Source organism: Aotus nancymaae, unplaced genomic scaffold, assembly GCF_030222135.1.
Source record: "Aotus nancymaae isolate 86718 unplaced genomic scaffold, 86718_ANA_hifiasm-v0.15.2.pri h1tg000076l, whole genome shotgun sequence".
NCBI lineage: Eukaryota > Metazoa > Chordata > Mammalia > Primates > Aotidae > Aotus > Aotus nancymaae.
In genome coordinates, this window is record NW_026988491.1 from 6,973,409 (window position 1) to 8,030,462 (window position 1,057,054).

The window sequence follows — 1,057,054 nt, forward strand, 5'->3', positions numbered from 1 at the left end:
TTTATTTTTCTTGTTGTTTTGAGACAGGGTCTTGCTTTTTTGCCTAGGCTGCAGTGCGTTTGCATGATCATGGCTCCCTGAAGCCTTGACTTCCTCAGCTCAGGTGATTCTCCCACCTCAGCCTCCTCAATAGCTGAGACTATCAGCATGCACCATCATACCCAGCTAATTTTTGTATGTAGATATGGGGTCTCACTATGTTTCCCAGGCTGATTTTGAACTCCTAGGTTTAAGTGATCCTCCTGTCTTGGCCTCCTAAAGTGCTGGAACTAAAGATGTGAGCCACTGCACCCGGCCAGCACTTTGAATATATCATCTCACTCTATTCTGGCCTGTAAGGTTTATGCTGAGACATACTCTGACAGTCTTATGGGGATTTCTTTTTATGTAAAGAGTCACATTTATCTTGCTGTTTTCAAAATTACCTCTTTGTCTTTGTGTTTTGACAATTCAATTATAATGTGTCTTGATGTAGAACTCTTTAGGTTTAACCTATTTGGAGAATTTGGGCCTCATAAATCTGTATGTAAATTTTCCCCAGATTTGGGATTTTTTTCAGTAATCATTTCTTTACATAAGCTTTTATGCTTATTTCTGTTCTCTTTTTGGAGGTGCTGTAATGCACACATTGGTTCCCTTGATGTTGTCCCACAAGTCTCACAGGCTTTCTTTATTCTTTTTCATTTCTTTTTTTTGTTCCTTTGGATGATTTCAAATGACCTGTCTCCAAGTTTGCTGATTCTTTCTTTTGTTTGATTGAGTCCGCTGTTGCTGCTCTCTATTGGATTTTTCAGTTCATTCATTGTATTCCTGTTTTGAGACAAGAGTCTCACTCTGTTGACCAGGCTGGGAATACAGTGGTGTGATCACTCCAGCCTCAACCTGCTGGCTCAGGTGATCCTCCCATCTCAACCTCCCAAGTAGCTGGAACTACAGGTGTGTGCCACCACATTCAGCTAATTAAAAAAATTTTTGTGTGTGTGTAGATAAGGTCTCACTATGTTGCCCAGGCTGATCTCAAACTCCTGAGCTCAAGCAATCCTTCTGCCTTAGTCTCCTGCAGTGCTGGGATTACAGGCATGAGCCACTGCACTTGGCCCATTTTTAAATAAAATTTGATAACAAGGAAAATCTTCATTAAAAAGTTCCAAGTAACAAAAACAGGCTACAAAACTATATGTACATAGTTTGGTCCCCAAATATCTATACTTGGTGTGTGTGTATACAAACAGTAATATATATAAAACCTGAAAGGAAAATTATTAGTAGTGTTTGCCTGGATGCTAGATGACTTAAAAATACTTTTCAATAGTATTCATACTCCACACTATATGGTACACTCAGGATAGTTTGAAAGAAGTCAATATAAGAAAACAGAGACTAGGCTGGGTGTGGTGGCTCATCTCAGCCCTTTGGGAGGCCGAGATGAGCGGATCACCTGAGGCTGGGAGTTCGAAACCAGGCCGGCTAACATGGTGAAACCTGTCTCTACTAAAAATACGAAATTAGCTGGACATGGTGGCGTGCACTTGTATTCCTAGCTACTCGAGAGGCTGGGACAGGAGAATTGCTTGAACCTGGGAGACGGAGGTTGCAGTGAGCCGAGATCCCGCCATTGGACTCCAGCCTGGGTGACAGAGTGAGACTCCATCTCTCCATCTCCAAAAAAAAAAAAAAGAAGAAAAAGCAGAGATGAGATACAAAGTTAGAACAAGGGAATTTTGATATTTTGGGTTTCTGGGTCCAGTCACATGTAAATTTACCCCCATCACCCTTTTGCACAATTTTTTTGAATATACAAATGTTACCCACACTTGGCTTTTTGTTTTGTTTATATTTTTGTCGGTTTAAACAGTTTCTATCACTTGAATCAAATTTGTGTCATTTTGAGTCATCAAGTTTGGGGTAATTTTTTATGGCAGCATAGAAAACTAATACACCTGCCTACCCTCTAACTTCCCTCCACTTTCTTCTTGGAGCAGCTGGATGTTCAAGATGCTGGTTTTGCATTTGTGAATCACAATGTGGACTGTGATTGAGATCTGGTCTATTGCCTACTCTCTAGGAAACTAGAACAATTAAAAAATGGAAAAAATGAACCAGATCTTTTGGTTACATAATTTTGGATTGCATGATGCAAATAATTCAGGTGAATTTTTTCAAGTGGAATGAGTTTTTTTTTTTTTCTAAAACAAAGCAGCTAAATAAATACTGAATTGATAAATGACTATTTTTTATACAATTCAATATTTTTACTTTCAACATGATTATTTCTAAATGTAATTTATTTGTTTTTCATCAGATGAATCACATTTACACTCACTTAAAAAATTTATCCTCACTGAAATTGCTTATTTTTACCCTGAATTTAGTGATTGCTCCTGTTGCATGCCAGGTGTTCTTTGGATGGAATCTGAGGCCAGATAGCTCCCTAGAGTCTCTGAGTTCTCTATTACAACTGTGAAAAGGAAAATAAGTCTCTAGATTTTCCAGGAAGAAGGTGTGACAATACTTGTAAAGTGATTAGTGTTTCTTGCTTCAGAGACAGGTGTGACCTCTTCAAAAGGTGGTGCCAGCCCCTGTAGGCCAAACTCCTTCTGAATTGAGCAGGTAAAAATATGCTCCTGCCTACTGAGTTGGAGGAATGAAGGAATATAAAAGGCCCAGTGTTATTTCCCATATCTTGGAATTATGGAACTGGGGCAGATGAGTGCATCATCTGGAGACACTGAGCCCAGGACAGAGGTGAGGCTTACTCAAGGTCACAGGTCATGACAGTGGCACAGACTTCCATGGGCTCTGCTTTATACCACAGGTTCTGTTTCATTTGGCAAATAACCTACCAAGTACCAGCTGTTTTCAGGGTGCAATGGTGCTCCAACTTGCCTTTGTGCTCCTTGTCTTGTGCTGTGCCTTCTGTCTGCCTCTTCCAGTTTGCCCCTTCCCCCGGTTTATTGTCACTGGTCTTTCTAAATGCTGCTCACATTACTCTGCTGGGGAGCTTTCTCTGACCTCCAGTCTCCTAGGGCACAGTCCATTTGGTGTGTTTTCTGGAAACTCAGAGCAGTATGTGGATTTCTTTGTCTTAGTACTTATCATCCTGCATGCATATGGAAGTCAGCTGTTTCCTTGTCTGTCTTCCCAGTAATCTCTGAGTCTTCAAAGGTGTGAGCCTGGTTTTATCCATATCTGTATCCTAAGCATTCTTCACAATTCCAGGTGCATGGAAGGAGCATTATTATTTAATAGTAATATTGCCTTATTAATTGGATTATTATATTACCCAATTAATAAGCCAACATTTAATAGTTAATACTATTACTTACCAATGAGATAATTAATTATTATCCAATTAATAAGCCAATATTAATAGTTAATACTATTAATACTATTACCTACTAATGAGATAACCTATGGTATATGCTTAGCACAATGCATGTATTATCTCATTAGTCATTACAATAAGTTTGTGAAATAGACATTATAACCTCTGTTTTACAGAGGAGAAAACTGTGTCTTAGAATGGTTAATTTGTTCAAGGTTATACTACTAGCAAGTGATAGAGCCTAGACTCCACTTAGGTCTATTGGACTCCAAACCTCTCTTAAATAGATTATTATTTTTATTTTTTAGAGACAGGTTCTTGCTCTGTTGCCCAGGCCAAAGTGCAGTTGCATGATCATATCATAGCTCATTGTAGTCTTGAAGTGCTAGGCTCAAGTGATCCTCCTGCCTCAGCTTCCCAAGTAGCTGAGACTGCAAGTGTGCACCACTGTGTCTGGCTAATTTTTAAAAGTTTTTGGAGAGATAGGGTCTTGGTATCTTGCTCAGACTGGTCTTAAACTCTTGTCCTTTGGCAGTTTTCTGCCTTGGCCTCCCAAAACTCTGAGATTACAGGTGTGAGCCAACACATCCAGCCTCTGTTCAAGAAATTGTTGATGAAAAGAAGAATGAACAAGTGAGCAAAAGGCACTATGCTGGGCCTATGGGAAGCATACAGACCAGTTGTTTATGTAGTTTGCTAATGCATCCTGCTAGGTGAGGAAACAGGTACATAAATACTAAGGCCTAATATAGACCCATCCATAATAGGGTCACAGAGAAAGTGTTTTGAGGGTCCAGAGAAGTGAGTAATTTCTTCCATTGGGAGTGAAGTGTGAGGAGGTTTCATGGGGTTAGAGGGCATTTGAATCAAACACAGTAGGATGGTAGAATTCGGACAGGTAAAGGTGGCAGATGGGGCAGTGGTCAAGGTAGTCCTGCAAACATACTAGAAGAAACAGCACTGATGAAATGCAGAAGGAGGAGGGAGATCCTTGGAACAGTAACCAGTTTGGTTACTGGGATGGATTTATGATGTGTGAGGAGAGGAGGTGGGGGGGATGGGAAGCCAGAAACAGGTTGGCACCAGGTGGTGGAGGACCTTGAATGTCAGGCTGGGGCCTTTGAGTTTTCTTCAGTGGATGTGGGGAGGCCCTGACAGTTTTGGGTCAGAGAGTGTCCTGGCTCATTATGCAGGATAGAGTGAAGGAAAGGGAGACTTGGGAGACCAGAAGAGACTGTTATAATAATCCAGGGAGGGATGATGTGGCCTGGCCTGGGAAGCTGATGGGGTTAGTGACAAGGAAAGCACTAGAAGAAGCATTCCTTAGGAATAATCCATGGGGTCTAGAAATTGACTAAGGGATGAAATTTGGGCAAGAGTCACAGAAATAGCATGGGTCAGAAGGCCTGAGTTCTGATTCCAGCTGAGTCACATGGCCTCCCTGGGCCTTTCTGTCCCACTTGTGAAAAGTAGGTGATAAGTTATGCCATGTCTAGTGGCTTTTCCAGGGGTTGTGTTTAAAGTACTCCCTAATTTCCTGGTCTTCAAAAGATGCTGAGCAAGATGTAACTGAGCCAAGCAGATTTTGGAGGTGCAGACTAGCTGGCTTCCTTGGGGTGGTGAGCTGATTCTGGACTCCTCTGTGAGGTAGCTGAGAAGCTGCGATTACTGTTACACATAGATAATCAGGAAGCTGCAATCACCATGTTAGGTACTCTGCTCCCCTAAATATTTTTGTCAGTGGAGGTATGTTGGCATGACTTGTTATTGCCTAAATTGTGTACCTCCAGAGAGGGGAGTGTGTGGCTTCTTGACTTCTCAAAGTACCAACCCATTAGTCGATAAGGCTCAAGTTATGGGCCGTGCTAAGAGTTGCAGAGAAAGATCCAAAGTGCCAGAAATTTAGAGAACTTCCCGGAGTTTCCTCTCAGTTCCTCCACCCACAGGCCATTGAGGCTTTAGGCTCCATCTAGAACCTGAGTCTGACACAGCTAGAGATGTGGGAAGAGGATCCAGTAGCATGATGCAGAAACCTCAGAAAGTTTGCAGGCCAATGGGCTGAGGAATTAGAAAGATGGTGGCGGCAGGTTGCTGAGGAGCAGAGAGGGGAAGACACTTGTTAGGGTGACACAGCGAGTCAGGTGAAACAAGAACTGGAAGCCAGAGTTTTGAGTTGCTTCTCAGAGGTTTTTTAATTCTTTCCTTCCCCCAGGACACCCTCTCTGGGCATATATATACATATATGTGTATATGTATGTGTATATGTTTATGTATGTATCTGTACAGAGTGAGGCCCTGTCTCAAAAAAATATGTAAATATATATGTATATACATATATGTATATATGTAAAAAATATACACATGCACATATATGTATACATATGTCTCACTTTGTAGCCTAGGCTGGCCTGCTCACTGCTGCCTCAACCTCCTGTCCTCAAGTGATCCACCCACCTCAGCCTTCCAAAGTGCTGGGATTATAGGCATGAGCCACCATACCTGGCCAACACATGTTTTTAATGTGCATTTATGAGCAATGTGTTCAAAATCTAGTTATGTCCTTCATTAGCTGTGCAACCTTGGGTGAGTTACTTAATCTCTCTAAATCTCAGTTTCCTTATCATCAAACTGAGGATGATAGCAACTGTGTCATAGGGGTATTGTAAGGATTAAAGGAGATAATGTTTGCAAAGCACTTCCTGCAACGCTCTATAAATGCTAGCAAGGAATTGATTAATGATAGCTCTTTTCTTCTTCTTCTTCTTTTTTTTTTTTTTTTTGAGATGGAGTCTCACTCTCTTGCCCAGGCTGGAGTACAATGGCACAATTTCAGTTCACTGCAACTGCCTCTCCCCGGGTTCAAGTGCCTCAGCCTCCCGAGTAGCTGGGATTACAGGTACCCACCACCATGCCCAGCTAATTTTTGTATTTCTAGTAGAGACAGGGTTGCAACAGGTTGGCCAGGCTGGTCTCAAACTCCTGAACTTAGATGATCCACCCGTCTTTGCCTCCTAAAGTGCTGGGATTACAGGCATGAGCCACTGAGCCTGGCCCTTTTATTCTTCTTCTAACAGTGGTCTCTCAGAGAACCACTGCTTTGGTCTAAGGGAGAGAAGGTTTGGTGCAAAGCCCTGAACTTCACCCTCTGTTTTGGACTTACTCCACGTCCCGTATACTTTCTTTCCTTCCCTCACCACTTTGGGCTTGTCCTGGCTCTGACTGTCATTTCACACACACACACACACACACACACACACCCCACACACACACCACACACCACACACACACACAGTCAAATTGAGAGAGCTTCAAGCCACCTTCAGTTCATGTAGGCATTTTTTTTGAAGGAGATTTCCAAAGACAATCCCTCTCATACTGCCAGGTTTCTTCCTTGCCTTGGGAGGGGGCTCAAAAGTGATTTTCAGGGTACCTACCATACCTCTTTTTTCCCTGTTTTAGGACAGCCAACTCCCTTGCTTAATACCTTTGTTGTAGAGTGCTTCCTTCCACACAGTGAGGGCCCCTTGTTCTCCCGTCCCTTCTATGGACACAACAGTCATACTTCTTCCCCTTTGAAGAGAATGGTGTGCATTCTAAACTCATCCACATCTTCCACCTTCCTTTGAGTCTCATGTGAAGATAGATGAGTAAAGATGATTGCTGGCATTTGATGCATGGGGAAACTGAGTCCCAGGGACTTGAAGTGACTTGTCCAAGGACACAAAGCAAGTTAGTAGCAGACTCAGGACTTAATCCAGGAATCTTAATTCCTAGTCCAGTATTCTTGCCTTTATGTAAAATTCCTGGAAGAATTCCTATGGCCAGGTTAATCGGCATCCAAGGATTTTAACCACACAGTTCTAGGTCTGTCTTTCTAATCTTCAGTCTCATTCCCTTCATGCTTCCTCCTTAGGGGCCTTTGTACTTGCTCTTTTATCTGAGAGACCTTTCTCCCAGAAATCCACGTGACTCAATTAATTCCTTTTTCCATTGATACCATTAGGAAAGGCTCTCCTTGGTCACGTTTCTTCTTTCTGGCCCTCATTATCTCCTTATTCTGCTTTATTTTTCTTCTTAACACTTATTATTGCCTGAGATACCATGTTCTTATTTGCTTGCTTTTTAAAACCCATCTTTCACAATTAGGCTCAGAATAGGGACTGTGTTTTCTTCCCTGCTGTACCTCTAGTGCCTAGAGGAGCATGTGTGGCACTTAGAAGATGTCCAATAACTATTTATTGAATTGTATGAATAGATATAGTAAATATCCATCCAAACTGGACCATTCATGTTCCTCTGCCTTTGCCTATGCAATTTATTCTGACATGTCAGAAAGGCTTTATATATTAAATATTAATATATTAAATAAGCATTTTACTGTTGCTTGCTCTGTAAAGCCTTTCTTGGTTCTTCAGAGATAATGCTGGGAGTGGTGTACATACCTGCAATCCCACCTTCTCAGGAGGCTGAGATGGGAGGATTGCTTGAGCAATCTTCAAACAGCTGGTATTACAGGTGAGCTCAAGGCTGTAGTGAGCTATGATCCTGCCACTGCACTCCAGCCTGGGTGACAGAGTGAGACCCCATCTCTCGCTCTTTCTCTAAAAAAAAAAAGATACTGCTAAACATGTTAAACTCAGAATAGAAAATAATCTGCTACTGTCATCTCCTACCTACACCTGTACTGTGGAGGTGTACATCTCTGTATAATGCATTATAAAAATTGCAACTTTGAACTGGTAAGCCAAAATGTCAAGTTACCCTCTTGTTGAATGAAAAAAAAACAAAAAAACAAAAAACCAAAAAACAAAATAAAGAGCAAAAAGAAAAAAAATAAACCAAAGCAAAACTTGCCAGTAGAGTCACCTCTTGTTTCACAGGTTGCCTCTTTGACATCCAGCATTATAAGGAAAGATTAGATGTGAGTTCTGCCCACATTCATTTTTTTTTCTAATTATGCCTGAAATACATTATTTTATTTGAAAAAACCCAAGAAGGCAATATAGATAAGCCAAAGAAAAAGTTTTATTCTTAAAAAAAACTTTATTTTATAGAGATGGGGTCTTCATACGTTGATCAGGCTGGTCTTGAACAACTGGCCTCAAACAATTCTGCCTTGGCCTCCCAAAGTGCTAGAATTACAGGTGTGAGCAACCATACCTGGCTGAAAGTCTTATTCTTAAGACCATATTCTAGAAATTGTCGTTGTTAACATTTGGAATATATATTTGGACTTTAAAATATATTAAATATAATATAGCTATATATTATATATTAATTATATATTTATAAATAAGCATCATATATTTGCCAAATTTGTATTGCACTATGCATTGAATTTTGTAGATCTATAACATATTTTTAAATGACCACAAATTATTCTAGCATATTGATATATTTATATTTATTTAATAAATTATCTATTTTTGAACATTTAGGTCAGCTAGAGGTATTATTGTAGATATTGCTGAGATGAATGTTCCCCTAACACTTGTCTGATTTTTTTCTTATGAGAAATTCCTAGTACAGAATGTTAGTCAAAGAGCTTGATTTTTTTTTTTTTAAGATGGAGTCTAGCTCTGTTGCCCAGGTTGGAGTGCAATGGCGCAATATGGGCTCACTGCAACCTCTGCCTCCTGGCTTCAAGTGATTCTTCTGCCTCAGCCTCCTGAGTAGCTGGGATTATAGGCTCCCACCACCATGCCCAGCTAATTTTTGTATTTTTAGTAGAGATGTGGTTTCACGTGTTGGCCAAGCTGGGCACGAACTCCTGACCTTGTGATCTGGCAGCCTCGGCTTCCCAAAGTGCTGGGATTGCAAGCGTGAGCCACCACACATGGCCAGGTGGCTGAGTCTGCTGCCTCTCTGCCTCAGTTTTCTCTTCTATAAAATGGAAAGTGTCTCCCGCTGTGCCTCAATGACTTCACAGAGCTATTGTAAGGTGGTTGTGAGATGAGAGGCAGAAAAGTGCTCAGAAAAGAGCAATGCAAATGTCAACGGCTTATCTTTTTAAAATGTTTAACTTTAAGGTATAATTTATATACAATAAAATACACATATTTTAAATGTACAGTTTGGTGAGTTTTGACAAATATTTATACCCACAGAACCACCATCTCAGTCAAGATGTAGAACGTTGATAGCACCCTAGAAAGTTCTCTCATACTCCTTTGTAGCCAATTGTCTCTTTCCTGCCTCTGACAACTATTTTGTTTTCTATCACCATGGATTAATTAGTTTTGCCTGTTATAGAGCTGCATATAAATGAATAATACAGTGTATATTCTTATGTTTGACTTCTTTTCTCAATTCAGTATCTATGAGCTTCATCCACGTTGTATGCATCAGTAGATTGTTCTTTTTTTAAATTGGTAAGTAGTATTCCATTGAGTTGATACACTACATTTTGTTTGTCCACTTACCTGCTAATGAACATTTGGATTGTATCTAGTTTCTGGCTACTTTGAAGAAAGCTGCTATGAACATTTGTGTACAAGTCTTTTTGTGGATCTATGTTTTCATTTTTCCCAGGGGAATACTTAGAAATGGAAAGGCTGAGTCATAGGGTAGATGTAGGTTAAGATTTAGAAGAAATTGTAGGAGTTTGTTTTTAACGATGTTTTCTTTTTTTCTTTTTATTTTTTATAAAATAGAGATGAGGTCTCACTGTGTTGCCCAGGCTGGTCTCGAATTCCTGGCCTCAAGTGATCTGCCATCTCGGCCTCCTAAAGTGCTAAGATTATAGGCATGATGAACAATGTTTTTAGAGATGGCAGAGCATTGGATTAGGATCCCAGAGATCAGGCCATAAACGTGGACAAGTCACTCTTACTCCTTGGGTCTCAGTTTCCTCACTGCAGAATGAGGGGATTGATTGAATGCTCTTAACCCTGCTAAGTGTAAAGAGTTTGTTATCCTTGGAGGTTGTGGAAATCCAAAACCTGATGTATGCCTGTTTCAGGTATGAAAGGAACTGGCCCTCAAGGCTCCTCACCAGCAGCTACCTGTGTTCAAGAAGTACAAGCAGTTCTCCCATATCAGGGATATGTGTGGGTAATCACAATGCTAATAATAGTTGTAGTTTAAAAAGGCCTTTGCCCCAAAGAACCCATAGGCTTTTCACATGGAACAATGACTTTGGAGTATACTTTGCACTGAAGGAAGCCATTCCAGACAAGGTGCTTTCTCAAGGACTAGGAGTGAGAAGCAAGCAGTGAGTGACTCAGGATGAGTCAAAATGAGATTAAACTGAGACCCAGGATGACTTCTGCTTGGAGAACAGAGAAAATGGACCTTGCAAGTGGTCTTTCATTAAAAATGAGGCTTGGCTGAGTGCAGTGGCTCATGCCTGTAATCCCAGCATTTTGGGAGCCCAAGGCAGGAGGATGCTTGAGGCCAGGAGTTCAAGACCAGACTGGGCAACATAGTGAGACTATCTTTATAAAACGCAAAAATAAAAAATAAAAAAATTAGGTAGGTATGGTGGCACACACTGGTAGTCCCAGCTACTTGTGGGGCTGAGGTAGGAGGGTCACTTGAACCCAGGAGTTTGAAGCTGCAGTGAGCTATGATTGTGCCACTGCACTCCAGCCTGGGTGACAGAGCCATATCCTATCTCTAAGAGAAACAAAAAACAAAAAACAAAAAAAGGCCCCTGTGGTGGTACTCACAGCCTAAGCCCATATAAAAAAATCTCAAGTTGACTTCTTTGCTCTTTTCAAGCACAACCCTGAACCATCTTCTCTCTACCATCAGCAACTGATATCTCAGCAAGAATCTATTCTTTGTTACCCCTACCCATCCAGCCAAAGCTGGAGTTCAATTGGCAGCCCCTTTTCCAATAATAGAATCACTCCAAAGACAGAGATTTTACGATTTCATGTTTTGGATCATCATGACTTTAGAACTGATGGCTTTTCATCTCAGACTTTTATTCTGTGTTTTGGAATTGATATTTGTGTATGTGTCTAAGTGGGCATATATTGGTGGGAGTGTTTATATATGTGTTTGGGTGTATATGGTTCCATTTTCATGTGTATTATATAATACTTAATTTGACACATTAGGCTACACCCTAGGCTGTTGATTGTTGCTCTTTGTCATTCAAGGTAATGAAAACGGCATTCCTCTTTTCTTGCTTCCTGGTAAGATTTCCAAAACTTGGAAAATCCCTGTTGAGGAGTTTGCCTAAGACCCTTAGAAAATGCCAGGTATCAGGGACAATTGACAGTGGATTATGTTCATTTCCCTACTCCCAAACAAAAGATCATTCCCTGAGTATCTGCCTTCGTGCTTTGTCTTACCATTTTTGGTGTCTCAGCAGGGACAGATGAATCATCTTCAGAGAGATGCGTGCGTGCGTGCGTGCGTGCGTGCGTGCGTGTGTGTGTGTCTGTGTGCATGCGTGCATTAACTGTATGTATGTATGTATTTATTTTTATGGTGAAAAGATATACATGTATTTAGAATTAGCTAGCTGGACTCAGTTTAGATGATCCTAATTTTATTGGCAACATCCAAAGCATTATAATCAGGAGCCAGTTGAACATATGCCTTTTTCTCTCCATCAGGCCGAATCAGGGTGTTGACCTTGGCCACATCAGTATCATAGAGCTTCGTCACAGCCTGTTTGATCTGGTGCTTGTTGGCTTTAACATGCACAATGAACACAAGTATATCATTGCCTTCTATCTTCATTGCAGACTCGGTGGTCATCAGAAACTTGATAATAGCATAGTGGTCAAGCTTGTTTCTTCTGGGGGCGCTCTTCTGAGGATAATTGGGCTGTCTCTGGAGTCGCAGTGTCTTGGGGCACTGGAAGGTGGGTGATGTGCAGATCTTTTTTTTGTGGCTATGCCGTCTTGGCCTTTCAACACTGCCTTCTTGGCCTTTAAAGCCTTTGCTTTGGCTTCCACTGTAGGAGGGGCAAGAGCTTCCTTCTTTGCTTTCAGTGCCATCTTGTGAAAAGGGTCCAACTGTATTTATTTATAATGACTCCTAAATAGTAGTTTCTGCAGGTAGAGGATGAAATAATGTTAATTAGTAATGAGAGGTCTTTCCATTGGCTATCAGTGACTATGACTATTAGAAAACACGTGTAGGAGAGAGGAAAGCCAGTTTTGTGGTTCAGTTATCATGCTCATAAACATTGATTGCATGATCAAGTCCATTTCCTTTGCTGTACTTTAAGCCCAGATTAGGTAATAAAACCAAACAGAGACTGCAGACCTGGGCTTCAGCCCTATCTCTCCTACCAACTCTCTGGTGATCTTGGCCAAGGCCTGTTCTTTCTTTGGGCTTCGGTTTCTTACTGATAAACTGTAAGGTCTTTCTCAATTAGATTGTTTACCCATAGACATTTGCATCTTGCTATCTGCAGCACCTGGAAGTGTCAAGCATATATGAGTCGCTGAAGATATATTGTGGAGTCAGTGAATGTATTATGGAATCCAGCTAGAAGATTGCTAAGGTCCCCTTACTGCTTGGATAGTCAGTGATCCTAGAGTAGTGTTCATTATTCTTCTCTTCCTTTTTATCGTTTTTGTCCTCTGTTCCTCCTACCATCTATTGATGTAGTAAATAATACATTCACATGGTTCATAAGGTACATATGCATATATATAGAGAAAACCTCTCAGTCATCCAAATTTTTTCCCCGAAGGCAATCAATTTTGTCAATTTCTTGTGTATTCAAGAGATTTTTAAATGTACACATAAGCAAATATGTACCTATATTCTTCCTCTACCTCCTCATGTTCTGCACTAATGTTAGCATACTATGTGTTGCTTTGCACATTTAATTTTTTTTTTCTGAGATGGTGTCACTCTGTTGCCCAGGCTGGAGTGCAGTGGCATGATCTCAGCTCACTACAACCTCTGCCTCCCAAGTTCAAGTGATTCTCCTGCCTCAGCCTCCTGAGTAGCTGGGACTACAGGCACGCACCATCATGCCCAGTTAATTTTTGTATTTTTAGTGGAGATGGGGTTTCACTATATTAGTCAGGCTGGTCTCAAACTCCTGACCTCAGGTGAATTGCCTGCCTCGGCCTCCCAAAGTGCTGGGATTGCAGGCATGAGCCACTGTGCCTTGTCACACTTTACTTTTTGAATCCAACAAACTATCTTTAAGATCAATCCATATCAATACACAAAAGCTTTCTTTTTTAAAAATGGCTGCATAGTATTATTCAATTAAATGGGTATATCATAATATATATAACTAGTGCTTTATGGATGGATATTTACATTGTTTCTAATCTTTTTCAATTACAAATAGTGCCGTAATAAATAACTTTGAGTGTAGATAATTTTGCCCTTGCATGAGCCAATCCGTACTGTAGCATAAATTCTTTTTTTTTTTTTTTTTTTTTTTTTTTGTGACGGCGTTACACTCAGCTCACTGCAACCTCCACCTCCCAGGTTCAGGTGATTCTTCTGCCTCAGCCTCCTGAGTAGCTGGGACTATAGGCATGCACCACCACACTGGACTAATTTTTGTATTTTAGTAGAGATGGGGTTTCACCATGTTGGCCAGGATGCTCTCAAACTCCTGACCTCAGGAGATCTGCCCACTTTGGCCTCCCAAAGTGCTGAGATTACAGGTGTGAGCTACATGTCTGACCTTAGCATAAATTCTTAGAAGTAGAATAGTTGGGTCAAAGGATGTGTGAATGTATAATTTTTAAAAAATGAACTTTATTCTTTTAGAGCAGTTTTAGTTTCAGAGCAACATTGAATGGAAAGTATAGACAGTTCCTATATACCCCTGACCACCCCATGCCCTCCCTCTACCACTACCATCCCACAACAGTGTGGTACATTTGTTACAATTGGTAAATCTATGTTTATACTTCATTGTCACCCAAAGTTCATAGTTTAGATTAGGTTTCACTCTTGCTGTTGTACATTTTATGGGTTTTGACAAATGTATAATGATATATATTCACCATTATAGTATACAGAATGTAGCTTTTCTTCCCTAAAAATCCTCTGTGTTCTGTCTATTCACCCCATCCTCCTCCCTTAGACCCTAGCAATTACTGATCTTTTTTACTGTCTCTGTAGTTTCATATTTTCCAGAATGTCATACAGTTGGAACGATGTAGTATGTAGCCTTTTCCAGTTGGCTTTTTTCACCTAGTAATATGCATTTAAGGTTCTTCCATGGATTTTTCATGGCTTGATAGACCATTTGTTTTTAGCACTGAATTATAATCTGTTGTATGGATATACCACAGTATATTTATCTACTCATCTGCTGAAGGACGTTTTGCATTTTGGTTGCTTCCAAGTTTTGGCATTTATGAATAAAGCTGCTATAAATATTTATGTGCAGGTTTTTATATGGACCTAAGTTTTTAACTCATTTACTAAGGAGCATAATTGCTGGATTGAATGTATAGAAAGACTATGTTTAGCTTTGTAAGGAACTGCCACGCTTTTATTCAAAGTAACTGTACCATCTTGCGTTCTCACAGTGAATGAGAGTTCCTGTTGTTCTACATCCTTGCCAGCATTTGGTGTTGTCAAGTTTTAGATTTTGGCCATTCTAATAATTGTGTAGTGGCATCTCTTTTTTGTTTTAATTTTAATTCTCTAATTACATAACATTGGATATCTCCTCATATGTTTATTTGCACCTACATATCTTCTTTGGTGAGGTGTCTAGACGTTCAGATCTTTTGCTCATTTTTAAATCAGATTGTTAATTTTCTTTTTGTTAAGTTTTAAGAGGTTTTTTCCCACACATATTTTGGATAACAGTCATTTGTTAGGGAAATATTTTGCAAATATTTTCTCCCACTTTGTGGGTTATCTTCTCATTCTCTTAATATAATTTTGATAGATGTTCTCAAGTTACTGTTACAAGTGGTTCCAATCGATGCTCCCCTAGTGATGTGTGAGAGTATATGTTTCCTCTCACAACATAATGTGTCATCAATTTCTTTAAGATCTTTTCCAGTCTAGTAAGTAAAAAATAGTATCTCACTGTAGTTTTCATTGCATTTATCTAATTAGAGAGAGATTTGGTATATTTCAATATGTTTGTGTGCCATTGTATTTCCTTTGATATGAGCTTTCTGTTTTCTTTCCTTCTTCTGTTGAGATTGGTTCTTATAGTTGCCATGGATGGTGAGACTATGTTCGAGCAAATCCTGTGGGCCAGTTCAGCACAGAGCTCAATATGCTCAAGATCTTCTCTGAACTCTTCATTTATTACAAGCTTCTTTGGCATTTGTACTCATTCACTGCCAGTATCCTCTGTGGTGTAAGTTTCTGAGTTTTCTTTCTTTCTTTCTTTCCTTCTTTCTTTCTTTCTTTCCTTCCTTCTGTCCTTCCTTCCTTCTCTTTTTAGATGGAGTTTCACTCTTGTTGCCCAGGCTGGAGTGCAATGGCACAATCTCAGCTCATCGCAACCTCTGCCTCCTGGGTTCAAGAGATTCTCCTGCCTCAGCCTCCCGATTAGCTTGGATAGCTTGGATTACAGGCATCTGCCACCATGCCCAGCTAACTTTTTGTATTTTTAGTAGAGACAGGGTTTCTCCATGTTGGTCAGGCTGGTCTCGAACTCCTGACCTCACGTGATCCACCCACCTCACCCTCCCAAAGTGCTGGGATTACAGGTGTGAGCTACCACGCCCAGCAAGTTCCTGAGTTTTCATTGACACAGTTTATGTTCTTTTGACTAATGTTCCAGTTGTTCCATATTTGATACTGAATGTGCTTTTACCCAATTTGAGTCACTCTTTTCTTTCCCAGGGTTATTACTTGGGGAAACCCCGTTCTCCCTAGTCAGCAATACCTTAGGTTCTAGTACACAATCCTTTTATTGACACATGCCAACTGTGATCATGAATTATCACAGAGTTACTCATCTTTATAAATATTTTGAAACTTCTTTTAACTCACTACTACTGCTATTGTTACAATGGGATCACTGTTACCTCACAGTATCTCTGATGTCTCATGTGTCATACATGTGAAAAGTATCACATTCAGGTCAGGAAACAACTCTCCTAATTCTCGGTTCAGAGTGCTTTCATTTATCTGCCCATCCATTGTTCATCTACCCATCCATCTATCCATCTATCCTTCCATCTCTCTACCCATCCATTCATTCATCATCGATCCATCTAACCTTGCATCTATCCATCCACTTGCCCATTTTGTGATTACCTTACTTTCAAAAACGACTAAAAATCCCTATGTACCCACGTTCATAGCAGCATTATTCACAATAGCTAAAGGGTGAAAGCAACTCCATTGTCCATCAACAGGTGAATAGATAAACAAAATGTAGCATATACATACAATAGAATGTTATTCAGCCTTAAAAAGAAAAGAAATTTGGACACATGCTTTAACATGGTCAAACATTGAGGACATTATGCAAAGTGAAATAAACCAGTGACAGAAGAACAAATACCAGGTGTTCCATTTAGATGAGGTACCTAGAGTAGCCAGATTCATAGAGATAGAAAGTAGAATGGTGGCTATGGGGGCAACTGGGGCAGGGTGGGGGTGGGAGATTGGGGAGTTATTTTAATAGTTATTGTTTAAAGGGTACAGAGTTTCATTTTGTGAGATGAAGGGAGTTCTGTGGATGAGTGGTGGAGATGGTAGCACGACAATATGAAGGTATTTAATGCCACCGAAGTGGATACTTAATGATTATGAAGGTAAAATTTATATTATGTGTATTTTACCACAATGAAAAGAATACGTACAATAAAATTTATTGTCAATAAGGATTTATTGAGCTTCTAGAAGTTCCAGGACATGTGTGCTAGGCACTGGAAATAGAGCAGTGAATAAGAAAAAGCCCTAGACCTCACAGAGCTTGTCTTGTAGTGGAGAGGACAGACGATAAACAAGTAAGCAAAGAAATAAACAATACATTTATATTTTGTTATTAGTACTATGAAAGTCAGAGACTGGGGTGTGGGTGGGATTTTCTAGTTAGGATGCCCAAGGAAGGTGGTGGTGGTGTGATCAAATCTCACTGCAGCCTCTACCTCCTGGGCTCAAGTGATTCTCCCACCTCAGCCTCCTGAGTAGTTAGGACTACAGGTGTGTGCCACCACAGCCAGCTCATTTTTGTATTTTTTTGTAGAGATGGGGTTTTACTATGTTGCCCAGGCTGGTCTTGAACTCCTGGGCTCAAACCATCTGCCCACCTCTGCCTCCCGAAGTGCTGGAATTACACATGTGAGCAACTATGCCTGGCTGATGGTCGTTCTTAACCTATTTTGGGGTCACGGATCTTCCTGAGACTCTGACAGAAATCATGGGCCCTCTTTGCAAGAAAACACAAATATGACAATTGTGCATATAGTTTTAGGGGTTGATGGATGTCTGAAACTCCCGCTGAGGGGGTCCATCCATGAGTCTTAGGTTAGAAACTTTTGCTTTTCTGGCTCACTCCTCAGTGTTCGATGGGATGAATTCCAGTATGCTTAGCACGTTGCTCAACCTCCCTGGTGGCTCAGTTTCTACCCACATCTCTGGCCTTATCTCCTGCTGTTCTGCCGAGCCATACAGACCACAAGCACTTCCAGTTCTCTGAATATGTATACCACGTGCTCTGACATCTTCCTACCTTTCCCCAGCTGTGTTGACTCAGGAACTCCTACTTACCCCTTAAGACTCAGTGCAAATATTCTCTCTTAATAATCATCTCTTTTGCCTCTCTCTCTACCTCCCTCAGCAAGACAAAGTTAGACATGTTCTGCCTCACCTTGCCTCACTATCACAGCATTTATCATATTATAATGGTTTATGTTCATTATTTTAATTCATGTATTCATGCAGCTAATATTTATTGAGCATCTATTATGTACTAGCCCTGTGTTAGGCACAGCAATGGCTAAGAGACCCTGGTACTGTCCTCATGAAGCTTATAGTTTAGTGGGAAGCATAGATATTAAAAGTATAGTTATACAAATACATGTACATTGAAAATCAGGAAAAGCGTAGGAAGGATGAGAACAGGAATCGTTGAGATATCTAGGTTAGGGGTGAAGTGCAGGTTAGGAAGCTTCTTGAAAATATTTAAGCTGAGCTTAAAGGATTGCAAGAGTTTACTTAGCAAAGAGTAAGTGGGGAAGCATTTCTGCACAGGGAACAGTGTGTGCATGTCACATGTAAACTTTCCTTGTTCTACTGAGAGGGCCCCTGAGGCAGAGATGGTGGTGTATTCAAGCCTGCAACCCTGGTGCCTGGCAGAGTGGATATTCTGAATAAATGAATGAACGAGTGAATGGGTTTCTCAATGCAGAATTATCAGGCTCAGACATTAGATGGGAGAGTATTCTTTTGATGGTGAAATAAATTCACTTTTTAATCCTTTTTAAATGACATGTGGAACAACGAATGAGCCCCATAAAACTTTTAGGACCAGTCCACAGGTTGAGGAGAAGTTATCTGGATGAAGAATTTAATTTTGGTCATCTCCTGGCCCGGTGCTTTGTGCATGTTTTATTTATTTGTTTATAAAAATGAGATGAGTCCCAGCTTCTCAGGAGGCTGAGGTAGGAGGATCATTTGAGCCTGGGAGGCTGAGGTTGCAGTGAGCCAAGATCATGATACTGCACTCCAGCCTGGGTAACACAGCAAGACTCTGTCTCAAAACAAAACAAAACAAACATAAAAAAGAGGCGAAATGCACATAACATAAAACTAACCATTGTAAAGTGAACAGTGGCACTTGGCACATTCACAGTGTTGTGCAACTACCATCTCTATCTAAAACATTTTCATCATCCTCGAAGGAAAACCCCCATGACCATTAAGTACATGCTTTGGCTTTAAGCTCCTGAAAGGCAGGGACTATGTTTTTTTTTTCTTTTTTTGAGATGGAAGGTGGAGTCTTGCTGTTGTTGATCTGGGCTGGAGTGCAATGGCACGATCTCAGCTCATTGCAACCTTTGCCTCCCGGGTTCCAGCAATTTTCCTGCCTCAGCCTCCCCAGTAGCTGGGATAATAGGCCCCCACCACCATGCCTGGCTAAGTTTTGTATTTTTAGTAGAGTCGGGGTTTCACCATGTTGGCCAGCCTGGTCTCGATTTCCTGACCTCAGGTAATCCACCCACTTCGGCCTCCCAAAGTGCTGTTTTGAGACAGGAGTGAGCCACCTCGCCTAGCCAGCACTGTGTTTTTCTTGTTCATTTTGTACCTCTATTTTTTTTTTTTTTTTTTTTTTTTTTAGACTGGGTCTTTCTCCGTCACCCAGGCTGAGTGCAGTGGCATGATCTTTGCTTATTGCAACCTCCACCTCCTGGGTTAAGGGATCCTCCCACCTTAGCCCCTGGCCCTCCCTCCCCACAACCAGTTAGGGCCATAGAACTTTTGATGCTGGTTTTTGTGTTTCTGTTTTTTGTTTGTTTGTTTGTTTGTTTGCTTATTTGTTTTTAGAGACAAAGTGCTGCCCTATCATCAAGGCTGCAGTATGGTAGTGCCATCATAACTCTGCAGCTGTCAAGCAATCCTTCTGTCTCAGTCCCCCAAAGTGCTGGGATTACAAGTGTGAGCCACTGTGCCTGGCCTGGTTTTTGTGTTCCTGGAATCCCAGCCTCACTGGCAGGTTGATTGAAGGGTGGATAGCTGTCAGTGTTGGGGATAAGCCTCTCAGGTGAATGCCTTGGTGAAGTCCTCAGCAGTTACCTGTAGGCCTGTGGGCCACCTCCTGCCAGGAGCTGCTTCTCTGCCTCATCTTACATTACAGAGGGAGCTGAGGTCTGTGGGTGACAGTCACCCTGAGGCATGGCTCTCAGGGAGCCAACTTCTGCAGGTCCTGAGTGACATCTAATCTTCCCACTCTACCTGCTCTCATCCTGGGCTTTGAGTTTTCAGAAAACCAAGGTGTTTGGCAGATGATGATGCCTACATCGCACTGTTGACTTGCCTGCATTTGTGATAATTAATGACTCATTGAAATGCCTCACACTTTCATACAGCTGGTGCCAAGCATCAAACTGGAGGTGAAGTGGGAGAAAGGCTGGAGGGATGCTGGCTTTGGAGTAGCCTCAGAATCGAGACTAAGGCTTCAGTTCTCCTTGCTGCATCCCCTCCTTTTCCTCCTCTCTGCTTGCAGGCTTTAGTACATGGAGTTGAGTGCCAGCTTGGCCATTTACCAGGTGAGGAATCTTGGACAAGTAACTTATCCCTTTTGAGTCTCAGTGTTCTTGTCCATAAAATGGGGATAGCAATAGGGTCATTGTGAAGATTGAAGCTGTACTACTTGTTACAACACATAGTTCATGTATTCTTTTTTGTGTCTGTCTCCCGCTTTGTGAGGTCAGGGCCCCAGTTTAAGACTCCATCTTTGAGTCTAGATAAGGTGACGATAATAAGAAAGATAAAAGTGAATAATTTTATTGAGCATTAAATATGTGCTTGGCAATGTGCTGAAACATTTTCCATATGCTCTCTCATTTATCTTAGATGTTATTAGCTCCATTTTGCAAATGAGGCCCCCAGAAGTTAGATTATATGTTGTGAGATTACCTAGATAATGAGAGGGTGAGCCAGAATTCCAGCCAAGTATGCCAAACTGTGAAGCCCCTGCTGAGTTTGTTGGGTGATGAGTGTCCAGGGAGAAGCTTGATGCTCTACCAGCAATGGTCGCATTCCTACTTTGTGCTTTTAGAAATGGTGGTGAGCAATAGAAAATGTCATCCCTGGGGCTGGCAGATATAGCAGGGGGTGAAACTTGGGATGAAGCAGGGTTGACATGCAACTATCCAGGGCTTATTGTCCCCAGTGAAACAGATAATAGATGGAGGCCTAGAGAGTTTCAGGAGCCTGGTTAGAGTCAGAATTGGCACCAGGATCCTTCTTAAGAGACCAGCTGGTCAAATTCTGCCAAATTTGACAGGTATGGAGACAGTTTCAGAGAGGGAAGTAACTTGCCTAGGGCCAGAGGAACCGGCTCTTGAACCCAGGCCTCTGACTTCCAGCCAACACATTCTTCCTACTGCCCCAGATTGGACCTTGTTGAGGCAGTGTCCTGTGAAGGGCTCTGGGGAAGGTAGGCTGGGTGTTTTGCAGCTTATCGCCCCTTGGCTCCTCTCTGGTGCCAGACTGAGATTTGAGATCTGGAGGAAATAGCTACAGGAAAGATCTGGAGGATGAGGCAGTTCCAGTAACCTGGGTTCTGGTTCCTATCCAAAGCTGACATGCGTGGCAGGCACTAAGCAAGCCTCTATTAGATCAAATTGGATCTCCACTGTAGAGGTGATACTCAGAGAACATATAGGACTTGCCCAAGGTCACTCAAAATGTCAGGGGCTGAGCTGAGACTCAGACTCACCAGAAATCAACCTCTTATTGACTTCAGCTTTAAAGGAGTGGTCAGGAGCACTTTGTCTCTTTTAGCTCTCCATCTTTTCCTCTTCATTCCCCCATGCTTAGACATCAGCTCCCAAGGGTAGCCTGAGGCCAGCTCAATAGTTTCCTTTTCTTGCTCTTCTCTTTACCTGGTAACCTTTTGGCTGTAACCCCTGGGCCTGGATTCACCCCCTCCAGCAGCTCTTTCCCCCACTTCAAAGCATCTCCAGTTCTGCTTTGCCCGGCAAATCCTTCCCCATTCAGATTTCTTCACCATCACTGATTATAATAGCCTGAATAATAGCCACTCAGCAATATCAGGTCCTAATCCCTGGTACCTGTAAATGCTACTGTATTTTGAAAAAGAATATTTGCAAATGTGATTAAACTAAGAATCTTGAGATGAGGATAGATTATCCTGGATTATCTAGGTGGGCCCTAAATGCCATCAGAACTGGCCTTATAAAGAAAAGGCATAGGGAGACAGACAGACACAGAGAAGACAGTGATGTGAAGATAGAGGCAGATTATGAGTCCGCTCAGATGAGGTACCACTCATATGATGAGGTACCTTGATTCAGAGAGACAGAAAGTAGAATAGTGGTTTCTAGGGGCTGGGAGGAGGGGAAATTGGAGGTAAGTGTTTAATGGGTACAGTGTTTCAGCTCGGGAAATTTTGGAGATGGATGATGGTGCTGGTTGCTCAACATTGTGAGTGTACTTAATGCTACTGAGATGTATACTTAAAAATGCTTATTAAGGTAACCTTTATGTTATGTTTACCTCCCTGCCCCAACACAGGCAAAGATTGGAGTGATATGGCACAAGCCAAGGCATGCCGGCAACCACTAGAAGCTGGAAAGAAGAATTGTCCCCTAGAACCTTAGTAGTGTAGCCCTGATAACACCTTGCTTTCAGCCCAGTGAAACTGATTTCATACTTTTGCCTTCCAGAACTATGAGAGAATAAATTTCTATTCTATGCTGCTGAGTTGATCGTAATGTGTTACAGCAGCCACAGGAAACAAATATAGCTGTGTACTTACCTAACAACATTTCCATCAATGATGGACCATATATACAACAATGATCCCATAAGATTATAATGGAGCTAAAAAATTTCTACTGCCTAGTGACATTGTAGCTGTTGTAGTATGGCAGCACACCACATTTCTCACGTGTTTGTGGTGATGCTGTTGTAAACAAACCTACTGTACTTCCAGTCATATTGCAAAAATATGGAACCAGCCCAAATGTCCATCAATCAACAAGTGGATAAAGAAATTGTGGTGTATATATATATGTGTGTGTGTGTGTGTGTGTGTGTGTGTGTGTGTATATCCATATATATATCCATATATGTGTATATATATGATATATATTCACACCTGTAATCCCAGCACTTTGAGAGGCCGAGGTGGGCAGATCATGAGGTCAGGAGTTCAAGACCAGCCTGGCCAACATGGTGAAACCCCATCTCTACTAAAAATACAAAAATTAACTGGGCTTGGTGGCGCGTGCCTGTAATCCCAGCTACTCTGGAGGCTGAGGCAGGAGAATTGCTTGAACTGGAACTCTAGAGGCAGAGGTTGCAGTGAGCCGAGATCACACTACTGCACTCCAGCCTGGGCTACTGAGTGAGACTCTGTCTCAAAAAAAAAAAAGACTGCAGGCCGGGCGCGGTGGCTCACGCCTGTAATCCCAGCACTTTGGGAGGCCGAGGCGGGTGGATCACAAGGTCAAGAGATCGAGACCATCCTGGTCAACATGGTGAAACCCCGTCTCTACTAAAAATACAAAAAATTAGCTGGGCACGGTGGCACGTGCCTGTAATCCCAGCTACTCAGGAGGCTGAGGCAGGAGAATTGCCTGAACCCAGAAGGCGGAGGTTGCGGTGAGCTGAGATCGCGCCATTGCGCTCCAGCCTGGGTAACAAGAGCGAAACTCCGTCTCAAAAAAAAAAAAAAAAAAAAAAAAAAAGACTGCAAATTGGGTTCAGTGTATACTGCTTGGGTGATGGGTGTACCAAAATCTCACAAATCACCAATAAAGAACTTACTGATGTAATCAAATACCACCTGTTCCCCAAAAACCTATAGAAATAAAAATCAAAAAAGTATATTTGCATATTAAAAATATAACACATACAATTATGTATAGTATATAACATTGATAATGTTAACCAATGACTATGTTACTGATTTATGTATTTACTATGTTTTTATTATTATTTTATAGTATACCCCACTTATAAAAAAATAGTTAACTGTAAAACAGCCTCAGGTAGGTCCATCAGGAGGTATTTCAGAAGAAAGCATTGTTATCACAGGAAATGACAGCTCCTTGTGTGTTATTGCTCCCAAAGACCTTTCAGTGGGGCAAGATGTGGAGGTGATCCTGACCTTGGGTAGACCAAGGGTAATGTTTGTGTTTGTATCTTAGTTTTTAACAAAAAAGTTGAAAACGTAAAAAAAAAATTAATAGAAAAAAGCTTATAGTATAAGAATATAAAGAAAATATTTTTGTACAGCTGTACAATGTGTTTGTGTCTTAAGCTGACTTATTACAAAAGAGTCAAAAAATTTAAAAAAAGGTTTGTACAGTTAAAAGTTATAGTAAGTTAAGTTTAATTTATTATTGAAGAAGGAAAAGTATTTTAAAGATATATTTAGTGAACCTAAGTGTCCAGTATTTGTAAAGTCTACAGTAGTGCACAATAATGTCTTAGACCTTCACATTCACTCACTATTCACTCACTCACTCACCCAGAGCAGCTTCCAGTCCTACAAGCTCCATTCATGGTCAGTGCCCTATACAAGTATATCATTTTTATCTTTTTTTTTTTTTTTTTTTTGATACAGGGTCTTGCTCTGTTGCCCAGGCTGAAGTGAGGTGATGTGATCATGGTTCATGGCAGCCTCAACCTCCCAGGCTCAAGCAATCCTCCCGCCTTAGCCCCTCTAGTAGCTGGGACTACAGGTGCACACCACCATGCCTGATTAGTTCCCTCCCTTCCCTTCCTCCTTCCCTTCCCTTCTTTCTTTCCTTTCCTTCTTTCTCTCTAATTTACTCCCTCCCTCCCCCTTCCCTTCCCTCCCCTTCTCTCCCCTTCCCTTCCTCCCCACCACCCTTTCTTTCTTTTGTAGAGATGGGGTTTCTCTGTGTTACCCAGGTTAGTCTTAAACTCCTGGACTCAAGCAATCCTCCCACCTTGGCCTCCCAAAGTGTTGGGATTACAGGTGTGAGCCACTGATCCTGGCTCAATTTTTTATCTTTTATACTGTCTTTTTACCATACCTTTTCTGTGTTTAGATACACAAACCCTTATCATTGTGTTATAGTTGCCTACAGTACTTACTACAGTAACATACTGTACAGGTTTGTAGCCCAGGAGCAACAGGCTAGACCATACAGCCTAGGTGTATAGGCTATCCCATATAGGTTTGTGTAAAGACACTCTAAGATGTTCCACAGGGGGGAAATTTCCTATGACTCATTTCTCAGAACATATCCTGTTGTTAAGTGACACATGACTGTATGCTAATCAATAGCCTGCTTCCCTGGGCTTTCCACACCTGAACTCACAATGAGAAAAAGGGAAAGGAGAAAAAATTATAGCATCTCTCTTTGTCTCTGATCTTTGCTGGTGTCTCACTGTTAGTGAGGCCCCTTCACTCCCATCATTTGAGAGAGTCACTGCTGTCAGTGCTGTATTACAGATGTTCAAAGGGAGGGTCACAAATGGCAAGTGAGATGTCAGTCATCTACTGCTTGTTGGTAGCTTAGCTGAGAATCAGATAGCCATGTGGGTTCTCTCTTCAGCCCTTACTTCCTCAGACTCAGCCTCTGTAGCTAGGCTGTTGATTTCTTTGTGTGACAAGAGTTTAGGAGCTGGTCATTCTACTGTGGGGTGCTTTGCCAAAAAGCACAGTTTAGCCAGTGAGAGGTAGGCACTGTATCTTTGGGGCCTTCTAGAGAGAAGCTCTCAGGCTGGTAGGAGAGGTGGGACCCCCAAGGGTCCTGGCCAGATGAGAGGAGTGTGGAGCGAGGAAGAAGAGACAGGACAGTTCCCACTTAGTAATGAGTCCTTACCGTCCATAATGTTGGGTTCTCCCTGCCGTCTGTAGACACAAGTGATCTCAGAGTCATTTGAATATTTGTTCTTCTTCTGACAGTCAGGTATGGCTGTGGCTCTGTGGGCTTCTGTCTTTTTAAATGTGGAACCCTCATCTGACCACTGATTGTAAACCTATGTGTACTTGGATAGGGAGGGGGCTGCTTCCTGCCCTCAGGCTTGTCTTTCCTTATCAGCCTCATCTTTCCTATGACCTGAGTGTCTGGCAGGGTTTCTTCTTTCTTTGGAGTTCTGCTCACCATTTCCCTTTTAGTGACCAGATCCTGCTTTTGGTTGGCACCAATGAGGGCAAGAGAGAGTCCAGTAGGATCCTACTAGTGAGCAGTGACCCAGCAGCTCAGGCCAGCGGCATGGGAGTAGGTGGTGCATCACACTGTGTTCTCCTAGAAGCATCCATTCAGGAGAAATCGGGTTTAAAGTATCCCTTTAGAAGAGACCAATGAGGAAGAGAGAAGGCAAGAGGGCCTCAGGCAGCCTGGGGAATGACTATGGTAGGGAGTTTCTTAGAGGTGACATGCTTTTTATATATGTTTATTTGTAGTCACAGCTAGTCCCTCCCTAAATATTTTAACCCCTTCCCTACCCCCCATACTTGTCATCTTCTGGAATGTCCCCACTCTCACCTTACCTGGCCTATTTCTCCTTTTCTTTCAGGTCCCTGCTCAAACCAGAGCTTTCACAGATCTTATTCTAACCTCACCTCATCTGCAAGTCAAATTCCTTGCTAGGCATTTTAGGTATTAGTATTTCTCCTTCAAAGCATGTATCACAATGGTAATTTCACAGGTAGTTGTCTCATCTTTGGTGTTGATCTATCTCTGCCATTGGTCAGGAAGCCCTGTGAGGGCAAGAGCTGTGTGAATCTTTTCATAGCTGTATTCCAGGGTCAGCACACATGACCTGGCACATAGAAGCTGCTCTTTTGTTGCAAGAATGAATGAATGCATGCATTTTTCTGGCCTCTACCTGGGCACCAGCCTTTTCTTTCTTGGCCCTTTTATGTTTGGCTCTCCTAAAAAGATCAAAGAATGGCTCTGTCCCTCCTTCGAAGTCCTTTAGCACTTCCAGTTCTCTCACCTGCTCACTTCACTTTCTATGTCTTGTACTTTTGGAACTTGTCATGGCCTGCACCTGCACCTGGGTTCAGGGCTGGGCTTTTCCTGTGGGTAGATTCACTTCCAGACTAGAACAGAAGCTTCCTAAGGGCAGGGACTCTTCCTGGGATACATCCAGGTGAAAAAACTTTGCTGAATGCAGGAATGAATGAACACAGGCAAAAGGTGAGTTGCTCCAAGCTGCAGCTGAGGAATGACTTTGGTAGGGAGTTTCTTAGAGGTGACATGCTTTTTATATATGTTTATTTGGAGCCACAGCTAGTCCCTCTCTAAATATTGTCACCCCTTCCCTACCCTCTATATTTGTCATCTCCTGGAATTTCCCTCACTCCCACCTTACCTGGCCTATTCCTCCTTTTCTTTCAGGTCCCTGCTCAAACTTTGCTAAATGCAGGAACGAATGAACACAGGCAAAAGGAGAGTTGCTCCAAGCTGCAGCCTGGGGAATGACTGTGGTAGGGAGTTTCTTAGAGGTGACATGCTTTTATATATGTTTATTTTTATATGTTTGTAGCCACAGCTAGTCCCTCCCTGAATATTGTAACCCCTTCCCTACCCCCTATACTTGTCATCTCCTGGAATGTTCCTCACTACCACCTTAGCTGAGCTCTGAGTCTTGGGAAGCATCCACAGCAGAGAACCCCAACTTCCAGATTCCTCAGAAGGATTCCTGCTTCCTCTGGGCAGTCATTATGCTGGGCCCAGGACATAGCCTTATATAGTGTGTAGTCCTGTGGGATGTGTGGGGGAAATGGGGAAGACCTGCGGGGATGCTGACTAAATAGTGATTCTTTGTCTGCAGCTTTAATGGGAAGAATAGGTGCTGATAAGGAAGGAGGGGAAGCAGACCTCTGAGACATTGAGTGCAAGGGAACAGGATACTCACATTTGGGCAGTGGGTGGTTGTCTAGCGCTGGGCAGGGAGGACCTGAGACAGAGCAGAGTCCTGACAGGGTTTCTGTGGTCCTCCGCCTCCCTGCACCTCCCCATCAGAGCAAGATCCCCCTCTTAGGGAACAGCCACTTTTGGATGCTCTATGGCTCCTAGAGCCAGCCCCTGAGAACATCCCACAACCCTCCCTCTGAACCTTGGCATGGGCTGCAGAGCCAGCTCTGCTGCTGGATCACTGTGTGACCTTGGGCAAGTCATGCCTCCTCTCTTGGTCATCACTGTTCTGAGCCCTGGCTTGTGGTTTAGACATATGTTTCCAGATGGGTGAGGTGAGTGCCCAGGAAGGTCAGGGTTTGATGAAGTCCTTGGAAAGGATTCTCTAGTATCTTCCTTTCTGCTGCCTCTGAAGGGCCCGGCATCATTACTGGGAGAGGGACAGGGCAAGGAAATAGCTCCCAGTGAGATCCCTTCTCCCAGTCTCAGTTTCTTCCTCTTTACGGTGGGGGTAACAGTGGTCCTGGGGGCTGCAAGCTGTGGAGGAGGAGTCAGAAATGTGGGTGGGTGGGTGGCTGTCCTTGTGGCCAAGAGATTAGGATTGTGCTGACTTTTTCCAGCAACACCCAGCAACTCTCTGTCCTCCCAAGAATGTTCTCCAAGGAGAACAAGACTTGACTGATTCTTCAGAAGAGTCCTGCACCCATTTTACAGGCAGACAAGCCAAGTCTATAAAGGGCCTGGGACTGGTCCAAGGGCAGGTGGCAGGTGACCCACAGCCTCTAGGCCCCTGGCCCCAAGTGGCCTGTTCCCTCAATGGAGCCATTCCAGCTCTGGCAAGGCCAGGTGTGGTGGCACTGCTGGTGCCTGCAGCAGGAGCACAGTGGGCCTTTGTGCCAGGCAGGCACCACCCCCTGGCCCGCCCCTCCCGGTTCACCGGACAGTTCTTACCTGCTCAGCTGCCGCCCAGCCAACAGCTCAGCTGGCTGCTCCTTTCTGGGCTCCATGCCCGGAGCTGCTTTTCGACGGTACAGCTGCAAGGCATCGCAGGGGCCTGGTGCTACCGCCCTGCTCCCTCAACATCGCGGGTCCCCTCCCCCGGTGCTGATCATTAACCAGGAGGCCGTATAAAGAGCTAGCAGCCTCAGTTAGAGGGAGGTACGCGACGCCACCGCCATGGACAGTAGCACCTGGAGCCCCACCACCGCGACCGCCGTCACCCGGCCTGTTGAGGCCCACGAGCTCATTCGCAATGCAGCCGACATCTCTGTCATTGTCATCTACTTCGTGGTGGTGATGGCCGTCGGGCTGTGGGTATGTAGCGGGTCCTGGGACACGGACTGAAGGGGTGGGCTGGGAGGGGGCGCACGGAGGATCGATGGCCTCTCTGAGCTGCAAGGGGCAGCAGGCTTAAGTGTCAGGGAGTGGAAATGACTTGGAAGGGCTTTAGAAGCACTCAGGGGCATGGTGTGAAGGAAGGAGGGCAAGCAAGGATGAGAAGTGAGAAGGGTGCCCAGGGCAGCCTGTTCTAGGAATGACCAAAGGGGATACCTGGGTCTGTGAGCAGAGAAGGAAGGTGGGGGATGGAAGAGATAGTTGGAAAGTGTAAGGGGCAGGGAAGGGGCTGCTTGGAGTTGAAGGGAGGGCTCTGGGGCTTGGTAGATGAGCCTTTAGCAGGTGACTACTATCCTACCTCTTAGTCATCCAGTTTCAGATGGGAAAGAAACAGTGTTGAGTGGGAAAGCCACAGCCTCTGCCAGCCCCAGAGAAGGGGATGCTGAGGTGGCAGAGAGCAGGATGCTGACCCATACCCCCCTCCTGGGAGAGACTAACCCAGAGGCCTTGTGCATGAGGATCCCAGGGGCTAGAGCCAGTTATAGATGAGAAAGATGGGTGGAAAAGGAGGAGGAGGAGGAAGACCTGGGGATGACCTGGCACTGGGGAGAGGGAAGTGTATGTGTCTCCCTTTGGGACTCTGGGGACACACCAAACCAGAGAAACTTGTTCTCAGTCACCTGAAATGGAAATTTCACTTATGACAGACTCTGGCACACCCAACAACTAGAGAAAGGAGATGTTTTAAAAGTGTACAGGGCCGAGTGTGGTGGCTTACACCTGTAATCCCAGCATTTTGGGAGGCCAAGGTGGGAGGATTGCTTGACTCCAGGAGTTCGAGATCAGCCTAGGCAACATAGTGAGACTCTGTCTCTACGAAAATAAAAAAAATTATAAAAAATTATTTTAAAAAAGTGTGGAGATGTTCCAGCCACTCTCATGGATTGTCGTGTGGGTGGAGGTGACAAGCCCAAGGAGGCTGCTGTGCCAGCAGGTGATTGTGTTGAACTCTTCTGACTTAGAGGAGAGGAAGGTAGGCATTAACCCTTCTGTGGACACAGAATTTTTTCAGGTATAAAAGTAAGTGTTGTTTTTTTTTTTTTTTCCCAAAGGAATTGTAGAAACAAGATGTGGCAGAATGCCTCCTAAGTGTCACATGGGGTCAGTATGGCTACCTCTTCGTCAGTACTCTCAGTTTCTCAGACATAATGGAAACTGACCAACTAGGAGCCAGAATACTCAAGTTTACTACTGACTTTCACATGATTCAAATTGTGCAACACTGGGCAACTTCCCTCAGCCTCAGTTTACTCAATTGTAAAATAGGTACAAGCTTATCTATTATGACTTCCCAGGGTTGTGGTGAGAATATGCAGAGGTGAATCTGAAAGCTGTTTATGGACTCTAGGATTAAACAAAAATACTATTGTCATTTGCCCTCCACTGCATGATCCGGGCTCTGAACAATATTTGTCCTTTTAAGTAAAATGGGCAGCAGTGGTCAAGTGGGTAGTATATTTTCACAAAAGCCACAAGGGGAGGGCCAGAATGCTAATCCCTGTTTTACAGATGAGGAAATTGAAGCTTCATGTGGTTGTGATTTGCCTAAGGTTGCAATAGACAGAATTGTTCCTGTAACTCAGATCTCTTGACTCCTGATTTTTTATGATACCAGGCACTCTGCCACTGTGACTGACTTCCTCCTCCCACCCCACCCCAGCTTTTAAGTGTTGGAGCCAAGGTGTGAGCCCATCATCTGCTGGCTATACAGTACTGCCTGTTTCCCAGACAATCTCTGATAATCTCAGTTCTGTTAATCAATCTCATTTCAACCCTGCCAGTCCTGTAGGTGTTTATGCTTTTTAAATGGTGTTTACATGTTTCAAGTATCTGTGAATCAGTATCACTTGTCCTGCTAAATGCTACTTAATGGCCTGCTTAGTATTTGTCTATGTTTAATCTTCCCCCATTAGACACTGCCTCTGGACCCTGGTCATTTAATGCTTTGGATTTCTTCCAGTTTATCCTCCTCTTTTTGCTACTGAAGTGTCAAGAGTGGTTTGATTCAGGAGTGGGCATTCTGACTCCTGCATGATCTCTGGGATGCACAGATAAAATGGTCCAGGCCCACTGTGTTTCTTCAACTTAGAAAAGACCCACACAGTCAATGTCTCTCTGTCTTACCTTCTCCATCTCTTTCAAAATTATTTGGTTCTGTTTTGTTCTTTTACAACTCTGTCTCCTCCAATCATATTTAGGCTTTGGCTTATTACTTCTTGGGTGTTAATTTCCATTTTCTTTCATCACCTATCAGTTTGTTTCTTAGGGAATTTTATATCCTTTTAAGATGGATCTCTCACTTTATTCTTGCTAGAAGATTTCAACGAGCTATCCTGAAATCCCCTCAAGCCAGGGGTTGTTAAACCATGGCCCATGGGCCAAATCTGTCTCACAGTCTGTTTTCATATGGTCCATAAGCCAAGAATGGTTTTTACACTTCTGAAGGTTGTGAAAAAGAAATAACAAAACAAAATATGAAGAATTTTCAGCATAGACCCTGTGTATCCCACAAAGCCTCAGTATTTACCATCAGGCCCTTTTTCTTTAAAGAATAAAAATTTACTGGCCCCTGTCTTATGCAGTCATTTGAACTGATGGCATCATTGAATGATCAAGTCAGAATGGCCCTTGAGGGAGCCCAATTTTTCTGTTTTACAGATGAGGATCATAGAGGGTGACCAGAAGTCATTCAGATGAATTGGTCCCAGAGCTGGGACAAGAACCAAGGTCTTATGATGCCAAAGCCAATGCCCTTTCCACTATACTACCTTTCCAACTCCCCAAGACACTTGCCTTTCTGGGAATACTCTCTCCATGGTTCTTATTACCATCGCATTGTTGTGACAGTGTCCTGGTGGTGCTGAATTCCTTTGCTCTTTTTTTTTTTTTAATTTGATGCTTTTCTTTAGATCATTTGACAAAATCATCTTGACTAGTTGTGAACAGCCTTCACTTGAATACTTTCAGTAGAAACTCTCCCAAATGGCTTTATTTCCATCTCTGGACAGCTCTGACAGACAGGATATTCCTTTTGGTTCTGGACTCAGACTGGATGTCCTGGAGCTTCTCCCGTTTTGTCTGGTTGTGTCCTATGAGGGCCATACCAAGCATCATGTCTGTCCCACTTTACATTTCAGAAAACAGTAGGTCACTTGAGGCTTCTCTTCTCCAGGCCCAACATCCTCAGTTTCTTAGATTGTTCCTCATCTAAAGAGGCCTAAAGTTCTTTCTTTCTGCCCAGTAATATTTTTCCTCCATGGAGATAGAACCCAGGCAAACCACAAACCAAAACATTGTGGGTCAGTAACTGTCTTTCTTTTGCCCCTGCAGCTTGCAGTTGTGAGTTCATTCTCTTCTAGTTGTAGGCTGAACAGGTGAATGTAACACTGTGGTTTACGAAGTGGTGTCTAAAACTTCAGAGTTTTCCTTTGAGCATCTCGTGCTCACAGAACAGTGATTTTCTATGCACAAAGCATTATATCAAAAGCATTATGGGAAATTAAAAACTTGTAATATGGTAACACAAAGTAAAAAAAAATGGTAATGGCTGTGAACAAGGCATAAGTGAAGTCATCTGAAGAGGTAGAAATTATTTTCATTTGGTAAAGGGAGGAGGCTGTAGGGAAGGAGATTTCCATGGGGGAGTGTAAGGTAGGAGGAAGTGGATTTTGAGGGGCCTTGAAGGATGAATAGGTAGGGTTTGGGCTTGCATAGATGAGGGGATGAAAATTCCAGAGAAGAAAAGATATGGTGCATACATACCTCTCTTCACCTTTTGTTCATCCCCAGCATCTTTCCTGAATTATTTCATCTCCCCACTCTAGTCCCTGCCCTCACATTATTCCTCTAAGCTCTTCATTTCTGAGACCAACTGGGGATGTCAGTCTTCTTCAACTTCACAATGACCTTCAGAGTGGCTTTCCTTGGTCAACTGCTACAGCTCAAGTCCTTGGGATTTGTTTCTTTTTTGGCCTTTAGCTACCTTTTCTGATCCTTAGGCCTCTTGCTATTTCTAGGAATACTGCTGCAGAGGACTTCACAGTATGTCCTGTGGGAGGAGGGACCCTGGCAGGAGTCCAGAAATACCCAAGCCATGCTCTCCTGGGTACTGCCTAGCACGCAGGGGTGCTCAACAAATCTATATTGACTGATGGGACACATTAGTGCCCCTTCCTAAAGGACTAAGTTCAATACATTGTTGCAATCTGAGCCTTTAACAATATGTTATCTGTCTCGGGCATGTTTGATGAATAAATTACAAGTGTCTAAGTGCCTGAAATGTCACCATCAGGGGTTACTTCCTTTGGAATAGTGATGCTTTTTAGCCACAGTGGTCGCCTTTGAAAATGTAGACATTGGTCATGCACAGTGGCTCATGTCTGTAATTCAAGCACTTTGGGAGGCTGAGGCAGGCAGATCACCTGAGATCAGGAGTTCAAGATCAGCCTGGGCAACATGGCAAAACCCTGTCTCTACAAAAAAATACAAAAATTAGCCAGGCATAGTGGCATGTGCCTGTAATTCCAGCTACTTGGGAGGCTGGGGCATGAGAATGTCTTGAACCTGGGAGATGGAGATTGCAGTGAGCTGACATTGTGCCACTGCACTCCAGCCTGGGCAACAGAGTGAGACTCCATCTCGAAAAAAAAATGCAGACATCTCTGACAGGGTTAAGTCACTATCAGCTATTAACATTTTCAGGGAGGTTAGCAAGTGTCTGCTGAGAGGGAAGATGGCCAGGGGCCAGGAACAGAGGCACTGACCCCATTTTCTGCTGGAGGACTGGCCCTGGGCCTGTGCTGGACCAGAAATAATCTGAAGGCTTGGAGGCAACATCCCAAGGGAGTCTGTGGGAGGAGCTGGTCATCGTGTATTGAAGATAGATCTCATTTTTCTCCTCATGAACCCTCAGTGGTTCCCTACTGCCTATGCAATAAAGTTTGCACTTTTTAGCCTGGTGTTTGAGAGTGTGTGTTCTGCCCCACTTCTCACCACTCTCTCCATTCAAATATCTCAGCCAACACTCTTCACCTTTCCCTCCTTCTCCACACTGGGTGAAGTTCTACCTCTAGATCTGCTGTTTCTGAAATCTTACAACATTCCTCCCTCTTTTCTCTGACTAATAAAACTCCATTCTTTCTTCAAGATTTGCTGAAATGCTTCCTGCTCTGTAAGCCTTTTCTGGTACCCTGGTCTGACAGAATCCTCTCCTTCATCTATACTAACACAACAGTCATAATGTATTGGCCGAGTGCAGTGGCTCACTCCTGTAATCCCAGTACTTTGGGAGGCTAAGGTGGGCAGATCACTTGAGGTCAGGAGTTTGAGTCCAGCCAGACCAACATGGTGAAACCCTGTCTCTATTAAAAATAAAAAAATTAGCTGGGTGTGGTGGCACGTGCCTGTAGTCCCAGCTATTTGGGAGGCTAAGGCAGAAGAATCACTTGAACCTGGGAGGCAGAGGTTGCAGTCAGCCAAGATTGCACCACTGCACTCCAGCCTGGATGACAGAATGAGACTCCATTTCATAAATAAATAAATAAAATAAAAATATAAAAATTAGCTGGGCATGGTGGCACATGCCTGTAGTCCCAGCTACTCAGGAGGCTGAGACAGGAGAATGGATTGAACCTGGGAGGTGGAGATTGAAGTGAGCGGAGATTGTGCCACTGCACTCCAACTTGGATGACCGAGTGAAACTCTGTGATTCCAGCAACCTGCTACCTATACCCTCAGAGAGGAAAGACTTGAATTTGTCTGGTCTTTTATGTAGTATTTAGTACAAACGCCTTGCATTCTGAGAGCATTTTTTCACTTTTCTGGTAACAAAGATACAATTCACATCCCATATCGTACTTTTTAAAAGTATGATATTTCTTTTTCTTTTTTTCTTTTGAGATGGGTGTTGCTATGTTGCCCAGGCTGGTCTTGAATTCCTGGACTCAAATGATTCTCCCATCTCAGCCTCCTGAGTAGCTGGGATTATAGGCACATGCCATGATGTACCTGTAATAAAGGCTAAAATAAATATAACATTCATTAGCACCTCAATATGCTTGTAAGAAAGGTATAAAAAGATCAATTTCTCCCCGTTTAACAGACAAGCAAGCAGATCCAGGTGTAGTGACTTGGTGGAAGCCATGCTGGAAGCTAATTTCAAACTAGCCCTAGAGCAAGCTGTATATACCTTCTGAGCCTCAGTTTCCTTGTTTGTCAAATGTAGGTTGCTGGCTTCTTCATCTGAGTCTTTTGAGGCTGCAGGGAAGAAGGAATGTGAAAGTGTTTCAGACAATGGAGTGGGTAGAAGAGGGTGCACATATGGGAAGCTATGTCCTTTTGGCTGGCAAGGCCACTCTTCTAGTTTTCTATTACATTTTTGACCCTTCTGTCCTCAGGCCATGTTTTCTACCAATCGTGGGACTGTTGGAGGCTTCTTCCTTGCAGGCCGAAGTATGGTGTGGTGGCCGGTAAGTTTTCTCTGAAATACTATTTCCATAACTGCTTAACTGATACTCCCTTTAGGAACTCATTTTCTTCTTGGCTTTGGGTAGTGGTGATTCTAGGATTCAAGGATCCAAACCAGATTCTTGACAGTGAGTCTCATGCTCATCAGGTCTCCTGGGAACCCTTAATCTCTTGTAATAAGGGAATCACCTTTAAATAAATTACCCTTAGAGTCCTTCAAGGAATAAATAAAGGAAGAGACTGCGCAAGGTGGGTGGTCGGAGAAAGAGTACACAGACCAAGGTAATCTTGGGCAATTCCAAGTGTCCATTTCTGTATCTATAAAATGGGGATGATAACATTTACCTTCCAGGAATGTTATGAAAAGTGGACACCTCTTATATTTGGGGGAGGGTGGAACTCAATAAATAGTGGCTCTTTTGCTACCTTGTTCCTACTATAAGTCCCATGGAAAAGAGGTTTTATCTGTCCTACCTCAGAGCCTAACCACAATGCCTGATACGTTGAGCTTCTTGATAAATACTCACCGAATGGATGAATGAGGCACCCCCTGCTGTTCCCAATTATAGTTTTCCACTAGATAAGGATTCCTCTCTCGTTGAATTTCGTATTTTGTACATGGGTGAAACTATTCCAATCAAAGAACAAGTGCATGGGTGAAAGAGAAACCAGGAAGTTCCTTCTATCATATCACAGGGCTCTGGCCAGTTTATCAATTCAGCCCCATGACCATTTTGATTCAGAGTTCTCTCACTTAAGTGACTGGTTGAACACATTGGCCAAACTGTGCAATTTCTTGGGCTTAAGATAGAACTAAGACTGGCTGATGAAAGCAAAGGATGATGAAAAATGCATACAATGAGAAGGGAGCGACAATGTAAAGAATGCCACTGTTGCGCCGGGCGCGGTGGTTCATGCCTGTAATCCCAGCACTTTGGGAGGCCGAGGCAGGTGGATCACGAGGTCAAGAGATTGTGACCATCCTGGTCAACATGGTGAAACCCCGTCTCTACTAAAAATACAAAAAATTAGCTGGGCATGATGGCGCATGCCTGTAATCCCAGCTACTCAGGAGGTTGAGGCAGGAGAATTGCCTGAACCCAGGAGGCGGAGGTTGCGGTGAGCCGAGATCACGCCATTGCACTCCAGCCTGGGTACCAAGAGCGAAACTCCGTCTCAAAAAAAAAAAAAAAAAAGATTGCCACTGTCGGATAAGTACAGCCAGAGAGAACTTACAAGGAAATCATGCCACATCCTGCAGTTGGCCTTTGATCAGCTATTTTGGGATGAATTTTTAAATAACTGGCATCTTTCCAGTTGCTCTTAGGTTATCCCTGAAGTTATTTCTATTTTTAAAAAATTTTAATTTTTGACAACTAAAATTTGTATGTATTTACAGTGTACAATGGAATGTTTTGATGTATATATACATTGTGCAATGATTAAATTAAACTAATTAATATATCTATCACCTCATATACTGCACTTACTTTTTATGATGAGAACATTTAAGATCTAATTTCCTTATCTCTTTTTTTTTTTTTTAAAAGGAATTTAGATGGAGTCTTGCTATGTTGCCTAGGCTGATCTCAAACTCCTGCTCAAGTAATCCTCCTGCCTTGGCCTCCCAAAGTGTTGGGGTTACAGGCATGAGCCACCACACTCAGCCTTAAGATCTAATTTCTTAGCAATTTTCAAGTATATAACTTATTAACTATGGTCACGGGGCTGTACAATAGATCTCCAGAACTTAATCAACCCACCTGAAACTTGTACTCTTTAACCAACATCTTCCCATCCCTCTCCTACCTCTTCTGCCCTAGCTTCTGGCAGCCACTATTCTACTCTCTGTTTCTATTGTTTTTTTTTTTTTCTGTTTTGGAGACAGAGTTTCACTCTTGTCATCTAGGCTTGAGTGTGATGGTGTGATCTCCACTCACTGCAACCTCTGCTTCCCAGGTCAAGTGATTCTCCTGCCTCAGCCTCCCTAGTAGCTGGGATTACAGGCACCTGCCACCACACTTGGCTAATTTTTGTTTTTTTAGTAGAAATGGGGTTTCACCATGTTTGCCAGGCTGGTCTCAAACTCCTGTATTGTTTTGGTTTTTAAGGTTCCACATATAGCTAATGTTAAAGAAGTAGCCCTTACGCCAAAGTTCAAGACAAGACTAAATAGTCTTCCTAGAGCTGTGCTGTCCAATATGGTAGGCACCAGCCACATTAGCTATTTAAACTAAAATTAAAATTAGACAAAACAGGCTGGGCACAGTGGCTCATGACTGTAATCCCAGCACTTTGGGAGGCTGAGGCAGGTGGATCACAAGGTCAGGAGTTCAAGACCAGCCTGGCCAACATGGTGAAGCCCCATCTCTACTAAAAATACAAAAATTAGTCAGGCATAGTGGCAGGTGCCTGTAATCCCAGCTACCTGGGAGGCTGAGGCAGGAGAATTGTTTGAACCCGGGAGGTGGAGATTGCAGTGAACCAAGATGGCGCCATTGCACTCCAGCCTGGGCAGTAGGACAAGACTCTGTCTCAAAAAAGAAAAAAAAAATTCGATAAAATGAAGAATTTCTTTCCTCAGTCACATAGCCATATTTCAAGTGCTTAATTGCCACATGTGGATAGTAGCTACCTAAAGTGCAAATCTAGAACATTTTTATCAATATAGAAAGTTTTACTGAACAGTACCAGTCAATGAATTTCAGATCTAAGGTTGGCATAAAATTTCAGTGGACTTTGCTGAATTAGAGAGCTGAAAAGGACCGTAAAGTTTATTTATTTTGAAAACAGTGCACTTCTCACCCCATGTAATGCTTCTGTGGCCCCTATAGCAGGCCTCCTAAATGCTCCTCCAGCCTCAGTTTACACCTAACCCCATTTTCACCTCCCAACTCTACCAGATAGGAAACTCACTACTTTTAAGACAAACCATTCCATTTTCAGACAGGCTGTTTTTCTATCCATTGGCTATAATTAAGATGAAAAATTTTAAGGTTGATATATTCGGGATAAGGCCTCAGCTTCCAATTTCTGGGTCTTGGAGAAGACAATGAGATAAGGAGGCATGGAGCAGAACCACTCCAAGGAGATACGCATTTTGGGCTGGGCCTGAGAACACATCACATCTTAACTAGAGATGATTTCTTTCTTCCTAATAGTGTCCCAGTCTGGATCTGGGTTGAGGGTTTGTTGATGAGAGGGACTGGCCCCACACAAAGCAGGTAGGGTTCAGTGGTTTATGTAAAGTTTCCTGTGGGTGTTTTCCTTATGCATGTATGTCTCAGTATCAGATTTTTCTAACAAACAGAGAAACATTGCATCATTCTTCTTTTGTGCAGAAATCACTGATTCCTTGATGAGGCTGACATTTGACTATTTCCTCCAACCATAGTTTCCATTTAAGGTTTCATGAGATTACATTAATAGCTTCTAAACCTGCCCATGTATCAGAATCACATGACACAATACATGTATAGCACTCAACACTGCCTACTGAATGGTCGATAAATGAGAACATTAAGAAATGGAAGGAAGGCCAGGAGTGCAGAGGCAACTCCCACAGTTGCCATCTGTCTGGTGCACATTACTTAGTAGTGCTCAGTGAATGGAAGCTAGCATTTACCTGAAGCTATTGCTGCTGATTCTCTTAAATTTAACTTTCAAGTTGACTATGTGCATACATTCACATGATTTATCTGTATATTTATACTACTGCAAATAATAAATTATAGCTATACATTGACCACCTTTTATCATCTCTGAAATTGAGTCAATCAGTGGCATTGAGTGGCAGTGTTTTTCTTTCCTTGTGCTGCATGGTATGTCTTACCATAGTTCATGTCTTAGATTAAATAAAGTATGGTTACATTCTAAAGTAATGGTTTTTAAACTATTTTCCCTACAACCCTGGGGCTCTGCAGAAGTGCTTCTAGGACTGTTCTCCTTTCTCTACACCCCAGCAACCCAATTTTTATTTATTTTATACAAGAGGAATCTGCTAAGATTTTCTTTGAAAACATGATTCTGCTGACTTGCAAAGTTTGAAAACTGCTAATTTAAAAGAACAGTAAGCATGGTGATTTCCATTCTAAAATTTAAAATTATTTTAAAATACCGTAGCAATACATACCTGAAAGAAGGAATTAAAGGAAAACACAGCCTGAAAGAATCTAAGCATTTTCCCTCCAAAGTTAAAAAACATTTGAAACCATATCAAAAGTTGCTTCTAGATTTCTATTTGAAATAAAATACAAAGTTTGTTCAAGCCTATCATTGGCCTTAAATCCATAACCAGAATATCAGTTCTCAAATGTGTTGACCCAAGGAACACATCACAGGGGTCAGAGGCTCTCCATTGCTGACATCTCTCTTGGCCTTTGCCCCTCCATCTGCCTTTATCCCAGTAGCTTTGTGCCATAGGAAGAGTGGGCAGCAGAGAAGCTTCTGGAAGAGAGTCCTGGGGATTTTAGGAAGGAACAACTTGTATTGAACTGGGTTGATATACTTGAGGCAGCGAGGGTTTGGGTTGTTACCCACAAGAAAAGTAGGAGAAAATCAGAGCTCATAAAGTCTGAAAACATATTGGACAGAGGAGAGGCTGGTTTTGGGCATTCCTGGGGCTTAGGGGGCTTTGAAAGGAGTGGTTATGACCTGTAACAGGTGAAGATTTGGAAACTCTGGAAATAGACTCTGTTCCTGAAAATTAAATGAGGCCCAGAGAGAAAAATAGTTTGTCTGTTGGCTTGAGGATAGAAGCAAGGGACAATCAGAGGGAAGGAGCAAGAACTCCAGGGTTGAAATTACAAGAGGAGTCAGCTTACATAGAGATCCAGGTGGGGAGGCCCCTGGAAGCCTGAGTCATGCTTGAGGCAAGCCAAGACAACTCATCTGAGTAACACGAAACCAATTACCTTACATAATTGTGGGCTGGTTGGTGGCCCAGGATTCCCTTTTTATGTGGCACCAGGGTTTGGCACCTTTCACTCACAGCTGCCTGTGTGACATGTGATGATTATTTGGGGATGTGGGAGATGTGAGGGTAGAAAGGCTGTGAAGCTCAGGGGCTGAGCTTTAAAGGGGAATTCCCCACTCTTTGGTTATTGGCAGCAGAACTTACACAGAGAAATGAGGCCCCAGATACATGGCCCAGTGAAAGACTCTTGTTTTGGAAGAGTTTGATCACACCTACCAGGACTACTGGCAGAGCCAGTTCCATGGGAGCAGCATGGTACAACAGAGCTGAGCCAACTGTTTGACAGCTAGTCCCTTAGATTCAGAAAGAAGTATTCCAAAGGGCAGGGAGTGGGAACTGCACAAGGAGCCACAGGATTTGGCTTGTCCCAGCTTTGTGATATTGGGCAATTCATTAATGTCTGAGTCTCCTCTCTAATGTGGAGATGGTCAGATCAGGAATCTCAAAGGCTCTTCCAGGATTAAAATTCTAAGTTTCAGCTAGGCATGGTGGCTCACACCTGTAATCCAGGCATTTTGGGAGGCAGAAGTGGGAAGATTGCTTGAGCCCAGGAGTTTAAGACCAGCCTGGGCAACATAGCAAGACCCTGTTTCTACAGAAAAATAAAAAACTAGCTGGGCATGGTGGTGTGCACCTGTAGTCCTAGCTACTTGGAAGACTGAGGTGGGAGGATTGCTTGATCTGGGAAGGTCAAGGCTGCAGTGAGCCATGATTGCACTACTGCCTTCCAGCCTTAGGGACAGAGTGAGACCCTGTCTCAAAAACAAAACAAAACAAAACAAAATAAAAACCTCAAACTCAACAACAGCAAAACAGTTGACAAACTTTTTCTGTAAAGGGCCAGATAGTAAATATTCTTGACTTTGCTGCTATGCAGTCTCTGTCACAACTACTCCACTCTGCAGTTGTAACACAAAAGCATTCATGGAAAATACATAAATGAATGGATGTGGCTGTATTTCAATAAAACTTTATTCACAAAAGCAGATAAAGGGCCAGATTTATTGTTTTGAGGAAACACACACAGTCTCAGAACAAAGCCTGGCACACATTAAACCCTCAGGTTTAGCTCTTGTTCTTCTTTTCAACTGAAACCCATTGAAGGACTGTCATATCACTTATCTGATTGAATCCTCAATGATCTAGTGAGGTAAGTACAGTGAAGATGATGATTAATTCCATGGGTTGCCCAAGTTTACACAAGATAAGGACAGAGCTAAGACTCCCTGTGATCTTCTGGTTATTCAGGTCTCTTTCTCCTTGTCTTTTGAGATGGAAATGTATGAGGCCAATTGGTGTGGCCTAAAGATTGGTTTGAAAACCAAGAAATTCTTTCATTCAGGGCTGACCAGAGACCCTGATGAAAATTTTCCCTGAAGAAAGAGGACAGGTTCTCAAACTTTTCAAGTCCTCTTGAGTAAAATATATCTGATTTTATCTTTATGTTTCTAAAACCTAACGATCAGATAAAGTCCAGCCACTTATAATGCCACCAGAGAGGCCAAAGCGTGTCTTAGAAAAACCTGGTAGTCCCAAGACATGGGTGGGAGCTCATGAATTGGAGAGGAAGAGTGGGAACCAGGCAACTGGACATAGGAGAGGCAAAGATGCACCCCAGAAAGAAGTCAGAAGGAAAGATAAGTATTTGACTTTTCATAAGCCTGGGGGAAGCAATTCCTGCCTCTTCTGGCCCAGGTCCATTTGGCCTCTCTCCTGCTCTATTTGCTTTTTACCTGCATGTGCTCTTATTTATCTCAGAGCCCTGTGATGAGAGTTAAACCTACACTTTTCTTAATTTTTTTTAATGCCTCACAACACCAAGGCCTTACATTGCAAGTAGGCACTTGACAAATAAGGACCGAATTAAAGAGAAAAGAGGGAGGAGGGGGACATGTCCCCAGACCCTCATGCTGGTCCTTGGTGGTGGTGTCACCTGAGACATGAGTCTATATTCTGCCCTCTGGTACAGGGGCCACACAATATAGATAGTGGTAAGAATTCAGGAGGTTAGGAAGCTGGTGGGTCTAAGTCAAAGCCTACTTGCAGCAGTGCTCCAAATTTCTGTTTTTATGCACAGAGAAAAATTGTTGTTGTTTAGGTTCATGGGAGTAAAACCAAAAAATCAAGCCCTGATCAGACTTACCAATTTTAGCCCACATTGGACCTCTTGGTAAAATTCAGTGTGGCTGTGTTTCCTTACTCTCAGGACATTTGTTTTCTCAGTTTGAGTCAAGGTTTTGCAAAACTTGGCAGTTCCCCATTGGTATATTTTGGGTGGGAGCTTTTGGCTTATCATGGCAGTATCTGCTTTGCTCTATTCTTCCTCCTTCTTCTTTTTCCTCCCTTTTCTTCTCTTCCTATTACTCCTTCTCCCTCTTCTATTCCTCCACCTCCTCTTCCTCCTCTATTCTCCTCCTCCTGCTTCTCATTCTTTCTCTCCTTTCTTTTCTTCCTTCTCTTTCCCTTCTCTCCTCTCTGTTCCTCTCCCTCATGCCTTCATCCTCTCTCTCTTTCTTTTTTTAACCATTTCCCTCCTATTCTTCATGGCTTAGTCTCTCCTCTGAGGAACTTCTCTGATTAATACACAGTCACTCACCACTCCATGTATTCTTGGTGTTCCTAGGCATCAATTGATTGATGTGTAACCAAATCCCTGTCATCTAGTTAGTACCTAAGCTCCTGGCTTCTCCTTTCTAACTGGCTGCCTTCCCAGAATTTTCTGACAGATTAGTGCTTCTGTAGACAGAGAAAGAAAAAAGTAAATTGTAAGCCATATTTCTAGTTGGTAGAAGTCAGAAGAGGCAGATAGGTGGTGAAACTATCAGTTAAAATAAACTCTTTGGATTATTCATTAGAACTATATCTGGGATTAAATTAGCACATGTAAATCTCTTAGGACACTATATGGTTAATGCTGTCTGAGGGATGGCTATCATTATTATCATCATTATAGTTGTTTCTCAGCCAGGCATGGTGGCTGCACTTTGGGAGGCCGAGGTGAGCGGATCACCTGAGGCTGAGAGTTTAAGATCAACCTAGCCAACATGGTAAAACCCCTTCTCTACTAAAATTATAAAAATTAGCTGAGTGTGGTGGCAGGTGCCTGTAATCCCAGCTGCTTGGGAGGCTGAGGCAGGAGAATCACTTGAACCTGGGAGACGGAGGTTGCAGTGAGCCAAGATCATGCCATTGCATTCCAGCTTGGGCAACAGAGCAAGAGTCCATCTCAAAAAAAAAATTATTTTTCATCTCCAGCTTCTCCTCCTTAAGCTGTGAATTGAATCATTCATCTATTTATGCAGTGTTATTCTTTCATCCCACAACTGCATGTCAATGCCTACTATGCGCCAGATGCTGTGTAGGTGCTGGTTTATATCTGTGTGTGTGTGCGTGTGTGTGTGTGTCCCTCATATTCTTACAAAATACATGTAAAATTATCGATAATAGTAATGTTAATGTATTTGAGTCAAAGGTGAGGTGGAGTGGGAGAGAGAAGGGTCTTTCTTATTCAACACAGGCTCAGAGAGGGCCTTTCTGTGGATTGAGCATTCAGGTTGAGCCTTGAACAGTCAGAAGGAGCCAGCCATGTGAAGATTGAGAATGAACAACCCAAGTGCAAGAAACAGAATGGCCAAAGGCCCTGATGTAGGAATAAGCTTTGGATATTTGAAAAACTGAAAGGGGGCCACCGTGGGGTAGAGATGGTATATATACTTATTTATTTGAGACAGAGTCTCACTGTCGCCCAGGCTGGAGTGCAGTGGTACAATCTTGGCTGATGGCAACCTCCACCTTTCAGGTTCAAGCCACTCTCCTGCCTCAGCCTCCCCAGTATCTGGGATTACAGGCTTGTGCTACCATTCCTGGCTAACTTTTTTGCATTTTTAGTAGAGATGGAGTTTCACCATGTTGGCCAGGCTGGTCTTGAACTCTTGGCCTCATGTGATCTGTCTTCCTTAGCCTCCCAAATTGCTGGAATTATAGGTGTGAGCCACTGAATCTGGCCAAGGTGGTACATTTAGATCAGGTGCTTTGAGTGAGTGACCCTGAATTGCTGATGATTCCAAAGATGGGCTCATCTTGATGGGAGGGTGGATTGGTCTTCAGCCTCGTTGACCTCTAAATGCCAACAGAAGACCTCACCTGCCTTTTGTGCCAAAAACTGGTGGGAAAATGTCAGTGGTTTCCTGATTTCCTGCCCCTTTGGTTCTTTGGGCAAGGAGAGATGTTCATGAAGGTAATGAGTGAAAGATGACCATTGTCCATGGGAACAGGAGTTGGCTGAGTAAATAGAGACTGTGATGACTCTGGAATAAAGCCTGTGTCTAAATATTTACCAGAGTGTCAGAAATAAAATATTCTGAATATAGGAGCTCCATCTGATTTTCTGTCCCAATCCAGGAAGTGTGATCCCTGAGATGGCAATGGTCCAATGTTAAATCCTTTCAAACTTCCTCTGTGCGAAGAGAGCTTACTAAGAGAGACGCTAATTATGATTAAAGACAAGTTCCTGAGGAGGTAAAGAAGGAATATGAAATAAAACATGATACAGATGAGCACATGCCAATCCTGAGTTTACAGTGGGATGGGTAGGAGGGTCTCACCCCACTGTGCCCCTTCAGGGGCATTCAGAAGGGAATGTCCCAGGAAAAACCAGGAAGTCCGTGTGTGTCACAGCCTCTCCCTATACACCTGGGACTTCCATCACCTTTGGCTATAGGACCTTGGGTAAGTCACTTCAATCTTCTGATTTTTAATCTCATCTGTAAATGAAGATGAGAATAATACCAACCTCACAGAACTGTAGTGGGCATTAAATAAGACAAAGCAAATGAAATACATGGCCCAACCCTTGGCCCAAAGGCAGTGCTGTAAAAATTAGCATTCTTCTCTCCCTTTGTTATTCTCCCAGGATGGGACTTTCAAACTCTGGTACCCAGAGCAGCCACATCAGCAAGACCTGGACTCTTGTTGGAAATGCAAAATTTCCAGCCTCAAACCAGACCTACTGAATCAGAAACTCTAGGACATGGGACCCAGTAATCTGTTTTTTTGTTTGTTTGTTTTTTTGAGACAGGGTCTTGTTCTGTTGACCAGGCTGGAGTGCAGTGGCATGATCATACCTCACTTTAGCCTTGATCTCCTGGGCTCAAGAGATCCTCCCACCTTAGCTTCCCAAGAACCTGGGACTACAGGTGCATGCCACCACACCTGGCTAATTTTTTTGATTTTTAGTAGAGATGAGGTCTTGCGCAGCCTGGTCTCAAACTTCTGAGCTCAAGCAGTCTTCCCCCTTTGGCCTCCCAAAGTGCTGGGACTACAGGTATGTGTCACCATACTTGACCAGTCTGTGTTTTAATAAGCCCTCCAGGTGATTCTGATTAGGGTTGCCAGATTTAGCAAATAAAAATACAGGATGCCCAGTTAAATCTGAATTTCAGACAAACAATACTTCTTTTTTTTTTTAGTAGAAGTATCTCCCATGCAATACTTACACTACAGGGAAATATCTCTCAGGGACATACTTACACTACAAATGTATAAATAATGAATATATTATCTGTAAATTTGCATATTCAAGATATGCAGATTTAACTACATATCTTGTATTCTGATTATGTTAAAGTTTAAGGATCACTATTGGAGGATATCCCAATGGAAGAATCTAGCACAGCCTAGAGGAGGGATGGAGAAGAGGCCCTGGGATCTCCTGATATCCCTTAAAGAGAAGGACAAAAGCAGGGAACAGGAAGCCATCTCCAGAATTCTGGACATTCTGGGTCTTATATGGTTCATTAACAAACAAAAAGGTTTCCTGAAATTAGTTGAGTGCATTTTCCATTTGGGCTATGATGACCTTGTTTCCTCAAAGAGAAAATGATGACTTGATGACTGTTTGTTTTAGGAAATTCAGGGTAATCTATAAAAACATGGCTGTGTGGAAGCATTAATATTTCTTCAGAATAGCATGACTTTGTGGAGCAAAACTTTCTTAAATTTTGTCACCTCATTAAAGCTCAGTAACTTCCTTTGGGGTAGGCCAAAAAAGATTCTTATCCTTGGTTTATAGTGGAGGAAACTGAGGCTGAAAGCAGTAAAGTGACTGCTTCAAGGTCACATAGTTTGCTATAGCAGAGCCAAGATTAGAACCAGGTTGGAAGATTCTCAGTGTGCTTTCAAGGAGGGGAGGAAAGGGATGTCCATGCCATTTAATTGTATTTTCAAGTATGATTATTGATACAGGATCCTTTTTAAAAATCTGCTGGTTGCCTCTGATTGTGAAACCAGTTGTCCATTGCCCTGGGCAATTCTTCTCATTGTTTTTTGAGATATGCTCTCACTCTGTTGCCCTAGCTGGAGTGCAGTGGTATGATTACAGCTCATTGAAGCCTCAACCTCCTGAGCTCAAAGGATCCTCCTACCTCAGCCTCCTGAGTGGCTTGGACTACAGGCAGTGCCACTAGACCCAGTTAATTTTTTATTTTTTTTTTGTAGAGCAGTAAGTTCTCACTATGTTGTCCAGGCAGGTCTCAAATTCCTGGATTCGAGTAATCCTCCTGCCACGACCTCCCAAAGTGCTGGCATTACAGGTGTAAGCATTACAGGTGTAAGCTACTGCACCCAGCCCCCAGGACAATTTTTGATGCCTGGATTTGTGGTCCTAAGTGTGCACATTCTGTCTTACTGTCCTTAGGCTGTGGAAGTAAAGATAAAATTAATGTGTAAACGTGAATCACTTTCTTCCTCTGGGCTATAATTTTACTTTCATTGGAAAATAACAGGGTCAGCTGTAATCATTTCCAAGGTAATTCCAGCTGGAACATCACATGAGCTGGGTTAAGATATTGATTTTCTATTTCCTGGCACACAAACATAATTGTAGTTAGCATTCAAAGACATTTTTCATGTCTTTTTTCCACATCCCCTTAAAAAAACATAATGTACGTGCCTACCTTGCTTTCAGTCCTCAGGCTCTGCTAGTGATCTGAGACAGCTCTGGAATTGTCCCTTATTCTTAAAGATTTTAAAGGTTTGTGTTCTGATTATAAAATTATACATGTCCCTTGTAAAAAAATTGGAAAAGTATTAAAAAAATTACTTTGTCTGCCAAAGATAACCACTGTTAAATTTGGATATATTTATGTATAAACAGGTGCACGCGCACACACACACACACACACACACACACACCTATGCATATATTTAAACATTTGGGGACTCATATGGTATATAGGTTTATATCTTCTCACGTCATAACAAATTCTTCAAAGATATAATTTTAATGGCTGTACAATATGCCATCATATGGCTGGGCACAGTGACTTATGCCTATAATCCTAGCACTTTGGGAAGCCAAACTGAGAGGATAGCTTGTAGTCAGGAGTTTGAGACCAGCCTGGTCAATATAATGAGATCCCATCTCTACAAAAATTTTTGAAAAGTTCCATCATAAATATGAACCTGAATTTATCCAATTGTCTTTCTATTGTTGGGCACTTATGTGGTTTCCAACATTCCTCTGTTGTAAATAACGTAGCAATGAAAATACTGATGAAATCCTTTTATCTACGTTTTGGTCTGCATCTCTGATAATTTGCTTAAAACCGAGTCCTAAAAATAGGGTCATATAAATGGAAGGAGATGAACTTTTAAATGATTTTAATGTGTACCAACCAAAAACTTTCCAGAAAGATGATATCAATTTACATTTCTACCAGAAATATGTGGGAGAGCCTATTTACTTGCCAATACCAAATATTTAAAGTAAAAAAAAAAACGCCTATTTGATGGCCTAACCTATAAAGTCAGTTCCACTTATGGTTTTGTTCTAATAAACACTGAGCTTATGAGTTGCCAGACTGACATTTCACAGAGCCACTTCATAGTCTCCAGTATGCCCTGCTGTTCTTATGGGCCCTGGGTAGGCTTGGCAGGCTAGGTTTAGTGCCTCCTCTTCAGAAGAGTGGTTTTTGGCATGTCTCTGAGAAGACTCCTGACTCCACGCCCCAGTGGGAACAAATGCAACTTTCAGACATTTGGTTGCTATGGCTTCTGTTGTTTCCTCAAGTAGAACACTCAAGGATTTGATATCACTTACTCAGCAGATCTTTACTGAGTCCTTGCCATGTGCAAAGAATGTCCTGTGTTAAGTGGAAGCAGAAATGCTCTTTGAAGGCTAGAAGATATTTGGGGCAGTAGACTTGTGTGGAAGCAGTTACCAAAGCAGTTACTTGGGGACGTGACATGCACCAGGAGAGGGGAACAGACAACATGTGGGGTAAGAGATTGGAGGATGGAGATCAGCTCTGGATGATGTTAGTGGAGAGGTGAGACTGGGCTTTATTTTGAAGATGAGGGAAGTGTTTTTGTAGATAGAGCTTGATGAAGAGGGCATTCCAGGAAGAAGGAAAATGTCATAAACAAAAGCAGGAGGTAGAAAAGCACAGAGCACATCTTTGAAATTGAGCCAGTGTGGTTTTGCCAGAGTGGATGGGACATGGCAGGGCGTTGCAGGGCTGCTGAGATTGGAGAAAGCGGGACTGACTGGATTGCAAAGAGCCTGGAGTGCCTGTGCCTGTAATTCCTCTTCTGAATTTCATGGCATAGCTCAGAGGTAGAAAAGTGCTCTGGCCAACAACCTTAGTTGTCTCTGGTGGTTGAGATCACCTCTAAGAACTCTTACAATCCCATCTCTTGAGGAGTTAAATTGTTTGTGGATTTCCCACCAAGCTTTTGAGTGGCTTCATTGGATTTCCAATTGAGATATCTTTGCTTTCATAACTTTGCTGTGGCCTGAGAGTATCCTGGAAGTCTTGAGTCTACCAAGCTCTCCAGTTCTGAGGTCTCACTGGTGAGATTGGTCAAAGCTTCTTTCAGTCCATCTTCTATATATTGGCATGTAGTTGAAATGAAAATGTCACCCACCGGGCAGCACAGGTTCCATGGTAACAGATATTTAGAACTCTGGCAGTTAAGCAGGGGATTTTGGAGAGAGCCTCTTTCACTTTTTGTCCTCCAGATCTTAGCATTTTTTTTTGAGACAGGGTTTCATTCTGTCCCCCAGATTGCAGTGCAGCAGCATGATCATACTCACCACAGTCTTGAATTCCTGGGCTCGAATGATCCTCCCACCTCAGCCTTCCTACTAGCCAGGACTACAGGTGCATGCCACCATGCCCAGCTAGTTTTTACTTTTTTTGTAGCGATAAGGTCTCGCTGTTACCCAGGCTGGTCTTGGCATCAAGTAATCTTCCCACTTCAGCCTCCCAAAGTGTTGGTATTGCAGGCCTGAGACACCACACCAGGCCACATTTTAGCATTCCAATTGTATAGTTAGAGATGGCATTCCTGCTTCCAAAGAGCAGTGAAAACAAGTTTAAGGAGGAAACAGTGGCTTTCAGTACACTCTAGGGCAGGCTTCTTGAATTTTGTTAGGAATAAGAATCACCTGAAGAGCTTATTACGCTAATTTCAATAGGTCTGGGATTCGAGAGACAGATAAAATCCCTGCCAGCTTCTTACTTCTAACATCAATTGTCAGTAGGGGCTGGGAGAGGTGGCTCACACCTGTAATCCCAGCACTTTGGGAGGCTTAGGCAGGCAGATCACCTGAGGTCAAGGGTTCAAGACCAGCCTGGCTAAGATGGTGAAACCCTGTCTCTACTAAAAATACAAAAATTAGCTGGATATGGTGGTGCACGCCTGTAATCCCAGCTACTCAGGAGGATGAAGGAGGAGAATAGCTGGAACCTGGGAGGCAGAGGTTGCAGTGAGCTGAGATCATGCCACTGCACTCCAGCCTGGGCTAAAGAACAAGACTCCATCTCAAAAAAAAAAAAAAAAAGTCAGTAGGGAGAAATGATTTTGCCTGATGTCTTTGGTTTAGGTAGTTTTCCCTTTAGAGAAGGCACATGGGGAAACATTAAATTTGTGCCAAGCCCAGGAGAGACTGAAGCGAAAAAAAATTAAATGATAGAGTCACTGTCTTATTAAGGCAAACCAAATTTGTCTTTTCAGGAATCTAAATTGCAATAAAAGGAAATCTGTTCTTGCTAAATGTTCCAAATAACAGAGAGGCAGATTCTTTAATAGTGATGGCAATTAGAGGGACTGGCCCAGGTCCTCCGTACTGCCAAGAACCTGTGGCTGAGTGACAGGTTTCAAAGAGGACTAGAAAGTGGGTGATGTTAAAACCTTATGGAAAGTCAAGAAGGGCAGCTTGCTTCATTCTGGATGGCTCATGTCTGGAATAGTCTATTCAGGTCTGAGGTCCATCTTGGGGACAGAGATGGGGCTCAGGGCAGCAGAGAGCAACAAGGGTGATGAGAATCAAGTTCATTGTCAATAAGGAACAGACACATGAGAAGAGGAAGGTTAGTCTGGGGAAAATTTAAGCAGGGAGACCACCCCTGTCCTCAGATATTGGAAGGACTAACTTGTGGAAGAGAGATTTGACTTGTTCTGTTTTACTCTAAAGGGTAGAAGTAGGACTGATGGGTAGATTTCAGCTCAGATAAAGAATGATTTTTTAACAACTAGAGGTGTTCCACCACAGATTCAGCTGCATTGTAAGGTAGCGAGTTCTCTGTCACTAGAAATATGCATTAAAAACTGACCATCACTTGGGAGGTGTTGCAGAGGGGACTTAAGCTGTGACATCCACAGACTCATTCAACTCTGAAAGAGTCAATGATTGTTTAATTTCTTCATACACCTCCCCTCCCACCAACCTTTCAGGATAGGACATCTAGGTAGTAAAATGTGATTATGAATTTCCTAAAGTCAAAAGAAAAAATACCCTTTCTGCTTTTTGTGATGTGACATTATGTTATTTTCCCAATTCCCATGCTCTCAGACCTGTTGGGTTTGGTCAGACTCAGTTCATCTTGCACAATGGCAGCAAAAGTATCTATATACTTGTAATGGCCTTTTGAGTCCCATCAGTGGATGAGGAGGGTTTGGAAAGAAGTTAGTGACAAGTGAGGTCATGTTGGGGAAATTTTAGATAAAGTCTGAAATCCTGAATTCACAGGAATGTGGGAGAAAATTATAGAGAAGGACGTGATGATTCATGGCACTGGGTCACTCCCTGCATGGGGTATGATTCCCAAATGGGCATGAGCATGGGTGAGCAGTGGACGGAGAAAGCGTTTGGGAAATTGGTATAATGAACACATTGTTGGTGAGTTCCAGCAACAGGAGGGGCAGCGTAAAAACCTGGCAGGGGAGTACAGGCCATAAAGCAATGGTGTCTGTCTTAGTTGGCTCAGGTTGCCATAACAAAATACCACAGACTGGGTGGCTTAAACAACAGAATTAATTTTCTTATAGTTCTAGAAGGTAGAAGTCCAAAATCAAGGTGCCTTCAGGGTTGACTTCAGGTGAGGCCTCTCTTCCTGGCTTGTAGACGGCTGCCTTCTTGCTGTGTTCTCATGTATGGCTTCTTTACTATGTATGTATAGGGGGAGAGAGAGAGATTTCTGGTGTCTGTCTTATAAGGACACCAATCCTATCAGATTAGGGCCCCACCCTTATGACCTCATTTAACTTTATTATCTCCCTAAAGCCCGTATCTCCAAATACCATCACACTGGGGGTTGGGCTTTAACATATAAATTTTGCAGAGAGGACACAATTCTGTCTATAACAGTGTCCATTGTAGCTCTTGCTAATTGTCTTTGAGGATGAAGTAATTATCCTCTTGGGAGGAGAAAAGAGGGAAGGGACATTGATTGAGAATCAGCTGTGTCAGTCATGACTGGTTCATAATTTCATTTAACTCCTGCACCAACCCTGCCATGAGAGAGGACAGAGGCTCACAGATGTTCTAATCACCCAGATAGTAAGAGGTCAAGAAAGCATTCAAACTTGAGTTGTATAGCTCATGCTGTCTTACACTTGAGGAAACTTAACCTTGAAACATTGCTGTATTCCTAAGACTGTGTTTTTAAGCCTGGAGCTGTCAGGAAGACCACTTGACAGGCCCTTTAGGGTGTCCAGGAGAGTCTCTGAATAGGTCAGTGTTATGATCAGAGTTGTGCTTTGGGGAGGTAGCTGGCCATGTGGGTGGGTGGGGAGGTGATTGATGGGAGGAAGAGAACAGAGATCCTCTAGCAGCCCGTTACTTGGTCCTGTTGAGAGATAGTGACAGGCAGCACGAGGGACATCTAGAAAGAGCTAGGTGCCCATAATGTTGTGAAGGCAGAGTCAAAGTTTTGGTAAATGATTAGGTGTAGGTCATGGGGTAAACAGAGGGAGTCCAGAATGAGGCCAAGGTGGTCCCCCTAATAGAAATGAATAGAACCTGAGCTCAGGACATTCTGGTACCCTGAGTTCTCCTGGCCTCATTCCATTCTCTTCTCAGATAGTGAGGAGGGACCTCAGGACAGCCTGATACTGCTTAAAGTACAACGTCCCTCTTTGGGAGAGATATTGGAGAGGATTTCTTGAACTTATGACTCATCTAATATAGTTAATCATTTCTGGTAATTATGTACTTTTAATAGTACAGCGTTAGGCTTAATTATTTATCAAGCAAGAGGTGGTAAATGAAAAGATAATGGGTCAGGGCAGGTAGGCCACTTGCAGAAGGAAACTTTTGATTAAAAGTGGACTGTTTGGCTGGGCATGGTGGCTCATGATTGCACACCTGTAATCCCAGCATTTTGGGAGGCTGAGGCAGATGGATCGCTTGAGCCCAGGAGTTCAAGACCAGCCTGGGCAACATGGTGAACCCCCATCTCTACAAAAAATACAAAAATTAGTCAGATGTGGTGGTGTACACCTATAGTCCCAGCTACTTGGGAGGCTGAGGCTGGAGGATCACTTGAGCCTGGGAGGTAGAGGTTGCAGTGACCGAGTTGTGCCAATGCACTCCACCCTGAGTCTCAGAAAAAAAAAGTGGACTGTTATCCCCATCAAGCTTTGAGCAGAAGGTGGTAGATATCTCTAAACAACCTACCTTGCCCTTGCTTCCTCGTCTTAATGAATGGCGCCCACCTAGTTACTCAAGTACCAAATCTAGGAGTTACCTTTGATTATTCTGTCCCACATTTCCTACAGCTAACCTATCAACAGAGCCTGTCAACTTTGTTTCTAAAACGTACCCCCAATCTCTATACTTGCCTTGGTCTCAACTCCTGTCACCTTAGTCCAGGTCACTGTCCTCTCTCACCTAAGCCAGAGATAGCCTCTATTTTCTCCCTTGTTCCACTCTACATACAACTTAGAGCAATTTAAAAAAGGGAATTAAGTCCTGTCCCTCTCCTGCTTAAAATCCTCCAGTGGCATCCCATCTCCCTTAGAATAAAACTCACTTTTTTTTTTGAGTCAGGGTCTCACTCTGTCACTCCAGCTGGAGTGCAGTGGCACAATCATAGGTCACTGAAGCCTCTAAGTCCTGGGCTCAATGGATTCTCCCTCCTCAGCCTCCTGAGTAGCTAGTACTACAGGCATGCACTACCATGCCCAGCTGAGTTTTTAAATTTTTTTTGTAGCGGCAGGGTCTCACTATGCTGCCCAGGCTGGTCTCCAACTCCTGGTCTCAAGCGATCCCCCTACTTCAGCCTCCTAAACTACTAGGATTAGAAGCATGAGCCACTGCACCCGGTGTAAATGACTCTGTTTAAAAACATTAAGATCACAAATCATTATTATAGATTAACCTTATTTTTGCTTCTCAACCATGCATACCTTTCCCACTTGTGGAGTGTCAGCAGCGGGGGCGGGGGTGTCTTTGCTTAGTTGGAATGCTTTTTCTGTGGTCTCTGAATGATTAACTTTTTTTGTCATTCAGATCTCAGCTTAAAGATCTGAATTATAATAATAATTCTTTAATATTAGAGAAAGTACACAAAGTGATGTTCTCAGACTCTTCAATCTAATCACTCCATCACACCCTCTATTCTCATCATAGCACTTATCACTCTCTGATCATTGTTTTTGTTGTTTATTTATTTATGTTTACTGTGTCTGAACATAAGCTTCTTGAGAGTAGGGATTTTGTCTGTGTATTTCACAGCTGTTATTAGTGCTTGACATGTATAGTAGTTGCTAAGTTTATATTTGTTGAGCAAATGAATGAATGCACCTGCACCAACCACTGTCTCCTCATTGTCATTCTGAGACCTTCTTCTGGCTAGGCCTTCAGAAATCTCTCTCTCCCTTGACTTAATATTTGGCGCTAAGCTGCTTCTACTGGGTATAGGGGCTGGTATAGTTAGAACAGTTTCTCGGCATCTGTCTTTTGGGAAATGAGCATTTTATTCCAGGTTTGGACCATCTTTGGGACATTAGATAAATAACTACAAGCCTCTCCCCCTCTGCTTAGCAAGAATGGGAATAATTTCACTTGTTTGGTTCTTATCAAATGCTGCTGTACCTTCTCCTCTTGGACATGGAAGGACTTTAGAACTTTCTGGAGTTCTTTTTGACCTCAAATGCTATGGAGTTGCTGACACAGTATTGTGATTGGTCAGTACAAGATCCCTCTCTTGTTTTACCTGATAGTTTCTTTTTTTGTCTCCCACTCACAGCCCCATTCTTCTTTCCCCTTCCAGTCCTCCACTATTGGGTATTTGATATAGGTGCTTCCAATCTGTCTTCTAATCTGTGTATTTAGACATGTGCGCATCCTTGAAAAATGCAGTGTTTTGTGCATGTGTCTGTGTGGTCCCTAGAACTTTTGAAAAAATGTCAATACTATATGATTTAGAGAATTATTATTGTTTATATCATGTCTTGTTACTTGGGAATCCATGGAATCACATAATTTAATAGCTAGGAATCACTTGCAAATCATCAGCTCCACGCCCCTCCTTATTTGACCAGGTGACTAAGGTCCAGAGGCTTCCTTTGAAATGATTTCTTTCAAGAAAATTGTCAGTGTTTACTGAGAGCCTGTATTTGGCAAGACCTTAAACCACCAGGCATGCTGGAGGATATGGAGATGAAGGGCTCTTGCCCCTAGGCACACAGCCTTGAAGGAGATTTTTAGGGGGGCCCAGTGGCTGTGTGACTTCTGATATCTTCTTCAGGATTGGACATGGGGCTCACAAAAGACTCACAGATGATCTAGTTTTGGAATACATCCCACTGCTCCGTCCCCAATCCTTTTCTTTTCTTCTTTACCAGTTTCCAAGTTTCCACATCTGGCTTCTGAACCTGCTGTCCCTGATGACTCCAGCACAGTTGTGCTTCCAGCCCGCCTCTGCTCTTTCTTGTCCTTCTCTTGGCTGACATGCCTCTTCTCTCTTTGGCCCACCCTGAGTGTCCTCGTGGAGCACAGAGCCCTCACCTGACTTTCTCTTTGTATTTCCAGATTGGAGCCTCCCTCTTCGCTAGTAACATTGGAAGTGGCCACTTTGTGGGGCTGGCTGGGACAGGAGCAGCTTCAGGCATTGCTATTGGAGGCTTTGAATTTAATGTGAGTAATGCTGCAGTCATGGTGCACTGGGGCTAGAAGGAGCCTTAGCAGTCATCCATTTCAGTCTAGGCTCAGAGGAGCTGAAGGTATTAGGGAACTGTTCAGGGTCACCCCAGGGTGCAGACAGAGGAGGGACATGGCTTCAGTAGCCTCAGGGTCCTGCTCCCCTTCCACCAGAGTGGCAGGAGAAAACCGCTGATATGACAGCAATAGTATTTTTTCTGTTTTCCTGTCATGTTAAAAAGCCAAGGTCCGTCTAGCCATATTTGAGGTTTGAAAATGCTTACCACCAGATTTCCATCATCATCATCATCATCATTATTATTATTTTATTTTTAGAGACAGGGTCTTGCAGCATTGCCCAGGCTGGAATACAGTGGTGCAATCATAGCCTACTGAAGCCTCAAATTCCTGGGCTCAAGTGATGCTCCCACCTCACTTTCCCAAATAACTGGGACTACAGGCATGTGCCACCATGCCTAGCTAATTTTTAAATTTTTTGTAGAAGCAGGGCCTCACTATGTTGTCCAGGCTGGTCTTGAACTCCTGGCCTCTACTAAGAATAGTGGTAGTAATAATAAATGTAATTATTTATTATTACTATTATTATTATTAAAGCTCTCTAAATGGTATTTTATTCTGTGTAAACCAGGGAAGAGGTGAAGGAGAACCCAGTGCTCTAGCTAGGGCCTAGGGCTATGATGCTGATGAACAGCCTTCTGGGCTCCCCTCTGCTGTTTCCCAGCTGCTATTTCCATGGGTCAGTCAGGCAGCAAAGGCTTCCTCCCATCTCTAATGGCTCCTTAGGGGAGAACTTGCTGGGTAATTTTTCTGCAGCAGCTGAGGGGTCCTTCAAGTGGCAGGGATGGGCTAAGTTTCCTCCTAGTTTGAGTCCACCTTGTATTTTTATTTCAGGCGCTGATTATGGTGGTTGTGCTGGGCTGGCTGTTTGTCCCCATCTATATTAAGGCTGGGGTAAGTATCTGCTCTGTTATTTCATTTCCTACTGGGAAATGTATCTGTGAGCTTGGTCTTCCTAGAGGGCAGAGGAGACATTATGGAATAAATGGCAGAAAAATCTGTGGATTGGCTTTTACTCCCAGGCTATAAAATTCCCCACTGTCTGCAGTGGCATTAAACAGATCAGCGGGGCCTGGGTCTGATGATTCTTTCCAGTCCAGGCTTATGACTGTATCCTCTAGAGCAGGGGTTCTCAACCACTAGGCTGTGGATTGGTAGCGGTCCGGTCCGTGGCCTGTTAGGAACAGGGCCTCACAGCAGGAGGTGAGCAACGGAGCAAGAGAGCATTACTGCCTGAGCTCTGCCTCCTGTCAGGTAAACAGCGGCTTTAGATTCTCATAGGAGTGAGAACCCTATGTAAACTGCACATGCGAGGGATTTAGGTTACATGCTCCTTATGATAATATAATGGTAAATATAATGTGCTTGAATCATCCCCAAACCATCCCCTTATCCCAATTTTCCATAGAAAAATTGTCTTCCACAAAATTGGTCAGTCCCTGGTGCCAAAAAGATTGGGGACCACTGCTTTAAATCATCTCTAGATTACTTATAATACCTAATACAACTGTAGTTATATATAACTCCAGTATATATGAATATATATATACACACATATATATATTTCATTATATTTATATATATTATGTGTGTGTGTGTATATATATATATTACTTCGGGACCCTGCCTCTTAAAAAAAAAGATTTTTAAGTGTTTTCACCACAAAAAGTATATATATAGTATATTATATATATAAGCTCCTCCTCCAGAGCAAGGGTCTGGCTCCTTAGCAATGCCCAGTCACAGGTTTATTGGGCTGGTATAACACCTAGCTACTCCTACAGTGGTAGGGCATATGGGATTAAAATGAGCAAATGGCTGGAGGTCAGGGACCATCTGGCCACTTCACAGACTTCTCTGGCCAACAAAGGTTATGAATCCTTGACCACACTTCTGTGGCTCTGACACCAGGATGGACCCCACTGTTCTGTCTGCTCTGGGCCCTCTGGTCACTGTGGCTGGCAGTGACCTCCCTTGCATCCCATGCAGGTGGTGACGATGCCAGAGTACCTGCGGAAGCGGTTTGGAGGCCAGCGGATCCAGATCTACCTTTCCATTCTGTCCCTGCTGCTCTACATTTTTACCAAGATCTCGGTGAGTCCACTGCCTTGGGGGCTGGGCACTGGCTGTCTCAGAAGCTGCCACTCTCATCCCTCATCACATGCTGCCCACCAAGAGGCGACTCGATAAGTTTCTATTAACTTGGCCCCTTAAGCCTTTTTGTGCCTTGGGGTAAAGTCCTATTTCATACATCAAGGAGCCAATAGAGTTCAATGGAAATTTGTCCACTGTGGTGCAGGTTGAAAACAAACAGGTTTAAAAAACAAACAGGGAAAGCAGTTCTTAATAAAAGGTTAAAAGGGAGTTAGGGATAGAACTCTATATGATCCATCAATCTCACTACTGGGTATATATCCAAAGGAATTGAAATTAACATATTGAAGAGGTATCTGCACTCCCATGTTCATTGCAGCACTATTCATAATAGCCAAGATGTGGATCAACTTAAGTGCCCATTAGTGGATGAATGAATAAAGAATATGTGGTATATATACACAATGGAACACCATTTGGCCTTAAAAAACAAGGAAATGGTGTCATTTGTTGTGAACATGCTGTCCATGTTCACAACATGGATGAAGCTGGAGGACATTATTTAAGTGAAATAAGCCAGGCTCAGAAAGACATACACAGTGTGATTTTACTTGTATGTGGAATCTAAAAAAGTTGAACTCAGAAGCAGAGAGAATAGTGGTTACCAGGGTCTAGGGGTGGGGGGTAGAGAGTTGGAGTTGGGGAGATGCTGGTCAAAGAATACAAAATTTCAGTTAGATAGGAGGAATAAGTTCAAGAGATCTGTTGTACAACATGATAACTACAGCTAATAACAATGTGTTTTGAAAATTGCTGAGAAAGATTTCAGCTAGCATGGTAGTGTGTGCCTGTAGTCCTGGATACTCAAGAGGCTGAGATGGGAGCCCCAGGAGTTTGAGGCTACCCTGGGCAATGTAGTGAGACCCTGCCTCTTAAAAAAGTAAGATTTTAAAGTGTTTTCCCTACAAAAAAAGGTAAGTATTTGTTTGAGGTAATGTATATGTTAATTAGCTCAACTGAGCCATTCCATAATGTATACATATTTTTAAATATCATGTAGTACATGATAAATATATACAATTTTTATTTTTCAATTTAAAAAAGGGAGTAGTTAGGGATATCTAAGGGTTGGCCCCAACCTTAGAGGCAGACATGGGCCTTTGTGCCCTGCCAGGGTAAAATCTGACTCTGTGTGACATTTCTGATGCATTTAAACACAAGCAGCCAGTGCCAACTCTGGAAGGCACTGCTGAGATTCTGCCTTCTTTTATGGACAGAGAAATAAAAACCCTGGAGTTGGAATGAACTTTTCCTGAATCGGAAGTAGAACCCAGGTCTCTGATTCTCAGTTCACTGTCCTTTTCCCTGCATGAGGCTCCTGCTTTTTTCTTGGAATCAGCTCTCTGGGCCTTTAATTGTTAACCCCCTGGGGGATTTTTACTCTCTCTGAACCTAACCACTGGGGCTGCCTCTATACCATTTAGCCTGCTGTCCTTGCCAACCTGGAGCTGTAAGCCCTTTTTGCAGAGCTGAGATTTTTCAAGGATTGGCGGGCCACTAGGGTACCTTTAAAAGCTGGGCAAACATTCTCCTTCTCCTCCTCCTCCCCATCCCCCTCATTCTCCTTCTCCTTCCCCTCTCCCTTCTCCTCTTCCCCTCTCCCTTCTCCTCCTCCCCTCTCCCCTTCCTCCCTTCTCTTCCTCCCTCCCCATCCTTCTTTCTTCCTTCTTCTTCTTCTTTCTTCTTCCTTCTTCTTCCTTTTTTTGAGACTGGGTCTTGCTGTATTACCCAGACTACCAGATTGGAGAGCATGGCATGATCATAGCTTAGTGCCACCTCTACCTCCTAGCTTCAAGCGATCCTTCCACCTCAGCCTCTTGAGTAGCTGGGGCTACAGGTGTGTGCCACCATGCCCAGCTAATTAAAAAATTCTTTTGTAGAGACAGGGCCTCACTATGTTGCCCAGGCTGGTCTCGAACTCCTGAACTCAAGCAATGCTTCTGCCTCAGCCACCTGAAGTGTTGGGATCATAGGCATGAGCCACTGCGCCCGGCCTGTGTTCCTTCTTTACTTCACTTTTCTTCCTTGAAAGTGTTCAAGTCAATTCCTCTTGATTGTAAAACAAAACAAAGCAATAACAAAAAAACACAAAACAACCAGGAAACCACTAACATTCTGAGATATCTCCCTGATGGCCCAAAAGATGGTGGGATGAGAAAAATTTGCTTGTAGGTTTTACTATGCATTTTTTTGTTCCCAAGGTGACTGTCAGTCTGATAAAGGTCAAAGCAATGGTATAAAAAGAAAAAGAAAGAAAATGTGAATGATAAGGAATAAAAGAAAGAAAATAGGACTTTGGTAAGAAAACTACCTTGGAGAATAATTGGAGTAGCTGGGCTCCTAGTCTGTTCCCCTGCCCACTAGCAGGTGACCTGGGGCAAATGGCATAGCTCTTTAGAGCTTAGCTACTTTATGAGTAAGATGGGGATAATAATTCCTGCCTTGCCTAGATCATGGGGTGTTGGTGAGCTTTATTTGAAAACACAAAGTGTTCTTGAAATGTAAGAAATAATGATAATGAAGCCGAGTGCAGTGGCTCATGCCTGTAATCCCAGCACTTTGGGAGGCTGAGGCATGAGGATTGCGTGAGGCCAGGAGTTTAAGATCAGCCTGGGCAACATGGTGAGACCCTGTATCTACAAAAAAAAAAAAAAAAAAAATTAACCAGGCATGGTGGTGTGCACCTGTTGTTGCAGTTACTCAGGAGGCTGAGGTGGGAGGATCACTTGATCCCAGGAAATCAAGGTTGTGAGCTATGATTGCACCACTGCACTCCAGCCTGGGTGACATAGTGAGATCCTGTCTCTAAATAAATAAATAAATAAAGATATAATGAAAATGAACATGGTTAATTGAGAGCCTTCAGCACTTTCTGCAAGAAGCTCTCTGGGTTGCAGTAGGGCAGAGAGAGAGGTGGTGTTTTCTGAGATCATATAAGGAGTAACTCCAGCTTTTCCCCTTAGCCAGCAGTTGCAAAGTGCTCATTGCTCTTTCAAAAGGGCTGTCTCATTGCCTATGGTCAGTTCTTATTCCTCTTGTTGTTCTCCCCTAACCAGCACCAAAGGCAAGATTGGCCCAATCTCAGTGTCTTGCAAAAGATCTGCCCTGGCTGAGGTCTGAGTTGGGTAGGATCTGAATTGAGCCATCTATTCTAGCTACGTAAGGTTCTGAAAATACAGTTGCTAGTGTTTCTGTTTTCCTGATTACTTAAAGTTGAAACAACAGCAACATTAAATAACGTTTGTAATTTTTTTTTTATTATGGAAAATTTCAAACATACATAAGCAAAGATAGAATTAAGATAACAAGCACTCATGGACCTAACACTAATCACTTAGTTTTAACAATTATCAACATTTTGCCATTTTTGGTTCATCTATCCTCTTTCAATTTTTTCCCCAGCAGTATTTTATTTTATTTTTTCTTTCCAACTTTTAGGATCAGGAGTACGTGTACAGGTTTGTTATATGGTTAAATTGCATGTCACAAGAGTTTGGTCTACAGATTATTTTGTCACCCAGGTAATAAGCATAGTACCCAATAGGTAGTTTTTTTGTTCCTCACCCTTCTCCCATCCTCCACCCTCAAGTAGGCCCCAATGTCTGTTGTTCCCTTCTTTGTGTCCATGTGTACTCAGTGTTTAGGTTTCACTTATAAGTGAGAACATGCAGTATTTAGTTTTCTATTCCTGCATTAATTCAGTTAGGATAATGACCTCCAGCTCCATCCATGTCGCCAAAGGATGTGATCTCATTCTTTTTTATGGCTGCATAGTATTTCATGGTACATATGTGCCACATTTTCTTTATTCAGTATACTGTTGATGGGCATTTAGGTTGATTTCATGTCTTTACTACTGTGAATAGTGCTCAGCAGCGTTTTAAATCAAATTTCAGATACCATGCGATTTCACTGTAAATTCTTCAGAATGTTTTAAAAAACATAACCATTGTGCCATTATCATATGTAACAAAATCTATGGTAACTTCTTAATTTAGGTCGTTTAATACCTGGCCCATACCAAGATTTTCCTAATAATCTCAAAAATGTTTTCTTACAGTTAGTTTGAATCAGGATCTGAACAAAGTCTAGATCACATTACATTTGGTTCTTTCTTTAAAGGAAATATACATGTATAGGTCTTCAGCCTACTACAGTTATTTTTCCTTTTCATGTTATTACCTTCTTGTCCTGGAAGGTTATATATATATTATATATATATATTTTTTTTAATTGGGTTATATGTCTATTTGTTGTTCAGTTGTAAAAGTTCTTTATATATTCTGGATGCTAGATCCTTATAAGGTATCTGACTTGCAAATATTTTTTTTCCCATCCTGTAGGTTGTTTTTTTACTTTCTTGATAATGTCCTCTGATGCACAAAGGTTTTAAATCTTGGTGAAGTTCAATTATCTATTTTATTTCTTGTTGCTTATGCTTTTGGTGTGATTTCTAAGGATCCATTGCCAAATCCAAGGTCATGAAAATGTACCCCCCTTGTCTTCTCTGTTTTATAGTTTTAGTGCTTGTATTTAGGGCTTTGATCCATTGGGAGTTAATTTTTGTATATAGTGTGAAGTATGGGTCTAACTTCATTCTTTCACATGTGGATATCCAGTTCTTCCAGCAGTATTTTTTGAAGAAATAATTGTTTTCCCACGAATGGTCTTGCACATAAGTTTTTACTCAACTTGGTGAAAACATGTTCTCACTGATAATGCTGTTAAGGTTTTGTCTTGGAGTTGGGCCAACACCTAGGAATATTGCTGCCTCCTTGTGCAGCTTCCTGACTCTCACTGCTTCTGCCCTCGACCTATTCCTTTGTGGTTTCTTCTGTCCACTAATGTCATGATTCAGCCTCCTTTACTTCCCCCTCCTCTCCTTCAGGGTTGGTTTTTAGTTGTAAGATGAAAAGCCTGGGCTTTCCCATTTTATTTGATTAGAGACCAGTGTGCAGAGTCTGGACTGGGAAATGCTGGGAGGGATAGAGAAATCAGCCTTTGGCTTCCTGAGGGAGGGCAGTGCATCTGTCTAAGAAGAGGAAAGGGAATGTGATCAGGAAGGTGAGGAGGTCATACTACAATGAGCAAGAGAATGGTAGCTGTCTACTGTGCATGTAGAGAAGGGTGCTGGGCCTCCTCTTCTCCCAGGCAAGTGTTCTCCAAGTCCACAGTTCAAGCAGGTGAAAGTCTGTGGACTACCGTTGCCGTGGTGAGAGCACTCTTTGTCCTCGGAGCTGGTGCAGGGGTGGCAGGGGTGGTCATATAAATAAATTAGGTGCCCAACCTCTCTCTCTGCCTCTATCACCTCACCTATTTTTCAAGTTACTGATTAAACCTTCTTGGACTTGGGAGCCCCCAAGGAGCTGAGGGACAGCCTCTTTCAGCTCAGATCTGAATGGAGCCCATCCCCCAGGAGCTTGCTTTTTCTAAATTTTACTTTTGAATTGTATCTGCTGTGGGATGCTCCCTCTCTGTGTGATTTTTGGGGTTCCTCACCCTCCTGCTCACATTCCCTTTTCTCTTCTTAGATAGATGCACTGCCCTCCCTCAGGAAGCTGAAGCCCGATTTCTCCAGCCTTCCCAGCATTTCCCAGTCCAGGCTCTGCACACTGGTCTCTAATCAAATAAGACTGAAAAACCCAGGCTTTTCATCTTATAATTAACCATCTAACCCTGAAAGAGTGGAGAAGAAAGTGAAGGAAGCTGAATCATGACATTAGTGGGCACCATGACCAACATTATACTTACTCCATCCATTGCCCAAGACCAGGGATCTCTTGACAAACACATAAGAGGTTTGATAGCTGCCCTCTATTTAGTGCCAGTCTCTTCATTTAGTCTCCAATAGGGGTTTTACTAACACCCTCTCCAGTTCTCAGAAGAGTGCAGCATGGATAGGGATTTCTATAATTTGTTTGTTTATTGAGATAGGGTATTGCTCTGTTGCACAGGCTGGAGTGCAGTGGCATGATCATGGGTCAATGCAACCTTAAACTCATGGGCTCAAGGGGTCATCCTACCTCAGCCTCCTGAGTAGCTGAGACTACATCCATGTGCAACCATGCCCAGCTATTTTTTACTTTTTTTTTTTTTAAGAGATGGGGTCTCACTATGTTACCAAGGCTGGTTTTGAACTCCTCACCTCAAGTGGTCCTCTTGCCTTGACCTCCAAAAGTGCTGGGATTACAGGTGTGAGTCAAGACATCTGGCCAGGATTTTTATTTTTCATTTTATGGGAGAGAAAACTGAGTCTCAGAGAAATCAGGTAATTTCCCCCAAATTACACAGCTAGTATGAGGCAAAGCCAAGACCGGGGCCAGGGTCTCTCCAGTGCCAAAGTCTGTTCTCACAGTTCTGCATTGTGCTTGGATGGGATGAAGACATGCAGTGAGGGATAGGTTAGATCATCTGCTCTTATATCCTGTGCTTTCATTTTAGAGATGGGAAACTGAGGTCCAGAGAGGGAAGGGACTTTGAGGGGTTAAACAGGAGCAGAACTGGGATGAGAAGCAGATTTCCTGACACTGAATCTAAAGCTTTTGACATTATATGACCCCTGCCTTCTGAGTCTTTCCTTCTTCCAGTACAGAGTAGGTTAGAATTCAAGACACTGGGAAAAATGAAGAGAGGCAGTTAAATGAACCTCACAATATAATTAAGTTGCCATGAGTGGAATTTGAGAGGACTGTGAGGAGAGAACATCAGCTGCACACTGGGTGTATGAAGGATCTGAAGGAGGAACATGTGGGCAGAGGGTAGGGTAGGGAAGGATGCAGACAGACAAGGCTTTGTTTTTGTAAAATTGGCTGGTTTTAGGTTCATCGTGGGTCACAGAGCATGAAATTTAAAAAGAATTACACCGATATAAACTGTACCTGCTAGAAGCTCACATCAAGACACATAGGAATGCCAGGTTCATGGACAAAAGAAAATAACTGTTCGTAAACAAAATACGGTGATAAGGCATTTATATTGCACGCAAACCAAGATTCATCAATTGTACGTGTGTGGGGGAGGGCATGGATGGTCTGTGATGAGTGAGAAGAGAGGAGGGATGGCGTGAGATTCCTGTCCAGAGAGCGAACCACCAGGGACCTGCCAGGAAGGCTTAGGGAGAATGTAGGGATCCAGTGGAGGTGTAACTGATGGGGGAGAGGAGAAAATACAGGGCATTGCAGGTACAGGGCACAGATGTGGCCCAGGCCATTGGGCAGCTGTGATGTGGAGCCTTGGCTACAGCTACCATCTTTTAGTCTCATACTTTTGGGCTCCAAGACTCAGAACTGATTGTCCTTCCATGAGCTCCTGAATTTTATTGGCTCCCTAGAGCACCTGCCCTATCATGCTCTGAGGAGCATTCCGTTCTGTAAAATTTCCTGGCATTGTACATCTTACACAAATGTGTACAATTCCTGGAGATAAAGCCTCAGATTTTATGACTTACATGTGATGACTGAATGTTCATTTCCCTGTTTGTGTTTCCTGGGGCTGTTATCACAAATCGCACCTATAATAAATGTTCACAGCAATTCTGCTGTCCATTTTGGATCCTTGGGTGAAAAGAAGAGCTTTTGCTTTTGCTTAAGATTTGAATGCTTAATCCTGGTGCCACTCACTTTCACAAGTGGAAAGAGAAATTTGAGTAATAGGGCTTCTCCCTCCGAAAACTCAAGGCTAGGCAGGATTTATTGAGTGCTCTGATACATCTTGGTTAAGACCAGAATGGGCAGCAAGCACACACATATAAAATCACTGAATCTCAAAATAGGAGAGCCAAGGCAAAGCGACATACCGACAACTCCCAATCAGAGACGCAGTTACTTGCAGATGTTTTCCAACTGGGGTCTGTATTTTTATTCCCCACAAGTCCCATGCACATTGTTCAGCCCAATTTTCAAAGTGATAGGAAACACACCCCTGGGCTAAATCCAACACACGATCTGTTTTTGTAAGTAAAGTTTTACTGGAGCACAGCCAAACTCATTGTGTTATCTGTGGCTGCTTTTATGCTTTAATGGCAGAGCGTGACAGAGACAGTCAGTGCAAAGCATAAAACATTTACTCCTGGGCCCTTTACAGAAAAAGTTTGCCAATCCCTGACCTAGAAGACCATTAATTTTTAATTTCAGTTCAAGTTGGTTTTGCTTAGTAACATTACAGAGATTTTTTCTTTCCCTTCTGCCTCCCTTTCCCTCTCTCTCCCTCCCTTTCTCCCTTTTCCTCTCCCTCCCTCCTTCCCTCCTTCCTTCTCTCCTTCCCTCCTTCTTTCTTTCCTTCCCTGCTTTCCTACTTTCTCTCTCTCCCTGTTCCCTTCCCTTTCTTTTCTTCCTTCCCTCCCTTCCTCCCTCCCACTTCCTTCTCTCATTTCCTTTCCCTTCCTTTCCTCTTCTTCCCTCCCTCCCTTCTTTCTTCCTTTCTCTCTCTCTTTTCCCTTTCTTTTTCTTCTTTTCCTTCCTTCCATCCCTCCCTCACTCCTTCCCCCTGACTCTCTTTTAAGAGCTAACAGTAGTTTAGGGAAAGAGCAATCTGGGATGAGCTGTGAAACAAATGGTCTCATAGGATTATAGGACAGTTCTTTTATATCAAAGTTGGTGCTGTAAATCCCTATACAGTCCCCTGTTTTTATAAGTTAAAAATTTGATGAAATACTTAAAACATATAGAAATGCAGAAAGAGAAAGCAAACACTCTTATATCTACCACTCAGATTTTATAGATCTTAACAATTTATTATTTGTAGAAAAGCAATAAAACATTGCAGATATAGCTGAAGATCTATTTACACCCTTTCTTGGTCCCATTCTCCTTCTTCCTAAAAGGTAAATGCTATCTTGAACTTGGAATGAATTCTTCTAGTCTATGTTTTGATACTTTTACTAGATATGTATGGGTGCCCATATATCCATAAAGAATAGATTGTGTTTTAAAATTTCTGCTCCCTGCACTTTTGAAACTGTAGGAAAAATGTAACATTGGCATTTAAAAGTCTTGGGGTGGGAGATGCACCCATAACCTCCATTACAAATATTTTCATATTTTGGCCTTGCTCAAATAGTGTGTTTTCTTTCACAAAGTTGCAATTAGAATATGCACACCATTTTGTTGTCTTCTCCCCACCCCTACCATCAAATGTAAACATTGTTCCAGTTTCCATTTTCATAATTATTATTTTTAGGGGCTGTAGAACATAACTGTTGACATATAATTTTTAGAAAGCTATTTAAAAATCCTCTGGTGGACAGAAGTCTCTTGACAGTGGTCACTTTTGGGCTACTTTTACTTTTCAATGTATAACTTCAATGGTTTAAAAAAAAAATTTATTTTTTGAGGCAGAGTCTTGCTCTGTCACCCCAGCTGGAGTGCAGTGGCATGATCTTGGCTCACTGCAACCTCTGTCTCCTGGGTTCAAGCAGTTCTCTTGCCTTGGCCTCCTAATTAGCTGGATTACAGGCATGCGCCACCACATCCAGCTAATTTTTGTATTTGTTGTGGAGATGGGGTTTCAGCATGTTGGCCAGGCTGGTCTCAAACTCCTGAACTCAAGTGATCCACCTGCCTCAGCCTCCCAAAGTGCTGGGATTATAGGCATGAGCCACTGTGCCCAGCTCATGTTGTTTATTTTTAACCCCCAACACATACATTATTTTATTTGAGATCTTATTTTAAAAGTAAATTATACACTTTTTTTGTTGTTTAAAAAAAAAACCCTTGCTCTCTGTAGAAAATATTCCAGAAAGGAGGTCCCTTACTTTTCGGTGTTTTGAGGATCAAAATAATGCATACACTTGAAAGTCTTTGGTAAACTGTAAAAGTCTCTGAACCTGAAGAAAAGAAAGCAAAACAACCCTAGTGGGTTCATTTGGCAGCTAGGAAGAACTAAAGACTGATGTCAGAGCACCCAGACTAGAGTGGGTTTGCTCAGCTGGAGTCACCTATGTGAGGTTAGGTAAGGTATTCCCAGGCTGGCCTTTGGCATGCCCAGGGAAGAATTCATCTCTGAAGTTAGAATGACACATATGAGGAAGAATTTGTCCTAGGTTTCTTCAGTTCACCAGGGAGGTTTCCTCAGAATTCTTTATCTGTACTGTTAGAAGAAAATAGAATATCATAGAAACAAGATTTCTATTAGTCCAATACTTTTCCGAAGTCTTTATAGAGGTCATTTATAGCATTATCTTAGAACTGATGTTTTACTTATTTGTCACTAATGACAGCAAGGCACATATTAATGAGGGTATCATAGTCTACTATGGTGTGTTGTCATAAAGCATTAAAAATTAACTACTCTGGAAAATAAATGAACCAAGGGTATTTTAAAGGCAGTATCAGCTTTGTAATCGTTTCCTAGCTTATTTATACTTATTAGCTAATCCACCAAATTAAAGTGTGTACATTATCAGAATTTTACTGCAATCAGTGAATGGGGCCCCTTGAATTTAGATAACTTTATGTGACTGTATAGAGGCATGAGAGGAGAGGGACCAGCATTATAAATATTCATTATGATTTCAAATGGCCCAGTGTGCAGAGACAGGAAGAAGTGGCCGTTTCACCTTTGGTAAGACTTATGTGCAGCAGGGGCCCCTTCTTCCTCTTGGGACACTGCAGAGGGCAAGGCAGAATGGAAGTGGTCCAGGAACTAGGAGGAGAATGCTTTCCTCACTGCAGGCCTTTGCCGCTTCCAACCACTGAGAATCACAAACCTCTGGAGCCAGGACTTCCTGCATAAAGATGAGGACACTGAGAATTAGAGAGGGGAAATATTTTGCCCAAAGGCTTGCAGGCCTAGAATGGTGGCACTGGGCCTAAAATGCTGGTTCTTCTGACTGCCAGCCCCAGGGAGAGAGGAGTTTATTTCTAACTCACCATCTCTCCTCCCACCTCCTGGCTCTACCTCCCCTCCTTCACCAGGAAAGATGGTGACACTGGGTGCCCTGGGCAAGGGAATCTTCAGGGGAGGTCTGGGCAGAGGGGAACTAAGGCATCTGGTCCTCAAAAGGCCAGTCTTGGGGGAAGGGGTCGACTCATTCACCCTTTGAGGCTCACATCTTAGCTTAGAAGTGTGGAGTTGGTATTAGATGTGCCCTCTGCTAACTAACGGAGGGAGGGAATAAGAGATTCTCATAGGAGGGGCAGGCAAGTGTGGTGGAGAACCTTAAACACTGGAGGGCCCTCAGGATCAGCAATGGGGTGGGGACTGGGAAATGGGACTGGAGAGGAGATGCAAGATGTAAGAGGAGATGTGAGAAATAAGAGTCCAACCCTGCTGGCCCATCCCCAAGGCGCTGCCTGGGTGCTGTTTGCATGCCGTGAAATGTTAGGATTTGTGCAGTGAAACAGCTCCTGCGTTCATTCTATCTAAAGGAAGTCCAGTTTCTCCCACACCTGGAGATTTGAAAACAAAAGACTCACCATGATCATCCCTTAATACTACCCTCCCTGATACCGTTTTGGAGATGACATGAACCTGTATTTGGGGTGACCCTAGTGCTCTCTGCTGGTTTATATGAACAACTGCACCATCCAGCCAGGTAGAAGGTTCATTAGGAGACAGCCGAAAGTGACAGGAAGGAGAAAGGGTGAAGGTGGAAGAATTGCATGAAGAATTCAGGAGTGAAGAGGGAGCAGTTCTCTCAAAAATTACATGAAGTAACCTAAATAAAACCAGCAGGTACCAAGCCTGCTATGTAAGAGGTGCTTGGTGACGTTCTGGTTGTGTTTGAGTCAAGATGGACTGCATCTGGGTCGGGGAGATAAAAGTATGATCTTGCTAAGTTTCTCTCCACTCCTGGGTGGGGGTGGGTTTCCCACTCGTGGACTCTCCAGCACTCAGACTTGCTTTTGGGAATGAGTTCCGATAAACCTGTGTACACCGAGGTGCAAAAGATGGACAATAGCTCAGAGCAACCGTCTGCAGTTGACTTGCAAGGAACCTCTAAGTGTTAATAGTTGTTACTTGGCAAAAAGGGTTCCATAGTTCAATGAGTTTGTGAGGCATCACATACCACGTTCCCCTGCTGGGGATGACCATACATGACGTATATTAAAGGCTAGTAAAGTTCTGTGGCAGAGAAACTGCCTTGACTCTGTTTAGCATTTTACAGACCTTTTTGACCATGGAATTATTTTTCTCATGGAATACCTATTATCATCTTGAGTAAAGCTTGCTTGGAAAATCAAGAATGGAGAGACCATAGACCCCGTAAGCAGCTGACCTCTGTCCCTCCTAACTCCGCCTCTCCTCTCCTTCCAGGCAGACATCTTCTCAGGGGCCATATTCATCAATCTGGCCTTAGGCCTGAATCTGTATTTGGCCATCTTTCTCTTATTGGCAATCACTGCCCTTTACACAATTACAGGTGAGTCCATTCAAATAAACCAGCACATTAAACCCTGCTTGGGATTAGACACTAGTTAAGGATAAATCCAAGTAGGAGAGGTGGTTTCTCCTCTTGAGGAGGAAAGATATACTCAGATAACAGTTTGGGAGTCGGGTATTTGCTTAGTCCCCACTCACAGACCCTATAAGTTATATGAGTGGTTTCGGAAAGCTGCGGTGTTGGCTGGGATAGTCAGGAGAGCTTCTCACAGGAGTGCATGCAGAGCTGCGCCTTGTGACTTGTGGAGATGATGTAGCTAAGGTGGGAGAATCAGGGCAGTAGCAGGTGCAGAAATAAGTGAGCACAGGGGAGTAGAGGCAGAGTGGGCATACAGATGCTCTTGGCTGAAGGAGGTTAGTCATTGAAGGATCATGGGGGTTTGTGGGAACCATACGGATTGATAGTTCAAATGAGGTCACAGTATAGGGGCTTTGAAAGCCAGACAGAGGCCTTGGATTTGATGTGTCAGGGACTGGGAGCCCCTGTAGGGAGGGAGAAAGGAAGTGACTCACACGCAGAGAGGTTTTAGAGGAAGACTCAAGTGGCAACCCAAGAAGCTGGTGCATGAATAGGAATTGGGGCTCCTTAGAAGAGGGGTCACTGTGCCTCCTTGTTGGAAGTGGGAGGGATCAGCTTTAGAACTTCCTGCTTGATTGGAACCCCACAGCTTTGGGGACTGAGAAGAAGGTGGACATAGAAGTGGCCCTTTGAAATGTGCCAGTTTGGTGATGTCCCACCATCTCCACAGCCAGCTCTTTGCTCCTCCCTGCCTCCTATGTGGAAGATGCTTCCTTTTACCACAGAGGAGCCATCTCCTTTAAGCCATCTTGTGGCTCAAAAGGGTCATGCCAGACTCTACCCTCAAGTAGGGAGAAACATTCTCCACTTCTATGACAGGTGGAGCTGTGGGAACATGCTCAGTAGCAGAATACTGTAACAGGACAAGGGAGGGAAGGAAGGAAAGGCAGGTGGATGACTGTGGGGGTGTTCTCAGAAGGCCAGCAGGAAGTAGAGAGCAGAGAGTGGGGAAGGAAACAGGTAGACAGGTCACCCTCTGCACGAGGTCAGGTGTGTTTTCTTCTTGCCTGCTTAGGGGGACTGGCAGCGGTGATTTACACGGACACCTTGCAGACGGTGATCATGCTGGTGGGATCTTTAATCCTGACTGGGTTTGGTAAGTAGGGCCAGGGCAGGCTGAGGAGGTGGGAGCAGAGATAGAGGGCCTCAGAAAGAGAAAGGCAAGTCCCACTCTCTCTCAGTGAGCTGAGGCGTGCTCTGCCCTTCCAAAGGGAGGGTCCAGCCTAGATGGGCTATCATTGTGGAGATGCGAGAAATAAGAGTCCAACCCTTATTGGGTCAGCTTCCTCATCCCTGGAAGACTGAGGTTGGGGCTGGTCCTGGATTTTCTGCTTCCCTCTCTTACCAGTCTGGGCTAGTGGTTGTGCTGTGATCCTATGATAATATGGTGTTCTGTCTGCAGAGAAACTGGACAAAAAGGGATAAGGTTAAATATCCATCAAACTAAATCTATTCAAATGTTGTGTTTTTAATCTTAGGCTGTATCTTATCTACATTTTGATGTCAAGTGTCTTTTCTTTTATAAAGTGTTGATAGTAGGTGCTAATGTTCTCTTTAATGTCCCTATTTGGCAAAATTAAAATCTTGGTTACTCAGTGTTGACCCTCCATTTTTTGTTGTTGTTGTTGCAATTTTACTTGTCTGTCTTACAGATGAGATTGGAAAACCTAGATGTAAGGATACTTGTTATGGGAGGATAGAAAGTACATTTTATTTCTAGGTGCTCAAGGCTCACTGTGTATCCTGCAAAGACTTGTATTTGCTTTCCACTGTTCTGTTTTCTAAGGACTTTCATTTGGTTTTCCCCAGTAGGCCCTGGGTGTTAACAAGGCAGGCAGTGGAATGACTTATTCAAGGACGCACAATTGAGAGGTGGCAGGTTCCAGATTTCTTATTCATTCCCTGTACATCCTACCACACTGCTGAGTCCAGGGGTAGTAGGTCTGGGTCCAGGGTCCCAAAGGCCATGGCTGACATCAGAGGGTGAGGGAAAAAAACAGGGTCTTTGTATGTAGTCCCAAACTGAGGTCTTTCTTTGATTAAATAAAAATCCCTTCCCTATTATAAAGAGGTTTAAAGTTGGAGCACTTTTTCAAGTTATTGCTTTGGTCCCCATAGTAGCCCCCAAAGGGGGCTGGGCAGAACTATTAATCTCATTCTATGGATGAGAAAGCTGCAGCTCAGAATGGGAAGGTAGCTTGCCCAATGACACTCAGTGAGGGCTCTGTTGTGGGTTAGGTCCTTTTGGTTTCTCAGGCATCCATGGAAGGAAGCTGCTATGAAGAGTTGAAGCTTTCAGAATGTTCATTTCTGTACCAATGTGTTCCAGCTTTTCATGAAGTGGGAGGCTATGACGCCTTCATGGAAAAATACATGAATGCCACTCCAACTGTGATTTCTGATGGCAACACCACCATTAAGGAAGAATGCTACATTCCGAGGGCCGACTCCTTCCACATCTTCCGAGATCCCCTCAAGGGAGACCTGCCATGGCCTGGGCTCATCTTTGGGATGTCCATCCTTGCCCTGTGGTACTGGTGCACAGATCAGGTACCCAAGCTGGATGTGCGGGATGGACAGAGTCTTCCCCTGGGCACTACAGGAACTCCTGTCTGTCTGTGGTTTGTAGGCTTGGGACCGGGAGGGGAGAGCTCAGGTGGTTTGTGAGTTGTCACACCCTAGTGACACAGGAGTGCCAGGTCAAGGACCCAGGATGGTAAAGCTGGGAAGTACGAGGGTGTCACAGGGTCTCTGGTCTGCACACCTCCCTTACTGGGCTTTTTCTGGCAGGTCATTGTGCAGCGCTGCCTCTCAGCCAAGAATATGTCTCATGTGAAGGCCGGCTGCACCCTGTGTGGGTACCTGAAGCTGCTGCCCATGTTCATCATGGTGATGCCAGGAATGATCAGCCGCATTCTGTACACAGGTAAGTAACTTCTGGACTTAACAGGTCACTCTCCCTTCTTCTGTCTCCAAGTCACTTCTAAAGCTCTATAGCTTCCTGCTTCCTCCTTTTTTTTTTTTTTTTTGAGACTGGGTCTCACTCTGTCACCCAGGCTAGAGTGCAGTGGTGTGATCATAGCTCACTGCAGTCTCCAACTCTAACTCCTGGGCTCAAGTGATCTTCCTGCTTCAGCCTCCTGAGCAGCTGGAACAGATGTGCACCACCATGGCTGTCTAACTTAAAATTTTTTTTTTTTTTAGAGATGGGGTTTTGCAGTGTTGCTCAGGCTGGTCTTGAACTCCTGGTCTCAAGTGATCCTCTTGCTTTGGGCTTCCAAAGTGCTGGGATTACAGGCATGAGCCACCATGCCTGGCCCTCTTTTTTATTTCTTGCATTCATATACACGCATTATTGTTCCTGTGCTAGAGCAACTCGAGGGAACTTTTGGAATTGTCTTCCATGGTATTTTTATGTCGACAATTGATTTCTCTCTCTATTTTTTTTTCCAAATCTTCTAAAGTTATGACATGCCTCCAGGTCACTTCTCCCTAATAATATTTGCTCAATTGTTGCTCAATCTCTTGCCCCTTTTCTCCCACCCTGAGCATTTCTTTGATTCCTTTCCTCCTTTGCCTGGAAATTGTCTTTCTTCTTTGGTCAGAGATCATCAATGTATCAGTGCCAGCAGGGCAGGGCAGGCACCAAAGGGCTCTGTGGAGAGCTGTACTCTTGAGGAACCATTTCAGGGCCTTGGGAAAGAATATCCTGTTTGAAGCCTTGCTTTAAGAATGTGAATTTAGGAAATATTTCCCCAATGTCTGCTTGCTGACATGGCTCTTCATCTCTTCCCAGACAAAATTGCCTGTGTCGTCCCCTCAGAATGTGAGAAATATTGCGGTACCAAGGTTGGCTGTACCAACATCGCCTATCCAACCTTGGTGGTGGAGCTCATGCCCAATGGTGAGAGTCTTTCTTGGGAAGTTTGTAGGGTCTTTCTTGGGAGGCTGATTGGGTTTAGGCATCACCTAGATTTCTGTGGACCTTCTGGGCAAAGCTATTTCTTAACTTGTGGGTTAGGAGGGAAAGCATCATTGTGGGTATCTTTAGTTTTTGGACATGTCCTCTTTCAGTGGGAAGGAGTCATATGACTTGGTTGGGTTTATGAGTTCTGGAACTTGTCCATCAGTCAGACTTGGAAAGGAGATGATCTGAAAACTCGTTAGAGAAAAATGTGACTTTTCCTAACACATATTGAAGGTCTTTGAAAGTTCTCCAACAGTGGATGTAATAATACACCCATTATGGAAAACTGGATGGCCGTCCCTCAAAGAATTAAAAATAGAACTACCATATGATCCAGCAATTCCATGACTGGGCATATATCCAAAGGAAATGAAATCAGTATGTTGAAGAGATGTCTGCTCTCCCATGTTCACTATAGCATTGTTCACAATAGTCAAAATGTGGAAGCAACATAAGTGCCCGTCAATGAATGAATAGGTGAATGGACATAGAAAATGTAATATATAGTATATACACAATGGGATGCTATTAAGTCTCAAAAAGAAGGAAATTCTGTCATTTATGACAACATAAATGAACCCAGAAAACATTATGTTTAGTAAAATAATTTAGACTCAAACAAATACCACATATTCTCACAAATATGTACAGCCTTAAAAAGTCAAATTTGTAGAAGCAGAGAGTGGAATGGTGGTTATTAGGGGTTGGGGTCGGGAGCTGGGGAGATGTTGGTCAATGGATACAAAATTTCAGTTAAGAGGAATAAGTTCAAGAGATCTATTGTACAACATAGTGACTATAGTTAATAGCAATGTATTGTATACTTGAAAATTGCAAGAGTAGATTTTAAGTGTTCTCACCACAAAAAGTGACAAGTATGTAAGGTAATGCCTATGCTAATTAACTCAATTGAACCATTCCACAATGTATATGTATTTCAAGACATCATATTGTACAACCTCAATGTATACAATTTTTACTTGCCAATTAAAGCATATTTTTAAAGAGCTCTCCAACAGATGTTAACATGAAGGCTTGAACTAGGTCCAAGGGGTTTTACCTGGAGAATGAATTGACTTCTGTGCTCTTCCAAAGAAACACATAGGGAAAGAGGCAAGATTTCTTTACTAAAAATACAAAAATTAGCCAGGTGAGGTGGTGCGCATCTGTAATCCTAGGTACTCAGGAGGCTGAGGCAGGAGAATCGGTTGAACCTGGGAGGCAGAGGTTGCAGTGAGCCAAGATCATCCCACGGCACTCCAGCCTGGGTGACAGAGCAAGACTCTGACTCAAAAAAAAAAAAGAAAGAAAGAAAGAAAAGAAAAGAATCTGTTTTCCTAGGTGATTGAGTGAGTACTTAGCTGTGACTCTGAATAGCTAGAGTTTTGCAGTTGACCTGTGGGATTGCAGTCATATTTCACATTGAAGAAAAATCTCCTAATTCTGGCTCAAGGGAAACAATCTGGTTAGGAGTGCAATGGTGTGATCTCAGCTCACTGCAACCTCTGCCTCCTGGGTTCAAGCGATTCTCCTGCCTCAGCCTCTGGAGTAGCTGGGATTACAGGCATGCACCACCATGCCCCGCTAATTTTCGTATTTTTAGTAGAGGTGGTGTTTTACCATGTTGGCCAGACTGGTCTCAAACTCCGGACCTCAAGTGATCTACCCATCTCGGCCTCCCAAAGTGCTGGGATTACAGGCCTGAGCCACTGCACCTGACCTACTGCATTCCTTAATGACCTCCCTGTGCTAGACCAAATAGATATTTTCCATTCCCCACTTTACTGGACCCCTCAGTGGCATTCAGCATTATCGATCTCTCATTCTTCTTTAGTTGTCCTCTTCCCTTGGATTCCATCATACTGTATTCGTCTGTTTGTCTTTTCAAATTTTCCCCATCCTCTTTGCTGCTTCTTTCCCTTTTTTTTTTTTTTTTTTTTTGAGACGGAGTTTTACTCTTGTTACCCAGGCTGGAGTGCAATGCTGTGATCTAAGCTCACCACAACCTCTGGGTTCAAGTGATTCTCCTGCCTCAGCCTCCTGAGTAGCTGGGATTACAGGCATGCACCACCATGCCCCACTAATTTTGTATTTTTATTGTAGATGGGGTTTCTCCATGTTGGTCAGGCTGGTCTCAAACTCCTGTTTGACCTCAGGTGATCTGCCTGCCTTGGCTTCCCAAAGTGCTAGAATTGCAGGTGTGAGCCACCGCACCTGGCCTGGCCACTCCTTTTCATTCCGTTTGCAGAGTCAGCCTCCTCCACTTAGCAAGTAGGTGACCCTCCCACCAATCCACATCAAATTGTCTGCTAGCGTACTTCTATTTTTACTCCTGTTACCCTAGTCTGATAGACCATTATTTTTTGCCTGGACTACTGTAAAATTATGTTCAGCAAATATTGGTTGAGTAAATAAATGAATGGGGGTTTGATAGGAGTGTCTACAGAGGGGAAAGTTCTGTCCCAGCTTACCAATTTCAGGGCAAAGTAACCCTGAATAAGTGGCAGAGCTAGGGCTGAAAGCCCTTTTTACTAACTTCTTGAAATGGACCTTTGTTTTATCAACTGAAAAATGAGATAATTGGACTTGATGATTTTTATAACTTCTTCTATATTTCCAATAGTTTGTAATGTACACTACACAAACTCAGAAAGAACCATTCAAAAAACCCTCTCAACAAATGACAAAATAATTAGAATAGGCAGCCTTTATAATTAATTTTGCAAGGCTGTAGGTGAGACCATAAATTATTTAAATATATGAAACCTAGAGGAATGACAGAATCATGTTCCAAAAGGACATCAAGAGGTATGAATGTCGACTCAGCTCTAACAAGCTGAAGTTTAAGAGGTATAAGTGAAGTTCTAAACATTTGGGTCTCTCAAATGCAGTTATATAGGAATATAGAGAAGAGAGAGTTCAAGGGAACATGAGTTGTCTTTAAATATATGAAAGATAGCAAAGTGGATAAGGGGGTAAGACCTGTTCTGTTGGGTACCACGAGGACTACATCTGATGCCATAGAGGGATAGATTTCAGCCTCCTCAGAACTGTCTGAGGGCAGGTTCCCGTAGGGTAGGAGGAGATTTACTGTTGCTGTGGAGTTTGGACAGAGGAAGTGTTGTGAGGGATTCATGTATCAGATGGATGACAGGTCTAGGTGATCCTAAGGTTACTTTTACTCCTGAGACTGTAAAACTCTTGATAGTGAGTCCTCGGCTTGACCTGGCCTTCTGGCCTCAGCTGGTGCACCCATGTGTATTCCTTGGAATGGGAAGAATTAGAGATTATAGCCAACCAGGCTTCCCATGACTAGGAAAACTTTAATAACAAGAGTTCCGTTTTCTGATTTGGGAAGATGTAGTATTCTGTATTCTGATTTGGGAAAGTATCCCCATTTAACATATCAAGAAATGAGATCTAGAGCATGATGTAACTTGCTTAAGATCAGAGTTAGAAATAGAGCCTTGTCTTAAAAAAAAAAGCAATTGAGCTCAAATTCACCTACCATACAATTCCCTCATTTAAAATGTACAATTCAGTGGGTTTTAAAATATATTCAATTGCGCCTGCAAGCATCACTGAAATAAATTTTAGAAAATTTTATTTCATGCTGTAAAGAAATCCTATACCCACTGGGCACAGTGGCTCACGCCTGTAATCCCAGCACTTTGGGAGGCTGAGGCGGGCCGATCACCTGAGGTTGGGAGTTCAAGACCAGCCTGACCAACATAGAGAAACCTGTCTCTACTAAAAAGACAAAAATTAGCTGGGCATGGTGGCACATGCCTGTAATCCCAGCTACTCGGGAGGTTGAGGCAGGAGAATCGCTTGAATCTGGGAGGTGGAAGTTGTGGTGATTCAAGATCGCACCTTTGGTCTCCAGTCTGGGTAACAAGAATAAAACTCTGTCTCAAAAAAAAAAAAGAAAAGAAAGAAATCCTATACCTGCTAATGAAATGAGCAGTCTCTCACTAATATACTTTCTGTATTCCTAGATTTGCCTATTCTGGACATTTCGTATAAATAGAATCATATAATACGTGTTTTTTTTGTGACTTGCTTCTTTTACTTAACATAATGTTTGCAAGGTTCATCTGTGTCATAGCACGTATTTGCATGTCATTCCTTTTTATTGATGAATAATATTCCATCGCATGTTTACCCGTTTGTCAATTGTTTATGCATTTTGTTTATCCACTTATCATTTGGTGGACATTTGTGTTGCTCCTCCTTTTTGGCTATTATAAGTAATAATATTACAAACATTAAGGTATGAGTGTTTGAGTGGACATATGTTTTCATTTCTCTTGGGTAGAGAGAAATGAAATTCCACTTAGGAATAGAATTGATAGGTAATATGGTAGCTCAATGTTTAATCATTTGAAGAACTGCCTGACCCAGACTATTTTCTGCAGTGGCTGTACCATTTTACATTCCTGCCAGCAATATATGAATGTGCCCATTTCTCCACATCTCTACTCACACTTGTTATTACTGGTTTTAAAAAATGTGTTATTATAGCTATCCTAGTGGGTGCAAAGTATTATCCCATTATGGTTTTGATTTGAATTCCCCTGATGTCAAGCATCTTTTCATGTCACGATTGGCTATTTGTGTAGCTTTGGAGAAGTGTCTATTCAGATCCTTTGGCATTTTAAATTGGGTGATTTGTCATTTTATTGTTGAATTTTAGGAGTTCTTTATATGTTCTATATACTAGGCCCTTATCAGATACATGATTTGCATATATTTTCTCCCAATCCATGGATGTCTTTTTTACTTTCTTGGGAACCTCATCTTTTGAATCATAGTTTAAATCTCTTTCTGTTATATCATGAATATTTCAAGTGAGAGACCTTATAAAAATCCCCTCAGATGGAAACACACACACACACACACACACACACACACCCCACCACCACCACCATCACCATCATCATCATCATCATCATCCAGTTGCAAAGTATTCACCTCAAGTATGTTGTGTCTCCAACTCTTTGTGGCTGCTGTGGGCTTGTAATGGGCTAATAAGTTTAAAGCTGTAGGCCACTTCTTAAATCATCTAGTCTTTTTGGAGAGATAAATTGGATAACATGGCATGGTTTCAAAAGGCAAACAAACCTTGAGTCCTCGTATTTTCCAAATACAAAAGAGCTGAAGTTGCTGTATATGCCACTCAGAACTCCTTCTTTTCCAGGATTGCGAGGCCTGATGCTGTCGGTCATGCTGGCCTCTCTCATGAGCTCCCTGACCTCCATCTTCAACAGTGCCAGCACCCTCTTCACCATGGACATCTACACCAAGGTCCGCAAGGGAGCATCTGAGAAAGAGCTCATGATTGCTGGAAGGTAAATGTAGCTTCCCCCATGCACAAAAGCTTGAATGATCAGAGAGGTTCCATCTGTGCTACCCTTCAGGCTGGGGAAGGTTCACAGATGCCTGGGTAGAATGGGAATAATCTCCGTGGCTGGTTATATTTGCCATTCAGTGGCATTTAACTTTATTTATTGATTATTTTATTATTTTTAAATTTTTTATTTCCATACATTTTGGGAAACAGTGGTATTTGGTTATATGAGTAAGTTCTTTAGTGATATGTGAGATTTTGGTGCACTCATCACCTGAGCATTATACACTGAACCCAATTTGTAATCTTTTATCCCTTGCCCACCTGCCTTCCTTTCCCTACAAGTCCCTAAAGTCCATTGTATCATTCTTATGCCTCTGTATCCTCGTAGCTTAGCTCCCACTTAGGAGTGAGAACATATGATGTTTGGGTTTACATTCCTGAGTGACTCCACTTAGAATAATAGTCTCCAGTTTCATCCAGGTTTCTGTGAATGCCGTTAATTTGTTCCTTTTTATGGCTGAGTAGTATTCCATTGTATGTATCTATACACTATAATTTCTTTATCCACTTGTTAACTGATGGACATTGGGACTGGTTCCATAATTTTGCAGTTGCAAATTGTGCTGCTATAAACATGCATGTGCAAGTATCTGTTTTGTATAATGACTTCTTTTCCTCTGGGTAGATACCCAGTAGTGGGATTGCTGGATCAATTGGTAGTTCTACTCTTAGTTCTTTAAGGAATTTCCATACTGTTTTCCATAGTGGTTGTATTAGTTTACATTCCTACCAACAGAGTAATGGTGTTCCCTTTTCACCACATCCACACTAACATCTATTATTTTTTGATTTTTAAATTACGGGCATTCTTACAGGAGTAAGGTGATTATTTTTTTCTTGCTAATTTGTTTGAATTATTTGTAGATTCTGGATATTAGTCCTTTGTGGGAAGTATAGATTGTGAAGCTTTTTTCTCACTCTGTGGGCTGTCTGTTTACTCTGCTGACTGTTCCTTTTGCTGTGCAGAAGCTCTTTAGTTAAGTCCCACCTATTTATCTTTGTTTTTGTTGCATTTGGTTTTGGGTTCTTGGTCATGAAGTCTTTGCCTAAGCCAATGTCTAGAAGGTTTTTTCTGATGTTATCTTCTAGAGTTGTTACAGTTTCAGGTCTTAGATTTAAGTCCTTGATTTATCCCGAGTTGATTTTTGTATAAGGTGAGAGATGAGGATTCAGCTTTATTCTCCTGTATGTGGCTTGCCAATTATCCCAGCAGTATTTGTTGAATAGGGTGTCCTTTCCCCACTTTATATTTTTGTTTGCTTTGTCAAAGATTAGTTAGCTGTAAGTATTTGGGTTTATTTCTGGGTTCTCTATTCCGTTCCATTGGTCTCTGTGCCTATTTTTATATTAGTACTATGCTGTTTTGGTGACGCTGGCCTTGTAGTATAGTTTAAAGTCAGGTAATGTGATGCTTCCAGATTTGTTCTTTTTGCTTAGTCTTGGTTTGGCTATGTGGGCTCTTTTTTGGTTCCATATGAATTTGAGGATTGTTTGTACTAGTTTTGTGAAGAATAATGGTGGTATTTTGATGCAAATTGCATTGAATTTGTAGATTGCTTTTGGCAGTATGATCATTTTCACAATATTGATTCTACCCAGCCATGAGCATGGGATGTGTTTCCATTTGTTTGTGTCATCTATGATTTCTTTCAGCAGTGTTTGTAGTTTTCCTTGTAGAGGTCTTTCACCTCTTTGGTTAGGTATATTCCTAAGTCTTTTTTTTTTTTTTCTGCAGCTATTGTAAAAGGGGTTGAATTCTTGATTTTATTCTCAGCTTGGTCTCTGTTGGTGTATAGCAGAGCTACTGATTTGTATACATTAATTTTGTATCCTGAAACTTTGCTAAATTCATTTATCAGTTCTACGAGCATTTTGGAGAAGTCTTTAGGGTTTTCTAGGTATAGGATTGTATCATCAGCAAATAGCGACAGTTTGACTTTCTCTTTACCGATTTTGATGCCATTCATTTCTTTCTCTTGTTTAATTACTCTGGCTAGGACTTCTAGTACTATGTTGAATATGAGTGGGTGAAAGTGGGCATCCTTGTCTTGTTCCAGTTCTCAGAGGGAATGCTTTCCATTTTTCATCTTTTGGTATTATGTTGGCTGTGGGTCTGTCATAAATGGCTTTTATTACATTGAGGTATATCCCTTGTATGCTGATTTTGCTGAGGACTTTAATCATAAAGGGATGCTGGATTTTGCCAAATCCTTTTTTCTGTGTTTGTTGAGATGATCATGTGATTTTTGTTTTTAATTCTGTTTATGTGATATATCAAATTTACTGACTTGCATATGTTAAACCATCCCTGCATGCCTTGTATGAAACCCACTTGATCATGGTGTATTATCTTTTTGATATGTTGTCAGATTCAGTTAGCTAGTATTTTGTTAAGGGTTTTTACATCTATGTTCATCAGGGATATTGGTCTGTAGTTGTCTTCTTCTTCTTATATCTTTTCCTGGTTTTGGTATTAGGGTGATACCAGCTTCATAGAATGATTTAGGGAGGATTCCCTCTTTCTCTACCTTGTGGAATAGTGTTAATAGGATTGGTGCCAATTCTTCTTTGAATGTCTGGTAGAATTCAGCTGTGAATCCATCTGCTTCTGGACTTTTTTTTGTTGGTAATTTTAAAATTACCATTTCAACCTCACTGCTTGCTAATAGTCTGCTCAGGGTATCGAATTCTTCCTGATTTAAGCCAGGAGGGTTGTATCTCTCCACAAATTTATCCACCTCCTCTAGGTTTTCTGGTATATGCACATAAAGTTGTTCATAGTAGCCTTGAATTATCTTTTGTATTTTTGCGGTGTTGGTTGTACTATCTTCTGTTTCATTTCTAATTGTGCTTATTTGGATTTTCTCTCTTCTTTTCTTGGTTAATCTTCTGAGTGGTCTATGAATTTTATTTATCTTTTCAAAGAACCACTTTTTGCTTCATTTATCTTTCATATTTTTTTGTTTTGTTTTGTTTCACTTTCATTTAACTGCCCTTGGTTATTTCCTTTCTTCTCCTGGGTTTGGGTTGGTTTGTTCTTGTTCCTCTAGTTCCTTGAGGTGTGACCTGAGATTGTCTATTGTGCTCTTTAAGACTTTTTGATGTAGGCATTTAGGGCTATGAACTTTCCTCTTAGCACTGCCTTTGCTGTATCCAGAGGTTTTGATAGGTTGTGTCACTATTATCATTCAATTCAAACAATTTTTAAATTTCCATCTTGATTTCATTGTTGACTCAATGATCATTCAGGAGCAGGTTATTTAATTTCCATGTATTTGCATGCTTTTGAAGCTTCCCTTTGAAGTTGATTTCCAGTTTTATTTCACTGTGGTCTGAGAGAGTACTTGATATAATTTCAATTTTCTTGCATTCATTGAGACTTGTTTTGTGTCCTCTCATATGGTCTGTCTCAGAGAATGTTCCATGCACTGATGAATAGAATGTATATTCTGTGGTTGATGGGTAGAATGTTCCATAAACATCTGTTAAGTTCATTTGTTCCAGGGTATAGTTTAAATCCATTGTTTCTTTGTTGACTTTCTGTCTTGATGATCTGTCTAGTGGTGTCAGTGGATTATTGAAATCCTCCACTATGATTGTGTTGCTGTCTATCTTATTTCTTAAGTCTAGTAGTGACTGTTTTATACATTTGGGAGCTCCAGTGTTAGGTGCATACATTTAGGATTGTGTTATTTTCCTGTTGGACAAGGCCTTTTATCATTATATAATGTTCCTCTTTGTCTTTTTTAACTGCTCTTGCTTTAAAGTTTCTTTTGTAACTTTAAAGAATATAAGAATACCTACTCCTGCTCGCTTTTGTTGTCCATTTGCATGGATGTCTTTTTCAACCCTTTAACCTTAAGTTCACGTGAGTCCTTATGTGTTAGGTGAGTCTCTTGAAGGCAGCAGATACTTGGTTGATAAATTCTTATCCATTCTGCAATTCCGTATCTTTTAATTGAAACATTTAGGCCATACATTCAATGTTAGTATTGAGATATGAGGTACTATTTCATTCATTGTGCTATTTATTAAAATACTTCTTCCATAATAGTGACCTTCAGATTCCCCAGTGAGGGTCTGTGTTTGGGGACAGATGATCCCCCATTCCCACTTTCACAGTTTGGGCACTCACAGCATGTGGGCTGTCTCCCAGATCCTGCAGGAGCAATCTGCTTCCTTCAGAGGGTGTGTGGATCCTCTTGGCTTTCCTGGTATGTTCCTGCAGTAGTTCTTAGAGCAAAAGTTCATAATGTGAGTCTCTGCATGCTGCTCTGTCCATCTGAGTGGGAGCTGCAATTTCATCCTGCCTCCTATCTGCCATTTTTTCTAGGTCCTCTAGTGGCATTTAACTTTAAATTGTAGATCATTGAACAATGCCTCTCTGGAGTTAGAAGGGACAAAAGAGACACCCAATTTACCCCCCAGGCTGTCATTTGGGTTGAAGCTCATCCTGCCTAAATCCAAACAGTCTGGACAGTGTCAGAGACAGGATTAGAATCTGCAGCCAACTGAACCCTGTCCAAGTCTCTTCATACTGCCCCACACTGTCCTCCTCAGTGCTCCCCACTGCATCTCTCCACACTGGTCATCTTTGAGGCCCCCGTGCCTCTGATGCCTCAATCCCTTGATGCAACATTTTGCAGAACCATCGTGAAGGTTCAATTGTGCTTGTGAATATACTCTGTAAAGTCTAAAACACCAAGTGCTGTGCACATTTCTTGTTGTCAAATGGGCTAATAGATGCAATAGGGTTTTGAAAGCATTAAAGTATCAACACCTGGGTCAGGTGTGTCCATTAATATGATTATCCATGGAGCAGATGCTCTGGAGAGAGGATCAACAGGAGCTTTGCTTCTTTTTCTATGGGGCTAAGGGAGGTCAGCCTCCTTAGGGCAGGTAGAACAAGTCCCTGGGATGTCAGTCAAGGGAAAGTTTCCTAGTGAGTGCAGGAGGGCTATGGGCTGCTACCTCATAGGTCTCATTTTCAAGATTGAAATGAAAGAAGAAAAGGAAACATGGTGCGCCACTTTCAACTGACAAGATACCTGGCACCCAAAGGAGATCTGACTGTGCCAGAGGATCTTACTCTGGGCCATAGAAAGTAGCACTGTTACCTTGATTGATTTTTCCTTAGAAAGGCACTAACTGACTTTTTCAGTTATATATGTGGCTCAAATGCAAAATGCTAAAGAAAATTATTTTGTTGCCTTGTATAGGGATGGTTCCCATGACCCTGAGACTATGTTGGGATTCACATTTTTGTGTGTTCTATAACTACTGCCCTGAGGCCTGTCCCAGCCCTGGATGAGCCCACAGTGATGTGAAACGATTTCAAACTCTGCTGTGGGGAGTGTAAGAACAACCAGGGTCTCAGATAAGGTAGTGATGAGTGTGGCATGCTGTGGTTGGGAAAAGCTCCTGGGGGAGGGAGAACCTGAGCTGAGTCCATAATGGTGGGTGGGATATGGAAAAGGGGGACAGTGGAAAGGCATTTCAGAGGGAGAAATGTGTAAGTGAAAACATTGCTTTGTGGAGGTCAGTTTAAGATGCAGGTAAGTGAGAGTGGGAATCACAATCATCTTTCTAATTCAATCAAGAGTGCAAGTAAGAAGAGCTTGCAAGGACATCTCCAGTCTTTTCAGGACTTGAAGTGAAACTCAGTGGGAGGAGAGATGGAAACACCTGGTAGTGTTTCTTCCTATCTAGACCATTCCTTTATAAAATCATCTTGCCTAGTGTTATTATTAATAACTTCATCATTAAGAAGAAAGAGAAGATAGAAGAAGAAGGAGGAAAAGAAGAAAATAATAATAGTTTTTACTGTTTATTGAGTGCCTGCTATTTGCAAGGTTAGTTAACTATCACTTAGATTAGTTTTATTATCACTATTTCTTATTCCCACCTTGCAAGATCAGTCCTATTCCAAGTATACAGATGAAGAACTTGAGACTCAGAGAGGTTAAGAAACATCTCCTATGTCACACAGAAATAATAAGAATTTGAATCCAGGACTATCAGCCTCCAAAATTCATACCTTGTTCCCATACTCTATTGCCTCTCAGAATGAGATTCTCTTATGGTGGTGAGTAGGCCTAAGCTATTATTGAAAGTCAAGTGTGTTTCACTAATTCATGAATGACTTTCCTATAGGCAAAAAATGCTTCAAGCATACATTTGCTAATTATTTTTTCTTTTCTTTTCTTTCTTTTTTTTTTTTTTTTGAGACACAGTCTCGCCCTGTCACCCTGGCTGGAGTGCAATGGCATGACCTTGGGCTCACTGCAACCTCTGCCTCCCAGATTCAAAAAATTCTCCTGCCTCAGCCTCCCTAGTAGCTGGGATTGCAGGCACATGCCACCATGCCCAGCTAATATTTTGTATCTTTAGTAGAGACGGAGTTTTACCATGTTGGCCAGGCTGGTCTCAAATTCGTAACCTCGTGATTGACCCGCCTCATCCTCCCAAAGTGCTGGGATTACAGGCGTGAACCACCGCGCCCAGCCTGCTAATTATTTTTTCATGCTGTGGTCATATTTCCTGCTGGTAGTGGTGCTGGTGGTAGTGTGTGTATGTATGTATGTATGCATGTATATATATAATATATGGTAATGTATACTCATGTAGAGTTACTTATTGACACTTTGTTGTGGGGGCTTTAATTTCAGGTTGTTTATCCTAGTGCTGATTGGAATCAGCATTGCCTGGGTACCCATTGTGCAATCAGCACAAAGTGGGCAGCTCTTCGATTACATCCAGTCCATCACCAGTTATTTGGGACCACCCATTGCAGCTGTCTTCCTGCTTGGTATTTTCTGGAAGAGAGTCAATGAGCCAGTAAGTATCATCTAGGCATGTCCAGAAAAGTCATTCTGGCATAGAAGTTTCCCTGTGGGTTTGCATATTCTCTATGGGAGGGATTCTATTTCCCAGAGATCTTGAGCAGACATCTATGTACTGCTGAGGGTTTGTAGGGAAAGCCTCCAGGGACCATGGGGCTCTCTGTTGGAGTGAGCTCCTTGGGAGTTGGTATGGGGGTTCGCATTCTCTCTGTCTCCTCTGTCCAAGATTAGATTTTCTTAATTTTTTTTTTGTTTAAATAGAGATGAGGTCTCACTATGTTACCCAGGCTGGTCTTGAACTCCTGAGCTCAGGTGATCCTCCCACCTCAGCCTCCCAAAGTGCTAGAATTATAGGCCAAGATTAGATTTTTCTATCTAATATTGGTGATTTTGACCTGACTGCATGACACTCCCTAGGAAATTTGTAGCCCCTAGGTGAGCAAGAGAAAGTCCTAGCACAAGGTACCTCCAGTGCTGTACTGTGAACTCGGTTTTCCAGCCAGCACCTCTCAGGGCTGAGTGAAGACAAAGTCCTGGTGCTCAAGCAGTTTATACATAAAACAAAGTGCAAAACAAGTAAGGGATATAATGCAGCACGTAATATGAGCAGGAAGGGATTTAGGAAAGGCTTTATCAGCAGGGGCTGAAACTGTCAGGGAAGGCCTCTTGGAGCAGCTGGAGCTGGAAGGATTTGAAGTTGGATTGGGAAGACATGGCATTCAAGTCAGAGAACAGCACTGTCCAGAACTTTTAGGCAGAAGTAGAAGGATAGGAGTGAGGTTGAAGGACTTGTATGGAATCTCACCTGGCTCATGGGGAGTTTGTGAATGTGAAAGATGGAAGACGTGACTGGAAAGGTAGGTCAGGGTTTCATTAAGAGTGACCCCTTTGGTGGAATCTTTAGGTTTTTCTAAATATGAGATCATATCATTTGTAAATGAGGCCAGTTTGTCTTCTTCTTTTCCCATTTGGATGCCCTTTATTTTTTCTCTTGCCTAATTGCTCTGTCTAGGACTTCCAGTACTATGTTGAATGAAAGTGAAAGTGGGTATCCCTTTCTTTTTCCAGATCTTAGAGGAATGTCTTTCAATTTTTCCTCATTCAGTATGATGTTAGCTGTAAGTTTGTCATATATAGCTTATAGTCTTTATTGTTTTTGAGGTATGTTACTTCTGTACTTAATTTGTTGAGAGTTTTTATTATGAAAAATTTTGAATTAAAAAAATTATTTCATGGCAAATTTATTGATTTTTTTTGAGATGGGAATCTCACTGTGTTGTAAGGCTAGTCTCAAACTTCTGAGCTCAAGTAATCCCTTCTGCCTCAGCCTCCAAAGTAGGGAGGACTTCAGGCACACTGTGCCCAGCTAAGAAATTTTTTTTTTTAGTGAAATAGTGTATGGGGGATGAATAGGGAACACATTTTTTCTTTTTCCTTATTCATTTCTTCATCTAGAAGTCACTTGCAGATGCCAGCATAAGGTAAGGCACTAGCAACAAAGTGAATGAAATCTGCTTCCTTCCCTGGGCAACCCCCTAGTTCAGACTGGGAGACAGAGAACTGAATGAGTGATTCCATGGCAGTGGGGTTGGTGCTGGCCTGGATCTGTGTCCACGGTGCTGTGACCACAGCAAGAAAGGGTGCACCCACCTTGTGTAGCTTGTTCTATTTAAGCTAGAATGAGGTTACCAGGAAGAGATGAGCCCATATTCTCCCAGATAGAATGACCTATATACAAAGACCTGGAGACAAAAACACATGCCATGTGTAGGGGATAGGTGATAATTTAATACACTTGGAATAGAAAGTATAGGGGTACCAATGACTAGCAAAGAGTCTGACCAGCACCTGATAAAACTATCAAAGCAGCCGGGTGCAGTGGCTCATGCTTGTAATCCCAGCACTTTGGGAGGCCAAGGCAGGTGGATCATGAGATCAGGAGTTCAAGACCAGCCTGGCCAACATGGTGAAACCCCATCTCTACTAAAAATAGAAAAATTAGCTGGGCATGGTTGCAGGTGCCTGTAATTCCAGCTACTTGGGAGGCTGTGGCAGGAGAATTACTTGAACCCAGGAGGCAGAGGTTGCATTGAGCTAAGATCGTGCCACTGGACTCCAGCCTGGGTGATAGAGTGAGACTCTGTCTCAAAAAACAAACAAACAAACAAAAAACACACAAAAAACATGAAAGCTCTTTTGGGCCACCCATCTAAGAACACATTCTACTTTGTCACTGGCCTGCCAGACTTAAACCTAGGTGAGGACTTACCGAAAGGAAAGATAAAAAGGAAAAAGGAAGGAGGGAAGGAAGGAAAGAGTTTAAAAAAAAACCCAAAAAAACCAAAACTGAAAAATTGTCCCCTCATGTTTCTGGTCTTTTAAAAGTCCTCCATATTTCTAATATGCAAATCCAAAATTTAATGTAAAAACACAGCATAATTTTATGTTCTCAAACTAAAAATAGTTTATAAAATAATCTACAAAGGGGGCTGAAAAAGTGTTATTTATATTTTGATGGATAAGTTTAAGTTTCTTTTTCCTTCATCTTTCAAAGACTTAATTTCTTTTCCCATGTCCTTGTGAAATACAAATTACCTCACAAGTAATTACTTTTTATCTGAATATGCATAAATCTGGAGATTCATGTTGACAGTAGCTGCAGGTAGAGAGGCTCAAATTATTTTTCAAGATAAAGGTAATTTTTGGAATCAAGCCTGTAGGTTGACACTCTATTCCAGTTATTAGACACTGTTACCCCATTATGTTATGGCTCCTTGTTTAATGATTGATGTGAAATCATGTTGCTGAAACATGATAGACAGATACACTGAAGGTCTTGCATAACAGTCCTTGCCATATTCTGAGCTCCAGCGTTCTGGGTTCAGGCAGCCTGGAGCTACCACTTCTCCTACCTCTATTCCTTTGCCTCTGCCTGTGCCGCCCCCAAGAATGTTAGAAAGACCATCTGTTTTGTGTGTTCAGCATGAGCTAACCCAGGGTTTTCTTTTATAGGGAGCCTTTTGGGCACTGATCCTAGGATTTCTGATTGGGGTTTCACGTATGATTACTGAGTTTGCCTATGGAACCGGGAGCTGCATGGAGCCTAGCAACTGTCCCACGATTATCTGTGGGGTGCACTACTTGTACTTTGCTATTATCCTCTTTGTCATTTCTGTCATCAGTATCGTGGTCGTCTCCCTCCTCACCAAGCCCATTCCAGATGTGCATGTGAGTATCCATTTAGGGGATCTGTCCTTGTTTTGTGTTCATGCTGCAATGTTCTTTAATTTTTTAAAAATTTTTCATTATTATGGGTACATAATAGTTGTATATAATTATGGGGTACATGTAATATTTTGATACAGACATATAATGATGAAATCAGGGTAATTTGGGTGTCCACTGCCTCAAGGATTTATTATTTATTTGTGTTAGGAACATTCCAATTCCACTCTTAGTTATTTTAAAATATAGAATATGGTGACTCATGCTTGTAATCCCAGCACTTTGGGAGGCCAAGGTGGGACGATCGCTTGAGTCCAGTAGTTTGGGATCAACCTGACAAATAGTGAGACTCTGTCTTTAAATTATATATGTGTATATATATATAATAAATTATTATTTTATAATAATTTTATAATATATATAAAATAAATTAATATTAAGCATAGCCACCTTATTGTGCTACCAAATACTAGATCTTAATTCATTCTAACTGTGTTTTTGCACCCATTAACCATCTCCACTCTGTCCTCCATCCCTTGCTACCCTTCCTAGGCTCTGGTAACCGTCAATCTACTCTTTATCTCAATGAGTTCAGTTTTTAAAACTTTTAGCTTCCATATATGAGTGAGAACATGAGAAATTTGTCTTTGTGTGGCTGGCTTATTTCACTTAACATAGTGGCTTCCAGTTCCATACATGTTGTTGCAAATGACAGGATTGCATTCTTTTTATGGCGGAATAATACTCTATTGTGTATTTGTACCACATTTTGTTTCTTTTTTTTGTTTTTTTTTTGAGACAGAGTCTTGCTCTGTTGCCAGGCTGGAGTGCAGTGGCACAATCTCGGCTCACTGCCACCTCCATCTCCCGGGTTCAAGCAATTCTCCTGCCTCAGCCTCCCGAGTAGCTGGGACTACAGGCACGTGCCACCATGCTCAGCTAATTTTTGCATTTTTTAGTAAAGACGGGGTTTCATCATAGTCTCGATCCCTTGAGCTTGTGATTCGCCCACCTCAGCCTCCCAAAGTACTGGGATTACAGGCGCGACCCACCACGCTCGGCCTGTACTACATTTTCTTTATCCATTCATTTGTCAATGGACACTTAGATTGATTCCACATCTTGGCTATTGTGAATAGTGCTGCAGTAAATATGGGAGTACAGATATCTCTTTGATATACTGGTTTACTTTCTTTTTGGATATATATCCAGTAGTAGAATTGCTGGATATATATGGTAGCTCTATTTTTAGTATTTTGAGGAACTTCCATAGTGTTCTTCATTGTAGCTGTACTAATTTACATTCCCAGCAACAGGGTTTGAGCTGTACTAATTTACATTCCCAGCAACAGGGTTTCCCTTTCTCCCCATCCTCACCAGCATTCATTATTGCCTGTCTTTTTGGTAAAAGCCATTTTAAATGGGATGAGATGATATCTCATTATTGTTTGATTTGCATTTCTCTGTTGATTAGCGATGTTGATGTGCCACAACATGCTTGGTTGGCCTCAGCAAAATTATATATCTTACATTCACATAACTTGCCATTGGTTTCATGTGGAAGGGTACATGCCAGGAAACATGGTGTGCCAACAGGCTGATATCAAGCCCATGTCTTTAGTGGGAGTCCTCACAGTTGTCTACGCTTTATTCCAGAGCTTATTCTCTGAAACCTACTTCCCAAGTGACAGCTCAGGTGCACAAGATCATGTGGGTGGGACAGAGCTACCTGGCTTAGAAGCCTATGTTACAAATAGAAACTGATATTTCTTGTAACTGTCCCATGGTCAAAGATTTTAAAGGTCCCAGCAAAGAACATACCTAGTTGCAAGAATCAGTCTACTCAGGGAAATCTAAAATATAGTTTTCCTCTTGATTTTTTTCTAAATTAATCCACCATAAATTGACCATAGGATGTCAAACATTTCTAACAATATCAAAGTCTAATTGATTCAAGACTTCAAAAGTTGCAGTTACTCTTCTTTAACTCTAGATGCCCCCATTGGTTTAGAATTTATTCATAGCTCTCCTAATTTAGATAAAGATGGCCAATTACAAGTCATTTTTATTAATAGTCTGGTAATTCAACACAGATTTCCAGGTTTCCAAGAGAACAGAGCCAGAAAGTTAACCCAAGGTCATATTTATTTCTAGAGAAACAAAGAAGGATTTTGTTAATCCTTTACTTTACTCATGCATACACATAAAAGGGCTTATGGAATTCCTAAGAGATCTTCAACTTCATTGCCAAAATTTTAAGAGCAGTGACAAACCTTAATGTCAAACAAGGACTACTTTTATAGGGGCAGAACTGCATCACATCCATTGGCTGGACCTGCCACAGGCTTTCTTTGTGTTGTATCAACTGCTGCCTCATGTCTCAAGTCTTTGAAAGTATCACAGTCCCAAACACATTTCTAGTTCATGCCTTGGACCAAGTTCATGCTCTAGATCAAGTTTTTGGTTCATGCTCTTGACTATATCAATAGAAACTGTGTCCCCAGCTCTACCATATTCTATTATGGCTCATTATTCTAGATTCTTATTCCCATAATGTGACATAGTAAAAAAATCTGAACTTAAACTCCTGACCTGGACAATGGCTGTCTTTGTTGCTTCCTACTGCCAGTGCTAAAAGGAACAAATTTATTTATCACACACACATAAAAGAGTTCATTCAACAAATATTTCTATATGAGGCAGCCTTTTGGCTCTGAATATGCACGTACCATAGAGGCTAGTGTATATATGTATATTACTTTCATCTAAGTTACCAATGTTTTTAGAGATAATATTGTGGATGGGAATTGTTATGTATGTCCTTGTTGGTACTGAGAGGCCACATTCTCTTCCCTTCCTTGATGCATATCTCCTTGCTCCCCTAACTTCTTGTCCCAAGATGCTATTTGGATCTTTCTGTTGACCTGCTCTGCCTTTTCTGCAGCTGTACCGTCTGTGTTGGAGTCTGCGCAACAGCAAAGAGGAGCGTATTGACCTGGATGCGGAAGAGGAGAACATCAAAGAAGACCCTAAGGAGACCATTGAAATAGGTGATTTATGACCCAGAGCAGATTACCCAAACCATTAAAGTTACTTCTACATGATAACTTTACTGAAGCCTTCTCTAAATGACCTTATCAGAGCTCAGATGTCTCCCTTCCAGGGTAGTGAGGAGCAGAGTGGGGATGAAATGGATAAGTGGTTTGGGGGAAGTTTACTCTGAGTTCAAGGGGAGGAAAGGGTACAGAATCATTCTGGCTCCCTCACCCTTCATATTTAAAAAACTTTTGTGGTACATAGTAAGTTTATATATTTATGAGGTACCTGAGATGTTTTGATACAGGTATGCAATGTGAAATAAGCACATCATGGAGAATGGGGTATCCATCCCCTCACGCATTTATCCTTTGAGTTGCAAACAATCCAGTTGCACTCTTAATTTTAGAATGTACAATTATTATTGACTATAGTCATCCTTTTGTGCTATCAAACAGTAGATCTTAGTCATTCTTTCTATTTTTTTGTACCCATTAACCATCCCTACCCCATCCCCACACCCCCACTACCCTTCCCAGCCTCTGGTAACCATCTTTCTGCTCTCTATGTCCATAAGTTCAATTGTTTTGATTTTTAGATCTCACAAATAAGTAAGAACATGAGATGTTTGTCTTACTGTGACTGGCTTATTTCACTTAACATAATGATCTCCAGTTCCATCCATGTTGTTGTAAATGACAGGGTCTCATTCTTTCTTTATGTCTGAATAGTACTCCATTGTGTATATGTACCTATTTTCTTCATTCATTCATCTGTTAATGGACATTTAGGTTGGTTCCAAATCTTAGCCATTGTAAATAGCGTTGTAACAAACATGGGACTGCAGATATCTCTTCAATATACTAATTTCCTTTCTTTTGGGTATATACCCAGCAGTGGGATTGCCGAATCATATGGTAGCTCTATTTTTAGTTTTTTGAGGAACCTCCAAACTGTTCTCCATACTGTTGGTGGTCATACTAACTTTCATTCCCACCAACAGTGTACAAGGGTTCCCCTTTTCTCCACATCCTCATTAGCATTTATTATTGCCCATCTTTTGGGTGTAATCCATTTTAACTGTGATGAGATGATATATCATTGTAGTTTTGATTGCATTTCTATGATTAATGATGTTGAGCACCTTTTTATGTACCTGTCTGCCATTTATATATCGTCTTTTGAGAAATGTCTATTCAAACCTTTTGACCATTTTTGATTGGATTCTCACCCCTCATATTTGACAGTGCTCAGTCAGTAAGTGGTTGAGGAATTTGCCACCCTGTCTTGATTTGGGGAATGGCTGGGGATAAGAGAAGAGTTGGGGCTGGGTGTGGTGGCTCACACCTGTAATGCCAACACTTTGGGAGGCCGAGGTGGGTAGATCACTAGGTCAGGAGTTTGAGACCAGCGTGGCTAACATGGTGAAACCCTGTCTCTACTAAAAATACAAAAAATTAGCTGGGCATAGTGGCACCTGCCTGTAGTCCCAGCTACTCAAGAGGCTGAGGCAGGAGAATTGCTTTAACCCAGGAGGAAGAGGTTGCAGTGAGCTGAGATCGCACCATTGCACTCCAACCTGGGCAACAGAGCAAGACTCCATCTCAAAAAAAGGAAAAAAGAAGAAGAAAAAAGAGTTTGAGTTCTTTTGACATAGAGGACAGATGAAACCAAGGGTATGGTCAATTCTAGTGACATCAAGATGAGGAGATAGAGGCCCTTGGGATCTTATGTCATACTGGCTTACAATATCAAATGTAGAAAATCCAGTTTCTCAGGAAGACCAATGAAATAATGCTTAGTCAGTGCCCAAAGACTTATCCTCTAAGTTAATGCTTTCTTCTACTTCAGTATTGTAACCTTCCTCTCTACATGGGGGACTTGCACATGTGGAGGATGGTTGTGGAGGTGTGTGGTGTGCAGAGATATGGGGGCTCAAGGTCATACGTGCTTTACCTGGTACTGGGCTGGAGGCTTCATCATCACTCCATCTGAAGGAGAGCACAGGTGTAGCTCAGAACAAGTTCTGAATCTGGCCATCACAAACATCATAGAATTCTAACTCAGGAAAGAGCCCTAGAGATCATTTGGTCTTATCACCTCATTTTATAGACATGTAAATTGAAGCTTAGGGAGGGAGAGGCTGTGCCTAAGTTCTCAGCTTTGCTACAGTCTGCTCTTGATCTTTGAGGACCTTTCAATTCTAAAACCTGTGACTGCAAATACCGGAGGGAGTGTGGAGCCACAGCAGCTGGCCATGGTGCTGAAAACACTCAGCCCCTTCCTGCTTCCCCAGAGCAGGCAGGCAGGAACGTGCCCTCTACTTCTACTTCCAAAAATGTCTCCACACTGTGTGAGAATATCATAGATTTTAAAGGGTTAGATTTTAAACGGATTAGGAGTATTTTGAGTATCAAAGGTCTTATTGTGGAAGAAGATATTATTTTTATGCCAGAAGGCAGACTTAACACTGGTGGGTGAAAAGAATTCATCCAATTTTAACTCAGAGTAAGGAGGCAGAACAGTGCAGAGATGGTTTCTGAGATTTGGAATCAGGAAGAAATGGGATTGAAACATGAATTCTCTTCCTACTATACTGGGAAAGTGATTCCATTGTTCTAAAGCTCAGATTCTTCACATAAAAGTATTCTAAATGAAAACCCATACCTCTTATACTCTGCTATAAGAATTGGCTATAATTATCACCATCATGATTGCTTTGAAGGAATAGTTTTCTAATTGAGTTGGTCTGGACGGGGATGAGCAGTATGTATACATTTGTCAAGGATTCTATAGAGGGAACATCCATACTGGCTAGAGAATTGATTTGGTACCTCTGAAGTTCATGGCAGCACTCAAATTCTGTCATATTTTCATGAACTTAGGTTGAAATCAGACTGAACATCCTGTCCTATTAAAGTACAATAAACTAAACTCTCTTGAGGGCTTTTACAGACCATGGGTGTCACACTCACCATTCTCTAGGAAACATCAACACAAGGAAGCTTTTCAGGTGCATCATTGTCCCCATATCATCACCACCACCACCACTACCATCATCATTGATAATGATATGATCGTCACATATTTTAATTATAAACACTTTAGCGATTCATTTCAGCACTGCATCATCCTCTTAAGGCAGATAATACAAGTACAATTCTTCCAATTTTCCTTCCCTCCCCAAACAGGAAAATGAGACAGAGAATTTCCTAAGGCCATTCAAGTTTTTGTTGACCCAGAAAGCCATGTATTTCTCACTTGAGCTGGTCAGGGATCCTAGCTTCTTACTCCTTCTTCCTCATTCTGCTATTCTGGTGGAGTGAGTCAAAAGGGAGAGATGTGAGTATGTGAGAGAAAGGAGAGAATATAAAGAGACTTACACCTCTTGACATCTACTGTGTCAAGGGGCACAGTTTAGGAGTATTTTGAGTGTGGAAGAGGCTCTACCACAATAAGAGAGGCTCCACCACAATAAGAAGTAGAAGCTCTCTCATTAAATCATTAAATTCTTCATTTATACAATGAAGAAGCTATTATTTATCCAATTCTATTCCTGAAGATAAGGGATGTGAATTAACAATACCATAAAGCTAGGTTTTGGTCCCAACTCTAACACATGTGTGAACTTGGTCACTGAGATTCTTTCTGATTCTAAAATTCTGTGATGTTTTAAAGCTAAAATTCTGTGAGGCTGGGCATGGTGGCCCACATCTGTAATTTCAACATTTTGGAAGGCCAAGGTGGGAAGATTGCTTTAGTCCAGGAATTCAAGACCAGTCTGGGCAACATAGTGAGACCCTGACTCCACAAAAAAAATAAAAAAATTAGCTGGGCATGGTGGCATGCACCTATAGTCCCAGCTTAGCTACTAAGAAGGCCAAGGTCAGGGGATCATTTGGCTCAGGAGTTCATGGCTGCAGTGAGCTATGATAACCACTACTGCACTCCAGTCTGGGCAACAGAGCAAAACTCTGTCTCTTAAAAAATAAAGATAAAATTGAGTGACTTGTAAAATTAGGAAAATGCTTTGCAGGGTCTGTGACTGTGGTGCTGAAAGCACAATGGGCTTGATCTCTTATCTAGTGAGTGGCAGAGTGGGCATTTGAAACCAGGTTTGTGTACCTCCAGGGCCATGCCTGGGCTCAGTTCCCTTGGCGGGCATCCGAGTTAAGTATCAGGGCCATGTGTGGATGGTTTGATTAAGCAGTGTTGATATGTGACATTAGATCCTAACCCTGGGAAGTACTGATCACTGCTGCACTGCATCAGGAGCTGTTCAGACCAATTCTTACCACCTGGCTGGGTCTGTTGTGAACCCTTAGAAAGGACAGATGTAGCCAAAGCACTCCTGAGTCATGCCAGCCAGATTGCTTTCTGGTGATGTAGTGAAGAGATATGATATTTTGTGTTTCAGAGGTGGGTTTTCTTTTCTATGGCGCAATTCCCCAGCCCATTATTAATGTGCCTTTATCATAAACTGTTATTTGAACTGAGTGTTCCAAATCAAAATAAATTTGCATTGGGCCTGATAGAGATAAAACTTAGGCTAGCTGATCCTAAAGATGTAGATAGTAAGATTGCTTTGTCATTAAGTTTATTGGAACATTTTCTACTGTTTTCATTCCTTAAAACAAGAAAATATGGGGGAAATTTTGGGAAATTTCTTGTTTTTGGGAAATTTCTGCAGAATAGCAGGTGCTTCATGGTATGGCATCTCCCCTGGAAACTTTAGTCTGTCCTACTTCTGTGTCCAGTAATTCTTCTATGCCTTTGCCCAGACACAGAAGTTCCTGAGGAGAGAAAAGGATTCTTCAGGAGAGCCTATGATCTGTTTTGTGGGCTGGAGCAGCAGAGTGCACCCAAGATGACCGAGGAAGAGGAGAAAGCCATGAAGATGAAGATGACGGACACCTCTGAAAAGCCTTTGTGGAGGACAGTGGTGAACATCAATGGCATCATCCTGCTGACCGTGGCTGTCTTTTGCCATGCATATTTTGCCTGAGTTCTACCTTTTGCTGTAGATTCACTATGGCTGGGCTCTTACTCACCTCCCTTTAATCTTGTCCTGTGGTATCGAAGGGAAACCAGCCAGTTGTAAATTTTGCCCAGGTGGATAAATGTGTACATGTGTAATTACAGGCTAGCTGGAGGAAAATCATTAGTTTGCTGTTAACTTAAACATTTGAAGCTGTTGTGATGCAGTCATCTGTACCCACTGGAGCTGCAGAAGGAAAGTCCACTCAGTCACATCCAGAAAAAGGTAGACTAAGAATCAGAACCCATGTGATGTCTGATGTGAGTCTGTCTCAGTGTGGTTTGTAATCCTTGAGTATTGTTTTAAGAGTTTTGGTCACGATGGTTCCCGATACTTTCCCTGTTCGTCCTCCTCTCCACTTTTTAAAAAGGAAAACTATTTCTCCCTCATCATATCCCTCTTGAGTTTGAGTTTTGCCTGGACTTTTCCTCTCAAGTGTGTCAATCTGATAAACTGAGAAATGCATGGAGGCTGAGGATGGAGCTTGATGGGCTCCCCGTCCTGGGTGTTTGCTCTTTGAAGTGGAGGCCTGAGGAAGGTAGTACTTCCACAAAAGGGAGGGACCTGGGCACCAGCCTCAGGCTAGTTGGGGAGGCAGATAGCCTGAGTCCAGGAAATTTTCTGGGTTTGTTAAAATGTCCATTGTAGTTCCCTGTGTTTGGGATTCCACTCATTTTGGCATTCACAGTGCCTAGAATGTCTTAGACTTTCAGCAATGCTTGTTGAATAAATGAATGACATAGACATTTATTTATAAATCTTTGCTTTCTTTTTACATGAGCCTGGTCCTTAGTTAACCTTTTCTTGTGGCTGCACAAAGTATGCCCACTGGTTACTAATGAATTGGGATGCATTTACCACAGACCACTCCGCCTGCCTCATGGTGCTGAGGTTGACAGAAGGGGCTTAGAAGCTGACACTTTGTCATGTGAGAGAGCAAATGTGCCTACTAGGTGCATGTGTAAACTCAAAGCAGCTGCAAAACTGCACTCTTCCAAAACATTGAAGTCATTAGCCTGAGATCATCCTCCCTGTGAGTTCACAAGACCATAACTCTTTCTTTTGTAGTTGTCTGAAATTGGTGTTCATGGATTGACAAAGGTTAGGGTAGGTGATCTCTGTTCCAAGTGGTGGCACCCAACACTTGTAGCTGACAGACGTGTATTTTTTGTTGAACCATTTTCTTAGGAAGAAATTCTTTTATTTAAATTTAATTAATAAATTATTTTAATTATACCTATGAAATCTCAATTATATTGTAATATAATCCCATTGAAAAAATCGTGATGTTAGTATTGACTGGCTTCAGGTTAACTTAGAAAAGAGCTGAGAGTGTGGTTCCTGGGTATAAACATGGTTCAAGAGGTAAAGGGATGGCTTTTTCTCATAGAAGTTAGGAAACCCATAGAGCACTATTTGTAACGCCTTCTCAGTCCCCTGAATCTAGGCAGAGGAGAGGGAAAAGTGGAGAATTTCACATGGCTGGCAGTCCCTAAAGGGCTCAATCTGACATGGAGCTTGTGCTATGTTTTGAATTTTGAGAGGCTAAAGGGAGAGGAAGGAAAGCCACTGGCCACTGGATGAAGTGGATAGTGGAAAATGTCTAGATTGTCCTGGATCTGGTTTCTGGCTTTGCTAATGATTCGCTGTGTATATTTTGGTAAATTATTTTGTCTCAACTGTGTATTTTTTTTTTTTTTTGAAAAATGAAGACCTTGGTGCTTATAGCATCTACCTAGCTCCTGTGGTTGTGATGACGACACTTTGAAACTGGATGGGAGATAAAGATGCCATACAGGTGCTATATTAACCTATATTATAGTCCCATAAATTAAAATGTATTGCTTTGATAAACAGAAAAACACTAAAACACCATAACATCCTGATTCCCTGTTCTCCAGAGATTCTAGACAAATACTAAATATATCTACGGTGAGCTTAGTTAGCACAATATATGAGTTAGAAAGTAAGAGGCCAGGATAGTTGATAATGGGATCTAGCAACTTGAACAATTTTAAAAAATATAGCCATTTAGAGATTATTTCAACTGCAAAGCCACTAGTGAACATGAGGTGAATAACTCTACCTGTACAATGTCCTGTTAGAATAGGTTGAGTCACGTAGGGTGAGCAAATGATAAATTATACTACAATAATTTCAGGGGCACTATTCATTTCCTCAAATTGAAGATGGCATTCTATATGGGGTTGAGTGGCTGCTTATCAATGCTCCGTTTATAGAACTGAAAAATCATGCCCTATCAGGCCAAAAGCTTCTTTAAATATATATAGATGCCTATATCAAAAGGAATCTCTCAAAATGCAAAGCCAGACCTCCGTCCCTACAGAGTGAAGTTGGTCCTGGGGCCTTTGACCTACATGGGAGCACTGCTTGCTTGTGTGTAGCTGCACCGGGCATTGATGTTCCCTCAGTGACATTCCTACTCTGGAACTCACTGGAACGCACTCTTTCCTAGTGCTGAAGTCACCATCTCCTAAAAGAGGCACTGCAGCTTGTGTTTTCTTGTCCTGCTTCATAAAAGTGAACCTTCAGAGAAAAGCATAAGTGTGCTTGCCTGGAAGAGAGGGGTTTCTTAACATCCTTCCCATCCTGTCCAAAGAAAATCTCACCTAACCTCCAAATTGCAGTTTGATGGATGAAATTGTTTCAGTGAGGTGGCATTGTCTTGGTAGTTTAGTGGGGATGGGATTAGGAAGGTATTGACCTTCAATGGGGCCAGTGTTGTGTGACTGGCTCCAAGGGACTCAGGTAAGTACCATTCAGTCCCAGAGCCCCATGTTGCATCCCCAACCCAGCCAGCTTTTGAAGTCCTGGGAGGCACTCAGTGGAAGAGCAGACAATTTCCTGCCATTTATCCCCTGCTTGGAAAACTAGTAGCAAAAACCCATCTAATAAAGGGACCTTCTTCACACAAGAGTGCTGGTGGCACACACACATACAGTTCAGAACCAGACCAAGGGCTGCTTAGAGTAGTGATTTTCAAACTATAGCTTGCATCAGAAACCCCCTGGAGGGCTTGTTGAAGCAGATTTTTGGGATGCACCCGCTCCCCTGACATTTCTGATTTTTAGATCTGGAATAGGGCTTGAGAATGTGCATTTCTTTTTTTCTTTTCTTTTTTTTTGAGATAGAGTCTCATTCCGTTGCCCAGGCTGGAGGTCAGTGGTGTGATCTTGGCTCACCACAACCTCTGCCTCCCAGATTCAAGTGATTCTCCTGCCTCAGCCTCCCGAGTAGCTGGGACTACAGGCGTACACCATTATGCCCGGCTAATTTTTGTATTTTTGGTAGAGACAGGGTTTCACTATGTTGGCCAAGCTGGTCTTAAACTCCTGACCTCATGATCCACCCACCTCAGGCTCCCAAAGTACTGGGATTACAGGTGTGAGCCAACATGTCCGTCTGATGAAGTGCATTTCTAACAAGTTCCCAGATGATTTTGTTGCTGCTGGTCTGGTGAACACATTTTGAAAACCACTATTTAGAGTTAACTTCTAAAGGGGCTTTATTTCCTCACCAATGCTGGAAGAATGGAGGAACGTTTTCCTCAGGTCCTCCTTTGAGATTTGTAGAGATGTGTCAGGACCAAAAGTCCTTTCTGAAACCAAAGGTGTGTAGGTATGGCTGAGGTGCATTATAGCACCAAAAGACAGAAAAATCTGACCCCATTGACTTTTAGGGCCCATCTACTTAATTCTGGCCTCTCCTCTACATGTCCAATGCCTGTTACTTTTTTTTGAAATTACTTTTATTTTTTTTAATTCACAAATAATAATTATATGTACTTATGGCATACAACATGATGTTTTTATGTATGTATACATTGTGGAATGACTAAATTAAGGTAATTAACATCTATTACCCCACATATTTTTTTTTGTGGTGAGAACACTTACAATTTACTCTCAGCAATTTTCAAGTATGTGTTATATTACTATCAACTATAATTAATATGTTGTACAATAAATTTTCTGAACTTACTCCACCTGTCTAGCTAAAACTTTGTATCATTGACCAACATCTCCCCAGCCCCTTCCTCCCCCAGCCCTTGATAACCATCATTCTACTCTCTGCTTCTGAGTTTGACTTAAGATGCTACATATAAGCAAGATCATGTGGTATTTGTCCTAGACTTCTCTATACATAATTGCCTCTTTCCTAGTTATCTGAGAAGTCTATTAAAATAGAGACAAACTGGCATCAAAAGAGCTCTCTCTAAACCTCTTGTCTAGAAGAAATGTCTCTAGTCACACGGTATTTTCTCCCTTCTTGATTTTGCATCAGTCCAAAGCTAATCTATCCTTGCTCTGGATTGCAAAAACTTGTGTCTTCTGGGGTATCTTGTGTCACTAATTCCCCCTTCTCTTCCAATTTTAAATGTTTTCTTTATTAGTTCTCACTTCCAGTTCACTCTTTCCCCACTGCTGACACTCAGCTTACTCACACACATCCCCAGTCACTGAGTTGCCACAGGCAGTGGCATTTGTGGCTTTTCTGCCTTCTTGACAAAATATGACAAAATATGACTCTGTTCATTGGGGTATTAGGTATTAAGTACCTATTGATCAGGCACTGTGCTAGGTACAGCCATTACAGAAATGAGCAGCAAGACACCATCTCCATTCCGATGAGACTCACCAGATCAACCATTTCTGATGAACACTCAGGTGCGTTGACTCTCACTTTTCACTTTTGCAGGCATTCCTTAGTGGCACTTAGATTTCCCTATTACCCAAATCCCCTTTCTTTCCAACACCCCTTCCCTTATCAGACACAGCTTTTTAAAGCAATCACTGTCATACCGATGGCTTCAGTTGTATTCTGTATGCTATGATGACAGTAGAATTTAAATGTTGTTCTTATCTAATGGTTTTATTTTACATGACACATTTGCTACAACCATAAATTCAAAGATTCTCTAAAAAAGTAATCACTAAAAATTGTCATATTCTTAGTATGTAAATTTTAGGAAATTTCCTTAATGATTTGAGTTAGTGTATGTGTGTTACTTTTGAAAGCATGAGTTGGGATGTCACAGAATGGACTTAGCCTATAGAGATTTATATCCAGTTTTGAACCAGAGGGTTCCATTTCAATGTGACATGTAAGAGTTCAAAACTATCTTATTCCCCCACACCTATTCCTCTTCCTACATTCTCTGTCTAGGCGAAAATCACTGCTATTTACCCAGTCCTTCAAACTAGAGCCTTAGCAGCCAGTTTTTCCTTCTGCTTCCCCTCTTCTTCCACATCTAATCACCTAACACTTCCTGCTGTCTCCCAAATGAGCACAAAACTTTTCCTTCTACTTCAGTCACCTCCAGTGCCTTTAGCCTTACTATTCTTCAGATGCACATAATGACTCTTAATTAATCCCATTGCTTCCATCAATCCCTCTCCATTGTGCAGAGTGATATCACTGCAAACACGTCTGATAGAGACTCCTCACCTGTGTGGGGTTCAGTGACTCTCTTGTTTCCAGAATAAAATTCAGGCTCTACCCCAGCATCTGATTTTGGGTCAGATAGATGTGGGTTTGTATTCCAGGTTCATTCACTGTCCAGCAGTGTAACCTCGGACAACTGGACCTTCTAAGCCTTTGTTTGCTCATCTGCCTGAACTCACTGAAGTTTGGGACTGTTTCACACATGCTGTGTTGGCACTTAGAAGAGACTTAATCAATGTTGAATAAAGGGGAGGCATTTTAAAATCCACATGAAAAAACTATTATTAGTTTAGAAAAAAATAGCTAATCTCCCATGTCACTTCCCCTCCAAGCTTGACTTCTACCTTTACTTTCTCATCATCATGATTGGCTTGTGGGGATCAAGATTACTCAGGATTAAATTCTGGCCCCATCTTGAGCAGTCATAGAAACTGAGGCAGTTACTTAACTTCTCCATCTAGATTTGTTCTGTAAAATCTGTAAAATGGAATGGGTTCTGGGGGTTAAATTAGTATGCCACAGTTGGAACACTGCAGACTTGCCAGATGTTTACTATTCATCTTTATCAGATGAGGACAGTGGTATCACACTGTGTAGTTCTCAATTTTGTGTAAGAAAACAATGCTTTATGCATTGTTAGTAAAAGAAATATCTGAATACCCCTGCCAAGGAAGGAAGAAACAGAGGGAGAAAAAAGAGTTGGTATGTCCTAGCATTTCAGAACTGAGAAGGACGAGTTCAGTCCCTATTTTATAGACAAGGAAGAGAATGTGTGATATGTCCTAGGGTTTCATTCAAGTTGCAGCCATGTGTCAAGTTGAAGACAAAACTTAACACTTGTAAGACAGGAGAGAAGCATTTAGTTACAAAAGCAGGCAAAAATTTATGTATAACTACATTTGGTGAGCAAATGAAAGTGGCCAGACTCAGAAAAACAGAGATACTAATGGAATTGACTTTTAGTAACCAGGGTTTTCTTTCTTCCTTCCTTCCTTCCTTCCTTCCTTCCTTCCTTCCTTCCTTCCTTCCTTCCTTCCTTCCTTCCTTTCTCTCTTTCTTTCTCTCTTTCCCTCTTTCTTCTTTTGTTTCTTTTTTCAGATGAAGTCTCACTCTGACACCTAGGCTGGAATGCAGTGGCACGATCTCAGCCCACTGCAACCTCCACCTCCCAGGTTCCAGCAATTCTTCTGCCTCAGCTTCCCAAGTAGCTGAGACTGCAGGCGCACCACCACACCTGGCTAATTTTTGTATTTTTTGTAGAGTTGGGGTTTCACCATATTGGGCAGGCTGGTCTCCAACTCCTGACCTCGTGATTACCTGCCTCGGCCTCCGAAAGTGCTGGGATTACAAGTGTGAGCCACCGTGCCTGGCTAGTAACCAGGGTTTTCTATTGAGTTCATTGCCCAGGGTGTCTTTGAATAACAACCATACCCCCACCCCCCAATTTTCTCAGGACTGGAAAGCTCAGGCAGCCCAGGATGAATACTGCAGTCACACAGAGGGGCAGGGTGGCCACAAGGTGGGCAGCAGCAGGGATGGGCATTGTGAGCCATGGGGTGGGGCTGTGGGGCGGAGCATTGTAAGCCACTAGCCTGACTTGGTTGTTTCCCGGTGACCAGGTGACATTGGAGGCTTTGTGGATGATAGGCATCAGCCAGGGTCAGCAGCCTTTAGTCTATAAAATCCTTTAGGATTTTAGACATAGATGAATCTAGGTAAAAATAATTCTGGGTAACCACAGTTTCTTGAATAAAAACTAAGTCCATTGAAATAGAAAACATTGTATCATGAAGATATAGAAATAGGATCAGCTCCTTTCTTTCATTTTAATTGCAGAGATTTTATTACTATAGAGAAAATGTCCTATAGCTCTTCTATCCCTCATTCTCAGCAAACTGACACAAGAACAGAAAACCAAACACTGAATGTTCTCACATAGGTGGGTGTTGAACAATGAGAACACATGGACTCAGGGAAAGGAACATCACACACTGGGGGCAGTTGGTGTGGGGGGGTGCTAGAGGAGGGGACAGTGAGGGGTGGGGAGGGATAACATGGGGAGAAATGCTGGATATAGTCAAAGGGAGAATAGAGGCAGCAAACCAGCTGGTTATGTATGCACCTATGCAACAACCCTGCATGACCTGCACATGTACCCCAGAACCTAAAGTAAAATTAAACAAAAACAAAACAAAACTTTAGTTTGGCTCTTTCTTTCACAGAATAATTAAGCCTCATGATGGGTGTGCCTTTGTAACAAGGAAGTGCTGTACTCCCTTTTCAGAATATTGAAACATTGTGAAAGAATGAACAAATAATTATGAGACTTAATAGATTGTACCTTTATACACAAAGCATGTAAGTAATTGTGAAAACTCCTTGCTTGGTGGTGTATGGCAAGCCTCCGTGTAATTTTCTATACCAGGTGGTAGATGAGGTAATGTTGAATGAGAGCACAAAATGAGCTCTTTATGGTATTCTTTAGGACGTAAAACATGTTTTTGTGTATATCATATTGGAACCTTCTAAATACAAATAAGGCCTGTGTATATTCTCCCTATGTTTGCTGATGCATAAAGGAAGACTTAGAGATCTGAAGGGACTGTGTGAGACAGCTACTGAGCAGAACTGAGGTTCTAAGTCATCAAACGAGACATGGAGGTTGTAGTGATGCCAAACTCAGTTCTTAAAAAACTTTACAAACTCCAGAATGCATCTTATATTTTACCCATAACATAGACCTCTCTCAGAACTTACTTTCATTTTGATTAGTTCCATTTGCATTTTATTTTACACAACTTAGAGGCAGCATTTAGCTCTCCATTTTTCCTCCTAAAGAGATGGGTTCTCACTGTGTTGCACAGGCTGGCTTCTAACTCCTGGCCTTGGCTCAAGCAATCCTGTGTCCTCAGCCTGTAGAAGAGCTGAGAATACAGGCATGTGCCATCTTTCCTGGCTCTAACTTCCATCCATACATTTATTGAAATGGATAAAGATAAAAGTAGAGGTAATAAACTGGTCTAAATTTACTAGTCAAATCAGCAGTTTAATAAATTTTAAAGAGTTTCTTCTGTTAACTGATTTGAAGCTGAGAATGCCTTGGTCAGGAGAAGCTGGCAAGAGGGCAGGTCAGGCCCCACACATTAAGCACAGAATGAGAGTATCAAGTGTTGTCAGAAAAGTTAAAAAAAAAATAGTTTCTGAGCACAGATTTTACCATTTTTTGTTTATTTGCATGACAGTAAGTTTTCATTTGTCTCTTAAAATATATTTTTGTGGCATTCAATAAATTAATAACAGAAACCTCAGTTTAGGTGTTTATTCTTATTTCTGTAGAAACATGTTTGGCTGGGCATGGCGGCTCACTCCTGTAATCCCAGCACTTTGGGAGGCTCAGGTGGGTGGATCACCCAAGGTCAGGAGTTTGAGACCAGCCTGGCCAAAATGGTGAAATTTCATCTCTACTAAAAATTCAAAAAATTAGCTGGGCCTGGTGGCACGTGTCTGTAATTCCAGCTACTCGGGAGGCTGAAGCGGAAGAATCACTTGAACCTGGGATGTGGTGGTTGCAGTGAGCCGAGATCATGCCACTGCACTCCAGCCTGGTTGGGCAACAAGAGGGAAACTCTGTCTCAAAACAAAAACAACAACAACAACAACAACAAAAATAAAAAGAAAAGAAAAGAAACATGTTCAGAGCACTAACTATAAAGTATAGGCACGTTCAAAGTTTGTTGTCAGTATCTTTATTTCAGAAAATTGTGTATCACTTTTCTTGGAAACTGATAAATTCCTACTTAGATGTGAAACATTTTAGCCTTTCTATAATGAGGAATTAAATCATTTTGGTTACATAGACAAACATCACAGCAACCAGTGCTCCAACCATTCTATGACACACTGAACAGTCATTTAAAGTCATCAGGTAGAGCAGGGCACACTGCTGTGGAAAGACATGCTGCAGTGCTCTCTAGGTGGCAAGTCCTGTTTCAGAAACTCATGCCATAAATGATGCTCTGCTTCATTGTTCTCTTCTGAAACATTTCAGAAGAACATGATGTCTTGAAGCCATTTCAAAGAGATGTTCTAAGAACCCAGTATAGATCTCAGACAGACTCAAACATATTTCATTCTATCTTGCATTTATTTAGCAGTAGATCTAATATAACTGGTGGTAATATAAGTGACACACATTAAGATAGTAGGAGCTCATTATTCAATTTTATTATTACCCATCAACTTTTCATGCAGCCTTTTGTGTTCTTACCTTAGGAACATTGCTAATTTGCTGGCTCTCTCAACTAAGGTGTCAGGGAAGGGAAAGAATGGGCAATATGACATAGAGACCTCTGAGCAGCAGGTCTTTGAACTTTCTAGTAGCTATTTTAAACTCTCCTTTTAAAATAACTATCAATATGTTTAATGTAAAAGATGTAGAAAATATAGAAAAATTATTCATTATACTCAGAATTCTCAGAGCTAACTTGTATTACTATTTTGGTGTTGGTTCTTCTGGAGTTTTCTGGTATGCATTTGAATACAATATTTCACAATTTTTTTGGAAAATAAAACTTTTTGACCATTTTATATGTGCTACCTTGTAACTTTTACTTAAAGCAGTGAAATAATGGCGTAAGTTTCTCAAACAGTACTTGACACCTAGAGAGCACTCCAGGATGTCTTTGCATGCCAGGGCACCCTGCTGTACCTGATGACTTTGAATAACTGATGCTCAACATAGACCCCATCTTATTTATTTTTAAAAATCAATTTAAAAGTGAGGGGGAGCCTTGTGAAGATGATGGGATAGGGCTTCCAGAGAGGGATATCTTCTTTAAAATTCTTCAAATGGGAACAGACTTGTTTTGGGCAAAGGATAGAAAGACACAAGGGTGGCTGCAGCAGAGTGAAAGAGATGCCAGGATGAATATGATGGGTGAAGGCCTTGTACACGTGGTGGGCACTGACAAAGAATATGAACTTTAGTTGAGATGGGAAACCACTGGAGGATTATAGGGATTACTGTTAATTCTCTAAGAGAAAGACTGACCAGCGGCTCTTTGCAAATATACTGTAATACAGGTAAGGGTGGAAGCAGGAAGACCACCTAGGGGGCTGGTGGAGTAGTTCAGGTGAGAACCCACAGTGAAGAGAAAAACAATAATGACCTGAAATAGGCTGACTTGAGAAAATCAAATGAATCTAAAAGTAGGTAATAAAGTGGTAAATAGACAAGTCACAGAAAAAGAAATGCAGATGATCCTTAAACACATCTTCACACATAAGAGAAAAGCAAGTGACAGCTATACTGCCGTGTCTTTCCTAGTGAGAGAAATTCCAAAAACATGGCAATACGTTCTTTGGTTTGGCTGTAAGGAAAGTTGCATTCATATATTGTTGGTGGAAATGCAAGATGGCTCAACTTCATGAAGGAGAATTTGACACAATCTCACAACCTTGCAAATGCATTTAAACCAAACATCCTACTTTGAGGAATTTTAACCTGAAGAGATACTCCATAAATATGAAACAACCTATGCACAAAGTTCTTGTTGCATTATTTTCAATAGCTAAATATTGGAAATAACTGAAAGGTCTAGCAAGGGACTAGTAAAATAAACTGGTACCAGGTCTTTGCTATTGTAAACAGTGCCGCAATGAACATGTGTGCATGTGTCTTTATAATAGAACGATTTATAATCCTTTGGGTATAGAGGTGGGTCTTCAAAAAATAAAAAAGAATTATATGAAAAAAATAAACTGGTACTTCCACATAAAGGAGAACTATGGAGCTGCAAAAAAGAGTAAAATGTCTTTTTACTACTATGGAGTGATTCCCAAGATAGGTTATGCAGTAAAGCAAAAAGGAGAACATGCAGTAATATACATGAAAGAAAGCAGGGGAAATAATGTGTATTTGATTATTTTTTAAAAAAACAACATTGGGGAATTCTTGATGATGACCTGTGACTGTTTTCTCCTTGACTTCAGAGGATAGCCAAAGTGCACATTTTCTCAAAATGGTATTTTGTTATGGATTTTTCAAAGGCTGTTAACAGTTCACTTTTTACCTTTGATTAATTTGAGAAAACTTTGATTTGTAATTTATTGTGCATTATATAGTATATAGACTGCTCTTGCATTTTATTTGATCCTCTCAATGTTTTGAGTTAGGTGTAATATGGAAATTATATTCTCATATAAAGTTGTATATGAGAAGGCGGGTTCTAAGAAGTATAAGTTTAATTTTTGAAGGTTTGAGAAAGTAAGATTCAGTAGGTCAAGAATGTAAACTCTAAATATATGGCATATAAAACTATAAAAAGATGCATATGTGCCGGGTGCGGTGGCTCATGCCTGTAATCCCAGCACTTTGGGAGGCCGAGGCGGGTGCATCACGAGGTCAAGAAATCGAGACCATCCTGGTCAACATGGTGAAACCCCGTCTCTACTAAAAATACAAAAAATTAGCTGGGCATAGTTGTGCGTGCCTGTAATCCCAGCTACTCAGAAGGCTGAGGCAGGAGAATTGCTTGAACCCAGGAGGCGGAGGTTGCGGTGAGCCGAGATCGCGCCATTACACTCCAGACTGGGTAACAAGAGCGAAACTCCGTCTCAAACAAAACAAAACAAAACAAAACAAAACAAAAAAAAAAAAGAAAAAAAAAAAGATGCACATACTACCTTTTAAAAGAAAAAAAAAACCTTTCCTTTAGTTTATTAAAGTAATTAAGCCTCAGGATTAAAACAGTAACATTAGATAATAAGAAATAAAATGAAGATACTTGTAACTCAGTAATGCTTTTTATTTTGAAGAGAAAGAGTGTTGCTTTGTCACCCAGGCTGGAGAGCAGTGGCATGATCATATCTCACTGCAGCCTCAAACTCCTAGGCTCAAACGATCCTCTCACATTAGTATTCCATGTAGCTAAGGATACAAGAGCTCATCACCACATCTGGCTCATTTTTAACATAGTTTTTGTAGAGTTAAGGTCTTACTATGTTGCCCATGCTGGCCTCAAACTTCTGACCTCAAATAATCCTCCTGCCTTAGCCTCCAAAAATGTTAAGATTACAGCCATGAGCCAGCACACCTAGAACAGAAATGTTCCTAAAAGTCTAAAAAATAAAGTTAAATTCTATTAAGAAATATGTAAAGGGATAAAAATATGCTATGGTATACAAAATGTTGCAGTTCAGTCATAGTCATTACAACATTGATTAAAATGTAAAACAGTTCAGGCAAGTCTGAGAACTGACAGGGAAATACAGGATTGGTTTGGAAGCCAGAATTAGGATTGTCAGAGCTGGGAAAGCAGAAGCAAGGCAACAGTGTGCACAGGACTGGGGCACGCAGCAGCTCTGTGGTATGCCGTGTGTCCTCTTACATGGCAGGCCAGCTTTAGGCTAGCAGATGAGAATCACCTGATGGGTGGAAAGAGTGGATTTAAGTAAAATCTCAGACTGTGCATCATAACTGAGAGACTTTAAATGTTTGTCTTATGGGTCATAAAACTAATAAAAGTGACAACATAGGGATAATAGAGTAGGTCAGTAAATACAGTAAGCCACCTGCCACCTCTCCGGGGCATCAACCATCGCAAAGAAATATTGGGGCAGCAGGATTTGATGAAGCTTGTGAGAAGAGCTCTCTCTTCTTACAAGAGAGGGTCCAGGGCATGATCTCGAAGATTCAGGTGTTCAGGGTCCAGGGCATGATCTAGAGGACTCAGGTGTTCAGGGACCTCTATCCCCAGGGAACCAACTACATTCTTGCCCCAGATCTGTCACTCCTCACTGTGGTAATTCTGGGAAAGTCACTCGAAACGTCTAAGTTTCAATTCATTAAGTTGGGAAATATGGGTTGTAGCCCCTGCCCTGCCTGTTTCTTGGGGCTGATGTGGGGATCAAGGAAATCACAGATTTCTGTCATGAGCTGGAAAGTATCATGCCCATGGAAACTGTGAAGTCACTTTCCATCCTACCCTGCACAGGAGACATGCAAGCTCCCTCTCTGTATCCAACCACTACCAAGTATCTGGATTATTCTTGCAGACAGTGAATGATTGAACACTTTTGGGCATTTACAAAGAATGAGGCTTTTTAAGTCTTTATCTGTATTTCATCCTTTTAGGCACTACAGACCTTAGTAGGTTTATAACACAGATCTACAAATGTTTCCACATCTCAGTATGGGAACTGAGGCCCAGATGGGTTCATATCACTCTCCCAGGTATGTGCAGATTCTAAGTAGGATTTGAACCCAGGCCATTCTCGGTGACTTGGATTGCTGCTTTTCTATATTGTCTCATCTAAATAAAGGCATTTGCCTGCACAGTCTGTTTGAAGTGCAACCAACCTTACAAAATCCTCCTAGAACCCAAACATAATTCAGGTAGAGTTGAAAAGCAAAAGTTTGATCTGTGAATAAGCTTTTACTAATTTCTCTGTGGTCCTCTGCCAGCAAGATGTCAAGCACTGTCTTTCTATAATACATTTCCTAGAATCTATAAGAAGTCTGCTCTACCTTTCAGGTTTGGCTAGCCACATGGAGAAGAAAGAAAATTTGCCCTGGAGAAAATAAAGGTAGTGTGGAAATTAAATCATTAAGTCATTTAAGCAAATAATTCCAGTTTATTCATCCTGTGCCCCATATTAGAGAAACTCAGTAAATGCTATGTCATGTTCATTTATTTCATTTGTACCAACTTAAATGCATTAAATCAATGGTGGGCGATACAACTATACAAGTAAAGTTACATTGACAACTTACAGTTTGGTTCTTTTTGTTTGTTTGTTTGTTTGTCTGAGAAAAGGTCTCATTTTGTCACCCAGGAGTGCACTGGTGCAATCAAAGCTCATTGCAATCTTGACCTCCCCAGGTTCAGGTGATCCTCCTACCTCAGCCTCTCAAGTAGCTGGCCACAGGGTGCACGGCTTTATACCAAGTATACCAAGCTATTTTTTCTTCTTTCTTTTTTTTTTTTTTTGGTGAGACGGGGTTTCACCATGTTGCCCAGGCTTGGTTCACTTTTGATAATAAAGGACATCTCAAATGTTTAGACATTTGCTTTCAGTTTGGGCAATTATAAATACAGCTATTATAAACCTTCCTGTGTCTTGTTTGGAAATATAATTTTTAAAAGGTAACAAAGGAAATACTTAGGATTATGATTACTTGCTTGTATGGTAAGACCACATGTTTCTTTGTAAGGATTTGGTAGAATTTACTGGTGAAATCGTCTGAATATAGTGTTTTTGTTTTTTAAAAAGATATTGATTCAATTTCTGAAATAAATATAGGCCTATTCAGATGATCCATTTCTCTTGGGAAGACTTTTGGTCTTCTAAAATAGATCAAAATAAATTAGCTCGTTTCATCTACTGTATCCAATTGTGAGCATAGATGTGTTCAGAATATTTCTTCATTATTTATTATTTTTTGATTTGACTCCTCTTTAACTGATATTAATAGTACATTGTGACTTCTTTCTTTCCTTTGTGGTTCACCAAGGTAGAGGTTTATCAATGTTACTAATCTTTTCAAGGAACTGGCTTTTGGTTTTGTTGATTTTCTCTGATGATTTCCTGTTTTCTATTCCATTAATTTCTGCAATCATTTATTTTTCCTCTGTTTTATATTATACTGCCGTTTTTCTCTCGTCACCCAAGGAGGAAGCTTAGATTATGAATTTAGATTTTTCTCAGGATTGACTCAGCATCATGAATGTAACTCACTGACTGTAATCTCAATAAAATACACACTTAATAATTAAAATAATAAACATGTATGATTTACTACAACTTTAAAAATACAACAGGATAGATGATAAATGTAATAGCGGGACATGTAGATCCACAGAAGTTAAATAACCTTGTAACATTTCATAAAATGTGGAGATTTGCCTGGACTTTCAAATGGGCAGGAGGTGTGATGAGATGCTCTTGCTGAACCACTTTCTGTATTAACCGGTTCTTAAGACTATTTCACAGTGATGAGGTTGCCGTAGCTAGGAAGCCAAGGCTCTTTCATTTCTTTCTGCCCCTCTCCTTTGCCTTCCTTCAACACCAAGGAGAATGGTCCAGCAGCAGCTCAGTCCGTGCTTGTCAACCGCCCAGCTCCATACACTGCAGCCCCCGTCCACATTCCCCAGAGCTAGTTGTGAGATTCCTCAGCAGCACCAATGGCCTGACTGTCACTCTGTGTTTTCTTAGGTCCTATTCAAGACCTCCAGGACTGTCAAATGCAGGACATGGAGCAGGACATATCGTCAATCATGGTAAATGCATTTCTTTGTCTTAGAGAAATGTTTCTTTTGGGGGCTTCTAGAATATCAAGTGAATATCATTTTTCACTGCCATTGTGAATCAGACCTCAGTTGTCATGACTCTAGTGACAGGTCACTGGAGTTAATTACCAACTGAAGCCTGATTGATGATGTCTGTCAAAAGACTGCATCACTTACAAACTGGTAGTGAGCATATTTCTTAGTAGCAACCTTTTCTTCTTGAAAAAATTATTTTGCATTTGCCAGCCAACATGGACTTGCTAAATACTCCGTGAAAACTCACTGCCTCGGTGGCTCACGCCTGCAATCTCCGCACTTTGGGAGGCTGAGGAGGGCGGATCACAAGGTCTGGAGTTTGTGACCAGCCTGGCCAATATGATGAAACTGCATCTCTGCTAAAAATACAAAAATTAGCCGGACATGGTGGCAGGTGCCTGTAGTCCCAGCGATTTGGGAGGCTGAGGCAGGAGAATTGTTTGAACATGGGAGGCAGAAGTTGCAGTGAGCCGAGCTCGTGCCACCACACTTCAGCCTGGGTGATAGAGCAAGACTCCAAACAAACAAACAAACAAAAACCAAAAACAAAACCCACTACCTTTTCCACAAGCATCCTCCATGCTTTATTTTGGGACCAGTGACTTGATTACTGTTGATCACTGTTTGACATCTGGTTTTCTAATGCCACCAAGTGAATAAAAGACCTGAGCAATCAGGACCCAGTATAATCTGATGCTCATGATGACTTCTTTTCCTCTCTTACTGCAGGAAAACTCTACAGCTGAGACAGCTGAAAAGCAGCAATGTATGTATTCTTTTTTTAAAAAACAGCTTTATTGAGACATAGTTGACATGTAAACCAATTCACCAATTTAAAGTGGGTGATTCAGTGTTTTTACTATATTTACAGGGGTGTGCAGCCATTGTTACAGTCTAATTTTTTGAATCTTTTCATTCTCCCTCAGAGAAACCCCATAGCCATTAGTAGTCACTTCTCTTTTTTCCCCAACCCCCATGGCCCTGGCCCTAGGCAGCCACTAATCTACCTTCTGTTTCTCTAGATTTGACTACTCTGGAAATTTCTTTCTTAATTTAATTTTTATTTTAAGTTCCGAGATACATGTGCAGGATGTGCAGGTTTGTTACCTAGGTAAAACTGTGGCATGGTGGCTTCCTGCACCTGTCAACCCATCACCTAGGTATTAAGCCCCACATACGTTAGCTATTTACGCTGATGATCTACCTCCCCCACTTCACCCCCAGCAGGCCCCAGTGTATGTTGTTCTCCTCTCTACCATTGTACACATTCTAATACCACTCCCTTCCTTCCTACTGATGAGTCAGGGGGATTCTCTTGCCTACTTTTGTCTGGAGAACCTTCCTGGCTTCAGGTTCCTGATAGGTGTTAGGATCTGGGGTGTAGTGTGAGAAACAGATGGCTCCATGAAGAACTGTGATCATCCACTTGGGTCCCTGGAAACAGCCATGTCACTTAGATGGTGTGGGGTTGTGTGCAGGAGGGTTGAGAGGTAAGTAGTAGTGAGTTAATATGTAGTGATTGTGAATGTGTCTGTCAATGTGTGTGTTTCCCCCTGAAAATGTGGACCCACATGCACAGCACGGTACAAGTGTCACTTTTTTTGAATTCCTGGCGTATAGTGATCCTCTCACCTCAGCCTCCCGAGTCATGTCATGTCATTTATCTAATAAAAAGGAAGAAAAATTTCAACACCACCATACACTTCACGTAAATCACCTCTTTTCTCCCTCACCACAGCTGTACCTGAGGGCCAGTTTAAGAGCCTACTTAGATATTGTGGGATGGAGAGGGTGCAGACGGTAATCAACCCAGATTTTCACCTCCTGAATGGAAGAGGCAAACATGAACCCAGAAACAGGTCCCAGTGTTGGGATGCTCTGTGTTACTCAACTGTGTCATTCAGGCACGGGATAAGATGTCCTCACATCAGGGAGTTCCAGCACCCATGTGTACACCTATGCTTATATGTGATGACATATAAGCATGCCAAACACTGCCCATCATCAAAGGGGCCTCAGTGGTCACATAACCCAGGGTAGCAAAAGGCACATGGAACAACAGGCATTAACGTGGATGTTACTGTGAAGTACACATAGAAAGCCCAAGGCTTCTGGTCAGCTCACAGATTCTGAGAAGTATAAGGTATCACATAGAACAGTGTATGCCAACATCTGTTAGTGCTGGGGTCATTCCTCAGCACTTGGTCAAAGCAGGGAAAATCGGGAAGATATTGTATTGTATTGAATAACATGACTCAAGCCTCAGAAATGCTCCAATCTACGATAGACAGACAAGAGCCGTGCCACATGAGATAGCAGAGGACAACATTGTTGTTAGCCCGGTGCCCATCACCCTCATTGAAGACCTCCTGCATAGCTAGGGTAGTGAGGCTCAGCACTCACCAGGTGCTGAGCCTCGTGATGGACTGTCTCACTGCCAGGGGCTGGTGTGAGCATGGGCAGCCACTGACTCAATGGATGCACACACAGTACAAAGAAAGGAAGGACCAGAAAGAAAAATATCACAGAGTTAGAACTCACTATCTCTAAATAGTAGGGAAATGCAGTATTTTAAAAGCTTTTTTTCATTCACTCGTCTTTACAACAAAGAATTAGTAAAGATATAATACAATATTTTGCCTAACATTGAATCCAGTCTCCCAATAAAACCTTCATGTACAGGAAGTCAAGGTAGTTGCTTTAAGTCATGATGAATATCAAGTGGACCACATGATGGTTTGAGGTTTTCTTTGGAGCATGCATTCGGTGGAAATACGTTGTTTTTCAGTAGAATTTGGTTGTCCTGTGTGTGTCAATACTTTTCCAATGGAACAAAAAAAGAAAACTGTTTGATTTGACAATGTTACTTGTTCACCTCAGAAGTGACTTTTCTCCTGACCAGATAGATTGTCCTAGACATCGTTATTCTCTAGATGACAGCTTCCCAGTGGTGCTGCAGGGGCCCTGCTATGTGTGATTCAAGAAAAATATCAGTGTTATCAACATTGAGGTTCTTAGAATTCATGGACAGCTGCTCAGTGGGCTCCATGGGAGAGAGCAAGAGAGAGCCTCGTGCTGGATCTGAAGGGGAACATGAGGGGAAAAAGGATCGGGGGGAAAAATGAGGACATTTGGGACATTGTTAAAAGAGAATCTCAAGGTTGCAATGTTAAGGGCATAGTTCAACATCATCACCAGAGGCCAGGCAGGATATGAGACCCCTTCTGAGGAGGAGAGAGTAGGACTTAGCCTTCCTCTCTGTCAAGAGCATGGTGTGAACATCATACTAAATGCCTTCAGAAAGGAGCTTTCTTCCTGTCCCGTGTCTTCTCCATCTCTTGTGTGATGACGGCAATGACACCAGCAGAAACTGGTGAGGGGGCAGAACAGAAATCAGGTCTCCACTTTTCTGACACAGAGGCAACTGGACACGAGTCAGTAGGAATGGACCTCAGGGTCAGGCCAGACACAGAGAGATTCCAGACCTGATCTTCCTGGGGCTGGGACAGATAAGTTTTCATTTTTCAACTTTTCTGAAAGTCTCCTGAGGAACAGTTCTGCAGTAGACACTGCTGGCCAAGGGTTATCTGGCCCAGAACAACTGGACAGAGCCCCCCAGCTCTTGGCCTGGGCAGCTGCAGCACTCCCAAGTAGGAGGGCAGGTGGGGAGGTACATGAGTTCCAGTACAGGGTGATTTCTGCAAAGGGATGAGGACTGATCCCAGAGTCCAGGTTATCCTTCTGTGGAATCTGTAACACCTCAGTTTCCACTTATTTTAGAGGTGGTTTAAAATCTTCCATCTCAAACTCTGAGTCTTCGCACAGATGAACAGAGGAACCCCGACTATAGGTGTTTGCTAGCAGAGCAGTGACTGTGTTTTCCTCATTTGTCCTTTTTTTTTTTTTTTTTTTTTTTTTGAGAGTATTTCTTTTATTTGCGGTTATGGTGTTCAGGAGCAAAAACAAACCAAATCATACAAAACATTATTATTCACAGTTACTGAAAACAAAATAATGATCTAATAACAAAATAATCAAACCAACCCAGCCTGAAAACAAGACAACATTCATTCCAAATTTAGATTTATGCATAAATACTATCTGATATTTGTACATATAAAAGATAAACTAAATGTGTTTGATAAACCAACATGAACTTGATTTCATCACTGAATTCAGAAATGTTAAGTTCTGTGACAGCACAAATCTCTTTCTTCCTTTCTTTCTCTTTTTCTTTTGCAAACTAACACAGAACATATTCTTTTTTTTTATTGAAATGGAGTCTCTTTCTGTCACCCAGGCTAGAGGGCAATGGCACAATCTCACCTCACTGCAGCCTCTGCCTCCCAGGTTCAAGCTATTCTCATGCCTCAGCCTCCCGAGTAGCTGGGACTACAGGCACACTCCACCATGCACCACTAATTTTTGTATGTTTAATAGAGACGGGGTTTTACCACGTTGGCCAGGCTGGTCTCGATTCCTGAGTTCAAGTGATCCGCCTGCCTTGGCCTCCCAGAGTGCTGGAATTACAGGCATGTGCCATCATGCCCGGCTAATTTTTGTATTTTTAGTAGAGATGTGGTTTCAGCACGTTGGTCAGGCTGGTCTTGAACTCCTGACCCTGCCGGGCAAGGTGGCTCACACCTGTGATCTCAGCACTTTGGGAGGCCAAGATGGCAGATCACAAGGTCAGGAGTTTGAGACCCGCCTGGGCAACATGGTGAAACCCTGTCTTTACTAAAAATACAAACATTAGCCGCGCACGGTGGTGGGTGCCTGTAATCCCAGCTACTCGGGAAGCTGAGGCAGAATTGCTTCAGCCTCGGAGGCAGAGACTGCAGTGACCCCAGATCTGCAACCTCCTCCTCGGGTTCAAGCGGTTCTCCTGCCTCAGCCCTTCCAGTAGCTGGGATTACAGGCGAGCGCCACCACGCCCAGTTAAGTTTTGTATTTTCAGTAGAGACGAGGTTTCAGCATGTTGGCCAGGTGGCTGGGATTCCCCCGCCTCGCCCCAGATCCCCGGGAGAGGCCAGCACGGCCCTCCCGTGGGTGTCACAGAGACAGATGCGATGCGGGTCCCTCTCCCTGGGAAGGGGCTGGCTGGTTCCAGTCCGCAAGGCCCCTCCGGGTGCTGACCTAGGATGGAGTTGAGGTGCGGCACCGCTGGACCCCAGGGCCCCTGCCTGCTTCCTGGGGAGCCGGGTGACCCAGGCAGCCCCGGTGAGGCCGCGAGTGTCTGGGCCGTAGCGAGGCCCCCGGGCTCCCACAGGACGCATGCGGACAGGGAGGCCGGGGAGGCCCTGCTGCCCCTGGGACTGTCGCTCCAGCCCCCAGCTTTCCGTGGTTCTAAGGGCTCCCTCTGCAGAGGAACAAGGGAGCCCGTCCTGCATCCTGAGGCGCCGCGCTTGAGGGACCCCAGAGCTCCGGCCAGGCCGCTTCCTTTCCTTTCTGTCCAGAGGAGGGCAGGGGCAGGTCCTGGAAGGTCCCCAGGCAAAGGGAGCTGATCTCGGGGCTGGGTCACAGGGCTCCACTCCTGCCACCTCTAGGGCCCTAGAGCCGGGAGGAGAGACTGGGGCCTTTCGTCCACCGCTGGGGCTGGGCAGAGGCTCAGCCTGTGCCGCAACGCGAAGCTGCTTCTGTGCAGTCCGAGCCGCGGCTCCTTTAAGAGAGCGTGGTGCGTCAGCCAGTCGCTAGGGACGCTGCCGGCGTACGCGCCTGTACGGAATCCGACACAGCGCTTCCCGTGAGGCCCCGGCAGAAGCAGCGGCGTCGTTGAAGCGAGTAGAAGCACGGCGATGTGGTCGGAGCGAGCGAAAGCGGCGGCCAGAGGCGGGCGCGTAGTCCCAGCGAGCAGAAGCGGCCGCGCGGTCCCAGCCGGCAGAAGGTGTAACCCCAGCACTTTGGGAGGCTGAGGTTCAATCTCAGCTCACTGCAACCTCCGCCTCCCAAGTTCAAGTGATTCTCATGCCTCAGCCTCATGAGTAGCTGGAATACAGGCAGGCACTACATGCCTGGCTAATTTTTGTATTTTTAGTAGAGATGGGGTTTCACTGTGTTGGCAGCCTGGTTTTGAACTCCTGACCTCAAGTGATCCATCCACCTTGGCCTCCTAAAGTGCTGGGATTACTGACATGAACCACTGGACCTGTCCTCACAGTGTGCATCTTGAATAATCGAGAAAACAGCTCTGTCATCCTTTACATGGTGGGCATCTGCCTGCTGTGTTCCACATACATATGTGGCGTCTGCAAGAGCTCTGTCACCTGTGCAAGGTCATTGTCCTCTACAGAGTAGAACATCAACACTGAGAAAGAACGTGACCTGCCAAGACCACACAGGGAGGTGGCGGAGGGTCTTTGGTTCACACCTGGGCTTTGTCCAGGATCCCTGCACCTCCCAGTATCCACATTGGCTCTCAGGAAAAAAAATTTTAAAAAAGGTTTCAGTGCTGTTTCATCTCTTTATTCTAGGGGAGAAGGAGGAGGAGGTCTACAGTACATTGTAGAGAAAGATTTCATGTGAAAGAGTTTAAATTGGGATGTTGGGACTTGAGGGAGAATTAACAGTTGGATAAAAGTTCATTCCTGATGGCCAGTGTTGGCATTACTGAGCCATAGTAGAGTCTCCCAGGCCAGGCACGGTGGCTCATGCCTGTAATCCCAGCACTTTGGGAGGTCAAGGTGGGAGGATTGCTTGAGCCCAGGAGTTTGAGACCAGCATGGGCAACAGAGTGACACCCTGTTTCTACAAAACATTTAAAAATTAATTAGCTAGATGTGGTTGTGCGCGTCTGTAGATCCAACTACTTGGGAGGCTGAGCTGGGAGGATGATTGAGCCTAGGAGTTTCAGGCTTCTGTGAACTATGATTTTGCCACTTCACTCCAGCCTAGGTGACAGAGACCCTGTCTCTTAAAAAAAAAAAAAAGAAGAAGAAGCCCCTTCATGTGGGCACAGCCCCAGGCTTGGTGGACATGAAGCTTGCCCTGCTCAGGGATAGCTACACCCTGGCTTGTCTCTCTGCAGTCAGCTGTGTGGGGACATGGAGGACTCGGGGGCAGCCTGCCTGCCAAAGACAGCAGATGCCAGCATGGGAGAGGCATGCCAAGAAAGCTTCTGAAACCTCTGCCTCAGCCCTGAGCCAGGCACTCGCTGTGCATGGAAAACTGCAGGAGGCCAGAGTGGACCTGAACCAGGGACCTGGCCACACACACGAGGGACAGCTCTGCTGGGCACCTGAACTACCTTCTGGTATCTGGGGAGGTTAGTGGCGGAGGGAAGAGGAAGCAGAGCTTGAGGTCTTTGCTGTCTGCTAGGGGGAGTTACTGGAGAAAATGTACTTATTAAATGTTTTGCTTCTGTGGTGGTCACCACTGAATTTCATTGCAAAATTCCTGGGCTCATGCAGATATCCAAGTCAGAATCTCTTGACAGAGGAGCCTGGGATGTGCATTCTGAGCCAGTGTCCCTAGAGCAGGAGAACTGACCCTGGATCTGGCCTCAGCCAGCCTTCCAGTTTCATTATTCGAGCTCCTGCTAAGTCTTTCACAAAGACTTACAAACCTGATGTCATTTAGGCTCCACAACTCTAAGAAGCTTTGGCGAAGAAACTGAGGCCTAAAGAGGTGAAATCATTTGCCAAGCACAGAACCAGGATTCAAAACATTGCAGTCTGGGTCTAGAATGCCACCCTGTCCCACCTCGGGGCTGGGCCTCTCCTAGGAGTGCCTTCCTTCCTCATCCTGTTTCCTTTTCTCTGTGGTGCTGTGTGCCCTGCCCATGTCTAAGTACATGTCCTGGGATCCAGGGGATGACATGTACTAGAATCCCTGGTGCCCATGCCTTTTGCCCCCTCCTAGGCCATGAACTGTGGGGACACAGTGGCTCTTGCACCTGGGGGCTCAGGATGTGTACAGTGGGCGAACAAATGGGGGGTCATTTGAGGCCCAGACAGAAGGACACAGAATGTTCCCTGGTGGCAGCTTAGGAGGGGGTCAGGCTGGCCAGAGGGGGCTGGCATGTCCTTCCCTACCTGAACCTCTTCTGCTGTCCAGGCCCAACTCCATGAAATTACTCATTCTGCCATATTCTCTTGCACCCTGGCTTCCTGTCTGCAGTCCTTTCTCCACCCCAATATTCACTCCCCTACTCTTCAGGTCACTCCTCTTAATCCTTGAGACATTCCAGGTTACGTGCTCCTTCAGGAGCTTGTGCTAACCCCAAGGTTATGATAACTGCTTCCTTTAGGCTCCCACAGTTGCTCATTCTAATCCCAACACAGTATTTGAAGGGCTTTGTCTCCTAACTGGACTGTTAAGAGCTTTATAAGAGCAAGAGCCATCTCTTGTTTAATGTTGTATTCCTAGGGCCCAGTACCAGAGCATTAGTAAAGCTTGTTGAATGAATAAATGCCATACAGCAGTGACTTCCCATAGGAGCTACTCCGTGTTATTCATGTCATTGTAATCCACCTTGGGCTGCATGTCACAAGCTAGCATTGAAGAAAGCTGGGCTCAGAAGGCCTTAGAGACCATCAGTTGTACCGATGAGGAAACTGAGGCCCACGAGCTCAGTGGCAGGTCTGGTTTTCACTGCCTTGCCTCTGGTTCTGCGACTGGAGCTCCATGGGGGAAGGCACCAAGACTTGGACGTTATTTTCTGGCTTGGAAGGGTGCTTTGCCTGTGATCACAGTCATTGCCCTGTACTAGGTGCTTGTAAGGTGCTAGGCCCTTTATATGTTTTTCCACATTTGTGTGTCCACAGGGAAGGAAGGTACAGTTATTCCCGTTTACAGATGAATAAATGGGGTAGGGAGGTTAGGTAATTTGACTATTTTTCTGTATCTTCTAGTTCCTTTCACAAACTTATCTGGGTCCCATTGTAGCCTCACGAGATTTGTCATCAAACTCACTTTCAGCTGTGCAGTGGCTCACACCTCTAATCCCAGCACTTTGGGAGGCCAAGGCGGGAGGATCGCTTCAGCCCAAGAGTTTGAGATCAGCCCAGGCAGCACAGAGAGACTTCATTTCTACAAAAAATTTAAAAGTTAGCCGGGTGTGGTGGCGCGCCTGTGGTCCCAGCTACTCGGGAGGCTGGGGTGGGAGGATCGTTTAAACCCAGGGAGGCGGAGGTTGCAGCGAGCTGAGATCACGCCACTGCACTCTAGCAGAGTGAGACTCTGTCACAAACAAACAAACACTTTCTAGAGGGGGAAACCGAGGCTCTGGGACTACAGAACCCGTTTCTCTGCCTCAGCATACTAGGCTGGCTCTGCGCTTGACAGAATCGCTTCAGCAACAGCGCCCCCTGCAGGCGGCAGCAGGCACGCTGCGTCACAGCCAACCGCACCCTTCCTCAGAGGCAACGCCCGAATGCTTCATCCGCCTTCGAAGATTGATGAGCGCTCCTCCAAAGGCCTGGCTCAGAGAAGCGGAGTGCGTTGCCTTCAGCCCTGCCTCGGTCGCCGCCGCGGCATTTCATCCGTGGCATCCTCAGGGGCAGCGGGAAGGTAGCTCTGGCTTTAGCTGCCGTGGCTTCCCTCATCGGTCTGGGGGCAGCAGTGCTCAAAGAATTCAGGGGGCGGGACTCAGGCAGGGGCGTGGCCGGTGCTTTTCCTAGGGATGGTCTTGGGACAGCGGATCGTCCCAGAAGGACCCAGCCACAAGAGAGGACATCAAGTTCTGGCGCCTGTGTGTCCGTGGGCAGCAACCTCTTCTTCCTCCCCAGACCTCCGTTTCTGCACGTGTAAAATGGGGGCTCTTCCAAGACGCATATATGAATGCAAAACTCGGGATTCTGTCCAGCATGCTCAGAGTTCTCGACCCTACGCAGGCATCTGAGAAATCAGAGCTGGGTCAGGCGAGCCAGTGTGGATGCTCTGGGAGCTCCTTCCCTTGCTGCATCAGCACCCTGGAGACTGGAGAGCAGCCCTGGAGGGTAGGGACCAGCCACTTCCAGGTGGGTTAGACTCCCTGCAGTCTGGGATAGTGACAGACATGAGACATGGCTGTGGCAACAGTAGTAGCGCCCTATTATTGAGCACTCACGATGTGCCTCGCTTTGTGTGAAGGCCAATCACAGGCATTATTTCCCCCTCCCACAGCCCTGTCTGGTAGGTACTGTTATTCCATACCCAATTTACTGATGCATTTGAGGCCCAGAGTTGCTGGGTAGTAACCTGTCCAAAGTCACCCTGCTGCCAAATGGCTGAAGCAGTAGTCCCCAGTCTTACCCACTATACAGGACAGAGAAAGGTTTGACCTGGAAGGCAGAGTGGTAGAGGGGGAAACGACAAGGGTCTAACAGTATTAATAATAGATACGATGCGTTGAGCACCCACTAAGTGCTGGGTGCTAGCCCAAGGCGTTTCCTGTGTCATTTATCCTCCTGACAGTGAACCCTATACTATAGATTGTATTTCCATTTCAAAGGTGAAGCTGAGAGAAGTCACTTTATATGCCTTAGGGCACACATAGTGAAAAGCTAACTTCTGGATTTATCGATGGTCCATTCTGCCTGCCCGTATGTCGCTCTTAGGAATATTCTACTGTTCTCTGAGTCAAGGTTTCTCCTACTGGGAAATGAGAGGCTTGCACTGGGAGACCTTGAATGTTCTTTCCCGAGCTGATGTTCTTTGATTTTAGGGAGTTTTGACATGAACATCTGGAGATCTGGCTTTGAGGACTACATTTGTTCCTAATTAACTATAATTTTGGGACACTTGGCCAAGTTCCCTGCATCTTTGGGTTTCATTTTCCCCATTAGTAAAAGGTAGAGACTAGACCAGGCATAGTGGCTCATGCCTGTAATCCCAGAACCTTGGGAGGCTGAGGAGGGAGGATTGCTTGAAGCCAGGACTTTGAGTCCATCGTAGGCAACAAAGTATGACCCTGTCTCTACAATAAAAAATTTTTAAAGTTCGGCCAGCTGTGGTGGCTCACACCTGTAACCCCAGCACTTTGGGAGGCTGAGGCAGGTGGATCACGAGGTCAGGAGTTTGAGACCAGCCTGGCCAATATGGTGAAACCCTGTCTCTACTAAAAATACAAAAATTTCCCGGGTGTGGTGCCACGTGCCTGTAGTCCCTTCTATTTGGGAGGCTGAGGCAGGAGAATTGCTTGAACCCGGGAAGCGGAAGTTGCAGTGAGCCGAGATTGTGCCACTGCACTCCAGCCTGGGCAACAGAGTGAGACTCCATCTCAAAAAAAAAAAAAAAAATTAAAGTTCAAATTAGCCAGTTGCAGTGGCTCACACTTGTAGTCCTAGATACTCGGGGAGCTGAGGTGGGAGAACCACTTGAGCCCAGGAGTTTGAGGCTGCAGTGAACTATAATCTTGCCACTGTGCTCCAGTCTGGGCAACAGAGCAAGGCCCCATCTCTAAAAAGAAAATGGGCTGGGCACGGTGGCTCACACCTGTAATCCCAACACTTTAGGAGGCTGAGGGGGAGGATCACTTGATCCCAGGAGTTTGAGACCAGACTGGGCAACATGGCAAAACCCTGTCTCTACAAAAAATTCAAAAAACTGGCTAGGTGTGGTGGCATGCACTTGTGGGCCCAGATAATAGCACAAGTTTCCAAGAATAGACCCCCTGCATGGGTGAAGAGGAACAGCTGCCTTCGAACAATCAGCAGTAACTGCTTGGGGGGGCTTACTCCCCTAATAGTTCACAAGTCATCTCTGAGGTCAGATGGGCCCACAGCTGAACACCAACACTTCCACTTCTCAACAAGGCATCTCAGGTAAGTGACCTTTCCTTTCTGTATCTCAGTTTCCCCTGTATAAGATGGGATTCTGGCTGGGTGTGGTAGCTCACACCTGTAATCCCAGCACTTTGGGAGGCTGAGGTGGGCAGATCACCTGAGGTCAGGAGTTAAGAGACCAGCCTGACCAACATGGTAAAACCCCATGCCTATTAAAAATACAAAAGTGAGTCGGGTGTGATGGCAGGTGCCTGTTATCCCAACTCCTCAGGAGGCTGAGGCAGGAGATTCACTTGAACCTGGGAGGCAGAGGTTGTAGTGAGCTGAGATCGTGCCACTGCACTCCAGCCTGGGCAACAGAGTGAGACTCCCTCTCAAAACAAAAACAAACAAACAAAAGGTACTAATGGTACCAGCTTAATCTGGGATTTGGAAAAACAAACAAACAACAAAAAAAAAAACCTAACATCATTTTTTGGCCTAGAAAATTCACAGTAAACACAACTGTCACTAGTTGTGTCTGCAGCACCAGTCTAGGCACTGGGGGAGTTCCTAAGCCTTGGAACCCGCCCATCCTCTATGCCCTGGAATGGTTTTGAGGAAGGAGAGGCAGGATCCTGCTGAGTCAGCAGAGGATCCAGAGTTAGGACGCAGGCAGCCCCCACCCCTGAGGCTGCCAGCACCAGCTGCTGGCCTGAAGTGGCATTAATGGGCATTCTAGCATGTCCCTAGCTGGCAGCAGCTCCTGGGGAGGGACAATGGCCACTGAGAACAGGGGAGGCGGAGGAATGGTGTCGGGACTGCTGCAGTGTGTGCCGGTGACTATGGCTCAGTGCATCCTCATGGTTCGAGATGAGTTAACTGAAGTGTGTGCCATGCTTTAGGCTTTTATGAAGTGCATTTGTATCAGTCATGTCCTCAGGATGGGGCTGAGTGGCATGGTACAGGGTTCTCAACCTTCAGTACAGGCACTTCTGGTGACCTGTACAAGGGATCAGGAACCCCCAAAACTGTGCAGGATTGTGTGGGTGATTCTCCAGAGGCATAAGACCCCAGAATGTCAAAAGAGTTCGTGATTTAGGAGTCAGACGGCTGCTCTGCTCGTTAGACCCCATTCCCATTTCTCCTTTCCTTCCACCTTTTTGTTTGTTTTCTGTTTTGTTTTGTTTTTGTTTTTTGGAGAGAGTCTTGCTCTATTGCCCAGGCTGGAGTGCAGTGGCACGATTTCAGCTCACTGCAACCTCTGCCTCCCGAGTTCAAGCAATTCCCTGCCTCAGCATCCTGAATAGCTGAGATTACAGGCATGGGCTACCATGCCTGTCTAATTTTTGTATTTTTAGCAGAGATGGGGTTTCACCATCTTGGCCAGTTTGGTCTTGAACTCCTGACCTTGTGATCCACCCACCTCAGCCTACCAAAATGCTGGAATTACAGGTGTGAGCCACTGCATCCAGCCCCTTCCACCCTTCTTTTTCTTTCTTTGTTTCTTTGTTTTCTTTCTTTCTTTTTTGTTTTGTTTTAGAGATAGAGACTTGCTGTGTCGCCCAGGCTGGAGGACGGTGGTGTGGTCTCAGCTCACCGAAGCCTGGCCCTCCTGGGCTCAAGCTATCCACCTGCTTCATCCTCAGCCTCCCAAGTAGCTGTGACTACAGGTGCACACCACTATGCCCGGCTAATTTTGTTATTTTTGTTTATTTTTTGTAGAGACACCCCATCTCACCATGTTGCCTGGCTGGTCTTGAACTCCTAGGCTCAAGCAGTTTTCCCACCTTGGCCTCTCAAAGTGCTGAGATTACAGGTGTGAGCCACCGCACCTGGCCCTTCCCTCATTCTGTCTCATCCATTCAACAGACATTTCCTCAGATGTGTTTCAGGCCCCACCCTGCACTGGAAATACAGCCATGAGGAAGACAGGCTCCCAGCTCCCCTTGTGAGGAACACCAGCAAGTTTGGGGCTAATTTTGTAAGAACTGATAGAGGGGCAAGTCCAGGGGCTGTGAGAGCTTCAAACTGGGGGTCCTGACCCAGCATGTGGCAGAGGGCAAGTTGGGAGTCAGCAGAGGAGTCCTGGCTCAGTGCCTGTGGCCTTGGGTAGGCTACTAGCCTTGCTGAGCCTCGGTTTACCCCCCCTTTCCCTGATGGGACCACTTCACAGGATGAGGTGAAGGTGGAGGAGATGAGGGCCTGGTGGATCCTCCTCAAAGGAGGTGTGCCTGTGTGTCAGCTCCCCTGGAGCCAGGACTCTACCCGGCACCCAGGTTCACAGCACAGTGCTCCCTCTACTTCCTTGGAGCCAGAGTGTTTCCCTTTTGAAACAGGTAACAGGGAAGAGCGCTGGTGAGGAAGTCAGAGATCTGGTCCTGGGCCCCAGGGCTCTGCCTGGCCACACTTACCAAGGACCTCAGTTTCCCACGCACACACACAGGAGGCCAGGCTGCCCGATCTTCTGTGGGCAAATGCATATGAGCGGTAGAGGTACCAAGAGAGGTGAGCAACCAGGGAGAGCTTCCCAAAGGAGGTGGCATAGCTGCAGCCTGAAGGATTGAGAGCGGGGGTGGGGAAAGACCTGGATGGGTTCCCTGGTCGTGGAGTGTTCCTGGTAGAACTTCTAGGGGTGATGGAGGAATGTGGGGGTGGGACCCTGGGCTCAGGGAGGAGAGGAAGAGGGTGGGGAAGAGCTGCCCCTTTGCTCCAAGGCTCTCTTTTCTTTTTTTTTTTTCTCTTTTATCCAAAAAGTTTCCACTTTCTAAGGGTTTCCAAGGCTCTCTTAACTGGTAACAAAGAGCAGGCCCTTGGGGTCAGGAAAGCCTCAGTTTGAGTCCTTTTCAGCATTACTTTATTAAGGACCCCTAGGTAAGGGTTTCACCTGTCTAAGGCTCATTACTTCCATCTGGGAAATGGGGTGATAATTATACCCCATTCAAAAGGTTGTTGGCTATTATATAACTTTATTTACATGAAATATCCAGAATAGGCAAATCTGTAGAGACAGAAGATAGACTAGTAGGTACCGAAAGCTGGGAGAATAAGGGACTGTGGAAATGATAGCTAAAGAGTATGAGGTTTCTTTATGGGGTGATGAAAATATTATTATTATTTTTTCTCTTTTTTTTTTATTTTTTTTTTAAAGACGGGGTTTCACCATGTTGGTCAGGCTGGTCTTGAACTCCCGACCTCAGGTGATCCTCCCACCTTGGCCTCCAAAGTGCTTGGATTACAGGTGTGAGCCACCACGCCCGGCCTGAAAATATTATTTTTTGAGACAGAGTGTCACTCTGTCGCCCAGGCTGGAGTGCGACGGCGTGATCTCAGCTCACTGCAGCCTCCGCCTCCCAGGTTCAAGAGATTCTCTTGCCTCACTCTCCCAAATCGGTGGGACTACAGGCACGTGCCACCATGTCAATCTAATTTTGTATTTTTAGTAGAGACGGGGTTTTGCCATGTGGCCAGGCTGGTCTCGAACTTCTGACCTTAAGTGATCCACCCGTCTCATCTTCCCAAAGTGCTAGGATTACAGGCATGAGTCACTGAACCTGGCCTGGGGTGATAAAAATGTTCTAAAATTGATTGTGATGGTTGCACAACTCCATAAAAATGGCATTGTATGCTTTGTATGCGATGTGAGTTGAGTTATATGCGATGTGAATTATCTCTCAATAAAGCTGTTACTAAAAAACCAAGAGGTTCAGACGAGATGCTCCATGCTCCCTAAATGTTAGCTGTCATGGGTGTTATTTATTCCTGGCAGCTCTTCCAGCCCTCCTCCAGAGAAGGGTGATAGGTTCCAGGAGAAGGGGAAGGGGCCTGGGTCACTACTAGCTCTCTGGAGTCCCCAAGCAAGCTACATAACCTCTCTGAGCCTCAGTTTTCTCATCTGTGAAATGCGGGGAGGGATTTTCCAGGCCTTGGCCACCTCTTTGGACACCGTGATGCTCAGATCAGACCATGGGCCTTGGCTAGATATAGTTACAAGGTCAGGTGTAGAGAAGGGTGGTGGGAGGATTGGACGTTCCGTCCGTCTGCACCCAGAGGGGCTGACTTCACACATCAGCTCATGGTTGTGTACTGAGTGTGGTTTGTGTGCAAGGCACCATGCAGGGAACAGGAGGGACTGCAAGAGCCTGTGCCCCGGCCCACCTGGAGCTTAGAGCCCCAGAGAAGGGACACGCAAGGGTTTGTCAGGGCTGACTGGAGCACCCCTGGCTGTGCAGGCCATCATTTCATCACTCTGGGCCTCAGTTACCTCATCTGTGAAATGGGAAATAAATGGTGCCTCCCTCCTAGGGTCGTGCTGAGGCTCACAGTGGCTGGCATAGCATCTACACTAAATGCACAGGAACCCTTGTTGTCACTATTGCTGTCATTAATATGATGATCAGCCATCAGGTGCCTTTTGTCCCCTCCCCTCGGCTAACCTGTCATACTGAATTATGTCAGGGCTAGCTCTCCCATCCCTGTCCCTGTCCCAGAACATCAACTCCTGGGGTAGAACCTGGGTACTCCCTTTTCAGACCCAGCCCAAGTGCCCAAAGAAGCTCTTGGATTCTCAGTGAGGCCCCGGGCCCCTTTCCCTGCCCCTATTTCTTTGGGCCCAGCTGCAGAAGGCATGACCCTCTGGCCAGGTGGAGACTGAAGCCTCCCTCCTGTCCTGTCCTCTCCTTCTACCCAGCTGCAGGATAAGCACCAGGCCACTCCCAGCCAGCCTTTCTGGGAGTTCTGCTCTCACTGTGGCTAGAGCCAGGTAAGGCCAACTCAGCATCTCCTCCCACCTTCCTCCCTCTGCAGAGCTGCAGCAGGGCTGGGGACCCGGCCTGGGCCTCCACAGCCTCTGCAGCATCCCTGTCACTGTGGTGGGCGGAAGGCCCAGATGAGGGGCAGGCATCCCTGCTGGATGCTAGTCCCTGCTCCTGACCAGCAGCTGCAGTGCCTGATTTATGGCTCCCTCTGGGCTCTCTCCAGCAAAATTGCCTGCAAACCACTCCTGGCGCATTCTTTTTTGGGTCCTGGTTTGCAGACAGTCAGATTGTCTCTGGCTACAGCCTGCAGCCCCACCCCACCACACGCCCAGTCCCCAACCACTGGGCACCTGGGACCTCAGGGCAGGTTGTGCCTTGAGAAGAAGGTTGGGCTGGGTGGCCTAAGGTGGCCTATGGAACCTCTGTGGGCCTCAGGTTTCCTATTTGCACACTGAATGATCTTGAAGGTATCCTCACTGATGTCCATGCTTCTGAGTTTCCCTCACATCACTCCACCACCTCCCAAGTCTTTTGCCTTGGAACCGAATCTTTTTTTTTTTTGTGAGACAGAGTCTCGCTCTGTCGCCTAGGCTAGAGAGCAGTGGTGCAATCTTGGCTGACTACAACCTCAGTCTCCCGGGTTCAAGAGATTCTCTTGCCTCAGCCTCCCAGGTAGCTGGGATTACAGGCATGCATCAGCACACCTGGCTAATTTTTGTATTTTTAGTAGAGGGTGGTTTTGCCATGTTGGCCAGGCTGGTCTTGAACTCCTCACCTCAAGTGATCCGTCCACCTCAGCCTCCCAAAGTGCTGGGATTACAGACATGAACCACTGTGTCTGGCCTGGAACTGAGTCTTCTGTGTGTCTAAATGGAGACCCCGGCAACCAGGCCAGGTGAGCAACAAAGAACTAGGCCTGGGTGGGTGATGAATAGTGAAGATGCCCATCTTTGGAGCCCCACAGCCTTGGTCAGGACCACTGGCTTCCTCTAGGCCAGTCCCTTGCCTCCCTGAGCCCCATCCATAAAATAGGGAGAGTTGGACCTGAGCTATTGCGGGCAGATCCTTGTGCTTGGCACAGCTAGAGCAGGTGACAATAAATATGGGTCTCTTTTCCCTTCAAGGCCTGGCTCGGCATCCTCAAGCCTGGTTCCCAGCAGCTATCAAGTCCAGGCCCCTGCAGACAGTGGGAGCATGGGCTGTGTGTAGGCATTTTGTGGCCAGCATGGGGGTGGGGGTGGGGGTGGCAGTCATCACTGTGCCTCCAGGTCATCTGCCTGATCCCTGAGCAGGAATTGGGGAGGCGACAATGTGCCCCAACACTGGGTGTCTGCAAGAAGGGTGTGGAACTGTCGAGAGCTTGGTGGCCTGTTTGCTCATGTGTTTGTCCACTCAGACAATATTTAGCCAGCATCTTTTTTTTTTTTTTTTTGAGATGGAGTTTTACTCCTGTCACTCAGGCTGGATCTCAGCTCACTGTAACCTCTGTCTCCTGGGTTCAAGTGATTCTCCTGCCTCTGCCTCCCAAGTAGCTTGGACTACAGGTGCACGCCACCATGCCTGGCAAATTTTGTATTTTTAGTATAGACGTGGCTTCACCATGTTGGCCAGGCGGGTCTTGAACTCCTGGCCTTAGGTGAACCACCTGCCTCAGCCTCCCAAAGTGCTGGGATTACAGGTGTGAGCCACTGTGCCGGCCTGTCTTCTTTTTCTTCTTCTCCGTCTCCTTCTCCTTCTTCTTCTTCTTCTTTTTTATTTTATTTTATTTTTGAGACAGAGTCTTGCACTGTCACCCAGGCTGGAGTGCAGTGGCACATTCTTGGCTCACTGCAACCTCTGCCTCCTGGGTTCAAGCAATACCCCCGCCTCAGCCTCCTGAGTAGCTCAGATTATAGATGTGTCCCAACATGCCCGGCCAATTTTTTATATTTTTAGTAGAGACAGAGTTTCACCATGTTGACCAGGCTGGTCTTGAACTCTTCACCTCAAGTGATCTGTCTGCATTAGCTTCCCAAAGTGCTGGGATTAGAGGCATGAGCCACCATGCCTGGCCAAATGACCAAATCTTGATTGTTCATAACCTTGTGAATAGTGGGCAAGTTCTAGTACGTCTGTTTCACAGAGGAGGAAACTGAGGCACAGAGAAGTGACATGATCTTCCCAACTTACAGAACGAGTGGTGACGGAGTTGGGATTTGTTGGAATGGCCTCCATTTCAGAACAAGATCCTAGAAGCGTTTACCAAACCAGGACTTACATTTTTTGAATTCTTTATTAATGGTTCAAAAGTCCTAAGGCACAAAGGGTAGACAGCGAAAAGTCTCCCTTCTCTTCTGTCCCCAGCCACCCGAGTCTTCCTAGGGAAGCAGCTGGGGTGAGCTGATCCTCAGGTGTCCTTCTGAGCAGTGTGTGTTCGCAGACAAACCCAGCATGTGTTATTCAGAGCCGGGTTTAAACCTAAGCCTGTGAGATGCCCCATCTCACCTGGGGCTGCTCAGGGCTTGGGACAGGGCCCAGCATGCCCTGGCGGAGATATGGGGCCACCAGAGGCCTCCATCGCCCTATCCTGGGTCCCCTCCCACTGCTGTGATACCTCCCCAGCGGAGCTGCCTGCCTGGCTCTGCTCCCCAGGCTGCAGCAGAGGCTGGGCTCAGGCCCACAGTCCGGCCAGGCCACAATAGTGAAGGGCTGCTTTGAGCTGAGGAGGAATCCCTTCAGCCCAGTCTGACACTTTCTTTATTATTCCTCACAGAAGGGGCCCAGTGTGGGGAAACAGCCCCAGCAAAGGCATGGGCTGGAGTGAGAGGGCACTGGGCAGGCGGGAAACCCAGGGGTACATCAGGGCAGGGCAGGGCAGGGCAGGGATGCTGGCTCCACCCCTTCCTGCTGGGAACCGAGTGGGCAGAAGAGCTCCCTGAGCAGCCCCTTTTCTCTGAAGATTAAGAGACAGTACCTGAAATTGCTTGGGGAATGCACTAAGTGCTCCAGAGGTGGTGACTGGAGTGTTATAGTTATGGAGGCTCCGGGTTTTCCCAGCACCCTAGACGTCCGTGTGACTCCTGAAAGGCAGAGACACAAGACGCTTGGAGCCTGTGCTCAGGACTCAAACCCAGTTCCTTTCCCTGTGTGCATAAATATTAGGGGGGATTGTTGTTGTTACTCTTTTTTTTTTTTTTGAGACAGAGTTACGGTCTTGTGACCCAGGCTGGAGTATAGTGGTGCTATCTCAGCTCACCACAACCTCTGCCTCCCAGGTTCAAGCAATTCTCCTGCCTCAGCCTCCTGAGTAGCTGGGATTACAGGCATGTGCCACAACACCTGGCTAATTTTTTGTATTTTTAGTAGCGACAGGGTTTCACTGTGTTAGTCAGGAATCCCAACTCAATCTCCCAACCTCAGGTAATCCACCCACCTTGGCCTCCCAAAGTGCTGGGATTACAGGCATGAGCCACCGCGCCTGGCCCTGTTGTTATTACTCTTACTGGTGTCCAGTCTTGTGATGTCCAATAGGAAACCAGGACTCCCACCTCTACCCCATTCCCCAGGGTAGCTTTGGTGGAGGGCAGGGCAGCAGTAAATACGGGCACAGGTTTGGAGGGTGTGGAGGCTCCCAGGGGGCTGAGTGGGGCACAGACAGAGCACAGGGCTGGGAACCAAACATCTGGGGTTCACCTCTTACATAGGAGCCCTGGGCTTGCCTGAGCCCAGTTCCCTTCTCTAGGAAATTAGGGTGATCATCTGTCTCCCCATTAACCTCATGGAATTTGGGATGCTCAGGGGAGGGAATGCATGAGAGAGCCTTTGCCTTGAACTCCTGGTCTCAAGTGATCCTCCTGCTTCAGCCTCAAACTGTGGGGATTACTGGGATTACAGGCGTGAGCCACTGCACCTGGCTGGAGTCTTTGCCATCTGCAAAGCAGAGGTCGCAAGCAGGCATCCACAGGCTGATATGCCCTGCAAAACCACAAAGGACATTGAAAGGTTGATTTGGAAATAGTAGTAATGATTTTGTGATATTTTGAATGTAATTAATGCCACTGACCTGTACACTTAAAAATGGTAAAATTGGTCAATTTTATGTTACAGATTTTTTTTTCTTGCTCATCATTGCATCATTGGCTATGTTATAAATATTTTACTCAATTCCCCCTCCCCCTTTTTTTTTGGTGACAGAGCCTCACTGTGTAGCTCAGGCTGGAGTACAGTGGCTCAGTCTCAGCTCACAGCAACCTCTGCCTCCCGGGCTGAAGTGATTCTCCTGCCTCAGCCTCCCAAGTAGCTGGGATCACAGGCATGCGCCACCACACCCGGCTAATTTTTGTATTTTTAGTAGGGACAGGGTTTCTCTATGCTGGTCAGGCTAGTCTTGAACTCCTAACCTCAGGTGATCCATCCTCCTTGGCCTCCCAAAATGCTGGTATTACCTTACACAGCCATTTTAAGCGTGAAAAAAAAAAGGATTTGAATTGGTTGCCCTATCAGTCAGAAAAACAGAACTCACTTTAGGGGGTCCAATGGAGGAAATTCTAAAAAGCCAAACAGGAGGCTGGACAGAGGTAGGTTACCCAAACCCATGGCCTGGGACCACAGAGGTCTGTCTGGAGGGAACTGGAAATATGAAGAAGACCCAGCCACTGCCCAAAGGCTGGAAAAACCCAGGCCTCTTCCCACCTATCAGTTTCCACTGAGTGCCTCCCGTTGGCTGGACCTAATCAAGAGCCGATTTGCAAAGGAGCTTGAGAAATGTAGTTCGCAGGGCTCAGTTCTCCCACCTTTCCAGATGGCGAGCAGAGGAGGGACAGCAAGTGGATGTAAAATGATGCAGCAGGCAGGGCATGGTGGCTCATACCTGAAATCCCAGCACTATGGGAGGCCAAGGCAGGAGGATCACTTGAGGCCAGGAGTTTGAGACCAGCCTGGGCAATATAACAAGATCCTTATCTGTACAAAAAAAAAATTTTTTTTAATTAGCCAGGCATGGTGGCACATACCTGTAATCCCAGCTACTAGGAGGCTGAGGTGAAGAATGGTTTGAGCCCAGAATTTGAAGTTTTAGTCCGCTATGATCATACCACTGCAATAGAGCAAGACCCTGTCTCTAAAAAAAAAAAAAAAAAAAGACAAACATCATATGGCAAATGAAGGTTAGTTGTCAACATGAAATGACTGGGCCATTTAGCATAAAAATCTGGATTTATAGATTCTCCTGAAACACCAAAGGCTCTGCTCCCTTGAGTCCACCGTCTTAGCCTAGTTCTGCTGTGTGCATTGACCTTGGGGAGCCCTGCTGAGAAGTCCTGAGAAGCCTACAGGGTGAGGGGCATGAGGGGACCCCATATCCTTCAGGGTGGGATCAGAGGAGGAGAAGCCATGAGGATCCTCAGCCAGGTGGGCTGAGCAGGCAGGGCCAGGGGATCCGGAGAGTCAAAGTCAGTTTCTGGAGAGAGCACGCTGGGGATCTGGAACTGTGGGGACTTTCCTACTGTAGCTTTTAGAGACTGTCTGGTCTTACACAACTGTGAGGGTTATGTTTGTTCCTTTTAGTTTTCTTTCTGACACTGTCAGGCCCTGTGTTCTAAATTTTCCAGGAAAGCCCAACTTGTGACCTGATGGCAGACTAACCTGGAGGAAGAGGTGGGGCAGCCTGGAGTTTTCCTCTGGACATCCTGAGAGGGATACTGAAGCACTCAGGAGGGGTCTCAGACCTGCCCAAGCTCACACACACAGTTTGAGAAGAGCTGCGCTTAGACCACAGGCCTCTTCGCTCCTGGGAAACTGAGAGCATCGGCTCTGGAGTTCATCAGACAGGGGCAAGTCCCAACCACACCTCAGTGACCTCAGACGAGCCCCCTCACCTCGCAGAACCAGGTTCTTATTAGAAGGGCATGCCAGTACCGCCCTCTCACAGTTGTAGGGAGGGGAGGAGGGTCTCCGCTTGTCAGGTGCCCACACAGTGCCTGGGAGCTGAGGTGGTCATGGTTACCAAGAGGCCAGTTTCAGGGCTGCTGTGATGACCTGGGCTGACCTCCCATTCCCAAGAAGGGTAGAACTCCCCAGATTCCCTACTCTGCTCTTCTTGCTCCCTCCTAAGCAACACACAAGCAGGAATTTGTCCCCTGCAGGAATGTGCAGGGAGAAAGTCTTCCTTTTTGATGAGACAGCGATGAGGTGATGTCTGGTTTTTTATATCCGCATTGCTGAACTGGTGCCAGACTTAACAGTCCAGGCTGGATTCCATTAGCCATATTTGTCCTCTGGGCTCCCAGCCCTGTGGGACCTTCTGGGGGTCAATCTTGAGACCCTCCAGTTGGGAAGAAGTTGGCTGGGGCAAATGAATGCAGTTCCAAGACCAAACACTTCCACTGGGGACTCAGGCAGGGTCCTTGAGAGCCTGACTCACTCGAGTCTTTTCTTTAAAAAAAAAAAAAATTTTTCATCTTTTTTTTTTAACCAAAGTGAAAAAAACCCTTTGAAGTTTAGGAACTACATCTAACCCATGTTGAAGGCTAATCAGAGGCCTAGATAGGTTAATACCTTTCCCAGAGGAACCCAGTAGTGAATGTAAATGTCAGATTGGTCAGTTGTGGATTGGACTTCAGAAGCTGGAGTCCTCATTACTACTCTGGGATGATGGTCAACTCCATTTGCTCAACAGAAGGATCAATGGCCTGGAGAATTTGAGATAGTTGGTGATAATATTATAGGATTATATTTTAAATGGGAAAGACACTTCTAAAAGTAACATACCTGTTAAATATATTAAGGCCGGGTACAGTGGCTCATGCCTGTAATCCCAGCACTTTGGGAAGCTGAGGTGGGAGGATCACTTGAGCCTAGAAGTTCTAGATCAGCCTGGGCAAGACAGTGAGACCCCATCTCTTTTTCTTCTTCTTCTTTTTTTTTTAATCTGCAGATGAATTACTTGATTAGAGATGACCCCATCTCTAAAAAAAGAAAAAATTAGCTGATGTGTTATTGTGCACCTGTAGTCTCAGCTACTTGGGAGGCTGAGGTGGGAGAATTGCTTGAGCCCAGGGGGTTGAGGCTGCAGTGAACTGTGATCATGCCACTGTGCCTAGGTGACAGTGCAAGACCTTGTCTCGCCAGGCGTGGTGGCTCACGCCTGTAATCCCAGCACTTTGGGAGGCCGAGGCGGTGGATCATGAGGTCAAGAGATCGAGACCATCCTGGTCAACATGGTGAAACCCCCTCTCTACTAAAAATACAAAAAATTAGCTGGGCACGGTGGTGCATGCCTGTAATCCCAGCTACTCGAGAGGCTGAGGCAGGAGAATTGCCTGAACCCAGGAGGCGGAGGTTGCGGTGAGCCGAGATCGCGCCATTGCACTCCATCCTGGGTAACAAGAGCTAAACTCCGTCTCAAAAAAAAAAAAAAAAAGACCTTGTCTCAAAAAACAAAAAATTCACATACAAAAATGTCTGAGGTATACAGTGAAAGCTCTCGAAATCCCACTGTCTAGGAGATAAGCACTCGAGCCACTTATATAGATTTTTCCAGATTTTTCTATGCATTTATAAGTATATGTTAAAATTTATGTTTTTAAAAGATTAACACTATACATTCTGTTTTGCAGCTTGCTTTTTGCAAATAACAGTGGCTCCTGAAATGTGGAAATTCTTTACCTGGCACATTCATGACAAACCTGGTGGGAGAAGTGGCTGGTAAAGTTTTATGCAAAATTGTGTGTTGTGTGTAAGTGAGCATTTTTTAGAAATAGCGACTGCAATTCTCATCAGAATCTTAGGAAAAATTCAGACCCAAGAGCCTTGATTTTCAGATGGGGAAGGGACTCTGGCAAGGTGAATGGGGAGCTCAGTCCTCGGGGTGGCCTTGAAGGATGAGGACAAGAATACTGCAGTCGCCCGGCCCTGGGCATCCTGCCCTGGCCTTGGAGAGGAGCTGCGTCCTGCAGAGCCAGAAGGAGGACAAGGGAGTCAGCCTGCCCAAGTTCCAGGCTGGGCCTCGGCAGTCCCTGCCAGGAGAAGACTTAGAGCTGCCGGGAGCTTGGGAAGGTTACAGAGAAAAGCCTCCTGCAGCACTTGGGGAGGATGCTGCCTGCCACACCTGCTGTGGGCCTGGCTCTCCAGGCTCAGGGAAGCCTCTGAGGGTCAGGCGTGGGGCACAGGGGCAGGGGGCAGAGGGAGCTCTCCGGGCCAGGACCCTGGCACACCTAGCACACAGACCTTGGGGAGGGCGCTGAACACAGGACTTGGCTGCATTTTGTTACTGTCGCTTTGAGTATTAGCAGTACAGTAGGGTGGGCTTTATGGATCTCAGACTGCCCAGGACTTTTCTAGCTGCTCTGAGAGGATCTAAGATTACCAGGAACAACGGCTACCACCAGAAAGTGGGTTTCTCATGTAAGCCCTGTGCCAAGCACTGTATGTGTACACACCAGATTTTAATTTGCTGTGGGGAGGTCCAGTTATTCTCGACACTTTACAGCAGCCTCGAGGAAGCCAAGAGACCTGTCCACGGCCCATGGGATCAGCAAGTGTTGATTTAATCCTGGTACCCCCAGTTCCAGAGTCCCTAGCCTCAACCACAGGCACTCTCCTCCGCCCCCTGGGGAGAGACTGCCACCCTTACTCAGGAATGACCTCTGTGAGATGAGACCAGAGGATTTTTGTTCTGTTTCAACTTTTTTTTTTTTTTTTTTTGAAATGGAGTTTTTGCTTTGTTGCCCAGGCTGGAGTGCAGTGGCGTGATCTCAGCTCACTGCAACCTCCACCTCCTGGGTTTAAGTAATTCTCCTCCCTCGCCTCCCTAGTAGCTGGGATTACAGGTGCATCCCACCATGCCCAGCTAATTTTTCATATTTTTAGTAGAGACGGAGTTTTACCACGTTGGCCAGGCTGGTCTCAAACTCCTGACTTCAGGTGATTCACCAACCAACCTTGGTTCCAAAGTGCTGGGATTACAAGCGTGAGCCACTGAGCCTGGCCTGAACATTTTTTTTTTGGTTGTTTAAATCACAAGCACATGTCACTTCTATAGTTAAGAGGAAAAACAAGCCGGGCACGGTGGCTCATGTCTGTAATCCCAGCACTTTGGGAGGCTGAGGCAGGAGGATCACGAGGTCAGGAGCTTGAGACCAGCCTGACCAACATGGTGAAACCCCATCTCTACTAAAAATACAAAAATTAGCCAAGCATGGGTGGTGCACACCTGTAATCCCAGCTACTCAGGAAGCTGAGGCAGGAGAATCACTTGAACCTGGGAGGCGGAGGTTGCGGTGAGCCAAGATTGTTCCACTGCACTCCAGCCTGAACAAGAGAGAGAGACTCTGTCTCCAAAAAAAAAAAAAAGGAAAAACCAACTTTTTTCTAAACATCTGTATTTTGGAAATGATTAGCAGGAGCCCAGCTGAGTCTAGGGTGCTGCAGGTCTCCCGCCCGTGGGGACCTCTCCTAGGTACCACCTTTCTCAGACCCATTCTTAGGGCTGGGAAAAACATCTTCCACGTGTTCTTGGCTTCAAAGCAGGCAGGCTTCCCAGATAAGGAAGCTCATAGGCTGGTGGGGGTGAGGTGGGGTGGGGAGTGGCAGGAAGACCTTCCAGGCCAGGTGTCCAGCCTAGAAAAAGGCTCAGAAGTGTGCATGAGTGTAAACTGTTGTTGGGAATAAGATTGTCCCACGAGATCCCAGTATGCACTAGAGGCTTATAAGAAATACTGCTGGGGGCCAGGCATGGTGGCACTCACATGTAATCCCAGCACTTTGGGAGACCAAGGTGGGGAGATCACCTGAGGTCAGGAGTTTGAGACCAGGCTGGCCAACATGGTGAAATCCCGTCTCTACCAAAAATACAAAAATTAGCCAAGAGTGGTGGTGGGCGCCTGTAATCCCAGCTACTTGGGAGGCTGAGACACAAGAATCACTTGAATCCGGGAGGCAGAGGTTGCAGTGAGCTGAGATTGTGCTGTTGCACTCCAGCCTGGATGACAGAGCAAGACTCTTCTCAAAATGACAACAACAAAAAAGAAAAAGGCCAGGCGTGGTGTCTCACACCTATAATCCCAGCACTTTGGGAGGTCAAGGTGGGCAGATAACCTGAGGTCAGGAGTTAAAGAACAGCCTGGCCAACATGGTGAAAACCCGTCTTTACTAAAAATACAAAAATTAGCCAGGCGTGGTGGTACATGCCTGTAGTCCTAGCTACTTGGAGGGCTAAGGCATGAGAATCACTTGAACCCGGGAGGCGGAGATTGCAGTAAGCCGAGATCATGCCACTGCACCCCAGACGGGGCAACACAGCAAGACTCTGTCTCAAAAACAAGCAACCAATAAAAGGGCTGGCGCAGTGGCTCACGCCTGTAATCCCAGCGCCTTGGGAGGCTGAGGCGGGTGGATCATGAGGTCAAGAGACCATCCTGGCCAACATGGTGAAACCCTGTCTCTACTGAAAATACAAAAAAGATTAGCTGGGCATGGTAGTATGCACCAGCTATTCAGGAGGCTGAGGCAGGAGAATTGCTTGAACCCAGGAGTCAGAGGTTGCAGTGAGTTGAGATTATGCCACTGCACTCCAGTCTGGCAGCAGAGCAAGACTCTGTCTCAAAAAAAAAAAAAAACCAAACAAACAAACAAAAAAGGGTGTGGTGGCTCACGCCTGTAATTCTAGCACTTTGGAAGGCTGAGGTAGATGGATCACGAGGTCAGAACTTCAAGGTCAGGCTGACCAAGATGGTGAAACCCCGTCTCTACTAAAAATACAAAAAAAAAATTAGCCAGGCATGGTGGTGGGCGCCTGTAAACCCAGCTACTTGGGAGGCAGAGGCAGAGAATTTCTCGAACCCAGGGGGCAGAGGTTACAGTGAGCCGAGATCGTGCCTCTGCACTCCAGCCTGGGCAACAGAGCAAGACTCCGTCTCAAAAAAAAAAAAAAAAAAAAAAAAAGAGAGAAGAAATACCGCTGGGCACCTGGGTGAGGTGGCACGCACTATAGTCACAGCTACTCAGGAGGCTGGATGGGAGGGTCACTTGGGCCCAGGAGTTTGAGGTCACACTTTATGATCTTGCCTGGGTAACACAGTGAGACCTTTTCTCTAAAAAAAAAAAAAAAGAAAGAAAAAAGGAATCTTGCTTTGCATATGTAGTTCTTGGGCGGGGTGTGTCTTTATTCTCACCTGACTTCATTTACAGTGTCCAGGCCTAGGGCCCAGAATGACTTTACCTGACGGAGCCTCCATTGTCTCACCTAGAAAATGGGTACACTCGCCTCTGCCCTATTGGCCTCCTGAGGGGTTAAAGGTATTCTGTGACTGTCAAGGGCTTTGCCAATATCAGATATTATTGCTTGGATTCATATGAAGCTGGGCACACAGTAAGTACTCTATAATTTTTTTTTTATTTTTGAGACAGAGTCTCGGTCTGTAGCCCAGGCTGGAGTGCAGTGGTTCAGTCTTGGCTTACTGCAACCTCCACCTCCTGGGTTCAAGAGATTTTCCTGCCTCAACTTCCCGAGTAGCTGGAACTACAAGTGTACACCACCACACGCAGCCAACTTTTGTATTTTTAGCTGAGATGGGATTTCACCATGTTGTCCAGGCTGGTGTTGAATTCCTGACCTCAAGTGATCTGCCCGCCTCAGCCTCCCAAACTGTTGAGATTACAGGTGTGAGCCACAGTGCCCTGCCAAATATTTTTAAAATAGTTGCTTTCTTCCTATTTCTTCATGTTTGTTGTGGACAATTTAGGAAATCTATATAAGCGAAAAAGAATATAAGTTTATCCATGACCCCACTCCTGCTAACATGTGGTTCTGTGTTTGTCTGTGTGTACTTGTAGAATGGGAATTATACCGCATGGTCTTGGCTTTTATTTATTAATATTTTTTTTTGAGACAGGATCTCACTGTGTTGCCCAGGTTGGAGTGCAGTGGTGTGATCTCGGCTTACTGCAGCCTCTGCCTCCCAGGCTCAAAGTACCCTCCCACCTTAGCCTCCCACGCAGCTGGGACTACAGGCACATGCCACCACACCCAGCTAATTTTTCATAGAGACGAGGTCTCCCTATGTTGTCTAGGCTGCTCTTGAACTCCTGGGCTCAAGGAATCTGCCTGCCTCAGCCTCCCAAAGTGCTGGGATTACAGGCATGAGCCGCCACACCCAGCCTATTTATTAACTTTTAAAAACTGAAGTAAAATTCATATATCATAAAAGTTTTCATTGTAAAGTATACAACTCAATGGCATTGAGGACATGTACAACATTTTGGAACCATCACCTCCCTAATTCTGAAACGTTTCCGTCACCCCAAAGGAACCTTGTTCCCGATAGCAGCCACTCCTCACCCCTCCCTTCCCCACTCCCTGGCAGTCGGCTTCCTGTCTCTATGGATTTACCTACTCTGGGCATTTCATATGAATGGGGTCACACAATATTTGTCCTTTTGTGTCTGGCTTCTTTCGCTTCGCCTAATGCCCTCAAGGCTCATCCGTGTTGTGGCATGTGTCCGCTCTTCATTCCTTTTCCAGGCTGAATAATGCTCCAGTTGTCCCGATAGACCACGTTGTGGCTGTCCATTTATCAGTTGATGGATGTTTGAGTTGTTTCCACCTTTTGGATGTTGCATGTTAAGGTTTGGAACCTACTTTTTTCTTAACAAAAATGTGTGGCAAACATCTCTTCGTGACAGCAGACCATGTTTATATCCTTGCATTTTACGCATATACCCATCTGCTGTGTGGCTGGACCATGTGGGTAAACTCTCTGGAGGCCTGCGTGAGCTAAAGAGGATGCTCCGTCCCACACTCAGTGGAGCCTGCCTCTGTGGGTCCTGCTGGCCTTTGTGGCATCAGGGCTCCGGTGCCAACTCTTCCCCTGCAGGCCCACTCAGTGGTGCCCAGCCAGGCTACCCTGCACAGCATCTCATTCATCCGTGCCAGAATGATGGCTGCTCAGCTAGCCACGGGGGAGTAGCACGCCCTCTGCCTGTCCTGCAGCGTGTCCAAAGCCCTGCAAGACCCCTTCATGTCGTGGACACTGCATTAAGCATGTGCACAAGAACCTGGGCTTCAGGTAGGAGCTACCTGGCCGCCTGCCCACCCATCCACTGGAGCCAGCCTGTGTTGCCTTCCCGCCCGAGGCTAACTTCATACCCTGAATGTGGGGAGACCCAGAGATCCTGACACTAATGTTTTGTGGTTTTTTTTGATATGGAGACTTGCTCTGCCGCCAGGCTGGAGTGCAGTGGCGAGATCTCGGCTCACTGCAACCTTTGCCTCCAGAGTTCAAGCGATTCTTCTGCCTCAGCCTCCTGAGTAGCTGGGACTACAGGCGCGTACCACCGCATCTGACTAATTTTTGTATTTTTAGTAGAGACGGGGTTTTGCCATGTTGGCCAGGTTGGTCTTGAACTCCTGACCTAAGGTGATCCACCTGCTTTGGCCTCCCAAAGTGCTGGGATTACAAGCGTGAGCCACTGCGCCAGGCCTCCTGATACTAATTCCTATTGTTCTCCCTCAAAACCTTGACAAGTAGGCACCAGCCCAGTGATAATAGAGTTACTAATAACAGCAGCCCCAGCGTACTGAGAGCTTACACCCTATTGGGCTTTTCACATGCGTCAGCCCAGGAAGCCTTCCCTGCAACTTTGCCAGGTAGGTTCTGTTATTACCTCCAATTTACAGATGGGGAAACTAAGGCACAGAGCAGTAAATGTTGTGGGCCTATGTCACAGAACTCCAAAGTGGCAGGGCCTGCCTCTACTTGGGTGATATGTGTGGGGACGCAGCAAGCAGTTCAGTGGGGCTGACTGTCTTCATCATGGTGGGATTGGCTCCAGGAGGGATGGCAGAGATATGAGGCCAGACAGGGCACAGGGCTGTGTTCTGAGGGACCTTGAGGCCTTAGAGAGGGCTTCGCATTTTATCCAGGGATCCCAGCAGCCATGAGAGGGTCGTAAGCAGGAGGGGCATCTGGTTGGGTTCCTTTAGCCAGGAAGGTGGGGAGGCTGGTGGCAGAGAAGCCCGCTGAAAGCTGTTAATACCACCCAGGCCAGGGAGGCAGGGCCCAGATGAGCCAGTGACAGGAGTGATGGAGAGAGAGTGCCAAGGTAGAGAGCTGAAGGGGCAGTAGGCAACGCTGAGTAGCCTTGGTTAGCTCAGCACATTTCTTTGTGTTGAAATGCATTAGATATTTTCAAAAGTTGGTTTATAATCAAATAAAATAAAAAAAGAAATGCATCAGATAGAGCCTGGCATGGGACTGGTGGATGGTCAGGAAGTCCAGCTCAGCGTATAGCAGGTGCCAAGCATATACTCAGAACTTATCTCAGCAGGCATTACAGGGGGTGTCTGAGTGCATCCCAGAGCGTATAAATTTGTCCAGGTGGAACACCTGTAGTTTCCATGGTGGGGTCTACCACAGGCATTTCTAAGTCCTGACCACCCTGAGCTGTTGTTTTATTCACCATTTCTTTTTTTAGCTCAACTACCATTATTTATCCTTTCTCAAAACCAGATCCTGGCTGGGTGCAGTGGCTCACACCTGTAATCCCAGCACTTTGGGAGGCCGAGGTGGGCGGATCACCTGAGGTCGGGAGTTTGAGACCAGCCTGACCAACATGGAGAAACCCCGTCTCTACTAAAAATGCAAAATTAGCTGGGCATGGTGGCATATGCCTATAATCCCAGCTACTCAGGAGGCTGAGGCAGGAGAATTGCTTGAACCCTGGAGGCAGAGGTTGCAGTGAGCCGTGATCGCGCCATTGCACTCCAGCCTGGACAACAAGCAAAACTGTTTCAAAGAAAAAGAGAAGAAGAAAATTGCCAGGCGCAGTGGCTCATGCCTATAATCCCAGCACTTTGGGAGGCTGAGCTGGGTGGATCATCTGAGGTCAGGAGTTGGCCGGGCACAGTGACTCACACCTGTAATCCTAGCATTTTGGGACACCAAGGTGGGCGGATTACTTGAGGTCAGGAGTTCAACACCAGCATGGCCAACATGGTGAAACCCCGTCTGTACTAAAAAATACAAAAATTAGGCTGGGCGCGGTGGCTCATGCCTATAACCCCAGCACTTTGGGAAGCTGAGGCAGGTGGATCACTAAGACAGCAGTTCAAGACCAGCCTGGCCAAGACGGTGAAACCCGGTTTCTACTAAAAATACAAAAAATTATCCGGGCGTGGTGGTGGGTGCCTGTAATCCCAGCTACTTGGGAGGCTGAGGCAGAGAATTGCTTGAACCTGAGAGCAGAGGTTACAGTGAGCCAAGATGGCACCACTGCACTCCAGCCTGGGTGACAGAGCAAGACTCTGTCTCAAAAAAAACAAAATATAAAAATTAGCCAGACATGATGGTGCACGCCTGTAATCCCAGCTACTCAGGAGGCTGAAGCAGGAGAATTGCTTGAACCTGGGAGGCAGAGGTTGCAGTGAGCTGAGATTGCACTACTGCACTCCAGTCTCAGTGAGAGAGACTCTATCTCAAAACAAACAAACAACAGCTGGGTGTGGTGGCAGGCACCTGTAATTCCAGCTGCTTGGGAGACTGAGGCAGGAGAATCGCTTGAACCCAGGAGGGAAGGTTGTAGCGAGCCAAGATCATGCCGCTGGACTCCAGCCTGGGTGACAGAGCAAGACTCTGTCTCAAAAAAAGAAAAAAAATACACTGAGCACTCTAGGGAAAAAAGTAAAAAAGGATGAAATCATGTCTTCATGTCCTTTGCAGCAACGTGGATGGAGCTGGAAGCCATCATCCTAAGCAAACTAACGCAGGAACAAAAAAAACAAACACCACATGTTCTTACTCAAAAGTGGGAGCCACACATTGAGTGCACACTGACGCAAAGAAGGGAACAATAGAAACGGGCCTACTTGAAGGTGGAGGGTGAGAGGAAGGGTAGAGCTGAGAAACTACCTGTTAGGGCCTGGCTGGGTCATGCCTGTAATCCTAGCACTTTGGAAGGCAGAAGCGGGTGTTTTGATTGAGATCAGGAGTTCAAGACCAGCCTGGGCAACATGATGAAACTGTCTCTACAAAAAATTAAAAAACTTAGTCGAGAGTGGTGGCATACACCTGTAGTCCCAGCTACTCGGGAGGCTAAGGCAGGAGGGTTGCTTGAGCCCAAGAGGTCGAGGCTGCAGTGAGCTGTGATCATGCCACTGCATGCCAGCCTGGGTGACAGAGTGGGACCCTGTCTCAAAAAAAAAAAAAAAAAAACGCGGTGGCTCATGCCTGTAATCCCAGCACTTTGAGAGGCCAAGGCAGGTGGATCACCTGAGGTCGGGAGTTCAAGACTAGCCTGATCAACATGGTAAAACCCTGTCTGTACTAAAAATACAAAAATTAGCCAGGTGTAGTGGTGCATGCCTGAAGTCCCAGCTACTCAGGAGGCTGAGGCAGAAGAATCGCTTGAACGTAGGAGCAGAGGATGCAGTGAGCCAAGATCATGCCACTGCACTCCAGCCTGGGCAACAGAATGAGACTCATTCTCAAAATAAATAAATAAATAAATAAATACCTATTGGGTACCGTACTTATTACCTGGGTGATCAAACAGTCCGTAAACCAAGCCCACGCAATATGCAATGTATCTATAGAACCAACCTGTACATGTACCCCTGAAACGAAAATAAAAGTTAAATTTGCAGCTGGGCAAGGTGACTCATTCCTATAATCCCAGCACTTTGGGAGGCTAAGGCGGGTGGATCACTTTAGGTCTGGAGTTCGAGACCAACATGGAGAAACCATGTTTCTGACCAGCATGGAGAAACCGCATCTCTACTAAAAATACAAAATTAGCTGGGCAAGGTGGCACATGCCTGTAATCCTAGCTACTCAGGAGGCTGAGGCAGGAGAATCACTTGAACCCAGGAGGCAGAAGTTGTGGTGAGCTGAGATTGTGTCATTGCACTACAGCCTGGGCAGTGAGAGTAAGACGTGATCTCAAAAAAAAAAAAAAAGTTGAATTTGTGGGAAAAAAAGAAAAGAAACAAGTTGTGTGCTGAGGTTGCTAAGACCTACGATAAGAACAAACCTGTGAATGGAAATATGAATGTGATGATGTTGTAATTGTTCTTTTTTGTTATTCTTGTTGTTCATCTCTTATTGCGCCGTATGTATGTATGTATGTGTGTATTTTTGAGACAGAGTCTCACTCTGTCACCCAGGCTGGAGTGCAGTGGTGCAGTCTTGGCTCACTACAACCTCTGTCTCCAAGATTCAAGCGATCCTCCTGCCTCAGCCTCCCAAGTAGCTGGGATTACAGGCGAGGGCCACCATGCCCAGTTAAGTTTTGTATTTGCAGTAGAGACGAGGTTTCAGCATGTTGGCCAGGTGACTGGGATTCCCCCGCCTCGCCCCAGATCCCCGGGAGAGGCCAGCACGGCCCTCCCGTGGGTGTCACAGAGACAGATGCGATGCGGGTCCCTCTCCCTGGGAAGGGGCTGGCTGGTTCCAGTCCGCAAGGCCCCTCCGGGTGCTGACCTAGGATGGAGTTGAGGTGCGGCACCGCTGGACCCCAGGGCCCCTGCCTGCTTCCTGGGGAGCCGGGTGACCCAGGCAGCCCCGGTGAGGCCGCGAGTGTCTGGGCCGTAGCGAGCCCCCTGGGCTCCCACAGGACGCATGCGGACAGGGAGGCCAGGGAGGCCCTGCTGCCCTCGGGACTGTCGCTGCAGCCCCAGCTTTCCGTGGTTCTAAGGGCCCCCTCTGCAGAGGGACACGGGAGCCCGTCCTGCATCCTGAGGCGCCGCGCTTGAGGGACCCCAGAGCTCCTGCCAGGCCGCTTCCTTTCCTTCCTGTCCAGAGGAGGGCAGGGGCAGGTCCTGGAAGCTCCCCAGGCAAAGGGAGCTGATCTCGGGGCTGGGTCACAGGGCTCCACTCCTGCCACCTCTAGGGCCCTAGAGCTGGGAGGAGAGACTGGGGCCTTTCATCCACCGCTGGGGCTGGGCAGAGGCTCAGCCTGTGCCGCAACGCGAAGCTGCTTCTGTGCAGTCCGAGCCGCGGCTCCTTTAAGAGGGCGTGGTGCATCAGCCAGTCACTAGGGTATCCGAGACAGCGCTTCCCGTGGAGCCCCGGCAGAAGCATGGTGAGGTGGTCGGAGTGAGCAGAGCGAGCAAAACCGGCGGCCAGAGGCGGGCGTGTAGTCCCAGCCGGCAGAAGCGGCCGCAGGGTCCCAAGCGGCAGAAGCGGACGGCGGTGTGGTCCCAGCCGGCAGAAGCAGCCGCGCGGTCCCAGCCGGCAGAAGCGGACGGCGGCGCGGTCCCAGCCGGCAGAAGCGACCGCAGGGTCCCAAGCGGCAGAAGCGGCCGGCGGTGCGGTCCCAGGCGGCAGAAGTGGACGGCAGCGTGGTGCGCGGTCCCAGGCGGCAGAAGCGGACGGCGGCGTGGTGCGTGGTCCCAGGCGGCAGAAGCGGACGGCGGCGTGGTGCGTGGTCCCAGGCGGCAGAAGCGGACGGCGGCGTGGTGCGTGGTCCCAGGCGGCAGAAGCGGACGGCGGCGCGGTCCCAGGCGGCAGAGGCGGACGGCGGCGCGGTCCCAGCCGGCAGAAGCGACCGCAGGGTCCCAAGCGGCAGAAGCGGCCGGCGGTGCGGTCCCAGCCGGCAGAAGCGGACGGCAGCGTGGTGCGTGGTCCCAGGCGGCAGAAGCGGACGGCGGCGTGGTCCCAGCCGGCAGAAGCGACCGCAGGGTCCCAAGCGGCAGAAGCGGCCGGCGGTGCGGTCCCAGCCGGCAGAAGCGGACGGCAGCGTGGTGCGTGGTCCCAGCCGGCAGAAGCGGACGGCGGCGTGGTGCGTGGTCCCAGCCGGCAGAAGCGGACGGCGGCGCGGTCCCAGGCGGCAGAAGTGGACGGCGGCGCGGTCCCAGGCGGCAGAAGCGGACGGCGGCGTGGTGCGTGGTCCCAGGCGGCAGAAGCGGACGGCGGCGTGGTGCGTGGTCCCAGGCGGCAGAAGCGGACGGCGGCGTGGTGCGTGGTCCCAGGCGGCAGAAGCGGACGGCGGCGCGGTCCCAGGCGGCAGAAGCGGACGGCGGCGCGGTCCCAGGCGGCAGAGGCGGACGGCGGCGCGGTCCCAGGCGGCAGAGGCGGACGGCGGCGCGGTCCCAGGCGGCAGAGGCGGACGGCGGCGCGGTCCCAGGCGGCAGAGGCGGACGGCGGCGCGGTCCCAGGCGGCAGAGGCGGACGGCGGCGCGGTCCCAGGCGGCAGAGGCGGACGGCGGCGCGGTCCCAGGCGGCAGAGGCGGCCGCAGGGTCCCAAGCGGCAGAAGCGGGCGGCGGCGCGGTCTCAGCCGGCAGAAGCGGCCACGCGGTCCCAGCCGGCAGAAGCGGACGGCGGCGCGGTCCCAGCCGGCAGAAGCGGACGGCGGCGTGGTGCGTGGTCCCAGCCGGCAGAAGCGGACGGCGGCGCGGTCCCAGCCGGCAGAAGCGGGCGGCGGCGCGGTCCCAGCCGGCAGAAGCGGGCGGCGGCGCGGTCTCAGCCGGCAGAAGCGGCCGCAGGGTCCCAAGCGGCAGAAGCGGACGGCGGCGTGGTCCCAGCCGGCAGAAGCGGCCGCAGGGTCCCAAGCGGCAGAAGCGGACGGCGGCACGGTCCCAGGCGGCAGAAGCGGACCGCGGCGCGGTCCCAGCCGGCAGAAGCGGACGGCGGCGTGGTGCGTGGTCCCAGGCGGCAGAAGCGGACGGCGGCGCGGTCCCAGGCGGCAGAAGCGGACGGCGGCGCGGTCCCAGGCGGCAGAAGCGGACGGCGGCGCGGTCCCAGGCGGCAGAAGCGGACGGCGGCGTGGTGCGTGGTCCCAGGCGGCAGAAGCGGACGGCGGCGCGGTCCCAGGCGGCAGAAGCGGACGGCGGCGCGGTCCCAGGCGGCAGAAGCGGACGGCGGCGTGGTGCGTGGTCCCAGGCGGCAGAAGCGGACGGCGGCGCGGTCCCAGCCGGCAGAAGCGGACGGCGGCGCGGTCCCAGCTGGCAGAAGTGGCGGTGGCATCCAGAAGTGGCGGCACGGTCCCAGCGAGCTTCTCGGAGAAGCAGTGGTGGCTTCCATGTGATGGGCGAGCAGGAGGCAGTTCTCCGCGGTAAGTGGCGGGGCATGGACCCCACCGGGAACCCTCCCGGCCTCCCTGCTCCTTCCCCGGCGCTCGCTTTTGGGCCCTGACTCCTTGTGGGCTCTGGGCCCCAGTAGTCTGTGTGGCGGTGGTTGTGGGGTCCTGGCCGCCCCAGCGTGCGCATCCTGGCCGGGAACGGTGTGCGACCCGTGTCCAGCGTATAGGAGCGCCTGGCACAGAGGCCGCGGTGAAGCGCGGAACCTGGGACCCTCCGAGCCCCACGGGCCTCTGAGCTGAGGTCCAGGGTTATTTTGATATCTCAGGACCTTTAGAAACAGACCTCGCTAGAGCACACTAGAGCAGGGTGCATCTGTAGTGTCAGTTCTTTGAGGAGTCTCCAGGTATTTAGCTGTTTTCCGTGGTGTATTCTGATTGTCATTTTCATTTTCAGTGTATGAGTTCCCTTTTCTCCAAAACCATACCCGCATTCCTTTTTTTTTTTTTTCTTTCTTTGGAAACAATCTCGCTCTGCCCCGGCTGGAGTGCAGTGGTGCCATCTGGCCTCACTGCAACCTGCACTCCCGGGTTCAAGCAATTTTCCTGTCTCAGCCTCCTAAGTAGCTGGGACTACAGGGACCTGCCACCACGCCTGGCTAATTTTTGTATCAGTAGTAAAGACGGGGTTTCTCCATATTGATCAGGCTGGTCTCAAACTCTTGACCTCAGGTGATCTGCTGCCTCGGTCTCCCAAAGTTCTGGGGTTACTGGCGTGAGCCACCGAGCCTGGCCTCTCCTATTTTTAAAAAACTTTCTAGGAATATTCAATAAGTGTGAGATTATCTGTGTGTGGTTTTCAATTAAACCACACACAGTTAGTTAACTTTGTTGGATAGTTAATTTTGAGGACTTTTTATCTGTTGTTCGATTTTATATCGCAGAATTTTCTGTTCAGGTCCTTTGCAACATATTAGATTCTTTTGCTACTTTGTAGTGTTTTTTGTGTACACCTTAGATGACAACTCACGAATTACATGATTACCTGAAATTTTTGCCTAATCTATAGGATGCTTTTTTTTCCCTCTTCTTTCCCCCTATCCCTCGACACGCCCCAGTATGTGATGTTCCCTGTGTCCATGTGTTCTCATTGTTCAGCTCCCACTTATGAATGAGAACATGCAGTGTTTGGTTTTCTGTTCCTGTGTTTTTTTATATGTGTATACCAAGCATATAATGATATAATAAAATTCAGGAGCTAGTCTACGTTATTTTGTTGTGTAGACTATTGTTGTAAACAAGGCACTTGTACAGCTTAGGAATTTTTTTGTTACTGGAACACTATTTGTTATTTTGCTGTTAGTTTGTTTTTATCTTTTTGGTTTTTAAATAGATTAAAACATAAAACTAGAATAAAAACTATCTTATCAGACATTTTTACATTTGCAGTTGGGGACCCTGGGAGCAGGCAACCATTATGCAGAAATCCAGGTTGTGGATGAGATTTTCAATGAGTACGCTGCTAAGAAAATGGGCATCGACCATAAGGGACAGGTGTGTGTGATGATCCACAGTGGAAGCAGAGGCCTGGGCCACCAAGTAGCCACAGGTATATTCTCAACTTCATACTAAAATGTGCATTTTATGGGCAACCAGATAGAAATTTAAGAGAACAGAAACCCTGAAATATACTGCATGGGTTTTATCCTGAGTCCTCAACAATTAAATAACTTAAACAAATTAACTTCACTGGGCTACAACTTTCTTGTCTAAAAAAAATGAGTATAATAATTATTTTATATGGGATTATCATGGAAAGTTTATAAAGCACTTAAATCAGTGTCTGACAGTAAGCATTCAATAAGTTAGTTGCAGTGATCATTATATTTACTCTTAAGGGTTACTATCTGGCCCAGAAAAAGCAAGAAAATATTTAAACAGTGGAATTTATGAAGTAGGCATTCATTTAGCAAATGATGTATTATACACCTGCTCTGCAACATTAGGTGTTATGGTGGATTTGCTGACGAATTAGGCAGATACTTTGTACTCAAGTTGTCTCATGAAGTAAAGGTCATGTTCATTTAAAAGGAAAGGTAAATATTAAAAGGTAGCAATTAATAATATAGGGGAGACAAACAAAACACATTTAGGAAAAAGATTTTGGAGATGGCTTCATGGATCCAGTGTTGAGCCTTGACAGTCTACAAATGGTATCCATGAGATAAGAACAGTTTGGACAATTACACACAAAGAACATTGGTGACAAAAAGGCAGCATGAACAAAAGCAGGAAGCAGAGAAATAATGGATAGGTCCTCTTGGATAGCTTGGAGGATGTGTGAAAGAGTTTATGCATCAATGAAAAGGTATATAGACACCTGGAAATTGCTATAAGCTTTAAATTTCATGTTACAGATCAGCCTCTAGTCCATTTTATTGTGTGAGAATTTAATAATTTGTGCCAGCCCGACCCTTTAGACTATTTAATCTAGCAGATGTATGAAGTGTCGACAAGTATTCCAGAGCATTCCACTGAGTGCTTCTCTGCACTTCGTCATGAATTTGATTAACCATGATGGTAACACAATGTATTTTACTACTACTACTCATTCATTCGCATACTGAGAAAGGAGTAATTGAGATCATATTGTGGCTCTTTGTTTACACATCCCATTCTCTTTCAAGTTCCAAGAGGACGAATGTTGACTTTGTGTCCCACATACTGTCACTGCACTCTTAGAGATTCTCACATTGATCTTGACCGAGCAAATAGATGAACTCAGAAACAAAGGGAAAGTTGTCTTTCACTTGTTTTTTTGTGGAATGTGTTTGAATGTAGCCTGCCTCTCTGCAGTAAATCTGAACTCTTCATTTAAGGGAAACCTAACTGATTTGGACTTTGCTGCTCTCATCCCAGATGCTCTGGTAGCTATGGAGAAGGCCATGAAGAGAGACAAGATTATAGTCAATGATCGGCAGTTGGCCTGTGCTCGAATTGCTTCCCCAGAGGGTCAAGACTACCTGAAGGGAATGGCAGCAGCTGGGAACTATGCCTGGGTCAACCGCTCTTCCATGACCTTCTTAACCCGTCAGGTACAGTTGAAGTTGCTTTTCTGTCTGAGTCATTCATGATGAAGTTAACTGCTTTAAAACATAGTGCAGTTCAGTCAAAGCCTATGGTGTTTGGTTTTGGTGTCATCTTAAACCAAATAATCAGGGTATCAGGCATAAGGAATGAGAGAAGAGAATCAAAATTATTCCTAGAATTTGTCTTGAACAGCACAGAGAATAGGAGTACCATTGACTGAGATTCAGAAGGCTGGGGAAGAAGCAATTTTGAAGGGTGGGATCAAAAGTAGCCAGGCAGCTTTTTAACCAAAGAGGAAAATGATGTGGTGGCATTTGCTGTGTGGTCTAAAAGACAGCTTTTGTCCTTTACGTAAAGATAATCTTACTGCTATTTTTGAATGTTTAAATCTTTTACCCCCTTCAGAACAGACTACCTGAAATCAATAAGATAAGTCACAAAGAGCTGAAGATAAGTCTGAAGTTCTGGCTGCTTTTAACTTCTACATTTTCTCTTAGGCTTTTGCCAAGGTCTTCAACACAACTCCGGATGACCTGGACCTCCACGTGATCTATGATGTTTCTCACAACATTGCCAAAGTGGAGCAGCATGTGGTGGATGGAAAGGAACGGACACTGTTAGTACACAGGAAGGGATCCACCCGCGTGTTCCCTCCTCACCATCCACTCATTGCTGTTGATTACCAAGTACGTAGCCCTGTGTTTGTGGTTTTAAGCAGTGGGAGTATGATTAAGATTGTTGCAAATGTAAATTACATTTAAACTGAAAAGCAGCAATTGTGAAAATAAAATATGTGTCACCCATGAGAACAGTGATTCCCAATCTTCTCCGAAGCAGTAACTCCTCCCCCCATCATTTGTGCTTGCAGTGTTGCCATGTGCTAACTAGAAAGTGCTGCATGAAGTATATATTACTCCACTACTGTGAATTGAGGCCTTTGAATTAGTGGAAGACAGGAGTAACTCAGTTACAGAAGACAGAGTAAACTCAGCCTGTTTCATTCCTCCTATCCTCTCGGTGTCTGGCTGTGGTAGAGTTAGACCCCATAGTCTGCTTGCTCCTTTTACAGATGAGAAACCCAAAACAGAGAAGAAAATCCCTTTCCTCAGGATGGTTGTTCTAGTAACACTTCCCTACACTTTTGGATTTCGCTTTGCTCTTATTTTGACTCTTGTCTTCTGCATTTTTACTGGTCCTCATTTTCACTCTTGGCCTCTTCCTTCACTTCTGAATTATCAAAGTACTGTCTTAATAATTGTTTACAAGCTGCATGTTTAGAGGTCTGGATTTCTCCTGCAATTCTACAGTGCGGAAGAAAATAAATTTTTTGCCTAAAAAGCTTATGTCTTTCTGATTTTTAACATGTTTGGCTTACGTGCATCCTCAGCTCACTGGACAACCAGTGCTCATTGGTGGCACCATGGGAACCTGTAGTTATGTTCTTACTGGCACTGAACAGGGCATGACTGAGACCTTTGGAACAACCTGTCATGGAGCGGTAAGGAAAACAGAAACTTCCTTAGAAATGTTCTCTTCAGTTTAGCTATTGTTTTCCATTTTGACTGGTAAACGTAGCCGATTGAACATTAACAGAATTGAGACTTGGGTCTGTCCTGTATTGCACTTCAAATTGTTCCCCATGATGTATGCTATTTAGTGAACTGACAGGGCCACCTAGTGTCTCTACCTAAGTGATATCTGGTAGGGTAGGGACCGTTGCTTATCTCCGCAAGTCCTGAAAATCCAGACTGGGAAATTATCACAATTATCACACTAGCTGAGCTTACTGTAACTGGTTTAAAGTGATGGAACTTTAACTGATGTTAATAGCACAGTTTATCTCAGTGACTGGACCTGCTCATTTGTTTAATTTGCCCCTTCCTATTGTGTAGGTCCACTCAGGATTGGAAGGATAGGCCCTATTTGCAAATTAGAGCCTATGTGCAGTCTACACACACGCATTTCAAAACACTGCCTCTCATCTTCTAAGCCCAGGGGTCAGTAAACTCTTTCCATAAAGGGCCAGACTATGAATATTCTGGCTTTAGGGACCAGATGGTCTCTGTACCAGCTATTCAGCTATGCCATTTCAGTGCAGAAGCAACCTTAAGCACTGTGTAAATGGGCATTGCTGTGTTCTCATAAAACTATTTTAGACCAGGCATGGTTGCTCACACCTGTAATTATAGCACTTTAGGAGGCCAGGGCAGGAGGAGCACTTGAAGCCAGGAGTTCAAGACCAGTCTGGGCAACATTAGCGAGACACTGTCTCTACAAAAATTTTTTTGATCAGCCGGTCGTGGTGACACACCCGTAGTCCTGGCTAAGGCAGGGGGATTGCTTGAGCCCAGGATATCAAGGCTGCAGTGAGTTATGATTATGCCACTTCATTCCAGTCTGGCTGACATAGGGAGACCCTTTCTCAAAAAACAAAATAGTTTCTTTTAAAAAGCAGATGGTGGGCCAGATTTGGCTCGTCCACTGTAGTTTGACAGCCCCTTTTCTAAGCCATCCAGAGTGTTGACCCAGTGTTGAAATAGGAGAGAGAAACTGTCTAGAATACCTTCTCATAGGACAGACCTTCACAAATGTATCTTAACCCTACTTTCTTCTCTTGTTTCTCATTTCTAGCTGCCTCCCAACTCCTAATTTTAACCCAATGGTTCTCAACAGGAAGATGAACCCCCTACCCCCATGGGGACATTGGCCATTTCTGGAGGCACTTTTTATTGTCACGGTTTAGTGGGAGTTGCTATTGGCATTTTGGGGGGTAGATGCCAGGGATGCTGCCCTGCCCAGGACAGCCTCCCAACAAAGAATTCTGTGGTCCAAAATCCAAAAGGATATGAGGGGCTTAAAACAACAGGCATGTTATCAGTTTGATAAAGTAAAAAAAGATGGGTTTTTAAGCTCCTTTTTAGTTTAAGAGAAAATCAAGGAAAGGGCATATAATCTTAGGGTTTAAAATAAAGTTCATTCCTTTCCCATTCTAGGGCCGTGCATTGTCCCGAGCAAAATCTCGACGTAATTTAGATTTCCAGGATGTCTTAGACAAATTGGCAGATATGGGAATTGCAATCCGTGTTGCTTCACCCAAACTGGTTATGGAAGAGGTAAGTGAAATTTTGATAAATATTCATTATTCCCCATTTGTAATTTATGCCAGTCTACAGAGAGAGCAGTTTGGGGTATTACTAACAGGAATTGTTTGGGCTATTTTTTTTATGACCTCAATTGTGGTGTATCTTTTTTGGTTTATCTTATTTCAGTTTTATATTTTCTTTTCTTTTGGTTAGAGTTAAATTACGAGCCAAGTCCTTGAGAATGATTTTTCACTATTTATATATAATCTCCATCTCCATATTAAGCTTTTCAAAAGTAGTTTGAGCTGACTCTTGCTTTTATACAGTTGTATACTTAGGTTTCAACTTGAAAGCAAGTTTGAAAAGGAAGGCATAAATATTTGGGGAAAGTTTTATTGATTCACTGAATCAATAAAACTGAATCACTGAGAACAGATTTTGTTTAAATTCTGTATATATGTGTATACATATGTACATATTTAAATTAAAAGCAACATAATTTCTTTCTTAAAGATTTAAGAGAAAAGAAAGCCTTCCAGAAACTCAGTGCCCTGACATAGTTATTACCTTATCTTTTAGAATACTTATTATTGTCAGCTGGGTGTGGTGGCTCACACCTATAATCCCAGCATCTTGGGAGGCCGAGGTAGGTGGATCACTTGAGGTCAGGGGTTTGAGGCCAGCCTGCTCAATATGGTGAAACCCCATCTCTACTAAAAATACAAAAATTAGCTAGGCATGATGGTGGATGCCTGTAATCATAACTACTCGGGAGGCTGAGGCAGGAGAATCACTTGAACCCAGGAGGCGGAGGTTGCAGTGAGCCAAGATCATGCTACTGCACTCCAGCCTGGGGACAGAGCAAGACTCCGTCTCAAAAGAGAAAGAAATACTTATTGTCATACTTTTTTCCTAAATGCTTTTTTTAAAGCTAGTCATAATTATAATTAATACACATTTTTAGTTCTTTTAAAAATTTAGCACAAGTTTATGAAATTGTTTGTGTCACTTTTTAAAATCATTGCTGAATATTCTACCAGAGTATCTTTCTCCCTGTAGTAGACATTTAAATAGCCTTCAAATATTTGCTACTATAAATTAAATTTTAATGAGTATCTTCATGCATGAAGCTTTTTCCCAGTTGTTTTAGTAATTAGAACAGTCTCAAAAGTGGAATTACATGGTGGCTCATGCCTATAATTCCAGTACTTTGGGAGGCCATTGCAAGAAGATCTCTTGAGGCCAGAAGTTCAAGATCAGTCTGGGCAAAGATTAGCCAGGTGTAGTCCTGTCTACTCAGGAGACTGAAGCTGGAGGGTAGCCTGAGCCCAGGAGTTTGGGGTTACAGAGAGCTATGTGATTGTGCTGCTGCATTCCAGACTGGATGGCAAAGCAAGACTCATCTCAAAAAAAAAAAAATAAAGGAAAAAAGTGAACTACTGACTCAGAGTATGACAAAGACTTATTTTTTAAATAACTATTAATTTTTCCCCTAAAGAATACATGTTTAATTTAAAAGATTTGGAAAATGCAAAGTAGAAAACAGAAAACATTTAGAATTCAATCAGCCAGGAATAACTACAGTTAACATTTGGATTTTTGGTTGTTTGGTTTTGTTTTTTTCACCAGCAACACGATTGTTTCATTCACTCATTCAGCTAACACTTATTAAACATCTGCTATAGTTAGGTACTTTTCTGTGTGCTAGAGATACTGCAGTGGACAAAAGAAACACGAATCTCTTCCTTGTGGAGCTTTCCAAATAACAAAATATACAGTGTGTTAATCACCATACAAGTTCTGTCAAATAATAATGAAGCAGGGAAAGGGGGTAAGGAAAGGTGGGGAGGGGGACCGTTTTAAACAGGTGGTTGGAGAAGACTTCAGTGAGGTGACAATAGAGCAAAGACCTGAAGAGAGAGAGGAAACAGGCTCCCTGGGTATCTGGTGGTGAGCGTTCGAGGCAGAGAGCAGCAAGCACAAAATCCGTGAGCCGAGGTTACTCCGAAGCAGCCTAAGAAGGCCAGGCGTGAATGACAAGAGCAAGCCAGAGGGAGAGGAGGTCAGAGAGGTAGGGGGCGCCAGAGCATTTGGACTTTTGCTTTTACTCTGATTAAAATGAAAACTTTTGGAGGATTTTGAACAGAATTGTGACATGATCGGACAAATGTGTTTTCATGTTAATGAGAAGAATCTACAAGAGAAATTAATGATGCAGGAAAGAGGGAGGAAATTGCTGGAGAAGTGTCCTTGAATAGAGATAGGGTCTGATGTACAAGTTAATAGGGTTGGTCTTTGCTAGGAGCACAAATAATCCATCCTTCATAAAAGGAGAGAAGAGGCTGGGCACAGTGGCTGACATCTGTACTCCCAGTACTTTGAGAGGCTGAGGTGAGATTGCTTAAAGCCAGGAATTTGAGACCAGCCTGGGCAACAAAGCAAGACCCCATCTCTATAAAAATAAAAAAAATTAGCCTGTAGTCTCAATGACTTAGAAGGCTGGGGTAAAAGGATTGATTGAGCCCAGGAGTGGGTGGCAGCAGCAAGCTGTGATTGTGCCACTGGACTCAACCTTGGGTGACAGAATAAGACCCTGTCAAAAAAGGAGAGAAGGTATAGATACAGATATGTGGGGAAGATAAAGTGAGCACATTTATGAATATTCTGGCTGCTTCTATTTTTTCTTTCAGTGTATTACATAGTAAGGTCAGCAAGTGACAGTAAGGATCTGAGAAAAGGTATGAAATACTCATCTAGGAGAGAGAGAGATAGTCATTGGCCCAGTGGAATTTTATCCGATTGCCAGGAGCTAGAATCAAGTAATGCTAGGGAGTGATTGAGGCTCCCACAGATAACTGTAGCCAAAGATAGTTTGTGGTGTGATGTAATAACTGCAAGATTCAAAACTGGGAGTGCCTAGGGAGAAAGGGAGAATAGAAACAACCATGAAAGCCAGAAAACAGCCACCTGTCCCACTTCTGGGACCAATGGCATGACCTGGTTTGGAAGAGAAAAGAGCTACCACTTCAGAAAGTTGGAGCTGAAAGTGATATCCTCAAGAAAGATCCATGTTTCAGTAAAACAAGAAGGTGAAGGGAATGTTAAAGGGAAGGAGGGGATTTTGCTCCTTCCGGAAGGAGTTCCAGAGGCCACAGTGGGAAGGTTTCAGACATTGGAAGGGAATGGGAGATGGGATAGAAAAGGGTATTATGTACAGAACAGTATGGGAATCAGTCTGGATGGCCTACGCTTGTATTGACATGAATAAAGATAAAGTGAGTGCGTGGGGAGATTAGTGCTAATGGTGGCAAGGCAGTATGGGCAGGATGGAAGGGTGGGAATGTGACTAGAAAGTCACAGAAATTGTATGTGAGTGTAGTTGCACATATATACACACATATACACATGCACACATACAGTTTTAGTTTTATACATATATGAATTTTATAACTTACTTTGAAGGTACTAGATGTTCATTCTAAAAATTTTGATAACTGCATAAATATATAAACGAAGAAAATTAAAATTGCCAGTAATTCCACCATCAAGAGATAATTACTACTAACATATGATGGTTTTGTGCATTTCCTTCCAGTCAGGTACTGGTGTGTGTTTTATTTAATTACATTTACACATTTTCTAGTTATGCAAGTAATGCATGTTCTTTGGAGACGTTTCAAAAAATACAGAAAAATATATAAAACAAGATAAAAGTGTTTTGGAAGCTACCACTGACCAACATCAGGCTTGCTCATTTTTTAAATGTTTGCTAATTTGATAGGCAAAAAAACTCCCTGTATTATTTTAGTGTGCATTTATTTAATCACAAGTGAAGTTTGGCACTTGTAAAGACTGCATTTTCAGTGGACTTGTGCAATGTTTAATTCCTCTCCTGCAGGCTCCTGAGTCCTATAAGAATGTCACAGATGTGGTGAATACCTGCCATGATGCTGGAATCAGCAAGAAAGCCATTAAACTGAGACCAATTGCTGTGATCAAAGGATAGAACCTTGGAAAGCAGGGCCACTAGACACCACTGACCCTCTGAGAAGTGAAAGTAGACTGACATGCTCTTCCAACGTCAGACTCAAGTCAGGACAGCTTCCAAAGCGTGCAACTGTAACTGCTCGTGCCAAAATGACTGACAGGGAGGCTGCTGCTTTCAGGAGCCAGTGCTTGTAAAATAATCTTCCGGAAAGAGGAACCTTTGGAAAGGGAGGAATATACCTTCTCCTTGGTTGTTCCACAGTTTTAGGAAAATCTGTTAGGGGTGGGTAGGTGTCAAGAAACTGCCTTACGCAGTCATACAAGTCTTCAGCCATCAGATGGAACTTTGTCACGCCAAGCTGTGTTTACATTCCGAGAGATGTCATGAAGAAAGTTCTATTAAATATAGTTTTGGAATGTTTCCTTTCGTCCCTTGCTTTGTCAGTTTGTCCATTCATCCACCCATTTACACATCACCCCTGCACTGAGCAAAACCCTAAATACCCCGCTTACTTGGAGAGCACCCAGGGGGTTTTAATCGGGCTGTTAGGTGAATGGGTAGTGGGACACACACTGAAGAGGGAGTATGTGGAGGTATAAGGAATAGGGACCCAAAAGACAGAATAGTATTTCCTAGCCTTGCTACCTTTCTTACTCTAAATACAAGGCAGGGTTTATGCTCATTTGCAACATGGCATCTGCTGGTATCTCATTAATTAGGCCTGGCTAATTCTTTTTTTTTTTTTTAAGTTTTGCACAGCAGTGGCAGAAAACCCTTATATAAGACTATCTTTACATTTTGTGGTTGAATTATAATAAAAGCATTAAATGACCAAAACTGTGACATTAACAGCTGCACTGTGTTGACAAGTTGACTAGTCTTGTGCCACGTAATCAGATTTCATATGTACGGTGACACCTCAAAGATGTTAAAGGCTGCAGTTAAAGGTTAATAAGGCTTTGGTTGAATCTGAACAGCCAGTCATATTGAAAATCTTTTTATTTTTTTCCTAAAACTTACCACTCAATTTAAAATAAACCCCCCCATTGGAGTATCTTCTAGATTTTGCTATTTGGAAGGGTAGAGAAAAGTAGAATTCCTCTGGAAAATGTATGAAATAACATTTCTTTAATCTGAGATCTCAATAACTTAAATTTTTTGGCTGGTGGAGTACCCATGCCTTCACACTGGCCCAGCCACTGTGTAGACACATAAGGAAGCAGAGCTACCAGCACCTACCTGGGCAACATGGTGAAACCTTGTCTCTACTAAAAATACAAAAAATTAGCTGGGTGTGGTGGCACACGCCTATAATCCCAGCTATTCGGGAGGGTGAGGCAGGAAAATTGCTTGAACTCGGGAGGCAGAGGTTGCAGTGAATCGAGATCATGCCACTGCACTGCAGCCTGGGCAAAAGAGCAAGACTCCATCTGGGGTGGTGGTGGGGAATACAACACACTGAAAAGTAATCCTATTTTTAACTCAGTTTTGGATTGTTGTTTGTGAAGGCCATTGCTTGGGATAACAAAAAGGGAGGAGGAAGAGAAACGAGCAGATACAAGAAATAGAAGCAACAGCATAAGAAATGAAGACAAGAAAATGAGTAAGAGTAGAAAAACTAGACTGGAGGAAAGGAAAGAGAACAGGTAAGGGAAGCAGGACGCCTATTATAACTTTCCACCTCTCCCTGATTCATGAAATTTGATAAAGTCCAAGACGATCTCAATAAAAACAAGCAAAAAGATACACAGTCACCCCCCAAACTTTATTAATGACACAATGCTGCCACTGATGCCTGGCTTAGGTTCCAGCAGGTGGAGGGCGCCCTCCAGATTCTGCAGGAGAAGCAGGGAAGACTCCTTGTCCCAGTTGTGACTCCGCTGCTGCCACAGAGGCCCACAGTACAGCACCCACAGCTTCCTACCCACCCCAAGCCAGGCCAACCGCAGTGCTCCTACCAGCCTTCTCGGCCCCCAGACTTGCTGCTGCTGCCACCACTACTGCTGATGCCAATACCACTGCTGTTGCTCTCAAAGCAGTGGCCCATCACATAAGGCTCTTACCACCTGGCCACCACCACAGCCCTGTCCCTGCCCTGGTGGCAGCCAGCCGCCCTCCTAACCCCTTCAGCGCTCTGCAGTGTCCATCACTGCCACCAATTGCAGCAAGGTGAGCCATGGTGCCACAGAATCCAACCTCCAGCATACAGCAGGTGGCTCTTCTTTCTCCTGGCAAGAAACAGCTGGGTGGGCAAAGCCAGAAAAGGCTAGAATAGGATGCAGAGAGTGCTAGTGTTAGAGTCCTACCTTGTCATACTGGCCACTGGGTGGCAGTGGCCAGTTTCAGCTAAGGCACTCACACCCACCCTCCAAAGTCCAGCCTCTCCTTTGGCCCAAGCTGGCCAGGAACTGGGGCCTGGAGACACCATGGTGCCTGGGCTCCCCACTCCACAGGAACTGCTGGGCCCACCGGGCTGCGCTCTGGAAGCAGGAGCAGCAGAAACTCAGCCCCAGCCAGCCCTCCCCACCAAAGTGCAGGTTCCCATTCCTGAGGCCTCCACCACAGGGCCCTGTCACCCCGTGGTGTCTGCTACTGTGTACTCAGGGTTCCCAGACGGTCTCCACAACACAGAATGAGAGAGCATGGGCCTGGGAACCATGGTGGGTCGGGGCGCCCTGCTGTGCTCAGGATTTTCATGGAAACGTTGTGTGCCCACCACACAGGAGATGGTCCTCTAGAGTCTGGAGTCTGGAGTCCGGGGAGTGAAGAACCACTCCTCTCTCAGAGACCACCACTGTTACTGACACCTCCACCACCTGCTGCTGGCAGTGCAGCCCCCAAAAGAGTCCCTTACCTGCCACCATCAGTTTAGCCCCAGGTTAGTGCCAACACTCGGTCCCCCACCGCCGGCAGTGTAGCACCTGATGGCAGCACCCAACCTGCCCCTGCCTTAGACCCTGCAGCACCCGATGGTGCACACAACCCTCCCCCTGCCATGGGCAGCACAGCCCGGGATAGCACCCCCAACCTATTCCCTGCCGTGGGCAGTGTAGCCACAGATAGCGCCCCCAACCAGACCCCTGCCACAGGCAGAGATGTCCCCACATGGCTTCCATCCTGCTCCCACCGCAGGCAGTGCAACCCCGGAGAGTGCCCCAACCTGCTCCCCGCCGGGAACAGTGCAGCCCGGGATAGCACCCTCAAACCCACTCCCTGCCTCCGACAGTGCAGATAGCACCCCAAACTCCTTCCTCACCCCGGGCAGTGCAGCCATGGATAGTGCAGGTAACCCCTGACAGCACACCCACCTAACCTGCCTGTTCCACAACCAGTGTGGCCCTGAATAGCACACTCACCCATTCCTTGCCAGGCAGTGCAGACCCCGATAGCATCTAACCTGCCCGCTGCCCCTCCCAACTCAGGCAGTGTATCCGGCCCCAGTAGCGCCCCCAACCAACCCTCCATCCCCTCTCCACAGGCAGTTTGGCCCCCAGTAGCGCTCCCAACAACCCCCACTACCTCTGCCTCAGTGTAGTCCCTGATATCGCCCTCAACACCTCCTCCCCGCCGCCAGCAATGTAGCACCCTATAATGACCCTAAGCCGTCCCTCACCACCATAGTGCCCCCAACCTGCTCCCTGCTGTGGGCAATGCAGCCATGGATAGTGCCCCCAGCCAGCTCCCAGAAGCAGGCAATGATGCCCTGGATATCACACAAACCACCCACCGTGGGCAGTGTAACACCCGATAGTGCCCCCAACCCCACCCCTCGCCGCCAGCAGTGCTGCACCGGATAGTGCCCCCAAACCGTCGCTGACAAGGACACTGCAGCACCTGATAGCTGCCCCAACTCGCCTCCCACTGTGGGCAGTGCATCCCTGGACAGTGCCCCCAAAATGCCCCACTGCTGCTGGCAGTACAGCTTGGAATAGTGCCCCAACCCACCCCTAGCCACTGGCAGTGCACCCCCCATAGGGCCCCCAACCCTCTCTCCTCCTCGCGGGTAGTGGCGCCCTAGATAACACACCCAAACAGCCCCCACAACACAGCAGTAACACCCTGGATAGCGCCCACTGGCCGTGGCAGGGTGCCCCCAACTCGCCCCCGACGCTGCAGGTAGTGTGCCTGGGATAGCGAACCTATCCTGCCACCTTTTTACCTGTGCTGTAGTCTCCTCCGCTGCCACCAACCGCAACAGCGAGGCGAGCCACGATAGCAGGCTGCAGCCTCCAGCGCAGAGGGGTACCGAGCAGCTAAACGGCCTGACCCAGAAGAGCCAGAAATGGTTAAATGCCCCCTTAGCATCTTTTATATATCGAAGTTATGCAAAGGAAGTTTCTGGACTACATGTTCTGATTGGATGAGAGAAACCTCTACGCTAATTGCACTTTGTTTATCATGTTCTGATTGGTTAGCCTAAGACTTGCTCTCATCCAGTCAGAACATGAAAATAAGGCCCAATTAGAGTAAACCTAGAGGTTTTCTCTCATCCAATCAGAACAAGTAGTCCAGGCACTTCATTTGCATGAACGCCGTATATAAAGGAAGTGAAGTGGGGCGGTCCCGCCATTCCAGAGTCTTCTTGGTGGGCTTTCCCAGCTGCTCGGTGTCTGGCTTACAGAAGAAGGTGAACTAGCCAGCCTCCTGCCGGGCTTGCTGGAGGCTGGAGCCTGGAGCCTGGAGCCTGCAGTGTCATGGCTAGCCTGGCTGTTGCGGTTGGTGGTGGCGAGGGAGACTCCAGTGCAGCTGGAAAAGTAAAAAGGTGACGGAATAGGTCCGCCATCGCAGGCCGCACTGGCTGCAGTGTAGGGGGCGGGTTGGGGGCGCCCTGCCATTGGCAGTGGGCGCTACCCGGGGCGTCACTGCCTGTGTTGGGGGGCAGGTTGTGTGCTCTGTGGGGCGTCGCTGCCCGCGGCGGGGAGTGGGTTGGGGGCGCCACCTGGGTTTGCGCTCGTCGTGGTTGGGGGCGGGTCGGGGCACTATCCCAAGCTGCACTGCCAGCGGCAGTGGGGCGTTTGCGGGCACTACCTGGGGATGCACTACCCGCGGTGGGGGGCGAGTTGTTGGAGCTATCGGGTGCTGCAGTTCCCTTGTCGGGGACGGGTTGGAGGCGCTGTGGGGTGTTACACTGCCAACGGTGGGTGGGGGGAGTGATATCCAGGGCGTCGTTACCTGCGTCTGGGAACTGATTAAATCGAGTAATTCCACTTCTAGAACTTTGTCTTGAGGAAATAAACCCTCAGTTAAAGATTATAAATGCGTTCATGGGGGAAAAGTGGAAACAGCCTAAAATGTCAAACAGTAGGGGAGGGTAAAATAAACTACACGACATCCTTGGCAGGGAACATTAACAGTCATTCAATATATTTTTCATGGTTGTAATAAAATAATAAACATTTTAAGACAGACTGTGGTATCTTAATTATTTCTATCTTTAGTAATTTATAAAGTCCACTCGTTTTGTGTAGAAAAAAAATAGAATTTCCTTTTGAAATCACTGAATTATGTAGTCATTACAATCGAGATATAGCATATTTCCACCCACCCCACCACATTTCTTCATGCTTTTTTGGTAGTCAAAGCCTGTCTGTAACCCAGCCATGGAAACCACTGATCTCTTTTTGATCCTATAGTTTTTCTTTATCCATAATAATATAGATATACAATCATTAAGTATATAACCTTTCTTTAAAAAGTTAATCTTGTATTTTGAGATAATCGTAGCCTTCCCATGCAGTTGTGATAATACAGAGGGATCCTCGGTACTCCAGCCAGTTTCCTCAAGGGTAACACCTTGCAGCACTATAATGACAGATCACAGCCAGGATATTGACATTAATACAGCAAGGAACAGAACATTTCCCTCTCAAACTTCCCTCATGTTGCCCTTTTACCGAAACACTCAAGGCCCAAACCCTTCCTTAACCCCTGGCAACTAATCATTTGGTCTCCGCATGTATGATTTTGTCCAGAGTATTCTATGGATGAATCATAAAGTAAGTGACCTCTGGGGGCTGGCTTCCTCCCACTCAGCACATTTCTCTGGATGTTCTTCCAGGTGGCTGGTTACATCGTAGTTTCTTCTTATTGTTGAATAGGACTCTTAAGTATGTAGACTTTTGAGTCTGGCTTCTTGAGTTCAGTGTAACAATGTTGCAATTCACCGAAGTTGTCTTATTTATCAATAGTGTGTTGCCTTTTATTGCTGAGTAGGCTTCCATCCGTGAAGACCTCACAGTTTGTTTCTAGGATTGTGTCCATTTAGTACACATTTAAAGTATATTGGCATAAAATTGTTTGTAAGATCTGCTTACCCATCACTGCTGCTTCTGTAGATATGTTTTCTTTTTAATTTTTAGTTTAATCTTCTTTTAAACTTTCATTTTAGTTTCAGGGATACACATGCAGGTTTGTTCTGTAGATAAATTGCATGTCCTGGGGGTTTGATGTCCATATTACTTTGTCACCAGGTAATAAGCATAGTACCCGATAGGTAGTTTTTTTTATCCTCACCATCCTTCCACCTTCTACCCTCAAGTAGTCACCTGTTGTTCCCTTCTTTGTGTCCATGTGTACTCAGTTAAGCTTCCATTTATAACTGAGAACATGTGGTGTTTGTTTTTGTGTTTCTGTGTCTGCATGAGCTCACTTAGAATAATGGCCTCCAGCTCCGTTGTTGTTGCTATGAAGGACATTAACTCATTCTTTTTTATGGCTGAGTAGTATTCCATGGTGTATATATACACCATATTTTCTTTGTCCAGTCTAGTGTTGATGGGCATTTAGGTTAATTCCATGTCTTTGCTGTTGTGAATAATGCTGCAGTGAAGATGCATGTACATGTCTTTATGGTAGAACAATTTCAGTTCCTTTGGGTATATAGCCAAGAATGGGATTGCTGAGTTGAATGGTAGTTCTGCCTTAAATTCTTTGAAGAAATCTCCAAACTGCATTTCACAGCGGCTGAAATAATTTACTTCCCAACCAGTGGTGTGCCCACCAGCAGTGTGTGTTTCATATTCTCCAGTCTTGCCAGCATCTGTCATTTTTTTGACTTTTTAGTTACAGCCATTCTAAGTGGTGTGAGATAGTAACTCATTGTGGTTTTTACTTGGATTTCTCTAATAATTAGTGATGATGAGTGTTTTTTCATATGCTTATTGGCTGCATATATGTCTTCTTTTGAAAGGTATCTGCTCATGTCCTTTGCCCACTTTTTAATTGGGTTGTTCATTTTTTCCCTGTTAATTTAAGCTCCTTATAGATGCTGGATATTAGACCTTTGTCAGATGTATAGATTATAATTATTTTCTCCTATTCCATGAGCTGTATTTAATGTGTTGAGAGTTTCTTTTGCTGTACAGAAGATCTTTAGTTTAATTAGATCCCATCTGTCAATTTTTGGTTTTGTTGCAATTGCTTGCTTTAGGCGTCTTTGTCGAAAATCTTTGCCAGTGTCTCTGTCTAGAATGGTACGTCTATGTTTTCTCCCAGGGTTTTTATAGTTTTCAGTTTTAAATTTAAGCATTTAACCCATCTTGAGTTGATTTTTTTATATGGTGTAAGGAAGGGGACAACTTTCAGTCTTCTGCATGTGAGTAAATAACCAGAAATCCAAGCATCATTTATTAACTAGGAAGTCCTTTCCCCATTGCTTTTCTTGGTCAACTTTGTGAAAGATCAGATGGTTGTGAGTGTACAGCTTTATTTCTGGGTTCTCTACTCCATTCCATTGGTCTACGTGTCTATTTTTATATCAGTCTGATGTTATTTTGATTACTGTAGTCTTATTGTACAGTTTGAAATCAGGTAATGTGATGCCTTCAGCTTTATTCCTTTGGCTTAGAATTGCTTTGGCTATTTAGGCTCTTTTTCAATTCCATATGAATTTTAGAATAGCTTTTCTAATTCTGTGAAGAATATCATCGGTAGTTTGAGAAGAATAACATCGAATCTTGGCTGGGCGTGGTGGCTCACGCCTGTAATCCCAGCACTTCAGGAGGCTGAGTCGGGCGGATCGCAAGGTCAGAAGTTCGAGACCAGCCTGGCCAACGTGTGAAACCCCATCTCTAGTAAAAACACAAAATTAGCTAGATGTGGTGGCACACGCCTGTACTCCCAGCTACTTGGGAGCCTGAGGCAGGAGAATCGCTTGAACCTGGGAGGTGGAGGTTGTGGTTAGCCGAGATTGCATCACTGCACTCCAGTCTGGGCTATTGCAAGACTCTGTTGAGCAAGACTCTGCCTCAAAAAAAAACCAAAAAACAAAAACAAAAACAAAAAAAAACATTGTTTTGAGCAGTGTGGCTATTTTAACAGTATTGATTCTTCCTATCCACAAGCATAAAATGTTTTTTCATTTGTTTGTGTCATCTCTGATTTCCTTCAGCAGTGTTTTGTAGTTCTCATTGTAGATATCTTTCACTTCCGCATTCAGCTGTATTCCTGGGGTACGTATGTGTGTGTCTATTGTAAATGATATTGTGTTCTTGATTTGGCACTCAGCTTGAATGTTATTGGTGTATAGAAATGCTACTAGTGTTTTATATAGATTTTGTATCCAGAAACATTGCTGAATTTATTTACCAAGCCTAGGAGCTTTTGGGCTGGAACTATGGAGTTTTCTAGATATAAAGTCCTATCATCTGCAAACAGAGATAGTTTGACTACCTTCCTTTGTATTTGGATGCATTTCGTTTCTTTTTCTTGCCTGATTGCCCTAGCTATGACTTCCAGTACTATGTTGAATAGGAGTGGTGAGAGTAGGCATCCTTTTCTTGTTCCAGTTCTGAAGAAATGCCTCCAGCTTTTCTTGAGAAAACAACATTGTATAATGTTGGCGATGGGTTGGTCATTACTGGCTCTTAATATTTTCAGGTCTGTTTCTTCAATGCCTGGTTTGTTGAGAGTTAACATGAAGGGATGCTGAATTTTATGAATAGCCCTTTCTGCATCTATTAAAATGATCATGTTATTAATTTTAGTTCTGTTTGTGTGATGAATCACATTTATCAATTTACATCTTTTGAACCAACCTTGCATCCCAGGGATAACACTCCATCATAGTGGATTACATTTTTACGTCCTGCTGGATTTGGTTTGCTAGTATTTTGTTAAGGATTTTTGTGTCTCTATTCATCAGTGATACTGGTCTGAAGTAGTTTTGGTGGTGGTGTGTCTTTGACAGGTTTTGGTATCAGAATGATACAGGTCTCACAGAATGAGTTAAGGAGGAGTCTCTCCTCAATTTTTTTTGGAATAGTTTCAGTAGGAATGGTACCAGCTCTATTTTATATGCTTGGTTGTATTCCGCTATGAATCCATCTGTTGAGCTTTTTCTGGTTGTTAGGCTTTTAATTACTGATTCGATTTTGGAACTTGTTGGTCTGTTCAGGGTTTGAATTTCTTCCTGGTTCAGTCTTGAGAGGCTGTATGTTTCCAGGAATTGATCTATTTCTTGTAGGTTTTCTAGTCTGTGTGGATAGAGGTGTTCTTTTTTCTTTTTGAGACAGTCTTGCTCTGTCGCCAAGCTGGAGTGCAGTGGCGCGATCCCCGCTCACTGCAACCTCCACCTACCTGGTTCAAGCTGTTCCCCTGTCTTATCCTCCCGAGTAGCTGGGACTACAGGCGTGCATCACCACACCCAACCAATTTTTTGAATTTTAGTAGAGACAGGGTTTCATCATGTTAGCCAGGATGCTCTAGATCTCCTGACCTCGTGATCTGCCCACCTCAGCCTCCCAAAGTGCTGGGATTACAGGCGTGAGCCACTGCCCCCCAGGCGATAGAGGTGTTCTTAATAGTCTGATGGTTTTCTTTTGTATTTTGGTGCAATCAGTGGTAAAGTCACTTCTGTCATTTCTGGTTGTTTATTTCAATCTTCTTTCAATTTTTTCTTTATTAATCTACCTAGCAGTCTATTTTATTTTTTCAAAAAACCAACTTCTGGTTTCATTGATCTTTTGTATAGTTTTTTGCATCACTATTTCATTCAATTCAGGTGGATTTTGGTTATTGCATTTCTTCTAGCTGTGGGGTTGTTTGCTTTTGTTTTTCTAGTTCTGTAAGGTGTGATTTAGGTTGTTAATTTGAGATCTCTGTAACTTTTTGATGTGGGATTTTAGCTCTGTGAACTTTCCTCTTAACACCATTTTCTCGGTGTCCCAGGGATTCTGGTATGTTGTATCTTTGTTCTTGTTAGTTTCAAAGAATTTCTTGATATCTACCTTAATTTTGTTGTTTACCCAGAAGTTCTTCAAGAGCAGGTTGTTTAATTTCCATGTAATTGTGTGGTTTTGAGCAAATCTTCTTGGTATTGAGTTCTATTTTTATTGTACTGTGGTCTGAGAGCATGGTTGGTAAGATTTTGTTTTGTGTTTTTTTTAATTTGCTGTGAATTGTTTTATGGCCAATCGTGGTTGATTTTAGAGTATGTGCCATGTGCAGATGAGAAGAATATATATTCTGTTGTTTTGAGTAGAGAGTTCCATATATGGCTGTTTGGTCCATTTGGTGACGTGTCAAGTTCATGTACTAAGTATCTTTGTTTTCTGCCTTAATAATCTAATACTGTGAGTAGGATCTTGAAGTCTCCTACTATAACTGTGTGGCCATAGTCTCTTCTAGGTCTCTAAGAACTCGTTTTATGAATGGGTGTTTCTGTGTTGGCTGCACATATATTTAGGCTAGTTATCTTCTTGTTGAATAGCACTCTTTATAATTATGTAATTCTTTTCTTTGTAATGTAATCTTTATGGTTTCTTTATTTTCTTTGATAAATCTTAAAAAGACTTTCCTTGTTTACCTTGCTCAAAGAACTGAGTTCTGGCTTTATTTCTATTATTATCTTTATTTATTTCATTAGTCAATTCCCTCCTTTATAAATGTCTATTGAACTTTTTCCTATTGGAAGTTAATTACCCCACATTATGTATTTTCTATTTGTTTCATTTTTCTACATTCTTGTTTTTCACTGGAGAAATCAAATTTTCCTCTGCTGTTTTTTAAGTTGCACATTCTAATATTGTGCTATAACATCCCCCAGCTCACACCCATAATCACAGAACGTTGTCCCCACTCTGTTTTTCCCCATTACAGGCATGTTCTTCACACAGTCCCCTCAGCTCCACTTCAGCCACCCCGCCTCAGCCATAGTGGCCATGTCTGCAGCTCTCATCCTGGCTTGTTGGGGGCCCCATGGTTTGATTTCCTCACTCCTCTCTCTCTCATGGCTTCTTCTGGCCTTGTTTCCCTCTTTACTTGAATAATTCCTTCAAGACTGTTTTCTCTTGGCTCTTCCTCTAGAACAAGGATGTTTATCTTCTTGTTTAAGAAGCCCTTGTGCCTGTTTCCCTGTAGGTTCTTGGAAGTTTATGTTTAACATAATCCAGTATGAAGATGTGGAAGGGTTTTATGTAAGTCTGGCCTCATCCAAATTCTGCCTTCATTGTCTGTGCTGTGACTCTGGGCCCAGGAGACAACCCCTTTTTTGTAGAAGAGCCTGTCCTGGGAGCATCTGTCCTGAGAGCACCTGATGGCACAGTAGGGAGCTGAGAGCAACTGAGTCAAGAGAGACAATGACCAGCCCCTCCCAGGAGTCCTGTCTTGGGCAGATGTTGGCCCACTGAGTTACAACCCAGGGGCTGTCATGGGCATCTTCTCCAAGCTGCTGTGGGCAAGTGTTGCCAGGGGAGTGTGGTGATGGATGACCCTGAGCTGCTGCACAGCCTGAGGTGTCATCTCTACCAGACCGAGGGCCAGGCCCAGGGCAGCTCCCCATCCCCTGCCACAACAAGGCCCCATTTGTTCCACAAACCGACTCCATGCACCCATCCTTGCAGGCCCCTGAGTATGCTGAGCACCAGGCCCAGTGAGCACTGGTCTGTGCTGCAGCCACGCACCTGCCTAGGGACCTCCTCCTCACCTTCAGGCAAGGGTGGCCTCTTCCTGCGCCTCATGCCATCACACCCCACATGCTGTGAGGCTGAAGTCAAGCATGGAAGCAGCAGAGAAGGCGTGGAGAGTGACAAGCCCTGCAGCAAGGTCTGAAGGAAACTCACTCCAGGGCAGTGTCCTTGTCCAGCCCCCAGGCTTGTGCTGCAGGCATTGGGGCCCTTTGCCTCTTCTTCCAAGGGACCCACGAACAGCCCTGGGGTCCAGAGGGTTGCTGGCCAGATCTCCAGAGAGTGACTCCAGGGTCCTGGTCTCCAAGGCAGAAGACGGGTTGGGAGAGGCCTTTGGTCTGGCAGGTGGCCCATGCTCTTCCTCAGCAGGTCGGGCAGCTGGTGTGTGCCTGGCTCATGCAGTTCCCACTGGGCCACACTCCCTGGAGGAAAGCGTGGACTCTTTCCCAGCTGCCTTCCAGCCAAGATGCACAGAGAGCAGGCCCGAGATGCAAGTCACAGCCAAAGCAAGTGACAGGTGGTGCTGCTTCCCAGGGGACATTGCTGTGACCTGCTGTTCTGTGGCTCTGAGATGCACGAGGTGCCCACCTGGAGCTGTGAGCTGGCCTGGGAGGGCCCATGGGCTCTTTTGAAAGTTCCCTTTTCTTGAATTTTACATAGAATCTTCACATGTCCACTCTCCAGTACTCTTTTCTGCTGTCCCCAGACAGTGCCAGCAGAGGCCACATGCTGTCTAAATATGGCCACAGGCACTCAGTGCAGGGTTCTGGCCTGAGGGGGCATAAGGCCAGTATCTTTCACTTTAGAACTGGGAAACCAGTTCTCATGCTTCTAAAACAGCTAAGACAGCTGCCACTTTCTGTTACCCAAGCCTGGCCTCTGTACCTCACTTTCCTTCTGGGCCTTCCGTGCCTTCTTCCTACTTAAGCACCTCTGTCCTCCAAAATGAGGGTGAGGAGGGATCCGCCCAGCTCCCAGCCTACTGTCCTGGCCACTGCTGGCTCTCACTGTCCCAGCCTCCCAGCTGGCCTCCCTGGCACCTACTGGCCTGTAGCCACCTGAGCTTGGGCCTCTTTGCCCATCTATTTCTTGTGGCTAAGCACAGGTGGGACCTGGAGAGGTGCAAGCTGAGGAGGAAGGCAGGTACATCTCGGTTCCTTTCACCCAGGTGAGGCCTTCCATGATGCAGACCCCAGACAGAGACGGACCCACCTCTCTCAAGCCCCTGTGCCCACAACGCATTTCCTCTAAATTCCATTCTTTGGGCCCCCAGCCTGCACACAACCTCCCAGTGGGCCCTCCCTCTCATGGGCCAGGATGTGGACCACATGTGGCAACCCTGAGAGAGGCTGCAGGAGGTGGGCCTGATGCTCCACCAATGCTGTTCAGGAAGGAGTGACTCTGGCACTGAGAGAAAAGAGAAGATGCTGTCATGGTAAGGAGGTGTCAGTCTGTGGTCAGTGCATGGAGGCTGAGGCGCCCAGGTCCCACCCTACCCTGCTCCAAAGGCCAAGCAGGCGGTATCCAAAGAATCTGGGGTTTCCCTCTGCCCCTGCCTCACCTGGCTGAGTGACTGAGTCAGAGTGGACAGTACTGCCCAGAGCCCTGGTGCCTGCAGCACAGGTTGGGAAGAGCACCCCACATCCTCTTATGCATCTGCACAGCTGGAGACTCCGGGCTCCATGTGCCAGCAAGGCAGGCAGGGCAGCTAGACAGAGCAGGCCCAGTGCCCACACTGGCAAGGACGTCTTCCTCTGGAGGAACTGCAGGAACTATATCATCCGGGGCACCCTCCCCTGACTCTCCATTACTGGAAAGGCCCTGTCCAAGCTTCTGCTCTCCTGCTGTCTCAGCTCAGGGGCGAGTGGCATCCAACAGTCCCGTAGACACAGCCCCAGGGCCACTGTGGGCTGCAGTAATCCCCAGAGCTCCATGAACTCTTGGTGGGGCTCCTCCTTTAGGAAGACACGTCGGCAGGTGAGGGTTGATGTGGGCTGGGAAGACCCAGGCTGGTCAGTTGATGTGAGCCCCGGCAGTTTGAGGCCCCTGGGAAAGCGCTCGCAGCTTATGGAAACTGACATCAGGGAGCCAATTTATGCTTCTGATCCCTGTCCACAGCTGGTGCTGCACTGAAGGCTTGGGCGCTATCCCAACAGCGGTCAGAAGGAGGCCTTATTCCCAGGGACCTCAGATTAGCATTCCCACGAAAGGAATCTGGGGTCACAGGGGGTCATGTCTTGGGCAGCCAGCTTGACATGTCCAGCTTCTTTTCCCCTTGGCCACTTCCCTGCCACAGTCCCTCAGGGAGAGCTCGGCAGGAAGAGCTCTTTCATTACTTTCCGTTTTCATTTGTGTTCCCTTCCGTTTACATTATTCAGGTTTGTTCTGTTGTGGTTTTTCCATCTTTTTTTTTTTTTTTTTGAGATAGCATCTCATTTTTAAAAATTGGATTATTTTTCTGTGTCTTGACTAACTGAAGATCCCTGCAGATTTGAGCTATTAGAAGTTGGTCAGATGCGCAGTGTGGGAACTTTGTCTCCCATCACGTGGGCTGTGTGTTTGCTGTGTTGGGAGTTTCTTTTCTGCGCCCAGCTCCGTGGATTATTAGGCCAACTTGCATGTTTCCACGTTTCTTGTAATTGCTTTTGGGGGCTCAGCCATGTAAATACTTTGGGAAAGCCCATATGGAGAAGGTTATTTTCCAGGTTTTCTTGTAGGATTTTTGTAGTTTGAGGTCTTCCCTTGAAATCTTTCATTCATCTTGAGTTAATTTTTGTATGGTGACAGGTAGGGCTCCAGTGTTATTTCAGGTGCTTGAGGTAACCAGGGATGTGGAGAACCCATTCTTTTACCTGTTAGTCAGTTTTATTCGTCCTTACCCTAAGTGATGTTTAAGGTTCTTTGCCCAATTTGGATTGGGTTATTTGTTTTGTGTGTGTGTTTTCTTACTTAGTAGTCTTTGTTTCTGGTAAATATTCAATATGAACCTCCCTCAGATATGTGATCACTATCATTTTCTCCCAGTTTATAGGAGGCTGCTGTTTTATTCCATGTTACAGAAATTCTTGTGAAGAAGCTCTTCAGTTTTTTGTGTTCCAACAAGTTTATTTTTCTTTCTGTTGGTAGTAATGTTTTTGTCCAATCAAGAGAAAAATTAATTTCTGATTCATTCCTGTGGCAGCGAGTGTTTTTGTTCTGTTTCCCTCATCTTCCTCTTTGCACCTGAGAGCATAGGTTCAGGTTTCCCAAAAGTAATGCTCACCCTAAGTTTTCTCATGGAATTTTCTTACTTGCAAGGTCCTGTTTTGATTTTGAAATAATTTTGAATGGGATTTTTGTGTAGCATGAAACACAAAGGTTTTATTTCATTCTTTTGTATATGGATTTCCAATTTTTTCAGAATCCTTTACTGAATGGCCTAGCCGTCTCCCATTTTGTGTTTTGGGGACTCTTTTGAGAAACGTGTTGACTCTCTATACATTCAGCTTCATTCCTTGGCTGCCTAATTGTGTGCATCAGCGTATGGTTCTATTTTTATGACTCTCCTGTATTATTTAGATAACTATAGCTTTTCAGTGTAATTTGAGATTGGGAAGAGTGAGGCCTCCAGCTGCATTTATATTTCTGGGAACTGCTTTGGATCTTCAGCGTCTTTTATGGTTCTGTGTGTATTTTAGTATTGCTTATTTATAGTTTTAAATTTTGTTTTGCAATACATATCCAAAATTAGGCTAGAGTGCTGGAGACCCGGTCACACCGCTGGTCTAGCCAGAGTCATGCTGCTGTAGCCTTCCAGGTGGATATGGGAAGATGTCAGTGAGGCTCTAGGGATGTGGAGATGCAGGGCTGTTGGGCCCCTCGGCAAGAGGCAGACCTCCTGAGGCTGGGCTCTCAAAATGGCACTGTGCTGCAGCTGGTTGGGTCTCAAGTGTGCGTGGGGGACCCAGTGTGAACTCCCTATCTGGAGCAATGTCATTGCGTGGACAAGTATAGGCAGCTCCCTATGCTGTCTCAGGGTCCATGAGGGTTGTGGGGCTCTCCCATGGCTGGGATTGCAGGAATCTGTGGTGGGAATGTGGACTCCTGGGCATCTCTCACTTACCTTTTCCCCTGCACTGGGGAGCTCATCTGGTCTTGGTTTTCTCCTCATCTGTACCTCAGATGTTTCCTATCACTTCCTTGCTGAATGCCATTGTTCTCTGTTAGATGCCCTCTTTGATGTGTGATTATCTACCATATTTGCTGTTTTGCTCCTTCTTTATGGAGGAAACAAATGTCAGGTACCTCTGGTCAGCCACCTTGAAGCTCTCCTCCAAATGTTATTTTTTTCTTTCTCTTTCGCGTTTTAAAATGGGGCTGTTGTTCTTTCTGTTCTGGATAGAACTCCTTTGTCAGATGTTCACACTGTAAGTACTTTCTGTTATTTTATGGGTTGTTTGGTTATTTCCTTAAAGGTGACTTTCGTTAGCTAGAAATTTTTTTTTTTTTTGCTTGAAATATTTATTTATTTATTTATTTATTATTTTTTTTTATTGCATTTTAGGTTTTGGGGTACATGTGAAAAACATGCAAGGTTGTTGCATAGGTGCATACGTGGCAGTGTGATTTGCTGCCTTCCTCCCCTTCACCCATATCTGGCATTTCTCCCCATGCTATCCCTCCCCAACTCCCCACCCCCCCGCTGTTCCCCCCACTCCCCCACAACAGACCCCCGTGTATAGTGCTTCCCTCCCTGTGTCCATGTGTTCTCCTTGTTGAACACCCGCCTATGAGTGAGAACATGTGGTGTTTGATTTTGTGTTCTTGTGTCAGTTTGCTGAGAATGATGGTTTCCAGGTTCATCCATGTCCCTACAAAGGACGCGAACTCCTCGTTTTTAATGGCTGCATAATATTCCATGGTATATATGTGCCACATTTTTCCTGTCCAGTCTATCATCGATGGGCATTTGGGTTGGTTCCAGGTCTTTGCTATTGTAAACTGTGCTGCAATGAACATTCGTGTGCATGTGTCCTTATAGTAGAACGATTTATAATCCTTTGGATATATGCCCAGTAATGGGATTGCTGGGTCAAATGGAATTTCTATTTCTAGGTCCTTGAGGAATCGCCACACTGTTTTCCACAATGGTTGAACTAATTTACACTCCCACCAACAGTGTAAAAGTGTTCCTATCTCTGCACATCCTCTCCAGCATCTGTTGTCTCCAGATTTTTTAATGATCGCCATTCTAACTGGCGTGAGATGGTATCTCAATGTAGTTTTGATTTGCATTTCTCTAATGACCAGTGATGATGAGCATTTTTTCATATGCTTGTTGGCCTCATGTATGTCTTCTTTTGTAAAGTATCTGTTCATATCCTTCGCCCACTTTTGAATGGGCTTGTTTTTTTCTTGTAAATCTTTTTTAGCTCGTTGTAAATTCTGGATATCAGCCCTTTGTCAGATGGGTAGGCTGCAAAAATTTTTTCCCATTCTGTTGGTTGCCAATTCACTCTATTGACTGTTTCTTTTGCTGTGCAGAAGCTGTGGAGTTTGATTAGGTCCCATTTGTCTATTTTGGCTTTTGTTGCCAATGCTTTTGGTGTTTTGGTCATGAAGTCCTTGTCTACGCCTATGTCCTGAATGGTTTTGCCTAGGTTTTCTTCTAGTGTTTTTATGGTGTTAGGTCTTATGTTTAAGTCTTTAATCCATCTGGAGTTAATTTTTGTGTAAGGTGTCAGGAAGGGGTCAAGTTTCTGCTTTCTGCACATGGCTAGCCAGTTTTCCCAACACCACTTATTGAACAGGGAATCCTTTCCCCATTGCTTGTTTTTATCAGGTTTGTCAAAGATCGGGTGGTTGTAGATATGTTGTGTTGCCTCCGAGGCCTCTGTTCTGTTCCATTGGTCTATATCTGTTTTGGTACCAGTACCATGCTGTTTTGATTACTGTAGCCTTGTAGTAGAGTTTGATGTCTGGTAGTGTGATGCCTCCCGCTTTGTTCTTTTTGCTTAGAATTGACTTGGCTATGCGGGCTCTCTTTTGGTTCCATATGAAGTTTAAGGTGGTTTTTTCCAGTTCTGTGAAGAAGGTCATTGGTAGCTTGATGGGGATAGCATTGAATCTGTATATTACTTTGGGCAGTATGGCCATTTTCACGATATTAATTCTTCCTAACCATGAACATGGAATGTTTCTCCATCTGTTTGTGTCCTCTCTTATTTCGTTGAGTAGTGGTTTGTAGTTCTCCTTGAAGAAGTCCTTTACATTCCTTGTTAGTTGTATTCCTAGGTATTTTATTCTCTTTGTAGCAATTGTGAATGGCAGTTCGTTCTTGATTTGGCTCTCTTTAAGTCTGTTATTGGTGTATAGGAATGCTTGTGATTTTTGCACGTTGATTTTGTATCCTGAGACTTTGCTGAAGTTGCTTATCAGTTTCAGGAGATTTTGGGCTGAGATGATGGGGTCTTCTAGATATACAATCATGTCGTCTGCAAATAGAGACAATTTGACTTCCTCCTTTCCTAATTGAATACCCTTTATTTCTTTTTCTTGCCTGATTGCTCTGGCTAGAAGTTCCAGTACTATATTGAATAGGAGTGGTGAGAGAGGGCATCTTTGTCTAGTGCCAGATTTCAAAGGGAATGCTTCCAGTTTTTGCCCATTCAGTATGATATTGGCTGTCGGTTTGTCATAAATAGCGTTTATTATTTTGAGATACGTTCCGTCGATACCTAGTTTATTGAGGGTTTTTAGCATAAAGGGCTGTTGAATTTTGTCGAAGGCCTTCTCTGCATCAATTGAGATAATCATGTGGTTTTTGTCTTTGGTTCTGTTTATGTGGTGAATTACATTTATAGACTTGCGTATATTGAATCAGCCTTGCATCCCCGGGATGAATCCTACTTGATCATGGTGGATAAGCTTTTTGACGTGCTGTTGCAATCGGCTTGCCAGTATTTTATTGAAGATTTTTGCATCTATGTTCATCATGGATATTGGCCTGTGGTTTTCTTTTCTTGTTGAGTCTCTGCCGGGTTTTGGTATTAGGATGATGTTGGTCTCATAAAATGATTTGGGAAGGATTCTCTCTTTTTGGATTATTTGGAATAGTTTCAGTAGGAATGGTACCAGTTCCTCATTGTATGTCTGGTAGAATTCGGCTGTGAACCCATCTGGACCTGGGCTTTTTTTGGGCGGTAGGCTCTTAATTGCTGCCTCGACTTCAGACCTTGTTATTGGTCTATTCAGGGTTTCGACTTCTTCCTGGTTTAGGCTTGGGAGGAGGCAGCTGTCCAGGAATTTATCCATTTCCTTCAGGTTTTCTAGTTTATGTGCATAGAGTTGTTTGTAATAATCTCTGGTGATGGTTTGAATTTCTGTGGCATCTGTGGTGATATCCCCTTTGTCATTTTTTATTGCATCTATTTGGTTATTCTCTCTTTTCTTTTTTATTAGTCTGGCTAGTGGTCTGTCTATTTTGTTGATCTTTTCAAAAAACCAGCTCCTGGATTTATTGATTATTTGAAGGGTTTTTCGTGTCTCTATCTCCTTCAATTCTGCTTTGATCTTAGTTATTTCTTGTCTTCTGCTAGGTTTTGAGTTTTTTTGATCTTGCTCCTCTAGCTCTTTCAATTTTGACGATAGGGTGTCAATTTTAGATCTCTCCTTTCTTCTCATGTGGGCACTTATTGCTATATATTTTCCTCTAGAGACTGCTTTAAATGTGTCCCAGAGATTCTGGTATGTGGTGTCTTCATTCTCGTTGGTTTCAAAGAACGTCTTTATTTCTGCCTTCATTTCATTGTTTATTCAGTCAACATTCAGGAGAAAGTTGTTCATTTTCCATGTAGCTGTGCGGTTCTGGGTTGGTTTCTGAATTCTGAGTTCTAACTTGATTGCACTGTGGTCTGAGAGACTGTTTGTTATGGTTTCCGTTCTTTTGCATTTGCTGAGGAGTGATTTACTTCCAATTATGTGGTCAATTTTAGAGTAGGTGTGATGTGGTGCTGAGAAGAATGTATATTCTGTGGATTTGGGGTGGAGAGTTCTGTAAATGTCTATTAGGTTTGCTTGTTCCAGGTCTGAGTTCAAGTCCTGGATATCCTTGTTAATTTTCTGTCTCGTTGATCTGTCTAATATTGACAGTGGTGTGTTGAAGTCTCCCACTATTATTGTGTGGGAGTCTAAGTCTCTTTGTAAGTCTTTAAGAACTTGCCTTATGTATCTGGGTGCTCCTGTATTAGGTGCATATATATTTAGGATCGTTAGCTCTTCTTGCTGCATTGATCCTTTTACCATTATGTAATGTCCTTCTTTGTCTCTTTTGATCTTTGTTGCTTTAAAGTCTATTTTATCAGAGATGAGAATTGCAACTCCTGCTTTTTTTGGTTCTCCATTTGCTTGGTAAATCTTCGTCCATCCCTTTATTTTGAGCCTTTGTGTATCCTTGCATGCGAGATGGGTTTCCTGGATACAGCACACTGATGGGTTTTGGCTTTTTATCCAATTTGCCAGTCTGTGTCTTTTGATTGGGGCATTTAGTCCGTTTACATTTAGGGTTAATATTGTTATGTGTGAATTCGATCCTGTCATTTTGGTGCTAGGTGGCTGTTTTGCCCTTTGGTTGATGCAGATTCTTCATTGTGTTGATGCTCTTTACCTTTTCGTGTGTTTTTGGAGTGGCTGGTACTGGTTGTTCTTTTCTATGTGTAGTGCCTCCTTCAGGAGCTCTTGTAGAGCTGGTCTGGTGGTGATGAACTCTCTGAGTACTTGCTTGTTCACAAAGGATTTTATTTTTCCTTCACTTATGAAGCTTAGTTTGGCTGGATATGAAATTCTGGGTTGAAAGTTCTTTTCCTTAGGGATGTTGAATATCGGCCCCCACTCTCTTCTGGCCTGTAGGGTTTCTGCTGAGAGATCTGCAGTGAGTCTGATGGGCTTCCCTTTGTGGGTAACCCGACCTTTCTCTCTGGCTGCCCTTAGTATTTTCTCCTTCATTTCAACCCTGGTGAATCTGATGATCATGTGTCTTGGGGTTGCTCTTCTAGAGGAATATCTTTGTGGTGTTCTCTGTATTTCCTGGACTTGAATCTTGGCCTGCCTTGTTAGGTTGGGGAAGTTTTCCTGGATAATATCCTGAAGAGTATTTTCCAGCTTGGATTCATTCTCTTCGTCACATTCAGGTACACCTATCAAACGTAGATTAGGTCTTTTCACATAGTCCCATATTTCTTGTTGACTTTGTTCATTCCTTTTTACCCTGTTTTCTCTAATCTTGCCTTCTCGTTTTATTTCATTGAATTGATCTTCGACTTCTGATATCCTTTCTTCTGCTTGGTCAATTCGGCTGTTGAAACTTGTGCATGCTTCACGAAGTTCTCGTGTTGTGTTTTTCAGCTCCATCAATTCGCTCATATTCCTCTCTAAGTTGTCCATTCTTGTTAGCATTTCGTCAAGTCTTTTTTCAAGGTTCTTAGTTTCTTTGCATTGGGTTAGAACATGTTCTTTTAGCTCACGGAAGTTTCTTATTATCCACTTTCTGAAAGCTGGTTCTGTCATTTCATCACACTCATTCTCCATCCAGTCTTGTTCCCTTGCTGGTGAGGAGTTGTGATCCCTTGTAGGAGGAGAAGTGTTCTGGTTTTGGGTGTTTTCATCCTTTTTGCGCTGGTTTGTTCCCATCGTTGTGGATTTATCCACCTGATGACTTTGTAGTTGTTGTCTTTCTGATTTTGGTAATTTTAAGTCTGCAGTGGCAGAACTCATAAACCCCCTGCTCTTCCCCCCAGGTGTGCTGTCCCAGGGAGTTATGGTTTTATGATGTTCCCCTGTGCGGTTGCTGTTTTCCCTGCCCACAAGGTGGCAGCCTAGTCACACTCAGCCTGCAGAGGCTTTGCTAAGCTGCTGTGGGCTCCACCCAGCTTCCGTGTGAACTTCTGGGTGTAGTTAGAACTGCTTCCGCTATGTTGGCCCGCCCCTGTAGTGACGGAGTCTCTGTAGTGGCGGGTTGCCTTGGTAGATTGCCCTGGGAACAGCAGGGTGCCTATGGAGAACGCCCCTCCTCCACAGAGCTGGACCGTCCCGGGTTCAGTTGTGTTTGCAGTGGCGCTTTTTTTTTTGCTCGGGAATCTCCTGTCTTCACTCCCTGTTTCAGGTCTTCTTGCTGGGTAAGAGGGGACACCGTCTCATCTGCTCTGCCTCCGGAGCCGCTGCGTTGGCTAAAGCCGCGGCTCTGAGATTCGTGGTGCTGGCCTGGCTCCCCGTTTCAGCTCCCCTTGTTGGCTTATAAGGGACTCAGACTCTCTCACTCTGTACAGTGAGCCGTTGCCTCAGGGTGCCGGCCCAGCGGCTGCGCCATTCAAACCAGCGGCGCTGGCGACCCGTGTGGCTCCTCTGCCTGTGAGTCTCCTGGTCTGTGGGCAGTAAAAATCAGTCTGGAAATACAGCGTCCACTCACCCTCTGTGTTTTCTCTCGGAGCTGCATTCCCGAGTTCCTCCTAAGCGGCCATCTTGGATCGATCTAGCTAGAAATTTTTAATTTTGATGTAGTCTGATATATTACCTTTTTCTCCTATGATTGGTGATTTTTGTGTCCTCTCTATGAAGACATTGTGTATTCCAAGGACACACACACTGAGGTGAAGGTTGCTTCATAGGAGAAGTCACTGTTGTGTAGATGAGGAGGTTACTAGGTGAGGCAGAGTTGGAAGAGGCATTCTTTTCAAATGGAAATTTCTGGAAACTTCAGAAAGCAAGTATGTGGTAGGGCAGTTTGCCTGGTGTATTAGCCTGTTCTCACACTGCTAATAAAGACATACCCAAGACTGTGTAATTTATAAAGGAAGTAGGTTTAATTGGCTCACAGTTCAGCATAGCTCGGAAGGCCTCAAGAAACAATTACGGAGGAAGGGGAAACAAATACACCCTTTTTCACATGGCAGCAGCAAGGAAAAGCGCAGAGTGAAGGTGGCGGGGGAGCCCCTTATAAAACCACCTGATCCCGGCTGGGCGCGGTGGCTCACGCCTGTAGTCCCAGCACTTTGGGAGGCCAAGATGGGCAGATCACAACGAGGTCAAGAGTTCGAGACCAGCCTAAACAACATGGTGAAACCTCGTCTCTACTAAAAATACAAAAATTAGCCAGGCGTGGTGGCGGGTGCCTGCTGCTCAGGAGGCTGAGGCAGGAGAATCGCTTGGACCCGGGAGGTGGAAGTTGTGGTGAGTTAAGAGTGCGCCATTGCACTCCAGCCTGAGCAACAGAGCAAGACTTCGTCTAAGGAAAAGAAGATCAGATCCCATGAGAACTCACTATCGAGAACACTGCCCCCATGATTCAATTACTTCCCACTGGGTCTCTCCCTCAAAAAATGGCAATTATGGAACTAGGATTCAAAATGAGATTTGGGTGGAGATACAGCCAAACCATGTAATTCCACACCTGGCCCCTCCCAAATCTCATGTCCTCACATTTAGAAACATGCCCCTCCAACAGTCCCCCAAAGTCTTAACTCATTCCAGCATTATCTCAAAAGTCCAAATCCAAAGTCTCATCTGAGATGAGGCAAGTCCTTTCTGCCTATGAGCCTGTAAAATCAAAAACAAATTAGTTACTTTCTAGATACAGTGGGGGAACAGGCACTGGGTAAATATACCCATTCCAAACGAGACAAATGGGCCAAAGTAAAGGAACTACAGGCCCCATGCAAGTCTGAAATTCAGTAGGGCAGTCATTAAACCTTGAGGTTCCAAAATGATCTTTGACTCCATGTCTCACATCCAGGTCACACTGATGCAAGAGGTAGAGTCCCATGGTGTTGGGTAGCTCCACTCCTGTGGCTTTGGCGGGGTACAGCCCTGCTCCTGGCTGCTTTCACGGGCTGGTGTTGAGTGTCTTAAGCTTTTCCAGGTGCACGGTGCAAGCTGTTGGTGGATCTACCACTCTGGGGTCTGGAGGATGGTGGCCCTCTTCTCACACCTCCACTAGGCAGTGCCACAGTGTGGGCTCCCACCTCACATTTCCCTTCCACACTGCCCTAGCAGAGGTTTTCCATGAGGGCTCTGCCCCTGCAGCACACCAGGTTAAGAACAAATAACCAGGTCATTGTGTTTTTAAGCCTTCACATATAAGTGAGATCCCATAGCATTTGTCTTTCTGTGTCTGGCTTATTTCATTTAGCATAATGTCCCGCAGGTTCATCCACATTATTGCAATTGACAGAATTTTCTTCTTTTTTATGGCTGAATAGTATTACATTATGTATATACACCACATTTTCATTATCATTCATCCATCACAGCACACTAAGGTTGTTTCAGTATTTTAGCTGTTGTGAACAGTGCTGCAATGAAAAGTTGAACTCACAGAAGCAGAGAGTAGATGATGGCTGCCTGGGGTATGGGGTGGGGTAAGTAGAGACGTATTAGTCAAAGAGTACAAACTTTCACTCATAAGATGAATATATTCTGAGGGTCTAAAGGACAGCATGGTGACTATAGCTAATAATACTGTATTGTTTGCTTGAAAATTGCTGATAGTCTATCAGTTGTTCTCACCACACAAACAGAAACGGTAACCATGTGAGGCGATAGATGTGTTAACTCAATTGTGGTTCTTGTTTCAGAATGTATACATATATCAAATCATCACGTTGTACATCCTAAATATAAACAATTTTCATTTGTTAACTATACCTCAATAAAGCCGGAAAAATAGAATTTAGACCTGTGTGTCTTGTTTACACATTTATGGGTCACTTTATAGTTTTATAAATTATCATCTCTTTGTAATGACACAAAGGAAGAACAAAAGTGAAATATCAAGTCTATAGTCATCTCATTGGATAAAATTACCAACTGCTCTTTTTTTTTTGCCACACACATACTATAAAATGAAAATTATCCTTTGCTTCACTAAAATTATCCTTTGCTTCATTACTAAGAATTATTCATTATTCTAGTGGCTTGGATAGAATTCAGGCATAGTAGCCGTGAATAAAGACCACCACAGCTAGAAGGAGGATGGCATTGATATTTACTACTGTCCTCCACAAGGGCCTCTCAGACGTGTCTGTGAGCTTCTTGCTCAGGGCTTCCTCCTCCTCCTTGGTTAGCTTGGGTCCCTTCTGCAAACCACAGAACAAGTCATAAGCCTTCTTGAGGCATCCACGTGATTGCTCAGGATAATCTGGAACAAAGATAAGCAAATCATCACACAAGATCTAGATCACAAAGGAACTAGAAATCCTTGTAAATGTAGTACAGATGACTGTAAAAAATTATTACAATCACCTGGGAGTGTTAGGGGAATCCCTGAAAAAACGTAGATAAATTTAATTATGTAAAACAGGCAACTTTTTATAGCATGAAGTTCAGTAAGTAAAGTAAAAACAAATGAAAAAATGGGGGTAAGCATTTGCAAATTCTATTATAAAGGTTTTAATATCTCTAATATATAGTGGGTTTCTAAAAATAGGTAAGAAAAGGCTTTCAACACCCCATGTCAACATATTAAAGAGCTGAATAAACAGTTGAAAGAAAAAAAGACACATGGTTCTCAAACTCAATCAAAAAGAGAAATTTAAACTAAACCTATACTACTATCTCTCAGTGGCACAAATTCAGAGGTTTCACAACATACTACATTAGTGAGTTTGTGTGGAAACAGGCACTCTTCTATATTGTTGCTAGGAAAGCAAATTCCCTATGAAGGGGGGTTAGCGTATTGCAAAATTGTATAGGCATGAACCCTTTTACTATCAACCAAACTCCACACAATCTATCCCCAACTTATACTGGCAAAAATACAAGGAGACTCATGTGTATCACTATCTGTTACAGCATTGGAAAATTTAATACTTCTAAACTCAAATGTTTATAAAAATCATAAAGTGTAAGATACTTAAAAACAAATGATAATGAAAATTATACAAATTAAAAGCAGTGAGATTCAAAACAGTATTACTTTGAGGGAAATGTATGTGGCCTGAGTTATTTATATTAGAAAAAAAAAAAAAGAAAAATCAAATTTCCAGATTTACTGGAAATGAATGAGTTAATATCCAACTTGATAAATTAAGAGAATAAACCCAAATAATATAAATGGAAGGGAATACAAATATACAAATAAAAACAGAAGGGATGAAATAGAAAAGAAGAATAGAGAGATGACAAAGTCAGAAGTTCGTTCTTTGAGAAAAGTAAGCTAGACAAATCTTTAGTAAGATTTATTAAGAAAAAAGAAATCACAAAAATACACTAGGGATTAAAAGGATAACACAACTATAGAAGCAGCATAGATGGGTAAGTGGACACTATGAATAACTTTATGCCAATATATTTAAAATGTGCACTAGATGTACACAATCCTAGAATAATATATAATCTTCCAAAACCAATTAATGAAGAAATGAAAACTCTAGTTTTATAAATTTAATAATTAAGAAGTATGCCCCTCTGTCTCTCTCTCTCTCTCTCTCTCTCTCTCACTCTCTCCCTCTCTCTCTCTCTCTCTCTCACACACACACACACACACACACACAGAGAGAGAGAGCCTTAATGGTATTATTGGCAAAATACCAAAATACAATGGCAACATTATTTCAATCGTACTGAAATGTTTTCATGAAATTGAAAAATGGGCTAATTTCTGATTTATTCTGCGATAACTCTGTGATCTTAATACCAAAACCAAAGACTCAGTACCAAACCAGAAAATGATAGACCAGTCATACTCGGGAACACTAATATAAAAAATCAGAAGGAACAGAAGGCACCGACTCTTCCTTCGCTTTGAAGGAACCAAACCAAAACAGACAAAAGAATTGTTCAGTTTAAAACAACGTGTTGTGAAGTGCTAAGCCTTCTCTGTGCTTTAAACGATACTAGGTAATCAGAGTCATGGGGATGAATGATGGAGAAATTTTCATGAAGGAAGTGAGATTAGAACTTAGTTTTAAAGAATAAACATTTTTTCTTCTCTTGGAAAGGAGATAGACATATTCTAGGAATGTTGGCGCATGTGGGGAAAAGTGAAGAAACCTGCCTGCCTGGAATGGAGGGTATGTTAGAGAAAATACTGAGAAATAAAGTTGGAGAGAAGGTGGGGCTAGATGCTTAGTTACAGTCAATCAAGATTGACCACTTAATCTAACTAGGAACAGATGAGTTTGTAACTGATCATCATCTCAGTAACTATGGATGGATGATGGGCGGACAGGCCAGTGGAGAGGCAGATGAATAGATGGATTTAATATGCTGTCTTGGTTGTTAGAAAGGTAAAAATTTAAAGTTTCAGTTTGTCATAAATCTAACAGCTTTTTCAGAAGCTAAATTTAATGACAGTAAAAGAAAACCATTAAGCATGTGCAGAGTTCCTACATGAAAACTAAATGTAAACCAAATACTACCTTCATCAACACCATCCTCTGTTTCTTTCTGACTTTTCTCTTCTGCATCTATATCGATTCGTTCCTCTGTACTGTTGCGAAGAGCCCAGCACAGGCGGTACAGCTGAACAGAAACCATACAAAAGTACATTAGTAATAGGCAGATGTTTACCATAATATTCTGGAATGGTACCTCTGTCTATTGACCGGTTTTTAAAAACATCAAAACACACAGGAGAATATAGATCACAAAGAAAAGGCCGCCTACCACACTCACTCACCAAAACACGCTAACTATTTTAAATTATTTCTGTTTTTAATTCTTCTGGTTGCTAATCAGAACCTCAAATGATATACTTAAAAATACCTACTTCTGGATTTGTAATTTCAACGAAGTTGAAGATTTAGCAAACCTACACTATACCCCAGCTTCACTCATTGTCCTTAACATCCAACTGTTATTAGCTACATCATTATTTCCTTCAGTTTATCTAGTGATTGCTTTTATAACTTTCAAACTGTCTGTTTAAGTTCTTCTGGATCCATCATATTTGGCTAGTATCTATGTACTATTCTTGAATTCCAGATGGAATTAGTACCCTTACATATCCCTTTTCCTAACCCACCTCCAAACTTCTGTCAGCTATACCATTATTTTTAACTATTATGCTTTATATAAATTTTATTATTTTCTGTAAATATATTAAGATTTCCATGCCCAGTCTATATGTTGATTTAAAAATTTGAAAATAGGCCAGGCACGGTGGCTCACGCCTGTAATCCCAGTACTTTGGGAGGCTGAGGCAGGCGGATCCCAAGGTCAAGAGATTGAGACCATCCTGGCCAACATAGTGAAACCCCATCTCCACTAAAATACAAAAATTAGCTGGGTGTGGTGGTATGTGCCTGTAGTCCCAGCTATTTAGGAGGCTGAGGCAGGAGAATTGCTTGAACTCGGGAGGCGGAGGTTGCAGTGAGCCGAGATCACACCACTGCACTCCAGCCTGGTGCCTGGCGACAAAGCAAGACTCTTGCCTCAAAAAAAAAATTTTGAAAATTGAATTGATGCTGTATGTACCAATTGGACACAAGTAAATACCAGCCCTGGGTCATTCTAAGGAAATTGCTGCAAGCATCTTTTTTTTTTGAGACAGAGTCTCTATCTTGTTGCCCAGCTGGAGTGCAATGGCATGATCTCAGCTCACTGCAACCTCCGCCTCCTGGGCTCAAGCAATTCTCCTGCCTCACCCTCCCAGGCAGATGGGATTACAGGCGACTGCCACCACACCCGGCTAATTTTTTATTTTTAGTAGAGTCAGGGTTTCACTGTGTTGGCCAGGCTGGTCTCAAACTCCTGACCTCAGGTGATCCACCAGCCTCAGCCTCCCAAAGTGCTGGGATGACTGGTGTGAGCCACTGCACCTGGCCTATTCAATGGGTTTTAAACATTTATAATCTATCATTCTAATTTATACCTCATTTTAATTTGGCTCATGACTTTCTTGTACAAATTTACTAGAATTTGTAATTGGTTTTATTGACATAACATGTGCCTTCACCTCCTCACTAAGATTCCTAATCATATCTTCATAAGCTCTTATTCACAGGATTTCTTGTATTAGATCCACTTTCTTTGTTAAAAACTCTATTCTTGGAAGTCCTTCAATTTCTGTTTAATTTGCATTGAGTAATTTCTAGTTTTGCTGAAAGACTATCATCCTGGTATATCTCATTTCTGCACTTTTAGGCTAGGTTCACAACACTCTTGATGACTTTTTCTGAAATAACCATGATATTTACCAGTCCATTCTGAAAGTTACACCTCACAGCATGTTAATGAAACATAAACATAAATTATAGAAATGGTCTCATTGGTCCTTCAGACAATATTTGTTTCCTAAAAATTAGTAATGAAATCGGCTATTTCCATTGGCAAATAAGAATTTAACCTATACATTTATTTTAAAACTATGATATGTTTTCTAGCGTTCTTTCATCTAACTCTCAATATTCAGTGTAAATATTTAGGAATTTCTGTGACGTGTCCTTGGTAAAACATTTTGAACTGTGCTGTATTTCAAGTTTCCCATCCACGTGTAATCTACTGGCCACTTCTCAAGAAAATATATAAACAAGCATTGCTTCCAAAATTATGAGTGATAAATACAAAATACATAAAAGCTACACGGTTAGTCATAAATGCAAACAACTTAAACAATATTAGCAAATAAGTAGTATTTATACTTTAAAAATAATTAGTATTTGCCGAGCCCCTATAGTGTCTCCCCACTCGCTGAGATGCCTCTTGTTGAAAATCTTAGGTGAGTATGCTCTAAGATTTTTTTTCTATGCTTAGACAAACATCTATATGCCTACATGTGTTTTATTTCAGAAAGTGCTAATATTCATTATTATTCTGCATATTTTTTTCCACTTAACCATATTATGAACATTGTTTTCAAGGCAAATAGTAGAGCTCCCTCGTGTTTCTAAACAGTTGCACAACATTCAGTTGATTGTGATTATGTACTCATTCCCTTCATGATGAAATTTGGATTTTCTCCCAGTTATTTCCTATTTGAAAACTTCTGCAGAGAAAATCCTTATACACATATTTTTCCTACTTGCACAAGTATTTGTATACAATAAGCTCCTAAAACTGAGATTGTTGATTCATAAGGTATAATAATTAAAAAATGGATAAATACTGCCCAATTGCTCTACTATAAATTATAAAATTATACTATGTACTCTCCAACAGTATTGGACTGTGGGAATTTTCCCACAACAGTAATATTAAGCACTAACATTAAATATTATTCATATTAAACATTTTTGCCAAGTTGAAAGGCAAAAGTACATCTTACTATCTATCCTTTCTTTTCCTGCCCCCTGGTGGCACGTACTTTCCCTCCATCTCTGTGCTAATCAGTGTCCATGCTGTATATGAAATCCTATTGTCCCAAACAGGCACAGCCCAGATGACAGCTCTGCCGTGAAGTCTTTCCCAGTATCTTAGGAAACACTAATTATTCTCTTCCTAGTGTCCTATGACAATATTGTAGATTTACTTCCCAACTACACTGTGAAGTTTACAAAATATAATGTCCATTTTCTAATTTCTGTTTAATTCACTAGTGCTTTGCACATACTAGGTGCAAATTGTTCTTTATTTAAATGACAGAAAGATAATTTCTTAGGGTTCTTCTAGTTCTAGAGGTGCAACGAATACATTTCCTGGAACTCATACACTCATAAAATAAAAGCCAAAGAACTCATTTTATTATTATTATTATTATTATTATTATTATTATTATTATTTGAGACGGAGTCTTGCCCTGTCGCCCAGGCTGGAGTGCAATGGTGCAATCTCAGCTCACTGCAACCTCCGCCTCCTGGGTTCAAGTGATTCTCCTGCCTCAGTCTCCCAAGTAGCTGGGATTACAGACATCCGCCACCATGCCTGGCTAATTTTTTGTATCTTTAGAGACAGGGTTTCATCATGTTGGCCAGGCTGGTCTCAGACTCCTGACCCTGTGATCTGCCCGCCTCAGCCTCCCAAAGTGTGGGATTACAGGCGCGAGCCACCGTGTCTGGCCAGAACTCTTATTTTAAAATGAGCTTATATCCATTACTCATCACTCACATGTACATCAGGAATGGGTTTTGTTAAGAGGGAAATTCCCAGAATGACCAGCATGGACGCAAAGAAGAGAATGATGGAAAAGTACAGGTAATGCACTCCACAGATAATCTTGGGACAGTTACTGGCAGCCAAGCAACTCCCTGTTCCATAAGCAAATTCCGTGATCATACGAATGAGGCCCATCACAAGGCCAACCATTAGACCCCAGAATGCTCCCTGCAAAAGAAGCAAGAAGAAAATCAGAGTGTTTAGAAAATATGAGAAGCTCATTCAAGTAAGTCATAATTATAGTCCTGCCTGCTTTCTCAGCTAAGGACCAGCAAATGTCTAACCTTGGGCACAAGGTTACCAAAGTCGAGAAAGTTGCAAATACATGTGCTTCTTAGTTGGATGCTGCTTTCCATGGTCCTGAACGGCACATACCACTGCACGATTGTTGATTCTCCAATACCAGGATACTACGGTCTACACTGACCCAAGCTGAAGTTTTCCTTGTCTTTTGTTTTATAGTTAGATCAAAACACTTGTGATTTATTTGATAAAATAAGAAGGATCAATTATGTTACACAATTTCCGGAGCTGATATTAGGTAGTTTTGAGAGTTCTATGAAGTGCTTGATAATTTATTTCTGTAAGAAGTTGATGGGGGTGGAAACATGTGTCCCTGTTCCTCTGTTCAGGATGTTATATTTTAGAAAAGCCGTACTGCATGGAGATTAATGGTATGAGCTTTGGATGGAGGAAGATCTAAGCCTGAATCCCGAGATCCCACTTATTAAGTAACATGTGCAAAACACATAGATACTAATCCCTCTTCACCTTTTCCTCATCTGAAAATCATAATAGTAAGGCTAGTACTGAGGAACAATGAAAAGATTAAGGGTACGTGATCCACAATAATCAATTAATTACATATATCACAATAGCAATGAACACATTTTGAATTCTTACTAGTGTGGTAGGTTTTCTTCTAAGAATTTCACATATTTTATTTCGCTTAATCCTCACAACAATCTCACGGGAAAGGTGCTATCATTATCTTCATTTTAAAGAGACTCAAGTAATTTGAGTCTCAATTCAAGTAATTTGCTTATGATTATAATACTATCAGGTGGTATAGCCATGATTGGGCCCTGGCAGTCTGTCTCCCAAACATGTTCCTCAACTCTGCAGCATGTGTGTACATAATATTTTGTAAGAAACATATAAAGACTGTACTATGAATGTGCGCCCTATTTTTATACTTTAGTAAGGATCAGGAATTGTGGCTGATCTCAACTGAAATTAAGATGGGCCATGACTTGTATAAATAGGGTAGAAAGAATGTATTTTGATACCCCAGAGAAATAAACAACTTTTTTCTCACTCCAACAGGGAAAATTTTTTCCAGTTTTCACTTACCTGTTCATTGACTCTTTTACAGAAGATGGCAAGTACATAGACAGCTGCAACTGGAGGCCCAAGGTAGCTAGAAATTGATTCTGTGTAATGGATTAGTTGTCCATTTTGAGATACTTGTACCAATGGGACCCACACAATGCTCGCAACACTTAACAGAAGAAGGAATAGCCTGGGAGGAAAACAACATAATTTAAACATTAAACAAAAGCATTACGGGCACTTTCATTGTGCTTTAGTTCTAGAGTTCACTCTTGTTGCCCTTCATTGATTTTCCAAACAAAATCAAGGTGCTTCACCATACATAAACCCATGCTGTGCTTAATGGTGATCTTTTAGTAAAATGCCAGTAAAGCAATTACTTGTCTATAATTGATCATAATAGTATCATCTATGAGATTAAATATCTATTCATAAAGTAGTTAAAATATCAGCAACTGATGAATAACTCCAATGCACCACATGTAGTATATCAATCGGAAATAAATACCACACTATTTCTATTAACCAGCAGTTATTCGTATGATAAAGCAGACTTCCACTTTTGTTCCTTTCCTAGCTTGCAGGGAGCAAAGTTGGTTTGCATATTCTATCTCAGAATGCTGAGTGAATTGGCAAGAAATGCTAACTTGTACATTTTGCTACTTGAGTACTACAGCAGGTAAAAAGCGTGTTAAAGGCTCCTGTTGTCCAGGGAGCATGACTTCTTCACCTTCTAAACTCCAGGGTTGTCTGTGTCTGTTGTATGAATAAATGAACCAACATAATTTAGTAGACTGTGCCTAAAAGGCCATTCATCTCTCACTGCTCACAGGAAACAGAGAAGCAGTTGCGGGGTGAAGGAGTTCTGAAGCACAAATGTCTCACTTAAATGGTACAAAATCATTCATCCTTGTAACAACTGACTGTAATAAAACATGGGAAGTCATAGCATAATGCCTAAACCATAGTAAGGATTCGATAAATTACACTTACTGTTGTTAGTTTTTATCACCATTGAAAAGCAAATCACATGCTCCCCAACGCACTCAGTTCCAGTTGTTTCCTACCACATACAGAATAAAATTCCAAGTCTCGTTATGACTTTATAAATAGTCCTGCATGACCTCCCCTTGCCTCCAGGCGCCTCTGACCCTGTTCTGTACTCTCCCATTGGCTTCTTATGGACGGACTTCACTCCTGGTTGTTCTCAAACATATCACAAACGTTACTATGGGAGGAATGCAGCCCTCACTGTTCCTTCCCCAGAGCACTATGGGGCTCACTCCCACACTTCCTGCAGCCTCTGCTCAAATGCCACCTCCTCAGAGAGGACTCCCTGATTACCTGGATTTGGTTGCTTCAGTCCTTTCTTCCTGCTCTAATTGTCTTTCTATCGTTTCTGGTCACCTGAGGTAGCATACCTTTATTGTCTATCTTCCTGACAAAGGCATACATTCCATGAGGTAGGAATTTTAAAAACATATGTGTTTTTCATGGAAAAGTCATTACTTTATCATTTAAGGAGGACGTGTGTCCAAGACCATATACCTATCAGTGGCATGGCTGCATCTTGGGCCTCCTGAACACCAACCAGGTGTTCTACTCAGGTACACTCCTGCCTTCCTGTACTCCCTCTCCTGCAGCATTGGTCCAGAGTCAAGCTCTGGGCCAAGTGAGGCCCTTGGGTTTTTCCCCAAGTGTTTAATTTACTAAAGCTATTGTTACTGTCACCAACAAAGCACAATCTTTTAAATAGTTGGTCAGCTTCTCTTGATGTCAGTTTCTTTAGACACATTCTGATATCTTAGTACAGTGGAACACCACAGAGAAATAAAATGATTACACTACAGCTACACATAGCAACACGGCTGAATGTTGCAAACATAACATGAGCAAAAGAAGCCATACTTTGGTCAACTGTGGTGGCTCAAGCCTATAATCCCAGCACTTTGGGAGGCTGAGGTGGGCGGACCACGAGGTCAAGAGATCGAGACCATCCTGGCCAACATGGTGAAACCCCATCTATACTAAAAATACAAAAATTAGCTGGGTGTGTTGGTGCATGCCTGTAATCCCAGCTCTTGGGGAGGCGAAGGCAGGAGAATCGCTTGAACCCAGGAGGCAGGGGTTGCAGTAAGCCGAGATTGCGCCACTGCACTCCAGCCTGGCGACAGAGCAAGACTCCATATTAAAAAAAAAAAAAAAGACATATTTCAAGGGATACAAATTGACTTATTCTATATATAATAGCCTGAAGTTGGAAAAGACTAAACTATAGCATCACCAGTCACAGTGGTTAACTTCGAAATGATGTGGCCCAAGAAGAACTTCTGGGTGCTGGTAATTTTCATGTCTTGACTTGATGGTTATATGGGTCCTCATTTTGCAACACCTCTCTGAGCTGTGCATCCATATGTTAACTGTTTTCTGTATGTGTGTTGTACTTTGATTTTTAAGAACATTTTACAAAATGCTATGATGGGCCAGGTGTGGTGGCTCATGCCTGTAAACTTTGGGAGGCCAAGGTGGATGGATCACCTGAGGTCAGGAATTTGAGACCAGCCTGGCCAACATGGTGAAACCCTGTCGTTACTAAAAATGCAAAAAAATTAGCTAGGTGTGGTGGCAGGCACCTGTAATCCCAGTTACTCAGGAGGCTGAGGCAGGAGATTGTCTTGAACCTGGGAGGTGGAGGTTGCAGTGAGCTGGGAGCACACCATTGCACTCCAGCCTGGGCAACAAGAGTGAAACTTTATCTCAAAAAAAAAAATGCTATAACAATATAGGGTCTACTCGAAAATTGTGAAAGGGAAAAAGGAGACTCTGGTACCCATTTTTCACCTTGTTTTCTTCTAACTCCCACTATCTTCAGGGCCCCCAGACTGCTCAGGATCCCTTGGGTTGACTTAACTCTCTTAAGTGTCCTCTTGGAATGAGTCCCTTCCCTGTTCCTTTGTAACACAGCCCAGTCATTAATGAATGCAACTGATAAACTCCTCTGTGTTCATGTGTGGAGGACCTAATCCATGACCTCCATGTGATATACATGGAAACTGCTAGAGACAGTGCGTTTCCCTATCAGAGTAGGTGGGAATTTTACACCCCATTAAAACACTGGTAGAGTTTTGTGAAGATGTTGATTCAGGGGGTTATGTGAGGAGAGGAAGAAATAAGGGCCCATGAAAAGCATTTGAAAGACTGAAAAACTGATTATTTCATTTAAAGGAATGATTATTTCATTTAAACTGGTAGACACAGTGCATTTACCTATGAGTAGGTCGGAATTTTATACCCCATTAAAACACTGGTGGAGTGTTTTGAAGATGTTGATCAGGGAGTTATGTGAGGAGGGGAAAAAATAAGGGCCCATGAAAAGCATTTGAAAGACTGAAAAATTGATTATTTCATTTAAAGGAATGGTTTGGATTTTCATGTCTGGAAAGTGCTCACTTGAATTCAGTGTACTCCAATGTCTCTTCTCCCCTGAGACGCTACGATTACTTTCACCAAAGCCAAAGGCAAGGGAACTCTAGGTTCACTTCTGCATACTTCTTCAAAGGATTCTAGGTGGGAACCAGGGTTCACTCACCGTCCAACCATCAGGAGCTCTTTCTCTGATGCTTGCTTCCGCACCTTGGTGTAGAGGTCAATGGTGAAGAGGGTGCTGGCACTGTTGAAGATGGAGGTCAGGGAGCTCATGAGAGAGGCCAGCATGACCGAAAGCATCAGGCCTCGTAGTCCTGGAGCCAGGAAGGAGTACAAGCACTGGTTAGCAGCTGGACACTGCCTTGCTAAACCAGAGAGTGTTCAAAGATAAAAGCATCATCTAGGACATTGGTTAACTGATGTCCTTCTCAATACTTATCAGCGTGTGGAATTTCCTGCATATTTCCTGGTCACCTGAGAATAATCCAGTATAATGAAGTCAGCCACAGAAAGACAAACATTACATGTTCTCATTTACTTGTGCCATCTAAAAATCAAAAATGAACTCATGGATATAGAGAGTAGAAGGATGGTTACTAGAGGTTGGGAAGGGTAGAGGGGGACTAGAGGTGGCAGTGGGAATGGTTAATGGGTACAAATAAAAGAGAGTAAGACCTGCTATTTGATAGCACAACTGGGTGACTATATCAATAATAACTTAATTATCCCAGCACTTTGGGAGGCCGAGGCGGGTGGATCACGAGGTCAAGAGATCGAGACCATCCTGGTCAACATGGTGAAACCCTGTCTCCACTAATACAAAAAATTAGCTGGGCATGGTGGCGCGTGCCTGTAATCCCAGCTACTCAGGAGGCTGAGGCAGGAGAATTGCCTGAACCCAGGAGGCGGAGGTTGCGGTGAGCCAAGATTGCGCCATTGCACTCCAGTCTAGGTAACAAGAGTGAAACTCCGTCTCAAAATAATAATAATAATAATAATAACTTAATTGTACATTCTAAAGTTACTTAAAGAGTGTAACTGAAATGTTTGCAACTCAAAAAATAAATGCTTGAGGAGACAGATTAAAGCAAAAATAATTTTAGTCCTAAACATGAACTTAGAGATCATCTACTGGAACCTAGTTTTAGAAGAGAAGAAACAACATCACACCATCTTTCTTAGGGTAGGGAATCTTGGCTTCCTGAAAACTTAAAAGAACTGGAGAGGAAGAAATCCAATAGGTGGTTATGCTAAAGAAGTCTTTGGAGTGGCAAAGCCAAGAGTTTTGAGCCATAATGGGAACTTCATCCTCCAGTTCCCTCTGCCCATTAGTAATGGCCCTAAGCCTCCCAGGACAGAGTGTGAATGGGGAGTATGTGGTGTCATGCTTCTGGGCCTCTGGTCCCTCCCTCCCTCCCGTGTGTCAGGGTTGAGGAAGGTAGCAGAAGCGTAGCCAGCTCTTGATGAGCTTAAGGTACGAGATCACCTGGTCAAGTCCTGAGCTCAGTACCCTGTTCCATTTCTGTTCACCATAGCAATGATCACCTTCTGGCATCCTAATTATTTGCATATTTCATATGTGTGATTTGTTTTCTATCTCACACTAGTAGATTGTGAATTCCAAGAGGTAGGGGACTTTATGCCTACTCCACTGATGTTTTATTAGCACCAAAGCATTTCCTGGCACTTAGTAGGCACTCAATACATAGTTGCAGATTAAATAGATTGAGATCTATTATTTGATTATCACAAGCCCTGAAAAAGCAGGATAAATAGTTCACCTCTAGGCCTTGTGTTTATAAGTTTATGACTTACGCAACTCTTTTATTGACAAATGGATTATTTAACTGTTCTTTGTTGCCTCAGAAGACAGTCTGGAATCTCCATTTGACCCAGCAATCCCATTACTGGGCATATATCCAAAGGATTATAAATCGTTCTACTATAAGGACACATGCACACGAATGTTCATTGCAGCACAGTTTACAATAGCAAAGACCTGGAACCAGCCCAAATGCCCATCGATGATAGACTGGACAGGAAAAATGTGGCACATATACACCATGGAATATTATGCAGCCATTAAAAAGGAGGAGTTCACATCCTTCGTAGGGACATGGATGAACCTGGAAACCGTCATTCTCAGCAAACTGACACAAGAACACAAAATCAAACACCACATGTTCTCACTCATAGGCGGGTGTTGAACAAGGAGAACACATGGACACAGGGAGGGAAGCACTATACACGGGGGTCTGTTGGGGGGGAGGGGGGATAGTGGGGGGGTGGGGAGTTGGGGAGGGATAGCATGGGGAGTAATGCCAGATATAGGTGAAGGGGAGGGAGGCAGCAAATCATACTGCCACGTGTGCACCAGTGCAACAACCTTGCATGTTATTCACATGTACCCCAAAACCTAAAATGCAATTAAAAAAAAAAAAAAAAAAAAAAAAAAAGAAGACAGTCTGGAATCTGAAGGAGTAAGAATTTTTATAACAGTAATTGTACCTGTTTCATCTCTGAAATTTTCAGGCCTAGCACAGGGCTGGTAGCCTGTGGAAGGTGCTCAAGAAAGAGTCTGATGAGTTGGATTGAATTAATGGAAGGTAGAAGAATTGTACCACAACCCTTCCTCGGGGCTTTCCCAGAAGGGACATTTTCCTACCTTGGGGCATCAGTTCCAGCACCATCGTTGGGTATGCATAGTTAGTGCAGCCGACCTCAACACCACAGTGTTTCACGCATTCAGAAGGTACCACACATGCTACGTTATCTGAGGAAGGGATTCAGAAGCAAGTCCAGTGAGGCCCAAATAGGCACAACCAATAACCACTAAGCAAAGAGAAAAGTTGTAAGATTATAAGGAAGAAAAGACATTTGCCTGGAAACTGGAGATTCAACTTTGAACTCCATACCATAGATCTGGTCCCTCTATAGAACACAACCCCAAGTATCTCATCCCTATAGCCTCTTGCACTGACCTATGGGACAGGGGCTCCCTTGGTGTGGCCTAGCAAGAGCAGTTGAGCAAAGAGAGGGAGTGGACCCCATCCTCCGGGAAAACAGCAAAAGAAGAAATTCTTACAGAAACACAGAACTCCAGAGATTGGCAACAACAGAAAGTTAGGTCCTGTGTGCAGTCACAATTTAGCCTAGTATCTTTCACCTGCATCTAAGAAGAGGCATCACTTGTGATGGTCAGTTGGATGACTGTACCATGTGTGATGATGCCTCACCTCTGTGGCAGTTGCACAATACCTTGATGGTTTCTTATTTTTGCTTAAAAGACATCAAGACCACAGACAGGAAGAATTGATAAAGAATCACCCAGAATAATAACATCTCAGCATAGCAGCTTCTTTTCATTCCTTCCTAATCCTTTTCCATAGAGCAGTGTCTTTTTTGTATAACTATTGTAGTTGCTGAGACATTATTTTGCAAGTTTCTTTTTATATTTAATATCGTAACCTCAGTATTTTCCCAAGTTTTGAGATACTCTTCAGTCTCCTGTTTCCATAAAGGAGGTGCACAGCAAAATTTCTTTGGCCATTTCCCACTAGTTAGATACTTAGACTTTTTTTTTTAAGAGATGGGGTCTTACTCTGTCACCCAAGCTATAGTGAAATGGTGCAATCATAGTTCACTGTAGTCTTGAACTCCTGGGCTCAAGCAATCCTCCTGCCTCGGCCTCCCAAGCAGCTAGGACCACAGGAACACACCACTATGCTCAGATATTTTATTTTATTTTATTTTTTTAGAGATAGGATCTTGCTGTATTGCTCAAGCTAGTCTCAGAGTCCTGGCCTCGAGTGATTCTCCTGCCTCAGCCTATGTTTATAAGAGTAAAGAGGAGCCAACCCAAATGCCCATCGATGATAGACTGGACAGGGAAAATGTGGCACATATACAGCATGGAATATTATGCAGCCATCAAAAACAATGAGTTCGTGTCCTTTGTAGGGACATGGATGAACCTGGAAACCATCATTCTCAGCAAACTGACACAAGAACAGAAAATCAAACACCGCATGTTCTCACTCATAGGTGGCTGTTGAACAATGGGAACACATGGACACAGGGAGGGGAGCATCACACACTGGGGTCTGTCGGGGGGAAATAGGGGAGGGACAGCAGGGGGTGGGGAGTTGGGGAGAGAGAGCATGGGGAGAAATGCCAGATATAGGTGAAGGGGAGGAAGGCAGCAAATCACACTGCCATGTGTGTACCTATGCAACAATCTTACATGTTCTTCACATGTACCCCAAAACCTAAAATGCAATAAAAAATAAAAAAAAAGAATGGTCACACCTCAGCCAGGTGTGAGCAGTCTTTACTCTTATGAACATTACAAAGCTGCAATAAGAGGTGATGTTCACTTAACAAGATTTCAGGGAAATCAACTGATGTCCAGTTCAGAAAACATGAAGTGGATTCAGTGTTATCTGATGGATTACCCCAATAAAAATGAGTCCTTGATTAGCCAAGAAAGTTTGGTTATATTTCCTTCACTTTTCATAATAAAGAAAGGAAGTCGAATTTTTTAAAGGAAGATTTTCAACACTAGCCGTTATTCTCAGCTGAGTCAGAAATTTACATACCCTCAACCTGATTCCAAAGCAGTGAAAATTGATTCAGTTCTCCAGTTTTCTCAGAGAGACCAAGACCTTCTCAGTCAGAGATGTCACCAAATTCAGCCAGTACAACTCACTTGACTCAAATTAACCCAGTTCCACCTCATCCTGCAGTGTCATTTTGCCATATTCTCTGGGCTTCCTTAAATCTAAGCATCTCATGAAAACAGAACTCACAGACTCAAATGTCTACCAGACAGGCAGATGGTATGGAAAGAATAAAGGAATAGAATGTCCAATGTGCCAAATTTTCCTGCCTCCAACTGCTAACAAAGCTGTTCCCTTCACCTGGAATTCTGCTTTTACTCCCATCCAGAATGGATTTTCTCAATGTTTTATGACATTTTGACTTCTCAGAATTCAAGCAGAAAAAGGAGAGAATATACAGATTCAGGGCTCACCTGTGTACAGAATGCGGCTGATCATCCCCGGCATCACCATGAGGAACATGGGCAGCAGCTTCAGGTAAGCACACATGATGCAAGCAGCCTTCACGTGAGACATGTCCTTGCCACACAGGCAGCGCTGCACAATGACCTGCCAGGAAAACGTGACACACTCATGAAACAACCCGGGGATGATTTCAAAGGTAGTGAGCCTTGGAATCATTCACCCTTTCCAGTGTTTGTTACAATAAGAATTGATGTGGATCAGTATACCAAAGAGCTATCTGCACTCCTGTGTTCATTGCAGCACTACTCACAACAGCCAACATATGGAATCAACCTGAGTGTCCATCAGCAGATGAATGGATAAAGAAAATGTGCATAATACACAATGCAAAACCATTCAGCCATACATAACAATGAAGTCCTGTCATTTAGTGTAACATGGATGGAACTGGAGGTCATTACATTAAGTGAAATAAACCAGGCACAGAAAGACAAATACCGCACATTCTCACTCATGTGGGAGCTAAACAAGTAGATCTTATGGAGGTAAAGAATACAATGGTGGTTGCCAGAGGCTGGGAAAGGGAGGCAGGGCATAAAAAGAAGTTGGTTCACAGGTACAAACAAATAGTTAGAAGAAGTGCACTCTAGTGTTTCATAGTAAAATAGTGTGACTACAGTTAATGATAATTGATTAAATATTTCAAAATAGCTGGAAGAGAAGAACTGTAATGTTAACACAATGAAAAGATTAAGATTTGAGGTAATGAACATAACCCTGATTTGATCATTATACATTGTATACATGCATTCTATTGTGTACCTGATCTTGGAATCAGGTTGTTTGAGAATATAGAAATTTCTGAATCAGCTGAGAGTAACTGCATGTATACATGCATCAAAATATCACATGTACCCCCCAAAATATTATATATAAACAACTATAGTATATATGTATATGATATATATGTAACTATATATAGATATCTATATATGATACATATACAACTATAATATATATGTATATATAAATCTTTATGTATTATATATATCATAGTTTATCATATTTTGGGGGTACGTGTGGTATTTTAATACATGTATAGAATGTGTAATGATCAGTGTCTAATAATGTGCTTTGGAGTTATGATCAGGGTTTGAATCTTGATTCCTTTTGCATAGTAGTTGAGCTCTGTGAGTCTCAGGTTTGTCATCTCGAAAATATGGTTATGTGTTGCAGGACTTTCTTAATATTTGGTATGATGTATGTAAGACCCTTGGTACACAGAAATCAATACACATTAGCTACTGTTAAAATATATCTACAGTTCCAAGGCTTCAATGCAACAACAGTAGTGAAACCATGCCCCAAAGAATTAAAGAAACAGTGACTAAATTCTTAAGCCTACAGGATAGCAAATAACAACAACAACAACAAAAAAAAAACAACTTGGCCGGGTGCAGAGGCTCACGCCTGTAATCTCAGCACTTTGGGAGGCTGAGGTGAGTGGATCACCTGAGGTCAAGAGTTCAAGACAAGCCTGGCCAACATGGGGAAACCCCGTTCCTACTGAAAATACAAAAACTAGCCAGGTGTGGTGATGCGCACCTGTAATCCCAGCTACTCGGGAGGCTGAGGCAGGAGAATCACTTGAACCAGGAAGGTGGTGGCTGCAGTAAGCCGAGATTGCACCACTGTACTCCAGCCTGGGTGACAGAGCAAGAGACTATGTCTCAAAAAAGAAAAAAAAAAAAGGAAACAACTTTTAGAAACACTGAAACTCCATCCACTTGTGAGATCAAGAAAAAAATGGCTGAAATCGGCTGGGAACAAAATGGCCAGCTGAAGTCTGTGCAGAGCAAGGTTGCTGAGGTAACAGCCTGAATTTCCACTGCATGTTTCATATGAACTCCTCCTGAATTTGCACATGCAACCCACAAAGTAGCATGAAAAGATAACTGGACATGCCCAAGGTCTTTCCAGACCTTCCCTTTCCTTCCACCAATCACCTGCTAATCTCAGAATCCACTCTTTGAACCTTTTTAAATAAAAATACTGCCTTGAAACCAGCAAGAGACAGATTTGAGCTTGACTCCTGTCTGCTGGTAAGTCTACTTGTGATAAAAAGCTTTACTTTCATCAAAAACACAGTGTTACAGTATTGGCTTCTCGTGCATCAGGCAGTGAGTTCCTATTGCTTGACAACAGCAAGTAATGTGCCAGGTACAAAGCTGTCACTGCTGACACCACCATAAGTTGTGGTTTAATTCATGTCTTTCATATCGTAGGCATCATTAGTATCTCCCTATTGTTACGGGGCAATTACCTCCTTGGCAAGTCAAGCTAGTTGTCATGGAAACACCAGGGTCAAGCAGCCATTGGAAGAAAACACTGAGACATTGATTTCTAGATTTCTTCAGAATATTCTGAACCCTCACCTGGTTATTAATCCAATATGAATGTCCTGGAAAAAATAATGCAGAGAACTTCAGAATTCCTACTTACATTATGCAATCTCTTAACTAAGAATTTTGTAGCAAAGTGGGATGTCTACCCATAATGTCATAACCTCTTGGTATTTTTCTTCTCAAGGATTGTCAGAAAATAGAGATGTCTTTTTCTGCATAATTCTCTTTGGAGAAGCAATCCATTAAGGATAGCAGTGGTATCATTTGGTGCTGAGGGAGCAGACAGCATTTTTAGACAAAGGTGGTAGAGGTACAGCACAAGTCACAGGTGAGCAGGGGAGCCCTGTCAGCAGTTGAGCAGGACCAGCATCAGATCTAAGGGGAAGGTGAGGCCACTTGCAGGAGGCAAGCTAGGGAGTCAGAGAGGAAATATACATGATAAAGATGGTTCCACATGTGAATGATGACATTATGCATTCTTTGGTAGATATTTTGGTAAACTCATTACATAGAGAAAAATAAAACTCTGACCACTGATTCACACCAGGCTAAAGATTGTGAAATTATGAGCTTGACATTGACAGAGATTCTTCAGGAAGAAGGAAACTTCAAAAAACAAAAACTTAGGTGATATAAAAAAGAATACTCAGAAAACAGACAAAAAAAAAGGTAACATTGTTGAAGTTGTAAACGCAAAGGCAGAAAAAGTCCAGGATAAAGTGGAGAAAGCCTCCTAGAAGATAGAACAAAAAGACCAAGAGATGGAAAATAGGAAGAAAAGATGAGGACAGCAGAGAACTAGCTGAGGAAGACTGACACCCAAACAGAGAAGGTCTCAAAAGGAAAAGAAAATGAAAGAAATCATAGAAAGAATACCCTCAAATTATCCAAGATATAAATTAACAGACTAAGCAAACTCACAATTATAGATCCACACAATAGTGCATTGTGGGGAAATTTCAGAATACTGAGGACTGAGCAACGGCCAGCTTCCAGAGAGAAAGACACGGTCATATGCAAAGGATCAAGAATGACTTCAGAGCCAGGCACGGTGGCTCATGCCTGTAATCCCAGCACTTTGGGAGGCTGAGGCAGGCAGAATCAGGAGGTCAAGAGATCGAGATCATCCTGGCCAACATGGCAAAACCCCATTTCTACTAAAAAATACAAAAATTAGCTGGACATGGTGGTGCACACCTGTAGTCCCAGCTACTCGGGAGGCTGGAGCAGGAGAATTGCTTGAACCCGGGAGGCAGAGGTTGCAGTGAGCTGAGATTGTGCCACCGCACTCCAGCCTGGCACCTGGCAACAGAGCAAGACTCTGTCTCAAAAAAAAATTTAAAAAATAAAAGTTAGGGTTGGGTGGTGGCATGCACCTGAACTCCCAGCTACGGAGGAGGTTGAAGCAAAAAGAATCCCTTGAACCCGAGAGGCAGAGGTTATAGTAAGCCAAGATTGTGTCATTGCACTCCACCCTGGGTGATAGAGCAAGACTCATCTCAAAAAAAAAAAAAAAAAAAGACTTCAAGCTTCTTGACAGTGACAGTGAAATCCAGAAGACAGTGAGTCTATGACTCTGAGAAACATTATTTCCAACCTAGGACTGAATACATGAACAAACTATCAATCAAGGAAAGGTTAGAGTGAAGACAATTTCAAATATGCTAATTCACAAAGTTTACCTCCTAGGAGGCCTAGCTCAGGAAGATATTAAAGGTTTTGATTTGCCCTGAAAGACGTAATAAACTAAGAAGACAACAGGCGATACTGGAAAAAGAAATAAGCCGAGTAAGGCAAAAATGAATTCCCAAAGATGGTAGTGAAGGGCTCATTGGATAAGGTTGGACACCAAACAGAAGGAGCACTGCCAGACTGTGAGAGGGCAAAGGCTCCAAGAGAACCTTTCATTCAGTGAGTAATAATTAGAAAGAAAATTCAAAATGAAAAATTAAGAATTGGCCAGATGCAGTGGCTCACACCTGTAATCTCAGCACTTTGGGAGGCCAAGACAGAAGGATTGCTTGAGTTCAGGAGTTTGAGACCAGCCTAGGCAACATAGTGAGAACCTGTCTCTATTTAGAAAATAGTGTTTTTTAAAAAGAAAGAAAAGAAAGACAAATTAAAATTATTCCAGGAACCAGAAAAAGCTAAGGCAAAATCGGGCACTGTTCATCACGTGGTTCAGCTGTGAATTACATTCAGGTAGTCACAGAAATGGTGGCACTGAATGCTGATCTCTTCATACTTGTTGTTGACAGCTATTGGGAGGATGGGGAAACAGGTGTGCTTGCATGGGACTGAGAAGGGAAGGTTGAAGGACAGCTAGATTCATCCTTCATCATAGGGAAGCCACCAACAAAATCCTAAAACCAAGAGGGAGCAACATAAGCATTTATCTGAATCACTTGGGGATCAAGTTAATGAGCAGACTCCAATTCAAAGGGTCTAGATAGGGTCATAGGTATCTGAGTTTATTCCTAGTGAGCTCCAAGGTGATGTCCATGCTGATGGCTCACAGACTGCACATTGAGCACAAGGATTTAGGGAACAGAAATAAATGCCAAAACACTCATTTGAAAGAGCTGAAAGCATTTGCCTCTAAAGTATAAGATATAGGGTAGAAAACAGGGAGCCATGCAGCTATTTTTAAATAGGCTTTGTAGAAGTGTTTGACTCTTTAAGCTGGGCATGGTGGCTCACCCCTGTAATCCCAGCACCAAGGTCAGGTAGGTGTTCAAGACCAGCCTGGCCAACATGGTGAAACCCCATGTCTACTGGAAATACAAAAATTAGCCGGCTGTGGTGGCACATGCCTGTAATCCCAGACACTTGGGAGGCTGAGGCAGAAGAATTGCTTGAACCTGAGAGGCAGAGGTTGCAGTGAGCTGAGATCATGCCACTGCACTCCGGCCTGGATGACAGAGTGAATGAGACTTCATCTCAAAAAACAACGAAGAAGTATTTGACTCTTTAAGTGATATGTGTGCAAAATAGAAACTAAATATGTTTCTATGAGACAAGAAAGAACAAGAAACACATACACACATGTGACACAAACACACACACTTCACCTGATTTGCGCACCAGTACCACAAAGCTGTAATGGGCGTTCCAAATATAATTCCTGGCCATGGAATATCCCCAGTGACAGGATCTCGGAAGATGTGGAAGGAGTCCGCCCGAGGTGTGTAGCACCTGGCACTGATTGTCAAGTTGTCCCCCTTGACTACGGACGGGATGGCATTCATGTACTTCTCGGTAAAGCTTTCGTAACCTCCAACTTCGTTAAATGCTGAAAAGGTGTCAGAGTAAAATGAGATGTCTTACTGAAATCTAAAATGTCCAATGTTTATGGTGACTATTTTTTGGTGAAAGTACACAAGCACCTCCTATCAGCCCAGTCGAATCCTCAGTGATCTTCTCTCAGGTCCATGTCTTTCTGGTACCTCCACTGGCATTGGCCATGCTACCAGATTGACTTTCACGAAGTACACAAAGCAAATAACTCTGACTTGTCTTCCTGTATTGCTCTTTGAAGTTTTGAGTTAGTGTCTCTTTTAAGATAAAAATGAAGCTGTTACCCAACAGGCTGACACTGATGTATCACAACCATTTAGAGCATAAGCAGACTGGAAGGGTGAGCTAAGAAGGTGAGTCTCATAGAATCAGCCATCAGAAAGCCCCAACTCTTCTGAAAAGAACAGGAGCCAAAGGCCTCTCTTCTTGACCCAGAGTTTGCTCTTTTGATCTTACTTGCAATCTCGTTTTCTGATGCAACACTATATTTTGCCTGTTATAATAAAAAATTGGAAAGATAATGAGCAGAAATTGGGGGCGGCAGGTTAGACATGACAAGAGAAAATGCTGAGACTCAGCCTGTTTGCATCTAGAAAGGCTAATCAGGTGCAGAAGAGAATTGTATTTGCGCTTAGAAAGCTGAGCTCAGGCATCTGGGGTCCCTTAGTATAGCTTTAAATGATGAAAAATTCATCAGGGTATTATACAATTGTAGGGTTGAGTTAACATTAATTTGCTTGATTATTTAGCTAAAGGCCTACTATGTGCCAAACAGTGTGGTGGGATCATGTGCAAAATAAATGTGCAAGGCAGGAACTTAGCCGAGTGGAGGATACAGACAATACAAGGAAGTTGCTTTGATTAGATAAACATGGTTTGTAACAAAAATACATAGGAGACCCTAAGAGATGAGAGTCCTCCTCTTCATCCTAAAGATGGGAGAATTGAGGCTTAGAGCCCCGGATCCCAGGGAGTGCATCACTGAGGCCAGAAACCAAAGCACCATGAATAAGACCAGCACAGAAGTTCTGGAAAACGGAATAGAAAGTACACGAAGAACTGATGCTAACAACCTCTGGAGTAGCACTGTGCAATGGAAACATTCTGCAGTGATAGAACTGCTCTGTATTTATGCCATCCTGTGTGGTAGCCACTAGCCATACATTGTACACCTGAAATAGGGCCAGGTAAATGAGAAACAATTTTTAGTTTTCAGTAGCATATGTAGCTAGAGGCATTTATATTGGTTTAAAACCACCAACTGTCATTGCATATTTGTTGTCTTTGTAGTTCTTTGAGTTTTTGCTTCATGTACCTACAAGCTGTGTGATTAGATACATGCACATTCAGGATTGTTGCCTTCAGTGTAGCTTGAGTGGGTAGAGCATGCTGGCAGGACAGGGAAGAGATACTTATTTTCACCCTATATCCTTTTTACTGTGTGCATGGATTTCTTATGCAAAGATAAATACCATAATAAGAGAAAACAAAAATTGGCAAGCTGTAAATTAGATTAATCAATATTGTTTGATGGCAATGAACTGATACTATAAAGTGAGCATTATGAAGGAAATTCCAATCTATGTTTATGTACTGTAACAATGTATTATAATAGATTTTCATACAAAATAATCATAATGAGGTTATGAATGTTTTGGATGAAAATCCACTACAATACATTGTTAGAATACACAAACATAGGTTGTGTATTATTCAGTTGAACTAATACTCAGTTCTCAGATTTTTTCCTACTATTAAATTCTTCATTTCATAAAAATTCTATGTAAATGAAAGGTTTCCAGACTTTGAATCTAATGCACAAATACTTCTGTAAAATTATCAACCCAATGGTGCTGATTTTGTCTGTCCTTAACACAGAGAAATGAAGGTGAAATGAGATAACTTATCTAAGCAATAATTTTTAAAAGAAAGTAATGTTCTCCTCCTCCCCTACCCATTTCCTCATGCTGAGATAATAAAGCAAGAAAGCAGTCAGGCAGATATTTCAGTGATGGGGATTATATAAATGCCTGGAAAATGTGCCAAGATGGAACTGGAAGGCATCCCAATAAAGAGCAGACAGACTGAACAGAAACAAGTCCCATAATTTCTGGCCCCTGGGCACTGCACACAGGGTTCTCACTTACCAAATGCCATGAGAATAAAAGAGCCAATCAGCATGATGATAGTCTGGAGGGTGTCTGTGTAAATCACTGAGGCCAAGCCCCCTGGTGAGAGAAAGAAAAGAACCAGGGCATTTTATCCATGTGTCCTCATGTATTTACTACCTTCACCACTAGGCTCTTCTCCACCCAGAACCCCAAAAATGACTCAGCAGAAGATATCAAAATCTCCTGGGTGAGCCACAAGCTTGTCCTGGCATCTTGGTCTTCTCAGCATTGATTCTACTTCTCATGCCTTGTTTTGATTCAGTTTCTGTGAATTACTGTGAAATTTCATCTTTGTGTGAGTTTTTGAATATTAAGTAGAGGGAAAGGCAGCACTTTAATACCATGAAAGTTTCTCTTAACAATCCCTCAGTTGACCCCCATTCAGCACAGTGCACCTGCTCTAAAATATCTAGCAAAACCACTTTTGCTCTAGTGCCGGAACATCATTGTTTCATTAATTCAGTGAAACCAGATATAGTTACTGTGTTTTGTGTTTTGCTATAGTGAAAAAAAACCCAAGCCAAAACTCTTTTTCAATTCTAGACTAACTAGGCTGTCGGTCAACAAGATATTCCCTTTATGAGAGTGTCATGGGAAAACAAGATGAATCCTGAAAACTCACGCCTTTATCTCTCCCTATTCTGAAACACATGCTCTGTGAAAGTTGTCTGTTCCAAAATAGAGACACTTCTGTCAAACCCTAACAAAATGGGGTTGGGAGACCATGCAAGTAGGCCTTCATGCACCTATGCCTGTAACAGGAACTGTTGCAAGACATTATCCCAGCTAGAACTTTCTGGTGAAGCCACTTCTGTGAAGACTGTCTTCTGGCTACAGCCAGTGCCACCAATGAACAAACACCACCACCTGCAATAAGCAGGTGAAATAATCATCTTTATTTCAGAACAGCTTATGTGGATTCTCCCTCTCTGTCTTTATAAGTCTCCCCTGCCCAACCCCCTTGGAAGTGCCTATGGTCACATGTGCCATAGCACATGTATCCTGGTTTGCATACCCTCACTATTCCCGAAGAAACACCTCATTTTGGAGAGTTGCTTATTTTAGGTTGACAGCTCAAATGCACCAAAATGGCCCAGAAATTGTCCTAGCTGGTATTTTTCCTTACGTTTTCCAACTCAGCTGTTATTGTTTAATTTTTATAAGTTAATACACATGAGAAGCATATCAACATACCTGGTGCATGAGGGCCTGCTTGGACTATTACCATATATCGTCTCCCGCCAGCAACCCACTGCTTCAGTTTTCCTCTTTCAACTGTGCCATTCACGGCCATGGCCATGCCCTGGCATCCTGTCTTCATTTGAACCTCACCTGGCATTTGCCAGTCTCCTATCTGAGCTGCTGTCTCCTTATGGATGATATGCTGAATTCTAAGTGCCAATCTGGGTACCAAACTCATAGCTGAACCAAAATACCTGATCTCCACCCCATCCCCCACACAATTCCCCTTCATCAGGATGCCCACATCTAATACAGAGTATTCTGTTTTGTATCCTTTAGTTGTGTTTCTGGTGCTGTGCTTGACTCTGATAGTGGGAATGAAATGGTGTCTTTACCTCTGCCATGACACAGCTAATACTGAGAATGCTAATTGCAGGTTGGGGTGGGATCAGCAGAAAACAGCCTGAGTAAGCAAAGTATCCAACATACTCACCAGTGATGGTATAAACAGCAGTGATAGCCAAGAGGATGAAGATTGCCAGGTAAAGGTCCAGTCCCAAGGCCAGCTGGATGAATATGGCTCCAGAAAACATATCTGACTAAAAAGGGAACAGTCAGGATAAGAAGGAGTCATGCATTTCAGGCCACTGGTTTCTCTGCTCCAATGTCCACTCTTCTCAACCCTTCTTTTCCTGGTAGACTCCTACTTATCTTTCAAGAATCCACTGAGACCGCCCCAGAGTAATACCTTTCATAAAGCGTCAAAAAACAGTTTTCACTATCTTCACTCTCTTCTGTATTCTCATAGAAGTTAGTTCATTGCTTAGTTGAGGTGCTTTTTAAATGAGGTGCCATGTCCTGAGAACTTTTTCTGTATCGTGAGGCTTAGAGAAGCTGAGTAATTGCTTATAGAAAGCCCATTGACTGTGACGGAGAATATATTCTATTGTGTGTGTTTCATGTACCATAAAATTTATTAATGGCAAAAACCGCAATTACTTTTGCAGTAACGCAATATATTGGATAGAAAGTATGTACAAAAAGAGCTTGGGTGTGATGACTCACGCCTGTAGTCCCAGCACTTTGGGTGGCCAAGGCAGCCAGATCACAAGGTCAAGAGATTGAGACCATCCTAGCCAACATGGTAAACCTGTCTCTACTAAAAATACAAAAATTAGTGTGGTGGTGTGTGCCTGTAGCTACTCGGGAGGCTGAGGTGGGAGAATCGCTTGAACGTGGGATGTGGAGGTTGCCGTGAGCTGAGATCACTCCATTGCCCTCCGGCCTGGCAACAGAGCAAGACTAAAAAAAAAAATAATAAAGATTGTATGTACAAAAATAAAATGCAACCAAAGAACATTGTTTTCATGTATATTCCAAATAGATATGTGGTACAATGATTTATAATTGTTTGAATTGGGGGTTATGATTGTTTATGAAATTGAGGGGGAATGCAGAATTAATTTAGATTATGCAGACTGTGCTGTAAATGCATGATGTGTTGGTTGGAATTCAACTAATTACATGTGTCTCTGACCATCCTAGGGGCCCTTAGGTCTAACCATTAAAAAAAAGGAGACTATAATCAACTTAGAAATCTCCCTAAGGCAAACATATTTCAGTAGGAAGTACATTTTTCTGTCTACAATGTTTGGCTCAGCATAATTAAGATGAATAATTCAGGACAATTTCCTGGTAGCTATTATATATGTATACTAACATATATAACCAATCATATATATTTTTTTCTTAAAATTAGTATTCTTGTTTGCCAATGAGAAATTTTATAATTATCTGTTTGTTTTAACTTTCCTAAAATTATAAACAGAACTGTTTTGAGAGATGAATTGGGTAACATATTTTCTCTCTTCTGGAAAAACTGAAGCTGCCAATGGATTATCTTTTCCTTGAAACCTTGAAAGAATTCACCCCCACCCTTCTCCATGTCCCCAAACTACCTGTCAGGTAGGTATTATCATCATTTTGTATCTGAGGAAACTGAGGCTTAGGGAATTTGTCCTGGATGACCCAGATAGAAAGTGGTAAGCTCGGGATTTAAACCTGTGTGGTGTGACTCAGAAGCTTATATGGTTAAACATATTGTGATACTGTTATCGTGGGATTTTACTTAATGAAATATGTGGGGGAACACTTAGAATAGATAAAATATTCTAGAAAAATGGTGAATGTGGCAGCATAGTTTGTGAACTTCCATGAATCTCTACATTAGACAGTGCAAGTGTATAGCAAAACCAACAAAATCAGATAACAGGGTATTTCCATGAGGCCCAAAAGGCAAGAAGGCAGGTGCAAATCAACCTTAGCCACAAAACCTACATGGCAGCAAGATCTGGGAGGAGGCAGAGAGAAACAGCAGTTTATCTGCAGAAACTTAGAGTTAGACATCCCCACATAGCCACCAGGTGACCACTGGGAAGCACAGTGGGACAATTGTAGGGCTACCGCAGAGTATGGAAGGGGTTTTGCTTTAATAACCAGTGGGCAACTGTAAGGGCTCCTTGGTAAGTTTTCAAACAAGCTCTCAAAGCTAATGGCCAAAGTTCCCTTTCAGAACAGGGACCTACACTGAGGAGAAACTTCTATTAAGTGGCAACAAAATTTGGCATAATGAGGAACACCATGTTTGATGATGCACTAGTCTTATGATGGGGATGGAAGAGAACTGCAAATAAGTTCTGAATTCATTTTTAGTTTGTTTTTTGTAGCAGTATGGGCGAGGCAATTCTGAAATCATTTTCTTTTTAAAAGTATTTACTTATTTTTGTTTCGGCCAGGCACAGTGGTTCATACCTATAATCCCAGCACTTTGGGTGGCCAAAGTGGGTGGATCAGTTGAGGCCATTTGTCAATTTATGCTTTTGTTATCTGTGGTTTTTCCAAAAAAGTCTTTGCCCAGACCAATGTCCTGAAGCATTTCTGAAACCATTTTTGATGCATTATAGGATGGAGCAAACAAATTGTGTGTGTGTGTGTTGATGACTTGGAGAGTCAGGATTCTCAGTTGTGGAAGAAGGAACATATAAATATAGATTGCAGAAGGCAAGAAAATACTCTGTAGAGCTGGATTGGAATTGGAGGTATTAGTGTGAACTCATGATTTGTAAGCTATGTATATGTATGTGTATAGTTGCCCAGAAACTGTATGTATGTGTGTATATGAATGTATGTATTTATGTGTGTGTATTTATATGGGTGTACATTTGCATTTATTTCCTAATTCTGTCAGCTAATAGAGTCAAGAAAAAAAGTCAACTTAATAAGCACACTTAGCACCCAGATTTTGGTATCTAAAATGCTTCCCCATTAAAGGAGCCAGGGATGTCCCAGAAAAATAGGTGATTCCAGAGCTGGAGGAGGGCTGGTACAAGATGAGTCTGAAACATTTTGTTATGCCAGAATTTAAGAAATTGCCCAATAAAATGATGGGATCATGCCCTATCCTTTACACAGAATCCAGTTTGGGGAGCTTTCACTGGCCAAATATGGCATGAGTATCAAAATAACTACATATAATAATATTTGTAAACCAATGATAAACAGGAATGTGTCAGTCCACATCAGTGATAGATAAATAGAGAAGGGAAGACTCTTGCCCTCAGTAGCCTGCTGAATGCTGGATGGGAACTATGGAAGGAGTGCTAGAGTTGGAAAATTATTTGTCAACCATCCTAGTAAAGATTGGATCTGATAAGATCATTTATCAACGCTGAATCTATTGGAAAATTTTGAAGAGGAACTGAATATTTGAGTGGTTTAAAGGATCTAGCACAGATCCTTTTGGTTACAGGGGAAAATAAAACAGTCATGCTTATTTGTTACAGGGGAAAATAAAACAGTAATTCTATGTTGGAGAAACTGGGCAACACTTCAATCAGATGATCAAAATTAACATCACCATTAAGGAACAGATGGATATTGAATGCTTCTAGATAGGATACTTTTAGTAGGACACATCACTTATGCAGTATGCCAGCCAAGAAGAATGCATAACCTGAATCCAACTATGAAGAAATATGAGGCAAGTCCAAAATAAAGACTGTCATATTAAGAAGAGTGGAAGAGGGACTCTATCCTTCAAAAATGTCAGTGTCATCAAAGACGGAAAAGGGGTACATAGAAATGTTCCAGATGAAAGCAGGCTGAAGACATTTGGCAACTGAATGTAATACCTGACCCTAGACCGCATCCTGTACTGGAGAAGAAAGGATGATAAACAGGATTATTTCTGAGTCAGTTGACAAAGTTGAAATTTAAATGGTAGATAACTGTATCCATGTTATGTTTGCTTGAGTTGATAATTCTGCTGTGGTTTTGCAAGAAATTATCCCTGCTTCTAGGACTAATGATATACAGGGAATGCTCAGTTTAGAAAACTATCATTTTTTAAAACAACCGCCACAGTAAAGACTGGATCACATAAAAATCATTGGATCAGGTAGAATTATCAATGAATGTTAAATCTGGGGGAAAGTTTACACTGAAATTTTTGAGATTAAAGGGCAATGATGTATGTAACAATCTCAAATAGTTGAAAACATGTGAGAAACACTTTGGGAGGCCAAGGTGGGTGGATCATTTGATGTCAGGTGTTTGAGACCAGCCTGGCCAACATGGTGAAACCCCATCTCTACTAAAAATACAAAAAAAATAGCCAGACATGGCGGTGCATGCCTGTAATCCTGGCTACTGGGGAGGCTGAGGCAGGAGAATCACTTGAAACTGAGAGGCAGAGGTTGCAGTGAGCCAAGGTTGCACCACTACACTCCAGCCTGGGAGATAGAGCAAGACTCTGTCTCTGTTTCTTTGTAGAACTTGGGGCTGGAAACAGGTGTAGCAGGAGATGGTTGTATTTTTCTCTAAGATTTGAAATAAAACCTAACACCCGACTCTATTGCACATTAGGGTTTTTCAGGAATGCCAACTAGTATCGAAGGAAGATTTCACTTTTAAAAAAATGTTCGCCATTTCAGAAAAAGAGCGTTACCTGTGGTGGTGCGCCTCGTGCATATCTGCCTCTGTCTGCATTTGTAGCTATTTTCATTCATACTGATTTTATACTCATCCACAGAGGGGCAATTATTACACCACAGCGTTTTGACTTTGTGTAGTTCTACTTAATCATTTCCATGTTAAAACACACTTTATCTTATTATGAATTCCTTGACCTTTGTTTCTGTTGTATACCACTATTAAAGAATTAAATCCATGGTTTTGAAATTATATGTAAGTAGTTGACATAGTATCAATGAATTTTTTTAAAGAGATAGGCACTACTCCAGATCACTCAGGCTGGGGTGCAGTAGCATGATCTTAGCTCACTGTAATTCAACTCCTGGGCTCAAGTGAGCCACCATACCTGGCTAAATATATATATATATATTTTGGAGAGACAAGGGTCTCACTATTTAGCCCAGGCAGGTCTGAAACACCTGGCCTCAAGTGATCCTCCTGCCTCAGCCTCCAAAAGTGCTGGTATTATAGGCAGAAGTCACTAGGCTCAGTCACCAATGACATTTTTTTTTATTGTGGTGAAACATATATGACATAAAATTTATCATTTTAACCATTTGAGTATATAATTCAGTGGCATTAATTACACTAACAATGATTATAAATTATTTTTCATAGTAAAGAGGAATTGCAATGATTCTTTTGCTATAAAAGACTGTATTAAAACAATAGTCAATATCTGAATAAAGACTGTAGATTAGATGATAGTTTGTACCAAATCTCAATGCACACGTTACTGCAGGTTGAGAACCAGTGAACAGGATGACCTTTTTCCAATCTGGTCAGAGGAGACCTATGAAAACTGTCCTATCCTAACATCTCATAATTATCTGTTTAATAAGTAACTAGGACACAATCTGTTATCAGAGTCTAAGAGTATACAGAAGGTCATGTCTAAGATTAATCATGATTAATGTCACTTAAAACATAAACCTGCAGGCAAGAATGGACTCCTGCTAAGGTGTCTTTCCAGCCAACCATGGACTCTGCACAGCCACAGACACACAAATGGCTTCCTTGCACCCGCACCCAGCTCACCAGCATTCTGTCCCTCCCCATCCACCAGTAACCCTCCAACCTGGGTATTTGCATCCCTTGAGGGCTCTTTCGCTGTGCATTGTCCTCTGTTCTCTGCCCTCATGCCTGCTCATGCTCCTTAGAACCATAAAGCTGTAGATGTCAGCACCAGAGGAGAACTGGGAGATTAGCAAGTCCAACAATTTGAGAAACATGTGAACCCTAAGCCCCTGACACCTGTGAGCTCCTCTGTTTCCCTCTGCCTCGCCTAACCTTCCCATCTTACCGCCTTAGCCAAATGGTGAACTCGAGAATCTTTGCTACCCCAACACAAAGCTCAATAATATGCAGTCATTGATGGACAATGCTCACAGTGCATTGGGAAGGCTCATGCCATCTAATCTAAACAGCTGGTTCACTTCCAACGATGACTCAGTTTGACAGGAGCAATAGGAAAGGTCAGCTTTTTCTCTCACAAACTCAGATACCTGCCTAGATTATAAACTTGAGATTATTTCATTAGTGACTGACACATGAGGAGCAAATAAGTTAACCTTTGTTTTTTACATGTGCTGCTGAATCTCCAAATTCCTTCCATCTTTCCTCACTGATTATCTTCAAAAAATGTAACTTTTTTTGTTGTTGTTTTTGAAATGGTGTCTTGCTCTGTCTCCCAGACTGGAGTGCAGTGGTGTGGTCTCGGCTCACTGCAACCTCCGCCTCCCGGGTTCAAGCTGTTCTCCTGCCTCAGCCTTCCAAGTAGCTGAAATTACAGGTGTGCACCACCATGCCTGGCTAATTTTTGTATTTTAAGTAGAGATGGGGTTTCACCATGTTGGCCAGGCTGGTCTCGAACTCCTGACCTGAAGTGATTCACCTGTCTCAGCCTCCCAAAGTGCTGGGATTACAGGTGTGAGCCACCGCACCTGGCCCCAAAATTGTAACTTTATAAAAGAGTAGTTAAAATGTACTTTAAATTTTTTAACACTTATTTGTGACATGTGTCTTACCATGGTGGTCTTAGATAAAGTAGAATGAATTTAAGAAAAATCAGTATAATAATACAAAGTACTTTCCTTGTCACTTAATCAAACTGAAAATGAAAATGTAAACTCGGACATGCTCTGAGAAAAAATATAAAGGTTATCTTGAGGTGGAAAAAGCACGAGGCCAGAGAAGTCTTCGCTTTACTAAAGAGCTGTGTTACTTGAATGAGACATTTTGTTCTTTTTGTACATTCATTTTTTTCATATCCTTGATGAGAGGGGAGATTCATACCCTGCAGTCTCTCATGACTTAAAAGTCTAACACTCTATGAACACAGGGTCTTTGAAGCTCCCTTTTTCCCCATAAGACTTGGAAGAGACACCCCTGAGAGTTTAAGACATCCATATGGCTTGACCCTTGAAAGGCCGTTGGCAGTGTATACATCCAGCTCTCTTATGTAGCACTCTGGCACCATCTGACAACCTCTTGAAGCTAAAATGTCAGAAGGCTCTGAACTCACAGCGATTGACAAAATCACACAGGTGAAGAGGGAGAGGATGGAGAGGTAGACCTGGAGTCGCTCCCCACCAAACCGCTTCTTGAGATATTCTGGCATGGTCATCACCTGCAGAGACAGACATTGACAGGAATTTACCCTTAGGTCCCTGTGTGTTGAGATTATTCAGCATTTCCTAAGCACCTGTAAGTGAAAGTGCTGTGTATGGCCCCTTCCTTGTGATGAAACCATGGCTTCTTATTCATAGAGGTAGACCTGATACCTTGTACAGTGACTGGCAGAAAGTGGATTCTTAAACCATGCTTCGAAGAGAAGGGCACGCCCATTGATAACTCCAGCCAAGGTCTCTCTCCTGACCTATCTGTAGATCTCACTTTCCCAGTGCCAGTTGGGTGTCTCCACCTTAGTGTCCTGAATGCACCAAACACTTATCCTGTTGCAAGGTGAAATCATCACTCTCCTTTTCATCCATCATTTACCTCTAATCTGGAATCCCTGGCTCCATTAATGGTGGCCTCAAGCACCCCAACTCTCAAGCTTCAAGTCTTAGAGCTGATCATAATCCTCCCCTTCCACTGCCTTCGTCTTTACTCTGCCATCAAACCTGTCATCTCTGCTCCAGGGTCATTATGCAGGGACACCACTGATTTCCCAACTGGTTGCGGCCACATTCTATACTGGAAACATCTCTAGGCAAGAAATTTGATTTTTGTCTTCTGTATATTACTAGCAATAGGCCAGGTGACGGACAGAAACCCAGCTTTCATGATTGAAGAGAAAGAGTGAATGAATGAATGCCTGAAAGATACACCTGACAGATTTACCCAGAATACCTATGGATATGGAACTGGCCCAATCGTCCCATAGAACTGATGTCTATGGTTTCTTTGAATAAGCATAGAAACTGATCCTCCCAGTCTTGGAGAAAGTTACCTTTGTCTTATCTCAGTTCCTTTCTCAGAAAATCAATCATCAGGCCTCCTGAATAGGGTCAGAGAGCTGAAACTCACCAGATCACCACACGTGAACAATGAGAAGCCAGACCTCACCTTTTATAATTGTCTAACCCACGATCTGCTTCCTGTTGACTGACTTCTCTTCCTTATCTGCCCCCTCATTCCTGTTTTCCCACACATGGTTACATATCTTCCCTGCTATATAAACCCCTTATTTTAGTCTATCAGGAAGATGGACTTGAGACTGGGCTCCCATCTCTTTGGCTTCAGCACCCCCAAAAGCCTTTTTTCCTGGCAATATTCATTGTCTCAGTGATTGACTTTCTGTGCAGTGAGCAGCAGTGCCTAGAACTGAACTCTGGCATTTTGGTAACAGATACTCACTCCTGCCTTGATATAGATGGGGACAAAGATCCATCCAAGAATCGGCAACATTACTGAGGACTATGAGGAACCAAAATAAGAGTGAGATGTTAAAGAGTCTTGGCTTGTGGAGCTTGTCCTTATATGACCTCTGAGTCTGGAAATTAAAAAAAAAAAAAAAGTCGGCTTAATCCTGTCCCATTCAAACAGTTATCCTGAGACAACTGTGAGTTCCTTTTTTTCTGTTTCTATAACTCAGGGGCCACCATTTTCTGGGGCTTAAGTTGCCACAAAATCTGTGTGGTGAAAAAGGGAAAGAATATAAGGGATCTGATCCCGGTGGAACCCCTACAAGGTCATATAATCTTTGCCAAAGGATTGCATAAATGATAGAGTAAGAGAGCACTGAGAAAGGAATCTGGAAATAGAATATCCCCAGTGCTCCCCAAGTCTTGCCACATCCAATGATGGTAATAATATAATCTAGCATAAATATGCAATTTTTACAAAGAGTCTTTTCATATGTCACTTATGCTGCTCTCAGTCTAAGTGAGGCAGATGTGAGAAGCACAGTTATGCTTATCTTACAGAGGGGAAACTTGAGCCTTACAGAGATTAAGGGAGCCCAAGGTCATAGTCACAGGAGGTGACTGAGTTCTCTGCAGCCTGCTTGTCACACCCACTTGGTCCATAGGTCATTCTGGCCATGCATCTGGAGACTGACTTCATTCTAGTGTCCATGGCACTATTAAAGCTTCAGCCATAGGGCATATCTGGAGGCTGGATCCATCCTGGACTCCCAGATATTACTAAAGTAAAAGTAGGGGCAGAATCTTCAACAGGGGAGGGGCACAGGCATTTGTGATTACTCAAGGTCACTTTGAGTTCAACCTAGGATAGTCTGTTTAAACTTTCACTATGATCCAACTTTCCTTTACACAGGCATCCTCTTCTGCCCAATGTGCACATGCATGTACCTGAAAACATCAGAAAGAGTAACATAAAAGCACAGAAAACTCAGGCAACTCAAGAACTATTGGCAGCACGTCCATCACATGTCCAGCTATGTGCTAGAGCAAACTTGTCCATCCTGTGGTCCAAGCTGGCTTTGAATGCAGCCCAACACAAATTTGTAAACTTTCTTAAAACATCAATAGGTTTTGGCCACATGTTGTGGCTCACGCCTGTAATCCCAGCAGTTTGGGAGGCTGAGGTGGGCAGATCACAAGGTCAAGAGATTGATGCCATCTTGGCCAACATGGTGAAACCTCATCTCTACTAAAAAAAAAAAAAAAAAAAAAAAAAATATTGAGCTGGGCACGGTGGCTCACACCTGTTAATCCCAGCACTTTGGGAGGCCGAGACGGGGGGATCACAAGGTCAAGAGATCTTGACCAACATGGTGAAACTCCATTTCTACTAAAATACGAAAATTAACTGGGCATGGTGGCGCGTGCCTGTAGTCCCAGCTACTCGGGAGGCTGAGGCAGGAGAATCGCTTGAACCCAGGAGGAGGAGGTTGCAGTGAGCCGAGATCGCGCCACTGCACTCCAGCCTGGCACTCGGATCCCGGTGACACAGCGAGACTCTGTCTCAAAAAAAAAAAAAAAATTAGCTGGGCGTGGCGGCACTCGCCTATAGGTGACAAGGATGAAGCTGAAAGCCATCATTCTCAGTAAACTAACACAGGAACAGAAATCAAACACCACATGTTCTCACTTATAAGTGGGAGTCGAACAATGAGAACACATGGATACAGGGAGGGGAACATCACACACTGGGGCCTGTCAGCGGGTGGGAGGTAAGGGAAGGACAAATGCCTAATGCATATGGGGCGTAAAACCTAGATGACATGTTGATAGGTGCAGCAAACCACCATGGCACATGTATACCTAGATAACCTATATGTTCTTGTTCTACACTTGTGTCCCAGAACTTACAGTAAGATTGGCAAAGAAAAAAAAATAACAAATAAGAAAATAAAAACCCAAGAAGTGGACTAGAAGAAAGACAGAAAATCAAAGAGGAAAACATTCTGTACAGACTTCCAGAAAAACCTGGGATATGACTTTCATTAATATACCTGGATGCTTTGGTTTCAATGTGTCTCACAAAGTTCATGTGTTGGAAACTTAATCCTCAATGTAACAGTATTGAGAGGTCAGACCATTGAGAGTGATTAGGTCATGAGGGCTCCTCCCTCATGAATAGATGGATGTCATTATCGAGACAGTGCTTAGTTATAGTAGGAGTGGGTTCCTGATTTTTAAAATGAGTTTTACCCTCTTCTCCCCTTTTCTCTTCTTCTTTCTCTCGCTTTCTTTTACTTTCCCTCTCTCTCATACCCCAGTACCCTTCCACCTTCCATCATAGGATGACAAAGCAAGAAGACCCTTGCCAGATGTGTGTCCCTCAGCCCTTGCACTTCCCAGCCTTCAGAGCTGTAAGAGACATTTCTGTTCTTTATAAATTACCCAGCCTGTGATATTCTGTCAGAGCAGCATGAAACATACTAAGACACTGGATATGGGTTTGATTCAAAGGAAAAAGCCTATGAAGTAACTTACAGTCCATTCAAATGTTACAGTGGCGACTCCTGAAGCTGCTCCTGTCCCAGCCAGCCCCACAAAGTGGCCACTGCCGATGTTACTGGCAAAGAGAGAGGCGCCCATCTGGAATGCAAGATAATAAACTAGGATTGGAGTTAAAAGATCCAAATCAGACTTTTTGAAAACAGGCAGGTGCTGAGATGTTTCGGTCACTACTCCTCAGAGCAGGAGTCAAGCAAATGTCTGCCCCCTAGCTAATCCAGCCCATAGTCAGTTTCTATATGGCTCATGAGCCAAGACTGTTTTTCCACATCTTTGCATTATTAAATAATGGTTAACAATCTAAATAAGCATAATATTTTGTAAGATATGAAACTGTAAAAATGAAATTATATGATTTAAATTTCAGTGTCTGGAACACAGCCACACTCATTGGTTTTCCATATGGACTGGGGCTGTTTTTTGTCCTACAATAGCAGGGTTGTGTGGCTGCAGCAGACTATATGGCTTGAAAATCCTAAAATATGTGTAATCTGGCCTTTTACAGAAAAGCTTGTTGGCCCCTGCCTTGCGGGGAGCATTGGTCAATCTACTGAAATGCTCTGAGTTGAGCCTGTCCTTGGCCTAGCAGTGCCAGACCTCCCATCAGCTCTTGTCCCTTCAATCAGCTGCAAGGACCCCACAGCTGCCTAGGAGGAAATTTCTCTCCATCCTTCCAGCCACGACACCCTCTTATTCATTCCCTTGCCATCACAGTGCCTGCTGTTCTTTGGACCCAAAGATCAAGAGTGGTCTCTTGAGTGGGCATGGAACAGCACCAGTTCTGGCTGATTGAAGAGAATTGGGGTGTGGGACCCTGCAGTGCTGCTTCTTTCCCCACTTTTTAAGGGCTCTGTAAAATCACTTTTTCTACTTAGCTCAATGGGGCCAGAGGATGGGGTTAGCTGGTTTGTGGCTTCAAGATCACTTGAGCCTTATATATTTCGTTAACAGTCCTAAAAAGGACTGATTGGATGCCCCAAATAAAATTCACTTCAAACTTCCAGTTGTTCTGCTTCAATCACCCTAGCTAGAACATTTCCCCATCTCCACTTCCCTTCATACCATTTAGATAACGAGTCAGATCTGTGAAGAAAGCATTTGCTAATCACCTATCGTATAATGTGATGCCGAGGTGACACTCTCCAGGTGGAGAGGGGAAGATGCAGCCTCTGCTGCAGTGGGACCCTGGCTGTGGGGGCCACGTACCAAAACCCCACGAGAACACCCACTGGGCAAGAATCAAGAGGCATCAGCATTAGCAGCATCACAGGGAACACAACCAATGATTGCATGGGACATAAAGACCCATGGAGAGAGCTGGGAGGCTCCTCAGATGAGGAAGGGGTGGGGTGGGGCATTGAAGGAGGAGAGCAGAGATGGGGAGGCCAATCCTAACAAGACGGCCAGCATCAGCTCCGGACTGGGAGCAAAGCAGGAATGTGCAGAGCTTGTAAGAAGCCAGGAGAAGACGCTTGATAGGAGCAGGAGAAAAGAATATGAAGTGGGGCTGAACTGGGGTCCTTCAATGCCAGACTGGACCTGCTGTCATAATAGGTGATATATTGTAATGTCCTGGAATTACAGGGAGGAGCCATGATGTCAGAAATTTAGGAATGGAGCCCCAGTGAGTAGGCAACCAATGTACATCAGAAATAGTCAACATTCTAAATGTTTTCTGCATTCACTTTTTTTTTTTGGCAACGGAGTTTTACTCTTGTTGCTCAGGCTGGAGTGTAGTGGTGCGATCTCGGCTCACTATAACCTCTGCCTCCCAGGTTCAAGCGATTCTGCTGCCTCAGCCTCCTGAGTCGCTGGGACTACAGGCATGCAGAACCACGCCCAGCTAATTTTTGTATTTTTAGTAGATACGGGGTTTCACCATGTTGTCCAGGCTGATCTTAAACTCCTGATCTCAGATGATCCGCCAGCCTCGGCCTCCCAAAGTGCTGGGATTACAGGTGTGAGCCACTGTGCCCGGCCTACGTTCACTTTTAAGCACACATCCAGGAAATTTATCTCCAGGAAACTGGTCCACTTACCGGCCACCAGGCCACATCACGACCAGCGAGGAAGAAGCCTCCTATAGTGCCTCGGTTGGTCCTCAGCATTGCCTGAACATAAGGGAAGATAGGTGAGGGTCAAGCCGCAGCAGCCACGCCCAGACATCCCAGAGGCTCTGGCCAGGGTGCTGAGAGGGGTGAGAAATATTTTCCTGGAAACTGTTCTGTAGCATCAAATTTTAAAGGACTTGAAAAGCAATCGCTTCGTAAAAACCCAGAGCTGGAAGGACTTAAAAAAATCATAATCCTCAACTTCTGTCTTAACTGCTCTGATTATTCTCACGAAAATCATGTGTGGTATCGCTGAGCCATGCTTGCAAGAAAATTTGCAGCCTCAAACTCATATTAAAAAGAAAAGTCAACATAAATGAATTAAGAGTCCAAGTCACTAAGCCAGAAAGTGAGCAAACAAAAGACAGTGAAAGAAATGCAATAATAAAAATTACATATTTGTTCATTATACCAGGTACTGGGGATGCAAAGTAAATCTGAAGGTCCCGGTGCTGGCTCTGTGCACACAGTGGGACTGTTAGGAGAATAAGTTAGCTCATTTTAAGAATTATTTATGCAACACACAAGAAAATGACTCTTGATAATAACAATGACATCTGTGAAAAACCCTGTCACAATCACATCCCTTCTCCCCTTAAGATACTCCCTCTCAAACCTTGTGCCCCCCCAAAAGCCACTGGGATTCCACTTACCCACAGCCCAACAGCCATCACCACCAGAAAATAGATGACAATGACTGAGATGTCAGCAGCATTTTGGATTCGATCAGACAATGGAGGTGGCTCTGGGGTCCCAGCCGTGGTGCTGGGGCTAACCGTGCTGGCCATGGCTGCAGCAGTGCTATATTCCAGGCAGGACCCATCTTTATATAAATTCTGGGTTAATGATCAGCCTCAGGCAGGTGGGGTGAGATATCAGAGCCGGCTCTTGGATATGGAGACCTTTAAACCTCTTCTCCAAAGCTGTGACACCCCAGCCCTCCACTGGCGAGTGCTAGTCTAGGTAGAGTGTGAGAACGAGGGATGCAGGGCCAGAAATGCGGGGAGAGTTTGAGGTAGAGCATGGGGTGTTCTCTGAGGACAAAGACAGGGTCTTTAAGGAGAGCTGATCAGGTGGTGGGGGGATTTGAGAGAAATGAAGACACATAAGGAGGAGAGAAGGACAGAGAAGGGGCCAGAAGTCAGCCAGGAGGGACTGAATACAATGGTTCCTCAGAGAACAGGTACAATTTCTGACCAGTGAGCTATATCCCTTGACAGAGAAGTGAATTATGCCTTTCATGGATTCCAAAGTTTCACATGTATCTGAAGTGGGTCTCACATGCCACAGAAAGATATTGGTGGCCTGTGTAGGAAAGGAAGTGGCTCAACAAACACCATATGTGGAGAGTTGCGGGCATAGCTGTGGAGAGCGCTGGGTCAGAGGGTTGTACAAGGAGTGAGTCAACCTGGAAGCATGTGATGGGGATCATGAAGACTCAGACAAGACCCCTGGACCACAGCCAAGAAGAAGTTGGAAGTAAAGCCTATGTGGTGGCTCAGGCCTATAATCTCAGCACTTTTGGAGGCAAAGGAGAGAACATCACTTGAGGCAGGAGCTCGAGACCAGCTTGGGCAATATAGGGGGTCTTTGTCTCTAAAAATATTAGCTGAGTGTGGTGACATACGCATGTGGTCCCAGCTACTTGGGAGACTGAAGAGGGAGGATCACCCGTGATTGGGAGGTCAAGACTATAGTGAGCCATGATCATGCCACTGCACTCCAGCCTGGGCAACCGAGCAAGATCTCTCTTTTCAAAAAAAATCCCAGCACTTTGGAAACCCAAGGCGGGTGGATCACTTGATGTCGGGAGTTTGAGACCAGCCTGACCAACATAGAGAAACCCCATCTCTACTAAAAATACAAAATTAGCTGGATGTGGTGGCACATGCCTGTAATCCCTGCTACTCAGGAAGCTGATGCAGGAGAATCGCTTGCACCCGGGAGGTCGAGGCTACGGTAAGCCAATATCATGCCATTGCATTCCAGCCTAGGCAACAAGAACAAAACTCTGTCAAAAAAAATGAATGGGCCAGGCCCAGTGACTCACGCTTGTAATTGTAGCACCTTGGGAGGCTGAGAGGGGAGGATAACTTGAGCCCAGGAGTTCAAGACCAGCCTGGGCAACATAGTGAGACCCCATCTCTACAAAAAAAAAAAAACTATCCAGGCATGGTAGTGAGTGCCTACAGTCCTAGCTATTCGGAAGGCTGAGGTGGAAGGACTGCATGAGCCCAGGAGGTCAAGTGTGCAGTGAATGAATGAAAAATTCTCGTTTTGTTTCAGGCAAAGAGGACTGAGGCATCCCGTCCTCTCTGGGTCCTCTGACCCTCCCACTCTGTGAGATAGAGGCAACCAGCACATTCATTCATTCAACAAGTGATTTGAGACAGGAGCATCCTGGAGTGAATATGGCTCCACTTTCAGTTCCAGTTGAGATTCAGAGCCGAACAGTCCAACAGGGGCTGGATCAGACCCTTTCCCCGAGAAGGTCGGGGAATCAGGGAAGTGTTGCCTGGAGCAGGGATCCAGGAGAATTAGAAGAGTGGTTAAGAATGTGGACTTTGGCTGGGTGCAGTGGCTCATGCCCATAATTTCACCACTTTAGGAGGCCGAGGTGGGCAGATCACTTGAGGTCAGGCGTTCGAGACCAGCCTGGCCAACATGGTGAAACCCCGTCCCTACTAAAAATACAAAAAAAAAAAAAAAAATTAGCCAAGCACTGTGGCGCATGCCTGTAATCCCAGCTACTCAGGAGGCTGAGTCAGGAGAATTGGTTGAACCCAAGGTGGAGGTTGCAGTCAGCCAAAATTGTGCCACTACACTCCAGCCTGCGCAACAGAGTGAGATTGTCTCAAAAAAAAAAAAAAAAAAAAAAGTGTGGACTTTAGACTAGACAGTCTTGGGTTCAAATCCTGCCTCTGTCCCCTACCAGCCAAGTGACTCCAGAGAGACTGTGGGTGGGAAACACCTGGCCGAGGGCACGTGGCATCCACCTGAAGGTAGTAAGGGTGAAGATTAGACTGCCGTGGCTGATACCAGAAGAGCAAAGGAGCAGGACAGTTGGCAAACAACAGTGTCATGGTCCCCTGGGAGCTCAGGGTGGACAGCAGCTCTAGAGACTCCAAGGATGGGACTGATGTTGAGGACCTGGTCCTAGGGCTCCCCCACCCCTGGGGGCAAAGTGGGATTCAAGCTGGGCCTTGAAGAGGGGACTGAGAGCATTTGGTGAGGGGCACAGAGGAAGCTCCTGTGGGCAGCGGCTGCTGGCCAGGTGAGGGGAGAATGTCTGGTGGGGAGCTGAGCAGGCTGATTTCTGGGCACCTGGCTGTCCTATGATGCAGTTGTGGCGATCTGGCTTCTCTAGGGGATGACCTGAATCTGCCTAGAGTCCTTGACCCCCTGCAGCATGTCACCTCCTGGTACCACGCTGCTAGAAACAGCAGAACCTGGGTCCCGACCCAGATCCATGTGACTCTGGGATGGGCTCCTCCCAGCCGTCCTCCTTCCCTCCCAGCTCAGCTCCTTTCCAACTGCACGAGGCTTGCATGCCCTCAACTATGAAATGGGGATAACAACCGAGCCTGCCACATGGAGATATTGGGATATTGTGCAGATTGAGGGAGCCAGTCAAATTAAATAATTTTTGCATCAAGTCTGGCACATGGTGAGTTTTTGGGAAATGGCATCACTGTCATTGTCACCATCATCACCATTATTACAAGTCCTAGCTGGAAGCCAAATGAGTGATCATCCAGTCCAGTCCCCTTGTTATACAGATGGGGAAACTGAGGCCTGAACTGGGGTCAGTGGATCACTGTTGGTAATGAGCAAAGGAGTAACAGAGTTCTTCCCAAGGCTGAGGCCTGCCATCTCTAGCCTCCACACCCCCATGAGTGTAGTCCCAGTGACAGTCCCAGATGGCACTAACCAGCTCTGTAGCCCCAGCTGCCCAGGGTAAAGCGGATGGGCCACAGCCCCGAGAGCTCTGACAGGTGTGGCTGGCTGCTCTGCGCAGGGAATTTGCCCTGTTCAACATGGGAGACCCCTCGGGCCAGCCAGACACTGTCTCCCTTCCCTGGATTCTTCCCACTTCCAAGCTACCCTGTCACACTGAGGGCCATCACTGTCCTTTTGGACATGGCCTCAGAGCCCCCTGGGAACCAACCAAGGCCTGGGCTGGACAGTCTGGGTATCATGAAATCCAGCTCAGCCCCAGATGGAAACACAGCTTCCACATGCGTCTTTTTTTTTTTTTTTTTTTAAGATGGAGTTTTGCTCTTGTTGCCCAGGCTGGAGTGCAGTGGCGCAGTCTCGGCTCACTGCAACCTCTGCCTCCCAGGTTCAAGCAATTCTTCTGCCTGAACCTCCTGAGTAGCTAGGATTACAGGTATGCGCCACCATGCCTGGTTACTTTTGTATTTTTAGTAGAAATTGGGTTTCTCCAAGTTGGTCAGGTTGGTCTTGAACTCCTGACCTCAAGTGATCCACTCACCTCAGCCTCCCAAAGTGCTGGGATTACAGGCATAAGCCACTATGCCCACCACTTTTCTTTTTCTTCACAGCAGATCTTTCCACATACGGCTGCTTGTAGATGAATTGAGAACTGGCACCTGATTCTAGAATGAGGTCTAGAGACTCAATGCCAATATAAGAACGTTTGCATGTGACATTTGTCTGCCTTTAGTTTCTTTTGATTTTGAAGTCTTTGATTGCTAGTGGGCCTCAGATCTCGGCTGACAGCAACCTCCACCTCCCGGGTTCAAACAATTCTTCTGCCTCAGCCTCCCAAGTAGCTGGGATTATAGGCGCCACAGGTGTGCGCCACCACACCTGGCTAATTTTTTATATTTTTAGCAAAAATGGGCCTCCCATGTAGCTGGAATTACAGGTACCTGTTACCACACCCAGCTAACTTTTGTATTTTTAGTAGAGACGGGTTTCACCATGTTGGCCAGGCTGGTCTCGAACTCCTGGCTGCAGGTGATCCACCTGCCTCGGCCTCCCAAAGTGCTGGGATTACAGGCATGAGCCACCACACCCAGCACATTTTAAAAAATGTTTGTTTAATTTACACCAAGTGAAATGCTTGGCTCCTAAGTGTACAGTGTGGCCAGTATCTGCATCAAGATGCAGATCATTTCCATTACTCCAGGGGCCCTTCATGCCTGTTTTCAGTCCTTCCTACCCAGAAGCATCCACTGACCTGGCTTCTATCACCATAGCTTAGGTTTGCCTCTTAGAGCTTCGTATGAATGAAGTCTTGTGATATTTATGATGTTTATAAGTTTTCTTGTCAACATGCTTTCATTCTCACATTAGCCCTTGTCAGAAGAAAAATGTGAGATACATAGAGCAGCAGGTACAGCAGTCCCCGCTCCCCTCTTTTTTTCTTTTTTTGAGACACAGTCTCACTGTGTCACCCAGGCTGGAGTACAGTGGTACGATCTTGGCTCACTGCAACCTTCCTCCTCCCAGGCTCAAGCAGTCCTCACACCTCAGCCTCCTGAGTGGCTGGAACTACAGGTGCGCACCACCATGCTAATTTGGTAGAGACGGGGTTTCCCCACGTTACCTGGGCCAGTCTCAAACTCCTGGGCTCAAGCAATCTGCCTGCCTTGGCCTCCCAAAGTGCTGGGATTCACAGGTGAACCACAATACCCCGCCTGATCTCCCCGTTTTATTTTTTTTTATCTCCCCGTTTTAAAGAGGGAAATTGAATTCTAGAGATGAAGTAGACTCAGTTCAATGTAATTTCCTTTTAAAGATTGTCACCAATTTTGAGACATTGGAGAAAAATTGAAATACTATATTCAGTACTCATTTTCTTATTTTTTTTTTTCATTCTCAAAGGAGGTGATTTTCTTATGTTTTAAAAATAGATTTAAATTTATTTTATTAGCTTAAAACACAGTCTATATTTCTTGTTTCTAAAATTAGATATGTGAAATACAAAAAATTTGAAAAATATTGAGAACTTTTTTCCCTTTGAACCTAACCCTAACTTCAGCAGCTAAAATCCGAAGTCTTTAGATGGGAATATTTTTTCTTCTTCCTTTTTACCTTAGGACCTAGGACCTCATTTTCCTTCTCTTAGGTCCTGTTATATCCTTGTCCCTGGCCAGTGTTTCCAAAAGTCTCACCAAGGGCTTCTTTATACATCTAGAAAATATAAGAGAAGACTGTATTTTAGGCCTTATTGCTCAGCTCCCCCCGCCTTTTTTTTTTTTTTTTTTTTTTTTTTAGATGGAGTCTCACTCTTTCACCCAGACTGGAGTGCAATGCTGCAGTCTTTGCTCACTGTAACCTCTGCCTCCTGGGTTCAAGCAATTCTCCTGCCACAGCCTCCCAAGTAGCTGGGATTACAGACGCCCGCCACCACGTCTAGCTATTTTTTATTATTATTATTTTCAATAGAGACGGGGTTTCACCATGTTGGCTAGGCAGGTCTCGAACTTCTGACCTCAGGTGATCTGCCCACCTCAACATCCCAAAGTACTGGTATTACAGGTGTGAGCCACTGCACCTGGCCTCAGTTCACCCAGGCTGGAGTGCAGTGGCAAGATCTCCGCTCACTGCAACCTCCCAGGTTCAAGCCATTCTCCTGCCTCAGCCTCCCAAGTAGCTGGGATTACAGACGCCCGCCATCACACCCTGCTAATTTTTGTATTATGGGAGTGGAGTTTTTAGTGGACTTTTTTTGAGAAGAGAGTTGGATGCAGAAAGATGTCTGGGTTCAGTACCCCAGCCAAAGAGACAAGGAAACAGGTTCAGGAAAGCAAAGTGAGTATCTTGGGTGGGCCCAAGCACAGGGGTTTAGAGCACAGGCTTTAGAGCTGGCAGACCTGGTTTTCAGTTTCAGCTCTACCACCTGCTGGCGTTGTATATACATTACTGAGCCTCTCGCGACTTCCATTTGCTCACTGCAAAATGGAGGGGAATGCAGAGTTGTGAGAGTTAATTCCTAGTCTCAAAAAAAAAAAAAAATAGAAGGGCATGGTCGTGCATGCCTATAATTCCAGCTACTCGGGAGGTTGAGGCAGGAGAATCACTTGAACCTGGGAGGTGGAGGTTGTAATGAGCTGAGATTGTGCTACTGCACTCCAGGCTGGGTGACAGAGTGACACTCTGTCTCAAAAAAAAAAAAAAAAAACAACTAAATTGGCATTTTCAAATAATATAGGATGTAATTTTGTTACTTTATATTATAAATGTGTATTCGTTCTATATCCACATATATTTATAAACACGTTTGCATTCTAAATACATATGGAAAAGAATGGAAGAGGGCCCATTTACAAAAGAAGCCAGCATAGAAAATACTCATGAATACATGTAGAACAAATGTGTGTGCAAGAACTTTTACATGAAGAAAATTTAAAATATTACAGAGACATAAAAGAAAACCTGAAATAATGGGAAAGCATCTACTCCTGTTCTTTACATATAAAGATCCAATATTATTATTGTTTTATTTATTTAGAGACTGAGTCTCACTCTGTTGCCCAGGCTGGAGTGCAGTGGCACGATGTCGGGTCACTGCAACCTCTGCTTCCTGGGTTCAAGAGATTCTCCTGCCTTAGCCTCCTGAGCAGCTGGGATTATAGGTGCCTGCCCCCATGCCCAGCTAATTTTTTGTATTTCTTAGTAGAGACAGGGGCTCACCATGCTGGCCAGCCTGGTCTCAAACTCCTGACCTCAGGTGATCCACCCATCTCAGCCTCCCAAAGTGCTAGGATTACAGGTATGAGCAACCGTGCCTGGCCAGATCCAGTATTATTGTTGACATCATTACAAGAAGGTCATTCTTCATAAATGAATGTAAACATTTGATGTGATCCAAATACGATCAAATTTTTTTAAGGGCAAACTAGTTCTGAAGTTCAAATAGAACGAAGTGGGAATAAGAGGGTACAAGAAGTTATCAAAACATGGCCAGGAGCTGTGGCTCACACCTATAATCCCAATGACTTGAGAGGCTGAGGCAGGAGAATTGCTTGAGCTCAGGTGTTCAAGGCTGCAGTGAACTGTGGTCGTAGCACTGCACTCCAGCCTGGGTGACAGAGTGAGACCCTGACTCAAAAAATTTAAAAAATGGTTAGGTGCGGTGGCTCATGCCTGTAATCCCAGGACTTTGGGAGGCCAAGGCAGGTGGATCACTTGAACTCAGGAGTTAGAGACCAACCTGGGCAACATGGGGAAACCCCATCTCTACAAAAACACACAAAAATTAGTCAGGTATGGTAGCTCTCACCTGTAGTACTAGCTACTTGGGAGGCTGAGTCAGGAGGATCACTTGAGCCTGGGAGGTAGAGGTTGCAGTGAGCAGAGATTACGCCACTGCACAAGGACCTAGGCGACAGGAGTGAAATCCTGACTAAAAAGTAATAATAATAAATGAATAAAAATAAAAGGCCGGGCGTAGTGGCTCACGCCTATAATCCTAGTACTTTGGGAGGCCGAGGCGGGCGGATCACCTGAGGTCAGGAATTTGAGACCAACCTAACCAACATGGAGAAACCCCATCTCTACTAAAAAATACAAAATTAGCCAGCATGGTGATGCATGCCTGTAATCCCAGCTACTCGGGAAGCTGAGACATGAGAATCGCTTGAACCCAGGAGATGGAGGTTGTGGTGAGCCAAGATCACACCATTGCACTCCAGCCTGGGCAACAAGAGCTAAACTCCGTCTCAAAAAAATAAAGAAAGAAAACCAGAAGTTACCAAAGCATGAATAGACAGATTCTCTGGTATAGAACAGAGTCCAGAAAAACACCCAAATATATGTGGAAATTTAGAATATGATAAAAGTGGCATTTCAAATCTGTGGGGAAAAGATGAATTATTCAGTAAATGGTGTGGAGACAAGTGGGGAAGCATCTGGGGAAAGGGGAAGTTGGATCCCTACCTCATTCCTACAGAAAGCCCAGATGGGACAGGATTGAAATGCAAAAGCCAAGAGCAGACAAGTGCTAGAAAGAAAAAATTAAAAGAAAATTACACCTTAAAAAGCCAATTTCACCATGGAAAATAAAAAGCAATAACAAAATAGGGACAAATAATGTTAAATCAGTAAGAAAATGATCAATAATCAGATAGAAAAATGACAGAAAATGTGAATACAGCTCACAGGAAGGGACATTCAAGTGGCTCAAAAATACATGCGAAGTGGCACATTGAAAACTCAGGAAGGGCCAGGACAGTGGCTCATGCCTGTAATCCCAGCACTTTGGGAAGCTGAGGCAGGTGAGTTATTGAGCCCAAGAATTTGAGACCAGCCTGGGTAACATGGCAAGACCCTGTCTCTACAAAAAAATACAAAAGTTTGCTGGGTGTGGTGGTGTGCACTTGTAGTCCCAGCTACTCAGGAGGCTGAGGTGGGAGGATCCCTTGAGCCTGGTAGTTTAAGACTGCAGTGAGCCATGATCACACCACTGCACTCCAGCCTGGGTGACAGAGACCTTGTCTCCAAAAAAAAAAGGCAGGCGTGGTGGCTCATGCCTGTAATCCCAACAATTTGGGAGGCTGAGGTGGGCAGATCATCTGAGGTTGGGAGTTCAAGAGCAGCCTGGCCAACATGGCGAAATCTCATCTCTACTAAAAATAGAAAAAATAATTAGTGGGGTGTGGTGTTGGGCTCCTGTAATCCCAGCTACTCAAGAGGCTGAGGCAGGAGAATTGCTTGAACCTGGGAGGCAGAGGTTGCAGTGAGCTGAGATTGTGCCATTGCACTCCAGCCTGGGTGACAGAGTGAGACTCTGTTTCAAAAAAAAAAAAAAAAAAAAAAAATGAGGACACTCTCTTAATGGATTGATAATGGAAAAACCTCTTTGATATAAGCCCAGCATGTATTCCATGCTACCATTCCTATACAAGAAGGGAAAAAATCAATCCACATTAGGCACCATTAAGTCTCTTTGGAAGTTACATTGGTTTCCTTTGGGGAGGAACATGAGGGAAAAGGGTGGATTTTTATATCTATCTTGTCTTTTACATTTCGATCCATGTGAATGTGTTACCTTTTCAAAACCAGAGCTAAAATAGAAAATGCATCTTGTGTATACCCTCCGTTCAGCAGTTCCGGGCTGGATCCTACAGCTACATCCCTGCCTATGAGCAAGGGTGTATGTGGGAGGTATTCGAGGCAGCATTGCTTAGGCTGCAGAAACAGCCTGAATGCCCCACAGCGGGGACTGGCTAATCCTCACGCAAAGAAGGCTGAGGGGGTCTGTCTGCTCGTACTGATAGGGAAACAGCTCCAGAAATGACTGTCAGGTCAGAGATGCCACGGGCTGGCAGTGTCTAGGTGTGCTATCATTTGCTTAGTAAATCTCTACATGGATTTGCTTATACACATGCGCAGAATATCCCTGGGTGAAAATCAAAATCTAGCGACAATGTCTGCCTTTAGGAAGGAAACTAAGGACTGAGGACGGGGTGAGAGGGAGAACTTGAATCTCTGTCTGGGTGACCTCGCCATGGTCCTGAATTACTTGCTCCATAAAAACAAACAGTAAGATTAAACAGTGTGAAACCAGGTCCCGCAACAGCCTTAGCAGTGTCTGGCGCACAGGGGAACCCATCAGCTCTTGGGTATGTGTTGGACCTTCCAGAAATAACTGGTTGCTGTTGTTGGATTTCCTGATTGGCTGGGAAGGTTCAAGACACTAAGGAATCTTCCCAAGAAAAGCCAGGGAAGTTCCCCAAGCTGCCGGATGCTAAAGCCTCCGAGAGGCGAGGCGGGGAGGCCTGAGCCTATCAATCAGGCCCAGGAAGGACCACATGAGCCGGAGGGAGGCCGCCTGTGATGACCCTTGGAGGTGAGGGAGGGACAGGGAAGCTGAAGCACTCTTCCTAAAGGCCGAGCCCCCAAAGGAGCATCCTGTGTGCCTGTTCTCCTGATGCAGTGGTGCGGGGGACTGGGAGCATGAGGGCCCTCCCTGTCTGTTTCCCCGTGTATAGCTTATGCCTCTGCAGTATATGCTGGGCACTGTGGGGATGAAAGAGGGCCCAATTGTGGTGAGGCACCACTCACAATCACCCGAGGTTTGAGCAGACTGATTCAAACCCGAGGTGTCCAGGGATGGTCCCCTTTTCTCACCAGCTCTCCTCACCCAGGTGGCTTGTCCTGGGCCTCCTGTGGGGACAGCAATCCCATATTCGCACTCTCCTGGCCTGAGTGCTGAGCCCCCAGAATGGCTGATCCGGCAGGCTGCGGAAGTGGTACCACTGCAGCTGCTCCGCAGGCAGAGCACACAGGTGTTGGGCTCAGGGGAGGCAGGTGGCATGGCAGGGTGACAATCCCTCTCATCAAGGGCTCACCAGCCTCTAGTTCCATGGCAGGACAGGGACTCCAGCTACATTTGGGCACAGACTCTCAGACGAGGCAAGAATCAGGGTTGTTTCTAGACTCTGTAGTTCTAGACTCTATGGAGGGGCCACAGCTGGGCATACAGCTTAAGCCCTTGACCCTAGGGTCCCTGGGCAGCACAATGACACCTCAGAGGTGGGGCAGTGGAGGGCCAGGGGCCCCTGTAATGCCTGAAAGAGGGCAGGCTGTCTTCGCCCAGCAGCCAGGAATGCAGCAGGGTGTGTGTGGGGTGGGGGTGGAGGGGGTGGTGGTGAGTGCACACAGAACAGGAGGGAGTGCCTGGGGCTAAAACAGGCTGAGGGGCGGCTGGGCTGGGCTGCTCCTCCCTCAGAAGCAGGCTGAGGCCCACCAGCTAGGAGGCAGCTCGGCTGACAAAGCCCTGCCCAGGGTCCAGCTGCCCTCACCTGGGAGCCAGGCCAGGGCCAGAACTGGGGCCACGCAAGGTGTCCTTGGTGGTGGCTGGCCTGGTCCACGAGTCCACCCCCTCTCCCACAGCTGCCCCCGATCAAGGGATCTCCCATGCCCTCCCCTCAGCATCCCAGATGACAGGGTGCTGGAGAAACCCATGAGGGGTGCCCAGCCTTCTGGCCAGCATCACAAGGTGAGACAGCCTCAGCTCCAGGAAGGTGGGATCAATGGCAGGAGAGGTGCCAGGGACAGCGGCAGGCCACAGCAGTCAGTTTGCCGAGGACAGGATGGAGGGAAGGTGCTGTCCTCAGAATGCCACGGGAAGGGCCACGGATGCGCACACAACTGGAGTCCTTGACCCTGGGGTCCCTGCAGCCTGGACTCCCACCCAGAAGAGCCTCGGGCCTGACACACTGGCCAGGGACACACTTGATGTCATCATTTTTATTCATTTCTTCTCTTTCTGAAAAAAAGAGTAAACATACAATATATATTTTCTGATGATATATATTAGATCTAGTTACTGTAGGGTCAGAAAACCATCCCCAACCACTTGGAGGCAGCTTTCAATCCTGACATTCGGTGGAGGGGGAAAAAGTGTCTGTGATTGATTGTCAAAAGCCAAATCTTTATTATTCAACAGCAGTAACAGGAAAACCTAATGCTCTTTCAGACACAGCTGAAACCTGGGAGGCCAGGAGGAGGGCAGCAGACACTACGGAGAAACCCCGAAGAAACCCAAACGGAGGCGCACCCGCTCGCCCAGCCCCATCGCTTGGTCTGGTCCCTGCTGCAGGAGTCATGGGCTCAGAGGTGACATTGAGGAATGTAACATAGGCAGTGACCATCCTTGGGGCAGAAGTGGGGAGTGGGGGATGGTGCAGCTGCCAGGGGGACAGGAGCCTGAGATGGGCTCTGGGAGCTTCTGCCTGGTCTTGACCATGCAGGTCAGCCTCGGGAGGCTGTGGCCCAACTGGCACAGCTGCAGGGCACCAGCCTGATAGCTGTGGGTGGGTGGTGCAGACCCTGGGCTCCTCCCAACCCAATTCTGCCCCTCTGCCAGCACTTACAGCCCCTTGAGCCCCAGGCCCTAAGCAAGCAGCTCTCCTGGTACTAAGGGGACCCCTCCCTGCAGACCAGACCAGGTTGGTAGGTCTATCTCATGAGAGGTGACAGCAGGGGGCCCTTTAACGCCAACCCAAGGAACCAGGGGCTGTGAGTTGGAGGGGCAAGCTCCATGCTCACCCTTCAGACACAGCTTCTGCAGCCGCTCTGGCTGCTTCCTTTGGTCCCCTCCTCACCTGACCCCACATGTCACAGCCACAGGAGCAGGGGCATCCCGGAGGACGGGAGTGCATTGCACTGTCACCCCAGGAAGGGGTGGTGCCCCACCCCAGGGATCGGGTGGGTGCTGACATCAGGACCAGGGAGCCCCCTCGGTGGCCAGGATCCCCACCTGGTCCCTCTTGCGAGGAGGAAGATGTGCAGAAACCAGGAAGAGGTGCTGAAAGGACCTCCAGCAAAGGTGGAAATCTGATGTTGCAGGGGGACCCGCCCTATGTCATTTGCAGGAAAGGGCTCCTAAGCCCACCAAGCATGCGGCTCAAGTGGGAAACTCTTCGGGTTTGGGAGGGTGTCACAGGGGACAGTGCTTAGGAATTTGGTGTGCAACTGGTATGAGGCCCTACGAGGCGTGAGAGGGAACGGACCCCGAAGAGCGCTGCACAGCTGTCAACAGACCTTCAACTACTGAGGGGCAACGCAGTCAGCGCCAGGCCAACCAAGCACCGAGGCCTAGGGCCATCCTGCTTGGAAGGGGGTGGGGCACAGGAAAGCCCGAGCAGGCAGTTTCTTCTAAAAAGGGGGGCTGCGCAACTGAAAACAAAACTGTTTGGACCCACTGGTCACCAAAAAGGCGCTCAGTCTCCGCGCCCTTGATTCTGTCAATCTAAGTGACCTCTTCCGAACACTCCGAGGGAAGGAGCCGATCTGCACAGATACCAAGAACGGCCGGGACCCACCAACCCGGAGGAGGAGGCGCCTGGTCCCGCCGCCCCAGCACACCTCGGTGCTCGTTCTGCAGACGCAGGTGCCGGTTGTACAGGCTCTTTTTGGTGAGGTGCTGGATCTCCAGTAGCCCCTGCGCGATTTCGAACATGGTGCTGTCGAGAAGCGCCAGGGCCAGGTCGCTGAGCGTGGTGTAGGACAGTCGCTGCTGGAAGGAGCATGCGGGCAGGGGGTGAGCGGTGAGCGCCTGCGGGGCCCGGGGCCAGCTTGGAAGGCCGCCGCCCGCCCCACCCGCGTACCTGGGCAAGTCCTTCACCAGGCTCTGCAGCGCCGACAGCAGCTGGTAGTATCGCCCTTGCTGCCGGGCACCGTCCGCGACCTCCTCCAAGGCGCCCGCGTAGCGGTCCATGACCCGAGCACCCGCTAGCCGCCTGCTTCAGCGACGCACCCCCCCAGCTTCATCCCGAGTGCGGCACGCCCCGCCCCTTTTACGGCAGTCACAGGCGCAGCGCGGCCCGCCCCTTTTACGACAGTTCCGAGCACAGCGTGCCCGCCCGCCTGCCTCTCCCTCCCCGCCGCGCGCCGCGCGCCCCGCCCCCTGCGTCATTCAGAAAGAGGCTTGCCCAGCCCCTCCGCTGAGGCTCTGAGGACGGTTTCGCTCTGCCAGGGCTTGCACCTGTGTACTCCGCGCGCGACCTTACAGGCGAGACTCCTTCTCCTGGATATCGCAGGACTTCAGAAAATCCCAGAGGCCCTCGCTGAGTCAGTGCGGGCTGAGGTCCGGGCTCCGCGCCGGTGCGTCGGCGACGTTGGATCACCGGCCTCCCCTGGAGGGAGGGGTCTCGGGCCAGAGCCCACGGGACCTGGGTCTAAGGCACGGTCTGGGGCGAGCAGTGGCGCCCCCGGGGATGAGACTGACAGGACCACACTAGGGCCTCTGGGCCGGGACAGTCGGAGCCGGAGTCCCCATCTGGGCCTGCCGTGGTCGCCCGGGGCTGCCAGGCTTCCAGCCCGAACCCTGAGCCCAGACTGCTCTCTCCCGGCTACTCGGACCAGCTGCTGGGCTGGGGCTGGTGGGGGTTCTGGTGTCTGGGGCTGAACCGGCAACGAACAGGCTTTAACAGGAAGGGTTCGGGTGGAGGAACGGCTCCAGCAAAGGCCCTACGAGAGCCAGGTCAGGTGGTTGGGCGTGAGGACCAGGGCGGCCAGGCTGCGGAAGCCAGCCAGCGCGGGAGAGAAGGGCAGGGGTGCGCATTACAGAGGCTGCTGGGGGCTTGTCCAGAGAACACCAGGGGACACGAAAGTGCTTGGGGACACAGACACGCTCGGACTTGCGTATCACCAGGCACTCTTTAGCTGCCCGTGGGGTGTCTGGGCTCTGTGAGAAGACCCTGCTTTGACCGGGTCAGAAATTATGACTGGTTTCCAGAGAGAACGTTGGTTAGTGATTGGCTATGGGGAGGAGGGGGCGTTGAGCTGACTGGGGTCGCCCTGAAGTGCCCCTGTGGTCTCTGGTTTTCCCCAGGATCTGTTTCCTCAGTCTCTGGCAGGATAGGCTCCCCTGCACCCTTTGTGTTTGTGATCCCTTCCAGCCAGAAACCAGAAGTGAATAAAGTGACAAGCAGCCAGGCCACTGCCGTGGAGGGTGGGCCACAACCCAGAGCTGGTCATGCGCTGGGCACCCTGCCCTCCAGGCCCCTCAGAGTGGCAGGAACTGGAGGTGGGACTCGAGCTTGTGGGAGCTGAGCCAGCTGGGGCTGGGCCTGGTCACTGTCCCCTCCCCCAGAGGTTGTGGGTGGGATAAGCAGCTGGGTGAAGATGCCTGCCTGAAGATTTTCACCGGTGTCCCTGACCTCATTCCCCCAGTCCATGCAGGGCGTCTGTGAGTACTGGGGCCTATACAGGGCAGCCCCACGCGATAATGATATGTGCTGTGGCCAGCTGGGCACCCCTGTCGCCAGCTCCTCCTGGGTCTGCCAGGTGGGGTGGACGCCGTGAGCCACAGCAGGAGCGGGGCGGGCCTGAGTTACCTGCTCCTCTGCCTTGTCCGGCTGCTGATGTAGGAAGGCCCCTTCTCCCATCCTCGGTGCAACGTCCGACCTGAACCAGGCTCCCCAGCCCAGCAACACCGCTCCCCTAATGTGGATGTCAACCTAAAGAAAGAAACGGAACCAACAATCCATATAGAGAGGTTGTCTGGGTCAAGGCTGTGAGAGCTGCCCAGGACGCAAAGGTCCTGGGAGTGCGCCATTCAGCCTTATTACCAGGAAGTGTTTCAAGACTGAAGGGGACAGGGAGTGGGCTGACATGACGTCAGCAGGAATTCTGACTGCTTTCCAGAGAGTACCTTAGTGATGGGCTAGACAGTGTTGAACGACAGGGTAAGAGTTACGGGGTCCAGCATGTGGCTTTTTATGTCGACCAGCATCAGCGTGGAACCCACAGAGCAAGTGGCTCACGAGGTCTTTAGCTCAAGTGGGAGTGAGATGTGACTGCTGTCTCATTCCAGTGCCTCTCTGGGCCTGATAATTAAAGGGAGCTCACATTCCTCAGAGGCAAAGTTCCTTTTCTTTTTCATGGACGTGAGCAATGGATCACTCAGGCATGGGGACTCCTGGGCCATCTCTGGGTCTTCAGGGAGGGCCTGGTCTGGAAGGAGGGGTCTCATCCCCTAGAGCCCCAGGGATGGGTGTGTAGGAATAGGGGCGCTGGTGCACAGATATGTATGTCCCTGTGTGTGTGTGGACACAGTGGGCCCCATGGCTCTTCACGTCGGATGGTATCCACCGAAGGCCTTTGCTCTGTGGCCACTGTCCACCTTCACTTGGCCTCCCAAGTCCTCCCGGCTGGCTGGTGACACCTTGGGTTAGTGTGGGGTGGCTGATGTGTGTTGGGGGCTGCAGGTCCCGGGTCTCTGACACAGGTGTGTCTGGGCAAGCACACCAAGCCTGTGGTTTAAAGGGATGGGTGCCTGTGTGTGTGTGTGTGTGTGCACACGTGGCAAAAGGCTTTGCTGCATGGTTTTTGTGTGGATCTGTCTTCAAGTGTCACATGTGCCTTTCTGTGTTTCTCTGTGAGTTTTCCTGTGTCAGGTTGTGTGTTGTGTGGGAAGAAAAACAGCTCTGTGTGTCTTGTTCAACTCTTTTAAATGTAATTTGGCTGACATTTTTCTTTTAATTGACCAAAGAACAATTCGCAAATTGGCAGCCTCCGGAACCAGAGTAGACTCAGCGACTCCAGCGCAGGCATGTGGTGAAAGAAAGTTTAGGGACAGAAAAAGGAAAGTGACCCACAGAAAACAAGTGAGGGGCAGAAACAGCCGGATTGGCTGCGACTCGGCGTTTGCCTCATTTCAACACAGTTTGAACAGTGGGCCACATTTAACTGGTCAAAACTCGGTGATGGGCAGCTGGGCGTGGTTGCTCACGCCTGTAATCCAGGCACTTTGGAGGCCAAGGTGGGTGGATCACCTGAGGTTGGGAGTTCAAGACCAGCCTGACCAACATGGTGAAACCCTGTCTTTAAAAAAAAAAAAAAAAAATTAAAAAGCAAACAAAAAAAACTTGGTGATTGGCACAAAAGTAGGCTAGAGTCTGTTTACAATTCCATTTAGGTTATAGTTTACGACATCTAGAGAAACTTTTAGGCTGAACTTAAAATACGTAAGGAGGTAGTTTTAGGCTAAACTTGATTTAACAGTTTGTTTTCAAATTTCTTCTGATAAAGACACCAGTTAGAGAGTGGGATTAGGGTTCACCCCATTGACCCTGAGGTCGTTTAACTTAATCACCTCTGTAAAGAACCTGCCTCCAAACACAGTCACCTCCTGAGATAACTAGAGGTCAGGACTTCAACATATGAATTGGAAAGGGAGACAAAATGGAGTCCATGGCAGTCACGGGGTGAGATGGATGAGTGTGTTCCCTCAGCACCTCCAGGCTGTTGGGGACATGGCCTTCTCTTGGCCCCAGAGTCAGCCTTTGGGAAACTCTTCAGTTCCTGGCAACGAGCTCCTGGCATGGAAGACTAGACCTGGGCCAAGGGAAATGCCCTTCTGTGTAGGCAGAGAAAGACCACGATGAAAGATTCAGACAAGGCTGGAGGACCCTGTGGGCCTGGCTGTGACACCAGGGTATCCCCAAAGAGAGGGATGATCTGCCCACAGGGGGGTTCTCTCCCTCCCAGGCCATGGGAGGACCACACATGTAAAAATCCCTGTCTCAGGGGTAGGGTGTGGGGGGAAAAAAAAGATCCCTGTCTTGGCCCAGTGCGGCAGCTCACGCCTGTAATCCCAGCACTTAGGAGGCTGAGGCGGGTGGATCCCCTGAGTTTAGGAGTTTGAGATGAGCCGGGCCAACATGGTAAAACCCGGCCGGGCACGGTGGCTCATGCCTGTAATCCCAGCACTTGGGAGGTTGAGGCAGGCGGATCCCCTGAGGTTAGGAGTTTGAGACCAGCCGGGCCAACATGGTGAAACCCGGCCAGGTGTGGTGGCTCACACCTGTGATCCCAGCACTTTGGGAGGCCAAGGCAGGTGGATCATGAGGTCAAGAGATCGAGACCATCCTGGCCAACATGCTGAAACCCCATCTCTACTGCACTCCAGCCTGGTGACAGAGTAAGACCGTCTCAAAACAAACAAACAAACAAAAGCCTGTCTCTGCTAAAAATACAAAAATTAGCCAGGCATGGTGGTGTGTGCCTGTAGTCCCAGCTACTCAGGAGGCTGAGGCAGGAGAATTGCTTGAATTCAGGAGGCGGAGGTTGCAGTGAGCAGAGATCATGCCATTGCACTCCAGCCTGGGTGACAAGAGCGAAACTTTGTCTCAAAAAAAAAGTAAGAAATACAAATAAAGATCCCCATCTCCCTTGCTGTTCCCTGGGAGGAAGCATGACCAGAGGCCTGGAGGCCCTAGACGCCTCCTGAGGCCTGTGCTGCTCTGACTGGTGTCTGTCCATCCGGCACCTTTACACCTCCCTCCCAGGCCTGAGAACCAGAGGAGCAGATGTGAAAATGGCAGTCTGAGGCAGGAGAAAATGAGATGTCCAGCTCCAGTAGTGACGCGGGGAAAAGGGAAGTGAGTTCTCCTTCCCCAGCCTTTGTTCCACTCAGGCCCTCAGTGAATTGGGCGATGCCCATCACACTGGGGAGGCTGTGTGCCTTGCCCACTGCCTTACATGCTAAATGCACCTGGAAATGCCCTCACAGACACACGTGGAACAGTGTGCAATCTGGGCACGCTGTGGCCCAGCCAGGATGGTCTACATAAAATCAGCTGCCACAGGACCACAAGGGTTGATGAGCGATCTCTGAGCTAGCTAGAGAGAAACCTCTAGTGAACAAAGAGGAGGCGCCAATACTCCAATTCTGATTCGCTTGCTCAAGTATTCTCGGCAGCTCACGCCTCACCCGGGGACCTTGCTTAGCTCACTGCGTAAGATCTTTTAAAAGGCAGCCACTGCTGCAGGGCCACTCAGTCAACAAGCCTAGAGACCATCCTGCAGGCCATGCATGTGGCTTTTGCGCTCGGCCAGGACCTGCCCATGCACTGGCCATGCACCACACCTGGTGTGGGAGGGGGTTTCTCCCATCAGCCCTGCCAAGGAAAGCTTTTGTTATTGCCTGTGGTCAGGACTGGCCAATCACTCACAAGAGCCAGACTCAACTGTGACACTGTGTGACATGGCATCACAAATAGCCAAAACCAGGGACACAGACCTGAGACACATTATGCCGCTGCATAACGTGCTATTGTGAAAGTAGATAAAATGTAAACGCTGTTGGGACCCCCCAGATGCTTGAGCCTTGAGAGAGCTGTGACTGTGGTCTGAGCCATGTAGCGGAAGTTACAGCTTCAGCTTCCTAGATCTTTGAAGTCTCTCTTCCTCATTGTCCACGTTCTGTAACTGGCCAGGAGAAACCACAGACCAGGCCTCCCCTTCTAGTCGCTGATCTGGGTCATGGATTAGCTGTGTCCTTTATCGTCCTGTACCTAACTCAAGACTAGACCGTGTAAGAGACCCAACACCTTTTACATCTTCATTGTGGAATGTTAAATATGCCTTTCTCAGAAAAAATACTGCGTTGACGAATGAGATTACTGTAACTGTGTGCTAGCCTTGTGGGGAGTATGTTGAAACCCTGCTAAGCTTCCCAAACCTTATATATGTAAACAAGCCCCAAGAATTCCACCCTTTGGAATCTGTGTTCCTGACGGCTGTCGGCAAGGTTTGTGCTCAAATAAACCCCACGTTTAACTATTTTTCCTGAAACTTGTTATTTAAAGTTGACAATATCATATGGCAGCCAGGAGATGGCCTGCAGATGTGAGTCACACACCACTGGATGATACCCAACTGTATTAGAGAGCAACATTCTAAACTGTCACATGACCACTTCGCTTCCCTCCACTTGACCAACCCTGGGTGAGCAGCTAATGCCCTTTATCTGATAAGGGGCACCTGGGCTGGAGTGTCAGTGGCTTGATGAACTCAGTTTATAAAGCTTCCCGCCTGACAATATTGATCTGAGCCACTGTCTGTGCAGCTGGACTAAGGCCTGGCTGAGGATGGGCAGTGGCTGCACCAGCACAGAGTGGACCTGTCTTCCTGTTAATTTCTTCCAAACCAAAGGTCAGCGTCTTCAGACTCCTATTTCATCCCGAGCCCTGAAGGGACAATGCACAGAGTCCCTTCTCTTAGAGGGAAGCTTCCACAGCTACAGCCTGGGAACCCCATCCCAGGACTGTCCCTGAGGACCACCCAGGTCCTTCTTCCCTCTCTCACCAAATGTCCATTCCTCTAACCTGAGGGCCCTCTCTCCTCACTACTCTCCCCAGCAGCACCCTCAACAGTAGGGATCCTGTCCTCATCCCACCACATTTATATCCACATCAAAACCCCAGTCTTTCCTTTACAAAACCAAAATGTGGCACATATACACCATGGAATACTGTGCATCCATAAAAAAGAGTGACTTCATGTCCTTTGCAGGGACATAGATAAAGCTAGAAGCCATCATCCTCAGCAAACTAACACAGGAACAGAAAACCAAACACTGCATGTTCTCACTTGTAAGTGGGAGTTGAACAATAAGAACACATGGACAAAGGGAGGGGAACATCACACACCGAGGCCTGTCAGGGGTAGGGGGCAAGGGGAGGGAGAGCATTAGGACAAATACTTAATGCATGTGGGGCTTAAAACCTATATGATGGGTTGATAGGTGCAGCAAACCACCACGGCACATGCATACCTGTGTAACTAACCTGCACATTCTGCACATGCATCCCAAACTTAAAGTAACGTTAAAAAAACAAACCTCAGAATCAAGATTCCTAATGTATTGTGTTGGATTTTGGCAACAGTTTTAATTCACCTTTCTTGTCATGTCTTTTACAGAATTTGCTATCATGATTTTCCCAGTTAAAAGAGAGCAGTGTGAGCGTGTTCTTGTACATACAAAATTGAAGTTACTTCTATTTAAAATATAGATAGACTCACAGGGAGACAATGAGTATGGATGTTTGCATGATGGAAAGATATTATTTGCATTACTTTTTAGGCGATGGTTGTTTTACCTGTGGCACAGTGCACATATATGACATGCGCAGACTGCTGCCTTCTTACACTTTGCTACCACTACCCAGATGTAAATCCCCTGGCAGTCCCTCTGCAGCTAATTTCCAAGCAGTAACCCCAGGACATACCTACTCTGATCATGATCAACACATTTTAAATTTATTTTTAAACATCATATAAATGCAAACCTACAGTATGTACTCTTTTGTTTCTGGTTGAAAATTATATGTGAATATGTGAATTCCACTCATGTTCCACGTGAGGAAACATTTGTCATTTTGTACTGCTGAGTCAGTATATAACATTGTAGAAAGTTGGCACTAGTTTACACCTCCGTGTTTTTTACATTCACTCTGCTGTTTCTCATGATGGTTGCTTGAAACAAGGCTTCTGTAAAGTCCCCCAGGTGGACACCAACATCCTTGGCTCATACATGTCTCTTGGACATAGGTGGCAGGAGTGAGACTGTAAGGTCATAGGTGCTGATGACTGTAGTACACACTAGAAAGCCATTTATCAAAATGGTTGAAACTATGTTCCCAGAGTAACATGACAGTTCAAGTTCCTCCACATCCTCACCACCCTTTGCATTTTTGTGTCTGATAACATGCCTATTCTGGTGGGTGTAAGAGTGAGAAACTAGTTTCAATGTGTACTCTGCTAATGACTTGGGATTGAGTGCATTTTCATGTGCTGAACTTGCTGAGGCTTCTAGGATTTTGATCAGCCACATAACCTTATGAGTTCCTGAATGACTATTTAAGGTGCTTTGTTAGGAGGAGGATCCAATAGGCAAAATTGCAGAGGAATATGGAACAATGGAAAGCTATTAGCGAGGACAATCCAGATTTCAGAAAAAAAAAAATAGAGAAGACAGACAAAATGGAAATGTCACTAAAAATGGACAAATATCACAACGAAGCAATTTAGAGAAGGCAAAATGTGGATGAGTAAAAGTCTCATGAACACGTTTTAACCCACCTGAGGTGAAAGAAACCCCTGTGGAGCCCAGCACGTCTGTGTGGGAGGAGCTGCCTGGAAGAGCAGAGAGCAAAGCAAAAGGGCTTGGGGGGAGCAGGATGGGAGTGGCAGGAGCTGCCAAAGCCCCCTCAGCGGGAAGCCAGGGAGAGGGTTTGGAGATCAGCCAGCCGGGGGCAGAGGCAGGCAAAACCTATAGGTTCCTGTGGATGCCCTAGAATTGTGGTTACTTCTGAGTGAGGCATGAAACCAGTGAGTGTTGAGCAGACAACTAATGTTGCAATTTTAAAAATAAAGATAAAACAAATTGCCAGTCAGGTTGTGGAGCTTCAGAAGCTCTTACAACTGGGATATTAACGAGCTCAGCCATCCGGCAGGATGTCCCTCAGCACATAGTAACATTAAGCGTGCATCCTCCATGCAGCTAGTCCACTGTGGTTCAGAGATGGAGGGAAATGCGCAGGAGGAAGTCCTCACTGGTCACGTGGTATCGGCAGCAACCTGGCTGCTCAGCACAAGGGTTTATAACTAAAGTGTAGTTTACACAATGCTCACCCGTTGGAAGTAATGGAAATGGTTCATATGCACACATGGATGAAATTAAATGTTTAAGTCTGAGTTTAAATCTTAGCAAAAGTAAAAAATAAACCAGATGACGCCTAAAGAGGAAAAATTATTTGCTTAAGAAATGGAAACACACTACGAATTCTTTAAGTATCTGTAGACATGATTTGGAAGTCGGAGGGGAACCACATGATTTACACTTGAGTTGGTGACTCAGAGATGGAGGAAAATATGATTTGAAATGGTGATAAAGAAAAATATGAGAGAGAGGCCTTTAGGTGGCTGATGATGAGAGTGTTAATAGTGTGAGTAAACTCTGTGCTTCTGGGTCCCAGGAAACACTGACAGATAGAAAGTGCCACACATGCTCTGCTGGCACAGCTGGCAGGAACAAGTGACCTCCCTTTAACCCACGCCCCCTTTATTTAGGATTCCCAGCTGCCCTGGTCTCTCTCTGACATCGTGAGCAGCTTCAGAAAGGAGGATCAGGACAGCCAAGGCTCTCCATCTGAGATGCCCCGGTGTGTCAGAGACAGGAAGGCTTTAGGGTCTGAGGGCAGTGTTGGACAGTGAGGGACACTCCTGAGATGGCCTCTCCCAGCTGGAAAATGACTCAGAGCCTCCAGGGGAGTTTGGTCATCTGGGAGCCCACTGGGTAGGTTTGGGTGGCAACACTGAACTGCTAGGACACACCTTCACCCCACCGGGTCAGCTGTGAGAACTCAAGGCAGAGAGGCCCAGGAACAGGCGGGTCACAGCTCTTATTTAAATGCAGTGACTCTGCTCCCTGAAGGTTTTGGGAGATGTAAGGTGGCTTCGGAAAGCTCAGGCTCCACAGCAGAGTGTCAGGAAGCGGAGTCGCATCTGAACCATACCCAGGGCTCCTGTCTTTACCCTCCTCACTCACCGTACAGAGGAGGGGGCACCTCACCTGGAGACAGGGGATCCACAGTCAGCTCTCCTCCACACACCCGCCCTCCTCACTATGCTGATTCTAACCCAGTCCCTCCCCTCTGTTCAATTTAGGGTCTGCGGCCCATGCAGGGCCGGCTCAGCCACCCTCAACATCCGAAGGTTCTGAACAAATGCCACAGCTGTCTGCACCGAGGACAGCAGCAACACTGGCAATGCTGACAGCTGGGGCCAACATGACACATTCTTCACATATACATGCTGTGAGCATTTTCTGTCACTCTGTGCTTTGTAAGTCATTTTCTTAAAGGGGACTTTTGCTATGCCAGATAGTTTCAATATTTATGTAGACCAATGCTTTTTTCTCAAGATCAGTATTTTTGTGTCCTAAAACAACTATATGTATGTATGTGTGTGTGTATATATATATGCAACTATATATATATCTGTATACGTGTATATGCATATATATACAACTATATGTATACATACACACATATGCATATAGTGTATCTATACATACACACATGTTCATATAAAAAACATTTGAATTATATCTCAAAGTTCTGTTAAAAAAATGAATGGCTTGATATTCTAGTGCTAAGTAAGGGATGGCTTTAAAACATAGTTTCCAGCAGATTCCTTTAAAAATATTATAGCAGGGATTTCCAGATCACCCCCACTCCCACCTTTTTATAATTTTTGACTATTTTCCAGAGTCTTGAATTCAATGAGGTGAAGGTGGAAGAAGGCGTTTAGAAAGCCAGGGGGTACAGGAGAGCTGGTGTTGGGTGAGGCAGAGTGGGGAGAGATACTCCTTTAAATGGAAGCCTCTGGAACCCACAGAAAGCAAGGGTGAGGTGGGCAATCTTCCTGCAGAGCTACCAGAGAAAGCCTTTAGACCCAACACTCCTGTTCACAAACACAGGCAGAGGCATCTGTTTTCTTAAAACAACTCTTTCTATATAGAAATAGAAATAATTAAAAGGGGAAAATTCTGGTTAGCTATTTCATTCAATTATTAACAAATAACTTTGGAAACAAAAACTGTAAAAGTGGCACTCAAATTATTGTTTAATGTGGATCTGTGGGCTCAGATACAGATTGAGCAAAAGAGCCATAGATGATGCCCCAGCCGTGGAAGATGAACTCAGCCATGGATGATGTCCCAGCCGTGGATGATGCCCCAGCCGTGGAAGATGCCCCAGCTGTGGAAGACGAACTCAGCCGTGGATGATGCCCCAGCCGTGGAAGATGCACCCAGCTGTGGATGATGACCCAGCCGTGGAAGACGAACTCAGCTGTGGATGATGCCCCAGCTGTGGAAGACGAACTCAGCCGTGGATGATGCCCAGCCGTGGAAGATGCCCCAGCCGTGGAAGACGAACCCAGCCGTGGATGCTGCCCCAGCCGTGGAAGACAAACCCAGCCGTGGATGATGCCCAGCCGTGGAAGATGCCCCAGCCGTGGAAGACAAACCCAGCCGTGGATGCTGCCCCAGCCGTGGATGATGCCCAGCCGTGGAAGATACCCCAGCCGTGGAAGACGAACTCAGCCGTGGAAGATGCCCCAGCCGTGGAAGATGGACCAAGCCGTGGATGATGCCCAGCCGTGGAAGATGCCCCAGCCGTGGAAGACGAACTCAGCTGTGGATGATGCCCCAGCAGTGGATGATGCCCAGCCGTGGAAGACGAACCCAGCCGTGGATGATGCCCAGCCGTGGAAGACGAACCCAGCCGTGGATGCTGCCCCAGCCGTGGATGATGCCCAGCTGTGGAAGTTGCCCCAGCCGTGGAAGACGAACCCAGCCGTGGATGATGCCCAGCCGTGGAAGATGAACGAAGCCGTGGAAGATGAACCAAGCCGTGGATGATGCCCCAGCTATGGAAGATGAACTCAGCCATGGATGATGCCCCAGCCGTGGAAGATGAACCAAGCCGTGGATGATGCCCCAGCCGTGGAAGACGAACCCAGCCGTGGATGATGCCCAGCCAAGGAAGATGCCCCAGCCGTGGAAGACGAACTCAGCTGTGGATGATGCCCCAGCAGTGGATGATGCCCCAGCCGTGGAAGACGAACTCAGCCGTGGATGATGCCCCAGCCGTGGATGATGCCCCAGCCATGGAAGACGAACCAAGCCGTGGATGATGCCCCAGCCGTGGAATACGAACTCAGCCGTGGATGATGCCCCAGCCATGGATGATGCCCCAGCCGTGGATGATACCCCAGCCGTGGAAGACGAACTCAGCCGTGGATGATGCCCCAGCCACAGAAGACGAACTCAGCCGTGGATGATGCCCAGCCGTGGAAGATGCCCCAGCCGTGGAAGACGAACCAAGCCGTGGATGATGCCCCAGCCGTGGATGATGCCCAGCCGTGGATGATGCCCCAGCCGTGGATGATGCCCAGCCATGGATGATGCCCCAGCCATGGAAGACGAACCAAGCCGTGGATGATGCCCCAGCCGTGGATGATGCCCCAGCCGTGGAAGATGCCCCAGCCGTGGAAGATGCCCCAGCCGTGGAATACGAACTCAGCCGTGGATGATGCCCCAGCCGTGGATGATACCCCAGCCATGGAAGACGAACTCAGCCGTGGATGATGCCCCAGCCATAGAAGACGAACTCAGCCGTGGATGATGCCCAGCCGTGGAAGATGCCCCAGCCGTGGAAGACGAACCAAGCCGTGGATGATGCCCCAGCCGTGGATGATGCCCCAGCAGTGGATGATGCCCCAGCCGTGGATGCCGCCCCAGCCGTGGATGATGCCCAGCCGTGGAAGATGCCCCAGCCGTAGAAGACGAACTCAGCCGTGGATGATGCCCCAGCAGTGGATGATGCCCTAGCCGTGGATGCCGCCCCAGCCGTGGATGATGCCCAGCCGTGGAAGATGCCCCAGCCGTAGAAGACGAACTCAGCCGTGGATGATGCCCCAGCCGTGGATGATGACCCAGCTGTGGAAGATGCCCAGCCGTGGATGATGACCCAGCTGTAGAAGACGAACTCAGCTGTGGATGATACCTCAGCCATGGAAGACGAACCAAGCCATGGATGATGCCCCAGCTGTGGATGATGCCCAGCTGTGGAAGATGCCCCAGCCGTGGAAGACGAACTCAGCCGTGGATGATGCCCCAGCTGTGGATGATGCCCCAGCCGTGGATGATGCCCAGCTGTGGAAGACGAATCCAGCCGTGGATGATGCCCAGCTGTGGAAGATGAACCCAGCCGTGGATGATGCCCCAGCCATGGATGACCCAGCTGTAGATGATGCCCAGCCGTGGAAGATGCCCCAGCCGTGGAAGACGAACTCAGCCGTGGATGATGCTTCAGCCATGGATGATGCCCCAGCTGTGGATGATGCCCAGCTGTGGAAGACGAACTCAGCCGTGGAAGACGAACTCAGCCGTGGATGATGCCCAGCCGTGGATGATGCCCCAGCCGTGGAAGATGCCCCAGTCGTCGAAGACAAACTCAGCTGTGGATGATGCCCCAGCCGTGGATGATACACCAGCCGTGGAAGACGAACTCAGCCGTGGATGATGCCCCAGCCGTAGAAGACGAACTCAGCCGTGGATGATGCCCAGACGTGGATGATGCCCCAGCCGTTGAAGACGAACCAAGCCGTGGATGATGCCCCAGCTGTGGATGATGCCCAGCCATGGAAGACGAACCCAGCCGTGGAAGATGAACCCAGCCGTGGATGATGCCCCAGCCGTGGAAGACGAACCGAGCCGTGGAAGATGCACCCAGCTGTGGATGATGCCCAGCCGTGGAATATGCCCCAGCCGTGGAAGACGAACTCAGCCGTGGATGATGCCCTAGCCGTGGAAGATGCCCCCAGCTGTGGATGATGCCCAGCCGTGGAAGATGCCCCAGCTGTGGAAGACGAACCCAGACGTGGATGATGCCCCAGCCGTAGAAGATGCACCCAGCCATGGATGATGACTCAGCCGTGGATGACGCCCAGCTGTGGATGATGCCCCTGATGCCCCAACTGTGGATGATGACTCAGCTGTGGATGACGCCCAGCTGTGGATGATGCCCCTGATGCCCCAACCGTGGATGATGACCCAGCCGTGGATGACGACCAGCTGTGGATGACACCCCAGTCGTGGATGAAAACCAACAGTTGTTTTCAAGAAAAGTCTAAATTTATCAAGAAAAAAGGGAAATCACAAAATTAATATCAGAAATTAATAGGAAGACATAACCACAGAGAGAGCAGAGATTATAAAACAATGAGTGGACATTATGAATACATAACTCGTTTTAAAGCAACATTTTGTTTCACTTGGGCTGGTGGCCATATGCTGCAGTAGCCGGCCAATAGTGAGATGCTCCTCATGGAGGAGGCTGGGTTGAGGCTGAGGGTCTTTAACCTGCATGCACAAGAGAGTTGCCACGAGGGGGTGGAAACCAGGCTACCAACCAAGTGCTGCACAGAGTTCCTACCTGTCCCTCTCCTCACCATCTCCAGCTGGCAGGGTTTGAGCATTTTAGGGCTTGGGAAGCTATTACTAAATCTACTAAAAGACATCACCGATCCTTACGTGCTTTGGCCAGTTGCTGAGCAAATTAACTTCACAACTGAAGTGGGCCACACTGGCCCGTGTGGTCCCCCACTTCTCTTAGAATTTGTAAGCTTGGGGCCTACTGGAGGGTGGACGGTGGGAGGAGGGGGAGGATCAGGAAAATAACTGATACTAGGCTGAATATGTGGATGATGCAATGACCTGTACAACAAACCCTCATGACACACATTTACGTATGTACCAAACCTGCTCATCCTGCACAGGTTCCCCGATCTTAAAAATTAAACAAAAAAGGATCTGTGAGCTGACCCAAACACCTGGGGATCTTTGTGCTTTTCACACTGTTAACTACGCTGGTCTGTGGGGAGATGTGCCTGTAACTGCCCTGGGCTCTGTGACCATGGAGGCCACTTTATAACGATGGGCAGTGTCTGGGACCTCCTTAGGGCTTATACACAAATGCTGGACTCCCTGTGTGGCAGCGAACACCCCATGACTAAGAGCATGCCAGTAGTTGCCAGTGTCAGCACTGGCCCACACTCCTGGGTTTGTGTTTTAACTTTTTCATTCAGGAACTCGGGAGCTGGGGCCACCCCCTGGCCCTTCAGGTTCTCCGAGCAGTGAGGATAATAAACCAGACCCAGGGATGGCTCTGGTGAAGGTGGAGGAGTCACTGTACAGACAGAGTAGAGTAGGGCTGGATTTTATTTTTTAGAAGTGGACACTGGCGAATGGGCTGTGTAAATGGGAAATCTCTTCTGAGAAAACACACAGCCTCACCTGCACAGAAACACACACATTCACATCACATGATGCAGCCTCACACAAGACACCGCCAATCATCAAGCACCCAACTCAGTACCACCCAAAAGGGAGCACAGTTGCTGCCTCAAAATTTGGCCATGATTTTTCCCTGGGGAACTCAAGTTTTTAAAAAACACTTTCACTACGCTTATTCCTATCACAATCCCAGAATCAGGGTGGCACTTCACATTGAAACCAGCTTTTTTTCCTTGACAATAATTCCAGAATACTTACCAGAGTCATACTTCAGAGGGAACACAGGCACTACCTGCAACACAGAAACAAAGCTTTATGAGGGGCACGTCGTGCTGTGGATTGTTTGCACAAGGTTCTGTTTCTCTCAATGAATACTGAAAACCTGATCAGAAACTTAGTCAATGGCTACAGTAATCAAAACAGCATGGTACTGGTACCGAAACAGAGATGTAGACCAATGGAACAGAACAGAGGTTCATTGGACAGGACAGAATGGGCGGCCACAGAGGCCTGGGATAGATTTTATGTCCCCGAAACACAGCAGTGAGCACACTTCATGGCATGCTGATGCTTACTGAATGGTACAACTGAGGACTGGGTGATTCTGTCTGATTCTATCTGTTCTTATTCCAAGAGGCTCAACAACATGCTCTATGGAAGCATGATCCTTCAAATGCACTCATCTATCCTTTCAGTTAATTTCTCACTCCCTCAGCCAAGAGCTTCTCCATCTGGGTTTCTGCAACACCAATCTCAAACCCATCAAGCAATGGGTAACACCGACCCCACTAAGCTCACACGCCCAGCTGTGGAAGCAAACTTCATTTTACGGCCAGTCTACTTCACCACTACAGGCAGTATAGCATGTTAGTTTGTAGATTAGCCTTTGGTGTTAGAGAGATCCAGCTGTGGGTGTGTCTCGTGAATGATTTACTTAACGGAGACTCGCATTCCTCATCTGTATAATGAATAGAACCAAAGCAGTTATGCCTCAAAGTGATTGTGATGCTTCAAGGAGGCAACATAGAGAAGTGACCACATAGTATCCAAGACTCAAATGTATAACAGTTATCCTTTTCATTTTAATAACTTAAGCAGCTGCTATTAAGACAGTCATGTGGCACAGTGACATTTTGATCAATGATTACTTACATGGCTGGGGTCAGATGGGCGTACACAAACCTACTGGCCTGCATCATTAGATCAAAACAAAATTTTTGGTTATAAATTTTAAGTAAGATGCTACAGAAATGAAAGGCTAACCATAGTGATAGAATTTTCAGGGAGAGATAAAACTAAGAGTTCACAAGGATTTGGAGAAATGTCTACTCACATATGCTGCTATAGGAGCATGAATTAGCATCACCATTTTGAAAAATACTTGGCACTATCCATGACAATAAAAGATATATTCCCTTCTAACAATCTACTTCACAGAAATGAGTGCCAGTATTATTTCAAAACCACTGACAAAAATACTCAAAGCAACATTACTTGTCACAGGCATAATTATTTAAAAACAAAAGAAGAAAATTCTACATCAATCAACAGAAGAGTGTATAAACTGTAATATGTGACTACAGTGGAATGGTATGCAACAAGGAAATGGAGGAACTACAGTTACACTTACGAACATGAATGAATTTCAAATCATAATGTGAGCAAAAAAGCCAGACACCAAGAAATACATACTGACTTATTCTATGTATAATAGTCCAAACCTGGAGAAGTCTAAACAAGTCATTAGCAGTCAGAGCAGGTCCCTTAAGGAAGAAGATAATTAAAGGTAGCAGGGAAATTTCAGGGAGGAACCAGGGATGTCTGCACTTGTGCCATCTCACCCTCTCTTAGGGTCCCAAAAGAGGGTGCTGGCAATATTTATGTGGTTCAAAGGTCTCATGAACAAAAGCGAATGATAGAGAGCAGCAACTCAGTTCTTTAATGAAGTGCCCCAGACTGGATCGAGGGTGCCCACTTAGTTTTGTATCTTATTATGTAAAATGAGGATCCTCCAAAGATAAAAATGTCATCCGTAGCAAGGATAGAATTATATGCTATCAACACATTTTATCATATGGAGTTTCCTGCACAACTTTTAGAAATCTGTGAATAAAACGTCCAGAACTTAACTTATAAATATCAACTTAGAGAACGACGGAAGCCTAATTTTTGAAAACAGGGAATAGTGTAACGCCATCTTCTGTGGGAAGGAACTCTTGATTTCCCCAAAAATTAGAGAACTGGAGAGAAAGAAGCCTTATCTCAGAATCTGTGGTAGAGATCGGATGTGGAGTCTACAAATGTGCTCAAGGTCAGACTCCTTGTCTGCCTTCCGAGGAGACTGGAGATGTACCAGCGAGCCCAGAGTGAATATTCACTCTGCCATCCACCCGTGGGAGATCCCTTTAAACCCACAGAGAGGACAGAAACATAAACATGCTATACCAACTCTTAAAAGTTCAGAGGGTGATTATCAATTTCCTCTTGGCACACAGCAGAACTTTTTCTCTAAGTTCAAGTAACTGTCTGTGAGAGAGATGTTCCCACAGATTCCTTCCTTTCATTACACATGACACTGAATGCCCAGCGCTACATCGCTTGTGCATAATCTTAAGGAGTGCTTATTAATCCAAACCGAAGGTTTTGATGTTTCCCTGGGCAGAAAAGGCACAGCGTACTGCAAAGATCATCTCTAATGCTGCTGAAGGAAGGCAAAGGAGAGGGGCAGAAAGAAATGAAAGAGCCTTAGCTTCCTGGCTACGGCAAGCTCATCACTGTGAAATCGTCATTTGAAGAACCGGATAATACGGAAAGGCAGTGTACTATAGAAACAGGAAGTAGATTAGGGCTGCCTAGAACCAGGGCGGTGGGGTTTGGGAAAACAGAGGAGTCGCTACTAATGGGGTTTTTTGAGGGGGAATGAAGACCTTCTACAATTAGATTGTAACAATGGTTGCACAACCCTGTAAATATAGTAAAAACACTGAATCACCTACTTTAAATGGGTGAATTGGTTTGCATCTCAGGTACATCTCAGTGACTGTTTTAAAAAGAAATAATAAATTTCGTTGCGATACAGGGCCGGAGGTTTCCCCTGCCATAAGAGAAAAAGAAACACCATGAGGATTACATCATGCTGGGTCCTGTTGGCGCAGGTCTTTTATTCACTTGGTGACATTAGAAAACCAGATGGCAGGCCGGGCGCGGTGGCTCACGCATGTAATCCCAGCACTTTGGGAGGCTGAGGTGGGCAGATCACGAGGTCAAGAGATTGAGACCATCCTGGCCAACATGGTGAAACCCCAACTCTACTAAAAACTACGAAAAAGCTGGGTGTGGTGGTGGCAAGAGCATGTAGTCCCAGCTACTTGGGAGGCTCAGGCAGGAGAATTGCTTGAATACATCGGGTGGACGCTGCAGTGACCTGAGATCACACCACTGCACTGTAGCCTGGTGACAGAGAGACTCTGTCTCAAAAACAAAATTAAACTTAACAAAACAAAAAACCAGACGTCAAATACTGATGAAGTCCCGGGCCCCAAATGGAGCATAGGGGATGCTTGCAGAAAATGCAGTGGGTTTGGAATATTTAGCAAGTGTCTATGCTGGCTGGGAAATACAAAATTATATTTAAAGAAGAAAATGTTGCCACTGAGAAATATGCACACGACCAGTTTGTAAGTTATGTCATCTTTTGACTGACATCGTCAATCGGGCCTCAGTTGGTCAAAAACTCCAGTGACTGGTCACTAGAGTCCATGACAACTGAGGTCTGATTCACAATGATAGTCAAAAATGATATTCACTTGATATTCTAGAAGCCCCAGAAAAAAAACTTTCTCCCCAAGATGAAGAAATACATCTTACCAGGTCAGAGGGCATCTCCTCCTCATCAGGGCACTCCAGTATGCAGTTCTGTAGGACTTCAACAGGACCTAAGAGAACACAGAGTGACAGTCAGTGCACTGGTGCTGCTGAGGACTCTCACAACGAGCTCTGGGGAATGTGGACGGGGGCTGCAGTGTATGGAGCTGGGCGGTTGACAAGCACGGACTGAGCTGCTGCTGGACCATTCTCCTTGGTGTTGAAGAAAGGCAAAGGAGAGGGGCAGAAAGAAATCAAAGAGCCTTGGCTTCCTAGCTACGGCAACCTAATCATTGTGAAACAGTCATTTGAAGAACCGGTTAATACGGAAAGGCAGTGTACTATAGAAACAGGAAGTAGATTAGGGCTGCCTAGAACCAGGGCTGTGGGGTTCGGGAAAACAGAGGAGTCGCTACTAATGGGGTTTTTTGAGGGGGAATGAAGACCTTCTACAATTAGATTGTAACAATGGTTTCACAGCCCTGTAAATATAGTAAAAACACTGAATCACCTACTCTAAGTGGGCGAATTGGTTTGCATGTCAACTAGGTCTCAGTGACTGTTTAAAAGAAAAAGAATACGTACGGTGGTGATACTGGGCCGGAGGCTTCTCCTGCAATAAGAGAAAAAGAAACACCGTGAGGATTACATCATGCTGGGTCCTGTTGGCGCAGGTCTTTTATTCACTTGGTGACATTAGAAAACCAGATGGCAGGCCGGGCGCGGTGGCTCACGCATGTAATCCCAGCACTTTGGGACGCTGAGGCGGGCAGATCACGAGGTCAAGAGATTGAGACCATCCTGCCAACGTGGTGAAACCCCAACTCTACTAAAAACTTCAAAAGAGCTGGGTGTGGTGGTGGCAAGAGCCTGTAGTCCCAGCTACTTGGGAGGCTCAGGCAGGAGAATTGCTTGAATACAGCAGGTGGACGCTGCAGTGACCTGAGATCACACCACTGCACTGTAGTCTGGTGATAGAGAGACTCTGTCTCAAAAACAAAATTAAACTTAACAAAACAAAAAACCAGACGTCAAACAGTGATGTCCCGGGCCCCAAATGGAGCATAGGGGATGCCTGCAGAAAATGCAGTCGGTTTGGAGTATTTAGCAAGTGTCTATGCTGGCTGGGAAATACAAAATTATTTTTCAAGAAGAAAATGTTGCTACTGAGAAATATGCGCACGACCAGGCTGTATGTCATCTTTTGACTGACATCGTCAATCGGGCCTCAGTTGGCCATAAACTCCAGTGACTGGTCACTAGAATCCGTGACAACTGAGGTCTGATTCACAATGGCAGTCAAAAATGATATTCACTTGATATTCTACAAGCCCCAGAAAAAAGAATTTCTCCTCAAGATGAAGAAATACATCTTACCAGGTCATGAGAGGGGATCTCCTCCTCATCGATGTCCTCCAGTATGCAGTCCGGTAGGACCTGAACAGGACCTAAGAGAACACAGAGTGACAGTCAGTGCACTGGTGCTGCTGAGGACTCTCACAACGAGCTCTGGGGAATGTGGACGGGGGCTGCAGTGTATGGAGCTGGGCGGTTGACAAGCACGGACTGAGCTGCTGCTGGACCATTCTCCTTGGTGTTGAAGGAAGGCAAAGGAGAGGGGCAGAAAGAAATCAAAGAGCCTTGGCTTCCTAGCTACGGCAACCTCATCACTGTGAAATCGTCATTTGAAGAACCGGCTAAAACGGAAAGGCAGTGTACTATAGAAACAGGAAGTAGATTAGGGCTGCCTAGAACCAGGGCTGTGGGGGTTCAGGAAAACAGAGGAGTCCCTACTAATGGGGTTTTTTGAGGGGGAATGGAGAGCTTCTAAAATTAGATTGTAACAATGTTGCACAACCCTGTAAATACAGTAAAAACACTGAATCACCTACTCTAAATGGGTGAATTGGTTTGCATGTCAACTACGTCTCAGTGACAGTTTAAAAGAAAAAGAATACGTACGGTGGTGATACTGGGCCGGAGGCTTCTCCTGCAATAAGAGAAAAAGAAACACCGTGAGGATTACATCATGCTGGGTCCTGTTGGCGCAGGTCTTTTTTCACTTGGTGACATTAGAAAACCAGATGGCAGGACCGGCGCGGTGGCTCACGCATGTAATCCCAGCACTTTGGGAGGCGGAGACGGGCAGATCACGAGGTCAAGAGATTGAGACCCTCCTGGCCAACATGGTGAAACCCCAGCTCTACTAAAAATTACAGAAGAGCTGGGTGTGGTGGTGGCAAGAGCCTGTATTCCCAGCTACTTGGGAGGCTCAGGCAGGAGAATTGCTTGAATGCAGCAGGTGGACGCTGCAGTGACCTGAGATCACACCACTGCACTGTAGCCTGGTGACAGAGAGACTCTGTCTCAAAAACAAAATTAAACTTAACAAAACAAAAAACCAGACATCAAATAGTGATGAAGTCCCGGGCGCCAAATGGAGCATAGGGGATGCTTGCAGAAAATGCAGTGGGTTTGGAATATTTAGCAAGTGTCTATGCTGGCTGGGAAATACAAAATTATATTTCAAGAAGAAAATGTTGCCACTGAGAAATATGCACACGACCACTTTGAAAGTTATGCCACCTTTTGACTGACGTCATGAATCGAGGCTCAGTTCGTCATAAACTCCAGTGACTGGTCACTAGAGTGCATGACACCTGAGGTCTGATTCACAATCGTAGCCAAAAATGATACTCACTTGATATTCTGGAAGCCACAGAAAAAAACATTTCTCCTCACGATGAGGATAAAAATATACATGCTCAAGGTCAGAGCGCATCTCCTCCTTGTCACTGTACTCCAGTATGCAGTCCCGTAGGAACTCAACAGGACCTAAGAGAACACAGAGTGACAGTCAGTGCACTGGTGCTGCTGAGGACTCTCACAACGAGCTCTGGGGAATGTGGACGGGGGCTGCAGTGTATGGAGCTGGGCAGTTGACAAGCACGGACTGAGCTGCTGCTGGACCATTCTCCTTGGTGTTGAAGGAAGGCAAAGGAGAGGGGCAGAAAGAAATGAAAGAGCCTTCGCTTCCCAGCTACGGCAACCTCATCACTGTGAAATCGTCATTTGAAGAACCGGCTAATACGGAAAGGGAGTGTACTACAGAAACAGGAAGTAGATTAGGGCTGCCTAGAACCAGGGCTGTGGGGATCGGGAAAACAGAGGAGTCGCTACTAATGGGGTTTTTTGAGGGGGAATGAAGACCTTCTACAATTAGATTGTAACAATGGTTGCACAACCCTGTAAATATAGTAAAAACACTGAATCACCTACTCTAAATGGGTGAATTGGTTTGCATGTCAACTACGTCTCAGTGACTGTTTAAAAGAAAAAGAATACGTACGGTGGTGATACTGGGCCGGAGGCTTCTCCTGCAATAAGAGAAAAAGAAACACCGTGAGGATTACATCATGCTGGGTCCTGTTGGCGCAGGTCTTTTATTCACTTGGTGACATTAGAAAACCAGATGGCAGGCCGGGCGCGGTGGCTCACGCATGTAATCCCAGCACTTTGGGAGGCTGAGGCGGGCCGATCACGAGGTCAAGAGATTGAGACCATCCTGGCCAACATGGTGAAACCCCAGCTCTACTAAAAATTACAGAAGAGCTGGGTGTGGTGGTGGCAAGAGCCTGTAGTCCCAGCTACTTGGGAGGCTCAGGCAGGAGAATTGCTTGAATGCAGCAGGTGGACGCTGCAGTGACCTGAGATCACACCACTGCACTGTAGCCTGGTGACAGAGAGACTCTGTCTCAAAAACAAAATTAAACTTAACAAAACAAAAAACCAGACATCAAATAGTGATGAAGTCCCGGGCCCCAAATGGAGCATAGGGGATGCTTGCAGAAAATGCAGTGGGTTTGGAATATTTAGCAAGTGTCTATGCTGGCTGGGAAATACAAAATTATTTTTCAACAGAAAATGATGCTACTGAGAAATACGCACACGACCAGTCTGTAAGTTATGTCATCTTTTGACTGACATCGTCAATCGAGCCTCAGTTGGTCATAAACTCCAGTCACTGGTCACTAGAGTCCATGACAACTGAGGTCTGATTCACAATGGCAGTCAAAAATGATATTCACTTGATATTCTACAAGCCCCAGAAAAAAACATTTCTCCTCAAGATGAAGAAATACATCTTACCAGGTCAGAGGGCATCTCCTCCTCGTCACTGCACTCCAGTATGCAGTCCTGTAGGACCTCAACAGGACCTAAGAGAACACAGAGTGACAGTCAGTGCATTGGTGCTGCTCAGGCCTCTCATAACGAGCTCTGGGGAATGTGGACGGGGGCTGCAGTGTATGGAGCTGGGCGGTTGACAAGCACGGACTGAGCTGCTGCTGGACCATTCTCCTTGGTGTTGAAGGAAGGCAAAGGAGAGGGGCAGAAAGAAATGAAAGAGCCTTGGCTTCCTAGCTACGGCAACCTCATCACTGTGAAATCGTCATTTGAAGAACCGGCTAATACGGAAAGGCAGTGTACTACAGAAACAGTAAGTAGATTAGGGCTGCCTAGAACCAGGGCTGTGGAGGTTCGGGAAATCAGAGGAGTTGCTACTAATGGGGTTTTTTCAGGGGGAATGAAGACCTTCTACAATTAGATTGTAACGATGGTTGCACAACCCTGTAAATATAGTAAAAACACTGAATCACCTACTCTAAATGGGTGAATTGGTTTGCATGTCAACTAGGTCTCAGTGACTGTTTAAAAGAAAAAGAATACGTACGGTGGTGATACTGGGCCGGAGGCTTCTCCTGCAATAAGAGAAAAAGAAACACCGTGAGGATTACATCATGCTGGGTCCTGTTGGCGCAGGTCTTTTATTCACTTGGTGACATTAGAAAACCAGATGGCAGGCCGGGTGCGGTGGCTCACGCATGTAATCCCAGCACTTTGGGACGCTGAGGCGGGCAGATCACGAGGTCAAGAGATTGAGACCATCCTGCCAACATGGTGAAACCACAGCTCTACTAAAAACTACAAAAGAGCTGGGTGTGGTGGTGGCAAGAGCCTGTAGTCCCAGCTACTTGGGAGGCTCAGGCAGGAGAATTGCTTGAATGCAGCAGGTGGACGCTGCAGTGACCTGAGATCACACCACTGCACTGTAGCCTGGTGACAGAGAGACTCTGTCTCAAAAACAAAATTAAACTTAACAAAACAAAAATCCAGACGTCAAATACTGATGAAGTCCCGGGCCCCAAATGGAGCATAGGGGATGCTTGCAGAAAATGCAGTGGGTTTGGAATATTTAGCAAGTGTCTATGCTGGCTGGGAAATACAAAATTATTTTTCAACAAGAAAATGATGCTACTGAGAAATACGCACATGACCAGTCTGTAAGTTATGTCATCTTTTGACTGACATCGTCAATCGGGCCTCAGTTGGTCATAAACTCCAGTGACTGGACACTAGAGTCCATGACAACTGAGGTCTGATTCACAATGGCAGTCAAAAATGATATTCACTTGATATTCTACAAGGCCTAGAAAAAAACATTTCTCCTCAAGATGAAGAAATACATCTTACCAGGTCAGAGGGCATCTCCTCCTCGTCACTGCACTCCAGTATGCAGTCCTGTAGGACCTCAACAGGACCTAAGAGAAGACAGAGTGACAGTCAGTGCACTGGTGCTGCTGAGGACTCTCACAACGAGCTCTGGGGAATGTGGACGGGGGCTGCAGTGTATGGAGCTGGGCGGTTGACAAGCACGGACTGAGCTGCTGCTGGACCATTCTCCTTGGTGTTGAAGGAAGGCAAAGGAGAGGGGCAGAAAGAAATGAAAGAGCCTTGGCTTCCTAGCTACGGCAACCTCATCACTGTGAAATCGTCATTTGAAGAACCGGCTAAAACGGAAAGGCAGTGTACTATAGAAACAGGAAGTAGATTAGGGCTGCCTAGAACCAGGGCTGTGGGGTTCGGGAAAACAGAGGAGTCGCTACTAATGGGGTTTTCTGAGGGGGAATGAAGACCTTCTACAATTAGATTGCAACAATGGTTGCACAACCCTGTAAATATAGTAAAAACACTGAATCACCTACTCTAAATGGGTGAATTGGTTTGCATGTCAACTACGTCTCAGTGACTGTTTAAAAGAAAAAGAATACGTACGGTGGTGATACTGGGCCGGAGGCTTCTCCTGCAATAAGAGAAAAAGAAACACCGTGAGGATTACATCATGCTGGGTCCTCTTGGCGCAGGTCTTTTATTCACTTGGTGACATTAGAAAACCAGATGGCAGGCCGGATGCGGTGGCTCACGCATGTAATCCCAGCACTTTGGGACGCTGAGGCGGGCAGATCACGAGGTCAAGAGATTGAAACCATCCTGGCCAACACGGTGAAACCCCAGCTCTACTGAAAACTATAAAAGAGCTGGGTGTGGTGGTGGCAAGAGCCTGTAGTCCCAGCTACTTGGGAGGCTCAGGCAGGAGAATTGCTTGAATGCAGCCGGTGGACGCTGCAGTGACCTGAGATCACACCACTGCACTGTAGCCTGGTGACAGAGAGACTCTGTCTCAAAAACAAAATTAAACTTAACAAAACAAAAAACCAGACGTCAAATACTGATGAAGTCCCGGGCCCCAAATGGAGCATAGGGGATGCTTGCAGAAAATGCAGTGGGTTTGGAATATTTAGCAAGTGTCTATGCTGGCTGGGAAATACAAAATTATTTTTCAACAAGAAAATGATGCTACTGAGAAATACACGCACGACCAGTCTGTAAGTTATGTCATCTTTTGACTGACATCGTCAATCGGGCCTCAGTTGGTCATAAACTCCAGTGACTGGTCACTAGAGTCCATGACAACTGAGGTCTGATTCACAATGGCAGTTAAAAATGATATTCACTTGATATTCTAGAAGCCCCAGAAAAAAACATTTCTCCTCAAGATGAAGAAATACATCTTACCCGGTCACAGGGCATCTCCTCCTTGTCACTGCACTCCAGAATGCAGTCCCGTAGGAACTCAACAGGACCTAAGACAACACAGAGTGACAGTCAGTGCACTGGTGCTGCTGAGGATTCTCACAATGAGCTCTGGGGAATGTGGACGGGGGCTGCAGTGTATGGAGCTGGGCGGTTGACAAGCACGGACTGAGCTGCTGCTGGACCATTCTCCTTGGTGTTGAAGGAAGGCAAAGGAGAGGGGCAGAAAGAAATGAAAGAGCCTTGGCTTCCCAGCTACGGCAACCTCATCACTGTGAAATCGTCATTTGAAGAACCGGCTAATACGGAAAGGCAGTGTACTATAGAAACAGGAAGTAGATTAGGGCTGCCTAGAACCAGGGCTGTGGGGTTCAGGAAAACAGAGGAGTCGCTACTAATGGGGTTTTTTGAGGGGGAATGAAGACCTTCTACAACTAGATTGTAACAATGGTTGCACAACCCTGTAAATATAGTAAAAACACTGAATCACCTACTCTAAATGGGTGAATTGGTTTGCATGTCAACTAGGTCTCAGTGACTGTTTAAAAGAAAAAGAATACGTACGGTGGTGATACTGGGCCGGAGGCTTCTCCTGCAATAAGAGAAAAAGAAACACCGTGAGGATTACATCATGCTGGGTCCTGTTGGCGCAGGTCTTTTATTCACTTGGTGACATTAGAAAACCAGATGGCAGGCCGGGCGCGGTGGCTCACGCATGTAATCCCAGCACTTTGGGACGCTGAGGCGGGCAGATCACGAGGTCAAGAGTTTGAGACCCTCCTGGCCAACATGGTGAAACCCCAGCTCTACTAAAAACTACAAAAGAGCTGGGTGTGGTGGTGGCAAGAGCCTGTAGTCCCAGCTACTTGGGAGGCTCAGGCAGGAGAACTGCTTGAATGCAGCAGGTGGACACTGCAGTGATCTGAGATCACACCACTGCACTGTAGCCTGGTGACAGAGAGACTCTGTCTCAAAAACAAAATTAAACTTAACAAAACTAAAAACCAGACGTCAAATAATGATGAAGTCCCAGGCCCCAAATGGAGCATACGGGATGCTTACAGAAAATGCAGTGGGTTTGGAATATTTAGCAAGTGTCTATGCTGGCTGGGAAATACAAAATTATTTTTCAACAAGAAAATGATGCTACTGAGAAATACGCGCACGACCAGTCTGTAAGTTATGTCATCTTTTGACTGACATCGTCAATCGGGCCTCAGTTGGTCATAAACTCCAGTGACTGGTCACTAGAGTCCATGACAACTGAGGTCTGATTCACAATGGCAGTCAAAAATGATATTCACTTGATATTCTACAAGCCCCAGAAAAAAACATTTCTCCTCAAGATGAAGAAATACATCCTACCAGGTCAGAGGGCATCTCCTCCTCGTCAATGTCCTCCACTATGCAGTCCTGTAGGAACACAACAGGACCTAAGAGAACACAGAGTGACAGTCAGTACACTGGTGCTGCTGAGGACTCTCACAACGAGCTCTGGGGAATGTGTACGGTGGCTGCAGTGTATGGAGCTGGGGGGTTGACAAGCACGGACTGAGCTGCTGCTGGACCATTCTCCTTGGTGTTTAAGGAAGGCAAAGGAGAGGGGCAAAAAGAAATGAAAGAGCCTTGGCTTCCTAGCTACGGCAACCTCATCACTGTGAAATCGTCATTTGAAGAACCGGCTAATACGGAAAGTGAGTGTACTATAGAAACAGGAAGTAGATTAGGGCTGCCTAGAACCAGGGCTGTAGGGTTCGGGAAACCAGAAGAGTCGCTACTAGTGGGGTTTTATGAGGGGGAATGAAGACCTTCTACAATTAGATTGTAACGATGGTTGCACAACCCTGTATATATAGTAAAAACACTGAATCACCTACTCTAAATGGGTGAATTGGTTTGCATGTCAACTAGGTCTCAGTGACTGTTTAAAAGAAACAGAATACGTACGGTGGAAATACTGGGCCGGAGGCTTCTCCTGGAATAAGAGAAAAAGAAACACCGTGAGGATTACATCATGCTGGGTCCTGTTGGCGCAGGTCTTTTATTCACTTGGTGACATTAGAAAACCAGATGGCAGGCCGGGCGCGGTGGCTCACGCATGTAATCCCAGCACTTTGGGATGCTCAGGCGGGCAGATCACGAGGTCAAGAGATTGAGACCATCCTGGCCAACATGGTGAAACCCCAGCTCTACTAAAAACTACAGAAGAGCTGGGTGTGGTGGTGGCAAGAGCCTGTAGTCCCAGCTACTTAGGAGGCTGAGGCAGGAGAATTGCTTGAATGCAGCAGGTGGACGCTGCAGTGACCTGAGATCACACCACTGCACTGTAGCCTGGTGACAGAGAGACTCTGTCTCAAAAACAAAATTAAACTTAACAAAACAAAAAACCAGATGTCAAATAGTGATGAAGTCCCAGGCCCCAAATGGAGCATAGGGGATGCTTGCAGAAAATGCAGTGGGTTTGGAATATTTAGCAAGTGTCTATGCTGGCTGGGAAATACAAAAATTATTTTTCAACAAGAAAATGATGCTACTGAGAAATATGCGCACGACCAGTCTGTAAGTTATATCATCTTTTGACTGACATCGTCAATCGGTCCTCAGTTGGTAATAAACTCCAGTGACTGGAGGTCTGATTCACAATGGCAGTCAAAAATGATATTCACTTGATATTCTAGAAGCCCCAGAAAAAAACATTTCTCCTCAAGATGAAGAAATACATCTTACCAGGTCAGAGGGCATCTCCTCCTCATCACTGCACTCCAGTATGCAGTCCTCTGGGACCTCAACAGGACCTAAGAGAACACAGAGTGACAGTCAGTGCATTGGTGCTGCTCAGGCCTCTCATAACGAGCTCTGGGGAATGTGGACGGGGGCTGCAGTGTATGGAGCTGGGCGGTTGACAAGCACGGACTGAGCTGCTGCTGAACCATTCTCCTTGGTGTTGAAGGAAGGCAAAGGAGAGGGGCAGAAAGAAATCCAAGAGCCTTCGCTTCCTAGCTACGGCAACCTCATCACTGTGAAGTAGTCATTTGAAGAACCGGTTAATAAGGAAAGGCAGTGTACTATAGAAACAGGAAGTAGATTAGGGCTGCCTAGAACCAGGGCTGTAGGGGTTCGGGAAAACAGAGGAGTCACTACTAAAGGGGTTTTTTAGGGGGAATGAAGAGCTTCTACAATTAGATTGTAATGTTGGTTGCACAACCCTATAAATATAGTAAAAACACTCAATCACCTACTCTAAATGGGTGAATTGGTTTGCATGTCAACTACGTCTCAGTGACTGTTTAAAAGAAAAAGAATACGTACGGTGGTGATACTGGGCCGGAGGCTTCTCCTGCAATAAGAGAAAAAGAAACACCGTGAGGATTACATCATGCTGGGTCCTGTTGGCGCAGGTCTTTTATTCACTTGGTGACATTAGAAAACCAGATGGCAGGCCGGGCGCGGTGGCTCACGCATGTAATCCCAGCACTTTGGGAGGCTGAGGCGGGCATATCACGAGGTCAAGAGTTTGAGATCATCCTGGCCAACACGGTGAAACCCCAGCTCTACTCAAAACTACAAAAGAGCTGGGTGTGGTGGTGGCAAGAGCCTGTAGTCCCAGCTACTTGGGAGGCTGAGGCAGGAGAATTGCTTGAATGCAGCAGGTGGACGCTGCAGTGACCTGAGATCACACCACTGCACTGTAGCCTGGTGACAGAGAGACTCTGTCTCAAAAACAAAATTAAACTTAACAAAACAAAAAACCAGACGTCAAATACTGATGAAGTCCCGGGCCCCAAATGGAGCATAGGGGATGCTTGCAGAAAATGCAGTGGGTTTGGAATATTTAGCAAGTGTCTATGCTGGCTGGGAAATACAAAATTATTTTTCAACAAGAAAATGATGCTACTGAGAAATACGCGCACGACCAGTCTGTAAGTTATGTCATCTTTTGACTGACATCGTCAATCGGGCCTCAGTTGGTCATAAACTCCAGTGACTGGTCACTAGAGTCCATGACAACTGAGGTCTGATTCACAATGGCAGTCAAAAATGATATTCACTTGATATTCTACAAGCCCCAGAAAAAAACATTTCTCCTCAGAATGAAGAAATGCATCTTACCAGGTCAGAGGGCATCTCCTCCTCGTCAATGTCCTCCAGTATGCAGTCCTGCAGCACCTCAACAGGACCTAAGAGAACACAGAGTGACAGTCAGTGCAATGGTGCCGCTGCGGACTCTCACAACTAGCTCTGGGGAATGTGGACGGGGGCTGCAGTGTATGGAGCTGGGCGGTTGACAAGCACGGACTGAGCTGCTGCTGGACCATTCTCCTTGGTGTTGAAGGAAGGCAAAGGAGAGGGGCAGAAAGAAATCCAAGAGCCTTCGCTTCCTAGCTACGGCAACCTCATCACTGTGAAGTAGTCATTTGAAGAACCGGTTAATACGGAAAGGCAGTGTACTACAGAAACAGGAAGTAGATTAGGGCTGCCTAGAACCAGGGCTGTGGGGGTTCGGGAAATCAGAGGAGTCACTACTAATGGGGTTTTTTGAGGGGGAATGAAGACCTTCTACAATTAGATTGTAACGATGGTTGCACAACCCTGTAAATGTAGTAAAAACACTGAATCACCTACTCTAAATGGGTGAATTGGTTTGCATGTCAACTACGTCTCAGTGACTGTTTAAAAGAAAAAGAATACGTACGGTGGTGATACTGGGCCGGAGGCTTCTCCTGCAATAAGAGAAAAAGTAACACCCTGAGGGTTACATCATGCTGGGTCCTGTTGGCGCAGGTCTTTTATTCACTTGGTGACATTAGAAAACCAGATGGCAGGCCGGGCGCGGTGGCTCACGCTTGTAATCCCAGCACTTTGGGAGGCTGAAGTTCGCAGATCACGAGGTCAAGAGATTGAGACCATCCTGGCCAACGTGGTGAAACCCCAGCTCTACTCAAAACTACAAAAGAGCTGGGTGTGGTGGTGGCAAGAGCCTGTAGTCCCAGCTACTTGGGAGGCTCAGGCAGGAGAATTGCTTGAATGCAGCCGGTGGACGCTGCAGTGACCTGAGATCACACCACTGCACTGTAGCCTGGTGACAGAGAGACTCTGTCTCAAAAACAAAATTAAACTTAACAAAACAAAAATACAGACGTCAAATACTGATGAAGTCCTGGGCCCCAAATGGAGCATAGGGGATGCTTGCAGAAAATGCAGTGGGTTTGGAATATTTAGCAAGTGTCTATGCTGGCTGGGAAATACAAAATTATTTTTCAAGAAGAAAATGTTGCTACTGAGAAATATGCACACGACCAGTTTGTAAGTCATGCCATCTTTTGACTGACATTGTCAATCGGGCCTCAGTTGGTCATAAACTCCAGTGACTGGTCACTAGAGTCCATGACACCTGAGGTCTGATTCACAATGGCAGTCAAAAATGATATTCACTTGATATTCTACAAGCCCCAGAAAAAAACATTTCTCCTCAAGATGAAGAATTACATCTTACCAGGTCAGAGGGCATCTCCTCCTCGTCACTGCACTCCAGTATGCAGTCCTGTAGGACCTCAACAGGACCTAAGAGAACACAGAGTGACAGTCAGTGCACTGGTGCTGCTGAGGACTCTCACAACGAGCTCTGGGGAATGTGGACGGGGGCTGCAGTGTATGGAGCTGGGCGGTTGACAAGCACGGACTGAGCTGCTGCTGGACTACTCTCCTTGGTGTTGAAGGCAGGCAAAGGAGAGGGGCAGAAAGAAATGAAAGAGCCTTGGCTTCCTAGCTAGGGCAACCTCATCACTGTGAAACAGTCTAAGAACCGGTTTATACAGAAAGGCACTATATATAGAAACAAGAAGTATATTAGGGCTGCCTAGAACCAGGGGTGGAAGGTTGGGAAAAACAGAGGGGTGCTTACTAATGACGTTTCTTTGAGGAGGAATGAAGAGATTTTAAAATTAGATTGTAACCTGGGTGCATAGCCGATAAATATAGTAAAAACACCGAATAACCCACTTTAAATGGGTGAATTGGGTTGCATGTCAACTACATCCCGATAAAGCTATGTTAATAAAAGAATACGTACGGTGGTGATATTCACCTGTAGCATTTTCCTGCGGTAAGAGGGAAAAAAAAAACCATCATGAGGATCAGATCATACTGGGTCCTGACTGCGCAGGTCTTTTAATCACTTGGTGGTGTTAGAAAGCCAGGTATCAAACAGTGATCAAGTCACTGACCCCCAAATGAAGCACAGAGGATGCTTGGAGAAAGGGCAGTAGGTTTTTGTCTTTAGTTTTGGACAGATTCTTGAACCTCAGCTTCCTGGGTTCAAGCAATTCTCCTGCTTCAGCCTTCCAAGTAGCTGTGACCACTGGTGCCTGCCACCGTGCCTGGCTAATTTTGTATTTATAGTAGAGATGGGGTTTCATCATATTGGTCCTGTCTGCCTCAGCCTCCCAAAGTGCTGTGATTCCATGTGTGAGCCACCAAGGCAGTGGGTTTTCATGGAATATTTAGCAAGTCCATGTTGGCTGCCAAATCAAGAAGAAAACGTTGCTACTGAGAAATATGCCCACTAGTAGTTTGTAAGTGATGTCATCTTTTGAGTGACATCATCAATCAGGCTTCAGTAGGTCATACATTCCAGTGACTGGTAGCTAGAGTCCATGACAGCTGAGGCCTGATTCACAATGGCAGTCAAAAATGATATTCACTTGACATTCTAGAAGCCCCAGAAAAAGACGTTTCTCTTCAAGACAAAGAAATGCATCTTACTATGTCAGGTGACATCTCCTCCTGCATCCTTTCAGTTGTATACTCCTCTGGGTCTTGAACAGGAGCTAGGAGAACACAGAGAGACAGTCAGTGCACTGGTGATGCTGAGGAATCCCACAAGGAGGCTTGCGGGATGTGGACTGAAGCTGCAGTGTATGGAGGTGGGCTGTTGACAAGCATGGACTGAGCTGCTGCTCAGTCCATGTTGAAGGAAGGCAAAGGAGAGGGGCAGAAAGAAATCAAAGAGCCTTGGCTTCCTAGCTACGGCAACCTCATCAGTGTGAAATAGTCTAGGAACTGGTTAATACAGAAAGGCACTGTATGGCTCAGCGAGAGCATCTCATCACACCTGCTGCCCGTGTGAAGGTCCAGGCAAACCCCCACGTTTTAGGAAATGTTACAGGATTATTTAACTTCTGTGGATCTACATATGCTGCTACTACATTTATCATCTAACCTGCTTTTTTTTTTAATTGTAGTAAAGCATATATATTTATTTTAAGTATTAAGTGTGCATTTTAATGATACTATATTCAGTGAGTAACATTCATGATGCTGTGTCAACAATGAAAAAAATCTAAATTCATAATCTAGTTTCCACCTTCGGCAATGAAAGAGGAACAGCAGTGTAATGTCAAATAGAGGAAAAATAAATAATGACTGCAGAAATTAATGGAATGAAAAACAGGAAGTCATCAGAGAAAATGAACCTCTGCCTTGTCTAACCAGAAAGGAAAGAAGGAAATTGCAATGTAGTAATAATATCAGTTCAAGAGGAGTGAAATAAAAAAAACATAATAAAGGAATAGTTCAGAATAATGTATCACAGAATAATGTATCACATTTGGATACATTATACAAAACGAGCTAATTTTTTGGATCTGTTTCAGAAGGTTAGAAGTCTTCTCAGGATAAATGAATCATCTGAATAGGCCTATATTTATTCTAGAAACTGAATCAATAATTCATATCTTCTCAAAAGAACAAAAACACTACCTTCAGATGATTTTACTGGTAAATTCTACCAAAATTCTTACAAAGAAACATGTAGTCTTTTTTTTTTTTAAACATGTAGTCTTACCATACAAGGAAGTAATCATAATTTTAGTATTGCCTTAGTTACATTTTAAAAATTATGTTTCCAAATAAGACACAAGAAGGTTTATAATTGCTGTATTCATAACTGCCCAAATTGAAAGCAAATGTCTAAACATTTGAGATGTCCTTTACTATCAAAAGTGAACCAAGCCTGGGCAACAGGGTGAAACCCCGTCTCTACAAAAAAAATAAAATTAAAAAAAAAAAAAGCTTGGTATAAAGGCATGTGCATTACAGCTATCTGCTTGGGAGGCTGAGGTAGAAGGATCACCTGAACATGGGGAGGTCAAGATTGCAATGAGCTGTGACTGCACCAATGCACTCCTGGGTGACAAAATGAGACCTTTTCACAAAAACAAACAAACAAACAATGTAACTTTACTTGTTTGTAAAAAACTAAGTAACAAACTAAGTTGTCAATGTAACTTTCCTCGTGTAGTTGCATCACCCACCATTGATTTAATGCATTTAAATGGGCACAAATGAAATAAATGAAGAACATCACATAGCATTTACTGAGTTTCTCTAATATGGGACACTGGACAAGTAAACTGGAATTATTTGCTTCAATAAACTTAATGATATAATTTCTACCCTACCTTCATTTTCAACGGAGCAAATTTTCTTACACTTCCGTTTTTTATTCCATGTTTTACACATCCAGCTCTTGGCGCGGCCAGCCAAACCTGCAAGGTAGAAATGTATTATTATAAAGACAGTGCTTGACATCTTGCTGGCAGAGGACCACAGAGAAATTAGTAAAAACTTATTCACAGTTTAAACTTTTGATCCTAGTTTTCACCGACTGCTTTTCAATGCTACCTGAATTAGATCTGGGTTCTAGGAAGATCTGTTTGTGCAGGCAGATACCTTTATTCAGATGAGACAATAAAGAAAAGCAGAAGATCCAAGTTACCAAGAAAAAGCTGGGTTCAAATCCTACTTAGAATCTGCACATACCTGGGAGAGGGATATCAACCCATCTGTGCCTCTCTTCCCTATTCTGAGATGTGGAAACATTAGTAGGTCTATGCTATAGACCTACTAAGGTCTATAGCGCCTAGAAGGATGAAATGCAGATAAAGACTTAAAAAGACTCATGTTTTTGTAAATGCCCTAAGGTGTTCAATCGAAGTCGGGAAGAATAATCCAGATACTTGGTAGAGGTTGAATACAGAGAGGGAGCTTGCATGTCTCCTGTGCAGGATAGGATGGAAAGTGACTTCACAGTTTCCATGACCACATGATTTCCAGCTCAAGACAGAGATCTGCGATTTCCCTGATCCCCACATTAGCCCCAAGGGACAGGCAGGGAAGGGGCTACAACCCATATTTTCCAATTCAGTGAATTAAAATGCAGACTTTTGAGTGACTTGCCCAGAGTCACCACAGTGAGGAGTGACAGATCTGAGGTAAGAAATATGTTTGAGTCTGTCTGAGATCTATACTGGGTTCTTAGAACATCTCTTTGAAATGGCTTCAAGATATCATGTTCTTCTGAAATGTTTCAGAAGAGAACAATGAAGCAGAGCATCATTTATGGCATGAGTTTCTGAAACAGGACTTGCCACCTAGAGAGCACTCCAGCATGTCTTTCCACAGCAGTGTGCCCTGCTCTACCTGATGACTTTAAATGACTGTTTACTGTGCCACAGAATGGTTGGAGCACTGGTTGCTGTGATGTTTGTCTAAGTCACCAAAAGAATTCAATTTCACATCTAAGTAGGAATTTATCACTTTCCAAGAAAAGTGATACATAATTTTCTGAAATAAAGATACTGACAACAAACTCTGAATGTGTCTATACTTTATGTTGAGTGTTCTGAACATGTTTCTTTCTTGTTTTATTTGTTCAGCCAGGCTGGAGTGTATTGGCGTGATCTCGGCTCACTGCAACCTGCAACTCCTGGATTCAAGCGATTCTCCTGCCTCAGCCTCTCAGGTAGCTGGGATTACAGGTACGTGCCACCACGTCTGGCTAATTTTTTGTATATTTAGTAGAGACAGGGTTTCATCATGTTGGCCAGGCTGGTCCCGATCTCCTGACCTCAGGTAATCCACCCACCTCGCCTCCCAAAATGCTGGGATTACAGGCATGAGCCACCATGCCTGGCCAAATAATAAACACTGAAATAGAGGTTTCTGTTATCCCTTTACTGAATACCACAAAAGTACATTTGAAGAGACATACAGAAACTTACTGTCATGCACATACAAATAAAATGGTAAATTCTGTGCTCACAAACTATTTTTTCCTCAACTGCCCTGACTTAACACTTCTTACTCGCATCCTGTGCTTAATGTGTGGGGCCTGACCTGCCCTCTGGCCGGCTTCTCCCGACCAGGGCATTCTCAGCATCAAATCAGTTCGCAGAAGAAACTCTTCAACATTTATTAAACTGTTGATTTGACTGGTAAATGTAGGCCATTTTGTTACCCCTACTTTTATCCTTATCCATTTCAATAAACGTATAGACAGAAGGTAGAGCCAGGAGAGACGGCGCATGCCTGTACTGTCAGCTCTCCTACAGGCTGAGGCAGCAGGAGTGCTTGAGCCCAGGCCAGGAGTCAGAAGCCGGCCTGTGCCACACAGTGAGGACTCATCTCTTTAGGAGGAAAAATGGAGAGGTAAATGCTGGCTGTAAGTTGTGTAAAATAAAATGCAAAAGGAACTAATCAAGATTAAAGTAAGTTCTAAGAGAGGTCTAAGTTATGTGTAGACCTTACAATGTAAGACATTCTGGAGTCTGTCAAGTTAAGAACTGAGTTTGGCATCACTATGCCCTCCATGTCTACTCTGACGACTTAGAACCTCAGTTCTGTTCAGTAGCTGTCTCACGCGGTCCCTTCAGATCTCTAAGCCTTCCTTTCTGTATCAGCAACATAGGGAGAATATACACAGGCCTTATTGTATTTGGAAGGTTCCGATAAGATGTACATGAAAACATGTTTTACATCCTAAAGAATAACGTAAAGGCTCACTTTGTTCTCTCACTACCTCATCTACCACACGGTATGGAATATTACACAATATTCTGAAAAGAGAGTACAGCACTTCCTTGTTACAAAGGCACACCCATTGTGAGGCTTAATTATTCTGTGAAAGAAAGTAAGAGCCAAACTGAAGTTTAAATACAGAGCTATAAGACATTTCCTCCATACTAATAAAATCTCTGCCATTAAAATGAAAGAAATGAGCTGATCATATTTCCATGTCTTTATGATATGTTTTCGATTTCAGTGGACTTAGTTTTTGTTCAAGGAACTGGTTACCCAGAATTATCTGTAGCTAGATTCATCTATTTCTAAAATCCTAGGATTTTAGACTGAAGGCTGCTGGCCCTGGCTGATGCCTATCACCCAAAAAGCCTATGTCACCTGGTTACCAGGAAACAACCAAGTCAGGCTAGTGGCTTACAATGCCCCACCCTACAGCCCCACCCAATGGCTCACAATGCCCATCCCTGCTGCTGCCCACCTTGTGGCCACCCTGCCCCTGTGTGACTGCAGTATTCATCCTGGGCTGCCTGAGCTTTCCAGTCCTGAGAAAAGTGTGTGTGTGGAGGGGAGGGTGGTTGTTACTGGAAGTCACCCTGGGCGCTGAACTCAATAGAAAACCCTGGTTACTAATGTCAGTTCCATCAGCATCTCTGGTTTTCTGAGTCTGGTAGCTTTCATTTGCTCAACAAATGTAGTGATACCCAAATGTCTGACTGATTTTGTAACTAAATGCTCCTCTCCTGTCTTACAAATATTAGTTTTCGTCTTCAACTTGACCATAGCAAAAAAAATGAAAGAAATGTTTCCTCTCTCCTCCCCTTTCCCATCCGCTAGGAAGGGGAGCCATGAAAGCAAACTCTTTCCCACAGGCAGGGTCTGGCCTTTTAACTCTCAAATCTTTACCTTACAAATTCAAGTGTGAAGTCATTTCATCTCTTTTGGAACCTGTAACCATGAGCTAGCTCTACTTGTCTTTCAGAACAAGGAGGTAAACAAAGCCCGTGAAGTTACTAGAGGAGGGCTGAAGAGACATTCATGTCAAAGTGGGAATTTTAAAGTAATCAGAGCTCCAAGGCTGAACTTTTGGGTAAAACCAAAACCAAAACAACTTTTTTTTACAGCTCTGGCAGTAACATTTCATACCTTCTGCAGTCATTTTAAGCATGTCCCTCAATTTTTCCTTCGGTTTTCAAATTACAATTGGAAGAAATAAAGCTGCTTCTGTCAAGGTGACTTAAAACCATCTATTAAGAACACCATATAATCTCTTCCATGGCAAACTCTATTTTAAATTTAAGAAGTCTCCAAATATTTGAGTCTGAGTTATCCCAATTATTAGCTTCCTTATCGAATAGGAGAAAAGAAACGATTGGGCCTTTAACCAGCTCCTTCACTGAGGTACCATAGTAGCTGGATAGGTAAGGCTAGAGAATGGGATGGAGACTCCAAAAACGGAGTATTTGAATTTTCATCAAGGAGAGGGAGAGACTAGACCAAAAAGGCCTCAAGCAAGAAGGCTCAGCAACAAAGACAAGAGGTAGGAGTAGCCTCTGTCCCCCATGCCCAGCCCTGGGAAAGCTGGCTATAGGCAGGAGGGAGTGGGAAGCTGAGGATGTCTCTGGGGTGAGGGGATGGGAAGCAGGTGGGGGAGGTGGTGGCCAGAGATGTGCCAGAGAGCAAATGGCACCCGTGGCTTCTTTACCTTTGCGCCTCTTTGAGTTGGTGATGGGCTGCACGTCCTGGACCTTCACCACTCCGGAATCTGACGTGGCAGGCTCTGCAGTGGTGGATGATAGTGCTACAGCTGCCTCAGACTGAGTCTCAGATTCACAACAAGGCGCTACCTTCTGCCTGCGACAGACACGAATGAGGCCGGCCCTGGGGCCTAGGCAACAGCTAAATGTATTCCCCATGGGTGACCTACAAGGGGACCTTCAAAACAAAGCAACACACAAAATAAAAAAAAGAAAAAAAAGAAAAAAACAAAACAAAGCAACATACAAAATCAAAAAAAAGACCAACAAAAAAGAAAAAAAGCAACACAGCAAGCGCCAAGGGCACAAACACTTCCACGAGAGTAGTCGGAGCTCCTCCTCCTCCCACTACCAGCTTCCAACTGAAGGCTGCTGGCCCTAGCTGATGCCATCCACAAACAGGCCAGTGACTCACAATGCCACGCCCCATGACCTGATCCAATGGCTCACAATGCCCATCCCTGCTGCTGGCCACCTGTGGTCACCCTGCCCCTCTTAGTGACTGCATTATTCACCCTGGGCTGCCTGAGATATTCCATTTTTCACTCTATGCCTCAAAGTACTCAGAAATGTCCCTTCAAAGATTGATTCACCTCTTAGGTTATCCTGACAGCTTCCCACTTTGATCTCTGTGTTGTCCCTTGCAGTCCATTTATTGAATAAACCAGGCCGTTTCCCCACAGTTTGGATTACAGTAAGTGTATTCTCATTATGCTGTTTCTCATACTGTGAATTTTGCTAATTGTATCTTGTGATGTTGGTTAACTTGCTCTTCACTTTGTTCTAGTTTTTATAAATTAGTAATTTGATCTCAAGACCTGGTCAGATTCAGGTTGGACTTGAGGGTCAGGACAAAAAGACTGTGCTAGTTTCTTCTGGGAGGAGGTGTGTACTCTCTGGACATCTTTTTTTTTTTTTTTAAATTGGTGATGCTAATGGCCATTGATCAATTATGGATTGAACAATGAAGGTACTGTTGTATCATTCCTTCTTTGTTTATGAGCTGCCATACTTCCAGAAAGAGATACTGCTACCCTAAGAAGGGCCTTGCATGAAGAAAAAAATGAAGTAAATATAAAAGAGAGATGCTGCTTCTTATAAACTGTGTTACTCACTTGTACAACTTATATGGAAAATGCCAGTTCATGGCTTGATTTCTTCTGTTTACCATTTTTCAAAATGATGGGCTGTTTCATTTATATCCTTCAATGGTGACCACCTCTATTAATTAATTAATTTAGACAGGGAGGGTCTAGCTCTGTTGCCCAGGCTGGTATGCAGAGAAGCAGGCATGCCACTACAGCTTCAAACTTCTAGGCTCAGGTGACCCTCCCATCTCAGCTTCCTGAGTAGCTGGGACCAAAGACATGGGCCCTCATGCCTGAGTAATTTTTAAAATGTTCTGTAGAGACAAAGTCCCCCTATGTTGCACAGGCTGGTCTTGAACTCCTGGATGAAGTGATCTTCCTAACTCAGCCTCCCAGAGTGTTGAAATTACAGGCGTGAGGAACTGTGCCAGCCCACTTTTATTTTTTCAAAAGGATCATTATGAATGCAGACATTCAAACATATCTGATATATCTCAATTCACTGCAACTATCATCCTTATAATGTACAAAATGTCCTATCTTTGGTTAGAAGGAGTCCCTTCAGATTGGCACTTCAGACATATTGAAATCATCCTAATAATCTTTGATGGATTCTTTGCTATCCAGAGTGACAATATGTTCCAGGCTCCTTACACATTTCTGGCCTAGACCTGGAATCAGCACTTTCTTTTTTTTTTTTTTTGAGACGGAGTTTCGCTCTTGTTACCCAGGCTGGAGTGCAATGGCACGATCTCGGCTCACCGCAACCTCCGCTTCCTGGGTTCAAGCAATTCTCCTGCCTCAGCCTCCCAAGTAGCTGGGACTACAGGCACGCGCCACCATGCCCAGCTAATTTTTTTATATTTTTAGTAGAGATGGGGTTTCACCTTGTTGACCAGGATGGTCTCGATCTCTTGACCTCGTGATCCACCTGCCTCAGCCTCCCAAAGTGCTGGGATTATAGGCGTGAGCCACCGCGCCTGGAGGAATCAGCACTTTCTCCAGGAAGGCTTGTTTTCTTTCACTGGGCAATGGTATTTTGAGACTATTTTGAGACTACAATCTTGGTGCTAGGGGTAAATAGTATAATTTTAAAACTTAAAAAAACTGCCCGGCTCATGCCTGTAATCCCAGCACTTTGGGAGGCCGAGGCGGGTGGATCACGAGGTCAAGAGAGCGAGACCATCCTGGTCAACATGGTGAAACCCTGTCTCTACTAAAAATACAAAAAAATTAGCTAGGCACGGTGGCGCGTGCCTGTAATCCCAGCTACTCAGGAGGCTGAGGCAGGAGAATTGCCTGAACCCAGGAGGCGGAGCTGGGTAACAACAGTGAAACCCGGTCTCAAAAAAAAAAAAAAAAAGAAAGCACAATATTGGTTACCAGGGTCTAGGAGATAGACGGGGAGCAGGGATTGGTTATGGAAGCAAAGTTCTCTTCTTAAGCTTAAGGGAATAAATCTGAGTGTTCTCCTCCTCAGCCTGGTGACTGGAGTTAACAATATTATATTTTTCAAAAGAACAAGAAAGGAGAATTTTGAGTGTTCTCTCCACACAAAAATAATACCTTATGAAGGAATACAGATCCTAAGTATCCTGATTTGATCATTACCCAATCTATATGTGTGAAAATGTACCCCTAATTATGCACCTTTATGTTGCCAAAAAAAAAGTTAAGAGAAATAAATACATATTGCTAAAAATCACAGGGAACCATAAAAGCAATTCGTATCTAAAGGAATTCTGAGAAATACAATCAAAGTGAGGACCCACAATCCTCGATATTAAATCACACTGCCAAGCTGCAGTTATGCAGCAAATACATGGTACCTGGATAAAAACAATACTTAGAACTGTGGACAAAAATGGGGAGGACAAAACAAGATCAACGCAAATATGGACATAGTCAACTCACTTTGATAAAGACCAGAACAATGTGGAAGGCAGAGTCTGCTCAATGAATACCTTTGAGAAAAATGGTATCTGGATGCAGAAGAGAGAAACAGGACCCTTATTTTACATGATATATGAAAATCAACCCCACCTCCCCGCAAAAAACAAACAAACAAAAAAAACCCCGAAGACCAGAACAAAAGACCATAAACCACAAAACGTTTTTAACTAAAACACAGGTTGAGCATATATCCTGGGTCACTTGAATCTCTGTTCACCTTTGCAAAGAGAAAAAGAAACGTCCTGGAAGAAACACCTCATTGACAATTAAATGCTTTGTCACTGGTAAGTATTTTCTTATATGGGTGACCAAAATTACATGCATAAAACGCAAAAATAAACATGGACTACATCAACCTGAAAAGTTTCTGCACGGCAAAGAAACTACTTTCCAAATAAAAAAAGCATCCTATAGATTAGGCAAAAATTTCAGGTAATCATGTAATTCGTGAGTTGTCATCTAAGGTGTACACAAAAAACACTACAAAGTAGCAAAAGAATCTAATATGTTGCAAAGGACCTGAACAGAAAATTCTGCGATATAAAATCGAACAACAGATAAAAAGTCCTCAAAATTAACTATCCAACAAAGTTAACTAACTGTGTGTGGTTTAATTGAAAACCACACACAGATAATCTCACACTTATTGAATATTCCTAGAAAGTTTTTTAAAAATAGGAGAGGCCAGGCTCGGTGGCTCACGCCAGTAACCCCAGAACTTTGGGAGACCGAGGCAGCAGATCACCTGAGGTCAAGAGTTTGAGACCAGCCTGATCAATATGGAGAAACCCCGTCTTTACTACTGATACAAAAATTAGCCAGGCGTGGTGGCAGGTCCCTGTAGTCCCAGCTACTTAGGAGGCTGAGACAGGAAAATTGCTTGAACCCGGGAGTGCAGGTTGCAGTGAGGCCAGATGGCACCACGGCACTCCAGCCGGGGCAGAGCGAGATTGTTTTCAAAGAAAGAAAAAAAAAAAAAAGGAATGCGGGTATGGTTTTGGAGAAAAGGGAACTCATACACTGAAAATGAAAATGACAATCAGAATACACCACGGAAAACAGCTAAATACCTGGAGACTCCTCAAAGAACTGACACTACAGATGCACCCTGCTCTAGTGTGCTCTAGCGAGGTCTGTTTCTAAAGGTCCTGAGATATCGAAATAACCCTGGACCTCAGCTCAGAGGCCCGTGGGGCTCGGAGGGTCCCAGGTCTCGCGCTTCACCGCGGCCTCTGGGCCAGGCGCTCCTATACGCTGGACACGGGTCGCACACCGTTCCCGGCCAGGATGCGCACGCTGGGGCGGCCAGGACCCCACAACCACCGCCACACAGACTACTGGGGCCCAGAGCCCACAAGGAGTCAGGGCCCAAAAGCGAGCGCCGGGGAAGGAGCAGGGAGGCCCAGAGGGTTCCCGGTGGGGTCCATGCCCCGCCACTTACCGCGGAGAACTGCCTCCTGCTCGCCCATCACATGGAAGCCACCACTGCTTCTCCGAGAAGCTCGCTGGGACCGTGCCGCCACTTCTGGACGCCACCACCACTTCTGCCAGCTGGGACCGCGCCGCCGTCCGCTTCTGCCGGCTGGGACCGCGCCGCCGTCCGCTTCTGCCGCCTGGGACCGCGTCGCCGTCCGCTTCTGCCGCCTGGGACCGCGCCGCCGTCCGCTTCTGCCGCCTGGGACCAGGCACCACGCCGCCATCTGCTTCTGCCGCCTGGGACCGCGCCGCAGTCCGCTTCTGCCGCCTGGGACCGTGCCGCCGTCCGCTTCTGCCAGCTGGGACCGCGCGGCCGCTTCTGCCGGCTGGGACCGCGCCGCCGCCCGCTTCTGCCGGCTGGGACCGCGCCGCCGCCCGCTTCTGCCGCCTGGGACCGCGCCGGCGGCCGCTTCTGCCGCCTGGGACCGCGCCGCCGTCCGCTTCTGCCGCCTGGGACCGCGCCGCCGTCCGCTTCTGCCGCCTGGGACCGCGCCGCCGTCCGCTTCTGCCGCCTGGGACCGTGCCGCCGTCCCCTTCTGCCGCCTGGAACCACGCACCACGCCGCCATCTGCTTCTGCCGCCTGGGACCGCGCCGCAGTCCGCTTCTGCCGCCTGGGACCGTGCCGCCGTCCGCTTCTGCCAGCTGGGACCGCGCGGCCGCTTCTGCCGGCTGGGACCGCGCCGCCGCCCGCTTCTGCCGGCTGGGACCGCGCCGCCGCCCGCTTCTGCCGGCTGGGACCACGCACCACTCCGCCGTCCGCTTCTGCCGCCTGGGACCGTGCCGCCGTCCGCTTCTGCCGGCTGGGACCGCGCGGCCGCTTCTGCCGGCTGGGACCGCGCCGCCGCCCGCTTCTGCCGGCTGGGACCGCGCCGCCGCCCGGGACCGCGCCGCCGTCCGCTTCTGCCGGCTGGGACCACGCACCACGCCGCCGTCCGCTTCTGCCGGCCGGGACCGCGCTGCCGTCCGCTTCTGCCGGCCGGGACCGCGTGGCCGCTTCTGCCGGCCGGGACCGCGCCGCCGCCCGCTTCTGCCGCCCGGGACCGCGCCGCCGCCCGCTTCTGCCGCCCGGGACCGCGCCGCCGTCCGCTTCTGCCGCCCGGGACCGCGCCGCCGTCCGCTTCTGCCGCCCGGGACCGCGCCGCCGTCCGCTTCTGCCGCCCGGGACCGCGCCGCCGTCCGCTTCTGCCGCCCGGGACCGCGCCGCCGTCCGCTTCTGCCGCCCGGGACCGCGCCGCCGTCCGCTTCTGCCGCCCGGGACCGCGCCGCCGTCCGCTTCTGCCGCCCGGGACCGCGCCGCCGTCCGCTTCTGCCGCCCGGGACCGCGCCGCCGTCCGCTTCTGCCGCCCGGGACCGCGCCGCCGTCCGCTTCTGCCGCCCGGGACCGCGCCGCCGTCCGCTTCTGCCGCCCGGGACCGCGCCGCCGTCCGCTTCTGCCGCCCGGGACCGCGCCGCCGTCCGCTTCTGCCGCCCGGGACCGCGCCGCCGTCCGCTTCTGCCTCCTAGGCAGAATTTTTTGTAAAAATACAAAAAATTAGCTGGACATGGTGGCGCATGCCTGTAATCCCAGCTACCCAGGAGGCTGAGGCAGAATTGCCTGAACCCAGGAGGTGGAGGTTGCGGTGAGCCGAGATCGCGCCATTGCGCTCCACCCTGGGTAACAAGAGTGAAACTCCGTCTCAAAAAAAAAAAAAAAAAAAAAAAAAGAGAGAGAATGGCTCAGGAAATAACATCTGCCCTCCTAACCTGTTATTGGGGTCCTGACTATCTGTCCATGGCAGGGCCAGACAAGTCTACTTCCTCATTTGTTTTTTTCACATCATCAGATTCTTCAGAATAATTTGTTACATGCTTGAGCTCTCATGGAGCAGCTGAATTCCCATTTTCAGAGCTGAGCAACCCCTCGTGTCTCAGGAAGTGAAACCCTGAGCAAGCTGTTTTAATTAGAGGTTTGAAGAAAACAGGAAAGGCCTCAGTGTGGGAGTCAACAAATTCTGCCCTCTCCCTGCAAGCCTTAAGTACTCAGATTCTATTGCACTGAGGCTTTTAAGGGCCTTTGGTTGAGTGAGGGTAGCTGATAACAGCTTGCCTTCCACTGGGTTTTTAGCTCTCTGGCTGAGCAGAGCCTGCTGTCATGTTTTTGATGCTTTTGTCTTCCTCAGAACCTTTGTAGCTTTCATGGTTCCTGTGGCTTCAATCCAGCAGGGCCTCTCAGCCCTTTTTTTTTTTTGAGACAGGCAGGGTCTCACTTTGTGTCACCCAGGCCGGAGTGTAGTGATGTCATGGCTCACAGCAGCCTCGACCTAGAGGGGCTCAAATGATCCTCCAGCCTCAGCCTCCAGAGTAGCTGGCACGGCAGGCACGTGCTACCACACCGGCTAATTAAAAATTTTTTTTTTTGTAGAAATGAGGTCTCACTATGTTACCCCAGCTAATCTCAAACTCCTGGGCTCAAGTGATCCTCAGCCTCTTAAGTGCTGGGATTACAGGTGTGAGCCACTGTGCCGGGCCTGCAAGCTTCCATCTTGTTAATTCCTGTCCTAACAGTTGTCCCTCACTGTTGCCTGTCTCACCTGAGGCCAGGGGCCTGAAGCTGCCCTCAGCCAACAGCATAGGATGTCTGACGTGCCTCCCTCCAGTTCTTTTGGAAGTTAAGTATAGGGAATCATCCCTTGGCAGGGTAGGGAGGGATCACTCATGCTTGCCTCCTTTCCTTAGGGGAAATCTTCGAGCTGAAGGCAGAGCTCAACAGTGACAAGAAGGAGAAGAAGAAGGAGGCAGTGAAGAAAGTGATTGCATCGATGACCGTGGGCAAAGATGTCAGGTATGCAGGAGTGGGCCTGGTGGCAGCTGGAAGCTGGCTGACAGGGGAGGGTTTATAGCTTGGGTCCACTTCAGTCTCTCCTTTAGGTTGTCTAGGGATCCATGTCTCCCCTCATACAGCTCCCTTCATAAAACTTTTTTGCCCAATAGAAGGTTTTGTTTACACAGGAAAGCCCTGGTACTGACAGGTCAGGTGGTGATGGAGTCAGTTAACTAGAATAGGTGGGAAAAAAAGCAGGCGATGTAGTGAGTATGGCATGAACCTTCTTAGAAACTCCAGAGGATCACTACTGGCTAGGGAAGAGGATTCAGTGTGGCCTGGTCTTCAGGGAGGAGGGGGTGCGTGTGTGAATGTATGGGCACGCGCGCACGTGTGCTCGCATGCGTGTGTCTGTGTGTGTGCATTTGTTTGTTTTTGAGACAGAGTCTCACTCTGTCGCTAGGCTGGAGTGCAGTGGCGCAATCTCGGCTCACTACAACCTGCGACTCCCTGATTCAAGCGATTCTCCTGCGTCAGCCTCTCGAGTAGCTGGAATTACAGGTGCCCACCACCATGCCTGGCTAATTTTTTTTTTTTTTTTGGAGAGACAGGGTTTCACCATGTTGGCCAGGATGGTCTCTATCTCCTCTTGTGATCCACCTGCCTTGGCCTCCCTAAGTGCTGTTACAGTGTGAGCCACTGCGCCTGGCCAGGTCTTCTGGTTTTTAAAAAGAATGGGAAATCTGGGCCGCACGTGGTGGCTCACACCTGTAATCCCAGCACTTTGGGAGGCTGAGGTGGGTGGATCATGAGGTCAGGAGTTCAAGACCAGCTTGGCCAATATGGTGAAATCCCATCTCTTCTAAAAATACAAAAATTAGCCGGGCATGGTGGTGCGTGCCTGTAATCTCAGCACTTGGGATGCGGAGGCAGGAGAATCGATTGAACTTGGGAGGCAGAGGTTGCAGTGAGCTGAGATTGCACCACTGTGCTCCAGCCTGGGTGACAGAGTGAGACTCCGTCTCAAAAAAAAAAAGAGAATGGGAAAGCTGTATTTTTAATTTTAAATCTCCCTGTCTTAAGTAGCCAAATAATATTAAACCAACACTGTATGGTGCAAGTAAAACACACGTGCCAGATTGGATTTCTCTAATTTGTCACCTGTTTGTAACCTCTGTTGCACCTGACGGCTGGAGCAGGTCGTATGTAGAATGGCTGATGCACCTTGGCTCATGCTTCCCCTGTGGGAGTGCCCAGTGACCCAGCTTGTCTTCCCATCTTTAAAAACCCAATCAAGGTCTGCCTTTCCCTGTTGCCAGCCCACTACCTCAAACTCAAAGCATTTGCTCTCGGTTCCCATCACCCAGCACTAAATGGAGACTGTTCTCTTTTGTGTACTTGTGTTTACCTGCTCACCAGATTGCAAAATCTCAAAGGCAGGTACTGGATTTTATAACAGCTTAATATTTGCACAGTATTTGAGAGTCTGCACAGAACATTTTCAGATTTGTTTTCTTAGCAGTTCCTTACAATTCCCATATTGTAGGTAATGACGGTTTTACTGCCAAAGAAATAAAAACATAAAGCGACTGCCTAAGAGTCACATGGTTTATGGCAGAACTAGGACTCAAGCCCAGTTCTTCTGAAATCCAAATCCAGGCTGCTTTCACCCATGCCGTCGTGGTACCCAGCCCTGTGCCTCGTAGCTTAGGTGCTGATGTAGAGCAGCTCCCCTCCAGGTCCCAAGATAGGCTCCCACTACTCCAGACTTTCGCATGCATCAACCCCCAGCAAGGACCTCCTGCCAGCAGCTCTGGAAAGCAGCTCTGCAGAGAGCCCTTTGGAAGCCAGAGCCGCAAAGGGAGCAGGCGCCTGCTGGACAGCTGGGCCTCCTTCCAAGTCAGATTTCTTCCAGGACAAAGCCGCTCTCCTTCACCCAGAACACCACTGTCGCCTCCTCACAGAGGAGAAACATCTTTGTTCTTCCGTCTCAGAAGAGCTGGCTTTGTAGATATGACTGGCCCCAAAGAGCGAGTCGTCCTCATCAGCAGTTTTTCCTCCTTCCTCCTCCCCATTCTTCCTGGTGTGTCATCTTCCAAGGTGATACATCCATTTTGGCTTTGGCAGCACTCCTGCTTGTTGGGGCTCAGGAAGTTCACTTTGACTTCTTAAGTCTCTGTGTTGACACGTCCTTGCCTGTAAACACATAAGAATTGACAGGGGATCTGATGATTCCAAGATAGAAAATTGCTCTCTAACCAAATTTCTTATTTTAAGGCCTGTGACTCTGGGACCATGTGCCACGTTGAAAAGGGTTCCACCCAGTGGTCGTGAGCACAAACCTTGTTCCTCCTCCAGGAGCCTGGCTCCTCCAGGCAGGTTATTTGACATTTATGAACCTCAGTATTCTGTGAAATGGGGATCATCCCCTGACTTCTTAGGGCAGTTAAATGAGATCAAGTATGTAAAGCTCTAAGCACCAAGCCTGGTGTATGGTGTGTGCTCCATGCATGCTGTGCTGGTTCTTAGTGGGTGTCAGAGCTTGCCATATGTGGAAAGATCTGCTGTGAAGAAAAAGAAAAGTGGTGGGCATAGTGGCTTATGCCTGTAATCCCAGCACTTTGGGAGGCTGAGGTGAGTGGATCACTTGAGGTCAGGAGTTCAAGACCAACCTGACCAACTTGGAGAAACCCAATTTCTACTAAAAATACAAAAGTAACCAGGCATGGTGGCGCATACCTGTAATCCTAGCTACTCAGGAGGTTGAGGCAGAAGAATTGCTTGAACCTGGGAGGCAGAGGTTGCAGTGAGCCGAGACTGCGCCACTGCACTCCAGCCTGGGCAACAAGAGCAAAACTCCATCTTAAAAAAAAAAAAAAAAAAAAAGAGGCATGTGGAAGCTGTGTTTCCATCTGGGGCTGAGCTGGATTTCATGATACCCAGACTGTCCAGCCCAGGCCTTGGTTGGTTCCCAGGGGGCTCTGAGGCCATGTCCAAAAGGACAGTGATGGCCCTCAGTGTGACAGGGTAGCTTGGAAGTGGGAAGAATCCAGGGAAGGGAGACAGTGTCTGGCTGGCCCGAGGGGTCTCCCATGTTGAACAGGGCAAATTCCCTGCGCAGAGCAGCCAGCCACACCTGTCAGAGCTCTCGGGGCTGTGGCCCATCCGCTTTACCCTGGGCAGCTGGGGCTACAGAGCTGGTTAGTGCCATCTGGGACTGTCACTGGGACTACACTCATGGGGGTGTGGAGGCTAGAGATGGCAGGCCTCAGCCTTGGGAAGAACTCTGTTACTCCTTTGCTCATTACCAACAGTGATCCACTGACCCCAGTTCAGGCCTCAGTTTCCCCATCTGTATAACAAGGGGACTGGACTGGATGATCACTCATTTGGCTTCCAGCTAGGACTTGTAATAATGGTGATGATGGTGACAATGACAGTGATGCCATTTCCCAAAAACTCACCATGTGCCAGACTTGATGCAAAAATTATTTAATTTGACTGGCTCCCTCAATCTACACAATATCCCAATATCTCCATGTGGCAGGCTCGGTTGTTATCCCCATTTCATAGTTGAGGGCATGCAAGCCTCGTGCAGTTGGAAAGGAGCTGAGCTGGGAGGGAAGGAGGACGGCTGGGAGGAGCCCATCCCAGAGTCACATGGATCTGGGTCGGGACCCAGGTTCTGCTGTTTCTAGCAGCGTGGTACCAGGCGGTGACATGCTGCAGGGGGTCAAGGACTCTAGGCAGATTCAGGTCATCCCCTAGAGAAGCCAGATCGCCACAACTGCATCATAGGACAGCCAGGTGCCCAGAAATCAGCCTGCTCAGCTCCCCACCAGACATTCTCCCCTCACCTGGCCAGCAGCCGCTGCCCACAGGAGCTTCCTCTGTGCCCCTCACCAAATGCTCTCAGTCCCCTCTTCAAGGCCCAGCTTGAATCCCACTTTGCCCCCAGGGGTGGGGGAGCCCTAGGACCAGGTCCTCAACATCAGTCCCATCCTTGGAGTCTCTAGAGCTGCTGTCCACCCTGAGCTCCCAGGGGACCATGACACTGTTGTTTGCCAAGTGTCCTGCTCCTTTGCTCTTCTGGTATCAGCCACGGCAGTCTAATCTTCACCCTTACTACCTTCAGGTGGATGCCACGTGCCCTCGGCCAGGTGTTTCCCACCCACAGTCTCTCTGGAGTCACTTGGCTGGTAGGGGACAGAGGCAGGATTTGAACCCAAGACTGTCTAGTCTAAAGTCCACACTTTTTTTTTTTTTTTTGAGACAATCTCACTCTGTTGCGCAGGCTGGAGTGTAGTGGCACAATTTTGGCTGACTGCAACCTCCACCTTGGGTTCAACCAATTCTCCTGACTCAGCCTCCTGAGTAGCTGGGATTACAGGCATGCGCCACAGTGCTTGGCTAATTTTTTTTTTTTTTTTTTTTTGTATTTTTAGTAGGGACGGGGTTTCACCATGTTGGCCAGGCTGGTCTCGAACGCCTGACCTCAAGTGATCTGCCCACCTCGGCCTCCTAAAGTGGTGAAATTATGGGCATGAGCCACTGCACCCAGCCAAAGTCCACATTCTTAACCACTCTTCTAATTCTCCTGGATCCCTGCTCCAGGCAACACTTCCCTGATTCCCCGACCTTCTCGGGGAAAGGGTCTGATCCAGCCCCTGTTGGACTGTTCGGCTCTGAATCTCAACTGGAACTGAAAGTGGAGCCATATTCACTCCAGGATGCTCCTGTCTCAAATCACTTGTTGAATGAATGAATGTGCTGGTTGCCTCTATCTCACAGAGTGGGAGGGTCAGAGGACCCAGAGAGGACGGGATGCCTCAGTCCTCTTTGCCTGAAACAAAACGAGAATTTTTCATTCATTCACTGCACACTTGACCTCCTGGGCTCATGCAGTCCTTCCACCTCAGCCTTCCGAATAGCTAGGACTGTAGGCACTCACTACCATGCCTGGATAGTTTTTTTTTTTGTAGAGATGGGGTCTCACTATGTTGCCCAGGCTGGTCTTGAACTCCTGGGCTCAAGTTATCCTCCCCTCTCAGCCTCCCAAGGTGCTACAATTACAAGCGTGAGTCACTGGGCCTGGCCCATTCATTTTTTTTGACAGAGTTTTGTTCTTGTTGCCTAGGCTGGAATGCAATGGCATGATATTGGCTTACCGTAGCCTCGGCCTCCCGGGTGCAAGCGATTCTCCTGCATCAGCTTCCTGAGTAGCAGGGATTACAGGCATGTGCCACCACATCCAGCTAATTTTGTATTTTTAGTAGAGATGGGGTTTCTCTATGTTGGTCAGGCTGGTCTCAAACTCCCGACATCAAGTGATCCACCCGCCTTGGGTTTCCAAAGTGCTGGGATTTTTTTTGAAAAGAGAGATCTTGCTCGGTTGCCCAGGCTGGAGTGCAGTGGCATGATCATGGCTCACTATAGTCTTGACCTCCCAATCACGGGTGATCCTCCTTCTTCAGTCTCCCAAGTAGCTGGGACCACATGCGTATGTCACCACACTCAGCTAATATTTTTAGAGACAAAGACCCCCTATATTGCCCAAGCTGGTCTCGAGCTCCTGCCTCAAGTGATGTTCTCTCCTTTGCCTCCAAAAGTGCTGAGATTGTAGGCCTGAGCCACCACATAGGCTTTACTTCCAACTTCTTCTTGGCTGTGGTCCAGGGGTCTTGTCTGAGTCCTCATGATCCCCATCACATGCTTCCAGGTTGACTCACTCCTTGTACAACCCTCTGACCCAGCGCTCTCCACAGCTATGCCCGCAACTCTCCACATATGGTGTTTGTTGAGCCACTTCCTTTCCTACACAGGCCACCAATATCTTTCTGTGGCATGTGAGACCCACTTCAGATACATGTGAAACTTTGGAATCCATGAAAGGCATAATTCACTTCTCTGTCAAGGGATATAGCTCACTGGTCAGAAATTGTACCTGTTCTCTGAGGAACCATTGTATTCAGTCCCTCCTGGCTGACTTCTGGCCCCTTCTCTGTCCTTCTCTCCTCCTTATGTGTCTTCATTTCTCTCAAATCCCCCCACCACCTGATCAGCTCTCCTTAAGGACCCTGTCTTTGTCCTCAGAGAACACCCCATGCTCTACCTCAAACTCTCCCCGCATTTCTGGCCCTGCATCCCTCGTTCTCACACTCTACCTAGACTAGCACTCGCCAGTGGAGGGCTGGGGTGTCACAGCTTTGGAGAAGAGGTTTAAAGGTCTCCATATCCAGGAGCCGGCTCTGATATCTCACCCCACCTGCCTGAGGCTGATCATTAACCCAGAATTTATATAAAGATGGGTCCTGCCTGGAATATAGCACTGCTGCAGCCATGGCCAGCACGGTTAGCCCCAGCACCACGGCTGGGACCCCAGAGCCACCTCCATTGTCTGATCAAATCCAAAATGCTGCTGACATCTCAGTCATTGTCATCTATTTTCTGGTGGTGATGGCTGTTGGGCTGTGGGTAAGTGGAATCCCAGTGGCTTTTGGGGGGGCACAAGGTTTGAGAGGGAGTATCTTAAGGGGAGAAGGGATGTGATTGTGACAGGGTTTTTCACAGATGTCACTGTTATTATCAAGAGTCATTTTCTTGTGTGTTGCATAAATAATTCTTAAAATGAGCTAACTTATTCTCCTAACAGTCCCACTGTGTGCACAGAGCCAGCACCGGGACCTTCAGATTTACTTTGCATCCCCAGTACCTGGTATAATGAACAAATATGTTATTTTTATTATTGCATTTCTTTCACTGTCTTTTGTTTGCTCACTTTCTGGCTTAGTGACTTGGACTCTTAATTCATTTATGTTGACTTTTCTTTTTAATATGAGTTTGAGGCTGCAAATTTTCTTGCAAGCATGGCTCAGCGATACCACACATGATTTTCGTGAGAATAATCAGAGCAGTTAAGACAGAAGTTGAGGATTATGATTTTTTTAAGTCCTTCCAGCTCTGGGTTTTTACGAAGTGATTGCTTTTCAAGTCCTTTAAAATTTGATGCTACAGAACAGTTTCCAGGAAAATATTTCTCTCTGTAGGAGTGCTGAAGTCACCCCTCTCAGCACCCTGGCCAGAGCCTCTGGGATGTCTGGGCGTGGCTGCTGCGGCTTGACCCTCACCTATCTTCCCTTATGTTCAGGCAATGCTGAGGACCAACCGAGGCACTATAGGAGGCTTCTTCCTCGCTGGTCGTGATGTGGCCTGGTGGCCGGTAAGTGGACCAGTTTCCTGGAGATAAATTTCCTGGATGTGTGCTTAAAAGTGAACGTAGGCCGGGCACAGTGGCTCACACCTGTAATCCCAGCACTTTGGGAGGCCGAGGCTGGCGGATCATCTGAGATCAGGAGTTTAAGATCAGCCTGGACAACATGGTGAAACCCCGTATCTACTAAAAATACAAAAATTAGCTGGGCGTGGTTCTGCATGCCTGTAATCCTAGCTACTCAGGAGGTTGAGGCAGAAGAATTGCTTGAACCTGGGAGGCAGAGGTTATAGTGAGCCGAGATCGCACCACTACACTCCAGCCTGAGCAACAAGAGTAAAACTCCGTTGCCAAAAAAAAAAAAGTGAATGCAGAAAACATTTAGAATGTTGACTATTTCTGATGTACATTGGTTGCCTACTCACTGGGGCTCCATTCCTAAATCCCTGACATCATGGCTCCTCCCTGTAATTCCAGGACATTACAATATATCACCTATTATGACAGCAGGTCCAGTCTGGCATTGAAGGACCCCAGTTCAGCCCCACTTCATATTCTTTTCTCCTGCTCCTATCAAGCGTCTTCTCCTGGCTTCTTACAAGCTCTGCACATTCCTGCTTTGCTCCCAGTCCGGAGCTGATGCTGGCCGTCTTGTTAGGATTGGCCTCCCCATCTCTGCTCTCCTCCTTCAATGCCCCACCCCACCCCTTCCTCATCTGAGGAGCCTCCCAGCTCTCTCCATGGGTCTTTATGTCCCATGCAATCATTGGTTGTGTTCCCTGTGATGCTGCTAATGCTGATGCCTCTTGATTCTTGCCCAGTGGGTGTTCTCGTGGGGTTTTGGTACGTGGCCCCCACAGCCAGGGTCCCACTGCAGCAGAGGCTGCATCTTCCCCTCTCCACCTGGAGAGTGTCACCTCGGCATCACATTATACGATAGGTGATTAGCAAATGCTTTCTTCACAGATCTGACTCGTTATCTAAATGGTATGAAGGGAAGTGGAGATGGGGAAATGTTCTAGCTAAGGTGATTGAAGCAGAACAACTGGAAGTTTGAAGTGAATTTTATTTGGGGCATCCAATCAGTCCTTTTTAGGACTGTTAACAAAACATATAAGGCTCAAGTGATCTTGAAGCCACAAACCAGCTAACCCCATCCTCTGGCCCCATTGAGCTGAGTAGAAAAAGTGATTTTACAGAGCCCTTAAAAAGTGGGGAAAGAAGCAGCACTGCAGGGTCCCACACCCCAATTCTCTTCAATCAGCCAGAACTGGTGCTGTTCCATGCCCACTCAAGAGACCACTCTTGATCTTTGGGTCCAAAGAACAGCAGGCACTGTGATGGCAAGGGAATGAATAAGAGGGTGTCGTGGCTGGAAGGATGGAGAGAAATTTCCTCCTAGGCAGCTGTGGGGTCCTTGCAGCTGATTGAAGGGACAAGAGCTGATGGGAGGTCTGGCACTGCTTGGCCAAGGACAGGCTCAACTCAGAGCATTTCAGTAGATTGACCAATGCTCCCCGCAAGGCAGGGGCCAACAAGCTTTTCTGTAAAAGGCCAGATTACACATATTTTAGGGTTTTCAAGCCATATCGTCTGCTGCAGCCACACAACCCTGCTATTGTAGGACAAAAAACAGCCCCAGTCCATATGGAAAACCAATGAGTGTGGCTGTGTTCCAGACACTGAAATTTAAATCATATAATTTCATTTTTACAGTTTCATATCTTACAAAATATTATGCTTATTTAGATTGTTAACCATTATTTAATAATGCAAAGATGTGGAAAAACAGTCTTGGCTCATGAGCCATATAGAAACTGACTATGGGCTGGATTAGCTAGGGGGCAGACATTTGCTTGACTCCTGCTCTGAGGAGTAGTGACCGAAACATCTCAGCACCTGCCTGTTTTCAAAAAGTCTGATTTGGATCTTTTAACTCCAATCCTAGTTTATTATCTTGCATTCCAGATGGGCGCCTCTCTCTTTGCCAGTAACATCGGCAGTGGCCACTTTGTGGGGCTGGCTGGGACAGGAGCAGCTTCAGGAGTCGCCACTGTAACATTTGAATGGACTGTAAGTTACTTCATAGGCTTTTTCCTTTGAATCAAACCCATATCCAGTGTCTTAGTATGTTTCATGCTGCTCTGACAGAATATCACAGGCTGGGTAATTTATAAAGAACAGAAATGTCTCTTACAGCTCTGAAGGCTGGGAAGTGCAAGGGCTGAGGGACACACATCTGGCAAGGGTCTTCTTGCTTTGTCATCCTATGATGGAAGGTGGAAGGGTACTGGGGTATGAGAGAGAGGGAAAGTAAAAGAAAGTGAGAGAAAGAAGAAGAGAAAAGGGGAGAGGAGGGTAAAACTCATTTTAAAAATCAGGAACCCACTCCTACTATAACTAAGCACTGTCTCGATAATGACATCCATCTATTCATGAGGGAGGAGCCCTCATGACCTAGTCACTCTCAATGGTCTGACCTCTCAATACTGTTACATTGAGGATTAAGTTTCCAACACATGAACTTTGTGAGACACATTGAAACCAAAGCATCCAGGTATATTAATGACAGTCATATCCCAGGTTTTTCTGGAAGTCTGTACAGAATGTTTTCCTCTTTGATTTTCTGTCTTTCTTCTAGTCCACTTCTTGGGTTTTTATTTTCTTATTTGTTATTTTTTTTTCTTTGCCAATCTTACTGTAAGTTCTGGGACACAAGTGTAGAACAAGAACATATAGGTTATCTAGGTATACATGTGCCATGGTGGTTTGCTGCACCTATCAACATGTCATCTAGGTTTTACGCCCCATATGCATTAGGCATTTGTCCTTCCCTTACCTCCCACCCGCTGACAGGCCCCAGTGTGTGATGTTCCCCTCCCTGTATCCATGTGTTCTCATTGTTCGACTCCCACTTATAAGTGAGAACATGTGGTGTTTGATTTCTGTTCCTGTGTTAGTTTACTGAGAATGATGGCTTTCAGCTTCATCCTTGTCACCTATAGGCCAGTGCCACCACACCCAGCTAATTTTTTTTTTTTTTTTGAGACAGAGTCTCGCTGTGTCACCGGGAGCCGGGTGCCAGGCTGGAGTGCAGTGGCGCGATCTCTGCTCACTGCAACCTCCTCCTCCTGGGTTCAAGCGATTCTCCTGCCTCAGCCTCCCGAGTAGCTGGGACTACAGGCATGCGCCACCATGCCCAGCTAATTTTCGTATTTTAGTAGAAACGGGGTTTCACCATGTTGGTCAAGATCTCTTGACCTTGTGATTCCCCCGTCTCGGCCTCCCAAAGTGCTGGGATTAACAGGTGTGAGCCACCGTGCCCAGTTCAATATTTTTTTTTTTTTTTTTTTTTTTTTTTTTTAGTAGAGATGAGGTTTCACCATGTTGGCCAAGATGGCATCAATCTCTTGACCTTGTGATCTGCCCACCTCAGCCTCCCAAACTGCTGGGATTACAGGCGTGAGCCGCAACATGTGGCCAAAACCTATTGATGTTTTAAGAAAGTTTACAAATTTGTGTTGGGCTGCCTTCAAAGCCAGCTTGGACCACAGGATGGACAAGTTTGCTCTAGCACATAGCTGGACATGTGATGGACGTGCTGCCAATAGTTCTTGAGTTGCCTGAGTTTTCTGTTCTTTTATGTTACTCTTTCTGATGTTTTCAGGTACATGCATGTGCACATTGGGCAGAAGAGGATGCCTGTGTAAAGGAAAGTTGGATCATAGTGAAAGTTTAAACAGACTATCCTAGGTTGAACTCAAAGTGACCTTGAGTAATCACAAATGCCTGTGCCCCTCCTCTGTTGAAGATTCTGCCCCTACTTTTACTTTAGTAATATCTGGGAGTCCAGGATGGATCCAGCCTCCAGATATGCCCTATGGCTGAAGCTTTAATAGTGCCATGGACACTAGAATGAAGTCAGTCTCCAGATGCATGGCCAGAATGACCTATGGACCAAGTGGGTGTGACAAGCAGGCTGCAGAGAACTCAGTCACCTCCTGTGACTATGACCTTGGGCTCCCTTAATCTCTGTAAGGCTCAAGTTTCCCCTCTGTAAGATAAGCATAACTGTGCTTCTCACATCTGCCTCACTTAGACTGAGAGCAGCATAAGTGACATATGAAAAGACTCTTTGTAAAAATTGCATATTTATGCTAGATTATATTATTACCATCATTGGATGTGGCAAGACTTGGGGAGCACTGGGGATATTCTATTTCCAGATTCCTTTCTCAGTGCTCTCTTACTCTATCATTTATGCAATCCTTTGGCAAAGATTATATGACCTTGTAGGGGTTCCACCGGGATCAGATCCCTTATATTCTTTCCCTTTTTCACCACACATATTTTGTGGCAACTTAAGCCCCAGAAAATGGTGGCCCCTGAGTTATAGAAACAGAAAAAAAGGAACTCACAGTTGTCTCAGGATAACTGTTTGAATGGGACAGGATTAAGCCGACTTTTTTTTTTTTTTAAATTTCCAGACTCAGAGGTCATATAAGGACAAGCTCCACAAGCCAAGACTCTTTAACATCTCACTCTCTTATTTTGGTTCCTCATAGTCCTCAGTAATGTTGCCGATTCTTGGATGGATCTTTGTCCCCATCTATATCAAGGCAGGGGTGAGTATCTGTTACCAAAATGCCAGAGTTCAGTTCTAGGCACTGCTGCTCACTGCACAGAAAGTCAATCACTGAGACAATGAATATTGCCAGGAAAAAAGGCTTTTGGGGGTGCTGAAGCCAAAGAGATGGGAGCCCAGTCTCAAGTCCATCTTCCTGATAGACTAAAATAAGGGGTTTATATAGCAGGGAAGATATGTAACCATGTGTGGGAAAACAGGAATGAGGGGGCAGATAAGGAAGAGAAGTCAGTCAACAGGAAGCAGATCGTGGGTTAGACAATTATAAAAGGTGAGGTCTGGCTTCTCATTGTTCACGTGTGGTGATCTGGTGAGTTTCAGCTCTCTGACCCTATTCAGGAGGCCTGATGATTGATTTTCTGAGAAAGGAACTGAGATAAGACAAAGGTAACTTTCTCCAAGACTGGGAGGATCAGTTTCTATGCTTATTCAAAGAAACCATAGACATCAGTTTTATGGGACGATTGGGCCAGTTCCATATCCATAGGTATTCTGGGTAAATCTGTGAGGTGTATCTTTCAGGCATTCATTCATTCACTCTTTCTCTTCAATCATGAAACCTGGGTTTCTGTCCGTCACCTGGCCTATTGCTAGTAATATACAGAAGACAAAAATCAAATTTCTTGCCTAGAGATGTTTCCAGTATAGAATGTGGCCGCAACCAGTTGGGAAATCAGTGGTGTCCCTGCATAATGACCCTGGAGCAGAGATGACAGGTTTGATGGCAGAGTAAAGACGAAGGCAGTGGAAGGGGAGGATTATGATCAGCTCTAAGACTTGAAGCTTGAGAGTTGGGGTGCTTGAGGCCACCATTAATGGAGCCAGGGATTCTAGATTAGAGGTAAATGATGGATGAAAAGGAGAGTGATGATTTCACCTTGCAACAGGATAAGTGTTTGGTGCATTCAGGACACTAAGGTGGAGACACCCAACTGGCACTGGGAAAGTGAGATCTACAGATAGGTCAGGAGAGAGACCTTGGCTGGAGTTATCAATGGGCGTGCCCTTCTCTTTGAAGCATGGTTTAAGAATCCACTTTCTGCCAGTCACTGTACAAGGTATCAGGTCTACCTCTATGAATAAGAAGCCATGGTTTCATCACAAGGAAGGGGCCATACACAGCACTTTCACTTACAGGTGCTTAGGAAATGCTGAATAATCTCAACACACAGGGACCTAAGGGTAAATTCCTGTCAATGTCTGTCTCTGCAGGTGATGACCATGCCAGAATATCTCAAGAAGCGGTTTGGTGGGGAGCGACTCCAGGTCTACCTCTCCATCCTCTCCCTCTTCACCTGTGTGATTTTGTCAATCGCTGTGAGTTCAGAGCCTTCTGACATTTTAGCTTCAAGAGGTTGTCAGATGGTGCCAGAGTGCTACATAAGAGAGCTGGATGTATACACTGCCAACGGCCTTTCAAGGGTCAAGCCATATGGATGTCTTAAACTCTCAGGGGTGTCTCTTCCAAGTCTTATGGGGAAAAAGGGAGCTTCAAAGACCCTGTGTTCATAGAGTGTTAGACTTTTAAGTCATGAGAGACTGCAGGGTATGAATCTCCCCTCTCATCAAGGATATGAAAAAAATGAATGTACAAAAAGAACAAAATGTCTCATTCAAGTAACACAGCTCTTTAGTAAAGCGAAGACTTCTCTGGCCTCGTGCTTTTTCCACCTCAAGATAACCTTTATATTTTTTCTCAGAGCATGTCCGAGTTTACATTTTCATTTTCAGTTTGATTAAGTGACAAGGAAAGTACTTTGTATTATTATACTGATTTTTCTTAAATTCATTCTACTTTATCTAAGACCACCATGGTAAGACACATGTCACAAATAAGGGTTAAAAAATTTAAAGTACATTTTAACTACTCTTTTATAAAGTTACAATTTTGGGGCCAGGTGCGGTGGCTCACACCTGTAATCCCAGCACTTTGGGAGGCTGAGACAGGTGAATCACTTCAGGTCAGGAGTTCGAGACCAGCCTGGCCAACATGGTGAAACCCCATCTCTACTTAAAATACAAAAATTAGCCAGGCATGGTGGTGCACACCTGTAATTTCAGCTACTTGGAAGGCTGAGGCAGGAGAACAGCTTGAACCCGGGAGGCGGAGGTTGCAGTGAGCCGAGACCACACCACTGCACTCCAGTCTGGGAGACAGAGCAAGACGCCATTTCAAAAACAACAACAAAAAAAGTTACATTTTTTGAAGATAATCAGTGAGGAAAGATGGAAGGAATTTGGAGATTCAGCAGCACATGTAAAAAACAAAGGTTAACTTATTTGCTCCTCATGTGTCAGTCACTAATGAAATAATCTCAAGTTTATAATCTAGGCAGGTATCTGAGTTTGTGAGAGAAAAAGCTGACCTTTCCTATTGCTCCTGTCAAACTGAGTCATCGTTGGAAGTGAACCAGCTGTTTAGATTAGATGGCATGAGCCTTCCCAATGCACTGTGAGCATTGTCCATCAATGACTGCATATTATTGAGCTTTGTGTTGGGGTAGCAAAGATTCTTGAGTTCACCATTTGGCTAAGGCGGTAAGATGGGAAGGTTAGGCGAGGCAGAGGGAAACAGAGGAGCTCACAGGTGTCAGGGGCTTAGGGTTCACATGTTCCTCAAATTGTTGGACTTGCTAATCTCCCAGTTCTCCTCTGGTGCTGACATCTACAGCTTTACGGTTCTAAGGAGCATGAGCAGGCACGAGGGCAGAGAACAGAGGACAATGCACAGCGAAAGAGCCCTCAAGGGATGCAAATACCCAGGTTGGAGGGTTACTGCTGGATGGGGAGGGACAGAATGCTGGTGAGCTGGGTGCGGGTGCAAGGAAGCCATTTGTGTGTCTGTGGCTGTGCAGAGTCCATGGTTGGCTGGAAAGACACCTTAGCAGGAGTCCATTCTTGCCTGCAGGTTTATGTTTTAAGTGACATTAATCATGATTAATCTTAGACATGACCTTCTGTATACTCTTAGACTCTGATAACAGATTGTGTCCTAGTTACTTACTAAACAGATAATTATGAGATGTTAGGACAGGACAGTTTTCATAGGTCTCCTCTGACCAGATTGGAAAAAGGTCATCCTGTTCACTGGTTCTCAACCTGCAGTAACGTGTGCATTGAGATTTGGTACAAACTATCATCTAATCTACAGTCTTTATTCAGATATTGACTATTGTTTTAATACAGTCTTTTATAGCAAAAGAATCATTGCAATTCCTCTTTACTATGAAAAATAATTTATAATCATTGTTAGTGTAATTAATGCCACTGAATTATATACTCAAATGGTTAAAATGATAAATTTTATGTCATATATGTTTCACCACAATAAAAAAAAATGTCATTGGTGACTGAGCCTAGTGACTTCTGCCTATAATACCAGCACTTTTGGAGGCTGAGGCAGGAGGATCACTTGAGGCCAGGTGTTTCAGACCTGCCTGGGCTAAATAGTGAGACCCTTGTCTCTCCAAAATATATATATATATATTTAGCCAGGTATGGTGGCTCACTTGAGCCCAGGAGTTGAATTACAGTGAGCTAAGATCATGCTACTGCACCCCAGCCTGAGTGATCTGGAGTAGTGCCTATCTCTTTAAAAAAATTCATTGATACTATGTCAACTACTTACATATAATTTCAAAACCATGGATTTAATTCTTTAATAGTGGTATACAACAGAAACAAAGGTCAAGGAATTCATAATAAGATAAAGTGTGTTTTAACATGGAAATGATTAAGTAGAACTACACAAAGTCAAAACGCTGTGGTGTAATAATTGCCCCTCTGTGGATGAGTATAAAATCAGTATGAATGAAAATAGCTACAAATGCAGACAGAGGCAGATATGCACGAGGCGCACCACCACAGGTAACGCTCTTTTTCTGAAATGGCGAACATTTTTTTAAAAGTGAAATCTTCCTTCGATACTAGTTGGCATTCCTGAAAAACCCTAATGTGCAATAGAGTCGGGTGTTAGGTTTTATTTCAAATCTTAGAGAAAAATACAACCATCTCCTGCTACACCTGTTTCCAGCCCCAAGTTCTACAAAGAAACAGAGACAGAGTCTTGCTCTATCTCCCAGGCTGGAGTGTAGTGGTGCAACCTTGGCTCACTGCAACCTCTGCCTCTCAGTTTCAAGTGATTCTCCTGCCTCAGCCTCCCCAGTAGCCAGGATTACAGGCATGCACCGCCATGTCTGGCTATTTTTTTTGTATTTTTAGTAGAGATGGGGTTTCACCATGTTGGCCAGGCTGGTCTCAAACACCTGACATCAAATGATCCACCCACCTTGGCCTCCCAAAGTGTTTCTCACATGTTTTCAACTATTTGAGATTGTTACATACATCATTGCCCTTTAATCTCAAAAATTTCAGTGTAAACTTTCCCCCAGATTTAACATTCATTGATAATTCTACCTGATCCAATGATTTTTATGTGATCCAGTCTTTACTGTGGCGGTTGTTTTAAAAAATGATAGTTTTCTAAACTGAGCATTCCCTGTATATCATTAGTCCTAGAAGCAGGGATAATTTCTTGCAAAACCACAGCAGAATTATCAACTCAAGCAAACATAACATGGATACAGTTATCTACCATTTAAATTTCAACTTTGTCAACTGACTCAGAAATAATCCTGTTTATCATCCTTTCTTCTCCAGTACAGGATGCGGTCTAGGGTCAGGTATTACATTCAGTTGCCAAATGTCTTCAGCCTGCTTTCATCTGGAACATTTCTATGTACCCCTTTTCCGTCTTTGATGACACTGACATTTTTGAAGGATAGAGTCCCTCTTCCACTCTTCTTAATATGACAGTCTTTATTTTGGACTTGCCTCATATTTCTTCATAGTTGGATTCAGGTTATGCATTCTTCTTGGCTGGCATACTGCATAAGTGATGTGTCCTACTAAAAGTATCCTATCTAGAAGCATTCAATATCCATCTGTTCCTTAATGGTGATGTTAATTTTGATCATCTGATTGAAGTGTTGCCCAGTTTCTCCAACATAGAATTACTGTTTTATTTTCCCCTGTAACAAATAAGCATGACTGTTTTATTTTCCCCTGTAACCAAAAGGATCTGTGCTAGATCCTTTAAACCACTCAAATATTCAGTTCCTCTTCAAAATTTTCCAATAGATTCAGCGTTGATAAATGATCTTATCAGATCCAATCTTTACTAGGATGGTTGACAAATAATTTTCCAACTCTAGCACTCCTTCCATAGTTCCCATCCAGCATTCAGCAGGCTACTGAGGGCAAGAGTCTTCCCTTCTCTATTTATCTATCACTGATGTGGACTGACACATTCCTGTTTATCATTGGTTTACAAATATTATTATATGTAGTTATTTTGATACTCATGCCATATTTGGCCAGTGAAAGCTCCCCAAACTGGATTCTGTGTAAAGGATAGGGCATGATCCCATCATTTTATTGGGCAATTTCTTAAATTCTGGCATAACAAAATGTTTCAGACTCATCTTGTACCAGCCCTCCTCCAGCTCTGGAATCACCTATTTTTCTGGGACATCCCTGGCTCCTTTAATGGGGAAGCATTTTAGATACCAAAATCTGGGTGCTAAGTGTGCTTATTAAGTTGACTTTTTTTCTTGACTCTATTAGCTGACAGAATTAGGAAATAAATGCAAATGTACACCCATATAAATACACACACATAAATACATACATTCATATACACACATACATACAGTTTCTGGGCAACTATACACATACATATACATAGCTTACAAATCATGAGTTCACACTAATACCTCCAATTCCAATCCAGCTCTACAGAGTATTTTCTTGCCTTCTGCAATCTATATTTATATGTTCCTTCTTCCACAACTGAGAATCCTGACTCTCCAAGTCATCAACACACACACACACACAATTTGTTTGCTCCATCCTATAATGCATCAAAAATGGTTTCAGAAATGCTTCAGGACATTGGTCTGAGCAAAGACTTTTTTGGAAAAACCACAGATAACAAAAGCATAAATTGACAAATGGCCTCAACTGATCCACCCACTTTGGCCACCCAAAGTGCTGGGATTATAGGCATGAACCACTGTGCCTGGCCGAAACAAAAATAAGTAAATACTTTTAAAAAGAAAATGATTTCAGAATTGCCTCGCCCATACTGCTACAAAAAACAAACTAAAAATGAATTCAGAACTTATTTGCAGTTCTCTTCCATCCCCATCATAAGACTAGTGCATCATCAAACATGGTGTTCCTCATTATGCCAAATTTTGTTGCCACTTAATAGAAGTTTCTCCTCAGTGTAGGTCCCTGTTCTGAAAGGGAACTTTGGCCATTAGCTTTGAGAGCTTGTTTGAAAACTTACCAAGGAGCCCTTACAGTTGCCCACTGGTTATTAAAGCAAAACCCCTTCCATACTCTGCGGTAGCCCTACAATTGTCCCACTGTGCTTCCCAGTGGTCACCTGGTGGCTATGTGGGGATGTCTAACTCTAAGTTTCTGCAGATAAACTGCTGTTTCTCTCTGCCTCCTCCCAGATCTTGCTGCCATGTAGGTTTTGTGGCTAAGGTTGATTTGCACCTGCCTTCTTGCCTTTTGGGCCTCATGGAAATACCCTGTTATCTGATTTTGTTGGTTTTGCTATACACTTGCACTGTCTAATGTAGAGATTCATGGAAGTTCACAAACTATGCTGCCACATTCACCATTTTTCTAGAATATTTTATCTATTCTAAGTGTTCCCCCACATATTTCATTAAGTAAAATCCCACGATAACAGTATCACAATATGTTTAACCATATAAGCTTCTGAGTCACACCACACAGGTTTAAATCCCGAGCTTACCACTTTCTATCTGGGTCATCCAGGACAAATTCCCTAAGCCTCAGTTTCCTCAGATACAAAATGATGATAATACCTACCTGACAGGTAGTTTGGGGACATGGAGAAGGGTGGGGGTGAATTCTTTCAAGGTTTCAAGGAAAAGATAATCCATTGGCAGCTTCAGTTTTTCCAGAAGAGAGAAAATATGTTACCCAATTCATCTCTTAAAACAGTTCTGTTTATAATTTTAGGAAAGTTAAAACAAACAGATAATTATAAAATTTCTCATTGGCAAACAAGAATACTAATTTTAAGAAAAAAATATATATGATTAGTTATATATGTTAGTATACATATATAATAGCTACCAGGAAATTGTCCTGAATTATTCATCTTAATTATGCTGAGCCAAACATTGTAGACAGAAAAATGTACTTCCTACTGAAATATGTTTGCCTTAGGGAGATTTCTAAGTTGATTATAGTCTCCTTTTTTTTAATGGTTAGACCTAAGGGCCCCTAGGATGGTCAGAGACACATGTAATTAGTTGAATTCCAACCAACACATCATGCATTTACAGCACAGTCTGCATAATCTAAATTAATTCTGCATTCCCCCTCAATTTCATAAACAATCATAACCCCCAATTCAAACAATTATAAATCATTGTACCACATATCTATTTGGAATATACATGAAAACAATGTTCTTTGGTTGCATTTTATTTTTGTACATACAATCTTTATTATTATTTTTTTTAGTCTTGCTCTGTTGCCAGGCCGGAGGGCAATGGAGTGATCTCAGCTCACGGCAACCTCCACATCCCACGTTCAAGCGATTCTCCCACCTCAGCCTCCCGAGTAGCTACAGGCACACACCACCACACTAATTTTTGTATTTTTAGTAGAGACAGGTTTACCATGTTGGCTAGGATGGTCTCAATCTCTTGACCTTGTGATCTGGCTGCCTTGGCCACCCAAAGTGCTGGGACTACAAGCGTGAGTCATCACACCCAAGCTCTTTTTGTACATACTTTCCATCCAATATATTGCGTTACTGCAAAAGTAATTGCGGTTTTTGCCATTAATAAATTTTATGGTACATGAAACACACACAATAGAATATATTCTCCGTCACAGTCAATGGGCTTTCTATAAGCAATTACTCAGCTTCTCTAAGCCTCACGATACAGAAAAAGTTCTCAGGACATGGCACCTCATTTAAAAAGCACCTCAACTAAGCAATGAACTAACTTCTATGAGAATACAGAAGAGAGTGAAGATAGTGAAAACTGTTTTTTGAGGCTTTATGAAAGGTATTACTCTGGGGCGGTCTCAGTGGATTCTTGAAAGATAAGTAGGAGTCTACCAGGAAAAGAAGGGTTGAGAAGAGTGGACATTGGAGCAGAGAAACCAGTGGCCTGAAATGCATGACTCCTTCTTATCCTGACTGTTCCCTTTTTAGTCAGATATGTTTTCTGGAGCCATATTCATCCAGCTGGCCTTGGGACTGGACCTTTACCTGGCAATCTTCATCCTCTTGGCTCTCACTGCTGTTTATACCATCACTGGTGAGTATGTTGGATACTTTGCTTACTCAGGCTGTTTTCTGCTGATCCCACCCCAACCTGCAATTAGCATTCTCAGTATTAGCTGTGTCATGGCAGAGGTAAAGACACCATTTCATTCCCACTATCAGAGTCAAGCACAGCACCAGAAACACAACTAAAGGATACAAAACAGAATACTCTGTATTAGATGTGAGCATCCTGATGAAGGGGAATTGTGTGGGGGATGGGGTGGAGATCAGGTATTTTGGTTCAGCTATGAGTTTGGTACCCAGATTGGCACTTAGAATTCAGCATATCATCCATAAGGAGACAGCAGCTCAGATAGGAGACTGGCAAATGTCAGGTGAGGTTCAAATGAAGACAGGATGCCAGGGCATGGCCATGGCCGTGAATGGCACAGTTGAAAGAGGAAAACTGAAGCAGTGGGTTGCTGGCGGGAGACGATACATGGTAATAGTCCAAGCAGGCCCTCATGCACCAGGTATGTTGATATGCTTCTCATGTGTATTAACTTATAAAAGTTAAACAATAACAGCTGAGTTGGAAAACGTAAGGAAAAATACCAGCTAGGACAATTTCTGGGCCATTTTGGTGCATTTGAGCTGTCAACCTAAAATAAGCAACTCTCCAAAATGAGGTGTTTCTTTGGGAATAGTGAGGGTTTGCAAACCAGGATACATGTGCTATGGCACATGTGACCATAGGCACTTCCAAGGGGGTTGGGCAGGGGAGACTTATAAAGACAGAGAGGGAGAATCCACATAAGCTGTGCTGAAATAAAGATGATTATTTCACCTGCTTATTGCAGGTGGTGGTGTTTGTTCATTGGTGGCACTGGCTGTAGCCAGAAGACAGTCTTCACAGAAGTGGCTTCACCAGAAAGTTCTAGCTGGGATAATGTCTTGCAACAGTTCCTGTTACAGGCATAGGTGCATGAAGGCCTACTGGCATGGTCTCCCAACCCCATTTTGTTAGGGTTTGACAGAAGTGTCTCTATTTTGGAACAGACAACTTTCACAGAGCATGTGTTTCAGAATAGGGAGAGATAAAGGCGTGAGTTTTCAGGATTCATCTTGTTTTCCCATGACACTCTCATAAAGGGAATATCTTGTTGACCGACAGCCTAGTTAGTCTAGAATTGAAAAAGAGTTTTGGCTTGGGTTTTTTTTCACTATAGCAAAACACAAAACACAGTAACTATATCTGGTTTCACTGAATTAATGAAACAATGATGTTCCGGCACTAGAGCAAAAGTGGTTTTGCTAGATATTTTAGAGCAGGTGCACTGTGCTGAATGGGGGTCAACTGAGGGATTGTTAAGAGAAACTTTCATGGTATTAAAGTGCTGCCTTTCCCTCTACTTAATATTCAAAAACTCACACAAAGATGAAATTTCACAGTAATTCACAGAAACTGAATCAAAACAAGGCATGAGAAGTAGGATCAATGCTGAGAAGACCAAGATGCCAGGACAAGCTTGTGGCTCACCCAGGAGATTTTGATATCTTCTGCTGAGTCATTTTTGGGGTTCTGGGTGGAGAAGAGCCTAGTGGTGAAGGTAGTAAATACATGAGGACACATGGATAAAATGCCCTGGTTCTTTTCTTTCTCTCACCAGGGGGCTTGGCCTCAGTGATTTACACAGACACCCTCCAGACTATCATCATGCTGATTGGCTCTTTTATTCTCATGGCATTTGGTAAGTGAGAACCCTGTGTGCAGTGCCCAGGGGCCAGAAATTATGGGACTTGTTTCTGTTCAGTCTGTCTGCTCTTTATTGGGATGCCTTCCAGTTCCATCTTGGCACATTTTCCAGGCATTTATATAATCCCCATCACTGAAATATCTGCCTGACTGCTTTCTTGCTTTATTATCTCAGCATGAGGAAATGGGTAGGGGAGGAGGAGAACATTACTTTCTTTTAAAAATTATTGCTTAGATAAGTTATCTCATTTCACCTTCATTTCTCTGTGTTAAGGACAGACAAAATCAGCACCATTGGGTTGATAATTTTACAGAAGTATTTGTGCATTAGATTCAAAGTCTGGAAACCTTTCATTTACATAGAATTTTTATGAAATGAAGAATTTAATAGTAGGAAAAAATCTGAGAACTGAGTATTAGTTCAACTGAATAATACACAACCTATGTTTGTGTATTCTAACAATGTATTGTAGTGGATTTTCATCCAAAACATTCATAACCTCATTATGATTATTTTGTATGAAAATCTATTATAATACATTGTTACAGTACATAAACATAGATTGGAATTTCCTTCATAATGCTCACTTTATAGTATCAGTTCATTGCCATCAAACAATATTGATTAATCTAATTTACAGCTTGCCAATTTTTGTTTTCTCTTATTATGGTATTTATCTTTGCATAAGAAATCCATGCACACAGTAAAAAGGATATAGGGTGAAAATAAGTATCTCTTCCCTGTCCTGCCAGCATGCTCTACCCACTCAAGCTACACTGAAGGCAACAATCCTGAATGTGCATGTATCTAATCACACAGCTTGTAGGTACATGAAGCAAAAACTCAAAGAACTACAAAGACAACAAATATGCAATGACAGTTGGTGGTTTTAAACCAATATAAATGCCTCTAGCTACATATGCTACTGAAAACTAAAAATTGTTTCTCATTTACCTGGCCCTATTTCAGGTGTACAATGTATGGCTAGTGGCTACCACACAGGATGGCATAAATACAGAGCAGTTCTATCACTGCAGAATGTTTCCATTGCACAGTGCTACTCCAGAGGTTGTTAGCATCAGTTCTTCGTGTACTTTCTATTCCGTTTTCCAGAACTTCTGTGCTGGTCTTATTCATGGTGCTTTGGTTTCTGGCCTCAGTGATGCACTCCCTGGGATCCGGGGCTCTAAGCCTCAATTCTCCCATCTTTAGGATGAAGAGGAGGACTCTCATCTCTTAGGGTCTCCTATGTATTTTTGTTACAAACCATGTTTATCTAATCAAAGCAACTTCCTTGTATTGTCTGTATCCTCCACTCGGCTAAGTTCCTGCCTTGCACATTTATTTTGCACATGATCCCACCACACTGTTTGGCACATAGTAGGCCTTTAGCTAAATAATCAAGCAAATTAATGTTAACTCAACCCTACAATTGTATAATACCCTGATGAATTTTTCATCATTTAAAGCTATACTAAGGGACCCCAGATGCCTGAGCTCAGCTTTCTAAGCGCAAATACAATTCTCTTCTGCACCTGATTAGCCTTTCTAGATGCAAACAGGCTGAGTCTCAGCATTTTCTCTTGTCATGTCTAACCTGCCGCCCCCAATTTCTGCTCATTATCTTTCCAATTTTTTATTATAACAGGCAAAATATAGTGTTGCATCAGAAAACGAGATTGCAAGTAAGATCAAAAGAGCAAACTCTGGGTCAAGAAGAGAGGCCTTTGGCTCCTGTTCTTTTCAGAAGAGTTGGGGCTTTCTGATGGCTGATTCTATGAGACTCACCTTCTTAGCTCACCCTTCCAGTCTGCTTATGCTCTAAATGGTTGTGATACATCAGTGTCAGCCTGTTGGGTAACAGCTTCATTTTTATCTTAAAAGAGACACTAACTCAAAACTTCAAAGAGCAATACAGGAAGACAAGTCAGAGTTATTTGCTTTGTGTACTTCGTGAAAGTCAATCTGGTAGCATGGCCAATGCCAGTGGAGGTACCAGAAAGACATGGACCTGAGAGAAGATCACTGAGGATTCGACTGGGCTGATAGGAGGTGCTTGTGTACTTTCACCAAAAAATAGTCACCATAAACATTGGACATTTTAGATTTCAGTAAGACATCTCATTTTACTCTGACACCTTTTCAGCATTTAACGAAGTTGGAGGTTACGAAAGCTTTACCGAGAAGTACATGAATGCCATCCCGTCCGTAGTCAAGGGGGACAACTTGACAATCAGTGCCAGGTGCTACACACCTCGGGCGGACTCCTTCCACATCTTCCGAGATCCTGTCACTGGGGATATTCCATGGCCAGGAATTATATTTGGAACGCCCATTACAGCTTTGTGGTACTGGTGCGCAAATCAGGTGAAGTGTGTGTGTTTGTGTCACATGTGTGTATGTGTTTCTTGTTCCTTCTTGTCTCATAGAAACATATTTAGTTTCTATTTTGCACACATATCACTTAAAGAGTCAAATACTTCTTCGTTGTTTTTTGAGATGAAGTCTCATTCACTCTGTCATCCAGGCCGGAGTGCAGTGGCATGATCTCAGCTCACTGCAACCTCTGCCTCTCAGGTTCAAGCAATTCTTCTGCCTCAGCCTCCCAAGTGTCTGGGATTACAGGCATGTGCCACCACAGCCGGCTAATTTTTGTATTTCCAGTAGACATGGGGTTTCACCATGTTGGCCAGGCTGGTCTTGAACACCTACCTGACCTTGGTGCTGGGATTACAGGGGTGAGCCACCATGCCCAGCTTAAAGAGTCAAACACTTCTACAAAGCCTATTTAAAAATAGCTGCATGGCTCCCTGTTTTCTACCCTATATCTTATACTTTAGGGGCAAATGCTTTCAGCTCTTTCAAATGAGTGTTTTGGCATTTATTTCTGTTCCCTAAATCCTTGTGCTCAATGTGCAGTCTGTGAGCCATCAGCATGGACATCACCTTGGAGCTCACTAGGAATAAACTCAGATACCTATGACCCTATCTAGACCCTTTGAATTGGAGTCTGCTCATTAACTTGATCCCCAAGTGATTCAGATAAATGCTTATGTTGCTCCCTCTTGGTTTTAGGATTTTGTCGGTGGCTTCCCTATGATGAAGGATGAATTTAGCTGTCCTTCAACCTTCCCTTCTCAGTCCCATGCAAGCACACCTGTTTCCCCATCCTCCCAATAGCTGTCAACAACAAGTATGAAGAGATCAGCATTCAGTGCCACCATTTCTGTGACTACCTGAATGTAATTCACAGCTGAACCACGTGATGAACAGTGCCCGATTTTGCCTTAGCTTTTTCTGGTTCCTGGAATAATTTTAATTTGTCTTTCTTTTCTTTCTTTTTAAAAAACACTATTTTCTAAATAGAGACAGGTTCTCACTATGTTGCCTAGGCTGGTCTCAAACTCCTGAACTCAAGCAATCCTTCTGTCTTGGCCTCCCAAAGTGCTGAGATTACAGGTGTGAGCCACTGCATCTGGCCAATTCTTAATTTTTCATTTTGAATTTTCTTTCTAATTATTACTCACTGAATGAAAGGTTCTCTTGGAGCCTTTGCCCTCTCACAGTCTGGCAGTGCTCCTTCTGTTTGGTGTCCAACCTTATCCAATGAGCCCTTCACTACCATCTTTGGGAATTCATTTTTGCCTTACTCGGCTTATTTCTTTTTCCAGTATCGCCTGTTGTCTTCTTAGTTTATTACGTCTTTCAGGGCAAATCAAAACCTTTAATATCTTCCTGAGCTAGGCCTCCTAGGAGGTAAACTTTGTGAATTAGCATATTTGAAATTGTCTTCACTCTAACCTTTCCTTGATTGATAGTTTGTTCATGTATTCAGTCCTAGGTTGGAAATAATGTTTCTCAGAGTCATAGACTCACTGTCTTCTGGATTTCACTGTCACTGTCAAGAAGCTTGAAGTCTTTTTTTTTTTTTTTTTTTGAGATGAGTCTTGCTCTATCACCCAGGGTGGAGTGCAATGACACAATCTTGGCTTACTATAACCTCTGCCTCTCGGGTTCAAGGGATTCTTTTTGCTTCAACCTCCTCCGTAGCTGGGAGTTCAGGTGCATGCCACCACCCAACCCTAACTTTTATTTTTTAAATTTTTTTTTGAGACAGAGTCTTGCTCTGTTGCCAGGTGCCAGGCTGGAGTGCGGTGGCACAATCTCAGCTCACTGCAACCTCTGCCTCCCGGGTTCAAGCAATTCTCCTGCTCCAGCCTCCCGAGTAGCTGGGACTACAGGTGTGCACCACCATGTCCAGCTAATTTTTGTATTTTTTAGTAGAAATGGGGTTTTGCCATGTTGGCCAGGATGATCTCGATCTCTTGACCTCCTGATTCTGCCTGCCTCAGCCTCCCAAAGTGCTGGGATTACAGGCATGAGCCACCGTGCCTGGCTCTGAAGTCATTCTTGATCCTTTGCATATGACCGTGTCTTTCTCTCTGGAAGCTGGCCGTTGCTCAGTCCTCAGTATTCTGAAATTTCCCCACAATGCACTATTGTGTGGATCTATAATTGTGAGTTTGCTTAGTCTGTTAATTTATATCTTGGATAATTTGAGGGTATTCTTTCTATGATTTCTTTCATTTTCTTTTCCTTTTGAGACCTTCTCTGTTTGGGTGTCAGTCTTCCTCAGCTAGTTCTCTGCTGTCCTCATCTTTTCTTCCTATTTTCCATCTCTTGGTCTTTTTGTTCTATCTTCTAGGAGGCTTTCTCCACTTTATCCTGGACTTTTTCTGCCTTTGCGTTTACAACTTCAACAATGTTACCTTTTTTTTTGTCTGTTTTCTGAGTATTCTTTTTTATATCACCTAAGTTTTTGTTTTTTGAAGTTTCCTTCTTCCTGAAGAATCTCTGTCAATGTCAAGCTCATAATTTCACAATCTTTAGCCTGGTGTGAATCAGTGGTCAGAGTTTTATTTTTCTCTATGTAATGAGTTTACCAAAATATCTACCAAAGAATGCATAATGTCATCATTCACATGTGGAACCATCTTTATCATGTATATTTCCTCTCTGACTCCCTAGCTTGCCTCCTGCAAGTGGCCTCACCTTCCCCTTAGATCTGATGCTGGTCCTGCTCAACTGCTGACAGGGCTCCCCTGCTCACCTGTGACTTGTGCTGTACCTCTACCACCTTTGTCTAAAAATGCTGTCTGCTCCCTCAGCACCAAATGATACCACTGCTATCCTTAATGGATTGCTTCTCCAAAGAGAATTATGCAGAAAAAGACATCTCTATTTTCTGACAATCCTTGAGAAGAAAAATACCAAGAGGTTATGACATTATGGGTAGACATCCCACTTTGCTACAAAATTCTTAGTTAAGAGATTGCATAATGTAAGTAGGAATTCTGAAGTTCTCTGCATTATTTTTTCCAGGACATTCATATTGGATTAATAACCAGGTGAGGGTTCAGAATATTCTGAAGAAATCTAGAAATCAATGTCTCAGTGTTTTCTTCCAATGGCTGCTTGACCCTGGTGTTTCCATGACAACTAGCTTGACTTGCCAAGGAGGTAATTGCCCCGTAACAATAGGGAGATACTAATGATGCCTACGATATGAAAGACATGAATTAAACCACAACTTATGGTGGTGTCAGCAGTGACAGCTTTGTACCTGGCACATTACTTGCTGTTGTCAAGCAATAGGAACTCACTGCCTGATGCACGAGAAGCCAATACTGTAACACTGTGTTTTTGATGAAAGTAAAGCTTTTTATCACAAGTAGACTTACCAGCAGACAGGAGTCAAGCTCAAATCTGTCTCTTGCTGGTTTCAAGGCAGTATTTTTATTTAAAAAGGTTCAAAGAGTGGATTCTGAGATTAGCAGGTGATTGGTGGAAGGAAAGGGAAGGTCTGGAAAGACCTTGGGCATGTCCAGTTATCTTTTCATGCTACTTTGTGGGTTGCATGTGCAAATTCAGGAGGAGTTCATATGAAACATGCAGTGGAAATTCAGGCTGTTACCTCAGCAACCTTGCTCTGCACAGACTTCAGCTGGCCATTTTGTTCCCAGCCGATTTCAGCCATTTTTTTCTTGATCTCACAAGTGGATGGAGTTTCAGTGTTTCTAAAAGTTGTTTCCTTTTTTTTTTTTTTCTTTTTTGAGACATAGTCTCTTGCTCTGTCACCCAGGCTGGAGTACAGTGGTGCAATCTCGGCTTACTGCAGCCACCACCTTCCTGGTTCAAGTGATTCTCCTGCCTCAGCCTCCCGAGTAGCTGGGATTACAGGTGCGCATCACCACACCTGGCTAGTTTTTGTATTTTCAGTAGGAACGGGGTTTCCCCATGTTGGCCAGGCTTGTCTTGAACTCTTGACCTCAGGTGATCCACTCACCTCAGCCTCCCAAAGTGCTGAGATTACAGGCGTGAGCCTCTGCACCCGGCCAAGTTGTTTTTTTTTTGTTGTTGTTGTTGTTATTTGCTATCCTGTAGGCTTAAGAATTTAGTCACTGTTTCTTTAATTCTTTGGGGCATGGTTTCACTACTGTTGTTGCATTGAAGCCTTGGAACTGTAGATATATTTTAACAGTAGCTAATGTGTATTGATTTCTGTGTACCAAGGGTCTTACATACATCATACCAAATATTAAGAAAGTCCTGCAACACATAACCATATTTTCGAGATGACAAACCTGAGACTCACAGAGCTCAACTACTATGCAAAAGGAATCAAGATTCAAACCCTGATCATAACTCCAAAGCACATTATTAGACACTGATCATTACACATTCTATACATGTATTAAAATACCACACGTACCCCCAAAATATGATAAACTATGATATATATAATACATAAAGATTTATATATACATATATATTATAGTTGTATATGTATCATATATAGATATCTATATATAGTTACATATATATCATATACATATATACTATAGTTGTTTATATATAATATTTTGGGGGGTACATGTGATATTTTGATGCATGTATACATGCAGTTACTCTCAGCTGATTCAGAAATTTCTATATTCTCAAACAACCTGATTCCAAGATCAGGTACACAATAGAATGCATGTATACAATGTATAATGATCAAATCAGGGTTATGTTCATTACCTCAAATCTTAATCTTTTCATTGTGTTAACATTACAGTTCTTCTCTTCCAGCTATTTTGAAATATTTAATCAATTATCATTAACTGTAGTCACACTATTTTACTATGAAACACTAGAGTGCACTTCTTCTAACTATTTGTTTGTACCTGTGAACCAACTTCTTTTTATGCCCTGCCTCCCTTTCCCAGCCTCTGGCAACCACCATTGTATTCTTTACCTCCATAAGATCTACTTGTTTAGCTCCCACATGAGTGAGAATGTGCGGTATTTGTCTTTCTGTGCCTGGTTTATTTCACTTAATGTAATGACCTCCAGTTCCATCCATGTTACACTAAATGACAGGACTTCATTGTTATGTATGGCTGAATGGTTTTTGCATTGTGTATTATGCACATTTTCTTTATCCATTCATCTGCTGATGGACACTCAGGTTGATTCCATATGTTGGCTGTTGTGAGTAGTGCTGCAATGAACACAGGAGTGCAGATAGCTCTTTGGTATACTGATCCACATCAATTCTTATTGTAACAAACACTGGAAAGGGTGAATGATTCAAAGGCTCACTACCTTTGAAATCATCCCCGGGTTGTTTCATGAGTGTGTCACGTTTTCCTGGCAGGTCATTGTGCAGCGCTGCCTGTGTGGCAAGGACATGTCTCACGTGAAGGCTGCTTGCATCATGTGTGCTTACCTGAAGCTGCTGCCCATGTTCCTCATGGTGATGCCGGGGATGATCAGCCGCATTCTGTACACAGGTGAGCCCTGAATCTGTATATTCTCTCCTTTTTCTGCTTGAATTCTGAGAAGTCAAAATGTCATAAAACATTGAGAAAATCCATTCCGGATGGGAGTAAAAGCAGAATTCCAGGTGAAGGGAACAGCTTTGTTAGCAGTTGGAGGCAGGAAAATTTGGCACATTGGACATTCTATTCCTTTATTCTTTCCATACCATCTGCCTGTCTGGTAGACATTTGAGTCTGTGAGTTCTGTTTTCATGAGATGCTTAGATTTAAGGAAGCCCAGAGAATATGGCAAAATGACACTGCAGGATGAGGTGGAACTGGGTTAATTTGAGTCAAGTGAGTTGTACTGGCTGAATTTGGTGACATCTCTGACTGAGAAGGTCTTGGTCTCTCTGAGAAAACTGGAGAACTGAATCAATTTTCACTGCTTTGGAATCAGGTTGAGGGTATGTAAATTTCTGACTCAGCTGAGAATAACGGCTAGTGTTGAAAATCTTCCTTTAAAAAATTCGACTTCCTTTCTTTATTATGAAAAGTGAAGGAAATATAACCAAACTTTCTTGGCGAATCAAGGACTCATTTTTATTGGGGTAATCCATCAGATAACACTGAATCCACTTCATGTTTTCTGAACTGGACATCAGTTGATTTCCCTGAAATCTTGTTAAGTGAACATCACCTCTTATTGCAGCTTTGTAATGTTCATAAGAGTAAAGACTGCTCACACCTGGCTGAGGTGTGACCATTCTTTTTTTTTATTTTTTATTGCATTTTAGGTTTTGGGGTACATGTGAAGAACATGTAAGATTGTTGCATAGGTACACACATGGCAGTGTGATTTGCTGCCTTCCTCCCCTTCACCTATATCTGGCATTTCTCCCCATGCTCTCTCTCCCCAACTCCCCACCCCCTGCTGTCCCTCCCCTATTTCCCCCCGACAGACCCCAGTGTGTGATGCTCCCCTCCCTGTGTCCATGTGTTCCCATTGTTCAACAGCCACCTATGAGTGAGAACATGCGGTGTTTGATTTTCTGTTCTTGTGTCAGTTTGCTGAGAATGATGGTTTCCAGGTTCATCCATGTCCCTACAAAGGACACGAACTCATTGTTTTTGATGGCTGCATAATATTCCATGCTGTATATGTGCCACATTTTCCCTGTCCAGTCTATCATCGATGGGCATTTGGGTTGGCTCCTCTTTACTCTTATAAACATAGGCTGAGGCAGGAGAATCACTCGAGGCCAGGACTCTGAGACTAGCTTGAGCAATACAGCAAGATCCTATCTCTAAAAAAATAAAATAAAATAAAATATCTGAGCATAGTGGTGTGTTCCTGTGGTCCTAGCTGCTTGGGAGGCCGAGGCAGGAGGATTGCTTGAGCCCAGGAGTTCAAGACTACAGTGAACTATGATTGCACCATTTCACTATAGCTTGGGTGACAGAGTAAGACCCCATCTCTTAAAAAAAAAAGTCTAAGTATCTAACTAGTGGGAAATGGCCAAAGAAATTTTGCTGTGCACCTCCTTTATGGAAACAGGAGACTGAAGAGTATCTCAAAACTTGGGAAAATACTGAGGTTACGATATTAAATATAAAAAGAAACTTGCAAAATAATGTCTCAGCAACTACAATAGTTATACAAAAAAGACACCGCTCTATGGAAAAGGATTAGGAAGGAATGAAAAGAAGCTGCTATGCTGAGATGTTATTATTCTGGGTGATTCTTTATCAATTCTTCCTGTCTGTGGTCTTGATGTCTTTTAAGCAAAAATAAGAAACCATCAAGGTATTGTGCAACTGCCACAGAGGTGAGGCATCATCACACATGGTACAGTCATCCAACTGACCATCACAAGTGATGCCTCTTCTTAGATGCAGGTGAAAGATACTAGGCTAAATTGTGACTGCACACAGGACCTAACTTTCTGTTGTTGCCAATCTCTGGAGTTCTGTGTTTCTGTAAGAATTTCTTCTTTTGCTGTTTTCCCGGAGGATGGGGTCCACTCCCTCTCTTTGCTCAACTGCTCTTGCTAGGCCACACCAAGGGAGCCCCTGTCCCATAGGTCAGTGCAAGAGGCTATAGGGATGAGATACTTGGGGTTGTGTTCTATAGAGGGACCAGATCTATGGTATGGAGTTCAAAGTTGAATCTCCAGTTTCCAGGCAAATGTCTTTTCTTCCTTATAATCTTACAACTTTTCTCTTTGCTTAATGGTTATTGGTTGTGCCTATTTGGGCCTCACTGGACTTGCTTCTGAATCCCTTCCTCAGATAACGTAGCATGTGTGGTACCTTCTGAATGCGTGAAACACTGTGGTGTTGAGGTCGGCTGCACTAACTATGCATACCCAACGATGGTGCTGGAACTGATGCCCCAAGGTAGGAAAATGTCCCTTCTGGGAAAGCCCCGAGGAAGGGTTGTGGTACAATTCTTCTACCTTCCATTAATTCAATCCAACTCATCAGACTCTTTCTTGAGCACCTTCCACAGGCTACCAGCCCTGTGCTAGGCCTGAAAATTTCAGAGATGAAACAGGTACAATTACTGTTATAAAAATTCTTACTCCTTCAGATTCCAGACTGTCTTCTTTTTTTTTTTTTTTTTTTTTTTTTTAATTGCATTTTAGGTTTTGGGGTACATGTGAATAACATGCAAGGTTGTTGCACTGGTGCACACGTGGCAGTATGATTTGCTGCCTCCCTCCCCTTCACCTATATCTGGCATTACTCCCCATGCTATCCCTCCCCAACTCCCCACCCCCCCCACTATCCCCCCTCCCCCCCAACAGACCCCCGTGTATAGTGCTTCCCTCCCTGTGTCCATGTGTTCTCCTTGTTCAACACCCGCCTATGAGTGAGAACATGTGGTGTTTGATTTTGTGTTCTTGTGTCAGTTTGCTGAGAATGATGTTTTCCAGGTTCATCCATGTCCCTACGAAGGATGTGAACTCCTCCTTTTTAATGGCTGCATAATATTCCATGGTGTATATGTGCCACATTTTTCCTGTCCAGTCTATCATCGATGGGCATTTGGGCTGGTTCCAGGTCTTTGCTATTGTAAACTGTGCTGCAATGAACATTCGTGTGCATGTGTCCTTATAGTAGAACGATTTATAATCCTTTGGATATATGCCCAGTAATGGGATTGCTGGGTCAAATGGAGATTCCAGACTGTCTTCTGAGGCAACAAAGAACAGGTAAATAATCCATTTGTCAATAAAAGAGTTGCGTAAGTCATAAACTTATAAACACAAGGCCTAGAGGTGAACTATTTATCCTGCTTTTTCAGGGCTTGTGATAATCAAATAATAGATCTCAATCTATTTAATCTGCAACTATGTATTGAGTGCCTACTAAGTGCCAGGAAATGCTTTGGTGCTAATAAAACATCAGTGGAGTAGGCATAAAGTCCCCTACCTCTTGGAATTCACAATCTACTAGTGTGAGATAGAAAACAAATCACACATATGAAATATGCAAATAATTAGGATGCCAGAAGGTGATCATTGCTATGGTGAACAGAAATGGAACAGGGTACTGAGCTCAGGACTTGACCAGGTGATCTCGTACCTTAGGCTCATCAAGAGCTGGCTACGCTTCTGCTACCTTCCTCAACCCTGACACACGGGAGGGAGGGAGGGACCAGAGGCCCAGAAGCATGACACCACATACTCCCCATTCACACTCTGTCCTGGGAGGCTTAGGGCCATTACTAATGGGCAGAGGGAACTGGAGGATGAAGTTCCCATTATGGCTCAAAACTCTTGGCTTTGCCACTCCAAAGACTTCTTTAGCATAACCACCTATTGGATTTCTTCCTCTCCAGTTCTTTTAAGTTTTCAGGAAGCCAAGATTCCCTACCCTAAGAAAGATGGTGTGATGTTGTTTCTTCTCTTCTAAAACTAGGTTCCAGTAGATGATCTCTAAGTTCATGTTTAGGACTAAAATTATTTTTGCTTTAATCTGTCTCCTCAAGCATTTATTTTTTGAGTTGCAAACATTTCAGTTACACTCTTTAAGTAACTTTAGAATGTACAATTAAGTTATTATTATTATTATTATTATTTTGAGACGGAGTTTCACTCTTGTTACCTAGACTGGAGTGCAATGGCGCAATCTTGGCTCACCGCAACCTCCGCCTCCTGGGTTCAGGCAATTCTCCTGCCTCAGCCTCCTGAGTAGCTGGGATTACAGGCACGCGCCACCATGCCCAGCTAATTTTTTGTATTAGTGGAGACAGGGTTTCACCATTTTGACCAGGATGGTCTCGATCTCTTGACCTCGTGATCCACCCGCCTCGGCCTCCCAAAGTGCTGGGATAATTAAGTTATTATTGATATAGTCACCCAGTTGTGCTATCAAATAGCAGGTCTTACTCTCTTTTATTTGTACCCATTAACCATTCCCACTGCCACCTCTAGTCCCCCTCTACCCTTCCCAACCTCTAGTAACCATCCTTCTACTCTCTATATCCATGAGTTCATTTTTGATTTTTAGATGGCACAAGTAAATGAGAACATGTAATGTTTGTCTTTCTGTGGCTGACTTCATTATACTGGATTATTCTCAGGTGACCAGGAAATATGCAGGAAATTCCACACGCTGATAAGTATTGAGAAGGACATCAGTTAACCAATGTCCTAGATGATGCTTTTATCTTTGAACACTCTCTGGTTTAGCAAGGCAGTGTCCAGCTGCTAACCAGTGCTTGTACTCCTTCCTGGCTCCAGGACTACGAGGCCTGATGCTTTCGGTCATGCTGGCCTCTCTCATGAGCTCCCTGACCTCCATCTTCAACAGTGCCAGCACCCTCTTCACCATTGACCTCTACACCAAGGTGCGGAAGCAAGCATCAGAGAAAGAGCTCCTGATGGTTGGACGGTGAGTGAACCCTGGTTCCCACCTAGAATCCTTTGAAGAAGTATGCAGAAGTGAACCTAGAGTTCCCTTGCCTTTGGCTTTGGTGAAAGTAATCGTAGCGTCTCAGGGGAGAAGAGACATTGGAGTACACTGAATTCAAGTGAGCACTTTCCAGACATGAAAATCCAAACCATTCCTTTAAATGAAATAATCAATTTTTCAGTCTTTCAAATGCTTTTCATGGGCCCTTATTTTTTCCCCTCCTCACATAACTCCCTGATCAACATCTTCAAAAAACTCCACCAGTGTTTTAATGGGGTATAAAATTCCGACCTACTCATAGGTAAATGCACTGTGTCTACCAGTTTAAATGAAATAATCATTCCTTTAAATGAAATAATCAGTTTTTCAGTCTTTCAAATGCTTTTCATGGGCCCTTATTTCTTCCTCTCCTCACATAACCCCCTGAATCAACATCTTCACAAAACTCTACCAGTGTTTTAATGGGGTGTAAAATTCCCACCTACTCTGATAGGGAAACGCACTGTCTCTAGCAGTTTCCATGTATATCACATGGAGGTCATGGATTAGGTCCTCCACACATGAACACAGAGGAGTTTATCAGTTGCATTCATTAATGACTGGGCTGTGTTACAAAGGAACAGGGAAGGGACTCATTCCAAGAGGACACTTAAGAGAGTTAAGTCAACCCAAGGGATCCTGAGCAGTCTGGGGGCCCTGAAGATAGTGGGAGTTAGAAGAAAACAAGGTGAAAAATGGGTACCAGAGTCTCCTTTTTCCCTTTCACAATTTTCGAGTAGACCCTATATTGTTATAGCATTTTTTTTTTTTGAGATAAAGTTTCACTCTTGTTGCCCAGGCTGGAGTGCAATGGTGTGCTCCCAGCTCACTGCAACCTCCACCTCCCAGGTTCAAGACAATCTCCTGCCTCAGCCTCCTGAGTAACTGGGATTACAGGTGCCTGCCACCACACCTAGCTAATTTTTTTGCATTTTTAGTAACGACAGGGTTTCACCATGTTGGCCAGGCTGGTCTCAAATTCCTGACCTCAGGTGATCCATCCACCTTGGCCTCCCAAAGTTTACAGGCATGAGCCACCACACCTGGCCCATCATAGCATTTTGTAAAATGTTCTTAAAAATCAAAGTACAACACACATACAGAAAACAGTTAACATATGGATGCACAGCTCAGAGAGGTGTTGCAAAATGAGGACCCATATAACCATCAAGTCAAGACATGAAAATTACCAGCACCCAGAAGTTCTTCTTGGGCCACATCATTTCGAAGTTAACCACTGTGACTGGTGATGCTATAGTTTAGTCTTTTCCAACTTCAGGCTATTATATATAGAATAAGTCAATTTGTATCCCTTGAAATATGTCTTTTTTTTTTTTTTAATATGGAGTCTTGCTCTGTCGCCAGGCTGGAGTGCAGTGGCGCAATCTCAGCTTACTGCAACCCCTGCCTCCTGGGTTCAAGCGATTCTCCTGCCTTCGCCTCCCCAAGAGCTGGGATTACAGGCATGCACCAACACACCCAGCTAATTTTTGTATTTTTAGTATAGATGGGGTTTCACCATGTTGGCCAGGATGGTCTCGATCTCTTGACCTCGTGGTCCGCCCACCTCAGCCTCCCAAAGTGCTGGGATTATAGGCTTGAGCCACCACAGTTGACCAAAGTATGGCTTCTTTTGCTCATGTTATGTTTGCAACATTCAGCCGTGTTGCTATGTGTAGCTGTAGTGTAATCATTTTATTTCTCTGTGGTGTTCCACTGTACTAAGATATCAGAATGTGTCTAAAGAAACTGACATCAAGAGAAGCTGACCAACTATTTAAAAGATTGTGCTTTGTTGGTGACAGTAACAATAGCTTTAGTAAATTAAACACTTGGGGAAAAACCCAAGGGCCTCACTTGGCCCAGAGCTTGACTCTGGACCAATGCTGCAGGAGAGGGAGTACAGGAAGGCAGGAGTGTACCTGAGTAGAACACCTGGTTGGTGTTCAGGAGGCCCAAGATGCAGCCATGCCACTGATAGGTATATGGTCTTGGACACACGTCCTCCTTAAATGATAAAGTAATGACTTTTCCATGAAAAACACATATGTTTTTAAAATTCCTACCTCATGGAATGTATGCCTTTGTCAGGAAGATAGACAATAAAGGTATGCTACCTCAGGTGACCAGAAACGATAGAAAGACAATTAGAGCAGGAAGAAAGGACTGAAGCAACCAAATCCAGGTAATCAGGGAGTCCTCTCTGAGGAGGTGGCATTTGAGCAGAGGCTGCAGGAAGTGTGGGAGTGAGCCCCATAGTGCTCTGGGGAAGGAACAGTGAGGGCTGCATTCCTCCCATAGTAACGTTTGTGATATGTTTGAGAACAACCAGGAGTGAAGTCCGTCCATAAGAAGCCAATGGGAGAGTACAGAACAGGGTCAGAGGCGCCTGGAGGCAAGGGGAGGTCATGCAGGACTATTTAAGTCATAACGAGACTTGGAATTTTATTCTGTATGTGGTAGGAAACAACTGGAACTGAGTGCGTTGGGGAGCATGTGATTTGCTTTTCAATGGTGATAAAAACTAACAACAGTAAGTGTAATTTATCGAATCCTTACTATGGTTTAGGCATTATGCTATGACTTCCCATGTTTTATTACAGTCAGTTGTTGCAAGGATGAATGATTTTGTACCATTTAAGTGAGACATTTGTGCTTCAGAACTCCTTCACCCCACAACTGCTTCTCTGTTTCCTGTGAGCAGTGAGAGATGAATGGCCTTTTAGGCACAGTCTACTAAATTATGTTGGTTCATTTATTCATACAACAGACACAGACAACCCTGGAGTTTAGAAGGTGAAGAAGTCATGCTCCCTGGACAACAGGAGCCTTTAACACGCTTTTTACCTGCTGTAGTACTCAAGTAGCAAAATGTACAAGTTAGCATTTCTTGCCAATTCACTCAGCATTCTGAGATAGAATATGCAAACCAACTTTGCTCCCTGCAAGCTAGGAAAGGAACAAAAGTGGAAGTCTGCTTTATCATACGAATAACTGCTGGTTAATAGAAATAGTGTGGTATTTATTTCCGATTGATATACTACATGTGGTGCATTGGAGTTATTCATCAGTTGCTGATATTTTAACTACTTTATGAATAGATATTTAATCTCATAGATGATACTATTATGATCAATTATAGACAAGTAATTGCTTTACTGGCATTTTACTAAAAGATCACCATTAAGCACAGCATGGGTTTATGTATGGTGAAGCACCTTGATTTTGTTTGGAAAATCAATGAAGGGCAACAAGAGTGAACTCTAGAACTAAAGCACAATGAAAGTGCCCGTAATGCTTTTGTTTAATGTTTAAATTATGTTGTTTTCCTCCCAGGCTATTCCTTCTTCTGTTAAGTGTTGCGAGCATTGTGTGGGTCCCATTGGTACAAGTATCTCAAAATGGACAACTAATCCATTACACAGAATCAATTTCTAGCTACCTTGGGCCTCCAGTTGCAGCTGTCTATGTACTTGCCATCTTCTGTAAAAGAGTCAATGAACAGGTAAGTGAAAACTGGAAAAAATTTTCCCTGTTGGAGTGAGAAAAAAGTTGTTTATTTCTCTGGGGTATCAAAATACATTCTTTCTACCCTATTTATACAAGTCATGGCCCATCTTAATTTCAGTTGAGATCAGCCACAATTCCTGATCCTTACTAAAGTATAAAAATAGGGCGCACATTCATAGTACAGTCTTTATATGTTTCTTACAAAATATTATGTACACACATGCTGCAGAGTTGAGGAACATGTTTGGGAGACAGACTGCCAGGGCCCAATCATGGCTATACCACCTGATAGTATTATAATCATAAGCAAATTACTTGAATTGAGACTCAAATTACTTGAGTCTCTTTAAAATGAAGATAATGATAGCACCTTTCCCGTGAGATTGTTGTGAGGATTAAGCGAAATAAAATATGTGAAATTCTTAGAAGAAAACCTACCACACTAGTAAGAATTCAAAATGTGTTCATTGCTATTGTGATATATGTAATTAATTGATTATTGTGGATCACGTACCCTTAATCTTTTCATTGTTCCTCAGTACTAGCCTTACTATTATGATTTTCAGATGAGGAAAAGGTGAAGAGGGATTAGTATCTATGTGTTTTGCACATGTTACTTAATAAGTGGGATCTCGGGATTCAGGCTTAGATCTTCCTCCATCCAAAGCTCATACCATTAATCTCCATGCAGTACGGCTTTTCTAAAATATAACATCCTGAACAGAGGAACAGGGACACATGTTTCCACCCCCATCAACTTCTTACAGAAATAAATTATCAAGCACTTCATAGAACTCTCAAAACTACCTAATATCAGCTCCGGAAATTGTGTAACATAATTGATCCTTCTTATTTTATCAAATAAATCACAAGTGTTTTGATCTAACTATAAAACAAAAGACAAGGAAAACTTCAGCTTGGGTCAGTGTAGACCGTAGTATCCTGGTATTGGAGAATCAACAATCGTGCAGTGGTATGTGCCGTTCAGGACCATGGAAAGCAGCATCCAACTAAGAAGCACATGTATTTGCAACTTTCTCGACTTTGGTAACCTTGTGCCCAAGGTTAGACATTTGCTGGTCCTTAGCTGAGAAAGCAGGCAGGACTATAATTATGACTTACTTGAATGAGCTTCTCATATTTTCTAAACACTCTGATTTTCTTCTTGCTTCTTTTGCAGGGAGCATTCTGGGGTCTAATGGTTGGCCTTGTGATGGGCCTCATTCGTATGATCACGGAATTTGCTTATGGAACAGGGAGTTGCTTGGCTGCCAGTAACTGTCCCAAGATTATCTGTGGAGTGCATTACCTGTACTTTTCCATCATTCTCTTCTTTGCGTCCATGCTGGTCATTCTGGGAATTTCCCTCTTAACAAAACCCATTCCTGATGTACATGTGAGTGATGAGTAATGGATATAAGCTCATTTTAAAATAAGAGTTCTGGCCAGACACGGTGGCTCGCGCCTGTAATCCCACACTTTGGGAGGCTGAGGCGGGCAGATCACAGGGTCAGGAGTCTGAGACCAGCCTGGCCAACATGATGAAACCCTGTCTCTAAAGATACAAAAAATTAGCCAGGCATGGTGGCGGATGTCTGTAATCCCAGCTACTTGGGAGACTGAGGCAGGAGAATCACTTGAACCCAGGAGGCGGAGGTTGCAGTGAGCTGAGATTGCACCATTGCACTCCAGCCTGGGCGACAGGGCAAGACTCTGTCTCAAATAATAATAATAATAAAATGAGTTCTTTGGCTTTTATTTTATGAGTGTATGAGTTCCAGGAAATGTATTCGTTGCACCTCTAGAACTAGAAGAACCCTAAGAAATTATCTTTCTGTCATTTAAATAAAGAACAATTTGCACCTAGTATGTGCAAAGCACTAGTGAATTAAACAGAAATTAGAAAATGGACATTATATTTTGTAAACTTCACAGTGTAGTTGGGAAGTAAATCTACAATATTGTCATAGGACACTAGGAAGAGAATAATTAGTGTTTCCTAAGATACTGGGAAAGACTTCACGGCAGAGCTGTCATCTGGGCTGTGCCTGTTTGGGACAATAGGATTTCATATACAGCATGGACACTGATTAGCACAGAGATGGAGGGAAAGTACGTGCCACCAGGGGGCAGGAAAAGAAAGGATAGATAGTAAGATGTACTTTTGCCTTTCAACTTGGCAAAAATGTTTAATATGAATAATATTTAATGTTAGTGCTTAATATTACTGTTGTGGGAAAATTCCCACAGTCCAATACTGTTGGAGAGTACATAGTATAATTTTATAATTTATAGTAGAGCAATTGGGCAGTATTTATCCATTTTTTAATTATTATACCTTATGAATCAACAATCTCAGTTTTAGGAGCTTATTGTATACAAATACTTGTGCAAGTAGGAAAAATATGTGTATAAGGATTTTCTCTGCAGAAGTTTTCAAATAGGAAATAACTGGGAGAAAATCCAAATTTCATCATGAAGGGAATGAGTACATAATCACAATCAACTGAATGTTGTGCAACTGTTTAGAAACACGAGGGAGCTCTACTATTTGCCTTGAAAACAATGTTCATAATATGGTTAAGTGGAAAAAAATATGCAGAATAATAATGAATATTAGCACTTTCTGAAATAAAACACATGTAGGCATATAGATGTTTGTCTAAGCATAGAAAAAAAATCTTAGAGCATACTCACCTAAGATTTTCAACAAGAGGCATCTCAGCGAGTGGGGAGACACTATAGGGGCTCGGCAAATACTAATTATTTTTAAAGTATAAATACTACTTATTTGCTAATATTGTTTAAGTTGTTTGCATTTATGACTAACCGTGTAGCTTTTATGTATTTTGTATTTATCACTCATAATTTTGGAAGCAATGCTTGTTTATATATTTTCTTGAGAAGTGGCCAGTAGATTACACGTGGATGGGAAACTTGAAATACAGCACAGTTCAAAATGTTTTACCAAGGACACGTCACAGAAATTCCTAAATATTTACACTGAATATTGAGAGTTAGATGAAAGAACGCTAGAAAACATATCATAGTTTTAAAATAAATGTATAGGTTAAATTCTTATTTGCCAATGGAAATAGCCAATTTCATTACTAATTTTTAGGAAACAAATATTGTCTGAAGGACCAATGAGACCATTTCTATAATTTATGTTTATGTTTCATTAACATGCTGTGAGGTGTAACTTTCAGAATGGACTGGTAAATATCATGGTTATTTCAGAAAAAGTCATCAAGAGTGTTGTGAACCTAGCCTAAAAGTGCAGAAATGAGATATACCAGGATGATAGTCTTTCAGCAAAACTAGAAATTACTCAATGCAAATTAAACAGAAATTGAAGGACTTCCAAGAATAGAGTTTTTAACAAAGAAAGTGGATCTAATACAAGAAATCCTGTGAATAAGAGCTTATGAAGATATGATTAGGAATCTTAGTGAGGAGGTGAAGGCACATGTTATGTCAATAAAACCAATTACAAATTCTAGTAAATTTGTACAAGAAAGTCATGAGCCAAATTAAAATGAGGTATAAATTAGAATGATAGATTATAAATGTTTAAAACCCATTGAATAGGCCAGGTGCAGTGGCTCACACCAGTCATCCCAGCACTTTGGGAGGCTGAGGCTGGTGGATCACCTGAGGTCAGGAGTTTGAGACCAGCCTGGCCAACACAGTGAAACCCTGACTCTACTAAAAATAAAAAATTAGCCGGGTGTGGTGGCAGTCGCCTGTAATCCCATCTGCCTGGGAGGGTGAGGCAGGAGAATTGCTTGAGCCCAGGAGGCGGAGGTTGCAGTGAGCTGAGATCATGCCATTGCACTCCAGCTGGGCAACAAGATAGAGACTCTGTCTCAAAAAAAAAAGATGCTTGCAGCAATTTCCTTAGAATGACCCAGGGCTGGTATTTACTTGTGTCCAATTGGTACATACAGCATCAATTCAATTTTCAAAATTTTTTTTTTGAGGCAAGAGTCTTGCTTTGTCGCCAGGCACCAGGCTGGAGTGCAGTGGTGTGATCTCGGCTCACTGCAACCTCCGCCTCCCGAGTTCAAGCAATTCTCCTGCCTCAGCCTCCTAAATAGCTGGGACTACAGGCACATACCACCACACCCAGCTAATTTTTGTATTTTAGTGGAGATGGGGTTTCACTATGTTGGCCAGGATGGTCTCAATCTCTTGACCTTGGGATCCGCCTGCCTCAGCCTCCCAAAGTACTGGGATTACAGGCGTGAGCCACCGTGCCTGGCCTATTTTCAAATTTTTAAATCAACATATAGACTGGGCATGGAAATCTTAATATATTTACAGAAAATAATAAAATTTATATAAAGCATAATAGTTAAAAATAATGGTATAGCTGACAGAAGTTTGGAGGTGGGTTAGGAAAAGGGATATGTAAGGGTACTAATTCCATCTGGAATTCAAGAATAGTACATAGATACTAGCCAAATATGATGGATCCAGAAGAACTTAAACAGACAGTTTGAAAGTTATAAAAGCAATCACTAGATAAACTGAAGGAAATAATGATGTAGCTAATAACAGTTGGATGTTAAGGACAATGAGTGAAGCTGGGGTATAGTGTAGGTTTGCTAAATCTTCAACTTCGTTGAAATTACAAATCCAGAAGTAGGTATTTTTAAGTATATCATTTGAGGTTCTGATTAGCAACCAGAAGAATTAAAAACAGAAATAATTTAAAATAGTTAGCGTGTTTTGGTGAGTGAGTGTGGTAGGCGGCCTTTTCTTTGTGATCTATATTCTCCTGTGTGTTTTGATTTTTTTAAAAACCAGTCAATAGACAGAGGTACCATTCCAGAATATTATGGTAAACATCTGCCTATTACTAATGTACTTTTGTATGGTTTCTGTTCAGCTGTACCGCCTGTGCTGGGCTCTTCGCAACAGTACAGAGGAACGAATCGATATAGATGCAGAAGAGAAAAGTCAGAAAGAAACAGAGGATGGTGTTGATGAAGGTAGTATTTGGTTTACATTTAGTTTTCATGTAGGAACTCTGCACATGCTTAATGGTTTTCTTTTACTGTCATTAAATTTAGCTTCTGAAAAAGCTGTTAGATTTATGACAAACTGAAACTTTAAATTTTTACCTTTCTAACAACCAAGACAGCATATTAAATCCATCTATTCATCTGCCTCTCCACTGGCCTGTCCGCCCATCATCCATCCATAGTTACTGAGATGATGATCAGTTACAAACTCATCTGTTCCTAGTTAGATTAAGTGTTCAATCTTGATTGACTGTAACTAAGCATCTAGCCCCACCTTCTCTCCAACTTTATTTCTCAGTATTTTCTCTAACATACCCTCCATTCCAGGCAGGCAGGTTTCTTCACTTTTCCCCACATGCGCCAACATTCCTAGAATATGTCTATCTCCTTTCCAAGAGAAGAAAAAATGTTTATTCTTTAAAACTAAGTTCTAATCTCACTTCCTTCATGAAAATTTCTCCATCATTCATCCCCATGACTCTGATTACCTAGTATCGTTTAAAGCACAGAGAAGGCTTAGCACTTCACAACACGTTGTTTTAAACTGAACAATTCTTTTGTCTGTTTTGGTTTGGTTCCTTCAAAGCGAAGGAAGAGTCGGTGCCTTCTGTTCCTTCTGATTTTTTATATTAGTGTTCCCGAGTATGACTGGTCTATCATTTTCTGGTTTGGTACTGAGTCTTTGGTTTTGGTATTAAGATCACAGAGTTATCGCAGAATAAATCAGAAATTAGCCCATTTTTCAATTTCATGAAAACATTTCAGTACGATTGAAATAATGTTGCCATTGTATTTTGGTATTTTGCCAATAATACCATTAAGGCTCTCTCTCTCTGTGTGTGTGTGTGTGTGTGTGTGTGTGAGAGAGAGAGAGAGAGAGGGAGAGAGTGAGAGAGAGAGAGAGAGAGACAGAGAGACAGAGGGGCATACTTCTTAATTATTAAATTTATAAAACTAGAGTTTTCATTTCTTCATTAATTGGTTTTGGAAGATTATATATTATTCTAGGATTGTGTACATCTAGTGCACATTTTAAATATATTGGCATAAAGTTATTCATAGTGTCCACTTACCCATCTATGCTGCTTCTATAGTTGTGTTATCCTTTTAATCCCTAGTGTATTTTTGTGATTTCTTTTTTCTTAATAAATCTTACTAAAGATTTGTCTAGCTTACTTTTCTCAAAGAACGAACTTCTGACTTTGTCATCTCTCTATTCTTCTTTTCTATTTCATCCCTTCTGTTTTTATTTGTATATTTGTATTCCCTTCCATTTATATTATTTGGGTTTATTCTCTTAATTTATCAAGTTGGATATTAACTCATTCATTTCCAGTAAATCTGGAAATTTGATTTTTCTTTTTTTTTTTTCCTAATATAAATAACTCAGGCCACATACATTTCCCTCAAAGTAATACTGTTTTGAATCTCACTGCTTTTAATTTGTATAATTTTCATTATCATTTAAGTATCTTACACTTTATGATTTTTATAAACATTTGAGTTTAGAAGTATTAAATTTTCCAATGCTGTGACAGATAGTGATACACATGAGTCTCCTTGTATTTTTGCCAGTATAAGTTGGGGATAGATTGTGTGGAGTTTGGTTGATAGTAAAAGGGTTCATGCCTATACAATTTTGCAATACGCTAACCCCCCTTCATAGGGAATTTGCTTTCCTAGCAACAATATAGAAGAGTGCCTGTTTCCACACAAACTCACTAATGTAGTATGTTGTGAAACCTCTGAATTTGTGCCACTGAGAGATAGTAGTATAGGTTTAGTTTAAATTTCTCTTTTTGATTGAGTTTGAGAACCATGTGTCTTTTTTTCTTTCAACTGTTTATTCAGCTCTTTAATATGTTGACATGGGGTGTTGAAAGGCTTTTCTTACCTATTTTTAGAAACCCACTATATATTAGAGATATTAAAGCCTTTATAATAGAATTTGCAAATGCTTACCCCCATTTTTTCATTTGTTTTTACTTTACTTACTGAACTTCATGCTATAAAAAGTTGCCTGTTTTACATAATTAAATTTATCTACGTTTTTTCAGGGATTCCCCTAACACTCCCAGGTGATTGTAATAATTTTTTACAGTCATCTGTACTACATTTACAAGGATTTCTAGTTCCTTTGTGATCTAGATCTTGCGTGATGATTTGCTTATCTTTGTTCCAGATTATCCTGAGCAATCACGTGGATGCCTCAAGAAGGCTTATGACTTGTTCTGTGGTTTGCAGAAGGGACCCAAGCTAACCAAGGAGGAGGAGGAAGCCCTGAGCAAGAAGCTCACAGACACGTCTGAGAGGCCCTTGTGGAGGACAGTAGTAAATATCAATGCCATCCTCCTTCTAGCTGTGGTGGTCTTTATTCACGGCTACTATGCCTGAATTCTATCCAAGCCACTAGAATAATGAATAATTCTTAGTAATGAAGCAAAGGATAATTTTAGTGAAGCAAAGGATAATTTTCATTTTATAGTATGTGTGTGGCAAAAAAAAAAGAGCAGTTGGTAATTTTATCCAATGAGATGACTATAGACTTGATATTTCACTTTTGTTCTTCCTTTGTGTCATTACAAAGAGATGATAATTTATAAAACTATAAAGTGACCCATAAATGTGTAAACAAGACACACAGGTCTAAATTCTATTTTTCCGGCTTTATTGAGGTATAGTTAACAAATGAAAATTGTTTATATTTAGGATGTACAACGTGATGATTTGATATATGTATACATTCTGAAACAAGAACCACAATTGAGTTAACACATCTATCGCCTCACATGGTTACCGTTTCTGTTTGTGTGGTGAGAACAACTGATAGACTATCAGCAATTTTCAAGCAAACAATACAGTATTATTAGCTATAGTCACCATGCTGTCCTTTAGACCCTCAGAATATATTCATCTTATGAGTGAAAGTTTGTACTCTTTGACTAATACGTCTCTACTTACCCCACCCCTATACCCCAGGCAACCATCATCTACTCTCTGCTTCTGTGAGTTCAACTTTTCATTGCAGCACTGTTCACAACAGCTAAAATACTGAAACAACCTTAGTGTGCTGTGATGGATGAATGATAATGAAAATGTGGTGTATATACATAATGTAATACTATTCAGCCATAAAAAAGAAGAAAATTCTGTCAATTGCAATAATGTGGATGAACCTGCGGGACATTATGCTAAATGAAATAAGCCAGACACAGAAAGACAAATGCTATGGGATCTCACTTATATGTGAAGGCTTAAAAACACAATGACCTGGTTATTTGTTCTTAACCTGGTGTGCTGCAGGGGCAGAGCCCTCATGGAAAACCTCTGCTAGGGCAGTGTGGAAGGGAAATGTGAGGTGGGAGCCCACACTGGGGCACTGCCTAGTGGAGGTGTGAGAAGAGGGCCACCATCCTCCAGACCCCAGAGTGGTAGATCCACCAACAGCTTGCACCGTGCACCTGGAAAAGCTTAAGACACTCAACACCAGCCCGTGAAAGCAGCCAGGAGCAGGGCTGTACCCCGCCAAAGCCACAGGAGTGGAGCTACCCAACACCATGGGACTCTACCTCTTGCATCAGTGTGACCTGGATGTGAGACATGGAGTCAAAGATCATTTTGGAACCTCAAGGTTTAATGACTGCCCTACTGAATTTCAGACTTGCATGGGGCCTGTAGTTCCTTTACTTTGGCCCATTTGTCTCGTTTGGAATGGGTATATTTACCCAGTGCCTGTTCCCCCACTGTATCTAGAAAGTAACTAATTTGTTTTTGATTTTACAGGCTCATAGGCAGAAAGGACTTGCCTCATCTCAGATGAGACTTTGGATTTGGACTTTTGAGATAATGCTGGAATGAGTTAAGACTTTGGGGGACTGTTGGAGGGGCATGTTTCTAAATGTGAGGACATGAGATTTGGGAGGGGCCAGGTGTGGAATTACATGGTTTGGCTGTATCTCCACCCAAATCTCATTTTGAATCCTAGTTCCATAATTGCCATTTTTTGAGGGAGAGACCCAGTGGGAAGTAATTGAATCATGGGGGCAGTGTTCTCGATAGTGAGTTCTCATGGGATCTGATCTTCTTTTCCTTAGACGAAGTCTTGCTCTGTTGCTCAGGCTGGAGTGCAATGGCGCACTCTTAACTCACCACAACTTCCACCTCCCGGGTCCAAGCGATTCTCCTGCCTCAGCCTCCTGAGCAGCAGGCACCCGCCACCACGCCTGGCTAATTTTTGTATTTTTAGTAGAGACGAGGTTTCACCATGTTGTTTAGGCTGGTCTCGAACTCTTGACCTCGTTGTGATCTGCCCATCTTGGCCTCCCAAAGTGCTGGGACTACAGGCGTGAGCCACCGCGCCCAGCCGGGATCAGGTGGTTTTATAAGGGGCTCCCCCGCCACCTTCACTCTGCGCTTTTCCTTGCTGCTGCCATGTGAAAAAGGGTGTATTTGTTTCCCCTTCCTCCGTAATTGTTTCTTGAGGCCTTCCGAGCTATGCTGAACTGTGAGCCAATTAAACCTACTTCCTTTATAAATTACACAGTCTTGGGTATGTCTTTATTAGCAGTGTGAGAACAGGCTAATACACCAGGCAAACTGCCCTACCACATACTTGCTTTCTGAAGTTTCCAGAAATTTCCATTTGAAAAGAATGCCTCTTCCAACTCTGCCTCACCTAGTAACCTCCTCATCTACACAACAGTGACTTCTCCTATGAAGCAACCTTCACCTCAGTGTGTGTGTCCTTGGAATACACAATGTCTTCATAGAGAGGACACAAAAATCACCAATCATAGGAGAAAAAGGTAATATATCAGACTACATCAAAATTAAAAATTTCTAGCTAGATCGATCCAAGATGGCCGCTTAGGAGGAACTCGGGAATGCAGCTCCGAGAGAAAACACAGAGGGTGAGTGGACGCTGTATTTCCAGACTGATTTTTACTGCCCACAGACCAGGAGACTCACAGGCAGAGGAGCCACACGGGTCGCCAGCGCCGCTGGTTTGAATGGCGCAGCCGCTGGGCCGGCACCCTGAGGCAACGGCTCACTGTACAGAGTGAGAGAGTCTGAGTCCCTTATAAGCCAACAAGGGGAGCTGAAACGGGGAGCCAGGCCAGCACCACGAATCTCAGAGCCGCGGCTTTAGCCAACGCAGCGGCTCCGGAGGCAGAGCAGATGAGACGGTGTCCCCTCTTACCCAGCAAGAAGACCTGAAACAGGGAGTGAAGACAGGAGATTCCCGAGCAAAAAAAAAAGCGCCACTGCAAACACAACTGAACCCGGGACGGTCCAGCTCTGTGGAGGAGGGGCGTTCTCCATAGGCACCCTGCTGTTCCCAGGGCAATCTACCAAGGCAACCCGCCACTACAGAGACTCCGTCACTACAGGGGCGGGCCAACATAGCGGAAGCAGTTCTAACTACACCCAGAAGTTCACACGGAAGCTGGGTGGAGCCCACAGCAGCTTAGCAAAGCCTCTGCAGGCTGAGTGTGACTAGGCTGCCACCTTGTGGGCAGGGAAAACAGCAACCGCACAGGGGAACATCATAAAACCGTAACTCCCTGGGACAGCACACCTGGGGGGAAGAGCAGGGGGTTTATGAGTTCTGCCACTGCAGACTTAAAATTACCAAAATCAGAAAGACAACAACTACAAAGTCATCAGGTGGATAAATCCACAACGATGGGAACAAACCAGCGCAAAAAGGATGAAAACACCCAAAACCAGAACACTTCTCCTCCTACAAGGGATCACAACTCCTCACCAGCAAGGGAACAAGACTGGATGGAGAATGAGTGTGATGAAATGACAGAACCAGCTTTCAGAAAGTGGATAATAAGAAACTTCCGTGAGCTAAAAGAACATGTTCTAACCCAATGCAAAGAAACTAAGAACCTTGAAAAAAGACTTGACGAAATGCTAACAAGAATGGACAACTTAGAGAGGAATATGAGCGAATTGATGGAGCTGAAAAACACAACACGAGAACTTCGTGAAGCATGCACAAGTTTCAACAGCCGAATTGACCAAGCAGAAGAAAGGATATCAGAAGTCGAAGATCAATTCAATGAAATAAAACGAGAAGGCAAGATTAGAGAAAACAGGGTAAAAAGGAATGAACAAAGTCAACAAGAAATATGGGACTATGTGAAAAGACCTAATCTACGTTTGATAGGTGTACCTGAATGTGACGAAGAGAATGAATCCAAGCTGGAAAATACTCTTCAGGATATTATCCAGGAAAACTTCCCCAACCTAACAAGGCAGGCCAAGATTCAAGTCCAGGAAATACAGAGAACACCACAAAGATATTCCTCTAGAAGAGCAACCCCAAGACACATGATCATCAGATTCACCAGGGTTGAAATGAAGGAGAAAATACTAAGGGCAGCCAGAGAGAAAGGTCGGGTTACCCACAAAGGGAAGCCCATCAGACTCACTGCAGATCTCTCAGCAGAAACCCTACAGGCCAGAAGAGAGTGGGGGCCGATATTCAACATCCCTAAGGAAAAGAACTTTCAACCCAGAATTTCATATCCAGCCAAACTAAGCTTCATAAGTGAAGGAAAAATAAAATCCTTTGTGAACAAGCAAGTACTCAGAGAGTTCATCACCACCAGACCAGCTCTACAAGAGCTCCTGAAGGAGGCACTACACATAGAAAAGAACAACCAGTACCAGCCACTCCAAAAACACACGAAAAGGTAAAGAGCATCAACACAATGAAGAATCTGCATCAACCAAAGGGCAAAACAGCCACCTAGCACCAAAATGACAGGATCGAATTCACACATAACAATATTAACCCTAAATGTAAACGGACTAAATGCCCCAATCAAAAGACACAGACTGGCAAATTGGATAAAAAGCCAAAACCCATCAGTGTGCTGTATCCAGGAAACCCATCTCGCATGCAAGGATACACAAAGGCTCAAAATAAAGGGATGGAGGAAGATTTACCAAGCAAATGGAGAACCAAAAAAAGCAGGAGTTGCAATTCTCATCTCTGATAAAATAGACTTTAAAGCAACAAAGATCAAAAGAGACAAAGAAGGACATTACATAATGGTAAAAGGATCAATGCAGCAAGAAGAGCTAACGATCCTAAATATATATGCACCTAATACAGGAGCACCCAGATACATAAGGCAAGTTCTTAAAGACTTACAAAGAGACTTAGACTCCCACACAATAATAGTGGGAGACTTCAACACACCACTGTCAATATTAGACAGATCAACGAGACAGAAAATTAACAAGGATATCCAGGACTTGAACTCAGACCTGGAACAAGCAAACCTAATAGACATTTACAGAACTCTCCACCCCAAATCCACAGAATATACATTCTTCTCAGCACCACATCACACCTACTCTAAAATTGACCACATAATTGGAAGTAAATCACTCCTCAGCAAATGCAAAAGAACGGAAACCATAACAAACAGTCTCTCAGACCACAGTGCAATCAAGTTAGAACTCAGAATTCAGAAACCAACCCAGAACCGCACAGCTACATGGAAAATGAACAACTTTCTCCTGAATGTTGACTGAATAAACAATGAAATGAAGGCAGAAATAAAGACGTTCTTTGAAACCAACGAGAATGAAGACACCACATACCAGAATCTCTGGGACACATTTAAAGCAGTCTCTAGAGGAAAATATATAGCAATAAGTGCCCACATGAGAAGAAAGGAGAGATCTAAAATTGACACCCTATCGTCAAAATTGAAAGAGCTAGAGGAGCAAGATCAAAAAAACTCAAAACCTAGCAGAAGACAAGAAATAACTAAGATCAAAGCAGAATTGAAGGAGATAGAGACACGAAAAACCCTTCAAATAATCAATAAATCCAGGAGCTGGTTTTTTGAAAAGATCAACAAAATAGACAGACCACTAGCCAGACTAATAAAAAAGAAAAGAGAGAATAACCAAATAGATGCAATAAAAAATGACAAAGGGGATATCACCACAGATGCCACAGAAATTCAAACCATCACCAGAGATTATTACAAACAACTCTATGCACATAAACTAGAAAACCTGAAGGAAATGGATAAATTCCTGGACAGCTGCCTCCTCCCAAGCCTAAACCAGGAAGAAGTCGAAACCCTGAATAGACCAATAACAAGGTCTGAAGTCGAGGCAGCAATTAAGAGCCTACCGCCCAAAAAAAGCCCAGGTCCAGATGGGTTCACAGCCGAATTCTACCAGACATACAATGAGGAACTGGTACCATTCCTACTGAAACTATTCCAAATAATCCAAAAAGAGAGAATCCTTCCCAAATCATTTTATGAGACCAACATCATCCTAATACCAAAACCCGGCAGAGACTCAACAAGAAAAGAAAACCACAGGCCAATATCCATGATGAACATAGATGCAAAAATCTTCAATAAAATACTGGCAAGCCGATTGCAACAGCACGTCAAAAAGCTTATCCACCATGATCAAGTAGGATTCATCCCGGGGATGCAAGGCTGATTCAATATACGCAAGTCTATAAATGTAATTCACCACATAAACAGAACCAAAGACAAAAACCACATGATTATCTCAATTGATGCAGAGAAGGCCTTCGACAAAATTCAACAGCCCTTTATGCTAAAAACCCTCAATAAACTAGGTATCGACGGAACGTATCTCAAAATAATAAACGCTATTTATGACAAACCGACAGCCAATATCATACTGAATGGGCAAAAACTGGAAGCATTCCCTTTGAAATCTGGCACTAGACAAAGATGCCCTCTCTCACCACTCCTATTCAATATAGTACTGGAACTTCTAGCCAGAGCAATCAGGCAAGAAAAAGAAATAAAGGGTATTCAATTAGGAAAGGAGGAAGTCAAATTGTCTCTATTTGCAGACGACATGATTGTATATCTAGAAGACCCCATCATCTCAGCCCAAAATCTCCTGAAACTGATAAGCAACTTCAGCAAAGTCTCAGGATACAAAATCAACGTGCAAAAATCACAAGCATTCCTATACACCAATAACAGACTTAAAGAGAGCCAAATCAAGAACGAACTGCCATTCACAATTGCTACAAAGAGAATAAAATACCTAGGAATACAACTAACAAGGAATGTAAAGGACTTCTTCAAGGAGAACTACAAACCACTACTCAACGAAATAAGAGAGGACACAAACAGATGGAGAAACATTCCATGTTCATGGTTAGGAAGAATTAATATCGTGAAAATGGCCATACTGCCCAAAGTAATATACAGATTCAATGCTATCCCCATCAAGCTACCAATGACCTTCTTCACAGAACTGGAAAAAACCACCTTAAACTTCATATGGAACCAAAAGAGAGCCCGCATAGCCAAGTCAATTCTAAGCAAAAAGAACAAAGCGGGAGGCATCACACTACCAGACATCAAACTCTACTACAAGGCTACAGTAATCAAAACAGCATGGTACTGGTACCAAAACAGATATAGACCAATGGAACAGAACAGAGGCCTCGGAGGCAACACAACATATCTACAACCACCCGATCTTTGACAAACCTGATAAAAACAAGCAATGGGGAAAGGATTCCCTGTTCAATAAGTGGTGTTGGGAAAACTGGCTAGCCATGTGCAGAAAGCAGAAACTTGACCCCTTCCTGACACCTTACACAAAAATTAACTCCAGATGGATTAAAGACTTAAACATAAGACCTAACACCATAAAAACACTAGAAGAAAACCTAGGCAAAACCATTCAGGACATAGGCGTAGACAAGGACTTCATGACCAAAACACCAAAAGCATTGGCAACAAAAGCCAAAATAGACAAATGGGACCTAATCAAACTCCACAGCTTCTGCACAGCAAAAGAAACAGTCAATAGAGTGAATTGGCAACCAACAGAATGGGAAAAAATTTTTGCAGCCTACCCATCTGACAAAGGGCTGATATCCAGAATTTACAACGAGCTAAAAAAGATTTACAAGAAAAAAACAAGCCCATTCAAAAGTGGGCGAAGGATATGAACAGATACTTTACAAAAGAAGACATACATGAGGCCAACAAGCATATGAAAAAATGCTCATCATCACTGGTCATTAGAGAAATGCAAATCAAAACTACATTGAGATACCATCTCACGCCAGTTAGAATGGCGATCATTAAAAAATCTGGAGACAACAGATGCTGGAGAGGATGTGCAGAGATAGGAACACTTTTACACTGTTGGTGGGAGTGTAAATTAGTTCAACCATTGTGGAAAACAGTGTGGCGATTCCTCAAGGACCTAGAAATAGAAATTCCATTTGACCCAGCAATCCCATTACTGGGCATATATCCAAAGGATTATAAATCGTTCTACTATAAGGACACATGCACACGAATGTTCATTGCAGCACAGTTTACAATAGCAAAGACCTGGAACCAACCCAAATGCCCATCGATGATAGACTGGACAGGAAAAATGTGGCACATATATACCATGGAATATTATGCAGCCATTAAAAACGAGGAGTTCGCGTCCTTTGTAGGGACATGGATGAACCTGGAAACCATCATTCTCAGCAAACTGACACAAGAACACAAAATCAAACACCACATGTTCTCACTCATAGGCGGGTGTTCAACAAGGAGAACACATGGACACAGGGAGGGGAGCACTATACACGGGGGTCTGTTGTGGGGGAGTGGGGGGAACAGCGGGGGGGTGGGGAGTTGGGGAGGGATAGCATGGGGAGAAATGCCAGATATGGGTGAAGGGGAGGAAGGCAGCAAATCACACTGCCACGTATGCACCTATGCAACAACCTTGCATGTTTTTCACATGTACCCCAAAACCTAAAATGCAATAAAAAATAATAATAAATAAATAAATAAATAAATATTTCAAGCAAAAAAAAAAAAAATTTCTAGCTAACGAAAGTCACCTTTAAGGAAATAACCAAACAACCCATAAAATAACAGAAAGTACTTACAGTGTGAACATCTGACAAAGGAGTTCTATCCAGAACAGAAAGAACAACAGCCCCATTTTAAAACGCGAAAGAGAAAGAAAAAAATAACATTTGGAGGAGAGCTTCAAGGTGGCTGACCAGAGGTACCTGACATTTGTTTCCTCCATAAAGAAGGAGCAAAACAGCAAATATGGTAGATAATCACACATCAAAGAGGGCATCTAACAGAGAACACTGGCATTCAGCAAGGAAGTGATAGGAAACATCTGAGGTACAGATGAGGAGAAAACCAAGACCAGATGAGCTCCCCAGTGCAGGGGAAAAGGTAAGTGAGAGATGCCCAGGAGTCCACATTCCCACCACAGATTCCTGCAATCCCAGCCATGGGAGAGCCCCACAACCCTCATGGACCCTGAGACAGCATAGGGAGCTGCCTATACTTGTCCACGCAATGACATTGCTCCAGATAGGGAGTTCACACTGGTTCCCCCACGCACACTTGAGACCCAACCAGCTGCAGCACAGTGCCATTTTGAGAGCCCAGCCTCAGGAGGTCTGCCTCTTGCCGAGGGGCCCAACAGCCCTGCATCTCCACATCCCTAGAGCCTCACTGACATCTTCCCATATCCACCTGGAAGGCTACAGCAGCATGACTCTGGCTAGACCAGCGGTGTGACCGGGTCTCCAGCACTCTAGCCTAATTTTGGATATGTATTGCAAAACAAAATTTAAAACTATAAATAAGCAATACTAAAATACACACAGAACCATAAAAGACGCTGAAGATCCAAAGCAGTTCCCAGAAATATAAATGCAGCTGGAGGCCTCACTCTTCCCAATCTCAAATTACACTGAAAAGCTATAGTTATCTAAATAATACAGGAGAGTCATAAAAATAGAACCATACGCTGATGCACACAATTAGGCAGCCAAGGAATGAAGCTGAATGTATAGAGAGTCAACACGTTTCTCAAAAGAGCCCCCAAAACACAAAATGGGAGACGGCTAGGCCATTCAGTAAAGGATTCTGAAAAAATTGGAAATCCATATACAAAAGAATGAAATAAAACCTTTGTGTTTCATGCTACACAAAAATCCCATTCAAAATTATTTCAAAATCAAAACAGGACCTTGCAAGTAAGAAAATTCCATGAGAAAACTTAGGGTGAGCATTACTTTTGGGAAACCTGAACCTATGCTCGCAGGTGCAAAGAGGAAGATGAGGGAAACAGAACAAAAACACTCGCTGCCACAGGAATGAATCAGAAATTAATTTTTCTCTTGATTGGACAAAAACATTACTACCAACAGAAAGAAAAATAAACTTGTTGGAACACAAAAAACTGAAGAGCTTCTTCACAAGAATTTCTGTAACATGGAATAAAACAGCAGCCTCCTATAAACTGGGAGAAAATGATAGTGATCACATATCTGAGGGAGGTTCATATTGAATATTTACCAGAAACAAAGACTACTAAGTAAGAAAACACACACACAAAACAAATAACCCAATCCAAATTGGGCAAAGAACCTTAAACATCACTTAGGGTAAGGACGAATAAAACTGACTAACAGGTAAAAGAATGGGTTCTCCACATCCCTGGTTACCTCAAGCACCTGAAATAACACTGGAGCCCTACCTGTCACCATACAAAAATTAACTCAAGATGAATGAAAGATTTCAAGGGAAGACCTCAAACTACAAAAATCCTACAAGAAAACCTGGAAAATAACCTTCTCCATATGGGCTTTCCCAAAGTATTTACATGGCTGAGCCCCCAAAAGCAATTACAAGAAACATGGAAACATGCAAGTTGGCCTAATAATCCACGGAGCTGGGCGCAGAAAAGAAACTCCCAACACAGCAAACACACAGCCCACGTGATGGGAGACAAAGTTCCCACACTGCGCATCTGACCAACTTCTAATAGCTCAAATCTGCAGGGATCTTCAGTTAGTCAAGACACAGAAAAATAATCCAATTTTTAAAAATGAGATGCTATCTCAAAAAAAAAAAAAAAAAAGATGGAAAAACCACAACAGAACAAACCTGAATAATGTAAACGGAAGGGAACACAAATGAAAACGGAAAGTAATGAAAGAGCTCTTCCTGCCGAGCTCTCCCTGAGGGACTGTGGCAGGGAAGTGGCCAAGGGGAAAAGAAGCTGGACATGTCAAGCTGGCTGCCCAAGACATGACCCCCTGTGACCCCAGATTCCTTTCGTGGGAATGCTAATCTGAGGTCCCTGGGAATAAGGCCTCCTTCTGACCGCTGTTGGGATAGCGCCCAAGCCTTCAGTGCAGCACCAGCTGTGGACAGGGATCAGAAGCATAAATTGGCTCCCTGATGTCAGTTTCCATAAGCTGCGAGCGCTTTCCCAGGGGCCTCAAACTGCCGGGGCTCACATCAACTGACCAGCCTGGGTCTTCCCAGCCCACATCAACCCTCACCTGCCGACGTGTCTTCCTAAAGGAGGAGCCCCACCAAGAGTTCATGGAGCTCTGGGGATTACTGCAGCCCACAGTGGCCCTGGGGCTGTGTCTACGGGACTGTTGGATGCCACTCGCCCCTGAGCTGAGACAGCAGGAGAGCAGAAGCTTGGACAGGGCCTTTCCAGTAATGGAGAGTCAGGGGAGGGTGCCCCGGATGATATAGTTCCTGCAGTTCCTCCAGAGGAAGACGTCCTTGCCAGTGTGGGCACTGGGCCTGCTCTGTCTAGCTGCCCTGCCTGCCTTGCTGGCACATGGAGCCCGGAGTCTCCAGCTGTGCAGATGCATAAGAGGATGTGGGGTGCTCTTCCCAACCTGTGCTGCAGGCACCAGGGCTCTGGGCAGTACTGTCCACTCTGACTCAGTCACTCAGCCAGGTGAGGCAGGGGCAGAGGGAAACCCCAGATTCTTTGGATACCGCCTGCTTGGCCTTTGGAGCAGGGTAGGGTGGGACCTGGGCGCCTCAGCCTCCATGCACTGACCACAGACTGACACCTCCTTACCATGACAGCATCTTCTCTTTTCTCTCAGTGCCAGAGTCACTCCTTCCTGAACAGCATTGGTGGAGCATCAGGCCCACCTCCTGCAGCCTCTCTCAGGGTTGCCACATGTGGTCCACATCCTGGCCCATGAGAGGGAGGGCCCACTGGGAGGTTGTGTGCAGGCTGGGGGCCCAAAGAATGGAATTTAGAGGAAATGCGTTGTGGGCACAGGGGCTTGAGAGAGGTGGGTCCGTCTCTGTCTGGGGTCTGCATCATGGAAGGCCTCACCTGGGTGAAAGGAACCAAGATGTACCTGCCTTCCTCCTCAGCTTGCACCTCTCCAGGTCCCACCTGTGCTTAGCCACAAGAAATAGATGGGCAAAGAGGCCCAAGCTCAGGTGGCTACAGGCCAGTAGGTGCCAGGGAGGCCAGCTGGGAGGCTGGGACAGTGAGAGCCAGCAGTGGCCAGGACAGTAGGCTGGGAGCTGGGCGGATCCCTCCTCACCCTCATTTTGGAGGACAGAGGTGCTTAAGTAGGAAGAAGGCACGGAAGGCCCAGAAGGAAAGTGAGGTACAGAGGCCAGGCTTGGGTAACAGAAAGTGGCAGCTGTCTTAGCTGTTTTAGAAGCATGAGAACTGGTTTCCCAGTTCTAAAGTGAAAGATACTGGCCTTATGCCCCCTCAGGCCAGAACCCTGCACTGAGTGCCTGTGGCCATATTTAGACAGCATGTGGCCTCTGCTGGCACTGTCTGGGGACAGCAGAAAAGAGTACTGGAGAGTGGACATGTGAAGATTCTATGTAAAATTCAAGAAAAGGGAACTTTCAAAAGAGCCCATGGGCCCTCCCAGGCCAGCTCACAGCTCCAGGTGGGCACCTCGTGCATCTCAGAGCCACAGAACAGCAGGTCACAGCAATGTCCCCTGGGAAGCAGCACCACCTGTCACTTGCTTTGGCTGTGACTTGCATCTCGGGCCTGCTCTCTGTGCATCTTGGCTGGAAGGCAGCTGGGAAAGAGTCCACGCTTTCCTCCAGGGAGTGTGGCCCAGTGGGAACTGCATGAGCCAGGCACACACCAGCTGCCCGACCTGCTGAGGAAGAGCATGGGCCACCTGCCAGACCAAAGGCCTCTCCCAACCCGTCTTCTGCCTTGGAGACCAGGACCCTGGAGTCACTCTCTGGAGATCTGGCCAGCAACCCTCTGGACCCCAGGGCTGTTCGTGGGTCCCTTGGAAGAAGAGGCAAAGGGCCCCAATGCCTGCAGCACAAGCCTGGGGGCTGGACAAGGACACTGCCCTGGAGTGAGTTTCCTTCAGACCTTGCTGCAGGGCTTGTCACTCTCCACGCCTTCTCTGCTGCTTCCATGCTTGACTTCAGCCTCACAGCATGTGGGGTGTGATGGCATGAGGCGCAGGAAGAGGCCACCCTTGCCTGAAGGTGAGGAGGAGGTCCCTAGGCAGGTGCGTGGCTGCAGCACAGACCAGTGCTCACTGGGCCTGGTGCTCAGCATACTCAGGGGCCTGCAAGGATGGGTGCATGGAGTCGGTTTGTGGAACAAATGGGGCCTTGTTGTGGCAGGGGATGGGGAGCTGCCCTGGGCCTGGCCCTCGGTCTGGTAGAGATGACACCTCAGGCTGTGCAGCAGCTCAGGGTCATCCATCACCACACTCCCCTGGCAACACTTGCCCACAGCAGCTTGGAGAAGATGCCCATGACAGCCCCTGGGTTGTAACTCAGTGGGCCAACATCTGCCCAAGACAGGACTCCTGGGAGGGGCTGGTCATTGTCTCTCTTGACTCAGTTGCTCTCAGCTCCCTACTGTGCCATCAGGTGCTCTCAGGACAGATGCTCCCAGGACAGGCTCTTCTACAAAAAAGGGGTTGTCTCCTGGGCCCAGAGTCACAGCACAGACAATGAAGGCAGAATTTGGATGAGGCCAGACTTACATAAAACCCTTCCACATCTTCATACTGGATTATGTTAAACATAAACTTCCAAGAACCTACAGGGAAACAGGCACAAGGGCTTCTTAAACAAGAAGATAAACATCCTTGTTCTAGAGGAAGAGCCAAGAGAAAACAGTCTTGAAGGAATTATTCAAGTAAAGAGGGAAACAAGGTCAGAAGAAGCCATGAGAGAGAGAGGAGTGAGGAAATCAAACCATGGGGCCCCCAACAAGCCAGGATGAGAGCTGCAGACATGGCCACTATGGCTGAGGCGGGGTGGCTGAAGTGGAGCTGAGGGGACTGTGTGAAGAACATGCCTGTAATGGGGAAAAACGGAGTGGGGACAACGTTCTGTGATTATGGGTGTGAGCTGGGGGATGTTATAGCACAATATTAGAATGTGCAACTTAAAAAACAGCAGAGGAAAATTTGATTTCTCCAGTGAAAAACAAGAATGTAGAAAAATGAAACAAATAGAAAATACATAATGTGGGGTAATTAACTTCCAATAGGAAAAAGTTCAATAGACATTTATAAAGGAGGGAATTGACTAATGAAATAAATAAAGATAATAATAGAAATAAAGCCAGAACTCAGTTCTTTGAGCAAGGTAAACAAGGAAAGTCTTTTTAAGATTTATCACAGAAAATAAAGAAACCATAAAGATTACATTACAAAGAAAAGAATTACATAATTATAAAGAGTGCTATTCAACAAGAAGATAACTAGCCTAAATATATGTGCAGCCAACACAGAAACACCCATTCATAAAACGAGTTCTTAGAGACCTAGAAGAGACTATGGCCACACAGTTATAGTAGGAGACTTCAAGATCCTACTCACAGTATTAGATTATTAAGGCAGAAAACAAAGATACTTAGTACATGAACTTGACACGTCACCAAATGGACCAAACAGCCATATATGGAACTCTCTACTCAAAACAACAGAATATATATTCTTCTCATCTGCACATGGCACATACTCTAAAATCAACCACGATTGGCCATAAAACAATTCACAGCAAATTAAAAAAAACACAAAACAAAATCTTACCAACCATGCTCTCAGACCACAGTACAATAAAAATAGAACTCAATACCAAGAAGATTTGCTCAAAACCACACAATTACATGGAAATTAAACAACCTGCTCTTGAAGAACTTCTGGGTAAACAACAAAATTAAGGTAGATATCAAGAAATTCTTTGAAACTAACAAGAACAAAGATACAACATACCAGAATCCCTGGGACACCGAGAAAATGGTGTTAAGAGGAAAGTTCACAGAGCTAAAATCCCACATCAAAAAGTTACAGAGATCTCAAATTAACAACCTAAATCACACCTTACAGAACTAGAAAAACAAAAGCAAACAACCCCACAGCTAGAAGAAATGCAATAACCAAAATCCACCTGAATTGAATGAAATAGTGATGCAAAAAACTATACAAAAGATCAATGAAACCAGAAGTTGGTTTTTTGAAAAAATAAAATAGACTGCTAGGTAGATTAATAAAGAAAAAATTGAAAGAAGATTGAAATAAACAACCAGAAATGACAGAAGTGACTTTACCACTGATTGCACCAAAATACAAAAGAAAACCATCAGACTATTAAGAACACCTCTATCGCCTAGGGGGCAGTGGCTCACGCCTGTAATCCCAGCACTTTGGGAGGCTGAGGTGGGCAGATCACGAGGTCAGGAGATCTAGAGCATCCTGGCTAACATGATGAAACCCTGTCTCTACTAAAATTCAAAAAATTGGTTGGGTGTGGTGGTGCACGCCTGTAGTCCCAGCTACTCGGGAGGATAAGACAGGGGAACAGCTTGAACCAGGTAGGTGGAGGTTGCAGTGAGCGGGGATCGCGCCACTGCACTCCAGCTTGGCGACAGAGCAAGACTGTCTCAAAAAGAAAAAAGAACACCTCTATCCACACAGACTAGAAAACCTACAAGAAATAGATCAATTCCTGGAAACATACAGCCTCTCAAGACTGAACCAGGAAGAAATTCAAACCCTGAACAGACCAACAAGTTCCAAAATCGAATCAGTAATTAAAAGCCTAACAACCAGAAAAAGCTCAACAGATGGATTCATAGCGGAATACAACCAAGCATATAAAATAGAGCTGGTACCATTCCTACTGAAACTATTCCAAAAAAAATTGAGGAGAGACTCCTCCTTAACTCATTCTGTGAGACCTGTATCATTCTGATACCAAAACCTGTCAAAGACACACCACCACCAAAACTACTTCAGACCAGTATCACTGATGAATAGAGACACAAAAATCCTTAACAAAATACTAGCAAACCAAATCCAGCAGGACGTAAAAATGTAACCCACTATGATGGAGTGTTATCCCTGGGATGCAAGGTTGGTTCAAAAGATGTAAATTGATAAATGTGATTCATCACACAAACAGAACTAAAATTAATAACATGATCATTTTAATAGATGCAGAAAGGGCTATTCATAAAATTCAGCATCCCTTCATGTTAACTCTCAACAAACCAGGCATTGAAGAAACAGACCTGAAAATATTAAGAGCCAGTAATGACCAACCCATCGCCAACATTATACAATGTTGTTTTCTCAAGAAAAGCTGGAGGCATTTCTTCAGAACTGGAACAAGAAAAGGATGCCTACTCTCACCACTCCTATTCAACATAGTACTGGAAGTCATAGCTAGGGCAATCAGGCAAGAAAAAGAAACGAAATGCATCCAAATACAAAGGAAGGTAGTCAAACTATCTCTGTTTGCAGATGATAGGACTTTATATCTAGAAAACTCCATAGTTCCAGCCCAAAAGCTCCTAGGCTTGGTAAATAAATTCAGCAATGTTTCTGGATACAAAATCTATATAAAACACTAGTAGCATTTCTATACACCAATAACATTCAAGCTGAGTGCCAAATCAAGAACACAATATCATTTACAATAGACACACACATACGTACCCCAGGAATACAGCTGAATGCGGAAGTGAAAGATATCTACAATGAGAACTACAAAACACTGCTGAAGGAAATCAGAGATGACACAAACAAATGAAAAAACATTTTATGCTTGTGGATAGGAAGAATCAATACTGTTAAAATAGTCACACTGCTCAAAACAATGTTTTTTTTTGTTTTTGTTTTTGTTTTTTGTTTTTTTTTTGAGGCAGAGTCTTGCTCAACAGAGTCTTGCAATAGCCCAGACTGGAGTGCAGTGATGCAATCTCGGCTAACCACAACCTCCACCTCCCAGGTTCAAGCGATTCTCCTGCCTCAGGCTCCCAAGTAGCTGGGAGTACAGGCGTGTGCCACCACATCTAGCTAATTTTGTGTTTTTACTAGAGATGGGGTTTCACACGTTGGCCAGGCTGGTCTCGAACTTCTGACCTTGCGATCCGCCCGACTCAGCCTCCTGAAGTGCTGGGATTACAGGCGTGAGCCACCACGCCCAGCCAAGATTCAATGTTATTCTTCTCAAACTACCAATGATATTCTTCACAGAATTAGAAAAGCTATTCTAAAATTCATATGGAATTGAAAAAGAGCCTAAATAGCCAAAGCAATTCTAAGCCAAAGGAATAAAGCTGAAGGCATCACATTACCTGATTTCAAACTGTACAATAAGACTACAGTAATCAAAATAACATCAGACTGATATAAAAATAGACACGTAGACCAATGGAATGGAGTAGAGAACCCAGAAATAAAGCTGTACACTCACAACCATCTGATCTTTCACAAAGTTGACCAAGAAAAGCAATGGGGAAAGGACTTCCTAGTTAATAAATGATGCTTGGATTTCTGGTTATTTACTCACATGCAGAAGACTGAAAGTTGTCCCCTTCCTTACACCATATAAAAAAATCAACTCAAGATGGATTAAATGCTTAAATTTAAAACTGAAAACTATAAAAACCCTGGGAGAAAACATAGACGTACCATTCTAGACAGAGGCACTGGCAAAGATTTTCGACAAAGACGCCTAAAGCAAGCAATTGCAACAAAACCAAAAATTGACAGATGGGATCTAATTAAACTAAAGATCTTCTGTACAGCAAAAGAAACTCTCAACACATTAAATACAGCTCATGGAATAGGAGAAAATAATTATAATCTATACATCTGACAAAGGTCTAATATCCAGCATCTATAAGGAGCTTAAATTAACAGGGAAAAAATGAACAACCCAATTAAAAAGTGGGCAAAGGACATGAGCAGATACCTTTCAAAAGAAGACATATATGCAGCCAATAAGCATATGAAAAAACACTCATCATCACTAATTATTAGAGAAATCCAAGTAAAAACCACAATGAGTTACTATCTCACACCACTTAGAATGGCTGTAACTAAAAAGTCAAAAAAATGACAGATGCTGGCAAGACTGGAGAATATGAAACACACACTGCTGGTGGGCACACCACTGGTTGGGAAGTAAATTATTTCAGCCGCTGTGAAATGCAGTTTGGAGATTTCTTCAAAGAATTTAAGGCAGAACTACCATTCAACTCAGCAATCCCATTCTTGGCTATATACCCAAAGGAACTGAAATTGTTCTACCATAAAGACATGTACATGCATCTTCACTGCAGCATTATTCACAACAGCAAAGACATGGAATTAACCTAAATGCCCATCAACACTAGACTGGACAAAGAAAATATGGTGTATATATACACCATGGAATACTACTCAGCCATAAAAAAGAATGAGTTAATGTCCTTCATAGCAACAACAACGGAGCTGGAGGCCATTATTCTAAGTGAGCTCATGCAGACACAGAAACACAAAAACAAACACCACATGTTCCCAGTTATAAATGGAAGCTTAACTGAGTACACATGGACACAAAGAAGGGAACAACAGGTGACTACTTGAGGGTAGAAGGTGGAAGGATGGTGAGGATAAAAAAAACTACCTATCGGGTACTATGCTTATTACCTGGTGACAAAGTAATATGGACATCAAACCCCCAGGACATGCAATTTATCTACAGAACAAACCTGCATGTGTATCCCTGAAACTAAAATGAAAGTTTAAAAGAAGATTAAACTAAAAATTAAAAAGAAAACATATCTACAGAAGCAGCAGTGATGGGTAAGCAGATCTTACAAACAATTTTATGCCAATATACTTTAAATGTGTACTAAATGGACACAATCCTAGAAACAAACTGTGAGGTCTTCACGGATGGAAGCCTACTCAGCAATAAAAGGCAACACACTATTGATAAATAAGACAACTTCGGTGAATTGCAACATTGTTACACTGAACTCAAGAAGCCAGACTCAAAAGTCTACATACTTAAGAGTCCTATTCAACAATAAGAAGAAACTACGATGTAACCAGCCACCTGGAAGAACATCCAGAGAAATGTGCTGAGTGGGAGGAAGCCAGCCCCCAGAGGTCACTTACTTTATGATTCATCCATAGAATACTCTGGACAAAATCATACATGCGGAGACCAAATGATTAGTTGCCAGGGGTTAAGGAAGGGTTTGGGCCTTGAGTGTTTCGGTAAAAGGGCAACATGAGGGAAGTTTGAGAGGGAAATGTTCTGTTCCTTGCTGTATTAATGTCAATATCCTGGCTGTGATCTGTCATTATAGTGCTGCAAGGTGTTACCCTTGAGGAAACTGGCTGGAGTACCGAGGATCCCTCTGTATTATCACAACTGCATGGGAAGGCTACGATTATCTCAAAATACAAGATTAACTTTTTAAAGAAAGGTTATATACTTAATGATTGTATATCTATATTATTATGGATAAAGAAAAACTATAGGATCAAAAAGAGATCAGTGGTTTCCATGGCTGGGTTACAGACAGGCTTTGACTACCAAAAAAGCATGAAGAAATGTGGTGGGGTGGGTGGAAATATGCTATATCTCGATTGTAATGACTACATAATTCAGTGATTTCAAAAGGAAATTCTATTTTTTTTCTACACAAAACGAGTGGACTTTATAAATTACTAAAGATAGAAATAATTAAGATACCACAGTCTGTCTTAAAATGTTTATTATTTTATTACAACCATGAAAAATATATTGAATGACTGTTAATGTTCCCTGCCAAGGATGTCGTGTAGTTTATTTTACCCTCCCCTACTGTTTGACATTTTAGGCTGTTTCCACTTTTCCCCCATGAACGCATTTATAATCTCTAACTGAGGGTTTATTTCCTCAAGACAAAGTTCTAGAAGTGGAATTACTCGATTTAATCAGTTCCCAGACGCAGGTAACGACGCCCTGGATATCACTCCCCCCACCCACCGTTGGCAGTGTAACACCCCACAGCGCCTCCAACCCGTCCCCGACAAGGGAACTGCAGCACCCGATAGCTCCAACAACTCGCCCCCCACCGCGGGTAGTGCATCCCCAGGTAGTGCCCGCAAACGCCCCACTGCCGCTGGCAGTGCAGCTTGGGATAGTGCCCCGCCCCGCCCCCAACCACGACGAGCGCAAACCCAGGTGGCGCCCCCAACCCACTCCCCGCCGCGGGCAGCGACGCCCCACAGAGCACACAACCTGCCCCCCAACACAGGCAGTGACGCCCCGGGTAGCGCCCACTGCCAATGGCAGGGCGCCCCCAACCCGCCCCCTACACTGCAGCCAGTGCGGCCTGCGATGGCGGACCTATTCCGTCACCTTTTTACTTTTCCAGCTGCACTGGAGTCTCCCTCGCCACCACCAACCGCAACAGCCAGGCTAGCCATGACACTGCAGGCTCCAGGCTCCAGGCTCCAGCCTCCAGCAAGCCCGGCAGGAGGCTGGCTAGTTCACCTTCTTCTGTAAGCCAGACACCGAGCAGCTGGGAAAGCCCACCAAGAAGACTCTGGAATGGCGGGACCGCCCCACTTCACTTCCTTTATATACGGCGTTCATGCAAATGAAGTGCCTGGACTACTTGTTCTGATTGGATGAGAGAAAACCTCTAGGTTTACTCTAATTGGGCCTTATTTTCATGTTCTGACTGGATGAGAGCAAGTCTTAGGCTAACCAATCAGAACATGATAAACAAAGTGCAATTAGCGTAGAGGTTTCTCTCATCCAATCAGAACATGTAGTCCAGAAACTTCCTTTGCATAACTTCGATATATAAAAGATGCTAAGGGGGCATTTAACCATTTCTGGCTCTTCTGGGTCAGGCCGTTTAGCTGCTCGGTACCCCTCTGCGCTGGAGGCTGCAGCCTGCTATCGTGGCTCGCCTCGCTGTTGCGGTTGGTGGCAGCGGAGGAGACTACAGCACAGGTAAAAAGGTGGCAGGATAGGTTCGCTATCCCAGGCACACTACCTGCAGCGTCGGGGGCGAGTTGGGGGCACCCTGCCACGGCCAGTGGGCGCTATCCAGGGTGTTACTGCTGTGTTGTGGGGGCTGTTTGGGTGTGTTATCTAGGGCGCCACTACCCGCGAGGAGGAGAGAGGGTTGGGGGCCCTATGGGGGGTGCACTGCCAGTGGCTAGGGGTGGGTTGGGGCACTATTCCAAGCTGTACTGCCAGCAGCAGTGGGGCATTTTGGGGGCACTGTCCAGGGATGCACTGCCCACAGTGGGAGGCGAGTTGGGGCAGCTATCAGGTGCTGCAGTGTCCTTGTCAGCTACGGTTTGGGGGCACTATCCGGTGCAGCACTGCTGGCGGCGAGGGGTGGGGTTGGGGGCACTATCGGGTGTTACACTGCCCACGGTGGGTGGTTTGTGTGATATCCAGGGCATCATTGCCTGCTTCTGGGAGCTGGCTGGGGGCACTATCCATGGCTGCATTGCCCACAGCAGGGAGCAGGTTGGGGGCACTATGGTGGTGAGGGACGGCTTAGGGTCATTATAGGGTGCTACATTGCTGGCGGCGGGGAGGAGGTGTTGAGGGCGATATCAGGGACTACACTGAGGCAGAGGTAGTGGGGGTTGTTGGGAGCGCTACTGGGGGCCAAACTGCCTGTGGAGAGGGGATGGAGGGTTGGTTGGGGGCGCTACTGGGGCCGGATACACTGCCTGAGTTGGGAGGGGCAGCGGGCAGGTTAGATGCTATCGGGGTCTGCACTGCCTGGCAAGGAATGGGTGAGTGTGCTATTCAGGGCCACACTGGTTGTGGAACAGGCAGGTTAGGTGGGTGTGCTGTCAGGGGTTACCTGCACTATCCATGGCTGCACTGCCCGAGGTGAGGAAGGAGTTTGGGGTGCTATCTGCACTGTCGGAGGCAGGGAGTGGGTTTGAGGGTGCTATCCCGGGCTGCACTGTTCCCGGCGGGGAGCAGGTTGGGGCACTCTCCGGGGTTGCACTGCCTGCGGTGGGAGCAGGATGGAAGCCATGTGGGGACATCTCTGCCTGTGGCAGGGGTCTGGTTGGGGGCGCTATCTGTGGCTACACTGCCCACGGCAGGGAATAGGTTGGGGGTGCTATCCCGGGCTGTGCTGCCCATGGCAGGGGGAGGGTTGTGTGCACCATCGGGTGCTGCAGGGTCTAAGGCAGGGGCAGGTTGGGTGCTGCCATCAGGTGCTACACTGCCGGCGGTGGGGGACCGAGTGTTGGCACTAACCTGGGGCTAAACTGATGGTGGCAGGTAAGGGACTCTTTTGGGGGCTGCACTGCCAGCAGCAGGTGGTGGAGGTGTCAGTAACAGTGGTGGTCTCTGAGAGAGGAGTGGTTCTTCACTCCCCGGACTCCAGACTCCAGACTCTAGAGGACCATCTCCTGTGTGGCGGGCACACAACGTTTCCATGAAAATCCTGAGCACAGCAGGGCGCCCCGACCCACCATGGTTCCCAGGCCCATGCTCTCTCATTCTGTGTTGTGGAGACCGTCTGGGAACCCTGAGTACACAGTAGCAGACACCACGGGGTGACAGGGCCCTGTGGTGGAGGCCTCAGGAATGGGAACCTGCACTTTGGTGGGGAGGGCTGGCTGGGGCTGAGTTTCTGCTGCTCCTGCTTCCAGAGCGCAGCCCGGTGGGCCCAGCAGTTCCTGTGGAGTGGGGAGCCCAGGCACCATGGTGTCTCCAGGCCCCAGTTCCTGGCCAGCTTGGGCCAAAGGAGAGGCTGGACTTTGGAGGGTGGGTGTGAGTGCCTTAGCTGAAACTGGCCACTGCCACCCAGTGGCCAGTAAGACAAGGTAGGACTCTAACACTAGCACTCTCTGCATCCTATTCTAGCCTTTTCTGGCTTTGCCCACCCAGCTGTTTCTTGCCAGGAGAAAGAAGAGCCACCTGCCGTATGCTGGAGGTTGGATTCTGTGGCACCATGGCTCACCTTGCTGCAATTGGTGGCAGTGATGGACACTGCAGAGCGCTCAAGGGGTTAGGAGGGCGGCTGGCTGCCACCAGGGCAGGGACAGGGCTGTGGTGGTGGCCAGGTGGTAAGAGCCTTATGTGATGGGCCACTGCTTTGAGAGCAACAGCAGTGGTATTGGCATCAGCAGTAGTGGTGGCAGCAGCAGCAAGTCTGGGGGCCGAGAAGGCTGGTAGGAGCACTGCGGTTGGCCTGGCTTGGGGTGGGTAGGAAGCTGTGGGTGCTGTACTGTGGGCCTCTGTGGCAGCAGCGGAGTCACAACTGGGACAAGGAGTCTTCCCTGCTTCTCCTGCAGAATCTGGAGGGCGCCCTCCACCTGCTGGAACCTAAGCCAGGCATCAGTGGCAGCATTGTGTCATTAATAAAGTTTGGGGGGTGACTGTGTATCTTTTTGCTTGTTTTTATTGAGATAGTCTTGGACTTTATCAAATTTCATGAATCAGGGAGAGGTGGAAAGTTATAATAGGCGTCCTGCTTCCCTTACCTGTTCTCTTTCCTTTCCTCCAGTCTAGTTTTTCTACTCTTACTCATTTTCTTGTCTTCATTTCTTATGCTGTTGCTTCTATTTCTTGTATCTGCTCTTGTTTCTCTTCCTCCTCCCTTTTTGTTATCCCAAGCAATGGCCTTCACAAACAACAATCCAAAACTGAGTTAAAAATAGGATTACTTTTCAGTGTGTTGTATTCCCCACCACCACCCCAGATGGAGTCTTGCTCTTTTGCCCAGGCTGCAGTGCAGTGGCATGATCTCGATTCACTGCAACCTCTGCCTCCCGAGTTCAAGCAATTTTCCTGCCTCACCCTCCCGAATAGCTGGGATTATAGGCGTGTGCCACCACACCCAGCTAATTTTTTGTATTTTTAGTAGAGACAAGGTTTCACCATGTTGCCCAGGTAGGTGCTGGTAGCTCTGCTTCCTTATGTGTCTACACAGTGGCTGGGCCAGTGTGAAGGCATGGGTACTCCACCAGCCAAAAAATTTAAGTTATTGAGATCTCAGATTAAAGAAATGTTATTTCATACATTTTCCAGAGGAATTCTACTTTTCTCTACCCTTCCAAATAGCAAAATCTAGAAGATACTCCAATGGGGGGGTTTATTTTAAATTGAGTGGTAAGTTTTAGGAAAAAAATAAAAAGATTTTCAATATGACTGGCTGTTCAGATTCAACCAAAGCCTTATTAACCTTTAACTGCAGCCTTTAACATCTTTGAGGTGTCACCGTACATATGAAATCTGATTACGTGGCACAAGACTAGTCAACTTGTCAACACAGTGCAGCTGTTAATGTCACAGTTTTGGTCATTTAATGCTTTTATTATAATTCAACCACAAAATGTAAAGATAGTCTTATATAAGGGTTTTCTGCCACTGCTGTGCAAAACTTAAAAAAAAAAAAAAGAATTAGCCAGGCCTAATTAATGAGATACCAGCAGATGCCATGTTGCAAATGAGCATAAACCCTGCCTTGTATTTAGAGTAAGAAAGGTAGCAAGGCTAGGAAATACTATTCTGTCTTTTGGGTCCCTATTCCTTATACCTCCACATACTCCCTCTTCAGTGTGTGTCCCACTACCCATTCACCTAACAGCCCGATTAAAACCCCCTGGGTGCTCTCCAAGTAAGCGGGGTATTTAGGGTTTTGCTCAGTGCAGGGGTGATGTGTAAATGGGTGGATGAATGGACAAACTGACAAAGCAAGGGACGAAAGGAAACATTCCAAAACTATATTTAATAGAACTTTCTTCATGACACCTCTCGGAATGTAAACACAGCTTGGCGTGACAAAGTTCCATCTGATGGCTGAAGACTTGTATGACTGAGTAAGGCAGTTTCTTGACACCTACCCACCCCTAACAGATTTTCCTAAAACTGTGGAACAACCAAGGAGAAGGTATATTCCTCCCTTTCCAAAGGTTCTTCTTTCCGGAAGATTATTTTACAAGCACTGGCTCCTGAAAGCAGCAGCCTCCCTGTCAGCCATTTTGGCACGAGCAGTTACAGTTGCACGCTTTGGAACCTGTCCTGACTTGAGTCTGACGTTGGAAGAGCATGTCAGTCTACTTTCACTTCTCAGAGGGTCAGTGGTGTCTAGTGGCCCTGCTGTCCAAGGTTCTATCCTTTGATCACAGCAATTGGTCTCAGTTTAATGGCTTTCTTGCTGATTCCAGCATCATGGCAGGTATTCACCACATCTGTGACATTCTTATAGGACTCAGGAGCCTGCAGGAGAGGAATTAAACATTGCACAAGTCCACTGAAAATGCAGTCTTTACAAGTGCCAAACTTCACTTGTGATTAAATAAATGCACACTAAAATAATACAGGGAGTTTTTTTGCCTATCAAATTAGCAAACATTTAAAAAATGAGCAAGCCTGATGTTGGTCAGTGGTAGCTTCCAAAACACTTTTATCTTGTTTTATATATTTTTCTGTATTTTTTGAAACGTCTCCAAAGAACATGCATTACTTGCATAACTAGAAAATGTGTAAATGTAATTAAATAAAACACACACCAGTACCTGACTGGAAGGAAATGCACAAAACCATCATATGTTAGTAGTAATTATCTCTTGATGGTGGAATTACTGGCAATTTTAATTTTCTTCGTTTATATATTTATGCAGTTATCAAAATTTTTAGAATGAACATCTAGTACCTTCAAAGTAAGTTATAAAATTCATATATGTATAAAACTAAAACTGTATGTGTGCATGTGTATATGTGTGTATATATGTGCAACTACACTCACATACAATTTCTGTGACTTTCTAGTCACATTCCCACCCTTCCATCCTGCCCATACTGCCTTGCCACCATTAGCACTAATCTCCCCACGCACTCACTTTATCTTTATTCATGTCAATACAAGCGTAGGCCATCCAGACTGATTCCCATACTGTTCTGTACATAATACCCTTTTCTATCCCATCTCCCATTCCCTTCCAATGTCTGAAACCTTCCCACTGTGGCCTCTGGAACTCCTTCCGGAAGGAGCAAAATCCCCTCCTTCCCTTTAACATTCCCTTCACCTTCTTGTTTTACTGAAACATGGATCTTTCTTGAGGATATCACTTTCAGCTCCAACTTTCTGAAGTGGTAGCTCTTTTCTCTTTCAAACCAGGTCATGCCATTGGTCCCAGAAGTGGGACAGGTGGCTGTTTTCTGGCTTTCATGGTTGTTTCTATTCTCCCTAGGCACTCCCAGTTTTGAATCTTGCAGTTATTACATCACACCACAAACTATCTTTGGTTACCGTTATCTGTGGGAGCCTCAATCACTCCCTAGCATTACTTGATTCTAGCTCCTGGCAATCAGATAAAATTCCACTGGGCCAATGACTATCTCTCTCTCTCCTAGATGAGTATTTCATACCTTTTCTCAGATCCTTACTGTCACTTGCTGACCTTACTATGTAATACACTGAAAGAAAAAATAGAAGCAGCCAGAATATTCATAAATGTGCTCACTTTATCTTCCCCACATATCTGTATCTATACCTTCTCTCCTTTTTTGACAGGGTCTTATTCTGTCACCCAAGGTTGAGTCCAGTGGCACAATCACAGCTTGCTGCTGCCACCCACTCCTGGGCTCAATCAATCCTTTTACCCCAGCCTTCTAAGTCATTGAGACTACAGGCTAATTTTTTTTATTTTTATAGAGATGGGGTCTTGCTTTGTTGCCCAGGCTGGTCTCAAATTCCTGGCTTTAAGCAATCTCACCTCAGTCTCTCAAAGTACTGGGAGTACAGATGTCAGCCACTGTGCCCAGCCTCTTCTCTCCTTTTATGAAGGATGGATTATTTGTGCTCCTAGCAAAGACCAACCCTATTAACTTGTACATCAGACCCTATCTCTATTCAAGGACACTTCTCCAGCAATTTCCTCCCTCTTTCCTGCATCATTAATTTCTCTTGTAGATTCTTCTCATTAACATGAAAACACATTTGTCCGATCATGTCACAATTCTGTTCAAAATCCTCCAAAAGTTTTCATTTTAATCAGAGTAAAAGCAAAAGTCCAAATGCTCTGGCGCCCCCTACCTCTCTGACCTCCTCTCCCTCTGGCTTGCTCTTGTCATTCACGCCTGGCCTTCTTAGGCTGCTTCGGAGTAACCTCGGCTCATGGATTTTGTGCTTGCTGCTCTCTGCCTCGAACGCTCACCACCAGATACCCAGGGAGCCTGTTTCCTCTCTCTCTTCAGGTCTTTGCTCTATTGTCACCTCACTGAAGTCTTCTCCAACCACCTGTTTAAAACGGTCCCCCTCCCCACCTTTCCTTACCCCCTTTCCCTGCTTCATTATTATTTGACAGAACTTGTATGGTGATTAACACACTGTATATTTTGTTATTTGGAAAGCTCCACAAGGAAGAGATTCGTGTTTCTTTTGTCCACTGCAGTATCTCTAGCACACAGAAAAGTACCTAACTATAGCAGATGTTTAATAAGTGTTAGCTGAATGAGTGAATGAAACAATCGTGTTGCTGGTGAAAAAAACAAAACCAAACAACCAAAAATCCAAATGTTAACTGTAGTTATTCCTGGCTGATTGAATTCTAAATGTTTTCTGTTTTCTACTTTGCATTTTCCAAATCTTTTAAATTAAACATGTATTCTTTAGGGGAAAAATTAATAGTTATTTAAAAAATAAGTCTTTGTCATACTCTGAGTCAGTAGTTCACTTTTTTCCTTTATTTTTTTTTTTTTTGAGATGAGTCTTGCTTTGCCATCCAGTCTGGAATGCAGCAGCACAATCACATAGCTCACTGTAACCCCAAACTCCTGGGCTCAGGCTACCCTCCAGCTTCAGTCTCCTGAGTAGACAGGACTACACCTGGCTAATCTTTGCCCAGACTGATCTTGAACTTCTGGCCTCAAGAGATCTTCTTGCAATGGCCTCCCAAAGTACTGGAATTATAGGCATGAGCCACCATGTAATTCCACTTTTGAGACTGTTCTAATTACTAAAACAACTGGGAAAAAGCTTCATGCATGAAGATACTCATTAAAATTTAATTTATAGTAGCAAATATTTGAAGGCTATTTAAATGTCTACTACAGGGAGAAAGATACTCTGGTAGAATATTCGGCAATGATTTTAAAAAGTGACACAAACAATTTCATAACCTTGTGCTAAATTTTTAAAAGAACTAAAAATGTGTATTAATTATAATTATGACTAGCTTTAAAAAAAGCATTTAGGAAAAAAGTATGACAATAAGTATTTCTTTCTCTTTTGAGACGGAGTCTTGCTCTGTCCCCAGGCTGGAGTGCAGTAGCATGATCTTGGCTCACTGCAACCTCCGCCTCCTGGGTTCAAGTGATTCTCCTGCCTCAGCCTCCTGAGTAGTTATGATTACAGGCATCCACCACCATGCCTAGCTAATTTTTGTATTTTTAGTAGAGATGGGGTTTCACCATATTGAGCAGGCTGGCCTCAAACCCCTGACCTCAAGTGATCCACCTACCTCGGCCTCCCAAGATGCTGGGATTATAGGTGTGAGCCACCACACCCAGCTAACAATAATAAGTATTCTAAAAGATAAGGTAATAACTATGTCAGGGCACTGAGTTTCTGGAAGGCTTTCTTTTCTCTTAAATCTTTAAGAAAGAAATTATGTTGCTTTTAATTTAAATATGTACATATGTATACACATATATACAGAATTTAAACAAAATCTGTTCTCAGTGATTCAGTTTTATTGATTCAGTGAATCAATAAAACTTTCCCCAAATATTTATGCCTTCCTTTTCAAACTTGCTTTCAAGTTGAAACCTAAGTATACAACTGTATAAAAGCAAGAGTCAGCTCAAACTACTTTTGAAAAGCTTAATATGGAGATGGAGATTATATATAAATAGTGAAAAATCATTCTCAAGGACTTGGCTCGTAATTTAACTCTAACCAAAAGAAAAGAAAATATAAAACTGAAATAAGATAAACCAAAAAAGATACACCACAATTGAGGTCATAAAAAAAATAGCCCAAACAATTCCTGTTAGTAATACCCCAAACTGCTCTCTCTGTAGACTGGCATAAATTACAAATGGGGAATAATGAATATTTATCAAAATTTCACTTACCTCTTCCATAACCAGTTTGGGTGAAGCAACACGGATTGCAATTCCCATATCTGCCAATTTGTCTAAGACATCCTGGAAATCTAAATTACGTCGAGATTTTGCTCGGGACAATGCACGGCCCTAGAATGGGAAAGGAATGAACTTTATTTTAAACCCTAAGATTATATGCCCTTTCCTTGATTTTCTCTTAAACTAAAAAGGAGCTTAAAAACCCATCTTTTTTTACTTTATCAAACTGATAACATGCCTGTTGTTTTAAGTCCCTCATATCCTTTTGGATTTTGGACCACAGAATTCTTTGTTGGGAGGCTGTCCTGGGCAGGGCAGCATCCCTGGCATCTACCCCCCAAAATGCCAATAGCAACTCCCACTAAACCGTGACAATAAAAAATGCCTCCAGAAATGGCCAATGTCCCCATGGGGGTAGGGGGTTCATCTTCCTGTTGAGAACCATTGGGTTAAAATTAGGAGTTGGGAGGCAGCTAGAAATGAGAAACAAGAGAAGAAAGTAGGGTTAAGATACATTTGTGAAGGTCTGTCCTATGAGAAGGTATTCTAGACAGTTTCTCTCTCCTATTTCAACACTGGGTCAACACTCTGGATGGCTTAGAAAAGGGGCTGTCAAACTACAGTGGACGAGCCAAATCTGGCCCACCATCTGCTTTTTAAAAGAAACTATTTTGTTTTTTGAGAAAGGGTCTCCCTATGTCAGCCAGACTGGAATGAAGTGGCATAATCATAACTCACTGCAGCCTTGATATCCTGGGCTCTAGCAATCCTCCTGCCTTAGCCAGGACTACGGGTGTGTCACCACGACCGGCTGATCAAAAAAATTTTTGTAGAGACAGTGTCTCGCTAATGTTGCCCAGACTGGTCTTGAACTCCTGGCTTCAAGTGCTCCTCCTGCCCTGGCCTCCTAAAGTGCTATAATTACAGGTGTGAGCAACCATGCCTGGTCTAAAATAGTTTTATGAGAACACAGCAATGCCCATTTACACAGTGCTTAAGGTTGCTTCTGCACTGAAATGGCATAGCTGAATAGCTGGTACAGAGACCATCTGGTCCCTAAAGCCAGAATATTCATAGTCTGGCCCTTTATGGAAAGAGTTTACTGACCCCTGGGCTTAGAAGATGAGAGGCAGTGTTTTGAAATGCGTGTGTGTGTAGACTGCACATAGGCTCTAATTTGCAAATAGGGCCTATCCTTCCAATCCTGAGTGGACCTACACAATAGGAAGGGGCAAATTAAACAAATGAGCAGGTCCAGTCACTGAGATAAACTGTGCTATTAACATCAGTTAAAGTTCCATCACTTTAAACCAGTTACAGTAAGCTCAGCTAGTGTGATAATTGTGATAATTTCCCAGTCTGGATTTTCGGGACTTGCGGAGATAAGCAACGGTCCCTACCCTACCAGATATCACTTAGGTAGAGACACTAGGTGGCCCTGTCAGGTCACTAAATAGCATACATCATGGGGAACAATTTGAAGTGCAATACAGGACAGACCCAAGTCTCAATTCTGTTAATGTTCAATCGGCTACGTTTACCAGTCAAAATGGAAAACAATAGCTAAACTGAAGAGAACATTTCTAAGGAAGTTTCTGTTTTCCTTACCGCTCCATGACAGGTTGTTCCAAAGGTCTCAGTCATGCCCTGTTCAGTGCCAGTAAGAACATAACTACAGGTTCCCATGGTGCCACCAATGAGCACTGGTTGTCCAGTGAGCTGAGGATGCACGTAAGCCAAACATGTTAAAAATCAGAAAGACATAAGCTTTTTAGGCAAAAAATTTATTTTCTTCCGCACTGTAGAATTGCAGGAGAAATCCAGACCTCTAAACATGCAGCTTGTAAACAATTATTAAGACAGTACTTTGATAATTCAGAAGTGAAGGAAGAGGCCAAGAGTGAAAATGAGGACCAGTAAAAATGCAGAAGACAAGAGTCAAAATAAGAGCAAAGCGAAATCCAAAACTGTAGGGAAGTGTTACTAGAACAACCATCCTGAGGAAAGGGATTTTCTTCTCTGTTTTGGGTTTCTCATCTGTAAAAGGAGCAAGCAGACTATGGGGTCTAACTCTACCACAGCCAGACACCGAGAGGATAGGAGGAATGAAACAGGCTGAGTTTACTCTGTCTTCTGTAACTGAGTTACTCCTGTCTTCCACTAATTCAAAGGCCTCAATTCACAGTAGTGGAGTAATATATACTTCATGCAGCACTTTCTAGTTAGCACATGGCAACACTGCAAGCACAAATGATGGGGGGAGGAGTTACTGCTTCGGAGAAGATTGGGAATCACTGTTCTCATGGGTGACACATATTTTATTTTCACAATTGCTGCTTTTCAGTTTAAATGTAATTTACATTTGCAACAATCTTAATCATACTCCCACTGCTTAAAACCACAAACACAGGGCTACGTACTTGGTAATCAACAGCAATGAGTGGATGGTGAGGAGGGAACGCGCGGGTGGATCCCTTCCTGTGTACTAACAGTGTCCGTTCCTTTCCATCCACCACATGCTGCTCCACTTTGGCAATGTTGTGAGAAACATCATAGATCACGTGGAGGTCCAGGTCATCCGGGGTTGTGTTGAAGACCTTGGCAAAAGCCTAAGAGAAAATGTAGAAGTTAAAAGCAGCCAGAACTTCAGACTTATCTTCAGCTCTTTGTGACTTATCTTATTGATTTCAGGTAGTCTGTTCTGAAGGGGGTAAAAGATTTAAACATTCAAAAATAGCAGTAAGATTATCTTTACGTAAAGGACAAAAGCTGTCTTTTAGACCACACAGCAAATGCCACCACATCATTTTCCTCTTTGGTTAAAAAGCTGCCTGGCTACTTTTGATCCCACCCTTCAAAATTGCTTCTTCCCCAGCCTTCTGAATCTCAGTCAATGGTACTCCTATTCTCTGTGCTGTTCAAGACAAATTCTAGGAATAATTTTGATTCTCTTCTCTCATTCCTTATGCCTGATACCCTGATTATTTGGTTTAAGATGACACCAAAACCAAACACCATAGGCTTTGACTGAACTGCACTATGTTTTAAAGCACTTAACTTCATCATGAATGACTCAGACAGAAAAGCAACTTCAACTGTACCTGACGGGTTAAGAAGGTCATGGAAGAGCGGTTGACCCAGGCATAGTTCCCAGCTGCTGCCATTCCCTTCAGGTAGTCTTGACCCTCTGGGGAAGCAATTCGAGCACAGGCCAACTGCCGATCATTGACTATAATCTTGTCTCTCTTCATGGCCTTCTCCATAGCTACCAGAGCATCTGGGATGAGAGCAGCAAAGTCCAAATCAGTTAGGTTTCCCTTAAATGAAGAGTTCAGATTTACTGCAGAGAGGCAGGCTACATTCAAACACATTCCACAAAAAAACAAGTGAAAGACAACTTTCCCTTTGTTTCTGAGTTCATCTATTTGCTCGGTCAAGATCAATGTGAGAATCTCTAAGAGTGCAGTGACAGTATGTGGGACACAAAGTCAACATTCGTCCTCTTGGAACTTGAAAGAGAATGGGATGTGTAAACAAAGAGCCACAATATGATCTCAATTACTCCTTTCTCAGTATGCGAATGAATGAGTAGTAGTAGTAAAATACATTGTGTTACCATCATGGTTAATCAAATTCATGACGAAGTGCAGAGAAGCACTCAGTGGAATGCTCTGGAATACTTGTCGACACTTCATACATCTGCTAGATTAAATAGTCTAAAGGGTCGGGCTGGCACAAATTATTAAATTCTCACACAATAAAATGGACTAGAGGCTGATCTGTAACATGAAATTTAAAGCTTATAGCAATTTCCAGGTGTCTATATACCTTTTCATTGATGCATAAACTCTTTCACACATCCTCCAAGCTATCCAAGAGGACCTATCCATTATTTCTCTGCTTCCTGCTTTTGTTCATGCTGCCTTTTTGTCACCAATGTTCTTATCTCATGGATACCATTTGTAGACTGTCAAGGCTCAACACTGGATCCATGAAGCCATCTCCAAAATCTTTTTCCTAAATGTGTTTTGTTTGTCTCCCCTATATTATTAATTGCTACCTTTTAATATTTACTTTTCCTTTTAAATGAACATGACCTTTACTTCATGAGACAACTTGAGTACAAAGTATCTGCCTAATTCGTCAGCAAATCCACCATAACACCTAATGTTGCAGAGCAGGTATATAATACATCATTTGCTAAATGAATGCCTACTTCATAAATTCCACTGTTTAAATATTTTCTTGCTTTTTCTGGGCCAGATAGTAACCCTTAAGAGTAAATATAATGATCACTGCAACTAACTTATTGAATGCTTACTGTCAGACACTGATTTAAGTGCTTTATAAACTTTCCATGATAATCCCATATAAAATAATTATTATACTCATTTTTTTTAGACAAGAAAGTTATAGCCCAGTGAAGTTAATTTGTTTAAGTTATTTAATTGTTGAGGACTCAGGATAAAACCCATGCAGTATATTTCAGGGTTTCTGTTCTCTTAAATTTCTATCTGGTTGCCCATAAAATGCACATTTTAGTATGAAGTTGAGAATATACCTGTGGCTACTTGGTGGCCCAGGCCTCTGCTTCCACTGTGGATCATCACACACACCTGTCCCTTATGGTCGATGCCCATTTTCTTAGCAGCGTACTCATTGAAAATCTCATCCACAACCTGGATTTCTGCATAATGGTTGCCTGCTCCCAGGGTCCCCAACTGCAAATGTAAAAATGTCTGATAAGATAGTTTTTATTCTAGTTTTATGTTTTAATCTATTTAAAAACCAAAAAGATAAAAACAAACTAACAGCAAAATAACAAATAGTGTTCCAGTAACAAAAAAATTCCTAAGCTGTACAAGTGCCTTGTTTACAACAATAGTCTACACAACAAAATAACGTAGACTAGCTCCTGAATTTTATTATATCATTATATGCTTGGTATACACATATAAAAAAACACAGGAACAGAAAACCAAACACTGCATGTTCTCATTCATAAGTGGGAGCTGAACAATGAGAACACATGGACACAGGGAACATCACATACTGGGGCGTGTCGAGGGATAGGGGGAAAGAAGAGGGAAAACATTAGGACAAACAACTAAAGCATGTGAGGCTTAAAACCCATATGACGGGTTGACAGGTGCGGCAAACCACCAGGGCACATGTATACCTTTGTAACAAACCTGCATGTTCAGCACATGTATCCCAGAACTTAGAGTAAAACAATTTAAAGAAAAAAGTCTCATAAAAAAAAAAATCAAGCTTTTAAATGATTCATGGGATATTTTAAGCATCACAAAGAGTCAAATTTTGGGATAATGTTGGTGAATGTTGACACTTAGACAACATTCAAGTTCAAATGATTTTTAAAACACCTATGAGTTCACGGACATCCACCATTATCTGTAACGGAAAGAACATATATGACAACTAGAGCTAATATCAATAGATGATTTAGAGAACCAGAGAATGTCAGTTCTGGAAGAGTCTTTAGAGGTTCCCCATTTTTTTTTTTTTTTTTGCATTTTAGGTTTCAGGGTACATGTGAAGAACATGTAAGATCGTTGCATAGGTGCACACATGGCAGTGTGGTTTGCTGCCTTCCTCCCCATCACCTATATCTGTCATTTCTCCCCATGCTATCTCTCCCCAACTCCCCACCCCTCACTGTCCCTCCCCTATTTCCCCCCAACAGACCCCAGTGTGTGATGCTCCCCTCCCTGTGTCCGTGTGTTCTCATTGTTCAATACCCACCTATGAGTGAGAACATGTGGTGTTTGATTTTGTGTTCTTGTGTCAGTCTGCTGAGAATGATGGTTTCCAGGTTCATCCATGTCCCTACAAAGGACACGAACTCATTGTTTTTGATGGCTGCATAGTATTCCATGCTGTATATGTGCCACATTTTCCCTGTCCAGTCTATCATCGATTTTTTTTTTTTTGAGGTTGCCTAGTTTTAACCATCCCAGTCTTCTAGAAGAAACTGAGATCCAGAGAAGACAGTCTTGCCCATGTGTCACAGTGAATTAGTGGCAAAGCCTTCATAACTAGCTGTCTTTTCAAACATCTAATATATTCTTATCTCATGGGTACCATTTGTAGACTGTCAAAGTATGTATATATATAATTTTAACATATAAACCTTATAAATATATTCTATTTTTCTCCCATTCAGTTCTAATTCATTATTTATTTTATGAAAATTTGCAAGCTCCTGACTGCTCTGTCACCCAGGCTGGAGTGCAGTGGCATGATCACAGCTCACTACAGCCTCAAACTCCTAGGCTCAAGTGATCTTCCTATCTTAGCCTGTGAGCAGCTGGGATTACTGGCATGTGCTTTTTTTCTTCTAGTTTTTTTTAGAGACAAAGTCTCTTTATGTTGCCGAGGCTAGTCTTGAACTACTGGCCTCTAGCAATCCTTCCTGGATGGCCTCCCAAAGCAGGTGTGAGTCACTGCATCTAGCCCTGATAGTTTTTTTTTTTTTTTTTAATAAAAATGAATCATAAACAAATTTGTATTTTTTAATATACCATAAAGAAACCTGGGAATATGTTTGCTAAATGTAAGATATAGTTTTTTTCCCCTAACAAAAACAAAATATGAGAAAAAAATTAACACGTTGCCCCTCCAAAGTGAGTTACCTGAGGAAGGCCTCTTTTCTTAGCCCTTGGAGAGACCTTATTGGGGTCAGCTTGCAGCATCCTTCCATACTCCTCACAGTGTTCTTTGTCTTCAGCCCAGGCATACCCTTCTCTTAAGGACCAGTCCACCCCCATCTCCAAGGCCTCCTCCAAGTCTCTGGGTGAGTATAAAAGGTGCTAGTCATTTCACAGCAAAGGCAGATCAAAACCTAAGGATGACCACATCTTTAAAGGGCAGATGAAAACTGGACATTTACTATCTCCTGTGTTCCTTGAGTCAGATACAAAGTTTAAGCTCTCAGTAACTAGCTGTTTTTTTTGAGGAATGCAGTCACATAAATAATTGCAATATAAAATAGTAAATGCCTTATTAGACATGATTCTAGTTCTACTTGACACTTATACGGCTCTTTTTAATTTTCAAGTCTTTTTTATATTCAGTTTGCCTCTCTGATCCTGAATTCCATGAGGCAGTGATTAAGCAGATTAAAAAAAAAACAAAAAAACCAAAACTGTGTAACCTTAATCAGCTATCACTCTCTACCACTAATTCGACCAGCTACACAACTTGATTAATAATTTATAAACAATTATGGTCAAATAAATGAAGGTATCTAGAATTCCTCAAACAACACAGGTTAAATTTTTTTTTTGAGACTGAATCTCTCTCTGTTGCCCAGGCTGGAGCATAGTAGCACGATCTCGGCTCACTACAACCTCTGCCTCCCAGGTTCAAGCGATTCTCCTGCCTCAGCCTCCTGAGTAGCTGGGTCTACAGGTGCACGCCACCACACCTGGCTAATTTTTTGTATTTTTAGTAAAGACAGGGTTTCACCATGTTAAGTCAGGACGATCTCGACCTCCTGACTTCATGTTCCGCCCACCTCGGCCTCCCACAGTGCTGGGATTACAGGTGTAAGCCACTGCACCCGGCCAACACGGGTTAAATTTTAAGCTCTATTCACATCTTCACAAAAGTTCTGAGTGATTTACTGCACCTCCATTTTGAAGCTGAGGTACATGTACATTAAACCCTTGTGGGAACAACTTTAATCTTCATCCAAGGTCCAGCTGTCTTCTAAAACACTGGCAGGAAACACCACACTTTTCAGTGTTCTCTCCCCACTACCCCAGATGACAGCCCATTTCAATATTTTTTTTTTATTATTTTTTACTGCTCCTTGCAGAGCCAGGCTACCCCATAGGCAGTGTGCCCAAAGTAGCCTCATTTCAGTATTATTTGGACAAAATTCCTATGTAAAATATTTGCAAAGATGTTTGAAATTTATTTGTGTGTTCCAAGTATGCTTTTCAAATTGGGGCTGCATGTCAGGGATCACGCGAAATTACAGACTAAGTATCTTTCAAGTATATTGATTTTACTTCAAGTGTGTGTGTGTGTGTGTGTGTGTGTGTGTGTGTGTGTGTGTTTTGGTTGGGTGGTTGGGAGGAGTTTGCTTTATCTTTCAAATTTATGTGAATTTTGCATTTGAATCAAATGTGTACATAATAGGAAAAACATGTTTATAGCTGTTACGTTACAGCTAAAGCTGTTACGTAACGTTTAGCTGTTAAAGTGACAGCTAAAAACATGTTTTTCCTATTACGTACACATTTGATTCGAATGCAAAATTCACATAAATTTGAAGGATAAAGCAAAATATTAAAGAAACATACCTAGCACACTATTCTGCTATTGAAGTACTCTGCAAAATTTAGGGTACACTGCTTTGCATAAGCTATGACACAGTAAAGTCTATGGCTATCTGCGAGATACACTATAGCATTATATTTAATTCTCTACTTACTCAAAGAACACATCTTGCTATCATCCAAAAATGAAGGTTGTGGTTAAATAGGCTAATGACAAAAGGCAGTGGGATTCAGAATATAGTTTCTGAAGTCAAAGGATCTTTGGTTTGAATACTGATTATCACCTACTAAGATTTAAAAAAAAAAAAAATGGAGGCAGGGTCACTCTGTTGCCCAGGCTGGGGTGCAGTACTGACATCACAACACACTGCAGCCTTGAACTCCTGGGCTCGCAAGGGGTCCTCCCACTGCAGCCTCCTGAGGAGGTGGGACTACAGGCGCAAGCCACATGCCCAGCTAATTTTTTTTTTTTAAGAGACAAGGTCTCACTATGTTGTCTAGGTTCATCTTTTACTCCCGGACTCAAGCAATCCTCCTGCCTTAGCCTCCCAAAGTGCTGGGATTCTGTAAACCCAACCACACCTGGCACTAAGCTTATTACCTCTCTAAACCTCAGTTTTCTTTCTTATAAGTTAGGGAAAATAATAGGGTTATTGTCTAGATGAAATGATACAATCAATGCTCAGTGCCTTACACATAGAAAGTGCTTGATAAACGTTGGTGGATATGATTTTATCATAAATACTACTCTATGTCAAAGGCTGTTATAACATCAGTTGAATAATGTCTCCAAAAAATGCGCTGAACCTCCTGCTGAAAAAACAGTTCTTACTACTTCCTGAAAAGTAACTGAACAATCCTCATCTCTCAAGTGCACTGCACTGGAAAGGAAGCTGAAGGTCATGTGGTTACTATCTCTCCCATTCCATTCACTGGAAATGTGTGCTCTTACTTGGCATTCATTGGGATGACACCTTTTGATCCTACCCCAACAGGAATGTGGTCAAACATAGCTTGGGCAAGTTGCTCCTTCACAGGCTGGACATCACTTTCATCTAAATTGGTTCTTAGTAAGCGGACACCACAGTTGATGTCAAACCCGACACCACCTACAAAATAGAGAAAAGTTAGCAAAACCAGGAGGTCAGGCACTGTTACCTTCAGTTTCTCACCATTAATATAGGGCTAGAAAGATACCCATTCTTTTAAATATAACTGTTTTTTAAAGTAGACAACAAAGCGGTTCTCTGTAAAGCTTGATGACATCAAGATAATCTAAAGTAAGATACATACTAAAGGCACTTTATGGGTCAGGGAGGTGGCAATGAACAATGAGTAACATGTAAAACAAGAGATCAAAATGTGCTTCTCTTTTTTCTTGACTACTGCTGACAGGGGTTGATGAATTTTTTCAGTCTTTACAAATAATCAACTTTTGACTTTGTTGGCCCTTTCTATCATATATCTTTATGTTTCATTAATTTTACTCCTAATTATTTCCATCTTTCTACTTTTTTAGGGTATAATTTGTTGTTCTTTCTTTAACTTCCTTTTTTTTTTTTTTAGACGGAGTTTCGCTCTTGTTACCCAGGTTGGAGTGCAATGGCGTGATCTCGGCTCACTGCAACCTCCGCCTCCTGGGTTCAGGCAATTCTCCTGCCTCAGCCTCCTGAGTAGCTGGGACTACAGGCACGCGCCACCACGCCCAGCTAATTTTTGTATTTTTAGTAGAGACAGGGTTTCACTTTGTTGACCAGGATGGTCTTGATCTCTCAACCTCATGATCCACCTGCCTCGGCTTCTTTAACTTTCTAAGATCACTGATATTCCAGCCTTTCCTCTTTCCTAATTTGCACATTTAAGGCTACATGTTTCCATTCAAAAAGGACATTAACAGTAACCTCAAATTTTTAGACATAAGGACTTTCATTTTTTGAGGCAGAGTCTTGCTGTCACCTAGGCTAAACTCTCATTGCAGCCTCTACCTCCCGAGATCAAGCAATTCTCTCCCCTCAGTCACCTGAGTGGCTGGGACTACAGGTGTGTGCCACCACACCTGACTAACTTTTGTATTTTTTGTAGGGATGGGGTTTCACCATGTTGCCTAAGTTGGTCTCAAACTCCTGGGCTCAAGTGATCCTCCTGCCTCAGCCTCCCATAGTGCTGGAATTACAGGTGTGAGCCACTTTGCCCAGCCTGTAAGCATTTTTTAAACCATTTACCCCCAGCTTGAGAGATGACTGGCAAACAAATGGCAAATAAAAACTGTATATATTTGGGTATACACAATGTACATATACATTGAGAAATAATTACCACAATCAAACTAATTATCATACTCATGATCTCACAGTTACCTCCCTTCTGTTTTTTCTGGTGAAAACATTTAACATCTATTTTCTTAGAAAATGTCAAGTACACATGTGGGGGAGGGGATGAGGATGGTCCTCAAAGAACAGGACCCCAGACTCAGAGCTTCTCAGAAGACAGAAGGTGGCCTTCTCCCTCTTGGGAACAGGCACTGGAGCCCTCTGCAGGTCACTGGCCACCCGGCCTCACACACTCCCAGGCTGGGCCCTGTGGGTCTGTCCCATGAGTGGTTCTTTAGTATGGTTCAGAGACCCTGGGGTGGGAGTTAGGGGGAAGACCATTTCAGGTCTGTAAGATTCATTTTGTAATACTAAGACATTATTTGCCTATTGTATTCATATTCTCCCATGACTGTACAGTGAGATTTTTTCAAAAGCTATATGACATAACATCTTTGTTCTAATGGATAATGAAGCATGTACTTATGTATTCCTGTCTTAAAAATTTTGTTTTAATTTCTAATAAGGTAAACATTGATAAGAGTCTTTGAGCTCAATCCTCAATAATTTTTTTTCAAGTGGTCCCGAGTGCAAAAAGTTTGAGAACTGCTGGTCTATATGACTTCAATGCTTTGAAATTTGACACCTGATTTATGGCTCAGCATGTGGTCAGCTTTGGTAAACTCTGCACTGCCTGGCTGCACAGCAATGCATGTGCACATAAACACACAACCACACATATATATTAGAGGTCAAGGTGTCAAGTTTGTTATTGGATCATTCAAATAATGTATATTCTTAATAACTGAAATTTGCAGTCACCTCAAAACAGCCCTACATGTAGGGCTCACCTATCTGGACCTTTTTCTTCTTTTCCTCTAGATCTTGACCATGCAAATTCTTATTGCCTTAGCAGATTTTCTGTGTCTTCAAACAGATATAAGAAAAAATATTTTATCTAGCCTTTCTTATTATTTTCAGCAAGGGATTGGTCTGAAACAACCTAGTCCACCAATGCTAGAAGCAGAACTCTCAAGATGTCATTTAAACTTTGTTTATAAATTGACACTCTTTAACAGCAATTACTTCTGGTATAGAATGTTTTCCTTGAAAGCACCCCATAACCACAGCAGAAGGCGTATACAACCTTCTGTATATTCAATGTTACCACTGAATAACAATGATGATATTACTGAATATGTTCTATGTGCTTAGCACTGTCACAGAGCTGAACTCATCTAATCTACTAATAATGTGTGGTCATTAACGCAAACTGTCCATGAGGTAACTGAGTTACAAAGATTAAAAAAATTTGCCAGTTTGCTTAATACTGTGACATTTGGTAGAAGCCTCCCCAAATTTTCAATAAAAATATGCTTTGCTTGATGTTTTAATAGCCTCTCAGTATCCACAATTAATACTTGCAGTAAATGTCAAAGAAAAAAATGACAGAACATGATGAGACTGACTCATGCATATGGGAAGAAGTGCTCTGTTTCCCAAAGGCTGTGGCCCATAGAGAAAAGCTACACACTTAACAGCAGACATGCACAGTGACCTTACCTGGGGATACCACTGCTTCAGGGTCATTCATATCAAAGGCTGCCATATTTCCAATGGCAAACCCATATCCTGAATGGACATCAGGAAGCCCAATAGATCGCTGAAAGAGAATTAGAAAATAAATACAGCGGTTTTAACCTGCCACCTGGTTGCCTGATGGACCTGACACTGATTCTCAAGCCGCAGGCTGAAGCTTCCTAAATCAAGACTGTTTTCACAAAATCTCTATTAATGGAAATCATTAAGAACGCCTAATCACAAAGCTAAATACAGTGAGAAAAAAACCTTTTTATAAGTTCTAAATGTTAATTAAGGAAATCCAAAACAGAAAAGCCTCAAAATAACATGATACAGGAGTAACAAATACTAAACTTAATGTACTAATTACATTTAAAAAATAATCTTAAGACACTGACAAACTGTGGTTTGTCAGGTTAAGAAGAGGAAAATAACTGATTTATATACGTCATTAGTTTAAGTAATCACAGACAAGTGTAATCCATTTAATGGTATAAAGACTGTAGACTTTCTACACATAAAGCCTAGAAAAGGTACCTGACCCAGGAAGAATGCAGGTCAAACATAGCATATATGGAGACACCAAACACTAACAAGTTCCTTATATGCACAAGCCATACCATTTCATTCCCCCTACCAAGTGCCCAACATGGTAACTGGCATAAAGAAGACCTCAAAAATGTCTGCCGAATAGATCCATTTTCAACATCTACCTCTAATGATAGAATATGAGTGTTAGACTGTGGTGGGGGCTTATGAATAGCTATGGTGTCCTCTCTTCCTCCCCTCAGTCCTCACCCTTAAACTTCTTTCCATTTCTTCTTCAGTGATCCTTTTGATAGAGCCACAGTGAAACTTACAATGGTGGTATACTGATCCAGGAATAATGATGTTACCATGATAAAGAAACAAGAAAACATAAAAACGACTTCAAAGGTTCTTGAACACTTATAGATTCTAGCCAAAGGCATCCAGAAACTGAAATGCCATCCAGATTCAATTATTTCTTTAGGTCCATGGTTATTTCTTTTTATTTTTTATTTCTAGAGACAGGGTCTCACTGTTGTCCAAGCTAAAAGGGTAGTGGCATGATCATGGCTCACTGCAGTGTCAAACTCCTGGGCTTAAGCAATCCTCCCACTCAGCATTCTGAGTAGCTGGGACTACAAGCATGGTACTTCACACCTGGGCTTTTTGTAGAGACAGGGTCTTGTCATGTTGCCCAGGCTGGTCTTAAACTCCTGGGCTCATGCAATCCTTCTATCTTGGACTCCCTAAGTGTTGGGAGTGGCATGAGCCACTGAGCCTGGCTTCATGGTTATGTCTGGCTGTCCAGTGGTCATTGTCTAAATGACACCACTATCAGGCATGGCCACTCATCCATTCAATGGACTTTGAGAAACATAAAGGATTAAAGCTCTGAACTCTGACTCACATGAACAATTCCAGGCAGGGCTGCCACATTGCCAATCTGTTTCATGGCTGGCAGGAAGCCACCAACACCTGAAGACAAAAATTGAGTGTTAGAAAAGACGACACGCTTGATTTTTAGCATTAATTATATTCATGTTTCTAGACTGTAAAACATGAAGAGGTAGTCATTAGGACTACTAAGACAACAGAGGCTAGACGGATGTTTGAGATGCAAGATGGAAGAGAGCTTCAAGAAGGAAGTACACACACAGAAAAGATAGTCACAAACGTGCTGTCAGTGTTCTGCATATACCATGAGAAGCTTGCTTGCAAATGCTGAACTGGGATATGTAAAATATAACTACCAAATTTTACGTTATTAATATTCTAAAAAATATTTCAGTAGTTCACATTATTTATAAAGAAAATCAATGCTGGTTTATTCTAAGTGACAAAGAAGGGCTACATGGAAGAGCTGCAACACTGCATTGAGAATCAAGGGATATGCGGCTGCAGTCCCATTTCAGCCACTTGGCAGCTGTGTTATTTTAGACAAGTGAGCATACCCTGGTTGGGGAGGGAGGGCTTTAGTCTGCTGATCTAGAAAATGAAAGGGCTAACATTAGATGATTTCTATATCATCACCATTAGATTATCACAAAGCTTTATGCATTTTATCTCTAAACCTTGCTGCAGCCCTGCAAGATAGGTGTAATGATTTTATGATGAAATAACTGAAGTTCAGTAATTAGTGTACTGGTTAAGAACACTGTCTTTGAAAGACACTCCTGGATCTGAATTCTGGCTCTGTCACCAAAAAGCTATGTAACCTTGGGCAAATTAAAATTATTTAACCTCACTGAGCTTTGACTTACACATCTGTAAACTGGAAATAATATCTTCCTTTTAGGGTTACTGTAAGTATTACAAGAGATAATCTATGCAAAGCACCTAGTAAAATGCCTGGTACATATTAAGTGCAAAACAAATGTTAGGTCTTGCTATTACTGTTCAAGGTTAGCTGAACTTGTTCAAGGAAACAAGTTCCACCCAGCTTCAAATCCTTCTATAACGCCAACCATCTAACAATGTGATCACAAATAAGTAAGTTATTTTGGTCCTATATTAAGTTGTAATCACCCCTTGCTAAGATTTTAAAATTACAGTTATTTGAGTTACCACTTTTTCAGGCCACAGGGAAGGCACTACTGTACTAACACAAAGGAAACTCTAATGTACTTACCACCACCTCGACAGGCATTCCTTAATTCCTCAAACATCAGTTTCTCCAGAGCATCATTCACATAGAAAACGCCTTCAACCTGGTACCAAAGAAAGTGAAAAACAATGTTTGAATACATGTATGGCAAGCACAGGTACTGGACAGAATATACCGTACGCAGTATTTTCTGTACTTTATGAAACACTTTCACGTTACTTTAAGCATGTAGAAAACTTCCTACTAAAGACTATGAGCTGCTCCCATCTTAAAATATACCTTAAGAAAAATGATGCAATGTTCAAAAACCGTTTTGTTTATTCTCATATTCTCAAAGCCACATTTAAGAATTTAACAGATCAAACATCTTTCTGTGTGATTAAGAAAAGCCTTCCAACTATGCTCTCACACAGCCCAAAGGTCTTAATCCTCAGGCTTCTAAAATATCAATGGATTTTTGAAAAACAAAAACAGAAACAAAAAAACCCAGATGAATAAAAAACTCAAGTTCTCATGAAGTCATTTGACCTTGGTATATTCTGTGTTTAAGCCAATAGCAAATTACACTTTACTGTGCTCTAGTGATGACTTACAAATCTCTAGTTAGGTTAATGGTGAGAAGAAAAATTTAACATGCAGCTATGTAGTTGTGAGCTCAGTTCTATTAGCTTTATAATTTTTAAAATAATCTATAAGTTGGGCGCGGTGGCTAACGCCTGTAATTGCAGCACTTTAGGAGGTGGAGGCAGGTGGATCATGAGGTCAGGAGTTCAAGACCAGCCTGACCAACATGGTGAAACCCCGTCTCTACTAAAAATACAAAAGTTGGTCATGGTGGCACGTGCCTGTAATCCCAGCTACTCAGGAAGCTGAGGCAGGAGAATTGCTGAACCCAGGAGGTGGAGGTTGCAGTGAGCAGAGATCGTGCCATTGCACTCCAGCCTGGGCCACACAGCAAGACTGGTCTCCAAAAATAAATTTTTAAAAAACTATATAATTTTAAAGCTTGACAACAGCGGTGGAACACAAAAGGCAACGGACGACATACTTAAGTAACAATAAAGAGCAGAACATTTTTATCACAGGTCAAATATTTTGAAGGAGCTGTCCAGCAATGGAAAACCAAAGATTTAACACTTAATCAACTGAATGTAGTTTTTATCAGAAAGATGACTTCATCATCACTGCATAAATAACGATACCCATTGATGGAAAATGTTTCCAGTACAATTTCTTAGGGGTCACATTTATTAATTCACCAAACATTAACTGATAATTTACTATGCATGAGGCACTGTCCTGGGCACTAGGGGAGACACAAAGAATATGGCAAGATCTTGCTTTCAAGGAGCTTCTAGTGCACAATACAGCCCTTATACTCTGATAAGAATATCAGAGTGTAATGAGACAAATGCCATAATGTAAGTACACAGTGCTATGAAAGAATCTGATGAGGAAGTGGTTCAACAGTCTAGGAGGAAGCTGGGAGAGGCTTCACAGAGATCCTGCTGAGCTGGCTCTTTAAATACAAGAGACATTCACTGGTGCAGCAGAACATCTAGGAACTGAACACAAAAATGACATAAAGATGGGAGGGGAGCGTTTTAAGGGAACAAAAAGAAATTTTTAGTGCAACATGTGGGTCTTGGGGGAGAAATGAAGATTTAGTAACAGAGATGATTATCAGTGTGAAATTCACTGTTCCCATGAGGATGAAAGCACAATTCATTCTTAGACGTCAATAGTGTTTTAAGAGCAATGCATCAACATTTCAAGTCTCTATTCCCAAAGGAAAGGTGGTAGTAAAGTGCTGCATACATACTTAACCCAGAACTGCCAAGCAAAATTAGACTTGCTCCTAGATAAAATGAGCAGCAGTGTGAGCATCAAAGGTTCAGTCAGAACACCTGCCAGACAATGACAGTCTGTGTTATTATATCCTACAGACGATCATGTCATGTGTGGTTTTTTTTTTTTGGAGACTCACTCTGTCACCCAGGCTGGAGTGCAGTTAGCATGATCATGGCTCACTGCACCTCAATCTCCCAGGCTCAAGCGATTACCCTGCCTCAGCCTCGTAAGTAGCTACAACTACAGGTGCACACCAACATGCCTGGCTAATTTAAAAAAAAATTTTTTTTTTTTTTTTTTGTAGAGACGGGGTTCCACTATATTGCCCAGGCCAGTCTCGATGTCCTAGACACAAAGGATCTTCCCACTAGGTCTCCCAAAGTGATTACAGGCCGTGAACCACTGTGCTGCCCCCAAGTTAGATTTTCTGTTCTTTCCTTCAGGGTATCGGTTTCCACACAAAGGAAGTGGCCAAACAGGAAACAGAACATATATTAATCTCTGTGGGCTTTTTCTCCCCTCAGTGTAAGTGATCTGCCAACAAGGGAAACTCAATAAGCTTTGATTCTGAATAAAAGAGTGGAGTGGCTACTGGGAACTGTTTACCAAGAGGGACTTGGCACCTTCAGGGATTTCAAAAACTATTTAAAAATAAGTTGTAAAACTTCACAAATGTTTTCTTTTTTCATATTAATAGAAAGTATGAACACAGATGGTGATGAAGCCTGAAAGATACAGAGCCCAGGCTTTCAACTATCTGATGATCCTGAGCCCTCAAGTCTCCATCTGGGACGTCAGAGGAAAAAGTAGTGAACCAGGCATCAAGTCCTGGCTAAGACTCTTCCTAGGTGGGTAGAGGAAGCTGTGTCACTGACAGATGCTCGAGGTCCTTCTGTGAAGTGAGTATTTTAAAAAGCCCTGCCCTGTGCTACTGCAAGAAATGATACCGCTTTATTAAAAACCAACATGGAAGACTGAATGCTGAAAACTTGGTTCAGTGAACAAAGGTCTGTGAACGTTATATAAATAACCAGCATGACTCAGAGGAGGTGAATTCCAGTCCCAGCAATGGGACCCGGGGCTGGCTGTCCCACCTTGGAGTCCCACCTGAAATTTCTGAAGACCAGGAACGTAAACGAAGCGTTTACGAGACTGATCTATGAAAACGCTTTGGAAACCCTAATTTCGTATTTATTTGGCTTCCCCATAAACATCGCACTTAGGCTGTTCTCGTGGTTCTGGGACCTCTCCTGGCGGGAGGTCCTGAGCCCTCAAGTCTCCATCTGGGACACACAGGCTGGGCGGTCCCAGAACCGTGAGGGGAGAAGGAGGGGATGAGGGAAACTGCAAGGGATGGGGGTGGAGCCAGTGGTCGAGAGAGGTCCGGAGGGTGCGGTGGACGCTGGCCGGGCGGGGGAAAGAGCAGGGAAGGCCCAACCATTTGCTCTTCCGCCTCACCTGCATGTTGGGCACGAAGCCCTTCTTGATCCTCCAGCAGTTTTTATTGATTTTTTCCAAGAACTGCAGCTCATCATTATAGTTGCGACTCATGGCGGCGACAACGATAGCTAAACTGGCTCCACGTTGAAGAGCCGCCGCCGCGTCGTCCGGCTTCCCAGAGCACCGCCTTCCAAGAACTACAGCGCAGGCGCGACCAGCGACGCAGCAGGATGAGCGACGGCAAGCGTCGAGGCTCGAAACTCTTCAGGCCAATGTCTTTCCTCTGGTTAAGTTATACTGTCCTCTAGTGTTTCCTTTTGGGATTTTTAAAAAAATATATCTATTTAAATTTAGGTACATACTATATCTGGCATTTCTCCCCATGTTATCCCTCCCCGCCCTCCCCTCCCTCCCTTTGGGATCTTTATTAGTCAATTTCCTCTAAGCTACAGCTAAGCGAAATCCAGGAGTTTTTAGTTTTGTTTTGGAAATGCTTTTCAGCAGCTTATGAAAACACCTTGAGTCTGGGTCAGGTCCAGTGCATCAGCTTGGAGTTTATTTCAGCAGGGAGGGGAAACAGATAAGCCGGCAGCTGAGAAATAAAACTTGTTTGAATAAATACCATAGCTGAACATTTATGTTTCAGAATGAATCTGGATATACATCAAATAACATTTTTTTTTTTTTTTTGTCAAAAAGAAGCATCCCAAAGAATGAAGTATGACAGCTTATCATTTATTCCAACAAACACTTGTGGGTGCATCTATTATGGTCAGACATGTACTACAAAATGATCAAATCACAGCTCTTATGGATCACCAGAACTCCCAGTCTAGCCTCCTTTGATGATCAAGATCTCTTTGATCATGCTTGTATACGCCATGTCTCTTGTTCATAGTGATAAGCGAGCTTTAAGTGATTTCAGTTTCGAGTCCTGCCTCATGTAAACAACTGCAACTTTGGGATTAGAAAGACTTGGATTCAATTTCTATTTGTGCCATTTATTGGCTTGGTGTGATTAACCCCTCTTATCTCTGTTTCGTCATCTCTAAAATGGGATCGTAATTCTTTCTTGAGTAGAAGACTAAATGAAGTGACACCGGAGGGGTAACCAGCACAGGGCTTGGCACATGGCAAGCACTCCATACACAACACTCCTCCTCCCATTCCCGCACTAGACTGTAAGTGCTGCAAAAATAGTTTGTGGTTGCCATTCATTTCTTACATTATCTACACTGGTTCTGCTTCTCTTCTGCCCCGATTTCTCCCTATTGATTAGGTGCTCTGACACATTAATATCATTATCAATTATGGATTGTTTGGGTTTAGTACTCTGCACTGCCATTTCATTGAATCTGTTGAGGGTGAAAAATCCTAAAACTTGAAGTGGTGCAACTTCTAGAGTTTCCTGTGGTTACCCTGTTTCTTTTTGGAAAGATTTCAGAGGTAAAGAATTCTCTTTGAAAATCAAGACTTGACATCTGTACAACCTAGGTCTCTTTGCTTTTTTATGTCTTATTTTATTTTTAAAAACTTCAGGGCAGGATATTTCTCAAATTAAAAAAAACAAGATTGAAGTTGATAGAAAACAATTTTAATTAAACACAGAAGACAGTAACAGTGAATATAAAACATGAAATCCAATATGCAGACAGCGGAAAAGCCACAGAGGGCCTAAGGGATCTCCACTGAGAATGACCAATACAAATACAGTCTTACAGTTTCTTACCCACCTGGTCAGAAGTACATGCCTAGCTCTTGTCCCAAACAAACAAACAAACAAACAAACATAAACACAGGCACACACAGCATACTTACACTCACGTTCAGATGCCTCTATTTAGCCCTTTAACACAGTCTGCCTTAATCTAGGTTCCTGAAGGCTTGAGAAAGAAAACTTTCTGCCTAAGCAATTCACAAAGGCTTTACAATTCTAGTGTGTAGCGTCTTCCCCTTCTGGGTTTACAGTAGCTGTGGGATTAAGGACCATTTACTGCCTGGGGTGAATTGTAAACCAGCAATCAAGGGGCTGACTTCCCCCTCCACCATCCACTTATCAGGTTCAGACCTTCCCAACCATGGAAACTTGGATGCTGCTTTGAGGATGTTTCATACTTCAGGTCGGTGGAAATCAAAAGGAAACCCTGAAAAGAATGTGACAATGAAGATAATGTCAAACTTTGGGCATGTCAGAGTTTGTCTGAGGGGTGGGGAAGAGATGGTTTCTTTGTCTGTCGTTTTATTTTTTATTTTTTGAGACCAAGTCTCACTCTGTCGCCCAGGCTGGAGTGTGGTGGCGCAGTCTCGGCTCACTGCAACCTCTGCCTCTCGGGTTTGAGTGATTCTTGTGCCTCAGCTTCCTGAGCAGTTGGGACCACAGGTGTGCACCACCATACCTGGCTAATTTTTGTATTTTTAGTAGAGATGGGGTTTCACCATGTTGGCCAGGCTGGTTTCAAATTCCTAACTCCAAGTGATCCACCCACCTCAGCCTCCCAAAGTGCTGGGATTACAAGTAGAGCTACCATGCCCATCTAAGAGATGGTTTCTTTACCAGGTCCTACAGAGTCAGGCCCTTCTCTACCCTTGCCCTGCTTTGTGAACACCCCAGACAAAGGAAAGGCCATTTTGGAGTACTGTCACCTGATGTGACTTAGCTGTTTAGAAGCAGTAGGGAGAAGCAGGGAGGTGAGAGGGCATGCACAGTAGCATAGGGCAGCAGTCCCCAGCCTTTTTGGCACCAGTGACAGGTTTCCTGAAAGACAGTTTTCCACTGACTAGGATTGGGGGTTGGTTTTGGGATGAAACTGTTCCACCTCAGATCATAAGGCATTAATTAGATTCTCATAAGGTGCATGCAACCTTGATCCCTCGCACACGCAGTTCACAATAGGGTTTGTGCTCCTATGAGAATCTATTTAATTTAATTAATTAATTTATTTATTTATTTTTGAGACGGAGTTTCGCTCTTGTTACCCAGGCTGGAGTGCAATGGCGTGATCTCGGCTCACCGCAACCTCCGCCTCCTGGGTTCAGGCAATTCTCCTCCCTCAGCCTCCTGAGTAGTTGGGATTACAGGCACGCGCCACCATGCCCAGCTAATTTTTTTTGGTATTTTTAGTAGAGACGGGGTTTCACCATGTTGACCAGGATGGTCTAGATCTCTTGACCTCATGATCCACCCGCCTCGGCCTCCCAAAGTGCTGGGATTACAGGCGTGAGCCACCACGCCTGGCCGCTCCTATGAGAATCTAATGCTGCTGCTGATCTTATAGGAGGCAGGGCTCAGGCAGTAATGCTCAATCCTCGGCCACTCACCTCCAGCTGTGCAGCTGGATTCCTAACAGGTCACAGACCCGGACAGGTCCTGAGCCTGGTATTGGGGACCCTTGGACGGTACAGGATTGGAGAATTTCCTTAGAAACATATTTCCACCTCCCTAAACAAACAACAATGCCAATAAGAAAGAAAAAAAGGTATTCTGAAGTTAATTCATAAGATTAGCCAGAAAACAGTTCGATCCCTGAACTCAGAGGTGTGTCTTTGGTTCAGGAAAAAGTCATCTGACTGGGAGAATCGAAAGAGCCAATCCTGTCCCAGCCATGCTACTTTCCAGCTCCCTGAGCTGCTTCTCTCTGAGTCCTACTTTCCTCATCTGTAAAATGGGACTAATAATCCCAGCCTTACAGGTTGTCTTATGAAATAAGTAAAATAAAGCATGCTAAAGGGCGGCATCTTAAACTGTGAATTTGGCTGCTAAGTGAAATTGATCTTGGTCTGATTTTTAAACTCAATTGTAAATGCTTTCTGTTAATTGTTATTTAAGAGTTAAGCATGTTTATAAAATTCCTTGGTCTGGGGAAAAGCAAAGCAGGGCAAAAACAAACAACAACAACAAAAACAAGCAAAACAGGAGGAGGCTTAGTCTGCTATGAAAAGAAATGGGTCAGTTAAGAGGTGAGATTTGCATTCTTACCTCAAGAACTTCAATATCTGAATTGACTAATGAAATTTTGTGTGGATTGGGCAGAGGAAATCCTTGCTGCAATTTTGCTGAAATATAGAACAAGATGTAAAATAATTGGGGACAAGCACAGAGGTTTTATAAAGCTTTTTAGAAAGAGACTGACTGATAGCTTTTTTTTTTTTTTAAGACAGTTTTGCTCTTGTTGCCCAGGCTGGAGTGCAATAACATGAACTTGGCTCACTGCAATCTCTGCCTCCTGGGTCCAAGCAATTCTCCTGCCTCTGCCTCCTAAGTAGCTGGGATTACAGGTGCCCACCACCATCCCTGGCTAATTTTTTTTGTATTTTTAGTAGAGATGGGGTTTTGCCATGTTGGCCAGGCTGGTCTCGAACTCCTGACCTCAAGTGATCTGCCTGCCTCGGCCTCCCAAAGTGCTGGGATTAACGGTGTGAGCCACCACGCCCAGCCCAGACAGCTTTTTAATAGTTGATCTTTTCATTCTCTCTGGTTCCACATTTGCATTCTCTCTGATAATGTCCTTAGAATTTTTCTGGAAGAATTGCTCATTAATCATGATTAATAAAAATGCACCTACAATTATGTTCATGTGGACAGCAGAGAAATGCTGTCCATTTTTAAACTGCTCAATGTATATTGTGAAAATGCCTAATTAGTGAGTCTTGAGAACATTTGGCGTCTAATATAAAAAATACTTTCACTGTGCCAGACTCAAGATGCTACAGTTCGTGAACAACTGCTGAGCAAGGAGAAGGCCCAGGATTGTCATTCATGAAAACTGTGTCTATCCAGTTAGGGGTCCTTGCATAAGAACAACATAAATATCCTGTAGGGAAAATGATCTCATTTCCGGTTGACTGGAAGGAGATTCTTTACTGCCTAAGGAGCGTGGTTTCAATCTCCTTAACTCAACCAGAGTTAGCCAATCTTGCTGAGTTTGCAAATAGAATTACTAACTGGACTTGGACCTAGAATAACTAATTGTGCAACCATGTCATTGATGGTACAAACTTTGCAAATTCTGACGCTGGCCTGGATTCATTACAACATGATAGATGTACAAGCTTCAGGCTGGAAAGTCCCAAACAATCCCCAGTGCAGCTGATGCAGATGCTAGATGTTAGCCGATGTTAGAGTCACATTGTTTCTCAATAATCCCTTACCATTGGCCAGTGGGAGGACTCCAAAGTGAAGAATAGAGGACAGAATATTTTCAAACCTCAAGACCTAAAATAAAAGAGGAAATAGAGTCAGTTGCCAAATCGGGCTTTTTTTTGCTCTGTTACCTAAGCTGGAGTGTGGTAGAGGCTCTCTCCAGCCTTGAACTCCTGGGCTCAAGCGATCCTTCTGCCTCAGCCTCTCAAGTAGCTGGGACTACAGGTGTGTACCACTACAACTGGCTAAGTCTAATAAAAAAATTTTAGAGGCAGAATCTCACTATGTTGCCCAGTCTCAAAGTCCTGGGCTCAAGCGAACCTCCCATCTTGACCTTCCAAAGTGCTAGGATTGCAGGTGAGAGCCACCATGCCTGACCAATCATGGGTGTTTCTAAAGTACTATGCCTGGTTTGGATGTGCGCTTTCCCAGAACTTATCAGGATAGAAAGCAATAACTAGGATCTTCTCAGAGGGATATACTAGGTTTGTTGAAAATCATATTACAAAAAGTTTTTTAACTTTTTCCTTCTTGAGGATGGACACTTCTGCTTCCCTCTGCACTGGATTTTGGTGATAGCAAATTTAGAGGGACCACATGGTGGCAGCAAACATGGCAGCTCAGATATCTACCAAGACAATCAAGAACAACTATTAATTTCCCAATTAGCAATCTTCCTTTTACTTACTGGGAATCTCAGCACAGGAGTTCTCTTGTATTACATCATGCCCAAAGCTAATGCCATCCCCAGAACACCCAATTTATCTTTTTAAAAAATTTTTATTTTATTTATTTTTTTGAGATGGAGGCTCACTCTGTCACTCAGGCTGGAGTGCAGTTGCACCATCTCAGCTCACTGCAACCTCTGCCTCCTGGGTTCAAGCAATTCTCATGCTTCAGCCTCCTGAGTAGCTGAGACTGCAGGCACACGCCACCATGCCTGGCTAATTTTTGGATTTTTAGTGAGACAGGATTTCACCATGTTGGCCAGGCTGTCTCAAACTCCTGACTGCTGATCTGCCCACCTTGGCCTCCCAAAGTGCTGGGATTATATGCGTGAGTCGCCACGCCTGACCCCAATTTATCTTTAATAAACTATGATAGTCGTATAACCTAAGCAAAGTGTTTGATCTTGGGAAGATTCAGATATTAAATGGACTAAAATGAACATCAATTCATCAATGAACATTTTTTGAGCATCATATATACTTAGCAATAATAAGAACATCTTTGCAGCTTAAGGGTGGCTTTAAAGTCAGACTTCCTGGGTTTACCTCTTGTTTTACCACTCACTAACTATATGATGTTGGGAAAATTACTTAACCTCTCTGTGTCTTAATTTCTTCAACCATAAAATAAAGATAATACTACTAATCTCATAGGGTTGTTGTCAAGATTAAATAAGTTAACATTATGTGAAATGCTTGGTATATACCATTGTCATTTTTTGTAAAATGCCACGGTTAGCACACTCTGCTGTTGATACTAAGCAGTTAAGCTGGATCTTCCTGGAAGACTTGGGCTCATTTTGCCTCCTCTCTGGACTCAGGAAGTACTATTTGTGAGGCAGTCAGCTATGCATTCCCGTGGACTACAGTCTGTCATCTATGAAATAGCTATGCTCTGGGGTTGCTAACCAATAGTGCACTAGTCAATAATATTTTAGACCTCAATGTCTGGCATGAAAGGTATGACTTATTTTCAAGCTTATTAACATTGTTACTCCTGGCTCCCAATCTTCTCAACCTAAAAATCAGGATGCTCTCCTAAAATTAAACAAGCAAACATCTTAATTTTTTTTTTTTTGGAGATAGGTCATAGCTCACTGCAGCCTCAAAATCCCAGGCACAAGGAAACTTCTTGCCTCAGCCTCCTGAATAGTTGGGGCTATAGGAGTGTGCCACTAAGCCTGGCTAATTTGTTTTGTTTTATTAGAGATGAGGACTTTTTGTGTTGCCCAGGTTGGTCCTGAACTCCTGGCTTCAAGTGATCCTCCCACTTGAATAGTGCCCATTAACTAGGTACTAATCTACCGAGACATATGTACATCTCATTTGGCTTCTTGGTTAAATTCTCTTTTTGGCTTTTTTCTCCAGATCTATTCCTGTCTTATGACTGTTTCTGTTGAACATGGCTGAAAGGGACCAATGTAGAGCTCAGGCTGTGGCTTCAGAGGGTGGAAGTCCCAATTCTTGGCAGCTTCCATGTGGTGTTGAGCCTGTGGGTGCACAGAAGTCAAGAATTGGAGTTTGGGAACCTCTGCCTAGATTTCAGAAGATGTATGGAAACACCTGGATGCCCAGGCCAAAGTTTGCTGCAGGGGCAGAGCCCTCATGGAGAACCTCTACTAGGGCAGTGCAGAAGGAAATGTCAGGTCAGAGCCACCACACAGAGTCCCTACTGGGGCACTGCCTAGTGGAGCGGTGAGAAGAAGAGGGCCACCATCCTCCAGACCCCAGAATGGTAGTCCACTGACAACTTGTGCTGTGTGACTGGAAAAGCTGCAGACACTCAATGCCAGCCTGTGAAAGCAGTCAGGAGGGAGGCTGTACCCTGCAAAGCCACAGGGGCAGAGCTGCCCAATACCATGGGAACCCACCTGTTGGATCAGCATGACCTGGACGTGAGACCTAGAGTCAAAGGAGATTATATTTTGGAGCTTTAAAATTTGACTGCCCCACTGGATTTTAGACTTGCATGGGCCCTGTAACCCCTTTGTTTTGGTCAATTTCTCCCATTTGGAACAGCTGTATTTGTCCAATACCTGTACCTCCATTGTATATAGAAAGTAACTAGCTTGTTTTTGATTTTACAGGCTTATAGGCAGAAGGGGCTTGCCTTGTCTCAGATGAAACTTTGGACTATAGACTTTTGGGTTAATGCTGAAATGAGTTAAGACTTTGGGGGACTGTTGGGAAGGCATGATTGGTTTTAAAATGTGAGGACATGAGATTTGGAGGGGCCAAGGGAGGAATGGTATGGTTTGGCTCTGTCCCCACCCAAATCTTAACTTGAATTGTATGTCCCAGAATTCCCACATATTGTGGGAGAGACCCAGAGGGATGTAATTGAGTCATGGGGGCTGGTCTTTCCTGTGCTATACTCATGATAGTGAATAAGTCTCACAAGATCTGATGGGTTTATCAGGGGTTTCTGCTTCTGCTTTTTCGTCATTTTTTCTTGCCGCTGCCATGTAAGAAGTACCTTTCACCTCCCGCCATGATTCTGAGGCCTCCCCAGCCATGTGGAACTGTAAGTCTAATTGAATTTCTTTTCATTCCTGGTTTAGGGAATGTCTTTATCACCAGCATGAAAATGGACTAATATGGTGGGAATTCACTTTTGTAGTTTGGCCTCAGAGTTTATGTATGAAACTATCATGCTACACTGCCTCTTGACATAAAAATGGCAATAACTGAAATAATTATTGTGAATATGAAAACATAGAAGTGACAATAACTAGTTACTGTAAATATGAAAACAGTGGCCACTGTTTATTTAATGCCTACTATGTAGTCAATGTGCTAAGTGCATTTCATGTATAATCTCAGCTAATCCTTTCAACACCCCAAGGTTGTAATTTCCAGCTCCTTACCTACTTGCCCTGCCTATTCTGATTTCCTTTTCTCTTTGGAATTTTTTTTTTTTTTTTTTTTTGAGACGGAGTTTCGCTCTTGTTACCCAGGCTGGAGTGCAATGGCACGATCTCGGCTCACCGCAACCTCCGCCTCCTGGGTTCAGGCAATTCTCCTGCCTCAGCCTCCTGAGTAGCTGGGATTACAGGCATGCACCACCATGCCCAGCTAATTTTTTGTATTAGTAGAGACGGGGTTTCACCATGTTGACCAGGATGGTCTCGATCTCTTGACCTCGTGATCCAGCCGCCTCGGCCTCCCAAAGTGCTGGGATTACAGGCTTGAGCCACCGCGCCCGGCCCTTCTCTATAGTATTTTTTTTAGTACACACAATATATATTTGTTTGTTGTCTGCTACTCTCAGCCTGTCACACACACATAAGCACAATCACACACACTCTGGAACAGGGTTTCCCAAGAGTGGCACTCTTGCCATTTTTGAGATGGATAATTCTTTGTTGTTGAGAGCACTGTGAGATGTTTAGAAGTATCCTTGACCTCTACCCACCAAGTGTCATTAGCATCTTTCCTGCCATCCCAGGCTGCGTCAACCAAAAATGTCTTCAGACATTGCCAAATGTTCCTAGGTGAGAATCACTAGTTGAGAACCACTGCTTTAGAATGTAAATACCCTGAGGGTAGAGATTTTATCCGTTTTGTCTAGAACAGTTCTAGGCTCAATAAGTATTTGTAGGTAAATGAATACTGTCAATTCTAATAATTAACATTATGTAGTGCTGCCCACGAACTAGGCACTATTCTATCAGGGCATTCTGACACCAAAATCCACTTAACTCCTCTGTGATAGTGGCATCCATGAATGTATGAGGTAGTGATTTAGCTGATCTTCCTGAAGCTTGAGGGAAGGGGGATTTCAAGTCGAATGTTGGGGTGTCCTCTTCCAATCAGGAAGTCACCAGGCTGGGAAGTCCCCTCCCACAAAGGTATCCATACAGGCAACCTTGACCTAATTTTAGGAGATGGGCAGAAAGTGTTCAAAAAGTAAACCTAATCATGGCCTAATAATTTACATATTCCTTTGGGATTCTTGTCTATAAATTAACTCTAGAAGGTTATACAATGTCCCAACAGTTTTTTGAGTTTTTTAAAAAGTATTTCTGTATAAATAAAAGTAAACCATAGAATTCCTCTCTTGAATGGTTAATGGGCTCAACTGTTGAGTAGCTACATACAGAATTTCAAAGTTAGGTCCTACAGTTATGGAGAAATCAAGGACTCAGAGGCACAGAAAACAATCAACTCGCTATTATATGTAGTAGGAGAATCCTCATTCTTCCAGTGGCAGATAACCCCAAGAGCTCGGATTCCTACCTCAATATTGCTGCGATTGGACTCTGGCAAAGCGAGGCGGAATCTAAAAGGAAACAAGAAAAGTTTAAAGGAGGGTAAATTTAAAAATAACAGCCTTAGTAGAAAGAAATCAAAAAGAAAGAGGATATTTTTAGTTTAAAAGTCACTATTTAAAAAAACACACAAGGGGCCGGGCGCGGTGGCTCCCGCCTGTAATCCCAGCACTTTGGGAGGCCGAGGCAGGTGGATCATGAGTCAATCGATCGAGACCATCCTGGTCAATATGGTGAAACCCCGTCTCTACTAAAAATACAAAAATTAGCTGGGCATGGTGGCGCGTGCCTGTAATCCCAGCTACTCAGGAGGCTGAGGCAGGAGAATTGCCTGAACCCAGGAGGCGGAGGTTGCGGTGAGCCGAGATCGCGCCATTGCATTCCAGCCTGGGTAACAAGAGCGAAACTCCGTTTAAACACACACACACACACACACACACACACAAGGCCGGGCATGGTGGCTCACACCTCTAATCCCAGCACTTTGGGAGGCCAAGGTGGGCAGATCACTTGAGGTCAGGAGTTTGAGACCAGCCTAGCCAACATGGTGAAACCCCGACTCTACTAAAAAAATTTAAAAATTAGCCGAGAGTGGTGGCATGTGCCTGTAAGTCCCAGCTACTTAGAAGGCTGAATCAGGAGAATTGCTTGAACCTGGAAGGCGGGAACTACAGTGAGCCAATATCACGCCACTGTACTCCAGCCTGGGTATCAGAGTGAGTCCCTGTCAAAAAAAAAAAAAAAATAGATAAAAATAAAACACACACACACAAATACAATTGGGAAGACATCGAATTCTTTTACATCTTCTATCCCTATATTTTGCTGCTTAAGAAGCAGAGCAGGAATAGTTTAGGGCTTGGAATGGTAACCAGGGTGGGTTCCCAAGTATGTTTGCTATACGGGACTTCATGTTGGCAACTTGGAATGTAGAACAATGTTAAGAAACAATTTTCAGTCTTCTAGCTCTGAGCTCAGCCTTGTAACTTCCCTGAGCCCTTATAATCCCAGTCTACTTGACACTAAATCCTAGGCTCAGTCTAGGCCACACCCCTCAGAAGGCCACATTACTACTCACACCATTTTTCAAGCTGTTCAATTGTAGCACATAAGGGAAGCTTTAGCTAAGAAATCTATCTGATGTGACAGGTACAGTATAATTGTTAGTAAGATGCCTGGGTTGAACCCCATTTCTGCCTCTTATTAACTCTATAGATTCACTTAATCTCTCTGGATCTTAATTTCCTCAACTATGACATATGAATAAGAATATGTGAAATTACTGTAGTTAACATAATATATTGTATAGTTTCAAATAGCTAGAGGGAAGATAGAATACCTGGACACAAATAAATGACAATGTTTGAGATAATAGACACGCTAATTGCCTTGATCTGATCACTATACATTGATACATATTGAAACATCACTATGTACTCCATGAATATGTAAAATTATGATATGTCCATTAAACAATAAAAATAAAAAAGAACAATACCTTCCTCACAGGGCTGTCATGAAAATTGAATGAAATGATGCACATAAAATGCTTAGAACTGCACTTAGTATATCCTTATCACTTGAAATATGAGCCATTTTTATTAGGAAGAGAAACGCTAACAGTTAGAACAGTACATAATGTCCTTGATATTCTTTTTCAAATATCAACAGAGCACTTGCTGTAGGTCCAAGTAGAGGGGAGTCCTCCTCCCTAACCCCTCTCCCAGCTTTGTAAGACTGAGTTACAGTGTGTCCCATTGCTTGATATTTTATGAGTATATTCATAAAAACTAAATGCCAACATTGTCTGTTTTCCCATTTTGCCAAGAGCTGATCCCTAAGTAATCCTCCCAATATACACACTTGATTTTTCTATGCAATAATAATAGTACTATGAAGAAACAGTAATGAATAAGGAAGATGCCTTGATTTTGCAGATGGAGAACTGAGGCTGAAAGAGGAGAAATATTAATGGCAGATTTGTTACTGGGACTCAGATCTCCTGATGCCCATCCCGGAGCTCTCTTTTTTGCAACTTGCTTTTCCTCTTAGCTTTCTTTGGCTCACTTTTGCCCAGGTCTAGAGCCTCACTTCTGCATCAGCCTTCTAACGAATCTCCCTGTTTCCAGTCTTGACCCTCTCCAATCCATCTTCTATACCATCCCCAGTGTGAGCTATGTTACAGGCATGTCTGATGGAGACACTCTCCTAATCAAAATTCTTTAATGACTAGCGATAATGTAAGTGCCTTGAGGGTAGAGATTCTATCAGTTTTGTCTAGAACAGTTCCAGTCTCAGTAAGTATTTGTAAGTAAATGAATACTGTTAATACTAATAATTAACATTATGCAGTGCTGCAATAAAGTCCAAGTCACTTATAAGGCACATGAGCCTTCCTGTACCCTGGCTCCCACTTTCTTCTCTGCTCTCAACTCTTCGTTCTCTACCTTGAATTTTAACCTCAGTAACTCTGAACTGCTCAGTGCTATGCTGTTTCATTCATCAGGTGCTATATAGACCTGAGGTTTAAAAATATGTATTGGCTTCAAAACACATACCAAAAAATCTTGAATAATTAAAATTAGTACATGCTTACAAAAAGTAACATATGGCCATAAGTCACTGCAACTCAACCCCATCATAGTTAAATATCATTTATATTTAATGTGAACTGTATTTGAATAAATGCAATGTATCTTGGGCTGGAGTCTCCATGCATTAGGGGTTAAGGCCAAAGAAGACCTTAACAACTGTGAGTATTTCTGTGCACATTCCATGATATTTCTGGCTACTGTGCCTTTGCACACAATGTTCTCTCTTCATAGACATCCCCTTCCCCTGTCTCTTTGACCAGATAACTTTTTTTTTTTTTTTTGGCAGAGTCTTGCTCTGTCAACCAGGGTGGAGTGCAGTGGTGCAATCCCAGCTCACTGCAGCCTCTGCCTCCTGGGCTCAGGCAATCCTCTTGCCTCAGCCTCCCAAGTAGCTGTGACTATAGGTGTGTGCCACCATGCGTGTTTGTATTTTTTGTAGAGGTGGGGTTTTGCCATGTTGCCCAGGCTGGTCTTGAACTCCTGGACTCAAATGACCCTCCCACCTCATCCTCCTAAAGTGCTGGGATTACAGGCATGAGCCACTGCTCCTGGCCCTGGGTTAACTCTTTGTAATCTCTTAAGATTTAAATCAGGGTTGCCTCCTCTAAGAATCTTTCTGTTACTGCATTTAAAAAGTGGATATTTAGAGTAGAGGTAAGATTGCTCATACTCAGCCAGTGTCATGTTTGTGCAAATTAGGCTTTGAGATTGTTTCAGAGTGACGACTGAGAATCAGAAAGAGAGACAGCTACGTCTGGTAAAGAACAGAAGGAATATCAGTGGCATGGAGGCTCAAACTGATTGTCTCCATGGAAAATGAGCACCAGAATCTGTAGAGTATCTTTGAAGGCAGTTCTGATGAAATATGAGGGGATTCCTCCCTCTGGTTACACCACCTCTTACGATGGGCAAACCTATTCCAGTTTAGAAATTCAGCCTACACCTGAGAGTTTTCCTTTCGTTCCAAGTCCAAGCCATGCCTGGCCACCCCACGACCGCCTGCTATGGGTGAGCTTGTCTGTGATTTTCTGTAAATCCGGCTATCCTTTCCTCCTATGGACATACTAATTCTGTCTGTTTCCTAGTTCTCTAGGCATACTTACCAGTTTTGAGTACTGATGAATGCTTTTCACTAAATGCAGAGAAACAGGTAAAGCAAAGAGTAAACTCTCCCAGCACCCTGGGAGGCTGAGGCGAGCAGATCACTTGAGCCTGGGACTTCAAGACCAGCATGAGAAACATGGCAAAACCCCAGCTAAATTAAAAAAAAAAGTTAGCCAGGCAAAGTGTGGCATGCCTGTAGTCCCAGTTCCTCAGGAGGCTGAGGTGGGAGGATTGTTTGAGCCCGGAAGGCTGAGGTTGCAGTAAACTGAGATCACACCACTGCATTTCAGGCTGGATGACAGAGTGAGGCTCTGTCTCAAAAAAAAAAAAAAAAAAAAAAAAAGGCAAACTCTCCTTGCTCCCTGGTGCTGAAAAGCAAGTAAGCTCAACTCAGGCCACCAGGTGGCATCCGATTCCAGTCCCTTGACCTTTTATCCTCTGCCAGGTCCCTAACTGTTACTTAAAGTCCTGCTACTGGGAATTGATTCTTCCTGCAGAACCATGGAGTCACTGGGGAGGAAGGGAGCTCAAATAGCCCTACTTTGCAGACATATAAAAGTGTATCCACCCAGCACGGTGGCTCACGCCTGTAATCCCAGTACTCTGGGAGGCTGAGGTGGGCAGATGGCTTCAGCTCAGGAGTTCAAGACCAGCTTGGACAAAATGGCGAAACCCTAACTCTACAAAATTATAAATAAAAAATTAGCCCAGTGTGGTGGCATTCATCTGTAGTCCCAGCTACTTGCAGGGCTGAGGCAGGGGAATTGTTTGAGCTCAGGAGGTTGAGGCTGTAGTGATCCATATTTGTACCACTGCATTCCAGCCTGGGTGACAAAGTGAGACCCTCTCTCAACAAACAAACAAGCAAACAAAAGTGTAGTCTATTTTTACTGTACCCCACAAATATGTACAATTATTATGTGTCTATTAAAACACAAAACTTAAAAAAGTTTTATAGAAGAATTATCGCCCGGATTGAAACCGGAGCTAAAGTGCATACTCTTAAGCATGGCAAAGGCCCTTCTGGGTGAAGATAGCAAACATGACCTAATGATGACCAAGTGTCAAGGTTAAGTGTCAAGATCGAGTGCCACAGCACTCAGTATTATTCCTCCAACTCTGTGTCCATGGCAGACGTTGAAAATCAATCCCACCACTCGGCACCCTTTGAACTTTTGTTTATGTCTTTGCCCCCTGACTCTGAACTCCTTGAGAGTAGAGATTCAGTCTTAATTATCTTTGTATTCCCAGGATTGAGTACAGAGCTTGGTACATTTAGGCATTTAGTGTTCACTTGTTCATTGATTGAGTCATCCAGCAACTATCTATTGAACACTTAATATGTGTCAGTATTGGGACAAGTGCTAGAGATAGCAGCATTGTGAGCAAAACTAGACACAGCCACTGTTCTCATGTAGCTTACAGCCTAGAGCGGTGGCAGTCATTAATCAAATCATCCCACTAATTAAGGTTTAATTACAATTGAGATAAATGCTCTGAAGGAAAGAAACAATTTCATAGAGTCCAAAGACAAAGGAACTTGCCCTCACTTGGTAGATGTAGGAAGGTTTCCAGGGGAGGGCTGCTTGAGCTGAAATATGAAGGATGAGTAAGATTCAAAAGGCAAAATGGGGAAGGGAGTGGGGAGGGTTCCAGGCAGAGGTTGCAAAAGTCCCATGGAGGGAACCGAGAGCTGGGAGAGCATAGCAGGGGCATGCGAGAGGCAGACAGGATTAACCAGGCTCAGTTCCTCTGGCTGTGTTACAAGTTTCATCTTTATCCTCAGAGCAAGAAATCCATGAAGGTTTTTTAAGAAAGGAGATGGTGTCTGTGTTTTGTAAAGATCACTCTGGCTGCAGCCTGCAGAAAAGATTGGCAGGCCAAGAGGCTACCCAGACTCAGAAATGTGTGAGGCAATGTGAAGAATTTAACTTCTATCTATAATTATGAGGGATGGCAACAAGTCATTTGTAGGAGGTAATTAGAGAACAACACAAAGCAATGTATATATACTCAGGTGCTTCTTCATGGGTTTACACACCACACAGACTTGCTGCGGGAATTCTAAAAAGGATGTGAGGCTGGGCGCTGTGGCTCACACCTGTAATCCCAGCACTTTGGGAGGCTGAGACGGGTGGATCACCTGAAGTCAAGAGTTCAAGACCAGCCTGGTCAACATGGAGAAACTCCATCTCTACTAAAAATACAAAAATTAGCTGGGCATGGTGGTGCGCCCCTGTAATCCCAGCTTCTCAGGAGGCAGAGGCAGGAGAATCGCTTGAACCCAGGAGGTAAGGGTGGCAGGGTTGCAGTGAGCTGAGATCACAACACTGCACTCCAGCATGGGCAACAAAGTGAGACTCTGTTTAAAAAAAAAAAAAGAGGTGTGAAAAGATGAAGAAATCAGTATAGGCTAGACTTGTGTGTGTGAGCATGCATGCATGTGTGATATGGGGCATGTCGTGGGGGGAAAACAAGTTTCCCTTTGACAGAAGACTTTGTACACCCCTCTAGCATGCTCCTTGGCACCCAGTAGTGTTTCTCTCACCAGGCTATGGACCTGGAAAATAGAAACCATTGTACTTCAGTGTTAAAAACAGTGCAGAGCACATAACAGGTGCTCAGTAAATTCTTCCTGAAGATGTGTGGATAAATGAGCAGATGAAGAACATAGGTTGGGTGGTGTTTGTTGGAATTGGGGTCACTTTGAAGGTGAGCCAGTCTAAAGCAGAATGTTCATTTTAGTGAGCTGAGGAAGATAAGGTTGGCTGACTTGAGAAGTAGGACCAGTAGATGAAGAGCTGGAAAACCTCGTGGTGTGGATTTAATCCAGTAATGAAAAGTTTTAAGGGGAAGAATGTGTTGAACCCATTCCACTATTAAAAGACCTTCTTGATGAGTAAGAGTTATCAAATGTTTGAACCTCATTGTTTCCTGCAGCCTGGAAATTCTGGAAGAAGCTTCCATTTGGGATTTCCTCCTGTGGCAGGGGCTACTCCACTGTGGCATTCTTCTGCCATGGCTTCAAGAGTAGCTCGGAGGAAGGGTAGAGTTGGGATCAGCCCAGGTGCCAAGTCTAAGCTCCACTGACCTGTCCAAAGCATCATTGGGAAATGTTTATCTGCCCAAGCTTGAGGAGTAGAGTTAGGTAGTAATTCCACCTGCTTGTGGTCAGCGATATTTGCATTCTGTTTTCTGTTGTAGGGTGTGTGTGTGTGTGTGTGTGTGTGTGTGTGTGTGTGTGTGTTATACATGTGTGTCGATGGTGGAGTTCAGTTTGGGAGTGTCCAAAGCCTCAATCAATGTTAAAAGAAATGCAATATTAAAAGATTGTTAAATGCAATGTTAAAAAAAAGAAAAGCTCCAAAGTTATAAATGGCTCAACAATAATGTGCATCTGATTGCCTTAAGCTTTGCATGGGATTAAGGAAAGAGGGTTGAATTAAGTCATCTGGATAAAGACCCAAAAAGGGAAAGTGTCATTTAACTTGACCTCTGAAGTAACCTAAAACATGTCTCCCATGTGGACCAAACTGTACTGAGGTTGCCTCCAAAGAGAATTATGTTTGGAACAACTCTCAATAGTAGACAGAGCAGTAAGAGTCTGGTTTAAAACTCCACAGCTTTAAAAACCATCCTGACTTGTCATGTCTCTTGAGATCAATTTCTCTCTCTTATTTGGTCAAAATTTGATCTTAGAATGGGGAAAGAGAATGAAATACTAGTACTATAAGGAACAAATACTTCTTGATCAACGACTATATGCTGATTGTTGTGCTAAGTGATTTACAAACGTTATCTCATCCACCCATACAACAGCCTTACGGAGAGGTGTTCTGTTTTGCTGATGAGGAAACTGATACTTAAAGAGTTAAGTAACTTGCTTGAGGTCACATAGGTAGCAAGTGGCAGAAGCAGAATTCAAATCCAGATATGCCTGTCTCCGGAGACTGTGCTCTTAACTAGACATGCTCAAAGGGCTCAAGTGTATTATTAGAATTCCTAGCTTTACTTTCTTTACCATTTCTTCCCCTTGATTCCTCCATGCAATGAGAAAAGTGCTGTGTGTTTTTCTCTATTTCACCACAACCAGTTCCAGTGTTTTCTAAACTTTATTTTATCAATGCTGATTATTGAAAAAGGGCATGCTGCCTGTTTCAATTCAGTGTGACTCCATGCTCATGGGCTTCCTCTTTCAGGCAAGGGTATTTATTTCCTAAATCTTTTTTTTTTTTTTGAGACGTAGTCTCGCTCTGTCACCCAGGCTAGAGTATAACGGTGTGGTCTCAGCTCACCGCAACCTCCGCCTTCTAGGTTCAAGCAATTTTTTTGGCCTCAGCCTCCCAAGTAGCTGGGACTACAGGCACCTGTCACTATGCCTGGCTAAGTTTTGTATTTTTAGTAGAGATGGGGTTTCACTATGTCGGCCAGGCTGTTCTCGAACTCTTGATCTCATGATCCACCCACCTCTGCCTCCCACAGTACTGGGATTACACGCGTGAGCCACCACACCCAGCCTATTTCCTAACTCTTAAGTCTTATTTTCTAAGCTGTAGCTCTTCACTACATCAAAGACACTATGCTGTGGTAAGTAAACACGGCTTTGAAAGCAGACTAAACCATGTTCAAGTTCTGGCTCAGCCATTCGATAGCTCTGTGACCTTGAGTAAGTTATTTAATGTCTACAAACTGTAAAATGGAGATAATTGTACCTACCTTTAGGATGGTTCATTTAATCTATTGACATTTATTGAGCACTGTGTCAGGCCCTAGAGACACAGAGTTGTAAGATTTAAATGAAATAGTAGAGGTGTTGGGCTTGGCACGGGACCTAGTAGATGATAAAGACCCAATAATAAAGAATAGTCATGAATTATGCAAAAAAGACTATTTCTCTCTTAGCTATTCATGGGCAGGATACAGGGGAGTGAGGTGTATTCTGAACTGGGAGACTCTGGAAATGGTCTTGTACAATTGAGCACTTCCTTGTCCTGGCTGAGGCTGGCTCTAAATTTGAAATCATAGTCAAAGCCAACGGCTAAGAAATAGTCATTTTTTGGTACTATGATTATTCTTTTTTTTTTTTTTTTTTTTTGAGACAAAGTCTCACTCTGTTGCCCAGGCTGGAGTGCAATGGCGTGATCTCTGCTCACTGCAACCTCTGCCTCCTGGGTACAAGCAATTCTCCTGTCTCAGCCTCCCGAGTAGTTGGGATTACAGGCACCCACCACCAGACCCAGCTAATTTTTGTATTTTTAGTAGAGATGGGGTTTTGCCATGTTGGTCAGGCTGGTCTTAAACACCTGAACTCAGGTGATTTCGTCTGCCTTGGCCTCTCAAAGTGCTGGGATTACAGGCGTGAGCCACTGCGCCCAGCCCAGACTATTCTTTATTATTGGCCGTTTATTGTCTACTAGGTCTCATGCCAAAGCCAGCATCTTTGTTATTTCATCCAAACCTTACACCTCTGTGTCTCCAGAGCCTGGCACAGTGCTCAATAACCATCAATAGGTTAAATGAATCGTCCTGGAAGGAGGTACTATTATCCCCGTTTTATGGTTTATGGAGATTAAATAACTTACTCAAGATCACAGAGCTATTCAATGGCTACTACACACTTTACCTACATTAACACTCATACTTCTCACAACCTTCTGAAGTAAGCTTTATTACACCATTTTACAGAGTAGGAAACGGAGTCCAAGAGCGGTTTAGAAACTTGACTGAGATGTCACAGCTAATTAGCTGCAGCACTGGGATCAAAATCAAAACAGCTAGTCTGACTCCAAAGCGTGTGATCCTACCACCTGTCTAGACCACCAACACTGAGTTTGTCCTCATTTCTGTATTTTCTGTCTATGCAGTCAGCCCCAAGCAGCTCCAGGAAGAGGCACATTCAGGTAGGGGATAGTTAGAGAGGCCGTGTTGTTCTGAGGAGAGTAACTGGAGCCCCCATGTTCCCTGGTTTTTCTCAGGGATCTTCCACTGATACCCACCCACTTGATACTTTTCCTGCTGTGTCTCTCTGACATCACCCAAGACCAAACCAGCTCATCCTGAAAAGCTCGGGGAGCCCAGGAGTGGAGGAGCCAGCTGGGGCAGGCTGCATGGCAGGCAGGGCTAAAGGCTTCTGCTGCCAGAGCCCAGGGCTGTCATTTCAACACAGCATCTGCTCCTCTGCATTCTTGGCTCCTGGTTTGGCTGCTTTAAGCCTGAGTGAGGCCCAGCCCTCCTGCCTTGCCCCCAGCAGGCTCACTGCCTGAGGTTTGCTATAACACCCCATGCAGGAGCCACCTCAGGCTCAATGGCCATGACAGGGCCTTGTGCTTGGAACGCCCCTGTGTTTGGTTTAATGCCCTGCCATCTCCATCTTGAATTTCTTATTCGTTTTTGAAAAGAGGCTTTGCATTTTCATTTTGCTGTGGGCCCTACAAATTATGTAGCCAGTCCTGCTCAGACACGACTAAGGCATCAGAGCACTCAAAGCCTCCCCAGCAGAGAATCTGCAGGAGACTGTGCTGGGCTACCGACTACAAGCCAGGATCCTAATTTCAGGGTTCAAGTTCATGACGTCAGAGCACTCTGTGGACTCTAGGAAGCCAAGAGAATGGATTCATGCATTTCCTGGCATGATGTAAATTTATCAGCTTGAAGTAGTTTTTCAATTACTCCCATAAATATACATAACATCCATTGAAGGTGCTGTTGCTTACTAGTATTATAGAAATATTAGAGATAAGGATCAGTTTGATTTAAGCAGAAAAGTGAACCTGGCCTCCATGCTTCTTAAAGTCCATTGTACCTTCTTGCCACAAGCCTGAAGTTGAATCACTATTAAATCAAGATCCTGCCAGTAAACCAGACATCTGCTCAGATGCAAATGCTGTTTCTACCTACTCTAGGAACTTTCTGCCTCAGTTAGCATCCCTGCCCCTGTGCCCTGCCCCGCATCACTCCCCATATCCAGCCTTTTCTTTCCTCCTGGTCCTTTCCTCTTTGTCTTCCAATAGACTGAGGTCTCACCTGTACTCACAGTCCTGTTACTCATGGCTTATCTCAGATGCTGCCAAATTCTTACCTTTGGTTCCTTCCCCCCTCACCCTCCTCCTCTCTGGCTTTCGTCCTCTCTATTAGAACTGCCAAATAAAGATCAACCTTCATGACTCAGAGTTTCATCAGCCTGATTCCCTAGAAATAGAGTCACTTCGTGACTTCTGGAGGCCTAAGGCCCTTTTGCCTTTGGAGGCCTTTCTTCTGTTAAAAAAAAATTAAAAATTATATTTTATAACTCTTTTGGTATAAAGGTAAGTGTGATCAAGTCTAAATTGTATTCATTTTTAAAAATTCTTATTTTTAAATATACTAAACATTTTCATGTTTTTTTTTTTTTTTTTTTTTTTTTTTTTTAAGAGACAGGGTCTTGCTCTGTTGACCAGTCTGGGCTAAAGCAGTCCTCTTACCTTGGCCTCCCAAAGTGTTGGGATTACAGGCATGAACCACCTTGCCCGTCCTTTCATGGGCTTTTAAAGTATTGTGGCTCTAGGCACTGTGCCTATTGTGCCTAATGGAAGCTAATGAAGCAGTCAGAACTGCTTTGAAGGGCTTGGTAAATTTGAGTAAAGTCTTCATAAAACCTTTTCTCTCTGGGAAAACATATTACCTTTTTTTTTTTTTAAAAAAAAGTTGTATTTGGCCGGGCGCGGTGGCTCAAGCCTGTAATCCCAGCACTTTGGGAGGCCGAGGCGGGTGGATCACGAGGTCGAGAGATCGAGACCATCCTGGTCAACATTGTGAAACCCCGTCTCTATTAATACAAAAAAATTAGCTGGGCACGGTGGCGCGTGCCTGTAATCCCAGCTACTCAGGAGGCTGAGGCAGGAGAATTGCCTGAACCCAGGAGGCGGAGGTTGCGGTGAGCCGAGATCGCGCCATTGCACTCCAGCCTGGGTAACAAGAGCGAGACTCCGTCTCAAAAAAAAAAAAAGTTGTATTTCTGGACGCGGTGGCTCACGCCTGTAATCCCAGCACTTTGGGAGGCTGAGGCCCATGGATTGCCTGAGGTCAAGAGTTCGAGACCAGCCTGGCCAACATGGTGAAACTCCGTCTCTACTAAAAATACAAAAATTAGCCAGGCGTGGTGGCAGGCACCTGTAATTCCAGCTACTTGGCGGGCTGAGGCAGGAGAATCACTTGAATCCAGAAGGTGGGGGTTGTAGTGAGCTGAGATTGCACTACTGCACTCCAGTTTGGGTGACAGAGTAATGCTTCATCTCAAAAAAATTTTTTTTTCATATTTCTTTTGTTGGAAAAACAATATAATTACAAAGAAAATTTTAATGAAAAAAGAACCCTCTCATAATCCCATATCTTAACACAACTCTTCATTTTTATTTTTGTGATTTACTTCCTTGTCCAGATGCAAAGCTGTTTTCGTCTTCCAGATGCAAAGCTATTTTACACAACTAACGGCTGTTGGATTTGTGCAGTTTTGCATTCTGTTTTTTCCATTTAACATAATTTTATTGAAAACATTTTCCATATTTCTACAATAGTCTTCATAACTACCACGTTGACTTGTGATTGACTGACTCTCCCCTGCTAGTTTCTCAATTCTTTTCTGACTGCTTATGTCTGTTTCATTGCTTTCTTTTCTTCCTTCCATACATTTAGTCTGGGCCACGTGAGCTTTCTGTAAATTCTCCCCCTGGTAGTCTGATTGATGACTTCAACTACCAGCTTTATAGGGCTGAGGAAAATAGGCTTTGCAGATGGTTCTGCTGAATGGCATTTAGTGTTGAATGATCTGCGTACATGGCCTGCGCGTGCCCTTTCACAGTACATCACATGCATTTGATAGTCAGGCAGGCCATGGCGCAGATCTTGTTAAATTTTGTGTTCTAGTAATGGGATCAGGTTGTCAGAGTCTGGAAGTATCTTAGGCATGATCCAGTTCAACGTCATGATTTTATGAATAAGGGAACGGAGGCTCAAGGAGGTTAATAGACTTACAGTCACAGAGCCTGTGAGTAAGAACTGGAAACTTGGTTCCTTAACTCCCAAAGCTTCATGCTCTTTCCTCACTAGCATGCTCTATGAATTTGATAAAGAAGAATCTCAGTTTATATTGATGTACCATTAGAATGTGCCCTTCTATTACAGAATTTTTAATATATATATATACTTTATATGTTGATACAAAATAAATAAAATATAATATAGGAAACATATTTTATATATTTAAATAAAACATAATATTTATATATTTACATATAGTGTTTCATCTATTTATATGTAAATATATTAATATATGAATATATATTATTTTTATATATTTTATTATATATAATAAATAAATATATATAATAAATATATATAATAAATAAATAGATAATAAATAAAATAATTCTATAAATATATATTAATTATATAATATATAATATTTATATAATTATATAAATATTATTTCTTTCTTTTTTTTTTGAGATGGAGGCTTGCTCTTTTGCCAGGCTGGAGTGCAGTGGCATGATCTCAGCTCACTGCAACCTCCATCTCCCGAATTCAAGCGATTCCCCTGCCTCAGCCTCCTGAGTAGCTGGGACTACAGGCACACGCCACCAGACGTGGCTAATTTTTGGTGTTTCAGTAGAGATGGGGTTTCACCATGGCCAGGATAATCTTGATCTCCTGACCTCATGATCTGCCCACCTTGGCCTCCCAAAGTGCTGGCATTACAGGCATGAGTCACCGCGCCCAGCCTATAAATACTATTTCCCAGATCATGACACTGCACTCTGGGAAATATATAATATTTATGCAATATTTTATGTATTTAATTTATATATGCATATAAAAATTAAAATATATAAGAGATAGATATATTTTGAGAGACAGGGTCTCACTCTATTGCTCAGGCTGCAGTGCAGTGGCATGATCATAGCTCACTGTAACTCCTGGGCTAAAGCAATTCTTCCCCTTCAGCTTCTTGAGTAGTTGGGATTACAGGGGTGCTCCACGAAGCCTTCCTAAGTTTTAAAAGAGTTTCTGTAGTCTGTAAATGTAATTCACCACATAAACAGAACCAAAGACAAAAATCACACGATTATCTCAATAGATGTAGAGAAGGCCTTCAACAAAATTCAACAGCCCTTTATGCTAAAAACTCTCAATAAACTAGGTATCAATGAAACATATCTCAAAATAATAAAAGCTATTTACGACAAACCCATAGCTAATATCATACGGAATGGGCAAAAACTGGAAGCATTCCCTTTGAAATCTGGTGCTAGACAAGGATGCCCTCTCTCACCACTCCTGTTCAATATAGTATTGGAAGTTCTAGCCAGAGTAATCAGGCAAGAAAAAGAAATAAAGGGTATTCAATTAGGAAAGGAGGAAGTCAAATTGTCTCTATTTGCAGATGACGTGATTGTATATTTAGAAGACCCCATCATCTCAGCCCAAAATCTCCTGAAACTGATAAGCAACTTCAGCAAAGTCCCAGGATACAAAATCAATGTGCAAAAATCACAAGCATTCCTATACACCAATAACAGACTTAAAGAGAGCCAAATCAAGAATGAACTGCCATTCACAATTGCTACAAAGAGAATAAAGTACCTAGGAATACAACTAACAAAGGATGTAAAGGACCTCTTCAAGGAGAACTACAAACCACTGCTCAACGAAATAAGAGAGGACACAAACAGATGGAGAAACATTCCATGTTCATGGTTAGGAAGAATCAATATCGTGAAAATGGCCATACTGCCCAAAGTAATTTACAGATTCAATGCTATCCACATCAAACTACCTATGACCCTCTTCACAGAACTGGAAAAAAACACCTTAAACTTCACATGGAACCAAAAGAGAGCCCACATAGCCAAGTCAATTCTAAGCAAAAAGAACAAATCTGGAGGCATCACACTACCTGACTTCAAACTATACTACAAGGCTACAGTAATCAAAACAGCATGATACTGGTACCAAAACAGAGATATAGACCAATGGAACAGAACAGAGGCCTCGGAGGCAACACCACACATCTACAACCATCTGATCTTTGACAAATCTGACAAAAACAAGCAATGGGGAAAGGATTCCCTGTTTAATAAATGGTGTTGAGAAAACTGGCTAGCTATGTGCAGAAAGCAGAAACTGGACCCCTTCATGACACCTTTCACTAAAATTAACTCCACATGGATTAAAGACTTCAACGTAAGACCTAACACCATAAAAATCCTAGAAGAAAACCTAGGCAAAATCATTTAGGATATAGGCATAGGCAAGGACTTCATGATTAAAACACCAAAAGCAATGGCAACAAAAGCCAAAATAGACAAGTGGGATCTAATTAAACTCCACAGCTTCTGCACAGCAAAAGAAACAATCATTAGAGTGAACTGGCAACCAACAGAATGGGGAAAAATTTTTGCAATTAACCCATCTGACAAAGGGCTCATATCCAGAATCTACAAAGAACTAAAACAGATTTATGAGGAAAAAAAACAAACCTATTCAAAAGTGGGTGAAGGATATGAACAGACATTTTTCAAAAGAAGACATATATGAGACCAACAAACATATGAAAAAATGCTCATCATCACTGGTCATTAGAGAAATGCAAATCAAAACCACACTGAGATACCATTTCACACCAGTTAGAATGGTGATCATTAAAAAATCTGGAGACAACAGATGCTGGAGAGGATGTGCAGAGATAGGAACACTTTTACACTGTTGGTGGGAGTGCAAATTAGTTCAACCATTGTGGAAGACAGTGTGGCGATTCCTTAAGGATCTAGAAATAGAAATTCCATTTGACCCAGCAATCCCATTACTGGGTATATATCCAGAAGATTATAAATCGTTCTATTATGAAGACACATGCACATGTATGTTCATTTTGGCACTGTTTACAATAGCAAAGACCTGGAATCAACCCAAATGCCCATGGATGATACACTGGACAGGGAAAATGTGGCATGTATACACCATGGAATACTATGCAGCCATAAAAAACGACGAGTTTGTGTCCTTTGTAGGAACATGGATGAATCTGGAAACCATCATTCTCAACAAACTGACACAAGAACAGATAATCAAACACCACATGTTCTCACTCATAGGTGGGTGTTGAACAATGAGAACACATGGACACAGGGAGGGGAGCATCACACACTAGGGTCTGTTGAGGGGGACTAGGGGAGGGATAGCGGTGGGTAGGGAATGGAGGAGGGATAACGTGGGGAGAAATGCCAGATATAGGTGATGGGGATGGAGGCAGCAAACCACATTGCCACGTATGTACCTATGCAACAATCCTGCATGTTCTTCACATGTACCCCAGAACCTAAAGTGCAATAAAATATATACAAAAATAAAAAATACAAATTAAAAAAAAGTTTTTGTAGAGATGGGCAACTCACTTTGTTGTCCAGGCTGGTCTCAAACTCCTGGTCTCCAGCAATCCTCCCCCACCTTGGCCTCCCAAATTGCTGGGATTACAGGTGAGAGCCTGTAATATGGCACCTGGCCATGTTACGGGATTATATGCAGAATTATTTTGCTCCCCATTTTATTGTTATATTATTGTAATGGAAAAAAGAAAAGCTTGACGTACAATTTTTAGTAAAGTACGTACTTTAAAGTTATCTGGCCCATTATAGGAGAGGTGCTTAATTGACTTATGTTCACATAATGCTTAACTTCACTTTTTTTCTTTTTTTGAGATGGAGTCTTACTGTTACCCAGGCTGGAGTGCAGTGGCATGATCTTGGCTCACTGCAATCTCCGTGTCCCGGGTTCACACAATTCTCCTGCCTCAGCCACCTGAGTAGCTGGGATTATAGATCACGTGTTTTCTCAATGGTCACTTTGTCTCTGGTCAGTTGACTCACTTATTACTGAGGTGTCTCAGCAGTCAAATTGATTGATCTTACCTGTTCAGAGACAAGGAGCAGACCAGTCTTTGTCCCAAAATAACCAGGCCAACACTGGTACTAGCAACCTATAGACAATAAAACCATTTATTAAGATGAGTCACTCTGTCCATTTTGGCTACCAATATAATTTCCAATAGTTGAAACATTATAAACCCAACTTTCCCTCTTAGTCTAAAGACGTTGGAAGTCTAAAAGACACTGGAAATAAATACCTCTGAAAATCCTCTCTTGTAGTTAGTGAAACTACCTGCAAAGAATTTTTGATTGATGATCCCCTTGGAATTATTTTTTTTCTCCTAATCTCTCTTCTCTATGTACGTGTGTGTGTGTATGACATTTTTATTAGGTTCATTATATTTTCCCTTCTATCAGGTTGCATTTGGCCTTCATCTGCTCAAGTAAATACGAATTCTACCTTGATTGAATTATTTAGAAAAAAAAAAGGAAATCCAGCTCTCTATGTAATGGAGGTGGTGGGAAGAGTGTGCCTGAAGTAGAGATTGGAGAGAAATTTTACAATGTATGAGAGTGTGAGTTCTGGCCTCCCATCCTGCCACACACACCCTTCCCTCAGCTCTGTCTTCCCTGAGATAGGGTCTTACCCTGTTGCACAGACTGGAGTGCAGTGGAGCAATCATAGCTCACTGCAGCTTCAAACTCCTGGGTTCAAAGCAATCCTCCCACCTCAGCCTCCTGAGTAGCTAGGATGACAGATGCATAGCACCACCACTCCTGGCTAATTTAAAAAACTTAAATTAAATTTAAAATTAATTTTTTTTTTTTGGTAGAGATAAGGTCTTGCTATGTTGCCCAGGCTGGTCTCTAAACTCCTGGCCTCAAGCAATCTTCCTGCTTCGGCCTCCCAAGACATTGGGATTATAGGCACGAGCCATTGCATCCAGCCTCCATCCTCACTCTTAATCAATGTGTCATCCCCACCATCTTCAAACATTTAAAAGCTTCTGGCCAACAGTCACAGCAGGAGCAGGACTGGCATCTGCAGTCTGCTCCACTGTCTCCCCAGACTTACAAAGTCCATGGAAACGATGGTTTCAACTGTGGAGTTCTTGGTTTGGGTGAGCATCATGATGGAGGCAGGGATGTCCAGGGTGAAGTTGCCTGGTTGTAGATTGATCACGGGAGGCTCTGTGGCCATGATCCTCACCATGAAGGGCTGGGACAAGATGTAGATCTCTGCAATCTGCCCATATTCCGAAAAAGAAATGAAGACTGTGAGGCATGAGTTGATGAAGGGAAATCACAAGGTTAGAATGGCCTGTGGTGACTGAATCTTACATTGTGCAGTTAGAATAGAAAAGAAGCTCTTTAATAATAATAACAATTACACACAAAAATCAAACGATGATAACAGTTGGCAGTAACTGGACACAATACTTGATACTACCCACTGTGCCAGGGGCTTAATGTATTATCACATTTAATCTTCACAAAATCCCTGTGAGGCAGATTCTATCAGCATCCTTGTTTTATAATGGAGAATGTGAGTCTTACAGAGGTTGACATTCTCAAGGTTCTCGGGGAATAAGTGATAGAACTGGGATTCAAATCTAGGTCTGGCCTGGGCCCAGTGGCTCAAGCCTGTAATCCTAGCACTTTGGGAGGCTGAGATGTGTGGATCACTTAAGCCCAAGAGTTTCAGACCAGCCAGGGCAACATGGCAAAACCCTGTCTCTACAAAAAAATAGAAAAATTAGCTGGGCATAGTGGCTTGTGCCTGTAGTCCCTGCTACTCGTGAGGATCACTTGAGCTGGGGAGGCGGATATTGCAGTGAGCCAAGATCGTGCTACTGCACTTCAGCCTGGACGACAGAGTAAGACTCCGTCTCAAAAAACAAACAAACAAAAACAAATCTAGGTCTATCTGACTCAAGATCCTTGCTCTAAAACCAGGATGCTACATGAACATCTCTGTCTTCCAGGGCAATCTCTAGCCCGTAGGTTCATTATGTTCAATACTTAGTGTGTTACGAAGGCACAGTATTAACAGTTGCTTTACTAAAGTTACAAGTGTGGGCACTAATCCTTCCTTTAAGAATTAAATACTCTGTTTACATTAATAAATCCTTTATTTAAACAAATTATTTCAAGTGTGGTGGAACATTGTGGAAGGCACAGGTGATTTATTTTGTGAACTTACAATTATACTCTAACTTGTGTGCTAATTGCACTTCAACCTGTACTGTTCAGTAAATACTTCTGGATATTTGATAAAGAGAAAAAACTCCCAAGAATAGACAGAGGGGCTTAAGCATGGACCAAAAATGAATACATAGAACTCACAAGTCTTGCAGAAGTAATTGCAGTGGAGCCAAATACACTATCAAGACTCAAAGCCTGAGCACTTACCCGGGAGAGCACATTGCCAAGGCCTTGAGAGTTTTGAACAAAATGGTTGGAAATCTGGAAAATAAAGTCCATTATGTCACGGTTAGTATTTTATCTGGATTGTCTACTCAGGGAAAAATGTAGTGTTCCCTACAATTTTCTGAATTGTGAAGCTGTTACACCATAAAATATTCAGTGTTTAAAGGTGACCTATCATTTTATAGCCCAATCATAGGGAATCCAAGGCTCAGGGAAGTAAAGTGACTTGCCCAAGGTCACACAGGAAGTTATAACTCTGGGAATGATACAGTCTATTGTTAATGACTATAGAGTGTTTACACATGAATTGTATGTATATAATACAAAAATCTTTTATGGATACATATATATGTATAACATTCTCTGTGTACGTATTCTACAGTCATTAACAATAAGTGTTGTGTTATTGTCCTCACTTTTAGGGATTACTGAGATACAGGATGCTTACATAATTTACCTTTGCAGATGTATGATTTTCAGGTCTGCAGCTCCTAGAATTGTCTAATTCTCAACATAGTAAGGTAGCCACTGCTGCCGTACTTACCGTTTTGAACATAAGCATTACAATTACTTATATAATTAAGATATAGAATGAGAAGATTCAAAAAGAGATGCTCAATAAAAGTTTTTGGTTGACTGGCTAGAGACAGTGCTGTCATTATAAAAACGAGGTGCATGACAGAGAATCAATGAATATCTGTATTATTACTGATCATTGTAGGTAAACCAGCTGTAATTGCAACGAGGATAACTCTTTATGTTAGCATAATACAGGGAATAATGATGATGATGATGATTAAAAGCAACAGTTATATTGCACTTATTCTGTGTTGGGCATTGGTCTGAATACTTGACATGTATTTAAACCTTGTAATGCCCACATAATTTCTGAGTATGGAATTATTATTATCTGCCTTTTCCAGATGAAGAAATCCTGGCACATAGAAGTTAAATAAAGTGAAATTACCTCTAAGGTCACAGGTAATAAATGATGGAAAGGGGTCTTGATATTATTTGAGATTAATCTAGAACAGTGGTAAGTGGTGAGGTATCATGAAAAAACAATTTTAGCAGAACTGGAAACTTGACAGTTCCCCAGCTAATACATCTTGAACATCCATAATCTGAATATCTGAAATTCAAAGTGCTCCAAAATCCAACTATTAAATGCTATAACATGATACTCAAAGAAAATGTTTATTGTAACATTTTAGATTTTAGATTTTCGGATTAGGGCTGCTCAACTGGTAAGTATAAATAATGCAAATATCCCCAAATCTGACAAAATCTGACATCCAGAATAATTCTGGTCCCAGGTATTTTGGATAAGGGATGCTCAACTGGTAACAATGTTCATTCCACCATTCCTTCATTCCTTCACTGTCTTGTTGGGAGTGATAGACTAAAAAGGCCCAGGAATCAAAATTATGATATAAAAATCCTATAATAGGATACTTATAAAAAGGCTGAATGATGGTGCCCATTGGCATCCTCAATTAACTTTCCTCACCTCTTTGGTGGAGAGAGTGACATTGAAAGCCCCAGCTGTGAAATAAGCAAATGATGCAGATTTAAAGAAATATTCGGCGATTCCAATGTAGAGCATGGAGTTGCTGCGTTCTGGGAGCACAAAAGGAACTGGTGAGAAGTAGGGGTCAACGAGGTTTTCCAGTGGGTAGAATACACCCTGTGAGAAAACAGAGAGAAAGACCAGTGTAGTAGTTGAAAACTCAAATTCTAAGACTAAGAAGGTTGACCCTCTGAAGTCAGAATTATTCCAGAAGCTTGGGCTGAGCATGGTGGCTCACATCTATAATCATAGCATCGAGGTGTGTGGATCACTGGAACCCTGGAGTTTGAATTGATTGAATGATTGTTTTTCCATGATCAACCTGGGCAACATGGCAGGCCCCGTCTCTATAAAAAATACAAAAATTAGCCAGGTATGGTGGCATGCACCTGTAGTTCCAGCTACTTGGGAAGCTTGAGCCAGGGAGGATGAAGCTGCAGTGAACTGTGACTGTGCCATTGCACTCCAGCCTGGGTGACAGAGGGGGACCCTGCCAAAAAGAAGAAGAAGAAGAAGAAAGAAGAAGAAGAAGAAGAAGAAGAAGAAAAAGAAGAAGAAGGAGAAGGAGAAGGGGAAGGGGAAGGGGAAGGGGAAGGGGAAGGGGAAGAGGAAGAAAGAAGAAAGAAGAAGAATTCTAGAAACTCAGTAAGGATGAAAAACTGATAAGGCCTTCTGACTCCTTGACCAGTGACTATATTTCAAAGCTCTGATGATTCTTGAGCATATTTAGGTGTATCTGTTCACCCCAGGGTATAATCCAATGAGAATCCTTGTTCAAACTTTTCTCAGACCAAGAAGGAGGTGCATTTAGCTGGAAGGACACCTCTGACTAGTTCTTGAGGTGCCATGTAGTGGTATCAAACACTTGACCTTCAAAATCTGTGTCTGCTGAGTACCTGAGGAATCATAGAAAGAAGGACCCAAGACTCCAAATGGTTTAAAGAATTTTTGTGGCATTTTTAGCACTGCTCTTGTTAGCTATAGGGTGTTATTACAAAATCCTGTCTTGTCCAACATTGAACTGAGCTGAAAGACTCTGGTGAGTGAAATATAATCCAATATGCACTTTAAAAGACAATGATATTAGCTTTGGGGCAAAATTAAACATAAGCACAATGATTGTTTTTCTATGATCAGTCAACACTGTTTCCATGTGCTTATGGCCCTGGCAGAGGTCAGCAGCCCTCAGTTAAATCCACTAACCTGACACTTAGGAATAGAAGTGCCAATGTGTACTATCTACTGATGTGTTAAATTCCAATAAATGCAGACCACTCTACTTGCTGCCTCCTAACCTCAAACCTACTCCTAGAGGCAAAGACATATGATACTTCTGAAGAGGGCAGACATATGTTGTACAATACAATCATTTGCCTATCAAGAAAACATTCAAGAGTTTTTTGAAAAGGTGTAAACATGAGGGAGTTGCATGAAAGAAAATTAAATTATTTGAAGAGCATGTACGTGTATTTCCTTCTGTACATAATCATTTTTTTTCTTTTTTTGAGACAGAGTCTTGCTGTCATCCACACTGGAATGCAGTGGTACCATCTTGGCTCACTGCAACCCCTGCCTTCCAGGTTGAAGCAATTCTCCTGCCTCAACCTTCCGAACAGCGGGGAATACAGGCATGTGCCACCACACCTGGCTAATTTTTGTGTTTTTAATTGAGATGGGGTTTCACCATGTTGGCCAGGCTGGTCTCAAACTCCTGGCCTCAAGTGATCCACCTGCCTGGGCCTCCCAAAGTGCTGGGATTGCAGGTGTGAGCCACTGTGCCCTGTCCATAATCACTGTTTTTAAATATTGGCAGTTGACAGTCAGGCTGAGGATTCTGAAGATGATAAAGTTACCTTCAAGTTCAGGTCAAGGTGGTTCTCAGTAATTTCTGGAGAACTGATTAGAGAGTAATCCAGCAGAGTGTAGTTGTCAATCTTGGTTAAAACTAAACAACCAACAAAGAAAAAAGAAAATCCATATTCATTAAAAGCATAGTATAATATATGAATGATGTCTATCTAGAACAATATAATTTTAAATTCTCTGTTTAAAAGATCAATTCCTGCTTTTCATAAGTAATACATGTTATCTTTTGAAAACCCAGGAAAAGTTAGATAAATCAAAAGAAGAAAGCGAACATTTTTTCCAATCATATTACTCCGAGAGAAACATCACTACAATTTTGGTTTGCAGTGGTCCCCCTTGTCTGCAGGGGATATGTTCCAAGACCCACAGTGGAAGCCTGAAACCGTGGACAGTACCAACCCCTATATATACTGCAATAAAAGGAACGTGAATGTGAATGCGGTTTCTCTTTGTCTCTAATTCACATTTAGATACTGAATATTTTTAAACCACGGTTGACCATGGGTAACTCAAACTACAGACATCAAAACTGCAGATAAGGGAGGACTGCTGTATAACTTTTTAGGTACACACGCATACAAATACACAAAATGCATATATAGTTGTTGTTTTTCTTTGTTTTTGTTTTTTTTTTTTTTTTTTTTTGAGACCGAGTCTCACTCTATGACCCAGGCTGGAGTGTAATGGTGCAATCTTCGCTCACTGCCACCTCTGCCTCCTGGGTTCAAGAGATTTTCTTGCTTCAGCCTCCCTGGTAGCTGGGATTACAGGCGCCTGCCACCATGCATGGCTAATTTTTGTATTTTTAGTAGAGATGGGGTTTCACCGTGTTGGCCAGGCTGGTCTTGAACTCCTGACCTCAAGTGATCCACCCACCTCAGCCTCCCAAAGTGCTGAGATTAGAGGCATGAACCACTGCGCCCGGCCCTATATAGTTTTTTTTTTTTTCTAAAGGAAATTAGTACAAATACAAAACTTAAATCAACATTTAGCTGGTTGGTATAATGAAAGACTTTTCAGTTGCATGTTATAAATTGCAGTTAGAACTTCATTTTTTTTTTTACAAGGAGTATGCATTACTGTTATCATTAAAAATATTTCTAATAACAGATTGTGTGAGAGAAAATAAAATTCACTAAATTGGAGAGGTCAAGGAAATTCTTATGCATAGTGCTACTAATTCAAATAACTTTATGTGTTATCATTTTCAGAATAAAGCAGAAGTCAAGGGGACCAGGGTACAGTGCTGGGTGAAGCTCTGGGTGAATTTCCAGAAAGCACAGATTTTAGTGTCTGAAGCTAGTTGTATGTGCAGTGATGCAGGGCTCAGGTTTCCCATTTGGCTTTGGAGGGCTGCTTTCCTGATCACCATCACGTGTTCTACAATATGAAGACCTATTCCTTGTTCTACAGAAAGTTACCTGAGCATCACGTCTTCTCTATTCTTGCATGCGACAGAGGGAGATGAAAAGCAAGAAGAGATGAAGTGTCTTGCTAAGATAAAGAACAATATTATCCTAAGCCACCATCGTTTTTATTTTTCACCTTTTTTTGTTTTGAGACAGTCTTGCTCTGTCACCCAGGCTGGAGTGCAGTGGTGTGATCTCGGCTCACTGCAACCTCCGCAACTTGGATTCAAGCGATTCTTCTGACTCAGCCACCCAAGTAGCTGGAATGACAGGCATGCGCCACCATGTCTGGCTAATTTTTGTATTTTTAGTAGAGACAGAGTTTCACCCTGTTGGCCAGGCTGGTCTTGAACTCCTGGCCTCAAGTGATTCACTCGCCTCAGCTTCCCAAAGTGCTAGGATTACGGGTATGAGCCACTATGCCTGGCTATTGCCACAGTTTTAAAAATGCTTTTAAGTCCTAAATCTGAGGGAAGCAGGACAGTAATCATTTCACAGGTGAGGTGAGTGAGGCTCAGAGGTACAGGAACTTGCTCAAGGAAAGCTAGAACATGGGAATCCTTGGCTACTTCTTTCTTCACTACATCTCTTTTTCTTTCCCTACATCTCCAATCCATTCTATTTCTTTCATCCATCTGCATCCATTTATCAGTCTAATATGTATATTTATTGAGACAGGGTCTCACTCTGCCACCCAGGCTGGAGTGGAGCGGCATGATCTTGGCTCGCTGCAGACTCAACCTCCTGGGTTCAAGTAATCCTCCTACCTCAGCCTCCCTGTAGCTGGGACTACAGGTGCACGCTACCATGCCTGGCTGATTAAAAAAAAAATTTTTTTATATAGAGACAAGGTCTCACTACATTGCCCAGGCAGGTCTTGAACTCTTGACCTCAAGCAATCCTCCCACCTTGGCCTCCCAAAGTGCTGGGATTACAGGAGTGAGCCACTGCACCTATATTTCTTAACCTAATGGGCTAGGTGTTGTGCCTGATGCTGGGAGCACAGAGGTGAGTCAAAGTTCCTGCACCCAGGGAAATCATAGTCTTGGCGAGGAGACAGACATATCAATAGGAAATTATAATACAACATAGCAAGGGCTGATCTAAACTGAGCTCCTGATGGTCCTGCTACAAACTTGTTCTTATGTTCTTTCTCATCTCAGTAAATGCTAAATCAGTTCTTCCAATTTTCCAGTTGCTGAGGTTTTACCCACCAAAGTCACCCTTTACTCCTCTCACGATTCACATTTGATCTGTTGGATAAATACCACTGTCTTGACCTTCGAGGTATATCCAGAATCCCAACATGCCTTACCATCTTCATCACACCACCCTAGGCCAGCCAACATCATTACTTGTGTGGGTCACCGCACTCATCTCTTAAGTAGTCTCCTTGCTTTCAACCTTGACTCCCTTCCTGTCTATTTTTAGCACAGAAGCCAGACTGATCTCCTCAAACTGTAAGTTAGGTCATGCCGGCCTTTACTCTTCAAAGACATACCATCTTAGACTAAGGGGTGGACTTTGCAGCCCCTACACAGCCCTGAAGATCATACCATCCCTTTTCCCCATCTCTGGTCTGCTTCCCCCAACCCCTGCTCCTAGTGTGTCCTCACAGCCTTCCCAGCACACTTGAGATATTCAGCTTCAGGGTATTTAAAGTGCTTGCAGTTTCCTCTATCTGGAACCTTCATCTAGATTGAACAGCAGCTCACTTTCTACTCCACTTGGGTCCTTCCAGTAATGCCACCTGCTCAGTGGTGGCTTTCCTGGTCACTCTCTCTAGAATGGAAATTCCTCCCCAGCTCCTCCACTGCTTTATTCTTCTTCTTACCACTTATCACTGCCATAACATAGATTTTACTCATTTAACTTGCTTGCTGTCTGTCTCCTCCCACTAGTCCCATGAGGGCAGGTATGTCTGTAGCCTAGGAATACTGCTGCATCTCCAGCACCAAGAACAGTGCTCAGTCTATTTCACATGCTCAGCATGCCATTGGTGAATGAATGGATGGAGTGCAAAGAGAGAGAGATGTCCAAAGTATCATGTGAGCATAGAAGAGTCATAACTTTATGGAGTGGGGGCTGTCAGCTAAGGTTTCCTAGAATAGGCTGTGCCTGAACTGGGTCTTAAATATAAAGAGGAGAGAACATAACATATAAAGAGGGATAGAGAATGGAAAGGATTAAATCCTCCAGGGTTTAGCACAGTGCTGGCTAAACTGCAGGTTTAGAAATGGGCACTCAACACATATCTGTTAAAGCAGTGGTCCCCAACTTTTTTGGCACCAGGGACCAGTTTAATGGAAGATGATTTTTCCTGGACTGGGGTTGAGGAGATGATTACGCGATGAAACTGCTCCACTTCAGATCATCAGGCATTAGATTCTCATAAGGCATACGGAATCCAGATCCCACGCATGAGCAGTTCACAATAGGGTTTGCACTCCTGTGAGAATCTACTGCTGCCAGGATTAGATCTGACAGGAGGTGGAGCTCAGGCAGTAATGCTCAGTTGCCTGCCCACTGTTCACCTCCTGCTATGCGGTCCAGTTCCTAACCAGTCTGTGGCCCAGGGACTGGGGACTCCTGTGCTAAAGGAATGAAAAGATGGAGGCGAGAGGAAGCTCTTCCAGGCAGAGAAGACCGCAAAAGCAAAGGCAAGGGGCGAGGAGAGCTGTGGAAGCAGTTTGATTGCTGGGGCAGAGAAAGGTAAAGAGAAAAATGAAGTAACGAGAGGTAAGGAGGAGATGGGGTGTGGTGAGTCTTGTGGTCCATGCTAAGGTGCGTGGACTTGATGCTCAGGGCAGCCACTGCAGGCTGAGGACCCGAGAATAACCTGGTCAAGATTAGTGTTAATCCCTCTGAAGAGAAGGGATGTAGTGCCACAGCTTGGGTTAGTGCTCATGAAGGTTGAATTCCTGGACCTACATCTCATCCCCTGGAGCCACCCCTCTTGCAGCAGTGAAGTTAGTTATTAACCAAAGAGTGCATGCCCTATGCACAAGGCACACCCTCCCATGAACCTTTCTGGGGCTCTAATTTGCAGAATATGAAGCAGGATGAAGAGCCTGAACTATACTGCCTTGTATAGCAAACCCAGAGAGTGCCAGCTTCTGAAGGTGGGAAGACAACCATCTGGAAAAAACAGTTCTAAGACTCACCCTCCAGTGTGCTGAGGTTGGCATTTAGTGCTTCGACTTCACTTGCAATAATGGGACAGAGCTGGCCACAAAGGAATAAAAAATAGAAGTTACCATGTTGTACTGGAAACCCTTATTGGTGGACCTAGACCCTGCAAACAGAGGCCTTCTGGTTAGCAGTCATTATTTCTTTGGTCATCGAGACGTTCCCTTAAATTTGTTGATGTCTGTGGGGCTCACATTATGTAGGTATGGGTGGTATGCCACTGAATGCCAGCTCCACTTTGTAGCAACTGGGACTACACCCAGTCAGCCCTGTAAGCCGTGCGTGAGCCCTTGGCTTTTCTCCCTGTGACATGATAGGACATGTGCTCCAGTCCATGCTGTTACAGCCGAGGAACCTGCTGCTGGAGCTGCTGTGTCTTTCCTCACTGCCGGGGGTGCTACCAGCTTGCCATGTCCTCTAGGAGCAGCTGCATGCCCTGCCTTGAATGGTTAGAGCTGAAGCTTTTACTTTCTCCCTGGGCTAGGTGGAGAGCACATTATATCAGAGATCTATTTTGAGATCGATTTTGTTGCCACCTTTTTGGAATTTGAAAATTAGTCTTGAGTCAGACTGATATTTTGCCTGGAAGGAAGGGGCATAGGTATCAGCACTGATGTGCCTCTTGTGTGCTCATTGATGTGCTTAGCATAGTGGTTCCAGCAAAGGCTTGGGTGCCTGGGGCCTAGGGTTGAATTTGTTGGCAAGTTACTTGTACTCTTTGATCTCAGTTTCCACATCTGCAACATTTGCATGGGGATAATAATTATATCCACCTCATCAAGTTGTGAGTCAAAATGGAAGTAATTCATGTAAAATTGCCCAACTCATAGTAAGCATTCAATAGGTGTTATCTGTTGTTGTTTTAGCCCCATTTCATCTTCACTACAGCCTTGAGAGGGGGGCATGACTGTCCCCTGATTACAGACGGGAAAACCAAAGCTTAGAGAGGTTAAGTGAGTTGCCAGGTGTTACATAACTAGGATTTAAACTCTGGTCTTACACAGCTAGACAGCTGTGTTCTCAGCATTCTTTTCTATCTTGCAGTGGCACAGAGAGAATCATGGAAGCATCTGTTATCTTTAAGCCATATATCAATTTCAGGCAAACTTAATTATTGGCATCTGTGACATAACTCATTCTTCACTGGCCTCCTGACAGAGGCCAAAGGACCATGCCTCGATTCAAACAGGGGAATGATCAAGTTTGGGTGCTTGACAGTGCACTTTGCTGGGAGTCTGTAATGTGCACATTCATTGGCTCTCAGCATGTCAGGTAAGGATACAGAAGGACAGTAAGGCTTCAGCATCCTGGACAGCTGTGCCACCTCCGAGGATGAGCTGCTTGATGCTTCTGAGTGTTGATTTCCTTACTGACTTTCATTAAGCACCTAATGTCTGTCAAGCACTGAGCTGAGCATTAGAGAGATGGAGATGGTCAGATACCATCTTTGTCCCTTCTTTTCCAGAAGAATCTTCCTTCTTTTCTAGTCCTCCTCATCCCTATTCTTATCTCCCCCAAAATATAGGTAAAGGGTTCAGGGAGAGTGTGGCCAGGATTGGAAAGAGAGTGACTAGCCAATTCCATCTTTACCTTCTTAAGACACTGACTTCTGAGATTGGAATACTTATAGCTTTGGAAGGCATCTTAATTGATTCTATTTTCTTAACTTAATCCTATTGTATTTCCTGAAAATATCTTTTCATATCCTTCATTCCTTACATACACAAATCCTACCTATACCTTAAGATCTAGTTCAAGTTCCGCATCCTCTAAAAATTATCTCCCAGGACACTTCCAGGCCCTATTTATTTCTTTAAAATTTTCTATTTCTCTGAACCTCTCCTGTTCAATCTAATGATCATGTAACTATGTACTAAGTTCAAGCACTCAGTTAGTTATTGTTTCAGAAGCCCGAATTTGGTTTTTCTGAATAGACAAGTTTATCCCTTTTTCCTATTCCCAACAGACCCTAGTCTATGGTAGCTGGGCATGCAATAGGTACATAATAAGTAACTTCTTGTCGGTTGTTTGCCCACCACCCTATGGTAAGAAATCTGAGAGATGTGCTGTTGTTTTATCTCTGCATCCCCAGCACCTACCACATTGTTTGACACATGGTAGGGATTTGAGAAACTGTTATGAAGTTGAAAAGGATACTTAATGCATGTGAAAGTGCCTTGGATAGTTCCTAACAGACAGTAGGTGCTCAATAAAGGTTCCTTACTAAGAATTAATTAAAGGATGATAGAACTGCTACTGATGGCATTTTACTGTGGTTGTTTAACCTCTAAAGACTCACCATTTCATTTAAGTTCTTTAAAATGGGTTTCTCCATGGGCTCAGCAAATGAGTTATACAGGACACTGGGGAAAAAAATGAACAAAAGAGTTTACTTAGAGACCATACTCAGCCATTTATAAACCTTCCCTAGGTGATGCCTGAATATCCAGCCCCTGACTAGACATGGCCCAACCCAGGGCTCTCACTCACCTGAGTTCTCCGGAAAATGAAACATGGGCATGGCTCACTTGGGCGTAGCAATCTTGGAGCTTCAGGATAGGATGACCAAAGTCGTTTCGGGTTAGAATAATGATACCAGTAAAGTAGACTCCGGACAGAAACAGATCAGCTCCTCCTGTGTCTTGGCTGTTTAGAGAAAAAGTGCAAGGTTATCTAAGCCTGAGTCAGGCACAGAGATGGATCTTGTTTCTCTGATTACCCAGAGACTTTATGCTCCTGAACTGCAGTGACTTTGTCATGTTCACCTCTGACTTCCTTGCACCTACAACAGGTAGGAGCAGAGTAGGTGCTGAATGAATATTTACAGAACAGATGAAGTACTAAATATGTGAAAGCTAACAGCTGTTGGGATATTCTAATTATTTCACCCTGAGTGCTCTGACCCTGGCAATGATCGAGCTTGTATTGAGCACCCTTCATATACAACGTTTGGGGAGAGGAAATAAAAAGTAAGATTGGCAACACTTTATTCAGGAGGGGCATAGATGAGAAAGTGATGCTTAGATGTAGTCTGTGAACTCGTTGAGGGAGTGGATTGTGTGTTACTTATTTCCATGTCCCCAAGACTTAGCATGTGGCCTGACACAGAGTAGGTACTCACTATACGGTTGATGAGTCATTGAATAAATGAATGAATACGTGAACCTATGTTGCTGTGGGGAACATGTCATTTCTCTACAATCTATAAGACTGGAGTTCTTGAGATGGGGATAAATGGTACATAGTAAGCACTCAGTAAATGGTTGTTGACTGACTTCATGGATGAATGAATGTGTTATCCTGTGGCACCAACCAAGGCAGACCTAAACATTACACTCAGAATAGTGGTTTACACATCGTAGCTGGCCCGTAAAAGTACCTTGAACCTGATCCCTTTCTTCTATACAAGGGTGCAAAGGCCTTCCAGTTGGGCTTGGGCTTAAGCTGACTACCATCCTTCAACCTTCAACCTCTGTGTGAGGTAGGAAGTCTCCATTTCCCATTAGTTACTCCTGCAGATGGGGAAGTGTATTGAATGACTGGCTCAAGATCACGCAGTGATTTGTGGGTGGAGCTAAAATGCTGAGCATGCATCTGTTTCTCTGATAGTCAGGGACTTCTAGTCCTTAGAGAATCTCAAATGACATTTGATCACTGGCTCTGCCTCTGAGGGAAGAATGTTTTTCACCCCGACTCCCTAGCAGGGATTTCCTAATTTAAACCTCACCTGGAAAAAAACGCTTTTAAGAAAGAATGTTAATAGTGAGGGAAAGAAGCCCAATGCCAAAAACATTGGTGAATTTCTACATTTTCCATTTTTGCTCCACATTCTCCCAGAACAGCTGCAGACATGTCAGTGGAATACTCACAAAATTGGAGACTTGAATTCCCAGTCTGTGCTGATGTTGGCAGTGCCATGGTTGGTCAGTGCTTTGATTCCTACCCCAGGCACAAAAGCCAGTGAGGTATTTGGAAATGAAAAGGCATTGATTTTTATACTGTAAAACCAGAAACAGAAGTTAGGGCAACTCTTCCAGCACATCTCTTCATTCAAGCAAACTTGGGAACACAGTTGTAGAACTCTTACAACTGAGGCCATTGTGAATTCCTACAGAGAAAAGAACCTCCTGTCTGCAGGGCTGTCTCTGGGCACTGCCTCCTAATTCTCCTCAAACTCTTAGCAGGAAGTCCCTCGAATCCATTTGATGAGGGAAATAGGTAAGCTTAGAAATACATACATATATATATATATATATATATGTATAATTTTTCTTCTCTCTCTCTCTTTTTTTTTGTTTTTAAGACAGGGTCTCATTTGTCACTCAGGTTGGAGTGCAGTGGTGCGATCATAGCTCACTGCAGCCTTGAACTCATGGGCTCAGGTAATCCTCCTGACTCAGCCTTCCAAATAGCTGGGTCTTCAGGCATGTGCCATCACACTTGGCTAATATATTTTATTTTTTTGTAGAGGCAGGGTCTCACTATGTTGCCCAGGCTGGTCTTGAAATCCTGACCTCCAGTAAGCCTCTTGTCTCAGCCTCCCAAAGTGTTGGGATTACAGGCATGAGCCACCTCACCTGGCCTAGAAACACATTTGTAAATAATCAAACAATCTACTTCTTTAGTTTATTTAAAGACAAAAAGAGGCACAACATTGCCATCATTATTTTTCCTTAAGCAGTTCCAGTGTTTCACAAAAGGGGTTATATTCGTACTTTGCATGGCACAGCTTTTTTCATAGAGGACCGTCCCACATTGCAGGACATTCGGTGCATATGCCAGCAGTGTCCCTCCCCACCTGCCATTGAGACAATCAGAAACGTGCCTTCCTCCTGTTTCCAAATGTCCTCTATGTGGACAGTATCTCCGCTAGTGGAGAAACTTAAAGAATTGACTTCCCCTAGGATTCTCTGGACTGTCAAAAGGGTAACCAGGAGGCAGTGAGTTGCATGTAATCTGCAAAGGTAGATGGCCACATGCATCATAATAAATTATTATGAACATCTATTGAGTGATTCCTACCTGCCAGGCATTAGCTCATTTTAACTCTCACAACAATCCGAGGAGGCAGTTGCTGTTTTTGTAATCCCCATTTCAGAGATAAGGAGATAACAAAAGTGGCTGAAGTCATATATAAGTGGTAGAACCAGACCCGGAACCCTCCCCAGTCTGACTTCAGACTGTATTCTTCACCACAAGGCTGTGCTACTTTACATAGTGTGCAGAGTGCTTGGCTTGGAGCCAAGTTTAGTACCAGCTGTAAAAACTTGGGCAAGGTACTTAATCACATTCAATCACTCAGAAGAAGTGCTACTCACAAGTGGGTTGGGGAGACAAAATGATTTCATCTGTATATAATTACTGCACCCAAGAAAGCCATTGTTGTAAATGAAGATTAGGAAAAATTCAAAACATAAATGTAATAGCTGCTAAGAAACAATTATTTGCTAATATTTCCTCTCCTATGCATCCTTTCCTACCTATTCTCTGTCACACACCCTGAGTCTCACTGTGGGAAGAGGAAGGCAGAGATTCATTGAATATATTTTAGAAATATTTTCCTTTTGATACATGCAGATCAAACCAATTCTTCATAACTGCTGCAGAGCATTTCAAACAGTGGATGTGCCATTTCAAAAAAATCATTCCAGTGTTGGTGGACATCTAGGTTCTTTCTACTACTTCTCTATTATACACAGTGTCACAGTGAACCCTATCATACATACTGCTTGTGTATACATGCTTCTCTAAGAAGGATGCTGAGAAGTGGAATTGTTGGGTCAAAGAGCATATATATGTTTTTAATAAATATACAGACATATACATATGATTATATACTGTATTTTGACTGTCCCTTTTCTATGACTGAATATGTTTGATGCACAAGTACTTCCTACTTGTATTACAATTGTATTACAGTTGCCTACAGTATTCAGTGCAGTCACATGTTGTACAGGTTTGTAGCCTAGGAGCAATAGGCTATTTCAAATAGCCCAGGTGTGTACTTAGCTATACCATCCAGGTTCGTGTAAGTACACCCTATAATGTTTGCACAATTATGAAATCACTTAATAAGGCATTTCTCAGAACATATTCCTGTTGTTAAGCGATGTATGACAGTAATTTAAAATCTTGTAGTAATCACATTTTAAAAAGGGAAGAGAGGTGAAATTAATTTTCTTAATATTTTTACTTAAGCCAATACATCCAAAACAGTGTCATATCAATATGTAACCAATATAAAAATTACTCCTGAGATATTTCATTTTCTTTTTTTAAAAAAGTAAGTCTTCAAAATCTGGTATGTATTTTATACTCATGATACACCTGAATTCAAACATTGGATTTTATGAGATATACATGACCTGTACATGTTTCAGCAGCCCAAATCAAAAAATTTTAAGTGCTGACATGATGCTCAAAGGAAATGCCCCTTGGGGGTGCTGACCTGGTAAGTAAGTATAATGCAAATATTCCAAAATTCAAAAAAATTAAAAATGTGCTATACATCGTGTCCCAAGCATTTTGGATAAGGGATACTCAACCTGTATTTAGATTTGATAACATTTCAGTTGAAAAAGTAAACTTACAAAATTGTTCCAAACATACTTAAAAGTTTTTCAGTAGCCAAACTGAGCACCAGATTTTTATAATTAAAATTAATAAACATTAAATAAGTAAAAATGTATTTCCTCAGTTGTATTAGTTGCATTTAGTATACAACAGCCACCTGTGGCTAGTGGCTACTGTTTGAACAGCACAGGCCTACAATTATTGTATTGGTTTATCTACCCCCTCTAGCAATGCATGAGAATACCTGTTTTTCTCCATCTCCACCTACACATGATATTGTACAATTCTTCCTGTACTTTTCTGCTGTGGTATTATGATTGTACTTAAGAAATTAGTTTTGTAAACACATATTTAATGTCCATCTCTCCCACTGGACTTTAACGGCAGGTATGTTGTTCACAATATCCCCTATTGTTTTATCTTTTTTTTTTTTTGAGACAGGGTCTCTCTGTCTAGGCTGGAGTACAGTGGTGCAATCATGGCTCACTGCAACCTTGACCTGGGCTTAAGTGATCCTTCCACCTCAGCCTCCCATGTCACTGGGACTACAGGTGTGCACCACCCTGCCCGGCTAATTATTGTATTTTTGGTAGAGGTGGGTTTTTGCCATGTTGTCCAGGCTGGTCTCAAACTCCTGAGCTCAAGTGATTCTCCCACCTTGGCCTCCCAAAGTGTTGGGATTACAGGCACGAGCTGCACCCAGCCTAATATCCCCTATTCCTAGGACGAGGCTTGGTATGTAGTAGGTGCTCAATAAATACTTGTTAAATGGCTAACTTTATATAGACCAGGGCATTAGCCATGAACTTTATCTAAGTCATCATCTCTCTTCCTCCTTGCCAAAATCTCTTGGCTTTATAAATGTTATCATTGACAGCAGGGGAATGATCACTCCAAAGGGACAGAGTGGCAAGGAATTATCACTGGACTGTTAAAAGTTTTGGGGCAAATTGTGAGTCACAATCAGAGAGAATTCCTTAGAAAAGCTTTTGTTGATGTTGATTATTCATTTATTTATTTTTATTTTTATTATTATACTTTAAGTTCTGCTTGACTCTCCCTTGCTTTTTAAGACTGAGTTCCAGATGACAAAGCTATCCCCTCCTTATACTGCCTTTGGGACTTTTGCTGGAGACTATGAAAGACTGTCAGTTGGTGTCTTCCAATTCACTTTGTGGTAGACTTCCAATTCATTTTCTTCCCTAAACATCCCTGATTTTATTGGGAATGACAAAATTGTTTGGTTGGAAAACTAGTTTTCCAGTCTCCCTTGCTAATAAATGTGGTCATATTATTAAGTTCTCTCCATTGTTGGTTAGGCAGGATCTTATTAGGATAGAGCTTCAGAAAAATTCATTAAAAAAGAAGGCTGACTCAACTTATAAGAGCCCCTTTACCATTGTCTCTTCCTCCTTTCAGCTGCCTGAAACATGATTTGATGGCTGGAATCACAGTGGCCATATCAAGCCATGAGGCAAACTTGAGAAAAACCAGAGCTAAGGATAGCAGAACAGAAAAAGATAAGAAGGATAGATTCTGATGAAATCATGGGGCATCCATAGGATTCCTCCACTGTTTCATTTGAGCTTCTCATAAGAGACAAAGTGCTCTTCTCTTTTACTTACTTTGAAAAATTGTAATTCACATAATCAACCTTTAGAAATTCAAGAGACTCAGAACCGCTTAAATTTGGGAGGTTTTTTTGCCTTAGCATCTGCTCAATCATCTCCATTCCAGCTTGAACACCTGTGAAGGAAACAATAAAGTATCTGTTGGTAATGACAAAGATAATAATAATATAATAACATTCACCACGCAAATGAAATTTATTGAGTAAGACATGCCCTTAGATACTTAGAAAATGGCAACCGCACAAATATGGGTATTATTGTCCCTGGTTTACAGATGAAAACTGGTTCTCAAAGAGGCTAAGGAACTTGTCCAAGACTACAGAGCTAGCATGAGAAATTTTCATTATGTCATGAGGACTAAAGAGTTTCATCACAGGACAGAGTTAGAGGAAAAGTGTAACATTTGCTTCAGGCCAGGAGCAGTAGCTCGTGCCTGTAATCCCAGCACTTTGGGAGGTTGAGGCAGGAGGATTGCTTGAGCCCAGGAGTTTGAGACCAGCCTGGGCAACATGAGACCCTGTCTCTACAAAAAAAAAAAAAAAAAAAAAAAAAAAAAAAATTAAAGATTAGCTGGGCGTAATGGTAAATGTCTATAGTACCAGTGACTCAGTATGCTGAGTTGGAAGGATTGCTTGGGTCCTGGAGGTCAAGGTTGCAGTGAGCCATGATTGCACCACTGTACTCTAGCCTGAGCAATAGAGTGAAACCCTGAGCCTCAGAGGGGTTCACTGTTGCCCAAATCATACAGCTAAGAACTGGGGAAGCCAGTGGTCAAATTCAGACACTTTGGCTCCAGAATCTGTATGCTATGGCCAGTTCCAGGAGGTTATTCCACACACTTATTTCCTTTCAAATTCTTTAAGTTCAAGAATTTTGGGCCTGAGGTTCATGGGCTGTAGGAAACTCTTGAATCACATGAAATTCTAATAAAAAACTGTGGGTGTGTCACGAGTGCATATGTGTCTCATTCTTTGGGGGAGAGAATCTACACTTTTACCAGATTGTCAAAGGATCCTGAGATTTTTTAAAAAGTTAATAACCACTGCTTTTGTTTCACCCTGGAATAACCCCTCAGCTTCTTTATATGGAAGCATCACAGAACAGATTTCTCTGAGCTCACTGGGGAAAAGAGACCTTTCCCACGTTAAAGGACTTGAGAAAAGTTATCTCCATAGTTGCCTTTATCCCTTATTTTGCAGTTTAAGTTCCTTTCCAGTTATTCTATCCCTGTTGGGGATGAAGAAGAGCAGGTTTTATCCTCTAAAATGCCAGAATAAATATTGCAATATGGTGGTGCAAAGATAGATATAAAGGATGTGAAGCTAGAACCAAAGGCATTATCAGAGAGCTTAGGTCTGAGCCCCAACTTTGCCACTGAATAGCTTGTGTGACTCTCCAAGTTACATAGCTTCTCTGTCCCTTACTTTCTTCATCTATGACATGGGGACATTAGTAACATTGGAGGGGTATGTTCACACATGTGAAAATGACAGTAGCTGGTACTTGTGGGGCCATATTTGCTACGGCCAGACACCATTCTAAGCACTTTACATATGTTAATTCATTTATTTTCCACAACAATCCTATGGGCAGGTACTATGATTTTCACATCCATTTTAATAAGTATCTTGCAGGTACTACTAATAATAGACACCTCAGATCTCTTTCTAGAAAATGTGGGAGCATAAATCATTGATAAAATTCAAAAAATACCTAATTTGTATTGAGTGCCTATATATGCGAGGACTCCATATACATTCTCTCCTCTCTCCTTGGGTCCTCACAGCAAACCAATGGCAAGGTGTTATTATTTTTTTATTTTTAGTTTTTTTGAGACGGAGTTTTTGCTCTTGTTACCCAGGCTGGAGTGCAATGGCACAATCTCAGCTCACCGCAACCTCCGCCTCCTGGGTTCAGGCAATTCTCCTGCCTCAGCTTCCTGAGTAGCTGGGATTACAGGCACGCACCACCATGCCCAGCTAATTTTTTGTATTTTTAGTAGAGACGGGGTTTCACCATGTTGACCAGGATGGTTTCGATCTCTTGACCTCGTGATCCACCCGCCTCGGCCTCCCAAAGTGCTGGGATTACAGGCGTGAGCCACCGCGCCCAGCCTGGCAAGGTGTTATTAACCCTGTTTCACATAGGAGGCAGCTGAGGCTCAGGGAGGCCAGTGACTTGCCCAAGAGCCCACAGCTAGTGAGCAGCATTATCCAGAGCTTGGAGGAACAGGGAGTAGATGATAGAGTGTAGGTTTCAGTATCAGGCAGCACAGACCTGAGTTCATATTTGCCTGAGTCCCTTACTGCTGTGAGACTTGGAAAATGTCATATTCCTCCTCTATAAAATGACAACAGCTTCTTGTAGGGTTGTTTGTGGTGTTAGATCAACACACAGCCCAGAAAGCACATTTAAAGAGCCCGGCCATGGTAGATGCTCAAAAATGATTCTGAATTCAAAGCCTTCCCTTCTCCACTAGCCCATGCCGTATTTCCCATGGGTGGGAATATAGCCCATGGATGATCCCATTTGAGCCTTACCTCACACTAAGTGTAGGTAGGTAGGCACCATTTTTATCATCCTATTTTCCATATGAGATAATCCACTGGCCCAAGGCCATATATCAAGGAAAGCAACAGAACTGACATTTACAGCCATGTGGATAGACTTCAGATCTGTTCTTTTAATGACTCTGCTCTTGGGGGTGAAAAAGAAGATGCACAACTTGAATACTGTTACAAGATATCTATTTCTGATATATATTTTATGCACATCAGCACATCAGTATAGTAACAAGACACACATGTATATGCATATATGTCTGGTACATATTTCTACACATCATTGTTCATGTAACATTTGTGCAAGATGGCTCAATTTTAGATCGCCTGCACTAGATGATGTACTAAGGGAGAAACAAGGAGTTGCCTCCAAATCCTCCTTCCCTCCCTCCCTCATTTATTTATTTTTTTTCTGGTATAGTAGAAGAAGCATCTCTTGGTTAGGCTTAGTTAGGTATTACTTGGTTAGACTAGCAGTGCTTAAGTTGACTGCTTTAGTTAAAGAGGATTGAGAAAGATCCATCAACCTACTTTAGCTAATCTCAGGCAAAATTTCACAGGAGAAAATAGGTCCATGTACTTTGATTTTGCAGTCTGTTCCTTCTCTACAATCTTCTGCTCCCACCTCATCTTAGCCCAAGGAAAATCACATCCCAACATTTGTCTCTCCCTAGTATTTATAAACATTCTCTAAAGAACTGGCTTTTAACCTTTCGGTGTCTCAGACTCCTTTGCACATCCAATAAATATGGAGCCTCTCCTCAGAAAAATGCACAGTCATCCACATTGCATTTTAAGCCAGTTTTAGGGGATTCTAAGTCCCTTTTGAAACCAAATCCTTTCTGAAGCTCCAAGATGTTACTTTTACTTTCACATCTTTTTCCCTCTGTCCTATAAATGTGTTCTTATTTAGAACCCTCAGATGTTCATTATGTGTATACATGGGAAAGAGAGAGTGAGTAAGAATCTGTGCTGTTTGGACATGTCTCCCATCAAGTTGACTATTGTTTAGGCAACACTTTCTTCACAGCCATCTTAGGAGCTTCTGCATAAGGTACTGGATCACCCCACAGTAGAGTTTGTCTCAGTTATGAGATGGCCCAAGTTATGAGCTGTTGAGTTTAGGTCACAGATCCCACCAAGTGGGCCTGAGGTCTGCTTCTGAAAGTATCCAACTCACCATAGTCAAGTGCCCTCTGAGTAATCCTTGCCTTGATTCCAGGGTAAATGGTCTGAGAAGATGATATGTAGAGATTCCACAGGAGGAAACATCCCCAGAGGACTGGGATTATCTTTGTACACATCTGAAATTAACTGACAGTTATGGTTCCTTTATTAGTCTTGACTTTCTCTTTGGTCAATTAAATCCAATATTTATAGGTTTTCTCATTTTTATTGTTTACTTCCAGAACTCAATCCATCCATCCATTCATTCATCCATCCAACTATCCATCCATCCATCCATGATCCATCCATCCATCCATCCATCCATCCACTCAACCACCCATTCATCTATCCATTCATTCAGCAATTCATTTACTGAACACACCACAATGTGTTCTAGGTGCTGAGAGTAGTGTTGACATACACATGGCCCCTGACCTACGCTTTTCACAGACTAGTGGTGAATATGCATCCTTTAGGGCCAGCTCCATGTCCCTCTCTGTGAAAACGTCCCTCACCAAGTCATTTTACCCTGTCCTCATCACACTCTACTCTGGGATCCCACCACACTTTGCAGAATGCGTATGTGTCCACTAGAACACCTGACACACAATGTTGTCTGTTTGCAGGCAGGACTCCTCCTCTCCACTGCTACACCCTGATTCAAACCAGTACCATTTCACATAGATTTGTGTGATAGCATCTTTACTGGTCTCCCTGCTTCAGCCATTGCTCCTTTCTGGTCATTCTCCACACCACAGCCAGAGTGAGCCTCCTAAAATGAAAGTTAGATCATGTTACTCCCTGCCCCCATTAACACCCTTCAGTGGTTCCCCACCTTAGTGTAAATGCCAAAGTCGTTTCATTAGCTACAAGGTGTAGAGGGCCTTGTAGCTGATGGAATGAATCTATGCCTCTACTTCCCCATTGACCTCCATCCTTAACACACACACCTGGCTCTCAGGGTCCCAGCATCACTGGCTAGCTTGATCTTTCCTGAATGATCTAAGTAGCCTGTACCCCAGGATCTTTGTATTTGCTGTTCCCTCTTCCTGGCATGGTCTTTCTCAGAGAACCAGGTCTTGCACTTCTTCAGATACCACCTCAAGTGCCATCTCAGCAAAATCTTTCCTAGTCACTCTATGCAGAACACGAACATCTTCCCTGTGGCCCTGTAATTATGATTCCACCCTTGCTTTATTTTCTTCAAAGCACTTATCTTCATCTAGGGTAGTAAACAGTTACTAATGTGTATATTGTCTGTCTCCTCTATTGGAATTTTTAGGCTTCATGGGGAAGGACTTCATCACTTCAGCACCTTGAATAGCGACTGGCACACAGTAAACAATAGGGAACTACTGAATGACAAGATGACAGAATGAATGAATGAATGAACGAATGAATGAATGAATGAAGTCTCTTTCACAAGCTGCGAATTGGGCCATGTGTGCCTTATGGGTTCTCCAGCACCCAGGAAACCCTTGATCTTAGTATACACTATCCGGTATTGTGATTGCCTTTTTACTTGTCTATCCGTTTGTCATGGGGATTGTGTCTTACTTCTATAACTCCAGAGTCCAGTAGCACATAGTAGGCATGTAAAAATTTTTGGTTAAATAAACATTCTCTGCAAAAAGAGAGACCACTTCTTATTCACTGTTATATCACCCATGCTTGGCATACATGAATAATCAATGTATGCTTGTTGAATTAATAGACCAAACAAATTAATGCCATCCCATTTTCTTGATAGATGAAGCACAGGTCCCAACAGCAGCAGTAATTTGGTTTCTCCGAATGAAAATCAAGTGAGTAATACATTCACAGGCCTTGTTTCTAGCTTGGAAATTACAATCTGGGTGAGCTATCACTTCTGCATTCACACATGCAAAAGACCCACAGGTGGCAGATACCACCGTGATCGCATACAAACATGAAACAAATCAAGGAAGGCCCATGAAGGTGACCTTGTGGATGTGGTCAAAGAGGAAGAAGTAGGCCAGGTGTGGTGGCTTATGCCTATAATACCAGCACTTTTGGAGGCTGAGGCAGGAGGACTGCTTGAGCCCAGGAGTTTGAGACCAGCCTGTGCAACATGGCAGGACCCCATCTCTACAAAAAATAAACAATTAGCTGAGTGTGGTGGTGCACACCTGTAGACCCAGCAGCTTTGGAGGCTGAGGTGGGAGAACTGCTTGAGCCTGGGAGGTGGAGGCTGCAGTAAGCTGTGATCATGCCACTGCATTCCAGCTTGGGCAACAGAACATGACCCTGTCTCAAAATTTAAAAAAAATTTAGAGAGAAAACTGTGAGAGCCATGTGTTTAGACAGAGGGAGGGGTCAGACCAGGTGGTCAGGTAAGGATTCAGAGAGGACTAGGCTTCAGGAGCAGCCTGGGTGAAGGAAAAGAGGTCATTGCAAAAGGTGGAGCACTTGGCCAAAGTGGGTGAGAGGTTTCATTAAGGGAGGTGGGTAGGCTTAAAGGTGAGGCCATGGAGGTGGGAATGGGGAAATGTAGATAAAGGGGACTTCTAGAGAATTTGCTTGAAAAGAACAGAGCAGTATGATTAGGGATGGGTGTCCAGGCAAGGCCGCTGCTACCCTATCTTGGGGTTTTGTGTGAAATAGGAAAAGGCGTCCCTCTGGAGAGATGCCACTCTCTTGGCACAAAGTGGAGCCAGTGGAAAGCATTTTAGGAAAACCCCACACCAGTGTGTTCAGCTGGGTGGGAGGTGGAAATGCTATCCTATGTACCCATTTGGCCAGAATTTTGTCTAGTGTACAAACTTCCCAACTTATACAGGGGGCCTGTGCTTAGCTTAGTGAATGCTCATGTGGGTATTTTGCTGGAGGCCAAAGGTTTAGAAATAGGGTCTTAACCTGTCTGTGCATAAGTTCATCTTCAAGTCTGAGAAGGCTGGCTGGGTCAACCTGCTGACATCTCTCACCTGATCTCCCAGAAGCCCCCTGAACTACCGGTCCCTAAACGCATGCCACGTTTTCTGCCTAATGCTATTGTCTATGTTGTTCCCCTCCATCTAGGCCTGGAGAAGCCCTGCACATCCCTAAGGCCCATTTAAAACACCATCTTCTTTCTAAAGCCATTTATGACTTCCCTGAGCTAATTTCATTTCCTCTTGACCCCTTGATCAAAATACATATTTATTCATGTGTGTATGTTTCTTTTCTTGCTTATTATTTGCCTTCCCTACCAGAATATAAGTGCATGAAGGCATAGACTGCATCTGGTTTGGAAGTCCTAGGTCTAGCTCAGTGCCTGGGATAGAGTGAGTGAATGAAAAGTGTTGGTAGAATGAATCAATAAATTAATAAATGAAGGAATATCCCTTACCTTACTCTATCATGTATTACAGTTCTTTGCAGAGATGGTTAACCAAGTATTTATGTACTAGTAAACTGCAGGCATCTATCAAAACAGATGTTGGCCACAGTCCTGGAGCAGGGGCCAGGAAGTTGAGTGCTAGATCATGGGGAGGACAGGGGATGTCTTGAAGGAGTGGCCAGGGTAGTTGGGGGTACTGGGAATAGGAGGGGAACACTCAGAGTAATGGTTTTTTACCATTAGCTATTAAGGCATTTTAATATTTTACCACTGATATGGCCTTATGAATCCAGTTTGATATTTCAGCCCTGAAGAGTTGGTTTGGGTTCTACAGGACAAGTTACAGAAGGAACCTGAGCAGCAGTGTTGGGAGCAGAGCTAAGAAAGGATGACTTGAGGATGATCAGGGTGCAGACAGCACTAAGGAAAGCACAGGGAAATGGGAGGGTTGAGAGTCGAGGGGAAGGGATTTGGGTGGGAGAGGAGGATCTCTGGCCCAGCAATGAGTGATCTGAGGGTTGGAGGAAATGGGGTGAGTGGGACAAGGGAGTGTAAAGCCCTCCATGTCCTGGGAGGCAGATTGAGAGTCATAGCATCTTAACACTCAGAATGGATGCATGTAGCTCCTGCAGGAACTAGGTCCAGCTGGTCTTCTGCTGTGCTGGGCCTTTCTTGATCCTTTAGTTGCCCTTGGGGGTTAGTCAAGGTGTCCTGGAAAGGGGGATTAGTAGAGATGAACTACAGGAATAAGGAGAACACTTCTGGGGCTCAGGTTAGTGGCTACTGACCAACTGGTATAGAAGCATTTCCACATTTTAACATATGGCGAGGCCAAACTGAAAAGCAGTCTTGTTAAAACCAAACCATTACATATTTCATATAGAACTCTCCATTTCCTCCACAGCTTCTGCACGGCAAAAGAAAGTCATTAGAGTGAATCGGCAACCAACAGAATGGGAAAAAATTTTTGCAGCTTACCCATCTGACAAAGGGCTGATATCCAGAATTTACAACGAACTAAAACAGATTTACAAGAAAAAAACAAACAAGCCCATTCAAAAGTGGGTGAGGGATGTGAACAGATACTTTACAAAAGAAGACATACATGAGGCCAACAAACATATGAAAAAATGCTCATCATCACTGGTCATTAGAGAAATGCAAATCAAAACTACATTGAGATACCATCTCACGCCAGTTAGAATGGCAATCATTAAAAAATCTGGAGACAACAGATGCCGGAGAGGATGTGGAGAAATAGGAACACTTTTACACTGTTGGTGGGAGTTGTGGAAGACAGTGTGGTGATTCCTCAAGGACCTAGAAATAGAAATTCCATTTGACCCAGCAATCCCATTACTGGGCATATATCCAAAGGATTATAAATCATTCTACTATAAGGACACATGCACGCGAATGTTCATTGCAGCACAGTTTACAATAGCAAAGACCTGGAACCAACCCAAATGCCCATCGATGATAGACTAGACAGGGAAAATGTGGCACATATACACCATGCAATATTATGCAGCCATCAAAAATGATGAGTTCGTGTCCTTTGTAGGGACATGGATGAACCTGGAAACCATCATTCTCAGCAAACTGACACAGGAACACAAAATCAAACACCACATGTTCTCACTCATAAGCGGGTGTTGAACAATGAGAACACATGGACACAGGGAGGGGAGCACTATACACTGGGGTCTGTTGGGGGGAAATAGGGGAGGGACAGTGGGGGGTGGGGAGTTGGGGAGAGATAGCACGGGGAGAAATGCCACATATAGGTGAAGGGGAGGAAGGCAGCAAATCACACTGCCACGTATGCACCTATGCAACAATCTTGTATGTTCTTCACATGTACCCCAAAACCTAAAACTCAATTAAAAAAAAAAGAACTCTCCATTTCCACAGTGAAAAAAAAAACCAGAATAAACCAAAGAAGAGATATTACTTGTGAATGAAATAACAACTAAAATAACACATTTTTATTTCTTTGCCCTTTACAAAACTCACATTTCTTTGAAGTAGATGTTATTATTATCTTACTTTGGTTTTAGCCACGTGGACATGGAGGCTTAGAGAATCTGATGACTAGGCCAAGATCTCACAGTAAGTAAGGCACCTGGGAACCCAACCTTGTTCTTCTGGTTCCTAATTCTAGGGCTGATGGATTTGTTTTTATTGAATGACTTGATAAATGCTAGGTTTTTAATTTTCTTCTGGGAATTTTAAATAATAGTTGATTGACGCCATTTTCAAGGTGGAAAAATTCAATAAGCATCTAGAAATGTTCAAGCATCACAGTGCAAACCCCTTCTTATTTTCATGGACACAACTGGAGTTTTAAACTCCCTGCCAGCAGCAAAACCTGTTTTCCCCTCTCGATTAAAAAAAGTTTCTGAAATGGTGCACTTTGATGGAGATCCAGGAATCCAAATTTGCAGACAGGAAACCATATTTTTCCTCTAGAAATTTTATGAGTGAAAGAAATTACTGGGGCACGAAGAGGTGAACTGTACATAACTTTTGGTTGAATCGTTCAGTTAGGATGATAACTTCTGGGCAGGGGAGGAAAGGAACCTTGTCAAGCAAGGTGATGACTACCAAAAGGTTAAGTAATTTGGCTGACAAGTGTAGGCAGGGCTAGTCGCCTGCTAAAAAGGATCCAAGATCACTTAAAAACCCTGCCAGCAAGTTATCTATTTTGTTGCTTCTGGAGAATTGCTTCTTTCCAAGATTCGAAATCTCAGTAATCATTATTTTTCCATACAAATATACAGACAGAATAATAATCCTAAATTAAATGGTTCTTGTGTGAGTCATCCTGACAACTAGGAATAAGAAAATGCCAGTCCAATTTAGAAAACACTTGACACTCACAGATGGGCTTAATACTACTGCTCCTTGGCAAGAGCTTTGACTGACTCTGGAAAAACTGATTAAGGGAGTAACGAATGAGTAAAATGCAGCCTTCAAAACAGAGGCGCAGGTTGAAAACTTAAGTGCGACAGGTTTAAAGAAGTCTAGACTAGAAGGGTATTCCAACATATTGGTTAAGACAAAATGACTGTGCATAATAAATCGACGGGTATGGAATATGGGCAGAATATTTCAAGGGATCCAGTCCTCACATTTAGTTTTATAGCAAGATCTCTAATGACAAGGAGCTTGAGAATTCATACCCAGGTCTTTCCCCAAAAACTCTATGCCTAACGCCAACAAGTTCAACAATCCAGGCAAGTGGGTGGATATTTTGCTCTGGCGGGATCTAGGTCACTGATGTGCTTTAAGATCTGCCTTGAAAGCAAAGAGATCATCACAACTCCTTAGTCCTAACCATGCTGATTTTGAGAGACAAGACAGAATTTTCTGCCACTGTGCTGGGCTCCCCTCTGAAATAGAGGCAAAAGTAAGTCCAGATCACTGAGCAATCCTCTTAACATTGTTCCATGATGCAAAACTAAATAGGGGGTTTAAACCAACTCTTTTTTCTTTCTTACAGCCGTTTAGTTTTCACTAAAGCTCTTGCCTAAGAAGCCTCAAGGTGGGCATGTGTGACATCACACAAACAAACAAACAAACAAAGACACAGAAAATTCTAGGCAGATAATAATAATAACCCAGGACATATGACAGCTGCCTGTTCAAGGTATCCTACCAAATCTGAGACATCTCCAGTTTGGAGATGGCAGCTGGCAGAGACCTGAAGTTTGTTCATGATTCTTACCTCAAGCAGAGGAAGTGTCCAAAGCTGGGGAGCACGTTCAATTCCCTCTGCCTTTGAAGCTGATGTGTTCTCCACCTTGCGCCTTAAACTCAGCTGCTGAAAAGCCAAGATAATTAAGTCTGACTCATCTCAGTGGTGGATTTTTTTTAAATGCCTCTTTCAAAATGTGATACATAATTGCTTCACTACAATTACCCAATGGCATGAATGAACACTACAGTTTCTACCCAGATGAACAGACAATGCCACCTATGCAATAATTACCTTCCTGCAAAACACACACACACACACACACACACACACAGACACACAGACACACACGCCACATCTTGTGAAATTGTGATGGCTACTTTACCAAAATGATTGAAAACGGTGTTAAACTGAATTGGAAGAGGAAGAATTTCCTTTTCTGGAATAATAAGCTGGTTCCTTCTGGTCAGGGTGCCTGCAGTGGATGGCTCTACTGCCCAGAATACCTTTGGGACTGGTGGTGGATCATCAGATTCAGTCTGAAAGCATGATAGACTGGACAGGGAAAATGTGGCACATATACACCATGGAATACCATGCAGCCATAAAAAACGATGAGTTCGTGTCCTTTGTAGAGACATGGATGAATCTGGAAACCTCATTCTCAGCAAACTGACACAAGAACAGAAAATCAAACACCACATGTTCTCACTCATAGGTGGGTGTTGAACAATGAGAACACATGGACACAGGGAGGGGAGCATCACACACTGGGGTCTGTGGGGGGGTTGCTAAGGGAGGGACAGCGGTGGGTAAGGAGGTTGGGGAGGGATAACATGGGGAGAAATGCCAGATAAAGGTGACGGGGGGATGGAGGCAGCAAACCACATAGCCACGTATGTACCTATGCAACAATCCTGCATGATCTACACATGTACCCCAGAATCTAAAGTACAATAAAAAAATAAAAATAATAAAAATAAGTTTATATACATTTTATGAAGTGGGTTGGTTTATGGGGAAAAAAAGTAAATAACAGTACAGCTCACATGGGACATAGATTTTTTTTTTTTTTGAGACAGAGTCTCGTTCTGTTGCCCAGGCTGGAGTGCAGGGGTGTGATCTCGGCTCACTGCAACCTCCCCTCCTGGGTTCAAGCCATTTTCCTGTCTCAGCCTCCTGAGTAGCTGGGATTACAGGTGCCACCACTATGCCCAACTAATTTTTGTATTTTTGCTAGGAATGAGGTTTTGCCATGTTGACTAGGCTGGTCTCGGACTCCTGACCTCAGGTGATCCACCCAACTCGGCCTCTCAAAGTGCTGGGATTACAGGTGTGAGCCACCGTGCCCGGCCTTAGGACATATAATAATTTTTGAAAAAAGGGCTCAAACAATTAGAGTCTAGGAAACAAAGATCTAAGAAGAGAGTGTAGCTAGTCTGTTGTCTTTTATTTGGAAGAGGCCTTAGAAATCAGCTAATTAGCTTTCCTAATTAGCAGTTTAGGGCACATTTGCCAAATTCATCTTTAAAAACATCAACAGCAGCACTCTATCCAGTTTCATTGTTTGTTTTAGCTTTCCATATTTAACTGAAGATTTGCTGGGAACGCCTGCTTCTTCAGCCTACTCACGATGGCAATCTAAAATGCAAGATTAATTACTATACTGTTGAACAGCTGACAGTGTGTTTGTCTTTGCAGATCAGAGAACACTCTTAATTAAGACTCCAAAAGAAAAATCACAAATAACTAGGTAGAAATGCTTGTTCATTAAAGCCAGATGTCAGGAGATAGTGTTAGGGAACTGAGCATCCCTGTTCTTGGTTTCTAGAATGTCTGGGCTATAACCATATAGAAAGAGCTAACTGAAGATGAAACATTTTTGCGATTGGAAGACAAATTATATTATTCTTGGTAGGAGACAAAAGTAGGAAGGAAGAGGGATCATGTGCATATGGAGAGAGAAGTCACATAGGGCAGTCTTGGGGCAAAAGGCATTATGAGTTCTAATCACTCACTGCCCCTCAATATTTGTGTTGGTGAAATCTGGTTAAAAGGAAACCCTGAAGAGGGATATACAGGGTAGAGAAAAGTAAGTGCTAACATTTATTGAGTGTTTGTTATGTTCTGGGCACCATCCATAAATGAATTCACTAAATACTCATCAAGATTGTATGAGGACCTGATATTATTTCCATTTGCAAGATGGGACAACTTGCCTAAGCTTAGACATTACAGCTAGCAAGTTGTGGAGTCAGGATTCAGGACCCAGGTGTTCCATTTTCAATGGTCTGCCTTTTAAACCACTATACTATGCTGCCTTTTTAGGAAGGTCACTAAAGGGCAATCCACAACCCAGGGTACACAGAAGGTGGGAAGTGAGAGGGATGCTGTTGCTAGGCAACCCATCTGGTTCTCTGAGCTGCTAATTGAATCTTTGTAGCACAGATTTATGTGTTTGTTTGAAATAACTAGTTCATTTCTAACCAGAGGAAGCTGCCTGGAATTCATGTGGCTCTGGAGCTGATGAGTCATCTTACAGTTCACCCTGGGAGGGCTGGGGAGAAATCTGGCAGAATCATCCTATCACCCAGCAGCAGCTCCTTCTCTTGTCCCTGCTCTGTCCCAGGCCACACTCCATTGATATCTGTGTAATGATATCATTGACTGACCCAGGCTGTGACTCCTCCCACCACTCACGCTCTGGATTGGTTTACAGCAGTGATGCACTCTTGGTTTTGGCAAATGAACCTACTCATACCAGTTCCTTCCATTGTTACTAGTTATCTAGAAGGGAGTCACTTTATATTATTGCAGTTCAAAATTAGTTTAAATTCATGCTAAAATTTAAATGCATATATGTATGACTTTTTGAGACAATAAGGATATTATGGAACCAAACAAACAAGATAGTATGATATTACTCTGAAACATCTGGGAATCAGTGGTGTGAGCCTAATTGAAGTAAACCAAGATTTCCCCAGTTTGGCTCTGTTGGCATTTTGAGCTACATAATTCTTGGTTGTAGGGGGCTGTCCTGTCTATTATAGAATGTTTAGCAGGCCAGGCCTGGTGGCTAACGCCTGTAATCCCAGCACTTTGGAAGGCCAAGGCAGGCAGATCACTTGAGGTCAGGAGTTCAAGACCAGCCTAGCCAACGAGGTGAAACTTTGTCTCTACTATAAATACAAAAATCAGCCAGGTGTAGTGGCACACACCTGTAGTCCCAGCTACTTGGGAGGCTGAGGCAGGAGAATGGCTTGAACCCTGGAGGCAGAGGTTGCAGTGAGCTGAGATTGTGCCACTGCTCTCCAGTCTGGGCAACAGAGCAAGACTCGGTCTCTTGTATTTTTAGTAGAGACGGGGTTTCACTATGTTGGCCAGGATGGTCGCGATCTCTTGACCTCGTGATCCACCCGCCTCGGCCTCCCAAAGTGCTGAGATTACAGACGTGAGCCACTGCGCCTGGCCACAGCATCCTTTTAATGCACACCTTTTCTGCTTAGTCAGCCAGAGTCAGCTTCTATTGCTGAAAATTAAGAACGCTGAGTATAAAGACTCCCCTTCTAAAAACTGTCTAGTGGCTTTCCATACATTCTAGAATATGTCCCAAACCCTCTGCTTAGCCCAAGGTTCTTCTTTATCTGGGATGTACCTAAACTGTCCATCACTCTGGTCATACAGAGTCTTCCTGGTCCTGCCACCATTCCTCATTGCTCACTACTAAAGAATCCTCGGCGGGGCGCGGTGGCTCATGCCTGTAATCCCAGCACTTTGGGAGGCCGACGCGGGTCGATCACGAGGTCAGGAGTTCCAGACCAGCCTGGCCAAGACGGTGAAACCCCCGTCTCTACTAAAAATACACAAATTAGCTGGGCGTGGTGGCGCGTGCCTGTAATCACAGCTACTCGGGAGACTGAGGCAAAGAACTGCTTGAACCCGGGAGGCAGAGGTTGCAGTGAGCCGAGATCGCGCCACTGCACTCCAGCCTGGACGACAGAGTGAAACTGTCTAAGGGAAAAAAAAAAATCCTAAAGCACGGCAACCCTCCTCTCTGTACCCCAATCCTCAGGTCTGTATTTATGTCTATCATCAAGGAGAGACTTTTTACACTCTATGCAAGAGCTGATTCACTCAGCTATAAACTGCGTGGGCAGAAACACGTCTTTTTGGTCTCTGAGTCTCCAGCATGTGGGGCATCTGTTACAAAGTAGACAGTACATATTTATTTGCAGAATCAAGGGCACGATGTGGACAAGTGCTGCCACCTACTGGTAGAAACGTTTTGTGACTCTTTTATAAGGATTTGGACTATGGTTATCATACAAGGATGAAACTTGATTATTCTTTCTCATCTAAGTTATCATTAGTTAGACCCTCTATGGTAGCCAGCCTCCAGGACGGCCCGCAGCAATCCCAATCTATTGGCATTCTTAGCTTTGGGTGGATCCTCTCGCACAGAAGGTTGGTTTGTAAATATGACAATAGCCATATGTAACCTCTGGAGCTAGGTCATAAAAAACATTGTGGCTTATGCCTTGGTATCTCTGGGATCACCTGCTCTGAGGGAAGCCAGCTGCCGTGTCATGGGGACACTCAAACAGCCCTATGCGGAGGTTCATGTGGTGAAAAACAGGTCTCCAGCCAACAGTCCTTTGTCATCCTGGACGCCGATCCTCTGGTCCTAGCCAATAACTGCTGCCCTGGCCTACACCTTGACTGTAACCTCATGGGAAGTCTGGAGACAGAACCACCCAGCTACGTATCCCCAAATCCCTGACCTCTAAAACCTGTGGGACAACAAATGTTTATTGCATTAAACTTTGGGGTGATTGTTATGCAGCAACAGATTTCTAATAAACTGTCCAACATAGATCACTGGCTACAAATAGCTCTACTTTTTTTAAAGACAAGGTCTCGTTCTGTGGAACCAGGCTGAGACGCAGTGGTGCCATCACTGAGGCCTCAACCTCTGGACTCAGTCGACCCTCCCATCTCAGCCACCCAAGTAGCTGGGATTACAGGCACGCACCACTACGCCTCGCTAATTTTTTGTAATTTTTGTAGAGACGAGGTCTCGCCATGTTGCCCAGGCTGGTCTCGAACTCCTGGGCTCACATGATCCACCCGCCTCGGCCTCCCAAAATGCTGGGGTTACAGGCGTGAGCCACTGCGCTCGGCCAAACTAAGGACTGTTAACCTAAGGCTTCTCAGAGCAGATGCCGCTGGAGCTGGGGGCCGCGGAAGAAATGGCGTGACACTAGGTCCCGGGGACTGACGACTGTATTGTCTGCAGCATCCCTGTCGGCACCACGGTTGCTCCACGTTAGCAAGTTCAGGAAGTCTCAGCCACCGCGGCGGAAGAGCTGGGACGCCAGCGCACGGCTGCATCTCGGCGCCTGCGCACTGTGCCGTGCTCTCAGGTAGCGCCGTTGCGCGCCGAGTCATCGATCAGTCAATTTCCCACCCCTCCAGCCTCGCGGCCAGGCTCCTGTAAGCCGCCCGCCTGCCGCCCGCTCTCGGGGTCGTCTCCAGGGGGCGCCCTCAGGATAGGGGCGGGTGCCCACATTCCAGAGCCCGGCCGGCAGGGCGGCCACCGTGGTGGGGCTCCTTCCCCTTTTCGCTTAAGCAATCCCTCAGCTCCGTAGTCGCCACTCCGGGGTCGCAGCCGTTTGAAGCGGGAGCGGCTCGGCCCCCCCGCTGTCCCCGTCGCCGCCTCTGGGTCCAGCCTCCTCGCGGATCCCGCCGCCGTCATGAGGCTACGTGTACGGCTTGAGAAGCGGACCCAGCCGCTGGAGGTGCCCGAGGCGGAGCCGACGCTGGGGCAGCTGCGCACGCACCTGAGCCTGGCCCTGCTGCCCACCTGGGGCTACAGGTAGGCGGGGGCCGGGGCGGAGCGGCCCGTGGGGAGTGGGGAGTGCTCAGGGTGGGTGCCGGGCGGCTTGGAGTCATCTGTGGGCTGCAGGCGCGGGCGTGGCCGGGCGCTGGGCTAGGTGCGGGGACGCCCCGGGGCCATCACGTGAGGCCCGGGCTCTCCCGAGCGTCGCAGAGCCCTAGGCTGCCGGCGACTGGACGCGCAGGTGGTCGTCGGGGGTCCGACTCCTGGAGAACATGGCCCAGCCTCCTGGGGGCTCTGGTCCCCTGCTCGGTGAGTCATGGCTTCTGGTTTTGCAGTAAACGAAACCAGGGAGAAGAGGGAACTCACAGTTCCCACAACTGGTTAAATTTCAAGTTGGAAATGATGAGCTTGGCTTAGGTTAAACCTTTCTGGACTGTCAGGGGTCCGAGTTAATTTCTTCAGCTGTTGGAGTATTTCAATGAAAAAGTTTGGAAATTGCTACAAGTTAAAAATCTGCCCTCCATCCGAGGCAGCTTATATCGCTGCTGTGAAGCGACAGCGATTTTAGGACTTCGTTAGAGTGGTTCATGCGCCAGGCACCGCGGTGAGTGCTTGGACTTAGCGGCTGAAAAGTTTTAGGAAGTACAGCGTGTAGTCGTGTTTCAGACCATTTGCTTTTCCTCGGCGAAATGTTGCTTTTTGTTAAAACTGAGGAAAACGTTGAGAGCTTGCAGTTTGGGGCATAAAGTTGAGAAAGGATCATATTCGGTTATTCGTTTATGGGACTCCAGATAAGGTGCTTTGTTTCCCCAAAATATATTTTTTTGGGGGGACAATAATTTGGGAGTAAAGCGACAGTGTAAGAGTGATCTTCTTCATATACTGAGCTAGTGAAGTTGAAACTTGAGTGTGCTGAGGAAAAATAAGATGTTCACCCGTTTTCACCTTATTTTTAGGGATTGCGTAATAGAGGCCGTTATTCCGAACTTCTCACCCTTTCACTTTTCAGGTTAAGATATTATTAGGTTGAAAGTAAGCCTGTTTTCTTCCAGATTAAAAAACAAACAAAACAAAAACCTTAAATAAGTTACTGACATAACTCCTTTTAAACATTATAGTGACATGCCTACTGTTATTTCTTGTTGTTAAACCTGTGTGTTTTACATACTGGCATCATTACCAGTAGGTTACCAGTAGAAGATTGAATAAATCTTCAAAATTAACTTATCTTTTAAAGGTGTATATATATTTTATTATTTTTAAATTAGGCAGTCTTGAAAGGATGTGAAACTCAATATGACTGTTTGCCCAAAGGGGCAAGTTGGTTTCTCTTTCAGATTTGTTTTTACAGTTGAGGCTGCTTACCTGGAAAGAATTTAAGCATCAGCTTGTGAAAGTAAAGTCTTTTTTCTGAAAGTATGCTCATCTTCTACTAAATGAGCAGTTTTAAAATATGTCCATATGATATTATTTTAAAAATATCTTTACTGAGCAAGTGGATCTAGGATTGTCATGAAATACTTTTGTTTTATTTTTTTTAAGAGAAAAGTGAAAGCAAGTTTATTTAGAAAGTAAAGGAAGAAAAGAATGGCTACTCCATAGGCAGAGCAGCCATGAAATACTTTGAAAAAGCCTGGAGTTTGTAGAATTTCATTTCCTGGAATTAAATACTCCTCTTAACTCCCCAATTTCAGAGATAGAACCCTGGAAAACTACATATTTCTTTAGAAATAGCTTTTCCCTTTTTCTAAAGTGGGAGGAAAAGCTGGTGTATTTATTAAGCAGACCATGTCCTTTTCTACAAACAGATATTTGAGCGTACATTGTACTAGATGCTGTTTAAAAAAGCAAACTTTTGCTGTGACAAATGACCCATAAGCACGTAGTTCATTTGAGGTGTTTCTCCTTTTTCTGCCAAACTTGGGATGGTGTTTTTGTGGACTAGTGGCAGATTTTCAACTTTTTGCTTATCAAAGCATTTTGAAAACAGAAACAGGGCTGCTTGTTTTCTAACAAACAGAAATGGCTTCTATTTCACTAATTTTAATTTCTCTCCCAAAGACACTTCAATTAGTAAGAAAAAATATGTTTATGAGTGAAATAAAAACATGAATTATTTGGAGCACTTTTCAAAATGCAGCTTTGTGAGAATAAGTAAACAACATAATTTTTAAAGGACTTCATCTTTTGTTAACCTCTCAAAAAATTAAAGAAATTAGCATTGCCAAGTGTACATATCTTTTAAAATGTTTTATAATGTTTTGTTAATTATCCTTCACTATGTGATGAAAAACATTGTATTTATCTAATGTCAAATAATCTGTGGTGCAGAAAGAATGGGAGTTTGTTGCTTCAGGCTTATTTGAATTCTGAGCTTGTTTAGCAGTGGGCTTTTGGGTTTGTACTACGTTCCACTAAAAGGCATCATAACTGATCATCAGTAGAAGGATGAATTTAGCTTGTCATCAGTCAGAGGGACGAATTTATACTCAGTCATATATATACACTCCTCTAACTTTTTGTGATTATGAATATATGGATCTGGTATTTTGGAACCAATGTAAGTAAACTGTCCTGTAAGGATATTGAATAGACATCCCTGATTTCACTCTCATTTTGATCTTCCCAACTAATATTTGGTGGTTGCATTTATTTCACAAATTCTTTATTTGCCAGTGCTGAAGATATGGTTTGAACTGTCAGACAAGATCCCTGATCTTATGAAACTTAAGTTCTAGTGGTAGGGGTAGGGTAGACAGATAATAGACAACTGAGTATGATGTTTTCCAGTAGTGGTGTTACAGTAAAAACAAAACATAACAAAATACAGAGTGCTGGAGTCTGAATGAAAGGCGTCTCTGAAGAGGTGACATTTGAGCTGAGACTGGAATGATGAGGAGAAGTCAGTCATTTGAAGATCTGGAAAAGCAAATGCAGAGGCCGGAAGGCTGCAGTGAAGTTGATCTGCTTTTTGGAAGGGATGGAAAGCTCATGTGAATAGAGAACAGTGAGAGAAGATGGATGGCACAAGAGCAGTAGGAGAAATGGGAAGAGGTCAAACGCTGGGCTTTGGAAGTTATGTTAAGGATTCCAAATAGAAGGCATTGGAAGATTTTAAGTAAAGGAATAATGGGATCTAATTTGTATTTTAAAGGTATTTCATTGCATCTTAGTTGTTATCACTTGTAAGACACATATTGTTTTATGTAACAGTAGGGAAAAAATGCTGTCAATTGATATGTTGTTGATTTTAGGAAGTATCCTAATTTCAAAGATGTCACAATAAAAAATGTGCATCTTAGAATTGAGGAAAACATGGATTAATGATAGAGAATTACTGTATCCTATCCCGCAGGTAGAGAGTTTTAGCTGTTAGAAATCTATAAACCAGCCCTTCATTGATAAATAGTTTTGATAATTTTCTCAAAACTTTAAGCTTGATGTGGTGTTTCGTCCTATAGTCCTAGCTCCTCTGGAGACTGAGGTGAGAGGACTGCTTGAGCCCAGGAATTTAAGCTGCCATGAGCTGTGATCATGTTACTGCACTTCAGCCTGGGCAACAGCATGAGTCCCTGTCTCTAAAAAACAAACAAAAACAAAAACTAAAATGTAGCTGGACATGGTGGTTTATGCCTGTAATCCCAGCAACTCAGGAGGCTGAGGCAGGAGATTGCTTGAGGCCAGGAGCTTGATACCAGCCTGGACAACATAGTGAGACCTAGTCTCTTCATTACTTAGTTCTTCTAGGGTCATATTGTGCACGTATGTATGTTTCAGATGTGTCATTGAAAGTAATAGAAGTAGGTAGCTCTTACTATGCTTATCCATCTTTCTTGGCAGTTCTGATACCCGATTTGCAATTACATTGAACAACAAGGATGCCCTCACTGGAGATGAAGAGACCTTGACTTCATATGGGATTGTTTCTGGGGACTTGATATGTTTGGTTCTTGAAGATGCCATTCCAGCACCTAATTTACCTTCATCCACAGATTCAGAGCATTCTTCACTCCAGGATAATGACCAACCCTCTTTGGCCACTAGCTCCAATCAGACCAGCATACAGGATGAACAACCGAGTGATTCATTCCAAGGACAGGCAGCCCAGTCTGATGTCTGGAATGATGACAATATGGTGGGTATTAAAGACTAAAATATCAAATAGAGTAGGTGATAAGTCATAGTGAACACCTCAGTTGAATTCTGTGCCAGTCAGGATAGTTATCTTCAATAGATTGCAGACCACATTTTTATATAACTTTTTTTAATGGTGAAATACCTGTCCAATTTGGGGCTGGCATCCCATAGTACCTAGTTTCTTCCTGTTTGTTCAGATACTGTCCTTCAGATCACTTATCCCTTGTCTTCTATTATTGTTCCTAAGCTCACGATTCCTAGCCTTGCTTCTCTGAGCTAGTCTACTCATTAAGGCTATAGACGTGGTCCAGTTATTTCCAAATGACTTGCAGGATATTTATACCTGGATTTTTAAATTGTCATTACAGACTTTATATGTTGAACATAAATTTGGAAATACATGTGCTGATGTTCCCTTCTCTGTCAGTGGTACTGCTGATTTTCTGTGATTTTTGACTCCTTATATCCAGCCCATTAATAAGTTTTGTCAGCTTTTCCATTTCAGGTTCCAATGGCTTTGTTCCTCAGTCTACGTTCTAGGTTTGCCTTCTTCCTACGTGGTTCTGATTCTATTGTTCCCTTGGTCTATTTCATAACTCTATCTCATAGATAAACTTGTGCTCATAAATTTTGAACTGAAAAAGACCATATATCTCTAGTTCAACCTGTCATTTTACAGAAGAGGAAAATGATGTCTATCCTCCTGTACTTGTGCTCAAGGCTTTCTGAAAAGTTACTCCACCCAACTTTTTCAGGGCTAGTTTCTGTTCTTCCGTCCTTTAAACTGTCATCTCCAGTCAGAACAGATGTTCTTTCCTCCTTTAAACTGTCATCTCCAGTCAGAACAGACCATCATTGTCCCCTCCACCAGCTAACACATTCACCTGCTTGCATGCGTGTGTGCACACACAACCTGATGACTGCTTTTGTGACTTTGCTCTTGCTGTTCACCCAGACTGGAACCTATTACCTTTCTTCCCTCTCTTCTCTGTATTTCTACCCATCTTCCTAAACCGTTGACAACCTTACCCCAATAGTTTTAATTTTTTTGTATTGATTATCTGATTATCTTTATTGCCTTATACATGCCTCATAATTTTTCCCACCTTTTTTTTTTTTTTTTTTTTTTTTTTTTGAGACAGGGTCTCACTCTGGCACCCAGGCTGGAGTGCAGTGGTACAGTCTCAGCTCACTGCAACCTTATCCTCCTGGGGTCAAGCGATTCTCCCATCTCAGCCTCCCAAGTAGTTGGGACCACAGGCACCACCATACCTAGCTAATTTTTGTATTTTTGGTAGAGATGGGGTCTCACCATGTTGTTCAGGCTGGTCTTAAACTCCTACCTCAAGTGATCTGCCCACCTTGACCACCCAAAGTGATGGGATTACAGGCATGAGCCACTGCGCCCGACCTTTATCCCACCTTTTAATTTTTTGAATGGTACAAATGATCACCTTTTTTTTTTTTAAATACCAATACATGTGCCATCTTGTTAATTGTTTTGGGCATGTAAGCTTATCACCTCACTTAATTGCTGGCCTTAAACACTTTTGAGTATAAGTATTCATGGTAACTGTCATGGCATTAAGTATAGACATATTAAAAATACTTTTTAATAGATTGGTAAATTGTGAAAATTATCTATGTCCAGATAACGGGATTTTAATTTATTTTTAAAATTATTATCGTATTTGTGTGTTTCTGCCTCATAGAGGCAAACTGGGGAATGAATAAGAATATTTTACTGTATATTTAAGTTATATTTCTGAGTCTTTTTTGCTGATAGACTTGTTCTGGGATAACTTAGTAGGGCCTATTACTTTTACTTCTATGTACTTTTAAGATTGTCTAGGAGTAAGATGAAACTTTTCATAGTGTATGTGATAGTTTACTAGTTTTTCTTTTCCTTTTTTTTTGGTGGGGGGTACATAGTTTCACTCTTGTTGCCCAGGCTGGAGTGCAATGGCACGATCTCAGCTCACTGCAACCTCCACCTCCCAAGTTCAAGCTATTCTGTCTCAGCCGCCTGAGTAGCTGGGATTACAGGCATGCACCACCACACCTGGCTAATTTTGTATTTTTAGTAGAGATGGTGTTTCTCCATGTTGGTTAGACTGGTCTCAAACTCCTGACCTCAGGTGATCCACCTGCCTCGACCTCCCAAACTGCTGGGATTGCAAACCTGACCAGTTTGCTAGTTTTCTTTTGGAAAATTTTGAGAAATTAATGTTGCCTGAAGTTACTAATTTCAGTTCTAAAATTTTGCATATTGCTTTATATTCTAAGACTTGTAAAGGGTCATAGGAAAATCTTAAGTATGAAAACTGAGCTCGAGATTTCATAAATAATGCTTTCAAGTACATTACACTCCGCTAATGTAGAATGGAGCATTAGAAAAGGAAAATAGATGAGTAAAACTTGAATCCTTAGGAGGTAAATTTTATCTTGTAGTTAAATATAAAATTTTCTTATTTCATCGTATTTGAATATTCGTCTAGTACCTCTTGAGTCTTTAATGAGAAGCAGAGGTAACATGTATCAGAACCTAATATTAGCTCTCATGCATTTTAATCACTTGTTTTAGTCTTTTGTAAATGCCATATGGCAAAATGATCTGTTCAGAGAGGTGTGGGGCTCACCATTTTTTTTTCATTTTCACACATGTGAAGATTTTGATAAATATCCGTATCAGAATAGCTTAGAGAATGTCAGTGGTTCTCATGGAGTAGGAGTAAGGTTTGACAAGCCCACCAGAGGATTTTGAGATCTCCCTCTCATGTACTCATTTTCCACATATATTCTGTCCCACACAACTGCCAGTAAGTAGTAAATGGCCAAATGTTAGACGTAATGGTAAAGAAGCAAAACCTGTGTTTCATAGTTCAGCTTGATATTAAGTGGTTTTCAATGTAGTTGTTTCTGTTTTCTCAGAAAGCATGGAAATATTTTTGTGCCATACCTCCTTTTTAAGTAGTGTGACTTGTCATTGGCCTCTAGGTTTTAACAAGTGACTGTGGAGCTTTTCCATAAGTCATAGGGCTTGGGTCCTCAGAGATTTTGGAAGAACAGCTGTCACCTCTGGCTCCCTTACATTCCTCCAGCCTTTTACACACATTGTGTAATTTTAATTTCCTTTGCCCCTTCTTTAATGGAAATACAAATCCTAAAAAAAAAAAAAAGAAATGTATGTTTTGCATTAAGAGTTGAGCATATGCCTAGGAAACAAGCTTTCTGAGCAAATTTTATATAGGTAACTTAGTTTTTTTGAAGCCATGTATTACATCCGAAAGCCCTGAACTGCAAGTTTGGAGATCTGGGTTCATTTCAAATTTTTATTAGCTGAATAACCTTGATTGTGTTATTTAATCTTTCTGATTTACAATTATAGGATCTATAAAAAGGCAATATCTGCCATGCCTATTTTATAGGATTGTTATAAGGTGCAAATAAGAAAACATTTTAAATAAAGACATTATGAAATTGTAAGGTATTATCCTTCAGCATTTGTTCAGCAAACATTTATTGAATACTTGCAATGTGCTAGTACTTTACTGGGGTTACAAAAATGGGTGACATATATTCTGTTTTTTTATAAGTTTGCAGTCATGGAAGGATGCAGATATGTAATCAGAAAATTGCAATACAGTTTGATAAGGTGCAATAATTAAGGCCGTTGCAAGACAGAGTTGTGGTCTGTGTTACCTCTTTTGAAGAAGTAGAGAATACTGCAGTGAGTAAGAAGGCACTGGCAGAAAGTGAACTTGATAAATGAGTCAGCAATCAGGTGATGAAGGACTTTGGTTGCTGAGGGATTTAGAAGTTTGGGCTTAATTTGTAGGCCTGTGTGTCTCAGTGTCCTCTGAAAATCTCATTTCATGAGATTGTGCTACAAGGATGCTTACTGTTGAGGACTGAAGATAATGTTTTTTGGTAAAGTGTTATACACACACTATTATTACTGTTATTACATTCTTCAGTGCTTTTATAATGCCAATAGTGTATTTTGTGAATATGGAGGGTGAGGTTAGGTGGCTGCAGCATATAGCATTTTCCACATTTATTCCATGTGGACCACCTTTGTTCCTAAGAGCATCTAAGGCACAATTGAGGGAAATGCTCTTGTCTGCGTTGAGGGGGGTACTGGTGAATTTTAAGCTGGAACATAGTACATGATCAGATTCTTAATTGTCAAGAAAACTCTGGCAGCAGGGGGTGGGATGTATTGGAAGACAATGAAGTGGAAGCTGGGATACTTGCAAGGGAAGCTTTGGCTGGAGGTCAGGAAATAAATGATGAGAGTCTGAAGTACCAATGGAGTAGAAAGGGGCAAATTTTAGACATATTTAGGAATTAATTTCAGTGGAACTTTGAAGACTGATCAGACTTGGGACTAGGTTTAGTTAGGTAGAGGGAAGAGTCTAGGATGATTTCCAGGTTTTTGGCATATCAGCTAGAATTAATGGAGGTAAGGAATTCAGGATGGAAGAGTAGGTCACAGGCTTATTTATTTATGAGGACTCACTTAAAATGTCTCCCATTTCTGAACCCAGTGATGTACTTTGACTTTCAGCACTTAGTTCACTTTAGAATACAAAAATGCATTGTGTAAAATTAGTCTTTTTAATGAATTCATTGTTTTGTTTTCCTTTTTCAGTCAGGGCCCAGTCAAAAATGTGAAGCTGAGTCAATTCAAGATATTGCAGATATGGAAGAGAGTACAGGTTTCTATCCCTCAGAACCCATGCTCTGCAGTGAATCGGTGGAAGGGCAAGTGCCACATTCATTAGAGACCTTGTATCAATCAGCTGACTGTTCTGATGCCAGTGATGCCTTGATAGTGTTGATACATCTTCTCATGTTGGAGTCAGGTTACACACCTCAGGTAATTACTGCAAGCAAAACACAAACATCATTGCTCCTACATGTGGATGGTTCCTGCTCTCAGGTTGCCCATAGTCTGAGAGTGGCAGAGATAGACAAATATATAAAGCACTGTACTGTATTGGTGAAGTTCTGGGAGAGACATGTGTATATATAGGATGCCAGGTATTCATGGAGAAGAACATTTAGAATAGAGCTTCTCAAACTTTAATGTGCTTTGGAATAGCCGGGGATCTTATTAAAATGCAGATTCTGATTTAGTAACTGTATAATGGACCGTGAACTTCTGCATATGCCTGCGTAATACCGATGTTGCCGGCCTGTGGGCCATGTTGTAAGTTACAGAGATCTAGAGTGATTTGGTGATCAGTGCACAGCTGCAGCATGAGATGCACTGAGCCAGGAATTAGGATATAAAAATATTGGGCTATTTCTTGTCCTCAAGGAGTCCATACATAAATGGGGGAGAGACAAATAAAAAGATAATTATAAATAACATAAGTAAACATAGATAATAATACAATAGAAGTGTAATGGAAATATGAATAGAATGTTAGGGGACAAAAGGAAATGGCAAACAATTTTTCTTTGAAAAAGGCTTTACAGAGGAAGTGATATTTGAGCTGGAGTTTTAAATAATCATATGGCTTTGCTAGGCAGAGAAGTAAGTCTTTGAAGAGAGAAATTAATCCCTGTTTACATGATGCAATTTTAAATATTTGAACAAAAATTTTGATTAAAAGTGTTATATTATCCTATACTATACAATATATTGTAATTATCCTACTAAAATATACTGGCAATATTAATGATTTGACGTATTTTATTAAGAGGACTATGTGGAATGATTATTTCAAACAAGTCAGGAATCTTTTCGGTTTTTAATCTTTTTGAGAGTAACACCTTTCTTCATTATTTGTTTCCCTTTCATTTCGTTCCCCAGGGCACTGCAGCCAAAGCAATGTCCATGCCAGAGAAGTGGAAGTTGAGTGGAGTGTATAAGCTGCAGTACATGCATCCTCTCTGCGAGGGTGGCTCTGCTGCTCTCACCTGTGTGCCTTTGGGAAACCTGATTGTTGTAAATGGTAATTGGATAACATAGTTACGGTTACTGGTTTATGGATTCTTACGTTTCTTTCCAAATGTTTTATAGCCACTTCAGTGATTGGCTATCATGATACAGTTGTGAGTCTTTCTCAACTTTAATTCCTAGACCACTGACAACACATTTCTGGGAGATTATAGAATATGAGGTTTTTGGGTTGTTTAGGCCAGTACCCTTCACTCTTAGGGCATCCATTTTTTTTATGTCTTAATCTTTGTAATATTTTGCTCTAGGGGGAGGTGTGATAATAGGAGTGAAATGAGCCTATTACACATGAACTCTTTTGTGAATATTTTTTCTTTCTTTATGCCTGTGGATGGCTTTATTTTTTTTTAACAAAGGTCTTGAACTGAGACATGAGGAGCTAGAGCTGGGGTCACCATTTATCCAAGTTGGCATCTCTGTGGCTAGCAGTGCACAGCAACAGCGTTAAGGTTACTGAGGCCTTAGTAAGTGTGCATTTTATTTGCCAGGGCCTCCCCCTGCAAATGTCACTCTGTATAAAGAACTTCTATTTCTCCTTTTTCATATTAAGAAATTTCACTGGGATAGTAATGCATTCCATCTTTGTGTTTTATTTTAGTTCAGATACCACTTTGGTTCATACAAACTCCTAGTGGTCTATCATAATTACACATACTGGAGATCCATTTGAATGGGTAGTAGCTTTCATTTTTATTCTGTTTTGTTTGTTTTTTAGACTTTTAGTTAGAAAGATAGTATGGTAAGATTGGGAAGACTGCATTTTTTGTTTTGTTTATTCAGTATAGCTCATCTAAAGCCAGTTGCTTTGGTAAGGCTTAGGTCAAAGGTTTAGGTCAGAGGTTTTCAGTATGTTCTGCAGCTACTCATTTCTGAGAGTTAGGTAGAAGCCCTGTCACCACTTAAACCTTGAGCAGCAAATCTGTTTCATTTATTGAAGTTCTGTGTAAGATTCTGTTAGAAAAAATTTTTTTCTGCTAAAATCTATTTTGAAAGCTACTGACCTGTGCTGTCTTGATCTTTGAAATGGAGGATAGTTCTCATTTCCCCTCTTATGAAATTTCTTTTTTCATTTGTTGTTTTTTTTTTTGAGATAGGGTCTTGCTCTGTCACCAAGGCTGGAGTACAGTAGCCACAGCACGGATCATTGTATCCTTGACCTCCTGGGCTCAAGCGATCTTCCTCAGCCTCCTGGGTAGCTGGGACCACAGGTGTGTGCCACCACACCTGGCTGTTTTTTTATTTTTTGTAGAGATGAAGTCTCACTTTGTTGCCCAGGCTGGCCTCAAACTCCTGGGTTCAGGAAATATTCCTGCCTTGGCCTCCCAGAGTGCTGAGATTACAGGCGTGAACCAACATGCCTGGCCTCTTACAAAATTTCCATTTCTTTAGTTATAAGATTCTTTGAAATGTTATTTTTAAAAAATCCCAAAACTTTAGCTTTAACAGCTTTGGTGGTTACTTCACATTTGTCAGGGCATGACTGCCTGATGACACTAGGACCTAGCAGTGTCTCTTCAGCAGTTCATCATAATTAGCAAATGTAGCTTTTAGTTCAGCATTCTTGTACACAGAGTGTCAACAGTTACTGCCTTCATCTGATAATCATTCTGCTATATCATATCAAAGTTGCAAGGCTGAAGTTACCAGATAGTAAATGTGAAGTTCTAATTTTTGTTTTGATTTCTTAATGACGTGTATAATAACCTCTATTCACTAGTTTCAAGATACTTAATATAAAAAGAATAGCTGCTAAACGTCTTGATGATTTCTTAATTTCTAATGTTTTGTTTTTTTACTATTCTTGGCAAATCAGCTGTTGGCGGACGTGCATGGCAGCCAGCCATGCCAGGATTGATTCTTTGAAAAGGAGCAGTGTGTCTTTAAATCTTTCCTTCACCCAAGGCATCCTGCTTAGTCACATGTGCATAAGCACATCACTGGGTTCTTTCATAGAATGAGATGAAGTGCGTCTTTGTATACATGAGTAAAATTGAACCCTCTGGTGATGTCAAGAATATTGGTCCTTTGGGTCTGGAAGAGAGATGACGCTATGAAAACTAGCAAGATTCTTTTAATGAACAAGGGAAGACTCATTGCCAAGTATAAAAAAATAAATGGAGTTTTTAGTGACTTCATTAGAAATAATGATTTTACTGTGTTTAGTTGCCTCTGATTAACCTTGTTGCATATCTTTCAGTTACTAATAAGCTGCTGCTGGTAACACTTAGTGGATTTCATATAAAGATGCTTACTGTAGTTTTTAAAGGTGGTGTTGTAGAGTGATTTTACTTCATATGATGCCAGGTTTACACTTTTGGACTTGCTATGAGAGAAGGAAATAGGCGAAGAACAGTTTGTTTTGTATAATGTGTCCTTAGTATATTAGGGGCAAGAAAATGCAAGCTCATACTAAAAAAGGCAATTGATGAAGTGACAAAATTTTTTGTCATCCTTCTTTTATTTACAGCTACGCTAAAAATCAACAGTGAGATTAGAAGTGTGAAAAGATTGCAGCTGCTACCAGAATCTTTTATTTGCAAAGAGAAACTAGGTAATATAAACATGATTTAATTTTTTGGGTGAAGCTTTGTTAAATTCATGTAAGAAAAGAAGCTGAAAGATAATGTTCAAAAGGCTGAAAATTTCTATGTGAGATTAAAGCATATTGAAGACAATGTGGTCTGTTTAAGAATGCAAAGATTTAAAAAGTGAAAGTTTTGCTTATAATTTGAGGACTTTCTTTCCTGTTTTTCTTAGGGTCATAGAGTGCTGAATTATATTTTATGAAATAACACTGTTATTATATTATATTATAATATTTCATATTATATTTTGTGAAATAACACTAAGTTATTTCATAAAATATAAGTAAGTAATGTGTTACACTCTGATGATAGTTCATAGTTTCTGTACTAATTTTTGGAGATCTCTCTGGCATTGTATTTAACCAATATGGAATGGATCTGTGTTTCATGGAAGTAATTCAATGTCAAGTGTATTATTGAAGATTATTGGAGGAAAAGCTGCAAGCAAAATGTTTGTTTAAACCTGTATAAATTTAATTGCTATTTTATACAGATTGATACATTACCAAAAGTTTGCATTCTAGGTATGGTTTTGCCAAAAGTCTATAAAATTATTAATAGATGCAAAGAAGACAGGTTTTTCTTTTTATCATTTTTCAGTTAAAGCCAAACTGTGAGAGGCAGTTATAGGTGGTTGGAGGAGAAAAGATAAGTTGGAAAGCAGAACTGACATTTTTTAAGTGCCTGTTTCATTGTGGACTTGTGCCTTTACATGTTATTCCATTTAATCTTAGTAAACTTAGGAGGGTTTTAAGAGCCAGGTGGGAATGTTATGGTACAGTGGGAAGATGGCATTTATAGCAGTCCTTTAGGAAAGGCTGGCTAGATTGATATTGTTGCTTTGAAGACCTGAAGACTTATTCTTGTTCATTCGTAGGGGAGATCAGCGCTGAGATATTGACTGATACTAACTAAAACTGATAGGAAAAGGAGACAGCAGAATACATATTTATAATTGTCTCTGGTTGGACATAGAATCAGAACTGGGACATTAGCTGAATTGAACATTTCTTTTTTTTTTTTTTTTTTGAGACTGAGTCTTGCTCTGTCACCCAGGCTGGAGTGCAGTGGTGCAATTTTGGCTCACTGCAACCTCCGCCTTCCAGGATCAATTGATTCTTCTGCCTCAGCCTCCCGAGTGTCTGGGACTACAGGTGTGCACCACCATGCCCGGCTATTTTTTTGTATTTTTAGTAAAGACGGAGTTTCACCATGTTGGCCAGGCTGGTCTGAAACTCCTGACCTCATGATCTGCCCACCTCGGCCTCCCAAAGTGCTGGGATTACACATGTGAGCCACCGTGCCCAGCCAAGTTGAACATTTAACGTCAGACTAGGCCAGAGTTTTTCGATATTTTTATTATCACTTCCCAAAGGAACCTTTGAAGATTTTTCCCCCCAATCTTTCTCCTTCATGAAATTTTAACACTATAAATATAGTATATTTTTATTTATATACCGTGACCCTTTGAAGGATCACAAACCAATATAATAGTTTTGTAACCACTCAAGGACCAGTTTTTGCCCCCGTTGAAGATGCATAAACTGGACAGATGAATCTGTTTAGACTCTTTTATCATTAGGATCAGAACAACTTGAAATTCCTTGGCTATGACACTCCACATTTCTCACTGTATAGGGAGGACCTTGTTATGGGGAGTAGAAATACTCTACACTGTACAGCAGTAGAGGTTTTTATGCCTATTTTATAGACCAGGAAACAGGTCTAGAGGAGGCTAAGTTACTTCAGGTTCACAGAGCTAATAAATGGTGAAATACAGAATTGGAATAGATTGGCTGACTCCCAGGCTTTTAAAACAACCTTTACAGGAATGTAGCTCAGATTGCTATTCTTTATCTGGTTTCTCTTAAATAAGGAAAAAGGAAATGGAAGGAAGGAAAGACGTTAAATACTGCTAAATTACAAGTTTATGGACTGTTACAATGAAGTATTTTTAATAAAGTCTTTTATGTTGGGTAGGAATATGCTGCTCATTTGGCAAGTCATTTTAATGATTTTTTTTACTGTGGCTTATAGCACCTAGTAACTACAACTAGGCACTGTTATTTATCCTTTTATTCATAAGTTCCTAATTAAATAGTTATATACCAGGTTGCTGAAGGAAAAAATTCATTTAAAGAAAATCAGTTTTCACACTTGAAAAAAGCCCTTGAGCCAGACTGATTTAAAAAAATGATATCTTGACAGCAAATTTCAACTCAAGATTACAAGTCTTACAACAAAGATTTAGACTTCAACTGCATATCTCTCCTTCTTATCAATTCCATAATACTGAGTGTTTTATTTGTTATAGATAGTGCAATACATAAATATGGAATGGGGAAGGAGCAAGCATAAATTTCTACTGATACACTAGGCACTGCTTGTGGAGCTTTAAATTATAACAACACTTATTTGGTGTAGTGATGGTATCTCCTTGAAATAGTTGAGCAAAAAGATGAGAATCAGAGGGGCAGGTTATTTGACCAAGGTTATACACTTGGTAAGTAGCAAAACAAGTGGGAACCTCGGCTGCAATTTGGTAGTAAAGCTTCCATACTTTAATGTACGTGTGAGTCACCTGAGGATCTTATTAAACTACAGGTTCTGATTTTGTAGGTGTGCTAGGGCCTGAGATTCAGTAATTCTACACAGTTGAAGGTATTGTCAATTCTGATGATCTGTCGGCCACACTTTGAGTAGCAGTGTGGTGACTAAAAATGAGTGCTTTTGAGCCACACAGACTTGTGTTTGTGCACTGTTCTGCCACTTACCATGGGGCTTTGGACAGGCTCTCTGTACCGTGACCTGTTTTTAAAATGGAGATAGTAATTACTTAGGAAAGAACTTCTGATGTTGAAAGCTTGAAAAATGCTTGACACAGCCGCTGACACATATATGTGATAAATGCTATTAATTTATCAAGATCTAAGCATTGCAGGAGCAGTTCCTCACTGTATCCTCAGTGCCCAGAACAGATTAATAGCTATTCAGGAAATCTTCATTGTATGTATCTCACACAATAGTTTTTGTCTACAGTTGCAGTCTATGAGCTATAGAGGGTTGGGCACAGCTTACTAATTTGACATCATGGAATTTTTAGCTTTTATATCTAAGATTCAGTTTTATCAGAGTCTTGCACCATACTTCTTCTATGAGAGAATTTGGTTCATGCTAATCTTTATTAATTATTTTTGAATATTTATTTACCACGTTGATTGGGTTTGGCAGAAATAGAGGACAGTTTTTTCTACTTGATTTTGGGCTTTGATTTTTCATTAAAAAATATTCTAGGGGAAAATGTAGCCAAGATATACAAAGATCTTCAGAAGCTCTCCCGCCTCTTTAAAGACCAGCTGGTATATCCTCTTCTGGCTTTTACACGACAAGGTAAGAGATGAAACATTGTCACAGTTCAAATGGCTATAAAGAATAGTAAGCATACTTAGTATTCTTGGTGAGTATGACATCTGACTGCCCTCTTTTCTCCTCCTAGCAAAATGTTCCTCTTTTAAGACTGAGCTTAATATTAATTTCTTAAATGCTATTTACTTTCTCTTTGTATCTCCATACCATTTTGCACATATTTTTATTGTAGTCTTTTTTCCATGTGCTGTAATTGTTGATATGATTTTTTTCCACCTAAGGTTGAGAATACCTTGAGGGTAGGTAATATGTCTTACTTTTGTATTCTCGTGGTCTAGCATGGGGTCAAGAACATAATAGATGCATGCTCTCTCTCTCTCTCTCTCTCTCTCTCTCTATATATATATATATATATATATGTATCTTCATATATATATACACACATAAGGAAAAAGGAAGTGGAAGGGAGAAAGGACATTAAATACTGCTAAATTAAAAGTTTATGGACTGTTATAATGAAGTATTTTTAATAAAGTCTTTTATGTTGAGTAGGAATATGTATGGTTTGTAATTGGATCTAAGGTTTTTTCTTTTTAAAAATCATTTATTGGAGGCTCTATGCAGGCACTTTGTTGGATATTTCACATGCATTCTTATTTACTGCTAATGACTTTGAAATAAATTTTATTGTACTCATACATGATGAAATCATAATTTAGTAAGGTTTACAATTCACTCAAGATCCTTGTATTAGCTTTTACTTGTGTTGCAGTAAAAAAAAAAATTAAAATCTCAGTGACTTACAGTGAAATTTATTTCTCACTCTTGTACATGTTGTGTGTTGGTTTGGTTTGGCTGAAGGGTTGTCTTTATCCAGGACATGCTCCTCTTGTGGTAGAAGGAAAAGAGTGCCAGTGGCCCAATTATGTGTTGGTTGGTTCACTGCTTTTGCTCAGAAAATGTATGTCACTTCCACTCACATTTCATTGGAAAAAGTAAGACAAAAGTGGCCAAGCCTTATGGTAGTGGGGTGGGAAAGTATAATTATGTGTAGGAAGTGATTGAGAACGATAATACAATCTACCACAATTCTCCAACTAGCAGGTAGTTTCTGACTTATATGAATAGATATGTGGCTTTTATTTGCTCTCTGTATGTAGAGAAATAAGTAATATTTTTGGTGTCAAGTTGAATGGTGGCATGTCTGTTATTACAGTAGTCTTCCCTTTAGTTGGTGATGAGGGAAAGGGAGTAATGTGAATTGAAAAACACATGTAGACATGTCTTTGTTGGATTTTGATTATCTTTGCTAGTGGAGAATAGTACCACAAATATTTTGAAGGTGCTAATAACCAAAATATAATTTTTATTTGACTTGGAACATACTATTTTTCTTTTCCTTTCTTGGCTTTGTTTCTGAATTTCTCTCTCTCTTTTTAGCCTGCTAGACTTCAGATAATAGTAATTGCTAACACTTGAGTGCTTATGCATGGTGTACCAAATATTGTTCTAAGCACTTAATAGGTATTAATACATTTACTTCTCATACAACTCACTGAAGTAGGTGGGATGTAATATTAATCCGTTTTACAGATGAAATTAAGTTAGAGTTTAAATAACTTGTCCAAAGGCATACAGTTAATAACTGGCAGGGAACCAGTTACAAAAGCCAATGAATTACTCATTTTCAGTAGTTGAATAGAGAAATTTTGTTGCATTGAATATTGTTTGAGACAGAAGAGGCCATTGGCTAGTATTTAGCAATTGTCATAATTATTTGATTTATATTAAAAAGCATTTGTCTTTCTACTAAAGCATAAAAGGAATAAGGGCCTAGAGTTGTATGAGTTAGTAGTAATTACAGTCAAGCTGGGGTTAAAAATTTGTTGTAGATGATGCATACTTGGGGATAATTAAGAGTACCATCTAATTTTTGCCTCTTTAGAAAGGAACGGGTGGCAACTTTGTTGACTATGTATAGAGAAAGCCAGATGTTCTTTACTCAGTAATACCTATTACTTCTCTTTTCTTCTTTTTAGCACTGAACCTACCAGATGTATTTGGTTTGGTCGTCCTCCCATTGGAACTGAAACTACGGATCTTCCGACTTTTGGATGTTCGTTCCATCCTGTCTTTGTCTGCAGTTTGTCGTGACCTCTTTACTGCTTCAAATGACCCACTCCTTTGGAGGTTTTTATATCTTCGTGATTTTCAAGGTGATTTCCATAATGACATACTCACAAGAAAGGGCTTTTTCTTATCATTGTCTTAATTGCTCAACTTACCAAAAGTTTTTAGTTATAGGATTTTTCTGTTTGCAAATGATTATAATAAATAGCTTTAAAGAGACTCTAAGCTTCATATACCTTTGCCTGTGTCCCCAAAACTCTCTCATTTTTGTGTTTTGCACAAGCCAAATCGCTCATTAGACTAAGAAGAATAGTCTAATGAGTGATTTCAGGATAGAAAAATGGAAGTAAAACAGGCTTATTTTCTCTCTAGAGACCACAGTCAGTATCTGACTTAGAAAAAAGCTGGCATTTCTGAATTAGTTTCATGGTTGAGACCAGTGTGTAAGTCAAGGGAGTTTTGTTGACCTGTGCCATGTTGCTAGGGCAGCTTTATTTCTGTATGGTCACATTATGGTGACCTGGTAATCACTGTGGCAGTGATGATGTTAGAAATTGTGCATCAGGATTTTCTGCTATAAGACCAAAAGGCTGATTGTGGAATTTTTTTCTGCCACCACCATTTTACTACATATTAGTGTTTTTAGATTATTTGACCCTGGGATGAGTCATGAAATCCATTTAATGGGTCATATTACAAAAAAACAAAACCCACATTGGAAAAATCCATATTTATTTTATAAATAGCATGCCTATTTATAAAATAGGAGTAAACTTTTATTTCAATTATGCAGAGGTAGGTGTATACAGTGTTGCAATGTAAAATTTTTATGGGTTCTTATAAAAAATGTTTGAATGATAATGCTATATGTGATGTTAACACATACCACCTTAGTAACTGTAAAAATCTGGTGGGTAGGTACCTCCCTTTAACAAAAAAAATATATATATATACATATCATATAGAGTCATTTGGATTGCTAAAAATTTTTTTTCTTTTAAAATTTCAAAATATAAGAAGTGTAAATTACCTGGTTTGTTCCTTTTCCTCTTCTCTGATTCCTGAGGTCCTCTTTCTGCTTTATTTATGCCCCTGAATTTGAAGTTTAAAATGTTATTTTGTTAAAATTGGCAGCAAGAAAGCATCATCTCAAAAAATAATTGTTTTATTTTATTTGATTTTTTGAGATAGAGTCTAGTTCTGTTGCCCAGGCTGGAGTGCAGTGGCACAAACATAGCTCACTGCAGCCTCCAACTCCTGGGCTCAGGTGGTCCTCCCTCCTCAGCCTCCTGAGTAGCTGAGACCATAGGCATGCGCCCCCATACCTGGCTAACTTTTTTGTTTGTTCGCTTATTTTTAGTGTAGACAAGGTCTTGCAGTGTTGCCCAGGCTGGTCTCAAACTCAAAAAAAGAATTAAATTATAGTCAAAAAGAGAAGACAGAATGACTGATGTATATGGAAGCACTGACAAAAAGCAGGGTATGATATAAATACCCATAAAAGGAACAAATACCCTTTCACGTGTATATTCAAATTTAGGATTAAAGCACAATCATTCTCCAATTTCCAGATTGTGATCCACAAGTTGATTTATAAGCTGTTCAGATTTTATAATGAATTTTTCTATAGATATAATGTTATGAGGCTAGAGCTTTTATAAATCTTATTCCTTGCTAATGTAATAACTTGTAGAGAAGATATGAGCATCTTTTATCCAAATTCTTTTGTATACTTAAAGTTGAATGGGTTTCTCTTTCCTCATTTTACATATTTCCAATAAATAAGTACATTAAAAAATACTCAGTAATGGTCATGCTTCTGATAGCCAAGTCATTCAGAACATGGTTGGTTGAAAATAGTCTGACTGGAATATGGATGAAAGCGTAAGTCAGCTTGACCACCAGTAATGAACGTAGGCTGTAAGACAGAAACTCAGAGGCTATTACCCAGTTTGGTGTAACATGAGACATTGGATTAGAAGTAGGTGACACACCTAAATGAAATTAGGGGAGAAGATACAGTGTAGGACCAGGACCAGTTAATGCAGGAAGAGAGTAGCCACATGTTCCTCCATAGTCCCTGAGGAATCACTGCACTGAATTACCATGTAGCACAGAGCAGTGATGGTCACCCTTAACCATCAATGAAGGGTTTGAATTTAGATGAGAAAGTACAAATGATATAGTGTGTGTTATATAAATGATGAGATTTTTTTTTCTTATGCTTAATGGGTAAGTTTCCCTTTTTTTAGGAGAAAAAAACCCACTGTTTAATGCTGGATGAATGAAGTGTTTTTAAATCCTTATTTTTTGTTTTTCCTTTGTAGACAGTACTGTCAGAGTTCAAGACACAGATTGGAAAGAAGTAGGTATTTTTAAATAGTAAGGCTAATGTCCATATTATTAAGGCTAATGTCCATAACACAGAAATGACTAGTGAATAAATATATTAAGGGTGTATTTTCACTTTTATATGATATAATGAAATTTGTTTTCATTTAATTTATTGCAAAATTTCAGTAAATGAAAATGTTTTCAACTTTTTTAGACTCTGTCCTTATTTTCTGATAATGATATGGAAAAAATGTTAACAATGATTTTCATCTTATTATGAAACATTCTTTTGTTGCGACAAAATTTAAATGAGTTGTCTTTGTGCTGCAGTAGTCATCATCTGTTCAGCTAGTTAGAATAGTACCTTATGAAAAGAATAAATTACATTGTTTCATAAGGTACTATTCTAATGTCTCCATAATAAAAACTGCAGGGTGGAGCAGCAAGTGCTGATGGAGAAGCTGCTGCAAGTTATCCAGAAGATGTAGCTAAAATCACTGATGAAGGTGGCTGGACTAAACAATAGGTTTTCAGTGTAGATGAAACAGCTTTCTATTGGAAGAAGATGCCATCTATTTCATAGCTAGAGAGAAGGAGTCAGTGCGAGCTTCATAGGACAGGCTGACTCTTGTTAGGGGCTAATTCAGTTGGTGAGTTTTGAAGCCAGTGCTCATTGACCATTCTGAAAATCCGAAGGCCCTTAAGAATTATGCTAAATCTCTGCCTTTGCTCTGTAAATGGAACAACAAAGCCTGGATGACAGGACATCATTTATGGCATGGTTTACTGAATATTTCAAGTCCACTATGGAGGCCTACTGCTTATAAAAAATATTCCTTTTAAAATATTACTGCTCATTGACAATGCAGCCAGTCATCTCAGAGCTCCAATGGAGATGTACAAGGAGATTAACATTTTCATGTCAGCAAGCGCAACTGCATTCTGAAGCTCATGGGTCAAGGAGTAATTTTGACTTTGAAGTCTTATTATTTAAGAAATACATTTTGTAAGGCCATAGTTGCCATAGACAGTGATGTTGTCAGAGGTGATGGATGTGGATAAAGGAAATTGAAAACCTTTTGGAAAGGATTTACCCTTCTAGATGTCATTAAGCATATTTAGGATTCATAGGAAGAGATCAAAATATCAACATTGGAGTTTGGAAGTTGATTCCAGTCCTCATGGATGACTTTGAGGGGTTCAAGACCTCAGTGGAGGAAGTGCAAATGTGATGGAACTAGCAAGAGAGCTAGAATTAGAAGTGGAGCCTGAAAATAGGACTGAATTGCTGCAATCTCATAATCAAACTTGAATGGATGAGAACTTGCTTCTTATGGATGAACAGAGAAAGTGGTTTCTTTTTTTAAAAATGTGAATATTTTTTGGGTTAAGGTGGCTTTCTGTTACATGGGTAAGTCCTTTAGTGGTGATTTCTGAGATTTTAGTGCACCTGTCACCCAAGCAGTGTACACTGTCTCCAATATGTAGTCGTTTAGCCCTCACCTCCCTCCCAGCCTTTCCCCTTAAGTCCCCAAAGTCCATCATATCATTCTTACGTCTTTGCATCCTCATAGCTTAGCTCCCACATATAAGTAAGAACATACAAGATTCGGTTTTCCAGTCCTGAGTTCCTTTACTTAAAATAATGGCCTCCAGATCCATCCAAGTTGCTGCGAAAGACATTGTTTCATTCCTTGTTATGGCCAAGTAGTATTCCATGGTGTATATATTACCACATTTTCTTTATCAGTGGTTTTTTGAAATGGAATCTATTCCTGGACAACAAAGGATTTCAAATATTACATAAATTTAGTTGACAAAACAGAGGCAGGGTTTGAGAAAGTTGACTCTGATTTTGAAAATTTTACTGTGGGTGAAATGCGATCCAGCAGCATCGCATGTACAAAGAACTCTTTCATGAAAGGAAGAGTCAGTCAACGTGGCAAACTTCACTGTTGTCTTATTTTAAGAAATTGCCACAGCCACTTCAGCCTTTAGCAACCAGCACTGTGATCAGTCAGCGGCAATGGACATGGAGGCAAGACCCTCTACTAGCAAAAAAGATTACAACTTGCTGAAGGTTCAGGTGATTGTTAGCATTTTTTATCAATAAAGTATTTTTAAATTAAGGTATGTACATTGTCTTTTTAGATATAATCCTTTTGCACACTTAGTATAGTGTAAACATAGCTTTCATATGCACTGGGAAGCCAAAAAATTTGTGTGACTCGCTTTATTGCATTGGTTTGGGACTAAATCCACAGTATCTCTGGGGTGTGCCTATAGATCTTTACCATCAAAGCAAAGTAGAACTATAGGGAAACATGCAGATCACTGACCTTATCTTGTTCTTTTATTTTTCTTTTTTCTGCAGCTGTACAGGAAGAGGCACATACAAAGAAAAGAATCCCCAAGAGGGCGGTTTGTGTTGCTCCTGCCATCGTCACCTCACCCCATTCCATTCTATCCCAACCCTTTGCACCCTAGGCCATTTCCTAGCTCCCTCCTTCCTCCGGGAATTATTGGGGGTGAATATGACCAAAGACCAATACTTCCCTATGTTGGAGACCCAATCAATTCACTTATCCCTGGGCCTGGGGAAACACCCAGCCAGTTTCCTCCACTCAGACCACGATTTGATCCAATTGGCCCACTTCCAGGACCTAACCCCATCTTGCCAGGGCGAGGCAGCCCCAATGACAGATTTCCCTTTAGACCCAGCAGGGGTCGGCCAACTGATGGCCGGCCTTTGTTCATGTGATTGATTTGTAATCACATTTCTCGAGCTCCATTTGTTTTTGTTTCTAAACTACCGATGTCAACTCCTTGGAGTGCTGATCTCTAGTGTTATTTTCTGATTGTGGTGGTGAGACTTGCACTCCCAGAAGCCTTTTAATAGATATATTTATAGCTGTAGGAGTGGTATGATCCAAAGGTTCCTCTGTGACAAGGTTGGCCTTGGGAATAAGTTGGCTGCTGATCTCCCTACTCTGGGTTCCCCTCTAGATTGAAGGTTGTTTCCTGATGATGTTCTGTACCAGATTAAAAAAAAAAAGTGTAAATTACATGGTGTTCTTGACTTTTATTACAGAAAGATATGTAATAAATATTCAGAACAGATTCACAATGTTACTTGGACATTTCAGAATTATCAGAGAACATAGTGTAGGCAGATAATTTTTATAAGGGGTTTCTGTTTTGTTTTTTTTAAGTGGTACTCTGTCTTCTGATAATGGCCTGATTTATGAAATGAATGAAAGCAGAGCTAGTTTGGTTGAGCTGGACTTGGGGTGGATGCTTTGGCCGCACACCCACTCAGTCCATCTCTTCTGTCTCTCTTCAGGTCTTTCTTAGGTTCTGTGGTGAAACTTTCTGGGCTATGAAGCAATGCTGCTGTTCAAAGGCCATTTGGTATTAGGGACTCTTGTTTGTGGTTCCTGGGATGAGGTGGTTATGATTTTGTTTTCCTTGTGTTTTGAACACAGCCCCTAATTTGTAGTCTAAGTAGAAGATATCTTTTAAATAAGTTTTGCTGCTTTGAGTGCTAATCAGGTACTTTTTCTTCAAAGATAGCCTCCTTTTATTTGAAGAATATTTTGCTTTTCAGACTTAAATACACAAAATTCAAGATTTATTTTTTCTACAACAAGAAAAAGGCCAAACACAAATGACTTATACAAACGACTATAGAAACATGCTATAGTGACAAAATCTGAATCACAACATAGGAATAAAACACTACTAGCATCTTCAGAAAATAGGAATATTGCCAATGTCTTCCTGCTTTTTTAAAAATTCTGTTTTGCATATAAGGAAGTGGCTTGGAATGTTATGTGCTGCAAGAATATTTTGAGTCCTACATACAAGTGAATGTTTTTTGCTACACATGTATATATATATATTTTTTCATCACAGTGAAGAAAATTCAGTCAATATGATTTTCTTGAGGCCATGTTACTTTTAGTAGCTTAATGTATGTTAAAGGGTGGGGGTTGTTAACATTTCTTTCTGTGGTATTTTGTAATATCTGAGCTACAGTACAGCCTTTTAAAAATGTGATCACTAGATGCCATATGGCTTTAACTGGGTCTGATTAACAAGGTCCTCCTGAAGCTTTGTTGGGTCAATATATATTCTGGTTTTCTTTGTGGCTTTGCAATGTTGCACTATGCAGGGGGTGTATGTATGTGTGTAGTGGGCATGGGAGGACATAGTGACGACCAGAAGCACCAAATACTATAAAACAAGTGTTCAGAACGCAGTCTTTTTTGAGTGGTCCTTGAGAACTCTATGGATGGTGCTGGTGTCCCGTGGATACTAGTGCTGCTCTCCATCCTCACCTCAGACTAACTTGCAGATGTTACAAATCTCTCTTAGTTTAGGATATTGGCAGTGTGCCTAAACCTAAATTTGCAGATCTCTCACAATAGTTTTTTATAATTCTTAAGACAATCCTCAAAGCATTTCCTCTTGAAAACCTGAATTTATAGTTAGAAGCTTGTGAAATCCTACATTCTTGTCATTCAACTGAGACTGTTGAGCTGTATGTGTTGCTGGTGTGTAATGAGAGGGAAACAATAGTTTAGCAGTTAACCTATTCACTGCATGACTTTCTGAGATCACCTGGATGTATTATAATGGAAGCAAGAGAGGTTAGAGTGCCATAGCAAGCATCTTAGTAAGATGTGGTTTGACATTGTTGACTTGTAGTCCTACGACTTTCTGTAGCCCTTTATTTTTCCCTTTACTTTTATTAACAGGAGCTTCCTCTGCCCCATTCCCCCTTTTTATAAATGAAAGATACAGATTTGACATGGCTAGGAATCAAATCATGGAAGGTGTCCTTCCAACTTAAGATTTTGAGGTTCCTTGTGTAAAAAGTGTTGAGTTCTGACTCTTTGACTCTTGCTTGGGTCTTTCCAATTCCTGAGACCACTGCTTTGCTTATTGCCTCTAATTCTTTAGCGGAGCTGGACATTTCTACTTTTGCTCACTATTCTCAAGGCCCACCACTAAGGCTTGCCTTTCTCCTACTCTAGGCAGTAGCTGCATGATTACAGAGCTTCAGAGAGGAGCTGGGCAAGTCCCAGTGCTCTGCTTGCCATATGCATGAGCAGTGTTTCTTTGGGTTGTCTTCAGTTGACTGTAGAAGATGTGGAGTGGATAAGATTATTGGGAAGTACTGGGTGAGTCACATAGAAGAAATATTTAATTTTAACTGACTAGCTTAAATGTCACTCCTGAGATTCTCCAACAGGTTACAGTACTTAGTTTCTGCTATTCCATAGCAAAACATAGTATGTTAACTGAGTGCCAAAGAAATATGACCTTGCTTCTGCTCTAGACTCAGTGCAAGACCGTGGAGAGCAGACACTTAGAATATAATATGAGAGTCTGGAAACAAATTACAGTTGGGAAGACCAATCTGTATAAAAATAATGAAAGGGATTTAGGATTTTCAAGGATCAAAACACATATGTAGTCAGATGCAGTGGCTCACCTGTAATCCCAGCACTTTGGGAGGCCTAGGTGGGAGGGTTGCTTGAGGCCAGGGGTTTGAGACCAGCCTGGGTAATATAGCAAAACCTCGTCTCTATAAAATAAATGTATTTTATACACGTGTTGTAGAAAGAACGTTTAGTTTTAGATTGATTTCCCTTACAGGAATGCCTCACCAGTTCCAAGAAATATTTCCCAACCACTTTCTTCTTTTCCTCTTGGCCTGCTAATTCATCTCAATGCAAGGTCTAAGTGTCCACATCTCATCTCTTTCAGCTGCGTGTCTTGTCCATGGAAACAGAAGGGAGCCTCTGTGTCTCTTATGCGTTGTGTTTGATAAATGAACAGCTTTAACTTGCTTGTTGCCCAGCCTTCCAATTTGTCTTTTACCAAACCAAAAGTGCTACCTTCTATTAGACCGAAACAATTTAATCCGCAGCGACTTAGGAGTCTAGGACAGCTTTTGACACTTAGTATAGTTAGTAACCAGCTAGCTTGCCTTCTAGGATAAAGGAAAAGCAGAGACGCAAGTGAAAGTGCTCTTATGCAATGAGCCATATCTCCAGGATAATTAAGCCACCACTTATATCTGCAAGGCTGACTTAACGAGCTTAACCCATGAATAACCTGCATCCTTTCACCAATTCAAAACATGTAAAATGAGCCACCAGTGTTTTATGAAGTTGAATAAAGCATAAGAGATTAGTCTGTCCTCAGGTGCTGGAAGGGGCAGGTCCTGAAAGGACTCTGTGTGCTCCTGGGCTGGTTTGAGCTGAGGCTGTGCTGTCTGGAAACTCTATGTTCTGTTGTGTGATGCACAGTCTGTGTACTTCCTTTCCTTGGTCCTGGACGTTTGCTGTGTAAGCTGTGGTGGTGTCCTGTTCTGCTCACTACAACCTCCCTGACCAATGCTGACAATGGCAACTCCCCTACGGCTCACAGCCCTGCAGTCACCTCACCTCCCTGTGGGCCCCAAGGCGTGGTCTCATGTTCTCATTCTGCCTGCTCCCATTCTTTTTCGGATTCAATTTAGAACTGTTTTTGAGGTTGAAAACCTGCCATTGATTTTCTTCAGCTTCTTTTCTCAATTAGCTCATTTGATTGGGTTTCTGTTGGTTTGATTCTCTTCCTAGGCAAGTGACTTCCATATATTGATACTCTTAGAAAAACATCCTTTTACTCCAATCTTAATACTTTTGTTTGGATTTTATTTCATAGTTTTCTAGGAGGGCCAAGCTAAAACATGTCCTAAACACCTGCTGGGTGACAAGCAATGTGCTCTGAGCGTCACTCTTACGGGTCATACACAAGACACCTGCACGAGCTTGCGTTCCCCTGGACTCCTTTCACAGAGAATCCAGATGAAAACTTCCAGAAGGCAGCTGATGTTCAGTTTTATGGGGTTTGCTGCTGTGTTTGTTACCATGTGAGTGAAAAGCTATCATCCCTTAAATTTTGGAAAGAAAGAACTGAATGTTAGTTCTGGCCTGAATGGATCTGAATAGTAGTTAATTCAGCAGGGACTGAATGTTAGGCTAGAGAATGTAGTAATAAAGAGAATATAAGGAACTGATGGAAGAGAAAGGATATTCCACAGTTTCTGGAAAGCTGATTTTACATTTAACTAAAGTACGGTACCATTTTATCATGCTGACAGGAGGAAGAACTGGAAGAAATGTTCTCTGGCTGGTAGAGTTGTCCACTAAGGCTGCGTTTTTAAATCCCTGCTTATTGTGCAGAAATCAAATAAGCCTTTGTTGTGTTTCAGCTTCCCCGAGTCAGCTTGGAGGGAAAATGCTAACCTTTCTCTGGGTCAAAGTTGTGAAACAAAGCAAAAAACAACAAACATAACGTTTTAGAATCTATATAGCATGACTCCCCTCTCCCTTCTTTTTGCCCTTTCCCATTTCAAAATGTCACAATTACTAAAGGTTACATTTTTGGAAGGAACATGTGCTAGCCTATGTGAGAAAACAGACTGTTTTGGGGATCTGTGGTTGCCATGAGACCTATGTGTCCTTGGTTTCTATATTCCTACACAGACCAGTGGGAAAATGATTTAAATGTGTTGGCTATAAACTAGCGTCATGTCATGGATCTGGATATATATGTGCATGATTATAAAAATAAGGATGCCTGGCCTGATTTGGAGTTTAGAAGGAGTTTCTGCTACTGCAGTACACAGATACTGGAGTATCCTTTGAATGCTGAGGTGTGTCTGAGGCCAAGGGACAGAATATAGGAATATAGGAAAATTTAGGCCATGCAGTCATTATTATTCATGGGCCACTAGTATTACTCACTAAAGGGCTGGGTTCCTAGCTGCATTGGAGACTATAGTACATCCATACATGTAGCATAGTTTCTCATTCAGTGACTTTCCCATACAGCCCAGCTCAGGGCTGCTGGTCTTACTTCTAAGTGCATTTAAAGTGGGGAGATTGACAAAGATGCAGGTTCTGGATCTTGTGACCAGAAATTCTGACTCCTTTGGTCTGAAATGAAGCCTCATCTGCCTTTGTAACTAGCTCTGCCCATTGCCGTGGTCTACACTTTGAGAAACTTTGTCCAGCCTATTACCACTCAGTTATGTGTTTGAGCTATCTTTTATTACTAAGTGAAAATTGGGTAAGATTGTTGAAGAGAGACAATTGTCACAGGTGTTTCCTGTGTTCTTAATCTGAAACTTGTGGACCTCATGGTCACACCCTGCCCTACAAGTTTTACCCTTTTATTCAGGATGTCAAATGGCATTACTTACTAATATTTGAAAGGTCTACCCCTGAGTAAGAAGGGTGGATTTTCTTTTCTAAGTGGAAGAAAGCAAACTTCAACTCCTATAGCTCTCTCTGCCTGAATCTTGTAATAGACTGCTGTTATAAGCAGTGCTCCAAGTCCTTCTAATGGGGGAACTTCAACTGCCCTTGTCAGGAAAGAAGCGCCCAGGAACCTTCAAGCCTGAGAGGCTGGTATTTTGTTTCTCTCAACATGTGAGTTATACTAGTGACCCCTGTCTTCTCAGGGACAAGTGGGGAAGCCATTCTCCTCTTGAAGCAGGTCTCCAGAGAACTACGAACAGATAAATGAAGCTACAGGATTTTAGGATGTGCATTTGTCAATTCCCAGTTATTATCCAGGCATGTATGTGTGTGTGTGTGTGTTTAAGTAATGGGACTCCTAGAACCACTGGCGAATCATCAGACCTCACATTCATCAATATTTATACTCTCTTCTGTTAGATTTCTTTTAACAGAATAGCTTTAAAAAGTACCCGCATCTGACATATTGAATTTCACCTCCTGCCTCTTTTCCTTATGCCCCACTTGGCTTTCTTCAGAAGTTGCAAGGGAGTGGTAAAAGAATTAAGTGAGCAGCAGCAGGAGGATGAAGCAAAGTTCTACCAGATTATAAACGGTCTGATCTATTCCCTGCCATCACCTGACCTCCCCCAAGCATGACTGGGATATTGACCCCGGGACCCCCACCTCCACCACCTTGGGGGTCTAGAGGAATGTGTTGAGAGTGATACCTGCAAAGCAGCAGCTTCATGTGTCTGACTGCCCATTGCATCATCTCAACTCCCTCTGGAAAGGATTCTGGCAGCTCTTGGCCAAACTAGTTCTGTTGCTTTGCACAGGCTGAGCAAAAAGAAGGGAGATGTGTTACTGGGCACAGTGAGCTCCAGACATGCCAGACACTCAAGGACTGTTCTATAACACAGAACTCAGCCAAACATAGGATAGAATAAGGGTAGTGGGCTTTTTGGGCACTGGAAAGACTACCAGGCCTTTGCTTGTTCACCTCTCACCTCACACCATGGCTATTTTATTTGCTGCTGATCCTTGCCGGTGTTAATCAGGCCTGAGCCTACCAGTCTCCAGCTGCCAAATTATGGCTCCCAATGGTCACTGGCAATTGGACCTATCTGATCTTTCTTAGACCAAGGGTCTTGAGCAAGAGGAGAGAGGACTTCTGAATTAGCCTGGGCTCTCTTGCTCTTAAATACTGACCTGATCATGAGTGAGGGAAGAGGGCAATGTGGAGATGACCACCCTAAAGGCCAAGTGGCTCTCTGACAGCCAGGTGCACAGCTAGTGCTTTTGATACTGAGCCAGTCTCCAGCCAATAGCCTGTCAAAAACCAGCTTGAAGGCAGGCTTTTCTGAGGTTGAGAGTTCTAAGTGACCCAATGCCCAGAGAAGGAGAGAGTCTCTGGCCCAAAACCACTCCAGTTTGGTTTTGGAAGACCAAAAAGGAGATGATTGCTTTTATGCTCCTGGGAGCCTGGATGGATCTCAGCTGATTGATTACCAAGCAATCTACGTTACTTGGGCATAATTAGAAGCTGCTCCAGGCCAGAGCCACTTCCATTTTTACTTCCCTCTCTCCCTTCCCTATGGACAGCAAGGGGAAGACATATCTCAGGTTGCAAAGTGGGAGGTAAAGGGCTAGCATGGCTATGTTATAGCTTCTTGGACTCTCTTTGGGACCAGGAGATCTTCTGGCACCTACAATGTTTCTAGCACCACGTGCTTGGTGATTTGGATCACCCCTGAACCCTATCTGAGCATGAGAGGCAGGGTGGCATGGGGGAAAGATCACTGGGAAGGGAGTTAGACTACTTTTTCCAGCTCCGCAACTAACTTGTTGAGTCAAATCAGTTGGGATTTAACAAAGCCGATTTCTTTCCTGCAGGAATTCCAAAAGCCTTTGACGTATATTATATACAATGCATCTCCGAAAAAGAAATACAAACTGATTCCTAAACATATTTGACCATGGGGCCATTTTGAAACTGAGTAACTTACCAACATCTTGCTGTACAGAGTTTGTGAAATGCCAAACTAGAAGTGACTATCATTGCACTTTGGATCCTATGGCATTGATCTGTTGATTCTCTCTGGTTCCCAGGAGAGCTGTAAAAAGGAAATGGCATCCCTGGTGGGAGGCCAGAGAGACCAAACAGTGGTGTAACAGAATGGGTACAGGAGCCCCAACCTAACCCTTTTCTTGGGAAGTCCAGGGCTTCCTTCTCTATGAACTAGTCATTATTCCTACAAGAACCTGTAATCTGCTCTTGGCTGTCCAAATAAGAATAATGCTCTGGGTATGAGTGGCACTACAAGGGCCCCTCTGTTTCTTTTGTGTTCTGAAAGACCCCACTTGTCACACAGGGTCTGGTTTCTTTTTTGGCCTCAGGACCCCACTAGTGGCTGGATGTGATGGGGGCCTTTGCCTGCCTGGTCTAAGGGCAGGTCTTGAGCATGGATGGAACTGGCATGGGCAGGTGGTGAGTTCCCCTGACTGGGATTTTCTCTTTTTGTTTGCAAAACACTGTTAAAAATTATTGCCTCCTATATTGCTGAGGTTCAACTACAGTGTCTGCATTTGATGGAGGTGCGGCAAGGCCTAGAGGGGGCCTTTGCCTAAAGGTGAGCAAAATGCTAATAAGAAATGTGAAAACTAGCCACTCGCAGACATCTCACTTGGTTATCTGTCAGGGAAGCAGGCATGTGGGTAGGCAGAGGGATGTGATGCCCATCTCTCAGGCCTGTTTTGAGGAACCTGGAGGCTCTCAAAGGCCCACCTCTCAGTCAGACAATGCTGGAATGTCACGGTAAAGGAAAATGGGAACACATATAATCAGATCCTGGGTCAAAGGCATTTAGAAAGTATGTTCTCAGGCCCTCCATTCTGTTCCCATCAGGAACCAAGGCTGAGAAGGAAGATGAGGCAGGAGGGGGACGAGTGTAGCAGAGCACTCTTCCCGTCCCAGCCTGGATGGCGTTAGTCAGAGAACAGGCTGGCAAAAGACTTCCTCAGGTTGCGGATGGTTTCGGCCTTGGCCTCATCTTCACTTGGGTTCCCACGCTGGGAGGTGTCGGATGTGCTGAGGCTGTTAGTCAGGGACTGAGATTTGCTGAAACAGAAAGTCAGGGGGGTTGGGGAAGACAAAGTGAAGACTATCAAAGAAATGGGTCTTGGGGGCTTGCCTGTAAGCCAGATGGGCAACCCCATCACCATAAGGACGTTAAGACTGGAAACCAGGCATTCCAATGCTTACACGACGTTAGGTACATCACACACACAGTTTAATCTGCAAGGTGGTTGTTTTCCTCATTTCTTAGGTTCAGAAATTGGGGTTCACAGAGTCAAGTAACCTGCTCAGGTCCTCACAGCAAGTAATGGGGGAGCACCCAGAGCTCACATTCTTTCCATTATATCAGGCTGTTTAGGCAGCAGGCATTGTTGGAGAGTAGCTTGGCTGCTCTCCTGCCTATGGATACAAACCCACTTTGTAAACTGCAATGTGCTGTATCAGCATCAGGTTATAGTTATTTCCAGCATGCGTTTAGGTATCAGGAGGCCTGTATTCTAGAACCTTCTCTGCTCATTGATGTCTGTGGCCTTGGGCAAGGAACTTACCTTCTCAGGGCTTCCTTTACCTCACCTGTGGAGTGCAGGGTATGTCCTGCTGACCCTCAGGCTTCTTCCAGCTCTGACATTCAGGGCTTCAATTCCCACCTCTTCTCTAACACCTTTATGGCCAATTCTGCCCCCTACCCCCTTTTGGAATTCTTTTAGTGCCAACTTTCTGAATGGTAGGTGCCATTCTGAGTGCTTCCCAAATGGTAGCCTGTAGCAACTGCTTGCTGAACACTTCCCCCGTGCTAGGAGAAAGGGGTGTAAAGATGAATATGCTTCAGGCCCTGCCTCGGGAGGCTCACAGTCACAGGAGGGGAGGCAACAGACATAGGAAGAGATGATGTAAATATGTCAAAAGTTCAAGAGCTCTGCATGGCATGCTGTCATCACATTAAAAACTGGGGACTTTAAAGCAGGGACTGTCTTTTATTCTTTGCTTATTGTCCCTCAGAGAGCCTTATCTAGAACAAGGCACAGAGTAGGTATTCGGTAAATACCTGCTGACTTGAATTGAACCAAATTCTTTAAAGTAGTGAGTCAGGAAATTTACATGTTTTTAGCTAGAATACTGTAAGGTCACTGACCAAACCTGGTTGAAGGCCCAGAGCCCTTGTCTGTCCTGTGATTAGCTGAGCTGATCTCCTTATGTGGTGACAGGCTGTACACAGATAAGTCTGTAGTGCCAGCAGCATTCTAAGCACCAACTGTGCATAAATTCATTGCAATCCCTATAATAACCCTGTGAGGCTGTTGTCCCCATTCTGCATGTGAGGAAATTGAAGCACAGCAAGGTTAGGCAACTTAGCTGAGGTCGTGTAGTTTTCAAGACCCAGGCATTCTGACTCTAGAGTCTGTGTGTCAACTCCTATTCCATATTACCAGGAGGGCCATTTGCTAGCATTTGTCAAACTAAAAATACATTTATCCTTTGATCTAACAATACCATGTCAGGTTATTTTCTCTAGAGTGAGTCTTGCAACTATGAAAGTATGTGTTCAGATTTATTAATTGCAGCATTATGTGTAAGATCAAACCAAGTTTCTATTTGTGGTGGATTAGTTAGACAAATTACAGTACAACTGTACAGTGGAATATTATATAGCCATGAAAAATAAAATTCCAATGAACTGGATGCTCCAGGATTTATTATTAAACATGAAAAGCGGAGAGCAGAATGGTGTGGATAGTGAATACTCCTGTGTGTGTAAGAAAATGAGGGAGAGGATTTGAACACTTTTAAAATTATTCATGCAATATTTTTATTTGCATAAATAACTATGCAAATAAGATTATGCAAAAAATAGCAAAATATTTATGCAAATATTTTTATTTGCATAAGGAAGAACTGAAAGGACACATAGAAACCAACAAAAATCATTTCTGGAGACAAGGTGCAGTGAAGCATTGGATGAAAATGGGGCGGGAATGAGGCTTTTCAACATACATCTTTGATATCTTTTATTTATTTATTTATTGAGACAGAATCTCACTCTGTTGCCCACGCTGGACTGCAGTGGCGCAATCTCAGCTCACTGCAACCTCCGCCTCCCAGGTTCAAGCTATTCTGCCTTAGCCTCTTGAGTCGCTGGGACTACATGTGTGCACCAACACACCCAGATAATTTTTGTATTTTTTAGTAGAGATGGGGTTTCACCATGTTGGCCAGGCTGGTCTCAAACGCCTGACCTCAGGTGATCCACCCACCCTGGCCTCCCAAAATGTTGGGATTACAGGCAAGAGCCACCATACCTGGCCTGATATTTTTTTAGATCTTTGAACCATGTGAAGATATCACCTAATCAAAAAAATTGTTGTTAGCATGATCCCTAGACTGGATGTCCTGGGTTCAATCCCAGCTCTTTTAGTTATTAACTGGAAACTTTGGCAAGTTGTTTAATCTTTCTTTTCTTACTCATCTGTACAATGGGGATAATAAATGGTTATTAACTCCTAAGCTTGTGAGAACTTAAAAAAAACCAAGTAGGTAAAGTGCTTGGCACATAGTAAGTAGACAACAGCTGTTAGCTGTGAACTGTGATGATCAATATTTGGCCTTGAAGGAAGGTAGAGCTTTCCAAAGAACAGTTACTTGGGACCTCTCTTTAGGACCTCAAACCAAGAGATGGGCCTGAGAGGAAACAGGATGTATGTGTGTATTGTGACAGATGGCTTACAAAAATGACTGCAATGATTCCTCTTGTCTCTGTAGCCTGCCCTTTTGAGATGTGACTTCATGACTCCTCCCACCGAGTTTATTTCCTACCTCTTGAATGTGGGTTTGGCCCTGTGACTTGCTTTGACTAAAAGCATGTGATAGAATAACACTTCATAACTCCCAAGGCTGGGCCTCAAGAGACCTTGCAACTTGTATTTTCTCCCTTTTTAAAAGCAGTTCTACCATGTGAGAAAGCTCGGCTTAGCCTTGGGGAGGATGAGACCCCATGGATAGAGAGAGGCCTGGCTGACAGCTAGCACCAACAACCAAAAGTGTGTGTGAGGCCTTCTTGGACCATCCAGCCTCAGTGAAGCTGCCGGATGACTGCAGTTGTATGAGTGATCCCAGGAAAGTAGGTTGCCAGGTTTAGAGAATAAAAATGTGCAGATCAATTTGCATTTCAGATGAAAAGCTAAGACCTTTTTTTAGTGTAAGTATATTCCATGCAATGTTTAGGGCATACTTATACTCACAATCATCTTTTTTTTTTTTTATCTGAAATATAAATCCAACTGGGTATCCTGTAACTCTATAGGAGACACCAGCAGAAGAACTTCCCAGCTAAGCTAAACTCAGAATAAGCAGCTGAATCAAAACATTATGAACAAAGAAAATGGTTGTTTTCTTCAGCCACTAAGTTTTGGAGTGGTTTGTTATGCAGCAAAAGATAACTGATATGTGTTACACAGAGGGTCACGGTGGTGCCTAATCTATACTCTCACCTTGCTGGGCCTCCCCCAAAAATTCCATCCTCTAGTTCTCTTTTTACCTATTTAAATTCTAGGCAAGGCCTCGTTGGGTCCTCCTTTGTCTCCAAGTCCCTAACCCTGAATCAGTCAAGCTCTGCCTACACCCCAGCACTATCCTATACCTTTTCCAATTCCCAAAGCACTTACTTGAGATGTGGATGGGGTGGTGCTGGCTTCTTGGACTCTTCACCCTGCTGGGAGGTGCTGCGGCCCTGCACAGGGGGCCGGGGCTGTGAGGTGAGGGTGGCACCTGGCTTGGAGGCCTGGTTTGGGGAGCTGCCACTGGATGCCCGGGATAGCTGCGGAGAGCCTGGTGACCTTTGCTGCTGTGGAGATCCCGACTGGGGGCTCAGGGGCTGCTGGCCTTGTGGGGAAAGCCTCTGTTGGGAGGGGCTTCCAGATCTCTGGGGCTGAGGAGACTGAGCTTGGCGAGGGCCTCCTAAAGGGCCAGAAAATAAAAGGTTCAGTTCAATTTTTTTTCTTAGGATAAATATGGCTGTACACAAATAATGTTGCTTCAAGGATGTTGACTTCAGTGTTTCTTATAACAGTGAAAAATTGAAAACCATATAAATGCCTAACCATAAGGAAGTAATTAGGAACATTAAGATACATTTATATAATGGAATATGCTGTGGTCATCACATAGGATGTGGTTGAGTAATATTAAATGACATAGAATACTGTTGATAACATATGCTAAATATTATACTGCTGAACAAAATAGCTTAGAATACAGTACATATGATATTATTTTGGCACATATGCATAAACATATATAAAAAAGAAAGACTGAAAGATTGTACTCTAAAACTAATGTGTCTCAGACTTTAATATGCATATGAATCACTGGGCATCTGGTCAAAATAAAGATTCTGTTAGAGTGGGTCTTGGGCTGTGTTACGAACCGAATTGTGTTTGCCCTGTCCCAATTCATATGTTGAAACCCTAACCCTCACCCTCAATGCAATTCTATTTGGAGATAAGATCTTTAAAGAGGTAATTGAAGTTAAATGATGTGATAGGGTGGGACCCTAATCTGATAGGCTTGGTGTTCTTATTAAGAGGAGAAAGAAACATCAAGAGTGTCACGTACCCGGGCACAGAGAAAAGGACACGCGAGGATACACAAAGAAGGCTGGCATCTGCAAGCCAAGGAGAGAAGCTGTACCCAAAACCAACCCTGCCAGCACCTTGATCTTGAACCTGCCACCTCCAGAGAACTGTGAAAAAATGTCTGTTGTTTAAGGCCTCCCAGTCTATGGCATTTTGTTATTAAGGCGGCCTGAAAAGACTAACATAGGCAGGGTCTGCGATTCTACAGTTCTAATGGGTTCCCAGCTTATCCTACTTTGAGTAATGAGGCACTAAATAATAATTACAAAAGTGGTGGGATTATGAAGGATTTTAATTCTCTTTTTTTCTCACTGATATCTTCCACACTGAAGATGTATTTCTTTGGAAACAATGAAAAGAATTAACTCTTACTTTTTGGGTTGCTCTCTAAACTTTTCCAAGAACTTTCAAAAGCAGCATATCATCTGATCTAGAGAGGCCAGTAGGGAAGATACCATTCTTCTCATCACATATTGGTGGAGACTGAGTCTTATAAGGTTTTCCAACTGGAAGAGTAGCCACAGAAAGCTCAAAGAGAATCTTGGTTTCTCCCTGTCACCACACAGGGCACACAGGCTTTCTCATGCGAGCCAAGGGGCATCAGGGCACACAGGCTTTCTCATGCGAGCCAAGGGGCATCTAAGCTTGGGGATGTTGTAGCCACCCAGAAATGACTTTGAGTAGAATTCTAAGGCCCAAAACCATCAAGGTACACTCTCCTCGCCCTGAAATTCTGGGGGTCAGCACTGTTGATGGTGAATTGCATTTTGCCAAAGCTGACTGGCTGCCCGCTGGTCTCTTCTCCCTAGGACCTGCTGCAGCTGGGAGAGTGGGCTTGTGCTGGGGTTATTCTTGCCATGTTTTTTTTTTTTTTTTGAGAGCACTTTAGGTAGGTTAGGAGACCGAGAATTAAAAGGTGCTGGAACCCATGTCTGTGACCCTTTAACAATGGGGCTCCTACTGAGCATCTGTTATGTCACTAGCTTTGGACTGGGAATCCCCACAACAGCTCTGTGGGTTAGGCATGATTTTCATCCCCTACCCCCGGCCATGGGAGTGCTGCCTCTGGAACTCTACAGAGAGCCATGTGTAATTATAAATTTTCTAGTGGGCACATTTTAAAAAGTAAAAAAAATAGGTAAGCATAATTTTAATTGTGTGTGTGTGTGTATATGTGTGTGTGTGTGTGTGTATGTATGTATATGTGTAATATTTTTTTAAAGAGATGGAGTCTCTGTCACCCAGGCTGGAGTGCAGTGGCACGGTCACACTGCAGCCTTGAACCCCTGGGTTGAAGCCATCCTCCTGCCTCAGTCTCCTGAGTAGCTGGGACTACAGGCCCACCACAACTTTTTCATTTTTTTTTGTAGAGTTGGGATGTCTCTATACTGCCCAGGCTGGTCTTGAACTCCTGGTCTCAAGCACTTCTTCCACCTTGGCCTCCCAAAGTGCTGGGATTACAAGTGTGAGCCACTGTGCTTGGCCCCCATTTTTACAAAGGAACTGAGACCCAGCTATATTGTGACTTGCTTGAGATGCCACTAGGAATAAGGAGACAAGCCCAGATTCAAATCTAGATCTCTTTGACTCAAAAGCCCTGTTTTGTTTCTTTTTCCTTTTTAAAAACTACACCACACAGGGCTGCCCTGAGTCCTCATAACATCTGTATTGCTAATTAAGAAAAGGTGGCTTCCTTCAGCAGAAGCAGCTCAGAGCCAGATGCCCAGGGAGCAAGGACTAGATTTCAGCCAGCCTCCCTATCACAGGTCATGTCAGCTGAGCACATTTTCAGAGGACATGCCATCTGTATAACTCCATGACCTGTGGAGTCTTGTGGCCCTGACTCCCCATTGGCACAAGGAGCCTCAGGTCCTGACTCAAAGTCTTGCCATTAACTCACTGTGTGACCGTGGGCAAGTCACTCCCCTTCTCTGGGCTTCTGGGCCCTCGTTTGTAAAATGAGGTCATTGGACTGTACATCAAACATCCTTCCCAATCTGAACATTTTCATAAGCTCGTGGACGCGAAATTGGCTTACATTGCAGCAGCAGTTTAGCAGTTGATTGTGTTACACAGCTTTCATTCATTAGCTCTTTCATGACTGTGTAATCCCAGTAGATGGGAGGTCACATTTATTTCAAACTCAAACACCTCTAGGCCCAGCCAGGTATGTAAATAAATAAAGCAAGCAAATATAAGAAAAGTAATGTGGCTTTCAAAAATTTTCCCACTTGAGATAAAAACATAGTCCAGAGAACTATTTCTCTAAAGAGGTGCAAGCACAAAGAACATAGCAATTGCTACTCCCTGTCACTATGGGAGTGAGGAGTAGGGCTGGAGGCAAATGCAGGAGCCCCTAGGAGCCCTTGCTCTGCCCAAGGGAGCTGCTGTTAGTAACGCCAGAGACAGCTGCTGTACAGAAACACAGGCCCATTGTTTCTAGAGCTTCTGTGTTGTCAAGAGATGCTGGAAGTCTAGATGTTTAAGTAACACCTCCTGATTTATTTTATTTTATTTTATTTCTTGGAGATAGAGTTTCACACTGTTGCCTGGGCTGGAGTGCAGTGTCATGATCTCGGCCTACTGCAATCTCCGCCTCCCGGGTTCAGGAGATTCTCCTGTCTCAGCCACCCAAGTAGCTGAGATTACACGTGCCTGCCACCACGCCCAGCCAAATTTTAGAAGAAACAGAGTTTCACCATGGTGGCCAGGCTGGTCTCGAACTCCTGACCTCATGATTCTCCTGACCTCATGATTCGCCTGCCTTGGCCTCCCAAAGTGCTGGGATTATAGGCGTGAGCCACTGCGCCCAGCCCACCTCCTGATATTTAAATGTTGGTTACTTTTGGGTTTTCTAAATCTACTGCAGTTCAAAGAAAACATTTGTTTTCTACTTTTATCTTCAGTTTTCCCTGACTCACTCCCCTTCCCAGGTTGATATCTTAGAAAATCTGGACACCCATTCATTAATTCATTAACTCTTTGTTGAGTTCCTACAATACACCTGGGATTTATCAAGAGACACCCTAGTTATTGGATTCAGAGTCCAGAGTGCTAACCATTACACCATGGAACCCCCAATCTAGTTATTTCTTGCAGCTTCTTGGCAAAGCAAACAATTTAGTATTTTTTATTTGAGCACTTACAAAAAATAATAACTTATATATAGAAAGTATTTGCCTAAGCACAGAAATAGGGCCAAAAATGAAGCTTATTAAAAGAAAATTTCACTTTTACCGACTCGAAATGAACAGCAAGTTCAAATAATAATGTGATCTTGTTAATTGGGGAACTCAATGAAAGCATTGTTTTTTAATTAGCCTTGTTATTTTTAATCTGAGTGTTAATTCACTGGGCTTTTTCTTTAATTACCTTAATTGGTTTTAAATTGATTGTTTTTCAACTCACTAAAAGTGTGTTTAGCCTCATTTCCCTTAAAATAATATCTCTTTATCAAGCATGTTTTACTCTGGGCCAGAGCGGAAATTAGAGTACAGTAGCTCTCTGTTTTAAAAGGGCTCTGTTCAAATGTGCTTTTAAAAAGTAGGTCCCAGGGCAGAGGAGAGAGGAGGGTGTGGGGCAGAGGCACAGCCAGGAGCCTGAAAGAGTGAGGAAAATGTAGTTTTGGAACACTTATTACTATAGAATTGTTGCTGGGCATGGGAGCACTGCATTACTTATAAGGATTGACGAATTGATGGGTGCAGCAAACCACCATTGCACATGTATACCTATGTAACAAACCTGCATGTTCTGCACATGTATCCCAGGACTTGAAGTATAATAACAAACCGTGAAAAGCAATATGTATCAGACACATGTTATTAATAGTAAGCAAGATGTCATAGTTATTAATAGTAAATTATTAGTAGTAAGAACTAACACCTTCTAAGCACTACCTCTGTGTCTGATACCTTGCTAATTGCTTCACCTGCATTTATCTCATGGACAAACACCCCATCCTTAAACATGGCAGCTGCTACTTCCTCCTTTACACAGAAGAAACTGAGGCCCAGAGAAGTAATGTGACTTGCCTAACACTGTAAAGGCAGTGAGACAGGGAACTGGATTCAAACACACTAGATCTGCTTGAGGGAGAATACTGATGTGCATTTACACAGGCATACTTTGTTTTATTTCAATTTGTAGATGGCCATGTTTTTTCAGAATTGGAGGGTTGTGGCAACCCTGCATTGACCAAGTTTGTCAATGCTGTTCTCCCAGCAGCGTGTGCTCACTTTGTGTCTCCGCATCACATTTGGCAACTGTCACAAATTTCACACTTTAAAATTTTTATTATATCTGTTATGGTGAACTGTAATCAGTGATCTTTGATACTACTGTTGTGTTAATAATTGTTTTGGGGTGCCATGAACCACACCCATATAAGAGAGTGAACTGGCCGGGCGTGGTGGCTCGCGCCTGTAATTTCAGCACTTTGGGAGGCCGAGGCAAGCAGATCATGAGGTCAGAAGATCCAGACCATCCTGGCTAACACAGTGAAACCTCGTCTCTACTAAAAACACAAAAAACTATCTGGGTGTGGTGGCACACGCCTGTAGTCCCAGCTACCTGGGAGGCTGAGGCAGGAGAATCACTTGAACCCAGGAGGCAGAGGTTGCGGAGAGCCGAGATCACGCCACTGCACTTCAGCCTAGGGGAGAGAGCAAGACTCCGTCTCAAAAAAAAAGAGACAGTGAACTTACTTGATAAATGTGTGTGTTCTGGCAGCTCCATTTACCAGCCATTTAGCCATTTCCCTGTCTCTCTTCCTCTCCTTGGGCCTCCCTTTCCCCTAGACACAATATTGAAATGGGATCAATTAATAACCCAACAATGGCCTCTAAATATTCAAGTGAAAGGAAGAGTCACATATCTCTTACTTGTAAAGAAAAAACTAGAAATGATTAAGATTAATGAGGAGGACATGTAGAAAGCCAAGACAAACTGTAAACTAGGCCTCTTGCACCAAAAAGTTAGCTAAGTTGTCAATGTGAAGGAAAAATTCTTGAAGGAAATTAAAAGTGCTACTCCAGTGAACACACAAATGATAAGAAATCAAAACAGCCTCATTGCTGATATGGAAAAAGTTTGAGTGGTCCGGATAGAAGATCAAACTAGACATAACTTTGCCTTAAGCCAAAGCCTAATCCAGAGCAAGGCACTAACTACTTTCAATTCTATGAAGGCTGAGGGGTGAGAAAGCCATGAAGAAAAGTTGGAAGCTAGCAGAAGTTGGTTCCTGAGGTTTAAGGAAAGCTGTCTCCATAACAAAAACTGCAAGGTGAAGCTGCAAGTGCTGATGAAGAAGCTGCAGCAAGTTATCAGGAAAATCTAGTTTAGATAGTTGACGAAGGTGACTGTGCTAAACAACAGATTTTCAGTATAGATGAAACGGTCTTCTCTTGGAAGAAGATACTAGTTAGGGCTTTCATAGCTAGAGAGGAGAAGTCAATGCCTGGTTTCAAAGCTTCAAAGGACAGGCTGACTCGCTTATTGGGGCGAGTGCAGCCGGTCACTTTAAGTTGAAACCAGTGCTCACTGACCATTCTGAAAATCCTAGGGCCCTTAAGAATGATGCTAAATCTGCTCTGCCTGTGTTTTGTAGATGGAACAACAAGGCCTGGATAACAGCATAGCATTTACGATATGGTTTACTTAATATTTTAAGCCCACTGTTGAGACCGACTGTTCAGAAAAAAAGGTTCTTTTCAAAATATTACTGCTCATTGACATCTATAATGCATCTGTCCATGCAATAATTCTGATGGAGATTTACAAGATAATTTTGTTTTCATGTCTTTTAATAGAACATCTATTCTGCAGTTCATGGATGAAGGAGTAATTTTGAATTTGAGGTGTTATTATTTTAAAAATACATTTCATAAAGCTATAGTTGCCATAGACAGTGATTCCTCTGATGGATCTCAGCAAAGGAAATTGAAAACCTTCTGTAAAGGATTTACCTTTCTAGATGCCATTAAGAATATTTAGGATTCATAGCAGGGAATCAAAATATCAACATAACAGGAGTTTGGAAGTTGATTCCCATCCTTATGGATGACTTTGAGGGGTTCAAGATTTCAGTGGAGGAAGTAAGTGAAGATGTGGTGGAAACAGCAAGAGAAAAGATGTTACTGAACTACTGCAGCCTCATGATAAAACTTGGATGGGGCCAGGCATGATGGCTCTTGCCTGTAATCCCAGCACTTTGGGAGGCCAAGGCTGGTGGATCACAAGGTAAGAGATCGAGACCATCTTGGCTAACACAGTGAAATCCCATCTCTACTAAAAATACAAAAAATTAGCTGGGCGTGGTGGTACGCACCTGTAGTCCCAACTACTCAGGAGGCTGAGGCAGGAGAATCGCTTGAACCTGGGAGGCGGAGGTTGCAGTGAGCTGAAATGGCACCACTGCACTCCAGCCTGGGTGAGAGAGCAAGACTCCATCTCAAAAAAAAAAAAAACAAAAAAACCCCAAAAAACTTGACTGGATGAGGAGCTGCTTCTTATGGATAAGCAAATAAAGTGATTTCTCGAGATGTAATCTATTCCTGGTGAAGATGCTATGAAGATTGTTGAAAAGACTACAAAGGATTTAGAATAGTACATAAATTTATCTGATAAGCAGCAGCAGGTTTGAGAAGATTGACTCCAAGTTTGGAAGAAGTTCTACTATGGGTAAAATGCTATCGAACTGCATCAAGTGCTGCAGAGAAATCTTTTGTGAAAGGATGAGTCAATTCATGTAGCTAACTTCACTGTTGCCTTATTTTAAAAAATTGCCTCAGCCACCCCTTGCGCTTCAACAACCAGTACCCTGGTCAGTAAGCAGCCATCAGCATTGAGAGGCAAGACCCAAAGGATTACTCTTCACTTGGGGCTCAGACGACTGTTAGCAATAAAACATTTTATAATTAAGGTATGCACTTTGTTTTTTCAGACATAATGCTATTGTACACTTAAGAGACTACAGTATAGTGTAATCATAGCTTTTATATGCACCAAAACATTTGTGTGACTCACTTTATTGTGATATTTACTTTATACTGGGTGGTCTTGAACTGAACCTGCAATATCTCTGAGGTATGTCTGTATTCAGTTGTGTACAATTATATAATTTTCCTTTTCTTAAAAATATCTTCTGTTTTCCAGAAAGAGAAACACACGCAAGAAAGATGAATGAGGCATTTTATCTAAGACATGTGCAAAAGGAAGCCATTTGGTGGCCAAGGTTGACTTTTTTTCAAGAAGTAATGAATCGGTTGCTTTTAATAATAGTGACCAGGAAGGCCACATGATAGTAATGACTTCTTTCTGATATGTTTTTAAGAAGATCCTTAAAAGATTGCAGTGAAACTGCCTGCTCTGGTTTCTTCATGCACAGGAGCTCTGAAGCTCCATGTTGGTGCTAGAGCAAGTGTGTCTAGGAGGTTTTGATTGCAAGAGAGGATACAGGGCAGATTTCTCTCAAGGCCTGCATGCAAGAATACTGGAGCAGCTGACATTCGTGGAGAAAGTTAGCCATTGCTATGATTGGTTTTCATCCTTTTATCAATAGTGTGTCCATTCTCTAATAAGTGGTGGCACTTGTATGGTGTAGTAATGCTGGAATATAGTTGAGGAGGAATTTCATGGCCAAGGTTTAGAAGATGTTCCATTTTTCTTTCTTTCTTACTCTAGCTGGTTGACTCACAAATCTATCATCAGGCACCACTCATTGCTATGAATAAGTACTTTCTAGAAGGTCTGAAAGGCCAGACTTGTAAGTCTACCATTTTCTGCCTCCCTGGGCAAAGCCTCAACTTTTACCTCTCTGTAAAAAGGAAATACTTGGGAGGCCAAGGTGGGTAGATTACCTGAGGTCAGGAGTTCGAGACCAGTTTGGCCACCATTGTGAAAACCTGTCTCTACTAATAATACAAAAATTAGGCAGGTGTGGTGCTGTGCATCTGTAATCCCAGCTATTCAGGAGGCTGAGGCAGGAGAATCGCCTGAACCTGGGAGGTGGAGGTTGCAGTGAGCCAAGATCACACCACTGCACTCCAGCATAGGTGACAGAGTAAGACACTGTCTCAAAAAAAAAAAAAAAAAGAAAGAAAGAAAGAAAATACTGATGTTTTCACTGTACGACGGCTGGGAAAATAAAAGTGAGGAAATAGGTGGGACATTCCCTGGCACAGTGCTTGTTGCATAGTAGGTACTTAATAAATTAACCTTCTATTTCCCTTCTCCTTTCTTGACTTTCTAAAGAGGTTGACCAACCCCATAGTCTCATTCATTCTGAGGATAAAGTATTCAGATGCAGTTTCCCAGAGCCCCTTGTGGGAATCACATGTGGATCTCTCAGTGCATTTCAGTACCCTCATGGCGTGCTTTCTCTCAGTGGCTCGTCCTGGGTCCTACCTTGCGGAGGTGGGCGTGGCTGGGGCTGTCCTAACTGAGGCCCCAGCTGGGCTTGCCCTGGAGATTTCACTGATTTAGTCTGTGGAGCCTAGAGTAGAAGAGAAAAGAAGCCTGTTGATATCACCACAGCCCTTTACTTCCTGGATGAGAAGGCAGCATTTATGAAGATCTTTTTAGTGTACAGTTCTGGAGTGGACAGTGTAGTGAAATTCTATATGTGTATACATCGGTGTAACCACTGCCCAGATCAAGACATAGGCCATTCCCTGTAGTGAAGCCTGCCCCATGAGCCTTCCCAGCCCCATCAGTATAATAGCTATGATTCTGATGTTTATTATCATAGATCACTTTCTGTGGGAAAATCTGCAGTGGGAGGTGGAGGTTTGGGTACTTGCTTTTACATAAAGCTGGGGAGCTGGCAAATTATTTGGAGAGCAGTCTGGTAGTCCCTGCTGGGAACTGTAGAGGGGAGGAGTGATGTGGGAGCTCATCGAGGTTGGGGAAATGGGAGACACAATGGTGTCCATTGACTGGTTCCCTGGGAGCACACAGAGGGCCTGTGTGTCCATACGGTCTCACACATGCACGCACACACATACTGCTCAGGCCCAGCACCGAGGGCATGGAAGGGACAGCAGTCAATCATCTCTGCCCACAGATGCCCAAAGGCCACCTGAGACAAGACTGTTCTCCCCAGGATGGGGAGCAAGGGAAGGGGCCCCAGAAAGCCTCCTAAATTCCACCACTGGAACAGGCTGTGGAAGCTCTCCCCCATGTCTGGCCTTCCCCATTCCTTCAAGTTCGTTTCTTCCTGGGAGTATCTCCTTTGGATCCAGGGGATCCCCTTTTCCAGACAGCCTGGCATTTCTCATGGCTACAGATCTCCTTTGATCCTGAGGGTCTTACCCAAGGTCTCAGGGGCGAGGGCGCTGTGCCTCCTGGCATCAGGAGTTGGCTCATTTTGGAGACAACAAGGTCGGCCATCAGCTGTTTGTCCTCTTCCACGTGCTCTCCAATCAGCGGCATCGAGCTGTCCATTACCTGTGGGGAAGAAGGGAGAGCTGAGGGATCCCCAAGCCAGGAGAGGCTGGTGGTTGGGCATCGCATCCCAGAAGTGAGGGTTCAGGGCTCAGTACAGAAGTGACCACCAGATGGCAATGTCCTCCATGCAAACCACCTCCAGCTGGGACTGGGCCGGCAGAGACACCAGTTCCCTTCTGTTCAGTCTAAACCACTTGCTGGATGCAGTTCAATTTGGCCCATGTTTGCTGGATGACAGCCGTGCGACCAGGGCCAGGGAGCCTCTGCCGACCTTTTCTGTACTCTTCTTCGGGGAGCCGCTCTCCGCCCCCTCCTTTCTCACCCTGGCCCCCTCCCAGGGTAGGGGCTGGCCGCCTCTCCTTTGACCCCAGGTCAAGGGTTTCTGTAGAGCAGAAACAGTAAAGATAGGGGCTAGATCATGACAAAAATATGACACAGGCTGGAGTTGACCCAGGATTCAGAGGGAAGAGGGAAGAGGAAAGGCACTGTTCTCCAGGGCCCTGGCAAAACACAGGCAGGAGGGAATGCATTCCACAGGGAGCTGGGCTGGTCTCAAAGGAAGTGAGGTGCTTCTATGGGGCGGGGTCTGAGGGATCCTATTTCCCCTTCTGCTCTTTTTACAGATAGAGCAACTGAGGCTCAGAGATGGGAGGGGACTTGCCCATGGTCACACAGGCCAATGCTCCACGTGATTCTCTGGACAGGGAAGCTATGGGAGGTCTTGAAGGGATGTCTGTCGGGCCTTGGTGGATCTGCAAAACAGCTGGCCTTACCACCCACCTTCTCTGCTCCACTGTAGGAGTGGTGACCTGCGTTCACCCACAGCACTCCCATCACCCCAATCAGACTCACTGTCTTGTCTCCTCTGTTCCCATGCTCTGGACTCATTAGGTTTTCTCTCTCCTCTGGACTCATTAGGTTTTCTCTCTCCTCCAGGTTCTTAATGTATTCCCTCTACCCAGTCTTTACCTGGCCAACTCCTTTTCATCCAGCAGGGAACGGTTAACTAGGTCTTCCTCCAGGAAGCCCTCTCTGATTGTGCAAGCTCTATGAGCCACCTCACATCTGTAGCCTGCCGGCCTCACTTGGTTTCACACTGGACAGCTTATCCACAGCACTGTCACCCCCTGCTTACTATATCTCCACAACCAGACTGTGAGTCCCCAAGGTCAGGGATGGGCCCTGTGTCCTGCTAAACAGGTGTGCCCTCAGTAGATATCTGTGTAGTGGAGCAATAAGAGGCCCTTGCAATAAGCCCTGCTCATAAGGATAAGGATACTAAGAAGCGCTGTATTTTATGGGGGACTTCCTATGTGCTATGCACTATTCTAAGCATCGGGTATGCAGGATCTCTAATAAACCTCAGAATAGCTCTTTGAGGCAGGTACTATTGTCCTCATTGTAATGATGAGGAAGCAGAGGGTCAAAGAAGTGGCAAGGTCAAGGACACAGCATCCAGAACCCATGTTCCTCCCACTGCATCAGGCTAATTCCCACTAACCATTGGAGCAGCACATCAGGGTAAGAACTGGGAAGAGGGAACCTGGGTTCCAGGCTTGGCTTCTGCGGTGGACTTGCTGTGTGGTCTTGAGTAAGTTTCTTTTCCTCTACAGGCCTTTTTTTTTTTCTCAACAGTGAACTGAAGGGTTTGGGCAGCTGCTAAGACCCTTCCAGCTGGGACTTGCAGGGATCTGTGAGTTTAAGCACTCACTTTGATTAGGAAACTGAAAGGCTAGCTTAAGAAAGCGGATACTACTTCTAGAAGAGTCCTGAGCTCTGTGCAGGTAGTACCTGGGACTGGGGACTCTGGGATCCCAGCGCCCCCAACAGGGACAGTCTTTCAGTCACCACTGGCTGAGCTCTGACTGTGGAATCTGCGCCGAAGGTACACAGGCTTCCTGCAGGCTGCCTATTCTCTCTCCCCCTGCCCTGCCCATCCCATTTTACTCCAGTCTGTTTCCTACATTCCCTGCAGTGGAAAACAGCCACAAGGAAGCTGAGGTTCATTTTGGAATCCCCAGGGTAGACACGGCCAAAGGAAGTGGCTGTGCTGGTCTCCCCAGGGAAACATTTTCCAGAGAGCCAAGTCATTCCCCGGACAGGTCAGAGAGGACAAGTTCAAGGGTCTTTCCCCATGAGTATTTCACTGTGAGGCTCTTCACAAAACATTTCACACACATTTTCTGTTCTCACCACAGAGGTGGCTGAAGAAACCAGTGTTTTGGGACCTCTTCTGCCTTTTTTTCCCCCTAAGTGGGGGAAAATACCTTTTATATTTCTGGTAACAAGCTTCCCACCTCCCCTGACCCCACTCCAAACTCAAAAGCAAAGGAAACAGCTCTGCAATGTTTCTGCGGGGAAAAAAAAATCTGAAAAGCTATCTTTCATTTTTCCTCTGAAACATTTTTGGGAGATGTTGTTTTCTTGTTTTTTGAAGTCCAAGCCCACTACTTTTACTATTTTTTTTTTTTTTTTTTAATGTGAAAGGTCTTTCATCCCCAACCCTCTGAATGGCTAAAGGCAGGAAGCCTGGGCCCATGAGCACAGATTTTTTTTTTTTTTTCCCTAAGAGTGAAAGCTGAGACTCGGAGAGGCAGGAGCTCAAAGGGGACAGAGAGAGTGCTGGTGCAAGGGAGGAGCTGACTTTTGGGGGTCAGGGGAGTCCAGGAGCTCCAGGAGACAGGCCCCTGCTCCTGTGTTTGCCATTGTACTGTGTTCATTGACTTGGGGGCTGGCTCCCAGAGCAGCGGCTCAGTGAATCAATGAATGAGTGCTTGTGTGCTAAATCTGGGTTCATGTCTGGTGGTCCCCATGAGGGGATGCAGAGGAAGGAGGGCCAGGTGGGGTCTTAGGAGCTGTTGTGCTGGTGGTTCTGGCCCCACCTCTGGTCTGAAGCTCCCATGGTATCCCCAGGAAAGTGGGGACTGGCTCCTCCAGGGAGCAACTGTACAGGTCAAGGAATCAGTTCCCAGCTCCTTCCATGGCTCCTCTGAGAAGGGGCTACTGGGGGAGTTTCAGGTGTGGCAGCTAGAGGGAAGGCCATTCCAGGCCTTGAGAAGAGAGCTGTTCTCCAGAGTGGGACTGGGTCTACTAATACAGATGCAGCTCTTCCTGCAGGAGCCTCCTGGCCTCTCTGGGGAGGAGACAGAGCTGTGTTCATCCTGGACTCCCTCCTCCTACCTCCAAGGCCTGGGCATGAACACCCTTCTGGCATGGCTGGGCTCCCACTCACTGAGTCACCTGGTCCTGCTCAGCCGTGGGCCCCTGGGGAGTGAGGCAGACATGAGGGATGAGAGGACAGGCTGGCTCCTGTGGTTACCCCAGCCATGTGCTTCCCATTAGCTGCCCACACCCCAGGGAGGGGACAGCCACAGGGCTCTCCCTCACGTGTCTTGGCCTTGCGTTAGCACCGCCCATGGGAGGAGAGGGCTGAGAGCGGAGCTGGGGCTGAGAGTGTGGACATGGGAAGTTATAGAGGAGGGAGAGGCCAGAGGGGCCTTTTCAGGGGAAAGCAGTGGAGGTGGAGAGCCATGGGTTGTGGGGTGGGGGGCAGGGAAGAGGGGCTGGGGAGGGGACGGGAGGGTTGTGGGATCCTGAGAGACACTGGGGGGACATGGAGGAGAGGTAGGGGGGTGGGATTCGGGGAAGCATGGAGAGGAAGCGGCAGGGATGGGAGGCTGGAGTATTGGGAGGGTCTTGAGATTCCAGGACCCACAGCCCCTCTGTGAGCCCCTCTCTTACCATTCTGTTTCCCTACATCTTTCCCTCTATTCACGCCCCTGCACCACTCCATCCTTCTTCCAAACCCTCAATGCTCGGCCACTGTTTCTCACCCTCTTCCCTGCCAGCCTACACACCCCGTGTCTATTATGTCCATGCTGCATCCCCAGAGCCACACCCATGCCTAGCCCATGGAAGCCCCCTAAAGCCATGTTTGTTGAATGAACAAATGATAGACTCTTTGTATGGCGACCAAGGATGGGTGCCCATTTTACATGCTTGGACACTGAGGAAATGGAAGGGGCCTCATGGGACAGATCTTGCTGATACTTGGCCAGATACTCTTTCCCTTCCCTTAGGCCTGGGGGTTGGGGAAGTTGTTAAACCTCATGCCCAGAGGTCTCCAAGCTGTTTTGAGTCATGGCATGAAGGCTTTCAATGCCTCTAAGGGTGGGAAGGAGCCTCCAGAAGCAGCTCACTGAGACCTGGGCTGCATGTGCCCTGGAGCCAGGACACAGCTGATGGTGCCAAAGACCATGCAGGGATTCCCTCCTGCTGGTACGCCTGCCAGGCTGGACCAGCCAGGAGGACTGCCTGCTTCATCCCTCACCTCTATGATGTAATCTCTGCCATCCTTGCTGTGGACGGCCTTGACAGCACAGATGTCCAGGCCGCCAAACATCTCCGAGCAGCTGTCCACCCACAGCCTGTACCTGCAGGGACAGATGGACAGACAGTGAAGTGGCCTGGGAAAGTGGGGAAGCGGGGTAGAGGGAGAGAAGTGGATTCACATAGAAAAACAGGCAGGGAGAGACAGTGACGCACACATCCAGACAGAGAAGGAGAGAGGCAGAGAAGCAGCAAGAGAGACAGAAAGATGGAGAGAGAATTGGAGTCCAAGACTCAGAGACAGAGAGGGAGGGAGAGAGGCAGGGACACAGACGGCAGTGAGAGAGAGACCCAGAGAAAGAACAAGAGAGAGCCAAGAAGGAGGGGAGAGAGGCAGGGTGAGGGAGAGAAGGAACCGGAGTTGGGAGAGATCTTCCCCAACCCCAGGACTTGCTGGCTCTACAGTAATAGGGAGCTTGCCCTGCCCCCATCCAGAGCCATCCCAGACACCCAGACACTCGTGGCCCTTTTCCCTTGGGAAAGCTGCTCTAAGGGCTCCAGAAATCCCTCCCAGGCTGCCCTTCCAGTACCAGCCCTGGCTGGACCAGAGGCTGTGGGGAACAAAGGGTGCATTTTCCCCTGGCCTGGGGCGGGTAGGCTGGGGAGCCTGGCAGGCTGCTTCTCCCTGGCCCTCTAGACCCACTGCTTTTGTTCCCTTTCCAGCCACTTGATGTCTGCAGGGCCAGTTTGCTTTGCTGGGGACAGATCTCAGCACTGGACTTTGACCCTGCAACAAGGGAGTGGTTGTATCTGAAGAAACCATCCCAGCTTGCACTTAGCTTCCCTTGTGGGCTGGATTTGGGAGTCACAGCGGACTCTGTGTCAATGTTCTTGCTTCTCTACCCACTCTCCAGGGTCACACAGGGCATGCCTACTCTCACATTGCTTTGTGTTTCTGAGCCATAAGTGCTGGGATGAGGAGGAATTGTGGCCAGAATGCTCTTAGAATGGATTCTCCTCTTATCCACCAAGGTCCACTGAGGCCCAGCTAACACAGAAAGGCAGTAAGAACACCAGGATTACCTCGATCTCCTTGGCTCCCAGTCCAGTTTTCTCATTCAGCTGTAGCAAGGAGCATGTGAGATCATCAAAGTAAAAGGAAGGATGGAAACTCACACCTATGCAGCTCCTGCTATGTTCCAGGCATTCTGGGCCCGGAGACTGACTCCTCATTCCCTCAAATCCCAGCACAACTTTATGAGGAAGGTTTTAACCCATCTTACTGATGAAGGAGCAGGATCAGAGAAATGAGTAAGTGACTGTAAAGCTTCCAAACCCAGATCCTGTCTGATTCCAGATTCCCAGCAAGCCACCCTTCCTCTCATTCTGCAGGTGCCCCAGCACATCCATTCTCACTCAGCATGGGAGGCCAGGGACCTACATTCTTGCTATTCATTCCTTAATAATTTTGGAGAAGCCTCTCCCTCTTATCATAAAATGGGAAAGCCTAGATCTTATTCTGATTGTACATCAGAATCACCAGGAGAGTTAAACGCACAAATAAATAGGCAGATTTGGGGTTCCACCCTGTGTTAGAGTAATTTCTATAATTCCTTAAAGCGTTCCATGTGATTCTGATATATGGCCACGTTTGGGGACAACCTTGGGTCCTCAGAGCTTGTAGAGTCCTCTGGAATCTCTGATCAGAGTCCTCGTTTTTGGCACCAGTGGCTTACTTGTGGGTGCCACATACTTAGGGTGAGCTGTGCCTTGAGACACACTCATAAATCAGGTTTCTTCTCAATGGAATGTGGAAGTCTGAGCTGAGGTCCAGAGGCAACTGTTTCCAGAGGATGTTTTCAAGTGACAAACCTCGGGGTCCCCTGCTGGCTGCAGCCCATGAGGCACAGGCACCTCAAGGTCTAAGAAGGGGCTGCAGGCGTATGGCAGTGTGAGAGAGCTTGGAGAATGGGGGGCCTCTGCTCCCCTCCTGCCAAGTGGGATTAGCACCAACCAAGCGACATCATTGGTTTTGCCCAGGAGTCAGGCCACCTAGCAAGCAGGCAAGACCAGGTGGAGGGTGAAGTCAGGGCCTATGTATGAGTCCCTGTATGGATTTTGCCCCTGTAGGGGTAGAACTGGGGATTTCTCCACCCCAGACCCTGGAGTACTTCCTGTGACTGCAAAAGGGAAAGTGGATTCCAGGCCTGAGCAGGCCCATTCCCATGGGAGGTTCCTCCAGGGATGGCCCATGCAGCAGAGGACTGAGCAGAGCCAGGGATATGTGGCCTGCTGGGGACCTCTGTGAGTGGCTCAGGAGGCAATGGGGAAGGCAGGACTCACAATGGGGAAGGACTATAGAGGAGACAGCCATGACTATCCCGTGAACACCTGTTGGGGGAAGGAGGTGACAGACCACAGTCCACATGATTCAGTTGTGCCAGGTCATGAGCACAGCTGCCAGGAGACTCATTAGCACAGGTGGGTTCCCAGGTTGAAGGTGGCAGCTGCCCGCTGGGGTGGATGGGAAGGGCAGGTGTGCCTCCCTGCCAGGGGCCGGTTCTGGATTAGGTACTGCACATCCCTCTCTCATTCAGTCCTCACACCTGCACTCTGACTTGGGTATTACTGCTTTCATTTTGCAGTTGAAGAAGTTCAGAATGTTAATGAGCATGCCCAAGGTCACACTCTGTCTTGGTTGCTGTAGGGGGTGGTCCTGCTCCAATCTCCAGAGGTGCAGACCTGACATAGGCCTCCCATCACAGCACTGCAATGTCTTGGGCCATAGTGATTGGCTCAGGGATGGTCACATGACCTAAGCCAGGCCAATCAGTATATATGGCTCAATTTCAGGCTTTGGTTGAAATGGTTGGGAAAGAGAAGCTTTCTTTCTTTTTAACCGGACACTGTAACGATAGAAGCCTGGAGCTACTATGCGCCACCACATGAAAGAGCCTGCCTGGATGAAGCCAACATGGAAAGAAGCTGAACTAGCGTGGGCAAAGGAGGCATCCTAAAGCCTTACTGACACTGTACATCAGGAGTTGTCAGTGACATGAGCCAGTAAATCCCCCTTTTTGTGCAAACCAGTCTGATTTGTGTCGTGGCACTTGCAACCGCTACAGAGTTCTTAGAGGGAAGGATTGGATTTTTTTCATCCTTTAGTGCTCAGCACAACATGGCATGCAGTAGGTACTCAATAAATGTTTACTGAACAGAGCTTTTTGAGCTCACAGCCCATCCTCTGTCCACTGCTATTGCACACTTGCTGGAAGAGGTCACAGGGCATGCAGGCAAGAAGGTATGTATGTGGCAGGCCCTGAGACCAGCTGACTTGGCCTTTTTTTTTTTGAGACGGAATTTTGCTCTTTTTGCACAGGCTGTAGTGCAATGGTGCGATCTCAACTCACTGCAACCTCTGTCTCCTGGGTTCAAGCAATTCTTCTGCCTCAGCCTCCCAAGTAGCTGGGATTACAGGTGCATACCACCATGCTCAGCTAATTTTGTATTTTAGTAGTGACAGGGTTTCACCATGTTGGCCAGGCTGGTCTTGAACTCCTGACCTCATGTGATCCACCCAGCTCAGCCTCTCAAAATGCTGGGATTATGGGCGTGAGCCACTGTGCCTGGCTGGCCCTTCCTTAGGGGGACTGGCACACAGCGTCTAAAGGGAGAAAGACCCCCAAAAAACCTTCAGTCAGAGAGTATCCCTAAAACATGCATGACTCATGGGGCGTCAAACTCTCCCTATTCGTATTGAGATGGAAGTAAGCCTGGGAGAGGAGTGGACTCTCCAATATCCCCGGTCCCCTAATAATGTTTCCTTGCAGCTGTCAGAGCACAGCAGGGACTGGCCAGGGCTTCCTGACCTCTTCCTATAGCAGCTGGTCAGGGCTGGAAAGACCCTGGACTTGGAGTCATGACAGCGGGGTTCTACTCTCAGCTCTGTCATTAATTAGCCTAGACAAATCACTTCCCCTCTCTGAACTTTCTTCTCCCATCTGTGAGGTGGGGTTATTTGAATACCTGCCCTGTAGGTTGTTGTGGGCAGTGAAGATGATCATGTCTAGAAAAGTGCTCTGTCGATGGTGAGGCACTGGACAGAGGGCAGAGTGGCCATCTTTTCAGGGATCCTTGTTGCATTCCCCCTTCAACTCCTACCATGGCCAGTGCCTCTCCCTACACCTCCTTTGTCTCTTACCTCTCCGTCATGGCTACCTGCTCCAGCATGGCAGAGCCTGTGTTGGCCTTCCAGTTCCCAGAGATGGAGGTTCTCCTGTACCAGAACAAATAACACATTGAGGAAGTTAGGGACCCTTGTCACTGATCTGGTTTCCTTCTTTGCTTTGACTGTTAGGAAGCTCTCATTCAAATATCTGGCTCACATAATGGCATGTATTCTTAGGTACACACGTTGTCTTCAACTATATTTTCCTATGTTTATTTCCCTTCATGCTGTTTGTCTTTTTTATTTGTTGGACCTTATATATTGTTTTCTAAGTGATTTTTGAAATTGAAATATTAAATTTTAAAATGCCTACATCATCAGATGAAATCCCCCAAACTTTGGCCTTCTGTTTTTGAGGAGAATGAGGGCAGTGTGTATAGCCTCTGTTGATTCTGGAATGTTTTGAGAGCCCCAAAATGTTAGAAAAGTGATCCTAAGAGAGAAGTGACTACTTTTCTATGGTGAAGATGAGGAAGGCCTTCTGGTCTCTGACTGTCTTGCCACCCTTCTCTGTTCCCTTGCCTTTTCTGCTCCAGTAACAACCGACCTCCCTTCTGGTGCTGTGCTGCCCACGGCTCTTTCCCAGTGTCATGGCCTCTGCATGTCTTCTTGCCTTTGCCCCATATAGTCTTTGTCTCCATCTTTGCCTCCCTAAGTCTTATCATCCTTCACGTTTCATCTGACATATGACTTCCTGACAGGCCGCCTTCCTCAGCAAAAATAGACTGCTCACTACTCCACCCTACACTAATGCTCATCTCCCTTCTGATGACGGCTTTAGTGTCCTCTCTTCTTTGATGGTGGGGAACCCTGAGGGTAGGGGACATGGTTAACTGCATCCCCTGTATTCCCAGTGGGACCTGGCAGGTAGTAGATGCCCAGTGGGTACCTACTGGGTGAGGAACTGTGTACATTGAGGGAGAATCCAGACAAGTTATCTCTCACTAATGGTGCACATGGCCTTGGCAAAGATTGAACGAGTTTAAGCACAGTGGTGGTGGTAAAGGTGTTTGTCTTATGGTCAAGAGAAAGTATGTGGTTGAGATCAAAGGGTGAACTGGGGAGAGGAATTGACACAAAAATATATCATTTGTAAAACAGAAAACCAAATGTAAAGATGCTGAGAATAGATGACCACCAGGAGCCATGAGGCACTGTACTGTAGTTGGAAAAGTTGTTTCCCATAGGGCTACAGGTGCACAGTTCTGAGGCTGGGCACATACACTGAGATGGAACAAAAAAGTAGATAGATGGTGGATGGGAAGACAGATTTTTCTCTGTTGGAATGGGAAGTTATAGATTAGCAATCAGGAAAGGCTAAAATGAACCAAGTGGTACCAGGGTACTGGATGAGAGTCAGGGACATCAATATGACTCTGTTTAGCTTCATAGAGATGGGGATGGGGATATATAGAAATAATTATGGATATATGTGCATACATGGGTAAGGATACACACATGTATTTCCTTACTGTGTCTGCTAGGACCTAGAAAGAATGACAGCCCAGTAGCAAGAAGCACAAAGGCCTGAGTGCAGGGCAGGGAGTGGGCCCGAGAGGAGGCTGAATGGCTGGGGACATTCTACGTTGAAGTCTGACGCAAACCCCCTCATTTGGAGGTGGGCCAGCCCAAGGTCCAGGAAAGTCTGTAAGTAATGACAAAGTAGAGCTGTCAGGCCAGAAAGGCTCAGCAGAAAAAAATGCAGCAATGAGGTAATCCTCAAGAAAAGAAACTAGGACAAGGTGTCGTCAATGTCAAGTGGAAGCTCTAACAATGAAGACAGGAGGGAAATGATACCATGACTGACGGCAGGGGCCTCAGGAATGCACTGGAATGGGCCATAACTCAGAGGGGGCAGGGAGAAGGTGACGTTATCACCCCAAGGCCATCTGAGAGCAGTGGCAGGTCTGGCCTGTCTCATAGGAGGAAGAGGGTGATTGATAGAGTAAGGCAGAGTTACTCCTTGAGAACGAGCTCCATCCCTTTCCTGGAAATACTTCCTTCTAGGCCAAATGCCTGCATCTCCTCCAGTTTCTCAAGCAATGACAGGGTGTGGTAGTTGCAACAGAGACTGTATGGCCCATCAAGCCTAAAATGACCACCTGGCCCTCTACAGAAAAAAGTATGTTGACCCTTGGTCTAGGCAATCTAGGTAGTGCAAAAGCAACCATGGCAATCCATAAATAGGTATGCATGGCTGTGATCAACAGAACTGTATTTAGAGACAGGTGGCAGCTGGATTTGGCCTGTGATTGTGGTTTACCAACCCTAGCATAAAGCACAAGCTACTTCACACAGAAGTCCAGGGATGGAGGGACTTTCCATCTGTCCAGGGCTAATCCTTGCAGTCCTCAGATATGGAGCCCTGCACACAGTCAGTGCCCAATAAATGCTTGGCAACCAGACAATGATTAGCCCTCTGTGGTCTCATTTCAAGTAGAACTAACGATAACATTCCAGAGTGAAAGACAGAGAGGGCTTGGAGCAAAGAACTCTCCCAAGAACAAGACAGTCTACCTATTCCAGAAAGCCCCACTCATCCCTATAACCACAGCCCCATGTAATCCATCCTTTGCTGAACCATCTCTAGGGTGAATGCAGGCTGCTTTTTTTCTGCCTGGCATTCTTTCCTTTTCCTTTAGATTCAGCACCTCTATTTCCACTGGGCAATGGCCCTGCCCACATTGCATGCCTTCATGGTGGGACTCTCCATACTGGTTTTCTGCTTTTCTCTAATCAATAAAATGTGATCAAAGTCGAACTAATCAGTACTTTTTCCATGGAATCGCAATCTTGAGTAAAGCCCTGAAAATGACTAGGGCAGATTCATTTACCAGTGGGGATGCACAAAAATCATTTATTATTTCTGGCTGCCCAAATTCCTGGGGCTGCTCTGTGTCCTAATATTTCTGAAATTGGTAATTTAGGTGGGAGATGTTTTATTTGCTTTTTTGAAGCTTCTGATAACCCATGGTTTTCTAATAAATTCTCTTAAAAAAAACCCATTAAATTAATGAGATGTGGTTTCTGTTGCTTGCAGGCAGAGAAACCTGGCATAACCTCATAATTGGTCTTATTGGCTTCAGAGAAACCCCTTTGCAATTCACAGATTCATGGTCACCTTTTTATCAACACAGATCAGATCCTTTGCTCAGAAGGGAAGAGAAAAAAAAATCCAAAACCTTCAGCAAGGTATTCAAAGCCTTCCTTGATTTGTCCCTAAATGTCTCTTTCAAAGACATATATCCTGTGTGTACTTGCAGTTCCCTAGACATGGCAAGTGCCTTTCTTGCTCTGGAGGAAACTGCCCTTGTTTGGATAGACAGATACCCGCCCAGGGATAATCAGTGACTGAACATCAGCCCCTTAGCTGCACTGACCAGAGAAGAAGGGCAGTAAGGATACAGGAAGGAGGATAATGATGCTCCCGTGGAGCAGACAGTGGCTGGACATGCACTTCTGGTCTCCCTTCCTCCCACGCTCCCCCAGCCCCTTCCCCAGAGACTCACATGTACGCCTTGTAGTTGGATCCAATTTTCTGGACGCGGATGTCATACTTGGAGTCGATGAAGGCCTCGGTGGTGGCATAGGTTTTGGCCATGGCAACCACGCTGGTGATGTCCTGGAAGTCTAGCTGGTTTTCCACTTTGATCTGTATGGGAGGATGAGGGGGATGAGTGCCACCCACCCTGCGTTCACTGAGCCCACCCTGTGCCAGGAACGAGTGCTCATCTCACACAAATTTCTTTTAGAAGGTCACCTCCCGGCAGGGCAGAAAGACACAGGAAGCAAATCATTCCACCACACATCTCTTGCAAGCTACAGAGAGGAAGGGAGCAATTCCGCTCAGGTGTTCAAGAAAGCTTCATAGAGGAGGTGAGCTCTGAACTGGATTTGGAAGGATGAACACGTTTCAGATGGATGAGGTAGTGGGGCCATCCTCCAGAGATGCGTGAGGAACCCACAGTAGGGGAAAGGGCAGGTGGCGCAGACCCACTGATAAGGGACACTGCACGGGCCATTGCGGGGCAGACTGTGGAGGGCCACAGTCTCTGGGAAGGAGCTAGGATTTTAGCCTGAATTTTCTGGAAGCCACTGAAACAGGGAGTGGAGTTTAAACAAGGAAATGGCTTAGTTTGTGTTTAAGCAAAAATCACTGAAGCAGTCGTGTAGAGCATTGAATGGAGGGGTGTGATATGAGACAAAGAGAGACCAGTTAGGAAGAAGGGAGTGTTCATGTGTGTGTGGTATGTATGTGTAAGGTGCGTACATGCATAGAGTTTGTGTTGCGGAGTTTGTGGGAGATGTCTGTGTGTGGTGTGTTCACATGTGTTTGATGTATGGTATATGTGGTATGTTCTTTGTGTGTTCATATGGTGTGTGTGTGTGTAGTGTGTGATATATGTGTGTGGTGTGTTTGTTGTATGTGCTGTGGCTGTGTGTTGTACATGTGATGTGTGATATGTGGTGCTTCTTTGTGTATGTGTGTGTGCATGCAGGCATGCACTGGAGAGTCTAGCTTCTCTAGGCCAGAGGCTGGGGGAGAAATTCACACTGTTTACTCGGCTGAGCCAGGAATACAGAGAGGTGTCCTGGGCTTGGGGAGAGGTCCCAGGAGAGCTTCCAAGGCCAAGCACAGAGGAAAAGGCCAAGGTTCCATGATAGTGATCTTAAGACAGAACAGAGGCTGACTCCCAGCAGCTACGGACAGCTGGGCCAGCTGCTCCCTCCCACTGGCCATGGGAGCCCTGCTTGTTCAGAAGTGGCTGGCTTCCCCTTTCCCTGTCACCCTCACACCGACAGCAGAGGAGTTCTGATGCTGAGTCAGGGACGGACAGAGCCCTGTGGAGTGGCTGGGCACTGGGCGGTCCATGTGCGGTTGGTCTCAGACCACATCTCATCTCACGTCCTTCCGATCTCCCTCTCAGCCTTTTCCTGCCTGCCCTTTGAGGCTCAGTGCTGCCTTGACAACTCCATCCCTCCCACAAGAATGTCCACTCACACTTGTACCAGCTGCGGCGCTTACGCAGGGTCTTTACAGCTCTCCATGGGGCCCAAACAGGACTGTGAGCAGGCAGGCAGGCTGGGCATTGTCGTGTTCACTTAACAGATACAGAAACTGAGATTTCTTGACTTGCTCAAAGTTACAAAGCAGCTGAGCCCAGAGCTCAGCTTGAAACTCTGGACTCTGAAGGCACAGCTTTTCCTTGCACTATCTCAGGGGTCTATACATAGGTGCCTGCCTGTTCTACCGCAATGGACATAAACAGCAACAGGAGAGAGGATGGACAAGCTGTCTCCCTTCTCGGCTCTCTGAGTGATGACTCCAAGTCTCAATTTGCAGAGAAAATACAGGTGACCAGGCAAGAATTCCCTATCTTCCAACTCTTTCAAACTCATCAGCTGTCCCACTTCTTCCTCCCAGCTTCAGTGTGCCTCCTCCCTTTGTTCTAGGCCTTCTAAGGCTCTGACTGCTGGCTGTCCCCACTTCCTTTAATAACAGGACCCCTTGGTTTCAGCTGGGTACCTGGCCTCCTCAGCTAGAGATTACTTTGCTTTAGTCTCTCGTGCAGGTAAATGTGCCCATCTCCAAGCTCTGGCCAATGAAAACTGGGTAGCTGTGATATGAGCAACCTCTGGGTGGTGGCCTGAAGATGAAGATAATCTTCCTGTCCTTTTTCCTTCTTTGCTCTGGCTAGGAATGTGAACATGATGGTATAAGCAGTAGCAGCCATCTTGGGCCATGAGATGGAAGCTGCATGTTGAGGATGGCTGAGTAGAAAGATGGAAGGACTTGGGTCACCAGCACTGTGAAGCTCCTTATCAGCCCTTGACTTGGGCTCTTACATGAGAGAGAAAAAAACTTTAATCTTGTTTAAGCCACTATTCTCTGGTCTTTTTTTTTTTTCTTTCTTGAGATAGGGTCTCAATATGTTACTCAAACTGAGTGCTGTGGCATGATCATGGCTCACTGCAGCCTTGACTTCCTGAGCTCAAGCAATTCTCCTGCCTCAGCCTGCCAAGTAGTTGGGACTACAGGCGTGCGCTACCACTCCCTGCTAATTTTTGATTCTTTGTAGAGACAGGGCCTCACTATGTTGACCATGCTGGTCTGAAACTCTTAGGTTCAAGTGATCTTTCTGCCTTGGTCTTCCAAAGTGCTGGGATTACAGACTTGAGCCACTGCGTCTGGCTCCTATTATGTGGGTCTTTGTTAAAGCAGCCAAACGACATTTCTGCTCATTTTTTTTAGTCGCTTGCTTTTCATTTATTCTTTATGCTTTGGATTAACATGATCAAGAATCCACCATTCTCCTCAACATGTTCCTGCTTTTCAGAACCTCGGTTACTTGCCACTGTCTATTTCTACATCTTCATTCCCCAGTTGCCCCTCAACCCACTTTCTTTAGGTTTCACTCACTACCATTCCCCTGAGACTGATTTGGCGAAGGTCCTGTCGGGTCCCCTCTTTGGCAAATCCCACAGAGGGCGTTTGGTCCTTGTCCTGTGCTGGCCCTCTGTAGCACCTGAAATTGGTGAACTTTGGGAAGTACGATTTCCATAGCACTGTTTTTCCAGTTCTCACCCTTCCTTTCTGGCAACTTCTTCATAGTCTGTGTTGCCACCTCTTCCACCAATGCTCCTTTGATGGTCCTGGGGTTTCATTTCAGCCAATATTCAGGGTCAGGTGGAAAGAATCGGAATTGCCAAAATGAAAGAATGAGGTGAGTGTTTGCAGGGACAGCTTGTCTAATTCATATTTCTGTCCTTGGTGGCTTTGGGAAGAACCAGAACTTCTTTGGCACCTGGGTTTCCTAGACGGCCCTGAGCACAGAGTGGGCTACCTTGGAGATATCCAGCTGTCCACAGCATCATTTTCCTGCCTTATCGTCATGATACACCCTGATACAGGGGCATGTGTCCACCCAGGGTGCACTTTACACTCTCTCCTCTCCCTGGCATCTTTGTACAGCTGTGTGGCCACATTTTAGCCAACAAGATGTGAGCAGAAGAGGTGTATGAACTTCCAGGATGTGCTGTTCAAGAGCAGGGGAGGGCTTTCTACTCCCCTCCTCTCTCCCCTTGCTGGCTGGAGTGTGGACCATCTTTGACAGTGTAGCAGAGGACAACACATCAGAGATGGTTGATCAGTAAGATGGAAGAAGCCCACGTTCTTGAAACCATGGTGGTTCCACACCAGCCTTGGGCTGCTTTTGTGCAGACCAGAGAAAGGAAATCCTAGTTTGTTTACAGCATTCTAAGTCTTTGTTATGGCAGCTGAAATTTATCCCAATGATTATACAAGCCTAATTAAGTTTTTTTTTTACTACATCATGCATTCTTTCACAGGGTAGACAAAGAGAGCAAAGGGAGAAAGCACAGACATAGTGGTTTAATTAATTCAGGAGTGGGCAGCTGCCCTCTGGGAACCCTGCTCTTCTGTCTTACTTTGAGTGGTTTTGCATGGGGGTTCCCATTCTTTCCTCTCCAACAGTGAGCATGGAACCCAGATCTCTCACTCCCTCTCTTTTTCTTTTTTGAGACAGAGTCTCACTTACTCTGTTGCCCAGGCTGGAGTGCAATGGCATGATCTCGGCTCATTGCAACCTCTGCCTTCTGGGTTCAAGCGATTCTCCTGCTTCAGCCTCCTGAGTAGCTGGGACTACAGGTGTGTGCCACTACACCTGACTAATTTTTGTATTTTTAGTAGAGATGGGGTTTCACCATGTTGCCCAGGCTGGTCTTGAACTCCTGACCTCAAATGATCCGCCTGCCTCTGCCTCCCAAAGTGCTGGGATTACAGGCATGAGCCCAGGTCTCTTTTACACAGCTCTTTCAAAACTTCAGGAGAGGCCCTGGCCCCAAATGTCCTTTTGCATTTTATTTTATTATTTATTTATTTATTTATTTAAAGAGACAGGGTCTCACTCTGTCACCCAGGCTGGAGGGCAGTGGTACAGTCATGACTCACTGCAGCCTTGAACTACAGGGCTCAAGCGATAATCCCACCTCAGCCACTTGAGTAGCTGGGACTACAGGCATCACCACATCCAGCCAATTTTATGTTCTTTTTCCTTACAGAGGGCCTCCTACACTGTATGATGCCTGGGCAATATAAAACTGGCTCTACCCCTGGAACCACCATTTCTGTCTCCCGTTAGACTGTGAGCTTCTTGAGGACAGACGAGTGTTGTTCCCAGCTGTTGCACTGGTGCCAGGTACACTGCACACACTCTACACGAGTTTGCTGGATTGAATTTAAGAAGGCTGGATCAAGAGCTGCTTATAATTTGGGGAGGGGAGGCAAGAAACTGGAAGGAAAAACAAAGGAGTTCAAAAAAAAAGGCAAAGAAACTGTGTTTCAAGGAAATTTATCTTTTACAAAGTGGATATTTCCATGCATTCTTGGGTGGGTGCTAAGTTCTCTGAGGGTTACTGCCTCCTTCATGAGTTCTTGCGAACTGGAAGAATTCCAGGATTCTGGTGAAGGGGGCAGGTGGTCTGGAGACTGGGTGGGTGGGTGCTGGAGGGGACTCTGGGATGGTCCTCAGGCCAGAGGGTAGGTGAGGCGAGAGGGCACTGGGGACACAGCCTTGAGGATGGTGAAATGGCTGCTGGCCTGGGCAGGGAGTCTTGGCACTCTGCTTTATTTACTGGCTGGAAATCCCTCCAAGGGTTCACAAAGACAAGCTGAAAACAGGAAGCCCTCAATGAGCTGTGATTCAAGATTACCCATTTGCTTCCCCAGGGGCTATGATTGGGCCACTGTGAACTCTCTAACTCTGAAAACAGACTCACACCCTTGCCTCCCTTGCCCTTCTTCTCCCTTCTCTTATCTCCTCTCTCCTCTTTCTCCTTCTCTTCCTTCCTTGCCTTCTCACTCTCTCCTCCCTCCCTTTTCTCCCCTTTCCTCTCTCCCACACTCCTTGCCTTCTCTCTTACTCTGTTTTGTTTTGTTTTTGAGACAGAGTCTCACTCTGTTGCCCAAGCTGGAGCACAGTGGTGCCATCAGGGCTCACGGCAACCTCTGCCTCCCAGGCTCAAGCAATCCTCCCACCTCAGCTTCCTGAGTAGCTGGGACTACAGGCAGATGACACCATGCCTGGCTATTTTTTCTTTTTCATATTTTTTATAGAAATAGAGTTTCCCTATGTTTCCCAGGCTGGTCTCGAACTCCTAGGTTCAGACGATCTTCCCACCTTGGTCTCCCAAAGTGCTGGGATTACTGGCATTAGCCACCGTGCCTGGCCACTCTTCCTCTTACTTTTAATGTCATCTGTCTCCCTCTTGCACCTCTTTCCTCCTTGATTTTTCCTTGTTGCTTACTCCTTCTCTTATCTTTCTCCAGTCTCTCCCTTCTACCTCCTTCTCTCCTTCAGTTTTCCTGACCTCTTTTCAATGTTGCCATTCTTTTCCTGCTTCCCATTCTTCTTCATTCCTTCCTCTGTCTTTCCTGCCTCCTTCCCCTCACACTTCCCCAATCCGGTTTGCACTCTTCTCTCCTGCTTTCTGAACTGCTTTACCTGCCTTGTGTGCTTGTATGCACACATGTGTTTATGTGTGTGTGCATGCATGGAATTGTTAATAACCAAGGACAAAAAAGGTCATTGGTCACCTTTGGAGGATACTAAGACACTATCTCATTATTTTGAAAAAAATGAGTAAATAAAGTGATGAAGAAATGTTCTCTTTGATGATTTCTAGCTACTAAATGCAAGGGCAAGAGAATTAGAACATCATCTTTCTGCAGCCCCTAATGCAATAACAGATTGAGGGAATGCTGTTTAATGCCAAGGCCATTGGCGAAAGGCTGATGGGAAACTTGATAATGTGTGGATTAGCAGACAGCACCTGAGCTCAGGGACCAATTTAACATCTCAGAAGAGAGACTTGTCAGTCAGATGTGATGCAAGAGAACAGCCCCTACCCTCACCCCGCACCTAGGAAGTATTCTTGCCAAAATCCAGAACCTGATTCAGATAAAAATCTCTGCATTTAACTACCAGTTTACAGGAAATACAGGTGATAGAGGAACAATATGGAGCTGCCACTGGCCAAATTACCATGTAGGAAATTCTACAGGAAAAATGGCCTTCTCCCATCAATAAATAAATGACAAGGAAAAAGAAAAAACAGAGGAAAGGGAACTGTTATAGATCATAAGAGGCTTATATCATACTAACCACGTGAATATGAAGGCCTTGTCTGCATACAATGGAATACATCAATTAACAGGAGGCTATTGAACACTGACGATATACTAGATGATATTAAAGAATTATTATTATGTTTTTAGGTGTAATAATGGTCCTTGGCTATGCTAGAGACAAAAAAGAAGCTTTTATGTGTTAGAAATACACACTGAAATATTTATTGGTGAAATGATGTGATATCTGAGATTTGCTTTAAAATATTCCAGTAATCTACAGAGACAGAAAGCAAAGGAGCAATTGCTGAGGACTTAGAGGGAGGGGAATGAGTAGTGATGGGCTAATTGGTATGGGGTGATGAAAATGTGCTAGAATTATATGGTGGTGATGGTTCCACTTGTAGATTATTCTAAAAAAACACTGAATTGTACACTTTAGAAGGGTGATTTTTATAGCATGAGAATTAAATCTGAAAAAAGTATCCAGAGGTGTTTGGGAGGAAGATTGGAGATGTATATAAAACAAAATTGACCATCAGTGGATGGTGGTTGAAGTTGAGTCAAAAGTTTTTTTTTAAGACAAGGCAAAATGTACATAGGGTTACAGTTTACCATTTTCTCTTCTTTTGTATGTATTTGAAAATTTTCATAACAAAAGTTAAAAACAAGCAGGACTAAAGGAGAAAAAGATGAGAACATAAAGCTGCACTTGGATTGGGGTTAACAGTGGTTATCTCTGGAAACAGAAGTGACCCCTTTTTTTGTGTGCCTGTTGAAGCAAAGAAACTTTGATCAGTAATATGATTCAGTCTCCCTAAGAGAAAAAAGCACTATATGCCTAAGATAATTACAACCCATTCTTGCAATAAAATGTATGATTTTTCTCCTGAGCGCCTCCTATAGAGGATACTGACATGTAACAAAAGTAAGCCTCAACAATGCCCTCTGACGATTGGCTGTTTCCTCTAATGTCCCTTAGTTAGGCTCCTGTCTTACTCTGCTGGAGCTACTATAACAAAATACCAGAGACTAGGCAGCTTAAACCACAGACATTCATTTCCTACAGTTCTCGAGGAATCGCCACACTGTCTTCCACAATGGCTGAACTAATTTACGCTCCCACCAACAGTGTAGAAGTGTTTCTATTTCTCCACATCCTCTTACTACAGAGGCCATTTACCAGCATGTTTAAGAATGCAAGCTCAAATCCCAACTCCATCACTTATTTGCTGCATGACCTTGGGTAAGTTACTTAACCTCTCTGTGCCTCGCTTTCCTCATCAACAAAATGCGTATAACTTGAACACTGGATTGCTGTTGAGCATTCAATGTGATACTACATGTAAATGCACTAAAAGAGCACCTGGCTCATCACAAATGCTCAATAAATGTTATAACTATCATTATTATTCCTCTTATACCCCCAGCACCCAGCATAGGGCTTGACACAAAGTAGGTCCTCCAGAAATAATTGCTGAAAGAACGAATGAAGGAGCCAGTCATGAGAACTGTGGGAGGAAGAGAGTCTAGGCTGAGGAAAAAAGGAGGTGCAGTAGCCCTGAGGTTGATGCTGAAACTCATAAGCTTTAACAGAAAACTGGGCCTTAACATCTTCTTATGAAAGCTGAGGGCTAACAGGGAATAATGCTTGAAGAGGGGGCATCGCATCTCCCCTGGGAGATGAACACAAGGAGTGAGGACAAGATGCTTCCCAGAAAGCGACTTGAAATCAACCCTGATACAGAGACACATGAGCAACTGAAGCTCGCTGCCCTATTTCAATCACCAGAAAACATTTAAGGCAACCGTGACCAGTTGCTCATCCTGCTGAGTCTCTCTCCAGCAAGTCTCCACAGAAGGCCCAGCTTGGAGCATGCTCCCTCCTGGTGTGATAGCTGGGACATACTGTTTTTTTAAAAATAAAGATAACTGCATGAGCTAATCTACTGAACCAGGTTATTTACAAATCAGTGAAAAGTCGGGAGGACGCCTACCAAAAATAATCATCGTAGGTTCAGAACAGTCACTCTGTGGCCTTTCTTTCTGGCAAAAATTAGCTGGCAAGGCCAACTGGATGTTCAGGCCACTCCTAGTTGGAGATAATAAAACCATAACCCGGGCACACAAATGGATGCTTGTTTTCCTGTTTTTATAACAGGAAGGCATGCATCCAGCTCATTCCAAAGTGGTATCAGCTCATTAAGAAACTAGTCGGATGGGGTCAGGCAGGATGGACTAAATCTCTATTTTACCTCCCAGGAAATTCTTAACCAGCCTGCATGTCCCTGACTCTTAAGACAGGATTAAGTATAAGTTCTGTGTGACTAATATTAATACCAGGCCATGCTCACAGGGTTTACCTGAGGATTGATTCCCAAGCTCACCTTCAAAGGCTTAGAAGAAGTAACCCTAAAGCAGAGGTTCCCAAGCCTTCTTGGCTTATGGTGCCCATCTCGGGAATTTTTTCACAACATTCCAAGGGTCAAAGAAGCACTAAACAGATTGATTTATTAGGTAGTTAAAATGAAATAGCTTAATAAGTGCTTACATCCTAACAATTTAGTAACCATTTGAAAAAAAAGTACAGAATGTTTTTATTTCATTCCTAAATAACTACAATTACTTACTAATGGGATGTGTGTGCCTCTTGGGCAGCGCACAAATTCCCGAACCTTAGAATCAGATTGGACACCATCACCCTCATTTCCTGTTCCACGTGATTTTCACATGGTACTTAGTTTTTGGCACAACCACCACCAAAAACTCAGCTTCACAAAGATGCAACATCACTGAAGGGAACATATGATCTAATCTACAGATGGAGCTACTTTGGCCATTAATTTGCATGGCGTCTGACAGACGCTGAGAATTGCTATGTTTCCCTTGAAAATTAAGAATATACTGTGCTACCCCCATGAGTCTGTGGTGCTCCATGACTTCTCAGTGTAGAGTTTGGGAGCTGGAGCCCTAATGTGATGCCTTTTGGAGTTCTCCCCTAACAGTAAATAACAGAAGTCTCTAGTGGAGAGTCCCAGGGGAAAAAGCCTGCCTGCTCCTCATGTAAAACACAGGTCTGAGAAACCTGTGGGGTGGGGTGGGGGGAGGAGGTATACCCAATGATCCAATCTATAGTTTTCTTGGTTTTCTTTCTGTAGAGATGGGATCTTGCTGTGCTGCCCAGGCTGGTCTCAAACTCCTGACCTTGAACGGTACTCCTGCCTTGACCTTCTAAAGTATTGAGATTACAGGTGTGAGTCACTGTGCCCAGCCTAGCCAACCTATACTTTAAAAAAGTCCACATTTTAGGAAAATTAAAAGAATATCACACTTTTTAAGATGATATAAACTCTGTTCAAGATAGATGCATCAGGACCATATTCTTAGTGCAAACAAAGGTGGGTTAGTTGGTGAGAGTCAGCTCACTATTTAGAATAGTCAGTAAACATATCTGAAAAGAAAATGTTGCTCAAATACTGTATTAAAAAGAGGATTACGGCACCATTCTTATCATAGAGGAGCTCACAGTTCATGGGAAAGGCAGAAACATGAACAGATAATTCTATAGAGGGTGACCAACAACCTCAATGGGCATGTGGCTGAGGGACTCTGATTCACGAGGGGCGGGGGGATGGGCGCAGAAGGCTTCCCTGGTGAGGGGGTGGAGTCCACCCAAAATTTTCTTTGTAGTGATTATAGAGATTCAACTGCAAAATGACAATTCACAGTGGGTGTTGGCATTGGGGTTTTATCTCATTTTCATACTCATTCTTTCAAGATGTCTTACCTACTTTTTATTGGGCATCAATTATGTGCCTGCAACTGTACTGCACAGTTTACATGTATTATCTCACTGAATCTTCAAAACAACTGGATGGGCCTCTGGCCATGATATACCCAGACAAGCCCTGTCTCTGTAAACAACTATAAAACTAGAAATAATTTGTGAGGCAACTGTTTCTAGGTAGCAGAAATAGGCAATGCAAGGCTGTGATCCTAAAGAGGGGAATTGGGAGGGGAGCCCCATGTTCATACAGCGCCTTTCCCAGCCTTGTCACACGCCACTCTGCCCTGGCCCGTGACACTCCAACTTACTAGTCTGGCACTTCCTAAACAACCCAAACTCTTTCCTGCCTTTGGGCTTTTGCAACTGCTGTTCCCTCTACCTGGAAAGTTCTTCATTGTTCTGTGCCTGGCTGGCTTGTTGTGATTTTTTATATTTTTTGTGTAAGTGTCACCAGGTCAGAAGATTTTTCTCTGCTAGTTCTACTGTGTTTTGTCTCTATTTTAACAATCGCTTCTTCTCCACCTAGTACCAAGTTGAGTTTGTAACTGTGTATGTATTTGCTTTTGCTTTTGCATTGTTTGCTTTTGCATTGTCTGCCTATTCCACTAGACTACGACTTCTCTACCCAGGGCTTAGCACAGCACCTAGCACATGGTAGGTGCTCAATAAATAGCTGTTGAATGAATGAAAGGAAGAAGGATTAGATTGGCCCCTCTCCTTCCTGGAGCAAGTGAGGGAATAAGGAGTTAGGAGGAAAATTGGAGAAAGGCAATTCCTCCTTCCCCTTTACAAATGTTACTGAAGCTCAGAAACCCTGTAGGGTGCATCTGAGAAGGCTTTGTGAGGGATTAGGGACTTGAAGACACTGTCCACTCAGTAGAGCCTCTTGGCAATCTTGGGAGGGAGATGTTGTCCTTCCCATTTCATGGATGAGGCTCAGAGATGCGAAGAACTTGCCTGAGGGCACCCAGCTAGTAAATGGAGGAATGAGGATGTGAATCTGGGCCTGGAGAATTCAGAACCCCATGATCTGTCCATGACCTTGCTCTGGTTTGAATGCAGAGGACGGAGGCAACTTTTCTCTTTTCCTATCTTTTCTCTTTTCTATCTTTTCTCTCTCCTATCTCTTCCCTTCCCCACTTACCTTCATGTGGCTCTTTTGCAAGCTCCAGTGACAGATGGGCTTGAGCCAGCAAAGTGCAGGTCCCAAGAGTGCCATGGGGCAGGTGCCCAGTCTCTTCCTGGAAGGACCCAGGAGGGCAAGCTGTACCAGCCAAACTCTATTGCCAAGGTATCCCACACTGGAATCCTGGCCCTGATGATTTAACCCAAGGGCCCCTTGGCCAAGGCAGCCTGTGCCAGGGGACCCTAACATGGCTGGGGTTCAGGGCTGACTCACAAGGCAGGCTGCCAACACCTGAATCACCCGCTCCACCTCTGGCTGGAGAGAAGAGGCTGGGGAGGCTGGGGTGAGGCATTGGTCTGGGACCCTGTGACTCAGCCTGTGAATACATAATGATGATAGTGATTGTAATAACAATAATGGAGAGTGACAGCTACCTCTAATGAGTGCTTTCTATGTGCTGGGTGTTATTCTATGCACTATATACAATATTCATTTAGCCTTCATAACAATCGTATGAGGTCAGTACTACTATTCCCATTTCATACAAGAACAACTGTGGCCCAGTAAGGTTATGTTACTGGCTGCAGGACTCACAGCTGGAACAAAAAAGCTGAGATTTCAACTGAGATCCCTCTGACTCTAAAGCCCAGACATTCATTCAATTAATACTTATTGAGACCCTACTACAAGCCAGGCACCAAGGAGACAACGGTGGGCTTGGGTGAGAAGGTAAACAAATAGATATATGACATATTAGGTGGAGATGAGTGCTACCGTTAGAGTAGCTAGTCAGGCAGACATGGGCAGGGCCGAGAGGGCCCTTCACCACCCACCAGAAACGTCTGGCGACCTTCAGGTGATGGTCAGGCAGTTTTTAACGATCTCGCTAAAATAATAGTCGGTTACAGCTGGCACCAGAGAATGATGGTCTCCCAATACATAGGAAAAACCTGAAACTGGTGATCAGCAGCTTCCCGATAAGATCTCAGGAGTTGGGCGAGTGGTCTCAACCATGTGCAGTTAAGAGGCAAAATGGCGGAGTGTAACTGGTCTGTGTGACCTTCCTCTAGGAACGCTGGACTGATAAGGGAAAAAGGCCTCAGTGAGCATGCGCACAACTTCAGTAAACACACTGCCTGTGGCCTCTCCCAAGTGTTGGCAGGCCACTGTGCATGCGGACAGCCCACCCCAAGGGAAGAATCAGGGGAGAAGGAATTCAAGACCCTGGAAGCAACCCCAAGTCAAAGGTCAAACTGTGCACTTGATCTCTCAAGTTGCCCGCTTGGCCCTCTTCCAAGTGTACTTTACTTCCTTTCATTCCTGCTCTAAAGCTTTTAAATAAACGTTCACTCCTGCTCTAAAGCCTGCCTCCCTCTGCCTTAAGCCTCTTGGTCGAATTCAAGGCAAGGATGGAGGCTGCTGAAGATCCATTCACTGCCACTAAAATACTTTGGTGCTGTGTGACTTGGATACGTTCCACTGCTGACACTATGGAGAAAATGAATTACGTGAAGTGGGGTAGGGATGATAGGGGGTCAGACTTGGGACACTATTGCTCATAGAGCAGCTGGAGTTCTCCCTGATAGACGTCATCAAGTAGAGAGACCTAAAGCAAGTGCAGAAACAAGTCACAGGCCTGTCCTGTGGATTCCAGACAGACAACAGCAAGAGCCAAGGTCTGAGGTGCGACACTGGTGTGTGTGCTTGGCGAAAAGGCCAATGTGGATGCAGCGGAGTGGACGGAGGGCGGAGAGATGGGCTACAGGTTAGAAAGATGGGGAAGTGGCTGGGCACAGTGGCTCACTCCTGTAATCCCAGCACTTTGGGAGGCCGAGGTGGGTAGATCACGAGGTCAAAAGATCAAGACCACCTTGGCCAACATGGTGAAACACTGTCTCTACTAAAAATACAAAAATTAGTAGGGCGTGTTGGTGGGCGCCTGTAATCCCAGCTACTCGTGGGCCTGATGCAGGAGAATCACTTGAACCTGGGAGGCAGAGGTTGAAGTAAGCAGAGATCATGCCACTGCACTCCAGCCTGGCGACAGAGCGAGACTCCATCTCAAAAGAAAAAAAAAAAAGAAAAAAAAGAAAGATGGGGAAGCGGGCAGGTCATGTAGGGTCTCAGAGCCACTGCAATGACATTCGTTTTTACTTCCAATGGCATGAGAAGCCATGGAGGGTTTTAAGCAGGGGAATCACATGATCAGACTTATGGCTTGAAAGGATTTCTTTGCTGTTTGGAGACTAAAGCAAGGGCAGAAAAGCAAAGGACCCGTTGGAAGCTCACTTTCATGATAGAATCCCCAATGAGAGGGGACAGTGACTTGAACGAAGGTGGTAGATTCTAGAAATATTTTGAAATTAGAGCTGAAAGGATTTGCTGATGGGTAGGATGTCGGGTGTGAGAGAAATGCAGGAGAGAAGGATGATTCCAACAGCTCTGGTTGGAGCACTTTGAAGGAGGATCTCGGGATCTCGGATTTCCTCCCCTCTCCACAGTCCCCCCCTACAAATGGGAAAGGCTGTGGAGGAGCAGTTGTGCTCATGATCAGAGTCCTTGTGGACTGCCCCAATCAAATGACAGAGAAAGTCCCCTTCCAGGTTTTTCCTGTTCCTAATGGATGTGAACAGAGATCCTTGCAGCCCAGAATCCCACCAGCAGCCAGTGTAGGTCAGGGGAACTCACTTGAGAAGGAAGCTGCCCCTGAGGCCAGCAGGCAGAGACAGAGAGAGCCTAGGGCATCGGTGACTTCACTGAGACACTCATCACCAGGTCTTCATGGTGTTTAGGCCAGTTTGAGCTGGAATTTTCCATTATGTGCAGCCAAATAATCTTGATAGAGGGTTGGTGCCTTCACTGGCTACTGGCTGCCCAAACCTGCTTTGCTTGCCTATAGGTGTGTCTGTAGGGAAGGTATTTTTACTGAGGCTCTAGTCTCCAGCATTTATCACTCTGGAGGGACTTGGGGGGTCCTGGCTGGTTTTCTTCAGCAGCAGAAGACCTTTCAGTTGGGGGGATGATATTAGGGGTATCTCTTACTTCCAAACTCTGGCAGTTTCCTTCTATAAAGAGGGAACAACATCCCTGGCCTGTCGGCTGCCTGCCACTCAGTCCTCCCTGGAGCAGGTGACATTCGGATCAGAGGGTTTGAAGGAGAAACATGGCAAGTATAGACCAGTCCATTCTTCTCTCCTTTCTCTTTGCCACAAAGAGCACGGAATCTACTTTCCTTCTGACTGGAGAATTTTCAGGCCAGTCTCCCATGTGGGGGAGCCTATAGAGGCCCAATGCTGCCTCCAACGCTTAGGTGGCAAATCTGTCTCATTCTGGGGTTCAGTCCTGAGGAGCCCATTTGCCTGCACATCAAACCACATTCCTCCACATCTTTATTTGTACTAGGGTGATATATTTGATTTTGCAAATTCCTTCCTCTTATGACCCCCCAGCATAGAGCTTGCAACATGGTTGACTGGTTGGAAGAGCATATTGAAGGAGTGAAGCCAAGCACCAGGTGGGTAGAATGCTTCTTCCAATCTGAGATCCAGTGAATCTATTATCTGACAAAAAGAAGGACCCCGGTTCTGTGGAAGAGATAATATCTCCCCTGCCAATACTTAATTCTGAAAGGCATGTATACAATGGTTCCTCGTGAGACTTTACACAATGGATAACAAATAGCACCGTTACTCGTTACTCGTGGTTTTATAAAAGTTGCTGAAACTTCTCTAGCCCACTGGAAACTTCCTCCTGCCCTTTCCCACATTCATTGCATGACCCCTTGGCTTTGTCAGGCTTACAACAGGGCAGCGGCTCCTCCAGGACTTACGAAGGTTTACTTTTCCCTTGCTCAAAGTGATCCTTGGTAAATCTCCCCTTCATGGTCTGAGAACTTGACCTTCAGTTAAGGAACCATCTGGGTTGGCTTGGAGGGGCATTGCTCACCCGTGAAATGATTGCCCCCCCACCCCACCCAGTGACCGGCCCTGACAGAGAGTGCCTCTCTGCCTGGTCTCTGCCTAACACTCCCCACAATCTGGTCTTTCACTGGGAGTGCCCACAGTGGACTTGACTGGCTCTGCCCCCTGTCAGCACTTCTTCACTAAGCGGCTCCATCCTACTCCCTTTTCTGCCCAACAGGAGAATAAAGGAAGCATCAGTGCCCCCGGGCGGGATTCCAGATTGTTTGTAATGAAAACAGACCAAGCCAAGCAAACAAAGCAGATGCTTGGCCTAAGCCCTGCTTATTATTTCAACCTCACGTGGACATTTCATTGCTTCAGGCCATGTCTGCAGGTGATTGGCCCAGGGTCCTTCCTTTCTATTAAAGGGCAGCAGCCTGGGTTTTCATGGGAAGAACACCAGGCTGAACTCCAATTCCAACTGGAAAGAGACCTCACTGGGTGACCTTGGCAAGTAACTTTCCCTCTCTCAACTCTCAGATTCAAATTTCAACTATGTAAAGCTTAGGGTATAAAAGTAAATCAAGGTTAAGAGAGTGGTCTCTGGAGTCAGAGCATGTGGCTTTGAGTTCTGACTCACCGAATGCCATAAACTCATTGCGTTCCCACTCTCTCAACTGTTGACTGGTTATTAGTACCCAGCTTAGTGGCACTATAGGTAAGAGGTTTAAGTAAATTAACCCATGGGAAGTTCCCCAGGCAGGGCCTGGCATGTAGCACGCACTCAATAAATTCATCATGATTATTATGAATAATACTACGAAGATCACAGTCTGTAAGGGCAGTGAGACATGTTAACATTAAGTATACCAGTAGGTTACAGATGGAGCCCCAGAATTCTGCATAAGCACAGTGTGGATGCAAAGCAGGGAAGGTCATGTCAACTGAAGGTGTTGGGGAGAAGTTCAGGAAACTCTTGAACTTGAGCTGAGTTTGGTCTTGATGAGGCTGACACAGGTGTTGGGCACTTGTGGAAGATAAAATGGAGAGAAAAGGCAGAGAAGCATGGAACAGCCTGGCATGATCCGGGATTGGAAAGTGGTTGGGTGTGGCTGGAGCACTGGGTGTGAGGAGGCATGTGCTGAGAGGACCCCAGAAGAGTTGATGGGTCAGGGTGTATCCTGTAGGCTTTACCCTTGGACAATCTGGAACCGTGTTGGGTTTTAAGCAGAGAAAGTGATGTAGCCAGTTCTGGATTTTAGGACCCTTGCTTCAGCAGCCACTATGGCAAATGGATGGGAGGGGCCAGCCAGGAGGCCACACAATCCTTAGGCAGTGACTGCTGCAGTTTAGACCAGAAGTGATGCAGAGCTCACCTGAGGCACCTAGAGTGGGGAGGCAGGAAAATGCAAGACATGCTTGAGCTGGGAGCACAGGACTCTATCATGAAGTAGATGTGAGGGCCCAAAGGGGAGCCAAATGATAGAGCCACATGCTGGCCATGACTGCACGTCCTTCATACTGGGAATCCTGCCTTGCTACATATGAGGAGGCCCCGGGAGGGTTGAGTCACTTCTTCCAGGTCACACAGCTGGTGAGCAAAGGAGAAGGATGCCTACCTGGAATATCTGGCTTTGCAGCTCCCAGCCATAATCCAAGACTGCTTCTCTGTAACCATGACCAACCTTTATTGATTGCTTTCCATATGCCAGGCATTGTTCTAAGTAACTTTCCCAAGATCACTCAGCTGGTAAATGACAGAGCTGTGATTCAAACCCAGGCAGTACTCCCAGACTGCCCCAAAACAATGCTCCCGGGCTGTACCCAAACAGTGCTCCCAGACTGCACCCAAACAGTGCTCCCAGACAGCACCCAACAGTGCTCCCAGACTGCACCCAAACAGTGCTCCACCCAAGTAGTGCTCCTGGACTGCACTCAAACAGTGCTCCCAAAATGCATCCAAGTAGTGCTCCCAGACTGGACCCAAACAGTGCTCTGGAACTGTACCCAAACAGTGCTCCCAAACTGCACCCAAACAGTGCTCTTGGACCACACTGCTTATTACTATGCTGAGTTGCTTTGGGTGTCACAATGATGCAGGTGAAACCGTGGGAGTGTATGGGATTGTCTAAAGCATTGTTGTCTATGGAACTCTAGTGAGAGCCACATGTATAATTATAAGTTTTCTATTAGCCACATTAAAAAAAGTAAAAAGAGCACTTTGGGAGGCCGAGGCGGGTGGATCACGAGGTCAAGAGATCAAGACCATCCTGGTCAACATGGTGAAACCCCGTCTCTACTAAAAATACAAAAAATTAGCTGGGCATGGTGGCACGTGCCTGTAATCCCAGCTACTCGGGAGGCTGAGGCAGGAGAATTGCCTGAACCCAGGAGGCGGAGGTTGCGGTGAGCCGAGATCGCGCCATTGCACTCCAGCCTGGGTAACAAGAGCGAAACTCCGTCTCAAAAAAAAAAAAAAAAAAAGTAAAAAGAAATAGGTGAACATAATTTTAATAGGATATATATGTATGTACATGTAATATACACACATATATGTAGAAAATAGCTAGCATGCATCTATCTATCTATCTATCTATCTATCCATCCATCCATCCATCCTGGAGACAGAGTCATGCTCTGTGCCCAGGCTGAAATTCAGTGGTGCAATCCTAGCTCACTGCAGCCTGGAACTCCTAAGCTCAAGCAATCCTCCCAAGTAGCAGCCTCCCAAGTAGCTAGGACTATAGGCATGCACCACCATACCTGGTTAATTTTTTGTATTTTTTATTTTTTAGAGATGAGGTCTTGCCATGTTGCCTAGGCCAGTCTCAATCTCCTGACCTCAAGTAATCCTCCTGTTTGGGTCTCCTAAAGCACTGGGATTACAGGTGTGAGCCATTGCACCTGGCCAGGATATTTTGTTTAACCCAATATAAAAAAAAATTCTAATTTCAATGTGTAATCTATATAAAAATTATAATTGAGATATTTTATGTTCTCTTTTTTGTAACTCTATTCTTGAATTTGGGTGTGTATTTTATATTCAGCCTATCTCAATGGAGCCACATGTCAAGCACTCAGTAGGTGCATGCAGCTGGTGGCTTACAGAATTGGATGGTGAGAAGGAGAGAGGGGACAAGGTCAGAGCCATAGGGCACATGGATACTCAAGGGAAGGGTGGAAGAGGAGCTTGCAAAGGAACCTAGGAAAGCCTGGCTGGAGACAAAGAAGGAAAGGTGGCCAGCGTGGTGTCCCTGAAGGCGAGGTAAAGATTGTGTGTCAAGAGATAGGTACAACAGTGACGCAAGCCCAAGGAGAGCAAGCAAAACAAGGGGCTGAAGACTTTATCAGGTTTTTCTATTTGGAGGTCATGAATGATCTTTGCCAGACCAAACTTTGGGAATGGTAGGAGCTGATTTAGGGAGCTGGAGAGAGGGAGACAGCAACTACAGGCTCCTTTTCAAGAAACTTGGCTGACAAGGTAGGGTAGAGGGCACAAGGGCTCAGCAAAGACTTATTTATTCTTTCCAAATCTGAGTGAGACTTGAACGTGCTTCAGTATTGAAAAGATGCCGGTCAGGAAGCAGCATTGAGGGCCAGGGGTGAGGAGGAACGGACAGGTAGCCAAGTCCCAGAGGCTATGATGGAATTGTGAGCCAGAGCTCAGAGGTAAAACAAAGTCTAGAAAGAAGAAAAGACTCCACTGAGATGAGAAAGAAGGTGTGGGGGCAGGCAGAGGTGCAGGAAGATGAGCTTTGATTCAGGGGAGTGGATTGTCTTCTTTGGTGGGAAGGATGTGGGGCTTAAAGAGAGGAGCAAAGTGCTGGAAATGCCACCGTGAGATTGGGAAAGGTAACTGACTACGGAGATGTAAAAGCTTCATCAGGACCCACTAGGGCCCTGCTGAGGTTGGAGATGAGGCATTTGTAGTAGCAGCATGGGATCGGTGATGAGGTTTTCTCCAGCTGTGCTCAGCAGTATCAGTTTAGGAAAGGAGAAGGCCCATGGGTGGATTGATTCAAGGTTGAGAGTTCTAAGGCAGGTGCAATACAAAGATGAGAGAGATCATTCCTTCCTTCTTTCCTTCCTTAATTCACCGAAAATGTATTAAGTGACTGCTCTATGCCAGGTATTGTGCTAGGTGGTGGAAACAGAACACAGAGCCAAATGAGATAAGATTCCTGCCTCCATGGAGCTTATGGCAATGGTTTTCTGCACATTCTCAATTGGTCCTTAATATGGAAGGGGAAAAGAAGGGTTATGTACTGTGCTTCAGAAAATTAGATAAAAAATTGGGATGAATTGATATTTAACATTTTATGGAGCTGGCATGGTTTACTGGGTGGTCATGGGAAAGGGTGGCTACTTTGGACAGTGGATACTAATCTTGAAGTTATGGAAGTAGGGATTATCATCCACATTTCCCCAGATGGGGCTGATAAGCCTCAGAGGCAGCACGTGACCAGTCCAAGGACACAGAGCCAGAAAGTAGAAAGATTGTCTGGGCCCAGAGTCTGCTGTTTTTACTTTTCTAATACTCCCAAGCTGATAAAACCCCAGGAAGAGGAGGTTTATTGAACTCCTTGTGGAATAGGTTCTCTGCCTCCCTTCTTCTTCTCTTGCCAACCTTGGTTTGGGCTACAGCCAGGCTATTTATCCACTGATGTTGTTTGCAGGGGGAAGCTTGCTAATGAGGATGATCCCCAGTTCCAGAAGGGACTGGACAGTTGTGGCTGCATAAAGTCCTCTGGATGATTAAAGCTCCTCATGGGACAAGCAAGGCTGTTAGAATCTTCCTGGGGTCGGCAGGCAAAAGCACAGCCAGACCTTTGCTCCTGGCTGCTGTGGGGAGCTCTGCCTCTGGGGGTTCTGAATGACACCAGCCTGGGCTCCCTGTGCCTTTGCTCTTGTTTCCTCCTGGAATGCTCTCCTTGCTCCTCTACCTAATTCCTACTCGTTCCTCAAAACCCTAAAACTCAGTTCCTCTTCCAGCTCCTATGAATTTCGCTTTCCTCCCCTGGACTCCCACAGGGCTTTGCATTTAGTCTATATTGAGGGTACTGTGCAAGGCACTGGGAATAGAGTCACAAATAAGACATGTATATTCTAGTCAGGGAGATGGAAAACAAATTAACAGATAGCACCTGAGTCCACTGGGGTTGCTATAACCAAATACCATAAACTGTGTGGCATATCCGTGACAGAAATTTATCTCACTGTTCTGGAGGCCAGGAAGTCCAAGGTCAAGGTGGATTCATTGTCTGGTGAGGGCCTGATTTATTCCTGTAAACTCACAGGATGGAAGGGAGAAACAAGCTCCCAGGGCCTATTTTAGAAAGACACTAATCCAATTCCTCAGGGATCTGCCCTCAAGACCTAATCACCTCCCAGAAGCTCCACTTCCTAATTCCATCACCTTGGGGGGTAGGATTTTAGCATACAACATATTTTAACATAGCTATAGCAGACAGATAGGTGGATAGCTAGCTAGCTAGCTAGGTTGGTAACAAACTGGTAGAAAATAGCTAGTTTGCAAAGACTGTGAAAGACACAACAAGAGTGTGTGGTAGCGAATGTACTACTTTGTATTACCTGAATATTTAGGGACCTTCTGAAGCTGATCAATCAGGCTGGGTTTGTAGAATTCCATCTGATGGGTGTTTAGGCTGCACTATGCCACACATTCTTCCAATGGAAGTCACAAAGTTGTTAGAGAAATCAGAAAAAATTTTGAAGGCAGCACAATGAAAGTACAGATCAGGGGTCAGGATGGTCGAGGTTCATAGCCCAGCTTAGGCACTTACAAATGCCATGACTTGAAATGGGTTCTTAAATCTTTCTGGGGTCCGATTTCCTCATGTGTAAAATAGAGATGATAATATTTATACTCATCCTCAGAGAGTTGGGAGGATTAGAAATTCTATCTATCTATCTATCATCCATCCATCCATCCATCATCTGTCTGTATCTATCTATATCTATCTATCTATCCATCCATCCATCCATCCATCATCTATCTGTATCTATCTATCTATCTATCTATCTATCTATCCATCCATCCATCTGTCTCTATCTATCTATCTATCTATCTATCTATCTATCTATCTATCTATCATCTATCTACTTCTTCTAAGGGATCGTTGTTATTATTGCATGCATAAGAGTTTTAAAAATACAAACTACTCCACAAATGGAAGGTATGGCTTTGAGCATGGCTTGGGAGTCAGGCTTTGCTATCTCCTAACTATGTGATCTTGGGAAATTTCTTAACTTCTCTAAACCTTAGTTTTCTCATCCATAAAATGGGCTTTGTAATAGTACATGCTTCACAGAGTTACTGTGAAAATTTAGAAGTAAACTGGCCCAATGATTTGAACAGTGCCAGGTGCAAAGCAACGAATGTGAGCTGTTTGTCATTAACTGTAAGCACCTTTATCAAAAAGGTATCTAGAGATTTTGTAAAGTCCAGGATACATTAATGGCATTAAAGTTATTGTCCTCATTTTCCTGGCCCTGGTGGCTTATGTTTTCTGGGCAAGGACACCTCCCTCCCAGTCCTCTGAAAAGTGTTTTTAATACGGGCAATGCTGAGAGTGTGATAGGTGCCACACAGCTTCAACTCCAAAATTAAAATTGAATATTTTAATCAGAAAACTAAAACCTCCACTTCTTCCTAGCCTCAGCACAATGCTCTAGACCTTTTAACTTTGGTAAAGTGAGTCACATCCCAATCTGCATAAAAAATATCTTTACTGCTTTAGGGAAATGTTTACAATGGCCTTTAATATCCCAATATGTCACAAGAGAGCCAGACAGACAAGGAATCTAGCCATCCCCTGGTGGGACCCCATGCTCAGCATCCTCCTCCATTGTCTGTCTTTTAGATCTGGACAAACACCTCCCAAGTTCTGCAGGACAGTCAGCAAGCTTTCTAGTCCTCCCTAAAAGGCAGTATGTGGAGGGAGATTGGTTAAATACCATGTTTGATTGACCTCGGAAGCTGTGCATGAGCAAGCACCCAGACTGGAGCGCAATGGTGCAATGATAGCTCACTGCATCCTTGACCTCCTGGGCTCAAGCGATCCTCCTGCCTCAGTCTCCAAAAGTGTTGGGATCACAGATATGAGCCACTGTATCTGGCTCTCTGGCCATTTCTGACAACAAAGCAGCCCCAGGACTTCAGAAACTCTAACTCGTGTCTTCCACTCCTCTGTTCCCCATCCCATTCTCACCAACCCTCCTTGGCTCCAGCCAAGGTCTCAGGGCCCTGTGTTGCCCCTGCAAGTGTTTGTTTTCAGATGATAGCATTCAAGGGGGCTCCACTCAAGAACACCAACCATGGAGAAGGGCTGGAAGCAATGGTGTCCTGGAGCTGGCTCATATTTGCTTATAAGAGGTGATGGCTAAATATTTAGACATTTTGTGAGCCAGTTATTAGATCGTTGTTAGTTTGAAATCATTTGTGGTGGAAATAGTTATACCCCAGAAACTGGCAAATACTACATATTAGGGTTTTTCCCCACTTCTTTCCCAGAGAGCCAGTTTGCCAGCACACTGCTTTCTGGACAACAGTTTATAGTGACTGTTTTCAGTATTCCAGGTAAGGATGTGATGTGCTGCACAAACGGTCTGATTGTCAGTTTGTTAAAATAAGATATTGAAAAGCTTGACTTCAAAGCATCAAAAAAGACCACTCAAATGTTTGACATATATGAGCTCGCTGGGTGACACTTTTTGGTGCAGTCCTCAGAATTAGGCCTCTTGTCCCATCTTGTTTTATTTGGAGAGATTGCAGAGAAAGCTGGTAAAATACTGGTGATTTTGTCCACACTATGATATTGAAAGACACAAAATATAAAGTGAAGTTGGGTGCTGAGGCTAATACAGGACTGAGTTCATCCAAAGAGTCTTACTGCTCTCTTGACGGACTCTATCACACATGTTGTAAATGAAAAGTTATTGAATAAAATTACAGATCAACTAATGCTACTTTTATCCATAATTTCAAGTTCCCTGTAGGATTTCATGTGAAAGGAGAGTTTTGAGTGGCCCAGTTCACTCATATTTCAAAACAGGACACAGAAGCCCCCAGGAGGGAAGTCACTCTGCTTTGGTGGTACAACTGGAGAGGAAAAGGACGAGGAAAGAACAACTCACAGGGGAAGGAAGCGATTTTTTTTTTTAAGTTAGGACTCTTCATCTCTCTCTCAGGGCCCTTTCCTTGATGAGAATAGAAGTGAAAGTGTCCAAATTTCATTATTTCTTCAGGAAACAAAACCACCACCATGAGCCGGGTGCAGTGGCTCTCACTGAGGCTGAGTGGGAGGATCACTTGAGGCCAGGAGTTTGAGGCTGCAGTGAGCTATGGTCATGCCACTGTATTCCAGCCTGGGCACCAGAGACAGACTCCATCTCTTAAAAAAAAATCACCATCATGTTTGATGCCAACAGCACATGAACACAACCCACGCCTGCTAGTGTTTCATAATGTGCACCTAGAGGGGCTGATGTGGTTTGGCCTTGCTGATTTCTCTGACCTCATTTCCTACCACTTCCCCCCTACCCCTTTTAGTTCCTAGAGCTCGCCAAGCTCAATGTTGTCTCAGGGCCTTTGCCCTTGGTACTCCCTCTGCCTGCAAAGCTCTTGCTGCAGCCAGTCCCTTAGCCAGACAGCTCCTTCTCAGGATCTGAGTAGCTGATGGATCATCCCATCTAAAGCAGCCCTTCTGTTACTCCCGGTTACATACTATTGCATTACCCTGTTTTGTGTTTCCTCACACTTAGCACTGTCTCAACTTATTTTGTATTAATAGTATTCTATACCCTTCAAAAGAATAAGCAAAATATAGGCTCCATGAGAGTAGGGATTTGGTCATTTAAATTCACAACTGTATTCCTTGCTCCTTGTACATTGGCAGGTGTTTAGGAACTATTTACTGAAGGAATAAAGGGATGTTGACCCTGGTACCTGGGCACTCTTTTGACCTAAGGGGGTGGTTTTCAAACTGGATTCTATGGAGGGAATGGCGTCATGCCGGGAGACCGGCTGGGTGGGTCTCTAGATCTCCTTTTTTTTTTTTTTCCATCCAGAACAGCTCCACTAGGATCTGTTTAATATACTTAGTGTTTTCACTGTTCACTGGACAAAGGGCTCAAAGACAAAAGAGCAAAGCCAGGTCACTGTTGAGGAAGCACTGGGTAGAAGGTTGGACTCCATGTCTTTGGAAGTCCTCTTTGACCCCAATACTTGTGAGTCCATGAATGAGACACAAGTCGAGTCAGCTTTGATATTGAGATGTGGTGGCAAGAAGAGAAGGACCATAACAGATGTGTTCTGGTGAGGGAGTGGGTGGGGGATCCCCAGGAATGGTGCTGGGGGTCTTCGGGAGGGTGGCAGCCTGGTTCTAAGTTTTCCCTGTAGCTGCCTCAGTTACCTGCCCCTGAGTCATGACCTGTGATGCACTGGCTGATGCTTTTAGCTGAGGCCACATTTGAGGATCCAGCATTTTCCGACCACGTCTTTAAACATAATGTTTGCTCCTGCACTCACCAAGAGAGCAACAGTCTTGCTCTCTGCGGTCTCATTAAATAGGATTCTATTTTCACAGCCCTCACTTTTAGAACATTCTTATTTGCTGTTCCAGGCTCTTGGAGAGGCAGCCCAAGAGATGCTGCTGCTAAAATGACTCTGGGCATGGTAGAGATGGGGAGATACGGAAATGAATAGCAGCTTTGTTTATTTGGCATGGGACCAGGCAAGAGGAGCTATATTAAAAAAAATAAATAAAGTTCCCCTTCTTTCCACAAGAAAAAAAAAAAAAGAACCAATTTTGGCTGCATGGCCAACAACACAAGTTCCCTCACAGAACAGAACAAATGTGAGTAGATTGAGATTAACTTTGTGGGAAGAAATGTTTAAAAATAAAATAATGATTAGTGGTTGTGGGATAGGGCTGCTGAGGGGGTAATATCAAGAATATTTGAGATGCTCTTATTAGGAAGCCAGAAATAAAATGCAGCAATGACCTGAGTATGGGTCTACCAACTTATAGGCACACACTGAGGCATCCACATATACACAGGGTCCCCAAGTATGCCTGGTTCCCTCTCCTGCAGACCTGGCTTGAGGTCTTCCCACCGTGGGGAGGAGATAGTACCAATTAATAGTACTGCCATTCTCGGAGCATTCACCATGTGCCAAGTTCTGTGCAGAGTGTCCCGTGCACACCTTAACAGACATAATTCACCATTATTCCCATTGGCTTCGATTCTCTGAGCTTCAGTTTTCCCTTCTGTAAATGAGTTTAATGAGATTACCTACCCCATAGAGCTGCTGTGACAACTGAATAAGAAAACACACATGAAATACGAAGCACAGGGCCTGGCACCTAGTGTGTAGTCAATAAATTCATGGTTTATAATGGTTATTATTGTCCATAAGGCACTTCAAATTCAAAATGTTAAAACCTGAACTCATTCTCTTTCCCCTTCAAGCCAATTTTCCTTGATTGTGTATTTCAGTAATGGAATCATGATAGCCTTGAGTTCTTCTCCCACCTGGCTCAGTCAGTTCCCAAATTCATTCATGTCTGCTGGTTTTCATATCACTTGACTGCATCCTTATCATTCCTCTCTGCCTTCCTTCCTGCCTGGGGACAAACCCTTATCATCTCTTCTCTGAACTGCCATAGTTTCTTCCTAATGGGAAGAAAGATTAGGGCCCAGGAGGCCCTAATCCCCACCCCCCCAGCCTTCACTCCACTCCTCTCTTCACACCACTGCCAGGGTGCTTTTTTCCCTTATGAATCTGACTGTGCCTATTCTTTGCTTGAAACCCACCAGTGGGGCTCTCTCACAAAGAAGATAAAACCCGTATTCTAGAGTGCAGCATGAAACATTCTCATGATCTGGCCCCAGTCTCATCTTCTCTTCCTGGTCTCACTCCAGCCCAGGGCTTGTCTACACTGGCTTCACATTAGCATCACCAGGGGATAAAACAATGCCAGTTCGTTCTGGGCCTTACTCCAGTCAATCACGTCAGAGTCCCTGGGATGAGGCCCTGGGCAGAAGTGCAATTTACAAGCTTCCTGGGTGCTTCAAATGCACTGCCAGGGTTAAGAATCACTGTTTACCCCATTCCAAGCAGCTTGCTTGGGCTTTTATGCTTTTGTGTGTAGGTCCTGCTGACTTGGATGGTTTTCTCTGCTTTTTCTACCTGTGATGTCTCCTTATCTTTGGAGACACAGCTGAAGTTTCCCCCCTTTATAGAAGTCTTCCCTGGGACCCCTTGAAGGTACTTCTGTTGCCCATGACATTTCCTGCTATGACAATGTAATCATTCACTTGCATGGCTAGATTCTTGGGAGGCCCAATGTGCTTTCATTTTTGGATCAGCACAATGTTGTCGTTGTCTAAGGAGTGTCTACACACACTTACATGCTTTTTTGATAAATGAAAATATCATTGGAGATTTGTCCTCCATCATGACTCTGGATTCTTAGCTCTTGGCTTGTATTTCTGCTTTAGGATTTACTCATTCTGCTTTGATCACAGCACATTGTCTACATTATCTTCCTCCACCACCTGTCCCCACTCTGGAAGCTTATTTCCTACCACTTTTCACTGCAAGCACTCACTCCTGCCCCATTGGCTTCCTCCCTGTTCCTGACCACATAGTGTGGCTCCTGCCCCAGGGCCTTTATCTGTGCTGTTCCCTCTGCTATCATGCTCTCTTCCTCCACATGTCCACGTGGTTCACTCTCTCCTTCCTTTACATGGCACCTCACAGAAAGGCTTCTCTGATCACGTTTGTCACACTCTGACTCTTACTTGGTGTCTTTCTTTTTCAGAGTCCTTCTCATCTCTGACATACTGCAGATTTATTTGTTTATTCTTTTATTCATTTGCCTCCCTCCATAGAATGTAAGCTGCATGGGGACAGGGACTTGATTGTGTTTGATATTGCATCTCTAGTGCCTAGAATAGTGCCTGGCATGAAGAAAGTGCCTGGCATGCTATAAATACTTCTTGAATAAATGAATGAATGAAGATGAAGATGATTTGCTTTCTAGTAAGGCAGTATATATTCGTTCTCTCCCTTCCTTCCCTTCCTTCCTTCCTTCTTTCCTTTTCTCTCACTCTCTTTCTTTTTGACAGGGTCTGACTCTGAGGCCTAAGCTGAAGTGCAGTGGCATGATCATGGCTCACTGCAGCCTCAATCTCCCAGGCTCAGGTGATCCTCTCACCTCAGCCTCCTAGGAAGCTGGGACTACAGGTGTGCACCACTACACCTGGCTTTTTTTTTTTTTTTTTGTATTTTTAGTAAAGATGGGGTTTTGCCATGTAGTGCAGGTTGGTATTGAACTACTAGACTCAAGATATCCACCTGTCTCTGCCTCCCAAACTGTTGGGATTACAGGCATGAGCCACTACCCCTAGTCAAGCCAATATTTTTCAAACTGTGAGTTTGAAATTGGTAATCAGATTAACTTAATGGATCACAACCAACATTTTAGAAATTAAAATACACTAGAACTGAAGATATCGAAATCCTTGAACATAGTAAGGGCAAGTATTATTCTGTAAAACTTATCTTGGTCAATATACAGTATCTAGGAATCAGATAGCAAGGCAAAATGTATTCCTCATTGGGGTTTGTTGTACACATTTTTGGAAAAGCATTGTCTTAAGCCAGGGATTGGCAAGCTTTTTCTGTAAAGAGTCCAGTTGTAAATATTTTAGGCTTTGCAGGACATTAAAAACTATTCAACTCTGATTTTGTAGTGTGAAAGTAGCCATGTTATAATAAAACTTTATTAACAAAATCAGGTTGCAGGGCTAGCTTTGGCCTGTGGGTGGTAGTTTGCCAAGCCCTGCACTAGACTGTCGTCTAACCTGTGTCTATGTTTTATATGTATAAATTCCCTTTACACAGGAACTATGTCTTTTTTATCTCTGAATCTTAACCATTGAGTGTGCCATCCCAGCGTCTAGCCCATTGATTAAACATAGCAAATGTTTGTGAAATATTTGCCGATATATTCAGTGAACATTTATTGGCTCCCTAACTCAAAACAGCTGGGTGCCAAATCCATCATTATTTGTTGAATGAATGTAAGAGCCATGTCTTAGTCTGTTTGGGCTGCTATAACAAAATATCTTAGACTGGATAATTCATAAACAACAGAAATTTATTACTCAATTCTGCAGGCTGGGAAGTCCAAGATCTAGGCACCAACAGATCAATGTCTGATAAGGGCTTTATAGATGGTGCCTTTTCCTGCATTCTTACACAGCAGAAGGGGCAAGGGAGCTCCCTCACACCTCCTTCATAAAGGCACTAATCCCATTCACGTGAGCGGAGTCCTCATGACTTCATCATTTCCCAGGGGAACCACCTCTTAATACTATCTCATTGGGTACTAGATTCCAACATATGAACCTAATATGTTTAGGAAGACAACAACATTCAGACCATGGCAAGCCATTAGTCTAAAATTCTTAAAAGCCTTTGCCTCTCCTCCAACCCTTCTGAAGACCAGGACTTAGAGCCCAAAAGATGTTCTTGCCCTAGCTGCTTGGGTCACTTGCTGCCAGGGACCGGAAGGGGTGGTGGGAAGGTGATGGACACAACAGGGTTTGATGGACTGTTTGGGGAATTGTCTAATTATCCTGCTTATCAGTGCTGGTTCCTTTCCTTAGCTCTTTCCCTTAATAAATGAAAACTCCTTCTGTTGTTATTGAGCTCCCGGGTCACTGATTCTTTTGAATCGTATAAACCACATGTTTATAGAGTTACAGTGTGACCGTGGAATTGAATGGAGGGGAAGGGAGGCACCAGAGAAGTGTCAGTCCTGAAAGGCAACACCTCCTCTTCCCAGGCTCCTGCTCATTGTGTAGGGCAAAGGACAGGGTTTTCCTCTGTCCAGGGCCCTGGCCTAGGCAGGGAGGGGAGCTGAGGTCAGTGGGTGCAGCTTGTGCATCCACAGACCTTACAGCCTGGTGGGGGAAGGAGATGGCCAGGCCCAGAGTTGAAGATAACCTAGATCATGCATCAACAAACTATGGCCTGAGGGCCAAAGCCAGCACACCACCCGTTTTTGTACAGCCCATGGGTTAAGAAGAGTTTTTTTAAAATTGTAAAAGTTTTAAAAATGTTGCACTTACTATGTTCAAGGCATTCTGATATCTTCAGTTCTAGTGTATTTTATTTTTTAAATGTTGGTTGGGATCCATTAAGTTGATCTGATGACCAGTTTCAGACTCATAGTTTGAAAAATATTGGCATAACTAGGGGCAGTGGCTCATGCCTGTAAACCTAACACCTTGGGAGGCAGAGGCAGGTGGATAGCTTGAGTCCAGGAATTTAAATTTTAAACCCTTATCCATGGTTTCACTTTCTGTGGTTTCAGTTACTTACAGTCAACCATGGTCCAAAAATAGGTGAGTACCATACAACAGGACATATTGAGAGGGACAGACCACATTCACATGACTTCTGTTACAGTAAATTGCTATAATTGTCCTATTTTATTATTATTTATTGTTTCTTTTCTCTTACTGTGCCTGATTTATAAGTTAAACTTTATCATAGATGTGTATGTATTGGAAAACCCAGTAAATGTAGGGTTTGGTACTCTTCATGGTTTCAGGCCTCCACTGGGAGTCTTGGAATGTATCCCCTTGCCAATAAGAGGGGACTAGTGTAGTTGGGGAAAAAAATCAAACAAAGAACAATATTACATGAAATGTGAAAATGATATGAAATTCAAATTTCAGTGTCCATGAGCAGAGTTCCAGTGGAAGACAGCACTGCTCATTCATTACATGTTGTCTACGGCTGCTTTCCCACTACAGGGGTAGACGGAGTAGCTTCAACAGAAACCATGTGGCCTGCAAAGCCTCAAATAGGTACCGTCTGGCTCTGTGCAGAAAAGTTTGATGACCTTTGCCTAGATCATGGTCTAGTAGCATTGATATCACCTGGGAGCTTGTTAGAAATCCAGAAGCCCAGGCGGGTGGAACTTCAGACCTAGTGAATGACAGCCTGCATTTTAACAAGATCCCCTGGGATCTGTGTGCACAGTCAGGTGCTAGAGGAAGCGAATCAACATCTCTTGAGTATCCACAACTTTTTAAGAGTGTATTATTTCAATTAGTCTTTAGGTTAATCTCTTTTCCACTAGCGACATTTATTGGGCTCATTTTATTTTTATTTTTTTGAGACGGAGTCTCACTCTGCCACCCAGACTGGAGTGTAGTGGTGCATTCTTGGCTCACTGTAACTTTTGCCTCCCAGGTTCAAGCAATTCTCGACCTCAGCTTCCTGAGTAGCTGGGACTACAGGCGCGCACCACCATGTCTAGTTAATTTTTGTATTTTTAGCAGAGACAGATTTCACCATGTTGGCCGGGCTGGTCTCGAACTCCTGACCTCAGGTGATTGGCCCACCTTGGCCTCCCAAAGTGCTGGGCTTATAGGCATGAGCCATTGCTCTTGGCCAACTGGGGCTATTTTACAGATGAGAAAAACAAAGATTGCAAGTCAAGTGCTCGCCCGAGGTTATATAATTAGGAATTGGCTGAGTAAGATTTAAACTCTTAGGTCCTTTGTACATCTGTGGCCTTAACCTTTAAGCCCAATGGTTCCCTGTACAGAGAGGGTAAGGTCAAACTCAGTGTCTTTTGTCTGAAGCTGGAGGCACTAAACTGGCATCCTAAGATACCCTAAGTGGGTGACTGTTTTATTTGACATATACGGTGTTTCAAAAGATTTTTAAATTAGTTGTCAATATTTTAAAATCAGGAGTCTGGATACTGGGGACCCAGAGAACTGATTCTTAGAGAGAATCTGGAGATGAGGCTTCCCTGGCTGGGACTAAGTTGTGACTTCCCTTGCAGGATGGTCTCAAAGTCCCAGCCTGGGCCCCTGACTCATGGTAATGCCTGGTCTGAGTTTGTATCCCTTGGTCAAAACCAGTGGTTAAGCAGAACAGCCTGCAAATCACCTGGACATTTTGTTAAAATGCAGATTCAGATTTGGCAGGTCTGGAAGCAGGTCTGCATTCTCTATTTTTTTTTTTTTTTTTCGAGACCGAGTCTTACTCTGTTACCCAGGCTGGAGAGCAGTGGTGTGATCACAGCTCACTGCAGCCTCTACTTCCCAGGCTCTAGTGATTCCCCTACCTCAGCCTCCCAAGTTATTGGGACCACAGGCACATGCTACCACAACCAGCTAATTTTTATTTATTTATTTTATTTTTGTAGAGACGGGCTTTGGCAGTGGGGGGTGTCTCATCATGTTGCTTAGGATGGTCTTGAACTCCTGGACTTAAAGGATTCTCCACCTCAGCCTCCTAAAAACTGCTGGGATGACAGATGTGAGCCACTGTGCGCAGCCTACGTTCTGCATTTTTAAGGGACTCCCAGGTGATATGGATGCTGCCAGTACTTCCATAGGGCACATTGAGTATCAAGGCTGTCTAGTACTGTCTGACTTCAGGGCCCATTTCCCAGATCATCCAGATCGGTGCCCTTGGCTTCTGATCTGTTATCTGTTGGAGTGGTTGGGAGCCTCTAGGTCCTTCTCTTCAGCTGTTAGCAGCCTCCTCTCCTGAAGCAGCTGAGGGGCCTTGCTTCTCCTGCATGCTGATGCTAAGAATGGGCTGTGCCTGAGCATTTTGGCTAGAAAAGCCCTCAATAGACACACAGGCTGTGTTCCAAAAGGCCTGGCAGAACTCTCTGGAATCTTACCTCCTCTGGCATGGATGCCAGAACCAGTGGAAAGAACATGTGTATGTGATATGAAGCCCTGTGCAAATCATTTCTCCTCTTTGATCTCTGCTTATCCCATCTGTAAAATGAGTACCATTGAAACTGCCCTCACAGGGTTAACAAGAATTACATGCTGGGTCCTGTGCAGAAATACAGTTGTATTAAGCACTAATCAGGCTGCACTTTGGCCCACTTCCTTGCAACTGAAAGTCACGGAGCACTAGATACTGACCATCTGCATCTGCATTGTTCTCATAGATAGAATTTCTAACCTTAGAATCATAGGTTTTTGTTTAAAATTGATTTATATCCCCATTGTTCCTATAGATACGATCAGCGACCATGGACTCATAAACTTTTTGTTTAAGAATTGCTTAAGATGTTCTTCCGATCCCAAATTCCAGAAGAACAGCTAATGCCAACCAGTTTGAAAACACCCACGGAGGAATCGAATCAGCATGACAATGCAATTTCTTCCTCTCCCTGTCCCATGACTTTACTTTGCACTCTTTGCCCAATCAATAATCCCGACACCTTGGCCCACTTGAAACCCCTTGAAATCTCTAGCTTCAAACTCCCCAGAGAGGTGGATTTGAGGCTTCCTCCTGTCTCCTTGTTTGTCTGCCCTACGATTATTAAACTCTTTCTCTGCTGCATTCCCTGTTGCCTTGGTTTATTGACTTGCTGTGCATCGGGCAAACAAACACATTACGATTACATCATGATGCAATATCCACCTCAGAGGACTGCTGGGAACCTCAAAAGGTTCCCAACATGGATATATTTTGTAAATTGTATGTGACTGTCTGATGCTGGGGAAAAGCAAGGAGTGATTGGAATTCGGTAAATTACAATGTCCCCCACCCCACTGGGTGATGTGTGCCCCTCTTCTGTCTGAGGGTCTCCTAAGGGGAAGAATTCTCTGGCCTTTGTTAGCTGCAATGCCAGGATGGCTCAACAGACATCATTAGGAAAACAGAGAAAAAAAAAAAAAGAAATCTTATTGCTTTTCAATGTCTGTCAGTTAAAAAAATGATATTCTTTGCTTTTTATGGAGGGGTTCTGTGCATCAGTGCTCAGAAGAGGAGGCAATTTACTTCTTCCAAATGGGTCTGTTCTGGGCCCTCTTGACAAAATGGAGCTTATAGAGGGTGCACATTGTTTTAAAACACAGGGCCAGGCTGTGGTATTCTTCTTTTTCTTATCATTCTTTTGAAATAAATGTTCTCGGTCTTGGCCTCAGGCCTGGTGTGAGATCAGTTGACCAAAACACAAGAGCAGTTCATATGCAAAAGGTCAGTGCTAGTCTCAAAGGTACTGACATGTTTCTCGGGTGGGGCCTTGTGAAATTCTTTATAAATAAACTCTCCAATTATGTTGGCTCCTTGCCTTGTACTGGGAAGAGATGATTCCATCAGGGCGTTCTTGAGGGTCCCTGACCTCAGTCCAAATTCTGCTTCCACCACCTACCTGTGACCTTGAGCAGAATGACTCTTGGAACCTTTACAAAACAGGGATCAGAAATACAAGTGAAGTGCCTCTGAAGGTTAGAGAAGATGCACAAGGCACTCACTGTGGTGCACAGGCACTTGGGAATTGTTAATATCCTCCTTCTCTTTGCTTATTCATCTGTTTAATCCAATCTGAGTTATCCCAGAGAAGCTGAGGCCCAGGGAAGCTAAGAAATTTGCTCAAGGTCACAATGCTGGCAAATGGTAGAGCCAAGCTCATAACCCCAGTTTCAGTTGCTTTTCCCCATCATCAGTCTAAGCCCAAAGCCCATACTGTCTCTCTCTCTCTCTTTTTTTTTTTTTTGGAGATGGAGTCTCGCTCTGTTGCCCGGCTGGAGTGCAGTGGCATGATCTCAGCTCACTGCAACCTCCACCTCCTGGTTCAAGAAATTCTCCTGCCTCAGCCTCCTGAGTAGCTGGGACTACAAGTGCATGCCACTATGCCAGCTAATTTTTTTTTTCTTTCTAATACTTTTTTTTTTATTGCATTTTAGGTTTTGGGGTACATGTGAAAAACATGCAAGATTGTTGCATAGGTGCATACGTGGCAGTGTGATTTGCTGCCTTCCTCCCCTTCACCTATATGTGGCATTTCTCCCCATGCTATCTCTCCCCAACTCCCCACCCCCGACTATCCCCCCCACTGCCCCCCAACAGACCCCAGTGTATAGTGCTCCCCTCCCTGTGTCCATGTGTTCCCATTGTTCAACACCCGTCTATGAGTGAGAACATGCGATGTTTGATTTTGTGTTCTTGTGTCAGTTTGCTGAAAATGATGGTTTTCAGGTTCATCCATGTTCCTACAAAGGACGTGTACTCATCCTTTTTGATGGCTGCATAATATTCCATGGTGTATATGTGTCACATTTTTCCTGTCCAGTCTATCATTGATGGGCATTTGGGTTGGTTCCAGGTCTTTGCGATTGTAAACTGTGCTGCAATGAACATTTGTGTGCATGTGTCCTTAAAGTAGAACGATTTATAATCCTTTGGATATATACCCAGTAATGGCATTGCTGGGTCAAATGGAATTTCTATTTCTAGGTCCTTGAGGAATCGCGACACTGTCTCCCACAATGGTTGAACTAATTTACACTCCCACCAACAGTGTAAAAGTGTTCCTATTTCTCCACATCCTCTCTGGCATCTGTTGTCTCCAGATTTTTTAATGATCACCATTCTAACTGGTGTGAGATGGTATCTCAATGTAGTTTTGATTTGCATTTCTCTAATGACCAGTGATGATGAGCATTTTTTCATATGCTTGTTGGCCTCATGTATGTCTTCTTTTGTAAAGTATCTGTTCATATCCTTCGCCCATTTTTGAATGGGCTTGTTTGTTTTTTTCTTGAAAATCTGTTTTAGTTCGTTGTAAATTCTGGATATCAGCCCTTTGTCAGACGGGTAGGCTGCAAAAATTTTTTCCCATTCTGTTGGTTGCCGATTCACTCTATTGACTGTTTCTTTTGCTGTGCACAAGCTGTGGAGTTTGATTAGGTCCCATTTGTCTATTTTGGCTTTTGTTGCCAATGCTTTTGGTGTTTTGGTCATAAAGTCCTTGCCTACGCCTATGTCCTGAATGGTTTTGCCTAGGTTTCCTTCTAGTATTTTTATGGTGTTAGGTCTTATGTTTAAGTCTTTAATCCATCTGGAGTCAATTTTAGTGTAAGGTGTCAGGAAGGGGTCGAGTTTCTGCTTTCTGCATATGGCTAGCTAGTTTTCCCAACACCACTTATTGAACAGGGAATCCTTTCCCCATTGCTTGTTTTTATCAGGTTTGTCAAAGATCGGGTGGTTGTAGATATATTGTGTTGCCTCCGACGCCTCTGTTCTGTTCCATTGGTCTATATCTCTGTTTTGGTACCAGTACCGTGCTGTTTTGATTACTGTAGCCTTGTAGTAGAGTTTGATGTCCGGTAGTGTGATGCCTCCCGCTTTGTTCTTTGTGCTTAGAATTGACTTGGCTATGCGGGCTCTCTTTTGGTTCCATATGAAGTTTAAGGTGGTTTTTTCCAGTTCTGTTAAGAAGGTCATTGGTAGCTTGATGGGGATAGCATTGAATCTGTAAATTACTTTGGGCAGTATGGCCATTTTCACGATATTAATTCTTCCCAACCATGAACATGGAGTGTTTCTCCATCTGTTTGTGTCCTCTCTTATTTCGTTGAGCAGTGGTTTGTAGTTCTCCTTGAAGAGGTCCTTTACGTTCCTTGTTAGTTGTATTCCTAGGTATTTTATTCTCTTTGTAGCAATTGTGAATGGCAGTTCGTTCTTGATTTGGCTCTCTTTAAGTCTGTTATTGGTGTATAGGAATGCTTGTGATTTTTGCACGTTGATTTTGTATCCTGAGACTTTGCTGAAGTTGCTTATCAGTTTCAGGAGATTTTGGGCTGAGATGATGGGGTCTTCTAGATATACAATCATGTCGTCTGCAAATAGAGACAATTTGACTTCCTCCTTTCCTAATTGAATACCCTTTATTTCTTTTTCTTGCCTGATTGCTCTGGCTAGAACTTCCAGTACTATATTGAATAGGAGTGGTGAGAGAGGGCATCCTTGTCTAGTGCCAGATTTCAAAGGGAGTGCTTCCAGTTTTTGCCCATTCAGTATGATATTGGCTGTCAGTTTGTCATAAATAGCTTTTATTATTTTGAGGTACGTTCCGTCGATACCTAGTTTATTGAGAGTTTTTAGCATGAAGGGCTGTTGAATTTTGTCGAAGGCCTTCTCTGCATCAATTGAGATAATCATGTGGTTTTTGTCTTTGGTTCTGTTTATGTGGTGAATTACATTTATAGACTTGCGTATATTGAACCAGCCTTGCATCCCCGGGATGAATCCTACTTGATCATGGTGGATAAGCTTTTTGATGTGCTGTTGCAATCGGCTTGCCTGTATTTTATTGAAGATTTTTGCATCTATGTTCATCATGGATATTGGCCTGTAGTTTTCTTTTCTTGTTGAGTCTCTGCCGGGTTTTGGTATCAGGATGATGTTGGTCTCATAAAATGATTTGGGAAGGATTCCCTCTTTTTGGATTATTTGGAATAGTTTCAGTAGGAATGGTACCAGTTCCTCTTTGTAGGTCTGGTAGAATTCGGCTGTGAACCCATCTGGACCTGGACTTTTTTTGGGTGGTAGGCTCTTAATTGCTGCCTCAACTTCAGATCTTGTTATTGGTCTATTCAGGGTTTCGACTTCTTCCTGGTTTAGGCTTGGGAGGAGGCAACTGTCCAGGAATTTATCCATTTCTTCCAGGTTTTCTAGTTTATGTGCATAGAGTTGTTTGTAATAATCTCTGATGATGGTTTGAATTTCTGTGGCATCTGTGGTGATATCCCCTTTATCATTTTTTATTGCATCTATTTGGTTGTTCTCTCTTTTCTTTTTTATTAGTCTGGCTAGTGGTCTGTCTATTTTGTTGATCTTTTCAAAAAACCAGCTCCTGGATTTATTGATTATTTGAAGGGTTTTTCGTGTCTCTATCTCCTTCAATTCTGCTTTGATCTTAGTTATTTCTTGTCTTCTGCTAGGTTTTGAGTTTTTTTGATCTTGCTCCTCTAGCTCTTTCAGTTTTGATGATAGGGTGTCAATTTTAGATCTCTCCTTTTTTCTCATGTGGGCACTTATTGCTATATATTTTCCTCTAGAAACTGCTTTAAATGTGTCCCAGAGATGCTGGTATGTGGTGTCTTCGTTCTCATTGGTTTCGAAGAATGTCTTTATTTCTGCCTTCATTTCAGTGTTTATCCAGTCAACATTCAGGAGAAAGTTGTTCAATTTCCATGAGGCTGTGCGGTTCTGGGTTGGCTTCTGAATTCTGAGTTCTAACTTGATTGCACTGTGGTCTGAGAGACTGTTTGTTATGGTTTCCGTTCTTTTGCATTTGCTGAGGAGTGATTTACTTCCAATTATGTGGTCAATTTTAGAGTAGGTGTGATGTGGTGCTGAGAAGAATGTATATTCTGTGGATTTGGGGTGGAGAGTTCTGTTAATGTCTATTAGGTTTGCTTGTTCCAGGTCTGAGTTCAAGTCCTGGATATCCTTGTTAATTTTCTGTTTCGTTGATCTGTCTAATATTGATAATGGTGTGTTGAAGTCTCCCACTATTATTGTGTGGGAGTCTAGGTCTCTTTGTAAGTCTTTAAGAACTTGCCTTATGTATCTGGGTGCTCCTGTATTAGGTGCATATATATTTAGGATCGTTAGCTCTTCTTGTTGCATTGATCCTTTTACCATTATGTAATGTCCTTCTTTGTCTCTTTTGATCTTTGTTGCTTTAAAGTCTATTTTATCAGAGATGAGAATTGCAACTCCTGCTTTTTTTTGCTCTCCATTTGCTTGGTAAATCTTCGTCCATCCCTTTATTTTGAGCCTTTGTGTATCCTTGCATGTGAGGCGGGTTTCCTGGATACAGCACACTGATGGGTTTTGGCTTTTTATCCAATTTGCCAATCTGTGTCTTTTGATTGGGGCATTTAGTCCGTTTACATTTAGGGTTAATATTGTTATGTGTGAATTTGATCCTGTCATTTTGATGCTAGCTGGCTGTTTTTCCCATTGGTTCATGCAGATTCTTCATTGTGTTGATGCTCTTTACCATTTCGTGCGTTTTTGGAGTGGCTGGTACTGGTTGTTCTTTTCTATGTGTAGTGCCTCCTTCCGGAGCTCTTGTAAAGCCGGTCTGGTGGTGATGAAATCTCTGAGTACTTGCTTGTTCACAAAGGATTTTATTTTTCCTTCACTTATGAAGCTTAGTTTGGCTGGATATGAAATTCTGGGTTGAAAGTTCTTTTCTTTAAGGATGTTGAATATCGGCCCCCACTCCCTTCTGGCCTGTAGGGTTTCTGCTGAGAGATCCGCTGTGAGTCTGATGGGCTTCCCTTTGTGGGTAACCCGACCTTTCTCTCTGGCTGCCCTTAGTATTTTCTCCTTCATTTCAACCCTGGTGAATCTGATGATTATGTGCCTTGGGGTTGCTCTTCTAGAGGAATATCTTTGTGGTGTTCTCTGTATTTCCTGGACTTGAATATTGGCCTGCCTTGCTAGGTTGGGGAAGTTTTCCTGGATAATATCCTGAAGAGTATTTTCCAGCTTGGATGTATTCTCTTCGTCACATTCAGGTACACCTATCAAACGTAGATTAGGTCTTTTCACATAGTCCCATATTTCTTGTTGACTCTGTTCATTTCTTTTTACCCTGTTTTCTCTAATCTTGCCTTTTCGTTTTATTTCATTGAGTTGATCTTCGACCTCTGATATCCTTTCTTCTGCTTGGTCAATTCGGCTGTTGAAACTTGTGCATGCTTCACGAAGTTCTCATGTTGTGTTTTTCAGCTCCATCAATTTGCTGATATTCCTCTCTAAGTTGTCCATTCTTGTTAACATTTCGTCAAGTCTTTTTTCAAGGTTCTTAGTTTCTTTGCATTGGGTTAGAACATGTTCTTTTAGCTCACGGAAGTTTCTTATTATCCACTTTCTGAAAGCTGATTCTGTCATTTCATCACACTCATTCTCCATCCAGTCTTGTTCCCTTGCTGTTGAGGAGTTGTGCTCCCTTGTAGGAGGAGAAGTGTTCTGGTTTTGGGTGTTTTCATCCTTTTTGCGCTGGTTTCTTCCCATCTTTGTGGATTTATCCACCTATCGACTTTGTAGTTGCTGTCTTTCTGATTTTGGTAATTTTACGTCTGCAGTAGCTGAACTCATAAACCCCCTTTTCTTCCCCCCAGGTGTTCTGTCCCGAGGAGTTAGGGCTTTATGATTTTCTGCTGGTTTGCAATTGTTTTCCCTGCCCACAAGGTGGCAGCCTAGTCACACTCAGCCTGCAGAGGCTTCGCTGAGCTGCTGTGGGCTCCACCCAAGTTCCATGTGAACTTCCCTGCAGTCCTGTTTATATGGGTGTAGTTAGAACTGGTTCCGCTATGCTGGCCCGCCCCTGTAGTGACGGAGTCTCTGTAGTGGCGGGTTGTCTTGGTTACGGCAAATTGCCCTGGGAACTGCAGGGTGTTTCCCGGTGGGGGTCGCCCCTCCTCCACAGAGCTGGACCGTCCCGGGTTCAGCCGTGTTTCCAGTGGCGACCTCTTTGCCCGGGAATCTCTTGGCTTGACTCCCTGCCTCAGCTCCCCTTGCTGGCCCAGTGGGGACCCAGTCTCGCTCACTCTGCACAAGGAGCTGCTCCTCCCTGCCCCAGGTGCAGGCCGAGCGTCCTCGCCAGTCCAACCAGCGGTGCTGGCAACCCGTGGGGCTCTTCCACCTGTGAATCTCCTGGTCTGTGGGCAGTAAAAATCCGCTGCCCTGTGAGCCACTGCATCAGCCAAAGCAGCCAAAGCAGCGGCTCTGAGATTCATGGCGGGCCCTTGCTCGGGAGTCTCCTGGCTTGGATCCCTGCTTCAGCTCCCCTTGCTGGCTCAGAGGGGACTCAGTCGCTCTCGCTCTGTACAACGAACGAGCCGCTGCTCCCCACCCCAGGGCCCGAGCGGCCTCACCGCTCAAACCAGCGGCACTGGCGACCCGTGGGGCTCCTCCTCCTGTGAATCTCCTGGTCTGTGGGCAGTAAAAAATCCGTCTGGAAATGCGGCGTCCACTCACCCTCTGCGCCTTCTCTCGGAGCTGCAATCCTGACTTCCTCCTAGTCAGCCATCTTGGCTCTACCCTCGAAAGACATCTTAATATATATTGTTGATTCATTGACATTAAACTTAACATCAATGGTACTATAATTTATGTCTGAGTGAAACTTATCCAAAACATGTATTTTTTTTCAAAAAGCATATCACTTAAGAAGACTAGACAGCACTTCAAGACTACGCCTCAGGGGCATTTTAAACAGCATCAACAAAAAGCACAAAAATGCATAAATTTGGTACCAAATAGACTGCAAGAAGGACACTTGTTTACGGTTTGAGAGCTGAAACCAGGAGGCAGAGTGTTATCTTATTTGACTCAAATTTTTCGCCACTCTGAACAGGTCTGTGAATGGTCACAAAAATGCTGCGAGAGTTCGTTTTGGGCTACAAAGGAATTTTTGCAAGTAGATGAATTGGCAAACATGGAGTCTGTGAATGATGAGATTGACTGTGTATATTGTACTTGTGGAGAGGACAACTTCATGGCAGAGGCTGTGTAAAGGGAGCACAGTGCCTAAAATCTTCATTAAGGTGTAAGGCACTGATGCATTCCCTCCCGAGGGCCCACTGTGTTCAAGAGAAGCAGAGAATAAAGGAGGGCAGGGGCCATCAAATGGGAGTGGCTGGTGGGTAAGAGAGGACATATGGAAGGAGGTGGGATTGAGAGGGACGACAGTGGGGATGGGGCGGGTCCCTCATGATTCGCAGAGTCCCAGAACTCCTCTCCTTCTGAGCACCTCGTGGGTAAGTGTCTCTCCTCTGCTCTTTTTTGGCTGGGCTTCTGGTGATCTGTGAAACACAGAGACTCTCCTCTCTGGTGGTCTCCCAGTTGTGGGGAACCTTTTGATTTCTTAACTGTTCCCCTGGGATCCATTTCTCTATTTGCTTATTTTCTAATACTCCCTCTTCATCACTGTGTTATTGGGCCACTGACTCCCACTCCAAAGGCAGACCATGCCCGGAAAGCTCATTAAGTGAGTCAGCCTAAGAGAAGGGATCTGAGTCTAGGTCACTTGGAGCTGATGACAGCAGCGAACCTGGCCAAACCGGGGTGTGCAAGATGCTGCCGCTGCTGAAAACACCACATGGAGGAGCAGCCCCCTCATCACCCAGAACAGAGAGGGGTGTCTGCAGAGGTTTCCCAACCTGTCATTCATCACTTTAGGGTCTTCTTAGAAGGACAACAAACGCTGTGCTTGCATGGGGGAGTGTTAGGATACCTGGTACCATGTCACTCCCCTGAGCTCAGCCAGACTGCCTGAGGGTTGTGCCCTGCTCCACCATTTACTGCTTGTGCCTCAGTTTCCTGATCTGTAAATGTAAGTTCTAATAGTACCCTCCTCATAGGGTTGTTATGAGGACTGCCCTACATATATACATATAGCACTTAGAACAGTGCCTGAACGGAGGAAGCTCTATAGTACACTGGCTTTTATTATTGTGATTATTATTATTGCTCTTATTATTATGACTCTTCTCATCTCTAAAGAATGAAATGGGGCTGAATGATCTCAAAGGCCTTTCTTTTCTTTCCTGTTCTGTTACTGGGGATGCTCGCTTGCTGTGCGGACTTGGGCAAGGCCCTTGTCCTCTCTGGGCCGCTAGTTCTTTCCTTCTAAGTGAGGTGCTGGGAGTCAAGCCCTGACAGCCTGAACCTATGAAATAAGGATAATATGACTCCTAGAGTGGGGTTCATTTGTTACTGCAGCCTTTTCTGGGGATGCTGGATTTCCTTATTTTAAAAATTTACTCATAATTCAATTAATTCCTCTCCCTTTTTTGTCTATTATGAGTAACTGCTTATTTCATCTTAGCTAAAATAAACGGTTTAGTAATCAACATAACAGTGTATATTTGTAGTGGGTTTTTAAAGCTCCCATTTACTGAACTAGCCACCTTCCTAAGCCTGGATTAATTTATTAGATCATCATTACAACCCTGGGAGGGAGATTATCGTCCCTGTGATAGAGATGAGGAAATTGAGGCACGGAGAAAAATTAAGCAACTTGCCTAAGGACACACAACCAGTAAATAGTAAATCCAGATTCAAAGCAGGAACCTTGACTCCAGATTCTAGAAGCTTAACTCTAACACTATACCAGCAGTTGGCCTTGAACTTAATTTCTAATCCTATGATGGAAACACTGAGGTAGGAGGCGGGTCTTTACTCCAGACCAGATTGAAGACTGCTGAAGCAGGAAAGAGGCAAAAGCACCTCTCCATAAGACATGCCCACCAGTGCCGTGCCTGTTTACCCTTGCCAGTAACTTGGAAGTTACTGCCCCTTTCCATGGCAATGACAGGTCCATCCCTTTTCTAGAAATTTCTGAATAGCCCGTCTCTTAATTTGCATGTAAATAAAAGTGGGTATAAATATGACTGAAGAACCGCCCCTGAGCTCCTACTCTCAACACACGGCCTGTGAGGTAGCCCTGATCTGCAGAAGCAGTCATGGAGCTGTAACGCTGCTGACTCAATAAAGCTGTTTTCTCCTGCCACTGGCTTGCTTTTGAATTCTTTCCCAAACAAAGCCAAGAAACTTCCCAGGCTAGGCCCTAGTTGTGGGGCTTGCCTGTTCTGCATCAACATGATATTGTGCAATTCCTTCTAATGGACTGACCGCTCATAACATTGGTTAAAACCACAGAATCTCATCACTGGAGGATAATGCAAGTGTCACCTCCATGGTGTCTTAACCGGGTTGGTCATAGGCAACTAATGAGAAGCTGAAGGAAGTTATGAACCCTTTTCCCCCAAAATGTTCATGTTGCATTCACACATAAACACACATGCAAGTTTGTCTCCATTTCAGGGGGTGCAAACATCTCAGACTAAGAACCTCACATAATACCTAATCTCTTGAAACTCTCAATAAGTTTCCTAACTCTCTCATCCTTGCTCCAACTGTCCAGTGATGAGAACCTCTTACCTAAAGGGACAGTCCAATAAGATTTGTCTCTGATTGTTAGAAAGTTGCTCTTTCCAGAAGACTGATATCACTGAGTGGGTCCCAACTCTGCCCACTCAATGATGGGCAAAATCAGTCTAATCTACCTTCCCATGACAATCCTCCATATTTCTGAAGATGCTGGTCACACTGTCTCTAGTCCTTCTGGGGTATACGCCTCATCCCTTCACTACTTGGTTCATTCTTCCATACAGTAATTTGTCACTGTCCCTCTCAAACACCCCAAATTGGTGCAACCCAGAAAAACACAATCTTCTGGCTGTGGACTGGCCAGCTAGGTATGGGGCTCTTATTTTTGTTCTGGGTATCATCTTTCCATTCATACATCCTAAGGGTTAATTACATTTTTAAAATCTTATTTTGAAATATAGCACAACTATGGAGAAGGGCAAAAAACAAAAACAATAATTCAATGGACTATCACAAAGCGAACACCCACATAACTACCCCCTAAGTCAAGAACTAGAACTTTGCCCACTTTTGCCTCATCTCTGTGATTATCCCCTCCCTCCTCTCCAAAGATAACTTGCATTCTGACTTATACGGTGATAATCTCTTGATTTTCTTAGAAGTTTTATCACCTAAATATGTATCTTGAGTTAATGCTATTTTATATAAATGGAACTATAGAAATAGGCAATCTTTTGTTTCTGACTTATTTCACTAAATGGTGTATTTGTGAGATTCATTCAAGTTGCTACATGTGGTTGTAGTTCCCTAATTTTTATTGCTGAAAATATTTCATTTATATGAACATACTGCAATTGATTTTGATTTATCTATCCTATTAAATGGACATAAGAATTTTTGGCAATTATAAACAAAGCTACTATAATCATGCATTTTGGTCACACATGCATGTATTTAGGTTGGGTATACCTAAAATAACTCCTGTGTAATCAGCTTAGTAGACAATATCAAGCTATATTCCAAAGGGGTTGTACAAACTTAAGTTTTTACAAACAATTTATACTTTCTGTATGTATGTTCCAATTGCTACACGTCCTTACCAACACTTAGCATTATTAATCTTTTTAATTTTGGCTATTCTAGTGGTATCAAGTGGCATCTCATTGTGGTTGTAATTTGCATTTCTCTGATGACTAATAAAGTTGAGCCTATTTTCATCTATTTGTTTGGCATTTGTTGATTAGAGCTTTGGCAACCCAGTCCTCATCTGAGACATACTAAACTTGTAGCCAAGTGAAATAAAGTTGCTGACATACGCTGCTTTTTAGTCATATCTCCCCTACCGACTTAGGTTGGATTTTGTGTCCCTAGAGCAGGTCTGAGCATTCTTAATAATGACAGGTCATATTTCTTGAGTGGCCACTTGTCCCAAGCACTGAGCTGTGTGCTTCACATACATAATATCTCTTAATGCTCACAACCAGCTTATGAAGCTCATACTATTACTATGGTCATTTTACGTAAGAAAAAACTAAAGTTGGGGAGGCAACTTACCTAAGGTCCCCTAATTATTAAGTGGTGTGACCTAGATTCAAATCAACACCCTTAGCCATTTTAACACTCTGCTTCCAAAGATGGAGACATATGCCTGCATTAAAAAAAAAAACTTTAAAAATTGCTAAAAATGGAATAAGACAAACATGCCATTGTCAAAAGGAGAAAACAGTTCCAAAGTATGACAAAGGATTAATGTTCTTCGAACATGAGGTGTTCTTACAAATTAGTAAAAGGAGAACCACCTCAACAGAAAATGGCCAAAGGTTTCTGGAGTCAGATAACTCCAGGAATTTCTGCTTACTTTTCCATGGTCTTGTACCCCTACACTGTATACAACCAAATTTATGACTCTAAGTTAAAGTTCTGCACTAAGAGCTTACTTTAATGCAGAGTTTTCCAAACCTATATGTCAAAAATAGACTTTAGCATCCTGAGTAATTATAATTCTTCAGAACATACTTTAAAACATCAGTTGAACTCTATTATCGGCATGGCTTCCTCTGGTTTCTAGTCTGATAAAACGTTCAGAAAAGGAAATGAAGTTAGTTTTGTCCACTGTTTCTCAACCTTGATACTCCAGTAGTCCCTTCTTATCCGTGGTTTTGGTTACCCATGGTCAACTGCGGTCCAAATATATTACATGGAAATTTCCAGAAATAAACAATTCCTAGGTTTTAAAGTGTGCACCATCCTGAGTAGCGTGATGAAATCTTGCGCCACCACCTCCATTCTGCCTGGGACGTGAATCACCCCTGTGTCCAGCACGTCCATGCTGTATATGCCACCCACCCGTTAGTCACTTACACTGTCACAGAATGTTCAAGTAACTGTTATTTTACTTCATAAAGGCCCCACAGTGCAAAGAAACTGTGCCTGATTTATAAATTAAATTTGGTCATAGCTATGTACAGGAGGAAACAGGATTATTCAGAACTATCTGTGGTTTCAGAAATCCACCGGGGGTCCTGGAATGTATCCCCAGCAGATAAGTGGGATCGACTAGTGTATTAACATTTTGGGCAGTACAATTCTTTGTCGTAGGAAGCTGTCTTATGTGCTGTGGATGTTTAGCAGCATCCCTGGATTCTACCTGGTAGATATCAGTACTAGCCCCTCATCGTCCTCAAGTTGTAACAAATAAAATTGCCTTCAGACACATCCAAATGCCCCCCGCCCAGGGGCAGATCATTTTCCTCCCAACCACCTGTCTAACCTTACTGACTTCTAAGGTACTTACAGTATCCCCATGAATGTGTTCCACTGTCTAAGCACTCCCAAAATGGCATAGAGTTTCACCATATTTTGATTTCTGTTTCTCATGATGTCCACTATTTTTTGTTTTAATACAAGGGAGTAATTGTTCGATCTTTTGTCTTCCAGTCTTTTTTGTTTGTTAGGATTTCTTAAATCTCCAGGCACACCCAACCACATGCAGTTTCCCTGATGCCAGGTTTCTTCTTACTAGTTGAGTTTTCTTCTTTCCCTGGGCATGCTCTTAATCACTAGCACCAAAGAAGGCCATGCACATGTCTTTCTAAATCAAGCTTCAATTCTCCCAGGATGCCTTTTCCATCAAGGTGGAATTAAGTTCTTTACTCTAAGCCTCATACCCTCTGCACAGCCTTCTACCAGGCCCCCAAAAACACATTATGCATATTTATGCAAGTATCTCTCCAGTTCTTTGAGGACAAGGACTGGGTCCTATCGGTTTTCTGATTCTCAGCATAGAGTAGGCACCAAAGTATGAGAACAAAGGAGTGAAGTATAATTTGGGATGGGCCAGCAATTGCAGCTGCAGGGGCCTGGGTAGATTTCAAGCAACACTGAGTTCATTGGCAGCCTCCTTATCAGCTTTCTTCTAGGAATGTTCTCTTTGCTAATCTCCAGGAAGACAATCTTCATTCCCAAGAGAAGGTAAAAGTACCACAGGAGGTATCAGCTTTGCTTTTCTCTCTCTCTCAACTATGAATATGACATCACTTGCTTCGTCAACTTGATCCAGACTGTTCCTGCAAGTTTTCTCATTCCAAAATAAGGAGGAAAGTCCTTTTCCCTTGATCTCAGCATTTCTGCAAACCTCAGTTTATTCTGGTCTGTGTCTTTTTTTTAGCCTTGGAGTGCACCCTCCCTTTCATGTTTTGGGAGGCCCCTCTGGACCTGAGTCTCAGAAACAACCCCCCTCCCTATTGCATCAGTCTCTTTAAGTATTTCCTTCTTTTTATGTCCTGTTGGGGATTATTTTAAGCTTTAGGCACAGAGTTTAGTTCTTGGGAATGCTTTGACTTCACCAGAGCTGTTCAAGATGGTGGAAGTGGGGGAAAGAAAGATACAGTTTACAGAAACATTAACAAGGAGCAATTGACAAAACTTGGAGACCATTTGGACATGGGGGAGGGGGAGATGACTCCCAGGTTTCTGTTTTGAGGCAACTGAATGACTGGTGGTTCCTGCTGCAGAGATGGAGGTCACAGGAGGAAGCGGAGGAGGAGGAGGGAGGGGAGGGTTTCTGGGAAGATGTTGAGCCTGGTCTGGGATGTTTAGACTCTGAGGTTTCCATGGGAGACAAGGCAGAGATGTAGAGGGGGTAACTGGATATAAGAGCCTGATGCTCTGGGAAGGAAAAATACAACTTGGGAGTCTGTTGGCATGTAGATGGCAGCTGAAGCTGAGGTAGTTGACAAGAGCACTCAGGGATGGTGTGCAGATGGAATAGCCATGGTTAGGGATGATGTAGGAAGAAAAGTACTCGAAGGAGACCAAGAAGGAGTGGCCAGAGACAGGGATAGGAAAGCCAGGAGAAGAGCATACACCAGAGGCCACTGCATGAAGAGTCTGGGACAGAAGTATGGCCAGACACTTTAAATGATAGAGGTGGATTCCAATAAGGACAGAAAAGTGCCCACTGAATTAGCAACAGAGGATCATTGGAGACCACTGAGAGGATAGCTTTAGTGGAATAAAGGGGCTGGAGGCATACGCTGGGCTGGAAGAGGGTGGGGGAGGAAAGGGAATGGGGGGCAAATATAGGATGATGGCTAAAGAGGGGATCATTCATTCATCTACCCAAGCAAGAAGTGAGGCAGGGGGCCTCCTGCGTACCAGGTGCCACTCAGGGCCCTGGGATACACAGTGGAAAAACAGACAGAACTTCCTGCCCTCACGATGTGTACCTTCTACAGAGATATAGTCTGGAGGGAGGACTCTTTTTTTAAAGATAGTTATTAAAATTATCATTTGATTGATAAGGAAACCAAGAAAAGTTAGATAGTAACTCACCCAAGTTTATGCAGATGTCCAAGCTGTGGGTCATGCCCTGACCTGCCTGACCCATTCCTTTTTAGGCTGCCTGAAGGGAATAGAGTTTAGGCATACAGTACCATAAGAGGTGGAGAAGAATATAGGTGTGAGGTGAAGAATTATTCATGTCTGGGTGGGCTTATTCAAAACAAGGTGTCTACTTGGCCCCACATTATTTAGCTCCAGCTGTACTTTATTAGGACCCACTGTATTGGGTATTGCATCTGGGCTCAGGTCCCCTCCAATGTGGGTGGCAGGTACTGAGATCCACATGTTCCCACTTGGTTCTGTCTGAGCCAGAGGCTTGAGAGGCAAACTGTGGGAGACCCCCAGAGCCCTCTTTCCTGTGGAACTCTGATACATATGGTCTGACTTGAGCTAAACAATCTCCCCATCCCATTGTTGAGGGTGAACACATTGATCCAAGCAAGGTTCCATGGGATTAGACACAGAAGTGCTGGACAAAAAGAGGGTCTTTATCCTTTGGGAACGGTGAGCTTAGGGACCAGGTTGGATGGCTCACAGCCATTTTGACAGTCTGAAGAAAATGCCAAGTAGAGATGAATAGAGCCAAGAGATAAAGAAGGAGATCAAGCTCTATTTCATTTGAACTCCTGGATCCAGCTCTGCTCAAAATCTACCAAGAACTATCTCAGACATCCTAATGTCTTGAACATTTTGACACTTGTAACTGAAAGGGTCTGACCAATATAGTTGGTCAGGATGTTATTTGTGACTGTGTGAAATTAATATATTATTGACTTTTTGCAGTTGACTGACTTTGGGGGCTTCTTCCATGGAGACAGATGTGTTTGCCATTTTGTAGGTGCCAGCCCTACGTGACTGATATGGTTTGGATTTGGGTCTCCACCCAAATCTCATGTCAAATTGTGATCCCCAATGTTGGAAGAGGGGCCTGGTGGGAGGTGACTGGATCATGGGGGTGGATTTTCCCCTTACTGTTCTTGTAATAGTGAGTGAGTTCTCATGAGATCTGGTTGTTTAAAAGCGTGTAGCACCTTGGCCAGGTGTGGTAGCTCACGCCTGTAATCCCAACATTTTTGGAGGCCGTGGCAGGCAGATCACTTGAGGTCAGGAGTTTGAGACCCAGTCTCTACCAAAAATACAAAAAGTAGCCGAGTGTGCTGGCATGCACCTATAGTCCCAGCTACTTGGGAGGCTGAGGCATGACAATTGCTTGAACTTGGGAGGTGGAAGTTGCAATGAGCTGAGATCATACTACTGCACTCCAGCCTAGGTGATAGAGTGAGGCTCTGTCTCAAAAAAAAAGTGTAGTGCCTCCCCCTTCTTTCTCTTCCTCCTGCTCCAGCATGTGTAAGACATGCCTGCTTCCCTTTCGCCTTCTGCCACAATTGTAAGTTTCCTGAAGCCTCCCCAGCCATGCTTCCTGTACAGCCTGTGGAACCACAAGCCAATTAAACCTCTTTTCTTTATAATTACCCAGTTTCAGGTATTTCTTTGTAGCAGTGTGAGAACGGACTAATACGGTGATAAAGAGATAAGTAAGACATGGGCTAACAACATGTCTGTGGAGATGGTGACAGCAATCCCTCATAAAAGAATTACAGTCAATAAAATGCTCTACATCCCCTTCTCTTCAGTTGCAATCATAGACAATGATTAGGTAGCAATTCCAGGTAGTGTTTGGCAAGGAAGGACTAAACTGAAAAGATGTTCTGTGCACCAGGAGCTCTGAGGAAGTGGGCTGGGGAGAGGAGGGAGATGTACTGTGGATTCTTTTTGACACTCTGTTCTGGGTGCCTGTGCTAAGGGGTTGATGGGGGACAGAGGGAGAGAGGAACAGGTGGTCTGGGGAATCTGTGGGTGTGTCCACTGTGAGTAGAAGGGCTGTTTCTCATACCTTTCCCATTCCAGCGTGGGCATGTCCCAGCTTGACCACCACCGGGAAGTGTGGGGCTGTGACCTGAAAGAGACAAGAGGAAGTCACTCTTAGCATCTTAGAGGATTGCCACCAAGGCTCTGGGCACTGCTTATTCCATAGAAAGATCCATTCATCTGATATCATCAGGAATCCCCATAAGAATGCCTTGACAGATGGTCACCCTGCTATGGCTCAAACACCCTCAGTGTCAGTGCTAATGCCACCTCTGATCTGACAAAAGGCGGAGCTCAGGCACTCGTGTGAGCGATGGAGAGTGTCTGTAAATACAGATGATGCTTCGCTCCCTTACCTGTGGTTCACCTTCTGCTGTGCGGCCCTGTTTCTAACAGGCCATAGACCTATGCTGGTCTGTGACCCTGGGTAGGGAACCCCTGCTCCAGGGGAAATGAGGCTCTGACCATGGTTCTGAAGGATGAGTAGGTTGTGGGTGCCTGGATAGAAGGCACAGAGTTCCTCCAAGGGTGACCGGTGCAGAGCACACAGTCTTCCCATGGGCATACTTAGATTCTTCATGAGCTCTAATAAACAAAGACCCATAGGAAGGAAGGATTTATTTTAGCCACATAATATCTTTTTTTTTTTTTTTTTTTTTTTTGAGACAGAGTCTCTCTCTGTTGGCTAGACTGGAGTGCAGTGGCACGATCTCGGCTCACTGCAACTCCGTCTCCCAGGCCCAAGCCCCTCAAGTAGCTGGGATTATAGGTGTGTGCCACCACGCCCAGCTAATTTTTGTATTTTTAGTGGAGACAGCATTTCACCATGTTAGCCAGGCTGGTCTTGAACTCCTGACCTCAGGCAATCTGCCAGCTTCGGCCTCCCCAAATGCTGGGATTACAGGTGTGAGCCACTGTGACCAGACACTTAATATGATTTTATCTGCAATAAAGCTATTTTGCAGGTGATTGCTGAATAGAATTCTATATTTGAACTGCATGTCCTTCTCCAGGCTTCTTAAATGAAATTGGAGGAAATTTCGTATTAATTGTTAGAAATCGTGGAGTAGTTGCTGTACCTGGATTTAGAGAACACAGAAAGTCACTCTAGAAAAATCTGAGAATGTTTAAGATATTTCACAGAAAACATTTCAGAATTCATCTAAAGCAATGAATTTTCCTGATACTAGGAAAAAATTTCCTTTGCCATTTTTTTAGTTTGACTTGTTGAAAACAGCATTCTTTTTAGAACCTTGTATGGGCAAGACTTCGGGCTGGTGCTCGGGACACAGAAGAGGTAATTTGGGGCCAGATTATTGGGGGCATTTGAAACCAAAGAGGGGAGTTAAGGTTGCTTGGATGGACAGTAGGGAAGTGGGAAAGTTCTAGAACCGGAGGGCGACCTGCTAGCCTAGTTTGGAATTGATTCTGAAGACACTAAATGCCACAGGTTGGGCCTGAACTGGGAAGAGATGGTAGAGGGAGTGGGTGCACTCCTAGGAGCTTTTCTTTTTTCTTTTTTTTTAGTGACACTTCTTTATTGAAATAATAGTATTAAAATGACTATAGAAATTCAAGAAGAAAATTATCTACAATCTTCTCATCTAACCAAATCAGTGTTTATATTGGTCCATGTTACTTTATAATTTTTATATGTTCAATAAACCCCCAGGATGCTTTACAACAATATTGGAGGTAGAATTTTGCATCTATCTTCTCACTTAATGTTATACCATACGTGTTTTCTTATTTTTTTCTACAGATGATTTTATTTTCTTTTATCTTCCCCCACGCCCCTTCTCCAGCCCAGGTAACTAATCTCACCTGACCAGTGTGTCTGGGGTGTATTCCTCCCCATCCGTCACCATGTGCAATCTTTGCAAATCATGTATGCACGGATATGGCTGAGGCTAATGTTTGTATTTTTGAAAATAGCTCGTATTTCTTAAAATCACACCATACACGCCCCTCCTCCCATGTCAATAAAGATGGTCTTATCCCGATAGTTTTAATAGCTGCACCATCTACACATGCGCACATGCACTGGTTTCCTAATAACAGACATTTGTGTTATTCATTGTCTCCCTCCCTCACTCTCTGCTACTATAAACAAGACTTCACTAAACATCTTTATACACCCATCCTCATGAGCTAGTGTTTTAATTCCTACAGGCCAGGAGATTTTCAAAGGGAGAACCAGCAGAATTTGGAGACCTTCTTTAAGTTTCTAAAATCAGTTGTTAGAGCTCAAGAAATCAAAGTGGGTGCCACTGCATTGCATACAGGTGAGTCACCCACCCTATTACTGCCAGGCTAAAAATGACTGTATTTATTGAGTGTCATGTAAGGGCCAGGAATGGGACCAGACACTTTATGGATGGTAGCATCCTTTCCCTCCTCCATGTTATAGATAAGAAAACACAGCCCTTTGCCCAAGGCCAGACAGTGAAGATGTGTCTGTCCTGCTGCCACTCCCACTTCCTAAGCTGTTAAATGGGTTTCATGGCTATTCACACTTCTACCCCTTTGCAACATGCCAGCCCCTCCCCAAACACAGACAGGTCACAGAGGACAAAAAACATCTTGTCGGCTATTTTCTCTCTTCCCTTCCCAACAATAGCTTTATTTAGTTCCCCTGGGGATGCTGAGGTCTGCATCAGCCTCTCATGGGCTCACTGTCCCGCTCCCATGCCCCAGGCACTCCAGAGTGCAGCACTGCCCAATGGCGTGAGAGGCCTGACATCCTGTCAGAAGAGGCAAAACGATTTTGGAAAACAGAGATCCCCACCCAGATAAGGGCTTTATTCAAAATAATAAGAAGAAACCAAAATAAGTGGGGGTAGCCCAGTGCCGTGCTGGATGTTCCCTTGGGAGGATTTGAGTCAGAGATGTGGAAACCCAGGTCAGGCTTGTCACAGCCGCATCCCCAAGCCACAGAGTCAGAGAACCAGGACTTTAGAGTGGTCCAGGCAGCCTCCCACCAAAGGAGGCAACTCCTCCTATGTTCTTGACTCTGGAGATTTAAACAGGTAATGTCTGGTCCTACGTAAGTGATAGGAAAAGCAAGATGGAGAAGAATCTGGAGGAGGAAATCAAGGTCAGAAGTCTGGGAAGACTTCTAGGAGGAGCTAGCCTCCATTCCATGCTTCCAAGGCTCTGCCTAATCCAACTGTCCTCTACGTCTTCTGTTTCATCTCGTGTGTCTCCCTCCTCCTCCTCCTCAGCTCAACCCCTACCTCTCAGTTACATTTCAGCCCACTGCCTTTCAGTTCTTTACTGAATATGCCATGATCCCTCCAGCCACGGGCCTTCGCATATGCTGTTCCCTTTTTTCCTGAGGGACCCTTCCTCACACTCTTTTCTAGGCCAATCCCATCTCATACTCATGTCTCCATTGAAATTCTCTGTCCTTGAAGAGCCCTCCATGGCCACTTGTCTCCAGTAGGGCAGTAGGTGCTTCTGGTTATCTGCTCTATCTCACCCTGAGTTCTCCTTTCTTAGTTCTAGCCACCATTTGAAATTGTACAATCCTTTTTTTTTTTTTGAGACAGAGTTTTGCTCTTGTTGCCCAGGCTGGAGTGCAACGGCACAGTCTTGGCTCACCGCAACCTCCACCTCCCAGGTTCAAGTGATTCTCCTGCCTCAGCCTCCCAGTAGCTGGGATTAAAGGCATGTTGGTCAGGCTGGTCTCAAATTCCCAACCTCAGGTGATCCACCCACCTCGGCCTCCCAAAGTGCTGGGATTACAGGCGTGGGCTATCACACCCAGCCCATTTTTAAAAAACTTTCTCCACTCCCTGTAGGTGATCTGAGGGCAGGAACCTTTGCTTGTCTTGTTTACCACTGCATCTCTAGACTCTCCACAAGTCCCAGCACACAGTAGGTGCATTGTTCAATGGGTGTTAGTCAAAGTCTCCCACGATAAGTGGGAGAAGTCATATGCAAACAGGCAGAGTCAGGAGGAATGCGTGGGCAAAGAGTCGGTAAGGTTGATTTGAGTGGAAAGCTTCTTGGGGGTGCAGCCAGAATTAAGGTGGACAGATGGGGAATGGCAAGCTTGTGAGGGGTCTGGCACCAGAGGTAGGAGTTTGAACTGTGTTTCGTGGACACCAGGCAGCTGTCGAGGGCTTGGGTGCAGTGGGGTGGACATCTGTAGAGCAGGCTTTAGGAAGAGTTATCTGGAGGCTGTGGAAACAGCAGCTCGCATCTCTTGAGCTCTCACTGTGTGCCAGGCATGGGGCTAAGACCTTACATAGATCACCCCATGTAAGCCTCTGACACTTCTATGAGGTAGCTACTATCTTTATTCATTTTACATATCTAGAAATAAAAGCAAAGAGAGGTGAAGTTTCTAACGTAAGGTTACTCAGCAAGAAAGTGGAGGAGCTAGAGCCAGAGCCGTCTGCCTCTGGACTACTATGGTCATCCAGCACTTCCCCTGTGCCCAGAACTGAAGCACGTGGGTGGAGGCCAGTAGACCTGTTAGGACAAGACTGGATGCTGTCATCACCGGGTAGAGCAAGGCAAGGTGGCAGCAGCATGAACAGAGGTAAGAAGGACGCCAGTTCACTTCTGGCTCCCACACTTATAGCTGTGAGCCCTTGGGCAAGTCACCAACCACTCTGTGACTCAGTTTCCTCATACCCCAAATAAGAAGATCACTTGAATCCCACCAGATTGATGGGAGGAATGGACATTATAATAGATTTCGGTCACTGAAGAGTTGGTCACTGAATGACTATCGCTAGTGGAGAGGCGCAAATGAACTTAGAGGATGCCCAGGGTTGGGCCTGGAGTAGGATGGCAGTCTGTCCTTGTTCTAATCTCCTCCACATCTATGATCTCAGAGGCACGGCCGCAAGGGTGGGCCGGGGGATGTCAAAGGCTGATCCATCACTCATTGGAAGCAGGAAGGGAAGGGAAGGGGAAGGAAGCCTGAGGCTTAGGTTGTGAGCAGGGAGCACATTATGAAGCCTTTGACAGAAATGGGGTAGCCCAGAAATGGGGTTTGTGGTAGACATTTCAAGCAGAATCATTCAACAGAGAGCACAGGAGCATCCCAACAGCTGCTTCATAAAGCGTAACCTTGGTGTGTAGTATCTGACAGACTCTCCCTGGAATTTTAAGCACAGCACATAGAGATACTCCCATCAGGAGGAGCACAGACAAGGTGACCTTTGCAACTCCTCTACAATTCCGCCACGTTGTGACAAATCTACAAGATGCCACCAAGAGAAGTGAAACACAGAAATGCAAATGTGTTAAGACAAAGCTCCACAGCTTACAGGGCTCTGTGTCATCTGACCCCTGTCTTCCTTCTGCTCTGAACCCATCTTACCCATAGTCCCCCATCAGCCTCTCGGTCCCAGGCTCACTGGCTTTCTCCCCAACTCTGAAACTAGTGCCGTCCCCTCTGGCCACAGGCCCTTTGCATGTACTGTTTTTGTTGCCTGCAGCGAAGTCCCAATCTGCTCCTCTTCATTCAGCCAACTCTTCTGCATGCTTTAGATGTCGGCTCCAATGTCACCTCCCCAAGCAGCTGGCTTGCATCTCCCTGCTAAGTCACAGCCTGCTCATCTCTTCCTCCTTCTTAGCCATTTTAAATGGATCCCTGTGATTGCTGAGGAATGTCTGACTCTGTCAGAAGTGGTGGGTCAGTGTCTGTGGCTGCTCAACATTGACCCCTCAAGCCTCTCCTGAATGACAGACCTGTCTCCTGACCCTGGCTACCAGGTGCTCTTGCAGAACTTGCAACTCAGCATTTCCAAACAGCTGCATGAATTCCCATTAAAAATGCTCTCTCCTTTTCCTGTACCCCAGCCTCAGTCAATGCTGCCACCACCCACCCAGGTGCCCAAGATAGAGATCCTGCCTGCCTCCATCCTTATTCCTGTGCTGACCCTGGTCAGGCACACAGGAGGGCCCGGGAGATGTTTGCAGAGTGAGGTCTGTGGTCTCCTTGCCCATCCTGGAGCTTTCTGCCCTTCTAATCCCACCTCTGAACTCTCTGCATCACCTACTTCCACTTTTAGTGTGTCTTGGAAAAATACTGGTAGCATATTCAGAAAAATTAAATGAAACCTGCCCTACCAAAAAACAAATATTCCTTTCTCTTACATTTCCTGTTTCCCTGAGAAACAGAATAGTAAAAAATAAACAAACTGATAGGATGGCAATATTTGTCTGCTTTTCTTGTTCTTGCCTGTGTGATGTTTATAGCATAGAACAGGCTCAGTCTCCTACAAGGATCCTCCTGGGTGACGCTCACCCTGCAGACAACATCCGCAGCAAACTGGCTCTGGGGAGGGTCCGAATGATCCTGAATGACTGGGAGGTGAAGACCACCTTCAGTCCCATGGCTACATGCAGCCACAGGATCACAAACCCTCTGGGCTTGCCACTATAATTTACTTTTTTTGATAGTCTTGTTCCAGCTGCATCTGTAGATGGGGAAAAGCACCCCTTTCAAAGTCAGATGATCCTTTAAAAAAATTATTTATTTTTGAGATGGAGTCCCACTTTGTCACCCAGGCTGGAGTGCAGTGGTGTGATCTCGGCTCACTGCAACCTCCACCTCCTGGGTCCAAGCGATTCTCCTACCTCAGCCTTCTGAGTAGCTGGGATTATAGGCACACACCACCATGCCCAGCTAATTTTTTAGTATTTTTAGTAGAGGCAGGGTTTCACCACATTGGCCAGGGTGGTCTTGAACTCCTGATTTCAAGTGATCCACTCACTTCGGCTTCCCAAAGTGTTGGGATTACAGGTGTGAGCCACTGCACCCGGCCAAAGTCAGATGATCCTAAATATGGTAATCACTGTTCTTCTTAGTTACTTCAGAAAATAGTAAAATAGCAATTACTTCACTATCCACATTTCTTTGCTTTAGTTGATGTTCACATATATAATGTCTTAAGATTAAAGATAAATGTAAACTTTCGTTTAAAAGTACTGTTGTCTTGGTATTGCATAGGACAAATACTGTTTACTTGGGACGGTAGGCAAAGGCATTTCTTCTGGTTCAGGGAAAGTATTTGTGCAGTGCCATGAAATCAGGTGGAAGAGAGAAGGTAGGCTTTGAAGCTAGGCTGACTTGGGTTTAAATGCCAATAGTGTCAGTTCCTACGGGCATACCCTTGGGCAAGTTTCTTTCTTTTCTTCTTTTTTTAAATTATACTTTCTGGGATACATGGGCAGAACGTGCAGCTTTGTTACATAGGTATACACATGCCTTGGGCAAGTTTCTTAGTCTTTCCAGTCTCAGCTGCTTTATCTGTAAAATGGGAATAAGCACACCAAAAGGTTGTTGTGAAGATGAGTTTGAGTTTTCATGTAAAATACAAGTTATAGATATCTGGATTCTAGCCAGAAATTCTTTGGAGATAATTTAAACTAACATGCAGTTAAAATAAGTACAACTCCCCCTTCTTCAAAACTTGATACAGCTATGGCCATTGCTCTTTTTTTTTTTTTTCCTTTTTAAAAAGTTTTCCTTTTTGTACTATTTATTGTAAAAATATCTGCTTTGAAATTATTTTTAAAGTTGTCATTAAATTGAATAATGAACTTATCTGATATTCCTTATATGAAGAATGAGTCTATGTATTTATTTACCTGTGCAGAAACATACTTAAACTCTAGTGATGGCACCCTGCCTTGTGCTTTGTTTTTTAAAGAGACAGGGTCTTTCTCTGTTGCCCAGACTGGAGTACAGTGATGTGATCCAGCTCACTGTAATCTGAAATTCCTGTAATCAAGCGATCCTTCAGCCTCAGCCTCAGCCTCCCCAGTAGCTGGGATTACAGGTGTGTCCCACCACGCCCAGCTAATTAAAAAAAAAAAATGTTTTTTTGAGGATACAGGGTCTCGCTTGGTTGCCTAGGCTGATCTCAAACTCCTAGGCTAAAGCAACCCTCCCACCTCAGCCTCTCCAAGGTTTGGGATTTCATGTGTGAGCCACTGCACTTGGCCTCTGCCTGGTTTTTATCCTGTAAATCTTGCATAACCTTTTTATGTAATTCAGTGAAATCTGACCCACCATACCTGCAGATGGTGCCTGAATTTTTAAACTGTTTAAAGCTGTTATTTCACAGCTTTATTGAGATACAATTCATATACCATAAAATTCACCCTTTCAGAAATATACAATTCAGTGCTTGTAAGATATTCACAGAATTGTGTAGCCATCACCACTACCTAATTTTGGAATGTTTTCATCACTTAAAAAGAAACCTGATACATAATATCAGTCCTTCCCCATTTCTCTGGAGCTCCTTCCAGCCTCTGATGACCAATGCTACACTTTCTATCTCTACAGATTTCCCTATTCTGGACATTTCACACACATAGACTCACATAATATGTGACTTTTATGACTAGTTTCCTTCATTTTCTATGTGTTTCCAAGGTTCATCCATGTTATAACATTTATCAGTGCTTCATTCCTTTTTAATGCCACACAATATGTTGTATGGATGGTGTCTGATGTTTAAACACACTTCGGAATGGCCTGGATATGTATTTCCAGTGATTGCAGACCATGAAAGCAAACGAATGTCCTAGCAAATCTCAAGAATATGGGTAATACTTTCGCAACGCCCCAATCAGAAATGATTACTATATGGAGCATGTCATGAATATTTAACATTTGGGAGGAAGGAGGATTTTACAGGTGAACCAACACTAGTTTGCAGGGTCTTGTATCCTGTGTAAAACCTTTTCTGTCTCATCCCCCATTGTATTTTCGGCCCTTTGAGAGCAGAGGGCTTGAGCTAGATCTTTTGTACAATTATTGGGGTGAGCAAGATTTCTGCTTCCGGCTTATTCTTACTTTGTCATCCTATGAGCAAGTTGATAAAGAGAAGGGCTAAGAAGGAAGAATGTTCAGGTGCTGTGACGTGATAAGAAACATGTATTTAGTCTATGCTTCCAGTTCCTGAGAGAGCTCCTGAAAGCCTTGTAATTTCCTGAGTGATGGGGTGCTAGGAGCACTTTTGTTCTAGTGAGGCCACTCTTGGTGGGCTCCTGGATAGCTTCAGGATGGGGCTGGTCAACAGATGGAGGCTTGAATCTTTCAGTCCCATCCTTCATCATCCGGGAAGGAGAGAAGGGATAGAGATTAAGTTAATAATTGTTCATGCCTATGTGATGAGGCCTCATAAAAATCCCTAAACTATGAGGTTGGAGAGCTTCCAGGTTGCTGAATACCTTCGTATGATAAGAAGGTAGTGTGCCCCAACTCCATGGGGACAGAAGCTCCTGTCCTTGGGACCCTTCTGGATTTTGCCCTATGTTCCTCTTCATCTGACTATTCTTTGTATCTTTTCTAACATCTCTTAAAATAAACCAATAAATATAAGCAAAGTGTCTCCTGAATTATGTGAGCAGCTATAGCAAATTATTAAATATGAGTAGGGAGTTGTGAGAACTCCAACTTGTGGCCAAGTTAGATAGCAGTGTGGGTATCTTGGGCACTCAAATTTGCAGCTGGCATCTGAAGTGGGAGACAGTCTTGTGGGACTGAGCCCTTAACCTGTGGGATCTGTGCTAACTCCAGGTAGTTAGAGTCAGAATTGAATTCAATTGCAGGACACCCAGTTGGTATCCACAGAGAACTGGATAATTGCTTGGTATGGAAAACCCACGCATTTAGTGTCAGAGTATTGTGAGTAGAAAAACAGTTTCGTTTTAGGGGCTAAAGAAGAAAGATAGAGAAATACTGGAAGTCAAGTATGGTGGCTTATGCCTGAAATCCCAACATTTTGGGAGGCTAGGCAGAAGGATCACTTGAGGTCAAAAGTTAAAGACCCGCCTAGGCAACATAGTAAGATCCTATCTCTATAAAAGAAAAAAAATTAGCCGGGCATGGTGGCACATGCCTGTAATCCCAGCTACTTGGGAGGCTGGGGTGGGATGATCACTTGAACCCAGGAATTGGAGGCTGAAGTAAGCAGTTGCACCACTGAACTCCAGCCTGGGTGACAAAGTGACCCTGTGTTCTAAATATAAATAAATAAATAAATAATGATATGGTTTGGCTCTGTGCCCTCACCCAAATCTCATGTTGAATTATAATTCCCAATGTTGGGAGGTGATTGAATCATGGGGGCAGATTTCTCCCTTGCTGTTCTTGTGATGGTGAGGAAGTTCTCATGAGATCTGATGATTTAAAAGTGTGTGGCACTTCCCTCTTCTCTCTCTCCTGCCATCATGTACAAATGTACCTGCTTCCCCTTCACCCTTACACCATGACTGTAAGTTTCCTGAGGCCTCCTCAGCCATGCCTCCTGTACAGCCTATGGAACTGTGAGTCAATTAAGCATCTCTTTTTTTTTTTTTTTTAAATAAATTGCCCAGTCTCAGGTAGTTCTTTATAGTGATGTGAGAATTAACTAATACGATAAACAAACAAATAGATAAATAAATAAATAAATAAATAAATTGGTACAGAGTACCATGAGCAGGGTGGGAGAGAGAATTATCTCTAGCCCTCCCTCCTCCTTACAATGCCATTGCCTCCTCCCTTCTGAAAATGACCTTCATTTTTCAAAGGCTCTTATGCCATGGCTAACTTTGAAGCCATTCAAAGGGGAAGTTCTGAGGCATCGAGTTAATTCTACCAATAAGGAAAGCTAAAGTTGGGTTTGCCCTGATGTATTTATTTCCATGTTTATTTGAGCTTTGTGAAGGCAAGGATGGTATTCATTTTGTTCATTGGTTGCCCAGCAGGGAGTAGGTGCTCTGTAAGTATTCATTGATGGGATTCATTGAACGAATATAGGCACATAGATTGCCGAGAGCTCTATAAACATCGGGAGCTGTTGTTGCTACCATCATCATTATTACGTATTGACTGAACTGCCTTTAGAGGTGCCCTCTCCCCTGTGTCAAACCCTTTGCTATTCCAGGTGACTGGTGCTGCCCTGGTGTCTTTGTTGTTATTCAACCCCGCCTAGGGTGTACCACCCTTTCTTTAGCCTCTCCTTCACCCTTCCTTCCATTTATGGAAGAGGCTGCAGAACATAGTGAGCACTTAAAAGTACAGGCTTTGAAGCCAGACCACCTGGGCTTGAATCTCGCTCTACTACTGTTGAGCTGTGTGTCCTTGGGCAAGTTGCTTCAATTCTCTGTGCTTCACATTCTGCATTTATAAATAGGGCTAAAAGTAGGAGGCTTCACAGAGGTTGTCTTGGGGTTAAAATGAGTTAACCTACATAAAGCACTTAGCTGGGTGTACAGGGAGTGCTGGCTCTTGGTATTATTATTGTTAACCCAACTCCACTCCTGCAACTGCTATTCCATCTCACTCCATTGCTCTCAGCTTTCCAAAGTGACACCTGACAGGAGGAATCTGGGCTTCCGTGGTGGAGGCTGGCAGGGGTTTAATGGGCTACCTGTGTGCCGTGTATCTGCAGCAGATGGATGTGTGTTGGTAACACGGAAGGATGCCCTGAGATACTGATTTTGAGCCCAAAGTGAGAGATGGACAAGGGTCACTCCAGCTCCTTCCTGGGCCTGGGGTCAGACAGCAATTCATGGACACCGTGGAGGGATTTGATGACCCCTTGAGGATTATTTCAGCTGCCAGTACCCCTAGTCTTCTTCATTACACTATACTGGGGTCTCCCTTGACTGGACAAGGATGTGAACCCTGTCCGACCAGATGTGGTTAGGTGGGGACTCACAGATCAACCAGAGCAGCAGAGTTCCTTCATCACACAGAGGAGGAAACGGAGGCCTGGGAAGCAGAGACTGTGGGCAGGTCCCATTTCTAGTCATCATCCTTCAATCTCCACTTCATTCTACATTTATAGTTATTATTAATGAGATACAAAGGGCAGAAGGCATTGCCTGAACCTTATAAATAAGGAAACGGAGGCTTAAGGTTATAAAATAAAGCTGCGAAACCCAAGCCCTTAAAACTCAAGAGCAGGATTCCCTCCTTGGAATCCAGAAGTAGTTTTTTTTTTTTTTTTTTTTTTTGAGACGGAGTTTCGCTCTTGATACCCAGGCTGGAGCGCAATGGCGCGATCTCGGCTCACCGCAATCTCCGCCTCCTGGGTTCAGGCAATTCTCCTGCCTCAGCCTCCTGAGTAGCTGGGATTACAGGCACGCGCCACCGTGCCCAGCTAATTTTTTGTATTAGTAGAGACGGGGTTTCACCATGTTGACCAGGATGGTCTCGATCTCTTGACCTCGTGATCCACCCGCCTCGGCCTCCCAAAGTGCTGGGATTACAGGCTTGAGCCACCGCGCCCGGCCCAGAAGTAGTTTTGTTCCATCCCAGGTCTTCTGTACTGGAAAAAAAAAATTTATGGAACACATATTGTGCTGAGCCTCTGGAAACAGCCCCTGACTCCAAGGGACCTTTTATTCTGCAAATTCCAGACAAATGTTGAAAAAAATACTGACAATGTGGAAGAATGGTTGGAAGCTAAAAAATTACCCCTACTGTGGTTGGGAGCCGACAGTGATGGACATACTGCTAAGTGCCGATGTGCATTTACCTCCTTTGATCCTCGCAATGATCCTTTGAAAGTTACAGATGGGGGGCTGGATGTGAGTAGCTCACGCCAGTAATCTCAGCACTTTGGGAGGCCAAGGCGGGCAGATCATGAGGCCAGGAGTTCGAAACCAGCCTGGTCAATATGGTAAAACCCTGTCTCTACTAAAAATACAAAAATTAGATGGGTGTGGTGGCGTGTGCCTGTAATCCCAGCTACTTGGGAGCCTGAGGCACAAGAATCGCTTGAACCCAGGAGGTGGAGGTTGCAGTGAGTCAAGATCGTGCCACTGCACTCCAGCCTGGGCAACAGAGCAAGTCTCCATCTCAAAAAAAAAAAAAAGAAAAAGGAAAAGGAAGAAAACTACAGATGGGGAAATGGATTCAGGAAGGGGACAACAGAGGTACAGGGTCATAGTATTCAACAGGGCTTGGCTCTATCCAGCTTTGCCTCATTCTGGAGGAGGTGGGAACAGTCACCAGGTGAGAATGCCACTGCTCTCAGTTTGGGGAGTGGGCTTTGAGGGAATGCATGCTTTAATGAGGGAATCAAACTTGTAAGAGGCTGGCCGTGAAGCAGTTTCAAACCCACCCCAGTGTTTGAAACATCACTGCAGTGTTCAGAGAGATATGACACAAGCCTCTTTTTCTCACCTGTCTGCAGGGAGTGGAGATTTGGGAAGAGGAGGGCCATTCTGGGGCTTGTTTGTGGCAGGGCTGGGCAAGAGGAGGTCCTCCTGGGAGAAGGGGTATCTAAGTATGACTGGGACAGCTTCTCAGCCACAAAGTGGAGGGAACATAATGGGACCGGAGTCTCCTTAACTTCTGTGAGTTAACACATGGGAATGGATTGGCTGAAAGCCAAGCTCCAAGACCCTCCCTGGGTCACAACTGCCCTGGCAGATGGAGCCTTCCTAGGCACCTGAGGCTCCCAAGGAATGCGGGATGCCAGGAGTTCCCTCCAAGCTGTGAGAAGAGAGGGGCACTCCCTTGGATCCAGCCAGGAGCTGGAGGGGAGTGACAGCGCTGAGTTTCTGTGTAGGAGCCCCCGGGGAAGGGTGCAGGGTTTGCAGGGCCTGCACTCCTGCATGGGGCAGGAGGTGAGGGGTAGCAGGAGCCTCGCTGTGGTGAGTTGGTCCACGGTCCTTTATTGCAGGCTCAGTGGCCCAGGATGAGCTGGGAAACTTCCAGCATCTCTCACAGAGGGGAAAACGACCAGAGCCCAAACAAGACTGGGGCCATTTGCCAAGGGTGAGACGTGTCTCTGGCTCAGGGGCCCCTTTAAGGGAGGAGTCATTGCTGACACCCGGTGATGTTGATAGAGGCTGCAATTGTTCAGTGTCTCCTTGTGGCGGTCAGGCAGCAGTAGCTGCACAGACACAGGGTGTTGAATCCACACAAGAGCCCTGTCATAGTGCTGAGTATAATAGTATCCCGAGTTCACAAACAAGACCACCAGGACTAAATTCAATAGCTTGTCCAGGCAAGGCTGAAGCCAGAATCCATGCTTGGGGACCAGATCGCCTCTCTGGGGGACACAGAAAGGACCCTGCCCCTGCCCTCGAGGGGTTCCCAGGCTGGTGGGAGCAGCAGATCCATAAGCAAATGATTTCAACCCAGAAATAGAAATATTCCGGAGAATTAGGAAGAAAAAATGCTACAGAAGCAAAATAGAGTGAATGGTCACCTGCGGAGGAGAGGAGGTTGTTGGAAGAGGCATCATGGACAGTGGACAAGGAGACATTCGCACTGAGCTTTGCTGGTCAAGCAGGAGTTTGCCAAGCACAGGAAAGGACATTCCCGGCAGAAGTAGCCACAAAGGACACAAGGCACAAAGGAGTGAAAGTGGTTGGAGGATTCAGGAAACAGAGGTGGGAGGTCGGTGGAAGGTGCCCTGGGAGGGCAGGGCTGGCCCAGGTTTCATATCTAAGAAGGGTTTCATATCTAAGAAGGGCCTCAAATAGAGATTCCTCAATGGTCTCTCCAAATGAGGGTATACACACAGTTCCTGTGCCGTGTGTGTGTGTGTGTATGGAAGTGGGTGTGCATTAAAAACATTGGCTTGTTAAATGTGTACATTAAAACTGTACCACAAATTCAGTTCTTCTGCCCCCAACCAACTTGGAGCCTCAACAAAAAAGAAGGACTTTCCTCATCTGTCAGAAATACATGCTGATGTATTTTCAGATGGAAGGGCATGTTTTGGATTTGCTTTAAAATAATCCAGTGTGGGGTGGGAGTAGGGATGGGTGGGGATGCGGAGGTGATGAGATCGGGCACCTCCTGGATCTGGGCGATGGCCATGCGGAGGCACCTCACATCGCTGACTCTGCTTTTGCCTACGTTCGAAGATTTCCATAAAACTTTTTTTTTTTTTTTTAACAGAGAGAGACCCCCTTGTTCTGAGTCATCCTGTGGAGCTCAGGATGTTCAGTATAGGGAGAAAGAAGGATGAATGATGGGGGAGTGGGGTGGGACCCAGGGCTGAAAGGTATACTTGGAGCTGAATTGTAAAAAGCCTCATAAACTATTCTGAGAAATGTGGACTTAATCCTGCAAATAGTGGGAAGCCCAGTAAAGAATTTTTAGCAGGGGAATGACACCATTAGAATCTCATTTAGGAAAGAACCCTTCTCTGGCTAGTGCCTGGAAGATGGGAGGGGTGTGTGTGTGGGAGGCAGGGTTAGGGAGAGGAGGGGTTGGGGTCAGGGAGAGGACCTTGCCCAAGGCTTCTGGAGAGCTTGTCAGCTGTGAGTGTAGATGGGGGACCTGCCTTCTCCTCTATGCTGTTACTGGAGCAGGATCTCTTCTGAGCAAGATCTCTTCTATCTCTGCCTTTCTAGTATGCACTCTATCATGATTTCTTATCACAATAAGAAATTCCCTATTCAATACATCAATAAGGATCACTTAGTGACTCTCCCCTGGCTAGATCTTGCCTATCTCAGTCTCTTCTTACCCCCAGAGCCTGGCATGACATCTGGTAATAAACTACTGCTGAGTGAATATAGAAATGTATAGCACAGGGCTCTCCCTAACCACTAAATCTTTGAGGATGGAATGACCAAATCCAGCACAGTGCCCGACACAGAGTTGTAGGGTAGCCCCTCAATAAATGAGTGGGAGCTGAACGGAGCTCATGTGAAATTGTAGGAAACTGGTGCCTGAGTGGGGCGAGGAGGGTTCAGGTCTCCCCTTAGGAAAAAGCAATTTCCTCCCAGCACAAGAGCTATCAAAAAGGCAGTGGTTTCCAAGCTGAAAGTGGATCGGAATAAACAAACCGGGCACAAGGTTTGTCTATGAATGTGTCAGCCCTCGAAACTTATGTTTCCAGGTCTCTCTTGGCTCCTTGATGAGGTGCTTCCTCCATTTCAGATGGATGGTGTTTCTTTCCCGCTTCTAAAAAAAGCTTCTAGATGCTTTTAAATTAGGCAAATGAGCAAGGGCAATGTTCATTTTCCCCCCTTTCATTCTGAAAATGTGTGGTGTGCCAAACGGCCTTTGGACGGAATGTTCAGAGGCTGCATAATAGAATGAGAGAGGCTGCCAAGCTCCTAAATCACTAACCAGACAATCTCAGGCCCTGGGACTTAGAGACCCCTGGGGAAAACATCATGAGCTGAGTCCCCAGCAAGTGAAAAGATGGCCCACAGCCCAAAGTCTCAGCAGGAAAGAAAGCCCCTACCTTAAAGAGCTGAAAGTTCAAAGTGGGCCACAGCTCCTTAAGCTCAGCTCTCTAGGAGTTGCTTTGTGATGGAGGACCTTGGGTCCCCTTCTGTAAAACTTCAGGGAGTAGATCCAATGCCAATACTTCCTTTGTGAACCTCAGTTTACCCATTGGTAAAATGGGTCTAAGTGGAAGGACTGCAAAATAACAGAGAGGATTCTAAATGCAGGTGTTTCTACCTGTGACCTCCTCTTTATAGAATCTGTGAGGTCCAGAGCCCTTGATATTCAACATTTGGTTGCAGAGCCAGCAGCATCAGCATCACCTGGGCTCTTGTTAGAAATGCAGACTCTCTGGCCCTATCCCAGATCTGCTGCTCACATTCTGGATTTTCACAACATGCTTAGGTGATTCATGAACATGCTGAGGTCCAACAGCACTGGCCTATCTAATAATATGATCGTGGCTAAGTCATTTTATTATTGGATTTTAATTTATTCATTTGTAAAATAAAAGAGATTAATTTAAATGGTTTATAGACCTGAAATCCTTTAAAATTCATGGCCTGCTAATAAATACCAGCCTTGCATCCCAACATGTACACAGGAGTTCCACCCCTGTTCTGAAATACAAGGTTTTGAATTGGGTCAGATAATCAACAAGGACATGTTCAATGGAAGTCACTGGGCCAGGCTGTGCTAGAGTGATATGGAGGAATAAATGTGAACATTCATTCTGGAGTGTCCAGGACAAACCCAATGGAAATACTGTGTTACACTATGAGCCCTTAAATCTCAAATTTTGGTTTGGAAAATAGAGGCTCCTGTAGCATCGGACACAGTCCCAACTCATGTTAGATTGATTGCACTGATAGTATCAATTACTGACATTCCTGTGTCCATGGCCTTTACAGCATGACTTTGAAGTTCCTTCCACCAAGAGATGGCATCTTATTTCCCCATCCCTTGAATCTGGGCTGGACTTGTGACTTTCTTTGGCCAAGGTAGTGCAGCAGAAGTGTCCCAGTTCTGCCTAGGTCCCCAGAGACATTGCATGTTTCAGCTCTCTCTGGGGCCCCCGTCATCACTATGTGAACTAGCCTGGGTTAGTTGGCTAACATGTTGAACACGTGGAAGAGAGCCTACTCATCCCACAAGAGGACAGTCAGGACTGGCTGACAGCCAGCTGACCTCCAAACACAGAAGAGAACCCAGCCAAGATCAGAGCTACCAACATGACCACATTAGACCACTGATGCATGAATAAGCCCAGCTGAGACTAGAAGTGCCACTTAGCTGACTCATAGATTTCTGAGCAATAACAAATTCTTATTATTTTAAGTCATTGAGTTTTGAGTGGTTTGTTATGCACCAATAGCTAACTGATACATAAACCTTAAAGATCTTAAATAAAAATCATTACAAATTCTAAGATTGCCTCTAGCTTGAAAACACCATGGTTCTTTTCAAAAGAAAGGTTTAGAATATGGGGTCAAAAATGAATGCCTTCAGGGGCTTTGAGTGAACAGAGCCAGTGCACTCCAAAAACTTTTTTTATGTGAAATCATGAAAGGCATATTTTTCTACTTCCACAAAGAAATCTTGTGGCTTCCATTTTCCTTGAATCCTCTCAGTTTACCTTTTGTTTCTCCACTTTTGGTATAGATATGGTAAATAAGACAAATTTTCTTCTTTCCTAATGATAAGACCAACCAACACGCAGCCTCAGAGTTGGGGAATAAGCTGGAGTGGTGGGGGCTGGGGCAAAATAAGGAGCATATACCTGGATTCAGTGGGTCAGTGGTTGTCTTAAAAGAAAGAGGGCCCAAATTGCCAGATTGTCTCAGTTTTCAAGAGAATCTGGAAACCTGCGTTTCTGGATATGAACTTACCTAATTTTCAAACTTGGGTTCAAATTGTTTTAAGAAGCTTCACAACCCAAACAAAACACTTCTTTTTTTTGATATGGAGTCTCCCTCTGTCACCCCGGCTGGAGTGCAATGGTGCTATCTCTGTTCATTGCAACCTCTGCCTCCCTGGTTCAAGTGACTCTCCTGCCTCAGCCTCCCTAGTAGCTAGGACTATAGGTGCCCACAACCACGCCTGGCTAATTTTTTGTATTTTTAGTAGAGATAGGGTTTCACCATGTTAGACAGGATGGTCTCGATCTCCTGACCGCGTGATCCACCCACCTCAGCCTCCCAAAGTACTGGGATTACAGGTGTGAGCCACCACACTCGGCCACAAAACATTTTTGGTGGCTCAAGTTGGTCAACAGCTAGAGACTCCTGGTGTGAGGTGCTAATGCAAAAGAACTCTGGAGCAAGAGCACATGACCACATAAGACATTTATACCAGACCCTCCATACTCCCTGGGGCTTACTAGGAGAGCAGCTCTAGCTAGGGAAGTCTCCCTCTGCTGGGCCACTTGTGTTAAATGATGGTACTGCAGCTTTAGGAGGCTCAGACAGGCTAGAACCACGCTGAAGGCCAGGTAAAGCTGGTCCTGGTAACTTGTTTTTTTTTTTTTTTTTTTTTCATTTTAGGGGTCTCTCTGACCTGTGACTTCACGATCTCATCACCCCAGTGACTTCAGGCATGAACCAGGAACTTATACTTCAATTTTACCCCTTATTAGGCATTTTAGAGGGGATGATGATTCACTGAAAGACTGGGGTTCTAACAGAAAAACCATCTCAGATTAAGGGTAGGCAGGACAGCCTGGGCTTTGTGGCTGCTGTTTGCATGTGCTGTGTGGGTGCTGGTCTGCACAGGAGCCCTGGGCTTGGGGGTAAGAAGAGGCATATCTTGCCAAGCCATGCACCTGGGGCTGGGAACTGCTTCTCGACCTGATACAAGTGCTGCCTTCCCTAAATTTCCCTTACAGGAGGTGACTTTTACTTACCTCACCAAGGTCTTTCTCCTAAATTTCTCTTACAGGTAGGTGAGTTTTACCTACCTCCATAATGTCTTTCTCCCTCTATCTGGAGTAGAGATTAGCACATAGTAGAGATTAGCTAATCTCTACTATGTGCTAATCTCTACTCCAGATAGAGGGAGAAAGACATTATGGAAAGGCTAAGAGGAGTTCACAGAATTAGGTACCTCCTCTGTTAAGCACTGGCTGCAGCATTTTGAAGTTAGGAAATATGCCCATTTCACAGAGGGGAAAACTGAGGCTCAGAGAAATTGAGAGACTTATTCACGTTCACCCAGCTAAGAAGAGGAAAAGCAGGCCTCTTCACTCAGATCTGTGTGTCTATTCTGATCCCCAGGTGAGACTTGCTGGATCCCCACAGGTGAGGCTGAGGGTGGTGACAGATAGGTATAACTCCTGGTATAACTCTTCTGCCTGACCTGGGCACCTCATTTTCCCCCCCTACAGGAAGGGTGGAGTGCACTCTGTAAGTACAGGCTAGGGGTGGGGAATCTGAACCCCACAAAAGGCCCTGTTTGCTTACAGCCTGCACAGCTGGGCCGGATTAGTCCAGCTTCGTAAATAGCTTTCGAAAACCAGCCGGCTGGAAAAGTCCACTTTGTCCTGGAGAATGCACAGGGGCCCCACCCACATTCATCACTGTCCCCTGCCCTGTCTCCCCAACCCTGACCTCTCTATCTTGTGGCCTATCTCCATTTCCTCCTCTGGGCCTCAGCTGAAAAAAAAATCTCAGCATTCCCCCCAAACCCCAAATCCCCGTTCCCACCTCTATTAAACTCTTAAAAGAGAGAACTGGAAGGAGAGGCAGAGAAGAGGAAATTCCTTTTAGGTTGAGCTGCCTGGATTTCCTTTTGCATCCTGCCTCATTTCCATGAAGCCTACCTTTATTGATTTGGGACCTGAGTCTTGAGGAACTGGGGGCTGATTTGGGGCCATTGAAGGCCAGGGATGCTTCCTTCCTGAGAGGCAGCTGAGAGGAGGGCCCAGTGCTGGCCTGGGAGGAGAGCAGCTGGAATGTGTTTTCTCACAACCACACTTTGGTTAACATTCCAGAAAGTCAGAGCTGGGAAGGGCTTCCAGATTAGCAAGTCCAAAAGGTTCTGACCCTGGGTTCCCTTGTTGAGCTGCAAGGGAGCTGTGGAGCTCCAGAAATCAGATGCAAAAAACGTTCCTCTGTACTAGTGGGGAATTGCATTTTTGCAGGGAGAGGCTCCAAGCTTCTTCTTTTTCTTAAAGGGGGCTGAACAGAAAATCAAACGCTGCATATTCTCACTCATAGGTGGGTGTTGAACAACGAGAACACATGGACACAGGGAGGGGAGCATCACACACTGGGGTCTGTTGGAGGGGACTAGGGGAGGGACAGCAGGGGGTGGGGAGGGTGGGAAGGGATAACATGGAGAGAAATACCAGATATAGGTGATGGGGGGATGGAGCCAGAAAACCACCTTGCCATGTATGTACCTATACAACAATCCTGCATGATCTGCAAATGTACCCCAGAACCTAAAGTACAATAAAAAAAAAGCGGGGCCTGAGACACTCTTCCTAAAGGTTAAGGACACTGGATGTTTCTAGTTTAGCTTGAGTTTTATGTAGAATGAGAAACTGAGGCCCAGCAAGGGGACATGACATGCTCAGGGACATAGATGTGACTGAGCTCATTTGAGAGCACAGCAGAAGTGTAGTTTAGGGGTGAGAGGAGTGAGGGAGACTTGTTCTTTCTGAACACAGTTACTAAAGTGGGGCCTTTTCAATGGTGTCTTCCACAATAGGTTAGCCAAACAGCTGTGAAAAAAGGGATTAGACTTTAATGGAAGGAGCATAAAAGTGAGATCGTGAACCCCAGGGAGAAGGTTGTCACAGATTGTCAAAGGATAGATTTTTTTTTTTTAGTTAAGATCTCACTCTGCTGCTCAGGTTGGACAGCTGTGGCATGATCATCACTCACTGCAGTCTTAAACTCCTGGGCTCCAGTGATCCTCTTGCCTTGGCCTCCGTAGTAGCTGGGACTACAGGTGCATGCCATCACATCTGGCTAATATTTTATGTTTCATTTTTTTGTAGTGATGGGGTCTCATTATGTTGCTCAGGCTGGCCTTGAACTCCTGGGCTCAAGTGATCCTCCCATTTCAGCCTCCTAAAGCACTGAGATTACAGGTATTAGCCACCATGCCTGACCAAGTTTTTGAAAATATGTAATGTGCACTTCCAGCAATCAATGTCAGTCCCTCCATAACCCAACCTGCCTGCCCTGCCCAGCCAGCAGGCCCAGCTGGCAAACCTGGATCCCTGGAATCTAGACGTGCCCCTTCCCACTCCATTCCTCTCCTCCTTGCCATTCATTCAGCCAGTATTTATTGATTTCTTTAACTCTGTAAGAGACGTTGGGTATATAGTGGTGAACAAGGCCCCCATCTTCATAGGACTTATTCGAAATGAGGAAACTGATGGCATTTTTCTAATAATAAGAGGGAACTTGGGTCCAGGGTGGGGTGGCAGAATTCTGTCAGAAAGAGGCTTCTCTGTGAGTGTGAAGTGTCTCCTCCCACCGTAAGAGAGGGTTCTGACGGGAATCAAGGACACCAATGTTCATTTGTTTCAGATTCTATATTCTCCATTTTGACAAGGTCCCCGAGGTTCTCCTGAGTCCAAGGACACTGCAGCCTCCCAGTGAAAAACAAACGATGCTCACAAGCATGCCAGCCCTCTCCTTCTATGAGGCAATCCTCGGAGGCTGTTGCCAAGATCAACTGTTTGGACTTCTGCCTTGAAAGCTGATCTTCTTCCGAGTCTGATTATTGCTTTTCTGAAACATGGGGACAATGACATCACTGCTCCCTCCCTGGCTTGGGGATTTGGTGGTAGGCATGAAGTCAGGGTTTGGAATGGTGCCTGTTCTCTGCCAATACCCAGGGAGGCCTGGGATGGGGGCTCTGGAGTGAATTGGGCTTGCTAGGAAAGTCCCCAGAGGCTGGGTGGCAGGTCACTTTCAAATCTGTTGCCAGCATCTGGGTCTGCCTTGCTGTCTCAGGAAGGGAAGCATTCTGAGGAGGGCTGAACTGATGGTCGGTGGATACACACCTGCCTGGTCATACACATTGTCAGTCTATTGAAATACCTCCCTCTCATTGGTAATCATTTACTGGGGAGACTTCCTGCCACCTCAGCTGTACTGGCTTCTCCCCTGGGCCACCTCTCCATAACTCCTACCATCTAACACCTGTAGGAACCTGTCCAACAGTCCTCTGATTGTTGGTGCCTGCACCACACCCATGGATAAAAGTTTTGGTGATGACTCCAGGATCGGGGTGGAGCTGTGAGGACTTGGGCTGGGCCTTTAGTGGCTGGGCACCTGCTGGAAGGCACTGCCATGTGGAAGGAGGCAAAGTCCACATCTGAACCTCCCAGGTCAGGGCCCTGCCAACAGGAATTCCCTCCTGCCACCGTGGGATCCATTCCTTGCACAGTCAAGTGTTAGCATTTCCTCACCAGAGGCTGGAAGGCACCTCAGGGGTATTCTAGTTCTGCCTGCTCATTGTACAAGGAGACTCTGCAGCTCAGAAAGAGGATGTCACTTGCTGAAGTCATTAAGTAAGCTGATGACGGACCTGAGCCTTCTGTTTGACCTCTGGGTCATGATTCCCAAGGCATGCAAAGATCCTGGCTTCAGAGACCATGAAGACATTCTAAACCTTCTCCATCCTTTGTCTGCTGCCTTTCTGTACCCAGGGTTGGTTTACTGGAGTACCCAGCATTTTCTCTGGTTGGGTGGATCTTAGAATTAGCTTCAGCAGGAAGCTGGTCACAGTCTAGCCACTCCATAACCTGGCGTGCACCTAGGTAGGAACCGCAGTCTGGCAGCCCACAGACTGAATGTAGTCTAATTGCGTTGGGACCACCAGTGTTGGGAAATTTTCTTTCTAATGGAATAGATTGCCCAACTTACAAAGTGAGGGATTTCATATAAAAACCTGGACATGGGACTTTTTGGAACAATGGTTAGATCCAGCCACCCATGTGTCACATTTCTGCAGGCAAGGCCAGCTCCCTATAAATGGGACAAATGCTCTAGTTGGTCACCAACCACTCCTTTCTCCCAGCTGGATTTGGTCATTTGCTGGCCTGAAGGCACTCAAGTTTGCCATCCCTGGCCTAGAGTTATCTCAGTACATGACATAGTCTTGCTTTTTGTTTCTTGGAAAAGTTGGGGTCCAGATGGAATAAATAGACCATATAAGCATCCTTTTTCTTTCTCCACACATTCAGGACATTTTGGATAAGGGAGATGTTTGGGTCTCAGGCTCATCACAGGGACAGTCATTAGTTGACCACCTGGGCTGTGACTTCCAAAACTCCTTCCTTCTGCTCTTCCCACCTCCTCCCCTAACTGTGCCATGCTCTCCAACCAGGCTACCCGACTCCTGACATTCCACGGCTGAGCTTTGTACTGAGTTGTGCAGATGCTTACTGAGCACCTGCAATGTCAATGCCAAGTAGGGATTCAAGCATGAGCAAGACACATTTTTGGATGTTAGTTTCAAGGATCTAAGTCTTATGCAGAACAGATAAAGACACTGACAACTGAAAGTCAAGCCCAAATATTAGGAAATATCATAGGAAAGGTTTCAAATCAGAGCTCACGTCTACTGGGCGGAGAAGGAGGAATGAGGAAAGGCTTAATGAAGGAGGAGGTATTTGAGATGGACCTTGAAATGACTGTGATCTCAAGGGAAGGAAATGGTTAGGGGTAGAGGGAGGAAAGGGTGTTCCCAACAGGCAGAGGGAATGGCCTGAGAAGAGGCTGGGTGTGCAAGGAGACTGTGTGCTGAGGGTGCCCCTCATACAGCACAGCTTGGCCAGCACTCACAGGCAGGACACACCATACATCTTTACTGGAACCTTCCTCTGTACCCAGGGATACACATGCATCTCTCTGGGAAGGGACATACTCAGAAGCTGAGACTTCTGTATACCTCTCAAACCTGACAACTCCGTGTGCTGAGATGTTGGGGATGATGTGGGACCTAAGGTCACAAAGGTGGGCTGCGGTCATTTCTGGGAGGGCTCTGATTGTCCTGGTAGAAAGTGGGGTTGGAGAAAGGCAGGGAACCTGTTCAAGTGTAGATAAAGAAACAAGAGCTCTTTAGGAATTTACACCTTTGAGTAAACAAGGACTGAGAGTAGGTTTTTCAAAGGGAAGGCAGGAAGGCAGGAAGGGAATGGGCACTTGGGCAGAGCTGAGAGAGATGGGGAAACTGTTGACCTGCTCCAACCAGCGGATGGTGGAGTAGGGAGAAGTGTGGGGGCATGGATTCACGAACTTGCCACAAAAGCAGCACAGAATTTCTAATGTGGAAGAGGCTTTGGTGCTACCCACCCAGTTTAATCCCCTCATGTTATGGAGGACACCATAGCGTCTAACATATAGTAGGTATTTGGCGAATGTTTGTTGCAATGATGAAAACGTTGATGTCTACCTAGGACTGACCTCGTAAAATGGAAAGTGAGGTCCCTGGACACCTGGTCGGTTGGCAATAATTTCCATGTAAAGGTTTTGTTTCCCTGCAACCCCAGCTTTGGAGGAAGCCCCCAAATGATGCTCTTATGCCCCCACACAGCATCTCAGTTCCCACAGAGGGCCTGCCACTTGCTGGGGCATCAGGGGTCAGCAAGCTGTGCAGTTCCTCCTTCCTTCCCACCCGCCCTTGCAGGCTCGTTGTGTAAGTGGGCGGTGGCATGCGGCGGGAGGGTAACTTCCTGCAACAGCGGCAGGGCTGGGCATCCGAGCTGGCATGGTTCAAGTGCACCGCAGCATTCTGAACATTTGGGAACACAGGAAGGGCTGCGTTTTTAAAGCTCCCTTTGTTTTCAAGGAGGCTCCAGAGTCCATGGGGAGGAAAGAAACAAAACCAGGAAAACAGATAGTGTGTACATATGCTGCTGCTTCTGTGAGCCCTAATGCTTTGCTGTCCCTCTACGCATATGCACACCTATACACCCAGATTCACACGGGCAGACACACCACACATCTGTACTTGCACCTTTCTTTGGCACCCAGGGATGCAGACACACATCTACCTGGGCAGGGACACACCCAGAAGCTGAGACTTTGGTCCACAGAGACACCTCCCAAACCTAACCACAGAGGGCCATCCACACATGCAGATGGGCAAGTGCAATCATACATACATGTAGGAGTGTGGTACTTCCATGCACAGACACACAGATACACACAGAGACATGCTCAGAAACTCCAAGACCCCTATACTTATAGAAAGATCCAGACTGAACACACACATATGTGCAGCCTCGTGTACACATCCATCCCCTCCTCTTGAAGAAGCTCCACCTGTACAGACACAGAGGAGCATTTTTCCCAAGGGTCCAGGGAGCCTGCACACCTTCAGCCCTGCCCTTAGCTCCAGGAGAGTGTGGTCAAGCAAGATACAGTTCCACAAAGGCTCCACGGTACAGGGGGCAATGAGTCCTTTTACTTTTCCCCCTGCCCTTGATGCTAGTGTTTCTAGAAGCTTCCACATCGTGTCCTCGTTTAGTTTACAAGTTTGAATTCTTCTTTCACAAGGTAAATTGAAGACCATTAGTGGAAGTGAGGGGAGATGAGGAGGAAGAGGCCCTGGAAAGATATCTGGGACTGGTGGCGGCAGCAGCTGGGTCACCTGCCCCTGCCTGGGGATTTCCCTACATTCCCTAGGTGCCGACAAAGTACAGCCCCAAAGAGGCTGGGCCAGAGAGTTGGGAAGAAAAGTTCTCAGGGGACTCCCACAATTCCTCTGACAATAAAATGGGACAGAAAGATTAAAAGTCATTCAAATCTTTAGTTATAAGCTGGAAGACGCCGGGTTCTCCCTCCTGTAAGCTGTGCTGGTTGCTGGTCATGCTTCCTGTGGTGTGCTTTCAATTTCCCTAATCGTAACTGAAAAGTGAGGGCCTTTTCTCTGGAGGAAGAGGCTCTGTCCCAGGTGCGCTGTTGGGCTCTTTAGAGAGGGACTCAGACCCAGCCAGGCTCCTACACCTGGGTAGGTAGAATTGTTCTGCCTCTTAGAAAGAGAACTTGGAGCTCTCCAGGCAATCTGGGAAGGTTTATGAGCTCGGAGCCTGAGAGGTGAAAGGTGAAGCTCCTCCCCTGCTGCTCTGATCCTGTCGTGTGTGCTCCTCAAATCTTTGGTGAAATCCATCCCACTCAGAAATCGCTTAGGATTTGAGTGTGGGATCTGGGTCACTGATAGCACAAGAGCAGCCCTGGAGGTAGAAAGAGAGGTTTCCCGATCCTCTAGAAATTTGCATAAATATACTAGGAGATTATGAAATGAATGAAAGTCCAAGAAAATCACATCTAGATCTGTGAGGCAAGGAGAAGGGCCGAGATGCCATCTGGGTAACATATGGAAAAGTGTTTGCAAACTTTAAGCACTATGTAATGCAAAGAATCATTTTCTATCCTGGTTATAATATATACAAAAATCTTCATCAAAATGTGTGCGTTGAACGGTGGAACCTAATGATGAAAGAGGCTTGTAAGAGCAGGCTGGCCCGGTCAGCCCTTGGACGGCCAGCCCAGGCTTTCTCAGGCAGGCAGAGCATTGTGGATGGGAGGTTGGTGGGCAGAGATTTGCTTGCTGGGCCCAAACACTTGCTTTTTCTCTTACTATCGTTCTTGTGATTCACAGGTTTATTTAAATGCTTCATAAACATTTTTCTTTGTATTTTGCCAGAGTCACTCCCTGGGAGTCTCTTTGCAATCTTCCTTCTCATCCAGCTCCCAATATAAGGCATCTCCTTCAAAGTTCCTTGAATCCTGATGGTGCCCTTGACAGGGAGAGGCCACATAGTGGGGTGGTTAAGAGGATGTACCCTGGAGGGGAACAGAGCTGGATGATCAGGGCCAGGACTAGGGTAAGGAGGGTGAGACACTTACCTGAAAATTAAATAAAAATGAAAATGGAATGAGATGAAAATTAAATAAAAATCTGAGATGGTGCCTCCAAACTCATAAATCAAAATAAATATTTTAATGGGATTTTATGTATGTATGTATGTATGCATGTATTTTTTAGAGATGGGGTCTTGCTATATTACCCAGGTTGGGCTAAAGTGATCCTTCTACCTCAGCCTTCCAAATAGCTGAGGCTACACATATGTCCCACCACTCCTGGCTTATTATTGTGATATTTAAGTAAATGAGTATCAATGCAAATAAATCCATCATGAGCAAAACACTAATATTTTAATGAAGATAGAATCCAACCCTGTCTCACTTGCCTCCCCTGATCTGGTCCTTTATGAATTTGTATCTCAGCTCTGCCTCTTATTAGCTGTGGCACACTTAAAAAATAATTGATGTGTACATTACATACAGTAAAATGTATACTTTTAAAGAGTACAGATCAATAAATGTTTATATACGTGCACAGCTATGTGACCAACCCTTAATCAAGACATTGGCCATTTCCATCTGTGCAGAAAGCTCCCCCTTAGGACTTCCTCTCTTGCTTAAAATGCTTCAGTGGGTGTTCACTGCTGTCAAGATAAACATCAAATCCTTTTGTTCTGGCCCTTTCACAGGCTGCGGGTGTGTTCCCTACTTTTCTATCAGAAGCCAAATACAGGTGCTTGACCTGAAAACGCCAGTGTATCCAGCACATCCCACTGCTGAGCCTCTCAAAGCTGACTTTGGCCCTGAATTTAACAGTAACACTGATTCCAACCCTAATGCTAACCCCAGCAAGAGGGAGATTTAAAAATACCTGCAGAGGGCCGCCGCGCTGGCTCACGCCTGTAATCCCAGCACTTTGGGAGGCCAAGGTAGGTGGATCACCTGAGGTCAGGAGTTCGAGACCAGCCTGGCCAACATGGCGAAACCCTGTCTCTACTAAACATACAAAAATAGGTTGGGTGTGGTGGTATGTGCCTGTAATCCCAGCTACTTGGGAGGCTGAGGCAGGAGAATCGCTTGAACCTGGGAGGCAGAGGTTGCAGTAAGACGAGATAGCACCACTGCACTCCAGCCTGGGTGACAAAAGCGAAACTCTGTCTCAAAAAAAAAAAACAAAAAAACAATCTGCAGAGGCCAGATGATGTTTGATATGTTGATTTTTTGTATGTGTTTTGAAACGTTTGTCTCTTCAGGCTCCTAAGTCATTGAGCACATCCTCTGTACAACTCTGCTTAAGGCTAAGTCTGCAAATCCTAAAGTTCCTTCAGGGTGAGAAGAAAAGAAAAATAAATTCACCTGAAGTCAAGTAATTTTGCAGATGTTTAAAGCAGGAAGGACCTTAGGAAACCACCCGATACAACCCTGGGCTTTTGAAAATGGGCAACCTTAGAAGTGCTGTGTCTTTCCTAAAGTTGAGTAGTCTAATAATTACACTTTTTATTGAGAAACAACTATGTGCAAGGCATCGAAGTACTTTATGTTTAGTATCTTATTTAACCCTCCCAACATCCTGTGAGGCAGGTACTGTTAAGATTTTCTGCTTTACAGATGAAGACACTGAGGCCCAGAGAGGGTAAGTAACTTGCCCAAAGTAATACAGCAACAAGTGGTGATGTATTATTTGAACCCAGCATAATCCAACTCCAGTATCTCTACTCTAAAGCCTGCATTGCCCAAGCCAGAGCCCTTTTTATGTCACCAAAGGCAGGAACAAATAGTCTAGGAGGTGAGGAATTTGCCTTTGGCTCTTAGATTGACTTCCCACAAAAACAAGTCAGAGTGAAGAGCCAGGATCTGTGGGTTTACTAGGCGCCGGAGGGATGCTGAAGGGGCAGATAGTGGCTGTCCCAGACAGATAAAGGCCTTGTGGCAATTCCTGGACTGGGGGTCTCATTGCTCAATGCGAGGGTATTGGAGGCATGTCAGTGGGCCTGCGCCCATATCACCAGGCACAGTGTGGAGCCCTGAGTGTTCCAGCATTCATTGCCAGGAAGGGTTGATGAATCTCCCAGGATGTTGCAGGCAGTAGCTTAGTATTAGGAAAAGAGACTTGAACTGGCAACCTGGACCTGGGGTTCTGCTCTCCACTGGGCAATGTGCTATGGTGGCAAGAGCTCTTGCCTGGGCATTTGGAATCCCAGCTCTGACATTAACAAGCATGGGACCTTGGGCAAATTACTTCTTCTTTCAGGGTCTCAGTGGCTTATGCACAAACAAGACCATGTTTGTGAGTGGTGCAGTGTTTGATAAATCCCAAACTAATGGGAAGTAGCAGTGTGACCTTGGCGGCGACACCTTCCCTTTGGGGCCTTTGATCTTTCATCTGTGAACTAATGGGAGATGGGCCAGAGAATCTCCAAAGTTCCTTCCTGCCCTGAGGTTTGATGACTGAGAATCTGCAGCCTGGTGCTTAATGGTTTGGGGCAGGAAGCTAGGGGCAGAGCAAAGGCCTTGCAGGCATTCAACAGCTGTTTGGCAATCATCCTCCTTAACCTATTTACTTCTCAGCCTGGCTCAAGTTTTGATTGTATTACTGGTAGAAAAGTAACCCCCAAATCCAGGAAAATCGCTGCTTCACTGTGTTTTCTTACTGTTACTTTCTATTTATGTGACGCATACAGGGTTTGCAAGACTCGGGACTGCTGTGGATGTCTTTGGCTTCTACTTCTATTAGTTCATTGGGTAGTTATGGATAATAACACAAAGCCTGTCATTTGGCCAGCTGCTTGACAGTTTATATAGTGGTCAAGTGTGTTCATTCTGAAGCCACAACCCATGGGTTCTAACTCGTTTCCTCCACATAGAGGCTCATGACTTTAGGCAAATTACTTCTCCGCTCTGAACCTTGGTTTCCTCATTTATCAAATGGGAGGAATAACTGCACTTTGCCTCATAGGGCTGTCGTAAGGATTAAGGGATTTGACGTCATGTACAGCATTTAGCACCAGGCCCATAGTAATAACTAAATTGTCAGCTATTATTTTTACAAAATGCTTCATATTCATTTTCTGACTTGTCACACCCATCCCTTCCATCAGACTGGTTTGATTTTATTATCCCAATTTTTTAGTGGAGCAAACAGACTCTGTGGAGCAGTGACTTGTCCTGGGTCACACAGTTAAGTGGTAGAGCCCCTGGGGTTCTAAGCTGGGGTTTCTGAAACCTAGGGTAGACCATGCTCCACTATCTCCCCCTGCCCTTCCCCCACGACCAAATTTCTCCATGGAATAATAAGGCAATATTGGATGAAATAACGCCAAAACAAAGTTGGTGCTACGTGCTTAGGCATTAAGAAAAGAGGGGAATCCTGGTTGTTGGGAAGGCCTTTGTGCCTCGGGTGGTATGCCGAGGATGGCAGATTTTGATCTCTGAGGCAGGAGGAGTAGGGAAAGGAAAAGTAATCTTTTTAAAATTTCGAGACAGAGTCTTGCTTTGTCACCTAGGCTGGAGTGCAGTGACATGATCACAGCTCTCTGCAGGCTCGACCTCCCAGGCCCAAGTAAGCCTCCCACCTCAGCCTCCCAAAGTAGCTGGGACCACAGGTGAGTTTTTCTCAACCCCATTTTTTTTTTTTTTTTTTTGTAGAGAAGTATTTTCACCATGTTGCCCAGGCTGGTCTTGAACTCCTGGGCTCAGGCAATCCACCTGCCTCGGCCTCCCAAAGTACTAGGATTACAAGTGTGAGCCACCCCACCTGGCACAAAAAAGGCATCTTAGGAGGGAACTGGCACTGGCAAAGACTTGGTTTTAGAAATGGACAGCCTATTTAGAGGATCATCAAGGGACTGCCACCTGGGACAGAGGGCTTTTGGAGGGAAGTTGTAGGAGATAAAAATGGAAGCGATACTTGCTAACATTTACTGAATGCTTACAAGGTACTGTTCTGAGCATTCTATATGTACATGTAATAACTTATTAAAGTCTCATAACTGTTTTTCCAAATAGGAACCAATATTATCCCCATTGTATAGATGAGGAAACTGGAGGCACAGAGAGGTTTAAGTAACTCGCCTGTGGCTGTAAAACTGATAAACAGCAGAGCCCCTATTCAAACTGAGCAGGCAGTCAGGCACCAGAATCTATGCTCCTAACCACTAGGCTATGCCATCTGGCTCAACAGAAGCATGATCACCCAAATCAGTTCAGGATTCTCAGCATCTTCTGCTACTTGCCGTGGCACTGAATTCAAATATATGTGCCTGTGTTCACAGAGGCAACGTAGAGATAGTGCATATGGGAATGAGGGGTTGAAGGCATCTCTCGAGTAGCTGGGATTACAGGCGTGTGTCACCATGCCTAGCTAATTTTTGTGTTTTTAGTAGAGACGGCGTTTTACCATGTTGGCCAGGATGGTCTCGAACTCCTGACCTCAAATGATCTGCCCGCCTTGGCCTCCCAAAGTGCTGGGATTACAGGTGTGAGCCACTATGCCCAGCAACAGTTAGTTTTTCAACACTTGGTTCCCTCCTTCTCTCTTCCCTTTAGTAGTTCCCAGTGACTATTCTTGTTATCTTTATGTCCATGAGTACTTGATGTTTAGCTCCCACTCGTAAGTGAGAACATGCATTATTTGGTTTACTGTTCTGCATTAATTCACTTGGGATAATAGCCTCCAGCTGCATCTATGTTGCTGCATAGGACATGATTTTGTTCTTTTTAATGGCTCCATAGTATTCCAGGGTATAGACATACCACATTTTCTTTATCCAGGCCACCATTGGTGGGTGTCTAGGTTGATTCCATAACTTTGTTATTGTGAATAGTGCTGCAATGAACAGTGAGTGCATGTGTCTTTTTGGTAGAATGATTTGTTTCCTTTTGGATATATACCCAGTAATCACTGTGTTGAGTGGTAATTCTGTTTTAAGTTCTTTGAGAAATTTTCAAACTGCTTTCCACAGTGGCTGAACTAATTTACATTCCCATGGACAGTGTATAAGCATTCCCTTTTCTCTGCAGCCTCACCAACATCTGTTGTTTTTTGACTTTTTGATGATAGCCATTCTTACTGGTGTGAGATGGTATCCCACTGTGGTTTTGATTTGCATTTCTCTGATGATTAGTGATGATGAGCAGTTTTTCAATATGTTTGTTGGCCACTTGCATGTCTTTTTTTGAGGAGTGTCTGTAAATGTCTTCTGCAAATTTTTTAAATGGTGTTAATGGTTTTTTGGGTGTTCAATCGTTTAAATTCCTTATAGTTCCACATATTAGACCTTTGTCAGATGCATAGTTGGTGAATATTTTCTCCCATTCTGTAGGTTGTCTGTTTACTCTGCTGATAGTTTCTTTTGTTGTGTAGAAGCTCTTTAGTTTAATTAGGTCCCCCTTGTCAATTTTTGTTTTTGTTGCAATTGTTTTTTTAGGACTTAGTCATAAATTCTTTCCTAAGGCCTGTGTCTAGAATGGTGTTTCCTAGGTTTTCTTCTGGGATTGGTATAGTTTGAGGTCTTACATTTAAATCTTTGATCCATCTTAATTAAATTTTTATATGGTGAAAGGTAGGAGTCAGTTTCATTCTTCTGCATATGACTAGCCAGCTATCCCGACACCATTTATTGAATAAGGGAGCCCTTTTCCCATTGCTAATTTTTGGCAACTTTGTCAAAGATTAGATGGCTGTAGGTGTGCAGCTTTACTTCTGAGTTGTCTATTCCGTTCCACTGGTCTATGTGTCTGGTTGTTTTTGTACGAGTACCATACTGTTTTGGTTACTGTAGCCTCTTTTGCTTCTCTCATGCCTGTGGGCTAAGTTTTTTTTTTTTCTTTTTTTGAGATGGGTTCTTACTCTGTTGCCCAAGGTGGAATGCAGTAGTGTGATCATGGCTATAATGGTGCTATCATAGCTCACTGCAGCCTCGATCTCCTGGGCTCAAGTGATACTAGCGTCTCAGTCTCCTGAGTAGCTGGACTACAGGTGCCACCACATCTGGCTAACTTCTAAATATTTGTTTTGTAAAGGCAGGGTCTTGCTATGTTGCCCAGACTTTTTTCAAACTCCTGGCCTCAAGCGATCCTCCCACCTTGGCCTCCCAAAGTGCTTGGATTACAGGTGGTAAGCGACCACATCCCTTTTTCTTGTATGAGTGCTGTTGTAAGAACCTGTAGTTTAGCACTGAATTAGATGCCACTTTGTGTGGTTATCAGATGTTATAAAGTCCTATCCCTTTCCCATTTGATCTTAATCCAATTCTTCAGTCTGATCCTCTTAAATGCCACTCCTTTCTACAATCCATACATTCTCGAACTGGAAAACTGTGCTCTCCATAAACACGCAAACCACTCTTGCCTATTTACCTTTGCACCTGCTGATCCTCCATCTGAAGTGCTTTTTCTCTCCTCCCTCTGCCTGGTGAAGGACTATACTGTCTTCAAGTCTCCATTGAGGCCTCACCTCCTCCAGGAAGCCTTCCTTGGTATCCCCCAAGCCACATTGGCTGCTTCCTCTGCCCATACTCCAAGGAATTAACCTCTATTATAGCATTTATTCTATGCTTCCCTGCTAGATTGTAAGCTTCTTGGAGACGGGCTGCCTTGTTTATCGTGTACCCAGAATTGACCACAGTACTGACACAAGGTGGCTATTTAGAAAGGGTTGATGAATTAATGAGACATTATTAATCTCATTTGGATCAAAGTCTCCTTGAGGGATGACTTTGAGTTCCTAGACCAGTGGTTTTTAAACTGTGTTCCTTAGAGAACTAGGGGCTCCACTAAGAGGCTGCAGGAGTACTATTGCGGGGGAACAGGGGCTGAACAGACAGGATTCCTGCCCCCACCTCCTCACAGTCTTCATAAATCTATTCATATTTGTCAGAGCACTTGAATTCATCCTTGATTTAGAAACAGTGTCCCAAGGGGTATTATAAATAAGCATTGGGCTTCAAGTCAGGAGGCTCTGGTTTGCTCTGTAGCTTAAAGCTGGGTGTGCTTGGGCATTGGCTCATGTCTCTGCCTCTGCAGCAAAATTGGGGGGACCAAATCAGCCTCACAGATTGATTATGAAGAGTAAATGTGGTCCCGTGGCATCATCATATATGAGAAAAACCTCAATACATTGTGCATGAATGTCAACAGTGGTGATTAAATTACTGTTGTCAGGTAGGGCTGGCCTCTTTCTGACTTGTGATCTGAACCGTGGGACTCACGTGTTCAGAATGAACATCAGCTCACTGGCGTCCAGGGCTCTGCAACTCCTATGTACTTCAGAATCCCTGGGGAGCTAAAGGTTAAGATATGCGTTCTGGGTCTCTTCCTAAAAAGTTTGATTTTGAGGGTCTGGGGGCCCAGGAATGTGTATTTTGAAGAAGTGCTCCAGACTCTGAAGTTCTACCTTTAGGTATTTACCAAAGCGAAACAAAAATATAATGTCCACATAGAAACCTGCACATGAATGCTCGTAGTGGCATTTTCCCATCAACGGAAAAGTAGAGACTATTCATGTGTCCATCAAATGATGAATGAATGAGCAGAATGTGGTGTGTCCATGCAAGGAAATAATATTCAGCCATCAAAAAGAATGAAGTTCTGACACATGCTACAACATGGATGAACCTTGAAGATGTGCTTGGTGAAAAAAGCTGGACACAAAAGGCTACGTATGATTTCATTTCTAAGAAATGATCAGAATAGGCATATCTATAGAGACACGAAGCAGATTAATAATTGCCTAGGGCTGTTGGGGTGTGGGAGGAGGGAAGGAGAGAAGGGGAATGACTGCTCAATGGATGTGATGTTTCTCATTGGGGAGAGGAAAATGCTCTAAAATTGAAGGTGGTAATGGTTGCACATATCTGCAAATATACTAAAAACCACTTCATTTTACACTTAAAATGGGTAAATTGTATGGTAAGTGACATATCTCAATACAATTGTTATTAAGAAAATGAACATGTGTCCCCTGAGAAAGTGGGGGACCTCATTGTTTGATAAACTTTTCAGTGATACTGATTGCCCTTCCCCAGCCTCCAAAGATGGAAACCCCCATATTTCCAGGGCATTTCCTCTGGAAATCCTCACTCTGTGCCGATTAAGTTTCCGGTTAAGGGCTGGACGTGGTGGCTCACACCTATAATCCTAGCACTCTGGGATCTCCTGCCTCAGCCCTTTTTAAGTAGCTGGGAATACAGGTGAATGCCACCAAGCTCGGCTAATTTTTGTATTTTTCGTAGATGAGGTTTCACCATGTTGGCCAGGCTGGTCTCAAACTCCTGACCTCATGATCCACCTACCTTGGCCTCCCTAAGTGCTGAGATTACAGGCGTGAGCCACTGTGCCTGGCCAAGGTGGTGAGATTTGAGCAGAGATGTGAAGGAAGTTTATCTTCACACTTTTGTGTTACTACCTAATCTTGCCTCAAAGGGGCCTACTTAAGTCTTCTGCTGAAAGCCCAGAGGGTCCTTGATATCATTACATGTTCTCACTCATAACTGGGTGTTGAACAATGAGAACACATGGACACAGGGAGGAGAACATCACACAATGGGGTCTGTTGGTGGATGAGAGGCTAGTGGAGGGATAGCAGGGGGTGGTGAGATTGGGGAAGGAAAACATTAAGAGAAATACCTAATGTAGGTGACAGGGGATGAAGGCAGCAAAGCACCATGGCATGGGTATACCTAAGTAACAATCCTGCAAGATCTGCACATGTACACCAGAACTTAAAGTATAATAATAATAATAATAATAATAAAAGAAAACAAAAAGAGATCTCTAAGAATAATGAGAGGGCAGATTAGGAATGTGTGTGTTGCGGGGTTGGGCAGAACAGGCTCATAAAGAAAAGATAAATGAAGAACAGCAGAGGGAAAAGAGAGTTATAATAGAAAGAAATCAGAAGGCCCCATGCTTAAATCTCAATATTTCAAAGCTCTAATATTATATTATTGGTGTGAATTTGACCTTGAGTTTAGCCTTCTCATTTGTAAAATGGAGATAACAATACTTCTCTTACAGGGCAGTTCAGAGCATTCACTGAGAGGATGTGCTTAAAGAAAGAGATAAGGGGCTGGGTGCAGTGGCTCACGCCTATAATCCCAGCACTTTGGGAGGCCGAGGCCGGTAGATCACAAGGTCAGGAGTTTGAGACCAGCCTGGCCAACATGACAAAATGCCATCTCTACTAAAAATACAAAAAATTAGCCAGATGTGGTGGCGGGCACCTGTAATCCCAGCTACTTGGGAGGCTGAGGCAGGAGAATCACTTGAACCCAGGAGGTGGAGGTGGTGGTGAGCCACTGCACTCCAGCCTGGGCAACAGACAAGACATTGTTGCCAAAAAAAAAAAAAAAAAAGAGAGAGAGAGAAAAGACTGATGGTGGGAGAAAGGAACTATTCAGGGAGGGAGATGGGAGACAGAGTCCAGTTTCACAAACATATACTGAGTACCTACTGAGTGCCAGAAACTGTGCTAGGCAGGACATACAAAATGGAATTTGAGCTCATTGCTACCTTTCGAGGAGCCTGAAGTTTAGTGAGATGACAAGATCTATAAGCAGAAAGTCTCAGCACAGGGCCCCACATTCAGGATTGGAGGCTGACAGTGGAGGGGAAGGGCATGGGAGGGGGAAGAGGAGGAGGGCGGTGCTCTCCACCAGTCCCTGAAGCCACACTGAGGATAAAGGTCCTCCTTCTAGGTGCCAGGTGGCAGCTGTCCTGCCACGTGAGTGTCAGGGACTCTGGAGATGCCTTTTCTGCAGGCCCTGACTCCACGTAACCCTCCCAAGTAAACATCTTCCAGCCGAGACAAGCAGGAAGTGTGCTGGGCAGGCGGATGGACTGCGGATGGACTGGTGCGCACACATGCAGGCGCATGAACAGGAAACTGAACTGGTGGGCAGGTTATTTTTGTTTTTCCCTTCCTACCACCCCTGGAGCAATCAGTGACATTCCTTTCCCTCCTAGACACACAGGTTTGTGTACCAGAGCCTGCCGGGAAGTGAAGAAATCCCCATTGGAAGAGCAGCAGCGGCCTCTATCCCGCAGCCTCCTCCCTCCCTCATTCCTGGGGAGGCTGCCTGGGGCCTCCCAGTGCTGTGGCCTTGGTGACTTTTCTCCTCTTTTTCTTACTGTTCTGGGAAAGGGGAGGGATGGGGGAGAACCTGGGTCAGTCCTCTTTTGGGAATCACAGTGCCTTTGGCCCTCCTGTGCCTAGCTCTCCCTAGCCTCAGCTCAGTTCTTAGAACAACTTCACATGTCATAGCAGGAGGTGGTTGGGGAGAGGGTGGTGAGAGGTGTCGGACACAGGAGGAGAGAAGAGGTTCCCAGATCCGAGAGAAAATACCCTGGGGGAGAGTCCAGAGAGGGCTCAGGGGCAAAACTGGGCCTTTTGACAGTGACATTCTTCCTTCAAAACATTTTTCCTAAGAAAATTAAGAAGACAAGGGGCCCAGAATCCTCCCTAGTAATTAAAGTCAGTAATTAAAAGAGAGCTAAGGGCCCAGGAATGGCAGAAAATACCTCCTTGCATATTAAACTTGGCTGCTTTAGTAATCTACTCTATAAGTAACACGTGCTTTCGTGTGTGTTTAAAACTTGTGAGGCCAGATGATATTTCTGAAACATGAGTTGGTAATTTTTTGCACCTGGTATGTCTTTTCTCTCTTGAGACCCTTCTCCATTTGAGCCAGTGGGCTGTTCTGTGGCTACTGCTTTGGGAAAGGGATGTAACTGCTCCCTGCTCTCTGCTTTTGTTTCCAAAGCCCAAGTTTTTAGGAAAATAAAAACAACTCTTGGCATAGGAGACCACAGATTTGGGAGAAATATGTTGAGTGAGAGCAGGGCTTCTCACCTCTGAGATGAGACAAGAATTCCCTGTCTGGGGGAAAGGGGAAATGTGAAGGTAAATCCACATAAGGGGATATTTTGGGGATTGGGGTGGGGTGGGGAGCTGTACCCTACTTCTGGTGCATGAGCCTTGGGATAAAGAACAAGTCCCAAGGGGGATCCAGGCAGGGAGGGGATCCGCACACTATTTCCTGGGTGGAACTGTGTCACTGGAGAAGGAAGTGGCTGCTTGAAGCGTCTAGGTGGATAGAGCCGCAGACAGAATTTCCAGTGCCTACTGAGGTATGAGAACAGCAGGAAGATTCCTGTGCATCCAGGAAGAGCACAGAGCAGCGGAGAGGCGTGGAATGGATCCCTGGCTCAACAGCAACCGCGTGGACCATCAGCTGAGCACCACGGTGATGGACATCTCCATGAATGCCATTTGGACCAATAACATTGCTGTTTCTTCCCACTGTCTTGCAGCTAACTCAAGCTCCAAAAGTCTGGCACAACTCTAGGAGAAGGGAAGGGAATCCCAAACTGACTTTCATTCATGCTGTGCTTAAAATAGAAAATGAACCTTAGAAAAATCCACTTACATTTCTTGCATCTGAGTACCTCTGGGAAGGTGGATGGAGAAACTGACTCATAAGCTTGCTTATTTAGTGTTGGCAGTTTTCATATTTACAGTTGAGTTTTTAACATCTGTCCAGCACTTCTTTGTGCTAGATCATTTTGGAGTAATAGAGGGATAAAGAAGATGTGTTATAATAGGTGTTCCAAGAAGATTGCAAATACAGTGTTATGGGAGCAGAAGGATGTTGAGAAAGTCTTTCTAGGCCCTATAAACTATGAATAAGATTTTTCTCAGGTTTGAGTGAAGGACTGAGGCACTTCTAATTCGACTGCCTTTGTGAGCAGAGACTGAGAAACAATGAAACAGTGGGAAGAATGGAGGCGGGTTTTGCAGGAAGACAAGAACAGCAAATGACAAGGCCCCCCTCCCTTTGTGGTTCTGTTTTGGATGACACATTCCAAGTGGAGCAGCTGAAGTGAGTGGAGACCTGTTTGGCTTGTGGGAGAGGTTTTGGTTCTGTATGGAGAGTAAAAAGCCATCAGGCTAAGAGACAAGGGCTGGCTCGCCTGAAGCCCCCTGCCTTTGTTGGTTGCTGGGAACCAAGTGAAATGATCTTGAACTTAATCAGCCCAGATCTGTGTGTGTCCCTGTAATTGCCAAAGGCTTGGGGGCTTGTCTGGTCACCTGTTTTACGTGTCTGGGTTTTACCTCTTCTACTTATGCTCTATGCCATGAGAAAACTGGCCTTTGTTCTTCTTGGAAGACAACACCCAGAATGCCCCTCTGCAGGTCTATAAGTTCCAAATCCAAGGGGGTCAGCAGGGGAGTGACTAAGGAATCTCAGAAGGCCTCTTGGTAGTCTTTTCTCAGAGCCTACTGTGGGCTCCTCTTCCAAGGCTACAGGCATATAAGGTAGGGACAGAGCTCCTGGTGGCACCTGAGATGATTTTGGTGATGCTTGAAAATGTCAACAGGCTGAACCATATGCTGAGAAAGTTATTTCCTTTTTAATTAATTTTTTAGCCTTGAGGATTTTTTTCTTGTGTGTGTGTGTGTGTGTGTGTGTGTGTGTGTGTGTGTATGTGTGTTTTTTTTTTTTTTTTGAGACAGGATCTCACTCTGTTGCCCAGGTTGGAGTGCAGTGATATGATAATGGTTCACTGCAGCCTCAACCTCCTGACTTCAAGCAACTCTTTATTTTTAAATTTTTTTACTTTTTTTTTTTTTTTTGGTAGAGATGGAGTCTCATTATCTTGTCCAGGCTGATCTTGAACTCCTAGGCTCAAGCAATCCTCTCACTTCAGCCTCCCAAGTAGCTGGGACTACAGACACATACCACCAAGTCTGGCTAACTTTTAAAATGGTTTTTGTAGGGATGGAGGGGGGGTCTCACTACATTGTCTAGGCTGGTCTGAAACTCCTGGCCTCAAGCAATCCTCCACACTTCAGCCTCCCAAACTGCTGGGATTACAGGTGTGAGCCACCACGCCTGGCTTAGCCTTTGAGATTCTATCGAGGAGAGTCTTAGTTTGGTGCCAATGCTCTTTCAACACCTCCCCAATACCTGCATATGTTTATTCAAGAGAAAATTTCAAAATATCAATAATTATATGAATTACAGTATATATAGTACATAAATATGGTAAAAATTGTAAAGGCTGTGACCAACGATTGAAGTTTGGGAAACCTGACTTAAAGTTTTGGCCCCAGTAAAAATCCTGCCTTTAGCAGTTTAATGGAAAATACACAGCATTGGTTAGAAATATCTGCATCTGAGACTTGGCATTGTAAAGCCCTGTTTCGCACATATTAGCTATATGACCATGGGCGGGTTGATTAACCTCTCAAAGCCTCTCAGCTTCCTTAGCTTTAAAATGGGAATGTACTACCTCTTGGGGTTGCTGAAAGATTAAATGACATCATACACACAGAGTACAGGCTGAGCTCAGAGCCTATACTTAAACACTAAGGTGGACAATTATGACTTTTGTCACTGTCCGAGAAGCACCCCTTTTACTCTGATGTGCCACACAACAGTTACTGGCTGTTCATATCAATGAATGTGTGTTTTACATTCTCTCCTTGCAGTGAGTTTGGATGAGCACAAAGTAAAACAAAGAGCCCCCTGGATGTGGAGGAGCATTCAAAATTAGGAAACAAGTATCTCCTGACCACCTATTATAGTTGATTGTATCATTGTTCCTAATTCTTCACCCCTCTCTGTATCAATACCTGTTGCCAGGTGACTTGATAGTTTCTTCTACTAGAGGAGGAGTATATTTCCCTTACCCCTCATTTTGGGCTTGGTCATGTCATTTATTTTGGCCAATGGGATGGTAGCAAACATGACGCAAACAGTGGCTGAAAACGTGCTTGGGCATTTGGGTATGACCCTCTTGTACTGCTGCAACTGCCATGAAGAGAACATGTCCTGGCTAGCTTGCTGGTCCACTCAGAGCCAGGCCTAGATCAGCCAATTCCCATCTGATCGGTGAGAGCAAGAGTAATTATTTTTAAGCCGCTGAGCTTCAGGATGGCTTATTACGTTTCAAAATTGTGACAATAGATGTTAATGACCTCTAGTATGTACTGGGTACAGGCATTTTCACATAGTCTATTTAATTTCATCTCCAAACATCCCTATTTACTAATGAGGAAATTGAGACTTTGAGAAAACCCTCCTGGTCCAAGATCACACAGAAAGGAAACAGCTGAGCTTGGAGGCAACCCTGTTCTGACTTTCAGAACATGCTCTTCTTACTACACCATGAAAGAATGGGGTGGTGGGAGGTGGAACACAATGAAACTGGCTTTGTGGCTGGGGCCAATGCTGGCCCCATCTAGAGTCAATGATCATTGAGACCACAAGAGCCAACATCATAAATCTAGGATTGTGACAACACAGGATGACTCAGGCCGGGGGTGGCTGGACAGGGAAGCCCTGGTGAGGGGCTGGTTGGTTACAAAACCTCAGTCTAAATAGGGATAGGGCGGTAACATTAGTAGACAGGGCTGGGCCACAGAATTGGGTGGGTTAGGACAAATAATGACTTGAAATTTATTTTGGAAAATATTTTCCCAAGTGTTTCACTGGGCCTTGCGGGAATGAGAAAATCGGTGGGGAAAAAGCCAAGAGAAAAAGCTGATGAGGTTGAGAAGGGGTTCCTGACAAGCAGGCTTTGATTTCATAAAATTCAGAGCATCAGATGTTCCTGGAGGCAAACTCTTACTCATGCTTTAGAACTCTTCCCGAAATTCCCCCTCTGTGAGTTCTCCCATCTTAAGACAGACGCGATCTCAAATTTCTCTATTCATTCTCCAACAATTAGACAACAGCCAGCATTCATTGAGTATGTACTAATTGCCGTGCACTATTCTAAGCTCTTACTATTCTAAGCTCTTTACACTTTTCTTTCTCTCTCTCTCTTTTTTTTTTTTTTTTTTTGAGGCAGATTCTTGCTCTATCACCAGGCTGGAGTGCAGTGGCATGATCACAGCTCACTGCAACCTCTGCCTCCCAGGCTCAAGCAATCCTCCCACCTCAGCCCCCTGAGTAGCTAGTACCATAGATGTGCCCCACCATGCCTGGCTAATTTTTGCATTTCTGTAGAGACGGAGTTTCACCATGTTGCCCAGACTGGTCTCGAACTCCTGGGCTCAAGCAATCCCCTCATCTTGGTCTCCCAAAGTGCTGGGATGGCAGGCCACTGTACCTGCCTGGACTTTACACTTTTATTGGACCTCTCAATCTTCACAATAATCCTAACAGAAGACACTCCTACTCTTTCCCATTATACACATTAAGGAGAAAAACAGAGCCCAGAGATGGAAACTAAAAAGCCCAGCCTCACACAGCTGGTCAGAGGCAGAGCTGGAATTCTAATTTGAGAGAGTACGCTCTGAGTCACTATGCCATGTGTTTATTGTACAGTGCTGTGACAATCTGAGTCTCTTATTAAATGAGATAATGCATGCCAAGCACTTAGCTTACTGTCCAGCATTAGAGAGAGCCAAAAATATTATAATACCAAGTATTCTTATGCTGATATGAATTTTATTTTATTACCTTATAACAGCTGCTTCCCCAGTCCTCCTTAGAGAGGAAAGTCTTTGTGGGGAACATACTTAGCTACTGGAATAGAAGGTAGTCTCTTGAGGGTCTGGGGTCAGCTGGAGCCAAGGCCTCATGGCTAGCAGGGACTGGGGAGAAGAAATTCAAGATCTTGGCCAACTATGAGGGGTCTGAGGAGTAGAGATGGAGGAGCACAGGAGGCCAACAAGACAGAGAAGGGCTCTGTATTGTGAGATAAGACTCTCTTCTTGGGACTTCACTAAGGAGGTCAGTGAGTGTACTAAACACACTGCCTTTGGTGGGAGACATTTTTGGTTGTGGTGGGAGCAGGAGAAGCCATTGAATTTGGTTCCAGCATTGATGCTCGTGGGGTGATGGCCATGGGGAAGTCAGTGCCCCAAAGAAGGTACAGAAGAAGATAAACCCACCAGTGATGAGGAAGAATCTGAGGAAGGCCAGAGAATTTTCCTCAAGTCAGGAGGTCTCCAGATGGCCTCTGGGTAGGGTTGTTATTTTCAATGTTGTGGTTAACATTCCTGCTTCTTTCCATGGTATGCATGCTCCTGGAGCACACAGTGGGGGCAGGATCATTCCTCTGACTCCCCCAGGGCCAGCTCAGTGCTGGGAACTCAGCAAGCCTTCAACACGTGCTTGAATGAATGAATGAATGAAAAGACTTTAAAATGAGGATGGCCCATGCTTGCTCAGCTATACATCAACTTAGCTGTGCATGATATCTCATCATAAGAAGGTGCTTTAGACATCTCAGTTTGCCATGTTCCTAACCTGCACCCTGATTCCCAAACTGCTGCTGATGCTGCAGCCAACTCCATCTCTGGGTTGATCCCTGAGATTCACCTTAGGGGATGGTGACATATAAGTCTCATGGCTTCCCTTTCCTCCTCCTCACTTGGGCTGACATTAGAGCAGTGGTTCCACGGTGAGTCAATGTCTAGAGACATTCTTGGAATTGCTACTGGCATCTTGCGGGTAGAAGCCAGGGATGCATCTAAACATCCTATAATGCACAGGCTAGTCTCCTGCAAGAATTAGCCTGTCCAAAATGTTAATAGTGCCAGAGTTGAGAGGCCCTGCATTACAGTGTCATAGTTCAGAGCATACTTACTGGAATTTAAGAGAACTGGTTTGATTCCAGATTCTGCCACTTACATTGAGACAGAGATGATAATTGTATTTACCTGTAGGGTCATCAAAAATAATTAAATTGGGTCTATCAACAACCAACTTCTGCCATCTGTTCCCTGCTAGTCCCCACCAAATTGCACACACTCAATGTAGAACAGCCAGCCAGATTTCTCCATGGTCAGAACTTGTATGGGTTCTAAGGCCAAGCAGGTTATTTGTTCCATGAGCTATGACATGCTTCAGCCCTTCCATGCTACGGGCATCCTTCCCATATCTAAGTCTGGGATGTAAGTGCCTTTGTTGGAAATGGGTAATTGTTTTGCTTTAATAGTCTCAACTGGGGAGTTGGGTTGGGGCATAACAACATTATACATGCAAATGGTTATATGCAACTAGGCAAATGAGATTAATATAAAAATCCAATTTTACTAAAGCAAACACTTTCTGGTGGGGATTGGGGGACCAGCAGCTCAGTTCTAAGAAGCAGAAGCTCAGTACCTTGGAATTTATGCTACAAAAACTTAATGCACATCCACAGAACATCAGAGCAGGAAGTGATGCCAGAGACCATCTTGTCAAACCCTCTTTGAGAAACTGATGCCCGAAAGGAGGGGAAACTTCCCCAGGGTCACTTCTTTGTTAGCGGCAGAGAGGAGATCAGAACCGAGAGCTCCTGACACCCTGTCTAGGCTGGCTCCACCACACAGAATTGCCTCTCCCTAAGGGGAGTCCCTACCCTATGAGCTTAGGTGTCAAGAAAAAGATGACATCTCCCTACATTTTCAATTCAAGCCTCATAGTAAACCAGAATTTAATGTTCAAAACTATCTCTTGCAATGGGGCTTTCATTGCACGTGTTTTTTCTTCTTTTGGCCTAGAGGCAATATTGAAGCAATTCCCTCTGTGGGTGCCTTGCTCCATATGTAAACACATGTCTACCATCTATACACAGGCACACACATTTGTCATTTCTTCCCAGAATGACTTAATGATTTCCATGTAACCAATATGCTGCAGCTGTTGGTTTTCTTGAGGCTGAAGCACTCAGAAAATCATGAGTTATCAAATTGCTTTCCCATCACTGTTTTTCCCAAACTGGACATATTTTCTCTCCTTTTTCTTAAAAAAAAAAAAAAAAAGGTATGATAGGCCAAGATGATGCCCTTAGGCTTTAGAATATTTTATTGGTGGCAAAACGACAGCTAAAAAATCCCTATCAAGTTATTTTCTGAAGTTGACATCTTTTTAGTTTGTTTCATTTATGATTGGCAGTACAGGCCTTTGTTTTTAAAGGCCTGTACTGCCAATCATAAATGAAACAAACTAAAAAGGTTTACAAAAAAAGCATGTAAAAGATTAGAAAACAAGGCAGGAAAAAAATGCTAGGACTTTGCTTCCAACCAAACCTAGAGTTAGTGTCCCTTATGAGAGGGGCTGTGGGGCGGGGCCAGGCTCATGCTGTATTTCTGTATTTCTGGTGAGGCTTCCTTTGGAGGAGAATTTTAGTTTGCTACACATGGCAGCCAGCTTCCCAGCAGGAGATGGAGGAGGTGAAAGGTTGGGGTCAGGAGGTGGGAAGTGGCTCTGGGGAAGACAGTGTGTTGAGTCAACAGGATCAGGAAGACTTGGGTCCAAATTTTCACAGCCACTTAGTAGCTTTGTGACCTTGAGAAAATCGTTCAACTTCTCTGAATCTCAATGTCTTAACTCCACACACAGTGCCTTTTCTCATCTGGTATTGACGTTCGGAATGGATGCCCAATCAAGGTATCTCCTCTCTCTCCCTGCTTCCTTTCCAACCTTTTGAAGTCTGAACTCTGGCTGACAAAGCGTAAGAGGTAGGTGTGTTCTGTGAACACATGACACTGCACCATTACTACCTGCCTGGCCTTGACCCCAACTTCTTTCAGAGAAAAGTTCTCTGCTTACTTGGACCAGGTGCAGAAGATCTTCCTGCTATAATGCCAGGCACTGGGAGCCTGTGGTGTCCAAGGTGTCTCCTGCCAGGCCTATGCCTGAGAGTTAAGATAAGACACAGCAACCAGGTAAGTCAGCCCCGAGCAGCCTGGAGCTGCCAGGTTGCCTAAAGCCCTTTTTGTCTGTTTCATTTCCTCCACCCCAGCCTGACACCCACTCCCCTCCCTCCACTTTCTCAGTTCCTTGGTCCTGGCTGTTTTTCTTGTCTGGATTGTACTACTACTCTCAACTCCAGCCTGCTCCCTCTGCCACATCCATCTTCTCAAAGCCTGGCTCCAATCATACCTGATTTTAAAACATAAACCTGTCAGTGGCAACCTCCTCAAGTGACCCCCAAATCAAATTCCTTAACTTTGCCTTCAAAGCCTCCTGTAATTTGGCCCCAGTCTTATCTTCTGCTGGTCCTTTTTGTGTCCCCTACATGCCACCCAGACAGGACAGCTTGTCCCCTGCCTACCTGGCCCAGAGCCTTGCTCTGGCTGGGTCACTCTTGGAGAGACTTCTGCCTCTCTCCACACTGAGATCCCATTCATGTCCATATCCAGCTGAGAGCATGCTTCCCAGCATGCCTGCCTAGCCCCATGACATGTGTTCGGTAGCCATTTGCTGCTGCTACTTTGGGCTGGGGCTGGGCTCCACCCCTTGATATTCCAGGTGCTTGTCCCTTTCTCTTCTGACATTTACCATGTTCTATGTCCTTTTGTTGTTACTTGTGTATATGTTGCATTTCTTCTACTGTGTTGTCACCTCTTCTAGGGCAGGAAAGGAAGCTTCATGCATTTTCCCCTAAGCTACAGGGCAAGCGTAGAATAGTGGAAGAAATTAAGCCTTGAAATCACATGACCTGGGCTCAAAGCTGTTATCGTTTGAATGGATATGTCCCTACAAATTTATATATTGTAACTTAAACCCCAAGGTGATGGTATAAAGAGGTGGGGCCTTTAGGAGGCTTCAGAGAGCTGCTTGGCTCTTCCATGTCTCAAGCTATGTGAGGATGCAGCATTCTTTTCTTGTATGCCCCTTCTGCCATGTGGTGACACAGCAAGAAGTGCCCTCTTTGAAGCAGAGCATCCTTACCAGACACTGAAGCTGTTAGCACCTTCAGCTTGGACTTCCCAGCCTCTAGAACTATGAGAAATAAATGGCTATTCTTTATAAATGACCCAGTCTGAGGTATGTTGTCACAGAAGCAGAAATGAACTAAGATAGGGTTCTCTAATCCCTTGGCCACAGACTGTGGCCTTGGTACCAACCTGTGTCCTGTTAGGAACTGGGCCGCACAGCAGGAGGTGAGCAGCAGGTGAGCCAGTGAAGCTTCATCTGTATTTATACCCACTCCCCATTGCTCGTATTACCACCTAAACTCTGCTTCCTGTTAGATCAACGGCGGCATTAGATTCTTATAGAAGTGTGAACCCTATTGTGAATTGCAGATGCAAGGGATCTAGGTTGCACGTTCCTTATGAGAGTCTAATGTCTGATGATCTGTCATTATCTCCCATTACCTGCAAATGGGACCGTCTAGCTGCAGGAAAACAAGCAGGGCTCCTGCTGATTCTATGTTAGGGTGAGTTGTATAATTATTTGATTACATATTGTAATGTAATAATAATAGAAATAAGGTGCACAATAAATTTACTGTGCTTGCATCATCCTGAAACCATCCCTCCCCCTCCCTGGTCAATGGAAAAATTATCTTCCACAAAACTGGTCCCTGGTGCCAATAAGGTTGGGAATTGCTGAAATAAGACAAAACCCCAGCTTCACCACTTCATGATCATTGGAGAACTAACCTTCCTAAGCCCAGTCACCCACCTCACTGGTAAAACTGGGGGTGCAGGATTGTTGTGAAGATGAGAGGATGTGGTCTCTGGGAATGCCTGCTGTGTGGTAGATGCACCACAAACAGTAAGCGTCCTTCCTTAGCAAGGGGTTTTGAATGGCTCATAACACTACCGTGTACTGTTTCACAAGTCTATCTTTTCATCCTGCAAATTTCTGCAGGGCAGGTCTCACGTCCCCTTTCAGCACAGTGGTTATGAGTCAAACACGTTGTGCTCCATTTCTCCATTTCTGACTCTCTCATATACTTGCTGCTTGACCTAGGCTAAAGCAGCCTTGGTTTGCTCATCCGTAAATTGGGAAAAATAACATAATCCACCTTATAGACTGTTGAAAGGATGAAGCAATATGATGTATATCAACTGCTTGGTTCATGGTAAATGCCCAGTAAACGTTAGCTGCTGTATCAGGATAGTGGTTTTTGAAACATGATGCAGAAAGGGCTCTCCTTTGCACCTCCTTGGCTGGAAACTTTCTGTTATTTACTCAGCATGTGCTTGTCTTTGGGAGGTTGAGGATTGGGATGTTACCAAAGCAAAGAGAGGTCGCAGATCGATAGTCAACATTTAACATTCAGAGTAGGAGTTTTTGAGTCTGTAAAAGAAGCCTTGTTGGCCAGGTGTGGTGGCACAAACCTGTAATCCCAGCACTTTGGGAGGCCGAGGTGGGTGGATCACCTGAGGTCAAGGAGTTCAAGACTAGCCTGGCCAACCTGGCGAAACCCTGTGTCTACTAAAAAATACAAAAAATTAGCTGGGTGTGGTGTTGGGAGCCTGTAATCCCAGTGACTTGGGAAACTGAGGCACAAGAATCACTTGAACCCTAATCCCAGTGACTTGGGAAACTGAGGCACAAGAATCACTTGAACCCAGGAGGCGGAGGTTGCAGTGAGCCGAGATGGTGCCACTGCACTCCAGCCTAGACAACAGAGAGAGACTGTCTCAAAACAACAACAACAAAACAAACAAAAAAGGAGCCTTGTCTTAAGCAAAATCAGAATTTCTAAATTATTTTAGCCGCTATTGACTTAGAGGGAGCAGGACATAGGGTTTTTGTTTTGTTTTGTATAGTTTCTGGATAGGGCAGCTATCTCTTCTATTCAGGCTGAGCAGGAGGCTGAACGCACGTAGGAGGAAGACGGGGTGTAGGAACGTCCATACCAGAGAGGACAAAGAAGAAAGCCTTTAATTTCAGGGCACTGTGGGAGGGAGACATGGAGAGAAGGAAAGAGAAGTGAGAAGCCCCTGTGCCCATGAGGCTTCTGAGCTGAAGCATTAGTCAAGGGGTCCTTGTTGGGTGGAGGAGAAAGCTGGCAAGGTGGGTGGGGAGCTTCTGCCCCATTCTGGCTTGGAATTCTGGGAAGAGATCCCTTCCCAGGCATCTCCTGCCCTACCTACCCAGCATCAGTCTTAGCCTAAGACTGCATTTGCCCTCCTGAGCCTCCCTCACTTCTTGTCTGACATGGAAGGGAACCAGAGGCTCCCATAAGCCACTGAGAGAGACACAAAAGTTAGCTGAGACTCACACGGGGGTGCTGGCCAAGGAAGGTTGTTGCCACAGGGCCAAATGACCTTCAACCAGGGGTCACTTGCATCCAGGCTGCCCAGGCAGAGTGCAGCGGGGTGGCACCACCCTGAGAACAAGGTGGGGCTTGGTAGGAAGGGCTACAGACTGTGCTCCCCAGGGCCTTACCTATGCTCAGAGGACACAGCAGCCACAAACTGGGCTCCAATGCCACTCATCAGCTGAATGCTTGGGACAGGATCAGGCCAGCCCCTCCTCAATGCATGCCAGCCAGGCACAACCAAAGTGCAGACCTACAGTCCCCCAATGGAGACTGGCAAGGACCACGTCAGAAGACCTTCACCCTCTCTCCCCTTGCCACCCAGTCTCTGGCATTGTGCTGGCACCTTCAACAAATTCTTGTCTCTCCTCTCCCCTCTTCCTAGGGCAGCGTTTGCATCTTGCTCATCCTCAGTCTCCCTCAGTGCCCTGCAGAGAGTAAATGTCTCACACAGAGCTTGATGAGTGGATGAATGAAGGCTTGTTAAAGCCCCTGGGATGGATTTAAGGACATTAAAGCAAGCTGAGGGGGAGGAGAGAGAGAAAAGGAGGGTGGGCCAGGAGTCAGGAGACGTTTCCATTCTTGCTGTGAACAGGCCAATCGAGGCAGAGGGAGAATAAAGGCAGAGCCCAGGGTGAAACCAGAGGAAGGTGGTCAGTGACAACCAGGTGGGAGATCCCTGGGTAGGCTGTGCTGGCAGCACCATGTGCTCATAGCCGGTATTTGACGTCCCGAATCCCACTTTCGGGTGGATAGGTGAGAGAAGCAGGTGTGGTCCAGCAGGCTGCAGAGTGAGTTGCTGTCTGTGAGAGGTAGGGGTGGGTCCCCCTGGAGACTGGGCCTTGGGTCAGCAAGGGACATGCTAACCCTACCTTGGCAGGCTAGAAGCTGGACAGTCAACAGCCCTTTGATGATGGCAAAAATATACGTCTCTCATGCTCATTGAAGGCTTTGTAATTTACACAGGTTACAGGATGACTATGGAGTCGCCCATCTCATCCATAAGGCATTTCAGGCAGGTACCATGATCAACAGATGCTATTACACCCCCATTTGATGAGTGAGAATGTTTGGGGTGACAATGGGATTTAGGATAAACATGGGGTTGGGATGTGTACAAAGATGAGGGTGCACTTAACTTTCCCTATTGCTAAAAAGGGGACATTGAGCTGGAACTTCAAGAATGAGCTGTTCTCTCTCTGAGGGAGAAGGCAGAGAAAGGACACTTCAGGCACAGAGAACAACATGTGTGAAAGGATGGGGTCATGAGGAAGCATGTTATGTGTAGCAATAGTAACAGGAATGATTGCTAACATACATTGCGAGCATACCACGTGCCAGGCGCTGTTCGGAGGACTTCACATACTGAACTCAAATCAGTTATCACAACAGCCCAATCTGGTAGATGCTAGCATGAGCTTCATTTTATAGATGAGGAAATGAAGGCACAGAGAATTAAGTGATTTCGTTAGTGTCACAATGAGAGCAAGTGGTGGAGCCAGGACCGGAACCTACTTGAGAGACAGGTGTTGGACAGTGTAATCAGGGTGGTAAGGTCTAGACAGGAAGGGACGAAGCATGTGGCTAGAGAGTTGGAGTGGATTGATGATAAGGGAAGGTATTTAGATTTTATCCAAGAGGCAATGGGGAGCCATTGATAGTCTAAGCAGGAGAGTGTTGAAAGGTCCATGTGGCTCAGGGAAGATGAATTGAGAGAGAATAAAGCCATGAAGAGTGTGCTGGGGAGGTAGCCAGACCTTTATTGTTACATGTAAGCCAGACTGCTTTTTCCATTTGGGTAACCATCACCCACTCTGGAGCTCAACTTCAAGACATGGGTTATACTACTTCACAAACTCTTCCTGGGAGACAAGAGCTCCACCTGGACCTGTGACGTGATGGTACCTCCCACATCAGATTCTGTGCACCCAGTAACTGCATTTGGCTGTGCTTTCCTTGGATTACTAGACATTCTTTACCTCTTTATTTAATGTAGTAGCTGGTGTTCCTTTTTACCCTAGGAGCACAGGATAGTATTAGAGTCTCAGTGGGAAGCTCTTCCACTGGGTACAACCCTGGACAAATGCCTCCTCCCTACTTTCTTTGCTGCTTGCCTTGTCTCTTTTTTTTTTTTTTTTTTTTTTTTTTTTTTTTTTTGAGACGGAGTTTCGCTCTTGATACCCAGGCTGGAGTGCAATGGCGCGATCTCGGCTCACCGCAACCTCCGCCTCCTGGGTTCAGGCAATTCTCCTGCCTCAGCCTCCTGAGTAGCTGGGATTACAGGCACGCGCCACCGTGCCCAGCTAATTTTTTGTATTAGTAGAGACGGGGTTTCACCATGTTGACCAGGATGGTCTCGATCTCTTGACCTCGTGATCCACCCGCCTCGGCCTCCCAAAGTGCTGGGATTACAGGCTTGAGCCACCGCGCCCGGCCGCCTTGTCTCTTATATATGCATGGGCTGATTCTGCCAGGCAGCCAGGTGGCAAGTTGACCCACTCACCAGTCCCAGTTCTAAATCTTGGCTGTGTGACTTTGGGCAAGTCACTGTGTCTTCCTGGGATGCATCTGAGAGGAAGGAGGCTGTACTGGACAATACAGACAATATCTAAACTGTCCTCCAGCAAACCATGTTTGCTATTTCCAGAACCTTTACTTCTGAGAGTCCAATTTTATTCAATGGTTCAATGTATATTTGTAGAGTCAGGCATGGTGCTAGGGATATGGTGGTGCAAGACAGAGAGAACCCTCATTATCATTCTGGCTGATCATATACAGTAACTGATCCCTTTGAACATCCATGCACAGAACACCCATTACCTACTGGATCTTCTGCTAGAGGCTATGAGAGGCATATAGAAGATTAAGATATGGTTCCTGCTCTAAACTAGCTTCTCCTCCAAATCCAGCTCCTTAAGAGGAGATGGTCAGCTGAATGTGGACGAGGGGAGGACATCTTAAAAGGTTCTCCTTTTGCTTGTCATCTGTAACTTCAGTCCACTAAGTAGCAGTGCCAAACCTGGTTTCTTTCGGGCATGGCTTCTGGTTCATCGCATCTCCGATACTAGCCCCAGGTGCAGCTAAGTTGCGAAATGGACATGGCTCCGTGCGCCCACCAGGTGGCGGCATTCTAGCATATTCCCTAACAGCTAGGGTCATGGAGAAACAGCACCCTGTGTTGGTGGAGGGGAGAGACCACTTTATCTCTAATCCAGGGCCCATTCACACTGATCTTCTGGAAAGTCCTGGAGTTAGGGGGTTGGGGGGAAGGAATGGTGGTTGGGCAAAGGAAAATGGCACTAAATGCTCCATCCAACAAACGTTTCTGGCTGCCTTCTGGAGCTCCCCTTGTCCCCAAGTCTGTGTTTGGTGATAAATTTGCATCATTACTTATTTACTTATCATTCTCTTTCATACAGTTGGCACCATGTCTATCTCCTCTTGGAATCCATGGTGCCTACACAGAGTCCAGTCCAGAGTAAGGATTAAGGCTCTTTGTTGAAAAAATGAAGCTTATTTTAAGCAAGAACGTAAAACAGACTCTCACCTAAGGACCACCACCCAGGTGATGGCTTCTTGGGCCGTTAACATCCTTGGCCTCAAGATGGAAATTGCAAGATGGGAGACTGAGTGTGCCATGGGAGAAATGGCTAGGATCAACTTTAATCTATTTCTGCTCAAAAGATGTCAACCTTGTCCACATCAACCAGGATGTCAAGGTGGAGAGGACAGAAATTCTGGATCTGACTGAGTCTAGCGTCCACCAGAGAAAACTTTGGCCTTTAATATGGGTTTTTACATCATTTTCATCTCTAACAGAGACAGAGAGGCATGAGTTGGGTCCACCAGTTGGGACAAGCAGGTCCAACCTGCTTCTCTGCCGCCTTAAATTCCATTCAGACCCCTCCGCCCTGCTGCCTAGCACCTCCACCTTCCCCTCTGGAGCACCAGCAAAGAGGAAGGCAGTCAGAGCCACTCCGAAGGGTCCAACCTCCTTGCATTCCAGCCCTGGTCAAAGTCAGCCCGGGAACAAGTGGAGAGCCCCTCTTGAAGGAAGTGATTCAGAAACCACAATGGCCTGGCGGCCTGCCGTGACTCACAGTACATCAATGGGGGAATTGTCTATGGAAGCTGAGAATACCAAAGCTCTTTTCTTTCCTTTCTTACTTACTTTCTTCTTTTTTTTTTCTTTCTTTTTTGACCTCCCCTTGGTGGCATTGTGCAACAGCAGGGCTGCCCAGAAACATGTGGTTCTCATCATTGGCTCCACAGCTGCCTTAGAGCACTGTGGAGAAAATAAGGCAGAGAGGGAATAGGACACGAGGGGACCTGCTGCAGCCAAGCGGGTTCCCTCTCTTTCACCCCACCTTTCTTGTCAACACCAACACCCTCAAAGAGCATCTGGAGCGGAAGGGAATAGAATTTTGGATCTGGGAGAAAACTTAGAGGATGTCTTATCCAATAACTCTATGTACAGATGAGGAAACTGAGGCCTCAAGAGGGGATGTGAGTGGCTTGCCAAATGTCCACAGCCAAGTTGCATCTTGCATCTTGCTGCAGTGACTGAATTTTCTTAGCCTCCAAGTCAGGAAATGTAGTTTGACAAAGAATAATTTTTTTCCATGGACTGTGACAGATGAAAAGTCATACCAAGTTTAGTTATAAATCTCTCCATTGTCCCTGTCCCCTTATCTACCAGTCTAGGGAGTCTGTTCTACCCAAAGTCATCTGTGGGGTCATGTGCAAAATCTAAAGGTCTTTTTGCAGTTGTCATCTGATTGGCCATTTCTGTAGCATGAGAAATTAATGCCCATGGGTTTCCAGGCATTCCCCCTATGTATCCCCTCCTATGTCTTAGCTTCTACTTTTCAGCATTCTTTTCTTCCTTGGCTCTCAAACTCCTTAGTTCTATAGGGTTCTCTTACCTTACTCATATCCATGTTCATGGTTTTACTGGCTATCATTCAGCCGAGGACTCCCAAATTTTATCTATAGTCTGTTCATCATTCCTGAGCTACAGACGTGTACATACAGCCGCCTTCTCAGTGCCTTTCTTGGATTCCCCAGACTGAACTCATCATTTTCCTCCAAAGCTCTTTGACTACTTTGATTTTATTACCAAGTAACTATGAAACCAGTGTAGTTAGTGTTCCAAAGCACGTGCTTTGGCATCTTATTGACTTGGGCTCGACTCCCAGATATGCCACTTAACTGGCTATGGGGCTTTGGCCCAGCTACTTATCTTTCCAATTTCCTCATCTGTAAAATGGGGATAATAAAAATACCTACTTCACAAGGCTGTAATTAAGAGGAAATGAGTTAATACAATAGCATTAGCACAATAGCTGGCACATAGTAAATACTCAATTACTGCTCAGCTGTGATCTTTATTATGTACCTCAGCATCCACCCTACTTGAGCCACACTGAATTCTTAGCATTTAAAATATTTACTGAACACATATGTGTTCCAGGCACTGTGCTTGGGACAGAATTACATGAGTGGATAAATGAATTTTCTGTTTTAAAATAGTCTTACAAAGTATCCCCATTTTACAGATGAAGAAGACAATCACATTCTAGGAAAAGCAAAAAAACAACCAACAGACTCCCTCATATTCCTTCTTACTAGTCAACAATTTATACTGAATATGATGACACAGAAAAAAAGAAAAAGATAAGCCAATTCCTGGTTTCTTTTTCTTTTAGTCATTCCTTACTCAACAGTAAGCCTCAAGTAGAGAGGGATGGAGAAAATGTGTGCATCAAAGAAGTGAAATGAAAGCGGTTGAGTTAGTTTTGTGCAGCATTTGCACTATTCAGGTCAGAAGGAAATACATATGCATGTGTTGCCACCCAAATCTCATCTTTAATTTTAGCTCCCATAATTCCCACGTGTTGTGAGAGGGACCGGGTGGGAGATAATTGAATCACTGTATTCATGGCCATAAATAAGTCTCATAAAATCTGATGGTTGTGGCTGTCTTTTCTCTTGCCTGCTGCCATGTAAGACGTGGCTTTTGCCTTCTGCCATGATTGTGAGGCTTCCCCAGCCACGTGAAACTGTAAGTCCATTAAGCCTCGTTTTCTTTAGAAGTTGCCCAGTCTCAAGTAGGTCTTTATTAGCAGTGTGAGAAATGACTAATACAGCATGTATGAACTATGAAATATGAATTGCATAATTTTATTGATTCTGCTTATGAGTTCAATGTTTTCATATTTGCATTTAAAATTTTGCATTGCATAATGTAAAAGTAAATGGTAAAATCCATACTAATAATGTAAAATTTCATTTACGTATTTTACCTAGAATGATATTAGATAGCAATTAAAGCACTAAGACAAGTCAAGTGAGAGATAGTGGAAGAAAAGAAAAAGCTTTATATTTAGTATCTTTAACAGCATTTCCCCCCACACAACACATTTTGAAAAAGGAATCCTGCAAAACATGTAGCCATCCTGACTGAGAAAGGGAAATGTCTTTGAATTTTAGACTTGGGAAGAGACTATGAAAAGTGTCTCAGGGAACCCTGCTCTGCTCACCACCCACCATATTGCATGTGAAGATGCAGAGAGCTGCAGAGGATCTTAAGGTCACACAGGGAGCAAGTAGATAAACCAAGACTGGTGCCCATGCCGTCTTCATTCCTTCCTAGTCTAGCTTTCTTCACCTAATATATGCTCTTCCTTCTGTCAGAAATTCCACCTCATGACTAGGAGATAAGATTTCCCCTTTGCAAGTGAAACTATCCAATCAGTACTTGGCTGATGATGTGCAAAGTGATATGACTTCCATCCAAGGGTAGGGAGACTTGACCAGCACTTGGTTAAAAGCAATAAATTATTTTCAGGAGAAAATCAAGTGGTCAGCGTTTTAGTCCTTGTCTTTCCTGACCTAACAGCAGTATTTATTTATTTATTATTTTGCATTTCCATAGGTTTTGGGAGGAACAGGAGGTGTTTGGTTACATAGATAAGTTCTTCAGTGGTGATATCTGAGATTTTGGTGCATCCATCACCTAAGCAGTATACACTGTACTCTATTTGTAGTCTTTTATCCCTCAACCCCTCCCGCCCTTTCCTTCCGAATCCCCAAAGTCCCTTGTATAATTATTATTATTATTTTTTTGACAGAGCCTGGTCTGTCACCCTCGTTAGAGTGCAATGGCACCATCTTGGCTCACCACCACCTCTGCCTTCTGGTTCAAGGGATTCTGATGTCTCAGTCTCCCACGTACCTGGTACTACAGACATGTGACACCACACCTAACTAATTTTTGTATTTTTAATAAAGACAGGGTTTTGTCATTTTGGCCAGGCTGCTCTTGAACTCCTGGTCTCAGGTGATCCACTCGCCTTGGCCTCCCAAAGTGCTGGGATTACAGGGATGAGCTACTGCACCTGGCCCATTGTATCATTCTTATGCCTTTGCATCCTCATAGCTTAGCTCCCACTTATGGGTGAGAACATATGATGTTTGGTTTTCCATCCAATTCCAGGTTGTTGCAAATGCCATTATTTTATTCCTTTTTATGGCTGAGTAGTATGCCACGGTATATACCACACATTTTTTTTTTTTCTTTTCTTTTTTTTATTGCATTTTAGGTTTTGGGGTACATGTGAAGAACACGCAAGATTGTTGCATAGGTGCATACGTGGCAGTGTGATTTGCTGCCTTCCTCCCCTTCACCTACATGTGGCATTTCTCCCCATGCTATCTCTCCCCAACTCCCCACCCCGCACTGTCCCTCCCCTATTTCCCCCCAACAGACCCCAGTGTATAGTGCTCCCCTCCCTGTGTCCATGTGTTCTCATTGTTCAACACCCGTCTATGAGTGAGAACATGCGTATACCACAAATTTTTATCCATTAATCTAGTTGATTAATGAGCCTTTTGGCTGGTTCCGTATTTCTGTAGCTGCGAATAGTCAGCAGCAGTGTTTAATCACATGCTCTTCTGTCAAACACTCATGTCTTTTGGCCTTCAGGACCCAATGTCCTACCTTGCTAGCTGGTCCCCATTACAGGCTCCCTGCTCCCACCTTCCTGACTTTGTAACAATGTCTTAGGGGTCAATTCTCAGACCTTTTCTCTTTTTCTGTCCATGCTCATTCCTTTGGTCACCTCATGTAGCCTAATGACTCTTAATGCTATCTATATGCTGATGACTCATCTGTTTATATTTCTAGCCCTGACCTCTCCCTGAATTTGTTCTAACATGTCCAACTGCTTACTTGACAGCACTCTGATGTCTAAAGGAACCACACATTAATATCTGTAACTGAGCCCTTGACTCTCCCCCAGCTCCAAACTGAGTCCTACTTCAGTTAATGGCAGCATCAGGTCAAAACTCTACAGCTATCTTGATGCTTCCTCATCTCTTACACCTCACACCCAATCCATGAGCAAATCCTAAAGACTCTACCTTCAAAATACATTCAGAATATGGTCATTTTCCACCACCATTACTGCTTCACCTTGGTCCAAGTTACCTGCATTATGCCAGCAACCTTTGGATCGGTCTCATTTTGGTCCTCATCTCTCCTTGTCCAGAAGGATCTCCTTGAACCACATGTCAGAGTGTGTCACTCCTCTATTAAAAACCTCTCAATGGTTTATCATCTTATTCTAAAAAATGGCCCAAACCAAACAAACAGCCAAGCAAGCCACAAAGCCTGATAGCAGTCAGCCCCTAGGGTTTTAGGACCTTACCTTTTTTGTCCCCTTTGTCCACTCTTTCACTCTGCTCTGGCCATGTGACCTTCTTGTTCTCCTAATTCACTGAGGACTCTCCCACCTCAGGCCCTTTGTCCTTGATGCCCCTCCTCCTGGAATGCTCCTTCCCCAGGAATCTGGAAGGCTCCTTCCTTCACCCACTATGGGTCATTATCACCCTCTCATGAGGCCTTTTCTAGTCATCTTGTTTAACATGGCGGCCCCTTCTGCTCCCCATGCACATTACCCATCTCCCATCCCTGATTTTTATTCCCCAAAGCACTTAACTCCATCTAACATGCCATCTAGTTGACTTTATTTTCTGTTTATTGTCTGTTTCCCCCTGTTGGAATGTGATTGCTTGTTTGTCTGTTTTTATGTATTTTGTTCAAGTATCTAAATCTGCCTTGTAGTGGGCTGTGGTCTAAGTAACATTATGGCCAAGAATTTACCAAGGAATAATGAACTACCTCCCCACCTTGACCAAGCTCCAAGAATGTCTTTGACTCCATATTCCAGCCGCTACCTGGAATGTCCTTTGTCTGTTTCTCTGAATACCATGCCATCCTTCAAGGTCTGGTTGAAAAGTGACCTTCTCATGGAAGCCTTCCCCAATCTTCTCCTTTCCCGACCTGGATTGACTTTTACTTTTCCAAAAAACTAAGCAAAATGCAGAAGGAGAACTCTCTTTCTTAAATGATGTCTTACAGAGATTAAAATGAACACATACCAAATATACAGTGGTATGTATTTGGAAGGCAACCCAGCAATTTGGCAAATTAAAATGTGCATCCCCTTTGACCCAGCAATCCACTTTAAGGATTTCGTCCTACCCAAAAACCTGAGCAAGGGTGCAAAGACACGCATGCCAAGACTTTGCAACACTTTTCTATGATCAGCAGGGGCTGGTTTAATAAACTTTAGTACCATAGGCTACTGCAGGCTGATGGAAAAATATGTCAAGATATTTGTCATCTTGAAAAAAACTAAGTGTTAAATGATATGCATAGTATAATCCCTTCAGTCTTACAGAAAACATCCTGGAAGGAAGGCGAGAATAAAGAAAGGGGAAAGGGAGGGAAGGAAGAAGAAGGAATGAAGAAGGAAGTAAGGGAGGAAGGGAGTGAGGAAGACGGAATGAAAGAAGAAAGTAAGGAAGGGAGGAAGGAAGAGAGAGTGTATGTTGCTCTGCCTGAGATTTGGCTCTTAAGTCTGTGAATAAGACAAAAAGGGACATAATTTAGCTGGGTGCAATGGCACATGCCTGTACTACCAGCTACTCAAGAGGCTGGGCAGGAGGATCACTTGAACCTAGGAGGCAGATGTTGAAGTGAGCCGAGATTGTGCCACTGCACTCCAGACTGGCAGCTTGGGCAACACAGCAAGATTCTGTCTCAAAAAAAAAATGAAGAGTGAATCAGACTTGCTCTTATAAGGATCCTATCAGGAGATATTCTCCTCTAATAAAATAGGGGTGGGAGGTGTGTGTTAGGGGAGCTTTTTAGCTTGTCATTCCTTATGGGGCAGCAGGTTGTTGAGGATTAGGGAGAAAAATCTTTGGGGAAGAGAAAAATGGAACCACATGGTCTATTCCTGAATTCTCCAACAGATCCATTTGGTCCCAACCTCCAAGTAAGGTTCATTATATTTTCTCTAGCTCTAAACATTACGTCTCTAGTTTGGAGTCATAAACACTGGTATATGCAAATTAGGCATCAGAGATAAGAGAAGGGCTGTCATTTGCAACAGTTAGAGTGACCACTAGAAAGATGGCAGAACTTGTCAAAGAAGAAACCATAACAGTGACAGTAATCATGGGGACATTGTTCTCTAATGCCCATTCTCACTTTTTCCAAGGTTAAAACACTCTTAATTTGTAGTTTTATACATGGTTGTCCAGAGTCAAGACTATATTTTCCAGACTGTTTTCAAATTAGTTGTGGCCATATGATTATGTTCTTGTGAGTGAATAAGATTTAAGTGGAAGTGTCATCTGACAACTTCTTGGAGACTTCCTTAGAGGGGAGCTGATGCATTTTCTCCCTTCTTCTTCATCCTTTTTTTCTTCCTGTTGGCTGACGTGCAGATGGGATGGCAGGATAACGCAGCCATCTTGGGCCGTGAGGCAGGTATAGCAACATATGTACTTTTCAGATAAGAAAACTGAGAATGCAATGAAAGCAACAAGCTAGAAAGAGCTTGACTCCCTGAGGTCTTCATGGAACAGTGTCATTATACTAACCTTAGACTGCTCACTTCTGGACTTCACTGCACAAAAAATTTAAATTTTTATCATGTTTAAGGAATATTATTTTGGGTCTCTGTTACTTATACCAATTTATATACATCATTGTGGTTTCTTGGGAAGATATCAGAATTGGTAATAAGATTTGTTTTATTTCTATCTTTTCCCCTAACTTAAATGTTTCTAAGTTCTCTTGTTCCCAATATAGAAATTAGAACTAGATATATCTCCCTCACATACATTGAGTTTTATATTATAGTAAAATACATTTCACAAAAAAGAGAATAGAGATTTGAGGAGTGGATACAAAAAAGTCTGAGGGGATCTGATTACACTGGTATATTTTGGCTTTAGGCTATAAGGGGTAAGAGATCCTGCTTAATTAATTAATTTAAGCACAAAAGAGAGAGAGGATTAAACATTCAAGTTACAGCAAGTCCAGAAATGATGCTGGGTCTCTGAAAAGCTGGAAACAGGGATCCTCTGTGTCTCTTAATCCTACTTCTCTATAGTTTGGATTCAGTCTTTTTCATAGTGGCTTTGTGGCTTCTTCCACAAGGTGAGTTTTGTATCTTACAGCATTAGCCATTGGAGAGAGATGACTCCCTTTCTTCACTCTGTTGTGAGGACTCTCAGGGAAGAGCTCTAACTGGCCAATCTTGGTTCAGCTGCTCTCCCTAGAGACCTATCAGTCATTGCCAGGAAGTGTGCTGTGCAAAAGAACTGTTCTTGCAGAATGTGGCTAGGTGGATTTTATATAATGAGCATGTGTTACTTTTATCGTAAGCGATGAGATGAATGTCTGCAGTAATGAGGTAAGTGTGGGACGTGGTGAGTAGGAGGATATTGGGGGATGGGCTTCCTAAAAAGACAGTGCTGACAGCACACCTCTAGGTGACCACTACGGTGTTCAGGAATAGTGAGAGCAATTCTATTGGCAACAGAACAAAGTGTGGTCAAGAGACCCAGATTCTAGCCCTGGCACCATAAAGCTATTTGGCATATCTCTTTCTTCAGTGGGTTACTTACAGTTTACACATTTATCAAGTGATGATGTTAAATCAGCTTGAATTAGCTGAGATGTTTTCAAAGCTTTATTTGATTTACAGAGATTTTGGGGGGCATGGGTTAGGGTGTTAGGGATCCTCACTAGATCTTCTTTCCATTCTCTACAAAACCCTCCCACTTTCATACACACTCACACATGTATTCACATGCACTCTTACACACTTACACTCCCATTCATGCTCACAGACACACATTCACACATTTCCTATCACATACACATAACATTCACACCCACACCCACTCTTACTTCCTCACATTCATCTGCACACACACTCATCCATATCCTCTCACATTCATCTCACATACACACTCACACAGCTACCTATAAACACATCCTAACTCACACACACAGACACACCCACATGCTCTCACAGTTACACACACACACACGTAGTGTACACAGTCACATTTGTTCTCTAGAGCTTGCTGGATTGGATGATCTCAAGTGTCCCTCACAAGTTCTCAGTGTCTGTGGTTCCATTCAAATTGGGAACTGTCCAGGGCTTTGAGCCCTAAATTCTGGAGAACAGCAGTTGATACAGAGAAGAGTAATAATTAAGAAGGTCCAAACAACTATGGGAGACTTTCTACCCTCACTTGCTCTTCCTCCCCAATCTGTCATGGCCAGCAGCAGGATGTGTCCATTCACTAGTGATAAAAGATAAAGAACAACTGTAGTCCTCTGCGGAGCTGCACTTATGAAAAAGATCAGCATCTATTAATATACAATGTCTTGCCCATCCTTGGGTCCATCTATACAGTACTGATCTATCTTTAAACATATGTAAACATAAAATAAAATCCAAACACAGTCAGACTATCTGGCAAAAAGTAAAATAAAATAAACATATGTAGATAAGGAATAAAATTCAGACTTATGGTATGTTTTGGTTTGGAACTATCGTCTCAGTGAACGGTCACCAAAGTAAAGAAACTGATGTGTGCGGTTGAAGAGAAATGGATTGTCTTGGATAAGTCACAGTGCTAAGTTTGGGGTCAGGCATCTTCTCCCCTGGGGCAGGGGCGTGCTTCCAGTGTTCCTGCTGCTTGAGGCAGGGATGGCCCAGTCATCCTTTGCTATCCCTCTGATCTCTCCACAGGCTGCTATGCCCTTCTGCCTGGTGAGAAAACAGACTCTCCCAAGCACAAAGCCATGCTGTCTTGAGCTGGCACCTTCCTGCGTGGGAACCCAGAGTCACTCTCAACAGCCCTTTCTTTCTCCCCACAGCCTGTGAGCTGGGGAAGCGGCCAGCTGGGTGGTTCCCATGTTGGGAAACTGGGTGGGGCCTGGGGAGCCCGTTGGCCTTGATCAAGAAGCCAGACCCAGGCCCCTCCCTGGGAATTCTATATAATGCAGAAGTGGCAAGAGAAAGAGAGCTTTGTGGAGAGTTGCCTCCCATTAGGACATGGGATGGTTGGCCGCTGACACTGATGTGGGCAGAAATAAGTGGCTGTTGTTTTATCAGGGCTGGCACCTGGTTAGGACAAAGCCCAATCTCCTTTGGAGGACCCCAGATGAGGTTTGAGTGGGAAAAAATGGATCTCAGGGCAGAATGTGATGTGGATTCCATTCTGGGTGTTGAGAAAAACATAAAACAATAACCCTTCCTCCTTCTAAGAAGTAGAGTAGGTTCAGCAGGATGAAGGAGGTTTCTCGGGAATAAGAGTAGGTAGGATGTTCTTTGGCAAAGGGGGTCATGCTTTGAAAAGGAGGGTGTTCTATGGAGCTGTGGAGGAGAGGGAAGAGGGGAGGTTCCCACATATAGGGTGTTGTGCCAGAAATGAAAGGGAGGCAGCTTATCCTTCCTCACTATCTCCTCCCCCAGACAGGGACCCAGCAACAGGAGTCAAGGGCTGCTCCCAACACAGCTGAGCGGGACCCTCCCCATTATGGGTCTTGATGCAGAGCATGGACCATTTGCTTATTATACACAGATGAAATGACCAGGTCTGTCTTCCATGTTTCAGGCACAATAAACAAAATAAACAAGACATTTCAAGAAGCTCACTGTGTACTAGGGAAGGCAGACAAGCCAACAGGCAAATCTGGCACAGCACTGTGATAGTGGAAGGCTGGCAGCTATGGCAGTTCCCAGGAGGGGATCCCATCAGGAGATGGAGAGCCAGGGATGGCTTTCTGGAAAAAGCAACATTTAAGCTGAGAGGTCGAGGATGACTTGGGCTTAGTTGGATGAAGGAGGGACAGAGGGCGTATTCTAGACAGAAGGAATTGTACGTGCAAAGGCTTACAGGTTTTGAGAGAGAAAGATGGTGAGTTCCAGGAGTTCAATGTGGCTGAAGGTTTTACCATATGTAAGTTCCCCAAATGAGGTGATGCCAGAGAAATGAGCCTGGCTCTGATATGCAGGACAGTGTGAGGAGTGTAGGCTTTCTCCTGGGGGCAAAATCATCTCCTGGGGGCCCTGATGGGCATGGAGCTCAAGAGTGACACAATTGTGTGTGAGTTACTCTGTGGAGGTATGGCTACTCTGTGGGAGTTGGATTCTAAGAGGATAAGACCAAAGGCAGGGAGGCTGTTGCTGAAACCCAGGCAAGAGATGGCAAAGGTGAGAGTGTGGACGGTGGCACTGGGGATAAGTGCTATGTGGGAGGAGACACAGATGGAGGGCATCCTAGTTGTAGGGAGTATGGGAGAGGGAGAAGGAGAGGTCAAAGGCGATGCCAGGTTTCTAGTTTAGCAGAGGTTGCAATCTTTTCCAAGCTGTGAATTGCACCCTTCCAGCTCTGGGGAAGGCAATTCTGCAGCCAGTCTAGTCTGTCCCTGAGGGATGGTTCTGGAGTTGGAATTAGGAGTGGGGAGGCACCTAAGAAAGGAATGTACCAGTGAAGATAGTGGTTCTGATAGAAAGACTGGACTCTGGCCTGCATATTTCTTATCTGACTCTGACACCAGAATGTTCACGTCATGAGGGGAGGGGCTTTGCTTCTGTTGCTTTCTTTTGTTGCTACAGATAATGCCTATCAGTGCTACTAGTTGCTAGAATAATGCCCGACATGCAGGAGATGCACAGAGAATATTTGTTGATGGGAAAATGATGGTGGTTACAGGTGCAGGATTAGGGGGATTTACCATTCCAATCAGTGAAACAGGATAATTGGATCCCTTTGATATGTCACAGAAATGTCGCTCTGGTTTCATTCCTTTTGATCAAAGGGTGTCTAGGATGATGCAGATGACCAGAATGGAGAGAAGAGGGATAATGGTATGTGCATGCACACGTAGGCATGTGAAGTACACACCCTTGTTGATAAGCAAGGAAATATACTATGATGGCTTAATAACTGTTTCATTGTCATCATCAGCATGGATATGATCACTAGCTTAGACTGAGAAATTAACATGTATCAGACACTAAACTTGCAGGTGCTTTATATCCATTATCTCACCTAATCATCACAGAAACCCTATGGAGGAGATCCTGCTGTGATTATAGTTAGACTTATGCAGAAACTGACTCAGAGGTAACAGAGGTGCCCCTTGTCACACACCTCAGATGTGTTGGGCCAGAGACGGAACACAGTTCTGTCTGCATCTAAGGCCACTTTCCCTCTATTCTGAGCTCTTGTTTCATAGAAGAAACAAATGTGGTTGAAACAGAAACTATGGGTTGAGAGAAAACCCTACAATGTCCCAGGACGCCTCTAGGTTTGTTAAGAGTCCAAACGGACTGGCAAACTTGCTTTGGCCCCTGACCTGGCTGGTCAGTCAGCAGGGAGTATCATCTTGTGGGTTTGTTAATTTATCATCCACCTGCAAGCCTTGTCATATAACTTCCAGACCTGACAAAACACCAAGAGACCCTCACCTAACACAACCCTGTCTCCTGCTTCATGTCTTTCCAAAACCACCCTCAACTCTGAGATGGGAGAGCCAGGAGCAGGTGCCTGCCACATCCTCTCCTGGAATCACAGTGCAGCAACCTGAGGCCATTGTCCAGCTGCCCGGGACATGGCTTCTCAGGCTGGGGTGATTCTAGAACCACTGGGAGAACGGCTGGCATTTGGGGTGCTGGGCTCATGCTGGAGATATTCTTAAAAAGTGCTTCGTGCAACTCTGGACCCCACCCCAACCCCAGAGTAACCCATTTCTTCTCTTGCACCCAAGAGCACCCTGAGATGAGTCACTGCTCTGGGGGAAGGAAGTTACTATGGAATCTGAAATCAAAGGTGCCACTTTTCTGATTATTAAGCTAAAAGCCAGCTAAGCTGCCTGAAGCCTGACAGATTCAGTTGCCTGCTTATGCTGTTTTCCTTCTCACTGCAAACTTGATGAAAGTCTCCCTGAGCTAGCTAGTGGTAAGGGGGAGGTGAGATCATAGACAGAGGCCCAGTGAGCGTGGAGAGTTTCCACTTTGCCCTAGGAGCCCCATGATGACCAGAAACCTAATCAGTGCCCAGGTGTCCTGCTGGTTGTTGTTGCCTGAGGACCACAGGTGAACTGGAGGAAATGTCCATCTTGAAGACATTGTTCAGCTCTCATCCAGACTGTCATTGTGTGATCAATCCCCTGTCCAGTGGTCCAGGGAACTCTTTCAGCCCCAGAATGAACTCTGAAGATGAAGACCACTACCTGAAAGGTTTCTCAGATGATACTGGCCCAAGATCTTCCCTGAGAAGTCCTCCCAGCACCTGCTCTTGAGCACCCATATTGAAAGCAATACTGTCTTTCATCAAGCCTCCTGCCTTCCAGGCACAGTGTGTCCACTTGGAGAGAAGTTCTGGGTGATGTCCACAATGCTGGTTCATTAAGGTGTGTCCCAGGGACTGGAAGCCAGTCATCTCATCAGGGAAGGACCTGGGTATTTGGAAGGAGCTGGGCAGAGGCAACAGGTCCCAGACAGCTTGGCACCAGCAAGATTTATCTGGGCATTTGTCAGAGAACTGCCAGCTTGTCCTAGGGAGTTTCCCTATCTGCAGAAGCCCAGAGGTGTGTGGACAGGGCCCTGTGCCAATGCAAAGTCTCAATTTAGCCTCCTTCTCCAGACACACACCAATCATAACAGCTTCCATTTTCAAATGGCGCCCACATGACAGGCCCTGTGCAGCCAGCTCTATATGATCTCATCACATCCTTTTGAGAACCATGCACACTTAGGGATTATTCTTCCCCTTTACAGGTGAGAAAACTCAGCTCAGAGGCTGGTGCCAGAACCATGACAATTTGAAGTCTAGTCAGTATGGTTTCAAAGCTCACATTCTTTGCAATTTAACTCAGCGAATACATATTGGACATATATGTTGTGGCAGACATGATGCTAGACTCAGGGGCTTCAGAGATGGATAACACTATTCCTATCCTCTAGGAGATTACGAGAAGTTTTGACATATCCCTGAAAATGCTCTAGCACCTGGGATTGAGGAGCATAGAGGAAGGAGGAATTCACTCTTTCTGGGTAATCAGTGATGATTTTTTCAGAGGCAGTGATCCTCGATCCAACTTTTGAGGAGTGTGCCAGGGGAAGACGACCCTTCCAAATGTGCTAGTATGTAACACATCTGTACTAGGATATTTACTGCACTGTTGTTCATGGAAGACTTGCAGGGGTGTGTGCATATCATAAATGCTCATTGGTAGGGTAATGGTGGAACAAACTGTGGCCCAATCACATCAAAGAATATTTAGAAACCATTGAAAGAAACAAATTAGAGTCATATCAAAATGACACAATATTGATTGAGTGAAAAGCTAGAGAGAAGTGCGTGTGTGTGTGTGTGTGTGTGTGTGTGTGTGTATAAATAGCCACATATGTTGATAGGAATTCAGAGCAAAGGATTCCCTGCAGAAGACACAACATGGTCAGAGTTAAGGAGATGTAAATAATGTCTGGGGAACTACAAAGAGCTCAGTTCTGCTGGAGTGTCATGAGGAAGGTGAGGCCTCAGAGGGAGGTAGGAGGTTCCCAGGAGCTGAACAGTAGGTGTGGTTGGAATGAGAGTTTGATTTGGCAATTGCATACGCATCGTTAGGAACTGGCCCAATTTGGAGAGACTCGTGGCTGAATTCAGACTGGGATGAGTGTTGTAATGGTCACAGCCCTACAGAAGGGGTGGAGAAATGAATTTGGCTCTAGAATGGAAATCTGGTCAATGGAGTGAGGCAGGTAAAACATTGCACAAGAGAATCCAGGCACCTGCGGTCCAGTCTAGTCCAGCACAAACTCACTATGGGCTCTCAGATGTCCCTTCTTTCTGATCTCTTCTGTCTATTCCCACCCTCTCTTTAAATGTGTGCTGTTAGATCACACCTCAGCCACATCCAGACAAGGCCCCTCAACAATTAGTCCAGAGAGGACCACAAACTCTAACCACATATCTGTCCCCACTGCTGAACTGAAAATACCCTTACTAAGATCATCCCTGTTCCTCTTCCTCCTCGTCCTTCTTCTTCCTTCTTTATTCTTCCTTCTTCTTCTTCTCATTTTCTCCTCGTCCTCCACCACCTTCTTTCTTCTTCTTCTCCTCTGCCTTCTTCTTCCCCTCCTCCTTCTTCTTCTTATTCCTCTTCCTCTTCTTCTTCCTCTTTTCTTTCTCCTCCTCTTCCTCTTCTTTTCTCTTCTTCTTTCTTCTTCTCTTCCTCTTTCTTCTTCTCTTCCTCCTCTTCCTCTTCTCCTTCTTCCTCTTTCTCTCCTTCTCCTCTTCTTCCTTCTGCTCCTTCTTCTTTCTTATTCTTCCATCAGAATCATTTGACTAAGGAGCCATCCTCTCCTTTGCAAAACACTTTTCATCTCAGCTTGTGTGACAGGACAACTCATGGTTTTTATTTTCTTCCTTCATCTTCTTTTCTGGCTCTTCCTTTTTTAAACTCTGAAATTTAACTACTGCTCTATTTCTTTGACTATTTTAGATGCTTCATATAAGGGGAATCCTGTAGTGTTTGTCCTTCTGTAGCTGACTTATTTCACTTAGCATCATGTTTTCCAGTTCCATCCATGTTGTAGCAAATAGCAGGATTTCTTTCCTTTTTTAAGGCTGAATAATATTTCATCATATTAATATACCACATGTTCTTTATCCATTCATCTGTTGATGGGCTTTTGTGTTTCTTCTATATTTTGGCTATTGTGAATAATGCTGCAATGAACATGAGAGTTCAGGTACCTCTCTGAGATCCTGATCTCAATTCTTTTGGATCTATATCCAGAAGAGGAATTGATGGATCATATGGTAGTTCTACTTTTAATTTTTAAAGGAACTTCCATACTGTCTTCCACAGCAGCTGCACCATTTTACATTCCTACCAACAGTGTATAAGTATTTCAATTTCTCCGTAACTTCATCAACAGTTATTTTTGTTTAATAACAGCCATTCTAACAGGTGTGAGGTGATATCTCAGTGTGGTTTTGATTTTTGTTTCCTAATGATTAGCCATGTTGAACATCTTTTCATATACCTGTTGGCCATTTGTATGCCTTCTTTGGAGAAATATCTATTTAAGATTTTTGCCCACTTTAAAATTGGGTAGGGTTTTTTTGGCTTTTTTTTTTTTTTTTGGCTATTGAGTTTTAGGAATTCTTTATATATTTTAGAAATTTATCCCTTACAGCTTCCACAGTAGTTTTCTTCATGTTATTGCACTAAATTATCTTGTTTATTTACCTTGTCTATAGCCTTCTTCTCGGTCTCTTCCGCTGGAATATAAACTCCATGAGGGCAGGGTCTAGTCTGCTTTAATTACATTCTTAGCACCTCAATGCCTGACACATAATAGAGGTTCAGGAAATAGTTTGTAATTGAATGAATGAATAAATAAGTATTGATTTCTACTTCTAAAGGGTCCTTCTTTATTTACTTCTAAACTACAGCTCACCATGGTGCTTTGGATAAATCTCTCATTCTAGCCACATCCTCAGATATTCTGCTTCCTTTTCTGTGGCTCCAGCTCAAATTCAATTTTCTCCATGTGGTCTCCTTTGACTTTTTTTTTTTTTTTTTGAGACAGAGTTTCACTCTTGTTACTCAGGCTGGAGTGCAATGGCGTAATCTCCACTCATTGCAACCTCTGCCTCCCAGGTTCAAGTGATTCTCCTGCCTCAGCTTCTCAGGTAGCTGGAATTACAGGCACCTGCCACCATGCCTGGCTGATTTTTGTATTTTTAGTAGAGACGGGGTTTTGCCATGTTAGCCAGGCTGGTCTCGAACTCCTGGCCTAAAGTGGTCTGCCCGCCTTGGCCTCCCAAAGTGCTGGGATTACAAGTGTGAGCCACCATGTCTGACCTCCTTTGACTTTCTATGGCAGAATTATTCACTCCCTTCTCTGTGCTCCCACACCCTTTGCCTCTGCCTGAAGTCATGCACTTGTTTAATTCTACTCTATAGTACTGTTTGTTTTTTCCTTGTTTGTCTTCCCCAGAAGATTGTAAACTCTTTGAGGACAGAGGTCATGCTCTAATTTTGTCTGTATTCCACAGCATCTAGTTCATTGTTTTTTTCAAATCCAGATACCTTGTTGAATGGGATGGGATCTGGCTGGCAGCACTCTCACACCATTGCTTGCACAGACTAGCCAACTGGTTTACCTGGTTTGCCCAACAAAGCCTCCTTAGATCTAAGTGGACTTCCTGTTCCAGAAGGCAATCCTGTGTACTCAACTTGCTAATGGGTTTCATCCTTTGGATTCAGATTTTCCTATTTGTTCAGAGTTGCAAATTTCAGTGCCAAGCTACAAGTCCAATTTCATTCATTATCCTCTCATTTATGTTCATGGCATATTTCAAAGTCAACATCTAAAGTAAAAAATCAAAGGATTTCCAAAGTTTTTCCTCTCTCTTGAGGTTCCTTCCATATATCTAGGTTATTGCTAACATCAAATGTCCCAGCTCCAGAAATGTAGGCTGGGCTGGCTCTTTTCTATTCTCTGGAAGAATGCTGTGAAACTCAGCAAGATGTGATTCCTCCCCTTCTTCACATATCTTCACTTGTTAAATTCTACTTATTATTTAAGGCTCAGCACAATCAATCTTTTCTATGTTTCACATATCACTTGTCATGACAAGTGAGGTGGGAGCTTGCCTGGCAGACTCAAGAAATGGCAAGAAGGCTGATGTAGCTTGGTGAAGTGAGGGAGGTCAGAGTATGGGAGATGAGGTGACATAGTTGACAGGGGTTGTGGAGGGTGTAGAGGAGTGATTCTCAACCAGGGGCCATTTTGACCTCTGGGGATATTCGGCAACGTCTGGAGATGTTTTTGGCTATTACAACTTAGGAGTGGGGGTGGGATGCTACTGGCATCTAGTAGGCAAAAGTCAGATATAGTGCCAAACTGCTTGCCTGCCAGGTTTGAGGGAGTAGAGGAGCAGTTTTCAACTAGGGGCCATTTTGACCCCAGGGAATATTTTGCAGTGTCTGGATATTTACCTTGTGCCTTGGTTTGTTCTAGATACACTTTCACCTACATGCCCTCTAATATTCTCAACAGCCATGGAACAAACATATGATCCCCTTTACCATATAAGAAAACCATGACTCAGAGAGGCCGAGGTTCTTGGTCAGTATGTGACCATGGCAAGACTGAACCTCAGCTCACCTGACGGGGAAGACAGTGCTTTCTCCATCCTATTGGGTTGCTGCAGCTGCTGACTCAATCCACCATTCCCAATAGTACCTCACTTTATTCAACAAAAATTTAGCAAACACTTCCTATGCACCAAGCAGTGTTCTAAGCACTTAGAACACCTTAGTGGATATAGCAAACAAAAGACCCTGGCTTCATAGGTCTATGAAGGCATACAGATAATTATATTCTACTTGTGGAAGACATACTACAAGTGATAAACAGACTAAACAAGTTATGAAGTACTAGAAAGTAAAAGGTATGAAACGAACAGCAGGGAAAGTGGGATACAGAGTACTGGAGGGATGGGATGGTGGACTCAATTTCAAACACAGTGATCACAAAGCCACATTATGATGGTGATGTTTGAGCAGAGACTTAGCAGAGGTAAGAGAGTTAGTCACGTGGGATTGGGGAAAGAGTCTGGGATCTCAGTCTGTGGAAAGAGCATCCCAGGCAGACAGCCAGTACAAAGGCTCTGAGGTGGAAGCTTGCCTGGCAGGTTTAAGGAATAGCAAGAAGGCTGATGCAGCTAGGGAAAGTGAGGGAGGAGAGGGTATAGGAGATGAAGTGACAGGGCCAGCAGGTGTTGCAGAGGGTGTAGAGGGTGTAGAGGAGTGGTTCCCAACCAGGGGCCATTCTGACCCCAGGGGATACTTGGCAACGTCTGGAGACATTTTTGGTTGTCACGACTTAGGAGTGGGGGTGAGATGCTACTGGCATCTAGCAGGCAAAGGTCAGGAATTCTGCCAAACATCTTACAATACAGAAGTCAGCCCCCACAAAAAAGAATTATCCAGCTCCAAATATCAATCGTGTAGAGACTGAGAAACTCTGGTTGTGAGCCTTATAGGACTTTGGGTTTTGCTGAAAGATGGGACACCTTTTGAGGATCTTGAAAAGAGAAGTGACATGATTTGACTACATTTTGCAAGATGCCTCTGGCTGCTGTATTGAGAATAAATAGGCTATAAGGATAGAGGTAAGGGAGGAAGCAGGGAGGTCCGTCTGGAGATTACTGCAGTCAGCCAGGAATTAGATATAGGGCAACTCATCCCCTTCTAGGTTGGAAGGTTCTGGAAGCCAGGGAGGAAGGGCAGTAGCATTTACGGAGCACCCAGAGAGTGCTAGGCTTTCATATACATTATCTCTTTAGACCCCATCTGATCTTTATTAGTCCCAGCACTTAGATTGGAGTTAAGTTGTTTAAGTAGTTTGACATCGCCGAATGTAAATGAGGCTTTGAGTAGAAAGATGAGAATGTTTTTATCACACAGCTTTTGACCATTCAGTGTTTATTTTGGGTAATGTTATTTCTCCACCAATAGGGTGGATGCCTGGACTGCAGGTAGGCACATGGCCTACTGAAAGCACACAAAGAAACTCTTGGAGAAGCCCAGACAGAGCTCTCCTGTGGTACCTGTGTGTTATCATTTGGCAAATATGCCCTAGGGAGGTGCCTTGGTGAGGCTAGCTGTGACACATTCCATTAAGAATAAACATTTGCCTAGGGCACCTGAAGCCAGGCAGCTGTTGCCACTTTTCCTGGAAGAGGCAAGCTCTTAAAAATATCTATATCAGGGTCTTTTCTCCAAGAACTGGAAGGTAATCATGCAAGAGTGGACAAGTAGATGTGAGGGGGGTTGCAGGGGAGCAAGAAGCTCAGCCAATAAAATGCCAGATGGTGACTCATAGCAATTGATAATGGAGCAAGCTTGTCTCTGTCGTGCCAGTGAAATAATTCACAACTGTATCAACAATGGTGTGGTCCTGCTCTCTCTTCGGCAGGGTTGTGGCGGGGAGTGAGGAGAGGGGGATGGTATAGGAGACGCTGCTGATGACATTTTCTCCATCGTAATTGCCTTCCCCATTCCTGGCGTAGGTGATCAGGCTGACCAAGCCCCTCCTCTGTGGAACTCTGTCCTCTCTAGGCTTCCGTGGCCATACGTTTCATGCCCTCAGCACCTTCCTGGTGCCATTGCTTCTGCCTGGAATACTTGTTTCCTAGTGCTTCTCTAGCTCTGCTTCACAGATTGGGTGGCTTAAAAACAGCAGAAATTTATGCTCACAGTTCTGGAGGCTGGAAGTCTGAAATAAGATGTTGTCAGAGCCACCCTCTAAAACCTGTAGGGGCTTCCTCTCCCTAGCTTCTGGTGGTTGCTGGTAATCTTCAGCATTCCTTGGCTTACAGCTGTGTCACTACTATCTCTGCCTCTGTCACCACATGATAATCCCCCGTTTCTATTTTCACATGGCTGTCTTCCTATAAGGATGCCAGTGATATTGTGGTGACATCTATAAGATGTCCTCATGCTGGTCCTAATGCTCAGTACTTTAGGAGGAAGCACTTACTTTGAAATAGGGTGCTTGCAAATGTCATTATCCTTATTTTTTGTGGGGGTTAGGGGGGAGATACAATTTAATCCATAACAACATCCTTCTCTACTTTTTCCTCATAGTCTAGAGGTAGACTAGCAAGCTAGCTAGCCCTGCAGTCCCTGGGGGAATTCTTAGACTCTCACTGAATGGATGGATGGAGGTCTCTTCAGATCGTTGTTTTGCTGCATTAGTGGTCTTTTGGTCTATTATTATTCATTCCCAAAAGGAACAGTCCCTTTCCCACCCATGTGATCCTAACTGAGCATCAAATATGATGCATAGAATTCCAAACAACAGTGTTCAATCAGAGTGCTGCATCCCTCCCAGGAACAATGGTTGATCCAGTGGGGGAACATGACTCAAGAAGGGATGATCAGAGTTCTTTTATGAAACACTGAAATATGGCGTTAGGAGAGTGGGTATTCCTTTCTTTTGAATGCAGTTGGAGATTGCAGAAGCCTTCTTGTCTGCCATATAAAGTGAACTCATCTAAAGAATGAAGCAGGGACAAGCAGACAGAGAGGAAAGACAGTGATAAGAGCCCTGGTGACATCATTTCAGGCCCTGGATCCAGCTGTGCCTGAAGGCATTGCCCCTGGAATGCTAAGAAACAAAAACAATGACTTCCCTTTTTATTTTAACTACTTGGAGTTCGGTTTCTGTTACATTCATTTGAAAGAGTTTATTAATTCAGCTGCCTTCCACCATTACCAAGCTCTTTTTTTTTTTTTCTGAGACATAGTCTTGCTCTGCCGCCCAGGCTGGAGTGCAGTGCAATTGCACAATCTCGGCTTCCTGCCATCTTGAACCCTCCTGGGTTCAAGTGATTCTCCTGCCTCAGCCTCCTGAGTAGCTGGGACTACAGGCGCCTGCCACCATGCCTGGCTAATTTTTGTATTTTTAGGAAAGACAGGGTTTCACCATATTGGTCAGGCTGGTCTTGAAATCCTGACCTCAGGTGATCCACCCGCCTTGGCCTCCCAGAGTGCTGGGATTACAGGCATGAGCCACCAGGCCTGGCCACCAAGCTCTTTTCTAAAAACAGCAACCACATCATTGTCAAACATTGTCATTAACACTAACTTCACAATGCAAGGCACTCCACAAAGTACTTTCTTGCACTTGAAAGCACTGAATTAGGATTCCCCTTGCTGAACTCTGAGCCCTCAAGCACACCATGCATTTGGCAAAATGTCTTGGACATTTTTTTACATTCATAGCTTTTTAACTGTCATTGCTACAACATTCATGAAAAGGGGTTCATAATGCAATAAAGAGAGCTCTGAAATAGAAGTCAGAAAATGTGGGTTGAAGTTCTGGCTCTTCCAATTACTAGCAGTTTGACTGTCAAAAATTTACTTGGTTTCTCCGAGCCCCAGTGTCTCTATCAGTGTAACAGGCACACTCATTCCTGCCCTCTCTACTTCTCAAGATTGTTGGAAGGATGAAATAGATTAAGTAGGAATTGGCAAACTGTGGCTCATGGGCCAAATATGGCCTACTGACTCTTTTTTATAAATAAAGTTTTACTGGGACACAGCCATGCCCTGTTATTTACATATGGCTACCATTCCATTCACACTACAGCAGCAGAGCCAGGTGAGAGACTTTATGGCCGGCAAGCAGAAAAGCAACACTATGTCAGAGGCATTTTTCTATTCTATTTACTATCTGGGCTTTACAGAAGAACTTTGACAACTCCTGCTCTACAAACACAAGGTATGGTTTCTGTTGACAGCAGGGTTTCCTTAGGTAATCCCTATGTCCCTACCTGGAAAGCTTCTTGAAGGAGCTTTTCTAAAGTGATAACATCCAAAATTGGCAGGTGAATGATGAAAATGAGAACAAACTTTCTGGAAGGCAATTTGACAACACTTCAAAAGCCTCAGAAATACAGTCATGTGCCACATAACGACACTGTAGTCAATGATGAATCGCATATACGACAGTGGTCCCACAAGATTATAATGGAGCTGCCCTATACAGGTGTACCATTTTTTATCTTGTAGCCATATTTTTACCGTACCTTTTCTATGTTTAAATACACAAATTCCACTGTGGTACTATTGCCTGCAGTATTCAGTAGTATAGTAGCATGCTGCACAGGTTTGTAGCCTAGAAGCAACAGGCTGTATTATCTAGACTAGATGTGTAGTAGGCTAGACTGTCTAGGTTTGTGTAAGTGCACTCTATGATGTTCATATAATGATGAAATTGGCTAACAATGCATTGCTCAGGACACATCCCAGTCATTAAGTGATGCAATACTATACAACATTCACCTAGGCCTCATCACCCCATTTCTAAGAAGTTGTCTTAAGAAAAAATCAGAGTTGAGATGCATCTACAAATTTAAGAAATGATTCTGGAATAATTATTTAAATTATTCAGCAAATTATATAGTCTTTCCACATTAGGTTTCCAAAGAATTTTTAATAGGATGAGAAAATGCACCTGTTATAGTATTAGTGAGAAAAAAATTCATTAAAAAACACATTTAGGCCGGGCGCGGTGGCTCAAGCCTGTAATCCCAGCACTTTGGGAGGCCGAGGCGGGTGGATCACGAGGTCAAGAGATCGAGACCATCCTGGTCAATATTGTGAAACCCCGTCTCTACTAATACAAAAAAAAAAATTAGCTGGGCATGGTGGTGCGTGCCTGTAATCCCAGCTACTCAGGAGGCTGAGGCAGGAGAATCACTTGAACCTGGGAGGCAGAGGTTGCAATGAGTGGAGATTACGCCATTGCACTCCAGCCTGGGTAACGAGAGCGAAACTCCGTCTCAAAAAAAAAAACAAAAAAAAAAACACATTTAATATGATTCCAATTTTATCAAGCAAAACTAGAAGGAAACACACACCAATTTCATGGTGATTTTCTCTGGGTAGGGGGATTACGACAGGCTTTTATAATGTTAATTTTCATTTTTTCTTGTTCTTTATTTCTTCTTAATCTGAAAAAGAATAATTTAGTGAATATGGGTGGCATAAGCTTGAGAAATAATTGATGATTTGAGTTACCCTCTTATCATTATATAGAAACAGGGTATTATCCTCAACAGGGGCCATGTGGGGCATGTGGGTGAGTGGAAGGGGATGAGGGATGCTGGAGCAGGAGGAGAGTCTGTATTCCGCAGTGACAGTGACTGCTGCCACTCAACTATGTCAACCATCGCTATGCAGAGATCTGACATAGACTGAGTGTTGTACGTCTTTTAGTTCTCCTTTTTTTTTTTAAAGAAAAGTCAGAAATTTAGATTGCTATGGCGATTTACCACACTGATATGTGTGGGTCAGATAAACCACTTATGCCCCCTGAATCCAGCTTCCCAAGTCACCGATTTGAAATGCCTGCTCTAGAGCCATGTGATTTTGGCGCTGAAAGTATAGCTGCAGATTGTCTAGTCCAGCTGCTCCTCCAATTTTTTTTTTTTTTTTTTTTTGAGACAGAGTCTAGCTCTGTTGTGCCCAGGCTGGAGTGTAGTGGCACAATCTCAGCTCACTGCAACTTCCACCTCCCAGGTTCAAGCAATTCTCCCACCTCAGTCTCCAAAGTTGGTGGGATTATATTTTTAGTAGAGGTGGCATTTCACCATATTGGCCAGGCTGGTCTTTAACTCCTGACCTCAGGTGATCCGTCCACCTCAGCCTCCAAAAGTGCTGGAATTACAGGCGTGAAGCACCATGCCCGGCCTAGCTGCTCCATTTGATTTCGATGTTATGAAATGCCTTATCCACAGTCACACAACTAAGTATCAGCAGAGCCAAAACTGGAGCAAAGAGGGGTTGTTGCTTCTCAGACCAGAACTGACCATTGTACCTCTCCCCTCCTATAGCTTTCTCCATCTCAGAAAACTGGTGCCAGCACCACCCCAGGTGCCCAGGCTGAGTGTTCTCTTTGGTACTCATCATACATGAAGACCCAGCAGGCTTCCCCTTTAAATATATCTTGTCTTCATCCTGTTTCCCTCTCTTTCCATTGCTAGCCTCTAAGTCTAAGCCCCCATTACCTCTTGCCAGGCCCATAGCAATAGCTTCCTAACTACTCTCTGGTCCTGTCACTCTTCTGCTTAAAACTTTTATTGGTTTAAAAAAGAGTAGGTAAGACCCTGCTCCACTCCTACCTCCCTCTTGAGCTCACCTTGTATCCCTCTCCCCCTTACTATAGTCTTTCAACTCCTCCAACCTGCTGTCTTCCTCCCACCTTGAAGGACTTTGTCCATGCCTCTCTACCTGTCTGACATTCTCTGTTCACATCTCTCCATGTTGTTAATTCCAAAGAATCCCCATGGTCTCTGAATAGTGCTGGTCCATCCTAAGTGCTATGTATATGTCAGCTGTTGTGATTTTTACTGTTATCATCTCAGCCCAAATGTCACCTTCCTAGGTTAGGTCATCCTGTGATTCTCCTTCATAGCAATCACCACAGCCATAGTTCAGTACCCAATTGCCCTTATTTGTTTCCCAGACACTACTTCCTTGAGACTCCAGGGCACCTCAGGACAAAGACTGAGTTGGTCTTGTTCAATCCTGTATATCCCCAGTGGATGTCAGAGTATATTTGAAAGCACTCAGTAAATATCAGTTGACTGTTGCTGAGTAAATGCTTACATCTGTACACCTGTGTAAACTCTAATGTCCAGCGGAGTCTTCAACCCCACTACCACTTGGCCATGTTCAGATGAGGAAACTGAAGGTCAGGGGGGTCATAAGTGACCATAGGTCTGTGGCTCATGAGAACATAAACTCCCACCCCTGAGGCCTTAGCTTGGTGCCCTGGCCCGTGCTTCTGGTTCTACTGGCTGGGTGAACAGTTACTTCTGCTGCTTCCCATTCAGAGTTGGTCAACATACATATTTTTCAGTGGCAGGAAGTCTTGACCGAGGTGGGAATGTTACTGGGTTAATAGCTGGGAGAAAGAGAAATATTTTTCCCTTTGTTTGCTGGCTCTGGGCAGCCTGAAAACTCTTGATCCTCACTGTCTGCTGCTTAGGACATAATGACCTGCTTTCAATCCCTTTCAATTATGGGATTTCTGATAGGAATTTGGAAAACAATCTAAATCCCAAAGCTTGGATGGTAGCCCATGTTTCATTCCACGTCTCTGTACCCAGTTTTTCAGAGAGATTATTTTTCACCTGCTTCTCATGCAGAGCCTTGTCCTCCACACCTCCTATTACTCCCAAATTCCCTGCCTGGGGACTGTCCAGCCATGCTTCTTTCTTGATTTCCTCACTGGATGGAAGCCTCCCTTTTGCCTCCCATTCTGGGCTGTGTTTTTCAGTGCTGGTGGTTGTCCTGAAGCAGTCCTTAGCAGGTGAAATACTTGGGCTGGTGTCTAGGGAGAGGCAGCCGTGGGCAGGGGCCTGGGAGTGAGCAAAGCCAGGTTTGAATGCTTGCTCTCCCTTGTGTTAGTACTGGGGCCTTGGGCAACTGACCTAAGATCCCAAGCTTCAATTTCCTTAACTGCGAAATAGGAATAACCATTTATATCTTTTGGGATTTGTGGTGGAAACATCCAGCACATAATAGGCAATTTTAAAAATCATTTTCTTTTCTCACCTAACTTTTGGTAGGACTAGGGATAGTGGGGTAGCAAGTACATTGAACATTACAGTGATGGGTTAGGGAAGGGAGGGTCTCTGTGGAGACTGGGCAGCTGAGAAGTCTAGTCTAGGTCAGAGGCTATAGCAGTCTCTGGCCTTGCTGTGTGTCAGTGTGAGTGGAAAGTGAATGACCTCTGGACATTGGAGCCAGACAGACCTGGTTCAAATTCCAGCTGTGCCACCTAATGGCTGGGTGACTGTGGGGGATTCAGCTGCTCTGAGCCTTAGTTGCTGCATCTATAAAATAGGGGCTCCTGTGTCACAGGGTACGATGAGGATTGGAATAAGATACAGAAAGCCATTCATTCTGTCCAGTGACCTTTACTCTGTGATCTTCTCCTGCTCTAAAGGAATGGGGCTACTCTGCCCCTGAATTTGCCCCAGGGCATCTCCTGGGGAGGAACAAATAGGAACTGGAATTCTTACCTGCTTTGTTTCCTAAATAACAAAAATTACAGCAGCTTCTCTTTATTGGGCACCAAGTGTTCTTAGTGTTTTTTAATAGTGAGGAGACTAGAGCCCAGAGGCTGTGACTTGTCCAAGGTCACCAAGAGGGTTGAGGAGAGAGCTGGACTGTCTGGTCCCTATTATGGACTGAATGTTTATGTCCTCTCAATAATCATGTGTTGAAGTCCCAAATCCTAATGTGATGGTGTTAGGAGATGGGGCCTTTGGGAAATGATTCATCATGAGGGCAGAGTTTTCATGAATGGGTTCTCAGTGTCCTTATAAAAGAGGCCCAAGAGAGATCCATCTCCCCTTCCACCCTGTGGAGATATAGCTATCTATGAACCAAGTGCCATCTATGAAGAAAGGAACAACCCCTCACTAGACACTGAATCTGCTAGCGCCTTGATCTTGGACTTCCCAGCCCCAGAATGATGAGAAATAAATTTGTTTCGGCCTCCCAGTCTATGGTATTGTTGTTACAGCAGCAGAAATGGATTAAGACACTCACACAGCACATACTCTTTCCTCACACCAACCTCCTCTCTGACTCTCTTCCCACCACTCTGAGCCTGGATTCCTGAGGCTCAGATGGACCTGAGCCAGCTGTTATGGCCTTATTTGGATGGGGTCACTTCCATGGGAGCAGCATTTCACCCCCTTTCCGTGCGCTCAGGAGGTCCTTCCAGCTCTCAATGCCCCCAGTTTACTAACTGCACTGTCCCCAGCAGGTCAGTCAGGCGATATCAGGAGGTGGTAGTGGTAGGAATTCTCCACCTTCCCTGCATCCCTCCACCAGGTGGGAGCTGTGGCAGGCAGAAGGGCTGATCAGGTGCTCCCAGGAAGACAGGGAGGAAGAAGTTAAAGATGATCAAGGGAGGGTGCCAGGGGACAGTTCTGATTCTAGGGCAGAGGCCAATTTACCTTCATCTCTTCTGCCCACATGGGAAGCAAGGGCTCACAAGCCTGCCCCCTGTAAATGAGAGAGAGAGGTCTATAAACATCACACTCCAGAGGCAGAGGCTGGACTGCTAGGAAAAAGGAGGTGGCATTCAATTTAAGCCCCACAGGATGGGAAGGCTGTGGGCTTAGGCTGCTGGGAAAGTCAAAATGCTACAAAGAGGGAGCTCACAGTGACGCATTTGTGGAATAAGCCCCTCCTTTAAAGCTTGGTTTCTCAGTCCATGCTTGTCTCCCTTTTTTCTCTCCTACAGAATGTCACTCTGCATCCCCCTCCCACTCCTGCAGTCTCACAGAGACTAACCAGTGGCCTTGCTGGGTGCCCTGGTCCCTTCCCTGGGCTCTGTGGAACATCAACACAGCTTGATTCAACATCAGGAAGAAGACTACTGCCAGGACAGTGCTGTGCTTGTCAGACTGGCCAAGAGGAGGCCACCCATGAAGACTGAGCAAGAGGCAGCCAGTCACCCTCTTGAGCTCCTGGTTAGCTGTAAGGGAGAATTTCCCTTAGCAGGTAGATCTGGGAAGGAGTAGTCAGAGACATGGGCTGCCTTTACTTTTCTGGGAAAGTTTAAAAAGAAGTCAGATGTTTGTCTGTCTGGTAGGATTTAGGTAAGGTCTTGATTAACAGATGAGAAATAGATGTTTGCCTTCCCGGAAAGTATGGATACTTCTACATCCACCCTCGCATAATCTCAGGGCATTTCAGTGAAACAGATGAGGGCGAAGCCTGGGATTGGGAGACTTTGCAGGGAGTATCCCAGATCAGAAGAGAATGAGTGGAAGGTAGCTATGGGGGAGGAACGCTTGGTTAAGCCACCTTCAGAATCTTGTGAGCTGGCTTAGTTTTGGGAGGGGAGAGAAAGGGCCAAGTATAAGTGAGGTGTGGGGTAGAGGGAGAGGGACAAACAGGAAGAAATGCAGCCACATGCTAAGATGCCCACAATAAGGGCAGAGTCTAGAAGACACCTCTAGGCCCTCACCATGTTCTCTGAAAACTCTCTCTCACCTCCATCCATGGAATGAGCTCCTGGAGTGAAAGTTTATTTTCCCTGGACTTCAGACCCTGGCTATAGCAGGTGGGACCATGGTTGGACCCTGGAGTCATGCAGGCCAATCAGATCATCTCTCCTGAAGATTTGGAACAAAAACAGGAAAACAGTTGGGGTAATTGATAGCCTTGGAGGAAGGAAGTGATTTTACTCTAGAGCCGGTGTGGTCATTGTTTTTTGTTGTCGTTGTTTGTTTGTCATTGATTAGTAAAAGAAAAAAAAAGGCACATACACAAAAGACGCTCTACAGAGAGAAAAAAGAGAGACGAGGACATACAACCAAAGAGTCTTAATGCAACACACAAGCTAGTAGGTCCTTCCGTTCAGAAACTGCTACAAACGCCCACTGCCTGGTCCAAAGGATCTGAGACTCAGAGCAGCCTGGGAGGTGGGGAAGCCCTGAGAAGCCACCTCTGCATCCCCGCTGGCCTACTGGAGCTCAGAGGATGGCCAGCGGTTGATCCTCTACTCAGAAATGACCTTTGCTTTCTTCTGCACCATTTCTGACTCCAGCACAGCTTGTCAATTAGCTGTATTTAGGCCCTGGGACAGCAGACCCAAGCCTCAAACACAGGCCACTGACTAGCGCGCTGTGGGCTCCAACCACCCCGGAGGCCTTGTCATTTGTGAAAGGCCCACATGCTTTTCTGTCTCCACTGCCTCTGCTTGATCTGAACCGCAAAAAAGGACAGCCATTCTTTAAAGTTCAGCTCACGTGTCACCTACTCTTCTGAAGCCTTTTCTATCTTCCTCAGGCATAATAGTCATAATTAGTTCCACTCTCCCATCACTTCCCAAAGCTCTTTTTTTGTAGGTTCTGCCATTATGGCATTTTTCATATTTTATTATACATACTTGATATTTCAGTTACACTTCAAAATACAGATATACTACATGTTTTTGGTATAAAATGAAGAAAAGAATCCCTCTCCCCCTCAATTCTTTCCAGCACCATTTCCCAAAGCTAATCACAATTAGTAATATATTTGGAGGGCTTCCAGAAACTTTTGCGTATAAGTAAGCATACATGAGGATGGATGGATGTACAGTAGCCCCCTTATCTGAGGGGGGATACATTCCAAGACCACCAGTGGACTCCTGAAACCCCAGATAGTACCGAACCCTATATATACACTTTGTTTTTCCAATTACATATATACATGAAGTTTAATTTATAAATTAGGCACAGTAAGAGATTAACAGCAATAACTAATAACAAAATAGAACAATTATAACAATACGTCAGCATCACTACCCTTGTGCTGTGGGGCCATTATGAAGTAAAATCAGGTTGACTTGAACACAAGCCCCATGACACCACCACTGTCGATCTGATAACTGAGATGGCTGCTAAGTGACTCACAGGCAGGTAGTGTAGACAGCATGAGTACAGTGGACAAAGCATGATGCATATCTTTGGGAGGACAGAGCTGGACAGCATGAAATTTCATCATGCTACTCAGAACAATGTGCAACTGAAACTTTATGAATTGTTTATTTCTGGAATTTTTCACTTAATGTTTTTTGAACTGAGATTGGACTTGGGTAACTAAAAACTGGGAAAAGTAAAATAGTGGATAAGGAGGACTAACCCGTATAGGCAGTTATTTGACCCAAATGGGGTAATATAATGTTATTTTTCTGTAACTTGTACTTTTTTTTCTTTTTATTTTCTTTGCTTTTCTTTCTTTCTTTCTTTCTTTTTTTTTTTTTTGAGATGGAGTCTTGCTCTGTCACCTAGGCAGGAGTGCAGTGGCGCAATCTTGGTTTACTGCAATCTCTGCATCCTGGGTTCAAGTAATTCTCCCACCTCAGCCTCCCAAGTAGCTGGGATTACAGGCGTGTGCCAACACACCCAGCTAATTTTTGTATTTTTAGTAGAGATGGGGTCTCACCATGATGGCCAGGCTGGTCTCGAACTCCTTACCTCAAGTAATCCACCTGCCTCAACCTCCCAAAGTGCTGGGATTACAGACGTGAGCCACCATGCCCAGCCTGTAACTTGGACTTTTATTGAACATCTTTATTTTTGTAGCAATGTACATTCTGTTTATTAATGTTCTGTTGGCTATATTTGGTTGAAATCTGTCATCTTATTTTATTCTCTTTTTTAAAATAAAATGCTTGTTTTCTTTTTTTTTGCTATATTTTTGTGGTTTCTTTGTTTTGTTTGGGAGCCTTTTATTTTTTTTCATCTTCTCTCTTTCTAATGGTTTGGAAGGTTTATAGTCTAGTTTTTATTCTTGAACTGGTTAGGATTATACTTTACATAGTATACTTAAACATCTATTTCTTCATCTATCAATTTTATTCTATATCCACAGACTCTCGACTATGAAAGATGTAGAAATGGGGCAAGTATACCTTTCCCCATATCCCTTCCCCTGCCACAGAGAAGCCATTTCTTTTTATTCTCTAAGGTTTAGGATATTTACCTTCTGTTTTCTAACCAGGAGCCCCTCAGCTGTTTAGCCCTAGTTTTGTATATAAATAAATACAATGTTTACCATCAATGAATGCTTGCATTCTATAACTCCTCTATTCCTAAATTGATAATATTGATACAGTTGACTCTGGAACAACACAGGGTTGAACTGTGTTCATCCACTCATAGGTAGAATTTTTCCAATAAATACAGTTGGCCCTTCATGTCCTTTAGTTCTGCCTCCACAGCTAAAGGCAGATGAAAAAAATGGTATTCTCAGGACATGAAACTGTATAGTCAGGAACAACTTTTTGTATTCACAGGTTCCAAAGGGCCAACTGTGGATACTAAAGTATGCATGAATTTTGGTATATGTGGGAGTCCTGGAACCAATCTCCCACTGATACTGAGAAATGACTATTATTTTGGGGGGACTAGATTTCATGATCAAGTTGTCCACCTCCTCTATTGAACTTATGAGTGCCAAGCACTATTTTCTCTGAGTCTGTGTTGGTGAAGAATGCCTTTCAGCTACTTTATACATGAAAGTTAACCAGACTAGCTATTACATTTAAAAATGTGCTTATTATAATACTTTCAGAATTTTGTACCTGTTCCTTTGGCACTAAAAGATAAAGAGAAGTTGGAGGCCAGCCTTATTTTTCCTTCAGAATTTTGACTGAACATTCTCCATCAAAGTTCCATGATATATTAAGACCATTTTTAATTCTGTAGAGGCAATTATTTCATTCAGAAAAGTTTTCTTTTATAGTGTCTTTGAATATGTTTCTGTCCCATTGCTCTGTTCCTTTCTTTAGGAATACCTAGCATGCATACTTTTCATAAGTATTATTTTTAATTATTTTATTTCATTGTTTTTATTATTTCTCTATCAACTGAATAAATTCCACATTTTGCTGATGCTAATTTCCTCCTCTGTAATGGCTTTCATTATCATTTTCTTTTTTCATTCCATGTTAGATCTTTTCTGCTTGTTTGTAATTTTACTTTGGAAATATCTTGTTCTGGTCTGTTATTTTCTCAGGCATGGGGTAGAGTCAGGTTACCAGCAGATTCCCTTTGAGTATGGTGTCTCAGAATTTCTTATCAGATATGCTCTTCCCTGGGACACATTTTCTCTGGGTTTTAAAGCATTCCCATGAGTATGAGATCAGTGTGGATCACCAGAAAGGACCATAGGTCCATGGTCCTCTGACTGGTCATTTAATGTTTATACGTCTCTTCTGCTAACAAGCTGCAACGCTGACTGCTGCTCCCTCTCTCTTCCACCTCACCCCTAAGACATTTAAGCAATAGAGGTCAGGGTTTGTACTACGAGCTATCCACATAGTGTCTCCCTATCCACACCCCTGTCTCCCTTGCCCTTTGCCTTACAGAATTGAGTCACCACAGGGAACTTTACTCTTCTCTGACTCACCTACTTCTCTACTCCTTTTTTTTCTCTCCAATAAACATTTATTCTCCTTTAGGGATCTTTTATCTTACTTTCAAGAAAATCTGGCAATATATAGGACTTATTTTTTTGCCTTCCTTTGATGAAACCTAAATTTCACTGAATGTGGCAGATATGGGTTTTAGCCTGTTTTCTTTAGAGTAACATTAGCTTCTGTAACAACTGACTGCATCTCCAAATTTCAATGGTTTAACATGTTATATATTCATTTCTCATTAGTGTAAGGGTACAGAACTGATGTTCTTGGTCAGCAGGCAGATGCCATATGGTGAGTCAGAGGTCTGGGCTCCTTCTTTTTTGAGGGGGTCTTGGAGTACCCAAATTCTACTAGAAGAAGGGCAAAGAGAGAGAGTAGAGAAAGTATACCCATCTCTTGATCATCCTGGCCCAAAAGTAACACAGATCACATCTGTTCACTTTCCAGCTTTTAGAACTCGTCACATGGCTCAACTAAATGTAAAGGAGAGGCTGAGAAATGTGGTCTCTGCCTGGGCAGTTGCTCCTTACCCACTCCTCTCTATTATGGAAAGACAGGAATGAACTGTGGTGAGCAGTTAATCATCTTAGCCCATAGCCAAGATAAAATATAACAGAAGATGGAATCTTCTGTTATATTTTCATTCTTTTTGTTGCTTTCAGTGGGTTTCAGAGAAGAGAGTACAATAAACATCTTTTAACTTGTTTACAAGTGTGTCTTTCCCACCCATCTGTGATCTCCTCTAAATGGGGACCATGACTTAAATTGTTTTCTATTTTCCAGCACCCAGCATGATGGCTGACACAGAGCAGATGCTTAATAAATGTTTCTTGGATGAAAGAATGAATGCATTCCTGTCCTGAGTGGGTGAAAACTGTCCTTCCCACTTTCCTTACTCTCAATGTACTCTTCCTATCCCCCTTCCTCTCTCTGTAGGAGAAAGTTAAGAGGAGGAATTGTTACAATGGCTACATTCTCTTTTCTCTGTTTCCCCTTCTTATCATGGTTGGCTTAAGGCTTATGTCTCCTGTCACCAGCACTGATTTACCTCTCCCTGGAATGAAATTTCATTCAAGCTTTGCCTGTGGTGCAGCAGGCTTCTGGCTGCCAAACCGTTTAACAATGTCCCTCCTTGCAGCACGGGGAAACACACTGGGGGAAAAAAATCTCTCTTTGTCCAGGGAGCCATAACTTACTGGTGAGGACACCAGGTGCCCTATCACTCCATCCAGCTGGTGTTAAAAGTCATGGTGTGGGACTAGGATGTGGATTGAACATGTATGAAGGAGCATGCTCAAGAAGAGACCCTCTCCTGCTTTAAATGCCCTGATCTAAGTGGGCCGCTCTATTAAGATTCACCTACAGTGGCAAATTACTTTTCTAAAATAGACAGTCCTCAGGAAGAAATATCAACAGAAAAGGAGTAGAATAGAGGAGCTCAGAGTATGATCATTGGAATTCAACAGATTTGTGTTTAGATCCTACTCTGCCATTTACTGGCTGTATGACTTTGGACACATTATGCAAGCAATTTGAGCTTCAGTTTCTTCATTCATAACACTGAGATAATTATATCTATCCTGCTGGGTTGTTATGAGGATGAATTGAGTTCAATTCTAGGCATGTAAGAGGCATTCAATATCTTTTGAATGAATAAATGTCAAATACACATAAAGTTCTTAACATAATGCCTGGCACGTGATAAGCAATCCATATAGGATGGCTGTATCAGTAATGATAGGCTAGGTTGGCTAGGTTTACAAAAGTATCAGATTTCCCAAATCCCATAACTGATTGAGTATATAGAATTCTGCACCTCTTCACATTCCTCAGAAAAAATTCACATGGTAGATTCTTCTGACAACTTCAAGGGGAGGTCTGAAGGGGTTTGACATCACACGACTGCATGACTCTACTGATCGTGGTTTTTGTCCTCCGTTTCTTTGGCTGAGATGCTAACTAGAGCTTCTCTTTCACTCTTACCTTATCAGAATTGTGCACAATATTCTGCCAGCTTATATCTATCTACTCTATTCTCTACCTGTTCATCTCTGCCATAAAATCTCTTACCCTTTCTTTCACAGAACAATTCATCCTTTTCCCAGGTATTTCAAACCCAAAAATGTGACAGTTCTTTTGTTGTTGTTGTTGTTTGTTTGTAGGACCTGCCTCCTTAGAAGCTAGTGTTTTATAAATAATAATCCTTGTTTGTTTTTCTTCATCATTAGAATGTCTGTAAAGGGCCATGAAGGTGAATTATTAGTTCTGCTATCCTTAGTACCTAGCAAAGCTCCGAATCATTTTAGGTGGTTAGTAAATGAAATTAGAAATACGCATTGTTATTGAAAGAATTTTAGAGCATCTATATACCCTTAATGTCACTCTTTGGTGGTGAACTGAGAGCTAGCTGTAGGAAGTAAATATTATTTATCTTCTCTGTACTTGAAGAAGACATGGGACATTAATTTTTGCAAGTACTCAGTGACATGAGATGGAGGAGAGTAGAAAATGTGTTCCAGGATGGTGGGGTGACACATTGTCTTCATTTTATCTACACAAGGTTGTGAGTCCCCAGTAGGTCATCCAGGTTGAAAATTAGAAAGCCAATAGGAGATTGACCAGAGACAAACATCTGGACTTACTCTCCACTGAACCAGACATTCAGCCTTGGCGCTAGACACTCTGAAACTTGGCTGGGCTTCCCACAGAGCTTGGCCCAGGGTCTCCAATGGCTCCATTGAGCTTGGCAGAGCATATTGACAGAGTTGGCCCAGAAAGGCTCCAGGACAATACCCAAACTCAGCAGTGCCCCCACCATGGGGTACTTGTTTTGGGGGCTTTACCTGATGGAGGGCAGGGCGTGGACAGACCCTGGCATGTGAATTGAAGTTGGTTCTGACAACCCAGACCTCCACATGGGCCACTGGGTTCCCCTGAACCCTGCTGGGCTCAGTTCAGGAGAAATGCTCTTGCCAATGGGCAGGGAGGTTTAGCATTCCACCCTTGCTCTTTTAATCCCCTCTGTGCAGGAATGTTCCACTGCAGAGACAGCAGAGTTTGCAGAGACAGGAGGTGGTGCCAAAAGGGAGAGAGTGGTGGAGAAACAATTTTGATGACATTTAGGGTAGTGTGTGTGCGGGGTCGGGGGTAGGTGCTAAGTTAGACTGTACCAGGGACTCACTGTGTGATCTTGGGCAAGTCACATTCCTTCTCAAGGCTCAATTTGTTTATGTTCAAAAGATGTGGATGGATTAAAAAAAACATGTAAGATTCATTTCTGGATAAAGTTGTAAAATTCTAAAATTCTGAAAGAGCTAAATGTTGTAAGCTCTAAAAGTTTTAATTGTGAAGTCCAAGCTAAGACCCTGTTTTTAATCTACAGGGCCTCTCCTCTAGAGAGATTTGTATGCAAACACATTTGCAGGAAACAGGGTGTCTGTCTTAATGGGAATATCAGAGTCAATTCTGACTCCCCTCATCTCAATTCTAGAATTTTAAGCACCTTGAGGCAAGGTCTATGACTCATACTGCCCAGGACATAGAATTCCTCTAAATGTAATAAATAGAAGAGCACTTTGAGGTCATTGAATCCAATCTTCTTAGTTTTAGATGGGTAATGGGACCAGAGAAGGGAAGTTGTTTTCTTAGTATTATACAATGAATCTCAGGCCCAGAACTCAGGTTATCTGATCCCAGAACAAAGGTCCTTCCAACAATCGAAAATTTCTGCCTGAAATTTCATATAAGGTCTCTGAATTCCAAGGCTTTCAGATGCTTCATCTTTTAAAATAGGCTTGACTCCTCCCTCCTTTGGGCAACTTTCAGGTTAACTCAGGGATTGACTATGGGGACTATGAGAGTCTTAAGCTCATATAAAGTCTGTGAAATTCCACAGGCTTAAGTATCCCTTCGGGAATCTTAGAGATTTTGCCCAAGTAGCCCATGACTTGGACAGCAGCCTCCCTGGAAGGGATGTGGCCTCCTGTATATCTGGTCCCAACTCCAGCTCCAGGATAGGATCTCTGAGCTGGCATGACATGGCCCTATTGTAAACAAGGGAGGGTCATGACCCTCTACAAATGACTAACATGCTAATTTGAAAAGTCTGCCTGGACTAGAAAAACAAACAAGAACAATGAAATTTAAGGCAACTTTTTAGACAACCAGGAGGCAACGGGAAACTCAGAAACATGAAAGAAGGAGTCCCCGGCAGTCATTGTTTCTTTCATAAACACTCACTAAGCACCTGTCACATGCCAACCAATGCATCAGGCAACTTTGGAAGACACAAGAGGACAACACATCAAGCCAGGCCTCTAAGACCTCATAGTTCTAGGGAATTAGACAAGCATTCATATGGCCAGTGTTTCTAGGGTGTAAATGAAAAATAGCTTTAAACGCCATGTAATATGAAGCAGCCTCAGTCTAGATATTTCTTTATTGAACTTCAGACCAGCAGCCTGCCTAACATCAACCACTTGGATGTCTCGTAGGTAATACATCTTTAAAACAGAACTCATGGTTTTTCACCTCAATTTTCCACTGTTCTGTTAGAATAAATGACACCATCATTTACTCAGTTGCTCATTCCAGAAATGGGATTCATCCTTGATAACTACTTCTCCCCCATCAACCTCCTCATATTCATTCACTCAATCAATTACTAAGTCCTGTAAATTTTGTTTATATTTCAAATATGCTCCATCTTAACTGCTGCTTCCCTGAAAGCAAGTCAACATAATCACTTTTCTCAACAGACTCAGAATTGGCCTTACAGAATCTACTGTTGTTTCCAATCTGTTCTCTGCAGAGTAATAATAAGACTGATTAACAACAACAAAAAAAACCACACACACACACACAGTTGATTCAGTCACACTCTTGTTTAAAAAGCTTCAATGAGGACTTGTGATTCCATCCATGAATAATTAGCTGTTACAGAAACTGCCCTCCCACTGATGTAATTACTTAGCTGCTCATCAGAACAAAACCCAGTGCTCTTGAAATACATACTACAAAATCCACCACCTAAGAACATAATCACAATACCCAGCATCCAACAAAAAACTACCAGGTATTTAAGAAAGCAGAAAAATATAACCCATAACCAGAAAAGAAGGGGTCCAATTTCAATCTTCTGCATATGGTTAGCCAGTTATCTCAGCACCATTTATTGAATAGGGAGTCCTTTCCCCATTGCTTGTTTTTGTTGACTTTGTCAAAGATCACATGGTTATAGGTGCATGACCTTACTTCTGGGCTCTTTATTTGGTTAAGTTGGTCTATGTGCCTATTTTTGTACCAGTAACATGCTGTTTTGGTTACTGTAGCCTTGTAGTATAGTTTTAAGTCAGGTGGTGTGATGCCTACTGCTTTGTTCTTTTTGCTTACAATTGCCTTGGCTATTCAGGCTCTTTTTGGGTTCCAGATAAATTTTACAACAGTTTTTTATAGTTCTGTGAAGAATATCATTGGTGAATTGATAGGTATAGCATTGAATCTGTAAATTGCTTTGGGGAGTATGGCCATTTTAACAATATTGATTCTTCCAATCCATGACCATGGAATGTTTTTCCATTTGTTTGTGTCAGCTCTGATCTCTTTGAGCAGTGTTTTGTAGTTCTTATAGCAGAGATCTTTCACCTCCCTGATTAGCTGTATTCCTAGGTATTTTATTCATTTTGCAGCAATTGTGAATGGGATTGTGTTCCTGATTTGGCTTTCAGCTTGGCTGCTGTAGGTGTGTAGGAATGCTTGTAATATTTGTACATTTTTTTTTTTTTGTATGCTGAAACTTTGTTGAAGTTGTTTATCAGGTTAAACAGATTTTGGGCTGAGACCATGGGGATTTTCTAGATATAGCGTGATGTCATCAGCAAACAGGGATAGTTTGTCTTCCTCTCTTTCTATTTGGATGTGCTTTATCTTTCTCTTGCCTGATAGTCTTGGCCAAGACTTCCAATATTACGTTAAATAGGAGTGGTGAGAGAAGGCATCCATGTCTTGTGCTGATTTCAAAAGGAATGTTTTCAGCTTTTGCCCATTCAGAATGATGTTAGCTGTGGGTTTGCCACAGATGGCTCTTATTTTTCTGAGGTATGTTCTTTCAATACCTACATACTGAGGAACTTATAATTGAATTGCAGAAAATAGTGGAACAAAGAGGAACTTTCAAAGCAGTCAGAAAAAAATACATCATAAGTACAGAGAAACAAAAACAGGAATGACAGCAGACTTCTCATCAGAAACTATGCAGGCCAGAAGATAATGGGATGGTGTATTTAAAGTGTTGATGTACAAAATGCTAAAATCAGAATTCCACAGCCAGCAAAAATATCTTTGAACAATTAAGAAAAAAATGAAGACTTTTACACATCTATAAAAACCAAGATAATTCACTACCAGCAGATTTGCCCTAAAAGCAGGAATCTTCAGGCAGAAGGGAGGAGACCAAAGTATAGAAAAAGGGACACCACAGCAAAGAGAGGGGGCAACTGAGGAGCAGATCGAGGACCTGAGAAGGGAGACTCAGAAATAATTAATTTGCAGCACATTGACTTTGATCCAACTGACTAGGAGCCCTTTGGTGCTGAGGCTCCCTCTGCTCCCTGACCAGTCTCTTTCATATGGATCCCACAGTTGTCTTTTGCCTCTTTTCCGGTAGAGTCCTGAATCTTGTCCCAGGCCTGCTCCTTCTCCTTCTCTCTGTTTCTAAATTGCTCACCCCAACCCTACTCACTCTTCACTTTCTTCCCTGATCCCTGGCATTTCTTAGAGGGCTGGACATTTCTCTCTGCCTGCCTCCCTCCCCTCCCCAAGAGCGCATCTTCCTTCTGTTGTCTCCTGTGTCAGCACACCCACATTTAAATGCTTGCTCACCCTTAAGATGACCTCCTTCTATGACTTTTACTGTTTGCTGTCCTCCCTTCAGTAGTTTTTGAATTTTTCTCATGAGCATACATTGCTTCAATCATACTAATGATAAATAATAATGATGATATTGATAAAAACCCATGATGGGTAATGAGTGAATGAGAGAATGCATAAAGACTCTCAGTCCCAGACTATCTCAAATGATGCAAGCTTAGAGGATCCAGGAGCGGATGTGGACATGTTTCCTAGCCTCCTTTGGAGCCAAGGGCACTTGCCACACAATGAATCAGGGACTCATGTTAGTGTAAGTCAGAAAAACCCCAGGCCATATGGAGAAAACTTTAGTCATCTCTTTCACTCCTAGACCTCAACTTGTAGTCACTTGTGATTCTGAGAGGCATGGGCCTCAGCCTTTCTTCTCCCAAATGCCCTTTGCTTGGATGCTCAGAATCTTGGCCTCCTCCCCAGCCAACCATGCTGCAAGACTTCCCTTTGCTCAGGGCCACTGCAAAAATGTATCAGGTGCAGAGTGTTAGACAAATTGACCAGGGTTTACTTTTGGTTCTGCCTCTTATTCATCTGTATACCTCCAAGTAAGTAAACTTTATCTTCCTGGGACTTGATTCCCTTTCCTGTGAACTGGGAATAATCCACCTCTTGAGGCATCTGGGAGGTCCAAATGAGATAATAAGTGAGAGTAACCAGTATGAAATGTAAATATTTCTTCCTTTTCCTATCTGTGTCAATTACCTCCAAGTGATAATGGTTTGGCCTGCTGCCTCCTGATAGTCTTGTAGACAATGCCTTAAGCCCTGGTGCCACAGCAGGCCCAAGGGGAAGGGGCTTGGAGGCATTGTGTCTCATTTCCATAAGCGCTCCTGAGCTGTTCACTTCACCTGCCTAAGCCTTTGTCTCCTCAACTGTAAAATGGGTATCATTGTGCCCCTTCATAGGGCCAGTGTAAGAATTCAGAGGGAATTTTTGTGAAAACACTTTGTAATTTGCCAGCGCTCTTCAGCACAGATGAGAAACTAAGACTTGGAGCCATTAGACGGTCTGCTCAGGATCTCCCCATCTATGATATTACAGCTTAGCATTCACATCTGAAAGCTGGATTATAAGTGCATATGAATAAGAGCCAATTACATATAATTGTTAATACTGTCTAGTAATAAGAAAAAAAAGCACTATCACTAATGGAGTGTGTGATCTGTGACAGGCAGTAGTGTGGCCAGGATGGGGGTGATTGCAGTGGTTGACACGGATGATGGAAAGTATTTATTACTGGCATTGCTTAGAAACGGTGGTGCATGGGGATAATACAAAGCAGCTTGGATTTTAGTCAGCTTTCTAATGGTTTTTAAATTATCTGCAGACAATGCAGCCCCTTTTTGCCTGCACTCCAGGCAGCCCATTCCCATCATGCTGTAGTAGGCAGTTTCAGAAAGCTGTTTTCTCTAAGGCTGTGACAAGCCCGTGTGGGAGGTGCACTTTTCTGCTCGTTTACAAAAAAGGAAACTGAGGTGCAGTTGAAGACATTTTCCAAGGAAGACACAGTTTTAAAACTGTCATCCTCTCTCCCTGATGGGGCTTAGATGTTCTCCAGAAAAGCCTCAAGGACCAGGGTCCTCAATGAGCCCTTTGGGGGCCAGGTGGCTTGGGGAGAGAGGGCTGCCCTGTTCACTTCACAGAAGCAGCTTGCCTGAGGCAGGAACTCTGGGGTCCCCTCTGGTCTTTACCATGCTTGCTTCCCTCTCCTCACCTTCACACCTTCTTCCAAGAGAAAGGCACCCAGAACTCAATGCAGCCAGGGAGCACACCTTAAAAACCTTTAACAAAGAGCAAGATGCATGTGCTGCTGGTAAGTAGCTCAATTACCACTCACAGGGCCCTTCAGCCAGCCATTTCCTGGTGTGGGAAGCGTGATGACTCCATGCTGAAGGAGTTTTGCTGCAGGCTGCACAGCCCAGATGGAGCTGCTCTGGGGGCTATGCATGGGTCTGGCACGGAAGAGAGATGCACCTGGACCCTGCAGGACAGTGACGGGAAGTGGGGCCAGCTCCTGTCTTGCAGCAGCAAGCAGAGGCTAAGATCACAGAGGAGCTGAGGTCCCAGGGCAGCGTGGCTCTGGCCGCATTGTGGTTGGGGCCAACAGGCCTTCTGGAAATATCCCAGCTGTGGCTTTGTTCTGTGCCCTGGGGAAAATGACCTCTTGGAGGCCCTTCCAGGATGAGACAGACAATTTTCTGGATAATTCAGGCTCCAAATCTCTCTCTGCCTTCGTTCCAATTATTCAGGGTTATTGTGGGAATTCTGAGGAACAACTTGAACTGCATTAAACCAAGGATAGGAACCAATGGCTCAAATGGCTGAATCTAGCACAAAACCCAAATATTAATTTTCAATAAACGTAATACAAATGGAATCAAAGTTGTTTTTGTTTTTAAACAAAACCAAACCCAAGTGGATCAGCTGGAACTTGCATCAAAACTCTCTGTGTCCTAAAATTAAGAAACCAGAACAAAATTTGAAAATAGAAACTTCTTTGAGTGAAAACACCATTTCATCAGGTTTGTTGAAACAGAATTTTTTTATGCCCCTTTAAAAGATGGAAAAAAACTTCCAAATGTGAAAGTAATAATCTCAGTACAAAATATTCAGAAAAACCCAAACAGTTTAAAAAGAATGTCACCTCTAATCCGACCAGTGGGATATTTCCAAAGCTTTTTCCTTTTTCTTTTTTTCCCCCAACTCTTTTCAATGCATCTTTTCTCTTTCTTTCCTTTTTACATAAATGTGATTGTTCTATAAGGGTTATCTTATCTTCTGCTTTTTTAAATTAAGACCACCTCATGGAAAAATTCCCTGTCAATATCTAGAAAGCCAAGTTATTATTCTTCATTTTTGAAAAGTATTCCACTGGACATATGCTGGTTTATTTCACTGATTGAATTACTCTATGAGTAATTATTTAGGTTACTTCCATTATTTTACTTTTACAAATAATACTTCACTGAATGGCTTTGCATATGTATCTTCATACCCTGGACTGATTATTTTGGATACATTACCCCAAAAAAGTGTTTCTAAGTCAAAGAATATATATATATATATATTTACTTTTCATAAATATTTCCACCTATCCCCTGATATGGTTTAGATCTGTATCTCTGCCCAAATCTCATGTGAAATGTAATCCCCAGTGTTCTAGGTTGCGCCTGCTGGGAGGTGACTGGATCGTGGAAGTGGTTCCTCATGGTTTGATACCATACACCTTGGAGCTGTCATCAAGATAATGAGTTCTCACAAGATTTGGTTGTTTAAAAGTGTGTAGCACTTCCTCCTCTCTCTCTTCCTCCTGCTCTGGCCATGTGAGACATCTGGCTTCTGCTTTGCCTTCTGCCATGATTTTAAGTTTCCTGAGGCCTCCCCAGAAACCAAGCAGATGCCAACATCATGCTTCCTGTACAGCCTGCAGAACCATAAGCCAACTAAACCTCTTTTCTTTAAAAATTACCCCATCTCAGGTATTTCTTCATAACAATGCAAGAATGAACTAACACATGCCCCTCATGAAAGATCATAATGATTTTCACTCCCACTATCAACAGATGCACATCCCCATTTCTCTATACCCTGGCTAACAGTGACATGCCAGAGAAGTCACTCTACTTCTCCTTCCACATCTCCAAAGGGAGCAGTCCAACCCACAGCTATAGGGTGACCAATTGTCCCTGTTTGCCCAAAACTGAGGTAGGTCTTTGGACACGGGAATTTCAGTTTTCAAACCAGGAAACTCCTGGGCAAACTGGGATGAGTTGGTCACACTACATAGCCCATGACAGCCTGTGCCTCCATCCAGACTTGAGAATATGTCCTAGCAAACAGATATCCCAGGAAGCACCAAATCTGCATCAACATCAAAGGAAACCATGCCACAGAAAATAAAATGCTACTGGACAAATCCCCTTGGAGTGACCTTCCCAGTAACCCAGTTAGGTGTGACTACGAAGGAGGATTCTTACTAGATGAGGACAAGGAACACAGAAGGAGCCATGTGGCTTGATTCTGCATGCAGCTCAGGACAATGGTCTCCTTACAAGGAAGAGCATCTTCTCCTGAATGCCTTTAGCTGATAAGGTTAGCTTTTCCATGGAAAAGCCTCAGTTGTCCAAAATGGGTTTGGATTTCAGCTGAAATTATATCTGTTTAGGCAGTGAGATCCGAAGAACCCTCGTGCTAAGTGGAAAGGGCATTGTACAGGAGCCAAAAGACCTAGACTCTAGTCTTATCCTGCAACTAACTGTTATATGACTCTGGTCAGGTCACTTCCACTCTGTGGACCTCAGTTTCTCCATCTGTAAAATAGGAGTTTGGCTGGCGGGTCTCTAAGGACACTTTCATAACAATTTCAGTGGTTCTCAACCCTCATTGCAGGTTAGAATTGCCTTGGGGAGTGGGTAGAGCCCTGCTACCAGCATTTTAAAAAAAATTCCCAAGAGATTCAGAAGTCTGGCACATTCTGGAATGCCAGCCCAGGACAGATGACAAGACTGAAGACTGTGGACCAGCTGAGACTTTCAGTAACTTTTCTTTTTTTTTTCTTGAAGTGTCTCTGGCAATGCTAGATGACTAGATTCTAAGTATAGCTCATGACCTGCATATGAGCTATTTAACAAACTCTTCTAAAATGATTACCTAAATCTTGTTGCAAACGCCACCCCACTAGACATTATAATCTCTGATAAAGATAGGTTTTGTGCTGCTACTTCCTGGCTGTGTGAAGTTGGAAAAATCATTTCATCTTTTATTTCCTCATGTATAAAATGTGGGCAATATTTGTACCTCTTCTAGTGTTTCTGTGGGAATTACATGAGGCCATGCACATAAAGCACCCAACATCATACTTAGCATATGGTAGATGCTCAGTGAATATAAGATCCTCCCAGTCATCTCCTGTGGCAATTAGTTTACATATCTTTGCATGGGACAACTTTCCCCAAAGTATGTTCTGTGGAGCACTAGTTTCTCCAAGATGCTTCCCACAAGGTAATAAAGGAATTTTATGGTGAAATACATTAGGAAAACCTAGATGCCATAGTGTCTTCTTGAAGTGGCATTCAGTAATGGGCTGGTAAACTAGCTCTCTGAAAAAAAAAAAAAGCCTCAAATATGTAGTGTTTGCTTATTTTCATGGAATAAATACTACTGTCACCATGGCCAAGTCCAAATTACCAAAGTTGTGTCACTGAACGGTAAGAGCTGGTTCTAGCACACTACTAAAGTAATTGCTGGCATTTTATAGTCTCTGGTATGTCCTGTAATAAATAAAGCTGTTTACTTTACTTAGTTCAGTGTTTCCCAAATGTATGGAACCCTTTTGTCTCCTAATACCTCTTGACATCCTGTGGCATTGGTGTTTCCTGAAACACACTTTGGGAATTGCTGATGTGAAATATCGTATATGTTTGTTCATTTCTAAAAATTCATCAGCATGCTATCATTTTTAAAAAGTGAAAGCATGGTCTGCACAATTAGGGGCAGTGTGCAAGGAAAGAAGTGCAGAGAAGACATGAGACGGCACACACAAAGTGACTGGTGAACAATGGCCGTGCTGGAACCAAGTATTCCAAGGAGGCTTTGATTCTCAGTGCAGAGAATGGGCCTGGAAAGGGCTGGAGAATCCTGGAGAGCCCTCTGAAGGAGGTGGCTGTCAGCTGAGCCTCAGAGCACTGGATGGCTCAGGAGAATTTGGAAAAGATCAGAGGAGAGAAAGGATGCTGCAAATGGGTAGAGCCCACACAAAGATCTGTGCGGGACAATGAGGCTGTGTTTGGTGATTGTGCCCCAACCCCATCTGATTTCTTTCAGGGTCTTGCCTGGAGCAGTTGGTACATCCATCTCCAAAGAACAAAGTTCCCACTTGAGCACCTCATCCCTTCCTGACTGCCTTCTAGAAGATGTGTCTGTGTGTGTCTTTCTGAAACTGGGCACATATCTCTGTTGTATGAGTGCCTGTCTGTCATTCAGAGGGCTCCCCAGGCAACCAGGTATGTGGATAGAACAACTTAAGAGCTTCAGAGTTTAACGCTCTTGGGTAGGAGAAGCTTCTGGAGCTTACCATGGAGCCTTAACTCCATACTGAAGGAGGAGGCCATTCCTCTGTCCAGCTGGCAAAGTTTTGATGTTTACCCTAGGGCCCCACATAGAGCTGAAGGTGGCCCCATCAAGAAATAACATAGCTGTTACTTTTTTTTTTTCTTTTTGAGACAGAGTCTCACTCTGTCACCCAGGCTGGAGTGCAGTGGCACTATCTCAGCTCACTGCAACCTTTGCCTCCCAAGTCCGAGTCCTACCTCAGCATCTGTAGTAGCTGGGACTACAGGTGTGTGCCACCACATTTGGCTAATTTTTTTTAGAGACAGGGTTTTGTCATGTTGCCCAGGCTGGTCTCAAACTCCTGGGCTCAAGTAGTCCACCCATCTCAACCTTCCACAGGACTGGGATTACAGATGTGAGCCACCAAGCCCTCCCCAATGTTTTTTTTTTTTTTTAAATTATGGTAACATACATAACAAAATTTACCATTTTAACTATTTTTAAGTGTATCATTCAGTAGCATGAAATACAGGACACTCACATTGCTGTATAACCATCACCACCATCCATCTCCAAAAGAGTTTCATCTCCCCAAACTGAAACTCTATACCCAGTAAATGCAAACTCCCTATTCACCTCTCCTATTATTATTTTTTGACCACTCCTTGGGTCCTAGGCAGTCTTCTAAGAAACTTACATATATCAACTCATTTAATCCTGTCGTAACTCTGCAAGGTAACTATCTGCCCTTTAGACATGAAGAAACTGAGATTAAGCAGCTTGCTTGAGTCCACAGAGCTAGCAACTAGCAGACCAGAATGAGAGCTCAGCTAGATCTGACCCCTGAGCCCATGATGCTATACTCCTGTCTACTTCAGGGCCAAGTCTGAACTCACCTAAAATTCAGTAAGAAGAAAGACCCCTGTAAGGAACCTTGAGTCTCCTGGGTAGATGAAGGCTGGAAGCCCTGTGTTTTGGGCCCAGTACCTGACATCACCCATGTCTCCCATATCAGATGAATGAGGTCCCAGCAATGGTGATCTGGGGCAGTCAGGCCACCCTGAGCAGTGAGAGCTGTGCATGTGGCTGGAATGGATGCTGCTTCTCTGATTTGTCAGCCAGACATGTCCAGGAAGGAGTGGGGGACCAGGTCTGGCAGTCCCAGCCTCTGAGGTGGCTCTTTATTCTGGGGGTGGTGGTGGAGGTTATGGGTGATGTCAGACTTGGGCAAGCTGAGGGCTGGGGCCAGGAAGTGGCTGGCAAGACAAGCTCTTGGCAGAGATGGCTCACTCTGCACTTGAAAACAGCCATTGCTGAGCTGCCTCCAACTCCCAAGAATAGTCAAGCTGAAGAGTAGGGAGAGAGGTGAAGGATTCTTGGCTGTGGAGACAGACTGCTGGAGTCTGACTGACAAGTCCTGTCAAACACCTTCCACTGGGGATCTGACTTGAAATGGAAGCTTTAGTTTCAGTTTCCGCATGAAGGCCTGGTATGGCCTCACCCCGTGGTGGCCTCATCTTAAACCTTCCTGTTTGTTCATGCAAACGTGCGTGTATCCATGTGGGTTCAACACGTTTAAGAATGAGGCTCTCTGTAGCTATTTCAGATCCAATCACGTCAAGCCCAGACAGAGATTTGAGGCGACTAGCTTGTGTTGTTTCCTGTCAAATTCCTTGGCCTTCTTGGAATAAGACTCATAAGGTTAGTTTACACAGCCAGGATGTCTTTCCCAGCTGGAGCAGGGTGGGGTGGAGAGTGATTGGTGCTGTGCTACTCCCAGTTTGGCGAGTAGGCAGTTACTATGGAGGGGCCCAAACTGGGGAGTCTATGGCCTTGCCCCCCATATTCTCTCACATCCCCTTCTAGGGTCCTCCCTGCTGCCCTGCCCTCTCCATGGGAATCACCCCAGATTCTGCTTACCAGGTCCACCATGATCTCTGCTATGTCCACCATGTGCTTTAAAGGAACACTGTTCTGACCTCAAAGCTCTGCCAAGGGAAAGATTATAGACTGCTGCTTTGAGCAAGGAGTGGTCACTGGTAGGACCCGAGGTGGGCATCTTTAGCCATAGACTATAACAATTGATTTGTATGTTCAAGGAAATAAATGAAAAAGATGGAAAATTTCCACATAGAAATGAAATTTACCAAAAAAAAAAAAAAAAAAAAAACATCAGCCAGAAACTCCAGACTTGAACGATGAAATAACTCATTTTAAGTGTCCAAGAGATAGGTTTAATATAACTTTAGACACAGATGAAGACAGGATCAATGAACAGGAAGACAGAGGATAAAATACATGCGTGACTGATCACATCCTTAGAGATCTCCCACAACTCCACATGACTTACCTGCTGGCACCCAGGGTTCCTAGTAATATTATTCACTCCTGTCCCATTTCTCCTCTACATCCAACTTATTCTTTACCCACATAAGAATGGTGGCTGTCTGCTGCCCCTGGCTATTCTGGTTCTTGGCACTTCAAGAGCCGCAGCATAAGGTACAGACGTGGCCAAGTCCAAGAACTATACCACACACAACCAGTCCCGAAAATGGCACAGAAATGGTATCAAGAAACCTCGATCACAAAGATACAAATCTCTTAAGGGGGTGGACCGCAAGTTCCTGAGGAACATGTGCTTTGCCAAGAAGCACAAGAAGAAAGGCCTAAAGAAGACACAGGCCAACAATGCCAAGGCCATGAGTGCAGGTGGCAAGGCTATCAACGCCCTTGTAAAGCCCAAGGAGGTGAAGCCAAATATCCCAAAGGGTGTCAGCCACAAGCTTGATCGACTTACCTACACTGCCCATCCCAAGCTTGGATGCGTGCTAGTGTCTGCATTGCCAAGAGGCTCAGGCTGTGCTGGCCAAAGGCCAAGGCCAAGGATCAAACCAAGGCCCAGGCAGCAGCTCCAGCTTCAGTTCCAGCTCAGGCTCTCAAAGGTGCCCAGGCCCCTACAAAGGCTTTGGAATAGATATCTCTGTCTGCCAACGTGAGGGACAGAAGGGCTGGTGAGACCCTCAGGCTGCCATCTGCATGGGACTGGGGTCCTCTTGTGCTATTTGTACAAACAAACCTGAGGCAGGAAAAAAAATGGACTACTCTCTGTTCCCAAACATACTATGCCTATTCTTGCTTCTATGTCTGCTCCTCATTCCAGGAAGTCTTGACTTCCACTTTTATCTAGAGGACAGAAGATCAGCTTCATCTTCCAAGGACAGGCTCAGCTATCACCTTCTCTATGAAGCCTTCCTTAGGCTTCTTCTAGTTCTTCCCTCAACCCCTTTTTGAGGTTCTGGGAAGATGGGGATTCCTCTAAAACAGTTATTAGCACCATATACTAAAATTACTCAATATGTCTATTTCTCTCCTAGAATAGGACTTCACCAAAGGTAAGGTATACATGTTATTCATCTTTTTCATCTCAGTTCCTGGAATAATTCCTAGCATGCAGTTGGTATTAAATATTATAAGGAATAATGCAAGAACTAAACTTCTTTAGAGTCCACAGATGAGTATATTACTAACCTTTGATAAAGTAATGCCGGTGAAACTGTGACTTGATGTTTAAAATCTCATTTGTCCATTTGTTCCTTTCTCTACCACCCCACCAGAATATAAGTTCCATGAGGATAGGGATGTGTGTGTGTGTGTGTGTGTGTGTGTCTCTCTTCTGTTCCCCATTGTATCCAAATGCCCAGCATATAGTAAATGTTCAAGAAATGAACACTATAACACTTATTTATTGGGGCTGAGCATGGTGGCTCATACTTGTAATATCAGCACTTTGGGAGTCCAAGGTGGGAGGATTGCTTGTGGCCAGGGGTTCAAGACCAGCCTGAGCAACACAGTAAGATCCCATCTCTACAAAGAAAAAAAAAAGCCATATGTGGTAGCACATGCCTGTAGTCCCAGTGAATCAGGAGCTCAGGAGGCTGAGGTGGGAGGATGGCTTGAGCCCAGGAGTTTGAGGTTACAGTGAGCTATGACTGTGGCCACTGCACTACAGCCTGGGTGACAGAGCAAGACTCTGTGTCTTAAAAAAAAAAAAAAAAAAAAAAATAGTGAAGGGGACAAGGGGACAGCTGGCTACCCAGTTTGGGCACTTTGAGTGTGCTGACAATTGGACCCCAGGAAGCAGACAGATACCCAGAGCAGAGGGGAGACGCTGCAGAGAAACTTTGAAGAATAGTCTAGTAACTTAGCACACACTCCGGAGTCCAGTCTTTTCAGTTTAAGTCCTGGTTTTAGTTATTTAAAGGCAATGGTAGTACCTGCCCCGTGTGCTTTTTGTGAGGATAGACTAAGATCTACAGCACAGAGCATGTGATATTGTACCCACTCTACAATGGTTATCTTTCATTGTATTGTTTGGCTGTGAGTCCAGCCTGAGTTTGTCTTCTGGTTTGGTCACAGATTGCCCTGTTCCCTCTAAGGCCTTTGGGCTCCATCCCTGTTCTCAAACATCTACCAAGTGCTAGTAGTTTATGTGTCTCTTCTCATTTGACTCTCACCACATGCCATCAGGTTGATGTTACTGGTACTGGTTACAGTTGAGGAAACACATGATCAGAAATGCCAAGTGACTTGCCCAAGTGAGAAGAATCAAAATTTTAAGGTAAGTCCTTTTTGCTATCCAAGGCTCATGGTCCCAGCCTGCCTTGCCCAAAATCACGCTTGGCTGAACCAAGGCTAGAACCTAGGTCCTCGGGACCTCCAAATAGTGTTATTTTTGCTGCCCAATGAATAGCAGTGTTGGGATTCTCACTGATCACCACCAGTGTGCTTCTTGGCCAGAGGAAACTGAGGACCAGAGTCCACGAACCAGGCCTTGTGGCCTCAAAGCCCGTGGCCTTCCCACTGTGCCACCCCACAGGTGACACCTTGGCAGCTCTCAGTACAAGGAAACTGTTGTTATTATTATTAGGCATTGCCTAGCTGGCTTTCAGGCCTAAAAAGAACTCAGCATGATTGGAAGACCCACAGCTCAGACGCCCCCTCCTGAGGGCTCCTCTTAACTGCCAATGGGGACATTGCTCTTGCCTCTACCCCCGCCTCCCTGCAGCCCCTTCCCCTGCCACTGAAATAGCTCTGTGGCCCCAGAGGGAGGGGGAGGAAAGGGCCCCTTAGTGCACACGTTCACATCCAGGTTCTTGGGGGCTTTCCTTTGCCTCCTGGGCTCTCAGAGCTGCAGCTGGAGCCAGAGAATCTGTTTCTCATTAGCTGTACTTTTGCTGTGAAATGAAGTGCTCTTTGAACCTGTGGGAGCAGGAAAGCCATTTACACCCTTGAGAAGACAGGGACGTCAGCTTTGCCAGCACATTCCTTCAGCTCCTTTTATCTCCTAGGTGGAGCTCCTGGTGGTGGGCAGGCAGCTGCTGCTGCCACCTCCCCGGTGCAGCCATGGGGAAAGACAGCCTGTGGAGTGGGCAGAGAGGAAAGAGGGGATCGTGCCTCTCTCTCAATTGGGGTAAAAGAAGCCCATTCTGACTGGAGTTATTTGCCCCCTTTCCCAGCCTCCATCTTGCTCCTGATAACCTCCTCTGTCCCAGGTGTCTTCAATAAAACCCCCAGAAACCATCCATTCATTCATTCATCCACCCATCTACCCAACCATCCATCTATCCATCCATCCACCACCCACCAATCCATCTACTCATCTACCCATCCATCCATCCATCCATTCATCCACTCACCCATCCATCCATCTACCTATCCATCCAACCATCCATCCATCCCAAGAGCAACTTGTGGGTCCAGATACTCATAAAATGTGAGAATGAAGAGAATCCTTTGATACAACTCATTTCATTCTCCTTTATTTTATCAATGGACAAATCTAAGCCTAGAGAGTTAACTTGTTCTAGGACATAACACACTTTTAGATTCATTTTACAACTACTTATCGAGTGCTTTTTATGTGCCAGATTTCCCCCAGCCCCCACTGGTGGTACAGTGTAAATATCACTGTGAAAACATGCACGTGTCTCAGCCTTCATTATCATTCTAGTGAAGGGGGCAGATGGTGAACAACTGAACAATTAAATAAACATGACAATGTCAGATGATAAATCCTTGGAGAAAACAACAGAGGTGTCAAGAAGAGTGGGAGCAGACAGGGTGGTCAGGGTCTGGGAAGGGGACATTTGAACTGGAACCTGACTGATGACAAAGGTCTAGCCCCAGGAACATCTGAGGGTAAAGCCTTCCAGGCAGGGAAGAGGCTGGTGCCATGGTTCTGTGGTAGGAAGGAGCTTGCTTAGCTTGCTTAAGAAGCAGAGAGAAGATCAGCATGGCAGGAGCAAATGCACAAGAGAAAGAGTGGTGGAAGATGAGGCCAGACAGTTCAATGCATCTTGGAGGGTCTGAAGACCATGTAAAGGGCTTCAGCATTGTCCAGTTGGAAGCCATAGAGGGTTTTAAGCAGGGGATTGATGAAGTATGCTCCCAGGCAGATCCTTCTGGTTGTGTCAAGGGGAGGCAGGGGCAACATACCCAGAGAGTGGTGGGTTGGGGTTGCCTAAGTAGAGTAAGTAAACAATGATGGTGGCTACCAGCATCTCTCCCTTGACTCTTGATGGTGTAGCAAGGTGGAGAAAAGACAGCACAGTCAGAAAATAATTTGGAGATAGAATCAAAGAGTCCATATAATTTGCACGTGGCTTGGATATGAGTTGTGAAGGAAAAAGGTGAATGGAGGGTTTTAGGCTGAGAAATCTGGGTTATGCCCCTTACTGAGACAGAGAAGACCAAGGGAAGAGTAGATTTCAAGGGGGAAATCAAGAGTTCTGTTTGGGTGGATTAAATTGGAGATATCTCTTAGTTACTCAGACAGTGCCAAGGAGTCAGATGGATGGAAGTCTGGAATTGGTGGCCGATGCCAGTTTCCCACAGGGCTCCACCCATACCCAGATGCCTCACAGGGGTGGGGCGGAAGTGCTGGCTCTCAAAGGGCCGTCTACTCTGGGCAGCTGACTCAAGGCTGCTAATAAGTCACTGCCAGTCCCCCGAACCCCATCTCTAGGCCAAGGAGGTGGCTTTGGAGCTGTCAGCATTCCAATTGGACCTTCCTTCTGGAGTCCCTCCCTAGTAAAAGCAGACCTAGCTAATAACTCCAGAACTGAGGGTGGGAGTAGGGGATGTGAAATATGGGACTAATAATGAAAACCTATTCAAGGAGACTGCTTGTCTTGGTCCTTAGCTTCTTCATCAATAATCATCACCTCAAATTCCCTGCACACTCTGGCAGATCAGCAGCATGGGTCCAAATAGCTCCATTTCATTGATGAGAAAATAGAGGCTCCAAAAATTGAGTGACTTTCCCAAGGTCACCCAGATGATGAATCCAAAACTCAAACCTGAGCCCTCTGACATCACATCTACTGCACTCTGCTCAATAGTAACCCATCTGCCGCCAGAAAGGTCTTATTTTGAGACAGCCAGCAGCAAGGGCTGTGGAGCCAGATCACCAGGGTTCAACTCCTGACTTGACCACTTGAAGGTATGTGACCACGGGCAAATTAGTCAACATCACTTGCTTCTGTTTCCCGACTATAAAATGGGGACAGAAAGAGTGTTTACTTCAGAGGATCAACATTTATAATGTGCTTAGAACAGTGCAGGAAGGGCTATACATGTGTTAGCTACCACTGTGCTCATTACTTCATATACACTGAACAGAGACCTGGGGACTGCCTAGAATCTAGACAGAGCATCCAGCCCCCTCATGTAAGAGATAGAGAAACTGAGGCCCAGATAAAGGAATGGAGCCAACCTCTTAGGCAAGTAGGGCCCAAGAATCTGGCTGGTGGAGGAACTCTCCCTACTTTCTGAAAGTCACCCTAAGCCAGACTATTTTTTCTTCAGGAGACGGACATCCAAGCTCTATATACCCTTAATTCATGTGGAATTTCAGCTCTGGGCTCGGCTCCCAGGAGGAGCCCCTCCACCCCTTTATGAAAATAGAGCGGAGTCATTCGGCAAAACCTCAAGCTAATGCTTTTAAGGAACTGGCAGGTTGAAACAGGAAACTGTTCTAAGTAGAAACCACAGAGACAGCACATGCTTGCGGCTGCCGGCTGCCGCCTGGATCCTTGCCGGAGGCCCCGGAGATGGGGGAGCTGTAGGCTGTGCCACGTGAGGGGGCCTCAGGAACCTAGCCCTTGTGCTGCTCACCGTACGTGGCCATGTGACAGCAAACGCCACGTCTTGTGAGCATATTTTAAGGTCAAAGCAAGGTAGGGTGGTGACCAACAGGCTGCTAGTATTAGGCACAGAGAGCTAGTGTCAGAGCAAACCCGCTCCTTTTTGTGCAAGCCCCTCATGTTTGTGTCTGTTGAAACTGAGGCCCAGAGAGGGGTAGCAACTTGTCCAAGTCATCCAGCAAGGAGTGGTGAAATAGGATATGCATGTGCACTTTCTAGCACCTAATCTAATGCTGTTTAACAATAGTCAGCATATATTCTGCCACCTATCCATTCACCTCTTCCAATATAGGGTAATTTTTTGTTTTGTTTTGTTTAGAGATAGGGTCTTGCTATGTTGCCCAGGGTGGCCTCAAACTCCTGGGCTCAAATGATCCTCCTACCTCAGGTTCCCGTGTATCCAGGACTACAGAAGGGTAATTTTGTAAGAGCATAAATTCCAGGTCAGAAGACCGGAGTTCAATGAAGACTGCCTACTCCTAGCTGAGTGAGCTTAGGCAAGTTACTTAACTTTTCTGTGCCTCAGTGTCTTTTTCTTCTCTTCCTGTTAATAAAATGAAGGACAGTAACATTACTTACCTAATAGGATTTCTGGAAAGATTCCGTGTGATAATCTACATGAACCTCTCCGTATAGTGCCTGACAAATAGTAAGAGCTCAATACAGTTTTTATTTTTTTCATGTATTAAATGCCCAGTAAATGATAGCCACGTTGTCACAAAGATATCAGTCAAGTGTGGGGGACAGAGAGAGTAAATTATGACATGTCTAGAAATGCCGCCAGGGAGGAAAGGATGCCATAAGAACCCCAACCCAGTTGAAGGACCTGGCCCCAGGTAAGAGGCAGATGCTGAGAGGAATAGGTGGGCCAAACATTTGTCAAACACCTCTTTCGTGCAGAGAGGATTCTTTACACCACAGCAGGTTTTCTGCTCTTTTTGAGGATGATCCCAGTAAAGCATGCCCTGGTTTCCCGGGGGAGGGGACACAACACACAGGGTCATCCCCGCTCCAGAGCTGGGATGCCATCTGAGGCCATGAAACAGGATTTAACTATTTCTTGTGAAACTTGGCACAAACTTTTGCTTTCAGTCTTTAGAACAATTCCCCACTCCTCCACTCCAAAGATGCCCATGTCCTAATTCCCAGAGCCAGTAAGTAGACCACTTTGCATGCCAAAAGGGACTTTGCTGAGGTGATGAAGAGAAAGATCTTGAGATGGAGAGATTATCTTGCATTCGACACACGGGCCGATGGGTCCGTGAAATTAGGATACAGAAGCATCAGAGTCAGAGGAGGAGATGTGATGACAGAGGCAGAGGTCAGAGTGACCCAAGCCAGGGGCCATAGGCCAAGACATGCAGGCAACCTCCAGAGATGGAAAAGATCAGGAAACAGGTCCTCCCCTAGATCCTCCAAAAGAACCAGCCCTGTTGACCCAGCCTAGACCTCTGACCTCCAAACAGTAAGATCATGAATTTTAAGCCACTAAGTGTATGGTCTTTGTTATAGCAGCCTCAGGAAGCATATATGCTTAGTCAACCTTTAGTCTGACCTTGGTTATTGTAGCCCTGTCCTCCACTATGTGTAGTTTGAGTCTTATTTGTTGCATAATCCCCAACATAAGTAAAATCTCTCCTGAGCATGACATAAAAGGCCCTGTTTACTCTGGCTCCTTCCTGGCACATGCCTCTTTTTCATCTCTTTTTTATCCTAAGAGAGGGTCTTAGAGAAAACAGGAATAAGTTAGGTGTGCCATGTGAGCTGTAGTCTTCATATTTCCCATGAAATATTCAATAAAGTCTAGATAATAATAGCTAGTAACCCAGTATAGGTTCTTTTTGGGTACTCAGAGGGGATCTGAACTCTGTAACCATATTGGCTTTACAGTGTCATGCCCACAAAATGTGGCATTATGATCCGGCTGTTGATGACAACAACTCTCATCTCTGTCTCCAGCCTTCCCCAGTGCACCTGAATCAGTTTTTATTTTCATGTATGAGAGCCCATGTTTTGCAAGGGGGAGGGTGCTGGGATAGGGCATGGGTTGGAGAAAAGAAGCTTGAAAGGGACAAAATGGATTTGGACTTGGCTAGTTTCTGTCTGCATTACATCCTCAAAGGCCAGGAGGGCATTAGAGGAAAAAACTGATGAAACTATTTAATGGCAATGATGAGACTCTTGTTTCAGCTGGACTAGCCTCTTAAGTGGTTCCCCCAACATACTATCAGTCCCCACTTTTACTATCCCACAACCCATTCTCAATAAAGCACCCAAAAGATCTACAGATAGAATACAGGATCAGTTGCAGTCCCTTCCCTATCTAAAACCCTCCAATGCTTGCATTGAAATTGGAATGAAGTTTTTTTTTCTCAACCGTTATTTTAAGTTCAGGGATACACATGCAGGATGTGCAGCTTTCTTATATAGGTGGCCATGGTGGTTTGCTGCACAGATTATCCCATCACCTAGGTCTTAAGTCCAGCATCCATTAGCTATTGTTCCTGAGGCTCTCCTTTCTCCCATCCCCCACCCTTCAACAGGGCCCAGTGCATGTTGTTTTCCCATGTGTCATGTTCTCATAATTCAGCACCCACTTATAAGTGAGAACATGTGGAATTTGGTTTTCTGTTCCTGTGTTAGTTTGCTAAGGATAATGGCTTCCAGCCCCATTCATGTCCCTGCAAAGGACATGATCTCATTCATTTTTATAGCTGCATATTATTCCATGGTGTATATACACCACATTTTCCTTATCTAGTCTACCATTGATGGGCATTTAGGTTGATTCCATGTCTTCACTATTGAGAATAGTGCTGCAATGAACATACACATGCACATATCTATGTAATGGGATTGCTGGGTCAAATGGTATTTCTGCCTCTAGGTTTTTGAGGAATTGCCACACTGTCTTCCACAATGGTTGAACTAATTTACACGTCCACCAACAGTGTAAAAGCATTCCTTTTCCTTCACAACCTCTCCAGCATCTTTTATTTTTTGACTTTTCAGTAATAGCCATTCTGAGTGGGAGAAGATGGTATCTCATTGTGGTTTTGATTTGCATTTCTCTAATGGTCAGTGATGCTGAGCTTTTTTCCATGTTTTTTGGCTGCATGTATGTCTTCTTCTGAGAAGTGTCTGTTCATGTCCTTTGCCCCTTTTTAATGGAGTTGGTTTTTTTCTTATACATTTCTTCAAGTATCTTGTAGATACTAGACGCTAGACCTTTGTCAGATAGATAGATTACAAGAACTTTCTCCTATTCTACAGGTTGTTTGTATACCTATAACCATCTGATCTTTGACAAACCTGACCAAAACAAGCAATGGGGAAAGGATTCCCTATTTAATAAGTGGTGCTGGGAGAACCAACTAGCCATATGCAGAAAAGTGAAACTGGAACCCTTCCTTATACCATATACAAAAATCAACTCAAAATGGATTAAAGACTTAAGTGTAAAACCCAAAACTGTAAAAACCCTAGAAAAAAATCTAGGCAATACCACTCAGGACACAGACACGGGCAAAGTTTTCATGATGAAGATGCCTAAAGCAATTGCAACAGAAGCAAACATTGATGAGTGGGATCTAATTAAACCAAAGAGCTTCTGCACAGCAAAAGGGTGGAATGAAGTTTAATTGCCTATTTCTCCAGCTTCACCTCCCATCATGCTCCTATGTGCTTCCTGTGCTCCAGCCATACCAGCTGCCTCTGGGCCCAGCTTATACCAGCTCCTTCACGTCTTAGGGCTTGAGCTCCTTCTCCTCTTTTTAACTGGAAAGGCTTCCCTCCAGACCATTGCATCTTGGTTACTTCATATGATTTGGGTCTCGGCTGAAACATCAGTTTCTCAGAGAGGCTGACCTTGACCATGTATCTCAGTTTGGGTTCCTGCCAATCAGACACCGAAAGAGACTTGGTATAGGTGGATTATTTGCAAGGCCATCTCAGGAAGTACAAGGGGTTGGGTGAGTCAGGAAAGTGTGACACAGATAGGTGTGTTAACAGGGTGTGTTACTGAGTTGGTTACCCCTGAGGGAAACTGAGGCTCAGTCTTGTTGGGAACTCCTGAGGTGTCATGTGGAACATGCTTCTGAATTGTCCCACTAAGAGATAGAGGATTTGAAGTATTTATCCATGAACTCTTGCCCTCCTTGGTTGAAGGTTGCCCCGTGGGGTAGTCAGTCCCTGTGTGTGTCCAGAGCACACTCCTGTGGCACCAGAAAGCCTTCAGAAGGAGAAGAGGAGATGCAGGGGGATGATATCTGCATGCCTGGGCACTGACCATAGAAAGTGTCAGTGAGCTCAATGGTGAGCCCAGGAGACATGGGGTGCAGCCACCCCATCCTAACAAGTGCTTAGTGCTTCTCCACCCAGGCAGTTTTATTTATTTTCCTTCTAGTTCTGAACTCTGTCTGAAGTTTTCTTGCTCACTTATTCAGCTATCCATTTGTTGTCTGTTCCCCCTACCCACAACTAGATGATCAGCTATACAAGAACAGGGACCTCTCATTCTTGTTTACCATCCTCTTTCAAGGCTTGAGAGCAGTGCATGACACAAAGTAGATCCTCAATAAATATTAAATGAATGAGTGAATGGATAAATGTACTACTTCATGGCATAGGGGCAAAAGCATACTCCCAATTCAGCAGACAGTTGACTCCATGTGGATGATGGACATGGATAAGTTGCAGGCAGAGCCAGTGGGAGAGGAAGAAGGGGGCTGATACCTATACATAATTACAACTGGTAGCCTGCTTTTTGTGGGCAGATGCAAGGCCCCTTCAGAGGATCCTCCAAAGTAACTGGGAATTACAGTGATGGGGACTGAAGTCCTCCTATTACACATTTAGGAACTTTCAAGCCAGGAGTCACTGTATAAGTAAGAGTACTGATGTTTGTACAAATACTTCCTCTTTTAATAAATTAGAGTGGGTTCAAGGTTACCCCCATAATGACATCACTCTCACTGACTTGCAATCCAATCTATTTTCTTGAGTGGGAGAGAAAAGGTTGAATTTATAGCATGCACTTGCTCAGCAGGCATGTGAAGCATGATCCATTTTGACTGTGCTGCAGTAGGGCTTGTGTTGAAGGTCATTGGAATCCCTTCTCTTCCATTCACTTGCTGGGTGACCTTGGGCAAATGATAGTGCCACTTTGAGCCTCAGTTTCTTCTTTATTCATTATGAAATGAGAGTGATAAAACTACCCTATAGGGCTGTAGTAAACCTTAGTAGTACTTAATAGTGTGCCCTAAACATAGGCAGTCATTCATAGATAATGACTGCTTTCTATAATACTACTACTACTGATCATGAAGTGGATAACAATGGTAAAGGCTTAGATTTTCATGAGGGCAATGCACAGATGCTAGACTATTTCTCTGGATAAGTTATAATTGCCCTTGAGATCACAGCACATCAGCACTATAGAAGTCACCTAGTCACAATGACATTGCCTAAGACAAAGAATAATCATTGTAATGGTGGCTACCATTTACCAAATGCATATCTTGAGTATATTTCATCCCATGGCCCCAACTAAATCTACCATGAGGTGGCTGCATCAGACTATATAATGGTTGGGTACCATTAAACATGTGCTTTAATTGGTTCCCATCACTTTGACACTTGGCTTACTGAGCAGCCACCTGAGTATGCTGTGGCTTTGCATGTGTTTCTGCCTTTAGAGAGAGAATGGGCTAGACATGCAGATTCCAGGATCTTCCCATTTCAGCTGATTTTTTCATCATGACTCAATAGACTGGTATTCTGATCTCCATTTGATTTCCCACATAACTTGATGGGAGAGGATGAATTGACAATGTGTTCAAGAAGATTCTGGTCTAAGTGTTATTTAAGGTTCTCATCTCACTTTTTTAGACAGTAATGTTGTGGGTTTGCTTCACAAGTATCCCCACCTGAATGGTGTATTTGCTCATGATTTGCTGATAAATTCAGGTTCTGGCAACTCTTGAGGCACAGAAACTGTGATGTAATAAGTGGGTGTTGTCTTACAATGCTAAATTTGTGGTAATTTGTTACGAAGCATACAGAACTAACATAGATCTCAAAGCCTTCCTTGTCTTACTTTTACCCACCCAGCACAACACTTGCCACTCTCCCTTTTGCCATGTTTTGGTTTCTAGAGTGCCCTCTCTGGTGGCACATAATGTACCTCTGCCTGGAGCCCATCTTCTACTTCACCTGAAAAACTCTGTCACCGTGTATGTATCACCACAAACATAATTTTCCAGGATGGTCTTTCCTGACCCCCTGGACAAGGTACGTCACCAGATGCACAGTCGCAGAGTCCCTGTGCTTTTCTCTCCATGACACTCACCCAGTGGTGATTGCTTGTCACCTGGCTATCTTCCCTGTTGGCCTATGAGCTCCATAACAGCAGGGCATATCTGCCTCATCCACCCTGGCATCCCTAGTGCCCAGCCCAGCTCCTGGCACATAGTTGTTTCAGTGAAACAATGACTGCAGTGCCACACAGGGGAAAGAGTCTTGGGTTGAGAATCAACAGCTGCCCTTTGCTGTATGACTTCAGTTCTCTGGTCATTACAGCTTCAGATGCCATCCCAGGACTGGGATTCAGGACACTTTGGGGTTGGAGGCATCTTCACACCCAACTTTAGTGGGTGATCTAGAAAAAGTAACTTCTTTCTGACACCTCCAGCTCCACAATCTATAAATCTGGGATGAAGCTGCCAGCCATCATTTCTGAGCAAGCTGATAGAGGACAAGTGAGGTCATATCCAGGAAGTTCTCAGAAAGATACAGCTTCATAAAAGCCCATGATCAGGCTTTTAGATTCAAGACACAACCCAGGCTCTTGGCTTGGCCAGCAGTGATGTCAAGGCCAGTCGAGGTAACTGCCAAGGCTGTGGGGCCTTGCCAGCAAATATCATGGGGTGCTACTCCATTAGATAGTAAAGCAGGGACCCATTTGTGGCCAAATCATGGTCTTTCTCAAGGCTCCATCCCCAACACTTAGGACAGTGCCCGACACACAGCAAGGTTGCTGAACTAAAGGATTTGATCAGATCTACCCAAGAACTCTGGAGGCCCTGGTTGTTATTGGTGTCATTTTCCAAATGAAGAAGCAGAGTACCTTCACCATTTTGCAAATGAGGAGCAGAGTACCCTCACCATTATTGTGAAGTTACATTCTCACCTGCCTAACTCCAAATCCAACCCTTTCCACTACCTTCGACTTCTTGGTGACTCCCCACACTAATCTAGCTCAGTAAGATGGTGCAGGCAGCAGAGTGAAGTGGTAGGACAATGGGCTGTGGAGCCAGAAGGACAGGTTCAAATCCCAACTCTACTGCTTCCCAGCTCTGTGACCATGGATGAGTCATTCAATCTCCCTATGCATCCTAATTTTATCTGAAAAATGGGGATTAACATGTCTACATATTCTATGAGGTAAATCTTACTGCCTGCTTGACAGATGAGGACGTTTCACATAGGTGAGCTCAATCACTAAAGATCATAAGGTTCCTGAAGGTGAGAACCATGTTCATTTATTTCAGCAGACGTACTTAGAACTTACAGATGGAAACCATATTTATTAACCATCCACTAAGTGCCAGGCAATGCCCTGGGGGTTTTATGTATGCTGTTTCATTGAATCCTGCGATCAACTTTATAAAGCTATTTCCATAAGTCTTACGTTACTCATTGGAAAAAATCAAAACAAGACAAAAACCTGAGGTTCAGAGAGATTTAAAAAAATCATCTAGGTCTTCACAGCTAATAAGTGATTCAAATTCAGGATAAACTTCAAAGTCATGTCCTTCTCCCCATGCCATGGTATCTTTCAGTAAAGCCTGCAACTGGAGCACTGGGGGATTGGCTGATCCCTTTACACAGTGGCTGAGAATGGGGGGCAAAGGCAATAGAAGGAATTGGCTCCCAGATTTCCAGCTCTTGAGAAGTCTAAATCTAATGCCATGAAGCAAAGCTTGATTGAAGGGGATCATAGCAGCAGCAGCATCAATAGAACTTTATCTTGACCAACGAGGATATGTCAAGGGGCAGGGCGGAAAGAGAACAGCCATATCACACAATTGTGATGACGCACAGACCTTTCTTGGGCAAAATGCTGCTCAAGTCCCGAGGGAAACAGCATGAATACCTCATTGTACCCATGGAGGAGGAACTAACAAAGACGTCTTATCTTCCAGCTTCCTATTCCAGGATCAGAATTATCACTGACATTCTGGGCTGTTGTGAGTTCTCCTTTGGCTGTCTGGGTCCAAGAGAGTGGTACCTAGTAGCTGGCTCTTGGTTTCTATCTGATGTCTAACATGGCTGGCGCCTGGTGGAGCTCAGTCTTTGCCATATCTGTGGCAACAGCCTTATCCTATTCATCTCTGTGTTCCAGTGTCTGGCATAGGGCTTGGTGTGGAGCCCAAATTTACAAAATGCTGAACCAAGCCCAAGAGTTTGCCCAAGTACAAATGGCTGAAAGCTTATATGATGCTCTTGAAGCCCTCAGTATAGATATCTCAGATGCGTCCAGCCAGGATGCTGAATGATAAGAGCTGGTGGAGCAGGGGCGTGGATTTTGAAGTAATGGGCAGTGGCCTTCATGAGGACACTCTGGACAAGGAGGGGCATTATAGGATCATAGGGCCATACTTAGTCAAAGCCTGGTGGAGATGGCAGAGATTTATACTAGGGAAACCAAGGACTGACAATTATTCAAAAGGACCAAAAGCCGGCCAGGCGCAGTGGCTCATGACTTTAATACCAACACTTTGGGAGGCCAAGGTGGGCGGATCACAAGGTCAGGAGATAGAGACCAGCCTGACCAAAATGGTGAAAGCCTGTCTCTACTAAAAATACAAAAATTAGCCAGGTGTGGTGGCAGGCGCCTGTAATCTCAGCTACTTGGGAGGCTGAGGAAGGAGAATCGGTTGAACTGGAGAGGCGGAGGCTGCAGTGAGCTGAGATTGCACCCACTGCACTCCAGCCTGACGACACAGTGAAACTCCATCTAATAAAAAAAAAGGACCAATAGCCAGGGCTGAGCCAAGCAAAGTGCCAAGACTCTAAAGCAGATGCGATCTGAGTGAGAAAAGGTCCAGAACGAAACAGACTGTCTAGGGCCATTGCTGTCACGGTCCGTGCGTGTATTAAGCAGCTGAGTCTGCTGCTTTAGAGGGCCTGGGGTGGGTGGATAGATGTGATCCCTCAAGTGGTGTCTGAGTGTCAACAGCTTGGAGGTCTCTTTGCATGTGGGAGCAATTGGAAAACTTCCTGAGCCCTGATTAGGCCAGTTAACAGTATGAATAGATACACATATGCAGGATGTATCTTGGAGGGTGTTCTTAGCCTATGGGGCCAACAACCTCATCGCCTCTATTGTCTCAACTACCCACTTTTGTCTCCAGGTGCAGGGGAAGGTGGGGAAAGAGTATGGGCAGCTGCTGTATTGTACACATTCCTGGCTGCCCCAGCCTTTGTGCATGTGACCCCAGGGACAGGGCAGAGACCCTGATCCAAGCTTAATCAGGTCTCTTCCCTGGGAACTTGGAAAGGGTGATGGAGGAGCAGAGAAGAGGCAGACAGACAGACAGACATCATCCTGGGAAGCTGGCCCTGTGATGGCTGTCATGCTTCCTGCTGTGTGGGTTTGAGAAGCAGCGGAACCTCATCTGCAGGGACAGAGAAGGATAAAGATGACACACAGAGTAGGGCTGAGATCAGAGATGAAGAGGAAGTCCTGATAGTGTTTCCTGATTCTAGGACATTCCTGGATTTACTGTTGCCTTTGGATTCCACAAGACATTTCCCCCTAGGTCTTGGGCTAAATCCCCGTGGGACCATGGTTACACTGGTATCTACTACTTGTTATCAAGGAATTCTTCCTAATACCCTGTGTGTCCCTCATGGCCTTTGACTCTCCTCTATTCAACGTTGCTTCTCAGGGTGAATATGGTCTTCAGCATCCATTCTACTCTCCTTGCAATGTGCCTACCTGTTCTGGAAGGATCACAAAAAGCTAAATCCACATACCTAGGCTTCTTGGGACCTAAGGCTCCAGGTATGATTTAGGTTTCCCAATTAGGGGCACTTGTGCAGGATTTGGGAGTGGAAGTGAGAGGTGGTCACACTCCATGTGCCTCCACTGCCACCACTGGCTTCTTCCGTGGGAGTATTTACCAAGACTCTGGTTTCTGGTCACTGGCTCTGTGTGTGTTGAGGGGCAGGACAAAAGACATCTGCTTTTGGCAGGCTCCTGCATCAGATGGAGTGGGTTCAAGCCCCACATCTGCATTTCTAGCTGTGAGATTTTGGGTAAGTAACTTATCCTCTCTGTGTCCTAATTTCCTCATCAGCAAGAGGGGGATAGTGGCGGCACCTACATGACAGGGTAGCCAAGGTAATACATGTAAAGTGCTTAGGGAAGTATTTGGCACATAGTAAATTCTCAATCAATGCTAGCTATTATTATTACTATCACTACTATTAGCAGTTCAAACCCATAATGTTGCAGTGGGAAGCAAAATAATTTGTACCAATGACCTAGTATAGGCTGGGACATCATTCCTGGTTTATTTTTTTTTTCTCCCCCAGCTTCTCTGCAAATCCAGCCCTGGAATTTGATGGCTCTGGAAGTTAAGATCATCTGGGAGGGGATCTGTCTTATTCCCAACATGACAGATCTTCAAGCGTCACCATCAGCTGACTGCCCTCAGGCCTCCCACACTGACTCCTGAATCACGGTCAACAGCCCCTAGCAGCCAGAGGGGTCATTGGGCTTCCCAGCCCACAGAGAGGCTGGTGACGTTTCCATCCTTTTATGAGCTAATACCTTGGGCTCCCACTCATGTCTGGGAACTTGAACCACTCCAGCCTGCACCCTTATATTGGTTTGTTGACAAAGCAGAGAGCTTAAGCTGGCTGGTCCAAAGGCAGAGAAAGGGACCAGGACTTTCAGAGGAAGAGGCCCAGAGGCAGAGGGATGGGAGCAAGAGGCTCCTGCCCAGGAAGCTCTATTTGGTGGGCAGAGGATTTCTTAGAATCAGAGTTAGAACTCATGTAGTTCAACCCTCTCATTTTATTGTGTTTTTATTTGTTTAATAATTTTAAAATCTGCTTTATTGAAATATAATTTACATGCAATAAAGGCATCAGTTTTATGTGTTCAGATTTCATGTGTGAAATACTAAAGGACTAATGGATACACCCATGAGACCATTGCCACAATCAAGATATAGAACATTTCTACCATCCACGAAATTCCCTGATACCCCATTGTAGACATCCCAGATCCCAGACAATCCCTTATCTGCTTTCTGCCCCTATAGGGTAATTTTGTCTTTGCTAAATTTCATATAAAAGCAGAATTACATGCAACTGGCTGGTTTTTCTCAGCATAAAGTATTTGAGATTCATCTATATTGCTGCTTGTATCAACAGCTTGTCTTCTTTTGTTACTGCATACTGTAAAGTACTTACCCCATTATTTTGATAATATTATCCAACATCGTGGATTCACGTCAGACAAACACAGTGTTAATGCTTTGTATAATTTTTTTTTCTCTGAGACCCTACAACGATCTTATAAGATCATGAATGGGAAAACTGAGGCTCAAGAGTGATAATATAATTGTCCCAAAACATGCAATGGGCAAAAAAAATTAAAACCTACATTTGAACAAGACAATCTGACTCCAGAATCTTTGCCCTTAAGAATCATGCTCTACTGTCTCCCATTTTACAGACTGAGAAACAGAGACAGGAATGGAAACAATCTGACCAGCATTATATTGTATTTCAGCAGAATATTTTTGAGAATCTAAGGGCTCAGATTCCTAGCATATCATGTGACTTCCTTTGAAGGGGGCCTAAAGACTCCACCAACCCCTTCCTTACTTGCCTGAAGCCTGTGTATTCTTTAAATGCTCTCCTATTATTTTTTCACTAAACATTTACCAGCTCGGGGCCAGGCATACCAGTAAGCAAGCAGACAGACCTCTCTGAACATAAATCAATGGGTCCGAAACAGCAGCCACAGAAAAACAGAAAGGGGAGAATTGCAAACAACAGTTCAGGACTTTTGTGTGTGCTAAGTTCGAAATGTTTACTGATGGTATAGACTCAACAAGCCAACTGGAGCTGAGCTCCCAATCCAACTGATTTTTACAGAACAGTCTTAATAGGTCAGCTCGGTCTTATAGACTGTCATATTTATCACCCAAACCTCAAAACAACCCATGAGGTTAGGTACTCATATTCTCATTTTGCTAAAGAGGAAACTGGAGATTGGTAAAGCTAAGGGATGTCACTGAGCCATTCTTCAGGATCTTTCCTATACATAGTCTGATTCTGAAATCCTTTTTCAAAGGAGATGAGGGAGCCATATTTCTTCCTGTCTACCTAAATAATGGTTTCAGAGACGGTATTAACTACCACATTTCCCAATGTTCCTCTCTACTTCCCATCCTCCCTAGAGGTCAGGCTCAAGCCTCTGACTCATTCTGAGAAATGGACTATGAGCAAAGTGGTTGAGATGTCACTTCTGGGCAGAGGCTGGCTAGAGCTGATGTGCCTCCTCCACATTGCTCTGCTTTTTTTGCCATGATAACTGTGGAGGCCATGCGCTCCAGAGGGTGTGGTGGCCAGATGGAGGAGGACTGCCTGACCCATATCAGATCTCACATTGTGACATCTTCTTGTGGTAAGCCACAGAGATTTCCAGGGTCTGTCTGTTGCAGCAACTAATTATCAATTATCTTGGTAGTAACACAGTCATCATAACCACAGCTACCACCACTTGCTTAATGTTGAGTCTGTACCAAGCTCTGTACTAAGCACTTCACATCTGTCAAGTCTTTAAATTTCAGTAGCTTACCTGCAGACTTATCAGATGTGTGGTTTCGGGGAGGGGAGGTGGTCTGTGTTTGTTAATAACATACGAGGGAAAGACTATCACTGGGAGATAGGATTCTCAGCCCTAAGCGATCCTACTACCAGAGATAATACCTGCAGAGCCACAAGCCTGACAAATGCCTGCTCTTATGAGTGTGGACATGATGTCACTAAGTAGAATGCAGATTTACTTCATCAATGAGCAAGAAACACAGCATTCAAAGAGGAAAAAGAAATTGACAGGTGGGATCCTTCCCTGACCTGTTGGCAAAGACAGAGCACCAAGATGAAGCTCCTGCTGCATGACTCTGAATCTGAAGAAAGTGCTTCCTGATATCTGATTTCCAGTAAAAGCAAATCCCCTCCATTTATTCCCTACTGGTTTCCTGTTGCCCCTAGGAATGACATCCTGGGCTCCCAGCGTAAGTTCACAGGCAGGATTAGGCTTTGGTGGAGGAGATGTGTGAGCCAAGTATTAATGCATGAGTAGGAATTTGTCAGTCAGATAAGGGAAAACAGAACATTCCAAGATAAAAGAACAGCAGGCAAAGACATGGGCTTATCAGAAGAGAGGAGTAAGCATGTTTAAAAATGATCAAAAAGCTCAGTGTAGCTGAAACACAAAGCATGCGATAGAGGTCAGGCTGGAGACTTAGGTAATGAGGGAGGCACTCCTGGTCCAGCACAGCCCAGGACCTCCCAGGTGAGTGGGTCTAATCCTGCATACAGGTAGGAGCCCACTCACCTGCGGATAAAAGCTGAATATTCCAGCCTAACTTTTCTTACATAATAAAAGTTATATTTTCTTTCTGATCTGCTCATTCTTTTTTATTTCTTAATTGGTTCTAAATGTTGGCAGGAAAGAGGGGATGTTACTTATTGTGTCTGATATGGGTTTGGCTGTGTCCCAACCCAAATATCATCTTGAATTATAGATCCCATAATTCCCAAGTGTTGAGGAAGGGACCTGGTAGGAGATAATTGAATCATGGGGCTGGTTTCCCCCAGGCTGTTCTCATGATAGTAAATAAGTCTCATGAGATCTGATGATTTCAGAAGGGGTTTCCCCTTTCACTTGGCTATCTTTCTCTCTCTCTTGTCTGCCGCCATATAAGATGTGCCTTTTGCCTTCCTCCGTGATTGTGAGGGCTCACCAGCCACATGGAACTGTGAGTCCATTAAGCCTCTTTTTCTTTATAAATTACCCAGTCTCAGGTATGTCTTTATCAGCAGTGTGAAAATAAAGTAATACAGTGTCCCTTCAAAGACCCCAACAGTGGCTACTACATTCAACTCCATTTCACAGATGATGAAACTGAAGTTCAGAGCACTGAAGTTACTTGAATCTGGTCTTATCCATTACTGATATCCACCTGGTCCACATAGATGTGGCTGCACCAGCTGTTAAAATATTCAGATATTTCTGTGTTGGTTGCTAATGAGCTGCTGCCCTGATCCCCCACCTCCACCTCTACCTTGTGATCTAAAAACTAAAAGGATAATATCAGGCACAGCAGGAGCTTTTTGACTCTGCTCCAAAGCTATAATTTACTAGTTAGTTCCTGAACCATGTCAGTTGTTAAATATTTTGAGTATTACCCCTAGTTACATGGCTGATGGATGCCAACATCAGTTTGAACCCAGGTCTAGCTGGTTCTAATTCCAGTGCTCTTTTCATGCTATGAGTCACATCAAGCCCAGAACAAGTGGAGAACAGTCCTGTTGCCCACTTCACATGCCAGACCACTATGAAGTCTAGAATTCAGCTTTGAAAGACATACACTGAGAAAGATGCTAAATCCCTGGAATTGTCCAGAGGAGAGTGACAGAGATAAAGAATGACTTGAAACCACATCATTTAAGGAAATGCTGGCAGCATCAGGGATGTTAACTTGGTGAAAAGAAGATTCAGGGGACATGAGAAGTGTCTTCTAATATTTGAAGGGCGTTGTGTGAAGAGGGTTAGACTCAAATTGGAACTTGCACCAACAGGTGTGATTACCAGCCAATTTGGTGCTTGTTCATTCACTAGGTAAATAATCTCTGGACAACTATTTGGTGCAGGTGCTAAACTGGGCCTGAGAGGTACAACGTTGAAAATGAATAAGGAGCTGCCACTAATGGGGGAGATAGGCACATCAACAGATGATTACAGCATGAAAATGAGAGGTGATGGACAAGCTTGGGGAATGGAACACTGAAACCCTTTGAAGGACTGGGCAAACTCTTGGAGAATAAGGGTTTTGATCAGAATCTTAGAGAATGTGTAGGAGATTGCCAATCAGAGAAGGGAAGAGAGAGGGAACAGCATATACAAAATAGCAGAGTTGTAAAAAGATGCACAACATCTAAAAACAGCTGAGACCCAGAGTGTGGCTGGAATACCAGGCTTGTGGGGTAGAAATGCAGTTGGAAATTGCAGATATCTTAGGAGTTTAGACATAACCCTTGGGTCAATGAGGAAAGACTGGAAGTTAACTAACAGGGAAATGATCTGATTATGATGCTTTTTCAGGCTCAGATTTGAGTTCAGTTCAAAAAGACCTTTTCTTGAATTAGAGCCATCTAGAGGTGAGGTGAGTTGCCTAGGAGGCGATGAACTCTGTCACTGGAGGAATTCAAGGAGAGACGGGAGGGCCATTTTGAAGGGATGTTAGCCAACAGATCTCAGTATCCAAAGAGGGATCAAATGAGGTGATCTTGATGGTCCATCCTAACCTTGGGCTTCTCTGAGAACTGAACATCACAGTCCTGTGGGGGCTGCCAGCAACGGGGACAAAAGAAGGTTGGGCACAGTAGGAAGGACACTGGAGATAAATGTTATCATTTGGGCTCTGGCTTAATTTTATTTCCATGTGGCTGAGAAAAGGGAGACACTAGATCTTTATCCAGGGCACAAAGAACAGGTTCCAAATGTCTTCCCCCAAAACTCTGGGGGATGCAGAGTTGACAATATTAGGCTGATACTTACAGACATGGGAACTCTTCTTAGCATTTTACATTGGTCAACTCATTTAGTCTACACACAGTCACACATAGTGATATTACTATCTTTATTTTACACATGAGGGAACTGAGGCACAGAGAGGTAAACAACTTGCCCAAGGTGCCAAAGCTAGGATTCGGACCCAAGCATTCTGGCTCTAGAACCCAATTCTTAAACATTATACCATAGTAAACTCATAGGACAAGCTCTAAGAATTAGTAGAAGCCTTTATTTGTCAATAGTTAAATTATTGGGAGAGAGTGTTCAATTTATGTATCAATTTCTCATAGGGTCTCTTTAGCATCTTCCCAAACATGTGTTATTAATCAGATTATAGTCAAATGTCCCAAGCGAAAGGGTTCCAAACTCTTCCTCATAACTAAGATAAGGCAAATAGGAAATTAGTTCTTTGACTCAAGTATTTACCTTTCTAGTTTAACACTTCCCATTTTTCCAGACAGGAAGTTAAAGCATCAAGTCTTTAGTCCCACAGCCCAGAATGACTCCTAGGTCTTAGCTTGGACTCTTATAGGGTCTCATGGAAATCTCTGGAAAAGTAGAGAACAAAAGAACCAGAGACCTGGCTCAACTCAGAGCTTTCAATATTCTCTGGCTTGGCAGTGGAGGCAAGGAAGAGAAAGGTTGGGAGAGGATGAGAAATGAAGGGAGGATCTCCACCAAGGATTCTGCTGTTGGAATGCCTAGTCTCTGCCAGGCACAGACATGTTCTTTCTCACTTTATAGACAAGGAAGCAGGATCAGAGTAGAAAAGCAATTCACCCAAGGTCACCCAGTGAGGAAGCACATGAGCTGGGATGTGAATTTAGCTCTCAAAGCCCATGTACTTTCCATTTTATCCTATGGTCTTCCCATTTCACCTCCTTGGGCTTCTTTTCTCATCAGGAAAATGAGAAGTCCACGCTATTAACAACTTTCCCCATAGTGCATACTAAGTTTTAAAATAGTCCATCTTATGCCATTAATAGCAACACTAGCAACAAAATCAGCTCACATGAATAGCTATCGGGTCCCTGAAACTGTTTTAAGCATTTTATAAGTATTTTCTCATTAAATTCTCACTAAGACCCTATCATGTATGACCCCCTCCATTTATAGGGAAAAAAAAGTCAGAGAAACTAAGTAATTTACCAAAGTAACATCGTGAACTGTGCATGTGAATTCAATAATAGTGAATAATAACAAATCAATGAAAACCATGAAGTAATCAAAGACTGCTCCAATTGCCAATCAAGTGATCAATATGAGATAATCAGCATTTTTAAATGCTGGCTATTTCAGTCCCCCTGAGTGAGTATAAATGTATGATTCGTACGTGGCTTTGGGAAATATAGGAAGTTGCTGGTGGATGCCTAAGCCCTGGTGGGGGAGGGGGTGGCCTTGTGGGATGTCACAATCATCCGATGCCTAATATCCCAGCTCCAATTCTGAACACTCAATATCTCACCAGCAGAATGGAAATAAAGGAACAACCCTTGGGTGGCTTCTGCAGACAACTCCAGGACATCCTGGTGCCCTAAGCCAGCTAGTGGCCTAGAATCCCTTCTAACTAGGGGCAGTGGACACAGAGGAAGGAAAGAAAGGTTGGAGACAGAGGAGAGGGAGAGAGTATTAGGGGAAGAGAGAGGTGGAGGAGAGGCTGAAAGCTGAGACAGCTGTTCCTCCTGCCTGCTGCTGATCTGCTTGGGAAGAGGTAAGTCTCACAGGTTCCATGAATTTCACCAGCCATTTGCTCACCTGGGCTAGATGAGGTGCGTGGTCTGTATCCTTGGGGCTCAGGTGATGACTGTCTTTAGCTGCCTGTCTCCTTGGACACTAATTTGCACAGGTGGGCTTGAAGGCCCACCTGGGCTGTCAACATCGCCTCCCTCTCCCGTTCCTTCCCTCTTGGAGACTGGGTGGCCTGAGGCAACTGCAGAAGGCAGTGAATTGGTCTTCTGGGGTCTAAGCCTCATTTTGGGGGCCTCTTTTGCTTTTTGGTGACAGCTATTTCCTTCCAGAGGCAGCAGGTGTCATGGAAAACCAAGCTCTGGAATCAAACAGACCTAGGTTCAAATCCTGACTCATCACTACTACCTGTGTGATCTTGAGCAAGTGAATTTTCAGAGAGAACAACAGGAGGTACCACACTGGCTGGGTGGAAGGATTATTCATGAGATGACCCCTTTCATGTCCAGTCCACCCATTTCTCTCACTCCCGCTTCTCAGTGCAAAGCTGTAGAGAGTGGTTTGTACATTAGGGCCCTCAGGAGTTCTGAGCAGATGTCACCTTCTCTGCATTTTGATAGAGAACAAACAACTCTATGAATGTGTTTATCAGAAGTTTAAGCAAATCTCTTTCCCTTGTTGGCGACTCATATTTCCCTTCAAAATGTGGAAATGGATGGCATACCTTGATGATTCCTGAGATTATTCTAAGTCTGAGAGGCTGGGCACTCCCAGGAGCCCAGTCCAGGCTAAATTGAAATAGACAAATCACCAATAAGAAGCAATCTGTGAGAGCCACTCCATGTTATTCTAGCTCTATTCATTATTGCCTGCTTTATATATAGCAGTATGCTGGGTACTGAGGGAGCTAACAGGTCGTGTAATAATAGCTAAACGTCACCACTCCTGAGGGCCTAGAACACTAAGAAATTCATCTCCTTAATCTTTAGAACCCAATCCTTCCCTCCTTATCCTCATTTCACAGGTTAATAAGTAGAGATGGTCAAATGCAAATTGGGGTCTAGCGCACCCTCAAGTCCATGCTTTCACCCAACATGCTACTGTGAGTGTCTCTCTTTTAGTGTAGGACCTGTCAACCCAGAGAAGCAGCTCACTGTGTCAGTAAGGAGACGGGATGTTGGACAGAAACCCTGCTGAGAACTCACACTACCACCACCACGACCACCACCAGGGGCAAGTGCAGAAACAAAAGCAATTGCCCATGTAGCAGGGCAGTCTGACAAGAGGACAGACCCTGCCAGAAAAGACCCAATGAGACCAGCAGGGAGCAGAGAGGGGAGGGCGGGAGAGCCAGGGAGTTGGGCTTGTCCAGGAAGGCTTTCTGGAAGGTGAAGGAAGGACAGCAGTGTTTACCAGGCACCTAGCACTCTGTGCTAGGCATTTCAGAGAAGTGATTTCATTTAACAAAATGTCAGGATGGCTCTGTGAGGGAAGAAGAGGCACTCTTCTGACAGGTTAGGAATTATGGGCTGGGAAAGGGAATCAGTGGTGCAGAAGTTCACTGCTAGGAACCAGAAGAAGTAAAGATTTGAACCTAGCCAGCAGGGATGAGGGTCTCTGTCTCTCTAAACCCTGCGCTCCCAGCACCCAGCTGCCCATCCAGAACAGACGGACAGCCTGGACTTTTGCTTTCACTGATATTGGCTCCTGTTCCCCATGCACACCCTTGGCTCCCCCAGCTTATGGGTTGTGAAGTCACTGCCTGTCTTTCCTGCCAGCTGCTTTAGCCTCAGGCCACACATCTGGAGGGTGGAACTCCACTCTTCTTCAAACCAGATGTTCAGGGGCGGAGGGGGTGGGTGGCGAACTGTCACTGACCAATGCCTCCTGTTTGTCTCTTCTCTGGTAATACTCTTTCCTTTCTTGTCCAGGGAATGTGCAGCTTTGGGCAGGGGCCTTGTCAGATTCCCTCAGTGGCTTCCCCTTCCCACTGTTCCGGGAACTGGTGACTGGAAAATCGGAGAGGTCTACAAGACACAGCCACTGCACAGCCCTGGATTAGTCACGACCAAGGTATTTGGCGCCTTCAAGTACCTGCAGAGCCTTTCTGGGAGGGGAAGGGGAAGAGAGGAGAGAAAGGAGACAGAGGCAGAGAGAGAAAGAACAAGACACAGACACAGACACCCAGATAGAGCAGAGAAAAACACAGAGGTGGGGAGAGAATAAGGGACAGAAGGGAGAGAAAAGTAATATGGAGAAAGAAACACAGACAGGAATAGAGGCAGAAAGCCAAGAAGAGAGGAAGCAGGACAGAGGCAGGATCAAAAGGCAGGAAAGAGATGACGCTCCAGCCAGTGTGGTGCTGACCAGTCATTCCCGCTGCTTAGAAGGCAATTTTATAAAAGAAAGGAGGAGAGGGTGAGGAAACAGTTACTCCTAAGTAATGAAATTGACTTTCCAGTTTGAAGTCGGATCATGATGTTGACTCAGGGTTCTTTGACTTTTGAGATCAATTTTCCAGTTTCACAGTCACCTCTTAACAATTTTTGTCTAAACTCAGTTTCCTTATCTGTAAAACAAGTTAAGTGACAGTTACTTCACAGAGTTGCTATGAGGACTGAGTGGGATGCAGGAGCCCACATACACTGTGGGATGCTGTGCAAGGATCAGGTCTGCTGATGCAGCCTAAGGGGCAGAAGAAAAGGAGCTCCAAGAATCCCCGCTTTGGGTTTACTTTTGTGACCAGTTGGTGCCCTGTCCCAGGAAGTTGATCTGATTGGAAATGGATCCCCAAGAAGAAACATTAATCTTCACATAAAAGACGCCCAATATTTTCAGCAGATCCAGCTGGGTAATCATGAGAAAGTCACTTCAGCCCTCTGGGCCTCTCTGAAATGACAGCGGGACTAAATAATATTTTAAAGCTACTTTTAGCTTGAAGTGTGGACAAACCCATGACCACAGGGATAGGAGGTGCTAGTGTGGTAAGGGCTTCACCATGGGATGAAGTCTTTCATATTTGGATGTGACTGGGTGAGGGTTGGGCTCTTCTCAGATGTCCCATCCTCTAGGAAGCCTCCTCTGATTCTTTCGGCACAGTTACAGTGCCTTCCTCTGGGCCCCCAGTCTGGTGTTACCCTAACATATGGTGTGGTTGTCTGTGAGGTGACTGCTTCCTAATTAAGCTATGAGCTTCTGAGGGCAGAGACAACCTTGCTGAGCCCCAGGTGCCCAGTGTCCAGGGCCTGGCATTTGCAGGTGGTCAGTGGATGCTTGTGGACTTGAATGGGACTGAATTGCCAACCCACATTCTTTCCCATTAAGCCAGACATTTTCAAGGAGGAAGGGCTGGGGCCAGACTTAGTCGCCGGAGGCTTTGGAAGCAACCTTTGGACAATTTGTGCTGTGCTCAAAATGCTTTCTCGGAGCCAACTGAGATTCCAGGGCAGCTGAGAGCCAAAAAGGGTGGGAGGTAGACTCACTGGCTGGAGGGAGCCCGGGTGGGGGACAAGAAAGAGGAACTAACTCAATTCAATGGCTAGCATTTCTCCAGCATTTTATACTTTATATAATATTTCCACAACATTATTTTGTTTGAGCCTCATGTGACTCCGAGGGCTAAGTAGAGCAGTTCCAATATCATGACTTTTCTTTTTCAGACAAGTTGGACAAGATTGAGAGAGGTAAAGTGACTTGCCAGAAGTCACACAGCCAGATTTGAAGTTAAATCTTGAATCCTCAGATTTCAGGTCCAGTATTCTTCCAAAAAAAAAAAAAAAAACATTGGGAGGTGGTATCCATGAGCCTGTGTTATTTTCCTATTCATTGGTTGCTTAATGAATTGTTCAGTCTATATTAACCCATCAATATTTAAAAATTACTACAATTGAGGCTGCTATTGATGGGATACCAGTAAAGTGCTTTGTTCTAAGCCCTTTATCAACATGATTGTATTTGATCTGATCTACGACCCTATAAGACAGGTTCTATTACTTACCCTATTTTCCAGATGAGGAAAGTAAGGCTCAGAAGAAATAAGGAACCAACTGAAAATCATAAAGCCAATGAGTAGCCTAGATTTGAACCCAAGAAGTCAGATTCCAGAGTCTGAGCTCTCAACCACCCACCATACTGCTAAGATTTAATTCTCTGCACCAAAGCAAAAACCATGCAGTGAGTGGGTTCCAGTACCCAGCAATGAGCTCATGCACCAGTGTCAGTGGAGAGGCATGTTGCTGGCTCTGTGACTCCAGACTTGGAGACTGACCTGTCCTGGGCCTGCCCTGTCCACTCATTCCTGATTCTTGCCTAGGCTTGGCCAGTACAGATACACTGGCCACTATTTGCAAAGCTGGAGCAGCACAAAACTAATGGACCAAAGAAAGAAGCAAACAGAGGCCTTGCTCTTGGCAGCCTGAGCTCATCACCCAGAGACCACCAGCCTGGACACTGCCTCATGTCCTGGCATTGGGGAGCAGTGGAAAGAGCTTGCTGTTGGGGTCAAAAAAAGCCAGGTTCCAATCCAGCTCTGAATCTTAGAAGCTGGATGGCCTTGGGAAAGGTAGGTAATCTCACCAAACCTCAGTCTTCCCACTTGTAACAAGGGCATAATATGAGTCTCATAATATGAGGATTAACTAGAACAACCTACCTGAGGTTGTTCTAGTTAATAATGCAATAACCAGCATGAAGTAGATACTTACAACTCTTCATTCAGAAGAAGGTGGCCCAGGAGAAAGAGCATGGGATTTGGGGTTAGACAGATCTGTTTCCAAATACTGGTTCTGCCAGCTATAAGTTAACTTTGTATAGACAGCAACCTCTCTGAGTTTTAGGTTTCTCATCAATAAAACAAGGCTCACAACAACTACCTTAGAGAAAATGGCAAAACCAGGAACGAGTAGGGGTGTGATCAGAGTTCAGTGAAGAGTATCTTACACCAACAGTAAAAGGTTGATTCTCCCCTCTTCCTTTCCTTGGAGTGGCATGGGAGCATTCATCCATTCTTTCATGCATCCACCCAACATTTGGAAACATTATTTATATTATGGGCTTTTAGCTTACTTCTGGGGGTACCAGGATGAGTTCCTACAGCTCACTATTTTTGGAAAAGAGACTGACTGTCATGTAGATAAATAATGATACAACTTGGAAGGTGGTCGACTGAGCTGTTTGCTAAGTGCCCTTGCCAATCTGAGGACAGTGCAGTTGTCGGGAGGTAGACTCAGGCCTTATCTTCTACCAGAGTGAAGGTAGCCCCGAGAAGGCAAGGGCCAACTATGATGGAACATTAGCAGCCCCTGGTCTCTGCCCCAAATATCTCTAGTAACACCTGTGGCCTCTGTCTCCCTTGGCCTTCCTGAGCCATCCCATGGCACGGTTTTGGCTTAGTGAGTGACTAAAACCCCATTCTGGTGATACTATTGGGATCTGTTTCCTGGGTTTTCCTCTGGGGCTTATTGAAATTCTGGGACATTCTGCCTGCTGCTCCCAATTCCCTCTCTATTAATAGCTGACCCTGCTCAGCTGTGTTAGTCCACTTGGGTAGCTGTAACACATTACCAAAGACTGAGTCACTTATAAACACATTTTCTCACAGTTTTAGAAGGTGGGAAGTCCAAGATTAAGGTGTTGGCAAATTTGGTGTCCGGTGAGGGTCCACTTTTTGGTTCATAAACAACTGTCTGCTCACTGTGTCCTCAAATGCCAAAAGCAGCAGGGGCTCTTTCTGGGGTCTCTATTACAAAGGCATGAATCTCATTCATGAGCACTCTGTCTTCAAGACCTAATCACCTCCCAAAGCCCCCACCCCACCCCAATCCATTACCTCAAGGGTTAAATTTCAACACATACATTTTGTGGCGGGGGTTGGGAGGGCGGGACACAGACATTCAGTCTGGCATTAGCCTTATCTGAAGATCCCTGCTTTGCAGTACTGTTGGTCTAAACTCCCACCCGGCCCTCCCTGGCAATGATAAACATTAGTTGGGTAGAAACTGAACTGTAGTTGGAGGGAAGAGTGAGGTGAACAGTTCCAGGTCAAACTTATGATGCCAAGCTCCTCTGGACTGTAACGAGGCAGGGCTAGATAGGGGTCTGTTTGAATGATGCCTTCCCTAAGTGCAGTAGGAGTCAATGCCTATAAGTAGAGTTCAAGGCCATGAGCCAGGATTAAAGGAAGGTAGAGGTAGGGTCAATATCAAGGGTGGTATGTTTTACAAATTCATGCTGTAGGCACCTGCTAAGTACCAGGCCCTGTTCTAGGTGCTGGGGACACAGTGGTGAATAAGATCTATGTGGCTGGAGATAGGCAACAGACACACAAATATGTCACTATATAGTATGTTAGCTGGGAAATGAGCAACAGAGAAAAATAAAGCAGGAGAAGGGGACGCAGAATGCCATGGGTTGGAATGGGTTCAAGCTTCAATAGTGCAGCCAGGGAAGCCCTCCATGAGAAAGCGATATTTGAGTAAAATTCTGAACTAGGTGTGGGACAGAATCACATGAATATCTGGGAGAAGACTGTTCCAGGGCAAGGGGAAGGGCAATGGCCCTGAACTTAAAGCACACCTGTTGTGTTCAGACTACAGCCAGGGTTTCATATCTATTAGGGTTCCTATTGCCTACACCCCTTCTGCATATTGGGGATGAGGTCTGAGAAATAACATGTAGCATCTTGTCGGACATGCCAGTGACTTAGACTCTTTGTGGGATGGGACCACTGGATGGGGTGGAGTGCTAGAAGGGTGACCTACACTTTGCAGTGTCCTTCTGCTCTGCTGAGAATATACTGAAACTAGGCAAGGGCAGAAGCCAGAAAGCCAGCTGGAAGATGGCTGCATCAGCAGGTGAGAGATGGCTGGATTCTGGAGAGATCTGGACAGTGAGATTACAGGGCTTTTTAATGGATTTGATTGGGTGTGAGGGTGGATGGTGAGAGAAGGGGCACTCAAGGAAGACTCCAAGGTTTGGGGTCTAAGGCACAGTTGCCTAAGCTAACTTGGATAAGAAAGGCTGAGGAGGGTGCAGGTTTTGGGATGCAGAGAAGATCAGGAGTTCAGTCCTGGAAATGTGAAGGTGAAGGCCTATCAGATGTCCAGGGGAGACACCTCATAGCAGTCTCTGATATGTGAATCTGGAGTTCCGGCTTTTCAAACCATGACACTAGGTTAGAGTAACAAAGGAGTGAAGGTACGTGTGCAGGCAGGAAGGAAAAGAGGACCAGGAGTTCTGAGCCAAGCCCCCAGCCCCCAGTCCCCAGCCAGTGTCAGGGGGCATTGAGAGGACCTGCGACAAGCAGGGGCTGGGAAGGGTAATCCAGTGAGGCCAGGAGGGACCCTGGTGAGTGTATCATCCTGGAACCAAGTAAAGGAGGTGTTTCAAGGAGGAGCAATGGACCAGCTGTAGGTTAAATGAGGTAAGATGGAGCAGCAATCTTTGGAGGTCACTGACCTTGGCAGGTGCAGTTCCAGTACAGTGGTAAATGGTGGTAGGGCCCTCAAAAGTGGCCTCTGCTCTGGCCCTGAGAAGTTAACTCAGGGTTCCAGGGTAAGGTGAAAGTGCTTTTGAAAAGAGGGGTGGGATAGGGAAGCAAGGCATGCTTCTCCAATGTTCCCCTGGGATCTGGGGAGTCCAAGTGCAAGTGGTCATGGGAGGGACGGGGGGACAACTCTCTTGCGTAAGGTGTGTCTCTGACTCAGCCATTGTCAGTCAGCATGCAGGCCTCCATGGATGCCCAGCAGAATTGGCCTGTGGGCAGTTTCTGGTGGTGACCTTGGCAGAGGGTATTGACAGCAGTGGGATATCATCACCTTCAGTCACAGTTGTAGAATCAGTACAGGAGGAATAATGCCACTTGTTTGCCAAGAGGACAAATTCTGGGAGCCTTTGGGACAGGCCCTCTTGGAGCGGTCAAGGAAAGGCTTGCAGGAGCTAAAATGTTTAAACAGTGGGAATGGAGCCAAAGAAATCTTGTTCCATTATAGCCATAGTGATTGTTTACTCCCAGACTGGTAAGGCCAGAGCTAAAATAACAGGAAGCATTTACTTAGCACTTACTATGTGCCAGCTGGGCACTGTCTAAGTGCTTTATGCATGCTCTGATGTTTGAAAGCATAAATGATCCTTCTCTGAGGAAAAGCATTGCATACTACATATTCTCTAGGTTGTTCATTTATTATCTGCCTTTCCCTCATTAGATGGTAACCTCTTGATGGCAAGATTTGTTGAATGGTGCATCAATTCCTAGAACAGTGCCTGAAATATAGTAGATGCTCAATAAATACTTGTTGAGTGAGTACATGACTACAAGTCCTCTAGGCATTGAAGTTCATGAGCCCTTACTGTGAATTCTTACTGAGGGGAAAGCTGGGAACATCAGCCAGCCTTTATTAAGTACCAACTATGTGCAAAGTGCTAAACCTATGCCCTCTAAATATGGGTCCATATCCTCCAACCACTGAGGGCTATGTTTCCTGGTCACTGACTCAGTTTAGAACATTCCTCTCCCTCCTTCTCACCAAACGTTTGCTCTCCTCACTACTAAAATCTTGCTGGTTTACATGAGCTCTCCTCCTCTACGGAGCCACCTCTGATAGAACTGGCCTGCCTCTGGCCCCAGCCTCCCTTCAGCCTCCTCAGCACAAGGTTTTGGATCTGAGCTGCCATTAAATTAAAATGACTTATTAAATTACAAAACCTATAATACGACGACTGCTGCTACTACTACTTGTACATCTGTGTTTGTTCTGAGCACCTGCCACGTGCTGGGCCTCTACTGTCCCTTTCCAGGCCTCATCTTGTTTAACCCTTGCACCACCCAGAGACGTGTATCCTATTTCTTTCATTTTGCCGACAAACAAGCAGCACCTGCTCTCGGCCAGTCATCTGCCCTCATTCTGGGAGGCCTGGCTCCTGTGTCGATCTCTTCTGTCCCCAGGAGAGTTTCTGAAGCAGAGATGGTGGGGTAAGCCTGGAGTGCAGAGTGGTGAATGCCATGTTTAACCATGGGGAGCATGTATGGGGGCCGGCTTCTCTGGCAGAAGGGTGTGGGAAGCAGAGAAGTGGAGCAGGGGTGAGTGGAAGCCCCAGAATGTAGCAAGGGGAAAGCCGAAGACTCTGGGGACAGCTCCAGCCTCCCTCAGAACCACTAAAGCCACCAGAAGGGTCAGGGGTTGGTCCCAAACAACAAGGACTTCCTCCTGGCAGTGAGCCCAGCTGGAGAGCCTCACCAGAGGCCAAGAAGAGCCTTGGGGGCCCCGTAAAAAGATGTATATGATGGGGGTTCACCAGCAGCACCGCCCCCCTCCCTCTCTGCGTGAGCTCTCCTCTCCTCCCAGAAAACCAAACAGTGGAGCCTGCTGGGGTCCAAGGGTCAGGTTGTGTGAAGGGTCAAAGGTCATGGGTCCTGTGGGCCTGCAGATGCAGATTCCATGACTCCTAGTCAGGCCGGTGGGAGCTCCTTCCTAGCCTTAGGGAACAACCCCAGGGGCCCACACTTGGCCACCTCCAGAAATTCTCAATTCCTGACTCAGGCTGTCTCTAGAGGGGCTGCAGCTGCCTCCAGAAGACCCTGACTGCCCCATGATGATGACACACAAGGAGCTTCCTGGGGAAGGACTGGCTCCACCTCAGGAAAGGCCCAGACCCAACACACTGCCCAGAGGCCTATACCCAGCAACTGCTGGGCTTCTTAGTCCACCAAAGACCTTCCCTGGCTCCCCACATTTCACAGGAAAAATCCCTATTTCTGCCTTCCAAGGTTTCCACCACCCTTTCATTCTCATCTACAGGATCTTCAAGAAGCCCCACACTCCACAGGCATCTTTCATTTATCCCAGACACTTCACACTCATTGTGCCCTTCATCTGATCCCTCCTTCGGCCAACACAGACCAAGGGGTCACCCCAGGCAAAGCACTCCAGGCCTTGCCCTAACAGAAGCCAATGAGAGAGACAGGGGCCTGTTCTCGTGGAGCTCATGTGCTAGTGTGGAATTCTCATCCCCATTTTACATATGAGAAATTGAGGCTCCGAGAGTGTGTAGATAGCACAGCGGTGCTCTGCACACAAGGTTCTGCAGAATCTTGCCTTGTCTTAGCTCCTCTACCTGGCGTCCCCTTCCCCTCACTCTGATCTGCACTGGAAATTCCAGCAAGTCCTCAGGCATTCCCTGAGCATACCATAGAGTCCAAGAGTCTGACTCCAGAGCTCTTCTTTTAATCCCCATCCTTTCTCAGAACCACTTGAAGCCCCCGGACCGTGGTGGTGGTCCACACCTCTGGGCCTTTGCACAACTGCTCCATTGGCTTGGAATGTGCTCCTCATCTCTTTTCCAACTGGTTTGCTTTCTTTTTTTAAAAAAAAAAATTGTTTTTCCCAACTTTCCTGAGGTATAGTTGACAAATAAATGCTGTATATATTTGAGGGACACAGTGTGACGTTTTGATAAACATATACATGGTGCAGTGACTACCACCATTCAAGCAAATTAACACATCCATCACCTCACATGCTTATTTTTCTGTGCTGAGACATTTTAGACCTGTTGTCTTAGTGAATGCCAAGTACACAATACAGTATTACTAACTGTAGTTACCATGCTGTGTATGAGATCTCCAGAAATGGTTCCTAAGTAGCTATCCCTTTCTTCTTTAACATTCTTCTCCTGCCGACCTCCTCTAGGAAGCCTTTCCTGATTCTCCCTCCTCCCTGGTCTGGTAGAGTCACCTCCTCTGCCTTCCCCTCTGATATGGTTTGGCTATGTCTCCATCCAAATCTCATCTTGAATTTGTAGTTTCCTTAATTCCCATGAATCATGGGAGGGACCCAGTGGGAGGTAATTGAATCACAGGGACTTGTCTTTCCCATGCTGTTCTCGTGATAGTGAATAAGTCTTATGAGATCTGATGGTTTTATAAAAGAGAGTTCCCCTGCACATGCTCTCTTGCCTATTGCCATGTAAGATGTGACTTTGCTCTTCCTTTGCCTTCTGCCATGATTGTGAGGCCCCCAACCCCAGCCATGTGGAACTGTGAGTCAATTAAACCTCTTTCCTTTATAAATTACTCAGTCTTGGTTATGTTCCTATTAGCAGCATGAGAACAGATTAATACACCCTCCCAGACACCTCAGGACACTTCAGGTTCACAGCCATCCATGGGGTCACTCATGCCACCTTTGAGCATCATCTTTGCTAGAATGTGGGTCCCGTGGGCAGGACTGTGTCCCCTGAGGTCTGAGTCACCAGTGCCCAGCAGGGGTGCTGCTTGGGGAGCTCAGAGCCTGTCAGCTCAACCTCCCCTAATCCTGAGACACAGCCCTGGGATTCAGCTGGGCATAGTTGGCAAAGCACACCCTTGGAAAGAAGTTTTGATTCCTGTTGAAGTAAAATGGCCTGAGAGGAGCCAGCTGAGTCCCTTGCACCTCAGTGGGATGAGGCTCCTGGTGTTGGCTTCCATAAGGAAGACTTCCCATCTGCAGGCTTTGCTGTTAAGGGTGCCCTATGGGGGCACTGTGGGAGAGGGGCTCTCCTGTGGCAGATCCTTTAGTCTCCTCCCCTTCCCTGCACTTTGGTCATCGTCCCAGTCCTGGACTACTGAATACTGCCCAAGCCAACTAGACCATCCTTTCCTGCCACCGCAGACCTGATGTGTGAAGAGTTGGTCCTGAGGAAGGTAAATAAGGTTCTGCAGAATCTCACCTTGTCTTAGCTCCTCCACCTGGCTCCCTCTTCCCCTCACTCGTATCTGCACTGTAAATTCCAGCAAGTCCCCAGACATTCCCTGAGCATACCATACAGTCCTACACCTTGATGCTTTTGCTCCTTCAGCACTTGCTGAAAGGGAAGGTGAGCATCTCCATGTAACATTGGCCAAACCCTTGTCCAAAGTCCCAGGTTGAGAAATCACTTTCGTGTGCTTTTCCTGGTGGGTGGAGCCTTGGTCAGGGCCAGAGAGGCCTCCAGAAATTATCCCTATCTTAGTCACTTTTCTTACTATGGGCCCCATGGCTGGCACAGAGAAGGAGTTGGAAAGTCCCTGGATAGAAAGGAACTTCTAACCTCTGTTCCCTGTACAAGAACAATGTGAGACTCAGCACAACTCCAAGTCCTTCCCTCCCAAGCCTGGCACGGGGACTGAGGGATTAGAGAGCAGAGCAGAGGGGCAAAAGCTGAGAATTGGTCTGGGGAAGGAGGGAAAGGTCAGAGGAAGGAAACAAACATTGAACATTTACTGAGAACTATTGAGTTCGAGCACTTTTTGCAAAGGTCATCTTTTTAAATCTCATCACTCCAATGAGGTAAGACTATTATAATTCCCATTTTATCTAGGCTGAAACGAAGGCTCAGAGAAATTAAATTACTGGTTCAAGATGGAATCTCCAGGTTCAAACTGGTGGATGCTCTTGTCATTTTCACTCCCCTGCCTTCAGAACCACCACGCTGACTGTTCCAGAGAGGAAAGGAATCTTGAGAGCCCTTGAAGGCTGATCCTCAAAGTGTTCAAATGTTACATGGCAAGATCACCTTGTTCTGGTCCAAGAGGCTCCCATTATGATGGAGAAACGAAGACCAGGGAGGTGTTTCCTGGTTTCAACATCTGGAAGTGGCAGAACCACGATTAAAACTCATATCTTTTGACTCAGTGTTCTTTCCATTAGTTTATCTACTCTAAAGACAAACAGCTTCCTTGCCCAGGAAATCATGCCTCAAGTCTACTGCAAATCCCATAAGCAGAGCGTCCACTCTTCTGTCCTCCAAGGAAGAACATTTTGTCATTCTGTTGTGGGCAACCTTCATCTACCACGGTGGCCCCAGCCCTATCTTCTCACATCCCAATGGCCTTCTATGACAAATACTTTTTAATGCCCCTTGTAATATGTTGAAATAAAATTCATAGTGAACCTACATACACAATTTTTAAAAAAAGTTAATTGGGGTCCCCTAACTGTAATATAAAGGAAAAATCAAATAGAAATAATTTATAATGAAAATGAACAGTCTAATGCTTGCACCTATGCATAGAATTGCCATGCATTTTACAACTACATATGCAGACCGATATATATGCACACTTGGATTCAAGCAAGTCCCCAGACATTCCCTGAGCATACTATACCGTCCTACACCTTGATGGCTTTGCTTCTTCAGCACTTGCTGAAAGGGAAGGTGAGCATCGCCAAGTAATACTGGCCAAACCCTTGTCCAAAGTCTCCAGGTCGAGAATTCACTTTCCTGTGCTTTGACAGTTAGAATGTCCCTTCCAAATATCATGTTGAGATGTAATCTCAGTGTTTGAGGTAAGGCCTGGTTGAAGGGGTTTGGGTCATGGAAGTGGATCCTTCATGGTTTGGTGCTGTCCTCAGTATAGTAAGTGATTTCTTTCTTGTGAGACTTGGTTGTTTAAAAGTGTGTGACACCGCTGGATGCAGTGGCTCACGCCTGTAATCCCAGCACTTTGGGAGGCCGAGGCAGGCAGATCACCTGAGGCCAAGAGTTTAAGACCAACCTGACCAACATGGAGAAACCCCATCTCTACTAAAAATACAAAAAAATTAGCTGGGCATGGTGGCATATGCCTGTAATCCCAGCTACTCGGGAAGCTGAGGCAGGAGACTCACTCAAACCTGGGAGGTTGCGGTGAGCCAAGATTGCGCCATTGCACACTAGCCTGGGCAACAAGAGCGAAACTCCATCTCAAAAAAAAAAAAAGTGTGTGTGACACCTCCCCTGACCCCTTTCCCCATCTCTCACCATATGACTCCGCCTTCCACCATGAGTAAAAGCTCCCTGAAGCCCTCACCAGAAACTGAGCAGATGCCAGTGCAAGTCCTGCACAGCCTGCAGAACTATGAGCCAGTTAACCTCTTTTCTTTATAAATTATCCAGTTCTGGGTATTTCTTTACAGCAATGCAAGAAAAGCCTAACACACTGACTGAAATGTTTCATTAGTAACTCAAATGCCAGAAGTGGGACTGCTATTGCCATCAGTGACTTGATTTTTTGAAATAATCAACAACTCCTGGAAATGTTTCAAATAAAACGAAGGATAATTGTCCCTTAATTGACACAGTGGTTGCATTTGGGGTGTGGGGGTTGGAGGAAAAGTAAATATTCAAAGTGCTTCCTGCCACTCACCATCACCCCTAGTGATACACTAGCAAATTTTTGCTTCCTGTTTTCACAATATTATGTTCTGCTGGCATAGAGGTCTTAGTTCCAGAGGAAGGAATGCTACCACCAGGAGACATGATTCTATTAAACTGGAAGTTAAGATTGCCACCTGGACACTTGGACACTCTCCTATCTTTAAGTCAACAGGCTAAGAAGGGAGTTACAGTGTTGGCTGGGGTGACTGACCCGGACTATCAAGATGAAATCAGTCTACTACTTTGTAACAGATCCCTTAGGGTGTCTCTTAGTATTACCATACCCTGTGATTAATGTCAATGGGAAACTACAACAGCCCAATCCAGGCAGGACTACAAGTTGCCCAGACCCCTCAGGAATGAAGGTTTGGGTCACTCCACCAGGAAAAAAACCACACACACACACAACCTGCTGAGGTGCTTGCTGAAAACAAAGGGAATACAGAATGGGTAGTAGAAGAAAGTAGTCATCGATACCAGCTACGACCACATGACCCGCTGCAGAAATGAGGACTGTAACTGTCATGAGTATTTCCTCCTTCTTTGGTTAAAAAACATGTTTTCGCATGTATACACTTGTACTAAGAAAATACCTTCATTTTATTTCCTTTTTCTTTATCATGTGACATAAGATATATTGACTTTATATCAGCATTTAAGTATTGTTAACTTTATGTAATAGTATTTTGGTTGGGGATTGGTTTGTTTCCGGTTGTACAAAGGATGGTTGTATTATGTTAGACATATTTATGACCTTATATTGTCTTTATTTGAAGATTATGTATGATCTCAGGAAATGTGTATGGGTTCAAGTTGACAAGGGGTAGACTTGTGATGGTTAATACTGTCAACTTGATTGGATTGAAGTATGCAAAATAGTGATCCTGGGTGTGTCTGTGAGGGTGCTGCCAAAGGAGATTAACGTTTGAGTCAGTGGGCTGGGAAAGGCAGACTCACCCTTCATCTGGCGGGCACCATCTAATCATCTGTCAGTGAATATAAAGCAGGCAGAAAAGTGTGAAAAGATGAGACTGGCCTAGCCTTCCAGCCTACATCTTTCTCCTGTGCTAGATGCTTCCTGCTCTCAAACATCAGACTCTAAGTTTTTCAGTTTTGAGACTTGAACTGGCTCTCCTTGCTCCTCAAGCTTGCAGACAGCCTATTGTGGGACCTTGTGACTGTGTAAGTTAATACGTCCCTTTAGGAAACTCTAAAACACTGCCCAAATATCAAATACTTTGTGTTTGAATTTAATATGGAATTAGGTTCTAGGATCAGATAATTATAAATGACTTTTCACCTATGTGGTGTCTGGTAGGACCAAGTCCACCAGTCCTGTGGTTAGCAGGACAGCTCTTGGCTGTGCAAACGCTCCTGTGTGCGCTCCCAGTCCCCCTGACTATCTGCCCATAGTGCCCACTGCTTGTGATGATAACCAAGAGTCTTCCCACAAGTTTCCAAACTGCATTCCAAGGGAGAGTCCTGTACCCATGGAGGACCGTTAATCAAACCCTTAAGCTTTACTCATAAGATTATATCCTAACCTCTCAATATCTCTCTAAGTTCTTCAAGACCTGTATTTAGTTGTGGCAGCCAGATGGAAGAGGCAGAAGCAAGAGGAGGTGGAAGGAGCCCCGGAATTAGACAGGAAATTCAGCTTGCCTTACTCACTGCTGCACTCCCAGGCCTCGCCAGCACACATGAGGTGTTCAACAAATATTAGTGACATGAAATTATTAGCCATGTAGGCTCGGGGAAATTATTTAATCTTCCAGAGCTGTCAATTCCCTCATGGTGAATGGATAGTCACACCATGGGGCTCTTGAGAGGACTAAATGAGACCAAATATGAGAAAGCCCAGGACATGGACAAGGGACTCAATGACTATTAGTTGACATTAAAATTGTGGCCCTGCTACCATCAGGCTGGGATGAAATTTTCAATCATGGAACAGATAACAGAAGAGTATTTTCAAATTAGCCTGTGAATAGACTACTCGACTTTTTGGAAGGTAATTTCTTCCAACCTTGAACTCTGGCAGTTCTGAGGCCCTTGTCTTGACAGAGCTGGTGGTGAGGAGAAAATGTCCCCATCCACCCTCGACCTGCTTGCTTCCCACATGCCTACCACCAGCCAGCACCATGCAGGCCTGTGGCCCTTCCTTCACTGAGTCTAAAGGAAGCTCTTCCTCCATTCTGCTCCTGCCCTGCCCTTCAGGTAAAGGAGAGGAGAAGCAAACAATTACTGAGCACCTCCTGCATGCTTGGAGCTTTATTTTTCCCCAAGTTATGTTGCTAAATCTCATCCTCACAGTGGGATGAAGGGGAACAACATCTCACATGTGAGGAAACGGGGCTCAGAGATGGTGGGTAATGTCATGTGCCCAGGGTCTCAGAGGTGGAATCTTCTGGAGTGGTCTTTCCTTCCACCACAGTCAGGGGAGGTTGACAGAAGGTACATGCAGGGCACCCCATGGGCAGAGCTCACATCACACCAGCCTCCTACTGTCTACCTTAGCCCACAGCCACAGTGCCCAGGCTTCTGAATTTCACCAGAGTCTGAGGGTGGGGCTCCTCTGCCCTTCCCCAGTGGTGCAGAGGGGCAATATAAAGATAGGGAGAGAAGATGAGGAAAACGCCAGAAGGTCTCAAATGCCAGGGGTACTGGGAATGAGTTGGAACTGGATCAACGGATGGAATTTTAGCAGGACCAAAGAGAAACTTTGAGTATATTTGAGAGTGAGGTGCTTTAGAAAACACTGATGGGCCAGGAGACTTCACACTGCCCAGGCAGCTCGTCCAGGGTCAAGGAAACTTGGCATCACAGATATTGTAAGGGGTTTCTTTCTTACAATGCTCCTCTCAATCTCCCATTTCCAGCCTGTTCACTCTAGCAGGGGGAACTCCTGGGGTACATGGTGTCCCAGCCGGCTCTTCGATCTAGAGGACAGTGGCTGCTGCCAGCCTCTGAGGACTGGGAGCTGGGGAGTTGGGAGCTGTATCATTTGCTGGTCAAATGCTGCAGGGGGGCCAATGCATCTTCAGTTCTAGTCTTAACCCTTCCTGCCAAAAAGGTGCTGTGTGACCTTTGTTGCTTTCCTGGCCTCAGTTTCCATATTGGCAAGATGAGGGGATGGGACTAGTTGATTACCAAGAGCTCTCTATCCTTTGATTTTTATGATGGACAAGGGCCCAGGAAAGAAACCGAACATGAGAGAGAGGCAAGGGGTGGCTGGTGGAAGCCATATACATGAGTCACGAGAAGGGGTATGAGATACCCAGAGGAAGCTGAGCAAATTCGCAGAATGTCAATACCCCAGGGCAGGTCACTCCTAGCCCTTCTCTGACCCTGGAAGGGAGTAGGGGACAACAGCAAGGTCAGGCCTCCCAGAGGCCGTGGGATGCAGCCAGCTTGCTACTGAGGGCTGGCAGCCCAGTTTTGAGTACCACCTGGAGGCACTGGGACAGGTGCTTCTGGTGGGGGTGCCTCTAAAACCCCAGAATGCAGTATAGTCCCACAGAGGCCAGGTCCCGCAGATTTCTTTCATGATAACAGCTGCTTTGTTTTTGGGTCGGGGGGAGGCAACAAAATTCCTTTTAAAGCAAGATTTCCTTCCTCCATTTATTTATTTATTTTCACCCAATGATTCAGCGAAACAACCTCAAAACCAATCTCCAATGGGAGGCAGGAAGAACCAAACCCTCAAACACTAGTGTCTCTGTGAGGTTTTGCCTTGTGGAATTTTCCTTAAAATAACTGCACCAGGAGATTGTTGGGTGCAGGACAGGGAAGGGGAAGACCTGAAAACAGGGTCCTGTGGGGCTTGTGAAGGACTCAGATGCTGGAGTGAGGACTCTCAGGAGCCTGCCCTAAGTGCCACCTGTCCTCAGTGAGGGCTTAGTAGGTGATGGCATAAGTTTTCACATCTCACAGACTCCAGAGGTGCCATCTTCCTGAAGACAGGATGAGGCAGTAGTGTGAACTCTAAGTGCAAGAGAAGGTACTCAAGGCAGCATGGTTATAGCAGTGGACTAGGATTGATGCCCTCTTGCTCCCTGTCCATACATCCTTCCCCCAGTTTCTAATGCAGGCTTTGCTTCCTGTAACTCAGTGGGAACAACAAACAAACAGAAAATGTCTTTCTTTTTGTTATGACCCATCTGATTTGGAAAAGGACCAACAAGATAAAAGGTTATGGTGGAAATGGCACCAGATTAGAAATTAATTCAGGATACCTGGGCTCTATTTCAGTTTTGGTGTATTAAGCCATGGGACCTTGGGAGGTCATTTCCTAAAGGGCATAAAGATGCCCAGGGTCACAGAAACCCGGTGTCTGCAACCAGGAAGTCAGGTGATCTCTAAAAACAGGTCTGCTGATGGGCAGAACAAGATGGGGTGGGCGCCCAGGCATGAGAGTCACATGGGCTTGGGGGTATGCCCTGGTTCTCCACTTATTGATGGGATGACCTTGGGCAAGTCAACTTCTTCTTTCTGAGCCTCAGCTTCCCCATTTGTAAGGTAAGGAAAATACTACTTATCTCAAAGGGCTGTTGAGAGAATGCACAGGCAAGTGTTTGGTAAGCTATAAAGCATGAGTCAAATAGGAGATACTTTCATTACTCTAATCACTTAGGAGCCAGGAATATTCATCACATAATCCTCAAGGGGACCAAGGCTAAATAACAATAGCTACAGGCTGAGGCAGGAGAATTGCTTGAACCCAGGAGACGGAGGTTGTGGTGAGCCGAGATCGTGCCATTGCACTCCAGCCTGGGTAAAAAGAGCGAAACTCTGTCTCAAAAAAAAAAAAAAAACAATAGCTACAATAACAACAATTAGTATCTGTTACTGAGTGCTTACTATGTGCCAGATGCTGTTTTGAATGCTTTGAATGTATGGACTCATTTCATCTTTTTTTTAAAGTGTAACATAACATATATACAGTAAATTAGTAAAGTACTCTAATCTTAAGAGTACTTCTTGATGAAGTTTTACATTTGTACATACTATATGAGCTCATTTAGTCTTCACAACAACCCTACACTGTTTATTTCCATTTTAGAGATGTGAAAACTGAGGCAGAGCCAGGACTCAAATCCAGACAGTCCACATGCTAGTAGCCATGCAGTACTGCCTGGGTGATCCAGCACATCGAGATGGAGAGGGTGTTTGGAGTGACTGGGAGTCTAAGAGGTCCCTGTGAAGCCAATGGAGGATTCTGCCTTAGTAGGAACCCTTTTTTCTTTTTCTTTCTTTTTTTTTTTTTAACTTCCCCAGGTAAGGAAAGGCCAGGATCCCAAACCCAGGGAAGAAAGTAGAAAAAGCTGAAAGAAAAGGGGAAGGAGATCAGGGTATGGAAAAGCAGTCTCAGCAGGAGGAGAGGTTTTGAGGGAAAGGGGCAATTGCTGCTGATGACTGAGGCCTCCAAAATTTGGCAAAGACCTCATTTTGAATCAACTTTCTTGAGGAATTGGCAGATAGAGAATTAAGCGCAGAAACAAAATTTCCCCATTTTCTGTAACTGCCCACCACTTCCAGGCTGGGGCCGGCTCATTTCCCTATGGATATCACCCCCCAGCCCCCAACTTCACCCTTTGTAGAGAGGCAGGAAAAGGCTGTACTGAGAAAGCAAGTTTGGAAGAGAAGAACCCAAGAGCTCACTGCTGTGCTGGAGGAACCAGTGGCCTGCTTTCGGGTCATGAAAAATGGAACAAAAATACAGCAGAAGGCAGCCTGGTGGCCTGAAAGAACACTGGGCTGGAAGGCAGGTTCTGGTCTTGGCCAGGGTTCCAGTGTTGGCTCTGGCTGTGGATTTACATAATCTCCTGCTGATACCCCAAACTTGGGAAAGTCACATGATGTCTCTGAGTTTTGGTGCCTCCCCACTATGGAATTAGGGGCATTTAAAACTCAGCGCAAATTCTACTAATGATTGGAGACCCCCAGGTGAGAATCTGAGCTCAGCCCCTCCAGCATGTTGAAGTTCACATGTGTGAATATTGCAGTGGGGGAGCAATGGCAGGCCTCCCCCATCTGTCCTCATTCTCATGTCTGCACATTTTTCCTCCCTCAGTCTCTCTCCTCAAAGCTTTTAAGTAGGTTGTGAAATCATGACTGAGGCATTTGACAGCATCTCCTTATTTGGTAGGCGGGAAGTCATTCCCTACCCCCACCCTCTTGTTCTTCCAGGTCCCCATCCTGTGCCCCCACCCCACTGTTCAGTTTCCGTCTTCCTGAGGATCTTTGAGACCTTACTGTTTGCTGGCCTGGATGACAACTAGTTTTCCCTGGTTTGAGAGTGAGAGTGTGTGTGCTTATGACTGTGTGTACCAGAGGGCCAGAGAGGCAGTGATGAGAGTCACTCAGAACAAGCCAGTCCCAAGAAGCTAAAATTAGCTCTGGGAACTGGAATGTCGGGGTCTTCAAGGAGCAGCAGCTGTGAAAAGAAAGTACAAAGCAAGGAAAGAAAATACAGCCCATCCCACACCCACCACAAGCCTCACTCGCCCACTTCATCTGCCCTGGGGTCTCCTCAGCTTCTCACTCACTCCTCCAGGGATATCTCTGGCCAGTTCCATGAGACTGGTCAGTGGGAATTTCCCCCTGCATGCTGTCATTTTCCTCTCTGGAAACCGCAGAACAAGGTGGCTGAGGATTCCTGATAGGACAAGGTTTAATTGGAAACAGGAAAGTGGACGACAAGTTTAACGCTGGGGTGGTGATGATAATGAGAAAATGACAGGCAAGAGGGTGACAGTGGAGGAGGGTCGCATGGCGAGGAGGGTTCGGCACAAACAGAAACACTCCCCCTGGGAGAGCTGGACATGTGAGGAAGACTTTGGACATGGCTGGCAGGAGTGGGAGGCCTGGGAAAGGCTAGAGACAGAGGAGGGGAGGAGAAAGGCTGGGAGACTGTACACCCCTTTGCACAGAGACAAAGACTAGGTGTTCAAAACAAGATCACATACCACTGAATGCAGGATCTTTTGTTTTTGAGTGGTTGGAGCTTGTGTGTCAAACTCGGGCTGTGTGGAAGAACATCAGAGAAGGACTCCTGCCAATCTGAGATGGAGAACCCATAGGGAGTGATCCCTCATAAGCTGGGTCTGAGATTCCAGTCCTGTAAACCCAGGGGGTCCCCAAGCACTAGCCTTCCTCTTCCAGCTCCTTGTCTAGATGGGAGAGGTTAGTTTTCAAGGTTTATTTTTTTTGTTATTGTTGTTCATTTGTTTGTTTTTTGTTTCTGCTGAAAAACCAGGTAGGTTGCACCTTTGCGGTTTAGAGAACGGGAGGAGGTTTTCAGAGCCATACAATTCTGCCAGCCATGGGGAGAAAGACTGGGGTGTGGGTGAGATATAGAGCCTTTGGAAAAGGCACTTAGAGAAGGGATCAGGTGGAAGTGGATATGTGCTGAGCAACTTTTGTGCTTTCCACGACCCCAGCTATGTGTCTGCAGGCTTTCTTGTTCTACTTATCATGATCACCTAGAATAGAAGCTCTGAGAGGAAGAAACACATAAAATTTTCTTTACCAAGAAATTCCTAGCACTGGAAACAATGCCTGGCACATAGTAGGCCCTCCACAACAACCTGTTCAATCAGCATGATACTCACAGCAGCTATGCAAGGTCACTGCTATTGCCATCTTTTGTAGATGAGGGACCTGATGCTCAGAGAAGTGGAATCATTTTCTTAATGTCCCACAATGAATGAAAGCCAAGATTTGAATCTCCGTGGCCAGAAGTCCATACCTATTCCATCACGTAGCTAATCATATTCTTATGTACTGCTGTTTCACATAGTCACCTAATTTTTTCTAGGTTCCTGTTCCCACTGCCGTGAGCCCTTCTACTTTCATCACGTCACTGAGAAACAAACATGTTGGTATTTTCCCCCAGGTATGGTACCCAGTCTAGGATTCTGAGATATGCTCTAATTCATCCTTTCTCAAAAGGAAAGGAAAGGAGAGGGGAGGGGAGGGGAGGGGAGGGGAGGGGAGGGGAGGGGAGGGGAGGGGAGGGGAGGGGAAAGGGAAGAGAAGGGGAGGGGAAAGGGAAGGGAAGGGGAGGGGAAAGGGAAGGGAAGGGGAGGGGAAGGGAAGGGGAAAGGAAAGGGGAAAGGAAAGGAAAGGAGGAGGGAGGGAGGAAGGAAGAAAGAAAGAGAAAGAAAAAAGGAAAGAAAGACAGATTTGTACCCTTCAGAATAAACCCTTCCAGAAGTTTACTCTAGTTGAGTGGGAATGGGTCATAATAGACAGATCCCAGCTGAATGGTGCACTGACTGGGCTACACTTGATTAGAGAATTAAATACGCTGATAAGAAAATACAGGCCTTATATGTGCAATTCTGATAGACAGCTGGGTATCCATAGTACACCTTTTTTTTTTTTTTGCCTTTCCCCCACGGCCTCAACTTCCTTCTCTCCTTTGACCATTCTTACATTTCTCCCTCTCTTCCAAATCCAAATCAGTCATAGGCCTGTGTTTTCTGGAATAGAATGAATCCTATTCTCCAATCATTGGAATTGACTCAATCCCTACTGTACATCAGGAATGCCACACATGTTATTTGTGTACTTTGCACATCTGGCTACTCACAACTCCTTTCCTCTGCCCACAAGCACACTTGGGGTTTTGCCTTTGTAAATAAAGTCAAGTGTTCTTACTCTCAAGTAGCCTTCTCTTCTTATTTTAGTCTCAATGTTTCTTAAAGGAATATTATCTGGTTACTGCTTTCATATCCCCTGCAATCCAGTTTCTGCTCCCACTACTTTCCTAGGATTGCTCCTTCAAATGTTTGCTGGTAACTTCACACACACACACACACACACACACACACACACACACACACACACACAATTTGTATGATTTATCTCCCTCATTTTGAGATCTGTGTTTTGACTAAATTTTCATTTGATTGGAATACATTTTTAAGTAATTTCATCAGAAAGGGCCTGTGGATGGTATCCTAGTGTGTTAGAGCCCCTCTAACATGAATGGCATCATGACTAGAGAAGGGAATTCTAGCTCATATTCATGTCTCTCATTAGTATGAGAACACTGTTCCACTGTCTTTGAACTTCCATTGTTGCAGATGAGTGATCTGGTATCAGCTTTCTTTTCTTTTATTTTCTTTGTGAGTAGACTGTAATCTCTCTTTCTCTGAAAACACTTAGGATTTTCTCTTTAGACCTCAGAATTGTCACCAGATTTTGTCTTTGTGTTGATTTTATCATTCATCTTTCTGGGACTTGGGGACTCTTCTCTATCAACATTTCCTTTCCTTGTTGATCTTAGTCTCATGACTTTAAATATCATCTGTGTGTTGACTACTCCCAAATTTACCTAGACTCAATTGCTTCTTTAGCATCTTTCCTTGGATGTCTAACAGGCATTTCTAGTTTAACATGTCACTCCTTTAATCAGACAATTTAGGTATGTCTTTAGTTCAGAGACATTTTCTTCTATTATATCTTTTAGAAGTATCACTTCTCTTCCAGTTACTCCTCTCTCTCCTTCCAAAGTTCCTATGATTTGTATATAGCTCGGTTGGGTCTGTTCCTTCATGCTCCCTATCTTTTTGCTCATGATTTCCTTTTCTTTGTATTTCTGCTAAGTGCGCTGAGATAACCCAGCCCTGGCTTCCTTCTGGGAAAATTCAGTGGCCTTTCTCCTTCTCCTTGGTCTCCCTAAATGCCTTTTCACTCATTTTCTTTGAACTGTCTCATTTCTAAGCATCAGAAAAAACATGCTACATCTACATATTCAGCCCCTTTCTCTACCTTCTTTGATGGATGCCTTTCCTCTCTTACCCCTAAAATTAGGATGTCTAATTTATGTCCAACTCTCTTCTCTTTATATTTCTCTCCTTAGAGACCTCTCCTACTATCTCAGGTTCAATTGCTACCTCTTTGCTGATGATTCTACCTTTATCCCAGACCTCCTTCTGAGCTCCAAGCCATATATATATATATATACCACATCTGAACATGGCTGGAGAAAACTGTAACCATTAACTGCAGGCTTCATCCCTGGTACTTCCCAAGCCCATTCACTCTCCCAATCTTCCAGGCAACTATTTCACATTGCATCCTTTCATCTCATACTTCTCATATGTACTTCTCCTCTAGATTCTCAGTGATGTTGATTTTGTTTCCTATTTCATTGAAAACATTAGAAGCAGTAAGAAGAGAACTGCCAAAGCTCTCAGCACCACATCTACCAATCTTCCAGTACCTATCCCATGTACTCTGCTTTCCCGCTTGTTTCTTTGGATGAGCCCTGTGCTCCTACTGCATGGAAACCCTTCACTTGTGCTCTAGATATCACCCTTTCACCGATTCTAGGACAATACCCCATCCATATATCCTCTTTCTCCTGCATCTACTTTTCGTTTTCTAATGGATCATTTCCATTCATTTCAACATACCATTGTAATATCTTCTTTAAAAATAAAAACCCTTTCTGGACTCTATATTATCCATCAATTACCACCCATTTCCCTCTGTTCTACTTTATAGCAAAAAGTCCATATCTCTGGATTCTGCTATCTCTCTTCCATTCTCTCTTGACCTCACTCCCACCCCTCCACCTGCCATGGTCATCAGTGACTTCCATGTTGCCAAATATAATGGCAGAATTTCAGGTCTTGTTTTACTTCGCCACTAAGCTGCATTTGACACAGTTGATCATTACACCTCTTTGAAACACTTTCCTCACTTGGCTTCTGGGACACCACCTTCTCACTTTTGGTTCTCATCAGCTGCTTGAACTCAGTCACCTTTGCCGATGGCTCCTTACGTTTCTGACTTCTAAACACTGTAGCACTTCTGGCTCTGCTCTTCTCTCTCCATACTCCCTCCCCTGTTGATCTCATTCAGTCTCATGACTAAATATCAACCATGTGTTGACAACTCCCAAATTTACATAGATTCAACTGCTTCTTCAACATCTCCCATTGGACACCTAATAGGCATTTCTAGTCTAATATGTCAGCAGGCAAACCCTGGCTTCCAGCCCCCTGACTGCTCAATCTGCAGCTTTCCCCATCACAGTTAATAGCAACTCCTTTTATTTGCTTAGCCCCAAAACCTGGGAGTCACCCTTAACTTTTTCTCTTGCACTCCACATCCAATCCATCAGCAAATTCTCCTTCAAAATAAAATCAGAATTGACCCCATTTTACCACATCTATCACTAACTCCTGATCCAAGGCGAATTCACCTCCATACACTCTCTCTGTTTCTGTCCTTGCCCCCCATCCAGTCTCTTCTCAAAGCAGAGCGGTGATGCTTTCAGCTGTAAGTCAAATGCCACCCTTCTGCTCAATGCCCTGCAATGACTTCCCATCTCCCACTGAGTGAAAAAACAAACTCCTTACTATGGGCCACAGGGCCTGTGTGATCTGTCTTCCCTATCCTTATAACATCTCTACCCTCATGTTCTGTCTCTCCTTCTCACTGCCTCTGCTCTCCGTACTGCTCCTACAACACTCCGAGTTTGCTACCACCTCAAGGCCTTTGCACTTGATGTTCCCTTGTTCTAAAACCTCTTCTCCCAGAAACCCACATGGCTCTCTCTCTCTGCCCTTATTCATGTCTCTGCTTCATTGGAGAGACCTTCATCACTCATCTGTATAATACAGCAATTACGTGGTTCCTGAAACTCCATATACCCCACTTAATAGGTGTAGGGCCCTGAGTCAAGGCTTTTCTCCTCTGTAACTATAGCTAGAGCACCAATTTTAAAGGGATGCTGGGAAGATTAAGTAGGTTACTTGATATGTAGCACACGGAAGCGTGACTAGCACATATGTGTTCAATTAAACCTTAGTTATTATTTATTTATTTTACTTTAAGTTCTAGGATATATGTGCAGAATGTGCATGTTTGTTACACAGGTATACATGTGCCATGGTGGTTTGCTGCACCTGTCAACCCATCATCTAGGTTTTAACCCCAGATACATACATATATTAGGTGTTCATCCTAATGTTCTCCCTCTACTTGCCCCCTACACCCCGGACAGGCCTCGGTGTGTGAGATTCCCCTCCTGTGTCCATGTGTCCTCATTGTTCAACTTCCACTTATGAGTGAAAACATGCAGTGTTTGTTTTTCTGTTCTGTGTTGGTTTGCTGAGAATGATGGCTTCCAGCTTCACCCATGTCCCTGCAAAGGACAGGACAATTTTCCTTCTTTAAAATGGAGATAATATCTTCCTCACAGGAAGGGCCACAGGACACACTGATGCCCAAAAATGTCTACATCATATTCAGTGTACATGATTGGCCATTTCAAATACCCTACAAAAAGATGAACAATGCCCATTATTCATTTTCAAGCTTGGGGACTATATTAAATAATGCACACTCCACATGGAGATTACCCATGAGTCCATGTGGTATTCATTCATTCCCAAGGCAAATGGTCATTCATCACATTTGTGCTAGAATTTTACTGGCCAAGGAGGACACCCAGAAATGAATCTAGATCTCTCTTTCCATGGTCAAAATTAGAAAGGGGAGAGGGAGTACATTTTTTAGGCAGCTGCTGCTTGGAAGCAGGTTTGTATGAGGGTTAGGGAGCACAGTCATTTAATGTGGGAAGGGTGGTTGTGTGCATGAGGCTGGACTAGGCTGTCTGGAGAGCAGTTTTATCCCAGAGAGGATGGGGCAAAACCCTCCAAGGACATCTGAAAAAGCCATTAAGCCTGAAAAACAAGGTGAAGAAAGGATCCTACATTGGAAAATAGATCTTCTCTGCTAGAAACTTCCCTCATTCTTTCTGTCCCTGAGAACAGCACTGGGACACAGCGGGGAAAAAGCAGGACAAGAAGGTCAAGAAATGCTGCAGATGTTGGTGGTGCTTTTGTTCTTCTTTTTTCTTTCTTTCTTTCTTTTTCTTTTTTTCAAGAGGCAGGTATGAGGGAGACAAAGGCAGCCCTAGGAAGTATCTAACAAAACAGAGAACCCTGGTGTGATCCAGATACAGATGTGGAGTGAGCCTGGGGCTTCCAGAAGGGCAGAATCAGAGGTGGGAGCTGACCCATCTCGGGGAAGCTTCCCTGTCTTTCTAGAACAAGGGTCAGCAAAGCTTTTTTGTAAAGGGACATGAGATAGGCTGAAAAGTGTTCCCCCTCCCTCCACCAAAGATATCCATATCCTGACCCCTAAAGCCTGTAAATGTTAACTTATTTGGAAAAAGGGTCTTTGCAGATGTGATTATGTTAAGGCTTTTGAAATGAGGAGATTATCCAGAATCAGCTGGGTGAGCCCCAAATGCAATAACCTAAATTCTTAGAAGAGAGAGGCTGAGGGAGACTTAAGACAGAAAATGATAAGGCAAGGGGACCATGAGGCCAGAGATCAGAGGATGTGGCCACAAGTCCGGGAATGCTTGCAGCCAGGAGAAACTGGAAGAGGCAAGAGAAGGATCCTCCCCTCAGACCACCAAAGGGAGTATGGCCCTGCCAATGTTTTTTTTTTTTTTTTTTTTTTTAAGACAGAGTCTTACTCTGTCACCAGGCTGGAGTGCAGTGGCGTGATCTTGGCTCACTGTAACCTCTGCCTCCTGGGTTCAAGCAATTCTCCTGCCTCAGCCTCCTGAGTAGCTGAGATTACAGGTGCACACTACCACGCCCAGCTAATTTTTGCATTTTGGGTAGAGATGGGGTTTCACCATGTTGGCCGGGATGGTCTAGATTTCTTGACCTTGTAATCTACCTACCTCAGCTTCCCAAAGTGCTGTGATTACAAGCATGAGCCACTGTGCCCAGCCCTGCCAACATCTTGATGACAGCCCAGTAGAACTAATTTCAGACTCCTGGCCTCCATAACTGTGAGAGCAAATCTAGGTTGTTTTGGGTCACCAATTCTGTAGTAGTTTATTAGAGCAGCCACAAAAAAACTAGTGTAAGCTAGATAGTAAATATCTGGGGCCATATGGTCTCCCTCGCAACTACTCAACTCTGATGTTGCCATGTAAAAGCAGCCATAGGTATAAATGAATAGGCATGGTTGTGTCCTAATACAACTGGGGAGCGCAGGCCCAGTCTAAAGAATGCAGCAGCGATTCAGCTTCAGTATGTTGTTGCTGGCTGGGGATAAAGATCTGAGACCCTCATGTTTCTCAAAAGAGGTGGGAATTACAGATTTTTATGAGAAATTTTCTGGATTTAATTATTGGTAGCTATTTTCAATTCTGGTTGATGTCAAGCAGACTGAATAAAAACACATCTGTTCAGCCATATCCAGCCCTTGAGCCTCCAGTTTGCACCCACTGGTCTATTGCATGCCGTGCTCTGGGGTGGGCCTTGAGGACAGTGTCTGTTCGTAACAGGATCATGGCCAAGTGAGGGAGACAGACACACTGACTGTGGTAAAGTATTACAGGGCCTGCAACTGAATTAGGTAGAGGGTACTGTAGGGAGGAAGGGTTGCTTCTATCTGAAGAGGAAGGAGGGAGAGTGAGGAAGGGCTACAGGAAGAACTGATTTTCAAAGTGAGTCTTGCAAGATGAGGTGGAGTCAGAAGTGGACAAAGTTTGGAATGGAACTGCTGGTAGGAGGGCTGACAGAAGCAAAGGAAGGGAGACCCAGGGAAGCAGAATGTGTCTAAGGAGCAAGAAGTTCCAGTGTTCTGGTCCCAAGGACAGGAAAGAAGATGAAATGGGCTTATAGGGAGAGGAATGGAGGGTCTTGATGAGATAGCCATGAACAGATCTTGTCCTGGGGTCAAGAAAAACCATGAAGGTTTGTTATGGATTGAAAAATGTCCCTCCAAAAATATATATTCAATCCCTCACCCTTGGTACCTGTAATGTGACCTTATTTGGAAATAGAGTCTTTGCAAATTTAATCAAGTTAGAATGAAATCAGTGTATTAGGGTGGGCTTTAATCCAATGACTGGCGTCCTTATAAGAAGAGGAAATTTGGACAGACATCAGAGAATGCCATGTGATGATGGAGGTAGAGGTTAAAATTGGGAATGCCCACGATTGCTAGCAACCACCAGAAACTGGAAGAGATAAGGAAGGACCCTCCTTTCTTAGAGCCTTTACAGAGATATAGCCCTCCCAACACTCTGGATGCAAGGCTGGGTAAGGTGCTGTTGGAACAGCAAAGGTCAGAGTTTTTGAGAGCCTCAACTAATGCTCACCCTCTCCTCTGTTCTAAGCTTTGCACTTTTAGAAACTGAGCAGGGGTCTTGTCTGGTTACCCGTTCCACTCATTAAACAAATGCTCTCTGAGGGCCTTCATGGAGCTGGGGGAAGATAAGACAAATACCTGTCCTAAGGAAGGCCCCCAGCTTCGTCCTCTGACCCATCTGCCTCAGCCTGCTTGGACAGCCATAAACTTAACAACAGATTTTATTTTCTCATAGTACTGGAGGCTGGATGTCCAAGATCAAGGCGCTGGCTGGTGAGGGCTCTCTTCCTGGTTTGTAGACAGCTACCTTTTTACTGTGTCCTTATGTAGTCTTTCCTTGGTGTGCATGCAGGAGTATGGAGGGGTAGACTAGGGAGCAAGCTCTCTGGAGTTTCTTCTTATAAGGACATTAATCCTATGAGATTAGGGTCCCACCATTATGACCTTGTCTAATCTAAATACCTCCTTAAAGGCCCTATCACTAAATACAGCTGCACTGGAGATTAAGACTTCAACATGAATTTTGGGGAGACATAATTCAATCCTTAGCACCATCTGAGCCACAAATACCTGTGGGGTTCCAAGAGAATAGTGACCTGGTCCTCCCTGTCCCCACTTCCCATAGCTGAAAGCTGTTGATGAGGAGGGTGACAGAGGCAAAACTACCCCTTCTCCTTTGCATTGCAGCGGAGAGTACATGTTTCCTTAGTCTAATGCATCCTCCAGTCTGTGCTACCCAGAAGGGTGGCCCCAATCATACAAACTTGGCAACAGCCAAACAACCCACCAACCTCAAGGCATCATGGTAGTACAGCCATAAGTCCTTGGGATCAGGAGTTCTGCTGCCAAGGCTACATTCTGCCACTTCCTGGATGTGACCCTTTGGGATAATCCCTCTACCTCTCAGAGCCTCAGTTTTTCTTTATGTAAAACAGGGTGATTAACAATAATAGCTACTGTTTGTTTTTGAGTACCTGCTAAGAGATTAGCATCTCTTGTCAGCTGAAAAATGGCCTTCCAAAAGGCATCCATGCCTAATCCCCTAAAGAAAAAGGATGGCAGGGGGCTGTGGGGGTAGAGTTTTGCTAATGTGATTAAGTGAAGAACCTACAGATGAGATTATCCTAGATCATCCAGGTGGGCTCTAAATACCGTCAAATGTATCCTTATATGAGGCAGACAGAGGGAGATCTGGCACCCTCACTGAGGATAAGGCCATGCAGATGGTGGCAGAAGTCAAAGCTCTGTGTCCACAAGCCAAGGAACAAGGACAGCCATCAGAAACAGGAAAGGATCTCCCCTAGAACTTCTAGAGGGAGCACAACCCTAGTGACAACTTTTGTTCAGCCCAGTGAGACCAATTTTGGACTTCTGGCATCCAGTAATGTGAGGGAATGAATTTATGTCATTTTAAGCCACTCAGTGTATGATACTTGGGTATGGCAGCCCAAGGAAAGAAACACACACCCATTATCTTGATAAATCCTCAAAGTGACCCATGAGGCAATAAGATATTCATGCCTTACCAGATACCAGGTAGTGTTCATTCAATATTTGCAACAGCACTATGAGGCAGATGCTGTCAACATCCCATTTTACAGATTAAAAATTGCAGCCCAGAGAAGTGATGCCTAAGGTCACACAGCAGGCACCTGTGCCAGGCTTTGAATGAGGGGTCTGTCTCCAAGTCACTGCCCTGGCCACCTTTGAGGCGAGCTTCTGCACCAGAGTGGATGTTCTTTCTCCTGAGCCAGCCATGCAGCCTTGAGCAATGGCTTACCACTCTCCCTCTGCACTACCCTAAGTGGCCTCTTCTGGGATCCCATGAGGATAAGATGGAACAGAGGGCATGAAAAGCATTTTGTAAACTGTGAAGCACAGTGCAAGGAAGAGGCATAAGAATTCAAAGTGGAAGCAAACTTGCTTACCTGGCTGGCCATGGCAAGGCTACCCTGATCATCACTCTGAGATAGGTGGGGTCACCAGCAGCAGGAGCCACCCCTTTTCCCTTGAGCATATACAGGAAAGTTCCCAAGCCTGGAAGTGCCCGTGGGTAACCTCACAGATATTACCACCCACAACACGATGCTGACCTCACAGCATGATCAGTGGATGTCATGTGAGTTCTTCAACCTGAATCCAGCCTTGCACCAGCTCATCAGCACCTCCTCACCATCTGCCCTTCTCTGTGATGTCAAATTCAGAACCGATTCCTCCCAGAATTACAGAATTTCTTTAGCTGTAATGACTCCTTCAATCCACAGAGAAGGAGACAGGCGGTGACATTCAGTGAGCCACCCAAGACCACACAGCTAGTGTATTCTATCTAAAGCATCCTTTGTGCCCTAGCTATGCGTCTCAGTATTCTCAGTTCCCTATTCATCTCAGGGAACTGGAAATTCTTTCTTATTGGAAGAATCCTAAAAAGGGGAAACCGGCATTTGGGCACATTAGATTTCATTTCATGGCCTGGAGCCAGCCCACTCCCTCTTTTTTCCAATTATTATCACACAGAAACCTGTTTAGGGAAAAAAAGTCCTTACTTGGTGCAATATTGTCCCCAATACGTTAGGAGGGACGTTACCTCAGTGGATTTGTCAGAGCCCCAGATACCAAGTCTATCTCAACATTCTGTTATCGGTTCATCGTTTTTGCGTCCATACATCCCTCATTCATTGACCTTACTGAGCTCCTATGTCGGGTACTGTGCTAGATGCTGGGATATAAAGAATACCCCCAAAGAACTCTCAGATTAACAGGGAGATAGACAAGAAAATAAATAATTGTAGCATTTCTGAAACTCACATATTAGCTTTTCTTGCTTATGATTTTTGTCATTTTTCTTGTTATAGTTCACTCTTTATATTTACTTAGTATTTTCTTTGAATTGACTCAGTTTTTTCTGTCTTACTTAAATGCTAGTTTTGGGTTTATCCTAAGCAATAATATCCATGAATTTATGGGTTTAATTGGCTAGTTTTTTCTGACTACATGTTGTACTAAAAAGTTAACCATCAAATAAAGAGTTCCTGGGATGCCACCTAAAACCATCCTGTGTTTCAGAGGTATGTGAAGCTTCCAGTGGGCAACACTCCATTATTGCTAAGGAGGCCCATATGCGTTAGAATAGTCTGCCAGCTGCCACTCCAAGGGACGATGCTTTCATCCTATCCAGTTCTGGTTGGTGAAGACACATTAGGATTAACGGTTTGATAACATCTCAAGGCAGGACATTTTATGATAGGAAGCAGATAAGTCTGTGCCTTTCACCCAAGGATCTCAGAAACATTAACTTCTCAGTGTTCATGCCCTCTAAGTGGGAGACAAGGCCATTCTCATGCCTAATTTTCTAGACCAGAGGCTACAGGCAAAGGTGATCTGTGATGTAAAACTGCATTTTTTAAATCTCTTATTTCCATCAAGATGCAATGATGGATGACATTCCCGTGGGAGCCAGCCTCAGGGGTTTGTGCTGACTGAAGCGTAATCCCCAGGGTTTGCATTTAACTGCAGCCCCACCCAAGAAAGCACATCAACATGCAAGCAAAGGAGATTGACGTTATTTTAAAGATAACCTTCAACATGCCTGAATTTATTTCTTAGTAAGAAAGCAACACACAAACACCAGGATTTTTAATATCAATAAAAAAAACTGATTTGTAACACCTCCCTCCAAATAAATGAATATATCATCATATTGGGTACTTCTCTTTTCCTTTATTAATTTATTCCATAAATATTTATTTAGCACCTTTTATGTGCCTAGCTTGCCTTAGGCACTGGGGTCAGAATGATGGCTCAAGACAGACAGTCCCCACCTTGACACTGCTAGTGAGGGAAGCTGACATTAATCAAATCATCATCCAAATGAATGTAAAATGTGATGTGTAGCCACAGAGGATTGATCAATGGTGCTGGTTTACAGCAGCAGATTCTGATCTAGAATCAGAGGTCTGAGAAGGCTGCCCTGAGTGAATGGCAATGGTGAATGATGGATTTAAAATATGAAGTAACCAGCCAGGTGTGGTGGCTCACACCTGTAATCACAGCACTTTAGGAGGCTGAGGCAGGTGGATAACTTGAGGTCAGGAGTTTGAGACCAGCCTGGGCAACATGGTAAAACCCCATGTCTACTAAATATACACAAATTAGCTGGGCATGGTGGTGCACACCTGCGGTCCCAGCTACTTGGGAAGCTGAGGCAGGGGAATCGCTTGAACCCAGGAGGCAGAGGTTGCAGTGAGCCAAGATGATGCCACTGCACTTCAGCCTGGGCGACAGAGCAAGACTTCGTCTCAAAAAAACAAAACAAAACAAAATATGAAGCAACCATATGAGAAACATCACTAGTCACCCCTCATTAAGTTTCTTCCACAAAGCAGACTGTCTCATTTAACCTTCGCTGCAACTCTCCGAAGCAGGCATTAATATTCCCACTTTACAAGAGAGGAAACCTTGGCTCAGAGCAGTGTAATGACTTACCCAAGGGCACTCAGCTGGCTAGTGGCGGAGCTAGGAATCAAACCCAAACTGTGCTTTTCCCCCAAATGCAGTCTCCTCATGAAATGCATAAATAGGAAAAACAAGACCACCAGCTGTACATGCTTTGCAGGATACTACCGTGATGTCCTTGCTAGCAACTCCTTCAAGCTTTAGTGCCATCGAGGGTCCAGGTTGGGCAGGTACGCAAACCTCCATTCTGTCCTGGGATAACCTGGGCAGAAAAGTGAAATACCGCAGAGAAGCTGGAATAAAGAGCTCCCTCTTATGGTGAGGCTGGGCAAACCTCTGCATCTGCCTCCAGGCCTTGCCAAGGCCCCATAGAAATGGCTTGACCTGACTGAGCCCAAAGCCTTCTGCCCTGATCTCTGTTTTTCCTTGTGTACCTGCCTGGTTACAAAGGAAGCAGCTGCCAGCTCACTGGTGTGGGACGCCACGTCTGGTCTGTGCTTTGCTGAACTGTGCTGGAATTTCTTGGGCTGCAGCTGGCCCTGCAGGGAACCAGGTTCTCAGGAGTGTGTTCTATGGGGTAAAATTACAGGTGACTGGACAACTGCTGTAGGAGATGGAGACAGAGCAGCGCCTGAGTGGACCTACTCTGTGCAGTACACTGTCAGCCACTCTGGTTTCCTTTTTGCATCGCTGTAGGCCTTGGTATTTTCTACCTGTGTTATCAGAGAATCTCTGGCTGAGGACCTTGGAAATTTGTCCCCATCTCCACCTTGGAAGCCTTTCCACAAAGCACTTTGTAACTCACCAAGTACCTTGCATATGGGAGGGATTACACCTTGACCTCAAATATTTGCTGTTTTCAACACTGGCTCAGAGCCTGGGCACTGAAACGACACTGCCTGTTTGGAATCCTGGTTCCCTGACTTACCAGCTGCGTAACCTTGGACAATCTACTGAACTTCCTGTGCCTTAGTTTCTTTATCCTTAAAATGGAAGTAATAGTAATATTAACCACCTGTAGGCTTGTTACTATGAGGATTAAATGATATCGTGTAGGTAAAGCACTTAGTAGTACCCAGGATAATAAGCACTTAATGAGAGCAAGTTGGTAGTATTATTGCCTGCCTGCCTGCCCGCCCGCCTGCTTGCCTGCCTGCCTGCCTGCCTGCCTTCCCTCCCTCCTCTCTTCCTCTCTCCCACCCCCTTTCTTTCTCTCTTTTCTCTTTCTTCTCCCTCCCTCCCTTCCTTCCCTCCTTCCTTCCTTCCTTCATCCCTTCCTCCTTGTTCCTTCTCTGCATCTCTCTTTTCATTAAGAAATCTTTTTTTTTTTTTTTTTTTGAGATGGAGTTTCGCTCTTGTTACCCAGGCTGGAGTGCAATGGCGCGATCTCGGCTCACCGCAACCTCCGCTTCCTGGGTTCAGGCAATTCTCCTGCCTCAGCCTCCTGAGTAGCTGGGATTACAGGCATGCGCCACCATGCCCAGCTAATTTTTTGTATTTTTAGTAGAGACGGGGTTTCACCGTGTTGACCAGGATGGTCTCGATCTCTTGACCTCATGATCCACCCGCCTCGGCCTCCCAAAGTGCTGGGATTACAGGCGTGAGCCACCGCGCCCGGCCAAGAAATCTTTTTAAATTGTATAAAGCACTGGAACTAACAAGACCTGCAAGGCTCAATAGCTTGTAGTGTTATTCAAGATTCCACAGACAGAAAGTGGATTCTCTGGGAAGGTCCATCTTTTAGGAATTCACTCGTCTGACTCCTCCATCATCCTCCCTCTCAACCTCATGGTGTCTAGAATAGTAACTTACACAACAAGTACATCCTTAATATATCCCTGAGAGCCTAAATAGATGATGGTGGTTAAGGACACAAATCTTAGAGAACAAGACTACATGAGTTTGAATCCTGACTCTATCACTAATAGGCTGTGTGGTCTTGGGAAAGTTACCTAACCTCTCTGGGTTTCAGTTTTCCCCACCTATAAATTGGCATTAGGATAATGCACTTACCCCACAGGGCTGGGCTGAGGCTTCAAGGAATTAATAATAAAATACTTATATCAGTGCTTGGCACATCGCAAGTGCTACTTAGGTGTTCGCTATTATTATTATTGTTGTTGTTGATTGGCTGAGGTAGGGCTGAGGCACAATTGCTATTTAAGGATTTCCCAGTTTATTTTCTGAGACTTTTCTCCTCCAGGAGCTGCCTTAGGATTCTTGGCCACAGAAAGTTGGATTTCTGAGTAGATTTACAACAGAATATGCTTCTCCTCCTCCTTTTTCATTCTCTTACAAAACAGTTTTCTTTTTTAAACAGAACAGACAAGCAATGGCAAAGATTTCTTATTTCACAATGAAGTTTTCCTTCCACACGTCCTCTCCTTTCTATCTTCTCAGAAGATTGTTTTTTTCCCCTTCAGAACTTTTTTTCTGAAGGAAAATTCCATAGTAAAAAGAAAACAAAATAGGTTTCAGGCTTTGTAATTCTTTTCTTCCTTTTTTTCTTCCTTTCTTTTTTTTTTTTTTGAGACAAAGTTTCGCCTTTGTAGCCCAGGCTGGAGTGCAATGGCACGATCTTGGCTCACTGCAACCTCTGCCTCCCGGGTTCAAGCGATTCTTCTGCCTCAGCCTTTCAAGTAGCTGGGATTACAGTTGGGCACCACCATGCCCAGCTAATTTTCTATTTTTAATAGAGACAGGGTTTCACCATGTTGGTCAGGCTGGTCTCGAACACCTGACCTCAGGTGATCCTCCCGCCTCACCCTCCCACAGTGCTGGGACTACAGCAATATATATTTCCTAGAAATAAAGGTACCATCAATTTTGCAGTGCTTCCAATTATCTCTAGACCCTGTGTTTTCTGGGGCTTTTGTCATTCTCTTTACTCCGTTTAGGGGGTGAGCCAATGTGGCTTCCTTGATCCCTGACTCCTGGTATTCACAGCCTTGCACAATCACCTCACCTGGAGTGATGGTGGGGCTTGTAACATGCTTTTGACCAATAGAATATGGCACAGGTGACAGGACATACATGACTATGTGAATACAAACACTCATATTACATGAGATTGCAACACCTATCTTGGGAGGAGGCACTTTTTCCTGCTGGCTTTGAAGAAGCAGCTTGCCACATGGTGAGTTGCTTGTGAAGATAATCACAAAGCAAGAGAATATGAGTGAATTCCAGTTCACAGCCAGAAAGAAACTGAGGAACCAAATGTTGCCATCAATTAAGTGAGTGAGTAAGTGGGTGCTTCCTCAGTTAAGTTCCAGATGAAACTGTAGCCCTGGCTGACATCTTCATTTCAGCGTTGCAGAGGAGCCAGCTACATCATGCCCAGACTCTAGCCTCACAGAAATCATGAGATAATAAATATGTGTTATGGTAAGCTGCTACATGTATGGCAATATTGTCACGCAGCAATAGATAGGTAAGTAACAACAGTGGTAACTCTCCCTCACCTACCTTACTTTGGAAGTTCTCTACTTATGTTAGTGTCCTATTTAAAACAGAAGTTCATGAAGAGAATAGCATATAGCAGCGGGTGTTATTTGCACACTGCATGAGATGTGGCCATAAAACAATGCTGCTGGTTTTCTAATTGGCATGAGAGAACAAATGCATGCATATGCTCCTGTTTATACCAGGGCAGGGCTTGAGCCCCAACTGTGTGCAAAACACTGGGCTGGATCTTGTGAGGCTGAGGAGCCATGTCGCCCCTTCCTGCATCCAGGTGTGATCACTTGGTACAAGGGCTATTCGCAGCTGATCTGTTTTCCTTCCTAATTCTCTTCCCTCTTTTTGTTACTTTTCTTTACTGAAGAGGAGGCAAAGGAAGAAAAAAAGAACAAAGAAACATGTGGATGCATATGGTCTGTTACAGCTGGAGGGGATGAGAGGGGTCATTTAGTGCAGCTCCATGTTGTGGAGGGTTGTACGGAGACTCCATGGCTCCTAAGTGCCAGAGCCAGGGTTAAAATGTCTTTTGACACTTGACCCAGTGCTCTTCAATTAAAACCTGCTATTTTTTTCCTTGTGAGTACTAGTAAGTTGACATCATGCTTCCGGGTAGAATCTTGGTGCTACATGTTGTCAGAGGGTCCCTCTTACTTTCTTTTTGTTCTTGGCCAAAAGGATCCCCTCCTCTGAACCTCAGTTTCCTCCTCTATAAAATGGAGCCCTGGGGGACTGATGGAATAATATATGCATGGCTCCCAGCAAGTGGGAGAGAAGCACTTGGCTTGCTCCCATTAGTGTGTTCTCTTGTGAGGATTTCAAATGTTTGTGCATCCCACTGTGCACTCAAGTGTTGGGAAAACATTTATTGTGCCTGACATTTTCGCAGAGGGTGATTAAAACAAAGTAGGCAAACTTTTCCCTTCTCTGATTACCTTAACTAAAGGAGCCTCTATATGCTCCACATCCCACGTTACTCTCTTATCATCTTCATTGCACTCATGACCCGCTGAGATGGTTTATCCATCTGTTTCTCTGTCCACCATGCCAAAGCAAGCTCTCTCAGCTCTCAGAACAGGACCGTGTCTGTCTTGCTTCCTGCTCTATCTCTGTACCTGGAACAAGGTCAGGCCTGGTGTAGGGGCTCAGTAAATAAGCGCTGAAGGAATGACAGAACCTGTCTTGCTTTTGCCTTTGAGACTTGGCCTGAGAAGAAGGAGGAGAAATCTAAGGAATTCAAACCACTTCAAAGAAGAAGAAGAAAAAATACAGCATTCTAGCAAGATACAGTCCCATTTACTTACTGTACACTTTCCACATCCTAAGCAGTGCTTGGCCCTTAGGGCTCCCATTTAATTGGGATATCTCATTTAATTCTCATATCCACCTATGAGGTAGGTCCTCTTAGTGCCCACACTTATAGCTGAGGAAGCTGAAGTCTAGAGAAGTGAAATCTTTTGCATAACAGCACACAGTAAGAGGTAGAATTAAGGTTTGGAATTTGGGCCTGTGTGTCTCCAGGACAGAGCTGCTCCACACTGCAAAAGTGATGGTGCCTTTATTTCTAGGAAATACATATTCAAATTTTCAGGGGACAGGGGCATCAAGTCTACAACTTCTTCTTAAACAACTAAAGGAGGGGGGATTTAGTAATATGTTAACATTTGGGGAATCTGGGTAAAAGGTATCTAGTAATTCTTTGAACTATTCTTGCAAATGTTCTGTAAGTGAATTATGTCAAAATAAAACATTTTCAAAAGCTCATGGTGGGAAGAAGATGAGACTTGTGTCATGAGATGAAGGGCACAGGTCTTGCTTGGCTAGAATAAAGGGTGGGAATGGGAGGCTGGGGCAGACTCTGGGGGCTAGAAGGATCAGGTTTCATCAGGGAGGCAGTGTTCAACACTGATAGGACCCATGACGATACTCTGTCTTTAACCAAGTCTGCCCATACTTCAGCATCCCAAAGGTGCCAACTTTTTTTTTCTTTTTTCCTTCCCTCCCTCCCTCCCTTCCTTCCTTCTTTTCTTTCCTTCCTTCCTTTCTTCTTTCCTTCTTCTCTCTCTCTCTCTTTCTTTCTTTCTTTTTTGAGACAGAATCTCACTCTGTTACCCAGGCTAGAGTGCAGTGGTGCGATCTCAGCTCATTGCAGCCTCCACCTCCTAGGCTCAAGTGATTGTCCTACTTCAGCCTCCCAAGCAGCTGAAGTGATTGTCCTACCTCAGCCTCCCAAGCAGCTGTGATTACAGGTACAAATGCTTGGCTAATATTTGTATTTTTAGCAGAGACAGGGGTTCACCATGATGACCTGGCTGGTCTCAAACTCCTGACCTCAAGTGATCTACCTGCTTCAACTTCCCAAAGTGCTGGGATTACAGGTGTGAGCTGCGGCATCCAGCCCAAAGGTTCAACTTCTAAATCCGGACTGCTTATTACTGTGGTTACCCACAGGCAAGCACACAGGTGATTATGAAGAGCATCTTTCTCCCACCATGTGGTTTCCCTCCAGGGCCCAGGCACCACACCATCCTCTTCATCCTGAGACAGGAGAGGGGCACTGAGTGCTGGGGCTTTATGCACTTGTCATGTAACTGTCCTTTGAGGAAGTGGAAGCAAATATCCTCTACACATTTGAGAAAGTGCCCAGAGAGGGTAATTAGCTCATCCTAGGTCACACAGGGGGCAGAATTGAACTAGAACACCAGTGTCATGGTTCCCAAGTGCTTACTTTCTTATTTCTTTCTACCACCATCATTTCATTATTAAGGGCTCACAGCCTTGAATCCTGAGTCCTTTCGTTGTAATACAGATATCATCTTGATGCCATCGTCCTCCCCTCCCCTCCCCTTCCCTTTTTTTGAGACAGAGTCCCACTCCACAGCCCAGGCTGGAGTGCAGTGGCGTGATCTCAGCTCACTACAATATCTGCCTCCCAGGTTCAAGTGATTCTCCTGCCTCAGCCTCCTGAATAACTAGGATTACAGGTGTCTGCCACCATGCCCGGCTAATTTTTTGTATTTTTAGTAGAGACAGGGTTTCACCATGTTGGCCAAGCTAGTCTCGAACTCCTGACCTAGTGATCTGCCCACCTTGGCATCCCAAAGTTGTAGGATTACAGGTATGAGCAACCTCACCCAACCCTTTCTACTGTTTTCTAGAGTAGCTGTCTGTGGGGGAAGTTTATATGTACTCATCCTAAAATATGTGCTTTGGGGCCAGACAGACCTCAGTGACATCACTTCCTCTGGAATGCCCTTGAGCAAGTGACTTAACCTCCCTGAGCTTCAGTTTTCTCATCTGGAAAAATGAGGATAATAATATCTACCTCGCTGAGTTATTGTGAAGATTCTGTTTCAAAAAAATATTTACTGAGCCTTGATCTGGGATACTGGGAACAAAGCAGTGAATAAGACAGACGTCTTGCACTGTCTTCTTTGTGCAATTAGAAATACTAATTGTTTAGAATTAAAAGACAATTAATAAACATTTTAATAAGATTTTTTTCAGATAGTGATAAACTCAGAAAAGAAAAATGCATCTGAAAAATGAGATGTTGGAAGCCTCCAGTGACTGGGGATGGTTGTGCTCCTCTGTTAGGGCACACCTCCCTGAGAAGGTAACATCTGAGCTAGAAGCTGCAGAATTAAAAAGTTCTGGCTGGCTATGGCAAGACCTGAGAGAGGAAGAGGGAGGGTTAGGGCAGTCCTGGAGCTGGGACTGTGTTTGGCCTGGTTAAAGGATGAAAAGGAGGCCACTGTAGCATTAACACAAGTGACAGCGGGAGAGACAAGGCCAACCATAGCAGGGGCAATGCCGTGCTGGGGCTAGAAGGTCAAGGCATTTAGACTTCATTTCAAGTGCATTAGAGGTCCACCACAGAGTTTTGAGCAGAAGAGCAATATGATCTCATTTTTTTTTCTCTTGAAATTGGATGATACAGTCGGCCCTCTGTATCTGTGGATTCTACATTGGCATTCAACCAACCATGGATGGAAAATATTTGGAAAAAAAAAACAATAAAAAATAACAATACGATTATAAAAAGTAATAGGAATTTAAAATACAGTATAACAACTACTAACATAGTATTTATATTGTATTTGATATTGTAAGCAATCTAGAGATGATTCAGAGTATGTGGGAGGGTATGTGTAGATTATATGCAAATACTATACCATTTTACATCAAGAATTTGAGCACCTGTGAAAGTCCTGCAATCAATGTTATTATTACAGGACCTGGAACATGATAGATATTTAATAAAGAACAGCTTTATTATTGTTTATCATTCCTAGGCATTGCCACTAATCATTACAAACTTCTAGGAGGTGGGTGGCCTGTGCCTACCTTCATTCTAGAGGTATGCACTGTGATGCACCCACCTGCCTGGGGAAAGGGGAGAGGAGTGGGAGTAACTCCGGACACCTCTGACTTCCTCCCTCCTCCTTGCCACATGCCCCCCCACCCAAAGCCAGATGCCAGTCACCTCTGCCAGGCCGAGGGGCAGCCAGGGTAGGATCACTGGGTCCCTCCAGCTGGCTCCAGCTCCAGGCCTCTGAGCCGCCTTCACTTTGCCTTAAAAATGCAAAGCATTCCAGCCATTTTAATTACTGGGTGTTGCATAAGCCAGCAACCAGTTCATACAAAGGAGCAACAGACAAAAAAATGATTTTTCAACATGCCTTCAGTCTCTCCCCTTCTTTCCCCCTGAAATCAGCCCCCAGTTACTGCCTCCTAGGCCTAGGAAAGCACTCCAGGTATGTGCAATCTCTTTTTGAGTTTGTTGATGTGACATCAAGGTCTTTTTTCTCTAAATACTTGAGGCAAAAAGTAATTCCAGCTACCTTCAAGTGTTTTGGAAAGTTACTGGTCATATTCCTACTTGACATGCTAAGACAATCAGAGGGCTCCATATCATATACACTAAGAACTTTGTTATAAAACAGAGTTCAGTGTACAGTAGGTCTGTCCAGGCACCAAGTCAGTGTGCTTTCAGTTTCTGAAATTCTAAAATGACTTTACTATAAGATACTCCTAAGAAATGAACCCCAAACATAATGTTCCAGCAATGCTTTTGTGTGAACTATTAATACTTAAATATTTATGTGATGGGGAAGCTTCCATGTTTCCTAATTCTGATTTTTCAATAGCCTCTAAACTTTTTAAACTAAATTTAATGTAATAATTTGTTGAGGACCTACTGGGTATCGGTATTGTGTTACATTCTCGGAAGAGGAAATTCAATTAGCCCTGTCAATTAGCTCACTTTCTAAAGAGGGAAAGTTACGCAGAAACTGACAATCCCAGTACAGGGTGATGAACTTCAAGTCAGATCATCTCTGATGGACACACCTAGCTTGGGTGGGAGGAAAGGCTACTTGTAGATTGTCTTAATAATCTTGACAGTGGCCATTCACTGATTGGTTGGCTCTGTGCCAGGAATTCTGCTAAATCCTTTTCACATATGTTATCTTATTTATTCCTTGTAACGCTGTGAGGTAGGCACTATTGTTGTGCCTATATTACAGACCATGATATGGAGGCACAAGAAAGTTAAGTTACTTGTCCAAGGTCACACAAGAAATGGCAGCAGTGAACTGCTAAATATTTAACAAGTAGCTCTATAGTACAAAGAGCCCTCATTTGCAGTGTTTGCCAATTTCTGTGGTGTAAATACTCCCATTATGACCAATTTTAAGTTATCAAGGTGATGCTCCTCAACATGCAGTAGCATGTTATGTAATATTTCCACCGTACAGACACAACAAATGGAAATTACCCTGATGGCATAGAGTATGCTGTAATAAATAATTGAGGAGTGAGAAATATCAAGTGTTCATTAATATAATTTATTAGTTATAACTTTATATAATTAAATTAAACTTTATTTATTTTTAATTGATTTTTTTTTTTTTTGAGACTGAGTTTCACTCTGTCACCCAGGCTGGAGTACAGTGGCATGATCTTGGCTCACTGCAACTTCCATCTCCTGGGTTCAAGCAATTCTTGTGCCTTAGCCTCCCCAGTAGCTGGGACTACAGGCGCATCCTACTGTGCCCGGCTAATTTTTTGTATTTTTAGTAGAGATGGGATTTTGCCATGTTGGCCAGGTTGGTCTTGAACTCCTGGCATCAAGTGACTCGCCTACCTCAGCCTCTCAAAGTGACAGGATTATAGGCGTGAGCCACTGTGCCCAGCCAATATTTTAAATAATGCCTATGTTTAATGACTGACTTGCAAAATTCCTGAACATATAACAACTGGCTCTGGCAAGCCAGGGTGAGCCAGCTCCGGCACAGCACTGGGGTCTCTAAAACCTTTTTCTTCAACACTGCAGACAAGTAAGAGTAGCTAGGAGGAAAGGTCAAGGGAACGATATGAACAAAGACCTAAGATGTGCCTACCAGAGAAAGAAAACACAATCACATTTAGTGTTTACCACATCTTTTTAACTGATCACTGGAGTACACAGAGATAATGAGGAGTGCAGGATTGGATGCTGAACTTGGAAATCTGGCTCCACCACTGATTAACTGCATAACCTTGGTTACATTACTAAATGTCTCTGTGTCCCAGTGTTCTTTTCCATAAAATGTGCATGATCATAATAGCCCCTACATCATAGAGTTGTAAGAATGACATACCTTTACACTTGTATAGTGCATAGAATAGGACCTGGCACATAGCAGTGCTCAGTAAACCTTAGTTACTTATTGTTTGGTCTTTGCAGCTGCCTCTGTGAATTAGATGTTTGCCTTCACTTTATAGGGATTCAATTTATGCTTAGAGAGCAATGGAAGAGACTGGAGGACGTGGACTCAAACATTCTCATTCTAACATCGGCACTTACCCCAAGAGCTGGAAGGCATATTGACCTGGCTGAGTACTGTTCTTCAGGAGGGCCTGCTGACAAACTCAATGCCCTACTAAGTGTTGCTTCTGATAGGGGCCATATCTAAGTAATGTTTCCTCACCCTTGATTGGTGGGTACAGGCATTCTGGGAAGAAAGACCCAACTGGTTTCAGAAACTGGGCATCTGCCCTTTGTATCTCTTGTTATTTTCCAAATGTTCACCTTCTGCTTGAAGAGGCAAGGTAGTGCTATGGTTAAGAGGATGGGCTCTGGCTTCCGATTCCAGCACCACAGCATACTGGCCATGTAATCTTCAGTAAGTGATGTAATCTTTGTGTACCTTAGTTTTCACTGCTGATGAAAAGGGATGGCAATGGTGATCTCATCTACCTCACAGCTTTTGCTGTAAGAATTGGTACAAATTAATATATGCAAACCACCTAGAGGAATGCCTGGTACCCAATATGCACTCCATAGGAATTACTTATTACTATCAAGTGTTTTTAATTCTCTTTTGCCTCCTTTCTTCCATCCCTTCTTTGAGTTAATTACAAGGTCAAATGGGATATAAGCATTCATCTTTATGCCCCTGGGGCCACAGCCTGGTATACACAGTCCTCAGTGAGAATCTACTATGTGCCAGGCACTGTGCCATGCATCTTATTCAGCTTACAGTGTTTGATCCTCATGAAAATCCTATGAAGTATGCGTCTCTCCTCTATTTTACCATGAGACAGCTGAGGCTCAGAGGGAGGTTAAGGAACTTCTTCAAGGTCACAGTGAAAAAGCAAAGAAGGATTAAAACTCAGGCTTAAGACATCACAGGCCTTGGTTGATTCCTAACCTCCTTGTTGGGTTGCCTTCTAGAATATTCCATGGGAAATTTTGAGCGATGGTTAAATCCAACCCACCTGGTTTTACATTGAAGAAAAGAGTCACTGATTTACTCAAGGTCACATGGCTATTTTATGTGGTAAGACTAGGATAATAACCTAGTATATTGCCACAATCTCATGCTTGAAATTTCAGGAGGAAATGAAGCCAGGTTCATTAGCTGTTAAAATATACTGATGAGTATGCCATCAGCTTGCCTCTGGGTTCTGGGCCCTATCTTTGTAATAATATAAACGTAATTTTCCTATAGCATCTATAACAATTTTGAGTAAGGAAGGACACACCCACACCCCTAGAAATTGCCCTCCAAGTCACTTCTCCTGCCTTTTCTCCACTGCAAATCAAATGAAACAGAGTTGCATCTCACTTGCCTGCTGATAAAGCTCCCTCCCTGGCCCTCAGAGGTAGGTACTATGCTTCTCTCTGCTTGGCTGCATCAAGAGCTCTGAGCACTCAACGAGAACCCAAAAGACAAAGAAAAATATCACCAGCACTGCAAATGCCCCAATGAACCTGTGGGCACATTGACTTTGAAGTCTTCAGAATGAGTGCTGGTTTGGAGAGAGACCCCCGTGTCTGAATCACAGCTCTGCCACTTCCTTGCATGTTAAGAAACTGAACATGCAATTTAATTTCTTTGAGCCTCAGTTTCCTTGACCATAAAATGGGCATAAAATAGTACCTATTGTTAAGGGTTGTGAAGATTAGAGGGAATACTGCATTGAAAGTGCCTTGCACATAGTAGGTATTCAACTAATGCAAGTTTCCTTCTCTTTTACTTGTCTTAGAAACATTTTCCAGCTAATCATTCCAAGGTTGATGAGTTGCAGAGCAGGGAGACAATTATTTACTGATTATCTCTCATGGGCCCAGCAGAATTAGAGCAGCCTGGAGTGATGGGAAGATGAGGTACTAAGGGGTCTGATTCTTTATTTGCCTCTGCCAATAATCTGGTGTCTACTTCTCTAGGTCTTTTTCTGTATCTGTAAAACGAGGGAGTTCAACTTGGTAACCTACAGCTCTCTCCTAGCTCTGACATTCTGCCTTACCATGATACGACTTCCTAAACACCTCCCTGCTGCCTGGTTGGATAGTTAGTTCCATGATCTCATGGCACACTTGACTATCCCATTGTAGTTCTTACCACCAACTATTATTTTCTTGTCTTTTTCTCCCAGAAGACTGGAGTTCCTTGGGAACCGGGCTATGCCTTGTTCATGGTTATATCTCCAGGGCCTAGCATGGAGTAGTAGACATTCTGTCAATGTTTGGTGGATATTTGAAGGAAGGAGTAAAGAAGGAGAGAACCCTGACCCTTTCCTCCAAAGACTTGATCATCACACTATGACACACACACAAGCTGTGAGGCACATAGAGAATGTCAGTGGGGGATTCATGATTAAGGGCACACCCACAACTTGGAAACAAGGCCATCTGTCTTACTGAAGGCATACATTCATGCACCATGCATGTGCTTAGCCATCTGTGATAGTAAATCAAGACACGGCAAGGGCAGAGTTGAAAATCTGCGAATACCAGAGCCCATACTAGTTGACCTGGGGGAAATCTTTGGATGGTGACTTGTATACTAAAATGTAGAAGCCAAATGAATTCCAATATTCCAAGTACAAAGAAAAGAAAGGAATAGAAAGATGAAGTGGCCAGCCTGGTGCCAAAAACCAAGAAGACCCAAGAGCTCGGAGTCACCATTGTGTGTCCAGCGCTATCACTGTTCAGGAAGAGAGGCTTTGGCCAGTGGTAGTGAGCACTGGAATTTCCTCAGCAAACCTTTGCTTCCATTAAAAGGAGAATTCCAGGGTATTTCAGCTGAAAGACCCTTCCTATGATGCCCTCAATCCCTGTGTTCTGACTCTACACACACCAAAGCAACCTTCTGAGGAGAAACTAGCTTCACATGAAGCTCTCTGTGACTATCAGGAGGAAAATATGGCAGTGGTGTTGACATGAGTTCTCTAGCCTATGTGACAATGAAATACTTCAAAGGAAACAAGCCCAGTGGGACTGTGGTTGGTTTGCTGGGCTCTTAGGATCAGTCCTCAAGACTGATCAACTGAGGGAGCCTCATTTAATTGAGTCTCTGAATCCCAGGACCTGGATCCCAGAACCTCTGTTGGGTGAATGTGTGAATGTGATACTCTGACTCCTCCTTTTCTCCACTCCATTCATTGGTTAGTTTATTCCTTTAATATTTGTTAAGAGCCTATGATGTGCAGATGCTGTGCTAGGCAGTCACAGAAGCACCTGGATTTGTTTGCTGTCTATCAGAGAACCAGGGATATCAACCACTAGGGGCAACAGAGTGTGCGAGGTGCCAAGTTGGAAGCCCAGAGGACCCAGTGTGGGTGGGACATGAGTGAGAGAAGAGGAGAGGCCTGAGAGGGGGTGGTCCATTCTGCTGGGGCAGAGAGAGGACCAGAAAACATTCACTAAGTGGTGACTCTAGCTGAATCCTGAAAGATGAATACACGATTCCTGGCAGGTGAGGTGGAGGAGGGTGGGGGAATATATTGGTGGAGGTTGGATTCCAGGCCAAGAGTGCATTGTGAACAAGGCTCAGAGAAACTGATAGCTGGAATATAATGGGTTGAAGGAGGGCTGCATGGGTTTAGAGAGATAAGCAAGAACAGGGACTGCTGTTGTATAAATGCAGGGGCAGCCATCTCATTGTATTCTATGTGAAAAGGGCCTTCTCCAGCTGTGGATCGTGGGGCCCTGGGGAAGAGCCAGATCACAGAGGAACTTGTCTTTGGAGCTTAAGACTTTGTTCAGAAAGCCACAGAGCATGAGTGAATCATTTCAAGCAAAGGATAGCATACTTTCAGATTTATATTTTAAAAAATGTACAGAAGCAGCAATGCAAAAGTTGAGGTTGCTAGAGAAAGACTCTAGGGAGGATAACTAATTATGTCAGTATTGAAATTGCCAGGAAAGAATCCCTGGGGGCCTGATCCAAGGTAGAAATGGCAAGCATGAGAGGAAGGGAGGGTTAGAAGAGATGTGGAGAGTAAGAATCTGTAGGACCTAGTGAGTGATGGTGTTATCCTTTGGAATGGGTAATCCCAGAGAGGACTGAGGGGAAAAGACAATGAGTTTTGGACACCTGGAGTCTTAGGAGGCCATGGGATCTCCAAGTGAAATTGGGCAGGAGGAAGTTGGAGATAGAAGACAGGCAATCGGAGGTACATCACTCTTGCTGTGTGCACTCCAGTGCACAGAGCATGGTAGAGATCATGGGAGTGTGTGGGGTTGGCCAGGGAGAGTGTAGAGGTGAAAAGGGTAGGAGAGAGAGCCAAGGACAGAAAATTGGGACCCAGCTACGTTTTAATTTCAGGAAGAACCTGAGGAGTCTGCCAAGAAGACTGAGAAGGTACAGTTGGAGAGTGAGAAAGCAAAATCCCAGAGAAAGCAGGGTCTCAGCAGCCAAGTTTAAAGAAGGATGCGATCAATGGTGTTAACTACTCTTTGGACGGTCCCCACAGCACAGGACAAGACCATGTTAGTTCCAGCAGGTTCCGCTGAAGAGAGTTCAAGTGCCTTACAGAAACAAGACCTCCAGTCCAGTCTAACAGGAGACCAACTACATGTCCATCCCATTCCCTCCCAAGGCATGAGAGCGCCCAGCTAAGACACTCATGTGTGTTCTCTGTGTGAAGCTGAGCATGCAACCTTCAAAGAAACCACAAAGGAGCTACTCATTTTTAAAGGAAAAACACATGAACTCCATGGGCATAAGGAAGACATTAAAACAGAACTTTGGGGAAAAGTTCTTCTCCTTCCATTTCATATTACCCTTCACAGAAATAATTGACTGCTGAATATATGGTCACTAAAACACACATACATACACACACACACACACACACACACACACGAAAACAAAAGCTGGAATATTTGACTCTGCTTCCCATTTCCCACCACCCTAGATAACATGGGATACAGCATGGCTTTACTGCACACATGTGTTTTCTGGCTTAAAAATCCTGGGAGTAGATCCCTGTAGAAAGAACTATGAAAACTCCAGGATTCACGTGAATGTAGCCAGAGACTCTTGTGGAGGGGTCTTCACTTCACTTGCAAGGCTAGGGGAGAGCTGGGGCAATTTTACTGCCATGAAATTGGCTCCAGATGGAGGCAAGGAAAGGTGTTTATCCCCTGCTGGTGCCAGACACAGACAGAGCCTGCAGTACCTAGCATCTTAGGCTCAGAATTGCCCTGTGCCGGGCAGCAACCCCACTGAGGGTCTGGCCAGGGCTTACGGGGAAATGGGTGGACCAGGCTGTCTGCTGCTTGGAAAAGGCCATTTTGAATATAATGACTTTCACATGGACTATGGGACTTGGGGAAAGGCATTGTGGTTAGGGTCTGGAGGGAAAGAGGGAGGAAAGCAAAGAGGAGCTTCCTTATCAGGCAACAGAAATGACAGCACCTTCTCTAGGTTGAATTTCCAAAGCCCAGCTCTTCCCTGGAAGAGTGGGGCTGTGGCATCCTCTGCAGTGTTCCCAGACTGCCCTAAGGCCCCCAAACCAATGATTCACAACTATGTTGCTTCCCCAGAGAGTGTCTCCCCTTTGGGTTGACATGTGGCCAGCTCAGGGGTGGAGGAGCTCCGGCAGCCACGAACCCAGACGGGATGTTGACTGAGAGCTTTGTGGCCATGGCAGAGGGGAGGGCTGAGCATCACCCACTCAAAGGCACCCACACCCCACTGATGAATGTGGAAATGTGCTCTCCCACCCTCGCATAGAGACAACCGACCAGGACTGCAGCCTGAGCAAATGGGTGTTCTCTGGCTTATAGTGCCCCCTAGCACTGGCCAGAGGGATAGAGCTCTGAGAACTCTCCAAGGAGCCACCACCTACCTGCCTGTCTGAATGCTGGAAAGGGGTCGGTGGTGCTGATCACTGGACCCATTCAACCAATTCTTATTAAACTCATTGTTACCAACACTTGATCCCTGTCTTCTAGGGGCTTACAGCTCAGGAAGGGAAACAGATGGGTAAACAATCACATTTGAGTCAGCTAAGTATTGTCAAATAAGTTAATACAGGGTGCTATGGGGATACATGGGAGGAGAATCAGAGGAGGTTTCCCAGAGTAGGTGACATCTAAACTGAGATCTGAAGGATGTGGAAGAGTTCGATGACTTTCAAAGACCAAAAAGAAAATGGAGATAAAAAAGACACCTTCCTAACCTTTTAGTGCTATGATCCAAGAGGCAAGCAGGCAGGTGAAGACATAACTACACTGGGCACCTCCAGAAGCCAGACTCTGTCTCTCCTAGGCCTTTAGCAACACAGTCTTCTCTGAAATTCTGTTTTCAGCATTGATTCTTGGGGGAAGTAGCAGTTTAGGCACTCAGTGTTGGCTGAGAAACTGATGGATGGTCTTCAGTCTTAAGTACATTCCTGTGTGTCAAACCTGTTTAAACAGCAAGACCCATCTACCCTTCAGAAATATTCACTTGTCCTTGAGGATTTCCCATGGAATCTTAGAATTTTTGAGGCGAGAGAGATCCTGGGGACCACTGAGTTCTATCTTTCGTCCAATAAACACAGAAGTCGAAGTTGACGTCTGGACAGGCAAAGTGACTTGACCAAGGCAGGTGCACAACTATTCTGCAACATTTGGAACAAATCCTAGGTCTTTTGATTTTTTTTTTTCCCACTCTACTCTCTTTTCATTTCCCAGAAACAAAGTTTTCATGTGCCTTTTTATAGTGATATGTTTGGAATGCATTAGCTCGTCATTTAGAAAGGGGAAAAAAATAAACACACAAGAGATAAACCTGTCATGAGGACAAACCTGTATTTCTTCTGATTGGCTCAGAGGGTGATTATTATCATAGTAGAGAATTATTTAATCAGTGCAGGTAAAAGTTCTCTGTGGGCTGGGCACTGTACAAAGAGACTCAAACGGATCTGTCTACAGATCTCAAAAGCAGATAAGAGATCTGTGAAAGGCTAGTGTTTCCAAGGCCACAGTACAAGCATGGGCCACACCCTACAGCTTGGAGGACTGAGGCCTGCAAAGGGGCAAGTTCCTTCACCTGTCTGAACCTTATTTTTCCCACATTTAAAATAAGGATGGGTAGTTTCTGAGGTCCTTTTTACGACTTCTCTTCTTACAGACTCCAGCATCCTATAACTTGATACAAAGAGGGTGGATATGGACTTATCTTTCCTAGAAAAGTTCCAGGAAAGGGAATACCAGGTCATCCTGGTAGGTGTATATATAGGCCAGATAGATCTTGAAACTTACTCAGTTCTTCCCAGATTTATAAATCTATCATTGTTTTTAGCTGTCAAGAGAAAGCAGGAGAGCCTGTATCTTCACTCTTGCCATTAACCTCAGGTCCACCCCACCTAGCTTATTAAATGACGTTGAAAAAACAATTCTTACATATTACTAGGCTCATGAAGGGGGTAGCCCTAGCAGGAGGACTTCCCTACACAAGGATTCATGTAGTTTGCTCTTTCTCTTCCTTAGGTTGAGAACTGAACTGCCTTCACATGGTGGGCAGAGGGGAACTGACTCAGGTTAGGAATAAGGCAGAGCATCCTAACTGAAAAGCTCTTGGAATTCGTTAAACTTCAAGACACTGCATGGACCGGCTTAGGACAGGGAGTGAGAGGAAATTAACCAAAAGGTAATTTCATTACCTTTCAGCTGGAAAAAAGATCAGATTCTACTTGCACTTTCATAATTAAGTAACTGCCAGAATAAAATGCTTCAGATGCTTTCTATGAGAAAACTGTTGCTTGAAGTTCAGCAGAAGTTATCTACTTGATACTTATATTTCAGGAAAGGCTTTCCCTTGGAGAAAATATCAGCAGATTGGACAAAACTGTAACATGAAAAGAAAGAGAAGAGAGGGCCTCTATCATGTAAGATGCTTATCCAAAGTGGATTTGGTCTGGAAACTCTTATAAAACCTTCCACATGACTGTGGAATAAGTCATGTGGAGTGCGGGGATAAGCGAAGCTCTCAAATTCCACCACATATGCCCTCATTCAACCTGGATCCTTAGACTGGCCTCCAGGGCATTCTGCTCAGGATGGGCTATTGGCCACATCCATGCTCCAGTCTCCTGAGACCCTATTTAGTTCTCAGAGAGCTAAAAAGCAGTGTGGTTAAATATCCTAGGCCTCAAAGTATTCCTACTATGGTTGGGGAAGTAATACAATCATACCCCATAAAACAATGAAAACAATGCTGGAAAAACATTGAGTGACAGAAACATCTCTATGGGTTAGGACACAGAGTGAGGACAGGGAGGGTTTTTAAAGCTGGGTGGGGAACAAGTCAGAATGATGTGGAAACTGGTTTCCCTTTCCTATGGCTAAAATGCTCAAGGGGGGAAAAGGAGTTTCAAAACTGTTCTTGGAAATACTGCCTCTCACAAATTCTTCGGCCTCTGCTGTCCCAATATCACTTCTCTGAGAGGTAAACAGAGGAGTTTGAGAAAGAAGCTGAACTTCTATTTCTCCCTGTTTTTATTTGTTCCAAACTTGTAGCATTTCTACAGTCCAAATATATGAATCTCTTTCTAACAGGATAAAGTGGAAGAGAAAGGGAGAGAGACAAGTGTAGAAAGATGGAAGATCCCAGCTGCAAACGGCCATTTGCAGTTATATGGAACAGATGCTGAAGTTCAGGGAAATGCAAGTCTCTCTGCAGATGGGAAGGGGCAGTGGAAAGGGGTGACTTGAGTTCCTGGCTGTCCACCAATCATCTCATCTTTCTGTGCCGTTCTTCACCTGGAAAGTGGGAATGATATGTGCGCTTGCTTTTCCTATCTAGAAGGATTATTGTGAGCACTATAATGAGGTAAGGTACAGAATCCCGTTTTTAAAAATACAAAGCAGAATCAAGATGTTAGTAATAAGGACAGTAATTGTGTTCGTTATTTGCAATCATCCATTATAGCTAGCCGTCTAGGATCCTGGATCAGCTCACCCACAAATCCCTTGCTGAAGGGTGGTGACCTGTCAGCAGCCATGGGTGGGGAACCATTTCCTCTTGCCTTTCTACTTTCTGTCTTGCAAACATGCCCAGGACCTTTGTACTTGTGTTCCCCCTCCCTGGCACCCTCTCCCGTGGCTTGTCCAGAGCGGATCCTCCTCTTTGCCCACTTTTCAGCAAGGATGGCACTTCAGGGAGCCCTTCCCTTGCTAGCACAGAGAGAGCGGCGCCTTCCCCGGTCACGTTCAACCCAGAACTCTGTTTTCTTCATAGCCCTAGCATCATAGAAAACCACCCTGTGCATTCGTGGATTTCCCTGGGGGCAAGGGCTTTGTGTTGTTTAACCCAGCATCCTGAACTGTGTTTGTTGAATGAATACAGAACCCCGTTTGCTCTGGGGGAGCACAGAAAAACAATCTTCTATCATGTATCATAGCCAGCTGCAAACAGCAGATGGCTTCTCATATCCCAGAGAGTAAGAACCAGAGAGAGAGAGAGAGAGAGAGAGAGAGAGAGAGAGAGAGAGAGAGAGAGAGAGTCAGTGAGTTTGGGTCTTTCTCCTCTGTTCTCTCCAGAGAAACTGGAGGGGTAGCAGTTAGCATCCCCGATAGCTGTTCCACCAGGCGCAGTCAAGGACTCTAGGACATGGCCAACCCTGACTCGTGGAAGGGGTCCTGCTGGGGTGGGTGAGTGATAGTTGGTTCTGGTTTGGGTCAGAGGCACCCAGTGGCGTGGCGCGAGGGCGCAGATGAGAGGGGGCCCCAGGGCGCCGCTCGGAGGACCCGGCGGCAAGCAGCAGTCCCGGGCGCGCCCCAGCCCACCCACTCGCGTGCCCACGGCGGTATTATTCCCTATAAGGATCTGAACGGTCTGGGGGTGGCCCCGCCCCGCTGCCCCGCGCCCCCGGCCCCGCCCCCTTTTTGGAGGGCCGATGAGGTAATGCGGCTCTGCCATTGGTCTGAGGGGGCGGGCCCCGAGCGCCCGAGGCGGGGTCCCCGAGGGCCCAGGCTATATCACTCGGCCGCCCAGGCAGCGGCGCAGAGCGGGCTGCAGGCAGGCGGCGGGCGTTCAGACGGCTTCTCCTCCTCCTCTTGCTCCTCCAGCTACTGCTCCTTCGCCGGGAGGCCGCCCTCTGAGTCCTGCACCAGCGCCGAGGCAGCCTCGCCGCGACCCATCCCGTCCTGCTGGGCACTTGGAGGGCAGCGTGCCGGAGGCCAAAGTTGCCCCGCACGGCCCGGCGGGCGAACGAGCTCGGGCTGCAGCAGCCCCGCCGGCGGTGCGCACGGCAACTTTGGAGAGGCGAGCAGCAGCCCCGGCAGCAGCGGCAATGACTCCCTGGCTCGGGCTCCTCGTGCTCCTGGGCAGCTGGAGCCTGGGGTACTGGGGCGCCGAGGCATGCACATGCTCACCCAGCCACCCCCAGGACGCCTTCTGCAACTCCGACATCGGTAAGCGCTACCGGTGCCCCGCCCGAGCCCCGCGCTGCAGCCGGGACTGCAACGCTGCTCAGGGAGGCAGGGCAAGCCCCACTCCTTTCCTCTGTCCCAAGGAAGGGGCAAACGGGGTTGGGGCGGAGTGGAGAAACTCAATGTCCTTGGCCGGGGGCTCTCGCATAGCCAAGAGGGGAAGATGGCCTGCAGAGGAAACTCGCTGTGGCTGAGGGAGCCCTTGGCCGCCTTTGCTTTCCTAACTTAGGGCGTGAGGTTCCTACCGGTTCTTTTGACATCTGGAAAATGTCCCCATTCACTACTAAAAGAGGAAGGGCTAGAAGAGAAGGGTGGGGAAAGGGTTCCCAAAGCTTGGAATGCTAACTAAAGTGCTGGGAAGTTGACTAGTTTAAAAAAAAAAAAGTTGCCAGCCATGTGCACAGAAAGTTGGAGGAGAAACTTGGAGTACTCCGAGTTTGCATCATCTCCTGTGTCCATGAAATTCATTCTTTTCACTGAGACCCAACCCAACTGCAGGCTTCCCAAGCAAGTGCAAACCGAGCTTCTTGGACTGCCAAGTTTGGGTGGATTTAAGGGGGAAAAGGAGGAGAAAGCTGTGGCGTTGACCCACCCCCTGGAGGCACTGTATTTGAGAGTGCTGATAGCCAGCAGAAGGTGGCGTGTGTGAGGGATCACTTATCACATAGCTGTGAAAATTCACAGGAAGGCTATTTTTTTTTCCTTGAATGTGTGTGGGGAGGGAGAGAATGGGCAGTGGAAAACAGATTTGTCGCCAAAAGAACAAAGCTGCCAAGGGTCACATCAGGGTGACAGTTCCAGACTGGACTTAGTGTCTTGAGTAGAGTGACCCTGTAAGGAGCAGGAGGTCCTACTCCTTAGCCTGTACAGAGGGCCTTGAGAGCATCCTGGGAGGCTTGTCTGGGAGTGTTTGGGACACCCGTGTTTGGTTGGCCAAAGGCAGAGCGGCATCTGGAAAACATCTTTCTCCTCCTTTCCAGACTATAAAGCATGCAAGTCCAGTGGCCCTGCTGGGAGAGTGTGTGTGTGCTGAGCTGGGCAGTGGGGTGGGACAGGCTTGCTGCCCTCTGCCTGTTTCGATTCAGAGGTGAAGAATGGAGCGTGTGTGTTTTAAGTACAGTCATAAAGGAGAAGGAAATTTTCCACTGAGTCTTGGGTGAGGGACTCTACCAGTGTGTTGCGGTGAGGAGGGGGAGGAGGCAGGAGCTTGGCAGGGGAGGCAGTAGAGGCTGGGAGAGGTGCTGCTGGTGGGCTGGACTGAGCCTAGAGGTCAAAGTGGGGGTGTGGTGACCAGAAAGTTAGTGCAGTTGGCAGCTGAAGGTGTTTGTGTGATATGAGGTCACCCTTGTTAGAGGTTTCCTGGGGCTGCAGGGTGCATCATTCCCTCTCCCTGGGGAACCTAGCTGGCCCCAGGTTTGTGGATTGCTTAGAAAGATCCTATTGGGCAGCCTGAAGCCTGGGGAAGGTTTTCCTCCCTCCTCCTCTGACCGCCTCCACCCACATTCCACTTACTCTTTCCCTCCTCATCCCAGTTTGTGACATGCCCACCTGATTAGTATGGGGAGTTGCTGCTGCTTCTGAGTTCCGGTTTTGCCCAGCGGGAGCACACACATGCACCGGCCAGGAGGCTGGCAGGTAGAATCAGGGTGTGCAGGGGTGCAGCTCAAGTCCACTTCTGCTGGAAAATGGGCTACGTGGGTTCACCTGGGGTTTTTTTTTTTTTTTGGTATGTAGTGGGAGTGGGTCCCCATTTTTCCCCCTTGCCCTTTGCTTTGGGGTTTCTACTCTAGAAATTGACCACAGAAAAGTGAAAACAAGCATGAGTAGATCCTGCTTCCAATGCGGGCCCTCCAGTATGTTTACTGCTTAGGTTTCCTGTGGTTGGTCTGAGCAATGCAGACGTTTCTCACAATTTCTCTGGATTGGTTAAATAAATAGCTCCCTCGCTCCTTTTAATAAATTTCCCAGAGAAAATCTAAGTTACCAGGAAGTACCCAAAGACCAGGAGATTGTGGTAGCAAAAGGAAAAAAAGAAACAAAAAATCTTCGATGCTCTGGCATGGATCCCAAATTGTCCTGCCTGGGTTTGGTGCACTGCACTAGTGGCAGGGATGAGCTAATGCTTTTAAAATGGGAGGTGTGGGTGTGGGCTGCTTGCCTTCCGACCTCCTGCGCCTTGCACAGCACACTACTGGCATCCAGTACTTGGCTCCCAAGTATCCTTGCTCAGAGCCTTTCTGGTTTCCAGTCTGGCTTAAAACTGTTCATTCTCTCCCTCAAGAAAATATGTAGGAGCTCCCTATTCCTTTGGACCCACACAATCCTTTCAGTCAACTTTGTAGCCCCCTAAGGTGTTCATGCCAGCCTACCAACTTCCTGTTCTAGAACCTTCATGGTGGTTTTCTCTTCATGGCTTGGTGCCATGTTGGCCTAGCAAAAGGCACAGCAGGCCTGGCCCAGCCCTCTCCAGGGGGGCTGCCCGATGGCCTTTCTTCCTCTCTTTCCTCATCCACAGATGTCTCTTTTTGTCTTTTGTCCCCAAAGTCCTAGGGCCTGGCACAGCATTCTGGGGGAGGAGGAGTTAAAAGGTGTTTCTATAGCAACTCCAGGCCTTGCACCCTATGGAAGTGTTTAGGAGAAGAATAAACTACATGCTGGCTTATAAGATACACTGTGGGGGAAAGAAAGGGACTTGGCAGCAGGCAGGATGTCTGAGGTCCCCCTCCCTGGCCAGTCATTGCCCCTGAAACTCCTGAAAAAACCTTGACTCTTGAGGAGGAACGGGAGGGGGCTAGGGACGAAGGAGGTGGCCTCGGCGGGCAGATCCGCTCTGGCAGCTCTATCCAGCTCAGGGAGGGTTGGGCAGTGCCAAGGGCTTTCTGAAAATGTGTGTGTGTGTGTGTGTGTGTGTGTGTGTATGTGTGTATGTGTGTGTGTGGCTTCTACAAAAGAGATGTTTAACTCTAAAAAAGATGTAGAGAGGCCAGGTGCCTCACACAGCCACACACAGAGCCACACACAGCCAGGACACCTCTGCTGGCCTCCTCTTCCCCAGCCTTCCCACTGGGCACTCAGCCTCTCTCAGTCAGTGCTGTGAGGGGTGCAGCAGAGACAGAATTCTGCTTCAGAATGCCAAGCCCTTCTCTCTTTCTCTCCAGCCTCCTTTGCATGGGAGGAATGGGGCTGTGTGATGGAGCATGTTCAGGGCCTGCCTCTGTGCCTGCTGGGAATTTGAGCATGAGGCTCAGCTTGGGGGCCGGCTGCCAGCCGTGGAGGATGGCCCCTGGATATCTCCAAATTGTTTTGACAGGGCCCAGTGCCAGCAGATTCTTTCAGTATCAGATCTGAGGTTGTCGTTTTAGTAAAGAAGCCATTTTCAAAGAAACCAGATCCATTCCCTCTCCCTCTCACACACATTTACACCTCAACGCTGGGCTTTGCAACTTAAGGAAAAAAGAAATAATCAGACTTTGGAAAGGCACCAGCACTTGGTAGGGCAAGTCTGGGGGACCCAGGCTGTGGATGTCTTGGGAATCATGGAAGGAGGAGAGCTGCTATGCAGCTGGAGAAGGGAAGAGACAGCTCTCCTGGTGGCAAGCACTTCCCCAATGCCATCTCTTTCACCTCCTCCTCTGCCCAGCAATTTTAAGAGTACGTATTGTACCCATTTTTCAGATGAAAAACACTGAGGCTGAAGAGACTGTGCTTGTCCAAGGCCATCTAGTTGCTAAATGATAAAGCTAAAATGTATTATCACTTATACCATCCTTCAAAAACTTTTCAACTTTGACACTTCATATTCCAAAGTGACCAGGAGATGGAATCGATGGTTAACATTTGAAGAATGCTTTGCTTCTACATTTGGATTTTCCTTAAAAATATGAAGACAGCTAGAACAGCCAGAGGTTTTCATTACACATCTCTTTAGGGAGGGAGAGCTTATTATTATTCTAGAGTATCATAGATGAAAATTCTAATGTCCTTTGGCTATTAGAACTGGAAAAGACGCTCGAAACCATCAAGCCACAGTAATGAAAGGACTTGGTTTGTCTCACTGTGGCCCAGGGAGAAGTAAAGTTAATAGAGACAAGACATTTCAGGGCTTCAAGACTCTGCTTACAGGTGAGGATGAGTTAGGGCTCCCCAGGGGGAAGTACCCAGTCTGCCAATGTGGTGGGAGGAAAGCCGGTGGGGAGTCAGGAGACTGGGTCCCAGTTGGAGAAGGTGCCCCTCTGACAGTTCTGTGTCCCTTTCATAGTCCCTGGATAGATAAGGCTAGAAAAGTGGCCACGGAAGTGGCTTGGGTGGAGGGATTTTTGTTTTGCAGGAACAGCAGGAATCATTCAGCTCTACTGCTGAATGGCACATTCCAACAGGTTCATTAATTAAAAACAAAAACAACAACACAATTCTCCATTGCACTTGGCTTTCACCATTCCAGCCAGTATGGATGAGGAGGCCCCTTCTTCTACCTTTTGTGGTAGTCAACTCCCAGGTGGCCTCGAGAGGCAGGGTAGGGTAGTGGAAAGGCGATGGGGAGGGCAAATCTGAGCTCCACTCCTTCCTCCGGGGCTTCCTGGCTCTGTATGCCTAGGCATATATGGGCTATCTTTAAGCTTTAGTTTTCTTATTTATATAAGGAGAATAACAATTTGTACCATCTTGGCCTGTTTTTATCTATATTTTAAAAGCTACAAGTATATAAATGCATCCTATGTCCATGTATGTATCTGTGTGTATCTATGATACATTCATCTCTATCTATCTATCCATCTATCTATCTATCTATCTATCTGAGTAAAATCCTTTTTGTAAAATTCTAACTCTGATAGCTTCTCCAAATCCTTTTCTTCCTATACATTTGTATACATAGGTACCCATAGCAAATTTATAGTAGTTTTTCCCTTAGAAGCATGAATAGTAGGACACTAAAAATAGTGGAATACCACATATAGTATTCTGCTTGTTTCCCATTCAACAATGTGTAATAGAGCTCTATCTAAGTTAATATATATATAAATGTCAGAGGGGCACCTTCTCTAGCTGGGACCCAGTCTCTTGACCTCCCCCCAGCTTTCCTCCCACCACATTGGCAGAGTAAATACCTCCCCTGGGGAGCCCTAACTCACCCCCACCTGTAAGCAAAGAGTCTTGAAGCCCCAAAATGTCTTGTCTCTATAAACTTTACTTCTCCCTGGGCCACAGTGAGAAAAACCAAGTTCTTTTATTACTGTGGCTTAATGGTTTTGAGGAGATAAATATATATCCTCAAAATACATATTCTCAAAAAAATATATATATACACATATATATATTTCTTTTATGTATTCCATGAGATTATAATTTTAAACTGCTAATAATTATAGAGTGATTATTATGTGCCAGGTATCATTCTAAGTTATTAACTTTAACTCATTTAATTCTCTCAGTTTTATGAGGGAGGTGTGCTATTGTCATCTCCATTTTACAGCTGAGGAAACTGAAGCTTAGAAAAATTAGGTAACTCGTTTAAGGTTATACTGCTAGCAAGGAATAGAGCCTGTATTTAAGCCTCTGCACACTGGCTCTAAAATATATTAAACAACTATACTATATATCACACTATACTGTATCATATTATATATAACTACATAATCATATTATTATAATCATATAATGTGCATTTTCCATTTTACTTGTTTCTGCCAATTTGCCCTCCACAGTGGCTGTGTTAACATAGTTCTTTTTGTATATTCAACATGAGGGGATGGAGGAATATTATAGCCCTGTGCTTAGGAGACTTCCATGCTTCTCTCGAATAGAAAACAATTTATACTTTGTATTGACTTCCTGAGCTTTTTTTCCTTCTTTTTGTCTCTTTCAAAGGGAGCAAAATTAGGGCCACGAAGACCAAGTTAATGCGAGTATTTTCATAGGGAGAGGAAGGCTGCAATGCCAGGAAAGTTGTGACCCTTGAATTGTTGCAGTGTTGGAGTCATTCCGTTGAAGACTGTTTTATTTATGGATTTATTTTGCTTTCACAATAAGCAGTAGACTATTTATTACACGAAGTTGTTTGACCTTGAGGACTTACATGGATTCAGGTTCAAAGGTATATGTGGCTGTGTTTTGAACACACATGCACAAGATTTTGCTTTCTGACTCAAAGCTGTCCACTGGCCAGGCTCATGGTGGCAGCAAAGGCATTCATCTGTCTGCCTTCTTGTTGCATATGGATGGTGATTCGGTGAGAGTGGTGGGATGATCACAAGGTGGAGGATGGACTGCTGAGAGGGAGGATGGGTGGACCCCAGCCAAGAAGGACACTAGGATCTCATCATTATGGGAGCTAGAAGGGCTGGTTCAAGAAAGAATTCCTGTTCTGATGAAAGCTCTTCAGTGGACTCTTAGGACAAAGTATCATAAAATGGCTTTTACAAGGGCCAATATGAACCCTGTCTACCTCATCATCATAGTCTCATCACTGGCCCTTTCTGCTCCAGCTGTTCACACTCTGTCTCTCTGGCACTTGGCCCATGACACCCCCTCAGTTTTGAACACTCCTCATTAACTTCCCATTCTCTAGGTCTCCTTTGGTTCCTTTCCCTGATCACTCCTTGGCATTGGTGCAGATGAACAGTCAGAAACCTTGCCCATATTTTGATCACCAAACATAATACTGTAATTACTTTCCATAGTAAGTATGGTGCACTTACTATGTGCCAGGCACTGTACCAAGCTCCTTACTTGCTTCTCAGTCATCTGTGAAGTGGGTGTTGTCCATCCCAGCAGCCTGGTGAAATGTCTCAGGCTAGAGAAGCCAATGGCTTGTCCACAGTCACACCACTTGCAACCTACACTTGCTTAGCCTATCTTGAAAACCTGTGTTTCCAGTCAGTCTCTCATATAGACCAAGGGCTACAACTTTTTAGACTTGGGAAGATTCTACCCATTTTGTGACTTTTCCACTGACTCCCTTCAGTCTGCTTATCTTTGATTTTCTTTCTCTCCAGACATGCCTTCCCTGCTGTCTCCAAATTTTATTACTGTATAGTCAGTTCTGAGATCCTAATATAACCAAGCCTTACATCCTAACCCAGTGCCCTTTCAACTGTCTCAGTGGTTCCCAGCCTTTTCAACACTAAGGAATATTTTTTCTTATTACTTTTTCCTTTCAATAAGTTCTGTGTTTGGAACAATTATCCATCACAATTTCATGTGTTGAGTGTTGATTAATTTTCCATTAAAAAACAAATTAAAATATAACTAGAACTGCCTATACTAGCCAGTCATTCTTCTGACACTATCAGCTAATATACTAATTAATTACAGCTCAAAGCAAGGATGGTTGGTGTTTTCATAAGCCTGGGAAGCTTTCTCATGGGTTCCTGGGTGATTGTATTGTCGGATTTGGGTTGGCTTACTGATATGACAAAAATAGCTCATGGCCTCTTTGGTATATCGCTGTCCTTTGCCCCTCATGAGAATGGTGATTTAGTTTCATACCAGCTTAGCATCTCTCTTCCCTGTGGGCAGGTCCCATGCATTTACTCCCATTGTCACTTCTCCCTGTTACCCACAGTGTTGCCACCATGCCTGGCATAGACAGCAGATAACTGATGTGTCCTGGTTGAGGTCCCAATCCTTTCAGAGGAGGGGACATGGGTTTAGGTATTTTCCTATGTCCATGTCTGGGCATCCAGGGGCACACGAAGTATCGATTCTAGCTAAAGAGACTTACTAAATATTGTTTGACAGGAGGCCAACAGGTGTCTATCTGGGCTGTAGTGGAACTAAGAGTTCTTTGTTCAGTTGTTAAAAAATTAACGTTTGTAGCTGTAGAGGGGCCCCAGAGAACCTTTCTTCACCCATTTAGAGGCCATTTGTGTGGCTAGGATGGCTTTGCTGTCACAGAAGGGATGGTCCACACTACCCAACACTCAAGTCTGATTTATGTTCATGTAAATCCAATCACCTAATGATGGCATTCACAGCTTGAAGACAAGAAACTTTAAGTGTTTCCAGGCCTGCAGCCACCTGGCTTTTTGTGGGGATGGGGAAGGGAAGAAAAGCTGTATGATTTGACCTTAGAGAACCCAAGATAAAGTTCAGTTGGTGGAAAAACAGAGCCCTGATTGGGGGGAGGGTGTTGGGGAGCAGAGAGGGGAAGTCCTGAGCTGACCAAGCCTCTAAGAGCCCTTCCGGAACTAGAGAGCTTAAATATTACATGGCAGTTATCCCTTCTGCCTCTGCCCAACTTTGATCCCTCTCAGAATAAGGGTGCCAGGCATAGGGCAGCCCAGCTGCCTGGAGAGAAGAGCTGTTTCATTCAGAAATTTCAGGGGCTCCTGCAATCCCTGGATTAGGATGTGGGGATGGTGAGTTTTGCAACAAAGGTCAGACTTCATGAAGACTTAGTTTCTTGACTTGAGGTGTTTGACTAAAGTGTTTGTATTTCATATATTAGAAAGGGCTCTCTTTTGACTTAGACTTTATCATCATGAATAGACTGCCTGCCTTTTAGATTTGGAAACATGATAGTTCCTGTGAGCTCTGCTACTTCCAAGCTTGGGCAAGTTCTTTGGCCTCAGTTTCCTCATCTCTAAAATGGGGAGAAATATATTAAGTGCTACGTGGTAACTTCATTGGAAATTAAGTTAAACACTTTACAGAATGTTTAGCACAGAATCTGCCATATAGTATTAGCTCCATGAGAATAAGCATGAGCTTTTAGTAGTAGTGTTGTTGTATTATAGAGCAGAGCTGATACTCTCACTTCATTTTCGGTGAGGAAAATGGGGCTCTGAGGTGTGATATGATGTTTTCCAGGGTCATATACAGAGAGCTGAGTTTCAAAATCTTGGTTTGACTGCTCACTACCTCCAAATCTAATGTGTTCCATTTGTCACAGTGCTTCCCACAGGACAGAGAAACAACAAAGTTCCTACTCTATTTTCACGGCTCTTCATATTTTAGAGTCTTAAGTCCATTTGATCTCATTCGATGACAACCTCCCAATGAGGAAAGCAGGATGGTGGTGGGGGACAAGTCATAGTTCCCATTTAGTGGATGTCAGTATTGAGAATGGCAGGGTTCAGCGGATACATGGAATGAGACTGAAACCCATGTCTTCTGAGGCCAAGCCCAACACCTGTCAAGGATCTGGTGCTGCCCTTCCCTCTTTAGACATCTCCCACTGATAAGCAGAGGTAGAAGTCACTGGCGTAGCCAAAGAGAGGGCCCTAGAAATAGGTTGGTAACAAAGAACTTGGCTGGAGAGTCAGCACCCACTCCCCTATCCACTGCCAGGGCTGGGGGGTTCAGTGTGGCATGGAGTAGGAGCAGTGGCTGGAGTCCGGAAGCCTGAAGTCTAGTTCTACTTTATCATCTGACTTTGGAGTCACCTTGGTGATGTTGACCTCCCTGGGTTTGGTCTCTTATCTGTAAAACAGCAGGACTGGGTTCTATGTGGTGTGTATACACTTTTTTTCCACATGTATTTCACTGAATGCCTACTATGAGTCAAGTTTTTCTGGCTTGAAGTTCCGTTGGAAAGGGCTCTCTACTTCAGCTGAACAACTGAGCACCTAAATCTGTCAACAACACCCTTTAGTAGGTAACTTTGTTAGAAATATGGTCTATTAAGATAAGAGCCAGGATCTCTGTGGTTGCAAAAGTGGATGCGGTTCTGAACAAAACCTCTAATGAGCTGAGATACTTTATCAGATGACATATGTGACCACAAAACTTCCTGTTGGAGCAGGGCTGATTTGCCAAACAGAGAGCAACCTTGCAGGCTTAGTCGATGGCTAAGAATTAAGAGTCAAGGTCACTTTAGGGCCTGTCATTGATCGCGGGAAGGCTTGGTAAATATTGAACCTCATTAACACCACTAAAGAAACTGATGGACAAGAAATGGGATTAAGAAGATTCAATACTCATCAAATAAGGCTTTCCTTATCCACAGTCTACCTGAGTAGTCTCTCACTCTGGAAAATTTGGTTCATGGCTCAGCTCAAACATTTTCTTTTTCTTTTTCTTTTTGAGATGGGAGTCTCACTCTGTTGCCAGGCCAGAGTGCAGTGTCACAATCTCAGCTCACTGCAACCTCCACCTCCCAGGTTCAAGCTATTCTCCTGACTCAGCCTCCCGAGTAGCTGGGACTACAGGTGTGCACCACCACGCTCGGCTAATTTTTGTATTTTTAGTAGAGACAGGGTTTCACCATGTTAGCCAGGATGGTCTCGATCTCTTGACTTTGTGATCTGCCCACCTTGGCCTCCCCAAGTGCTGGGATTACAGGCGTGAGCCACCATGCCCGGCCAGCTCAAATATTTTCTGCAGCTGAGAGGACTTCTCTCGTGGAAGACTGGCTCACATGAACACATGTGTGATCTGATGGAACCTTTGTTTAAGTGAATGAGGAGGGCATTTGGAAGACTCAGATCAAACATGTGCCCCATTGGGCAGTCACTATCTGCTCCCTTGATAGGGAGAAATCCCAATGATGGGACAGAAAGTTCCAAAGATCCTGTGGAATTTTGGAGAATCAAACTTTACCACTGGAAGGACTGAGATCTGAGAGAATCTCAGAATCCATGTTGATCTCCAGGGTACAGTTCTGAACACATGGGTGCAGTGGGAAAAGCTTGTAGTTGAGGTGGGAAGGTAGGTGTGGGTTCCAGTTCCTTCTTTGGTGGATTCTCTTTTGGCCTGGATTTCCTCACTTGTCATTTGGCCGTGTCCCAAACCCAGTGCCCACAGGGACCAGGCAAAGAAGCTGGATACTTGGGTATTAGACATATTGAGATATTACTCTCTCCTACCAAATATGTATATGGTTCCCCAGTCTCTTGGTTTCCATTTTGGAGGGTTAAACAGGTACTAAAAATGATTTCTTTATTATAAGACAAGCAATAAAACAGTGGGCAAGTGTGATGATAAACAGCATCTCAACTGTGGCTTTGGAGTTGGGGAGACAATACAGCGTGGCAGTAACTGTGGTAAACCATACAGTCCAGGTCCCTTCTGGAGGGGACCGCTGCTATCTAGCTCCAGCCTATCAGAATGTGAGTCCAGTAATGCCAGATTTCCAGTCTCTAGGATAAGCAAGAAATCCAAATTTTTAATGTAAAGTCTTCTGAAAAGACACACACACATGGACCAAACAAAACATGTCCATGGGCCAGATTCAGCCTTGTGGGTCACCAGTTTTATGACCTGGAGCCCATTTGATCTCTAGAATTTCCTTTCAATTCTCAGATCTCTGAGTGAGTAACACCAATAGTTTTTTTCTGGCAAAATGTGTCCTGCACTTCCCATACTTTCTGAGCTGGAGCACAGGTTCCAGAGTTAGACCACTTGGCTTGAACCTTGGCTTCATTCATGGCTAGCTGCCTGTCCCTGGACAAGTTAACTCCCTGGTCTCATTTTTCCTATCTGTAAAATGGAGTATGCAATAGCGCTTTTAACTCCATAGGTTGTGGGAGGATTCACTGACATAATGGAAATATAAGGCCTGGCCCATTGCCTGGCATGTAGTAAGGGCCTGATAAATGTCAGCCATCATATTATTACTGCTTGGTATTACTGCCTCCCCTTAGATGGGAGCCAAGTCTTACTCACAAGCTCATTGCCTGATGTTAGTAGGCATTCAATGAAAAGATCATGAATGAATGAGAGAACATTTGAGAAAGATAGCATTCCAGCCTTTTCAGGCAAGTGTGTGTGTGTGTGTGTGTGTGTGTGTGTGTGTGTGTGTGTATGAGAAAGAGAGAGAGACAGAAAAGTCAGATTTGAAATGTTAGCAGCTGAGATTAATGAGAAAAAGCCATTCCTAATTGCTAAGCTACTCTATTAAACAGTGGCAGGTACCTTGGAAAATAAAACAGGAGCCATTAGCCATCTTTTTCTAACAGAGAAGACAAGAGATGGCTTGACCAGAGTGGAGATTTAGAACTTCAGGTGCTGATAAATATGGTAACATCATGGGGTGCTTTGGCAGCTGGACAAATTTTATTTATTCAGGGCTCCTTTAAGCCAGAGGAGATTCCTGGAGGCTAAAATATAATGCCCCACCTGGATAGTTAGCATCTGGCTTTTATTTTGTTTTAAAAAGTTAATTCCAAATAGTTTGAATTCCTTCTGGTATCCCTCTGAGAAGAGTTTCTTACTGGGTGGCTCATGAGTAGGGAGACAGAAAGTGAAAAAAGCTAGATTGGTATTCTCAGGAGAAACAGTATTGTGGCTATATGTAAGCCATGTATGCAGTTTTAAATGTTCCCATAGTCATGTTTCAAGAAAGGAGGAAAAAGTGAAATTAATTTTAATACTATATTTAACCCAATATGCATAAAATATGATCATTTCAACATGTCATCAATTTTAAACTTATTAATGGGATCTTACTCTTTAAGTTTTTGACATCCAATATGCATTTTATACTCATAGCATATCTCAGTTTGGACTAGTTGCATTTCAGCTACCTGTGGTTAGTAGCCAACATGTCAATACTACAGCACAGGTCAAGATAATATTTGCAAAGGCAAGGCATCTTCCCTCCCCACTTCTACTTGTTTCACGAACTGTGCACAGGGATGTGGGGCTGTTGGAAGCACATTCGGGGCTGACCAAGGCTCAGAGGCTACTGAAAGCTTTGCTGCAAGTAACTTCTAGGACATGTGGGTCCCAGTGTAGGGAACTCAAGTTCTGTGACACTGGAGAAGCCATCTGACCCAGTTCCCTCACTTGACAGATGGGAAAACTGAGGTCCAAAGAGGTACAGCAGCTTGGTTTAAGAGATAGGGACGGAACTGGAACAAAAATAATAATGATTTGATAATAGTTAACATTCATTGATTTGTTTTTATATGCTAAGACCTTTTCATGCATTATCTCCTTTAAACTCTCATAACCACTCACTGAGGTTGGCATTCTTATTTCTACTTTGTAGATCAAAAAAAAAAAAAATGAGACTTAAGAGGAATTAAATATGAAAGTAGCTACTATTTATTGACAGCTATTTTAAGATCTTTATATACATATGTATACAAATAAATTCTATTATTTACTATAAACCTACATGTCAGAAATTATTAGTATTATCATCCTCCTCCACTTCATTCCACTTTGCAGATGAAAATACTGAACCTGAGAGAGGCTAAGTAACTTGGCTAGCATGTACCTACATAGTGAAGCTGGATTTGAGCCATGCCTCCTGACTCCAGAGTCTGAGCTATCTCACCACTTCTGCCCATGTTCACCCCATTGCTTGATGGCAGAGCCAGTATTTGAGCAGGTGTGTCTGGTCTGTGGTCTGTGGTCTTCACTGCCCCACTATACAGCCCAGATTTTTCTGCTCTTGAATCCCAGCACTTTCTGCCTTACTGTGCTGCCAGTAAGGAACAGAACAGGGAGGCTTTTGACTGAAGCACTGATTTAAGGGCCCAGGCAGTGCAGGCACGTCTCCTCTGGCTTGGCTGGTTCCCAGGCTGCCCTAACCCATGAAGGCCAGATTCTTGGCCAAGTTAAGCAGGGTGGGAAGAACACTTGTTCATTCTGCCTTCCCAGTTGGGCGAGATCAGGGTACCAGGTTGGAAAGTGGTATGTGTCTAATTGCAGGGGTCGGGGGGCCCAGAGGATTAACACTCTTTAAATAGACATCAGAAAAACTAAGAATAGCTTTGCTGCCTGGAAATTGATGGAGATTCCTGACTACGGGCCATCATACTCAGTAGGTGCTCAATAAAAGTGGGTGAAATACAGGAATAAAGATGAGCACTTAGCCAGTAAAACTCTGTGCTCTGTATAAAAAGAACTTTGGACTGAGGTTATATGAGTCTTCCTGCAGGCTGGAGACCTGTGTTACCTTTACTTCCCCAGTTTTGTTGTCTTGAGACCAACTTTTTTATTTTTGGTGAGGAGAACAGCAGGCAGTTCAAATGTCAGGTAAAGACAAGTCGAGCTTGCTTTTTCCTTATTTCTGCCTCATTACCTGCTATTCTGCCAGGTTAGAAAGATGGAATCACTCCCTTTTACCCTATCATCAAGACTTCAGTGTTTCCTAGAGCACTCTAAATTTGCCATCAGACTTGGATAGTCCTCTAATACAAGCTCCCGGGTCCTTCCTGAAGGCTGCCTCATTGTCTTGCTGAGAAGAACTAAGGTCGCTTTCCTGGCAGGAATTCAGCAGCACCTCTTGTTAAGTCATCAGGCGTGCTGTAAGGACAGGCAGGCAACATTTCTTTGTACAGTGAGAAGGTCTAAATCAGTGTTTCTCGAGGTGTGATCCTCACACCACCAATCTTAAGAAATGTTCTTTGGAGCCCGGCACAGTGGTTCATGCATGTACCCCCACCTTGGGAGGCTGAGGAGGGAGGATCACTTGAGCCCAGGAATTCAAGACCATCCTGGGTCACATGGTAAGATTCTCTGTCTCTACCAATAATAATAATAATAATAAAATGTGGCTCCGCCTGTAAGTTCCAGTTACTCTGGAGGCTTAGGTGGGAGGATCACTTGAGTACAGGAGGTTGAGACGGCAATGAGCCATGATTGTGCCACTGCACTCAGCTGGGGTGGCAGAACAAAACCCTATCGCAAAAAAAACCCTGTTATTTGGGAAAGCTGTTTGTAGTATTCCCCTCTTGGAGATACATGTGGCTATCAGCATAGTAAAGGTTCTGATAAGTCCTGCTACATGGTGACTTGTTCAGCTCAGTTTAATCCAGTGTTCTCTGAACATATCTAGTAAAGGAACTAATTTTCCCAAGAAGCACCTATAGATGCAGTTGGTGACACACTGCCCAGATGAGGATTCTGAAAACCCCTTTTGCCAACTTGCCTGCCATGCAATTGCTGAGTAGGGAAGAAGAAAGTAAGAAACATCATCTGCATTACACAAGGAAGCTGTTCTATGGTTGCCAAACAGAAATGGCTGTAGTGGTGCCAGTGGGTGCTTTGTAGGGACTAGAAGAAAAAGGAGGAAGGGAAGACTGACCTTCAAGGTCACACATTTGCCAGATTTAAAGTTCCTTCCTGTGCTCATGACTTGTTTTATAATCTTGCTTGGCTCAGTTCTGGGCACACATCAGATTTTTAAATCCTAGTATCTTGTTTATACCATTAAGGATATGATGGAAGGACAGTGTGGTGAGTGTGAAGGTGAGATGTTTCTGATTGAAGGTCCATGGGGCAGGCACTCTGGGAGCAAGTAATAAGCAGTAGGGCACATACCAGTGCAACCTCACCCTGGTTCCCTGGTCATCTGGGCCAGATCTCTCCCTTCTCTGTTCTATCCTCATACATCACCGTCCTAATAGTTTTATGGATAGGAGCGCCTTTGGGATTCTGATTAAAGCTTTGCATACTTATTTCAAGAGGTTCAGAAATTGTCTCCTAAAAGCTATCTTGGATGATTAGAACACTTGCCCTAGAGTATCACTGAGTCAGGGATGGTGGTTAAACAGCAACAACCCCCGCCTCCCACCGCCGCCAAAGAGGTAACCTAACTTAGTCTGAAATTGTCTGGAAATTAATGGCATTGCCACTTCAGTAGCTGCTCAGAACACTGTGGTGAAGAAATTGGCTGATGGATATTTTGCAGCAGTCTACAGGATTTGAGGTAGAATGCCATCTTTCTGGACATGGCTCTGCTGGGCAAAGCAAGGATGGGCACATCCAGCCTATGCAGTCCATCAGAGTTACTCACATTTGTACTGGGAGAGTCTTAGCTACCCCAGGGGCTGGAGGCAGTATGGTAGTGTAGAAAAAGGGCCAGTGCCTCCAGAGGATGGGGCCCCAGGCCTGGCTCTGCTCCTTCTGCAGTGTGACCCTGGTTGAGTGGACTTCCCTTTAGGCCTCTGGATGTAGCTAAGAAGTAGTCTTGGGTTCCCAAGTAGTCACCATTCAGACTCTCACTTTCAGAGTATTTAAAGGAGGAGGAAAGGAAACAGAAGGATAGGGCTGGTGGACTTGAAAGGCTGCACATTTGCCACCACCCCATTCGCTCCCCAGGGCTCGGTATTTGTCTGTCTCCCCTCCAGGGATGGGCCTCCTGCTTAGCCTCCAGCTCTTGCACCATTAACTGCAGTCAGAGAAGCTGTTATGGCTGGCCTAGGGGGAAAGTCTCAGGACAAAACTGCTTCCACCTGGATCTGGAGAAGGGGAAGTGGCTGGCAAGACAGCAGCAGGTAGGGCTCAGAGACCAGGAGGAATCCAGGCTGGGTAAGAATTCCATCATGGGGCTCTGAAGCCACTGGCCAGGGCCAGGCAGGCCGTGGATTTCAAGCCAGCCAGTGGGGTCACTTGGCCCCTGCAGCTACTCCTCACCCCCTCCTGCATAATTTCCTATTTCCTGCCTCCTCCTCCTCTGACATAGTTATAAATAACCTTGAGGCTGGCCTCTGCGCTTAAGTATAGGTGAGCCAGAGGAAAGTGGAGGGGATAAAGGTGGAGCTGGATCTGCCACTTGGCCAGTGGGTCATAGGGTTTCAGGTTGCTCGAGGGAATTTTGTTTTCTTGTTTTTTCCACTAGGGAGTGAGGTAGTGAAAGAGGAAATAAGCTGTGTTGGCATGGGGAAGCTTGGCCTCTTGGCCTGGTGCTGGGTTTCACCTGCAAGGAGTTGCCTCTCTGCTCACTGCAGATCCCCAGGACTAAAGGTCTGGAAAGAGGCTTAGTGAGAAGGCATCTCAGGACACAAAGAGGACAGGGTGCCTTGCCTATCAGGTCCTGTGGTTTCCTTCTCGAAGCCCAGCCTGGCCCCATATGTGAGGCCAAACATGTAGAAGGCTGTATCTCATCTTCTACCTTTTTTCTCAACTGCCAGCCAACTGTAGGTATGTGATTTCCAAGGATGTCCAAGGACTGTAAAGGTCCCATTAAATACATACGCTATGAACAGATTCATTCCTTGAACACAGATTTATGGATCACCTACTATATTCCAGGCACTGGGCAGAGTGCTAAGGTCACAAAGATGAATCAGCTGTGGCCTCTACAGCCTGTCCCCGTCTTGGCATGGATCTGCTCCTCCCCCTCCATAGTTTGGACAGTCAACAACCTGGAGTAAGCACACTCTAGGGCCGTGCTTCCCAGCACATCTTTGTTTTCAAAAAACAAAAGAGGAAGATTCTGAAGCAGCCAATGTATTAACTTTCTGGGAGCCCACTCACTACCTGACTTCCTGTTCTGTCCTTGGGTGCAAGGAAAGTTCTTGCAACCATGGTTGTTTTCTGTGATATCCATCCTACCACATGGCTTCCTGGGAAACCCATCAGCATTTTTTTGTTTGTTTTGGAGCCCAAGGGAATCAGGGCTTTGAAGGGATTTTTTTTTTTTTTTTTTTTTTGGTGTGGGATGTGATGCAAGCTTCCAACACCGAGAGAGGGTGCTTTTTCGATTCCTATGAAGGTGGATTATAGGTGTCAATTCTGGCTCAGCAGGGCTGAGTCAGCCCTTTCACCCTGTTCAGGTAATCTCTGAGGCTGGCTCCTGTGCCCAAGACCTTCTTCACTCCCTCAGGGCATGATTACAGGGCATTTCCTCAGCATTCTTCCTTTCTCCTCCGTGTGTGTGTTGTGTGTTCTACTCTGTGTGTCCTTCTCCTTTGCATGTGTGTGTCTCCTCCTCTGCCCATCTACCCATTCCACTGCAGCACCTGGCATCACCTGGGGGCCTGGAAAACCTGCACCTGAAATCTGTGACCCACAGGCACCTGGCTGTTTGACTTTTTTTCCCCTTAACCCCATTTACTTTAAGGATGGAGACAGTCTTTAGGGTCAGGCTGAGACTTTTCCTGACTCATGCTTAGTTGGAATATCCTGCTTCTGCCACATGCTTGCTTAGGGATGGACAGGGGCCCAGAGAACACAAGTCATGGCATCACCAGGACCCGATTACCCCTAGGCACCAAGGAGCACCTGGGACCAAGGGGAGGTTTGGGGCTTGGGATATGTTCTAGGGTGGAGGATCACAGAAGCTTACTCACACCTATTTAAAAGCCAAGTCAATAGCTGTGGATTCTTGGAAGGAGGGAAGGAGGTTAACTGCTTACTTATTAGATTAGAAGTGATGTATGAAGGATAAAAAGAACAGATTTTGGCAGATATTGCTAATTAATTCTCTCACTGCTTATTTTATGGATGATAAAGGATAAAGACAGACATGTTAATTGGCTTTAAGGTCTCTGAGCCAAGCATGACCAATCTGAGAAATCCAGGTGGCTTCATGCGCTTTCAGTATGATCTCATCCCTGCACTAGAGAATTCATATTTTTGAGCATGAAGAATACCCACCAGTGTAGTCTCCCAGGTTCTTCTGAAGGGCTGGTTTGGAGAGATCTCAGCTGAGGGGCAAAGTGGAGGCCCAGAGAAGTGAAGCCCTTTCTCAAAGTCACACAGTGGGCGAGGACTGGGGGGAAGCAGCTTCCATGGGTTGGATTCCTGAACCAGGTATTTGTCACTGTCCCACGTAGCTCCTCTTGTCACCACATATCCCACTCAGTGGAGGGATATTTCCTGGGAGACAAAGAGGGCCTTATGGTTCCTCTGTCACTCACTAACTTCCACTGCCTCCTTCTGATTATTCTGTAAGAAGTTGGAGCTCTGTGTGTCCTTTCCCCAACTCCTCATCTCCGAGGCTGGCTACAATGCCCAAAGTCTTCCTCACTATTTCTGGGTGTGATCTCAGGGCATTTCCCCTACATGGGATGTGCTTCATGTGCTGATGCCTTTGGGGATTTCCAGATGATGTCCCTGGACTTGGCAGAGCAGCATGGGGAATCTGGGACTTGCATTTCCTATCCTCATGGAGTTTGGTCTCTCACCTTCACAGGCAACTAAGGAAAAGCAACTGATGTGACCTCTGGGGAGGGAAGTATGTGCATCCAAGAAGCCTCAAAAATGTGCATACCCTTTAACTAGCAATCTTACTTCTAGAAACTTAGTTTTAAGAAGTAACCAGGCAATGGAGTCCATTGTTTATCCCCAAATTAATCTAAATGTCCATTGCATTTGGAAGCTGTGGGTGGGGTAGATGTCCTCTGCGTCTCTCTTAAATAGATGAGCCAAATTTGCCCCTGGAGGTGGCCAAAGAGAGTCTCCTCTCAGAATCCAGGATGCAGTCGACCCTCTGTGTCCTAGCCCCAAAACAGCCAGGGTCCAGTGGATTAGCACAGAACCAACCAGGCCTGAAGGGTGGTGGTCTGGGATTGGGTGAGCAGCCACTAGCAAGAATAGCAATTGGAGGGAAGGAGAAGCATTGCCAAGAGCAACTTAGTGGGGCGTGAGGGCATGTCTCTGGACAGACAGTATGGTAACTGGCAGAGCAGGAAGAAGCTTGGTGGGTTCCCTTGGTGCTAATAATAGGCCATATAGGAGCAAGGGAGGCAGCTCCAGACTTGGGAATGAAGAGACGTGGGGTGCGGTCAGAATGAACTCCCCAGCCATCCATGTGGTCTGAGGCAAGTCACTTTATTTCCAGAGCCCCATTGCCACTCCTATAAGATGGGGCATCCCCACAGTGCCCTGCCACAGGTCATTATAGGTGAAAGTCTTTTGACACCTATAGCTATAAGAGTCATGGAGTGATGTCTTATGAAGTCAGCCCATAGAAAGTCAAAAAGCCCTTATATTCCTGTAAAATACAGTGCCATCTCTCCATAACTCCACCTGAGCCAGCTGTTCCTTCAGTGTTGTGACAGATCACTATTTTTTTTGTTGTCGAGTAGCCTCAGGTTGAGCAGCTGAGGTGTGAGAGAGAGGGTATCATGAAAGTCAATCTCGGGATCTGTCTTTAAACCCCATAGTCATATAGGGACTGGCACCACCAGAGACAACAGCAGATCCCTGTCTGAAGCTCACTGTCAGGGGTGGGAGGAATTGCCCTTTTAAAATGGAGTATATATGTATTTTATATATATATATATATATATATATTTATATATATATATATATCCCCAAATGCAGACTGGTTAGAGGCATGCATGTATGATGTAAATTCCTTGTATACAAATAAAAGGAAGTTACTTGTATTCACTGAATGGGTTATTATGATGACTCCCTTCATAGGAAACATTTGGATCCATTTCCTCTGCTTTCAATGTTGTTCTTTTGCTTCTGAACCAGTGTTCGAGCATATGTCTTTGATACTGAGCAAAGAGATGGCAGTTTGCATTCACTCCTTGACCAAAAGAGATGCTCCCTACTCATGCAGAATACTAAGATTGCCCATGACAACCAGAGTGCTTTTATAAGAAAAGGAACACACAGAAGGCAGAAAGGGACCTTGTTTGGGGAGGTGGCCTTGAGCAGTGACTTTATAACATAAATGATTAGGCTCTTCCTGGCCCCTCCTGTCTTGGGATGTCTACTCAGACCTTGGAACTTTGAAATCACAGGCTGGGTCCAATGAGGGTAGAAAAGGGACAGGATTCAGGCAGATAGGATTTCTTTCAGGTTTGGTCAACAGCTGGCTTCTACGGGGTAGGGACGGGGCAGTGGGTAGAAGGACATGGGGGAGGGAAGAGTAAGCTTGTGGGACCTCAGAAACTGTGTCTAAGGCTTCCTTAGTTATACTGAATGCTGCATGTAGAGGTCTTCAGTGTGGCCAGTTGATGGCTGGCAGAAGGGGTTACTGACTTGGATTCAGTTACTACCAAAATGATAGGTTTAGAAAGAAGAAATAACTTCTAGAACCAGAGGAAATAATCAGGTAAGTATGCTAAGATGTGTGTGTGTGTGTGTGCTTGTATATATAATAAATATCTGTATATATATGTATGTACAGATATAAACATACAAGGATGTTTATCATAAGTTGTTTATAAAAGTTTCCAACTAACAGTTCTGTACCTATGCATTTGAAAATAATATAGCCATTCAAAGGGATAAGGCAGAGTATATGAACTGATATATTGGGATTGAAATAAACCAGATCACCAAGCACTTTCTGTATGATTCTATTAGGAGGGGACATATCCACAGATTTATATTAGCATAGGGAAAAGTCTTGAGGGTAATATAAACACAAAGCATAGTTATAACTGGACAGTGGGAGTTTAGGTTATTTACACAATTATTTTATAGATTTTTGTTTGTTCATTTGCTTACTTTTTCCCCCCATCCTTTCTTTAGTGAAGTTGTATTACTTAAGTTAAAAAGGAAACAATGAGCTGGGCATGGTGGCTGACACCTCTAATCCCAGCACTTTGGGAGGCTCAGGCAGGAGGATCACTTGAGGTCAGGAGTTCGAGACCAGCCTGGCCATCATGATGAAACCCTGTCTCTTATAAAAATACAAAAATTAGCTGGGTGTGGTGGTGCACACCTATAATCCCAGCCACTCAGAGGGCTGAGGCAAGAGAATCACTTGAACCAAAGAGGCAGAGGTTGCAGTGAGTCTTGACTGTGCCACTGCACTCCAGCCTGGGAAACAGAGCAAACTCCATCTCAAAAATAAATAAATAATAAATAAAATTTAAAAAGAAAATAAAGAGCATGGAGAAAGTGGGAAGCCAGTCCCATTTTGTTAAATTTTGGGAAAGTTCAGTATCTGCATTATACAGATGGCAGGCAGAGTCTTGCGAAGTTAATACTTTAAAAGAAAAAAACCAACAACAACTGGATATTCACTACATGTCATCCTGTTGACTATTCTCTTCTCTGAACTTCCTGGAATCTTAGATAGCATTATATGTGAGCTGGAATCAAATGTACTATGTGTTTTCAGATTCTGCGAACGTTTACCAGGCACCAGGGCAACCACTGTCCAGTCCCAAGCCTGCCACTCAGAAGGAGTTTGTGGGAGAGTGAGTTCATGGGGGAGTGAGTACATGTGGCAGGTATGAAGCAGGGTTTTTGCATCCTGCTCTCCCACTTGATCCCCAGGACAGCCCTAGGAGGTTGCTGCCACTGATCTTATTCCACTTGAGGGAACCTAGAGGCAGAGACAGGATTTGAATCCAGGCCTCCAGCTCCAAACCCTAGCTGAAGGAAGCGAGCTGGAACCCAAGATGCTTTCAGTCCCTGCTGCTCTGAGCACTGAGATTTGTTCACTGGAACACTGGAGTTTTGCTGATCATTGTTCTCACAGGGGCCCACACTGAAGTTAAAAATCCCCTGGTGAATAAATCTCCAGCCTCTCCTGTTCTTTCCTTCCCAGTCCTGAAAATGAGGGCAGGAGAGATGAGCTTTGGCCAGGAATTCAGTGAGTGATTTTGTGTAGAGTGTCAGCTTCTCCACATTGCTGGGTGTTAGCTTACCCTGTCCGGCACCAGCGGCAAAAACAGAGCCAGGCATGGCCTATAGCAAAGCTCCAAGTTTAAATATTTGAATTCATCCTGGCCTGGACAGCTGCATAGCTCAGGCAGGGTAGAATCTGCCACCCTACCCTGTTTCCTTGAAATCTATACAGGAACACAGTTCCAAACAGCCTCGTGCCAGGCCCTGCAAGCTCCTGCTTGTACAGATGGATTTTAAAACATGTGATGATCTCTACCTCCTCTCGTGCCTCTGGGCTTTTCTAGGCGTCAGCATGAATCTCGTGTGAGCTTTAGAATGACCAAGGAAGGGGTGGTCATGACTATTATGAACTCCCTTGCTTTTACTCCCCCCACCACAATCCCTTCTCCAACAAGCAGACAGTGAGCTTTAAAAAATGTCAGTCACATCTCTGCCAATGCTCTGCTTAAAGCCCTCCAGTGGCTTAATTCCTTAGCAGGCTCTAGAAGTTTCTATGGGATCTGGCCTCTGTCTCCCTTGGGCTTGCTGTTGCCACACACTTCTAGCTATTCCTCAAATTCTCCAGGCTCCAGGTTTGTCACTGTCTCCATTGAACTTGCTATCCACTTGTCCAGGAACACCTCATCTCCAGATATTCATTGGCTGAACCCTTCTCATCATGAAGGTCTCAACTCAAATGTCACCTTTGTAGAGAGGCCTTCCTTGCCTCCCCTTCCCTCCCCTCAGCCTCATTCTCTATTCCCCCGTGCCTCCTAGCACCTGACATCACATTGGGTTTTTGTTTTACTGTTTCATCTGATTCTTCCACCATTACTTAGGCACCAGGAGAGTAGAGATCTTGTTTGTCTTGTTTACCACCTAGAAGATATTTGAAACTCTAACATTTGTTAAATGCATGAAAGAATGCCCTTTTGACAACTAGGAAACTGAGGCTCAGAGGGGTGAAGTGTCTTGCCCTAGTTCCCCAGCTAGTGAGTGGCTATGCTGAACTCAAACTTAGCTCCAGTGCTCCAACCTTCCAGTCGGTGAAACTCAAGAAGGAAAGTTCTTATGGCGCCATTTAGGAGCAGAAAGCCTCTCAGGATGACGTTCTTTTATGTTGATGTGAAGTAGAAAATCTTTCAGAGATACAGGCTTCTGGGAGATTCTGCCATCTGTTGGATGCTGTGTTATAGCCAGCCTCAGAAAGAGGTCAGAGATCCAACCCCTGGCTGGGTGCTGTGTACCCAGGAAGGAAGGAGCAGAATTGAAGGAATTCTTTTCTACTCTCCTAGATGAGCTTTCTAGACCACAAGCAGGGGATACTCATGCTCAGACTTTAAGGGCCTTTATTCAATCTCTTTGCTTTCCAGTTGGGAAAGCAGGCCCAGGGGCAGGAAGTGACCTGCCCAATGCTACTCCATGAGTTAGTGGTCCAGGCAGTTATAACCAAGGTTTCCTGATCCAGCGGGAGTTCTTGCCTACCCACTATAGGCTCTCTTGGCTGGTTCTGGGAGACAGAGGTCTTTCCTTCCCTGTGTTTGCCTCATTAGCACACTGGACTGAGCCTTCCCAGATTCAATGCTGGAGCCAGGGGTGGGGAGGGGTGTAGCGCCTGAAGAGTACATCAGCCAAGCTTGGGGAGACAGTCACATAAGGAAATTCATATTCTTCCTCTCTCAGAGGTCCCCACAATGGGGAGGGGAAAGACAAAAACAAAGATCTTGGGCACATTGGTCCTTACCTCCCCTTTGCCCCAGGGGCAGTCTTGAGGGTTGAAGGAGACCACCAGCCTGCTCCCTGTAGTGGATTTGAACTTGGCACATGGAACCAGCTGAAACTGTCACAATTTCTACCCTCAGAGTGTACCTCTGAAGAAGATGGGCGGGGATGAAAGAGGAACTGCTTAATTCAGCTCAGCACTTCTCAGCAGCACCCCACCCCATTACCGGCTTCAGTCCCAAGCCAGGGAAGCATGAGCTGTGCTGAACATTATTGATACCCTCTTTGATCTAAACCCTCCTTTCATCATCACGCCTGGTGGTTCAAAGAACTGCTCCCCCAGCTTACTATTCCTGTTGGTGCCGAAAGAATGCCCATAATTATTACCAAACAGTGGACAGAGCAAGGAAACATGTCCCCTTTGCCCAGCTGGCTCCCAATTGGCACTTCATTATGGCAAAGACGGAGGGGGCGGGGGCCCCTGGCCCTTCGGCATTTCATTTGCACCCACATGTAGGCTCGCTTCTTGGCCTGGAAATTGATCGGTGCCAGATGCTCTATCTAGCCAGCGTCCCCACTGCAGCAGGGCTGCCCGCCTCCTGTTTCGTGAAAAATGGCCCTGGTTTCCATCAGACCCTAATTGGACTGGGTCTGGCCTTCATTCTACCCCAGCCTCTTCACAGACTGCTGACCACTAGCTGTTCCCTCCTCCAGCCAGGACAATGCTGGTCCCCGGGCACTGACCCTGGCCCAGGCAGGCCTGCCAACTCCATGGCTCTCATTTCTCACTTTGCACATCTCTGGCTTCCCACACCCGCAGCTCCTCCAGAAGGAAGGTTTGGGGGGACGCCTCACCATGCACTCTGACAAACCACTTTTGGCACAACCAAACTAGACCCTACCGTTGGGACCAAGATGCGAAATAAGCATTTTCCAGAGACGCCTTCTCTCCGCCTCTTGCTGGGCCTCTCTGCACTGCTCTGGGGTGTTCACTGCACTTGGACTGATACCAGTCAATGTCCCTTGCTTCAACCTGACCTGAAACTGAAATGCCCCAAACAAGAGTAAGTGGGGCAGCCGACATTTCAGGAGGAGGAAGGTTGGCAGCCAGGCTGCTGTGAGCTTGCAAGGCCCCATATGGGTCCCAGCTAGTACTTTGCATTTTCTTTTCTCTCTTCTTGGAACCCCTTCTTCCTTTTTCCCACTGCCATCTAGCCTCTTCACTGCCTTGGGAAAGGGGGCCTCTCACAAAATAGTCATACCGCTGCTGTTTACCGAGTGGTTACTTTGCAGCAGGTCCTGTGCAAAGTCCCTCAAGGGCAGTCTCTCCTCCCTTAATGCCTACAACATGCTATAAGCCTTGTATGATAGCATCTCCCTTTTCAAGGTGAAAAGAGGTTAAATGCTTTGCCCGACACTCTATAGCCAGGAGAAGCTGGAGCTGAGATTCAACCCCAGTGTCTCTGATGCCTGAGTCCTCATGTCCTTGCCCTGTGTCAGAGCTTCAGCCAAATCCTGGAAAGGAAGCTATTGGGAAGCTGCTTGCAACCTTTTTTATTGTGTCCCCTCAGCACAGGTCCTGCACTGGCAGCTGGGAATAGATATGCAAGTTAAAGGAATTCTCGCTGGAAAACACCAGAGGGATCCACAGGGCCCCCGCACAGCTGTGTGTCTGCCCCCAGGGCCGTGGAATCCCACGGTCGTTTCCTGTACCCAGGACTGGGGAGCCAGCCAGTCACATGGACCACAAGTGTATCCGCCGCATGCTTCTCTGCAGCCCCTGGCTTCTCCCAGTGGATTCTGCAAGGTGTTTCCTGCAGATCTTGCTGACGGTCTTTGCTGGCACGTAGCAAAATCCACCCAGAACACCATGATCTGCTGATCTCAGCCTGGATGGGGTTTTGCTTTTGTTTAGCCTTTAAAAAAAATGTTTTTTTCCTCAACCAGGGGCACAGGGGTGGGGAAAAGGAGAAAAATGAAGGTAAAAATATTGACAGAGGGAAAAATATTGAATATTCCTTCTGTTTCAAAAATAACAGCTTCCATGGCTGGGATGCAGGCTGGCTAGGTTCATGTTGGGCTGAGGTTCAAGTGGAGATCAACGTGGCAGTGTGGCCTTTACAACTGAAGCATGCCCTTCAGGAGAGTGTGGGAGCCTGAGGCAGAAGAGAGCTCCTTCCTGTTTTAAAAACAGCTTTTTTCTGAGGCTCTCAAAGAATGTTTGACATCAGCCATCCGAGATGCTCTACCTTTCTTAAGAGGGAAGACGGGGCTGGGAATTGAAGAGATCCAGAGGAGAGGTGAGTTGTTTAAAGTTAACTCAGAACATTAGAGTGGGTTGATGTCCTCTGAAGAGTCTACTTGTCTGTGAGAGCTGTCCTGATGATCAGGGCAGGGGGACTGGATTTTCCTCTTCATGGCTGTGACCATCTCCAATTGATATGTGGGGGTGGGGGGCAGTAGAGCCTGGTCCCCATGGAGATGCTATCCTGGAAGCATTTTTATTACTGAGGATTAGCATATAATTGGAAGATTGAAGGCAGAAGCCCTCATCTTCTCGGCATTCCTTAGAATTCTTCTGTATGTAGATTTCGGAACATGCAGAGCAAAAGACCTTACTTAGCATTAACACCAGGCTCCACCTGCCCCTACCTGGCATTAACGTCCAGTGCTCCCCTAATGTACTTTAACCTATGAAGTTATCCCAGGTTTGTTTCACTGTTACTAATTTACTCTTGGCTGGACTGTCAGCCTGGAAAATAGGATGTTACTGTCCTGCCACCATCTCCACCAAAAAAAGATAGTGGCTAATAAAGAAAACAGATTGTTGAGGGTCACTAAAATTGAGGCAAGGAGCTCAATGATGAGCCCTCTTCAGTGGCAGGCAGGGGCAGGCATGACAGGCCGTCAGCATTGTCGCAGATGGGCAATGTCCCACTAGTTAACAAATGGGCCCCTCTCAGTTTGAATGGTGCAGCTGATGAACCAGGTGGGATGATTAGGGGCCAACTCTGTACTTGTTTCTGTTCCTGATTTTGGCAAGTGCAGATCATCCAGATAGCTCCTAGACTGAGAAACAGATTGAAGACAAAGCTAGAAAAGGCAGCTGAAGCATCGTAATGTCTTGCTCAAGTTTGACTTTTCAGACATGTGATTCTAGAACCTAGCAAACAGGGAGCACATGACAACTTGGACCATTACAATGAAGAGAAAGTAGAACCCAGGGGAAATGCATGAGTTAGAAATTTAAGGTGATGGGATGGACTCTTAGATTCTAAGGTTAATTGGGACACTAGAATATGTCCAGTCCAACGTGTTCATTTTGTACAATAAAAAACAAGGGCTCCAAGAGGAAACAATTTGTCAAACTCATATAGAAAATGAATGGAAGAAGTAGAAAGAGAATATAGCTTCCAACTCCTGGCCCAGGGCTTTTCTTGCTATTCAATACTTTCTACGTAATAAGCCTTCTTTCTTTTGTTTTTCCAAAAAAAATTATTGTACTTGGCCACCCAGATGAGTACAGTTATTTAGTACAGTAGGTTTATTTACCAAATTACATCAAAGTTGGGAGCCAGAGTCTGGTTTGAAAACCCTCAGTTCTATTTTATTTTACCGTGATAACACTTAACGTGAGATATATCTGCACCCCCCACCCCTTTTTTCACTCTGTCGCTCAGCTGGAGTGCAGTGGCGTGATCTTGGCTCACTGCAGCCTCAACTTTCTAGGCTCAAGTGATCCTTTTGCCTCAGCCTCCTAAGTAGCTGGGACTACAGGTACATACTACCACACCTAGCTAATTTTGTGTGTGTGTGTGTTTTGTGGAGTCAGGGTTTCACCATGCTGCCCAGGCTGATCTCAAACTCTTGAGCTCGAGGGATTCACCTGCCTTGGCCTCCCAAAGGGCTGTGATTACAGGCCTGAGCCACTGTGCCCAGCAAGATCTACCATCTTAACACATGTTTTAACACTAGAAGTACTTAATGTATGATGGTAAAGTCTTAAGCTGTCCTACCAGCAGTAAAAATATTCCAAGTAGGGAAGGTGAACTTTCAACTTTGTATACTGACCAGTGGCTCCCGAGAAATTTGCATTTGTCCCCTGACAAAGCAATCAGAGAGTCACTGACCCCAGCAAGGCTGAGATGGTCAAAGGACATGGGACCATGTCTTAAGCAGGGAGAGACCATCCAAATCTATGAAAATATTTATCCTGGAGATGATTTTGGAAACATGACCACTCTTTTCAAATATCTTGTTTTCTTGGAAGCCCAAGATGTCAACTAGGTGGGAGAAAGCCACAGGGAGGCAGTCCAAAGGGGAATTTTTTACAGTCAAAAAACTGGCTTGACATAGAACAGGCTGACCTAGGTCAGAGATGGTCACACACTGGGCAGCTTATCCTTGGGATGGGACTGTAGAATAAATTCAGAGATTACACTGAGTAACCCTGCAGGTCCCACCCAACCTAGAGTCTGTGGCCTGTGAAATGTGCCCATGCCACTGTGCTGTAGTTAAAACAGGCCTGGAAGGCATGGAGAACCCAGAGATGAAAAGGAGGGGCTCCCAATTCAGGCTAACCAGATTGGCATGCTATTTTGAGTACAGATGGGGTTTCACTGTTGGCCAGGCCCGTCTTAAACTCCTGACCTCAGGTGATCAGCCTGCCTTGCCCTCCCAAAGTGGTGGAATTACAGGTGTGAGCCACTGCACCTGGCGGAGCCTCCCATGGTCAGGCAGAGCTAGAAGTGTCACATGCAGTCACTGGTCACTTAGGCAAAACCCTACCAGCCTTCAGATGTGCAGTGGAGGTGGCAGGGGGAGGTGGCTGGTGCTATGTATGCTTTGCAGATACTTTGTGGTATGGTAATTGCACTAGAGGACTCCAGTGTCCAGAAGCAGGCATGTGCAGTTTATCATTACAGCTCTTCTTCAAAGAGAAAGCTGGCCCAATGCTGTGTGGGGAGAGGTGCATTCCAGGTGGCCCATAAGCCCAGAAAATGATTCCCGTCTGGGCACCATCCTGGCATCTGGAGAGGGGTCTGTATGAAACCCAGAAACTGCTGGATCTACAAACAGACCTAGTTTGTGGAACAGACCTAAGGAGTCCTCCATTCAAGCTTATGTCTGTCACCCAGGGAACTGGACATTCGCTTCAGTCAGAATGAACTAGTGGCCTCCTCTTCTCTCCAGCCAGGGTCTTTGCAGTCCTCAGCCACACGACCTCTGACATGCCAGGCTTGGTTTGTTTCCTGTGCCCTTGTTTGTGCTGTTTCCATTGCCTGGACCATCCTCCTCCTTTTCTTTCCATGATCAAAACCCTACACATTCTTCTGGGTCAGCTCATGCAGTGGAACTGGCATTGGAATGCTACAGCTAGTTGCATATAGTGGGTGAGAGAGTGCACAGCAGAGAAAAACAGGGTGATAGACTCCTTTTAGGAAGCAATCAAAAAAGCCAAGATGGAAAAGATGTCTTATTTCACCCAGCAACTATTTACTGAGCACCTACTATGTTCCAGATACTGTGAGATGCTGCAGTTAGATACAATGGTGAGCAAAGCAAGATGTAATCCTGGCAGAATTTAGTGAGTGTGTGGGGGCAGGGAGGAAAGAGGATCAGACGTTACTCAAATGAATCTACAAACATATACTTACATACACAGTAGGGCCCCTGAAAATAGAAAACAGTGGTTCTGTTCTAGTCTGATGTTTGCAGGAGGTGGTTGGGGATGGCTTTACGTGAGGAAGTGTCCTTTGATTTTAAATGTGAAGTATGAGTGGCAGTTGATAGGTAATGGGGAGCAGAAGAGGGTCTCATGCAGATAGAATGGCATGTGCAAAACCCCAAGGCTTTGCAACTGAGAAACTTAGACCAGGGCTGCTGATCAGATGTCCAAAAATGTATACTTGTTCACCCCTTGCCATTCTCTTTGGTCCTAAGGCCTGAGCTCCCTGTCTTCAAACCATGGGGCTTCTGAACTTCTCTCTTCCTGCCCTTTGTCTGCAAGCTAAGGTATCCTCAACCTGGCATTGAGAGTCCTGGGGTCCACCCAGCCTGTAAGTGGAGATTCAAATCCAGACTTCACCACTGGATGAGATTCTTTGACATTACAAGAGTTATGGGGAGTTAACTCCACCTCAAAGTTCTCACCAACTGTGACTTAAACAAGCCCTTCTCTCATAATTTGGCCTTGGGAATTTTCCCTGTCTCTGCATTTCCAATGCATTTGACTGGTGGGGTGTTTCAGATTTGTTAAGTTTTGTAGTAGAAAGAGAATGAGCTTTGCTGCTGGGCATATTTGGATTCCCAGCTGTGTGACCTCTGACAAGTTTCTTAACGACCCTGAGACTTGTTTTCTTTCTATACTCAGTGGAAAGTTACACATTTTGGGAGTTGGTTTTAAGAACAAGATATACTATTTGTAAAGTGTGTCTGTCTTGTTTGCTTTTCTGTTTCTGCCACCTGACACAGTGTGTGGCACATAGTAAGTGCTCAATGAATACTGAATGAATAAGAGGTTTAGCACTATGATTGCACAGACAAGATGTTCAGAGGGTAGATGGTCTTTTTCTTCTTTATTAATAACTCCATCTCCCTGTCACACTGCAAGGCCAGGGCAAGTTGTGCAGAAATAACAGAGGTTTGGCTTTATCATTCTGCCATTACCCACTTTGACCAAAGAGGACAGCAGTTAGCATTTTTTACTTATTTATTTTATTTAAAACAAAGATTTCCTTAAAATGACTTGGATCTTATCTCTAATCATTCCTCCATACCCTCAGCATTATGGTTTCCTGATAATAGTCTTAGGGCTTGAAGACCTATGTATGGGCTCGTTTTTCTGATACCTGTTTCTATCTGAGTGCCCACTATGTGAGTAATATGGTTGCAAGCTGGTGGGGAGGTACTGCATGAGCCTGGGTAGGGAACACCTGCTAAAGCAGGTGGGCCTTCCACACTATGTCCCTGGGCATCTACAACCTTTCAGGATGAAGCTTGTGGAACTTAAAGGTGAGGAAAGCCTACACTATTTTTAAAGCCACAGGAAGGATAAGTTATAGATGTACCAGGGTCTCCTTGGCATCTGTGCTGTATAAACTCCAGAGACAGAGCAGCCATTGACTCTTGTTCAACCACAAGAAAGTCTCCTGCCCATTCCTAGTGCATTCTGGGAACAGATTTACTGTCTGCAAAGGCACATCTGCAGGTCTAGTGTGCAAAGGAGGGTGGTCCTTTGGCTAACCGTGGACCTGCTCCTAGACCTATCCCAGAGTCCCTCAGCACTCCTAGCAAACAAAATCCCAATTAGGAGAAAAACAAAATACTATAGATGGCTCCTGAGATGTTGCCAGCTGTTTGGGCTTCACAAATGCCCCGACCTGAAAGCTAGAAGTTCTGAGAACCATTTGAGGGCATAGTATTTTTCTGGGCACTGCTTCAAAGGGGCTGTGGTTGAAGACATGCTGCTATTCTGGTGGTCACTTGTGTGGGATAAAGTTTCCCATGGGCTCCTGTGGAGAGGCTAGAGCACTCTCAGGGGATGGGGGTGGTCTCCGCCCCCCTCACCGAGTGCATGTGTATGGCAGTGAGCAAGTCGGCACCTCTGACTCCTGAGTGGACTTAATCTTTTGAGAGGTTAGTGTGCCTAACCTTAGACTTGGTGTTTCCTCAGAGCACAGCACAGATGCCCAGCCAAAATACCCAAGGCAAAACCACTCCAAGAGGTGAAAAGGCTTGGGAGGAGAGAAGGTATAGAGGGAGACAGAGATTCATTAAATATTCACTTTGAAGATTAGAAATGGGATGTGCACTGGAATGAGACCATTTGTGGGTCTGAGGCAAAGACCCAGACTTGTTTCTAAGGGTTTCTTGGGGCTTTGGGGGCTTCCTATCAATGGACTGTTTGGGCATCCATTTGGATACATGCAATCCTAAAGTCTATGGGCAGTGACAGAGTGATAAGTCTTTATCACTAGCCTCAGGGAGTAGAAGCCCACCCAAGAAATGGCACTGTCCCATGTTGGAGCAAAACCCAACCTACCAAGCTGGGAATTACTACCTGTTCTTTGTTGGACTCTGTTTTCTGTCTCTCCAGCGGGCCAGACTCTTCAGCCTCCAGGCCTCTCCTTCTGCTTCAACCATGACCAGAAGGACCTTTCCTTTCTCTTTCTCTTAACTGTCTCTAGTGATTTCTTTGATCCCAGCTCAGACAGGATGTCTCCCTCCAGCACCTCCAGGCTGGCCGGGTGTATCTATTGCATGCTCCTGTGTCTGTGGCTCCCTGGACTATAACTGCCTGTCTTCTTGTCTCACAAGAATAAAATAAGGTTCCTAAAGGTAGGAACTTTGTCCGTCTGCTTATTACTGAATCCCCAAGACATGGCACAGGATCTGAGATGCATAGTGCCTCAAATACTTCTGAATAAATAGTAGATGAGTGAATCAATGAATTTCAAGTATACTTGAGAAGAAGAAGAAAAAGAAAAAGGAGTAGGAGGAGGAGGAGGAGGGGGAGAATAGGAAGAAGGAAGAAGAGGGGGAGGAGGAGGAGGAGAAGGGGAAGGAGGAGGGCAAAACAAAACAAAACAAAACAAACAACAAACACTAAGGCAGAGAGGGACACAGGACCTGGAGATGGGGCCTGAAGAAACAGCCTGCCAGGCTCTTCATATTTCCTGAGAGCTTCCATGAGGAAGAGGGGCAGCTGGAGGCGAGGAGGCCTGCAGAGGAGTCAGCAGGTCTGGCAAGGAGTGCCTTGGGTGGAGACTCCCTGGGGCTAATTTTGGTGTCACCACTGACTTCCTTTAGGGTGCTGAGTCTTGGGTTCCTCATGTTTTGGTAGCATTTGGGTGCTGTCCTTCCATAGACACATCAACAAGTTCTCCTCCAGATCATATTTTTACCTGCCTCTTCCTTTTCTGAGTAACCCTATGGAACAAGGACTCCTTAACCAGCACTCCAAGAAGCCAAACACAAAACCATCCCCTGTCTTCACTATTGTATTACCTCTGGTTCCCTCCCACAGCCTCATTCATTCATTCAACATTTTGGGGAACCCTGGCCACATTCTAGGCTCTATGCCAGGTGCTGGAGTCTCACATGTAGTCTCTGCCATCTGGTAATTAGTGATGCTAGTGAGTGTCCAAGGAACTGATCATTAAAGAAGAACACATGCTGGAAGAAAGAGAGGGAAGTCAAGCAGAAGAGAGGTGGACTAGCTTGGCCTGGGTGGGCAGAAGGCTTCCTGTAGGAGGTGGCATTTCAGCTGGGTGGGTCTTGCAGGAAGCCAAAGGTGCAGGCAGATGCACAGGGAGGAAGTGATTCTCACCCAGGCAAGGGGCACCATAGGACAGGTTTGTATAGTGATATGGGCTGGAAGCTTTAGAGTAACCGGACTTGAGGTGTGGTCCCAGCTCTGGAGAGCCATATATATGTCCCCTGAGCTATGCAGGATAATCCCGTAGATGCTGCAAACCCAAGGAAGGTGTAGGTGAGGATGTAAATGAGGGCTGTGGATCCCATTTGTTCCTGGGACAATGTGGGGGACTTATGGGAGAAGGACTGTGTTTCTCATTGTCTATCCTTTGGGGCTTTGACATTTCTCACCTGACAGCCCTTTGCAGAGTAAAAGCCTCAGTGATTCTAATCATGCTTGGTGAACACTTTTGGGGCAGGTGCCTCATTGGACCCTTAGAAACCCAGGTCACAGAAACACCATCACCTTTCTGAGATTCGAAGTCCTCCCTCTCCAGGTAAGTTGGCCCTGAATCCAGGAATCAGCCAGCCCTGAGACTTTTGCCCTGTTCCAGGCCAAGGGATCTGTACCTTTCTCCCAAATTGCTGGTGGCCCCAGGAAGAAATCAAGTGTGGCTGACTTTAAGCAGTTAAACATCAAATGCAATCATCCCAAGTCTAGGCATATACCTAGAAGGAGTGACTCTTAAATTTGGTCATTTCATTGTGTAAAACTGAGGTTGTGGCTTAACACATGAAAGCCAGCATGGGATGCCGATTTTGTGTCATGTTCTTTTGGGCAATCTCAAAGTTCCAGGCAGCCTGACCTTCCTGAGCCTGTGTTCCCTTCCCTCCCCTCCCTGGCCCCTTCATTTCATCTACAACAGATGTCAGCAGGGGCCCTGAGTGTTTCCCAGACCACTCAAGCAGAAATCCATCCTGCTCACAAGGTGAGGAGAGCCAGGAGCTCACAAAGGCTCCTCCTCCCCTTCCCCAGGGGGTTCAAGACAGGGCATCCCCAGGACAGACCTGCCCTGGGGACCCCGGAACACAAGGCAGGCACTGAGAAGCAGGAGTGCCTGGGCAGAGAGGTTTTCATATCCTCCAGGTTTAATAGCTTTCCCTGAGATGGAAACTTGGGTTGAAATGATTTGCAGCTTTCCAGATTTTCTGAGTGTGTGTGTCTTTGGGTTTATTTTTAGCCACAGGCATTCATTTCTTGCCAAAAAAACTTGCTTAAATAAAACCAAGATTAATATTTTTACTTAACGGAAAGAGTTAGTCAGGACGGGCTTTGAACTGGGACTCCTTATCTTGATGGGGAGTGCATATTAATGGTCTGGCCTTGGCTTTGACATCAACAAAAAGGGCCTTTGAAATGGACAAGAGAGAAGGGCCCTGGGGGACCAGGGTAGGATGCAGGAAGAGCTTATTTGTGGGACTTTTCTGGAGAGCGGAGAGTTCCTCTTCACTCAGGCTGCTCACTGCTCCCCACCCCCAGCCCCCAGCCCCCAGGCCCCGTGGTCTTGCGGTGGGAACGGGGAGTCATCATCTTCCTGGAAAGGCAGGATATCTGCTCTGGCTTTGCTCAGAGCCCAGCTGTGATTCCGCCTCATTTCCAGATGCTCTCTTTACCTCCCCCTACCCAGATCAGGTCTAGACTTCTGCCTTAAACTGAGTCAGACAGAGCAAACTGAGTCTCTTCTGCAGGATGGGCTGAGGCTCAGATCTGATGCCATCTCTGGGATGCTTTCCTGACACCCCTCCCCTGAGACAGACTTCATGTCCTCCTGGCTCTGTCCTGGCTTTCCATCCTGGCTTATATTGCTGAGCCTGCCTTACTTGAGTGTTATTGCTGGTCTCTCTTATCTCTGGCTCTTGAGTTCCTAGGAGGCTTATTTATCTCCATATCCCTATATATTTCTAGCACAATACTCAAACACCTTCCTGGTTGCTGAACAGTTGTTATCTGACTCTATGAACTGAGAATTGCTATTATCTCCTTTTGATTGAATAAGAATCTACTAGTAATCATCATCAGCAATACAACAGTGTATCATCTGTCTAGCTTCAGGGTTACAAAGTACCTTTGTATGTATACATTGTCTCATTTAATTAATCAGTCTAATTAACTTCAGACTCCCAGTGTTGGGAGAAACCTTAGGGAGAGTGTGGTTTTGTGGTTTCTAAGTTAGTTGTTTTTCTTCCATGAAAGCCTTGCTGGGGAACACAAAAGTCTAACAGATGATATGATATATTGTTATATTGCTGATGGCAATTACTTTTAGATTTTTATTACTAATCAGAGGATATGTGTGTGTGTGTGTGTGTGTGTGTGTGTGTGTGTGTGCGCGCATATGTATAAGTGATTGGGAAGGGTGGTAGATGGGTGATGAAAGGAATCTGGAGCTCGCTGGGAGCTTATCAAAGGTCCTTCCTTTTAGGTATCAGTCTTCTCTGATCCTCTGCAGTGAAAGTGGGGTGGTGCAGTAAAATTATGAACTATTTTGCAACAAGTGTGAATCCCATGTAAAGGTTTTTAGATGATCTGCTGTCCTGGGGGACCTCCCTTTTTTTTCCCCACTAGGATGCAAAACTCCTTGCAGGCTACCTGATCTACATTTTCACAGTTGGAAAATAGGGACATTAATAGCCACAACAGTAGCCACTTTACCAGGTTACCATGAGGACAGAGTGGAAGAACCATGCACACACTGCTTGGCACCTAGGAGGCATAGGGTAAATAGTAGCGGTTGTTATCTGTATGTTCTAGTTCCTTTCCCTCTCCTCTAGATTCACTGATGTGATGCTAAGAAAAGCAAGCAGTTCATAGTTCTTGAATGGGTGAGCAGCTGGAAGAGTGAGAGAGCCTGGCTCTGCCCTCCTGGGCAGGCTACAATGTGGAGTGTCCAAGGTGGGCAGGAAAAAGACTGGCTTGGTGGGCTCCAGGCCAGCCTCCCTGTGGGGCCCTGACTTAATTGCCTTTGCCAGGAGCACTCTGGCCTCAGCAAGGCCCCTCCTTTTGTCATCCTGTGGGAGATGATAAAATAAACATGAAGGGGCTATGAGACAAGCTGGGTGACAGAGATCCCTCTTTCCTCCTTTTTGGTGTGCTTTCATGGGGTAGGCATCATTTTAACACTTCTAAATCCCTCTTTTCCTCCAAATTGAGGCCCAAAAATCAAGCCCATGGTCCAGGCTTTTCTTTCTACCTAGAACCTGCCTGCTGGGGTCCTGTGAGAAGAGCAGCCCCTTCCCTGGGATTGACACTAACAGGGACTTCTGCTTTTGGAGAAATGCAGTCTACCTGCTAACCAGATGTGCCTTACTTATCCTTGCTCTCCTTCTAGAAACCATGCCTTAAACCAGCAAAATCATTCTACAGGGCCTAAGGGAGAGACAGGAATGGGTGTGTGTGTGTGTGCGTGTGTGTGTGTGTGTGTGGTGTGGTGTGGTACAAATCAACTCCTAATTCATGGAGAGGATTTGTACTGCTCTTACCTTGATGCTACCATGGGCGGAACTCAGAGTCCTAAGTTAGTACACATTAATTAGTTAAGGAGTCCTTGATCCTCAGACCAGCCAAATGGGTAGCATTGTTGCTTGTTGCTTGGCTTTCTAGCCTGCCGGCAGGAAGTCTCACCATCAGTTCGAGGGGAAAACGGATCTGGGTTTGGTTGATGATGGTTGGATGGGGGATGGAAGCAGAGAGAGAAAGGGAGGGCAGCTCAAGGGTGTCTTCCCCCACTCTGAATATACTGATGAACAGCACGTGTGCAGTTTCTGGAGACATACTAGTAAGCTGTGCTGGAAACTCAATCCCAATTACCGTTGGAAAATTGTTCTTTGTTCAAAACTTGTGCCACTGTGGTCCACATTGCTAGAGCTGGAGGTGGGGAGAGGCAGCATGAAGTTATATTTATGGAAGATGTGTGCCTTGTTTGCCTTGCTTTTGTAAGCTCTTACTAGCACTCTCCTCCAAACAAATATTCAAAGGGAACAAGGACAGTTCAATAGAGATATACCTTTATGCCTGGATTCTCAGGTGCGTGATATATTAAAGAGGACCCCATGTATATTTATAGATCAATTTGCCAATTATTTAAGCACACACATCCTAGTTTCTTCTTAGATACTTTTACATTAAAATACTGCTTATTCTTTAATCAATCTCTTCCTTGTTTCTTTCTTCTTCTTCTACTTTTTTTTTTTTTTTTTTTTTAACCAGTGAGACAGAGTCTTGTTCTGTCATCCAGGCTGGAGTGCAATGGCACGATCATGGCTCACTGTAGCCTTAAACTCCTGGGCTCAAGCAATCCTCCCACCTCAGCTTCCTGAGTAGCTGAGATTATAGATACATGGCACCATGCCTAGGGAATTTTAACAAAATTTTTTAAATTTTTTATTGTTTGCAGAGACAAGGTGCCACTGTGTTGCCCAGGCTGGTCTAGAACTCCTGAGCTCAAGTGATTCCCCCTGCCTTGGTCTCCCAAAGTGGTGAGATTATAGGCCTGTGCCACCACACCTAGCCTCTTCCTTGTTTGTTTTGACTGCCATACCCCTAGAAGCCCAGATTCTCTTTATAAGAGCAAAAGAGATTCTAGAGAGACAAGAGAGATTCAGAGGCTGAGATTCAGGCTGCGCTCCACCTCTCCCTTCTCTAACTGGTGCTTCTGTACCTTGGAGATTAGTCCTGTAGCCATAAACTTTTAAACTTCATCTCCCCACTAGACTAACCATTAGTGGAAGCAGGAAATAGGACTTCTATTTCTTGTTGTCACCCTCACCAGCACCCAACCCAATGTTCCAGACACCAACCTAGTTCATGCCTATGTTGGTTTGGCTGTTAGGGGGCAGTGGGTAGACAATGTCGGGCCATACTCCAGCATGATTGGGAATACAGACAACCTGTGTCCAGCCTCTCCCATCTGTAAAGCTGGCTTCTAACCATCACAACAAGGTGGAAGGAATGGCTGGACATGCTGCCAGCTACCAGTTTGAAAAGTGTCTTCTGTTGTTGGAAAACCACAACATCCCCCATCCCCACTTCCCTTGTTCCCTGTGGCCCCTAGGCCAGCGAATGCCTCTGGAGAACCCTGATTGCCAAACAGGAAAGTACAAAATAGCACACATTTGAATTACAGAGGAGAAACTGAAGCAATACAGACATATTAATACACAAACCAAATAGGTGGCTCTGGGGTTGGCCAGCAATTCTACTTTGGAAGGATTCTGAGAATCTATTTGGAGGGCAGAATGTCATTTAATTTTAGTTCAGTTTGGTGAAGTTTTGTTTTTGTAAGAAAAACACTGATGTGGCCTCTTCACTGGGCCATCTCTGCCTCAGATGTTTGGAACCATGACTGTGATCTTGTTTGGCTGGTCCTGGTAGGCCATTCCTGTGTTACACATGGGTGATGAGATGGGATGGGAACCTGTGATGGAGTAGGCACTTCTGGCCCCAAAACACCTCCTACCCTTGTTCTGACTACTTCATCTGTGCTTCTCCACCTCTCTCTGAAGTTCTGCAAAGCTAGAATATTTGTATGAGGTTGACTTTCTCCTCATCCTAGGGAGAACTCCCAGGCCTTAGCTTACAGAGCAAACACATGGGGTTTGGGATGGACTACACACTGTTCTCAGTGCTTATATTAATATTACTCTCACAGCAAATTTATGAGGCATTGTTGCCATCATTCCCATTTTATAGATTAGGAAACCAAGGCATAGAGAGGTTAGCAACTTCCCGAAGGTCAGCCAGCACCAGGGCTGGGATTTGAACCTTGGCCATCAGGCTCAAGAGACTAGGCTCTTCAATGCAATACTATGTTGCTGTCCCAACAGTAATAAGCACATAACTTGTAAGCCACATGAGAGGCACTGGGCTAAGAAAGCCAGAGAGATTTAGGAGGAAAGAACCCCAAAGAGATCATACAGTAATGGTGGAACCCAAACACCAATGCAGGTTTCTGATTATCTGAAAAGGTTCCAAACTCAGGCCATTTGGGGTAAGGAAACGAGTTGGCTGGTTGTAGGTGCAGAAGCTTCCAGCAGTACCCAGCTTTATGGGGCAGGTCTGCTCATATGACATCTTATGTCTAAATCAAGTCAAGCCATTTTTTAACCAGGATGTTGCTATTTAAAGGAAATCCCTTTTGCCTTGCCCCTCCTGCCTCCCTGCCAAGACTTCACTCCCTTGTTTACCTTCTGTGTTAACGAAGCAGGGAAGATGGTTCCAAATCACTTCAGGAAGAATCAGTGATAAAGGCCTGACAGACATGCCTCTGCCCAGAGGTGAAGCTGTTATAACCTGTCTGTGAGAGTTAATATAGAGGAAAGAGTCCCCAGGGCCTCTGGGAGGCTGGCATGTCGCCGAGAATACTACTGCAATGTTAGAAACAGAGGTGGATGCAGGATCTTGAGAGACATTGGCCTGGGATCTTGCCAACCTCTCGTTTTTACAGCAGACTTGGAAACAGCCACTTGCCTCCTCCTAATTTGAGCTGCCTCAGCTAAATTGCTAACTTTGCCAATGACTATGTGTTTTGCCATCCCTGGCAGGGAAGGTCTGAAGGGGCCATTGATTCATCTGAACCCTGACTTCATGTCTGACTGGAAGGGTAGGATCCAAGCTCATTTGGAAAGAAACAAGACAGAATCCAGTAGGGATGTGGAATCCGTTCTTAGTAAAGAGTTTTTTTAAAAAACAGATTAGAGTCAAAGAATTGGGAAACATAGTAGAATATACACAACGAGGAAGGATAATGGAGCTACCAGAATGTGTGTGTGTGTGTGTGTGTGTGTGTCTGTGTGTGTGAAGGGTATTTAACTTAACAAGCATGTATTATCTACTCCTTTTTGGGCTAAGTGCAACTTGAGATAAGAAAGAACGATAGGATCTCAGGGCTGAAGGATTTCAATTTGTAATTCCAAGTATGACTGCACAGGCAAGCCCCATTCCAATTCCTGTTGAGGTCCTAGCATGGAAGCATTCAGCACCCCTACCGCACCCCCTGATAGAAGCACTCTCTACCCTGATGGCAGCCCCCCTGCCTTTTGTTGTTGGTTCTTATTATTAGATGAATTTTTTTCTTTGGTGGGATCCATAATGTTGCTCTCTGCAATTTCCAGTTTTTATTTTCAAGATCTGTCCATTTGCTCCTCCATGTGCTGATTTTACAAATACTTGAAGACAGCTCTTGGGTGCTTCTTTTTCACACAAAGTAGAAAGAGAAGCACAGCCTCATAGAATCTAAAAGTCAAGTCCTCTCTCCTTTGTGTTCCCAGTGCATGTGTTAAGTGTCTCTCTTTCAGCCCTCGACCTACTGGGTGTAATTATTTTTGTACTCATAGTCAACTAATATCTACCAGGTAACTCCCTTCTGCCAGACATTGTAGTGGGAAATTTCATAAGATATTGTGTTCAATCCTCATTCCAATTCCCTGATGTAAGGAGAGTTACACCCTCTTTATAGATGAGAAAATTGAGGCTCCAAAAGAGGAAGTGGCTTTACTTCTCGGTTTCCTTATCTAGATAATGTGGATGCTAATACTGCCCTTATAAGGTAGTTAAGAGCAGTAAATAAGTACATGGCACATAGTAGGTATGCAATACATGGGAGCTGTTTTCATTGGAACAGTCCTTCCATGGTCAGCCCATTTCATTTTTGGTGATGATAGTGATGATGATTATATTAATAACATTTGTTTAGTGCAAGCTATGTCCAAGACAGTGTCAAGAGTTTCACATTCGTCATCTTGACTAATCCCTTTAATTCAGGAGACTAGTATCATTATGATTCCTATTTTATAGAAGAGGAGACCAGAAGCAAAGATCAGAAAAGTTCAATCTGGCTCCTAAGCCCTCACTCCCAATTGCTCCTTCTTCTACCACATTCCCATAAAGCTTAGACTTTACTGCATCCCTTGCTATCTAAGCACTGGATACCAATGGCTCAGCCAGAATGCTAACTGGGGACACTGTGGGAAGCTGGGGTGCACCACAACCCTGTGGACATGTCAAGATGTGGCAAGTTAATGCATGCAAAGGAAGAGCCCCAAATGAGGTGGTTAGAAAGGGGTCCTAGTGGAAAGAGAACAGTTCGGGGAGACCATGGCATTGTCAGGTAGGCAATGGTTGGGGGACAATGGCTCTAACAGGAGAAGTAGATTTTGGATTATGGTAAAGCCACAAAGTCAGGAAAACCCCCCAGTGTCAGGGGGTGACTATAGCCTAGGAAGTTCTAGAGCTGGCAGTTGTGAACATTTGGGGTAATTAAGTTGAATGGTGGCTGCTGCTTTTTCCTCCAACCTTCCTCTCACCCCAGGGAATTCCCAGTCTTTTTTTTTTTTTTTGAGGCGGAGTCTCACTTTGTTGTCAGGCTGGAGTGCAGTAGCATGATCTCAACTCACTGCAACTTCCACCTCCCAGGTTAAAGTGATTCTCCTGCCTCAGCCTCCTGAGTAGCTAGGACTACAGGTGCATGCCACCACATTCAACTAATTTTTGTATTTTGAGTAGAGACGGGGTTTCACCATGTTGGCCAGGATGGCCTTGATCTCTTGACCTTGTGATCCACCTGCCTTGGCCTCCCAAAGTGCTGGGATTACAGGCCTGAGCCACCATGCCCGGCCAGGAATTCCCACTCTTATAAACACAATCATCTATTCCAGTTGGCTCCAAAGTAAGAGAGCAATTCCAGGCCCCATGGAGGCTAGCATGCCTGCCCTGAGATGCTGTTCCTGATGTGGCTCAGGCCTCCCTAACCTCCTATTGTCTCCCTCTTGCTGTCTCTGCAGTGATCCGGGCCAAGGTGGTGGGGAAGAAGTTGGTAAAGGAGGGGCCCTTCGGCACACTGGTCTACACCATCAAGCAGATGAAGGTAGGTAATGTCCGACTCCAGGAGAGTTTCTGGGTTTTTGCCAGAAGAGACCTGGCCAAGGGAGACAAAGTGGGTTGAAACTGGGGTGTGTGTCTAAGCATCAGCCAGACCCAGCTGTTCTGACTGCTGGAGAGGATGCTGCTAAGGCAGCATTAAGGGATGAATAGGGAGGGGCATGGGGCTGCCTCGTCCCAGAGCCCATGCAGGTGGAGTCACTCCAAGGCACTTGTTAGGAGGCTCAGCTCTGGAGCCAGATGGCAGATAGCCTTGTTAGCTGGTAAGCATGAGACCATGGCCAAGTCACTGCCCCTCTCTGGGCTTTAATCTTCCCAACTGTGAAATGAGGGGGTTGAACTAGATCATCTCTACAGACCTGAGCTCTGACTATCCTGGATTCAACAGTGCTTACAGGTCTCAAGCAGCCACTGAGATTACAGCTTAGGTTTACACTCCTCAAATCTTTACACGAAACCTGTGCTGATCACAGGAAGCTCATCCCAAGGTAGGAACTGCACTTTCTTCCCTATTTCCCCAGCTGATTGTCTTCTTGCATCCTAGCTAATTAGCAACATTTGCTAAGCATATTCTTATCATTAAACATATTACCTAGCATATGAACATCATGAAGCACAGTCAGGAGGTATGTCTTAAGAAAAAGAACACCAGCTTTGAAATCTAGAGAACCTGGCTCCTAGTTTCAGCTTCACTCCTAAATAGCCTGCTTACCTTGAACTTGTCCCTTTTCCTGGGCCACAGTTTTGCCATCTGTTAACAGTGTGGGATTGGGCTTGATGCCCCTCTCTAACTCAGGCATTCTGATCACCCTGAGATGCAGGCTGTGATACTTGTAAGGAGGAGCGGGTGGTATACAACGGAAGGGTGAACTGGTGATTGCCTTAACACAGAAGACTGGGGCTTCACCTTGAATAACTCAGCAACTGGTTCTTCACTCCATCTTTGTGAGCACCTCTCTACATGCAGAGCTCTGAGCCAGGAGCCAGGGAGGCCATGAGGGAGACAGTTTCCATCTTTAGGAACTAAAGTTCCTAAGGTGGGAGAGAAGAGGCATGTGTGTGTATGACTCATCAGAAGTTCAATGTGGGGTGTGCTGAGGTCCACAGGAACTGTCCAGCCCTTTAACTTAACTGCTCATATTTGCATTTCTAGCAATTAGGGTAGGACCTGGCATGCAAAAGGGACTTGGTGAATGTTTATCTGTCTAATAGGGACATGAGGGTGAAACTCCACAGGCCTGGAAACTCCCCAGAGGAGACAAGCCACAATGTCCAGGTAGAAGGGAGTCGGGGAATGATGCAGCCCATGGTGGTACCCAACCATCCCTGAGGCCAACCTCCAGGCTTCCTTATTCCCATGTCCAGAGGCCTGTGGCTACATGTACTAATTTTGTGGAACCTGTTGCTTTGGATTCAATTTTGCAAACACCCACAGCCTTCTGGTTATGTAATGTCCAGAGTCAGCCCTGGCCAGTTGCCCTTGGCTGCCTAAGCTTGGTCATGAGACCAGCTTATGTCTTCAGATGGCCCTGGGGAGAGAAGAATGGGTGGGGGTGGGGAACCAGGAAGAGCAACAACAACCCAAAAAACCCACTTTGCAACCTCTGGCAGCCAGCTCGGGAATGTCAAAGATTATTAGACCAAAGCAGAGGTTCAGAAAACACATGAACCTGCCTGGTCTGGAACAGTCTTCATTATGAGATACTTTGTGGTCAGCAGAGAGCTGAGCAAGAAATAGCTGGGAGGCAACAGTTCCTAAGCCCACCTAGTTTCCTTCCTACCATCAGGGCCTGGAGACCAGGGTGACCAGAAGCCCTTCCTGTGGGCAGAATGTCCCATTCCTCCTTGCTGGTGTCAGACCAGCCACTGGGGGTTGTTTAGAGACCAAACAACATTTGCTAGCCCATCACTTCAGAATACACACTCACACTCCCAGACTGGTGGGCTCAGCCTTTCCATTCACCATCCTTCACCTGAGCTCATGAATCATGGTGCTGGGAGTTAGATGTAAAATCCCTTGTCCTACTTCTGACAGATGCTCAAAGAAGAAATGACTTGCCCAGAGCCATGCATTTAATTAAGGGCAGATCTAATCCCCAAGCTGAGGTATCAGAATTCCTTCCCAATCCTGTGTTCTTTATATGGCTCCCAAATCTCCCTGCCATCTTACTTTAATCATCAGTCACCATCTCATGCCTTTTATTCACTCTGACCCCCCTACAGTCAGGTATTAGGATCCATAGAACTGGTCAGTGCCCTTCTATCCAGAAAGGCCACTGGAATCTGCTTGTCTCTAGGTACCAGCCTGCAAGTCAGAGAAGATACACACTAGAAGTAGAAGTAATAGTCTGTCCATCTATCCTCTCATGGCTCCCTCCTACCCTCTCTCTCTGCTTAGTACTGTGCTATGAGCTGGAGATACAAAGATAATACTGGTTATAATTATGATAAGACTCTGCATAAGTAACACTTACTGAGCATTTGCTATGTGCCAGACATTCTGCTAGGCCTTTGCATAGATCAGTCCTTATACTAACACTGTAAAATAGATAACACTTTGTCCTCTCCTTGACAGGTGAGGCAACTGAGACCTGGGAGGTCATATAACAGTTAAGATCATATGGCTAGAAAGTGGCAAACCCTAGCAAAACTATAGGGTCTTTGCCTATAAGGAGATAACACAGTATGGAGCAGCAGGCTGATTTCATCATTCCTACCCACTTTGGGGTAGATAAATGCCCACTCCATTTGTATTTAGTTCCCCACGGAGCAAAAAGAGGTCAGCTTGGGTTTGTTGGTTTATCATCCAGCAGTGTAGGGCTGGACTTGTAACATCCTGCAAAGGGTGTATCAGAAAAATCTTTGTAGGAGGGAAGGGGGAGAGGTCACAGAGGCAAGCCTGCATGAGTTTTGGCACTGGTCCCTGGGAGTCTTTGTTCTAGTGGATTAGAGAGTCTACCCTAGAGAGTCAGACAGGGTGAGCAAGGGCTCCCTTAGAGCAGGACTAAAGGAACTTGGAGAACCTGAGACTCTGAGCTGTCCTGTCTGACCTCTGTCTTCTCTCAGTGATGAAAGGCAGGCAGACCATCTCCATCTGCTAACACTGAAGCCTCTGACCCAACTCTCAGGAACAATTTCAGTATGCAGAGACCTGTGATGTATGTGTGGGAGGGAGCAAGTGTGTCAGAATGTTGAGAGCTTATTGCAAACCCAAACTTGGAGATTAGCTGGGGCTGAGGCCCTGGGCTGTGGGGTGAAGGTGAAAGTTTCCAGAACTGGCCACTCTAAGCTGTGGGGAACTTATCTCCTCATCAGGATCATGAGAAACTGGTCCACTTTGCCAGGAGTTATTGTTTGCGTAGTGGAGACATGCTCTCTGGCTGACTGCAGGGGACAGAATGTGGGGGACATTATGTCCCAGCTGGTCCTGGTAGGGTCCCATGGGGAAACCTGCTGCTGATGTGCTTTGTGTGTCCTGACTGTAGGCAGAGCAGACCTCCGGGGACTTCCTTCCTTTAGTGGTTTGTCTAATCAAATGAGCAATAGCAGGGTCTCGCCTTTGAAGCTCCATCTGGAAGCATCTTTGACTCCCAGCCCACAGGGAACCATTCTTCTTGCAATGCCTGTGGTGCTTCCTGGTGTAGGACTCTCATCTAGCCCTTTGCAGAGACTGGCTCAGTTTCCACATTATCTGCCTGTCCTGCTAGAAAACCTGCTCTATAGGAGAAAGATCATGCCCCTGGTATCTCGGTCGGTCTGTAAATAAGAAGTTGTGGGTTTAAATGAGTCCATGATGTAAACCAGCATCCACAACAATGTTGATCTTCAGTAGGCATGCAAGACATAGTTGGCATCATTGTGGCAACTCGTGCTGTCAATGTAAAGACCAGACATTTTACAAGAAATATGCAAATGTCCCCAGTCTCAGAAACTTCGTTTTTACTTTATTTGTCCCTTAACTCCAAGAGAAGCTAACTTCTTGGAACTTCGTGTGGATGCTACCAAGAAGAGGGGCCCAGAGGCATGTAGAAGCCAGCTGACAAAGACCAACCCACTTATGTCTGAAGTTCTAAACCAGCTTTAACTACTCGTTAAGAGACGAGGAAGGGACTTAGGAGGAAGGGGATCAAACTCTTTCCTCCTCTCCTTACGAATTTCACTGTAACTGGTTCTAAGCTAACTTTCATTGAATGTTGTATGCTATTCTAAATCATTTGCTTCTCTCAAACACCCTATGGAGTAAGCGTTTTGACCCATTTTACAGATGAAAAAACTGATGCCCAAAGAGGTTAAGCAACTTTCCAAGTGGCTAATAGGTGGCAGAAAAGATTCAAGATTCAGACTCTGGCTGTCAGTCTCCAAAACCTGAATTTACCATTCATCTCCATGGCATTGGTTTGGATTAGATGATCTCTAACATCTTTTCCAGCTCTGAGATTCTAGGATTCTCTGATGTCAAGACATTCTAAACCTATTATAACTCTCCTAAATTTGTCAAACCAATTCTAGATCTCTACGATTACAGACATGATACTTTTAGAATCAGTATTTAAATCAAGGTAGGATTATTATTTAGGAAACACAACTAAGTGAGTAGAATCTACCTTTGCCATGTTGTTCTTTTCAGAATTGACCCTAAAATACAGCACTATGTTTGTCAGAGCCAGTTATTTGTAATGTATCAAAATTTTGACTCTAGGGAAATGCTAGGAGTTAAAATGCACGTTCCTTCAAACTTCAAAGTAGCTGCAGTGCCAAGCTGATTTTGAGGAGTTGAGTTCTTACTGAGCAGTTCAAGTGATTGGGACTGTAACCAGGGGCTTCATTTTCACCCACAAAGCAGCAGGGCAGTCAAGGGGAAAGACTGATGCAGAGAAACAAAGTTCCAGTGGGCTGGGTCCAAAAGACCTAGAGCGAGTGCTTAGTTGAAACATCTGCCAAAACCTCAAGGAACACCCACACAAAAATAAGTTGCTCAGCACAGAAATCAGAGTAGGGGATGTTCTTCGAAGGCCATACTCCATGGCAGGCATACAGCAGCATGCTTAAACATGGTTCCTGTTAAGGCTAGAGAGGCACCATTCACCTCCAGGAAGTCATCATCGTGACTTTACCCACCCCAAGCCTCCACGGCATAATTGAATGCTGAATGTGGACAGCCCTTCTTCTAGCACTTGGCTGCATTTCCTTGCTCAGTTGGAAGCCTTGGGGGAGAAGAGGGGTTCAGAAAGAAGACCATCTGAGTCCATCAGAACAATGTGTGCTTTTAACAAGGCAGGGGTGCCCAAACTCAGTAGGTCCAACAGACCAAGTTAAGATGTTAAGGTCTTATGAATCACCTACCCCTGCCAACCACTCACCACTTAAAAGATGAGAAAACACTAGCTCACAGGCCAAATGAGAGACATTTAGATGAGGCACCAATGAAGTGATGTCTGGCTTTGTATTAATTACAAGTAAATTAATAACACATGCCAGGAACCAAAGTAGAGACATTTTCCTATTATAAACCCTCGAGACAAGCCCAGAGACCACCAGTGGTCCAGGGCCTGTGTACTCTGAGAACTGAGGGGATAACAAGACTGTGCAACACCTTGGTACCCCACCCACCCTTATCAGATCCCACAGTTCACAGCATCACCTTGGCACACTGGACCTGTGTAATACTCGTGGACTTGACTTGGAATCACAAAGCGAACTCAGCTTCTGTTGCATTCATCCCAGTTGACTCTGAGCACACATCAATGAAGGAAGAATAGTGGCCATAAATGGAAATAGCTTTTGCCTGCTTCTGGAACCTTCCTAGGCTTCTGAGGGTGTCTTGGAAGCCAGTCTAAGATAATGGGTAAGAGCATGGACTCTGAAAGCAGGTTCCCCTACCTAGAATCCTAGCTCTGCCATTTCCTGACTGTATGGCCTTAACAAGTTACTTAGCCTGCCTGTGACTCAGGCTCCTCATCCATAAAGTGGGCATAATAGTTCCTACCTCATAGGGTTATCATGGGGATTTGTGGGCTAATATTAAAGGAGGTTTCTCAACCTCAGTACTATTGACATTTGGGGCCAGATAATTCTTTGTTCTGGGGGCTGCCCTGAGTAGTGTGGGATGTTTAGCAACCTCCTGCCCTCTACTAACTGTTGTGACAACCAACAACGTCTCCAGACATTGCCAAATGTTCCAAATATTTCCTAGGGGGCAAAATTGCCTCTAGCTGGGAACCACAGTACTAGATCATGTCATAGATACAAATAGCCAAATATCAGCAATTTCACATAGTTCAGTCTAATAATTATAAGTGTTTAACAGTTAAAAATCTGTGAATTTTGTAGATAGTTATGTGCTTCATCTGGGATAAAGGAACCCAATGCTTTCGTCGGATGCTCAGAAGAATAAAAAACATGGAGAATTCTAGCCTGAGTTCAACGTTCACCAGTCAAATAGGATTTCCATAAAGTGGGGTTCATAATACATCCCTCACAGGGCTCTTGTAAGGATACCGCAAGGGGAATGTGAGTGAGAATGTTTTGGTATGCTGGAAAGTGTCACAGAGATATCATGAGAACGCTGGCTGCCTTCATGGGACTTAGGTCCTGAGGCTAACAAAGAAAAAGGACCCTCATCACAGCTACATCTCTGGATTTCTGAAAAGGTGCTGGGATGTGAGAATTGTGTAGCTGAAGAAGTGTTGTGGGGCAGCTGGAATGGGGGGTGTAGCTGGCTGCACAGGAAAGTTTCTCTGCGAAGGCACTAACCTGGCTAGACAAGAGGATTGGTGGCTTCATCTGGGGTCAAGGGGGCCTTGGGGTGGGTAGATGAATGACCAGCCACTTGACAGCTGAATAGGGGAGCAAGCTTCCCTCAGACCCAATGTCAACAAGCCTTCTGGGTGCTGAGCCTCCTCTCATGCGTTCCTTTTATTTTATTGATACATAATAAATGTACATATTTTGGGAGTACATGTGGTATTCTGATATATTTAAAAATGTATAGTAATCAAATAGGGATATTCATAACCTTAAACATTTATCTTTATGCTGGGAACATCTGAATGATCCTCTACCAGCTATTTTGAGATATATAATAAGTTATTGTTTACTGTGGTCATTCCACTGATTTGTTGAACATTGGGTCTTACTTATTCTGCCTACTTGTATTTTTGTACCCATTAATTGGGTCTCTTTCCCCCACTTCCTGCTACCTTTGCTGCCTTTGGTAACCACCAATCCACTGTCTATCTTCATGAGATTTACTTTCTTAGCTCACACATATGAGTGAGAACATGGTATATTTGTCTTTCTGTGCCTGGCTTATTTCATTTAGCAAAATGATCTCCAGTTCCAGTGGTGTTGCCACAAATGACAAGATTTCATTCTTTTCTATGGATGAATAATATTCCATAGGGTACAGATGCCAGATTTTGTTTATCCATTCATTTGTTAATGGGCACTTAGGTTGATTTAATATCTTGGCTATTGTGAAATTGCTGCGGTAAACATGGGAGTACAGACACCTCTTCCATATTCAGATTTCCCTTCCTTTGGATATATACCCAGCAGTGGGATTGTGGATCATATGGGTGTCCAAATTGGAAAGGAAGAAGTCATGATGTTCCTTTTGCCCACAGATGTACCGAGGCTTCACCAAGATGCCCCACGTGCAGTACATCCACACAGAGGCTTCTGAGAGTCTCTGTGGCCTTAAGCTGGAGGTCAACAAGTACCAGTACCTGCTGACAGGTAATGGCCAACTCTAGCTTCTAGGCCAGGGTTTGGCCAAGATCCACTGTTTCTTGACTTCAGAAGAACACAGGAGTAGTTGACTCATCATATGTCTAAAAAATTGTAAGGAGTCTCTAATGTTGAATCCATCCTACTTACCCAATGCTAAGAGCTTGAGGCTCCTATACCTAGGCTGGACTTTGGAATTAGCTCCACAACTCACCTTGTGGAGGAATCTACTAATTTGTAGTTTCTCAACTTTACTGTAAATAAAAAGGGATTGTCTGTTCCTCTCCACCTCACAGTCAACCTGATAGGCCTGTCTTTGAAAGGTATTCATCTTTAGGCAGTGAATGTAGTAAAGGAGAAAACAAAAACAATAAATCATTATAAAGGGAGTAAAGAGTTGGTCTCTAGTCCTAGCTCCAGTATTTAATGGGCTTGGGACCTTTGGCAAATCACTTTACCGGGGAGGGCAAAATAAAATCATGGGTCTGAGAAGTACCCAGTCACAGTGCCTGGGCTAAGTGGGAACATAGTAGGCGTGAATTCTTTCCTGGTTAGACTCTGGACAAAACAACCCTCTCCTTGTTTTCTTCTTCCCTCCTGTAGGTCGCGTCTATGATGGCAAGATGTATACAGGGCTGTGCAACTTTGTGGAGAGGTGGGACCAGCTCACCCTCTCCCAGCGCAAGGGGCTGAACTATCGGTACCATCTGGGTTGTAACTGCAAGGTAAGCCCTGGAGTCACTGGGGGAAGAGGGGAGGTGCTGACTTGCAGCCCCAGAAACATCAGCTCCCAATGCACTGGGCGCCGGGCCCTCGGGCTGGGAAGGCTGTGCTTGTGTTAAGCCAGGGCAGAGGGGTAGGTCTGAGCAGACATGGTAGGAATGTTGCTCCCAGGTGGGGCAGTGAGGAAGGCGGGGAGGGAAGAATGCCTTTCTGCTGTAATCGGCTGCCTCCATGATGACTACTTGGAAGCTGTTGGATAAAGAGGGCACTTGAGTCCCTTGCCCCACCTGGCAGTTCAAGGCTATAGGTATAGGATCCTGACACTGGCGGGTTCTGTCAAGTGGTTTCAAGAGGGCTCACCCTGGTAGCTGACTCATTGGTAACCCCACCCCAGGTGGGCTAACAGGCCCAGGACTGCAGATATCAGATGCTACAGAAGGTCTCTCTTCAACCAGGCCCACCCCCATGGCTCAAGTATAGGGGGCCAAGGCACAGCCTTCCTGCTGTGGGAGGGAGTTGGGCCATTCTCTCACTTAATCTTCAAAACAACCCTGTGTGGTTTTAATTACTATGATCTCCATTTTGTAAATGCGAGCTCAGAGAGCTTAGGTAACTAGCCCTAGGTCACACAGCTCACTGAATCTGGTTTCCAACCTAGGGCAGCTAGAAAGTCTATGCTCTAACCTTTCTAATTCCTCAATTCCCTTAAACAACTGAGGTCTCCCATCTATTTGAGATGAAAAAGCCCTCTCAATGGTCTAATCCTGCTACTTACTGGCTGTGTGACCTGGAGCAAGTTAGTTAATTTCTTTATCTGTAAAAAGGGAGATAAAACTGTTATGAAAATTAAAGAGAATAATATAAAAGCACTTAGCAGAATGTCTGTTAGATAGTAGGTACTTAACAAATATTTGCTAGTGCTATTTATATTATTATCACTGAGGGACTGATGTGGCTAGCTTCCCCTGCAGTGGTCCCAGGGTCTGAATCCAGGCTCAGCAGCCTCAGGCCTGGGCATATCATGGAGTCTATCAACCGCTGGCTGTTATCTAATTGCAGATCAAGTCCTGCTACTACCTGCCTTGCTTTGTGACTTCCAAGAACGAGTGTCTCTGGACCGACATGCTCTCCAATTTCGGCTACCCTGGCTACCAGTCCAAACACTATGCCTGCATCCGGCAGAAGGGAGGCTACTGCAGCTGGTACCGAGGATGGGCCCCCCCGGACAAAAGCATCATCAATGCCACAGACCCCTGAACGCCAGACCCTGCCCCACCTCACTTCCCTCCCTTCCCGCTGAGCTTCCCTCGGACACTAACTCTTCCCAGATGATGACAATGAAATTAGTGCCTGTTTTCTCGCAAATTTAGCACTTGGAACACTTAAAGAAAGGTCTATGCTGTCATATGGGGTTTAGTGAGAACTATCCTCCTGACCCCACCCTGCCCCTTCTTTTTGGTTTTGACATCACTCATTTCCACCTGGGAATTTCTGGTGCCATGCCAGAAAGAATGAGGAACCTGTATTTTCCTCTTCTTCGTGATAATATAATCTCTATTTTTTTAGGAAAACAGAAATTGAAAAACTATTCCATTTGGGCATTGTAATTCCCACCCCTTTTTCTTCTTCCCCACCTCAACATCTCCTAGACCCTCCTCTCTTTGCCCTTCTCTTCCAATAAATTAAGGACACAGACAAGGAACTTGCTGAAAGGCCAACCATTTCAGGATCAGTCAAAGGCAGCGAGCAGATAGACTTAAGGTGTGTGAAAGATCTTATACACCAGGAGCTGCCACTGCATGTCCCAACCAGACTGTTTCTGTCTGTGTCTGCATGTGAGAGTGAGGGAGGGAAGGAAGAAACTACAAGAGAGTCGGAGATGATGCAGCACACACACAATTCCCCAGTCCAGTGATGCTTGGGTTGACCAGATGTTCCTGGGTCTGGAGCAAGCACCCAGGCCAGAATAACAGAGTTTTCTTAGTTGGTGAAGACTTAAACATCTGCCTGAGGTCAGGAGGCAATCTGCCTGCCTTGTACAAAAGCTCAGGTGAAAGACTGAGATGAATGTCTTTCCTCTCCCCGCCTCCCACCAGATTTCCTCCTGGAAAACTCTTTGGTAGATTTGGCCGGGAGCTTGCCTTTATGTAAATTGGAGACCTACACACACCATACACTATCCACAGATATAGCCAAGTAGACTTGGGTAGAGGATATTATTTCCAGAATAATGTTTAGCTCACCTAGGGGGATATGTTTGTATACATATTTGCATATACCCACATGGGGACATAAGCTAATTTTTTTTACAGGACACAGAATTCTGTTCAATGCTGTTAAATATGCCAATAGTTTAATCTCTTCTATTTTGTTGTTATTGCTTGTTTGAAGAAAATCATGACATTCCAAGTTGACATTTTTTTTTCATTTTAATTAAAATTTGAAATTCTGAACACCCTCAGCACCCTCTCTTCCCTATCACAGGTCATTTGACCTCTGTCCGTCTCCTTTTCCCTGCTTCATATTTGGGGGCTTTCCTTTAACTGCCTTCCTGGCTTGGCTCAGATGGCAGATGAGAGTGTAGTCAATGGCCTGGGCACAGGAGGGAGAGCTGCAGAGTGTCCTGCCTTGACTGGAGGGACTCCTCTTCTGGGCGTGGAGACAGGTTGGTCCCCTTTCCCTAGCTCACTGGTGGGTGAATGCCACCTCCTGAGATCCTCACCTCTTGGAATTAAAATTGTTGGTCACTGGGGAAGCCTGAGTCTGCAATCAGTTTTAGGGTTTCTGTTGTGTTGCTTTGAAGTAAAACTATAATATAAGTTCTCCTATTAAATAAAATTATTTTAAGTTTTAGTGTCAAAAATGAGATGCCGAGAGTAGGTGATAATGTATATTTTACAGAATGGGGGGTGGTAGGATGGTGACATTGAACATGATTGCTCTCTCTTTTTTCAGCTTATGGGTATTTATCTTCTATTAGTATTTGTACCTTCAGTTCATTCCACTTTAGGAAACAGAGCTGCCAATTGAAACAGGAGAAGAAAAAAAAAAGCAGCAGACAACACATTATAGTGTCTTGCACACACACAAATTCCCAGGCAAGGTGCTTGGCAGAACCCCAGATCGGGAAGACAGTACAGGCATTGGGTTTCCTTGGGATCGATTTCATTACCTTGTACCTTTCCCTTTGTGGTCATGCCATTTGGCAGAGGGGGAATGGGAGGCTTGGCCCTCTCTGTGAGGCAGCGTGAGCAGACGAAGCTGAGGCCAGCAGGTCAGTGGTTTTTAAGGGATGAGCCCAGACTTGGTGTTTTGGGATTGTCCTTATTTTAACCACAAAGTCTTGCATGGTGGGGCATGACTGACCAACCTACGCAAGCTCCCTCCCACAAGAGGACATCAATGTCTTCTCTGTGAGGCATCTGGCCATTCTCACTCCCTGGTGTGGTCAGGCCCTCTCACCCAAGGAGGGACCTGGGTGAAGGCTGAGCGTGAGGCACCTGAAGTTTCCCTGCAGAGTCGATACATTAGCAGAACCACAGCCCCATCTGTTAGGCCTTGGTGAGAAGGCCCTGGACAAAGAAGGGTCTTTCACAAAGCAATGTCAGAGGGCGGTTTTGAGCTTTCTATAAGCTATAGCTTTGTTTATTTCACCCGTTCACTTACTGTATAATTTAAAGTCATTTATGTAGCTGAGACACTTCTGTATTTCAATCATATCGTGAACATTTTATTTTGCTAAATCTTGTGTCATGTGTAGGCTGTAATATGTGTACATTGTGTTTAAGAGAAAAAAAATGAAACCCACATGCCGCCATTTTCCTGAATCAAATTCTACAGTGGAATGGAGTAAAGTAAAATACTTCTAGGCAAGCAGCTAGACTGGTGAATTGGGAGAACTAGAAGGAACTGAGACTCCTCCAGCCTCCTCCCTATTGGAATCCCAATGGTTCCTGGAGTAGGAAAAAAAGTTTAAAGCACCTGGCCCTGGGGAGACTACAATTTACTTCACCCCAAGTCCTGTTATCCTTCCAGTTGGGAGGCCATGATTTTCCTAAGAATCCAGGGCCATGGGAGATACAATTCCAAGTTCTCATTGCCTCCTTTGGGCATCTCTTCTGCCTTCCAATCAAGGAAGCTCCATGCCCAGGCTCTCACCTCTCAGGCCAGTGCTCTGCTCTGTCCAGGGCAGGTAATACTTGGAGACTCCTGTCTTTACCCTCCCCTAGTTCCAGACCTGCCTCATAATGGCAACATGATTCTTGAACAATTAAAGAAACAAATGACTTTTTGGAATAGCCCTGTCTAGGGGACACTGTGTCCCCCAGGAGACACTACCCTGCCATGCTCTGACCTGTATCTTGCACATGCTGACTGACAATCTGGACTACACCAAGATGGCACCCAAGTGTCTGGCTTCTGGCTACCTAAGGTAAACATGTCGCTAGAGTATTTTTATCAGAGAGAAACATTCTAAAAATCTGATGGCAAACGCAAAACAAAATGGGAGAGAGTAGGGGAGGTAGATGTGATAACAACTTCCAAACTGGTTCTTTGGAGGTGAGAGGAAGGGAAGAACTTTGAGAATAGTTTATGTTTTGGGGGTAGGGGCTTCTTAGATTCTCCCACTTACCTTTCCCTTTAGCCAGTCTGCTGTCCTGAAACCCAGAAGTGATGGAGAGAAACCAACTAGAGAAAACCCTGTCTAGAAGGAATGTATTTGTTGCTAAATTTTGTAGCACTGTTTACAGTTTTCCTCCATGTTATTTATGAATTTTATATTCCGTAAATGTATATTGTCTTGTAATATTGCATAATGTTCACTTTTTATAGTGTGTCCTTTATTCTAAACAGTAAAGTGGTTTTATTTCTATCACACATCTGCTGTCTTTTGCCTTGCTGTCTTTTGACCGCCACTGGGAGTTACGTACACAATAGCAGGCCTTGGAAGTCTGTCCCCAACTCCAGGCCTGGACCCGTCCCTCCTGCCATGCACTTCTGCAGCCTGACCCCACCCTGCTCTAGTCCTTTTCCCTTGCAGAAGGAATCTCAGGAGAGGTGCTCTGCCTTGACTTTGCTCCCTGATTCTATTGCTAGAGTCCTCCCTAGTTCTGCTGAATCTGGATCTATTAATATGTCTGTACCTAATCACCTACTGGTGGTACAAGTATCCCCAGATTGGAGTCCTCACTCAGCCCTCCTTGTTTTCTTCCTAAGAATCCCAACCTGGTGGAGGTGGGGAGGGGCAGCCTGCAAACAGCAGTCCTTGCTGTCAATTGCCTGCTTGAAATTCCAAGTATGGCTTGGCCTAGTTGGGAACACCAGGAACTCATGAGGTCTCACGACAGCTGGTGACCTTTTCCCAGTGCTTATAACAACCTCCTTTCAGAGTTTACAGCAGGGCCTGTCCCTGTCAATGGGCTGGACTGGCTGCAGACCCCTCACCCGACTTTCATCCCACCATTGACAATGTTCCAGGTTGTAGCTTTCACCCTTCTTTTAAAGCTACTCCTATCATATGCCAGGTGCAGCACTTTATACACAGGATCCCATGAAATCTCAACTACTCAATGAGGTTGCTCCACCATTATCCATGGTTTTTACCTGAAGAAGTTGGGGCTTACAGAGATAAAGTCATTTTCCTGAGACCTAGTGTGTAGACAGAACGGGGATTCAAACTTAGGCTGGTTTGATAACGAACTCTGAATATTCTCCATTGTAAGCATGCATATAGTGGGGAAAATTCAGCATTTGGGGATATGTTGGGTTTCACATGTGCCCTTCTTATCTCAACCAGCACATTCTGCATTCTGTGACTCTTGCTCAGTCAGATGCAGGGGAAAGATCATCAACAGAAAATTCTGCTTGGTTAGACTGCTTCCTCCTGGAACCTGCAGTCCTACCCATCAGTGTCTCCAAACAGGGCTGTCTAGTCCAGCAGCCTGAGCTTGGATTCTACAAACAGCCACAGTAAGTCCCCAGCTGGGACTATGGGATACCCTATTAATTATTCTGTTCCCAAAGACTCATTCCCTGCAAGGCCAAGTGCAGGGTCACAGCCTTGCATTCCTTTGACCAGTTTAAGAAGACCACAAACTATGCAAGCAGACATGTTGCAGGCTGTTTCCTGCTGCTCAGAGTTCCCCTCACCCCCAACTTCTTCTGACTTAAGGTGGAGAATCCTTCACCTCATTCAAAAAGACATTCACCTCTTCCATCTAGGTATCCTCCAAATGGGAAGCTGTACCACATACTCTGAGCTAAGCCCTAACCACTTCCCAGAGGAGATCTCAGGTGCATTCAGAAATTAGAAAGTGAAGAGGACATGTAAGGAAACTGCCCTTCAACAATCAATGCAAATCAAATATTAATATTACTGCTTTTTATTAAAATATGAGTTGAAATCAGGTTCCACAAAAGGCTCAAGTAAAACAACATCCAACCTTGAAAACATCTTTTACCTTTATAATCAGCCTCTGGCTCCAACATTCCAGCAAAAGTTGTCCCCTGATTTGCTGAAAATCTCCAATGTCCAAGGAATGTGGTCCACCTTTGTCATGTGCCCTACTGCCTGAATCTCACCTGCAGAGATGACTTTCCTTAGGAAAGCCAGATATTCCCACAGGACACTGTGGCTCTGCCTTAGAGTCTGCGTGGTCAGTGTACAACCCCTAGAGTCCACCTCCTCTGTCCAAAGGGACTGAGGACAAGACATCTGTTATTCATTCCACATCATGAAAAGAAACAGTAAAAAAGGGCACTCACCATTGGCTTATGGTTGGGGAAAAATGTTTGCTCCACAAGCGGGAACTTCTCAGGACCCAGGGAATGGAAGATCTTAATGAGTTGAGAGAACTAGGATAGAAGAGGAGAGAACATTGATCAACCGTTGTTACACAGGATGGCAAAACCTCCCACTTGATCTGCGGCCTCAAGTATCTGACTGTTCTAAGCTGAGCTTCAGTAGGTGCTCCCTGCCTATGGGATAAGGACTAGTTTCCTTGGCTGGACATTCATCCTTTCCATCATCTGTATGTATCAACCCCTCCATTTCTGCCCAAGTCCTAGTAAGTAGGCAGAACACTGGGTTCAGCTCAACCATATTTAATGAGCACTTACTACAGCCTCAGCATTTCATACAAGGTCCTTCTCCACGGTACAATCTGCTGATGTTCATGCCCTACTCCCTGACTGCAATGCCTTCTTTCTAGAGAGGCAGCACTGCATGGTAATTGATGATGTAGATTTGGACCCAGCCTCCCTGGGTTCAAATTCTCGGTTTGCCACTTATTAGCTGTGTGACCTGGGAAATAAATTCAGGTTTCTGAGCTTTGGTTTCTTCACTTGTAAAGTGGAGATAATGAGAGATCCAACCACATAGGATTGTTGTAAGGAAGCAGCGTGTCAAAGGCAGTGTTTTGTCCACAGCAGTGCTAAAATACTAGGTGTGATTGTTAGTATTTTCTCTGCTGTTGCAACCACTCTCATTTCCAATAGCTCAAGCCCACTTGAGCTTCCCACTCCTGCTTCAACATTTGCTTGTTTTGCCAGGTATTAGCTATTGTCTCCAGAGCTCAAAGGTGAGCTCCATCACTACGATTTATTATTGAGGCAACAAGCTGAAAATGGAGGGTAGGCCAGAGGGAAGACAGCTGCAGGTACATGACAGTGATACTAATGTCTTGCTGGAGGGAAGCATGGGTGGTGATGGGACCTGGAAGGGGGATGAGATAGGGGATCAGGATGAGGATGATCCCCTAGAACAGATGACATAAGAGAAGGAGAATGGGCACTCCAGGTGTGCATTGAGACTAGTGTGTGCTGGAGACCCTCTGCTGCTGCCATGCTGTGGCATCAGGTGTAGGTGATGATGAGAGATGAGGTCGAAGGGTGATCCATCACAGACCACCAGCCTTAAAGACCTGACCAAAAAGCTTAGAATTCACCCAGAAGGTGAAGGAGAGTTTCTGGTGGATATAAGCAGAGAAGAGTGAATCAGATTCTGAACAAGATAAAGAAATCTACTGGAATCTGTGGTCCCATGCGGATGGCCAGTGGTTAAAGGAGGGGCCAACCTGACTTGGGGGTCACTCAATACTAACAGTCTGGACGCTGAGAACAGAGTAACTTAGGAACTTTCTGCATCAGCCCAGGATTGGTTGGCAAACCCTTGGGGTGTAGCCTTCAGATGCAGCACAACATGGAGTCAATTTGGAGGGTTTAGGAGAACTCAGAACTACGGAAAATGATGTATGTGTGTGTGTGTGGGGGGGGTCCCTCATTTTGCAGATAAGGAAACTGGAGTCCAGGAGGGAGAGTAATTCCACAGGTAAGCACATGACTTTTGAAGAGGCCTAGCTCTACCACTTACTACTAGCTATGTGAGCCTCAGTTTCCTCATCTGTAAGATGGAGCTATTAGCAACTCCCACTCATAAGGGTGCTGAGGATTAAACACAGTATGCATGTTAAGGGCTCAGGATAGCGCATGGTTAGTGCTGACAAATTGTGGTTGCTACTCTTGTGATGACTGTGGAAGAAGGTGGAGAAAGGCTAACTATCTAGGATCCTTTCCTAACAGTGGCACTTGAAAATCTTGGATGCCATTGGCCAAAAAGCTCAGTTAGGGCAGAATGAGGAGAACAGGGCCATGACAATAGTGGTAAAGTCTATCCATACTTATTAAATTAATGCATGTAGCCATTCAGTAAATACTGAGTGTCCCAACTCTTCATGGGACTTGTTCCAGGTACCTAAGGCAGTGATCATTTTTATCATCTGTTGAGTGTGTACTTTGTGCCAGCCACGTTTTAAGCACTTTATATCTATTAAATCATAATCCTACCAGGAAGGCCCTATTATTATCACCTCTTTCCAAATAAGGAAGCTGAGTTCAGAGAGGTTAAGGGGGTTGCTTACAGCAGCACAGCTCGTAAGTGGAGAAGCCTGGACCTAGGAGTCTGGCTCCAGAGCTCACACTCTCAACTACTACCCTATACCACCAGGTGGTCACACAGACAGATAGCAAAACACCACAGACCAGACAACTATGAGCTTCACAGAGCACATTCTACATACCCCCAACCTCCACACTACCTATCCTCTTTCCATCCTTTGTCTTCCTCCTTGCCACTGATCGTAGCACATATTGTATATTTGGCATATGTATGAAAGCATTACACATGCCCCTGCTCACTAGAACGTAAGATCCACAGGGCAGGAGTTTTGGTCTAACTTGCTCACTGCTACGTTCCTAGGACTTAGGACAGTACCTGGAACAGAGTAAGTACCCAAGAAGTATTTGTTGCATGAATGAATAACTTCTAATCAGGGGGACAGATAATGCACAAATGAATGGATGAATTTATCATTCTAGGTGGAGATAAGTAGGAAAAAAAATAAAGCAGGGTAAGGGATTTGAGAGTACTAAAGCGAGTGGAGGAGTGGTATTTTTAGAACTAACTAATTAACTAACTTCCTTCCTTCCTTCCTCCCTCTCTCTTTCTCTCCTTCCTTCCCTTCCTTCCTTCTTTCCTTCCTTCCTCCCTCTTTCTCTCCTTCCTTCCCTTTCTTCCTTCTTTCCTTCCTTCCTCCCTCCTTCCTTCTCTCTCTTTCCTTCCTTTCTTTCTTTCTTTTCTTCCTTTCTTTCTTTTTCTTTCTCTCTCCCTTCCTTCTTTCCCTCCCTCCTTCCCTCCCTTCCTTTCTTTCCTTCTTTCCTTCTCTCTCTTTCTCTCTTTCTTTCTTCTTCGCTCCTCTTGCCCAAGCTGGAGTTCAATATTCAATGCCACAATCTCGGCTCACTGCAACCTTCACCTCCCAGGCTCAAGAGATTCTCCTGCCTCAGCCTCCTGAGGAGATGGGACTACAGGTGCGTCTCACCACACCCAGGTAACTTTTAGTAATTTTAGTAGAAAAGGGGTTTCACCATGTTAGCCAAGCTGGTCTCAAACTCCTAACTTCAGGTGATCCACCCACCTCAGCCCCCCAAAGTGCTGGGATTACAGGTGTCAACCACTGCGCCCAGCCAAGAAGTCTTTCTTTTAGGTAACATTTGGATGGAAACTCAAATAAATCAAATGAATGACTGAAACTAATGAATAAAAGAAGAGAAATTAAATGTTGCGTGTTGGGGAGAAATGGCTTAAGTTTTGGCTTTACCACTCACTGGGCAAGTTGCTTAACCAGTCTGAAGCTGAGCTTCTGTCTTTGTAAAATGAAGGAATAACACTCACTTCACATGAGAGCGACAGAATGAGTGCCAGGTAGCATAGTTTTCTGGGACATAGTAAGTGCTCAATAAATGGTATCTGCTGTTAACAACAATAATGACAGAATGTTCATAAAACAATATGGTGCATCTTTATGCCTAATATTATTGTAACAATACTGTATCATAATATGTTACATAATAACATGTTTTGTTATATATTAATAGTACAATGTCACTGTATTATAGATTATATATTACATAGATCAATTATTACATCATATGTCATATATTACATGTAACATGTATCATCTACTATATATAAATGTGTATGTATTTCTTATAAATATTCATTATATATAATATATAAAATATAACATATTATTAATATAATAATTGTTAGGCAACAATTCCAACAAGAGCCCTGAGATCCAAGTTTAGTTTAGTGGCTTAAGTAAGAATGTTTACTACTGAGGCCTCCATGCTAGGGAGTGGGCTCATCACAGGATGGGAGGCCACCCACTGCCTCCCAGATCCCTCCAGGTCAGCCTGATCTGTCACCTACCACCCAGGGCTTGCTGCAGAAGTTGTAGACAGAGTAGAGAGAGTTGACAGCAGGCAGTCCTCCATACTGCAGGCCGATGACCAGGCTGCGGTAGTCTTCCCCCAGGGCCATGCTGTAGGCGTGCTGGCGGACCAAGATGAAGTCTGGCTTGAAGGATCTGCTGAGAAAGCCAACAGCAGTGTTACCACACTGGGGCATTGATGAAACACCGGGTGTCCAGCCACAGCTTGCTGGGGATAACAATCACAAGTGGGCAGCTTAGTTCAGAAGGGGGAGGGGGCGGGGGATGGTGGGGTCAGATGCAAAGGCACAGCTACTCCATTATAAAGCCAAAGGGCTGGAAACATTATATATGTTCTCTCTCTCTCATGCGCACGCTCTTTTCTTTTCTTCTTTTTTTTTGAGACGGAGTTTCGCTCTTGTTGCCCAGGCTGGAATGCAATGGTGAGATCTCAGCTCACTGCAACCTCCGCCTCATGGGCTTAAGTGATTCTCCTGCCTCACCCTCCCGAGTAACTGGGATTACAAGTGCCTACCACCATGCCTGACTAATTTTATATTTTTAGTAGAGAAAGTGTTTCTCCATGTTGGTCAGGCTGGTGTCGAACGCCCAGCTTCAGGTGATCTGCCTGCCTCGGCCTCCCAAAGTGCTGGGATTACAGGTGTGAGCCACTGCGCCCAGCCTCTCTCTCTTTTTTTTAAGGCTTTTTTCCTAAATTCCCTACATTGAACATCCAGTTCATTTGCAATCAGAAAAAAATATATCAAATAACTTAGTGAATTGACTGAGATTTTGCAAGGTACCATGCACTCTACTGAATGTATTATCCATGGTGAGGGCAACTGCTCTGGGAGGTGGATGTTGTCATCAACTCCCATCACACAAACGAGCACTCTGAGGCTCAGGAAGACTAAGTCACTTGTTCAAAAAGATATGCTGCAGAGAGGCAGCAGGGCTGGATCTGTGTAGCCTTATAGCTCCAGCTGTTGTTCCTGCAGATCTCAAAACAAATGACCTGTCTTATGTTTTTTCAAGTAGCAACCTCTGGAAAGCAGCAAGAGTACCAATGTGATGGCCAAGTCCATGCCAGGCTGTTTGCTAGGTCCCTCTAGAGATAGGATCCCGAGGAGTGATCACAAACAGACCCGGGTAAAGGTCTGAACCATGTCCCCATTTTATAGATGGGAACACTGCAGCCCAGGGAACTTTCCTAAATCACAAAGCTTGGGAGCAGGAGAGCTGCATTTGAACTCAGGTCATCTGGTTCCAAGTCCATATGCTTTTTACTCCATCATAGGGCCCCAGGAGGACGCACACATTGTTTGATTCTCAGTGCCAAAGATCAAACTATTTTTGGATTCCTAACTTTTAAGTCACACAAAAAAATCAGTCTTACTGTAGGAATGAGGTTGATGTTTAAAATGGTATGACAGTATTCGTATCACTCTGTGGTTATGGTTAGAGCTAGAATCCTGGAATTACAGGAACAGAGTGATGGAAGAAGGAATGAAGGGAGAGTGTGGGTGTCTCTGATAGGCGATAGGGAGCACTTACTGCTCTCTATTTTGTAGAGACAGCGTCTGGCTATGTTGCCCAGGCTGGGGCAATAGGGAATACTTATAACCATTTGCTGCTTTTATCTGATTTCAAAAGTAATACATATTCCTTGTGTAAAACAAAAGAAAAATTCATTGGAATGTCAAAAAAGTAAACAAAGTACCCATAATTTTACAATGCAGAGAAAATTCCTAACAACCTTGGTATATACATTTTTGATCCAATGATCAATTTCAATATGTATAATATGTATTCACATTCATAATTGCTTTATACTTTCTATTAATTATGATTTTGATGTTTTCCACAGAATAGCATCATGTAAATATTTTCTCTACTACCAAAAGTATCTTCCAAAATATAATTTTTAATTTCTACACATAGTTCACTGAATGATATATCATAATTAAGGCAATCAATCATCTACTATTATCAGGTAGACTATTTCCAATATTTTACATATAAATAAGTGCCATCATTTTAAACTATTTTCATAAGATAGATCCTAAGAAGTGGGACTAACGGATTAAAGAGTATAAGCTTTTTGTAAGATACCCAAAAAAAGTATCCTCTTTTTAAGATACATCTCACAAATTGTTTATGAGAGTGTCCATCTCATTACAGCCTTACCAGCACTGCAGTTTTTGAAAAAATATTTTTTTCAATTTGACCAGAGAATTCCTCCCAAAAGACACCCTGTATCCTGCTATTGTTTTAGTTTGCATGTCTCTGATTCTAGTGAAATTAAATACATTTTATTAACCATCTGCATTTCCTTTTCTGTAAAAATCTGTTCACATCATTTTCCATTCAAAACAAAATAGGGCCTCTGGTTTCCTATTGAGGTGAGTTCTGTGTATTAAGGATACTGCCCTTTATCCATCATGTGTGGCAATGCTTTTACTAGATGCTTGCTTGTGTGTGTGTGTTTTTAAATGGATGTGCATCTTAAAAAAAACCACATAAATACATTGTCCATGGCCCTGGTTCTGACCATGAGACATCCACTCTTCCTTGGCAGCATGGGTTCTATCACAGACAACAGTGGCACCGAACGTGGTATCTCACTAGAGATAATCCCATCCTTCTTCATGAGGAAATAATGAAACTCCTGCTGACTAGCCTCCTATTTCTTTCCTTGTTGCTGGGAATTCCTAAGAGGGACACAGGAAAAACAAAAAACAACAAACACCAAACCTGGCTATCTGGAAAAGGAGGATGCCCTTCCAAGAGGAGAATCCCATGGCTTGTTTTGGGATGCACCAACTCTGGTTCCAGATATTATGGTGCACTCTCTCCAGGACTTCCGAAACTCACCTCTAAATCAGAACCTTTCTGATTCCTCAAAATAAAAGTAGCAGGCAGCTCCTCATTGTCTTTATGGATTTGGAAATCTACCTCAAGATCCCACATTCAAAGTGCTCTTGCAAAATTATCCATCCCTCTCCTGCTTCAAAAGGCTTCTCTCTCTCCGACAAGAGATCCTTAGTTCCTTGTCATGGCTACAAGGTCCCACATGGGTTGGCCCCTGCCTGAGATGCCATCCTCATTTTCTTTTCTTTTTAAAAAAATTATTATTTTAGAGACAGGGTCTCACTCTGTTGCCCAGGCTGGAATGCAGTGGTGTTATCACACTCACTGCAGCCTCAAACTCCTGGGCTCAAGTGATCCTCCCGCGTCAGCCTCCTAAGTAGCTTGGACTACAGGTGCACACCACGACATCCAGCTAATTTTTTTTTTTTTTTTTTTTTTTTGTAGAGACAAGATTTTGCTATGCTACCCAGGCTAGTCTTGAACTTCTAAGCTTAAGAAATCCTCCTGTCTCAGGTTCCCAAAGTGTTGGAATTACAGGCATGAGCCACCCTGCCCAGCCTTCCGTCCTCATTTTCTGTCTTTCTCCTTTCCTCACTGCCACGTGAGCCACACTGACCACCTTCCCTTCCCTCAATTCCCCAGATGCTCTCCTCCCACACTGTGTGTAGCCATCTCAACCTCAAAGCCACTGTTCTATCTACTCTATCAAAATTTGCCCCAGGGCCAGGCGCGGTGGCTCACGCCTGTAACCCCAGCACTTTGGGAGGCCAAGGCAGGTGGATCACGAGGTCAAGAGATCGAGACCATCCTGGTCAACATGCTGAAACCCCATCTCTACTAAAAATACAAAAAATTAGCTGGGCATGGTGGCGCGTGCCTGTAATCCCAGCTGCTCAGGAGGCTGAGGCAGGAGAATTGCCTGAACCCAGGAGGTGGAGGTTGCAGTGAGCCGAGATCGCGCCATTGCACTCCAGCCTGGGTAACAAGAGCGAAACTCCGTCTCAGAAAAAAAAAAAAAAAAAATTTGCCCAATCCTCATTTTGCCCTATTTTCTTTATTCATGGCTCTTTGATAATTTTATTTCTCCTGTTTGTTTAGTTGCTTAACTCTAGTTCTCTTCTCTAAAGATGTCAGCTCAATGTGAACAGAGGAACTGACTGTCTTGGACAAAATAGACCTTAAAAGTATTTTTAAATGAATGATTCCATTAATGAATGCATATATGAATGCATGAATCAATGAATGAACATGATATGAAATGGCCATTGGAAAGGGGAGGGATCACTTTCCTTGTGGTCCTAGAGAAGAGAACTAGACTGATAGACAAAGTAGCCAGGAGACAGCAAGTAGCCCCTCATAACTATGGGGTTGCCTTATAAGGTAACAAGTTGCACATTTTTGGAGGTATGTTAACACCATGAAGAAGTTCATAACTCCAGGGAATTCAAGTTGGCCACCATGACCTCTTAAGAGTCTCAGATCTAACATGTGAAAAATAAGCACTTTTCACACACAATATATCAGGCCAAACCAGGTATGTGTTATAGTTTGAATTCTGCCATTCACTGCTACAGAAGGCATACAGTCCTTCTTGAAAGTCTAGGGTATGATGGATTTGCAATGAATATAGCGTAACTACTGACTTGAGCTGGGCAACCTGTGGCATTCAGTTCCTCCCTCTGTACCCAGCACCCCAGGTTCTCCATCTGGCCAGGGAGTGGCCAAGTCCTGCAGTCACCCCAACGTTTAAGGTTGTGACCTCTAGTAGTTACCAAGCCCTGACAGTGGGCCAAGCACTCTGGCAGAGGTTGGAGAACCCAAGATGACAGGGACGATTCCTGATTTTAAGAAACTCACAACCCAGGAGGAGTTGGGCGTAATGTGCCCTAAGCATTTGTTAAATTAACAAAGGAGTGAGTGAGTGAGTGAAATAATTGAGGCATGTACAAGGTGCTAAGGTGGTCCAAAGGATGTATTCAACTCTGGTAAGGAATGAGTGTGAGTGAATGTGTACTGGAAGACTTGATATTAAAAGAAAAGCCGAGGTTTGTCAAGTGGGTCGGGTTTGGAGAGTATTCTAGGCCGGGGGAAAGGCACCCACCTGTGACTGAACGAATGGGTCTTCATAGTTGGGGGTGTAATGGACTGTGCTGGTTTTTATCTGCTCTGTATCCTTCCTTTTTCTAGAAACAGAGCCCATGGGGAAATCCTCTCTGATCACAAAACAATATTTCCCTGGGCTGTAACTGGTCTAATGACGGAACCCCTGATGTAAAATGGGCCTGTGAGAACATTCTCAAGGATGTTGTATCTGAGCTCCATAAGACAGGAGCGGCCAGCTATATTGAAGCAGTGTAAGCTGGGCTGATGGAGACCATTTTCTTGTTACATGAAGAAATCCCATTTGTAGCAAAAGTGCCAGCTGGGAACAGAGATAAGGAGGGAGGCAAGACATCTGTGAACATTAGATAAGCCGTCTGGATGCGGTGGCTCATGCTTGTAATCCCAGCACTTTGGGAGGCCAAGGCAGATGGATTACTTGAAGCCAGGAGTTCGAGATCAGCCTAGCCAATGTGGCAAAATCCCATCTCTACAAAAAAATTTTAAAAAATTAGCTGAGCATAGTGGTGTACACCTGTAATCCCAGCTACTTGGGAGGCTGGAGCATGAGAATTGCTTGAACCAGGGAGGCAGAGGGTGCAGTGAGCTGAGATCGTGCCACTGTACTCCAGCCTGAGCGACAGAGAGAGAATCTGTCTCCCCCAGCAAAAAAAAGAAAGAAAAGAAATCCCACAACTCTTTAAGCCCCTTCCTTCCCTTCCTGCTGCAGAGCCCCACTGAGCCCAAGACCTGGGTCTCTCGTGCCAGGGCAAGACCTCCTTTAATCTCACACAAACTGGCACATACTGGCCGCAGGTTGTAGCTGGGTTTTCTTGTTGTTTCAGCTTTAACCTTAATATGAGCTATAATATTTTGGTTCCTGATCCCAAGTCTTTCTCAGAAATGGCTGTTAGCACTTAAGAGGAAATCAAGAACAAGAAATAATTAATGGTAAAGATGGGACAGGTGATGCGTCACAGAGGGATTACTGAATGCTTCTGGCAGCGTCAAAAAGCTGGAGGCCAGAGGTGAAGTGACTCTTAACCATTGGAGAAGTGTAATAATTCCCTCAAATATGCAGAGGCCTGTGGTGGCAAGAACAGCTCTTGGCTGGGCTTTGCCTGGGAAGTTAATGAGCAGAAGCCTCATTATTCTCAGTCACTTGACCACTATTTCGTAACTGTCCCCTGGTCCCCAAGAGCCAAGCTGGCAAAGGGTGATGTTCATGCTGATTTTGTTCACATGCTGAGACCCATCACACCCAGAGCTGATCCCAGCCAGGCCTGGGAAGGCTCCAGACTTTCTGACATCCATGTCAAATGGCAGAGAGACTTCTCGCTTTCTCTTAACTGTCTCCACACTCTCCATAACACTCCACCTTGGAAAATTCAGCCTTGGGTATCAAATCTGGGGGAAGGGGTCAAAGGGAACTGAGTAAACCAGTGAATGAGGAGGGGGAATCAAAACACCGAAACAAGCTCCACGTTCCTGGAGGCTTAGGGTACCGCTATTGTGCTTCAAGGATAAAGCCGAGAAAATGTGCATGCTTTGCAGATGGAGGGGTCTGAATTGGCCATATGGAAGGATTTTGGGAATTAGTGATGCTTCCCGCCAGCCTGAGGACTGCAAGAAATTAGTCCAGGCCGAAAAGAAATTAGGTGGCAACCAACCAAGAATCTGGTGAGGAGCAGACAACAGGATGCAGCAGGGAGGGCTGTGGGGCCCTCACGGCAGCTGCCAGATGCACACCGGTGGGGAAGGGGCCTGGTGGGGTTTACGGACAGCCTGGTTCTCTGTTGAATCTGGGGGCCCTCTTTGTAAAGTGCTAGAAGGTTAATAAAACACAGACATGAGTTGCTGGAGGAAGAAAGCTTCCTTGTTTCTTGTTTTAGCCTCGGAATCCTGCTATCTTTATCCTGGTCTCTTCCTTCCTTGTCATTCCAGAGACTAAGTCCTTGAATCTCTGTCCTTGCTCTATCCTCTTCCTCCTGGTCACCCTGGAAACCTCACATATTGTGGGTTGAACTGTGTCCCCAAGAAGATATGTTGAGGTCTTAAGCACTGATACCTGTGACTGCGATCTCATTTGGAAATAGGGTTTTGCAGATATAATCAAGTTAAGATGAGGTCATACTGGAGGAGAGTGAACCCTAATTCAATGACTGATGTCTTTAGGAGAAGAGGGAAATTTGGAAATAGACACAAACAGAGGAAGAGAATGCCATATGATGAGGAAGTCAGAGACTGGAGTGATATGTCTACAATATGGGAATTCTACGGATTGCTGGTGACCTTCAGAAACTAGGGAGTGGCAAGGAAGGATCCTCCTCCAGAGCCTTCAGAGGGAGCATGGCATGGGAGTCTTGATTTCAGACGTCTAGTCCCCAGGATTATGGGAGAATGAATTTCTATGATTTAAGCCATCCATGGTGGTGGTGCTTTGTTGTAGCAGCCTCAGGAAACTAATACACTGCACGTCCCCACTATTCCCTTTTCTAGTATCTTTCAGGACTTTCTGGTTTCCTTTGTTCTGGCATATACCCATGCATAGCTCCATTCCCCACTTCCTAAAACAACAACCCTAACTTAGTCTGTTTGGGCTGCTAGAACAAAGTACTGTAGACTGGGTGACTTAGAAACAACAGAAATTAATTTCTCACATTCTGGATGCTGGGAAGTCCAACATCAAGGCACCAGCAGATTTGGTCTCTGGTGAAGTCCCCTACCTGACACCTCCTCATTGGGTCCTTACATGGCAGAAGGGGCAAGGCAGCTCTCTGGGATCTGGGGTCTTTTTTTTTTTGAGACAGAGTCTCGTACTGTACTGTCACCTGGGTTGGAGTGCAGTGGCACAATCTCGGCTCACTGCAACCTCTGCCTCCCTGGTTCAAGTGATTCTCCTGCCTCAGCCTCCCAAGTAGCCGGGATTACAGGTGCCTGCTACCATGCCCAGGTAATTTTTTGTATTTTTAGTAGAGACAGGGTTTCACCATGTTGGCCAGGCTGGTCTTGGACTCCTGACCTCGTGATTTGCCCACCTCAGCTTCCCAAAGTGCTGGGATTACAGGGGTGACCCACTGCGTCCAGCCTCTGGGGTCCCTTTTGAAGGTCACAAATCCCATTCATGAGGGCTGCTCATTCATGAGGGCTGCACCCTCATGACCTAATCACCTCCCAATAGCCTCACCTCCTAATCACATTGGGGGTTAGGATTCAACATAAATTTTGGGGGGGACACACATATTCAAACCATAGCAAACCTCAACAATAAGAAAACCTTCACTTCAAGGTTCCAAATGGACTGGCAGTTAAATCACATTCGTATTTACATAAAAGAAGGAATAAGTCAACAAATAGATAAATGTGTGGAGGTTTGTTTGGATGGATGTTCACCAAAATGCCAACCTGGTTGTTTGAAGAGTGAGATGGGAAATGGGAATGATTACATTCTTCTTCATACTTTTTGGACTGTCTGCAGTGTTTAAAAAAAAAAAAAAAGAGGGCAGAGCATTTTTACACTCAGGAAAAAACAATGAGATTATCTTCATTCTGGAAAAAAATAGAAAATGTAACAATGAAGTTATATCATGGAAAATGCTTACAGTACAATTTCACGTGACATAAAACAATAGGAAAGAGGACCTGTTTTATGACTAAAGCACTGTAAAAATGATAGGCCTGGAAGGAGAGATGGAAAACTGCTCATTTGTTAAGGTGGTCTGGTGGCAGGTGATTTCTCTTCTTTTGAAAATTTCCATTTTCATCATATCACAGTTTGTGCATTTGCTAAAAATTTTGGTTGGTACACTTTGCATAAATAGATAAGTAGACAGATGATAGATAAATAGTAGAGAGATGAGAGATGATTGACAGATGAGAGATGATACATACATAGATAGATAGATAGATAGATAGATAGATAGATAGAGAAATAAGTCCCCTGCATTTGGCCTTGCAGCCATAACTAGTCATTCCCCTTCCTCTGTCCATTGCTATGCCTGTTGGACAAGGCAGTCTATGCCTACTGGCCCCAATTCCCACGTGCCCAGCTCCATAATCCTCTGCACCTGGTTGCTAGCCCCTTTCCACCCCAATACAATTGCTCCAAAGTAACTTCTAAGTGTGAAATCCCCAGATCAGATGGCTTCTTCTGTGTCCTTACCTTACCCAGTTTCTAATTATAGCTAAAATATGATGAGGCTCTAGTAAAATACAATGAGACTCTAGGCCCTCTGCATAACTTCACTCATTTAAACCTAACAAGGAAAACCTACAACGAATCTGAGGCACAGAGCAGCTAAGGAACTCGCCAAGGTCACAGAACTATTGGTGATGGAACCATGAGTCAAACCTCACAGCCCTTTGGCTCTAGAGTAGGGTTTGCCAACCTCAGCTCTGTGGACACTTTCAGGCTGGATAATTCTTTGTTGTGGGAGGCTGTTCTGTGCCTTGTAGGATATTAGGAGCATCTCTGGCCTCTACCCACTAGATGCAGCAGCACTCCCATGCCCAGTTGTGACAAGAAGAAATGTCTCCCACCATTGCCAAGTGTCCCCTGGGTGGAAATGTACCTTGCTGGAGAAGCCCTGCTCCAGAGCTCCTCTTGTCCTCTGTGGCTTCTGCAGCATGATCATTGCCCACTTCCTCTACAGACCCTTTCCATCTTGCCTTGAAGGCACCCTCTGCCCTTGTTTCCCAATTCCCAGCTCCTTCACTATTTTCTCCCTTACTACAGCTCTTCTCCAAGGCTCAATATTTGGTTCTCTGCTTCATAGAATCATCTCCATTCAGGGACTTCCCTTACCTTGTCCTCTTAGGCAATAATCAAAGTGTGATTTGGATTTATAGAGCACTTCCTTGGTGCCAGGAATCATTTTTAGGATTTTACTTATGTTATCTTTATCCTCACAATGACTCTACAAAGTAGATACTATAATAACAGCTTCATTTTTCAGAAACAAAGACATAGAGAGATTAGGCACAGCCAAGAAAGTGTCCAGCCGAGACTGAAGTGCCGGTCTCTGGGCTTTGACATCCTGTGTACAATCACTGTGCAACCAGTACCTTCTACCACCCTGAACCTCTCCTCATCACCTCCAACTCAATGTGACCGGACCCCAAGTCATCAGCTTCCTGCAAAGTAGATCTGCTGACTTCTGTTAAAGGTCTGTCATGTTCCCAGGAACTTGGCATCTGTCACCTTGAAGTCATGTGCAATTCTTCTCCCTGACACTCCTTAAGTAAGGAGCCACCAGGGCTGTTAAATCTTCCCTCCAGAAGTGTCTAGGATTGATCCCTACACTCCCCACTCCCCATTCCCACTCTGGTTTTTCCTCCAATGCCTCATGCCTGAGACATCTTAACAGACTTTAAGAAGCTTTAGAAGCTTCTAAACAGCTTCTAAATCCTCAACACAAGTCCCTCATCTTATTCCTCTCTGTGGCCCAGGCCTAGTCCAGGGTCTGTACTTCCGAGTACTGAGTGTTACTTGATTTTCCTGCTGCTACCCAAGGGCCCAAGCAGGTGCCATCAGAGCTGAGGGAGATGGACATCTTCAGTTGTCTCTTCTCATGCACACTCTCTGTTTCCATATAAAGCACATAGAAATATCCTTTATTTCCCCAATGCTTTCTTCAAACTTTTTTGGAAGCAGGCATGTCCTTTCACGTGTCTTTTATTTTTCCACTCAACAGTGACTTGAGTATGAGGCATATTTCACCTGTCTGTAGGAGGGTACAACTGCTAAGACAACGGGCAGCTAGCTGAAGCCTCTGTGGATGATGAGGAGGGAGAAACCAGGAGAGATGAATAAGCAAATCTGGGCCCAGGCTAAGGTCTAAGCCATTATGGCCATGTGGAAATGATGGGCCTATATGGCCCCTGTGACTTTTCAAAAGATGCCTAAATCTGGATATTTATGTGAAATTCTCAATTACTTAAATGTTGACAATGCATTCAAAATTTTTTTTTGAAAATCACTCTACTGACTGGTTTAAAAAAAAGGTAACCAACACACACACATTTTGAAAACAGTAAAGTGCTCTGCAATCACTAAGCGTCCTGGAGGCCAAGCAGAAAGTAGGCTTCACCTCCCCCAACATCACATCTGCTGATGCCTTGCTCTTGGTGTTGGGGGAGGTGGGGCCTACTTTCTGGTTCATAGATGGCACATTCTCATTGCATCCTCACACAGTGGAAGGGGGAAGGCAGCTCTCTTGGGGTCTCTTACTTATAAGGGCATTAATCCTATCCATGAGAACTCTGCCCTCATGACTAATCACTTCCCAAAGTCCTCATCTCCTAATACCATCACTTGAAGGTTAGGATTTCAACATTTGAACTCTGAGGAACACAGACATTTAGGCCACAGCAATAAGGATAGAAATATACTTTTGAGACCCCTTCCCTGAGTACCTAGCAGGTGTTAAGCACATAGTAGGTACTCAGGAGATCCACATGGAAATGGCTCCACAATGGAAATGGCTTCCCTTCTCAGAGTCCTGGTGATATAAAGTCAATAACCCTTTAAAAAATAACAGAAAACAGAGGATCAGAAGATGGTTAAAATAACAGGATTCCGGAATGGTGGGAAAAATCCAAGACATCTTCTAGTCCCAGCTCTGCTCTTGTGTCTTTGAGATTGTGGCTTCTCCTCTCTCAGCTTCAGGTTCCTGATTGGTCAAAGGAGAGTTGGGCTATGTGACCTCTGGGGGACCTTCCTGGGATGACTGTCTCCCAAGCCAGAACTTGGAGCCAAGGCTTTCAACTCCCATCTCCTATTGTAGCTGTGTGTTGAGCTTGCCTGTTACATTCTGTCAGGTGTTATTGGTTAGTAAGAATCACAATTACCCAATTTGCTGAGTGCCAGACACTTGAAAAGTGTCATTTCAACATGATCTCATAGCATCCTCACTCCAAACCCCTGTGAAGTAGGTACTTCTCTTGGGCTAGGTTCTCTAGAAGTGGAGGCTAAAGTAGGGATTTGCAAGCAAGTGATTCTTGGAGGGAGTGCTCTTCAGGAAAACCATGAGGGGCGAGGGTAGCAACACAAGGAAGGGGGAGAAGCCAGGGAGGGACATCATCTTGGAGAAGTTCTGGCCTTGGCCTGGTCCACAGGTGGCCTCTGGGGCAAAAACAGTACCTTGGAGTTGACCCATCTTGAGGAAAGCGGGCTGGGCTTCTGTATCCCCAACAGCAGCCAGTGACTGACCCCTGATGGGAGGTGGTGGAGAGGGTTTACCCTCTCAATTATCTCAGGGATGCAGTTACCATCAGCCCAATGAATGGAGAAGGCCACAGATGTAGCATTACCATGACACCTGCAGCTGCTGGCAAAGAGAATGTGAGCAGAGAACCGACAAGCATTTACACTCCACTATTACTAGCCCATTTTGCAGATGAGGATAACTGAAACCTGGAGTAGTTAAGTATGTTTGTAAGAACTACTAAGCACAGAGATCTGTACTGTTAGGCACAAGCCACGTGTCTCATAAACAGCCCTCGCCCCTTAAGGACAGGGCCCATGTCTGAAGTGCCTGCTTCCCCAGCACCCAGCAAGGCAACTGCACCCAGGGGCTGCTGAGATGTGCTTGGAAGGGCTGAGTTTGTGAGCTGCAGCTCACCAGGGCCATGGGGCCTCGGGTGGCATGTCCCTGGGAGGCAGAGGCATTAGCCCTCACCCACGTGGGGGTCCGGGGCGGTCCTGCTGTCTGACAGCTGCCTGAGCTCCAGCGCTGTCAGCGGCCTGCTCAGCACTGGGGCGGGCCTCCTGCCAGGCTGCTGCTTGGGGAAGGGGAACATTATTCATCGGAGAGATAAGGCAGCCGATGAGAGATGGGCCTCAGAGCAGCTGTTTCTCGGCAGCGGCTGGAACGAATGCTGGGGGAGTGGAGGGGAGGAGAGAGGAGCAGAGGAAGGGGAAAGCCCATTCTGAGATGAAAAATGATGGTATGGCTGAGGGGTGATAGGAGAGCACATTTCAAACCCAGGCCAGGCGCTAATATGTACTTATACCCAAGGCCTTCCCCATACATATCTCTGTCTGACAAGCCACATCTGTGCTCTATCAGGTAAACTATTGAACTAGTCAGAGGGCTCACTTATCAGCTTGCTCAGCAGAAAATATCTGCCTGGTAGAGTACCCCTCCCTAGCTGGTTACTCAGTGCAAGCCTGAGAAGCTGGGCCTGAAAGATGCTAAATGCTCCTGCCTGGGCCACAGCCCTAAATCACCCATCTCTGCCCCAGAGCACCCAGGTGGCACTGATCTCAGGCAGCCCAGCCACTTCTCGCTGGTTTCCTAGCCTCTCCATCTACCCTCAAAGCTAGCTGACACAGGATGGACTTTTCCAGGTTGAGAGGCAAGAGTGGGTGAGCTTTATTTTATCCATTGTTTGGTAGTTTTTTTTTAAGGAAAGGAGACGTGAAAAGGAACCTCGAGGCAGGGCGTGGTACCTCATACCTGTAATCCCAGCACTTTGGGAGGCCAAGATGGGCTGATCACAAGGTCATGAGATCAAGACCATCCTGGCGAGCATGGTGAAACCCTGTCTCTACTAAAAAACACAAAAATTAGCTGGGCGTGGTAGCATGTGCCCATAGTCCCAGCTACTTGGAAGGCTAAGGCAGGGGAATCACTTGAACTCGGGAGGTGGAGGTTGCAGTGATCCGAGATCGTGCCACTGCACTCCAGCCTGGGGACAGAGTGAGACTCCATCTCAAAAAAAAAAAAAAAAGGAAGCTTGAGGGTTTCCTGGGAGACAGGGGAGGGCAGGATGTGACATCAGGTGAAACACCCAAACGTCTTTCCTGACAAGCTGAGGCTGCCTCTCCAGCCTCTTCCCCTGCCCGTCAGTCGGGTCACCTTCCTTTCTGATCACACCGGAGGGTTTCCTCAGAAGCCAGGGACTTCCCTGTCCCTGTGTTCTAACACGGACTTTCCCACCCTGACCGCCTGGTTAACATTTTATCTGTCATCAGTACAGGGAAGGGTATAGACAGGAGTTCTTAAAAGTATCTATGATATATTTCTTTTCATTTAAAAAAATCTAAAACAAATTCAGCAAAATGTTAAGATTTGACAAGCTCAGTTGTGAACATAAGGGAAACAACAGTTAACATTTAAGATCATTGGGCACTTGTATTTTGCAGAGTATTACCTTAATTGATCCTGACAGCTGCCCTTTGAAGTGTGTGTTTAAATGAGACAGAGGCACAGAGAGGCCAAGTAGCCTCTCCAATGTCACACTGCAGACACAAGTAGCCTGGCTCCAGGGCGGGAGTCTTAACCACCGTAGTTTATGAGTGTTTGCTACATTATTCTCTGTACTTTTTCTAGGCTTAAAATAGTTCAGAATTTTTTTTTAAGGACCTGAAGCAAACATGGCAAAATGTTAATATTTGTCAAACTAGCGTGTTCAATTATCTATGTTTAAGATTGTTCTGAACTTTACAATATGTATATGAATATTTAAAAAGAAAACAAAAAAAGCCTCTCGGTACTATTACCAGTTCTCCTCAGAAGTCTTCTGAAACCCCTGCCGCCAATATGTTCCTCTAAGCCCTCACTTCTCTGAACTATTTTCCACCAAGCCCTGATCATGTCACATACTAGCAGTTGATTTACTTTCCATTTCCTCCTCCAGGCTGTGAACTCCATCAGGGAGGGGTGATGTTGAATTTACATCTGAATTTCCAGGGTCTGGCAAACTGCAAGGAATCTAGAAGCTCAATAAAATTATTAAACTAAAGGGAGCTATTTAGGGGGCCCCCATGCATGAGTATTGAGCAGCTATGTAATGAGGCTGCAGAGGGTGCAGGAAACAAATGTGAGCCCTACCCTCCCTGTTGGGGACATATGGCAGTAATTTTTAGGATCATCACCCAGTAAGGGTTTCCAGCATAAATGCTTCCAGCTTCACCCTCCACTGTGGACAGGAACCTGGGAACCTCTTAAGACAGGATCTTGGTGGCTTCCAGCTCAGCTTGCATTGCCCATCAAAAGAAGCAAAGGGTAGAAACAGCTTTCTAGAAAGCCCTCTGGGTTTTACCCACTGTGTCTGGGGCTGTGTGTCTTTGCTGGTTTGGCAGTTGTCAGATCAACCTTCTTCATTCTAACTTAGTGGCTTTCCAATCTTAGCTGTACATTGGAATCACCCAAGGAGCTCTCAAAAGTAGTCCTTCCTTCTCTTCCTTGTCCCCAGATATTCTGATAGGATTGATCTCAAGTGCCCACCTGGGCTTGGGAATTTTGAGAAGCTTTATAAGTAATTGTAATGTGCAGCCAAGGCTGAGAACTCCTGTTAGGTTCTCTTTGTAAAAAAAAAAAAAAAAAAAGATAGCTGTTACCAGGTGAATCGTGATGATGTCTTCATTCAATGCATATTTACTAAGCATCTATGCTATTATGTAAAATGCACTGAGGAAGAAAAGGGTTTGAGATTACTGTCCTATGGCGTAGCTAAATTGATGAGAAGAATCATTTGGCAAGTTTTGGCGTGTACAGATCCAACAGCTGGCCTCGGAGTGGTAGTAGAATCTTGGTACTTCCTAAGCCCACATCAGACATCACTGATTACAGGATAATTTCCTGCTGAGTTCACAGTGGTGGCCGATCAATGGCTGCTGGACAAGATAGCAAGGTGGTAACAATACTTCAGTATGTTTCCTCAAGTTTCAGCTGGGACTTATTCTTTCCCCTGCTAGGTGGGACTTCGTATACTCATACCAGACAAGAAACAGGATAGCATGCAGCTATCATGTAAGACAAAGTCTGGTTGAACCTGGGAAACATTTCTAAGCTAACACATTTCCGAACAAATATACTCCTAACAAATTTCTAACACTGCTGGAGCATGGACTACCCTTTGAGAACTACTGGCTAAGGCCAACACTGGCTAAGCATACATGAGCTCATTCATTCCTTCCAATAGTCCCAGGGGTCAATTAATTGCATGTTTAGAGCATGGACTTTGGGCTCAAGTCCCAGTTCTACCACTAAACGACTGTGTGATCCCAGGAACACTAGTTAACAGTTCCACGCCTCAGTGTACCCATCTTTCAAAAAGAAAATGGTAACAGTAACATGTACTTCATAGTGTTGCAAAGAGGATCATATAAGCCAATCCACATAAAGAATTGAGACAATAAACTTCAGATGTTTTTCCATGACTACGGATTTAAAAGTCTCCTGTATACAGTTCTAACTTGTTTTTCTTCAAAGTAGCATATCTCGAAAATCATTTCCTATCAGTACAAATGGAGATGCTTCTTTATTTATAATGTATGTGGCTCTACCCTAATTTATTTAACCAGTTCCCTACAGATGGACAGTTAGGTTGTTTCTAATCTTTAGCTATTAACAAGTACTTCTGAGACAGAAATTAATCTTAATACTCACATAATGTATAATTTCAATTTGCCTGCCATTAATTTTGAATGGAATGTGGTGCATAAAAGTATTCATAAGAATTTTATGCACCATGGAGTTGGGTGCAAAAAAAAAAAAAAAAGACTTGACAGTATCTGCTTCGATCTTCTGAATATGAAGATGATTCTGGCTGCAAATAACAGTGATGACTAAATCAATAAAGAAAATGTATGAGCTCACATCACTGAGCTAGGGCAATCACAGGGCCGAGTAAATCAGAGGCTCAATGTCAGAATCAAGGACCTAAATGCTTTGTGTCCTTTGACTCCTATTCTCAAAGATGAACTTTTTTTCTCATACTGTTCCTTCATGTTACCAGGGAGCCACACCCGTGCCCTGGGCCATACCCTCATGGCTGTGAAAAACAGCTCCTTCTTATGTTGCTTTTAAGAAGCACGGTGGATGTCCCAGAATCCTCCCGGCAGGTACCTCTCAAGACTCACTGGTCAGAATTGAATCATACTTTCTTTCTTTCTTCTTTCTTTTGTTCTTTTCTTTCCTTTTTTCCTTTCTTTCCTTTCTCTCTCTTTCCCTCCCTCCCTCTCCTTTTTTCTCTTTCCTTTTTTCTTTCTCTCCTTCCTTCCTTCTTTTCCTTCTTTCTACTTTTTCTTTTCTTTTTTTTTTTTTTTTGAGATAGAGTTTTGTTCTTGTCACCCAGGCCGGAGTGCAATGGCAGCGATCTGGCTCACTGCAATCTCCACATCCTGGGTTCAAGTGATTCTCCTGCCTCAGCCTCCTGAGTAGCTGGAATTATAGGCACCCACCACCAAACCTGGCTAATTTTTTTATTTTTAGTAGAGACAGAGTTTCACCATGTTGGCTAGGCTAATCTCGAATCCTGACCTCATGTGATCCACCCGTCTTGGTCTCCCAAAGTGCCGGGATTACAGGCATGAGCCACCATGCCTGGCCCATATTCCCTTTTCTAAACACCCCTTTCCCAGTGGGAACAGAATGACCACAGCTGGCTGAAACAAACCAAGATTCACCTTGTGGCACCAGAGAGGGGCCTATGTTTCCTTGAAGCACATGGCCACCAAACAGCTGAATAAACTCAGGATTTAGCAAGCACGAAAGAAGGCGCTTAACCAACAGCAGATAGCACACCTTTCGAAACCTTTATTTTCATGGACAGCCATATGTGGTTCTTGTAAAGAACTGGCTCATAAGCTTATGTGTTTTAAAGAACAATACTGCTAAGTATATTTACAATGACATACATGAGTAAATTTAAAAAATGCAATAATAACTCAAAATCTGCTAGAAGACTTTAATAAGGTCTGGCAACCCCTTGACTTAGAATCAGAACACATAAGCTTGAGAATCTCAGTCACTTCTGCGAGGCCTTGAGAATGTTTCTTTAGCTCTTCAGGCCTCACTTTTTCTCCCTTGTGAAAATGGAAGCTTCGAGGAGAATTAGGTGTTGTGCATAAAGGAAAACTGCTTTGCAGTTAGACCTGGCTTAGGGTCCCAGTTCTCCCAGCTGTGTGACTATGGACACGTTTTGAGCTTCAGTTTCTTCATTGGCAAAATGGGGAATAAAAATGTGCAATTCATAGGGCCACTTAAAAATATATACTTTATAGAGGTATAATTTGCATAAAATAAAATGCACCCATTTGAAATGTACACTTTGATGACCTTTGACAAATGCAACACCCCTATACACATCATGTCAAATAAGAGATATACTTTTGTCACCTTCACAGTTGCCTTGTGCCCCTCTACCCTGCCCTTTATTCCCTTGGCTCTGGGCAATCACTGATCTTTCAGTGACTATGGATTAGTTTTGCCTGTTCTAGATTTTCATGTCAGTGGAATCATGGAATATGGACTCTTTTGTGTCTAGTCTTTTTTTCCTCAACATAATGACTTTGAGATTTGTCTGCATAGTTACATGCTGTGATGTACAGACTGGAAGGCAGACTGCAGGACCCTGCCTCTGATGTTCAAGCCCCTACATGCTTCTTCCCTTGGGTGGGGGTGAAGGGGGTGGGAATCTGTGACTGGCTTGCTGAATATGGCAAAGGAGATGGGATGGCACTCCATGATAATGTTATGTTAGATTAAGTCTCAGTCTTGCTCCCAGATGTATTCTCTTTCTCCCTTTCTTGCTGTGAAGTAACAAGCTGTTGTGTTATGGCAAGACCCATGCAAAGGCCCACATTACTCAAGCCTGTAATCCCAGCACTTTGGGAGGCCAAGGTGGGAGGATCGCTTGAGCTCAGGAGTTCAAGACCAGCCTGGGCAACACAGCGAGACCTCATCTCTACCAAAAATAAACAACATTTTCTGGGCATGGTGATGCACATCTGTAGTCCCAATTACTCAGGAGGCTAAAGTTGGAGGATCACTTGAGCCCAGGAGTTTGTGGCTGCTGCAAGCTACAATCACTCCACTGCACTTCAGCCTGGGCAACAGAGCGAGACCTTGTCTCAATTAAAAAAAAAAAAAAGGAACTGTGTGTAACTTCCCGCTGACAACCAGCAAGAAGCCAAGGCCCTTAATCTCATAGTCACAAGAAAACGACTTCTGCCAACAACCCAAGTGAGCTTGGAAGTGGTTCTATTGCCAGTTGAGCCTCCAGATAAGAACTGAGCCTCAGATGACATCTTGATGGCAGTCTTAGAGAAGACCCAGCTAAGCCATGGCCAACCCCTGCCCCCACAAACTGTGAGATAATATGTGTTGTTTGAAGCTGATAAGTTTGTAGACAACTAACATACATCTCTTAATAGTTTGTTCCCTTTTATCCCCAAGAAGCTTTTCCTTATGTGCATGTACCACATTTTGTTTATTGTTCACAAGTTGACAGGCATTTGGGTTGTCTCCAGATTGGGGCTATGATGAGTAAAGTTGCTATGAAGATTCTTATAAAAGTCATTTAGAGAACATATTTCATTTCTCTTGGGGAAAAGTCTAGAGGAGAATGATTGCATCATATGGTGCCTATAAATTTAACTTTAGAGGGAACTGCCAGACTATTTCCCAAAGAGGCTGCACCATGTCACATCCCCAGCAGCAACGTAGGAAAGTTAGTTATTCCACAGCCTCACCGAAGTTTGTACTGTCAGTCTTTTTAATTCGATACCTCATTATAGTTTTAATTTTCATTTTCCTGATGATTCATGATGTTTAATATCATTTCATGTGCTTGTTGGCTATTTTTGGATATCTGCTTGTGTCAAGTGGCTATTTGAGTCTCAAGAGATTGCTATCCCTAGGGATGTTTTAAGAAAGCATATATATGTAACATGATTGGCATTTAATAGACATTAGATAAAAGAGAACTGTTATTCTTGATGTTATTATTTTTAAGGCCACTTAGAGATAAAGTTATATGATTCCATAATAGGCTCACAAAGTATGCTTTTAAGAATCTGTTCTAAATCATGTTCTCTTGGGGAAAAGTCTAGCAGGGGAACAGTTGGATCATATGGTGCCTATATATGTAACTTTATAAGAAACTGCCAAACTACTTTCCAAAGAGGCTGCACAATGTTACATCCCCACCAGAAACGCAGGAGAGTTACAGTTACTCTACAGCCTCACTGACAGATTTGACTATCAGTCTTTCTAATTTGACATCTCATTATAGTTTGTATTTCATTTTCCTGATGATTAGTGATGTTTAATAGAGGAGAAGGGGAAAGAAGAAAAAGGTTAAATAACAGAGGAGGTGAAGCAGGAATGCAAGATGCCCCTAGGATTTGAGATAGAAGACTTCATGGGCAGGAGGTACCAGTCGTGCATCTCAAATCTGAAAACCTGAATTCTGAAATGCTCCAAAATTCAAAAATTTTGGAGCACTGATATGATACTCCATGGAAAAATGGAAACAGTCACTGGAGCATTTTGAACTTTGGATTTTCTTCATTAGGGTTGCTCAGCTGCTAAGTATAATGCAAATATTCCAAAATCTGAAATCCAAAACACTTCTGGTCTCAAGCATTTTGGATGAGGGATACTTAATCTGTATTGCCCAGTTTAGGGGATGATGAGTTTTGCCTTAGAGATATTGAGGTTGAAGGGAAAGCTGGCCTTCCAAGTGGTTTCATCACTGGGACTCAAAGTAGGGTGAGTGCTGAGGAGCCCAGCTCTGCCAGACGTGGCATCCCGAAGGGTGCCGAACACCTCTATTTAAAGCAGCAGAGATCTCAAGCATTTTGTTACAGTCTGAAGTCTATTAGTGCCTGTGTCAGCCCTGCAGTCACTGGGGTGGAGGCTGTGGGACAGAGCTAAGCATGTGCAAGAGGATTGTAGGAATCCTGGAATAACTCCCTATCAGGGAGGCTAAAGTTAGTTCATCGCCCTCCTCACCACTCCTTTTGCCCTAACTGTAATTACTCATCTTTGCCCCCAGCTCCATTCCTGGGTTCTAAACACCCTTGCTTCAGGGGGGGCCTTGGAAAGGTTTGCTTTCTAAAGCTTCTGGAATGCAATAAGGGTAAAATGAGCTTCTCAGGGCCCAAGTTTTCCTCCACAAGGAAAAAAAACTTTTATAGGATTTTTTCTGTGAATAAATGTGACATGTGCTTATTTAAAGAAAATAAAATCAAATGGCACAGCAAAGTATAAAGAAGAGGGTAAAAGCAGTAGTCCCAGGATTTAAAGATAATGTTTGTACTTCAATGTGTTCCCTCTCATATTTTCAATATGTAAACATTTCAATGCATACATTTGTAAATAAAATAGAATCATACATATATGCCATTCTGTAATATTTTTTAAACTTACCAAATCCAGGGATCTTTGCATGCCAAAATATAAACTTTTAGATGTTTTTATTGAGTATCTAGTATTTCACAGTTGGTGGGCATTTAGATTTAAAAATATATATGTTACAAAGACTTCTGGGGAGAATGCCTCTATATCTTTTTGGATTTTCCTAACTTTTTATCAAAAGTCATTAGTAGGGAACTCACTGAATCAAAGGTTATGAATGTATAAAGGTATACTGTCCTCTTGGAATACTTGTATTAATTTCCACATTTATCAGTAATTTATTCAAAGGCCAGTTTCATCTACTCTCAGCAACATTGTTGATCTTTTATATTTTTGGATTCTAAAAAAAAAAAAATGTTTCCTAGTTTCCTCCATTTGTTCCTGGGTAATTATTGAGATTTAGCTTTTTGTTTGTTTGTTTGTTTGTTTGTTTGTTTGTTTAAGACAGGGTCTTACTCTGTTGCCAAGTCTGGAGTACAGTGAAGCAAATATAGCTTAATACAGATTTGGTCTTCCAGGCTCAAATGATCCTTCCACCTTGCCTCTTAAGTAGCTGGGACCACAGGTATGTGCTACCTTTCCTGGCTAATTTTTGTATCTTTTCTTTCTTTCTTTTTTGGAGAAGAGTCTTTCTCTAGCCCAGGCTGGAGTGCAGCGGCACCATCTTGGCTCACTGCAGCCTCTGCCTCCTAGGTTCCAGCAATTCACCTACCTTAGCCTCCCAAGTAGCTGGGATTACAGGCATGCGCCACTATGCCCAGCTAATTTTTGTATTTTTAGTAGAAACAGCGTTTCACCATGTTGGCCAGGATGGTCTTGATCTCTTGACCTTGTGATCCACCCGCCTCGGCCTCCCAAAGTGCTAGGATTACAGGCGTGAGCCACGGTGCCAGGCAATTTTTGTATCTTTTATGGAGCATTTTCTCATGTTGCCCAGGCTGGTCTCAAACTCCTGGGCTCAAGCAGTCCTCCCACCTTGGCTTCCCAAAATGCTGGGATTACAGGTGTGAGCCACTGTGCCCGGCCTGATTTAGCACTTAACCTGTTTTTTCACAGGTCACTTCTTCTTTCAGGCAAGTTGCCTGTTTATACACACTGCTTATTTTTAGATTAGGATATCCATCTTTATTGATTTATAAGAACTATTTATTTATATGTAAGAGTTCCCCTTGAGTCTCCTGGAATGGATACTCATTTGGCTCACTGCACTTTCCTGCTAGTGTGTCTTCTTGATCTGCAGAGGATGCAATGATAAAAACTTCATTTCCTAGACTCCCTTGCAGCTGGGAGTTTAACAATGAGCAGATTCAGCCAACTGGAAGCACTTGCTGGACTCTCAGAGGCAGAGCTGAGACTGCAATCACCTCCCACCTCTTTGGCTGTTCCCTGTATGCAGACAAGTTCCTGAAGACGTAACTATATGGGAATGAGGTTTCTCCAGGGCCCTGCTCCAGCTTCTGAGGTCCCAAGGAGGAGCTGAGGTGGCAACAGCTTCCAGATTTTGCTTTCTGAATCACAGCTATGGTAGAGGGCTCTTGAACTGACACATTGGCCATCTGGGGGGTCAATTCTGCAGGGCTCAGAAGCTTCCTGGAGGTCACTTCTCCAGTCCTTTCAATGACATTCTCGAAAACTAAAGCCATGTCTCAAGCTCCTTTCTGCATAAAATCCCTATAATACTTTCTGTTGCCTGTGCTGAGTCCCAGTGGATTTTTCTGGTACTTTCCATGGCTTCCGAATCCTGTCACTTGTTTGTACTTTCCCAGGTCTTCCCACATCCCACTCCAGCCAGAGAGCATTCCCTCTTCTCTGTAAGGAGGCCAGAGTGCTCACTGAAGTGCCTTCAGCATTCTCTGAAGATTTGTAGAATTCTTCACATCCAGATTTCTTTGCAAATGATATAGTAGAAACCAATGAGATTCCCATCCAACTTCGGTTCAGATCCTGGACCAGCCATTGCTGCTTGAGCAAAGTGCTTAAACTCTCTGTGCCTCTGTTTGCTTATCTGTAAAAATTACACCATAGTGATGGCAACGCCTAATACAGGAGCCTGTTCTCAGGGCCATGCACAACAAGGTGGGCAGCAGGTCCTCAATATGTACCTCCGTATAACTGATTCAGCCCCCTTTTCCTGTCTTAATGTGACTCTAAGAAAGTTGCTAAGCCCTCTAAGCCTCAGCTTCCTTCCTTAATAATAGGAACCTTAATACCTTCCTCAGAGAACTGCTGTGAGGACCAGAGGAAATCAGACAATTGGAAGTAAATTCCAGGTCTATATAAAAGGCATTATTTGGAGACCAGGTATCATTTCAAGATTCCTTTTCAGAAAAACAAAAACAAAAACAAAAAAACAAAAGCCAGCCAGGCATGGTGACTCACACCTATAATCCCAGCACTTTGGGAGGCCGAGGCAGGTGGATCACGAGGTTAGGATTTCAAGACCAACCTGGCCAACATGGTGAAATCCCATCTCTACTAAAAAATAATACAAAAAATTAGCTGGCATGGTGGTGCATGCCTCTAATCCCAGCTACTTGGGAGGCTGAGGCAGGAGAATTGCTTGAACCCAGGAGGCAGAGGTTGCAGTGAGCCGAGATCACATGACTGCACTCCAGCCTGGGTGACAGAGCAGGACTCCATCTCAAAAAAAAAACAAACCCACTCTGTGCACAGTCATTGTCTTATTCAACAAATATCCTTGCCCTGCACCTATTCTAGGTAATGTGCTGGGAGTTGAGGATACAGAGGTGAATGGGATAGATGTGATCCTTGGTCTTGTAGGATAGTGTGGGACATGACAAAATCCAAAACCTATGTAAACACACACATGCAATTACAAATTGTGATGAGTGCTGTGAAGGAAACTGGAGACTCTAAGTATTAAAAACCAGACATTGGTACCAGCATGAGAGAGATGTATTTTATGATCCCTGAAAGTAAAGTACTGGAGAGACCTATTTTAAAGAGGTGGTCTAGGAATTCATTTCTACTAAATGGACATATAAACTGGATACTACAGCCACCCACAGCCCCTAAATCACCTCCCACCCATCTCCCATCTCCAGTCTTCCGCTATAGGTCTTAGCCAGGAAGATAATGAAGAGTTCTTTGTCCCTGGGTTACCAGGGAGGCTTCATGAATGCCAGTTTGCTAGAGACTGGAGGTAATCTGGGGGAAGCTATCCATTTCTGGGGTGGGCTAGGTAAATAAGTGAATACTGAAAACTTAGAGAAGTGAATATAAGGGAGAAAGAGAGGAGAAGCTTAGAGAATATGAGAAACAGGACCATAAAGAGAAGCTTGGGAGAAGAAGGAACCAGGAGATGGTGAGAAATTCTGATAGTCTGGAATCTATTTCTGGACCCTATAAAATAAAAGAGATGGGTCCTGCTTTTTCTGGAGATAACATGGTAGAATAGAAAGATCTAAATCAGGGTCAGCTTGCCTGGGTTCTAGTTTCACTCTCTCACTCATACGACCAGGGGCCTAACACTCTGACCCTTTCTCATCTGCATTTCTCCATTCCTCAACTACATATTGGGATTAATTGGATACCTGGCACTGCCCTATGCACTTGGCTGTGGAGATGCATGAGACACAGCCTTTGCTGTCACAGAGCTCATGGAGCCCTGGAAGAGACTCAAATAGATACAGACATTGCTAACATGGCAAAGGAAATGGTGAGGACACCACAGGAGCAGAGAAAGGAACCTATGTCAGTTGAGGCTGATATAGTCTCCTAGAAGAGTCAACCCTTCAGTAGTCTTAAAAATCGGTAGAGTTTGGCAGTAAGTAGAGACTAGGAATTAAGGAACTCCAATAAGAGAATAGTTGTATAAGCACTTTGCAGCTGTGTGATTGATTGTCCACGTGTGGGGAAGGAGCATTTTTACGCCAAAGTCTGGTTAGGCCTAAGCAAACCCACTGGCCCACATCTCCACAATATGCATAGGCTGTTCCCTTGGATGAAAATGCCCTCCTCTATTTTGTCTGCTTGGAAAATACCTACTCATCCTTCCAGACTTGGCTTCAACATCCCCTTCTTTGCAATGGAAGTCTTCTTTGAATGTGGTAATGAGCTGGTCTGTCCCTCGCTGGGCTTCACTGTATCCCATACATTCCTCTCTCATGGCCCTCAGTCCTTCAGAAGGTACAGATGATGGTACCTTCTTTCTTGCAACATTATCACAGCCTATACTATGACAGTCAGATAGTGGGCTCTCAATACGCATTTGTTCAACTGGATCTTGAGTCTTGTTCTAGTGTAGACAGGATCCTGGGCCCCTGTTACTGGCCTACTTGTGTGTTGATTATCCTTTGAAAGTCTTCACCTTGTAATAAATACTTATGCTTTCTACACAATAAACTGAGAGCAAGGGCCTGGTGAATCACTGCTAAGAAACAAAAATTGGAGGAACAGTGGAGTGAAGGCTTCAGTCACCAAATTGTAGGCTAGGGAATAAAATATCCTTCTCTTTTAAATATTACAGAAAGAAGAAAACAGTCAAGGGTCCTAATTCTGTTCCTACTAGTGATTCTGTGACTTTGCACAGGCTGCTGTGATAAATGCTGTTGGTTGGCTAACCCAACAACTGAACCTTCTTCTCATTTGTCTCTTTCTATTGCAGAGGTTGGAAATCCAGATATTTAATCTTGCCAGACTCTCTTGTAACTAGTGCTAGTGACATGGGACCCAATTCTGACCAATGAGGCCAACACAGAAATCAGCTAGGGACTTTTGGGAAAGCGTCTGCTCCCTTAAAGGAGGAGGGCTGAAAGGAGAAGAGCCACCAGGCATGATCCTTTCCTCTGACCTGACATTGACATGATGCCTCCACCTGTGGCAGTCAAGTTGGGACAGCATGATGCTTCATCTTATGTGTCAACTTGACTGGGCTACAGGTGTTCAAACATCTGATTAAATATTATTCTAGGTATGACTGTAAGGTGTTTCTGGATGAGATTTGCATTTGGATCTGTATACTGACTAACACAGGTTGTCCTAGTCATTGTGGGTTGCCTTCATCAGATCTGCTGGAGGCCTGCATAGAAGAAAAAGCTGAGTAAGAGAGAATTCTGTCTCCCTGCCTGACTGTTGAAGTCGGAGCTGAGAGTAGGAGGATAATGCCAATATTTCAGGGGTTTCTAGAAATGTAAATGATCCATAGTATAAGCCTCAGTGTAAGAAGAGGCAGATGAAAAGTATTGAAGCACCATTAGCATGAAAATAGCAGACCATTCAGCTGTAGTTTACATCTTGGCTGATATGAGTGACTGAGGGGAAGGCAGTTAAGTGTTTAGTGTGTAGGGCATGACCAAGAATCATCCTGTAATGAACTGGAGGACTATGCAGGCATCAAGAAGTGAGCTGAAGTTTCATCACATAGAAAGGTTAGATGGTATGGGATGATCAATGAATGAGTAATTAATAATTTTTATTAGCGAGTATGTTGAAAGCTAGGACATCAGTCTCCTCCTGACTCTGGACTTAGACTCAGACTGGGACATGCTCCATTGGCTCTCTTGGGTCTCCAGCTTGCCAACTGCAGATCCTGGAATTCTCAGATTCCATAATCCAGTTAGCCAATTCCTCATAGTAAATCTGTAGCTATACCTGCATGTACATCTATCTATCTATTTGCCTATCATCTACTATTGGTTCTTTTGCTCTGGAGACTCAGACTAATACAGATAGTATAATATTGAGCATGATAACAAAATTCCAATAATCTAAGCCTTTTTCCAAGCCCTTAATCATGCCGAGCAAACATTTAAAAAAATGGAAAACTATTTGAGACATAAATAGCTGTGCGACGTAATTTTAGTTGCTGGTGATTGCAGAATTCCAGCTCACAGATTGGTGCTCTCCTCTGTCTCAGACTATGTTGCTGCCATGTTTATTAATGATGTCAGAGAAGCGAGATAAGAAGAAATAAAAATGGAAGGTGTAGAACCGAATTCATTGTGGTCCTTGATCCAGTATGCTTATACAGGCCACCTTGAATTAAAAGAAGATAATATTGAGTCCCTGTTATCTACAGCTTGCCTTCTTCAGCTTTCTCAGGTTGTAGAAGCATGCTGTAAGTTTTTAATGAAACAACTTCATCCATCCAACTGTCTTGGAATTCGTTCTTTTGCTGATGCTCAAAGTTGTACAGATTTGCATAAAGTGGCTCACAATTATACTATGGAGCATTTCATGGAAGTAATTAGAAACCAGGAATTTGTATTATTACCAGCCAGTGAAATTGCAAAGCTCTTGGCTAGTGATGACATGAACATTCCTAATGAGGAGACAATATTGAATGCACTTCTTACTTGGGTCCGTCATGATTTGGAACAGAGACGGAAAGATCTAAGTAAACTTCTGGCTTATATTAGGCTACCTCTTCTTGCACCACAGGTAATTAATAGGTATTTGTTTATAGGATTTTTTCTTGGCCTATTCTATCAAAGAAAGTAATTTTACATGTATTCCTATGAAATGTGTAGGTGAAAAGATAGTAAACTTATGTTTTCAATCCAGAAGATCTGGTTACCTAAATTACATCAATTAAGTAACAATTCTTTTTTTTTTTTGAGATGGAGTCTCATTCTGTCACCCAGGCTAGAGTGCAGTTGCACGATCTCAGCTCACTGCAACCTCCACCTCCCAGGTTCAGGTGATTCTCCTGCCTCAGCCTGCCAAGTAGCTGGGACCACAGGCGTGAGCCATCATGCCCTGCTAATTTTTGTATTTTTAGTAGAGATGGGGTTTCACCACATTGGTCAGGCTGGTCTCGAACTCCTGACCTCAGGTGATTTGCCTGCCTTGGCCTCCCAAAGTGCTGGGATTACAGGCATGAGCCACTGTGCTGGGCCTCAATTAAGTAACATTCCTGATTTTGGGTTAGTAATTTAGTTGACTCAGATACAAACCTATCATACCAGTTGGAGGAGAATTACTAAACTGTTAATAAAAGAAACACTGGACTCTAGGAACCAGAAAATTTAGATCAATTCCTTTGCCACATGTTTATTAAGTATCCACTAAATATTGAATTCTGGTGATATATGAGATTAATAAGGTATATTAATAATCGAAGCTCTGACATTTTAAAACTTTGTGACTTGTCATATTCACACCACTCAGTTTCTTCATCTGTCAAGTAGAGATAACGTCTTCCCTGACTATCTCACAGGATTATTACAAGGATCAGAAACGTGCTCTATGACATAAAATGTGCTATGAATAAAAATGTTATTATTTCAGGAAAAAAAAAAAAAAACAGGAAAAAGGGAAAAAAAAAAAACAGGAAAGAATGGCCAAGAGTGCCCTGATACTTGACAGCCTGTTATGTAACCGCTCTGTGTATAACCAGGGTCATACTAGTACTATTAATATTTAATAGGGTTGTTGGGAAGATTAAACTAGTAATCCATGTAAGGCCCTTAGAATAGTGCTCAGCACATAGAAAAATGCTCAATAAATGCTAATATAGCTAAGAACTAGACATAGGCCAAGACTTCTGGGAGTTGAGAGTCTAGCTTTCAAGGCAAGAAACATACACATACAAATATGATATTGAAACTATAAAGATTTACATGTATAATTGAATACAGAAAGAATCATTTTACTTCTTAATTCTAAACTAAACTTAGCCTGTAATCCCAGCACTTTGGGATGCTGAGGTGGGAGGATCACTTGAGGCGAGGAGTTCAAGACCAGCCTGGCTGACATGGCGAAACCCCAACTCCCCTGAAAAAATACAAAAATTAACTGGGCGTGGTGGCATTGCCTGTAGTCCCAGCTACTCGGGAGGCTGAGGCAGGAGAATAGCTTGAACTCAGGAGGCAGAGACTGCAGTAAGTTGAGGTCATGCAACTGTACTCCAGCCTGGGTGACAGAGTAAGACTCTGTCTCAAAAAAATAAAAATAAATAAGGTAAACTTAGTTGCTCATTGTCATAAGGCATAAAGGCTAAAAACTTAACTGTCCCCAGAACACTTAGGTAAATAGGTAGATGATAAAAACATAATAACATGTTAGTCAAATAAACTAGGCATTTTGGGGCTAGCCTCAGAGTTTGAAATTAATTACAACCAAATAAAATGGGCTTATGGTGAGGCTTACCTCAGATGATGCAAGTCAACATAGTCTCTAACTTTTCTTAAACAACTTAAAAAAATGCAAGACATTTATCATCAAAGTGGCGGCTCAGAAGTCATGTATTCCCCAGTGATATTTGGTAAACTATGCCCCTATCCCCAATCTGGTCTCCTGAAAAGGGCTTTAACTTATGCCTCTCTCTGAGGCCTTGAGCTATAGGAACTGTTACACAGAGGACGCTTTCTGGCCCTCTTTGAGTCTCCAAAGTTACCACTCCCTGGGGCCAAGTAGGTTATGAAGAACTTGCTCCTGACTCCGCCCTGGCCAGGCCACCTGCCCTACCACTGAGCACTAGAGGCCTATCTAGAATGTGTGTACCTGGACCTGGCGCCCATGGATGTGAGATAAGAGTGCCAGCAAACCTGCTGCTTTCTTCTCTGAAGTCTCAGATTCCTGAAGCATGACTCTCCCTCTAATCTCCTGAGATCTGAGGACCACACTTAGGGAGACTCATGCATGCAAGGAGGTGCTTTAAGAGCTGGGCTGCTGTCTTGGATGCTGCGTGCAGCTTATCCCTGTCTGGGAACCGGGTCCTTGCCTTCCTGAAGCAGAGTCTCAGTCATGACAATCACAGTTACACATGGAGGGGGTTCCCAGGATGCCTAATGGGCAGGCACGGTAAACCTGCTTCCCTGCCAGCTTCCCATCCTGCAGAGAAGGCAGTTGTGGTGTCAGACCTGAATTCAGAGGATTAAGAACACAAGGTCTAGAGCTTGATGATCTGGGTTCAGATTCTGACTCAGCCACTTCTTAGCTTTATCATCTCAGGTAAGTTACTTTCATGGTCTGTGACTCAGATTCTTTGTGGAAATTGAAGATAATAATAGCACTTACCTCACAGTCGATAAGAGGATTTAAGTGAGTTAAAGAAAAAATGCCTGGCATGTAGTCAGCACATGTTGAATTTTAGCTATCTTATTTGCTTTGTGATTTTTGAGCAAGTCTTTTTTTGGGGGGTTGGGGGGACAGGGTCTTGCTGTGTTACCCAGGCTGGAATGCAGTGGTGCAATCATAGCTCACTACAGCCTTGAACTCCTGGACTCAAGTGATCCTTCCACCTCAGCCTCCCAAGTAGCCAGGACTACAGGCAGGTGCCACCACACCCAGCTATTGTTTTTATATTTTGTAGAGACAGGGTTTCACTACATTGCTCAGGCTTGATCAAGTCTTTAACCTACCTGAACCCCAGTTTCCTCATCTATTTAAGGGGGATAATTACATGTCCCCAGAGTTCAATCTTGTTTCTCCCTTTGGTAATTGCATCACACTTGTAGTTACTCATCTGTTGTCCACCTATCTGCATACATTTGCAGCAGGCACTGTGCCCATTTACTTCCATCTCCCGAGGCTTAATAGAGGGCTTGACACATAGCAGGTGCTAAGTAAACATTCATAAAGGAAGAAATGGCACTGTTGTCAGGATTGAGTGGAACCAAGATAGCCAGTCTGGTAGAAAAAAACAGTGAAATTCCTATGTATACATCTGTGTATGTGTGCATGTCTTGGGGAGGGAGGAATTTGGGCCATTGAGAAATGGGCTGGTGTCCTAGTTTAGTTCTTAAAACCTGTGTGACCATAGGCAAGTAGCTGACCTCTCTAAGTTTCAGTGTCTTCAGCTATAAAAAGATGGTGGATTGACCTGATTAGGAAGATTAACCAAAGTAAGTTATGGCTAGCATCAAGTACTGTACCTGGCTCCTAGTGGGTGATTCACAAACAGCAGCCCCCTTACCCACTCTTCTGATGCCTATGGACTGAGCCAGCACACAATGAAAATGGCAATAATTAACATATATTGAGCACTTACTGTACACAGGGCACTGTGCTAAGAACGTTGCTTATATTATCTACAGTGCGGTGGTTTGAAATGGGCTTTAGGAGAAGAAATCCTTTTGTAAGCAGGAGAACCCCACCTTTGCATGAAATTCCTCACCAAGGGAAGGAAGTGGAGGTACATTTCAGGCAGCCACCTAGGTGGTAGCTGTTCCCAACACACATTTATTTTGCATGAGCAAAGGGCTTGGTTCTGGGGATAAATTCTTAAGCAAGACAATATGAAACAATTGAAACAATTTGAAACAATATGATGAGTTTATAGTCCATGCAGCCCCATATTCCAGGCTGGGCTGAGTCAAGGGAGAATGCAGTCAATGAGGGTTTCTAAGCACAAGTGAGCAGTAACAAGGAATCAGGAAGATGGGTGTGGGTTGGCCATGCCAAGGATATTTTCTGGAGCTGGGATGGCAACAAGGGTGTTCTAGGCAAGACTGGCCAATACCTCCAAGGTCTAAAGGTAGAGGAAGCCATTTGAAATACCTCTTCCATTCAATCTCCGAAATCGTGTGAAAAATACGTTGTTTTTTTTATTAGCCTATTTTTCAGATGAGAAAATTGAGGCTTAGGTAGTACCTTGCTTATGGTCACCTTGCTAATAAATGGTAGAGCTGTTCACTCCAAAGCATTCATACCAGGTTCTGAGAATAGAGGCTTTTATAAAACAAGCAAATGCAAGGAGGATGGGATTCATGGGCAGGTTTATAGGCCTAGGTTCTAATTGAAGATTAGATACCATCACTGACCATGGGAAAATTACTGGAACTTTCTGAGCTCCATTTTCCACATCTGTTGGCAAATAGACAAGATTTAAATATATCTCAACTCAGAGTTTGCAAACTAGTATGCTACATTAAGTATAACCCCTGGAGGAAAAAAAAAAAAAAAAGGCTGGTAGTTCTGGATGTATTTTACTGAAGACACTGAGGTTTAGAGCAGTTAGCAACTTTCCCAGTTTACACGGATAAAATGTGACAGTGACAGAATTTAAACTACGGTGGTCTGGATTCAGTATCGTAGTCTTAAGTAACACACTCTCTACTGCTTTTCAAGTACAGAGAAATGATAATTGATGTTTAGCCTCTATGTCTGGGATACATTAGGGAGTGGTGGGGACTGTGGTGAGCTATAGAGTCCATGCCCTGACTAAAGGGACCCTCCTGTGATTTATCTTGGGTAAGGCCAGTGAACGTTTGGTGCTCCAATTTTCTCCTCCATAAAATTGCTATAATTATCTCTAACTCATAGGATTGTTTTGAAGACTAAATTAATTAACATGCCTGGCACATAGTAAACATTATGTAAGTGCAAGCTGTTATAACCTGAAAGATGATCTTTGTCTTAAACATTCATTTTTAAAAAAAAATACCCATCTAACAAGTTCTGTGTCTTAAACATTCAAAACACCCACTTACATACAGTACAGGGAACTGGGCACACCACTGATGATCAAGTTTTGACAGCTTCTCTGGGGCCTTTTCCTCCTCCTTCTGAGCAACACTAGAGCCTGTGGGTCACGGGGAGGGGGCTTGGGAAAAGAATCGAGGTCTCTAGGGCACAAGCCATGAGCTTTGCACATCAGCAGCAGCCTCCATAGCTGGCTGCTGTAGCCCCTCACAGAGCTCATAGTTACCATCGGCCTCCAGGCTGTAAAGAATGTGAGGTGCAATGGGCAGCCTTCCAGGGACCCAAGAAGGGAGGCTTCATCCTTTCAGGATGTCTCAGGCTTCAGATAAAACCCTTCCTGTGTTCCAGCTCATAGCTGGCAGGGGCAATCGGCAATGACTGATAACAATGAGTGACTTGTCGAAAAGATGTGTGTGTGAACCAAACGCCAGCTAGCTGGAGCAAAGCATGCATTCAGGAGGCTGGTGGGAAGACCATCAACTGCACAATGGTTTGTTTTGGACCTACTATGTACTGGGCCCTGGGCCAGGCATTCAGGAGGTGGTGAAATTAATAATAGCAGTTCACCTGTATTTAGTGCTTCAGAGCACTGCAACAGACATTATTTCTCTTGATCCTTGGCACAAGTCTGATGTAAGCAAGCCTCATTTCCTTGGTTTGAAGATGGGTAATAAATGAGACTGGTTTAAAGTTATACAGCATGCAGAGATATTTGGTCAAACTTGTTTCTTCTTCTGCCTGGGTATCTATCTGGACTACATTTCCCAGTAGGCCTTGTGGTTGAGTGTGGGCATGTGACTGAGCTCTGGCCAATGGGATGAATGGAATGCTAGTGATACTGCTATATGGCTCTGTGAGGCCTGGCCATAAAAATCTTTCCAAGTAGTCTATCCTCTCCTCCTCCCTTGGCTAGCAGATGCAGCTAGTCTGCAGAGGGCTCTGAGCACCTAGCAATGGTGGAGCCACAGATGAAAGGTGCCTGATTGGATTCCTGAGGAACTCTGCAGAAGGTCATCTGCTGAATGCCACACTCAACTCTTGAGTGGAAAGAGACATAGGCTTCTTGTGTGTTAGACCACCAAGTTTGTTTGTTTTTTTGTTTGTTTTCATAACAGACAGGCTGCCCTAATATACATAGTAAATTTTGGGTTTTAGAGGCATTTTGCTTGTACATGTGACAGTTTTTTCTACCATCCTCCAAACAGGCAGAAAAATCTCCTTATGCACATAGAGTATTGGGATTTTGTAAAGCACTTGGGACAAGCAATGGGATGGTTTTTTCCTTCCACTCCACTCAACACTGGGCTGTGACTCTTGTCCACTGTGGGAAGCTTTCAGGTAGGGTAAGATGTCTGGGCTAGCCACAGCTCTGGTATCATTTGCTCAGCCCTTCTCAAATGTCCTGGTAGAAAGTAAAGTATCAGTGTTGTAAGGCATTCTTTGAATTATCTTCTCTCCTGTCCATGGATAATGGTACAAATTATATATCATCCCTCGGAGAACTGTGAAAATAGTCATCATCATGTGCTTTTGTGTTCTGTGGTTCAGATGAGAACCCCCAACTGCCAGCCCCTTCCCCTCTCTGAGCTTCAGTTTTCTCATCTATAAAACCATAGGGTGGAATTAAGTAAACTTAAAGTCTCTTGCCAGCTCTAATTTGCTATACTCTCACAAAAAGGAATATTTTCTATGAGTCAGACACTTTCCCACATTATTTCACTTAGTCATAAAATGAAGCAGGATACAAATAAGGTATTTTGGGGAAAAGAACAGAGAAACTGGAATTGACCACTTTTAGTTGTTTCCTACAAAGTTTGTATTCAATAAACTTTAGGGGAGTGGCAAAGTGATACACAGCATTTCTTTAGCTTGCAACTTCACTGGAGCCTGCAATCTGGTTGGGAGGACAAAAACCACATGTAGGGAACCAACAAATGTGCCAGAGAGAAAGGCATAGAGTCTGCATGGTCTGGAAGACAAAAGGGGACAGAGTGAGAGAGACCTACCTTGGCTGCCAGCCTCCACCCCACCTCAAAATTCCTGACTGCAGACACAGTTATGCTCTGAGCACTTGCCATGTGCCAGACACTGGTTGGGTGTTTTGCTTTCACACAGCATTTGATTCTCACAGGCACACTGCCAGGAGGGCATGATTCTATCTGGTTAAAGAAGTGGAACCTAAGAGGCACATGGACACTAAGTCACTTAACCAAGGCTCCCACATAGCTGATAAGTACCAGAGTCACAGAGTTTGAAGCAGGTCTGTGTGGCTGCAAGCGCCTGTATTCCCTCCACTCTGCCTCTGTTCTCCTATACAGGCAGCTCTGGCCTGAGATTCAAGCTGCACTCACTTCCCTGGATCTTGAAGAAGAGATGCCGGTACCCTCTCCAAGGGCTTCATGCCCTTTAACAGTTATTAATCACAGAGTCAAATCTCCTAGGGAAACCTCAGCTTGCAGGGCATCCCACAGCAGAGAGATCCGACATTCACAGAAAGGCGCAGCAGGTTTGGTATCATTGGCAGAGCCCTGGATGTTCTAACTGGGAAATCCTGGTACAAAAATTCCAAGGTTTGCACAGCTGGAGGCCCATGGGAAAGACCTAGGAGCAGCTGAAACTAACTGACCCCACCTGGAAGTAGATCCCCTCCAAGGACACAGAGGGAAGAAAAGCGGCAGGAAGTAGCTTGTCTGGTTGTTCTCAGGAAGCCGCACGTCCTGGAAGAGAAAAAAGTCTTTCCCTACAAACAAAGATCTGGCATTTCTCAATGTGTGCTCCTGGGACCCTCTGCAACACAGCTCACTTTGCATGTTGAAAAAGGGGATTCTCGGGCCTCAAACATAATGAATCAAGATCCCTTGGAGTGGGGAACAGGAAACTTCATGTAACCAAGCTTGTCAGATAGTTCTAATGCTCACCAGAATTTAAAAACAGAAAATCCCACTTCTTTGAAATGATTCTACCTAGTTCTTCCTTAGCTGCCCTATTCATTTCTGCCATTTTGCCCATCAGTGACTCTGAACCCCAGAGGAAAAATAATAAAGATACTAACATCTGTTTTTTTAACTTTAAGTTCTGGGATACATGTGCAGAACGTGCAGGTTTGTTACATAGGTATATATGTGCCATGGTGGTTTGCTGTACCTATCAACCCGTCATCTAGGTTTTAAGGCCCGCATGCATTAGATATTTGTCCTAATGCTCTCCCTCCCCTTACTCCCCACCCCCCGACAGGCCCTGGTGTGTGATGTTCCCCTCCCTGTGTCTATATGTTCTCATCATTCAACTCCCATTTATGAATGAGAACATGCAGTGTTTGCTTTTCTGTTCCTGTGTTAGTTTGCTGAGAATGATGGCTTCCAGGTTTATCCATATCCCTGCAAAAAACATGAACTCATTCTTTTTTATGGCTGCATAGTGTATATGCATGGTATATATGTGCCACACTTTCTTTATCCAGTGTATCATTGATGGGCATTTTGGTTGGTTCCAAGTCTTTGCTATTGCAAATATTGCTGTAATAAACATATGTGTGCATGTGTCTTTATAGTAGAATGATTTATAATCCTTTGGGTATATACTCAGTAATGGGATTGCTTAGTCAAATGGTATTTCTGGTTCTAGATCCTTAAGGAATCACCACACTGTCTTCCACAATGGTTGAACTAATTTACACTCCCACCATTAATTAATAGATATATTAATATCTATTGTGTGCTTGTCTTGTGTCCCAGATTCCTGTAAGCACTTTAAGTGAATTAAGTCATTTAATATCCTCACAACATCCTTACAAGGAAGGCACTTTCACTAGCCTAGAATTACATATAAGGGAACTGAGGCACAGAGAGGCTAAGAAGCTGTAAAAAGCCACACAGTAAGTGGCTGGGCCAGAACATAGACCCAGGCAGTCTGATTCCCAAGCTTGACCTCTAAAGGGCAGGGGTAAGGGTAGGTTAAATCCCGGTTCCTTCACAACCATTATCTGTGTGACCCTGAGCAAGTGACTTTGCCTCTCGGAACCTTCCTACAGAATGCAAACACTGTGGGAAGTTCCATTTATTGAAGACTCACTCTGCTAGGCCCCATTTCCAGGTACTTTCATGCATTCAACAAACATTCGGCAAATGCCTACTATGTGCCAGGAACTGCTCTAAGATCTGGCCAGGCTGGGAGGTGAGTGAAGCACTCACCTTGGGAACTGAATGGGGATGGGAGTAGGGAGCCAAAAAATTCAGTAATCAAGGGAAACAGTATTTTAGTGTAATATTTTAAAAAATCAAATTAACAAGTTATGGCACATGGGCTGGCCACCTGTTTTTGTAAATAGTTTTGAGGGAAATAAAAAATAATAAAGAACAAAATACTAAAAACCTTGCTCTAATGGAGCTTACATAAATGACCTTGTCCAATTCTTACCATACATAGCCCTAAAAGGCTTGTATTAACATCATTACAAGGTCACATACACCACTCTGTGGGTAACTAAGGATTATAGAGACTGACAATTATGGAGTACCAGACACTAATTTTTAAGTGCCTTATAAATATTATTTTATTCCTTGCAATCTCCCTACAAGGGAAGGATCATTATCATCCACCTTTTATAAATGGTGAAACTAAATCACACAGAAATCTTATAATTTGTCGAATGCCAACAAAGCAAGTAAGGGCTGGAGTGGGGATTTTTAACCCAGACAGTCACACTCCAAGAGGTCATATCTGTTTTCTTTCTTTCTTTTCTTTTCTTTCTTTCTTTTTTTTTTTTTTTTTTGAGACAGAGTCTCACTCGGTCACCCAGGCTGGAGTGCAGTGGTACAATCTTGCCTCACTGCAACCTCCACCTCCCAGGTTCAAGTGATTCTCCTGACTCAGCCTCCTGAGTAGCTGGGATTACAGGTGCCCACCACACCTGGCTATTTTTTGTATTTTTAGTAGAGACAGGGTTTCCCCACGTTGTCCAGGCTGACCTTGAACTCCTGACCTCAAGTGATCCGCCTGCCTCAACCTCCCAAAGTGCTGGGATTACAAGCATGAGCCACCTCACCCAGCCTTTCTTTCTTTCCTTCCTTCCTTCCCTCCCTCCCTTTCTTTCTTTTCTTTTTGTTTCTTTTTTCTTTTTCTTTCTTTTTGTCTCTCTCTGTCACCCAGGCTGGACTGTGGTGGTATGATCATAGCTCACTGCAACCTTCAACTCCTGGGTTCAAGTGATCCTCCCACCTAACCCTCCCAGGTAGCTAGAACTACAGATACGCTCCACATCTGACTCAAGGTCATACTTTTAACCAGAGGTTGGCAAATTATAGCCCATAGGCCCTATCTGGCTTACCACCTGTTTTTGTAAATAAAGTTTAATTAGGACACAGCTCTACTTAATCATATGTGAACCGTGTATGTCATGCCGTAATGACAGAGTTAAGTAGCAGTGAGAGACCACATGGGTTGCAAAGCTGAAAACAGACTAGGACCATGACCTCTAGGGTCAAGGGCAAAGCAGTTTAAGCTGGTTAATACTATGGATTTAGATGGAGACCACTGAGACACTCTAACTAACTTGAGATAGTCAGAACACTAGATAAAGAGAGAATTAAGACATCCTCAGAAACCCTAAACCTATCAATCAACTTAGGCCATTAGGGAAGATTACCATAGCAATGAGACCTCGAAAGAAAGACTGGGCATTCCCAAGTAAGGCCCATCTAATTTTTTCTATAGGCTTGATAGGCCTCATCACAATATGATACACTAAGGTTCGCTCATTCATTCATTCAGTGAACATTTATGGAGCGCCCTCCCTGGACTAGGCGGCATGCTAAACCCTGGGAAAAAAGGACGCATAGGCACCCATGAAGAAGGTACAGAGCAAGGTACAGTAGACAAGTCATGGTCTTTAGAGATACACCTGCATTCATACCCCATCTCTGTTTTCTTCTGGCTGTGGACATAGCCTCACTCTCTGAGCTTCAGTGTAGAGCACTGGATATACCCCACCGGTTAAGGGCAGGTTAAATCCCAGTTCCTTCACAATCATTAGCTGTGTGACCCTGAGCAAATGACTTTGCCTCTCTGAACCTCAGCTTCCTAATCTGTGCACTAGTTTACCACAGGGACAGGATCTAGGCAGAGCTGCCCAGCACACAGTAGGCCTCTGTGAATGGCAGCAATTCTTTATTACGATGATGGAGACAGTTTAGGAGAGCCGTTTGCTGAAAGATCCCAAATCCATTATGCATGTTTTATCTTTGTGCTTCCAGGGTATTGAATAAACAATGTTTTCATCCAGTTTTTAAAAGACACTCTAATTCTGTCTCCGAATATACCGCCTCCCTTACTTCCCCCCTAGCTGAAATTTGGCCAGCTCAGTGCCTGGCTGCTGGCCTGAATTTCCAAACACTGTTGGTTTAGCATTTCTCAAATGTATCCCATTAACACTATGAACCTGTCAGCCTTCTCTCTCCTCTTTGAGCTCAGGTCTGACCATCATGACAAGAGACAGAGCCAGCAGCGTGAGCCCAGCCTCGCAGACTCGCCTTTGTGAAGCAGGGCAGTGCCCGGGTCGGTCGGCCTGGGACTGGGGGCACCTGTCAGCATTTGCATGAGGAGACACACATACAGGTGGTGTGCTCGGAGACTTGGAGAGGGCGCGTTGGAATGAGGGGCTCTGGGAAATGCAAGCAAAATACATTCTCCAGGTTGGCACTGGAGGGGAAAAAACAAGACATTGAAGGAGGCTTAGCAAAAAGCCACTGCTCTGGGAATCAGGAAATAGCTCTGCCCTGGCACGATCTCCAACTCACTCTGTGTGTCATTGAGCATGCTACTTGCCCTCTCTGTGGCACATTTATTTTGAAATGAATGGGTTAGGCTAGCCCATGAGTTTTTAAACTTTTGCCTGGCAGCGGAACTCTTTTTCAGAAAAATTTTTACTTGGAATTTTGAGATATAAATAGATGAAAGTGGAACTAATTTTCTGGTTCAAAGAGATGGGGGTGTGGAGAGGGGAACTGGAATTCTGCCCACTCTATCCCATACCCCTCAAAAACTCAAAGAAACTAGGAGATACCTCTGTGGAACAGGGTTTGAGAACCACATGACATGATGGACGATCTGCCCTGGCAGGCTTGGATGCTGGTAGCTACAGCTGCCACTGCTGATAACAGTAATGGCTATTATTTACTGAGTACTTTCTTTGTGAGGGACTGGACTTTACTTCTGTGTCCTTTACTTCAAGAGTTAGTAGAGAGCTCTGATTCAAACACCAGCTTCACCAACTGAGCAGCTGTGTGACCTTCAACAAGTTATTTGGTTGGTGCAAATGTAATTGTGTGTGGAGCCTCAGTGTGAGAGGCCCTGCTAATGCGTGCATCTCAGAGGCAGCAGGGGCCACATCCAAAGAAGAGTGGAGCAGCAGAATTAACAAATAAAAAGTGTGGGGAAGAAAAAAAAAAAAAGAAAGTAATGGCAAACATCACAATTACTTTTGCACCAACCTAATCGTTAACCTCTTGGTGGCTCAGATTCTTCATCTAGAAAATAAGTTCTTCAGAGGATTCAAGGAATTAGTCTCTCTAAATGTGCTTAGAACAGTGGCAGGCACATAGTAAGCAATTGATGTTAGCCATTTTTATCATGGCTGCAGATTATAGCTAACCTTTCTAAGCACCATTCTGTTTCACAGGTGAGAGACCTGAGGCTCAGAGAGGTAAGTAAGTGCACTTAGGTCACACCAATAGTAAGTGACAGAGGGAGAACCTGAATCCAGGTCAGCTTAACTGCAGGCTTGTGGTCTTAACAACCTGCCTAAACTGCTTTGCTCTTGACCCAAGAATTCACATGCAGACATAGGGTCAAAGCAATTTGCATGAGGAGTTTCCAAGTCTAGATAGAAGAGTTGCTAATGATGACTGTAGTGATTTATGCTTATAGGAGCTCTGGTTGGTGTCAGCAGTCTGGGGTCTGGGCCTCTTCGCAAATCCAGATCCCACACCAAGAGGAGGTATTTGGTTATCAGAGCCCAGGGTTATATAATGTTCTTTCCTGTAAGTCACATTCTCCAGCCTTTCCTACTAACCTATAAGACATCTGTCCAAATTAGAAAAAGGCTGGAGGCAGCCCCAAGCTAGAGCACAGGTGAGCAGACACCAGGCTGATTTTCAACCCCTACTTGGAGGACACCGTATGCCTTTGTGCAGTGCACAGGCTGCACAACCTTACACAACCATTTTGACTCTTCTCCTGCTTCAGTGTTTGCTGGAGAGAAGTGCAGAGAAAATAAATGCTGCCAGATGGGAGACAAAGAATGGTCTCAACCTTGCCCTGACACCTGTGGGGGCCCAGGGTGAGGGGCAGCAGGAGCAAGGAGGTGGCGCAGGCAGGAAGCAAATGCAAGCCACACAGTCACTTTATCTCTTTATGTTTCTTTCTCTCAGCTCCGAGGGTGGTAATAAAAGATGGCTGTATGGCTCTCCCCAGGAAACTGAATAGGAGCCAAACCATCATGTGGTGAACAAATGCTGTGATTGCTCTACTGCAGAGCTGCTGCTGCATGGTATTAAAAAGGTGACAACCTCTCCTCTGACCCCTGAACCATGGAAATGGGCAGTCACCAGCCCACCCACTCAGAAAGCCCCAATGCTCTGTCACCAGCAGAGGCCCAACGCTCACTCCAACATAAGAAAAAGAAAGTGGCATAGTGTCCTTGTCAGAACACAGACTTTAAATTCAGACAGAGCTGGACTCAAAGATCAACTTTCCACCCTCATAAGCTGTTGAACTTTGGGTAAGACACTGAACTTCTCTGAGCCCTGATCTCACATTTATAAGATGTAGCTTATCATACAAATCAAGCAGGGAGAATGTAAGAATTAGCAATAACAAATGCAAAGTGCCCAACACAGTTTCCTGACACATAGAAAATGCTTAATACATGGCAGTTATACATATAGTTCATGCACTGACTCAGCAAAGATGGACAGTTGCCCACAGAGCTTTGGGCACAATGAAGGTCAATATGAAAGGTTATCAGCGGTTTCTCTGACGAGTGAGTGACATTTGAGCTGAGGCAAGGATGGGCAGAAGTTTTTTTCGGTGAAATAAGGAGGGAAGAGCTTTTCAGGCAGAGGGAACAGAATATGTGGGGACCTGGGGTAAGAAAGAAGAGAGAAAGATTGAATAGCTGAGAAAAAGTTGATGTGGCTGAAGCTGAGACAGCAAATTAAAGTTTTAGAAAGTTCACTCTTGGCTGAGCACAGTGGCTCATACCTGTAATCCCAGCACTTTGAGAGACTAAGGTAGGAGGGTACGTGAGGCCAGGAATTTGAGACCAGCCTGTGGGACATAGTGAGACCTCCATCTCTACTAAAAAATTATAATAAATTAGCCAGGGGTGGTGGCATGCACCTGTAGTCCTAGCTACTCGGGAAGCTGAGGCATGAGGATCACTTTAGCCCAGGAAATAGAGGCTGCAGTGAGTTACAATTGTACCACTACATTCTAGACTGGGCAACACAGCAAGACCCTATCTCTGGGAAAAAAAAAAAACAACTTACTCTAACAAGGCTACATACTGATAATCCTGGATAATTACAACAATATGACATCCTGGCAAAGGCAAAACTATACAAAGTTTGTGAAAAGATCAGTGGTTGCCAAAATTTGGGTGGGAGGGGTGATAAACAGGATGTTTAGGGGATTGAAAATATTCTGTATGATACAGCAATGGTAGATACATGTCATACATTTGCCAAAGCCCATAGACTAAATAACACCAAAAGTCAGCCCTGAGGTCAGTTATGGACTTTGGACAATGATGGTGTATAGACGCAGGTTCGATTGTAACAACTATACCCCTCTGGTACAGGATAGTGAGGGAGGGAAGCTCTGCACATGTAAGGGCAGAGGCCTACGCAAACTGTACTTTCTGCACAATTTTGCCATGTACTGAAAACTGCTCTAAGAAGTAAAGTCTATTACTTTTTTTAAAAAAAGAAAAAAACAGAAAAACTCTGGCTGCTGTGTAGAGAAGAGATTGGGGGTGGGTAGAGGAGAATGTAGACCAGTGAAGTTTTCCTGTTTTCTTGCTGGGCTCCTAGGGGCAAGTTATAGATGCTCTGAGAGCTTCAGTTTCTTCATCTGTGATATGGGGACAAGAATATAAAGTGACACAGTGTGTGAGGAAATGCCTCGCAGAAAGCCTGGCACAGGGCAGCATTCAATTCATGCTGGCAGAGGGGGGAAGATTGACAATGCCAAGAACCGCAAAAGGTGTCAGGACACAAGAGCTCTTTGTGCGGGAGAGTGGGCATCCTGTGGTGCTGTTTTGTGGCGGGGCTCACTGTTTATTGGCAGGAACAAATGAAAATAGCAAAAGTCTCCCTGTTTAATGGAAGAGGCAAAAATATTTATCCAAGTGTATGTTCCAAGCATAAAGTTGTGTTTTGTACTTTGATGAAAATCAACAATATTCATAGCTAAGAGATTTTGGGTGCTGACTATATGGCATTCTTGCAAGGCATTGTGGTAAGCACTTAATGTGAATTAGCTCATTTAACTCTCCCAACCATACCTTGGATTAGGTTCTATTATTAGCTCCATTTTGTGTTTGGGGAAACTGGGGCACAGCGAGATTCATTAACTTGTCCAATGTAAGTGACAGAGCTGGCTTAAGAGAGAATCAAAAGATATAAACCCAAGTTAACAGAGGAAATGGGATGAGCATGCATAGAACAGTTTTGAAACAGCACAAAAAAAGATGAGTTATAGTCAAGGACTAAATCATGTAGAAAGCAGCATGGTATAGAAGTTAAGAGCATGGATTTAGAATAAGCCAACCTGGATTTAAATTCTGGCTGCTCCATTTTTTGGGTGACCTCAGGCAAGTTATTTAGCTACTCTGTGACTCAGTTTCCCCATCTGTAATATGGGGATAATAACAGGCCATATCATGTGGAGTTGCTTTGGGGTTTATTTTGGAAAATACATGCAAGCTCACTAGTATATCACATTATATGGCAAATAGTAAGAACTTGGTACATGTTTGAAAATGAAGCCTATTGAGATTTCTAAAAGAGTAAATTTGGAGCTTCAAGCAAGGAGTGGGGCTCAAACCAAGGACCCAGTTGGCTGCAAAGATGAAAGCAACTTAACCTCTGCCTTTAGGGACCTGCCAGTCTGGTAGGGGAGGTAGGCTCAAATGCAAATTATTTTTTTAAAGCAGATTATAAGAATTATTCATTCAGCCAAAATAGTACCATTCATTCTAGGGATGGAGTGATTTATTTGCAGAACAGATAAAATTCCTGCCCTCGAGGAGCTTATATTCTGGTGCCAGGGGTAGGTAAGGAACATATAAGCAAGCGTAGCAGTAGCAGTGAGGGCTGTTAAAAAATAAGGCAGGATGAGGGTATAAAGATTCACCTGGGAGGTTATTTTTGATAGGATGGTCAGAGAAGGAAGTGGTAACATTTGAGCAAGGCCAAAATGTAGTGAAGGGGTGAGCCATGTTAATATCTAGGGGAAAAGTTTTCCAGGTTGAGGGGAGAGCAAGTGCAAAGGCCCTGAGGAGAGAATATGCTTGACCTACATAGAACAGCAAAGGATGGAAGTACCATTGTGGGTAAGGGGGAGGAGGGTGGAGAGGCAGCAGAAGCCTAGATCATATGAGGTTTTGCAAACCATAGTCAGGACTGTGAATTTTATTCTAAGAGGGATGGGAAGCCCTTGTAGGGTTTTAAAGATGCATTTAGCATTTGATTTAGTTTCAGAAGAATCACTTTGGCTGCTGTGTAGAGAACAGACTGAAGGGGGAAATTGTGGATTAGCATGTCTTCAAGTTCTTTGGCCCTAGGTGGGATGTCCTTAAACCTAGGTTTCCCCTGTGCCTATCTTTGGCCACTAGAATGAGGTAAAAATGATGCTCTGTAACTTCTGATGCTGGTCCTTAAGATACCTGCAGCTTCTGCCCCTCTTGTAATGTGCCCTCTTGAAAACCAGCTACCACATGAGAAACCTGACTATGCTGAGACCACATGGCTGCAAGGAAGCTCAATAGCCACCTGAAGGAGCACCAAGGCACCAGACTGAGTGTGAAGCTTACTTGGACCTTCCAGCCCAGCCAAGCCACAAGTTGAATGCAGTCAAGTGAGTCATTCCAGGCAACACTGCATGGAGCAGAAGAACCACCCAGCCAAGCCCTGCCCAAATTCCTGGCCCACAAATTGAAAGCAAATAAATGGTTGTGGGTTTACACCACAAAGATTTGGGGTAGTTTGTTCCACAATGTTTTATACAAATCTCCATTTTATAAATGAGGATACAGATTTAGAAAGGAAACAATTACTGTCAATAAGTGGTTGAGGTAGACTTTGATCCTATAACTTCTCTAGGCAAGTTCAATTTTTTCTTTTTCTTAGTTTATGACTGTTACTAAAATTTCCAAATTTATTTTAAAACCACAGAGAACAAAATAAAATCATACAATATATCATTCTGTATTTTAGGTGCCTGAATGTTGCTACTTTTTCCAGGCTAGCTGTGCAATGGCTTTTAAAGCAGGGTCTGTAGACCACTGGTGTTGGAGTCACTTAGGTGAAGCTTGAAAACATGCAAACTCCTGGGTCTCACCCAGGAACCTGACTTTCTGGTACCAGGGCACAAACATTTGCATTTTAATAACTAGGGCAGAGGTTTCCTAAATTATTCACATCACAAAAGGTTTGAATGTCAATAAACTAGTGGATCAACAAGCCCTCAGGAAGCAGATGGACATTTTAAATGAAGATGGAGAGTTTGCAAACAACAAATGAAAACTAAATGGAGCAGTCCATCTCTGTTGCGGGGCTCTTCTCACTACACTGTGTTGCCTGGGTGAGGTGGGGGCCCTAAGGTGGTCTCCCCCCAGCTCTTCTTCCCATGAGGCTCATCTCAGGGAGCCAGGAAAGTTGTGCAACACTAGTCCTGGGGTATGAGATAAAGCAAGGGTAGAGGGAACATTCAGAGAGCATTCACTATATTTCAGGTACTAGCAATTAAAAGACTTCCTCATTTAGTCCTCAAAAAGAGGCATTCTTCCCATTTTACAGTTAAAGAACCTGGAAGTCAAAGAGGTAAGATTACTTGTGCAAAGCCATGCAAACAGCAAATGGGGAGTCAAGATTTCAACCCAGGACTGCCAGACACCAATGCTAGTGTTTTTTCCTATATTAAGCTGTGCCAACCAGGTGGAAAGAGTGTGTGATATTAAATCACATCAGAATTTGAGCCCCATTCCTCCACTTGTCAGCTATGTGGCCTTGGAAAAAACGTCCTTTCACTTCTTTCAAAGAAAGGATGAAATGTCCTACCACTGAGAAATACTGGGTACCCAGCAGCCGTTTAGTAAAAGGTGTTTGCTTCTGAATGACAAGAGGCCAGGATGCTAAGGCCAAAAGTCTGAAGTGATCACTGGGCAATTTCTCACACAGTGGCATGTGTCAAAGCAGGACAGGCCCCGTGCGACGATGGAGTGGGACCCAGAGCTGGAGCCATTCCGGGTGTGGCTCCAGCATGTGGGAAAGTGCACAGGGTCGGCAGGGCGCAGCCAGCGGCCTCGCAGTCTTTCCCATCCCCAGTTTCTGTGCTTCTGGGAATCAGGAGCCACACTGTTTTTCTCCGTCAGACCCGAGCTCTCTCTCCCAGGGGAGTTGGCAGATCTGCCATTGGCCTGTTGGCTGGAGGTGCACAGCAGCGGAGCCTGGCATCGCTTTACAGGCTCACACTGCCTCTTTCTTGTGCTGCTTTCTTCCCATTCCCACGCCCCACCTCTGCAAGTCCCCAGGGATCCTGCTTTCTCCGGCAGTGGCAAAGGCAGAGGCCCTGGGCAAAGAGATTAGATGGGGCCTTCCCGCTCCAAGGCTGCTCTGCTGAGCCCCTGGACAACCCCAAGTGCATGGCCTTACAGACTCCATCCCCTCCTGGGGACAGAAGGCTGTGGGTGCTGTGCTGTCAGGAAGTCTGTGCCTGGTGCAAGCTAAGGCCTGACTCCCCTCAACCGTGAGCTTTTCACTTTGCAGAGTTGTATTATTCAGGCAAAGAGTCGGCCAGTCATGAATGCCTTCAGCAAAGACTAGGCGTTGTGCCAGGTGCTGGGGCCACAATTCGAAAAAACAGTTCTTAACTTGATCCTCAAGGAAGGTTCAGTCCAGGGGGAGAAGGGGAGAAGTAAATAATAATTACCCTCCTGAACCAGTTACGGTACAGGAAGAGCAGTAAGACCAGGACACACAGCTGTTGGTGAAGGGCTGGTGCATTCCTTCATTCACTGAGCAAATAGTTATTGAGAACTTGATATGTGATATGGGAATATAGTGGGAACAAAGCTTTCTTTCTGCCTATCTAGACTTTCTGTTCTAGAAAATAAACAACAAAATAAATTACACAATAGTGTGTCTTATATATCTATATTTAGTATTATATTATATAGTATTATATGTCGATATATTATCAATACAGCTAGAGTCATTTCAGGCAGTGATAAATGTTTGAAGGAAAAAAAATGCATAGTTGGGCCTAGAGAGTAGGGACAGTATGGTCTGGCAGGGTATCCCTGAGGAGGGGACATGTGATCAGAAACTCAGGAGGTGCATAGGTGAGAGTGGTCACATCCATGGGAATGCTTCGGGAAGGAGAGCTAGCAAGCACCAAGCTGGTACACCAGACACCATGGACATACTTTACACATGCCACAACTAGGAAGTGAGGACTCTTTGTCCCCACTTCAGGTGGGGAGGCCAAGAGCTAGAAATAGGGAGTGACTGATCCAAGGCCTTGCAGCTGAGACAAGGCAGAGCCGAGATCCAGCCCAGGCAGCCTCCTTTGCCTATGCAGGTGGCCTCTGTGCCATGAAGCCAGGCTGCCTACCTGGGCTAGTCCTAGATGCTTTATGAGCTCAAAGGCTGGCACCAAATTCAACTTCAGGGTGGGATGAGAGAAGGGGCCACAGAAGCACAATCTTGATGGATGAGAGTGAGGAACGCGTCAAGCCAACGAAGTCTCTGCCTTTCTGCCTTTCTCCTTCCCCTCATCTGGCCCCCAAGCTGCCACTTACCTGTGTGCATGTTCACCCAAAATCAAGAGGGAGTGAAGCTCCACCCCCGATACACATAGGGCTCGTTCTGCCCACTCTATTTCCCTCTCCACTTAAGTTACCTCCTCAAGAGGCCTTCTCTGCTTCATGCATCTCAAATACCAACTTCTCTGTATTCTCTCTGTTTGCTTTGCCCATTTCTCACAACCTGCCCTTAGCCCACATATCTGCTTACTTATTGATTGATTGTTTTCTGCAACTCTAACATCAGCTCCACAGGAGCTATTGTCTGTTTCATTCACCACTGTACCCTCTGTGTCTGGCACATAATGAATGAAAGGAAGGAAAGGAGGAAGCAGCTTAATGTATATGGAAACATTTAGGAGAGTCGAAGGGAACACTTTTCCAAACACACACAGGTACCTGGAAGTCAGTGCAGGAACTGTGATCTATGTAATGTTTGCCAGAGTATGCCTGGCACTCAGAACTTGCCTCTAATAAATTCTGTTGAATGAATGAATGAATATCTGGAATTTGAAATTAAAAGTTCAGGAGGCCCAAAAGAATCTGGGCAATTATGTACGAAATAAGAGCAAAGAAATGTTATTATAAAAATTAAATTTCGCCTCTGATAAAGTAGACTTTAAAGCAACAAAGAGCAAAAGAGGCAAAGAAGGACATTACATTATGGCAAAAGGATCAATGTAACAAGAAGAGCTAACGATTTTATAGATCAACGAGACAGAAAATTAACAAGGACATCCAGGACTTGAACTCAGACCCGGAACAAGTAAACTTAATAAACATTTATAGAACTCTCCACTTCAAATACATAAAACATACATTACCACCTCACACCTATTCCATAAGTGACTACATAATTGGAAGTAAATCACTCCTCAGTAATCGCATAGCATTTCATAGGTTTAAATGAAATATTGGTCGGCTGCTTGTTTGTTATTTTCTTCCCTTATTCCTTCCTGTTTACATCAAGTATAATTATTGGTATAAAAGAGGTTTTCAATACCCATTACTAAACTGCATTCTAGCCTGGGCAAGAAAGCAATATTCCCATTCTCTCTCTCTCTTTCTCTTCCTTTTTCTTCTTCTTCTTTATTCTTTTTCTTTCTTTCTTTCTTCCTTTCTTTAAAAAAAAAAAAAAAATTAAATTTCTTGATGGGATGTTAGAGAGGTCCCAGGACAGAGATTCAGGAGTTGAGGGCTCATTGTGGCTCAGGAGCTGATATGCTGAGAGGATTTGGAAAAGCCACCCTTCTCTCTTCCCCAGGCCAGTGTGCCCATCTGTAAAATGGGGACACAGAAAACTCTAAGGGACTCTTCCGACTCTGGAACTCCAAGATTTTATAGACCATCCCCTCCTCTGGGACAAGCCCATCCATCTCCCTCTTGCCCCAAACATCCTCCCTGCAAACAGTAAGCCAGGGTGGGCACTGGGGAGGGGGAGGATTTGAGAGTCTCTGATGCCTTTCCTCAAGGTCTTGCATTACTGATGCTTGCTGGCTCCCTCTCTTCAGCCGTCTCTGAGGTCTGACCTTCTAATGAGCGGAAGCACATTATCAGCCACTGCGGTTTGAACGGGTGCCTGTAATTTAGTGTTGCCTAATGCTGGAAACTGAGAGCAGGACTTGCATAATTAGATTGGGGCCTCATTAATGTCTGCCTCCTCGGGTGTTTTTCATTCTTGGTTTCTCCTGCCCTGTATTTGCAATCCCCTCTGTCTGTAGAAACATGGCTGTCCCTTTTTATCTCTCCCTTGTGGAGCCAGGTTGGAATTTGGGTCCAGGACAGCCAAGGCACCCACAAAGCATGAATTTTAACATGCCCCGGATGGTCCTTGCTCTGCTTTCTAAACAGAGAACCTGGATGTCTGGGTTGTACTTACACACCTTGAGCTGGTGGGTCATCCACCCTGGGTTTGGGTTTGGACACAAACCAGAGGAAGGAGGGCCATCAATGCAACTGCTGTAAATACTGATGATTTAACCAACTTGTGTGCAATGCTTGGCCATTTACAAAGCACTCCTAGAATCTGACCTTGTGAGCAGGGACTTAACTTGGTTTGTTTTGTTCACTGGTCCCCTATGAGTTATTCTCTTTTTGTGCCCTCCTGACCCCACTCTATGCTTTTTCCACTCTTCTCTGCCCTGCTCTAAGCTACAGAAGATGGGTCCCTGTGGGCAGCATCAACTCAGTTCCCTTGCTGAATGGTTTCTGCTTGCCTTTGGCCTAAGTGAGGCCCTAGCAAGAGACTGGAAGGCAGAGGGAGAGAAGTGGGGTGGTACTTCTCTCCAGTGCCCACCCTGCTTTAGTGCCATGACTTTGGAGGTAGCTGAGTTCCTCCCCAGTTATAGCTTCAATGGACCAGCTCTCCTGCTCAAGTCTAGATTAAACCTACTAGATTTAGTCTAGTAATTCTATTTTCCCCTTTTGTCCCTTCATCCATAGGGATGATAATGGTTTCCTTCTGTTATTGGATTCTAAATACCTCATGTTCCCTTAGCCCCTCACACTCTTCTGTAAGTTGCCCCTTCATTAAAGTCTCTTTATTTAGACAATTTAGGGGTGAATTCTGTCTTTTGCCTAGTCTCTGTCTGATATAATACCCAATGTCTGAAATGGTCCCTGGAACATAGTAGGCCCTTAATATATGTTTGTGGAATGAATGCACAAACTTTTCACATATGACACCTCATGTCATCCTTACAAAAAGTATGCAAAATAATATTATCACCTTTTACACATTAAAAAACACTGAGGCTCAGAGAGGTAAATTCTTATACCTGAGCAATAGATTTCTAAGGGAGGGCAACACTCCCATACTATACCATGAATGAGCTATAGCTTCACTCTGGAGAAATCTCTACATACTGCTGCTTTCTGTACAGAGATTGAGTGTCTACTCACGCCAGCCTGGTGTGGGTTCAACAGGACCAGAGGCTGGTGGAGTGGACAGAGTAAAGATTCAAAGACACTTGGAAACTCACCTGGCATAGAATCAGAGACCTGGGTTCAAATCCAAGTGCTGACACTTTCTAAAAGTGTGATCTGGGGCAATGAAATCAATGACAATGACTTAATCGTTCCAGTTGTGACTCAGTTTCTTCCTCTGTAAATGGTGCTGTAATAATTATTATTACACACTTAAGTTAGGGATTATTCTGATCCAGGCATTGTGTTTAGCACTTCACATATACCAACTCATGTAATCCTCACTGCAACCCTAGGAGGAGGATTCTTCTTCTTTTTTTTTTTTTTTAGACAGGGTTTCACCATGTTGGTCAGGCCAGTCTTGAACTCCCGACCTCAGGTGATCCGCCCGCCTTGGCCTCCAAAGTGCTTGGATTACAGGCATGAGCCACCATGCCCAGCCCTTCTTTTTATTATTATTATTAGTAGTAGTAGTAGCAGCAGCAGTACAGATAAGTTACTGCCCATGGTCACACAGCTGCTGTTACCATGGCAGATCTGGGCTGTTCACCAAGGCAGCCTGCTCCAGAACTGTATTCTTAACCTTCAGGCTGTCTACATTACTATTAGACCATCTCATGGGTTTGTAATGACTAGATAAGAAGACCATCTATGATGGGCACTTAGCACAGCCCTGGTGCACAAGGTCCCATCAATAGTGGTGACTGGCTTTTCCTTGTTACCCGCCTAAAAGTCAGATGCATGGATCCTCTCTCTATTTTTCTTCCATGTAGTTGTTCAATTGTACTCTTGCATGCCATTCATAGTGGGAAACGTATGGCTTCTTTAAGCAGCTTTGTCCCTTGCCACACACAGACCCTGGAGCCAGGTTGCCTGGGCTTGAATCTCAGCTTTGCCACTTACTGGCTGGAAAACTGGATGTCATTATCCCATCCATTGGTGTTTCAGCCTTTTTATCTATAAAATGGTAATTTTAATAGCACACACCTTATAGGGTCGTTGAAAGGATGAAATGAGTTAATTCATGTTAAGTGCTTGGAACAGTGCCTAGCACATAGGAAATGCTATAAAAGTTGTTTGCTAAATAAATAAAAGTTCATGAATTTTGTATGTGCAATTCAAGCTGGCTTAAACAAAAAGGGATTTTTTTGGCTCAAGTCTAGGGATGAGTCTGGATCCAGAGCCTTGAATAACATCATCAGAACATCGTTTCTCTGTCTGGGTGTGTTTTCCTTTACCCTTGGCTTCATTCTTGGCAGATGGTTCTCTCATCGAGAGAGATGGCCACCAGCAGCTCCAGACATACATCCCATCAGCTCAGTGTTCCCAGCAGAACACATGTGCCTTTCATCCAAGAGTTCTGGCATTGGTCTGGCTTGTTTCCCAGTGAGATATTCCAATTGACTAGGGCCGGTCATGTGCCATCAGCTGCACACAGCACACAGACTGCCAAGTTAGGGAGGGGGTCACCTCAATGGAATTCTAGGTGCTGTACCCCAAAGCAGAAGGAATGGATATGGAGAAAGCCAGCAGTGGTCTGGTTTGCCATCTATCCTGGTCACCTGTATTAGTCAGGGGTCTCCAGAGAAACAGAACTAACAGGATATATCTAAGAGGAGATTTATTGTGGGGATTGGCTCACATGATTACAGAGGCTGACAAGTTCCATGAGATGCTGGCTGTGAGTTGGAGAACCAGGAAAGCTCATAGTGTGATTCAGTCAGAGATTGAAGGCTTGAGAACCAGGAGTGTCAACCGTATAATTTCCCAGTCTATGGCTAGAGTCTTGAGAACTGGGTGGCTGCTAGCACCAGTCTTGAAGTTTGAAGGCCTAAGAACCAGGAGCTTTGATGTGCAAGAGCAGAAGAAGATAGATATCGCAGGATGAAAGAGAAAGATTTAGCTCTTCCTGTGTCTTTTTGTTCTACTGGGACCCCCAATGGATTGGATGATGCCTGCCCACACAGTGAGGGAAGATCTTCCTTGCTCAGCCTACTGATTCAAATGCTAATCTCTTCCAGAAATACCCTCATAGACACACAAAGCAATAACGTGTTATCAACTCTCTGGGTAAATTAACCATCACATCATCTTCCCTTGTGAGAAGATGCTCAAAAGGGAAGTACTTGTGAGAAGCACTCTCTCACAAGGTGCTCCTTGTGAGAGAGACTTCAGGAGATATAGGCCTTGCTCACAATGCATACTGGAAGTGCTTATAGGCAATTTCAATACAATGTCTACGTGTCTTTGGAAGAATACACAGCAAGTCAACAGCACTGCTCAAGATTCCTACTTTGGGAGACCATAGCTAGGCCTTGTTATGTCCCTATATGCCTGTGGAAGATTCTACTGTTTTTATTTATTTATTAAACTTTTATTTTAGGTTCAGGGGTACATGTGCAAGCTTGTTATACCAGTAAACTTGTGTCCCAGGGGTTTGCTGTACAGATTATTTTGTCACCCAGATACTAAGCCTAGTACTCGATAGTTATTTTTTTATCCTCTCTCTCTTCCTACCCTTCAACCTCAAGTAGGCCTCAGTATCTGTTGTTCCCCTCTTTGTGTCCATAAGTTCTCAGCATTTGGCTCCCACTAATAAATTAGAACATGTGGTATTTGGTTTTCTGTTCCCATGTTAGTTTGCTAAGGGTAATGGCCTCCAGTTCCTTCCATGCTCCCACAAAAGACATGATCTCCTTTTTTTATGGATGCATAGTATTCCATGTATATATACGACATTTTCTTCATCTAGTCCACCATTGATGGGCATTTAGGTTGATTCCATGTCTTTGCTATTGTGAATAGTGCTGCAATGAACATTTGTATGCATGCATCTTTACAGTAGAATGACTTATATTTCTTTAGGTATATACTCAGTAATGGGATTGCTAGATCAAATCATACTTTGGAAGATTCTACTGATTCCCCCCACTGCAGGACACACTGAGTTATGAGCTACTTGGTGTGTGTGCACATTCTTGTGAGTCTGACATCCTGTAACAAATCTTGCTAAAGCAAGCTAGCTGGCTGAGATTATAAGCACCATCCTGGGCATGAGACAGAATAAATCTCAACAGCCGTATGGGTACATGAACACAGGCATTTGGCTATACAGGCACTGTCATCACAGCCCTGGCTACTCGAAACGTGATCTTCCAATGGTAGCATCGGCAGCATCGGCAGCATCTAGGAGCTTGTTCACATCCTTGCTGCTCAAACTGAGTCCGCAAGACCAGATGCATTGGCTTCACCTGGGAGTTCAAACAAAACGCAAAATCTTAAGCCCTACCTGAAGACCTAATGGATGAAGATCTGCATTTTAACATGAGATCTCCAAGAGGTGTGTAAGCACATTAAATTTCAAGAGGCACTGCTGTATTCATTCTCTAGGGTTGCCGCAGTAAGGTACCACAAACTTGATGGCTTAAAATAACAGAAATGTATTCTTTCATGGTTCTAGAGGCCAGAAGTTCAAAATCAAGGTGGTGGCAGGCTGGGCATGGTGGCTCGTGCCTGTAATCCCAGCACTCTGGGAGGTCGAGGTGGGAGGATCACTTGAGCTCAGGAGTTAAGAGACCAGCTTGGGCAACAGAGCAAGATCCCATTTCTACCAAAAATTTAAAACTTAGGCAGGTATGGTGGCATGTGCCTGTAGTCCAGGCTATTCAGGAGGCTGAGGTGGGAGGACCGCTTGAGCCTGGAAGGTTGAGGCTGCAGTGAGCAGTGATCACATCACTGTACCCCAGCCTGGGTGACAGAGCGAGACCCCATCTCAAAAAAAAAAAAAGAAAACAAAATGTTGGCAGAGTTGGCTCTTTCTGAGGGCTTGGCAGGAGATGCCTATCTCCTAGCTTCTGATAATTGCCAGTAATTCTTGGCTTGTCAATCTATCTCCCCAATCTCTGCTTCCATCATCACATTTTCCCTGTGTCTAAATTTCCCTCTTCTTATTAGGACACCAATCGTATTGGATTAAGGGCTTACACTACTCCAGTATGACTGCACTTTAATCATCACACCTGCAGCAATGCCATTTTCAAGTAAGGTTACATTCTGAGCTGCTAGGAGTTAGGACTTCATCTTTTTCTTTTTTGGGGGCAACACAATTCAACTTACAACTGCCTTCAAAGTCTGCCATTTCTGAATACTGGAAGAACTGCCGATTAACAAATACCTGGAACATTTCTATAACTTTATTTTTGTAAACAATCTTGTAGATTCGGGAAGAATATGGCAGATCTAGAAGACTTGGAGATGTCTATTTTTGCAAAGTGATCTGTGTGTTCAGGCAACATACCTAGGAGTGTCCTTAGCTTTTCAGCCAATCCAGCCCCAGTGCAGGGCCACCATGAGAACAATCTGGGAATGCTTCCTACTTTGGCTGCCACTAGAATCACCTGGGGAGCTTTAAAAATACGAATACCTAAATCCCACTCTCAGAGATTCCACTGTAATATGTACCGGACATTGCCTGGGTATCAGGATTTTAAAATAATTCCTAGGTGATTCCAATCCATAGCTAAGTTTGGGGACCAATGGGATAGATTTTGTGTGTGTGTGTGTGGCCTGGTCTCACTCTGTTACCCAGGCTGGAGTGCAGTAGTGCAATCGTGGTTCACTGCAGCGTCCACTCCCAGGTTCAAGTAATGCTCGTGCTTCAGCCTCTCAAGTAGCTGGGACTATAGGTGTGTACCACCACACTTGGATAATTTTTGTATTTTTTGTAGAGATAGCTATGTTGCCCAGGCTGGTCTCAAACTCCTGATCTCAAACAATCCACCTACCTGAGCCTCCCAAAGTGCTGGAATTACAGGTGTGAGCCATCGTGCCCAGCTGGGATAGATGTTCTTGTTTCTACATGTTACAAATGAAGGAGATCCAGCCATCCTTCCAAATAAGGAAGTAGGACACAAGTCCTACCATTTGTCCAAAGTACATACTTTAAAATTTCCCTTTGTGAAGGTCTGTAAATGTTTTTATTTTGCCATCATTCATAAAATATGAGTGCAGACAGATCCCTAAATAATAGCATTTTAGGCTTTTTACAGTTCTTATATGAAAAATGAGGGTGCCATGAAAAAGTACATGAATGTATATATTTAGCATTATTCCCCAACTCTCCAATAATCATGAACTTCATTTCTCCTTGTAGTTCTGTCAATTTTTGATGTATATCTTGAGGTATTTTTGTATAGTGCTTATAATTTAAAATTATTATTTCTTCTCAGTAAATGAATCTTTATCGTAATAACTTACTTCCTTTTCCCTAGTAAGGCTTTTCACCTGGGAGTCTATTTTTCCCTCAGATATTAACGCAGCTCTATCAGTTAACTTTCTTTTGCTCCACAGTTGCATAGTATATTTCCCCCCTTTCTTTAACTTTCAAATTTTCTGTATCTTATGTTTTAAATGAATGACTTGAATGGAATACATTTGGATTTTTAAAAATTTACACTGATAATCTTTCTTTTTAATTAGAGCATTTAGTCCATTTACATTTAATGTAATTATTGGTATACATACTTTGGTGATAAAAATATTTTAACGACTCCCAGGGTACTTTGTGGGGTATGCAATTCTCACAAATGACCATGAGAGGGCGACTCCAGAAGATGCACAGGCATTTACAGCCTTGAAGAGACAGGAGAAACCAGGCATTCACTCTCTGGGGTTCCACTACTACTTCTGAGGTTCTTCCCTACAATGTCTGGGCATCCTCTGGGCAGGGGAGAACAAGAATACGGGCTGGAGGACAGGAGTGTGGTGGGCTGGGGGACACAGGAACAGTCCCACGGGGTTAGGGTGGCTGAAGGCACTCAGCAGGCTCAAGGCAATGGCTATTTACCAAATCGAAAAGAAAAATTTCTGTATTTCAATAACCAGCACTGTTATATAAGCAATTCAGAATGATATCAGATCAGACCTGTTGATATATTGGGTGTAAATCAACCATTTACTTTGTGTTATTGTGTTGGGTTTTAAAGCCTGTTATTAATAAATATATTTATTTATTTATTCTTTTTTTAAAGACAGGGGCTTTCTTTGTCACCCAGGCTAAAGTGCAGTGGCATGATCATGACTCACTGCAGCTTTGATCTTCCTGGGCTCAATCAATTTTCCCAACTCAGCCTCCCCAAGTAGCTGGGACTAGAGGTGTGCACCATGCCCTACTATTTTTTTGTATTTTTCATAGAGACTGGGTTCCACCATGTTGCCCATGCTGGTCTCAAACTCCTCAGCTCAAGCAATCCACCCACCTGGCCTCCCAAAATGCTGGGATTTACAGGTGTGAACCATCATACCTGGCCATGTTTATTTTCTTCCCTGACAATATAAGGGCCTCCCAACATCTTAATTCCATTTACCCTCAACCTCTACTAACTTAATGTTGTATACTTTAATCCCTCAATTTTTGAATCCATAAAATTATTTGTATTGTCTTTTGAAGACATCATCTATTAATACCACCTTCTTTGCTCTTCATATAATCTTGCAGCCCTGTTAATCTGAGATCATTTTCTTTCTGCTTGAAGTACATGCTTTACAATTTCCGTTTGTGAAGGTCTGTAAATGTTTTTATTCTGCCATTATTCATAAAAGATGTTTCTCTGAGGATAGAATTATAGGTTGGCAATTAATTTCTCTCAACACACTGAAGACATTTTTCCACGATTGTTCTCTGGAAGCTGCCAGTCTGTTACTTTAATAAAAGTATAAATGTTCCTTGACTTATGAAGGGGCTGCAACCCAAAAAATCCACTGAAATTTGAAAATATCGTAAATTGAAAATGCATTTATTACACCTAACCTACCAAATGTCATCGTTTAGCCTAGCCTACCTTAAACATTATCAGAACACTTACATCATCCCACAGTTGGGCAAAATCTTTGAACAAAAGGCCTATTTTATAATAAAGTGTTGAAGATCTCATGCAATTAATTAATGTTCTGCTGAAGGAGTGTCGCTTTGCATCACCATAAAGTCAAAAAAATCATAAGTCAAACCATCATAAACTGGGGACCATCTGTAATGTGCCTTTTTCCCTCTGTCTTTTTCTTTCTAAATATCACCACTGTGTCTTGGTGTGGAATTATTTTTATTTATCCTGCTTGAAATTTGCTGAGCTTCTGTTTTTGGTGGTTTGGTATCTTTCTGAAAGAATCATTTCTTCAAGTACTGTCTCTGATGTATTCTTTTTTACCTCTCTTTTTTGAGACTCTGATTAAATGAATGTTAGACCTTCTCCTAGGATCTAACAATCGTTCCTGTTCCTGCACATCCAATCTTTTCCTCTCTGTGCTTCGTTCAGGACAATCTCTTCAGTTGTACCTGTCATTTCATAAATGCTTTTTCAGCTGTGTCCAATGTGATGTTAAACACAATAATTTTGATTATTGTAGTTTTCATTTCTAGAAGTTGTGTTTTTTTAAAAAAAAAAAACTCATTTATGGCACACAGCTCATGCCTGTAATTCCAGCACTTTGGGAGGCTGAGGCGAGTGGATGGCTTAAAGTCAGGCATTTGAGACCAGCCTGACCAACCTGGCAAAACCCAGTTTCTACTAAAAATAAAAAATTAGCCAGTTATGGTGGTGTGGGTCTGTAATCCCAGCTACTTGGGAGGCTGAGGCAGGAGAATCGCTTGAACCTGGGAGGCGGATGTTGCAGTGAGTCACTATCATGCCACTGCACTCCAGCCTGGGCAAAAAGAGTAAAACTCCATCTCAAAAAAAAAAAACAAAACACCTAGTTACATCACGTTTATAGTATCCTATTCTCTGCAGTTATCTCCAAATCTGACTTTTTTCAATTTGATATGTATAGTTTTTAAAAATAATCTGTCTGATAATTCTATCTTTGAGTTTCTGTCTCCATTGTCCATTGTTCCTGTTTCACCTGGTTATCTTTGACTATGCGCTAGCTATTATACAAAAAAATTATTTGAAGGATCGTTTGAAGCCTAGGATGAAAGTGCCTTCCTTTACATAGAATTTTCTTTTATTTTTGGCATGTCTGGGATCACCATAAACCAAGTTCAATGCTTGAGGTTTCCTGGAGGGCTGAGTTACTCAAGCTGCAATTCAAGCTGCAAGTACTTGTGAGGGCTCACCTACTTGTAATTCATGTTTAACTAGAAGGTGTAGTCCTTTGGAGGATCTCAGCTTATTGTGGAGAGGGTCTACAGTTATATTCCCTATTCTGAGTGGCCCTGAGTATTGATTTCTGTCTCCCTTGCCCCCACTAAGCTCTCAAAAGCAGTTCCAAATTTGGCTGACCTAGAGAATATTCTCAGGATACAGGTGGCTTTGTACTCATTTACCTCTCTGGGTTTTCATTTTCCCATCAGTCTCTTCCTGGTAATTCCTTACTGTCACACCAACTCTTAGAAGGCCTTGAAAGACTGTAAGTATTTAGTAGTTTTTAAGTTGTTTTCAGTAGAAAAGCTGGTCCAAATGACCTAGCCCATCATTACTGGAAACAGGAAGCCATGTAATATCTTTCGTGGCATACAGCAGGCACTCAATGAAGAATGGTTGAATTAGTAGAATTATCATAATTTCCCAAATGATATGGTTTGACCATGTACCCACCCAAATCTCATTTTGAATTGTAGCTCCCACATTTCCCCTGTGTCATGGGAGGGACGTGGTGGGAGGTAACTGAATCATGGATGGGGGTGGGTCTTTCTCATGTTGTTCTTGTGATAGTAAGTCTCAAGAGATCTTATGGTTTCTTTAAGGGGAGTTTCCCTGCATAGGCTCTCATTCTTTCTTGTCTGCCATCAGGTAAGATATGCCTTTCACCTTCTGCCATGATTATGAGGTCTCCCCAGCCACGTGGAACTGTGAGTTCATTAAACCTCTTTTTCTTTATTAATTATCTGGTCTCAGGTATGTTGTTATCAGCAGCATGAAAACGAACTAATACACCAAACATGCACCTTTTTTGGGGGGTCTGTCTTTATTTGCAGAGGCTGTTTCCTACTCGTAGGATATATTTCTCCTTCCCTATACCCAATCTGAGAATGTCCACATTCTACCATTGGACCAGGCTCAAAACAAATGTGACCTTTTCCTCAAAGCTTTTCCTGTTTTCCCTCCTTACCCAAATCTGAATCCTATCTCTTCCTTCTCTAAACTCTCATGAGATCTAATATGTATTGTTCTCTGGGAACTTAACTAGAGAGCAATGTATTTATATACATGCTTATCTCTCCTATGGATATACACATTCTTATCATTTCTGGCTTCTAAAGAAACCCCTCACTTGCTCTCCAATTCAGCATAAATTACAAACAGATTTCTTTTGAACATATTATATATCTAGTGCTTTTAGTTTTGGTCTACTTGGGGATGATTCTATGAACATTTAGTCTGCCATACTGCAGGAAGCTGAATTTCACTTATTCTAATAAACCCTTCCATTTGTACGGCACTTTAGAGTTAACAGGGTGCTGTCACACATGTGAGTTTCTGTAAACTTCAGCAGCCTCTAACTTCAGTGCTGCTATCATCATGCTGCAAATGAGAAGTAGAGGACACAAGAGACTAAATAATATGTCATAGCAGAGCCTCAAAGCCAGAAATGGAACCCAAGTCTTTTCTCTCTAAGTCCAGGGCTCACTCCAGGACACCACAGGTGCTGCCTCTAAGATGTGTGTCGCTGGTCATTACTACTGCAACCACACCTGGGAAGCAGACATTCTGCACAGGAACATATGTGTGGCACAGGATTCAGGTCGCAGGCAGTGGACAGAAGGATGGGCTACATGAGGTTCCACATATGCACTTCTCAGAAGGTTCTGCTCTTTTTAGTCCTACTTACCTCACCACTTTGGTCCCATTTCTCACGATTTGCATGTCTACCATGCAGCCCCCGGTCACATAGGCCGCTAGGTTCAACTCTGAGAATTCAGCCTGAAAGAGAAAGCAAAATAAAAAAAGGATTCATCAAATACCAATGGTAGTAACAACGATTAACACATACTGGGTATTTAGAGTTGCCAAATACACCTTTAAAGCTCACTTCAAACTTAGGAAGTTGGTGATATTATTTTCATCTTTCTTTTTGAAAGATGAGGAAGCTGAGGCTCTGAGAGGCCTGGTGACAAGTCCAAGACAGCATAATTAATACAAGGCCAAATTGGAATCAAGTCCATGTGTCTCTGATTAAAGGACCTATGCTTTTAATCCTTGCTAATTTCTGCCTCTTTTAAGGTGGAAGAAGCAACTACAGCTCCAAGACTAGAACATGCCAGATGCTATTCAATGGGACATTTTCTCTAGATTTTTTTTACCTTCATATTCTACAGTAGTATGGCATCATGACTCCATGATAATTTATTGCTATTAATGGACCCATACCCCACCCTGTCATCTGCCCAATTTTCTTTGCTTGGTAATGCTCCATCCATCTGGTTACAGCAGCAGCATCATGTTTGTTCACTGACATACTGCCCTTTTGGTCACAGTTGATGGGGTAAGCATCTGACTTGGAATGGAAGAATGAGATATCCTTCCCTGAGAGTTTGAATTAATGAGTGAGTGAGTCATGCAGTTTCTTTCCTGATGGTTGTATCTTTAATGCACAAACCTGGGTGCCATTTAGGACCATGTTTTCTGCCATCTGCACTGGGAAAGCACAGAAAACCAGGGTAGAGAGAGAGAGAGGAAGAGAGAGAGAGGAATGTCACCGTCAGCAAGACAGGGGCAGGGGCAAGAGATGATATTTATGTGCCAGCTACAGACCTACTTTGGATTTTGTGAGTTCATCTTTTGGGTTGCCTATTTGTTTAAGCAAGCTTTTGTCGATTTCTGTTGCTTACAGCCAGAGTCCTATGGCATACATCTCTCTTACCAGATGACATGCTCCTTGGGATTTCTTGCTATGATCATCTGTCTTAGTCTCCCAGGGCTGCTTTAACAGGTGGATTAAAAAGTATAAATTCATTTTCCACAGTTCTGGAGGCTAGAAGTCCAAAATCAAGGTGCTGATAGGGCTGGTTCCTGCTGAGGGCTGTAAGGGAAGGATGTGTTCCAGACCTCTCTCCTTGGCTTGCAGGCGGCCATCTGCTCCCTGTGTCTCCTTACATTGTCCTCCTTCTATATCCAAAGCTCCTCTTCTTATAAGGACACCAGTCATATATGCCACCTTCATTTCATTATTTTATTTTATTTTAATTTATTTTATTTCATTGAGACAGAGTCTTGTTCTGTCACTCAGGCTGGAGTGCAGTGGTGTGATCTCAGCTCACTGTAACCTTCGCCTCCCGGGTTCAAGTGATTCTCCTGCCTCGGCCTCCTGAGTAGCTGGGATTACAGGCGCCCGCCACTATGCCCGGCTAATTTTTGTATTTTCTGTAGAGACAGGGATTCACCATGTTGGTCAGGCTGGTCTCAAATTCCTGACCTCATAATCAGCCCACCTTGGCCTCCCAAAGTGCTGGAATTACAGGTGTGAGCCACCATACCCGGCCCACCCTTAATTTAATGGCCTCACTTTGAGTTGATTACCTCTTTAAAGACCCTATCTCCAAATAAGGTCACACTCTACTGTGGGTTAGGACTTCAACATATGAATTTTCGGGGTCACAAGTCAACCTATAACACTATCAGCTAAAGTGCATAGCACCAAACTGTGCCTTATACACAGTAGATACCAAAAGCAATTTCTTTGTGTTTAATGGATAAACATAACCACTCACTTGAATAAGGCACTCACTATGTGCTAGGTACTGGCCTAAGCACTTCACATATATGAATTTATTTAATCCTCGCACTTGTCCAGTTGAGGAAATGGAGGCAGAGACAAATAATGTGCACAACATCACATAGTAGGTAGTAGATCTGGTTTTTAAACCCAGGCAGCATGGCTCCAGGGCCTGTGCTTTTAACTGCCACCCTCCATGGCCCGCACTATTCAGCTGAATGAGGCATTTGGTGGATTATAACTGGGAATTTTAGGGACCCAAAAAACCACCCATTTGAAGAAACAAGTTTACATTGAAGGGAAATATCATTTCATGGCGATTTAACTGTATCTCCTTGGAGTCATTTAACAGGAATTATGACTAAAGACCCAGCCATCTCCCCAGATAGCATTAAAGCAAACTGGGAGTACTTAGCCTCTTGCTATAATTAATAACCTCATTATGCTGTGGCAAGGCGAAAAGAAAACATCACTGTGAATGAGTCCAGGTTAGTAAATAGTGGTAATGACCTAGTTATTAAGTCTAACACCTTAAAAATTCAGTCCTATCCTGTTCAAGATTCTTAGTTGGCAAGGTCACAAAGAAGAATTAAGAAAAGTTGTTGCTTATGTGTGTAGATAAAAAGACATTAGAAGAAAGTTGCAAAACAGGATACCTGGTCACCAAATATATGCAGAGAGAGAGTAAAACAGAATCTTGGAAGATAGAATCTCTGACTCAAAAGTGGCAAAGACCCAAGGGCTGTCTTGCTGCCCAAATGGAAAGAGAGATACCTGGAGAGAAGTCACATTCAGGCTTGGATATACAAGTTAGAGGTTCATCTTGTTCAGAGGTGGGTGTCTAGAGTTATTTCTCAGTTGTGGTTTATGAATAATTACAAGAGATAACTGCCTGGGCTGCAAGGTAGCCAGCCTCTGTGGGATCAAGCAGAGAGCTGGCCTAGCAAAGAAAAGGGACATTCTTCTGTATTTAACTATCTAAAACCTTCAACACCATGGAAATGAACACAGAGGTGTCCAAACCACCTCCCGTTCAAGATAGCTCGATAGCTTTCATGGTAGAATATGGAACAGCCACCATTTGGAAGACTCTCAGAGCTCTCGTAAAAACTGTAGTGAATTGAATTGTATTTCTCAAAACACTATGTCCAAGTCCTAATCTCTAATACCTGTGAATGTGACCTCTTTGGGAAGTAGGGTCTTTTCAGATGTAATCCAGTTAAGGATATCAAGATGAAATCATCTTAGATTGGTGCGAGTTGCGGGGGAGGCACACCAAATCCACTAACAAGTCCTTAGAAGAGAGGAGATGAGGAAAAGACAGAAAGACACAGGAAAGAGGACCACGAGAAGACAGCACCAAAGATGAAGTGATGCTGCCACAAGCCAAGAAATGCCAAGACTCACTAGAAGCTGGAGGAGCTAAGGAAGGATTCTCCCCTAGAGCCTTCGGAGGGTGTGCACCTCTGCTGAAACCTTGATTTGGGAATTCTGGCCAAATAGGGTTAGGGTTAGGGTTAGTCAAATTACTAACTGATTTGAATATCAGTTTTGACATCTTTAAAATGGAGATAATATCAATAATATCTATCTTTAAATGTTTTTATGATGATTCAAGACAATGTATATGAAACATCTAGCACAAGGCTGAGACTCAGTAAATAGTTGCCATTATTATTTTCAAATATTCCATTGTCTTGGTCAGCTTAAACTGAAAGCATCGAAACTGGTGTATGCTGAAAAAGAACAACTCCTTCAGATATTTATAACATATACAATTAAAATATATATTGAGGTGTAAAACGTAAAGACTTCTGCATATGGCAACAATGAAGTACCAGAGACTACACATACACTCCCATCTTAAACAACAAGAAAGCCAGACAAACTACATTAAGTATCAGTTTTCAGGAACTAGACAACAGACATTTCAGGACTATGATTCCTGCAGAAAGGAAGCGAACAAAATTATCCCTATGTTTATCCTAGCTTACTGCCTAGAGGCAGTTTCCAAGCAGCAGAGCAGCATGGGAGAATACAAATAGAGTTCATCAGTTTCACTGAGTTGAGGATACACAGACTGAAGTTCACAGTAGCCATGGTGGCTAAAATTTGCAGGACAAAGTATAGGGAAAGATGGATCTGCATAGAAAACAACAACAACAACAAAAAACGAAACAGAAAAAAGAAACTCACAAACCCCAGGAGGATCTAGGTCTTTTGCTGAGTACTAATTTGAGCATACATGAAACTAATCAAGGCCAGGAAAAACCCATTAGGAAACAATCTCCAGAATCCACAAGGCTGGGAATAATCAATGTGCTCACCAGCTAGAGGGTAAAGACCTTGTCATATGAATAGGTTACTCAAAAATTTCATAGTGGGACTAAATTATCCCTGGCCAAAAGCATGCTCTGGGTCTAGGGCGACCAGCTTGTCCTGGTTTCCCTTGGGCTTTCCCAGCTTTAAAACTAAAAGCCCCATTTCTCAGAAACCCTTCAATCCCAGTTTTGAAGTGAAGGTCCCATGTCTTGGAAAACTCCTTAGTCCCAGGCAAACTCGAATAATTGATCATTCCATGTATATCTGTCCCAAGAAAAGCTTAGAAGCAAGTCTTGAATGGATCAAGTTTATTACAAGTAACTTAATGGCATCTCAGAACAAACTAAACCACTATTTAAAGGAATCTAACAAAACCCAGCACCCAACACATCAAATTCACAACGTAAAAGCAGTGACATTCAATCATAAATTACCAGGCATGCAAAGAAGCAGGAGAATATGACCCATAACAAGGAGAAATCAACCAATAGAAACAGATGCAGAAGAGATGATGGGAAGAGCAGAAATGGAATTAAAACAACTATTATAAAGAGATCCTCAAGAATATAGAGGAAAACAACACAATGGGAGAGAAAGAAAAATATTTTAAAAATTAAAAATGAAACTTCTAGAGGTAAAAATTATAATACCTGAAATAGAAAATGCACTGCTAGGATTAACCACAGATTAGATACTTGTATCAGTCTGCTCTCACACTGCTATCAACTACCTGAGACTAGGTAGTTTATAAAGAAAAGAGGTGTAATCAGCTCACAGTTGTGTCAGCTGAACAGACTTCTGCTTCTGGGAGGTGTCAGGAAACTTACAATCATCATGGAAAGCAAAGGGGGAAGCAAGTACCAGCCTCACAAGTCAGAGGAGCATGAGAGAGAGGGCAAAGGGGGAAGCGCTACACACTTTTAATCACCCAGATCTTGTGAGAACTCTATCATCAGAATAGCAAGGGGGATGGTGCTAAATCATTAGAAACCACCCCCGTGATCCAATCACCTTCTGCCGGGCCCTGCCTCCAACAATGGGGATTATAATTCAACAGGAGATTTAGGCGGGGCACAGAGCAAAGCCATATCACACTGCAGAAAACAATGCTAGTGAACTTGAAGAGAAACCAATAAAAACAATCCAAAATGAAGCACAGAGACAAAAATACTAAAAAAAGAAAGAAAGAAAGAAAGAGAAAAAGCAGAACCTCAGTGAGTTATGGGATATTAAATAGTTTAAAGTCTCAGTAGGGAAGAGGTAGAGACATAAAAAATAAAAAATAATTTTTTTTTTAAATGACCAAAATTATAGTGGGTGCAGAGGCTCACACCTGTAATCCCAGCACTTTGGGAGGCTGAGGCAGGCAGATGACCTGAGGTCGGGAGTTTGAGACCAACCTGATCAACATGGAGAAACCTCATCTCTACTAAAAATACAAAATTAGCCGGGCATGGTGGTACATGCCTGTAATCCCAGCTACTCAGGAGGCTGAAGCAGGAGAATTGCTTGAATCCGGGAGGTGGAGGTTGCAGTGAACCAAGATCATGCCATTGGACTCCAGCCTAGGCAACAAGAGCAAAACTCCGTTTTAAATTAAAAAAAAAAAAAAATGGCCAAAATTTTTCCACATTTGATGAAAACTTGACCCAACAAGTTCAATGAATCATAAGCAGAAGAAACAAAGAAAATAAATAACAGGGCATATAATAATAAACTTATTAACAAGTGATGATGAGAAAATCTTCAAAGCAGCCAGAGGGGGGAGAATATATTTTATATAAAGAGAAACAAAGATGAGAATGATAGACAACTTCTTGTGAGAAAATAGAAAACTAGAAAACAGTAGTAAATCTTCTTTAAAGAACTAAAAAAAAAAAAAAGAAAACCAACCAAAAAACAACTGTCAATACAGAATATTATACCCAGTAAAATTATCTTTTAAAAGTGAAGGCATAGGCCAGGCATGGTGGCTCATGCCTATAATCCCAGCACTTTGGGAGGCCAAGGCAGGTAAATCACCTGAGGTCAGGAGTTTGAGACCAGCCTGACCAACATGGTAAAACCTCATCTCTACTAAAAATACAAAAAATCAGCCAGGTGTGGTGGCATACACCTGTAGTCCCAGCTACTTGGGTAGCTGAGGCACAAGAATCACTTGATCCTGGGATGTGGAGGTTGCAATGAGCAGAGATTACGCCATTGACTCCAGCCTGGATGACGGAGTAAGACTTTGTCTAAAAAAAAAAAAAAAAAAAAGGTGAAGGCACAATAAAGACTTTTTCAGACAAAGAAAAGTTGAATTTATTATAAGTCCAAAATAAGTTAAAAGGAAGCTCTTCAGATAGAAGGACAATGATACCAGATAGAAATTTGTGTCAATACAGAGTTCTAGATATGATAAATATGTGGATAAATACAAAATATTTATTTTTCAGTTTAAAAATCTCCTATAAAAGATTATTAACTGTTTAAAGCAAAACATTGCACTGCATTATGGGAGTTTATAACCTGTAAAAGTAAAATGTACAACAACAAGGACACAATGAAAGGGAATTGAAGTAGAAATATACTGCTGAAAGGTTATCACGCTCTGTGTGAAGTGGAATACTATTTGAAGGTAGATATTGACGAGCTAAAGATGTATATTTTAAACCAAGAACAGTACCTTGAAAAGGAAATATAGATAAAATAAATGCAATAAAGTACACAATTTTTAAGTTTATAGCTTGAAGAAGTTTAATCTATTTATGCTGTGTAATCAATCCTCAGATCAAGATATAGATCATTTCTAGAACCCTTGAATGCTCCCTCATCCTCATTCCAGCTGATATTGCTCCCACACCATGATGCTACCATTTTAATGTCTTCTATCTCCACAGATTAGTTTTACATGTTCATGAACTTGCTATAAATGAAATCTCACAGTACATGAACCTTGGTATTTGCCTTCTTTCATATCTGTGATTCATTCTTGCTATTGTGGTTAGCAGCAATCATTCTTTTATTTCTGCATAGTATTTCATTGTCTGAATATTCAATAATGTGCTTATCCATTCTGTCAATAATAGACACTTTATTTCTACTCATTGGCTACAAGAAAAAAGTTGCTATGCATCTTCTTATACATCTCTTTTGGTAGACACATACATTGATTTACCTTGGGTATATATCTAGAAGTGGAATTGCCGGGTCAGAAGATAGGCATAGAGTATTTATAAGATATAGATGGAGAATTTTCCAAAGTGTTTTTGCCAATTTAGATACCCATGAGCAACATGAGAATTATAGTTGCTCTATGTCTTTTCAACACTTGGTATTGTCAATATTTTTAATTTTAGCCATTCTTTGGGTGTGTAGTAATAGTACATTGTGGTTTTAGTTTGCATTTCTCTGATGATTAATGACACTGACCACATTTTCAATTAACACTGACCACATTTCAAATTAACAATTTTGGTTATTTATTTACTTATTTATATTGAGATAGAGTATCGCTCTTGTTGCCCAGGATGGAGTGCAATGGTGCCACCTCAACTCACCGAAACCTATGCCTCTTGAATTCAAGCAATTCTCCTGCCTCTCAAATAGCTGGGATTACAGGCATGCACCACCACACTGGCTAATTTTGTATTTTTGGTAGAGACTGGGTTTCTCCATGTTGGTCAGGCTGGTCTTAAACTCCTGACCTCAGGTGATCCGCCCACCTCAGCCTCCCAAAGTGCTGGGATTACAGGCGTAAGCCACTGTGTCCAGCAACAATTTAGGTAATTTAATTTGGGGAAGTGCCTGTTCAAGTTTTTTGTTTATATTTGTCTTCTTGCTTGCATTTATCTTATTAATTTGTAAGAGGTATCTTAAAATACATTCTAGATATGAGTTCTTTCCTGGATATAGTCATTTGAAAATTTATTCTTCCATTCTGTGACTTGTCTCTTAACTTTCTCAAGCTTTTAATGAAGAATATATTTATATTATAATAAGTATTGTACTTCATATGTATATATGAAGTATAATTTAATATGTTTTTTACAGTTAATGTTTTTATTATCTTTAGCTCAAAAAATGTTTGCGCATCCCAAGGTGATGTAGGCACTCTCAATATATTACAGAATATATTTATACTGTAATAAATATTGCACTTCATAGGTATATATGAAGTACAATTTAATATGTCTTTTACAGGTGATGCTTTTATTATTTTTAGTTTAAAAAATGTTTGCACATCCCAAAGTGATGCAGGCACTCTCAATGTTTCCTGCTAGAAGCTTCATTGTTGTATATTTCACATTAGGTCTGTAATCCATCTAGAATTTTTAAATATATATTATGTAAGGTAGGACTTAAGGTTCAGTTTTTTTTTTCATATGGCTATTCATATACTTTGGAAGCATTTATTGAAATGAGGACTCTTTCTCAAAAGAATTGCATTGGTGCCTTTGCCAGCCATCAAGTCACTTCATAGGTGGCAGTCCACTTCTAAATTCTCTACTTTATTCTATTTATCAATTTGTCTATCCTGTTTCAAGTTGTCTCAATTAATGTAGCTTTACAGTGAGTCCTGACACCAGAGAGTATAATATCCTAAGACAGAAGTGACTCAAACAAGTCCTAGTGATGACAAGAGCAAAGTCAAGGTAGGATGATCACCTTCTGTCCCCTTAACCTACTGATCAGATAAAACGTCTTCCTATTTACTCACTGCAAAATACACATAGACACTGGTCAATCAGATGACCTCAAAGGCTCTGTCCTGAATAAACTTGATTGTACGTTTCCCTAACAATATTGACTAAACAGAATGTGTTCTACTATTCCTTGCTTTGCACCCAACCCACCATTGCAGCCAGACCTTTCAAAGACCTCCTCAGGGAAGTCTCCACTTCTCTTAACAGTTAAGAAAAGTATTTTTTTTTTTTTAATTAAAGAAAAACCCACAATTCTCAACAGCTTGTTAGCATAGTCTGCTGGTTGAGAGGGTGATAAATGGAGGAGAAAAAGCACATCTATTCATCTATTCTTTTAGATCATCACCTATACTGAAGAACAGCTCTTATGGCATCTTACTATTGCCATGCTCACACACCTCTAAAGATTTCTCTTTGCTTTATAATGAACTTTCACATCTCAGCACGGTTCTAAACATTCTTTACCATTTTAACTTCTTTTCCACCTTGCTGAAAGTGTGAGCCCACTCTCTCATTTGCATTATTTTTGGTGCATTTGTTGCTAGCCAATGCATTTTAAAAAGTTTTTTTCCCTTATTTTTAACAGAAAAAAAGACCCCATGCCATAATATATATATATTGTTTTAGAAAATGAAGATGGCTGCATGTAATCCTGATTGTTTTAGGAGGGAAAATAGCCATGTTCTACATTTGTAGGAGATTATCTCTAGATACCATTAAGGACAAATTGGTTTTAATTCTTTAGTCTCTAGATGGGACTATATATAGGCACAGACGGAGCTCTTGATATTTTGCTACTCTTGTTAAACTAGCTATGAGAGGTTTTCTACACTGATCTCAATGATAGCTGAATGTACTGGACTATCTGAGCTTTTCTGTTTGTGTATAACTCTTTAAACATGTATTTGGAGGAATGAAGAAATAGTGGAAAAGGGATTGGCCTGAAGTCTGGAGACCAGAGATCTAAATCTTGAATGTGACATTGACCCAGTGTATGGCCTTAGGCAAACCCCTTACTTCCTCTCTACTCTTTAACTCTCTTCACCTTTAAATTAAAGAGCTATAATTAATTGAGTCAATTATGTCCATGGTCTATTTAATTGTTATACGCCTGTCTTTTTCTCAACCAATGTTCCCTGACTATCAACAAAGAAATCATCCATTATTACAGCATACTTAACAAGAAAGAAATGCCAAGTGGGAATATTTTTTAAAAGAAAGCTGTTCCAGCTCCTGGCACACAGTAGGTATTCAAAAATACTTAACACAAAAAATATCATTTGTCCATTTTACAGATCAATGGATACCCAAACACATTAAGTAATTTGCCTTCTGAAACTGCACTGCCAGGACCTCCAGACTGTGACAATGAGGAGAATGTTTTCAGGCAGAGAGCAGGGGAAGGGCTCAAACTAAGTTTCAATGAATAAAACCACAGGTGAGAACACAGGGCTATGGGGCCAATGGAATGGTGAGATGTCATTTGTAGCTGGGACATGGAGTATATGGAAGAACATAATAGAAGGCAAAGGTTGCTGGGAGACCACTTCATGAAGATTTTGAGTTCCATGTGAAGGAACATGAGTATTATTCTATAGCATATTAGTCTTTTATTGCTGCCATAAAAAATTACCACAAATTTAATGCCTTCAAACAACACAAACTTATTTTATCTCACTGCTATGTAAGTCAGAAGTCCAGGTTAGCTTGGCTGGTTTCTCTGTTCTGTGTTGCACAAGTCCCAAATCAAGGTGTTGTGCAACTGGGCTCTTATTGCAATGCTCTGGGAAGAAGCTGCTTCCAGATTCCTCCAGGTTACTGGCAGAAGTCAGCTATCTGCAATTATAGGACTGAGGTCCTTGCTTCCTGGGAGAGACTCCCAGCTGTTTAGGGTAGTGTGCTTTCCTTATGGTGTTTTACTCCCATCTTCAAACTAGTAATGGCACATTGAGTCCTTTTCACTTTTCAAATTTTTACTGACTTCTCGTCTGCCACATCTCCATCTCCAGTGTGAGAAAGTTTTCTACTTTTAAGGACTTGTATGGTTAGATGGGGTCTAGTTGGATACTCAGAATCCTCTCCCTGTCTTAAGGTCCATAACTATAACCACATCTGCTATTTTCCTTTTGAGTAACATTTTCACAGGTTCCAGGGACTAGGGCATAGACACTGTAGGGGGCTACTAGGAAACACTAAGGGTTGCAGAGGAGGGGAGTGACTCAATTCCTAACAAATATTTATATAGCATGTTCTAAGTTCCAGGCTCTGTTATAGGTGCTAGATATTGTTGGAATCATCCACTAAGAATATCTCTTTGACATTCTCCTAGGTCAGAAGGAGGTACAGGTTGAATACCTCTTATCTAAAATGCTTGGGACCAGAAGTGTTTTGCCTTTTGGATTTTTTTTTTTTCAGATTTTGAAATATTTGAAGTATAAATATTTATAGGCAAATAAATACTTACCAGTTGAGCATCTCTAATCCCAAAATCCAAAGCCTGAAATACTACAGTGAGCATATCCTTTGAGCATCATATCACTAAAAATTTTGGATTTGGGCTGGGTGCAGTGGCTCACACCTGTAATCCCAGTATTATTTTGGGCCAAGGTGGATCACTTGAAGCCAGGAGTTTAAGGGCAGCCTGGGCAACAAAGTAAGACCCTTATATCTTTTTTAAAAATTAGCCAGGCATGGTGGTATGCACGTGTAGACCCAGTTACCTGGGAGGCTCAGGCAGGAGGATGCTTGAGCTTTGAATTCAAGGTTGCAGTGAGCTTTAACTGTACCACTGTACTCCAGCTTAGGAGACAGAGCAAGATTCTATGTCAAAAAAAAAAAAGTTTTGGAATTTGGAGCATTCTGGATTTTGGATTTTCAGACTTGGGATGCTTAACCTATACGCACCTGTTTGTAATTAAACTCATGTCCAGTTTCAGGAACACACACACATACACACACACATGCACACACACAGGAATAGAGATGGAATGCATTCAATTTCCTGTAGGGTATTTGGCTGCATTTTCACCGGCACTGGCACCTGGCAAGTATGTAATGCCAAGCAGATAATATTACTGAAAGCATGGGGTATTCATGTCTAGTTACTAATAATTGCATTTGCGATGATAATAATGTTGATGACAGCACGGAAAATGGTGATTGTAATCATCATTATAATATTAAGTTGAAGCATGCTATTAGACCAACAGGTCAATAGGAAAGAAGCAGAAATTGAGACTTTAAAGTGGATGACTGACTGGAAGGCACACAAGAAACCAAGAATGTGTGGGAATATGGAAGTAGCAGCTATCAGCTTTGACCTTGAAGCCTGACTGAGGGAGGATTTTGACGCAAAGAGATGTTGTCCAGAGTTCCTGAGAAAGGCAAGATGCTGGCAGATAGATTTGTCTGGAATCCCAGGGTGACTGATAAGATACTGGAAATTCCTGTCAGTTGGTGAAGAAGTATCTGGTCCAGACTGTACCCTTAAACCCAACCCTTAGGCGTGTTCCCCTGCCCATGACTTTAGGTGCTCACATATTTTGCAGAAGGAGAAACAGAGAGAGAAAAAGAGAGAGGTGGAGGCAGAGACAGATGGACAGAAAGTTCACAGGAAAGGGTCAGCACTCTCAGCACCTCTCCTAATGCCAGAAGGACTGCATACCCTATGCTCTATTCCATAAGTTTTCTGACTGCATCTCCTAAAGAGAAGCAGTTAGTCTACTGGTCAGGATGTCACAATGCTACTTTTGCTAGTGGACAGGGTCATGGCCGGGGGTGATTCTGGCCTCCACACTCTGCCTCTCTGTAGCTACGTGTCTGCTGATGTGGGTAGTCACTGTGTTAACTTCCTCTTTCCTGCTTTGTAAGTCCTGAAAGATGATATCTTTAAGCATCCATCTTTCTGCAACTCTGTCTTCAAATCCATGAGTTGGCATCAGTAAATTATAATTCCCAGGAGCTTCTGATTCCCAGGAGGCCTGGATGTCCTGCTATTTTTTCATATTGTCATTGTGAGGTCATGTGACTATTAAGAACAGCCACATATCTCATTAGTAACATCCACAGATAAGGTTTGGCTTCAAGGGAGGGTAAGAGGCTTCACTGCTTAGTTCTAAACCCTAAACTGAGCGATTCAGCCCAGATTTAGCAGAGAACCTGGAACTGGAGGTAGAGCCTAGGGCAGCTAACACTAGACTGTAATTTTAACCATGATCTGCTGTTCCTCCTTTGGTTGTTAGCCACTTTAGGAATCTGGAATGAGGGGCGTGGCGGGGGTGGTGCTAGTGATTGTCAAGGAAGAATTAGGCATTCCTGAGCCCTCTCAAATTATCACCAAAATTCTATCCTAATTCCTAGCAGATTGATATATTTACTCTTGGGAATGAAACTGTATCATTAAATTCCTTTTAAAAAACATCAGCAGTCTGCATGTATTGGGATCTTCCTCACTTCCTAAGTCCTTCCTAGCCAAAGAGACTCATTCCGAAAGGATAAACGATAGCAGTGATAACAAAAAGAAAACCCAAGCCCTACATGACTTACAAGGTCCCACATGATTTACTCTGATGCCTCCCACCATCCCCCAGTTCCAACTCGCTCAGCCATTGCCACACTGTCAAACACACCAAGCAAGCTCCAGCCTCCTGTCCCCACCTGTCCCCACCACCACCCTGAGCTGGCAGCATGGCCACCTTCCTCAGGCCATTCACAGTCCTTCTCAGTGGCACCCCCAGCCATACCCTCCCTGCAAAGCACCCTGCTGGGCTCCATATCCCATTTCCTTGCTTATTCTTCCCCACAGCACTCATCCCTATGTGACATAAAGATTTATGTCCATCTCTATTAAATAACAGTCTACCTCTCTCACTTGAGTAGAAGCTCTGCAGGGCAGAGATTTTTGTCTGCTTTGTTCACCACTCTATCTCAGCACCTAAAACAGTGCCTGGTATACAGCAGCAACTGCTCCATCAATACCACTCAATGAACCAATGCCCATTTTGCAGGTGTCAAAAATAAGACTTAAGGAAGCACAGAGACTTTGCCCCAAGTTCCACCCTGGTAATTATGTCAGCTGGGACCCATACCCAGGCCACATGCTTCACAAGTGTAATTTTCTGGTGGGCAGGAGGTGACATCAGGTGGATGCCAGTTATTTGAGGTAACTCCCATTGGAGTGTGCAGAGCTGGGTCAGCTCAGGCTCGGCTTGTGGCCTACAGTCGCTCTTGTCTTTCACCTTTCCATGCCTTGTGCACACCAGTTTGCAGCATCTGTTGGCGAAGCCTGTGGGCCCCTGCCCCTCCTCCACTCTGCCTCTTCTGACTGCCCCACTGATGGCAGACACTTGGCAGGTGGCCCGAGGCCTGCAGTCGGCAAGAACTGCTTCCTGTCCACTTCCCGGCACAGGCTGTATTTTTAGCTCACTGCACTTGGGGGGATCAGTGACTTCCTTGGCTGGCATCTCAGGGCTGAGCTCTTTCCCAACAGTTCAGACTCACCTTGCAGACAAAAAAGGCTTTGAGAGTCTGCCCACTCACCTAGTAGCCCATTCCAGACAAGGAAATCTTGCTCAGGAGCAGCACCCAGCATCTCAGTGAAGGCCTGGCCTACCAGAAAAATCATAGTATGCCTGTGTGTGTGTGCATGCAGGTGAATAATGTGTGTGTGTATACGTGTGGGCAGTCAGGGTGGGAAGGAATAAACATATTAAAAATGTCCAAGTAAATATAAAAACACAGAAAAAATAATAAAAACCTACATTCCTAAATGTTCACATATTAGACTATTCAAAATTAGGACAGGTTTGTCACATTATATTTGAAAAATCAGACTGGGCTCAGTGGCTCACAGGTGTAACCTCAGCACTTTGGGAGGCTGAGGCAGGAGGACTGCTTGAGCCCAGGAGTCCAAGACCAGCCTGGGCAAACATAGTGAGACCTCGTCTCTACAAAAAAATTTAAAAATCAGCCAGGTATGGTGGTGCATGCTTATCGTCCTAGTTACTTGGGACTTGAAGCAGAAGGATCACTTGAGCCCATGAGTTCAAGTCTGCAGTGAGCTATGATTGCACCACTGCACTCCAGCCCAAGGAACAGAGCAAAACCCTATCTCAAATAAATAAATAGAATTTAAAAATAAACAGCAGTGTTTTGCAGTTTACAAAACGTTTGGTATAACATAATGTTTGCCAGAATCAGACCACATGAGTTTGAATCTAACTCCATCCCTGCCTTGATGTACAACTTTGGGCAAGTTAGTCTTTTTATGCTTCAGTCTCTCATCTGTAAAAAGAGGCTATGGTGCCTTCATAGGGCAGTTGTGAGCATTACATGAATTAATCCACTTGAAAGCTCTTAGCAAGGTGCCTTGGTGAAAATAAATGTGTAATGAATGTTAGCTATCATGGTTATATTAATTAATTTGATTATCACAATAACACTGATAGAGCATAAGTATTATCCTCCTCACAGACAATGACAAAACTGGAGAAGAGACATGTTTTAAGAGGAGATCTTAGCAAATGACTTGGCTAAGATCACAAAGCTATGCACCAGAAAGCAAGGACTTGAACTCGGGTCAGTCTGACTGTGTTTGCATCCATTCATTCATTTAGCACAGTCTTATTGAGCAGCTACTCTGCCAAAGCTAGGGGCTGGTGACACAGCAGTGAAAGTAACAGACAAAATTCCCTGTCCTCATGGAGCTTATATTCTATTGCAGGAGGCAGACCATTAACAATAAATATAAATAATACTTTGGGAGAGGAAAGAGAAATCCTGACAAGAAGATAGAGCACCAGGAATTGAGTTTTGTGTTAAATAAAGGGGTGAGGAGAAGGTCAAATTTGATTAGTGATAACAGAAAAGTGAGGTAGCAAAACCTATTAATAAGGTTCAAAGGAGAAGGCTTCAAGGCTTTCCAAGCAGAGCGACCATCAGGTGCAAAAACTCTGAGGCTGGAGTATATATGCAGAATTCAAGGAAGAGCCACAAAGCTAGTGTGGCTGGAACAGGGCTAGTAAGGGGGTGAGGGAAGAAGATGAGGTCAGAGAGGGGATGATGGACTGGATCACAGCAAGGATTTAGGATTTTATTCTGCATGAGATGGGAATGTTAGCATCTTTACCATCCTTACCACCAACATCATCATCTCCACCATTGTAATAAAGATAATGATGGAGATGATTCTCCTCCTCATTCCCCTCCTCTTTCTTCATCAATATCATCATCATCATCACACTTGGCAATATAAGACATCAGGGAGTCAAGTTTGAGAAAAACCACCAGTTAGATGTGTTGTTCTGATTTTTAAGAAATTTCTTAATGGCAAAGTTTTGTTCCCAAAAGCCTAGATGTACACTTGTTAGGGATTGAGGTGGGGTTCTGGTGACTGGAAGCCAGAGGACCAGGATGCCCTAATTCTGTCCTGATAGTTGCCCCTTCCTGCTCAGGGTTCTTGAGAGAGTTGTACCCCCAAAAATCAACCACACCTGAGAATCAAAGTAAAATATCCATTGCCCTTTCCCCTATGCCAGGAGAGATGTCAAGGTTGGGGAGAGACTTCAATAATGTACCTAGGACAGAAAGGATGTGCATTAAAGGGGAGTAAGGGGAGCCTTTAAGGGGAACAGACCACCACAGCCTCACCTCTCTCCACCTCCAGAGCTTTTAGAAGGCTGAGAGACTTAGAAACAAATTTTGCTAAATGCAATGAACTTTTGCTATCTACAGTGGATAGGTCAAATGTTCAGAGATTTTTAAGACCACAGCTTAGCTACAATCTACAATTAGATTGTACAATTAGAACAGTGGTAATGTTTCCTTGACATTCACATCGCATTGCTATGAGCTGGGCTCCACACACTTAGACACCATTCTGCTGAATGTTCAGCAAAGTGTGTGAAAAGTCTCCCTACGGCCCTCAGGCTCTCCTGATGGATGGGTTCTGGGTGCTTTAAGATCGAGAGGTGGAAGCACAGTCCATTGTTGGGAGCTAACACTCAGTAGTACCACAGGTGGGTAAGAAACTGCAAGAGGAAAGCAGCCTGGGAAGACAGGCTGTTTGGGATGAGAAAAGGCATTGAACACTGCTGGAGCTGGGCACTGTAGACTCTAACTCTGCAGACCATAGTGAGGGGACATATTGAAGAAGCCGAAGTGGGGCTGGTACAATTACATTTCTGTAATTTTTTTTTTCCAAATGGAAAATTCAAAGTTATAATGTGATGAGAGGAACATCTTGTTCATCAAAGCTCTAAGAAATTCAAATGCTTTATCCTTTTTTTTTTTTTTTCATTTTAAAGGTCCAAAATCATTCTCAGGATTGTAGGAAGGAAAAAAGGCACTTCCTTTTCTATTCTCAGTGCTACACCCATATTGCAGACCTTGTGTTCTCATTCTAGAACTGCTGTCTCCCTGTATCTCATCTACTCCCCACTTGATCCAATCTGCACATCCAGGGGACAAGCCCTGCACCCCCAGATGAGGACCTACCACTTCCTACTACTGGGACCTCCAGGAATACAGCATTTGAACTTCAAACACAGAGACCCTGCTGTTCCTATCGCAGCTCCAGCTGAGGGCCAGACACTGAAAGGCCAGCAGGTTCAGCACTCAGGATGCTAAATGCTGCGAAGAAAAACAAGGCAGATAAAGTGATAGAGAGTGATGGAGAAGTGTGCAAGGAAGTGCCATTTCAGACAGGGGTTTGGGGGATGGGCAAGCATTTCTGAGGAGATGACATCTGGGCAAAGCACTTGAATACAGTGAGGGCAGGAGTCATGCGGACATCCAGGGGACGAGGGACCACGCAAAGGCCTTGATGGAGGATGCACTCGCTTGATATTTTAAAGGTATTTTTTTTTCATTGTAGTAAATTATATACAACATAAAATTTATCATTTTAATCCTTTTTAAGTGTACATTTTAGTGGCACTAAGTACATTCATGGTGTTGTGAAACCACCCACTAACCATCTCCAGAACTTTTTTTTTTTTTCAGACAGAGTCTCGCTCTGTTGCCCAGGCTGGAGTGCTGTGGCATGATCTCAGTTTACTGCAAACTTCACCTTCTGGGTTCAAGCAATTCTCCTGCCTTACCTCCTGAGTAGCTGGGATTATAGGCGTGCACCACCACACCCAGATAATTTTTGTATTTTTAGTACAGATGGGGTTTCACCATTTTGGCCAGACTGGTCTCAAACTCCTGACTTTAGGTGATCCACCTACCTTGGCCTCCCAAAGTGCTGGGATTACAGGCGTGAGCCACCACGCCCGGCCTCCAGAACCTTTTCATTACTACTTGTGATGGTTAATACTGAGTGTCAACTTGATGGAATTGAAGGATACATAATATCGATCTTGGGTGTGTCTGTGAGGGTGTTGCCAAAGGAGATTAACATTTGAGTCACTGGGCAGGGGAAGGCACACTCACCCTTAATCTGGGTGGGCACCATCTAATCAGCTGCCTGCAAATGTAAAGCAGGCAGAAAAACGTGAAAAGGCTAGACCGGCCTAGCCTCTCAGCCTACATCTTACTCCCATGCTAGATGCTTCCTGCCTTCTAACATCGGACTCCAAGTTCTTCAGCTTTGGCACTCAGACTGGCTCCCTTGCTCCTCAGCTTGCAGACAGCCTATTGTGTGACTTTGTGATTGTGTATCTACTCTTTTTTTTGTTTTGTTTTTTGAGACAGAGTTTTGCTCTGTTGTCCATGCTGGAATGCAATGGCACAATCTCATCTCACTGCAACCTGTGCCTCCCAGGTTCAAGCGATTCTCCTGCCTTAGCATCCCAAATAGCTGCGATTACAGGCACCCACTACCACACCTGGCTAATTTTTGTATTTTTAGTAGAGACAGAGTTTCACCATGTTGGCCAAGCTGGTCTCGAACTCCTGACCTCAAGTGATCCACCCACTTTGGCCTCCTGAAGTGCTGAGATTACAGGTGTGAGCCACCGCACCTGGCTGCCCCAACTAACTTCTATCCTACTGCATCTCAATGGATTTGACTACTCTGAGTACTTCAGATAACTGGAATCATACACTGTTTGTCCTTCTGCGTCTGGCTTATATCACTTAATATCATGTTTTCAAGGCTCATCTATGTTGTAGCATGTGCCAGAATTTCCTTTTCTGAGGCTGAATAATATTCCATGGTATGGACATACCACATTTTGTTCACCCATTCATCTGCTGATGCATATCTGGGTTGTTTCCACCTTTCGGCTATTGTGAACAGTGCTGCTGTGAACATGGGTGTGCAAATATCTGTTCAAGTCCCTGGTTTCAATTCTGGGTAAATTTCCAGAAGCAGAACTGCTGGATCATACAGTAATTCTATGTTTAATTTTTGGAGGAACTGTCATACTGTTTTCCACAGTGGCTGCATCATTCTACATTCCCATGTCAGTGCACAAAGGTTCCAATTTCTCCACCTTCTCACCAATACCTGTTATTTTCTGTTGTTGGATTTTAAGGAACAGCAAGGCAGCCTATGTGGCTGGATCAGAGTAAGCCAGGAAAATAGGGTCAGTAACAAGGTGAGGGCAGGCTAATCATAAAGGGGCCTTAAGTAGTGGGAAGGACTTTGGCTATTGCTTGGGATAGCCAGGCTTGGAGTGAGGCTGGCACCTTTGGAAAGAGGTGACCTGCAGAGGGGAATAATCTGATTTACAATAAGGAAGTTAAGCCCAATGCTTCTAACTCCAGAAGCAGGAGGGCTCCAAGACTAGCACAATCCTCTTTTCTCCCAAGCTGCCCAAGGGTTAAGTAAATACAAACATGGGTAAATGCAGTGAAAGGAGATATTTCCTTCCCCTGGCTGACACACCTGATGCAGGAAGCAGACTCATGCTCTCTGGGAATGAGAGGCCCGGCTGGACTTGTGATTCCACGAGAGAACAAGCATCGCCTGGATGCAGGATGGCTTAGCACTTCTCATGTGAGTTTCTGAGAGCTACTGAACAGCCTAAGGCCCCATCTGTTTTCAATCTTGTTAAAAGGGCCTCATGTGCTGGCGCCTATTTAAAATAATGCACACATGGAGTTTTTTAAATGAAGAAGAAAAAAGGCCCGTGCTCTCCCCGCCGGCACAGCTCATGTGTTTATTTTGGAGCAAGCTCTGGAGCAAGACACAGCTAATTTCTCTTCCCGAGGTTGATTTGCAAGTCCCCATAGGCTTTTGCTCCAAGCATTTAAGGTAGCTTGGTATGAACCGGTCACCCCTTCAAAAGTCCGCTGTGAAATATCTCCAAATTAAGGCTGGGCTCAGGAAACAGGGAATCCAAGGGCCACTTTTCTCCTTGCAAATGGGTTGTTTCCCTGATCCTTTTTCCCTCAATAGGGACTTATGTTTCTAAAGGCTGAATTTCTCTTCTTCTCAGATGCTCATTTTCTTCCCAAGGGGCTATCGTGGTTCCAACACAGCATGACCCAGATAGAGCTTCGAGCTAACCTGAACCTAATCCCCAAAGTGGGGACTGCAAGGGACAGTGACAGGGAAAAGAACCCACTGTGGCCAATGCATTTCACATCCAGAAGCAAAGGCAAGGAGGTTTCTCTGTCTACATTCTGAGGAGCAGCAGGCCCTCTGCACTACTGAGACAACCACATGCTCCATTCAAAATGAAATTCACATGTCCAGTGTCAACGAATAGCTGTAATGGATCATTTCCAACCCTGTAGGCTCAGAGGAAACACCTCATAAATGTAGCATCACTTCCACAACCTCATCAACAGCAGCTTCACACATCTCAGGGACTTCATAAGTGACTCCCCCTAGACCCAGAGCAAGGGAAGTGCAAACAGGATACAAGCAAAACAGGACAAGTGTGTCCGGAGTGGCCTCCCACTGACGGCCCATGTTGCTTTCTGCATCTTCACACGTGGATGGTAGCAATGCCCAAGGGTGGTGATGACAACAGTTATCCCAGCCAGTACATTAGTAGAAGTAGTCGTTGCAGTCTTTTGAGAGGTAGAAACAAAAATGGTGATACCAGTAGTAATAGCACTAGATGTGGCAGCTGTATGAATATCATTAGTAGTTCCAGTGACAATATAATAATTATAATATTACATACTATATTTATATTAAAATTAAAATCTACCATGTTTTTTTTTAGCACTTACTATGTGCCAGGCACTGGTCTAAGGGCTTTGCATGTAGTAATGAATCCTGACAGTAGCCTGATAAGATAGCTCTTATTATCCCCACTTTAGAAAGGGGCACTAAGGCATGATGAGATGGAGTATGTTTCATGAGGTCACATAGCAGGGAGGTGCCAAACCAAGTATGCAAACATGAGTCTGACTCCAGAGTCCCTGCTTTCAACTGTTCCACTAGGCTCCTCCCAACACACGGCAGAGTCCAAGGTGACAGGAGCAGCAGGACAAAAGAACCCCAGTGAGGGAATTACTTCTTGGAGGGGCACAATGGCTCACCCCTGTAATCCCAGCACTTTGAGAGCCTGAAGCGGGTGGATCCCCTCAGGTCAAAAGTTCAAGACCAGCCTGGCCAAGATGGTGAAACCCCGTCTCTACTAAAAATACAAAAAAATAGTAGGGTTTTGATATGGGTTGGCTGTGTCCCCACCCAAATCTCATCTCAAATTGAACTCCCATAATGCCCAGTGGGAGATAATTGAATTATGGGGGCAGTTATCCCCATATATAAAATTATTCTCATGGTAGTGAATAAGCCTCATGAGAGCTGATGGTTTTATCAGGGGGCTCTGCCTTTGTGTCTTCCATATTCCGTCTTTGCCTTCTGTCATCCCTGTAAGATGTGACTTGCTCCTCCTTGCCTTCCACCATGATTGTGAGGCTTCCTCAGCTACTTGGAGCTGTAAGTCCAATTAAACTTCTTTCTTTTGTAAATTGCCCAGTCTTGGTTATGTTTTTATCAGCAGCGTGAAAATGAACTAACACAGGCATGGTGGTGCATAATCTCAGCTTCTGTAACCTCAGCTACTTGGGAGGCTGAGGCAGAAGAATCATTTGAACCCAGGAGGCAGAGGTTGCAGTGAGCCAAGATTGCACTACCGCAATCCAGCCTGGGTGAGACAGTGAGACACTGTCTCAAAATAAATAAATAAATAATTACTTCCCAAGAGGCAGCCTATGGAGAGGCCTCAGACACTTTTTTTTTCCTTGAGACTGTCAGTCAGACTGGAGTGCAGTGACGCAATCACAGCTCACTGCTGCCTCGATCTACTGGGCTCAAGCAATTCTCCCACCTCAGCCTCCCCAGTAGCTGGGACTACAGGCATGAGCCACAATGCCTGGCTAATTGGGAATCTCACTATGTTGTTGCCCAGGCTGGTCTCAAACTTCTGGGCTCAAGTGATCCTTCTGCCTCAGCCTTCCAAAGTGCTGGGATTACAGGCATGAGCCACCCTGCCCAACTTCAGACACTTCTTTTTGAGGCTCAAAAGGTTTAGAACCTTCCAGCTTGCCTCAAACAGAGCAGTAATTTAAATTTTTTAATCTGCTTAAATATTGAATTTTACGTAAGATTTAATTGGAAACAAAAGTGTTCTATTTTGAAAAACTGTTAGAAAGCAGCAGTGTGCTGAGGCTTTGGAGTTAGACAGATATCATAACTATTTCTTTTGTTGTATTCTGATGCTTTGACTCCTGGGCCTTGCTGGTCCTGGATAGACTGCCTTTCCTAAGTTAGCCAAGTCTTGGAGATACCAAAGAGCATGCCTGGACCATGCCCACTGAATGCAAACCAACCAATGCAGGCTCATACTCCTAACCACCTCCTCTATCTATGGGGCTCTCACACTGCAGGGTACTGCCCACTTGCCCTGATCACCCCAGGGACAGGTACCAGACAACCAGGGACAGCCCCTACTCTCCAGGGCTGGCTGAAATAATTCAAACGCACCAATCCTAAACCTGTTTCCCCTACCTTGCTCACTCCTCCCCACAAATTCACAATAAAGGCTCTTGTCCACGTCTCCCCATCATCGCCTCTGCCTGTGAACAACCCTGGTGCTTCCCCTGGGCCCCCTACCTGCATGTGGGATGGGGTGCTGCGCCTCCTCCTTCTAGTGGACTGAGTATACGAGCTCCTTCCTTCATGACAGTCACTGTGTGTCTTCCATGCTCAACTAAAACAAATCCTGAGTATGTTTAAAACAACAGGCTCGAGGCCGGGCATGGTGGTTCATGCCTATAATCCCAGCACTTTGGGAGGCCGAGGCGGGCGGATCACCTGAGGTCAGGAGTTTGAGACCAGCCTGACCAACATGGAGAAACCCTCTCTACTAAAAATACATAAAAATTAGCTGGGCATGGTGGCGCGTGCCTGTAATCCCAGCTACTTAGGAGGCTGAGGCAGGAGAATTGCCTGAACCCAGGAGGCGGAGGTTGCGGTGAGCCGAGATCGCGCCATTGCACTCCAGCCTGGGTAACAAGAGCGAAACTCCGCCTCAAAAAAAAAAAAAAAAAAAAAATACAAAATTAGCCAGGCGTGGTGGTGTATGCCTGTAATCCCAGCTACTCGGGAGGCTGAGGCAGGAGAATTGCTTGAACCTGGGAGGCGAAGGTTGTGGTGAGCCGAGATCATGTCATTGCACTCCAGCCTGGGCAACAAGAGCAAAACTGCATCTTTAAATAAATAAATAAAACAAAACAAAAAAACAGGCTCTGCCCAAAACCAAGCCCCTCAGGATTTTGACAGGTCTCTGCTGGGCTGCCGGGTACAAAGCCTGGGACACACTGACCGGTATGGATCATGTCACAAATAGTCCTGAGCATGCGGTCAGATGGACCTGGGTTTCAGTTGCATTTCAAGAACTTCCTAGCTGTGGGATCTTGGGGGAAATCACAGGTCCTTCTGCCTCAGCGGCTCTAACTGTAAAAACAGTTAGACCCTGTCTCTATCCTGAGGCTGCTAACAGGAATTGCAGGAGAGAGTGAAGGTGAAGTTTCTCCAGAGTGAGGCCCATAGCACCTTAACTGTCTTTAGGGTACCCTGGGGCTTCTTGCGCAAAGATGTGTTTTTGGGTTGTTGAGTCTAGAAGAGGGTTTCTCAACCTTGGCACTATTGACATTTTGAGCTAGATAATTCTTTGTTGCAGGAGGCTATTTTGTGTATTGCAGGTTGTTTAGCAGCATCCCTGGCCTCTTTACCCACAGATATTGGGAGCTTTCCCCTGCTGTGACAACCAAAAATCTCTCCAGGCATTGCCAAATGTTTCCTGTTGTAGAGAGGGGGGCAAAAATCACCCTGGTTGTTAGCTACTAATGCAGAAGAGGAGACAGGTTAGGCTAAGCTTATCTTCCAAGTTAAGCTTATCTTCCTAAGATCTCTCTCTCTCTCTCTCTCTCTCTCTCTCTCTCTCTCTCTCTCTCTCTCTCTCCAAGGATGCCCAACAGTTCTCAACCCCAGGCACCTCTGTGGTACACTAGGGCTTTAAGGAGTATGGCTGGAAAACAGTTGTTTTAGTAGACACTCTAGGCTAGAAAAAGTAGAGTTTTGTTGTCAGTGGGTTTTGGTTTCACCCCCATCATATATTTACCAACTGAGCTCATCTCATGATCCAACCACCTTATCCATAATTTACCATCCTGTTTAAGTAGCCTTGTAGCAACCCCACAGAATGTGAAAACTGAAAGTTCTTTTCAGGTCATCCAGTGGGTTTGGTCTTGCTGCCAGCTCTGGCTGCTGTGCAGAGAAAGATAATGAGGCCGCCCCTCAGCTGGGCTGGAAGGCGTTGCCTTTATTGAGCAGTGGTGTCTGCCATGGCTCGGGGAGGGTTGGAGGTTGCACATGCTCTGTATATTTCCCAGTTCCTCCTTTTACAAATTAGCCAACTGAGATCCAAAGTTCCCTTAGTGTTAACTAAAACAGACCAAATTCTCAACGTGTGCTGGATATAGTAGCGTTGTGGTTACTAACTCCATTTTGTGAATAGAGAAACAGAAGCTTGGAACCTTAAGCCTCTTCCTTGAAGTCCCCCAGGTAACAAGGGGCAAAGCCAAGATTCAAGCACTTGTCCATCTGATTCCAGGCACAGCTCTGTCCATCAGACTAAAGTGTCTCAAAATATGGCTTCTTCCTACTGAGGCAGCAAAAAATGTTCCTTCACACAAAGAAAATACTATATAGGAGTAATAGGAATCAGTGAGAAGGAGCCCGTTTACTTTTAGAATCTTAACGTAATTTCCCATTAAATACATGCAGAGCATGGTTGAGGTAAGAAAGTAAAGAAACCCAAAGCCATGCAGAAGCAGCATGATGAGGAGAGCAGATGAGATCCCAGGAATGAGGAGTGAGTTAGCTGTGGGAGTGAGGAGGATACAGTGTTTTATAGAGCATGGGCAGCTTGGGAGCCAGACAGACAGAAGTTCAAATCCTGGCTCTGCTAATTCTAAGCTGCGTTGCTGGGTCTCTCTGAACCTTAGTTTCTTCATGTTCAATAGTAACAGATAACTCACAAGGTCACTGTAAGCAGAAAATTTGGTTATATACAGTAAAATCTTGGCAGAGTATCTGGCATCTATCTAGCTACCTACATACCTACTTACCTACCTATCTCTCTCTATATATATAAATATTTATGTCTATATATATAAATAATAATGACAAGCAATTTCTCTCTACATAAAAATGTATATATATATATAGATTTGTATATATATGTATATGTGTACATACATTTATATATAGAGAGAGAAATTGCTTAAGACATTATTATCTCTATTATTGACATTAAAAAATACTATTTTTTCTTTTTTTGAGACAGAGTCTCACTCCATCACCCAGGCTGGAGAGCAGTGGTACAATCTTGGCTCACACAACCTCCGCCTCCTGGTGTCAAGTGATTCTCGTGCCTCAGCCTCCCGAGTAGCTGGGATTACAGGCATGTGCCACCACACCCAGCTAGTTTATTTATTTATTTGTACTTTTTTTTTTTTTTTGAGACGGAGTTTCGCTCTCGTTACCCAGGCTGGAGTGCAATGGCGCGATCTCGGCTCACTGCAACCTCCGCCTCCTGGGTTCAGGCAATTCTCCTGCCTCAGCCTCCTGAGTAGCTGGGATTACAGGCACACGCCACCATGCCCAGCTAATTTTTTGTATTTTTAGTAGAGACGGGGTTTCACCGTGTTGACCAGGATGGTCTCGATCTCTTGACCTCGTGATTCACCCGCCTCGGCCTCCCAAAGTGCTGGGATTACAGGCTTGAGCCACCACGCCCGGCCTATTTATTTGTACTTTTAGTAGAGACATGGTTTCAACATGTTGACCAGGCTGGTCTCAAACTGCTGGCCTCATGTGATCCACTCACTTCAGCCTCCCAAAATGCTGGGATTACGGGGATGAGATACTATGCTTGGCCCAAAATACTAAATTTAATGAAGGTGTTTAGAGGAAGGAAAACCTAGTTCTGAACTGATTAGAGACCACAAAACAGAAGCCTGGGGAGAAAGAGTTAGGTTCTAGAGAGATGGAGAAAGTGTAAGTATATGGATAGATGGATGGATGGATGGATGGATGGATGGTTTGTTGGTTGGTTGGTTGGGTGGGTGGACGGATGGATGAATGGATTACTGAACAAATGGTCAGATGCATAGGTATTCATTTTATAGAAATAACATTTTTGGATACCAATATGTAGAACTTGAGGGAAAGCCACCATAAACAAGAAACCTTTTAAATTAATTATTTGCCTCCTCCAATGTCTCTCATGGGGACCACTAAGCAGAGAGAGGAAAAGAGAGGTGGTGAGAAAACGAGGCTGGTGCCAGGTTAGGAAGGGCCTTGGTGCTGCCTAAAGACTTTGGCCTTCATCCCATAGACATTGAGGAGCCTGCACCGTGGAGAGCTAAGGGAGCCAGTGAGAGACCAAAGCAATTGTACAAGAATAAGCAAATTAAGACGAGTAATCAAAATCTGTTTCTGTCCAATGAATGCAAAGTTTGGGGTTTCTGGCACTTGGCTGGCCCAGCAAGGGGAGGTTCAGGCCCCTCTGCTTTCCCTTGCTTTTCCTGGCAGCACTAGAGGGGAGAGCCTTCCCATCTCCTCCATGTCTGGACAGAAGGCAGGCCCTGAGGTGGGCTGGGTGGGGAGGGCACTGGTTCAGTTCCATTTTAAACAGGCCAAGAACTCACCCATTAGCTCACAAGATGAACCTCAGGGTTGTTGCTTAGGGAGGAAAGAAAGGTTCCAGCTACATGGATTAAGAGAGGTCAGAAAACCCAGAGAGGCTGTCTGTGGTCCCTGAGAACATGGATCTGAAAAACTGCTTTAGGTTGTAAGAAGCAGGTCATTTTTCAGGTCTACTTAGGCAACAGGTGAGTCAGGGGAAAACAGGCAGACACAGGTTATGATCACTATTCTCCCACTAACTAAGCAATGACCTATTTTACCTCTCCAAGCCTCAATTTCCTCATCTGAACAATAATGAGACTTACACCTCAGGACTTGCTGAAGGATGAAATATGTTGAGAAGTTAAACATATTAGGGCAATAAAAAGCACATAACTGAACTTACAGTTTATTTTCCTTCTTTACTGTATTCTCAGAACTCCCCAAGTACAACCCTTGATGCCCCATGATAGGATTTAGCTCCCTTTCCTGTCTGGTGCTGACCTTTTATCATTGCCAAGTTCTTCCCCATAGGAGGTCCAAAGTCAGACTTGGCAAGGAGGAGACAAGGGCAGATAGTAGTTTGAGTCTACAGTAACCAGCAGCATGACCCAAGCAAGGAACTGCACCTCGATCAGGCCCCATTCCACAGACGAGCTAGAAAGCTGCTCAATGCAGGGGTTAGTGGTGTGGGCTCTGGAGCATCTGGGTCCACATCTCAGCTCTGCCATCTCCTAACTGTGTCGCCTTGGGCAGGACACTTAACCTGAGTCTCAGTTCCATCATTACTCTGTCGGGTGGTGATGAAAATTAAATACATGTTTACAGACAAACTGCTTAAGAGGGCAGCTTGCCCATTGTGTAAACGTTAATGTCAAATCTTACTTTACCTGCACTGTACTGTAACGTATCAATGATTTATCTGCATGATTCCTGCAGGGCTAGTGCTTTGTTTGTGTTGTTTACCACGCAAAAGGATCTTTGGGTTCTTGCAGTAGACTGAAGTTTTTCTCTTTAGCTTCTTTCATTTTTCCCCACTTCGGATAAGTTTGAGAAATATATATTGAACACAGATTAGGTATCTGGGTCCTTGGAGTACCTATTATGTAGCTGAATGAGTGCCCTGCCAGCCTCCCCACCATAGGCCATCATAGCAGTGTGTACCCTACTTTCACACCTCCTAACAGTTTGTAATTATGGTGTGTGTGTGTGCACATGCGTGCATGTGTGTGTGTGTATGTGTAAGAAAGAGAGAGAGATAATATGATTAATTTCTGTCCCCTGCCATTAGATGTTAAGTTCCATCAGGTAGAGAGTTCATCTGTTTTTAATCTCCATTGTAACCTGAGCACCTGGCACACAGGCAGTCAATGAATATTTGCAGGATGAATAAAGATACTGTCCCTGTTCCCAATGAGCCCAGTGTCTAGAGGGAGTGAGGGGCAGGTAAATTAATAATCTCAACGTCATCTGGGAAGTGTCAGGGTAGACACTAGGGATGAGGTGTTGTGAGAGTACAGGGAAGAGGCACCTCACCTTGGCTGGAAGAAGCAGGTGGGCAGAGGAAGCAGCAAAGACATCATGCTGGAACTAATGTTGAAGAACTTATGGCAAAATCTAAGAAAGGATGTCCCAGGAGGAGAGACTTGCATAAGCAAAGTCATGGAGATGGAATACAAGATGGTATTACCATGGGTGGGCGTTGCGGAACCATAGCAGTTTGGTGAGACCGAAGTCTAAGGTAGAATATGGGAGGAGATGTGGGAAAGGCAGGCAGAGTGAGCTCACAGAGGGCCTTGTGTGCAGAGCTTGAGACCCACAAAACAAGTCTAATGCACAAGTCAGCACTTTATGTATGAGAGTAAAGTCACCAAGCCTTCCCTGGATTTCACTTCTTCAGGATACACCTTCCCATATAAGCCAGCGTAAAGGTTAATAACCATAAACAGGGTAGGCATTATGGCTCACACCTGTAATTTTAGCACTTTGGGAGGCCACGCGGTGGGGATTGCTTGAGCACAGGACTTTGAGACCAGTCTGGGCAATATAGTGAGACCCTATCTCTACAAAATATTTTTTAAAAATCAGCCAGGTGTCATGGTGCGCACCCGTCATCCCAGCTACTCAGGATGTTGAGGTGGGCAGATGGCTTGAGCCCAGGAGGTGGAGGCTGCAGTTGAGTCCTGATTGTACCACTATACTCTAGCCCTTTGAGACCCTGTCTCAAAAAATAATAAAGTAAAATAAAAAGAACCATAAACACAGACTCTGCAGTTAAACTGACTTTGAATTCTGACTGACTCTGCAGTTAAACTGACTCTGCCACTTGTAAGCTGTGTGGCCTTGGGTAAGCCTCAGGTTCCTCATTCAGAGAATGGGGTAACTTATAATACCTACTCATCATAGAGTGATGGTGAGGATTAAACACACTAATCCATATAAAATGCTTAGCATGTGCCTGGCACTTAGTAAGCATACGATTAGACACTGGCTATTATCATTAATCCCTTCAGAGCCCAGGCTGTACAGCTGTCATCTGCCTCGCACACTACCAGTGGAAACTCTCTCATGTCACCCTCTAAAACTCCATGAGATGAGGGGGCCAAGACTGGACCAAGTCAGGTCCAGTGTAGGTTGAATTCTATTTTAAAGTAAACAGTGCCTTAGAACTACTAAAATCCAATGGGATATTAAAGATAGACATTGTAGGGCACGTAAACTCATTCTCTGATATCAGCCTCCCAGTTCCTTCCTGAGGGACTAGAAAATCTGCCCAGACTGTGTATGATCCAAGGGAAGCGATTTCAATGCATAAGTCCTGTTTATATGTCAGCCCACTCCCCTCCTCAGGAGACTACTTCGAGTGGGCTGGGAGATTCCTTAGACAATCTAATAGATTAGTTTCCACTTTAGCATAACAGCCAGACAGATTTTTGCAGTGAAGTCATCCAAGTCAATTAAAAGGCATTTTTCCCTGCTGTGAGTTCAGAAGTCCCTTTGGTTCATTCCAGTTTTCTGGGATGTTTTATAATAGGTTCCACCCTAGGTTAATTAATAACCCTTGATTCCCACTGAAATGCAAAGGCTCAAAAATCCAGTGTGTAAGCACATCCAGGCAGAGGCTGCTGGCAGGGCTGGGGTTAGCCCAGTGGGGACTCCTCTCATCAGGGAGTGGGCCAGACCCCAAATGATGGAGATAACAGCAGAGCTGGCAGAAAATGTAGAGTAGCCATGCAAAAGCTGAAGGCCAAGCTGGAGAAGTGGTATAACCAGGGGCAGTAGAGCATGGGGAGGGAGATCATCAATAGATGAAAGAATCACAAGGCTGGGGATTAGGCAGATTGGGAGCAAGTGGAAATGTGCAGTGTGAAATAGGTCAGTCCAAGTGGCTGGACTAAGGTGGTGAACAAGATGAAGTTGGCAATGGCTGGCTTTCAAGAAATGCCAACTCAAACACATCATGTGGGTCTGATTCCATCCTCTCCGTCTTAAGGAAAATAGGTCATCTCTTCTCTTCTAGTTTCAAATGTGAATTACAAGTATGAGAATGGCTCAAGGGGCAAAGGGACACAGTGGTGAGGATGTATATGCATTCACTTAACACTTATGAAGTCCCTTCTATGTGCCTCGTACCCAAGCACTGTATTCAACGATAAGGTATCTTCTGCACCAAATCCAGAGCTTTTTCTGCCTCCAGTTTCAAGCCACCATTCCTATCCAGCAAATCTTCTAAGACTACTGTCAGCCTGTGGATTCTAAAATGAAACCATGATCATAGCACTCCATGGCTTAAAACGTCCAGTACATACATACTGCCTCTAAGATATAATTCTTAGTTGCATGTCTTGCACGAATAGCCCACCCTGAATAGACTGCCCTCCAACTTCTTTGTCAGCTTCATCTCCCACCACCTCTTCTCATGTACCCCATACCCTGGTCATTTGCCCTGTATGTGACAAGCTGAGATTTGAGTCATGCTCTTTAGCTAGAAGGCCCGATATACACATTTACCCACTCATCCTCACCTAATTCTTGTCCCCAAGCCCAGTTGCACATCAGCTTCTCTGTGAGGTATTTCCTAAGAACATCCCAAGGCTAGACAAACCTTTACAACAGCCCTCATCACAACACATTATGGCCACTGCCTTCAATGTCCATCTTCCCACCAGATAAAGAACTCTTTGAGTGTGGAGGGCTCTGTCATTAGAACAAAGAACAGAGCAGGTACTCAGTGAGTGTTTCTTGAATGAAGGAACAGGTTCAGATAAGAAAAGCTCTGTTAGTTTTGTTTGTTATACATCCTTCAAGAAGTAAAGGGCTTACTCAGTTCTTCAGAATGTCCACTTAGTTTCCACTGGAGTCTCATTTATCAATGGTACTAAGAAGGGCCAGTGCTGATGCTGATGAAGTAGTATGGCAGTGAGGAAAGGTGAATTTCCAAACACGGCAGCTAAAGGCTAAGGAACTCTGAGCTGGGTTTCCCAGTGTAAGAGGATGGACTCCCTTTGACTCCCATCCCTTCTTCCTTCTCATCTCCATTGCAGGTGCTGAATAGTGCCGCCAAACCAGGATGCTGTACTCTCCTCCAGCAGGAAAGGAGAGTCTAAAGGATCATGCAGTGGGCAACGCAGCCCCTGTCATGTTTAGAATCAGTGGGGCTCATTCAACCTTGGTCTTGGCATTCCCCAGCCCTCATTGCTTGGGACTAATGGCTTCTTAAAAGGGAAAAACAAAAGATGGCATGGGCAGGGGGAGAAATGTAGTATGCAAAGCAGTGACCTGGGAGACGAAAGCTAATATTCTCCACACTTTGAACTCCAACAATAATTTCATGTGTTCTAAGTCACTTCCGCTCTCTAAACCTTTCAGCTGTTAAACAAGGGAGTTGGATTAGATAATCTCCTAGGACACTCCTTGGCTCTATCCTTCTATAACTATGTCACACCTTCAACTCACTCACACATTCACTCAACAAACATTCATTGCATTTTTCTTCAGGTCCAGAATCTGTGCTATCTACTATCAAAGAGAAGTTAGAAATGTATGACAGGTGCCAACTGAGTGCTGTATATTAATGGGAAACATAATTGAACATATATGTAAATAATCAAAACACACATATAAGCATGAGCTTTTTATATTTTTTATCCCACAGACTGCACTGCAGACTTCTTTAGTGCATGGATTATATCCTATTTCTGAATGATTCAAGAGACTGAAGCCTAGAAATTACTCAGCAAATGTGTTCAGTGATGTGAGGTTGAGCATAAAAATAGTTCTAACATTTATTAAGCACTTTCTATATGCTAGGCTCTGCTTCAAATGCTTCATACAGTCTTACCGAAACTTATTTCTTCATACAGTAACTTATTTCAGTCTCACAACAATTATATGGGCATTTATTATTTTACATGAGGAAACTGAGGCACAGGACAGTTAAATTACCTCCTCAAGGTTACTCAGGAAGTGGCAGAGCCATGATTGAAACCTAGGTGGTCTGGCTTCAGAGTCTGAGCTATTATACTATCCAGATAGTCTAAAGATGTAGAGCTTAGCTGGGCGTGGTGGCTCATACCTATAATCCCAACACTTTGGAAGGCCAAGACAGGAGGATCACTTGAGCCCAGAAATTCAAGACCAGCCTAGGCAACATAGCAAGACCCTGTCTCTATTTTTTTTTTTTAAAGTAAAGACAGAGAGCTATGTTTAAAGACAATAATGATCAACACTTGGGAGAAAACAAAGAAAAAATAGAATTGTTAACAGAGGAACTACGTAAGAATACGCCAGAAACATGAAATGATGAGTAAGAACCATTGGGGTTAGTCAGAAAAAGAGGAACGTTTTGCTGGGAAAATATCTCATATGAATTTGTAATTTACTCAGTAAATCAAAAGAGTGGGGTGAGACAGGAAGAGACTGTGGGATACATACTCAAGCTAAGAGGGAAAAGGCAAAAAGCTTTGTAAGCCAAATTCATGACTAATATATATTCTGATAGATGTACTTTGGTTAAGAACTAGGACCTTGGAGTCAGCCAGACCTGGGTTCAAATCCCAGCTTCACTGCATTCTTACTAGCTGTGTCATGTACCTGGGCAATTTATTTAAGGGCCCCAGTTTCCTCAGCAACGGGCATACTGTGTGGATTGAATGAGTTATTACATGGAAAATACTTAATGTGGCACCCAGCAAACAGTAAATGTTTAATAAAAGTTTGCTACCATCATCAATGTTACTGTTTCTCCATTTTCTGTAGACTTCTTAAGTTGATGAGCCTAACGGTAGATCCAGGAAGCTGATAAACCTACATTAATCAATGCCATGGTTAAGAAGGGAACATTTGCTCCTCTAATGAGTTATGTTTCAGCTAATGGGCCCTAGTATTCCACCTGCTTTTTTTTTTATCCCCCCAGCTGGTTCTTAGATTTGAAAAGAAAAAGGCCTCCATGGAGACCTGCACGCTTTTAAAAATAATACAAAACAGAATGTCTGAGGTCAGGGTAAGCCAAGCCAAACAAATAAATCTTGCAGGATTGTGTTAACAAAACAAGGCTTAGTGGATCAGAGTAGTCAGAGTTCTGTCTGACTCAGTCCTGCAGAGAAACACCAAGCTCTGGTGACTTTCAAACAAGAGGAGGTCAAATAGGAAGATCAAATTATGGAGCACTTCAGAGTTCAACATCCATGCCTGGGCTGTAACCAGGAGAGCATTCTGTGCAGAATGGACTCCAGAACTCACAGATCACATACAGTCCTAGAAATCAAGACCACAAGTCTTACAGATCAATTCTATATGACCTTTATGGAGAGTAATTTTTGCAATATCTATCAAAATTATAAATATATCAGGTTGGGTTCTCTGGAAAGCAGACCCTGGGATGGATATTATCCTGGGGGAGGTTTATTAGGGAATTCTCTAGAAGCTCCATCACTGGAAGGGGTCAAAAAAGAAAGGAAGCAGGACTGTGAGAAGTTGGGCCACACAGAAGTCTCAGCAGAGGTCTCCAGCAACTCTGCAAGAAGCTCTGAAGCTGGATAGTCCTTCAGAGTTATCCCAAACTGGGGTGATGGGCACAGGCATTTATTATAGTCTTTGACAGCCAGTCATTGGATGTAACTGGCACCAGGAAGGAGACGTGACCTTGGGAGAGGCAGCTCTCCTCGCCTGAGGCACTTTCAAGGGGGAATGACAGATGAAGGCTACTTTCTGGTAGCAATTCCAGCAGCTGGAAGAAAAGTTCTTCATACAGCATCCACTACCTGCAATGTTTTGGAACAAGTTATCCTATTTCTAGAAGTGAATTCTTCAGATTCACCAATAAATGTTTGAAATCACATTAAGTTTAGCATTATCTATAATTGTAAAATTATGGAAAACAAAATATGATGTATCCACATGACAGACCCCAGGCCATCATTAACAACAATAAGGCAGGTCTGCATATACTCTCATGGAATAAATGCCAAGAAATACTAAGTGGAAAAGGAGGGTGCAGAGGAGTCTGGGTAAGTAGAAAGGCATGTGTAGATGTCGAGCAGCCAAAGGGGTAGACTGTGCCAGTCACTGTCTATTGCCATGAATCCTTCTATATTCTCTCCTGCACTATGGGAGCTGAAAACCTAAAATCTGCATTTTGCCACATGATTTCAGCTCATTTCTACCAATGGGAGCCATGCAGGAATTGAAGCTAGGAAGAAGGCAGCAACCATTCTGCTTCTGGTAGTAGTTACAGAAGTTTTAACCAACAGCTACAGGAGTTTGAACAGGTGGTGGCAATTCTTGCAGCCTCAGTGAGAGCACAGGTTTAGCCAGGTGTGGTAGCACACACCTGTAATCCCAGCACTTTGGGAGGCCCAGGCAGGAGGACTGCTTGAGCCCAGGAGTTCATAACCAGCGTAGGCAACACAGTGAGACCTTATCTCTACAAAAACTAAAAAAAGAAAAAAAAAGCTAGGCTTGTTGGTGCACACCTGTGGTCCAAGCTACTTAGGAGGCTGAAGTGGGAGGATCACTTGAGCCCAGGAGTTAGAGGCTACGGTAAACCATGATCACACCATTGCACTACAGCCTGGGTGAAAGAGGGGGACTCTGTCTCAAAAACTAAACTAACCAAAATGACAATAACAGCAACAAAAAGAGTGCAGGCTCCTGATTCCTTGGTGACAATAATGGCAGTGACAGTGAATGTAGTACTGTTGTGCCTCTGGGTAAAATAATTTCCTCTTTTGATCCATTTGTAATCAATCCTCCTTATTAAATTCCCCTCTGAAATACATAGCATGGTTGATGTTTTTCTGACCAACGACCCTTTGTGAAAAGCATATATGTGTATTTGCTCATTTCACTTAAAACTTCTCTGGAAAGTTGCCCAAGAAACTAGTGATAATAGTTAACTACATGGAAGAGAACTAGATTGGTGGAGGCAATCTTTTTATCACATACTATTGCGTAGCTTTTCAATTTTTAACCATTTGAATATACTACTTTTACCCCCCGCAAAGAAAAAGATTAATAAAGGTTATCTCCTATTAAGCACATTAATTTCCTGTGAAATAGTTCCCAAGTTAGCCATCCAGTTTCTGCTACAGCGGCGCCCTACCTACCAAAGGGGCATGGCCCATTCCTCATTAGTCAGCAATACTTAACAGTTTCTGTATATACCAAGTTGAAATCTAACTTCCTGTAGGACTGCACCAATAGACTGAACTCTAACCCCAGTGAAACAATAGAGGGTGGTGCTCAGCACAGAAACATCTTCAATAGGTTCAGATTCCTCTTCAGTCACCCATTTCTGCTGCATGTTTAACACCTCTGAGCCCAGCTTCTTCATCTGCAGAAAGGGACAAAGTACCCATCTTCTGTTTTTGTTTTTGTTTTGAGATGGAGTTTTGCTCTTGTCGCATCCAGCTTGGAGTGCAATGGTACAATCTCGGCTCACTGCAACCTCTGCCTACCAAGTTCAAGCAATTCCTGTGCCTCACCTTCCTGAGTAGCTGGGAGTACAGGTGCATACCACCATGCCTAGCTAAGAGACGAGATTTTGCCATGTTGGCCAGGCTGGTCTTGAACTCCTCAGGTGATACACTTGCCTTGGCCTCCCAAAGTACTGGGATTACAGGAATGAGCCACTGCACCCAGCCCAAAATATCCATCTTAAAGAGGCATTGTGAGGTTGAAATAAGATTACGCATGTCAAGTGCTTTAACCAATACTTTTGATTATTGTTCTTGATATTTACAACACTGGAAGAAAAACCCATATAGTGGATAAGAAGAGGACCCTGAAGTCAGACTGGCTGGGTTCAAAAACAGACCCACGCCACTTATTATCTGGGCAACCTTAGGCAAGCCACAAGCCACTTAATATCTCTGAGTCTCAGTTTCTGAAAGATGGAGGTTATAACAGTACATACTTCAGCCATAAAATGCATTTAGCTTTATCTCATAAGGACTTAACAAATGGTAACTTACTTTATCAACCATACTTGTTCAAGTGGTAGATATTTGTAAAGAGTAGACCAGGACCTAGCAGAGACCTTTGTTCCTCTGGACGAAACATCTCTAGTTCCTTAAACAGGTCCTCTTTCCTCATTGGCCTTAGTTTCTCTTACTCCAATTCCTTTTCAGAAGGCATTCCAGGTTGCTGCAACCTCCTTCCAGTGTGACACTCAACTGCATCTCTCATTAGAGTGTCTCACTAGCAGTGTGTGTGTGAGTGTGTGTGTGTACATGTGTAAGAAGGGGTATATGAACTATCACTTTCCTGCATTCTAACTGCTGTGCCTTGATAGTGCCGCCTGAAGTGGCATCAGGTTTTAGGGGAGTAGGAATCTCAACCATAGTTTATTGAGCACCTAACACATGTGCCGGAAACAATGTTTATTTAGCATATTACATTAACTCATTTTTTCACACAATAACTCTAGGGAATAAAATTTATTATCATCATTTTCAGGTGAGGACATTGATTTAGAGATGTTTTAGGTAAAAGCAACCACAGCTAAAATATGACTGAGCTGAGATTCCATCTTCAGTCTATCTTACTCTGGGGCCATGGTCTTAACCCCTACACCACCTTTCCTCCCATACATATTAAGCTGTGCACAACTCAAATGTTAGGTCTTTTTGGTTTTTCTCATGTGGTGTTAATAAGTTGGGTCTCCCCAATACTGCTCCTTCATAGCTCAGCCTATCAGCTTAAAGTCATCAGTCATCTTTTTTTAGTTTTTGTAGAGATGGAGTCCCACAAGGTTGCCTAGGCTGGTCATGAACTCCTGGGCTCAAGCAGTCCTGCCTGGGTCTCCCAAAGTGCTGGGATTACACAGGCATGAGCTGCAGCAACCAGCCAAAGCTGCACTCTCACTCTCACTGAGGCTGCAGGAACTGCCACCACTTACTCAACTTTATATTGTATTCCTATTCAATACGATCACATCAAATTCAATCCGGCATATTCTCTCTCCTGTCTAGCGTAAAGTCATTAGCCAATGTAATTTGAGTCACTTAATAGTGACTTAATTTAAGTCACTATTAAGAAGGAGAATAAAGCCAAGGACAAAGACTTTCGGCAAGCCATTAGATTTCTCCCAAGGTGTATTTATTTCTATCAAGTAACCATTTCCTAATAAGGATGATGTTCAACTTGTTACCAATCGACCAAATTGAATTAACATCCAACCTCCACTTCTCTACCTTGTTGACCACTGTTTCTTCAAATATCACATGGTCTTTATGGTCAATATCTACAGCTAAAATCCATTCTAAGAAAGGTTGTCCCAGAAAGAGTTGTGGGTTGAAGGCTGAAGTTCATATGAGAAAATATAAATACGGGGTCTGAAGTGTTTAAAATGTTTTAAGGGGAATATCTCACCTTTCCATTCAGAAGACATTTATGTTCAATATATAAAGAGCGGAAGATAAACAGAGCCCTCAACAGCAGCTTCCCTGGACAGCATCCCAACCTCATCCCAACCCAACATTACACAATGACAGGTACTCAAAGGAGCAACTAGTATTCATATGTAAATCCATCGCTTGTCCAGCTTTCTTCATTGGATTGGGAGTTGCCCAAGAGCAGGGTTTATACCTTCTCTTGCCTTTTTCTCCATCTGCTAGAGCAAGGCATTAGTGTTCTTTCTGCCTTGGGACCTGTATTAAAGAGGAAAGACTGGCCATGGTGATTTCAGTCTTTTCTTTTAAAAGCTAGAGACTGAGGCTCTACCCTACTAAGTCCTAGTCCACTGATGGCCCAGAACTGTGAGTCTATTTAATATTAATCCATTCATCAACCTCATTGCTTGGTCCCAAAGAGGGGTGACTTGTGCCTGTGGAGAAAAAGACCCTTTGCCTCAAATATAAACAGAGGAGAGTTTGACACGCCAACCATCCTGGCCTGATCCTCTCAGACCCTACTAGCATACTGCTGTGAGGCCCCCGCAGAGCCAGTAGGGCATTGTGGGTAACAGAATGTAAAATGATGCTGTCCCCCAACGGGTCTCCCCAGGGTTTCTTGATCCCTGGCTCTGTAAAAGCTGAGGTAAGCAGTTTTTAGACTTGGGGGAAGAGGATTGAGAGAAGGGGCGGAGGCTTCCTCTAGGCCAACCACAACTAACTCATTTGCTCTGTCCAGCAAAACCCAGACAGTGCAATTATCTGGTTAATTTGGCCCTTGGTTGGGAAACAGGCTCTCAAAATGTGAGGCCAGCTCAGACTAAACAGTGGCTTTCATCTTGAGACTTTTCCCAAGTGCTAAAGGATACATGTGAGATTCCTGGGGGGTTGCTTTTGTGTCCCACCCATTGATACAGATGGGCAAAGACAAGTGATTCTGATTCCAAGATGGATTTGGAAAGGTATGTCTTCTGGGGAAAAATGCCCAAATGACCTGCTAATTGGTTTCCTGGCTAATTCACCTTCTGGCTTTCACAGAGGGGCATGGCTGGAAATCAGAACAACTCTAAATTAGCCAAGGTTTTTCAGTGTGATTGTAGCTCTCACAGACTGGCTGAGTGCCCCCAGAGCCCCTGGGTGAGTTATTCTCAGGGCAATTCCCTGATGGTCCTGCTCATAGATTTTGTACCTTACAAGGTAGGCCAATGGCATTGCTGAGATAAAAGGGAAAAATTAAAACATGCCCCTGGGGTTTCCACAAATGGGATGAGGCAGGATGAGCTCAGCTGGCAACCAAGCATTTACCAGATGGTTTATGAAAAACCCAGATTTGTGAGGGGAGATTAAGAAGTGGTGACTTATTGCCCTTGGAAACTGACAAGCAGCCTGGAATCTGTGGAATCTGTCAGTTATTCATTCAGCAAATATTTCCTTCAATTATCTTTTGTGCCAGGCCCAGTGCTACTTAGGGTAAGATCCAGACAGTCATGGTCTCTATCCTCATGCAAATCATCCCACCCAAAATGTATGGGTAAAAATTCAGATAAGGGTCAGGAAGGAAAAGTTGAGGAGCTATGAAAGGGAATAACCAGGTTACCTGATTTAAATCTGGAAAAGGCTCAGAGAAGGAATCTTTGAGGAAAGGATTTTAAAGCTAACATTTCAAAGGACCTAATCTGCTTTTTTAGGAAGATCACTCTAGCTTTGATATGAAGAATACATTGGAGATGGGTGGAAAACATGGCATTGTGAGGCTGTTGATGAGGAAGACTGGACAAGAGTTTTGGGTGGTCCAGCCAAGTATCTAGGTGATGGGGATGAAGGGAGAAGTGGAAGGACTAGGGAATATCAGATGCAGAGTCAGGAGGATCCGGTCATTGAATGGGTGTAGTGGTACAGGGAGAGGGACACATCTGGGAGCTGGTGCAGGTTTCTGGCTAAGGTGGAAGGTATATGGTCACACTCTTCACTGAGAGAGGGAATTAGGGAGGAGGAGTAGGAGTAGGATGGGCGCAGAGGAAGATAATGTGTCCTGTTTTGGAGAACCACACCACACTCCCTGTCACTCATTACCTTCTACTTCTGGTCTCCTTATCTTTGCTCACACTGCCTCCTCCATTCACACGCTCTTCACACCACTATCTTCACTTGTTGACATCCTATCCATCCTTTGATCTATTTCAAACACCACTCCCTTCTCGAAGCCACATTTGAGTCTTTCAGTTGACTGTGACCTCTGCTGCCTGGAGCACCAAGTTTGGACCTCTCTTCTCTAGCTTCCACCTGTAAGAATCCCAGCTTCACTTCATGTGACTTGCCTGGGCAATTTATTTAAGCTCTCTGGGCCCCAGTTTCCTCAGCAACAGGCTACTGTGTGGATTGAATGAGTTGTTACATGGAAAACACTTAATGTGGCACCTGGCAAATAGTAAATGTTCAATAAAAGTTTGAGACTATCATCAATGTTATTGTTCTGTAGGCCGGGTGGGGTGGCTCATGCCTGTAATCCCAGCACTTTGGGAGGCCAAGGCAGGCAGATCATTTGAGGCAGATCAGGCTGGAGTTTGAAACCAGCCTCACCAACACAGTGAAACTTCTCTGTACTAAAAATACCAAAAAAAAAAAAAAAAAATTAGCCAGGCATGGTGGCACATGCCTGTAATCCCAGCTACACAGGAGGCTGAGGCAGAAGAATCGCTTGAACTCAGGTGGTGGAGGTTGCAGATGACTCCACTGCACTCCAGCCTGGGCAACAGAGTAAAAAGACTTAGCTTACCTCCCCTCCTAGATCACAGGCATTTGGGGACTGGGCCTCTGCTTCTATATACTCATTCTCCACTATTAGCTAGCTAGCATAGTAGACTCTTGACAAATATTTGCAAAATGAACAAAAATAACCTGCTCCCTGCCATGGAAGGAAAACCAGTAGACACTGGGTTGACTTGAAAGCCACAGAATCATATTGAAATTCAAAGTGTAGGTGTTTGAATATTAAGCCAACTCAGCTTGATGCTTGCTTCTCTGACACACTAAGTTCAAAAAGTGCAGGGAGAAGAACAGTCACATCCCCCTATCTTAAAATTGTATTTTGAAATCATTTTCACAGCAAGGACTTTGTCTATATTATTTACTGTTTGCCTTTGATGAGGAGAAGAAGCAGGAAGAGGAGGAGGAGAAGGAAGAGGAGGAGGAGGAAGATAATGATGCTAATGATAAATGGGTAACATTTACTAAGTGCCCAGTATGTGCCAGGTACTGTTGTGTGCACTGTTCATGGACTAACCCATTTGATCCTCACAGTACCCTATGAACACAGGCTGATGCTATCATTAACCTAGTCGGAAAGATGAAAAAATCAAGCTGGAGAGAGCATAAGTATTACTCAACCGAGGTCACAAAGTTAATAAGGGGTAGTATTGGGATTCAAACCTGGAGTATGGCTCCAGAGCCCATGCTCAAATGTGCTTTCCTAAGGCTGAGCACAGTGTTTGACAGAGAGGAGGTTCTCACTGAATGAATAGGAGAAAGCTTTGATCTGGACCCAGGAGACCACAACTTCTACTCCTGATTCTGCCACTGCCTCCCTACACAGTCCTAAAAAAATCCCTGTTTCTTTCCATATAAAATGAGGGATCTAGATGTTGATATTAATAGCAATAGTGGCCAGGCATTGTGGCTCACATCTGTAATCCCAGCACTTTGGGAGGCCTAGGCAGGCAGATCACTTGAGGTCAGGAGATCGAGACCATTTTGGCCAACATGGTGAAACTCCATCTCTACTAAAAATACAAAAATTAGCTGGGCTTGGTGGTGTGTATCTGTAATCCCAGGTACCCGGAAGGCTGAGGCAGAAGAATCACCTGAACCAGGGAGTCGGAGGTTGTAGTGAGCTGAGATCATGCCACTGCACCACAGCCTGGTGACAGAGTGAAACTCCATCTCAAAAAAAAAAAAAAAATAGCAATAGCAAGAGATAGTATTTGTGATTCTGATGCCTTCTGAAGTTTTAAATAATTAAATAATTTAATCCCCACAATGATACGGAAATTGAAGCAGAGAGAGATTAAGTCATCTGTCTAAAACCTAGAAAATGAGAGAGGCAGGTTCAAGGCCCTTCATTATGTTCCTAAACTATGCTCTCTAGACCAAGTGGCTGCAAGGAGATGCCCCCGGGGCCACAAAGGAACAGTATGAAACAGACAGACATTGGGCTCCACCTGCCCATTTTCATCAGAGCAGCTTTACATGTCTCTCTTTTGTAGAATGAGTTCCTATTTGACATTTCCTTTAAAGAAAGAGTCTCTGCTAAAACACAAAAGGTTGAAAACCACTGGCCCAAATAATTCTGAAATTTAATGAGACTCCCAGGTATAAGCTTGGACTTTTCTGGTAATCTTAGCTCATTATGACCACATAAGATGGAGACCAACCAAGATTGAGTGTAAGAACAGCCCCAACTGCAGAAAAGGTCATATAACAGTGCTAAAGACGCAGCTCCCACCTACCTGCTCTACTCGGATCTCGATCTCTCCATTCACCTTCTTCCCATGGAAATACTTGGACCTGTAAAGGAGAAGAAATCAGCTGGGTAAGGATGCAGGCTGTTTTACTCTTTTCTCCCTTCTTCCAAAGGCCTTGCCCCAGAGGTGCATACCGAGACACACCCTCGGCCATCCTACTCTCTCCTCCCACCTTCATTGCTGATTTTCTTATAATTTATAGGTGGTGTGTGATAGAGGGGAGAGGGTGGATAGGAAGACTGGAGTTTCAAGTTCTGGTTCTGTCATGTCACTTGACCCCACTGCATCTCAGTTTTAGCCTCTGTAAAAGAATGATATTAATAACTGTGCTACATATTTCTAAGGGTTACTTTGAGGATTAAATAAGAAAAAGAATCACACATAAAAAGGTTCTAAATGAAGGCTATGCTAACTACCCTAATCCGATCATTATACCTTACATGTATCGCAACACCACTACTTACCCATAAATATGTAAATTATTGTGTATCAATTTTTAAAAGAATTAAAGGATATTTAGAGTGTTTTATCCACATTTCTCTTAAATTTATGATTTTCACTGTGTTATCTTCACATATATGTTAATCCTGTCTCCCCTACTCTTTGAAGGCAAAACCACACATGGTTTATCTTGGTATACTCCCACCCTCCAATTTAGTCTTCAGAAATATGTTGAATGTATAAAAGAATGATGATTGCTATAAAGTGTATAATTTAAAGACTTTAGAAAATACAGTTTTGTTCAATCCAGTTTCATTCTCAAGTATATATTTTTGTATTCTTTTAACATTAAAAATGTTATGGCATTTTAGTTCTTAACAAAAGTCAATGCTTTGGTGATGCCCATTATCCAAATATTCTAACTATCCAAAAAAGAGAATCCTGCATAAATAAATAATGTAGTATTGTTTTATTGAGTTATACCTATATGTCCTAGGTACTCCACCAAACACTTATTATAGATCTATACACTCTCACCCATTTCTCTATTTTTCTTTGTCTAATGAAGCAGTCCTCATTTGTTCCTTTGAACATCTACCATCTATCCATCCATCCATTTGTCCATCCATCCATCCATCCATCCTTCTTTCCATAGACTTTCTTCTACATCCCTGCCTCTGTCTTCCCTATCATCAGTACATGACAACCCTGTCTACCCATTGCTTAAGACAGAAATGTAGACATCATCCTTGATACCTCTTTCTCCCTTTCTATACTCACTGATTCTACATTTTAATTATTTCTCAAATTCACTTACCTGGTCATTTTTCTCCATAAGCACCCTAATCTTGACCTATGATTCATCTCTCTACTGAGAGTCTCTTCACATTTTCTTCATACTATTTATTACAACTATAATTAATTATAATTAGGAACTGTGTTTAATGCCTGTGTATCACTAAACTATAATACAGCTCCTTGAGGTCAAAAACAACCTATTGTCATCATCATTTTCTTCCCAACACCTACCAGAGTGCTTAACACATAGTAGGAGCTCAATTAATATTTGTTGAATGAACACATGAGTGAAGGGACCAATGAAAAAACACTTGTTGAGTACCAACTCTGTGCCAGAAACTCTGCTATAGAGTTTAATCTACAGCCTTTCTCATTAACACTTCCAACTACCACCCTGAAGTAGGTATTATTTCCAACCTACAGATGAAGAAACTGAAACCCTGAGAGACTAAATAGTTTGCCTAAGGGATTTGAACCCAGGACTTCTAATTCCGTTTCTGTGCTTTTGCTCAACTCTGAAAAATAACAGTGAAAATTGAGGTCTTTCTGGGTTTAGATATCATCTCACAAAAAGTAACAAAAGTTTCCATTTTCTCTTTTTGATTATTGGTATGATGACACTAATAGTTCTTGGTGACTTGCTGTGAACTGGGCATGGTGTTAAGCATTTCCATAAACCTTCTCTGGGACGGAGGCAGCTCTTTGCTTCCTAATACTCATTCTCTCCTTTTTCCACAGTAAGAGAGTTTACAGATTGGTACATAAAAATGTGCATCCAATGCTCCCATCAGCTGGATGCAGCCACATGATTGATTTCTAATGGGTAATTTTTTAAGCATTAAAGAACCTTCTTAGTCTTCTATTCTTTTCCTTGGAAGATTGGTATCATCAGCCATTTTTTTAGCCTTCCATTTGTGAAAGAATCCTTTCTATGAATTCACTAACTGCTTCAGCCTGTCTGCTTCCAAAGTCTCTCTACCTATTCTTAGCTAATGCCGGTGGAGTTAATCTCTTCCCAAGACTGACTGACAGCTCTGATATTAGCACCACTTTTTCTTATATCCTGATGGGCTTAGATGTCAACTAGGCAGGACTTTAGTAGGAAAGGAACTATTAGTGGGACTCAAAAGCAAGATTTTTATTTTTTTTCTCTCAGCAATGGTCTTCAATAAAATACCTGTGTGGACAGCCTCATGCAAAGAGAATCTTTTCACACGGTTTGTGAACTTTATCAGGAATTTTTAAAGGTAGTATCAACAAATTCCAGACACCAGGACAGGCCCATGTCTAGTATTTGCAGCATCTGGGGCAAAGCGACAAATGGAAACCTATGTGTCATATGTCTAATATTTAAAATTGACAAAATCAAGCCAGCAAACATTTGAATAAAAGATGCCTGTCTTCCTTCCTTGACAGACACAACTTCATAATGACCTTAAAGACTCAGAATGTAGACTTCTCAGAATTTTTTGCACTCTACCCAGCACATGGCAGCATGGGGATTGCCAGCTTTTGGTTCTCAGACCTCACCCAAGATCCTCCCTAATTCTCCACCCACTCTCCTCTGTCCTGCACCACTGAGGCTCCTGGTGGGGGTATGTAGATGGCCCAGACCACGTGGCCAAGCTTCTTCTACTCCCTTCCCCTCCCCAAATGGCTGACCTTTGGCTACTCAATAAAGTTTGGACCAAGGAATTGGCCTATATAGGCCCTGAAGTTGAGCTAAGGTCCCTTTGAGGAGGGAATTCTAGAGTTTGGGTACCCAGGTCAGGGCCTAAGAGTACAATTTGCAGGGTCTTTGTAGGTACATCCCCTCAGTCCTAACTCCTCGGCCTGTCAAGAGAGGTGTGGCTAATAAGGGCCAGAGCAGGATCCAAGGTAGGTGTCCCTCTTGGATTTAAACAAGTCATTTGCTTTTAATCCAAGCTCCAAATTTAAAAGAAATACTGGCTGGGCCTGGAAACGGAAATGGTAACCTATGATTACAATCACTAGCATACTGGAAAAAAACCTGGATTTGCAATCATACAAGCTTGGGCAAAATCTTAGCTCTGCTATTCACCGACCATGTGTTCTGAGGCCAGACGCTTGGCCCTCTGGGTCTCAGTTTCCTCATTTGTCAAGTGGTGATAGTCACTACCAGGGAAGGGTGTAGTGAGAAAGTCACTTAATCCTCTATGCAACAAGGAGGAAAGTGCAGTGGCTTCAGGACAGATAGCCTGAAATACGACCCCAACTCCTCCACTCACTTGTGCAAGCTTGGGTAAGTCAAGCTCCACATGCCTCAGTTTCTACACTTAGGAAATGAGAATAATAGTAGCAGCTACCTCACAGGGTTGTTATGAGGATTACATGGAACAAGACATACAAAGCACTTAAAATAGTCCCTGGCACATAGTAAGCTCCAAAGTGTATAGCCCACAGTCTGAAACAGAATCCACAACAGCAAAGAGCTATCGAGTGTTTACCCTGTGCCTAGTGGGGGCTTCGTTGTGGGGACCCACAAATAAACAAAGCAATCTTACCCTCTTGGGGATGACAAAACAGAATTATGATTCACCTCACTTTGATCTGTCCCAGAAGTGCAAGGAATGATGGCTGGTGATGGGGATAAAGAGGTGGCCTTGGTCTATAAGAACAGCCAGCCCCTTCACATCCTTCTTCCTATTTGACCCTTATGCCAACCCTGAGGGGTGGTAGGGCAGGGATCACTCCCCAAATATTCCAGATGGAGAAGTCTCTGCTCAAAGTCACATGAGTGATCTGGGTATTCAAACCCTAGAGGGAAGAATTTCCAGCCTCTCCTGGAGATACTCTCTAAGTGATCTTTAGGTTTTTTGGATCCAGTCCAGAGCCCTGGTGTCCTTCATGATCTGGACCCTGCTGGCTGGGGTCCACTTACTCCTTCCACTTCCATCTACTTCACGGCCACATTCAACTTTCTGTGCTTCTCTAAATACTTCCTGTGCTGTCATGTCTCTAAGCCTCTGTACAGGCCATTCCCTCTGCTTGGTGCTTCTTTGGTTGCCTCTTTCTCATGCTCCAAGATCCCCATGAGTGATATCTACTCTGTTGAGTCCTTGATAGCACCCCCTTCCCTGGCTGGGCTGAGTGTCCTCCCTTGGTTCCTACAGCACGATGCACTTACAGCCATTCCAGCCCTTACCACTCCACGTTGTCATTACGTATCACTTATCTATCCTCTGCCCCCAAACATCTAGTCTATGAGCTCCTGGAAACTAGAAACTGAGTCTCAGTGCTCAATGTGTCTCCAGTATCCGGCATTATGAGCTAGGGCCGAGGACACAGGCTTAACAAATGTTCGCTGACCCAGTAAAGAAATACTGCCTGTAGGGTGGCCTTTCCTGGAGACACTTGACTGCCATCTACTGGCACAGCATTGTAATAAATTTACAGATCTACAGCCATTGCGATGTGGGGGCATGTTCTGAGGCCAACCTGCACAGCTGGCAGCCCTCAACTTGATTCTAACCTGGAACCTGAAGCACTTTGCACTACTACAAATACCACCCAAGCAGCTGTGGTCTCAATGAAGCCTCACCTTCCCAGGAGAAACATTTGTTTTGCCCATCTCTGGAATGTTTACTGCAGGGCCTGGCAGACAGACTGGGGCTGAAGCTGAGGGTCAGGCAGTCCATCCCCCTGCCTGGCTGCAAGTCAGAAGTCTGTCTCCTGATGGGCCACACAGACTGCTGCCTCCTTGCCGGGGGCTCATTCAGGCTTGAGCCACCTCTGAACAGTTCTGTCTGGCAGAGGGAAGAGTAGGGATGGTCTGGAATTCTAGATGCCTTTGGGGGCTGGGGTTGCTGCCTCTGTAATTGACTGGCTGTTTGACCTCAGGCAAAATGGATGGACCCGCTGTGCCTAAGGGCTTTGTCTCTCATGGCTCTCTCCTCCTCATGCCCTAATATGTTCAATCTCATAACGAGCTCCCTGAATACCTCAGCCAATCAATCAAGTCCTTGGCCTGGGAAAGAAGGTGGGGGGAGCTCGGGATTCCACAAAGATTCTGTCTCTGTGGGTGGTCTCATATTTTACTGCCACATCTGAGGCCCCAGGAAGAATATCATAAAACCGGTGCTGCCTGGGGTGGGAAATCCCTAGTTGGGGGAGGTGGGATGTGTGTAGGAGACAGACTTATGAGGAATGGGTACGGGGCTCTTTTGTGGCTGCAGCAGGGGCAGAAGGAGAATTTGTACAAACAGGATCTAACTGTGTTCAAACAGGCCTATTTTTTTTTTTCCAAAAAATTGATCCTGTATGTAGAGTCAATGCAGCCAGGGCGAGGTGATGTCATTCCAAGGAAGGAGAGGTCAGGAGTATCCTGTTCCAGGCATAGCTGTCTCTCCACAGGTCACCCTCACAGGGGCTAGGGTGGAGATAGAGATTTGCATGTTCCTGATGCAACATGTCAGTTGCTGATTTGTGACCCAGGCAGAAGCAGGGGAGACAGCCAATGGGCCATGTAGAAAATGGTTAAAAGCAAAACACTCAGGCTTTTCTAGTTAGCCAGAGAGTCACGTGGCAGGCTGGATGGGCAGAGGTATAGCAGAAGAAAGACCTTGGAACAGAGAGGGACCCAAGATCTGATTCTAGCTCCATTATTTTCTCCTGAGAACAGCTCACCCTCCTGGCACCATCCAACTGCCAGATAGAGAGAACCCCCAATGCCCCAAACGATGGTGCAGCCTCTCAGTACTCCATGCAATTAGACACATCCAGTGAACTAGGAAGGAATGAAATGCTCCATGAGTAATGAGACTCCCTGCACCTTTATGGGGATCTGCAGAGGTATAAAACTGAGATCCAATAGGGCCCTGAGCCGGAGGATGTGACAAATGATCCCTAACTTTTGCCTCTGAGAACAATAGAGAAGGAGACTTTTGTGGGCAGGATCTGATCACAATTCACATCACTTATTTACTCCCTCATTCAATCACTATTGAGCCTTATATGGACTGGGCATCATACCAGGCATAGGTGTAGACAGAGCAGATATAGTGGCATATGTAGTGCTTGTTCTTGGAGAGCTTACATGCTCATTAAAAAAACAAAAAGAATTTTTTTAAAAACAGATAAAAAGAATGAGTACTATGGATAACATGCATGACCAATGTGGGGTGCAGGGGAGATTGGACTTCAGTTGGTAGAACACACTTCTTTTAAAGACACTGAACATACACAGATCAATCACCTACTATATGCCAGAGTCTGCAGGCTTTAAGGAAACAAGCTCGAAGATAACATAGCTAGGTCTTGGTCTCAGGGGGCTTTCTACTTAATGGGAGGGACAGACACAAAAATAGAAAATGACCACACTGAGCATTCACACAGAAGTCCCTCTCATCCCACAGAAGAAGCAGCCAACCCAGTCTGAGGGTCAGGGGCCACTTTCCTGAGGTCACCATCCAGCCATCCATCTAGTGTTTGGTACCCAGTCTTTGCCAGGGATGCAAAGATTAGTGCAGCAGGATCTGGATGTGTGTGTCTGCCAAAAGGACACAAGCAAGGGCAAAGGAGGTAGGTACGCCCTGGGGGCACCCAGAAGAATAATGAATTTTCTTGGGTGTGTCCTTTAATGTACAACAGGCACAGAGCAGAAGCCCTGGGTTTGAGTGGGCAGCTCTGGCACCTGCCACCTGATTGTGGACCAGCCTCTGCTTCCTGTTCTGTAGATGGGGATAAGAAAATCTACTCACAAGGCTATCAACAGGATTAAATGAAGACACAGCTTTAAAGGCCTCTGTAACCTGCCAAGAATGTGCTAGCAAGTAAGCTGCTCCCTGGTGGGCTGCAGGGGTGAAACCTGATCTCCCCAGGTAAGGAAGTATGTGAGCACCACTAGCCTTAGAGACAAGCCCAGGTTCCATCCAGTTATTTATTTCCTAGTGCTGCCTCAGGCCAACAGCAATCTTCCTGAACCTTGGTTTCCTTATTTGTAAAAATAAGGACATTACTACACCTGCTATAAGGATACCATGAATGATACTCCTGACACATGGCAGATGTTTAATTAATGTTCATCCCTTTCCCTCCTGTGCTTCAACATGATGGGTGGAGGGTCAAGGTCAGCTGGGTATGTCCCTGAGAACATGACAGGTAATTTTCTCTCTCCAAGGGAAGAAGGTGGCAGCATCTGCCTTGCTCTAAATGAAACCCTGCTTGGCGTCTAGCATGATGGAGACCTTCCCTGTCTAATCCCTGCAAGCTCCCCTTCCTCTTCAGCACAGAACTTTAGGGTAAACAAAGTCATCAAGCACCCACTCCCAGTGACTGCAGGGGACAGGCTAGAATGTTATCTCCCAGTCTCTACCCTTCTCCTCTCAAAAGACATGACAGTGTGTCACCCTCATTACTACAGATATCTACAAGTGTACAACCTTCATTCCACAGAAAGGGTTAACACACCTGCAGCAAACAGTTATTGAGTAACTACTAAGGGCCCAACAGGGGAAATGCCCATAGGAAAGGTAATAGACTAAAAGGTAATTCATACCAAGGTGCAAGTGACTAATATCTGACCATTCCAGAAAAGGGTTTTTGATGGCATAAGGAGGATGTTAAGGGGATCATGGGGATATTGTATATCTTGTTTGGGAAGGGAATTTGGAGCCTGTCAAGGTGAGAAGTGCAGAGCACCCAAAGAGAGCCTGAGAGCACTTATTATCCATTTGTCTACCCACCTACCCACCTATCCATCCATCCATCCATCCATCCATCCACCCACCCACCCACACACCCATCCATCCATCCATTTGCCCATCTATCCACATACCCATCCATCTAGGATATATTCTATTCTCAGTACTGTTCTAGGTAGGCCCTTGGAATTGCACTGAACAAAACAGCCCCCTTCCCATCCTGGTGTTTATTGTCTAGCCAGGAAAGAGTCCCTGAAGAGGAACGAGACCAAATAGTTACTCTGACTCCTGTCTTCTTTATCAGAAGTTGCCAACTAGTAGACCCCATAGAATCCACAGTCTTGTTTTGTTGCACTTAAATTGTATACGTTTACTTTTAAAATAGAACATTTGCCGGCGAGGTGACTCATGCTTGTAATCCCAGTACTTTAGGAGGCTGAGGTGGGCAGATTACTTGAGGTGGGGAGTTCGAGACAAGGCTGGCTAACACAGTGAAACCACATCTCTACTAAAAATACAAAAAAATTAGCCAGACGTGGTGGCCCATGCCTGTAATTCCAGCTACTTGGGAGGCTGAGGCAGAAGAATAGCTTGAACTCGGGAGGCAGAGGTTGCAGTGAGCTGAGCTTGCACCACTGCACTCCAACCTGGGCAACAAATTGAGACTCCGTATAAAAAATAAAATAGAACATTCAGATAAAAATTCAGGTTTCTGACTTTTCTTGAAAATCAATAACTTGACAACACCATGACCTTATTCCCACGTGGTAAAAACTGGCTGCATGGCCTGCAGCTGCTGCCTCAGAGGGGGCATCAGTTCTCTGGCCCAACACAGTTCCCACTGCTCCCCATCAACTCTGCAACCGAAGCCAAGTGGCAGATAACATTTATCATAGAGCCTATGCTGCTGTTTTTCTTACAGCAGGGAAATATTTCTCTATGCCTGTGCTTTTTCCTACCACCTGCCCCTTCACTCACTGACTGATTGGTCCCCTATGAAGCAGCTGCACAGGCAACCCCTAATTTTGCTAAGCCTATTCTGAAGATTGCAATTAGCTCAGTGCAAATCTTCAGGAAACCCACACTCCTGTCCCTCCTGCAAACCCAGGGCAGGAAGTCAGGAAAATGGAAATGAAGCACCATCCCTTCTCCTGCCATCACAGATGGCTTTTCTCCTGTCGGGGATACATGTCCCAGGCAGGATTCCACAGGCCCCAGGGCTTCCTAGACATTCTGTAATGAGGCTGGCATCTGCCCAGAGCCCTGCCTCCCCCAGGGCAAGACTGTTATTCAGGCAGAAATCTACTCCACCCCAGGAGTAGCTATTGCTCAAGAAGACCCGTGAATCTGAGGGACTCTTTGGAAAGGTCACTTGGAGGACCTGAGCCACAAATCCAAGTTGTGGAGGATAAAGCAAGACTCACAAGTGAAATGATTAAACTCCTCAGAGTTTGCCCAAGGCAAGGGCATGAGAAGTGACTAGAGAAGACATCAGAGAGAAAATAAAAGGCTTCAGGTCCAAGCCTCATTTTTAAAGGCTTGTAGCCTGGCCCCGTTATTTTTCCTAAATGGGTAGCCAAGCTGTTTCTGAACACCTGCAAGTGACAGGGAGCTCACTCCCTCACCAGGCAGTCTACTCGGTCTCTGGATGACTTTGCCAGTTAGATGAATTTTCTGTATATTGAGCTGAAATATATCTCCCTCTTTGTTTTCCCCCATTGGTTCCAGTTCTACCAGGTGGGAGCCTCATGAAATAAGTCCTTTAGCTTGGGGGTTTCTAAACTTGGCTCTATATCATTTAAAAAATTCATCTCCTGAGCTCCAGTCTAGATATTCTGATTCCATCACTGTAGGGTGATGTCTCCATGTGGCCTGTCCTGTATCCATTCTGCCTTCTTCTGGTAACAGCAGCTCTATTTGTATTTGCATTGGTGGAAGTAAGCCTTCTTTTTGTGCAGTCCTGGTGGGACTGTCCGAAAGTGCCTGCAGAGCAAGGAGTGGAACAAGCTGGGCTTGTTCTTCCCCAGGAATTTGATTTTTGAACAGAGAGAAACAAGGATGAAACCAAGTAGTAGCTGATTTATCTCGAGACTGTTTCTACCACCTAGATCTGTGGAGGAGACCAGGGATCCAGGGACCCAACAGCCTCATCTTTCTGACACTCAGGTCTTCTTATTTTTCTTTGCTTCTGGGAGCTTGCCCCTACATTTTCAATAAACCTCTATTTTGTCTAAGTCAGCCAAAGTCTATTTCTTTTTCTTGCAAAGGACTGTATCCAACACTGAGGGGGTGTAGGTGGTGTCTGGGAATCTTAATGTCATTGTGATGGAAAGTCTTTTGGGGGCCATGCTCTTTGTCCATCCTCACTGTTTCACATAGAAACAGAGACCAGTGAAGAAGGTACCCCCTCAGCACTAGCCCCAAGATCCCACAGCATCTGCAGAGTTCTTTAGAAAGGCAGTTAAGACAGAAATTTAGGAAGAGACAGCACCCATCAGATTTCTCCCCACACTCTCTTCTGCTCAAAGACATTTCTCCCACATTTTCTAGCCCCAGTTTCTGAGGGTGAAACTCTCCCCCAAGACTCCACTGGGGCAGTGGTAACAGCTCTTCACTGTTCCCCCCTCCCTCCTGAAAGAGCTGGGTAGGAAGCGGCAGGGGCACCAGGCGGCTGGATTGGACAGCATGAAGACCTCACGGAGAGGGGTCAGCACTTGAAAAATTCCTCAAGTCAAAGGGCTTGGGGCTTGGGTGCCGCACAAGGCCCTCACTGTGTGCACATTGTCTCCCTGATAAAAGGGGCCGGGCCTGGGAAAACGGAGCCGTCTCCAGGCAACGGGGTAGGCTGTTGAGGAATGCCCAGGACCCCTCCCTCCCCTAGACACCAGGGCCAGGACGGCAAGGGGGTAGGGAGGGGCAGGGGGTGCAGCGTGGGTGCCCAGAGGGAGAGGAATGAAGTCCAGAGCCACTCCAGGTGGTGTTGGGTGGTGTGTTTGAGTCATGGAATGAAGCAAGCAGAAAGTGACAAAACTCTTTTCATTAGGCCCTCAGCCCCTCCAGCCATCCCAGAAACCCCTTCACTTCCCCAAACAAACAGGCAGGGCCTGCCCTTGTTCAAGGAGAGCCTTAGGTGTAGGGGAAGGTGGAGAGAGGCACAAGGAGTTTGTTCCCCAGAGTCAACTGTCTTCAACAGAGAGCTGTGTGTCTCCACTCTAAGCCTCTCAACCAACTCTAGGAGGGGGGAATTGACTTGGAGTCCACACTTCATCCTCACAGTAGAGGGACTGCCAGCCGGCCAGGATCTCGACACCCTCCTCTAGAGCTTCTGGAAGACGGCCCTCCAGCACACCCAGCTGAGCTGCGAAGCAGGCCAAGTGGCTTCCTTCCCCCTGGCTTCCACAACAATTATATTCACAAGCAATTAGTAATTGCAATTAATTGTTAATAACAGTTCCATTTCAGGGCCTCTTAGGACCACCTAAGCCATGTACTGGCTCCACTTATGCCACTATTTCTAATCTTTTCAGTTCTCCTTTCAGAAAGATGATCCATGACCCTGCCTTCCTGCTGAGGAATGTGAGGTTCGGAGGTTGGATTTGCCCAAGGTCACATAACTGAGAAGGAAAACAGGGACCAGAGCCCACAGTACCCAGGGCCGTCTGGCTCTGGACTGTCCCTTCGGCTTTGCTCCCTCCCTGCTGGTGACACACAGTCCTTGTCACAGGCAGGGAAAGCGGCTCTCTGTGAATGGGGTCAATAGGGGGATCTGGTTTGGCTCTTCCCAGCCAGAAAGCGAGGAAGCTATAAGGTCAGCCTCTCACTGGCCCCGTGGTAGCAGGGCCAGTAGTGTCTCTTGTTGCTACCCTCCATAAGCAGAGAGGCCAGATGAAATCCAGGATATCCAGTTAAATTGGAATTTCCAAAGAACAATGCAACATTTTGCAGTATTAGACTATCCTAAATATTGCATGGGATAGAATTAGACTCATTCATTGTCTAAGTGTTGACTGGGTGTCCTGTATTTTTATTTGCTAAATCTGACAACCCTACCCCTAAGCCACTGCTGGTGGTGCCAGCTCTGAGTTCACTCCCTATCCTTCCAGGTGGCACAGGTAGATGAGAAATGTCCTGATCACCACAGGGCTGATGATCAACCCCACTGCAGTCCTTGCAGGGACGCACCAAGACACCCTGCAGTCCTCATGCCTTCAGTCAAAGCAGCCTAAAGCAGTTTGGCCTGTAAAGGAAAGACTGGCCTCAAGTTACCAGCTGTGCCAGAAGGAGGAGGGGAAGCCTTGGAAATAACATGGGAGTATCAGGTATTCTCCCTGAATTCCAGGGCAACCGAATAATTTCTAAGACTCTCTTCCAGGCATCCTCAATCCTGAACTTTCCCTTAGTAATAGTAACAGCATCTATTCAAGAGCATCTATTCATTCATTCCTTAAATCATCCATTGATCCCAACCTCCCATCCATCTATCCTAGCCAGGCATTGTGCAAGGCTCTGAGGGTCAGTGGTTGCATAGGGAAGGCATAAACTCTGCCCTTGGGAAGCTTATATGGGTAAGACCAAACAAAGTCACAGGTAAACTAAGCACCTACATTGAAAAACAGCCATGGAGGAGAGGAACTCAGCATTCTTACTGGATACTCATGACATCCCTGTGAAGTTAGTGGTATAAGGAAGGTGGTAGCATTGTGATCCCACTTTACGGACAAGGAAACTGAGGCTGCAAAAGGTACAGCATCTTGGCCAAGGCCACAGAGATAGTTAATGGCTGGGACTTCAAACCCACACTGCCACCCATCAGCCTAGAGTTCCCTTGAGTATTATCTTCTTTCCCATTTAACTGTCTTGGGAATCATGTCTGACATGTATTAGGAAATTACATCTTTAATAACAAAACATAGGGGAAAGAACAGAAAAGATCTTGCCTGAGATCCTTGGCACTTTAAAAAGAGGAAAATATTCTATGCACATCCAGGGACAATTTCTGTAAAAGGTCCAATCTGCAAACCTGAGTTCGTAAGTGTGTGTATGGCTAACGGAATTCCCTTTTCCCTGGGCACCTTTAATGTTCTGGCTGCCTGGAGGACTCCGGCAGGGTGGGGCTGCCTGGCTGGAGGTGGGGCGCCTTCCTCTGAGGGTGAGGTCACCAGAATCCTGTGCTTGGCTGTGCACTGTCACATGGAGTGCTGCCGCCCATTGCCTCACACTGCTATCAAACGCTGGGTGTGTGGGGGTTGTGAGGCCCCAGGGTCCTGCTCCCTGAGGCCAACACCCTCAGGAGTAGCACAGGAGGGGCTGAGCTGCAGGTGAGAGTAATCAGGGAATGGCATAAGAACTACAGTGCCCAGGCTGGTCCTTTGGATGGGCCTGAGCCAGATCCTAGCCATTGAACCCCTGGTCAGGGGAAGTGCACAGATATTTGTAAAAAAATGATGATGTAGCCATGACTCCATCTTCAAAGAGCTCTGTCATTCATGTGTTTGTTGAGTCATTTGACCAACTCTCTTCAGTATCTACCTCGTGCTACACACTGAAGCCCTAGTAGTGGTCAGCAGTAGGGTGGCACCATTAGAAATTCCTTTGAAGGAATGAGTCCACTTCAAGTCCCAGCCCAGCCCTGCTTCTGTTTTGTCTCCTTGAGAAGGTGCATGGTTTCTCTATGCTCTGCCCCCGTCACCTTTAAGTGAGCCAACAGTCAACTCTTGCTCATTGGCAAATGCTTAACGACCAGTTCTCTGGATGGGGAAAAAAGCCCTGCTTTCTAGCATTTGCCAATTTTCACAGTGTAAATGCTCTCACAACAGCCAACTGATTTTCTGCTGGATTGAGTCAAGGTGAGAGGGAAAAAGAGAATTTTAAGAATGCCACCAATGTCATTCTTCGGTTTCAGCATCACACTCCCAACCTTGCCACTGCCAATATTGCACCACCTCCCAAATTCCTCATTCAGTCAACAGACATTTCCTATGTACCTATTATCTACCCTGTTCTAGGCATGGGTAAATACAGACACCAAGGAGAAGTGGGTGGGCAGGTAATGGTGGCGGGCACACAGGTGATGATCATACAGCATAATAATTCTTGGAAAATCTAGAAATGCACAAGGTGCTTAACGATGGGTATCAATAATCCTTGTTTAGTAGGAAGGTATAGTCTGATATTCCCTTCACTGGATGGATGGATGGTAGCTGAGGAGGGTTTCAAACCAAGGACACCCTTTTCATTTCTTCCCCAACAAATAAAAGAAAAAAGAAACCACTGGGAAGGGTGTGGAAAAAAAGCGAAGATAACAATAGATCATTGTGGAAATGGAATAGCAGATATTCGGAGAAAAAGGCTGCCAGTGGAGGAAGAGGACAGGAGAGTCAGGGCTCCAGAGACCACCTGGGGAGGACTGTGGTGCGCTGGGGAGGAACAGCTTCTATTCACCACTCCAACGCCCCTTCTCCCTGCTTTATCCAGGCTTCAGAAACCTTGTGGGATAAACTGAGGGCAGGGAGGTACACCAACTCCACTTGCTTATGTTTTATTTTTATTTTTATTTTTGGGGTCATGTTAAATGTTTTCATTTTGAAAACCAAACCTGAAATTCTGGTAAATTCTACAGGAACCATAAAAAAGTCTCTCCACCCTCTCTCTTTTTTTTTTTTTTGAGACAGAGTCTAGCCCTGTCACCCAGGCTGGAGTGCAATGGCATGATCTCAGCTCACTGCAACCTCCGCCTCCCAGGTTCAAGCAATTCTCCTGCCTCAGCCTCCCGCGTAGCTGGGATTACAGGTGTGCGCCACCACACCCAGCTAAATTTTTATATCTTTGGTGACCTTTTGTGATCTGCCCACCTTGGCCTCCCAAAGTGCACAGATTACAGGCATGAACCACTGCACCCGGCCCACTGTCCTTTTTAAAGGCAATTTCAAATAGCAGCCTTACAATGACTGAGGCATCCTGGTAAGTAAAAAGCCAAGATTTTATATGGAAGTGAATAAAAACAGAAACTCCTCCACTGTGTGTTCTATGTTACTTATGCCTAAGGTGAGGTGAGTTTCAGACTCCATTATGTACAGTAAAAGTTATCCTGCTTGGACTAGGGTAGGGCAATGACATATGCTAACTGAACAGTTATTGTGTGTTGAGCTCCAGGGATATTAAGAAAAGTAAGAGACCGGCCTTGTTCTTGTAGAAGAGATGATCATAATACAGATACAGCGTAGTATGTGTGCCTATAGCACAATGAAGTATGTTTTAAGTTATACAAGGGAGGTCAATATTAACACTGTTGGCAGTGTGGGGTATGCCAGGGAAGACTTGTCAGAAGAGGGGACACCTGAGCAGGATTTCAAAGATGAATGGAAACTGGCCAGGTGTACAAGACAGGGCAGGGTATTCCAGGTAACAGGTAACAGAATGTACTAAGGCGAAAAGGTGTTTGAGAACTACAAGCTGTTTACTCTTACTGCAGAATAAACAGCACAAGGCCAGGCATGGTGGCTCACACCTGTAATCCCAGCACTCTGGTTGGCCGAGGCAGGCAGATCACCTGAGGTCGGGAGTTTAAGATCAATCTGGCCAACATGGTGAAACCCCGTCTCTACTAAAAATACAACAATTAGCTGGGCGTGGTGGCCCATGCATGTAATTCCAGATACCCAGGAGGCTGGGGCACGAGAATCGCTTGAACCCTGGAGGTGGAGGTTGCAGTGAGCCAAGATTGTGCCACTGCACTCCAGCCTAGACAACAGAGTGAGACTCTGCCCCTAAAAAACAAAAGAAAAACAAATAACAGCACAGGAAGCAGAGCTGGAGGCAGAACTAGAGGGAAGGCAGGGCAGGCATGCTCATGACTTTGACTTTGAGGGCAACGATTCCCCACCACAGGATTATATTAATAAAAGCAGATCCATGGGGAGAGGGCAGACAGGAGCAAAGTGTAACTGGTCAGATTTGTGTTTCAGAAAGATGACCCTTGGGTGGTCACATGGAAGGCAACCAGGAGGTGAACTCAAGATAGGAGGCTTCAGACAAGGAGCTGCTAGAAAATTCTAGGCAAGAGAAGCAGTGGGGCTGAAAAGAACTGAGTTTGATATCAATTAATTGTAATTCTCTTTACCCTTGTGGTTCTCTAAACCAACAGATCAGGCCGGGCACAGTGGCTCACACCTGTAATTCCAGCACTTTGGGAAGCGAAGGTGGGAGGATCGCTTTGGGAGGATATCTTCAGCCATGGAGTTCAAGACCAGTCTAGGCAATACAGTGAAACCTCATCTCATTTAAAAACAAACAAATGCCGATTGTCCCCCGCACCCCATCCCAAAGGAGAGCACCACCTTTAGTTCAGACCTACCTGGAGCCAGGCCTTACACCCTTGCCTAGCCAGGCTCAACCTCCTCAGGCACCCCTAACAGGATCTGTAAATGGCTGGCCATGAGTCCTCCCAGCAAAGACAGCTTTGGGACTAGAGACCCTCTATTTCTCCTGAAGATGAAAGGTCTTTCTCCAGCTCACTAGCCAGGTTTCGGATCCTCCTCAGGGGACCCAGGCTGGCTCGGAGTCTACAAACTGGACACACCAGGAGAGAAAAGTGGTATCCTGCAATTCCCCCACCTGTCCACAATGAAACCTGATTCTACCAGAAGGTCCTGAACCAGGAATGGGAAGACAGAGAAATGTCTGTCTTCCTGAGAAGGGCTGAGAAGGGTAGAAAACGGGGCAGCATCATTGTCCCTGTTGGGGTGGGGGCGGGTTCACTCTCCATCCAGACGGCAGCTCCTCTCCCCCCTCATTATCATCTGAAAGGGGAACGAAGGGGGCCCTGTGAGCTGGCTGCTTCCCTTTAACCACTTCCTTCCCTGGGAGACAGCTAACACAGTGCAGGAGGGGTTGGGGAGGGGGCTTGCCCAGAGACACCCAGGCTCTGTAGAACCGCCCAGGCATTGCGGGGATGCCCCGCCACCTGCTGGCCGCTCCTGGTGCCAGGGGACAGGCATTGTTCCAGGATTATTCAGGGCAGAACTGAGACTCTAAGGCAGCCAGCATCAATTTGGAGAAAGCTAGGAAGGCATTGAGATTCAGAGAGGTTAGGAAGTTCATGAAGAATTTAGGATGGAGTTCTGTAGGAGAAGCCGATGTGTTGGTGGTAGGAGGTCACTGTCACAAACGTCTAATAATTGCAAGACCAACTGTCAGGTGAGTTAATGAGTCTTAGTTTCTTCCTTCTCCAATTTTTCACCTACTGAGGGGCAAGAAGAACACCATAAACCAAACGTTGTCAAGTCCTAATTAGGTGTGGGCATAGGACGCATAATTGAAATATACTAGGAAAAACTCCTCTGGCCAAAGCAGTGTCCTCACCAGTGCACATAGCTTAAAATTCACACACTGGTCCTTCCTGTGAATTAGAGAGACTGAATACCAAAGTCAAAATTTAAATGTTATGGCTGAGGCCATTCATTGCATTTCAACCTCATTCACTATTCCCCTACCCTACTGTACACTATGTATACCACATGAACACTAGAGGAACACAGATTAGTAAGACCCAACTTTATCACCCAGGAGCTACAGGAAAGAGTGACCAATAGACCAAAGGGTGAAATAAATAGCACAATGGGATAAATCCTAATCCAGACTGCCCAGTATTTGGCATGAAGAAATCAAACAGGCATGCCTACAAGGAGCTACTATTAAGATGATTAATGTTGCACAGGAAGGGCCACAATAGTCTTCAATAATAACACACACTTACACAGCACTTACTGTCTACCAGGCACATCCTATGCACTGTTATACTAACTCAGATCTTAACCCTACTTACTATATTAACTCTATGACATAGGTACTATCATTGTTCCCATTTAGGTGCAGTAACTTACAAAGGTCATATAGTTACCTCAGGGTAGAGATGGAATTTGAACCCAGATAACCTAGCTCTGACACCTGTATTCTTAACCATTGCACCATACTGCCATTTAAGCTCAACCTCCATGCAAAGATGTAACTTCCCTGAAAATTGCTGAGCCAGGGATAACAGAGCCAGCAGAGAACACTCAAAATCAAGGTCAAATGTTGGGTTGAAGAGATAGAAAACTTCAAGAACCATGCAGGCATTTTGACTATAGGCAGGTGGGCATTGTTCAGAAAAGAGGGCCTGGAAGCAACACCCTGGCAGACATCAACCCCTAAGCCCAGAGGCTAACAGTGATGCTTCATATAAACACATAAGCAGAGATAAACAAAGTTTCATAATAAATGCCTTTAAGCAAGCAGCAACACCTAAGATGATTCACACTGCATCAGAATAGAACAGAGGTGATTCACATGACCACGCTAGTTAAGAAGAGGAAATTTCTGAGCAGGTAAATGAAGACTGACGTCTGAATAGGCTGAACATACTACAGTGTTGACTGTATATAGAGTATACATTAAAAACTATAAATAGCAAAGCATAGGTTTAATCACTCCCAACCTAAGTTAATGTCTTAAGGAGTGAATGTGCATGATGTACATTAGACTAACAGAGCATCTGGTATGCTTAGTGAACGGGATGCATTCATTTATTCAGTTAATACATAGTTACTTGGTGCCTACTGATATGGTTTGACTGTGTACCCACCCAAATCTCATATTGAATTGTAGTTTCCATAATCTCCATGTGTTGTGGGAGGGACCCAGTGGGGGGTAATTGAATTATGGGGGCAGTTACCCCTACACTGTTGTTCTTGTGGTAGTGGGTTCTCACAAGAGCTGATGGCTTTATAAGGGGCTTCCCCCTTCACTCAGCACTCTTTCATTTTCTCTCCTGCCACCTTCCACCATGATTGTAAGTTTCCTGAGACCTCCCCAGCCATGCTGAACTGTGAGTCAATTAAACCTCTTTCCTTTATAAATTACCCACTCTCAGGTACTTCTTTATAGCAGTGTGAGAATGGACTAATACAGTAAATTGGTACCCCACAGAGTGGAATGCTTCTGTAAAGATACCCAAAAATGTGGAAGCGACTTTGGAACTGGGTGACAGGCAGAGGTTGGAACAGTTTGGAGGGCTCAGAAGAAGACAGGAAAATGTGGGAAAGTTTGGAACTTCCTAGAGGCTTGGAGGGCTCAGAAGACAGGAAGACGTGGGAAAGTTTGAAACTTCCTAGAGACTTGTTGAATGGTTTTTACCAAAATGCTGATAGTGATATGGACAATGAAGTCCAGGTTGAGGTGGTCTCATATGGAGATTAAAAACTTGTTGGGAACTGGAGTAAAGGTCACTCTTGCTATGCAAAGAGACTAGCAGCATTTGCCCCTGCCCTAGAGATTTGTGGAACTTTGAACTTGAGAGAGATGATTTAGGATATCTGGCAGAAGAAATTTCTACGCAGCAAAATATTCAAGAGGAAGCAGAGCATAAAAATTTGATAACTTTGCAGCCTGACAATGTGATAGAAAAGAAAAATCCATTTGCTGGGGAGAAATTCAAGCCCACTGCAGAAATTTGCATAAGCAACAAGGAGCTGAATGTTTATCACCAACACAACGGGGAAAATGTCTCTAGGGCATGTCAGAGATCTTGGGGGCAGCCCCTCCCATCACATACCAGGAGGCCTGGGAGGGAAGAATGGTTTCATGGGCTGGGTCCAGGGCCCCCCTCCGTGTGCAGTCTCAGGACTTGGTTCCCTGTGTCCCAGTCACTTTATCTGTGGCTAAAAGAGGCCAAGGTACAGCTGAGGCTATTGCTTCAGAGGGTGCAAGCCCCAAGCCTTGGCAGCTTTCACATAGTGTTGGCCCTGCAGATGCACAAAAGTCAGTATTCAGGTTTGGAAACCTCCACCTAGAATTCAGAGGATGTATGGAAACACTTGGGTGTCCAGGCAGGAGTTTGCTGCAGCAGTGGGGCCCTCACAGAGAACCTCTGCTAGGGCAGTGGAGAAGGGAAATATGAGGTTGGAGCCCCCATACACAGTCACTACTGGGGCACTGTCTAGTGGAGCTGTAAAAAGAGGGCCCAGCATCCTCCAGACCCCAGAATGGTAGATCCACTGCCAGCTCACACTGTGAGCCTGGAAAAGCCGCAGACACTCAACGCCATCCTGTGAAAGCAGCTGGGAGGGGGGCTGTACTCTGCAAAGCTATAGGGGTGGAGCTATTCAAGGCCATGGGAACCCACCTCTTGCGTCAGCATTACCTGGATATGAGACATGGAGTCAAAGGAGATTATTTCACAGCTTTAGGATTTAATTACTGCCTCATTGGATCAGAGTTACCTGGATATGACACAGGAGTAAAAGGAGATTATTTCAGGGCTTTAAAATTTAATTACTGCCTCACTGGATTCTGGACTTGCATGTTTTGGTCAATTTCTCCCATTTGGAATGTGTGTATTTACCCAATGCCTATACCTCCATTGGGTCTAGGAAGTAACTAACTTGCTTTTAATTTTACAAGCTTCTAAGAGAAAGGGATTTGCCTTGTCTCAGATGAGACTTTGGACTTGGACATTTGGGTTAATGCTGGAATGAGTTAAGACTTTGGGAAACTGTTGGAACAGCATGATTGTGTTTTGAAATGTGAGATTTGGGAGGGGCCAGGCATGGGATGATATGGTTTGGCTGTATACCCACCCAAATTTCATCCTGAATTGTAGTTCCCATAATCCCCACGTGTCATGGGAGGGACACAAAGGGAGGTAATTGAATCCTGGGGGTAGTTAACACCATGCTGGTGTTCTCATGGTAGTGAGTGAGTTCTCACAACAGCTGATGGTTTTATATAAGGGGCTTCCCCCTTCACTTGGCACTCATTCATTCTCTCTTCTGCCACCCAGTGAAGAGGTGCCTTTTGCCACGACTGTAAGTTTCCTGAGGCCTCCCCAGTCATGTGGAACCATAAATCAATTAAACCTCTTTCTTTTACAAATTACCCAGTCTCAGACAGTTCTTCAAGCAGTATGAGAACAGACTAATACATCTACTATGTGGTCGCCTTTGAAGACATGCACATGCAACCCTGTTCTCCATCCCCAAAGGCCACCCATGAGTCCATTGTCAGACTTCTCTGGTTCCCATCCATGTATTCCTCTGCTCTGGATGCAATGCTTCCCTGTCTCCACAGTTGGGCTCACCCCATGAACTGCAATTTCTATGTCTCCAGCTAGACTGATAACATTTATCACCTCTGAGTACCAAACAGCTGGGATAGGGACTTAGTCTCCAAATGCAGCTCCACATAAGCAGGAGCCTGTTCCCTACTATACCCATACATCTCAGCTATGCCTGGCACCTAATCAGTGCTCAGTAAACTACCTGGTAAATGACTGCTGCAGTGATCTTGACACAGGTGTCAGGTCTCTGTACCTCTCTGTAAGCTGTCTTCCCAGCTTACCAGCTAGGGGGCACTGCCTGAGAAGAGGTTGACAGTGGTCATGTCTGCCCACTTTGGTGTTCAGAAGACAGGCTCTGGAGCCAGACTGCCAGTACCTGGAAGAGCTAAGATGCACACTCAGGCACTCTGATCCCAAGGGCTTGGCATAAGGACTGTGGACTTGTATTGCTTTCTTTTATTCTCATAATAATCTCATTTTATGGGGGGAAGGTGGCTGAGGCTGAAAGGTTAATATGGCAAGTACCCCTAGATGTATTTCAGATTTTAAAAGTTCTCCATTGTTAGGAAGGTAATATGGTGAATATGTCATATTTTATATAACACTTCCAGTAGGCTCTGAACTGTACTCCATATCAAACACATTCAGATGCTTGCAGCAAATCAAATGAACAAACACACTTAGTATAATTATAGCCTCGCTTTCCTGCAGATTAGGCTTTGCTACCAAAAGAATTGCAAAATATTTTCTAGTTTCCAGAGTGTATTGGATTTCGTATTTGCAGGTGAAGGACTGTGGACTCGAAAATATAAAGCCCTTAGAAGAGAGTGTGGCACAAATTAGGTGCTGTGAGCCTAGCATTCAGCAGCCACTTAGTATGTTAGTTTCCTTCTCTCCAGCCAGGCTCTGATAGCACCTGAGCCTCTCATAGCTCTCCCCTTCTATTTCCCCAAGAGATGAGATAATCCCCACTCCTCTCTTGTCCCAGAAGGCGGTAGCATTTGCAAATTCCTGCTTACCAGTCTGTATGGGCATCATCAATCACCAACAGGATCCTGGGTCTTTGAACAACAGGCGTGGAGGGACCTGGAGGCTCCATCAGCCCTGAGGAAGCCTGAGGGGCCTGCTTCATGGCACTGGAGAGGGAGCTAAAAATGCTGGATCCTGGAGAGGAGAAGGAGGCAGCCAGGGGCTGGGGGTGCCTCCTCTCCATGGCCGGGGAAGCAGGTGAGCTGGTCGAGCTATCTGGGCGTTGCAGGTCCGTCATGTAGCCATTAGGCAGGTTGGCCACGAAGCTGCTATCAGAGAGACGTCGACGGAGGAAATTCATGGCTGTGGATGGATGGAGACAACTGGCTCCTACCCAGACGTGTGTAGGTGAGGCCCAGAAGACAGGCTGCCAGGTACAGGGAGTGGCAGGACTTTAGCCAGAAGAGCCAGGGGGATTTTGCACAACCAGCAGTCAGCTTTAGCTGCCTTTATTTACCTGCTGGAAATAAGCCAATAAATACATAAGTGGAAATGACCTCCACCCTCCTTAAGAGCAAACAGATACAGCACTTTCCTGCCCTACTGCAGGTGGCAACGTAAATTAGGACATCCTTCTGGAAAGGAATTTGGCAACATGTATTCAGAGGATAGCTTTTTAACCTACAATTTCCATTTTCTGGAATTCTATCCCAAAGATAGATTCTAAGTTACAGAAAAAGCTTCATGCACAAATATGTTTATCACATATTATTTACACTAGCAAAATACTGGGAAGTATCTCAAGATTCAACCACAGTTTAATGAATAAGTCAACTACAGCACAGTTACTCAATGAATCTTTTGTGGCTATTTTTAAAGGTGTCCTGAGGAAGGGATTTTAGTAACAGAAACAATTTCGTGTTCTAATGATAAATTTAAAAGATAATGATTCAAAATTATAGGAACCAAGTGACTACAAAGATGTACAAGCTGAAAGAACAAAACTCTGGAAATAAAAGAAATCAAAATGTTAACAGTGATTATATTTTGGTAACACAAGTACATGCCATTTTTTCTTTTCCTTTCCACTTATATTTTTCACATTTTCTAGAATGCATATGACATTGGACTGGCATACTCCTCACCTCACCAAATTTATATATTGAAGATAATGTTGAATATGATGCTTCAGAAATGAGCCCTTTGGGAGGTAATTATGGTTAGTGAGGTCGTTAGGGCCACATGATGGAAGTACAGCCCTCATAAGAAATGATGCCACAGAGCTTGCTTTCCCTGCACCATGTGAAAGCAAAGGTAAAAGGCTGCCATCTACAAGCCAGGAGAGGGCCCTCACCAGAACCAGGAAAGCAGAAACCCTGACCTTGGACTTCCCAGCCTCCAGAAATGTGAGAAATAAGCATCTGTTGTTTAACTCTCCCAGCCTATAGTATTTTGTTATGGGAGCACAAGCAGACTAATATATACATCTATTCCTTTTCTAAACAGAGTAACATAAGTTTAAAAAGCCAAACAGTTCATTTGAGATCAAAATATCCCATTGAGAACAATGACTATTTAAACCATGGAATTAGACTTTATATTTTTGTATTATTTGATTATTATATACAATGTATTTTTTTTTTTTGAGACAGAGTCTCACTTTGTCACCCAGGCTGGAGTGCAATGGCATGATCTTGGCTCACTGCAACCTCCACCTTCCAGACTTAAGTGACTCTCCTGCCACAGCCTCCCAAGTAGCTGGGATTACAGGCACCCACCACAACACCCAGCTAATTATTGAATTTTTAGTAGAGATGAGGTTTTGCCATGTTGGCCAGGCTGGTCTCAAACTCCTGGCCTCAAGTGATCCTCCAGCTTCAGGCTCCCAAAGTGTTGGGATCACAGGTGTGAGCTATTGCGCCCAGCCATTATTTTTATTGTAGTAAAATTTACTTAAGATTGAAATGCTCAATTCTTAGGTATACACTTCTTTGAGTTTTGATAAATGTATATATTGGTATAATGTTGATTATATTCCTATTACCTCAGAAAGTTTTTTTGGGCCCCTTCTAGTCCATCCACACCCCCTAATAGGCAACTACACTTCTGATGCATGTCACCATTTATTAATTTTACCTGTTCTTGAACTTCATATGAATGTAATCAAATATATTATGCTTTTGTTAATAACTTCTTCCCTCAATGGTTCTGAGATGCAATATGTTGTATATATCAGCAGTCATTCTATTTTTAAAATCACTGAATATCATTCTACTGGATGGGTAAACCACAAATTGCTACTCCAGTCTCCTGTTGATGAAAATTTGAGGTCAAGCATGGTGGCTCACACCTGTAATCCTAGCACTTTGGGAAGCTGAGGTAGATAAATCACTTAACAGTAGGAGTCTGAGACCAGCCGGGCCAATATGGTGAAAACTCCTCTGTACTAAAGATAAAAATTTTAAAAAAAGCTGGGTGGGTGTGGTGGTGTGCACCTGTATAGCCAGCTACTTGGGAGGCTGTGGCACAAGAATCACTTAAGCCCAGGAGATAAAGGTTGTAGTGACCCAAGATCATGCTACTGCACTCCAGCCTGGGTGACAGAGTGAGACATTATCAAAAAAGAAGAAGAAGAAGAGAAAAAGAAAAGAAAGAAAGAAAGAGAAAGAGAGAGAGAGAGAAAGAGAAAGAAAGAAAGAAAAGAAAGAAAGAAAAGAAAAGAAAGACATAAAAATAACAAGAAAATTTGAAATGTTTCTAGTTTTCAGGCAGGATCACGAGGTCAAGAGATCGAGACCATCCTGGCCAACATGGTGAAACCCCGTCTCTACTAAAAATACAGAAAAATTAGCTGAGCGTGGTGGTGCACGCCTGTAGTCCCAGCTACTGGGGAGGCTGAGGCAGGAGAATTGCTTGAACCTGGGAAGCAGAGGTTGCAGTGAGCCGAGGTCATACCACTGCACTCCAGCCTGGCGCCTGGTGATGGAGTGAGACTCTGTCTCAAAAAAAAAATATTTTTTTATTTCAATCTTTTTGTGGAGATGGATGGATAGATGGATGGATGGATGGATGGATTCACTGATAGATTGAGAAATAGATCTTTTCTTCGGTAAAATATTTAGGAGTTAATTTGTTGGGTCATGGGGTAAGTGTAGGTCTAACTTGATAAGAAACTGTCAAAAAGTTTCCCATAGTGGTTGTTTGATTCTGCACACTCCAGAGTTCCCATTGCTCCACATCCTTTCTGACATTTGGTTGTTGTCAGTCTTTTTCATCTTACCCATTCTAGTGGATGTAACATAGTACCTTATTGTGTTTTAAATTTATTTTGTCTGATACTTAAAGAGACTGAACAAGTTTCATGGGTTTACTGGCCAGTAACATATCATCTTTTATGGAGTACCTATTCAAATCTTTGGCCCATTTCTAAAAGGTGGGTTATCTTTTTATTTTTGATTTGTAGGAGTTCTTTATATATTCTAGAACAAGTCCTTTGTCAGATACATACATTGTAAACATTTTCTACCATTCTGTGGCTCTGTGGCTTGCTGCTTCATTTTCTTCATGAGCAGAGCATAGCAGAATAAAACAACTCTTAAAAAAGTGAACTGTTTGAGATAAAAGCATCCCAATAATAAAATATATATATACCGTAGGATGAGACCACGCTTCCGTATTTTGAGTATTGGGAATACTTTACATATCATTTCATATTTATGTATCTAGACACACACACACACATACACACACATATATATACATATATGTAAATATAAAAATATACTTCTATAAACATATATAAAATCTATTATACATATCTGCATATGTATAATAAATTATACATGTTTTGCTAAACAGAAACTTTTATTTTATGAAACCTAATTTATCAAATTTTTCACTTATGGTTAGTGTTTCTGTGTCTGTTCTTAAAAATCTCTGCAATCCCAAGATTGCAATCATACTGTTCTATAGTGTCTTATGGAAGCATTATATTTCTGGCTTTTCTATTTAGGCCGTGGATTCATCTAAGCTTGATTTTTGAGTGGTATGAAGTAGGGCATGAAGTTCATTTTCACCTCTGCTCATTTATCCAGGTTGCCAGCACCATTTATGAAAGTATTTTTCTCCCACCGAATTGCTTTCGTGGCCTTGTTGGCACCAATTGGCTGTACATTCATGGATCTACTTCTGGACCGTTCAGTATGCTCCATTAATCTATCTATTCTTATATTTCTTGATTGCTGTGGCTTTCTAGGGAAGTTTTAAATTCAGGTAAAGTGAGTCCTCCAACTTAAATTTTCTGTCTCAAGATTGTCTTAGGTATCCTAGATCTTATGATCCTATTTTCATATGCATTTTAAAATCAACTTTTATGAAAAAGTCTGTGGGGATATTGTTCGAGATTGCATAGACTGAGTAGAATTGTCACTGAAAAATATTGAGTTTTCTACTTTATGAACAGAGTAGACTCTCCACTCAGAAATTTTTTTGTAATTTTCAATATGGAGATCTTGCATATATTTTGTTAAATTTATTCCTATTTTTTTGGCATGTTTTTGACACTTTTCTAAATTTCACTTTCTATTGGTTTGCTGCCAGTAAAATATTATGTTCAATATATTGACATGCTAAATTCAAGTATTGTTTCTACTAGTTGTTTATAGATTCCTTAATGATTTCCATTTAAATAATCATGTCATCTAGAAATAGATAGACTTTTACTTCTGTACAATCTGAATGCCTCTTACTAATTTCCCTTATCTGATTGTCCTAGCTAGGACCTCCAATATTGAATAGAAATCATGAAAACACGCACCTTACCTTGTTCCTAATCTTAGGGGGAAAATGCTCAGTATCTCACCATTAATGTGGTGTTAACTGTAGATTTTTGGTAAATTCACTTTATTAGATTCAGGCAGTTCCTTTCTATTATTATTTGGATGTGAGTTTGTATCATGAATGGAAGTTGAATTTGCCAAGTGAGTTGCTAAATCTATTGAGAGGATTATATGTTTTTGAAATCATTTATTTGCTTAACAATGTAGTAAATTACATAAACTCTACTTGATCATAGTGTGTTACCCTTTTTATATATTGGTGGATTCAATCTGATAATATTTTGCTAAGGATTTTGTGTCTATGTTCATGACAAAAACATTGGTCTGTAGTTTTATTTTTTGACAATGTCTTTGCCAAGTTTTGGTATCAAGGTAATGTTAACCTCACAAAATAGGTTGGGAAGGATTCCCTCCTTTTCTATTTTATGAAAGAGTCTGTGTAATATTGTTTTTTTTTCCCCTTAAATTATTGGCAGAATTCAACAGTGAAACCATCTGGGGTTGGTTTTTCTTTGTGGGAAAGTCTTTAATAATGAATTCAATCTCTTTATAAAGCTATTCATGTTTTGTGTTTCTTTTTATCTCAATTTTGAATGTGATTTCAAGTATGTTGTCCATTTCATCTTGGTTGTGAAATCTTGGTTGTAGGATCTTATGATTCCTCCTTATCCTGGTAATTTGCTTTTTCTCTTTTTGACTGATCCATGTTTCTAAGAATTTATAAATTTTATTACTCTTGTAAAGAACCAACTTGCAGCCTTTTCAATTTTCTCTATTGTATGTTTTCTATTTCACTTCTTTCTGTTTTTTATTACTTCTTTCTTCTCTTTACTTTTAAGTTTAATTTGCTGTGTGTTTTCTAGAGTCTTAAGCTGGAAACACAGGTAATTAATTCTAAACCCTTTATTTCCCCAATATAAGTATTTAAAGCAATGTGCTTCCCTCCCAGGAATTTTAACATGTATTTTCATTATCATTCACTTCAAATTATTCCTATATCCTTTATAATTTTTTGACCCATGTATTACTAAAACATGCATTTAATTTTCAAATTTCAGTGCTCTTTAGATATTGTCTTGTTAATGCTTTTAATTAATTCATTTGGGATAAGTGAAAATAGTCTATAAAGTTTTAAGCCATTCATTAAGATTAATTTTATGATTTAATACAGTCTATCTCAATCAATGTTCCAGATGCACTTGGAAAGAATGCATATTTTGCAGTTGTTGGGTGTAATGCTCTACAAATATTAGATTGTTTTCAAGTCCAATTCCCCAGGTAGCTGACACTCCCATGGTAACTTGTAAACAGGAAGTTTATCAGGCAGTGCTTCCATTCATGCTCAACAGCTGTGGGCAAGAAGGAAGAGATTTGGGCTGAGAGACATACTGAACTACCACACGTTCAACAGAGGCATCAGTTGATCTTACTGGGCACGTGAACCTGGGACATCTCTTTAGATGTCCTCATTATCCAGCCACTCTGTGAGCTTATTCTCTGCCCACTGATCTGTCAAACCAGGAAAGCTGCAGCTCTCCACTTTAGTTCCAGCTGCTCCATGCCAGGTGGCCTGGGAACAGCCACCTAAATGTATATTTCACTAAGTGGGTGTGGCTTCCTTCCTTCAAGGGTCAAATCCTGTCCACATTCTATCTATTTTTTGTTTTCTTCCAGCAACCTCAAATCGTTTGAAATATTTTGTCCAAAGTTTATCATTATCATCTGGGAAAGGTTTAGCCCAACACAAGCTACTGAGTCATTACTGGAACTGAGCCTCTTCCATTTTTCAAATACCAGATGGAAAAGTTAACAAAATATTAGTGTTAAAGGGACCTTAGAGTTTGTTTAACAATTCCTTCTTCAAGAACTCTGGTCAACCTTCCATTGGTAGGAACTCCCCGACTTTGAGAAGAATCACCTCTCATAATCTTTTGACCTACTCCAATGTTAGTCAATGGCTTCTCCGGTAACTTCTTCCCACTACAGTCTCCAATGGAACTTACAGACTGGCAAAAGGAGGCCAATTATGAACATGCAAACAAATATTTATGGTTTGGGGTAAGTGCAGGAAGGAATAAACAGAGTATGGTCATTGAAATTCACTTTGGGACAGGACTTCTTCAGATAGGATGGTTAGGGAAAGCCTCTCTGAGAAGGTTACTTTTAAAAATTTCATTTTTAACTGACAAGCAATAATTGTATCTATTTCTGTGATGTTTTGCTATGCTTACATAGTGGAATGATTAAGTCAAGCTGATTAACAAATCTATCACCTCACATACTTATCATTTTCTGTGAAAAAAACATTTAAAATCTACTTTTAGCAATTTTGAGATATACAATTCATTATTTACAATGCATTATAGTGACTGTGAAGTCACTGTTCTGTGCAAAAGATCACAGGAGTTTCTCCCTCATAACTGAAACTTTGTACTCTTTGACCAATATGTGCCCTTTTGCTAGTCAGCCACCTCTCCAGCCTCAGGCAACCAGTATTCTACTCTCAACTTCTATGAGGTCAACAGTTTTAGATGCCACATATAAGTGAGATTATGTGGTATTTGTCTTCTGTCTTTGGCTTATCTCACTTATCATAATGTTCTTCAAGTTCATCCATGTTGTAGCAAATATAAGAATTTTCACTTCCTTTTGTTTGTTTGTTTGAGATAGGGTCTCACTCTGTTGCCCAGGCTGGAGTGTAGTGGTACGATCATAGCTCACTGCAGTCTCAACCTCCCAGGCTTAACTGACCCTCCCACCTCAGTCTCCAGAGTAGCTGGGACTACAGATGTGTACTATGATGCTCAGCTGTTTTTAAAAATAAATTTGGAGGGGGGAGGGTCTTACTATGTTGCCTAGGCTGGTCTTGAGCTCCTGGCCTCAAGCAATTCTCCTGCTTTGGTCCACAGAGTGCTGGGATTACAGGCATGAGCCCAAACCCCGCCTCCTTTTAAGGCTGAATAGCATTCCACTGTGTGTATATATACCACATTTGCTTTATCCAATCATCTGATGATGGGCACCTAGGTTGGTTCCACATCTTAGCTACTGGGTATAATGCTGCAGTGAACATGGGAGTGCAGATATCTCTGATATATTGACTTCAATTTCCTTGGATAAATACCCAGAAGTGGGATTGCTGGATCATATGGTAGTTCTATTTTTAGTTTTCTGAGGAACCTCCATACCATTTTCCATAATGGCCGTATTAATTTACACTCCCATCCATGGTGCGCAAGATTTCCCTTTTCTCCACACTCTCTCCAACACTGGTATCTGACATCTTTTTGATAATAGCTATTCTAACAGGTGTGAGGTGAGATCTCATTATGGTTTTAATTTGCATTTCCCTGATGATTAGTAATAATGAGCATTTTTTTTCACATATCTGTTAGCCACCTGTATGTCTTCTTTTGAGAAATGTCTATTCAGTTTCCTTGCATTATTTGATTGGATTATTTGTTTTCTTGTTAAAGAGTTGTTTGAATTCCTTATATATTTTGGCTATTAGCCCCTTATCAGATGTATGGTTTGCAAATATTTTCTCCCAGTCTGTGGGCTGTATCTTTGTTAATTGATTCTTGCTGTGCAGAAGCTTTTTAGTCTGATGCAATTCCATTTGTTTATTTTTGCTTTTGTTGCCTGTGCTTTTGGAGACACTTGGACAATGTCCAAGAAATAATTGCCCAGACCAATGTCATGGAATTTTCCCCCTTTGTTTTCTTTAAGTAGTTTTATAGTTTCAGATCTTATATTTAAGTTTTTAATCCATTTTGAGTATTTTTTTTAATACAATGTGAGATAAGGGCCCAATTTCACTTCTCTGCCTGTGGATATCCAATTTTCTCAATATCGCTTATGAAGAGACTGTCTTGTCTCCATTGTGTATTCTTGTCACCTTTGTCAAATTTCATTTGATTGTAAGTGTGTGAGTTTATTTCTGGGATCTCTATGCTGTTCTATCGATCATTAGGCCTTTTTTTTTTTTTTTTGAGACAGAGTCTCACTCTGTCACCTGTGCTGGAGAGTGCAGTGGTGCAATCTCGCCTCACTGCAACCTCTGCTTCCTGGGTTCAAGCGATTCTCCTGCCTCAGCCTCCTGAGTAGCTTAGATTACAGGTGTCCATCACCACGCCCTGTAGAGACAGGGGTTTCACCATGTTGACCAGGCTGGGCTCAAACTCCTGACCTCGTGATTTGCCCACCTCAGCCTCCCAAAGTACTGGGATTACAGGTGTGAGCCACAGCACCTGTCTATGTTGTTTGATTACTATAGCCCTGTAACAGATTACAAATGCGTCCAGCTTTCTTCTTTTTACTTAAGATTGCTTTGACTATTCAGTCTTTTGTGGTTCTATACAAATTTTAGAATTTTTTTTATTTCCATGAAGAATAACATTGGAATTTTGATAGAGATTGCACTGAATCTGCAGATCATTTTGGGTAGTATGGGCATATAATTCTTCTAATCCATGAACGTGGGATACCTTTCCACTTATTTGTGTCACCTACAATTTCTTTCATAAATGTTTTATAGTTTCCAGTATAAAGGTCTTTCACCTCCTTGGTTAAATTTACTCCTAAGCATTTCATTTTTGGGTGCTATTGTGAGTGAAACTGATTTCTTAAGTTCCTTTGCAGATAGTTTGTTGTTAGTGTAAAAAAAAAAATGCTACTAATTTTTATGTGTTCATTTTGTACCCTACGACTTCATTGAATTTGATTATCAGCTCTAACAGGTTTTTTTTTTTTTTTTTGTAGAATCTTTATGATTTACTATATATAAGATCATGTCATCAGCAAACAGAGACAATTTCACTTCTTTCAGGAGTGACCTTTAGGCTGAAACATAAAGGATGGGGAGAGAGAAGTGTATATGCAAAGGCAATGAGGTAGGAAAAAGCAAAGCACATTTGAAGAACAGAAGGATGGCCAGCTCCATTAGGAAGTTAGAACAAAATTCTTATAAGATAATGTTTAGAAAAGCAGAGAGGGGTCGGATCATGAAGGGCTATGTTGAAATCAATTTTGATTTGAAGCCATGAAGTCAATCGTGAAAGTACACCATTGGAGGTTATAGACAACAGGGATATCTGGTCTACATGACCACTGTGTGGAAATAGACCTAGAGGATGTGTCTATGAAAGGAGCCAGACAGGTTAGAAGGCCATTGTAGTCATTTTGGTCCATAGGTGTGAAAGTGGGGAGCTGGATTATATAATTTTCAACGTCTTTTCCTCTTGAATCATTAGGACAGGACACAGGGTATCACTTCAATGCCAAACTTAATCTGATGGCAAGACAAGATGCAGATGAGAGGGATTCTGGTGAAGACCCAGGAAAAGAAGGGCAGGAAGACAGGCTGGGATACCAGTAGGCATGCTGGGTACCCAGCTGCCCTAGCATTAGCCACTAGAGGGCAGGAGTGACCATACGAGACAGGAAAAAGAGACTTTATAAGGCAACTTTGCAAGCTTACTTATTGGAGGCTGTGGCATGAAGGAAAACTTCATTGGGAAAGGTTAAAGAAAGGTTGAAAGACTTTCCATACTTGGTGGTGAAGCCAGAGCCAGAAGTAAGGTGAAAATCCTAAGGACAAGTTTTGCATCAAAACAGGAAGAATGAGAGCCGCCCCACAGCGGCAACAGCTACTTTGAGAAGAGATGAGCCCCTGATCAGTCTGGACAAGAGTGGACCTGTCTGCTTGGGTGCCTCATAGACACCCCAAACTCATTTCCTTGCTCACCCTCAGATGAGTTTATGCACCTGGGTTCCCCACTTCTGGAACCCTATGACCCATCCACTCACTGAGGTCTCACACTTTGCTCCTCCTTAACCCTGGCGAGTTTCAGTCCAGTCTCCAAGTCTGTCAACTCTGTCTCCACAAACATCTTCAGCATCATCCCCTCCTGTCCATCATTCCTACCATAGTCTTGGTTCGTGTGGTGCTAAAGCTCTCTCCCTTTGCCTATTACAACAGCCTCCTAATCAGCTCCCTCCCTCTAAGCTCAATCATTTAATCAACTTTCCACAGAGAAGAGAGGAGAGCTTTCTAAACTACAGCCCTAACCAGAGGAAGCCCCCTCATGGCTTTCCACGTACTCCTAGGATAAAGGACACACCCTAACCCAGAAAGACCTTCAGGGTTTAATCACTGCCATCTTCTTCAAGGTATTCCTTGTTACTTTGGCCATGCGAGATGAAACTCTTCCAGAGTCATGCTCTTCCAAAAGTCCACGCCCTCTGTATGCTTTTTCCTCTGCCTGGAATACTGCACCTTATTCCCCTTTTCCTTCACTGCTTGGATATCTACAGAGGCCATGAAACTCAGTAGCTGGGAGCACAGGATTCAAAGGCAGACAGACTCTGGTTCCAATCCCAGCTCTCCCACTTACTAATGTAATAGCTGTGAGAGCTGGGGTGGCTTATTCAACCTCTGTGCCTCAGTTTCCTCATTTCTAAAGCAGGGATAAAAAATAATGGCTACTTTACAAATTGATGTGAACACTGAATGAGATAACAGATGTAACACAGTGCAATGGCTGACATGTCAGGCACTACACATACTAAGTACTGCCATTATTTATTTATTACAATTGATTTTGTTGTTGTCTTTGGTTTGGGTTTTGTTTTCGAGACTGGGTCGAGGCTGGAGGGCAGTGGTGTATGTTGGCTCACTGCAACCTCTGCCTTCTGGCCTCAAGGCATTCTCCTGACTCAGCTACCCAAGAAGCTGGCACTACAGGCATGTGCCACTACGCCCAGCTAATGTTTGTATTTTTTGTAGACAAGGGGTTTCACCAAGTTTCCCAGGCTGGTCTTCAACTCCTGGGTACAAGTGCTTAGATTGCAGGTGTGAGCCACCATGCCCAACCCCATTGTTTATTCTTAACAATCCACATGAAGCTATTGGAAAGATCAAATGAAAAAATGCACAAAAGTCCATGTCCTTTGTGCTTTTGAAATAATGAATGAATATACAAATAATCATAACAAAACATCATTTTTAGTAGTGGTATCTTTATAATATCATCAAGATACAGAATTATTATTCCCGACTTCAACCATCACTGAGAGTCATTAATACTTAGAGACTCTGTGAACACATAGAGGCCCCTCGGTCTGGGCCCCAAAGTACTTAACTAAACACCCTCAGATTTAATTCCTTCAGAGAAGTATTCAGTTGAATAGTTAACCATGGAAATGTGTTTGTTCACATAGACCCAATCCTAGGAACATGGAAAAAGTGGTGGGGTTTGTTTCTGGATCCTGTACCTCTTTTAAAATCCATCTTCCTCACTTCTGCTTCCTCTCAATACCTCACCCTGAAGATCAGATCTCTTGGCAGGACCTTGTCATTGGAGCCACTAACTCAGAGAAGCCTCAGGACATAGGAGATGAGTTATTTAAGCATAATAGAGGGTGTCTGAAGAGGAGGACAGGCCAGATGCCCAGCCCAGAGCATCCAGCACTTTAATACAATCATGCTATTAAAATGATTCTTCCAATGGTATAAGGTATAAGGCTTGAAAGCAACCTTTTAGCTCAGTCTTTAAGATTCAATGAGGTGACTCTAATGATGGTACTTTGGGCACCATGACAGGCAAAAGGGGAGAGATTTCTTTTGCATGATTTGGTCATAGAAAAGGCCTAAAAATCCCAAACTATACCACTCTTCCAATGAGTCATGCTCTTCCAAAAGTCCATGTCCTTTGTATGCTTTTTCCTCTGCCTGGAATACTGCACCTTATTCCCCTTTTGAAAACAAATACTACGTAAAAGGGAGTCTTCAAGTGTAAGCTCCCTCCCAAACCCAGGCTAAGGACCACAATGGCCTCAGTACTCTGGTGCTGGACACAGGTAGACAGAAGGCAGAAAGCTTGAAGGTTAAGCTCATGGATCCTGGGACCAGATTGCTTGGGTTCCAATCTCAACTGTGCTACCTACCACCTACAAAGCCTCAGGAAAGTTTCTTAGCCTCTTTGTGCCTCAGTTTTCTTATCTGCAAAATGGGTATAAAAGTACCTCATAGAGTTTCTGCAACTTAACATAGAACAGTGCCTGGCACATGGTAAACTATCTGTGACAGCTGCTATTATTATTCCAATTTCTTTTTAGACAATGTGTTTCCCAATGCCAGAAGGTCCGACAGTGTGATTAGTGTGGAAGGCAACACAGCAGGAAGTGTAGTATTTATATGAGAATGAGCTTTGGCATGGATCTGACTTTAAGACCCACCTCTGCCTCTTGCAGCTGAGTGACATCTAAGCCACAGGTTCTTCATCTGCAAAGTGGGGATACTAATACCCTGCCCTTCCTACTTCACAGGTCTTTGAGCAGACCAAGATAAAATTCACTAAAGTGCCTTTCCAAATGTTTATTTTTTAAGTTAACATAGAATAAAATAGACTTTGGGGGTATATAGTTCTATATATTTTAGCACATTCATGGAACCACCACTACCAAGATATGGAACCATTCCATTACCCCCCATAAAATTGCTTTTTAATCTTGATGGCGTAGTGTTTCACAGTCTAACACCTGACTCTCCTACAGTGGTACATTAGATAAGAAATATTCAAGGCCTGGCACATTTCTTAGATAACAAAGAAAGAAGATGAATTCCAGTGATTGAACCTCCTGCGCATTAGTTGTCTTTGCACTGGCTGTTCCTTCATCTGGAACTCTCTACAGATATATGCATGGCCCACCCACCCCTCCCTCAGGTCCTCCTGAAATGTCACAGTCTCAGTGAGGCCTCCCCTCTGACTGCCACTTTCTGGTACTTTGGATCCCACTTGTTCCTTTTTTCCATAGCATGCACCATCTTCTATAAGCTATATACTGTAACTTATTTTTTTTTGCTTATTGTTCATTTTCTGTTCCCTTTCATAGAATGTAAGCTCCCCAGGGAGAGAGAACATTGTCTGCTTTGTCCACTGATGTATTCTAAGCACCTAGAACAGCCTAGCACACAGTAGAGGCTCGATCAATATTCTGGAGTAAACCTGTTTAAAACAACAAGGATGAAGTTAAACTATCTTCACTTGTTTTTTGGCCAGATTCAATCTGTGATCATACAAAAGAAAGCAGCTGTCACAGTAAGCCTAAGTGGAACCAAAATTGGAATAATACCAAAGACTATCTGATTCCCCCTGCCCCCCATGTAAACACAACACAGCTCATAAATTCTCTACTCAATGAGTGCTAAAACAATTTTTTTTCTTCCCTATTAGGAATCAGTATCTGGGCAATTAATCCTGAAATGCTAAAATCTCCTCTGCACAAGCAGAAAATTTAAAAATTAATGGAGACAACATAACCTGGGCTTCATCAGTGTATTAATAAGCACGGAGAGTGAAGTCTAGGGAGAGGCTGAGAACCCTATAGACTGTGTCACTCCAGCTACAAAGCTAAGAGATGCTTAACTTCCTGAAAAGCAGGTCCAACATGCATCTGCTGAGGAAGCAGCTCTGTCCTACTCCTTTCTCACACACAGACCTGCAGGCACTTTTGTCCTCAAAGCTCTTTTCCAGACACATCAACATGAAAACATGTACTGTCTTTGATGAGTTCAAATTCACCCACATAGGCCTTGATCTCCTGCGGGTAGCATCACTGTTCCCATGAGTAGGACATCATGGGTCCCCAGACAAGAAGAATTTGGATTTTAGAAACAGGATTTGTAGGTGAGTGAGCCTCCTGCACAAACAACTCCCTCTTCTGGTTGGAGAACACTCCAGGGTGTCAGGAAATTTTGTGGGAGGGGGTCTCCTCAAAGTCAAGAGAGGAGATGAGATTCTTCCATTTATTTGCACAAACTACTCCCACAAACTGAAATATATTCAAATAGAGAAATGCCAAAACAAGGTCCAAAAAAATTTCATGTAAATGAACACTTACATTTAGCAAATTAAAGCATTTAACCTCCTAAGATTATAAAGTAATGATAACTGAATTATCCACAAAATATTCACAGGATTTACTTACGAACAGAATTTATAGAGCCCCACAGGCAGCACTAGCCAGAACCGGAGCACAAGCTTTGAATTATCTAATAATCATGTTGGATTGCCTCTAGCTTATCAGGACCATCATCTGAAGGTCATGTCAAAAATCTAAGTGGACAAGCATGGTGGCTCATGCCTGTAATCCCAGCACTTTGGGAGGCCGAGGCAGGAGGGTTGCTTGGGTCCAGGAGTTCGAAATCAGCTTGGGCAACACAGGAAGACCCTGTCTGATATGGTTTGGCTCTGTGTCCCCACCCAAAGCTCACTTTGAATTGTAAAAATCCCCATGTGTCATGCGAGGGACCCAGTGGGAGGTAACTGAATCACAGACGTGGGTTTTTCCCATGCTGTTCTCATTATAGTGAGTAAGTCTCATGAGATCTGACGGTTTTATAAAGGGAAGTTCCTCTGCATATGCTTTCTTGCCTGCTGCCATGTAAGACATGCCTTTGCTCTTCCTTCACCTTCCACCATGATTGTGAGGATCCCCAGCCATGTGGAACTGGGAGTTCATTAAACCCCTTTCCTTTACAAAGTACCCAGTTTCAGGTATGTATTTATTAGCAGCATGAGAATGGACTAATACACTGTCTCCATAAAACAATCAAAAAAGTTGCCAGGCATGGTGACACATGCCTGTGGTCTCAGCAACTCAGGAGGCTGAGGTGGGAGGATTGCTTGAGCCTGGGAGATCAAGGCTGCAGTAAGTCATGATTGTGCCTCTGCACAATCCACATGATTCTGAACACTCTGGGTGACAGTGAGATGCTGTCTCAAACAAACAAACAAAATCTAAATGGAGGCCCTTGATAAGCTGAGGTCTGGAGCTCAAGGGTCACCTCAGCCCCTCTGTGATTGTTGCTCATGATGAATCCTTCAAAATAAATTTCAATGATTTTTAGCAATACTCATCTACTGTAAAATAAATCATATATGTATTCTGGTCTATTTCACAATATTATTTCTGCACTTTTTGGTTCCAAACTGGAGCTGGAGAGATGTCCGCCTTGGTAATCATCTAGAACGCTGGCCCCTCTGGGCTAGATCCTCTCCTGAGTATGGACACATACCATATGTTCCCTGAGTATGTTAGGTGCTCTCTCAATGACAGCTCTTCCCATAAGCAGCAATATCTACTGGGCGCAGCCTCCTCCTCTTTTGTGGCACGACTAAGTCTTGTTATTTCTCAGAACTCAACTTCTGTAGCAATCATTCAGAATGGCTTTCCTGACCACCCACCAGCACCCGCCAGGCTGGGTATGGTGGAGTGGGATTCCAGTGTTCTTAGAGTCCACTCAAATTTCTTTTCATCACAGACCTATGGCATTTTTGATTCATAAGTATCAAACTCTAATATGCGCCCATCTCATCTGGGGAGTTTTCTAACCAATACAAATTCCCAGGCTTCATCTCCAGAGGCTCTGATTCTGTAAGCTGGAAAAGTAGTAGCCTGGAAACTGCATGTGATGAAGCTCTCTAAATGACCCAAATGATTCACTGCAGCTGGTTTAGATCTCCAAAATGGGACACTTATCCCCTAGGGATTTCCAAGATGATACATAGGAATACAGAAAAAAATGGCTAGTACTTTCATTCCAATCTTTGATTTCACCCTTAAATATCTTTTTTGCATGTGTATTTTATGGACATAATATATTAGTAAAGTATTGTCAACCTTTTAAAAAGACACTATGGCTCACGCCTGTAATCCCAGCACTTTGAGAAGCTGAGGCGAGAGGATCACTGGGTCAAGAGATCAACAGCATCCTGACCAACATGGTGAAACTCCATCTCTACTAAAAATATATAAATTATCTGGGCGTGGTGGTGCATATCTGTAGTCCCAGCTATTAGGGAGGCTGAGGCAGGAGAATCACTTGAACACAGGAGGCAGAGGTTGTAATGAGCCGAGATCGTACCACTGCACCCCAGTCTGACAATAGAGTGAGACTCCGTCTCAAAAAAAAAAAAAAAAAAAGACATTAGAGAAAATTCTCTCTAGCTATGCTGGGTTTGTCCTGGAATACTACAAAGATTACAATCCGGAATGCATGAAATGACAAGCCACCAGTGCACTCAATGAGGGAAGGATAAAGGGAAGCTTTTATAGCAATGAGATATTTACATAAGCTGCTTAGAAAGACAGTTCATTGGTTCCAGGGGCTGCTGTTAGTTCATTGGGGGAGATGCCGTTACTGGGCAAGCGTTCTTCTGAGAACATCTTATATGAATTACTGCGGTAGCAAAGAATGTCTAGTGATAAGCTTTATCAAAGCAGGAGATGCATGAAGGACATGAAAGTGATTTTAGAAAGTCCTTGGAAATAGTTCTCATCTCAGACATGTAAGTATGAGTCTCCTCTCCTTCCTGGCCCCATTTTGTCTGAGTCTGACAAAAACGATTTCATCCTGGTTTCTGCAACTTTCGAAGTATTCATGATTTATAAACAAATAAATATGCTTATGTTGGGGAGGGAAATTCATAGTTTGAATCATGAGCCACAATTCTTTACCAGCCCCCCCAAGGTCTATGCAGCTTGCCAAGTGAGTTTGCAGTTCTCCTAGTAGAAGCTGAGTGACTACTCCCCTGCTCACTGATTTTGGGTAGTGATATGTCAGGCCCCATCAAGTGACCAGTTTTGACTGATCAGGGGAGACTTGATAGTAATCAGTTTTGAACCATGGGCTTAAGAGACTTCCCATGTTTCTACTTGCCCTCTTGCACCTCTGTCACTGCCATGAGAAGAACATGTCCTGGCTGTCCCACAGATCCAAAGAGCAAGTTAGAGGAGAACTGGACTCAAGCTGCACCTTCGAGCTATCTAGATGGCTGCATCTTAGAGCCCAGCCAAGATGAGTCAACTCCCAGGAAACCTGAAGACACATAAGCAAAACAAATGTCTTTCATATATGCCACTGGGAGTCTGTGTTGTTTATTATAGTAACTCCTAATAGTGATGGCTGGTTCAGATCTCAGGTTCATTGAGGGTGTATCTGTATTTCAGCTCTGAACCCATAGCACCTTGTAAGCCCTTAGTTAATAACAGAATAAATGGAAGTTTTCTCCATTTTCTGGGAAAATTCTGATTGATACTCTCTTTGGCCCTGTCTGAAAGGGTTGATGATCAACTCATTTTTCCAAAACCAACCACCAGGGCTAAGGCTCCTAGAGTATCACCTTTTCTGCCAGTCAGACTGAGAACTTGGTATCCAGTGGTACCCTGGGCTGCTGCATTATCCTCAGGTCAAAATACTACACCCTATTACCTCAAAAGTAAAATATCTGAGTAAACCAAGGGCTGACCTTAGCCTAGGCTCCTCTTTTTCCTTACCAGTTGGGCTCTCTATGACACCAGTTCCCGGTAATCCAGTGAGTCCCAATGCCTAGCCTCTGCCTTGAATCTCATTCCTTGACTGGGTACTGTTGCTCCTGGGAAGATCAACTCCTCAATTCCTAGGAGAGCATCCAAAGCTCCTAGAGCTATGGCTGCCATGCCCATTGACCCAGTTAGGAACCCACACCCTAGTCATTTCCAGAATCAGGGCTAAAAATCCTCCCTCAATCCCTGACAAAGAAAACTGAGAAAGCATTGGTACCCTGATTTTGTTGAGAAGACCTAGAGATTGTATACTGCACAAACTCCATCTTTTCTGTTTTTATCCCATTAGAAAAGGGAACTTCCCAGGAGGCTCGTTCTTGGGGAAACCATCTTTCTTTCCTTCTTCCCTCCAACACTTTCAGCCTCCCTTGTTTCTTTTCCTCCTTCTTGGTTCTGTATCTTCCATTTCTTCATTAAATCAGAGCTGCTTTTTCAGGAACTAAATTTGAATCTGGAACAGACTTGAGAGTTGATATGATTTCTTACTCAATATAGAACTTCCCTCTTTGGTGTTTCCAATGTCAAATTAATTGCTATCATTTACTGAGGACCTATATAAAGTGCCAAACACTCTGATATATGAGATATCTGACATACTCATATATATATACATATATATGACATACATATTCTAATTCAGATGTTAACTAGAATCTGTCATGTGATATTATCATTTCTTTTAAACAAACAAAACGAAAACTTCAGGTTAGGCATGGTGTCTCATGGCTGTAATCCCAGCACTTTCGGAGGCTGAGGCAGGCAGATCATCTGAGGACAGGAGTTTGAGTCTAGCCTGGCCAACATAGTGAAACCCCATCTCTGCTAAAAAATACAAAAATTAGCCGGGCATGGTGGCGGATGCCTGTAATCCCAGCTATTCCAGAGGCTGAGGCATGAGAATCGCTTGAACCCAGGAGGTTGAGATTCAGTGAGCTGAGATCATGCCACCAGGCTGGAGTGCAGTGGTGTGATCTCAGCTCACTGCAATCTCTGCCTCCCGGGTTCAAGGTTCAAGTGATTCTCGTGCCTCAGCCTCCCAAGTAGCTGGGACTACAGGCACATGCCACCATGCCCAGTTAATTTTTGTATTTTCAGTAGAGACGGGGTTTCACCCTGTTGGCCAGGATGGTCTCAATCTCTTGACCTCGTGATCTGCCCACCTCAACCTCCCGAAGTGCTGGGATTACAGGCCTAAGCCACTGCACCCAGCCACAAAAGCTTATTAACACTCTTTGTATCTAACAGATGTGAAGGCTGAGGCACAGGGAGATGAAGTGCCTTCCCCAAGGCTGTGTGTCTGGTTCAGTGGTGGAGCTGGGATTCAAACCCAGGCCGTCTAGGTCCTGGGTCCACTTTTAACTACAGTATGTTGCCTTCCCAGGACACATTCCAGATCAGAAGCAGACAAGGACAGAGCAGAGAGGAATCCCAGCCTGTGGTTCCCACACCCTGCCCTTTCCCCTCCAGCATGCTGGCTCCAGTCTCATCGTCAGCAAGGAACACAAGTGGAAATCCAATTCCACATAAGCGGAGGGAGCAGAGAGTGAGACTGCCTCAGGATTTCCCTGAACTTATCGTAGTTCCTTCCTTCTCAGCACCCAGCCCTGAAGCCATCTGTGGAATGCTAATGTGCACCAGCTTCAGAGAAGGCCATGCTTCTGGCCTTTCATGTGACTTAGGGGAAGGCTGAGGATGCAACTGCCAGCACAGCCAGCAAAGCATTTGAATTGCTGCTGCCCAGCAAAAGGCAGATCATCTTTCCAGGGCAACCACGGCCCATATTTATAGCTTGTAATTTCCAGTCTGCAGGCTGGATGATCCATGATGTTTGCTGGGCAGAGGAAGGGAGTAAGCAGCAAGGAGGGGCTGGCACAGCCCACTAGGAAGTGTAATAAAAACCATGATGGTAGTGGTGGTGGTGGTGGGGTTGCTTCCATTAACTGAGCCTCTTTTAAGAATCAGTCACTGCTCAGACAGTCCCTACATGATCCCCAACTCTCACGACAACCCTGGCCAGGAAGTCAGGAAGTGCTATCACCTCATTTTACTGATGAGGATATTGAAGTTCAAAGATGACTTTTTTTTTTTTTTGAGATGGAGTCTCACTCTGTTGCCCCAGCTGGAGTGCAGTGGCACGATTATAGCTCACCATCACCTCAGACTCCTTGGCTTAAGCAATCCTCCTGCCTTAGCCTACCAAGTAGCCAGAACTACAAGTACAGGCCACTATCACCAGCTTTTTTTATGTTTATTTTTATTTTTGTAGAGACAAGGTCTTGCTATGTTTCCCAGGCTGGTCTGGAACTCCTAGCCTCAAGTGATCCTCTCAACTCAACCTCCCAAAGCACTGGGATTACAGGGTTGAGCCATCATGCCCAACCCTAAAGATGATAAATAATTTACTTATAGTCACTTCACTTGTAATTATCTACAATAATTACAGCTCTCTCAGGCACTGCTCTGACACCTGAACTCATGCCACCATCCTCCCTCCAGCCTTAGGAGGCAGGTGTGCTGGTATTACTCACCCTCACAGATGTGCACATCAAAGCCCAAAGTGACCCCCACTAGTAAGTGGCAGAGCTGCAATTCAAATCCAGGCACTCTGGCTCTGGTAGTCACAGTCCTAACCACCAAGCAGCATTTTCCCTCCATGGTATTAGGATTCAAACCCAGCTCTGACTGGGTCCAGGGCCTATGGATTTTCCACTACATCACTGGGCCTTGGGTCTCCAGGAGCCTGGAATCTGACTTTTTGGGCTTCAAACTTAGCTCAGTTATACAGAGGCACTTAGAGCACCATTCCACATGCCCTGACCCTCACACAGCGGGTTCACATCTCTGTTCCCTCTTTCGGCACATCCTTCCCTACGTTTTCCTACTTTCGTCAGTTGGCTATTTTTGACTCATCCTCACTCAGCTCATCACCTCCTCTAGGAAGGCTTCCCTGACTACTCCTCACACACCAATTGGGCCTAAGTGAGCTGGTGTGTGTTCCTGAAGTGCCCTGTGCAAGCCCATCATTGTGGGTTTGGGGGAAAGGTAAAAGCCTGGCTTTGGACTCACTGAGTTGGAGATAGCAGCAGGCAGAGCCAGGCACCCCATCAATGAGAGATGCCTGCACTGCCAAGATCTGGGAACCAGATCTGACTCTACAATCTGCTCCTTTTTGCTGGAGAAGAAAACACATGGTGACAATTAAGTGCCATCCTTCCTAGAGACAAAGGGGACATTTTGGGAGCCTCACTCAGGCCTGTGATGTGTGTGAAGTGCAAAGGAAAACACTGAAATGAGGGGTAACACCAGTCACCTGGAATACATGGATGAAGCTATCCATAGGGGAGAGAGAGCCAGATACATACAGAGAGAGATGGAGAAGAGAGAGAGGCTGAGACAGAGAGATAGACACAGAGGGACAGATATAGAGAGACTGCAACAGAGACACAGAGAGATAAGTCAGAGAGACACAAAGAGACCCACAGAGAAACAGAAATATATAGAGACTGAGAGATAGAAACACGAGAGATAGAGATAGAGAGAGACAGACACAGAGATCCACAGAGAAACAGATACAGAAAGACTGAGATTGAGACAGAGACACAGAGAGAGAGGCAGAGAGAGAGAGACAGAAATAGACCTCCAGAGAGAGAGAAACAGATATGGAGATACAGATAGTGACAGAGACAGAGAGACAGAGATTTATAGAGACAAATAGACACAGAGAGCTAGACAGAGACTGAGAGAGATGGAGACAAAGATATATAGAGATACACAGACAGAGAGACAGATATACATAGAGACAGATAAACACAGAGAGAGACAAACAGAGACAGAGAAAGAGACAAACAGAGACAGAGAGACACAGGCACAGAGACACGCCCCTGCTGAGCGCCAGCTGTGAACGTGTCAGCTCTGAATCTTACCACCTTCAGTTGCCCACGGCCCCCTGCCTAAGGCAGGGCAGATGGCCAGCTGGGCAGTGCTTTTGGCAGCCGAGTGCTGCCCTATTGAATAATTTGGCAAGTTCCCTCTGGAAAGTAGAGAAGGTAAAGTGAATAGGTGTCTGAAACTCATCACGTCCACGACACAGCTCCTAGGGTCCTGCCACCCACACTGCAGACTGCTCCTCTCCCACCCTCCCCATCTCAGGAAATGACCCTACTCAGTGTTAAAACTAGAAATATGGGGGTCTTCTAGGACTCCTCCCTTCCTCTCAACTGTCAGACCCCAACCACTACCAACCCTTATCTTTACAACAGCCTCAGAATCCATCTCCTTTCAACTCCAAGGTTACCACTGGGAGCCAAGCCACCGACATCTCTCCCCTGGACAAAGGCAGCTCTCCCCTGGCTTCCGGCCTCCCCCCAGGTTCTCCCTGTTTACTCTTCATAGGCAGCTGCCCTCTTCTAATCCTTCTGAGTCCCCCTGTCCTTTGAGTAAATCAAGCTTCCTTCACAGCCTGAGGGCCCTCTTCCCCCTCTCATTTTCCACATCCGAGCTGTCCTTTCTTTTCTCAAATAAGCCAACCCCATTCCCCCAGTTCCCCTGTCCCCCATGCCCTCCTCAGGGCTGTAAACCAAAAATAAAATCCTAAGCCCCCAGGCAACTGGTTGGATCCTCTCTTGGCCAAGGGGACCCCAGAGAAACCTGAAAACGGAACTCTTGGCTGTGATGGGAAGGGAGGCCGGACATGCCCCATTCTACACCCTCCCTTTTGTAATTTAGGCAGAACTGACCAGCATTAATGTTGAAAAACAGATCATTGGCCAGGTGAGGTGGCTCAAATCTGTAATCCCAACACTTTGGGAGGCTGAGGCAGGTGGATCACCTGAGGTCAGGAGTTCGAGATCAGCCTGGTCAACATGGCGAAACCCCGTCTCTACTAAAAATACAAAAATTAGTTGGGTGTGGTGATGGGTGCTTGTAATCTCAGCTACTTGGGAGGCTGAGGCAGGAGAATTGCTTGAACCCAGAAGAGGGAGGTTGCAGTGAACCAAGATTGTGCCACTGCATTCCAGCCTAAGTGACAAAGCAAGACTGCATCACAAAAAAGGAAAAAAGATCATTAGACTGACAAAATGTTAGTCTTTGTGACAATAAGGTACAGATTATAAACAAGACCTGAGGCCACACAAGGCAAAGCTTAAGTCATGCTTTACAAACCATAAAATCTTATTAAATGTTTTTTCTTAGTTCATCCCATATAACATGGTTTACCTTCCATCTGATTCTAGTATCTTTACTGAAGCATTCCTTTAAGCCTTAAGACAAAGCTGGACTCTTTCAACAAATTGCCAACTAAAGAATCCCTAAAGCCCACCTATGACCTGTAAGTGCCCCAACATCACCCTGTGCCAGCTTCAAGGTGTCCTGCTTTTTTGTGCTGAAAGAATATACACCTTCCATGTGTTGATTTATGATTTTACTTATAGTTCCTGTCTCCATGAAATGTATGAAACTGAACTGTAACCTGACAGCCTCAGGCACATGTTCTCAGGGTCCCTCGACTTCTCTCTAGTCCATGGTCATGCATATGTGCTCAGAATAAACTTTTTTTTTTTTTTTTGAGATGGAGTCTTGCTCTTGTTGCCCAGGCAGGAGTGCCACGGCACGACCTCGGCTTACTGCAACCTCTGCCTCCAGGGTTCAAGCGATTATCCTGCCTCAGCCTCCTGAGTAGCTGTGACTACAGGCGCCCGCCACCATACCCAGGTAATTTTTTGTATTTTTAGTAGAGACAGTGTTTCACCTTGTTGGCAGGATGGTCTCAAACTCCTGACCTCAGGTGATCCACCCACTTCAGCCTCCCAAAGTGCTGGAATTACAGGTGTGAGTCACTGTGCCCGGCCCAGAATAAACTTCTTTAAAATACATTACAGAGCTTGGTTTTCCTGCTCACAGGTCTTTGTACCAGCTGTTCCCCTGCCTGGAATGTTCCCTTGCTTCCTCCTTGTCATTCAGGTCCCACCCCAATGTCACCTCCTCAGAGTTCTTCCATGACCACTCCATTATTGTAACGCCCAGGACCTCTCGCCCTCTTCAACTACGCGCTTCTTCCATTATCCCATGGTATTTTCTGTTTAGCAGGAAGGGCTTTATTTCCTGTCACACTCCCCCATGGAATGGCCTGGGACCTTTCTCACTCAGCCCCCTATTCTCAGTGCCTCACCCAGGGCCTGCACACAGAACTCACAAGGGGTAAATGTCTTGGGGGACTCTGGGTCTCCAGGAGGTCATGAGCTCTAGGCTGGTAGAAAAAGAGTTTCTAGGAGAGAGATTCCTGTGGAATAAGAGCACTGCACACTGTGGCACTTGGGCTCCAGCTCCTGCAACTCTGACTGGTCGACGGGGAGACTAGGCAGAGACGACAGACTTGTCCAGGGTCACTCAGCCAAGCAGATGCAAGCCAAAACCACAACACAGGTCTCCAAGGTACAATTGTCACAATTAAAAACCATCACAATTAGCCAGGCACAGTGGTAATCCCAGCACTTTGGGAGGCTGAGGTGTGTAGATCACCTGAGGTTGGGAGTTCAACACCAGCCTGGCCAACACAGTGAAACCTGATCTCTACTAAAAATACAAAAATTAGCTGAGTATGGTGGTGCATGCCTGTAATCCCAGCTACTTGGGAGGCTGAGGCAGGAGAATTACTTGAACCCAGGAGGCAGAGGCTGCAGTGAGCTGAGATCATGTCACTGCACTCCAGTTTGGGTGATAGACTGAGACTATCTCAAAAAAAGAAGAAAAGAAAAGATTCTCAGGATGTCAGTGTGTACTACTTTCTGTTGTTTTTTTTTGTTTTTGTTTTTGAGACAGAGTCTTGTTCTATCACCCAGGCTGGAGTGCAGTGGTGCTATCTCAGCTCACTGCAACCTCCGCCTCCTGGGTTCAAGCAATTCTTCTGCCTCAGTCCTCCAAGTAGCTGAGACTACAGGCACACGCCACCACACTCAGCTAATTTTTGTATTTTTTTTAGTAGACATGGAGCTTCACCATGTTGGCCAGGATGGTCTCAATCTCCTGACCTTGTGATCCACGCACCTCAGCCTCCCAAAGTGATGGGATAACAGGTGTGAGCCACCATGCCAGGTCAGTGTTTACTACTTTCTAGCCACTCACTTCACCTTCTCTCCAGACGGGGAGCATTTTTCTCCTAAATAACTAAATAAAAATAACAACCATCATGTGGCTGTTTACTCAAGCCCTGAGCTAATTATAAGCACCATATCATTATTCCTCACACAACCCCATAAAGCAAAACCTATTTTTAAACCCATTTTACAGATGAGGAAACTAAAGCTCGGGGGCTTCAGCAATTTGCAGAACATCATGCACCAGGTAAGAGGCAAATCTCGCCTCTGGATCAATTTAGTCTATCTTGGGATGCAGTCCTTCAACCACTGTGATATCCTGGTCTGCCTCCTGGCCCTCGTGTCTTCTCTCCCGGTGCCAAGATCAATAGGGTTCTCCTTGATACCTGATGCCTTCTGGGCAAGACTCTGTGGCAGCCACTGCAGTGCCCTTCACCTTGGAGAGCTTGAATCTGGTCACTGGCTCAGAAAATTCCATGAACAGCAGGCTCAGTGGCAACTACGGGCACACGTCCCCCATTTGTAGGCTAGGAAGCATGCAGACTTACTGCTGAAGGAAAGGAGCAGTGTGGGCATATTGTCACTAAAGGAAGCTGGGCGGATACCAGCACTGGCTTGCTGTGTGATTGTAAAAATAATAATGATGATGACGATAGTAATAACGACAACAATAATAATAGCAGCTAATATTCATATAATGTTTCCTAAGTGCTAGGTACTGTTTTAAACTTCATTCATATATTAAACCAATTAATGCTAACAGTTGTAGGTGGAAAAAAATCTTGGGACCCCCGTCAAACTTCTTATGCAAAGGGGACAGTTAAGCCCAGAAGCTGAGTCACTATACCCTCTTCCAAATGAATAGCTGTTACTAACATTATGCATCAGCCATGTCCCTGTGGAAAGGTAGAAGGCCTCAGGCATCTGCAAAGTATTGTCCCCAAAGATCATTCATAAGTGACCTTGGCTGGCCTCCCATAAACAAAGATATGCCAAATGTAACTGTAGGTCCACAATCTAAATCAAGGTCTTTTTTTTTTTTTGAGACACAGTCTTGCTGTTACCCCCGCTGTCGTGCAGTGGCATGATCACAACTGGCTGCAGACTCTAACTCCTTGAGTCAAGTGATCCTCCCACATCAGCATCCTGAGTAACCAGAACTATAAACATGTACTACCAGGCCTGGCTGATTTTTTATATTTTATTGTAGAGACAGGGATCTTGATATGTTGCCTAGGCTGGTCTCGAACTCCTGGCCTCAAGTAATCCTCCTGCCTCTGTCTCCCAAAATGTTGTGATTACAGGCATGAGCCACAGCACCAGCCTAAGTCTAGCTCTGATTCTACATTATGATAAGCTAATAATGTTGAGTACAAGCTTATCTTCCCAGGTCCAGGACAAAGTCAAGACTCAATCTCTACCCACCCAGAGACATCCATAACTGACTCTTCCATTACTCCTTTTTTCTCTTCAGTCATTCACCTTACGTAAAATGGAGATTTACAGGGCACTAAGGAAAGTCTCACAGAGTATAACCATTTGCCTTACTGCCTACCTGCCTCTCTTCGTACATGCCTTCCTTCTCTTTAAGACAATGTATGAAGACTAAATTTCCTGAAAACCTCTTCGGAAAAGCAGCCTCGGATATGTCTGTGGCTTATGTTTTTCCCAGACATGTCCTGAAACTGTCTTAATAAACCTCGATGATTGAGACTTATGCCTCAGTCACTCATTTCAGTTGTCACAGGGGACCAGAATATGCTATCCCAAAATATACTACTTTGGCATAAGGATTATTTTGAGCTGAAGGCAGTCGAGAAGCAGCAGATATAAGAAAAGCTCTCTGCCCTCCCTGTGTCTGCTTAAAAGCAGGACAGAAATTTGCAAAGCTGACCCCCAAAACCTCTAGCAGAAAGGACAGAAATTAATCACTGATAACTTCCCTCATCAGCCTGAGGCACCAGCGGCATCTTTATAACAAATTTTACTGGCTTCTATCAGCTTCCCCAAATATTTACCTTCCCACAATTTGCTGCCCTGGAAATTCAAAATCCTTTCCTTTGTCTTATCTCTTCTCTAAAAATATATTTGTTTGTTTGTTTGTTAAGATGCTGTAAAGCCCAAGTTCTAATCACCCCTTTGAGTTACTGAACTCCAAATGCTTCCAAGTACATGCATGGCTGCATTTAATAAATTAAGTATATGCTCTTCATAAACTTCTGTTTGTTTTTCTCTTGTTAATCTTTTATTAGTCTAACTTACAGGGCCTCAGCCAATGTAACTAAGACAAATAGCAGAAAAAGGTTTTTTGGGTTTGTTTTCCTCCACATATGGCAATCCTTTGTTATTATCTCTGTTTCCCATATGGAAAAAACCAAGGCTCAGAAAGGTGGCATCACTTGCCCAGCTGCCACAGCTATAGGACTGGGCCCAGATATTTTGGCTCCAAAGCCTGCACTCCTTCCTCCCCACACAACCTACCAGCGGGCTTCTTTCTTCATTTGAAATTGAGGGGCTCAGTCCTGAAGAACTCAGGTGCCTATCTTGATTCTCACTTTCAAGAGCAAGAACCACACCCAGAAAAGCATTTTCTTTCTCTGCTTTCCTTTATCCTGATTTCTAATAGTGTTTGTCAGACTATATTAATCATAGTCTGTTGCATTCTTGCTACATGCCAGGCACTTGGCTAAGCAGTTCCCCTGCACTCTCTCCAGTATTTCTAGCAATCCAATGAAGAAGCTTCTGTTATCCTGATTTTATGCTGAAGCATCTGAGGCTCAGAAAGGTTCAGTAACTTGCCCAAGGTAACCCAGTGAGGAAGCTGCTGGTGGGACTCCAGAGTCTAGAACTAGCAGGCTCTTAACTACTAGTGCTGCCTGCTTGCCTGTTTCTCCTCCTCACAGTCCCATAGTCACTGAGCTCCTCCAGTGGGAAAGGAAGGTGTTACCTGTACCTCCAGCTCTAGCAGGAGGCTGATAAAATGCTAGATGGGTTGATACTGAATTAACAAATAAGTAGATGAAAGGCAGGAAAGAAAAGGAGAAGAGAAAAAGATAGACAAAAATTAGGATGGAATAAAATAAAGAAGAAAAATACAGTGAATGAATAAAATAATAAAAGGAAATAAAGTAAAAAACAAACAAACAAAAAAAGGAATGAAAACAAAAGATCCAGAAAATGAAACAAGAAAAAAGAACTAGAATAAAAGAATACCCAGGCAATTTGGTGCCCTGCTGGCTCCCTTTCTCAGCAGGGGCTGCCGCCTCCCAGGCTCCCCACCAAAAACTGCTTCCTGAGCCCTGGGAAGTGGCTGGGCTTTTGCCAAGCAGCAGTAATGCCCCCTTAGGTCAGGCACCAGGATCCCTGAGGTTGATGGCATGCCACAGGCAGAGGGAAGCACAGCCTTCACATCCTGGAATCAGATTTCCACCAAAAGATCCCCAGCTGCTGTCACTCACAGGCAAGGAAGGGATTTTTCACAGCCAGGATGGGAATTACTGCTGCGGTGCTGCCTCCTCCAGCCCTGCAGAAAACAGCCATTCCTGCTGCACTGGCTGGCTGAACTGCTGAAGAAAAGCCGACTCGCCTTCCAGCCCACCCACTCTCTTCACCTCCACTGTGAGCTCTGATTGAGCACTTCTCACATCCTTTCCCCAGGGTCTAGACCTGCTGAGGGACACAATCCTTCTCAGAACAGCAGAAAAGCAAGCTCTGGGGGCCTTCAAGAAAGCCTGTAGGGCCACATAACTGGGTATGACATCGGAACCCATGACTGCCCCATCCCCAACATGCTGCTACACCCTACTTTATTAAAGAGGCAGCGAGGAATGGAAGGAGAAATCCAATGATCCTGGTACCCCTGCCATCCAACCTAGGGCGGCCAGTCATCCTATTTTAGAAGAGTCAAGTTGGGAATCTTGAGTAAAAGGTTAGAACTGAGCAGCTCTCGGCTGGGCACTGTGGCTCACACCTGTAATCCCACCACTTTGGGAGGCCGAGGCTAATCCCAGCACTTTGGGAGGCCGAGGCGGGCAGATCACCTGAGGTCAGGAGTTCAAGCCTCATCAACATGGAGAAACGTCATCTCTACTAAAAAAAAAAAAAAATTAGCTGGGCAAGGTGGCTGTAATCCCATCTACTCAGAAGGCTGAGGCAGGAGAATCACCTGAACCGGGGAGGCGGAGGTTGCAGTGAACAGAGATCGCGCCATTGCACTCCAGCCTGGGCAACAAGAGCAAAACTCTGTCTCAAAAAAAAAAAACTGGGCAGCTCTCCCACCCCTAAACTATGCCATGATTAGCTGACGTAGTGCTCTATGAAACCCTGGCCAAAGGATCCCTGAGGCTGTTCTGGGGCTTCTGCCTCTCTGCTCCAAGTCCCTGGCACTCTGTTTTGCAACATTTGCAACAGCAGAGCAGAGAGCCCTGGGCAGGAATTCCTTCCTGCTTCAAAGTCTCCAGGGCTCATCTCCCAGGCCCCTTCTACATACGAGTCCTTGAGATGCCTCCATGTGAATCATCCTCAACATTCTGAATATGAGCCATTTAGCGAGGACTCTGTGTGCCAGACTCACGGCAATCCTGGGAGATGGGCGTCACCAATCCCACTGTATGAATAATGACATCAACACTCAACAAGGTAAGAAGATATGTCTAAGGTCATCCAGGCAGTACAATGTGGAGCCAGCATTCAAATTTAGGTCTGCTTAACCCCAAAGCCCATGCTCAAAGTTACTATGCCATGATATCTCCAGGAGGTGTTTTTAGCCTCTATATTTTTACTATAACATTTTCTTACTTCCTTAAGCTCTTTATTCAAATGTCACCTTTTGGTTTTTTTGAGAACGAGTCTTGCTCTGTCGCCCAAGCTGCAGTGCAGTGGTACAATCTTGGCTCACTGCAACCTCCACCCACTGTGTTCAAGCGATTCTCCTGCCTCAGCCTCCCAAGTAGCTGGGATTACAGGTGCCTGCCACCATGTCTGGCTAATTTTTTGTATTTTTAGTATAGATGGAGTTTCATCATGTTGGCCAGGCTGGTCTTGAACTCCTGACCTCATGTGACCGGCCTGCCTTGACCTCCCAAAGTGCTGGGATTACAGGTGTGAGCCACCACGCCCAGCCTCAAATGTCACCTTTATAAAGATGGTAGTCCTCCCCTCAACACCCCTTCTCTCCTTCCCTGTAGTTTCTCTATCATATCCATTATCATTTAACATATTATATACTTACTTTTGTAATGTATTACTTCTGTGCCCTCCTAACTTGTATGTGACCTATGCAAAGAAAGGTATTTTTGCTTATTTTTTTCACTGTCATATATCTAGCACCTACCAGCAAGGGTTAGCTCATAGTAGATGGTCAAAAGATATTTGTAAATCAAAAAACTGAGTGAATCTATCTCTTGTATTATCACTGCTTTCTTAAATGTCTCTAGATTATACACTTTTTAAGGATAGGGATCCTAAAAATTTACCTCCATCCAGCCCCATAACAGAAAAAAAAGAGTTTATTTTGGGAGTGCGGACTAATAAAAGGGACGCTTTGACTCTCCCTTAATCTTTCTCAATCCCTAGCTCAGACATGCATCATCTCTTTCATGGACCACAGCAAAGCTATGCATCCAATGTTCTCCATGCATCCAATTAATTCTCCTTCAAATCCATTTCCATATCACTGACTGTCACATTTTTTTAAAACATAAGTTTAACCACATCATTCCCTACTGAAACATCACAGTTGCTCCTTGATTTATGTCTGATTTGGTTAGGCTTTCTGTCCCCACCCAAATATCATCTTGAATTGTAATATATATATCCCCCATAATCCCCATTTAGTGTCAAGGGGGAGAGCAGGTGGACATAATTGAATCATGGGAGTGGTTTCCCCCATGCTGTTCTCATGATAATGAGTGAGTCTGACAAAATCTGATGGATTTATAAGCATCTGTCATTTCCCCTGCTTGCACTTCTCCTTCCTGCTGCCTTGTGAAGAAAGTGCCTTGCTTCCCCTTCCACCAAGACTGTAAATTTCCTGAGGCCTCCTCAGTCATGCTGAACTACGAGTCAGTTAAACCTCTTTCCTTTAAGAATTACCCAGTCTTGGGTACGTTTTTATTGGTAGCATGGGAGTGGACTAATACAATGCTCAAGCTCTCATGTAGCACTAGGAACTCTCTAAACTGTGCTAGCTTCATCTCCCACCAGGGTGTCCTTGCACAGTAGCTCACTGACACTTATCCTCTTACCAGTCATGCATGTCATGCCTTGGTACATCCTGTGTCTGCTTCCTGGAATGCCATCCTTTTTAATTCACTTCAAAATCCCTCCCCACCCCATTGGATTAATGAGCTCCATGCACCTTTCAAAACTCAGCTCAGTTATTAACTCGTTCAGGAAGGCTCCCAGGTACTCACCTCTCTATCCAAGATCATGCTGTACTCCTTCTGCATCACCTGGAGGACTTCTGTGCAGCAAACTCAACCACTCAGCTGCTAATGACTGAATGTGTGTGTCCCCCAAATTCATATGTGAAAACCATAATCCCTAATGTTATGGTATTTAGAGATGAGGCCTTTGGAAGGTGATTAGGTCACAAGGGTAGAGCCCTCATGATGGGGTTAATGCATTTACAAGAAAAGACACAGAAGCTTGTTTCCTCTATCATCTGCAAACCAGGAAAAAGGGCTCTCAAGTAGAACCTGACCAGTCTGGTACCCTGATCTCAGACTTCCCAGCCTCCCAAACTATCTGTTGTTAAGCTACCCAGTGTATAGTAGCTTATTATAGCAGTGCAAACTGACTAAGATACCAACACAATTGATAACTTGGAAATAAAAGTATGAGGGTAGGGGGCAGGAAAGGCCTTCAGGCCCACCTGTCTACAGCACCTCTCTCTAAATATTACAAAAAGAAGCAGAGCCCTTTAGTCAGATCGTTCTTTCTTAGGAAACAATGCACATATATTTCATAATTTGCTTTCCCATACTTTAGCCAAATGGATGTGGTAAATCAGACAGAACCTTGCTGGAGGAAAGTACACTGACTGCTTAAAGCAAGAGCAGGTGGGGGGAAAGACAGATTTTGAAGAACTCTAAAAACATAGTAATCCAAGGCCCTTTCTCATAAGAGCAAACAGTCCCACATAGAACAACCACCCTAAAGGGCAGTTGACACCTCCCAAGCATGCTGCTGCACCCTACTTTGTTAAGAGGCAGCCAGTCATCCTATTTAACGGATAAGTCAGGTCAGAAGTGAGCAGCTCTCCCACCTCTAAACTGTGCCATGATTAGCTGAAGTGGTGCTCCATGAAGCCCTGAGCTGCAGGTGGAAGGATCCCTGAGCTGCAGGTGGAAGCCCTGGGGCTGTTCTGGGGCTTCTGCCTCCCTGATCCCATGATATTCTAACACTTCCTATTGCTCTTTCAAGTCTTACAGGCCATATACCCTTTTGCTATTAACTAGACAAGAAGGAAGAAAAAGAGAAAGTTTCAACCCAAGAACTAAAATTAAAAAAGGAAAATCTTTAGTACATAAAAGCATATTATTGAAATAGTCCTTAACAAGACTAACTCTAAGAATAACACATAAGCCAGTGACTGGTCTATAGTAAGTACCTTATGCATGTTGTTGCTGCTACTACTACTTCTCTGCCTTCTCATACTCTAACGATGCCCCTACAAGGTTAGTGCAGTATAATGTTTAAAAGCACAAGCTGGCCAGGTGCAGTGACTCACACCTGTAATCCCAGCAGTTTGTGAGGCTGAGGCGGGCGGATCACCCGAGGTCAGGAGTTCGAGACCAGCCTGGTCAAAATGGCAAAACCGTGTCTCTACCAGAAATACAAAATTAGCTGGGTATGGTGGCGAGCACCTGTAATCCTAGCTACACAGGAGGCTGAGGCAGAAGAATCATTTAAACCTGGGAGGCAGAGGTTGCACTGAGCTGAGATCTTGCCATTGCACACCAGCCTGGGCAAGAAGAGTGAAACTTCATCTCAAAAATAATAATAATAAATAAATAAAACACAAGCCATGAAGTCAAAACTAGCCGGGTTAATATCTCAGCAATTCTGTTTCTTAGCTCTGTGATGTTGGGCCAGTCATTCGTCTTTCTGTGTCTTAGTTTGCTTATCATTAAACAGGGATAAGAATTCTAGCTCATCTATAAGCTAGTGGCAAGAATTAAGTGAATTAAACCACATAAAATGCATTGAACTATGCATCGCATACAGTGAGGATACAACAACCTAGTATAACTAGATGTGGCTCTGGCATTTTCAGAAAGTGTGCAGGATGATGTACAAAAGAAGATGTAGAGTCTATGAGCTTCAAGGAAGGCCCAAAACGGTACTAGGTACAGTGCGTTCTTCCATCAATCTTCTGCCAACACACCACCTCCAGCCAGCTGGTTCACCATAGCGGTATCTTTCCTCAAACATGCCTAGTCTCGTGAGACTTTGAAGGCACAACAGACGTTCTGTACACCTGGCTCTTGGACTGCCTGGTACATTTTACCACGGCAGGCCCCCTGTTAATAACTGAGGAGCTGATGAATTGCTTTGATCACTTTAGACTTACAGACTCATTGAGCACAGGACGTCAAGTGACTCCCATGCCATCCTAAGCAGACAAGTGCTCTTTGATCGATCATCATCACCATCACCCAACATAAGCTTATTCTAGCCTCCAGCCATTCTCTAACCTTATTCCAGATGTTCACTTCTGCTTGTGCCTCTGCCTGGTTGTCATTTCTCCAACTTTCTCCAAGTCAGAATTCCTACTAAACACTGAAATCCCATCTTAAACATCACCTCTTCTGTGAAGTCTCCCCAGTTCCCCCTAGGGTTTCTCATAGTGGGTTCAACCAATCAACTACACAGAATTATTTCTGGTGCTTGCTAACCACAGGTCTCCTACTTTAGGGATCAGGGCCTAGCCACCTGCATTTTTAACAACCTTCCCAGATGATTCTTAAACACATTGCAGTTTGAGAGCAGCTGTCCAGACAGCTAGACTTGCAAACCTTACGCTTAGTCATTTCGCCCTCACCTGTGCTCCTCTGATACTTTGCGCATGACCTTTGACAGCACACTTGGCTGTGAACCGCTTACAGTTTATCCCCTCTCTCCAGACCGTGAGCCACTTGAGGGTAGAAATTTCGCCTGATTTATATTTAAATTCTCAGCATCTCCAGGTGTGTTACCACTCTCGCCTTCCTTTTCCCTCATATTCCACATCTCATTCATCAACTAAGTCAGGTTGTTCTACTTTCAAAAAATTTTTTTCACTACTTCTCACTTCTTTCACCCCAAGGACCTTAGTCCAGCCTATCATCATCTCTCCCCCATGAATTACACAATGACCCACTCACTGATCCTATAGCTCTCACCTTTCCCCACTGTGGCTCTCTTAACACACAGCATTCAGAATGATTCTTTAAAGACATGTTAAATATTTGAAAGTCACATATCCAATAAAGTACTGGTATATAAAGAAAAACTCAACAATTAAAAAAAATTTTTTTTTAAAGTATAATAGACCTGAACAGACACTTCACCAAAGAGAATATAGGAATGGTAAATATACACTCGAAAAGACATTCAACATAATTAGCAAATTAGGGAAATGCAAATTAAACCATTGAAATACCACTAAACTATAAAAATAGCTAAAATAAAAAATACCAACAATGCCAACTACTGATTCCAGTGCGGAGCAACTGGTACTTTCATACATTGCTGATGGAAAGGCAAAATGATATGGCCACTCTAGAAATTAGTTTGCAAGTTTCTCATAAAGTTAAATGTAAACTTAGCATATGTCCTAGCAATCTAATGCTTGGGTATTTACCTGAGAGAAGCAAAACCTCAGATCCACACACAAACCTAAATACAAATGTTTACAGCAGCTTTATTCATAATCCTTAAAAACTAGAAACAACCCAAGTGTCCATAATCCCTTGAAACAATCCAAGCAATAGATAGACAATCTGTGGTTCATCTCTACAATGGAATACTAGCCAGCAATAATAGTGAATGACACATAGTAACATGGACAAATCTTGAAGACATTATGCTGAGGGAAAGAAGCTAGTCTCCAAAGGTTGCATACTGTGTGATTCAATTTATACAACATTCTTCTTTTTCTTTTTTTAGCGACAGGGTCTCGCTCTGTGGCCCAGGTTGGAGTGCAGTGGTGCAATTGTAGCTCACTGCAGCCTTGACCTTCTGGCCTCAAGCAATCCTCACACCTCAGTCTCCCAAGTCCTGGGATTAAAGGCAGGAGCCAAAATGTCCAGCCTAGATGGCATTCGTGACAAGATAAAACTATAGTAATAGAGTGCAGAGTTGTCATTGCCAAATGTTAGAGGCGGAGAGCTTGTGACTAAAAGCACAGCTGGAAGGAGTATTTTGGATGGTGGAACTGTTCTGTGTCTTCATTGTGGTGATGGTGGTGGCTGCATACATGTGTTAAAAGGCATAGAGAGTGTGGCAATTCCTCAAGGACCTAGAAATAGAAATTCCATTTGACCCAGCAATCCCATTACTGGGTATATATCCAAAGGATTATAAATCATTCTACTATAAGGACACACGCATACGAATGTTCACTGCAGCACTGTTTATAGTAGCAAAGACCTGGAACCAACCCAAATGCCCATCGATGATAGACTAGACAGGGAAAATGTGGCACATATACACCATGGAATACTATGCAGCCATAAAAAACGATTAGTTCGTGTCCTTTGTAGGGACATGGATGAACCTGGAAACCATCATTCTCAGCAAACTGACACAAGAACAGAAAATCAAACACCGCATGTTCTCACTCATAGGTGGGTGTTGAACAATGAGAACACATGGACACAGGGAGGGGAGCATCACACACTGGGGTCTGTCGGGGGGAAACAGGGGAGGGACAATGAGGGGTGGGGAGTTAGGGAGAAATAGCATGGGGAGAAATGCCAGATATAGGTGATGGGAAGGAAGGCAGCAAATCACACTGCCATGTGTGTACCTATGCAACAATCTTACATGTTCTTCACATGTATCCCAAAACCTAAAATGCAATTAAAAAAAAAAAAAACTCCTGAAAAAAAAAGTCATAGAGCCATACACCAAAACGAAGTCAACTTTACCATACGACAATTTTAAAAGATAAAATCAATTAAAAGGACAATTCAAACTACGTAACCTCCTTGCTCAGACCTCTAACACAGAATGAAATCCAAACTCCTTTACACAGCCCATGAGTCCACACCAGACCTGCCTTTGGGAGCCTCTCTAAGGGCATTTTCTCCAACCCTCCCTTCCCCTTCCTCTCTATCTATCCTGAAGCTCACCTGTAGTTCCCTCTGCCAGGTACTCTTTTCTACAGATGTTTCTAAAACTCATTCTCAAACATCATGGCTCTATTGATATATTCACTCCTTAGACAGGTCTTCTTTAACTGACTTTTCTATAATAGTATCTTTAATAGTATTTCCCTTATATGGTTTCATTTTTCTTCATGACACTCATTACTAAGTGGCATCATATATTTGTTTTGTGGTTATTTTCTACCTTCCCTTTGAGAATATAAGATACATGAGGGTAACCTTATCTGTACTATTCACCAATACATCCCCAGCACACAGAATCTGCCTATCACAGGATAAGAACTCCATAATATTTTTTGAATGAATGAATGAATGAATGAGCACACCCAAGAGACAAACATTCAATAATGAAATTCCTAATGCTTTGACCGTGAAGTCATACTCTTACTCAAAAATTTTTTTGTATCACCCCCAAATCACCTGCCTACGTGGCCCCTGAGTAAAGTAGTCCTAATCCCAAATATTTAATTCAGCTATTGGTGCTTTCAAAAAATGTGTTAAAGTTCAACATCTCCCTAAATAGTGCAGCTTTCTGGTGCTTGGTTAGAAAACTGGCAAAAGGTGCCAGGCTGTAAGCACAGCATTCTTAGAGTAATGCCATGTGAGGTTTCCTGAGTGCTTGCAGAAAGCTATCTAAAAGTGCTACTAATGTGAGCAAAGAAGTTTGAGGTGAGATTGAAGAAAGAAAAAAAATAAAATAAAAGCACCTCTCTTTAACACCTTTCCAAGGAGAATGAATACATGAGCATTTACAGAACACCTGCTCTACAGGTTCCAGGCACTATCCTTCAAGGTTAGTCCTGTTAGTCCCATTTTCACATGAAAACACACACACACACACACACACACACACACACACACAGAGGTTAGGTAACATGTCTGATGTCACACAGTGATAATGTCTGGCGTTTTGACCTCAGATCTGTGTTGCCTTCAACTCCATGCAACTCCATTCTTTTTCCACTTTGGACTTTAGGAGCAATATTCAGGGGCATGAGAATGAACACTGTCTGAACGAGGCAAGCAGAACATGCCAACCTCAAGTAGGAAACACCAACCTGGACATAAGTGGTCAGGTTCTTCTCTAAAATGTTTCAAAGACCAGCATGGACCAGTCTACAGAAGCAAGATGCTGATTACCTTCCAGCAAATATTTATTGAACACCTACTATGTAGCAATAGTTCCTGAGTTGGAGGTTTCTACATATATTATCTCATTTAATTTTCATTATCATTAAAAAAACTATTAACATGTGATATAGTTTGGATGTTTGTCTTTTCCAAATCTCATGCTGAAATGTGATCCCCAGTATTGGAGGTAGGGCCTGGTGGGAGGTGTTTTGGTTATGGGGGCAGATCACCCATGAATGGCTTGGTATTCTCCCCTTGGTGATGAATGAGTTCTTGCCCTGTTAGTTTGCACAAGAGCTGTTTGTTTGTTTGGTTGGTTGGTTGGTTTTGTTTTGTTTGAGATGGAGTTTCACTCTTGTTGCCCAGGCTGGAGGGCAATGATGTGATCTTGGCTCACCGCAACCTCTGCCTCCCAGGTTCAAACTATTCTCCTGCCTCAGCCTCCCAAGTAGCTGAGATTACAGGCATGCACCACCAAGCCCAGCTAATTTTGTATTTTTAGTAGAGATAGGGTTTCTCCATGTTTGTCAAGCTGGTGTCGAACACCCGACCTCAAGTGATTCGCCCACCTCAGCCTCCCAAAGTGCTGGGATTACAGATATGAGTCACCGTGCCCAGCCCAGAGCTGGCTGTTAATAAGAGCCTGACACATCCTCCTCTCTCTGTTGCTCTCTCTCTTACCATGTGACATGCTTGCTACCCCTTCATATTCTGCCATGAGTTAAAGCTTCCTGAGGCCTCACCAAAAGCTGAGCAGATGCCGGTGTCATGCTTGTACAGCCTGCAGAACCTTGAGCCAAATAAACCTTTTTTCTTTACAAATTACCCAGTCTCAGGCATTCCATTACAGCAATGCAAAATGGACTGAAACAATATGTATGAAGATACTAGAAGCTGTTTATCCAGATTGAATAACAGAAACCTTGCAAGCAAGTACACACTCCTAAGAATTCCCTCTCCTTCACCCCATGCCAGCTAGAGATTTGACAGTTTCCTTAAAAAGAGAGCAGTATGAAGATGCAGACAACTGTATATAGACCTTCTTTTCCTACTTCTTTTGCTGTAGGCCAGAGTTTGGCACACTGGATAGCACAGGGAATTACTATTCAGGGTTTCATACACAAAAACCATGTTTAATGCAACTTTTTGGTGATTAAAATGTTTTTGAGGCTATTTTTGGCTACACATGATTTTCACACCATACTGTGGGTTTAGAAACTAAAGAATGAGTAAGATGCAATGTTGCTGTACCCTCAGCTTCCTCTAATTTACTCCAGCTTGATAAATAATCAAGATATGTTAGCTCTAGAAAGGAAGTTACAGATTGCCAAGTTCCCCTCCTTCCCAGGCTTCAGTGATGACAGGGGCTTCGAAGGTGGACTCCCCCTGCTGGACAGCTCCACCAACAGCATGTTCTTCCTCTATCTGCTCCTCTCCACCTTCCACTGCTGCAGCTAGCAGCCCTGTAGAATAATTATAACTCTGCTTTCCTGTGATAATAATTTGAATTTTTGAAGCCTGTTATTTGGGTGATACTTTCTTAATGCTATAGTGATCATGAAATGGGTCAAGTATCTGCATTGTGCTTTTTAATAACTACTGGATAGTTTTTATTCTGGGTACTCATTCAAGCTATTGACACCCGCCTCCCCATTAGGCAGCTCCACCAATTAATTAAATTCAATATTTTGGGAGCTGCTCTCTGGAAGCATGCCTCTTAGTCGGGAAGACAAAGAACAGAAACCACAGACCATGTGGCAAATGCTCTTACAGTGGCACAGATTAGGTGCCAGCCGCACGCAGGAGGAAAGGGTCAGGGTCTTGACCCATCCATTGGGAAGGACTGGTGACCTGTGAGCTAGAAGACCCCAGGAAACACAGCCTGAGCCTGCTCGAGGAAAGTGACCAGGTCTCATACTCAGCTTGCCTGTCGCCCTCTGTGTCTCAGACACCAGTCACAATGCCAAGCAGAGGACGTGTTCCTTAAGCCTACTCCAACCGTTTGGTACTGGAAAGGGTCTGGAGGTGAGAATAACTACATGCAACTCACTCACCCCACAGGTCTTAAATGAAGAAGTGTTGTGGGTTTTGTTTTGTTTTTAAAGTTCATAAAAATACAACTCCAAACACCTAAGACAGGGAATCTTGGTCTCTACTTCTTCCCATTTGTGAACTCATTAAGTGACATGAAACAAATCCCCTAACTTCTGTGGACCTCCATTTTCTCAGCTACAGATTGAGGGGCTTGGCCAGGCATGGTGGCTCACGCCTATAACCCCAGCACTCTGGGAGGCTGAGGCAAGTGGATCACTTGAGGTCAGGAGTTCGAGACCAGCCTGGCCAACATGGTAAAACCCTGTCTCTACTAAAAATACAAAAAATTAGCCGGGCATGGTGGTGCATGTCTGTAATCCCAGCTAATCTGGAGGCTGATACATGAGAATCTCTTGAGCCTGGGAGGGAGGAGTTGCAGTGAGTCAAGATTGCACCACTGCACTCCAGCCTGAGCAGCAGAGCGAGACTGTCTCAAAAAAAAAACAAAACAAAGCAAAATAAATTGAGGGGCTTGATCCAAAGAACTGTGAAGTTCCTTTCAGACCCAGGGTCCTCCAATCTTGTGTGGTCCCAGACAGCGAATGGATAATCTTCAGTGACCTGGCTGAGCTAGTTTATCTCAAAACTAGCACATGATTTCTACTACAGAGAACAGCATGCAAGGAAACAAAGGCAGACAAAAGATTCCTGCTCCAGCGCCACCATCACCCTGCCATGGATCACTGCTTCAGTACATCTGCCTGCACAGGTCTAAATACCAGCTTTGCCACTGACCAAGTGGATCATCTTGAACAAGTCACTCAACCTCCTTTAGCCTTGATTTTCACATCTTTAGAGTGGGGTTAATTCTACCTACTCCCAGCGCAGTTGGGATGGTAAAACAAGTTAAAACCTGTGTAAAGCACCCAGCACCTACAGGACATATGCTGTGTATCCCTTTATTCAAACATTCTTTACCCATTGAACCCACTTTATCAACAAAGTCAAATTCCAAAGGCTTATAGCAATCTGAAGCCCAGATGGCCAGAGCTAGAATGGCTGTAAAAATTAACAAGTCTAACTCCTTTCTAACTCTGTGATTTACAAATAAGGGAACTGAGGCTCAGAAAGGTTCAGCAACTTGCTCAAGGACCTGTATCAGCAAAGCCTGGCCTAGAACACAGGGTGGCAAAGACCAAGAACCATACAACACACAAAGATATCCCTTTGTAGGCTCCATGCTCCGAAACTGGGAACCCCTCATCTATAAACTGAAAAAACATTTTTTTCTATTTTCTGAAAAAATATTTTTTTCTATTTTCTGAAAAAATAAAAATAGAAGAACTTTCTATTTCTGTATTTTTTTGGAGGACCACAAGAGATAGCCAGCATCATAGTGTGTCTATGAAAAGCAAGAATTTCTTGAATTACTTACAAAATGAAGGTCAGTGTTTCTTGCTAGCAGTTTTCCCCAGCTGTTCTGTTCTCCTCTCCCTTCCCCACATCTACTTCTTTCAATTTATATCTTGAGGCACATATGCCTGCACTGGGACCCTTTCTGGGCAAGGTAAGAAGTTTTACACAGAGGCAATAATCCATGTCCCATTAAACACACACACACAAAATCACAATTATGCTATCCATAATACAAAAAGAATTCCTCTTTCCACCCCTAAGAGCCCCAGCCTGGGACACCTAGAAAAGTACCCAAATACATTAAGGAACACCAACAGCTCAAGGGTCACGGAACCAAAGGTCCCCCCAAATCACAAGATCAAAATCCATGAGACCATTCAGGAGTATCTGGAGAAACCTCAGCCCAGATTCTACAGGGGCCACTGGACTGAGCTGGAGTGCTCTAGAGGGAGTTCAAACAATATAAGGAAGAACCGGGTTAGTACTGGTTGCAGAGATACAGGGATAACCTGACCAGCTCCCCACCTGTCCAGATTCCCAAAAGAAAGCATGTTTCTTCAGGGAGTATCTGACAGAAAGCTACACCAAGAACATGCTTTCTTATAGCACCTGGTGAGCACACTTCCTAGCTAGTGCCTGCTAAAACTTGGATTAGGAGGGCCCTAATCCAAGCCTCTCATTGTGTACTTCAGCAAACATACCCAAAGAGGGAGACCATTCTGCCCAAGCTCATATCACAAGCCAGTGGCAGCCACTGGCTTGAGCTTGCACCTGACCTTCAGTCTAGGGCTAATCCTCCCCGCAGCCCACAGCTCCTTCTTACCAGGCCCACTCCCTCGTCCAAATACTTGGGCTCACCTCCTGGTTCTAAGGATTCTGCCAGGTTGAACAATGCTCAGAAGCAGGTGGCAATTTAGCAATTCATTCAGAGGGACCTGGGGCTGTGCCCGTCCCCGGGGGCAAGGAGAGACTGCAGTAAGAGACTGCAGTGTGGAACTTTGAAAGGCCTCTCTTCTCTAAAGAATCCTCCTCTTCCTCTTCCTTCTCCTCCTCCGTAGTACTACAAACACATGTGCTTTACTTGGGAGGAGGTACAGAGGAGAGTGTGGATGTGTAAGGAGGAGAGTGTGGATGTTTATCGGAAGGAGAAGGGCAACAATCTGCTGGGCCCTACTGTATACTCACACCTAGCAGAAGAGGAACGGCAAAAAGAGAGAGAGAGCTCTAACTGCTTCCACAAAATTATTAACCCTTGTGCTCCAGCTCTGCTCCTCAAACAGCTGAAGCAAGAGAAACAATACACTTAACCAATGGAGCGCCAGCCAAAGCCATTACATCATCGGTCAGCACCATCATTGGCTAATAATTCCTAGAAGGCAAAATTCTGCTTCTAAGTGCTTAACCCTTTCATGCTCAAAGAGGAATTGTTTTAAATCAATGCTTACTGAACTTGCTTTTATTAGAATCATCCAGGGTGCTTTCTAAACATACAGATCATCATTTTTCACTTCAAGCCATCTAAATCAGAACCTACAAAGGAAGCATGGATATCTGTATTTTAAATGGCGTACACAGTGTGGCAACCACTGATCAACTCAGAAACACTCCATCTCATTTATTCCCTGCACTGAACAAGTATATGGTCCATATCTCAAGTATAAAAAGTCAGGTTAAGAGAGGATAAGTCACTTGAGAAGGAGATGGATCCTTGCTTTAAAAGACAGTCTGTTTGGACTTGCCCTTGGTACCCCTTTGAAGCTCCTGCTTGAAGTCAAACCAAGCTATTTATTTACTTATTGCCTCTAGAGTCACAGAAAATGTGGACTCTCTTGATGAGCTGGAAAATGCCAGGAACCTGGGATGAATGGGGAAATGAAGACAATGGCATATTATTCTGTTTCTTGGGCTCATTCCTTCTGCTTCTGTTGCAAATTCAGCTTAACCATCACTTTCTCCTGGAAGCCTTCCCCAACCACCCAGCAACCCCCAAACCTGGGATAGATGCCCCTGCTCCGTGCTCTTAATGTCTCCTGTAGTTGTGGGCTGCAGTTACTTGTTTACTGGATAAACTCCATGAGATTAGAGCCATGTCTACTTTCTCCACTAACATATACCCAGACAGTACCTGCCACATGTGAATACTCAATCATGACTGAAAGAAGTGAGGGAAAGTGTTTGCTGAAGTTCTAAATGGCATCATGCTGAGGTGGGAAAGACAAAGGACTGGAAGTCTGGAGACTCAAAGAAATAAACTGATTTTGAGCAAGTTCATTTGGACAGGGGAGATGGGGTTAATGTCCTTATCTAAAAATGAGGACAAAAGCATTCTCCTATGAATAGTTACAAATATCAAATTAAAGAATGATCCAGGCTCCTCCTCTCTCTCTCCTGCTCGAACTCATCCATTTTATTGGCTGACATCTAAGTGCTGACAATTGCCATATTTATATCTCCAGCCCAGACTCCCCTCCTAGACTCCAGACTCACAGCCGATGCCTGTCTCTACGTGGATGTCTTTTGGGCATCTCCAAGAGAGTATTTGAATTGTGTATCCTCAGCACAACCTGCTCCTAGTCTCTGTTATGTGAATAGTGCTACCACACACTCAACCTTTTGTTTTGTTTTGTTCTGTTCCGTTTTTTCCAATTAGGTGAAATTTACATAACAAAAAGTCAGCCATTTTAAAGTAACAGTGCCAATGTGTGGCATTTACTACCCTCATGATGATGAGCAAACTGTCACCTCTATCTAGTTCTAAAACATTTTCATCACCCCAAAAGGAAACCACTTAGACATTAAGCAGTTAAGCCCAGTCCCACTCTCCCTTCAGACCAGCACAAACACCAATCTGTTTTCTGTCTCTATAGGTTTACCTATTCTGGATGTTTCACATAAAGGGTATCACACAATATGTAACCTTTTGTGCCTGGCTTTTTAAACATGTTTTCACATAGTATTTTTAAGGTTCATTCACATTGCAGCATGTATTAGTACTAAACTTCTTGTTATGACTGAGTAAATTCTATTGTATGCTATACTACATTTTGTTTATTCAGTCACTTAGTGTTGGAGCTGCCAGACTTTTGGTATCCAACCAATCTTAAATCATAAGCCTGGCCACCATCCTTCATCCCCCGCTTTCCCGTATTCCCTGCATTTAAAGTATCAGCAAGTCCTGTCCATTTTGCTTCCTAAATAGAGCTCAAATCCTTTACTTTTCTCCAACACTATTACTGTCCTCTAGCCCAGACACCAATATATCTCTCACCTAGCTTCTAACTGTGACAAGATCTCATTCTTTCTTCTCTCTATTCCACTTCTCACCTGGTAGCTGAGATGGGCTCCTCTTAAAACATAAAACAGATCATCCATTCATTTAAGCACTATTTACTAAGCACCTTTCCCTCAGGGAGTTTGCCTCCCAGAGGCATAACAGACAATGCACAAATATACACTATTATATCAGGTCATTACTAGGCTTAAAACCCTTCAATGATTCATTGTACTTTAGATAAAAATCTAAGCTCAGCATGGCCTCCAAGACCCCATCACCTTCAAACTCAGGCCACTCAACACAATTTGCCCACTATGAACCCTAACCACAATGGGCTCCATTCCTCCACCACATGGTCCTTGAACAAGCTGTTCTCACTGCCTCTTGATCTTGGCATTGCTGGATCTTTCTCATCCCCCAGATCTCAGTGTAAATATCACTTCTTTAGGAGACCTTCCCTGACTATCCAGTTAAGCACATCCACCCTTCATTCATTTCACTCATTTAAGAAATATGTGCTAAACCCTGTGCTAGACTCTTGGGACAAAGCAACGTATGATCCCCTGAAGCCTGCAGTCTAAAGGGGAGGGCCAACAACAGGAAAGTACATAAAATAGATAAATGACTGTTATGAAGGGAGAATAAAAGGGAGGAAGTACAGAAGGCCTTTCCAAGACAGTTATATTGAAACTGAAAGACAGGGAGTCAATTAGACAAAGAGTCTTTTATTCTCTATCACATTCTGGCTATGCAATGTGATGTTCCATCCCTCAACATTTGCTTTTGACGAATCCAGGTATTTAATGTCTATCTCCTCTAACAGACTGAGATTTCTCCCCAGCACCTAGGACAGCACCTAGGACATCCACCTACTTGGAGACACTCAATAGACACTGACTGATTAATTAGTAGATGAATGAAGGGATGATTGATCAATCAATTCACCAATAAAAGCACTTTGGAAAGTGTTACAACTCATAGAGTTATGGGTGATTTTTATCATTATTACTGTAATTATTACTTTGTGGCAAAAGGACATCAACTCTGTTGGGTTTTGGAAAAGGCTGGGTTTACTATAAAATGAGAATAAAAGTACCTAAGTTGGAGTATTACTGGACAACTAGGAGAGAATGTGTATACATGACAGACACTCAAAAATGGGAAGCAGAAGTCTTTGTGGCCATTATTATTAAAGGCTCCTCACAAAAGCTGACTCAACTTAAATTCCAAAACTCATTTTCAGTTGTAGTCATGAAATGTAAAGGTGAGAGAAATGAATACTTTAAAAATATCTACTACTGCACCAGACATAGTACAAAGAACTACCTCATTTGTGAGGTAGGGCAGTAGATGCCCTGGGGCAGCTCTCAAACCGCCTCCAAGACCAACTCATGACTCTCCAATGTCCAGCTGCCAGACTGTTGGTTACTCCAGCTCCTAGCTGAGTCCCTAGTCAGGAACCACCTTGCTGAAAAGACATTCTAGCTCCCTCCCTAGAGCCAGGCTGTATCCACTGGCTGGTCAACATTAGGCTTCAAAGGCCCAGTGCCTTTGCCTCATGGGATGGATTGAAGCTTGCACTGCACCATAGATCAGCATCTCCCTCTGTCCAATCCTTCTTCCCTTATCTGCACAAAAATGTCAGAAGCGCCAAGTCTTTCTCCAGGGAACCTGAACCATGACAGGTAAGTATGATGATTTCCTTTTAAATCAGAAAAAGAAGGTTCATGAAGGTTGCTAATGTCCCCAGAGCCTATAGCTAAAGTGACTTTCTGGCGTGATTTCCCAGCAAGCCCTTGTTCTTTCTACTACACCAATGTACCCACAGCCCTGCCTTCAACGGCTGAGACGGAGTCTCTGCGAAACAGAAAGGGGAACCCAGGGAGAGAGGAAGGGCACACAGAGGGCCTTAAGATGAAAAAAAAAGAGCAGAGGCACCCTTCAGAGTCCTGATGACAAGACTGAGCTCACAGGCTCCAGAAACAATATCAAAATGATATGCAGGCTGCAGAAGCAAGCCTTACACGGGCATCATCTGAATTCATGTCCAGAAGCCAGGGAGCAGGGCTGCCGGGCAAAGGCGCCACCCTTAAGTGGCGAGAGTATCTGCAGCCAAGGTCCAGAAAGTAACTACAACTTACCAGCTTTCTGATGCTCCGGCCTCCATCCATTGTCCTCAGAGCTGCCAAAGTGACCTGATCACTGTCCACAGCCCTCCTTCACTCCAGGATAAAATTCTAAATATTCTAAGGTTGCACTTCAAGGTCTGTGCATGTTTTAGCTCCCTGCCACGTCGATAGCTCATTTCCTGCCTACAACAAGACCCGGTCCTACTCCATTATCTGCTGTAGAATTATCTGATGTTCTAGGTCAGGAAACTGGACCTTTTCAGTTTCTTTACCTTCACACAAGAAAATCCACCTGGAATTTCTGCTCCCACCCCCAACACAGTTTTCAGCCTGGCAAACCCTCTGACTTCCAGTCAATGGTCACCTCCTCTCTGAAGCCTTCCTGGCTTCCTCATCGTCCTTTTCTCCATCTCGTGTCTTCCGCACTACCCTGCACTGCAATTGCTCCTCCTTCTGTCCCTCTTAGCCCCAGGAGCTCCCCAAGGCCATTCTTCATGCTGCTAGGGCTTGGCACAGGTCCTGATACTCAGAAAGAGCCAAGTAAGTGCTGGATAAATACACGAGGTGCTGTATCCAGATCTCTTCTCTGCTCCTAGCTTGACCAGGGAACCACTGACATTTCATCCTGACTGGAAATCGGAAATGGCACAACAAATCTGACCCTCAACCTCAAGGCAACAGGTCATGAGGGGTCTGGGAACCTAAGGCAGGTGCTAGGAGCCGGCGCAGAGCAGAGGTCCAGCCGCTGCGGTTCCTGGTTTCCCGCAAGCTCTTCCCTGGGCCGGGCGCTGGGTGGAGGCAGTCTTAGAATCCGGTCTTGCGCGCCCCCGGCTCCCGGCCCGGCAGGCAGCCCCCGCACGCCTGTCTGTCTGTCCCGGGGTCCAGCCTAGAGTCCGGCCCAGGGCCCGGCAGCGGCAACCTGAGGAGACACAGTGACGCGCGGCTCCTCGCCTCCCTCCCTTCCCCTCAGGGCGCCCGCGTCCCGCGGGCACAGAGCCGGAGCTCCCGGGAACGTAGCCCCACGCGAGAACGCACCAGCAGCCCCCACTTGGGGTGGGGTCTCCCAGCTGCCAGAAACCCCACAAAGTCTACTTTGCGGCGGCGCGCGGCTTACCGTGCGAGCCTCCAAGAACGCGGCGCCCTGTGGTGCCTCGGCGCGGCGCCCGCCAGTCGATCCGCTCCGGGTCCCGAGAGCTCAGCCTCTGCCCCTCAAGGCGCGCGAGCGCCTCCGCCCGGCGTCCGGGCCTTCCCGCGCCGCGGCGCCCCATTGGCTCGGGCAACGAGGCCCCCGGACGGCCCCGCCCACCCGCGCCCACTCCCCCGCCCGCGCCTCTCCCCTCAGCCCCGCTGGGTTCACCTCTCCAGGCAGGGAAAGTTGCTTATACACTCTGAGCTCCCACCGGGCTCAGGAGTCCAGTTAGCTAATAATTCTGGATCCCAGGAGTGTCTAGACGCCTCTCGGGGAGTGCGAAGAGTGCAGTGTCCTTGGAATTCAGTTTTGAGAAAGTCAGCTGACCTCCCGGACCTCAGGTGGCGCCTCGGAGAAACCAGGGCCCCGGGTGAGCAAATGTCCCAGTCTGTGGGCAAGGCTCTAGGGCCAGAGTGCAACAGGGAACAAGACAAAGTCTACTGTCCTCATGGAATTTGCATGAGTGGAGGTGGGGGTAGGTTATATATAACACACAAAAAAAGAGAATGTCAGCTGGGTGCGGTGGCTCAGGCCTGTAATCCCAACGCTTTGGGAGGCAGAGGCGGGTGAATCACGAGGTCAGGAATTCAAGACCAGCCTGGCCAAGATGATGACATCCCGTCTCTATTAAAAATACAAAAATTAGCTGGGCATGGTGGCAGGCACTTGTAATCCCAGCTGCTTGGGAGGCTGAGGGCAGAGAATTGCTTGAACCCAGGAGGCGGAGGTTGCAGTGACCCAAGATGGCGCCATTGCACTCCAGCCTGAGCGACGGAGCAGACTTTGTCTCAAAAAAAAAAAAAAAAAAAAAAAAAAAAAAAATTAAAACAAAATAAGAGTATCAGATTGTGATAAGCACTGTTGTTTCAGAGGTGCTGGGTTGGTGTGGGAGTGGCAAGTGGCAAGAAGGTGATTAAAAATAAGGAGCCAGGCGCAGTGGCTCATGCCTGTAATCCCAGCACTTTGGGAGGCTGAGGCAGGTGGATCACGAGGTCAAGAGATCGAGACCATCCTGGTCAACATGGTGAAACCCCATCTCTACTAAGAATACAAAAAAAAAAAAAAAAAAAAAAGATTAGCTGGACACGGTGGCACGCAGCTGTACTCCCAGCTACTTGGGAGGCTGAAGCTGGAGAATTGCTTGAACCTGGCCTGGGAGGCGGAGGTTGCAGTTAGCTGAGATCTGGCCACTGCACTTCCAGCCTAGGCGACAGAGCAAGACTCTATCTCCAAAAGACAAAAAAAAAAGAAAGAAAGGGGTCTAGGACTGCTATAACTAGGGTGGTCTCTGGGCCAATTGTGATATTTGAGCTCTCTTGAAGGACAAAAATGATTCCAGGGCTGAAGCAGGAGCATTGCTGACAGAGGGGTTGGCAGATGTGTGGTTCTGAGGCTGGAACTGGACTCCAGGGTTGTTGAGTGAGGTGAGCAAGGGGAGAGTGGGTTATGGCCAGAAAGGTAGACCAGTGTGGAATCACTATCACCCAGAACCTTGTAGGCCACCGTGAGGATCAGGGCTTCATCATGTCAATCTGGGGAGAACACAATTCAGGCAAGAGATGTTGGTGATGAAGACCAAGGTGGTGACAGCAAGATGGGGAAAAGATGGACCCACTGAAATGTATGTCAAGAGTAGCACAGAAAGGCTTGATGATGGATGAGACTGGATTTAGGGGATGCTATGGTTTTAATATCTCTCCCAAAGTTCTTATGTTGGAAACTTAACCCCCAATGCCACTGTGTTGAGAGGTGGGACCTTTAAGAGGTGATTCTATTAATGCCAGGAGTGGCCCTCTCAACACCCCTCTGCTGCTCTCTTGTTCTGCCTTGTGCCATGGGATAACTCAACAAGAAGGATTTCACCAGATTCAGCCCCTCAATCTTGGGTTTCCCAGCCTTCAAAGCCATAAGCCAAATGAAGTGGTGTTCCTTATAAATTACCCAGTCTGTGATATTCTGTTATAGTGGCGCAAAATAGACTATGACAGGGGTCGACGTAAAGGAATGAATGAAGAAAATCTCCTACGTGTTTAGTTTGAGCTACTGTGAGGTAGTGGTACTATTACCAAGCTCGGGAAGGTTCTCACCCAGCCTCTTCCACTTACTGCATGAGCTTCAGTAAATGAGCTTGGTAACTAAGAGGGAGTGACTCTAACCTTAGTAACTAAGAGGGCAGAAAACTAGCTCAAGGATCACAAACTTTAATACTGATGTGGCTGGACAGTCATGTACCTAGTGAAGTGGGCAAGAATGTATTAGAAAGGAGGGGTGGGGCTTGTCACACACTGAGATATGTGCACCTGCCTAAGGGGACAGTCACTGCTCAGCTCAAACTAATTTTTGCCATATGGGAATGAATGGAGACCCAGAATTGCTAGATGTTCTGATTTTTTTTTTTTTTCCTGAGATGGAATCTTGCTCTGTCACCCAAGCTAGAGTGCAGTGGCATAATCTTGGCTCACTGCAACCTCTGCCTCCCGGGTTCAAGCAATTCTCCTGCCTCAGCCTCCCAAGTAGCTGGGATTACAGGCGCCCGCCACCATGCCCAGCTATTTTTGTACTTTTATTAGAGACAGGGTTTCATCATGTTGGCCAGGCTGGTCTCGAATTCCTGACCTTGTGATCTGCCTGACCTTGTGATCCGCTGGCCTCCCAAAGTGCTGGGATTATAGGCATGAGCCACTGCACCAGGCCCTGATTTTTATGAAGAGGCCAGAAATTCAGATTATGTTAAATCTCTAGTTTTTTAAATTCTGGTAATTAACTAAAACTTTTTTAAAAGACTGTATTGGCCAAGACTGTTGGACAAGATCAGACCCATGTATGGGCTGGATTTATCCCCTTACATACTATTTCCACCTCTGGATTAGACAATACCTCCAGCCCTTTAAAGAAACCCTTATAGTGTCTCTCCAGATTGAATGAGAATAATAATGGAAAATAAGAGGATCAAGGAAATCCCAACTGAAAAACCCAGCATAGTCTTTAATGGCATTTGACCAGCCTCTGCCTCCATCTACCTGGCATCTTTCTTCTAAGCCTCAGTTTCCCTCAGGTTAGAGCACAGCTCCTCCGAGACTCCTCCCAACTGTAACCTTTGGAGGTATAACATCTCATAATTTTTCTTAACTACTGGTTTTCAAATATGCACAGGAACATTGCTAGGGGAAACATGGAAGGTGTGCTCATATCTGGGTCTATAAATCTATAAGACCTCAGCACTCTCAGTCTGAAGCAAGGAATGAAAGAGGAAACAGAGTGGGATAGAGGTTTAGATGAGAAGCCAGGCAAATTATTGCATGGAAAATTATTTTTTATTGCACTCTGAATAAGGAAAAATGGCAATTAGATGCAGGAGAGCTTAATGGTTTCTACTAAAAATTCATTGTATTGTAACCACTTCTCAATATATATTACCAAGGGTTTTGCAGTAATGAGATTCTCCCATCATGCATTGGAGGTCAACTGCATTCTAGCATTATTTATTCTTATGTACTAAGCTCATGTAATGAAAAAGGCCTGAAAACAGAAAATCACTCTCTGAAGAGTCAGTCCCTTTTGTTCCTATCTTCTCCACTTTGGACATAATTTAAAGCTGGAGAAATGGCTTACGATTTTATAAATTGCTGGGATTTGTGTAGGAGGGTCAACATGGATTAGGAACCAGGAGACCTGACACTAAATCTTTGAATAACTTCTTCATCAGTAGAAGGAGAGCTGACAGAAGGTGGCTTCCTAGATTTGTTTCTATTTGTGCTCCACATTTCTTCTGGGGGATTTTTTTTGTGTGTATGGTGACCTGGTAATTCCCAGGGACAGATTCTTTCACAATTTGCCACTCCTTAGCTCCCCAAAAAATCCTTGAGGAAAGAATGTCATCTAAGTTGAGCCTATTGGGTGCTCACTCCTGGGACTTTTCCTCTCCTGAAAGTGACAAAGATGAAAAGGCAGATTGGACATGAGACTGCTTGCTTACAGTGACAGTGGTGGCAGCAGTTTCCTGGACTCTTGATCATGAATCTTGTTGCCCAACCTCCAGCATTTCCTAGATTTCTGTTTCTTAAGTCTGGTCCTTCCATCCCTGTCCACTACCCAGTTTTATTTTGTGAGTCTCCCATCTCTGTTAAACTGTCTTCTTGTGTTAGCTACTCCAGTTATTTCTTATGCTTTTAACCAAAAATTCTCATGGATCTAGGAAGAAAGGAAACATATTGCATCATATGATCCTTTCCCCAGGGCAACAATTCAGCACAGGAATTTGCATACAGATGGATGCACACACGGTGATAGGTATACATGTTCCCTCGCTACTCAGTAAGAAATCCAATCCCATGGGATGGTAGTGGTAGTGTTTAAAAGGTTATTTGTTTTCTGAAAAGAACCCAAGTCTGCTATTCTTAACAGATTTTTTTTTAAGTGAGCAAGCTTACAATAACAAAACCACTCTAGAAATAGCCCTCTCGTATGTAAATTTTGTAGTTTTCAAAGTACTTTCATATAAATTCCCTCATTTCATATGCACTCCTGTGAAGTAGGCAGAACAGATAGTATTCACAGTTTATAGATTATTATAATCATAGCTACCATTTAGTGAACACATGTTATGTACCAGGCACTGCTAAATGCTTTATGTACCCGTATGCCTATCTTGTTAAGGAGATATTATTATCCTCATTTTATAGGTGAAGAAATGGAGGGTGGCCCAAGGGCATATAGATAATACATAGTTAAGGTGAGAACTCGAACTCAGTTCTCTCTGACAACAAAGGCCATGTGTGATTTTAGCACACACAGCTTTGTGTCATGTAACATAACTGATGAGTGACAGAGCTATATACATGGTACCTAGCTTCATTCAGGACAGTTTCCACTTCATTCAGCTAAGGCTTAACCATAGTGACCAACAAGAGTGGAATATTTTTGGTTGTCCATCCTTAGCAAGATTTTTAAGGTGATAGGAAAAGCTTTTTAACATTTTCCTTTAAATACTTATGGTGTCTAAACTCCACTTAATTGAAGATGAATTGCTAGGTGTGAAAATTGGTGGGACTGGAGTTACAAATTCAAACCTTCCCTCCCGTGAGGGTAAAATGCTAAGTTTTATCAGCTGGAGTAGTAAAGTGCTCTTGAGTCTATCCAAGGAGAGTCAATGACAAGGTGAAAGTAGGAGAACTGTTTGGTTTGACTTGTTTCATATTTGAATTAAAAAAATTTTTTGGGAAGATGGGGAAGTTAAGGATAGAATAAAAGAAAATTTGAAAATATTAGTTTATTCCTTAACATGAGGCAATTTGTTTTTTCTCTGAGACCTGGTCAAATGAAGAGAGTGTTTAGAATTTCCTAACATCTGTGGTTCTTTCCTGAAATTCCTGAGTAAAGGCTCAGACATGACATGTCCTGGTCTGGCACGGAGGTTCATTCTGAGCTGAAGACTTTGGGAGATTTCTGTGCTAGCTTGTTTGCAGCACAGAGCATTTTTGCTGACGTTGCAAAGGATTGTCATGGCAACCAGAAAAATAAATTTCCAAGTCCCTGGAGTCCCCCTTAAAGGCAGGCAGATGTCAGTGGGTGTTCATTTGTAATTAAGGGTGCTTGAAGGTTTTAGCTGATCATGCCACTTTCAAAGGTGCTGTTCTAATACATCTGCCTCCACGACTCACCAGGGAGCAGCTGCAGCAAGGCAGAGAGAAAACGAAGTCCAATGGGAAGAGCCACAAAAACACCTTGGCAGCAGTTCTCACTGCTGGCTGCATGTCAGAATCACCTCTAGAACTTACAATGCGCCAGTGACCTGGCCCCAACCAAATCGGTTGACAGGGAGTGGGGCCAGGGTATCAGACGGTTTATGTATTTTTTCAGCCTCCCAGATGACACTAATGTGTAGTCAAGGTTGAGAAGGCCTGAACTGAAGTTAATGTCTCAGGTCCACTTTTTGGACCTTGTCTAGCCTTTTCATTTCAACTTCTTGCAGCTTCTTCATTTCTCCAAACGTTGGGTTCTTCATCTGTAAAATTGAGGCAATATAGCTCTCTTTTCAGAATTGTTGTGAAGTTTAAACACGAGAGTGCCTGGCAAACAGGGCATCCTCAATATTAGTTGCATTTGAGTTAGAGCCAGCATGGGATTGCAAATTCAGAGGCACTTTCCTTTGGATGAAAATCTTCCTTGTTGTTCACTTCCACTTTGAGTTTCCCAGGTCTTTCAGAGCAGGGACCCAGCAAAGAAGCTACCACCTTTGCATGTCTTTTTCCTTCCATCCCCACATTTATGACATGAGTTGGTCTCCATATAGACCCCATCATTTCAAACAAACTTAGTTGCTAGAGGAATAGCCAGGCTATACTGAAAATGAATTGTTTTTTCTTCATCTACATGGAGAGGAAAAAATTGTAGAGGCTAAGTGCATGAGAGCTGGACCCAGACTGTATGTTAGAATCCTGGCTCTGCTACTTGTTAATTGGGTGACTTTGGGCAAGCTAGTTGCCTCAGGCTTTATATCTATAAAAGGGAGATAATAATATCTAATTTGTGGGGTGTTACAAAGATGAGATCTGTTAAAACATAAATTTCTTAGAGTGGCACCTGGCACATACTAAGCACTCTTTGAGTGTTATCTATTTTACTTGCAGCTGAATAATCAACTCTTTGATTTCTCAAAACACCAACACATGTATCTTATCATTTAAAGCTCAATGAGTTGACCCCTTGATTGGATTATGAGGGGATGTGACCCAAAGATATGAAGCTAATGTATAAGCCAGATGCTTAACCAACATTAAGCACCTGGTTTCTGTCTTATTTGTGCCAAACCACAACTGTTTTATTGAAGTAGGGGGCATGGGTTATATGATAGCATCCAAGTCTGGCATCTGCCAGAATCCACTCCTACCCCCCTGGAGGCAGCTGTGAAGATAGCAGCATGTGCTCCTCTTGCTCTTCCCTCTTTCACCCTTCTTCTCTTTCCTTTGACCCCTTAGAGAGGGGTCTTATGAGCTGACTATAGTATTCCACTCAGACCTATCTTTCTGGTAGCTATATATATTGTAGACAGGCCTCTTGGAAAATAATAAAAATTGTAATCATCATCATGACTGTGGCAGCTGCCATGGAGGGCTTCTCATATGCTAGGCACTGCGCTAAGCATTTTGCTTGATGAAATCTCCCAACAAACCTGAGAGATAGGCATGGACTTTATGCCCAGCTCATGGATTGTGCAAACTAAGACCTAAGAAGGTTTATTAACTTTCTAAGAGCACATAGCTGCTAAATCAGGAATCAGAGTTAAGCACATGATTCCATGAGCCTGGTCACTAAGTTCTCTGTCAGTTAAACTCTGGATCAGGTTTCTGTGGTTAGCAAGCTCTTCTCTCCCTTCCAGGGATTCTGCTCACCTTCCCTGCCTCTTTAATACTGTTAACACCTGTTTTGTTTCATTGATTCCTTTTTTCCCAGTTATGACCACTGGCAGGGCTCAATGTCCCCATTTTTTTTTTGTCTTATTACTTCTGAAAATAATCTCAACTGTCCATGTAAGCTAAAAGAGGATTATCTCTAGTAAATTCAAGGTAAGAAACATGGGGAAGTTAGAGATCCTTGAGAACTCTATAAAGTTCTCATATTTGAGCTGTAGCCTAGTAAGAAAAAAGTAAAGACCAGGTGCAGTGGCTCACGCCTGTAATCCAAGCACTTTGGGAGGCTGAGGAGGGTGGATCACGAGGTCAGGAGTTCAAGACTAGCCTGGCCAATGTGGTGAAACCCCCATCTCTACTAAAGATACAAAAAATAAGCCGGACATAGTGGCGCGCACCTGTAATCCCAGCTACTCAGGAGGCTGAGGCAGGAGAGTTGCTTGAACCCAGGAGGCGGAGGTTACAGTGAGCCAAGATCGCAACATTGCACTCCAGCCTGGGTGACAGGGCAAGACTCCATCTCAAAAAAAAAAAAAAAAAAGAAAAAAGAAAAATGGGCTTTGAAACCACACACACCTGGTTTGGGTCCCAACTCTGAATTTCCTAGCTGTGAGACACTCTTTGTGCCACAGCTACTTCATAATAATAGCTGCATCTTAGGGTTGACAGGATAGGGCTGAAGGGACCATCGACCCTGAAACAATGGGTATAAACTATTCAAGTGCCTTCTGATGTGAGGGGCTAACTACACCCTAGTGAAGACCAATTTAAGGCATTTCCTCACCAAACATTTTCAATCCCAATCACTTATCCAGCTCAAAATGTATCTATTTTCTCCTTTATATCTCTAAGCCAATCCTAAACGCTACATTATATTGAGTATGTACTATTTATCAAGCCCTTTCAATAGCATTTGCATATTTTTATTTTACTTAGGTTTCACAAAACCCTCTAAAGTTAGTACTATTGTTGCTTAGAGAAGAGAACTGGTTTGCTCAAGTTTTTAGCACTTCTTTGTTGGTTAAATGGATTAATTAATCCATGCATTGTGTGTTACCCTTCTGAGATGGTGTATTTATATTCTTACAAGAGCTTTCTGGAGACTTCATGCCCTCCAAAGGAGGGCCATTAATAAGGAACTCTCAGGTACGGTCGCAGGCTAACAGGGGTTGTGCTTTGTCAGGAGACTTTAGACACCTTTCAAATTCTTCCATTTACACATCAGCTTATCCCTTCTATGCATGATCTATTTTCTAGACCCATCTGTTCCCGTGCATGTGGTGTTATTTAATCAAGAAAATATTTTCTCTCATTTCCTTTTTGGTGTTAAAGGAATAATTCGTCAGCAGTAACCCTCAAGTGACCATGTGCGTCAAGAGAAAGGAGTTGATGCTTTTTCAACATTTAAAATGCTCATATGCCACAAATTAGCTGTTTTACTTCTAGGGTCCATCCCTAATGACAGGTTCCCTCATGTGCTGAAGGAGGTGGGCACAATTTGAGGATACCCATTGTAGCATTGTCTGAAACCATCCAGCAGTTCATCAATAGGAAATGGCTAAGTATACAATGGCAGGGCCATATATGTGGAATATTAGAAGGCACTAAAAAGAAGGTGGCAGATCCATATGTGTTATGATGGCCAAACATTATTGCTAAATGAAGAAGGCAAATTGAAGTAAAATGGATATAGCATGTATGTACACACACATACATACACATACACATCTACTCTAAGAACACAAAAAGTGCTAATAATTATCTCTAAGGGCAGCAAGGAGGGAACCTCATTATATGTGTGTTTTTGTGGGTGAATTCCAAAGGGGACTTTAGCTTTTTCCATGTTTGAATTTTTATTTTATAATTATTATGGATATACAGTAATTAAAACTTAATTAAAAATCTAAACTCTTGCATTTTCTTTTTTTATTTGAACGATGCAGTGCAATATTTTTAAATGGGAGATTTTGCAATGGAAACTTGTAAAAAGGTTCTGTTTTCAATGTCATAAAAAAGGAAGCACACGAGACTAGGAGTCAGGGTGTTCGGCTGTGTGACCTCAGGCAAGTAACTTCCCTTCTCTGGGTGTGTTCCTCCTCCGTAGAATGAGGGGTTTGGGCCTAGTCAATGGTTTTCTAATTACTTTACAGTGCCCCAGGATTTCCAGAGGTGGCTCAGGTGCCATTGCAAAGCGTGCGTACACGTGTTTGGGGCAGGGGGCGGTGAGGCTTGGAGAGACAGTTAGAGAAATAAAGACAAACAGAAAGAGAGTAAAAAGAAGAGAGAGAGAAAGGAGAAAAGAATTGAAGGAGGAGAAAGGCAGAGAGGGAGAGAGAGAGAGGGAAAAGATTTTCTTTTGTAAAAGAACCACTTTATTCAGATGTGATTGACATACAAAAGAGAGGATTTCTAAGATCCATTCAGCTCAGCTATTCTAAGCAGAGGCAAAAAGCAACAGAAGCTAGATGACTGGATTTAAATTGAACTGTGTGCGTTGGGGGAAGGCAGAGAAGAAGCACCTGGCTAGGATATCTCTAACTTGCCATCAGCAAGAACGGATTCAGCCTGAACTCCAGCCATCTGGCCACACACTGATGCCTCCATGCTGGACTCTAGAGACATGCTGATGCTTCCAGTCCTTTGTGCCAATCAGAACAAGCGTGAGAGGAGAACCAGCTGACTGGCCTTTCCTCAGGCTCTGTGAGACTGGATGCTGAGTTCCAGGAGCATTCCTGGTCACCTTCTTTTCGGGCTGGCTCCACTGCACTGAGAGAGGGGCTCCCTCTCCTGGTTTTCAGGCCCCTGGAAGGAGAGCAGAGCTCAACTTCCAGAAGCAGATCATTGCTTTCTTCAAAACCATCTCCATCTGGACTTCAGAGGAGTAAGCATATCACATTCAGTGAAAGAAAGCATTTGGAAGCACTTCTTGGTTTATAAAATGCTATATCACATAGTGGCTGAAAAATAACCATTGAAAGAAGAATACATTCTATGGCTTTTCCTTTCAAAGAAGAAATGAAATAATGGCAAAAATGTACCTTGGCATTACTAGAGATTTGGGTTCAAATCCCAGCTTTACCACTTAAATGATGTGTGTGATCTTAAGCAATAATGATAATGATAATAATTAATAATAATACACTTATGCACCAGCCTCTGTGCTGTTTAACCTTCATTATCTTATTGAATTATTTCAGTGACACTTTAAGATCGATATTAATATCCCCATTTTACAGATGGAGACATAGGAGCTCAGAGAAGCTCAGAAATTTACTAAAGTCACATACTTTATGAATGCCAGGGTCAGGAATTGAACCCAGATCCTCATTCTTTTAAAAGCATTGCTCTTAACCATTCTAAAGACACTTTTCTGTCTACTGAAGTTCGGTTCTTCCTGTCTTGTGAGATGATCATGGGGATCAGTTGGACCAATTTATGTGACCTGTCCTGTAATCCAGAACCTGGAGTGTATCATTAAAAGCAGGTCAAACAGAGAAAACCATGACTTTTTGCATGGAGGGAAATCTTTTATTATTAATCTGAAACACACCTGTGGTTGTGATTTTTGTGATCGAGTCACCTTGTTATGGGCAGGTAGGATTTTAATCCCTTGAGATTGTGCATAAGGATTTTACCACCTTCGAGATGGAAATTCTTCTTTCCCCCAAATATCTCCATTAGGCTGCTGTATTAGCAGGATGGGCAACGCACATTCAAGACAGAGTTAGGAATTCAGCAATGCACTCCTCTGGCTGTGGCCACTGCTCTCAGAGTGACTGTCTCTGCTCATTCATTCATTGCTCCTCTGGGAATTGGTAGTCTCCATCACTGTGTTGCCAGGCAACCAAAATAGCACCTGCATCAGGAGGTGAACAAACCAATCAAAACACTTGAAGGAAATGCTTTACCTGGTTGGCTTCCAATATGGAAAAGGGTCTCTCTGGGTGGTCTCAGGACTGTGGCTGCTGGGATCAGCATCAGAGCTGGAGGGAACCCAGGAAACTAGAAACCTCTCATTTTTGTTGGTTAAGTGGAGGCCTGTTTGCATGAGTGTGATGTCCACAAGGTTACCAAGTAACTCTGTGGCAGAGCCAGGAGGACAAGTTGGATCTCCTGGTCCTAGCCTAGTGTTTCATTCCTTATACCTCATTGCCATCATCTCAAGTCATGTGTGTGGCACCGTCTATGTATTAGACTCACTGCTGGTGGTGTGAGGGATGCAGAAACCATTTAGACACCATTCCTCAATCGGCCATCTAACAATGCTTTAGTTGATTTCCATAATGGAGGCAATGATACATAGTGGTTAAAGATGCAGGCACTCACAGTCAGACAGAGCACAGGTTCCACTCAGCCAGTTACTACTTATGGAAGAATGGAGGTTACTTAACCTGTCTGTGTCATGTTTTCTCAAATAAAATGATGTTAGGAAAAGGAAAGTTATATAAATGTTGGCGGTCCTTAGAAATAACACTTGGGGCTCTTGAACTTAGACTCTGAAACTGGGCTACCTGGGCTCAAGTCTTAACTCTGCCTCATACTCACCACATGATCACTGTTAAGTTACTTACAATTTCCATGCTTTAGTTTCCTTATCTGTAAAATGAGTATAATAATAAAATCTACTAGGTTCATTATGAGCTAAAATAATTTCATATACATAAAGTGCTTAGAATACTTTCTGGTACACAGTAAAGTAAGTACTCTATAAATTTTAGCTAATATGATCCATCAACAAATATTTATTGAATACATTGTATGTACTAGGCACGGTCCTAGGGGCTCTGGATATAAAACAATCAACAAAATAGGTAAGTGTCTCTCTGCCTTCATGAAACTATGACTGTTATTACATTCTTAATAATGTCTGTTTACTTCTCCATTCCTGCAAGCACCTGCAATTCCTGCAAGCATCTTAAATGCCCGGTATGTGTTTGGTTCACATTTGTATTACCTGTGTCTGGCACTAGGCCAGGTGTATAGTACATGTTCAGTAAATATTTGTTTAATGAATGCTGGACACTGTGCTATATATAGAACTCTGGTTTTCAACCAGAGATGACTTTGATCCCTCTGGGGACATCAGGCAATGTCTAGGGATATCTTTGGTTCTCACAGCTTGTGGGGTGGGATAGAGAAGGTGGTGGTGGTGCTGCTGCTGCTGGCATCTAGTGGGTAGAGACAAGTGATGCTGCTAAAATCCTACAGTAACCAGCACCAACCCCATAACAAAGAATTATCCAGTCCCAGAATAAATAGCATCAAACTGAAAAGCCCTGGTATACAACAGAGATAAACAAATCCCTGTAATGACCCCTTCCCTCCAAAAGCTCTTGTTCTGTGCAGCTGTGAGAGCATAGCACACTAAGTGCTGTGCAGGGGGTGGGACTGTGAGAACATAGAGAAGAGGCACCTGAACAGCTGAAGCTTCTGGCGGAGGTGGTGTCTGAGTGGAATCTTCAAGAACATGTGTGAGTGTTCCAGGCACATTTTGTGTGTTCCAGGAGAAGTTGTAGGACTTGGAGAAATGCACAGGAAGGGTGAACAGCATGAGCAAAAGCTCGAAAGGAAGAAGGAGTCTGGGTTTCTTAAAGTGTAAGAACAGAACAAGAGTGGGAGCAGAGGCTTGGCAGGCAATCGTGGAGAGCGGGGTGTGATGTGATCAGCCAGAATTTCCAAAGTCTGTTTTCCAAACACTAGTCCTTCAACACATGCCAAAAAATAAAATAAATTTTTTTTTAAAAAAGCCAACATCAAATAAGAATGAGAAAGTAGTGAATGCTACCTCCTCCCCTTTTGGAGATTTGCAAGGCACATGAGTATCATGCAGCCTCTGGCAAATTTTGCATTAAAGAAACTTGATTGATTTCATTTAGTTTAACCCAGAGCCTTCCAAAGTTTTCTGACCATAAAACTTCTTTCCCAGACAGACACCTGTCTACATAGAAGAGGATTCACACTCACACAAGAGGATCCTACAGACCCCTCTTTGGGAAGAGGAGCCACAGGCCATTAAGATATTTATGGATTGTCTTTAAGAAATATAGTGGCTGGATTTGAGTTTTGGGATGATCTCTCTGGCTCCGGTGTGAAGGTGGATTCAGTAGGTAAGAGATGTTTATATATGTTGTTAAAGTGTGTTTCATGATGCTGTGATTTATTGATTCCTGGGCTGTCTCTTCCACTAGACTCTGAAATTTTTGTTGTAGGGGGCACATTTATTGATCACTGTATCCCAGTGCCTAGATAAGCCTGGAAGATAATAGCCACATGCTCCCATTTTAAGATAAATAAATGGATATTGCTTTCAGGCATTGTACTACACATTGAGGTTGAACAAGACAGATGGAGCCCCTGTTCTCACACAGTCAACAGAGCAGCAAGCATGTAGTAGATACTTTATATTAATACATGTTTATGGACTGGTGGAATGACTAGCATAATAAATTATACAGAAAGTGGCAAGGCTCAGAAATTAAGAAGGACCTGTGAATCTGCATTGTAAACTAGTTACTTGATTACTTCTGATGTCCAGAAGTAATACAAGTTTGGGAACTGCTGTGCTGCCAATCAGAGATGAGGTCTCTTTAATTGGCCTACTGAGATCAAGGACCCAGCCTTGCTACACTGGCTGTCATCACTTTAATAGATGCCAAGTGGGTTGCTTTCTTCTGGTTTCCACCTCCCTGCCCTCCCCATGCAGAATGTACTCCTCCCTCGTGGGATAACATCACATCCCTGGGTCCACAAGAGGGTCTCTCGAGATCTGCTTGAAAATGCCTACGAGGCAAAACACATTTCTGTTTTAATGTAGGATGTGTACACAGTTAAGCTCTGTTTTATTTTTGATGTGCAAATTCAAAAGAAGAAGAGGAGGAGAAGGAGGAGGAGGTGGGGGAGGAGGAGGAGGTGTCTGTATGGTATTTTAAGAAAGGCTGGGGGCACTTTTCTTGATTTTTGACCTGGATAGGATTTTCCAGGGAAATGAAAAAGAATGAAAGGGCCCTAATTGACTGGTTCATGGCAAGAGGAATCATTTTCTTAGCTGGCTGATCAGGAGAGAATACATAGTTGTGATTGACTTAACTGGTGGTTTCAAATTCCTGCTGGTGGACAACTTCACCAGAATCTTTTGGGAAGCTTATGAAAAAGTGATGTTCAGGCCTTATCTGAGATTTATTGAATTAGGGCTCTAAAGGTAAAGTACTGGAATGTATACTTCTAAAAATATTACATGGAGATACTGATACATAGTCTGGATTGGTGGATGGTGATCTCGTGTGGGTCGGTGATGGAGCACTTCTCAGCTTGGCACAGTCTCATTTTCTCATTAAGCCAGCTCTGACTCTGTTTCCCAAGTCTAGATCCAAACTCAATGTCACCCACCCCAGGCCACAGGGCATAGCCTGAAGACCCTTTCTTATCCATTCTCCAGCCCAGCTCATGCCATTGAAGGTTGTTCACAGTCCTAGCTGTCAAACACTGGTCTATGAAACCCCAGGGCTGGCCTTCATTCCAACTGCACTGCCTATGAATAATGCTCAGCACAGACATTTCTGGGCAAGGGAGAAAACCAATTTTTCCTGCAGCTGTCTCAAGGGATATACATTTCCTATCATTACAGTTCATAATTTCCCTGATGATGGGAACATCATGTCAACTCTCATCCAATTTAAACAGGTCATCTGCTGACCAATTTTTCCCCCATAGGGAATGAAATAGTGGTGAAATGCCTTCTATTTCTGTTCAGGAAAAGACAGAGGATTTTGTTTTGTGTACTTTAAATTTCATTCCTAAAGTTTAAATAAACTTTGCAGACATTTTCTCATTTGCTGTCATCAACAACTCTTTAGTACAATAAAGGGGCTTGCAGGTCCCAATACATGTCTGTAGAGTGGGGCTGAAGTTTGACGGATCTGTGTGCATGTACATAACCCTGATTATTGAACCCTGAGCGAGTCTCTGAATATTCAAAATCCTATTTTTAAAAGCCCAATCTACCAATCAAAAGGAATTTTAAAGGAATTTTAAGCTATGCCTGGTTCTTTTGAAGACCAATACATTGAATCCATTTTATAACCTAGAACAATTTTCTAATCTCCTCCTCAATTTTTCCCTCCATTCTCTCCCACCTCTTAGATGCTCTAGAGCCCACCCCTTATAAAGTCTCCCTGACTCCCTCTAACACCCAACCCCTGCAACTTTTATTTTTATTTCCTCTTGCCATTTCTTTTGGATCTCCAAGCCTGTCTTGCCATTCACATTCTTCATATTCTTTTGAATTTATATCACAAAACCCTGCAAATTGAAATAGCAAGCCAAAGCATCACTGATTGCTAACCAAGTAAGAAGAAAGTTGCCTTAATAAACATGAGGTAGAGGATATGGTAGCTGAGAAAATATACATGCTAATAAGCCTTATCTCCCTCACAAGTATGTTTGGGGTTATCGTCTATACTCCAGACCACAGTCCTGCAGACAGCAACTATAAATCATTCCTATAATCCTCCCATGGCAGCATGAGGCCATCCACATCTACTGCCTTTCCTAACTAGAAGCTTCCTTCCTGGCTCTTGCTCTCTCCTTTTCCCCTTAAACTCTTCCAGGCTTATCTGCTCATTCTGGTGATTCATATTATGTTTCTAGGCTCTGGACTGATGTCAAAAGGAAAGCAGTGTGACTGGCTGAATCAGCTGAGATCTAGCTCAGCCCTTGTAAATGTCAGGAGAAGAACATGTGGCTTGATTTTCTGTCTCCCTCCTCACTCTTCTTTATGACCAGGATCACCTACTCCTTTATGAGGACCCCTTTTCACCTCTCTCCTCTATAGAATTCCACGCATTCATACATTGTTGTGACCTATAATAAAGTACCTTCGATATGATTTTCCTCCATAATCACGACCACGATGTGAGTCATAATCTGAGTAAGGAATGGCTTAAGAAAAATAAATAAATAAAAGTCATTGTTCTGGCCAGGCATGGTGGCCCTTGCCTGTAATCCTAGCACTTTGGGAGGCCAAAGTGAATGGATCACCTGGGGTAGGATTTCCAGACCAGCCTGGCCAATATGGTGAAACCTCATCTCTACTAAAACTGCACAAATTAGCCAGGTGTGGTGGTTCCTGACTGTAGTCCCAGCTACTAGGGAGGCTGAGGCTGGAGAATCACTTGAACCCAGGAGGCAGAGGATGCAGTGGTCCAAGATCATGCCACTGCACTCCAGCCTGGGTGACAGAGCAAAACTCCATCTCAAAAACAAAAAAAAACAAAACAAAACAAAACAAAAAGGCCTGGCACCATGTCTATAATCCCAGCACTTTGCGAGGTGGAGGCGGGCGGATCACGAGGTCTGGAGATTGAGACTATCCTGGCTAACACGGTGAAACCCCGACTTTACTAAAAATACAAAAGATTAGCCGGGTGTGGTGGTGGGCACCTGTAATCCCAGCTACTCAGGAGGCTGAGGCTGGGGAACACGGGAGGCGGAGAATGCAGTGAGCCGAGATTGCCACCACTGCACTCCAGCCTGAGTGACAGAGGAAGACTTCGTCTCAAAAAAAAAAAATTAAAATAAATAAATAAATAAATAAATAAAGGAAAAGAAGAGAAAAAGAAAAAAGTAATAGTTTCCTAATATGCAGATCTACAGAGAAGAAAGGGTCCTTTGTCTTTAGTCTTATATCTGGGAAGTAAGTGTAGGGGGGCCTTGTCCCAGGGGCGTGGACCACCTTAGTCCACCATGTTCTCTATATATTTGACATTTATTGATTTTTATTATGTACCAGATACTGTTCTATGTGTGTTACACTTGTTAACATCTAAAATCATTATAACATAGGCATGTTATAGTTATTCATATTAGCTAAATTTTGCTGATGAGGAATTCCAAGCTTAGAGAGCTTATGTAACTTGGCCAAAGTCACTCAGGCAATGAGTGGTGGAACCAGAATTTAAATGCATACCACTGTTATAGCCTGCATCATTAACCACTATGCAATACCTGTGTCTCTCTTTTAATCCAAGTAGCTAATTGGATTCTTTACCAAGAGATAGTGATAGCCATCATTCCAGTGAAATACCTATGTTTCTGTAGCCTGAAAAGGTAAAGGCTTAGTAGAGAGGGAGTTATGGTAATTAATATGTGATAGTGACAGAATCAAGTCCAGATCTTCTTACTCCAAATACCATGGTCTTCTAACTTTAGAATAGTTGAAGAATTTCATTAGTGGTGACAAAGAAAATCCTTATGTCTGTCTGTAGGAGGATTTACTTAATTTGTTTTATCAAAAAATGTATTTGATCTTCCTTAGGTGAATCAGTCACCTGTGCCTCATTTCCTCTGCTTCTGTTTCCTACAATTCTACACCATGTGGTGAGAAATTGTCTCATTATTCCTCAATGCCCTAGTGAGGAATACTAAGTAAAACAGTGCTCATTATATAGATAAGGGGACTGAGACTTGGAGAATGTTAGTAACTTTCCATGATTACATAGCTAGTAGGTGCTAGAATCTGAATAATCGTTGAAAGTCTCTTGGAGAAGCAAGATGTATGGCAATTCTTACTCAGTAAGGACTTCTTTGAGACGATTTGCACTGACCATTATAGTAAATATAGTCTTGAGTAATTAAATTTATAATTTTATTTTCCTTCACAGTATCACATTCCTTCCCCTTCAAAGATGCTTCTCATAGCTATTTTAATTGAATAGGATTAGAGAAACTTAACAAATGGAAAGTTTTCCTTTCTTGAGCCCTGGGGACTATCCACCTAAAATGTATCTTCCAGATAAGATGATGTCATGCAGATTAGACATGGCCTTAGAGAATGATAACACGTTTTCTGTGAGTGAGTCACCTTCCTTTGGGATGTCAGAATTAGGCAGTATCAAATCTAATGAACATTGATAGGCTGGAAAGAATTATAATGTATTCAACAAGGTCAAAGAAATTCAGTGTCTAAGGCAAGGGCAGTAGAAACTTGAATCTATTTCTCCTCTGCATGACCTTGAAACTCCTTTTCAACTCATGATTTCAAATATATTAGGAAACAGGAAATAATAAGTTATACTCTTACAAAATAAGTCTTCCTAACTGACTAGATAAGAAATTTCTTAGGCCGGGCGCGGTGGCTCACGCCTGTAATCCCAGCACTTTGGGAGGCCGAGGCGGGTGGATCACGAGGTCAAGAGATCGAGACCATCCTGGTCAACATGGTGAAACCCCGTCTCTACTAAATATACAAAAAATCAGCTGGGCATGGTGGCGCGTGCCTGTAATCCCAGCTACTCAGGAGGCTGAGGCAGGAGAATTGCCTGAACCCAGGAGGCGGAGGTTGCGGTGATCCGAGATCGCGCCATTGCACTCCAGCCTGGGTAACAAGAGCGAAACTCCGTCTCAAAAAAAAAAAAAAAAAAAAAAGAAATTTCTTGGCACCTAATTCAGAGTACCTGACTTCTTCCTTAATTTCTATTTGAGAAAGTGCCATGGTAAACCACACCCATGTCACTGAATACACACACAATTTTGCTTGGTGATGACAGTATACTTGTGATAGGATTTATTATAAGTAGATTAGTTCTAAGAACTTAGTTCTTGGCTTCAGCTGTGTGGCCTTGTGGATGCAATTTTCGTTCTCTGTTCCAAGGACTCGTGTTTGGTAATTTCTAGGATTCTTCTGAAGATATTTTTGAATACCTAATTGGATGTGTGTTTATCTGTTTTGAAGCACCAGATTTTCATGAATACTGAAAGGAAAACTTCAGATTTATTCTCACTGTCAATGGGATTTTTTTTTTCTGCTGTCCATGGTGCTGAATTGTATTATACAAGTCCTTCGGATTTCAAGTGTGAATATTTCATCTGGAAGAGGGAAAGATAAAAGAGAAATAGTTACACTTCATAAAAGCTTACAGACCTGTCAAATAGTGTTTATCCATATGCCTATAAATAAAATGAACACAAATAAGCTTAAGATAAGCAGTATACCTACAGAAATTGTAAGTTTTTTGAGAGAGAGTCTCTCTCTTCTTTAGCCTTGTATCTTAAGAGCTGGGATGTTACATGACCCAGAGTTCATTCTTAATGGATTTTTTTTAGTGAATGGTGAATAAATTCGGTCACAGTGCTCAAAGAATTGGATATATATTTAATGCTCAAGCGGGAGGTCTCTGGAATCAGACTGCCAGGGTTCCTATCCTGGTTGTACTACTCACTAGCTGTGCAACCCTGAGCAAGTCATGTCAATTCTACCCAATAAGACTATCTCAAAGGGTTTCTATGAGGATCAAAAGAGTTAATACACAAGAAATGCTCAAAACTGAAACTGCAACGTGTAAGTGCTATGTATTATTGTTATTTTATTATTACTCCTCATTTGCATTCCTTTTTAAAAGGAGATTTAGAAATAGTACATATAAGTTACATAATGATGATTAAAATTATTGAGTGCTTATTATGTACCAGATATAGTAATTTACTAATTACTTAAAATAGTACATGATCTAGGTACTATTATTATTCCCATTATAAAGTGAGGCACCTCATAGAGTGCATAACTACCCCAGAGTCACATAGTAATTTTAGAGCCCAGATTTAAACCTAGGCTATCTAGAAATTTGGGCTCTTATTTAGGCTTTATAAGACTAATAAGTCTAAATAAGATGTCACTTTACTGCTTCTCAATATTTGGATTTCCTAATGTTAGTAATATAGGGAGCAGATTGGATATGAAAGGGGCATCTTCTGTAAGTGATCAAGTCTTTCTTTAATATTGAGATATAACAGCCTCACAATAAAACAAGATGAATTTCTAACATTTTAATCTTTTTTTTTTCATTGAGGGGTTAGGAAGAGAAGGGATATTTGTCCATGTCTTTTCCAGTCAGTACAATTAGCATGTAGATCCTAAATATACACTATGTGTATTTTACCTGATCATCTTAACACAGGGATTAGAATACGTTATGCTTTTTGGTTTACTCTCTTCACCTCTAATTCAGTTATTAAAATAATGTCGATGGTGCAGTTTAAGGTTCATTCCATCATTAATCTAAATTTTAATACTGAACATTCTGAACCTTAAATTTCACTTATACACTGAGTATAATAATCTGTAGTTCATGCCCATCCAGGATGAATGTATTTACCCACCATTGTTTCATTTCCATTTTTTCAAAACTAGTCTCCTTTTCATAGAAATCTGAATTGCATGTATTATTTGCAATTTGCAGTAGAAGACTGGCATAAAAAAAGAAATAATGAAATCTACATTAGTATTGTTCCAGAAACTAACTGGTAATGGTATAATCAATGTTTCCAGGGTGATTTTTCTTCCCCTAGTTTTGACTGCTTTGCCTCCATCTATCTGAATGGAAAAAATGTGGAGTATTTTTTCTGATTGCTGTTGGTCATGGACTAAATTATCTAGAGTCCTGCAGCTTTACAGATAATTTGGTTTACACCTCTAAGTCTGCCAAGTTGTCATCATCTATCCATATTTATATAAGCGTTTTTTCTTATTAGCCAGTGATAGGCATAGCTATAGTACATCTTTAGTAAGAAATGTACCAGGACACTCAGGCAGTAGGAGCCAGCATTTATTGAGCACCTACTATGTGCCAGGACACAGGCTAAATTCTTTGCTACATTATCTAATTTAATCCATGTAATAATCTATTTCAACACGTAATGTTATCATACCCATTGTATAGAGGAAAAATACAGAGGCACAGAAAAATAAATTAACATGTTCATGGTTGCATCAGTTAGTTATGAAAATTACTGACAGGGGTTTGAAGCCAGGTAGTCTGACTCCAGAACCAGTGCTATCTGTCACTATATTCTACTGCCTTCTGTGTACTATGTTTTTTGAATTCTTACAAATCAATTCAACAATATTGAATTAGCTTTTGTTTTGTGCCAGGGACTATGCAAGACACTAGAGATGCTACGATTATTAAGATGTAGTCTCTGACCCTAAACTACTCATGACTTAGTGTGAAATTTGTTGCAATAAAGGCAGAGAGAGTCAGAAAAGTAAGTGATTGCCTCAAAGGGGAGGGTTAGAGGAGAGGTCAGGGCAAGCTCCACAGATGAGATGTCTCTTGATCTAAGTTTTAAAATGTCAGAGGAAACATCAAGTGCAAAGACATGGAAGTGTGAAACTGCATTTACACCTTAAATAAGTGAGAGACAGCACATCACAGTAACTACAAGCATGGATGCTGGAGCCAAATGGCGTGGGGTTGAGCCTGGCTCTACTTGGTGTCAATGGTGAGTTCCTTAGCTTCTTGTGCCTCAGTTTCTCATCTATGCCATAAGTATAGTAATCCTGATAACTCCCTGATGGTGCGGTGTGATGGTTAAATGATTAAGGTACATAAAATACTTAGAGGCAGCAGTGCCTGGCATAAGTTCTCCATGATAGCTAGTTATCATTCTTATTACCTAAAACTTTTATTATTTTTGATCCCTATTAACTCCTCACTGCTATGTTAGTGGTAAGATAGACTAGACTGGACCACACTCTGTTATTTGCTTTCAAGTGTCTCTAAGCTTTCCAGAGGCACCAACCCAGTTACCAAACTCTAGTTTCCTTACAAAATTGGTTGGCAAGAAATGACTTGTCCATTCTTCTTAGAAGAGCCTAGCAAGTAGTGCTGCTTGGATCTTTCCCTGTAAGACATAATTTTACTCTGAGCCCCAAGAAAAGAGGAAGGAAGGACAAGATGAACAGGAATGATCTGTTGAGGGCAAAACCCATGAAAATTGATCATAGTTCTTTTCTCCTACAGTGGCATTGGCCTGGCAGGGCACAAGAGAGCTATCAGAGGGACCCTCCTCTTGCATGTGCTCAGGAACTTGTCCTCATTCCCTCCCAGTGATGGGTTTCTTAGAGCCAGAGGTGGCAGCCATGTGGAGGTAAGGCTTCTGTGGATCCTTGCCTCTTCCTCTCAAGTGTTCCTTTGTAGATTTTAAAATTAAAAAGTGCAGCAAAATTTATTTTATAATTATAGCCCAAGAAAACATGAGTTTCAGTCTTAGTTTTGACATTAATTGAGTAATAGTCATTGCAAGCACGTATGCAGTGCCTACTATGTGCCAGATGTTTTCTAATCATGTTACTTGCATCAACTAATTTAATTCTCACAAAAGCTCAGTGAGTTGTTATGTGTGTGTATTTTTCAATCTCAGCTAAGTTATGCTGTGATAACAAGAAACCACCAAATCTCAGTGGTTTGTTTCTCACTTACGCTCTTTGTTTGTTGTAGGCTCCTGGGAATTCTGTTCCACTCTGTCTTCACCCCAAGATGCAGGCTAAGAAAATGACTTTCATATAGAATGTTTCAAATTTTATGTCAGAGAACAGGAAAGGATAAATCTCACATTGGCTCTAAGGGGATAACACACTCACATCAGCTTGCACTTCATATCCAGACCTGACGTCAAGTGGGCATGGAAGACATAGCTTATGTGCCTAGAACTGGAAGAATCAGAATACTGGTGAACAGCTCTAATGGCTAATATAATATATAATTATTAGCAGCATTTTGCATATGAGGATACTGAAGAACAGAGAGATTAAGTAACGCCCAAAGTTACATAATTTATAAGTGCCAAAGCTGGGATTTGAATTCAGGTGGTTACCTCCAGAGACTACTCTTAACTGCTATCCATAAACCTTTTCTGAGGAACCGAATCTGTCCAATTTTCAGTTTGCCCATCTGTAAAATGGAAAAAGAAACTTTTACTCTATACGTTACAGGGATGAACTCAGAAGTCATCCATCCATCCATCTATCCATCCATGCATCCATTCTTGCAGTAATTGGCACATAGTTCTGGACTGAACTGTTTTGCCTCAGAGTTCATATGTTGAATTCTATTCCCCAGTGTGAGGTATGTGGAGATAGGGCCTTTTGAAGGTAATCACTCTCTCAGGAAGAGAACCTTAACCAGGAACCGAATTAGCCAGCAGCTTGATCTTGGACTTCCCAGTCTCCAGAACTGTGAGAAATAAATATCTATTGTTTAAATCACCCAGTCTATGTAACAATCTATAGCTGCCTGAACAGAATAATACAGATACAATAGAAAGTAACAGGAGAAGATTCTTTGGATTAGGATGTCAAAGAAGGACCATCTCCCAAAGTAACCTGTGAGCTGAGTTTTACATGTGAAGACCTAGGGAGGAGAAAGAATGATGAGTAAAAGACTGAGGCAGGAATGTGCATTGCGTCTTTGAGGAACAGAGGGAGTCAGAGTAGCTGGAATACAGTGATAAGGAAGAAAACAGTAGACAATAAAGGTGCAGGGGGAAGCAGGGGCCAAGTCAGAAAACAAAGATAATATATACCAGGAATTTTTTTCAGACTTTTTGAGGGATTAACCCTTTTTGAGAATCTGCTGAAAACTATGGATGTGCTCATCAGAAAAGACCACATTTATATGACATTTTGCATAAAATACCAGAGGTTTTGTAGTCTTCTATCCTCATGTATATCCAGAACCTAGGCTGGGAATATGTGACAAATATAAAGACACTTTGAATAGTACATAGGGAAAGGGAAGGGAGAAAGAAATTTTCATTGTCTGCAAGCTTTCTCTGTGCTGGGAACTTCACCAATTATGATGAATTAATTATTTAACATTTTTCATGATCCCATTTTATAAGTGATAAAACCAAGATTCAGGGAAGCTAAGCAATATGCTTTAGGCTAAATGAGTAGTGAAAAAGAATTTAAATCAAGGTCAGCTTCACTCCATAGGTGTTGTTGTTGTTATTGTTAGTATTATTAGGTGTAGGGTCTAGTTTTATTCTGCCAAAGGTATTTTAATTATTTGGTGAAGGCTCTACATTTTCAACCAGCCAAGGCAGTAGCCATTTCCTTTTCACTGGCTCTAGTTAAATAGCAGAGCAGCTCAGATCCTAAGTTTCCATTTCTCCACTGCCACACTGTTTATAATGTTGGCCTTGATTACTCCCAGTAGAGCAGTGAAATACCATCCCTACACCACTACCAATTAAGGCAGCTTCAATTCTATCTACATGTTCTTCCTCTGTGCAGATGCCAGCAGATCTGTTCCAAGACCCTTCTGATTGTTTAGTATTCTGCTCAGTGGAGTCATTTGCTGATCATCTTCTTTCTTAATTAGGGATCTAATGTATTGCAGCTGATCCTTGAACAAGGGAAAGATGGAGATCTGGAAAGGAGGTGTGACCATTCATTTCAAAGTAATCAGCTTTGAAGCTGCTTGACATGTGGTATTGATTTTCTTGTGCCTGGAAAATCTCCCGAGAGAGGTTTCTGATCTCAGAAGTCTGAGCAATGTACGCATTTACTTATTCACTCACTGTGCAAGGCCGGGAAATGGCCTGGAATGAAATGAGCAAAGAAATACCTTCTCTGAAAAACCAAATGCATGGGGATGATTGCAAGGCTCCTTCTGGACCAAAATGAAGAAGAGATAGTTAGCAACAGACAAGTTCCCTCCCCTCCTTAAAGCCTTATACAGAATATAATACTTAATAAATTAGCACTTATAGTAGACACTCTAAATATATCATTTCTAATATCAAAACACTGTCAGTTTTATTGCCGCTTCTTATGAATTAGGAAATTAAGGCTTAGAGGTGTGAATTACTTTAGACAGTGTCACACAGCAAGTAAATACCTGAGCTGGGGAGGAAAACTCATGTCAATGTGAATCTCAAGTCTTTGTTCTTTCACTATGCTAGGCTGCCTTAATTTTTTAGAGATGCATTTACCTTCCTTGACTTTAAATTTGTTGTAATTTTGGGCCAGTTAAGTCAGCATCATTCGGAGATAGGGACTCCCTGCTGAAGCAATTTGTCTTCCTTAGGTATCATAGCCAAGTAATTACAGAGTGCAGTAGAGCTAGATTACAATACTACACATTGTCAGGAGGTGTCACTATATTATCTAATGTGATTATTTGTTCAAAAGTACTCACTGAACACTTGCTATATGAAAGTCTCTAGGGATATAGTCATGAACTGACAGAATCTCTGTTTCACTAAGCTTACATTTCAGTGGGGGAAAGTCTGAACCACAAAAAAATGTATAATATATCAGAAGATGATCAGTGGAATAAATAAATGCTGAGATTTAAGGCTAAATTAATCAGCTGTGTGAGTTTGAAGTGTGTTATATGAGGGACAACTGTCTCTAGTGACATGAAACCAGCTGCCATACAATATGAGGTCATCTCTCAAGAAAGGTCCCTGCCACTGACTCAGTTCAACCAAGCAGTGAAAATGACCAGTGCCCCCACTTCCACAGTGAAACAGATTGAGAAAGGAAAAACTCCGGGAAATAGTGTTTACAGGGTTTACTGCCTGAGTGCTCTATTAAAACCCTTGGGTGTTGCCTGTAGAATAAGTCTCAATCTTAGCACAGTCCACCAGGCCCCTCAGAGTCTAATTTGCCTCTTCAGCCTGATCTCCAGCCATATCCTACTTACACTTTACACCCCAGTAAACCAGAACTGCTTTTTGTCTCCCACATGAGTATGCTACTTCACTATTATAGCCCATTGTTGATAATGACCATTCCATTGGAAAGTCATGTTTATTTTTTCTCATTTATTTAATCTCTACTTCTCTTTTAAAATCACATCCGGTTATCAACTCCTCCAAGAAGTCCTCCTTGGTTTCCCCAAGCTGAGTTAGGTACACTCTCTCTGATGCCATCCCTTGATTTCTAAGATGTTTTATGATGGGCTGCTTCTGTATTTAGTTTTCTGCTTGAAGGAAGAAACTAGGTCTTGTTGATCTCTATACCATCATTGCTTAACACTGTGCTTTCTGATAGAAATATAATGCAAAGCCAGGCACAGTGGCTCAGCCTGTAATCCCAACACTTGGGAGGCCAAAGGTGGGAGGATGGCTTGAGTCCAGGAGTTTGAGACCAGCCTGGACAACATAATGGGACCCTGTCTCTCCAAAAAAAAAAAAAAACCAGGTGTGGTGTCTCACACCTGTAGTACCAGCTACTTGGGAGCTGAGGTGGGAGGACTGCTTGAGCCCCAAGAGGTCGAGACTGCAGTGAGCCATGAGAGCACCACTGCACGTCAGCCTAGGCGACAGAGTGAGACCTGATCTCAAACAAAACAAAAGAAACAGAAATATAATGTAAGCCACATATGTAATTTTAAATTTTCTAGCAGCCACATTAAAAAGTAAAAAGAAACAAGATGAAATTATTTTTATAATGTAATTTATTTAACCTAATATATACAAATATTGCCATTTTAACATCTAATCAATATGGAAAATTATCAATAAGATAGTTCACGTTCTTTTTATCATAACAACATCCTCAAAATCTAGTGAGTGTTTTACACTGACAGCACATCTTAATTTAGAAGCTAATTTTCATCAGAAATATTGTATTTATTTTTTATAAAACATATTCTCCAAAACAGTAGAATTAGTTGGGCCTGGTGGTGGACACCTATAATCCCAGCACTTTGGGAGGACAAGGCTGGTGGATCACCTGAGGTCAGGAGTTCCAGACCAGGCTGACCAACATGGCAAAAACCCATATCTACTAGAAATATAAAAAATTTGCTGGGCATGGCACATGCCTGTATCCCAGGTACTCGGGAGGCTGAGGCAGGAGAATCACTTGAACCCGGGAGGTGGAGGTTGCATTGAGCCGATATCACACCAGTGCACTCTAGCCTGGGTGACAGAGCAAGACTCCATCTTAAAAACAAAACAAAACAGTAAAATCACATGCTCAAGCTGTTAAAAACATACTTAAAAGTTTTCTCAAAACAAAATGGAATACCAAAACATCATTTTCATTTAATTTTCAAATCTATATTGATAACACTGGCTCTTCATTTTTAGAACAATCAATTTGACTTTGAAGCCACACCATATTTCTTTCAAAACCATGTCTGTCCATAGTAAATTTACTAACTCTTATGTCAACTCAGTATCAACACTGGGTTCAAAAGGGTATTGCAAAAATTTGAAAGCAGCTCTAAATTAATAATATAAATACAATGTTCTTCAAATTTGTCTTGTCATTTTTGCAGCCAATGTACATAATACTGTTAGTTACAATCTTCTACATATTAATTCACCTTAGAAAATATGTAATGTAATTATTATTGATTTGTATAATGAAAATTATAATTTCAGCAAATTCTCTTACTGGTCTTGCTGGGTCACAAGTAAACCTCTTCTTTCCATGAAACTTCAAATTTAGCTTGTTTATGATTGGGATATATATTGTCTAGGAATGTGAATCACAATGTCATTTTTTGTCTTTGATTTGGTGAATTTTGTTTCAAGCATGTCTTGAATTTAAGTTAATAATACAGCAAATTTTTGTATTACTGTTCCACCACTCAACTGATGAACACTGGCAACATCACAAAATCATTAAGTTAATTGTCTTCTATTTTGTTCAATAGATCCATAATTGGCAGCGATTCACAACTTTTACATGTATATACTGAAGAATTTTAACACCTGTGCATGACACGTTTCACAGAATATGCTTCAGAAAAAATATGCTTCAGTGTACAAATATTTTTACAGTACTTAGTAAAATGAAGCAATAAAGATAGTATCAGTCTGTTGTTATAAATTCCAATAAATCTGGATATAAAAAAATCTAAAATAGCTTGAGCATCATCCACTATGATAGAAACTTTTTTTTCCCCACATCTACGTAAAATTCCTCTTTGGCAAATATAAAAGAGTTTAAAATAACTTTGCTACAAGTTTCATATTTTAGGTCATGGGCTAATAACAGATTTTTTTCTTCTAAATTTGCAAGCATTTTGAGACAACCTGCCCCTAAAGTATTACTTGGGTAGTGTTTCCATTACTTTCCACTCATTTAAAGCTAAAATGAAGTCCTTTCAATTTTCTTAAATTTGAATCAATTTCTCTTTGATATTGTTAGAAAAGTCTTCTATTCTAGGGACAAATATTTGGTGGCATAATTGAAGGTCTTCCACTTTTTATAAAATAACATTTTTAGTATTTTTCTTCCTACAAGCCTGGATTCTGTTAAAAATAATGTAAATTTTTTGACTGATGTTTAATTCTGATGTCATGTGGCTAGTCCAGTTAATCATTTTTTAATTGTTCAGGAGGAACTTATCAAATTTGCTAAGTATTTGCTATAAATGTCTTGGTATTGTCTATTACATTTTTCTTTTTTCTTTCTTTCTTTCTCCCTCTCTCTCTCTCTCTTTTTTTTTTAACAAAACAAAGGGCTTCTTAGTTTTGTTCTGCTGCAGTAAATTGCAGTTACCATTCATTGTAAAATTTACATTATGTTTTCTTCTAATCTCTTATTTTCTTTCCTATTCTAATCATAGTATTAGTTTCTGCATCTCCATTGTTTTAGGTAGAAAAATTTGTCCATACTTATTTTTTATACTAAAGATAATTTAATTGTATTATAACTAAAATAATAACAAGTTCTTCAATTTAATTACCAATTAAGATTCACATAGTTACTACAGTAATTGGAGTTGTTAACAAAATATTCAAGGATAATGTTACAATATTGTATTGCTGTGTAGGAAAAAAACATTTAAACTGAATCAATCCATCCACACTGACTAGATCAGTGATGTACTTACGCATAATAGTGGAAGCCACAGATATATCCAAAAAGTGCATTACTATACAGCACTACTATCTGAGGCCATGCAAAGGCTAAAGTGAGGTAGAGTTCAATCAAAACAATAATGTTGAGGTTAATAAAAAAAATTTATGATGTTTCCATTTTAAAATTTAAATCTAGATTAATAATACAAATTTTAGGCTGGGCACGGTGGCTCACATCTGTAATCCCAGCACTTTGGGAGGCTGAGGCAAGCAGATTGCCTGAGGTCAGGAGTTCAAGACCTGCCTGGCCAGCATGGCAAACCCTCATCTCTACTAAAAATACAAAAATTAGCCAGGCTTGGTGGCACATGTCTGTAATCCCAGCTACTTGGGAGGCTGAGGCAGGAGAATCACTTGAATTAGTGAAACATAGGTTGCTGTGAGCTGAGATTGTGCCACTGCAGTCAAGCCTGGGCAACAGAGTGAGACTCTATCTCAAAAAAGTAAAATAAAATAAAATAAAATTTTTTTTAAATTAAAAATTTAACTTCTCAGTAACACTAGTCATAGATCAACTGTGTTTAATAGCCACATGGAGCCTGAGTAGCTACTGTATTGGACAGCACAGGCCTAACACACACACACACACACACACACACACACACACACACACACCCCCTTGATATACACCCCAGCTTTGCATCTGAAACCCAAAAATTAAGACCTAAACATAGTTGCATTATAATCAACCATTCTTTAAGATCAATGACACAGAGATGATATCCTATTTTTAATAGGCTAATGGGGATACTAGAGGTTGAAGTGGTCTAGACAACTTTTTGTAGTTGATGGCAGCATGGCATCATGGAAAAAGTACTGCACCTCGGGCCAAATGACTGGGGTTGTGGTCTCCACACCACAGCTCATTAGCTGTGTGTTAGATTTCCCTTCTTCAAGAGAGACAGCTTATAATACTTCACATATTTTCTGTGAGGATCAAATAAAAATATTTCTATTCATAGGTTTTAAAACACAGTCCAAATGTTAGTGTTTTTGTCTTGTCTGTGCCAGTAGGAAATCTGTCTCAGGCTGAATGCCACACCATTCAGAAAGTATCGATGTCATAGGAAGCAGGATGGCTTTGCTATGTTGTGAGGGAGGCCCGTGTTACTGGTACAGCATGTGTAGGCTCAGTCAATACCAGAGAGATGTCCAGACACTAGTACTTAATCATACTTTTGTTTATTTGTTTTTCAGGCAGTGGAACTTAATAGTTAAGAGCACAGGCTCAAGAGCTGAGGGTTTTGAATCCCCAAATTCTAGAGAATTTATAATTTAGGATTAGTAATGGTAAGGCTTTGAGCACATTAACTTGCCATGCCTCATTTTTCTCATCTGGAAAATGGGGATAATAGTGGGTCCTATTTCACAAGGTTAATTACAGTGTGAGATAATCCTTAGAAAGTGTTTAAAAGAGTGCCTGGTGCATGTTAAGTTCTCAATAAATGGTTAGCAATTGTTATCATCTATGCTGAGTCCCCCATGGATGAGTTTCTAGGAATTTCCTTCTTTTCATGATTTCTTTCCATCTACTTCTTCACAAATTCCTCTGTGTTCCAACAGTATCCTGTTTTCAAACTAGGTCATCACAACTCCAGTTCCAGTTCAACACTGGAGACAATAAGTCTTTCACTTTCTTCAGAACAGAGTATATGTTAAGACAACTCTTCTTGCTGACTTTGACCACCAAATCCATCTCACAGCTGAATGTAGATGTGTTACCATGCTAGGTTGTTTCTTCTCCTCCTCCTTCTTCTCCTTCTTCTTTCTTCATCTTTCTTCTTTTTTCTTCTTTCTTCTTCTTCTTCTTCTTCTTCCTCCTTCTTCCTCCTCCTCCTCCTTCTTCTTCTTCCTTATTTTTGAAACAGGGTCTCACTTTGTCACTGAGACAGGAGTGCAGTGGCATGATCATAGCACACTGCAACCGTGAAATCTTGGGCTCAGAAGATCCTGCTACCTCAACCTCCTGAGCAGCTGGGACTACAGGCACATGCACCACATCCAGCTAATTTTTAAGTTTTTTATAGAGATGGGGTCTCACTATGTTGCTCGGGCTGGTCTTGAACTCCTGGGCTCAAGTGATCTTCCTGCCTTGCTCTCCCAAATGCTGGGATTATAGGTACAAGCCACCATGCTTGACCTTTTTTTGCTTCTTTATGTAGCCTTACAGAAGAATTTCCTCTTAAGAAGGGGACTGAGAATGAAAAGAAGTCTCATTCATTTATCCATTTATTCATTCCACGAATATTTATTAATTTGTGTCTGATACCATTTATGTGCTTGGGAGTCAACTGAGAATAAAATGATTAAAAAAAAAAAATTCGTGCCGCCATGGAGCTTCTGTCTTAGTGGGATGAGTTGGACAATGAATAATTATAAATAAGCACATCATTCATTATGTTAGAAAATTATAAACACTGAAAAAAATTGAGTAGATTGAGGGGATGGGAGGTGTGAGATGTACGGTTGAGTAATAATTTAAACAAAATTCTCCAGGAAAGTCTTACTGAGAATAGGGCATTGGGCACATGCTTGAAGAAGGTCAATGAGATAACCACAGGGTTATTTTGGGAGAAGAGGGTGCCTGACAGAGAGAATAGCACAGGAAAACTTCTAAGGTGGGAACATGTCTGAACTTTCAAAGCACAGCAAGGAGGCTGATGTGTCTGGAGTGAAGTGATAGTGATGGGGCCATAGCATGTAGGGCTTTGTAGGACATTGTAAAGACCATGAGTTTTACTTCCAACAAAATTATTTGTTGACACAGGATATAACTATGGGGTTAGAGTTCCTATTGCATAGTTATTTCAAGTCTGATTTAGGCAGTGACAGTATAAATAGACCACAAAATTAGATTGCCAGAGCTGTCAGAGGGCTTTAAGGAAATTGAGTTCTCTTGCTTATCAATCCTTGAATTCTTTGGAAAGCATTGCTACCATATAGTCAGTTTGCCTCCTCTTGGACACCCTGGTGATAGGGAGCTCTCTTCTTCCCAAGGCAGCCATCTTTCTAGTCCTGTATGATAGAAGTCTCCCTTTTATAGAGCTGACATCTGTCGGCCTGTCATTGCCATCCATCATCTTTATTTCTACCCCTTGGAGACCTTTCAGGATAAGTATATCTCTTCCTCATGACAGCCCTTCAAATATTTGAAGATGATTGCTATATCCCTAGAACTTTCTCTTCCCCAAGCTGATCAACTCCAGTTCCTGCTATAATTTCTCACATGACAAATATGTCCAGCATCGGGTCTCTCTACTCTGACTCTGCTCTAGGTCTATCTACTTGATCTCCAGAAGGTAACCCAAGTGTGTCCGGCTGAGAGAGACCAGGCTAGAGACATCCCTTCCTTGGGCCTGGCACAGTGGCTTATGCCTGTAATCTCAACACTTTTGGAGGCCAAGGTGGGTGGATTGCTTGAGGTCAGGAGTTCAAAACCAACCTGACCAACATGGTGAAACCCGATCCTTTCTAAAAATACAAAGCTTAGCCAGGTGTGGTGGCAGGTGCCTGTAACACCAGCTACTTGGGAGGCTGAGGCAGAAGAATACCTTGAAGCCAGGATGCAGAGGCTGTAATGAGCCAAGATCCCACCACTGCACTCCAGCCTGGGTGACAAAGTGAGACTCCATCTCAAAAATAAATAAATAAATAATAAATAAAAATAAAAAGAGACATTCTATCCTTCAACTGGGCCAGGTTCTAGGTGATAGCATCGTAGAGCAAAAAGACTGAAGTCAGATAGACGTGGACAAAAATCCCAGCTCTGCCCCTTCAGTGTTGTGTGAGAGGTGGTTTAGTCTCTCTGAACCTTTACTTGTACATCTACATCTGATCATACCAACCTTGGAGATTTGTTGTGAGAGTTGAGTGATTTGGTGTGTTTATAGTTGCCTGGCACCTCATAGAGATTCAAAGTTAATTTCTTTATCTCCTCTGTTCCTTTAATACTCTTTTCCTTCCACTATCCACTATAGAGTTTCATTTTCAAATCTCACAAAATCCAGCTTCTTGAATCCCTAGCAGAAATAGTCTTTATGCTTTTCTTCTAAATCCTTAATAAGACTATACAGAATCTCCAGGGATTTTTTTCTATTTTCTTCAACAAATTAAGAAATAAAGGAGAGATGTTTTATGGGCTCCAGGTCCAGCTCCTCAGGCTGTAGAGGTGGTTTGGAGTCATGGGCAAGTACTATGGGGAGGAGGAGTTCAAGTGATCTGCCTATGTTCTGGCTGCCTAACCTCATAACAAGATCTGGAGGGCTTTGGAAGTATCTGGGTCTATTCACTCAATGACTGGGTATGTTCAAATCTCTTCTTTTACTGCAGGCGATTGGCTATAGTTTTAATCTGGGCAAGACTGGGGAATCCCCAAGTAACTCTCCAGAGGTTTCTTGTGCTGGAATTGGAGGATTTTCCACACACACATAAAGGAAAGGAATGTGTGTTTAAATACCACCCTTGGGTGTCTTGGGGTTTTTATGCCCCTCCCCTGGGCCCCTTTACCTTGCCTCCTGAGACACAAGATGGATGAAATACCCCATGGAGGAAACACAGCACTGGTGGAAGAGATGGCCAAGGATAAGCTGTGGGTACATCTACATTTAGGGAATTAGCAAAAAAAGAAACAATTGCTGAAAATGAGAGAAGTCAGCAAGTCTGGAGGAGAACCAGGAGAAAGCGACTCCATTTATCCTCCTTCTTCCAGAATGCCAGAATTATCAGACATCCTGTCTATACCTTGCTCTTTTGTCCTCTGGAGTCCTCTTCACCAGACAGTTAATTTCTTTAAAATGTTAAGTACTTCACCAATTGCTATAAACAGCCGTAAGGTGCACATCCAACACCCACTATGCAGATTAAACTATTAATATGGAGAAAAGGAGCAGCAGAAGAGACAATCAAGTTTAATTTGAATTTTCCCCAAGTAAAGCATAAGTCAATACAGAGTTCTGTATCTTAATAGCCTCTGAAGACACCTCTTTCCAAGATAATTAGCTCCTTTTCTCTGGATATTAGCATTATCAGCTCCAGTGCCTCCTATTAAGAGATCTTTGTTATCCCAATTATTTCTAATATGGCTATAGCTAATTAAATAATTAACAGTTGAGGTCAAATAGGAAAGTGGTTGTACTTTTTCTGACTATCAGTTTCTTTATCTAAAATAATGGGTACAATACCACAGATCTCTCAGGGTTGTTGAGGAAATTAAATGATATGTTTGTCCAGTACTTTGAATGGCCCTTGCATACATCAAGAACTTAATTATATGGTAGCCGTTACTATATAACTGGATACACAGAACCATTGGAATGTCTATTTTTCTATCTTAAACACAGTATTTGCCTTCATAAAGCTTTCATTGAAATAAAGCCATACAAATAAGCTAGTAAAATATGTAAGCCAAGCACAGTGGCTTATGTCTGTAATCCCAACACTTTGGGAGGCCAAGGCAGGAAGCTCTCTTGAACTCAGAAGTTCAAGACCAGCATGGGAACATGGTGAGACCTTTTTTTTTTACCAAAAGTCAAAAAATTAAGGATGGCACATGACTGTGGTCCCAGCTACCTTGGAGGCTGAGGTGGGAGGATCACTTGAGGCTTGAGGCTACAGTGAGCTATGATCACACCACTACACTTCAGCCTGGGTGACAGAGCAAGACCCTGTCTCAAAAATTAAATAAATAAACTTAAAAAAAATATATATATATATATAGTATGTAGAGGGGATCAAAATATGCCACCCCAAAATGCACCACTTTGGCACAAATATTACTTTATGCTGGAGGCATTTGTGATTCAATAGATGCAGAAAGAAGCCTTCCTAGAGCTTGCCTTCTCTAACTAAAAGTGGAAACTTCTGAGAAATGAGGACTTTTATAAATCCCACCCCCAACCGTACCTTCCCCAGGTAAGTTTCATGGCTGTGAAGAGGACAGAATGTGAGTACCAAGATGTAACTGAATAAACAAGCTTTACACTGTTAGTTTCCCCATTTGCTTACCTTCCCACAGATGCCAACCTGGGAGGCCTAAGAAGCCTAAAACTTTATCCTTTGTCTAAGCATTTATCTACAAATTTATTGCTCTTTGTTAAGATGCTACATAAGCCCAAATTCCAACCACCCCTTTGAGTTACTCATTATCAGGTTTCCGTCATGTGTTAATAAACTCTGTTTCTCTCCTGTTAATCTAAATTGTGTCAGTCTAATTTGCAGGGTCCAAGCCAGAGAACCTAGGAGGGTAGAGGAAAAACATTTTCTATCCTTCCAAATACGTGTCAAATGGTATAGAGCAAAATAAGGCATGGAAAATAGCTAAGGAGTGTGGAAGAGGAGGATGCTAATTTAAAATAAGAAGGTGGGCAAGGTGTGCTTCCAGTGAACAATATTTCCCTCTTACTTATGCCTGAGGGCACCCTGAAGGTTATATTATGTTTTCTAATAAGGTTTTATTGTAGGCTTGGACAGCTTGCAGTTGGCAGAGGATGACACTAAATATTGAGCATAGGAAAATGCACAGATTGCTGAAGAAGCACATAGGTGTGCCAGGCCTGGAACAGGGTTGGCCAGATCATGAAATGCTTTCAGTGCTATGATTCCATGCTTCCTATGATGCACTCCAAGTCAGGAGGAGAAACAAAATCCTCCACTGCATTTCCATAACAGCTGTTTCAAGATTGGACACTAACTTAACACAGATTATTGGATCACAGTGAAATAAACAGAGGGGAACAATAAATCTAGAATCTATACTATCTAAAATGGTAGCCATTAGACACATGAGGCTATTTAAATCCAAGTTTGGTGGGGCGCAGTGGCTCACACCTATAATCCTGGCACTTTGGGAGGTTGAGGTGGGTGGATCACCTGAGGTCAGGAGTTCGAGACTAGCCTGGCCAATATGGCAAAACCCCATCTCTACTTAAAAAAAAATTTTAAAAATTAGCCAGGCATGGGAGTATATGCCTGTAATCCCAGCTACTCAGGAGGCTGAGGCAGTGAGCTGAGAGATTGAGCCACTTCACTCCAGCTTGGGTGACAGAGTGGGACTCCATCTAAAAAAAATATTAAAAATTAGACAAATAAATGAATAAATCTAAGTTTATCAAAAGAACATAAGGAAATCACTTCCTCAGCTGTACTGGTCATATGTGCTTAATAGCCATGTGGCCCAAGAGTGTAATAGCTACCTGTGGCTAGTTACTAGTATAGAGATAGAACATTTCTACCTTGCAGAAAGTTTTATTGGACTGTACTGGTCTAGGTAATATTTTTAGAGTGGTGCTACTCAACGTTAATATGTACATGAATTACCTGGTGATCTTGTCAAAAAGCAGAGTTTGAGTCATTAGGTGCAGAATGACTCATCAGGTGCAGATTCATTCATTCTGCATTTTTAATTAGCTCCCTGGTGTTCTGATGCTCCTGGTTCACCACCATATAGTAGCAAGAGCTTAGAGATTGCAGCTTGTTCTCCAGTGCTTCTAGAAAATACATGGTGCCCAGGGAGCTTCTGCATTAACTTCTTCCACATCCATTCGGGGGCTTATTCCCTTGGAGGTAGAAGACCTGCAGTATATTATCCTCACTGTTCCGTACTAGAGGTTCATCGCTTATGGCAAGTGCATAAACTAAAGACCTAAATGCTTACATTAAATTTCTGGCTTTAGCATTTATTAGCTGTGTGAACTTGAGCAAGTCACTTAACCTCTCTGTGCCTCAGTTTTCATAATCAAAACAGGAAAAATAATAATACCTTAGAATGTTATCTGAAATTTTGTAAGTAATCTATACATGTTATCTATCATATTTATTAATCAAATAGGTTCAAGTGCAAGGCTTATTTTCTCATATATATACTCTGTAGTAGGAACTAGGGAAAATAGGTATGATCAAGACATAGTTCTTGACCTTGGAAAGCTCTCAGATAGGATTCACATATGTCTGGCATTGGCATAGGTCTCTGGAAATGAGATTCTATGTATTGTGTTTAATAAATGAAATAGATGTCTCATGATGTTAGATGGCACATTTCTATGAAAATCAATGCTTCTCTCTCTCTTTTTTTTTTTTTTTTTGCTGAAACTTGAACTCTTTTTATTTTATTATTATTAAAAAAAAATTTTTTTTTTGAGACGGAGTTTTGCTGTGCCACCCAGGCTGGAGTGCAGTGGTGCAATTTCAGCTTACTGCTACCTCCACCTCCTGGGTTCAAGCGATTCTCCTGCCTCAGCCTCCTGAGTAGCTGGGACTACAGGCACATGCCACACCCCATCACTGCTTCTCTTAACTTGCTGCTTGGTGTTTCTTTTGATGTTACAGGACAACCCTGCTTGTAGCCTAACCAAGCAGATAAGGTACCTACATATGCAATAGGAAGATATGTCACCAGGCTCAGTCTCTGCACAATGTCACATTCAAGGAAAGACAGCATAGCAACCAATGTTATTCAAAGCAAATTTGTTTTTGTGGGTTCCTTTCAAACCATATCCCAAAGGATGCAATTTACAACTGAAAGCAGTGCTTTTAAAATCTTTTTTTTAAATTCCTTTCAATTTCCTTTCTCATTCTTTTTCCTACCAAATGTTTACCTGAAATCAAGTCTGTAATTCTTTCCTGCCTCTTTCTCTCTGTTTCCCATTCATGTGGTAGCCTGAAGGCTTGCCTCTCTCACATGTCCATCCCCTCACCCATAAGCTGTTTCCCTTTCCTTCCTCTTCCCCCAGTCCTGATGTTCACAGGCCCCATTCCATTTCTATAAGCCTGCACTCCCAGCCCTTTCTGCATCTTGTAATCTCTTGGGAGAGGAAATCACACTCCATTTCTCACTGCATCTGTGTGGAAATCTGCCCATTTCCTGGATAACAAGGGAGAGTCAGAAACAGACCCTGACAGAAAAAACTTCTTCCTTCATAGAAAGGATCTTGGAGGATGTGGTATGCAGAATTTTCAGATGTCCCCGAGGATCCCCACCCCCATGGTGTGTATGCCCTACATAATCCCTGAATCTATGTACATGATGGATATTATTCCTATGATTAGGTTATATGAGGTGACACATTCACTTTAAAAAGGGAGATCATTCAAGGTGCGCTTGACCTAGTCAAATGGGCTCTTTAAAAGCAGAAGTGTTTCTGAGGTTGGTCACTGAGGAAGAAGTCAGAGATGTGCTCTTGCTGGGCTGGAAAAGTAACAACCATGCTGTGAACTGTCCATAGGGACCATGAGGAAAGGAATGTGGGTGGGAGGTAAGAGAAGCCCCTGATAAGGAAACAGGGACCTCTATCCTACAACTTCAAGGAGCTGATTTTGGCCAACAACTTCAATGACTTTGGAAGTTGATAGGGTTTGGCTGTGTCCCCACCCAAATCTCATCATGAATTGCAGCTCCCATAATTCCCACATGCTGTGAGAGGGAGCCAGTGGGAGATAATTGAATTATGGGGGCAGTTTCTCCCATACTGTTCTCATGGTTCTGAATACATCTCACAAGATCTGATGGTTTTTTTCACTTGGCTACCACTTCTCTTTTGTCTGCCACCATGTAAGATGTGCCTTTCACCTTCTGCCATGATTGTGAGGCTTCCCCAGCCATGTGGAACCATGAGTTAAACCTCTTTTTCTTTATTAATTACTCAGTCTCAGGTATGTCTTTATCAGTAGTGTGAAAACAGACTAATACAGAAATGGATTTTTTTCCCCAGAGTATCCAAAAAGAATCACAGCCTGGATGACACCTTGATTTCAGCCTTGTGAGACCCTGCAAAGGGAACCCATCAATGCTGTCATTGGACATCTAACCTATGCAACAGTGAGCTAATAAGTGGGTGTTGCTTTAGACCTGTAAGTTTGCCATTAATTGTTACCTAGCAATAGAAAGTCAACATAGAGGGAGAGTAAAGACAGATAGGATAAGAAAGCTCTTATATGAATGATTTCTGATTCTGTTGGAGATGGAAGTATTACCAGTCACACAGAGAAAGGGCTAGGGGCTAAATGAGCTGCACTGATGGTAGATGCTGATAGAAGCCTGTGGAGGGGACCTTGTGGCCTAGGACAGCAAGAAATGCTCCATAGGAGAGATGGAGCACATACCAGTGACAATGGGAAGATTTCGTAGCTGGAGAGAACAGGGAAAGCCTTCGGGTAAAGAGAGTGATTCAAGCAAAATTGTGTGAGCAGAAACATGCAAGAGGCGCTATACGAAGAGTGAGGAGGCTGCTACCGATCCCATCTACCTTCCCTGTCTAACTTGATTGCAGCCATTCCAGACATTTCCCTGAATATGTTATGCATTTTCACATCTTCAGGCATTTGCAGAGACCCCTTCTTCCACCTATAACTACCTTTCTGCCTTCCTCCCTTGTCTTTCAAGACCCAGCCCAAGACTATGGTTCCCAGTCTCAGAAAGGTGAATCCCAAGCCCAAGTTTTCATGGCTCATAAATAGAATCTGAGACTTCAATAGACTTGTTCTTTCTACTATCCCATTTTTAGTAAAGAAAGGAAAGAAATTCTTTGCTAGGTCAATAATCAACCTCAAATTTATCCTTTTGCTCTAATTCTCATTTCCAAATGGCAGGCTTTCTTACAGTGGGGCACACCCACCAGGCTGGCCAGGCTGGCAGCCCAATTCTGTAGGAGCCCTTGGCTGTGAATTTATACAGCAGCTGGAACTGTAAGGAGCTTCCCGAGGCTCCCCGAGAGAACTGGAGGGCCCCAGGCTCTTCCCACATAATTCTTGATCATGTTCTCATTTCCTCCTCCAGAAATGTGGGGCTAAAATAAGCCCAAAAGCTGAGGAAGGGCTGAGTCAGACCCTCAGAGTGGAGCAATCACTGCGTGGCTGCTCCTTGTAAGAAACATCCCGTTGCGCCTGAGTTGTTTATTGCCAAGAGCTGTAAGTGAAAAATGAGCTCTCCTAAGACAGGCTGGGAGGAGGCTTCTCTTCCTGGAGATGGCACAATGCTTAACAGCTTGGAAATGTTCTGTGCCAGTATAAAAGGAGTAGCATATATCTCTTGGAGCAGAAAAGCCTGGTGACAAAGGGGAAGGAGTCTGGGCTGGAAGCCAAGTGGCATGAGGGTTAGTCTCAACTTCATTGCTTACCAGGGACGTCAAATGAATGATACCCTTACCTGCTCAGAGTCTCCCTTTCCTCAGTTGCAAGATGAAAATGTAAGCCCAGATGATGTTCGAGTTTTTTTTCTGGGCCAGGCTTTCTTTCGGTTTGTCCAAGCAGCTCTCCAAATGCCAGGTCTCCAAACTCACTCTCAGGCCCTGAACGATGTGAGCTGTTAATGGTGGAGAAAGGAATTCCATTATGGCCTATGGGAGCCATTGCTTCATAGAGTCAGGTTCAATCAGCACCCACTGATCAGGCACTTCTGCTGTCCAGCATCCGGGAAATGGCTGGGGATACAGAGGTGAAAAAGACAGGGTTGCTTCAGTAACTCACCTTCCAGCAGGTGAGAGTATCAGTAGAAAATGTGGACAAAACAAAAAGATGACCAACAACACAAACTGCTAAGCCCCGAACGAATGATCTGGGCCGGTAGCTCAGAATGAGGACTGGTTCACAAGAGTCCAGGTGGGAGTGGGTTTCAGCTGGAAATTCAATTCTGTTACTGTTAGGTTGGTACAAAAGTATTGCGGTTTTTGCCATTACTTTTTTTTTTTTTTTTTGAGACAGAGTCTCAGTCTGTCACTCAGGCTAGAGTGCAGTCACTCGATCTTGGCTCACTGCAACCTCTGCCTCCCAGATTCAAGCTATTCTCCTGCCTCAGCCTCCCGAGTAGCTGGGATTACAGGCACCCACCACCATACCCAGCTAATTTTTGTGTGTTTTGGTAGAGACAGGGTTTTGCCATGTTGGCCAGGCTAGTCTCAAACTCCTGACCTCAGGTGATCCACCTGCCTCAGCCTCCCAAAGTGCTGGGATTACAGGTGTGAGCCCCTGCACCCGGCCATGCCATTACTTTTAAATAGCAAAAACTGCAATTACTTTTGCACCAACCAAATATATTTTTCCCATCTCAATAAAGCTTTATTGAGAAAGAGGTCAGTAAGAAATGACTAGAGAGGTCAAAATTTACTTTCTTCAGATGATCTAACATTTTAATGTCCATGTAGTTTTTCCCAGACAACAAGAATAATTCAGGGTTGGTTTCCATCCCAATGTTTCCCCATACTTGAGAGAAAAACCATTCACACACTGCAATGGGGGCCACTGAACTGAAAAATCTTCCAATGCAAGAGTAAGAGACTAAATCATTATTGAAGAGTTCAGGTCATATTTCTATGATACTCTCTCGCTCAGATTCACAGTCAGCACTTCCAAAGTCTTTCAAACATTAAAAAAAAATTATTAATGACATTTGCATTTTAAGCCACAATTAAAGCAAATGTTAAGATTTAATGACATATTTTAATATTTCCAAATATCACACTGGGTGCAATGGCTCATGCCTTTAATCCCAGCACTTTGGGAGGCCAAGGCAGGCAAATTGTTTGAGCTCAGAAGTTCGAAAGCAGCATGGGCAACCTGGCAAAACCCCATCCCTACAAAAATTAACTGGGAGTGGTGGCATGCACCTGTAATCCCAGCTACTTGGGGAGCTTGAGGCAGACTTACTGGAGCCCAGGAGGTCGAGGCTTGCAGAGAGCCATGTTCACACCACTGCACTCCAGCCTGGGTTACAGAGCAAGACTTGGTCTTAAAAAAAAAAAAAAAAATCACTTAAAAGGCTACATTTAGTCAGGTGCAGTGGCTCATGCCTATAATTCCAACACTTTAGGAGACTGAAATGGGAGAATCACTTGAGGCTGGGAGTTTGAGACCAGCCTAAGCAACAAAGCAATACCCTGTCTCTAAAAAAAAAAAATTTTTTTTAATTAGCTGGGTAGCAATAACCAGTGGCACATACCAGTAGACCTAGCTACTAGGGAGGCTGAGGAGGAAGGATCACTTGAGCCCAGGAGGTTAAGGTTACAGTGAGTTATGATTGTGCCACTGTACCCTAGAACGAGACCCTGTCTCTAAAATACGAATATATGCCTTAAAGACTTCATTTAGTTTTATGATTTTCTCCTTGGGATTTTTTTGTTTGCCACCAACTTTTTAGTTCAAAGCTTGAAAAATGAATTAAAATAATCAAAAATTGAGACATCATGCACACAGAAAATGAATAAAACAGAAGACTGAATAAAATGTACTACATTATATATTTATAAAGCAAACACTATATAGCTACCGGTCAGGTTCTATGGTTCTATAGATTCCCTCTATTTTCATCTAAATTCATCTAAATTATGTGTATGCAATTGGTAACCGTAACTGTAATGCAGCACATGAGGCACCTAGGGTGTTTCCTGCTATACAGTCAGTACTCAGTAGGCAGTCATCCTAATTGTGAGTCACTGATTCATTCAACAAACATCCACTGAGTATATATTATGTGCCAGCTTTGTATCAAGCACTGGAGAAAGAAAAATTACTAGACATAGTGCCCCATTCCAGCACCACAATGGAGACAGACACATGTAACTGAAAGTGATTATAGCTCAAGTTGGTAGAGAGCTCTGCCTGGTGACCCCAGGGCATAGAGGAAGCAGTGGTTCATCTGCAAAAGGAGGAGTTTGCCAATGAGCACAAGTAATGACACATAAGTAATTGCCACCACAAGTAATGACATGAGCAAAGGCACAGAGACCTGGGTGAGCAGACTTATCTCTGTGCACAGTGGGGCAGGCAGGATGGGGGATTGGGGGATGGATCAGGAAAAAAGTTGGACTTTTTCTTTGGGAGCAGGGGAACTAGGAGAATCATGTAGATACATCAAATCTATGGCAAAGATTTTTCTCACAGTGGGGTGGAAGTTTTGGGCTTGTGTAGAAATATTTACCTTCACATAGTAATAATAATAATTACTATCATTATTATTAGCAATTATACTACTGCTGCTGAGCCTCCTGAGCATTGTACATGTCTTATGTCATTTATCACCACAAAAATCCCTGAGGTGTCTACTGTTACTACTGAGAGGCAGTAGAATTTAATTATTATGAATACATGCTCTGAAGCTAGGTTATTTGTATTAAGGTTGTGGCTCCACATTTAGGCAAGTAACTTAACTTCCACATGACCCAGTTTTCTTATCTTTATAATGAAGTAATAAAAGTGCCAGGATGATGGGGTTGTCGAAAGGATTTAATAAAATTCTACCTGTGAACTGTTTAACATCTGTCCAATACATTGTGTTTAACGAAGGTTGCCTCTTATTGACCCATTTCACAGAGAAGAAAACAGGCTTGGGGAGAGGAGGTCACATTTCAAAGGTCACATGGCCAGTAAGTTGAAGGTTTTGGATTCAAACCCAGGAAGTCTCAACACAGAGCCCCATCTCTTCACCATCTAACAAGCCAGGTTTGGTTGCTAAAGTTGGGATTTTTCTCTGGCAAACTCTTGACATGCTTAACTCTGTTTCAAAGACTTTCTTTTTTTAAATTAAAAAAAAAATGTTGGCTGGGTGTGGTGGCTCACACCTATATCCCAGCACTTTGGGAGGCCGAGGTGGGTGGATCACCTGAGGTCAGGAATTCAAGACCAGCCTGGCTAACATGGTGAAACCCCATTTCTGTTAAAAATACAAAAAATTAGCCAGGCATGGAGGTGTGTGCTCATAGCACTTGTAACCCCAGCTGCTTGGGAGGCTGAGGCAGAAGAATCACTTGAACCTGGCAGACAGAGGTTGCAGTGAGCTGAGATCACACCATTGCACTCCAGCCTGGGCAACAAGAGTGAAACTTTGTCTCAAAAAAAATAAAAAAAGGTTAGCAGACAGGATCTGGCTATGTTGTCCGAGCAGGAGTGGAGTGACTATTCATAGGAATGATCATGGCACACTGCAACCTGGTACTCCTGGACTCAAATGATCTTCCTGTCTTAGCCTCCTGGCTAGCTGAGACTACAGGCATGCACCACCATGCCTGATTCAAGGACTTTCTTAAGTCATCCTCTGCCAAAATGTCCAGCCAGAAGGAGATGAGGAAATGTTAATCTATTTGGTTATTGCTACCTGAAAGAAACGTTAATTAGTTAATTAATGGATTTTATCAAACATTTATTCACTTACTGATATATAGTTTCAATGTTTGTTGCCTCCAAATCTCATGTTGAAATGTGATCTCCGATGTTGGAAGTGGGGCCTAGTGAGAGTGGAGGTGTTTGATTCATGTGGGCAGATCTCTCATGAATGGCTTGGTGCTCTCCTTGCAATAATGAGTTCACTGGAGATCTGGTTGATTAAAGGAGCTGGCACCTCCTCCTCTCCTTCTTGCTCCCACTCTTGTCATGTGACACCACCTGCTCCACCTGCACCTTCTGCCATAATTGTAAGCTTCCTGAGGCCCTCACCAGAAGCATGCTTCTTGCACATTCTGTAGAACCATGAGCCAAATAAACCTCTGTTCTCTGTAAATTACCCAGCTAATACTTTATGGTAATGCAAAGTGAACTAACACACTTACTCATCCCCTAAGTGTTCAGCATCAAATTTTGTCATTTCATATAAATTATCTCAGATACTGTCCACCACCAAAAGTGTCTGACTGTTCTCATTTTCTAAGTGGAGATATTGATGCTCAGAGGAGTTAAATAACATGTCCAAGGCCAGACAATTGCTGTTGACTTTCCAATGTCTACCCCACACTATCTCTAGGGTGGGGCCTGATTAATGTGAGCTAGTCACAGAAATCACATCTCCATTTCCAGTGGGAGAATTCTGACCTAAGCCAATTAGTGCAGAGCATCTTGCCAGCTATAGGGATTAGTTCAGAAATGAGCAAACATTTGAATAAAAAAGGTGCAAGGGGAAATTTTCCGGGGCTTCTGCAGATACTGTCCTCATTCTCTAGAGAAAGCATCAGCAGGAGACAGTTGATCCTTTGACACTGCAGTGCGTGGATTTGAGGTCTGGGGATGCTGCAACCACCTCACAAACACCTTGTGTGTGACACTAGTGCAGGGGTGGGAACGGCCAGGAGAATCACAGAGACCACTGGATAAAGCCAATCCTGAAGCTTCCCACTCTGTGGGCCAACAGATGTCCTTATTGTTCCAACAGTCTGAGTAAGAATTTCTGCACAGCTCGCAAAGTGCGGAACTTGGTTCCAAGTGCAAGCCTAAACTGGGTCTACTCCCCAATTCGTGCCTTCCTACCATGCCCGGCTGCAGACATGGTTCTTCTATTCAAGTTGTTTATCATTTGGCAGGAGGTTTTTGGCATTCTGCTATAGTGGCAGATTTGGTCATCATGAGTCACAATGCCAAGCTGATGGTGATTTGAGTCATTGTTTTTCTGTTGGTCTATTTCTTTCATAATAAATATGTATTGCTTAGATAATCAAAACAGCAAAGGGAAAAATTTCATGTGAGGCAGAGGTAAACAAAAAAGCTCTGCTATTAGGAGGTTTATGTAAAGATCAAGCTGTATGATGTGTGTTTAGCATGCTTTAAAGAATCCTAAACTGGGTGAGGCCCAAGACAGATAAAAGATATTGAGCCTTTTATCACACCACTAGGCACAGGTGATTTTTGAGACCTCTCAATTAATTAGGAGAAGCTTGCTGTAGTTATTCTCAAATCTCCCTAATTTCCCCAAGTGAATGGGTGAGAGCTGGGTTGAGAAGAGATGGGAGAGGTGGTAAGAATCCTCTGAAGCCCATTTCTGGAACCTTGGTTTCTCAGTATCCCTGCTTCCTTGGTGGGTTTCCTTTCTGCTCTCCTGCAAGTGTCCCTTCTGAGCCTCTGACTCCCTAGGACTGGCCCCAGCTAACCCTTTGTTGCTAAGGATGTATCATCTTGCTGGGCTTTACCAAGTGCATTAATAAAACAGCTTCTGTGATTATAGCCACACAAAGATAGGCAAGGAAAAAGCCCTAATACGGAAAGCAGAAACCCACTCTCCAGCTGGAGCCCAACTCCTGACCTTCCCACCCCCAAATGTTCCTTTACACTCACTGATTGGATTAATTTCAGTCTCATTGACAATTCCCTCCTCCAGCCTCACTTACCTGTTGTTGTTTCTAACCTAAAAAAATGTCATGGCAACAAAGATCAGAGGAAAGATCACAGTGTCTGGAGTCAGAGAGACATATGTATTTGCATCCCAACTCTGCCTCTTGTTAGAACTCTGATTTTGAGCAGGTTGCTTGAGGTCAGCTCCCTCATCTGTAGGTTATGATGAATTAAATGATGTAAAAGACCTTACAAATGCATGAAATTACTGAGGACTTTATGTACTTTTGGAGGAATTATGAGTTAGGGAAGCAAGAGGGATACCTTTATTTTCTCCCAGGGGTGAGAATGGAAGGCAAGGAAAAGTGTTATAGCTGAGGGAACAGACAGTGTAAGGCCTGGGGACAAATAAAGTTCAATGTAGCTGGAATGGAGAATATGGGAAATAAATTAAGGCTGGAGAGCTGAGGGTAATAGTTTAAAGCCATATAAGGACTTAACACATTATCCTAAGAGAAGGGAGGAGTCATTGAAGGGTTTTAAGCAAGGGAATAGCTTGACATATGTTTTTAAAACTTTACTGTGCCTGTGTAGAGCATAGATTGCAGGAGGTCAAGGCTGGAGATGGCAGCCCAGTTAGAAGGCTGATGAACTAGTCCAGAGGATGGGTGGTGGCCTGAACCAGAGAGACAAAAGTGGGATCAAGAAAAGTAGATGGCTGTGCCACTTGCTATGGCTTCAAGGAAGTTACTTAACCTTCACTGAGTTAAGTCTCAGGATTTTTTCCCATTGTTTATGGAGGACAATAATAGTATCTGCATCCTAGAATTTTCAGGGGATTAAATGAGAGAATGCATATAGAGCACATAGAACAGCATCCGCCACATCATAAGCACTGACAAGGTGGAAGTGACCATTGCTAGAAGTGGAAGTCATGTTGGCAAATATCACAGGGTGCATTCAGGGCATGCTGCTTAAATGAATGAAATAAGTGAATAGACAGTTTGTGCAAGAAAATGCCCTTTTCAAGACCGAAATCTTGTTTCAAAGGTATAAATAGTACTGGTGAGAAAGGACATAGAGAGTTGGGGGAGGGGAGTTGTCTAAAGAGGTCAATGTGCTCTCTTGGTGAGCTCTTCTGAGAGTTAGGGCACAAAGAGAATGTGTCCAAATGGTGAACAGGTCGGGCAGGCAGGCTGGAATCCTTTTGAAGAGGGTCAGGAAACAAAAGGCTGTAAGCAGCACAGATGTGTGAAAAAGCTATTTTTAGTTTGGTACAAGAAGCCTACAGAAGAAGTACAACCCCTAACCCTAGTCCTCTTTGCCTCTGTCATCTCTACCAGAGAAATCAATCATCATGTCAGGAGGGCAGGTGTTAAAATTGGTCAGAGGAAGTAAAAATCCAAAAGAGATGAAGATATAGTGAGAGAATGACATGCTCTATTAAATGCATTCAAGTCTCATTGCTCAGACAAATGACATGTCAGGGTTCAACTCAAAATATGAATGTTTTGTTGTTTTTGCAGGTTTAAAAGGAATATATACTCATTTTTAAGACTAAAACTATCAATAGGAACTATTTTGAGCACCAACTATATGGCAGGAAGTAGGCCTAGAGCTTTGTATATATTTATGTCATTTAATTATCACCCAAACTTATTGTATACATATAATTACTTACCCATTCTACAACTAATGAGCCCAAGACCAAGAAAGCATAAGTGACTTTCCCAGAGTCATACAGCTAGTTCTATGACTTGCTCATTTGGACAAGTTACTTAATCTCCCTAAGCCTCAGTTGGTTCAACTCTTACAGAGGATAATGACCTAACTGGCTTGGCTGACTCAAGTTTCCAATCCTCTCTCCCAGTAGACTGAAGTGTGCTTGGACATTAGAACCACACTCTCATTCAAAACCTTCTTTTGTATATATACATTTTATTGCATTTTAGGTTTTGGGGTCCATGTGAAGAACATGCAACATTGTTGCAATAGGTACATATATGACAATGTGGTTTACTGCCTTCCTCCCCATCACCTATATCTGGCATTTCTCCCCATGTTATCCCTCCCCAACTCCCCACCTTCACTGTCCCTCCCCTAGTGCCCACCCACAGACCCTAGTGTGTGATGTGATGCTCCCCTCCCTTTTTTTTTTTTTTTTTTTTACAACTTAATAACTTTATGTCTTCAGGCAAGTCACATAGCCATGTGCCTCAGCTCCTTTTCTGCAAACTGGGGACCTTAATAGTGACAATGGGCTGTTGCAATTAGCTATTAGCTAATTGCAAGTGACAATTAGCTAATACAGGCTAAATGCTGAGAATAGTACCTGCTCTCTCATAGCTAATAGCTGATATTAATATAAGAAGTAGCAGTAGTATTTCTATCCTGTTTTGTTAGGACAACATAACTTCTAATGAACCCAGCAAGGTTCATTAGAAGAAAAAGAATGGACTTTCAAGGGCAGGCAGATCTCTTCTGAGAATTCAAGGAACTCACATCTGTGAAACACTCAGAATACTGCCTGGAAAATAGTCGGGCTTATGTCCATGTTTAGTCATTATTATCTATAAATTCCACAACACAAGCTCTTAACTTCTATTTGCTACTTCTTCATACCACATTATCATACCTAAAAAAATCTCATCATCCAGAGACAGATATTGTTAATAGTTTCATGTATGTCTTTCTTTACTTTTGAAGAGACTACATAAATGTGTTTATATGCCATGTTTACATTTAACTGAGTTAAACACAGTGGGTGTGAACTCTGGCATTGGCAGATAGTAGATCTGTGGCCTTGGGGAGGTAACTTCACTTGCCTGAATCATAGTTTCTTTATCTGCAAAATGAGGATAATAATCATATTTTCTTATCTGCAAAATGAGGATAATAATTTCATAGTGGTAGTGAGGACAAAATATAGCATTTTAAGGCACTTAGAACAGAACCTTGTCACATAGGCTTGAAAAAGAATTAGTAATTTAAGATAGATGTTCGACACAATGGCCAGAGTCATCCTTATAAATCAGATTGTTTTACTTTTCTGCTTAAACTATGAAATTTTCTTATTGTGTTTGGAATTAAATTCATATGCCTTACCTTGGTCTATGTGAAGGGTTTTGCTGGCCTGAAAAATGTTATTTCATTTTTCTACTTAGTTCAGAACTGAGGGAGATATAGATGAATGTTTGGTGTGTGTGGTTTAAATCTGTGGCATAGAAGGTATTATGAACTAAATTGTACCCTCCCCAGCCAAAGTAATATGCTGAAGCTCTGACCCCTCAACATGACCGTATTTGGAGGTAGGGCCTTTAAAGAGCCCAAAAATATTCCAATTGCAGTCCCAGCATATGGAAACATGAGAAGTGGGGGATATGAATTATCCTACTAAGAATCTACAAGGCCATGAAGGAGGAACCCTAATTCAGTATGACTGGGGTCCTTCTAAAGAAGAGAAAAGTCTGGGTCTGGTGGCTCGCACTTGTAATCTCAACACTTTGGGAGGCTGAGGTGGGCACACAAGGTCAGGAGATCGAGACCATCCTGGCCAACATGGTGAAAACCCAACATGATGAAAACCCATCTCTACTAAAAATACAAAAAAATTAGCTGGGCATGGCGGCCCACACCTGTAGTCCCAGCTACTCAAGGCTGAGACAGGAGAATTGCTTGAACCCAGGAGGCAGAGGTTGCAGTGACCTGAGATTGTGACACTGCACTCCAGCTTGACGATGAAGTGAGACTCCATCTCAAAAAAAAAAAAAAAAAAAAAAAATAGGAAGGAGAGTTACCAGGAAAATGCCTAGCGGTCTCTCAAAGTCTCATGTCTACTGAAGTTCATGTATCTTCTTGCTGTTTCCAAAGGAGCAGTGATTCTCTCTTTCTCTCTCCCTCTATCAATCAATCATCTATCTACCTAGTTATCTTCCTACTTACCTATCTAATTTAGGTCTTCTAAAACTTATGTAAATTCCTCACACTGGCAGACTCTACTTTTCAGAGATTCTGGGATATGTGGCTCACAGTCACAGGTTTCTGGCCCCTATGATACATGGAAGATCGTGGAAGGGAGGATGACATTGAGTTGCTAACACAGTCTGGTGCAGATTCTCAGAGTAAAGGATGCTGGACAAACACCACATATGCTACCTTGAGTCATAGATATTGCGAATATTTCTCTCACATTATTAACTTTTTTTTTTTTAACATGTAAGCGTTCTAAGGAAGCTTAATCTGTTTGAGTAGTTTAGAGGGTCTTGGAGACATTGAGGAGATTAGGGAGGATCAGCATAAAGAAAAATATTTTTATTTCCAAATAGAGAAAGAAAATGGAAGTCATAAACTATAGGTTGGTGAACTTGTTGGAAACTCTGGTAGAGTTTCTAGATGGCAACATCAAGAAGATGGTACATGAGGACTTGGAAAATAAAACTGCTCACAAAAAGGCATCAGACATTTACAAAGAACAAAATGTACCCCAAATCATCTTATTTATTTGTTTGTTTATATATGAATGACTGAGGGGATTACCGAACACATGGAGCATGTAGATTTTCATGAAGCATTTACCAAAATCTCATTAGGTCTCTGTGAACAAATGGCAAAATACAGGTGGCACTACTGCTAAGTGGAATCATAACTGAAGGACTGTATCCTGAGAATGTGGCTAATGGACACATGACAGCCTGGAAAAATGGTCTCATTAAGGAGTCCTATTTGCTTTTGTCCGGTTCAACATTTTTATCATTATTTCCTTTGAGAGTAGTGATGGCTCTCTAATCAAATCTGAGGATGCACCATGGCAGAGAGAAAAGATAAATAAATTGTATAATAAAATTAGGATTCACTAAACTATCAATAGGCTTGCATGAAGGGCAGAAGGAACAAGTTGAATTGTACTAGAAATAAATCTAGAACATTGATTCCAGACCTCAAACAGTATTAATGAGGGGAAGTGAAAAAATAAAAATAAATTTTAAAAAAAGGGGGCCGAGGAGGTGCGCGGTGCTGACAGCTGAGTCGGCTCACAGCCTCCCAGTCCCCTTAAAAATATAAATAAATAATAATAAAAAAATAATGAGGGGAAGTGAGGGAGGTGGCTTAAGAGCAGACTCTGAAAAAAGACTAAGGTCTTGTTTTTATTGTAAGCCACCTTAGACTCTTGGATCATATGGAACTGTCAAACATGACACTTTGGGTTGCATTTATAGTATTGCTTTGAATAGAATAATACCAGGCACATATACATGCTCAACAGATACTATGTAAAATAGTGTATGAATTAAGGTGTCTTCTGGAATATTATGTTTGATGCAGGGCAGGTTCTTGACTTCACTAAGGAAAGGATTCAAGAGAGAGCCAGTGATGGAAGAAAGCAGCTTTACTGAGGCAGCAGCAGTGTTATAGCTCTTTGTGACTGCTCCTTGCAGAGCAGGGCGAGCCCATAGGCAGTGCAACAAGAGTAGCAGCATATGGATGGTTTGCCGTCATATCTATACCAACTTCAATGACATGCTAATTAGAGGGCAGGTTATTCAGAAATAGCTAGAAAAGGAGTGGTGACTTCAGGATGTTGCCATGGCACTGATGGGAGTGTCTTACACCGCTGATCAGTGAGAACACCTGGAGGTGCTTCCAGTGCCTCTCCCCAGTTTCTGCCAGTCTCCAATCTGGTCTGGAGATGAGTCCTGTCTGCTTTCTACCTCATTCCCCACTTAGAGATCAGAATTTCTCCTTAATCTTAGGATTGCAGAAAGGTGGAGGGCCACCTTTTGTAAATGCTTCCTGCCGATTTATGGGCATAGGCCCTGCCTGGCATTGGAGAAGTAAAAATTTCTGGATACCTGATCTAAGAGGACCAAAGGCAGGATGTTTTTTTTCCTTTGGGTCAGAAGACAGGATAGCTTGGAAGCCTTGTGCCAGCATTGTCCTCACATGGGACTGTTGTAACCTGGAAGACACAAATTTTACTAAGATTGTTGCTTCTCGCTGTCTCTCTTGCTGCTTGCTATCTCTTGCCATCTCTGTCTCACCAGCCATTATCTCTCACCATTGCCTCATCAATCACTGACTACCATCTTCTCTTTAGTCCTGGCTGACTCACCACCGATGCAAGTCAGGTTCTTGGCTTTGCTCAAGAAAGAACTCAAGAGCAAGGCTGGGCATGGTGGCTCACACCTGTAATCCCAGTCCTTTGAGAGGCTGAGGCAGAAGGATCACTTGAGCCTAGGAGTTCAAGACCAGCCTGGGCCACATAGCAAGACCCTGTCCCTACTTAAAAAAAGAATTCAAGAGCAAGCTGGTGATGAAAGAAAGCAGCTTTATTAAAGTGGCAGTGGGGTCACATCACTGTAACTGCTTCTGTGGAACAAAGCTAACACATAGGCAGTGCGCTGAGTAACAACATATGGGTGGTTCGAGGTCATATTTTTATCTACTTCTAATGACATGCTAATTAAGAGGTGGGTTATTCAGAAATAGCTGGAAAATGAATGATAACTCTCTGAATATTGCCATGGCAAAGGGTAGTAACTTCAGGCATCTCTAGACATTGATAAACTGTGGAAGTGCTGGTGGGAGTGTCTTATAGGTATGGGCAGCGAGGGCAGCTGGAGGTCCTTTCAGCACCTCTTCCTGGTTTCTGCCAGCCTTCCATCTGGTCTGGAAATGAGTCCTGCCTGCCTCCTACCTCATGTGGAGTTACTCACTCAGGCATTCATTTAACAAATATTTTTTGAGAAATATACTCAGAATTTGGTTAGGTGCTGGGTACACATAGATGAAAAAAATAAACAAAATCTCTACCATGAAGGAATGGAAATACTTATTGAGCATCCTCTATGTATCATGCACTTTACTGAGGCTGTGAAAATGATTGCAGTTCCTGCCTTCAAATTCTTGTTAAAGAAACAGATATATACAAATAGTCACAACCCAGAAATTTTACATGCCGTCACTAGAAAGAGGAAGGGTTCCAAGAGATGGGTACAATGAACTAATTACAGAGAGCATCTGGGAAAGACCTGCAAAGTATACCAGTATCACCTTGCTTGTAGGTTTATGAATGGGACATACGCAGGTTGCTTTTTGTGCATGTGATAAAGAGGTATTTGATCATAATCAGGACCCACCTTTACAAGTTTGTTCAGAGTAAGGCAAGTAGAATTGTGAGTAAGCCTGAAATCTGTATCACAGAAGAATACAAAATTTTGATTCTTTTTTTTGAGAAGGAGTATCGCTGTCACCAGGCTGGAGTGCAATGGTGCGATTTTTGGCTCACTGCAACCTCCACCTCCTGAGTTCAAGTGATTCTCATGCCTTAGCCTCCTGAGTAGTTGGGATTACAGGCGTGTGCCACCACACCCAGCTAATTTTTGTATTTTTAGTAGAGACAGGGTTTCACCAGGTTAGCCACGAAGGTCTTGATCTCCTGACCTCATGATCTGCCCACCTCAGCCTCCTAAAGTGCTGGGATTACAGGTGTGAGTCACTGCACCCAGCCTATTTCTTTTATTAATACATTTTATTTTATTTTATTTAGTCACCCAGGCTGGAGTGCAGTGACACAGTCTCGACTTGCTTCAACTTCTGCTTCCTGGGTTCAAGCAATTCTCATGCTTCAGCCTCCCAAGTAGCTGGGACCCCAGGCACCTGTCATCATGCCCTGCTAATTTTTGTATTTTTAGTAGAGATGCAATTTCACCATGTTGGTCAGGCTGGTCTCCAACTCCTGACTTCAGTGATTTCTGGACCCACCCTCCCAAAGTGCTGGGATTATAGGGGTGAACCATGGTAGCTGGCCGGAATTTGGATTATTTCTATAACCTTGAGATGAGAAATCCTAGAGGTGGGTTTTGCTTGATGGGCACACAATATATGAAGAGCTATTATATAAAATGAAGAATGGTCATGTACTATGTGGCTGCAAAGGATGGCTTTAGGACACAACTGGAAATTTCAGGGAACACACTTAGGGCTAAATATGATCTAAATGTTAGGGCTAAATATTAGATGAGGAAAATCTTTCTAACAGAGCAGTTTTATCATCGGAAGGATATATTTGTGAAGTAGGACTTTCCCTGTGGTTGAAGACATTCAAACCAAAGTTGGAGAGGCCCCTTCTAACATGTGATGAAGAGTCAGTTGCTGATTTGTGTTTTGGACTAAATGGCCACTGAGATCACATTTAGCCCTGAAATTCTTATATTTTATAAGCTTTTATATGTTGGATTTAAAAATTTTTATCATGCATTGCTATTTTGCTTTGTGTATATAAATCAATGCTTGCTTAATTCAATTGTGAGCTTCCCCAGAGCCTGAGAAAAAGACTGGGTGGTGTATTGAAGAGATCATGGATTTGAAATCTATTCTAATACCAAAATGCTGTGTTTCTTATGGGCAGGCTCTTCACTTTCTCTGTAACTCCACTTTCACATCTATAAAATGTATGTAGTAAAACTTACTCTGTTGCATTGCTATGGGGCAAGATATCATGTGTGGGTAAAGCACCTTGAACAGAGTGACATACAAAATGGATGCACATTTAATGGAAGTTATATTTGCTTCAGTTCATTCTCATATACTGCTACCCCATTGGCACCTGATGCTGTGGAATGCACAGATCAGTTCTGTTCCCCAAAGATATTGGAAGATGAAGGCCAAATGCTGGTTGCAATACTGTGGCCCAAGCCAGAGAATCCATGATGACTGATTCTTCCCCCAAAGGCAGGGGGATTTTGCTCTGTATTCTGTTCTTTCAGAGCTCTCTCTTCTTCTTCTTTACACTATTCCTTCCTGGGGTTTTCAGTGTTCTTCACTTTAGGTCCTGAAGCTGCTTGTGTCTGGGTCAGTGGTTTCTGAGCACCCTCTAGAGACAACAGAGAGATTTGTTCCATTTGAGAGAATAGATTTTTCTCATTATGAGTTGCTGGATCAAATGGGATGTGTAGGAGCAAGTGAGGTGTGGAGGGAGGAGCAAGAGAGGAGGACCCAGCTTCCTTGGGCTCAGCCCCACTAGCACTGGTCCAGTGCAGCTGCCTTTTCCTATATATACAATCTTCAGGTGTCTCTGAGACAATGAGCAACCCAGGATTAAGAAAAAGATTCCCTTCTCTTCCTAACACAGGTGGCCAGGTGAGAGTGTGTCTCAATGGGAATATAACTGATTCTCTAGTGAACTCTGAAAAAGCTGATGACTCAAGTCCAGAGTTAAACTCACTAAAGATGATGCATAAATTACCTCTTCTGACAATCCAGGTGACATGTCTTGCTCAATCCTCAGAAAAGAAGAGAGGTGAGTAATGTCCCCCAAAGATTTACATACCCTAATCACTGGAAGCTGTGAATGTTACCTTATATGGCAAAAGGGACTTTGCAGATGTGATTAAGGATCTTGAGAAGGGGAGGTTATCTTGAATTAACTGGTTGAGCCCTAAATGTAATTGCGAGCATCCTTAGAAGAAGGGGCAGAGGGAGATTTGACTATGGAGAGGAAAGGAAATAAGATGATGGAAGCAGGGACTGGAATGATGCCTTGAAGATGGGGGAGAGGTTGACACACCCCAAAATCCCAGGCAGTCACCAGAAGGTAAACAAAGTAAGAAAATGGATTCTCTCCCTAGAGATTCTACAAGGAACATGCCCTACCAACACCTGACTTTCAGCACAGTGAAACTGATTTTGGACTTCTGACACGCAGAACTGTAAAAGAATAAATGTGTTATTTTTAGCCATTTACTTTGTGCTAATTTTCTATAGCAGCCATAGGGAATAAATAAATATAGGGGTTAATGTCTCCACACTTTTAGTTTATATCATTTGCCCCTTTGGAAGTTGACCTGAATTGCAGATATTACATCCTTTTTGTTGATATTAGGACTAAGGAAACCCAGCTTGTGTGAGTTTTTTGCACTTGAGTCCACTGGCAATTGTCTACATGGGATGTCAAAGCTTGGGGAACAGCCAGAAAATCTCATCTGCTGATGTTACTCCAATGTCTAGCCTATATTATTATGGAATACATAATATCTAGAATTACTCTTGCATTAAAAGCAAGGTTTTCTATAAAAAGAATTTAATTTGGCTGGGCGCGGTGGCTCACGCCTATAATCCCAGCACTTTGGAAGGCCAAGGCGGGTGGATCACGAGGTCAAGAGATCGAGATCATACTGGTCAACATAGTGAAACCCCGTCTCTACTAAAAATACAAAAAAATTAGCTGGGCGTGGTGGTGCACGTCTGTAGTCCCAGCTACTTGGGAGGCTGAGGCAGGAGAATTGCTTGAACCCAGGAGGCGGAGGTCGTGGTGAGCCGAGATCGCGCCATTGCACTCTAGCCTGGGTAACAAGAGCGAAACTTCGTCTCAAAAAAAAAAAAAAAAGAATTTAATTTGTGTCTGTGTTGCTAAATCAGGAAATAGTGCACATGAGGTGAAGCAGAGGAGATAACCTAGCTGTGATTTTTTAGTAGAAGAAATGCATCAGCATTGTGAGGCAATCTTATATATGTTGAAAATAAAGGCCGGGCGCGGTGGCTCACGCCTGTAATCCCAGCACTTTGGGAGGCCGAGGCAGGTGGATCACGAGGTCAAGAGATCGAAACCATCCTGGTCAACATGGTGAAACCCCGTCTCTACTAACACAAAAAATTAGCTGGGCATGGTGGCGCGTGCCTGTAATCCCAGCTACTCAGGAGGCTGAGGCAGGAGAATTGCCTGAACCCAGGAGGCGGAGGTTGCGGTGAGCCGAGATCGCGCCATTGCACTCCAGCCTGGGTAACGAGCGAAACTCCGTCTCAAATAAATAAATAAATAAATAATAAAAAAATAAAAACAGAAACAGAGAATGTACAGAACTAATTAAAAAGTTAAAGTTTTTACCAAATCAGCTTTAGATTTAAAATATGTGTGTATTTACACAAAAATAAAACATTTAAAAAAATAAAAAAGAAATATTAACAGCATTAGCCCATAGACTTGTTATGAAATTAAATGGAATACTATACATGAAGCAATTAGCAAATAAGTACATGCTAGAATTACTTCATAATTGATGGTATTTAAAGCATATGTTGTGCTTTAACTTTTACATAAATAAGAAAATAACATTTTTGAAAAAGCGAGGTTTTCACAAATGTGTGGCCTATTGAATATTTTAATTCTGTAACCACGACATTGTTTAAACTCATGCCACTTAAAATGCTCCTCATGCTTGGTTACTTATACAACAAAATGACATAATTGTACCTGAATGTAAAAGAGTACATTGCTTCCTTCATGGAAAGTCTTTGTTTGAAACAAACACTCAGCTGAAGTAAATAGTGTAGCGATTCATGGCTCTACTAGTCTCTATTTCTTCCATGATAGTGAATAGTTCATGGACTGACAGGTGATCTGTGGGTGTCACCTTGGGCAGTCCTGCTTCACCACAATGGATCATTCAGTCTTCATGGTTGAGATCTCAGCCCCGTTCTCTGTCCCTGGCCTGGCCAGTGTCATCCCTGGCCTGGTCATTGTCAACCCTGAGCCTGGTCCATTTGATCACAGTGGATCACCTGTGTGCCTCAGCCTCACGACATATCCCAGCACTAGCAACATGAACACCAGTGTCTTGAAGGAGCACTCTAGGGCTTGCTAAGTTGGTTGGGACAGTGAATAGAATTACCAACTTATAAGGTTATATAAAATTAACCGTTTTCCAACTGTAGGACTTGCCAGTAGCTTTTATAGCTAATGTGCATTGTAAAACTGGAAGCTACACTTAAGTGTTCCCTTTTTCAGTTTTTTCATGCCCCTTGTTGATGGAACAACCATGGACCCCTCACTGAGTCAATGGTCTACCAACCAAGTTCATGGATGGGACCAGAAAGTTCAACCCTATTCCTGCTCTGATTACGGCCTGGGCTAAAGGGGTTTCTGCCTCTAGCCCACAGCAGGGCTCCTGGAACTCTCCTCATTTCTCTCTGATGCCCCTCTCAGGGCCACCATTCTATCCTCACTAGGCTCCACATCCTTCCCAGGCAAGCAAGAACTGCATCCCAGGAATCCCTGTCCAGGGAAAACTTCCTGCTGCTCAGGCATCAGGCTCAGGTAGCTGCTGGCTGCATACCTCTCTGACATGCCATCCCACTCCGAACATTCCATCCTCTCAGCAGCCTCCACCTCCTCGGTGGCCTCTCCTGGGGCCAGCGCCTCTGTGACTCCCAACCATGCTCCTGTACCTTGATTGTCTTTAGGCTCTCAGCAGCATGCACTGTGATGTCTCTGAGGTATCATCCTTATGCACAGCCTTCATGCCAGCGTTTTCTGGGCTTGTGCCTCTGCAGCCAAAACGGAGGAGGAAGCAAGGATGAGGCAACTCAGCAGCCAGGGACAACACAGACTCTGTAACAAGGGGAGGGCAAAGGACATAGCCTTTTCTAGAACTGAGAAGTCCTGAGCACCACATCCTTGCCTCCATTCTGAAAGGTCTATTTATTACACCATTATCAGCTTCTGGGACCTAAGAGGCTGCTGCCAGGAGAGGGGTGGGAGCCAGTCTGGAAGAGGCATCTGGTCATTCAACTGCAACCCAAAGGCACAACTGCCACCCCAGACAGCCAAGCCTGGACAAGGGCAGTGGGACAGCCAGTAGCTAGGAGCTCACACTGTCAGGGAGCCTGCTTGTGTTGAGACCTCAGCTCTACACTGACTGTCTATAGAGCCTGGGCAAGTTGATTAACTGCTCAGTGCCTCAGTTTCCCTAGCTCTAAAATGAAGATAGTAATTGTGCCTATCATAAATGGGTGTGAGTTTGGCAGTGCCTGGTGCATTATATTAAGAACAAGTGCCTTATACATTGTGGGTACCTCTTAGAGGAGAGCCATCAGCGAGCATCCAAGGGAGCCTGGAACCCTGCATCCTGCAGGTGCCTGGGATCCTGTGCCCAGGAGAAGCCACTCCCCCACAAGAGTACCACCTTGCCATACATACAGTTCTTTGTGCAGGTGTCATAAAGGAGCTGTGGGCCTCTCTGGGCTCTGTCCTTCCCTGGCTGGACTGTAGAGAGCCAAGAACCCTGCCTTCTTAAGCCGGGCCCTTTTCTCCCTCCCTCCCCCAAGCTCACAGCCTCCTCACCACTCAGCCTCAGACTCTGGACTAATCTCATTATGTCTTTTATCACTGTTTGCATCAGGGGCTGCAAGAAGCTCAGGTCACCCTCCCCCACAGCCCCGAACCCTCCTTTTCTGACCCCATCTGCTGAAACCTTTCCTCTGAGCCCTTGGGAGACTACAGGGCAGCCTCTCCCTGGAATATTCTCTCCCTTGCTCTTTGGACTGAAACCTAGCTCTCCCTTGAGACCTGCTTCCCCACCCTGGTGCCCTGAAAGCCTCACTGGAGTCAGACAGGTCCTTACAGACCATCTCCTGCACCCATTCTGAGGGGCCTTCTGGTTCCAAATCCTTGCACAGGTTCTGTGACTGGGCCTTCTCCCTTTTCTGGCACCACTCCACCAGATTGCTCTTGTGGGGCACAGTGTGGTTTCCATCTGGCTGAACCCAAGCACCTGTCATCAGGCCTCATCTTTCTTCACCCATAAGCATTTCCCCTCAGTGGATCCTCACCACTTCCCAACCTGAAACATTTCCAGGAAACGCACTTATTCTCAGTCTTGGTTCTTCAGTCACACGCTATGGTGCTCTTTAAAAGACTGATAAATATCATGGTGCTTTTAAGCCTTTAGGGAAGTGGAAGGACACCAGGGGCTGCTGTGTAAGTACCTCTCTGCTGTACCAAGTAAGATTGGGAGAGGAAACTGGACCACCAAACCACATCCCATCACTGGAGACCTCCCCTGGCCCGCACTCATCTTGGGCCTCCCTGTTCTCTCCATGTGCTACTGGGGCGCTGATCAGGTAATTAGTGATGCTGTCACTGAACTGACTCCCTGTGGGGACTGGTTGTCCTTGGTACATTCCAGGCTCCACCACAGTCTGTGCAGCCACAGGCAACTGTGGGCCTGGCTGCTCTCTGCCATCAGGTTTCCCTTCCATTTTTAAAACTTCATAAGAAATCCTATTTAAAAGCAGTTTCTCCCACAGTCCCACATAGAACACATGAACTGTTTTTATTTCTTTCTTATTTTCTATCATTGTCTAAAAACATTTTTTTTAATGACGTAAGACCCAGTTTTGTTGACTGTATCTAATTTTAACTTATTAAATGAGAACTTTTTTTAAAGTCTAAAAACATCAAGTATTGGCTGGGGCGGTTAGGAAACGTATATTTTCATACATTGCTGAGAACGTAAGTTACCATAGTCACTTTGGAGAATAATTTGTGGTGTCTCAACAAAGCTCAACTTATTTCAAGGATACAAGATGGAATTATTATTTTTTTATATTTTATTATTATTTTATATTATTTATTATTATTATTATTATTATTTTATATTTTATTATTAATTACTAACCAAGTCAATATAATTCCACATCATCAGAGAAAAGGAGAAAAACCATATAATTCTCTCAGTCGATGAAGAAAAAAAAACTTGATACAATTTAAAAAAATCCATGATAAACAATCTTAGCAAACTAAGACTAGAAAGAAACTTTGTTAGTCTGATAAAGGGTAGCTACGATAAACTGACATCAAATATTTTATTTAATGGTGAAATACTCAAAGCCTTCCCGCTAAGACTGGGAATGGGAGAAGAAGGCCTGATGCCTCCACTACAACTCAAAGCTGCAGTAAAGATCCTCACACCAGTGAGTATAACAAGGCAAGAAAAAGAAACAAAGTAGAGAGTTTGGAAAGGGAGAAAACAAAAAGGTAATTTCTTGACCTGGTGCTGGTTACCAGTGTGTGTTCACTTCGTGATATTTCATCTGTCTTTGCACTGTGACTTGTGCACTTTTCAGTAAAACATTTATTACAAATACAAAATGAAAAAAGATATAATCAATCTCTACTCATTGACATAGAAATCTGTCTGTAATATGGTACCAATGGTGGAAAAAAACAGGCTGTAACACTTCATGTTATGATTCTATTAAATGCATGCATATCTTACATTTTAAAAAGTTTATATAAGGAAATAATATCTTTGGAAGGATATACACAAAAATGTGTAATAGTGGTTGTCTCTGAGGCAGTGAGAAACTGAAGGTAACCAGTACTTCATTGGGAACCCTTTTGTTGACTGAAAATTACAACTAAAAAAACAAAATTGTATGTGCATGGGTTCCCACGGTGACTACTTTGAAGAACAACATTCACTTTGGTGTGTAAGAAGTGGTATATTTTTAAAAGAAAACAACTATTTTATTTTCATAAGAGTTTACTTATTTAAAAAAACTAACCCAAATACTCAAATTTTAAATTAAATTTCTAAGCAAAGAATATGTAATTATTTAGAGGTATAATTGCTAACATTAAACAGTATATTCCACCTGCTCCTAAAGTTTATTTTATTTGAATGCCATTATCAACTTTGAAGCTGGACTTGATAGGTTTTTTTAATGTTAATATTTAACACTAGCACACAATTAAACACAATGACTTACTGTGTTTTATACTTGATAATTGTGACACTCAAATTAGTCACTGCTTCCCAGTACATTTTAAAATGATCCATTTTGAGGGGGCTGTGCCTGAGATGTATTTTATGTCCCTGCAACACAGCACTGAGCACACTTCATGGCATGCTGATGCTTACTGAATCGTACAACTGAGGACTGGGTGATTCTGTTTGATTCTACCTGTACTTATTCCAAGAGGCTCAACAACATGCTCTCTGGAAGCATAATCCTTCAAATGCACTCATCTATCCTTTCAGTAATTTTTCACTTCCTCAGCCAAGAGCTTCTCCATCTGGGTTTCTGCAACACCAATCTCAAATCCATCAAGCAATGGGTAACAGCAACCCCACTAAGCTCACACGCCCAGCTGTGGAAGCAAACTTCATTTTACGGCAAGTCTACTTCACCACTACAGGCAGTATAGCATGTTAGTTTGTAGATTAGTCTTTAGTGTTAGAGAGATCCAGCTCTTGGTTGTCTTGTGAATGATTTACTTAACTGAGATACACATTCCTCATCTATATAATGAATATAATCAAATTAATTATGCCTCAAAGTGATTGTGATGCTTCAAGGAGGCAACATAGAGAAGTGCCCATATAGTATCCAAGACCCAAATTTATATCAGTTATCCTTTTCATTTTAATAACAAGCAGCTGCGTTTTGGTCATTCCCCCTCAGAGAAACCCCATAGCCATTAGTAGTCACTTCTCTTTTTTCCCCAACTCCAATACCCCTGGCCCTAGGCAGCCACTAATCTATTTTCTGTTTCTCTAGATTTGTCTACTCTGGCAATTTCTTTTTTAATTTAAATTGTATTTTAATTTCCGGGATACATGTGCTGGTTTGTTACATAGGTAAAAGTGTGGCATGGTGGCTTGCTGCACCTGTCAACTCATTAACTAGGTATTCAGCCCCACATACATTAGCTATTTATTCTGATGCTCTCCCTCTCACTTCCCCCCAAGCAGGCCCCAGTGTGTGTTGTTCCCCTCTCTAACATTGTACACATTCTAATACCACTCCCTTCCTAGTGACAAATCTAAGTGATGAGTAAGGGAAATTCTTTTGCTTTTGTCTGGAGAAGCTCCCTGGCTTCAGGTTCCTGATAGGTGTTAGGATCTGGGGTGTGGTGTGAGAAACAGATGGCTCCATGAAGAACTGATCATCCACTAAGGTTCCCGGAAACAGCCACATCACTTAGATGGTGTGGGGTTGTGTGCAGGAGGGTTGGGAGGTAAGTAGTAGTGAGTTAATATGTAGTGATTGTGAATGTGTCTGTCAATATGCGTGTTTCCCCTTGAAAATGTGGACCCACATGCACGCACAGTACAGGTGTCACTTTTTTTGAATTCCTGGCCTATAGTGATCCTCTCACCTCAGCCTCCCGAGTCATGTGATTCATCTAATAAAAAGGAAGAAAAAATCCACAACAACCTACACTTTCACCACAGCTGTACCTGAAGGCCAGTTTAATATCCAGTTAGTTATTGTGGGATGGAAAGGGTACAGAAGAGAATGAATCCAGATTTTGACATCCTAAATGAAAGAGGCAAACATAAATCCAGAAATGGGTCCCAATGTTGATGCTCTGTGTTATTTAATGGTGTCACTTCTTATTCTTCCATAAGCATCCTCATAGTTTTTGGGGATGCTGACCTATGGCTCAACCACTGTACCGCTTCTGGTTTTCTAATATTACCAAGGGAATAACAGATCTATGTGAAGTGCACAGCAGAATCTCATCCTCATCATGTTTTCTTTTGTATAATTGCAGATAACATCACGGGAGAGAGTAAACAGTAAGTACCATGAAATAACTCACTTCATGAGGGACCAACTTGCTGCTTGAGTGTATAGAAACCTGATTCTGGGATCCTGCTGGGAAGGAAGATTGGGGGTCTCCTGAGAGAAAGTGATTTTGCCAATATAGAACTCTGGCCAGAGAGGCTGTAGGAAGGTTTGTCAACCCAGAGCAAAGACCAGGGAATGATGTATGAGGCAACATGGCTTCAGCTGGAGGAGGAGGAGTGGGTGAGTCACACTTTCTAATGACTCGACCTGATTTTTTTTTTTTTTTAAATACAGAGTCTCACTGTCACTGAGGCTGGAGTGCAATTGCATTATCTTGGCTTCCTGCAACCTCCACCTCCTGGGTTCAAGTGATTCTCCCACCTCATCTTCTCCAGTAGCTGGGACTGCAGGTACTCACCACCACAACCAGTTAATTATTATGTTCTTAGTAGAGACTGGGTTTCAATATGTTGGCAAGACTGGTCTCAAACGCCTGACCATGTGATCTGCCTGCCTTAGCCTCCCAAAGTGCTGGGATTACAGCTGTGAGCCCCTGCACCTGGCCTAAATCTATTTTCCTAACAATGCTAAAGTTAAGTTTCTCCCAATATTCTTTCTGTTTCTATAGTACAGTGCCTTTCTGTATTAACCGGTCTTAAGGTGACTATTTCACACTAACAAGGTAGTCCGAGCTACAAAGCCAAGGCTGATTCATATCTTTCTGCCTCTCTCCTTTGCCTTCCTTCAACACCAAGGAGAATGGTCCAGCAGCAGCTCATTCCATGCTTGTCAACCACCCACCTCCATATAATTCAGCCCTCTTTGACATCCCCCAAGGCTCCTTCTAAGATTCCTCAGCAGCAACAATGTACTGACTGTCACTCTATGTCCTCCTAGCTCCTGTTCCAGAGCTGGGGTGTGTGCACTTGAAAACCTGAAGGAAGACATGTCATCTGACCTGCTAAGCTACATTTCTTTGTCTGGAAGACAAATGTCTTTTTCTGAGGCTTCTAGAATATTAATATCAGTTTTGACTGTCATCGTGAATCAGGCCTCAGTTGGTCATGGACTCTAGTGACTGTTCACTAAAGTTTTAGAGTGTTTTCTCAACTAATATGTGATACACTGGGAGGCTTTTAAATGACAGCATCCATTATCAGCTGTAACTCATTGATTGACAATGTCAGTCAAAACATGGCATCACTTAACAAACTGTCTGATGGTGACCATACTTCTCAGTAGCAACATTTTTCTTAAAGAATAATTTTGTATTTCCCTGCCAACATGGACACTTGCTAAGTATTCCAAGAAAACCCCCTGCCTTTTCCACATGCATCCTCTATGCTTTATTTGGCGGGAAGTAACTTGATCACTGTTTGACATCTGGTTTTCTAATGTCACCAGGTGAATGAAAAACCTGTGCTAAGAGTACTCAGGATGACCTGATCCTCATAGTTTCTTTATTTATTTTTATTTATTTATTTTTTGCCTCTTATTCCAGGTAAACTCTACAACTACAAATCGGCAATGTACATATTCTTTTTTTAAAAACAGCTTTATTGATAGGTAGTTCAGATGCAAACCAATTCACCCATTTAAAATGGGTTATTCAGTGTGTTTACTATATTTACAGGCTTGTGCAACTATTGTTACAATCAAATTTTAGAACCTGTTCATTCACCCTTAAAGAAACTCTGTTAGTAGTCACTCCTCTGTTTTTTCAACCCCAACACCCCTGGTTCTAGGCAGCCCTAATCTACTTCCTGTTTCTATAGTACACTGCCTTTCTGTGTTAACTGGTTCTTAAGGTGACTATTTCACATTGATGAGGTAGCCCTAGCTAGACAGCCAAGGCTCTTTCATTTCTTTCTTCCCCTCCCTTTGCCTTTCTTCAACACCAAGGAGAATGGTCCAGCAGCAGCTCAGTCAAATATGATATTTACTTAATATTCTAGAAGCTTGTCAACCACCCACTTCCATACACTCCAGTCCCTGTCCACCCCCAAGCCTCCTTGTGGGATTCCTTAGCAGCAACAATGCACTGACTATCACTCTCTGTTCTTCTAGCTCCTGTTCAAGACCTGGGGATGTGTGCACATGAAAAACTGAAGGAAGAGATGTCATCAAACATAGTCAGCTGCCATTTCTTTGTCTGGAAGAAAAATGTGTTTTTTCTGGGGCTTCTAGAATACTAAGTGAATATCATTTTTGACTGCCATCGTGAATCAGGCCTCAATTTTTCATGAATTCTAGTGACTGGTTCCTAAAGTTTGGGAGTATCTTCCCAACTAATATGTCATACACTGGGAGGTTTTTAAATGACAGCATCCATTATCAGCTGTAATGCACTGACTGACAATGTCAGTCAAAACATGGCATCACTTACAAACTGTCTGATAGCAAGCATATTTCTCAGTAGCAACTTTTTCTTCTTTAAAAATAATTTTGTATTTCCCAGATGACATGGACACTTGCTAAATATTCCAAGAAAACCCACTGCCTTTTCCACATGTATCCTCTATGCCTTATTTGGGGGCCAGTGACTTGATCACTGTTTGACATCGGTTTTCTAATGTCACCAACTGAATAAAAGACCTGTGCCTACAGGACCCAGGGTGATCTGATCCTCATATTGTTTTTTATTTTCTCTTGTTGCAGGAAAACACTACAGCCCCAAATCACCACCATAAGTATTCTTTCTTTTAAACAGCTTTATTGACACGTAGTTGACATGCAAAACAATTCACCCATGTACAGTGTGTGATTCAGTGTTTTTACTATATTTACAGGGTTGTGCACCCATTGTTACAATCTAATTTTAGAATCTTTTCATTCCCCTTCAGAGAAACCCCATAGCCATTAGGAGTCACTTCTGTCTTTTCCCCAAGCCCACATCCCTGGCTGTAGGCAGCCACTAATCTCTTCCGTTTCTCTACATTTGCCTACTCTGGCTATTTCTTTTTTAATTTTTATTTTAAGCTCCGAGATACATGTGCAGGATGTGCAGGTTTTTTATATAGGTAAAAGTGTGGCATGGTAGTTTGTTGCACCTGTTAACCCATCACCTAGGTATTAAGCCCCACATACATTAGCTATTTACCCTCATGCTCTACCTCTCCTGCTTCTCCCCCAGCAGGCCCCAGTGTGGGTTGTTCCCCTCTAACATTGTACACATTCTAATACCACTCCCTTCCTAGTGACAAATCTAAGTGATGAGTAAGGGAAATTCTTTTGCTTTTTTCTGGAGAAGCTCCCTGGCTTCAGGTTCCTGATAGGTGTGAGTATCTGGGGTGTAGTGTGAGAAACAGATGGCTCCATGAAGAACTGTGATCATCCACTAAGGTTCCCAGAAACAGCCACATCACTTAGATGGTGTGGGGTTGTGTGCAGGAGGGTTGGGAGGTAAGTAGTAGTGAGTTAATATGTAGTGATTGTGCACGAATGTTCATTGCAGCACAGTTTACAATAGCAAAGACCTGGAACCAACCCAAATGCCCATCGATGATAGACTGGACAGGGAAAATGTGGCACATATAAACCATGGAATATTATGCAGCCATCAAAAATGATGAGTTTGCGTCCTTCGTAGGGACATGGATGAACCTGGAAACCATCATTCTCAGCAAACTGACACAAGAACACAAAATCAAACACCGCATGTTCTCACTCATAGGCGGGTGTTGAACAATGAGAACACATGGACACAGGGAGGGGAGCACTATACACTGGGGTCTGTTGGGGGGAAATAGGGGAGGGACAGCAGTGGGTGGGGAGTTGGGGAGAGATAGCATGGGGAGAAATGCCAGATATAGGTGAAGAGGAGGAAGGCAGCAAATCACACTGTATGTGTGCATTTGTATGCACCTATGCAACAATCTTGCATGTTCTTCACATGTACCCCAAAACCTAAAATGCAATAAAAAAAAATAATAAAAATATGTCCCAGTAAAAGTTTTACCATACAAAGCCTAGGATAGGGATATCACAAGGCTAATTTTACCAATAAAATTGAAATATATTAAAAAAAATGTAGTGATTGTGAATGTGTCTGTCAATGTGTGTTTCCCCCTGAAAATGTGGACCCACATGCACAGCACAGTACAAGTGTCACTTTTTTTGAATTCCTGGCCTATAGTGATCCTCTCGCCTCAGCATCCCAAGTCATGTCATTTATCTAATAAAAAGGAAGAAAAGTTTCAACATCACCATACACTTCACATAAGTCATCTCTTTTCTCCCCCACCACAGCTGTACCTGAAGGCCAGTTTAATATCCTACTTAGTTATTGTGGGATGGAGAGGGTACAGAAAGGAATGAACCCAGATTTTGACCTCCTGAATGAAAGAGGCAAACATGAACCCAGAAACGGGTCCCAATGTTGATGTTCTGTGTTACTCAACTGTGTCATTCAGGCATGGGATAAGGTGTCCTCACACCAGGGAGTTCCAGCATGTATGTGTACACCTGGAACTGTGATGATATATAAACATGCCAAACATTGCCCATCATCAAACGGGGCCTCAGTGGTCACATAACTCAGGATAGCAGAAGGTACATGTAACAACAGGCATTAACATGGACATTACTGTGAAGTACATATAGAAAGCCCAAGGGTTCTGGGGTTGTTCCTCAGCACTTGGTCAAAACAGGGAAAAATCAGGAAGATATTGTATTGTATTGAATAACATGACCACCTCAAGCCTCTGAATTGCTCCAATCTATGGCAGACAGACAAGGGTCAGTGCCACATGAGAATGCAGAGGACAACATTGTTGTTAGCCTGGTGCCCATCACCAGGTAGTGAAGGTTCTGGGAGCTTGGCCTGTTTGAATGAAGCCTGATGTTTAGTGAATCTCCTCAGGGAGAGTGACACAGAAGCTGCTTTGGCCCCTGATCACAGGGGCCCAAAAAGGTGTGTGCACACACCATGGTTCCAGAAGAAGATTTAAAAAAGGAAATCATGATGATTTATAATTGTAGCATTTAGTATTAAATTTTTTCATGACCTATATGAAAATAATGTGTGATAAATGATTTGGCTAAAATGGAATCAATTTCACCCATAAAATGGGCTTTTAACCAAATGCTAAATGTAAGTACCAGCATGATTGGGCCCTAGAGTACTGACATGGTCTTGAATACATTCAGAAAATGCAACTGGTTTAGAAGAGCTTCAAAATGTGTGAGAGGCAGAGAGGTACTCTTCCACTAAAACTTAGTGTAACTTTGAGTTTCCATTTTGGGTTGACTCCTTTGTGTTGCTGCATGATGCCTCTAGTACAAGGCCAAGACCTCCATGTCTGAACCCTTTCCTGCTCCCCTTCCTTGCCAGCCCTCTTCCACCCAGGGAGATGGCCCAGCATCAGCTCAGTCCATGCTTGTTAATCAACCACCTCCATACACCACATCCAGCAAAGCTTTCTGAGTGACTCACAGTTACCAACCACCAGGGTGCTGAGCTTTCCTCTGTGTCCTTCCAGTTTCTTTGGACAACTATGCCAGCACTATGAGCCTAAAATCGTGGGAGGAAGAATATGATGAAGACTATGTAAGACTCCTTTTCTTTGTCTTCTAAAGACATTTTGCTTTTCTGATTTCTTCTCAATTAATTTTGATATGAAAATCTGACAATGTACATTATGTGTACAGCATATACAGTTCTCTTGTGGGGGTAAAATTCAGTGGGAGTGTCTTCCCAACAAATACGTGATTCACTGGGAGGTTTTTAAATGCCAGCATCCATTGTCGACTGTAACACAGAGGCACTTTCCTCAACATGTTTTCCTCCTTGGATTAAGCATTGTGCGTTTGCCTATTAAATCAACTTTAAAGGTAAATTCTGTGAATAAAGATCTTATTTTTCCTTAAGCATTCTCATAGTTTTTGGGGATGTTGACCTATGGCTCATCCACTGTACTGCTAGTTTTCTAACATTGCCAAGGGAATAACAGATCTATGTGAAGTGCACAGTGAATTTTATCCTCATAATGTTTTCTTTTGTATAATTGCAGATACCATCCCAGGAGAGAGTACATAGCAAGTACCATAAAGTAACTCACTTCATGAGGGACCAACTTGCTGCTTGAGTGTATAGAAACCTGGTTCTGGGATCCTGCTGGGAAGAAGGATTGGGGGTCTCCTGAGAGATAGTGATTTCGCCAGTATACAGCTCTGGCCAGAGAGACTGTACGAAGGTTTGTCAACTCAGAGCAAAGACCAGGGAATCAAGTGTGAGGCAGCATGGCTTCAGCTGGAGGAAGAGGATGGGTGAGTCACTCTTTCTAATGACTCATCCTGATATTTTTGTTTCAAAGGCTGGATTCTGGGGAGCATCTTCAACATGAAAGAGGATGATCCCCAAGGTAGGGAACTACTTTCCAGGTAGGACCTGATGGGAAAATGTTCCTAAGAGCCTTCAGGTTATCCCTGCTGCTTGAGGGGCTGAAGAAGAGGGTGTGAAATTAGAAAGAAAATGAAAATATGTGTGAGGTTTGGTTTGTTTTTTTCAAAGTTTGTTGTCATAAAGGTAGAACTGTCTCTCTGGGCTATGAGGGTGCTGTGTTCATTAGAGATGATCTTTGCAGTATGCCTGCTCTTTTCTGCCCAGTGAAACATCAAAACTTTTGGTTTGGATTAATCAGCACTCCTTGGGATTGTGCACAAGGGATGTAGGGCTGGGCATTGAGTGTCATTTGTAAGGAAAGGAAGGAATCTGTGGGACACATCTCTCTCACAGGCAGTTACTTGAACTTAGAGAAAAAGTTCTTCTACTGTGTGCCAAGGGGAAATTGATAATCACCATCTGAACTAAGACTTGTTATAGCATGTTCATGTTTCTGTCTTCATTGTGGGTTTAAAGGGATCTCCTGGTGTGGATGGCAGAATGAACGTTCACTCTGGGCTCACTGGTACATCTCTAGTCTTGTGGGAAGGCAGGGGAGAAGTTTGACCTTGAGCACATTTGCAGCCTCCACTTCCCACCCCTGAGATGACACTTCTTTATCTTCAGTTCTCTAATTTTTCAGGAAACCAAGAGTTCCTTCCCACAGAAGATGGCATTACACTATTTCTTGTCTTCAAAAATAAGGCTTCAGTTGTTCTCTAACTTAATATTTGTAACTTAAGTTCTAGACTTGTTATTCACAGATTGCTAAAAATTATGCAGGAAACTCCATATGATAAAATGTGCTGATAGCACCTGATTCTGTCTGTGCTATGGATGATATTTTTGTCTTTGGAGGATCCTCATTTTACATAATAAGATAAAAAACTGGGTACCCTCGATCCAGTCTGGGGCACCTCATTAAAGGACTGAGTTTGATGCTTTCTATCATTTACTTTTCTCATGAGAACTCTGAACCACCTAACCATTGCCAGCACCCTCTTTTGAGACACTCAGGGTCCTGAAGAGAACATCTGAGAGGGTGAGACAGCACAAGTGAAGACATCCCTGGTTCCTCCCTGAAATTTCCCTGCTACCATTAATTATCTTCTTCCTTAAGGGACCTGCTCTGACTGCTAATGACTTGTTTAGACTTCTCCAGGTTTGGACTATTATACATAGAATAAGTCAGTATGTATTTCTTGGTGTCTGGCTTTTTTGCTCACATTATGATTTGAAATTCATTCATGTTCGTAAGTGTAACTGTAGTTCCTCCATTTCCTTGTTGCATACCATTCCACTGTAGTCACATATTACAGTTTATACACTCTTCTGTTGATTGACATAAGAATTTTTTTAAAAATAATTATGCCTGTGACAAGTAATGTTGCTTTGAGTATTTTTGTCAGTGGTTTTGAAATAATACTGGCACTCATTTCTGTGAAGTAGATTGTTAGAAGGGAATATATCTTTTATTGTCATGGATAGTGCCAAGTATTTTTCAAAATGGTGATGCTAATTCATGCTCCTATAGCAGCATATGTGAGTAGACATTTCTCCAAATCCTTGTGAACTCTTAGTTATATCTCTCCCTAAAAATTCCATCACTGTGGTTATTCTTTCATTTGTATAGCATCTTATTTAAAAATTTTAACTAAAAGTTTTGTTTTAATTTAATGATACAGGCCAATAGGTTTGTGTACACCCATCTCACCACAGACACATAAGTAATCATTGACCAAAATGTCCTTATGCCACATATGACTGTACTTAATAAACAGCTGCTTAAGTTATTAAAATGAAAAGGATAGCTGATATACATTTGAGTCTTGGATACTATGTGGTCACTTCTCTATGTTGCCTCCTTGAAGCATCATGATCACTTTGAAGCATAATTAGTTTGGTTATATTCATTACACAGATGAGGAATGTGAGTCTCAGTTAAGTAAATCATTCACGAGACACACCCACAGCTGGATCTCTCTAACACCAAAGGCTAATCTACAAACTAACATGCTATACTGCCTGTAGTGGTGAAGTAGACTGGCCGTAAAATGAAGTTTGCTTCCACAGCTGGGCGTGTGAGCTTAGTGGGGTTGCTGTTACCCATTGCTTGATGAGTTTCAAATTGGTCTTGCAGAAACCCAGATGGAGAAGCTTTTGACTGAGGGATTGAAAAATTACTGAAAGGATAGATGAGTGCATTTGAAGGATTTGTTGAGCCTCTTGGAATAAGGACAGATAGAATCAAACAGAATCACCCAGTCCTCAGTTGTACAATTCAGTAAGCATCAGCATGCCATGAAGTGTGCTCACTGATGTGCTGTGGGACATAACTCTGTGGGTGCCCATTCTATACTGTCCATTGAACCTCTGTTCTTTTCCATTGGTCTACATCTCTGTTTTGGTACCAGTACGATGCTGTTTTGATTACTGTAGCAGTTGACTAAATTTCTGATCAAGTTTTCAATATTCATTGAGAGAAACAGAACCTTGTGCAAACAATCCACAGCACGACGTGCCCCTCATAAAGCTTTGTTTCTGTGTTGCAGGTAGTGCCTGTGTTCCCTCTGAAGTGTGGCTCTGGTAAGTATTCTGGAATTATTGTCGAGAAAAAAAACTGGATGCCAAGAAAAGTGTGGCATCCTTGCTGGTTTCAATGTGAAGAGCCACCCTGATTTGGGGATTGTGATAGTAATAAGCATACTGAAATTGTTTTTTAAAAAACCTGAATTCCCCAGGGAAAAATCATGGCGAAATTTTGAGGTAGCAGCTGTGCTCCCTTTTGGGTGGTACTGAGTTGGGTGCTTCAGGATTGGCAGTGTCTTGTGTGAGGCTGCATCATGTGATGTGAATGTGTGTGTTTCTGTGCAGGTGAGGCTGTGTATTTTCTCAGAAGAGATTTCCCATTTACACAGCCCAATTGCCAGTGGCCACTTCTAAAATATAAAATCCAGCCCCACTCTACTCTGTCTGTACAGTGACTCCTCCACCCTCACCAGAGCCATCCCTGGGTCTGGCTTATTATCCTTACTGCTCAGGTGGAGAACATGAAGGGCCAAGGAGTGGCCCCAGCTCCAAAGTTTCTGAATGAAAAAGTAAAAACGTGAACCCAGGAATGTGAGCCAATGCTGACACTGGCAACTACTGACATGCACTTAGTCATGGGGTGTTTGCTGCCACACAGGGAGTCCAGCATTCATGTATAAGTCCTAAAGCACTGAGCCTAAGAGGTTCCAGACACTGTCCATCATTATAAAGTGGCCTCCATGGTCACACAACCCAGGGCAGTTACAGGCACATCTCCCCACAGACCAGCATAGTCATGTGTCAAAAGCAAAAAGATCCCCAGGTGTTTGGGTCAGCTCACAGATCCCTTTTTAATTTTTAAGTTCAGGGGTACATGTGCAGGATGAGCAGGTTTGGTACATACGTAAACACGTGTCATGAGGGTTTGTTGTACAGATTATTTTATCATCCACATATTAAGCCTAATATCAGCAATTATTCCTGATCCTCCCTCCTTCTCCTCCCACCTTCCACCCTCCAGTAGGTCCCAAGCTCACAAATTCTAAGAGGAGTGGGGGACCACACAGGCCAGTGTGGCCCACTTCAGTTGTGAAGTTAATTTGCTCAGCAACTGGCCAAAGCCTATAAGGATCGGTGATGTCTTTTAGTAGATTTAGTAATATTATCTTCCCAGGCCCTAAAATGCTCAAACCCTGCCAGCTGAAAATGGTGAGGAGAGGGACAGGTAGGAACTCTGTGCAGCACTTTTTATAAGCCTGGTTTCCATCCCCTTGTGGCAACTCTCTTCTGCATGCGGGTTAAAGACCCTCAACCTCAACCCAGCATCCTCCATGAGAAGCCTCTCACTATTGGCTGGCTAGCGCAGCGTAAGGCCACCAGCCCAAGTGAAACAAAATGTTGCTTTAAAACAAGTGGGTGAAACCCCATCTCCACTAAAATACAAAAATTAGCCAGGCATGTTGGCGCATGCCTGCAATCCCAGCTACTAGGAAGGCTGAGGCATGAGGATCGCTTGAATCTGGGAGGCGGAGGTTGCAGTGAGCCAAGATCGTGCCACTGCACTCCAACCTAGGCAACAGAGAGAGATTCAGTCTCAAAAACAAATAAAAAAACCTTTAGCCCTTTTAAACCTCAGTTTTGCTCAGTAATCAAAAAGAATACTTGAACTTAAACACAGGATGAGTGTGTACAGGGTTATGGGTGTACACACATGATGACTTTGGTCATATCTCCATTTGCCACCTGATTACACATTAGAATGGCATCTTTACTGACCAGAAAGCCAGTATCATAGGTGGTATAGGAGGCACTCTTGGACTTGAGACAAGAATATTGTTGTGTAGAAATGTCATCGATTGTGTTAAAATTATTCTCCATGGGCTAGAGAGCACATAGCATGGCATTTAGGATGAGATAGCTTTGATTGGCTGCGAGGTCTCAACACTTATCAGCTATGTCACATTGGATAAAGTGCTTCATCATTCTGAGACTTAGTTTTTTTTTGTTTGTTTGTTTGTTGTGAGATGGAGTTTTGCTCTTGTCACCCAGGCTGGAGTGCAATGGCGCCATCTTAGCTCACTGCAACCTCCTCCTCCTGGGTTCAAATGATTCTCCTGCCTCAATCACTGGAGTCCTGGGATTACAGGCACCCATTACTCTGCCCAGCTATTTTTTTTTAATTTTTAGTAGAGATGGGGTTTCACCATGTTGGTCAGGCTGGTCTTAAACTCCTGACCTCAGGTGATCCACCTGCCTCGGCACCCCAAAGCGCTGGGATTACAAGGATGAGCCACCGTGCCTGTCCAAGACTCAGTTTTTCAGGGGAAAAAGCTATGTCCATTGTAAGCTTGCTATCAGGTTTAAGTGTAATAATGTGTGGGAATGACTTTGCACTGTAACTAACATGTAGTAACAGCTTAATTAATGTGTGATCTTGGCACACTACAACCTTCGCCTCCCAGGTTCAAGCGATTGTCTTGCCTCAGCCTCCTGAGTAGCTGGGATTACAGGCATGCACCACTACGCCTGGGTAATTTTTGTATTTTTAGTAGAGATGGGCATCCACCATGCCCAGCCTACTATTGGTATATTTGCCGTGGTTGAGTATCTGTTCAGTTATTTACCCAGTTTTAAAATCATGTATGTATTTTGTAATTATCTTCTCACGTCTGTCTTGTCTTTTTGTTCTCTGAAGACAGTTTTTCACAGTAGAACACTTAGTTTTATAAAGTCTGTGTTATCAATATTTTCATGAATTGGCATTTGATGTTGTATGTTAAAACTAAACATCAAACCCAATGTCGTATAGATTTTCTTTTAGATTTTTTATAGTTTTGCATTTCAAATTACAGTCTATGGACTATTTTGAGTAGGTTTTTGGTTTTGTTTTGTGTATATATTTATTTTATTCTAAATGGCTTCCAAAGTCTTCCATAACCATTTTTGGGAAGGATATGGATACAGTGGGCTTCATTTTCATTTGAATTTTCAAAATTATTACATTGAATAAACCGAATATTGAATTTTATAGTTATTTCAGGACAGCCACGCGAGGGTGCACGTCCGACGAGAAACTGAGCAAGAGTGTCTGTGCTGAGCTCTGGCGCCACCAGAGGGCGCGCGAACCCACCCCTGACCAACTTCCCTCTGAGGTGCCAGAAACAGCGAGGAGCTTCGACTTCCTCAGGGCAGCACGAGGGTTGTGTCAACTAAGTGTTGTTCATTGTGAGTAAAAGGCTTCCTTTCCACAGCCCTGAGTGCAGAGAAGAGAGTCTTTAGAGTACTCAGCAAAGGAAGAAATTCATCTAGAAAAATGAAATCCCCAAATCCCATCCTTATGACTATACCCTGATATCATTGTCAACGTTCCAGACACAGTGGCTGCTAAGATATATTTTCACAGTGGCCTCTAATATAATAATCACATCATGCCCTAACATTACTATGATATCCATACCGTGCCCTAACACCAATATAATATCCACACCATACACTAATGCTAATCTATTATCCACACCGTTGCTTCTAATACTAATGTAATACAATCCACACGGTGACCTAATGCTAATGTAATATCTGCACTGTTCTCCAACACCAATATAATACGTATGCCATGCCCTAACACTAACATCCACACTGTGCCGTAACACTGATGTATCCACACAGTAGCCTCTAATACTAATAAATATAATAATATCTACTAAGTAGAGTCTGTTGACATTGAGGCTTTTATAAGGGTTCACAGCTTTGGATGAAGCGTAGCCTCTATAGTAGATTTTGATGATGTCTCTGCTTTTCTGGCATAGCATTGATATGGTTGTTTTAAAAAGTAATTTACTTTTTAATAATGTCATACTTCTAGGAAACTTCCAGTAGCAGTGCAAAATATAACCTGTTTCTTTTCTTAGAGTCTCCAGCAGTTATTGCTGTACCAGATTTGCAGTGTCCCACAAAATACTCCAGCATATTTTACCCGAAGCAGGGACACTCTCCTAGGTTACCACCACATAACCCCTAGATCAGGAAATCAGCATGGTTCCTACCTGATAATTCAGTTCACAAACTCATTTCACTTTTACCTCCTGCCCCACCTGGGAGTATAATGTGTTTTTTCAGTCTGATCCAGTTTTCCTGACACTGTTCCCAAGCCTTTCCTGCATATTTATGATCTTGACACATTTAAAGAGCATACAAGTTTTTGTTGGAACACCTGGTTTCAGGTCTTTGGGGTATATACCTAGGAGTGGAATCACTGAGTCATACACTAAATCTATTTGTAACTGTTTGAAGAAACACCAAATTATTTGACAAATATGCTGCACCATTTCATATTGTCACGAGCAGTGTTTAATAGTTCAGGTTTCTGCACATTTTTGTCAACACTTTTTTTTTTAGCATAACTCTTCTAGTGTGAGTTAAGGGGTATCTCTTTATGGTTTTAATTATGACTAATGATGTTAAACATCTTTTAAGTGCTTGCTGTTGAAGTGTGTATTAAAGTTCTTCATTCGTTTTTAGATTGGATTGTCTTTGTTGTTGAGTTGTAAAAGTTATTTATACATTCTGGATAACAGACACTTATGAAGTATCTACTATGCAGATTTTTTTCTTCCATTCTGTGGGTTACTGGAACATAATAAGAATTTATGTGTGGTCTCTACCCCAGTGTCCTGAGGCAGAGCACTAAGGCTTTGTAATATATGTAATATCACTGTGATATTAGGATAAATATCTTTCTAGGATATTATGAATAATATTACAGGATGTAAACAAAGTTTGATTTGAGGAATAATATCTCTCTAGGATGTTACAGGTAATATCAATGGATGTGCACACATGGTGTACTCCCACTGTGATATTAGGAGTGTTATCTCTTCCTAGGATATTGCCACTAACATCACAGAGTGTACACACATGGTGTATAGCCACTTTGATATTACAAATAATATATCTCCCTAAGATATTACGAATGATATCACAGGGTATACCCAAATACTGTACACATACTTTGATATTATGAGTAATGTCACTTGCTGAATATTACAAATAATATCACAAAGTGTTCAAACATACTCTGCACTGGCTACAACGTTAGGAGTAATGTCTCTTTAAAATATACACCCACATCAACCCGACAGTGGTATTAGGAGTAATATCTCTTTAAAATGTATACCCACATCAACCACTCACCATATGGCGAGTAATATCACCTGGGTTCCCCCTGAATATTATGAACCATTTCACAGAGGAGTGGCCATACCTATGACTCATAGTATCTCTCTGTAACATATTACGAATAATATCACAAGGTGTACACAAATACTTTACACATCCTTTAATATTACGAGTAATGACATATCCTGAATATTACAAACAACACCAAAAAGTGTTCAAACATACTCTACAACAACTAAGATATTAGGAGTAATATCTCTTTAAAATATACAACGCGATGTTGATATTAGGAGACATATCTCTTTAAAATATACACCCAGAGCAAGCCCATGCCAGAGGGCGAGTAGCAGCACCCCACCCCCACTATTGCTGGTGGCTACGAACCCTCTGGCTAGGGGGCTGTGGTCTCTCCATGCAGTCAAACATTATTCAGCCTTAAAAAGGAAGAAAATTCTGACACATGCTAGCACATGGATGAACCTTGAGGATATTACGCAAAGTGAAATAAGCCAGTCACAAAAAGAGAAATACTGTATGATTCCACTTATATGAAGGACCTAGAGTAATCAGATTCACAGAGACAGAAAGTAGAGTGGTGGCGGCCAGGAGCTGGGAGAGAGCAGTAATGACTTATTTAATGGGGACAGAGTTTCAGTTAGGCAGGATTTAGTGAGTTCCAGAGTTTGGCTGCACAAAAATATGAATGTACTTACACTGAAGTGTGTACTTTAAAATAGTTATGGTAAATTTTTTTGTGTTTTACCACATTTAAAATTTTTTACATTGGAAATGTATATTTATTGAGCACCTCCGTGCTGGGCATGATGATACGATTATGAACACCGTAGTTATAAAAAACACTGTCAGGGAGGTAAAATTCTAAGTGTAAAAACTAGCATAGACAGACAATAATAGACACAGACCTACAGGACTCAGATAGTAGGCTTACTAGACAGAGATTATAGATTTCAGCAGGGAACTAGAAATTATTAAAATTACTAATCACTAAATTTGTAGTTTAGTAATTAATTTCACCAATCAGCTAATTTACTAATTACTGAAAATTACATACTGAAAAAGAACCAGAATGTAGTAGAAAGAGATGGCAGAAAAGGCCACCTAAAGCCCACCTTTTAGACAGTCATCTTAGCAGATGAGGGATAGAAGGGCGCTTCCTGGCCAGGTGTGGTGACTCATTCCTGTAGTCCCAGCTACTCAGGAGGCTGAAGCAGGGGAATCACTTGAACCCAGCAGGCAGAGGTTGCAGTGAGCCGATATTGCACCACTACTGATTTCTGTATCTTAATTTTGTATCCTGAAGCTTTCCTATTCATTTATCAAATCTAAGAATTTTTTGGAGGAGTTTTTAGGGTTTTCTAGATATAAGATTATATCACCAGCAAACAGCAATAATTTGACCTCCACGTTTTCAATAAAAGGATGTCTTTCATTTTTTAACTTTTTTCTGATTTCTCTGGTAAGGACTTGTAGTACTTTAAGAGTGGTGAAAGTGGGCATCCTTGTCTTGTTCCACTTTTCCCAATTAAGAATAACATTGGCTGTGGGTTTGTCTTGTCATATATGGACTTTATTATGTTGAAGTATGTTCTATGTCTTGTTTGTTGAGGATTTTTATCATGAAGAGATGCAGAAAAAAGCATTTAATAAGCGTCAGCATCTATTGAGATGATCATATGGTTTATATCCTTAACACTTTTTATGTGATGTATCATGTTTATGGATTTGTGTATGTTGAGCCATCCTTGCATCTCTGGTGTAAGTCGCACCTGGACATTCACCACAACAGACCATATGCTGGACCATGAAACAAGTATCAACAAATTTTAAAGGGCTGAGATCACACAGAATACAACTAAATATTAAAAATGCAAGCATTTAAAATAAAAAATTAAGTCCAAGGGAATTAATTATTTGGATCCTGAAGCTCTCACTGCCCTGTGGCCATACAACTGGACCGTCATGGTGTGATCCTACATAGCTCTTGCTTATTTGTACTCTGAATAGGACATTTGCCTGGGTGAGTAACATGGTCATAAACAGGTCCAAGAAACCAATTGCTTTATCTACGTAAAGGATGTTGCTCAGAATATTATGCTATTACACCATGGGGAGTAACCGTATTTCTCCTTAGCAACTGATTTGCTTTTATTTCATTGTCCAGGTATCAATTTATTAATTCAAACAATAACTTCAAATAAATTTGCCAGGAATTCATTTTACAGTGACTGAGAACATTCATATTCAACTCTGTGGCTTACCCTCACAACAAATATGAAAGACTTTATGGTGAGCATTTGCATATTCACTTTGACTCTGACTCTACTATATGTTTTGTATTTACTCTTTTTTCCCCCCGATTTATAACATATTATTTTACAGTATCTCATGTATCATTGTAAGTTTAATTCATTTTAAAATTAAGTAGGGCATAAATAATAATTTCTGTTTTATTTTGTAACACTCTAGGTTAGGCTACGTATGAAGCACTTTGCATCTCAAATCATATTCGATCTTTAGTCAACCTGTTGGGATGGAGGACCACAGCTGGAAGTCATTGAGCAAAGTGCTTAGACCATGGCAGGCCCTCAATAAATGCTATTTTGAAATACTCTTATGCTTATCCTACCTGCTTTATAGAGCTATGATACAAATCAGATATTTTTGAAAACAATACATTATAGATTGCTTTTAGAATGTACCATTTCATTGTTTTCATCTTAAAGTGCTAGTATTCAAATCTTAAATCTTACTTGCATGGAAGTGTGATTTGGGCAAATTAACTCACCTCTGTGATTGATTTGGTTCACCTCTCTAAACTAACATTTATTGATTAGGAGTCACAGGTGGGGCCAGGTGCGATGGCTCATGCCTGTAATCCCAACACTTTGGGAGGCCAAGGTGAGTGGATCACCTGAGTTCAGGAGTTCCAGACCAGCCTGGCCAACATGGCAAAACGCTGTCTCTACTAAAATTAACTAGGTGTGGTGGTCGCCCTAAACGCAGCGGCCCATCATACAAGACTCCTACCATCTGGCCACCACCGCAGTCCTGCCCCCACCCTGGCGGCAGCCAGCCACCTTCCTACTTCTCCAGCACTCTGCAGTGTCCATCGCCACCACCAACTGCAGCGAGGTGAGCCGTGGTGCCACAGGCTGTAGCCTCTAGCATGTGGCAGGTGGCTCCTTCCTTCTCCTGGCACTGAATAGCTGGTGGGCAAAGCCAGAAAAGCCTAAAACAGGATGCAGAGAGTGCTAGAATCAGAGCCCTACCTTGTCATGCTGGCCACTGGGTGGCAGGGGCCAGTTTCAGCCAAGGCACTAACACCCACCCTCCAAAGTCCAGCCTCTCCTTTTGGCCCAAGCTGGCCAGGAACTGAGGCCTAGAGTGGGGACTGCAGACACCATGGTGCCTGGGTTTCCCACTCCACAGGAACCACTGGGTCCACCTGGGCTGCAATCCGGAAGCAGGAGCAGCAGAAACTCAGCCCTAGCCAGCCCTCCCCACCAAAGTGCCCATTCCCATTCCTGAGGCCTCCACCACAGGACCCTGTCACCCCGTGGTGTCCGCTACTGCATGCCCCGGGGGTCCCAGGCGGTCTCTGCAACACAGAATGAGAGGGCGCGGACCTGGGAACCACGACGGGTCTGGGCACCCTGTCATGCTCAGGATTCCCGCGGAAACGTTGCATGCCCGCTACCCTTGAGCAGGAGGAGATGACTCTCTAGAGTATGGAGTCTGGGAGAGGAGGACCACTCCTGTCTGAGACACCACTGTCACTCACACCTCTGCTGCCCGCGGCTGGCAATGCAACCCCCAATAGAGCCCCCAACACACCTCCGGCAGTGTAGCCCCGAGATAGTGCCAACACCCCGTCCCCCACCGCCGGCAGTGTAGCACCCGATCGCGGCCCCAAACCCGCCCCTGCCTTAGACACTGCAGCACCAGATGGCCCCTGCAACCCGACCCCGCCGTGGGCAGTACAGCCCAAGATAGTGCCCCCAACCTGCTCCCTGCCGCGGGCAGTGTAGCCACAGATAGTGCCTCCAACCAGACCCCCGCCGTGGGCAGCGATGCCCCCATATGGCACCCAACCTGGCCCCCCAAAGTGGGCAGTGCAACCCCAGATAGCCCCCCCAACCCGCTCCTGACCGAGAACAGTGCAGCCACGGATAGCACCCCAAACTCCTTCTCCACCTCCGGCAGTGCAGCCATGGATAGCGCAGGTAGCCGCCAACAGGGTACCCAACCTGCCCCTGCCACAGCCAAAACAGCCTAGGATAGCACATTCACTCGCTCCTTGCCAGGCAGCGCGGACCCCTAATAGCACTCAACCCTCCCGCCCCCCGTACCCCTCACTCAGGCAGTGTATCGGGCTCCAGTAGCGCCCCCAACCAACCCTCCAGCCCCTCTCCACGGGCAGTCCAGCCCCCGGCAGCGCTCCCAACAACACCCCCCCACCTCCGTCTCAGTGTAGCCCCCCCGTAGCGCCCTCAACACTCCCCTCCCTGCCGCCAGCAGTGTAGCACCCTATAGTGATCCTAACCCATCCCCACCCCCACCAGCACTGCAGCCCCAGATAGTTCCCCCACCCCGCTCCTTGCTGTGGGCAACACAGCCATGGATAGTGCCCTCAACCCGTCCCCAACGAGGGCATTGCAGCACCTGATAACTCCCTCAACTCACCCCCCACCACAGGCAGTGCATCCCTGGATAGTGCCTCCAAAATGCCCCACTGCCGCTGGTAGTACAGCTTGGGATAGTGCCCCAACCCACCTCTGGCCACGGCAGCATACCCCTAATGGGGTCCCCAATCCTCTCCCCTCCACCGGCAGTGGCATCCCAGATAACACACCAACCAGCCCCCTGAGCACCGGCAGTGACACCCTGGAAAGCGCCCACTGCCGATGGCAGGGGGCCCCCAACCTGCCCCCCACGCCGCAGGCAGTGCGCCAGCGATAGTGAACCTACTCCGCCACCTTTTTTTTTTTACCTTTTCGGCTGCCCTGTAGTACCCCTTGCTGCCACCAACCGCAACAGCGCAACAGAGAGGCAAGCCACGGTACTGCAAGCGCCAGACTCCAGCATGAACGGCAGGTGATTTCTCTTCTTTCTCAGCTAAGCCGGGGCACCAAGCAGCCAGATGGGCCAACCCAGAAGACCCTGACAAGGCATGACAACCTCCCCACTCCTTAGCATCTTCTATATACCGTGGTTATGCTAATGAAGTGTTTTTCATGTTCTAATTGGATGAGAGAAACCTGTAGGACTACCTGATTGCACTTTATCATGTTCTGATTGGTTAGCTTAAGACTTGCTCTCATCCAATCAGAACATGAAAATAAAGACCAATCAGAGTAGGCCTAGAGATTTTCTCTGATCCAATCAGAACATGCAGTCCAAGCCCTTCATTTGCATGAACTATATAAAGGAAGCAAAGGGCGAAAGTCCCGCCATTCCAGAGTTTTCTGGCTTGCGTAATTTAGCTACTCCGTGCCTGGCTGGCTTAAAGAAGGAGGAGGCTAGGCTCCCCCTGCCCCCCACCTCCCCTCACCACCCTGCACGCTAGAGGCTAGAGCCTGCAGTCTCATGGCTCGCCTCACTGTTAAGGTTGGCGGCGGCGAGGGAGACTCCAGCGCTGCCAGAAAGGTAAAAAGGTCAAGGGATAGGTTCGCCATCGCAGGCCGCACTGGCTGTGGCGTGAGGGGTGGGTTAGGGGCACCCTGCTGTGGGCAGTGGGCTATCCAGGGCGTCACTGCCTGTGTTGGGGGGCTGTTGGGGTGTACTACCTGGGGTGTCCCTGCCCACAGAGGGGAGTGGGCTGGGGGCGCTAGCCAGGGGTGCACTGGTCATGGCTGGGGGTAGGTTGGGGCTCTATTCCAAGCTGTATTGCTAGCGGCAGTGGGGAGTTTTGGGGGCACTGGCCGCAGTGGGGGGTGAGTTGGAGCTACAAGGTGCTGCAAAGCCTTTGTTGGGGACAGGTTGGGGGTGCCATCGGGTACAACACTGCGGGCGGTGAGGGGCGGGTTGGGGGCGCTTTGGGGTGTTACACTGCCAACAGTGGGTGGAGTGTGTGATATCCAGGGCGTCATTGCCGGCGTCTGGGAGCTGGTTGGGGCACTATCCATGGCTTCACTGCCCACAGTGGGGAGCGGGTTGGGGGCACTACCGGGGGCTGCAATGCCGCTGGTGGGGGATGGGTTAGTGTTCCTACAGGGTGCTACACTACTCGCGGCAGGGAGTGGGGTGTCGAGGGCACTATCGGCGGCTACACTGAGGCAGAGGTGCGGGGGAGGTTGTTGGGAGCGCTACCGGAGGCTGGACTGCCTGTGGAGAGGGGGTGCGGGGTTGGTTGGGGGTGCTATCGGGGGCCAGATAAACTGCCCGTGGCGGGGGAGCGGCTTGGGTGCTATCAGGGGTCTGCACTGCCTGTCAGGGAGCGGGTGGGTGTGCTATCTGGGGCGTATTGGCTGTGGCAGGGGTAGGTTGGGTTCGCTATCGGGGGCTACCCTGCTCGCAGCAGGGGTGGATCGGGTGTGCTATCCGTGGTTGCACTGGCTGAGGTGGGAAGGGAGTTTGGGTGCTATCTGTGGCTGCAGTGCCCGAGGCAGGGAGTGGGTTGAGGGCTCTACCCAGGTCTACACTGCTCCCGGCGGGGAGTGGACTGAGGCGCTATCCGGGGTTGCACTGCCCAGGGTTGGGGTCGGTTTGGGTGCTACATTGGGACGTCACTGCCTACGGCAGGAGTCTGGTTGGAGACGCTATCCGTGGCTACACTGCCCACAGCTGGGAGCAGGTTGAGGGCGCTATCCCGGGGCGCTGCCCACGGTAGGGGTGGGTTGCAGGTGCCATCGGGTGCTGCAGTGTCTGAGGCAGGGGTGGGTTGGGGCCGCCATTGGGTGCTACACTGCGGGCTGTTGCGGGGCGGGATGTTGGATTTATCTTGGGGCTAAATGCCCACTGGGTTAGGGGCTCTATTGGGGCTTGCACTGCCAGCGGCGGGCAGCAGAGGTGGTGGTCTCCGAGAGAGGAGCGGTTTTCTCCTTGGATTCCAGACTCTAGAGGGCCATCTTCTCCTGCTTGAGCGTGGCGGGCACACAACATTTCCGCGGGAATCCTGAGCATGGCAGGGCGCCCAGACCCTCCCTGGTTCCCAGGCCCGCACCTTCTCATTCTGTGTTGTGGAGACCACTTGGGATCCCGGGGGCACGCAATAGCGGACACCACGGGGTGACAGGGCCCTGTGGGTGGAGGCCAGGAACCGGAACCAGTACTTGGGTGGGGAGTGCTGGCTTGGGCTGAGTTTCTGTTGCTCCCGCTTCCCGAGCGCAGCCAGGGTGGGCCCAGCGGTTCCTGTGGAGTGGGAAGTCTGGGCACCGTGGTGTCCCCAGTCCCTGCCACAGGCCCCAGTTCCTGGCCAGCTTGGGCCAAAAGGAGAGGCTGAATTTTGGAGGGTGGGTGTGAGTGCTTTCGCTGAAACCGGCCCCTGCCACCCAGTGGCCAGCATGACAAGGTGGGGTTCTAATGTTACCACTCTCTGCATCCTGTTTTAGGCTTTTCTGGCTTTGCCCGCCCAGCTGCTCCATGCCAGGAGAAAGAGCCATCTGCTGCATGCTGGAGGTTGGAGCCTGTGGCCCCATGGCTCGCCTCGCTGTGGCTGGTGGCAATGATGGAGACTGCAGAGCTCCAGCGAGGTAGGAAGGTGGCTGGCTGCCACCAGGACAGGGGCAGGGCTGTGGTGGTGGCCAGGTGGTAGGAATCTTGTAGGGTGGGCCAGTGCGTCGAGGGCAGCAGCAGCGGTGGTTGGCATCGGTGGTAGTGGTGGCAGCAGCAGTAAGTCTAGGGGCTAGGAAGGTGGGTAGGAGCGCTGCAGGGGGCCAGCCCACACAGCCAGGCCTGGCCTGGGGTGGGTAGGCAGCTGCAGGTGGTGTACCATGGGCCTCTGTGGCAGCGGCAGAGTCGCAGCCAAGGCAAGGAGGAGTCTTCGCTGCTTCTCCTGCAGAATCTGGAGGGCGCCCTCCTGTCTGCACCTGAGCCAGGTGTGAGTGGCAGCATTGTGTCATTACTAACAAAGTTTCAGGGGTGAATATGTGTCTTCTTGCTTTTTTGTTGGGCTAGTCTTGGACTTTTTCAAATTTCATGAATCAGGAAGGGGACAAAAGGTATAATAGGCCTCCTGATTCCCTTATTTGTTCTTTTTCCTTTCTTTCAGTCTGGTTTTTCTTCTCCTTATCATTTTCTTATGCTGCTGCTTCTATTTCTTGTATCTATCCTTGTTTCTCCTTCTCCTCCCTTTGTTTTTGTTATCCCAAGCAATGTCCTTCATAAACAACAATCTAAAACTGAGTTAAAAGTAGACTACTTTTCAGTGTGTTGTATATTTTTTCCTCAGAGTCTCACACTGTCACTCAGGCTGGAGTGCAGTGGCATGATCTTGGCTCACTGCAATCACCGCCTCCTGGGTTCAAGCAATTTTCCTGCCTCAGCCTCCTGAGTAGCTGGGATTACAGGTGCCTGCCACCATGCCCAGCTAATTTTTGTATTTTTAGTAGAGACAGGGTTTCACTATGTTGGCCAGGCTGGTTTCAAACTCCTGACCTACTGATTATCCTGCCTCGGCCTTCCGAAATGTTGGGATTACAGGTGTAAGCCACACGGCCTGGCTGACATATAAATTTTAAGTCGTATTCTTTTGTATTGACATATATAATTCATATTCCATAAATTCTCCTTTTTGAAGGATACAGTTCAGTGGGTTTTAGTATATTCTGGTTTTGCCATTATCTGGACTACCTAATTTCAGTTCATTTTAATCACCTCGAAAAGAAACCCCTTACCTGTATCAGCCAACTTCATTCTCTCCACCCACCCTGCCAACCTCTAGTCTGCTGTCTATGGATTTTTCTGTTCTGGACATTTCATACACATCAAATCATCAAATCGGCTGCCTTTTGTGTCTGACTTCTTTCAGTAAGCAGAAAGTATTCAGGTGCCTCCATGTTGTGGTATGTATCCATTCCTCGCTTGTTTATGGCTGAATAACATCCATTGTGTGCATATAATTGGTTATGTTTTTCATTTATCAGTTGGTGGACAGATGGGTTTTTTTTTTTTTTTTACTACTATCAATAGTGCCACTATGAACACCATATTCAAGTTTTTGTGTGAACATATTCTTTATTTCTTCTCGATGTATACATAGGAGTGGAAGTGCTAGGCCCTACAGTAATTCTGTTTGTTACTGTTAAAAGAACTGCCAAATCTTTTCTTTTTTTATATTCACACAAGCAATGTAGGAAGGTCTCAGTTTCCCCACATTATTGCTAACACTGCTTTGTTTTTTTAATTACAGTCCTACTGGTGGGTGTGAAGTGGTAGCTCGGTGGTTTGACCGAAATTCCCCTAATAACTCATGATTTTAGACATGTTTCCATGTGTTCATTGCCAGTTTGTGCATCTTGTTTGGAGCAATAGCTATGCAAATTCTCTTTTCATTTCTTAAGTCTATTTGAGATTTTATCATTAATTTGTCAGTATTCTTTATATACTTTGGGTAATAGACTTGATCATATACAGGAGTCACAAATATTCTCTCCAATTCTGTGGGTTGTATTCTCTTTCTTGATTGTATTCTTTGACACAAAAAGTATTTTAAATTTGATCAAATCCTAATTTTTTTTATACTTATGCTTTTGGTTACATATCTAAGAATTTATAGCCAAATCCAAGCTCATGAAGATTTAAGCTCTTTTTTTTTTTTCTGAGATTCATGTAGTTTAGCTCTTATGGGCAGAGAGCTTGAGCTCAGGAGTTCAAGACCAGCCTGGGCAACATAGTGAGACTCCAGCTGTACAAAAATATATATTAAAATCCAGATAGGTGTGGTGGCATGTTCCTGTAATCCCAGCTACTCAGAGGCTGAGGTGAGAGTATCACTTAAGCCCAGGAGTTTAAGGCTACAGTCAGCCATGATTGCGTCACTGCACTCCAGCCTTTCCTTCAAGGACAAGAACAATAACAACTCATATAAAAGCAAAAAATATTAAACATATTTAAAAGTTCTCCAGTAACTAAATTGAGAACATCAGGTGGTTGCATATATATGCAGCTGGAATCTTTAATAGAGAAAGGGGGATTTGAAAAAATAATGGTAGAAAATTTTCTTAATTTGATGAAAACTCCATCTCAAAAAAAAAAATTCTGGCTGCTGTGCTGAGAAATGTAACAGTTGTTACTACTAGGAACTTAGGTCTGCTTTGACGTGAAGTGCTGGGACATTGGAACAGAGAAAGAGATACTCTCCCCACTGCGAACTTTAGAAAGTGACATGTGAATATGATCCACTGTTTCTATCTGTGAGCAGAGTCTGTGCCATGTTCAGCAAGAGTGGCATGTCTCCTTGACCTCAGTGTCTGGGGTAGACAGATTATGGCCACGTTATCTTTCCACATGAGAACTGTACTTTCTCAGGCATGAAACCATAGGCCAGCGTGGCCTTCTTAAAGGGATCATGAAGTCATTAATTGCATTTATTTTATTTCAAGAAGACCTAAAATTATGTTTTATACCAGGCCAATAAAGGCTGACACTTCATTTCCTTGGTCTTACAACATTCCTGCCTTTGGAAAGGTGTCTGAGAACTAAATAACCTGCCATAGTCCCCTGCAAAAGAGGAAATGGTGCCGAGGGTGTGCCAGCCACACACGCACCCATGCTGGTTTGTCTTCAGGGCTCATGGAGGGTTTTTCAGAGCTGGTGGGTGGGTGGGTGGGCCAGTGGCCAGCCAGAGGCCTGAGCAGCCAGCAGGAGGCTGCCGTGACAGCCATGTCAGGGGCTGAGAGGGGAGGCTCGGAGGACCTGAAGGCCAGCCTTTGGTCACCAGTGCCTCCAGGGTCTAAATAACCTGAAGTTTACTGTCTAGGACAGTGCAGATAGGCAGTAGCTGCTCAATAAAGCAGAATGCCGTTCTTCATATTTTTTTCTCATTCGCCTTGTCTTCTTCAAGGTCTTCATTTTCAGAGATGGCAACTGATACCTGGAAACCCCATGAAGTTCTACAGTGTTTACATCAATCCCTCAAATCTGGTTAAACCCAAGAGCCAGAGACCTGCTGATTTCTCTGGAAAATGGCTGTCTTTTTTTTTTTTTTTTTTTTTATTTTGAGCTGCAGTTTTGCTCTGTTGCCCAGGCTGGAAGCACAATGGCGCGATCTCGGCTAACTGCAGCCTCTGCCTTCCAGATTCAAGCAATTCTTCTGTCTCAGCCTCCCGAATACCTGGGATTACAGACATGTACCACCACTCCCAGCTAATTCTTCTATTTTTAGTAGAGATGGGGTTTCATTACATTGCTCAGGCTGGGTTTGAACTCTTGACCTCAAGTGTTCCACCTGCCTCAGCCTCCCAAAGTGTTGAGATTACAGGCAAGAGCCACTGCGCCCAGCCATGGCTGTCTTAAAGAAGAACCAAAGGACATAATGAAAAAGACAGCACCTAAAAGTTAGCATGGAAGGGAGGGAAAAGTTTCTGGAAAGCAAGGCATTAGCAGGAATTGGCCAAGTTCTTTTTTACCCTTTGTTAGTGATGGTTCATTATTGTAGGATAATAATATAATATGAGTCCAAAACATAAAGCTTAAAAAATGTATCTCTGAAGTTCGACAGGCAAGATAGAAGCTAGATAAATAGAGTCTAAACTCTCTGTGTGTGTGCGCGCGTGTGCAAGACAGAGACAGAGAGACTGGTAATTCAAGGTGTGGGGGAAGAGAGAGAGAGGCCAGAGAGAGAGAGAGAGAGAGAAAACAGAGAGACAGACTCTGGTGATTCAAGGTCCCGGTGTAGAAAAACAGATAGGTTCTTTCTCCTCCACAACAAAACTAGATTTTTTTATTTGTCACATGTGAAGCTCGTCTGCTTTCCCACTCCCTCATTAAAATTCTGAGATACTGCAAGACAGCCTCATACAGGATAATTAGAGCCTGATCTCCCAGGAAAATACTGGGAACCAGGTTTGTGAAGTAGTCTTTCCCTTTGGTGGGTGGACACTGCCACCCTGTGTTCAGATAGTGGGAACCACCTAGCAGTGATCCTTTTCTCTGGCTCCTCAACTCCATATTGGCTGGGTGGATTCCCAGGTATGCCCACAATATCAATATGTGTTGGTGATGGTGTGAAGGCTTCCACAGCTGTCAGTGTTTTCAGCTAGGGGATGGAGAGGTTGTTTATAGTGAGGGGAGAGGGGCATGAGATGAAGCTAGTGAGGCAAGCAGAGGTGATAGAATGCATGCTAAGGAAAAACCCATTAGAAACTGCTCTGGATTTCCCTGGTGACTCAAGCATTTGGATTTCTGTGACTTTGTCGCCACTGCTACCTCTTTTCAGAATGCTTTCTCCACAGACTCTGCCTTGTGAAGGCCCATGCCTCTCAGAGATCTGGCTGAAGCATCGCCTTCTCTGGGAAGCCCTGCCTGATCACCACTCCCCGAACCCTACCCTGGTAGAATCAGGGATTTAATTCTGCTCCATTATAGCCTCTTCCCTATACAACTTAGGGGTGGGTCTCAACATTTCCATATTTGTCTCCCATGGACCCTGGAGGCCCTGGAGTGTGACTGAACTTGTCTTATTATTCTGTGTGTCCCCAAGGTTTAGCAGTTCTTTCATTGATATCTTTGAAAGAGCAAATGAATAAATAAATGAATGAATAAATGAGTGAACAAAATAAATAGTATGCCTATAACATTTGTAAAAATCAGATTAAAAGCCTTTAAGGCAGAAAAACCAATGTTATTAGGAGAGGAGAGAAATACCAGAACTGAGGGAAGAAATACCAGAATTGAGGGGCTGGAGGGAGCTGAAAACTAATAGGGAGTGTTACTGAGTTGTAGAAAATAACTCATTTCACTGCTAGAGAAAGAGCTATTTATGTAATACTAGAATTAATATAATAATGTTTATTATCTCAGAAGCACAAGGGAGTCATAGAAAGGCTTATTGAAGGGTTGCAACTCAGAAGATCACTAAAACCATCAGAGAGGATTCCAACTTTGCATTTCACTAAAATGGAAGACTTTTTGCTTGAAAACGTCTCATTTAATGGGCTCCTCAGCTTCCCAATCTCAGTATCTTCAGGACTTCCATAAACTTCCACTTTCCCTAATTCTAACACCCAATTAATCACAGTCAAGCACTGCTAGCCCAGAAATATCTCTTAAATACCTTAAACCACCTGCAAACACTTTGACTTCTCCACACCTTTGAGTGGAAATGTGCTCTTTCCTCTGCTGGGAAAATGCTTGAATCCCTTTTTTAAAAAAGGCTAAATTAGAGGTCTCCCTTTGAGACTCAGCTTTGGAAAGAGACTTTCCCATCTCCACAGCAAAGGTGGCCATTCCTCAACTGTGTTCCCCTTGCACTGTGTTTATGCCCTTATTCCAGTATTTTTTTCAAGGCTGTATTATATAAATTACTACAGAAAAGTATCTTGATCTGCTCCTCACTGTCTGGAAGCAGCATTAAGGAGGTATACAGCTTAAGGATCTTTGTAGTCTTTTCTAGCACATGGATGAAATATAGCAAAAGAATGCTCAGAACACATTTATGAAACAAAGTAATAAAGAAATGAAAATAAATGAAAGGACAAGCATGGACATATTAGGATGAAAATAAACTAGCTTTACCAGTCTGTGTATCTCCTGATCACTACAGTATATACTGGTCACACCTTGTCCCATTATTTCCACCCCAGATCATACTCATTCTTTAAAATCTCTCTCTCAAATCCTACCCCTTCAAGCTTCTGCCTAATATACTTTTTTTTTTTTTTTTTTTTGAGTAGGAGTCTTGCTCTGTCACCCAGGCTGGAGTGCAATGGCATGTCTCGGCTCACTGCAACCTTTACCTCCTGGGTTCAAGCAATCTCTGCCTCAGTCTCTCAAGTAGCTAGGATTACAGGTGCCTGCCACCACACCCTGCTAATTTTTGTTTTGTTTTGTTTTTTTAGTAGAGATGGGGTTTCACCATTTTGGCCAGGCTGGTCTTGAACCCCTGACCTCATGATCCACCCACCTCGGCCTCCCAAACTGCTGGGATTACAGGCATGAGTCACCATGCCCGGCCACTTCTGTCTATAATTAATCAACAAGAAGCCCTTTGCTTCTGGGCACAGCTTACATGACACTCATCACTTACTACATTTTATGAGAGATCATGCACTAAAAAAAAAAATATGTAAAATAAGTTGGGAGACTACTGTGTGCCTGCCACAGGGAAAATCTCTTTCTAAAACTGAGTCTCTAAGGGAGACCCCTAATTCAGCTTTTAAAAAGTTCCAGAAGCTGAGCACAATGAGTTGACAAACTAGAAAAAGTCTCTGTTCTTTTTAAGCCTAAATTTCAGTGGATGAAGACATAATAAATAGCACATAAACAAAGAGTTTCAGTGTTTCAAGGATAATAAAACTGGGTAATGTAATAGTGTTTCCCTCAGCATTCTCATTTGTAGCCAGTAGAATTGTTTCACAAAAGGAGAATTTATTAAGCAGGATTCCTCCAAAAACTCATTAGAAAGACTAAAGAAACAGGCTTTTGTCAAGTTTCCAGCAAAAACAATTGGGCATTTCATCTCCAGCATATGATACATGAGGAGAATCATTGAGTTAGTACTCAAGAGAGTAGAAAACATTCATTGAAATCTGATTAAATTGTATGACTTTGTTGTTGTTGTTTTGATTTTGGTCTTGGTTTTTATTTTGAGATGGAGTCTCGCTGCGATGCCCAGGTTGGAGTGCAGTGGCGTGATCTCGGCTTACTGCAACCTCTACTTCCCAAGTTTAAGCGATTCTCCTGCCTTAGCTTCCTGAGAAGCTAGGATTACAGGTGCCCGCCACCACACCACGCTAATTTTTGTATTTTTAGTAGAGGCGGGGTTTCACCATATTGGCCAGGCTGGTCTTGAACTCCTTGACTTCAAGTGATCCACCTGCCTTGGCCTCCCAAAGTGCTGGGATTACAGGTATGAGCTACTGTGCCCGGCCAAATTGCATGACTTTTTATTTCCATTTTGCTATGCCAAGTTTTCCCTTCCCTACTGCTGTACTTACCTACAGATTCAGATTTTTTTAAAAGGAGTTTATGCTTTCTATGACTTTTTGCATTAGGGTTGAAACTTTGAGTCACAAGTCCTTTGAGACAGATCATTTACTAAAGATCTAGAACACATAGCCAGCCACCCAAGGACACATGTGCAGGCTGGCATGCCTGCAACCAAAAATAAATCATATGAAAAGCATAGGACAGTCAAATGGGTCTCTGCTCCTCCATGATAACTCTCTTTGAGAAAAGTTGGATTCTGTGTCTAGGGTGAAACTCTCATAATTTTTTGAACAATCATGTATTTGGTGGACTACAAGACAAAATGATTGTTTTTCTTCTATCAGTCTTCAAACAAATGCTGTTGGCTCTTTCTTTCCTGCTCCTTCATGGCATATTGGGCAGATTCCACAGGTGGTGTTAAAATGGCCAGCCCAGTTAGTCTAGCTTGAAATTTTGTTTTTATATTCAATGCAAAGCATTTCCCCGCTCCAGCTCAGAACTGCCTTACACGCTGGGAAGTAGGCCCTTTTGATTCTCTTTCATTGCCTTTTCTCTTTTCCTCCTAATGCTTTGGGGTTCTCCAAGAGCAGGATCTGAAAGTAGGTATTATAGGTAAGCGGCAAAAGCACCTTTATTTTGCAGCTACAGTTGACACTTCTTCCCTAGCTATTTCAGTGCTTCCAGAGGTCCCTGAGGCTTCTCACTGCATAATTCTCTTATGTGGGAGAAACTTTTTAACTTGACTTCTCCAAATATCTTCTGCCCCAGGTGATACTTTTCAAAATACCTTATTGCTACAGTACTCCACCCCTACTGGCCAGATTCCTTGCAGGTGGGAGGGAGGGGCACTGGCAAGACAAGCTTAATACTGGCTGATTATCAGTTTCCACGTGGCCCATTGAAAACTCATCCTCATCCACCATGGAGTGAGAGTGCCGGCCACCCTATTGCAAGCTTCTTTTTTTTACCCAGCCATTACTCTATTTCTTTCTTTTTCCTTTGCTCACACAGAGAGTGAAGATTGGCAGATCCACTACTCCTACAGGTATTTAACAGGGTAAAGGGGATGCCAGGCCCCCGTCTTTTAGGCATGCAGTCTCTCCAAGTGGTCCTTACAGAATACTCCCTAGTTTGACTTGGATGGGGAGCAGGCCCTGTTAAGAGGGGAGGGGAGAGGAAAAAATACAATTTTTCTCCCCTAAAGGCATTACTCCACATTTTCACAAATTCCATTTAGTTTAGGCAACTTTTTCAAATTTCTAGTCTTTTCTTTAGGCTGGAGAGGGTATGAATGAGTGTTGGCCATAGGACTAGCTTTACCTCATTGTAATAAGCCTGGAGAGGAAAGCTATGCTTTCATTTTACAAGCTGGGATGCTTACAGCTCACTGTGCTCTGTTTTGGGGCATTAGCTTCCAGTCTCACCAAGTCTGTTTACCATCTTACTATTACCTGTTTACATGCAGGTGTTCTAGAAAAGAGAGGAATTAGGGTGAGGATTTTAGAAATGGAAGCCCAAGGAAATGAGATCTATGAAAATTTTGTAGTCCATGTAGAATAGGCTGGAAGTTCTCTCTATTTTTGCTTCCAAAGTAAGAATATATCAGTCCCCTTCACCTTGCATGAATGTTTTAGATTTCAAGCTATCCAAGTCTTCAAAGCTGTTTGGATTTATTAGCAATCAACAAGATAAGTACAAGGTAACTATGTCACAAAACTCAAACACTGTTATTCATTGTAGTCACTACATTCCAATCTTTCCCAGGGTAGTGGCCATTGGAGGTCTATGAGCATCCTTCTAAAAGAAGAGTCTCAAATGGACTCTTCACTAACCTTTAAAAACCAGTTGCATTTTAATAACTATGTATTAAGCTCTTTACAGGTTTCATTGCCTACCTTTCTGTAAGTTCTTTTCCATACCACCGTCACCCTCCAGAACTGACAATTGCAAAGGAGGTAGCCGATGCGATATACAGTAATCTGCCTTCAACATCAGAGTTCTTCACAGTGATCGTACGTTGTGATACTCACACAGGGTGCCACATAAAATGATGTTTGTTAGATACCTTTCAAATTAAATCCAATCATAGGAAAATACAATGTAGTGGATTCAATTTCCACAATCTGACCCCTGCTCCAAAAAATCCATTGCCTTTCCTTTGTTCTGTTATTCATGAAAACAAACTCCTAGAGTACATTTCAATTGTAATGCAATTGATAAATATTTGTTCTATGTACACTATCTGGATTTACAATTGTAGCCTATAGTAGCAGTTCTCAATCTTTTCTTTTAAGTAACAGAGACAGGGTCTCACTGTTGCCCAGGCTGGAGTGCCCTGGTGTAATCGTAGCTCACTGCAGCCTTGACCTCCTGGGCTCAAGTGATCCTCCCACCTCAGCTTCCTGAGTAGCTGAGACTACAGGCTTGAACCACCAGGTCAAGTAATCGTATTTTTATTTTTTTTTTTAGAGATGGGGGTGTGACTATTTTTCCTGGGCTGGTCTCGAACTCCTGGCCTCAAGGGATCCTCCCACATCAGCCTCCCAAAGCACTGATATTACAGGCATGAGCCACCACACCCAGCTGTGGTTCTCAATCTTAATCTTGGCTCTACGTTAAGACTACTGGGGGATTTTCAAAACTCTTAGTGCCTGCCCCAATTCTTTACTAATTTACACAGACGTTCTTGAGGGTGGGACCCAAGCATCAGTTTTTTAAAGTTTTCTGAAAATTCCTGGTATGCATCTAAAGTTGAGAAACACTGTTGGAAAGTCATCCGAAGCCATGTTCTCCAGATCCAGGAGGCTGTCGCTTTCTGTTAGCTCCTTCTCAACCTTGGTCCTTCACTCAGGGGTTTCTACCAGCTGCCCGCCCAGCCTCCACAGGCCTTTGTGGATTATGTCCTTGTCCTGTTTGCCTTCCACAGAGCATGGTCTGGTACAGATAGACGGGGTTGGCACAAGGGTGACATCTAGTGGTTTAAAAAATGAAGTTAATGTCTTAATGGTCCGATTCTCTGAAAAATGACAAGAGAACGTCATTGGTGGAACCTGGTCTGTGTGCTGCCTTGGATTGGCTCAGTCATGGTTTCCTTTCCTCTACTACTGGCGATGCTGTAGGAGGCCTACAGGGCTGAACCTCATTGTTGGAGGCCTCAGAGGGAGATCCTCCTTGAACTCAGTCTTAGCCTTCATGCTGTTTGCCCTGCCACCAGGCCCGCTGCCATGGTGGCTACTCCCAGCCCTTATATCACCGACAGACATGGCCTGATGGCACCTTGCCTCAAGCCTGACCCACTATACCACACATGCTTCCACCCCTGTTGCCATAGAGAAAGCACTGGACGCTCACAGGCACAGGGGCTCACCTGGCCTGGTTTTTTGGGCTGCAGGTGGATGCTGGACCTCTCTGGCTCTCCCCTGTTCCCAGGCTTTCCTTATGTTCACACCACAGTCGCCTCTACGGCTCTGCAAAAATGTAGGAGAGTCATTGCCCAGAGGCGTTGCATTCACTGGCTGTGGCTGCAGTAACAAGGCACAAGCAGACCTCATTTTCCTGCAAATCACTTTACTGAACTTTGAAGATAGTTGCATTATTTACAAATCGAAGGTTTGTGGCAACTCTGCACTGAGCAAATCTATTGGTGCTATTTTTCCAGCAGTACATGCTCACTTTGTGTCTCTGTATCACATTTTTGTAATTCTCAAATATTTCAAACTTTTTCATTATTACTATATCTGTCATGGTGATCTGTGATTTGTGATGTGTAATGTTACCATTTTAATTGCTTGGGGGCTCCATGAACCATGTAAGACAGAGAACTTAATCTATAAATGTTCTGACTGGCCATTCCCCCATTTCTCTTCCCTTCGTCAGGCCTCCCTATTCTCTGGGACACAGCAGTATTGAAATAAGAACAATTCATAACCCTACAAGTGTTACACTTACGAGGCTCTAAGTGTTCAAGTGAAAGGAAGACACACACCTCTCACTTTAAACCAAAAGCTAGATGTTTACGCTTAGTGAGGAAGACATGTTAAAAGTGGAGACAGGCCAAAAGCTAGGCCTCTTGTGCCAAACAGGTAGCCTAGCTGTGACCACAAAGGAAAGGTTCTTAAAGGAAATTAAAAGTGCTGTGAGGCAGGGTGTGGTGGCTTACACCTGTAATGCCAGCACTTTGGGAGGCTGAGACAGGCAGATCTCTTGAGGTCAGGAGTTCGAGACCAGTTTGGCCAACATGGTGAAACCCCATCTCTACTAAAAATACAAAAAATTAGCTGGGTGTGGTAACACACCTGTAGTCCCAGCTACTCAGGAGGCTGAGGCACGAGAATCACTTGAGCCCGGGAGACAGAGGTTGCAGTGAGCTGAGATTGCACCACTACACTCCAGCCTGGGCAACAGAGTGAGACTCTGTCTTAAAAAAAAAAAGTGCTGTGACTCCAGTGAACGTACAAATGATAGGAAAGCTAAACAGCCTTATTGCTGATATAGAGAAAGTTTGAGTGGTCTGAATAAAGATCAGACCAGCTATAACATTCCCTTAAACCAAAGCCTAATCCAAGGCAAGACCCTAACTCTCTTCAATTATGTGAAGGCTAAGAGAGGTGAGGAAGCTGCAGAAGGAAGTGTGAAGCTAGCAGAGATTTGTTCGTGAGGATTAAAGAAAGAATTTGTCTCCATAACACAAAAAGTGCAAAGTAAAGCAGCAAGTGCTGATGGAGAAGCTGAAGCAAGTTATCCAGAAGATCCAGCTGAGATCATTGGTGAAGGTGGCCCCTCTAAACAACAGATTTTCAAGGTAAAACAAAACAAAACAAAAAACCTAGGACTTTCATAGCTAGAGAGAAGTCAATGCCTGGCTTCAAAGCTTCAAAGGACAGGATGACTCTCTTGTGAGGGGCAAATGTGCTCATTTACCATTCCAAAAACTTTAGAGCCCCCAAAATTATGCCCTATCTACTCTGCCTGTGCTCTATCAATGGAACAACAAGCCTGGGTAAGAACATATCATTTACAGCATGGTTTACTGACTGTTTTAAGCCCACTGTTGAGAAATATCATTCAGAAAAAAAAGATTTCCTTCAAAATATTACTACTCATTGACAATGCATATGATCGTGCAACAGTTCTGATGGAGACATACAAGATTAATGTTGCTTTCATGTCTTTTAACACAACACCCATTCTGCAGCTCATGAATCAAGAAGTACGTTTAACTTTCAAGTCATCTAATTTAAGAAATACATTTCATAAGGCTATTGCTGCCATAGACCGTGATTCTTCTGATGAATCTGGGCAAAGTAAATTGAAAATCTTCTGGAAAGGATTCACTGTTCTAGACACTATTAAGAATATTTGTGATTCATGAGAAGAGGTCAAGATATTAACGTTAATAGGACTTTGGAAGAAGTTTATTTCAACCCTCATGGATGACTTTGAGGAGTTCAAGATTTCAGTGGAAGAAGGAACTGCAGATGTAATAGCAAGAGAACCAGCATTACGAGTGAAGATGTAGAGTTGCTGCAGCTCCTAATAAAGCTTGAATGGGTAAGGTGTTGCTTCTTATGCATAAGCAAAGAAAGTGGTTTCTTGAGATAAAATCTACTCCTGGTGAAGCTGCTGTGAACACTGTTAAAATGACAACGAGCCATTTAGAATATTACATAAATCTAAATGATAAAGCAGTGGCAGGGTTTCAAAGGATCAACTCCAGTTTTGAAAGAAATTCTATGAATAAAATGCTATCAAACAACATCTTGTGCTACAGAAAATCCTTCATGAAAGGAAGAGTCAGTCAATATGGCAAACATTGTTGTCTTATTTCAGTGAATTGCCACAGCCACCCCAGCTTTCAGCAACCAGCAACCTGTCAGTCAGCAGCCATCAACATCAAGGTGAGATCATCCACCAGCAGAAAGGTGATTCGCTGAAGGTTCAGATAATTGTTAGCATTTTGGAGGCAATAAATATTTAAAGTATACATCAATTAAGGTCCATACTTTGTTTTAAATGTAATG

General features: G+C 44.0%; 11 protein-coding genes, 2 long non-coding RNA genes and 1 pseudogene across 24 annotated transcripts; 9 read left to right on the forward strand and 5 right to left on the reverse strand.

Moving 5' to 3' along the window:
• Positions 1 to 28,941: 28,941 nt before the first annotated feature.
• SLC5A1 (solute carrier family 5 member 1) lies at positions 28,942 to 102,263 on the forward strand. Its single transcript, XM_012442118.2, has 15 exons — positions 28,942 to 29,100; positions 35,577 to 35,648; positions 55,941 to 56,045; positions 56,961 to 57,020; positions 58,116 to 58,220; positions 70,536 to 70,641; positions 71,756 to 71,836; positions 73,070 to 73,290; positions 73,531 to 73,666; positions 74,537 to 74,644; positions 79,908 to 80,058; positions 86,789 to 86,957; positions 89,975 to 90,190; positions 93,132 to 93,237; positions 98,005 to 102,263. Exons 1-15 carry the CDS (start codon positions 28,963 to 28,965, stop codon positions 98,226 to 98,228), a joined length of 1,998 nt encoding a protein of 665 aa, XP_012297541.1. The 5' UTR covers positions 28,942 to 28,962; the 3' UTR covers positions 98,229 to 102,263.
• A 48,160-nt stretch (positions 102,264 to 150,423) lies between these two features.
• Positions 150,424 to 161,061, forward strand: LOC135271235 (RNA-splicing ligase RtcB homolog). Its single transcript, XM_064367936.1, has 7 exons — positions 150,424 to 150,516; positions 151,930 to 152,089; positions 153,400 to 153,575; positions 154,068 to 154,256; positions 154,958 to 155,068; positions 156,564 to 156,683; positions 160,552 to 161,061. The coding sequence occupies exons 2-7, from the start codon at positions 152,011 to 152,013 to the stop codon at positions 160,657 to 160,659; spliced, it is 783 nt and encodes a 260-aa protein (XP_064224006.1). The 5' UTR covers positions 150,424 to 150,516; positions 151,930 to 152,010; the 3' UTR covers positions 160,660 to 161,061.
• Positions 161,062 to 183,363: 22,302 nt separating this feature from the next.
• Positions 183,364 to 224,627, reverse strand: LOC105709154 (probable glucose sensor protein SLC5A4). The gene is made up of 14 exons (XM_064367937.1): positions 223,945 to 224,627; positions 221,882 to 221,986; positions 219,336 to 219,395; positions 217,999 to 218,103; positions 210,937 to 211,042; positions 209,238 to 209,318; positions 206,865 to 207,085; positions 201,397 to 201,532; positions 199,030 to 199,137; positions 196,528 to 196,678; positions 192,960 to 193,128; positions 191,559 to 191,774; positions 187,934 to 188,036; positions 183,364 to 185,712 (listed from the first exon to the last, which is right to left on the reverse strand). Exons 1-14 carry the CDS (start codon positions 224,011 to 224,013, stop codon positions 185,501 to 185,503), a joined length of 1,842 nt encoding a protein of 613 aa, XP_064224007.1. The 5' UTR covers positions 224,014 to 224,627; the 3' UTR covers positions 183,364 to 185,500.
• A 24,268-nt stretch (positions 224,628 to 248,895) lies between these two features.
• On the reverse strand, positions 248,896 to 281,646 carry CUNH22orf42 (chromosome unknown C22orf42 homolog). The gene is made up of 27 exons (XM_064367861.1): positions 281,636 to 281,646; positions 281,044 to 281,559; positions 276,510 to 276,739; positions 272,407 to 272,493; positions 270,710 to 270,774; positions 270,018 to 270,045; positions 269,442 to 269,509; positions 268,641 to 268,668; positions 268,058 to 268,125; positions 267,257 to 267,284; positions 266,675 to 266,742; positions 265,895 to 265,922; positions 265,313 to 265,380; positions 264,512 to 264,539; positions 263,930 to 263,997; positions 263,129 to 263,156; positions 262,547 to 262,614; positions 261,747 to 261,774; positions 261,164 to 261,231; positions 260,364 to 260,391; positions 259,716 to 259,849; positions 258,977 to 259,004; positions 258,392 to 258,462; positions 257,600 to 257,627; positions 257,018 to 257,085; positions 253,409 to 256,244; positions 248,896 to 251,984 (listed from the first exon to the last, which is right to left on the reverse strand). The coding sequence occupies exons 1-26, from the start codon at positions 281,644 to 281,646 to the stop codon at positions 256,173 to 256,175; spliced, it is 2,010 nt and encodes a 669-aa protein (XP_064223931.1). The 3' UTR covers positions 248,896 to 251,984; positions 253,409 to 256,172.
• A 1,128-nt stretch (positions 281,647 to 282,774) lies between these two features.
• Positions 282,775 to 331,659, forward strand: LOC135271236 (probable glucose sensor protein SLC5A4). 7 transcript variants are annotated; one of them, XM_064367938.1, is made up of 16 exons: positions 282,775 to 283,025; positions 283,795 to 283,900; positions 291,027 to 291,098; positions 293,058 to 293,162; positions 295,655 to 295,714; positions 296,947 to 297,051; positions 304,010 to 304,115; positions 305,734 to 305,814; positions 307,967 to 308,187; positions 313,523 to 313,658; positions 315,918 to 316,025; positions 318,377 to 318,527; positions 321,924 to 322,092; positions 323,278 to 323,493; positions 326,992 to 327,094; positions 329,310 to 331,659. In XM_064367938.1, the coding sequence occupies exons 3-16, from the start codon at positions 291,030 to 291,032 to the stop codon at positions 329,519 to 329,521; spliced, it is 1,842 nt and encodes a 613-aa protein (XP_064224008.1). In that variant the 5' UTR covers positions 282,775 to 283,025; positions 283,795 to 283,900; positions 291,027 to 291,029; the 3' UTR covers positions 329,522 to 331,659. The 7 variants fall into 7 exon arrangements, with proteins under 7 accessions (XP_064224008.1, XP_064224009.1, XP_064224014.1 ...); XM_064367939.1 differs by lacking the exon at positions 282,775 to 283,025 and having other exon boundaries at positions 283,038 to 283,900; positions 329,310 to 329,458; positions 330,107 to 331,659; XM_064367944.1 differs by lacking the exons at positions 282,775 to 283,025; positions 283,795 to 283,900 and adding an exon at positions 290,303 to 290,353.
• Positions 331,660 to 353,964: 22,305 nt separating this feature from the next.
• Positions 353,965 to 376,661, reverse strand: RTCB (RNA 2',3'-cyclic phosphate and 5'-OH ligase). Its single transcript, XM_064367946.1, has 12 exons — positions 376,482 to 376,661; positions 373,197 to 373,275; positions 371,976 to 372,043; positions 370,523 to 370,622; positions 367,603 to 367,759; positions 364,998 to 365,154; positions 362,906 to 363,065; positions 361,446 to 361,621; positions 360,765 to 360,953; positions 359,953 to 360,063; positions 358,336 to 358,455; positions 353,965 to 354,474 (listed from the first exon to the last, which is right to left on the reverse strand). The coding sequence occupies exons 1-12, from the start codon at positions 376,572 to 376,574 to the stop codon at positions 354,367 to 354,369; spliced, it is 1,518 nt and encodes a 505-aa protein (XP_064224016.1). The 5' UTR covers positions 376,575 to 376,661; the 3' UTR covers positions 353,965 to 354,366.
• A 1,763-nt stretch (positions 376,662 to 378,424) lies between these two features.
• Positions 378,425 to 432,726, reverse strand: BPIFC (BPI fold containing family C). The gene is made up of 16 exons (XM_021669370.2): positions 432,666 to 432,726; positions 425,609 to 425,742; positions 421,862 to 421,982; positions 417,533 to 417,661; positions 416,154 to 416,309; positions 415,963 to 416,026; positions 413,639 to 413,699; positions 409,053 to 409,144; positions 407,140 to 407,316; positions 405,612 to 405,665; positions 404,275 to 404,445; positions 403,242 to 403,309; positions 386,571 to 386,613; positions 381,612 to 381,675; positions 380,440 to 380,516; positions 378,425 to 378,607 (listed from the first exon to the last, which is right to left on the reverse strand). Exons 2-16 carry the CDS (start codon positions 425,730 to 425,732, stop codon positions 378,485 to 378,487), a joined length of 1,524 nt encoding a protein of 507 aa, XP_021525045.2. The 5' UTR covers positions 425,733 to 425,742; positions 432,666 to 432,726; the 3' UTR covers positions 378,425 to 378,484.
• A 5,476-nt stretch (positions 432,727 to 438,202) lies between these two features.
• Positions 438,203 to 462,062, forward strand: FBXO7 (F-box protein 7). Of its 5 annotated transcripts, XM_012471414.3 has the most exons (10): positions 438,389 to 438,510; positions 442,315 to 442,609; positions 447,266 to 447,493; positions 448,436 to 448,577; positions 451,050 to 451,133; positions 454,462 to 454,557; positions 456,573 to 456,749; positions 458,991 to 459,028; positions 460,968 to 461,083; positions 461,372 to 461,447. In XM_012471414.3, the coding sequence occupies exons 1-9, from the start codon at positions 438,389 to 438,391 to the stop codon at positions 461,073 to 461,075; spliced, it is 1,290 nt and encodes a 429-aa protein (XP_012326837.1). In that variant the 3' UTR covers positions 461,076 to 461,083; positions 461,372 to 461,447. The 5 variants fall into 5 exon arrangements, with proteins under 5 accessions (XP_012326833.1, XP_012326837.1, XP_012326838.1 ...); XM_012471410.2 differs by lacking the exon at positions 460,968 to 461,083 and having other exon boundaries at positions 438,203 to 438,510; positions 461,372 to 462,062; XM_012471413.2 differs by lacking the exons at positions 438,389 to 438,510; positions 460,968 to 461,083 and adding an exon at positions 438,653 to 438,783 and having other exon boundaries at positions 442,467 to 442,609; positions 461,372 to 462,062.
• Positions 460,559 to 958,375, reverse strand: SYN3 (synapsin III). 2 transcript variants are annotated; one of them, XM_021669371.2, is made up of 15 exons: positions 958,323 to 958,375; positions 910,579 to 911,048; positions 888,551 to 888,608; positions 846,160 to 846,251; positions 785,817 to 785,973; positions 781,811 to 781,900; positions 546,491 to 546,553; positions 496,515 to 496,657; positions 492,979 to 493,053; positions 488,779 to 488,881; positions 484,314 to 484,448; positions 483,408 to 483,495; positions 474,033 to 474,324; positions 468,026 to 470,415; positions 460,559 to 460,772 (listed from the first exon to the last, which is right to left on the reverse strand). In XM_021669371.2, the coding sequence occupies exons 2-14, from the start codon at positions 910,887 to 910,889 to the stop codon at positions 470,283 to 470,285; spliced, it is 1,740 nt and encodes a 579-aa protein (XP_021525046.1). In that variant the 5' UTR covers positions 910,890 to 911,048; positions 958,323 to 958,375; the 3' UTR covers positions 460,559 to 460,772; positions 468,026 to 470,282. The 2 variants fall into 2 exon arrangements, with proteins under 2 accessions (XP_021525046.1, XP_064224017.1); XM_064367947.1 differs by lacking the exon at positions 460,559 to 460,772 and having other exon boundaries at positions 470,294 to 470,458; positions 785,817 to 785,976.
• On the forward strand, positions 607,161 to 644,233 carry LOC105730308 (uncharacterized). The gene is made up of 3 exons (XR_001110452.3): positions 607,161 to 607,247; positions 626,718 to 626,977; positions 644,136 to 644,233. It is a non-coding gene; the product is annotated as an uncharacterized LOC105730308 (long non-coding RNA).
• Positions 724,116 to 779,923, forward strand: TIMP3 (TIMP metallopeptidase inhibitor 3). The gene is made up of 5 exons (XM_012471416.3): positions 724,116 to 724,524; positions 766,498 to 766,580; positions 774,220 to 774,331; positions 774,926 to 775,047; positions 776,105 to 779,923. The coding sequence occupies exons 1-5, from the start codon at positions 724,404 to 724,406 to the stop codon at positions 776,300 to 776,302; spliced, it is 636 nt and encodes a 211-aa protein (XP_012326839.1). The 5' UTR covers positions 724,116 to 724,403; the 3' UTR covers positions 776,303 to 779,923.
• Positions 812,250 to 832,429, forward strand: LOC135271225 (kelch-like protein 5; annotated as a pseudogene).
• A 42,821-nt stretch (positions 958,376 to 1,001,196) lies between the features above and the next one.
• Positions 1,001,197 to 1,003,598, forward strand: LOC110567973 (uncharacterized). Its single transcript, XR_002478305.2, has 3 exons — positions 1,001,197 to 1,001,296; positions 1,001,765 to 1,001,893; positions 1,003,364 to 1,003,598. It is a non-coding gene; the product is annotated as an uncharacterized LOC110567973 (long non-coding RNA).
• Positions 1,003,599 to 1,013,701: 10,103 nt separating this feature from the next.
• Positions 1,013,702 to 1,024,427, forward strand: LOC135271307 (E3 ubiquitin-protein ligase Itchy homolog). The gene is made up of 4 exons (XM_064368330.1): positions 1,013,702 to 1,013,783; positions 1,021,824 to 1,021,848; positions 1,022,135 to 1,022,250; positions 1,023,908 to 1,024,427. Exons 1-4 carry the CDS (start codon positions 1,013,714 to 1,013,716, stop codon positions 1,024,033 to 1,024,035), a joined length of 339 nt encoding a protein of 112 aa, XP_064224400.1. The 5' UTR covers positions 1,013,702 to 1,013,713; the 3' UTR covers positions 1,024,036 to 1,024,427.
• The last annotated feature ends 32,627 nt before the right edge of the window (positions 1,024,428 to 1,057,054 follow it).

What these genes read in the sequence shown, in the direction of transcription:
- SLC5A1 (XM_012442118.2), top strand. Translation starts at nt 28,963, where the DNA reads ATGGACAGTAGCACCTGGAGCCCCACCACCGCGACCGCCGTCACCCGG. An exon ending in CAGCCGCATTCTGTACACAG is followed by an intron (nt 73,667 to 74,536) that starts GTAAGTAACTTC and finishes ATCTCTTCCCAG; the next exon opens with ACAAAATTGCCTGTGTCGTC. An exon ending in AGCCCATTCCAGATGTGCAT is followed by an intron (nt 90,191 to 93,131) that starts GTGAGTATCCAT and finishes CCTTTTCTGCAG; the next exon opens with CTGTACCGTCTGTGTTGGAG.
- LOC135271235 (XM_064367936.1), top strand. Translation starts at nt 152,011, where the DNA reads ATGGGCATCGACCATAAGGGACAGGTGTGTGTGATGATCCACAGTGGA. An exon ending in TCATTGCTGTTGATTACCAA is followed by an intron (nt 154,257 to 154,957) that starts GTACGTAGCCCT and finishes GTGCATCCTCAG; the next exon opens with CTCACTGGACAACCAGTGCT. An exon ending in CCAAACTGGTTATGGAAGAG is followed by an intron (nt 156,684 to 160,551) that starts GTAAGTGAAATT and finishes CCTCTCCTGCAG; the next exon opens with GCTCCTGAGTCCTATAAGAA.
- LOC105709154 (XM_064367937.1), bottom strand. Translation starts at nt 224,013, where the DNA reads ATGCTGAGGACCAACCGAGGCACTATAGGAGGCTTCTTCCTCGCTGGT. An exon ending in CTGTAACATTTGAATGGACT is followed by an intron (nt 219,396 to 221,881) that starts GTAAGTTACTTC and finishes GGTTCCTCATAG; the next exon opens with TCCTCAGTAATGTTGCCGAT. An exon ending in GAGCTCCTGATGGTTGGACG is followed by an intron (nt 193,129 to 196,527) that starts GTGAGTGAACCC and finishes TTTTCCTCCCAG; the next exon opens with GCTATTCCTTCTTCTGTTAA.
- CUNH22orf42 (XM_064367861.1), bottom strand. An exon ending in TACAGGTGAATATCACCACC is followed by an intron (nt 269,510 to 270,017) that starts GTACGTATTCTT and finishes GTGTTCTCTTAG; the next exon opens with GTCCTGTTGAGGTCCTACAG. An exon ending in TCCGGCCCAGTATTTCCACC is followed by an intron (nt 265,381 to 265,894) that starts GTACGTATTCTG and finishes GTGTTCTCTTAG; the next exon opens with GTCCTGTTGTGTTCCTACAG.
- LOC135271236 (XM_064367944.1), top strand. An exon ending in GTGTGATTTTGTCAATCGCT is followed by an intron (nt 297,052 to 304,009) that starts GTGAGTTCAGAG and finishes TTCCCTTTTTAG; the next exon opens with TCAGATATGTTTTCTGGAGC. An exon ending in AACCCATTCCTGATGTACAT is followed by an intron (nt 323,494 to 326,991) that starts GTGAGTGATGAG and finishes GTTTCTGTTCAG; the next exon opens with CTGTACCGCCTGTGCTGGGC.
- RTCB (XM_064367946.1), bottom strand. Translation starts at nt 376,574, where the DNA reads ATGAGTCGCAACTATAATGATGAGCTGCAGTTCTTGGAAAAAATCAAT. An exon ending in TGAAGCAGTGGTATCCCCAG is followed by an intron (nt 367,760 to 370,522) that starts GTAAGGTCACTG and finishes TCTATTTTGTAG; the next exon opens with GTGGTGTCGGGTTTGACATC. An exon ending in AGAAAAGAGGCCTTCCTCAG is followed by an intron (nt 363,066 to 364,997) that starts GTAACTCACTTT and finishes TTACATTTGCAG; the next exon opens with TTGGGGACCCTGGGAGCAGG.
- BPIFC (XM_021669370.2), bottom strand. Translation starts at nt 425,732, where the DNA reads ATGTGTACAAAGATAATCCCAGTCCTCTGGGGATGTTTCCTCCTGTGG. An exon ending in TAAAGAACTTAAATGAAATG is followed by an intron (nt 413,700 to 415,962) that starts GTGAGTCTTTAG and finishes CTTTGTGGCCAG; the next exon opens with CTCTGTCCCATTATTGCAAG. An exon ending in TGCTCCTTGTCTCTGAACAG is followed by an intron (nt 386,614 to 403,241) that starts GTAAGATCAATC and finishes GTTTCCTTTTAG; the next exon opens with ATTCCGCCTCGCTTTGCCAG.
- FBXO7 (XM_012471410.2), top strand. Translation starts at nt 438,389, where the DNA reads ATGAGGCTACGTGTACGGCTTGAGAAGCGGACCCAGCCGCTGGAGGTG. An exon ending in TCTGGAATGATGACAATATG is followed by an intron (nt 442,610 to 447,265) that starts GTGGGTATTAAA and finishes TTCCTTTTTCAG; the next exon opens with TCAGGGCCCAGTCAAAAATG. An exon ending in TATTTGCAAAGAGAAACTAG is followed by an intron (nt 451,134 to 454,461) that starts GTAATATAAACA and finishes AAAATATTCTAG; the next exon opens with GGGAAAATGTAGCCAAGATA.
- TIMP3 (XM_012471416.3), top strand. Translation starts at nt 724,404, where the DNA reads ATGACTCCCTGGCTCGGGCTCCTCGTGCTCCTGGGCAGCTGGAGCCTG. An exon ending in GTACCAGTACCTGCTGACAG is followed by an intron (nt 774,332 to 774,925) that starts GTAATGGCCAAC and finishes TCCCTCCTGTAG; the next exon opens with GTCGCGTCTATGATGGCAAG. An exon ending in ATCTGGGTTGTAACTGCAAG is followed by an intron (nt 775,048 to 776,104) that starts GTAAGCCCTGGA and finishes ATCTAATTGCAG; the next exon opens with ATCAAGTCCTGCTACTACCT.
- SYN3 (XM_021669371.2), bottom strand. Translation starts at nt 910,889, where the DNA reads ATGAATTTCCTCCGTCGACGTCTCTCTGATAGCAGCTTCGTGGCCAAC. An exon ending in TCCCCAACCATAAGCCAATG is followed by an intron (nt 546,554 to 781,810) that starts GTGAGTGCCCTT and finishes TGTCTCTTTCAG; the next exon opens with GTCACAGCCCCACACTTCCC. An exon ending in GCAGAGATTACATCATAGAG is followed by an intron (nt 484,449 to 488,778) that starts GTGAGGGATGAA and finishes TCTTCCCCACAG; the next exon opens with GTAATGGACAGCTCGATGCC.
- LOC135271307 (XM_064368330.1), top strand. Translation starts at nt 1,013,714, where the DNA reads ATGATGCATAAATTACCTCTTCTGACAATCCAGGTGACATGTCTTGCT. An exon ending in ATCCTCAGAAAAGAAGAGAG is followed by an intron (nt 1,013,784 to 1,021,823) that starts GTGAGTAATGTC and finishes GTATAATTGCAG; the next exon opens with ATAACATCACGGGAGAGAGT. An exon ending in TCCAGTAGCTGGGACTGCAG is followed by an intron (nt 1,022,251 to 1,023,907) that starts GTACTCACCACC and finishes CTGTTCTTCTAG; the next exon opens with CTCCTGTTCAAGACCTGGGG.